The sequence below is a fragment of the Rhineura floridana genome, chromosome 11 (genome assembly GCF_030035675.1).
Source record: "Rhineura floridana isolate rRhiFlo1 chromosome 11, rRhiFlo1.hap2, whole genome shotgun sequence".
Classification (NCBI taxonomy): Eukaryota; Metazoa; Chordata; class Lepidosauria; order Squamata; family Rhineuridae; genus Rhineura; species Rhineura floridana.
The window spans coordinates 43898026-45051458 of NC_084490.1; the positions used below are offsets into that span (position 1 = coordinate 43898026).

The following is a 1153433-nucleotide window of genomic DNA, read 5'->3' on the forward strand; positions in this document are numbered from 1 at the left end:
ATGCACACACACACTGGCACACTTGCATTTCAGACTGCTGTTACTCTCTGCTTAACTAATTTATCACTACAACATGCTAAACCCCAGCTGCTTCTTCCACACAACTCTGTGTTACAATATCGATTGCTGGTGACACCCGCATTAAACACAAATAACAGTCCACAGAGCATGTGCAGGCCAGGTGCACTAATATCACTCCAAGGAGAACTCCCCTCACCCTGGGCTGCCATTTTCTTCCATCTCCAATATCGCAGGCACCTCTTGGTCTTAAATAAGGAGAAGCTCTGGGAAAGGACTCCATCCTGATCCTGATTCATGAAATCCAGCATGTGCTTAACCTTCGCGCTAAACGATTTCAAATCCTAAAATGCCTAATGATCTTGTTCATGTTCTTTGTGATAATTATTTTGTAACGTGCTTGCTTATTGTATATTATGTTTTCTGTTGTATTGTTGTAAACCGCCCTGTGACCATTTTTGGTGAAGGGCGGTATAGACATATAATAAATAATCAAACTTGGGCTGGAACATGCCCTAAATTCCCTCTCCCTTCTTCTACTTCTTTTTTAATGAGTGTGCTGCAATTAAATTAAGGGAACGTATTTCTAAAATAGGAATTGATTCTTTGAAACCAAAGACCAGTCTCCTTTCAATAGCCTGCTCTGCAACTTTCCAAGCTGGGTTCCCCTACCCGAAGTTGCAATTACAAGTATATATAAGTCTTTGACTCTCCAGACGCCTGCCTGGTTTTAGCGTGTGCGTCTGTATGTTTCGATCTAGAAACAGCACCTGCCGCGCTAAGCAACAGAAAGGGTAACTGACCGGCAGAGCAATCCTGGGCGCCTTCGCTCCCTTGTGACTTTGCTGGCTCCAAGGTAAGAGCATTGCAGCCTACCTCCACTGTTGTGTGGTTATCGATTCAACGATCTGTTAGTGCTTTGTTCATTTTTTTTATCCACCCAAGCTTATTTTGACGCATCTACAAATATAAAATTAAATTGAAAAGGGACCATTCTTTAAGTTCCCCAATAAATAATATGTTGTAAGGCGTGACTTTCTTCACCATCAAAGAAGTTGATAAAAGGTCCATTCCTCTGCCCATCCTTCTATGGGAATAACAGTACCACGAATTATCTCATTCCTTGTATGGGAATAAATATACCGCGAATGGGCAGAGTGCCCAAATCCAGTACAGTCCCCGTTTGCACCATGCTAGAGTTCAGCACTTGAGAATCGCTTCTATGCCCCCCCCCAGGTGAAACCGCCCCACCAAGGCCAGCGCAAATCAGTCTTTGAAAATCTTGGAAAACGAATACGCCCCAAGAACCAACTGGGGCAAAATCAATCATATTAAAAGTTGACATCAGTTTTAGGAGAAGCGAGCTCTGATCACTCTTTAGCCAAAGTTAAGCGATTTTAAGTGGAATTCATTTAACCGAAGCAAGTCTCACCAAATTCAATGGAGGCACATTTGAAGCACACACACCCTTAGAAACCTGGGAACTGTAGTTTGTTAAAGGTGCTGGAAATTATAGCTCTGTGAAGGGTAAATTAAGGTTCCCAGGATTATTTTTTGGGTGTATGTGTGTGTGCTTTAACTGTGCTTAAAATGTATGGTGTATAGGCAGCCTAAAGCGTGGAGAGGATTGTAGACGCAAGTGCGTGTTGAAACCCTCCCAATGACTTCAGCAGGGTTTCAAAAGCCAGAGTGTGGCCGGATCGTGATCCTTATGCAGACAGTAATGATCTTTACCATTATATAAGACTGATTATAATAATGATGACGATAATAATATGATAATATATAGTAATATATTATCATTATTAAATAATGCACCATTCTGATCGGATAGCTGACCTACTCTAGATATAACTCGACAGTTTCACCAACCTCATCTGTCCCCCTTTCAAAAACAGATTAGGGGAAGCGCTCATTGGATCAGACGCTCTAGATCTGTTATCTACCTGGTGCTTTGATTTCCAAGCACACGGAGGCCAAACAAACCTCCGCAGAACCATCCACGTGCCACCAAATTGCCTTTCCGGAATAGATGCACATTCTAGAGGATCGTGCGGCCAATATTCATTGTCTACTAGCCCACCTTTTCTGGACGGCTGGGTGACAGGAGAGACATGACTAAACAAAGAGCACATTGACCCAGGGGAAAAAGAAAGAAACCCGGCAGTCAGGCCCACTTTCCTGGGAGTGAACCTGACTGAACTCAGCGGGATTTACGTCTAAGCAGACAAGTATAAGATTGTGCGGAAAGGAGGGAAGGTGCGTTTGATTTTGTGATGTCTCCTTTCGACGCTCCCGACTCTTTTTATTTTGGGCACAGTCCAGCACGGCTTGAGAGGGAGACCTTCTGACCGGATTGCGTCCCCAAATCCCCGTTAATCTTGAAAAACGGCTAATTATTTTACATTTCGCCAGGTTCCCCACCCTCAAGAGAAACTGTGCGTTGTGTTATAGGTTCTTCATCCCTCGGCTTCTGCAGGGAAAAAACACCCGAACCCCTAGCCCTTGAGCGACAAGTATGGTTTCTAGCCTTAAAATAAATAAAGTTGGGAGTCTCTCCAATTGACGTTCAGTGCCTGGCCCATATAATATATGGGGATTTTACCTACCTATGGGGAACAATTTGGAGTTGATTGGAAAGGGTGCATATGAAGGGAGGCAGATGAATTCATTTATGCTTAGAGAGGCGAGTAAATGCCTCCCGCTAACCTTGGCATTTCAGGACCTTTTCGCCGCACGGCATACAAACCACCCTTCTCCCTTTTCTCTGGGTCCCAGGTGCGTAGATGCCTGCTCCCGACTTAGGATCCCACTTCATGCATCTGATTCAGTTCTTCCACAAAAGCGGAGACTTTGCTTCGGTTTGAAAGTCCCACACCTTCTTTCGTCCCGATTTTTTCCAGCGTTGCTTACTTTGCTTCCCTGTTTTCTGTTATTGGAGGTTGCTATGATTCCATAAAGGAAGCCACAGACCTGAACTTACAAGATCTGAACAGGGTGGTTTATAACGGAGGTAGCTGTTTCATAGGGTCGCCATAAATTGAAATCGACTTGAAGGCACATAACAACAAACAGCAGATGAACACGGCCTAACCTAGAATCTAGATTGCAATAAAGATAATTGCTGGGGCCTCTAAAATCTCTTCCTCTCCTTTCTAAGTCTGTCCAAATTTGCAGAGGTTGTAATTTTCAATCCAGGCCCCTAAATAACATTTCATACCGCCTCCCCCCCTTATTCTCCCTAAGGGCATAGAAAATATAGGAGGTGCTTCCTGGCAGTAAGAAGGAATAATTAAATCCTAAACAGACTTCTTAGGGAAAAAGCCCTATTGAGCAAGGTGGGGCTTGCTTCTGGGTAAAGATGCAAAGGAGTGCGCTAGAACTGGAGTTTTATTTATTTGTTTCATTTTCGTATACTGGTTAATATTTCAGCACCATGAAGTTTAATTAAGGATCCCTCCTCTATAAACTCTGGTTCTTTGTAAACAATGCAGATTCAATACTGGAAAGATAGTTGCTTACTGGGTGGCCCCTCAGATGTTCTTTTATTAAAAATTTGTGCATTCATGATTATTTGTACTCATGATAGTATTGGGGTGGTTATACAGTTGCAAAAGTATTGCAAAAATACCTCCTGCAAGTTTTGGGGCGGATATACTGCTTTGTTTCCAGCCTGGGCATGTCTTCCAGCTTCTGGCTGAAACCCTGTAACTTTTTACACCACAAGAATTCTATTTGTCAAGACAACTAATAGAGCAGAATGATATAAATCCACCACTAATACAGTATCATTACATCAATGACATGTTGCAGAAAACACACACCACCACACCCACCAGCCTGGATAAGGCTTCAATCCTATACCCATTGGGCTCAATGGGACTTACATCTGTGTAGGCACTCTGCTGTAAATTGATGCTTTTTAACATTAATCCCTAAGGTCTCAGTTACCCCGCAGAATAACTCTAAATGTGTTGGCTCAGAAGTAAAACTCACGGAGTACAATGGGGCTTCAATATGCAGTAAGTACACACAGGATTATATCAGAATGGATGTCTGAGAATGCACCCTTAAAGTCCACCTTAACTGAGAACAGTTTTAAGTTTTATTTTCCTTTTTAGCTTATTAAGGATGCAAAACAAAGCTGAGTTGCTTAGAAGAAAATTTCACTGAAATCAAGGGGGCTTTTGAGACTTACAGATTTCTTTGCTTCTTGGTTTAATAATATACTAGCAGCACAATCCTCAACCAAGTTGCTTAGATGCAAGTTTCATCGAAATCACTGGAACTTGCTTATGAGCCTTGTACAAAGCCATTTTTTTAAAGAAAAAAAGATGAATAAATCTGTTCTCATTAAGAAGTGTGCCTTCAAAATACCCATGTGACTTCCTTCTCTTTGGCCCAATACTTGAGGTTTCTTTTTGGCTCCAAATACAGCAAAATAAATGTGATCAATTTTACATCTTTGAGCTCATTTTAAAAATGCAGCTCTAGATTCCTGTGGCTGTCTTTCTGTATACATTCTCTGATATTACACACATCAAAGGCAGCTTTAAAAAGGAAGATCTCCAAATACATTCCATAACCCCCCTTTAAATAGTAAATTCAGATTTGTTTGTGTTCATTCCAAAATTTATATCAGCTTAATGTTGTTGTTGTTGTAATATACACTGACAGCGAGGACATTTTCAACGCTAAAAATTATGAAGGTGGTGGGGCTCTAAATCTCCCTGAGGAGGTAAGCCTGGCGCCAACATTACTATCGTTTCGGCGCCAGGTTAAAACTTTCCTCTTTTCCCAGGCATTTTAGCATTTTAGTATGTGTTGAAAACTGTCTTGATTCTTCTGGATATTTTATAATTTTAAAGTTTTAAAGAAGTTTTAAATTTGTTTATATGTGACCTATTGTATTTTTATGTTTGAATGTTGTGCACTGCCCAGAGAGCTTCGGCTATGGGGCGGTATAGAAATCTAATAAAATAAATAAATAAATAAATAAAAGGGAAATAAGTGTGTTTAGAATTAAGTTCTCTTTCCAAACTTTCCAAATAACCAGTGTTGGAAGTGTCGCAAGAGCAATTCCTGTTTGGTTCTCTTTGCATAGCTAAGAGGATATATACAGAGAGTCCTCTGTACTTTAGAGGAAAAAATCTGGGCTGGATCATGGTCTGCCTAATATTTTTTTGGTTGCTGAGGTAAAAAATTCAAAAAACACCCCCAGCTCCTCATTGGAAAACATGATGGATAACCCATAAACCTATTAGATAGTTCACCTGCAGGATGAAATGTAGATGTAGTGCTCTTTTGCAGTTACCATTCATTTCAATGATGCTTGTGTAGGAGAACTATTGAATATTAAAAATCGTTGTATCGTTCCCTACTTCTGGTTAATGTTTATCTGCCCCCCTCGAAAGATAAAACAAATGCAGCTGCTAAGATTGCTAACTTAGAAAAATATCTACTAAATTTAATTCTACTCTATCCTGAGGCGATGTTAGTTGTATTAGGGGACTTCAGTGCTAGAATGGGCCCCTCAGATGAGGCCCTATTTGCCAAATTTCATCAAGTGCCCCCCTCTATAGAAAATTTAATTGATTTCCCCATTAGACAATCCAAAGACCTAGGCATAACCCATGCAGGTTTCTGCCTTATAAATATGATTATTAGATTGAATCTAATTCTACTTAATGGGAGAACCAATGGCGATACAGAAGGAGAATTTACCTTCCTTTCAACTAGAGGTGCATCAGTGATTGACCTTGGAATTGTTTCCCAAGAATTATACCATTCAATCAGCTCTTTTAAATGCACCAAAAGACCAGAAAGTGATCACTCGCCTATTGCATTGGACATTGTCTGGGACTCTTCTTTACATATTACCCCCCAGACTTTTGATAATACAGCTTATGAATTTCATCCTAAAAGGGTAAAGTGGATACCTATCCTTGAGAAGGACCTTAATGCCAGACTTTCTGCCCCGGATATCCTTGAATTAAAACACCAGATAATTACATCTTCTAATCCCTTAACTTCTTACCAATATTTTCAACAGCTACTAACTATGCTACGTTCATTATTATTAACCACTTCGAAAACTAAGAGACATGGAAAAACTCTTAACTCTAAATCATGGTTTGACAAGGAATGCATAGAAGGGAAAAAGTCATTAATAATTAAATTTAAGACCTATAAGCTGACTCGCAACCCAGATACGCTCCAAGCATATTGTAAGGAGAAGAAATTATATAAACATTTGTTAAAACAAAAAAAGATAACAAGCCTTCACGAAATTTGGCACCGCCTCTCAAACGCGTCACGATTGAAGAATTCTAAACTGTTCTGGGAAATCATTGCAAATAATTGGCCAAAACCTTATTTTAGTATGGGCTGCTATGTGCAACCGAGAGCCTGGGAGGAACATTTCCTTAAGCTATTTGGACAGGAGGTAAATTCTGTAGCCCCTAAAGATCTACCAACTGATATCCCCCAAATGGGATCCGGTTGGCCCCAATGAAATCATTGAACTTATAGCCAAACTGAAATCTAATAAGGCCCCAGGCTCTGACAGTATCCCAGCCGAAGTGTTCAAATCGAATGTTCAATGGTGGGCCCCTTTATTGGCGACATTATTCTCACACATTGACCATTCAATGCTAATACCTAGAGATTGGGGAACAGCTATAATTATCCCAATTCATAAAAAGGGCCCGCTTAATGATCCTGCCAACTTTAGACCCATCAGTTTACTGAATATTGTCAGTAAACTTTACTCTGCACACCTTTATCAGAAATTGAGTGCTTGGGTCGAATTAAACGATATCTTAGCCCCTGAACAAGCTAGCTTCCATGTGGGTCGTTCAACCCTGGACCACGCATTAGTCCTCCAACATTTTGTGAATAAATACAAGGGTAGAAATGGAAATTCTTTGTATACTGCATTCATTGATTTAAAAACAGCTTTCGATACCATCTCGAGGGAAAGACTCTGGCATAAACTTGCTAGCCTTAATATTGACATCCGTTTATTGACGCTAATTCAGGGCCTTTACGACAATACTTATTTGCGTGTTCGTTGCAACCATATGGGTCAGTTGAGTAATCCCATTCCTACCTATAAGGGGGTAAAACAGGGTGGCATCTTGGCCCCTTTATTGTTTAATATCTACATTAATTCTGTCGTCCATCAGATGTATCCGATTGTTTCACACTCCCCTAAATTGGCAGAAATCTCAAGACCTATTCTGTTATATGCCGATGACATTCTGCTTATGTCTAGAACTTCGGTAGGATTGAGACGCTTGTTGGCTGGGGTGGCTACTTTCTGTTCTGCTGAATCTTTAACGATCAACCATGGGAAAACTAAGATAATGATATTTACTAACAAAAGAGTTAACCATGCTTGGAGAATCAATGGCTATTCCATTGACCAGGTTAAAGCATTCAAATATTTAGGAATGACTTTTCAGTCCAGTGGCTCATGGTCTCTACACATGAAGTCCGCCATTCTAAACGCAAAAAGAACCACAAAAGCATTACTATCTTTTTACTATACTAAAGGGGACAGCTCCCTATACCAGCTATCAATATCTTTAGAGTTAAAATAATTCCTCAATTACTGTATGGTTCTCAAGTCACAACCTCTACAAACTTTGAACAATTGGAAGCTGTTCAAAATTCTTTTCTCAGATCAATATTTGCAGTTCCTACCTGTGTCCCTAGCTTCATTCTGCGAATGGAAGCGGGACTATCGTCACTAGAAGCCCGAATCTGGTGTTTGAGAATTAGTACTTGGCTTAAACTGCTATTCAACCCCATAGGACTTACATCCTATATCCTGCAGGACCATTGCCCCTCATCATGGCAATCGATGATTATAAAAAAGATAACAGCCTTGGGATACTCTGTTCCTGCTATTTTAGCCATGGGCTTTGTAAAAGCCAAAGAACAAATTCTCCAGAGAGTCAAAGATGTGGATCTCCAACAGCATTTTGCTTTGATTAGAAAACAGATATTTAACACCAATCCCCAACAACCAATGTCGTATCTTTCTAATTTATCCATACCTAAATATCGGAAGGCATTTGTGTGGGCAAGGTTAAATTGCCTACCAAATGCGGTATTGATAGGCAGATATAATAAAACACCCTATAATGAACGAACATGCCCTTGCAATGCTGGAGAGGTTGAATCACTAATCCATGTCCTCTTGTACTGTCCTTTATATCATGACTCTAGACACCGTCTGATTAAGCTTCTAATTACTTCCTTCCCAGGAAGAAGTGAGGACTTTTATGTCAAATATCTCCTTGCTGACCATTCTGTTCATATTACGCAATCTGTAGCAAAATTCTGTACAAGTATTTCCATTAGGAGAAACTTAACCATGTCCATTTAAGTGGAAAGAAATCTGAATGTCCTCTCTCTGTACCTAACGTTATTAAAATTAAATACCTCTGACCCTCATCTAAATGGCTAATGCATAAGGTAACTAAATTTGTGATGTATTATTTTTATATTAAGTCTTTCTCTTCCATTTTATTGACACAAATGTTTTAACTTTTCTATGTATGTATGTTTTATAACTGTTTTATTGGTCTATGACCGTAATAAATATATCCATCCATCCATCCAGGATAATCTGTTTCATCCAAGAGTACCTGCAACTGCTGCGCCACAACTTTCTCAATCACCTTGCCTAAAAAGGGGGTATTTGCAACCGGTCGGTAGTTGTCACAAACCAATGGGTCCAGGGTGGGCTTTTTCAGGACTGGTCGGATCACCGCCTCTTTCAAGGTGGCTGGAACTACTCATTGATGCATTGACCACACCCTGGATCCACTCGATCAAACCCCCTCGGCAAGCTTTAATAAGCCAAGAAGGGCAAGCGTCAAGAGGACACATTGCTGGCCGCATCATGGCAAGCACCTTGTCTACGTCATCAGGCCACATCAACTGAAACCGTTCCCAAGAAGTTACAGCAGACGTTGCACTGGACACCTCATTGGGGACTACAGTAGATGTGGATGGCGCATCAAGACTGCTACCGAGGCGAGCAACTTTACCCTCAAAGTGCCTTGCAAACAATTCACAGTGGGCCTCAGAAGGGTCTAAAACTCCATTTCCTGGAGTTGATGTCAACAGACCCCTGATAATATGGAAAAGCTCCACTGGATAGCTACGTGAGGATGCAGTGGAGGCAGAGAAGTGGGCCTTCTTCGCTACCCTCACCACCACACAGTAGGCACAGTTATGATGTTTTACTTGTGCCTGATCAGCCTCACAGCATGTCTTTTGCCACTTGCGCTCTAGCCGACATCCAACCTGTTTCATTGCCCTTAGCTCACTAGTGTGCCAAGGTGCAAACTGGGCTCCACAATGCTGGAGAAGAAGCTCGGGGTCACCTGCTTTATCTACTGGGAACTCCCCCAGGGCATTCAGGAATCCAGTGGATTCCATTAGTCTCCGGGGGTGGACCATCTTAATCTGTCCATCACCCCTGCAGGGAAGGATCGGAGCCATAAGTCTAAACTTCACCAAGAAGTGATCTGACCATGACAACGGGGTGACATCCACCCCCCTCATCCCCAGACCACCCCTTCCTCCATCTGGAGCAAAAACCAAGTCGAGGGTGTGCCCTGCCCTATGTGTTGGGCCAGTGACAACTTCAGACAGTCCCATGGTCATCATGGCCATGAAGTCCTGAGCCGGAACACTAGAGTCAGCCTGCGCATGGACATTGAAATCACCCAGCACTATCATTCTGGGCTCCTCCAACACCACAGCCGAGACGGCCTCCACCAGCTCGGTCAGAGAAGCTGCCAGGCAGCAGGGTGGACGGTATACCAGCAGCAACCCTAGTTTACTGTTTCCTTGGCCCGACACCAGGTGCAGGCCCTCACAGCCAGCTCCAAGACAGAGTGGTTTCCTTGTGACAGAGATGGAAGTTCTGTAGACCACAGCAACTCCTTCCCCCCCATCCCTACAGCCTGTGCTGGTGTTGCACCAAGTATCCAGATGGGCAAAGCTGGGTCAGATCAACTCCTGCCATCTCACCCACCCAGGTCTCAGTAATGTACACCAAACTGGCACCTTCATCCACAATCAAATCATGGATGAGTGGTCTTATTGTGTACCAATCTGGCAGTAAACAACAATACACAGAGGTCAGTGTGCACAGCAGATGAGCAATGAGGAACCCATCCATGAGAGGAGTGGCAGCAAGGAACAAGGCGCAGATAGCCTTGCCCTCGTCTTCCATGGTAATTCACCACATCCCCATAGCTATATTTCCCTCTACCCGTGATCACTGAAATTGGGGTGGCATCACCAATGTTCCTCCCTACTAAGACTCCTCCTAAACACCTAATATGGACCCAACATGAGCCCACCAACAAAACCTGTCGGAACCAATTATTCCAGTAGGCCTCTGCGAGAACTGAGAACAGTCATACCCAGTTGCAGACTCTCACTCTGAAGGCATCTGGTGACTTTCACCTATTATTCAGTTCATTGCGCAGGCTCTCACCCTGTGCAGGAACTACACATGCACCACACACCCTCCCCACCACCAATCTCCTCTAGATTACTTTAACAAGAAACAAATTAAAAATAAAAAGGTAATAGAAGGGGGGTAGTTCCCTTGTCCTTGGGACTCCCTAAGGGGATCCCCAAGGGGAAATCCTCTTTGGTGTTTCCCCTTGGGTGGCAACCCCACTGGCAGCAAACCCACCACCCAGGGGCAGCTGGGCTTTTATGCCTCCTGCCCCAGCCAGCAGCTGATGCAAGAGGATGCAAGATTGACTGCAGCCTCTCTCTGGAACCAGGGTCAGGCAGGGGGTCCCAGTCCTTGCAGTACTTACCAGGGACTTCAGCTGTCTTGAGGAACAGCAACCCAAAGGAGCAAGCAGCAAGCACCTAGATGCTCAGGTATTCATGCAGGTAATAAAATGACTCCTTGTTGTATTACAATCAAAATGTAAAGAAATTACCCACTTGTTCCACAGAAAAGTAATAAATTACATGTAATTCGTTTTTTGTAACTAGTTACTTCCAAACTAGTGGAAAAAATGTCTTGAAGACCACCACATTTATAATGCACTTTAACTACTAGCTCTGAAGCCATCAAACCCTCTAGACTGCATTCAGGCCCCTGTAAAAAGTCTGGCTGGAAATTTCCTGCCAGTTCCCTCCAAAGAAAAACTATTAATTTCTGTTTTGTTTTTGTTTTACTTTGTTGTGGGAGAGGAGAATCCTATGCCCCACCTGAAGAAGATCTTGTCTGGTATGTGAAGTCTGAGAGCAAAATGCAATACAGCAAATCAATATTCAGAGTCGGGAAACTTGGCTTGCCTGAAGAGTTTGCACTCTTAAAATTAACTGGCAGTTTCTGAACAGTGTGTAAGCAGTAGTTGCTGTTTTTGGAACCAAGATCATATTAAAATAGGCACATGATTCACAGCAAAATTAAACCCACAGGGTGGAAAAAACGTCCTGAAGAAAAACCATCACATTTATAAGGTACTTTAACTACTTGCTCTGAAGTCATCAAACCCTCTAGACTGCATTCAGGCTCCTGTAAAAAGTCTGGCTGGAGATTTCCTGCCATTCCTGACCTCTGTTGGTATGCTTAAGAGTTAGGAAGAGTTAGACTTTGTTATTTTGTCCTGTGGGTTATTTCTAAGCTGCCATTTTGATGTTTTGTACCAATACAGTGTCAGAAGGACAGGGAAGGACATATTGGAGATGGTGATGCTCTACACATGAAAGAGGGCAATTTGAATCCAGCAAGCTAGTCATGTAATAAGAGGAGAGGTCCTCTTGTGGATCAGGAACTGGTTAAGCAACAGGAAGCAGAGAGCAGGAATAAATAGACAGTTCTCCAAATGGAGGGCTGTAGTGGTATTGGGACCTGTGCTTTTTCACTTGTTTAAAAACAATCTAGAGTTAGGGGTGAGTAGTGAGGTGGCCAAGTTTGAAAGGACCTCTCCAAACTGAGTGAATTGACAGTAAAATGGCAAAGGCAATTTAATGTAAGCAAGTGTAAGGTGATGCACATTGGGGCAAAAAAACTTAATTTCCCATATACACTCATAGGGTCTGAACTGGCAGTGACTGAGCAGGAACTAGAACTTGGGGCCATAGTGGATAGGTCAATGAAGATGATGACCAAGTGTGCAGCAGCTGTGAAAAAGGCAAATTTCATGTTAGGGATCATTACGAAAGGTATTGAAAATAAAACTGTTGATATCATAATACCATTATACAAATCTATGGTGCGACTGCATTTGGAATACTATACACAGTTCTGGTTGCCTCACCTCAAAAAGGATATTGTAGAGTTGGAAAAGGTTAAAAAAGGGGGGCAACCAAGGTGATCAAGGGGGTGGAGCGATTCCCCTATGAGGTAAGGTTGCAGCATTCGAGGCTTTTTAGTTTAGAGAAAATGTAAGAGGTGACATGATAGAAGGTTATAAAAATATGCATGGCATGGAGAGAATCGACAGAGAAGTTTTTTCCCCTTTCTCATAACACTAGAACTCATGGACTTCCAATGAAGCTGAATGCTGGAAGATTCAGGACAGATAAAAGAAAGTACATCTTCACACAGTGCACAGTATAAGCTATGGAACTTGCTCCCAGAGGAGGCAGTGATGGCCATAAACTTTGATGGCTTTAAAAGAGGATTAGACAAATTTGTGATGATGATGATGATATTTCCATTTATAGACAGCTCACTAACTGAAAGATCTCAAAGCGATTTACAATAGAATACTCAAGGTACAATATAAACCATATCAAATTAATTTACAAAGCAAAATACATGAACAATATATATGTACATAAACACAATATAAAAGTCAGAGTATCGCAAGCAGTATAATATAAATAACAACCAACATAGTAAAATACAACCATTCACCATCTAGTCTATCCAACCACTATCATCATTCACTACCTCAAACATATCAACCAACCAGTAGCATGCCATGGTGGACAACAGTATCAAAGGCTACTAGCTGCAATGGCTATGTTCTGCTTCCATAGTTAGAGGCAGTATGCTTCTGAATACTAGTTGCTGGAAACTGTGGGGTGGGTGGGGGGAGAGTGGCCTGCTTGCGTGCTTCCCATGGGCATCTGGTTGCCACTGTGAGAACAGGATGCTGGACTAGATGGGCCACTAGCCTGACCCAGCAGGTCTTCTTATGTTCTTAATATTAGTTAGGGTGTTGAAGGAACATTCATCCTGCATCCTGTCTCTTCTGGAAGCAGGGAACTTGCTTTCCTCCAATTCTCCCTAGACACAAATGCATAACATGGGTCAAAGGGGTCTGGGCACAGTCAAGAGAATGTTATGGGCTGTATTCTGTTGGAAGTGGGGCAAGAGCAACTCCTGTTTTGTTCTTTTGTTTATGTTCCAGAAGGGAGATAGAGTTAGGGTCCTTCAGATGAGCTTGATTACCTTTACCTGTGATGCTCTGACTAAGTTCCTTCCTCGTTAGACTGATAGTCTTAGGGAAGCTTATCTGCCCCTCCTCCTTCCACCCTTTCCTCTCTTCTCTTTTTCAACTGTCCGAGAGAGAGGAGACACCTTTGTCTCTGCTCTCTCTCCTGAACCATGAGGGTGACTCCCAAGTCTGGGCGTTGCACCTCCAACTTAGTTAGTTAGAACTAATGATGCCTTTCCATCTACTATGTATTTCTATAAATAAAGTAGCTTTTCTTATTTTACTAAGTCTTAAGTCCCAGTGATCCTACTGAAGGGCAAAAGCCTGCCACTTAGGTAAACGCACACATTGGCACACACCCATTTCAGACCATTGACATTCTCTGCTAACATATATACACAAATTTACACAACATATTCAACTAAATTCTAGTCTTAGTAAACCCACTGAAATTAATGGACCTAAGCCTGTTAATTTCAACGACTCTATGGCTAGCATTGAATACAATGCTACAGCCAGTTTTAAGAGAGTTCATTAAGAATAAGATTTAAAAGAGCAAAAGGTGGAAGGCCAAGTAGTGCATGAAATAAATTAAGCTTTTGAAGTCTATCTACCCTGTACAACAGATGTGGGGAACCTTTGGCCCTCCAGATGTTGCTAAACTTCAACTTCCATTATCCCTGGCCATTGGCTATGCTTGCCGGGACTGATGGGAGTTGTAGTTCAGCAACATGTGAAGGGCCAAAGGTTCCCTGCACCTGCTATACAACTAGTTACACGAAGGCTTCTAGTCTCCCTGCAAGTAACATAGTATCTTGGATGGCCAAATGGATGATGAAGGGCCAAGGAATGTGGGGCAACATATTATTTTTAAGTGCTTTTGACTGAGGTGGGCTCTGATTGGTGGGTGGCTCTGATCAGCCAATCACAGGAGTTGCACATAACCTGGAAAATAACCACAACATCTTTTTGGAGCTAGAGGATGATCCAATCAAGATGGCAAAGACAAGGACTGTAAACGTTCAGTGTGGCACAGTGGTGAGAGGGCAAAAGGAGATGAGGGAAAAATCTAAGTCTTTATGAATATGGAAATTCTGAGGACTGGAAAACGAGAAAGAAGCAGGAAAGAAAAGTGCATCAAAGGGGAAGGGAAAACAGCAGCTCTTTAGGACCACAGGGCTTCCTATCTCCTGGGGTCCAAACAACTCACTTGTCAATCACAGTTCTGACTTCACTCGTTGGTTAAAAATACCCCAAAGTGAAGCAGCCAGGCTGGTTCATGTCATAGAAGTCTCAAGGGTACCTACACATTTTGCTTCATAATAGTATTTCTAGAAAGGTTAGAGACTTACTTTTTTTAAAAAAAATAAAAAATAAAAGCTCAGAGTCTGAACCCCCTGCTGGCTGTGGAGCCAGTACGTCAGTGCCCTCTGTACCTGCCTCTCAGTGGCCCTCCCTCTGTGGTTTTATGACCCTAGGTAAGATATTAGAAAAATTATTTGAGGACAGGCCAATGATAAACTATTACCATGACAGATTACCAGACACTTGTTATGTAAATTTGTATAAATGAGCAGAGATCGTCAATGGTCTGAGACGCTTGTGTGCCAGTGTGTGCGTTTACCTAAGTGGCAGGCTTTTGCCCTGCATTAGAATTATTGGGACCTAAGAGTAAAATAAGAAAAGCTACTTTATTTATAGAAATACATAGTAGATAGGAAAGGCATACCTAGTTCTAACTAAGTTGGAGGTGCAATGCCCAGACATGGGTCTTGCCCTCATGGCTCAGGAGAGAGAGCAAAGATGAAGATGTCTCCTCTCTCCTTGGACAGTCAAAGAAGAGAAGAAGGAAAGGGCAGAAGGAGGAGGAGCAAATAAGCTTCCCTCAGCATATCAGTCTGTGATGGAAGGAAGTCAGTCAGAGCATCACAGGTAAAGGTAGTCAAGCCTAGCCATCTGGAGGACCCTAACTCTATCTCCCTTCTGCAACATAAACAAAAGAACAAAACAGGAGTCACTCTTGCCCCACTTCCAACAACACTGAGAGAAATGTGCAGTGTAAGGGCCACCATGCTTGCAATGTAGTTGCAGTGGTGTCATTAAGACAGGACTTTGGTGCAGAGAACCAGGGGCCCACTCAGCAGGATCCCCCAGTGCAGCAGTGCTGGCAGGCTTACCACATGTTGAAGTTAGTGAAGTAATACGCATTGCCATCTCAAGGGCCCCCTCTCCATAAGACCATTAAATATGCACTCTAAGATTAGATAACTGCACCTCTGGCTAGTATATGGCTGGCTGTTGGCCTGGCTAAAACTTGGTTTTATCCAGGAAGTTAAGTTTTATGTTCTTGTTTTGTCCTCCTCCCGCCCCATTTCCTGGCAGCATCATAGTGTCCACAATTAGATATAAAGTGCTGTAATTCTGTGACAATAGAATTCTCCTTGAAATGATGCAGATTACCATATTTCAAGTCAAGAAGGATTTTTTTCCTTGAATCAAGAGGGTTGGATCCCCATTTTATTTGTTTGTGCTCTAAACAAAAACAATTTTGTTTCCCCAGAAATCTCCACAAAATGTTTCCCAAACATACTCTGAATATTCAATAACTATTTGGCAAATGTTATATCACAACCCCCTCCCCAGAATTTAACATCTGCTCTCTTGTTTTTAACTTTGATATTTTATTTCAGTGCTTGATATCTCAGCACTGATATTTCACAGAATCACAGAGTTGAATGGAATCTTTGGTCATTTAGGCCACCCCCTCCTGATGCAGGAAATTAGCTGCTACAGCATCCGTGATAGGAGGCCATCTAGCCTCTACTTAAAAACCTCTAATGCAAAGGACCTACCACCTTTCAAGGAAGTCTGTTCTGTTTTCAAAGAGCCCATGCCATCAGGAAGTTCTTTGGAGGAAAGGCCATACCTCAGTGGTAGACCATCTTCTTTACATGTATACTATTGGAGTATATGTGGTTCAACTCCAACTTGTGGGTTGAGGCTGCATGGGGTTAAAAAGGGTAGCTAGAGAGGAGACCTCTTGGTTGCTAGGCTATACCTGTCCTTTGATCTCCTGCTGTCTCTTCCTTCCTGCTAGACTGATATGCAAAGGATGTTGATCACAGTTCCTTCCCTCCTTCTTACTTCTTCTTTCTCTTGAGAGGGGAGCAGACATATTCCATTGTCTCTCCCTCTCCTCAAAAGCATGAGGGCAAGCACTGGGCTCAGTGTTTGCAGCTCCAACTTAGCTAGTTAGCTAGATATAGGACTCTTTCCTATCAAGTATGTACTTCCAGAATAAAGTAGTTATTTCTTATTTTAAAGCTTAAAGTCTCTGTCTGACTAATTTGCAGGGAAGGTAGAATCTTTAGCAAGGATTCAAACACACACACATAAGCTCGCTCAGAACTCTCCATTCCCAGCATCGCGACTCTCTGACACATACAGTCCCAGGTTCAATCCCCAGCATCTCCAAGTAGGGCTGGGAGTGTTTCCTACCTGAAACCCTGTAGAGTTGTTGCCAGTCATTGTAGACAGGACTCAGCTAGATGGACCAATAGTCTGACTCCGCATATGTCAGCTTCCTATTATTCTAAATGTTTATCTGAAATCCTCTTCTTTGTAATGTGAATCTGTTGCTTCAGGTCCTGCCCTCTGGAGCAACAGTTAACAAATTTGCTCCATCATCTATGTGACAGTCTTTCAAGCATTTGGAAATGGCTTTCATTTCACCTGTGATAGTCTCTTCTCCTCATAGGATGGTCTCCAGACCTGTCATCATTTCTCACTGAATCTTTTCCAGTTTGTCAATATTTAACAACTTGACAAGCATTATTATATTATTACCATTACTATTACCACTATTATTACTATTATTATATAGCTGGCCCATAACATATATTATCTGGGTGACTCATAAAACAAATGCAACAAAATACAATACAGTAGGGCCCCGCTTTTCGGAGGCCTGCTTTTTGGCATTCCGCTAATATGGCGGCTTTCAATTAGAGTAATTAGAGTAAGGCCCCACTCATACGGCACTTGTTCAGCTTTTACAGCATTTTTCGGGTGTCAGGCACCGTTTTATTGACGGAGTTCCACTTTTCGGTGGGTTTCGCTTTTCGGCAGGGGTCTGGAACTAACCCGCTGTATGAGTGGGGCCCTACTGTATAAAACAATAAGATATATTAAAAACTAAAAACACAATTAAAACAAAGATTTAAAAAATTCAGAAGGCCAGGCTATAAAAAAATCATTATGTAAAAGATGGAATGAACAGAAAGGTCTTCACCAGATGCCAAAAGACCCAAAGATGGCAACAGGTGAACCCCTCTGAAGGTTGTTCCATAATGGGTCCAAAAAGGTCCCCTTCCGGATAATTACTCACCTCTCACTTTATTTGGTGGGGAGATTTGGAGTAGTATTTGGTATTTGATGAATTTCAGTTGATATGATAGCGGAAATATTTGTCATTTGACATGCAATGCTATTTTATATTTCACAATATTTAGTAGATGGAATGGGATGGTGTTTGGTATTTGGCAGAGGCAGAAGGTCCAAGCCCTGGGTCTGTCGTACTAGGCCCCAGATCTCCTGCCAGTTCTTCCTCTGTTAAAAATGATTTAAAAAAACTGTTGAATGCAAATAATGATGATGATATATTGCCCACCCATTCACCCCAATGTACCAGGGTGTACAACAGTTATATCAGGAAAACAATTAAAAACAACCTAAAATCATAACATGTAGTGTCAATGAGACCACTGTCAGCCTCTGTCACAGCACCAGTGCTTGACCAGAATAGCGTCGATCCAAGTTATGGATCCTCATGGGTCTTCATCATTTTACACAGGACATCAACACAACCAACAAATGACAGAACATATGTTTGTGATCTTTAGCTGGCTCTTTACACCCAGGAGACACGGGCAGGGATTTGAACTCACAGACTCTGGACTCCCAGCCAGGCTGTCCTCCCCAAAAGCCCTGCACTGAACTTTGGCTGCACGCGCCTGTTTCCAGCATCTTCCTTTATCCTTCCTTTCTTCCCAACATCCAGGATGCATGGCATGTTGGTACCCTCTGGACCTGGCAGGGCTGCTAGGAAGTCAAGGATGTGGCCAATGAGGACACAGGAGGAAAGCCAGTTATTCTGGTTTTCGTCCCATTCTCCTCCCTTACAAAGATACTGTGAACACTTAAGCACTGCAGTTGTACAAATACAAATTCTGAAAAATGTCTTACTTTGGTTCAGAGGGCTCCCTGCTGTCACAGTTGCTTCTCTGCTGGGAGAAAAGTTGTGTGGCCTTCACCTGTTCTGGTTCTCTCCCAATCCTCCTTTGCAAAAGAACAGGAGACGTTTAGAGATTACGGTGTATAAATTTAACACCTAACTAAGTGCCTTACCTTGGTTCACTTTGTTATGGAAATATGTATATATATACAGATACTCAGCAGTCTGAGCTGCGTGTGTCTATTTACTTTAGAAGCAAGCTTTTACCCTGCATTTAGATAACTGAGACAAAACTCAGTAAAATAAGAAAAGCTACTTTATTTATAGAAATACATAGTAGATAGGAAAGGCATACCTAGTTCTAACTAACTAACTAAGTTGGAGGCTCAATGCCCAGATGTGTGTATTGCACTCATGGCTCAGGAGAGAGAGCAAAGACAAAGATGTCTCCTCTCTCCTCGGGCAATCCAAGAAGAGAACTAAGGAAAGAGGGGCAGGTCAGCTTCCCTGAACATATCAGTCTGCGATGGAAGGAAGTTAGGTAGAGAAGAGCACAGGTAAAGGTAGGCAAGACTAGCCAGCTGAAGGACCCTAACACTCTCTTCCTTCTGGAATGCAAACAAAAAAATCCAAACAGGATTTGCTCTTGCCCCACATCCAGCATATTAACTTCTAAGCCTTCTTTCCAGAATGTAGAATAAGGTGGAAGGATATTACGTGGACTATGACCTGGGAGATCAGGGTTAAAATCACCACAAAGCCATGAAGTTCACTGGGAGACCTTGAGCCAGTCACTTTATCTCAGCCTAACCTACCCCACAAGGTTGTTGTGAGAATAACATGGGGAAGCGAACGTTGGAAGTGTGGCAACAGCAACTCCCATTTTGTTCTCTTTGCATGCCTGAGGGATATAGATACTGAGTCCTCCAATTAGCTAGGCTCTCTGTCACTGACCTGTATTCATCTGTCTTCCTTCTGTGTAAACTGATACTCTTAGAGAGCTGATCTCACCTCTGACTTTTCTGCCTGTTTATCCCCTTTCTGCCAAGGGAGAGCAGACATCTTTCCTTTGTCTCTTCTTCTCTAGCATGGGGGCAATGGCCAAACTTGGCCATTGTGCCTTCACCTTAGGGTGCAATCTAACTTGATTTTTCTCTGGGCTGGGGGGAGTTGGATGCAGCAGCTCCCTGGCTGAGCTGGCAGACTCCCAGTGCTGCCAGGCTCTGCCAGCAGAAGCCCCCTGCCACAGCTGTGGTGCCACCAGGACCCAGCTGGCACTGCCAGGGGTTTGCCAGGGATGGCCATCCTGGTGGATGGAGAGCTGATGGAAGCCTCAAAAATGAATTATTCCAGAGGTGTGGTGGGGACTTACATGACTTCCAGGCCCCCTTCAGAGAGCTCCCCTGGGTCCTGATCCTCATGATAATTTTTCTGGCTAATAGGCCGGTGCCGTAAAAAAATTTACAATGGTGGCCTACAGGAACCACTTACTCCTCAGTAGGCCTGTTCGTGGAAGCTGGCTCTTCCTGTCCAGGTCCCGTGCACAGCTCCTGATGGAAGTGGCACTCAGCCGGGGTGGTGGCTCCGAAGCAGTAAGTAGATACTATGGAGCCTTCTGCCAGCACCTTCTCTGCTGGCCCACCCTCCTCTGACTTCCCATCATTTGAATTGCTCTGTATGATAGTCAGCTAGAACTAGAGCCTTTCCTATCTAGTTTGTATTTCTTTTCATAAAGTAGCATTTTCTTATTTTAAAACAAGTCTAAAGTTTCAGTGAGTCAAAGCAAATTAAAACCTTTTCTTTCTTTCTTTCTTTCTTTCTTGAAAACCACACACTTACACTATACAGAAATGGTGAGCAGCTCTGCTAAGCTAAATTCTGATAATTTACCAATATTCTAACAGGTCATGGATACCAGAATGAGCTTCATGAGTTGGATAGTTTTTTGTTTTTGTTTTTTTACAAAGGAGACTTAGGAAAGACAGGAAAGACAGAAAAATGGTGGCAGAATCAACATCTTTCTGAGCTGCCCTTGGAAAGCTGGATGCAACCAACTACCCCTGTGGAGTGTTCAAGTTAAAATATACCTGGTAGGGTAAGGTTTACGGAGACTCCTGACTCAAGAGAAACCTGCAGATGAAAATGAAGAAGCCACAGCGTGCTGGACATGTGAGAATTCTAAGGTCAAAAACTTGATCATAACTTATTTAAATGACAAAGATTTGAATGCATGTTTAGAACATGAAACTGCTTTGGGAAAAGCTTAAGCAGATGCATCAAAAGACTTCCAAAATGCATGTTACGTTCTTGTTTAAAAAGCTGTTTACAGTAAAGAAACCTCTCATTCAGAGATAGCCTTGAACAACATCTAGACAAATCTGCAAGCTTAATCAGGGATCCGGAGAGATGTAGGCAAGTTATAGGTAAACAACAGAAACTGGCTGTGTTGTATGCAAGGTTAGAAAGTGATGAAAAACTAACAATGATAAAATGCATTTTAGAACAATCTGAAAAACCTTTGCAAGAAGCTATAGCAGCTCTGAAGGAGTTTGGCTATAAGCAAAACCGGGAAGAGAGTCTCTGAAAATATTAGTGAGATCTCTCAGAAAGTCCAGAAAAGTAATTTGCATCCCCCAAGGCAACAGCAAGGCTCTAGCAGAAAAACAAACAAACAAAAGAAGCAATGTTTTTCCTGTGGAGAAAATACTAACCTTTTGAGAAAATGCCCAAGGAAGATCAGAGCTGAATTTAAAGGCATTTTAAAGCTAAGAAATCTGACCAAAGAGAAAAAGGGAAACATTCTAGTTTTAATGTTTCTGATGGAAAACAAATTAAATCAAATAGCAGAATTCGAATTGATTTAGGTGCAGAATTTCATCTCATAAATAATGAGAATTTAATTAAAAATCTGAGACCATGTTCAAGAAATGTTTATACATCAGAAAGAAAGTGTTTCCAAGCCCAGTCAGACAGCAATGTAATGCTGCAATGCAAGTTGCCAGGAGGCGCTAGAGAGCTTGAACTGAAACACTGTCTTTATGTTCCACAATTTAAAGATAGCTTAATTAATGCCACCACAACTATGAAAGTTGGAGGCAAATTGCATTTGTTTGATAATAGATGCAATGTTATGATCAAGAACAAATATGTTATTTATTTATTTATTTATTTAAGCTTATATACCGCCCGACTAGCAACAGCTCTCTGGGCGGTGAGCATTAAAAATACAATAAAAATAACACAAAACTGTACACAAAACTGTACAGTCTAAAATCAAAATATAATAATTTAGAATTAACAGGAATTAAAATGCCTCAGAGAAGAAAAAGGTTTTAACCTGGCGCCGAAAACATGATAGTGTCGGCGCCAGGCGCACCTCCTCGGAGAGACCATTCCATAGTTCGGGGGCCACCACTGAGAAGGCCCTAGATCTTGTCACCACTCTCCGGGCTTCCCTATGAGTCGGAACCCGGAGGAGGGCCTTCGTAGTAGACCGTAGTGTATGGGCCGGTTCATATCGGGAGAGGCGTTCCGACAGATATCGTGGTCCCGCGCCGTATAAGGCTTTATAGGTAAGTACCAACACTTTGAATCTGGCCCGGAAGCATATTGGAAGCCAGTGCAAACAGGCTAGCACAGGTGTTATATGCTCAGACCGCTTAGTTCTTGTTAGCAGTCTGGCCCCCGCATTTTGCACTAGCTGTAGCTTCCGAATCGTCTTCAAAGGTAGCCCTACGTAAAGCGCATTGCAGTAGTCCAGACGCGAGGTTACCATAGCATGTACCACTGATGTGAGGTCCTCCTTACTCAGATAGGGACGTAGCTGGGCTACCAACCGAAGTTGGTAGAACGCATTCATGTTGCACTGATATGCTCAGAGGTGGACTTTTGGAAACGGAACATTACCCATCTCATGATGGCTGTGTTTCGCAATGTGCATGTTCATGACATCATAGAATGGTGCATGCTAATTTTTCTAGAATTAATGCTCTAGAGAAGGACAATTTGGCTAGAGGCATAAACATTGGGAAATAAAAGTCTATGGAAAAATGTGCTATTTGAAAACGAAGAGTACGAACCTATCAAATATGTTTTTCTATTAATAATTAGTATTTTCTTATTTTAAAACATGTCTAAAGTATCAATGATTCAAAGCAAGGTAAAAGCTTTCCTTCTTTCAGGAAAACCCACACTCACACTGCACAGAAACACTGAGCAAGCTTTGCTAAACTAAACTGTGCTAATTTACCAATTCTCTGATAAGGAGACCCATGAATGCCACCTTGAGCTCCTTGGCATAATGGATATAATCCCAGTACTGATACTGATACTGCTGTCCTGAGCTCCTACTGGGAGGAAGGGAGAAATATAAATCAAATAAATAAATAAATAAACAAACGTTTATCTCCAGCCTGCCTGCCTGTCCCTGATTTTGAATTGCGGAAGGTGTCCATTTGTGGGTGTGGGTGTGTGGCCAGGTTTGAATCATGAAAACCCCCTAAAAAATCAAAGAAAAATGTATCTGAGATAAGATAAGGATATTCAGGCCTACAGATGTTGGAGTTTACATGTAGGTCCTTGGCAAATCCAATGTATGGCTGTCTGCTGGAAGAGGCTTGCCTGGGGGGGGGTCCATTCTCCCATACTACATGTAGGCTCTGTACACTGAGTTCCCATCTGTACCATCCTCTGTATTGTAATAGCATTTTAAGTTTGCTGAAGTATTTTTATAGTTTTTTTATCCTCCTGTCAAGCCTGTAAAGTAGATCATAGTGCAATTTTAGCAAAACAACAAAGAAAAAAAACCAGTGCTAGCCCCTTCAAGACTAGCAAATCTATTATGGCATAAGGTGTCTTGGGCTAGTCTGCTTCACCAGAAGCAGCATTCTCAGTAACCCACGAAAGTTTATGCATTAATACATTTGCTAGTCTTTAACGTGCTTCTGGACTATTGTTTCATTTCTGCTGAAAGCCAGGGCTTGTTGGCTGCCACTTTGAAAGTATACCAGAGTAAGGTACCTAATACCATACAATGAACCTGTGATAGAGAGGAGGAATTTTAATTAAGCCTCCAGATTTTTTGGGAGGTGGTAGCTGTTGCTGTCGTTTAAGTGTAAAAGCAAGTCTCTTGCCAGTTGGCTTATTGAGAAGAAAAATGTGCAGGCAATATTATACCCAACCAAGGAGTGACACAGTGTAAGGGGATTAACTTGAGCAGAATGGGGGAAGGTATAAGTAAGAATTATGAACCTCAGAAATAAATGGCATGAACATACACAGAGTGCACCTTCCTCCCCAGTGAGGAATTCCACAACAGTAACTTCAGCCTGAAATATAAACTCTTCATTGGCCGTCAGCCATGTGATACATCTATGCTATTCATTGCTATTCTTTTACCAAAGTGCCAAGAGAAGAAAAGGAATGGAAAAAAGCTAAAACAAGTGGCTCTAGCACCAATAGATAGAAGTCACTGTAATGTTAAAGGAATCCACTCAGTGTTTTATGACTTCCAGTTCACCAGAGGCTACAGCAGATCCAGTCCAGGTTTTACAAAAATCACAGGAGCACAGGCCTTGAGGCAGTTGAAGAGATGGATTTCTGGTGGGCTTTTCTCATTCCTAATGTGTGCTTCAGTTTGTTCTAAATAAAATGGGTGTCCTTTGAATAAAGAGTACATCTTACAATTGCCACAGTATTGTTCTGCACTCAGTCTCCCCCAAAACTGGCAACAGCACTCAGTATCCTTACACAATGAATAATCCCAGGTCAAATGCAGCTATTGGCATACACACATATCCCTTCTCAAACTGTATTTTTATATTGTATTCCTGTTTCAGAGATTTAGCCTTTAAACTACCTTTCACATCATGCATCTCGATCAAAAAGTTGCCAGGCTCAGAGCATCCACTGCTGGTCAAAAAGGAATACATGTCCCAGCATGCCTTTGAATAAAACAATTCTCTTTCCCTCTCAGCACAATTATCTTCTTAATTCAATCAATTAATGAGGGTGAAGGGCTGCAAAATTGGCAAACACATTTTTAAAAACAATAATTTTACCCCCCCCATTTCCATCGATTACACAAAAATGGTACCAGTAAGAAAAAACATTAATTTTAGAAAGAAGATACTCCCAGTGTGTCTAGTGGTGCTCACTCACACAAATAAACTGGTCAGTGAAATAAAAAATGCAAACAGCTAATCCATTCTTTTCTTCCTCTTTTTGGTTTCCTATCTTGAAATCAAGTTGTTTGTAAAATAGGATATGGCCTATTATTAACTGAAAGCACACCTAATGAACCAAAGCCTTGCTTTTAGGATGGTAATCCAGTAAGCATGCTTACCAAAATGTCCCATTTAACTCAGTGTGATTTACTTCTGATAACATCAGCTGGAAATGTTGCATCGTCAATTCTCCTGTATTCCCCCAGTTCCCACAATCCCAATCTGAAAATATTACTTTAGGGCCAGTTCAAAACAGAGGGAAGAAGCTTGTCAGAATAGGGAGAATGCAAGGGATGATCAGAGAACTTGGAATTCCATTTTTTTTTAAAGCTGCTTGTTGTAACTTTCTCATAAGAAGTTTTAAAATCAAGAATAGATACAGTCTCACAAAAACATCAGAGGCTAATATAACAAGGTTACGTAGCATTATCATTTTGAGCTGTTTGGGGCAAACTTAAAAGAGGGAGACTGACCAACTAGGTAGCATCACAAGAAAGATGTTTCCTTTGTCTGTCTGTATGTGTATGCAGGGAGGGCCAATGGAGTGGAGCAGAGATAGGGACAGAGGATGTGGGGAAGGCAATGCAGAGAATTTGTAATTATTAAGTAGGCACAAAGCATACATAAAGAAGCCATCAATGTGTGGGTGTATCATGGCATGACAGAAGTGATATAGAATGTACTGTAATACATATGGCCAGACTAACTCCCCAGACTTGATTTCTCGCCATCCTTTAAAAAAGGATACGAGTGTAAAGATAAGATACTAAATATATTTTCTGTAAAGGCCACCTGTGTGTGTGTGATTACAGGGCAATCCTAAACATGTTCATGAGGCAAGGCCCCGTGCCTTCAGTGGGACTAACTCCCATGCAAATGTGTATGGTGCCATAGCCTTACACCACAATTTTATGTCTGTCTACTCAGAAATAAGCCCCATTGAGTTCAGCAGAGCTTACTCTCAAATAGATGGGTATAGGATTGCAGGCCTGTGTACTTTTATTTCAAAGCATGCAAAAGATTCTAATACGCATTTCGAATCTCCAGGCTTCCATTATTTCACCTCTAGCTTTCTGTTAGAGATCTTTATAGGGAGCAGTGCAAAGTAATTTGATCTAAAGGATTAGATAACTAAATTCATTTGATTTGTTTGTTTGGTTAATGATAATAGTTTTCCAATATCAAGACTGATGATGCATCCCCATGTCTACCAAAACAGAAACAAGCCTGCCTGTCGGCTCTCTCATACAATCATCCTAGTCTTCTCCCCCCCCCCCACACACAGTTGTGTTCAAATTCTGAACCTATTCAAAATGAGACTACCAGTGTCAAACACCCCAAGTGATGTGGGAAGACATGGGCTAGATATAAATATGCTCTAAAAATTGCTCTGTTTGAAACACCTTACCAAACTCAATAGTTATGTTTTCTTTTTAATATTAATTCTTATTTATTGCTTGATGCTCATCCTAAGATACTGTGTGAATGCAAGATGAGCAGGAGGTGTCTTTCTGGAATATAATTCTTCTGGCAGCCTTTCCAGCATAAGTGCAAGGAAGAAACATTAAGGTTGCAATCCCATAGAAGTTTACCTGGAATTAAGTTCCATTAAACCCAATTGGACTTACTTCCAAGTAGACATGCATAGGATTGCACTGCATGGTTTAGTCCATTATCAAATATTCTCTGAGTACTCAAGTATTATAATTGCTCATTATTACCTGTTATTACTTTATGGTGGCAAAGAAGGTTTCAAACACTTTTTGGAATCTGTAAGGGCTTTGTCCCTCCGAAAAAGTAAAAGTAAAACTGTTAGGCTTCATACATATCTTGATCCCAAGTTGTGTGATCAACAGTTCCATTGATTTCAGGGCTGAGTTTAGAGTCTGGCATGCCAGAATAATTTTACTCCTCCTCCAATCCTAAACCTGTTTACTTGGAAGTCAATCCCACTGATTTATAAGGGACAGCTGGATTTACTTCTAGGAAATTACGTGTTAAATCAGTAAATCCCTTTTGGATTCTAGAAATGCTGGCGGGAAGGAGTACTGTCCTTTATATTAATTAGAAATGCATGCCTATGCATGCCTACATATATGTAAGCCCCATTTTATCTAATAGGACTTACTCACCTTGCGGTTTAACTCAGCAATCTTAATTGCATCTCCTCAAAAGCAAGCCCCATTGATTTCAAGAGATATTGCTGTGAAGTAAGTGTTAGTAAACAAGACAGCAATATACCACCTTAATCATAAAATGCATATCTTGGAAGGAGCCATTGGACTCAGCAGCACCAACATCCAATTAAATGATCCAATCCAGCCAACGTGAAGCACTTTTAAATCCCACTGATTTCAGCTGGAGATAGTCAATCATATGCACATTTCCCATTGAAATCAAAGGGAGGGCTCAATTTTGGATTGCAGCTAGAGAGTTTAGGATTAGAATTGAAAGTTGCTCCATTATTCCTGAAAAATAATATTCTCATCAATGAAGTCCAGTAGTTTGGGGATTATGAACCACCTCTTTGCGTTGGTTTACAATGCAATCTTGTATATACCGGCTCAGAATTAAGACCCATTGACAATGTATAGGATTGTGCTGTTACTTCCGTGTAAATGCGCCCAGGCCTTTTGTTCAAGTACACAGACAGCATCATTACAATTTAGTGAGAAATACTTCCCACCGCTAAATCATCTGTCCGGAGTCAGAAACATTAAAGTCACCTTTGTCATCCGAAATTTTACTGCTCTTCACACAGGAAAAGCTGATTTATGAATAGCTGCTATTGAATACCGATGCATTTAGTCTCCATCTGTAGTGGAATTGTTTTTAAGTTGTTTTAAATGTGTTTTCATTTTTTAATTGTTTTATCACTTGTTTGCCGCCCTTCGCCCCTTTTGGGAGAATGGGTGGGACACAGATTTAATAATAAATAGATAAATAAATGAATAAATTTAGGAGGTGGCAGGAAATGGAGAGTGGATAGGACTTCTACTATATATTTTTAAAGGGCTCCTGTTAAAACACACACACACTAATAACTGGGTCTCTTTTCAGAAAAAGAGATGATTAATAATTGCTTGCATCCGTTTAGTTGCCTGAGGCTCTTTTCTCTCCCTCCTTCACCTCTGGAGGTGTACCACAGTTCCCTTCAAGAACCTGATTTTATTTCACAACCTCAAAAAGAAATAGTGGATTTCAAATGAAGTTGAAAGAACGAACTTTTGTACTTTTTCCTTTCCAGAATCCTACACACACTTACCAAGGAGCTAACTCCTTTGAGTGAGCTTTCTTAGGATCGCTCTGCACGGCTGCATTACCACACGCAGGTACTTGGGACTTAACATTTGAATGTATATTCATAGCATCGGATTGTGAGGATTAAATAATGCAGTCTTTATTGAAGATAGAGTTAATAGCCCGCTATGGGGAGGGGGGAATTATAATCGCTGGAGGAGGAAATTAATTAAATTAATGATCAGACTGCGGGGAAAGTCACTAAGGTAGTCATAATCTGTCTTCATTTATGGTTAGGTGGAAGGAAGAGTCGAAGGGAGAGAATTCTCTCTCTCCCCCTCAATATAAAATCTAGATTCAGTTAATTAAATTAATAACCAGACAGCATGAAGATGACTGGGAAATGCTCGATCAGTTGCCATTAATTTACTGCCCAAGAAGCAGAACAATTAGAAGGAAGTCGTACGTTATTAATTAAGGTGTCGCTGAAAAATGTAAATCCAGCAGATGTAATTTAACAAGGATGAGTGGGTCGACTTCAAAACCCTAGCAGTACTTCGGCGTAACTGGGATTTGAATCGAGGACTCTCTTGCTAGGTAATATGACAAATCCCTTGAACGGGACTGATGATGAATTAAATCTGTAGGACGTTGAATATCGACTTCACGTTTTTACATAATAATCACAGTCCTTAAAACAAACAAAACGACTCAAGAATTTCTCTAAATGACAAGGAAGGTAACCTGTAAAAGGTAAAATTAAAAAGAGCAAAAACAACTCTAGACCTTTTAACAAAAAATAGTTTAAAAGTTTTGTTCGGGTATTCAGAGAATTCCAGCTATCTCTATTCCCCACCCACCAGTCATACGTTAGGCAGCAAATATAACGTTATAGTTACAAACACAATAATAAGGCCAGGGCATCCGCAGAACTATTTCCCTAACTTAAGCTGTCAATAAAACCAGTCCCACTTTCTTTAATATTGATTGGGCCATGTTGTGATAACATCTACAGGGCTTTCGAACTGGCTAAAAGATCTCTCACGTTACAGTTTACTGGGGAGTAAGTCCTGCAGAAATCAATGGAACTGAATGTTGCAGATATACAGGTTTTAATTTTTTTGTTATACACTATCGTGGAACAGGCTGGTAAAAGGAAGGTATGAATGTCACTTTCCGCGTATTTTGTGTTTATTTCAGTGTTGGCAGCGTAGAAAGATCTGGTTTTGTTTTGTGGGCGATATGCAAATAGGTGCCTGCTTCTGTATAGTCTAAAAAGGGCCACGACATTTTCGAGGTAGACAATGTGTTTGTGGAGGTGTCCCTGGGGAAAGTGAATACCACCCTAAATAACACCCAGGCACCCTAAACGCAGCAATTGAGGAGTCATGCCATTCGATTTAATTGGCTCTTATTCCCAAGCAAGCGTATTTAGGATTGCAGCCTGAAATTCTATTTTAGAATGACAGGGTTTTATTTATTTATTCATTTTTTAAAACTTATATACCGCCCGACTAGCAATAGCTCTCTGGGCGGTGAACATAGATACAATAAAATACAATATAATACAAAAACATCAGTCTAAAATCAAATTTCACAATCTAAAAACAGCAAAGGCTAAAATCAAATTACAAACATTACAATCATTAACAAAAAATTAAAATGCCTCGGAGTAGAGAAAGGTTTTAACCTGGCGCCGAAAGGATGATAGTGTCGGCGCCAGGCGAACCTCCTCGGGGAGACTATTCCATAGTTCGGGGGCCACCACTGAGAAGGCCCTTGATCTTGTCACTGCCCTCCGGGCCTCCCTATGAGTCGGGACCCGGAGGAGGGCCTTCGTAGCAGACCGTAGTGTACGAGCCGGTTCATAGCGGGAGAGGCGTTTCGACAGATATTGAGGTCCCGCGCCGTATAAGGCTTTATAGGTTAATACCAACACTTTGGTTGGGAACCATAACCATGTCAATCCAACTGCTTATAGGGGAAATGCCTTGTAGGTTGAAATGCCTTGAGAAATGCGTATTTCAAAGTCAGAAAGATAACTTTGGGAATGCACTTTCAGAACCATAAGCCCAGGGCCATTCAAGCTGAGATACAATCTAATTGGAAATGTATGCCTGCAGCCTCCGTAGCCAAGCTGGAAGGAGAAATGTTTGATTTCTTAACAGGCAGAGACGTCGTGCAAACATTTACCATCCCTGTTCCAACTAGGTTATGAGCACTTTTATTAAAGTTGGCCTTGAATGGGATTTTCCTTCCATTGTTTTTCTGAGAAACTGTTGGAAATAATAATTGTTGTTGTTATGTGACTTCAAGTCGACTACGATTTATGGCGACCCTATGAATCAGCAACCTCCAAGAGCATCTGTCGTGAACCATGCTGTTCAGAACTTGTAAGTTCAGGTCTGTGGCTTCCTTTATGGAATCAATCCATCTCTAGTTTGGTTTTCCTCTTTTTCAGTAAATAACAATAACAACAACAACAACAACAACAACAATAATAAAAGTGGCGGAGGGGGGTTATACGAGCAGAAAATCTGAAGGGAAAAATATTCCGCAGAGGCTGAATGTGGGCTCTTTTTTGTACCCGTGAGAATAAAGATCAGGGCCTGATTTTTCTGAAACCCAGTACCTAGTTCATTTTATTTACTTTGCATCGCCCACCTTTAGCCTTGATCTTTTTTCATTTCACAGCTCTGTCCTCCCTGAAACCCACAATTCTTTTACTTTAGAATAGTCAGACAACTATGTTCTGGGAGCATTCTTCGGCTGCCTAAATAAATGAAGGGTAGGGGGTTGGTTCCCGCCGGCTGAAAAGGCATAGGACAAGTCTTGAAATGATCAGCTGAATTGGCCGCGACAGGCAGGAGGGGATGCAACAGAAACAAACAGACTCTTGACTTTCAACTTGACGTTGAACTTCCATCTCAGAGTTGACCTCTAGGAGATGGCGCGTCTTGAACGTTTCCCGCAGGCCTCGTCTAGTTCCTTATACAGGCGTTTGGTTTGGCATCGGGTTGTCTAATCGCAGATGTCAGAATGCAAAAAAGGTTCAAACCAAAATAATAAAACGAATAATACTAACAACAGCAACGTGAGAAAAGTCAGAAACTCGCTGGAGGCGAGATGGCGACTTTTTAAAAACGCTTCTCTCACAATCATGTGGAAACCGAGAAGAAGCCTTCCAAAGTTTAGGTTCCACTCTTCAGAGTCTCCGTGTACGTGTCTGCGAGCACGCGGGGATATCTATCTCCCAAAGATCCAGTCTTAAACATTCCAGCAGTGGGAGTGTCATTTAGTGCTAGTCCTACTCAGAGTAGACCCACTGACGTTAATGGACACAACTAACTAGTGGTTAAGGTGTTGGACTACGACCTGGGAGACCAGGGTTCGAATCCCCATATAGCCATGAAGCTCACTGGGCCAGTCACGGCCTCTCAGCCTCATGAAAACCCTATTCATAGGGTCGCCATAAGTCAGAATCGACTTGAAGGCAGTAAATACATACATACATAATTTCCATGGATCTCTTCTGAGTAAGACTTTGTTGAATACCACCCCTGGTTTTAATTTAAGAGTAATTCAAGGCCTTTGAAAATTTTGCTTCTCACACTTTCTGTCGCTCTCTCTTTCACACACGCATTGTACAGTATGTATTCAATGCATTAAATTCAATGTGTGCGAGTGTGTGTGTGTGTGTGTGTGTGTGTGTGAGTGAGTGAGAGAGAGAGAGAGAGAGAGAAGCATAACTTTAAAAGACCTTGAATTGTTCTAAAGAAAGAAGAATATTTTCAGAAACAATCTTTGTGCTACTTCAAATAACTATCTCCCACGGCCCTAAAATTCAGTTTATGTCCTGCAAAATACAACGCACGTTGTTGTTTCTTAAGAATGCTTTAGCTAAATTCACTGAACATCATGTTTTCTCAAAAAAGGAGAAAGAAGAGGAGGGCATTAAAAATAAAAGGCTGTCTAAATGCCAGAGCTGAGCCCTAGTACGGTGCGGGACCACGATACCTTGCGGAACGCCTCTTCCGATATGAACCGGCCCGTGCACTACGTTCTGCTACGAAGGCCCTCCTCCGGGTTCCAACTCACAGGGAGGCCGGGAGGGTGATGACAAGATCTAGGGCCTTCTCAGTGGTGGCCCCCAAACTATGGAACAGTCTCCCCGAGGAAGTATGCCTGGTGCCGACTCTGCTCTCCTTCCGGCGCCAGGTCAAAACCTTCCTATTCTCTGAAGCATTTTAAGTTACACTGATTTACTTTTTAAAATGTTTATTGTATTGGATTGATGATTGTATTTTAGTATTATTTTGTTATTCATTGTATTTTTATGCTATTTTATGTTCACCGCCCAGAGAGCTATTGCTAGTCGGGCGGTATATAAATTTAATAAATAAATAATAATAATAAATATAATAGTAACTCCTGGAACAAATTAATTCGTGCCTGCATCTCCGCAACATGCAGTGCAAATTGGTAGCATTTTTCTTTAATGTTCTGTGACTTCTTTGCATTTTCAGTCTGTGTAAGGAAGAGGCTTCCTAGAGAGGGGCAAGCAAATTGCTTTCTATGTGAAATCCTGTTGCCATCTTCCCTGAGCGAGTTTTAGTTACATTCATTGCATTTTTGCGCTTGTTCCAATTTACTCCATAAAAAGGTGGAGGGGGCACAGAATTTAAAGTCTGTCTAGGACGCAGAAACGTTTACCCACAATCTGTTTCCAGGACTGAATATCTAGAAAGAAAGAAAAAAGATGCCGGGAATCCCGTCTGCCTGGAAACACCCTCTTTTTCCTTTACCGTATGGTGTGTGTGACCCTCCATAGTTATGCCAGAGAAATACATTCTACAACTTTGGGGTCGTACGAGGGATGAGCCCTTGGCACTGAGGAAACAGATGGCAGGGCTGGACTCTGGCACTAATTAAGCCTTGTCTGGATCTCATCCCTACAGCCTGCTTCCTCCGTATTTATGTATGTCCTACCATACATCAGTTTGATTAAGGTCAGTGTTGAGCATACGCCACCCGGTTTGCGTTTGGCATTCGCTAGGGCAGAAGATGTGGAAGCTCATTCTTGCAATGCCTTGGTCGTGTGAAAGGCTTGCTAAAGACAGAACGGCCTCTTCCTGCGTTCAGCAACACGTGTCAACCCAAGCAAGGCCGGACGCCGTGTCCTGCGGTTATAACCCTGCGGATGCTCTACTTTCCCTCAGTTAGGCTATAATCATGTGTCCACTTACTTGGGATAAGCGCCACTGAACTAAACGGGATTTACTGCTGAGTAGAACATGTATAGACGGGCTCTGTCCGCTTTTCCGACCACAGCGACTCTCTCTGGTGAGCACCACAAGGAGTACGACTACATCAGTGCCACCTCTTTCGGAGGAATTAACTCGCTCTTTCCCCCGTCAAAATGAATCTAGGGTTAGGGTTAATATTTTATTGCAAGCCGAGAGGTGAGAAGCAAATTCAAGGAGAGCCCAAGGCCATGCTGCCCAATTGCTGCTAGGGTCTAGTTAGCTGCGGTGTTCACAGAGGACGGCTGGGCTCGATTCCCACCAACTGGAAGAAAGGACTGTTTGGGGCATTGCTGCGAAGAGTGTGAGTGCCAGAGTGAGACCCCCTTACTGACCCCTTTAACCCAAATAAGCCTGTATCGACCATCGGCCAAAGGAGGCGCCGGTCAATGCTAGTCAAATAACAAGATGTTTGTCTGGAAAAATCCCTTAACGGATCATTAAAAATTATACGTTTCAAAGGGTTACATAACCAGTTAGAACATCTGATGGTGTGCCACAATAGATTCGTTAAAGACGCCACAAGGCTCTGTGTTGTTTTTGCTGCCAAAGACTTAACATGCACAGCTGCTCCTCTAGATATAACTAATTAGGTATATTATTGCAAGAAAAGGACCCATGCAATATTAAAAGGAATGGTCTTTTACATACCAATCTGACAAACATACCCCCATGTCTTCAGAAACAGTGGCCTGTCTGTCTGTCTAATATCTGTAATGTATGTGGGATGTATATACTCAAAATTCAGTACTATTCTGGTAAATCAGTATAAATTAGGATATTGTGTACACCTGACAGCACAATTAGGGAAGGGCTGTAGCTCAGTGGTAGAGCACACACTTTCCTTGCAAAAAGATCTCAGCTTCAATTCCTGACATCTCCAAGTAGGACTAGGAGAAAGACCCTTCACTGAAACTCCAGACAGGCTTTGCCAGCCACGGTAGTAGAACTAGATGCACCCATAATCTGACTCAGTAAAAAGCAGCTTCCAATTATTGTTTGAAATCACTGATATACATACATGGTAACCTCAACAAAGAAGCTTTTCAAGATTAACAAATGTATAAATGCATAAATCAGGTATGAAATCAGTGTTTCAACTGTCCAGGACAAGCCATAATAAATTTGTTAATATTTAAGGTGCTGCAAGACTATTGCCCATAGAAAGAGTCAGAATCCAATCTCTAATCCTATGCATATTTACTTTGATTGCATGTCTCATTGGTTTCAGTGGAATTTGCTTCTAAATAAGGGGATTTAGAAACACAGCTTTAATCTCTAATTACAGCACCATACCGAGCTAGCAAGGAACTGTAATTTAGATTTACTAATAAACACACACTAACACCGCCAGCTATCAGCACTGTATCTTTATTACCGACTATGCATTCTGTAGCACTGTAGGCCTCCAGGGAATGCTGGCACACGCAATTCGGTTTCCCAACTCAGTATTAATGAATTAACTACATTTCTACGGCTCTTTCCAACCAAATTGGAGCCCTCGGGCAGCTTACAAAAAAAGCAGTCCATCTAACTTCACTGTACACACCCTATGAATGCCAAAATAAAACATCGTTCTGCCTGAATCAAATCCCCCAGCTGTAAAGCTGCCCTAATGTAACAAACAGAAAGCATGAATATTATTTCTTATAAATTTTAATTTTGAAGTTTTTTCCTCCAGAGTATCTATTCTAACTGAACGTATTATTTATTTGGGAGGGGAAGTGGGAGGGTAGTGGCGAAATTTCCTTGACTTCATCCATCCTCATAACGGTTCTATGAAGGTCACAGATATTTCTCATTTACAGGTGGGGAACTGTGACCGTGAAATAATGATTCCTCTCAAGGTCACAGTGGATACCTGGCTGAGGTCAGATTTAACCACATACCAAGTCCATAATATTTTTCCCACCTGCCACTTAAAGCGAGTTAGTATTTTGCCAGGTATGTAGAAACACACACTCTTTTTCTTTCTTCCTTTCTTTCAGTGGGATTTAATCCATTTAGTAGGCAGAGGAATCAACGAAAGCGTGAACTGCAAATAAAAATGTGTGACACCAAGACTGAAAGACAGGACAATACACAAAAATATGCTAGCCCTTTCCTTTCCTGAACCGCATATGATTTTAAATTCGAAACTTAAAAGATGCAATTTCCCCCCCTAGTTTGAATGCAAAGTTGGCATGTGTTTTCTTTTCTCGGCGTCATGTCGCAGCAGCGTTCCTTTAATCAAGCAGACACAAGAGCAACTAAGGCTCAGTTTAAATCACGGTATGCTTCTCTCTCTCCCTCTCTAATCCAGGCTAATCTCTTTATTTAAAACTGGAGTTTTTCAGATTTGTGTGTGCTTAAATGCGATTGACACAAGAGGATTTAAGGTGTAACTTGCTCAAGGTTGTGCTCAGCGTTATGATTTTTCTGCTTCGTCTAGATAATGTAGTTCCATACTGTCTTTAAGGCCCTGACGTGGTGGGTCTCTGTGCTTGCAATCCCCTCAGCAAATTTACCAGAGCTTACTACTCACATAATTTCCGTTTTACTGAGGTGGTACAATCGCGGATAAAAGCGCGATCTGCTCAAGATCATACCACTGACCCCATGAATGAGGGAAGAATCGAATTCAGGTTTCTTCCAGGCCTTCTGCCAGCCGATGGACCCACCTCTCTGACTTCATTCATAACACGATCAAACGTCATGCCACCAGTGATATCCCCAGAGCTCTCTCCCGGTACTGGATGCTTGAACTAACAAGAGGATTTGAATGAACTAAGGCCTTGGTGGGGTGTGTGGAGATCCTGCTTTGTTTTTATTCCGTTTTCTATATTCACACATGATTTTCTATGAGAGCATATACTAGAGAAAGAGTAAATCTATATTTTATAGAATCATAAAATCGTAGAGTTGAAAGAGGCCTGTAAAGCCATCGAGTCCAACCCCCTGCTCAATGCAGGAATCCAAATTAAAGCATACCGGACAGGCGGCTGTCCAGCTGCCTCTTGAAGGCCGCCAGAGATGGAAAGTCCACCACCTCCCTAAACCACGTATGTATATTTTAAGCGTCCCGCTACCCTTGAAAAAGAGGCCATGCCCCCCCCAAGTGTCTCTGTTCCCTAAGCAGGCATCTGGCTCTTCACAGTTTCCCTTTGCACGCAAATCCGCACAAAATTAAAGGGAGAAACCCCCTCCATTGAAACCGTTTGGCTTGACAGTGGCGATTAGTGAAGGGGAATTAAATAGGGAAAGGGGGATGGAATCCTAACAGACTTTGCAGGAGAGAGAAAGTTTTGGGTGCGAGTGGCATCAAAGGCCGCGAGAGGATTGGGAAGGCAGACTGACGCAGACAGCATATCCACGTGGTATCAGCATCTGATCGCTCTTGCCTGTCCCTCTTCCTCTCCTTCTCTGCGTTTAGAGGTATAAACGTATATCCGACCTCATTTAACTTTAGAAAATCAGATTTATTTATTCCAATGGACACCGGACCTCAGTGGCATGCCGAGGACTTCCACTCCCTATTTATTGTTCTGTTTCCAGATAAGTATGTTGAAGACGAGTATACACCTTTCTCGACCATCCCTTGTTTTCTGGTTTCATTTAGAGGGACTATGCTGTGTTTCTCTCGTCCCTCCCCTCTCTCACACACTTTGAGGCATCGTGTACTAAGTTGGGCACAACAGGACATCAGAGGCCCACTTTCTGCTCACACATCCACCAGCTCACACTTCTCAAAACTGCTTACCCTGTCGAAATTTGGATTTTTGTTTCTGGAGTGCAGAGTGGTTAGCTGAGGCTGAGCTCCACTTCCCTCCCACCATCCACTCTAAATAAGGAAGGTCTGAGGCTGATCAAGTACAGCATCGCCGGACATCACTTCCGCAGATAAATGGGTAAAGGGAACAGTTTCGCTTTGCAGATCTCTTTTCTACCCCGTATTTAGCCCGAGGCTTTGCTTACACTCTCTCGCTCTCTGGGAGCGCAGACTTTTTGTGAGCCGTCTTTAAAAAAGCAAAACGCTTCGAATAAAGCCCATGTAAGCCCGCTGAAACAAATCAAAGCACCTAAACCTGTTCAGGAAGAGCAGGTTCCTGCAAAGATGGGGAGGGGACACCGTTGCCATTCCGCAAGCATGCAAGGATCAGGAAAACACTGAGTAGGTGCTGAAGTATTCTGGGGATACTTTGGAGATTTCGCCAAAGAGTTACAATGGAGTCAGGAAGTTCCTGAAAGATAGGTTGTAGTTTCCATTTATCTCGAATGGATCTAAAATGAATCAAGAGTTTTCTTGTTTTATGCCTATCTATCTATCTATCTATCTATCTATCTATCTATCTATCTATCTATCTATCTATCTATCTATCTATCTGTCTGTCTGTCTGTCTGTCTGTCTGTCTGTCTGTCATGTCATGTCTCCCTTCCTTCTTTCATTTTTCTTCTCTCTTTCTAGTTCTAATAAATTTGCACTGCAGACTATTCCTTCTAGATTAGTCAATATTTTCCCCGTTGAATTGTGTCCACTCCATTGGGAGGAGGGTACTAGCATGTCGGGTTCCCCCGTTCATTAGTTTGTAAAAGTAATACCTCCCCCAAATCATATTCCGCCCCTTCCTGATCAGAAGCTGTCACGTGTGCGCGCGTCGCCCGCCCCCTCCTCCTCCTCTCTCCCCGTCTCGCCCTAACAGCATTTTCGCAATGTTTGTCTCCCCTTCTCCCCAGAACGTCTCTAGTGGGTGCGCCTCAGCCAATGAGCGAGCCACTCTGGAAAAGCCCCCTCCTTTGTGTCGCGGGGTGGGGGCAGAGGAGCTGACGCTGAGAGTCCAGGCGACCCTCCTTTGGCCGTCTCCAGCCTTTTAAACGAGCCTCGCAGCCTCGCCTGCCCTCCAGTAGTCACCCCCCCCACACGCCTTCTAGTTCCTCTGATCGAGCGGAGCGCGCCCATGCGCCGTCCGGCGGCACTCTGCGCTGAATGGACGCCGAAGCCGCCTTCGGAGAAGCCCGGAGAAGCCTGGATGAGGTGCCGGACAAGAGCATGGAGGGCTTGCTGAGCTCGCCGACGTTCCCTGCCGGCGGCCCCTGCAGGAACGTGGCTCTGGGCAGCCCCAGCCCGACCATGCACGGCTCCGCTTACCCTTCTTCCCTGGACTGCCCTTCCTCCGGCTCCGGAGAAACCTCGGCCAAGCTAGGCATTCCGTGCCCGGCCATCCCGCAGGCATCCTCGACGACCACCGCCTCGCCCTTCTCCTACGGATATTTCGGCGGCGGCTACTGCCCTTACCGAGTGGCCCGGGGTTCCCTCAAGCCGTGCCCCGCACCGCCGCAAGGCGGCTACCCGGCGGTGGCGGAGAAGTACCTGGACGCTTGCAACTCGGCGGCGGCGGCTCCGGAGGAGTACCAGACGCGGCCGGCCGAGTTCGCTATCTACCCAGGCTACGCTGGGCCTTACCAACCGATGGCGAGCTACCTGGACGTTTCGGTGGTTCAGACCATAGGAGGGCCTCCTGGCGACGCCAGGCACGAAGCGCTCCTGCCCATGGACCCTTACCACGAACCTTGGGCCTTGGCCGGGGGCTGGAACAACCAAATGTGTTTTCCAAAAGATCAAAGCCCAGCAGGACACTATTGGAAAAGTGCTTTTGCAGGTAACGAGTGCCTGGAAAGACACGAACCGTTTCTTTACCTGTTCTCTCGACCCCTACCTACCTCCCCACCCCAGCTGCTGCCCTACAACTCCTCCAAATCCTCTGGGTTTCCGGGGAGGCGGGTGAACGAGAATTTAGGTGGCACTTAATTCCTCAAGTGAAAATGCCTTGGGGCTCATTCCTGCCCAGAAAGGCCGATGATTCCTAATCTAAACGTGCGTGGTGTCTGTGTGACTGTAGTGATTGAGAGCAATTGTGGTTGGAAACTTTGCTGATGCTCTAAACCTCCTCGAGTCGCATATGTTCCTTATATATTCTGGGGCTGAGCCCTGGCTTCTGTAAGCTTTGTTTGTAGGATTTGCGGCCCTTTGTTGTGTGTTATGTACGCAAAAAATTAGTCTGTTTCCCCCATGGTGTGATAAATTACAGTGGGCATCCATCAGCCTCTAGGATTTATATACATAGGGATTCTAGGATGTTGTGTATTTGTATATACAAATTCCACCACTACTTAGACCAATTCATCTTGCAATAATATAAAAAGATGAGCTCCCATTTGACACCCTGCATGGTACACAGACACACAGAGGCCTATAGCTAATTTCATCCCTATATGAATTGCTTTCAGGATTCAACCTGAAATATTATTACAAAGTATGTATGAGTTAAACAAGAATAGGTGCCCCTTATGTGCTCTGGGTGCGTCTGTGAGCTCCTAACTTTTTTTTTAAAGTAGTTTAGGTACAGAAAATGCTGCTCAGGTAAGCTGTGAAATCTCACTTACTGCTTATTTTTGAACACCTAAATTATGCTGACAGGTTAGAGATTTTTAAATACCCTAGAACCTTCACTTGATCAGTTAGTGATAATAGCCAGAGTTCAATCTGAGCAAGGACCCAATTCCCCTAAGATGGAGCATGTGCGATGCAGTGTAATCATAAAGTGGACCATGTTTCAGAACATGTACAGAGTGCCCTTCTCTCATCATTGAGTAGTCCCCAGCCAGTTCCAAGCATAAACCAGGATTAGGGTGAGGGCTGCTGTGCTTATGCCACCCCCATGTTTTCACTTGCCATCACATCTCAGTAAATCAGTTCAGTCTCTGTAAAATAGCGGTAATATACAGATGTTGCTACAGGTGCAGAATACTGTGTTTTACAAAAGGGTTTAAGATATCCTACCCATCCCACTTTTCATGTGTGTATGTATTTTCATGGCTGTTTGTTTGTTTTTATGTGCACTGCTGAATCCAGATCCATCAAGTCCATTCGAAATAGCCCTATTTTTTTCTCCCAGGAAATTTGTGTACAATCAGACTGATTCTAAATGCCTTAGGAAAGATGTAGAAAATTATCAAAACTATATATGATATTGCATCCACAAAAACAAAGAAAACTGTGGTGGATCTAGACTGAGGAATTATTGTCTTAAGTATATAAAGAATGGAGGAATTATTCGGGAAGGGCAAGATAGATCCCATCTGGATGCAAGTGGGGTAGACTAGATGATTGTTGGTGACTCGTTTCACCTCTTAAAGTCCCGTGAGTCTCTGCATTGAACACCCTAACTGATGTTTTATGAGACTTTGCCACAAGGGGTCGTTGAGTCTTCCTCTGCCCACCCCTTTTCCAGCACAGTCCTGAGGCCAATTCTCTGTGGCTACAGCCTGTCAAACCATTCATTCCAACTGAAGTCTGTTAAATCCCATGGGAATTCTCAGGGGGTAAGTGCACCTTCAGTTGCACTCCAATGAGCAGGCATTGGACTATCAGACAAGAGATGTTTTACCAGATGTGAACCTGTTGTTTTTGTCATAGTTCAGTGGCTTTCCTGAAAACAAATCTCCCAATGCTAATTTAACAAACAACAACAACAAAATAACTAACTAAAATAAGATAGTAACTTGAGATGCAGGAAGAGCATGGAATGTTGGAGGTTTTACAGAACTTTTCATCAGGTAGAAGAATTCTGTAAATCCTCAAACCTTGCATACTTCTATACCAACTTAAAGTTTTTTCCACAAAGCATATCATTTTACCTACTTTATATTTCCAATGATGTTAACACATACTACTATGTATTCGTACTTGCCCACACTTGAGAGTTTATCACCCAATTTCAATCTGCTTGCAGTGCAACAAGAAAAATCCTCTCTTGTGAAATTATTTTTTTCTGACAATGGAAAAATCTCTACATGTGACTACTGAAGTGACTTCTGATCCAGTTCTACATTTACTTGAAGGAAATCCCATTTATTTTCAGTGCAGCATCCTTCCACCAGAGTTTGCTTTGGATTACAGCTAAGCTTTTCCTAGAGGCCAATTTCACCAAACAAAAGATCACTGTCATCCCTCTTTGCTTATTAATAACAAACTTACACTGCACCATCTGCATGCTAAGAAAATGTAATTTCAGTACAGATAGTTGTATGTTTTCAGAAGCCACTTTATTCTTGTGATTGAAATGTGTTTAAATATTTTTTTAATATTGTATTTTAGATTTTGTAACCTGTTCTGGGACCTGTTGGTGAAGGGTGGGCAATTAATAACAACAACAACAGCAGCAACAATTTTGTTTAAATATTTCTAAACTGGTTTTCAGAGGACATTAGCCTCACTAGGCGGTGTACAAAAAATCCTGCACGAAGCATATTAGTATATAAAGCCATCACATTAAAATCACACTATAACGTTGAAATGAGCTATATCAACTGAAACATATCACAACCATTAATAAATGCAAATTAAAATTAAAATGTATTAAGAATTCTCTTAAAAACTGTCAGCCTTGGGAACACATGTACTTCCTGAGGAGAGATATCCACAAATATGGGGCCACTGTTGGGGGAAAAAAACCCCTGTCCCTAATACCCATTAATCTGAAACATCTTACTGGTGAGCCAGAGAACAGGACAAATCTGTATCTTTGCCTTCAAATCAGGGTCCAGGATACTTCCTGTGGATTTACATGAGTTGACAGCCTACTGAACATTATTAGATTGTTTTATTAATGGACACATTTTCCAAGCCACAACATAATATTAACTTTGTTTCAGCAGCAGCAATTCCTGTATTGTATATAACTCAGTCAGCATCTAAAAATGAACATTATGTTGATTCAGGACATTTCAGTACTGTTTGCTCTCAGCAATTACTTATTATTAATAGCAAAACTTCTTAAAGCAGGGAGCTAAATTTATTTACATAAAACATTTATATGCTGCCTCTCCAGTGTACAACCTCCCAAGTGGTTTACAACATTTTGAAATAATACCGTAGCAGTAAAGCTTAATATGATACAACCAAAGAAGATTCTGGGGGAAAAATAAATAAATGTAACAAGCCCAATGTATGATGGCATATTTATAGAAAGTAACTTTAAAAAACTCAGTATTATTGTAATTATGTGCATTGTGACACTGCAGGCCCCAGGCCAGTGTATCAGAAGTTTTTAGACATAGTAGCATTGTTACAATATTCTTTGCTCCCAGTGAATATCAAGATCATTTTGTTTCAGAATTATTCACTATGGCATTCTGTGCACTCCTGGGTTATATGTTATTCTGATGCAGTGTTTCATATCTCTTGTCTCTATCCACCACCACCACAAGTAAAAGGACAATAACAGGAAGTTATGGGATGTCCTTCTCCAGCAAGTACACCTAGCACCAACTCTGCTTACATTTTGGAGCCAGGTTAAGACCTACCTGGTTGCCTTGGGGTTTTTGAGTTGCCAGCAGTAATTTCTGTTTGGCTCCATAAAATGTTTTTATGATTGATCTGCCAATGGTTTTAGGTTTGTTTTAGCTGCTCTACCTGTTTCTTACGTTCTTTGTATCTTAGCAGATTTGTAACCATCCCTGAGATTGGAAGTTGAAAGGCAGGATAAAAGTATATTAAATGAATAAATAAGTTATCTTGCACAAAGCACCACTTAAATGAATGGAACCTACTCTCATGCATTTGAAATTGGGCTTGCACAGGAGAATTTTCCACTGGTTTTGTTCTGTTTTCAGTTCTGCAATACTGATACTACTGCTGTTAGTTATAATTCACTGCACAGCTACAGTGAGCAATTAAATAAATTCATAGCTATTCAAATGCAATAATAACAATATTAATTTATGCTGCAATAATATGTGCTGCTGTGTATCCCCACAGCACAGTATTGCTGTAGCAGTATGGCCCCCAAGGAATATAAATATTTCAGTAATGTGTAATGCTGTGTAAGGTTATCCACCATCAGCATCTAGTATTATTTCTTGGTGTCTACGCAGGAAAGCATTACTCCAGACAGACAGAATACACAGCAAACTCTGTCTCAAAGATTTAGTAAAGGATTTTTTCAATATATTTCTGGGCACAGTTAAAGTTAAGGCTTTCAAAATCCACTGCTTCCAATGGGAGATTTAAGCATGTGGGTACATCATTTTCACTGAAAATCTAATGGGGTTAAAAGTACCTACCCTTGGCTGGATCATGTCCATAAACACCTATTTAGTAAAATATACTAAGTCTCATAAGACTCATCTGAGAATCTGGACTACAGATGTTGGGTATAATACACAATGACCTCTGTTCCACCCCAAATATTTAAATACAACATAGGTCCTGGACTGAATAATTTCACACTGATTTTCGGAGCTATATGAATCTCTTCTATGTAGTGGCCACAAAAAAGTATGATTGTGGGGAGGGGATTCAATCTGAAACAATAAATTTAATTGAAATAAAGTTATTTCATACAAACACACCACAAAGATATTTAGATGTTGGGTCACAATTGTGTTTTTTAAAAAATAGCAGCACGTAATTGGGGATGTCGAAACAAAAAACCAGGCAAATAAAGCTCATGTTTGTTTCCCTTTCCCCTCTTTTAGTAATTTTTAAAAGTTTACATTCTAGCACAGTTTTGCAGTTTAAAGAAGAATTTTGGTTGTTTGCACTGCAGCCCAATACTTCCTCAAAATACAAACTGTGAAAACATTGTATTCACTTTGTTATATGCTTTATAGCATTTTATGCTATTTTAATTCAGCACATTGTGAAATTTGCCCACCCCTGTCTTATTAAAATTATTTTTACATTCACTTTATTTAGGTAATGCTGCAGGTCCCAAACCAGTATCAAAATTTGGCTTTTTTCTCAGGTATCAGTAGCATACAACAGCGAGTAACCATATTGCTTCTAATATTCATTTCTACATGTTAAGCCCCTACAAAATGCCAACATACAGGCTGGGAGTGTGTTTGGTGTTAATGGTTGCAAAAAGTGGAAGCTTTACCTATAATTTATTTTTAATATACAGGCATCTTTGTGTGTGTGTGTGTGTGTGTGTGTGTGTCTGTTTAACTAGGACCTCTAAGTCTTGTGAATATGAAGGTGATTGCTGAAACATCTATGTTTTCAATAATTTCCTTACACTATCCCTACTCCTAAAAATATTTGGAAGTGAGTTCCATAGAAATCAATAGAGATTTACATAAAATAAATTATTTAGAACCGGTGTAAAAGTTACTCTGCCGGTTCGAATCCCCAACAAAGACAACTTTATTAGGACTAATTTGTAATTTTAATAATTCCAATAATTATTCTTCAGAATAAATTAAACACACACAAGCAAATATGTGGCAATTTCCCCAAATGGTGAGTAGAGAATGGGATTAGAAAGACAGAAAAGAGTCTTCTGATATACTACGCAGTGGTAAACACACGTTTACTTTTAAGTGTTACTGATTACAATGGGTGGGAAGCAAGTGAGAGGAATTACTGGCGAGCCGATCAGTTAAGTAGAAAAATACCAATTTCTAAATTTCTCCACGTCTGTATTTGACAACCTACGCAGGATTAATTTGGCCGAATTAGATGGATTTTACCTACACCCATCGCATCTCACGCAGTGATTTCTGGATTTTTTGAGCAATAAAAAGCATCTACTGTGGGCTCATACTATCGCCAAGCTCAGGGAAAACTTCACCAGCACCACATTAGGGACGAAATAGGCAATATGGCCGCCGATCCGTGTTTCATGAGCAGGGATAATGCATGTGAGAATAAATCAGGCAAAAAAGTGGGAAGGGGACCCCAGAGAGCTCGGGGGAGAGAAAAAGAAAAAAAAAGAAAAAAGGACTATATTTTGTGTAGTTTTAAATCATGAGCCTAGGGGTAAATAGAAAGCCATGGGGTTGTATGTTAGTCAATTTCATTCTCCTCTGGCATTGGGAATTAGGCCAGTGCCGTGCTTGTCAGTTTCCCTCCCCCAGGGCGGGTCGAGTCCCTCGGCAGGCCTGCCCTTCGTTTAATTGGCTCTCTTCTTCTCCCTTCCTTCCCGCTGGTCAGAAGCTGTAGGCCAGCACCCTCCAGAGGGGTGCACCTTCCGCCGCGGCCGCAAGAAGAGAATCCCGTACAGCAAAGGGCAGCTGAAAGAGTTGGAGAAGGAGTACTCCAACAGCAAGTTCATCACCAAGGACAAGAGGAGAAATATTTCCGCTGCCACCAACCTCACGGAGAGACAGATCACCATTTGGTTCCAGAACCGGAGGGTGAAAGAGAAGAAGATAGTGGCCAAGGTGAAAACCACGGCGGCCACCCCCAGCAGCAGCAGCAGCAGCAGCAACACCCCGTGAGATGCAGAGACGTTCAGGGGAGGAATAAACAGAAAGGCGGCGGGAAAGAAGCCCCAGGGAGGAAAGAGAGGGAGAAACTGATGCAGGCACCTCTGCCCCCTCCCCACGGCCTTGCTTGGGCAGGAGATGGGGGAAAGGCGGGCAGGGGCAAGGAAGGAGGGAGGACCCAAGGCAGAGCGTGAAGTCTCCGGTAGCCTTTCCCCTCTCCAGCCTCCGATGGTCTCCATTCGCCGTCTCGATTGAGGAAGCGAACAACATCCTCTGAGCCCTGGCCTTGCCGGGGGCCTCTGTTCACCTCCCTCGTACTGTCTTGTTTTATGTTTCTCGTCGTCATCGTCGTGTTGTGACTGCTGTTTTCTCGAGTAAGTTAAAACCCGATTGACAAAGACAGCCGGTGATTTTCAGTGTGCTGCCATGTCCCCGCCGGCTTCATTATTATTATTATTTGATTGCGAGGGCAGGGGGAGAAACCCGGGTGCAATTAACAAGTTTTATGGTTTTTGCCGCCTTAGTGCCCTTATTATGTGAAGGATATTATATTTTTCTTTGTACGAAGTTCAGTGATTAAGGGTGGGGAAGGAAACAAAATGCAACCAAGGAAACGAAAACTGTCCGTAACTCCGACCGAATGTCAAATAAATTCTCAATAACCACGATGGCTCGCTTTGCTCTCGGTTCCAGTTGTCTGTTAGCTGAATTGGGATGTATTACAGAAGTGAAGAGACAGTCCCCTCTTTAATCTGTCTGAAAAATCGAGAGGTATTTTTATCGCAAAGAAAATTTATTTTGTATATGCGCACACACAAACATACATACAACATAATCAATGTTTTAGGGGACATACATTTGAGAAATAATAAATGCATTTTAAAATCTCAGCATTATATATGATAATGGTATATTTTAGGATTGCGCACGCGTGTGTGTGTATGGGCTGACCACCGATTGAAGGGGTTTTTTTTGGTTTAATGATATGACAATCGATCCCTTCGTCGATTGCAATTAAATAAATGTATATATTACCAAAAATTCTTAAGTGCCTTTGAAGACACTGAATGACTTGTGAGAGCATTTACAATATTGTAAACAAAAGCTACTACACATAGACGGGAAAGCCCTCTTTAAATGTTTTAGTTTTCATTCCCTATTGAACACTAGAATAGGTCTGCCCTTGAAGCTCAGCTCCGCCGATTAAAATCTGCTCTTTCCATTAAAGCTTGGAATCCTATTTTGCTTGTCTGTATATAACACAGAGAACATAAAGACGGAAACCATATGCACACTTATAAGGGAGTACATCCTTTTGAAACCAGCGAGTCTCGCTGCGGAGTAACATGGATGGGTAAATTATAAGTGCAAACTAATTATACTCGGTGTTGCCTACTCTTCTGTTAACATTCTGCTTCTTATCTACATACATTTGGGAGCAAAATGGAAATGGGCTGCCTTCAAGTCGACTTATGGCGACCCTACGAAGAGGGTTTTCATGGTAAGCGTATTTGGTGGTGGTTTACCATTGCCTTCCTCTGAGGCTGAGAGGCAGTGACTGGCCCAAGGTCACCCAGTGAGTTTCATGGCTGTGTGGGGATTCAAAGCTTGGTTTCCCGGTCATAGCCCAACACTCTAACCACTACAAGTTCATCTGAAATCCAAGTAACTAACTTCTAGGTAAATTTGCTAAGAATCCGGGAATTTAAAAGCTTTTTTTGTTGGGGGAGGGACTTATGCTCCGAGGACTCGGAAGCAGATGCTGTTCCTATCTCCAGCGCATAGTACACAGGTAGCCAACTTGGTGCCCACTAGATGCTGTTGAACTCCAGTTCCCATCAGCCTCTGCCAGCATGGCTAATGGGACTTAAGAACATAAGAACATAAGAAGAGCCTGCTGGATCAGGCCAGTGGCCCATCTAGTCCAGCATCCTGTTCTCACAGTGGCCAACCAGGTGCCTGGGGGAAGCCCGCAAGCAGGACCCGAGTGCAAGAACACTCTCCCTTCCTGAGGCTTCCGGCAACTGGTTTTCAGAAGCATGCTGCCTCTGACTAGGGTGGCACAGCACAGCCATCATGGCTAGTAGCCATTGATAGCCCTGTCCTCCATGAATTGGTCTAATCTTTTAAAGCCATCCAAGCTGGTGGCCATTACTGCATCTTGTGGGAGCAAATTCCATAGTTTAACTATGCGCTGAGTAAAGAAGTACTTCCTTTTGTCTGTCCTGAATCTTCCAACTTTCAGCTTCTTTGAATGTCCACGAGTTCTTGTAGTCCAGCAACATCAGGAGGGCACCACGCTGGTTACCCCAGCACAGTAAATACTGTTACTGCGTTGATTAGGACTACAACTGCTGCAGGCCTTGAAGACTTTCCTCCGGGGCGTTCTGATGAGAGATGTTTTAGTTTAGAATATCTGATTGTCTGGAAGAAGGGAGGAGGAGGGTTTCACATTTGAAGAAAATACAGCTACCGGGACACTTGGTTTGTGTTCCTGTGCTTACAGTGCAACCCTATGAGCTTGCCCTCAGAAGTAAGCCACACTGAATTAAGTGGGATTTACCTGCAGGTAACTCTCTGTAGGACTGAAGCTTTCGCTATTGTTTCGAAGGAACTTCCCCTGAAATCAGTGTGTCCTACCTCCAAGCAAACTTGGGGTGGGTGGCTGGGTTGCAATGTTCCAAATTAAAGGAAATTCCTTTCCCCAGTTCTAGTATCACGGGGGGAGTTATTTTGATAAGAATCTGGTTCTTATTAGCCTCTCATACTGATGATGGTGTTTGGAAGTAAGCCCCCACTGCTTCCAATGCAACTTGCTTCATAATAAATAAATAAAAAAGGGCAGGGATGTATGCATGTTCATCAGATATAGTTGTCTGTCATTATTATTATTTTGTACCTGTATATTCATGTATATAATTTGTCCCGAATGCCACAAAGATTGCATAAGCAGTGCTCATTATCTGACACGACAGGACCAAATATTAATAAACGTAATAACAACAGAAATAAAAGAACTGAATGCACAAAAATAAGGCAGTGAAAAAATATGTTTTATACTAGCAAACGCACGTGATTTCTTTCTTTTCAAAGATTGTGCTTGCAACTTCAAAGAAGCAGAAGGAAAATTAACAGTTGGCTTAACACACACAAAAAGCCGTGTGCAAGACTTGGAGAGGTGGGGAAGGGAGGTCGTTTCCGTGTTTATTTTGCTCTGTTCTGTAACAAGCATTAGTGACATTCCGAGTAAGTAATCAATCCCCTCCCCCTCAGCACCTCAACTGAGTCGAACTGGATTGTAAACCTCAAACAAAGCTTCTTGGTTTTATTTTAATGTCCCCAATTATTTCTGTGTTCCTTGCCTTTACATCTCACAACTTGCTTTGTTAATGTCTGATAATGTCAGATCCTTTTGGTATTGTATCCTGGAAGGGCCTGAAGTTCAAATACGTAAAATCTCTTGAGAAGTTTATCATCAGTGCACTGGCATAAAATGAAGGCATAAAGGCCAAGTTCAAGGATGAACTCTCTCCCTCTCTCCGGTAAGATCACGGTGAAGCAAGCTGATTATTTTTTTCATACGCATTTTTAGAAAGAGAGAAATCCTTTTTTCTCGTTTCTTTTAAAAATGAGAGTATTTTGCCTAAAGGGTGATTTCTATTTTAGAGCCAGTATTTTATTGTATCTACTGTTATCATGTATTACGGCTGATGCAGCAGCGGGGGCCGACTGCAACAAAGAGGTGGCTGCTCTCTTCCCCCCTCCTCCCTTCCCGTGAGAATATTGTAGGTTTCACTGGAAAGGGTTTCTGTTCTGCAGCAGAGACTCTCGGATGTGTTAGCAACCTCTCTCTCCCAATCTCCCTCCACTCGTGAGTGATGAAACTGACGAAGGACAAAGGGGTGCACCAGGATGATGAGACCGATAAGGATCGGGTCCGGAGGGGGTGGGGTGCTTTTGGCCTGAGGAAACTCCTCTGTCCACCGGCATTTGCGGCCTTCAGTAGTAACGAAGGAGGAGGAGTTTCTCAGCCAAATCAGGCCTTAGCTTTGGCCTCAGAGGTCGAGTTACTTCTGGCAGTTAGGCGGTGTTGACCTTGACTCCGGTTCCCCTCCTCGCTCCCGGAAAAGGAGGTTCTTAATAAATGTAATGAACTCCTTTTGATCTTTTCTCCTTGTTCCGAGGCGAGGAGGAACGACTGACGCGTTGGCTCTTGCTTACAAGAATAGGCCACGAGCTCCACCTTCCGGTCATGAGTTTCAGAGCACCCAGTAACATATACGTGTGTGTGCCCAGGCGCGCGGGCTCACGTACACACATTTGGCCATCTGCTTGGCTTCTTTCTTTTACATCCCCTCAAGCACGTGTTCCTGCGCAATCTGGTGAGTGGGTATACCTCTTTTCCCCAATCAGAGCTGATCTTCTTTCCATCATCATGTGAAAGACACGGCACAAAATAATATGGTGGACTGTATGACGAAGAAACAGACTGAGCCGTTTTACTACACAAAACAACACATCCCCCACACCTACACTAATACATAAACAAGGGGCTCTGTTTGAGACCAGACTTGTCAGGACCTAGACACCGGACCTTCTTTGAATGCTAGAAATGTGAAGAAAGAGATACCTGTGAACAGTAGTATTTGAACAACCACGTCATCTGTACCCCTTCCCCTCAACCGGGATCTTATTTATGTAGCTCTTTCCTCTGAGGTGTTTACATATGCTGTCTCTGTAATCTTTACAGCTCTTCCTTAGACAGCCCATTCCACAGATTGCAAGGAGACTCCTAGGTAATGGTGAGCCTAAGGCCATACAATGAATTCATAGTGGAGTAGAGTACTGAATTTGGGATGTTCCAACTTGTAGCACACGCTCTCCAAACCACCTTGCTTTGTCACTTCTTTGCCTTCCAATACTGCTGCATTTCGGGTATTGTTTTCTGGTACTTTTTAAAATAGTTATATTATTTAAGACTCTAGCTCCTGGGTCCAGGAATATATATATAGAATTTTTGAATGGGAGTACTACTCCCTTTATTTTGTACTGAAGACATTTTGAAGATTGACATTCCAACCCCAACCCCTTCCCATGTGGGATTTGGTGGCATTCAAATGTAAACATCTCAAATTTTGGAGAGTGAGTACCCTAATTTTAATTTTAAAAATAAACTAACAAAAACCCTCTCATTGGAATTTGTTATTCAGTGGAATCGAACCCCATCTCCATGTGAGTCCAGGTGAACATTCTTTAGGAAAACTTCTTCAGATGTAGATGCTGCATGAGGAATCATTAGCAAATTCAAAATCTTGAAAAATCATCATCTTCGGGAAGTAAAAACCTCCTCCTATGCGAAGTCTGAGGAAATTCAGAACATTACAGGAACAATAATGTTTTGAAATATACTCACTTGAAAATTAAAAATCCTGGATTTTGTTTTTGTAAGTGCACACAGACGTGGCCTGTTAAGTTTTCTCATCCTAGCAGATGTGAAAAATGAAATATATTATTTGATCCTATTAAACTAAAAAAACCCAGCTATTTTAAATGATAGGAAAGAAATCATCATTTTCATTGGTGATCAGTTGTGGCTGAGTAAGATTGTCTTCCAGGGTAAGGTCTTTAACAGTGGGTCCGTAAGTGACTGTGGAGGCCAATTCTGGATCCACACAGCCTCCCACAGTGAGGACATAAGTTTATCAGATATATTATTGATTCACAGTTGGATTATCCTCCCATTGCTTTTTTTAAAAAACACCACCCCCTTCAATTGATAGACAACTGTCTAAAACATCAGCATTGGCTCTCTCTTTTCCTAGTTAAGAATATATATGCTTACAAGGTTTCCCCCAATCCCAAATCATCTTCTCTAGGAACCTTTATCCATCTGGGAGTAAGCCTGAATGGATACTTAGCCTTTTGTTTGAAGCCTGAGATGTAAGACATGGGGAAGACCAAACGTGCTCTCCAGAAGACCAGTTGTTGCTTTGCTTTGTATTGAATAAAATGGCTGGGATGAGAAGCACATGGCAGAAAAGTGGAGGAATGTTATGGGGTTTGTGTGTGTGTCTCTGCCTGTGCCTGCATTTTCTAGAGTTTATTTTACAGCCTGTCTGCATCACATTAAAACCAGCCTCCAAAATTAAGAATATGGGGCACAATCCAGCATTTCACACTCTCACTGACTCCCTGTGTTTATATCCATAATACTGAAACTTTAAAGGGCTTACTTTTGGCTGCAATGCTTACTATGTTCTGAAGTATTCTGCAAAGAGAAACAAAGGAATGTTCCTTCCCTCACACAAGCACACTGGCCTTCCTGGGCCAAGAGCCCTTAAGTACAATCCAGTTAAAGTTATGCTTTTTAAGTCCAATTCATTTCAACAGAAGTGATATAACTGTCTTATTGAAACCAATAATATTTCACCAACTACAACACATACACTACATTTCTAGCCATATCTACTCAGATATAAGTCCCAATGAATTATAGGGATTACTCCCAGGTAAAGAGGTGATAATATGAGAGCTCTCCCCACACACAACTAACAGGCCATAGACAGAACGTTAAAAATAAATGCCTGTGTGATTAAGGCTGCAATCCTAAACACACTTACTATGACGTAAGCTTACTTCTGAGTGAACCCACTCAAAATCCTTTGCCTTGATGGTGCCCATTGTCTATCAACCATGTATCAATCACAGAAAACCTGTTGTGTTTTTCAGCAGAGCACCCAATAAATGGGCAAACAGCATTTCAGTGTTTGTTTTTAGCAAGATTGGTTTATTGCCTAATGCATAGAGACATGCTCAGAAAGTAAGCTGCACGGTTATTTACAAGGAGAATTACTTATAAAGCAGCTGGCAGCAGCGTGGATAGCCTTCTGCCATAAATCCCTCAGATTTCTGCAAATCCATGGCTTGTTTATTACACAGTCTCTGCCTGGAAACAAATAAACAAAATATTCTTTCTTTCTTCATATTAGATAGATCAGAATTATCACGTGTTAGTCCACAACACACAAGCTAGGAGGTCATTAAAAACACAATACCAGTCTAGAGCAATCCTATTGACTTTTAACAGAACAATTGTGGAGTATTTGAGACTGATCCGACTCTCTTCCCCTCCCTCTTCCAGACATCTAAGGCCTTCATATTGTTGGCTGTGTGTAATTTGTGTGCTTAATTTAGTTTAAACCAACACCACAGCAGCAGAGTAACAGCAAATGTTGAAATGCGAGTGTGCCAGGGTGTGCCAGCGTGTGCGTGCATTTACCTAAGAAAACAGGCTTTTACCCTGCTTCAGCATCACTGAGACTGGAGACTTAGTAAAATAAGAAAAGCTACTTTATTTATAGAAATACATAGTATATAGAAAGGCATACCTAGTTCTAACTAACTAGCTAAGTTGGAGGCCTAATGCCCAGGTGCGGGAGTTAGCCCCATGCTAGGAGAGCGAGCAGAGACAAAAGGAATGTTTCCTGTCTCCCGGACAGTCAGAGAAGGAAAGAAGTGGAAAGGGTGGAAGGAGGAGGGGCAGGTAAGCTTCCCCAAAGACACAACAGTCTAGCGACAGAAGGAAGTCAGCCAGAGCACCACATGTAAAGGCAAACAAGCCCATCCATCTGGAGGACCCCAGCTCTATCTCCCTTCTGGAGCACAAACAAAAGAACAAAACAGGAGTTTCTCTTGCCCCATTTCCAACACATATTCCTTAAATAGCACACCCTTTAGCGAGATGGTTTTAGCTTCTCATCTTGTGGAAGGCAAGGGGCTTTGAGAATGCCTCTCTCCTGTCTTTGTGTGGCTTCTTCTGTTTCTTTGGGGCATGCCGATTCAGTGGGGAATCTGAGACCAGGGGTGGTGATGCGACAGCCCTCCCGCTGCTACAAGGCCTTGGTGGTGGTGGGAGGGGAAAGTTTGGTTGAGAGACCTAAAGACCTCACCTAGTGACTGATGAAGCACGCCTGAAATTCTTGCTAAAAATCCTAGAAGAAAACGAAACACATCACAATCAAGAATTTTCCAGAATTTTTAAGCATCCAAAAAAAAGAGGAATAACGCCTGAATCCACCCCCACCCTTCTGTTCCAGTTTCTGATCTACACTATCTCTACCCTCCACCGCTCAACAGCGTCTAAGGCTGCAATCCAATACATGTCTACTCAGAAGTAAGCTCCATTGGGTTCAATGGGACTTACTCCCAGGTAAGTGTGCATTGGATTGCTGCCTAAAAGTTCACCCTCCCTCCTTCGCTTCCCGCCCCCCCCTCCAATTTAGTCGCCAGTAGCTATTTTTTCTTTCTTTTAACTTTCCCCGCTCAACTTCCACGTCTTTGACCCTGTGAACGATGTCGAAGAGTGGCGAAATTGGGAATGGAGAGACTGAGTGAACCTTTATGTGTGTTTGAATCTTTGATAAAGATTATACCTTCCCTGCAAATTAGTCAGACAGAGACTTTAAGCTTTAAAATAAGAAATAACTATGTACTTTATTCTGAAAATACCTACTTGATAGGAAAGAGTTCTACATCTAGCTAACTAGCTAAGTTGGAGATGCAAACACTAAGCCTAGTGTTTGCCCTCATGCTTGGAGAAGAGGGAGAGACAAAGAATATGTCTGCTCTCCCTCTCAAGAGAAAGAAGAAGGAAGGAGGGAAGGAGATGTGGTCAACATCCTATGCATATCAGTCTAGCAGGAAGGGAGAGACAGCAGGAGATCAAAGGATAGGTATTAGCCTAGCAATCAGGAAGTCTCCTCTCTAGCTACCCTTTTTAACCCCATGCAGCTTCAAACCTCAAATTGGAGATGAACCACATATTCCAACAAATGAAACCTTGCGGAGACCTCCAACAAGGAGGACGAGAGAGGAACCAGGTTTTTGTTGTCAAGTTCAATGGCAAAAGTGCCTTCCAAGCCGTTTCCGGAGAGAGACATCTATCACTCAGTTCTGGGAAACAGACTGGGGGAGGGGGAGGTTAATGGATTAGACATGCATCTCTACACGTGGGAGCGGGTGCACGAACGCACCAGGAGGAAAAAACTATTGAAAGTGAAATTACAATCCTATTTATTTTTACTCGTAGTGGAGCCGCTTTCTTAAGTCCAGGGTATAGGATCCGGGCGGGTGTCAAGTCCATTGGCGAGGCAATTATCAGAAGAATGAGGAGTTTTGATTAGGGCTCCTGGCTATAGGGCAAGGAAATAGAGACATCAAACGTTTCACTGGAACAACACTTGAGTTAAGCACAGGGCGTGGCGCAATGGACAGCATGCTGGGTTTGGAGCGCAGAGGCATGGCTGAAATCTCTGATGACCGTAGGCTAGTCTGCATCTTTCAGCGTGGCCTACCTTCCAGGGGAGTTGGCAGAACAAATGGGGGTAAAAATCCCATTTTGCCCAAACGTTTTGTTAAAAAAAGAAGACGAGTGAAATATAATGGGATACTAAGATACATGAGATAATAATAATTGCAAGCTGTTTAAACAATAACTTGCACACATAAAGAGCTGAAGCCTCTATAACAAATGGACAACAGGGGAATAGCAAATAGCTAAGAGCTGTATACATACTCGGAAGTAGTTTCCGCTGAAATCAAAGGGACTTCCCGGGATTTAAGCAAGTATGCTGAAGATGGGAATACGGGATATTTCTACAGCGATTCCTTTCTTTAATCGTTTCCCTTTCATTTCACCAAGTATCCTGTTAAAATCCCGCAGGTGTTGCTGTTATTACCAGGACCACTACCCTCCCCCCCATGATCTTGGATTTGTTTCCCAACCCAAACACAGGCACTCCAAAACCGGGCTCGGTGAAAAGGGGCGACGGCGGACGGAAGGCTTTCTATTGTCTTCAACAAGGGCAGGACTTAACCCCAAGAGATTTCCCCCCTGGGGCTCCCTGTTCATGGTGTGTATCTTGATGGGACTGAGCATCCTGCAGGAAAAAGCCCCAGCTATTGTCTGTTGTATCTTCTCATGTTTCTATATGTGCATCTACAGTCTCAGATTTATAGACAGAAAAAACAGGTGCGTGCCAAAATATTGTATTTATGAACTTTGGGAAAGTGAAGAAGTGATGATTTCTGTGCCTGCCTGTATTAGAGGGAGAATGAAACAGAAAAGGAACATCTTTCGGGCCACTCCCTTCTTTCTCGTCCATCCTGCTATCCATCATCATCATCGCCATAATCATTGTGAGCTGATTTTAGTAAGAATAGTCTATAGTTCCTAACTCTCTGTTCCTAACTCATCTTTTCAAATATATGTATTGCCCCTCTTATACTTGTTGCGCTGTGTGTAGTTGTGTTGCTTAATTTTGTTTAAAAGCAGCACCACAGCAGCAGAGAGTAACAGCAGATGTTGAAATACGAGTGTGCCAGTGTGTGTGCGCGTTTGCCTAAGAAAGCAGGCTTTTACCCTGCATCAGCATCACTGAGACTGGAGACTTAGTAAAATAAGAAAAGCTACTTTATTTATAGAAATACATTAGATAGAAAGGCATACCTAGTTCTAATTAACTAGCTAAGTTGGAGGCCCAACGCCCAGGCGTGGGAGTCAGCCTCATGCTCGGAGAAATCAGAGACAAAGGGATGTCTCCTCTCTCCCGGACAGTCTGAGGACAAAGGAGTGGAAAGGGCGGAAGGAGGAGGGGCAGGTAAGCTTCCCTAAAGACGTCACAGTCTAGTGACAGAAGGAAGTCAGTCAGAGCATCACAGGTAAAAGGTAAACAAGCCTCTCCATCTGGGGGACCCTAGCTCTACCTTCTGGAGCACAAACAAAAGTACAAAACAGGAGTTGTTCTTGCCCCATTTCCAACAATACTTCTTATAGACACTCTTATTTGTCTCCTTTCCCCTCATCTGTGGTTCTGTATTTTACAATTCTTATCGATTTAATTTATGATATATTTCCTCCTCTCCTTCCTTCTCTGGGAGCCTGCAGATGTACATAAGAGTCCTGTTGGATTAGGCCAAAGGCCTGATCTAATCCAGTATCCTGTTTTCCACAATGGCCAGTCAGATGCCATAGAAAGTCCACAAGTAGGGCATACAAGCCCTTGCCTTCTCCAGCTGTTCAACTGGTAATTCACAGCTTTTGAGGTAGCACATGGCCACCATGAGGAGCAGCCATTGATAGCCTTAGGCTTAAATCCTAAACACAATTTATAATTGAATTGAACACAATTTATATGCCTCTTGATTGTAATAAAATCTCAAAGTGGTTTACAAAAATATTAATAAAAACAGTTAAAATAAGCAATCAGAACATTTAAAAGGCAATGAAACTCAACAGTAAAAGAGATGAACATGCCCACATCTATGTGTCTGGGTAGGCTTGCCTAAACAAAAATGTTTTCAGCAGGCACTGAAAAGAGTTCAGAGAAAGCACCTACCTGATGTCAATAGGTAGGGAGTTCCAAAGTGTAGATGCTGCCATGCTAACTGTTCTATTTCTTACAATGAGTATGAGTGGAATGAGTATCATGTGGCACCTCTAACAGTGCTGGTTCCATAGATTGCTGCGCTTGAGTGGGCACATATGGGGTAAGGTGATCCTTGGTGACACTTCTGAATAATGGTTATTATTTGAAACAGTCTTGTGGAAATTTCATGTGGAAATTAATTCTGTGTTTAATTGTGCTGATGGGTGAAGAAGGACTTCCTTTTGCTGTCCTGAATCTCCCACCATTCAGGTTCATTAGATGAGAAAGGGAGAAAAACTTTTTTCTCTCTGTGCTTTTTCCATACCATGAAACACACACACACACCAACTTTACTCAACTTTTTTCCACCCTAAAAGCCCGCTAAACCTCTAGCATTAACATACAAGCACCTATGCATGGCATCCCTCTCCAAATGTCTCTAGCCTGTAGGTTCCCCTCCCTGGGCCCTTGCCTGGCTATCATATACCCGTGGCTATGGGAAAGCCAAACATTTCCCCATCAGTTAGACCTCAGTTAATGGTCTTTTCTCTCCCCCAGTCTCTCTTTCTGTCTCTCTCTTCCTGTCTTTTGTTCAAGTTCATGCACCCACCACAGTGGATGGATGGGTGGGGGAGAAGCCTTGTTTGGTCGGCAAAGTGTTTTGCTATTGAACTTGAGCTCTTGGTTGTAAACATTCTTTGACCCCCCACAAGTGTTTGGAGAGGATTGCATGATTGGGGGCGTTGGGGAGGATAGGAAGAGAGAAGGTGTGAGCCTTGTGTCCTTTCCCCACCCAGGGCATTTTCACCCTGAAGAAAGAAATCCAAGATATTGCTTACTTTTTTTTGGCGTTTAGCAAAAATGATTAAAAAAAATAGATGCACGGGTTAGTACAGGTTTTGGGGGGTCCTAGAATCAGAACAACGAGGGGGGAAAGCAAGGTTTCGCTGCTGGCTGGTCTATGACTGAAATAAAATTATTCTTTCAAGGTTTCTCTGACTTTCGGTGACAGTGTTGCTCGCCTGGTGCCGGACCCTGGAATTGTTAGGTATGATGGAAGATTATTACGTTTGGCCATTTGTAGCATTATCGAATTTTCCTCGGAAGTTTCCCTCCGCTGAGTGGTAAGTGCATCATTTCCAACCAGCTGTCCACAGCTAAACTGGCAGCTTCAGCCAATTCTGTGATTCGCTCAGTCGTTGCATCATTGCTAAGCAAAACCTGGGGGCCCAACCCTCCGGGAATTTCTCCTGCGCAAGCCCCACTGAAGTGAGGAAGGGTAACGCGGAAAGCCTCGGCAGAGGATGGCGTCAGGCAGCTGATAGCTCCTCCCTAACGTCGCTAACCAGATGACAAAAAGGGCCCTTGCTTACCATTGCGTTTTATTTTAATGAACAAAAAGCGATAATTAGGGCGGGGGGTTGCAATTGGCATCCGTGGGCTCAAAGGACAGGGATTCTTTTCTTTCTCTTTTCTAAAGAGAGAGGGAGAGGTGGGAAAGAATGAAAAACGGGTCTACTTAGTGTAAAGCAAAACATAAAAACAAAGGGCGATTCCCATAGATTTCCCCCAGAGTTTGCGGTTGATTAACATTCTTCCTCCATTTCCAAGCCGCTCACTGCAGGCAAGCGTGATTCGAATGCGAATGTGCACAATGCAGAACTCTCCCTCCCGGTCTCTCTCCTCCATCGCCCCCCCCTTTATTCTTCTCTGCAGTGGCACACTTTTAAAACGGTATGCTCGTTCGGATTTCCTGCCATTGCTGCTACACTTTGGGTCGCTCTTTTAAGAATAAGAAGTTAATTGACTTTTTGCATTTGCTAGCCGTGTTTTTAAAAGTGTTCATAATCGACTGAGCTAATGTATGTGAATCGCTATTCACACTATGAAATACTATGTTGTTATTATTAATAATAATAAATTTACGCAGGGATTGCACCTCAGGTTTAGAGAAAGGGAGTGCTACCATGTATATTTCTCCCCTTATTAGAAATAAGATATATTCCAGATTTCTACCCTCAGAGACGTAGCAGGAAATGGCATTCGAGAGCAAATATCCCCCTCAGGCCCTACTCCTCCAGGAACACCAGAAGAAAAAATTAAGAGAATGTCAGACTTCAGATCAAAACCAAAGCTCACGTTTCTAGCATTCATGATTACAGGAAAAGCAATACACTTTAAGGCTGCGAGGCCTTGAGAGCATGGAATAGCTACAGTTCTGAATTTGGACCTCTCCCCACAAACGTGGGTCCTGTCTATGCTTTCACTTTCCAACCCCACTTACAGGTTTATGTGACTGCTGCAATTTTTAGGGAGTCGGAATAGTAAACATGGGCTGTATGAAACAGGCATATAAATATATTATTTTTAATAGCTTGAGATTTAGTCTTTTTTAAAAAAGCACAAAATACCAACTTTTCTTTCACTTAAAAGACAACAACAACCCTGTGAGGTTGTCAGAGTTCTCGGCCTTTATCTTCTAATAAAGTTAATTATAAAAGTTCACTTTTACATGTAACAATCTACACTTATTAAACTTCTAAAAAAAGTAGTAATATCCCAGGCTTATTTACACCCTGATCCTTTTCATATCGAGTGAAAGTAAATACTCCTGATTGGAATATAAAACCTTCCCAATTAGTATGTTTGGGGAGTTAATAATAAATTATGAAAATCGGTCGGTTTTTATGGCAGGGAAGTCTGTTTAAAACTTTCGGCGATTTTACTGTGCAGTTTTGCCTGAAATAGGAATCCAAGCTTCCCAAAGACTTTCAAGGAGTCGTCAGTGGTAGGAATAGATTACTGGGGACGTGTAATATTTTGGCCAGAAATATTTAAAAAATGCCTACAAAAATCTTTAAAAAGCTGCCCCGTTACATTTACATTCCATACAATATAAGGCAAAAGCTTCATGATCACCGAGAGGAAAACGTTGCTCTAGTTATTGAAACTTATCTCTGGATTCTTTTCCGGCGACAAAAAGAGAATGCATTATAGGGGAAAGTGGTTTGTAATGGTTTGTCACCATAATTTTGTACCCTTTCTTATTGTTTAAAGCAAATTTCCTTGTTATTAAAACTGAAAGTCAAATAATGGTCTTTGATGTCTTCGGATTATTTTAGGAATTGTGAGGAAAGAAATATATACCAGAGAGAGAGAAGGGATGTAAAATGTAAATATCCGAATAGCACAGCAAAGCTAAGATTTATCGCCAATATTGCTAAGAACAATCACTGTGCTTCTCTTGTATACGTTTGAGGTTTATGTAGATATATCACAGACCTCATCGCCTTCTGCCAACCATTCCTGCAGCTCAGAATAACACTTGCTGCATCTGATAAAATAGGCTGCAGTCCACGAAATCTTGTGCCAGAATAAATCTGCTAGTCTTTATGGTGCCTTGTTTTTGCTGCAACAGCCAAACGCTCTACCCTTCTGGAAATTTTGCACCGCTGTTTCTAATTGCTTTCTTTATAGACATGAACGTAGGTATGCACACATCCAAAAAAAGGATAACCCTTTATGGATCTGATGATGGGCTCCAGTGCACAAGAGCTTAAGCCACAACAAATATGTTCGTTTTTAAAGTACCACAAGACCATTTTATTTTTATTTTTTATTTTTTATTTGATCGTAACAGAGTAACTACAGTATTAGAAATTTATACCAATAAAGCTTGCGATGAAGAAAGAAATGTGAGCTCCCCTCCCCTTTGACCAAAGCATTATTTCATGAACACCATGTATTTTTCTTTCTTTTTTATCCTTTGCAAGTCATTTGCGATAGTAAAATGCTTACCGGGAAGTTAGTTATACCTGACCTCCAACAACAGCAGTCTTAAAGAGAACCACAAACCACTGCTTTTGCCGACTGATTCCAATTAAATTCGAGTTTAAGTGGAATGCTGAAAGAGCCGATTGTGGCTTGGCTTCTCTTCTCAGGTGATTTGCGCCTGTGCATTAAGATGGCTTACTTTTTCCGTGTACAGATTAATATCTGGGAGAAGGATAGGGGGAATCATTCAGGTTAGGGGCAGCTTTCATTTGTTAAGCAAAGAGATCGCAGCACCTGTAAACATAATTTTATCTAGGGTGCAATATCATACTCTAGCTGAAGTCAACGAGATTTCAGTTAGACTTCTAGCTGAGGTTTTAATGTTTTACATTGTATTTTACGTCGCCTAGAAGAGGCTCATCTCATGAAGTGACTGATCAATATAACAAGCACACAAGCGAATAGCGAAACTGCCCCTAGTTTTCGTGGAATACAGCTATGGTATTTCACGTACAGAGCATGTAATACCTGTTGTGTAACGCAAACACACACATATGAAGTACTAATCACCCTTTAGGGAAGATGCTTGATATTTTAGGTGGTGAAGTACCACAGATTTCCAGAAAAGTCCAAAAATATAGTATCTCTTCCCAGCTTCATATCCACAGAAGCTGATAACCCGTAGAGTGAAGGTTTATAAAACAAATGGTCCCCCTTAGAAGAACAGTGTTTTGAAAATATATAGTAGTTGTCTCTCAGAGTTGTATTCCAGATTTAAATGTGCCAAGTTTGGTCTTGTAGCTTGTGTGGAAGATGGCTAGACGCCAGTTATTTCATAGCGTAAGAGTCGCTCCTGTTATGTATGGTGGGAAGAACGAACACACACCACGATGTATGGTATGGTATGGTATAGTATGGTATAGTGCAAATATAAATTATTAAATTACTATTAGTATTGTATCATTGCTTTCAAATCGGATTCATAATTTAACACATATACATCAGCCAATAGGAGATCATTAGACCTGACAACGCAAAGGCGTTTTCGACAGATCTGCGTTTATCAGCCATTCTTTTAAAGACTAATTCATTTCGTGGCATCATTTCAGAAGGGTTAAACCATTAATAGGAGATGCCTAGGAGAGAGAGGCGTTATGATTGTAGTTACCTTTTCAGCGCGTAGGTTCTTTTTTAAATGGGACACACGCGCACACACACACATTCATAAGGCTATAAAGGCTGTAGGAGCAGCGGAGCGGGGGGTTGGGGGGGGAGGAAAGAAAACGGAATGGCCGGAGTACACTGCTGTACAATGTTTTATCGGGTTAGACCTTGGGTGACGTCACAGCAGCCGTCAGAACGCCGCATTCATGCCCACCATTGCTTTTCGGGACGTGTGATTTCTTTGCTAGCTTGGAGTTATCTTGACTGAAGATGCTGTGTGAGCTACAGCGGGAGGCTGCGGGATGTGCGTACGGATCCGTGCAAAGTCAGCCGGCACTCGCGTGCTCATGTTGAGATTCTTTCTTAAGCAAAGGAAGATAATCTTTTGTTCGGCTCCGTTTCTCAGCCTGAGCTTTGGCTTGCCGAGGTTCCCCAGAACTTATTTTGAAGTAAATGCTTAAGAGACCTGCTCTGGGAATGTACAGAATGCATTTCCTTGATCGCTAATAGGCCGTTGGAAGTGTGGCAAGAACAACTCCTATTTGAATTTCTTTGCATACCTAAGATGAGAGAGAGAGTCCTCCATCTGGCTGGGCTACCTAACCTGACCTGCACTCCTCTAACCTTCCCTGATGTCTTCCTTCCATTGTGAACTGATACTCTCAGGGAGCTGACCTTAATTCCATCCTGGTCTTCCTTCATTAAGACAAAGTCATTTTGTCTTTGTTCCTTTCCTCTAGCATGGGGTGAATGACCAAGCCTGGACATGGAGCCTCCAACTTAGTTAGAACTGGTCATGCCTTTCCTATCAAATATGTATTTCTATAAATAAAGTAGCTTTTCTTATTTTACAAAGTCTAAAGTCTCAGTGATTTAAATGCAGGTTAAAGCAGCAGGTTAAAGGAGACTTCTCCTTTCAGGTAAATCCCACACAGCATGTGCAGCTAACTCTGCTGCATCTTAATTTCTCTCCTAATGCATAACATAGGCCAAGCCCCAGACATTTGGGGAGCAGGGCTTCTGGTCAAAAGAATAGATTTTAAGTTACAGTCCTATACACTTACAATGGGAGTAAGTCCCATTGAATCCCATAAGCACTTTCCTCTTCTTCTTCTTCATAACTGCCTTATCACTGTCATCATCATGGCATAGTACTAGTAGTATAAAGGATCACAACATAGAATTGTCACTATCTAGGACTGTGTTTTTGTAAAATGAAGATTTCTGTTTTCTTTTTGTTTGTTTGTTTATTGCATTTGTATACTGCCTCATACCCAAAGCTCTCTGGGCGGTTTACAACGATTAAAAACATTAAAAACAAATATACAAATTTAAAAACACATTTTAAAAAAGCAATGTAAAAACACGTGCTAAAATGCCTGGAAGAAGAGGAAAGTATTGACCTGGCGCTGAAAAGATAACAGTCTTGGTGCCAGGCACAATTTTATTGAATATTTCTGTTTTCTGTTTTCTAACTGTGTGAAGGTTTGTTTGTTATTTGCAGAGGGACATTCAATCATGCAAATCCCTCACAGTCTGAAGTGGTGTCCAGAGACACTGGTTGGATGCCTCACCTGCTCTTTAAGAGGGCAAGACCTCAGCCCCATGCAACTCTGGGTATAATGGGAGCCTGTGATTTCCCCAATCCTGTGCACTGAGTGACACTGTTCTCATCCCTAATGACACACAAAATCTGTCATCTGAGGCAGCCTTTAATTTATTTTATTATTTAGTGTTTTGTGTGTGTCTTTGGCTCACATCACTCCTCTGAGGCAGGTCACCACACATCCATCTAAAGAAGTGCAATGGCAGTTCCATCCAAACGCCTGTAGTCACAGACATATGGCTCCCCTCACTCCTCTCTGTTCAGCCATGTCCCTACAGTAATCTATCATGCAAAGAAAGCTTACTCCTCATGTTGACTTGACTACTTATACTACTAAATTTTCCTCCACAGGGGACCGTAGCTTTCCCTCCCCTCTTTTTATGATGATGGAACACCACATTCTGAGCTGCAGGAGATTCTGAGGAAACCAAGTGCAGGCGAAATCAGACATTTTATCATACCGGGACATTCCACACTATTAAACCGGAGAGAGGGCCTCCACATAACATCATGATTATTTTAGTTCTGCAAAACAGGAGTGCCTCAACCCAATAGGCAGTACAGACGGCTGCCTGAGGTGTAGAACAACAGGGTTTCAGGCAACTCAGGAAATCCTTCAAGGAGAAATTCCATCATCACCCTTCCTCCCCTCTCAATCCTCAATCCTTGTTTCTCAGACTGCAGTCCATTTCCTCTTCCTTCATACAACCGAATGGAGCAAAATTGTCCATTCTTTAGTGTACTGCCTTCAAGTCGATTCTGACTTATGGCAACCCTATGAATAGGGTTTTCATGAGGCTGAGAGGCATTGACTGGTCCAAGGTCACCCAGTGAGCTTCATGGCTATGTGGGGATTCGAACCCTGGTCTCCCAGGTCGTAGTCCAACACCTTAACCACTACACCACACCGGCTCTCATTCTTTAGTACAGAGCAAGGAAAAGGGATTGCATTTGGGAAAATCCTATAAAGGGGGAGACATTTTCTCCCTAAACCACAAGTGGGGAACTTTTGGCCCTCTATATGTTGCTGAACTACTTCATTCCTGACCATTAGCCATGCTTGCTGAGCTTGATGGGAGCTGTAGGTCAGCGACATCCGGTAGGCCAAATATTCTCCACACCTGCCCTAAACCCAGACCTTGTTGGCTTAAGGATTAGGGGTGTGAAGGTGTTTCTCCTGGTTATTTCCCAAGTGTGCTCCCTCCTTTTCACACTATGGAACAGGAAACAGGGTTGGAAGGTCAGGAAACCTTTCAGGGAGGGAGTACATTTTACCCCCATTTGCATACTACAAGATGCCCATGGAAGATTAAGCTCACCAGGGGCAGCAAAGTAGTTTCAACTAGCCCAGCTGATAAAATGAACCCCCCCTTCCCACAAAGATGCATAATGTAGGCAGAATGCAAACCAAAATAGCTCTTTCTGGAAGTAGAAGTCAACAATACCCTTATGCTGATTCCACATATCTGTACAGCAGATGTATAGTGCAGACATGATCAACAGAGCTACAGGGTGAGAATAGGTGTCTTTTGGCTTCTGGGACCCATTCATGTGCACATCCTCAACCTCTCCCCTTCATTTTAAAGCCTCACCTAGGTCTAACCATCCTCTTTTTGCCCATAACATTTCTGGGTGGTGGTGGTGGTGGTGGTGGTGGTGGTGGTGGTGGTGGTGGTGGTGGTGGTGTGTGTGTGTGTGTGTGTGTGTGTGTGTGTGTGTGTGTATTACTAGAAAAGGAAGGGGAATCAGGAAGTCTGTTAAATTTGAAAATTATAGGGACCTAAAAGCCATGGGAAATCTTGTTGGTGACTACTAATGTGAAATAATTATAGCAATGTTAAGGGCCAACCTAATTCAGTATGGTATGTGTGTGTGTGGGGCAATGTATGAAATGAATCCATAGCAGATTCAAATGAATCATTATTCATGCTGATGAAATTGTCCTTCCATTACACTGATATATTCCCCTACCCAATTTATTTAAATTAAAACAGAAGATCAAAGACTGACTAAATAGGACTTGACAGGACTAGGCTCTATTTAAAAAATGCATGTTCTGGCTATTCACATTAATTTCTGTTGTGCATATTATGGGTGTAATATAAGGTTTTCTATCTTTTATATGTCATTGCACAAGTTCTTCAAACATGAGCTCCATTGGCATGGGATCACTTAGAAGAGCTCAGTGGTTACTGTCCAAAAGTAAATGTGCTCAAGTAAAGGCTATCTGCATGCCACTATTTGACTGTGAAGATTTGCCCATTAAACCTATGGTGCCTCCAAAATGACAGCTCTGAGCACTATCTAATCATTGTCCTTCTGTTGTGAATGGAATTGCAATTATTGTTCCACATTTTGGTTGGTGTTCCACTTTTGATGAGGATTCATCCACAAAGTTTCCTTCACGCTAATGGGCATGATTGTTTGGGCAAGGGAGAGACAATTCCCCTGAGCATGCCATTTAAAAAAAACATCTTGGACCCACTTGCAAAACAATTTTTATATTTGCACTAAAGCACCTCTCAAATTTCAATGCTTACTGTCAGTGTTAAAAAGTAGATAAAAATAATGTTACCAAATAGAAAGACAAGAAAGGCAGTTGTGTTTTTTTAAATCAAGATTAAAAATTTGCACTAGAACACCTTTTCATTTAAGTGGAATTGTATGACTCAAGGATAGTCAATGTGGCACCCTCTGGATGTTGCTGGACTCCAACTCCCATCAGCCTCAGCCAGTATGAACAATGGTTAGAGATTATGGGAGTTGTAGTTCAGCAATATTTGGAGGATGCCATGATGGCTACCTCTGGATTTTTTTAAAAATTAAAAGTATATAGGTGGAAAAGTGTAACTTAAAAGATCAATTAAAAATAGTGCCAAAATGGCACCAACAGGAAAGGAAATAATGAAGGTGTGTGATGACTTTCAACACCTTGACATGTAATTGTACATGTCAAAATGATGCCTCTTTAAGTAAATGAAAAAGGAACACTAATACTACATGCATGTTGTGCTACTGCTTTCTTCTTCCCCCAAAAGTTGGGTTTCCTGTGCTGTAGTCTGAGAAAAGATAGAAAAAGCACAGGAGGACAATAATTTGATGATGCCATGTAGCTGCTATAGCTCAGTGGTAGAGCATATGTTTTGCATGCAAAAGGTCCCATATTCAATCCCTGGTATTTCTATAGAGCTGGGAGACTCCTACCTGAATACCAGGAGAACTGCTGCTAGTCAGTGTCAACAATACTGGGCAAGATGGACCAGTGGTCTGACTCAGTATACGACAGCTACCCATGTATAAAGTGAGTGAATGAAGGGTGGCTATTCCTAGTAGTGTAGTGACAAATTCAGAAGTGCTGGGTCCTTTCATGGTAGTCACAACCACACACACCCCTCTCTTTTTTGCTGCTGGGTTGAGAATGAGATCCTTGTTAATGCCTTCTCCCACAACAACAGATATCCCTAGGAGCTAATAGGCATGAGAGAGTGTTGGCTACTGAAAAGAGTCTTCTCAGTGGCTAACTCACCCCTGTTCACTCTGATTGGCTCCAATCAACAGGAAAGGACAAGAAAGCATGTTAGAATATTCTTCCCAGTGGCTAGCACACTCCCCTTTCATGCTGATTGGCTCACAGGGTGCTGGAGACATATGGATCCTTCTGGGCCTTGCTCCCAAAAAAGTAAGGGGTCTAAGAAACCCCACACAACTACACCACTGGCTATTCCACAAAAAATACCTAGTATGGAAGAATGCCTAAATATATGGAAATGAGCTGGAGTGACTCTGGTTGTACTGATGGGTGAAGTACAGAAACTTTGGCTCAATTAAAAATGTGCACAGTAATTATGAGTGTTCTCAGGCATCTTTTGAGGGGTGAGAGTCATTTGTTTCCTGAGAGTTCTCTCCTCATTCATAATTTTGGCTCATGTGCATTGATGTTGTCACACAAATACATGTGCCAGACAAACACAGATAAAGTGCTTCTAGAAATAAGAAGGGACAGACCCCATTATCTGCCACTCTGTAGTGGTCATTTGGGGGGTCCCTTAAGCTGCAAAGCCCCAAGATCCAGAGCTAGCTGCACCATTATAATATACTCGTCCCCATGCTATACTTTCCCTCCATCAGTATAGCAATAAAACTATATAAGGTTACGGAGTAGCATCCAATCCTGATCTTGAGCTCTTTCATACTGTTGTGCGCACCCCAACCTCTGAGTGGTGTGAGACTTCCAGGGGTGCCAGTGCTCACCCAGGGTTGGGTTTCCTTGGAAGGAAGGTCAGCGGAGACTGTGGTGTCTTAGAGAATATATAGTTTTTATTTGCACATATATACAACCTGAGGGTAAAATGAAGGGGTTCTCGGCATTAACAGTCCATCAGATCTTGTTTCCCAAATTCTATAGCTTTGAAGGTTCAGGCACAAGGAGCAGGCCTCTCTCTGTCTCTTTCCAGCTTCACTCCAAGAAGACACTAAAAACACAAACTTCTCTTTGGCTCCAGGATGCTGGGGTGGGGGGAGGTGGAGGGCCCCTCACCAGTCCTGCTTCAGACCCTGCTTGTGTTTGCCTGGCTGACATATGTCCTTAAACTCCAATAATGCTTCTTGCTTGCACCAATGAGGGATTTCCTCCCAAAGTGAATAGCAGCTTCAGAAGATTTTCCTAAGGACTGCAGCAAGGAAGGAAAGGGTTAAAATAAATTCCCCCTTCCCTCCAAGCCTGCTCTGATCCTGTTAATTATCAGCTCCCCATCCCCAGCAGATGAAACTAGCATTAAGAAAAAAACTTTGCATCTTAGATCTAAAAACACAATTTAGGGTTGCCAGGTTCATGGCCTGAGACTGATCCTGTATCTTTAGGAGAAGAGAAAGTCAGCCAAGAGCAGATGTTCTTGCAACCCTGTAATGGGAAAAACCACAAGGTGGAATTCTCCCTTCCCCCCACACAACTTTTAAAGATACAGAAGACCTCTTGGAGGCCGGGCCTGGCAATCAAGAGGTCTTGTGTATCTTTAAAAGTTGTGCAGGGGGGAGGGAGAATTCCACATTGTGGTTTTTCCCATTACAGAGTTGCAAGAACACCTGCACTTGACTGACTTTCTCTTCTCCTAAAGATACAGGATCAGTCTCAGGCCATGAACCTGGCAACCCTACATTTAACATAATGTTTAACTCTGGGATGAAGACTCCAGAAAGTTGCCTTTTACTTCAGAGTCATTCATTGGTGATCACTTGTGGCCGAGTAAGATTGTCTTCCAGGTAAGGTCTTTAACAGTGGGTCTCTAAGTGACTGTGGAGGCCAATTCTGGATCCACGCTCCAGAGTAAACAGCACTGGGTTTGGTGTTCTAATGGCCTGACTGAGTATAAGGTATCTTCACATGTTTCACAGGTCTGATTTCAGTTTCCATTTTGCTCTGCAGTGCAGTGCTTGGTTGTTTTATGGTGCCACTGTTTCGTATTTCAGTCTTGTGTTTATTGATGATGTTATCTTTGCTGAATTTTATTATTTTTGGAAGTTGCAGAAAAGAGAGCTATATATAAAAAATAAGGGCTTGAATTCTTAGAGCTATGAAGACAGGCATGAAAGTGTTTGGGCAATGCCTAGTGAGTCACAGAACGCAGACACAGGACTGAGTAGGATAAGCTTCAGTTAGTGCAGAATTCATCTGAATTGTAATTTGTATTGTAAAGGTCTACTTTAAGGTGCTGGTACTTACCTTTAAAGCCCTAAATGGCTTAAGACCCAAACACCTGAAGGAGGATCTATTTCCATACCAACCTGCCCATGTCTTGTTTTTCATGTGAGGCCCTTCTCTGAGTATCCTCCCTAGGGGAAGTACATTATGTAGCCAGTAGCCAGTAGCAGCAGCAGAAAAAATGGAAGTAGGCACAGACACCAGAAAAAAATTGGGGGGGGGCACAGAAGGTGCAAAGTACTTATATAGGTGGACACAATATAGTAGGTGGGGGTGAGGTCCTTGTTTGGGGGGTAATTGGCCCCCCTTGGCACTGCTCCGGTATGTAGCTACAAAGGAAAGGTCCTTCTTTGTGGTGGCCCCCTGCTCTTGAATGCCCTCCTGAAAGAGATACAACTGTCACTAACATGGCAATCTTTTCAGCACCACATTAAAACATTTTAAAGAAAAATTTCCAGGCATTTTAACTGGTTATGTTTAGTCTGCATGATAGTTTTAATGTTTTATTGCTGCCTCTCATTTTGTTAATTCATATTGCTGTTGCATGTTGTTTAATTTCATTTGTATCTAGTTTGAATAGTTTTATTCATGCCCCACTCCATAGGATGAAGGCAGTCTAGAAAGATTTAGGAATATAGGAAGCTGCCTTACACTGAGAAAGACCATTGGTCCATCAAGCTCAGTATTGTCTACACTGACTGGCAGCAGCTCTCCAGAGTTTCAGACAGAGGTCATTCCCAGATCTATCTGGATATGCCAGGGATTGAATCTGGTATCTTTTGCCCAGTCCTTCCCTTAGATACATACATATGGATATCCAGCAGTACACAATCAGACTTGGCACCAGCACCTGGCATCCTAGGGCAGCTATCAGGGCCCCAGCAGGGTCCCTTAGCACTGATGCCTGCCCTGGACACCCCCACTATGTTTCTGGGCTTGTGAGCCACCATTTAAATTTTCCAGCATGTTCTGGAATGACACTACATTGGTTCCTCTGCTGCACGTAGAGAACTTAAGATGCTAAGCTCTCAGCCAACCTTGGAGCACTGCTACTGGCACTGGCACTGGAGGGAGACTACCAGTGTAAGAGGGCACTTTGCCCAGGGCCCTCTCAGACCTGGAACTGGTCCTGTAGGCAAATGCCAGGTTCCCATAGCTGTCTGTTTACCTCCTGCTAGGTGCATGGCTGGCCATGGCTAAGTTGCTTTATGAGTAGCAAACTACCTGTATATTCTGAGCTGCAGGAAATTTTAAAAGAATCCACTGCAGGGAGTAAGATGGATACATGTTTGTCACTGGGAGGCTCCAGATAATTAAACCACAGCAGGGGTCCCATTGGACTGGTGGAGCCCTACAGTTTCCTTTAAGAATCTCTAGCAAAATACTGGATTCAAGCCAATATTTGAGGTTGGCACTGAATGATAGAAGTGCTCCTATTCTGAGGAACCCAGACGCGATTTCTGTCTGGGAGAAGAGAAATATCCCAGGCACAGCCAACAGATCCTCTGGAAGAGATGAAGGATTAAATCAGAGAACCATCTGGTTGTCATCATTCATCAGTTTTTCAGGAGTAGTTTTTTCTTTTTACAAGGCACAATTCTAGACCCACTTGTATCCTCCAGCTCCTTAGGGAGAAGAGCCACCATCCCTCCCTCCTTTTACACACACAAATATTTAAAATACCACAGCAGCACAGCCAGGGTGGCCCAAAGCCCAAATTCAAGCCTCCATTTTCCAGAACTTTTAGGGAAAACTTGTGGAAGTGATCTTTTCTTGGGGGGAAAAATCCAGGATTCCCAAAAACATAAATAAAATCCTGCTTTCCACAAATCCTGTAACACCCTTTAGAGCCCTTCTTGAAAGACTATATTTAGCGTCAATAAAGTCATTTAATGTCAGACTATTGATATTTCTTGCGAACACATTTTTTGAGCAACCGAAAAGACCACTGTATACGTGGACATCACGAAATGGTCAATATAGGAATCAAATTGATTATATAATTGGATGGAGAAGTTCCATACTTTCTGCAAAAACAAGACCAGGAGCAGACTGCTGTACAGATCATGAACTGGTTGTATCGAAAATCAGAATAAAGCTAAAGAAGAACAACAAAGCAATCATAATGCCAAAATACCATTTAAATAACATCCCAGAAGAGTATAAAGATCAAATAAGGAACAGGTTTGAGGCTTTAAACTTAGTTGACAGAGAACCAGAAGAACTATGGAGTGAAGTCAGAGACGTTATCAGGGAAGAATGCAAAAAGACAATACCTCTAGTTAAAAAAAGAGAAAGACCTCAATGGGTAACTGAAGAAACTTTTCAAATGGTTAAAGAGAGAAGGAAAGCAAAAGCAAAAGGTGATAGAAACACTGTCAGAACCCTAAACGCAACAATACAGCAACTAGTACGTAGGGACAAAGAGAACTATTACAATAGTTATTGTATAGAAATAGAAGAGGACAACAAAAAGGGTAGAACAAGAGCCCTATTTCCAAAAGATTAGAGAAATGAAAGGGAAATTTAAACCAAGAGTAGGGATGTTGAATAATCAACAGGAGAACACACTGACTGACTGAGATGAAATAAAAGGAAGATGGAAACAATACACTGAAGAACTCTATAAAAGAGATGCCAGGATGACAGATTCATTCCTGGAGGAACCATATGATGAAGAACCAGAAGTTTTAGAATGTGAGGTGAAAGCTGCTCTTAAAATACTTGGAAGAAACAAATCACCAGGAACAGATGGCACACCAATAGAGTTGCTACAAATTACTGAAACTGAATCAGTCCAAATTTTGACAAAAAACTGTCAAGAAATATGGAAAACTAAACAATGGCCTACAGACTGGAAGCGTTCCATATACATGCCAATTCCAAGGAAAGGGGATCCCAGGGAATGCAGTAATTATCGAACTGTTGCCTTAATATCTCGTGCAAGTAAAGTAATGCTCAAGATTTGACAACAAAGGCTCTTGCCATATATGGAGCGAGAAATGCCAGATGTCCAAGCTGGATTTAGAAAGGGAAGAGGCACCAGAGATCATATCGCAAACATACGTTGCATAATGGAACAGACCAAGGAATTTCAGAAGAAAATCACCCTGAGCTTTATAGATTACAGCAAAGGCTTTGACAGTGTAGATCAGCCTTTCCCAACCAGTGTGCCTCCAGATGTTGGACCACAACTCCCATCAGCCTCAGCCAGCATTGCCAATAGTCAGGAAAGATGGGAATTGTGGTCCAACAATATCTGGAGGCACACTGGTTGGGAAAGGCTGGTGTAGATCATGAAAAGCTATGGAATGCTTTAAAAGAAACGGGAGTGCCACAGAATCTGATTGTTCCGATGCACAACCTATACTCTGGACAAGAGGCTTCTGTAAGGACAGAATGTGGAGAAACCAATTGGTTCCCAATCGGAAAGGGTGTGACACAAGGGTGTATTTTATCACCTTATTTATTTAATCTATATGCAGAACATATCATACGGAAAGCAGGATTGGACCAAGATGAAGGAGGTGAGAAAACTGGAGGGAGAAATATCAATAATTTAAGATACGCAGATGATACCATACTACTAGCAGAAACCAGTAATGATTTAAAACGAATGCTTATGAAAGTTAAAGAGGAAAGCACACAAGCAGGACTACAGCTGAACATCAAGAAGACTAAAGTAATGACAACAGAAGATTTATGTAACTTTAAAGTTGACAATGAGGACATTGAACTTGTCAAGGATTATCAATAGCTTGGCACAGTCATTAACCAGAATGGAGACAATAGTCAAGAAATCAGAAGAAGGCTAGGACTGGGGAGGGCAGCTGTGAGAGAACTAGAAAAGGTCCTCAAATGCAAAGATGTATCACTGAACACTAAAGTCAGGATAATTCAGACCATGGTATTTCCGATCTGTATGCATGAATGTGAAAGTTGGACAGTGAAAAAAGCAGATAAGAGAAAAATCAACTCATTTGAAATGTGGTGTTAGTGGAGAGCTTTGTGCATACCATGGACTGCGAAAAAGACAAATAACTGGGTGTTAGAACAAGTTAAACCAGAAGTAAAGCTAAAATGATGAAACTGAGGTTATCATACTTTGGACACATAATGAGAAGACCTGATTCCCTAGAAAAGACAATAATGCTTGGAAAAACAGAAGGGAGTAGAAAAAGAGGAAGGCCAAACAAGAGATGGATTGATTCCATAAAGGAAGCCACAGACCTGAACTTACAAGATCTGAACAGGGTGGTTCACGACAGATGCTGTTGGAGATCACTGATTTATAGGGTCGCCATAAGTCATAGTCGACTTGAAGGCACATAGCAACAACAACAATTGATATATCACCCTGTGTTGTTACGTTTCTACAGAACGCTTGTGTGGAGCAAGGGCTTGCGTATTGCAAAGAGCAGATCAAGTGGGTGGGTGTTGCAGTGAATCTCTGTGTGCTCGGCTTATGGAGACACATTACACTCTTGTGGAATCCCTGTCAGTGATGAGGATGAAGGTTACCCAGTGTCAGAGCAGAGGGCAAGTTTTATCTTCATTACAACACTGTGCCCAATGAGAGCTCTTCACAGTTGTGCATAGCGGTGAATGCAAATGGGTGCACTTCAGAACACCATAAAAATGCAGCATAGAACTGAAATGATTTTACTTCCCAAAATTTTCCTCTGTTGCAAATGGCCATGACATGCTCTGTGGCAATTCTCTGGATGTTCAAATGTTTCCCTGATCTGTAGGTGACCACCAATTATATTTTATTTGATTATTATATATCTGTGAACTGATATTCAATCATATTGGATAGCTGGCATGCAAAGACATGTTACAACAGTTAGCAGATTTTCTGCCTCTAGGAAACACTTTCAACCTTGATTTCTTTGACAAAAAACCTCCGCATATGACCAAACGGGACATGTTATCAGGGGAGTGCATTCATTTTGTAATGAATGAAACTTTGAGTGGCAAGAGGCTCATTCAGTTCAGTTTTCATACATTACAAAACAATACTAAGGGTAACAAATAGGTATACATGAGGTTCATTTTCATGCCCCAATGACTCTAGCTACCGAGAACCTAGCTTATTTCTATCTACATAGCCTCTTTCCTAGATTTAATGTTTTGTAGAAGGTCAGTTATAGCTTAACATCTGAAACAATTGCTAAAAAGGGACAGGCAGGCAGCAAATTACATGGGCTTACCAGGACCAGGGTGCTAGTTCTGGTCCCACTCTGATGATGTCCCAAAGGTGTTGTAATTTACTTCATTTAAATGGAAGTGCCTGTCTTCTCAGTGGATTGTGCCCTCGGGGTTTGATCTGTGTGCCTCCCACTCTTGCTACTTTTAATGTTACACTCTAAACCTGCATCTCAGGTATAGGGTTATCTAAAATATAGAATTTTGAAACAACTATTTGTCCACATCATCATCTGAATATTATTATGTATGGGGGTCTGAGTTTTCCACCAGTCGCAGCAGGTTCTATATGCCAAGTAGGGAAGCCATGATTATTCCTACAATATTAAGCCCAAACTTAGACTGTGGCAGCAAGGAACAATTTATTTCCCACCCATCCACTCCCTATCCTAAAGGAGCTATCTCTTCTCAGTTCATTAAACAGGCCAAAGTATTATGCCTATATCACAAGGAAGGGGATGATCTAAGACTGAGAGACAATGGCTTGCAGAGGGCCACTTGATTAGTTCAGGTGAGGTACTGAAGCGAAGTTGAGATATTCATTTGCTCAGAGGTATGAAGGTTAGGGTGGCCACATGTTTATAGAGGACAGGCTCTATTTGATGGCATCCTCTAGTTGAAGGGCAGTCTGGTCCAAGTCCAGTTTAAAGATAAAGAACCCTGAGAAGGGAGACCTGCAGGGGCCTTGAATTTGCCATCAATTTTGAATGTTTGTTGTAAGCCGCTTTGGGCACAGCTCACTGTGGAAAGGCGGCATATAAATACACTCAAATAAAAAAATAAAAAAATCTGGACAGCAGACTGAGCAGGCATTCAGGTTACCTGATCACAAGTTTCTAAATTTCTATTAATACATATAAATTTACATATGTAAAATGTATACAAATTAATGTCCTGCTTTGTCTTATTGGGTTATGTATTACCTCTTTTTTGGTAATGTGTAAGTGTCAGTCTTAATAGATGAGCCCTCCATTTGGAAAATCCTGTGAATCTACAAGTGAATACTAGTGAATCCAAGCTGTTATACAGGAACATAGCCAAGGCTGTGCCAGTAACTTATTGGTGGTTTTGGGACCACAGAATCGGCTTAACACCAACATTCCTTATTCACTATTGGCCAGGGAGTTTGTGCAAGATGTAGATGCCTGACTCATTTTTTGCATTTTATTACTGTTGGAAAGAATTTGGAACAACTGTCTTGACCGAACGGTTTTGCCTCTGAGTGCGCTAACGGAACTGAATGAGCTCAACAATATATATATAAAATGGGTCTTGTAAAACAGTGTCATGGGTTTCTACTACTTTCTGCAAGAGCTTTTCCCTAGAGTAGGTGTCGGGACAAGCACAAAAGATTTGGCAATTCAACTACAGCAAAAATCAAGCCAATATTGATGCACAGGCCAAGACTTTTTGCTCCTTCAGTCTTTCTCCAAAAAGTCTTAAAGTCCCTTGGTCCTGACAAGAGCCAAAATGATGGTTTGAGAGGAGGGGACACTATTCTCAAAAGTGTTCTCGTAACTTGAATTTGATTGCAAAAATTGCTAAATTTTTATTCCTAAACTCAGTTTGCTTGTGCACACATGCACACACATGCACACACGCGTGCACACACACACACACCGCTTCCCCCAAACACTATTTGGAATTGTGTTGTTTGGCCAGTTCTTTGGATTGGGCTTAAGGAAAGTGTACCTCTGCCTCACAACGAACCTGAGCCCAATCCAGTCCACCAATGTTGGGGGATCCAGTATGCTGAGCCTGCTCAATAAATGTCCATCTTTAAAGTAATAATAATGGGTTTCAGTCACTTTAAATCTGGGGTGAGGAACTCCCCCCATCCTCCAGATGTCCACATTTCTTTGGGAGAAAGTGATCAGGGACTGTATATCAACACTGGGTGAGGTCAAAGCTCAAAGTAGGTGGAATCAAAGCATACATTCACATACATACACACATACATCCAGAGGAAAAACACCTTGTTGCATACTCCTATTAACCCCAAGTCCCTGTAGTTAAGTTGAGGGACAAGGTTACTGTCAGTCTCTGCTGACTGAATGAAATAGTTTATGGCTGAAGCCAGGCCATAAATCTGTCAGGCTTGAGTTGAGGCAAAGAGGCCCTACAACTATAGTCAGTGTAAGTACTGGGTGGGAAGAGCCGAGAGAGTCCTGGGGAAACATATGAGTCCCGGGGGAGTCCAAAATCAAGGTACCGGAGATCCAATGAGTCAGGGCAGAGTCGAAGACACACGATCAGAGGCCAGGCTGGCTACAAGGAGTTATGAAAGGTCTACATGGTTTCCAGTAAGAACCCCAAGCCACTCACAGCCTTTTAAGCTCCCCTTCCTGGTTTGGCTGCTAGCAGTCATCCTTCCGACTCCCAGGAGCTTGTAGCCTTAAACAGCCAGAATGTCTGTGTTGTTTTGCTACTCACAGGCATCTTCTGCTCTGCAGGGAGTGAAGGGGCCTCCTGTTCACTCTCTGAGTCTGAGTGAGGGGCTCTAGCTGTGTCCTGAACATCTTCCAGCAATAGGAAGGTCTGGAGCTGCATCTTGGGTGATTCTGCTTGTTCCCTCTCCTGGGTCTGCTGTGATAATCCACTGCTCCTCATCCTCCTCTGATGACTCATCTGAGGGAAGTGTGATGCCCCTGTAAAAGTTGTATAGTAATTATGGTAAGTGTTGGCTTTGTAGGGTACATGTGGTAAGTAGAGTGAGTGAGAGGGGGGAGTACATGGGTTGGAATGTTGAGGAATCCTGAGTTGTGATTGGCTGAGTGTCTGGGAGGTTGAAGATATAATTGAGGGAATGAGAGTTACAGAGAGGTTGGTTGGTTGTTGTTGGTTCTGGGTTTTGGAGGGGTGGATTTGTGTTTAGGCAGGTAGTAAGGCAGGTTTTAGGACTAAGATATATAAAGAGAAAACTGTTATATGTAACCACATGCATGTTGACTGAACTTAAAGTAATCTTGTTTATTCCTTGTGTTAATAAATAGTTTTGGTTTAACAACACGCCTGATCCTTGGCTGGGATATTGCAGACCAGCAGGGTGGGCAGAGCAAATACCAAAGCTGGAAACAGTATCAATGGTGGCAGCGGTGAAGGGATAGTGTAACAGCAGCAGGTATCCAAAGCAACCCAGAGCTGTAATCTTTAAAGGCAGAGGCCTGTAAGTGCACCCAGACACTACGTAGCAATCTGTGGAGGAGACTAAGGCACAGTCTCAGGGCAGTAGTGTGTAACAGAGTGTCAGGTGGTGGTGCCTAGTAGTGGGATCATGAGAGACCTGTGCTGGAGCTAGAGGAAGAGATCCATTGAGAGACCAGACCTCAGGTGGGGGTCTGACAGGAGGCGTGACAGTTATTTGAACGTGCTCTGCTGACCAAGCTCACTGAAGGGTCTTTCCTGCCAACCCTACCCCATCCATATTCCTCCCAAAGTGCAGGGCAAGGGGAGAAAGAAAGACTGTCCTTTCCCTGTTCCCCACCATTTAGAAGATAGGGGATTTGGATAAGGAGTAGTCTAGAGAGAAGGATCAAGGCCACAACTTCCCACCGGTGGGAGATATGGTTAGGCTCTGGGTGTGTGTGTGTCTGTCTCTCTGTGTGTGTGTAAATTGAAGGAATCTCCTTTCCACCCTCTATATTTCCCTCTGCTTAGCCCCCTTAGTGTTTGTAGATCTACACTTGTATTCTCATTTGAATGTCCTCCTAGTTCTCCGATTAAAAGCACACCCTAGACCCACTGATTTGTGACAACTACTGCCCAGTTGCAAATACCCCCTTTTTGGGGAAGGTGATTGAGAGAGTTCTGGTGCAGCAATTGCAAGTACTTTTGGATGAAACAGATTACCTTGACCCATTCCAATCTGGGTTCTGGTTATGGGACTGCATTGGTTGCCTTGGTCACCCTAATGGATGACCTTTATTAGGAGAAGAACAAGGGGAGTGCAACCCTGTTACTCTTACTTGATCTCTCAGTGGCTTTTGATGCTATTAACCATGGTATCCTTCTAGGAAGACTTGGTGAGATGGGTATTGGATGTCGGAGAGTGGCAAAATTGGGAATGGAGAGACTGAGTGAGCCTTTATGTGTGTTTGAATCTTTGCTAAAGATTATATCTTCCCTGCAAATTAGTCAGACAGAGACTTTAAGCTTTAAAATAAGAAATAACTACTTTATTCTGGAAATACATACTTGATAGGAAAGAGTTCTACATCTAGCTTAGCTAAGTTGGAGATGCAAACACTAAGCCTAGTGTTTGCCCTCATGCTTGGAAGAGAGGGAGAGACAAAGAAAATATGTCTGCTCTCCCTCTCAAGAGAAAGAAGAAGAAGGAAGAAGGGAAGGAGATGTGGTCAACCCACAAGCTGGAGTTGAACCACATATTCCAACATTGGAGGCACTGTTTCACAGTGGTTCCAATCCCATATCTGGGGTCAGTTTCAGAGAACAGCATTGGGTAATTATCTTTCAGCCGCCTGGCAATTGTGCTGTGGGATGCCGCAGGGTGCCATCTTGTCCCCAATGCTGTTTAACATCTATTTGAAGCCTTTGGGAGCAGTCATGAGGAGATTTGGGGTGATTACGCTGATGATACCCAGCTCTATTTCTTGGGAGGGAATTGGGAGAGACCATGCAAGCTCTCAGTCAGTGCCTGGACTCCATGGTGGGCTCGATAAGGGCCAACAAACTGATTCTGAATCCTAGCAAGATGGAAGTGCTGTGGGTAGATGATTCTCGAGTCTGGATAATTAGTCAACTGCCTGCTTTGGATGGGGTTTTACTCCCTCTGAAAGAACAAGTTCACAGTTTGGAGGTGTTCTGGAATCCATCTTTGTTGCTATAGCCCCTGGTGACCTCTAGAAGTGCCTTTTACCAGCTTTAGCTGTTAAGACAGCTGTGGCCGTTTCTGGACCGAGATAGCCTGATCACTGTTGTGCTTGTGCTAGTAACTTCCAGGTTGAATTACTGTTTTGCATTCAATATGGGGCTGCTCTTGAGGTTGGTCTAGAGGCTGCAGCTAGTACAAAATGCACTGGTGCAACTGCTCACTGGGGCAAAATATGGCCAACATGTCACCCTGCTGCTGCAAGAATTGCACTGACTGCCCATTAGCTATCAGGCTAAGTTCAAGGTTCTGGTTTTGGTGTATAAAGCCCTATACAACTTGGATCCAGGATACCTGAAAAATTGTCTTGCTGCTTATACATACAATCAGTCACTGCGCTCTGCACGTGCGGGCCTCCATCAGATACCATCTCATGTAAGGAGGCCTATTCCGCACAACATAAGAATTGAGCCTTTAGTGTTGTGGTGCTAGACAGGCAGCAGCATTAGTTCAAGCTGCTTCAGATAGTCTATAGAATTGGAAAATTTAAGATTGCTTGTTTAAGATTGTTCCAAAAAGTTTTGCTGTAATAAATCTTATGTCTTGGTACTTTTGAAAACTAGTTTCTTCCTTTTGTAGTCTTAGAGGCTCATCAGAGGGTACTTTATTGAGAGTCCCTTCAAATCTAGATCTGGCCCTGCGTAAATATAGCCAAATACTATCCAGAAATTATTTCTGTAACAAAAGTGGCTGAAAAAATGTCCTGCCATGACATTGCTATCATTTTGGATAGTTGGGGATACATCATGTGAAGAAGAAGGTTCTTGGAAGTCTGAGTTTACTCTTAGAAAAATTCTTACCAATATTAAATGTAGATCAAGTTTTCTGCAGTGATCTCTGCTCAATGGCATATATTTAGAACCAAATTGGATGGGGGAACTTGTGGCCAGCATAAAGATGTGACAGACCACCTAGGCTGCATACACACCACATTTTATTCTAGAATTAATGGAGACTACTTGTGTGTGTAATCTACACACAGTCTAGATCTGTTGCAGATTTTGCCTCTGAAAATCACTTCTTGAGAAACTAGTTTTACTACATCTGCCCAATGACATTGCTGGTGTGCATATAGAAAGGCCAGTTGTTGCCAGGCGCAGTGGCTTTGGCTGGGGTGGGTAAAGAACATCTGTTCCTGTGGATGCTAGCCCAAGGAGGGACTCATTAAGTGGAAATGACAGAAGAGAAAATAGGCAAATCTTGAGAAGTCATAATGTGACTATGAGCCATCAGTGTGAAGGAGGCAAATGCACAGTGTATTAGATGTGAGAACTTCCAGACCAGCTGCGCAACTGTTAAACTGCTATGTTGCAAGCAGAGCTTGGAAAAGTTACTTTTTTGAACTACAACTCCCATCAGTCCCAGCCAGCATGGCCACTGGATTGGGCTGATGGGACTTGTAGTTCAAAAAAGTAACTTTTCCAAGCTCTGGTTGCAAGATAGTATTGGAAAGACTTTTTGACTTATTGGATACACCATTCAGTATGGGTGCATAGCACACTGTGCCTTTGAATACCTTAGAGGAATTGTTGTGTGTTCAGGACCTTCAATGGAGCCTACAATTCAAAATTCTGATATTGTATTTTCTGATAATCTTAGCTGCAGTTTTTATAGCATTCAGAAAGGTGATATTGTCATTGCAAAAAACCCAACTGACCCCAAATCAAATATCTGTAAAAGAGTAATTGGCTTGGAAGGAGATAAAGTCTGTACAAGCAGTCCTTCAGATTTTCTTAAGACTCACAGTTATCCCTGTGCCTCCTGATAAGATGGTATCTTAGGAGCGCTTTCCACCCTGCCAGGAATACCACCAGCGGTTTGGGCACTGGCCCTGCCCGGACTACCCGCACTGTCACCACCCGCTACACTACTACTACTGCGATGGTGAGAGCAGGCCGCCCCAGCAGGCGCGCCCATGCACCGTCTTGGCCCCGTTTGCACCGTCGTCTGTGCCGTGACCTGTGGCTTCTTTGGTCCCGTGCTGCCAGGCAGTGATGGTGGGCCAATGGTGGCTGGCTGACCGGGGTCTGCATCTGCCCAGTCTGTTTGCCCCATCTGCGGATGCCAGGAATAGGGAGAAACTAGTACTTCATGTGATTTGGAAACTATACTTCTGTTCATGCAGCCTAAAATAACATTTGCCTTTTTTGCAGCCACAACACACTGTTGGCTCATATTCAGCTTGTAATCGACAACAGTTCCAAGATCCTTCTTGCACACAGTATTGCTGAGCCAAGTATCCCCCATCTTGTAACTGTGCATTTGGTTTTTTCCCCCTAGGTGTAGAATTTTACACTTATCCCTGTTAAATTTCATTCTATTGTTTTCAGCCCTGTGATCTGGCCTGTCAAGAGCACTTGGAATTTTGTTTCTGTCTTCAAGGGTATTAGCTATCCCTCCCAATGTTGTGTCATCTGCAAATCTGATAGCAGTTCTAGGGGACAGATAGAGAGGCTTGGAGGGCCACATTTGGCCCTGGACCTAAGGTTCCCCACCCCGGGACTATAGGCAACAATTCCCACAATGTTCTGAGCAACAAGTTGTTAGAAAAAACAGCTACTCATAAAAAAAGACAATACCTAGTTTTGCACGGTATATTATTTGAAGAGATCACATTTCAGCATTTTTAAATGTGTAAGAATGAGAAAAGCGCCATGCTGACTGATGCTGTGTGTGATGGAATAAATGGGACTGGCAGATGACTCTGGCAAACAGAAGCATTAACTGTCTCCACTATGGTGAAAACAGGCCAATCTTCCTTTCAAGGGGTGGAATTTTAACAAGGAGCACCTGGCAGGTCCCCTTAGCATACCCAAGCTCTTTATGGTTTTACACACCTTGTTAAATGTAGCCAAGCACATCAGTTTACTTATTGCTCCTGATTATTTACAGATTTACACTTTACAGATTTTTCCATACAATTGGAATGTGAGTGGGGCTGGCACAGTTTGTGCATGTGTGTGTGTAAATACTCATTTGCCAAAGATATGCCAGGACCTCTGTGCATCCAATCTAAATCAATACCAAAGATATGCCAGGACCTCTATGTATCCAATCTAAATCAATACAATTTTTTAAAGAAAACACATACTTTGGGGAGTCCTCTATTGTGCTCTAGCTGTTATCAACAACAATCATTACTCAGGGAAGCTGTGTGGGAAGTGAGAGGAAGGCAATGAACTGGAGATGATATTTCTTTCTTGCCCCCCCCAAGCCAAAGACCTATTTTTGAGGAGAGAGAAAGGTGACAAATTGAGCACCACCAAGGGCAGGAAGTGGCACACAGTGCACTGAGATCTTTATCAAAGGCCCTTCTGTAGATGCCCCAGCAGTGGGCATCTGAAGGAATTTTTCTAAGATTGTGGAGGAGGCTGTGATGTTCCTATATTAATGTATATATGGTAAGTGTTGTTGTTTAGAAGATACATGGTAAGTGGAGTGAAAGAGGAGGGGGAGTGAATGGGCTGTAGAATGCTAGATGATTGGCTGAGTGTTTAAAATGGCTGAACGTATAAAAGGAAGAGTGAGAGTGGGGGTGGAGGAGGTGAACTGAGTGGGTTGCTTGGTGGGGGTTTAGAGAGTTGTTTGCCAGGAGAGAGTGGAGAAGGAGGGGGGTGGAGTTCGGATTAGTATTGAGTAAAACCATATGCTTATGTGCCTTAAGAAGAAATCTTGTTAATCTTGTTAGCTTTGTTATCTTTAATAAATACTTAATTTGGTTTACCAAAGGCCTGATCCTTGGCTGGGGTTTCACAGACCAGAAGGGAGGGTAAAGGCTGAAGGGAAACTGTAACAAATGGTGGCAGCGGTGAAGAGAATAACAATACCAGTATTCAGAGTCTCTGGGAATACTAGTATTAGGACCACTGGTGGTTGCCTAGCAGGGGGATCTGTTGAGATCTGTGCTAGAGCGGGGAGAGAAACAATAAAAAAGGACAGTCCGGACTGGTGGAGTCCCTGGTGGTGCCTAGTGACAGGCAGTAGCCGCGCGCAGGTAGGAACCTGACAGGGAGAGCCAGGGAAGGGCGTCACAGGTGGTAGTAGCGGTGGGATACGAACAACAGAGAATCCAGATACGAACCAAAGAGAGTCCCAAAGACACATGGTGACAAAGGAGACTACGTCACAGGTGTTGGCTGTAGCAGTGAGATACGAATACTAGAGAATCCCTACCAGTAGTGTGGCAAACAGAAATAACAAAACAAGATTACTTGTGAGAGTGACTGGCAAAGAGTATGTGGCAAAGAGTGAGTGACCATGGCTGAATATATAAAAATGAAAAGAGAGGAGCTGGTGGAGAAGTGCATAACATTCAATTTACCTCATGAGGGTAAAGGGGTAGATGAATTGAGGGTAGCACTTATAGGATTTGCAACTGCCCAGCAAAAACAACCTGTCAGGGAAGAGACCCCAGAAGGATATTTAAGCAATCCCGCTTATATAGATTATTATTATTATTTATTATTATTTATTAAATTTATATACCGCCCGACTAGCAATAGCTCTCTGGGCAGTGAACATAAAACAGCATAAAAATACAATAAATAACAAAACAATACTAAAATACAAGCAACAATCCAACACAATAAACATTTTTAAAATTAAATCAGTGTAACTTAAAATGCTTCAGAGAATAGGAAGGTTTTGACCTGGCGCCGGAAGGAGAGCAGAGTCGGCGCCAGGCGTACTTCCTCAGGGAGACTGTTCCATAGTTTGGGGGCCACCACTGAGAAGGCCCTAGATCTTGTCATCACCCTCCGGGCCTCCCTGTGAGTTGGAACCCGGAGGAGGGCCTTCGTAGCAGAACGTAGTGCACGGGCCGGTTCATATCGGAAGAGGCGTTCCGCAAGGTATCGTGGTCCCGCACCGTATAAGGCTTTATAGGTTAATACCAACACTTTGAATCTAGCCCGGAAACATATTGGCAACCAGTGCAAGCTGGCCAGAACAGGTGTTATATGCTCGGACCGCTTGGTCCTTGTCAGCAATCTGGCCGCCGCATTTTGCACTAGTTGTAGCTTCCGAACTGTCTTCAAAGGTAGCCCTACGTAAAGCGCATTACAGTAATCCAAACGTGAGGTTACCAGAGCATGTACCACTGATGTAAGGTCCTCTTTACTCAAATAGGGACGTAGCTGGGCTACCAACCGAAGTTGGTAAAACGCATTCCTAACCACCGAGGCTACTTGAGCCTCAAGTGAGAGGGAAGAGTCTAAAAAGACTCCCAGACTACGAACCCGGTCCTTTAGGGGGAGTGTAACCCCGTCCAGGACAGGGTATATATCCACCATCTGATCAGAGAACCCGTCCACCAACAGCATCTCAGTCTTGTCTGGATTGAGCTTCAGTTTGTTAACTCTCATCCAGTCCATTGTCGAGGCCAGGCAACGGTTCAGCAAATCGACAGCCTCACCTGAAGAAGATGAAAAGGAGAAGTAGAGCTGCGTGTCATCAGCATACTGATGACAACGCACTCCAAAACTCCTGATGACCTCTCCCAATGGCTTCATGTAGATATTAAAAAGCAGGGGGGACAAAACTGACCCCTGCGGGACCCCATATTGGAGAGCCCGCGGTGTCGAGCAATGTTCCCCAAGCACTACCTTCTGGAGACGACCTGCCAAGTAGGAGCGGAACCACTGCCAAGCAGTACCTCCAACTCCCAACTCCGCGAGCCTCTCCAGAAGGATACCATGGTCGATGGTATCAAAAGCCGCTGAGAGATCAAGGAGAATCAACAGAGTTACACTCCCTCTGTCTCTTTCCCGACATAGGTCATCGTACAGGGCGACCAAGGCTGTCTCAGTGCCAAAACCGGGCCTAAAACCCGATTGAAATGGATCTAGATAATCAGTTTCATCCAATAGCGCCTGGAGCTGGCCAGCAACCACCCGTTCCAAGACCTTGCCCAGGAATGGAACATTCGCCGCTGGCATGTAGCTGTTAAAATTGTCTGGGTCCAAGGAAGGCTTTTTCAGGAGTGGTCTCACCACTGCCTCTTTCAGACAGCCCGGGACCACTCCCTCTCGTAAAGAGGCATTTATCACTTCCTTGGCCCAGCTACCTGTTCCATTCCTACTAGTTTTTATCAGCCAGGAGGGGCAAGGATCCAGTACCGAAGTGGTTGCACGTACCTGTCCAAGCACCTTGTCCACGTCCTCGAGTTGAACCAACTGAAGCTCATCCAACAAAACAGGACAAGACTGTGCTCCGGACATCTCACTAGGATCTACTGCTATAACTTGAGAGTCTAGGTCCTGGCGGATACATGAGATCTTATTCTGGAAGTGATCGGCAAACTGATTACAGTGGGCCTCCGATGATTCCACCGTGTCCGGAGGGTTTGAATGGAGAAGCCCCCGGACAACTCGAAAGAGCTCCGCTGGGCGGCAAAGAGATGATTTAATAGTGGCAGCAAAATGATGTTTTTTAGCTGCCTTCACTGCTCCTACATAGAGCTTAGTTGAAGCACTAACCAGCGCATAATTGTATCCGTCGGGAGTTCGTCTCCATTTCCGCTCAAGCCTCCTCCTATCTTGCTTCATCGCTCTCAGCTCCGGAGTATACCATGGAGCTGTATGAGCTCTACACAGGAGAGGGCGTGCAGGAGCGATCGTGTTTACAGCCCGGGTCATCTCCGTATTCCACAGAGCGACCAGGGCTTCAGCAGGAGCACCAGTCCTATCAGCCGGAAAATCCCCCAGAGCCCTTTGAAAACCTTCAGGATCCATTAGTCTCCGGGGGCGGACCATTTTAATAAGTTATATAGAGTACTTGAGAGAGAAGTTAAGATGGGAGTCTGAGGAAAAAGACAAGCAGAGGGAGTTGGAAGCTGAGAGATTAAGGATGGAAGCTGAGAGATTGAGGAGGGAGGCTGATGAGAAAGAAAAGCAGCGGGTCTTTGAGGCTGAGGAAAAAGATAAACAGCGAGAGTTAGAAGCTGAGAGATTGAGGATGGAAGGTGCAGAGAAGGAAAAACAGAGGGAGTTGGAAATTGAGAGAATGAGATTGGGGTTTGAGGAGAGGGAGAAGCAACGAGCATTGGATGCTGAATTACAAGTAGAAAAGTTAAAATTTGATAGAGAGAAATTTCACTCTGAGGAGACAAGGAAAGACAGAGATGGAGCAAAAATAAAAATTACTCCAAAGGACTTTGCTGTCTATGAGCCTGGTCAAGATCCTCAAATTTACCTCAGCACCTTTGAAAAAGCAGCTCAGTTGTGGGGGCTACCTGAAGATAAATACATGCAGTATTTATCAAACCTGATTAAAGGGGAATTGGCTGAGGTATACCAATATTTCCCCTCAGACAGGCCCGTCACCTATGCTGAATTCAAAGAAGCAGTGTTTAAAAGATTCAGACTGGGGCCTGATTATTTTAGAAAGCTTTTCAGAAACTGCCAGATACAGACAGGGAGGTCTTTCGTGGAGCTGGGGGCAAAACTGATGGACATATTTGGGAAATGGCTGACAAGTGCAAAAGCTCAGTCTGTGGAGGAGGTGAAAAACCTCATGATATTGGATCAATTATACCATCAGTTACCACCAGAAATAAGGCTCCTGGTCAAAGACCGTTCCCCTACATTGGTGCAGGAGGCCACAGAGATGGTGGATCACTTCGCCTCCGACAGAACTGGCTGGGTGGGGAAAACATCAAGAGATTTTAAACCCAGACCATATAATGCTGGCAGAAGGGATGTGGTACCACAGCGAGTGAGTCCTCCAGTAAAATCTGAAGGGCACAGGACACCCCAGAGTGGATCTGTGTACCCTAAAAGTGAGGAGAAATTATGCTACAAATGTGGTAGACCGGGGCACCTACGTTTTCAATGTGAGGTTGCCAACCCCATTAGTAATCCTGCTCAGACAAGGGCAGTGAAAACAGAGCCCAAGGCTTTAGAAACAGCGAAAAAGGTTCAGTTCTGCCAGATAAACTGGACAGAAGTAACAGACCTTGATTCAAGTCTGAGAGAGGAAGTGAGTGTACAAGGGGCAAATTATTGGGCATTGCTTGATACTGGTGCCGCTCAGACATTACTGAGGCCAGATTTAATAAAATCTGAGGTAATATTACCTCAGTAAACTGTGACTATCCAAGGAGTGAGGGGTCAACCAGAAAGTTTGCCTGTGGCCCTGGTGGAAATGACTTGGAGAGGCCGAGAGGGCCGATATAAAGTAGGCATTCATGCCCAGCAACAAGAACCAGTAATACTGGGAAGAGATGTAATGGGAGCCCAAGGAAAGATCTATGTAGTGACCAGACAGCAAATTGGCAGAGAAAAAGAAGCCATATTAAGGGGGGCTGAAACAAACAGGGTGGAATCTGTTAACCAGCCTCACGTCACCTTAGCAACCACTAGCAGGCCTGCTGAAGGAGACAAACTGTATCAAGTGGTCTCTGATAAGAAAGAAGCAGAGCAATTCAGGGAAGAGCTGCATAAAGATATAAGTTTGAAGCAGATAAAGGAACAAGCTCTGACCCAACAGATTCCTTTCACTGACAAACTGAGGAATCAAGTTGTGTGTGAAAATGGGATTTTATATAGACTGTGGATGCCCGCTGAGAGAAAGGATGAATGTGAACCAGTGAAGCAATTGATAGTACCTAGCAAATACAGAACCAGATTGCTAGAGGTAGCCCACGATGTCCCATGTGCAGGACATCTGGGAATAAAAAAGACCAAGAGGAGATTGGCTGCACACTATTATTGGTCAAACATCTCCAAAGATGTAAAACAACATTGTCTATCTTGTGGAATATGCCAAAAGGTGGGGAAAAGTGGAGTAAAGACTAAGGCACCCTTAAAGCCCCTTCCTATAATTGGACAACACTTTTATAGAGTGGGAATAGATTTGGTGGGCCCTTTTTCCAAACCCACAAGGCATGGCAAGAAATATCTATTGGTGGTGGTGGATTTTGCCACCAGGTACCCAGACGCAGAAGCACTAAGATCTGTAGAAGCCCCTGTAGTGGCAGAGGCTTTATTAAAAATCTTTATGAGGCTGGGTTTCCCTCATGAAGTGCTGACAGATCAAGGCAGTGTATTCATGGGAGAAGTGATGCAATGTATGTGGAAATGTTGTGGTCTAAAACATCTAAAGACCACTACTTACCATCCCGCCACTAATGGGTTAACAGAGAGATTCAATGGCGTTTTGAAGGGCATGATCAGAAGCTATGTTCAAGATCACCCACAAGACTGGGATGAACGTTTGGGATGCTTCTTATTTGCATATAGAGAAGTCCCTCAAGAGTCAACAGGCTTCTCACCCTTTGAACTCATGTTCACTAGAAAAGTGAGGGGACCTTTGGAACTATTAAAAAATTCATGGGAAGGAACTCTGGGAGAGTACAAAACATCTGTAGTAGATTTTGTATTGGAATTCCGCAATAAATTAACATCAATGATGGAAGTGGTGAAAGAGAATCTCAGTCAAGCTCAGCAGAAGCAAAATTACTGGTATGACAGAACAGCCAGGGAACGTGTGTATAATGTGGGAGATATGGTTATGGCGTTCATACCCAGGAAACATGACAAATTACAGGCTAACTGGGAAGGACCATATACCATCAGAGAAAGGCTTGACACAGTGACGTATGTAATCACCACAGACCAATTAAACAAAAGCAAAGTGGTTCATGTAAATATGTTGAAGCCTTACCATACCAGGGATGCACAGGTGTTGCAAGTTACCTTATTCCCTGAGGGAAGTGGGCCTGAACTTCCAGATTTGGTACAGGAAAGCAAAGACAAAGGAGGGGTAGATCAAGTGGAATGGTCAGAGGAGGTGAAGGAGGAAGTAAAAGAAGAGATTCTGAGAGTTTTGAAAACCTATAGGAATCTCTTTAGCAACAAACCTGGCCGAACCAGTATAGTTATACATTCCATTGATACTGGAGATCATGCCCCAATCAGATCTGTTCCGTACCGTGTGAATGGGAAAGTTTTGAATGAGATCAAAAAGGAGGTGGAAGATATGCTGGAATTAGGAGTGATCAGGGAATCCATCAGTCCCTGGGCCTCAAGTATTGTCCTGGTTCCGAAAAAAGATGGAACAACAAGGTTTTGCATTGATTATCGGCTAATCAATAAAATTACTGTCCCAGATGCGTATCCTATGCCTAGGGTAGACGCAATGTTAGAGTTATTGGGGGCAGCAACCATTATCTCTACACTAGATCTCTGTAAAGGATTTTGGCAAATGGAACTAGATGAGCAATCCAGAGCCAAAACTGCCTTCAGTACACCAGATGGGTTATATGAGTTTGTGACCTTACCCATGGGACTAAGGAACTCACCAAGTTCATTCCAGAGGCTAATCAATACTGTGTTGCGAGGCATGTCAGATTTTGCAGTGGCCTATATCGATGACGTAGCCATTTTTAGCAAGTCGGTGCCTGAGCATGTCCAACACCTGACAACAGTATTGGAGGCCTTAAGAAAAGCAGGCCTCACAATAAAAGCTAAGAAATGCCAGTTTGGACTAAAGGAAGTAATTTATTTAGGAGATAAGGTGGGGAGTGGGAAAATCACCCCCTTATGGAGCAAGGTGGAGGCAATACCAGCGTGGCCGATCCCCTTAACCAAAAAACAAGTAAGGGCATTACTGGGTGTGGCTGGATTTTATAGGAAGTTTGTGAGAAACTTTGAGGAAATCGCAACCCCCTTGCATGAATTAACAAAGAAGAAGTGTTCTGAGCGTGTGGTATGGACGGATGAATGTCAGAAGGCTTTTGATCTACTGAAGCAAGCCTTGTGCCAAGGACCCATATTAATAGCACCAGACTATGAGAAACCATTCATCGTGGCTACAGATGCGTCGGACCTCGCGCTGGGAGTCGTCTTGCTGCAGGAGAGAGAAGGCAACAGACATCCAGTGGCGTATCTGAGTCGCAAGCTGACGCCGAGGGAGAAAAAGTATTCGTCGGTCCAGAAGGAGTGCCTAGCGGTCGTGTGGGGACTAAACAAGTTGCGCCCATACGTGTGGGGACGAAGATTCACAGTGACTACGGATCATCGGGCCTTGTTATGGTTGCAGACTATGAAAAACCATAAAACTATGCTGCAGAGGTGGTCCTGGGCCCTACAGGACTATCAAGTGGACTTCCAGTTCATCAAAGGCAAGGACAATGTACTGGCCGATGGACTTTCCAGGCAAGTGGCTGGGACTGCAGTGACGTGACCAGACTGAGGAACAAAGAAAGACATTTTCCCCATAGAGACTTTTATTTGTTAACGCGACGTATAAATCCTGGAACAGGAATAATACTCTGCCGTTGTTTTAAGGGGGGGGGAATGTGATGTTCCTATATTAATGTATATATGGTAAGTGTTGTTGTTTAGAAGATACATGGTAAGTGGAGTGAAAGAGGAGGGGGAGTGAATGGGCTGTAGAATGCTAGATGATTGGCTGAGTGTTTAAAATGGCTGAATGTATAAAAGGAAGAGTGAGAGTGGGGGTGGAGGAGGTGAACTGAGTGGGTTGCTTGGTGGGGGTTTAGAGAGTTGTTTGCCAGGAGAGAGTGGAGAAGGAGGGGGGTGGAGTTCGGATTAGTATTGAGTAAAACCATATGCTTATGTGCCTTAAGAAGAAATCTTGTTAATCTTGTTAGCTTTGTTATCTTTAATAAATACTTAATTTGGTTTACCAAAGCCCTGATCCTTGGCTGGGGTTTCACAGACCAGAAGGGAGGGTAAGGTAATGACCAAGGCTGAAGGGAAACTGTAACAAATGGTGGCAGCGGTGAAGAGAATAACAATACCAGTATTCAGAGTCTCTGGGAATACTAGTATTAGGACCACTGGTGGTTGCCTAGCAGGGGGATCTGTTGAGATCTGTGCTAGAGCGGGGAGAGAAACAATAAAAAAGGACAGTCCGGACTGGTGGAGTCCCTGGTGGTGCCTAGTGACAGGCAGTAGCCACGCGCAGGTAGGAACCTGACAGGGAGAGCCAGGGAAGGGCGTCACAGAGGCAAAGTAAAACACTGAAAGGGGAAAGCAGAGTAGTTTCTCAGACACATAAAAGTGTGAATAATAGTTCCTGTACATTTTGTCTCATAGCTCATGTTCTACAAATGCTAGAAACTTACTCTTCTTTTAAAATCTGGGAATTATGGTTAATCCAGGAGGGAACTGCTCTGCTTATCTGTCCCACCCCTCTGTATAGATGCACACAGCCCCAGCATTGCCTTCTGAAGTGTACTGACTGACTGTGGTAGTTCAACTGCGGTGCCCCTGCCTCTGGCCTCGTCTGGTTTTGCAAGTGCTGGGGTGCAACCCAGCTTGCACAGAAGGCTGATGATTCTGATTTATTAGTCACTTGATACCCAAAGATCTCCAAGCAACTTACAACATTGTTAGAAACAAAAGTAAATGTACCATGCCATACAAACAAAATAATAGAACAATCCCACCCCCCACCCCCATATAGCCACAGAAAGCTTTGGCAGCACACAAATGCAAACAACATAATCTTAGTCTATCAAATGCAAGGGGAAAAATAAGTCTTTACCTGGCCCCGAAAAGACCTCCCTGGGGAGTGCATTCCACAAATGGGAAGGCATAACTCCTTTATCACCACTTTCCAAGCCTCCCTCAGACCTGGAGAAAAGCCTTAGTAGAAGATCTAAGGGTCTGAGTAAATTCATATTGGGAGAAGCATTCCAGAATATATTGAGGTAAAATGGAAATGGACTGCCTTCAAGTCGATTCCGACTTATGGCGACCCTCTGAATAGGGTTTTCATGGTAAGTGGTTTTCAGAGGAGGGTTACCATTGCCTTCCTCTGAGGCTGAGAGGCCCAAGGTCACCCAGTGAGCCTCATGGCTATGTGGAGATTCGAATCCTGGTCTCCCAGGTTGTAGTCCAACACCTTATAACCACTACACCACACTGGGGTACTGAGCTATAAAAAGCTTTATAGGTCAAAAGCAGCACTTTGAATTGGGCTCAGAAATGTATAGGCAGCCAGTGTAATTGGATCAGATTTGGTGTTATATGATCTGTTCACCTTGAATCCATCAACAATCAGGCAGCCACATTCTGCCCTAATTGAAGGTTCTGAACCATTTTCAAAGGCAGCCCCAAATAAAGCAAATTGCAATAATCCAACCTTTATTTGTCTGCATGGGGAAAAGTAGACAGAGAAAGGGACATCCATACTTCCTAGAATGGCCTTTTCCTTCTAACCTGTGTTGATCTTCCTTCCAGTGCTACTCTTAGGGTTGCTGACCTCAGTGCCTACTTCCTCTCTCTCTTCTTTCACTCTTCCCTTAGAGAGGAGACCCTTCAGATCTCTCTTATCTTGAGATGCAGAAACAAGCATGCTTTGTGGCATCTTCACCTTAGCCAGCCAGAACTATGGATCTTTCCGATCAAACATGTATTTCCTTTAATAAATGTTAGTTTATTATTTTCTTAAAGCCAGAGTCCCAGTGTGATTGTATCCAAGGTAAAGTGTGCTCCTTCAACAGGAATTCTATTACAGTTCAGGTTCTGCCAGGATTTAACTCCAATGCTAACAGGTTATGCGCCCAGGCACAGAGCTGATATACAGTGAATCTAATGAAATTTGAGCACCTACTTTGTTGTCTTTGTGTTTTATTCTTGGCCCCAAATACATTTATATTTCCTGGGCCTTCTAAAGCATCAGTTAATGGAATATAAACCTGCCTTTTCTGAGCATCCTCCTTGTATGCTGTTTTATCTGACTTGTTGCTGTAATATCTGACTGTATTATTATTATTATTATTATTATTATTATTATTATTATCCATCTTGATTGCTATAAGGTGGGAGTGAAATTCACTAAAACAAACACTTATCTTAAAAGAGACGTATCAGGTGAATAATTGCTATCTTCTCACACCAAAGATGATCGCCTCTATGATAGGGATTTTAAAATTTGAGATTTAACATTAGAAACATAACAGGGTGTGGGTAATGATTGTGGGGTGGGGGATATGCCTGCGGGGTGCAAAGGTTGAAGACAATGGGTTGGATCTAGACTAAGTCAGCAGCTCTTAGTTCTAATTTAAATCAGTGGGATGCTATATGAGCAAAGCTACATAATCTCTTACTTTTGGAGTTAGTTTTGACATGGTGTGTGTTGTACACTTTTTTTAAAAAAAGCTATAAAATAAGTAAATAAATGGGACTTAAGTAAGTCATGACTAACTTGTTCCATTGATTTCAGTGGGATCTAAGTTCAACTAACTTAAACTGGATGGATCCAACCCAAAATGAGGCACCTAGATAGCCTATTGAAGCAGGGGTAGCTGACCTTTTTCAGTCCAAAGGCTGCTTTGATGGTCAGGGCACCAGGTTGAGGGAAACTGATTAAGCATGAAAATATATAGCATTCAATCTTTTTCTAGTGAAATTCTGAGATTTGTAAATACTGAATAAAACGTTGCATATTTATTTATTATTACATTTATATACCACCTTTCCTCCAAGGAGCTCAAGGTGGGAACCAAGCATGGTTCTCCCACTCCCAATTTTATCAACAACCCTGTAAGATAGGTGTTGGAGTGAAGCAACCAAACTTGTAGTTAGTTACCTGAACCAGTGGGAGGTGCTAGACAGAAATAGTAATGTTTTGTGTTCTCACTGGCCACCTTGTAACTTGTTTGTTTGTTTGAGCATCTTCTTCCAGCTTCTTCTCAGACCACACATTCTTCCTTTGTTCTCCTTCCATATTGTGAGGGCGTGTCTCTGAGCTCTTACTCAGAGAGATGGCTATGTATGCTCTTAGTGAATAAACCTTAACTTTTCTTTCTCACCCTAAGACCTGTGGTCTTAACAGACTGATTTGTTGCAACTGCTTTGTTAACTCTGCTGACCTTTTAACAATAGGTTAGGCTGAGAAACCATGACTGGTCCAAGGTCACCCAGTGAGCTTCATGGCTGAGTGGGAATTTGAACCCCAGTCTCCCAGATCCCAGTCCAACACTCTAACCACTACTCCACGCTGGGTCATTGGGGAGGGGGGAAGAGAAGGGGAGAACCTATTCTCCGCATGATTATCTTAAGACAAAGAAACAATATTTCTCAATGTACTTAACAATGCAATCCTATTCATTTCAATGGGACTTACTCCAAAGTAAGCATGCATAGGACTGCAGTCTTCAATCACAGAACAGAAAAGAGAGGTGGTGATAATCCATTTAATCAAGCAGAGTGCCCAGGATCTGGTGCAAGATGTAAGCATGATTGAACTTCCTGGAAACAGCTATTACAACCCTATCAGATTCAAAAAGTATGTGAGAGGAAAGTTGTCCCAAATTCCAACACCATCATATTTAATTTCAAAAGTGGGAATTAGCAAATAAAAAATAAAAAATGAGGGGATTAGTTAAAAGGAAGCTGAAAGGTGCAGTCAGGAAGACCAAATCCCTTCAGGAAACTTGAAGGTTATATTTTAAATTACTATAAGAAATTGAAACAAATGTGTGTCACATGTTTTAAAAGGCACTAATAAGTCTAAAAGGGTGACAGCATACTGAAATGACAAATGAAACAGCAGTGCAAGGAGGTTATGTAAGCCAGTAAATAGTCTTTTTAATGTGGATGTCTTGCCCAAATGAAGAACATTTAAAAGGCACCAGTTCTGGCAATACAAATGTGAGCTAGCAATGAGGCATGCAAATATGGAATTTCTGGAACAAACTGCTGAAGATTAAAAAAAAGTACAGCAAGAGGCAGGACTCCTGGGGATGTATCTCTAGTTCTACTCAGTGTAGACCAACTTAAATTAATTAATCTAAGTTTGTCTTGCCCATTAATTTTAATAGGTCTACTCTGCGCAGGATGAGCATTGAGTACAACCCCTAAAGTCCTAGCCCTATCCCCCTTCCGGTAGAACATAGGAAGCTGCCTTATACCAGGTCAGAGTATTTGTCCATCTAACTCAGTGTTGTCTACTCTGACTGGCAGCAGCTCTCCGAGGTCTCAGGCAGAGGGTCTTTCTCATCACCTGCTACCTGGTCCTTCTAACTAGCGATGCCAGGGATTGAACCTGGGCCCTTCTGCATGCAAAGAGGGTGCTCTACCATTTGACTAAGTCTCTTCCCATAACTCCCCTGATGCAGTACCACAAGGGATCCCAACAGGACATTATGGGAACCCAAATTCTAGTCCAGTTTTCTATCCGCAGCTGTGGCCAGTCAGATTATCCTGGGAGCCTACAAGCAGGACATGACGACGAGGGTTACACCCCAAGGCTTGTTCCAGTCCTAGAGCGGTACTTTATCTGTTGCTATCAGGTTCATCCTAGTTCCCATTTTAACAGCGTCTACACATTCCAGGCTAAAAGATATTCTTCCGAGCATCATTTGGATAAACGCCCTGGGCATTTTTCAGACCTGGAAACTTTATGCCTTAATAAAAAATCTGTTAGTCTTTAGGTTAACTACAAGACCTTTTTTGTAGTTGTTACTTCAGTCCATTTCAGTCTGGTTTCAGGCCTGGTTACCGGACAGAGACAGCTTTGGTCGCCTTGGTGGATGACCTTCACACAGAGCTGGACAGGGGGAGTGTATCCCTGTTAGTTCTATTGGACCTCTCAGCGGCTTTCGATACCATTGACCATGGTATCCTTTTGGACCGCCTTGCTGGGATGGGACTTGGGGGCACCGTGTTATGATGGCTCCATTCCTTTCTGGAGGGATGAACTCAGAAGGTGGTGCTGGGGGACTCCTGTTGGACTCCTGGGCCATTGACCTATGGGGTCCCTCAGGGTTCAGTTTTGTCCCTCATGTTATTTAACATCTATATGAAACCACTGGGAGAGGTTGTCCGGGGGTTTGGGGTTCGGTGCCATCATTATGCAGATGACACCCAACTCTATTTCTCCTTTCCACTTAAAGCCAAGGAAGCTGTCCTGGTCCTGAACCAGTGCCTGGCATCAGTGATGGACTGGATGAGGGCAAACAAATTGAAACTAAATCCAGACAAGACAGAGGTGCTCCTGGTCAGTCAAAGGGCAGATCAGGGAATAGGGATTCATTCTGTGCTGGATGGGGTAACACTCCCCCTGAAGACACAGGTTCGCAGTTTGGGTGTGCTCCTGGACTCAGCTCTGAACTTGGAGGCCCAGGTCTTGGCTGTGGCCAGGAGTGCCTTTGCCCAGTTAAGACTAGTGCACCAGCTGCGCCCGTTGCTGGAAATGCCTGATTTGACTATGGTGATGCATGCCTTAGTTACATCCCATTTAGACTACTGTAATGTGCTCTATGTGGGGCTGCCTTTGAAGACTGTTCGGAAACTTAAACTGGTACAAAGAGCTGCAGCCAGAGTATTAACAAGGGCTGGTTACAGGGACCATACAACTCCCTTGTTACAACAGCTCCACTGGCTGCTAGTTTGTTTCCGGTCACAATTCAAAGTGCTGGTTTTGACCTATAAAGCCCTATACGGCCCAGGTCCAGGGTATTTGTCAGACCATATCTCCCTATATGAGCCTGCCCGGGCCCCAAGATCTTCAGGAGAGGCCCTTCTCTCAGTCCCAACACCCTCGCAAGTGCAATTGGTGGGGACGTGAGATAGGGCCTTCTCAGTGGCTGCTCCTAGGTTCTGGAACTCCCTTCCTAGGGAGGCACAAATGGCCCCCTCCTTGCCATCCTTCCGTCCGCAAGTAAAGACTTTTTTATTCCGACAGGCTATTGGGATAGAAGGTGTTTAGGATTGGGCTTTACAAGGCTTGTTTTATTGTTTTATATTATTATTTGTATTATTTTAAATTGTTTTTAGATTTTTAAGTGCCTTTCACGGTTTTAAGGTTGTGCATAGTTTAACTGTATTTTAATTATATGTTTTTCTACGTTTTTAACTACATGTAGTGCTATTTGTAAGCCGCCCTGAGTTCTAGTTTGGAAAAAGGGCAGGGTAAAAATAAAGTTTCAATTCAATTCAATTCAATTATTGACTTTGCTGTCACAGACAAACAGCGTTTCTCCCCTGGAAACTGAGTGCTGGTAAGGACTCAGGAGGAAATTGCTGTTTGAACAGTTGTTAAATCACATCCAGGAAAACAGAACATGAATTTAAATGGTTTCCATTTAATGTTCTGAAAAATAAGAAACCATATATGAAAGTCTGCGATCAGTCCACATGCTCTCGTCAAATTAGGAAGCGGAGCAATTCATTTAACTTGGATTGTGCTGTACATCACTTTTTAAGCCTAAATACTTCCGTTCGGAAGCCATGTGAAACAGTATTCAATGCCCCCACCCACTATCTCTCATTACTTGAGAGAGTGGGATAGGTGGAGTGTTGCACGATTTAATGAATTCCTTTGTGTCCACAGAGGGAAGCTGATGTTTCTCATCTCTCTTGGCCAACGCCTCTTTGCTCTTAACATTTATTATGAAGAATGAGACCGGGGTAAATGGTGTCTGTGTGGGGAAAGCATTTTTAGAGCTCTTTAAAATGTGAAAGCTTTCCCTTTTTGAAATGAGCAGATCCGTCCCTTCCCTTTATCCTTCATTCCTCCCCCCGCAAAAAATACAAACTAAAAATATGTTTGCAGAAAACATCGGGGAAATCAAACCAACAAGACTGAAAAAGCAGAAAAGATTACGAACACCATCTTTCTTTCTCTTGTGTGTCGAAGTGTGACCAAAACTGAACTTATTGGTCCCTAAGTACTCCCATTCTCTCTCCAAAGACGTGGGTCATATTTCTACTGCAAATCTATTTCTAGATTATGTTTCCAAGGATTTAACTCGTAAATCCAAACCTTCCCACGTGCAGTGTTTCCCCCCCTTTTTTCTAGGAACAGGGGAAAAGAAACAGAACACAGAAGATTTATGTTTCTTCTAGGACTTCAGTTCCCTAGAAGGGTGAAATGCGGTTTTGCAATTCATGGAATTGGGTTATTAATGAAGGGGAAATTCTCTAGATCATAAATTCAGATTTTCCCCTCGATCTACATCTTTTTCATTTTATGCTTTGAAACCCAAAGCAGAAGGAATTTCGGCGGAAAGCCCCACCACCATTAGTCTCTTGGCACTTACTGCAAAGTCTGCATTTTTTGGCTATTTAAATGTGTGCAAACGGTGCATACAAATTGCTCATCTATTATGGAACAGGGGAGAGCAGCTTTTATTTACAATACCAGACCTTCCTAGAACGCCTTGTTATGACACATAATTCAGAAATAAATAAAATACTGGAGCCACTTTTAAATGTATGAAGAAAAGAAACTACAGTGGCAGAAAACCTAGACAAAAAACGACCGAAAGCACTTACACAACGCCCGAACTGCTCTGTTTCACTGCACCTTTATTCCCCCCCCCCCGAAGATATTGAATTACATATAGTGCAATCGTATGCATCTCTACTTAGAAGTAAATCCTATCGTGTTCGGTGGGGCTTATTTTCAGGAAAGCCTGCATAGGATTGCAGTTTTAAATGTGTGCGTGCGTATGTGTGGGTAGTAAAGTTTGAAATATTTTAATTTCACAAGCTACACGTGGTCAGTCTAGTCCACAATCCAGTTAAATCAAAATGTTGCCTTTATGCCGATTTAAGACGGTGATTACATTTCTACCGCATCCAAAATCATACTGGTAATTCGGTTCAACTCCACTGAGATCGAGCTAAACACTTTTTATATTCTCCTTTTTTTCCTCCTTAGTTTGAAATTCTACTTTTTTCTTTCCCCTTTCCATGCCCAGATTTTTTCGTCTAGTCCTCTAGAAATGTGGGGTTAAGGAACCATACATTCTGGGTTGTATCATTCTTTATTTAATGTGGAGAAGCAAGTGAAATCCTTCGCTGTTGTAGTAGTTTCGCTATGATATTTCTGTATGGAATATATGATTGAGTGAGTGATTACAATAAAATAAAAAAGAAAGGCAATCGCATAGTTTGCTCAGATTTTTTGTCTATGTGTAAATACAGGATCAGTAAACGTTTCGTGTCTTTTCTAAAATCAAACTCACGTTCCGAACTCCAGTCTTGCTAAGAGCAGCAGGGATTGTGAACCTATCGATTGCCAAGACCGGACGGATTTATTTGACTAGATACTTTTAAAGATCTTGGAAGCAAACAGGTTGGCTGCTGTTTAAGAGCAAAAGGAAAAATGAGACACGTTTATAAGTTTATTGATAATTTCTGGCTAGATGTGGCACACTTTCGAGCAAAAGACTGGGAAGACTGGATCAGAAGCTGCTATAAAGGAGACCACAAAAAGGATTCATTTGATCAGTGCCCCGGAATTGCTACCACCTGCAAAAAATAATCGAAGAAAGTAAAATGCGCAGGCGAACCCCCTCCCCTCCGAATCTATGAAGTCTGCCAACCTTACCTAAGGTGTTAGTATACTACAACAAGAGGCCCCTTCTTGGGACCTCTTCTGGACAAGTTCATTAGTATATATGTCCTTGCCCAAGCTGGGCTTTTTTCTCAAAATTATTATCACATATTTGGAAGTTATTTCTGTCTGTCTTCCAGACCAATTTTAATGCTATTTTAAATGGAGGCATTAAAACAAAACCAAGAATATCTGTTATCCTGGGCGGAGTCATGCTTCAAATGTGGATTTGAAATATAACTAAATTACAACAACAAATGTAAAGGTGTGGCAAAATATCTTTCAAGTGATTATTTCACTTTTCTGGCTCATTTACATTACCGATTTCTGTCTTTTTTTCAGGTTTCCCCCCCCTATGAAACCCCCAGTGTTGCATGTTTACAAAATACTAGAGCGCTACACAGGTATCTCTACCTTGCTTTTTGTACTGAAATTCTACTGTATAATGATGAACCTAAGTAAGAATTGCATAAAACTCTTTCAAATAATAATAATAATAATAATAAAATTTTATTTCTGGGTCGCCTATCTGGCCGGGTCAGCGGCCACTCTAGGCGACGTACAATTTAAAATTAAATACAACAATAAAATACAACATAAAAACCAAAACTTCAATCTAAAATTAATCTAAAAAACAACCACAGCTGTAGCAAGATAGAATTAATCTACTCCCGGGATCTTGTAGGCCTGCCTGAAAAGCCAGGTCTTCAAGGCTCGACGAAAACTTGGCAGGGAGGGGGCATGGCGGAGATCATAGGGCAACGAATTCCAGAGAGTGGGGGCCACAATCGAGAAAGCCCTCTCTCTGGTCCGCACCAGCCTAGCTGTTTTTACTGGTGGGACCAAGAGAAGGTCTTGAGTGGCCGATCTCGTTAGGCGGCATATTTGGTGATGTTGGAGGCGCTCCTTTAGATAAACTGGGCCGAAACCGTATAGGGCTTTAAAGGTTAGTACCAACACCTTGAATTGGGCCTGGTAACCAACTGGTAACCAACTGGTAATTCAAAGGCATGAGTAGAGGTATCCATCAAGCATTAATCTATCCAGCTACCTATTAATCTGGCTGTATGACTGACAATCTCAGGAACTTTTCTTACATACATTTATTTATTTCTCCCCATACACACATCTCTCTCCCACCCCATTTCTATAAATTTTAGCTGTCCTAACTGGATTTTTAACATTTGTCTGTATTATGTGTTTTATTGGTCCTTTTAATCTGCATACTTAAATTTACATAAATAATATTCTTTATATTGCGCTTATTTAATGTGCAGAGTATTCACATACATTATCAGCAATCATTACAACAGCTCAGTAAGGTAGACATTAGGTTCCTACCTGGATGGCGGTAGTGCTGAGGCTAGGAATTAATTAGTTTCTTGCAAAGGTGAGATGAAAGAGGGACTTTGGAGTTCGCTGCTCATACTTAGCTTCTGGAAACTACATTACCTAATGATTCCAACACATTGCACATATTTCCTTTTCTTTTTAAGTATATCCTTCTGTGACTGAAAACAAAATATTTCACTTAAATTCTAAAGGAGTTTATATTTCTTGAGAAGATCGTGTTGAAAGACACTCCACCTCATCCTCACCCCACCCCACACAATGTTGCTATAAATGTAGACAGACAGACAGACAGACAGATAGACAGATAGACAGACAGACAGATAGACAGACAGACAGATAGATAGATAGATAGATAGATAGATAGATAGATAGATAGATAGATAGATAGATAGATAGATAGATAAGCATACATATCTCAAAGTGAACTTATCCTGAACATTCCAGCTGAAGATGAGGCTCAATTCATTCACTGCTCAAGCAGGATAATTAGCCTTTTAAATTATAGATTTAAAAAACCTGTGGATTTTAATCAGGTTTTAATAATTAAGTTTGATTTCAGTTGGTTGTATCCAAGACTAATCCCATGCAGAGTTAGACCGATTAAAATGTATGAACCTAAGTTAGTCAGGTCCATTAACTTGAATGGGTTTACTCTTAGGACTAAAACTAGATTTTGTTTGTGCGTGTATGAACTCTCTCATACACAACCTTATTTTGTTTGCGAGCTGTCCCTACTCTATAACTCCAGAGAGGTGACAGCTTGTTGAAGAAAATCATGCCTTCTGCACTATCAGATCACTGAAGATATCCTGTTTTTTGGAGGATATCTCAAACTATTGAGTACAGTCTCTATCCATTTTTGGCTTTTATGTAATGTAATTACTCATGAGTAAGCCCCATTGTGGTACCCGCAGAAATATTCAGTTATACTGCTCTTGGCACTGAGATTCTGAGGTGTGAGAGTATTGCTAAAATTACAGGTTGTGAATCTGAACTGAATTATATAGCATCATTTTTTTCTAGTTCACACTTCTCCAAGAGTTATAGTAATTATTATACAGCCACAAGAGTGGCTGTATACTATAGTCAGCACTGATTTTTCACATTCTGCAATGTTAAATTGAAAATACTCCCATGCCATTCTGATGGTTCCCATAAGCTAATTTCAAAACAAAACCTTACAAAACTTATAGTCCTGAACTCAGAAATGCTTGCTTAACAACCCTTTACATTTTCATGGTGATACACAAACCAGTCCGAGAGAATTGAGAGTTCAAAGTGTAAAAAAAAAAGGGAGGGGAACCAGACCCCTTTTCGCTTTTTTTTGGTCAGAGTTCTCATAATTTGTTGAAATTAATTAATAATCACCCATACTCACAGAGTACCTGTAATCCTATTACTGACCTTGCCCTATACTCTGACCTTCATCTTCTGCAGTTTAAAAGTTAAAAAAATGCCTTGCTGATTTTTAATTAATTTAAGAAATTTAGCATTGAAGTCAATGATAAGCCGGGGCATGCTCAGTAAGAACCAACTGTCAGTGTTCTAAAAGCCAGACTCACAGTTGCTTGGCTTGGCTAATCAGGGGGCCACACCCACACCAGACCTTTATTTCACTTTAGACAGTCATGGCTTCCCTCAAAGAATTCTGGGAAATGTAGCTTGTGAAGGGTGCTGAGGAGACTCCTATTCCCCTGACAGAGCTCCAGTGGCCAGAGTTGTTCAACAGTCAGCCGCTCTGACTGAAGCTCTGTGAACAAAACAGGGCATCTCCTAGCAACTCTCAGCACCCTTCACTAACCCCAGGATTCTTTGGGAGAGGCCAAGACTGCCTACAGTGGAATAAATGTCTGGTGTGGATGTGGCCAGTGACAGCTTTGGTTTAAATTTTGGTGGGAGACTACATGTGCCTGGTATAGAATAGAAAGGTGGGAGAAACCTGAAATAATGATACTGTTCGCAATGTTTTCCTTTGGGAAATGAAAGGGGCTTTCCCTCTGACCAGTGGCCATCCACCCAATCTCCTCTACTCCCCCATCCCCTTCTAATCCCCTCCTTCCCCCCTCCTCCTCCCTTCTCCCCTCCCCATCCCCTGCGGTCAGTTTCACCTATCCTAAGCATGATTGCAGAAGAGTAAATCTCACTGAACTCAATAAGCATGCAAACAATCAATCCATTCTCAGCAAACTTGCATAGGATCCCATTTCTTACCTACTGGATTAAAAATCAGAGAAATTCACTAATAGGCAAAAAAAACCTTGCAGTTTAAGAACGTACCTATAGCTAACAGAAATTTCTATCAAACTTTAAAAAGCAGGGAAGTTGGGCAGCAATAGTGAATGCACCAAGGGAACAGGAGACCTGACCTCCTCTCTCAGATATTGTACTGCCCTACAAATTTATAAAAATGCAAACACAATTTGGGTTGGTCTTTTATTGTCCAATACACTTCCTGTGTAGCTTGGAAGAGTTTGGTAACATGCCTCTGATGATATGGTCAGTGGTGGCAACACCTGCAATCAGCCCAAATAACAGAAACAAGAGATGTGCTGTGCTGATCTTGTTTTAGCAGGGAGGAAGCAACAATATTAAGACAGTTGACAGAGTTTAGATAGCCACTTTAAATATGTTTTATTTACTTTGCAATTTTAGTGAAGTTTCCTATAGTAAATCATTTTCTTTTGCTTCTTTTTCTGTGAATATGTGAAGTACAGCAACACTTTGCAACACTAAATAAATTCCAGAAACAATTGTGGAATACTGGCACTGACTATTCTGCAGAATAGTTTCCAATGGACATGAGGGGTGTCTCAGTTTGCACACTATAAAACAGAGGGAGGTGAAATATATTTTAGCAAAATTCTAGGTGTGCTCTGTGTTTTTAATTGACCATGCTCACCTTTCCTTAAGTGGATTGGTTTAAGCATAGCAGCTGAAAACATACATCTTGGGCAGGCCAAGTTTGTTTTTTCCAACAGCTACACTCATTGCTTAAGTAGCAACATATTGTTGTCTGATTTTACATCAAACTGTAGTTTCAGATTCAACGGTTAATGCACCCAAAATAGAAATAGAAAGTGACCTCCAGTTTGAAACACAAAAGACTGTCTTCACCATCATATGACATTGACCAATAAAAAGGCTTTGAAATTAATAAAAATAAATTTGGCACAGATTTCTAGGATGAATAACGAGAGAAATATAATTTTCTAGGTTAGATTCTCTGTAGAAACAGTAGTAACACAGGAAAGAAGCAAAGTAAGAACACCAACAAACATACAAACATGTAATTCTCCATCTTTGGAGGTGATAGGTGTTGCCACCACTCACCATGTGCTCAGAGGAACATGTTACCAAATTCCTCCAAGCTACACAGGAAGTGGATTGGACTGTGAAAGACCAACCCAAATTGTGTTTGCATTTTTACAAATTTGTAGGGTAGTACAATATCTCAGAGAGGAGGTCAGGTCTCCTACTCCGCTGGTGCATTCACTATAGCTGCCCAATTTCCCTGCTTTTTAAAGTTTGATAGAAATTTCTGTTGGCTATAGGTACGTTCTTAAACCTCAAGGCTTTTTGCCTATTAGTGAATATTAATGGCAGGGTGCAGACATTTGAGATGGTGGGATTTTTGCTTTGTTTTGTATTTTGTTAAAGTACAAGACGATGGTGCAGATCTGGATCCATGATTTTTGTGTATTCAAAAATGGCTATTTAAATAGATAAATATGGTAAGAAGTAAAAGCCATACCCTTTAACCTACACACCTGGGATGCACACACGCACACACACACATACACCGGGAACCCCATCATTTCCCTGGAATTTTCCAGCAATCCACGTTGCTGTGAGTGTCCTTTTGGGAAATGCTTTGTGAGCACAGTCCTGAAAACGCATTTCAAACAATCATATTGCTGTCTAAAGGGGAGAGAGGTCTTGTCCTCACTTAGAAAACTGGGCAATTAGCTTTGCCATTTTATGCAGCAGTCAGAAAAACACCTCCACCTATAAACCCTTAACCGGTTTTCGGTCAACACAGATCATGCTATAGCCTTCTCCTTTTATTTACAGATGTCTACCTTTTTTATGGCGTGAAAGTGTTTTCCTTCACTTTTTGTTTGTACAATGGGTGGAGGTTTTTTTGCTTTAAAGCCCTCTCTCTTTGGCCAAGGTAGGGAACAGCTTGTGGAACGCACATAACTTTTGAGTGACGGCTAGAATAATCAGGTCAACCTTAAAACAGAGCAAGGGCCTCCAAGGCAAGGTTTCTCAGTGAGGTTCAGAGGCAGTGAAGGGGGTATAGAGAGGGATAACTTTCACCCTTGATAAGAGGAGAGGAAGGTAGACTCAGGTTGCCCTTGAGTCTGAAGATCTCATGTTGACACCCTTCCAGTTCATGGATGCTGGTTTGATGAAAGGAAGGGCTGGAATTCTAGAAATTAACAAGAGAGCCAGATCAATATCCACTGTTTTAATGTTTATTTTATGAGGAAGGTTTTCCCTAGCCCTTACCTTTTCTCTTGATATTGCCCACCACATTTCTGTATCAAATTTTCTGGCTTGTGCCACTCCTTTGACTTGATTTCTCAGACTTGTATACCACTTTATATATAAAAAAGTCTCAAAGTGATTTACAATGTATATAATAAAATAACATGTAATAAAACATGTTCTTAAAACATTGCAAGAAAACCAGATTTGGTTTGGGGTTTTTGGTATTGTTGTTTTTAAATCGGCTTATAACTTCTTATGCATTTTCCCCAAAACAATGTTACTTCATTGCATTTCAGTTCAGCAGTGAAACTAATAATCTTCCTATTTTCTTTTTCTTTTTTGTTTGTCTGTGTTTTGCTCTGCCTTATTATGTTATAGATGACTTGGCTCACTTGCTTGATCTACCTGGATTATTGTTCTTCCTTGAATCAAGCAGGCATCTTCCACGGAATGGTGTGGAGTAATGTAAATAGGAACTGGCAAAGTCCAAAGGTTATTCTAGTTTAACCCCCTAGTAGAAAGTAGAGCTGAAATTTGCCCACATTTGAATTTCACATTTCAGAATTTAAATGTGACTTTTAAAATCCTGAATAATGTCAAAGTTTGTTTTTTGGAATTATGTTGCGAGAAATATACTTAAAAAAAAACATTATCCACTCAAAGCTGAGTACTTTTACATTCTTTTGATTTCAATGGGAAATATTTAAGGATGTGCTAACTCTCCCGTTGACATAAACAGAACTTCAAAGTGCTTAATTTTGGTTAGATGATATTCTTAAATCTTAGCTCCTGGAGATTAATGCTTAAGGCTGTATCATGTATCATCTTGCTAAATTAACCATATTTTAAGTTTTGTCTTTTTCTAAAATATCAAATAATTGAAAAATGTTGGGAGATTCATATGAGAAGAATATAAATCCACACTTTTGTTAATACATTCTTATGCATTTTCCCCAAAACAATGTTACTTTTTTGCTTCTCAGCGTTTCTTCCAGAAATACTGTTTTCATTCTGTCACAAGGCTGGCCTACCCACCCAGCAGCAGCCCACCCTCTGTCTTCCCCATCTCCAACCCAGAATGTAGCCAAGGCGATCCGCTTAATGATATATCAAATACAGCTCCAAATGATTCAAAGAGGCAAACCAAGGCACAAGATATATAGTGGAAGATTAAGAAAAACAACAAAAACAAACAAAAACAAATCCTTGCCTATATGAGGGCCGAATAACTTAAGAACATAGAAAGCTACCTTATACTGAGTCAGACCATTGGTCCATCAAGCTCAGCATTGCCTATTGACTGGCAGTGAATCTCCAATGTTTCAGGCAGAATTCTCTCCCAGCCATACCTGGAGATGCCAGGGATTGAACTTGGAACCTTCTGCATGCGAACCAGATGCTCTACCAATGAATTATTTGTGGCCCACTAAGGATAATTACTCCCATAGTCATATATAGTAGCCACATCAATGGTCTGCTAAACACTCTGTTTAAAAACTCTAGAATCATAGGGCTGGGAGGGATTAAACATTCTCGTTGAGGAGCAAAACCCTCTACATCAATAAATGCCATATTAAAAAAGATGCCCCGCCAGAAATAGCACTGGTTACCTATACTTAAGCCACCCTGTAATTAGAACAATGTCTGTGCAGGAGAAATTTCTGCTGGATTGTGTCCATTAATATTCATAGGTTCTTATAATCTAAATTCCCCAACAACTACTACATACAACTCTTGGTGACCTTGTCAGCTTTGTCCCATTTTTTGTTTGTTTTCCATTTGATCAGACCTCAGTTTTTATCATATATGTAGGTATCAAGTCAACAATCTCAGAAATGTTCTGCAAATTTAGGATCCATTTGTTCTTCCTTCTTTCCTTCCTATTGTGGCAAGTACTGGAGGACCCTCATGAGAATGTTGCATGATTACTAATGTTATTAGTAATAAAATAATGCCAGGTGGAGAACTGGTCCTAGTAGAGAACTGGTTGCAGTATTACAACTGTGGAAGCAGCAGCAGCCTCTTTGTGTGCACTAATGGATGCCTATGATACAAATGTATGTACGGGCTGAACAAACTTTGGTGGATTCAGTGCAGCAGATCCACTAGATCAGCTGTGGGGAACCTTTGGCCTTCCAGATGTTGCTGAACATCAACTCCCACCATCTTGGGCCAGTGGCCAAGGATGTTGGGAGTTGTAGTTCAGCAACATCTAGAGGTCCCCTCACTTGCCCTAGATCCCCATCTGTATTACATCTGCTGGCATAATAGCAATAAAAGGCCCTGTTAATAACAAAAAAAAAGTTTGCAGGTGCTCTGAACACTATGGAAAAGGACTATCATCATCATTATTATTATCATTATTGGCAAATTATATAATTGCTGGATGCTGCCTGAATGTAAGATGTGTCTGCATCTTCCTTCCTATGTGTGCCTCCTCTGACATCCCTTACAGGCCCAATGTGACAGGTAAACAGTGACCAACCAGGGACGGTGGCAGTGTACAATTGTAGGGCCATCAACTGATTTCACACATTTTAGTTAATGAATCGTCTGCCTTTTAATTGATTATTAGCAACTATCATTTTATTGGGAGTTTAAAATACGGAATATGCACTTGCAACCAGAGCTTGGAAAAGTTACTTTTTTGAACTACAACTCCCATCAGCCCCAGCCAGCATGGCCACTGGATTGGGCTGATGGGAGTTGTAGTTCAAAAAAGTAACTTTTCCAAGCTCTGCTTGCAACACATCATATTGCAACTATCTACAACAGTGGTTCCCAACTTTTATGAGCACGGGACACCTATATAAGCTGAAAAAAAATTGTGACCCCCTCCCCCCAGGGAGGCAGGCTGGCTGCCAGGAAGGGGGAAAGCAGCCTTTCTTTGCAGGCTTCTTTTTGCTTCACAAAAAGCCCTCTCCTCTCATTCTAAGTAAGGGTGTTGCCAGTAGCGGCAGTGCAAGGAGACAGGAATCAGTTATAGTAATCCCCTCTTCTTCCTGGTAGCTCCACCCTCAGCCTCCTTTGGCATCTGCCATGTATTTTATAGGCAGATGCCTGCCCTTAATGCGCCTGAAAGAAGCTCTGCCGCTTCAGCAAAAGGCCTCCCCTCTCGTTTGGAGCAAGGGGGGGGGGGTCATCTGCAGCCGCAGTGGAAAGCAGACAGTGTCGAGGGAGTGAAGACTTTTTTAAAAAAATTAATAAATAATTCATTTCTTTACTGTTCACAGCCCCCTCTGGATTACTTTGCGGCCCCCTTGGGGGTCCTGGCCCCCAGGTTGGGAACCACTGATCTACAACACATTGGTAAATACAAATATTTGATTAAATTGCATAACAATTAATACTTAACAAGAATAAAATGGTAAAAATAATAAAAAGATTTGTAATACAGTATCTTAAAGTCTGACAGGTTTATCATGGCATAAACTTGTGGACTAGGGTCCACTTTATCAGAGTTCAGTCTGGTCAATGCCAGAAAAAAAAAATTAGTCTTAAAGGTATCTTAAAACGTTGTATTGTTTTTTCTGCAACAAACTAACAGCTATCTCTCTGGAAATAACAACATACCAAAACCAAAGTTGTCTTAAAAATGAGCAAGTGTGCTAGTAAACCTTAACATCACAAAATGAAATTTACTTCCACCAACAATTTAGTTAAAGCTTTAGGTAAGGAATGGGGAACTTGTGGCCCTCCAGATGTTGTTGGACCCAAACTCCCATCAGCCCCAGCCACCATATCCAATAGTCAGGGATAGTGGGAGCTGAATTTGACAACATCTAGAGGGCCACAGGTCCCTCAGTACTGTTTTAGCTGATTAATCTACCAATTCAGGAGTCATCAGCATGGTGCCCATACCAGTGTGCCCACCAATCTCTCTTATGGTGCCCATGAAAGGTCTCAGTAGATAACCTCTCAAAAAGCAAGGCACAAAAAATTGTTTGCTCTTTCTGCTAAGTTTCTGTTTGCACTAGCTTGACCTTTCCTACATTGAACATGCCCACATTTCATCAGATGACAGAATCTGACATCTGCCCACCCTTCTGTTTTGAACAGAAGAGAGTGGCAAAGAGCTTCTCTGTATGAGTGAGTGCAGCAGTGGCTTTTCCCCATTGATTGTGGGGTGGGGGGTGATGCAGAGCATACTCACACCTTTTTTTAACCCTGCTCTTTTAGATGTGGCAGACATTTTGCAGTATGTCACATCCCCACGGCAACCATTTTGTGTTATGCTATACCCCTGTTGCAGCCATTCTGTGACTGGCACTTTCTCAAAATTCCAATGTGCCCACTGGCTCCAAAAGATTGGGAACCACTGTACAAATTAAATCAACTGAAGATTGCAGCCCCACAAAATGAATTTTATTTTCTGCAACATTCCTCAGAGCCTCCCTCCTTTTCTCTTTTCCGCTTTCTTCTCTTCTTTTTTCCTGTTTCAGTTGAGCCTTCAGGAAAGACAGTGATGCCAGAATCAGAGTATAGATATTTTCGTGGAACAGACCTGCAAGCAAGCAAAAAATAAGGGAAGAAACCCATAGCTGTCTTGAATCCAACACCAGTAGTGGCTGATGACCATTGAGACTGGTGGAACAGAAGGCAGGAAGCCCAACAGTAGGTGGAGTCAGAGGCAATAATATAAATAATTATAGTTTTGTCCCCATCCTCCTCCCTGCTAAGTTCTACAAAGGAGGAGGAGGCAGAAGCTGGCAGGTAGTGCCACTTCCTAGACTGGTTGTAAGTAAGAAGATAAGCAGGTGGGAGCTGGATGAGGGCAGACTGAAGCTGGTAGGGCAGTGTCCCATTAGATCTAATGGCCCAGTCTCCACTGTGCAACTCCATCTACTCAGCTGGGAGAAGAGAGAATGAAAAACACAAATCCAGCTGTTCAGTATGAGGCAAAAGTTAAGAATGAATCACCATGATCATTTTGCCTTGAAGCCAAAATCATAACTTGATCCCAACCAAGTATTTCAGTGGTAGGCCTGGTCCATGCGAAGTACTGAGGAATCAGCTTCCGGCTTCAACTAATTAGGGATCAGGAAACTGGGGTTCCAAGGCAGTTTCATGGTGTTGCTTCCTAGGAAGAACTATTTCCATCAACTCTTCTTACAGGAATCCAACCATTTGCCACAAAGTGTTGGCTTGTATGTGACCAGTAATTGGGCAAATGATCAGTAGTGTAGTGGCAAATTCAGAAGTACACTGTCTCTTCATGTTGGTCACAGCCACCACCACCCCCTTTGCTACTGGGTTGAGAATGAGATCCCTGTCAATGCCTTCACCCACAACAACAGTCGTCCCTATGAGCCAATAAGCATAAAAGGGGAGTATTAGCTACTGTGAAGAAACAGTAGCTTCTTGAATCAAGTCTAAAGTCTCAGTGATTCAAAGCAGGGTAAAAGCTTGCTTTCTCTCAGGTAAACTCCACACACACTCTGCACAGAAATACTGAACAAGCTATATTAAGCTAAACTCTGCTAATTTACCAATACTCTTAACGCTATACAGCAGGGATGTAATCATCTGAATCTGGGGTGGTGGTGTCTTAAAACCCTTACTTTTTGAGGAACAGGGTCCCTATGTCTTCAGCATGATATGAGCCAATCAGCTTGAAAGGGGAGTGTGTTAGCCACTGAGAAGAGTCTTTTGCTATGCTTCCTTGTCCTTTCCTGCTGATTGGAACCAATCAAAGTAAAAGGAAGTGAGTCAGCTACTGAGGAGTCTCTTCTCAGTAGCAAACACTCTCCCCTTTCATGGTGATTGGCTCCTAGAGACATCTGTTGTTGTGGAAGAAGGCATTAAGAAGGATCTCATTCTCAACCCAGCCAAAAAAAAAAAGGGGGGGGGAGCGGGTGTGGCTGAGACTATCATGAAGGGACCCTGCACTTCTGAATTTGCCACACTACTGCTATACAGACTCATGCATATCTCTCTGTCCTCTATCCAGGAAAGCAAGAGGCACTATCAGAGTTCAAGGACATACTTCAGACCAGCAAAAACGCTCAAAGAGGGTGTAAAGCACAGCCAGCAGGAAGCATGGCTGGGGAGGGTGTGTGGCTTGGGGAGAGTCCCGAGAGACATATCATATTTATTGTTGTTATTTATTAATATTTAAATTTACACCCTGCTCTTCCTCCTGAAGGAGGGCAGGTCAATCTAGAGAGGCTTGGAGGACTGTATTCTGCCCGTGGTCCTGAAGTTCCCCACCCCTGAGATTCATCACCCCTAATCTCTAACTTTTTAACATCAGATTTCAGGTCTGTGGCAGCATAAGCCCCCAGTCAATTAGCTGTAGAGTGTGATATGATACTTGCCGTATGCTCTGATTGCTCATGGGCCAACAGTTATAACAGCAGTTGCAACAAAATGAACTTGTACATTATCTAATTATAATTTCCCTGTAAGGAGAAATGGGATTGTTATAACTAGCAGAAAATCTGCCCTTTCCTGGTCAGTACATGCAAAACAGGAAAATGTCAGACATCACTGGTTCCTTTTCTAGTCAATCAGCCCGGTGCAATTAGGCAGCTGGGTTACACTGCAGCCAGCACTGTACTTAGGCATGAGAGACAGAATGTTTTTTCATTCTGCTATGGCCGTTTCTGTATGGAAGACTCAGTTATCTGTGGGATAAAGAGAGATGCAGAGCTTGGTTCTCCCCAATTATTCTCTCAAAGTCACTGCTTCTCCTCTTCATTTTCTTGTTGTCTTGCTGATATTCCTGCTGGACAAACAATAACAGTGTTAAATTTTGAAAAGTTGGTGATATTACACTGTTGATTGTCTCCTTGCTTCACATAAATAGTTTTATGATCACCCTTCCTCAAGCTATGGGAACTTCTATGGAGTAAGGAGCTTCCTTTGGAAGAAAGAGCACTGGGGTCTTATGGGGTCTTTATGTGCAAATGTACAGGCATTGCTGGACATGGAAGCAAGGACTTTGGAAGTGAATACTAGACTAGAAGTGGACAAACTCATGTCCAAGGGCTGAATGCGGCCCTCCAAGCCTCGCTGTCTGGTCCTTGGATCTCTCTCCAGGCTGCACCCTTCACTGCCCCTGCTTTGCACCCCAAGTGTTTTTGCCTGGCTGGAATATATCTGTGAACTTTGATACTTCTTGTCTGCCTGTGTGGAGGATATAGAGAGTGTGTAAATGTATGTAGAAACTAGCTGATTGCACAAGGATAACATTTATGTTTGTTTCTCTGCCCACTTTTGCCTCTGGCTCCACTTACCACTGCCATGTGGCCCCCAGAAGGATGCCCAGAAGGGAATGCGGCTCTTCAGCTGAAAAAAGTTCCTATACTGGACCCAAAACAACACAACCTGGAGAGAGACCTCCAGTCTTTGAGATAGGAACATAGGCGGGTTCCTTATACTTAGTCAGGGCATTGGTCCATCTAGTTCAGTATTGTCTACACTGACTGGCAGCAGCTCTGCAGGGTTTCAGGCAGGGTTCTCTCCCAGCCCTACCTGTAGATGCCAGGGATTAAACCTGGGACCTTATGCATGCAAGGCAGATGTTCTACCACGAAGCTACTGCCCTTCCCCAGGTCTCTGTCAGGCCAGGCAAACTGGTTTGAACACTCCCCTGGACATTTGGGTTTCTACTTCAGAAGTTTCCAAACCTTTTAACTTCAAACCATCTTTTCTACACTGGTTTGACAGATGAAGGCTTGCTATACAGACAGAAGTCCTGTTCTTCCAAGGGGATTTGTTGTCAATCCAAACAGGGTGCTGCTGGCCATGAGTGCTGGGAGGTTTATCATCACAAGACATTGTGCCTGACCATTACCCAGTTCATGCAAGGCAATAATGAAGTCCAAACAGCCCTGGTTAGCACCCTGTTGGAGAAAGGGTGCCAGCCAGTGACTCATCTGCCGTTACTTATATTATTTATTTATTTATTGCATTTATACCCTACCTTTCTTTTCATCATAGAAACCCAAGGTGACTCCCAGGCTGTCTCCCATCCAGGCACTGACCAGACCTGACACTGCTTAGCTTTAGCAGGGTGCTGGCCTCACATGCCTTCAGACCATAGCCTGGGACACTGATAAGCTTCTGAAGGTTCTTAGGAACATGGACAGAAACCAAAATGCTTGAAACAAAGATTTTAATTATGGAGACAGTTCCCTATTTGTGCTAAAAGTAGTCAGGTCTTGAGGTTTGACCTAAACTTTGAGAGTTTAGCCTCCTTTGCAGGATCATCAGGCAAATGAGTAAAATCTTAAGAGTGAAAAAAATAGTTCAGGGACTCTCAGCCCCCAAAGTGATGCTTCTTCACCATTCTGCAGAATGAGATCAGGGTTCCATAAAGGACATCTGAATTATCCAAGTGATGTGAAAGTGCACTTCTTTTACTGTTTGCTTTTGCTATCAGATCTGCCTTCTGACCCACTACACATACCATACTCTGCCCAGATTCACATAGTGCGAGGTCCATTTAGACTTGTACTCCTTGCTCTACCAGGTCCTGCTCCTGAGCTTCTAGGCTCTGCTCCATCTCAGGGTCTGAAATCTAGGAGATGGGGCAACCCTAATTAGTGTCCATGGTCTCCCAATAAGGACTAAGGTCAAAATACAACCTAGAGAAAACAATATAACAGGACAGCATTGGCAGTCTCCTGCTCGCGCCAGCGCCTGGTGGGGTGCGGAATTGGCAGCAATGCAATACTGAGCAGAGCTCTGGGCCCACCTCTTAATTTGTTGGTGCCATCATAATTACACTGCCTTGCCCCTGACATAAGTATGGTGTAGCGGTTAGACTGTTGGACCAGGACCTGGAAGACTAGGGTCAAGTCCCCACTCAGCCATAGAGCTTACTGGGTAACCTTGGGCCAGTCACTGTCTCTCAGCCTAACCTACCTCACAGGGTTGCTGAGAGGATAAAATGGGGAGAACTGTATACACAGACCTTGAGCTCCATGAAGGAAGGATGGCATAGAAATGTAATAATAATGTCAGGGATGGGGCTGGCTTAATTACAATGGCAGCACTAGTGAGTTCAGACATAGGTCAGGACTCTGAAGATCAGCACTGCTGCCATGGGTAGGCAGGAAAGCAGGCAGGCTGTCACCTTGTAAGTCGCAGGGGCTAGGGGGTCTCTAAAAGCAGCCCACTCAGACCACTACCACCTTGCAACCGAGAGCCAGGCCTGCATTTATGAAAGTGTTGTGGCATTCGTTCACATTTTGACTAGCTGGTACTGGTGTCCTAGTACTGGACACACAGTGCACCAACGAAAAGGCTGTTGCTGTGTCTGCTTCTGTCCCAATGCTCTCAGAATACAGATACACCACGGGGGCAGGTGTATGTGTGTGTGTCATGAGCCAAAAGGAGTTATTGCAATATGCTGTGTATAATATTTGACTTAAGAAGACTGGAGTTTATATACAGAAAAATGAAGTAAAAGCAATCTCTCACTCTGTTCACTTCCTCCCCACTCTTTCCCATTTTTAATGAACCTGTGTCTACCACAGTAACTTGAGATCTGTCTTTGGGCAGCAGATGACAAGACAAATAGAATGCATTTTTTTCTGCCAAATGCTTCCTCCCCCCGCCCAAATGCGGTAAAATTCAAACATAATTAGAGAGTGCCCCCTGCTGAAATTAAAAAGCTATAACATCCCATATTCTAGCAAATACACTGTCTTGTTTTTCCTCCTCGATCCTGGTAGGCCAGCTTGCTACACCCCCACATGGCTCCCTCGGGCTCTTTTAAAGCTATATTTCTTTTATAACAAGTTGGCAGTAGATCACCCTGTAATACTGGCTCAGGATTTAACCGTACACAAGTTTTATATTTGCAGATTCCATAAGAAGAGAAACAAGTCCGCTTGGAATGCAGACAGCAGCAAAGGAAGGAACGGTTTCGTGGGGACACAAGAATTTCAGGAAGGAAGCGTGCCTAGAAGTCATTGTGTTGTCTCAGGTGGGGATCTTTGCTATCGTATTGCTGTAGTCCCTTATGTTTGGAACATTGATTGCTGGGATATGTAGTCTCCGCGTATAGAACAGGAAAGAGGAGAATTTTGGAGCTACCAGTTAAAATGCACGTAGCTCCCAAACTGCCGTGCTAGGAGAGGCCAGAACAATTATGATTAAGTATACCGCTATTGGGGGAGGGGGCAGGGTTCGGAGTATTTCGTATACATTGCTATTAATAGTTCTCAGACTCCTTTTTAAAAAAGACTCAAGGCGACTTATAAAAACTATATAATATACAAAAGTGAAAAAACAAAAAACAACAATTTATCCATAAAATAAAGAGGGGGAAAAACCACCCCGCCCATAAAAAATTACACAGTCAACATCAGCCCAATACACAATCCCTGGAACCTTGACAGAATCATCTCCAAATTGCTTAAGAAGGGCTGATATTGAAAAGCATGACCTTCCTCCTCCCCCGCCCCCTTCTCTTTGGGTGTTATTGTTGTTAGTCTGACACAAGTGAGACGGCCCGGCAGCAAAATATCGCTGTGTATCGTCCCTCCTAGCAGAATGCTCCTGTCCAGGGCTGTAACCCGACGCCCCTACCCCATAGATCCCATAGCTTTAAAGCATATAAATCCCCCAAAGCATCCTGGGAACTGTAGTTTGTTAAGGGTGCTAGAAATTGCAGCTTTGTGAGGAGTGAACTACAGTTCCCAGGATTGGGGTGGGCGGGATGTGCTTTGAATAATATGGAGGCTAGATTCTGTGGAGATTTTGCGGTTGCTAACTTGCTTAGTCTTCATTGAGCTCCCCCACCTTTTCTTTTTAAGGAATTTTTTTGTACTTCAGGAAACCTCAGGCTTACTAACCGCGCTAAACGGCCTGGCCTCTTTGTTGGCCCTCTTTTGGGTACAATCCTGTTGGCACTCACCACTAGAGTTACACTGATGGATGGAGTAATTACAGGATGTAATGTTTTGTCTTCTGTTGTGAGGGCTTTTCTGCTTTTTAGTAAACTTACTGACTGAGGGGTTTATCTGTTTCCATTTAGTGAGTTTATGGCTAAAGGGGGTTTGAACTGGGGAATTCTCAGCTCACAGCTCAGACACATTTCCATGCTTTAGCTATCAGAATCGACGTAGTGCAAGTAACTAAATATAGAAAATACTGATCTAGGGTTGCCAGGCTCAGGGCCTGAGAATGATTCTGTATCTTTAAGAGAAGAGAAAATTCAGCCAAGTGGAGGTTTTCTTGCAACACCGTAATGGGAAAAACCACAAGGTGAAAGTTGTGCAGGGGGAAGGGAGAATTTCACCATGTGGCTTTTCCCATTACGGTGTTGCAAGAAAACCTGCACTTGGCTGAATTTTCTCTCCTCTTAAAATACAGAATCATTCTCAGGCCCTGAGCCTGGCAACCCTAGTTCAAAGGCATCCAGGCAGGCAACAGGTAGATGGCCAGCAGTTTGGTGGTATAGACCAGGTGGCCTTTCTCTGTAATAAATTATCCAGACTGAAGGAAGATAATAACAAGGGGAGCTTTATATCCGCCCAGTGGTATCAAAATGGCCCTTTAGTGTCAACCTAACCTGCTAGACCACAGTGTGAATGCCATATCTTAATGGTAAGGAACCTGCGACTCTCCAGACATTGTTGGACTCCAGCTCTCATCAGCCCCAGCCTGCATCGCAAATGGCCAGAAATGATGGGAGCTGGAGTCCAGCAACATCTGGCAGGCCACAAGCTTCCACCCTCCTTGTCCTAGCTGAAACTGTCAATAATTCCCCCCTCTGACCAGCTTCCCAAATGGTGAAAGAGACCCCAAACAAGGCTCCCAAGTCAACCCCTGTGGTGTCTGACAGGACCCAGTTGTGGCCCTGAACGAAAATCTTGATCAAACAAACTAGGAAACTATCTTCTCTTATGCAGCAGAAAACCCCTCCTCAGCCTTTTTCCAATTTCCCCTCACCTCTACAGAGCATTGCTATCAACAACAGACTTAAGATGAGATGGCTTCCAAATGGAGGTGTTCCTTGTCTATAGTTAGCTGTTGAGTCTTATCAAAATTGAGTCATTAAATGAGGCATAATCAATTCGACTGAGAACAGGTATAACCGATGCTGCAGTCATTTATTTATTTATTTTTTTGCTGAGAACTGATAGTTGTTGGTGCAATAATCTTTTCCAGGCTAGCTGCTTGCTTTTTTGCCAACCCTTCAACCGTAGCCTGTTTTCAGAAGCTTTAGTTAGATTTCTCAGGCTGCGTCTCCAGGGACAGGTGGGGTCAGTGCCCCCACTACTGGCCAGCTACCATGTTGCTGTGGTGCCATCATGGATTTCATCTGAATCTTAGAGAGAATATTGGCCTATAGGTAAGCCTTATTCTGACTGGATCTCCGTCCTTATTATGAGCTATGTCTGTGTTGTTGAGTAAAAACCAGATCCCATTCATAGCAGTTTCTCTTGCATAGCTGGTACCACAGATTTCAGCAAAGAAAGCTATTTTTCAAAGCAGATTGTGTCGTTTGAACCAAAGCAAGTAGATATAATGGAGCCCAATATTCCAGTAAGTGACATTCTCTGCTTTACTGAGTATCAGTCTGATATGGGACAGGTCATACATTTCTCTCTCTCTCTCTCCCTCCTACACACACACACACACACACACACACAGAGAGAGAGAGAGAGAGAGAGTTAGTACTATAAAGACACCATCAAGAGGAGTTTATTTCTCTCCAGACTTCTCTGGCTGCCAAATGGTGCTTCAAATAATTCCACTGAGCTGAATTAACACCACTAACAGGGAAGATTAGAAGCCTCTTTAAAATGGCTCCTGGGGAACTTTTCCAGCCTAATTTGTCTGCACCCTTGACAGAATATAAAGATCCCAAATAACTTAAATGTTGTCAAGTCATAAGCATGGTCAGGCTTGGATTTTAAATTAACAAGAATGTTATTTACTCCTGTGTTATTGGATACAGTGCAGTGATTGCCAAGCCACTTCCATTAATTTAAGTGCAGGCTCTTTTTATATAAAAGAAAAAAATGCTGGCCTTTATCGAGGAAACCACAGGCACCTTGGAAGATTGCAAGGATGGTGCTGCCTGCACCTGTAGCTAATCAGTGTCCACTGCACGGCACTACTTTCACATGAATTATTGAGGTTGTAGAGCATATTTATTTATTTATTTATTGAATTTATTAGTTGCCCATCTGGCTGGTTATCCAGCCACTCTGGGCGACGTACAATATAAAACATCCAAATACATTAAAACATTTAAAATCTCAAACCAGAATAATCAAACCTAACCCACCCCAAAAGCCTGCCTGAAGAGCCAGGTCTTTAAGGCCCGGCAGAAGCCCATCATAGAGGGGGCATGATGGAGATCATTTGGTAGGGAGTTCCACAGGGTGGGGACCACAACTGAAAAAGACCTCTCCCTAGTCCTCACCAGTTTGGCTATTTTAACTGGTGGGATGGAGAGAAAGTCTTTTGAGGCTGATCTTGTTGGGCAGCATTGCTGATGATGCTGGAGGCGCTTCTTCAGATAGACTGGGCCGAAACCGTGTAGGGATTTAAAGGTCAAAACCCAGAGCTTGGAAAAGTTACTTTTTTAAACTACAACTCCCATCAGCCTCAGCCAGCATGACCACTGGATTGGGCTGATGGGAGTTGTAGTTAAAAAAAGTAACTTTTCCAAGCTCTGTCAAAACCAACACCTTGAATTGGGCCCAGTAAGCAACTGGTAACCAGTGCAACTCCTTCAGCACTGGAGTGATGTGATCTCGCTGGTGGTTGCCTTTAATCAGGTGCGCCGCCACATTTTGTACCAGTTGTAACTTCCGGACTGTTTTCAAGGGTAGCCCCACGTAGAGTGCATTACAGTAGTCTAGGCGAGAGAAGACCAGGGCATGTACCACCGATGAGAGCAGATGATTGGGAAGGTAGGGGTGCAGCCTCCGTATCAGATGGAGTTGATACAGTGCTGCCCAGCTCACAGCTGAAACCTGAGCTTCCTTGGACAGCTGGGAGTCCAGGATGACCCCCAGGCTGCAGACCTGGTCTCTCAGGGCAATTGTACCCCATTGAACACCAGGTCCAAATCCCCCAACCTTCCCTTGTCTCCCACGAACAGTACCTCAGTTTTGTCAGGGTTCAGCTTCAACTTATTCCTTCCCATCCGGCCACTCACAGACTCCAGGCCCTTGGACAGGGTTTTTACAGCCACTCTTGGTGAAGATTTGAATGAGAGATACAGCTGCGTGTCATCCGCATATTGGTGACATTGCAGCCAAAATCTCCTTATGATGGCCCCCAGTGGCTTTATATAGATGTTGAAATGCTACCTGTATACTAGAATATAGTTGAAGCTGAAACTTGGAAAGATGGAGGCTTTATGGATGGTTCTGGGAAAGAGGCAGACTACTAGTTCTAGATGGGGTTGTAATTCATCTAAAGGACCACTTACATAATCTAGGGATGGTAGTTGATCCATCATTGTTGCTGGAGGTCGAAGTGGCCTCAGTAGCCATGAGTACCTTTTACTAGCTTTGGCTGGTACACCAGATAAAATCGTTCTTGGTCAGGGATAATCTTGCCACAGTGATCCATGAACTGGACTAGATTACTGTAGCACAGTTTGTGTGGGACTTCCCTTGAGGCTGGTCGGAAAGCTATAGCTGGCATGGAACTCAGTGGCTAGGTTACAGACTGAGACGACCTACCCGGAACATATTAGACCTTTGCACAAGTAGCTGTACTGGCTGCCAATTTGTTACTGGGATATGTTCAGTGTGTTGTTATTGATGTATAAGGCCCAAAATAAGTTAGGACCTGGTTACCCAAGGGAACCCCTTCTCCCACATAGGACTGCCTGTTCTCTAAGAACTGCAGATCAGGACCTTCTGGTTGTTCCACTACCTGCACAGATACACCTTGTGGTAACCAGGTAGCAGACCTTTTCTACCATAATGCCCAGCCTTTGGCATCACTTCCCACCTGAGGTAAGACAGGTGCCATCTGGGGCATCATTTCAGCATCTTTTAAAGGCTCATTTGTTTAGCCAAGCATATGCCAACTCATAATACCAGGCTTTCAGTGTTGATCTTTGTATTTGGATTTGTCTTCTGCTGTGGATTGTTATTATTGTAATTTTGTATTTTAATGTACTGTCAAGTTTTAATTTTACTGTGTTTTTGATACCTCTTGTACATAGCTCTGAGGTTTTTATAATGAAGAGTGGTATATTAATATAATATAATACCATACAATATAATATCTGTCCTGGGCTACAGAGGCAAAGAGAGTGGACTAGGAACTCCCTGGTTAAAATCTTACATCAGCTACGGATTCTTGAGGTGGCCTCAGGCGACAAGCCTGAGTGGTATTCAATGCAAGTTGTGCTTGGAGTAGACCCACTGAAGTTAATAAACATGACTTATTTAGGTTCATTAATTTCAATGGTCTACTCTGAGTAGGACTTAGTTGAATACAACCCACTGTCTTTTAGCCATATTGCATCTGTTCTATACTATGAGGATAATAACCTTTAAGATAAAACTACCAATGCCTACTAGTTTTGAAGACTTCAGTTATTTACAGTATGTAAACCATTTAGAGATTTTGACACTCAAGCATTATAAAATTGTATTAAATAAAATAAGGAAAAATCATATATTTATTTATTTATGGATTTGTGAAAAGCTTCTCAACAAATGTTTCAGGTTCAGAGGCAGTATGCCACTGAAACCAGTTGCTGGGGAGAGCAACCTCATGTTCTGTTTGTGGGCTTCCCAGGGGTATCTGGTTCAGTACTGTGGGAAATTAAAGATGGGAAATGCCAGGGATAGTACCTTTGATGTTTGGAAGTAGCATATGAAGGATATCAAGAGCCTTCCCTTGGCTGATTGTAAAGGATCTGACAGGACACTGAGAAAAAAGTCTAAGAGGTTCAGGGCTTTTTAGTGCTTTAAATCAGCATTATAAAAAGCAGGCAGGGTCAAAAACTGGAATGGAAAACCAAACTATGCATAAATACTTTAATACAGGTATGGGGAACCTTTGGCTTTCCAGACATTAGTGAACTACAACTCCCATCAGCCCCAGCTATCATGGTCAATGGCCAGAAATGAAGGGAGCTGTAGATCAGCGACATCTGGAAGGCCTAAGGTTCCCCACACCAGCTTTAATAGGTGCTTAATCTATTGGAGACCTGATATGCTTTGAATTCAAACACTCTAAAATATTGCCTTTGAAAGATTACCAGATTTTATTCTAATTTCAATATTGTTGACCTAGAGGTTATATCATTGACCCACTCCTGCATTAGATCCTTCCTCCTCTCCTGCCTTTTTAAAGATTTGCTGATTTGTTATTTCAGAGCATTTGTGTTCTATATAGTAGGGTTCATCAGCTCCGTAGTGCCTTATGGAATAGGCCATCTGATGATTTCCCAGAACTTCAAGGAGCATTTCAGTCTTACACATGTCCCCCATCTCTCTCACAAATGCCACAATATAATTGAGAATAGAAATATTCCCTGTGCTTTTTCAATGTGTTTTGTCCCTGATTTCCACTCAGTTAGGATTGATTCACTGTGTACTTTTCGTGAGCATCACCATCTTTCAGCATGCACACATGTGGATTAATGAGATGTCTGAACCAGGCAATCACAAAGTCCAACACTTGTGATTACAGATGAGAAAGTGCTCATGGAAATGGTTTGAACCCTATGTATGCTGGTTCATATACAACAGCTTTTCTTATATTTAAGCTGGGCCAATCCTACCATTAGGTGATATGAAACAGCTGCTTCAAGTGGCAGATGCTGGGGTTAGGGGTGAGCAACAAAATGTCAAAGAAGTGATGGCAACATGTTGGAAGACAGAGTTGTGTGTGACACATACCTTGCCCTTCAACCCTTATGCTAGCCTATTGCCCTTGGTTTCAGTGGAACATGCTCTCCTCACCTGTCTCCGGTGTGGAAGTTAGATTCAGCTGCCAGTTCCATTGGCTTCTCTCTGTGTCATGGGAGGGTGCCAACTTGTCCTTCACCTCAGGCAGGAAAATATCTTGGGCCAGCCCTGCAAGTAAGCCTACTTGAATGAAAAAGAGCTGTGTGAGGTGGCCCTTAGAAGGATTCTGCCACTCTTTTAAAACCTGGAATTTAGAACTTTGTCAGAAAGAACAAGTAGATTGCTTCCAGATTCCTTTCAGCTATGTGAAGTGATGTATAAATAAAATAAAATAAACCTACTCAGTGGCAGCACCAGAAAAAATACGGGCGAGGCACAGAGGGGGCAAAGTGCACTTCTAGGATGGAATGTACTTGTATTTGTTTATTTCAGTACAAGACCAGCAAATTTAAAACAATAAGATTGTACACATTGACTAGATCAGGTACAAAATAGTTACAACAAGTGTTAAAATGCTTGGGCCAAGCTCTTTCTGTGTGTCATGGCCGCCACACAAAATCTCGCCACCATATCCGTAATGAATGGATCACGGTCGTCAAGTAAAACATGCACCTGGATATCTTCAAAAGGTCTGAATCTTTTTAAAAGGCAAGGAGATATAAACATTGTGCGAAGGTCTGTATAAAAGGAGCAATGTAATATGATATGCTCTACCCCTTCTATTGCTCCAGAACCACAAATACAGACCCGTTCTTTTAGCGGTACTTTCTTATATCTCCCCTCCAATACAGCAGAGAGGAGAATGTTAAATCTGGCCAGAGAGAACACCCTTCTATACTTGGGGATGCTTAAGGAAGTTAAATAGGGCGCGGGTACAGGTGCTCTTACACTGGGCCCTATATTGTTGAACACCGACAATTGGCTCATATTGTGCTGGAGCTCAATGTCCCTAATATGTAAAGAAATAAGCTCTTTAGCTTTAAAGTATCCCAGTCGTAGTATATCTGGCCATGAGAAACCCATAGACAGCAATTTAGAGTTCATAGCACGTTTCCAACCCGATTGATATGGATCTGTGAGAGTTAATGCGGCAAGTCCCAGAGGGGAGAAAGTTAACTTTAACCACATGTTCATCCTGTATACCCAAGCCCTAGTCTCAACCAGCAAGGTACCTAACTCCCGACGTAATGCAACATTTGGCACGCAACAAGGTAGACCTTGGAATGTACTTGGTTCTGCATGTTAGATTTTTTTAAGAATGAATGAATATTGGGGGTTGGGGTGAGTCATATTTGTCTGGCAGGCTTGCCCCTCCTTGCTCCCCACTTTCCTGCCATCCATGTGAATTCTCCTTACTGGGTTTGCTCCTGAATCAGAAGGAATCCTGTCAGGGGAGTGAAACTGATCTTAGGGCTCCCTCTAGTGTTAGCCTTTTGTGAAAACGTGCAAATATTAAAGTAAAAATGCTTGCCTTATGTCCAGAAAAGATAGAAAGAAAAAACTTTTTCATCCTCCCAGACAGAAATTAAAGCCTTGCCCAAAGGAAGTCTTTCTCTATATTTGTATAAGTGGTAAATACAAAGAGAATCATAGGGAAAGGTAGGTTATCATTTCTCTTGAGACATTCTTGCAATGATGTGAAAAGCTAACTGAGCAGATAGGTGCAATTTTTAGACTTTTTCTCATATCATGATATAAATGGTAAGAACATAAGAACAGCCCTGTTGAATCAGGCCAATGGCCCATCTCGTCCAGCATCTTATTCACACAGTGGCCAACCACGTGCCTGTGGGAAGCTTGCGAGAAGGGTCTAATCACAACAGCACTCTCCCCATTTGTGATTCCCAGCAACTGGTATTCAGAGGCATACTGCCTCCAACAGTGGAGGTAGAACATAGCCATCATGGCTAGTAGCTATTGATGGCCTTATTCTCCATGGATTTGTCTAATCCTCTTTTAAAGCCATCCAAGTTGGTGGTCATCACTACTTCTTGTAGGAGCAAATTGCATAGTTTCACTATGTGTACTTTCTTTTGCCTATCCTGAATTTTCCAATATTCACCTTCACTGGATCTGCCAAATTCTAGTGTTATGAGAGAGGGAGAAACACTTTGTCCACTTTCTCCACACCATGCACAATTTTATACTTATTTCATATCACCTCTTACTTATCTTTAAACTAAAACAATCCAAATGTTGTAACTTTTCCTCATAAGGGAGTTGCTCCATCCCCTTGATCATTTTGATAGCCCTTTTCTGAATCTTTCCCAACTCTACAGTATCCATCTTGAGGTGAGGCAACCAGAGCTGTGCACATTATGCTAAGTGTGGTCACACCATGGATTTGTATAATGACATTATGATACTGGCAGTTTTCTTTTCCATTTCTTTCCTAATGATTTCTAGCATGGAACTTGCCTTTTTCACAGCTGCCAACATGATGCAATGAGCTGGAGATCATTTTTAACCTGACACATGAAGAACAAGATTGGAAGGAAGGAATTAATTTCTCATCCAAAATGTTTGTCCTTCCCCCATTCCCATAAATGTCTGCTTCACATTGCTTTATGCCAGAGATGGCCAAGTTTTATATCTTCAGGAAGCACTTTGTTCTCCAGGTAGTAGTCCAGGGACTAGAAGTGGAATTTGCTACACAACCCAGCCATCTATAAAGGGTCATATTCTGTAATAAGGTCTCAGAGTAACTATCTGCCTGGTCATTCCATAACAGACCCAAAGAACAAGGTACATGTAAAGCACAGAAGCACTCATCTACACCAGGTTCCCCATCCTTAATCTATGTGGGTAATGCAGTTCTCAGAATGGGGACCGTCTGTACAAGCCGTATGGCAAAAGGAAAGTTGGACTAGTGTGTAACCACATCACTGTAGGAACAGCTTGTGCATAGGTTTCCTCCATACTGCTCTGTTAAGATCTGAATGCAGAAGCAACATAGATAGAGTAGATACGGCTTATCCCACCACTGTGACAATAAATGACATTTAACCACATCACTACAAAGCTGCCTTGAACAAGTTTGTGTCAATGTTGTCAACATGTCCTCTGGCACATGTGGCAAAGCAAGTAAAATATCTACACTGCTCTGTATGCTGACAACAACACCGTGTGAGGTAATAGTAATGGCTGATTGTGTAGACCCAGGTGCAAGCCATGCTTGCTCAGCCATGAGGGTTGCTGTTTGATCTTGGGTCAGTCATCATGTCTCAGCCTATCTTCCTGCACAGGATTGTGGAGAGGTCAGAGGATAACTCTCTGTACACTGCTCTAAACACTTTGGAGGAAAGGCAGGATTTGAATGTAATAGAAGTTAACTTTGCCCAGATTCACTAAATCCACATTCTTCTCATGCCAGTTTAGGCATGTGTGAATTCATTCAGAGGAGACACTTGAGGGCAAGACATCAAGACACACTTCATTAAGTCCTATCAGGAAAGGTTGAAGGAGTTGTGGTTTAGCTTTGAATAGTGATGGTTAAGAAAGAATATGATAGCCATCTTAAAATATTTTGAATAAACTTGTTTTCTGTTGCTCCAGAGTGTAGGACCTGGACAAATGGTTTAAAATTCCAAAAAAGAAAAGAAAAGCATTTTGATGAAACATTAGGAAGAAATTCCTGATATATAAACTTTTCTGCAATAGACTACACTGCCTCGGAAGGTGATGGATTCTTCTTTATCAGAAGTTTTTAAGCAGAGGCTGGATGACCACCTATCAGGGATCCTGTGGTGGTGGATTTCTTGCATTGGCAGGTGACTGGGCTAAATGACATTTGGGGTACCTTTCTGCTCTGAGATTCTGTGAACCTTCTCCCCCTCCAACCTAGCATCCTTGATAGATATCTCTTTTTGCATAGAGTTGGTAATGTTAACTGTATATGCTCATCAGATGTGACCTTACTATAAAGCAGGTGAGGCATTTGCTTCAGGCAGTGGGTTTGGGTGAATGACATTAAGGGCAGCAGAGTGTGTGTTAAACAAGATCTGCCCCATGGAGACACCATGTATTGGGAACCTCTCTTGTGCACTGGGTCCCTGTACTGAATGGAGCTCCCATCCACTTCAATGGATCTTATGCAGGGAGAATTTCTGGGTAATAGCATTATACCACCATGTTATGGGAGAAAGCAGGATTTGGAATTTTTTCTATAGGCACCAAAATGTCTTGAGCCAGCCACGGACAATAATTCTTTAAGACAGGGGGCTGGCAGTGTTAAATCCTCATAGAAACAACCAAGAAGCAGTCTCTTTTGTGTGCTGTTATCTTCATTTCCTGATTTCCATTGCATTCCAGCAAAACAGCCTACTCCCCACTACCACCGCAATGCATATTCAAGTCAATGACATTTGACCTTTAAGGTCAAACAACTTTAATCCCAAGAACAGCATTTCCCTAACCAACAGGGGCTGTCTACTCTCTGTTTATAAAGCTCAAGATGGCCACTTGCAACATTACCCAAAAGACCACATCCCACATTAGAAAATATAATATATGAGGAAAACTGGCCTTTGGGGGAGGCATCAGTTTCACAAGCTAGCAAGAGGATGTGAGCCCCCCCTTTGCCTTATAGGAAATCAGATAGTTACTAAAATTCTACAGATGTTTGTCTAGGGACCCAAGACATCCTCACTAGTAAAGGCTGCAATCCTAAACATATTTACTGGGGAGTAAACCCCACTGAAAAAAAAGATGATTGCTTCCGAGTAAACATGCATAGGCTTCCCACTGAACACTTTGCCTTTTTTTCCAGTTGTTTTGGAGAACCTGCAGCACAACCTTTTTTATTTCTGCAAGAGAGAGACAGCAAAACTTGAAGGGGGGAGAGTGAGATGGCCAAGTTTAGCTATTCTTGCATAGTACAATGGTGAAGCAGGGTGGGGGAGAGAGAGAGAAAGAGGCAATTTTCAACAGAGATGTGGGAGACTTTGACACTGCACAGAAAAACATCATAAAACCCTTTGAGACGAAAGTCTGGATACCAAAGAGAGAGGGAACTTCAGATGTCTTTGCTGTAAAGTTGCCTTCATCTTTTGGGTGTTTTTTTTGTGTGAGTGTTTCTGTCTCTCTTCCTTTCTGAATGACTTTCCGGCTATTGCTCCCCCCCCCTTATTTTTCTTCCTCTCACTCCCCCTCATTAAACCAATGATTCAGACTTTTTTTGTTTGTTTTTAGTGCACTGCAACATTTTAATGGAATTTTAATATGTGAAGTTTCCATGGGTTTAGGGAGGGGGTGTTGCTATTTCCTTTAGATACTTTCTTTTTTACACAAAATGGACCAACCCATCAAGCAGACCTTTTTTGGGAGATGTTTTGGAACTGTAAGGCTTTCACACCACTATCCCAAAATTGGTATAACCAGATGTCGAAATCCTTTGAGTTTGAATAAATGAGGTTATCCCTTCCTCGGCCCACCCTAACCCCAATGAGTAAATTCCACCCTTCAGAGGAGTTCAGCACTGGAAAATGAGGCTCTCCAGTGATCTTGACCTTATAAGATTTTGATGTTGAAATTCATACCTCAGAGTTGCACTTTAATTTGTAAAGAATATCAGTCATATTACTTAAGATATTAAAATAATACTTTATGTTCAAGTGTTGGGTCTTCCTGAGGGAGAAAGAGAAAGTTTGCACATGAAATTGGGAAATACCTGAGATGAACTTAGTGTTGCCTCCTCATATAAAATGTGGTCCTCCTCCAGCGCAATGCTATTTTGCATCAGATTTCTTCTTTAAAACATCAAGTCTGGATCACTAGCTTCGGCAGGTCTAATTCAGTTCCATAGCTGCATCACACACTGAAAGGATCTGGTATAAATGGGGTGGCGAGCTCTATTAAATGTGAATGACTGTACCTAGATATGGGAATGTTCGTTGTCTAACAATGTAAAATTGTGAATTTTAATGTAAACGTTAAAATTAAAATCAGTAGCTGCAAGACTTGCAAAAGGGGTGGGGAACCACACACATAGGACAGAAAAGCATTTTCTACATCAAAACTATCCGAACAATTAGATTTCCTCCCCTTTCTCTCTCCTGCCCCCCCTTTTCATCAGACGCTTTCCTACTAAGCGCGATAGAGAACATTACCATTTTTCAGTGGGAACTGGACATATTAAACTGATTTAGGAATTGCTATAGAGATGTTATTTTGTAGACTCAGGAATTCAGAGACATGCTGAGACTTTGTAACAGATAGGAAAGGACCCCAGATCCCTCCGCTCACTCCGGATGATTTCCAAAGAACCCAACAATGACACAGTCTCATACGTTTTTGAGACTTGTATGCAATTGATCATACAGGGTGACCATACATTAAGGACCTTAAATGCAAACAACTCGATCTCGTTTCAGTTTAAGAGCTCTCACAGGCGGCGGCGGTGGGTGGAGAAAACGAATGAATCCAGCCGCCGCTGGTATGGATTCATAGGGCAATAGAGCTACAGCCCTATACCCACCGACCTGGGAGTAAGCCCCACAAAAGTCAAAATGGGACTTACTTCTGAGTAATCATGTATAGGATTATGTTGCGTGTTTACGACCTTTAAAACACATGACCTCAAGGAAAAGGGGCCCAAGGAAAAGGCCCCCCCATCGCCGCATCACACCCTATTCCCCCGAAGGTCGCGTTGGTGGCTTTCGCGAGATCCACTCCCTTCCTCTTTCCTTTCCCTATTACTAATTTCCGCTCCGTAGAAAACGGCCTGTTCCGTTTTTGGAACCCGTCCTAAGCAGAAAACAGGCTCAAGTTGAAGTTTCTGGGACACAACTTTGCGACAACAAGTGGATGAAATCCAGCTTCCAGAAATAAGGAACGGAGGGGGCGGGGCTGGCAGGTCGGGGAGGACTTGAAAGGAAAGGCTGCTGTTGTTTCTGGCCCCCGTGCACTCACCCACCAATACTGTGGTGGGCTGATTATACCCTCTTGATATTGGACGGTGTTATTTTCGTTAGCCACTGCATCCCGTTACTATTTACTTTCAGACCTTACTCCTGGGGGAAATGGATGAGAACATCGACACGTTTTGTTTTGTCTGATGTGTGCATTGCCTGCATACCAGGGGGGCTCCATCCAGATCCTATGCGTATTTACCGGACTTAAGTCTCGCAGAGTTCCGTGGGACTTACTCCCAAGCAAATATGCAAGGTTGCAGCCTTACATCTCTACTCTGAACTAAGTCTAGCTGAGTTCAGTTGGACTTGCTTCCAGGTAAACGTGTGTAGGATTACATCCTTATGGTGCCAAGGAAGTGATAAAAGAATATCAGTCTCCGGTACATCGTCAAAGAGCACATGCGCTTGGAGGGCGGAGAGACGCAAAGGACGCCTTCGTCTGCTTTGAATCGGGGTTTAGCGTAAGCAACTGTGTGCTCAGACTCGAATCCCCGCCCCCTTGTTTAAAACCCCCAGGGCTTAGCTTGAGAAATAATTATAAGAAGGGATGTGAGAAGTAACAATGAAGAAGACAGCGCCATCTCTGACGATAAACTTCTGGGATGAAGAATAAGGGAAATGAAAGGTGTCCTTCAGAGACCAAAGTGCATGGACAGCAAAATCTTATGAACGCTTACTTGGAAGTAGATCCCACTGTGTTCGATGGGTCTTACTCCCTACTAATCTTAGTATGAAACTTGTTTATTGCGGGGCGGCGGAAGGAGGCTGCCACTAACTCCAGTTTAGGATTGTAACCAATAGCCGATTCCTCACCATGTTCACGTGGAGGTAAGACCTGTTCAATTCAGTGTGTGTATTTCCGAGTAATCTTAGTGAAGGCTGGACTGAAAGTCTCCATCCCACCTAAAAACTGTTGGAATTGTAGCAAGAACAACTCCTGCTTGGTTCTCTTTGTGTACCTAAGGGGAGATAGAGAGAGGGTCCTCCAGCTGGCTAGGCTGCCTGTCCTTACCGGTGTTCCTGTACCTGTCTTCCTTCCGTTGTGGATACTCTCAGGGAGCTGACCTCACTTCCATCCTCTTTTTCCTTCTTCTCCATCCGGCCAAGGGAGAGGAGACATTCTGTCTTTGTTCCTCTCCTCTAGCATGGGGCAAATGACCAAGTCTGGCCATTGCGCCTCCAACTTAGTTAGAACTAGCTTAGCTTTTCTTATCAACTATGTATTTCTATAAATAAAATTACCTTTTCTTATTTTACAAAGTCTGAAGTCTCAATGATTTGAATGCAGCTCACATAGCTTAACTCCACTCCATCTTAGCTAAATTCTCTGCTAAGGCATAATAATAACTAGGGTTAGTTAATACGGTTAGGATCTGACATGGCTGTGCTTGTATTCCATTGGCTGCAGTAGGATTTAGGTATGCCGGATACTGGTCCTGGATCACCCCTCTGCAATTTCGGCCTTTGAGCATCATCCACAGGGAAGATCTCCTCCACAAATCTTATTGAAATGAATAAGCCCTACCGTGTTCTTGCGCAACAGCCCTTTCATTTCAACTAGGGTTGCGCAGGAGAACAGCCTGAGGTTTGTGGATCATGCTTTCTCCGCTCCAGCCTTTGCACACTCAAAAGATACTCTTGAAGTACATTTGCTTTCCTCACTGACCAGAGAGAGCGGAAAGGTCTTTGTTTGAGTTGCTACTGAATAAGAACATAAGGTAAGAGCCCTGCTGAATCAGGTCAAGGACCCATCTAACCCAGCATCCTGTTCTGCAACTGGCCAACCAGATGCCCATTGGAAGCCTACAAGCACAATCCTCCCTACACAGAGGCAAGGCCCATTGAGTTCAACTACTTACCTGAGAGTAAAGTGTGCAGAGAATTGCAGCCCAAGTGTCCTTATAAAGGTCATTGAGCCTATTTTATATTTAAAATTAAAGTTGATGTCCTAAGTAAATCCCACTGTAAATTAGGATGGAGTAGATGATTACAAAACCTTCTTCAAATCCAGAGGAATTTGGCTTCTGACTTGGAGAAGTGAATTGCACGGCACCCCTCTTGGGTAGAGTACATAGGTGGGAAGGCAGAATTTATAAAGTTTCCTAGCATCCATTCAGAAGAAGCTAGTCTTAAATAGACTGTTTGTCCCTAGAAATGGCCTAGAAGAAAAAAGGTAAATGTAAATGGACTGCCTTCAAGTCAATTCTGACTTATGGTGACCCTATGAATAGGGTTTTCACGGTAAGCAGTATTCAAAGGGGGTTTACTACTACCTCCCTCTGAGGCTGAGAGGCAGTGACTGGCCCAAGGTCACCCAGTGAGCTTCATGGCTGTGTGGGGATTCGAATCCTGGTCTCACACTAGGAAAAATCCTCTCCTGAATTAGTTGATTCACTCATTTGGTTTAGTTTTTGAACTTTCTGCAGTGTTGGCAACAGCTATGACCGTGACCTCTAGCAGGATACTCTTCTTGCTGTTCCTATGACTAATTGTACTGGATGTGGTCACTTTTAATTTCAGCGGGACTATTCTTGAGAAAATGCCATGTCACTTTTTAAGACTTGTGCTGTGTGGTCCTACACATGCTTATTCAGATAAAATAGTGGGATTTTAAGTTCCACTGAACTCTGTGGGCTTATTCCCTAGTCAGGTTGCAGTCCTATACACACTTTCTTGGAAATGTCCCACTGAACTCAGAACTTATTTCTGAGCTGAGGTGTATAAGATTGCAATTTTAGTGTGTTTAGAATTGCAGTCTTCATAAGTGAAGGTCAGAAATTCATTCCAGTTAAAGCCAATGGACACAATCCAGTCAGAAGGTCTCCTGCACAACAGTACCACCCAAGCTCATTCTTTTCAATGGGCCTTTTGCAGGAAAATTTCCAGCAGGCCGGTGCACAGTGGCAAATTGAGCCCACGATTTCCTATCCAACTTCAGCCTTGAGCTGAGGTCAAATTAACATCAAACCAAGCGAGAAAATGTCTAAAACACTGGTGGAGAATGACACATTCAGAATTATAGGGCTGGCCCATGATGATTTTGATGCCTGAGAGGAAAAATCCAAACAGTGCCCTCGCACTGCAGAAAATCTATAATAATAAGTTAAATAGACAATTTGTCATCCAAATTGCTTTCTCACTCTTGCCTAATAGTGGGACCGGCTGCTAGAAATCAATGTGTGTCTCCCTCACCCAGGCACATATAGCTTCTTCCCTGTTTTTTGTTACTGTGGAATTTCATCCTTTTTCATCTTAGCCCACTAGGATAATATTGACAGCTTCCAGGCGATTCAGGGTGCAATTCAGTACAATGAATTGCCTGGCTTCCATTCACTGTAGTGACTCTCAGGCTGAATATACCTCCTTGCCAGATTGCGCCCTGTTTTGGTAAACATAAGCCTCATTGACTTCAGTGGACTTTGCTTCAACAAAAAGTTAGCTTAAGATCCAGTTATTATTGTGTTTGAATGAGGATGACAAAAAAATTCCATGGGGAAGTTCACGCCCACCTGCAAAAGAATTAGTAACAGCTGCAAGATAGAACAATCCTTTTCTCAAGCCACAGACAAGCTAGTGAACTATTGCCCAGCCTAAGAGAAAACTTTCCAAAGGGGTTCTTATTCCTGAAGTTTCTAATTATGTTGTGCATATTTTGGGCATGTTTGGTAAGAAAGGCTTTCTAAAGGTCACCCAAAACCTCCTACAGAACAGCATAGGATACCACTCCAAATACTGCTGCAACATGCGTGCAGGAGGCGTGGATGTCTCTGAGCACACAGCCCATCGGGAGGTTGTCCTTCCTAAGCCCCATTAAAAATGAACGAAGCAGGTGCTCTTATGTTGCTGGTCCCGTTCATTTTAATGGCTCTTCCATATATATTGTGTATTTTGAACATGGGATTCATTTGATAGCTATCTCCCGCATATGTCCAAACCCTTCTATGCCTGCGTTTAAATAGTTATAAAAGCCCTCTAGAGACAAAACAGTGGAATATAGACATATATAAACATACATATATATCACGGTTTTGTCTCTTGAGGGCAACTTGAATCCTCCCTGATTTACCCATTAATAGTAATCTGTAGTAAAAAGCAGGCTAATTTGGAAAGGTTGTTACAAAGAAATCAGCTGCAGTCATATCCAACGGTATCAAGTCCTGGTCAAAGTATGTGTTCTTGTCATCTCTTAAATCACAGCTCTACCTCTCAGCATCATAGGAGTTTTAAGTGATATAGCTGGGCGACTTCCTTTTTAAACAACAACATAGGATTACAGTATTTATGGGAGGAATTGATATCTAATTAGATGCAAACACCCCACACCCTCTGGCTTTTAATAGCACGCTATTGCATCCTGTATTCTTATATATTTATTCTTATATAGGAATACTTAAATGAAGGAGTAGTATGAAAAGCTGGTTCCTCTGCCTTCTTCTAATTTTCAACGTTGAGAGCAGAGTTTCGTGGATGCCAATTAATGTGAAAAAGCAGAGACTTATTTCAAAATGAAAGTGTTTCACACGAGGTTGCCAGTATATCTTTTAACTAAAAAGCTGAAGCTTGGTGTATGAGTGTGTGTGTGTGTGAGTCTGTGTTCCCTAAGTTTAAGTATGGAGGGAGAGATGGTCCAGCTAGACCCTTCTTCCAAATCTTGTACTCATCTGGCCTTCTCCCAGTAGTCGGGCGCGATAATGAGGAAGGCATGCACAGAGAGGCACAGGCAAGGAAATAGAAATTTGAAGATGTGAACAAATTATTAGGATTAGCACCATTTTTGCTTTGCAGGGTTCAAAGGGTTTTACTATTCTCATTGCCCTTTGTTACAGACAGATTATATTTCGAATGAGTGGAGAGGGGAACGGGGAGGGGTAGGGGGAGTGGCGCGGAGAGATTGGAGTGTCGCTACAGATGTCTGCACCGAATATTTTCTTTCGTCCTTTTTTTTTTTTAAAGATGAGTCCCTCCGCAGACCAGTTAAGTTTGCCATTAAAACTGACACCAGGGGATGTCCATAGAAGCCATGTCCATCTGGGATTGGCTAGCCCTCCGGAAGTGGCTTGGGGGACGTGTTTTCTAACAGATAGGTCCATTAGCAGAGACCATTTCCCTTAAACATTCTCTCTCTCTCTCTCTCTCTCTCTCTCTCACACACACACACACACACACCCCACACACACACACACCACACCCCCCACACCCCCCCCCACACACACCCCACACACAGAGTTGGCACATTCAATTTTTCTTTCCCCCGGCAAAGCTCTTGACTAAAGGGTCATCTTCGCAACTTTCCTACACACCGTATAAATGATAATTGGGTTTTAGAATCCCATACTCCAGTCTCTTCTGGGCAAAGCTTCACGTTGCCAATTGGGGTTGGCTTGAGGTTGGGTGGGATAGCGGTTGTATGACGGAAGAGACATGAATAGCCACCAGTCTGGACTGCGGTTCCTTGCACCTCCTTTCCATCATCCATGTTGGAGATGTCATCATCCCCATCATGAGTTCCTCTCTCAAAAGATCAGCTCTTGTTTGTACCCTTCGAGGCGCAAAGACCAGGAATCCTCCTGCTTGGAACTTGAGGCTCAGAAATTTCCTCCCACCCCCCTCCAGCCAGAAGTTCCTCCTCTCCCGGGGCTGGGGATGAAAGGGACGGCTTTCTCCGTCCGCCAGGACGGACCTTCACAGCCAGCGTTGGCAGTCAATGCCCTTCCACGAACTCCTTTAACCCTGTTTGCTCTGCCATCACCTTGCCAAGAATTAACTTCCGCCGGTCCTAACCGTAATCTACACCGAGATAGCCCTTCACCTGCTCCTTCCGACTTCGCAGACAAAAGAGATTACGAGGTATCTATCCTATTAAAACCTAACTATGGACCAGGGGAGAGCAAAGGAGAAGAAGGGCAAGAGGAAGCGGAAGCAGAAGAGAAAATTGTATGTCAACAAGCTCCATCTTTAGATCTATCTAAAAGAGATAAAACTATACCAGGTGGGTAAAATTGCACGCAGGCTGGCGAGCTGGTCAGCAAGAATAGAATAGCAGGATATAAGGGGGGGGGACAAGAAAACCGGGAAAAGTGTTGATGTAAGCTAAAAATGAGTTTTAAATATAAAGCTTTTTTAAAAAAAATCCTCGTATGCCTCGACCCTTTTAGGATCAGAATCCCTGTTACATGAAATTAAAAGAAAAAGCGTGAGATGTATAGAGCGGGTGTATTAAAAGAAACTAATGGGCTGGGAGGATTATCTTCTTGGTGAAAGCTAAAGAGAAGCCTGACTGTCTCATCGGATTTTAACAAGTGGTTGAAGAAGGAAGAATGGTGTGCATTTAGCCCTCAAGGTTCTCTCTGGCGAGGAAGTTAAAATAATGCACACATGAGTCTCCCCCCCACACAAAAAAATGTGGCGTGATTTTATGTTATTTAAAAAAGAAGAAGTGATGCAATTAAAAATTAATTGCGGTCAGCTGTGATAAAAAGAGCAACCAAATTCCTGTTAGCATCCCCAGTTTGATTTTAAAACTTCAATTTTCCCTATGCTTTTTAAAAAAGAAATTAGACATCTGTATTTGCAAAAGAGCGAATCACAAAGGCCCTAACGCGGCAGTGAGAGGTGGGGAGTTCTCTTGCGCAAGCTCAACTTTAATGCATGGTAGGAAGCAGATCAAGAGCATGGTAGCATTGCACTTGCTGGGGGTCCTCAACCCCCAACGCATTACAAGTGACTCCCCAGACGGCGCCCACCCCCCTGACAATCAGTTCCTTTCCGCTCATGCTGTTTATTTATTTATTTATTTTAAATCATTCACCCTTCGCTATAGTTGAGGACATCTTAGAGAAAAGGAAGAAACAAATACTAAAATGTTTCAAACTAAAGGAGAAATACGAGGTGTCGTTTCCCCCACCCTTTATTATAAACACTTCAACTACTTAAGTGAGGACGGTTAAGGAAGAATGAGGAAAATCAGAATTAGTCTAAATTTTGCAGAAGGGGGAAAATCGGTTGCCTTATAATCTTGCTGCCCTACCCGCGGCTAGGATGAGGTCAAATAGAACACGAAAGCGCCCAAGGGAAAGGCATTGATCCTCCCCAAGCTCAAGTGAAGGGCGACCTTCCAGCTGAGTTGAAGTGCTGTCGCCCAAGGCCCAAGTGTAGGGCGAGGTCTAAACGGAACAGTTCAAAATCAAAGAGAATGCCTAACTGGCGCGCGCGCTTGAGCCAGAGACTTTTCGGGCGCCGTTCAAAGGCATTTTCCTCCAGAACCAATAAGAAAACGCAACTTGGAAGTGCCTTTGGGATATACTATTTCTTTTCTTGGAAGGGGTGTGTGTGTGTCCGTACGTATGTAAAGGCTGTTGTGAAGTAGTGGTAATGCGAAGCATTTTTTTTTCATCTTTGTTCCTTTATGTTTTTTTTAAACATATTTTATGTTTTTTAAAAAAAAAACACGGGAGGCCCGCTAAGGCTATCTAGATAAATAAGCAGTTGATAAATGAAGACAAACGTGGTCACTTCCCTCTCATTCCTCATATGCCGTTTATTTGATTTATTTTATTTTGTCCCATCCGTTTACAAGAAAGTGTCTCTCTTACCTTTGAGCCCACAGGGATATTGCAACAGAACCGTCCAGCCCACTGTTTATTTTAGATTTAGATATTTAGGTATAGCTGTCCAGAAACCCCGATAGCCCCGATTCTAAGCGCATTGGACAAGATCCAGCCACGTGAAGATCTACAGGGAAGAGAAACCCTATAACTGTCTACTCAGAAGTAAGTCCCATTGAGTTCAATGGCGCTTACTCCCAGGAAAGCGTGCATAGGATTGCAGCCTGATTCAGGTCCAATTTGTCTCTATAACCGGGCGTTAAACAGGCAGAAGAAATAATGGATTGAGAAGGGAGGAAATGTGAATGAATTTAGCCATCGCAATAAAGAGATGAAGCATCCCTCAGGAAAGGTCTCCTGCCGGAGCCCGGGTAAAATGAAGAACTGAGCTGCAATCTTATTCAAACTTAACTTGAAAGTAAGTACCAACGAATTTAGAGGGGAATTTATCAGAATAAACATGCCTAGGAAGGTCTGCAAGGTGCCATAACGACCCTTTCTCTTCTTGGCTCCATAAAACCAAAGGTTGCAAGGAACGAGAACGAACGTATGATAGGGTAGGTAGGGTAGAAAGCGCCTGTATATGGAGGATTATTCTAAAAAGGCGATTACATCATACCTACGGTCCATTTTCCTTGATTTGGAGTTCTCCTGTGGATTGGCTCAGCCCTTTCTTTCAGCAGGGTCCGCTTCCCCCCCCCTTCTTCTTCTTCTAACATAAACATGACAAAAAAAAGAGAAAGAAATGATGGAGAGTGTAAGCGACTGGAAAACAACAACGACCACATTTGCGAATAAAGGGACATTTAAGAAGCTGGAAACATGGAGAAAGCTCCAACCAAAGTTATACATCTGGGAGTTCAGTTCATTACAGTGAGGGCGATTTAAGCGCCGTACCTGATACTCCTCTTGAAACCATTAGGATTCATAATGCTTAACTTCGGTTGGATCGTGTTCCTGCATTGCTTAAAGGAATGCTTTAAACAAAAAGCCTTTCAAGTGACTGAAATGATATGCGTTTTACAAAACCTCTTGCATTCGCAATGTTAGAGACTGTAGTTCATGACTCCAAAAATCTTTGATCTTTACTGAATCCCAGAACGTTCCCCTCCCTACTCCCCATGGGAGAAACCTGTAAGTTAACTATTCATTACAAACGTAGCCTAGCCCAGGTTTGTGTCAACTAAGAAGAATCCCAATGCGTTCCCCGACCTCGAATCTACAGGAGTTAAGCTTATTCTTTATTATATCTTCTTGTGGGCATTAGTCTCTTCAGCCTAAGATCTTTACTCACCGGTACTATTGCAAACATTAAGAAACCTGAAACAACCTTGGAATGCAGTATGGTTCTGCTCCGCTGACTAAAAACAAAAACCCTTCGAAAATAAGTCCCATTGCTACCTAAACAGACTGGAAATAAGTTCTTCCGTTATGGCTCCTCGAAGCTATATTGTGACTCAGCCATCCTCCCCCCCCCATCCAATTTAGGAAAGTTTAAAATGCGCCCGTACAGATGGAGAGCTCATTGGCTTCGTCCAACGAGTCTCTAGAAAACGTTTTGTCAATTTATGACAATTGGAGGAAGGGTGTGTGTGGAATACATTCAGAGAAGCGATCTTGCCTATTCTCTACCTGCTGTTAAATGACGTTTCTTTTTCTTCTTCTTTTTTAAGATAAGGTTTTGCCCTTAACCATTTTGCTCAGGAAAAAAACAAACTGCCCTACTCCTGCTAATTAAGGAAAGGCTTAATTGCTCGAATCACTATGAAGCATATGCGGAAACCAATTTGAGAGGGTAGTTTAAAAAACAAACCACCTAAAAACACACACACACCACCACCACCATGAACTTTGGTTGAAGTATAATTTCCTCCACTTTAAAGAGTTGGTCTTTGCAAAATCTTGACACCTGTTGAATGAAATGCTTCTTGGATTGATGGGTAAATTTCTGTTTGGAGCATTTATAGCAGCTTACGCAAAAGCATTATATCCGCTCGAAAGAAAAGAAGAAATGCTGTTTATGGTCTAGTCTAGTGAATCATATAAGCACGAGTAATAATAGGCTTCAAGTTTGTATAAGTGTAATCTCTTTCTAACTGTGTCTCATATATATACATATTATGTACAATATATATATATATATATATTTAAAAATCTGCATGTTTAATATACCTGAACTTTAAATGACGTTTTTAGTTAGAGTTTTTCATCTTTTCAGATCTGGGACCCACATTTGGCTCAAACATGCATGTGAAGACCCTTTTCTTCTTCTTTTTACCATATATTTGAATGGTGGTAATGCAACTGTTGCGATCCATCTTAGTCATCTTAACCCACTAGCTGAAGACGGGTGGACTATTGCTGTTGTTTTATGGAAGTCTAATAGTAGGCATATTTTCTCACAAGTACACCTCGTTGAGTTCAGTTGGATTCACACACACACACACCATGGGGCTGCAAATTTAAGGCGTGATCCAGGCAAAGCTAAACACTTTGAACATCCATGGAGCTGAGTGGAAGAGTTAAGCACGTCGTTAAATCTCTTTATTTGAAATCAAAAGGGCTTTTCAAAGAGCTTAAAGGCTTATGATGTCATCTATATTCTAATGGGTATCAGTGTGGTGGGCTACATTTCCTACGAAGGTATTACCAGAGCTTCCTGCTCTTACTGTTTTCTCTAAAATACTACATTCATCAGAGTTTCTTCTGGAGGTAAAACTTAGTCTTGCCCTTAGCCTTGTATAGCTCATGGAACAATGCTGGCGTTTTAGCAATCATAGATAATATTATGATACTTCATTAGTCTCTATCACATCTTCCTAGGCAATTTTATTCACTTTCACAGTACAATCCTATATATGCCCTTAGAAGTAAGCCAGACTGAATTTAATGGAACTTACTCCGGGATAAACTGGGTTAGGATTGCCGCCTTAGTCATTTTCCTAATTTTCCTTTTTTAACATTTGGGCACCCCAATTCCAATCTAAAATTTACGTTTACTTTAAAACTGATGCCTGTTGAACTACTTCCTTCCAAGGGATATGTGCTTAGATTCGGTGTGTTACAGTCAGATTCTATGCATGCTTACTCGGAAAAAAAGTCACTCTGTGTCCAGTGGGGCTTTCATAAAAGTGCAGCCTTACAGCCCAGTCCTGTGCATCTTTACTCAGAAGTAAGTCTCCCTTCGCAGAATGGGACATTCTTCTCTGTAATCGGGCATAGAATTTGAGCCTGGCAGTGGATTCCTATGTATGGAAGAAAGGTCAATAGAACCTACTCCCTAGAGTTGCAGCCTTACTGTCAGGTTTAGTTGAGTGGCTCTTAAAAAGAGAGGCTCGGGACTAACAATGGGGCAAATGGAGAGTATAAATCCATGTCCTTAAATTTAAGGAAATGACAGACTTTCTTGGTCTAAATGTAATGTCTCCCTTGTGCAGTCCTGTGGCTGCCCACTGCTTGGGACAATGTGCTAAGTGATGTCTGACCCAGCAAAGCAGGGGAAGTAATCCCACTCCGTGCATACTTCTCCGCTGCTGTGTTTGAAAATAGTAATTCGGTGTTCTTTGTTTTACCTTAAGGGAGCCAAATATGCCTTGAAGTTGATTCCAATAAAGAATCTGGAAGGAAATACTGTCGGAGAGTCATGATGCTGGGAACGGAGAGTTCTGAGCAAGCTTATGTGTGTGTGTTTGAATCTTTGCTAAAGATTATAACTTCCCTGCAAATTAGTTAGACAGATACTTTAAGCTTTAAAATAAGAAATAACTACTTTATTCTGGAAGTACATGCTTGATAGGAAAGAGTCCTATATCTAGCTAACTAGCTAAGTTGGAGCTGCAAACACTGAGCCCAGTGCTTGCCCTCATGCTTTGGAGGAGAGAGAGAGCCAAAGGAATATGTCTGCTCCCATCTCAAGAACTCTCCATTCCCATCGCGACTCTCCGACAGGTTATGCGGCCCAGGCATGCAAAAAGGAGATCTGAGTAATTAAGGAGCTCTTGTGTTGTGAATCAAAGAAGCTTGTAGAGACCTTTGGAGTTTCATCAGGAAAGAGTTAAGCCTTTTCTTAAGGATGGCCACCATAGCACAACAGCTAAGCCTGGACAAACTGTCACCTGGAGAATGGAAGTTATGGTTGTTTCGAATGAGAAGTCACTTAAAACAACAGAAGCTGATGAAAGTGATCAGAGATGCGGAACCGGGACCAGATGCCTCTCAGGAAATAAAAAGAGTTTGGACAGAGAAAGACAAAAAGGCACAGGACCTCATTATCAAATGCATGAGTAACTCGCAAATCCCTTTGATCATTATCTGTAAGAATGCCAGAGAGATGTGGAATGCACTGGAGTCTAACCACCAGCCAAAAGGCCAAGGGCATTTAATTTCAATGTTATGAAGTCTTGTTAACTTGCAAATGAGGGATGATCCATCTGAAGAACACCTTACTAAATTTATGGTGTTAACCCAGGGGATAGAAGAAGCCAGGACAAGGCTGGACCAGCCCATACAGATTGCTTTGTTTCTAGGTTCCCTCCCAAAATCAATGGATACGTTCTGTCTCATAATGCAACAACAGAAAAAGACTTTAAATGAAATTATATCAGAAGTGAGGGAACAATTATTTCAAGAGAGCGAAAGAGCTGCAGGAGGGGATGGTATCTCCTCTTTCCTAAGTAAACAAACTTCTGGCCAACTGCCAGTCACATGCAGATTTGGAAAACAAACGTTGCTTCCTATGTGGTTCAGAGACTCACCTTAAAGGTCAGTGCAACCAGAAAAAGGGGTAGCCTGAGGAACAAAATAAAGGATTTAAAAAGACAGACAAGAAAGATGCCAAGATTTTACAAGTAACTCATGTTGGAAAATGTTATGATAATAAAGTCTATGTAGATTCAGGAGCAAGTGCTCATCTGATAAATGCAAAGACCCTGTTTGAAACTCTAACCCCACGTGGAGGCTCAGTCAAGGTCGCAGACTCACGGGAAGTGCCCATAAGGGGGGAAGGGGATGTAAAGCTGGTCTGCCAGACGCCAAGCGGTACAAAAGAGATTTACCTTAGGAATGCGCTCTGGACCCCAAGAATCTCTAATAATTTGATCTCAGTCAGTGAGGCAACCAATAAAGGATGTTCAGTGCTATTTGAACAAGATTCCTGTGCAATTTCTTGAGATGGTGTAATTATATGCACAGCTACTAAGAGAAAGGGAATGTATGAAATTGATCAGCAAAGTCCAGAAGCTAATGTTGTAGAGGAATGCTGTAACAAGCCATGTTTGCACCTATGGCATAGAAAGCTTGGGCATAAAGACATTGCAAAGATTAATACCCTTCAAAGAAATAATTTAGTAAGAGGCATGCAAATTGAACCCTGCCAAGAAAAGGGGAGATGTACATGCTGTGTGAAGGCTAAAGGGACCAGACCAAGTTTTCCTAAGCAGAGTGAAAGGAAGACTAAGCACCCCCTAGAGTTGATTCACAGTGACATTTGTGAAATGCCAATTCCTTCAAATGGTGGAAATAGATACATTGTTAGTTTTATTGATGACTATTCAAGATTCACTGTAATCTATATGCTGAAGGAGAAGGGGCAAATGCTTCAGAAATTCAAAGAATATGTTGCAATGGTGACCACTAAATTTCAGAGAAAGCCACAAATTCTATGTTCTGATAACGGAGGGGAATACATGTCTCATGCTACCCAGCAGTTTCTGTGTGAACATGGGACTGAGCATCAGATCACTGTACCCCACAACTCAGAACAGAACAAAGTCTCGGAGAGAAAATTCAGAACCCTTACTGAGATGGTGAGATCAATGCTAGAAGATGCCAATCTCCCACAGAAACATTGGGGAGAGGCAGTGTATACTGCCAACTATCTACAGAATTGTTTGCCAACAAAGGTGAATGGCAACAAGACTCCATTTGAATTATGGTATGGGCGCATAATCAGTTTGGCTCATTTGAAGGTGTTTGGATCAAAAGTGTATGGTCATATTCCACACCAGAAGACAACCAAATTGGACAACACTACAAAGGAAGGAATCTTCATTGGATATTCTATAAAGCAAAAGGGATACAGAATCCTAAATCCCAAGACAGAAAGGATTGAAATCCAAAGAGCTGTCTACTTTGATGAAGGTCAAGGTGCATTCCAACCAGAAGGGGCACCACTCCAAGACCATGACAGTGAAGAAGATAAAGTAGAAATACCATACAGTACTACAGATTATAGCAACATGCCAGCACTGGAGGACCATGAGGAATCAGAGCAAGAAGGGGAACCTGCACAGCCAGAAGGGGCAGCAGAGAGTCCTGTACCAAGACGCTCTAACCGCACCAACAGAGGTGTACCTCCACTGAGACTGTCCTACCTTGCAAGAGCTGATGAACTTCCAGAGCCAGAGACCTGGAAGGATATTGAGGCCTTCCCAAAGCTGAAGCTGAGAGGTGGAGGCAGGCAGCCAAGGAAGAGCTGGAAGCTCTTCACAAGAACAAAACTTGGACACTTACCAAACTTCCTCGAGGAAGGAAAGCTGTAGGTTGTAAGTGGGTATTCAAGAAAAAGCCAAATACTGAAGGAAACATTGAGAGATACAAGGCAAGACTAGTGGCCAAAGGATACTCTCAAAAGTATGGACAAGGCTACTATGATACCTTTGCTCCTGTAGTCAAACATACAACAATCAGAACTCTCCTGAGTGTTGCTGCTAACAAGAAAATGCAGGTGGAACACATGGATATAAAAACAGCGTTCTTGCATGGAGAAATAGAAGAGGAAATCTACATGCAACAACCACCAGGTTTTGAAATACAATGAAAGGAAACCCTACTATGCAAACTGCAAAAAAGCATCTATTTCGGGTCTTTGACCGCAAATAAACTTGATTGATTGATTGATTGAAAAAAGCATCTATGGACTGAAACAAGCCGCAAGAGCATGGAATGACAAACTGAACCAAATGCTCTTGAAACAAGGCTATAAAAGAGCCGAAGCAGACAAATGCCTGTATAGCAGATTCAAAAACAACAAATGGACTTATATTTTGATTTATGTAGATGATTTACTACTGGCTTATGAGAATCCACAAGACAAGCAAGAGTTAGTAAATAATCTAAGCAAGGAAGTTGAAGTGGAATGTCTAGGCGACATCACATACTACCTTGGAATACAAATTGAAAGAGAAGACGATGGATCCTTTCTTCTGAATCAAAAACAAAAGATTCAAGACCTACTTGAGAGTCTAGGACTGAAGGATGCACATCCAGCACCTACACCAATGGAAATAGGATACTTGAAACCAGACCAGAACAATCAACCCTGGGAAGACAACGAAAGGTACAGACAAGCTATAGGAAAACTCCTGTACATCAGCACAATAACCAGACCAGACGTGGTGGTAGCAGTGGGATACCTATGCAGAAAAACCAGCTTGCCAACCAAGAAAGACTGGGAAGCAGTCAAGAGAGTGGCAAGATATCTGAAAGGCACTGCAAACTTAAAACTAAAGCTATCAGCTACTCAAGATCCTAAACTTCTAGGATATGCTGATACTGACTGGGCTGGAGACACCAAAGATCGCAAGTCAACCAGTGGAAACTTGTTCTACTATGGGCAGTCACTTATTTGCGGGACAAGTCGAAAGCAAGAGACTGTAGCACACTCATCTACTGAGGCAGAGTACGTATCAGCTGATGAGGCGTGCAAGGAAATGCTGTGGCTACTCAAGCTTCTACAACACTTGGGCATATCTGAACCAGAGCCTATCAGAATATTTGAGGACAATCAAGCTTGCATAAGACTTGCAGAATCAGAAGGGCAAAGTTCTCGCATGAAGCACATTGATGTGAAGTTCCACTGCCTAAAGGACATAAGGGAGAAAGGACTTCTAGAGATGACCTACTGTCCAACAGAAGAGATGACAGCTGATGCTTTGACCAAACCATTGGGCAAGGTCTGACACAAAAAACTACGAGGCAAGATGCACCTTGTAGAATGAACCATGTTCTTGTTGAGAAGGGGTGTTGGAATATGTGGTTCAACTCCAACTTGTGGGTTGAGACTGCATGGGGTTAAAAAGGGTAGCTAGAGAGGAGACCTTCTGGTTGCTAGGCTATACCTGTCCTTTGATCTCCTGCTGTCTCTTCCTTCCTGCTAGACTGATATGCAAAGGATGTTGATCACAGTTCCTTCCCTCCTTCTTACTTCTTCTTTCTCTTGAGAGGGGAGCAGACATATTCCTTTGTCTCTCCCTCTCCTCAAAAGCATGAGGGCAAGCACTGGGCTCAGTGTTTGCAGCTCCAACTTAGCTAGTTAGCTAGATATAGGACTCTTTCCTATCAAGCATGTACTTCCAGAATAGAGTAGTTATTTCTTATTTTAAAGCTTAAAGTCTCTGTCTGACTAATTTGCAGGGAAGGTATAATCTTTAGCAAAGATTCAAACACACACACATAAGCTTGCTCAGAAACTCTCCGTTCCCAGCATCACAACTCTCCGACAGTTTTCATGGTAAGCTGTATTCAGAGGGGGTTTACCATTGCCTTCCTCTGAGGCTGAGAGGCAGTGACTGGCCCAAGGTCACCCAGTGAGCTTCATGGCTGTGTGGGGATTTGAAGCCTGGTCTCTCAGGTAGTCCAACACCTTAACCACTACACCACACTGGCTCTCGTCAAATGCATTGTACAAAAATAAATATCAGATAATAAAATTGTACAATTACTATTTTACTATCAATAGCACTTTTTAGATCCATAATGAAAATCCCCATTCCCTTTCCTCCCTTCACCCTTAAAATAGTTAAAAGTTCTTGTGTCTTATTCATGAAACAGACAGACCGGAATGAAATGAAATGACAGTGCAAAATATTTATTATTTTTATTTATTTATTAGATTTAAATCCGGCCTTTCCTCCCAGTAGGAGCCCACGGCGGCATGTAACTAAACCAAAATATAACCAAACCAAGTCCCTGCAATCTTTTTCTTTTTAATCCTTTAAAAATGTATATGACTAAGCAGCTCCGCCTAGAGGTCATATCAAATGTTAACAAGGATTTTGGTTTTGCAAACAATCGGAAGAAACAACTAGTCGAGGACTAGAGGTCATTCTCCTGAATTAACATCTCAGTTATCATTAGGATATGTCAGTCAATATGACATTCGATGATAAGTGGGCAGCGACTATAAACTCATTGACTTCCCAGAGACTTACCCCTTGAACTGTCTTCAGTTTGGAAACCTCCGATATAACCAGAGAAAAAGGAAATTGAGCTGGAGGTGGTGAGAATGCTAAGAAAGCACTCCTTCATTTTTATTAATCTCGTTGCCATGGGTATTATGATTTTAATCTTCCCCTCCCTCCAAAATATATGCTTTATTTTTTTGTTAACGGAAAGATTAATCAATTCGCCCACCTATTTTTTTTTAATGTCCTGCACTGGGGTGTATTTTTTCTTTTGATATTTAAATTGTCTGCTATAATTGCCCTACTGAAATCTTTTCAGAAACAGAACTCATGCAATAATTTTATTTACCTTTTAAACTCATAAGTACCACCTATTTGCAGCATATCCCACCCCACTCGCTAAGGAGCAACGCAGAAGGAATATAGTCTTAAATCACACTCGCAGGCGCACCTTTTTTCCTGTTACATGTGGACGCCTTAAAACGGCTGCTTTAACAGTGCATTCCTATAAATGTCTACTCAGAAGAAAGTTCCCTGGAGTTCAATGGTGCTTACTCCCAGTTCATAGGTATAGAATTGCAACCTTAATAATATGAAGAGGAAGCAAGCAACTGCCTGTAAAGGATTGTCCATAACGGATTACCATTCAAAAAGGAGATGCGTAATTAACTAACATTTTAAAAGCACTCAGGAAAGAAATCCTCACTAGCACATCTGAAAATATTCATTTTCAGCATGTGAATTGTAGTTCTGTAAGCTTTTCTTAGGTTATATCTGCGAATCTTACCATCACTTACTCGTGAGTAAATGTCACTGACTGAGCTGGGACTTGCAGAAACCTTGACATCTGTTCTTAGGTCTCAATTGTAACATAAGATCATTTCTGCTCCTGTGTCAAAATATAATCCATCCACATCTGTTCAAACGCGGTGCTTATATTTTAGAAAGAATAGCGTTAGGTTTGACTGCCTTCAGATCACTCCCTTTGATCGGGAAGCCCTTCCACTTAATTACAGATATGTAAGCTGCTGTTATTGGGTGGTAAAGGATGGTTCATTTCTCTCTTATGCTGCTTGAAATATTCTAGAATAATCCATCTCTAGAACTGAGCTGTGCTACTTGTTAAAACTATCTAAAGTATGTAGATACCTCTAAAGTGACATACTAGATATAAGCCCCAAAGGAAGCTCTCTAGCACACTCCTTATATTATCAAAGTTCTTGAGAGTTTAGATGAGCAATTAAAAATTATTCTATTTAGTGTGTGAAATCAAACTTCCATATTATATTTTTACCCTGCTGATGTACTAGCTTCCTTTGTACTGTTATTTTGCTATGGATTGATTGTACCATGTTCTTATTTTTGATAGGTTGACATGCACTCCCCTCTATGTACAAGCAATGGCTGTCAATATTAAATACCAATGCATGAAAACCATTAAAAGCTGCCAAATACTAACAGCCCAGTACTGTGAAGTATGAAACACTGAAATCAAAGTAATCCTATATCATTGGATGTCAAATGCTGATGTTGAATATTACACATTCAGTGATTACACAACATCAGAATTTTTTTTAAAAAAAGAACTCGTAGGTGGATCTAATGTTGTGTAAATTTGTATATATTTGTTAGCAGAGAACGTCAGTGGTCTGAAATGCGTGTGTGCCAGTGTATGCATTTACTTAAGAAAGCAGACTTTTACCCTGCAGTGAGTTCACTGAGACTTAAGACTTAGTAAAATAAGAAAAGCTACTTTATTTATAGAAATACATAGCAGACAGAAAGGCATACCTAGTTCTAACTAACTAAGTTGGAGGTGCAACGCCCAGGTTTGGGAGTCGCCCTCATGGCTCAGGAGAGAGATAGCAGAGACAAAGGTGTCTCCTCTCTCTCGGACAGTTGAAGAAGATAGGAAAGGGTAGAAATAGGAGGGTCATATAAGCTTCCTTAAGACGTATCAGTCTAGTGACAGAAGGAAGTCAGTCAGAGCATCACAGGTAAAGGTAATCAAGCCTATCCATCTGGAGGACCCTAACTCTACCTCCCTTCTGGAACATAAACAACAGAACAAAACAGGTCAGTTTCAGGTCTTTTCACTGAAGTCCAGGAGAAATTTTTTAATGATACATAGAATACTGACACTGTAACACTGGTGTTGCTAACTTTTTTTTGTGGAGTCTGTATGCAAGGAAGGAAGCACCTCAGAAGTTAGTAGTAGTAGCTTTAACCACTCTGGTTCATGGAGAGGCTATTGGAAGTGTTGGGATGCAACTCAGCTTGGTGGGGTTTTCATGGGGTCAAAGCAGATAGACAGGGGAATATCCAAGCTTCCTAGATTGTCTTTCTGACCTAACATGTGTTGATCTTTCTTCAGGTACTAGACTGTGTTGGCTGTGTGTAATTTGTGTGCTTAATTTAGTTTAAAGCAACACCACAGCAGCAGAGTAACAGCAGATGTCGAAATGCAAGTGTGCCAGCGTGTGCGTGCGTTTGCCTAAGAAAGCAGGCTTTTACCCTGCATCAGCATCACTGAGACTTGAGACTCAGTAAAATAAGAAAAGCTACTTTATTTATAGAAATACACAGTAGATAGAAAGGCATACCTAGTTCTAACTAACTAGCTAAGTTGGAGGCGTAATGCCCAGGTGCAGGAGTTAGCCCCATGCTAGGAGAGAGAGCAGAGACAAAGAAATGTCTCCTCCCTCCCAGGCAGTCAGAGAAGGAAAAGAGTGGAAAGGGCAGAAGGAGGAGGGGAAGGTAAGCTTTCCTAAAGATGTAACAGTCTAGCGACAGGAGGAAGTCAGCCAGAGCATCACAGGTAAAGGTAATCAAGCCTATCCATCTGGAGGACCCTAGCTCTATCTCCCTTCTGGAGCACAAACAAAAAAGAACATTTCCTGACTCCTCCTTTCTTACAGAGGCTTATGCCTCCAGTATTGGGAAGTTATAGTAGCAATTTAAACACAGACATTCTGAACTTGTCATGGTGCCGACTCCCAGAAGTATGTAGAATTGAGAGTCTGCCTGAGGCGTAATTACTAATTATTGTAGTAGTGGCTTGCTAATCTAAAAAGCAGTGTGGTGTAGTGGCAAGAGTGTCAGTCTAGGACTGAGGAGATCCATCTTCAGTTCCCTAGAGGATGGCTTGGATCAGTCACTATGTCTCAAACTAAACTGCCTCACAGAGCTGCTATGAGGATAAAGTGGGGTGGCGGTGGGGGGCAAAGAGATATATATAGGCAGCACGGAACTCCTCCAAAGAAAGGTGGAAGGCTGCTTACAGTTGAAATGAATAATAATAAACTTTTCTCCATAAGTTGGGACTATAGTATTTCTAAAAAAATTGCAATGGAATTTGATAATGGACATGGAGCCACACATATTTTCTCACTAGCTATAATGAAGATACTTCTAGAAAGGGTAGAAAAATGAAGGTTGGCATATTCATAGCACAACATATCATGATTACTTGCCAACTCTCATCTGCTTCAGAAAATGTGGGTCCAGGAATCTGCTTCTTAACAGTGATGAGCACTCAAGGGCAAAGCATGGAAAGTCACAGATTAAAGAAACCTTGGGCATTCCCTGCTCCCATACTGGGACATCCATAAAGTATGTCATGATTAGAAGAGAGCAAGAGGTAACAAAGTTGTGACAAAGAAGGGGCTGGATGATCATAAGAATTTACCCAATTTTAGCTCATACAGATGGGGGTTTAAAAGGCTTTAATGTAGTGACATTCTTTAAAGCAGAAGTGGGGAATCTTTTTCAGCCCAAGCTGCATTCCCCTGTAGGGAACCTTCCAGAGGCTATATACCAGTGGTAGGTGGGACCAAAACCAAAGTGGCTGGAGCAAAGGATGGGACTTTTTACCTTTGTACATCAGACTACATTCCAGTCATTCATTTCATTTCATTTCATTTTATTAAATTTATATACCACCCATAGCCGAAGCTCCCTGGGCGGTTCACAACAATCAGCATAAAATACAATGAAACACATATTTAAAACAGGTTTTTTAAAAAGCTTAAAATTTAAATTTAAAACATAAACATTTTTACACATACTAAAATGCCTGGGAAAAGAGGAAAGTTTTAACCTGTCATGTGAAAGTCAGAGGTTTCTTTCGACCCACACGCTTCTCTCCATCCTGGAAAGCAAAGAGGCATTACCACAGTTTGACATCCTCCAAGCAGGCCAAAGCACTCAAGGAGGATGCAAAGCAGTGTCAGTAAGACCTAGAGGGCCCAATAGAGAGACTTGGAGGGTTGCATTTCGGGGGGGGGGGAGCTTTAAAGTATGGTTTGCAGACTGTGACATGCACACTCACATGTAGCTAGGTGTGTGTATATAACAGTGCTTGATGCTGTTTAATTTATTGACTCATGAGTGTAGGTGATTTCTAGAAGCAGTAGACATTAACATGTATCTAGGCTGGTACAATGAAAGCTGTATTTAGCAGTATGCATTTACATAGAAACATAGGAAGCTGCTTTAGCAGAGTCAGATCCTTGACCTATCCAACTCATGATTGTCTATACTGACTGGCAGTGGCTCTCCAGAGTTTCAGATAGGGTTTCTCTTAGCCCTACCTGGAGATGCTAGGGATTGAGCTTGGGACCTTCTGCCTGCAAAGCAGATGCTGTACCACTGAGCTACAGTCCTTCTCCAAATGTACTTAATTAGTGCATTCAGCCATAGTGAGCAATCTTCCGTTGAGGGTTGCATTTTCTCAGGGCTAATCTGTCAGGGGTTGCATGCTGGCAGCAGGTGAGTCAGAGCCAAAAGTGAGCTAGGCCACCCCTTTCTCCATTTCACTTGCTGCTGCTTCCTTTTCTCGCTCTCCCTGTCTACCTAGAGGGCTATGGGAGATGGACATGTTCTTCTTCCCAGAACTATGAACTCACACCCTGCAGAGGGCTTTTGAAATTAGGCAAGGGCCACAGGTTGCTCACGTCTGGTATACACCCACATCTATGTGTATTTAAGAATAATGTGATTATGGTAAGCAGAGAATTTTTATTGGATTCACAATCCTGAGAATTCTACTTCTGTTCCATATTTGCTTGCATAAATTGCATTCAGAATTCACTGTTCCTAGTCCACTTCAAGATCAGGCTGGGTTTCTCCACTGACTCTTTATTTATTTATTTACTTTTAATATATAATTGCTTTTGATTCATTCACAACTTGAAGCATTCCTACAGTAAGATACTATATATAGTAAGGTCAGTGGAACTTTGAGAGCTTCCAGACAGCCATTTATTAAGCATTTATCTGGATTTGTTTGCAGGGAGATTAGATGGTATTGGCTATTTAATGAGCATTCATTCTTATTTGTTTGCAGGGGGTTGGACAATGTTGCAACAAGCAAATGTATCACAAACTTTCAAGAGCATTTTCCAGTCACTTTCCTTATCCCCAAAAGTCTGATCATTTGGGGAAGCAGGTTTGTTGTGCAAGACCTCACCATCAACTATAATTACACAACCTGAATTTGTCAGTATATGATTGAATCCCACCCAAAAATAGTGATAGTCTTGCTTCCAAAAGTTTGAAGCTGGTCAGCGAGCACTTGTGCAGACAACAAAGGCCCATTATTTTAAAGTGGTACATTTCTCCAGGCCTTACATCTAATCTGCTATTTGTATCCGCCCCCATCCCCAGTGTGATGTTTATCTTAACATTATCTTATCTTTATCTTTATCTTAACGTTTCAACATGTAAATTTAATGAGGAATGACTTAAAATTCTTCATAGAAGGAACTGCATCATTTCCTTTGTTTACTATTTTGGCTCCAGGGATCTGTTTTGCAATGGAAAAATACTTCACAGTGAGCACCATGATATGGGGTGAAACCTTCTTCATGAAACTCTCTGATTAAACTGCCACACTACACAAAGATTGAAATGCAATAAATTACAACAGTAAATGAATTGTATAGAAATCAACTTAGACACCTTTAACACAATCCTCTAGTTAGTTTGTAATGAAAATGCTAATATTGGAAGATAACTTGCTTGTTGTGATCAATTAGTAAGCTTATGTGTTTGACAGGGCTCTCTTTCAGTTGAAAGAGTTTGTCTAATCTGCCACCAGAGGATGAATTATGAATGAAAGAGGTTGAATGAAATATATCATTTAAATTTCCATTCCAACAACACTGAGTTTCGATTTAGTTGTTAATAATAGTTGTTCAGAGACCTGTAGAATAATCCTAAACTCATTTACGCAGACATACATTCTATTGAGTTCAATGGGACTTGCTTCCTGGTAATTGTGTTTGAGAGCCAGTGTGGTGTAGTGGTTAGAGTGTTGGACTATGACCTGGGAGAGCAGGGTTCAAATCCCCATGCAGCCATGAAGCTCACTGGGTGACCTTGGGCCAGTCAGTGCCTCTCAGCATCAGAAGAAGGCAATGGTAAACCACCTCTGAATACCACTTACCATGAAAACTCTATTCATAGGGTCGCCATAAGTTGGAATCAACTTGAAGGCAGTCCAATTTCCATTTTCAGTTGTGTTTAGGACTGCAGCATGATACTCTGCCTGTTTTTAAAAGCCATGCAAACTTGTCACCATCATCACACCTTGTAGGCATTGCTTTATGCCAGGTGTGGCTAACCTGTGGCCCTCCAGATGTTGTTGGACTATAACTCTTATCATTACCGATCATTGATCATGCTGGATGGGGCTGATGCAAGCTGGAGTCCAGCAACATCTGGAGAGCCACTAATTAGCCACCCATGACTATGCTTCCTTTAAAAAGCGCTCTACTATTACCCTTGTGGCAATAATCAAATTTAGAGCCTAGAATATTTTAAATTCATTATTAATTCATTTACCATGACATTATGCTTCAAACCACCCCTCACTGCAGTGTTGGTAAAATTAGCAGAGTTTAGCTGAGTGTAGCCTGCTCAAAGTTCTGTGCAGCATGAGTGTGTATATTTTACCTGAGAGAAAGCAAGCTTTTACCTTGCTTTGAACTACTGAGGCTTTAGGCTTAGTAAAATAAGAAAAGACTACTTTATTAATAGAAATACATACTTGATAGGAAAGGCTCTAGTTCTAGCTAACTAATCCAGTTGGAGCTGCAATGACCATGCTTGGTTATTGCTCCCATGCTAGAGGAGAGAGACAAAAGGAAGATGTCTCCTCTTCCTGGGCTGGTCCAAGAAAAAGGAAGGAAAGGATAGAATGAAGTCAACTTCCTGAGTGTATCAGTTTATAACAGAAGGAAGAGAGGTAGAGGAACACAGGTAAGGATAGATAGTCTAGGCAGTTGGAGGACTATCTCCCCTTAGGAATTTCTGTCTCCCCTTAGGAATGCAAAGAACCAAATAGGAGTTGTTCTTGCCACATTTCCAATACCCCTTCTCAATGAATGTTTTGTTCAGAGCACGAGGTTCATCTTGTCTCATAATGTCTGACTTTGCCCAATGCCTTGGTCAGAGCATCTGCAGTAATCTCTTCGGTTGGACAATACTCCATCTTCAGAGGTCTTCTGCATGGTGTTTGTACATGAAGTGACCCCTTCTGACTCCATGAGTCTGATGAATGCTTGGTTGTCTCCATGCATTGTGGCAGGACCAGGTATAGGGATGCCTAATTCTTAAAACAGTGTAAGCAGCTATGCCAACTGTCTGCTTGCTTCAGATGTTGACATGTACACTGCTTTCATGAAAAAGAGCGCTACAGTCTTGTTTCTTGCTTGCCCAGCAGATCACTGAACCTCAATAATAGAAGATTTTCCACTGGTGAATATCTGATCTGTGGTGTCTTCAGCCCAGTCAGCATCTGCATATCCCATCAGCTTGGGATCTTTGGTAGCTGCTAACTTCAGCTGTATAGTTGCAGTACCCTTCAGGTATCTCACCACTCTCTTGATTGCTTCCAAGTCCATCTTGCTTGGCAAGCTAGTTTTCCTGCACAAGTTTCTCACTGCTGCTGCAACATCTGGCTTGGTAACAATACTGATATACAGGAGTTTCCCAAGGGTTGTCTGTAACTGTCATTGTTTTCCTATGGTTGGTTGTTGTGATCTGGTTTCAGGTATCCTACGCCCTTTGGAGTAGGTGCTGGATGTGCATCTTTCAGTACTAGATTCTCGAGAAGATCTTGGATCTTTTGTCTTTGACACAGCAAGAAGGATCCATCTTCTCTTTCAGTTTGAATTCTGGGGTAGTGAATGACATCACCCAGGCACTTCACTTCAGCCTCCTTGTTGAAATGATTCACTAGATGTTGCTTGTCCTGTGGGTCTTCACAAACTAAAAGTAGATCATCCATGTAAAACAAAAGGTAAGTCCATTGGTTGTTCCTGAATCTGCTGTACAGGAACGGCTCAACTATGCCCTGTACAATGCCTTTTTTCAGGAGCATTTGGCTTTGTTTCTCATTCTAAGCTTTGCCAGCCTGTTTAAGTCCATAGATTTTTTTTTGCACTTTGCACACTAGCGTTTCTTTTCCTTGAACTTGGTGCATGTAGATTTCTTCTTCTATTTCACCATGCAAGAATGCTGTCTATGTCCATGTGCTCCACTTGCATTATCTTGTTGGCAGTGACACTCAGAAGTGTCCTGTTGGCAGTATTGTTGACTACTGGAGCAAAGGTCTGGTCATAGTCTACATATTTCTGTAACCTTTGGCAACTAGCCTTGCCTTGTATCTTTCAACAGTTCCTTCAGTGTCTGGCTTCTTCTTGAAAATCCACTTGCAGACTACTGCTTTTCTCCCATGAGGAAGTTTGGTCAGTGTCTCAGTTTTATTCTAGTGTAGCTCTTTCTTGGCTGCCTGCCTCCACTTCTCATCTTCAGCTTTGGGTAAGGCAGTCTCCTGCCACGGCTTTGGTTCTTGGAGTTCTCCATCTCACATGAGGTAGACAAGTCCTAGGGGTGGCACCACCTCTGTTGGTGCATTAAGAACATCTGGGTGCTGGCAGCATGGCTGTCCCTTCTGGCTCAGACTCCTCATCTTCCTCTGCTGTCACATTGTTGTAATCCCTTTTGTTGTGGATGAATAGCTAAGTTTCTTCTTCCTCTTCATCATTGCTGTCATCTTCTTGAAGTAGTGCCCCTTCTGGTTTGGGTGTGCAATTTCCTTCATCAAAGTGGACAGCTCTGTACACTCCCAACTTCACAAGTCTTGGGTCTATGACTCTGTACCCCTTCTGCTTGGCAGAACATCCAATTAACACTCCTTCTTTGCAGAATTGTCAAGTTTTGCTCTCTTTTCCTTTGCATTGTCTACAAAGAACTTACATCCAAACACTTTTAGGTGGTGCCTGTTTGGTAGATGTCTATGACATAGATCAAATGGTGTTTTGTTGATTCCAATTACAGGAAGCCAATTCTGCAGGTAGATGGCAGTAACTGCTGCTTCCCCGCCCCCCCCCCCAGTACTTCTGTGGTAAGTGCACATCTTCTAATTATCTCCAAAATGGATCTGTTCCAGCATTCTGGGACTTCATTCTGCTGTGGAGAATAACTTATATTGGTCTGGTGTTCTATGCTTTCTTTATGCAGAAAATATTCCATGGCTCTTGAGATAAACTCTCCACCATTATCAGATCTCAGAAACTTTGGCTTGTAGCCAAACGTATTGGAAACAGCTTTAACATAGCCTTTGAATTTTTGAAGTACTTGACTTCTTTTTCTTAACAGATATATTACAGTGTACCTCAAATAATCATCAATAAAGGTTAATAGATAATGGTTTACTCCTTGGGAGTGGGTAAAGATCCACATACTGTACATCTGGTCCACATACATCCGAGTGGATAAGCTCTAAAGGCCTTTTAGTTCTCCTCCCACTTTGCTTTGGAAGCTTGGGCTTGTACTCTTAGCTTTCATGCACAACTTCCCATAGACTCACATTTCCCAATATTTATGCCTCTAGCAAAATTGTCTTTCTTTGGGGCATTAATTCTGGAAAAACTGGCATGTCCCATTACATTTTGCCATAAACATTCACATTGCGAATTACTGCCACCTTTGGCACTCTTAGTATGCACATATGAGTAATGTTCCAGTTCCAAAAGTCCATCTCTGAGCTTAACAGTACAACATATTTCATCTTGATTATAAACATTGCATCTATTGGCAAACAAATGCAGTTCACTCCCAAGTCTCATAATTGTGGTGACACTAATCAAGCCATCTTTAAATTGTGGAACATAGAAACAGTGTTTCAGCTGAAGGTCTCTAGTACCACCTGGCATTTTGCTTTGCAGCACAACATCACCTTCTCCCTCAGCTTAAACACATGTTCCTCCTGGCACATAAATAAACTGTTATCAGAGAAGACATGGCAACTTGCACCTGAGTCAATTAGAAATCTGCTAGTTGTTTTAATGTCTTTTCCATCAGAAACACTGAAACTAGAATGTTTCCCTTTTCCTCTTTGGTCAGATTTCTTAGTTTTAAAATAGCCTTTAAATTCAGCTCTTGGCTTCCTTGGGCATCCTCTGAAAAATGAATATCTGCCCTGCAAGAGAAACACACCTTTCTTTGTTTTTCTTTTAGAGCCCTGCTGTGGTCTTTGGGCATGCAGACAGGGGTGCAGTCTTAGACCCCTTACTTTTTTGGGAGCAAGGTCCCAGCAGGGTCCCTAGGTCTCCAGCATCCTACAAGCCAATCAGAGTAAAAGGAGATGAGATAGCAGAATTTTCCCTTTCACGCTTATTGGCTCCTAGGGGCATTTGTTAATAACCAAGGACTTCATTCTCAACACAGCAGCAAAAAAAAGAGGGGAATGGCTGTGACTAACATAAAGAGACCCTGAACTTCCGAATTTGCCACTACGCTACTGCATGCAGATTGCCTTTCTGAGCTCTGCCAGAGATCTCATTAGCATTTGTGCTCAGACTCTTTTCCTGGCTTTGTTTGTATTGAAATTCCTTCAGAGATACAATCACTTGTGGCAAAGTTCTATCAGATGGTTCTAAAATGCATTTTATCATAGTTAGTTCTTCATCACTTTCTAAATTTGCATACAGAGCAGCCAGTTTCTGTTGCTCACCTATAACATGCCGACATTTCTCCAGATCCCTGATTAAGTGTGTGAATTTGTCTAGATGTAGTTCAAGGCTGTGAGAGGGAAGTTTCATTGTAAACAGTGCCTTAAACGTGAACACAATGTGCATTTTTGAAGATTTTTTATGCATCTGTTCCAGCTTTCCCCACATCTGTTTAGCTGTTTCACATTCTAGACATGCATTTAGATCCCTATCATTTATATAAGTAATAAGCACATTTTTAACCTTGGAATCCCCACATGTCCAGCGTGCTGTGGCTTCTTCATTTTGGCTGCAGGTTTCTCTTGAGTGAAAATTGAAAAAACACAGCTGATTATAGTACACTGGGGAGGAGAGCCTGGCTGGGAGTCTAGAGTCTGTGAGTTCAAGTCCCCTCTTGGATCTCCTTGGAGTAAAGGGCCAAAGATTACTCCCACAGTGAGTGGCTCAGGGGTTACATGTCCTGCCACTGAGGAGTTAGAGAATCATAGAATTGTAGAGTTGGAAGGGGCCTAGAAGGCCATTGAGTCCAACCCCTTGCTCAATGGTGGAATCCAAATTAAAGCATACCTAACAGGTGCCTGTCCAGCTGCCTCTTGAATGCTTCCACTGTTGGAGAGCCCATCATCTCTCTAGGTAATTGGTTCCGTTGTGGTACTGCTCTAACAGTTAGGAAGTTTTTCTTGATGTTCAGTCAAAATATGGCTACCTCCAACTTGAACCCATTATTTCATGTCCTGCACTGGGGAGAAGCGATCCTGGCCCTCCTCTGTCTGACAGCCTTTCAAGTACTTGAAGTATGCTATCATATCTCATCTCAGTCTTCTCTTCTCAGGGCTAAACATGCCCAGTTCTTTCAGTCTCTCCTCATAGGGCTTTGTTTCTAGTCCCCTAATCATCATTGTTGCCCTCCTCTGGGTTGGAAGTGCGGCAACAGCAACTCCTGTTTTGTTCTTTTGTTTATGTTCCAGAAGCGAGATAAGGTCCTCCAGATGGATAGGCTTGATTACTTTTACTTGTGATGCTCTAACTGACTTTCTTCCGTCGCTAGACTGACACGTCTTAGGGAGCTTATCTGCCCCTCCTCCTTCCACCCTTTCCTCTCTTCTTCAACTGTCCGAGAGAGAGGAGACACCTTTGTCTCTGCTCTCTCGCTCCTGAGCCATGAGGACGACTCCCAAACCTGGGCATTGTGCCTCCAACTTAGTTAGAACTAGGTATGCCTTTCTATCTACTATGACTTTCTATAAATAAAGTAGTTTTTCTTATTTTACTAAGTCTTAAGTCTCAGTGATCTCACTGCAGGGTAAAAGCCTGCTTTCTTAGGTAAACGCACACACTGGCACACACACATTTCAGACCACTGACAATCTCTGCTAATATGTTGTTGTTATGTGCCTCCAGGTCAACTACAACTTATGACAACCCTATGAATCAGTGACCTCCAAGAGCATCTCTCATGAACCACCCTGTTCAGATCTTGTAAATTCAGGTCTGTGGCTTCCTTTATGGAATCAATCCATCTCTTGTTTGGCCTTCCTCTTTTTCTACTCCCTTCTGTTTTTTTCCAGCATTATTATCTTTTCTAATGAATCATGTCTTCTCATGATGTGTCCAAAGCATGATAAACTCAGTTTCATCATTTTAGCTTCTAGTGATAGTTCTGGTTTAATTTGTTCTAACACCCAATTATTTGTTTTTTTTTGTAGTCCATGGTATGTGCAAAGCTCTCCTCCAACACCACATTTCAAATGAGTTAATTTTTATCTTATCTGCTTTTTTCACTGTCCAACTTTCACATCCATACATAGAGATCAGGAATACCATGGTCTGAATGATCCTGACTTTAGTGTTCAGTGATACATCTTTGCATATGAGGACCTTTAATAGTTCTCTCACAGCTGCCCTCCCCAGTCCTAGCCTTCTTCTGATTTCTTGACTATTGTCTTCATTCTGGTTAATGACTGTGCCAAGCTATTGATAATCCTTGACAAGTTCAATGTCCTCATTGTCAACTTTAAAGTTACATAAATCTTTTTCAGGTTCAGCTGTAGTCCTGCTTTTGTGCTTTCCTCTTTAACTTTGATCAGCATTCGTTTCAAATCATTACTGGTTTCTGCTAGTAGTATGGTATCGTATGCATATCTTCAATTATTGATATTTCTCCCTCCAGTTTCCACACCTCCTTCATCTCGGTCCAATCCTACTTTCCGTATGATATGTTCTGTGTATAGATTAAATAAATAAGGTGATAAAATACACCCCTGTCTCACATCCTTTCCTATTGGGAACCAATCGGTTTCTCCATATTCTGTCCTTACAGTAGCCTCTTGTCCAGAGTATAGGTTGCGCATCAGGACAATCAGATGTTGTGGCACCCCCATTTCTTTTAAAGCATTCCATAGTTTTTCATGATCTACACAGTCAAAGACTTTGCTGTAATCTATAAAGCACAGGGTGATTTTCTTCTGAAATTCCTTGCTCTGTTCCATTATCCAATGTATGTTTGTGATATGATCTCTGCGATATGATCCCTTTCTAAATCCAGCTTGGACTTCTGGCATTTCTCACTCCATATATGGTAAGAGCCTTTGTTGTAGAATCTTGAGCATTACTTTACTTGCATGGGATATTAAGGCAATAGTTCGATAACTGTCATCACAAGTTCATTATTCTAAATGTCAATCGGATCCCACAAAAGAAATTAAACAATTGATAATTCAGATATTGGAAGAAGCATTGTTAGAAGGATATATAACTAAAAAAACTTATGATTTCTTATTAGAATCACAGGAAAGAACACCTATCTTTTATCTACTTCCTAAAATTCATAAAGGCACTATTCCAGTTCCTGGCAGACCCATCATTTCAGGATGTGGTTCTATCCTAGAACCTTTATCTGAATATGTAGATTATTTTTTAAAACCATTTATACCATCAATAGGATCATATATTAAAGATTCAGGGGATTTTTTGTCCCATTTAAATAACATCAACACTTTGGAACATCATTCTTTTTTTGTTACAATGGATGCCACATCACTTTATACTAACATCCCACAGGATGAGGCATTACATATTATTGAAACTACTTTAAATAACAGAGAAAATCCTTTTCTACCACCGACAAACTTTATTTGTAACTTAGCAGAAATTGCTTTGACTAAAAACTTCTTCAGTTTTCAATCTAACTTATATTGGCAGATATCTGGGACAGCTATGGGATGCAAGTTTGCCCCAGAATTGGCAAACCTTTATATGGATTACTTTGAAAATATGTATATTCTCACACCAAAAAACTTATTTTTTAAATACATTTCGGCTTATAAAAGATACTTGGATGATATTTTTTTCATTTGGAAAGGGGATGAAGTCGATTTACATAAGTTCCATATATATGTCAATTCCCAACATCCATCTATTAAATTTGAAATTAATTATAGTAAGTCTCATATTAATTTTTTGGATATCTCACTCAAAAAAGAGAACAATAAACTTATAACCTCTGTTTTCACAAAACCTACTGATGCTAATTCATACCTTCTTTATGATAGCTTTCATCCAAAATATATTAAAAGTAATTTACCTTTCTCTCTTATGATAAGAATTTGAAGGAATTGTAGTGATTTGAAGGATTTTGATGTTCAGGCCAACTCTCTTATACAACAATTACAACAGAGGGGTTATCCAAATAAAATTTTTAAAAAGGCTAAGTATAGAGCCAGAATTAAGGATAGAAAGGATTTACTACCAACTAATACTAGCTGTGGAAAAAATAAAGAAGAAAAAAGAGACAATAAATTATTTATACCATTAACCTATGATGGTTTTAATGGGAAGATACAGAATATCATCTTAAAACATTGGCATTTATTGGAAAACATACCTAAGCGTAGGGAAAAACCCAGATTTGTCTTTAAACGTGCACCAAATTTACAGGACCTTTTGGTACATTCAAATACTCAGGTGACACCCAGGACCACCACTCCTTCCTTATATCTAATCCACCAGCAGGAAACTTTCCATGTGGTAATTGCAGTGTGTATAATAATAACAATAAGACTAAACATTTCTTCAATATGTCCAATAATAGGAAATTTCATGTTAGAGAATTTTTAAATTGCAATACACAAGGGGTTATTTATGGTATCACATGTCCTTGTAACCTTTCTTATGTAGGAAAGACTACTAGGAAAATCAGGATATGTGAACATAAAAGTTGTATCAGAAATTCGAGACGTAATGCCCCACTAGTTAATCATTTTATTAATCAGGGTCATACTGAATCCGATTTAAAGTTTTGGATTATAGAAAAAGGTAAAGGAATAGGTAAAAATTTGAACAATTTTCTGCTAAGAAGGGAGTAATTTTGGATTTATACTTTAAAAACCATAAGCCCATACTGTCTCAATGAAGAAATTAGCTGGCTACCCATTCTATAATTTCAATTTATTTCATCTCATTTATTTTCTTTTTCATATAAGGCGATTGCACTTCCATAACATAGCTTCTAAGCAGAAATATAATTGATGTATGTATTGCACTTAGCACTTGTTTGGTTTCTTTAAAAATTTAGTATGCAGTATTACTCATTGTTATATCTCTTTAAGAAAATCCACACAGATGTATTGGTGCTCAGTAATTAACCAGAACATCACAGCCTTTTGGCCTCAATCTGTATAAAAAGAGCATCAAAAACAGAGCTTATAAAAAACTTGTGGACAAGGATAATGCATTATAAGCATTGATTGAAATGTAAGTTTTTTTAAAAAAATAACTTTTCTCTTTTATGTAAATTTTTTTTTGTGATATATTCTTCTTGTATTAATTCTCTTACTCATTCATGTGTACATTTTTATATCCTATAGAATTCATTGGATACTGTATTATATTCAATTCATATTGAGAGCTGTTTTTATAGTATGTATATTTTACATTATATTTTTATCAAATATTTTCTTATATTAAGGCATAAATTACATTGTGCTGTATACTCTATCTTTAAGGCCATTGAAAAAGACACTGTGTGTCGAAACGCGTCTGGCTGGACCATCTTGAAATGGCTGGAGCTTCTTGAAAATATCCTTACAGCATAAGAAATTGATTATTTTATTATTTCTGTTCCACACAAGAAGACAATATTCATATTTATATATTGTTCTTGTTATATACTTTTGTAAAAAACTTTTTATGACTTCAGCAATATTCTGATATATTGATATATTTTTGTTTTGTTTTATTCCATAATAAATACTTTCAGGACTTATACTGCTACATCCACCTTAATTTTCTACTTCTACCTAACAATAGTCCAATAATTACTGCATTCCCTGGGATCCCTTTTCTTTGGAATTGGGATGTATATGGAATGCTTCCAGTCTGTGGGCCATTGTTTAGTTTTCCATATTTCTTGACAGATTTTTTCAAAATTTGGACAGATTCAGTCTCAGTAGCTTGTAGCAAATCTATTGGTATGCCATCTGTTCCTGGTGATTTGTTCCTTCCAAGTATTTTAAGAGCAGCTTTCAACTCACATTCTAAAATTTCTGGTTCTTCGTCATATGGTTCCTCTGTGAATGAATCTATCATCCTGGCATCTCTTTTATAGGGTTCTTCGGTGTATTGCTTCCATCTTCCTTTTTTTACATCTCAGTCAGTTAGTGTGCTCCCCTGTTGATTATTCAACATCCCTACTCTTGGTTTAAATTTCCCTTCCATTTCTCTAATCTTCTGGAACAGGGCTCTTGTTCTACCAAAATTTACACAACACTCTGAACCTGTTCCAGTTTGTCTGAATCCTTCTTTGTCTCCATAGTACTTCCCTTTGCAGGTATGTTTTAACTCAAATGCTCCATGGTTGGTAATTCCTTGAATCCAGCTTTCCTAGGGCAGTTTAAGAACATAAGAACATAAGAAGAGCCTGCTGGATCAGGCCAGTGGCCCATCTAGTCCAGCATCCTGTTCTCACAGTGGCCAACCAGGTGCCTGGGGGAAGCCCGCAAGCAGGACCCGAGTGCAAGAACACTCTCCCCTCCTGAGGCTTCCGGCAACTAGTTTACAGAAGCATGCTTCCTCTGACTAGGGTGGCACAGCACAGCCATCATAGCTAGTAGCCACTGATAGCCCTGTCCTCCATGAATTTGTCTAATCTTCTTTTAAAGCCATCCAAGCTGGTGGACATTACTGCATCTTGTGGGAGCAAATTCCATAGTTTGACTATGCACTGAGTAAAGAAGTACTTCCTTTTGTCTGTCCTGAATCTTCCAACATTCAGCTTCTTTGAATGTCCATGAGTTCTAGTATTATGAGAGAGGGAGAAGAACTTTTCTCTATCCACTTTCTCAATGCCATGCATAATTTTATACACTTCTATCACTTCTATCACTTGGAAGGATGCTGATGCTTCAGCCATGTTTCTTAGTCTCCTTTGTAAAACCACACACTATTCAGCTCAGGCAACACAGATTACTTTCTGGTGCCCATGACCTGTTGGATTATTGGATTATTAGGTAAAATTAGCTGAGTTTAGCTGAGTGTAGTTTGCTCAGCATTCTGTGCAGCACGAGTGTGTACATTTTACCTGAAAGAAAGAAAGCTTTTACCTTGCTTTGAACCACTGATACTTTAGACTTAGTAAAATAAGAAAAGACTACTTTATTAATAGAAATACATACTTAATAGGAAAGACTCTGGTTCTAGCTAACTAATTAAGTTGGCGGCGCAATAGACAGGGTTTATCATTGCCCCCATGCTAGAGGAGAGGGACAGTAGGAAGATATCTGCTCTCCCTTGTCTGGTCCAAGAAGAGGGAAGAAGAGGATGGAGGTGAGGTCAGATCCCTGAGAGTTTCAGTTACCAATGGAAGGAAGACAGGTAGAAAAAGACAGGTAAGGATAGGCAGTCTAGCCAGTTGGATGACCCTCTCTCTATCTCCCCTTAGGAATGCAAAGAGAACCAAACAGGAGCTGTTCTTGCCACACATCCAACACTCCCAATATCTCCCCAGCAGTATTTGGAAGCCATTCTTTATCCTAATTTGGCTCCTCTATCCTAAACATTTAATGGGGCTGTAAGTTCTGTCAATTTTAAGGGAGCTCACTCCCAGTAAGTGTACAGAGGGTGCTTCCTTCTTTATCTTACTCAACTTCTAAAATGGGGAGATATATATGTACTAAATACAGCTGGTATAGCACAGTGGAGAGGAGACCCTGGCTGGGAGTCCAAAGTCTGTGAGTTCAAATTCCTGCTCATGTCTCCTGGGTGTAAAGGGCCAGCTAAAGATCACCCCCACAGTAAGTGGCTCAGGGGTTATGTACCCTGCCACCTGTGCAGCCGTGGGCAAGCTGCATAGTCCCAAGGAGCCCAGTTGCCCCCCAGCTGGCAGTTGCGGACAAGGAAGGGACTAGCTTGTGCAGCTGTGGCAAGCTGAGCAGGCCCTAGCCAGCTGGGGAGGACTAGTCTCAGAGGGAGGCAATGGTAAACCTCCTCTGAATACTGCTTACCATGAAAGCCCTATTCATAGGGTAGCCATAAGTCGGGATCAACTTGAAGGCAGTCCATTTCCATTTTTCCATTTTCATATGTACTAAAGAAAGAAAGAGTACATGGGGGAAAGGGCAAGATCCTCAAATAACAGAAATCCAAAAAAGGGATCCAGATGGTAGGCAGGGATTTAATGCATAATCACAACATAATCTGTGTTTGTTGGGACATCTAGGCATGAATCCTAATCATCCTAAAACGGTTGTGTGTGAGAGAAACCCGCACCCTGAATCCTTATTTAACCACCAGATAGGAGTCAGGACTCAGCCCAGAAGAATGTTTTCAGTTAAAGAAGTGTGTGTGTTGGGGGGAAGGATGAATTAAAAATAAAATGAAAGTGCCTCTGGGCATGAACAGAGTGCTTTTCCTTTACCTTCAAGTGACCACAGTCTCACCTCCCCACAGCACTCATGATTAAAGTGTAAGGCCCCCTCTTCCACAACTGAAGCATTGGGTTGGAGCAGGCTGAACTGCCAGCTCCTGCCTACCTCTTTCCTTCTTCCTTTCTCTTTCAAAGAAATTAAAGAGTAACCATTTTGTGAATGAATTCAGTGAGTACAATTCTTGCCTCAGGGGCATTCTCTTGCACAAAACTCTTTAAGAAAAGGGAGTGGGATTAATTTTGCCCAGACTTAAAAAAGACACAACCTGTGCCATATATTGTACAATTCACATTTTAATATTAGCAACGTAAAAAAAACCTTGTCAAGAAATGACCCGGTTCTTAGGAGGAGACACCTACCCATGAGAAAAGCGTTTGAATCTGACTGAAGCAAAGGGCTGATCAAAGCTGCAATCCTCATCCTGTCTACACAGTCCCATTGAATTCAGTGGGGTTTACTCCCAGATAAGTGAGGTTAAGATTGCAGCCTAAAAAACAAACAAACAAACAAAACCCAAAGGCATAATCCAGGACGTTCTTACTCAGGTCCGGTTGGTCTCTATGTGGCTTGAGCAGGAGAACTTTCCGCTGTTTGTTGAGATTCCAACTGTATCCCAAAGCTGTTTTGTTTAAGGTCAGGAATGGGCACGACCAAGAAGTTTAAAATGTCCTATGTCCACACACACCGTCCCTCTCTCACTCCACCTTCGCAACACTCCCCCAGTTTGTATTTCTGTAGGTTGCGCCTAAATAGGGAGAGCAAGCCGCTGGTTTCTAATGTTTAAAAAATGTGCATTGGCGATGGGAAAAAGGGGGTTCTTTTTGTTGGATTTGTGGGTTTACAAAGCTGGAACCTGCACGCTTGGTCGTGGGTTATTTGCAAATTCAGGTTACACATGCGCTCCAGAAACGAACCATAAATGTTTGCTTCTTTAACTGCCAAACCCACTGAACGATTTCTGTAAATGGCACATTAAAAATACTTCCCTGACTTCTCCCCCCTTTTCAACTTTAGGATCCGAAAATAGTGCGCTGTTTTTCAAAGTCAACGGCATTTACTGTCGCCCCCCTGGTGCGTTTTTCCTAGGCTTTTAAAATCCTGCAGGACAGATCCGTTTTAGACGTTCTCCATATACAGGAAAGAATTTGCATAGTGGTTTCGGGAAATGGTGGGGTGTTGTGTTGGGTTTTTTGTTTTGGGGAATTTGTTTATGTTTTAATTTGGCTTTTCAAAGGATCCTTTCGTGGCCTTTGTTTCCTAGCAACGGTTTTCTAGTAAGGAGGGGGAGAGAAAGCGACCGCATCCATCTGAGGCCAAACAAAATGGCCGCTCTGAGGCTGCCGCGTTAGCCTTTGACACGCAGGAATGAACTAGAACTGTTTTGTGAATTAGGTAGTTTCACGTTGTTGGGAATTCATTTTTAACACACAAGAACATAAAACTACCTGATTTACTCCAGTTTCTTCGCCTCGACCTTTTTGCTTGTTTGCATTTCCCCTCACAGGGCGTGTGATTGTGGGTGGGCGTTTTTAGGATGGGGTGGAGATTTCTTAAGATTTCTGATTCTATCGACAGCCATTCCAGGCCTGCAAAGTGCTGTACAAATCTTATTTCGTTCACGGCTCCTGGGAAGCCGTGAGGGAGGACTTTTGTGCCGAATGTATAGTGCGTCGGAAACCGCTCAGCAAATCTTGAAGGAATGGGACCACTAGGAAGATCCACCCCCGCCCTCGCTCTGTGTTTACACTAGATGAAGTCACAAATGTTTTGCTGAAGTTGTTTACCCAAACCAGGGCCTGTGAATTAAGAATTCCTCTCCCTCACCAGTGGATTCGCGGGTGATTGGTTGGGGAGGGATGGGGGAGAGAGAGAGAGAGAGAGTAAAGGGAAGTCCCTAACAATTTCAAACTCAGCAGCAACAGGAGTCCTGGGCTCCTGGAAACTCTTGCTGGTGCGAGTCAGTGCGGTGAAATAAAGGCGAGAGTGAACGAAATCCTGCGCGAGCAGCCTCGTGGGAATGAATGGGGGGGGGGAAGCTCTTCGCTCATTTCGATGGGGCCGGCACAGAACTTCCTGCTTGATCGTGCCTCTTAAGCTGCATGGCGTTTTAGCTGTTTCATCTTTCAGAGGTGATCCTCCTTGTAGCCCGGAGTGTTCGGACCTAAAATGGATTTAGGGTGTGCGTTCATATGCCAGAAAGAGGTTCAAAAATGTTTTTTTTAACTTCAGATAAGCTCCCTTTGGGCTTTCATAACCTAGACTATGGCGCTCGTGTTCACAAGAATCGTTGGCCCATCTGGGAGTAACTTAAAACAAAGACAGCCCCCCCTCCTTTCCCACATCGGAGAACATATCCAAGTTCTCCATTCCTCCAGATCTGTCTCACAGTAGCTGGCTGACCGTGCGGTTAAAAACACCCCATTGGCAAAGATCTGTAATCTGTACTTCTGATACCTTCAGAGAGATTCCCACCATAAAGGCAGGAAGAGTGCTGAGGACTTGCTCCTTTATTGTGGCATGATCTTTTTGGCAGGCAATAGTCCATTTCCTCGTATGCCGGAAGCCCTCCTTTAAAGTGTTCCAGTCATTCCCCTTCACTTTATGGGAATCTTTTGTTAGCTCAGTTTTATCCCACAAGGTGCCCCAACCCGTGGGCACAATCTGTCGGGAAGGTCTCCTGCAGGAATCTTATTGAAACTCATGACACTACAATGTTCCAGGACCGTAGCCAGCCTAAAGTTCGGGAGGGGTACCCAAAAAGTAGGGGGGGAGAAAAAAAACTGTAATAAATAGTTTTTGTAGAAAGAAATTTAGGGGGCAGAAAAATTAGGGGAGCAACTCCCCCTAGCTCCCTCTCCGCTAGAGGCGTGCAGCACTCTTACCCAGCTCCCTTCATTTCATTTAAGTTTCACAAAGGGGAATTTCCCAAGGGATTGTCCTCTGCTTGTCTGCATATGTTTACCTTTCCCCCCGCTTTTTTTGGCCTGGTAGGCCAGTGTGGCGTAGTGTTTAGGGTGTTAGACTACGACCTGGGAGACCAGGGTTCGAATCCCCACACAGCCATGAAGCTCACTGGGTGACCTTGGGCCAGTCACTGCCTCTCAGCCTCAGAGGAAGGCAATGGTAAACGCCCTCTGAATACCGCTTACCATGAAAACCCTATTCGTAGGGTCACCATAAATCGGAATCGACTTGAAGGCAGTCCACTTTCCATTTAAGTCTGATCTAGAAAAGTTCCCCATCTACACTAAATGAACCACTTCAGCCCTAGCCTTCTCAGACATTTCAAGTTTTCTCGGGGTCCTTGGGGGTCCTTGCTGCTCCACAGTAAATACCCCCCTTCGATGATGGTTTCAGTGGAACTGACTTCTCAGTAAGTACACAATGCTTCAGATTTCAGCCCTAGCTTCCTCCTCCTCTTTGCCCACCCTAAAAACAGCTTTCAGCAAGTCCAGCGCCACTACTTCATATTTCGACTATTTTGCAAATGACACAATTTATCTGGAATTTGTCTGACTTTTTAAAGAGGGAGGTGGATTTAGATCCATTTGCGTTTAAGGACAGGGTGTTTTGTTTTGTTTTTAGGAAATAAGGGCACAATGCACCTGGAAGTTCTTCTGCATAAGACCCTGGCTTCCTCTACACTAAAGGACTGTGAGGTACACAAGGACATTACTTTTGTGCAGCTCTTCACAGTAAAGCTTGTGGAGGAGAATTTCCCTAGAGGATATTGATCTTAATGTTAGAGAGAGTGCGTATACATCACAACGAAAATGAACTTTTTCATACCTAGGACACAAGACCAAATGTTCAACTTTTACATATAGCTTTTGAAATCCGCCTTCTATAAACTTTTTTTCACAACAGCAACAATCACATGATAAGTCTTGTTCTTGAGTTTTAAGGCAATAATATTAAGTATAAACATCAACTCTTTTATATCTCTATGAATCTGCTGTATCCATAACTTTCCAAATATTGAAAACAATCAAATCAGAATAATATACATTCCACTCGGGGTTGCAGTCTGAAAGCACCAACCAGTATAACAACTTACAATCGCTGCCTCCCCATATTGTTTTTAGCTGCCAGAAATATACGTTCCTCTTCACTCAGATGTTTCGTATTGATTTATTTTCATTTTTTCCAGGTCTCCAATATTCACTATCATTACTGTTCACACAAACAGAAGCTTTGCCCCTTACCCCACGCTATCGCCTACTTTTCCTATCTATTGCATCCCATCATAGCCCAAGATTTATTTTGAATCAGGGAGAGCGCAGCCCTCTTATATCTAACACATCAGCTACATATGCATTAAGTGGCACCTCACTCAATCTCTCTCTTTCACACACATAACCAACCAGCCAACAAACCACGGACACACAGAGAAAGCCTCTGAGTATGTGCAAACTGCTTTTCCTTCTCCACGTGTAATCACTGGTATTCTTCACACAACTAGGATTTGAAGGCAGGACTTCCAGTTGACAGCCAGTATCCGAAAGATATTTGAGCCCGGGCACCACTCAGTTTGTAACGTAAACATAGAATCAAGACCTAAGTAAACCACTGGATGTATCTTCTGAATAAAGTTCTTGCTCTAGTCCCCTTGACAGCACAATTTATGGATGTCTGCTCTAAAGTAAATCCCAGGTAAGTGTGTATAGGACTGCAACCTAAATGCGCTCTTGCAGACCTCCAAGACGTTTCCGTGGGGCTTGTACAAAAGAATTTCCTGGTGACTTGGGTCCAGTATGTTTCGATTCAGGGGAAGGTGTTTAGGAAATTGGGCTAATTCCACGTGATCTAAATACAGTAGCACTTAATTTCAACAAATCTGATTATGATTGGCCGACAATCTACGCAGTAGCAGAGTATGTCTAATGGGGAGGGGAGAGCGAGAGAATTGAAGGTCGTAGGGAGCACCTCCCCACCTGTAAAAAAAGAAAAAGTCCTCCGTGCAATTGTTCAGGTACTTTGCCTTAAGCCAATTTGGGTCCTAATGAGACCAGAATGTCTTAATTCCAGACGTTTCGGGTTACCTGTGTTATAAATAGTGGGTATGTTGACAGAACTAAAAAACAAAACAAAACTGCAAGGAAAGGAATAACAGAATACCGCCCTCACCCTTACGTGGAAGGAAGTTCCATTGGACAATTTGGCAGTAATACAGCAGAATAAAATATGCTGAAGGTGAAGATTTGCCATGCTTTGCACAGCGTTCAAACGATACAAACAGACCCTTTAATAAGTTGTATGAAGCGCTTTGTCACACATTGCATTAAGGTAGTCTGGAATGGTGTCTCTTGAGGTTCAATCCAGTTACGCTAAAATTGGTCCAGAATGCGAATGTAAACTCTAGATGGGATAGAATGTACGTTCCATTTTTTCCTTCCACCCTAACAACATTCACACGTGGTGCAAAGCACTCAAAGGTACTTTTTAGTGTCACGTGTGAAAACTGAGATCCCTGCTCTTGCATGGTTTCCAGCCCGCTCAACCGGATTTGTGCAGAATTTCCCGCTGGATTTGTGACCTCTGTATTAAAGCACTTCTCCTGGGAAGAACATCCCAACGAAAATTATAGAATTTTCACCTATCTTTCAGTGACTCCCCAACTACTCATGCGGATAATTTTACTAGGACTTTACCAGCAGGTTGTTACGTTGGGGCTTTATTGCTAACATTGTTGCTGAGATCGTGCAATGATGACCTAGTTTTCCAAAGAACGAAAGAAGTTTGGCACACACCCCTCCCATTGATAACTATATCACCATCTCAGAGGGGCATCTGGCTGGCCGCCGTTGGAAGCACAGAACTGGCTGGGGCACCATTTTAGGCTTGGGAACAATACAGAAACAGGGCAAGTAACATCCCAAAGTTCAAAGACCTGCTTTCCTGTATGTCCAAGATTAAACTGCAAGAACCCAGGACAAAACGATCACCATCAAAGACTGCATTTGAACAGCATTTGTTGCGATTAATTTTTTTAATGCCTCTTAATAATCGGAGATATACGGGGCTCCTGAGAAATGATCACACGAAGTCTGAAATTAGGGGCTAGGGAAGGGGAATGTTCCCTGCCCTCTCTAAATGGCACTCTTGGGAGCTGGACCAGATGGACCTTTGCTCTGATCCATTCTTATTAGGATTCTGAACACATGTACTGGAAAGTAAATCCTTTAAAGAGACTCAGGAAGGCTACAGTCTTACACCCAGTTACCTGGGTCTGCTCCCATTGTATTCAGTTGGACTTCCTTCCTATTAAACAACCATAGGATAGCACTGGTAGCAGCTTTCATGGAAGCAATTTCCTTTTTAAATCAGTGGGGCTTCTTTTCTCATTCCAGATCTGGGAATCTTACACCTAGGATCGTCGCCCACAACAGGGGAGCCCTGCGTGACCTGGTAGTAGATTCCCAAAACGTCTAAACTTTGTGTGAATCAAGCGAACTTGGAAAGGGGGAAACTGCTGTTTTATGGCTCCTAACCTGCTTGTGATTTTTTTGCTCTTCTAAGGCCCTGCTGCGGATATTTATGATCAGCAAAAAGGCAGCGAAATGTGTCAGAAAGTTTATGCCTAGACATGCGACAACAGTTCCAGAAGGAGAGGACAGCGGGTATGGAAAAGGAGAGACGCTGAAAAGAAAAGGCCTTCCACAATTTGTACTGGGCAAATTGTGTCTTGTTTTGTTTCTTGTAGCCGGATCCTGAACATATTACCTAGAAGTATGTTCTGTTTGTTTCAGTAAAGAGACTTGCCCGCAAATAAACGTGCCCAGGCTTACAAATCAAGACTGTGAACCCAGGTTTTGGAAACGAGGGACACAGAAATGGTTGAAAAAAGTTTCAGGGAGAAACTTTTGCGGATATTTCCTTCTGGTTTTTGTTTTTAAACTTGTTTCGGATCACCGGACTATAAACAGGCTTACCCGGAAGCGACCAGCCCTGAAATCAATGGGATTTATTTCCAAACCTTCATGCTTAATATTGGGGTTGTAAATCTATGGATGTATATTGGCTGCAATTAACAATCCACTCCGGAACCGTCCAATTAGCTAGAGCAGGACTTTAAACAGATTGTGGATTGCAGCACTGGAATTTCAATAACAACAGTATCCTCTTTGCGCAGATTAATTCTAATACATAAACACTTCCACGGTTGACATACGGCGCGGCCCACAACCCAGTTGAGCCCGAGGACTTCAGTTTAGGCAATTGGGGCTAATTCCCAGGACCTCACCACATGTACACCATATCCTGACCACTGGTTTCAATGGGATTTTGCCCTCTGGTAGGGGGCAGCCTTAAACTGTCTCTGCTAACAAGTACTTCGGTTAAAACTGGGTTTGTGATCACTTTTGGGATGGGGAAAAACTCTTACGCTACCAAAACTGGGACTAAAATATCATTTCAAACTAAGCGTTGTAGAGAATTGGGAAGACCCCAACTACTACAGAACTGCTGGGGTGGGCGGTAGAGAAAGAAGAAGTGCTGCTGCTGGAATAACAACTGTAATTCCATTCCGAGATAACTTTTCAGTCTGTTGCTCTCGGTTTCTGGCAGCTTTGTTTTTCCATCCCAAAGTAAGAAAGTAAGTTAAGTTCGGTCTTACCTGGAGCAGAGTCCACGCCTTTGCGAAGCGCAACATAAATGCATAAATGCAGGTCTTTGCAAAAATGAAATCACGCACACTGCTGGGCCTGAGGGTTATGCCCCCCCTTCCACGCACACATACCACATATGAAAGACAATGAAGGGTAACTTTTGGCAAATCCAGTGTCTGAAATTCACCATTCTTCTCCCCCCTCCCCCAGTCTCCAACCTTCTTGTTTTCTTTCTTTGGAGGCCAAGTCTCCCATTCCTTCCCATCGAAGATGTTAACTTATTTCTACAAATGTAAAACAACTGGAAAAGAACTGTGTCTAAGTATGTGTCTGTGACTCTGTCCTCTTCCCCGCCCCGTTTTAAAAGCGAGGCTTCCTGCTACAGATTATATGGAAGCAATACTTCAGAAACCTAAGGGTAGTACCTGTGTGTGCGTGCCTGTGCGTATATGCGTGTCTCCTTTTGGAGGGAAGGGGGGGTCACACACCAACCACCACATCTCATGGCTTTAAATAATGTTTGGACATTCGCTCACACGTATACATCTAAGGAGACATCAGGGCGTTTATTCTGAATCTTAAACACCTTTTGCCAGATCTGCCAGACAGGCCGTACTTTTATTTTCTGGGCAGATGCCAATAGAAAGTAAAGTATCAAGATAGCTTTACTTTGAAGTTATATTCAAAGGATTGTAGGATCATGGCCTTCGGAGAGTTCCTACAGATTTTAAGAGGATTAGCTGCTCAGCATACAACCAAGTTGACCCAAAGTAGCTGGTTGTTGATGATTAACAGTAGGAGTCCATGACAACAAATAATAGCGATATTCCATTGGAATATTGGCACTCTCACCCTAAATTCATTCAGGCTCCCCACCAGCTTCTATAGACGTTATGCCAATTCTATGGACAGATCCTATGGGGCTTTGCAGGAGAACTTCCCTCTACATTAACAGTGGATCGGGGCTTGAACTTGAAAGTTCCACTAGAAGCAATAACACTTCTTTGTAAGTAACTATGTTCAAAGTGTATGTGTGTGTGTGTGTGTGTGTAAGTTAGCGATTTATCACTTAATTGAACTGCGAAGCTATCTTAAACAGAAAATGAAAGTGATACTGCAATCAATAACTTTCACTTTCCTTGCTCCTTAAATTACTTAGTCACTCAAAAGTTTATTCCATCCGTGCTGAAGGGAATTTATACTTCCGCTTGCCCCAAGCTTCCGTGGATTTTCTTGACAGTAAGTCTCACCCGCTTCCACTGAATTTACTCTGAAAGAAGTGGACTTAGCCTTCTCTTCCGCACACACACCTTCAGACCCACTGATTTGCATCCAAGCTAGCCACGCACCTTGCAGCAACCCTAATGCCAGGAGGTATGGATTCAAGTGGTTGGGTGCTGTGAATACTTCAATTGCTTTCTCACTTTCAGATTCGAGTTTTCTCTCCCCTCCCATTTCGGAGATACATGCTGCGAATCTATACCTAAGGGGTGAACATACTCTTTCCCAGACAACTAAAATTATGAAATGTTGTGCTCCCCGCCCCCATCCTTTGGGGTTTCTTTACTGGGTTTCCTTCATGAAACTCACCCAGGCCTACAAAGGATCTCGAACCGCTTTATTAACTGCCATGATTACAAACTTCACTTGGAATTGTGTTTTAAAAGTTAGGTTTAATTTTAGGTCCTGGAGTAAGGTCTGCATTTTTGCTTCCCTTCACAGAAGGAATTTTGCCTCTCTCCCTCTGTGTCCCTTTTCCCTGCTTCTCTCCACGTACTTTACACACACACACACTTAAAAATACGCAAAACTGTAGCATTCATAACTCTGGGTTAGCACAGGATATGGAGAAAGGTAGCTCTCTCTTTTTGTTAAAGTTACGAAAACATATTCTATTTAAAATAAAATAGAGCTTTCAACTGCGGGACTCCCCCCCCCCGAACTAAAGTTCCTTTCATAACCTATAACAGACTATCGCAAATGAATCATTTTTTAAAGTGTGTTTTCTGTGTGCTTGTCTTGGGATTTTGATTTTTAGAAATAAAAGTGTGTGTGTGTATGTGTGACGTTTTTAAGCTGTAAATTAAAAAGAAGAAATGTTAGAAGCTGCTTAGGAGTTGAAAGGCGAGTCTGACACTATCACAAGGTGGACTCTTAACATGTATTACTGTTAAATACTTTCAAAATAATCGGATCCACAACCTGGTTCTGCAGAATTAGCTGGTTTGAAGCAGACACAGATCTCTAATTTAAGCACTTCTGCTTCGGAGTAAGGAGTAAGGAAATTGAATTGATTGAAACTCACTCACGACTTTATTTCCCTAGGAGGTCACTGTTAAACCAAGACCCTATAACACGTTTTCTTGTAAGGAACATTTCAATGGGTCTTCATCCATGCCTTCAACGAAGCTATCGCCTGTGTTCAAAATATTTTTTCATTGAAAGTCCGCGAGGGCTCATAGTTCGCCTCCCAGTTGATCCACAGTAGCCCTTGGCTAGCCAATCAGACTACACAATACGGTTTGGAGGGTGGATTTAGGATTACAGCCTAAACACACTTCCTGGACAGTCATATCCATTGTAATCAAAGGGACTTAACTTGCAATCAAATGCATGTAGGCCAAAGTGTTTGTTCAATTAACGTCATAAACTCGTAATCCTCTCTCCGATTTCAAAAGAGCTGTCCTTCTAAGACTCAGAAGTCAGATGCTCAGCGTCTGCAGTATTAAAATAACCTTAAGCCCTTGTGGGGCCTGCTGCAGAAGCCTGATGGTGCAGCATTCGGATCTCCAACCACCTCCCCAAACAAAAGTAGCCCAAAGCTGGAGATCATTAAATGAGTCCGTTTTGCAGGAAGAGATTTGGAGACAGTGACGGCACCAGGACAAGGGGAAAAAAAAATTGAGGAGCAAAGAGCATTTGAAGGGGAGACCAGCTTTGTCCCATATGTTAGATTTCTGAAACATAGAAAAGAAAAATGAAGCAGGGAGGCAGGTGAGAGGCGCGCTTGCTTATCCTCCTAGCCCTCTCTCTGGTGCCGCCTATGGAGGCTTGCAATCTTTTAAAAATAAAAGCACTACTTGCTAATCAGTTTTTCGAGAGCTATAGGGACCCAAGTCTGACCACTGAAATACTTTTCCAGTGAAAAATGGATCACACATAATTTGTACCCTAGAGATTATAATACAGCCAGAAGATAAAATTGCGGGAGGGAAATAATTTGTCTTAAAGGAGTTACGTCTGCACATTAAATAAATTTACTAGATTTTTAAAAAGGAATTGTGTTCCTCATGCAAAACATCAAACCGAAGGTTAGCGTGCGAATGCACGATTTGGCAGTTGTAAATTTCCATAAGAAATGCTCTTTGGACTTTTTTCTCCCCCCACCAAGTCGAAAACAATGAAGATTTTTTTTTAACAGTCCACTGTAGTCTACCTAAAAAATAATAATAATAATGGAAGAAGCCCGTTAAGCTCGTTGGCTATAGACGTTCCATTTATTTTGTAGATATATCACAGGTCTTTAAAGCTATTTAAGAAATTAATGGAATGGAATGTCTCATTTTATCTTTGAAATCTACTACCTGAACTAACGGTATTTGTCTAATATACTCCAGTTCACAAACCAGAACGTGTCCACAGTAGGACCCAGACCCAAGCAGACAGATCTCTAGGATGTGAGTCCCACCGATAGAGCTCCAGTTTAACTGAGTTAATGATTGGGAAATTTTGAGGGCTGCATGGTGACCGCTATATTAAATCTGTAATCTTGTCGAAGTGCTTGTTGTGTCCTTAGTAAACTGTCCTTTAAAAAATATTGAGGATTGGACGAAATCTTTCCGTTTTCTCTGTGTTTTCCAAGCGTGCATCTCTGTTTGGTATTAATTTTTTTTAAATTTTTTTTGGATAATTCCTTGAAGGAAATATACCCAAAACAGAACATCCAAATGGACCTGGTATTTAGCCTCCCGCAAAAGGATGTGAGAAGTTGAGCTACGTGGCAGTGCATATTTTTTAAAAGGGAGAAGAAATGAAAATTAATACATCCCTGGGTAAACCTCCAGTGCATAGGAAGGCAAATGCCTTTTGCAGGTCTTCTTGTGTGGTTTCCTTCACTGGGGAATCCCTCAAAGCCCTGGGTTCTACTTCAGGGTAACTCTCCTGAAATCATTTTTGTATGAATTTATACACTCCAGAAAATTATATGCTTGGCTGCTGACAAGCCCCATAATTATTTATAGGAGGTGCCTGAGGATTTTCCAATAATATATTTATTACAGGTAAAACATGGACAATTTATCTTGCAAAACATTGAACAGGTGTTTCCTTTCAATTAATGTTCAGTAAATTTCATTGCTATTTACTTTTTTTAAGCCCCTCCCCAACAACAATAAAAAAAGTCTGCTGATCCATTACTTGTCTAAACCCCCACCAGTCTAGCTTGTATTCCTTTAAATAATCTCTTATATTTTTCTGATGCTCTGAGATCTGAAGAACGCCTTCAAATCAGACTGATTTTTTAAACACCAGTAATTTCTGGAATACCATAAAACAGAATGCATGCTTGATTTTCAGTTTTAATTACACTGGGACCTTTTTCATCCTGAAAGCGGGGTGGGGAATCTCTATTCTTGAATAAATACAGGATATTATTTTAAGGAATTGTTTTTGTGGGATTGTATTGTTGTCTGCAAGATTGCACTAGAGATAAAGGAATTTAAGTCAGATTAATAGCACTGGACGCAAAAACCCCTAGAACTCTGAGTTCCAAATATTTACCAAGTAAAATCGAGTAGAATTTGAATATCCTCGAAGCCCATAATAATTCTGCAACTGACTATTTTTTAAAATTTCAAATACTAACATGATTCATTGTACATATTATTGTTGCCTAATAGATTTCTTTTGGTGGGGGCACAATCCAGCCAAGGTTAAGCACGTTTTAAGTCCCATCATTTCAGTGGGAAAATTAGGCATTATTGTCACTCACCAATTGTGAGTGACCAACTTTCTCCAAGAGGAGAAAAAATGTTTTAAGTTTGACAGGGGCAGTAGTCCTATGTAGAGTGTTAATTGGAAGTAAATCCCATTGAACTTACTAATGGCAAAGTAAACATACATAGGATCGGGCTATATCCTTCCTTCCTTCCTTCCTTCCTTCCTTCCTTCCTTCCTTCCTTCCTTCCTTCCTTCCTTCCTTCCTTCCTTCCTTCCTTCCTTCCTTCCCAAAGGAAAGCATATTTTGAGGAAGATGGGATGGAGACAGTGTTTTAGATATTGGCTCCAGGTGTTTATCTAATCCTCTATCTATGGACATGAATGTATGTGCAATCCACCAAGTCAACCAACCTATCATATCTGTTTTCTTCTCCCCCTCCCCTCGCCTCGTAACCTAACACTCAACATATTTTACTCGGAAGTAGGTTTCACTGGTCTCAAAGGAGCTTACTTTCAAGTAAGTATTCTCAGGATTGCACTTTCTCTCTCTGGTTTCTCTTAATTGTTTAATAAAACCTGTGCTAAGGTCTCTCTGTCGCTCTCTCGCTCTTCCTTTTTATCTGTCGATATGTTCCTTCATCCATCTCAAATCTATTTTGCTACATACCAACATATTTTTGTGTGACACACACGCGCGCGCACACCATCTTCATCCCTTACGAAAATAATACTTGAGGAACAGGACAGCCTTCTTTTGTCCGTGACGCTCTTGCTGATGTTTGGCTTATTCTCTTCCTGGCAAGCATTACGTTCCATAAGGGTGAGCAGAGTTTATTCAATGGGAGCAGTTGCGTAGCAGATGCGCGGGTCCGGACTATATTTGCCTTTCCATTGTCACAGAATATACCTTCCCCCTTCACCATTATTGAATGCCTTTTGGACCAAGGGCGTTGGACAACCCTTGTTGTGAGCACTCAGGATCTCGCTTTCTCTGTCTCTTTTTAGTGCTGGAAGGGTTGAGGACTGTGCCCAGTTAAAACCTCTGCCGAGCACTTCCTGCTCAGCTAGAAAGAAAACGGTACCCACCACGTTGCAAAAGACGAATTTACGATAGGGACATTGTGTTTGCTCCTTGACAGAGACGAACAGTTAGGTCTGCAAGACAGCTAAGCCGAAGCACATTTTAGGCCTATTGCTATGCCCTACGGTCCTAAATATGCTTACTTGGAAGTAAATTCCACTGAGATAAGTGGACATAAAACTTTCACATAAATGTGTTTAGGGTCTGGATTGTCAACCTATATTCCACAGCCGTTGACTTGAACAAGACTCCTCTGGAACAAATGCGCGTTGAGGTGTATAGGGGGATCGCTGATTGAAATCCAAAAGGCTTCGGCTTAACTGGATCGACGGAGTAAGATGTGCACTGATATGTTTAAGACCCCCGCCTCCTTCCCCCTTTAAACATCCTCCTTTTCCACAGGCAGTAAATTCAAGGCTATAAAAATCAAAGAAAGCTAATGTAAGTTTTATTCAACTATTTAACCGTCTCAAGTCTAACGCCTTCTGTAAGGAAACAAAGAGGATCAGTACTGGATTGGACATTTTACAAGGGTAGTAAAATTAAAGTGCGTGTATATGGCGAGGAGGAAAGGAGGCGAGAGAGTGTGTTGATTTCAGCGATGCGACCCAGCTTCTTCTCCCAGCACCCCGCCTGCCCCACACCTCTCCATTGCTTAAAAAGACCCACAAACACCACCGGGCGATTGCAGTAGGGACCCTACAGATTATCTGTCTGTTTATCTGAATCTTGAGATCAAATTGATATATACACAAACAGATGAACGAAACATTTGAAACCTATACCTTCATTTTGTGTATATGTGTATATATATACATGCCACATATATGCAGAGAAAGAAAGCTACTTACACATGTAAGCATATGCGGCCAGACGTGTTTTAATTATATGCTTATCATTTGCTATGGGTTTCACTTATAGGCTATAGACTTCACTCAGGCATACATAATACACATGCAGATGCACACACACACACACACAGAAAGAGAGAGAGAGAGAGAGACAGAGACAGAGACAGAGTGAGAGTGAGAGTGAGAGAGAAAGAGAGACGCATATCTAATGCACATGCAGCAGTGTTTAATATATATTGCACATAGACATTACTCTATGCACACCCTTGACAGTCATGTTTAACCAAGGAGAGGAAGGCAAAAAGCTCAGGAAATCATCCAAAAAAGGTCTATCAGGAGTTCACTTCCAATCCACAACCTATACATAATAATAATAATAACAATAATGACCATCATCATCTTCCGTACCGACATTTCTAAGCCTTCCACTGTAACCCTGCAAAGATATCACTCCTCCTAATTTTTCCAGAAAACTTTAGAAAAAAGCCAGAGCAATTTATATGGTCTTTTCCCTCAGCTAAACAACCCTGGCATATCGAAAGAGAGTGAGGAGAGTCTAGAATTACAGTTTATAGATTGGGGGAGTGTTGCAGGAGGGGGGTGTATGGAAAGAGAACTCCCCAGAAGAGTATTACTGAAGGCAAAGAGAGGGCAAAACTCAGCATTTCTCTTTCATGTTTCAGAAGCTTTTTTTAAAAAAAGGGAGGGGGAAACTATTAACCCCCCACCCCAGCGTCCACCCCCACGTTACCTCCCCTCCCCACTCCCGTTTGCACTGTACGTTTCGTGCTTTCTGAACTCCCGACGTTTTGCAACATTGCATCAACATAACACAATCCATCCTTGATATGGAATGCAGAGGGCGGTTTGACAGCCAAGCGCAACCCCCTCCGCTAGGATTGATTTACGCTTGCCCTGACGCTTTATCAGCCTCACGAAAAAAGTTTGACCAATCATTTTGCTGGAAGCTCCCAACCCGGCAGTCCCGACTGTACTTTTTCTTGGCTAGGAAGTTGATGCTGGAGGAGGAAAGGGGGTTAAAGCGAGAGTGTCGCCTGTGGGTTTTTTTTTTTCACAGCTTCCCCTCTGTATACCCTAATATCTATAGAGCCAGCTAAACTAGAGATCTACTCTCTCTTTTTTATTGCTTGCTTGCTTTCCCCTTCATTGAACCGTGGGGCTCGTATGATGTCCAAGAATGTCCATTTCTGGAACTCTTAGCAATTATTATGTCGACTCCATTATAAGTCATGACAGCGAAGACTCTCCCGCCGCCAAATTCTCTTCCGGGCAATATTCAAACTCCAGGCAAACTAGCCACAGTGAACACCTCGAATTCCCCTCTTGTAGTTTCCAGCCCAAATCCTCCGTTTTCAGCGCTTCCTGGACGCCTCTGACGCCACACACGGCTGCTACCCTTCCTTCGGTCTACCATCCCTACATCCAGCATCAAAACATCCCTACCTCCGATAGCAGGTATCTACGGAGCTGGCTGGACCCCGTGCCCAGAACAGAAAACATAGCAGCCGGGCAGGGACCAGTTAAAACAGAACCGCTGCTGGGACACCCCGGGGAGATCCGTAAACAGGGGACACAGGAGTACCATTTAGAAACTTCTGCTGGAAGGGAAGGGATCGCTTCCAATCAAAGGCCCAGCTTCGAGGACAATAAAGTTTGTGAAGGAAGCGAGGACAAAAGCAGGCCAGATCAAAGTAAGTTATAAAAAGTGAGGAAGTAAACAGCATAAAAACCTAAGAGGGAGTGTCATAAAACGGCACAATGGGCGAGGGAAGCTTTTTTCTTTTTTCTTATTTTTAAATCAGGTCTTAAAAGAGAAATCGCCTCCTACCCTACTACAACCCCCCCACCAAAAAAAAAAATCCTCTCACTGGTGCGGTTTTAGCATTGGCAGGGGAGGGGGCGGCATCGATGGCTCTGCCGCTGATTCCGATTTTATATTTAAGTCATTGAAATCTCAGAAGAAGGGGGAAATGCGATTCGATCTTCCTCACCTTGTGGTTTGAAGAAGCCCAAGTTACAACGTTGGTCTTTATTCCTTATATATGAAAATTAGCGGGAGGAGGGGGATAGAGAAAATAAGAAAAGATTGGGGTGTGTAGATTTGTGTGTGTGTAGGTTGGATTCAGCTAAGTTCTACCCATAGTAGACTCATTACAACGAATGGGACCTCAGTTATTCATGTCTATTATTTTCTATGGGTTTTCTCTGAGTAGGACTAACACTGGATACAACCCTGCGTCTCTGGGCAGTGGGGAGGAGGGGAGGAGGGGAGGAGGGGAGGAGGAACGAGACAAGGGAGAAGATTTTTGGTTTTGGTTTTTTAAAAGGGGACCGAAAGGAGTTCACGTGGAGAAGTGAGGAGGGGGCTTTGTTACTGGGTGCCCTTATCTACCTTGAAGGACCCCGGCTTCCCTACGCCGCTGCACTTTCTTCTGTCACTCTCTCTTCCTGATTGTTGATGTTTGTTTGTTTATGAAATGCACCCGACGTGCATATGAATATTTCAGAGCCGAAGTCTTCCCGGCTTCCACAAAACAGTAAAATGGGGAACGAGCTTAATTGGGTCTTTTATTTGCTAAAGGGGAACAGACTGGTAAACTCTTAAACTTAATCGTGTGCTTCATTTTGCAACCTGGTGGTGGGTGGTGGCTATTATCTCCCTTTCCCTCTCCCCACCCCACCCCCTTAAGAGGAAAAATATAGGGGAAAGGATTTGGCGAGGGGTGGAGGTGCAATAAAATATCATACGAATCATCTTTGCCTCTTACGTCTTCCTCAATGGAAAGAAACAGGGAGCTCAAAATCCTTTCTCAATCGCCTTTCCCCAGTGGGAGATGTTTCCAACAGCCATAGAGGCTGGTTCAGTATTTTGGTGGTGCAAAAAGAGATACTAGACGGCTTAAAGTCTCTGTTTAAGTAATTCCTCCAAGGTGACAGCTCCCCAGGACATTTGGAGAAAATTTTTATTATATTGATTTCTGTCATCGTTCCTTTTCAAAGGATCTTTCTTTTTAAAAAACACATGTATTATTGTTATTATTGTTATTGTTATTATTGTTATTATTATTATTATTATTATTATTTACAACGGAAGAGCCCAATCTGGAACAACAGGGGGGGAAACAGTGTGAATGGTGATTTTACCGGGGACGTGCTTGTTAGTGCAGTTCTGTATGCCTTAGCAGTATTTCGCTCAGCCTCGCACAGTGGGAGGGGCCCCGAAAAAGGGCGTTTTGTGTTGGGACGTTGGCAGGAAATCATGATCAGTGACTGAAGAGAAGGATTGAGAAGAAGTGGAAAGGTGCTTTTAAAAAAAGCTTATGTGCCCCCCTTTACCCTCCTCCCCACCCCCATCTTTCTCCCCAGCCCCGGGATTGAAGATAGATAAAAATCTTGTCCAAGAAAACTGCTCGGTTCCAGAGGGCCAGGCTGCCCACGGGCGTCCTGTGCAATCTAGCTTAGAAGGTATGTTTGGTCGGATATGGAGAGAACGATCCCCCCTCTCTCAAGGAAAGCCAGAAAGAAAGAAGAAAAAGATGGAGGGAAGGAAGAGACAAAAGTCTGTGGCAGAAGCAGAAGTTAATGTCTGACGTTTCATCCTGTTTCTAAGGCTGCTCTTTTGCCATTAGGAAGGCATTGCGCTATGCTGAATCCACACCCTGCAGGAATGTCTCGTTTGTGTATGTACACATAACTGTGTGCCCGTGCTGGGGGTTTTCTTTTAAAAAAAATAGCGTGCAGGGGAACATTTCTCTTTTGTTGTTGTTTCCTGTCTGGGGAATAGTGTGAAATAAAAGATAAACTTGTTTTCCTGTGGCAGACATGTTTCCCTGAAGTGCCAAGAAATCACACATACACACACACACACACAACTAAAAGGAGGGTCATTGGTGGAGATTTCATCCAAATGCCATTAAAAGATAGGTAGCTGTATTAATTATTAACAGCACGCCTCTTCTTTAATATTTAATTCTGCCTATTAGAGTCAGTCACTTCTGTTGAGGAAGCGGCTGCTCGGATTTGGTAAGGCAGGGGAAAGCTAAACCGGTTTGGTGTTTTTTTTTGACAGAATGCACCTCCTTTTATTCTTAGAGGGAAATGGCATCGGGCCCGTCTTTCTGAAGAGAAACCCCAAGCCAGACAGAAGTTTGGCTTTGGACTATAACACTTGCCGTTTGATATCTTTTATCCTTCCACAAGTGTTTCACTTTTGCCAAGGAAAAAGAACCAATATTGACCCGCCGGTGCAGAACAACTATATTCTAGATTTATTTTGCCTAAGATTCCATCACAACGTTCTTCTTTACTTCCGAGTAGACCTAACGCCAAAAACAAAAGCCTAGACATGGATTCCAGCCTCATTCTTGCTTCTGCTCTGCCTCGCGTAGAGGGACCATAACGCTCTATCGTGAAGGTGCTTCTTAAATTACTATGGGGCAAAAGGGGGGGCACCGAAAACGTTGGGCACAATGTACGGTCCACTGGGCCGGCCCTTCGTTGGTTTGTGCAGGAGAACTTCCTGGTGAATTGTGCCCCTCTGCTTCTGGGCAGTATCTTGAGGTGTTGAGAAGACCGTGATGTGAACTCCTTTTTCTGGGTCAGGCAAACAGACTACAGCCGGCAATTCGTTCCCCGGGCTGGTAGGCTAGCTAGTGTATCGCGCGCGCACACACTCCCTTTTTAAAGTAAATTAGAAGAAAGCCGCAGAATTTGAAGAGGGAGTGCTCCATCATTCCGTTTTATATGAATCAGTTCGTATGTATGACCCTTGGCTCCATAGGCAACGCATGCACTCTCTCCCCCAAAGATGCGCAGGAAAGACATATCTTCCCATAGTATTCATATGACAATAGATCTTTCCTTCCTTCAATGATCCCCCCCATCTACAGACAGTATACATAGAAATATTCCTTCCTTCATTCCATTCCATTCCTCCAATAGCTGCATCATTTGCTAGAATCTCTAACCACCTCCCGGTGTCAGAAAACGCCTCTGTTCAGTTTTCCTTCAGTTTCTGCCCCCATACATATTTGCCTCTTTGCACAGAAATGTTCACATATTGGTAGCCCCGCTTTGTGCAACTGTTTTCGTTTTGTAAAGGCGGCCTTGCAGTTACAATCCGTAAAACTCTGTTCCGTGCCCCCTTTCGCGTGGGTACTAATTTTCTCCCTTTTCCGAAGTCGGCCCAGAGATCTGCTGAGAGGCGGGGGGGGGGACGGATTTTGGTGGCGTTCTCTGACGGGCCTTCTGCTGTGTCTCTCTTGTAGGTAACCCTGCAGCCAATTGGTTGCACGCTCGCTCTTCCAGGAAGAAACGATGCCCCTACACGAAGTACCAGACCTTGGAACTGGAGAAAGAGTTTCTGTTCAATATGTACCTCACCAGGGACCGTAGACACGAAGTGGCCAGGCTCCTCAACCTGAGCGAAAGACAAGTCAAAATCTGGTTTCAAAATCGGAGGATGAAGATGAAGAAAATGAACAAGGAGCAAGGGAAAGAATGATGGCTTTCCTGACCCTTCCCCCTCCCTCTTCTCTTCCCCAATTTCGGCCCCCTCTCGAAACTTCTATGCTGTATTTATGGGCAGTGACTCCCCAGCGGTGCTTGAGATGACGACAAAACCACGCCAGAGCAGAAACAGAGCAGCGTGGTTTGCATGCACGGAGCACATAATATGAACGCGCACCTGTTTCATTGCGTTGGGTCTTTCTCATTGTTAAAGATTATTGACGAGGTAACTCTAATATGGGACACATTTTCTTGTCTTTTCTTTGGGGGGTGTATTACCAATACCGAGCTAACTGACATTGGTCCCTTCTATACACATAAGTAGTTCTCTTGGATGGCCCTTATAGAGCCCCTCAACCAGTCCTTCCAATTAAAATAAATAAATAAATAAACCTGACAAGAGATCTGGCCCTAAACAAAGGCCATCTTTCACCTGGACGTTCTTCTGAGCAAGCAGCTTTGAAATGAGAACACGGTAGGAATGTCAAAGATGGGAACCATTCAAGTCCCCAACTTTTCTGGGACTTCGCCTCCATTTCTTGAGGGTCAGAGGAAGTCCCAGTGCACATGTAATCCCTAACCCTACCGCACTCAACCCCGCTTCCTTAAAATAAATTCACTTGGGGGCAGATGAGTGGCTTTTCTAAGTGAAGATTATTGATAGGGGGATGTCACTCTCACAGACAAAGCCCACCTCCTGATCAGTTTTGGCAGCATGCGAGAAGCCAACCTGAGACCAACCGGGCGCAACGCTTGGAGCGACCTCTCCTTCCTTTCAATGGGCTTGCGCAGGAGAACTTCCCTCCTGCTGGTTGTGCTTCTACTCTCCCACCAAGTTTGGTTCCAGCTTTTAAGGGACAAGAGGTGGGCCAGCGGGCAAAAACGTTGTAGTCGTGGTGGAGGGGCTCACTCTAGCCTTGCAAAAGTGAGGAGAAGGCTGTTCTCAATGCCCGGCTATTTATAATTTGATTGTGACAGTGACTATTCCGGAAACCGTTCAGGGGCCAAGTATGGTATGGGGTCTCTGGATCGTTTTCTTTTCTTCCCATCCACTCACCCCGTTCTCCTTCACCCAGGTTTCTGCTGAGAAATCTTAATACTTGAATGTTTCTAAGGGATGTTCCCCCCCCCACATCCCATTGCTCCTGGAGAACATGGATCCATCTTTCATGTTCACATGAAAGCGAACTTTGAGTGGCATAAAAGGATTGTGGTGGCTTTGGGGCTGGGAACTACCCCACAGTTGTACATCCTCACCCTTTATAACAAAAGAAAAAGAGGAAAAAAAACCCTTTCATACTCGGAAGAAGGGGCTTCTCCCCTCGGAAAGCTCTGCTGGAGTCCTACCCCACTCCTTTTAAAGTCACCCTACATGGGGTTCTGTTTCCCATATGACTGTTTAAAATAGTTTTCTCCCTAGCCTCCTCCCCCAACCCCTGTTTGGTGGGACTTGGGGAAGAGGAAATAGGTAGGTAAGTAATTTTAGTACAAGGTGATTTTTATGATGCGTGTACGGATTTTTGTTTACTTGTTTTTACAGGGGGAAATGTGTTCATAGTTGTGCTTTGGTGAATGTTCCGCTTGTTTTCTGTGGCTTTTTAGGAATGTAAAATGGGGTCTGTACCTGTTAGTTCCAGAACTGGCGAGAAATACACATATGGAAACACACTCTCCCTCTCCCATGCCTTTGCATACCTTCATTCTGAGCTACCACTTCTCGAAATAATACCGTTATGTGGTGAAAGTTTTCATAACAAAAATAAGAGGGTGGAAAACAGAGAGGAGAGAGAGAGAGAAGAAATTGATGTCTATGTTTCAGGAGCTTTCTAGATAAAACAGTCCCAGCAGAGAAATCTAATTTCATAGACCGTTATATAAGATTTTTATACCATTTTGCCTGCTGATAAGCGGTTGTTCTTTAGAGATTTGATAGGCATATTTTGATCTTTCCACATGGAGTTGCCTGGTTTTGCAAGATTTTCTGAAGACGGGAAGCAAATAATTCTTGTAGGGTTTAGTTCAGAGTAAGATAAAATAAAAATAAAAATCTGCATTTTTAAAATAAGAGTTTAGGGTCTTTTTCTATCACTTTACTCAAACCCCCTTGGAACGATCGCGCCCTAAATAAGTTATTTGGGGGGGGGGTGAAGGAGTAATCTTCTATAAAGCAAGCGATAAGAAAACTTCTTTTTATAAAGATTTAACGTTAGAGGGTTTCAGCGGCTTCAATAAGTCAAACTTCACCTTGTCTTACAAAACCAATTCCCTAATGGAATTTCCAAGGAAGCGTCCCCATCCCCCCCAGTAAGTATAAAATTCGGAGATGTGGTTTTGTTTTGTTTTAGATGTATTATCATCATTAGAGTGTCTATTGCACCAGCTGGGGTTTGGTAGAGTTCTGTGGTTTGTCTGTAGTTTTTTTACTTGCCGGTGCACCAAAAGAATCTCAAACCCGACTGGACACAGAGAGCATCTTTGAAAATCGCCCTGAACCCTCTTCCAGCGCTAACATCAACATTTTGTAAAGAAAACCCTCTTCATAAATGTATTCGTGTATGCACTCATTTTAGCTATAGACTCATCCCTAGACCTTATTAGTGAAGACAGGAGATTCTTTTTTAAAATGGCATTTTTGCTAAAGCATGGATTAATTAAAATAAATAAAATAAAACTAGCTGATTTCGTTAGAGGAAATTCTGTCTTACGAAAGAGAAAACAATGTTGGACAACTTTCTGTTGTTTCCTCTGTTCCATTGGGTCAAAATGTATTTTCCACGGTTGTTTAATGCCTCAAAATAAAAATCGATATTAGGGAAGGGGGACCCCCTACCTATATCTTGTCATGTTATACAGCTTCTTCTAGAACTTCGGCGATATTTGCAATCGTGTTTGCTTTTTCTTTACCGGCTGCTTAGGGTGTATTATCACGATCGTTTTGCATTGTTTTGTTTTCGTTTGGTCAGTGGCTCCCTTTTTTCACGTCATTTTGAAAGCTTATAATAATTCTTTTTCAGTGTATTTCTGTTTCCTTCCGTGTTAAATTGCCTTCATCGCTTAACTTTCATCTCTTAACCCATTCAGCAAAACAGAAATAAAGCGGTTCTCCGTCTTTCCATTGGTGGCGAAAAGAGTCGTTATTATTACATATAAAGCCAAGAAAAAGAATGGACGGATGAATGGATGGATGGATGGATGGATGGATGGATGGATGGATGGGGTGGGAGAGTATGTGAGTGAGTTAATATTGTGTTTACACATTGCAATTTGAGAGGCTTCTACATGCAATCTAATGAACTAAAGAACTAAGGTGACAGTTCTTTTTCAGGACCCCGAAATTGTAGACCCAGAATCCCCCAACTTGCATGTGAGTAAAAAATAATGAACACAATAGATACCTGATAGGCATATTTTGTCTAATAATTCCTTGGAATGCCCAATAAACTTTCTTGTAATGATCCTTCCACAAAGTCACTTGTCCTACATACTTCCATTAGGATCATTACATACTGCAAAGGGGATATGCATGTGTTGTTTTGTATGCTTCTTTTCAATTACGGACGTCCAAAATTCACACCACAAGGCAAGAAAGCAAGCAGGCACGATTTTTTTAACATTAAGCTTGCAATGCAAAATTGGCTGACATTTCTTTTTTTAAAAATCAAGGCGCTATTTTGTTCATGGTGATTTTATATATATATATATATATATTGCAAACTCTGGAAATAGATGGGAAATGATGCTGGATCTAAGCAGAGTAGAAGTGGGAGAGTAGCTTGTCATAAAAGAGAGAGAGAAGAAAACCCTGCGCAGTAGGCTGCAATAAAAGAATATGACCGCCATAAAACTTTATAGGGTATAAATTTCTGAAGGTTAAGGAACTAAGCAACTGTAAAGCAAACAAGAGCAGAAAACTTTCAGAAGCTCCTAAATTACCAGAATGTCGTGAGAAAGGAGGTGGGGGGGGAGGGTTCGAGATGGAGGGGGTAGACATGCATTTTTGCCTAGTTCACTCAGAAATCAGGAACACTTTTTAAAAAGAGTAATTTTAGAAGGACAGAGAGTGAGAAGGAAAGAAAGAAAAGAGGAAAATCTACGTTTTTATTCCCCTCTTCTGTGAAAATCCAGTGCTCTGGGTTATTTCACCCTTTGTTTAGCACTTATCACTTCCAAGCTGCCAGCATCCTGGATCATAAACTCACAACAACACACACAAACACACACACACCACACCAAATCAAATATAGACACACACACAAAGTTCTGGCGAGACGTCTGGGTTTAGAAAGCTTTTGCTCTTCTCTTTTTCATCTATTTACAACCCCAGCTTTCCCCATCCACAGCAGAATACTTCAATTGTTTAGTCTCAGGTTTTGAAACAATGATGTTTTATCAAAAGCTAAATCCCAGCCCCTGTCTTTTATTGCTCTGAAAACGACCGAATGGAAAGTAGGTCCTGCCACAGAGCAGTCACAATTATAAACGGAATCTTATAATTTCATAAATGATTTATCGTGTGCAACAAGGCTTTAAAATGCGCGCGCGCGCGCACGCACGCACGCACACACACACACACACACATACAGAGAGAGAGAGAGAGAGAGAGAGAGAGAGAGAGAGAGAGAGAGCACACGAAATCTTCCTAACCCATCTTTGTTCAATGGCCATATATGTTTTTAAGGGCATCTTACTTGGAATGGTCGTTAGATGGTGCTATTACTCCACTTTAGAAATCACCGACTCGCCGCTTCTTTGGTTTCTTTCCCTCGAGTCCACAACACCTTGATTTCATTAGGAACAATAAACGGAATTGTTGCTCAAAACGATTGTGAATAAATCCTCCAACATAAAATATAGGGTTAATTTTGACGATTTCGCGGTTTCTTTTTTGGAAGGCCTTGTACATTTAGTCTTTTTGTAGAAGAACATACAAAAAGATTAGAAACTTGCTGCACAAATGCAGCAGGGATTTCTCCTGCGCAACGCTCCTTGCAATGAAGAGGAACTGCTAAACTACGGAACCACTCCTGCGCAGATCTCGTGCGTTTCAATTTCCCGCTGTATTTGTGTATTCCTAGATCCTGGATTGAAGGGTCTCCGTGTGAGTGTGTGTGTTGAGGCAAGCAAGCAAGCACACACACATATAATCTTCGGGACGTCATTTTGCTCCTCCGCTATTCTGGTGGCATTAAAAGGTGATGATGTTAATATTAGAGTTTTCCAAAATCTAGGATTTATTTTGCAACTAAGAAAAGGTGGATCAAATATTTTGAGAGAGGGCATACTCTCTCCATTCGACACGGATCCCATTACACTTTGATGGGGATCGCTGAAGAACATTATATAATGTCGACAATTTAAAGGAATAATCTCAAGGGTCTCAAAATAGTTTTTAGGATTTTTAAACCACTTCTTTTCGCCCAGCCTTTTGTGAACCTTGGGGAAGCCCTCGCCACCCGTACCCCTGTGTGTATTTGTAAATATATAGATAAGAAGAGGTGTGTACTCAAAACGAACCAAAACCAGAGATGAATTTACCCCCCTGGTATGACCCTTCAGAAAGATTTTTTAGTCCAAGAGGCAGGAACACCATCAAGTTTTACTTCCAGAAATTCACTTTAAAAAATCCCAGACCTTTCAGATTTGTTCCCATCCCTTCAAATGAAAAAAGGGGGGCATTATTGTTTATAAAACACCTCAGTTGTTAGACAGAAATAACATGAAGGGAAAACAGAATATTTGCAACTGAATGTATTTTAATAAAGGCTTTATAATGAAAGCTTGCAAGCCTTTGTAGACATATTTTGGAGAAGAATGCAGCAGATTGGTGACATTCGATGCACAATTTTATTAAGCAATACAGAGCCTAATTTTACAACAGTACAGATCCAAACGGGGGGAGGAACACAAGAAAATGAAATGCCACCCCTCCCTTGCAAATCACCAAAAGGCAAATTTCAGCAACTCTGCACTGTATAAAAGCTGCAATCCTTTAACCGGAGGTAGTTTGTGTAAATTAATAGGAAGCCCTTTTAAAAACAACAAAACAACAACAACTCATGGCGCTATAAAGTAATGAGAAGTTACAGTTTACCAAGTGATATATTTTGGGGAGAGGTTTCCTAATAAATCTTTCCTCCACTGGGTATTTGTAAATTATGTTTCCACTTTCTCTCGTGGTTTTTGCCTCCTTCATAATAGAAACATTTTGCTTTCATCAGAGGTCCCTAGTACAGTATGCCAGTGATTTAATGCCACCGACTGATTCTAGATCCATTGGAGGCGCTTTGTAGGACATCATGCACTAAACTCTACTGCAATTGGTAGAAACGTAAACTTGCAAGACAACACACACACACACACACACATATTGGCACTTAGGTATGGATTTCCAGGTTTAGCCATATATGTGGATGTAACACTTGTCTATCCTAAAGGAGTTTATATTAAGGAGTTCATTTAAAAATGATTGGCAGATCCTATCTGGTTGAGAACTGTTGGCAAATCTATACAGACAGTCATTTATGGGCGATGGTGATGGGGAACATCCCTGCGCTCTTTCTGAAATCATCTTAGAGAAGTGTTGGAAACTTTTGGGCTCCAATCCCAACTGACTAGGGAATAAGACCCATTGGACACAGTGGGGTTTACTTCTGAGTAAACAGGCGCAGGGTTGCGCTGCACAGCTGGATTTCTGTGTACACTTACCTGAGAGTAAACCTCATTGCACTCAGTGGGACTTACTTCTGAGTAGATATGTCTAGGATCTCAAACTAAATCGTTTAAAATAGTGGAAGGGATGAAAGAACCAGCGACTCCTGTTTGTTCTGTTATTTCGTGAATTTATAGGTAGCCATAATCACACACTTTTAAAAACCACCCGCATCTATTCTGCTTAGCGGATAGTAAAAGAGAATAATAAAATAAAATAAAATCTAATAAAATTAGGGGGAAAGTTTTCATTTAGGACAACTCAAACAGTTAAAATAATGTTTAAATTGTGTGGGATTAAAGATTTGGATCAAATTCCTGTTTTACTTAATAAAACAGAACAGCTTTTACTTTAAAAGAAGTGAGCCTGGGTAAGCTTCCAACGGCTAGCGTTCTTTCTTTCCCTCCCAATTTGGGCTCTTAGTAGCTCTCTCGAGTGATATTTCTTTACATTTTGCTTGAAACGTTCAAGGAAATATATGATGTTTCTGAAATGTTTCATTTTTCTGGGCGCTTTTCAGTTACCCAGCTGAGATTACGTTTCATTTGGCCTTTGAGGTGTAAAGAGAATATGGTTGCTGGGGGCGGGGGGGCGGGGGGAGGGGGGATGGACTGGGTGTCTAGGAATTTAGATAGACCCAGGGCAAGAGCAAGTAGGTTCAGGTGCCCCCAAAAGTGTGTTTTCAGTTTAATGGTATTGCAGAAAGGAACTTCATGTGGGGCTTGGTGGGGGGATAGCTATGGCGAGCCTCCTATCTGGCGAGATGGCGATGGTTAGGACAGAGGTTTTCCGGGGAGGGGGGTCGGAAGGAAGCACCGACGTGTTATGATCTGAGGAAACGTCTTCATAATAGTTGCTGACTGCGTTAAAGGGTTCCCAGAATTTACCCCCTGTGTGCTTGTATGGAAGGAAATTGTCGAGTTAGCAGGTTAAAAGCTGAAAGCAACTTTAACAAACGTCAGTAAAATAGAAAGCCCCCATCTCCCACCCACATCCTCCCCCTTTCAACCTCCCCTCCCCCACACATCCTCTTTCGAGGGTTCAAAGCACCTTCTGATCGTTCGAAGTTTGCCGGGGGTGGGGATGACGGTGCTGGGAACGGGCGAATTTGAATGCTCCGCTAATATTGCTCATAAAGGTGGCGTTTTGGAGGGGATAAGAGACTCAACATCGCATCTTCTCCTATGTGGAAGGAGCAGAGGAGGAGGAGGGACGATGGGAGGGGTGGGGGAGATAGCAGAGAGCCGAAAAGTCAATGTTATATATGAAAAACTATAATCATTTTAATTCAGTATTGACACCCCAACATCTTGCGATAATGGAGTTTAGGCGCCAATCGAAGCCTGCGTTTTTATAGCAGTAGAGGAAAGAACTCGTAAAAACCCTTTAACAGCTTTTTATGTAGTGCGATATAACCAGCAAGAACATCTCTGGGTGTGTTTATTTATTTATTTATTTATTTGGTTGTTGTTGCTGCTTTGTTTTGTTTTTTTATTTTATTTTATTGCGCTTTACAGTTTGTTAAACAGTCACGGCCCCCTCTTTCCAGGGGGGGGGCTTACAAATGGCCCATTTCTTTCTTTTCGCGCTGATAGTTAAACCTTTATCAATAATAAGGAAATTGATCATTAAAATGTTAAATCTGACTACCTCGTTTGTTTTAAAATATGTTGAGGCTACAGGACGCCTTACGATTTGATAACTTGGTATTAAAATACCAATTACATTTATAGGAGGCTTTTAGAAAAAAAAACGGGTAGCAATTAAATCCGGCCTCTTTTTACAGTTTTCCAAAGCAACCCTGACATTTTCCAAAGGCTAAAACTGCCTCGTTAAAATAAAATAAAAAAAATATAAAAAATGGAAATTAACGATGGGAGCAAAGCCTCTCTTTAATTTTTCATCCCTCCCCAAATATCAATCTTTGGGGTGGGCTTAGGTAGATGATTTGTCGCGATGCGAGTGATATCTCATTAACGTAGATAGTTTAGCATATTTAATCTCTATATTTACCCCACCCCACCTCGCTCGCTCGCTCGCTCGCTCACCCTCTCGTGCGCGCCCTCTCTCTCTCTCTCTCTCTCTCTCTCCCCCTCACTCTCTCTCTCTCTCTCTCTCTGCTCCTCCGTCTCACTCTCCTTTCTGCTCGCAGGCTGTTCAGAGTCCGTGTGGAGTACGTGGAAACCAATAGGATGAGGGTTCCGTAATAGATGCAAATGATCCAGAAAAGACACGGGGAAATATGAACAAACTCATTTGCTCCGAAGTAAATCACGGAAAACTGTTTATGAACTGGCACCTCTCCTTGGAAATGTAAAGCGGGAACTCTTTTTAAGTGCCGATTTTTTTTAGGGGGGGGTTGAAGAAGAAGGAGGGGGAAAGAAGAAAAAGGAGAAGAGCAAGAGAGAAAGACAGAGCGAGAGAGAAAGAGAGAAAGGAATAATAATAATAATAACAATCACAACACCAACAACAATAAAAAGAGGAATCCGATACCATGTACTGTGGCAAAGAGTTTTGACTCAATCCTCGGGATTTTGTTTTTCTTTTTCTTTAAATCTATGTATATCTGTATGTATTCCTGGAAATCACAAAGACTGGTGGGTTAGCGTTTCATCGCTTTCTTCTGATTTTGTGGCTAATATCCTGTGGCTTTTGATATACCCTCACCTTGTACCTACATCTCTACCTATTTAAAATAAGCTATTTATATTAAAATGAGCTCCTATTTTGTCAACTCCCTCTTCTCCAAGTACAAAACCGGGGACTCTTTGCGCCCCAACTTCTACGACTGTGGGTTCGCCCAGGAGCTCGGAGGGAGACCGACGGTGGTGTACGGGCCAAGCACCGGGGGCACCTTCCAGCACCCCACCCAGATCCAGGAGTTCTACCACGGGGCATCTTCTCTTTCCAGTTCCCCTTACCAACAGAATCCCTGCGCCGTAGCATGCCACGGGGACCCCGGCAACTTCTATGGCTATGACCCGTTGCAAAGACAAAGCATCTTCAGCGCCCAGGAGTCCGACCTGGTGCAGTATCCGGACTGCAAGCTCGCCTCCACCGGCCTGGGAGAAGACGCGGACAATTCCGAGCAGAGCCCGTCTCCCACACAGCTCTTCCCCTGGATGAGACCGCAAGGTGAGGAGGCATCGTAGAAAGGGCCAGCCGCCTAGCCACCACCGAGGCATTTCCTGAACCCATAAAACAAGTTAGCCCTCCTTTCCCCCCCACTATCTTTCACCCCCTCCCTTCCCCCCAACCCTCAGTTACTTTTTACTGTTTTATGAGCGTAAACTTTTGCACCTCTCGATTGCTTTATCGCTTAATTACCCTGAAAGGGACCCTCTTTCCCTGAATGGGGAGAACTGGACTTCTCCCCCCCTTTTTTTTTCAATGTGAGAAGCTTCCCCTAAAGTTTATGGTACTTTTACAACCTCCAAGACCCCCTTTTTGTGTCTCTTCTTAACCTCCTCCTCCCCCTCCCTCGCTCCCTCCCTCCCTCCCTTCCCGGCTTTAGTTATTATCTTTGAACCCTTTGGAGATGTGATGGGGCACGAGGAGGCGGTAGTGGCACCATACGAGATGGGGGTGACTAGAAAAGGGGGTCCCTGCAAGAAAAGGGAGATGCTGGGGGAGGGGGAGGAATAGCTTTAGCCAGAAAATGACCTGCTAAGGGGGAGAGTGTTGGGAGCAATATCTCCTTTTGGGAAACCAGAGTGGTATTGCAAGTGGGGGGGAGAGGATGGAGCTCATATGTGGTCCTGGATCTTTCCTTCCATCCTTCCCTGGATAATTACCCTCCCCTTTGTAACATTATAGAAGGGCAGTTCCGTCCCTGCCTTTGTGTGTGTGTGTGTGCGTGTCCCTGTCCCTCCAATCTCTCTCTCTCTCTCCTTCCCTCTCTCTCTCTCTCTCTCTCTCTGCCCCCAAAGCTGTTTTATGTGTCTTCTCAACCTCCCTTTCTCCCCCCCCTCTCTCCCTCCCACCTCCCTTTTGCAACACCCCAGCAGCCGCCGGACGGAGGAGAGGCAGGCAGACGTACAGCCGCTACCAGACCCTGGAGCTGGAGAAGGAGTTCCTTTTTAATCCTTACCTGACCCGAAAGCGGAGGATCGAGGTGTCGCACGCTCTGGGACTAACCGAGAGGCAGGTGAAGATCTGGTTTCAGAACCGGAGGATGAAGTGGAAAAAGGAGAACAACAAGGATAAGTTCCCGAGCAGCAAATGCGAACAGGAAGAGTTGGAGAAGCAGAAAATGGAAAGGGCGCAGGACGTGGAAGAGGGCGGAGAAGCACAGACGGGGGACAAGAAGTAGGAGCTGGAAGGCTGGACAGGCAAGCCCCAGAAAGCCCCTCGCCCGTCCATTCATGCCAGTTCATGTGAGAGGTGGCTGGGGTGGGGTGAGGTGGGGTGGGAAGGAACACTGCTTAGGGGAGGGGGAACTCCCCTTTGATTGCTGTAAAACAATATAGCTGTGAGCGTCCTCTTCTCCTGGTTGTCCTTTGATACATACAATGAACTATATCTATATTTAAGAGGGGGGGGGGACAGAGAGATCTTGGAGTCTTTTTAGCCTTGTTGATATTTTGCGTTTTCTTGCCAGTTTAAGAATTAGTAATAGTGTAATGCAATAGCTTCTGTTAACCATGACTGTGAACATTATTTCTTCCCCTGGCCCCCCTCTCTCTCCCACACACACATTCCCTCCTTCGCTCCCTCACTGAGAGAGGCACACACTTCTCAGTGCTGTAGAAATTATGTACAAATGATAGCCTGCACTTTTGAAGACTTCTTTTATTTCGTCTTTCCCTTTCTCTCCCCTCCACTTTCTTTCTCTCATATATAAATATATATATAGAAAATATGTGAAAATGATACATAGTGCACTTTTAAATCGACACCTCCCATTCTCTCTCTCTCTCTCTCTCTCTCTCGTTGTGGTTAAACTCTTCTGGAGGTAGCTCTGAAAACACACACCCGACAACATGAAACTGCCTATTGATGCTGTAGTCCTCTTTTTCCTGTTGTTGATTTTCTCCGTCTCCTTTTGGGTTTCCCGTTTTTTGCTTTATTTAGGCGTTTGTCTTTCTAAGTGTCTCTATCTTTAAAAAAAAATGGAAGGGAAAAAAAGAAAAAGAAAAAGAGAGTTTTCTCCCGCCCCTCCCTCTCTCTGTCCTTTTAGTTAGCATGCACACAGTGGAAGAAGTTGTAAAAAAAGTGTTTCCCCTCTCCCTGGGTTTTTGGGTTTCTTTCTCCCCCCCCACTAGGTTTACTGTGAAAAAAAAAGAATGTATACTGTATACGTGAATTACTTTATGGGGAGGGCGGGAAACTAATGCTATATTTTGTTGTTCTTTCTTCACTTTGTTCTATTGTCGAAGCTGGAAGCGGCGGAAGAAAGGAGTTACAATAAAGTTTACAAGCCACAATTTCCCCCGTGACATTGTTCTTTTCCTCACCCTGCCTTAAAATTTCCTCTGGGACGTCTTGAAGAGCGAAGGGTTTTTTTTTTCTTTTAAAAACAACAACGAGGACGACCCAAATACAGCCAAACATTCCTACTGTAGAAGCCTTTGGAGCAACACCGAAGAGACCCCTGGCTTTTGGTGAACATGCACCTGAAGTGGGGGAAGAGGGAGGGAGGGAAGGGGATTGTCCTTTTGAAAGTGTTGCAAACATCTCTTTCATGGCCTCTGGTTAGGAGGTTGGATGGAGGCTCTTTGTGTCAGAAAACTAAGTCTGTGTGTGTGTGTGTGTGTGCGTGCGTGCGTGCGTGCGTGCGTGCGATTGCATTTTATCACTGCTGAATTCCAACCCCCTGGTCCCTACAAGGGCCCTTTTCCCCCCTCGCTTGTTCCCTCGGAGTCTGTGGCACGCTGTCCGTTTTGCTGCCCTCTACCCCCTCCCATGATGAGCGTAACCATGATGTATACAACCTCCCTGTTCCCTCCCCCTCCGGTTTATCTTGTTTTATTTTATTTTTGCAACTTAACCTTGAAAAGAAGGACCTCTGCCAATCTCTTAACTGCAAGGCCATCTTTATTCTTATTTGTCAGAGAGGGCTTTGATACGTTTCAATGAAAAGTGTGCCTTTCCATGTCTCCCTCCCCCCTCCCTTTGGAAACCTTCCTTGCTTCCCCAGCAGAAAGCAGAGTAACCAGCTGGTCACATTTTCCTTCTCCCTGTAATTGAGTCCAGCAGAAGAGCTGACACGCTTAAATAGAGATCTGTTGTAATCTTTTCCCCTCCCCCTCCCCCTCCCCCTCCCCCTCCCCCTCCCCCTCCTCCGCCACCAGAAACAGCAAAGCCAGCTCCAAGACCCAACGCCTGTGGCAGTGGAATAAATTACAGGCCGAACTGAATGGCGTTTAGAGGGAGAGAGATTAAAGAAGGGAGGGGGACTGAAAGAGAAATATTAAGTATCACTGCGGTGTGGGGGGGAGAGATGTTGGTGGGAGTTAAATGGGGCGGGGGGAGAGAGAGAGCAGGAGGCTAGAGCCAATGGAATGTCATAATATGGAGGAACCCGCCCCGAGGACGCGAGATAGGGAGGGATATATGTCTATCCTGCCTTTTTTTCTCCTGTGTGTGAGTTGGAGGGGGGAGAGACAGAGACGCTGGGGGCGGGGAGGGGAAGAGGAAACTAGGTCTACTCGTGATCGAAAAGTCTACTTTTTTATCTGTTTCTTTAAAAAGAAAGACAACAATCCAAGAAGAACTTCTGTGCCATTGGAAGGAAGGCAATCTGCTCAAGCTCCCATTCATTGCCACGAAGCTGGCATGGGAGAACTTCCCGCTAGAGGTCTGGACTGACAAAGTGGGCCTTTCGCTGCCCCTCCACCCGCCCCCCCCTGTGTTTCGCTCACATTTTCCTTCTTCCTTCCCCCCTGCCGTATTTTCCTCTCTCCTTTATCTTCCTGCCTTGCTCCCCCTCCCCTCCCCTCCTACCGTGTTCGCCCCCTTCCATAGCCCGCTTTTCCTGCTAGTCTTACTGGAGAAACGGACAGACCCGGTGGCTTATTGACTCGTGTGCACATTTCGCTTCCTTCCTGCTTCTGTCATGGGAGGTTTTGCATCCTATCATCAATAATGCATCATATTTTATAAATCCCAACGAGTGCTCTACACGTAGTGTTTCCCCCCCGTTTCCATATTACAAGGGGGATAGCTTGGGAGGTGAGTGGGGGGGGGGAGAGTTGGAGGGGAGGAAGGAAGCCAGGCGCTGATTGGTTCTGTCCGAATCACGTGGACCAGAGTCACATGGCCAAGGGAGGAAAAAGGGGGTCCTTTTTGGTGTAAATCTGGAGTCTAATTCCGTAATATATCACGGTACCTCGTAAAACCGACACTAAAACGTCCCGGCCTACAAATCACCCGGCCAGATTATGAGTTCATTGTATTATGCGAATGCTTTATTTTCTAAATATCAGGCCGCAAATTCGGTTTTCCCCTCCGGAGTGTTTCCTGAGCAAACTTCTTGCGCATTCGCTTCCAATGCCCAGCGCACCGGGTATGGCTCCAGTTCCACGGCCTCTTTCGCTGCTTCCATGCCTGGTCTGTACCCCAACGGGGGAGGCATGCACCCCCAAGCCCCCGGCATGTATTCCAGCAGCTATGGTCTGGAAGCCGCCTCTTTCAACATGCACTGTTCCCCTTTCGAGCAAAACCTCTCCATGATGTGTCCGGGAGACGCGTCCAAGCCTAACTGCAACAAAAGCGACCAGAGGGAAGCAGACTTGAGGCACGAAAACAACTTGCGAATATATCCATGGATGAGAAGCACAGGTGAGAGAGTCCTTCGGGGGGGCGGGCAGAGGAAACCTTGGGGAGAAGATCCTATGAATGATTTTGGTGGGAGGGGAAGTTGTGTTTGGGGAGGGCGGCGGCGCGGGGGGGGGAAGGCAGAAGAGAAAGAGGATGGTTCTGCACTCCTTTCATGACGTTTGCCTCAAAAGGACTGGATATTGCCCACCCCCTCGCTCGAGACCCCTCAAGAAAGTAACCCTTCCATAAATAAACAGTTTAAATATTTATTATTTCTGCTGCTCCTGCTGTGGGCTTCCTCCTCCACGCAAAAGGCAGCCTGTCTTGGAAAGGCAGAGCTGTGCGATTACGGGGGGGGGGGGAATAGGAAACCCATCCCTCAGCCAGCCACCTTTCCTTTTCTTCTTTCTTTCTCGGCGATTCGAAGCACCCAAACTTGGGAATGAAGTTTCACTGGAATTCGACTCAGGATGCCGGGTGTGTGTTGCTTGGTTTGCCAGGGGTTGTGTCTAACTGAGGTCTGCTCAGAGTAGACCGATGGGAATTCACGGAGCTAAGTGAGTCATGCCCATTAATTTCAATGGGTCTACTCTGAGTATGACTCACACTGGATCCAACCCAAGGAAAAAAGAGGGAGAGGGGGAGAAAGAGGGAAGGGGTCCGGAGAAGACAGAGGAGTGTATAATGTTAGTTCTCCTTCTGCATATGAAGAGTTTTGCTTAATTTATTCAACCACCGCTAGAAGACATTCCTTCGGAACTGGAGTCACATGCAAACATGTCTCCCGTCTGTTTCCCTCACTCTTCACCAGAATCTGCCGGTCCCACACGCAATTAAATGACTCAAAAGGGAACTCAAAAGGGAATAGCATGATCCAAGGAGAAGGGCATACAATACCGGCCCTTCTCCACATTTGCGGGTGGCATTTAGGAGAAGAGTATAAAGCTGCAAAGATGGATCCATTTACTTGGGAGTCAGTCTTATTGAACTCACTAGGACTCACTCCTGAGTAGACATGTATCGGATTGCACTATGACTATTTGCATTCGTGCCTATGGTGGAGTGTCAAAGGTTTCTGTAACAGGACAAATACTTTGAGCTTGTTACATCCCGCCCCACTGATAAGAACCAATCCTGTAATCAATCTGTCCGTCCGCCCGCCTGTGTCTCTGTCTGCTGTTGGCATTATTATTAAAGCCTATGTAAGATAGTTGTTTCATCTCTGAATTTGCCAAGGTACCTTACAAAACAGAAAGGAGGGGGGCATCCACACAAGAGTGCCCAAACCTGCTTCCTCCCGTTAGATGCCCATAAACCTATTGAATTATGATAGTAGCCATCTTCTTGCCAGAGCCACTCAGGTTCCAGGCAATATCTCAATCTTTTTTGTTTGGCGAGGCCGGCGATTCCTATCTCTACAAATCAGCTCCAAATAAAACCAAATCCTGTTATAGGGTCAGTAGAATTGTACATTTTAATAGGACCAGCCACAGTTAAATCTTGCTGGATGAAGGCTTTCAAGTTGCACAGAACACTTCTTTAGGACTGATGTTCAAGAAAAATAAATCAGAAATGGGGCAATGCAGTGCTAAGTCTCACTTAATCTTCTTACCTGTAGACTTTACCATCTGATGTCAAGTTACTCAGGAAATAACAGGAGGGGTGTAGGCGGGGGCCAAAATATCCAAAGACGGGGCTATTGAGCAGATATCCCCTCCCTGTTTATAAAAGAAATTACAGATCTAGGAAACACTTCTGATGGCCTAGTGGCAAGGCAACTGAGCAGACTGTCGTATGTTTTATTTTTCTCCAACTGCTGGTATTAACAAGGTGCAGGTGGCTATAAGATTCTTGATAGCCAGTCTCTGATTTGCTCTGTCTCTAAGGCTGGCAGCAAGTGGTTAGAGGTGAGTGTGAAATTGTGGGATGACTTATGTAAATACACACACACACACATGCTGATAGAAAAAGTGTTATGCTTTGACTAATTGTCTGTACAGAAAAAGGGTAGTGCCTTTATGCGAGGGGGAGTGCAGGGCAATGAATAGTATTTTGTCAGTTGCCAGTTGCTAAATAATAATAATATTTCATTGCACGACAACACACACAAATATGTTGCAAACTGTAGAGGAGTTACAAGCCTTGGCTATTGGAATACTAAAGCTCTCTGGGGTTAGGAACTCTGCCACCTTTTCTATCGCCCGCTTCATTCACTGTCCCTGCGATTGGCCAGGCAGTACCGATAGTGTGTTAAAGCAGTTATCTTTGAAGACACATCTTCTGCGACCCAGCGTTTTAGTACACTTGGGAGGGTGAGAGCAAAAATTCCAGGCCTGATCTGTCTGCAGATTGCAGGAAAACAGACTGGAGCAAAGTGGGGGGGGAGGGGGGGAGAAGCACGTCAAAGCAGAGTTCTTAAAGATTTAACCTAATAGATCGGCTTCTCCTTCTTATTGCCTGATCCATAAACTGTGGTTTACAGATGATATATCAAAGCCCGTGTGTGAGTGTGAGCCTGTGGGTCTAGAGTGGAGTTGGGGGAAAGACAGCTTAGAAACACCTTCTCCTTCCTCTCCACTCCTTTTGGAGCACTGGCTAATGGTGGTGGGGCTGAGTGGTCGCTGGGCTAGAAGAGATCCCGAAGCGCTGAGCGCCGTCTAGAGAAGACACAACCTCGTTGCCAACTCTGACTTCCCTGCCAGTTCTCAGAACTTACACCAACCTTCAATCCAGCTAGAGGGCTTCTTCCCCCTCCCCTGTCCCATCTTTCTTGTCTGGCTGGGCTGGATTTGGGCGAATCCTTTGGCACAAAGAGAATGTGTCTTGCTTGCCCTATTCAAGAGAAGTTTATGGCGCTCCCTCCAACAGATTTTACAACCCACATTCCACAGACAACTTATTTCCCCCCTTTTTTCAGTCAGGCGGACTGTTCTACGATTCCTTTCTTGAACAGAAGACTATCGCCGCCTACGCCCACCCCCTTTTTTTGTAATATAGCAAACACTTTAAAACCTCCAAGAAAGTTCCAGATAAACGATGTATGCTCGTTTTGCTGGACATAAAATCTATTTACTCAAAAGCAGGAGCATCGATTCGGTTATGGGATCATACCCACAAGCGGACTCCAAGAAATGACAGGAAAATTGATTCCTGGTTTGAATCCAGATTCTTTGGACGCCCGAGTAAAGAGTTGCGGTCAGCGACATGACTCTTCCTTTGAGGAGTTCCCATGTCCACGAACCGTGTTCAGCTTCCGAATGCCCTAAGACCCAAAGACCCATTTTTCTAGGCGCTTGAAGAAAACTAAAACACATCTTGGAGTAGGAAGAAAGTAACTGTAGCCACACATTAACACTACTGGCTTGAAGAAGCTTACCACATGTGGGAATTAATACAGGGAAGATGTTTAATTAATACTGTACAAGGAAGATGCAATTTAAAATCATTCCAATATCTGCGGCACGATTAATACGTAATCGCACAATTTTGGACAAGATAAGTAACCCACCTTTTTTAATCGAACATTTCCCCCTCACGCTTACATCTCGTGTGGGGTTGGGAGGACATATATCTGGACATTTTTAAAAAAAATTGCGTTTTCCTGAGGCAAAATGCGAAGCAATAGCAAACGGTCCTAAATCCATAAGACTTGAAATCCTAGGCATTACTTACCAGAGAAAAGGTCCCATTACACTCATTGAGACTTACTTAGGAGTAAACATGGATAGGCTCAGCCTGTGCAGCTGATAAACAGCGACATATTTTGAGACCATATAGCTGCAAATTAAAATCAATAAAGCAGATGAAAAATTTACTATAGTAGCAGTAGAACTTTGGGCTAAGGTTACCTTTCCTCTTATGTCCAGGAGAATAGCCGTAGTAGCCTGTGGAGGCAAAAAGAACTCAGTCTTCTGGTGCCATACAGTGCAAGCCTATACATGTCTACTCAAAGTAAGTCTCATTGAGTCCGGTGCCCAGGTGGGTATAAGAGACTGCAGCCTTAAAGACTAAAGTTGCAGTCCTAACCTTGTCTATTCAGAAGTCAGTCCTATTGCATTTAAAGGGCCTTACTTCCAGGTAAGTGGGGTTAGGATCAAATTTAATATGGTGCCATAAGAAATTTGTCTTTAAGGACCCACAATTCCTCCCTCCCTCCCTTTCTTCTATATATCATCTTTTGTCCTTCTTTCCTTCCTACCTGTTTTTTTAACTATAAATGCAGCCTTAAATTAAAATAATAAAAAACCGCTTCTTGCAAGACGAGCTTGATTTGACTTGATTTGACTTGACCAACAGAAGTGAAAAAGAAAGAAACAGAAAACAAGAAGCAAATGAAAAGTGAACTGATGGGTTTCTCATTTATTGTTTCACAGGGACCGACAGAAAGAGGGGCCGCCAGACCTACACCAGGTACCAGACGCTGGAACTGGAGAAGGAGTTCCATTACAACCGTTACTTGACCAGAAGGCGACGTATTGAGATAGCTCACGCTTTATGTCTTACAGAAAGACAGATCAAAATCTGGTTCCAGAACAGGCGGATGAAGTGGAAAAAAGAAAACAAACCGGCAGGCCCAGGATCAAACAGCCAGGAAAAACCAGATGCAGAAGAAGATGAAGAAGAGTGAAGGGGAAAGGGGGGAGGGGGGAGGGAGAAGAAGAGAGAGAGAGAGAGAGAGAGAGAGAGAGAGAGAGAGAGAGAGGTTGGTGACAAGAAGCGTGTGCAAAAATTGAGCTGTACTGTCCAGAAAAATAAAAGGAAGAAACAGAATTTTCAATAGTGAACAAATAAAGACTGTCCATTAAAGCAAGAAATGAAAACATCTAAGCAAACTGAAAATGATGGTTTCTTCTGTTTCTTCTCTTGGAAAACTACCTATATTAACATTTCTCTGCTTTGTTTTTGTACAAGGAAATGAATAATAAATCTACCTATTAAATGTCTCTTTAGAATCAAATATAGATGACGTTTTGTTTCCCTGTGTGGGTCTTCATATAGTCCAAGTATTTGTAAATCTTCTTGTATTTTTTAAAAAGGTGTCTTTTTTTCCCCTTGTGTGTGTGGGGTTTTTTTAAAAGATAAAAATGGTATATGAAGTGAACATGTGGATGTGGTTAGCACTTTTTCTTAGAAAACGTGAACTCCAAATGTATGAAGGGAACACAACGCTTAACATAAGATGACTGTTGTACATAATTCTGTGAGATGCCTCCCCTTCGCTTCCCCTCTCTTCTTGGTAGATTTGTGCCTCTTCGTCTGGCTACCGGTGCTGTATTTTTATTTTTTATTTTTGCTTGTTTTTTTTTTTTTGGTGTATATTTTTACATGTTGGACAACGGACCACTTCCCTATTGCCCTCACTTGAGAATCTGAAATTAATATTGTGTTGAGTAAAACTGATGTATATGATAGATAGCAAATAATTTAATCGTGGCCAAGCCTTTTGATTTGTATTATGTGATTACTATGCGTAGAGAGAGGGAAAAAGAATCATTAAAAATAACCTTACTGAATAGACTGAAGTGTGTCCAGTACTGACTTTTTCTTCATTTTGGGGACTGAGGGGGTGGGGGTCCAGTTGTTGTGTGTGGGCAGAATCCATCGGGGTGTTCTTGTAGAAGTTGTTTGTCATGAGCAGCCCTTCTTCATTTCACTTGCGCAGGAGACATTCCCGCTCTGAGCCTGTGAATTTTAAAATGTGAAAATTGGGATTTTCTACTTGAAAATGGTCTTCAGGCCATCCCTCCTCCTATTTCCTTCAAGGTCACTGGTGTAGAAAAAGAAAAAATATTTTTCTGTTAAACTGTGCCGGAGCAATGCGCAACTCCACGATGGCCAAGCAACGGCGAAACAACCAGCTACTGGGATAAGAGAGAAATTCCTTGGCTAAGAAAATAACACCAGTTAACGTCATATTTGAAGTTTACATCCTTCCCCCTTTGATCATTTCATTATCGAAAGAAGATACAAGAAGAGAGGGAATAAGAACAGCAATAAGAAGAACATCAATTTAAGGCTTCCTCCAAGGGAAAAAAGCAAAGCAACTTCTGCAGTAGCTGGGGGTGTGTTTCTTTTTTGTTCTATCTTGCTTTGTATTTTCATCTCACTTCAGCCTGTTGTTGCTGATGTTATTGAAGGCCTCCCTTCCATTAGAGCGAAATAACAAGCACCATCAAAAGAAATATAAAATTAAATGAGGGCAATTAGGCGTAGGAAAACAAACATGGCAAAACAGTCTTAACCAATTTCAGGCACTTTCGACAGGTCGTTCCGTTTTACATTTTACACTTTCACATAATGCAGCAGTTGGATTTTTCAGTCCTTAGGGATGTGTTGTACATGGCGGCGTTTATTCATTATTTAAATGTATATCTCGCTTTTCTACCTACAGCACTCAAGACAGTTCACACATCAGAATAAAAATACAGCAAAAATAGTATTATAATATATGTCGGTTAACTCCAGCCTGTAACTGGAAAGAATTAAAAAATAAAACAGACGAAAATTGGATAGAGGTTTTTGAATAGTTTTCTTTCGTTCGTTCCTTCTTTCTTTCTCCACAAAATAAACTTTGAATTATAAAACATTTTCAGACGCACACATTTGTGTGAAACAAAACAAAAAAAAATTCGGCAAGACAGGATTTTTCATAGATACATTTCAAAATGAACAGGAAGGCTTCTGCTGTCCATGACCGCTATCCTAACCATATTTCTCAGTAAGAAGATCTTCAAAGAGAAAGAATTCCAAATTACTCTCCAAATGAAGTTCTGGGGGTATGAGGAAGCAGACTTATAACTGTAGTATCTCTCTGTCAATCTCTAGTTCTCTGTGTCTTTATGACACACAAGCACACAGATAAACATACACACTAATACAGAATATATGTTAATACATATGTATAATATTTGCCAGCTGTATGAATCGATACAATACACCAGCAGATAGAATTATTATTATTATTATTATTATTATTATTACATGGCTAGATAGTTTACATAGAGATACACGTAATCACATGCACATATGTATTTGTGTGCGCATTTAGGTCTCTCTCTCTGTTTGTACTATTATAGTATGCATCATAGTAAACTAATTGCAGGCATTAGGCTACGCTATATACACACACCTCTTTAAAACAGATCATATTTGGGGCATCCCCCCTTTAAGAACAGGTCATATCTAAAACACCAAGTAAACGGAAATGCATATTTGTTTCTCTAGCAAAGTAGATTATTTCAAAAGGCACATTTTAGATAGCGGAAACTGAGTTCTAGAACAATCCGATCGCCCACCTAACGCGATTTTGCTGCATTGGACCACTACTATTGTTTTCGTGGCATGTACCACTGCGGTAGTGGACGCTTTTGAACACACTAATGCGCCTGTGCATATACGCCTCGGTCTCTCTCTCTCTCTCTCTCTCTTCTTTTCTATATTTATGCGTATGTATCACGGATACACGCACACATATACAAACACTCCCCATATATAGCTATTTATGTATACGTACAAACATAGATACACACACTAGCGTATACATGCATGTCTGTCTCTCTAAAATGCTACTTCTGACCTTTTACTATCCTAAACTTTGGTGGGGGTGGGGGAGACAGAATCAACATTCTAATTTCGTGTCGAATTTCCGGAAGGAAAATCTACTCGCGTCAGTGAAAACAACAACAGCAACAACAAGAACCAGATCAAACTGTAAAGCTACATGTTTTGCCTTCAGCTCCCCCCGTCCCCTCAAAAAATCCTTTAAAAATAATCGAGAGATGGACCCACCCCTTTTCTCAATGAAATATTACAGGTAAAAATGCAGAAGCCAACAGCATAAGAACGTTCTTAGAGATATGAAATGCACTTGCAATTCTTTAGTCATATAAAAGCAAGATCTTTTAAGCTTTAGTATATAAGGGTTTGTTCAAGACCCCCTGCCGGGAAGTGTGGAAGGGGGAGGCGCAGGATCTTTGCATATTCTTCTCTCTGAGTTTTTTTTAAAAAGAAAAGATGGCGGCTGAGAAAAAGACTGCTGTTAAAGCAGTCATGAAGAAATGCAATAAATTCCTTGTTGTTTTATGAAAATTTACAACTTTGTGATAGAACTTTATGAGTGGCTGGGTTCTGGGATTGGCCAGAGCTGGTCATGTGGACTGCTAACCGTGAACATGAACTTTTTATGATTTCCCATGTGGTTATTCTACCATTCTTTTGGCCGCTGTACCTTGGGTCGGATCACTGTCCTCTGTAGGACTCTCGCCTCTTTTAACATTTTTTTTTTTACTTTCATGTATAAAGCTCGATAGGGCTAAAAATAGAGAAGGGAAAGCGCGCACACACACATTGCACACACACACACACATCTAGGACTGAGTTTAGATGGCTAATATTATCGATCCCCCCTCTTCCTTTCCTAATTCTCTGTGTTCAATTTCCGTACTGATTTTTTTTGTTTTTGGTTCTATGCCTAGTGATGGAGAGGGAGAGGGAGAATCGGTACCGGATGGAAGCTTTTGTCATTTTTCAAAGAGGGAAGTTACTCCATTTTCTGTGCAAAAGGACTCGGCAAAGGAAAAGCTCTCAGAAGTCGCAATGGACGGCTATCAGGTTGGGACAATATTTGTCAGCTTACACATAAAAGCAAACGCAATCCTGTCCCCCTCCCTTCTCCTCTCCTCCTCCTCTTCCTCCTCCTCCCTTAACCCACAGAACGATGGGCGTCAAAAGGTAAGTTGATATATTTATCTTTTATTCGAGTTGCTCTTTATTTATTTATTTTAAAGAAGATAGTACATACTTTTTATCTTTCTTTTTCTGTCTTATATAAGAGGGTGCAGGGAAGAAGGAATACACTATAGGGAAAGATATATTGATAAATGTATATTTCTGTAAGGGAAAGGGAGTCGGATGTTATGTGGGAGGAAAGGTGGGAGGGAGGGGAGACTGCTGCACAATAAGATTTGAAATATTCATGTCACCTGGACACGAGATCTGAAGACAGTAAGACCAGCACCCAACTGGCGGTAGCTGCATATTCCATTAAAAAACACACAACAACCAGACAGCTCTGTGTATGTAGGTTTCTCTTCATTCTTTCCCTACCCCTTCAAACCTATCTCCTTTCCCGCGAAGAACAATCTAGCCAGATTTGCTTGTCTTCGAGCTCATCCACTCATTTTAGGAAGTTTGGTACAGAGACCAGTTCGATGAGATGCTTTCCTCCAGGGTGCATGGCGGCGACAGAGGCGATTTTTCTTCCAGGGAGCTTTTCTGTAGAATAGGATGCAGGACGGGGGCGTCAGGGAAAAGGAAAGATAATAAAAAATAATTAATAACGAAAAATAACGAAAAACTATATATATAGTTTTATATATATATAGCTCCTCGGGCATTTTAATCTTTTGTTTTCCCTGTGTTTAGGTACTTCAGAATGTATTATATCAAAGGGAGGGGGATTGTACGTACTCCAAGCAAATTCCTATACCTGTTCTAAAGACTTGGATGGGGAAAAACAGGATATTTTAAAATATTCCATGGCTGGCATGCTCTTTTTACTATGATTACCAGTACTGTGTTCATGTGTGCATTTTAAAAACAACTGGCTATTATTTGAAATATGAATGTAGCATACACCATCAATCAATCTACCGATAAATTTCGTATGGAGCACTTACCGAATGTTTTGTAAAATAAAAATTGTGCACATTCTCTAGCATTTTAACTATTTGTGTTTCTGAATATTAGTTCTTTGGAACCATATGACAGCTAGGGTGAAAATCAGAAAGTAAGGTGAAAACTTGGGAATAAAATTTATTTCGCATTTCCATATATAATTATGTTTGCTCCACATTCATTTGGCATGCTCTTTCTCGTTCTCTGTGCCCCTCCTTCCTATCCACTGAAGATATTTGAGGCTCGAATTATATGTATATCAAAACTCAAAACCTTTAACGTTCGTGCTCATCTCCCTTTAAGTTCAAAGCGGGCTTGCTCGGAGGAGCTTCCAGGTGGATTTTGCCCATTCAGATAAGGTCACTAATTAAAGAATCCCTATAGGTTAAACACCACCAAGTAGTTTATCCCTCTCTCACCCACACCCAAATCAAAGCCAATATTTCTCTTTATTTTGCCTTAGCAGTTGCCTATACAGCCTGTCGGCTTGTTCATTCTATGCTGTTTGCTGCCATCTACCGTCCAATAAAGGAACTATTTGGTTTTGTTTCCATGTTTTACAATGATTAATTTCCCATGAAAACTAGTTTAACTAGACCAAGATTTTCATTTTCTACAGTTAATATATTTTTGTCATGTAATGGATTAGGCATGCCTTTACACATTCTGGAAAAGGAGCCGAAGAGAATTCCCATCCATCTAGCTATTCGGTTTTAAAAAGAGAGAGAAAGAACAGCACGCTCGTCATATCAGATGGTTGTTTTCATGCCTAAATCGTGTGAAATAGTATTGCAGCTTTCAGATTTTACATTAACATTGTGAGATGGGATTTGTGTGTCTCTGGGAGTAAAAACTATACTTTCTATTAAAGAAGGGGCTAGTTCTTTAGTTTTGGTATATTGATAAAATAAAGTACTTTTCCCGGTGTCTGAAAGGAAGTGTTTATATCAAAGTCGTTTCTAGTTGTTTCTCAGCTCGAATTATGTCTGTCTGCTCGCGTGATCAAATCTCGAGTGGTGACTGAAGATGGGGAGGCTGGGATGTATGAATAAACTGAATGTGTGAATACTTGCAAGTTACAGTAGATTTAAAAAGAACAATGACTCTCTCTTCACACTTAACATTATCAGAAAATGGGGAATGTGTTCTAAAACTCTCTTAACTTCTCATAACATAGGACCCAATCTTCCGAGAGGTTGGACTGCAGAGGCGTCGTTAATATGAATGGGGCTTTTGTAGCAGAGAACTTTCTGGAAGATTGTGCCAATATAACTTTAACCCCCCCCCCAAAAAAAAACAGCCAGCTGACCTTCACTTTAGTGTTTGGCTTTGTTGTTTAAAAATCCGTTCATCTTAAAGAACTGCTTTTCATTATTCCTTACTTCCTTTACCTCTTTGGTCAAACAAATCAAGCAATATGGCGACAGTTTTGTGGTTTTGATTTTTTTTTAACTTTACCCCAAAGACTCATTTCCCTTTTTTGTTAATTATTAGCTAAACTCTTTTGATAAAACAATGAAGGGTATCACTCCCTTTTTTTAATCTTCTATGATCCCATTAACAAGATTATTATACACTGCAGGGGAAGTTAGGTAAATTAAACTAAATGACTGGAAATTAAGTTTCAAATGGTTATATGCCTGGAAAGGGAGGGATGGAAGGGGGAGAATATAGATATAGTATATAGAGAATATAGATATATATGAAAACATCATATATATAAACGTAATTGTGATTAACCAAACAGAGGTTTTTATTATATTAACAAAACGTTTCAGCTTCCGCCTTCATCAGCTGCCAACATACAAATACTGTTACCAAGGTGGCAGTTATAGAGCTTCGAGGATGGAATGCTCATAGGAAAACATATATGTAGGAAAACATCACTTAGGTGGAATTGGAATATGACAAAGGAAGCCCATCTTCTATGAATAGTTTTATGGTCCTAAAGAAAGACACGAGGCCATTCAAGTCTGGGTGTATCTGTGCCTGTGTTTAAAGATCAATCTTTAGTTTATGGTACCAATTTAAATCTCCTTCTGCCCCCAAACCCTGCTGGTTTTACACTTCTCTATGCTGCTGAATTTCAACCTCCACATTAAAAAAGAAGAGCCAGATATTCTTTCTTTTTTAAAGAAGGAATATCATTTTATCTGGGCTGCAAATTACTAGAGTGCTTTAACTTTGCTTTAACTTTGCCTCTTCTTCCAACAATCCATTCCATGGCCTAGTGTCCGTCGAGAGAAATATTTGGGTGTTGTTTTAATCCCCTCATTTATCTGTCTCCCTTTCCTCCCCCCCTTTCCTTCTGCTTTGTAAAGTTTGCTGGTGCTGTGCAGGACAGGCAGGAATGAGCGGAGAGGAAGGCGTGGAGTGGGATGGGGAAAGCAGAAACCTGGCGCATCCCCCCACAGCCCCCAGCTACAGAGCACCCGCTACACAAGTTGTAAATAAGCCCCTTTAATCTTTATTTATTCTCTGCCATTTGAGTTATGCCACACATTGGTCAAGATGGATTCTCCGTGCTAAGGGGAAGCTTGCTGGTTCTCTCCAGCAACAACAGGCTGTAGAGGAGAGTTTGTTTTGTTTATAAAAGGCTCGTGGATGGTTTTTGGAGAGTAACATTTTAAACTGGAGGCTCAGTGTAGAAATCTGCCAACAGAGGCATGCATAAAACCCAACTAGTTCCCTAGCCCAAATAATAACAAGAGTCAACAACAACAAATTCTCGTTGTAAGGACAGCTGCTTGATCACATTTTACAGACAGAATGGTTCACACACTGGCATAAAGATTTATTACCCAACTATCTTTTAGAAATACCCAAGGTAACGTTAAATAAAACAGAAATTATCCCATTGCCCATTGTGGGCCCAAATTCTTTCAAGACACTACAAAAGAAAACCAAAGTTGCTGACTTATCATCTTATGCTCTCCCGAATCATAAAAATCCCACACTTTCCTTTTCTCCATGCCCCAGCCTTTGAACACTTGCTATAAGCTATATTCCAACCCACCTTCCCCCTTCAAAGTCATTTTTAGAGAATGATTCATTTTTTTAAAATGAATCATTAAAAGCTCTTAAAGTAGTGTTCATCAGCTAAATTGAAGAGCACACCTTCCTTGCAAGGGGTAGGGGTAGCTTGTTTTTGTAGCATTTGAATGAGGGGTAATTAATTCTTTGAAGATGAGTTTCAATTAATGAGGTTTTTTTTTAAAAAAAAAACAACCTAAGAGTTTTTGTGAAAGAAAAATGAGAGACTATCCAAACTGCACGGATAGGAGAGGAAAGTTTACATAGGGACAAACAGGCATAAGATAATTGCATCATATTATCTAAGCAATTGTATGTACTCCTCTCCAAACACAACATAACAAATACTTCCAAAAGTAATATTCAAAAGTTAAATAAAAGTAGCACTTTTACTCACTTATTTAACCATGAAGTAGCCAAACTTCAAATCTTAGTCCACATGTTTCTGAAAGGATCTGAAAGGTTGTGTTGTTTTTCAAATAACTCCTGTGCGCGTGTGTGTTTGCTTAGATCCACTTTTCCTACTCCTCTGGCCATCCCCTCAGCTTCCTCACACCATTAAAGCGGATCCATTTACAGTTTGGATACACTCCGTACACTAATCGAGGGAGGGAGTTGAACCTACAGGAACCAGTGTGTCACAAACCAGAATGGGGAAGTGTGTGTCTGTAAAAGAGCTTTTTTAAAAAAACAACAACAAAAAAACCCCACTTCCTTTGCCTGTTATTTCCTTGCATTCTAAGGCAGTGTTAAAAAACAACACGGGCTTCCTTGTCATTAAAACTGAGCCTCATAACAAATGAAATCGTAATCCAATTCGATTTCATGAATGCTAACCCTTCGACAGAGCAAATTCGCATTGGTCATTCTGAAGGGATCACGTTGCCATCTAAACCTGATCTGAGAGCAATTGAGTATATGTGTGGCGAATATTCTTGTGAGAAGATCACAGCTTCTGTAATAGAGGGATGATGGATAGGTAGATAGGATTGCAACTTTGCTTTGTCCAAATTGCAGTGATGACCTCTACATTCGGATAATCAGAAGTTGGGATGAATTGGAGAGTTTTTTATTTACGTTTACGTTGATGGTAGTGGGACGCATATGATGGCCTGGGATTCTTAGTAGTTAGTGAGATCAGAGACTGGAATAATGGGCATATAAGAGACAGAATTGTGAGATGAGAGATAGCGAAGATGAGAGCGAGAGCGAGCAGGCAACTGGCAAATTACAGTTTAAGAGTTTCATTGTGAAAGACGCACTTGGAGTATTAAAACGTATCTCTTGAAATACAGAGCTGTTCCCAATCAAAACACAATTTAAAGGGGGAGAATGTTAAAATGAAATTATATGCTATAACTGTGCCAATCTGAAGGTAGGTCTGATTAGGTCGAACTAGTGGTTCGCCATGTAGGAGGGCTGGTGTGGGAATCACGAAGGGAAATGACCAAACTTCAGTAATTTGGGCAACTCTTCCACCCCTTTTATTCAGTTATATATTTTTTAAAGCAGCATCAGAATGACACCGAATTCTGAGTGAGTTTCATTTCTCCCTGAGTTAAATCTATTCCGGATTTTTAAAAAACATCATACGCACAAAGGAGAAATAGAAATTCTTTGCTGCAGGCTCACCTCGTATCGGCAACACGGGCACCATCTACCAGATGACCATTCCCTGCTGCCTTAAATATTTTTTCCCCGATGCTTGGTGATCAATAAGGAGCGTTCTTGGCCGTCAGACCAGCCGCTGCCCTTAACTCTAAACTGTCCAAAGACCCGGCCTTAACCGTAAAAACGCAAGAGGGCACAGTTCTTGAGAGATATGCGGAATATCGTTCTAGCTCAGCTCAGCTCTTTCCCATCTATTCATCTTCCGGACTTCATACAGGGTACCGCAGAAACTTCAAAGTGAAGGATTTGATTAGATTAGGCCCGAATGAGAAAATAGGCATGTGAGTGTGTAAACACACCCAACCACCCACACCACTCAATTCATTAGGACAATTTAATGGGGGACTGAACAACAGATTCCTCCCTCTGTCCCCTGGAGATGGCTGTAAGTTCTTTTAAAGAGGCTCCATAAGGAACAGCTCTATTCTAAAAGTATACCAAGAGTGGTCGAACTTTTTTCTCCATATCTAACGAGTTCATCTTCCTCTAGATATTACACACATATAAATGTGTGGCTCCCCTCCGCTCCTTATAAAAACCCAAAGGGGGGGATAATAACCTCCCTCCCCAGCAAAAGACGCTGGAAACGACCAAAGTTTTCCCGATGAATCGAATCCACATTTTCCTTTCCCCTGTCTCCACAATAGCAGCAATGATAGTATCAGATCTCGTTTGCTGTATTCTTCGTGTCTTTCTACCCTCTCCTCCTCCGTTTATATATTTATAAAAGCAAGAGCAGTCAAAGGAAAAGTCCAAAATGTTTCATAGATTTACCTTTTCCTAGATCATTAGCATGTGCTTAAGAGGGAGGGTGCCTGTTTGTGTCGATGGGGTGGGGTGGGGGGAGCGTTTCTGTTGTTTAAAAGTGATGGTGTTGGTGGCAGAGATGCTTTCGCTGGTTTGTTCTAGGGGGGTCCCCTGTGCAAAGCTAACCCCTCTAGGGTGCGATTTCGCAGTCTTCGACTTCTGCTATTGGTCAGCGCGTGATCAGATGGTTCTCTTTCCTTATGTCCCTGGTTGGCACGCGGCCATCCCCCTTCAGCTAAAACCCAATCTCCCATATACTGCTAATAGCTAAACCGCTTGGACTATAAAACGCAACAAATCATAAAGACCAAGGGAAAGAACAGACGCTGTTCCTCTGGTTTTATTATTATTATTATTATTATTATTATTATTATTATTATTATTATTATTATTATTATTATTATTATTATTATTCCAATGAGTTCTTATTTTGTTAATTCTACTTTTCCGGTGAGCTTAGCCGGGGGTCAAGAACCGTTTCTGGGACAGCTCCCCTTATATTCCACGGGGTATGCGGATCCTTTAAGGCACTATCCTGCCACTTACGGAACAGGGGGTGGGGGAGTCCAGGAGAAGGGTTACCCGGGCGCGCCTTACTATCAGCAAGCCAACGGAGCTTACAACCGGAGCCCAGCCTGCGATTACGGGACATCTGGTTTTTACAGGGAGAAAGAGACAGCCTGTTCTCTTTCAAGTTTAGAGGACCCTGTTCAGTTCGGCCAGGAGCAAGTCCGGAAATCAGAGTGCTCCCAGAACAAACACGTTTTCGGGGAGAGCGAAGATCAGAAGTGCTCCACTCCAGTGTACCCCTGGATGCAGAGGATGAACTCCTGCAACAGTAAGTTCCCCTTTTCTCTTTATCCTGTCTAAGGATGGGTGGATGGGTGCCCAAATAGACAGACAGATCTCCTTCCACTTTAGTTCTTCTTGAACAGGGAATGTCCTAATCTCAGTTTCCAGACAGTTGAAACCAGAAACTTTCTTCAAACTTTTATATTACTTGGATCCTACTTCTAAAAGGAATGCTTGTGTGTGTGTGTGTTTTGTTTGCACCGGTTTCCCTTCAGTTAGTTCGTTTCTTTAGCCAACTTTCTGTATCTATGAAGGTACGGAGATTATTGATTGACCGGCTCTGTCTTGTAGAGGCAATGTTAGCTGTCACTCAGTAGGAGCGATTTAGAGACGTATCTGGTGTACTTACACACATACACACACAGACAGACACACAGACGATGCAATCCATATGACACTGAAGTCCCCCCACCCCAGTTGATTTTAATGGTCCTGGATTTTGCCCCTTCTCTCTCTCTCTCTCTCTCTCTCTCTCTCTCTCACACACACACACACACACACACACACACACACACACTCACACACACACACACACACACCTACCTCTATGCCAATTCATATCCCAGGGAGTGTATTCTGTAACCCAGCCGCTTGAATAATGTCGGAAGGGCTTAAATATTTGAAAGGAGAGAGCTACATTTTTAATGAAACTCACGCATAATGAAATGCCTGTCTGCAGAGGAGTTGCAAATAGTTTCTCTTTCACTCACTCACTCCCCCATAATCCCCTCCCCACCTTCTTCTGTGATCGACCGTCGCCTCCAGGTGCCATATTTTCCATGAAAATGCATTTTTAAAAATGAGATAAGAGACAGCAACAACTCCTCCTTCTCCTCCCATCTCTATGTTTACACGCGTTATATGTTGTCAGTTTTAAAAAATCCACAGCGGGCGTGGGGGGGACAGGACGACTAAGGGTGAGGGATCGATATAGTTGCCTTATTGCTGAAATTCTGGAATCTATTACAGTTACCGATAAAATTGGGAGGAGGGAGAGGGAAAACAGAAGACGGGAAGAGGAGGAGGGACCCACTCCCTTGCGAGTTTTACATAACAGAAATGAACAGGATCAGTGATGGCTGCCCAGAAGTAAAGTGAAGTAAGGATAGAGGGAATTCATAACTTTTCATTAATTCTATCGGGAAATAAGTGCCGAAAGGGGAGGCAAACGTCTTAGCAACTCTCTCAGGACAAAATCCTGCAAGCCTTCCACTGCGACCTTAAAAACACATTAACTGGGAAGCCAAGTCTCATTGATCTCTATGCGCCATTACATCCCAGTGGCGCCTCCATCCTAAGCTCATTTAGATTCAAGAAAGTCTTACTGGTTATCTTCAGCAGGATTTTCTTCCAAGTTTTTAAGTAACTTTGAGATCGGAAGCTCTAAGAGAAACCAGGTTTACTCCAAAAGTAAATCTTCCTGAGTCCATTGGGATTTACTCCCAAGTCAATATGCACAGGACCACAGCCTTAGCCCTCTATGAACTCCAGCTCAGTGGGGGCACTAGAGTCCACAAGGCAGGGAAAGGCAAGAGGAGAAAAGGGATGGACCCTTTCCGTTGGAGTAACTGGCCTTTAGAACAGGACAGTAGGCTTTAGAGTTACACTGAGCTGTTCTTCAAAGTTTTGTGCTGTTGTTGTAAGGATAAAAACCAATAACTGATGTTGCTTGGGGAGGCTGCAAGTTTTGAAGGTCAGTCTGCTGGTATAGGGAGACTGTATCCCCACAACTACAGCCCAAATGGAGCTGACCGGTTTTTCAAAAAACCCATGGCCCATGGGTTTCGAAAGTCCCAAGTGAAGGCATTCCAAACTGAACTTCTGTTTCGTACTTGTGGGTGTTTTCTTTTTTTACATTTCCGATCCGCATGGAAGTTTATGTGCATAAACTGAACCTTTTGATCAGAAGGACTGGGGTGGAGAGAGGCCCACAAGGAGAAGGGAGATGATTGGAGGGAAGTGAAGATAACACCTTCTCTTTCTCTCTCTCTCTCCCCACAACACACACACACACACACGTACACATGCTGTTTAGCCTACTAGCCATTGTCATGCATATTTGAAACTCTGATAAAGATCCAATGTCCACCCAGCCAAACCTTTGCTTTTTCTACCCTCTTAGGTTCCTCTTTCGGGCCCAGTGGCAGGCGGGGGCGACAGACTTACACACGCTACCAGACCCTGGAGCTGGAGAAAGAATTTCACTTTAACCGTTACCTGACCAGGCGCCGCCGGATCGAGATAGCCCACGCGCTATGCCTGACGGAACGCCAGATCAAAATCTGGTTCCAGAATCGAAGAATGAAGTGGAAAAAGGAAAACAAGCTCCTCAACTCCACTCAGCTGAGTGCCGGGGAAGAAGAGGAAAAAACAACGGAATGAGAGAGCGGAGGGAGAGAGAAGGAAGAAGCGAAAATGCCAGCGGTTGTGAGGGGCTCCAAAAAGGGCAAAGGCACAACGGAGACACACATTTCTTGTAAAATGCTCGAGACTGTATGAAGGTGTTGGCCCACCTTCCTTATGCACCCTCACTCTCGTCCAGTAATCTGTCGTGTCATAATCAAGCTTCTAGTCCAGTTTATTTCCCCACCCTTTTTGTTGGCTCCCTTCCCATCCCCACAAACGGATTTTTGGGGTGTCCTTCTTAGGATTCTTGCTCTTGTATTTAAATGGAGGTGCTGCAATATATGTGTCAGATTTGGGGGTTGTTGATTGTTCTCATTTTGTAAAACAAAAGTTTCATGCACGATTTTACTTATATGTCGATTTTTTTAAAGCAAAGTTAATCAAACCCTAGGTTATTTGCCATTTAAGGGTTGTTGTTGTTTTTTAAAAGAAAAGATATATTGAAAAGGAACAATAGCTACCTAAAAAGTATGGTGAAATAAAAAAGAGGGGTGATTTTGTTTGTCTTATTTTATTACATTTTTTGTACAGTGTTGTGTTTGTAGTTTGTGTTAGTTATGGAGATAAAAGTTCTCTAATAAACAGCTAACAAACATGTTGAGAAAAGCACTTGCCACGTTCCTGTTTTTGGGGTGCGTGCCCTCCTTCCCCCCGCACACACACTTCCTTTCTGAGGAACTGATCTGCATACAGGGGATGTGGGCTTGTTAAGAAAAAGACCAAGAAAAAGCCCTGCTGTTTGATAGAATTTCTTTCCCTATCCTGTACAGTCAAGCAATTCTTTAAGCTTTACAGAAGTTAGCGCTGAAAGATAAATTTGATCTCCCCCTTCCCACTACCAACACTTCAGCCTAATCTTAAATGAAAGACCTTTTCACCAGGAATATCTTGGAGTTGACATTTAACTTTAATATGGATATATTTTATTGTTACAGCACAAAAGAGTTATGAAGAGAGGGAGAAAGCTCACCACATATATAATAAATCAAAGAAACAGGCATAACTGTGCACCCCCAATCATACATCTGCTCAAAGATATCTAACATTTATACAGCCTCCTTCAAACATTTGGCCCGCTTCCTTTTCATTCCCCCCAAAACATACAGCTAGTACTCACATATAACTCAAAATTAAATTTAAAAGGTGAAACCATAAACAATTCACTTTTGTTCTGCACTAAGCTGAAAGGTATAGTCCAGCACAAAAATAACCGCACAATTTAAATACAAGAAGACTGTTTCCAACAGATTTTTTAATCTTGCATATCCCTCCCTTTCAGTATGCCTCTTTTCAACATTTTATTTATTTATTTATTTATTTTGCATGGAGTCATGCTTTCCATGGTTAGACGAAGAACCATTTCCAGAGAGCTTCTCTGCAAATAAGACATAGGTTAATTTAGGATGCTCTAAAATATAGCTTTTCACTAACTGTTATTGTCTCTCATCTACAACTATTTCTGACTTTTTGTTATTTTGTACCCATTTTTTTAAAAAAAGAAATGATATTTGGTGATGATCTTCAGCTTCCACCACCCCAAATTCACAAGTACAAATGCCTCTCCTCTTCCCCCCCCCCAAAAAATATGGTGTAATGACTGACATTTTAAAAATCAATTCAAGCAGAAGCCTAGCAGCTGAAGGACACTTATCCTTATTGCTACTCTTTTCATTGGCCGTAATTATTATAATTATATGTCACTTTCAATATGGCTCATAATTTCCAACGAGTTGCAGGCTGGGTTTTCGGAATTCCTGAAGGGTCTTGGAAGAAGAAGATTGGCGAAAATATTTCGGCAGTGCTGAAGAAAGCAAAGGCTTTCATCTGCCTGGCCCATTTTTGCAGGATTCTCTACAACTAAACGTTAATTTTCAATTTTAGGCTGTAATCCTACACTTGGGAGTGAGACCCACTGAGCACACTGGGGCTTACTTTTGAGAAGACATGCATAGGATTGCTCTGTGAATGAAAGGTGGGGACACCCTTTGTGACAGTTCATCTAATGGGCAAGATGTCACTCAGGATATCTCCAGCTGTATGAATAAATACACGGAATTTCCTGTTTTAAAGGGGATGCTCTTTTCCTTCTGATATCTATACAAGAAAGGTACAGAAATGTAATAACAAAAAGGTCAACAGCAATAACGGGATGATTTTAATCAAGTGCAGAGCCAAGGAGGGCAAGCATCAATATTAGCCTAGGTTGATGCAGGTTTTAAGAGTCAAGTTCTCTTCAGAGAGACTTGGGCTGCAATCCTATGCACACTTACCTGGAGGCAAGATCCATTGAACATAGCGGGGCTTGCTTCTGGGTAAACATTAATAGGACTGAAAGAAGGAAGGGAGGATGGAAAGGAAAGGAAAAGAGGAGCTGGGGTTTGCGTTTTAATCAGGATGGACTCTTCCCTGCCGCACCTTTTCTGACATCAATACCATAAAGGCATTGAATTTATTATTTATTATCACAAGAGCAATTACTACTAGTAGCAATAACAACAACAACAATGTTTTAAGACACAAAAAAGCACCAATACGAAAGGAAAACAAGCAGGGTTACATAGGGAAACATGTTCTCTTTAGAGAGATTTTTTTTAAAAAAAAGGAAACAAAGAATCCGAAAGGACACGTTTAAGGGGAAAGTGTTTTATTTTTTATACAAAAACAGAGCTTTTTACTATTTCTTTTATTTATTTATTTTTAAAAACGCTGGGTGAGCTAACCTCCATGCCGGCTAACTCTTTCTTTGCCCAGTAGGTGGCGCAGTCCGCCAACAAGGAACCATCTCTGCTTTCTGATTTCTCCCTCCTCCTTTCCTCCCCCTTTTGGAAGCCGCGCATTGACATGGGCCTAACGATTCTCGGATCGTCATTATTTGTAACCATAGAGCATGAATTGCCTCTTGAGGTCATCAGTGAGAATTTACGACTGGTCAACAAAAGCACGTGATTCCCAAACGCACCCCCCACCCCACCCCCATATTTGGCCGCATACATAGCAAAAACGAAGTACAGTGCATCGCTATAATTCATTAATACATCATAAATCCTCAAGCACAGGGGTTATAACGACCACGAGCCCCACAAATCAAGCCCTCCAAAATACAACCCAAATGAGTTCTTACTTTGTAAACTCGTTCTCAGGACGCTATCCTAATGCCCCAGACTATCAGCTGTTAAATTATGGGACCGGCAGTTCCATGAACGGATCTTATAGAGATCCAGGCAACATGCACGCCGGCTCTTACGGTGGATACAACTACAATGGTATGGATCTGAGCATCAGCCGTTCATCCTCCTCCTCCAGCCACTTTGGAACGGTTGGGGAGAGCTCCCGCGCCTTCCCTGCCCAAGCCGCGCCAGAAAGCAGGTTTAGACAGGCGTCGAGCTGCTCCTTGTCCTCTCCCGAGTCCCTCCCTTGCACCAGCACCACCACCAGCAGCAGCAGCAACAACAATAACAGCGGCGGCGGCGGCGGCGGCGGCGGCAGCAGCAGCAGCAACGGCGAGAGCCATGGAGGCAAAGCAGCCTCGTCTTCCCCCGCCGACCAGGCAGCCTCGGTCGGCACGGCCAGCGCCACCAGTTTCACAGAGATAGACGAAACCAGCGCGTCTTCGGGAACTGAAGAAAGCAGCTCCCAAGTCAACAGCAACGGCGCCAGAGCTCAGACGGAGCCCATCGCCACGTCCACGCCAGCCACAGAAGGACAGAGCCCACAGATATTCCCCTGGATGCGAAAACTTCATATTAGCCATGGTACATGCTCCTTTTTAATTTCGCTGTTGCATATATATATATATATGAATATGAAAGATGATGTTGGCAGGGCAGACAAGGGATGGGGGATGGGAGACAAAAATGGAACACAATCGCCTGGGAAGACCATCTTCGTGAATCTTTTATGGCTTCCCTTTCTGTTTCCCATAAGAAAGTGCCTTTTAAAAAAATAAATAAAAAGAAAGACGCCTGACTTAGGGTGGCTTTCCAATCTGAATATTTTCCCCTCTTAAAAAATAAAGACATAATATCTGGGTGACAGGAGGTCGTGCTAGAAATAATAGTAGGAGTAGTAATGGAGTGGAGGGCTTTTAAGATACCAGGCGCTTAAAAGATCAGAGAAAAGGGAAGGATGAACTGGTTGCGAAAAAGCAATGCTGTTTGGGGCACAGATGTCATCAGCCTCGTCTTTCCACCGCCACCCCTTCGCCCCACATTTCAGTGGCCGTTGTGACAATGTGGGATAATGGCAAACTCTTTTACTCTCTCCGCCGCCAGTAAATATGAAAAGGCATTGCAAAGAAGGATTCGAGTTGCTGAGTTGGAAAGGTGACTAAATATAGACTTCTTTAACACGCCGATGCTAAACGCGTTTGGGTGAAAAAAGAAGCCCCAAGGATTTCAAGGGAAGTTGCTTCCCGTGAAATGTGGCTTAATATTAGGCGAGGGTGGTAAGTCAGTTACAGGGCTGGGAGAAGACACGGAAAGGGACAACCACATTGGCAGCCACTCGCCTGCCTTTCTGCTACTCTGTGTGCCTCTCCAGTAGGGTTATATATTGATACATAAGCTCACAGAGAGGGGGGGGAATACAATTAAGGAGTAGGGTTTCAGATTCTTAAATACCAAGGCTGCCATCCTGTGCACCTTTACCTGGGAGTAAGCACCACTGAAGTCAGTGGGGTGTATTTCTAAGTAAACCTGCAGACGATCCAGCTGTGAAATGTATAAATTTGTCATAGGGTCAGGAGGGAAATGCCATGCAGGAGGTAAAGAGGGGGTGGGGCAAGGTGATTCCCTCATTTTAAATAAAATATAGGTGGGATTAAGGTTTGGGGCTAGAGAATTAAATTGAGGAGTATTGAGTTGAAGGAAAGCGAAGTTTGCAGTGTGTATTTAGTTGGTTGGGGCGTGATTTTGCAGTAAGGGGTGTGTGTGACCTTTTCAAACTAAGGAAACGGTCGAATAATCTCTCTGACATAGAAATAAAGGCAAGGCAAACAGACCCCAACATGTTGTCCATGTATTATTATCCAGATATGACTGGACCGGATGGTAAACGAGCGCGGACGGCGTACACTCGCTACCAGACCCTGGAACTGGAGAAGGAGTTTCACTTTAACCGCTACCTCACCCGCAGGAGGCGAATAGAAATAGCCCACGCTCTGTGTCTCTCCGAAAGACAGATAAAAATCTGGTTCCAAAACAGGCGGATGAAGTGGAAGAAAGACAACAAACTCAAAAGCATGAGTTTAGCGTCTGGAGGCAGCGCTTTCCAGCCATAAATTATATTAAGGAGGAATATTCAGAAATAGAAGAGTGAGGTGGGGGAAAGAAGGAAAGAAAGTGAGAAAGTTTAAAACTAAAAAAAAAAGCAACATCCGGTTTTGATTTTGTTTTTTTAAGGGTTGGAGTACTGTAAAGTGAAGCACTTTCCATTCAGCATGCTGTTGATTTTTTTATTATTATTGTTATTATTATTATTGAACAACTACCGTGGTACTGTTATTCCAGGACTGTGTCCTTTGCTGCGATTTCCCCCCTTTAAATTAAAAATAAATAAAGAAAATAAAGTTATTTCCAGAGGCTTCTTTAATGCTTTAGGTGTTCTAAATGTTTGTGTCTGTGCTCTAATGACGCTTTCTGGAAAAAGCTAGCATGTTATTTTGGTTTTTTTATTTTAGTTTTTAATGTGCGCTCTTGAAATGTTATAACTTATTTATAAACCACTGTGGAGAAGGAAAGAGGGGCCCTTTTAAAAGTTTACGGGTTTTTGAGGGGATGTTATCTCCTTCCTTCTTCTCAAGTCGGGGCATCCTGTACTTAAGTGTCAGGGGAAAAATTAAAAACATCAACCACAACAAAAAAAGTTTTTTTTTAAAAAAAAATACAGTATATCAATATATAAGCTCATGTATCTTTCTGTCTTTGAAATTGTCAAGTCTGTGATTTGGTTCATACTTCCTGGCCATGTTTGGATCCCAGGCCAGTTCTGAAACTTTTTTTTTCTTAAAAAATAAATGTGAGTGAAGTTCACTTAAAGAGGGTATACGATTGGACCAACCATAGTATGTTTAAAATGTTTGTAAATACTAGAATTACTTCTGCAGTGACTAATAGGAAGTTTTAGTGGGCAGGGTGAATTCAGTGTTCTGTGTGTCTGAAATGGCATTTGTCATGTTAGCTGCCTGTTCCCATCTTTGCCAAGACGCTTTTCGTATCCGTTTGTAGCCTTAACTTGAAGTCAAATAAACGTTTCTCCTGGCCAGAAAAATATCGTTTGTGTTTCTTTATACCACGACGTTGAAAAGTCTCAGCCCCAAAATTACTCCTAAGCAAAATATACACTTCAAAAAACACAGAAAGTGTCTTCACACACACACACAAACACACACACCGTGTGGCCCATCTACCAGGTTCTGCTCGGGGGCATTTCCCCAACCTTACGAGTTATGGGTACACAACCGTCTCATTTCAGAGGGTGTTGCTGCTGAACAGGAAAGCACAACCCAAAGAAAAAGAAAACAAGCTAGTTGTTATGTTCTCAAACTTTGCTTCCTGCCTTACACTTCGACCTTGACCACGTTTACTTGACAATAAGACTCCATTTACTTCAGTGGCCTTTACTTCCAAGTAACCGTGCTTAGGATTGCAGCCATTGAGACCATGAACCAAACATTTTGGAGACTAACTGACTTTAGCATAACATGAAACAAATGCCCTCTGAGTTGCAGAGCTAATATACTATTAGTTGTTTTATATTATGATTATGATTATTCCCAAACAAGTACGCACACACAACATGGACTCAACATGGAAAAGTACAGCTGCCTTAACTTTAGAACTATCTTCATCACACATAATTGAAACAGCATCTTTGCTCCAAGCTTTCCTTTTTACTAGTCTGGAATCGTCCCTTTCTTTTCTTTTCTTAAAGCAATGCGCTATCATTAAAGTATGTTTGTTGAAAAGAACAAATAAATAATTGCTGATATCCTTACATTATAATTTAGATCTCTCTCTCTCTCTCCCCCCACCCTCTCATTCACTCACTCACTTTCTTGTATGAAGTAAAATCAGTCTTATAAACTTACCCCAAACTCTTTGGTTACTTCTTAAATGGTTTTGAGAAGACTGGGATGTGAGTTGTCATTTCCAAAAACAACTCATTTTCTCGCCTTCCCTTGAATACACAGAGACACACACACACACAAATATTTCACCCATAGCAAACTAAGTAAGTATACCAAAAGTGGCTGTGACATTAAGATGTCAAATGGATAGGGTTTTATCTAGAAGTTAGATCGTAAAAATCGCCCAGACCTCAGCCAGATACCCCTCACTGGCTCTCAAAAGTCACGTGAGGTCCATAAAGTTAGTTTTATGGTTTTGGGGAGTTGACAATGTACAATATATTTCACATTCTCCAGAATGTTAAGTGACATTTTAACTGCCTGCTTTGGCTTGGAAGGGGGCAGGAATGGGAGAGCACTTTTCCAGGAGAGATAAAGGCTTCTCCATAGCTGGAATAGGAAGCATTGACGGTTCAGTGTTTACTCCAAAGAGGACTTAGAAGCTGCTAACCTTAAAGTAAGTTTCTCTTGAAATACTATCTGGTTAAATGACTTTTTAAAAGGTTAGATTGCTCGAAATTGGGCGGGGGAGAGAGGAGGGGGAGGGATTTGCGTCTCTCTTTCAAACTTTCTTCTCGCGCAAATCTTAGTTAAATCAATGTAAAGGCCCCAGCGCTACCGTGGAGTGGCCCACGGGAATTTTTTAAAAATGTAGAAGGATAGCGGAAGAAAGGAAAACCATTAAGTATTCCATAACGATGAATGGTGATACTACTGCGGGGTGCCCCAATGATTTTGCTCTGGGGAGGGGGGAATTATGTATGACAACTTTTCTTAGGTCCTTGGTAGCCTTGTAAAGTACTTCGAGGAGGTATTAGTTCTTGGGAGCGTATTGATGTCAAAGTCTTAAGCACACTTACTTCGAAGTGATTCCCATCAGAAGCAATAGGATTGATTTCTAAGCCCTGTCTTCGGCAGAAAGTGGGGGGGGAGTGCGGGTGCGCGCGCGCGCACGCTTTGGAAGCAAAATGCAGATTTCGAGACTCTCTTGCTTTTTAACCCCTTTGACATTTTTAAAAAATATCCCGGAGTAGGTTACCTTCAGAACTTTGAATGTCTGCAATATATCTCCCCCTCCCCGTTTTACAGTACTCCTGAAGTTCAGAAAATTTACCTTGGCCTACCAACCCCCCCTTGAAAGGAGTATATTTCTTTCCTCCTTCAGCGTGCTTGTAGATAACCACATGTTGCTGTTACCATGGCCCCAATCCACTGGGAAATTTTCCTGCACAAGCCTCATGGATATGAAGGTCAAAGAGTGCCATACTTTCCCGTGATAATACCCCATATGATGTTCACCCCATGTCTTGTGCAACTCTCTGCTATGCAACCTATCTCACAAGTAAGCCCCCTGAATTAAATGGGGCTTACTCCCAAGTAAACATACACAGGTTAGTTGCTTAACTGATATAAAGATGAAAGAGATCGGCTTTATTTAATGGGGCAAATTTTCAATCCGCTCACTTATGGAACCTCATCTGTCCAAAGCACAATGCCTATTGGAATATGGCTACCTTTGGAATGGGGGAGGAGAGGAGACATAGCACCACACACCAAAAATGTTAAAGAGTCCCATTTCTTCGATCCAAATAGACAAGCGTTAATGATGAAGTTAGCAGAGTCTTTCAAGATGTTGCCTAATCCAGATGCTGAGCAGGGAATGGATTATAGTGTAAAAATTCCCGTGTCTTGAGGATGTTTTAAGCATAAATATCCAGCACTAGACCTAAAAGTTATCACCCCAAACAAGTTTAGAAGCTATTGGTATTGTTGTTGTTGGGTCAGTCAAATCAAATATTGAAAACACAAGGAATGAGATAAACCTGATTAGGTGTATAAGGTGCGTGTGTCTTCCTTCCTTCCATTCAGGAATAAGGGACTGTATAGGATCTTCAGTCCAGGACCCAGATAAGAGGGAGCCTTAGGGCTTCAAATTGACAGTTGCATTCCTTAATTGTCAATGGGACATGCAAACCTATGCACCCTTATTTGGGGGTAAGTCCCATTGAGCTTTGTGGGCTTACTTCCAAGTAAACTAGCATAAAGCTGGGACACACATTGTGTGTGTATGTTTTTAAAATCAAACTCATTCTACTGAACCAGCCTGCAGATCTCTCCAGAGATCTGGCCTCTCTAGTAACCTCATCACCAGCATCCCACTCACCCACCTTCTTCATTATGCTAGGTTGTTATGTTCCTCTTCACTTGAATGGAAATTACTAGTAAATCAGTGGCTCAGAGGCCTTCCTTTTCTATAAGCAGAGGTTTTAACTGATTTGCAGTTACTGTGTTTTACATATTTCTTTTCCTCACAAAAATGAGTTGGTGGGTGGGACTCATTTTCCAACCTGAAGTGTGGAATTCTCTTCTGAATATGCTTACCAAGTTTCATTCCAATAATGTTCAAGTGAGACATCACATAAAAAATAACCAGAAAGTGCAGGGCAGGATTTTTCAAAACCAAGGCCTCATTTTACCATTACCAAGGCAATGTAAATACTTGGAAGAGAACTATCTGTGGGTACAATGCACAAATAAGTCATTCCACATGAGTTCCATTGAACTGAATGGGACCTAGGCTAGAGCACTATTCATTTGAACTTCCCACTGGATTGGCTCTGGTGGTTTGTGGGGTGAGGATGGGAACATTTTCCAACTGTTTCTTTTTCTTCTTCTTTTCTCCCCCTCCCCCCATCTGTTCCTTTAATCTAGAGTCTTTATGACTGTGTAACATTTGGTAGACACATGTCTTTGGATGTAGCATAAAAGGGACCATGTTTGCTTCTTTTCTCTTCCTATCACATTCCTATTATTTGTTAAGACTGTGCCCTGTGACTCTGTGCCCTTCTCTGAGAACAGGACCTAAATACTTTCTATTGCTATTTGTGCAGTCTGCCTGATGATGATGGCTGGCTGGCTTGGATGGGGAAAGAGCTTTTCCCCTAAAATCTTATTCTAAATATCTGTCTCTCTACACATAATATACCTTTGTTTTGAAAGACCCTTTGGTCTCATGATCCAGCTCTTTCAGCATGTTCTAATCCGATTTAATCCAACTGGAAAGTTAAGCATTTGCCTAAATCTCTTCCATTAAATTAAATGGAGCTTTAACCTTGGCTGGATCCTGTCCTTGAACAGGAACTAAATGATTCAAACTGTAGGGGCTGCAACAAACAAGCTAACACACATGTACATCTGATATATATATGAATACACTCTCTCTCTCTCTCTCTCACACACACACACACACACATCTCTGCAGGATGAGAAAGAAACGCTAAATGCTACCCATTTGGTTAGAGTTTGTAAGCTATGCGCTAGTCATGCGATCATATCTGTTTTATGAAATACTGCAGTCTCATCAGATGTGTACCTCATATCAGGAAGGATGCTAATGTGTGTGTGAATATATATGAATGACACTGTTTTCTCTTCATACCAAGTGTCTTACTCACACTTGGATACTGAACAATAATTCAGACTATATGCACAGAGCAAAGGAGTAACAGTTATTCAACGGGGAAATGCAGACCTTTAATTTCCAGGATCAGAGAACATAGAATCTTATCGCTAAGGAAATTTCCACCATCTGTCGGCCAGTTTGTCCATCCCATAACACTCTCATTCTTCCTCTCTTTCTTTTTCTCCATCTCACATTTCTCTGTTATATGTTTAGCCTACATGTCCATCCATCTACATACCTACACTTGTCAGTTATGTACTGCTGTAGGAGTGACTGGAACTGCAATCCTATGCACATTGGCAACACAATCCCAACCACTCAGAAGTAAGTCCTACTGAATTCAGTGGGGCTTACTCCCAGAAAAGTGGAGCCAGGATTGCCGCAAGAGGGATTTCCTATCAAGATGATACTGGTCTCAAGAGAACCAGATTCAGTGTCCCAACTACATTTGAGCCTGGCGATCATGTTTGTTGGGATGATTCCATCCGATTCCATTTTAATGGGAAGGCATGTTGTGCATTGAAAAAAATATAGCAAGAGGAGGCCATCCCTTCACAAAAGTGGCCGGTGGCTGCTTACCTTGCTTCTGTCCTGCCGAAAATATTGAAAGAAAGGCAAGTAGACCAATTTAAGAAGCCAGACACTGACCCACGGTTCTAAATCTCAGACACACCCCTACAAGCTCAGATACATTAGAACTGATGAACATCCTTAGCAAACAGAGGAGGCAAAATTGTTTAGGTTTTCTATTCTGTTTCCTTACATTTTCTGTTCAACTGTTTTCCCTTCTATAAAGCACTGTTCTCCTGGCATATTTTCGAAAGTTGCTTTTCTTTCCCCACAACCCCCTCCCTCTTTATTATGGTTGGTGGGCAATCACTTAAAAGTTTATAAGGAAAAGGAGAAAATCTCCATCTTTCTCATCTCCTCCTCCTCCTTTGCTAGTCCTCAGTTTTTTGCTGCAAGGGCTTGAGAAAGTCTTCATGGGAGAGTAAACAGGAAGGCAGTCCTTTCTAAATATGCTAGTGTTGTATTCCTATTATATGCAATAGTGGGTTTTCATTATGTACAATGTAAACAGGAAACATGTGATCTCTGACATATAACATCATATTTTTTTTTATGCAGTAGAGTTTGCGTTATTATTATTATTATCATTATCATCATCTTCACTATTATTATTATCATCCTCACAAAGTCTGCAAAATCCGAATCTTATTTATCCTTATTCTGCTCTTCTGAAGTTTCTCCCAGTGATTTCTCTCTTTTTCATGGTATCACACAGTGGAGAACTTTACTACTACTGAACAAGATTCAGGGAGGGGTACGTGAGTGAAATATATATTTATAAAAGAGGACCACCCATTCCAAACTTATGCAAGAGGAAGTAAAGAACATTGGTTTCAGTTATATTGCTTAGTGTCCAGTAGCGTCTAGGACTGTGACTTTTCTTTTTATGTATGCCTCTGTTGGTAGAAGTTATTGTAATTGTGCTGGTGAATTTGCTGTCAGTAGTGATGAACTGCTACTGTAACTAATATCTGTAAATAATAAACTATGCAGGCATACACACACATATGCATCCTCCCCTCCCCACAATGATTCCAGACTTTCCCCAAACAAAAGTGGACCATTTGTGCATCCTGCTTGAATCTTTTCCAATTAATCTTTCCAGTCTATCCTCACAAATTGTGGAGGGGGGTGTTGGGGAGGAGGAGACAATCTGCTCCTGACCAGCCAATATACACCTCTCTAAGTAGTATGTTTGTTAGGCGACAATAGTTGGCTTCTTGACCACAAAAGGTCAGATCCAATGTTCTTTGAAGTCAAAGGATAAACTCCCCTTGAACTCTGTTGGCCTCTTGATAACCAGTCCACCCTATTCATTGCAGGCGCATGTGTGTGTATAAACCATTGTATTAATACCCTCTTTCACACACACACACACACACACACACACACACACACACACACACACACACACACACACACACACACACACAACCTTATAGCTATCTACTCACTATACATGAGCATAACTCACACATACATTTAGACAGATATAGCTATATAAAGACATATATTTACTAAGTTAGCCACAAACCATTTATTTCTAGATAGAGTGGAAGGAGTGGAAAAGTATTCCTAAAATATTTGGTTGGTGACTTGCAGACACCCCTATCCTGCTTTTGAAGCAATTGTCATGAATTTAAAGTTGGACCAGTGTTGTCAGGTAATGTGTTGTAAAACAGCAGATTCAGGAATTACACATACAGATTTTTGGAGTTCCAAGCTTTTACACAAAGGTTTGGTTAAATATATACATTTAACTTGCAAGCTTCTCATTATACCCAACTATAGGACTGTTTTTCAGGGGCATAGACTAGGACAATGTAGATTTCAGAACAAACTGAAGGCTTTTTTTCCTAGCAACCTCCCATCCAAATCTGTGTCCTGAACCCACATCTTGTAGGTTGATGGCTTGTTGTTGTTGTTATATGCCTTCAAGTCAATTATGACTTAAGGCGACCCTACGAATCTTTTTGGATATGGGTTGCCAAATATTTAGAGGTGCTTTGACAGGGGAGGTCGTATTATTTTCATTTTCTTTAGTAAGTTGTATAGCAATGAAGGAGCCAGCCCTTCCTCTCTTACCGTGCAATGCTGTGTGCCTATATTCAGAAGTAATTCCTATTGAGTTCAATGGGACTAACTCTAAAATAAGTGTGTCTAGGACTGTACCCTTAGAAAAGCAAGAGAGAGAGAAAAGGATGCAGCTAGGCAATCGCATAAGGATTTTTGTTTACTTCAGATCCCAAGATTTCTGCCTGCTACCACTACCCAAATAACAGGCTATACATTAGTGGTACTAATGGAGAGCCTTAGAATTTACCAGATACTATGTTTTTAAAACTGATTCAATTCAGATAGCTGGGAAGATTTTTTTTAAAAAAAAATGTACCCCACCAGAAGCCCAATACCGTCTAACAAACAGAAATAAAAGGGGGCATGATTCCACCAACTCCAGCACTTTAAAATGCCATTTATTTCAATGGAAGAGATTTATGCACCTGCTTAATTCTCCCAGTAAAACTACCAGGGCTTAAACTGGAAACCTATGCACACTTTCCCATGAATAAGCCCCACTGAACACAGGGACTCACTTTGAGTAAACATGTACAGGATTGCACTGCATATTGTGCTTTACTTTGGTTGTAGGGTTCCATAAATCTCTCTCTCTCCACACACACACACACACACACACACACACACACACACACACACACACATGATTGTTCATCATTACATCGCTCTCTCTTTGCCAACTAAGTATAATTTCATGGTATTGGAAGAGTTACTGAATTGTTTTGAGTTTGATCCACTTTTTAAAATGCTGTAATCTGGATTAAAGCCCCAACAAAAAAGAGATATGCCCCCATTATTCTGCATTTATTTAAAAGAATAATAGGCACCGTGTTTACAATTGTTCAAACAACAATTTTTAATGCAATTTGATTGTTTTAAGTACAGGGTCTTTCTCTCTCTCTCTCTCCCCCCCCCTCTTTACAAGAACAAAAAAGGAGAGGAATTAAAATCTGTGAAAGGATTTTAATTAAGAAAATTAAATGAAAAGGGTTCACAAATGAGTTGTGTTGAGGGAAGGGGGAGGGGCGAGCAGGAAGCAAAGCAAAGCTATTCTAAAGGATTAAATCGCCATTTTAACAGTGTAATGGAGTTTGCATACTGAAAGAAGGGGGGAAACGGTCCTTATAGCTCATCAATAATTCATAGGAACTTGGGATCATTCCTAGGTCAGCAGACAGAGAGGTAAAGAGAAGCATCTATATAGGAGAAGGAGCTTCTCTCTCCCCTCCCTCGCCCCAATCAAAATGCAATGGGTGACTTTTCCTCAAGTACTAAGGGAGTGTCCCATGTTAAGGCCTACATTCACTTTCACTGGTCTTTGACCTTCCCCCTCCCCCCGCTTTTCTTTATAAACTTCCCTTCCAAATTTCCACAATTCTGAACCACGTTCAGTTGTTAAAAATGGTTTCTTTTAAAACTGCAATTAAAAAACAAACACCCGTTCTTGTTCGACCAATTGTACGTAGACAAGAACGTGGTGGAGAGGATGGGTCGCTGGACAGGACCTAATCTCAAACATGGTTCTGGGCAGCCCCTGGCAAGTCACTGTCACTCCACATTGGACTGCCTTTAGTCTGTAAAAAAGAGAATAATGGAGATAGCCTGGGATGTTGTTGAAAAGGTAAGAAGTGACAAATATTTTGTACGAGGAAAGTATAAAGAGGCGACGATATAGCTGGCCAAAAGTCTTAGAGAACCATCATTTCCTGGGTGTTTTATGCATGTACATTTTGTTTGAAGATTTATATATTTATTTATTGCATTTGTATACCGCCCCATAGCCGAAGCTATGAAGATGAAACGAAAATCATCTCTTTTCTGTATGTTGTTTCAAATGCCCCTAAAAAGATCCAATGGGAGTTAACATCCAAGCAAACGGAGGCTGTAGAGCTAATTCCAAGTAGTGTCTGAATTGGCTTATTTTCTTGTTCCCCTCCACCCCGTCCATTTCTCCTTTTTATCGAGGAAGACTGTAAGCCATGGTAAACCGTCTTGGGTGTATGTGATGGATAGATGGGGAAGAAAGAGTCTGGAGGAGTTCATTTATATTAAACATGGAATTATTCCCTAACTAAGCATTTGACCTGCAGAAATATGTTGCCCAATTGGTTTTAGGAAGATGAAGGTGAGCTCAGGTGACACGATAGGGCCAAACCTCGGTGAACAGAGTCAATGATCCGTACTTGCATGCTTTTAGTCCAAAGGTCATAGCCTCCTACTCCTTTTCCACATATTAACTCTGAAGATTTGATTTCTGCCTCATAAGAAATCAGCAGCTCCTGAACCAAGCAAATAAACTCTTTTCCAACTATGAGACTTTGCAATCCTTCCTCTCACAGTCCCAACTTTATCCTAGATTTAGAGAATATAAATTTCAAGAATTCAGGAAAATGTCCTTCTGTCCTTCCCTCCCTTGCATTTGAAAATGCAATTTGCATGCGCCTTTGAAAAACCGCGGGAGGGAATTGTATTCCCTTTTTCGGTTTTTCTTGTAGAAAGGTTAGTCATACTTAGAATAGACCCACTGAAATCAGCGGACTTAAGTAATGTAAGCCTGAATGTGACTTAGTTGTATTTCACCCACTGAACTGATCTCAAAACAAGTATGCATCTGATGAAGTGGGTTTTTGCTTACTCGGCAGATGCCACCTAAGCCCAACTGAGTTCAATAGGAATGTGTTGCAAGTATGTGCGCATAGGATTGCGACCCTAAACCACTTAAACGCTAGACTCAGCTTTGTTAGTTTTATTTTGGGTTGCTGTTCCTGGGGGCTAACTGACACTGCCTAATCTTCTGGAATTTTTTAAAACGAAGTTTGATAAAGATCTTGCTGCTGTTGTACAGGGGAAGCACAAACTGAAAACTTCCTTTAAAATAAACTTTACCAAGTATAATCATGGTGTACGGAGGGGGTTGGGGAGATCAGGACTAGGAAAAAAGGGTAAATCTCAAAAGCTTGTAACAACTCAGTATAACCAGCAGAGCCCGCTTCAGACCAATCCACCGCAGCTATCCCGGGGTACTTCCCGAGCTATTCTGGCGAGATCTCTGAAGAAGTGCTCCTTTATCCCCTCGAAGCTTCGCCCTAATAAAAGATGAACCCGCCCTCCCCACTTGGACTGGGGGAAGCCACCTTCTGCAATCGTGCAGCTCCCCAGCGTTAAAAAGATGGAAATAGACGGTACATTATTGCAGTGGATAACACACACACCCCGCCAAGGTGGCAAATAAAAGAGAAATAATTATCAAGGCGTCGATTCCAGCTGTCCTTTTCTTTCTATCACACCCCCCTTTTAAAGTAATTTGGGAGGGGGTGAGTATACGGATTGAAGATGTGTTGCAAAGATTGGGGGAAATGAGGGGAAAACAAAAGAAAGAAAGAAAGAAAGAAAGAAAGAAAGAAAGAAAGAAAGAAAGAAAGAAAGAAAGAAGGAAAGAAAGAAAGAAAGAAAGAAAGAAAGAAAGAAAGTCTGTACATGTTCTGAAGACTAGAGAGGTGAATATGGTCTTTGGTGGATTGGATAGAACGCCATTTATAGCTTCTAGGGGTCAAAAAGGCGAGGGTCAAAAGTTTAGGCGGTGCGAGACCCGGTCTTGTGTTTGAGGCTGATAGACTGGATGTCAGTGCTAAAGAGGACGAGAGGGAGGGAGGGAGGGGGCGGGGGTAATGGTGTGGCGTGGGGGGAGGGGAGGGGGGAAGGGATCTTCCTTGTTTACTGGCTAGAGATGAGAGAATATGAACGCGAGGTAAGAGTTAGGAAGTGTAGAGGCGACTATCAGCGTTGCAAGCTACTGACTAGAAAAGGGAGACGCGGGGAAGCTGGGACAGGTTAGCTGGGATTAAGTGGTACTATTCTGGGCTTGATGTTACTGGTGCAGTGGATCTCTCTCTCTCTCAAACTACTAAACATTTTGGACTCAATCCAGAGGACAGTCCTTGTGGGTAAGAACCACTGAAATGTCTGGGAACTACGCAACATCACGGTAGTGCTTTCATTCATTCATTAATTCATTCAGTGCAATGGCGTTTGCGCACAAGAACGTCCCGCTGGAAAGTTCGCAACCTTTTCGTTTGTGCAGACGTACGGTCCAATCACATTTATACTCCCGACCAATTTTATGAACACGTCATTACAAGCTTTTTATCTGCTATGAACATCTGTATATACTACACTTTAAAAAGCTACTGAATATGGATTCAATAACATTATTTATTTATTTATTTATTTACTACTACTGCTACTACTACTACTACTACTAAATCTCACTAAACAGTGGAAGTTTGTAACATGCTATAATTGCAATCTTCCACACATTCCCATAGGGAAAATAATCACTAAACCTAAGTTAGAGGTGTGTGCCCCAGGTAAGATATATGCTTTTCAGAAATCAAATAACTAGAAAAATGCATATCACAATATTAAAATGAAGACTAAACAAAGGAATTAAAATCAATATAGAATCATGTTAAAGAATACCATAGACTAAGTGCTAAGGGATTTGTGGCACAGTCCAGCATGAACTTCTTATGTACTAACAAACCTTGTGGAAATTAAGTAAAACTGCCTTTGTCTTCCTTAGCTCACATTCGTTTCGAGGTTGTATAGGACAAATTTCGGCCTCATTCTGCCCTCATCCTGTATATTAATATAGGAAAAGAAAACATCCCTGAAGTTCTTCTATGCAACTTCCTGATGAGGTGTTCCATAACGTTTTATAGGCAGATTAACTTTCAGGGTAAATAGATTAATAACTATGATTTTTTTCTTTTAGGGAAGAAATTACTGTGGTGGCTTTGCTTCTTAAAACAGGAAAGCAGCACCAACACTGTCTTAAAATAAATTGTCAGATGGTCTCCTAAATTTGGATCTTCCACAATACTGATGGGCCCTGAGCTTGTTTGTTTTAAAGGCATTTGGGATCTGGTCTATGTTTCACTTTAGTACAAATTATACTCTGGTCTTCAACAACAGAATGTTCAAGGATAATATTCCACATTCTCAAATTCACTGAAGGATATTTAATATGTTTACCTTTCCTACTAATAAAGAGAGCCAACTTTTCTTTATTCATTTGTGTGTTTTCTCACACTTAAGAGGGATTCTCCACTTCCTTCAGAAGCCTCTTAAGAGCACTCTGAAAAGCGACTTAACTGTGTCTTCATAGAGGCTTTGCAGTGTATTGGTATTTAAATGCACTCTACTCATTAATACATTGCCTGGTTAAATGGTGGTGGGGTACTCGAATATTCGATTGGTTGGCAGATTTATTTTAAAACTTTTGCTGCAAGAGTGGCAGGATGCTTTCTATTAAGTCATTTGCTAGGAGTAAGGCATTTATTTCTGTTTGGCAAGCAAATTGTCGGGATGTGTGTGTGTGTGTGTGTCTTTCCTCATTCGAATTATTGCTGTAGAATATAACTAGCAAAAATGAGGAATAAACTTGGCAGGATTAAAGTCTATAGTTTTTTTAAAACACACACACACACACACACACCCTTAACTTAAAAAGAAAGGGTTGATCTCAGCAGGTAGGGGAATAGAATAGTTGGAAGGAAAATTTATGAATCCCTTTTACTTTTAAAACACTCACACACAAAGCAAAGGATTTCAGAAGCACCTTAGCACCTGATCTAACCTTTTTATAACTCACGTGTTCAGTAGTTACACTGGATTTTAGTTGGTTAAATTCAATTTAACTTCAGTCATTCTGTATGAAGGGCACTGGGAAGGAGCAACTCACTGTAGAACCCCGAAGGAACCCGAGTACCTTAGTTCTCTAGAAGCTCATTTATTTGTGCACAGATCCTAAACACATTTATTCAAAAGCAAGTTCCATTGAAAAGAGTGAGATTCGTTTACAAGGAAGCCTGTTCAGGATCCCGGTTGGAAAGCCCTGCTGAAGGTCAAGAAGACTCTATTCTTTAAGTGTAAATATTTAGAATTTGGGGTGACAGGTGTGCTATCTTACTCGGTTGCTTGGAAGTAAGTTACAGACTGAGTCCAAACCAATGTAGCTAGCATCTAGGTTTAAACAGATGTAATAAGTTGTGGGTTGGGCTGTTTCTAATTTGGATCACTTGGGTTATCAAGGTGGGGCCCAGTGCAGTAAAAGGCTGACACACTCGGTCCTAAGCAAGCCAGTTTTTCCAGATCTCAGATGCATTGACTTAGAGGTGTGTCCCATCGAAATTGTTTCCAAATATTCCTACTTGGATATATTCCCAAAATTTGGTGAAATGCAAATAAAATAAATAAACGTGTGTGCGCGTTCGCGTGCTCGCAGAAAACAATAAAGGCTAATTCTAATGAATTGTAAAGGCTATGCTTGGTATTTATAAAATATCACTATAAATGTGCTACCGTTTAAGAGTAGCTTGGATGATCCATCTCCATACTGCTTTAATTACTGCAGTTATCTCTGAAGCACAGTCATCACCACTCCAGGTTTGTGCAATAAAAGGAAGAAGGAAGTAAATGGATAACAATTCCGTTTGTTTTCGAAAGGCTAAAATCGTCTAGGTATGAATTTTAATGGCTCACGCAACCACACGCTTGCTTGGCTTCTAAAACAGACCCCCGTACATCCTATCGTTTAAGACTCCATTTGCTAGTATAGTCCAGCCTTGTAGGAAGAACCGCCAGGAAGAAAAAATTAGAGCAAAAAGGGATAGACTAGTCTGCTTCTGATGCGATTACACAAGATTTAATGCCCGTGTACAGCGAAAATGAAAGAGAACGGCTATTTCTTCAAGTTTTTCTTTCTCTCTACAAGGCAGCCCTTGTAATGAGTTATTCATAGAAATATTCATAGAAATAATTTAATGCCAATTGACCTTTTGAGTGACTTATCATATTATGCCTCCGTCAAGGGCAGTAGGTACCATGCTTCGTGGTACCTACATGTATACCTGTAGAATAGATGGTTAATACAGTATATGTCGAACAATAGTCACTCATGGACCTGGAAAGCTCAATGAATGTATTCTTATCCATTACATTCTTGAAGCTAGACCTTTGATGAGTTAGGATAACACCTCCGGGGGCTTCCTTCCAACAAAGGTAAAGTGTCCTTCCAACAAATTTCTTTCCGAAATAAGTTGAATTGGAGGAGGGGTGATAGGTAATATTTGACTGAAACATTCAGTTGCAATTTTGCTCAGAGAAAAAGGCACAAGATTCATGGACATTTCATTCTTTCCTTTCCCCTCTGAATTCCCCGTCTTTTCGTTGGAACGTGTTTTATTAATGCTAGTTAGAATCCCTCCTAGTTTTAATAGTTCATATTAATGTGCAGAAAGTGTATTTTAAGTTGTTATTTCGAAATAAAAGTTTTCCTTCCTAAGCCAAAGAAAGGACATAAGAGAAGAATAATTATGAATGTGTGCATTTATATAATACACGTCTAGAAACACACATAAACACACACACTGACATACACATCTTAATAAATTCATATATATATATATATATATAAAAACGCATGCACGCACGCGCGCAGATCTTTGTATATTTCTCTTTTGCATAAGCATGTACACTGCAAAAGAGAAACTTACAAAGAGACTGAAAAAGTCTCAGGCACCATAGAGGAAAGTCTGCATTAAAATTCCTTGCCGTGGCATTTCCCCCACCCCTCCAAAGTAATGACCTGGGTAAAATTCAATATGACCGAGAGAACTATGCAAGCGTATTATAGAAAATGCAAGGGGGAGAGCCCCGGAGTGGGGTGAAACTCAGGTCAGCGCGTCTAACAAATATTAAAATGTTGGAGGCGCTGGGGACACGCCTAGCTGTTTAACAAAGACTGACAAAGTATGGAGATTAATACCAAAACTTGCGGGTATCCGAACCGAAAACGCTCAGTTAGGCCTACGGCTTCTTGCAAGCTGGTAGCCAGCTATTCCGTAGGCTTTAAAAGGCAATCGTGGGGTGGATAAGGAAAGGAAAGGAAAAAGAGAGATTTCCTCTTGGAGGAAAATAATCTTTGACATGGAGGAAGGAGAGATACGACGGAAGGATCCAGTTTTCCGGTTGGTGTTTCGGGTTCCTTTTTTGCGGTTGTGGTTGGACTGCCTGGGAAAGGAGGCTGCATTTTGTATCCTGTGTTGCAGAGAATAATTATTTTTAACTGCGTGAACCGGGGAAGGGGGATTACTAACGTTTCAGATTTTGTACCCTGGGGACGGTGAAAACGAAGGGGGCGGGCGGTATAAGGACTGAGTGAGAAGACCTCCGGGCTTTTTGCTCTCAACTCGGAGAAATGTGCTGTGATTGCAAAAGGACTCGTTTCCTCGGGAGTAAGCTCATTTGATGTCCATTAGAAGTCATTTCCCAGGTCAACGAGCTGTAGACGGGCAGCCTTGAAAGCGGAGGCGCTTTCATGACTGCAAGTGAGATAGTTACCTAGATGACGTCCTGAAAGTAGAATCAAAGGGGCACAGTCCAAGGAGAAGTTCTCCTGCGCAAGACTGACGTAATGGTTGTCCCCAAGGTAGTTAGTAGAGAACTTGACTTCTTATGTGTAGATAATCCTGCTGCTACTACTACTACCTCTTATACTACTACTAGTAGTAATAATATACTGGCAGGTGCTTTGTCATATGATGTGGGGGGGCACATCTCTAGAACTCCAGAGTTGTCCGAAAATCCTGAAAGGTGTGCCCCCTTTCTAGCAAACACTGGCCAACCCCCCTTTCCTATCTGTTTGAACTTTATTGTACTGTGCAAACAATGTCTTATGGTCCCATCTGCTAGAAACTGTATCGTTTTAGAGCTTCATTAACTTGCCCCTTTGAAATGCAGAGAACGCCTGGGCTAAATCTGCCTTTCCGAACTTCCGACAAGTTGAGATATTTTTACTAGAGCATGGGGAAGGGATCAAAGAAAACAAAACAAAAATGGATGGTTTGGGGGGGTTGGAACGGGGAGGTGTATGTGCGGGTAGGGTGGGGAACATGTTTTATCTTTTGATTTCGGACAGCAGGCTGGTGTCCATGCCTCTGTGTGTGTGTGTGTGTGTGCGTGTGTGTGTGCGTGCGTGCGCGCGCGCACGCATGTGTAGACTTTTGGAGAGGCTGGAAGAATGGAACATTTCTGCTAAACGCTAGGGGTGCTGGTGATACTAGGATGAAACCCCCTTTGTCTATTTGTACAAGGGATTTTAAAAAGTGGTGGTGGCACTTTAAACAAACAAACATAACAACAAATAAAGAGGACAAAGTAGGTCTACCTATTCGTTTTCCCAAAAACCTATGTCTTGAGACAGGAAATAAGGAGAAAAATGCAACATGGCAGAGATCGAGGGTCAGGAGAAAGACTGAGTGGATGTCACAAAGGTATACCTTTGGGTTTGGTTGACTTCGTTGAAGAAAACTTTTTTTTCTCTTCCCCCCGTTGGCCTGCAACTCTATAGATGTGACCAAGTCCTAGATTTGGAAGTGAGCCCCAGTTCAATCATTTGTTCCGAATATGTATGGTTTTAATCAGACTTATTTATGTTCTTGGTAGGAAAACTGTAGCTATGATCCCGAACTCCCTGCGTTGTCACCATACAGTATAGAAGTGCCACTGGAACGACAGGGACAGTTATGGTTTTGGACCAGGGTGGTACCCTTTACAAAGAGAAAGTGACGTATTAGGTTGAGTCAAATTAAATAGTGCACCTGATCAAATGTGTGGGGGCATGACTGAGGCCAGCGAACCTCAACATACTGACTTAGAAGTAAGCCCATTGAAATCAGCAGCTCTTCCTTCCAAGTAAATACATCCAGGTTCGGGGAGCCAACTGGAAAAATTAATGCCTTTAGTCCTGGAGGTTGTGATCGCTGGCTCCTAAGCAGATTTTTTTTACCTGGAAGTTTGATCTTTGGATTTCAGTGGCATAGACTCGCAGACATATACTCTTAATACGGCTTGTCTTTTTCCTAACCAACATCTGTTTGTGTAGAAAAAGGTGCAGAAGCATTCATTAATGCAGCATTCACACCATAGGTTTGGTTGTCTGGGGATGGGAAGAGGACAACAAAAATGTTTAAGTGCCTGCTTTGGATCTTTATTTCTTTGTTTGTTAAGAATATGGATGAAAAACAAAAATGAGATGTGAATACTTCGCTAGCCACACTGCTTTCGAAACTGCCTTATTTCAAAATTTTGCCTTATTGGGGATGCTGATAGCTACGCAGGTGCGCTTCCCATAAGCAGTTTCTTCTCCTTGACTCTCCAAATAAATGGTTACTAATGATAATAATAATAGCCACCCAAGACACTTTGCTTATAGAGATATATACTCGTTCCACAGGAGAAATGAACTGTCCTCACAAAGAAAGCCATAATCTATTGCCACATACAGTTTTATCCCAAGCCCAGAGGCTAAGAAAAAATAATATCCTATTCTACCTGATGAAAAATTCTGTGTAGCAGAAAGGATTCCCCATTTCTACTCTAAAACAATACTGGGACTGCTTCTTTCTTTCTTTCTTTCTTTCTTTCTTTCTTTCTTTCTTTCTTTCTTTCTTTCTTTCTTTCTTTCTTTCTTTCTTTCTTTCTTTCTTTCTTTTTAAATTGCAACAGGAATTCGGAGGCATCTTTTTCCCCCAGACCAGCACGCTTAACAGCTGTCTGCAGAAAACCGGGCTGCTCCCGCCTTCCTACAACAGAAGGGTCATTACTTACACAAACTGCATATTTTATTGCTTTATATCCCCCTTTTTCCGGAAATGAAATCCCTTTGATCTTTCCCTCCTCCTGCGGAGAAGTGTAAAGGAATTGCCCTGCGGGGCTGGGGAACCACACCCTGTTTTCCTATTTACCTTTGTAAAGATCTCCCTCCCTTCAATAAAATCCTATAGGTGTCTTCTCAGAGGTTAGCCCCATTGAGTTCAGTGGGACTTACTCCCAGGTAAATGTGTATACACAACTTACCCGAAGAAGCCTAAATACCTTTCTGATATGTGAAAGTTATTTCTTAGTACAACGAAATCGTGCAAAAGAGTGGATTGACTTCTAACTAAACAATAAATCTCACTGTACTTGATTGGGAGTGAATTTCTTTCTGTTTAATGTCTTCCTTGGTACACCAGTAGACCTAGCTACCTAATTTCTTTCCTTGCTTCCTTCCCTACCAACTTTCTTAAACTTCCTTTCCGCAACTGTATTTCTTCTGCGAAGGAAGATGCAGCAGTGGATTACGGGACAGAGTCAGGCTAACAAACGCGCTATTTTGCGTCGTGTATTGCAAGCAAATCTTTCCATAACTTTCTTCTGGAAATCGGATTTTTTGCCCCCGTCGCCAGGCATGCTTTATTTTCGCCGTAAGCCAAGCAGAAGACTTCTAGTCAAACTCAAAGGAGAATGTCTCTGTCTTCTGTATGTACCCTGTAGATCCGAATTTGTGTAAAAGAAGCTGCGTCACAAATTCGCATCTAGGGGAATATGTAGTTGACACAAACGCTACGGAGCGCGTCCTTAAGGATGAAGAAGGAGAAAAAGAAGTGGAGAAACCCCTCCAAATCAAATCGTTAAAGATCTTTCTTTAAAGGATTACTCCGTGTTGTAGTTGTGCTGTTTTAATAGCGGTGTTTTTTCTACTACCATCTTTTAAGCACCCAGAGAGGTTGATTCGAATTCTCTGGTATCTTCTGCGGCACAGAAAAGTCATAGGAAGTGAGAAGAACTCCTCTTCCATCCTATGATCATGTACTTGCGAAACTACTGTAGAATGACAGCTTTCTCGGATAAAAGAGATCTAATAAAGATCACTTATTTGGTACCATCTGTGCGCAGGCGCTATTCAACACCCAGAAGAGGCAGGTCCCTGCCCCGCGGGCTTGTAAAAGGAGTAGGTACACTGTATCTTAATTAACGAAAGCGGACATTTAGAAGATAGCCAGAAAGGAAAGAAAGAGAAATGTAGGGTGTGCTCCCTTATTTCAATACTTTTTTAAAAATCTGATGTCTTCAGCGGGATATTTTTATTCATTTTGTAGATTTAACCTTAACTCTCCACGCTCCTCCATCTCAATGCTTTCATGTATTTCCTATTCCTGGCCAGGAAGAAAAGAACCAGTCTAAACCAGAAGCTAACTGACGTTCAAAGGGATGGGTAACCCGAATTAGTTAATGACGTTTCTATCGATCTCAAACGAGCTCTATCTATCTTTGCCACCGGCTCGACTCTATCACCAAAATTTAGGCAGGGGCTAGAAGATTGATGCATCATAAACGAGGAGAATATTTATTTTCCTCCTAATCTTTTTGTTCTAATAACATGTATTGGTATTTGGCTTTTTTGACTTTGAGGCAAACTCTGCCAAGGGGAACCGTGTGTGTGTGTGTCTGTGCGTCTGCGGTATCGACAGTGATTTTAACAGTGAATGCACAGGTTGGCGGCACTTGGATTTTGTGGTTTCTTGACCATGGAGAGATCATGGGATGCTAAATTTCTTCCGGATATGAAATTATGTAAATCCTGATATAAAAAATACAATCATGATGATAATAACTAGCTTTTCTACAATGCGGAGTCCCGTCTAGGTTCTGAGCGCATTTATAAGCAATGTAAGTCTAATTTACTTCAATACAACCTGCTTCCAGGTTGAATGTGTGCTGGCAACGGAAAGGCTAAAAGAGCCCCCCCTTTCCCCCTTCTTGATTATTTCCTTATCCGGGAATCCCAGGCAACCTCTCCATTGGTTCCTGGGGTCACATGGACAGCTAACTTTGTTCAGTTGACGGCAAAAGTAGGAGGGCTCTGCGAAACAGGAAAACGAGTGAGAAAAGGGAGGGGAAGGAAGAGAGAAGGGGGAAGGGGAGGGGGGGAGAAAGAAATAGGAATAAATTTTAGTATATTTTTGGGGTGTGCGTGTGTGTGAGTGAGCGAGAGTGTGCGTGCCGGCGCGCGCGCGCCCTTGCAATTCCAAAATTAATGGCCATGAGTTCTTTCTTGATCAACTCCAACTATGTGGACCCCAAATTCCCACCATGCGAAGAATATTCCCAGCACGATTACCTTCCTAGTCATTCTCCGGAATATTTCAGCGGCCAGAGGCGAGAAGAGAACTCTTTCCAACCCGAGGCGTTGTACCCAGCGCGGTCCGCCTGTAACCAACCATCCTATCCTCCATGTCAGGGCACTGGGCACCAAGCATCGGTCCTATCTCCCAGGAGCCAGCATGTCCATGCTCCAGCTGGACTTCAAAACCATCTCTCCGAACCAAACCACACTTGCGAATCCATCACGCCAAGCCCACCGCCTTCCTGTAGCCAAAACTCTCTCAACCAAAGCCCGTCCTCTTGCAAAGAACCGGTAGTTTATCCTTGGATGAAGAAGGTTCATGTTAGCACGGGTAAGTGAACCTTAAAGTGCCGTTCGCTTTATACTAACCTGCACCTCAAAGTCTTGTTGGGAAGGAGGGAAAAAAAGCTTATTGCCCCCGTTGTAAAAGAACCATTCCCCTTGGAGATTTATGGTCTCCCTGTTTGCAGAGCGCTATAATTACATCCTCCATAAATTTTTATTGCTCTTCTTGGCCAACTGCCTTTGAAGTCCCTGTTAACATCCTCCTCCAGTTTCTTTCTTTCTTTCTTTCTTTCTTTCTTTCTTTCTTTCTTTCTTTCTTTCTTTCTTTCTTTCTTTCTTTCTTTCTCGCTCTCGCTCTCGCTCTCTCTCCCCCCTTCCCCCCTTCCCCCTTTCTTTTCTTCTTTTCTTCCTCTCCTTCCACTGGAGGACGTTTACCTGGAAAAGTTTTAAGGAGGTATGGGATCTTTTATTTTCATTGTCAGCTTAATTTCTACGGAAGTAGTGAATTTAAGCAAACTTCTACCTTGTCTTTCTCCAATGTTTTTAATTGTCCCTTCAGAGCAACATTACATAGAAGGATGTCTTGTGGGTTTCAATGGGAGTGACTTCCAAGATAAGGGTGCTTACGATCGAGGAATTTGTCTTCCATGTGTAGTGAAACTTAAGAGAACTTTGAGGTGCACAGCCAGCTTCTCCATACACGTGGACTAGCATTAGCTAGCTCACACGATCCACAAGGTGCTTAAGTTGGTGTCTTTGAATCGATGATTGTTTAGCACCAGCGATTTCGATTAATTTAGTACAGTCCCAAGTCTTTTGGTTGAACAGTACTGCAGAGCAAGTTGTAGGTCTATTAGGGTTTTAATACATATATATGCAATAGACCCTCCTTAATTCTCCTCACATTTATTTACTCAAAGGCTAGTAACACTTGGCTGTGCAGAGCTGTTTTGTGATGTTAGGGTTCATAGCTAAATGCACTCCCCCCCCGCTGTCGCTCTCTTCCTTTCTCACCTAACACTGAGATCCCAAATACCGTTAATCTCTGGAGAAACTACAATGACACTAGTGGGATTACTTTACACCGACGTTTAAACACAGCCGCTTAAGTGCTTTGAGGACTTCAGCGAAATTTGGGCCAAGAGTATAGTCTAGCTTGTAATGGACTTTATCTGGGAAGCTGTGCAAGGCCGGACTGAGGTGTAGGGAAGCAGACAGGAAGATTAAGCAGTATATGGGATACACTGGGTAACCCTGGCAAAAGTGTCCAGAGTGAGAGAAACGCTCGGACAGAGTCACACGTTAACGCGATCAGAATGAAAGTGTGTATGCAGTTTTAAAAGTGAAGTCTGGGTCTGCGCACAGGAATGGATGCATCCGGCTAGCCCAATCCTAAACCTGTTTACCCAGAAGTAAGCTGCACTGGGCACTTACTCCCTCCTGCGCGAATCGCTATTAGAGTCTTACTATCAGGGCAATCCTATGAACATTTACATCGGAGCAAGTACTGTTAAACTCCATAGGACTTCCTTCCCACGGGGCTTACTTCCGAGTAGGAGGCAAAGATCCAGGCTCGTAGAGCGTTGCTGGAGGTGTGCGGTTTGGGGCTTGTTTTGTAAAGGGCTTTCACATCTTCCTGGGGTTTCTTCAAGAGCAGGTCATTGTTTTGTTTCGTTTTAAAGGAGCAGCAGAAGAGTAACGTCCCCCCCTCTCCACCACCCCGTCCTGATCCCCTCCCTCCTCCCTCCTCCCCCCTCTTCCTCCTCCCCCTCCTCCTTTTGTGTTTCTTCATTCAGTCAACCCTAACTACGCAGGAGGAGAGCCGAAACGTTCCAGAACAGCATATACCAGGCAGCAAGTCTTGGAGCTGGAGAAAGAATTTCACTACAACCGCTACCTCACCCGGAGACGAAGGGTGGAAATCGCCCACTCCCTTTGCCTGTCCGAACGCCAGATCAAGATATGGTTTCAAAACAGGAGAATGAAATGGAAAAAAGACCACAAGTTGCCCAATACCAAGATCCGGTCAAATTCTGCTGCCAACCTGTCGGGGCAAAGCGGGGGAGGAGGTGCCCAGGATCGAACCAATGGACCAACTCCTAATCCCACTACCAATCTATAACCGTCCTTTGAACGTGGCGGCCTGCGTGCGTGTGTGTGTGAGAGAGAGATACTGTGTGTGTGTGTGTGTGCGCGTGTGTGTGCGTGCGTGTGTGTGTGTGCGTGCGCGCGCGCGCTAAGAACTGATGTGTGAAAGCGAGGGACGCCTTGTGGTATTATTATTCCTGAGGGAAACATGGGGGCGTTGGGGGAGGGGGCGAGTGGGTGAGTGGACTGGAAACACTATTTATATGAGGGGAGAGGAAACAAAGGAGAATGAGTTGGGGGGATGATATCGTTTTCCGGAAAGCAGGGTTGTGTTTGGGGGTAGCTAAGCTTCTCTGTTCTATAGGAGATGGGGTTTTCAGATTTGGCTAAGATGGATCCCTTTTTCATCCTTAATCAAGCCAAACTCGGGCCCATTTGTCATGTTTACTCTCGCGTACAAACGAAGGACCTTATGCCAGCCATTAGCTCGACAGCTAGAGTCGTCTTTAATAAATGAGGTCCGGTTTCACCTAAGGAGAACTGGACTCTCTCGCCCCCCTCCTCTCATACCCTCCATTTTCAACCCCCCTCTCGTTCTTCCACCCCCACCAGCCACGAACCCCAGTTTAAAGCCAGACGTTTCCCTAAGGCTTCAGAAAGATGTTGGCATCTGTTTAACACAGCTATAGACAGCAGAGCGATTGGAAGGCAGAAATAAAATTCTCAGAGCACTCTAAGGACTTCCCTGGATGCTGAATATTGTAGTATTCTAAGTAAGGAGGGGCATCACTGGGGGGGAGGGGGGAGGGGCACAAAAACAAAAACAAAAAAGACGAACAAGAAATGCAATTTTTAAAAAAATGACTTCAGGTTAATTACCTAACCTGGAAGACCTGGAAAGCAGAGAAGAGCAGTACATTTCAGTCTATAAAGTTGATTATGCCATAAGGCCATCTGGGTTCCAGTAGCCATTAAAAAGGGAGGGGGATCCTTTGTATATAAGGATGCTCCTTCGCTGATTTCACTCCCAGGTTTGAACTGCATATGTGCATAAAGATGGATTTTCAGGAAATTCCCATGGGAAGTACGGCGTGAGGAAAGGGATCTGCGTTTTCTGTGCTTTCTTTCTCTCCCTCCACCTCACTCTCTCCTATATATGACATTCCGAAATGGTGTGATCCCAGAGAACTTTAGGGAGGGGAGAGGAGAATACCTCTTCCTATCGTTCCGTATAATTACCTCTTGTTGTTTTGTGTGATATCTATAAAAACATGTATATAGCAAAAATCAAGGTGGAAAACAAAAAGTCCGAAATAAAACATTTATTGCGAATAAGGTTGTCGGTGTTTTTCAGAATATCTGTAATAACCACGACACTGTTCCTTTGTTCTGATACCTTGCAGACCCCTTTTTGAATCCACCAGGTTTTATTGTCAGTTTCGAAGCCTATGCTCCCCTAATGGAAACAAAAGATGTTTGACCATAGGGTATATCCTCCTTAACTACAGCTAAGCCTTATAAGGGATGATTTATTTCCTCTAAGCATGCATTAATGTGGTTAAATTTTGCTTTCAAACTGATTCAAACTAAAATATTGGTTTGATCGTTAAATTTCTTCGTGATATTAAGACTATAAAACACCAGCATGTTTTCCAGAAGATGTTTCTCCTTCTCTTCCTTTCTTTTTTCAAGAAAAGCTACCTTCTTCAAGGTATTTAATGCATTCAATGACCATAATTTTTGCAAAGATGTTTGTCGGTGTTTGCAGGTTTTCTGTGTATTTTTATATTACAAAGGAGCCAGCCGCTGCAATAGCTCAAACTCTGACAAGCAAATAGATAATCAAGAAGACAAATGACTTCTTTTGTGCTCCATAGCTCTTGTATTAATTTTCATTTTCTTTCTCATACAAAGTATCGAAAATACTGTTTAGAACGAAATAGCATTCCATTTCTAAGTTACAAATTATATACATGTCTGTGAATGTATGTGCGTGTGTGCCTGTGTGTGTGGGATTTGAGATCATAGAAGAAAATCATAATTTTCTCTTTTAAAAAACTCCTCTAACACGGACTTAACTCAGTTTCTGTCTTAAGGAAGAATCCTGAGGGATGTTCTCCTGCAGAGGGACCATGGCAATGGAGGTCGTTTTCAATTCAATGCAGAATGTGCAGGAGAAACAGTGCCCGAGAAAGCAATTGCCATATGAAGGTTAAAATACCCCAGCAACATTCCCTTAGCCTAGGTTCTATCATTCAAATCGTGTGTTATGTTACTACTTTATTGTATTATTAAAGTATGTATCTCGATAGGGTTAATACAGATTTGCCATGCTCACGCTGAACTTAATTTTAGCCGTGTGCCTAATCTCTTCCACAAAAGATGACAGATAGACTCTTTCTATGGGAGCCAGTGAAAAAAATCTTATTGATTCCAACCTCTTGTCTCCCACGAACACCACAATTTGGGTATTCACAGCCCCTTTGCTATGGAACAACCCCTTAAAGCCAAGAGAACTGTTATAGAGCAAGTGCCTTGGGGAGAGCAACCACTGGTCACAATCCAATCCCCACTTAATCCAGGGCTCACACGCTAGGGCTGCTGCTATAGAATAAATCAAAGGCAGCCCCATTGCTGTGATCTGAGCATCTTTACTTAAAAGTAAATTGAAATGAATGTGCCTAACTTTCAAGTACTGTGAGCTTACAGGATGTTCCAGGTGGCCTTTCCACATGCACACAACACATAAGGAAATCTTGGTGTCAATAATCGTTGATTACCTTCCTTTGGATTTCTGGTCCACATTCACCTTGCAGCAACCCTTAGTGGATCAATACTTGAGGACAATATGTGAATTAAACTATTTTTTACCTTGTTGTTATGAGACACAAAAGATTCCTGACAATGAAGGCTTGAGGGACACTTATGAGTAAAGGATGGAAGGCTTAGCTGCATATATATCCCCCATTTGTGGCAGGTTTGGGGAAAGTGAACATTTTCATAAAGAAAAAGTTTGGATTTTGCAAAGATGGGGACAGTATCCCAATCGCAATGGCTACATTTCTGTTGACTTCAGTGGTACTATAAGGGAGGGCTCCTGGTGCTTTTCAGGGTTACAACAAGGCATTCCCTCTCTCACATCCCCCAAACAAAACTTTAAAAGCATATGCTGGTAAGAATGTAGCTTCTATAGAGCCAAATCAAAGCTGAAGGGTGTGAATAGAATTTAGGGTGGAGATTTCTATAGGCCCCAAAAGTTCACAAGCATTGTAAGCGGACAGAAGCTGAGAAAAATGTGAGAATTATACCGAAAAAAATCATTAATCATTTCTTTTCTTCAAATACTTATCCTTTTCCTATTGTTATTCAACAGCAAACCTCCACAGACCTTCTGCTGGGAAAAAAAAGAGTACCCGGGAGCCTTGAATCTTTCAAGATATCTTCGAGGGAGAGAGAGAAAGAGAGAGTGTATATATATATCTATATATCTATATATATATCTATATATATAGATAGATATATATAGATATAGATATATATCAAATACACATAGACACAAAGTTGAACTTTTCTCTTTTTTTAAAAAAATGGAAGACACTGCTTCAAACATGAGCACCATCTTTAATCGCCTGAAGAAGAGATGTGGGAAGCTAAAAAGGTAAAACACATTTTTTTAAAAAACAAAAAAAATAAGGCTCGGCTTGTGCTTTTGAAATTGTATATTGGTTCGCTTTTAAGGATGGAGGGGGCGGGGACAACATCAAATGCCTTCAGCTCTTAAAATCGTGCCCTAGGAAGCCCAATTCTATGCAGCATGTTTACTCGAAGTAAATCCCACTGAGTACAGTGATCTTACTCCCAAGTAAGTGTTCAGTGGATTGCAGCCTTAGATGAGTTGCAGCCTTCAGGGGAAGGTTTTCTTCTTTTTTACCGGAGTTATAAAGGTGGGGAAGAAAAGAAAGAAAGATTGCTGTTAAGAGAAGGGTGTTTTAAAGGAATCTCAATTGTTTGTTTATTTTCAATGTGGTTTGTAAAGTTGAGCTTTTTGAGGAAGGCTTTTTCTTTTTCCTTTTTTTTCCTTGTGACAATGTGGGTGACTTGGGGTCAGCCGTACAAGATGGGGCGCCAGAATATAATGGGTGCTTGTTCTGAAAGGGCATTCTGCCTTTATTTCTTCATGGTTCTAGAATTCGTTATCCTATGGAATCATATAAGGACAATGCGATATGTTTCATAACTGCAGATAACTCAGAGGAGGCGTGGCTACTGTCTTTCTGATAAAAATTCTTGTGTTTGGTGTTTGTGCGCGGATTTCTGAAGTTTTGCCAACAGAGGTGCTAGTGAAGGATTGTCTGTATATCTGCCTGCTTATCTATCTGCATTTCAGGGAGGGGGAAGGTTTATATTAAAAGAAATGGAGTTAAAATTTGACCCTGGCGAGCTGTGGATTGAGCATGGAGTTCATCCAAGGGACACGTTTTCTAAGCGATTAGCCTGGTATTGCAGCAACAGAATGACCCCTCAAAACCCCTTGACCTTTGCAAGACTGGACATTGTGCTATGTAGCATTGCTCTCACGGAAACAAGGGCGGGCTAAAGCAAACTCCGGAGGCAAACGTGAAAACCAGGGCAAAAGAGAAAGCCAACCTCTGGTTCCCTGAGTCCATCGCTTTCCTTTTGTGTGTCTGCGCGTTGCTTATGTGTCCTCCGATTATCTTGTTTGAGGTTATGGCTTTTGTTGTTCATTCTCTAGCTTTATTTAGGGCACAATCCACCAGAACATTCTCCTGCGCAATCCTAACTGACATGAATGGGGGCTGTAGAAGAAGTTGGTTGGTTTGATGGATTGATTTAGACTGCAATCCTATGCACATTTACCTGGGAGTAAGTCCAATGCACTTGTCTCTGAGTAAAAGTCTAGGATGGCGCAGTCAGTGTGCATTAAGTTTTCATTTTTAATCGGGAAAGTTTCTGTGTCACCAGGTACTATAGATAATTAGTTTATCACAGTCTTCATCAGAAGCAGTGGTAGTGGTGGCTGCATCGGCGGTAGTAGTCTAGCCAGCTTTCTTCTGTTTTTCAGCTTCCTCTCCTCTGGAAGAACAATGAGCAGTATGTTGATGTGCTTGATGTTCAGATTCATTCTGGGCAATTGCTGCCTAGCTGGTTGACACATAGATTTGCTGGAAGAGGAAGTGTGGGGAGACCAGGCCATGAATTCGATGCCCCTTTCAGCATCTTCCTCATCTTCACCCTATTCCTCACATGCTCCCTTACCTTTTAATTCAACACAAGCAAATATCATAACTGCAGTTAACAACGGTCCCCTGTTCAAAGGCTTGAAGAATAAGCAAAGCCTCGCTTGAAAAAAGGGTTGATGATGGCTCCCTTGATAAACAAGTTTATTATTGGCTGGAGGAAAGCATCTTAAGCCTGCAATCCTATATACCACTTACATGGGAGTAAGTTCCATTTAACTTAATGGGACTTAATTTCCAAGAAAAGGTGTATAAGATTGTGCTGTTATTCTATTAAAATGGCTGCCTTGCCCATCTTTTGTCTTAATTTGATTATTAGGCTTCTCTCTCCCTCTCATCTCTCCCTGTTAAATTTCAAGACTTTTTACAATAATAATCAAGCTTTTCTTGTAAGGATTTTCTGGAGAACTTGAATCGTCATACATTGTGGAGCCTTCAGGCCCAGTAAACTTCTTCAAAAGAAAAATGCAGTATTGTGATGACATTTCTTACAGCGATTTGGGGAGGATCCTGACTTAACAAGGGAAGGAAATGTAGTACTCAGGAATTGCTTTTCTTTAATATATCCTGCTGTAAATATATCAGTAGGTGCATTTATACCTTCCCACCTGCAGTCTTCTGTGAGGTTGAGTGATCAAGAAAGTGAATATTTTTGCTAACGTGGACATTTCCTGGTATCTGCAACTCAGTTAAGCCGGAGAACAGGCATTTAACCTGATTTCAAATGAAGCCACTGGTACAATCTCCACTAAGCGGTTTGTGGATGGGTCTGCCTGGGCTCACCAGAAGGACATCTATGTCTCCTTTTTTCAAATGTTTGCTTTTGGTCGTGCAGTTGAAGTGTTATTTAAATATCAGCCACTCAGGGTGTTAGATGGTGGCTGTGGTAGGGAGATCCCACCCCAGAGGTTCCAGGTTTCCATTCACAAGACAGTTTAGGTGGCCACGACTGTAATTCCACGACTGTGGGAATTTTAAGGTTTTAATGTGAATTGTATGTTTTATGTTGTGCGTCGCCCAGAGTGGCCAGAGAACCAGCCAGATGGGTGACTAACAAATTTAATAATAAATAAATTAATTAAATAAATAAAGTCGAGGTTCTATTAAAGCAAGGTGGGCAAATATTCCCCTTGCTCCCCACCCCATGGCTATTTTTTATTATTCATTTGCTCGAGGTTAAAAGGAACAACCATTGGTGTTGGGCAAATGAATGCATAAAGAGAGGTAGGGAAGGAGAAGATGGCCTGTGAGATCTAGAACAGTGCATATGTGTTTAGCATTTCCTCTTTGCCTCTTTCCCGTGAATCGCGTTCTTTGTACACACACAATATATATTTGGCTTTCATAACAAACACACAGCAATGCATGTGTGAAGGCGCCATCTGTAGTTGTGTGGTCTAGAAGCACGTGTGCCTGCTGGGTGCTGGGCATCCTTTTGGACAGAGGCCTTCTCTCGTCGCAGACAATTGGGGCCTGGCTGAGGCTGTGGTAATTTAGTGGGGAGGCCAAGGCAGTCTGTACATGCTATGAGACTTTTTTTCTTTTCTTCCTTATTCCACATCTGGTTATTTCTGCCTAGGATTTCCGCTATTATTAGTGCATGTGCATATAAATTTCCCTCTTTATCTCCTAGTCCCTTTCCTTCTCCGTGTCCCTGCTCTTTTGTCTGCACAAACCCCACGCGCCCGCGCCGGCGCCCGCGCACACACACAGGATCTACGTTACAACCTTGCTGACTTTTCCTTTGGAAACGTCCCTTTCAGCGACAGAGAAAGAGGCGTGGATTTTGGCTGGCCGGGGGAGCGGAGTTTGGGAGCTTTCTCAGTTTGATCGGTAGCACCCTGACAGATTTATGATCCCCAATAAAACCGGCGTGTTTAAATTCGTAAATCAATCTGCCTTTCCCACTATATAAACGTTCATTTTATCTTGAGAGAGAGAAAAACCCCGCTCGGTTTCTCGCACCTACCGGGGCGAGGAGAAGCGCTTCCTTTCCTTTGAACTATAGAAGACAGAAACATCTTTTAAAATCAAAGTCGCTCTTTTTAAAAAAGAGAGGGAGGGAGGGAGAGAGGGAGGGAGAAGCAGACGGATTTTTGTTTCCTTTGCAACTCAAGGATTATAGACATGTTTTCTTTTCTTCTCTTTTTTCCTAAGAAAGCCATCTTTTTATAGACATCTCTTTTATTTTCTTTTTTTAAATGCCATTGAGCAATGCAGGAGATTTAAAAGAAATCTTATTCCGACCCCTCTCTCTCTCGATTTTTATCTCCTCTGTATTCATTTGTTTTAATCAGCTATTTCCTCGGGCCACAAGAAAATATTTTTTTCTTATGCATCGTCTCCTTACCGCAGTAAACACTTGCAGTCTTCCTTTTGTCCTTTGTATCTCCTCGCTGGTTTCCAATCATTGCAACGTCGCTCCCAAACACCTTCCATGGAAGCAAGCCCCATTGGTGGCAGTGGGATTTCCTTCCACGCAGCCAGAGCATTTAGGATGGGATGCAGCTGAAAAATCAACGAGATTTGCTTGGGAGTTATGTTTGATTAAACCAATGACTCTTTCTTGGTAGCATGTTCAAACGAAAGTCAGAATGCACATCCACAATATTCATCTGGCAAAATGGTTCTGGTTGGTTTTCTGAGAGGTTACAGCCTTACTCTTTAGCAAAGATGTTTAGGATCGAGCCACGGTTGTCTGTTATGCTTCCACTCCAGATTACCGTGATGAAGATTTGGGCGCCTGCGGGGCGGAGGGGGAAGATTAGCTGTGCTGAGAATTTTACATTTAGGATTTGATATTTTAAAATGAAAATACTTGCCTTCTACAGGAGGAAGAGGTTTGTGTCAGTATCACCGGTTTCTTGTAGTTATGCTATATCTATTATCAGGGACTACCAACCAACCCTCCAGGATCCTTTTGTTCTGCAGATTTCACTATCAGAAAACAGGGAATTACTTTTTATTCCTATTTTAAGTGCTTTTTCCCTGCACATAATAATTACTATGAGGCTTGCACTTGTTCAATGCTTTTCAAAATAGGACAGAAAGAGAGAAAACCCACTTGTGAAAGCACCATCAACACATCCTACACACACACACTATCCCTTTCTCTAAGAGACAGGCAAGCATTCAGTTCCTAGCCAAGCCAGACCACCTTCACCCACCCCACCAGCGCTATTGTTTGATTTGATTTCACTGTCTGTCTAAGATGCTGGCTCACAGGCCCTTACCCGCTCTATTGTTCAGCGAAAGGATGCCGGTGTTTCTTGAGCACCTGAAAAATAAGAAGGCGAGGAACTCTTTGCAACAAAAACCATCGCCGCACACACTTACAAATGAACTATCCTTTTCTTTTTCCACTTTTACATGCAGCGGGAGTGTTTAGTGTATGTTACCATGCTTTATATTCTATTGTCTTGTGTAGACAGATCGTTCCTTAACAGAAGCTCTTCAGAGCAAAGACGGTTCTTCTGTTCAACCATTGCTTTTCATCACCAATGCCAGTCCCGCCAGCTCATCTTAAACCCCAAATCTGTCTCACATATTATTGTTGTTGTTGTTGTTGTTATTGGTCGTAGCAGTAGTATCAATATTATTATTATCATTGTGGTGGTGGTTATTACTCGCTTTGCCCTAAACACGGCCAATACTGTTCAAGTCCCAAACCTAGATAGCTTGTTTACTCTAGCTCCGAAGGTATGTAAAGGATGGGGGAGAATAGCATGAAAGAAGTAAGGGGAGGGAAAAGATGGGAAAGAAGAAAGAAACATACTGGGGGGGGTAGAAGATAATATAGAAGATAAGAAAGAGAGAAAGTAAAGAGTGAGGGAATCCACCTGGAAATATGACAATACCCAAGAAGGTTTGAGAAAATGATTGTGATCTCTAAGTAATGTGAACTAAAGAAAGTCACCCACTCCGATAGAAAATCTGGATGTACATTTCCCTTTCTGATTAAACATGTGTGTGTATATAGTAACATGTAGCTTCATAATGTTACATTCCCCGCATATATGGGCTCAAGATGAGTGTACCTGTGTGTTTGTTTGTATATATATACACATCCACACCAACACATACATGCTTGAGTGTGTGTCACATGAGAGAGCTTGTGTGATGTGATATACAACACACACACACACACACACACACACACACACACGATTCTAACGTTCCAGTGGAAGGTCACAACGGCCCTCATTGTGCATAGGAAACAGAGAAAGATAACCCCCTACACCTCCCGCTTTCCAAGTCACGTGATTCATTAAATAATTAATGCAGAGGTTGCAGAATAGATATGTATTCGTCAGGAAAATCGCAGACATGGTCTCCTTGTGTCTGACGTGAAATTCAACTGTCCTTAAAAAAACCCACCGCTCTCCCGCTCGCTCTCTCGCTCTCTCATGCACACACACACACACACACTCACACTCATAAGCCTATGGGGGGGAGAGAGAAAGAGGGAAAGAGTGTGTGTGCGGGACTATGAGAGAGAGAGAGAGAGAGAGAGAGAGAGAGAGGCGAGACTGAGTGAATGAGAGAAGGCTGCAATAAAACATTTCTCAGGAAGCAAGAAACCACGCCGAGGGCTGGACTTATTGTAAGTAGCGGGAGATCCCTTCTTGCCTCCCAGTCTGTATGTCCATGTAAATTTATTGTTTGTTATTAATGTTATTGTCGTAAAATGTGACAAATAGCCATCTTCATTTTCTCCCATTTCTCTTCACCCCGTAGTGGTGTGTATATTTATACCCATCCAGGCATTCCATACACACACACACACACACACACACACTTTTCTCTTTTTCTCTCCTCAAACCCTCTCTCTCTCTCTCTCTCTCTCTCTCTCTCTCCCCCTTGATTTATTACAATAAACATGTCAGCACCACCAGCAGCAACAGACCTTCTCCCATTGTATGTGTGCGCGTCTTTGGGAGAGTTGTGTTGTTTATGGCACCGTCCAAGATAAATCATTTCTCAAACGAAAATGATGAGTGATCTTTCAGAACTCTCTCTCTCTCTCTCTCTCTCTCTCTCTCTCTCCCCCCGCAGTTGATTATTTCAAACGATTTACTGTAATTGATCAAAACCTAATGTAAAAACTGTATAGCTGGGGGTCTTAAATTAAAGCATCTGTGATTACCAATTAAGAAGAGATTTGTATAAATTTTGGGCAATCCACGAAGCAGAAAAACGTAGCCTTAAAGTAAGGGTTAGGAGTTCAGGAGACCTGGAGATTCTCTTCCAGAACCTTTAAAAAGCAGCAGGAGGAAATATGGGTGTCTGGCTCGTGGGGGCATGTGCAAGGATTAAGTGCACAATCCACCCGGAGATTCTCTTGCTCCTGCTCCTCTGCAGCTCCCGTTCATTCCAATGGGGAATGTGCCGGAGAACTTCCCTGTGGATGTTGCTCAAAGCTATTTCACTTATGGAAAATCCAGAGGATGGGCTTATTGTGCTGTTGTTGTAATTATTATTATTATTATTATTACTATTATTGTTGTTATTATTGTTTATTATTATTATTATTATTATTATTATTATTATTATTATTATTATTTAAATAGCTACCTCTTCAGCAAAGGACATTGCTGAACAGGCTGAGATGTTAAATTTGCCTCTATGAAGTGTACAAAGAAATGTCTGAGTTGACTGAAAAGAGCTCTGTGTGTCTGTGTGTTTTGTTTTGTTTAAGTTCTTCATTTGAGGCTACAGTAGAACAATAGACGTCACTTTCCAAATCTGTGATAGATATCCAGTGATGACAGAACAATAGAACACCCAGCATGAACTTTGTATTTGGGGCCTCTCCTCTACCCCCCCACCCCCACTGGTCCACTTATGAACTTATCTGCAATAGAAATGCATTACTGTTGTAGTTGTCATCAGGATTTTTGCCTTAACATTTTGTTCTGTTTTTGTTTTCTTTTTGCGTTGGGTATGGGTGATATTATGGGTGGTATGGGTGATATTATGGGTAGTAAAGAACATATGGTGGATTCCATAATAAGAATGGGATTTCCATAGTATCAGGATTTTAAGGCCGGTATAGACCCACTTTAAACTGGCTTAGTAAACTCATATGAAAGTAGAACTTGGATGGGTATACGGGCAGATTTCCTAGGGGGGAAGCTTGATAAGTTTTTATACCACAGTACATTTCCTTGAAGTTTCTACAATCTGATTCAATGTGTAAGCAAAGTCAATGGCAATTATAACTCTAAAGTCTGTGCTAGTTGACTTTCCTAAACTTGGTTCTTTTGGGCCCAATTTTGTGGTATTACACTAAAACCCTTGAGGTTTGTGTGCCCATTTTTGTTGTGTCCTGTTTTGGTTGTGGCTTTTTTGCTTTGAGGAAATCTGAAACTCAATTGTCAGGGAGGCAAAGCCGCAGGTTCTCAAGGATGAAGGACTGCAAAATTGGCCACTAGCGGATGGTGTTGTCCTTGGAATGAGCGGTCAGATCAGTCTTTGGCAGCTGGCTGAGAAAGGGAAGGCGCTTTCCCTTAAAGGTTAGAGATGTCCTGCAAGGCGAGGAGCTCGGGGCGAAGGGCGGCTAAGGTTGCCCTTTGCAAAATACAAAAGGTCTCAGGAGCGGGAAATGTCCAGCTCGGGCTAGGAAGACGTAGTCGCAGGCAATAACTTTTCAGATTACTAGTTAGATCGAAAAAGTGAGATGCCTCAAAGAGCTAGTTAGAAATAATATCACAACTTGCAATGCTTAGAAAGTGCACAGAGCTGAGAGGCAAGTCGAGAAGATGAAAACGTTCTCACAGGATGCTAAGCTGAGAATCCATCTACCCATTGTCTCTTTGCTAGCCAGCAGAGTTTTAACACTGCCCCGAGGGGTGCTATTTTACTCTATCTGCTAGTGTAAACCTTTATGTAGTGCAATTAGACCAACACGGTGATTTTCATTAAATATGAATGGCGACAAGGAGAGAGATTCAAAGAACCCAGGGAAAGCCAAGAGTCTCCTTTCCTTTCCTTTCTATGGGATTTTAATCAAGAGACACTTCCTTTTCCTTTGTATATGTGTTCGGATGGATGGATGCTTTTCGTCCATCCAAGCCCATACAGAAGGAAAGATGGAACGAAGGAAGGAATGTGAGAATCAGAAAGAGAGCTCTGGAAAAAAATAAGAAGGAGAAAAGAAAGGGGAAGGAAAAGGTATTCGAGTTCTAGAAAAGATTAACAATAACAAAACAATAATAACAATAACAATCGAATGTGATACTATTAATACCCCCTCCTGTTCAGTCTTCCTGCTTATGATTCCATAGCGTTTCGAGTTCTACAGGGGGATCATCCAGAGCCTAGCCTCTCTTGAATCTTGCAAACGAAGAGTCAGGGCACCAGATTTTGTGCCTGAGCCATTGTGTGAGATCAGAGCCCCGGTCAAAGGACATACATATGTCCGAACGAGGCTCTTGGGTGGTGATTAAAGAGAGTTGGGCAGGGGGAGGCAATACGGGTTAAGCCGTGTTACTCCTTTTCTCCCACCCTTTTGGCGCACAAACATTCCATGTCCTTGCCGGTCATGGTCTCCGGACCTTGCAGAAATATAAAATTTTGTGGAAGGGAAACCTCCATAGGCCAGGGAAATTGGGATAATTTCAGCACAGCTGGGCCCCTTTATACATTCGCTTATAAGGGATCTCTCCTCATTTCTGTGGATTTTACTTCCAATGGAAGGGGCACAATCCAGTGAGGAAGTCCTCTTGGGCTCTCCCGCAGCTCCCATATTCGTTTCAATGGAGCAGGCAGAGAGGAACTTCCTGTTGAATTGTGCCCAAAGTGCTTAAGGTGGAGCGTTCAAGATGGAAAACTCAAAACAGATGTGTTTGTCATTACTGAAAGTGGCAGAGGTGCTGAAAACGTACAGCACCCGACAAAATGCGAGATGATACAATGACGAAGATAGCAGCAGGGCTAATAACAAATACATTAAATACATAAATAAGTAACTAAGTAAATAGAATAGTAGTGGTCCGGAGTGATCAGTCTTCTTGCCTTGCTGTTCTTCCGTCGCAGTTCTTCAACCCAAACATACATCTGTTTCCTTCCTTCCTTCCTTCCTTCCTTCCTTCCTTCCTTCCTTCCTTCCTTCCTTCCTTCCTTCCTTCCTTCCTTCCTTCCTTCCTTCCTTCCTTTGTATCATTCTTTCCTTCAGATATCTCCCTAACCTTGGGAATCGACCTTCCACTCTCGCCCTTGGTCCCTTCCCCCAAAGAAGACCACGTCAATTTCCCCCTAACCTAAATCTTTGCATCTGCTAGAAACGCAGCTCCATTAAATCATAACACATTTCCCCATTTGCGTTCATTATCGGTCTCTCCATCGATCGAGGTAATATAATAACTTTGCTGCCGGAGTACTTTTCTGCAAGCTATAACAGAATGTGCAAAATCGTTACCCTTTTGGTTTTGTGTTCTGTGCGTATTTCTTTATTAACTCAGCTGATTTCCAATATCTCAGAAAATTAGCAATATTGCTGCAGATGATAAACGAAGGAATGAGATAAATAATATTTTAAACTCTCTGTACTATATTGATTGCTCCTTCCATTCTCACAAGCACACACTTCCAAATTGCTTCTGCTACGTAGTTTCTTTTCCTATAATCTTCACATCAAAATTCAAATCTATTAATAAAGTGTTATAGGAAACCATTCTGAAAAACAAGAGTTTCTTTCCTATATTTTTCCTCACAAGTGCTTTATCCAAAGAGAAAACTGTGGAAGCACAATCCAGCATGGAGTTGAGCTAGCACCACTGAAACAAATGGGACCTCTTGAATGGTATCCTTGAATGGGTCTTGTGTCCATAGGATAACTTCCCTCTGGATTGTGCCATTCAACAGCAACCAGGTTGGAACTATGCTAAAAGAGGGGAAGAGTTTTGTCTTTAAAGATAAAATTATGGTTTGCTTTGTATGGCTTCTGCTTGAATCTTGCAAAAGGAGAGTCAGGGCACCAGATTTTGTGCCTGAACCATTGTGTGAGATCAGAGCCCAGGACATACATATCCTCTTGTTATTCCAATTAAACTCACGAATTGAGAATTTGCTGCAGGATTGTGCCACTAGAGGACTCAGCTTCCTAAATTCTAAAACTGCTGTTTTTGGAAGAAATTATTGTTGATACTGATGACATTTTTGTCCAAGTAACCAAGGCCTTATGCACAGTTCCAATAATTTAAAAACAAGTGGAGTTTTATTAATGATTCTTCATGTTCTTCATTTTCTGTATGCATCTATTTCCCTAAACTCTGAGAGTTGCTGTAGTATAACTTCCCTTCCCTGAATCTTTCCAACCATGAAACACCACAAATATACACGAAACAACAACAAAAGTCACTTGAAATCAAAATCCCAACTAACCAACCTCTCTCCTCCCAGTGACACTTTTCTCCTAACCCAACTGATGAAACTGATCTGACAAAAGAGCCAGTGTGGTGTAGTGGTTAGAATAGTGGACTAAGAGGAGATCCAAGTTCAAATCCCCACTCAGCCATTGACCTCTCTCTCAGTGTACCTTACCTGACAGGGTTGTTGTGAGGATGAAATGGATGAGCAGGGAGAACCTTGTAACCCACTCATGTCCTCTGAGGAAAGGCTGGATAAATAAATATATACATAGCTTGCCGAGAACTCTCGAGTTTCGAGGACTCTTCTTACACTTCCCCCACCCCAAAAGACTTCTGTGAATAACTTCGCCTTACTTTAGCGAACTCTATAAATGATTCATTTCGTTTAAGGTCGAGTGTAAGTAATCAAACGATACCTAATCAGACAACCTAAAGGAAAGATTAAGAGAAGTTCCGGAACTCAGGGCTTAAGAGGAAAGCCAACAACAAAGAATCTTGTGGCACCTTAAAGGCTGACAGAGGGATGGAGACCCTGTGGTCTTCCAGGTGTAGTTGGACTCCGTCTCCCATGAACCTGAGCCAGCATGTCCAATAGACAGGGATTGTGGGAGTCATAAGCCAGCAACTTCTCAAGTGCCCCATCTTCCCCACTCCTGAGCTAAAACATTTATTAGGACATGAGCTTTTTCTCGGACTCGTAGGCCATTATACATATGTTAATTTTAAGATACCTAAAGACCCTTTGTAGTTTTTGCTGCAACTAACACGTCTGCCCCTCTGGAAATTGCAGAAGGCTTCATTCCTGTAGATACTTACATGGGAGTAGGTCCCGATAAACTCAGTGGGACTTACTTCTGAGTAGACATGCATAGGATTGTATTGCCAGAGGGAGGGAGTGCTGTATTAGTGCTCCTGTTACAATGCACACTGCTTTATGTTTCAAAAGGTGCAATCAGCATCCCATCAAAGTAAATACAAAAAGGTCCACTGAGGTGAATTGCCAAAGATTCTGTCCCTTTGTACTACTAATCGGTTTGTTCAGGATCGTTTTTACAAAAGTTTATAAAATGTTATGGTAAAACACTATATTCCAGTACATTTAATTTGTGGAGGTGTTCATTAAATCAAATGAATCAGGAAATGGTATTCCCTTAAGCTCATATATTCCAACCCTGAGGCTCATAACCTAACAGCCACATAGCACGTTCCTAACAGACCGCCCCACGCAGCAGAAGGAGGAAGCCCTAGAGCATGGCTTAAGCAGAGACCAAGTTCTCCAATGCCAAAGGCGCGAGAAGGAACAAAGAAGAGGGGGGTGGAGTTCACGCATGACGCTTAAAGCTCCCCGGAAGCTCCTCGTGCTATTTGTGTTCCACGGGCGAATGTTGTTAACGTGAGACAGAAAAGGGGAAAGCCATACTCGCGAAAACATACCGAGAATGTCACCGTTCTGCAAAACGGTTACCGCGAAGGCTGAGCAAAACACATTAAAGCTAAACGAAGCAACCGGGACACCCGAATTTTAAATGCATTTACACTCCGCTCGTTAAATATATGCATATATTTTGGATGGAAATTAATGTATTTAGGATCAGGCCATCAGATTGCTGTAATTTACTTCCAGTGCAGTGGCGAGTTTACTATTTAGTTCAATGAGGAGTGCGAGTTGATTTACTATCTATAAAGGGACCCTGCATCCAAGAACGTCCACACAATTTCATTACTAAAGTTAGGTATAGTAGTAGATCTGAAATCTGGAACGTACGCAGCTATCCCTTCACATAACCAAGCCCCATTCATTTCAATGGAGCTTACTGCCATGCAATGAACATTGGTGTAATGCAGTACAGCAGTTATACAGCTATGTGCCATTCAGAAATTCATTGGGCATGGGCCAGAAGGAAATTCTCCTAGGCAAATCCATTGAACTGAATGAGAAAAAACAGCCGAAAAAGAGCTATATTCCATTCGGTGAGAAATTTTCAAGTAATATGCCTAAGATTAGGCTTAGCTTTAGGTTTTAGAAGGGGGGGCGGGACAGAGACCTGGAGAAGGGAGAAACAAAACTACTTTGCTTTATAGAAATGTTTAATTATAATTATATTTATAATTATAGAAGCAGAACAAACTGAGTGTGCTTTGGATCACATTAACATCTGCATTTAGAGGTGATATTAGGAAACAGTGAATGGGGTGGCAACTTCGAGGTGTAAGGCTACAATCCTATATATGCTGTGTACAATCCAAAGAGGTCTTCGGCACACCCCTCCTTGAGGTGAATGGCTCCCATTCATTTCAATGAACGTTGGGAAGGAGAATTTCCCTGTGCATCCCCCCCCAACGTTAGAACCGGGGTGCACATTGAAATCAATTGGGAAACTTATTTCTGGAAATTGAAATCAATGGAATTTGGTTTTGGATAATGTTACGTTGGTCTCCTTGTTTAATTTGCTGGATTTTTAAAAACAGCGACAGCAGAGACACCAGCGAATTGATTAAAAGAATGCAAAAGTGAATCTTCTTTTGGAGAACTCTAGAGATTAAAAATGTCACAAAAGTAATTATAAAATTTGCAATGTGCTCAACAGGGTTTATTAAACACAAAATAGCAGGGGAAGAAGAAGGAAAGGGTGAGGGGTGTCCATTGCTAGACTTTGTCAAAGGAGCAAACTAACGGTTGGAATCAGTGTTTCATTCTCTTCCCTCTTCAGTTATTTGCTTGCTTGTTTAAGAATAGGAAATAATAACAAAATGCTAATGTCTGGCTGGTATTATCCCATTTAAATGCTTGCTAATGCTACAATATTAGCCATGCCTGTAATACGAAGTAAATCCCGTGGAAAAACATGGGACTCACTTCAGAATAAACTTTCCAGGACCAGGCTCTTATGGATACAGTATCCGTAGATGGGGTGTTCGCACCAGAGCACGCACGCGTTCTTCGGCATAGGAACTGCCCTTGGTGAAAGGAGAATGTTCTCTCGTGTCATATTTGGGGAATTTAAAAATCATCATAATCTATTAGCTCATTCCAAGCGGTCAGAAAACTCCAAGGGACATGTTGTTCTTAAAAGGTCAAAATCAGCCAGGCACTAATAAAAAGGACTAGAACCCTATTTACACCAGATGGGTTCCAAATATGGACGTAATGTAGGAACCCCTAATACTGGAAAACCGAAGATTGAAGCAATATCGTGTTACTGAAAGGGCTAGTTCTTTGTTGAAAGAACAGGGTCCCGGAGCTCTTGATTTCCAGACAGGACCCAGCGCCAGCTGTAAGCAGCTGTAGATAGCATGGGATGAGGAGGGGGAGGTCGGCCTCCGGATTCCACGTGAATTTATTCCTTTGTTCCTGGTTCACTAACACCCAAAGGGCTACAATCCTTAAACTGCTTCTGTGAAAACCCAGTGATTCCAAGTAATTTTTTGTCAGATCGAGGTGCCAGGAAGAAAGAAAGGCTTGCATATAATAGCGGGATGAAATGCATGTAGAATAAAGATGATAAAAACAGGGAATGAAGGAAAGGATGAAAAGTGGGGACACCAATCAGGGCTGAGTTGATTTGGGTGGCTATATACAGATGTACTTTGGTGCACCCATGAGAGAAAGAGGGGAAAAGAAACACGTCAAAAATGAATGGGGAGAAATTACGGGGAATACAATGGATGAATGGATTGCTGGAATTAAAGCTGGAAGAAGACAGGACACGTTTCGCGAAAACTATAAGCACAGGGAAAAGGATGGATGTTGGATGGACGGATAGATGGAAATTTTTGCTAAAGACCACGCTAAAATGTCATGCAAGGCCATTCCCATACGCGATGACCTTTTCTCAATGACTTACCTTTCCGTGTTTAAGCATAGACTCGCAAGATTTGTTTTTTAAAACATGCCAATCTGAACAATATTTTATTTTGAACCTCCATGGATTTTATTTTATTTTAACAAAAAGAGAGAGATCAGTTAGGCTTTTCTTTTCTTTGATACATTTTTTTTCCTTGTGAGAGACTGTTGCAAAAAAAAGGGGGGGGGACATATGGAATCAATTTCGTATCTTGACGTTGAGAACCAGCCAATTCCTGTTGGCCGCTTAAAACCAGAATCCATTTGGTCCCTCTCTATCTGGCACCTCTTGTCAGTCAGTAAGATTCCCCCCTTGTACGTTTTAAAGTCTTTATAAAGAGAAACAGCCTTGCCCCGAAACGATGGAGATTTTCCTCCTTTTCGGAGGGGTGGGGAAGAGAGGAGCCGTCCCGTGAAAAAGTCCTCCGTTCCTTCGACTTGAAACAGAATACAAAGTTTCCTTTCCCTTCGCGTCTCGGAGATCATTGTATTTTTCCTTCCGTCAAGTTGGAATCCAAGCGAGCACCCCTCCCCCCAAAAAACCAAAGCATCCTTGCGGTGGAAAACCCAAAGCCCCCAAGCCGCAAGAGAGACCTTAGCAGCAAAATCTACCGAGCTACAGTCAAGCAGTCCCTTCTGTGTCTCTCTCCTCCTCCTCCTCCTCCTCCTCCTCCTCCTCCTCCTCCTAAATTGGCTTCCTTCGAGTTCTTCTGAACCTCGTGAGCGGCCTTCTTTCGATCCTTCTGCTGAAGTCTTTTGGTTGCCAATCGCTCCAGGTAAGAGGGTTTAATAAAAATTACAAAACAAAACAAATCCCAAACCACTATACAACTTCGTCTGATCCTAGCGTAGGAAATTCCAAGGCCGCTGAGATTTAATTAATAGCCCTGACAAAGCTTGGGAAGACGTCCATTGGTCCGCCTGAATTCTAGCTTAAAGCACAGCTCGGGCCCCCCCATCACCGCTCTCAGAAACTAATCCTGTAGTTTGAATCGGAAAAAAAGCTGGGGCTGGTGATATATTAAACAAATAATATTAATGATCTCCTGATAATGGTTGGATACGGGGCGTCCAATACAAATAAAACAAAGAGGAGGCAGGTTGCTTCTTCTAAACTCGATGCTTGGACCAAGGGCGACTCCCCCCACACTTCTGTTGTCCACCCCACCCAGCCACATTTGTTAAAGGTTTAGCGCCTCTGGGTTGTTTGAAAGGGAAAACTACAAACGCTTCTTTAAGGGAGGGGGAAGCTGGGTGTTAAACAGAGAGATGTGATTTACGGCGTTGAGAAAACTGTGTTTATTTGAGGTGGCTCCTGTCACGACCAGCCTTTCCTAGAAGACCAACCCTGCATCGCTTCCCTTCTCTCCCTCCCTGCCCCCCTTGCTTTCTTTTATGTTTGTGAGTTGTGGGGAACAAATATCTTACCGGAGTGTGAAGTAAGCAGTGTTGGTCTCCACAGAACGAGAAACATAAGACAAAGCTGGCGGTGTTAACGTGTAGGGCACCTCCTTAGTCGTTCAGATACTAATACACCTTACCTTCTTTGCTCCCACCCTCATATTTAGTAATGTACACATTAATTTGGCCTATGGAAAGTTATCCTACTTGGGCTCAAGCCCCACCAACCGCAGTGAGGCTGGAATCCTATACTCACTTAATAGGGAGAAAGTTCCATTGAACTCAGTGGGACTTGCTTCTGACTAGGCATGTGTAGGATTGCACTGCCAGTCTTATTTCAGGCGCACAGTGCCTAGAATCGGACGGCCTGGTTGCAACTCTATGCAAATTTACAAAGGAGTAAGTCCAACAGAATTCAGTGCACTTTCTTCCAGAGAAACATGCATGGAGTCAGACTGTCAGGACTATTAGATTATTTCCAGAGTTTCACGATAAAGAATACAGTCCGCATTCTATAGAAGTCAAGGACACATTTCACTTATAGTTGAATGGCTCTACTTTGAATTTTTTTTAATGCTTTCAGATCAGCTGGAGGGGGGATCTTTTCCATCAAAGGGTTCCTTCCTTTCTTCTTTCCTTGTTCCTTAAAATTGCCTCTGACATAAGAATTCTTCTGTGTTAGGAAGCAAGGACTTTTTCTTTCTGCTGAGTTTTTGGGAACCAGAGGTTCCAGTCAAACTGATATGCCAAAAAAGTAAAAGGGAAAAAGGAATGGTCAAATGGATGAAACTACAGTTGATAACAGTACAAATATGCTCTGCGTTCAGAATGGCGATGTTAATAACTCAGTTCCTGAGACCATACACCAGCTATAAATGTAAACTTTTTTTTATTAAAAACAAACAAAACACCAACCCAATGTCTAATATTTCCTGCAACAAAGTAATGCCATATTGGAAGAGAGCAAGAACTGTGCTCTCTGAGCGCATCCCTTCCCTGAAAATTGCTTTGCATTAAATTTCCTCAGCCTCAGAATCATCTTCCTTACTAGCCTCCAGCTACACTTGATTAAAAAAACCTGCTTGATGCGTTGACAGATGAAATCCAAGAGGAAACCACAAGGCCCTTAAGTGACCCTAATTTAATCGATTTTATCATAAATCATCAACTTGATGAAGAACCAAAGTTTTCATTGAAGGAAATTGATATTAATGGAGTGGCTGCTTTCTTTAATTCAGATGTTGCTTTTTTTCAGTTCGAAAACATATTCTGTTGACATTCTCTTAGCAACTGTTTTGGGCGTAATGTTGGGTTTTTTAACCTGACTTTTATTAGGATAATTTAGGTAGCCACCTGTCAAAGAACTACAAGGACCCTTGTGGACTTCAGGAAGATTTCATTGCAGCTTTGAGGATCTAGGCTGTGGTCAGATTTTAATATATGCAGCACCAAAGATCAGACCGCTAGCCTCTGATAACCCAGCACATCGGAAATGTCTGTCTTCAGAAAGAACAAGGAAGTTGGCCCAATATCAGCTATCCATTATGTTACCTACTTAGTATCTCCTATTTGGCAGTGCACTGGAGGAGAGAAGAGCCATCTTTTGAACTTTGTAGATCAAAGATCAAATTGCAGACTTTTTTGGCCTATAGTTTATAATATAATAAAAGAAGATTTCCAAAATGCATTTCTGAGCATGTTCTCTTTGCCTTTGCAAGCACATCTACACTGAAGCAAGTTCCATCCAAAGTATCACTTAAACCCAAAGCCCTAATTTGGGCCTCACAATACTGCTATTGAAGGCCTGTTAAACATTGGTCATTTCACAATTCTTCATCTTGCAATTAAAAATTAACTCTAGACTTCAGCTCAGTACCCGTCTGTTATGGATGCCTAGGTCCCAATTAGCTTTTAGGTATGCTGATGAATTCCATAGATCAAAGAGACTTGCAGGATTTCAGCAAAGCAGGGAAATGGGCAAGGAAAGTGCTGGTTAATATGTAGAAGCTAAACATATCTAAGGGTGATTTAAAAAATGCAAGAATTATATTCTCAAACTTAAATGCCTATACTTGGAATCAAGTCCCATTGACTTTAGTGCAACTCACTTCCATGTAAATGACTAGGGTCCCCAAATAGAGGAGGTGGTCGCAGTAAGAAACTAAAAACTTGGGATAAAGCGGACAGAGAGTCTGGAGGCACCTTAAAACTAGCTTGAGATGGTCTCTTTCAATGCAAGGAATTGCTTTTAGAGTAAACGGAACTGAAGCATCACAAAGATTATTGCTCCAGAAGAAATGTCTAAAGGCCAATAAGTTATAAACATATATGAAAGAGGTGCCTGTTTGGTCTCTATGTCTCTCTCATTCCACCCTATCCTTTCATCGTATTGTACCTATTAATTATGTAAACCTGTTTATTACCATTCATGGCACCTTCCACTACTGTGGCTCCTGTGCAATTACAAGCTCCAATAGTGTGCTTAGCGCTTCACAGAACACCGAAATTGCGCAGTCCCTGACGACAGATTCTTAGCAATATGTGCTACCACCAGATGATAACTTACTCTATATGGCTACCCCCCTTTCTGTGTATAAGAGAGCAAAATGCCTGTGAGAATTGTGTCCCTCTCTTTTCCCTCCTCCCCCTCCCTCCAAAAATTGGTACGGTACTGCGATGGTGGATTACTTCTCTTGTTGTGGTTATATTTTAACTCTCCCGACCCTCGAACATTATGATGCTCTGACAGAAAGTTGAGTGAAGAAAGTGGTGTCTCCAGCTCCATAGCTTTGGGGGAACTCGGGTCTTTTCTATTATTGCCAACTGGCAGCTCCCAATGTAAGAATAACAGAACAGTTAGCCCATGCCTTACCTGAAAATCTTTTCCTTTCTCCTTCTGTAGGCGCAATTTCACTCTGTGGTATCCAATCATCATCTTCCTTCCAAGACAGAAGTAAGTGGATTCTAAAATTAAAAGTTGTGTGTTGAGAGAATTGTGGCTTGACTGTTTTCTATAATGAGATGAAATCTTCAGTCTGCTGCTGAGACAAGTTACTTGCTCTCCAGGCCACTGGCTTCCAAAGAAATGGTACACATTGACAGAAATCTTGGTTATCAACTATTTTCTTTCCCTTTGGTGTGTGACTCTGCAAAGTGTATTTTCATGGAAAGAGATAAACTGAACTGAAATCTCTTGACATCCCCCCTCCACCAGCCCCCAAGCTCTCTTTATTATATTTGTCAATGAAGTACCTTCTTGAAGCTGCAATCTGTTAGACACACTTTTCCTGCGAATATTGAACTCAGTGGAATTTACTTCTGAGTAAACATGCATAGGATTGTACTCTACATCCATGAAGAGGGCCACAGGCCTTCACTTTAGACCTTACCGACCCCTTTTACTTTCCTGCTAGTATTCTAACAACGGCAACCCCAAAACATGTTTACTCACGAGTAAGTCGCACTGAATTCAATAGGGTTTGTGTCCTATTAAGTGTGACTAAGGCTGCAGCATTGATTAGCTGTTCACAAAGTTTTATCTGCCCTGAATGAAGTTCTCCAGAAATTTTGAGGAAGGAAGACTCTCAATATGCTACACGAGCTCCTGGGGAAAACCTATTTTCTCCCAATTAAAGCTACATTTGTAGCCCGTGTTGTTCAGAGATCGAGCGTGGGTGTTGAACGGTGCTTCCTCCGTGCCAGCTCAAAGTAGCTTTCGAGTAAACTAGGAAGAGCCTCTGCACTCTGCCATGTTCATCTCTGGAGGCGAAGAAATGGAATTTTGAATACTGGAAGAGGAGGAGGAGGAGCTGGAGAGGGCCATAAAGGGTAAACTGCTCAGGGAAGTAACGGAAATGTTCAATATTCCTCATCAAGTTCACTGTTTTCCTCTCTACAGCCTTGTTGCCGTAGGGCCACAGATTATTGCGTATGTGCGCTGCAAAAAGTATCCCCCCCTTTCCTCCTCCGATTTTCTTCCTCTTTTTTCACAAACACAGATGCCAGTAATTAGCAAGTAAAAGAACACAATAAGTGAGTGGGAGGCATATCAGCGTGAAATCAATCAGGTGGGAATAGTAATGAGAAGGCTTGTGCGACAATACAGAAAGAGAGGTTTGTCACCTGAAAGGTAATGTAATCCTTTATTTTACCATTCGAAAGAATGAAAATAGAAGAGATCAAATCCCTTGTGTCTCAAAGTCTCATTCACACTAACAGTTCCTATGAGTGTTTTCTTTGAAGTATGTGCAGCGAAGGTGGATGGCATTTGATTCGTCAGAGGAAGAAAAAGTGGGGAAAGACCCCAAGACGCCAAAAAGTGTATTTATGAAAATAATTCCAAAGCAGTTTATTAAAGCGTTGGGCTTGTCTTTTTAATAAACTGCTTTGGAATTATTTTCATAAATACACTTTTTGGCGTCTTGGGGGTTTCCCCCCTTTTTTCTTTCTCTACTTTGAAGTACGGCCTAGGGTGTGCAGTGGGTGTTACTTCCGGGTAACTGTGCATAGGATCGTAGCCTTAGGAGTAAATCCCACTTTGAATTTACTTCCGAATAAAAATAATAAGGCCAGGCTGTATCTGTACATTGGAAAGACAGCCCCACATCCACGTTATTTGGTAATAAAATCCCCTTGAAATGCAGGCTCCAGGGAAATCCAAATGCATATATATTTATGCTAGGGGAGTTACTCAGTTTCTCTGACCTTCATGCTTTTTAAATATCTGTTGGGCTGTTCGGTAGAACAGTCCACATGTCTCTCCCCCATTTGAAGAAAAAGATTCAGGGACCATTAATACAAGACAAACTGGCTTTTCTCAGAGGGTGGGGCGTGAAGCAGACTGGAATTGTGAGGATTTTCCCTTTCTCTTTTCTTCGGCTGGTGTTGTTGTTTACGTTTTATACTTGGAAGGCAATTTAAAACTACTTCCGTTGATTGACCATTAATCCGGTGAGTTATTAGGCTTCTAAACCAAAAGTCGTGGGGGAGAAAGAGTTACAATCCATCAAGGGAAACAATCAGAGGGAGATGCTGTTTTATTCCGGGTAGAATTTTCGATAGAATTTGTGTGCACGTGTAGCTGTGAGAGGCTTAAAGAGGAGGAGGGGCAGAGGGAATGTTGATCGCACGCTTACTTGGATGTAAATTTCATGAAGCCAGAGGCGCTTGTTCCTAAACCAAGTTTTTTTATGGACCGAAGTCCTTTTAAATCTGCTCCTAAGTAATGAAGGACATCTTAGGCTAAGATCTTAGGCTACGATCCTTCTAAATAAATAAATACCTTTGCAGTACATACCGTTGGCTTCAGGGGAACACTATAGCTATGACAGAACAATAGGGTCAGCCCAATATATTTTGTTGTCTGAAGTATAGCAGCAAACAGCACTTTCCCGACTGCCATCCCCCATCCCCAAGTCAAGATGCAAACTACCCAAGATCGGTCAGGTTATTTTAGCCTGAAGTAAAAAAAAAAATCCACAAGTGCCCCTCCCCTCCCTGGCAAGAAAAAACAACAATAATAATTTAAATCACTAGCAATTTCCTGCTCGTTTTATGACACCCCGAATCAGCTGCCTTAGGCAGCAGCCTCTCTTTGCTGATAGGGCCGGCCCTGATAAATAGGTTTTACCCAACACTTCAAAACCCACCATCTGGAATGCTCTATTTCCAATACAACTTATACAAAGTTTAAGATCTATAAAATATAAATTCCATAGATGGATAGATAGATGGATGATGAACTATAGCAATAGTGAAGCATAACCCATGTCAATTGATGAAACAAGGCTTGTAAGGTATTTTTCACACAAAGAGACCTGTATAAAGACTTCTTGCTCTATAACAGCAGTGGGGAACCTTTTTCAGCCGAGGGCCACATTTCCTTTTGGGCAACCTCCCTTCTGAGCAACCTTCATGCCAGCAGTGGGTGTAGCTAGAAGCAAGAGTGGGAGGAGCAAGGAATGAACATATTGCCTCTGTATAGATGGCTAGTTTCTACGTACATTTATACACCACCTCTAATTTCCATCAAAGCAAGCAAGAGGCATTGAGTTGAATAATACATTCCATCCAGGCAACAAGACTTGGGAAGGGTGCAAAAATGGCCTAGGGAGGATCCCAAGGGCCAGATAGAGAAGCCTGGAGGGCCACATTGAGACCATGGACCTGAGGTTCCTCATCCCTTTTCTATAATGTGCTGCTACTACTGATAGCCTTGACTTCCACAGAAGAAAGGGGAGATATAAATGCAATGGATGGATAAATGGTTGGTTGGTTGGTTGGACGGATGGATGAATGAATGAATGAAGTGCTACACCAACAGCATCAACTAATGCCATCAACTGTCCCAGTTGTAGACCATAAGAGAAATGTTATGCTGATGAAAATACACCAAGAAGTTAAGCAGGAGGTGATTGGAAGAACCACAAACACATATTTGAATGGCAGGGTCTCTGTTTTTCTGCTGCTTTTCTATCTTATTAGTGTATAATGGGCAGAAACCGTATCTCCACTGAAAAAAATGGCTTTTGCTGTGCTGCCTCCTTCCTGAAGACACTTTTCATTCTCCCGGAGGATTCAAAATCTCCTGGATTTGGACCATGGCACTTCTGCCCTGTATCTAGAGTCCAGCACTGCACATTTGTTATGCATGTGACCCACCTTGTCCCCAATGTACAGCTCCACCTCCCCTGCCAGCAGCCAAGATCGAAAGTTTTGTTTTGTTGTTGAAAGGGCTAACTACTTCCTAAAGGTATCCAGGGCCACTCCACACATGCATATCCACCACTCAATGTCTTTTAATTAAACTAAGGCAATACTGGATGACTGGCAGCTAGACGTGTAAACGGCAGTAGTAGCAGGTAACAAAGAGTCTTTTTAGTAAGCTGTCTTTATCTGCTTTGGCTCCACTTTGCCGGGACTATGTTTGTTCGATGAGATCTAGAAGCGTGAGATGATTATTAGGATGATGATAGTCTGCTAGATGTCTAACACTGTTTAGAATTTCTCCAAAATGAAACAAGCAACGACTTTATTTATGATCCTCAGAACAAAAAATTTAAACTTGAAGCCCGAAACTAGTGAACCGATGAGGACAAGTGGTGTAAGTGGATGGGTGCCAACTCGGTGGCTGTTCATATGGGCGGGCACCTCTAGGAACAGCCAGGCGGAATGAAGCTGGAATTATTGCCAAAGGTCGCAGAATTGAGATGGGGACATCTGGGGCCTCCCGGGCGTGATTTATATTCCAGAGGTTCTGTGACATGCAGAGATGCCGTTCGGGGGAGGGTGTGTGTGTGTGGCTAGCGGACGTTTTTATTACAGATTAATAATATTAGCATTCAGAACAGAAAACCGGGTTATTAGAGCCAAGGAATGTTTCCCCAAACGAAAATATTTTTAAATGATCACCCCCTCTCCCTCCCTCTCCTTTTTCCAAACCAAACCTTATCCAAGCTTCAGTGATAAATCTCCAAGCAGTTGGCCTTCCACAAATCCTTGGTTATTTGGCAAATTCACTTTCTCTTTCTATGAACGTTGCTTACATACAAACGCCATAACGATATCCTTCTGTACCTTAATATACCTCTGTGGGGTTATAGCTGAGATATTGGGCAAGCTTTAACTTGAGAGCAGGAATCCCCGTTTAATACCCATCCCCTGACGAATAAACAGCAACAGTTTAAAATCCAAGAAGAGTTAGAAATATAAGATTTTTAAAAAAGATCTGGATATTCCTTCTTTCTTAGGTTATTATTTTTCTTTTAATCGAAAGCCATACCTTCACTAACAGGAAAATAAATCCGTTGACTTTTTCTCCAACGTGAAGAAAAAAAGTATCCCGAACACGTTAAAGCATACTATATGAGCCTACACTTTTGCTAAGAAACGCTTCTCTCCCAAATCATATCAGGGAACCCTTCTGCAATCCAGCAGGAAAGGAAACACAGAACGAAATGTCGCCTGCCTGTTTGTTTCCCTAAAATACGGCTTGTCTGGAGGCATGTATCAATTCTAACTCCTGTTTATTTCCAGAACAAATATGTAAACGTTAGCTGGCAACTTTTAAAAAAGAGCGAACCACGATGGTAAAAATATGGATCCTGATGATGAATCTGCGGCAGGAGTGTTTGGATGGTGATTCTGAGGGACGGAGAAAGCTATTTTTTTGCCCAAAGTGATTTTCCTCCCCTCCTGGAGCAAACATGTCTCTTTTAAAGTTATAGACTTCTACCATACACTGCAAACTCCCCCCCTCCAGGTTCCCTCCTTTTTCATATTTTATTTCTCCATCACAGCTTCCGGATCAGCCTCCTAAGAACAAATGACTTTTAAGAAAACTCTGATTTACTGTGGGGTCAACATCAGGAGCCCCAGCAGCCCCTATGCCATACCACTTTCAGACAAACCTAAATGATTTCTTCAAATCCTTTTCTTTTCTTTTTTGTACAGTAGTTTACAGTAAATTTGCATATAATCATTTTACTTTCTATCCTGGTCTTTTTTTTTTTGAGGCTCTGTTCCACACATCATAGTCCTTAGCACGTAAGTTAGAAGCAAGTCCGAGTATGTTCAATGGGACTTTACTCCCTAGTTTTTGGATTTCAGCCTTACAGTGCAATCTCTCTCTATATAAAACTATTCAGATATGAAACCACATTGAGTTCAACGGAGCTTCTTCCCTGGAATATGTGTACAGGATTGCAGCCTTGGGTCTTGTAAGAACTGGAAGAGACAGTTGGCTTGGAAATCCAAAATACAAACAACATTAAATGCTCACACAATGTTACTAATTCGATTTTTAAAAAGGGGGTATTTTATGCAAATAAAAAAGTGGAAGCGTCCTTGGTGAAAGTTATGTAGACCATCCGAAGAGGCACTAAATATCGCCCAGCAAACATTAAGATTCACGCGGGGAATTCCAGGTGGCTTGATTTGCCAATGAAGTTCTTCTTGAAAACCACTACTCAGTCTGGCGTCCAATCTCGGAATGGTCTTCCAAAAGACAAAACAGGTCATCCTCGCATGAAGATCTGTGTTTTATTTTCATAACTCATTCTTTAAAAGCCAGTGTAGTGAAGGGAAAAGGTAATGTTATCCAGGTGGAGAAAGTCACTTACATTTTGTGAGGTGTAAGAGGCGAAGTTGGGTTTACTGAAGGAGCTTGAAAAGGTTTTCCCACTCAGAACCATCCTCAGAGATGGGAAGTATTAGGATAACCTCCCAAGAAAGGAATGAGCCAGAATTCCCTCCCTTTCTGAATGCCAGTTTCCCCTCGATTCAGCAATTAACCCCCCATCCCAAGGTAGAAGTGGCAAAAAGGGAGGAGATAACAATAGTTCTCTTTCTCGCCCTCTCCCCCTGACTCACACGCACACACCCAAAAATGTGCAGACACCTCAGCTTCTTCCTCCCACTCTCAGTTAGTAGCAGCAGCTTCCTTTCGTGTCAGCAGCAAAAGCTAGCGAAAACATTTTGTCTTTGCAAGCAAAGCTCCTTGTATTGTGAGCTGGGAAGAGGGTCATAAATCATGAGTGACTTAAAGAGACGTTATCTATCTATCTATCTATCTATCTATCTATCTATCTATCTATCTATCTATCTATCTATCTATCTATCTATCTATCTATCTATCTATCTGTTAAAAACCTTTACTTTTCCTATGTCAGATGGTTTCCCACGTTCTTTTTCCAATCACGGTGCTTGCAAGTAAAGCTCAATAATCTGAATGGAACATTGCTTCCCACATGTTCAACATAACTTGAGGAAATGCCAGAAGTGTAAATCAGTCTTTCTTTCTTTCTTTCTTTCTTTCTTTCTTTCTTTCTTTCTTTCTTTCTTTCTTTCTCTGTGTGAATGCTTATGCGTTATATCCAACTAAGTCATACTCAGAGCAGACCCGCTGAAATCAATTAACTTAGCTAATCGAACTCCATTGCTTTCATTGGATCTGCTCTGGGTATGACTTACTTGGATGCAGCCCCAAATGCACACACAACATGAGCAAACAGAGAACCAATCACACTAACCCAAGTTCAGTATGTAAACTTTCTAAAACTTTGACTTTCCTTTGCTTTCATGTCAGCCAAAATGTTTACAAACATTATGTTTGTTATCAATAGTTGTTGTTTGCTTTTTAAATGATGCGTCCCACCCCGATACTCTTGTCATCCTTAAGTCATATGGGAGGGTTATGCCATTCATTTTGGCTTGAGTGGGTTATTTATTTATTTAATACATGTAGTGGAAGGCTGAGGGATGTCCTCTGTTGCTCTGCTGAAGGAAATCACGGGAGCTGAGAGAGAGAGAAATCTGCCTCTGTTCCAAAGATTTATTAGCACAACTTGACACCTAATTGCGAAGCACGTGAATCAATCCAGCTTTTGCTATCCTGCTAGGCCTCTGTCCACCACGTCTCGATTTGCATATTTCCTTTCCACTCCTGACGCCATCAGGAAGCAACCTTGGCGTTTGCCCAAGCTTGGAATATATTTTTTTTTAAAAAAACCCTTCGTAACACACACGCCACAGCCCCCAGGAACGAAATATCTACTTATCTGTCTCCCGATTCCCCTCACTCCCATACCGCCGTGCGTTCCTGTTTAAATCGCCCGGTGGTTTTTGTTTTTAATATTATTAATATTATTATTATTTCATTTAAACCTCAGTCTGCTATGCATTGCCTAGCTGAGGATTTTATGCCAGCTATTCTTTCTGTTTTTCCTTCTCTATACTCTGTTTCTCTCTCTCTCTCTCCCCCCCTCTCCCTCTCTCTCTCTCCCCCTCTCTCCTGCCTTCTGCTGTTAAGCCAGAGGCCATTGTTAACCGTGAACAGGGCGTACCAAGACTATAGGGCAGCCAGAATCAAAGGCTTCCCTAAACATCTTTGGAAGGCTGTCTAGCATCTTGTGGTTTCTACCTCTTCTCACCTTCCCCCCACTCCTCCCCAAACGGATTGAGAGAGAGAGAGAGAGAGAACCCCAGCATCCCTCACCGTAAGCTCCTATAGAGATGTCCCCCCTCCTCTTGGCGTTATGACCGGATTTCTCTCTCTAGATATTCCTTGAACATTTAAAAAAAAAGCCACGAGAGGAACGGGGGGAGCTCTCCTCGCTTATTGATTGCGTTGCTTGCTGGCTGCGAAAATATATTATGTCTGCTCGCCGCGCTGCTCTCGTCAGAGGCTAAGGTAAGGTGGACCGAAATAGGCTATCAGTTTGTGAATGGCGGAGACCGTGTCTCCATGATTTATAGCTGTATGACTCGCATCGCGGTTCATGAAGAGTTCACAAGCTTTAAGCTTCCTTCCACGCAGAGACTCTCTCTCTCTCTCTCCCCCCTCTTCTTCTTCTTCTTCTTCCCCCTCCTTCCCTCCCCTTCGTTCTACCCCCTTTCCCCCTCTTTTTGCATTTCTCACCCCTCTATTTTCCTCCCCCTTTTTCCTCTAGAACGCTCTCTCTCTCTTTGACGTGGATTTTTTTAATCAAAGGGAAAGCCCTGAATGTAGTGAACAATTTGCTTTGAAATGGAGTGCTGTCCAGAACTCTTTATTATTATTATTATTATTATTATTATTATTATTATTATTATTATTATTACCACCACCACATTTGGCCCAGCAAGGGGAAATACACCTTTAGGAAAAAGGCTCTTTAATTTTCTCCCATACTCAAGAGTATGACTGCGAATTTTAGGATTCTTTTTCCAACATGGAGGTTAAAGGGAGTGAAAGAGCTTCTAATATTATCTTTCTCCACCCTTACCCGGGCTTTCCCATCGATCTTGTCACCAGCCATTTAAGCGTCTTGATTCTTGGATTCTATCTTTATTTTTATTTTTATTTTTATTTTTAAAAAAGATCTCTTGCAAAAGTTCCCTAGAAGAGAGGCGTTTATTTAAAGGCTGGATTCTTCTTTCAGAATAAAAATGAAACTTCCAAGCAAGCAAGCAAGAACTTCTGGGGTTACAATTTTGAGGACTAATTTCCAATGCACTCACTCATTTCCTATTTATTATTCCAGTGGAGATTTCGGGGTGCTTTTTGAAATACATACCCCAACCACTACAATAACAATTCCTTGGAGTAAATCATTTACAATTCCACCCATCTCCGACTAAGATAAATGACCGACATTTGGGACATGTTGAAAGATGAGATACAAAAGGGGACCAAAATCTTGGCTACTGAACGTAGAAGACCTCCTTGGATTCATTTTTGAGAAGGGCAGAATGGGAATTAAATTTTAATGTACTGTTTAATTTTCCTTTTAAAAACAAATGAAATAAAATCATTTGTCCTACATTTCATAGGCCTTCCAGAGGTTCCAGAAAATTCAAAACAAACCAGTGAGGCCTAGTAAAATTATAATTATGGCTGAACTCCTTAGCCAATTTCAATGAACCCAGTCTTTCATTATCAAATTAATGATTATTGCATTTCTTCTTTATTTTTAATCAATTCATTGCTATGAGAGTACTAGACTATTTGTGTCCTCTAGGAAACAGCTGAAATAAGCCAGCAACTCTATCAATTCTTTCCAGTTAACACCTAGCAAGTATTTTAACAGCCAGTTTTTACAGCTAAGCCATTGAATATACTTAGGGCCACAACAGAATTTTAGAGCTGTTGTGCAAACTACAGAATTTATACAGGCATAAACAGAGGAGGAGGAGGAGGAGGAGGGGCATGTGGGTGGTTATGAAGTCTGAATTATATTTGTGTTTTGAATTGTATACATGCAGGGAGGTCAGGAGGGAAAGGTTGCTATGTGTATGTGTGTTCCTATGTTCAGAACTGGCCATTATTGGATTACAGTATTATTTTTGATTCTGAAGGGGCAGTAGAATAGAATGTAGCTCACTGGAAAGAGACATTTGAAATACAGAAAACAGTAAAACAGGATATATATATATATTTCCTCAGCTGATTCATTTGCTGGCCCATTACATAATTCTAACCTTCTTGCACTCTTCCAACGTGGAGAAAATGCGTCCTTAGAGGAGAAAAAGGGGTCTTCCCCCCTTTTTTCCTTTCCTTTTTCTTTCTTTGGAGGGAGGAATTTCCCCACCCCAAGGAAAGGGATGAGAAACCAAACATAAAAGTTGAAGGGGAAGAAAACCAAGAGAACCAAATGGCTCAGTGACAAAATAGTGTTATGTTTTATTTTGTTCAAAGAAAAGATGAGAAGCAATAGAGAGAAGCTATGCTTTAGGGAAGAGGCTAGACTAACACCTTGAGCTGCGGCTGAGCCAGGATTTTAATGACTGCAGGGAAGAGTGGTTTCCATTGTCTGTTTCCAAACTGTAACCAGAGTTGCAAAAACAACACGAAAAACAGCATCAAAAGAGCTAACATCAAAGAATTCAGTACATGCCTCCAAATCTGACTATGTCCCCGGCCATCACTCTCTCCACTAGAAGCCGTAGCTGGAGTCCTACATGCGCACTTTCCTGGGAGTAAGCTCCCTTGAACACATTGAGACTGACTTCTGAGTAAGCATGCATACCATTGTGCTGTAAGTGAACCTTTTGGCAACATTTCAGAAACTGAATTCTGTTTTTTATGTCCAAATTTAAATGTTTTTTAAACCAAATTTTAAGATAACCCTGATAAAATAGTATTATATTTATATTTATACACTTTACATTATTTTTCTGGGGCTTCTCAGTTCTGGAAATGGGGGAGGATCAAATTAAGAGAATATCAAACTTTAAAATGAATTCAAGTTTAAAGAACTTGATAATTGCATGCATACAATGCATGTGTGCATGTGGGGAGAGGCAGATATGGAAATGCTGTCACCGGTACAAAATATATATTCAGAATAGATCTACCCAATGACTTCATATCTCAGAATTACATTTTGTTTAAACTGGGAGTCAGTTTCGCGGCTTTCAATGGAACTTTTACTCCCAAACTGGGTTTTCTTACTGATTGAATCCACTAATGGGAGATGACGGGATTGAGAGTCACGTGGAACGCCAAGGATTCCATTGCTTTATTTCCTTTCTTATGGGTATAGGAGGGGGGAAATGGATGGTCCTGTGCTTGCATGAATGTGTGCGGGTAGATATTGATAATGTTATGTACGCATGTAGGCACCTGTGTATTTTTGCCACCCACACACAAACCCGGGAGGATTAGGCTGAATGGCCTAAAAAAGAAATCACCCTTTTCCTGTTGGAAGATATCTCTGTCTCTCTACATCTATACGAGCAACGTATAGAGAATGGTTCTTAAACTATATTTAGGAAAAATCAAGAGGGCAATACTACTGAGGAACTGATTTTGTAAAACACCAGGGCAGAAGGAGTTCTTTCTTTCTTTCTTTCTTTCTTTCTTTCTTTCTTTCTTTCTTTCTTTCTTTCTTTCTTGAAATATTGGACGAGGCTGCTCCAGTGGAGAGAGCAGTGGCGCCCAGGAGCGCCAGGCAGAAATCTGTTGGCGGCCGCGGCGGCCGCAGCAGCATCTGCTCTCCACTCCCCACCCTCGGCAATAGCCAGCTATTCATGTCACGAGGCTTTTCAATGACCAAGATGGATTCATAGGCCGTTCCGTATTATTGTGTGTGCCTTTCTAACCTTTCAGGTCAGCTTCCAAAAGACACCGGGGAAGGCCTCCACACCACGTGACCTCGGGGGTGCCAATGTCCTTCCATGAGGGGGTCAACAAGAGCCTGGTAGCAGCGAGCGAGAATCTCGGGGAGCCCCAGCGATGCAGAAAACAACCTATTACGACACCTCCACGCTCTTCGGGGGCTACTCCTATCAGGGAGCCAATGGTTTCGGGTACGAGGGCCCTCCGCCTCAGGCTTTCCAGCCTGCTGCTCATGTGGAGAACGACTACCAGAAGCCCGCCTGCACCCTCCAGTCTCTTGGCAACGCCGCCCCCCTGGCCAAAACGAAAGACCTGAACGGGAGCTGTATGCGCCCCAGTCTGCGTCAGGAGCACCACCCAGCCCCGCCTGTCTCGCCACCCCCAAATACTATCACCGCCAACAGCAGCAGCAGTAGCAACAGCAGCAGCAGCAGCAGCAGCAATAACCATAGCCAGCCTGGGGGGGTCAAAAGCGTCCCCAGCAAATCCAGCCTGGGCTCTAGTAACGCCGCTCTCACCAAACAGATTTTCCCCTGGATGAAAGAGTCGAGACAAAACTCCAAGCAGAAAAACAGCTCCCCAAGCGCAGGTATCTGCTTTTGGAATATCCCTCCCAACCCCCAACCCCCCAATGTACATACGAGCCTCACAGACACACGTCACCCGTGCACTCAGGGGCACGATTTCATCAGATGGAAGGGGAAGGAGCCAAGTGTTCAAACCTTCCTATCTGGAAGAAGAGGGGGGGGGGAGCTGAAAAGGGATCGGGCCCTGCTTTGGGGCTTCCCTTTGACAGCTGGTTGGCCACTGTGAGAACAAGACGTTGATCTAGATGGGCAATTTGCCTGATCCAGCAGGCTCTCCTTATGAGATATTTATGGGCACAAAGCAGAGAGAGGTTCCCCTGCTCAACTCCCATTGAAAGAAGAGCACGCAGCTGTGCTCTGCATCAGCCAATTGCAGTTGTACCAGGAACAACAAATAAATAAATAATGGCAGTCTCCCTGCCCAAATGGGTTACCATGTGCCACTGCTGAGACAGGGAATTTAGGGAAAGGTCCAAGGCTGGCATATAAAGACCTGCTAAAGAACCTGAGCCTGGAGGAGAAACCTGATCTAGATGTGAACAGTAGCCTGATGACAAAGGCAAGGAATGGAGGTGAGGATGGCAAGCAACACTAGGAGCAAGAGACTAAGCTAGTGATTGTATGATAAGTGGGTTTCTGAGATGTGTAGGAAGGCAGAAGGGCAAAGACTTGTTTTACCTCTATCATCCATATATGGCATGCATCCATGTACCAGATAAATCCATGGGGTGTCCAGTCTCTCAAAGGAGGTAATGGCTTTGAGGGTCAGCTAGATATTAAAGCCAGCCACTTTAAACTCAGCCAGTTCCCCACTACTACAGTTTTTGTCTCCAGTGATGGTAATCAACAAGCTGTGGCTGAAAGCACTAATCTTTTATGCCAGATGAAATCAGGTTGCATGGATGCCATCTGTTGAACTAAGGGCTAATCAACATGTGCAGCAGAATGAGGTGGCAGAGCAGAAGCAGCCTTTCCCAGCTTCCGAGTCCCCAGATGCTGCTGACCTACAGTTCCCATCATCCCTGACCATTGGCCATGGTGGCTGGAGCTGATGGGAGTTGTAGTCCAACAACATCTGGGGACTCCAAAGTTGGGAAAGGCTGGGGTAGGGTGTACCACTTCGGGTTACAGGTGGGAGTGCCATTTTGGAATACTTCCAGTATCTGCTTCATTTAACCCTCTCCAGAAACTTAAAGGAGAAAGATTCTAGCCTCCCTTCTGTCTTCCAAGAAGGTTTCTTGTTGTTCTATACCTAAGGGAGAATTAAAAAAATGTAACCCCTGGCTTGCATTCTGGTGCAGTCCATTGGACCACCACAAGATTCTGCCATCTTATTCCTATCTCAGTTTGCTGCATGTGTAAAGAAGTCCTTATTCAAAGTCTGGATGTTGTTGACTCATCACCTGGTTGGCCACTGTGAGAACAGGATGCTGGACTAGATGGGCCACTGGCCTGATCCAGCAGGCTCTTCTTATGTTCTTATGTTCATTAATTTAAAAGTCCCCGGTTTATTATGTCTCGGATTTTTTTTACCCCGACAAAATGAGTTTTCATCAAAGCCCAAGAAGTGTGCTGTACTCCATTTTATATCCCATTGGTTTAGCATGGATGCTCACTAAGAGAATAACTAATTTGTTGCAGCATTAAAGGCTACTCTTATACCATCTCCAGGCAAAATGGCATATATGAAATATAGCAGGTTATACATGGGACAAAGCAGCCACATGATTTGAATAACATGCTTAGAACATTTATGTTAAAATCCTAAGGAGATTTACATAGAAAGAAGTGTGACTTCAGTGAAACTTACTTCTAAGCAACTTTAGGAAATAGATCTTATTTGGGAATAAATTCATTTGACCTGCTTGTGGGCTTCCTACAGGCATCAAGGAATCCTGGACTAGATAGGCTTTTGGTCTGATCCAGCAGGGCTCTTATGTTCTTATGAAGTCAGCTAGGCTCCTTTCTGAGTGAAAAAGGTTTATTTTCTAGGATAAGCCCATCATAACCAGTTTTCCATGCAAAGTTACGCATCAGCTCCTCTAGTGAAATATGTGCATCACATAATATACAATTTGGGTGTACAATTCGTATGAACTGAAGTGCTGTAATTGCATAAAATGCACAGACCTGGATTAATGCCTGAATTAAAGCTGCAGCCAATTGACATGTGCGACTCAGAATTTGGGCCTGCTAAAAAGCTAGACTGTTTTGATTTTTATATAGCTTGCAACTTCACTGCTTCTTTTATTCCTGGATATATCTTGCATGTATTGTACTGGGACTGAAGATTAAACTTTAACCATATCTATCTGTGGGGAAAAAGAGAAGAAACATTTAAGGGGATAGGAAGGGATCATCCATTCTGAAACTGATATGCTTTACACAAGTTGCCAGAGATAAACAGAATTATTCCAAAGCAAATGAGTGATGTTACTGGCTGTGAGAGGTGAAAGGCAAGGGATTGGTGACCCTGTGCAAAGGGCCCTGCTAAAGAACCTGAGCTTGGAGGAGAAACTTGATGTAGATGTGGCAAGTAAACAAGTATGCCAGAGTTCTAAGTAAGTGCACTATTTCCCATTTAAATCAATGGGACTTAGGTAAGACATCAGCACCTTGTCCTATTGATTTCAATGGGAACTAAGACTGCAAGCCCACTTACCTGGGAGTAAGCCCCACCGAATTCAATAGGACTTACTTCTGAGCAGACAAGGTTAAGATTGCATTGAAAGTGCAACTAATGGGATCCAGCCCATTTTTTAATTCATAGTTCATTGGAATTTTCATGGTTTCTCACATGCATGCACATCAGTTGCTAACACATTACTCCATGACTCACACCTGAATGGGAAAACTCATTCACTCCATTAGGAAATATGTTTTTTGAAACGATATGACTTCCCAGTATCTGGTCTGTGAAGAGTATCTCATGGGTTGCGCTGTGTGTAATTTGTGTGCTTAATTTCGTTTAAAGCAACACAACAGCAGCAGAGTAAGAGCAGATGTTGAAACGCGAGTGTGCCAGTGTGTGCGTGCGTTTGCCTAAGAAAGCAGGCTTTTACCCTGCATCAGCATCACTGAGACTTGAGACTCAGTAAAATAAGAAAAGCTACTTTATTTATAGAAATACATAGTAGATACAAAAGGCATACCTAGTTCTAATTAACTAGCTAAGTTGGAGGCATAACACCCAGGTGTAGGAGTTAGCCCCATGCTTGGAGAGAGCAGAGTCAAAGGGATGTCTCCTCTCTCCCGGACAGTCAGAGGACAAAGGAGTGGAAAGGGTGGAAGGAGGAGGGGCAGGTAAGCTTCCCTAAAGACTTCACAGTCTAGCGACAGAAGGAAATCAGTCAGAGCATCACAGGTAAAGGTAAACAAGCCTATCCATCTGGAGGATCTTAGCTCTATCTTCCTTCTGGAGCACAAACAAAAGAACAAAACAGGAGTTTCTCTTGCCCCACTTCCAACACCCCTTCTCAATGAGTGTTTGGTTCAGTCCACGAGATTCATCTTGTCTCGCAGCTTGCAATGTCTGACTTTGCCCAACGCCTTCGTGAGAGCATCTGCAGTCATGTCTTCTGTTGGACAATACTCCATCTTGAGTAGTCCTCTGTGGTAGGTGGGTGCTTCACATCTATGTACTTGGTGCGTGAACTCACCCCTTCTGACTCCAAGAGTCTGTTGCATCCTTGCTTCCTTCCCACTCCCTTTTGGTTGGTGAGCTGTTTTTTCAGCACAGGTATCCCACCACTACCACCACATCTGGCTTGGTAACAGTACTCATATACAGGCTTTTCTTTAGCATTTGTCTTTTTCTTGAATTTCCTCTTGTAGCCTGCAGCTTTCCTTCCTTGAGAAAGCTTGGTCAGTGTCCAAGTTTTACTTTGGTGTAGAAATTCCAGCTCTTCCTTGGTTGCCTGCCTCTACCTCTCAGCTTCAGCTTTGGGTAAGGCATCAATCTCTTTCCAGGTCTCTGGTTCTGGAAGTTAATCTCTTACGAGGTAAGCTAGTCTCTCTGGTGGTACACCTCTGTTGGTGCGCTCAGAGTGTCTGGGTGATGGCACTGCGGCTGCCCCTTCTGGCTCTGTTGCCTCTTCTGGCTCAGACTCATCTTCCTCTCCAAGTATATTGTTATACCTTCTGTGGTGGAAGAATAACTCAGCTTCTTCCATTTCGCTGTCATCTGTTTGGTGTGGCGCCCCTTCTGGTCGGTGTGCGCACTTTCTTTCATCAAAATGGACAGCTCTGCATTCTTCAACTTTGCCAGTTTTGGGATCGATTACTCTGTATCCCTTTTGCATTGGAAAATATCCAATGAATATTACTTCCCTGGCAGTGTTGTCAAGTTTTGATCTCTTTTCCTTTGGGATGTGCACAAAGGCCTTACACCCAAATACACGAAGTGAGACATACTTGGTATCCTATCATGCCACAGTTCAAATTGTGTTTTCTTGGTTGCAGATGCAGGAAGTCGGTTCTGCAGGTAAGTGGCAGTAACTGCAGCTTCTCCCCAGTACCTCTTTGGTAACTGTGCATCATCCAACAAGGAATTAATCATTTGTCCAAGAGTCCAGTTCATGTGTCCTGCAACCCCAATTTGCTCTGGGTTGGACACCACTGTAGTCTGGTGCTCTATGCCTTCCTCACGGAGAAAGTCTTGCATAGCCCCAGACACATATTCCCTTGCATTGTCAGATCTTATGATCTGTGGCTTTCTGCCACATTTGTTGGACACAATCCTAACATAGTCCTTCAGTTTTTGAAGTACTTGACTTTTCTCCTTTATTAAATACATTGTCGTATATCTGGAGGAGTCATCTATAAAAGTCAGCATGTAAAAAATTCCACCTTGGGAGGGCACTCTCATCGGCCCACAAAGATCAGTGTGAATTAACTCTAGAGGCTTTTTGGTCTTCCTCTCACTTTTCTTAGGAAATTTTGGGTTCACACTTTTAGTTTTAATACAGCACACAAGTCTGTGTACAATTGCACTGTTTTATTTTAATGCCTCTTGCTAAATTCTCTTTTTCAAGAACAGTAACTGGCAAAGCTGGCATGTCCTATTCTTCTATGCCAGGTATGCAAGCATCCAAAATTGTGGGTTTCCTTGACCATATTTGCATGCATGATTTCTAAGCATTCAATAATAAAAAGTCAATTTTTCACTTTTGCAGTGCAACTTATTACTCCTTTATTTTGAACATGGCAAAATTCTCCACATATGAAATTTGCCTCCAAATTTTAATATTCTGGTAACACTGATTAAATTGTCTTTAAAATCTGGAACATATAGACAGTTTTTCAGTTCTATCTTTCTTTCCTCATGTGCCACTTTGCATAATAATTCCACTGTCCCTATTCCTGTCATTATCTTTTGCCTGTTATTTTCAAAACTTTTAAACAGGTTCCTATTGATTATAATATGTGAGGTGGATCCCTAGTCAATTAAAAACTTGTTTTTACAATCACTGTTCCCCTGATAAGGCACATAGTAGCTAAAATTCTCTGGTCCTTTGTCTTTGTTTAAAGACTGTTTACCTGGGGGCTTCCCTCACCTCAGCCAGCCTCTGTTTGAAGTCAGGCTTTGGAGTTTTGCATATGAAACCCCTGTTGCTGTATTTGTCTCTGCCCTTTTGTGGATTTGGGTGGTGACTCATGTGGCTACCTTTTGTTTCTTCGCTTCTCCCCACAGTAAAGTTTGCTTGCTCAGGCACAGCCTCCATTTCCTGCCTTTTCCGAAGTCTTGGTCCTTTAAATACGATACAAGCTGACTTAGACTTTGATCAGAACTTTCCAGTACGCAGGAAATTAATTTATGATCCTGATTAAGAGAGCTTAAAATCAATCCTTTCTGTAATTCTTCATCTAATACTCTGCCACATCTCTGAAGTTTAGCAAGAAGTTCTAAAAATCGCTCTATATATTTATCCAGACTGCCTCTTTCATTAGTTTCTTTCAGAGAAAATAACTCTTTGTACAGAAACATGATGTGGCTCTTTGTTTTCTTGCAGACTCCCTGCAGCTTTTCATAAATCTCCTTTACACTGTTGCATCCTGTACAGATATTTAATGCTTCATCTGATAGAGCAGAAATAAGCAGAGACTTTACTTTTGTGTGCTTACGTCTCCATGAAGCTGTTGCATTCGCATCCTCAGCCAAGGGTTCTCTCTCAGTCAGGATTTCTTCCAACTCTTCTCCTTCCAGGAGGGCTTTAAATCCCATAGTTCGAAGTTATCTTTTTCCAGCCTTGGAATGCGTCTCTCGAGCAAAGATACTTCAGCCATCTTTTCTATCTCTGTTCTGCTTTTCTTTCTAACTTAAAGTCTCCCTTGTAAATTACACACAAACACTTTTAGCTTCAGCTACAACTTGCATTCAACTTAGTTTGCTGGGCCCATAACCCTTGTTGCGCTGTGTGTAATTTGTGTGCTTAATTTCATTTAAAGCAACACAACAGCAGCAGATTAACAGCAGATGTTGAAATGCAAGTGTGCAGCATGTGCATGCATTTGCTGAAGAAAGCAGGCTTTTACCCTGCATCAGCATCACTGAGACTTGAGACTTAGTAAAATAAGAAAAGCTACTTTATTTATAGAAATACATAGTAGATACAAAAGGCATACCTAGTTCTAACTAACTAGCTAAGTTGGAGGCATAACACCCAGGTGTAGGAGTTAGCCCCATGCTTGGAGAGAGCAGAGACAAAGGGATGTCTCCTCTCTCCCGGACAGTCGGAGGACAAAGGAGTGGAAAGGGTGGAAGGAGGAGGGGCAGGTAAGCTTCCTTAAAGACTTCACAGTCTAGCGACAGAAGGAATTCAGTCAGAGCATCACAGGTAAAGGTAAACAAGCCTATCCATCTGGAGGATCCTAGCTCTATCTTCCTTCTGGAGCACAAACAAAAGAACAAAACAGGAGTTGCTCTTGCCCCACTTCCAACATCATGCACCATGTTGCAATCACTGAATGACAGGCATGTGAATTTATCCCAACTTCCACTGAAACCAAATATGTTCCCCTCCTGAGTAAATGTGAGACTTGTTACACCACTTTCCAAATGTTTCCTTTAAAATGTTGCATTTCTACATCTCTTCTCAGTGCAGAAGAAGTGCTTTGCATTCCTTAATCCTCACAACAGCCCTGTGAATATTACAAGTGTCACATACTAAATAGTCACCACAGGGATCAGTTATTAAATGTGCATGCAACCAATATGCACCGTATATCTTATAGGTGCACACATTGGTACAGTATATATCTTTGGGTGTATATATTTTACATGCAAATATCTCCAAATTAAGGTGGAATTAACACCTTTGCACAATGCAGTGGAATGAAATGGTAGTTCTTGGTAGAATGGACTGTCCCATTTCAGAGTATGTGAGATTCTTGTACATTTTGATAAATACTTGCCTGTGTAATAATATCCCTGTAGGTAGAGAACTAGCATAGCAGAGGATGGAATGGGGTAGAACCTCTGTCCCTGATGTGTTTATTTTCTTTCTGTAGGGAATTTATTTGGGGGCAATTAATCATAAATGGCCCTCCCAACTGCAGCCTGAACCAATAAAACCCCACTGGATTACCTCAAGACTCTACCACTACATTCAGCTAGGCCTATGTCCCACTGATTTCCACTGAATTTCACTTCCTGCAGCTTGGTTACAATCCCCAGCAGTGGATTCAAATGCAAAACTCTCACTTATTTTAGGGCTTGCAGAAGTGCATTCTTAGTGTTTCAAAAAGGGAAGATGTTGGGATTTTTACCTGTATGGAAAGCCATGTCTTCCACCCTTGAAAGCTTTTGCCACTAATCTCTGATGTGTAGAAGTTGATTTTAGTAATGACAAAAAGGCCCTCTGCACATGCTCAGATGCACTCTATTATTTGTCCAATGCTTGGCAAAGAAAAGAGGTTCCAAGGCTGATCGTCTTACGCTCAGGCTTCTATCAGGTCATGCATATCTTTAAATTCATTTTTGATCATACATATGCCTGGAGTGAGAGCCAGTTTGGTGCAGTGGTTAAGGTGTTGGGCTATGACCTGGGAGACCAGGGTTCGAATCTCCACACAGCCATGAAGCTCACTGGGTGACTTTGGGCCAGTCACTGCCACTCAGCCTCAGAGGAAGGCAATGGCAAACCCCCTCTGAATACCGCTTACCATGAAAATCCTATTCATTGGGTCGTCAACTTGAAGGCAGTCCATTTCCATGTTCATGCCTGGGGCACAATCCAACAGAAAGTTCTCCTGCACAAACCTCTCTTGCAATGTAAGGGAGCCTTCACAGGAGAACCTCCTGTTGGATTGGTCCTCTAGTAAGTGCACGCTGGGGAGGGGGGGAGTGAGTGAGAGAGAGAGAGAGAGAGAGAGAGAGAGAGAGTTGCCCATTGGCAAACATATATTAACATCTCTGTGTTACACACATATGTAGAAGTATGCATGTGCTTTTGTGGGCTTGTTTAATCATGCAGAATCACAAGGATACTGACACTGCAGGCCTGTGTACATGAGCACCTGATTAATTTTGCTTTCCAAACACTGCCCACTTGCCAGGCATAATTTCCTTTGAAAGGGTCTGCTTCAAAATAATCGACTCCCAAATAAATAGCCTTGGATTCCTTTTCTGCATGACATGATCAAATTTTCATAAAGCGAGGGGGCAGCTTTGGAGAACAGAACTCTTAATAAATGACATGATTATGGAGTGGGGGACTGGAGGAGAAGGAGGGGAGGTTGAAGCCTTCTCGCCTGTTGGAGGATTTATTAAGAGGCCTGTGCATTCAATTTTCTGCATGTAAGTAATTATCTTTGATTTCATTTCCCGACCTCCTTTCCAGAAAGCTGCAGCGGCGAGAAAAGCCCTCCGGGCTCCTCGGCTTCCAAGAGGGCCCGCACGGCTTACACCAGCGCCCAGCTTGTCGAGCTGGAGAAGGAATTCCACTTCAACCGCTACCTTTGCAGACCCCGCCGGGTGGAGATGGCCAACCTGTTGAACCTGAGCGAGAGGCAGATCAAGATCTGGTTCCAGAACCGGAGGATGAAATACAAGAAGGATCAGAAGTCAAAAGGCTTGGGGTCTTCCTCGGGGGGCCCTTCCCCGACGGGGAGCCCTCCCCAAGCCATGCAATCCTCCGCAGGCTTCATGAGCGCCCTTCATCCCATGACTTCAAACTATGACGCCCCCTCTCCGCCCCCCTTCAACAAAGCTCACCAGAATGCCTACACCATGCCCACTGCCTACCAAAACCCCATCAAAAGCTGCCCCACCCAACAGAAGTACACAAACACGGCGCCAGAGTACGATCCGCACGTCCTACAGGGTAATGGGGGAGGCGGCTACGGCCCCCCCAATATGCAAGGCAGCCCGGTGTACGTGGGCGGCAACTACGTGGATTCTATGCCCAGTTCCGCTCCGTCGCTTTACGGGCTGAACCCCCTCCAGCATCACCAGCCCCCCAGCATGGAGTACAACGGGGGCCCCCAGATGGGCTCCAACCAGCACCATGGACCTTGCGAGTCCCATCCAACTTACACAGACCTTTCCACCCACCACGCTTCTACTCAGGGTAGAATCCAAGAGGCGCCCAAGCTGACCCATCTGTGATGAGGGGCACGACAGACTTGGTGGGGTGGGGAAGTGAATAGAGAACGGGGAGGGGGTTGCTGGTTGGGTCGGTTTGTTGGTTGTGTTGGAGAGTGTTGGTTGGCTCTCTTTTTTTTAAAGAAGAAAAAGCATCTGTGTTGAAACCTTTTAAAAAGCCGTCAGATGGCCCCCCTGCAAAGTGAAAACTGTTACCACCTGGGTGAGTCACTGTTGCCTCTTGTCACTTCCTTCTATCCCAGCCTGCCCCTACCCGCTCCACTCCCCCTCCAGCAAGAGCAGCAGATGGGAATCGATGTTGATCAAGAGCTGACTTTCCAGGGCTAAAATGAAGTGCAAAGGGCTTAGCCTGCCTGGCAGATACGTCATTTGATTTGGAAACCTTTCTACCAATCCCATTCTCAGAACGGGGGTTGTGGGGGCGTGGCTTGTGTTTCCTTAGTGGAGAACAAGATGCTCTCTGTATGTACTGACAGCGCAAAGTCCTCTTCATACTGCGAATCTGAGCCTTCATATTATAAAGAAAAAAGGGAGGGGCAGGTCCCGTGGCTGGTTCTAAAGGACCCTACTTTAAATTAAGTCCAGATTTAAACCGAATGTGTGAAGCCAGTAAGATTTCTTGGCCTCCATGTAGGAATCTTCTTTTTTTCTTCAGTGCAAGCTCGCTCTGTTCCCGCAAATTCTGGGCATTTTGGTCGGACTAAGGCAAGTCTGCATATCAATAAAGTAGGAGATGGGAGACTAAGGTGACAGGATTCTGGACTGTACCTTTTCAAACTCCAGGTGTGTGTGTGTACATAGATGGCGTTTATTAAATGCTGTCCCCCAGAAAAAAAAATCAAAACAAAACACTGCCGGCAGTAAACCAGCACTTATTTCTGATGTGCTAATTTTCTAGTGTAGGGAGTATTCAAAAACGCAATTCTCCATATGTAGTTTGAAGTGGGATAGTTTAAGCACTTTGCTAACTCATCCTACCACCTAGTTCTCTGTAACCATGGAAATACCCTTATTACTCCTAAGTAAATCTACATTTTAAGCATCCTCAGTTGGAAAGAAGTGCCACTGAAATCAGTGAGACTTCCAAACGAGGGAAGTGCCACATATCCAGTGTGCTCCAAGCCCACCTCTTGAAACCACCCTTTTGTGTGTACCATCTGGGTGGCAAAGAACTCATCCCCTCACTTTCATGATCATGGTGGATGGAGTGGTGATTCAAAACTTTGTTACTGCCAATTATTCCAAATTAAAAGTGTGTGGCCTTGTTTATGTGCCGTATATAGAGCATAAAAAGTAAAAACAGCAGAATATTTTTTTTCATATAAGATAGCTCCTTTCCTTTAGTACAGATTGATTATTAATAAAGTGATTAAAATAGCTTGCCCAAGGTTATCCTACAGACATCAATCCTCAAGGCGCTTACTTAGTAATAAGACTTGAAGGGCACAATCCAGAGGGTAATGCTGTTGCAAATCATTCCAGTGGAACATGCTGGGAGAACTTGCTGCTAAATGTTGCCATTATGTCCACAGAATACTCCTCCCCGACCTAAAATCTCTTAGACTACAATCCTATACACGCCTACCTGCAAGTATATCTCACAGAACTCAATGGGACTTCTGTGTAGGCGTATATAGGGTCGCACTATTAATTGTAATAAAACCCATTTCGGGTGTGTGTATTGACAAATGCATTTGTTTACAATTGTAGAAGTCTACATAGGTGTTGTAGAGACAATCAGGTACATATATATCAGACATTAAAGGCTTTGTTTCAAGCAAGGCCGGTTTTTTTAGAACAGTGAACTCGGAGAGAGGGATCATCAGTGAATTTAACCCCTTCTACAATACTTTTGAAAATCTGATAAATAAATTAACAATTCGTGAAGCCAATAAATCGATTCCAAATTTGCATTTTAAATTCATTTTTGTCCTGAGGTTTCGACACAAATGTTTTGAATGTAGAAATGGGTGTTGATTTTTTTTAGAAAAAATGCAAGAATCCATCGATATAGACAATTTAATTTCCTTTTTAAAAGAAAAAAAGCATACAATATGCACACAAAATTGTGGTCGTAGATCGTGAATTCACCCAGTATTCTTAAAGATGTCCTCCTCCCCCACATCTAAATAAGAAATCTATCAAACAGCACAAGCAAAGTCCAAGACTTTCAGTGGAAAACCACCCTCACCAAGTGTTCCACTCCCACCTTATCTCCACCACATACAAACTTGCATTTTCCTTCTTAAGTTGGTTCCCCGCCCCCTTGACCCCTTTCCTCCGCCAGCCCTACAATCCCATTATCCAAAAACACACACCGTTGCAAAAATCTGTACGGTTACATATGTTGCTCTCCTTTAATTCTACTACCCGCCAGAATTTGTCAAGCACTGGGGAAGGGGAGAAAAGCGAGATGCCCCTTTGTAAACTAATTTCAACAGCAAAACTGGGCTGAAAAAAAAAATCCAAAATGGACAAGGGGATGACATTATGAAAAAAAACCCATTGAGACCCCCTTTCCTTCCTTCCTTCCTTCCTTCCTTCCTTCCTTGTGAAGTGATGGCCTTCCCCCGTTTCTTTAGGGTTCGTTAAGGGTCGGGGGAGTCTCACGTCTAAGGCGTCTTGCGTTCCTTTGCGTCTCTTCTCTTGAACGTGAAAACAGGGTATATTTGAACAGAAACTGTTATGTCCTCCAAATGGAAGCGGAAGGAAACGGCCCTTTGGGGAGGGGGCGTGTTTCATGACGCTTCCTCTTTGGTCTGGCATCCTTCTTGCACTTAGAGTTTACATTTTAATGAGTATATATACCAACTTTTGAAGGACACCCATTGGAGACGTCTTTCAAAGGGGGTGTGCGTGTGTTCCAGTGAACATTCATATATATAAATATATATATATATTATATTTATTGGTTATAGCCAGTTTTAAACTATTTTTCTTTTGTTTTGTATTATTTATCCCCAGCATTTATGTATTTATAAGAAAAATGTATTTCTCTCTCTCTTTTTTTAGTATTTACTTGTTATAAAGGAATATGGTGTTTTTTCCTTGTCATTGTACAACCAGTTTTTCTTTTCTCTTTCTTTTTTTACTTATTGTAATTTAGGGAAAAGCCAGTAGTTACCTTCGTACTTAAAATAATGTGTTTAGTTCTACTGGAGGCATGAAATCAGAGCCAGGCTGTAATTGTATAGTCCTCAGTTAGAAGAACTAGCTAACCGCCCCTTTCTCCTCTTCCTCCACCACCACTTCCTCGTCCTCTTTTTTGAAACATCTTTCTTTGTTCTTTACAGTAGATAACTTTATTTCTTTGCTTAAGGGTTGTCTGTTGAACAATTCTTGAATAAACTTTCTGTTCTTAATTTGCTCTTGTTCCATTGGTCGGATTTGAAAACAGAAAAGAGGCTTTGGAGCTGTCAAACAGAAAAACATTGCTTTTAAAAAAAATCTATTTTTTTGAAATATTAACAAGAAAGACATGTATCTATTTCCTCCTCTCCCGCTTACCCCTTAGGTTATGACTGCCGTTGCTTTGTTTTACAGCTTATAAAACTGGAACACTTTCTCTAGCTGATTATGTTTACTTAAAAAGTTAATCGCTAGGGGGTTCATTTCTTGTCCGCCTCCCCCGACCTCCGCCTCCCCCTTCCCTTCCACTTTGAAAATCTTGTTCTAAATAGTCTCACGCCAATTAAAATTACCCCTCATCTTTTGTGGATACAAAGGAGGCCGATCACGTGCCGTCCAGACTAAACAGCCATTGGGCCTAAAATGAAAACAAAGGAAAATGATTAATCATAACAAAAGGCACACGGGGCTTTCTTGCTGAAATTAAGAGACGGCTGGGGGGGGGAGAGAGAAACCTATCGTGAAATTAAATCACTAAATAAAACAAGAAAGGAGTTGAAGGCAGATGCTGCTGCGGCCCTGGAAAGATAGGGGGAGGGGACTGTGCTACAGCAAAAGAGATAAGATAAAGGCTCTGCTAATTTGTATTTTATGCTCCCAACCCTTAAGAAAACTTATTTTTACAAGCAGCGCGTTTCCATAAAACTTTTATGATGTTGGAACCGAATGTAAACGGCCTGTCAAATTAGAACGTCACATTTATATGGCTGTAAGAACGACTCAGGTCGAAATGCGAGCTCTGTTGAAGAACAGTGGAACGGTGCTGGGGAAACTCCGCCATTCTGGCAGGAGAGATGGGCTTTGATCTACTTCTACTGCTACGGCTAGGACCAATGCTATTGCTGCTTCTTCTCCTGCAGATACCACCACCCCTAACACCCCTACAGCTCTGTGCTGTACAGAAGTAAAGCAATGCAGTCCTCTCTTGATCTCATGTTCTTTCTGTCTCTTCTCCCTGAAAATGAGACTTTGCAATTTACTGATGAGAGCGTCCTCTCCTATGGAGGAAGCAGGAATTGTTTTTACCCCCACCCCATCCCATTGGGGAGAAAGCACATTTGTTTCTATAACCCCTGGAATGGAGTTTGTGATGTGAGGACATACAGCTGAAATGTCTTCTCCCCACAAATATGCACAATGTGGGAATTTCAGAAGTCAGGGAGATTTGTGGAACATCTGTGACCCACATTATTCAAGACTTGTGTTGATCTATTGATCCATCATTGTACTGATACCACAGACACAACTGCAAATAAAATCTTCAGATACGCAAGGTGGCTGGTCTAAGTGAGAGTACTGACCATTCTTATGGTCCTTCTGTGGCACACCTTCACTGCTGTGGTGTAAACAACTGCATGTAAAACACTCCTAGCACAAGGATGGAGAACTTGTGGCCCTCAAATGTTGGACTACAGCTCCCATCAGCCCTGACCATCAAACATACTAACTCCTGTCAGTCCAGCAGCATCTGGAGGGCCACAGATACTTTATCCCTGCACTAGGACATATGTTGGATGTTATGGGTTGTTCATGTCCTGATATCAGTTTCACCCAAGTGATACCAGATTTGTCCAGGATACGGGTGATATACTTTTACTCACAGACCATCTAGCCCAATACTATCTACCTGACTGGCAGCCCCTCCCCAACCTCAGGGAGAGGGTTTTTTCCAGTCCTGCTGCCTGAAACCTACCTGAAAGGAGCCAATGTGGAGCAGTGGTTACAGTATTGGACTAAGACCTGTGAGACCAGGGTTCAAATCCTCCACTTAGCCATGAGTGCTGGGTGACTTTGGGCCTGTTACAATTGCTCAGCCTAACCTACCTCACAGGGTTGTTGTGAGGATAAAATGGAGATGGGGAAACTATGTACGCCACCTTGAGCTCCTCAGAGAAAAGGTGGAATATAAATGCAATAACAGTAATAATAATTCCTGACAACTCACAATGCCAGGGAATAAATATGGAAGAAATCTTATGCCCCTTCCACTGAGTCATAGCCCCTCTGAAGTCATGGCCACAGGTCTGATCCAGGCTTTTCTATGCATCTGTTTCATCGTAAAACAAGGGTCTTATGCTACAGAAGTAAAGTTTGTAAGTAGAACCATATGGTTTGGATTATGGTCATGGTTCCTTTTAGCACTAACATCCACTCCTGGAAGCCAGTTGTGGGAATGAACATTGTGGGAAGGAACCAAGTCTTTCACATAGTTCAGCTTTGCCCAAGGTAAGAATAGGTGTTATGATGACCATATTTGGCCACATGTCCCATCACATATAAATGCACCTGCCATGTGAGCTGGCCACTTTATGTGTAGAATAAGCACCAATTGCTGGCACTAACTTTACATCTGAACAGGCCAGGTCGCATGGTAAATATATTTATATATGATGGGGCGTGTATGGAATACATATTAAGGAAAGCATTTTACCAATAGCTGCTATCATGTCTACTTTTCATTCTGCATGTTACAGGTGCAGCATGAAACTAGACCCGGACTACAAAGTGTACGAATCAGGTCATAGACATAGAGATTTCTGGCTGCAGTGTATAAACTATTTACTGAGGTCTATAGGATTACATTAGAACAACTGTGCTGGGTATGGTTCTGTGTCCATAGTTGTCTGCTGTAAGTTGTTTGGTAATATGGCATAAGTGAATTTTATTGTGATCACAATTTGCAAATTAACTAAACCCCAAACCGTTTCATTTAATAGAACTGCTACAGAGAAAAGGAATATGTGAATTACAACTCATATGAAATTAATATTTCCCTTCCTTACAACTATTGTTGGTCTGTGGCCCTACATTTAATTAATGTATAAGGCAGGGGAGGAAATAGATTGTATCCACAAATAGGCATGAACTTCAGGCCAGAGGGCTTTGTAAGAAAGATTATTTTAATTTTGTTTTATGGTTTTTTTGTTTAGTATATTAAGTTTCACTAATAATTATAGCCTTCATGCAATCATAAATAACAACTTAAAAAAACCTGAAGCACCCTTTCCCCTGTGTCCATGACTGTAGCTGGGTTATGCTCATCCATGCAAGAAGTAATTTAATATTCTGTGGTGCTATAATTTAAAAGCATAAGAGCGTGGAAACTTTGATTGGGATCTGATCAAACAACAATAGTCAAGAATGTAATGCCTCCTCCCCTTACCATTCCCCTGAATGTGATTTTATGGATGGTATAACTGAGTCAAAATATTGGTCACTTTGTTATTCAGACCTGTGTGAAAGGGGTTCCTCACATAGTTTTAAAATAAGTTAATGTAATGCCAGCCAAAAGGTCCAGGTTCTTTGCACAATTTCCATAAAAGGATCTAATGAAATAATAGCAGTCATCCTTGCCATGTAGTAGTGCTGCTACCACCATCACCAAATAAAGGAAATTCCACTCAAATAAATTTGATTTGGCTTGGAGTTTAGAATATAGTGGAAGTGTGTGTGTGTGGGGGGGTGTTAAATCTTTTGTTTGAGAGAAACACACATTCTGAAGACACACTTGGCTAAGGAATGTATCAAATCAGGAAACCTCTTTCAAAAACTTTATGAATTGTTTGCAAATTGATCTTTAACAGTGCATGCCTACTCAGGACTAAGTCCCATGAGTTAAATGCAACACACACACACACACACACACACACACACACACACACAGAGAGAGAGAGAGAGAGAGAGAGAGAGAGAGAGAGAGAGAGAGAGAGAGAGACTTACTTTCCTACAAGTTCTTCAGATGAATTCTGGGTTCCACTTAAAAATAAAACACCAAGGTCCACCTCAAAACTTGTTTCTTAAACTAATGTCACTAAAATGTGATGGGGCGGGGGGGATAAAATACTTGTTTCTTAAACTAATGTCACTAAAATGTCATGGGGTGGGGGGATAAAATTCAGGCAGAGTATTTTAGTTCTCTCCCTCCTATATCCTCATCCAAACACTCTCTGCCATTTTAAAAACAATGCTTTAATTAAATCGCCATACTAGTCAGTAGTACACATTTTTTGCAGTAACTGCATTCTTATATTTCAACCATTTTCAGCCAAGTCATCACTATCCTTGCAATAGTTGTACTGTGCCCCCAGAACAAATCCTCACAATAAACCCTTTATCCCCAAACCCTTTTAGTTCTCATTCACAAGATTGACATGTGCAAGGGACAATTGTTTATTATATTTCAAATACATTGTATCAATACATCTTAAAGTCTATGTCTGAAACTTTCATGCATGTAGTCCTAAATCCATTTAGAAAGCTGCAAGACTACAAAACCCATTATGCAGTGTTACTGTGGATGAAGCCCATATGGACAAAAAGATTCAGGGCCTTTAACTGAGGTAAGCAATTGATAGCATTGAAGGATTGGCAGTGTAAATGCAGCCAAAAGAAATTTGATTAGACAGATGCATTTCCTGTGGAAATCTGGTGCTCTTGGCTTGGAACACAAAGTAGTGTTCCAGCAGTGGGTTCTGTGCATACTTAACTCAAGCATTTAAAAATAATTGTCTTTTAAGCAACCTGTCTCAGTTTCCTCTAGAAGGGGACGGCTGCTAGCAAAAACTCTTTTGAACATCCTTTCATACTAACCTGAATTCACCAGCAGAGATTATGTTTTAAAACTGCAAATCCAAATAGATTGTTATTCTTTCAGCACACTCCAATCTTCTTGTAAACTAATAAAGGTGTCAATATCCACTTTCTTCTAATAAAGTTTAAAAGTTTTACAGATGCTGATAGAACACCACAACTATAGAATACAATAGCGCATTATAACAGCAATATTTTCATTCTCAGAGTATTAGAAAGAATTCAGAAGCTTTAAAACTGCCTAGTTTCACTCCCAGAGGTTGTGCACACTCCAAACCTAAACATAATTATTTTACTAGTAGCAGAAGCTGTGGTAGGATTGACCTGGCTCTGCTCACATTTTACACAAAATCTGACAATGTGTGGGGGTGGGGAGAGAAATGGAAACGAAGGATACAAAAGACTAAATATCATCCATTACTTTTTAAAGGAGATATTAGTGCTGAATTCTTCCATGGAAATAAATGGGACTAAGATGTACTTAACCTAGGTTGGATCTATGTTGAAATTAGTTTAAACTGCTACCAGTTTTGATGCAACTATTTTACCAGTAGTACTCCCAGTACTAGTAGCAATACAACCAAAACACATCAAAACATGGCCTTGTAAGAACATGTCTGGCAGCATCTCTTAATATTACTTTCTTTATTGCAGCAGATAACACAGTTCTAAAATATTTGGAGATCGTTTATCAACAGTAATATCGTAAATTTCAGAGCCCGTCTTGGTCAAATCTGCATGCACAGACTTTGGGGATGCTTTCACAGTTCCAAAACTGCAGTTTCCTCCAAATGTAGGGTTTCTGCATAATGCCACCCACACGGATGTTTGAACTGACAAAAGTTTCTAAGCTTTGCTTCACTTCTCAGTGTAGTCTGTGGATGGGGATAAACGGAGCTCAAATAAAAAGGCCAATAAAGCATTCTAAGGTTTTCAGAATTTCCCTTTGATTAGTTTCTATTTCCCTCTCAGCTTTTCCCCTCCAGCCTCCAAACTTTTATTTTGTACCTTTAGTAACCATCTCCAAATCTATGAATAAATCTTCACTTGAGAATTCTGATGAACGTCCAAATTCTTTAGGACGTTAGCAAAGCTGGGGCTGTCAGAAGTCTTTGGTGAGAAGAGATTGATCGCTTCTGCTCTCCCCCTCATTCTTCACTCTTTTTTACTCTCACAATTTGTGTAGAACTTTTTTTTTAAGGACTGAAAATATATGTTATTAACTTGTTTTTTTTAGAGTTGATGGGTTCAGGGTGTATATATCTCAGAGTGGGGGTGAGGTGGGGAGATACCTTAATTTTTGCTTTTTTCTACTTTTAAATAAAATCCTTTTGTTAATCTTTGGTTAGCAAACTAATTAACAACTGTTCTTCTTATCACCTATTCAATTCCAACAGCTCTCAGAGGTTCTAGAAGAGGACAGATGGTAGCAAAAACTCTTTTGAACATCCTTTCATACTAACCTGAATTCGCCAGCAGAGTTTATGTTTTAAAACCGCAAATCCAAAATAGATTGCTACTCCGCTTGGTTTTATTTCCTTGGGTTTCAGTGTGGCTGATGGTAAATTATACGTTTTCTGCTTCTACTTTGGTTACTTCTTCTTCATCCTTGATGCCTGTCTCTTGTCCCTTGGGGACAAAAGTTGGGTGCCCTTCTTTTCTAATTCCTCCCTCCTGGATTGGGCTAAAATCAACGGTACAGTCCCCGTGGCAGATGAGGTAAAAAGGCAAACTGTGACCAACCCCCAGCTGCCTCCTGGCTCGACCCTTCCGTAGCATCTTCCTTAGGCTCAGTATTTGCAACCAGCAGAATACCCCAATTCATTGGTATTCTCCCAAAGCGAGGGGCGCTATTATCATTATTATTATTATTATTATTATTATTATTATTATTATTATTATTATTATTATTATTAGCCATTAAATAAAAATACGTTCTGTTTTCAACCAGGCTGGCCCTGCTATTGGGTAAGTGAGGTCACGTGACCAGGATTGGCTGCAATTTATCCCTGCTCGTCAGTTTAATAGAGCAAGGTCCCCATACGCCTGTATTATCAGCAATATAAGATATTTTAAAAAATAAAAAGCGGGGGAGGGAGAGGGAGGAGACTGCAAATAATATTAATACTAAAGCGATATAAAATATTGGAAGGGCCTTTAAGATCAATCGTTTCTTCCCCTCCCACCCACCCTCATTCCCCCGTCTTCCCCCTCCCTTTTTTGCACTGGGCCCCTGGAAAAAGCCATGAATTTTGAATTTGAGAGGGAGATAGGCTTCATAAACAGCCAGCCATCACTAGCGGAGTGTCTGACGTCCCTTCCCGCTGTCCTGGAGACATTTCAAACTTCATCAATCAAGGAACCACCGACATTAATTCCTCCTCCTTTGGAACAAACCCTCCTCGGCTTGGATCCTCGTCCCAGCAACCAGCCCACGCCAAGGAGCCAAAAGAGACCAAGACATGGGCAGGCCCAGAAACCCGCGCCCCAGCCTCCTTCCCTGGCTGGAGAATTCCCCTGGATGAAGGAGAAGAAATCCTTTAAGAAAGCCAGCCAGGTCCCCGCCGCTGCCGCTGCTTCTCCTTCTTCCTCCGCCTCGTCTTTGCCTGGATCTGCCGCTGCTTCTCCTGCAGGTCTGTACTGTATACGATGGAGAGGGTGGCAGGGGCTGCAGGGGAAAATGTGAGTGTCAGGGGTTTACTGAGCCAAACAAAAAATGCCCTTTTTAAAATAAGCTCATCGCTGGGAAAGGGGTTAAAGTTCTTACCTAATCCCAACCCAACTCGAAGGAAAAGAAATTATTGAAATGGTAGGGAGAATCTTCCTTCCATCCTTCCTTTCTCATCTTCCTCTAATCAATCCTTAGGGGGGGGGAATAAAAATTCGCATAGCAGCTCCGAAATTGGATGAATTTCTGGACCTCTGGTCGCCTCTGCCCCCCTGTGATTGTTGATGCTCTGACTATTCACTCCAGTGGAAAGCCGTGGGCGAAATACCAAACGAAGATAATTCTGCCGATTTGTTTTTCGGAGGGTATTTTGTGTGAGGCACTTTTATTTCAAGATTAAGAGGAAGATGGGTGGAAAGAAGATAACAAAGACAAGGAGAGAGTGTATTGGGGAAGGGGGAGAGCCATTTATAGCTCAGCCTCAAGACTCCATAATAACAATTTGCAGGGCACCCTGTCAATGCTGCGGACGCAAGAATCTTCCATTTCAAAATATCTGTCCCACCAACTCAGTTAAGTCCTGTGGGATCACAAGTGGTGCAATTAGGTAATTTTAGATTCTGGATTTAATGGTCATGGTTGGGGGGGGTGGGATCCTCAGATGGCCATGTGCATTACTTCATTTAGTTCAAAATGCGGCAAACCAGCTCTGCTGCGTTTGGGGAGACCCTCCTGCTCATTTTGCTGAGTGGGGCCCTGGACTTCTGCCCCAAAGTCCTGCCCCGATGGTACGGCGGTGGGGTTGCCCTAACCACTAAGCTGGCGAAGAAAGCGGTCCATTCTTTCCCTTCACTGCCACCCCCGTTATGTTTACACATACTCCGCCGAAAGTGCCAGATTTGTGTTTCCCACCGATGGGCATCCTTGAAGGGACTGAGACTCCAAGGAGGATGGGGTTGAGGAATGGGCACTGAGAGAAGACGGTGTAGCTCCCGAGCTGAGTGCGGACGAAGGAACGAAGAAAGAAAGGTCCCAGCCGTTCATTTTTTCCTCTCCTCCCCATTTTGACTCCCTTTCCTGTTTTCGCCAACAAGGCTTTGTCGTTTCGTTAGGAAAGACCGCAGTCTTGGACCACCACGGGATAGGCTGGGGAGGGGAAGGAGGCAAACGGACTCCCTCCCTTGAAATCGAGGAGGAGACGCTGGGATGTGGGAGGACATGTCTTGCAGAAACGTGGCTTGAATTGTGATTTCCCCATCTCCGAGTGGAATTCCTCCTTCCTTCCATCTTCCTCCAAAAATGCATAATTCCCACCCCACCCCGGCGATGTACAACTGGGACTAGCCCTGTCTGTCCTGCTACCACACTCCATTCCTTGCAGGAACTTGCAGAACGTTGCATTGTGTTGGTTACCATTGTTACATGTGGGAAGGTGTGTGTGTGTGTGTGCGTGCGTGCTGAAAGACATTTGCCAGAGACGCACCAGGCGGCACAAAACTTGGCAATATTTCCATACGATTTAAAAATAACTCTCAGGCACGGCCTCCCCACCCCACCCGCAATACAAAATGTTGGGCAGAATCCACCAGAAAAGCACCTTCCCAGCCTACTTTTGTTCGGATTTTATTTTATATGTTATTTCATGTTTATTTTTTCTTGTATTTTTCCTCCGCCCAGACGTCCAGGGCTTTTTAGACAACAGTGGGAGCAGTGCTCGGCGGCTGAGGACGGCTTATACCAACACGCAGCTGCTGGAGCTGGAGAAGGAGTTCCATTTCAACAAATACCTCTGCAGACCCCGTCGGGTAGAAATCGCTGCTTTGCTGGACCTGACTGAAAGGCAAGTGAAAGTCTGGTTCCAAAACCGACGGATGAAACATAAGCGACAAACGCAGCATAAGGAAATCCCCGAGGGGGACGGCAGCTTGGACCAAGGCAGCGAAGAGGTGGTGGAAGAGGAGGAGGAGGGGGAGGAGGAAGAGGAAGAGGAGGAAGGCAGCCCTCCATTTGGAAACGTCCTGGAGATCCCTTGTCCTTACCCAGCCAGCAGCAGAGAGCCATCGAGGCCCCCCGCCGATTACCTGACACCCGCAGAGGAGAGCGCCCCCAATGCAGAGCCAAATGGGACAGCTGGCTCCCGCTCTTCCTCCTCTTCCTCATCCTCCTTGGACAATGCCTGCCTAGAAAGCCAGAGGTCCCCTTTGTTGCCACCAGACCTGAATCTTTTCTCGGTGGATTCCTGCCCACAGACCTCAGAAGGGCTTTCTCCCAGCTTCCAGGGGTTCTTAGACAGTCCTGTCAGCTTCTCCGTAGAAGACCTGGATTTTTTTACAAGCACACTTTGTACTCTCGATCTGCCACATTTGAATTTCCAGTAAATACCCATCGACATTTCTTATTTGCCTTGGGTTGTATGCCCCTATAAAGACAGGCAGGCAGGCATACACACATCAACAGTTTCCTTGCCATTTAAACTGAGAGTATCCCCCCCGCATTCTGATCACCGCCCTCTCCCTTCCCCTCCACACCCCATTGAGAACGCATTTCTTTCGAAAGAGGTTTGTGAATTTCTAACGGACCTAACCCTAACAAATATTTCTGTAGCAATTTTAAAGGAATTATGGTCTGAATGAATTCAGGTATTTTCTTCTCCACATATATTTTTATTCAAACATGAAGTGTTGCCAAGCTAAGAAGATGTTTCTCAAATTAAGAGGAAAAATACAGCCTGGCCTTTTTAGATATCTTTCCAGCCAAGATTCTCCCTCTCCCGCCCATTTCCATCAAGCCTACCCCAGAAATTCTTAACTCGAGAAGAAAATGTATGTCCATTTTTAAAAAATGAACTTCTCAGGAAACAAAACAAGATGTTTAGATTTATTAATTTAAAAACAAAATAGGAAAGAAGGAAGAATTTTTAAAAACACCGGAGGTTTTGTCCCTTCCTTTTATGTTTTAGAGGTAGATTATTTATTCAAATGCTTTAATAGTAAAATGAAAATTATTTATTGTACATTATTTTCATAGATTAAATAAATGGCTTTATAGTCTTAAAATGCTGCATTCCTGTTTTACATGGATCTTTTTTTGAAACCAAACATCTTAATTCATTTTCTTCCCTTTAAAATGCATTGAAGTTTTGTTTCTATTAGCAAGAAGAATTAGAGACGATTGCCGCTGAGTATAAATAAATATTTTTAAAGGCTTACAAAACTGGACTATGCTTTAAAAATCATGTTCTTTTCTGTTTTTATTAAAATAAGAACGTTAATTATATTATTATCAGTGAACTGTATAGATTTACAACACAGCAGAGACCTTTTAGGATACTTACAATGGTAAAAAAAATGGTCACGATGGAAAGATATCAGAAGATGTGTTAATTATCAGGACTTTGTTCTTGGGAGGGGAAAAAACCACCCTGAGCCAGACCACGTTTATTTAAAAGGTATCTTAACAATAATTATCTGTTTACTTTATCTAGTGTAAACTAGAAAGGGAACAGAGAGCAAGAAAGACAACTTATATAAGGAAATCCTCTGTAAACTAAATTATTATTATTATTATTAAAACAGCAATAATGCCTTGGATTTTCCCCCTTTTGCTGAATTAGCTGAGTGTCCACCCGGCGCTCAGTTGTAAAAGAAAAAAGGGCACCTTATCTCAAGAATCCTCAATGACTCACAATAAGGGGAAGGAAGGAAAAAGGAAGAAATATTTTGCTTGTGTGTGGGAGTGTGCTGTACAGATTTTAGAATTCATTCCCAGTGGTTATGACACGACAGCTTGAGAAGGGTAAGAAGAGGCAGTCATTCAAGTTGCAGCGATCTGGAAGAAAGTGTTCCAAATTAGGGACCCACACACAGGCAAAGGACGAAAGAAGAAATTAAGACGTGAGGCCAGGCAATTTTCCATGTAGAGGAGGATATTCAGTCACCTAATTCATTGTCCAAAACAGACGAAATAAGAGGCCCAAGAGGAAACAGAGGTTTGGGAACGGTGTTCTTTCTTCCTTTCTTCCTGGATTCATACTGTAGGGTAAAACCCTAATCCGGAATTAACGATTCAGTTGCGTCCACATGCCTCATCACGTCTAGAGACCTTTAGCTCTTTTCACCTAAAGAACAAAACCGACAGAGCGACTTTAAAAGTGGGTGGTTTGGGGCGGGAGAGAGCTTCTTGGGCTGTGAATGGAGAACGGTCATAAGAGGAATCGTTGGCGGTGTGACATACACAATGTTAACACACATATGCACAAATAAATCATATTACGTCTATGCTAAGTCACGGGTATTTCCCCTAACATGGCAGAATTTTGGGAGACATTCAAGTCGCATTTGTGGGCCAAAGTAACACACCGAGATCCGGGAGAGGAGGGGCGGGGGAGGGATCGGACTCGAGGAGATGGTGGGGAGGGGGGAGTAGAAGCTCAAAATGGCGCAGGAATCTGAGACTACACAAGTCGAAGGGGCGGGGGGTGGTGCGGGCCAGGCAGCCATTATAGATGGAAGAAAACTGTTCTATTATTTCGGGGTTAGGATGTGCGGGGCCGCGTGGGGGGGAGTGTGGTCGGATGGAATGTTGGTTGTGATTCTGAGGAGACAGGGAGCTCTTTAGATTCCAGATTCTCCATTCGTCTGATTTCATTCACCAAGATTAGACAATTATCGTGATAGGCTCTACATCTAAGGATTCTTTTATTAACGGCACGTTAAGATGGACTGATACACGTTTCCCCTTCACTGCAAATATATCCTACTTCATTTCTTTTCGTGCATTTCTTTTTTTCATTCGACCCTATAAGGATGTATCCCAGAACGATAAGATAACCGAAGGTTCCACATTTATGGAAGGAGAGACTACGGGGTGCATTGCCCGACGCCGTCCTCCTGCACGTTGGTAAAACAACAACAAGAACAACACGAAAATAACATATTCCTTCAAACACACTCCCCGCCCCCAGACAAATATGATTAGGGGATTCTATCTGGGAAGCCACTTCAGGGAATCAGAGCACATATATTCACAAAAACTCGTATCCATACCGCCAAAAACAAATTGATTTTTTTCTGTAGGTATCTAGACCGGTGAAGAGACATCTATTTTACCATTTAGGCCAAGTTTCCATGCACATTTACACAGAAGTAAATCCCACTGAAGTGGGTGTCACTTTCTAGTAAAAGTGCCTAGGATTCTACTGCAGCCATTCATTTCAACATATTCCCCTCTATACAGTGCTATCAGCATGTTATTCAAAATATTTTGGTAATGCGGAGGAACAGGAATCACACACACAAACACCACATTCTTGTTTTCAATAATTTTGCTCCTGGGCTGCATTTATTTATTCATAACATAAGATGATATGCTCTTTCCAGATTTCTGGCACTGCCGTTAAGAAAGTGCCTAGAGAAAGCCTGTCACTCAGCAGCTGAGTCTGGCTCTAACATTAGAGTGAGGCAACCACCTCAGGTGGCAGATGCTGAACTGCAGTGGTGGAAGTCTCCTGGGTGTTCTTTCTGACTCCTTTTTTGGAGGGCAGACTTGTACTGTCACACACACACTGTCTGCTCTGTGCTCTGAGCTAGTCTGTTGCCCTCAGGTGTGGTGAAGGACATTATCCCATGACCAGAATTGAAGTAAGATTCATTTGCCAGTCCAGCTGGCTTCTGTAAATGGAACAGGGGTGGGTGGGTATTCCCACTCTGTTCTTTTACCTCAGACAGCAAAATGTTTTGGGCTGGCCCTGGATACCAAGTAAGATACCAAGCAATGGTGCAAAGGTTCTTGGGACACACTTTTCAGATCCTTATGGTGCAAGGTGCATGACAGGGATGAGGAGTCTGTGGCCTTCCAGATATTGTTGGACTCCAATTCCCATCAGGCCAATGGTCAGGGATGAAAGGAATTGTAGTCCAGTGACATCTGGAGAACCACAGGTTCCTCACCCCATGTGCAGGACAGTGTACACATATGTTGCTGGATGCAGCCCCCATTCAGCAGGCATTTAAAATATAGCAAACAAATAATCAGATATATTTTATAGGCATTGTATTTTATTACATTTTGTGAATGCTGTCATTCTGCCAGAGAGCTCAAGGCAAAATACGCTAGTTTCTTCACAACAACTGTGAGGTAGGTTAAGTGTAAGATACGACTGGCCAAAGGTCACCTAGTAAGCTTCATTTTCATGGCTGCATAGAATTTGAACCAAAATAATTATTTTTATTGTAAGTAGTTAATAATAGGAAACACTCAGTTTCTAAATGACAGGTTCTGAAAGGAAAGGCACTTTGAAAATAAAAGGTTAAGGTGTCCCCACACTTATAGTGCGAGTCATTTCCGACTCTTAGGGTGACATCTTGCGACGTTTACTAGGCAGACCGTATATATGGGGTGGGATTGCCAGTTCCTTCCCCGGCCTTTCTTTACTCCCCAGCATATGCTGGGTACTCATTTTACCAGCCACGGATGGATGGAAGGCTGAGTGGACCTCAACCCCTTTTACTGGAGATTCGACTTCCTCCTTCCGTTGGAATTGAACTCCAGTCGTGAGCTGAGCTTCGGCTGCGCTACCGCCGCTTATCACTCTGCGCCATGGAGGATCTGTACTTTGTAAATACTGAGCTATAAATTCTTCTTATGGCCCTGTATATAAAAAAAGCAAGTGTTGTGTAGTGTAGTGGTTAGATTAAAACTGGGAAGATCCATTTTCAAATCTCCCCTTAGTCATAAAGCTCACTGGGTGACCTTGGCCCAATCATTATTTCTCAGCATAACCTACCTCTCAGGGATGTTTTGAGGATAAAATTGAGAGGAAAGAACTATGTATGCTGATCTGAGCTCCACTGGGGAGAAAGTGAGATATTAATGTATTTATTTTTTTAAAAAAAGATAAAATAATAGATGAGGGTGACCACAACAGCTGACAGTACATAGGTATCTATCCCCAAATATTAATTTTAATTTCACTTACCTTCACTTCTTCTCAGTCAGTGCCACCTATGTAGAACATTCTCTCTGCCTTTGCTTATGCCTAATGGCACCAAATGGCAATTTAAGAGTTCAGGCTGAAGAGTTTGCCATATAGTTGCAGGTTCAAGGAAGTCCTAGGGTGGTCAATTTCTCAGTGCTGCACAACTGCATCCTATTCATTTTTCCATTACATTTTATTATGCTTGCAAGTTCACTGTTGTCCCAGATCAGAGATGGGAACTCTTCAGGTTTGTCAGATCTGTTTTGTTTTTGCTAGAACTCCAAGATTACCAACCAGAGCCAGGTACACTAACCATACAGTTAGAACAGGGTGCCAATGAACACATTCTGAAACTAGGAATTTAGACAAACATAGGAAGCCACCTTAATAGACCATTGGCCCATTTAGCTTGGTATTGTCTGCTATGACTAGGAGCAGCTCTGCAGGGTTTCAGACAGGAGATTTTTCTAGCTCTCCCTGGAGATGCCAGGGATTGAGCCTGGGACTTCCTGCATGCAAAGTATGTGCTTTACCACTGAGCTATGTATGGCCCTTTCTATGCATACTTATTTGTCTGTCTGTGTCTAAGATATTTAATACCACCCATCAATAAAAATTTCCAGGGTGGTTTATTTAAGTAGACATTGCTTGGGAGTAAGACCCATGTAACTTAGTGGGACTTACTTCTGAGTAAATATGTACAGTATATAATTTTGCTGTCTTTAGATGACCACTACCAGCTGATCATGCAGGACTGAGCTCTGGAATTGCAAACAGTTTCCAGGGCTACATTCTGGCCAGTTTGGCTCAAACTGATCCCTGACAATCTAGAAATAGCTAATCATTAATGGCTCTTATCTGTCTATATCAATTTGTAGCAATTAAGAAAGCAACTATATAAAGGGCTCCATATGAGATTTACTTCCAGTATGAGAGCTCAGCTCCAGAACTGTCAAAGCAATCCTTAAAAAACCATGTCTCTGAGCATGTGCAGAACACATTTCAATTTACTATTCATACACACACACATACATACATATACAGTACTAAGAACATACATGAATTACGTACATACATACATACAGTACTAAGAACATACATGAGGATTTATAGCATGTACGTTTATAGCATATAACATTTCATAAACAAAACAAAATAGTCCCCTGCTCCCAGGGTGGTACTTACAACCTAAACAGGAAAGTAAGGAAGACAAGGGGAGAGGGAGAGAAAAAAGTGGCAATGGATGAATGTCAATAAATGTTATTTCAGTTAAATGCTCTTAAACTCGATTGTGTTTGGTGATGAGGAAGCAAAAGCTTTCATGGAAAAGACAAGCTTTGAGGAAAAATCTGAAGGAAGAGAGAGGGGGTGGCATCATGTACATTAGGCATGGGGAACCTGTGCTCCTTCAGATATTGTTGGACTCCAGCTCCCATCAGCCCCAGCCAGCATGGTTAATGGTCAGGGATGATGGAAGTTGAAAGCCAACAACATTCAGGGTTCCCCATCCCTGAAAATGTTGAAAGAGAACCTTCCAGGCATAAGTTGCAGTAAAGGCCTTTTTTTTGCACAGGGCCAAACTATGTGTTACATGAAACAACTCCAAACCACTTTTCTGTGTGCTTGTGGGAGGGTGGGAGAGACACATTCAGAGAGTAAGGAAGCTGGTTGCCTGCAGTTTGGAACAGGGAAACACCAGGCACAGAAAGGGTTAAACACCATCGACTGTCCCCACCATGTCTCCATTCCACCCTTCAAAAAGTGGCTTTTCCTCTTCAAAAAAAGATCATATACATTTGCATTGTATATACATTTGCCTATTACAGGCTGTTTGTCCAAGAGACAAGTGGCAGATATGGAAAGACATTAAGGGTGACAGAGTGCAGGATAAACAGACTACAATGATATGGAACAATCTGCCTGAAAGATGTTCTCTTGCACAAGCCACACTAAAATGAATGGGCACTGTGCAAGTGCATGGTAGGGCATTTCAATGGGGCTTGACCAGACAATGCTAAATAGCATTGACTGATTGTAGAAATTTATTTTCTACTCCTTAGTAAAAATTCTCAGGGCAGTTTATTATATTTTATAAATCAGTTAAAAAATCAATTTAGACTAAAAAAAGTCCTCGCTAGAGCATGAGAATGACAAAGCTTTCGTCTGCAGACCAGATTTCCTTGTTATTTTGGAAGCATTGGCCACCTTTCTTTCCTGTGGTAACAAGGACATGGCTCATAGGAGCCAATGTTGAAATCAAGGATGTTGTGGTGGCAACAGTGATTTGGCAGCACAAGCAAACCCCAAAACAGAAGCAAAAGCAGACATAGATGTTATTTTAGGCCCAGGTGTAGTTTTTTTTCTTTTAGGGATTTTTAAAAAAATAAGTTTCTGTTCCAACCACTGACATTAAACCATGTTGTGCTCTTGCCTTCTAACAGAGGCCTATGAGGTGCCCAAATAGTACTGGAAATGATGAGAGCACATTTTTCTCTATCTCAAGGGCTGCATCATTCTCATATTTTCTTGCTGAAACTCACATGTTCTGCTTGGGATTGTCTTGGCTGTTACAGTGGAATCCCTCAGTGCATTTGGGACACCCACCCTGGCTGCAAGGGAGAAAACAGCAGATACTTCTGGTCACCTGATCCCACAGCAAAGGTCTGGAAAAGGTTCAGAAAAGGCCAATCAACATGACCAGGATTTTGGAAGAAAAGTAGAAGGATTGTGCACGTGTGAGTTTTGTGTGCACACAATTTAGATTTTCTGCCATAAGCACCTACATGACTCCAGATATTTTGGACTGCAATCCCCATGAGTCCCAGTCAACATGGTCAATGGTCAGGGATTATAGGAGTTGTTGTCTGAAACATCTGGAGGGCACTACATATGTTAATATGTATTACTTCAAACTGTGGTAAGCCAACTCTGCTGCATTTGGAGGCCCTCTTGCTCATTCTACTGAATGGGGCCCCGGACTTCTGTCTCAAAATCCTTTCCTGACTGAAAATGCCTTGAATGCTACAGATAGTCATAATGATCTACACAAATACATGGGGCAAAGGCTTCCAAATCAGAGGATGTGACTTTCTGGCAGCCTGAGTCCCAGGATCATTCACTGTTAAAAATTAAACCCTGTTTGGCTATTGATCTATAATTAATGCAGCCAAGCCATGTTCGGTTAACAGAAAGGGATAGGATTGTCAGCTTTTCAGCTGCATGTTGCAAATGTGCCTTCAACAGCAGTTTGATCTGCCCATTTTAACAGATGAGAATGTTTCTATATCGGAAAAAAGTCATCCACTGATTTCTGCCCCATCAACCTGCTGGTAAAGGCAGAACAACTGAACAAACCATTTTTTTTCCTGGTCAATTGGCAGTCCTAATTAAAGTACATGGTGACCCTAAGGTGAACTCTCTTCAGAGGCTTCTATGCTCTTCTGATCTACATGCAACACTCTTCCCATGACCTGAATTCATACAAAAGTTGAAATTGTGAGCTGGTGAGTAATTCACATGGCTCATCTCACCAAGACTCTAGCTAGAGGGTTTTATTTATTTTATTAATTTGGGCTGCCATCCTACACTAAATTGCTTGGAAATAATCTTCAGGTCACAGGTTCAATCCTTAGCCAACCTTTTGGGGCCTTTAGGCACATTTGCAAACCAGAGAAACTGGCGTGGGCACCATACCCACACTGCAACCCACCAAACAATGCAACGTTTTCTGTTGGCTACAAGGGCTCCCTTTGAGAGGAAAGGTGGAATATAATTTAAGTAAGTAAGTAAGTAAGTAAGTAAGGAAGGAAGGAAGGAAGGAAGGAAGGAAGGAAGGAAGGAAGGAAGGAGAATTAGAATAGAATAGAATGCTTCTTTCAAACCTAATTTCCTCTGTGGGCACATGTGCACCCATGAGCACCACATTAACTATCCCTGCCCTAGCATCTGCTATTAAAAGGATCGGGTAGAAATGGTGGGAAATACCTCTCTGCCTGAAACCCTGGAGTGTTCCTGCTAGTCACAGAAGACAATACTGAGCTAGATGGAGAAACAGTCTGCCCTGGTATAAGCCAGCTACCTATATTCCTATAGAACAGTGGTTCTTAACCTGGGGTGCACGCACCCCTAGGGGTGCGAGACATTTTTTCTAGGGGTGCGAGGCCCAACCAAAGATTTTGGGAAAATGTCGTTTATCTTAGCTAAGTTACGCTAAAACACACATTAAATAAAATAAAATAAAATAAAATGAATGGTAATTTTTCAGGGGGTGCGAGAGCATATTTTGGAAATCCAAGGGGTGCTGGTAGTGGAAAAGGTTAAGAACCACTGCTATAGAAGGTCTGGAGCTGGCAACACACCTGGCCAAACTAAAACAGGATTCACTACAAATTACCTTTGATATACAAACGTAGGAGACCACCATATACTCTCAGCAGAAAATCAGAGTCAGCAACCCATCCCAAACCCCACTAGCTAATTTGAGTGGGGACTGGGGAAGGAGGCAGATTTATATCTTGATTGGAAATTTCAGTGAAGTGCAAGGCCACTGACTAACAATATGTTGTCTCCACCCATGTAGTCCCTGGTGGCCCAGGAAAAGGGACCAAAACAAGTTAATCTGATACCAGGAACAGGGCTCAGCAAGTCTAAACTGCAAATGATCTTTTCATTATGTAGGCTGAGCCCCTTAAACATGCAGGATATATCTCTGAACATATGAAGAGTGTCTTTGCCAGTTTGTATTTACAATTGGCACACATACACATGGAGTTAAAAGGAATGATGCCCAGAAAGCGGAGGCACTGAATACTTGGCAACCTTGAGGGCCAGCATCACTATTTTTAGATATTAAGCTCTAGAACCTTGAACCCAAATTCAAAGTTTAATTGGCAGTTAGAATCCTAAATGCAACCATACAGCGACTAGTACATAGGGACAAAGAGAACAATTACAATAGTTATTGTATAGAAATTAAAGAGGACAACAAAAAGGGTAGAACAAGAGCCCTATTCCAAAAGGTTACAGAAATTGAAGGCAAATTTAAACCAAGGGGAAGGGATGTTGAATAATCAACAGGGGAACACACTGACTGACCGAGATGAAATAAAAGGAAGATGGAAGCAATACACTATAGAACTCTATAAAAGAGATGCAAGGATGACAGATTCATTCACGGAGGAACCGTAATGAAGAACCAGAAATTTTAGAATGTGAGGTGAAAGGTGCTCTTAAAATACTTGGAAGAAACAAATCACCACGAACAGATGGCACACCAATAGAGTTGCTACAAGTTACTGAGACTGAATTTGTCCAAATGTTGACAAAAATTTGTCAACAAATATAGAAAACTGAACAATGGCCCACAGACTGGAAGTGTTCACTATGCAACCCAATTCTAAAGAAAGGAGATCCCAGGGAATGCAGTAATTATCGAACGATTGCCTTAATATCCCATGCAAGTAAAGTAACGCTCAAGATTCTACAACAAAGGCTCTTACCATATATGGAGCTAGAAATGCCAGTTGTCTAAGCTGGATTCAGAAAAGGAAGAGGCACCAGAGATCATATCGCAAACATATGTTGGATAATGGAACAGACCAAGGAATTTCAGAAGGAAATCACCCTGTGCTTTATAGATTATAGCAAAGCCTTTGATTGTATAGATCATGAAAAACTATAGAATGCTTTAAAAGAAATAGGGGTGCCACAGCATCTGATTGTCCTGATGCACAATCTATACTCTGGACAAGAGGCTACTGTAAGGACAGAATATGGAGAAATTGATTGGTTCCAAATTGAAAAGGGCATGAGGGGGGTATATTTTATCACCCTACTTCTTTAATCTATACGGAGAACATATCATACAGAAAGCAGGATTGGACCAAGATGAATGGGGTGTGAAAATTGAAGGGAGAAATATCAGTAATTTAAGGTATACAGATGATACCATGCTACTAGCAGAAACCAGTAAATGATTTGAAACAAATGCTGATTAAAGTTAAAGAGTAAAGCACAAAAGCAGGACTACAGCAGAACGTCAAGAAGACTAAAGTAGTGACAACAGAAGATATATGTAACTTTAAAGTTGACAATGAGGACATTGAACTTGTCAAGGATTATCAATACCTTGGCACAGCCATTAACCAAACTGGAGACAATAGTCAAGAAATCAGAAGAAGACTAGGACTGGGGAGGGCAGCTATGGGAGAACTAGAAAAGGTCCTCAAATGCAAAGATGTGTGTCTGAACACTAAAGTCAGGATCATTCAGACCATGGTATTCCCGATCTCTATGTATGGATGTGAAAGTTGGACAGTGAAAAAAGCGGATTAGAGAAAAATCCACTCATTTGAAATATGGTGTTGGAAGAGAGATTTGTGCATACCATAGACTGCGAAAAAGATGAATGGTTGGGTGTTAGAACAAATTAAACCAGAACTATCACTAGAAGCTAAAATGATGAAACTGAGGTTTTCATACTTTGACACATAATGAGAAGACATGATTCACTAGAAAAGACAATCATGCTGGGAAAAACAGAAGGGAGTAGAAAAAGAGGAAGGCCATACAAGAGATGGATTGATTCCATAAAGGAAGCCACAGACCTGAACTTACAAGATCTGAACAGGGTGGTTCATGACAGATGCTCTTGGAGGTCACTGATTCATAGGGTCGCCATACGTCGTGATTGACTTGAAGGCACATAACAACAACAAGGTTCTATTCACTGCTAAAGCCAGAATATTCAGCACTTTGGCAGGCACAAATGAATTTCTCACAGTATATTTGGGGCTAGGAAAAGGTGGGCTAGGAATGCCAGTGTTCTGAAAAACTCTAAGTGGTGCATAAAGAGCTGAAACAGGTATACAGCCCTTTCCCTTTGCAAGGCCACAGACACACAGCAATAAATGGCTCATTTATGGACAGCATCTGGCATTTTTCATGCCATATCTGAGCATTTTCCAGAAGCCAGTGATATTAAATAAAATTGTAGATAATGAATAGCTTTCCTTGGTACTTTGGACATGGCCAACCCCTGGAGGGAGTTTCCTGGGGAAGAGATGAGTGGTACTCAAAAGAGAAATACATTTATTGCAGTGAAAGAAATGCAAAAAAATAAAATAAAAAAGGTAGGCAGGATGCCAAGGAAAAGCATTTCTATTAGGTCCATGCCAGATTCATTGTTAAGCTAAATAACATTGTTAAGATGCAAGGGTAAACTCCCATCTGTTGGCAGTGGCAGGGGGATGATTTTGCATGGGAAAGTGGCCAGCAGAGAAAGGAATAAGCATTCCCTTTCCATACCACTTCTCTGATCAAAATTACAGCTTCCTAAGGTTACTTTTCTTTTAAAAGATCAGAATTCTGTTACACACATTTACATGTAGCTTGTCCAAATCAGGCTTCCCAACTTGGTATCCTCCAGATGTTTTGGACTATAGATCCTATCAGCCCCGGCCAGCAAGGCCACTGATAGGATTGCTGAGAGTAGTAGTCCATTCAATTACATTTATTTATTTATTATTTGATATATATCCTGCCCTTCTTCCCAGTAGGAGTCCAGAGAGACATCTGAAGGGTACCAGGTTGGGGAAGGCTGGCCTAAGCTGTAGAGCAGAGTCACTGATGATTTCTTGAGAGACATGGCCAAAGTTCCCCTGGATGCCAAGATGTGGGACTTCTCCCTTCAGACCCAGATATACAGAGATCTTGTTGCATTTATTCAACAATGAGAGTTCTGGGTCTCGGGCCTGGTAAAAGTGAGTTGAATAAATAAATACCTGAATATGGTGAGATATATGGTCCCTCAGTGTCATCTGAAGACACATGAGGCCACTATCTTGCTGAAGCTAAGCTGTTTTGAGTCTGATCAGTGCCTGGATTGGTGACTGCCTGAGAAAGATATGTATGTCACCTTGGGTTCCATGATGGAAGAAAAGAAGGACATAAATATAAGAAAATAATACTTGAAAATAAATATAATTATGTGAGAGCACCTAGCAATCAAAATGTCTCAGTAACTCAGAATAGGATGACAGTTTCTCATCATATAATAAAACAATTCAGTGTTCAGACTAATATTTTTTTCATTGGTTAGATCCAGACTAAGTTAGTTGAACATCGTTCCCATTGAAATTGATTTAAAATCAGTAGGAACTAGGTTATATGTGTGTGTAGACAGACAGACAGACAGACAGACAGACACACACACACACACACACACACACACACACACACACACACACTGGGCTGCTCTCCCTGCACACCAACCCCAGCACCTAACCTCCAGAACGGGAACCCCAGGTATCCCCCACCCAACTTGTCAACACTCCCCTGGCCAGTCACTTGCACAGCTGCCCGCCCACCCGCCTTGTTGCTCTCCCACCATGCCTAGGCCAGCTTGGCACCATGGACATTCACACTGTAGTTCACACTGATCTGTAGTGAAGTGAACTGCAACAAAGCGAACTGCAGCATGATGACTTCTTACATTTTTATTTATATAGATGTAATTAAAGCATGTGGCACCTCAGACAAGTTTGCTCTGAGTCCCAAAAGAACAATTCAGTTAGTCATGAAAAACACATATTAACAAAATAGATGTTAAAGTCTTAAAGTATATATATATACACACACACACTTTAAAACGTTAACATCTATTTTGTTTTAAGACCTCATGAAAATAGAGATGTATTACATTTTAACAGAATGTGTTCTGCCCTTGGAGACATTATAGCATTCCCACTATATGCTAAAATGCTATTGCTTTATAGCATTCCCACCCTCTCTCCCCAAGATCCTGCCAACTCTGTCTCTCATTTTCGTCTAATCCTAGGAAGGCAGTCAAAAGGCTAAACTGCTGTTTGGTAGCTATGAAGGACTGGGTGGTTGAAGAAGCTGAACCTTAATCCAGACACAGAAGTACTATCGGTGGGTGGCTTCAGAGCTTGGAAAAATTACTTTTTTGAACTACAGCTCCCATCAGCCCCAGCCAGCATGGCCACTGGACTGGGCTGATGGGAATTGTAGTTCAAAAAAGTAACTTTTCCAAGCTCTGGGTGGCCTGACTGACTTGGATTTGGGTTTACAGCCTGTTCTGGATACCCTTGAAAGACCAGATTTGTAGCTTAGGGGTGCTGCTTAACTCACTGCACATGTTAGATGTGCATTGGTGGTGAAAGGTGGCTTTTTCCAGCTTCTGGCACTGAATTGAGAACAACCATTGGGATAGCAGGGCCATAATGCTGATGGCGGCAGGTATGGAACTTCTTTTACCACAGCTGAAGCTGTCTGGGCAGTTTACAATATACTGAAAGTCTCTTCCGCCTGACATTGGATACTACTCAGAATGGCTGTGTTCTCTTTTATTCTGATAGTGTCAGTAAGACTGCACTTAGACTGTAACCCGTTGTTTGGTAGTTCCTGAATCCCCAGGTGTTGGTTCATACTATGTTTGAATTCAGGGCATATCAAGGAGGTGATAATTCAGCACTGGGTAGAGAGAGAAAGTGAGAGGGGTTAATTTTCCAAGAGGACCAATGCAAAACAACTGACATGTTATCAATACAAATCTCTAGCTAGGGCCCTTCTGTGCATCATAATGACTCCTCCAAGTCTCTGCAGGTCTAGGCAACATGCCACTCACAGCCACCAATCAATTCTCCACCCACAGAAAGTGACTTAATAAATGGGGAGCTTTGTCGGTTATTATCCTTGCTCACAGCAAACCCTTCTTATTTGTCCTAATTAGCAACACCAAAGTGTCAGAGGAAAGAAGGGAACATATTCAATAAAATCTAAATTATTGAATGACTGAAAGATTTGACCATTTGCTTAGCCCATTTTTTACCTTCTTCAAAACATCAAGTGCCATAGGAAACACATGTATTTGGCCTGATGTTCTCAGCAACTAGAGAGCATAAATTAAGCATCTGGCAATAGTCTCTTCATGAGACTAGATATTATTAACTGAAAATATACAAACAAGGCAAGTTAATGTGCTATAAAGACACCAAGGCAATATTCACCTTGCTCCAATCTTGGCTGGGAATATGTTGGCCATGATGACACTTGAATGCCCTAATGATATATATACCAATGATGGGGAACCTTTTTGAGCCTGAGGGCTGTATTCCCATCTGGGCAACCTTCTGGGGTGCACATGTCAGCATTGAGAAGGGCCAGAGGCAAAAGCTGGTGGAGCAATGAATGTAAAGTTTATGTTTGTACAGTAGCCTAGTTTCAGAGCTTGGAACTACAACTCCCATCAGCCCAATCCAGTGGCCATGCTGTCTGGGGCTGATGGGAGTTGTAGTTCAAAAAAGTAACTTTTCCAAGCTCTGCCTAGTTTCTACACACACATCTCTGTATCCTCCATCCAGGCAAGCTATAAACATTATAAGACATATTCCAGCCAGGCAACAACCATCAAGGAGAATGCAAAGCAAGGCCAGTAGGAGGTGTGGCTGGGGAGGAGTATGTGCCCTGTGTAGGGTCTCAAGGGCCAGACAGAGAAGTTTGGAGAGCTACATTCAGCCCCTGGGCCAGAGGTTCCCCACAATGACAGTCACATGGCCAAAACTGAGTATCTCATCTGAAATGGATGTGGAAAGGGGTCAGTTCAAAATGATGATACTGACATCTGGTTTGGGAAGTCATGCAGGGAAGCGAGGTTGCCACAGGCAGAGCTTGGAAAAGTTACTTTTTTGAACTACAGCTCCCATCAGCCTAATCCAGTGGCCATGTTGCCTAGGGCTGATGGGATTTGTAGTTCAAAAAAGTAACTTTTCCAAGCTCTGGCCACAGGCTGTGCATCTTAGTACTATCATCATCCCTCCTTTTCTTTCTTGGGCTTGCTCCCAACCATCCTAACACGAAGAGCAGGCTGAAGAAGCTTTTTCTGGGCCTTCCCCTGTTGTATACATGTCAACTGTCTTATTTGAGTCACATGAAAATAGGTACTCTGTGGTGAGAAGGACCACATTGACACGCTTCTTTCTTGTCCATTGCAGTGTCTTGTTCTTTGATATTACAGTGATTCACCACTGGTGAACAGTCAGGGGAAAAAACCTTCAAAAGAAAGCAGCAGTTGTACAGAGTAGAAGAGCCAGTGAATGAATGACATGTACATTTGTAGTGCAGGATGAGAATCCTAGAAAATCTGAATTAATTAATACAAGCATGGGTGGACTCAAAGGAGATGCAAAAGAAGCAACCCCTGTAATATTCCTTCCAAATATTGTAATTGGTTGTACCAGGGATGGCCCGATTCTTCTTAAATCATGTGCTTTGACATTTATTCAGAGGGCAGTTCATTCTTGCATGCCATCAAGCAGAAATATATCCAAGAGTGGTGTGATCAGTTAGCTTTAAGAGCCTAAGAAGAGCCTAGGACAGAGAAGGGGAACCCATGGTCCCTCAGATGTGGTTGGATTTCATCTCTCTTCAGCCTCACCCTATACGGCCTATGATCAGGGATGATGGGAGTTGTAGTCCAGCAGGTTCTCTATTTCTGGCCAAGGCATGGATAGAATTGTTGCAGCAGGAGAACGGCATAGCTTTTCTAAAAGGATAGCTGTGCTACAGAGCAACCCAACTCAGGGGAAGCTGGCATAAATTGTGCTGGAGCAAGAAAAGCCGGTGTAAAGTTCCACTGCACCCAATTGCCATTCAGGAGTCTCTGGGCTGTCTGAAAGCCGGCTCAGCTGGGAGCTTTGCACGGGGACCAAACAGTAAAAGCCTGCTCTACTGGGGAGTAACTTCTATTGTAATTATTTTCTTAGACTAACCTTTTTCCCAATGTAACTTTTGCCTGGATTGGGACCTGCAGGAGTGGTCTGAACATGAGTTGGATATGGCATAAGTCCCCTCACCTCAGCCCTTTCCCTGACATGCCCCCAAACACTCATTTTTCAGGCTTTATGCCAGCTAACACTGGCTTCACTTCCGTGGGCTGTGCCAGGTGGGTTCTAGCTGAGCTGGGCTGAGGGACTTATACCAGCATCGCCAGGCTGAGCTGGGACCCAGCTGGCTGAGCTGGAGTTCCCCTGCATCCAACTCCCTTGAGCCTGGTGTAAATGTGAGTTTGATTGCACCATTAGTCTGTTGGAACAAAAACAATTTATTTATTATTATTTATTTACTATTCAATTTATATCCTGCCCTTCCTCCCAGCAGGAGCAATCAAGAGGACAATCAAGAGTCCTGTATCACCTTAAAGCTAACAGTGCAATCCTAACCATGTTTACTCAGAAGTATGTCCTACTGAATTCAATGGAACTTATTTCCAGGTTAAGTGGAGGTTAGAACTGCAGCCTAAGATAACTAAAGTCATACTCAGGTTACATCGACTGGAATCAATGCGCATAATTACCTTAAGTCTGTTGATTTCAATGGGTCTACTTTGAGTATGACTTATTTGATAACATGCCGAACACATTTATTATGGCATAATCCATGACTTCATCAGATGCCTGGTAAAGAATGACCTGTTGTAAGGATCAATCAGCTAACACAGTGGAGTGTCAAACTACAGGTAGGCACTGGAAAAGAGAGAGGGGAAAATAGACACTGCCCCAAAGCCACAGTAAGCCATCCTGGTGATAAAAACTGCATCAATGAACAAAACCCATTAATTGAAGTTTGTCAAGGGAAATCTTAATGGCCTGCAAGTTCATGTCATGCACCATCTTGTCTTTAGTGACAGCAACCTCTGATGCTCAAAGAGGGATGGGGGGAGAAGGAGGAGGAGGAGGGACTCCAGATTATATGTGGGAAAATTCAACCCTGATCTCAGGAGCCCACAACTGAAGCTCTAGCTGAGATATTGCAAGATAATAAACCTAAATGTCTTGAACCCAGTGAGATTCTTTGCTCCCCCAATTCTTCCAGGGAGACTCTTCCAGAGTTTTACACCACTAATAATTTGTTTGTTTTGTTTTGTTTTTAAAATCCCTCTGATTGCTTTTCTTTGCAATAAAGTTGGGGAGGGGGAAAGAAGCCTCATCAAGTCAAAGTGAGTATTAAGAGAGAGGCTTTTATCGGTTGTGCTTTAGGGGATAAGAATAATTAGTGACACTATCGCCTCTCTAAATACACAAGTGAAAATGAAGCAGTAAATATAATTAAAGGCTAATGTCTAATTAAATATTTTTAGGAAGCAAGAAAAAATAACCCCTGATACTTGATGGAATACACCATCTCTTTTAATTGCAGTACCCTGATGGGATCCCATTATTATTTTGTTGTTTGAAACCGTCAAGATTTTCTCGCGTACACTAGCCAAAAATAAAATTGCTCATTTGAAAAGACTGAAGGAAATATAAAACAAGGGAGACACCAACTGTGTCACAGCTACCCTGTGTCTTCCTGCTAAAGAGCAATACTGAACTGTATGGTGATGCTCTGGGGATGCAAAGCAGTCACAAAAAGGGACATGGAATATATGTATTATTTATATATGTATAAATAAATATCAAAACTAGTTTCTGAGTACAGCCCCTTGGCTTTGTTGCCCTTCCAGAGCAATGAGCATGCACTGAAGGGGTCAGGCAAGACCGAGAGACAGTGGAGGTAATGCATCTCTGTGTGCATTACCTTCCCCTACTTCAGACTTTGATGCTTGCAGAGAGTGAGCAAAGGGGTGAAAGGCCCCTGCTCTGCCCTTGTTTGCCCTATGGCAATGGAGGTAGCATTATTGCATGACCACTTTTCCTGCAGGCTTCCTGCCAGCCATGACACTGCACTCACCACTGTTTCCAGTAGTTATTCATTCATTCATTCATTCATTGGCGATCACTCATGGCCGAGTAAGATTGTCTTCCAAGATAAGGTCTTCAACAGCAGGTCCATAAGTGACTGTGGAGGCCAATTCTGGATCCACACAGCCTCTCACAGTGAGGACATAGGTTTCCAGATGGATTTGCTTGGAAGACTCCTGTGCGTGAATTTGTTTTATGTGGGGAGATCTGCGCACGACAATCAACACACAATCTTGACAGAAAAAGGCTTTGATCCAATGGCATGGATACCACGACGATTGGAAGTCTTTTATCTACTGCAGCCTTCATCCACCTTCACAGCCGTTGTAATATACACATTGTTATCCTCCACCTGTTCTACCGTTGAGGACTTTCTTGGATTGTTCTTTGTCTGGTTCCTCTCCCTTGACCTTACTGCCATGGGTGACCCTGCTGGGAGTGCATGACTCCCGACGGCATCGCTCACAGGGTTCATTGGAATACACAAGCCCACTCACCACTACAAGGTGATGATCCAGCTTCCATTATGCAGACCACCAAATTGATGGACACTTTTAAAAATAACTAACAGGCCAAACAATAGTGATAACAAATATTTTGAATGATCATTCTATACTGCAATAATAATAATAATAATAACTTACAAAGCAAATAAAATTGGAAGCATTCTACATATATTAAAAAGTATCTGCTTGCAGGCTCAAAATTGAACAGACATGATATAAAAGGAAAAGGGAATGAGGAGGGAAACAGTGGATGGGACCAGACTGATCTTCACCCTTGCCATGATGATCTTTCTGGGAGGCAATGGGTGCATCCTCCCAGTAGTAGCCCTTTGTATCCTGGCTGTTGGCAGAATGTGCTTCCTTTTGATCCTGTAGTCCTAAAGCAACACCTATAACCAAGAGACTTTAAGTAACTGATAGATGTGCTGAAGAAGGAAAATTCAACCTGAAATTTGGGACATAACAAGGGACTGAATTTTTTGCTACAAATGAATTGCAGTGATACTTAAATGAGAGCTGTGGGTCTTCATGCGATCTGGGAGACTAGTTTATGGTGGATCACAGAAGACTAGCTTATGGTGGATCATTCCCTGAGGTTTTATGGCGACAGGTATCTCAGTTTCTACAAATGTCCTGAATGTAGGTACTTCTAGTCTTTAAAATAATCAATCTATTAAACAATTGTAATCTAACCTTAAGTAATTTTAAAATCAATTAAAATTACATATATTTGCATCTTGCCCAAAGCTCAATATGCATGCCTTTTTGAGACATTAAAGGAAGTGTAAGATATCTGACAATTTAATGAACAAGTTATCCCTCCTTATTAGGACAGTTCATGTTTAATGTTTTCTTTCTCATCCTGTTACAGTTGCACAATATAACCAAGAGCCTGGAAAATGTGCCTTTAACTTTCAGCCCAACCAATTACAATTTACTTTCCCTGATTGAAACAGGGCCCTATGATAATCAACTCAAGTTGATTAACTAGTGATTACACTGACTAAAGACTGTAGCCATGCTAACTACTCAGCATTTCAGAGAACACTTGATAGCTTGGGTTGTCCACAGCCATACAGAGCTTGGTGGAGAACTGGGGCAAAAATCATTGAGTCAGAAAGTGGCCAGTTGCCCTCAATGAGGAATTAACCATCCAGTTGTGAGCATTTCCTCCTGCCTGGACTGTGCTACATCAGTTACTATTTTATCTGGCACATAAAATGAAAGGTAGGAATGTTGGTCCATAAGGGAAAAAAACTTCAAAGGCCACAGTTAAGTAATAGCTTGGGGAGGGGGGAGCCAAAAAGTCACAAAAATGTGGCAAGTTTCCTCTTCATCAGGCAAGATTTATCTGCTCTCTGCCTGCCCAGGAATCTGTGTATTTCATTTAAGGTGTAGAACAGATCTGGGCTACAAGCCAGTCTTTATTTCTCAAACCATGGGGAAAGTAGCCATTGCTTTAAAAGAGGATTAGACAAATTCATGGAGGATAAGGGTATTCAAGGCTACTAGCCACAGTGGCTATGCTCTGCCTCCACAGTTGGAGGCAGTACGCTTTTGAATACCAATTGCTGGAAACTGCAGGAGGTGAGCATGTTCTTGTGCTCAGGGCCTGCTTGTGAGCTTTCCATGGGCATCTGGTTGGCCACTGTGAGAACTGGATGCTGGACTAGATAGGCCACTGGTCTGATCCAGCAGGCTCTTCTTACGTTCTTTACCCCAGAATCATAAGTGGGTAATTTGATATCTGTTGCACCTGGGGTGGGGGTGAGGGGCTTACTTAGCCTACCATCTCCATCCTAGAACTGAGCTTACATACTGACCTAATCTCTCTCTCTCTCTGTTTTTATTTTTAATTTTTCCTCATCCTGCCACCCCCTACTTTGTGTAACATCTTGCCTGATGAAGAGTTCTGGAGAACTCAAAAGCTTATGACATTTTGGTGATTTGGTTGGTTGGTCCTAATAAAGGTATTACCCAACTTAATTTTGTGCGGCTGTTCCTGGTGCTTTTCCCAATGGTGAATCAAGTGGAGAAAGCAACTTAAAAAGTAAGTACCACAATGGTCCCAAGCAGCCAATAGATAACAGTTGTAAACAAGTGGAAAGGGTTAAGACAGAGCCAGTCTCAGCTCTAGAATACAACTGGAATGCCAAGATTCACACCAGGAACATGAGAAGTGCCTAAGCTGCCTTATACCAAAACAGATCATTAATATTATGCATTAGCAGACAATTTAACTAAGATGCAGTGGAGTTAAGCTACTACTTGTGCTGTGTGATTTACCTGAAAGGAGCAGGCTTTTACCCTGCTTTCAAATCACTGAGGCTTTAGACTTTGCAAAATGAGAAAAGACTGGTTTATTTATGGAAATACATAGTTGATAGGAAAGCCATAACTACCTCTAACTAAGTTGGAGTAGCAATGCCTGGGCTTGGTCATTTGCTCCATCCTAGAGGAGAGGAACAAAGACAAAATGTCTCCTCTCCTGTCCTCTGTCCAGCCAAGGGAGAGGATGGAAGTGAGGTCAGCTCCCTGACAGTATCAGTTCAGGATGGAAGGAAGACAGAGAGAGGAACACAGGTAAGGTTAGGCAGCCAAGCCAGCTGGAGGACCCTCTCTTTATCTCCCCTTAGGTAAGCAAAGAGAACCAAATAGGAGTTGTTCTTGCCACACTTCCAACAGTTAAGTCCATCTAATTCAGCATTGTCTACAACAGTGGTTCCCAAAATATTTTTCCCCATGGACCACTTGAAAATAACTGAGGGTCTGTGACTTTTCTGTCTGTTGTAACAGTTTTAATGCACTGTGCTAGATGTTCTGTGATGTTTAATTATACTTCTATTGCTTCTTTTATTTCTTGTATATTGTATTTTATTATATTACAACTTTGAAAAATGGAAATGGACTGCCTTCAGGTCGATCCCAACTTATGGCGACCTTATGAATAGGATTTTCATGGTAAGCAGTATTCAGAGGTGGTTTACCATTGCCTTTCTCTGAGGCTGAAAAGCAGTGACTAGCCCAAGGTCACCCGGTGAGCTTCATGGCTGTGTGGGGATTCAAACCCTGGTCTCCCAGATCGTAGTCCAGCACTCTAACCACTACACCACACTGTAGAATTCAAATTGTAATACAATTTATAAGAAATAAAAGAAACAAAAAAAATCAGCATGAATATTGTGTGATGGATGTTTCACATCTTCAACCACAAATCCACAGACACACCGCAGAGCACCTGAATGAAGTCCATGGAGTAGTGCTGGTCTGCATACCACTGTTTAGGAACCCCTGATCTCCAGCATTTCTCAGACTGGAGCTTTCCCCAGCCCCACCTAGAGATGCTGCGGACTGAACTTGGGACCTTCTGTATGCACTCTACCAATGAGCTACAGCCATGCCCAAAGAAGAAAGTGCTTCTGAAGATGTGTAAAATGCTTTCTGCCACCCCTAAGAAATTACAGGCTGCCCCCCATAATCATCTGGGATCCAAGCTTGTCAGACATTTAAAAGAACAAAATCTGTGACACCTTAAAGCAAACAAATGCATCATGTCGAGCTTTTATAGACAAGCATCTATCACTTCATCACTTGCAGGGAGTGGCTTTCAGGCAAGTTTCAACTCCACCAGCACATCTCATTTTTGAGACAGTGCAACTGGAGTGGAATAGGAATACATCATCCGCCTTGTCTGAGCCATGGGGTATCTTTGGGATAGGAAAACTCACATCTCTCTCCCTGCCTCTCACTTAAGGTTAGTAATAGTTACCTAAAGCCCCATGAAGTAGCAAGGTAGCATATATATCCCATAAAGATGTGATGTTGCCCCTGTGATGGGAAAAAGCCTTCTGAAAAAACTTTTCCAGGCAGCTTGTTCCATTGGTCCTACAAACTAAGTTTTTATTTATTCCTTATATATCCCACCCTTCCTTCCAGAAAGTTTTCTGCTAACATTTCATCTAGTTTTAACATGAAATGTTCTTTGCCATTTGAAATTGTGGTTTCTTGGCCTTCTTAGAATTGAAACAACTTTGGAAGGGGGGAAGGAAGGTTCTCAGTTAAATTCTTCTAGCACATATCTTCTTGCCAATATTCATATTCTCTTAATTTGATTTTTCACTATTCCAGGTTATAGATGCTCTTACTCTATTCTTTTAGTGGTTTTTGAAGGCAGGGGTCCTAAACTGCAAAAGTGGCAAATTGATAACACGATTGTCGTAGAAGGAGTTAACAGCATTTCTGACTGACGTTTGAAAAGTATCCCTCAAAATTGCATTTAAAAGGTGAGGTCTGAAAATTCAAACACGGAATTTGGGGTCCCCTCCCCTTTAAATTTAAAATTTGGTTGTATAGAATATACAACTATACCGTTTTGGATGTCTGCGAAAAATTGGCATGCTAACTTCACTATAGCTCCCACTAGTTCTATGCCTTTGAAGGAGAACTGCTGCCTCCTTTTTGATTTTCCCCAGAGCTCTCTCCCTCACGCACCCCAATCTTCTCATGACACAGATCTTTCACAAACTCCAGCGGATGAGGACAGGCCCGGATGTGGGGGAGGAATGGAACACCTCCTCCTCTGTCATCCTCATTCCGGAGCAGATGGTGAGCGGCCATTGAGTTCCAAAGGGGAATGCAAAGGAGAAGACCCCAAGCAGCTCATTTCTCCTGCTGACTGACCCACCAACTCACTCAGGGAAGACCTTTCCCCAGACACCTTTTCCAGACAGTGTTGTCTGCACATTGTGGGCTTTATCAGGTTATGCTTCCAAGAGAAGTTTTGTCTCGGAACTAATTAAGGGTTGTTTTTTAAAGCTAGACAACTAGTTTTAAATCCGTGGGCAACAGCTAGTGCTTCGTCATAGCGATAAAGTGGAATGAAATAGTGGCGGGACGTTATAAAGAATGCTGGCACAGCAACCTAAACAGGCTGAGACCTCTAACAGGTAGAGGAAGGGGCTCATTCTGGGAAGCTAGCAGGGGTGTAAATATGATGATCTGGTGTTTTCTGGAACATCGGCGCATGCTGCTGCTATGCCAAATGGGGGGCTCATCAGATGTTTTTGTAAGAGAACCACGCCCCTAATGCTCGTTTAAACCATGTGATACATATTTGTATCTTATTTGTTTTCATTTCAGTTCTGCAGTTTCTCTTACCAAGGCCCCCTTGTTACTTTTTTGTTGAATTTTCAGACTGAAATCGGTGGTAGCATTTTTTAAAAAGGTATTATTATTATTATTGATGCTCACAGTGCTTATGTAAACCATGCGATGCATATTTGTGTCCTGTTTGTTTTCATTCGAGTACTGAAGTTTCTAAGTGTACGTCGAATTTTCAGATCCAAAGTCCTGATAGCTTTTAAACTAGTAACAACAGCAGCAGCAGCAGCATCTTGGATCTGCCTCCCCCACCTTAAAAAAAAAAAAAAAAAAACCTCTGAAAATATTTCTGAAGACGGGACGCTATAACTCTTTCAGCTCTCTTTTCCCCACCATCCCCTCAAATTCAGAAGCATTGATAGGACTTGACAGATAGCCTCAGGTTTTTATTTGGACTTTAAACCGAAAGAGTTATTTATTAGTCTTTCCGTGACCACAATTTGATGACTCAACAAGGCAAATTAATCCCATGTTTAACAAGCCAAGCTCCGGAAGGAAGAAAATAACAAGCTGAGACCTGAGGTTAGCCATACTTTCCAAAGAGGAATGGCTTTTGATTTTTTTAAAAAAAGTTTTAAAAAACACGATTACTTCTCTACACACACAATCACGGGCCACCGAGCCGCCTTAGTCATTTCCTCGAGAGAGAACGTTCAGACCGTGGAATGCCACGTAAGAACACAAAATGACCGCATTCTGATGGCCCTGCAGACCTAAAGTAACTGTCCTGGAGAGAAAGTCTAGTGCATGCCGGGATTCTCATCCTAATCCACAAGGTGGGATAACAGACCCCAAAGGTACTGAGACGGTTGATGGGAGAGCGATGCCACCGGATCAGACAGCCACTTTACACCTTGTGGTTTCAAGATTTTTAAAGGTATACTTGTACAACGTTTTCCTCGCACATCTAAAAATATAAACCCGTGTTTCCCAACATGTGTGTGTCAAACAGCCTTAGTCATCAGGGAGCCAAAATGGGCTCTGGTTTCTAGTCGGGTTTACACGACGGGCAACTGTGTAAAGAGAAGATACCCCAAAGCAATGACTAAGGTTGTAGTCCTAACTATGTCTACTCAGATATAAATCCCATGGGGTTTACTCCAAGTGGGGTTAGGATTGCAGTTTTACTAATTTAATGTAAGCATTATGTAACTAAGGGTGTGTGTGTGAGAGAGAGAGTGTAACTTTTCCTTCCTCTTAATTCGTTTTTATTTCTCCTTTCTCGCCTTGCTTCTCTTTGACTCACCCTCTCTTTTCTACCTGCTCAAATCTCTCTCGTAAACTGCCAGCAATTTTGAACTGATCCATCCCCCTTCCGCAGTATGGAACCCATTAAACATCTACACTCCACAGAGAGAGCAACGGTGGCTCCTCCGGATCGACGAAAGCAGCTCCTGAAGTTGGGAGAGGGGAGAGTCTCTAGGCTTCACCCCAGCCCACCCCTCTTCAACAGAAGTTACTGCTCTCCATTCCTCAAGCCTTTGTAGCCCTCTGTCTCTTTCCAGCCTCCCTTCTCTCTTCCTTCTTCAGGGTTCTGTTTGATGCATCGTCAAAGGACCGCTCGGCTACTTTCGCGAGTCCATAAATTGATGATTACGAACTTTCCCTTCCCTGGGATCGCCTCTTCCCAAAGCCTCGTGTATAACTGACAAAGGCGAAGAGACTCAAACCACTCCATGCCTAATAGAATGGAAACCCAGGCAAGCAACATTTATTTACTTGTTAGCAAATGGGAAGACAAGAGTAACTTCCAATCTGACGCCCACGGTCATTTGTTACTTGTCAGGATATTTACTGGTCGTTCAGCCCACGAGAAGAGCATCAGAGGTTTGAAGCAGGCCAAAAGTTCACTCGCGGAGCTGGCTTTTGAGCTCCGCGAAGTTTGGCTCTCTGTCACCTTTGCTCGGAAGGGGAAAAGAGTCTGTGAATTCCCCCTCTCCCTCCGCCCCCCCGCAAACCAAAGGAAACAAAACGACCCATCTAACCCTAAAGAAGACGCATCCAGAAATCAAACGCACATTTTAGCTACTTGCGATCTAAATCACAGGGGCCTATGGGAAATTGCTCCCTTTCCGCAGGCTGCTCTCTTCTAGTAGTTGCCTGTCTTGGCAAACGTGTGGCTTGAGAAGGGGCCTTTGGGAGCTGTTTGTTTGTATGTTTCAGTTATAAGAACGGCCCGCAGCAATTAAACGTCCCACCCCCAACAGCAGGCAAATCAAAGTCCTGTGACAATAAGGCCAAATGGTAAGAGTTGCTTTTTATGAAATAAGAAAAGGAAAAGGGGGGGGAGCGCAGATTAGAAGGCAGGGGTGGAAATAAATGGATGGATAGTCAGATAAAATAAATAACGAATAGATGGACAGGGTACATCGAATTTCAATTTCATTTGCGTTTTTCCCCTCCAACAAAAGACAATTGTGTTTCTAACTTTATTTCACAACTCATTAGAATGTTGATTGAATTAAATTGCTCTTAAGCACACTGCTTCTAGACACAAAGGCGATGTGCAACGCAGAGCTATTTGGATCTCTCCCTCTCCCCCCTTTTTTTCTTTTTTAAGGGAAAGCAAGAAGCACTTTAAGCAAACTCCATAAACGTTTAAGTATCTTTTCGGTGATTAATTTTTTTAAATGAGGAAAAAGAACATTTTTGTCTATTAAGAAGTCTTCCCTACCTCTCTCTCCATCTCTCTTTCTCCCCCCTCTGTGTTATGGGATACGTGAACCTCCTGTAGCTGATATGGGCCTCTCCTTCCCTCCCCTCCCCTCCCCTCCCCACCCCCAGTCCCAGTTAGGAAGAAAAGTTCTGATGGTTTTTGCCGCCATCTTATGAACTGGAAGGTGTGTGTGTGTGTGTAATACATAGAGTGGATCTTGAATAGTCCTAACTTTCCTCCTTTCTTTTCTTCCTCCCCGTTCCTTTCGCCAACCCCTTTCTGTCACTTCCTCCCCCCCCCTTCCGAAGTCTTTGAGGGGAAAACCTTTTGACGTATCCGTGTTGTTAATCAGATCGATGGGGAAAAGTTTGATTGAAGTTCCTTTGTCATGCAAATGTCAAGGACTTGATGGATGATGGTAGATATCTGACAAACTTCAGGAGGCATTTGCTCATTGGGCTTGAAGGCAACCACGTGGTACAGACCCCCTTCCACCTCCATCCCCACCCCCACCTTTCCACCCCACCCCCATTCTGAGGGCTTTTGGAAGGAGGGGTGGGGGTATGGGGGCTCCAAGGCTAGAGATCCATAGATGGGAAGGCTTCTCGCTTGCTCTCCCCCTCTTCCTCTCTCTTTTCCTAGTTAACTTTTGACATACTATCTAGAGGTTGTAGGGCAGAAGGAATCCCCGTAAAACAGGCTGACCCTCTTCCATCATTGGCAAAGGAACAATACCTAGAATGAACTTCTTCTTAGACTATGCAATTTGTAACCGTGGGACAAGCGCCTACGCGCCCAAGGAGTACCAGCATCTCGACCAAGGGACAGCTTCCTTCCCAGTTTGCTCAGGTACCACTCCTTCCTGTGACAGCTACCATCCAGAGGGACGCTTCGGGGCAACAGGGGTGGGCACTGCAGGGCCCAACGCCCACCACAACCACCACCAGCAGCAGAGCCCCAACTATCCTCCTCTTCCTCCCAACCCTGCTGGCCTTGGCATCTCCTTCGCAGGATCATCTCAGCCAGGAGGAGGAGGATACTCTGCCCCCAACTGCAACCCAAGCTTCACCAACCAGCACTTCTATCTTGGCCCCCAAGAGACGGATGGAGGCTATTTCCAGCCTTCGGCCTACCCTGCCAGCATGGCTCCTTCTTCATCTTCTTCCAGCCTCGGGAGTTTATCTGATGGTTTCTGTGCCATCCCGGGCCAGTTCCAGCCACACCTCTATGGGCCTGAGCAGGGTGGCTATTTGCAAGGGGCTTTTGGCAATCCCTCCCCACCCTTACAGGAGAACAAAGACCCGCAGGCTTGCTCAGCTCAGCAATGCCCCATGGCTGCCACCGCCACCCAAACCTTTGACTGGATGAAAGTGAAAAGGAACCCTCCTAAAACAGGTAACACCCCCCCAACACACCCCCTGCTTCCTTCCCAGGATACTTTAAAAGAGAGGGAGAGGAGGGGAGAGTAGCATAAGCCGGGTTTCATTTTTTCTTCTCCACTGGATGATGGTTATCTCCAATTTGCCTTACTTCAGAGCATCCCAAGACCATCTGACTTGTCTTGTCCTTCATTAGAGACCAAATCTGGTCCAGAAAAGCAATTCTAAAGCCATACCAACATCAGCTCCCCCACGTCTGAGGACTAGAAGGCAAAAACCATAATAGAGGGTGTGTGGGTGAGAGATAGATGGTGCTGGGGACAATATGCCTCTGTTTTCAAAGTTGCCTGAGGGTAGAGAGAAGGCCATCCTCTTGCTTATGCACTGAGATAGGGGCTCAAATAGTAGGAAGGGAGCTTGTGGTTAAACAAGCCAGGATAGATTTCCGCCCCATGGAAATAGCAGGCTAGCAACAGAATAATCCAGGATCACCTCCTTTGAAAGTTCCAACTTGTTATGGGGCAAATAGGTTTACTGTATTTGTTATATGTTTATTCTGCTTTTTGGACAAAAATTGCCTTCCAGATCTGTTCTCATCACTCAAAAGACAAGACACGGATTTATTTAGAGGAAAGGCTAGGGTTTTTCCCAACATACAGAGGCACACATACACACGCGCATCACTAGCTTTTCCAACAGTCTATGGCACTTTCAAACTTTGGTACTCATCTACTGGTAGAGAATCAGGGCTGCCTCCCACATGTGACACATACGCACTCATGCACGCACACACATATGTCGTGTCTGAGTTAAGGTGGGGTGGTTGATCTGTGACTGTTCCTTCACACATACAAGTGATCATCAGTAACTGTGACCGTGCCTATTCATGAGAATCAGGGTTGCTTCACACAAGCCACCCACAAGTGCAGAGTAATCTAGTGATGGGCATGGCATCACTAAAACAACTTTAAAACAACGGTACTTCTGATGCAGTCAGTGAAGGCACCCCGAATGCCAACAATACCCATCCCTACTAAAGGATTAGGATTAACTTCTAGGGCTTCGCTTAGAGCTAGAGCAGTCCGATATTGATATGGAGGCCCAGCCCAGTGCTGGGTGTTTCTGAAGTGCACGATACTCTGTGGTTGGGACGGCTGAGCATAATCTGCTCAATTGCCATTGGGGCTCCGGTTGCGCCTTGAATTCCCTCCTGGGGGGAGCAAAAGGCACCATCTCCTGGGACGTACTCCTGCACGCTTCTTGATCAGTACCCATTTGAATCTTCGCTGGTGCATTTCAACTTATGCAGCTGATTAAAAAAATCCTCACAAAACAAGAAGGTGAGAAACAACGACCCAGACAGGTCTATCTGGGGAAAGTTTTTGCAATTATGGACAGAAATAGGATTAAGGGAATGGGCGCGAAAAGACCGTCCATTGAAGCTTGTTGTTTCCCACCTGGAGACGTTGAAAAATAGCTTCTCGCTGTGAACCAGGAAGTGGCCTATCCAGACAATGAGATGGTTCTTTCTACCCTTTATTTATACGTATTGGTGTTTCTCTGTCTTCCTGTTCCAGCCTCGCCGTTCTATTCCCTCCTCCCACCGTTATCAGTCCCCCCTCTCTTGGCCTCTCAACATTCGGTGCTTTGAGGAATGATGAGGCTGGGGGGAGGGTCTCTCAAGTTTTTTTTTTCGGGGGGGTACTTATGAGTATCTCAGGTTACCCCAAGCATGCCTGTACTTCTCTCTTGAGTGTTATTACTGCAGTTTTGGCTAACACACAGGAGTACAAGACAACTTATGTAGTATGGTATTAGTATAAAGATAAAACCATTAAAATTAAGATACTATACAACTACAAACAATAAAAAACAATAATGTTAGCCGCCCTGGGTTCTTGCGGGAGGAAGGCGGGATATAAAACAAACAAAAAATACGTCATAATAAATAAATAACAGTGAAGAGATTTGATGTGTTTATATTGTAACCGCCTTGGGAGCTGGATGAAAGGCGGTGTATAAACATAGTAAGCAAAGGGTAATGGCAAAAAGGATGTAAAGTGGCATCGTTAACACCCAATAACCCCAACACAATATTCCAGGAGTCTAGATTGGGCGGGGAGGCGGAGGATTTCCAGGGAAGCCTGAGCCCTCACACTGGGAGTGAGCTTAAGCGATGCCTCAGTCAGGGCCGGTACTCGCAGAGAGCCTTTGAACATTTGCAAGGGTGCATTCCCCTCCCTGCATGAAAGCCACAAAGGCGGGTGGGGTAAATCATTCAAAGCTTCCCGATAGGTGCGCGCGGGTGGTTCTGATTTTAGAACCAGGGCTGCACATCTAACGCGTGGCTTCGTTGCTTCCTTTCTCTGGTTTGGCCTTCTGGCTCGTTGCTGAACAGCGAACGCCTCCGACTACGGCTTGGTCGTCCACGCCAGCACCATCCGGACCAACTTCACCACTAAGCAGCTGACGGAGCTGGAGAAGGAATTCCACTTCAGCAAGTACCTCACCCGAGCCAGGCGGGTGGAGATCGCGGCCACGCTGGAGCTCAACGAGACCCAGGTGAAAATCTGGTTCCAAAACAGGAGGATGAAGCAGAAGAAGAGGGAGAAGGAGGGTATGGCCGGAGCCTCCGCCTACCTCAGCGGCTCTGCCAAGGAAACCAGTGAGGCTGCTTCGGACAGATCGAGCAGATCCTCCACTCCCGACGCTTCGCCCAGCTCCGTGTCCTCTTGAAGGGGAAGACACGCATGATCCTTCACCCCTCCGCCCTCACTGAAACAGCATCCCTTCTGCCCTCCACCCAGCTTTAAGGAAGTAGCTTCTCCTTGCACAGCAAAGCAAGATTCTCTTGAGCCTGAATAGTTATGGCAGGCACATAACACGCCCATGCAGGAAAGCCCCCAGCATGCACATGTGCTAACAGGCGCGGACATCTGCACACACCGACGCCTCGATTGTAGGTGCCACGTGTTCGCACCAACATATACAACCCAAACGACGCAAGCAAATCATTGCTCCCTGGGTATTTATGGGGGGTTTACTTACGCAGGCCAGTTTTATGGGCCCATTCTTTCCAACAAGAACCATTTATAGATGCAGATTTTCAGCCTCTCTGCCAACCTCGTGTTTTCTACTGCCGTGGAAACCCTGCATGACAAGTACACGTGTGTTCCTTAGCTTACTTAAACAACCACGGAGCAGGAGTGCAATCCACACACTGCACCTTCCTCGGTAAAGCAGACAGCACCCAGCAATGTGAACAGAGAACTCCACCGGCCGCTATTTTTCCTTACTTTTTTTCAGCAGAGACAAGATCGAAAGAACTGACGAGTGGAGGAACCATTCCTATAGGTAGCCCTTAAACTTCCCCTCTCCGTTGCCCTGTTATTTTACAGGAAATCGCTTCTTCTCAGACCAGGAACTGCCCAAAGAGTGCCTGTCTCTTTGAATGCCTAATCAGTTGAACGACTTTATCTCAGGGACATCCATTTTTCCTTTCCCCATCTTCTTCTCCCAAAAATTAGGAGCCGCACTTTCAGCAATATTTTGAGTGTCTCTGTTCTTCTTACTTGGGATGCAGGGTACGATGTGTGGATCTTTCTCTTAAAAGGAATAGAACCAGGGTAATGTTTGTGTGTTCGTCTGTTTGCTTGCTCGTTTCTTGCTGTTCTTTAGAGCAGACCTTAAAATAAGTGTTGACATTTTGTATAGACAGGAAGGAAAGACCCTCTCCGCCACCCCCGGTTATGACGCCAGAGGCTTTGGAGAAGACATTTTCCTCCCACCCATGTTCAGTTTTGCACTAGAAGAGAATCGCTGCTAGCCCGAAGTAGCTTGGTTACATGGAATTGCTTTCACTGATCAGCTGTTGTTGACGTGAATATGCTTTCTGACCCTGTGAATGCAGCATCTGCTAAAAGGGAAGAGAAACAGCAGATAGTTACTTATTAATGGGTCGTTTTAAAAAATTGCCTTTGATTGTCATAAAGTTTTGATGATGATGATGATGATGATAATAAGATGCTCGTGGGAATGTGCTTGAACATCGTATGAATTCACAAGCGTGATGAATGACTCATCATTTCTCTAAAATTTCTTTCATTTGTTCTTTCTTTTTTAAACGTGTTTTAGGACATAACGAAGTATATATGCAATTCTACGAGTCTCACAGAATTCTGCAACAGGCAGATTCCCCATTCCTACGAGCCAAAGGGTTTAGGCAATGGGAAAGCAGAACCCCAAAATCCATAGGCTTAAATTTGATAATTTTCAAAGAGGATGTTTAGAACTCAGTTCGAGAACTGGGGCTATCATCTCTCCCATTCACAGCTCCAGGTAGCCAAGCAGCTCAGGGACAGCCCGAAAGAAGCTTGAAAGAAGACGTGCTTTAAATTTGGGGATTTGCAATCGTAAGATTTGAGGATGTTTAAATCCGTTGGCAACTCCTTGAACTCTATATATGCTTATTAAGGATGTGGGTGCCTTTGGAGGACAGCTCTTACTCTCCACTAAATGTATCCAGGAGGCTTAAGCATATTTGGCACAAGGCAGGGCGGGGGATCTTCCTGCTGAGTGCCCGTCTATTGCAATGAATGGGAGCTGGGAAAGAGCAAGCACTCTCTGTTAGATTTCAAAATGCAAAGAAGTTCACTATGCTGTGAGCCCACTAGCTATGAGGAGCCCTGCAAGCAACGTCAAAAGTTTGAGAATTTGGGAGAAAGCTGGATCTTCTCCCTCTTCCATCTCCACCTCCTATATGCCGCCCAGTTCTTTTCATGTTTACTCTGAAGTAAGACCCACTGAACTTAATGGGATTTACACCCTCGTAGATGTCATCAGGACTGCCATCTTACTCTCTCTCTCTCTCTCACACACACACACTCACTCACGGCTATGATTGATGGGATTGTATACATGATCTTTGGATAACATCCTTTGACTCTGGCAATGCTTTACAATCACTCCACTTGCAACAACACACACACACACACACAAACACCACCCGCTGCACACACAAACCAGATATTAGGCAGACGAACATCTGACGTCAAAGGGGAAGGGTCATCCTGGCAGGCATGCAGGAGCCTCCAGACCCCTTAACTAAGGTTTAGAGATTCACCACTGGGGTTGGTTGCCATCCTCAGCCTGCTGTCTTGGAGGGAGACAGTTCTGCTAAAATCTATAGAAATTACTTCTAAATCAGTTCCAGATTGCTAAAGGGGGGGAAATCTAGTGAGAATATCTTGTTTTGACATGTTTAAGGATTTGGTTGTATGGAACTGAATTTTGATTGATATCTAATTGCTGAACTATACTAACAATTTCTCCTATATTTATTATTCCTTCCCATAGATCAAACCCACTCCTCCCTATAAGTGTGGGGCAATCTCGGACAGACAGTCTTCCAGCCCCACAAATATTAGCTCTAGAGCAAAACCTCTTAAAAGTGAAACTGTTGTTATTACTATTTAGATGTTAATGAAAGTATCTAGCATTTTAAGCTGGAACTGGAGTCTCCTCCTTGTGCTTTATATTTCGAACCAAAACTACCTCAAATTAAATAAAGTATAAATTTTCTCAAGTTTCTAGAACATGTGGTTTGACTGTCTTTTCCACTTTTGCCCCACCCCACCCCCTCTTTTGTGCAACACAAACATTTGTGGGGACACTGCGCTTGAAATACTGTGTACAGTTCTGGTCGTCTCACGTCAAAAAGCATATTACAGGGCTGGAAAAGGTTCAGAAAAGGGCAACCAAAATGATCAAGGGGATGGAGTGACCCCCCTGTGAGGAAAGGTTACAGCATTTGGGTCTTTTGAGTTTAGAGAAAAGGTGAGTAAAAGGATACATGGTAGAGGTGTAAAAAAAAGTATACATGGTGGGGGGGGAAGTGGACAAAGAGAAGTTTTTTCCCCTCTCTCATAATGCTAGAACTCGAAGTCATCCAATCAAGCTGAATGCTGAAAGACTCAGGACAGATAAGAGAAAGGCGTTCACACAGTGCATAATTAAACTATGGAATTCTCTCCCACAAAATGTAGTGAGGATTAGACAAATCCATGGAGAATATGGTTACTAGCCACCATAGCTATGCTCTGTCTCCACTGTCGGAGGCAGTATGCTTCTGAATCCCCGTTGCTGGGAGTCACAAGTGGGGAGAGTGCTCTTGTACTCAGGTCCTGCCTGCGGGCTTCCCATAAGCATCTAGTTGGCCACTGTGAGGACAGGATGCTGGACTAGCTGGGCCTTTGGCCTGATCCAGCAGGGCTCTTCTTATGTTCTTAACATTTCTGGAAAGGGCAGGATTGACAGGTAATGAGGGACTGAGAGGATTTTCCTACAGCTTTTATGAAGCTACCTTGCACTGAATCAGACCATCCATCTCATCTGATGGTCTCTGGAAAGCCTTCACAAGCTACCTGAAGATGTTGGACATGAAACTGGAACCTTCTACTCTGTCATCCTTCTACTTTGAGCTATGACTCCAAGCTGCTTCCGATCACTGAGAATGGGCCAGAATGCTGCATTCCTTAGTCAGTGACAAACAGAGAATGAAATATTCCCTAAGTGTCAAATAGTGGAATACCCTCATCAGCACAACAGGGCAGGTCAGGGCAGGTCAGAGGACAACAAACTTGGGCAGGATCCAGGCAAGATTAAGCACTTTTAAGACCCATGGATTTCACTGGGAAGCAAAATATAAACACACCTGTAAATCAAGAGAAACCTGCAATAAAAATGCAATCCGAAATTTAAAATATCTTTTAAAAGGAAACATCTTTTGATGTGGCTAAGGCAAGCTTGAGCCATCTATGGAAGGAAGGAATCAAATAACACAAGGCTGTCTCCTTGTGTATTTTCAGGATTTGACGTTATTAAGGACAGTTCCCTCACCCCTCTATGGCCTACTTCTCTCTGAGATGGCAAACTAAAAAACAGCAGGTAAGGGTTCTGATGAAGGAATGCTTCCTATACAAGAAAATAATAATCCTTGGGTATAGAGTTTGCAGGAAGCTTTCTTCCTGACATGCTACCTGTCTATGTGTGTGTGGGGTGTGTGTGCTGTTGTTACATAGAGCAGCACTGACTCATGTGAACCTCATAGAATAGTAGAGTTGGAAGGGGCCTATAAGGCCATCAAGTCCAACCCCCTGCGCAATGCTGTCTGAAGTAAAACACTCCAGACATAGGCTTACCTAGTCTTCTGTGGGTTGAGAGGGATACAGAAGTAGCTTGAAGGTGTCATGGCCTCTCTGGTCCAGTTTATATTAAGTGGTAAAACATTTCATGGACTCTACCACTTTGGGCTGCAGGTGGATACTGCATTCTTTGGAAGTCCTCCAGGAGATGGGGATGATTCCTACAGATAGGAAGATACTATCATGTCAGAGACAGAACACTCCCCCCTGACATGTTAGTTCTCTACTTGCAGAGAGTTCATTATTTTTTCCCCTAGGGGCACACACCTGTGACCTGAAGTGGTACAGTCCTGGGAAAGCTTCACCACATGAGTTCTGACTGCATAAACTAGTGTTTTCTGTCTTTCTCCTTTCTAAGAGGCTTCTGTTTCCGTCTCCATCTACCAGGATAGCTAGTTTCCAGATAAGGATGTCTTGAAGAATCCCATCTGGTGGAGAGGGCATTTGTTGGAAAGGTTTGGTTGGAAATTGCTTGGAAAGATGGCCAGAAAAAGGTCATGCTGGTGTCAGCTTGTCGGGATAACAAAAAACTCCTCTGGGCTCCATCTGAAATTCAAAGGGAGTGGCCGGAAGATGCTTCCTGGTCCTTCTGCATATGTAAAGCTCTCTGTCCTTTAGATAGCAGAATCTATGTGGCTCCTTTCTTGATCCCTTTGTGTTTTACCAGTTGGTCTCAGGGTCACCTCCCAATGTTCCCTCTGGGGTGTACCCAGCAGCTTCCATGGTAGCCCTCTCCTTCCCTTAGATTTTGGTGTTTTCTACATGTATCTGTAGTTGGTGTGAGTGGTTAAACCATGCCAAAGTGTGAGAGAAATAGGGAAACCCTGTATTATTACTGCTGCATTTCTAGATGATGCAGTGAATCCTCAAAAGATAGCTAAGGATGCAATCTAATCAAGTAAGGCCCACGGAACACAGCAGGACTTTCTTCCGAGCAAACATTTTTATTTTGTTCCTTAATTTTTTATTTCATTTGCAGTGGTGTACATTAGTGGTAAATTCAGAAGTGCATGGTCCTTCATGATAGTCACAGCCATGCCCCCTCACAGGCACACCCCTTCTAAGATTATACAATCTAATATTGTAGAATAACCTGGCCAGGTTTGAACATTGCTTTCTGCTTCTTGTTAATGCGTTCTCCCACAACAACAACAGCTATCCCTAGGAGCTAATCAGCATGAAGGGGGAGTGTATTTGCCACTGAGAAGAGTCTTCTCAGTGGTTGACTCACCTCCTTTCATTCTGTTTGGCTCCAATCAGCAGGAAAGGACAAAGAAACATGTTAGAAGACTCTTCTCAGTGGCTAACAAACTCTGCTTTCACACTGGTTGGCTCATAGGATGCTGGAGACATTGGGACCCTGCTCTCAAAATGGGAAAGGGTCTAAGACCCCCCGAGACCCTGGACAACTATGCCCCTGTTCATTTGCAATTATAACAGAAAAAAGAAAAATAAACAACAACCACAATCTGTTGCCAGCTGACACTGACAATAAGAATATACCAACAATCCTGTTTTAAATGGGTACATTAATATAAACAGTCCAAATAGGTGTCTAAATGAAATGATAAGCCATAAGTTCAAATATAAAAGGCAGTGAGTAATCTTCGGAGCAAACATGCATTGGATTGTGCACTTAAGTGGGTGGGGACCATTATAATAACCTGAAGTAGATTCAAATGAGAAGGCAAAGGACTCCACAATGGCGATTTTTTCCCCTCCCCCTGAGTTGCGATGGCTTCTTTTCTGCTAGGCTCATCTACCCATCATTTATTTTCTTTGATCTTTCTGCTCTCTGCTTGCCTTGTTTCTTCCTCTGCTTTCTTCCATTCTGTTATTTGTGTGCGCACACACATGTGCACACACACACACACACTTTCACTTCAGTCTGGCTTGTTCTCTGTGGAGTCAGAGGGCTGGTCTAGAACCAATAGCTGGAAAGGAAACTGCAGGGAAATAGATTCAGCTAAGCATTAGAGGGAACTTCCTTGCTGTAAAGCTACTGGACAGTGGAACAGACTGTCATGGGAGGTTGTGGGCTCTCCTTCACTGGAGGCTTGATGGCCATCTGTCAAGGGTTGTGTATCCTGCATTGAGCAAAAAGCTGGACTAGATGACCTCCAGGATCACTTCCAACTCTACAGTTCCACAATTCTATCATTCTATCAATCATCTCTCATTCTATTTCCATTGATCTTTTCACTATTGCCCCTTTTCTTCTTTCTATTGTCTCTCCTTTTCCACCCTTCCATCTTCTCTCATTTATTTCTCCTTTCTGTCCATGCAGTGACCAACCCGTGATTTCCTTCTGTCCTTCCTTCCATCCCAAGACAAAGAGGAAGATGAAAAGATATGTCTGTGGTCATGATAGCTGTCTGTCTGATCCATCCCTTTTTCTCTTTGTTGTGGGGGGACTGCTGCATACACATTTTTTTAAATAAGCCAGGCACTCCTGGCAAAGGTCCTGGCAAACTGTCAAAACCACAGTCTCTTTCAAGGACTCATATACAGAAACCACAGAATCGCTCAAACCAGCTGGAATTCCTTCACTATCACAAAAGAAAGAGAAATTCCCAACTTTCTTTTCTTTTTAAAGGCTTCTAAATAGTTTTTAGCAGAGGCTTGGCTGGATCTACTCATCCTCTCTTTGAAGGGAAACATCTTTAGAAGGTACACTGAGCAGGTCTCCTGCCTCCGGCCCAGACTCACAAACAAAAGAGCAGGAGGAGAAGTTCAGGAGTCCCTTTGGCTTCTTGGCAAATATGTCAATGCCATCTGTTCCCACCCCTTGGTGTGATCTTCTCTCTCCTCCTGCTCTTCTTAGAGCATTTGCTCTCACAATGTGTGGCCTTTTGATCTCAGAAAATCACATTCGATTTAAAAGGAAGAAAAAGAGGACTTCTTAGTTTTGGGGTCCTTGTAACTCTCCCTCTGAACTGGATGATCCTTTAGCTGTGCAGCTTTTTTATGGTGTCTGTGACAGCTTCTTTGAATAATATGCTTAGGCCATAATAGAACATTATGCCTTTTTAACTTTAAGGAAAGGTTTTTGTTTGTTTGTTTTTGTGGAACCATTCAGGGTTTAGCTGAAAGCCAGAGCTATTACCTTATGCCACTGATTGGTCCAGCAGCAGATGAAAGTAAGAATAAAGAGTGTTTCTATGCATGTGCAAAGTGCTTTTTGTTATGACTGACTATCCCTAGCCCACCCTCACTCATCTCCTCATTGGTAAATGGCTCAAGGCCACCTCATCCTATGTGTCCCATCATCATGTTTGTAGTTAGTTGAGTCAACCTCTTGACATGAGGTGCCTCACCTAAACTGTGCCTCACCTATGTGAGAGGCCACACAGAGGTATGCTTGGTGCCTACCCCCCCCCCCCATAAAACTCATTTGCTTTAGTTGTTTAAAAATAGATCTTCAAGAAATAATACAGAATTCTTTTTGTTCAGGGAAACATTTGAATGAGAGCAGGGGTGTAGTCATTCAGGGTCTCGGGGGTCTTAGACCCCTTACTTTTTAGGATAAGAGTCTTAGCAGGGTCTCTATGTCTCCAGCTTCCTATGAGCCAATCAGCATGAAAGAGGGGTATGTTAGCCACTAAGAAGAGTCTTCTAATATACTTGTCCTTTCCTGCTGATTGGAGCCAATCAAAGTGAAAGGAGGTGAGTCTTTCATGCCTGTTTGCTCCTAGGGATATCTGTTGTTGTGGGAGAAACCACTAGCAAGGATCTCATTCTCAACCCAGCAGCAAAATAAAAGGGGGGGGGGAGGTATGGCTGTGACTATCATGAAGGGACACTGCACTTCTGAATTTGCCACTAGCCTACTGAATGAGAGTTGTAATACTTTTTCTCTGAATTTGGGTCAAAGCATATAAATATTGGATTTGTCATATTAATAGCTAACTTTATTGTGTTACATTTCACTGGCATGTTGAAAATTCCTGTGCATTACTGACCTAATCAAGAAGATTTTCGATTTAATTTTTAAAAAACTCTCTCATTGCTGAATTTCAAAACTGAAATGTGAAAATCTTCAAAATTGAAGACTTTATATTTGGATTTTGAAATTGTGCCAAAATTTAGAATTTCTGTAAAAATATATTTCTAAAGCTGCTATTCATTCCTTCATACATACCTGGGAATGTCCCACTGAACCCAGTGAGGCTTCTTTTTTTGTAGACATGTATAGGATTACATTATAATTCAATTTAAAGTTTTATATTTTTATCTGCCCTAAGTACTGTTGCAAATTTCTGCAAAAAGATTACCCAGAAGGAGCTCAAGCCCACTTGCGAGGAATGGAAAGGAGTGAACTTTCAGAATGTCCCTAGCTCAGGAGTGGAGAACCTGTGGCCCTCCACATGTTCTTGGACTATCAGCCCCAACCAGCATGGGTGACAGTTGGAGATAAATGGAGCTGTAATCCAATAACATATGGAGGGCTACAGGTTCCCTATCCTTGCCCTAGTGCTTTAAGTGGGTGTTGGCACTCAAACTACTTCTGGATCAGAAGCCTTGTCTTCACTATTTCCAGATACATGTATATTCTCAAAGCTTTTCATACAGTATTTTGCTCACAGGATACAGTTCCTTGTTTAATGGGGTGTGTGTCAAAGTATCTTTCATCAAGGCATCATTTTAGTTATAAGAATACTGCATATCCCCATCTTTCAAACTACAGCATTTTGCCCCTGGGAAGATGTAGTTCCCTCTCTCACTTTGTGTACGTTGAGATCATGAAAACAGTGTAGAATGTGGTTGTGTGAATGTTTCAAACACTTGAATTTGGAAGGGGGAAAGTAATTTCTAGATTGAGTGCTCCCCCGCTGCTCCACTCATGAGTAAGCACAGTCATGTAGGCCTTTATAAAGAGACAAAGGGTGGTTCAAGACTGTCGCTATTTTCGTTTGGGATGCAACCACATACTAGAAAATTCAGGTTTCACAAGTAAAGATGATTTGAATTTCTTGTGCAACAAGCTGGGAGAATGCACAGGAAAGTGTGGAATAACATTTGCTTGATGCAATGTCATTTAACCTCCCTGCAAACAAATCCAAATGAACACTCAAATAAACAGGTTGTTTGGAAGTGACCAAAATTCAGCAAATGTAAGCAAGGGTGCCTTCTTTCTCTGCAGCAAGGCACTCTCACTTTGTAAGCTTTGAGCGCAATCTACTGAAAAGTTCTTCTGAATCAATATGTGCATCATTTTTAAATTTTACTTGTAGTGTGGACTGTCTCCCTTGATTTTTTTTTAAATGAACATTATCCAAAACAAAGCAATCCCACCTGCAGCAAGAATATGTGCCCCCTTCCATTTGCATAAAGACAAGATATGCTGAGACTGGCAGGTGTATTGCCCTCTGGTTAAATACAAGCACAGGGCGAAAGGGACAAACAAGCTAAGCAGAAGGCACGTCAAGCAAATCCTCATCGTGACCATCTTCCATCTGGAAACCTATGTCCTCACTGTGGGAGGCTGTGTGGATCCAGAATTGCCCTCCACAGTCACTTACAGACCCACCGTTAAGGACCTTATCTTGGAAGACAATCTTACTTGGCCACGAGTGATCGCCAATAATAAATATAGTAGGAGCTCACTTTTTCTGATCATAAAGAATAGCCCTGTGGTAAGTAAATAATACAGGGCTTACTTTGTGCATGGTCCTCTGCTCTAGTTTTCATTGCCACATGTTTCAGCCCTGAAACAGAGGAATTAATAGATGATCATGTGCAGAGTGCATATCCCATCTGGGATTAGCAGAAAGAAATTCTGGGTCAAGATGGGCACCTAACTCTGGTACTTAAAAGCTTACAGTGGCTACCCATATGCTACCAGACCAAGTTCATGTTTCTAGTATTAATTTACAAGTCCCTTAACAACTTGGATTCAGGATGCCTTAAGGACTGCTTGATGGCTTGTATCCCTGCCTGATCACTGAGGTCTTCAGGGGAGACACCAGGGGTTTAGTTGTCTGGAATCGTGGGGTGGTGGTGTCTTAAACCCCTCACTTTGTGGGGAGCCAGGTCACAGCAGGGTCCCTATGTCTCCAGTGTCTTATGAGCCAATTAGCATGAAAGGGGAGTGTGTTGGCCCCTGAGAACAGTCCCAACAAATGTCAATTGCAAGCAAGGCTTTATTAGTTCCTACTTCAAAAAGCCAAAATAAGTTGTGGAGAGTGAAAATTGTGTAATTGCAGAAGAGACAGTGAATCCTGATGATAGGATCCCATCTATATAATCAAGCAGTTTGGTAGCAGCAGGAGATAAATGTGTAGACCCTTAATTCAGTCATTCAAGCAGTCTGACAGTGAGAAAGGACAGTCAGATTGTGATATTGAAAGAGAAGCAGAAAGCAGTATTCAGACCGAGCCAGATTATTCTATAATCTTAGAAGGTTGTATAATCTCAGAAGGGGGCTTGCCTGTGACTACCATGAAGGGACCCTGCACTCAGATGCATAGCTTGTGTCCACCAGGAGCTGTGTGTTCACCCTTGTGGGTCATAGTTGTGTGGAATTCCCTCATGGCTGAGATCCGACAGGTGCCCTTCCTGTTGAACTTCTGATGCTTGTTGAGAACTTTTACTATTATTATTTCAGCAGGGATATTTATTAAGTAAGTTTTTCCCCTGACTTTATGGTTATTTTTATTTTTTTTATGCTGTATCCCTGTTGTACACTGGTTAGAAACTATGGTATCAAGTGGTATATAATCTCTTAAAATGAATGAAAGAACAAAAATAAAGGTCTGGCTTCCAAGCAGGTTTAAGCCCTCACACTTCTGACTTTAGACATTAAGCAGCAAAAAGGAAAAAAAACAGTCAGTTCATGCTCAGTGACCCTTTCTTGTTTGCTGCTTCCACACGTAAATTCAGACTGAGCACAAGCTCCCCTGCCTCACCCTTTTTAGAAGGTATAGATGACCCCTTTGCTCCTCAAAAAAACCTCACCTATGCCTTCACAGTTTACACACTGGTCTGACAGCTGGTCTGACAGCTCCATTTCAAACTCTGCCTCTCACATGGGCTTGTTCAATATTTACTCAGGCTGATAGGTTTGCCTAGAGCTTCACTCTGCCTGCATTGCCCTGATAGCTCCTCTTCCCCTACAGCTTTGGTTCACCGAAAGTTCAACCGTAAATGAATTCACCGAAGGACAGGCTCAGGCTGTCCAGAGGACCAAAGATGGGGTCACGCTTAGGTCTTCCCACACAACCAGTGCTTTCCAAGGCCCACCACTCCATCAGCACTCCAGGCAAGAGGTCTGCTTTGAAAAATTATTTTGGGTTGCAGGGGTGGGGTGAAGGAACAAACCACAAGCTGGTAACAAGAGAACGCCAAGCATATTCAGGGATAGGCTTTCAACAAATGGATCAGAGGTCAAGCCTTCAGGGTAGGTGAGAAAAGTTCATGAATACCCTGAGGTTCATATGATTCCGGAAAAATGTAACTGGGCACAAACTGAGAGTTGCACTGAGAGATGTGTTTATATATGTAAGGGTCTGCATATGCTTATTTGCACTATACTATACTATACTATACTATACTATACTATACTATACTATACTATACTATACTATACTATACTATACTATACTATACTATACTATACTATACTATACTATACCCAGAAGTTAAGAAGAGCCCTGATGGATCAGACCAAAGGACTATCTACTAAGCAGTCTGTTCCCACAGTGGCCAACCAGATGCAACAGCACTGATTGTGATCCCCAGCAAAAGATATTCAAAGGTGTAGTGCCTCTAATACTGGAGATAACATATAGCCATCATGGCGTAGTCATTGATAACCTTAACCTCCATGAGTTTTTCTAATCACTTTGAGCTGTCCAAGTTGGTGGCCATCACTACATCTAGGGAATCCCATAATTTGGCTACATGCTATGTGAAGGAGTACTTTTTTTTCACTGTCCTGAAACTCCCACTATTCATTTCCAGTGGATGATCCTAAGTTCCAGTATTACACTGTTAAGAAATGCTAATGATTAAATGGTATATAAATGCCTTAAATAAATAAATAATAAAATATGATGAGAACTTGAGATTTCTTCTTATTCACTTTTTCTACACCTCACCTCACCTCACCTCACCTCTCCTCTCCTCTCCTCTCCTCTCCTCTCCTCTCCTGTCCTCTCCTCTCCTCTCCTCTCCTCTCCTCTCCTCTCCTATCCTATCCTATCCTAAAGCTAGTTCCCTCCCATCATACTATTGCACTCTACTGCAGGGGTAGGGAATCTGTGGCCATCTGGATGTTGTTGGGCTTCAGCTCAGACCAACCGCAGCCAGCATGGCCAATCATCAGGGATGATGGAGGTTATTTTATTTTAGGCCATTGTTAATAACGTAATTGCCACTGTCTGTACTTTCTACACTTCATTTCCCTCTGACCTCATTGTTTACAATTCCAGTTCCAAAACATGTGTATATATACCTGTAACCCAGGACAACACCATGCATCTGATGAAGTCCACAAAAACTTATGTCATAATAAATGTGTTAGTCTTTAATGTGCCACAAAACTCTGTTGTTTTTGTTTACTATATTGTTTTAATATTTTATTTTTTATGAATGATATTTTATTTGTAAGCCATCCTTTTATTTGTAAACCATATTTTTGAAGGGGGCATAACAGGTATAATTCATTCATTCATTCTCTCTCTATCACCCCCACACACTCAGTGGTTAATGTCTGAAGTGACAAATGCCAGGACTAAATGGTATCCGAGAATTATGCCTGTTCTGGGAAGTTTTCTATCTAGGTCCATACATTCATGCAACAATCTGTTTGTAGTTGCTCAACAGTGATGGAAATGCACTCTGCATATGCTCAAAGGCACACTATTGCTATTATTAATTCACATTTGCATATCCAAGGTCTGGTGTTACTTAAGATCCTTGTGGCATCAAAAGATAGAAGTGGAAGAAACCTATTGAGATATACACCGAGGCAGCTGAATACCAGTGAATAATTTGAACCTGACCTCAGCTTTTGAAGCTATTTGGAATGCCAGCCTTCATTTCTGGAACAGGGGAAGTAACATAGAGTGCCTCTGAGGATGTGCAGAGCAAATTTCCTTCACCACTTCATAACCACAGTCTTGCTCCCCAATCTGGCAACACAAGGGAAGAAACATTCAGGTCAGAGACGGAGAATTCCAGGCAAGTTTGAACTCCCTATAGTCTTGCTTTTGAAATCAGCCACCACTCAACAGAGATGAATTAGGTCAGTTTTAAGGGTTGCTTCTATTGCTCTTTCTTTCCATCATAATTTCCTTTTGAGCTCCTGTTGTTCTTCCAACTTTAAATTCATGAAGGTGTTCCATTCACCCTTTATACCCCATGCTGACCCTCCAAAAGACAAACCCCTTATTATTTTACTGTGGAATTCTAGTAGGTAACAATGTTGTATGATTTGCAGCTCACATTTACCCCTCTGCTGGAAGAGCTGACATATTTCATATTTATATGCTGATGTAAGGAAGGTGTAGAGAGGAATAGTTTGGACACAGCAGGGGGATCTGTGTGCAAGTAATAAAAAGCGGCATCCAGTTTCAAAGGCAAAATTCACACCACTCTCCCCCTTCTCCCCTCCAAATTCTATGAACAGCATATGAGAACTGTATTATCTATAGCTTAGCTACAGCACACAAGTACTGAAGTTGCTTTATGGAATTTCCAGAATACATTTAACTATTCATTGTTTGGGCTCCCTACAGTATGCAAGAAGTACTTTTTTCTAGTCATCAAAATTCTGTGCCACTGTGGCCAACATTCTAGACCAAGAAAAACTGAATTCTGTAGCCTGTATGAATAGATTTTATTTATTTTATTTATTTATTTTGTTTCATTTTTAAACCGCCCATAGCGAATAGCTCTCTGGGCGGTGTACAAAAAGATTAAAATACAGAATATCACAATAAATAAACAGCAAACAAAAAAGATTTAAAATTATAACATTAAACGCTTAAAATGCCTGGGAGCATAGCCAGGTCTTAACCTGGCGCCGAAAAGATACCTGCACCCACATGTATATATTTCAGAGCTTGGAAAAGTTATTTTTTTGAACTACAACTCCCATTAGTCCAATCCAGTGGCCATGCTTGCTGGGGCTGATGGGAGCTGTAGTTCAAAAAAGTAACTTTTCCAAGCTCTGAATATTTGCATAATTTAGTCTGCTTCTTCTACTTATAGAGAAGGAGCAAAGCGGACACTGGAGCACACTGTCCTGCTCCAACAGGTGTAGTCTGCAGGCAGGCCCCAACTAAGGCATCACATACAAAATTGCTAAACAATGATAGCACAAGTCAAGCATGTAAAGGCAAAGACAATCCAGGGTCAGGCACAAGTGATCAATCACAGTCCAAAACATGATCCAGAGCAGCATCATAAGGTAACAGTCCAGGAGTCAGCCAACAGAAGAGTTCCAGTCCATGCAAGGTAAGTCAAGGAGTCCCATGATAGGAAGCTAAAGACCCGCATTGTGTCAGCGACTGGAAGGCTTGAAGAAAGGGCTGAAAGACTGGGTCCCAATCAGTGTTCAATCCCAGCTGCTGATGTTTGAGAATGTTCTTTAAGCTCTTCCTTTCAAGGAGTGTTCTTACTCACAAAGAGCCCTTTACTCCAGAGTTTCACAGAGACTTTGAGCTCTCAGGCATGAGTTTGGTCGTGGGCTTGTAGCCCAGACTTGGACCTTTAGACACCTGCACTCTCAAGGACTGGGGGTGGTGGCTTAACCTCTCCATCTGACTCCACTGGAGGCTCATTCAGGATCAGGCACACTGGAACTCACCCAAGGGTCCCTCAAGAGGATCCCCTGGGGGCAGTCCTTAGGAGTTCCCCTGGACTCCCAGGATCCTCAGGAGTAATGATGGGGGACCCTGCCTGTTCATCCAAGTTTTGGATTGATGGGAAGTCTGGTTCATCCTCTGAGAAATGAGTGTCCAGTTCCAGATTAGGGCTGGGCATGACAGATACTGAAGCCCTCCCAGCCTCCTGCCTCAGGACTGAACCAAGTTATTTTGCGGCCTGAAGCAAATGGCAAGATGAAGAAGGCATTTGGACTGGCAGTCGTGGTGGGACAGCATTCTCCACTACACCTGAGGACATCTGGTTAGTTTAGAAGTACGGATGGACAAAACTATCTATTTTGGCTTCCTTTAGTTTCTTGTTTTTCCAGTCTTAAGTTCAGTTCTCCATATTTACATATCAGTTTGCAATTTTTTAAAGTTCTCATGAAAATTCATCAGCATTTTAGTGCTAATTTCTCCTAATATATACATTTTTGTATGCAATTTTCCCTAATATGTACATTTTTGCTAAGCAATTATCCCCAATATAATGCATTTTTGCATATTATTTTCACTAATAAATGCATTTTGTAGGCACACTTTACTCTAGTGCAGGGGTTCTTAACCTGTGGTCAGGGGATCTGTGAACAGAGGGCAAAAAAAATCATTTTCAAATGCAATAAAATTAACTGCATTTATTTATGGGGGTCCATAGCTTTCATCAGATTCTCAAAGGGATCTATGACCCCAAAATGGTTAAGAACCACTGTCTGAGTATATGCATTTTTGCATACAATACAGAACTGCGTTGCAAAATTCAGAGAAGTGTGAATTTTGAAGGATGGTTGTGTATCATTTTGGAAAGTGGGAATTATTTTATTTATTTATTTATTTATTTAATTACATTTCTAGACCGCCCTATAGCAGAAAGCTCTCAGGGCGGTGTACAACAAATAAAATCACAATTAAAATATGAGCAAGTGTGAAAAATATAGTACAATTATAAAAACATTAAACATGATAAAAATCTGAAATAGAATTGCCATTGAGTTTATAAATTAAGATCCATATTAGGTTTAAAATATTAAATTTAAAATGTTTAAAATGCCTGGGCGAAAAGGTAGGTTTTTACCTGGCGCCGAAAAGATAACAAAGAAGGCGCCAGGCGTATCTCGTCTGGGAGGGAATTCCATAGTTCGGGGGCCACCACTGAGAAGGCCCTAGATCTAGTTGTTGATCTCTGGGCCTCTTTATGAGTTGGGACCTGGAGAAGGGCCTTCGACGTCGAGCGTAGTGAACGGGTAGATACATAGCGAGAGAGGCGTTCCACCAGGTATTGCGGTCCGATGCCGTTTAGGGCTTTATAGGTAAGAACCAACACTTTGAATTTAGCCCGGAAACATATCGGTAGCCAGTGCAGCTGCGCCAGGACAGGTGTTATATGGTCAAATTTCTTTGTCCCAGTGAGAACTCTGGCCGCAGCTTTTTGCACTAGCTGAAGTTTCCGAACCGTCTTCACAGGTAGCCCCACGTAGAGTGCATTACAGTAGTCCAATCTAGAGGTTACCATAGCATGGATAACTGAGGCGAGATTCTCCCTGTTCAGATAGGGTCGTAGTTGGGCTACCAGCCGAAGCTGGTAGAACGCATTCCATGCCACCGAGGCTACCTGAGCCCCAAGTGACAGGAGTGGATCTAATAAGACCCCCAAACTACGTACCTGCTCCTTTAGGGGGAGTGTAACCCCATCTAGGGCAGGTCGAACGTCAACCATCTGGGCAGAGGGCCCTCCCACCAACAGCATCTCAGTCTTGTTAGGATTGAGTTTCAGTTTATTAGCTCTCATCCAGCCCATTATCGCGGCCAGGCAGCGGTCTAGTACATCAACAGCCTCACCTGACGAAGATGAAAAGGAGTAGTAGAGCTGCGTATCATCAGCATATTGCTGGAAACGCACTCCAAAACTCCTGATGACCTCACCCAGTGGCTTCATATAGATATTAAAAAGCATGGGGGACAGAACTGAACCCTGCGGGACCCCATATTGGAGTACCCAGGGACTTGAGTAATGTTCCCCCAGCATCACCTTCTGGAGACGATTCCCGAGATAGGAGCAGAGCCACCGCCAAGCAGTGCCTCCCACTCCTAAATCCGTAAGTCGCTCCAGAGGGATACCATGGTCGATGGTATCAAACGCCGCTGAGAGATCCAGGAGAACCAACAGAGTTACACTCCCTCTGTCTTTCTCCCGACAGAGGTCATCATACAGGGCGACCAAGGCCGTTTCTGTACCAAACCCCGGCCGAAAGCCCGATTGAAATGGGTCCAGATAATCAGTTTCATCCAAGAGAGCCTGGAGTTGGCGAGCGACCACACGCTCTAGGACCTTGCCCAGGAATGGAACATTTGCTACCGGCCTATAGTTGTCCAAATTATCAGGGTCCAAGGAGGGTTTTTTTAGGAGCGGTCTCACCACCGCCTGTTTCAGGCAGGGTGGGACCACTCCCTCTCGTAAAGAGGCATTAATCACCTCCTTGGCCCAGCCAGCTGTTCCATTCCTGCTAGCTTTTATTAGCCATGAGGGGCAAGGATCCAGAGCAGAAGTGGTCGCCCGCACCTGTCCAAGCACCTTGTCCACATCCTCGAGCTGTACCAACTGAAACTCATCCAGTAAAACAGGACAAGACTGTGCTCTGGACACCTCATTAGGATCAACTGCTACAATAATGGAGTCAAGGTCCCGGTGGATTAGGTAGCCTTGCCTTTAAATGCAAACTGAATAGAATGTATCCCCCATCCCTACTTAGGAGACCCAGAGTAATCCTTATGGCACATGCAGCCCTTGATGAGGGGAACAGCTGGGCAGCTCAGGAGAGATGGCTGGGAGGGCTATGACTGCTACCTCCCAAATGCACCCCAGTATCTGGCCCCTGAAGCAACTGCCTCACACTGTCTAATGGTACAGAGCCTGCCCTGCTGGTGGGTGGCACAGAGGGCTGCAGGGGAAGGGGAAATCACCTCTCCTATTCTTCAATGTTTCTATACCCAGTGTTTCTAATTTCAAATAGTTGATTGGATGACCTACTGGTCTATGCTTGATTTCACTTTCTACATTGCTATCAGAGCTAGTTCAAGAACTTTTGTTGCCTGAGGCAGATAATCTAAATGGACTCTTCCCCTTCCCATAACTAATGTGGGGTATCATCTTGCATAGCTGCTGTTCATTTCAGTAAGGCTTGAGAAGTAAAACTTACTTGTGGATTATTCCCATGGGTTGGATCCTGTCTCTCCTTCACTCTGCTACCATGAATGACATCCAAACCCAGTGCCTGAGGTAACTGCCTTGCTTTGCCTCATCCAAGGATATCACTGAGTTTGGGGGGGGGCAAGAAGGGAAGACAAGGAGAATCCCAGTTTATTGTGTGGTGGTGGGGAACTACCTCTTATTTCCTCTGCATTACCAGCATTATGGAATTATTCCTCTTCCATTTCTCCTTCCTCTTTTCTCTCCTTCAAATTTATTAATGGATTTGGCAAAGCTTGTCAGCATTTCCTCAGATTATGCCAGCAAACGTAAGGCTTCCCTTGATGAATGAGGACCAGTGCTTTAAATCAGTCCCCAAGTGATACAAATTATTTTAATGTGCCCCTGTTATGATTTACTGGGATTTTATGAAGTAGCCGGCTATGTTGTAAGACTTGATTAGGGACTTGGGTTGCCTTAAAAGATAAAATGTCCTCCAAGGAGAAGAGTTTTTTTTATTATTAAAATAAATTGTACATTGCTGATTCAGACAGTTCATGAAAGCAGAGCTGCTTGGCTCAATAAGGCACAAACTTCCTTCTGTCTCTGACATTCAGTAGGGTGTACTCAGTAGTTTTCTTTTAAATCTAACTTCATACATGACTGTGTATGTGCGCACCCATTCCCCCACATTAAAACTGAACAGCATATATATATATTTTCAATACCAGCCTGCTTCTTCTTTAACATCTTCTGAGATCCTTCTCCAGGGATATGCTGTTCAGTCATGACAGATTTTTTGGTGGCACCCTGGTTGTGGAACTCTCTCCCTAAAGAGGCTTGCCTGGCATCTACATTTTTGTTTAAAAAAGCACCCAGCAAAAACTTTTTATTTACCCAGACATTTGTATCTGTTCCAAATCCTAGCCTGCTGCTATCTGATGGCTTATTATTGATATTTTGTATTAAATTTGATATAAATTTTGATTGGACACTGCCATGACCTTCTGATAGGATGGAGGGCATTATATAAATGTTTTAATAAAATTACAACAATAATAAACATGTATCAGTCTTTTACATTCATACTGGTTCACTCCTATTCTTTTTCAAGAACATTGGGTAGAAACATGGGGTGCCCCTGGCGGGGCGGAGCATGCCCCCAGACAGCGACGGGAGGGAGGAGATAGCATCCTCCCATCCCAGTTCTCATGGGTCCTCCTGTAATCCCAGGCAGTCTTGAGAGACTATCTCAAGGGTGGAGCCAGGCCCAGGCCTCTAAAAGGCCCCAGCCTGCTAGGTGCCAGCCTCTTTCTTCACGTGCCAGCTTTCCTACCCACCCTCCCTCTGTTTTAGGGAGTTACTGAGCTGTGTTTAATTGGGTGGCTGGTTGACTGGGCTGGATAGGAATTTTTCCTCTCAACGAATCTGGTCCCACTGTTGAGCAGGTTTCTTCGCCTATCCCTCAATGGTTTGCTGTGCAATTGTTAGGTGTTCATTCACCTCTGTCACAACTTTAGGCAGAAATGGCATTGAGCAGGATCAGTCTTAAGAAGCCGCCCATAAGGGATCTAGTGGGGTACATGAGGGCCATACCCTTAGCTCGGGAGGGCTGTCACCTCATCCAGCTCATAATGCATCCCACTGGTTGGTCAGCAGGACCATAAGTGCCTTGGGTTCACACCCCACTTGGGTACAATGTGGGCCAACTCCCAAGGGTAGATCTCAACTGCTTGTTGGTTGACTCAGCATTCCTGAAGCAAGGGCTGCCAAAATGAAGCAGATCCTTGCCCTACTGCCACGCCAACCCCACTTTACTTGCTCTAATTAATAAAGTTGTGGCCCTCCTTCACCCATAAACCTGTGTCTGGCTGTGTTCTACCCCTTGCTAAATGGGGGCTTGACATGCTCCTGCCGCACAATCTGGTTTTCCTGGTCCTATTTAGGCAAAGATTTGGGTTCTTGTGTGTTTGAGTATATGCATGGTAGAAATATGGGGAAAGAGAAGAGAATGAAAATTGTGGGCAGGGAAGTGTTGTGTGTGTGTGTGTGCGCGCGCACGCGTAACTATAGTGTGTGATAGTTCTTTAGGGATGTTTGAAGGCTATAAAGATGGTGAAGGGGAAAGAACAAAAACAAAATAAGCAAATACATAAGATCCGAGGAAATGAATATTACAGATTGTTGTATCCTAAGATATTCTACTTTATTAGGTAAGGAACAGAATTTTCAGTACCATGTAAACAAACAAACAAATCTTAACCAGGCTCACTGAGAGAAATGTAGGGCTCCAGAGAAAGGAACCAGTCCCCTTCCCCAATAATACTATGCAACACAGAAAGATAGGTCTATCTATACGTTATTTGCTTTCAAAGAAAAAGGAATGGAGTCTTTGGAGTCCAAGAGGTTATCAAAGTGTAAATGCCTCTGATGGGGTGAAATGTTTGAGAAAGACCAGAAAACATTTTAAACATATTTATAGGTCCTGTCCTTTTCAGCTTCTGTACCTCTTTCATCTGAAGTTTCACAAGTAAAAGGTGTGATTGTAATCATCAAACTGATAACTCCAAAGCCTGCTTTAGAATGAGGGTGATTGAAGTGACAACCTGGCCCGTGTGGATTAATAGACTGGAGTACAGTTATTAAAAAGGGGGCACCCTTTACTGAACCAAATTTTCTTGCTCTGATAGTATGCAAGTTTTCAGAATACAAGAAATAATTTACCCAGTATAAGCTGGCCTGCAACCTTTATTTTGCATGGCCTCCTGGGAGGCAAAAGGTAGCATAGGAAGCAAGCCTAATGTGATTATCTAAATTCATGTTGCACCTACATTTGGAATATTGTGCCTGGTTCTGAGTGAGCAAGCAAAGCTGGAAAAGGTACAGAAAAGGGCAACAATTTTGTTGGTGTGGTGCTGGGAGATAGAACAGCTTCCTAATGAAGAAAGGCTTAAGACATGGGGACATTTAATTTTAGTAAAATAACAAATGTGTGAGGACATGACAAGACCTACACAGTTATGATTGGTGTGGAAAGACTGAATAAAGCGGGGGGAGGTCTCAACTCAAAATATTAAAATTCAGAGCCGGTCAGTGACATTGATTATTATCAGTAGGTTCAGGACAAATGAAAAAGAAATTGTTTATGTAGGATATAATTATTGTATGGAAATAATTCCAAGAGAATATTGTGGATGGTCACCAGTATAGATGGCATTCTAAACAGGCTGGACACATGTATGGAGGACAAGCCTACTATCAATGGTGACCAATAAAAATAGCTAAAAATTGAACCACCATGTTCATAGGCATCTGGGGACAAATTACAGAGATTGGCTATTTCTACCATGCTATGTTTGTGACTTCCCCTAGGGACATCTGGCTGGTTAATATGCTAGACTGGATGGAACACTGGTCTAATATAGGAAGACAGCAATTATTTTCTCTTACACTGTTGAACTAGTCCAGGATAACAGATTGTACAATGGGTGTCCAGCCAGGTCTGAGCACTGATACTTCCCATCCTATAAATTACACACATTTTGCAGACCAAAGGCCTTCAAATTATGCACCACTTCCAGACCAAAACTCTTCTCCAACTGTGATCCACATCATGTCAAATGGGTGCTGTACCCCCTTGCTCCATACTACCCTGCACCAGTAGCGCAACAAACAGAACACTGATTATCAAGCAAAACATCAACTATTTAGCCATTGACATTTCCAAGCTCTCTTGGAGGAATGGAACTGCTTAGATATCAGATGTTCTTTCACTAGGTCAGATGAACTACTGTGGAGTAATGGCTAAATCCCCCAAAGCATCTTATTTTTTGCCATCAGTGTGTTATCACTGCTGCCCTTTAGCTCTCCAGGCAGCCTGGACAAGAAAGTATCATTTTCCTAATCCCCCACCTCAGCCTGAAGCTCTTTCAGCGTAAAGTGGGAGACTGTTTACAGAAGATGAAAGATCCTCACCCACCGCCTGGTTTCTGTCTGCAACCACGCTGGACAAAGGGTGAGGCTGCTGCTTCATTTATCTTGGCCTGCTGCTCTGCTCTCACAAGAAGATCTTGCTTTGGGTATATAGAATTTCTACTGTTTAGTATGGAAATTGTGAGAAAGTTTTGAGAAGGAAGGCTATTGAAACAGTGATCTTTTGGAATATTCCCCCCAAGTATAATGCAAAGAACAAAAACTGTGGGAATAAAAAAAAGAATCGGATACCAGTGGTACAGTCAGATAATTTTCAACTCTGAACTTAATGGTCTTATGTTCCACTTCCTCTTTAGATGGTAATGTGTATCACTTCACATACGGTAAGCCAACCCTGATGCATTTGGAAGCTATACTGCTCATTCTGGTGAGTGGGACTAGGGCCCTGGACTTCTGTCCCAAAGTCCTATCCTGGTGATGCCACTGTCAGATACCTTTATGAAAGATACCCTGTTGTTTTCTTGGGCCTCAGTTGTAGGTAACTGAGGTCAGGATATGATTTTAGTTCTTATAAGATCTCCTCCCTCAAACTCATGCTGCCACTGGATTCTCTCTTATCTGACATCAATGGATACAGGAAGCAGAGTGGCATGGAACTGTACTCAAAACAATTTCCTCCTGGATAACTTAAATGATAGGTTTTGTTCACACTCAGAGACTGAATAATCATCATACTGGGGGTCAAGAAGGAACTTTCTCTTCAGTCATATTGACTACTGGCCTTAAGATGAAGACAGAAGGAGGGAGCTGGGTATAGTAGCTTTTGTTTCTTTGTCTGTAGCATGTGATTAGGCTCTCTTGCTAGAATCATCTGGAGCACTCTGCTTTGCAGATGGTGCCTTATCTGAGATGCATCTATTTTTTTGTGGACATTGTGGACCAGGGTGCATGAGTTGACTTGGATGCTTGTTTCTTGTTTGTTCCTATATTCTGAATAACAGGGCTTGTTTAGATGGCCTTTTGGTATATCCCAGTCCAATTACTCCAGGGGAGGCTTGAAATTGCTTGGGAAAGAGGTTTTACTTGGCAGCCAGACACTAAATAGAAGGAGAGGCACTAAATGCTCCTGACCAGCCTGATGCAGCTTCTCCAAGCTGACAATTGGCTTTTGGAACACCTTGTTCTGCAGACAAGGCACAGATAAAACACAACAAGCCTTCATAATGAACACCAAGTTGTCACCAGATAAACTGTCACCACTTGCATTTTGCTTGGCTCTCTCTTGTCCCCGCTTCCGCTCTTGAAGCTCACAAGAATAGCAAGTTTTAACCGATTAAATGCTATGATTTATTGAAATAATGGAAGAGGTTTTTGTCATGTGTGTTTTTAAAGCACATCATCTAAATCATGCACGTTTCTGGCCTTTTGAATTAGACTCTTGTATTCCATAAATGACCTTGTTTAAACAAAGCAGGAATCAATATGAAATTCTTATTGGGATTTCTTTGCATATATTGAAATTTACATTACTCCAATTAGAACATGTTTTCAATCTTCCCATTGATGGATTTTGTAAGATTTTAAAATTATAATGGGGTAAATACCAGCATGCTAAATTTGTTAAGCATAAAATTATCGCTCAAACTTGAATTTCAAGAGTAAATTTAAACATATGTTTTATTATTTTATTTATTAAAATATTTCTAGATTCCCCTTCTTCCTTACAGATATCAAGGTGGTATGCAGTAGGCATGAATAAAATTAAACATGCCATAAAATATTTGAAATTCAGAAGGTTAAACTCAAATGACCAGATTGGACAGTTGAGCATCTCTGAGATCTGCTGTGTCCTGTACTCCAGTTTGTTATTTATTCTACTTTATTTCAAATTTTTATTCCACGAAATTCAAGGCAGCATCTGTAAGGTTCTTAGGTGGTCATCCATTCAGACACTGACCAGAACTAGATCTGCTTAAGTTGCTATGACATGTCAGACAATGCCCTGAAATCTTCATTGAGGTTTTCTTCCTATGTATATGTAAAAATTGAGCTGAAGGGATCTTAGAGATCATCTAATCTAATCCCCTTGCTCAGTACAGGATCTGCAATTCACTCAGCCTCCATGATAGATGGCCATCCAGCCTCTACTTAAATACATCCACTGCAGGAGACCCCATCATCTCAGGAAGCAGTCTGTTCCATTGTTGAACAGTTCTTGCCATCAGGACATTTCTCCGAATTTTTCGCTGAAATTTACTTCCTGCAATTTCCACCCATTAGTTCAAGTCCTGCCCTCTGGAGCAACAAATAATAAATCTGCTCCACTTGTACATGTCACTCCAGGGCTCCACTCTTTTCTGCTGTGCTAAGTGTTCTGGCTAACTTTTGGTAGTTTATATCCAAGTTCAGCCACTCACATTCCTACAGAATATTCATTCATTCATTTGTTCATTCAAAGCTTTTATATGCTGCTATTCAGAAGACATTTTGCTGCCTGAGGTGGAGCAGCAAATGACATGCTGTGTCCCAAGTCAAGGTGCACAGAAGACTCCAAAGGCTGCCAAGTGACTTTGGCACTTGAGGAAAAAAATTATTATTATTATTATTATTATTTATTAAATTTATATACCGCCCGACTAGCGATAGCTCTCTGGGCGGTGAACATAAAATAGTATAAAAATACAATGAATAACAAAATAATATTAAAATACAATCAACAATACAATAAACATTATTAAAATTAGATCAATGTAACTTAAAATGCTTCAGAGAATAGGAAGGTTTTGACCTGGCGCCGGAAGGAGAGCAGAGTCGGCGCCAGGCGTACTTCCTCAGGGAGACTGTTCCATAGTTCGGGGGCCACCACTGAGAAGGCCCTAGATCTTGTCATCACCCTCCGGGCCTCCCTGTGAGTTGGAACCCGGAGGAGGGCCTTCGTAGCAGAACGTAGTGCACGGGCCGGTTCATATCGGAAGAGGCGTTCCGCAAGGTATCGTGGTCCCGCACCGTATAAGGCTTTATAGGTTAATACCAACACTTTGAATCTAGCCCGGAAACATATTGGCAACCAGTGCAAGCTGGCCAGAACAGGTGTTATATGCTCGGACCGCTTGGTCCTTGTCAGCAATCTGGCCGCCGCATTTTGCACTAGTTGTAGCTTCCGAACTGTCTTCAAAGGTAGCCCTACGTAAAGCGCATTACAGTAATCCAAACGTGAGGTTACCAGAGCATGTACCACTGATGTAAGGTCCTCTTTACTCAAATAGGGACGTAGCTGGGCTACCAACCGAAGTTGGTAAAACGCATTCCTAACCACCGAGGCTACTTGAGCCTCAAGTGAGAGGGAAGAGTCTAAAAAGACTCCCAGACTACGAACCCGGTCCTTTAGGGGGAGTGTAACCCCATCCAGGACAGGGTATATATCCACCATCCGATCAGAGAACCCGTCCACCAACAGCATCTCAGTCTTGTCTGGATTGAGCTTCAGTTTGTTAACTCTCATCCAGTCCATTGTCGAGGCCAGGCAACGGTTCAGCAAATCGACAGCCTCACCTGAAGAAGATGAAAAGGAGAAGTAGAGCTGCGTGTCATCAGCATACTGATGACAACGCACTCCAAAACTCCTGATGACCTCTCCCAACGGCTTCATGTAGATATTAAAAAGCAGGGGAGACAAAACTGACCCCTGCGGGACCCCATATTGGAGAGCCCGCGGTGTCGAGCAATGTTCCCCAAGCACTACCTTCTGGAGACGACCCGCCAAGTAGGAGCGGAACCACTGCCAAGCAGTACCTCCAACTCCCAACTCCGCGAGCCTCTCCAGAAGGATACCATGGTCGATGGTATCAAAAGCCGCTGAGAGATCAAGGAGAATCAACAGAGTTACACTCCCTCTGTCTCTTTCCCGACATAGGTCGTCGTACAGGGCGACCAAGGCTGTCTCAGTGCCAAAACCGGGCCTAAAACCCGATTGAAATGGATCTAGATAATCAGTTTCATCCAATAGCGCCTGGAGCTGGCCAGCAACCACCCGTTCCAAGACCTTGCCCAGGAATGGAACATTCGCCACTGGCCTGTAGCTGTTAAAATTGTCCGGGTCCAAGGAAGGCTTTTTCAGGAGTGGTCTCACCACTGCCTCTTTCAGACAGCCCGGGACCACTCCCTCTCGTAAAGAGGCATTTATCACTTCCTTGGCCCAGCTACCTGTTCCATTCCTGCTAGTTTTTATCAGCCAGGAGGGGCAAGGATCCAGTACCGAAGTGGTTGCACGTACCTGTCCAAGCACCTTGTCCACGTCCTCGAGTTGAACCAACTGAAGCTCATCCAACAAAACAGGACAAGACTGTGCTCCGGACACCTCACTAGGATCTACTGCTATAACTTGAGAGTCTAGGTCCCGGCAGATACATGAGATCTTATTCTGGAAGTGATCGGCAAACTGATTACAGCGGGCCTCCGATGATTCCACCCTGTCCGGAGGATTTGAATGGAGAAGCCCCCGGACAACTCGAAAGAGCTCCGCTGGGCGGCAAAGAGATGATTTAATAGTGGCAGCAAAATGATGTTTTTTAGCTGCCTTCACTGCTCCTACATAGAGCTTAGTCGAAGCACTAACCAGCGCATAATTGTATCCGTCGGGAGTTCGTCTCCATTTCCGCTCAAGCCTCCTCCTATCTTGCTTCATCGCTCTCAGCTCCGGAGTATACCATGGAGCTGTATGAGCTCTACACAGGAGAGGGCGTGCAGGAGCGATCGTGTTTACAGCCCGGGTCATCTCCGTATTCCACAGAGCGACCAGGGCTTCAGCAGGAGCGCCAGTCTCTCTCTGAAGCACATAAAATCCCATAAATGCCTCTTCCCTCTCCCTGCCAGTAAAATGAAAACAATATAAAAAAGCAATTTGGTGTCCTTTCATAACATCCCAAACCAGCTGCTTCACTCTTCCTAATGGTAGAGCCAACCATGGCTCAATGCATGTTCCACCAGGCAAAGCACAGAATTCCAGCCATGTGGTGTTGGAGAATCCTTTCACCGTGGTGTTGGGGGACTTCAATATTCACTCAAAGGCTGCTTCAAATGGGCAAGCTTGGGACTTCATGGCCTTCATGACAACCATACGGCTGTCCCAATACATCAATGGCCCAACACCTTTGGGCAGACATACCCTCAACCTGGTTTTTGCCACAGAGTGGATTGGTACTACTCCATTGATTGGGGAACTCATTGTGAGTCTGTTGTAATGGACAGACCATTCCCTGGTAAGGTATGGGTTGAATGTAGTTGTTACATTCTGCAAGAGTGTGGGATCCACTGAGATGGTCTGCCCTCAGACACTTATAGAATCTGATGGATTCTTGAATGCTCTGGGGGATATTCTGGCTGACATGGCTGGTGCGTCTGTCGAGGCTCTTGTCTCACTGTGGCATAGAGCCATCGACACGATCTCTCCTGAGTGCACCTGCAGTCGCTGTGGAGCATATAGGTCTCCTTGGTATTCTAGTGATCTGTATGCAATGAAAGAGTAGGGTCAGTGGCTGGAGCACAGGTGGCACAAATCTCGGTCCAAATGTGACCAAACATGGGTAAGGCTGCACTATCATGCCTACTATGGGGCAGTGGTGGCAACAAAGAAAGCTTACTTCTCTGTCACCGTCCTGTCCACAATTAGCCACCCTGCAGAGCTTTTCTGCAAGGTGAATGGGCTTTTGTCATCAGGCCAAGAGAGCACTGCTCTGACACCCTCGGAGGCCTGTTGTAACAATTTTGCAAGGCACTTAGGGATAAAATAAATCAGATTCAGACAGTGTTGGAGGCCACAGTTAGAGCAAGTCCAACAGAGCTATCCAGAGCACTGTCTGTTCCACTTGTGAAGCATAGAGTGTTCGAGGATTGGGATATTCGCAGGGAGACCAAAATGCTTATTTACAAAGCCATTGTACTACCGACCTTACTGTACGCCTGTGAAATGGACCATCTATAAACGCCACTCCCAACTTCTTGAAAGATTCCACCAACGCTGCCTCTGGAAAATTCTGCAAATTACTTGGGAAGATAGGCAGACTAATGTTAGTGTATTGGAAGAAGCAAAGACCACCAGTGTTTGAAACAATGATCCTCCAACATCAACTTCACTGGACCAGCCATGTTGTTCGAATGCCTGATCACCATCTTCCAAAGCAGCTACTTTACTCCCAACTTAAGAATGGAAAACGGAATATCAGTGGACAGCAAAAGAGGTTTAAAGATGTTCTCAAAGCTAATCCAAAAAAATGTAACATACGCATCAAGAACTGGGAAGCCTTGGCCCATGAGCGTCCCAATTGGAGGTTGGCGATTATCAAAGGTGCGATGGACTTTGAAGAAGCACAAGTACAGGGCGAAAGGGACGAACAAGTCAAGCAGAAGACACATCAAGCAAATCCTCACCGCGACCATCTTCCATCTAGAAACCTATGTCCTCACTGTGGGAGGCTGTGTGGATCCAGAATTGGCCTCCACAGACACTTACAGACCCACTTTTAAATACCTTATCTTGGAAGACAATCTTACTCAGCCACGAGTGATTGCCAATGACAATGATTGGGTCAGTTTCAATTATTGAGGCCTGAGGAATTTGACAAGCTGCTTGAAGAAGTGCATCCCACCACCTGCCCCCTTGACTCTTGCCCATCCTGGCTGCTGAGAACTAGCCATAGGGGACTGACTGGGTGGGTCCAGGGAGTGATTAATGCTTTGCTGGAAGAGGGGGAGGTACCATCTGCCTTGAAGGAGGTGGTGGTGCATCCCCTTAAGAAGTCCTCCTTGGACCCAGAATATACTACTACTACTACCAACAACAACAATAATAATGGCCCATCAGGACTCAATATGCCTCCTGTTAATTTTGCTGTCTACCTCGTCCTGCAACAATAGGAGAGGGATATCAGTACATGGTTGTTGGTGATGGGCCCCTTTTGGCTTGGTGGGTCACAAGTTGTGTGGGTCGAGCTAACCCAAGAGCTGAAAAATCTCCTCCAGGATGACTTCAGATGTTGTTGTTAATTGCATTTTTGTCACAACCTTCTTTCAAGGAGCTCAGCGTGGCATGTAAGTCCTCCCCTCCCCTAATACATTTTATCCTCATAACCCTGTAAGGTAAGTGAGTCTGAGAGAAAGTGACTGTCCCGAGGTTATCTAGTGAGCTTTATGGTTTAATGGGGATCTGAACCTGGGTCTTGCTGCTCCAACTCCAGCACTCTAACTACATCACACTGGCTCTCAAGATGTTGTTGTTATGTGCCTTCAAGTCGATTACGACTTATGGCGACCCTATGAATCAGTGACCTCCAAGAACATCTGTCATGAACCACCCTGTTCAGATCTTGTTAGTTCAGGTCTGTGGCTTTCTTTATGGAATCAATCCATCTCTTGTTTGGCCTTCCTCTTTTTCTACTCCCTTCTGTTTTACCCAGCATGATTGTCTTTTCTAGTGAATCAGGTCTTCTCATTATGTGTCAAAGTATGATAACCTCAATTTCATCATTTTAGCTTCTAGTGACAGTTCTGGTTTGATTTGTTCTAACACCCAATTATTGGTCTTTTTCACAGTCTGTGGTATGCACAAAGCTCTTCTGCAAAATCACATTTCAAATGAGATGATTTTTCTCTTATTCGCTTTTTTCACTGTCCAACTTTCACATCCATACATAGAAATCAGGAATACCATGGTCTGAATGATCCTGACTTTGGTGTTCAGTGATACATTTTTGTATTTGAGGAGCTTTTCTAGTTCTCTCACAGCTGCCCTCCCCAGTCCTAGCCTTCTTCTGATTTCTTGACTATTGTCTCCATTTTGGTTAATGACTGTGCCGAGGTACTGATAACTCTCAAGATAGTTACAGATTTATCATACACCCCCTGTGCCCTTTAACATGGACCTGCAACAACTTGTGATCCAACAGGCTGAACACAGAACACTAGCCATATTGTGGCCTGTAATATGATACCCCCCTCCATTTTTTGCAGTCCCACGTAAGAGTTTTACCAGGCTCTTGGTACAAAACTGATGGACTACAATTGTGTGACATGTCATGGAGGCTTGGATTAGTCAGAAGGGCAGCTTTGTTGAGACCTGTTAGCCACCCACCAATCTGTTGTGTACTGATAGACTGTGGCTTTGGCATAGAATAGGGATTCTGTTGGTGTACCGCCCACCCCGCTGCTCAACAGTCTCCCTTCCTGAGCTAACCGGGGTGGTCTCAGGGTTGTTGTTGGAGTCCCCGCGGCTTGTGGTGCTGGGGGACTTCAACATCCATGCCGAGGCCACCCTGTCAGGAGTGCCTCAGGACTTCATGGCCTCCATGACAACCATGGGTCTGTCCCAAGTAGTAACTGGCCCCACTCATGCTGCTGGTCACACTTTGGATCTTGTTTTCTGTGTGGAGAAGGATGATGGTGATCTTGGTGTTGAGGATCTTTTTTTGGCTCCTTTGTCATGGACAGATCACTACCTGGTTGGGTTTAGACTCACTGGGACTCAGAACCTCTGCAAGGGTGGGGGGCCGATTAGGATGGTCCACCCCAGGAGCCTGATGGACCCAGATAGGTTCCTGAGGACTCTTGGGGATTTTCCTGCCACCTTGGCAGGCAATCCTGTCGAAGTCCTGGTTGACCTCTGGAATGAGGAAATGGCCAGAGCAGTGGACACGATCACTCCTGAGCGTCTCCTCTCACGTAGTGGAGCCAAACCTGCCCCTTGGTTCACCAAGGAGCTGGCGGTGATGAAGCAAATAAGACGGAGACTAGAGCAACGCTGGTGGAAGACTCGGAGTGAGTATGACCGAACACGGGCTAGAGCCTATTTGAAGGCCTACTCCGTGGCAGTACGGACAGCAAAGAAATATTTTTTCTCTGCTGCCATTGCATCTGCGGGGAGTCGTTCAGTGGAGCTGTTTCGAGTGGTTAGGGGACTTTTACATTCGGACCACTGAGAGGATAATATACACCACTCAACAACCCGCTGTCAAGAGTTTGCATGACATTTTGCGGGTAAAGTCGCTCAGATTCGCTCCGACTTAGACGCTAGGATTGATACAGTCTCAGGGGATGTAACTTTGGCGCCTGGCTGTCCAATATTGATGGATTCTTTTCAATTTGTTTAGCCTGAGGATGTGGACGGGATCCTTGGAGAGGTGAGAGCCACCACATGTCTGCTGGACCCTTGCCCTTCCTGGCTTATAAAAAAGGCCAGAGAGGGACTGGCTGAGTGGGTGTAAGGAGTGGTCAACGCCTCCTTACAACAAGGCAGAATTCCAAGGTGCCTAAAGGAGGCAGTTGTGAGACCTTTATTGAAAAAAACCCTCCCTGGACCCCTTAAACATGGATAACTACCGGCCAGTATCCAATATTCCATTCTTGGGTAAGGTAATAGAGCGTGTGGTGGCCTCCCAGCTCCAGAGATTCCTGGATGAAACGGAGTATCTAGATCCATTTCAATCTGGTTTCAGGCATGGGTATGGGATGGAGACGGCTTTGGTCGACTTGGTGGACGACCTACGCAGAGAACTGGACAGGGGGAGTGTGTCCCTGTTGGTTCTGCTGGACCTCTCAGCGGCTTTTGATACCATCGACCATGGTATCCTCCTGGACCGCCTAGCTGGGATGGGACTTGGGGGCACTGTTTTGCCGTGGCTCCGGTCATTCCTGGAGGGGCAAACCCAGAAGGTGGTATTGGGGAACTCCTGTTTGACTCCTTGGCCGTTGGCCTGTGGAGTCCCTCAGGGTTTAGTTTTGTCCCCTATGTTATTTAACATCTACATGAAACTGCTGGGAGAGGTTGTTCGGGCGTTTGGAGTTCGGTGCCACCAGTATGCTGATGACACCCAACTCTATTTCTCCTTTCCACCTTCTTCCCAGGAAGCTATCTTGGTTTTAAACCGGTGTCTGACGTCAGTGGTGGATTGGATGAGGGTGAACAAATTGAGGCTTAATCCAGACAAGACAGAGGTGCTTCTGGTCAGTCGTAAAGCAGATTAGGGAACAGGGATACAGCCTGTGCTGGATAGGGTTATACTCCCCCTGAAGACACAGGTTTGCAGTTTGGGTGTCCTCCTGGACTCAGCTTTAAATTTGGATTCCCAGGTTTCTGCAGTGGCCAGGAGGGCTTTTGCACATTTGAGATTAGTGCGCCAACTGCACCCGTTCCTTGACCCGTCCGATCTGGCCACGGTGACACATGCCTTAGTCACATCCCATTTAGATTACTGTAACACGCTCTACGTGGGGCTGCCTCTGAAGACTGCTCGGCAACTTCAGTTGGTACAATGTGCTGCAGCCAGAATGTTAACTGGGGCTGATTACAGGGACCATACAACTCCCTTGTTAAAAAAGCTCCACTGACTGCCAGTTTGTTTCCGGACACAATTCAAAGTGCTGGTGCTGACCTATAAAGCCCTACACAGCTTGGTCCAGGCTATTTGTCAGACCACATCGCACTCTATGTGCCTGCCCAGACCCTGAGATCCTCAGGAGAGGCCCTTCTTTCAATACCTTCATCCGCACAAGTACAACTAGTGAGGATACGAGATAGGGCCTTCTCGGTGGCTGCCCCTAGACTTTGGAATTCCCTCCCTAAGGAGATAAGAATGGCCTCTTCCCTGCAGTACTTTCGTCAACAGGTAAAAACTTTCTTATTTCAGCAAGCCTTTGATTCCGAAGGCGGCTAAGGATAGGCCCAAAAGGAGGTTATATTGTTCTTGCTTGTTTATTTTTTAATTATTCTGATTTGATGAGTATAGTTTTTAAATATTAGAAACAGTTTAATGCTATTTTAAATTAGAGTTCATTTTTTAATTATATCTGTCTATATTTATTTATTTATGTATTATATGCTTTTAAGTTTGGTAGGTTTTAGTTGTATCTGTTTTTTATCTGGAAGCCGCCGTGAGTTCCAATTTGGAAAAACGGCGGGGTATAAATAAATTTAATAATAATAATAATAATAACAACAATAACAACAATAACAATAACAATAACAATAACCCACAGAAGAGGCAGGGAGTGGCTGTGAACTATAAATACTCTCCTTAAAAATAAAGTTTTCCCATAAATCTCCAGACATGTTGAGTGAGATAGTGGAAAGAAGCATTAAACTGAAGGCCAAAAATATCCCCCTGTCACCACACAGGAGGGAGAGCCAAGCCGTCAGCCTGTCTGCTGAGCGTCTGTGTCTCCCTTGCGCTCCGTGGTTGCCTCTAACAGCTTTTAATTCACAAAACTGAAATGAAGCAATCAGTTTTCATTCCAAATGCAGCCAGGCTTTCAAAAGAATGAAGTCATTTCCCCTCTTTCCCTCCTCCCTATTTACATTTTTTTCTTTCTTTGCAGTCTCACCAAAGTTCTTTTAAAAAAAAAAAATTATTTGAGGAGGAGAAGGAGAAGAAGCAAAAGAAAAAGAAGAAGCAAAAGGAAAGCACACAAGATTTCTTTGCTGAAACTGGGCAGCTGGTATTTGATTTATGAAGTGCTGAAAAGCATCTTCAGAGCTGTCATTTATCTTAAAGCTTTCTGCCTAAATAAACAAAGATCACCCCCCTTTCCCTCCCTGCACTAATTATAGTTACAGTAGAAACACAACCCCAAGGCCCAACAACAAGCAATTTAAAAAGACAAGACCATTGAAACATCTAGCTTCTAGCTCCATGCAGAGGCAACACAGAGCAGAACCGTATCTAAATTTCTGAGGAACTCCAGGATGCTGGTGCAAGTTAGTACACTAGAAAGAAACTCCAGCTCACACTTGTACATATTTTCAGAGGTGAATGGATATAGAATTCCAGATGGTAGCTGGCACAGAACTCTGATTCCTGAGTTTCATGAGATTGCAGAAAGGGGTGTTCTCCTCTGATACGTGGCAGGTGTAGCAAGATAAATTGTACACGGCTCAGGCCTACCCTGTACATGACTTGGGGAGCCTCCAGACTGTCACTATTTTGCAAGAATGATTCAAGTGCATGCCGGAACTTTAGTTCTTCACATTAAAAATGGATAAAAGTGTGTTCTTGCCCCAGCACAACAAAACCACTTTTTAAAAAACATGGATTTTTGTGTGGTTTGGAAAGTGGAAGAATGCATTGAAAAGTGTGGGTTGAACAAACAGAAACACATGCAAACACTTTGAAAGCAAATCAGGATGAATGTTCATTGTTGTATAACCACCCTGTAAATGGAGGCTCAATAAAGACTAGACACAATCTAAACTCTTAGTAAACTTTGTGCAAGCATATCAGGATGAATGCTCAATAATAGCTTGTCTGGGTGGGCCCTTGGCTTCTCTGCAGGAGTCTTCTGGATCTATCTGCTCCTTTCTGTGGCAATCCCACTCTCTGTCTGTTGGCACACTGTGTGGGTTGCACTTTTGTGGGGCAGCTGGTGGATAGATTGACCTAACAGAAGTTTGGAACAGATGGCCCTTTGATCTCATCATGATTCTATAAACTTTGGTGGCAAAATTCTCACTCACATTATCTTTCAGGGTGCCTCTTCCAATATGGTCTTGGCCAGACCCTTCAATCTTCATTTGAAGCTCTCCTCCAGCTACCCACTATGAGGGAGGCTCAGAGGGTGGCAACAAGGGAGATGGCCTTTTCAGTTGTGGTTCTCTGCTTATGGAATGGTCTCCCCAGTGAGATCTGCACGGCACCAACATCTGCATAGTGCCAATTATTGATTACTAGGGCTGTACCTCTGCTCATGTTGCTCACCAACCCACCTATCCCCCCTTGCCAAACCCCCCACTCCCCCAGACCTCACCAACCCCCCACATCTCCCCTTCATTCCTCCCCCTGGTCAGTAGTGTCAGCAGCTGCAGCAGAAGCAACAAGGGCTAAAGGGAAAAAGACTGTCCTTTATTTCCTTCTGCCATCAGCAGCAGTGGAAGAAAAACAGGAGGGGGAGAAACCAAGGAACAACAGACGTCTCCCCCCACCAGCAGTGGCAGTGGCAGCAGCAACAGTGGGATAAAGGGGAGATAGACTTTCTCTCCTTCATTCCCCCTGCCCCAGCCAGCAGACGCAATAGCAGGGAGGGAATGAAGGAGATGATGATGATGATGATGATGATGATTTAATCCAAATTTAAAATGTGCATGTGAAATTCACCACCATCACCTCAGATTCTCAAACTGTGAATTTACAGTATCTCATATGCAGGATTGGGTATATGTTGTAATTCACTAATAGGCAAAAAAAAAACCTTGCAGTTTAAGAAGGCACCTATAGCCAACAGATATTTCTATCAAACTTTAAAAAGCAGGAAAATTAGGCAGTTATAGTGAATGCACTAGGGGAGCAGCAGACCTGACCTCCTCTCTGATATATTATACTGCCCTACAAATTTGTAAACATCCAAACACAATTTGGGTTGGCCTTTCACCATCCAATCCACTTCCTGTATAGCTTGAAAATTTTGGTAATGTGCCTTTGGAGGGGGCGGGGAGGAGGAAGAATGAAGAGGAAAAGGAGAGGAAGAAGGGAGAAGGAGGGAAGGGGAGAGGGGGAGGGGAAGGAGAGAGGGGGAAGGAGGGGAGGAAGGGGAGGGAGACAGAGAGAGAGAAAAAATGTCTGATCATTTGCATGTTTATTGAGTTCAATGGGATTTACTCCCATGCAATCATGTTTAGGATAGGTGAAACTGACTATGGAGGAGGAGAAGAAGGGAGGGGGAGGGGAGAGGAAAAGGGAGGAAGAAGGGAGGGGAGAGAGGAAGGGGATTGGAAGGGGAGGGGGAAGGAAGGGAGAGGAAAGGGACGGGGATTGAAGGGAGGGGAAGGGGAGGGAGGTTTGAGCTTTTGCATGCTTTTTGAGTTCAGTGGGATTTACTCCTGTACAATTGTGCTTAGGATAGGTGAAACTTACCTAGGGGGTGGGAAGGAGGGGGAAGGGGGAGGGAGGAGAGGAGATTGGGGGAGGCGACATTGGGAAGAGGGAGAGCTCCTTTCCTTTCCAAAAGGAAAACATTGTGAACAGTATCATTGTTTTTCAGGGTTTCCCTCACCTTTTTATTCTGCAGCAGACATGTAGTCTTCCACCCAAAGTTAAACCAAAGCTGTCCTTGGCCACATCCATACCAGACATTTATTCCACTTTAAACAGTCATGGCTTCCCCCAAAGAATCCTGGGAAGTGTGGTTTGTGAAGGGTGCTGAGAGCTGTTAAAAGACACCCTATTCCCCTCACAGAGCTACAGTCATCAGAAGAGGGGCTAACTCTTAAATCTTTCTGGCCACTGGAGCTCTGTCAGAGGAATAGGAGTCTCCTAACAACTCTCAGCACCCTACACAAACTACAGTTCCCAGGATTCTTTGGGGGAAGCCAGGACTGTTTAAAGTGAAATAAATGTCTAGTCTGAGTGTAGCCACCAGATTAGCCAAGCCAAACAGCTGTTACTCTGGCTTTTAGAACACTGACAGTTGGTTCTTACTGAGCATGCCTGTACTATCATAGACTCCAATGTTAAATTTCTTGAATCAATTAAAAACCAGAGATGCATTTTTTGACTGCAGAAGATGAAGGTCGGAGTAGGGGACATGGTCAGTAATAGGATCACAGGTACTCTGAACATGGCTGATTTTTAATTAATTTCAACAAATTCTGAGTACTGTCAGAAAAAAGTCCAACAGGGGTCTGGAATTTTTTGTTCTTGCTTTACACTTTGAATGCTTGATTCACTCTAAGTGTTTTGTGTATTGCATCGAAAACTTAGAGGGTTGTTAAGCAAGCGTTTCTGAGTTCAGGACTATAGGTTTTGTAAGGTTTTGTTTTGAAATGAGCTTATGCGAAGCATCAGAATGGCATGGGGGTATTTTCAATTTAACATGGTGGAATGTGAAAAATCCACACTGGCTATAGTATATAGCCACTCTTGTGGCTGTATAATACCATGGGAATGCAGGAGAAGAACCAAGGCTGCACCTGTTGCACATACTGAGTAAATATGCATAGGACTGTGCTGTAGTGGTACTGGGTGCAGAATTTAGCCTCCTTAGAATTTCAGCTTTTGGGTGTTTTTTTTAAAACCTAGCAAATTTCTAACTGTGAAAATATGCTCTAAAGCAGTGGTAGGAAACTTGTGGCTCTCCAGATGCTGGACCACCATCCCTGATTATTGGCCATGCTGGCTGAGGCTGATGGGTGTTGGAGTCCAACAACATCTGAAGGGCCACAGGTTCCCCAAGCCTGCTTTAAAGTGTATGAGCTCTGTCTGATGGAATTTTAAAAGCCAGTGTGTGATCACTGAATAAGGTTTCCACTGGTTGGGAGGAGTGTGGCTTCAGGGTCTTACACAGCTTCTTGCTTCCCTCCTTGCAGAACGTTGTATACATGGTTTAATTTATACATCCACACCATACATTTAAAGTACATTTATAGCACTTTAACCATCATGGCTTCCCCCAAAGAATCCTAAGAACTGTGGTTTGCCTCTCACAGAGCTACAATTTCTAGCACCCTTAACAAATGACAGTTCCCAGGATTCTTTGGAGGAAGCCATGTGCTTTAAATGTATGGTGAAAATGTGATCAAGGTCATGGCACAGGACCTGGATTGCACAGGTACATTATATCTATATCTATATCTGCCCAGAAGCAGGCAGATATGAATAAACAGAGCCTTAACAACAGAAGATGTTCCTAAAACCTAAAGGGTGATATTCAGTGCTAGTCCTGCACAGAATAGATCTAGTGATGTTAATAGAGGTAACTAACGTAGGTTAATTAATTTCAATGGGTCCACTATGAATAGGACTTAGTTGAATATAACCTGAAGATCTTGAAATCTAAATTTTGTTCTTGAATTTTGAGTATGGTTCTAATTTACTTTTGGAGAGACCAGGAATGATTTCTATTCTTGGCTAGCCTCTGTGTGTGGGTCTGTGTGCGCGCAAATGCATATATGTGCACACATGTTAACATTTTGATGTTGTGACTTGATTTTTAGGGCCTTTCCAAAGTAGTTTTTGAAACTCAGCTTCAGCCATTCCCACTAGAAACAAAACAGAATATTGTGGCACCTTAAACACTAACACATTTATTATGGTCTTTAAGATGCTGCAAGACTCTGTTCCCTTTGCCACAATAGACTAACAGCTGTCCCTCTGGAAGCAGTTCCTAGTAGAATCATAGCATCATAAAATTGAAAGGCACCTCAAAGATCGTCACATTTCTGCTGGTGCAGGGAATAATCTACTGCTATGGCATCCAGCCTCTTTAAAACCTCTAATGAAGGAAAGTCTACCATGTTTCAAGGCAATCTGCTTAACTGTCAAACAGCTCATGCCATCAGGAAATTCTTTGTAATGTTTAGCTGAAATCGCCTTTCTTTTGATTTGAACCCACTGGTTCAGGTCTCAATCTCTGGAACAAAAGAGGCACAAGAAGCAATGATGGCCACCAACTGGGTTGGCTTTAAAAGACAATTAAATAAAATCATGGAGGATAAGGCTATTGATGGCTTCTAACTATGGCTATGTTCCACTCGATATTAATATTTTGCACAATATTTGCTATGTTGGTGGAGATATATTGACGATATTTTTTGCATTTGGAGGGGTCCTTTTGAGTTATTTACAGCATTTGTGGAATGGTTAAATAGTAAACATATTAATATCGAGTTAGATCATCATTATCGTGAAACAGAGATTAATTTCTTAGATCTGTTGTTAAAAAAAGTAGATAACCATCTTTATACTACCATTTATAAAAAACCAACTGACAGGAATACTTACCTATGTTTTGATAGTTCCCATCCTTTACAACTTAGACGTAATTTACCACATGGACAATTCCTGAGAATCAAAAGGAATTGCACTCTGGAAAAGGATTTTGTGTCACAATCAGAGGTGTTGAAGCAACAACTTATCCATAGAGGATATCCCTCGCAAGTTATAGAACAGAATTATGAAAAATCATTATTGAGACAACGGTCAGATTTATTACAAAAAACCACCAGAACATCATCCCCCAGAATACATTGTAATTTAACCTACAATTATATATCTAGTAAACTACAAAATAGTATAAAGAGAAACCGGCATGTAGTACAACACATTCCAGGTTGCCAAAATTTGCCACTTTTTTCATATAAGAGAACCAAGAATCTGAAGGATATTCTTGTAAACAGTGACTTTAGAGAACATATATCTCCTTCCATTCGCCTTTTGCCTGGTACATGTCCACCAGTTGGACATCATCCCTGTGGACATTGTGTTTTTTGTAAATATACCTTTAAGATCCAGAATTTCATCAACCCAATTGATCAGAAAAAATATACACTGTATCATTTTTCCAATTGTAATACAGCGCAAGTCATCTATGTGGTACAGTGTGGGTGTCTGAAATTATATGTAGGTCAGACATCCAGGAAAATAAAGGTCCGTATAGGAGAACATTTGAGTAATATTAAAAACAACAGAGTAGGAGCACCTCTTGTGTCCCATTGTCTCCAATGTTCCCAATATGCCAATGTGGGACTAAAATTTTGGGTTTTACAAAAGATACAAGGATCTAGGTTGAATTTTCTTCTTCACAAAAAAGAAATAGGTTGGGTTTTGAGGCTAAAAACAGTGATACCTAATGGTTTGAATGATGATTTTTCCTTCCTTCCTCTTTTGTAATAATATAAAAAATTTGTGTAGATCTCATTAGAGAATTCTTTTATAAAAATTAAAATAAAAGATTTTTCTATCTTTGCAAGAAGATTTGTTCCAGGTGAAGTTCATTTTAAAGGTCAGAATAATTACTTTGTTAGTTGTAATCACTGTTGTAAGTGTTCCAGGATATGGCTATATATATGCTCCCCCTTTGCTTGTAAAAATCATTGTAAAATTTGTTTGACTGATGCAGAACTGTAAGTTTACCTCTTTGGTGCATATTGAGTTTTGAGCTATTATAATGTAAGTATTTTGTCATGTTTTATGTTTGCAAGTTTTCTAGGATATGGCTATATATGTGTTCCCCCTTTTGCTTGTCAAAGTCCTATTATATTTGTTTGATTGATTTAGTAATGAAATTCATCTTTTTGTTGTTCATTCAGTTTTAAGCTAATATAATGCAGTTTATTTTTTGTATTATATGAAAGTTTGTCATATGTTCATATATTTATTCATTTACATATGTTGATTTTTGTACATGTGGGTCTAGTGAATATGTTTTGGAAAAACAGTATTGTTTTCTTTGTATTGTTTAAAGAGTTTTATAGTTGTTATGTATCCTATATATGTCTGTCTATATATATATATTTGGTCTCATTACGTTTTTTTCTGTTTAATTTTAGCCCCTGATGAAAGCCTACGTTTGGCTGAAACGCGTTGGGCAGCTTAATAAGGATTTACAATAAATATATATTTTTCATTAATTTTTCATCTTTGGCATTCTTGGTTTGCAACCTTTTTCCTGTTTCTTTTCATTGGATGCCTTCCACTTTTTTCCCTCCAACTCATTCGTGATGGGAGGATGGCAATCATTCATGACAGGGCAATCTCTTGCAGACGCAAAGGACAATTGAACTCCTTCTTAGGAAAAGGCCCGGCCCTTCAGGCTAGCTGGCTTCTCTAATCTCTGAGATTGCTGTCTCAGAGACAAGTAATAACAATGTGGGAGAGACATTACTTTCATGCCTGTTTGTGGGCTTCTGGAAGACATCTTGGTGATCTCTGTTAGAAACAGGATGCTGGACTAGATGGTCCCTTATACCATGTCAAACAATTGGTACATCTAGCCCAGTATGGTCTACACACCATGAATGGGGAAACTGTGGCCCTCCAGATGTCATTGGGTTACAACTCATATCATCCCTGATAATTGGCTGAGGTTGATGGGAGTTCAGTCTATAGCACCTAAAGGGCCACAGGTCTCCATCTATGGTCAATACTGACTGGCAGCATGCTCCTGGTTCCAGACAGGGATCTTTCTCAACCCTGTCTGGAGATACTAAGGATTGAACCTTTTGCATTCAAAGCATGTGCTCTGTCATTGAGCTATGTCCCTTCTGATATTCTTAATCATGTATCTATCTGTCTTGTCTCTGTCTACTTATGCTTGCACATCCATTTGTCCTATTTATTCATTCACATGTATCCTACACTATCTCCAGGGAACTCAGATCCTTATGGTTCCCAGGTTGCCTTCCACCCAGGTACTGCTAATCCTAGAGCAGCTTGCTTTCAGATGCTGAGTAACACCATGTTGTCCATATGCAGACATTGTTATATATTTGTATGCATGTTAGGGTTTGCTTTGATCATTTCCACCAACACTCTACACGTTCCCTTATTTTTCATTCCCTGTTCTTTTAATATTTCTTTGTTCTTCCCTTCTTTCTTAAATTGCTTTGGGACAGGAAGCGTTTTTGTGTTAACAAAGCCATAGATTTTTCATCACATAGAGCCCATGTATTCAGTTGCACGTGACAAAAATGCATGCTAATGTCTCTCAGTTTGGAGCCCAGTCCAAAGAACCAGATGCTTGTCAGCCACAGAGATGGCTGGGATGAAGAGACGAAAAGACATCTTCACTTCTGAGTGAATTCCATCAGATCATACACAGCTGCTCCTGGGGGCTCTGAAAGCACAAAAATATTCATGAATAAATATTAAGTGAAGGGTTGGGAGGGGGATTAGGCAGTGAAAGAACAAAAAGAGGAAAATAGAAGATGCTGAGAGAGAGACTCTGATATTCTATATGGGATAAAATATATCATTTTCATCAGCACACACATACGCTTTTCCTAGGATGAAGGATAACTGTATGATAGGGAGACAAAGCTACAGGGAAGCAATTTTTTTAAAAACCCTTGTACCTTTATCTTGCCCCTAAAATCCTGGATGGATATAACGGGGATCTATGTGCAAAATCCTATCTTTCACCAGGATCACATCACAAATTCAATTTACTTTGGTAGCAAATTTTTTTATGGCAAATTGGATCTTGGCTACTATACTTATACTTCCTAACACTGAGTAGATCCTGAATGTATATGCACACATCCCTCTGATTTGCACTGCATTATGGACTGTACAGTCTACAGCTGCTGCATATACAGTGATTCTTTTGCATGCCAAATGGGTAGGACTGCAACATGAATATAAAACAAAACATAGAATAAAACCAGCAACAGCATAAAACCAGAGAATGACGTCAGTACAACAGATCTAAACCAGAGCTTGGAAAAGTTACTTTTTTGAACTACAACTCCCATCAGCCCAATCTAGTGGCCATGCTGGCTGGGGCTGGTGGGAGTTGTAGTTCAAAAAAGTAACTTTTCCAAGCTCTGATCTAAACAATACTAAAATATAGTTAACTATCCACAGGCTGATGTGGAAATGATTAATCTTCTCAGAAGCTTAACATTCTAGAAGTTGGCTCATTCAGTGCAACTGATTGGCGGTAGGTTGAGGTCGACAAAAGAAAGCACACCTCCAAACAATCCATAGTTAGCTTATGGAAATCATTACCATAAGATGTGGTAATGGCCACTGACTAAAATGGCTTTAAACGGGTAGTAGACAAATTATTGGTCTATATTATCTAGGTTAGTTCACTGCAACCTCCATGTTCAGAAGCAGTATACCAGTGGCCGGAGAGCAACAGTGGGAGAAGACTATCACTATAAAAAAAGAAAAAAGGAAATGCATCACCAAAAGAGTAAAGAGGGCAGAAATGTGCATAAAATTGCACATGCTAATTACTGTGTATATATGCAAATTTAGAAATAATTAAAATAGAAACACATCTCACCATAATGGGGATGACTGTGACAAAGTGAGCTTTGCTCAGTCTACTGTCAAAGTGTTAACTGTTGCTGGGCCGCTGCTCTCTCTTCTTTCTTATGGTTCTTTAAAATTGGACTTGGACCAGACAGCCCATCAAACAGAGAATGCCTTCAAATAGGGGACAGTCCTCCAACAGTCTTTCAAATAGAGGATCGCCCTCTGTAATGTAGAACACATGGTCACCCTACTTAAATGTTCTATGATGGCTGGGGGAAACCACTCATTAACTGACTATTTTCTTTTCCACCTAGTATGATTTTTGCTTGTCTTTTAAAGGAATGCAGTCCTATTAAATTCAACTCTGAAATCCCACAGAAGTCTAATGAGATCAAGAACTGCTCTCTTCACTACAACTGTTTCCATGGGTTTCCCACTCTAGACTTGGCACAGTAGGCTCTTTCCATTTAATGAGGGCTTGCTCCATGTTCTTTCTTCAATGGAGGTCAAGTTGATGGCTACACGGAGAGTGTCTTTTCAATAGTGACAACACCACAATGGCGGAGCTCCCTCCCAAGAAAGGCCCACTAGATCAATTCTCGCACATTTTTGAAGTGGGCAGTTGCTGCTGCTTCATAATATTGGGTCTTTTTCATATTGTTTATGAATATTGTGGTACTACATGCATCTACTAATATATTTTAAATTTAACATGTTAACATTCTACTCTTGCTTTACTATAAGCTGTCCAGAGTGCTCTGATGGTCAAAGAGCAGGATGTATGCTTTCAAATAAAATAAGGCTGCAAACCTATACACATTTACCTGGGAGTAAGTCTCAGTGAACTCAGTGAGACTTCGTTTTGAGTAGATATGCATAGCCTGTGTTGTACGTGCCTTTTGAGTAGATATGCATAGCCTGTGCTGTGCTGTGCTGTAGGGCATATTTTTATACAATTATTTAATAAACTTTTGATGCTCTTTTAGGCTATGAGGAAATAAATGTGTTTGTGAACACTTCTTATTGTTGACAGTTAACTAACTACTGACCTGTATAATTCTAAAACTGTCTGTAACCACATTCAGGCCCTTTTTGTTAATTTTATTTAACTATTGCGCACTGTTGGCCTGCCTTCCAGTTGATCCCGACTTATGGCTACCCTACGAACAGGGTTTTCATGGTAAGCGGTATTCAGAGGGGGTTTACCATTGCCTTCCTCTGAGGTTGAGAGGCAGTGACTGGCCCAAAGTCACCCAGTGATCTTCATGGCTGTGTGGGGATTCGAATCCTGGTCTCCCAGGTCGTAGTCCAACACTCTAACCACTACATCACACTGGCTCTTATTATTGTTCTTCGAATTTATATGCTGCTATTCTGGTACAAATAGGTCCTTAAAATGAAGTACACTGAAATGTTTAAAATGCAATGAATACATACGAGAACAATAAAAAAATAAAATATTGGAAACATCACAGCAGCATATTTTATTTGTGACACTTGTGTTCTGCCTTTCTGCCAATGCACTTGAGGTCGTTTACAGTTTAAAATGAAGGCTTACAATCTGATGGATATAATACAAAAGTAAAAAAGAAACGGGGAATAGAAATGTTGCGAGTAGAATTGCCAGGTCTCCAGTTTTTGCCCAGAGATTCTGTTTTTTGGCAGTCCTCTCCAGGTCTCCGGGTGAGTCACCTTAATCTTCAGACTCTTAGTTTTCATTTTAAAAAAATTAAGTTTCTTGGTGGCCTGGTTCAAAAGATATAAACCAAAATGTCAACCACCACTGTCCCCTCTGCAATTTCTGTTAGTAGCTGCTCTAATCCCTGCCTTTTCAGATTTTTAGCCAATAAGTGAAGTCAGGGTTGCGATTGACAAGATTTGTTGACCCCCAGGCAATACCTAAACCCCATTTCAAGTTCTGAGAAGAGTTTCCTTTTCCTGCTTGTCTCACATCAGGAATTCAGTAAATATATAGCTTTCAGCAGCATAAAGAGTACTTTCTCTGTACAGGATTAGTACTTGCTTCTAGGTAAACATGCATAGGATTGCACTACAACAGAAGATCGCAGGAGGATCTTGGTGGGCATATACAGCAAACAATTTTACTTATAATTACAATAAAATTGTGCATGCAGGGGGTTTTTTAAATTGCAAAATGGCATATACATTTTATATTTCAAATAATTTTTGAACAAGTTTTAAAAAGTGTACATGCTGCAGTGTTATACTTTTATAATTAAGGAGTCAAACAAGTTTAAATTTTATTGGACTATTGAAGAAGGCAGTTTATTTGTCTTATTCATAACCTGTTTCTAAAACCTTCCCAATAGGAAGCTTTTCTAGGAGTAAAGCTGTAATGCTAATTCCACATACCTGGGAGTTAACCCCAATTAATTCAGTAGGACTTACTATTGAGTAGACATGGTTAGGATTGTCCTGAAAATCAGTGGGACTTTTGAGTGAACATAGAAAAGGATTGTGTTGTAAATCTTTCTCTCCCACTCCAACTCATTTTTTTAAAGCAGACAGGGCTTACTTAGGTGACACTGCTTTTATTTGGCAAGAAACCAATACTTTAAAAAAATGTTTTGCAATGGTCAACTGGTTTTGACAATAAACTATTATATGGGGTGTATGTATTTTTACATCTTCAGTGTGTATATATATGGAATATTTCCAACAACCCTGTGAGGTAGAGTTGGAAACCAAGGCAGCTAACAACAAGAAATAAAGCCATTTAAAATCCAATAACCATAAAACAAGTATAAAACAGTTGCAAAACAGCTTAAAGTGGCAAGGTTGTGAATTTTGGATTGGGTGAGTGAAGTTCATTATCACTGAATTGCAGTCCTGTGCATGCTTCCCTGTTTGAGTAAGCCCCATTGAATACATTGGGACTTGCTTCTGAGTAAACATGCATAGGATTGCACTATAAATATATTTTCAGGTTGTGTAAATAATAAACATCTTTGACATTTATGTTTCTATAAATATTTCTTCATACTATGTCTTGATATGTATCTGATTTCACACTATGGTTGTAAATTATTATTTACAAATTGTTATTTCCTCTACATTTTAAGTGTGCCCTTCTTCCTTCGGATGTTCATAGTCCCCCTCTGTTGTTTTCACTCTGAGGGACAGATTAGGCTGAGAGATGGACCAGTAAACTTTGTAACTTATTTCCATTTTAAAATTTAATTAAAATGATTTATATGGAGGCAAAGTTAATGAAACAACGCAGATCTACCTAATACATTTAAAGCACATCCAACTCATATTTAAAGCACATGACTTCCCCCAAAGAATCTTGGAAAGTGTAGTTTCCCCCTTACAGTTATAGTTCCCACTACACTTAACAAACTACAGTTCCCATGATTCTGTGGTGGGATTCATGTGCTTCAAATGTATGTTCAATGTGCTCTAAATGCATGGTGCAGACCTGCTCTAGTATGCTGTGCATTTATTAGTGAACTGAAAAGAACCGTTTTAAAAAATACTTTTTTAAACAGGGCTGTAGCTCAGTGGGAGGGCACGTGCTTTGCATGCAAAGGTCCAAAATTCAATCTCTGGAAGAGACTATTGCCTGGAATCCTGGAGAGCCAATGCTAGTCCATGTCATCAGTACTGAGCTAGATGGTACCAAATGGCCCGACTTGGTTTAAGGCAGATTCCTTTGTGCCTAAAAGAGGAAAGGGACCCAAGGGCCACAGTGACTCCAAACTGTACTTATGTATTTTATTTACAACACTTATATACAGCTTTATTGTAAAAAACCTCAAAGTGGTTTATAGAAGGAATTAAAACAATAAAATTATTGGCAAAACCAGTTAAAGACAGGTATTTAAAACATTCAAAATAATAAAACCAACAATGACTTAAAACAGATAAAAAACATAATAGCTTCTACATGCCTGGGTAGGCTTGCCTAAACAAAAATGTTTTTAGCAGGTGCCAAAATGAGTACAATGAAGGCACCTGCTAATGTCAATAGACAGGGAGTTCCAAGGTGTAGGTGCTGCCACACTAAAGGATTGATTTCTTACAAAAGCAGAACAAGTACTACGTGGAACCCCTAACATGGAAAGCACACCTTGAACTTGGTCTGGTAGCAAATCGGTACCAGTGCAGATTTCAGAGCAGAGGTATTATGTCCTGATATGGTCTCACTCATGTCAGCAATCGTGCCACAGCATTCTGCACTAACTGCAGCCCCTGGATCAGATTGTGTTACATGGGGATTTCTGTGACCTTGGCTGACTAGCTGCCAGGATTTTTTTTAGTTTTGGTTAGGAACCTGACTTGTTGTGGGATTTTAAGTTTTCTGTCTTACTCATAGGAATCATGTTGTGCTTGGTATGGTATTGCATTTGGGAAATAATCACTGTCTTTTTCTTTTTCTATTTGAATTTCATTTACCTCTAACCTTACTCCCTTACATCCATTGAAGCAACAAGAGTGATTCCATGTGGTCAGCTCAACCCCCTTAAACCCACTGATGATACACCTTGTTATTTGCATGATGGTTTGTTTCTTGCTCAATAGTGGTAAAAGAGAGTTCACATACTGGGAAGTATGGCTTCAACTGCTGCTGTTCCCAATCTACTGCCTGTGAAAGTAGACCAAACCATGTGTGTTTTCTCTCTGTTAGTTATTACTCACTGGAATTGGGTTGGGTGTCAAAGTGAGTTTATAGCAGCCCACAGAGCAGGCAGGAAAGAGCAGAGAACCTTTTAAACTCTTACTCATTTCTCAAACCTCTCTCTGCAGTGAAGTCAAGTCTATAAAGAAGTTTGGAACAGCCTCATTAAAAGATAGGCAGGGCATTCCAGACAGGGGGTTGCCAACTGTGCTTTGATATGGATATTGTAGCAGAGGATCCCTAGTCAAGCCTTACCAACAACACAATCCTAACAATATCTACTCAGTCCTGTTGAGTTCTATGGAGCTTAGTCTCTTAGTAAATGTGTTTAGAATTGCAGCCTTCAGGGGCATCCATCTTTAGTCCTGAGTGCTCCCATCTAACATCTGCACAACACTAGGCTTTCTTCCTACAATGGGCTTCTGGTGACTTGGCTGGCCTGATGGCACTTAAACCCTTCTTACCAGAAGCAAGTAGACTAGATTAAATGTTCCTTACCCAAGCTTTCTAACAGGTGAGAAGGAATGATCCTGTCACTTCAGCTGGACCTGGAAACACCTGCATTTAGCTAAGATTTCTATCTTAAATTCCAATCAGTTAATTTTTTTGTTTGAGTGGTATGCTCCAAGCAACTGTGGTTGATGCTTAATTCCAGCCTAACTCAGAGGGAAGGTTGGTATCCTTAGCTATTCCAATAATCCTGCTCCTTACTTTATTGCAGGGACAAGGAAACTGAGGCCTGGGGGCCAAATGAGGTCTATCTGACCCAAAGACTCTCTCCAGCTCACACAGCCTCATGAACCACACCTCATACCAACCCTGCTCTGCAGCCTGCTTGAGCATTTTTGCCTGGCTAAAATGTGCCCTTGAACTCATGCTTGCCTGGATGGAGGATACCCCACAAGAGGCAGTGGTGGCCACCAAAGCAGATGGCTTTAAACAAGGATTAGACAAATTCATGGAGGATCAGGCCGTCAATGGCTGCTACCCATATAGGTTATGTTCTACCTTCATGGATGGTGGTAGTATGCTGCAAATCAGAGCTTGGAAACGTTACTTTTTTGAAATACAACTCCCATTAGCCCAGTCCAGTGGCCATGCTGGCTGGGGTTGATGGGAATGTAGTTCAAAAAAGTAACTTTTCCAAGTTCTGCTGCAAATCACAGGAGGGAGAAAAGCTATTGTGCTCAGGACCTGCTTGCAGCCTTCCCATAGGCATCTGTAGGCCAGTGTGTGAACAGTATGCTGGACTAGATGGGCCACTGGCCTGGTCCAGTAGGCTCTTTTTATGTTCTAAGGATACAGAGGGATGTACAACAGTGTAAAAATTTGCCTATTGTACAAACGTAAAATTCACATTTGCTGCTTTGCCCTCTTTTACTTCTGGTTCCACCCACCACTGGCATGTGGTCCCTGGAAGGTTGCCTACAAGGGAATGTGGCTCTTGATCAGGAAAAAAAAATTCCCAAACAGCACAGCTGGGGGAGGATTTTCAGCAGGAAACTAACAGAGGCACCTGACCCAATTCAGATTGGGCCACATGGCTGCTTTTTCTCCAGAATAAAAATGGACACTTTTCAAGCACACTTTTTGAAAAGTGAGAATAACATAATGTGTCCCTTGACCCTTAGACTTTGGGCCAGGATAATTGTGCCACATGTCTGTCACAATTCCATGCTAGGGATCATTAGGAAAGGAACTGAAAATAAAACTGCTGGTATCATAATGCTGTTATTCAAATCTATGGTGTGACCACATTTGGAATACTGTGTACAGTTCTGGTCACTTCACCTCAAAAAAGATATTGTAGAGTTGGAAAAGGTTCAGAAAAAGGCAACCAGAATGATCAAGGAGATGGAGCAACTTCCCTGTGAGGAAAGGTTGCAGCATTTGGGGCTTTTTGATTTAGAGAAAAGGTGAATAAGAGGTGAAATTATAGAAATGTATAAAATTGTTCATGGCATGGAGAATGTAAACAGAGAAAAGTTTTTTTGTCTCTCTCATAACACTAGAACTCATGCACATCCACGAAGCTGAATGTTGGAAAATTCAGGACAGACAAAGGAAAGCACTTTTTCATGCTGTATGTAGTTAAACTATGGAATCTGCTCCCACAAGAGGTAATAATGGACATCAACTTGGATGGCTTTAAAAGAGGATTAGACAAATTCATGGAGGATAAGGCTATCAATGGCTACTAGCTATGATGGCTATGCTCACCATCCACAGTAGGAGGCAGTATGCTTCTGAATACAAGTTGCTGGTGTTAGGAGTGCTCTGGCTGACCCCCACTGAACTTTGGTTCAAGGAGAACGCTCTTGTGCTCAGGATTTGCTTGATGATTCCCATAGTCATCTGGTTGGCCACTGTGAGAACAGGATGCTGGACTGGCCTGACCCAGCAGGCTCTTGTTAAGTACTTATATTTTTTCAGTGGGCACGATTGGGAGCATGCTTCAGAGAAGGCTCACCCAGAAGACTGGCTCATGCAAAAACACAAGAGCCTAGCTTCTTTGAAGGTGGGAATTCCAAATTTGTTATGTTTGTTATGTTTTATTGATTTTTGTATGTGAACCACCCTAGACCACTTATTGAAGGGTGGTCTATAACGTCTGGGTGCTTCCAGATGGGTGTTTATTGTGGGATCAGTGGTGCTCATGCATGCATGTTTTCCCCGCACTCAACACAACATCATGGGCATCAAAATGCTAGCTCACATTCCCCCTCCCATTCAATCCAAATTTACCCTTACCACAGAAAAGCCAATAAACTGAAAAAAAACAACCCATCTGCAACATCTGAATGACCCATTTGCAATATTAAGCCCCTATTTGGAGACTAGAAGCACCCTCAGTCATTCAATATAATATGTCTGTTCCATCATTATCAAGAAAGGTCTTAAGCTTTGTCCTTTCAGCAATGTTATTGCCAATTCTTCTGTTTCCTTTGCTCTTCCATTGTGTCTCACTGCCTTCCCCGATCATCATAAATCATGTCCCATGTGCCTCTCTTCACCATGAAATCTTATATGTGTCCACTCAAAAGTAGGGATGGACAAACCTGCCAATTTTGATATCCTCACTTTCTCATTTTTCCAATCTTAAATTCAATTCTCCACATTTCTGCAGCAATTTGTGGGTTTTTTTTAATCCTCGTGAAAATTTGTTGCATTTTAGTGTGAATAAACATATTTTTGTATGCAGTTTTGACAAACATACACATTTTTGCAAGCAATTTCCCCTCATGGAATTCTTTTTTGTATGTTATTTTTACAAATTTATGCTTTTTTATACGCAGTTTTAGTTGGAGAACAGCATTGCAAAATTCAGAGAGGTGTGAATTTTGAAAGATAGCTGTGTTTTGGTTTGGGTATTGATTTGAGAAGTGTGAATGGGTAGTTTCTCATTACAACACAAACTAATAGGAATTTCTCCCCTTACTCAGAAGTAAACCCCACTGAGTTCACTGATATTTACTCCCAGGTTATTGTGTATAGGACTGTAACTTCAGTCTCATTCCTCAACTTCTTATACATTCTCCTACATAGCATCTCCTGCATGGACACTCCTTTGCACAGTGAGAGAAAGGAATGGGAACAAAAGGATGTCAAAGAAAATCTCTCCCTTCCTGAAATATTTTATCACTGTATAAAACAAACTCTTATGTCAGCTGATATATTGAAACACTGAATCTGTCAGCAAAATTTTCAACAGTAGTTTTTTCAGCAGTGTTCTTTTTTAAGTCTCCGCCCTTAAAGAAAAAACTGTGATCTTTTCAGCAGCTCTGCACCATGCAACTTCAACCACGTGTTGCTTTCTTCAATTCTCTCCTCTACCAATTCTTGTCAGGTTTAATAACAATAAATCAGGAGAATTGCAGCAATGCTGGGGAGGAGGGTTGGGGGGAGAAAATGGGGGGGGGATTAGAACATGCCTAGCCCTCACCTTTTAGAATTTTCATTGGAAGGGTTTCCACATCTGGACTTCATTCAGTCCAAAGTGATGACAATCTCCAATAAATGTTAATGGGGAATACATTGTAACAATAATTCAGTAGGTCTGTCCATCTGTCAAATGTTATAATGTACAGAACTTCAGAGGCATCCTCACCTGGAGGCCTAGTGAGGCACCGCTTCATGCAGTAGCTTTTGTTTTGTTTTGTTTTTTTTACAATAATTTTTATTCAAATTTTCATAAAACATACAAAACAAAATCATAAAACATTCAAAGACAAAAAACAAAACAAAACAAAAATGATTAAACAAAAAAATAAAATGTTGACTTCCCATTTGTCGCAGATCAAATCACTTATAGGTCTACAATATATAACAATCCTGTCTCTTAAATTATATTATAAAATCACTTTCCTCCAGTAGTTATCTTAATTAATCATCAAATCTCATAAACATTACTTTATTCTTTCCACAAAAAGTCAAAGAGAGGTTTCAATTCTTTAAGAAATATATCTATCAATTTTTCTCCTAATAAACATGTCGATTAATCCATCTCGTTAATAATAATAATAATCTTAATGTCATAACCATAGTCCAAATAAACATATCGATTAATCCATCTCATCAAAATCTGTTAGGTCCAATAATTTCAATAGCCATTATTCCATTATCCATATTAATTCCATCTTCCATCTTCAAGAGTCCTGTTAAGTCCAGTAATTTCAGTGTCCAATCTTCCATTATCAGTATTCCATAATAATCTTGCTGTCATAACCATAGTCATATAATAAGAGTCTGATGGGAATTTCCTCTATCCCAAATATTTTCTTGCCATCAATTCTGAATAAGTTGCTGAAATATTGTTGTAAAGTCATATCTGTGTTCTTCTTTTTTACAAAATGCACTGGCTCATCTCTTGAGAGTTTTTCCATTGTCACATGGCTGCAGTTAATTCCATAGATTTTCTCTATATCAAGCTCCATCACGTCATTCCAGTCCAGAAGATTATCCAAGCCATTGATAACTTTATCTCTAATATCTTCATTAATTTCTTCAGAGATAACGTTAAATTCCAAACAGTAGATTTTATTTCTAATATCCATAAACTCCAGATCTTTTTCCAATTCCACATTTGTTCCAATCTCCAGGGCTTGTATCTTCCCTTTATTTTTTCTTTTCTCATCTCTGATCTCATTCTCCTCTCTCACAGGATCCCCTATTTCTTTAAGCTCCTGCGTCATTTTGCTCAGTTCAATTTTCAGCTCCTTACTGCCCTGTCGCAGGGTTTGTTTCGTTATCTCAATCTCATCCATTATTTTCTGAAACATAATTACTTCCAGATTCTCAGCCACTTTCTTGATTGCCATTTTTAAACCACGAAAACAAAACAAAACAAAAATAAAGAAGAACCACTTCTTATTTCAGCAACAATTGGGTTAATATTCCAGGCTTGATGACATCACAGTATAAACAGAGCAGCCTGCCTTATCTCTCTATGTTCAAGAATACAAAACAAATTTAGTTCCCAGCATCAAAACAGTTAGTGGCGTCGTGAAGAAGCAGATTCGTCAAAATAAAATAGACCAAAAAGAGAATAGTCCCAGACAATATAATATTCCTTGGAATAGAAATCAGGAATAGAAATCCCTCTTCTGTTTACATCTTTAGAATGCACTTCCAGGACAGCTTTTTGCGACAGAAACAGAGATAAGCGGTTAATTTCGTGAATAACAGAGAAGAGTTATAGCTCACCCAGAAGTTGTCCAAAGCCGATCAATCTGACAAATCTCCTTTTGCTGCAACAATTTAAACCAAGTAAAAAAAATAATAGAAAGAAGGGTGCTTGCCTGTTAGTCCGTTCTCTCTTTAAAGAAAAGATAAACGTATCGCTTAAACAGATAGAGCTTGTTCGGAAGTCCGTCCGGCATTGTTGGCTGGACCTTATCTCATAAATTAATGAAATCCAGTCCTCCCAACAAAAACAGGCTTTTGAGGTTGATCTCTACGTTTCTCCCTGCCCGGGAGAAATTTCATCAGTCAAAAAAAAAATGTTCTGACTGATTTATATCTGAATAAGCTTCTTTTGAGGCAGGAGCCCGTCTCAAAAGCAGGAACAAGCAAAGTCACCCTTCCCGGAAGTCATGCAGTAGCTTTTGGATAGTATTAAAGAGGTGGCTGAGTGGAAGACAGACAGATCTGACCCACAGGTCACAGTTCAGTAGGGTATGATCTTGCCAAAGCCCCATACACAAGGACATATGCAGAAGACCCTCCCAGTTGATTGTGCCCTATTTAATGAGTGAGAGAGTCTATTTGGATTTCCCCCCTCAGTGTCAGATGCCAGTCTGAGTGCTGGCAAAGTCTAACCCCCAATGGCTGGAGGAGGACAACATGTCAGAAGAAGAGGGAACAACAGGCAGGCAGGTAACTGATGACAGGCATTAGGTAAGGACACAGTCTGAAGGCACAGCAAGACCACATGGTGCTCTCCATCAGTAAAGAGTTGCCCATACTGAGGGAGTTCAATAAACATTAGGAAGATGCTTTATACCAGGTCAGACTATTTATCTATCTATTTCTAGCCAAATATTGACAGCAGCTCTGCTGGGTGTTTCAGGTAGAACTCCTTTCCAATCACCTGCTACCTGGAGATGCCAGGGTCCTCTGGATCAGCCTAACCTACCTCACATGATTGTTGTGAGGATAAAATGGATGAATAGAGAACTATGTACACTCAGCTGCCTTGGGCTCAGGGGAGAAAGGGTGGATTAAAAATGAAATAAACGAGAGCATCTGAATAGCTCACATGGATACAATGAAGAGTTTGCTTGAATTAAGTGATCTAGATCTGCAGTCTTCGTCACAAGGATCATTTTTTGTGGACCAGGAAGCAAAGTTATTCTGAAACAAGGATAGTGAGTAAGAATGTACATTATAGTACTGCATACATTTAAGGAGCTCCCAAGTGTTTGTGCCTGACATTCACTATAGCCAATAGGGAAATATAATTCACATCTTCACAGCCTCTCTGTCTTCTCCCCCAGGCACAACAGATCATCCTGTTGCCATAGTCTGACACAAGGAGCAAGTGAGGACACTGAACAAGTGAGCTTGAGCCATATATCTACCTGTATCTGTATCTATCTATGCATGTATTCATAGGGCACTTTTTCTCCAAGGAGCTCAAGGTGGTGTACATTGGTCTCCTCCTCTCCATATTATCCACACAACAACCCTTTCAGATAGATTAGGCTGAAAGGGGTGACTGGGACAAGATCATCCACTGAGCTTCATGGCTGAGTGGGGATTTGAACCCTGGTCTCCTAGGTTCTAGTCCAATACTCTAATCAGTATATTACAGTATATTACAGATGACTTGGGCAAGTGAGCCAAACTACACATACTGCAAGGGAAAGAAGACTCCCCTCTCTCAGAATTTCTAGTTACTCTAAACATAAGAAAGAATCACTGTGACCGTGAAGCTTACCTGTTGGTGGATTTTTTAAAAATCCACAAGTTGCTGCCGAAATGTGAGGATCTGAATTTAAGATTGGAAAAAATGAGAAACTGAGAGAAATCAAAATTGACTAATTCTTCCACCTCTAGGTACAACCTTACTCAACCCAACTTCCAGTCTCTAACAGCTAATGATTGATGAAACCATTTATAGGTTGCTTTTGATACAGACATTCAAGGCAGTTTATAAATATAAAAACAGTGCAGAGTTAACATGGCATCTAAAAACAACAAAATCCAACAGAAGAAACAATAAAAGAGCAGCCAAAAAGTCCCACAGGCTCACTTGAACAAGAACTCCTTGGCCTACTCTCTAAAGGGAAGGAGTAAAGCAGACATCCTAAGGGAGAGAGTTCCACAGTTTCAGTAACACCACTGAGAAGGCCCTGTCCTACATTGCTACCCAACACCCTTTAGCTGGTGGGAGCGCACAGGGCAGGGCTTTAGAAAAATATCATCTCAACATCCAGGGAAACTAATGCAGGTGCAGGTAGTCCTCAAGATATCCTGGGTCTAAACTGCTAAACACTTTCAAAACCTTTTTTAAAAAAAGGTACAAGCAAAATTGCATTAGGTGATTTGTTAAACACACACCATTCCCTAAAACATGCCTCCTAGAGGAGTGTGACAATTGAGTGCTGTCCTGAACGGTGTGCAACCCAAGAATGTACATCCAGACCAAAGCTATTTCAATAAAGCATTTGCTTATTGTAAGAAATAGAGAAATAAAAGACATAAAATCACAGTGCAGTTTAATGAATATTTGGGGCACTGTAGCATAATCATGGTTATGTTTGATTAATAGCCTAACATATTCATACCCGTGAACTCAAGAGATAAATATTCCTCTACTATGAAAGGAAATTTGAGAGGGATGGGAGTAGAACACTGTGAAATGCAGACTCCCAGAGAGAGTGATAGTTTGCAAAGATTACCTATCCTGGCTTTAGGTTGAGCAGTTCGATGCAGCTGTGTGAATGTAGGTGTGTGGGAACTCTGACCAGAAGTAGGGGTAGGATAGCTATGCCTCAGGATTTCCCTCTCTCCATGTTAGGACCAAGGCAATGGTATCTGCCAACACCTTGAAATAAACAATGCTTGATCTACTTCCCAGTTTTGTTATAAATAATGTGCATTGAGGTAGAATCTGTGTTTGGCCAGAGAGAGAATCTCCCAACAAGACAAGATAAGATTTTTCTTCTGTGCTTGATGCCCCTTTGGAGCTGCCAAAAGTTAATAGTTATTTTGTTTCAACTTACAGTCAGGAAGTCTGTGTCCATGCAACGTAGTAAGCAAGAAAGGCACAGAGGGTCAGAGAAAGGGAAAGTGTTGCAGGGTGCTTTACAGTTGCCAACTCTCTGATTCAGAATAAATCCAATTGCAAGTCTTCTATGGGCACCCCCTTACAGATTTTGCTCGATTTCTCTCCCTCTACCTTTATTTCAGGTGTACTTTACTGAGGATATCCTCTGCCTCCTCATTCTGGAACAATGCAAAACAACAAAAATTCCACAGGTGATACTGTGTTTAAGCACCAATCCACTCAGCCCACCTTCTCAACATGCAAAGGTGATACATGTTCAATGAAGATGCTTGGAAGTTCAAGAGTTCTCTTCTACTCTGCTTTATAGAGAGGGCAGAGTCAGCCTGTCTATAGTGAAAACAGGCAGGCTGGGAAGTGTTACAGAGGTCCCCCACTCTGGTAAGGATCCCACCAACAAATATGTGGCACAGAGATATGTAACACTAAATGTAGAGATGGAATATGACTGATCTGACACATACATCAGGCCTTCTCTCCCTGAACTGTCACCTGGCAGCAGCCATTCCATCAGCTGTTGGCAGATTGACTCCTTTTTGTTCCTCCTCTCCCTAAACTGTTTCCATACCAGGCAAGTGCCATTCAAAGAACTGGCGGCTGACTTGCCTTGTTTCCTTCTTCCCTCCTTGTTTCTTTTTCCTTTTGTGACATGTCATTTAGATTGTAAGCCTGTGGGAACTGGCAGGAACTGTCTTGCATGTGTGTGTGCATATGTTTTAATTGATCATAGAATGTAAGCTGCTCTGGGGCCTTTTTTAGCTGAGGAGTGAGATATTTTTTAAATGCTTCAAATAAATATGTAAGTGCAGAAAGCTTTCAAATATTATACCCACTGTGCACAATCATGCAGTAGCATTTGGGTTGCTTTTGCACAGGGGCCTGCAATGTTTAAATCAGGCCCTTTAACTTCTCTCCTGTTGAGAACTCAAAGGGAATTAGCATAGAAAGTGTATGACAGAACAGAAATCCTTTCTTCACTTTTGCTGGATCTTCTTGTTCTTCTATTAAATATTTTGAATCTTTGTTGAAGGGTGGGAGGACAAAAGCTTGCAAACTTCCACCTGGAAATTGTCTGCTCACGCAGCATCACAGCAGCCCTAAGGCTGTCTAGTAAATGTAGGACACTCATACAAACTCCCTGCTCCTGAGTTTCACTCCTAGCACCTGAGGCAGGGGAGTTCAACGGGAGTTTCTTTTCCTGCCCAGTTAAAATGACAAATTGGTACATGAGTGTTTAATGAAAGATGCTGGAAACGTCCATGAAGATCAGAAAAATCACCTCGCAGAGCTGACAGGCAGGCCATCTGCATTCCTGCGTCCCTATTAATTCCCTAATGATAAACGACAGGAGAGCCTAGAGGGTTAACAGCTTAATTCAATCTTCCTCAAACTCCCCTTCCAGGCCTTGTCTGTATCTAGAATTAGAAAGCATTTATAAAGCATTATTTGCACGCTGGATAGTATGTGTGTGTGTAGTTTTTTAAAATATGGCTGCTGGCACCAAGTATCAATCACACTGGTTCTCCACCTTCTCCATTGCCCCAATACCAGAACATCCTTGCCAACACCAGTACAGTGTTGCCATGTCCCATATGTTGTCTGCAGAAGCAAATAACATGTCTCTTTGTGACATCACTCACCCAGACAGGTGATCTCACAGATCTTATGTGTCATATGACTGTATCCATTGGCTACATGATAAGACTTGGCTGGCAATGTTCATCCCAGTCCTATGGAGATTTATCTGGAAATTAGACCAATTGAGCTTAATGTTGGGGTTTACTTCAAGGTAAGTATGCATACTATAGCAGTGTGAGCACACTCAGAAAATACAGTAGATAGCATTGAGCCTCTGAATTCTCTACATGCTTCTGCATTATCTCCAGCACTGCCAAATGTACAAATAATAGTTGACTTTTTGTTGACTTGTTTTTACCTGTAGTAGCCAGAGAATAAAAATTTTGCTCTACAGTAGGGATGGGGGAGAATATTCACTAAATTGAATTTATTACTGGATTTTGACATAATCCGACAATTTGCATTGCTTTTGGACTGGCATTGATTTCTTGCGGCAGGTTGCGGCTGCAACTGGCACTTAAAAAAATCTATTATGAATTTTATGTTATTGTCTTCGTAATCAGCTTTCCTTTAAGCTGATGCACTCTTAACTCAGTGAAACAAGTGTTTACAGAATAAGATTTCCATTAGCATTTTCGTTAGCAATTACGTTATTTTTTTTGCTGGAAAAAACTTGAATCGGCAATTGCACAAACAATCGGGAACAAAATAATGGTGGATTGGTACTGAAAGCCAGACTGTCGGAATTCAAACGGAGAGGCACCAGCTACCAAACCCCATCCCTACTCTACAGCAACCTTGATTTGTATGATGGTTTCGGAACTGACTGTTACCTATCGCCTATGAGTCCCTGCAATCCATTGGTTCAATTCTTGCAGTATCAATCTAACTGATAAGGCGTAAGGGTAGTGTTAGGAGGAGGGCAGCAGGTCAGTTTTGTTGGGACCTCACATGGCAATTGATGGGAGGAGGAAAGATATGCTGTTGGCAGGAATGGGGATTAGGAAGAGCAGGTAATGTCATGCCCTTGCTAGAGAAGCCCTTATCAGAGGAGGCCCTGGTACTCTCTGGAGGGAACCTTATAGGGGAAGACGTGGGGGCAAGCAGCAGCAGGACCAAGCCAAGATTCTCAGGCTTTACAGCATCCCAGCTACCACCATCTCTGAAAGAAAGCCAAGCCTCAGAGGCAGAAGCTGAGCCACCTCCAAGCCCAACAGAGCACTGGCACATGAAGGTGAAGGACCAAAGTGCCTGTCTGAAAACCAAGACCTCCTTGAGATTAATGGGCTATATGCAATGAGCTACTTCCTCCCAAGTATACCAAACTCCTCAGATAGCTCTGATGATCATTCGCCTCGGGCAGGGCTTAGCAGGCTTCTAGACAAAAGCCTTAAGTTGCATGGGGAAGTTGCTGGAACAGCTTTTGTATTCCAGCTTCTTGAGTCACTGTGCTGCCTTGCTGAGAACCTGACTTCCCTTTGTATATGACCACGGCCTGTGAATGGCCTTTGCCTCTCTTGTTGACCTCCCCCCTACTTTGTTGGAAGTGTTGGGGTACAACAACTTGCACTGAAGACTGATGTGTCTGCATGGGAAACAGCAGATAGAGAGAGGAACCCCAATGCTTCCTAGCATGTCCTTTCCTTTCTAATCTGTCTTGATCTACCTCCAGTGCTAGACTGATACTCTTAGGGTTGCTGAGCTCACTTCCTGCTCCCCTGTCTTTCTCTTCCACTCCTCCCTTGAAGAGGATACTTTTTTGGCTGCTCTTTTCTTGAGATGTAGAAACAAGCATGCCTTGTTGCAGTTCCACCTTAGTTAACCAGAGCTAGGGATCTTTCCTCTCAAACATGCATTTCCTTTAATAAATGCCAGTTTATTGTTTTCTTAAAGCTAGGGCCTCTGTGGGATTGTATCCAGGGTAAAGTGTGCTCCTTCAACAGGGATTGTATTACAGTTCAGCTTCTGCCAGCATTCAACTCGAATGCTAACAAACCTGACCTTGGATTGTGATCTGACCTTGCTGTTTGGACCATCCCATAAGTAGGTGCTGACTCCTGGCACCCTTATCCCCTGAAGCAGGACAGGTAACCTAAGAAAAAAGTGGGAGAGCTATAATGTCTGAAGGAAGTAGGGCAGTGTTAGCAGCAGTAAGCAGAAAAGTAGGGTGTGTGGGAAGAATGGGTGGAAAAGAAGCAATTTAGGGAAACACAAACAAAGAGAAAGGAGGGCTGAAGGAGTGGAGAAGAAACTCACATAAGGCCGAAGGACAGAAAAGTGGGAGGGGAGGTGAAGAAAGTTGGGGAAATTCAGTAACAGAATGGCTATTTAAAAACTAGGATATCATATATCTTGTCAAGTCTTATAGTCTTAAATTTAGTTCTCCACATTTCCACAACATTTTGCAATTTTATTTTATTTTTCAAAGTCCTCATGAAATTTCATCAGTGTTTTAGTGTGAATTTTTCTTGATATAGACATTTTTGTATGCAATTTAGCCTAAAATACAGATTTTTGTAGAACAGTTTTCCCTAAAACAAAGTAGTTTTCTATGTTATTTTCAATAATATACACATTTTTGTGCACATTTTACCTTTTGTGCATTTTTGAACACATTACTTGACTAGAGATGCATTGCAAAATTGAGAGAAATGCAAATTTAAAAGAATGGTTATGTTTTATTTTGCATATTGTTTTGGAAAGTGCAAATTAAGTAGGTTTACCTTTAAATGCAAACTCAATTAAATTTCATTCCTAGTACCAAATCCTAGCCTTAGTCTTGAGATTCCTGGTTCAAGTCCCAGGAATCTGTTCTGGTGAGTTATACACAATAGCCCTATTTAAGCTTTTCTTCACAAGTAGGGCACGTGCAGAGTTGTACTTCTGCCTCTGTCTCTGATGATATGTTCCTGTCACTGCACCAACCTGTCCTTCCAATGCTGAGTGAGCACAGAGATCTGAAAAGGAAATCCTTTGCATAAGTATCTGCTTGTGCAAATGTGCTCCTTGTGATCGGAACACCAATGCAATTGCACAAAGCATTTTCTTTTCAGATCTCCACATCACAGTAATGAGGGTGCAACATCATGAGTGGTTCTAGAAATGTGGCCTCACTACTGCTGCTATACATGAGTGCCCTGCATGTGAATAAATGCATGAATTGGGCTAATATGGCATTCACGTATCTAAAGATGTCCTGGGATGCTCTCCTCAGCCAGGAAAGAAGCTCAGGCATTCTCACATGCAGCTCACAGAAAAGGACCATGATGCTGTCGATGATGTTGCTTGCCTTGCAAAGGAACCTAAACTGACTTACAACAACCAGATTAAAACCAATTATAACAAACCCATTAAAACAACACAACCTAAAAACAGATCTGTACAAATAAAGACAGGTCTCACAAGACCTGCCACATTAAAAGAGCCATTGATACCTAGAGTTCTTCAAATTATGGGCCAAATGCCTGGGTAAAAAGGAAGGTTTTTGTCTGGCACCTTAAAAATATATAATGATGATGCCAAGCATACCTCCCTGGGGAGAGCATTCCATAAGCAGAGAGCCACCACTGAAAAGGCACGTTCTCATATTGTCACTTTCCGGACCTCCCTTGAGGGGGCACATGGAGAAGGGTTTCAGATGAAGAAGGCAGGGTCTTAGAATCATAGAATAGTAGAGTTGGAAGGGGCCTATAAGGCCATCAAGTCCAACCCCCTGCTCAATGCAGGAATCCAAATCAAAGCATTCCTGACAGATGGCTGTCCAGCTGCCTCTTGAATGCCTCCAGTGTTGGAGACCCCACTACCTCTCTAGGTAATTGGTTCCATTGTCGTATGGCTCTCACAGTTAGGAAGTTTTTCCTGATGTCCAGTCGAAATCTGGCTTCCTGCAACTTGAGCCCATTATTCAGTGTCCTGCACTCTGGGATGATTGAGAAGAGATCCAGGCCTTCCTCTGTGTGGCAACCTTTCAAGTACTTGAAGAGTGCTATCATATCTCCCCTCAGTCTTCTCTTCTGCAGGCTAAACATGCACAGTTCTTTCAGTCCCTCCTCATAGGGCTTTGTTTCCAGTTCCCTGATCATCCTTGCCCTCCTCTGAACCTGTTCCAATTTGTCTGCATCTTTCTTGAAGTGCAGAGACCAGAACTGGACGCAGTACTCAAGATGAGGCCTAACCAGTGCTGAATAGAGGGGAACTAATACTTCACACAATTTGGAAACTATCCTTCTGTTAATGCAGCCTAATATAGCATTTGCCTTTTTTGCCACCACATCGCATTGTTGGCTCATATTCAGCTTGTGATCAATGACAATTCCAGGATCCTTCTCACATGTCGTATTGCTGAGCCAAGTATCCCCCATCTTATAACTGTGCATTTGGTTTCTTTTTTCTAAGTGTAGAACTTTGCATTTATCCCTGTTGAATTTCATTCTGTTGTTTTCAGCCCAATGTCCAGCCTATCAAGGTCCCTTTGAATTTTGTTTCTGTCTTCCATGGTATTAGCTGTGCCCCCCAATTTTGTATCATCTGCAAATTTGATAAGCATGCTCTGTACCTCCTCATCCAAGTTGTTAATAAAAATGTTGAAGAGCGCTGGGCCCAGGACCGAGCCCTGTGGTACCCCACTTATTACTTCTGCCCAGTTTGAGAAGGAACCATTGATAAGCACTCTTTGAGTACGATTCTGGAGCCAACTGTGGATCCACCTGATAGTTGTTGCATCCAGCCCACATTTAGCTAGCTTGCTAATCAGAATATCATAGGGTACTTTGTCAAAAGCTTTGCTGAAGTTGAGATATATTATGTCCACAGCATTTCCACAGTCTACAAGGGAAGTTACCTGATCAAAAAACGAGATAAGATTAGTTTGGCAGGATTTGTTCTTCATAAATCCATGTTGGCTCCTAGTAATCACTGCATTGTTTTCAAGGTGCTTACAGATTGACTGCTTTGTAATCTGCTCCAGAATTTTTCCAGGGATTGATGTTAGGCTGACTGGTCTGTAGTTCCCCGGTTCCTCCTTCTTGCCCTTTTTGAAGATAGGGACAACATTGGCTCTCCTCTAGTCATCCGGCACTTTACCAGTCCTCCATGGTTTTGCAAAGATAATAGACAGCGGTTCTGAGAGTTCTTCAGCCAGTTCCTTCAATACTCTAGGATGCAGTTTATCGGGCCCTGCTGATTTGAACTCATTCAAAGTGATTAGATATTCCTTGACCATTCGTCTATCAATCTCAAGCTGCAATCCTGCCCCTTCTACTTCATGTCTTGGTTGGTTCATGAGGTGAGAGGCAGTCCTTGAGATGTTAGGGTCCTGAGTTGCATAAGGCCTTATAGGTCAAAACCAGCACTTTGAATTGAGCCCAGAAACAAATTAGTAGCCAGTGCAGTCATGCCAGAATAGGTGTTATATGATCCAACCATCTTATGCCGGTTAATAGTCTGGCTGCTGAATTCTGCACCAGCTACAGTTTCTAAATCACCTTCAAAGACAGCCCCACATACTCCGTTATCCATTGCCAGTCTGTCCCTTGTGAGTGGGGAACTTGCTTTAAAACTTGTACTTATTATTGCATGAAGTGTGTTTTAAGGCTCTTTTCTAAACCTATTCCCACATCCAAACTGGTATGCTGCCAATTATGTTCTGAGTTCAATCACTGCGAAATATTGCGGCCCCTCCTTATACTCCGCTCCCAATTCAAATATTATTTATCGCCCCAGTACTAGACCCAGTTTCAGAAGCTTTGTGCTGGTGTAGCATGCTATGAGTGGATTGATCTGTAACTGACCTCAAAGTTTGCCAAATGACAGAAAAACTGTGGGGGGAGGAATCTGTAAATTTGCTCCTGATATGCTTTATTGCTAATGTGTCCCTGCTTACCTACCTGGAGCTTTAGACAGAGTATGTATACAATACCTAAATAAGAATATTAATTTTAAAAATTGAACTTAAATACCTTTTTGATGGAAAGCAACTATTGTTCAGTGGTAGAGCATATGCTTTGCCTGCAAAAGGTTCCAGGTTTAGTCCCTGACATCTCCCAATTTGAAGGATCAGGTGGCAGGCAATGGGAAGACCTTCTGCCTGAGACCCTGGAGAGTCACTCAAACCAGAGTAAACAAAACTGGGCTAAATGAATCAATCTGACTTGGTTTGAAGCAGCTTCCTATGTTCCTATGATGAGCATCTCTCCTGTCCCACCTTACCCAATCCATCCCACACATACACTGCATATTCTCTCTCATATCCATAGTCTCTTCTGCCTTGTAACATCTGGAGGGCCACAGCTCTCCCCTCTCCTTGTTTTACTGCTACATGTTCTCTGAGCCCTAGCTTTCAAAACAGATACTAAGGCCACACATGATTCAACTAAAGCTTTGTATCTATAGCTGTATTATCTCTTTCCCCATGAGAGGATTACTTTGAAACCTTACCTTGTATTATGTAGCTGACTTAACTAAATGATAGTTGATTATCATAGTTATTTTATATGTACTTTTAAAAAATAACTTGTGTATTTTAGCTGTGTTTTGTCTTATTTTTGTTTGTATGCCACTTAGATATATTTTTGATTAAGTGGTTTATAAAACTTTCTACATAAATAAATAAAAACAAAATTAATCCTGCAGGAACCTTTCTATGTGTGTATTGCTATTTTCTGATAATCTGTGTTTCTTAGGATAATCTAGATGGGGCTGGTGATGAATGGGGCTGTTTTTTATGCAAAAGATCACGTTAGATTATATATTTATTACATTTATATTCCGATTTGCCTCCATAGCGTTCATACATGGTTCCCCCCCTCCAATTTTATTTTCATAACAATCTTGTGAGGTAGACTAGGCTAAGAGATCTTGACTAGCTCAAAGTTACCCAGTGTGATGTATGGCTTAGCAGAGATTTGGCCTTGGGTCCCTCAGTCATAACCTGATACTCTAGCAGGTGCTACTCCACTCTGTAGGTCTGTAGCAAATCCCAAAGATTATTTTTGTTTCTCTGCTATTTCTTTGACTCTGCGATTGCTGTCTTTATCCCCACTCTCTTCATCTGAAACCATTAGCCAAGGCCTGCAAGTATGAAAAAGAGCAAAATGTGGTTTCTTTCAGTTGCTCAGCCAACTTGGCAGAGTCTCTTTACCTTTAAATATCAGCCACCCATGGTGAAACAACTCTGACTCCATGTTGGCAGTGCAAGAGGTTTCCATAGAGACAGAAGTACAGGTCGCAACCTCTGTAAATGTAATCAGAGCACTGGAGCTGTTTGTGTGTGTGTAGACAGGTTTAATTCTCTTGGTAGTGGGGGTTCAGTAATGCGGCATGTATGTATAAGCAGCTCTTGGTGACTGACAACCTGTTATCTTCAAGATGGCTCATCTCAGAGCAGAGCCGTCCGTCGGTCTTTTAGAGCTGTCTTCTCTGCTGCCTTTTCATACACTAATTCCACCACAGACCCCCAATGGGCCTGCTTGTCAGCATGCAAGAGCTTGAAAATATAATAACCATTCCAGCTATACTCCATCTGTCTGGATTTACAGCTGCCTCCTCACAATGCCAATGAAATAAGATCTGGAGGTCCTGCTTGCTCCCCCTCTCCGATCCTTTCTGGAACTGACCTGTTTAGTTTACAAGGGAAAGTGCTTGTAAAAGGCACCATCAGTATTGCCTCACAATTGCATCTTGCCCGACCTCCTCCTTCTCTAGTATGCTATCCATGCTTCCCTCCTTCCTTCCCTCCTTCCATTGTTTCCTGCTACTCTCTAACAAGATTGTAAGTTCCTTGGGGCAAGGATCTGTAATTTTTGCATATACTAATTTGTAACGCTCTTTGTCTTTGTACATGCAGCATGCCATAGCAATAATAATATCTGCCCACTGTTCCACTTTCACCAAACCATACTAGAGACAAAATAAATTGGGCGTGGATCTCAATCACGTTCTTCTAATTTGAATTTGCTTATGCTATAAACTGAATATCTATTCTCCAAAATAATTTTCTTAGAATTCATCAATTAAATGTAACATACAAGGTTTATTTTATTTTAAATATCTTTCCTTGTCAAATTTCAAAAGAATTCTAAACCAGATACTTGCACAACCAACCCACAGGTAAACACACAGGTGGTGGTGGGGGAGCAAGGATAGGGAACCTATGGCCCTCCAGATGTTGTGGGACTCCAGTTTCCATCATCCCTGACCATTGGCCACACTGCCTGAGGCTGATGGGTATTGGAGTCCAACAACATCTGGAGGGCAACAGGCTCCCCATTTGTGAAACAGAGGTTTAAAAATATTCCCTGGAAGGAGCCAAGGGCCAGAGTATCCAAGGGGCCTCCAAGGAAAGGAATAAGCAACTCCGCCATCTCTAGCACTATTATGTGCAGAAATCTACTGGTTTTAGAGCTGACTTCCTTCCCAGCTCCTTTAAAATATATGTGATCTCTCAATTCTTTTTATATTTCTGGTGAGTTTTATTTCATTGAGGCTCCTGAATTGACATTTAAGAGAAGCACTCTGGTTCAGAGCATTTTGGCAAGGGGGCTCATTTCCTTTGGAAGCTATTAAAATAAATTTTGCACAGTCTGAGCTTCCAAGGAATACCTTTGCTAGGCCTCAGGACCTTTGCTAGTTCATTAGCATTTTGGAGGAAATTAATGATTTTTTAAAAAAAAAATAGGATAGGCATTGCTAAATCTGAGCTCTGACATTACAAGATAAGCATTACTAAACAGAGGCTATTAGTTGGCTGGAAGATTTTGCAAGCTCACTTTTGCTATCATTGCTTCATTGTATGCCCCCACCCAGTACTATCAGGTGATGGAAGAAACATCAAGCTTTTTTATTTTATTTTATGTTTTTGACTGAAGCACATTTTCCCCCATCTTAGGGAAATTTTATCTCAAGAGTAGAAAAGGGAGCAATATGGCCACATGTGATTGCCCCACAGATTTAATTCTTGCTGCAGGGCTCCTTTCTTGTAAACTGGTCTTGTTTTATTTCCTAATGGAACAGGACCCGATAATTACATTACTGGTCTTCCAGGATTCATTTTCCCTTCTTTACTCTATAATGCAATTAGCAAGATTTGAAATATGTGGGTCTTAAAACTGAAATCAGTGAGTTAACCATATTCTTAGTGACAGAATGGAGAGACACGGGCCTGGGGGTTGAATGCAGCCCTCCAGCCTTTTCTATCTGGCTAGCAGGATTCTTACTAGGCCATGACCCTGCCCAGCCTGCACTCCTTACCAGCCTTGCTCCACACCCTCCTCAAGTGAGTGTGCCCCCCTATAATGTATCCTCAAACTGTGATCATGCCTGTTGTTTGCCTGAATGGAGAGATGGTGTGTGGAGGGGTAGGTGAGTGGAGAAACTTCTGGCTTTTGTGCAGTGGTGGCTGATGACTCCATGTCAGTGAGGCAATGGAATCTGCTCCATGTTTTAGTCCAAACTTTCAAGGACTAAACCTGGAGTGTATTTCACTGCCTCACTGACATGGAGCCATCAGCTGCCACCGCTTTTGTGTGGCTGGAATGTAGCCTGTCGTTCAAAGGCAAGAGTCACATCCATTGATCTGCCAACTTATACTTCTGACCACACCCTCCACTGGTCCCTGAAAGGTTCCCCATGAGGGAATGCAGTCCTCATGCTGAAAAGGGTTCTCTACCTCTGACTTAAGACATCTATAGCATATTAGTATACTGTAACTTGATTCTATGGTCCCTGATGTATTGTGGAGTCTATTATTTGAAAAAGAAAGCAACAAAAAAATACATTGTAAAATAAAATAAAATAAACTGCTTAGAAGGATAATTCCCCATTGCTTCCCCACCCCAAGACTTTTATTTGCATGGCTGTAGCTCTTAATACATCTCTATACTGATGACAAGATTAGGCGGTACAAAAAGTGGAAGCAGGAAACTGGCTTTCCTATTAGTGGATGAGGCTTAGAGATCCTTTGTGTACAGGAATCAGTGGGGAAAGAATCAGTGGGTGAGAAACATAATGCCAGGTGGATGGCCATGGGGAGATTTTTCCGCCTTTGATCTCACACTGTCCTGTTCAGCTGAGTGGAATACAAAGTGAGGGTGCCAGAAAGCTGGCACTTCACCTCTGCTGTGCAGTTGACGGGGGAAAGCACTGAGCGAGACCGACAGACTGTCACTGGCAAAATGAACTGTCACCTCCCATTTTTCAGAGGCACAGAGCGATGAATTGCGGCTTTGAACCGTGTGGCTCATTGTTGATTGAGTTCCGCTGTCTTCGAACCCCAGCGAACAAGGCAAGTTCATTTTCAGGCTGACATTCCCGCTGCTTATCAATTTGGGAGCCAGGGAAATTAATTGCTTCAGAGCTGATTTCCTCCAGAGACAAGTCTCTTTGGGAAGTGCCCTCCATGTACCTTTTGGCTTCTTCGGGCCTTTCGTAATCCAGACTGCCTGGGAAAGAACTTTGAATCCAAAAGCAGGCCAGGCCATGGCGTAGCTGTACATTCTGAAGTGCAGGCACAGCCATACACCCTCAAAGTCATGCCCCTTCTAAGACTATACAACAAACATTCATTTTTGACAGACTAATACAGACATTGTGGCTTCAGTATTGAGCCAGCTTTTTTCTCACTCCTCTCCCTCTATGCCTAAACTCCTGGCCCAATGAAGAATTCTGTTGGACTCATAAGCTTGTTCACACCTTTTGATATTTTGGTTGTTCATAATAAAGGGACCCGAATCTACCTCTTCCTCTGCTTGTCTTATTTGATGGGCTTCCCTCTGAGAAAACCTTATTTATTTGGCATGCAGAGGATTGGCAAATAGTGCCCCAGGAAATGACGATGGCATCATTGCTGCTGTGAAATGCCATCATTGTGCTGTGGTGGTGCTTCACCACTGCTATTTCCTATGCCAATACACCACTAGGCTAGGAGGTGGGGCTACTGGCACTGTAGCCAGAAGCACAGCTGGGGGAACTAACATGAATTTTCATGAAGAAGGGTGCTTCGGAGGCAACTACCCATGACAGAGATGCAACCATTACATTCTGAGACAAGATAACTTGACAGTCAGATGCCTAGTACCATTTTCCTTTGGCATCTTGCAGGCCACTGCTGAAAGCCAGAACACTAAACTAGTTGGGTCACTGGTCTATCTCAGCATGAACATTTTTATGGCTCACCTTTGGCTATGTATAGGTCCTGATTCCTGCCACAGGAGTGCAGAGAAAACACAGAGTGTGGTACTGGGTACAGAATTCAAAGCCTGATAATATTGGCTTTCTTTTTTTCTTTTTAAAGCAAGTTTCTAGTCCTTATGGCTGTGAAAGTAGTACATGAAAGTGTGTGTAAAATGGACAGCTAAACTCTCAGAAATGAAGATGATTGCCAGTGGCTAAACACATGGCTTCCTGCCCTGCACACCTCCTTGCCCTTCGGGCAAAGCCAGAGTAGATTATGCAAAGCAAGATAAAAATCTGTACAATTTGAATAATTTATTCACGTAGTAGAATTTGGCATTTTCCTGGTGCAGAATTTTAATTTTAGTAGGGCAGAGTGCACACAGCCTGTGGACCTCTATATATGTTAGGACTAATGTGTTGAGAAGTATATAAACTGTTGAAATAAATAAATAAATAAATCAGAGACAGGATCCCTCTGACTACAGCACAGATGGGGAATCTGTGGCCCTCCAGATGTGGTTGAACTACAGCTGTCATCATCCCTGACGATTTGGTCATGCTGTCTAGAGCTGATTGGAGCTAGAGTCCAACAACATCTGGAGGGCCATTTCTGGACTACAGGGCATTGGCAATTAACATGGGATAGGTAGAGTCATCACAGCCACCCTGTGAATGTCCGTGTAATATCTGGCTGGTTGCTGCTGGTTGACAAAACTGAATGAGATGAGCCATTGGTTTAAGAAGCTATTAAGTTTTTTTGGGGGTGGGGGATGTTTTGTTTTTGTAAGTTGCTTCTTCTGTTTCTGTTTAGTTTGTCCTTTCTCTATAGTGTGCTAACATCCATGAAATTTGTGTCTTCATATGTTCCTGAATTCAGAGATGCAATTTGACATTACATTGTATTTGCGTTTTTCATGGCCGCTTCTCGCTATTGGCTGAAGGAGGCTCTACCATGAGCTGAGATGGTTCCCAGGATCAGCAGGTTGAATGATATTAATGATAGAAGAATTTGATAGACAATTCTGAATCAGGGGAGCAACCAACCAGAAAGTTATATTGTGCAATTGTGTTCTTTAATGTCTCAATTTCAGTGAATGCTGAGGTGGCTTGCACACAGCTGGGCCTCAGAGGAACCCTACAAGCTGCACCTTGCCGTCACTTTGGGCACAGCTTGGACCCAATCCTCCTGGATCAAGTGGAGTGCTCCATCAATGAATTTTTATTGGATCAGTTCACGGTCTTGCTGAATACAGGGTACCTTGTGATGCCTTCAAAGAAGGTACTATCTAACTGGCAATGGACCACAGCCCTAATGAAGAAAAGGTGGAAGTATATCACAACAGAAGCTGGGAATGTTTTTTTTTTTTTACAATAATTTTTATTCAAATTTTCATAAAACATACAAAGCAAAATCATAAAACATTCAAAGACAAAAAACAAAACAAAACAAAAATAATTAAACAAAAAAATAAAATAAAATAAAATATTGACTTCCCATTTGTCACAGATCAAATCAGTTATGGGTCTACAATATATAACAATCCTGTCTCTTAAATCATATTATAAAATCACTTTCCTCCAGTAGTTATCTTAATTAATCATCAAATCTCATAAACATTACTTTATTCTTTCCACAAAAAGTCAAAGAGAGGTTTCAATTCTTTAAGAAATATATCTATCAATTTTTCTCCAAATAAACATGTCGATTAATCCATCTCGTTAATAATTATAATAATCTTATTGTCATAACCATCATGACGTCACGTAATGTGATGTGTCATAACCATAGTCTAAATAAACATTTCGATTAATCCATCTCATCAAAATCTGTTAGGTTCAATAATTTCAATAGCCATTATTCCATTACCCCTATTAGTTCCATCTTCCATCTCCAATAGTCCTGTTAAGTCCAGTAATTTCAGTGTCCAATCTTCCATTATCAGTATTCCATAATAATCTTGCTGTCGTAGCCATAGTCATATAATAAGAGTCTGATGGGAATTTCCTCTATCCCAAATATTTTCTTACCATCCATTCTGAATAAGTTGCTGAAATACTGTTGTAAAGTCATATCTCTGTTCTTCTTTTTTACAAAATGCACTGGCTCATCTCTTGAGAGTTTTTCCGTTGTCACATGGCTGCAGTTAATTCCATAGATTTTCTCTATATCAAACTCCATCACATCATTCCAGTCCAAAAGATTATCCAAGCCATTGATAACTTTATCTCTAATATCTTCATTAATTTCTTCAGAGATAACGTTAAATTCCAAACAGTAGATTTTATTTCTAAAATCCATAAACTCCAGATCTTTTTCCAATTCCACATTTGTTCCAATCTCCAGGGCTTGTATCTTCCCTTTATTTTTTCTTTTCTCATCTCTGATCTCATTCTCCTCTCTCACAGGATCCCCTATTTCTTTAAGCTCCTGCGTCATTTTGCTCAGTTCAATTTTCAGCTCCTTACTACCCTGTCGCAGGGTTTGTTTCGTTATCTCAATCTCATCCATTATTTTCTGAAACATAGTTACTTCTAGATTCTCAGCCACTTTCTTGATTGCCATTTTTAAAACCACGAAAACAAAGCAAAACAAAAATAAAGAAGAACCACTTCTTATTTCAGCAACAATTGGGTTAATATTCCAGGCTTGATGACATCACAGTATAAACAGAGCAGCCTGCCTTATCTATGTTCAAGAATGCAAAACAAATTTAGTTCCCAGCCTCAAAACAGTTAATGGCGTCGTGAAGAAGCAGATTCGTCAAAATAAAATAGACCAAAAAGAGAATAGTCCCAGACAATATAATATTCCTCGGAATAGAAATCAGGAATAGAAATCCCTCTTCTGTTCATATCTTTAGAATGCACTTCCAGGACAGCTTTTTGCGACAGAAACAGAGATAAGCTGTTAATTTCATGAATAACAGAGAAGAGTTATAGCTCACCCAGAAGTTGTCCAAAGCCGATCAATCTGACAAATCTCCTTTTGCTGCAACAATTTAAACCAAGTAAAAAAAATAATAGAAAGAAGGGTGCTTGCCTGTTAGTCCGTTCTCTCTTTAAAGAAAAGATAAACGTATCGCTTAAACAGATAGAGCTTGTTAGGAAGTCCGTCCGGCATTGTTGGCTGGACCTTATCTCATAAATTAATGAAATCCAGTCCTCCCAACAAAAACAGGCTTTTGAGGTTGATCTCTACGTTTCTCCCTGCCCGGGAGAAATTTCATCAGTCAAAAAAAAATGTTCTGACTGATTTATATCTGAATAAGCTTCTTTTGAGGCGGGAGCCCATCCCAAAAGCAGGCACAAGCGAAGTCACCCTTCCCGGAAGTCTCAACAGAAGCTGGGAATGTGTGTGTGATGGTTTGAAAACAGAGTCCAACAACATCTGGAGGGTACAGGGTAGCCATCTCAGCTCTAGGTACAAAGGGTACAGTATATCTCTGAATAACAGACACCAAGCACAAACCCCAGGGGTGGCAGCAATCACTTTCATGCCCTGCTTGTGAACTGGCATTTGAGAGTGGTCCTGCTCATTCTGCTGAGTGGGAGTCTAGACTTGCCCTGACTGCACCACTGGGCTAGATGGAACTTAGGCTGATTCAGCAAGGAGTGAGATCTGTTCTTAAAGAAGCATGATGATAGGAGGTAAAACCCCAGGAATCTGATAGCTTCATGTTTCTGTACTATGTAATAGCTTTAAACCAAGAGCAGGTAATCATATTCTTAATTTACAGAGTTTTTCATTTATCCATGGACTCTTCACAGAATGTCTAACGTCAAGGGGCAGAGGATCTTTACAGCATAATCCTGTGTACGTCTACTCTGAAATAAATTCTACTGAGTTCAGTATCAATAGATCAGTGTGTATAAGGTTGCAGCCTCCATTTCTCAAAAGAAAAGTGCCAGTGTTTAAGCTTGTGTTGATATGTATTATTTATTGTATTCAAATGAGATATATAGCCTGCCTTTCTATCAAATGAGATCCCTTGGAAAATTTTCTCCTCAATTCCAGATATGTAGATCTGGATGTGGTTGCTCAGATGGAAAACATACTCTGTGCACAGAGACACTCCAATACAGGGGCAGAGAAACTTTTTCAGCCTGAGGGCTGCATTTCCTTCTGGGCAACGTTCTGAGGGTCATATGCTAATAGCGGGTAGGGCCAAAGACAAGAGTGGGCGGAGCAGTAAATGTAAATTTTACATTTGTATAAGAGGCTAGTTTCTCTATCCAGACAAGGAAGAGGAATTGCCATAATTCAAGGACACACTCCAACCAAGCAAAAACATTTGGTGTGTAAAGCAGGGCCAGTTAGGGATGTAGTCTGGGGAGAGCTCCAAGGGCCAGGTAGAAAGGCCTGAAGGGCCACATTTGGCCCTTGGACCTGACTTTACCACCCCTGCTCACATAATCCAGGGCTTAGCCTTGCCAGTGAAATAGAATGGGTTTGGCTCTGATGGACTCTAGTATAGATGAAGCTGTGACACAATATATAGCTCATTTGCCAGTGTGTGGTTGGGAGCTTAGAATTCTGTGCTACAAAATCTCAGAACATCTAAGTACTGGCAGATTTGTATAAATGAACTTGATTTCCTCATTAAAGCAACACAAATGAGCAAATCTGCCTACATAGCAAGAACAAATGGGCTTATATGGCAGAAGCTATTTTGATTAACGGTAACTTGGTGATTCTGGTTTTCCCAAAAACTTTTGTTCTTTTCTTTTTGCTGAAGTATTGGATAAGAGTTTGGGAAAGGTACAACATAAAACAATAGTGAAATTTTTCCCCAAATACTTTCTCTACAGAGCACCTTTCACACTAATAATGAGAAAGCAGCTATGTAGACTGCACAGTGCATACTGTAGGCAAAGCCAAAGCTAAATCACCCACTATGTCTGGACTGTGAAGACTGGAAATATTGAAGCGGCACTCACTTGCCAAAACTGGGGTTGTCTGTACATATGGAACAGATAATGAAAAATGGTCAGTTCGAAGGTGAGTGGGATTGAAGTCCTCCACAAGAATTATCACTGGCCATCTCTTTGAGAAACATCAGGGGCATCTCTATGAAGTCCATTCTCCAGGAAGTCACCACTTACACAAGGATTCCTGAGGGAGAGCAACAGCAAGTACCATCATCCCATCTTTCCTGACACTTATATATTGGTTGTATGATATCACTTAACTCAGGGCTGGCTCACAACATTTTGCTACCAGAGACAAATGACAAGATGGCATCCCCTACTCCTGCTCCTCCTTTCATCTACAGAAACTGACTGGACTTTCCGTTTCATCTTACTTCAACATTGGCAGTACAATGTTTTCCACTGTACCTGAAGACTGGAGGCTACTTCAAGGGGTATAAGATAGCCTATGGCACTAATTACTCTGATCTCCAACAGAAGGAAAAGGATGGGGGTGGTCAGGACAAATGACTGTTAATTGCCTCACTCTGCCTAAAGGTAGGCCTAGCCCTATTTTAACTGTCATGTCTTTTCTACAGAAATTTGGGAATGGAAAGTTGGTGAACTACTGAGAATTCTGTTAAAAATCATTACCCCCTCCCAGGCATCTAAGGACATAATTACTAGAGTTCTCTGGGGATGACTATGAAATCATTCTAAGTCTGTAGTATAGATATGTCCTTTCTTTCTCATTCACAAGACCCAAAGCAGCTTATAAAAAGAAATAAAACCAATTACATAAACTCAGCAACTTCCATTAAAGCATATCAACAGTGATTAAGGACAAAAGTGGAATCAGTAGCTTAGCCCATTGATTTTAAGTGACTTACTGCCAAATAAGCGTGACTCAGATTGCAGCATTGGTTTTGACTAAATAATCCTTTACTTGTATTTATCAGACCTTCACATCACTATTATAATTTTTATCAAGTGCATTCTTTACATTTATTTTATCTCATTCATATGTATACGGTTTTCCATTTCTTATTAATCAATTACATAAGGGTTCATATAAATTGTAGTGCTTTAACTTTGCTGTTTGTGAGAAGCTCTTGGTATGCCAACACAAACTTAGTGAAGAGATAAATAAGAGGTAATCTCAGAACTCTGGCATTCTATAATCTGCTGGGATGGTGATCCATAACCCATAGAAAGGCTGGTGTTCTTCAAACTAGTTTCACCCTCCCACATATACACAATGGTTTCTGTTATTGTGCACCTTGAGTGCCCTGTGTTTATTTACACACACCACAGTGCTTGTGATAAGGCTGTAGCATGAACTGGCTCAATTATGTTGTGTTGTATTGGCAAACAATCCATCACTTATTTTGTCTAGTTAATCCCTGCTGCTATCCCCATGGCCTTTTAAGTTGGTTTCTGAAATATTGACTAATGCACAGGTGTCACACATTGACTGTGTTTGCAGGGTATGTGTGTGTTTGTTCAGTTTTCAATTAGGTCCTGATGTATAAGACTCAATATGCTAAAAAGAATGAAATGATAAAGAAACCTTCCAAATCTCTGCAGTTCTACCTCAGTGAGTTTCTCTACACACCAGTTTCCCACACGTTCATCTCCATAATCTAGACCACAGTCTAGCACAAGCTAAGATCAAGAACAAACGAGTCACATGGCATCACAGTGTCTGTAGCAGAACAGGTTTGCATCAGACAGCTGAAGCCTGTGAGTATGTCACAGACACTAGAGGAAACAGCACCCTGTAAACCACATCCAATGACTATTGCAAATAAAATGTTATTCCATAGTATCCTATGAGATATTTATAATTGAGCCATTGGCAGATGGTTCAGAAGAGGAAGAGATGGCAGAGACCTAAGGACATAAGGTTGTTTTGGAGGAGGTGGGGAAATCATGAGCCAGCCCCATCAAATACTAAAGGCTCTCTTAATTCAGCACTGAAAGGCTTGGAGCTTGAGAATTCTTGGACACATCTTGAGATCTTCATAGATACCAAGAGCAATCAACTGGACAATCTTGGGGGCTGGGGCTATATTTCATTTCAGATTTCAGTATGGCGGAGACATTTGAGAGAAAAGCATAAGTGTAAATGAAAGTCTTTGACACATTGAAGATCAAGACCATAATCCTATCCAGGCTTACTCAGAAGTAAGTCCCATGGGGCTTACTCCCAGGAAAGTGTGCATAGGATTGCTATAAAACTGTGTATTATAGGAAAATTGTGTTGTAGTTACTTTTTATATCTCATAACAATAGCAATATAATCTAACAAGTCAACCACCCATCTTGTAAAGCAAACATATTTGTGCCTTTGGCACATACCTAATATATATGGCAATGGGATTGTTTATAGCAATAATTATAGCTATCCATTGCTGAGAACCACAAAGTAAAGATAGGCCTGCTTAAACCTTCTATCTTAGTATTTCCATCTAAGGATTAACATGGGGCCAGTTGCTATAAAATATAACGGAGACAGAAACCTGCAACCAATTCAGTTTTTTTTTTTAAAAAAATAGTCAACTGTAGCATCGGGTTACAGACCGAGGTGGTTTTGGGGAAAATAAACTGGTTTAAATCAAGTAATATGCCATAAACGTGTCCTGGAATGGAAGGCCTCCATTAAGGAAGCAGAACAGGTTGCATTTTTACAGATTGTTAAAATGGATAGCATGTTGGACAATTTGTTGACACAGGGCACATAACTTATTTAAACACAAAAGGAGGCACAGTAGCTTTAGTATGCTATAGTATGCTATACTTAAAGACCAAAACTTGCAGAGAATAGGCTTTGACATCAGTTTTGTCTATCGTTCCACAGGGATGTTTCCAGCCTTCAGACAAATGGATGCAGTTGAATATACAGTATAGTTCACTAGAAGAATATTTTACAAAAACGTTGACAAGGGTTCTGAATTATTTTACTTTACCTGTAGAATAAAGCTGTCAATCCTGAAGTTGTTTTGGACCGACATGTGACTGATTACCAAGCTGAAGAGTTGCATACACAATACACCACCAGCAGGGGGCTTCTATTCTCCTCCAGAACCTATCTGACATTACTGCTCATATCATTGGTTGTTGGTGACAGTGTCTCAGAAAAAATCTTCTAGGTCACAGGTGGGGAACCTCAGGTCCAGGTGGTCCTCCAGGCCTCTCTATCTGGCCCTTGGGACTCTCCCCAGGTCACACTCCCACTACCCTTGCTTCACACCCTTCTTGAATGTTTTTGCCTGGCTGTAATGTGTCCTTGAACTTCAATAATGACTATTGCTTGCAAGGATGGAAGATAGAGAGGGGTGTGTGAGTGTTTGCAGAAAGTAACCTACTGTGGAAAAGTAACATATTAATTGCTCTGCCCACTTCTGCTTCTGGCCCCGCTGCCACTGACATGTGGACTCTGGAATGTTGTCCAGAAGGAAATGCACCCCTTGAGCTGAAAAGGTTTCTCCACCCTTGTTCTAGGTCAAGCTGCAGATCTTTGTCTAAGCCAAGCAGGGCCAGTATCACGTGTCGGCATTTCCAGGTAGTTGCTAAGGTCCACACCCCATCAGGAACCTCACTGCTGACTCCCACGGCTGTCTTACCCCATTAATTCCTCCTTCCTGTTACTTTCTGTTCACCTGCCCTCCACAAGTAGGCAAGCAGAAGTAGTGACAAGAGCAAGGCAATGGAATATCCTCCTCCACTTGTCTTGCACTCTCCCTCCAGGCAGTTGTGTGGATTGAATCCAGAGGGGAGAGGACAAATGAATGGGCAGCAGTGAAAGTGGCATGGAGGGAAGGGCCCACTGAGGGCATCTTCTGAATATCTGCAATTATGCATCTCACACTTAGTTCACTCCAACTTAACTTCAGTCTTGTACTGCTTTCATTCCCCAACTCTTGTTCCCAGTTCCTCTGAGACTGACAACCTGGTTGTTGATACAGACTGCTCAGTGACTCCTGTCCTTTGTCATCTGGTATGGATTGATGCTGGCTGTCTTCCTGGAACTAGGCTGTAGCCTCTTCCTGCTGGCCTACCTTCTGGCACTTTCCCCCAATAACATGGCTTGTTACAAGTGTGTTATCTTCCTACACCTGTTTGGGCCTAATCCTGTAGAGCAGGAATGTACAATATTCTTTCAGTTGAGGGCCACATTCCCTTGAGGGTAAGCTTTTAGGGGCACATACTGATGGTGGATGGGCTGGAGTTGGAGCCAATAGCAGGTGAGGCCAGAGCCAAAGGTGAGGGGGATACCTCCTTTCCTGTTTATTTGCCATTCCTTTCTCTCTCTTTCTGCCACTCCTTTCTCTCTCCCTCTCTCTGGTGTCCCCTTTCCCCCTTCCTTGCCACTTGTATGAAACTAGGCCAAGAGCTGCATGTAGCCCTCAGGCCACAAGTTGGGAACAACATAGGAAGCTGCCTTATACCAAGTCAGACCATTGGTCCATTTAGTTCAATATCATATAAGCTGGGGGTCACCAGCCCAGTGCTCATAAAGACCTTCATGGTGCCCCCAGCAGGTAGCTCAGAATCTGAGCTTTAATTTTTTTTAAAGGTAAGTCTCTATCCCTCCCAGAAAGAAAGTTATGGAGCAAAATGTGCAGGTACCCTTCTAAGATATTTATGTGAAATGAGCCAGCCCGGCTGCTCCTGCTTCAGTGTTATTAGCCAATGAATGAAGTCAAAGCTGTGAGTTGTTTGACCATCAGGCAATAGGAATTCCTGGCATCCTAAAGAGCTGCTGTTTTGCCCTTCCTTTTAGTGCACCTTTTGTGCTTCTGTCTTTTTTCTAGTTCTTGGAATATCCAGAGTTTGCCCTTCTTTTTTCCATAGCAACCAAGATGCATCTTCCCTGTGCTGGATTTGCCTGAGATTGGGTAGTGCCTAGAAGTTATTTTCTGCAAATACCACTACACAATAAGTGTGGGTAATTCTTAAACAATCCCCCTCCCTCCAAAAGGCAAATGTGAACACTTTGCAAAGAGGTTTAGGCATGTTTCCTGCTTTGCAGGGACTCATTAAGAATTCCCTATACTTAGGTACAGTGGTATGCATGCCTACTCACAAGTAAGCCTTTTTGTGTTTAATGGGGCTTACATCTAGGTGAGTACAGGATGGCAGCTTAGGCTTTGGTTTAGGGTTCACATTGCGGAAAACAGGGTTCTTGTGCCTTTAACGGCTTTATGGCAGGCAGAAATTCAACAGGTCAAGCCGTTTCTAGTATGGAAATATAATTCTGGGAAAAGCTTCACCATGACTATTATCTAGTTTTGTGTTATGCCACACCTCCATGGCAGCCATTTGGTGTTATGCCATGTCCTCATGGCAGTCATTTTGTGACTGGTGTCCCCAGCACTCCCTCAAAATTTGAAGTATGCCCTTTGGTCCAAAAAGGTTGGTGATTCCTGCTCTGCACTGACTGGCAGCATCTTTGCAGGATATCAAACAGGGGACATTCCCAGCTCTACATGGAGATGCTGGGGATCGGACTAGAGACCTTCTGTATGCAAAGCAGGTGCTCTACCACTGACCTATGGCCTATCCCTGCTATAGAGGCTGGCAGTCCTTTCATCTGTGTCCTGCTAACCCATAGTATGTGGAGCAGCAATTGGCTGCTCCTTAGGTTCTCTGCCCACCATCCAGAATCCAGAGAAGATGTCTAGTCATGCACTGCAGAGCAGGTAGTGCTTTACCCTGGACTGAAGCTTATATCCACTCAGGCTATTATTCCCCATTCACTTATTCATTTACTTCCATAGGTTGTGCCTTGCCTTAACCCCCCCCCCCACAAAGTAGCTTACACAGAAATGCCATAAAACAGTAAAATAAGCAGTATGACAAAAACACAAATTAAAATGAAACAAACTAGCCAGCATATACAGAAATGAATCATAAAAAGCCTTCCAGAATAAAAACACTTTCAAAGCTTGTTTAAAAGCGCGCTATGTGGGAGTTTGATGAATTTCCCCAGGGGGCTGGGATACTCACCAAATGGGTCTGATTTAAACAGAGTCTAGAGAAGAGCCTGAGATTTCTGCAGCCCAAATGATTTGAGTGTGGTATAGTGGTTAAGGTGTTGGACTACGACCTGGGACAGCAGGGTTTGAATCCCCACATAGCCATGAAGCTCACTGGGTGACCTTGGGCCAGTCATTGCCTCTCAGCTTCATGAAAACCCTATTCATAGGGTCGCCATAAGTCGGAATCGACTTGAAGGCAGGTCATGTTTACATATTTCCACTGATTGCCACCTGCAGAAGGCACATTTGAATTTCAGCAACCCATTTAGGAGAAGACGCTCTCTCAGGATCGCCACTCCAGTACATGTGGGGGATGACATCTTGAAGACTATAAACACAGTACATACATCAGCATTTAAAAAAAATTAATAGAGAGGACTTGCGCAAGACCTCTTTATCCCTCTTGTGCAAGCCTTAGTCAGGCAAATATCAGTCTTGCACAAGACTTAAGTATTATTTTTTAAAAAAAACAAAGAAAGAAATGGAAATGTATCCCCCAGTACAACTCTCCATTTTGCCCAACATAATAACTAAAGCTGGTAACTCTTAACCACTCTTCTGCACTTCCAGATATTTTTCTCCAGCACAGAAATACCTGTATGCATGCCCAAAACAAGAAAAAGGCAGTGAAGGGCCAGGAAGGAGGGAAGGAGGGGAGGGACAACATGGATACATTACATCAACTTCTGCTCACTGGTATGGATGGCAAGCAATGGAATAGCAAAAATGTTGTGATTGACAAAATAAAACCTTAAAACCCAGATATGGGTTCATATGGATGAACGTGGTCATTTTTGTAACCAAATTCCAAACTATTTATTGCAGCCTTTTCTAACCTGGTGGATGCCCTCCAGATGTTTTGAGCTAATACTCCTATCAGCCCCAGCTAACATGGCCAGTGGTCAGAGATGATGGAGTGGAAATCTAAAACATCTGGAGGGCACTAGGTTGGGGAATACTGTTTTTGAGGTTTACAGATAGCAACACCTAAAATAGAGCCTAGGAACTTTCCAAACTGTCTTCAAGGGCCCTTTTCCATGTCAGGTATGTTTTAAGTTGGATTCCTGCACTCAGCAGGGGGTTGGACTCGATGGCCTTACAGGCCCCTTCTAACTCTACTATTCTATGATTCTACACTATTTTGGTTGGGTGAATTGGCCTATTGAACTGATCCTGTCCAGATTCTATCCTATCCAGCCACCAGCACTCACACCATCCTGTAAATACTCTTGTGAGCCAGCCCCTGCATGTCCTCTCATAACCCAATCTTGCTGGCTCTGTCCCTGGCTTGGGTGTGAAAAAAGCATCCCCCTGCAGCCCTTAACGACACACATGGCAGACCTCCTCATTAAGACTCAGCCTTGTCAATAAAAAAGTCATTAGAGGAGATGTTGGGAGAAAGGAGCTGCGGTGCTGAAGACATCCAAGGGGACAAGGAGATGCAGCTCCATCTTATATTCTGACTGCAAAAGCAAAGAATCAATAAATTCCTCAGCTTTAAACTGAGGGCCATCCGTCAGTGGGAGGGAATGAAAAGGCGGTAGGAGAACTTATCTTGTGTCTCATCTTTACCTACTGTCTGTGGCATTCTTTCTAGTTTTCTTTTCCTTCAGCACCTGATCAATGTCAGCTTCTTTTGTCCTTCAAAAGGCATGGCTGGTATCTCTCTTCCCATCTCCCCTGATTCCCTTCCTTATCCTTTCTGCTCCTCACAGATTCATCTGAAGTTGCCCCCCTTTGTTTATGTACAGTTCACAGCTTAAATCAGTGTTCTCTAGTCTTTTATGGTGTGTGGATCAGACTTACCACCAGAACTTGAAAAACTATAAGAGCCTTAGCTTGAAACTCCGTCCCTCCCCCAATAGTTCTCCATTGCCAGTAAAAAAAAGGTGGGGAGGAAGAAAGCTGAGATTCTCAGGAACTGAAAGTGTCTAGATCCCTTCTGGCTCTCTTTGTTCTTCTGGTGCTATTCATAAGCTCAGAGTGGAGATATGGGAATAGTGAACTCAAGTGTGTGTGTCAAGCCGTGTACTAGTACACTGATGCAGCGACACAGGAGGTAGGTGGGGTGGGCCTATTTAAGCCTGTGCCGGTAGGGGGTGTTGGGGAGCATGATGACATGGGCCCAGGGCAGTCTGGTGCCCAAAGTCCCAGTCATGCCTGATGCCGGCCCTGAGAAACACCATTGGCCACCTGTTAATTTGACTTTATGCTTGCATATAGTATCTAAATAGGTGGTCCAGAGTACCCACCCCACCTTTTGTTGCATTGTCATGTCTGATGATGTGTATTCACCACCAGACACTACCATGTAATGATGCATACTGACAGCAGAAGCACTGATTTGCCTCTTTGGGGGACATATGGTACAAGTGTATGGTCACCACAAAAGCAAAAGATTGAAGGGTGAACTTGCCTTTGAGGATTTGGCAGCAGTTCCATTGGTATGTAGGGTTTATTCCTCCTAATGGTGCCAACACAAGTAAGATCTTCTGAAGCAAATGCTGGTGAAGCAGTTGTCCCCAGCTACATTCCTACTGCTGCTATACCATGGTTCTATCCGCTCGGTAACAACTGATTGGTCACCCTGTATGATGACCTTTGTCAGGAGAAAGACAGGGGGAGTGTGACTCTGTTGATTCTCCTTGACCTCTCAGCGGCTTTTGATACCATCGACCATGGTATCCTTCTGGGGAGACTCGCTGATCTGGGAGTAGGAGGCACTGCTTGGCGGTAGTTCTGCTCCTACTTGGCGGGTCGCCTCCAGAAGGTAGTGCTTGGGGAACATTGTTCGGCACCCTGGGTTCTCCAGTATGGAGTGCCGCAGGGGTCAGTTCTGTCCCCTATGCTTTTTAACATCTACATGAAGCCGTTGGGTACAGTCATCAGGAGCTTTGGAGTGCGTTGCCATCAGTATGCTGATGACACACAGCTCTATTTCTCCTTTTCATCTTCTTCAGGTGAGGCTGTCAATGTGCTGAACTGTTGCCTGGCTGCGACAATGGACTGGATGAGAGCTAATAAACTGAGGCTTTTTCAAAGTATACCTACCCAATTTCAAAGGGAATGCCCTGGGCATTTCAAAGTACACCTACCCAACCCATGAGGGAATCACTCTGGATGGATTCAGATGTTAATTCCCTTCTTATTCCAGCTTCTCTTAGAGAATGGGGTTGGGGGGATAGGGGCTTATCTCCTTTGAATGCCATAAAGGGGGTCCTTGGAATCAGCTTTGGATGGATACAGATTAGTTTCTTCCCTTCCCATCCCATCCCATCCCATGTTCTCCAGAAAATGGGGTTGAGGGGGAACAGCCTGGGCAAATAAAGGTTTTCCCCCCCTTTGATGCTATAAAGGGGGTGGGTGGGGTGTTCATAACACTTTCCTAGCATTTATAATTCCCATCATTTGTAAAATAAAACTTGCTTTGCTTGTAGAAGCCATGTTTCCTCTTCTTCCAAGAGCCAAAGGTGTGTCCTTCTCCAACAATGGGACCTTGGAGACGTGATTGCAAGTTTGTTTACTGCTTTGTCATGTGACTGCAAGCTTGTTTCCTCTTGTAAAGATGAGAGGGGAAATTTGACTCTAATGCTCTTTGTTGACCTGTCTGTGACCATTTTTCTATGAAAAACCATGGGGTGTTTTACTACCCCAATCAGCTAACATTAGCTGGGGCAGGAATACACCCCAATGGCAAAATTCAATGCATTTCTGGGACATTTTATGCCCCAAGTGGTTTTTTGTTTCCTGATGGAAAACTGTGAGTGGTAACAGGCTGAAATTTGGCAACATTGTAACAATTTGTGACAATGTCCTAGAAAGACTACTTATGTGTAAATTGCTCTGAGGGTAGATTTTTATTTCACAAAATTGGATGAAGATTAAAAAAAAACTTCTTAAAAACAAAACATCCCCCCCAAATCTCATTGCACTTAGATCTCATTAAAATCAAATTAAGTTCCATTAATTTCAATGGGAATTACATGCAAAACAAAATATCTTTTAAAAAAATCTTTAAAAACATTTAAAAAACAATTAAAGTGCAGATGTAGACTGGAATAGTGTATCTACTGAAAAGGCTTGTTGAAAGAGGAAGGTCTTTAGTAGGCACTGAAAAGACAACAGAAATTGTGCCCACCTAATATTTAAGGTGACTGAATTCCAAAGGAAATATATATATTGCAGAATAAGTCATTTGCACTTAGTTCCCATTGAAATTAATCAAACTTAATTTGATTTCAGTGGGATCTAAGTGCAACTAACTAACAGTGCAATCCTATACATGTCTATTCAGAACTAAGCCCATTGAGTTTAATGGCACTTACTCCTAGGTAAGCTTATATAAGATTGCAGCCATAGTCTAGATCCAGTCTATTGAATTTGGCAAGGTGATTGTTACATTCTAGCCTTAAAATAATTGAGATTAGGGTTTTTGTTGTTTGTAAAAAAAAATCCCCCTCCAACTTGATTTCCCAAAGTGAAATTTGAAACTTTTTCAAAGTTTAAATTTTGAATTTTTGCCAGATTTTAAGCATGTGTGAATTTTTCAGTTTTAGTTTGTGTCAGTAATGAAAGCCTGCTCTCTCATGGATGTGCTTCTGAACTACGGCTCAATGAGAGTCACATGTACATTGAACAAATAACCCCAAGGAAGCTTATATGAAGTTTATATGCTGTTGACAGTTTATTAAGTATTCCTCCTGATATGTTTGCCCAGAGATTATATGACATTGCTTGCGTTTTCCTGCACTTTCCAGTACAATTTCCATTACTTTTCTTATTGGACTTCTTGTGGTTAGAAAAGTGTCCCCATCAATTGCACTAGAAAGTGAGGATAACAACCAATCTTTGTGTGAATAAACAACCTATCTGAGGCACCCTTTGTGAACACACTAGTTGCCTACAGCAAAGAATTTCCATTAGCCACATTGGAGGCAGAATGGGTTGATCAGTTACAAAATCTCTTTTAGATTTAAAAAATGCACGCAAGCTGCTCCCACCAGGTTTTATAGTAAAAAGGGGTGGGGTTTGACTAGCATCATGTGCCCCCATTTTCAGAAGAGAGAGGTGGAGATGCACTGGAACTGGCAGAACAGTGAGTGTGTTTCTACCGAAAATCTAAATCTAAAAGATTCACAACAAGGCTCAAAATCACTTATAGTCTGGATTGGTCCCACATCATTTGTCCCATCAGACTGATGTATCCATACAAAACTGAATGTTGAGCTTTTGTCAGACTTTCCCATTAAGCCAGACGCTCTTGAAGTTGCTGTGAAACTAGCCTCTCAGTTTTTTAGGGTTTTCACCATTTAGACATCCTCCCCTCCCTCATGTACACGTTCCTTTAACAGTGTGAATGCCACTGTCTCCGTGGTTCTTCTTATGATAGTTTAAAAGATTTCTGCCCAGGTGGTGATGCCTCCTGGTATATTTTCATGTCACTCAAGTGACAGACTTCCAAAGGGGCCAAGTGTAACTTGCATGGTTTTTAAATATGTAAGGAAGCATGTGTGGGTAGAAGTCTTTAAGTATATTTGGGACAATATAGGGGCAAAGTAACAGTTAACATGCTTGTAAAGATACATTCAAAGATAAAAGGGGTCACAGCAAGAATTTCAGTTCTATACAATGCAAAACTGAATACTAACATAAAAACCTTTAGAATATCTATCATTACAAAGGGCAGGGTGTGCATAGAGGAAAGGTTTGTATGTTTTAGGGACCTTTGGGGGCACAATTTATCTCTTTGCAAACCCCATGAGGTCTCTGTCACCCATTATCAGGGGTAGTGGGCAGGTTTTGCTTTCATTACAACATTGTCCTCAAGTACAGTCCTGTACTTTCCCCCATAGGAATGAATGACAGCTATTCACTTATATAGATAAAGTAAATCTGAGTGCTCCAGGGTACCACTGAAGCAGTGATTCCAGTGAGTGGAAAACAAGTTTTGCCTCTCTCCACTGTATCCCAGAGTGAAACCTGTTTATAACTAAGCGGGACCCATTGAGAACCAAGCCAGCCCCTATTGCCATAGCCTTGCTGTATGTCATGGAGATATTAAAAGTGCAGATGGAATGTTGGAAACTAGTCTTCATATACAAGACCTGCAACAAAATGTTGGCAGTATATCCTCACTCTGCTAAGAGGGGTGCTCCTATTCAGGGTTCTAGACAGCCAGTTATGCCTTCCTGGAGGATTATTATAAGCTGTTAGGGGATCAAGCAGGCCAATTCACTCCCCTGCATTCAGTTTTCTGGGGGGGTTTTCTCCCCAACTGACACTCAACATTCTAGGGTTTTACATTCTCAGTTCTCATTGGGATGTTTCCAGAGAGGGGAAGGGATTGCCCCCTTTTTGTTGTTGTAGTTCTATAAACTGTGGGGTTCCCGTGAGCATGCTGATACCACCCGGTTGTTTCTCAATGGTCCTGTTTTGAGTCCAACCAAATCATCATGGGACTCTGAAATTGGTATATGTTAAGACATTATTGAAAACACTGATTTCAGAGAGATTCAGAGATGAACAAAGCATATCCCCCCCCCGAGAAGGGAATGGTCTCTTGCAAATTCCTAAATGAAAAGAGGAGATGGTTGCAGCTTTGTTCCCTCATCTCTGATTATTTTTATTATTTATTTATTATTTACTTTTTATCCCACCCTTCCTCCCAGCAGGAGCCCAGGGCGGCAAACAAAGCGCTAAAAACTCTGTAAAACATCATAAAAGCAGATCTTAAAATACATTAAAACAAAACAGCATTAAAAACATTTAAAAAACAACGTTAAAAAGGGTTAAAAACATTATTAAAAACATATTAAACAATTCTAACACAGACGCAGACTGGGATAGCTCTCAACTTAAAAGGCTTGTTGGAAGAGGAAAGTATTCAAAAGGTGCCGAAAAGATAGCAGAGATGGCGCCTGCCTAATATTCAAAGGGAGGGAATTCCGCAGGATAGGTGCCACCACACTAAAGGTCCGTTTCCTATATTGTGCAGAACGAACCTCCTGATAAGATGGTATCTGCAGGAGGCCCTCGCCTGCAGAGCACAGTGATCGACTTGGAGATATAAGGGATAAGACAGTCTTTCAGGTATCCTGGTCCCGAGCTGTATAGGGCTTTGTACGCCAAAACTAGAACCTTGAACTTGGCCTGGTAGCAAATGGGCAGCCAGTGCAATTCTTTCAGCAGGGGGGTGACATGTTGGTGATACCCTGCCCCAGTGAGTAGTCTCACTGCCGCATTTTGCACCAGCTGCAGCTTCTGGACCAACCTCAAGGGCAGCCCCACATAGAGCGCATTACAGTAATCTAGCCTAGAGGTTACCAGTGCGTGGACAACAGTGGTCAGGCTATCCCAGTCCAGAAACAGCCGCAGTTGTCTCACCAGCCAAAGCTGGTAAAAGGCACTCCTAGCCACTGAGGTCACCTGGGCCTCTAGCGACAAAGATGGCTCCAGGAGCACCCCCAGGCTACGGACCTGCTCTTTCAGAGGGAGTACGACCCCATCCAAAGTAGGCAACTGACCAATTATCCAAACTCGGGAACCACCAACCCACAGCACTTCCGTCTTGCTAGGATTCAGTTTATTGGCCCTCATCCAGCCCACCACTGAGTCGAGGCAGTGGTGCAGGGCTTGCACAGCCTCTCCCGATTCAGATGTTACGGAGAAATAGAGCTGGGTATCATCAGGATACTGCTGACACCTCGCCCCAAATCTCCTGATGACTGTTCCCAATGTTCCACATACTCTAGGGTTTCACATATTTAGGTTCATGCGAAGAGCAAGATAAGAGTCCTTTGCTGACAGCTGTTGTTTAAGCCATAAGTAAGACACTGTGAAATTTCAAAATAAAGGGAGATAAGTACATCTCTCACTTTGCATTGCATCTGGACACTGATCACAGGAAGATCTGAGAAATTGCTTGTCACCAAGACGTTTTTATGCCTGAGGCAGAGAATCCAAATAGTACCCACCATATAGGTTAAAATATAATAAAAAACCTAATAATTGGCAGTTTGATGCCTTTTAACTTTATTTTTTATTTATTACATTTATATCCCACCTTTCCTCCAAGGAGCACAAGGTGGCATGGAAATGGACTGCCTTCAAGTTGATCCTGACTTATGGCGACCCTATGAATAGGGTTTTCATGGTAAGCGATATTCAGAGGGGGTTTGCCATTGCCTTCCTCTGAGGCTGAGAGGCAGTGACTGACCCAAGGTCACCCAATGAGCTTCATGGCTATGTGGAGATTCGAACCCAGGTCTCCCAGGTCCTAGTCCAACACTCTAACCACCACACCACACTGGCTCTCACAAGGTGGCATACCCTCCCCATTTTATTGTCGCAACAACCCTGTGAGATAGGTTAGGCTCGGAAATGGTGAACTGGCCCAAGGTCACCAGCAAGCTACATAGCTGAGTGGGGATTTCAACCCTGGTCTCCCAGGTCCTAGTTCAGCACTCTAACCACCTCCCACAAATCCACTGCCTGAGGGGAGCTGCCTCACCCTACCTAATTGTGGGTCAGTCTCTATCTTTGTGTGTGTGTGTGTTTGCAAAAAAACCCAAAACAAAACAGACACACACACCTTTGTTGCAGAGATAGATAACCGGCGGCCCTTCATATGGTGTTGGACTCCAACTCCCATCAGCCCTGACCACTGGCTATGCTGGTTGGGGGGCTGATAGGGGTTGTAGTCCATTAACAATCGGAAGGGCCTCAGGTTGCCCACTCCTGCCTGCCGCCCTTTGTTTATCTCCCTTTAATTAACAAAAAAAAATTAGTTCAGAACTGCATTTTGAGAGAGAGAGAAAAGGATGCTATTGAGCCCAGGTGGTGTAGTTTAACCTTGTCGCACTTGTTAACCTTATAGAAGAGGCAGGGAGGGAATGGGCCAGCCAAGATTTTGATGTAACGTGGAGAGAGCAAATGAGAATAGATGGTGACCTAAATGTATTTGAGTATTCAGATGGTCTCCTAGGTTGTTGTGACAGGGTAAGTTCAATTCCCCTGACAGGTACTCAGACCCAGCCACACAGAATACCCCTCACAGCAGCATGTCTTCCCTGCCAGTTCTCTCTCTCTCTCTAGATCCTCTGATATTCCAGTGCTAAAGCACTGCCTGACTTTCGATTACAGAGTGTTTTTTTTCTTTTAACCTTGCCGCTCTTTCAACTCTCTTCAAGTCTGCCCTCCCCATCTCCTAAGCTCAGTTTCCATAGTTACTCCCAATCAGATCTCCTGACTTTGTTGGGGAAAATTGGATTTGAAAATCAGGAGGAAGCTTCAAAGAAATGTGTCCATTTAATAGGTTATCGCTAAAGAGAGAGGCTGCCTGCTGAACTCAGAAGAGCCCAAGATGAATAAGGTGGAGCTCTTATCATGCTGTGTTAGGGGAGACAGTTTGGCATCTCAGGCACAGGAAATGTTGATGAGATATGGCAGCAATGCAGTAGAATTTGCCAGTCACAACCAGCAGCCTTTTTCCCCCTCATCTGCTCCAAATTGGTTCCTGACAGTGATTAATTTCTGGAATGACAAGTGCCAGGGCTCCAATCTGCCTGTAAGCAATGCATTCTAACATAGAAGACTGCCCCCAGATGTGTGGGCATCTGGCTGTGGCTACAAAGGTGAGGTAAATGCACTTTGAACATGCACAGATGCTGTTACATCTTCATATGCTAGGATTTTGTTGGCTTGAATTTTTGTAAATTGTGTTGTTTTTATTTGTATTTTGTATTTGTGTTTTTCTATTTATGTGTAAGCCGCCTTGGGGGCCTTTTTGGTCAAAAGGAGGCCTAGAAACATAACATAACATAACATATAACATATGCTCTTGGGCTGAGCCCTGGCATTGTCTGAGACAAACAAATAAATAAATTCCAAAGCCTCTTATGGCTTACTCTTCAGTAGTAACTACAAACTCTAGCTGGACAATATTCAGCCTAAAGGGTAAATAAAGTATGCTTGGGGGGCAAAGGGAAACTGCCCTTTTAATAGCTGTTTACTGCCAATATTATGATTATATGTGTGTATAGATACTATAATTAATGTGTCTAGGATTTGGGGGTTTGGCTTTTAATCATGTGCATTCAGTACTCTATTATCAGTTTTTGTTCCCCACTGCCACCACTGCTCTGTTATAATATGTATCTCTCATCAGAATATGTAAGTCTGCTCAGACTTCAAATTGGCTTATATTTGAACCATGATGGCAACCTAATTATGGTAACTGAATGTCCTTGAACAGAGGTTGTTTTGATGTCTGTCATGTGCAGATTATTTTCTTCTTATCAGAAAGAATTATTTACCCATAGCTGCATGCATTGGCACGGTCCTTCTAAAAGAGTCTGAGAGGGGAGACCATTCACTCAGGGAGAACCACCCACTTCCATGGTTTGTTGGTTTCTTTCCCTCCAACTACTCATTAATTTATGGGGAAGGGGTGTGTTCAACTCTCTATGGTTGGAGGAAATCAAGCCTATCCACAGTCCAAATCAGGGACCATGGATCACATATTTGTGAACAGTTGACATCAGGCAACTTATACATCTTGAGTCAAAGTCTTACTGTTGGCTAGTCAGAAAGCCTGAAAAAACATGAAGAATGGGAAGAACTTTTAATCAGTAAGCAAGCGAGTAAGATATCTTAGGTGCCACTCATCCCCTAGGTCCGATAGTTCTGACTATTAATTAACCATTACTTTATTATTTATAATTGTTTTATGTAGCCTCAGGGAGCCTCAGATATATTTAAGTTGGTCCTCAGCTCAAAATGTCTAGCATCTTACACAGTCTTCAAGAGGGTGGCCAGATGCAAAAGAGGGCAGTTCTCTGGCACCTTTAACAGCAGACTTCTGCACAACTATTTAGGGCTCCAGAGAGTTATCCGTTTTTGCATCTGGCCACCCTAGTTTCCAACTAACCACCGAGCAATAGTTACCCATGGAGTACCTAATCTGAGGTAAGGAGAAGTAGGGTGAGAAGTACAAAAATTTGCTTCTGGAGCTCAAGTCACCACTGACATTCAGAAGCAAAGTTAGCCCCATTCCTGCAGCTTAAGCAGCACCCATAATTAAGGTCAGCTGTGGTGTTTATCCCTCCATGGTGGGACTGCCTGTTGGGGAGAGACCATAACTTAATGGAAAAGCATGCAGAAGACCCCAGGTTCCAACCTGGCAGTGTGAAGGATCTTGGCTAGAGACTATGGAGAGTGATTGCCTGTCAGTCCAGGTAGACAATACTGGGCTTGAGGGACAAATAGTCTCACCTCACATAAGGTAGCCCTTAAGCTGCTGAGACAGCTGTGAAAAATTGTAGTGAGACTCATCTATATACCTGTTTTTGCTAAAATAATTTAAATAAAACTATGGTTTGCCCTGAACATTCACCCTGGCTTTTCTGGGGTCCCTGAACATCCTTACAGCTCCCTTAAGGAAACCTTCATATGCTGTGGAATCGCTGAGTGTTACAAAGGTTCCTGGGGATGTGCACAGTTTGTTGCCAGTGGGGTACTGTTCATATGTCTGTTGATTCTTACACCATGTATAAACTAAGAGTGTGACCTGGGGGAAAATCCTGTGACTATACATTGCAGGGGAAGATTGGTAGCAGCAGATAAACTCTCATGGAAGCTTGTCCACTGTTACTAATCTTCTCACTGAAGAACACTTAATACATGTTCAAAAAAGCCCAGGGCCCCTCCAAATATAGCTTGAAAACCACTGACTCAAAGCCTATCTAACCATAGTTTAATATTTGTTCCAACTATCTTTCCAATACATTTTTGAAACTGTAGTTGTGTGATGGTGCAGATAGAGAATATCTATTTAGGAGTCTTGATCCGAGAATTCTCCACATGTTTCTCAGCTTGTTTTTTTTTTAGAGGAATGAAATGGCAGTAATATATTAATAAAATGATCATGTAAATTGCCTTGGGAGGGTCAACTGAGAGTAAAGTTCTGGTATCAGTTTGTAGTGTGTAGATATGCTCTTAAGATGTTTTTGTTTAACATTTTTGAGGGTGGGATGCAGTGGCTCAGAGGTATGTCTTCAGCCTACAACCTCTTCTGTATAATATTCTCCCTTTCACGCTAATCTTTATTTTTACACAATGGAATATTTCCATTGGGCTCAGATACAAACCTGATTTCTACTTCCCTACAGGAGTAAAATCCACACATTCTTTGTGGTTTGGAGGATACTTCATGGGTTGTGTGTACAAACTATAGTACCACTGAGTTCAGTGGGACTTATTCCCAGGTAAGTATTTAGCACTGAAGTTTTAGAGTTTTAGAGGAAACCAAGTATGATATAGCCAAAGGCAGTTTTACAAGGGATTGGGACAGTAGGTTGAATTCAGCTAATACAAAAGATACACAGAGAACCATAGTTTGTACATTGTGACAACAGCACAAAGACATATTCAGAGCTACTCATTTCTAAACAAAGAGGTAATGGAGCTCTGAGTCTGTTCAGAGGCCTGCAAGATATGCTGACGTGTGGGCAGCAAGGAGAGTAATGTATCCCATACTTATGAAGCAGTGTTCTCTTTCATTTGTATGATAATTGTGACGTCCTTCCCTGGTTCTCCTTGTCAGGTTCACACCTGCTTGTGGCTACTGCCTTTCACTAGGCACTACCAGGGATACCATCAGTCTGGACCGTCCTTTATATGGTTTCTCACTCCGCTCTAGCACAGATCTCACTAGATCCCCCTGCTAGACAGCACCACCAGTCACGTCCTATAACCAATACTCCCAGAGACTTTGCCTGAGTCTCTCTCTAGCTGGTTACTTTTGTGACTGCGTGCTTATGCTGTTCCCAACCCCCTTATATCTTTATAGATAACGCATACAACTCTGGGTTGCTCTGGATACTTGAATTGTTATTATTCCTCCCTTCACCGCTGCCACCATTAGATACTGTTTCTGTTCAGCCTTGGTAATTACCTTGCCCTTCCTTCTAGTATGTATATCCCCCAGACAAGGATCAGGCCTTTGGTAAACCAAATAAGTATTTATTAAATATCAGAAATAACAAGATTAGTTTTAGAATGTTTCACAAGCGTATGGTTTCATCTATTCCTGTTTTGTACTTGACTTAGTATTAATCAGAACTCCAACTTCCTCTTTCTCCACACTCCTGACCTCCACCCTCAAACACCTCTTTCTCCACACTCCTGACCTCCACCCTCAAACACCTCTTTCTCCACACGCCTGACCTCCACCCTCAAACACCTCTTTCTCCACACGCCTGACCTCCACCCTCAAACACCTCTTTCTCCACACTCCCAACACCCACCCAGATTCAACTGTCATTCTTCCATTTATACTCCGCCATTCAAACGCTCAGCCAATCATCCAGCATTCTACTGCTCATGTACTCCCCCCTCCTCTTTCACTCCACTTACCATATGTCTTCTATATAAACAGCACTTACCATATTTACACTATAAGCAGGAACATCACAATAATGAACAGTAATAATGAACCTAGGGCAAAGCTTGCATGTTCCAGACTTCAAGCTTGGGCTAAATTGTTAAGGCACAACAGTTTTTATGAAGGGATGCTGCATTTCCCACCCTTGAACCATCTGGCAATTTATCTTATATTCTATCTGATTCAAACTTACCACATCCTTTTCCTTCTCTTCAGTTTAAAACAAAAGTCAGAAACTGGGTTAGCCTTGGCTCATTTACAACTGCTGCCTTCCAAAATGTGTGCACCTAAGCCCGTTCAACTCAGTTGGACTTAGACTGCACACTTCAAAGAGCAAAGGGTCAGTGCTATCTATAATATGAACATTTTACAGCCAGCTCCTATGCTTGTACTCAGAATAAAGTCTTATTGTGTTCCACAGGACTTGCTCTTATGTAAACATATATTGCATTACAGTCTAAATTCTAAAGCACCAAAATAACTTCTCCTGGCTATGGTTTTACTCAGATCTTTGGACTGCAACTATGCTCATTTTCCCAGAGGCTGAGAAGCAAATGCCTGTCCAGAAAATGGCATAACAATGAAAGCTGCAGCTGTTGCCTCCTCTCACAGGTGTCTGGGTTGGTTCCACTTTTGTGTAAGAGAAGCTGGGACTTGCCGCTGCAAAGGAGGGGGCTGTCCTACACATAGTCCCTCCCTCCTTCCCCCATTGTCTGATCTACCTTCTTTGCTTCCTTTCTTCTTAAGAGGCAGCTAATGGTAACAGATCCAAATAACCACAGCAAGCTTTTTAATATTTTTTTTACCTCAGGACCATCCCCAATGCAAGCTGCAGGAGATACCCTTCTAGAGGATGTCCAGAGGCTCTTTGAAGGTAACAAAGTTATTTGAATAATTGGGCCCATCCTCGTACAGTTTAGATAGAAGGTGCAGTGAGAAAAAAGACAAAAGATGGTGGCCACAGCAGGTTCTCATGCTTCAAGAATCCTAAATGTGCGCTGAGTATTTTTCACCACCCTTTCTTTTTTAAAAAAGAACAAACCAGTGCTCCTGGTTATTCTCATATAGATAGACAGATATAGATATTTGTCCCCTATTATTAGGGCTTTATTACACTTGAAGCAGCCCTGATTTTCATTTTATCTGTGGTCTTTTGTGAAATGGCAGAGTTGAGCTTCATGCATGAAGACCAGCAGCTTGCCCGCTGCAGGAATTCTAGCCAAGTGTTGCAGTTTGGTAAAGGACTTAAAGACATAATCCACTCAGCTTTGACTAATGGATATAACTGGATGCAGGGCTGGGAGTAATCTTAAATGAAGGTCTAGTAATATAGCTACTTTACCGGCATTCACACCACTTAAATGGTTGGAATCCCAATCACATTTATTCAGATGGAAGTCCCCCACAGTTCAGAGGGACCTACTCTCAAGCAAGGGTACCCCAATCAAAATACCCCAGTGCTGGAGGATTCACTGTACCTTCCATTAGGGTACTTCCAGACAGTTGCTCTTTTGTGGGTGGGATTCAATAGTATTCTGGCAAATTCAGGTTGCTCAATTAAATTTTGTGCTCTGGAGGGCTGGTGCCAGAGGGCAGCTAGGTGGGGCCCTTTAAGGGCCCCTCCGTAGGGTGGGTGGGTAGTGCTCCCATTCCATAATCTGCAGTAACATCGGCTTCCGATCCTGCTGTGGGTCACAGAGAGGGAACTCCCAGGCACTCCCCTACAACTGTGCAGGCCTGCAATGCCCACCTGTGTGCCCCTCTCCAGTTGGGGAGAATGCTGGTCTCGCAGCACGCATGTCTGCCATCAACCAAGATGGCAGCAGAGGCATTAACCCCTTAGGGAAGCCTCAGCCACCATCTTGGTTGATGGTAGGAATGCGCGTGCAGCACAGCCAGCATTTATCGCAACGGGAGAGGTAGGTGTGGGCAGGCACCATGGGCCTGGTGCTCTGGCATGATAAACTTACTTCTCCCCAAATATCTGATTTCCTGTGGTCAGAAAAATGCACTGGAAAGCGTGTGGAAGCAATTTTAATTTATATATTTATGTATAATATTTGCTACCCTCAGCATAGAAGCCTTTTTGAGCTGTTAAAAAAAGTGTGAACATCTACTACAATTAGAGCTCTTGAGCGATTCATTTTAAAGCTAATCATAACTTGCCTTTTAACTGATCTATTTAAATATGCATATTGCAAAATATATTTGCGTACCTTCCTGAAATGTCAAAGGAAGCATGAGAATATACAAAAACTACAATTTGTTGTTAGAAAGCAACAAAAAAAATTAATATCTTTTTTTCCTTCTCTTCTACAGTGGCACACCAGAACCAGAGTAACCCCAATAAATAAGTTCCACCTCCTAACATTTGCCTTCACTGATTAAAGTTGGTTTCCACTGATTAATCAGTTACGCTTTAGTTGATCTTTTTTTTTTTTTGCACGTTCATGATGACTTGGGCCCATGATGGTATCGGGTAGGGATGGAAAATTCTGTCAGTTTAAGGTCTCTCAATTTCTCATTTTTCCAGTCTTCAGTTCTACACAATTTTCATTTTTTAAAAATCCTAATGAAAATTCTCCAGCAGTTTAGTACAGATTTCTCCTAATTAACACAGGCAGTTTTAACTAATGTTCACATTTTTACAAGCACTTTCTTGTCATATAATGCATTTTGTATGTTATTTTCACTCATATATTCTTTTTTTTTTGCATATTTCCCCATACCTTGGAAGATTTTTTAAAAAGGAATAAATTACAATTACTGTTACATGGCTCCAAAAAGGAATAAATTACCATTACAATTAACAATTGTTCTGAAAGGAATTGATTACTTTACCATTACTCAAAAGTAATCACTACAATTACATTTAAGTTACTTAAAAAAAACCCCACAAGAGTATCTACAAGGTGCTGGCCTTGGCTGCTGCACACCTAGAAAGCCCAAAACAACATTAAAAGTAAACACACACACAGAAGTAGTATTCATATTTTTATAATACAAACAAATAAACAAAAAGCAGTAAAAAGAACACAGAGGTATAAAAAGACCAAAATAAAGTCTTTCCTTTGGTGGATTCATTTTCGTTAGTTGCTTGAATCCTTCCACAAGGAGCCATGGGTAGTCGGTGGTTTTGGAGTTGATTGCGAGGTATTTACAAATGAAATGAAGATAAACCATATCGCTTCAAAGTCACTTTTTTATCCTCTGACAGTTTTTAGCCTTTCAGTGAGTTTTTCTGCCAATGCTATTTGTCAGACATTGTGATACCACCTGTTACGAGTTAATCCAGTTCCAGTTTTCCAGCGCCTACTTATTGTCTTGCTGCTGCCATAAAGTATGTTATTAAGTCTTTATTAAGCAAATTCATTGTTGTCATCAAATATATCCAATAGGGCCAATTGGAGAGTAGCTGTACTATATTTACTTATAATTCTTGAACTTTCTAAAAATGTTTCTTGCCAAAAACTTTGAATTTGACAATCCTACCAAATATGTAAAAAGGTACCAACTATGTCACATCCTCTCCAACATTTCTTAAAGTACTAATTCACTATTATTTTATCAAGGGCAAAAGAAAAACTATCAATCTGGAGGGGCCCTATGTTAAGAGTTCTCGGGCAGTTTATAATTCACCAGTAAAATTACTTCAAAATCAGTACAGAAAACCAAAAGTGCACTAACACCACTTGGAAACTACAGTATTAAGTAGTATATAAATTGTTGAAATGAAAAAATAGAGAAAGAACATCCATTATCAAGCAGCTTTAGGAGCCAAATGTCTGGACATCTTACTTGCTCATTAAACATATGAAGAAGGGTAGGCCAGTAACAGTCCTCCTTGTATATAGCATGATGCACATGGAGTAACATAATTTAGGAAAAGCACACAAGAAAGTGGCTTAATATCAGTTCAGACAACTGGTCAATCTCTTTTAGTCACGGCTGACCTACCTTGGGCCTGTAGCACCATAGCCCCAACACCCCCTCCTGATACAGGTGTTGTGGGGCTTAAATAGGCCTACCACACCTACCTTCCATGTCAGTTTGCATGCCCTGTGTGCTGTGCACACATTTCTGCCATCACCTAAGATGGTGGTGGGGGAGTCAAACCCTTAGTGACACCCCCAACTGCCATCTTGGATGATGGCAGACATGGGTGCACAGTGTGCAGGGCGTGCGCACTGACATCCTAATGTGCCTGTGTGTGGGTGTGTGCCTGGGAGCTCCCGTCTGTATGGGGCGGTGCCTGCAAGCTCCCGCTCCATGAACTGTGGCAATATCTGGTCTCATGACCCAATGCTGCTGTAGATTGTGGAGGAGCAGGAGCTCCACCCTCTCACCCTCAAGAGGGTCCCCTCAGGAACCTCCCTGGGCTGCAGGGGCCTTCGGTCATGGCCCATCCTGGATGCATGCTGGTTCCGGGCCTGATCTCAGTATTGTCTATGCTGACAAACAACAGCTCTCCAGGGTTTCAGAAAAGGGGTCTATCCCAGTTCCACCTGGAAATGCTAAGGACTGAATGTGAAACATTTTGCAAGTAAAGCATATGCTTAACCCATCATGCTCACTGTGTTGTCAGTTTATTGTTAAATCATATGATGAAAACAAAGTATTATACAGGTGTTGGTGTGTGCCTTTGTAGATATTGCAGTAGAGACAAAATCAATCCATCTCTGACAAGGTGAGGTGCATCATCCACTAATTGGGTTATGAGATCTCTGTGTACGCAAAGTACGCAGGCTGTTTGTGATATATGTATGCATGTTTGTATGTGCGTGCGCATGCGCACACACGGTGACACTATCAGGCATTTAGAATCGCTGTATATAAAATTGTACATTCAGCACTTCTGTTGCTTGGTCATACTGAACTAGGTATTTGTGGGACCTTCATGTCACAGTGGCTTGGATGAGAGGTTCTAGGCTTGGGAAGCAGTTAACAAATGTCCTCATCCTGTAGCCCTTCATCTAAACCTGTGCTATTGTCCCACAAAGGCGAGCAAGGAATGTGGTGGCCCAGGATCTTGAAACAGAGAGGCTGGTGAGCCCCCTTTCTCCACCTGTCAAATAAAACATTTCTATATGTCTAATAATTATGATTTTTTATCACTGCCCTCTAGAAAAACTATTTCTTCAGCAAAACCTTTGCTGTTCGCAGACAGTAATTTGAGCCTTGAGTTACTAAGGCCCTCTCCTGGAATCTGTTTTCAGTTACAGAATTCAGCTATACAACATGTTCAGTAACAAAAGTACCTCTCAGCATGTGCAGAGTACTTTTGGGTCCTACCACCTCTTAAGAACAGCTTGGCCAGCCTAGCCTGACCTTACACGCTGCTCCACTACTGTGTTTGACTCCCTCTTTTCATTTCATTTTTATAGTTATTTAAGATTGCTATCTGCTTTTTTTACTAGCTCTGCTTCTATCTTATGCCTTTGACTGCTGTTGGATACACAGGGAGAATTTCATCTGCTAATTTCTACCACTTATTCCCCATGCCTGGAAAACCTTCATCTGCTAAATATGTGCTGGGTTGCTTCTTCCAGGCAACACAAAAAATAAATTTGCTAGGGGTGTGTATGATGTTCCGAACCCTTGATAGAAAAGATTTGAGAAGTGTTGTCTGCAATTTGCTTTCTGTGACCAAGCATATTTTAATTTCTTAATAGTGAGGAGAAAGGACTCTGCACATCCTCACATTCACTCCTATCATTTCACAAGTTCCGGGCCTTTGAAAGCAAAGCCCTGGTGATCTTTCCTCAAATTTAAGGTTCGTTATTTTTGGCTCAGTGTAATGAAACCCTGCTCTTCGAATCAGTTGTCTTCCCCAGCTGAATATGTGAGTTTCCTCTGCTATTTTAAATTTGAGGCTGTGATGCAGTCAGCTTTTTTTTTTAAAAAAATGCTTGGTTCTTTATTGTTCTGAACTGACGTTTGTCGTAAACAACTCATTTTAGGCACCTGCCACCTTTCCTTTAGCTTAGATTATTTTCTTGTTAGCTGACTGTTTTTAATTGAAGTCTTCGGATCCCCTTCTAAAGCAGGAGCCTTCCTTTCCTGACAAGTAGAGCAGGCTATGAATGGAGATTAATTGCATGTCACGCTCTCCTATATCAAACTTGCTGCGTCTTTTAACAATCCACAGAGTCTCTAGGCCTTCTGATAGGGAAGGTACGTTCCATCTATGCAAGCTAAAAAGACAGACTCTTGACTCAACTGCCATGTCTGCCTAATGTGTCGTCAGAAGCTATCATATCATTTAGAAAACACAGATCAGAAATAAGGAAGCTAGACTGAACTGATCTGCATGTGTAGATTCACTTTTTTTTTTTAAGGAGAGTTAATTTATAACATGATCAGAGTATTAGAAGTGGATTAATTTATAAAACAAGGATTGCTGGGCCTCAAGGCTGCATGGCAGCCCATACCTTAAACTCAGCAGATGTGTGGGGATGTGCTATGTTTACTCATTGGTGAGGAAAATCTACTCTGGACACTGTCAAAAGGCATTCCTTCCACTGTTACTTCCAGTATTCCATGGCTGAGTACTAGTATTCAAAAAAAGTTCAAGGCATTAGCTCTTGTGATCGCTGGCTCAGGTTAAACTGATTAGGGTCTATGCCATAAACAATTTCTGCTGCCTTAAAGGGCCTTTTTCATTAGATTCTGACATGTTGAAGCTCTAAACATGCAAGTGAGCTCCACAAAAGTCACAATAAATTTGTTAGTTTTTAATGTGCCATAAAGCTCTTTGTTTACATTCTGATAGTGGTGTTTGCTTCTCTTTGCAAATTAATTATTGGTATTGCAAATTAAGTACTGGGTTTAGCCAAATTGGCAACTAGCATGTTTTTCCTCCTGTTTTTTTGCTGTCATTTCTTTTCTCTTCCTCCCTGTAACACATTTGCAGCTGAGCTTGCTCACTTGTATGTGTTCTTTCCTGCTATTTTATAACATCACAGATGAGCAGTAAAACTAATGCAACTTAACCTTGAGCAGCTTAATCTTGAGTGGTTTACATGCTGCTCTTCCTGAATCCTGATCCACTCTGAAACATTATGGCCAGGTTTTTCTGTTTCATTTCCTGGCTCTCCAAACATTGCAGATGGCTCTGGAAATGGGATTGGGAAGGGAAGGCTGGGGTTGGCAAAACACATGGAAGTGATTGGTGCTTTTTATTATAATGCACCCTGTTACTAGTCTGCACTCCACTAAAGTTAGGGCAGCTTTTAGGGATGGCAGAGAAATTCAGTTCCATTTTTGGGCGTAATCCAATTTGCATTTACACTGGGCTTAGGGGAGTTTGATGTGATGGATCTCCAGCTGAGTCCTAGCTCAGCTGGGCTGCACTGGCATAAATCTCTCAGCCTGGCTGAACTGGGACTGGCAAAAGTAGAGCCAATGTAACCTGGTGTAAGGCTTGAAAAAGGGGTATGTCTGGGCATGTCAGGGGAGGGGCTGAGGTAAGGGGAATTAGGCTACATCCAACTTGTGTTTGAAGCACTCCTGCAGGTCCCAATCCAGGCAAAAGTTATGCCGGGGAAAAGATCAGTTTAAGGAAATAATAGGGTTGCCAGGTTCATGGTGTGAGACTGATCCTGTATCTTTAGGAGAAGAAAAAGTCAGCCAACTGCAGGTGTTCTTGCAACACTGTAATGGGAAAAACCACAAGGTGGAATTCTCCCTTTCCCCTGTACAACTTTTAAAGATACAGAAGGCCTCTTGGTGGTTTTTCCTATTACAATGTTGCAAGAACACCTGCACTTGGCTAAATTTCTCTTCTCCTGAAGATACAAGATCAGTCTCATGCCCTGAGCCCGGCAACCCTAATTGCAACAGAAGTCAATGGAGAAGGCTTACTCCCTGGTAGGGGTAGTTGGGAGAGCAGGCTTTTACTTTCTGGTCCCTGTGCACAGCTCTCAGATAACCCAGAGATTCCTGAACGGCAGTTGGATGTGGTGGACCTTTATGCTGGCTTTTCTTGCTTTTCTTGCTCCAGCAGAGTTTACTCTGGCATCTCCTGAGTTGGATTGCTCTCCCCATGTGATCTTATCTGTTCCACACTTCCTATAACAATATGCAAACCAAAACCAGCTATCCTTCAAAGCTGCACTTCTTTGACTTTTGCAATGTAGTTAGTTATCCAACAAAAAAGTGTACAAAAAGTGTAATTATAGGAAGATGAACATAAAAGTTGATTCATTAGTGAAAATAACATTTAAATTGCATTGTTAAGTGAAATTGCTTGCAAAATGTTAGGAGAAATTTTTTTGAGGACTTAAAAAAAATCACAATCTGATGACAGAAATTAAGCAAGCTGAATTTAAGACTGGAAAAACAAGACCCTCCTCTTTCAACGAGGCTTTTGAGAACTTAACCCAATCTGCATCTCTGTTTGAAATGCTTTTTAAGATGTTTTTTAAAAAGATGTTTTTATCATGTTTTGTTTTTAAAGATGTTTTGCTTTTAAGATGTTTTATAAATGTTTTTAGTGTTTTATCGCTTGTTTGCCATGCTGGGCTCCTTTTGAGTAGAAGGGCGAGATATAAATGCAATAAATAAAATAAATGAATAAAAATGAGTAACTGAGAGAAACTGGAACTGACAGATTTCTTCATCCCTACCTGTTTTGTACATGTCACATTTTTTCACATGTATGCATTTTGTATATATATAAAAAAGTTATGAAGACATGCAACAAATGCTATACTATACAGGCACAGAAAGCAGGCTGTGTCTCCCCACTGTATGTGCTGACAAATAATGATGCCGTTCAGGGCTACATTTATTTTGTAGCAAAAATGCATTTTTGGTGGTAAAGTAAATTGGGAAAAGATTGAACTGCTAGACTAGTCAGCCTTTGTACATGGAATGAGGAAGAGGCACTCTCCCTTTGCACTCTCTTGGGTTGTCTTATTTGAGGGGGTGATAACATCCTTAACATGAGTCACAGGATGTCATTATTTGAATCTTTTGTTGGTAGTGTGCTAATTCAAACATACCTGCTTTAAGTTTGTGTAATTTAGGTTGTGAAAGTAGTGTTTCTTTGCAGAATTGGTAGCTTGCCTGTCTGTATCAGTTCATAAACTAATTCCTCTTTCTCCCAATTTTGCAACTCCTTTCTCCTCCACCAAACAGACCTGGAAAATTTCCTTGTGGAGGGACTGCAGGAAGAGAACCTCAGTGCTACAGAGAAGGTGCAGAGGGATGCAATCTTGTTTGATATCAAGCAACTTAAAGAGAGGTTTGTACCTGCAGTAGTTATGATGGGAGCAATTTCTGTAAGGGGATGGTGTTACTCTTAACAGTTTTAGTTTTAAGTTCTTTTCAGCAAGTCTGACTAACCCAGTCTTCTGTGTCTGACAGTGACCAAATACTGAATGCTTCAGATCAAAGTGTAAAAGAGGAGAGTCAAAACTAGTGTGGCCTGCCTGCCTGTTCTTTTTTGAGAACCATGAGGGCCAAATGTAATGGCAGTATATACACAGTTCATCCCAGTCATGTAGTGACGGTCTATCTTATGACAGCAAAAAGAGGGAGTGCAGGAACATTTCCCTAACTGTAGCTTACATTCCTGCAGTTTCTTCTCCTGCCCCCACCTCCATTGCTGGTGTTTTTTTCCTTTGGCAAGCTCTAATACTGGCAGTAGTGTGATTGACTATGATAATAGCACTTTGGGAAAGGGTTGGTAAAGTGTAAGTGGGCAGGGAAGTATTGCCCTTCTCACTTACAGGCCCCATTTACTAGTAAAACTAGATATACACTCCTCCCTGCTGTCCACATGATTGGGCCAAGTCCATGTTTCAACTAATCTTGTTGGGTCATAGTACAGAACAGGACTAGGGAACCTTTGGCCTCCAGATGTTGTTTGACTCCAGTTCCCATCAGCTCCAGCCAGCACAGCCAATGGTTAAGGATGATGGGAGCTGTAGTTCAAAACCTGGAGGGCCACAGGTTCCCAAGCCTGGTATGAAGGCTCCATTTTTGGAGCAGAGTGAGTCCATTGGAAACACCTTCTGTTGCAGCTGATGCATAGGTACTTCTTCCAGTATACTGCGGCAATCCTAGCACTCAACCAGCAATTGTAGGTTGTTAGTTAAATGCAATTTCCTGTTACTACTGTAGTGTATGGGTTGACTGCACTATATTTGTTGCATAGGCTCCTACTGCATGATGTCTTATGATGTCATTGATAACAGTGGCACATTTCTCCACTTGAGTCTTTCATCTGCACAACCTTTGGTATGAGAGACTGTTTTTAAAATCGTTTAAATTCTTACATACTGTAGATGAGTGTTTCTCTGATCTATAGCTTATGGCAAGAGTTCTCAAACTTTCTGTCTCCAGGGTTCACTTCAAAGGGCTAAAAAATTCTGAGGCACCCCATTCACAAAATGGCAGAAGTGGAGCCAGTAAGTGGAGCCAATCTGTCTGACTGCAGACAAGAAGGAGAGACTGTAATTTGGCAATTATTGGCATCATTTCTATTGATATCTAATCCCTCTTTGGAAATGGCTAAATTCTTTGCCACGCCAGTAGTTCAGCTCTTTTCACAATAAGTACAGATAATGGCTCTGGAAGTCTTGTGACAGACTCCCAATTTTAGACAGAACTTAGTGATCTAGAGGCTCTAAGAGGCTTTTTGTTTTTCCTCTCTTCACCCTCAAAGTATTTTTACACATCTCTTGCCATTTCTTCTCCCTCTCTGCTTTCACACATTAACTTAATTCCCATACCCCAAACTGCCAGTTTCTTTCATCCCTCCTCCTTGTTCCTTTTTCATTCACTTATTCCTCCTATAACAGCTTCCCTCTCTTTTCCCTGCCCCTTTATTCTCAGCTTATTTTTTTTTTAAATATATTAACCTTTTATCTCTTTCTAATTTCTTCCAAACTTTTCTCCTCAGAGGAGGGAGGACATAGCAACGGCATTAGAAATACGTTTCTGTGCGGGGGCATAGACACCAGAAAACATTTCTTGGCAGCATAGAAGGGTGAAATATACTAGGTGGGGAGCAAGCTCCTTGTTTGGGGGTGCTTGCCCCCCTTTGGCACCATCCCTGGGAGGATAGGTTCCTGTCTTGGCAGGAGACCAGGCAGGCAGGAGGATTAGGTTGTGGGGGCTTTTCCTTTTCCTCTCTGTGTCCCTTTTGCTCCCCTTCTTCTTGTTCCTTCTCTTTCTTCCATCTTATTTAGCTGTCCACAGTGTCCACTTCATCTCTTTCTTTCCCTTCCCTCCAATTTTGCACACTGCAGCATTGTTCTCACCTTGTTGTCTAACCAACTTCCTTTTCCATAGTGCACTGTACATGTGAGGAGCTGCTTCTCCAAACAAAAGACTACTTAATGCATGATCAGAATTGGGTGCAGCACTGAGACCCACACTTAGAGAAATGCTGGCATATGGGATAGAGCAGCCTCTCCCAACCAGTGTGCCTCCAGATGTTGTTGGACCACAACTCCCATCTTTCCTGACCATTGGCAATGCTGGCTGAGGCTGATGGGAGTTGTGGTCCAACAACATCTGGAGGCACACTGGTTGGGAAAGGCTGGGATAGAGTCTTCCACAGAAGCAGGAATGCTCAGCAACAAGTGGCATTTCCTCTAAAGGGCAAGGTCACTTGAGGAATCTGAAGAGGTTTTGCTGTTAATTTATTTAGCACCTCCATGGCCTCAACAAGCCATTAAATGCAGTTGCAAGCAAATACTGAAGGACATGTGGTGGAGGATTAGAAGAATGGAGCACCTAGTGGGAATTGGGGGACATTGCAAGGGTAAGGACAGTCAGCATAAAAAAATAGGTTCAAGTTAGGGGCAAGAACTGTGTTATTATGTTCTGCATGTACTCTGTGTTTCAATGACAACAACACTGTATTTCAACAGCAGCAACAAATCAAAATTCTTCACCAAAAAAAAGAAGATTGTGCAGCCTGTATAAACTACGCAAATTAAGCAATAGTTGCTTTTTATTTTGCATCATTTGCTCTGCTTGTATTGGGCAGTATCCAATATATTTCAAGGTGGAATTATAGACTATTTCATTTTAGAAATGTTATCTATCACTTGATAAATCAACTGTTTTATGCATTGTATTCTGTCTCCCCTCTCCTCGTTTTTTTTGTTATTTATTATGTGGAATACACCCCATTATCAACTTTACACATGGATATCTGCACTTGTGACTAGATCCAGTTTATATCTGAAATATGTCCCAAACCTTAATGAATTTAATGTATGGTCTCTTACTAACAAAGAATTATGGTGACTGATGTTACTTGGTTGTGGTGTTTTGTTTTTGTCATAGGGAAGGACAAAAGCTATTCAGGATGTTGAACCTCCTCCCACTGACTATCAGAAGTTCTGTTTGGTGCCAACCCTCCTTTCTGAGATTTCATCAAGCCCACACTCTGGAACTTATTTTCACAGCTGTAAAGAAACTTACTATTTCAGTGTTAAAGTACAAATTCTTAGGATACCATGCTTGAGTAGCATGATCACAGAATTGGAGGTAGGGCCGGCCCTACTACTGGGCAGAATGAGGCAGCCACCTCAAGTGGGGAGTAGACAGAGCTAGGTGTATCCCATGCTTGCCCTGTATCCCATAACCTAGCCTGCATTGTTTAGGTGCTGTGGAGGACAGTGGCCTATTGCCAGTGGCAAAGTAAGATTCAACTGTCAGTCTAGTCAGCCTTTGTACACGTAATGGGGGAGAGGCACCATCTTGCCTGCCTCCAGTCGAAATTTGTTTATTAAATGTATATCCCTCCCTTCTTCTCAAAGGAGCTCAGGACAGCAAACATATATGTGATAAAATAATACAATTAAAAACAAAATAAACATATTTAAAACATTTAGAAACAGTAAACACAGTAAAATATTAAACAAATTTAAAAGCAGATATAACCAAATAATATGTCTGGATAGTCCCCCTGAAACAGAAAATCGCCTGAAACAGCACACATCTAAAATGGTTATAATGAAGGAGCCTGCCTAATATCAGTATGCAAGGAGTTCCAGAACACAGGTGCTGCCATATCAAAGCAATGACTCTTCACAAATGTGGAATAAACACGTGGCACTTTTAAAAGTGCAAGTTCCGCAGATTCAAGTGATCAAATAGGCACATACGGAGTAAGGTAATCCCTGAAGTAAACTGGTCCCAAGCCATTAAGACATTTATATTCCAGTAGTGACACGGGCAGCCAGTGCAGATATTTTTTTAAGATATATTTTATTGATTTTCAACAAACTGATTACCACAAAAGGTAAAATATGACAAGAAAATAGATCCCCCATAATCATCAATATGTGCATAAGAACAACTTAAGTCACCAGTGTAGATCTTTGAACACAGATATAATATGCAGACAGGCTCTTTCTCCTGTCAGCAATCATGCTGCAGCATTATGCACTAACTGCAGTTTCTGGATTAAATGTAAGGGAAGCCCAATGCAGAGTGCATTGCAGTAATCCAGTCTTGAAGCTACACTGCCTGAACCACTGTGGTCCAGCTGTCCTGATCCAGAAATGGTCACTGCTGTCTTACCAGCTGAAGCCTGTGAAAGGCACTCCTAGCATATCTGCTTCTCCAGAGGGAGTGCAACCCCATCTAGAGCAGGTAATTGACCAATTTCTTGGACATGAGAAGCACTCTCCCTCACCCACAGAGCCTCTCTAGGTTTCAAGCTCAGTTTATTTTCTCTCATCCAGCCCTATATCCAGGCACCAGTCTAGAACCTACATGGTCTCTCCTGAAGCAAATGTCTTGATCTGAGCCTGTAAACTAAGTCATGGATTTGTGAAGCAAGTGTTGGCCTCATGATGGGAAAGCTGAGGAGTTAAGAGTTAGACATAAGGAATGAGGTTGCCAAGTTTGCTGATGACATCCAGTTGTTCAGGATGGTAAAAACAAAAGGAGTTCCAAAAGGATCTCAACAAACTGGGTGAATGGGCATTAAAATGGCAAATGTTGTTCCGTGTAAGCAAGTGAAAAGTTGGGGCATAAATTCCTAATATTAGGACATAAAATCCTAACTTCACATATATATTAATGAGTTCTGAACTGGTGGTGATTGGCCAGGAAAGAGTCCTTGGGGTTGTGCTGAATAGCTTGATGAAAATGGTGATCCCTGTGCAGCAGCTGTGAAAAAGGCAAATTCCTTGTTAGAGATAGTTAGGAAAGAGATTGAAAATAGCATGTGTTTTAACTTGCCTATCGGTTTTTGTGGGTTTTAATTTGTATACTTGTTTTTAGTGTTCTTTATTGTTGTAAACCGCCCACAGAGCTTCGGCTATGAGGCGGTATATAAATGCAATAAACAAACCAACAAATCTGCCAGTATCATAATGCTTTTATACAAATCTGTGGTGTGACCACACCTGGAACAGAATCATAGAATAGTAGAGTTGGAAGGGGCCTTTAAAGCCATTGAGTACAACTAGGGTTACCATCATTTTGTCATTTCAAAAAGAGTACATTTGGCTTCGATAAGTGAAAAGTAAGAGTATGCTGTTGCACCATCTCAAAAAGAGTACATGTACTCTTAAAAGAGTACGGTTGGTAACCCTAAGTACAACCCCTGCTCAATGCAAGGATCCAAATTAAAGCATACCCAACATATAGCTGTTCAGCTGCTTCTTGAATGCCTCCAGTGTTGGAGAACCCATCACTTTCCTAGGTAATTGGTTCCATTGTCATATTGCTGTAACAGGAAGTTTTTCCTGATGTTTGGTTGAAATCTGGCTTCCTGCAACTTGAGCAAATTATTCTGTATCCTGCTCTTTGGGATGATGTAGAAGAGATCCTGCCCCCCCTCAGTATGGCAACCTTTCAAGTACTTGAAGAGTGCTATCATATCTCTCCTCAGTCTTCTCTTCTCAAGACTAAACATGCCCAGTTCTTTCAGTCTCTCCTTACAGGCCTTTGTTTCCAATCCCCTGATCATCATTGTTGCGCTCCTCTGAACCTGTTCAAGTTTGTCTGCATCCTTCCTAAAGTACGGTGTCCAGAACTGGATGCAGTACTCAAGATGAGGCCTAACCAGTGCTGAATAGAGGGGAACTAATACTTCATATGATTTGGAAACTATACTTCTGTTAGTGCAGCCTAAAATAGCATTTGCCTTTTTTATAGCCACATTGCACTGTTGGCTCATATTCAGCTTGTACTCAACAACAATTCCAAGATCCTTCTCGCATGTAGTGTTGCTGAACCAAGTATCCCCCATCTTAAAACTATGTATTTGGTTTCTTTTTCCTAGGTGTAGAACTTTGCACTTATCCCTGGTAAATTTCATTCTGTTTTCACCCCAATGCTCCAGCCTATCAAGATCATTTTGAATTTTGTTTCTGCCTTCCAGGCATTAGCTATCCCTCCCAATTTTGTATCATCTGCAAATTTGATAATCATTCCCTGCATCTTCTCATTCAAATCATTAATAAAAATGTTGAAGACACTGGGCCCCTGACTAAGCCCTATGGTACCCCACTCGTTACCTCTTCCTAGTTGAGAAGGAACTGTTGATAAGCACTGTTTGAATACAATTCTGTGGACAACTGTGGATCTGATAGTTGTTCCATCCAGCCCACATTTAGCTAACAGGTTATTATTTATTTATTACATTTATACCCCACCTTTCTTTTCATGAGAGAAACCCAAGGCTGCTTACATATGGTTGCCAGGCGGTCTCCCATCCAGGCACTCACCGACCCGACCCTACTTAGCCTATGTGCCTTCAGACCATAGCCTGGGACCAATCAGATGTGCTAATCAGAATATCATGGGGCACTTTGTCAAAGCTTTGCTGAAGTTGAGATATATTATGTCCACAGCATTCCCACAGTCTACCAAGAAGGTTACCAGATCAAAAAATGAGATAAGATTAGTCTGGTGGGATTTGTTCTTGACAAATCCATTTTAGCTTCTAGTAATCACTACATTGTTTTCAAGGTGCTTACAGATTGGCTGCTTTATAATATGCTCTAGAATTTTCCCAGGGATTGATGTCAGGCTGACCAGTTTGTAGTTCTCAGGTTCTTCCTTTTTGCCCTTTTGGAAGGTAGGGACACCATTAGCCCTCCTCCAGTCATCTGGCATTTCACCCATCCTCTATGATTTCGCAAAGATAATAGACAGTGGTTCCAAGAGTTCTTCAGCCAGTTCATTCAATTCTCTAGGATGCAGTTCAGTTGGGCTCTGCTCATTCAAAGTGATTAGGGTATTCCTTGACCATTTGTCTATCAGTCTCAAGCTCCAATTCTGCCCCTTCAACTTCAGGTTGCCCAGGAGGGTCCCTCTTTGGGGAGAAAACTGAGCCAAAGTAGGAATTGAGGACTTATGCCTTTGTCGTCTTATCATTTTGCCATCCTCACTGAGTAGCTGTACCACCATTTCTTTTCTCTGTCTTTACTATGGATGTACCTGAAGAAAGCTCTTTTAATTGTTTTTATAATCTCTCGCTAATCTCAGCTCATTTTCAGCTATTTACACATCTGATTGCTAAATATCGACATTGTACTGCTGGAAAAAGCGCAGAAAAAGATCCTTTGGGCTATCTCTCAAGAATTCCCTTGCCACTTCAACCAGAATCCAACAGGACTTGAGATTCAAAAGTTACAGCACAATTTATAAACTGACTTATATGTGAAAGTCAAAAGTAGCTGTGGGGCATTTGGATTAGGGCAACTCAACCTGTGTGGATGATAGTATAAAAAGGGCAGATTAATTTTTAAATCAGAGTGATTTAACAAGCAATTTAAAATACCATGAAAAAAGGTTGCTATGAAAATTTAAATCAACAATCCAGGTTTCTAGTTCTTAAATTTCTTGTATAAACTTGCGTACTAATTGGTTGCTATATATAAAAAAATCTTTGTGACTAAATACAGCCTTCATAACACCAAGAATATAATTCAAAACCTCTGGTCATGCAGCCCATACACCTTTGCACTGCAGAATTTATAACTGCTTAGCGGGGGGGGGATGTGAAATCAAGTATTTCTGTTTGATTTCTTTTAACAAAGGTAAGGATACTAAGCAAGATCACTTACCTGAAGAAAACACTCAAACTATATGTTATGTTGAGTTCTGTGACTTTTTTCTTTCCATTTTTTTAATCTCTGCACCAATATGTTTATACTGCATGCAGATACAATTTTAAATCAAGATATTTTAAGAAATATTTAATATAACTTTTTGTTGAAAAAAATCTAATTAAAATCTTTTTTTTTAATTACTCACCCTGGGGATAGGTTATGAGCACATGACCTCTCAAGAGCCTCTATCCTATTTGTGGGCAAATAAACAGGGGACACAACTTCACTGAATTTTTCCAGAACAAGAATAAATTCTTCAATGGTTTTTTGGGGGTGGGACTCACCATTTTGCCCCCTGCCATTATAAGTAGCAACAGCCATAGCTATGTTGGCAGCCTGGTCACCATTTTGCATCCTCCACAGTGCCTTGGGCATGGTGTCCTCCTGGGGATTTGAAGGGAGAAATTAGTGGCTGCCACAAAAAAGGAGGAAACTGTATACTAGTCTTTTTCTAGAGGTGTGAGCGAAATCTCAAATTCTCAGAAAAATATCTGAGAAATTTTTGAACAATTCTAGATATGATAGAATTTGCCAATGAGAGCACAGTTTAAAGAAGGGAAACTGCAGAAATGGAAACTTAGAGATTGATTTGGGTAATAAGTGTTCAAATGTTAATGCCAAAGGGAAATGAAGAAACTGGAATAATTGGTACTGAATGGTAGTAAGAGAAACATGGCAGAACAGTGAGAATCAGCAGTCTATGATTGAATATAAAATCTACAGAAAAAACAGAGAGTGGTTATTGGAGGTGGTGTGGTTCCATATGTCAACGAAGGCATAGAATCTAATACACTCATAAATTTAGCGAATTCTTCCACAGAAATTCTGTGAGTAGAAATACTAGGTCAAAAAGCAGTATATAGCCGGGATGTACTGTTATCCCACAGACACCAAAAGTCTGAAGACGACCTTGAGATGGAGGAAGCTTCTCTCAATCCAACTCACTTTCTTCTATGTTATAGTCTGGGAGCTGAACCTGAAAGAGTATGAATTCCTCAAGGCCACCCAATCGCCCTGTAAGTGTGATACATGTTTGCCCTGCCATGTTATGTCTTTTTAAAGATGGGTGGGGAACTGGATCCAGCTGGTGGTTTAGATCTCGACAGGAGGGTGGCCATCTAACTACACTCCCAATTCTTCCTTTGCATACCTGGCTTGAGTTCAAGTCGGGCTACAAAGAAAAAAACCCCTCCTTTTGCAGATGCAGTTTGACAATTTTTCCTTTGCACCCCTGGCTTGAAGTCAAGCTATGTAAAGGAAGAATCAGGAGTGCATGTTGAATTTCTTCCTGACTCTTCTAGCTTGGACTTTAAGTTTCCCATACTTGACCTTATATATGACATCAGGCCAGGAAAAGGACATGGTTTGCCCAAAGCAGCCTTATGAGCCTAATCCAGCTTGTGGGCTGGAGGTTCCCTGCCATTGGGATACATCCTGTGCTTGTGCCCTGTCGCTAACATGGCAGCATGATTTCTGCTGTCCCTACAGCTTCTCTGTATTGGATTTATAGAGGTGAGATTTGAAATAAAACCAGTACAGCTTGTGATGTGGAATTACTGTGCAGAGAAGGCAGATCAGATTCTTCAAATTTGCACTGTTCCTTGGTAAAGATACCTTAAACTTCATATTCTCTCTCTCTCTCTCTCTCTCTCTCTCTCTCTCTCTCTTTCTTTCTATGCTAATGTAGACTGGTCCAAACTAGACTAGTCTGATTTTAGACCCCCACCTTTGAGTTCTCTCAAGCGGGCAGAGCGTTTTTATCCTTCATAAGGTCACAGCCGGGTATCCCCTGCAGAAGAACATTGTGCGATGCCCTGCTGTATCCAAATCAATCTTTCCTGCTGGCTAATTAAGCACCAGTTTTCTTACTTAGCAACTTGGGACTGTGTAATTAACAGTCCAGGTTGCTGTGAATAATTGAAAGTTAGAGGTACTGACTGCAGGAGATGGAGGGAACCTTCTGGATAAAGGAACAGAGTGAATTTTTATCAGAATGCAGAACTGGCCTTTCTGTAGTTCTGAATCCAAATATTTTCCCCTATATGGGGTGGAGGAAGGATAGCTCTATCAGGGAATTCCTCTTGTTCCATGCCCTATCCTTCCTTGAGTGATGTTAGTTGTGAGACCTGCAGGATTGGGTCCTCACTTCATTTCCCTTGAGCTTTTAGAGGGGAGAGGATTGGTTCCCCCTGTTCCCCCTGTCTCCCTGTGCTCCTAAGTGCACCACGGGCCCCCAGAATAGACTTTCCCCCTTTTGGTCTGCATGACTTCCAATGACTTGCAAGTAAGGTGGTTGCAATTATCCAGAAATTTTGAAACCCACTTCTGAAAACTGGATATCTTATTAAGTCTCCACTTCTTTGGTTTCTGAGACTTCACCGGGTATTATTTCCCATTGGTGAGCTTCCCAGAGCATCTGCTGTGGAAGACAGAATGCTGGATGATGTGGGTCTGTGTGCTGAATCAAGCATGGCTGTTGATATATTTCAAGTCTTTCTTTCCAACTGTAGCATTTTTTAAAAAGAAAGTGAAAGCTGAGCATCTCAGGATGTTGTGTTCTTTGCCTGACATTTCTCTTACTTGTGCAGAATATATACTGTACTTCCCTGGGGGTTAATACCTTGTACTGCTATTTCTGCCGAAGTAGTGGCTGGTGCCCACTAGACTTGGTGGGGCTGCTATGGAAGCATGGCTAATGAGGTTATGGCTAACTGCTGTTTTTCCCCTGTCCTCCTTCCTCACAAACATACTGTGGACACTTAAGCATTGCAGTTTTACAAAGAGCAACTAACTAAACTGTAACATGTATTACTTTGGTTCAGAAGGGGTCCCTGCTGTCAATAGTTTCTCAGATGGGAAAAAAGTTGTGTGGCCTCCAACTGTTCCGGTTCTTTCCCTATCCATCTCCTTTGCAAAGAAACAGTGGACACTTAAAAACTGCACTTTTAATAATACTGAGCACCTAACAGAGCTTTAGTCCTATGCTCGGTCTCATGAGTGTGCACACAGTTAAGTCATAATTCCTCAGCAGTGAACAGAAACCTAGATCTCTGGTCATTTAGTAATACTCTCCCAATCCTGTTTAAAAACACACACACAAAGTGAGTGAGTTGCTGGAAACTCACATTTAGAAGGCATTAGTCCTATACTTCCTTTCATGAATAAGCCCCACAGAACACAGCAGAGGTTTACTTACTTCTGAATAAGATAAAGAGGATTGTGTTGATAACCAGTAGTGCTTGGAAAGTTCATTTTAAAAAGGAACAAAACAGTTCAGTTCAAGTTCATGCAAATATAGGTTTAATTCATAATAATTTCTGCCTGTCACACATAAGGCACAAGAGTGCTGCTCTCTCCCAGTGCCAACCCTAAAGCATGCAAATAACTGAAGTGAATAGTAAAATGAAAAGATAAGACACATTTGGGCAACCTGATAAATAAAATGAGGATCTGTAATTGTATAAATGTAATGATTAGAGTGTTGGACCTGGAAGACCAGGGTTCAATTCTACACCCATTTAAATGAACACAGTGGGGCTTCCTTCTAAGTAAAATGAACAGGATTATGTTAGTTACTACACCTAAATCATATCACCTCCTCAGTATAGTTAACCACTATATATGTGAGACTACGTATCACAGCAAATATTATATCAGGAATATTATGTTTTATTTAAGCTATGCCTGCCTTATTCCCTGGTATGCAGAAAGGGCTTCTCTGACCTGGAGTGTATTCATGTATGATGGATAATAGTCATTGGCTAAAGATTTCCAGAGGTTCTTTTTTAAAAAAATGAAACCAATCCTGTAAACTGTAAGCTCCTGTTGCTCAGATAAAAAGATATGGCATGTGGGAAAATGTGAGAAAGCCAAAATGTGAGAAAAAGGAGTCTTTCACACTGTATGATGATCAGTTCTAAATACTGTAGCAGAAAGTTACACAAGTTCCTCCAGGATTCCACTTGTGCAGGGACTCAGACATTCACACAAGGTGTCTCAAAGTTTCTTGGTTTTAATAAAATCCGGGATTGGCTTAACTCAAAATTCCTTCTCCTTTTGATCAACTATATCTACACAGGTTCTACCTCCTTACTCAGAGTGAAATTGGGGCTGGAAGTGTGCAACAACCCCACACATGCCCTGCTAACTGGATTGCCAGGATGTCTGTGTTTTCAACTACTCTCCTGTTCTCTTCCACATCCCCACACCCCATTATGAAGACAGTCCTGGGCTCAGAAAGAAAATAAAAATCTGGTCCTCTTGAAAGTACTCTTTTTGTTTGAATTAAAATAATTATAAGAAGTTCTTGCTCCTATAATTAATGAGTTAATTATTTTGCAATAAGCCCATATCAAATGTTCAGATACTTTAAATAAATAAAAATAAAAAAGGCCCAGTCCATTCTTGGGGCAACTTGCCACCACTAATCTCCCCTGCCTCCCACCCTGACAGTAAAGAAGGTCAAGTCCAGGTCCAGCCCATGAAGAAACCAGATTCTCCCCACCCCCACTTACGATGCCAGCCAAACAGTTTTTAGAGGCAGTTTGACATCAAGAATATCCTCTTTCTCCTACCCTGACAATAAAAAGGCTAAGTCTGACCCATGAAGAAACCAAATTCTCCCCCACCCCATGATGCTAGCCAAACATTTTTAGAGGCAGTTTGCCACCAAGAATATCCTTTCCCACCCACAATGACAATAAAAAGGCCCAGCCAAGCTTGGTTGCCAAGAGGTCTTCTGTATCTTTAAAAGTAATAATAAATGAATAAATAAATAAGTTGTGCAGGAGGAAGGGAGAATTCCACCTTGTGGTTTTTCTCATTACAGTGTTGCAAGAACACCTGCACTTGGCTGACTTTCTCTTCTCCTAAAGATATAGGATCAGTCTCAGGCCATCAACCTGGCAACCCTCGTTGGGAGTGGGTATATCCACAATTGTGCCTGAAATTCTCCCCCCTATGTGGTAACATGGTGGCTTGCATGATTTTGCAAAATATTCTCTATCTTTGTGCGTTTGTGTGTGAGAAAGTGAAATTCATCCAACAACTTGGTGACCCTGAAAAAGAAAATCCCCTTCTGAGAAATGATGATCCAGCTCTAGTATAAATACCAGCAGATTAGCCTTCTGCTTTTGCGTGGATAACAACAGAGCAGTACCTTCCATTTGCTGTACTATAGATTCCAGCTCATACCATGGACCTTAGGATATAGCCAAATCTAGACCTGGAAGGTATGTTATTTTATTAGGTTTGGCTAGCCTGGCCCTAAAAGCTAGCCCTAAGGAAGGTCAGGACATCACAACAAGTGTGAGCAAACCAGTTTTGCAAAACCTTGTAACTATATTCTGCGGTCCAAAATTGTATTAATGAAAAGTGGAGCACAAACAAGTCCCAGCAGGATGTGTTGCTGTCTATTTTCCTCCTCACATTAATAGTGAAGAGGATTGTGTAACCCTCTCCAAATTGTCACACACCTTGCTATCTGCTTTGGACACTAACACACTTACAATTTTGACTATCCTATCTGCCTTTTTGCTCTCTTCACCTTTCATTCTGATTTCTTTGAAAACAGAATCATGTAAGCAAAATAAGAGCTACTTCCTATGATAAGAAGCAGCTAGCGTCTGTTGGTTATACAGTACATGGTGAGATTCTTGACCCTAAATCAGGGATAGCTAATGCTGTGCCCTCTAGATGTTGTTAGACTACAACTCTCATCACTAGCAGACAGCATGGCCAATGGTCAGGGATGATGGGAGCTGTAGTCCACCAACATCTAGAGGGCACCATATTAGTTACCCCGTCCTAAATATACCATGGACATATACTACATGTGGCTCTGTAGCAGGCTTTCACTGTATTTAGGAACATGCATGCTCTATTTATGCTTTGTGTTTACTGTGGAAAACATTGATGTAAACTAGCTGCTTTGTTTTTATTTTTTTAAAATGAACATGCTACTTTTTCAACAAGTGCAAGTAAGCTTAAAACTATAATAAAATCAAACAATAAGATAAAACAAGCACAACTAAATAGCTATATAATCAGGCAGTTAGAAATATTTCTTAAAAGCCAGACAAAAAAGGAAGGTTTTACAGCTCCACAGAAAGGCAAGCAAACAGAAACAGTTCTTTGATGTTCCATAGCTTCTGGGCCACTGCTATAAAGGCCCTGATTCTAGCAGTAGATACAGGCAGGCCCCGCTTTACGGCGTTTCGCCTTTTGGCGTTGTGGTAATGCGGCGGCTTTCAATTCCAGAAAGTCCTCGCTTTAAGGCTCTTGTTCTGCTTTTACGGCAGTTTTTTCATTGTGCACCATTTTCGCGTGATGCGCACCATTATTTTCAATGGGTTCCGCTTTTCGGTGGTTTCCGCTTTTCGGTGGCAGTCCGGAACGGAACCTGCCATATAAGCGGGGCCCACCTGTATTCCTATTGCAGAGAAAAAATTGTAACAAATGGCCTGGCTTGGTGAACAAAGATGGCAGACTGTGGCCCTAATCATACGCAAACATAAAGTGATATAATTTATTCTGACAGCAAATGTAAGATTTTCATGCCACATATAGATTTAATTTAAGAAATAAGTGTATCCTCTGATTAATAAATAAAAAGGATAATACTGGAGCACCTAGATGCCTTGAAGCTATGTTTTCTGACAAGAAGCCTGGCTGAGTCCTGGTTTAAATTAAGGGTGTATCCACATGGGAGCATAAAGACACTGTTTTTACCTCCATTTTCTGTTTGCACCGTCCACAGTAAGAGCTCAATGTCAGCTGCAAGCATGGTGTTTTCTAGTCACACCTGAGGGGAAGCATCAATCACACAGTTTCCTAAAGGCCACACCTTCTAATTTTAACATTTCCACTCCCTCTGGTTACCTGGCAACTGAGCATGCTCAGTTTGTTCTACCAGTAAGTTCCGCTTTAAAAAACAAAAACCCGGGAAGTGTGATTATTTGTATTTTCACTGGTACAATACAGCTGAAATACAAATCTTTGTTTAAACAGTGTTATGCTTTTGTGCACAAGTTAGGGGGGGGGAGAAAATAAAGGCACCATTTATAGCAACATAAAAAAGGCTTGCAGAACGGGAGAAAGCAGTGGAAACTTCTCTGCAGCCCACAGGAAATGAAATAAAAAAGGGAGGAGGAGGGAGTGGGCATGGAAAGGGGAATGAGTGACACACCCACCTAAAAGCATCAGAGCAAAGCATCTGCAAGCCCTAGAGATACAGAGTGAAGTTTTTTTCTTCCCTTTTCAGATTATCAGAGGATTGGGTGAGTACAGATTTAAAGGGGGGAAATGGTGTGATAGCTTCTGTTTGCCAGTAACATCATGTGAACCATGCAAATTAAAAGGGGAAGCAAGGAGCACCAAACACACAATAAAACCCTGTGTAGATGAGCCCCAAGACCTACATGCAGTCCTCTCTTCTTTCTTTTTTAACTGAAATGGAACTAGAGCTTACCTTTCTCACCTTAAAAAAAGGGGGGGAAGAAATCCCCAGCCGCTTCTACTTGTATTAACTAAGTATATGGTAATTTTAATTTCTAAATCATATTTAAATAATCAGAGATGAGAGCAAATGAGAGAGGAATTTCAGAGTAATCTTTAGCTCATTAGCTTAACTATGGCAATAGTAATTCCCTAACAATAAGAAGCTCATTAAGTCAGATGGTTTGTGATATCAAGATAAAAGTGGTATTTAAGAATGAGACCTCTTGATCGGGCAGGTAGCTGAGTTCTCTGGGTTTAATACCCCATCTTGCCTAGTCTTGCTGGATTGATTTTAATTAGCTGGAACACTTGTTTTCATATTCTGGTGCGTCTTGAGAGCTGAAATTTCCTCCATTTGGCAGTTGGATTGGATGGATTCTGTTGAACATGATTGTCAGGTCTCATTTGGGTAAAGGCTATTATCTTGGCTTACCTTTCCCATGTTTTTTTCTTCATGTTGCTGTTTCATGTATACTTGAAACAGACTCTGTGGAATGCTTTCTCCTTGGAAGAATGTTTAGCGCCAACACTTATGTCATTTTGGTATCTAGTGAAGTTTTTTTCAATGTATCAGAGCAATAATTAACTATAGTAAGTGGCCTGTTTTGTGATTTCTGCTGTTCTTACTATTTAGCTGGTTTTTATGATGTATGATTTATGCATTTATGTAATTTTATGGAATCCGTTATCATGTACCTTGCCCTGAAATTCACTGAAGGCCATATGACTATCTTATCTGCTATGTTACTGCTATGTGTCCTCATTAATTCACTGTCGTCCATATGACGTTGCAAGCTAATATGGATTTTTGCGTTCATAAATCTGCATTGGAAATACCACTGAAAAACCAATATGCTTTCCTGTATAATCAATAGCATTAATGTCCATGTACTTGGACTCAGTGCCACGGACTTCCCTGCAATAGGCATTCCATGGGTGTTCCTCCATCATATGCCAAGTCCCCTGTCTCTTTTCCCCCTAACAGTCAGTTGCATTTCTGGTACTGAATTTGGATCTGCCCTCTGTCCATGCATTCTCCTCCTGGCTTACAGTTCATTCCTGCTTCTGGTACTGAACTGGTGTACTTCCTCCGGCTGGCTTCTGTAACTGTATCACATCAGGGTTTTTTTTAAAAAAGTAGTATTTTGTAATCAAACATAAAATCAAATGTTTAATGAATAATATTTCCACTTAAATTTTTTGCAATATTATGCAAACAATTCATTGAAAACATGGAGTTTAAAGGAGGTGGTTTTTAACTGAGCTTCCATGGGCTGATAGGGAGAAAGGGCGGGGGAGAGGAGTAAGCTATAGTGGCATTGATCTTACAGCTGATTCAGCAGCAGGCAAAGCCTCTCTTTTCCTGCCCAACAGCTGATGGGGATGTGAGGGGGAGCCAAACATACCAAAGAGCCAAAAATCAGGGAATCAGAGGAGGGGAAGATCAGCCTCTCTCTCTCTGTTTGTGTGTGTGTGTGTGAGAGAGAGAGCACAGGCACTGTAAGTTGTGTTCTTTTCCTCTGAGCCTGAAACTGACTAATCTTGGTCCTCCCTTTGCTAACTTGAAACTGAATGACAGACTATCTCTTGCTTTCTCCCATGGTGGATGGTAGAGGATCTAATAGTTTGGGGGGAGGAGGCATGAAGAGATTTGGTGGGTGCACTGGGCAGTAGGTAATAGCAGGAGACAGTGAGAAACAATTGAACATGGAAAGGGATTTGCCTCCCAGTTTGACAAATTCAGTGGAATCAAGAGTAACCAGCGGCTCCCATCCTTAACATGCACTATGTTATATGTAACAGCCCAGATGTTTATTTTGCTTGCACTTGGGGGAGGGGTCCATTAACTTTGCCCTTTTGCACATCCATAAACCTGTGCATGTGTGGGAATTAGAAAAAAAAAGTTTCTGCACTCTTCCGAAAAAGCTTGTGAAAAAGCAAACGACTGTTGTGGACCAATCACTGAAAAGGGATGGACTTAGGGGAGTGGCCAATGCTAAAGCAATTTGGGGGGGGAAAGCCCACATGTATGGATGCTCGAAAATCAGATTTTCACTATATAAATCTGACTGATCCAATCCATATGGATCTCAAGGCCACCAACCAAATATGGAAAATGTGGATTTTGCGATTAAGTATGGATGGGCCCTCCAGCTGTGGGCATACTAGTGCTCCAAAAGCAGCCATGTACTGCCTTCAAGTTGATTCTGACTTATGGCGACCCTATGAATAGGGTTTTCATGAGGCTGAGAGGCAGTGACTCGCCCAAGGTCACCCAGTGAGCTTCATGGCTAAGTGGGGATTCAAACCGTAGTCCAACACCTTAACCACTACACCACACTGGCTCTCGTCCAAAAGCAGCCAGCAGAATGTTTTTTCTGGCTGCATTTTGAAGAGACTCTGCCCTCTGCTGGCCACACTTCCCTTTCCCACTGCTGGCTTAAGTCCTTTTAGGACCGCCCACAGCGTTAGGTCAGTCACTGTCTCTGCCTGAGCCAACAGCAAAGTGTTTCCATTGGCCACATCTGGAAGACAAATGGGTTGATCTACCAATCAGATGAAAATCTTCCTGAAGCTGAATTTTAAAAAAAGCTTGAGCTGATCAGACTAGGTTTTAGAGTAAAAAGGGGTGGAGTTTGACTAGCACTGTGTACCCCATTTTCACAAAACAGAGTAGAGATGCACTGGAACTGGTACACCGGTAAATGTGTCTCTATCCTGCGATGAAGGGTGGGTTAAAATGTTCTTAAATAAACAAATTCAATAACACAGAGTGTGAACTGAACCCTTCCCCCTGTTCCGCCATACATTGATGTATTCTGTCACTTGAAGCAGTTTTCTTCCAGGTCGGGATTACTTTTTATACCTGAACTAGGCTCTGAGAAAAGTGCCTGCAGCAATGAAACACAGGGAAGTAAGGTGAGGGGAAGTTTCAGCACTTCTCACTTGCATTTTTTTTAAACTACTCTGACCCTACCCACTTCAGACATGAACAGGGCAAATATGGCTGCCACCAGCCACATGTATAATTTGGCCAGTTGTGAAGGCAGCTTTCTGGGCCAATATAAAGCCTGGTAAAATCAGGGTTCTAAATTGTCGGGGGGAATCTATACGAGAAGAGTAGTCTCCCTGTTGCAGAAGTTTGCACTTCCAACTGTGGTAGATGACAGGGATGTTGGGGGCAGAGGTAGCATGTTTGTCCTTGCTTTCTCTCCATGCAGTCTTAAATTGGGTAGAGGAACAAACACCTGAAGAAGGCTTCTGCCTACATGTGTTCATATCTGATTTATCCACAGACAATTAAATCCCTCTTAAACCAAACATATAATGTATACAGCTGTATGTGGACTGAATGAACACACACACAGTTGTGTGAAGTAACGGAACACAGGATAACTTTTTGCAACCCTGTAAAGTGTAACCCTCTGCAGGAAGCTTGGTGCACAATCCTTTTTGGCCCTGAAGAGCTACCATAGGAGACTCTGAAGAGGATTTTTTGTGAGGCAATTCTGAGGGAAAGCAGAAGATGTGGGAGAGGAAAGAGACCACAGGGAGAGTGAATAAGTAGCATCCTCCAGAAAAGACAGTGGAGGAGGGAATGGCAGCCTTCTGCTTTCACGCATGGCTTTCATCAAACAGCAGCTTTGCAGCCAGGGAGCTGCAATGGCAGACAGGCCTGAGAGACCCTCATTGTGTACTAGTGGATAACTGATTTATTATTAGACTCCATTTTAAAAAACAAAACAAAACATTTTAGGCCGCCTTTAAGGGCCTCTCAAGGCAGATTACAAGGTAAAATGTAATACAGCCAAACACAATAAATAAAACCAGCAATATAGCTATCAGCCTAAACATTTAAAATCCAGTCACAAGAAACAACTAAAACAATCAATCCAACAAGCGCTCAAGATAAGGACAAGGAAAACAGATGCATCTTTGGTCTTCCAAAAGGCCTATAAGGACGGGGCTTCCTGGATCCTGCATGGTAAGGCATTCCAGAGATGAGTCACTGAAAATAATGCTCTGTGTAGCTCCGTGGCAGAACATCTGCTTGGCATGCGGAAAGGCCCAGGTTTCATCCCTGGCATCTCCAGGTAGGGCTGTGAAGATCCCTCTGCCTGAAATCTTGGAAAGCCATTGCCAGTCAGTGCAGACAATACTGAGCTAGATGGAATCTGTATAAGACAACTTCCTATATTCCTAAAAGGCCCTCTCCCTAGTGCCTCTCTTGGGCAGGTGAATAAGGGCCTCTGTTGCTGATCTTTAAGTGCAGGCAGACTGATCCTTCAAGTAACAGGCCCAAACTGTTAAGACTTTGGAGGCTAAAACTAGCACTGTACTTTGGAAATACATTGGTTATCAGCACAGCCGGCGGCACTCTCTGGCCTCTTCTAGATTCTCTTTGTTTAGAGCCTTATCTTAAATGGAATATTTATCTGTTTCTATTGCTTCCTCCCCTCTTTCTCCCTCATTGTTAAATAAATCCTTTCACCACACTTGGTTTTTCACTCATTAACTTATTCTATTCGGTTTCATAGTATTGCTTTTGATAGGTAGGTTTAAAAAAAAACACCATGTGCAACTGGGCTACTTGGTTTAGGTAGGACTACTACCATTTTTCAGAGAGCACCATTCTGTGCATGGTTCCTTTAACACGCTAGGACTTATTTCTCAGCAAACTAGGGTACCCATAATACTCTTACAGTAATGGCTTCAATTGTTTTTTCAAAAACTATCTATTCCAGATTAGGGATCAAATTTGCACTTTTCAAAATAATATGAGAACCAAAACACAGTCATCCTTTGAAACTTGCACTTGTCTGAATTTTCCAATGCAGTTCTCTAACCAACTAAAGTTCACAAAAATGCATACAATAGGGGAATATGTATATAAATATGGATAAATGAAAATTGCATTATGTTAGGAGAAATTACTTGCAACAATGCGTTCATCAGTCAAAACTGCATGCGAAAATGTATTTATTAGAAATTCATGCTAAAGTGCTAAAGAATTTTCATGTGGATTTTTTTAAAAATGGCAAATTGCTGCAGAAATGTGGAGAACTAAATTTAAGATTGGAAAAATGAAAAACAGAGATAATCAAAACTAACAGATCCTACCATCTCTACTCCAGATTCAAAGGTATCCTTATTTCTGTTGTTAAACAAGAAGCTTGAATATACCCCAAACAAACCATGTGTGAAAGGAAGCCAATATTTATTCTTGGCTTACCACTCCTGGTTTGTTTGGGGAAAACAAATTATGAGCACTGGGTTGTATGTAATGCTAACCCAGCGCTCTGTTTGTTTCCTGGCACAGCACATGGAGGAGAGGGGAAGTGTGATTAAGCATCATGGACTGGCACACCTGCTTGTTCACAGTAAGCCATGCTTTGTTATGGAGTTAGGAGCTAAATCCTGCTGCTTTGGCTATGTGTGCCAGTTGTCCTGCTGGGAACAGGTGCATGCAGTCAATATAGGATCAAACCCCATCACACCGCCCATCAGCTGATGTCATCCCCCAATAGAAGTGATGTCAGTTGATTAGCAGGTGGGTGTGGTTTTTGAGAAATGGCCTTGCAGGCCAAATTTGACGCTTTGGCAGGCTAAGATTGACCTGTGGGCCACAGGTTTCCCACACCTCCTTTAGACCATGGGTTACTGTTAGGTGCAAATGGAACCATTGTGTTTTGTTTGGACATAACTCATAAGGGTCAAACTCAGCGGAAGTTGGGTTTGCTACCTTGGCAGCAGCTATAGGTTATGTGCAGACCTGACTAGGTGGTGTCTGCAGTTTTGTGGATCTACCTTTCCAACCTCTTGATTTTAATAACAAAGTAAATAGTGTAAGGTTACGGGAGAGAACAGAGTTTCAGAAGTTAGCCCAATAAGATTTTAAATATTCAATAGTTGGCACCTCTATGCAGCGGCATACCTAGCATATTTAACACCTGGAGCGGATCATTTTTTAACACTCCCTCCTCTATACAACAAAATTATTTTCAGCAATAATCATGAAATGAAACGAATAATAATAATGGCCAGAAAAGAAACACAAACAGTGAAAATTTTCTTTTATTGAACTTCGTATATATAATCATGCCAGTAAAATGAATAAATAAATATTACAACTACTACCACTGATACATTTTATTTTCTTGATTCATTCTTTACTTTTAAAACAATTAACAATTAAAAAAAGAATAAAAAATTTCAATTTTAAAGATATTATTCAAATTCAGTAAAATATTTCATGTATGAACTAAAGATACTAAAATCACCTATTGATCCCAGAGAAGGAAACAATAGTTTAAGCTTCTAGTAAGTACCATGACTTTAGGCTTTTGTTTTATTACTGTAAATTAAGTAAAATGCTGGGCAGAGGCAAGCACAAATTATCCATTAGAAATTCAATAAAGCCACAGACAAACAATAATATATCCCAATCTCTAAAACCCCATGTGACGCCCTTCCCTGGCTCTCCCTGTCAGGTTCCTACCTGCTCGTGGTTACTGCCTGTCACTAGGCACCACCAGAGACTCCACCAGTCTGGACTGTCCTTTTTTATGGTTTCTCTTCCCGCTCTAGCACAGATCTCAACAGATCCCCCTGCTACGCAGCACCACCAGTCACGTCCTATAACCAGTATTCCCAGAGACTCTGCCTGAGTCTCTCTATCAGGTTACCTCGGTGACTGAGTGCTTAAGCTGTCCCCAATCCCTTTGATCTTTATATATAAAGCATACGATCCTGGTTTGCTCTGAATACTTGTGGTGTTATATTCTTCCCTTCACCGCTGCCACCAATTGTTACAGTTTCCCTTCAGCCTTGGTAAGCACCTTGCCCTCCCTTCTGGTCTGTATAACCCCAGCCAAGGATCAGGCCTTCGGTAAACCAAATATAGTTTTTATTAAATAACAGAGATAACAAGATTACTTTATAAAGGCACATAAGCATATGGTTTCATCTATTTCTGGTACTTGTCTTAGTATTAATCCGAACTCCACACTCTCCTCACATCCACCAACTCTCCACACAATCTCCTCTCAAAAACCCACCAAAACAACCCACTCAGGTCCACCCAGATTTAACTGTCATCCTTCCATTTATACTCTCAGCCATTCTAAACACTCAGCCAATCATCCAGCATTCTACTGCCCATTTACTCCCCCCTCCTCTTTCATTCCACTTAACATGTATCTCCTATACAAACAGCACTTACCATATATACATTAATACAGGAACATCACATTTCCCCCCCCTTAAAATAACGGCAGAGTATTATTCCTGTTCCAGGATTCATACGCCGCGTTAACAAATAAAACAAGTCTCTCTGGGGAAAATGTCTTTCTTTGTTCCTCCGTCTGGTCACGTCACTGCAGTCCCAGCCACCTGCCTTGACAGTCCATCGGCCAATACATTGTCCTTGCCTTTGATGAACTGGAAGTCCACTTGATAGTCTTGTAGGGCCCAGGACCACCTCTGCAGCATAGTATTATGGTTTTTCATAGTCTGTAACCATAACAAGGCCCGATGATCCGTTGTTACCGTGAATCTTCGTCCCCACACGTATGGGTGCAACTTATTCAGTCCCCACACGACCGCTAGGCACTCCTTTTGGACCGACGAATAGTTTTTCTCTCTCGGCGTCAGCTTGCGACTCAGATACGCCACTGGATGTCTGGTGCCTTCTCTCTCCTGCAGCAAGACGACTCCCAGCGCGAGGTCTGACGCATCCGTAGCCACGATAAATGGTTGCTCATAGTCTGGTGCTATTAATATAGGTCCTTGGCACAAGGCTTGCTTCAGCAGATCAAAAGCCTTCTGACATTCATCCGTCCATACCACACGCTCAGAACACTTTTTCTTTGTCAATTCATGCAAGGGGGTTGCGATTTCCCCAAAATTTTTCACAAACTTCCTATAAAAACCAGCCACACCTAGAAATGCCCTAACTTGTTTTTTGGTTAAGGGGATAGGCCACGCTTGTATTGCCTCCACCTTGCTCCATAAGGGGGTGATTTTCCCACTCCCCACCTTATGTCCTAAATAGATTACTTCCTTTAGCCCAAACTGGCATTTCTTAGCTTTTATTGTGAGGCCTGCCTTTTTTAATGCCTCTAATACTGTGGTCAGGTGTTGGACATGCTCAGGCACCGACTTGCTAAAAATGGCCACGTCATCGATATAGGCCACTGCAAAATCTGACGTGCCTCGCAACACAGTATTGATTAGCCTCTGAAACGAACTTGGTGAGTTCCTTAGTCCCATGGGTAAGGTCACAAACTCATATAACCCATCTGGTGTACTGAAGGCAGTTTTGGCTCTGGATTGCTCGTCTAGTTCCATTTGCCAAAATCCCTTACAGAGATCTATTGTAGAGATAATGGTTCTCAAAACTTTCCCATTCACACAGTACGGAACAGATCTGATTGGGGCATGATCTCCAGTATCAATGGAATGTTTGGCTATACTGGTTCGGCCAGGTTTATTGCTAAAGAGATCCCCGTAGTTTTTCAAAACTCTCAGAATCTCTTCTCTTACTTCCTCCTGCACCTCCTCTGACCATTCCACTTGATCTACCCCTCCTTTGTCTTTGCTTTCCTGTACCAAATCTGGAAGTTCAGGCCCACTTCCCTCAGGGAATACCTTTGCATCCCTGGTATGGTAAGGCTTTAACATATTTACATGAACCACTTTGTTTTTGTTTAATTGGTCTGTGGTAATTACATACGTCACTGTGTCAAGCCTTTCTCTTATGGTATATGGTCCTTCCCAGTTAGCCTGTAATTTGTCATGTTTCCTGGGTATGAATGCCATAACCATATCTCCCACATCATACACACGTTCCCTGGCTGTTCTGTCATACCAGTAACTTTGCTTCTCCTGTGCTTGACTCAAATTCTCTTTCACTACTTCCATCACTGATGTTAATTTATTGCGGAATTCCAATACAAAATCTACTACAGATGTTTTGTACTCTCCCAGGGTTCCTTCCCATGAATTTTTTAACAGTTCCAAAGGTCCCCTCACTTTTCTAGTGAACATCAGTTCAAAGGGTGAGAAGCCTGTTGACTCCTGAGGGACTTCTCTGTACGCGAATAAGAAGCACCCCAAACGTTCATCCCAGTCTTGTGGGTGATCTTGAACATAGCTTCTGATCATGCCCTTCAGAACTCCATTAAATCTCTCAGTCAATCCGTTAGTGGCTGGATGGTAAGTGGTGGTCTTTAGATGTTTTAAACCACAACACTTCCACATACATTGCATCACGTCTCCCATGAATACACTGCCTTGATCCGTCAGCACTTCATGAGGGAAACCCAGCCTCATAAAGATTTTTAACAAAGCCTCTGCCACTACAGGGGCTTCTACGGATCTTAATGCTTCCGCGTCTGGGTACCTGGTGGCAAAATCCACCACCACCAATAGATATTTCTTGCCTTGCCTTGTGGGTTTGGAAAAAGGGCCCACCAAATCTACTCCCACTCTATAAAAGGGTTGTCCAATTATAGGAAGGGGCTTTAAGGGTGCCTTAGTCTTTCCTCCACTTTTCCCCACCTTTTGGCATATACCACAAGATAGACAATGTTGTTTTACATCTTTGGAGATATTTGGCCAATAATAGTGTGCAGCCAATCTCCTCTTGGTCTTTTTTATTCCCAGATGTCCTGCACATGGGACATCGTGGGCTACCTCTAGCAATCTGGTTCTGTATTTGCTAGGTACTATCAATTGCTTCACTGGTTCACATTCATCCTTTCTCTCAGCAGGCATCCACAGTCTATATAAAATCCCATTCTCACACACAATTTGATTCCTCAGTTTGTCAGTGAAAGGAATCTGTTGGGTCAGGGCTTGCTCCTTTATTTGCCTCAAACTTGTATCTTTCTTCAGTTCTTCCCTGAACTGCTCTGTCTCTTCACTACAGACCACTTGATACAATTTGTCTCTTTCAGCAGGCTTGCTAGGGGTTGCTATGGTGACCCTAGGCTCGAAAACAGATTCCACCCTGTTTTCTTCAGCCTGTGTTAACATGGCTTCTGTTTCTTTGCCAAGTTGCTGTCTGGTCACCACATATATTTTCCCTTGTGCCTCCATAACATCTCTTCCCAGTATCACTGGTTCTTGTTGTTGGGCATTAATACCTACTTTATATTTGCCCTCTCGGCCTCTCCACTCCATTTTCACTAGGGCCATAGGCAAGCTTTCTGGTCTACCCCTCACTCCTTGAATAGTCACAGTTTCCTGAGGTAATATTTCCTCAGATTTTATTAAATCTGGCCTCAGTAACGTCTGAGCGGCACCAGTATCAAGCAATGCCCAATAATTTGCCCCTTGAACACACACTTCTTCTCTTAGACTCGAATCCAAGTCTTTTACTTCTGTCCAGTTTATCTGAACCTTTTTCGTTGTTAGATCTTTTGGTTCTGTTTTTACTGCCCTTGCCTGAGCAGGATTACTAATGGGGTTGGCAACCTCACATTGAAAATGTAGGTGCCCCGGTCTACCACATTTATAGCATAATTTCTCCTCTGTTTTAGGGTACACAGATCCACTCTGGGGTGTCCTGTGCCCTTCAGATTTTACTGGAGGACTCACTCGCTGTGGTACCACATCCTTTCTGCCACCATTATATGGTCTGGGTTTAAACTCTCTTGATGTTTTCCCCACCCAGCCAGTTCTATTGGAGGCAAAGTGATCCGCCATCTCTGCGGCCTCCTGCACCGATGTAGGGGAACGGTCTTTGACCAGGAGCCTTATTTCTGGTGGTAACTGATGGAATAATTGATCCAGTATCATGAGGCTTTTCACCTCTTCCACTGACTGAGCTTTGGCACTACTCATCCACTTTCCAAATATATCCATCAACTTTGCTCCCAGTTCCACAAAAGACCTCCCTGCTTGGATCTGACAGTTTCGGAATAACTTTCTAAAATGGTCAGGTCCCAGTCTGAATCTTTTGTATACTGCCTCTTTAAACTCGGCATATGTGACGGGCTTGTCTGAGGGGAAATATTGGTATACCTCAGCCAATTCCCCTTTAATCAGGTTTGATAAATATTGCATATATTTATCCTCTGGTAGCCCCCACAATTGAGCTGCCTTTTCAAAAGTACTGAGGTAAATTTGTGGATCCTGTCCAGGCTCAAACACTGCAAAGTCTTTTGGTGTAACCTTTATCTTTGTTTCATTTTTGTCCTTTCTTGTTTCATCAGAATGAAACTTCTCTCTTTCAAATTTTAACTTTTCTACCTGTAATTCAGCATCCACTCTCATTCTCTCAAATTCCAACTCCCTCTGCTTTTCCTTCTCATCCGCCTCACTCCTCAATCTCTCAATTTCCAACTCCCGCTGCTTTTCCTTCTCTGCACCTTCCATCCTCAACTTCTCCGTTTCTAACTCTCTCTGTTTATCTTTTTCCTCAGCCTCCCATCTTAACCTCTCTCAAATACTCTATATAAGCGGGATTGCTTAAGTATCCTTCTGGGGTCTCTTCCCTGACAGGTTGTTTGTGCTGGACAGTTGTAAATCCTATTAGTGCCACCCTCAATTCATCTACCCCTTTACCCTCGTGAGGTAAATTGAATGTTATGCACTTCTCCACCAGCTCCTCTCTTTTCATCTTTATGTATTCAGCCATTTTGTTGGAGTTCACACACTCTTTGCCACACACTTTTTGCCAGTCACTCTCACAAGTAATCTTTTTTTTGTTATTTCTGTTTGCCACACCACTGTTAGGGATTCTCTAGTATTCGTACCACCGCTACAGCCAACACCTGTGACGTATTCTCCTTTGTTCGTATCCCACTGCTACTGCCACCACCTGTGACACCCTTCCCTGGCTCTCCCTGTCAGGTTCCTACCTGCTCGTGGTTACTGCCTGTCACTAAGCACCACCAGGGACTCCACCAGTCCGGACTGTCCTTTTTTATGGTTTCTCTCCCCGCTCTAGCACAGATCTCAACAGATCCCCCTGCTACGCAGCACCACCAGTCACGTCCTATAACCAGTATTCCCAGAGACTCTGCCTGAGTCTCTCTATCAGGTTACCTCGGTGACTGAGTGCTTAAGCTGTCCCCAATCCCTTTGATCTTTATATATAAAGCATACGATCCTGGTTTGCTCTGAATACTTGTGGTGTTATATTCTTCCCTTCACCGCTGCCACCAATTGTTACAGTTTCCCTTCAGCCTTGGTAAGCACCTTGCCCTCCCTTCTGGTCTGTATAACCCCAGCCAAGGATCAGGCCTTCGGTAAACCAAATATAGTTTTTATTAAATAACAGAGATAACAAGATTACTTTATAAAGGCACATAAGCATATGGTTTCATCTATTTCTGGTACTTGTCTTAGTATTAATCCGAATTCCACACTCTCCTCACATCCACCAACTCTCCACACAATATCCTCTCAAAAACCCACCAAAACAACCCACTCAGGTTCACCCAGATTTAACTGTCATCCTTCCATTTATACTCTCAGCCATTCTAAACACTCAGCCAATCATCCAGCATTCTACTGCCCATTTACTCCTCCCTCCTCTTTCATTCCACTTACCATGTATCTGCTATACAAACAGCACTTACCATATATACATTAATACAGGAACATCACACCCCAACCCAGCAAAAGTCAGCCATGTGACAGAGAGCGCAATCCAATACACACTTTCCTTGTAGTAAATCCCACTGAATTTAGTGCGATTTAATTCTCAGTAAATAGGACTGAATTGCAAACCCCACTGAATTACTCATATTTAACTTATTCCATTGGTTTCAGTGGGATGTGACTCAGGAGAAACTTGAACATCCCTTGAAACTTGAAATTTCAGTGAACATCCCTAACAAGCAAGTATCATAGGACTGCAGTCCAATCCAGGTTGGTGCTGATTTCCAATTGATTTTTTAAACACTTCTAATTTTATTATAAAAATAAAACAAGCATAGCCACTGCAACAAAAAAGTGCAGGACAGGGACTGGAATATTCTTTTTAACACTTTGGAGTATCCACAAAGTCCTCCAGTTTAAGCAATGTTTTTATACTTTTGTCTGACCGCAGCAAACTCACCAATGGACAATGACTCATATTAAATTAGGATAAGGAAGACATGTTCTATAAAATAATGGTGGTGGTGGCGGTGTGTGAAGGGGCAGCAACCAGGAGAAAAGTGAAAGAGACCAGATCAGAGCGGATCTGTCTCCTACAGCGGAGTCATGTAATGCCTGTTTTGCCCTGAGGAGCCTCCACTGGAACTCTGCAAACAAAAGTAACTTCTAAAGGGGTTGCATTAAGAGAGGGCACACTTTAGGAGCCCTGGCAGCAATGAATTCCTGTTCTGTTTTGTTTCGGTTTCTCCTTCCGGTAGCTCACCCTTTTATTTTGTTAATCACCAAACTACCCACGAAGAAACATCTAGAAACAGAAAGAAGGAAAACACACACACACACACACCTAATAAGCAAGAAAGGAATATGTGACAGCCAGGCAGCCCAGTTCCTTACCTTCCAAATGTCCCTGGCAAACAAGAAAGCAGGCACTGAGGGCAAGGGGCCAAGGAGAGCTTAAATAACAAGGGCTGAAGGACCAGCAGGCTTAAAAAATAATAACAATCCTAACAAAATCCCATAGCTGGCAAAAAAGGAGGGAAGTGGAGTCTCAGTAAGAGTACCAGCAGCCCTTCTTCCTCCCTCTTACTGGTGGCAGCTTATCACCACCTCTGTCACACACACTCACACACACACACACTCACACTCCAGCTTTGGGGCTCCCCCCTTATTATTTTTCAGGGGGAAATGGTGGCGAGGCCGAGAGAAAGCTTGCTTTCAAGACGTTGAGGGGAAAAAGAATCCCACCAGGCCCTCAGTCACCCCCTTTTTACCTTGGTCTCTCATACATATCAGGCAGCCTTGAACCTGGGTTGATCACTGTACCACCATTTTCCGCAACAGGAGAAAGGTGCCGCCACCAATAACAGATTATATCCATCCCCCACTTCCCCCCCTTGTGACAGAAAGACCTAGCTCTAATAAATAAGGGAAACTTTTTTCCTCCCCCGCCCCCCCACCAGTACTCACTTTCCTCGCAGAGCTTGCTGTGAAAGGTGCACATAGATAACAGAGATGATATTATTGTTTTTAAATTCTCTACAGACAGTGCACCCCCTTATTGCCTGCACCCGGGGCAGACCACTCCCACCGCTGCGCCCTTGGTATGCCACTGCCTCTATGGCCTATTCTGTGTAGTCTCTAAGCAACTGTACACCCTCTCTTTAAATACTTCAAAGCACTTTAAAAGTGTCAGCATATCCCCCCCCCCCGCTCCAATCTTTACTTTCTTGCACAGGCATTGTGGGCCCAGGAGTGTCTTTTGCAAGGATTTCTTTTCCTTCTCATATGCTGTCAGTATTAATACTGATTTTTAAATTTAAATATGGAAGAGCATTTCCATTAATATGAATATAGGCTCCTGTGCTATGGTGCTTTAAAAGGAGATGAGAAAGAATTTGTCGGTGTTTAAACAGCAGAACCTTAAGGAGAGTTTATAGCCTAGCTTCTGTTTTGAAGTGAAGTGAGGAGAGTTTAAAACTCTAGGATACCTTGTATTCTTCTGGGATACCAGATTGATATCTTTGGGTCATGATCTTTAGATTATTTTCCATGATTTTTTAAAAAAATATTGTCACTGCTCTCACTCTCATTCTTCCATCCATGTTCTCCTTTCAGATTAGATATTTAATTTCAAGCCATATCACTGTTAATGATGAAGGTGTTGTTGTGTAAATTTGTATATTTGTTAGCAGAGAACAGCAACAATCTGAAATGCGCGTGTGCCAATGTGTGCGTTTACCTAAGAAAGCAGGCGTTTACCCTGCACTGAGATCACTGAGACTTTAGTAAAATAAGAAAGGCTACTTTATTTATAGAAATACATAGTAGATAGAAAGGCATACCTAGTTCTAACTAATGCTTCCCTAAGACATATATCGGTCAGAGCACCACAGGTAAAGGTAATCAAGCCTATCCATCTGGAGGACCCTAACTCTATCTCCCTTCTGGAACATAAATAAGAACAAAACAGGAGTTGCTCTTGCCCCACTTACAACAGAAGGTAGTGTTATCAAAATCAGTTCCTTATTTCTCCTCTCTCCTCCCCACTTCCCATTTGAACCAGGAATGTATTTGAAATTGTTTGCTTTGCATGGCTGTTCTTTGCCAAAGGTGTGTTCTGAGGTTTCTGTTCTCCTGCCCCCTCTTCTCTGCTTGAAACCCTGTTCAGTATCAGTTATTTTTCCTTGGTTGGACATTAAAATAGCCAACAAGTTAAACCCAGATTTGTCAAGCTCTAACTTAAATATCCGCTGTGGTGGTTTTAGTGTTCTCAATTGGCTAGAAGTGCAAGGGAGTGTAATTATACCTTGACTTTATAGATTTGTCTCACGGGTCGTTTATTTGAAGCTGTTTTGGAGGATGGCAGCCTTTGCTAAATGTATTCCTGTACCTGCCAGCTTTTTTGACATCTCTCCTGCCTCCTCCCCCCACATAGGAGATTGTGACTTCTCTCTCTGTCCCTTAGTTTCCCACAGCAGTGATACACTCCTTCCTCGATGTAGATGCAAGTTGTTTTGTTTGTTTCTTGAAACCTGGGCAAAAAAGTGTAGAGCACAGTTGTACCAAGGCACTTCATGGGGGCAAATCTTGAATAGATAGATCTGACCTATGGTTGGACAGAATCCACTGGGAAATTATCTTGAATGAGCCTCATTTAAATGAATGGAATGTAGCTTGCATTCATGGTTTGCTCAGGAGAACAAGCTGAATAATTGTGACTGATATTATTTAGTGTGGATTGGAGGTGCCATTTAGATTTATACTCTATGCCCCCAAATGCCTTGGGCAGCCCTGTGCATGTGTGCCTCTTATCCTGAACAGCTGATCAATACTCTATTCCCTCCACCCTATTTCGTTGTAAGTGACCTTGGGACACTACGGAGGTTGCAGGGCACAATCAGCCTCTCCCCCCTCCAAAGTAATATGAGCCTGAATGCAGTTCTTAGGTTACCAATTTGAGGACAGTTGGATTTCCCTTCTTTTTCTTCTTCCCCCACCTCCAATTTCTCCCCTTAGGCCACCATCTGACTAGCTTAATAGGTAGCACCAAACCTGTCAAAACATATGAGGAAAGTAAGCCATGAAAACTACTAATATTTGAATTAAGAACATATTTTAAATGCATGTTGACAGCAAAAACATTTTAAGATGCTTCACAGCTTTTGATGTTTCAAATAAAAAAGCAGTTAATGCATTTTATAACTTAATTCATATTGTCAGGCTTAGAAGGCTAGACTGTAAACATTTTAAGTTGTTATTATTCTACTTTGTAAAGGTAAAACTAGGCATCTGCTCTTTACCTTACTTGAAATAAAATCTTAGATCTGTGATGTCTAGCATCCTAGATTTGGCTAATATCTTAATTTGTAACAAAACATTGCCCCCAAATGAGCTGTGCTTTGATCTAACAGCTCAAGTTTTGCAACACTTGTTTTATCTGGTTTGCAGAATTGCTGGCCTGTGCTGCAAAGTATTTTACTTTGATTTAGTAAGCTTTCCTCTCATTGCAAACAGCAGGGGTAGGGGAATTCTAATTGAGACTGCAATGGAGGCAAAGGGTTAAGGCCTCCCACACCATGGTCTTGATCCAGATTTCTTCCAACCTCATCCTACACACCTCAAGCAAAGCCAAATCACGTAAATAACTTCATGTCTAGCTGTCCCATAGTTCTTCCAAGGCTTTCTTTAAATGTCGGTAATGTTACTTAAGAAATTATAAATGTGAAATGACCAGGAAAAAGCAAAATCAGGAGATGAATTTTAGGGTAGAGACACACACTCACTGTTTTGCTGGTTCCAGTGCATCTCCACCTATCTTTTTTGAAAATCGGGGGGCACACAACACTAGTCAAACCCCACCCCTTTTTACTACAAAACCTGGTGGGATCAGCCTGAGTGTTTTTTTCCTTTTAATTGACTTCAAAGGGATTTTGCAACAGATCAGTAGGTCAACCCATTCCCCTTCCAGGTGTGGCCAATGCAAACACTTTGTTGTAGGTAAATAGTGTGCTCACAGCCTTTGATTGGGAGGGAAACCTTGGGCAATTGCTTGATGCCATGCAGATGTTTTTTAAAAAATGCATAAGTGATGTGGAGAAAATCACTTGGTCTCCATTAGGGATGTCCTAGAATTCTGTCCAATTCAAATTTGTGTCAGCTCTACACTGCATCAGCAGTGCCAGGGGGGGCTGGAAATTCCTGGGTCTTTGGCAGGGAAGGAAAGTCCTTAGCCAGCAGTCGGGTTGTAAATCTGCCAGGCCTATCCGAAGCGTACTTGCCGAGTCAGAAGTCCAGAAGCAAGGTCAGTGGAGGTCCGGGATCAATTGCCAAGGAGGTCAGTCAAAGAGATGCTGCAGAGAAACTAGGTCTACACAAAGCCACGCCTGACGTTGCAGTCAGCAACAAGCTGCAGCCAAGGTGTGCCTTATAAAGAGCAGGATGGACAGCAGGTGTGAGTCCTCAGCGTTTGGGCCTTAAGGAGACAGGCCTGCCTCTCTTCTGCCTGACCTTCTGCTGTCTACGTTCTGCAGGTGAGGGGGGAGTATCCTGTTCACTGTCTGTGTCTGGCTGCAGGGACTCTGCTGTATCTGGGGTGCTCTGCAGCTGAGGGGGAGAAGGAGCTGGATTCTCAGGAGGCTCCTCCGTGTCTCCTTCTGAGTCTGCTGCTCCTGGGTCTGCTGCTGTTACTCCCGAGTCGTCCTCATCTGAGGAGTCCTCTGACGGGGCCATGACAATTTGCTACTGAATTTTCCATTAAGTAGCTTATTCTCAATGGTTGAGGATTGGATTTTAATGCAATCAATTTCCACAGCTATTTTTTAAAATGAACTTTTAAAAAAATCTGCCTCTAAAACATTTATTTTTAAGAATGATATTGATATTTCCTTGAAAAATATTGATATTTCTCTCAAAATATTGATATTAATATCCATATTTTTCTGAGCAAACCTCCCCCCTGGATTGGTAAAAGCAGTTGCTAACGGATAAAGAACGAATTGATGCCAGCCTGTTAGGTTGACAGAATGCTTTCAAACTGGCACTGGCCAGTGGATCCCATTCCTAGTCTCTGTGGTGTTCCACTCAAATTGCTTAGTTGGGCAGTGTTAGTGTGTCTTTTGCAGGTATTACTTATTGGTTCTAAAATGTGCACCGGAACTCAGATTTACTTTGGAAAAACCTCCGCTGCACTGTATTAAAAATGACAGGGTTAGGGACAGAAACACCAATCTTTTGGGTCAAACTGAAATTGAAAGTGACATAAAATCATTTTTGGCACCTAGTGCAATAAATGTTGTGAAGAAGACATGTTCAAGAGAGATTAGGTGCCCCTCTCAAGAAGAGAGGGCATGAATTCACTAAACGAGAAGTATTTGTGACTTGGAATTGCTCGTTGTATAGGAGATGAAAGAATCTGCTTTCTGGGAAAAAGGGAAGTGATCTGTGCAAGTGGAGAAATTAGACTTGACCTACTTGGCGAGTCAGCAAGAGTTTTGTTAGAGATTGCAAGGAATGTCTGCTCTGAAATGATAGAGCTGGTGGTGATGGAATATTTGCTGTTATGTCAGGTCCCACCAGGTTCAGGCCTTGGTCTTTTAAAAGGTTTATTGAGCAGTTATTAAGCAGGGAGGGTGAATCTGTCAGTTTTGGTTTCTCTTGGTTTTTCATTTTTTCAATCTTAAGTTCTCCATGTTTTCACACATGCACTATAAACGTCCTCATGAATTTTCATCCGGATTTTAGTGTAAATTTCTCTTAATATACACAAATATATGCAATTTTGCCTAACACTTTTGCAACACAATTTCCCCTAATATAATGCATTTTTGTATGTTAAATTTACTAATATATGCATTTTTATGCATACTTCATCCTAGTACATGCATTTTTGTGCACATTATGTGGCTGGAGAACTGCATTACAAAATTCAGAGCAGTGTGAATTTCAAAGAATGTTATGTTTTGGTTTGTGTATTGTTTGGGAATGTGCAGATTAGGTAGGTTCACTTTTAAATGCAAACTGAATAGAATTTCTCCCCCTATTATTAAGCAAGCTGAATGGTCAAGATTGAGGACTGAAATGCTTAAACCCTCCATCCTGTTGTACCCAGTGATTTGCTGAAGAAAAAGCTTACTTAGTCTAAGACTGCAATCCAGTACAGATTTACCTGGGAGTAAGTCCCATTGAACCCAGTGGAGCTTATTTCTGAGTAGACATGTATTGGATTACCACCAAAATAGTGAATTCCAATTAAACCTCTGGTTTTGGAATTGGGAGGAGGTAGAATTTTTGTACCAGGATTCCAAAGTGATGGAACCACAATACTTATTTCAAATTCTGGTGGTAACTCTATCTGCAATATCACAGTGTGAATTCTTGTTAAAGAAGAATGGCTTAAATATGGGACCACTAGGCAAAAACAAAAGCCATACTTTTACCTATGCAGGGTTGATATCATGTTTAATCCGTGACACCTGTGCTGTGTATGGAGCATTGGCCTGAATCTGTGTTGTGTTGCTGAGCTAATAGAAGATTGAACACTCATGTGCCAGTGACCAGGGCCAGCACCAGGCATGCCAGGGCCCTTGGGCATCAGCCTGCCCCCGTACACGCCTGCACGCCTGTCCCACCTACCTGGCTGCAGATCACGGGAGAGAGTTCTGAGGCACACCCCCACTGCTGTGCAGGCCTGCAATGGGCATCCCTGTCATCAACCACTATGGCGGCGGAGGCATCAGGCCCTTAGGGAAACCTTGGCTGCCATCTTGGTTGATGGCAGACTTGTGCCTGCAGTGTGATGGCCCCCTGCATGCCTGGTGCTGCCCTGGCGACCAGCATTTACTTTGAGAGGTAGGCAGAGCATGTTGCAGGCTGCCGTCGCAGGTCTGTACGGCAGTGGGGGGGTGCCTCGGAACTCCCTTCCACAATCCACGCCACTGATCGTGGAAGCTACCGCTACCCACCCACCCTAAGGAGGAGCCCTTCAGAGGTCCCTCGGGACCCAGGGCCCCTCAGCCAGGCCCCGACCTGGCCGTCGTCTGGCACCGGCCCTGCCAGTGACCAATTATAAATATGATGTTGACTGCATGTGAAACTTATATGGATATCTTCTTTTAAAAAAGAAGACTTCTGCCGAGTCAGAAGTCCAGAAGCAAGGTCAGTGGAGGTCCGGGATCAATTGCCAAGGAGGTCAGTCAAAGAGATGCTGCAGAGAAACTAGGTCTACACAAAGCCACGCCTGACGTTGCAGTCAGCAACAAGCTGCAGCCAAGGTGTGCCTTATAAAGAGCAGGATGGACAGCAGGTGTGAGTCCTCAGCGTTTGGGCCTTAAGGAGACAGGCCTGCCTCTCTTCTGCCTGACCTTCTGCTGTCTACGTTCTGCAGGTGAGGGGGGAGTATCCTGTTCACTGTCTGTGTCTGGCTGCAGGGACTCTGCTGTATCTGGGGTGCTCTGCAGCTGAGGGGGAGAAGGAGCTGGATTCTCAGGAGGCTCCTCCGTGTCTCCTTCTGAGTCTGCTGCTCCTGGGTCTGCTGCTGTTACTCCCGAGTCGTCCTCATCTGAGGAGTCCTCTGACGGGGCCATGACAATTTGCTACTGAATTTTCCATTAAGTAGCTTATTCTCAATGGTTGAGGATTGGATTTTAATGCAATCAATTTCCACAGCTATTTTTTAAAATGAACTTTTAAAAAAATCTGCCTCTAAAACATTTATTTTTAAGAATGATATTGATATTTCCTTGAAAAATATTGATATTTCTCTCAAAATATTGATATTAATATCCATATTTTTCTGAGCAAACCTCCCCCCTGGATTGGTAAAAGCAGTTGCTAACGGATAAAGAACGAATTGATGCCAGCCTGTTAGGTTGACAGAATGCTTTCAAACTGGCACTGGCCAGTGGATCCCATTCCTAGTCTCTGTGGTGTTCCACTCAAATTGCTTAGTTGGGCAGTGTTAGTGTGTCTTTTGCAGGTATTACTTATTGGTTCTAAAATGTGCACCGGAACTCAGATTTACTTTGGAAAAACCTCCGCTGCACTGTATTAAAAATGACAGGGTTAGGGACAGAAACACCAATCTTTTGGGTCAAACTGAAATTGAAAGTGACATAAAATCATTTTTGGCACCTAGTGCAATAAATGTTGTGAAGAAGACATGTTCAAGAGAGATTAGGTGCCCCTCTCAAGAAGAGAGGGCATGAATTCACTAAACGAGAAGTATTTGTGACTTGGAATTGCTCGTTGTATAGGAGATGAAAGAATCTGCTTTCTGGGAAAAAGGGAAGTGATCTGTGCAAGTGGAGAAATTAGACTTGACCTACTTGGCGAGTCAGCAAGAGTTTTGTTAGAGATTGCAAGGAATGTCTGCTCTGAAATGATAGAGCTGGTGGTGATGGAATATTTGCTGTTATGTCAGGTCCCACCAGGTTCAGGCCTTGGTCTTTTAAAAGGTTTATTGAGCAGTTATTAAGCAGGGAGGGTGAATCTGTCAGTTTTGGTTTCTCTTGGTTTTTCATTTTTTCAATCTTAAGTTCTCCATGTTTTCACACATGCACTATAAACGTCCTCATGAATTTTCATCCGGATTTTAGTGTAAATTTCTCTTAATATACACAAATATATGCAATTTTGCCTAACACTTTTGCAACACAATTTCCCCTAATATAATGCATTTTTGTATGTTAAATTTACTAATATATGCATTTTTATGCATACTTCATCCTAGTACATGCATTTTTGTGCACATTATGTGGCTGGAGAACTGCATTACAAAATTCAGAGCAGTGTGAATTTCAAAGAATGTTATGTTTTGGTTTGTGTATTGTTTGGGAATGTGCAGATTAGGTAGGTTCACTTTTAAATGCAAACTGAATAGAATTTCTCCCCCTATTATTAAGCAAGCTGAATGGTCAAGATTGAGGACTGAAATGCTTAAACCCTCCATCCTGTTGTACCCAGTGATTTGCTGAAGAAAAAGCTTACTTAGTCTAAGACTGCAATCCAGTACAGATTTACCTGGGAGTAAGTCCCATTGAACCCAGTGGAGCTTATTTCTGAGTAGACATGTATTGGATTACCACCAAAATAGTGAATTCCAATTAAACCTCTGGTTTTGGAATTGGGAGGAGGTAGAATTTTTGTACCAGGATTCCAAAGTGATGGAACCACAATACTTATTTCAAATTCTGGTGGTAACTCTATCTGCAATATCACAGTGTGAATTCTTGTTAAAGAAGAATGGCTTAAATATGGGACCACTAGGCAAAAACAAAAGCCATACTTTTACCTATGCAGGGTTGATATCATGTTTAATCCGTGACACCTGTGCTGTGTATGGAGCATTGGCCTGAATCTGTGTTGTGTTGCTGAGCTAATAGAAGATTGAACACTCATGTGCCAGTGACCAGGGCCAGCACCAGGCATGCCAGGGCCCTTGGGCATCAGCCTGCCCCCGTACACGCCTGCACGCCTGTCCCACCTACCTGGCTGCAGATCACGGGAGAGAGTTCTGAGGCACACCCCCACTGCTGTGCAGGCCTGCAATGGGCATCCCTGTCATCAACCACTATGGCGGCGGAGGCATCAGGCCCTTAGGGAAACCTTGGCTGCCATCTTGGTTGATGGCAGACTTGTGCCTGCAGTGTGATGGCCCCCTGCATGCCTGGTGCTGCCCTGGCGACCAGCATTTACTTTGAGAGGTAGGCAGAGCATGTTGCAGGCTGCCGTCGCAGGTCTGTACGGCAGTGGGGGGGTGCCTCGGAACTCCCTTCCACAATCCACGCCACTGATCGTGGAAGCTACCGCTACCCACCCACCCTAAGGAGGAGCCCTTCAGAGGTCCCTCGGGACCCAGGGCCCCTCAGCCAGGCCCCGACCTGGCCGTCGTCTGGCACCGGCCCTGCCAGTGACCAATTATAAATATGATGTTGACTGCATGTGAAACTTATATGGATATCTTCTTTTAAAAAAAAAAAATTCCCAGCATCATACAATGCTTGCTGAATTTAAGAGACAATAAATACATAGACCTAAATTGGTATCAAAATAGATCTTGACATTGTGGGTGTTAAATTCTATTGCATGAATAGAAAGTACACTACAGCTTCAAAGGATGACCTTAACAAAAGCTAAATTATAAAATTGGGCTAAGTAGTACATTTGCTTGAGTTATTGGAATGATTAATATAATTTTAATGTAAATTTAATAAATAACACAATTGAACATGATTTAAAACAACCAAAGCATACAATTAAAATGTCATAAATACAAACATATAGAGATGGAAAGCTTGAATAACAAACATGATTTCTCACTCTCTTATCTATCTGAACACGCCAACTTCACAAGGGAATCCTCTTCTAAAGATTTTGCAAAAGAACAATGCACGTTATCAAAACAGTCTAATGTTAGACTGTTTCCAAATGCATGTTCAGTTGTGTTATTTATTAAATTAAATTTAAATTATATTAATCATTCCAATAACTCAAGCTAATATACCACTTAGCCCACTTTTGTAATTCAGCATGCATAGAAAGTACCCCAAGGGCAGTCTGGCTCTGTATAAGTAGTAGTATCTGGGTATTGTATTGAGATTGGGAAAGATGTTGGCTTTTAAGAGCTCCATGAGTTTTTTTTTCATATTTTCTCTTGAAAGAGTTGTAGGGACATTCTGTGTCCTTCATTTTATTATATACCAGTGCAGCACTCTCAGACTTATAAGGATTCCTCCTCATTTTGGGACTGCACAGAAAGGCCACAAGTTGTCTATTTTAATCATGTCTTTTTGCGTCATGGTCAGACATCCTTTTCCATGGTGCTGTTAGGCTAAGACAGAAATGATCGAAGTCAGTTATTGATTGTTCTAGTTAGGTGTCTTTGAAAAATTCTGTGTGTGAGTGACATTTATGAATGTGTTGGCAGTAGAGGCAGAAATGGCACTCAAGCTATGGTGAAGTAGGTAAAGTATTAACAGTTCTGGAACCAAAATTCATTTCACTAGGGGCTCATCTACATGGTGGTTTAGTGTGTGTTTGGTGCTACTCACATCTTTTAATTTGCATGGTTCACATGAAGCTACTGGCAAACAGAAGCTATTGTGCAGTTTCCCCCTGCAAATCTGTACTATCCCAATCCACTGATAATACAAAAAGTTTAGAACAATATGGCTCCGCTATGCTCCACATGTCTTTGAAGACAGTTTGCTTTGATGCTTTTTAGTGGGCAGGTGAATTGTGACTTTCAGCTATTCCCCTTTCTCCACCCACTAACTCTACCATGAATTCCATTTTGTTTCCAGTGGTTTATCTAGCAACTTCTGACTGCTCTGTCCTCCCCCTTCACAGTTTGTTGCAGCCCTTTCATTTTTCCTCTCTTTCTCCCCAAGTAAACTTCCTTCACTCCTTGTAACTAGAGTTGGGAATTACCATTAGATTTTATCATTCTTTCTCATATTCTCTATTTATTTATTTATTAAATTTATATACCGCCCGACTAGCGATAGCTCTCTGGGCGGTGAACATAAAATAAATAAATAAATAATTCTATCTTTGCAGAGAGAATTTTGAAGTAACATCTCTTCGTGCCTGGTTTCTGATTTTTACCCTAAAAAATCTAAAGTGGATTTTTTTTAAAGAAAGTCACCTCACAAATATGAATATTATTATTGATATTTTCTCAAACTACTGATATTGATATTTTATTTAAAATATCAATATTATATTGATTTGTTTATCCAGCAAGAAAAATTATCTCAAAAAAGCAAGGGGCAGTGGAGAAAAGGTGGCAGATGACTCCACTTCTTTTCAACCACCAAACTTCAGGAAGCGGTGGGGGCAGGAGGGAGTGGAATATTGTGCAGGTCAAAAATATTTGCACATGCCTAGTCATTGAGCAACCAGAGGGAGTAAAAATGTAAAATTAGAGTGCAGGGTCACAAGGACACAGCGATACTAATCCTTCCCTGTCCTGCTCAGAGTGCGAGACACAAGACAGAGGCGAGACTGGAATTAGTTCTTGTTTTATTAGAGTAACGGTTACATCAAAGGCAGCGCGCTTCATAGACTCAGCTATGCTAACTCACTACTATCCCTAACTAAGCTACCTAAGCATACTCTGCAGCGTTTGCAAAAAGTTGACTCAGCACCCCAATCAGGGTGGCACCGCTTTAAGTAGGGAAGGTCTTTGCCCATAATCTCTGACTCCTCCAAAGTTCCACCTTCTGGCTAACTTGCTTTTTGCAGCGTCTTGCATGGGGTGGGGGGGGAAGCCTCTGCCGGCTCATCTAACAGTACAGGTTCGATAGATGCTGGCTCAGCTTCAGTAGGCGGGAAAGCATTTGAAGTGCCAGGCGGGGAGTCCTGGGGGGTGGAGTTGGCGCACGTGCCAGATCATCCCTCAACGGCTCTGTTGGGGCGACTGTAGGTGGAGCGAGGTCGGCTTCAGCGGGAGAACTGTCTGTGGGAACTGGCAGACTGTCAACTACACCCCCACCCTCATTGTCCTCGAAAGCCTCTACACCCACTTCCTCATAGCCCCCCAAAGCCTCATCTGCCTCTGATTCCTGTTCCTGCTCTAACTGGGGAAGCTGGGGCTCAACCGACTCTCCTCCCTGATCCCCCTGGGAGAGCTGGGGCTCAACATTCCCAGAGGAATGCCTACTTGTGTGAATGGAAAACAACAGATTTGAACCTATCATTGAGCAAGAAGTGTGGACCTTGCAAATCTATTACAATGGTAAAAATAGCGTATTTGCTATAAAGAAATGCTCCCATGTGGATAAGCCCTAGAACTGAAGTGAAATTGGTTTAGGTTGAAAGCAGTGAGACAAATTCTGTTTTCTCAGTTTACTTTAGTATACAAATCTGACTTTCAAGTAAATTTTCTTTCAGAATATCTCCTGCTGTTTCCTAGGCTAGGGACAGTTCACCAAGGAGCCCACAAATGAGCCGTTACTTGGTGAGAAGCCTCCTAGTGATTATATCTGATATTGGCCCTGATAGCTGCTACACCAATTGAGAGGTCTCTTCCCAGGCCACATTCAGTGCAAGCACTCACCTTTTGGTACAGTAACAGTTAATGCTTCTTGCATCACAGAGGAGCGAGGACTTGCTGCTACAAGAAGATAAGTCTAGAGGAGGGCTCTTTATGGTTGGCTATAGTAGGTGCTAGCATTATGGTGGAGGACTGCCACTTCAGTTGTGATGGGCAGGGGGAGGTATGGTAATGTGGTGGGGGGGCAGAGGAGTGTGGTTTATAGAAGGAGTGGTAAGATAAATTAAGGCTATCACTCCTTCTGGTCTGCTCTCCAGCCAGCAGAATTAGAGGATACATGTCAACCTCTTTTCTGCACCTTCCCCCTTGCAACATGGCAGTGCTATTATTTATTTATTTATTGAATTTATACCCTGCCCTTCCTCCCAGATGGAGCTCAGGGTGGCAAACAAAAACAGTAAAAACCAGTTTAAAACATCTTAAAAACAAAAGACTTTAAAACATTTTTAAAAAAAACACCTTTCAAAACATATTATGACAAAGCATCTTTAAAAACATATTGAAAGAAAGCATCTTTTAAAATATCTTTAAAAAACAGCATTAAAAACATCTAAAAAAGTAATTCAAATACAGATGCAGACTGGGATAAGGTCTCTACTTAAAAAGCTTGTTGAAAGAGGAAGGTCTTCAGTAGGCACCGAAAAGATTATAGAGATAGTCCCCATCTAATATTTAAGGGCAGGGAATTCCAAAGGGTTGGTGCCACAACATGGAAGGTCAGCTTCCTATGTTGTACAGAACGGATCTTCTGATAAGATGGTATCCGCAGGAGGCCCTCACCTGCAGAGCACAGTGATTTACTGGGTATAAAAGGAGTAAGGCGATTTTTCAGGTTTCCTGGTCCCAAGCTGCATAAGGCTTTGTACACCAAAACCAGAACCTTGAATTTAGACCGGTAGATAACGGGCAGCCAGTGTTATTGAATTCCAGGTCACTCAAAAATAAGTCATCAGCCTTTCCTGATTGGTGCATCTTTTCTTGAGGGTGGGGGTGTAGTTGACAGTCTGCCAGTTCTCATGGACAGTTCTCCTGCCGAACCAGACCTCGCTCCACCTACAGTCGCCCCAACAGAGCCAACAGAGCGTGTGAAGAAAGTTGACTCAGCACCCCAATTGGGGGTGCTGCCTTAAGTAGGGAAGGTCTTCACCCGTAATCTCTGACTCCTCTGAAGTTCCACCTTCTGGCCGACCCATTTCTCATGCCATCTCACGTGGGGCGAGGGGGGGGGCAAGCCTTCGCCAGCTCATCTGACAGTACAGGCTTGATAGGTGCCAGCTCGGCTTCAGTAGGCGGGAAAGCATTTGAAGTGCCAGGCGGGGAGTCCTGGGGGGGGTGGAGTTGGCGCACAGGGTAGAAATAGAAATATTTTAAATAAATAAATAAATAAACTTTAACCCTGTCACCAATACAGTAGGGCCCCACTCATACGTCAGGTTACGTTCCAGACCCCCGCCTAAAAGCAAATCCCGTCAAAAAGTGGAACTCCGTCAATAAAATGGTGCCCGACGCCCAAAAATTACCGTAACAGCGGAACAAGCACCATATGAGTTGGGCCTTACTCTAATTGAAATCCGCCGTATTAGCGGAACGCCAAAAAGCAGGCTGCCAAAAAGTGGGGCCCTACTGTACTTTGCAATAACTGGAGAAGAAACACCTTTTTACCCAGACCTTTGATTGAGTAGATGTTTTTTATCCTCTTGCATTGTTATGAACTGCTGCTCTTGGCTGCTCGTCTGCTGTTTTGCCATGGGTGACTTTGTAATTTTATTTCTTTTCTTTTTCTTTTTTTAGTTTAGAAGCAGTTTTCAGTTTTCTGTGTGGAACAGCAATAGACAACTGTGTTTCATCTTTATCCAATTTTGCTGGTGCCATTGTGCTGTTTTCACCCCATTACTTTTAAAGTTTACCCCCTTTCCTCTTCTTAATATTATTATACCTAATCACCGTCATTGATGTTAATATGTATTCTTTTTCCTCCCTATCTGCATTATCCCTTCTTCTCCTTTGCTTTTTCCAGTTATTCTTTCTTATTTCTATTCTGTATATTATGCAATTATGAGAAAGAAAGAAAGAAAGAAAGAAAGAAAGAAAGAAAGAAAGAAAGAAAGAAAGAAAGAAAGAAAGAAAGAAAGAAAGAAAGAAAGAAAGAAAGAAAGAAAGAAAGAAAGAAAGAAAGAAAGAAGGCCTTGATAGATCCAAATCTGTAAAACAAACATGAAGAATATTATGTTAAACCAGTTATATTTTATTTCTGTAAATAAATTCTGAGGGAAGATGTTACCTTCTATTTTGTTCCAGAAACTGATGAAAAGGGCCCACCTTTCAATGAACCGATCTGCTTGTAAATCATTTAATGTTCTTTTTTAATACTTTGTCTTGATTAATGCAACAGTTTCCCATACTCTTTTAAACTAATCTAGTATGGTAGAGCATTTTTGTTTCATCATAGTTTTGTGATACAACGTTTTGGCCCAGTTAGTAACCCTATTTCTGTTTTATTTCATGGTTTTAATGTAAATGAAACTTTTTTTTAATTGTGACATTTTTGTCACCTGCCCTGGAACCATTTAGTAAAGTGTGGGCTATAATTACAAATAATCAGGACTGGCATCAGAGGGCGGCCAAGTTGGGCCCTGGCAGAGGGCCCCTGAAGGGCCCTCCTTGGTGGGTAGCTCTCCCTTCCACGATCTGTGGCAGTGTCGGCTCCTGACCCTGCCATGGATCACGAGAGGGAGCTTCCAGGCCCCCCTACTGTTGTGCAGGCCTGCAATGCCCACCTGCATGCCCCACCTACCTCCCTTGACATAAATGCTGGTTGTACTGCACACGCAAGTCTGCCATCAAGCAACATGGTGGCTGAAGTTTCCTTAAGGGGCTGATGCACCTGCCGCCATCTTGGCTGATGGCAGGGATAGTTGCATAGGATGCATGTGTGCCATCAACCAAAACAGTGTGGGCAGCATTCACCAAGGGAATGGTAGGTAGGTGGAGCGTGCGTGTGTGTGCCAGGGCCCAGGGCAGTCTTGTGCCCAAGGTCCCAGGCATGCCTGGCCCTAGCCCTGCAAATAATAAACAATAGCTGCTATAGTCACCCACACATTTTTCACCCTGTAAAAGTTCATTCACAGAGAGATGCTGGAACTTGAAAGGAAGTTATAAGTTTGAAAACCTAAATGCACTACTGGTAATTCAGTGCAAGGAAAAACACGTTTCTTAATTTGGCTGAGGAGGTCTTGGTCCACCCATGAGTATCTGCAGGATTTTTTCTTGGGAGTGGGTAGGCCAATGTAAATTCTTCAAATAAATAAATAAGCAACCTTAAATACATAAGTAGCATGAGAGACCAGTTAAGTAAACAGTGGTGAGGCCTTGGCAGTAGATCAGGCCTCTGAGAAAATTGTATTCCAGGTTCATTTCTCCATTGTTTCTCATAACCATCTATGAGTAGACCTAGCATCCAGGCAGTGTCTTCCCACTCACCTGTGAAACTCTTCATTTCTTTTTCTGGCTCCCTTCACTTCATCTAGCCCTTAATTGCACTAATGCTGCAATCCATTTCTCTACCTCATTGCATTTTCTAAACAAAACAAAAACAACCCCAACACTCCATGGATAGTAAGACTGGACAACTTCAGGGTTATCATACACAACTCTTAACTTCTGCCAGCAAAAGGTGTATAACAACTCTGGGTTACTTTGCAGGGCTGCCATAACCCATACTCACTTAGCCACAGTCACAGCGCCTGCAAGAATAATGATCTGCAGTAGCATTAAGAGAGTAATTTTTAAAATGATTAGAAACTAAAAATGTTTATAGACAATGGGTGTTTCACTCTAGCCTTCTTTTTTCCTAATTGGCTAGATCTTCTTTCATAATGTCAATCATTGCTATGACTACATTGATTGGCTAAAAACACTGAAGGCAGGAGCAGTTGAGTTTCTCACAAAACAAACAGGAACAGTGGCTGCACATCGTGCCTTTTTTTTTTTTGAAATCTGGAAATCTAGGGATTGTGTATGGCTATTGAGGGGGGTACTCATGAGTCCACCCTATTTTTTTTAATTGAAAGATGGTAATATGGGGATTGTGGCTTATCTGAGGGGGATGCCCAGGGAACTACCCTGCCTTTTAGCCATGGATTTGCTAAAATAAAAGTGCAGAAATGGAAAGTAAGATGGGGCTCTCTGCAAAGGCATATATTATTTTAAAAGCATTTAATTTTTGAACACTGTTAAAATGGTTACAAATAACAGGGCAGCCCAATAAATGAAAGAATCCTGCTTAGAGCATGGGTGAGTTTCAGCATCCTCTGCAATTTCTGTGGCCTTCCCAGCCATCTGTTGTCCTTCAAAGGCTAGTTCACAGATGGAGAAGAGCTAATAAATACTGAAGTCTTTTTTGTTACTCTTTCAGGTATCATTGGGGATCCCTGCCTGGTGGTAAGTATAGTTTTAAATGTTTGATCAGGAAAGAGTATTGTATCAATAGTGTAGGCTAGCAAACCATATGCAAAATCTATAGTAGTACTAGTAGTAGTATTTGAATGTATATCCTGCCATTTCTCCCGAAGGAGCCCAGGGTGGCAAACTTAAACAAAACAATTTAACAAGAAAAACAAAAAACAGATTAAAAAGTTAAAAACATCCCAAAACACAATTGCAATTAAAAACATTCTAAAACACAGTTAAAAATATTCTGAAGTGCAGCTTAAAAGCATTATTTCATCAGTGATGTTCAGGTTGCCAGGAACAATCCCCTTCAGCCATCAAATGCTTGGGTAAACAGGAATGTTTTCAAATTCCTCTTGGAAGTTTATAGTGATGGAGACAGATGCATCTCAGTGGGGATGGCATTCCACAATTGGGGAGCCACCACTGAAAAGACCCTGTCATGGGTCAGCTCCAACCAGTCAGCCCTCTGTGGTGGCACCGCCAACAAGGCCTCACCTGGTGATTGTAGGGTCCAAGATGGTTGATACTGGGGAAGGGGGTCTTTTAGATACTTCAGTCCCAAGCCGTGTAGGGCTTTATATTCCAGTAGTAACATCCTGAATTGTACCCAGTAGCACATTCTAGAGCTGAATCAGAACTTTAAACAACTTTGACTTTAAAAAGTCAAGAGTTCAATTTCAGAAATTTCCAAACTCTGCTTTTGAAATTTGACTTTGGGGGATACTTCTCAAACAAAATCAGAATTTTAAGATAATAAATGTTAGTGTCAGATTGCCAAATTCAGTACTTTTAATAACTTTTTTCCTTCATAAAGCTCTTCCTAAAAATTATGTAACTGTGAATTTTGAAAACGTTAATTAGGAAATTTGCATGGGGAATGTTTGCTCCAACTTTTTTCCTGGTTTAATGTATAGCACTTTATATTGTGGAGTTTCATGAAGTCTAGATGCTTTCTGTTTCTTTTGATGAAATTTGACATTTACACTTGACAGTTTTTTGTGTGTGTGTTTATATTTTGATGGACTAGGTTGCATTCTTTAAAGTCCCTTAAACATCCAGAAATATCGTTGTCACTTGTGGAAAAACTGGTTTAGTACTCGATTTTGTTGTTGTTGAATTACTGTAGGAAAACTGATTGATTAAGAGGATATTGTTTTACTTGCTTCCTGTCATTAGCAATTTTTACTGTTATGTTTTCAGTGTCCAGCCATGAGAGAGCTAGAATTTTTTAAATGAAAACTGGGATTCTTACATCTACAGATTGCATAAAAGTATTGTGTGCCTATGCAAACCAAAGATTCACACTGACCACCCTTTTGTATTTGGAGAAATCCAATGGATTGGCATTAATATGGGCCCTGCCTGCAGAGTGATTCAGCATAGTTCCTTGCCTGAAGAACCTGTAGAAGGAAGAGATATTGGGGTCACCTATGGACAGGGGCTACAAACTATGCGGTGCAGATTGAGGCACTCTTTGTTACTGCTACTGGATTTTCACTGGCATCGAAGGAGAGGGTGCCAACCACACTGTGTATGCTAGAGCCTGGACAGAGTTTTCTGATGCTAGTGTATGTGAGCCAATGATGTTTTCTATTTTTCAGAAGGACTGTTTTTTGCAGAATTTGCTTCTTGTCTAAAATGAGTGGGATAAAACCATTGTATGGGAAAAATAGATGTCCATAGTTCAAAGATCAGAAGTTCTGACATGGCAAAAAGAAATACAGAGATGGTACGAAAATGCATAACCCTGTGTATACTTCTACATGGGAGAGATAGAATGGGTAATGCATGAGTTCTTGTATGGCTATTTTTTTTTAGTAGCTTGAATAAGGCAAAGGCTGATTCTTGAAGGAGGATATTGGGTGGGTTGGTTTTATTTCTCTGATGATGAGCAGGGCTTCTCTGGTCTGAGAAGAAGACTGAGAAGGAAAGACAGTGTGTGCCTGCAAGAAGCGAGGACAGCCATCAATTATGAGGGATAAAAAAGGATATAGCTAGTATATAGCTGGAGCTGGGAATAGATACTCTTAGTTACTGAAGGCACCTGGGCTTCCAGTGGCAAAGATGGCTTCTGGAGTACCCCCAAGTGGCCAACCTATCCTTCAAAGGGAGAGCAACTCTGTCTAGAGCAGGATATCCCACCAAATCTCAGACACTAGAACTGCCCACCCACAGCATCTTTTCTGGACTCAGCTTCAGTTTATTGACCCCAAGCCAGAGCTTGGAAAAGTTACTTTTTTGAACTACAACTCCCATCAACCCCAGCCAGCATGGCCACTGGATTGGGCTGTTGGGAGTTGTAGTTCAAAAAAGTAACTTTTCCAAGCTCTGGCCAACCTATTACTGTCTTCAGACTGGTTCATCACCTGCACTGCCTCTCCTTATTCAAATGGTACAGAGAGATAGTTGGCTGTCAGTATATTGATCAATATATTGTTGCCATTTGCTCTGAATCCACTGATGACAGCTCCCAACAGCTCCACAGAGATGTTAAATAGTATGGGAGACAAAATTGAACCCTGCTGAACCGTTCAGGTAAATTTCCATGGAGAAGTCTCCCATTGCTACTTTCTGAAATCACCACAGACATAGGACCAGAACTAACACAGAATGGTGCCCCAGCAACCATTCTCTGTAGGTCTGTGGTTCCCAAACTCTTTTTCCCATGGACCACTTGAAAATTGCTGATGGTCTTGGCGACCACTTAATTTTTTTTGCCTGTTGTAGCAATTGTACTGCACTGTGCTAGATGCTGTATGATTTTTAATTGTATTTTATTGCTTCATTTGTTCCTTTTTTTATTGCATTACAATTTGCCCCAAAAGGGGATACATTAGGGCCCCGCTTTTCGGTGGCCCGCGTTTTGGCGTTCTGCTAATACGGCGGCTAAAATTAGAATAAGGCCCCACTCATACGACACTTGTTCCTCTTTTATGGCTTTTTGGGGTGTTGGGCACCATTTTATTGATGGAGTTCTGCTTTTCAGTGGGTTTCACTTTTAGGCGGGGGTCTGGAACGTAACCCGCCGTATGAGTGGGGCCCTACTGTATTGGAGACAGAGTTAAAGTTTATTTATTTATTTATTTAAAATATAGGCGGGCCCCGCTTATACAGCAGGTTCTGTTCCGGACTGCCACTGTAAAGCGGAAATCGCCGTAAAGCGGAACCCATTGAGGATAATGGGGCATGTCGCGTGAAAATGCTGCAAAATGGCACAAAAGCGCAAAAATGGCTTTAAAACGGGGAATTTCCCCTAATTGAAAGCCGCCGCATTAGCGGAAAACCAGAAAGCGAAGCACCGGTAAGCGGGGCCCTACTATATTTCTATCCCGCCCTTCTACCCTACAATAAGGCACTCAGGGCGGCTTACAATAAAATTGCACACATACACAATAAAATTATATACAATAAAAACAGAAAACATTACAGTAAATTAAAATACATACAGTACAGTTAAAATACATAAAATACAATATGCATATATATACATATAGACAGACAAGTTGTCATATTTCCTGATCCAGGGAGGTCCTCTTAAGAAGGTGGTATGCCACTACCTCATTTAAGGCCACTGGCACTTCCCTCTCCAGCAGTGAGGCATTCATCACTCCCTGGACTCACCCACTCAGTCATTTTTGGCTAGGTTTTGTTAGCCAAGAAGGGCAAGGTTTGAGGAGGCATGTGGTAGGTCGAATCCCTTCCAACAGCTTATTCATATAGTTAGGCCGTAATAATTGAAACTGGTCCAGTAAAACATGACCAGCTGGTGTTGTGAACACTTCCATAGGACTAGTCCTAATTTTGGACAGATCTGAATGATTTTATCCTCAAAGTGCTTCAGTAATCTATTACAGCAAGTCTCCAATGGTATTGTCACCTCTACTATCTGGGTAGATCTCTTTGCCCCATGGAAAAGATCTGCTGGATAATTACTAGAGGGTGCAGTGGTGGCAGAGAAGTAGGTCCTCTTTGCCACATGGTGGGTCTGATAATGTGCTTGTACCTGTGTTTGGTCTGACTCGTTTCCTGATATATACCACTTGAACTTTAGCAATCATCCTTATTTCATCCCCTGTAGGTCCCTGGAAAGCTAGGGCTATCTGTGGGCTCCATAGCTTCAAAGAGGGCACCTGGGTGTGCTTGTGTTGAGATCCCTTTTTGTTTCTCCGTTCCATAGTGAAACCAGGACCTCAAGAGGAGCATTAACCATGCCAGCTGGAGAATCCTCCAGAGCATTCAGGAATTTCTTGGATTATTTAAGGCTCTGAACATCTTAGTGGGCCCTGCACCCCGGATGCCATTAATCTAAACCTCATTAAGAAATTATCCATCCATGACAATGGGTTCACTTATACCAACAGATCCCTTCCTTCTAACTTTGTCACAAAGACCAGATTCAGAAAATGTCCTGTGACTTGGGTTGGACCATGATGGAAGTAGAGGCGTCTTCCCCCACCATGCAGAATGGTTTTGTGCACATTTATGCATGTTGGTGATAAGATGAATAGGAGTGCTTTCTAAAAAAAAACTGAGGGAGAGAAGGAATGTGTATTTATAGAAAAGATGGAACAGTCAGGAAAACATCCATATTAGCTTAATACATTTCATTGGCTCCAGAAATAAAATTCCAGTGTGATATCCACTCACCCCCCCCCATTCACTGACATGGAGTAGGGGGAGAGCTCTGCTTCCAACACATGCTCGTCTCTGGCAACACAGAAATGTCAGAAATGCAGTGGTGCCTGGAATTCCCACTAGGATGGTGTTATCACATTTTAATATGAGTCTCTGTGCTTCTAATTGCTTTCAAATCATTGTTTTCCTGCATATCCTTGATGAACCAGGCATCTGGCATCATTGGAGAGACAGTAAAGCAGACAGCTGTGTTCAGAATTAAAAAAACCTGATTGGAACACATAAAAGGCATAAAAATTAGATTTTTCTTCCTCCAAGAAATGTTTACATCTTTTTTTTTAAAAAAAACCTTCCACTATTTGTGTTCTTTTGTTAAGAGAGGTCTGTATTAGGTCTGCTCACATCAGCTCATATTTTTGTGTAATGAATTTGGGTTGTATTTGACTCACATATTTTCATACACAGAGTTCACTGTTAAACTGTTTGGTTTGACAGGTCTAATCTATTAAGGAATACAAACCACAGCAGCTAGAATGTCTGCTAAGCCTGCTATCCATTTTAAAGGCTGGGGGGGGGAAGAGTATGGGTGTTTGACATTCTTGATAGGGATGTTGGTTGATACCCAACAGGAGTCCATAACATAGTTGTGAACCATAGTTCATACAAGATCTTGCGATCATAATTGAAGTTGCTTGGGGGGGGATCACTCCCCTCAGCAGCCCAATCCATGTATTGCAACATCCATCCTGTTCTTAAATTTTGACTGATAATTCAATTTCTTGAATATGTGTGTAAGGTGAGAGAGAATTAGTTTCCAAACCTGAAGGCAGGGCTTCCAGGTGTGCTTGAACCTAATTGGAACACATGCATGCATACATATTTGCATACACTTTACATGTGTTGCTATGAGAAATTTGCTGCACTAAGTGTGGAGCTGCCTTCTTCTACAGCAGAACAGCTTGTTCTTTAGAGCAGGAGTTGACAGAAAGTAGATTAGGATCAATTTAGTGCTTCAAGTGGGGTGGGGTGCCATCCCACTTTTCAGGAGGATATAATAAAGTCTGGTCAACCTTTCCCTCTGCCTTTTTTCTCCCACTTCAGGGACTGGATCTCCGAGTGATTTGTAATAGAATCATAGAATAGTAGAGTTGGAAGGGGCCTATAAAGCTATCAAGTCCAACCCCCTGCTCAATGCAGGAATCCAAGTTAAAGCATACCCGACAGGTGGCTCTCCAGCTGCCAGTAGATCAACAAGGGTTTCCAAGCCTCAAATGTCTAACAGTAGCAACAACTAACCCCCCCTCCAATCTTATTTAGCCTTCTGCCTGCAACACGAAAGCTGGAGTGGGGAGGAGGTTTGAAATGAATTTTCGTGTAAAATGACTAGAAGCTCAGTTCTGGCACTGAACATAAATTCCTGGGCTAAGGCACCCTGTTTAATTCTTAGTGCAAATCTGTTGCCCCCCCCAACACTCTTTTACGCCTGGCTTCTGTCCAGATCCCATAAGTCTAAAGTCTGTTTTCCCTTGCTTTATACAGAAGAGACTGGGAGATAGGGACTGGAGAGAAGGAAAAGTTTCCCTGTGTGGGATTTTAAAGCTAGGAGTCTTTTTTTTTATGAAGCTCTGCACCTACTGAATTGAACTCAGGTAGAGGTAAAAGTGCTGTGTGTGTTGGCTTTTCACAGATACCCCACTTCTGCTATAATCATTTATCTCTCAGTATTCCTATCCATGTAGTTGTGACAAGGATAAGTGGCAAATCGTTAAAGCAGCAACCAAGAACGCAAGGCTTTGCTTTAAGAAGGGAATGGGTCCTCTTTGAAGCAAAGAGGAGTGTTCTTGAATTAATGGAGTGTGCCTAGATTTTTTGGCTAAGTTCTGTTTATTAAAACGTCTTTGCGCTCTTGATGTGCTAAGGGGTTCTTGCATAAGTTGTAAGCAAAAATCAGAAACTCTGGCCTGCCTTGGATTTATGATGTGACTTAAGCTGCCAAGGATAAAGCACCAGATTGTCAATATTTATGCCTCGCTGTTAAAATATATCTTCTGTCGAGTGCTTGGGATTCCTCTCACTGTTATGTGAATAAAAGAACTAGGATCTCTCTTTTTAGAATTGAGTGTGATTTTTAAGAAAATAACATTTTTTGCACCCTAGAATGTTATAGAGGGGCTTAATTTCAGCTAAAACTCAGCCCCAGATCTGTTTTTAGAACAAAAAGAATAAAGACATACCTCTGAGCAAGTGCAAAGTGCTTTTTTTCCAGGAAGTAGTTGCAGCTTGCCCTATGTATCTGGGTTTAGTGGGGATAGCCTCCAGGAACTAAAATGTGGTTTTTAGGAAGCAGAGGCTTGAACCTCAGAAACTCAGTTGTAGAAAGGTATGTTGTAAGCCTCCTATTCCAACACCATACTTGATGCATCTAATCCAGAGCTAGAGCATTCCCTACAGAATATTGTCCAGACTCTGCTTGAAGATGTCTAGTGATGGAAACCCCAGAACTTGCTAGGTAACTGCTTCCATTGTTGAACTGCTTTTACCATTGAGACATTTTCCTAATGTTCAGTTGAAATCTGCCCTCCAGAAAGTTAACCCCATGACATACAATCTTTCTCTCTGGAATAGCAGATAACAAATCTTTGACCTCATCTATGTGACAACTCTTCAGGTATTTGAAGTGTGGTAAGATGTCTCCTCCCAGTCTTTCTCTTCTTCAGACTAAACATGCAGAGTTCCTTCAACCTTTTTATAGGAATTGTTTTCCATACTGCCGGCTATCTTTGTTGCCCTCTCCTGACTTCACTCTGTGTACAGTTCTGGTCATCTCATCTGAAAAAGGATATTGTAGAGTTGGAAACAGTTCAAGAAAAGGGCAACCAAAATGATCAAGGGGATGGAGCAACTTCCCTACGAGGAAAGGTTATAATATTTGGGGCTTTTTAGTTTAGAGGAAAGGTGAGTAAGAGGCAACTTGATAGAAGTGTACAAAATTCTGCATGGTATAGAGAAAATGGACATAATTTTTTTCTCCCTCATAATACTAGAACTTGTGGACATCCAATGAAGCTGAATGTTGGAAGATTCAGGACAAACAAAAGAAAGTACTTCTTCATATAGGGCACAATTAAACTATGGAATTAACTCCCAGAAGAGGCAGTGATGGCCAGCAAAGTGGATGGCTTTAAGAGAGGATTAGACAAATTCATGGAGGATAAGGGTGTCAGTGGCTACTAATTATGATGGCTGTATTCTGCCTCCACTTGTGGAGACAGCAAACCTCTGAATACTACAGTAGTTGCTGGAAACCATAGGAGGAAAGAGTGTTATTTGTTGCAAGTGGGGCAAGAGCAACTCCTGTTTTGTTCTTTTGTTTATGTTCCAGAAGGGAGATAGGGTCCTCCATATGGATAGGCTTGATTACCTTTACCTGTGATGCTCTGACTTCCTTCCTTCCGGTCGCCTAGACTGATACGTCTTTAGGGAAGCTTACCTGCCCCTCCTCCTTCTGCCCTTTCCGCTTCTCTTCTCTGACTGTCCGGGAGAGAGGAGACACATCCTTTTGTCTCTGCTCTCTCTATCCTAGCCATGAGGGCAATTCCCACACCTGGGTATTGCGCCTCCAATTTAGTTAGTTAGTTAGAACTAGGTATGCCTTTCTATCTACAATGTATTTCTATAAATAAAGAAGCTTTTCTTATTTTACTAAGTCTTAAGTCTCAGTGATCCTGATGCAGGGTGAAAGCCTGCTTTCTTAGGAAAACGCACACGCACACACTAGCACACTCACTGTTACTTTCTGCTGTGCTGCTTAAACAAATTTAGCACCAGCAACAAGAGTTATGGGCCCAGCAAACTAAGATGAATTGCAAGTTGTGCCTGAAGCTATAGGAGGCTAAGTGCTGTGTGTAATTTACAAAGGAGACTTTAAGTTAGAAAGAAAAGCAGAACAAAAGATAGGAAAGGATGGCTAAACAATCAACGTTTGAGAGACACGTTCCGAGGCTTGAAAAGGACAACTACGGATTATGGAATTTGCATTTCACAGCCCTGCTGGAAGGGGAAAATTTGAACGGAATTCTGACTGATCCTGAATCCTTGCCAGAGGATGAGACTGCTACAGCTTCATGGAGGTGTAAGCATGCAAAAGTGAAGTCTCTGCTTATTTCTGCACTATCAGATGAGGCACTAAATGTTTGCGTAGGATGTAACAATGTAAAGCAAATGTGGGACAAACTACAAAAAGTATATGATAGGAGAACAAAGAACCACATAATGTACCTTTACAAAGAGTTATTTTCTCTGAAGGAGACTGCTGAAAGAGGCAGCCTGAACACGCATGTTCAGAAGTGTTCAGAACTCCTGGCTAAACTTGAAAGATGTGGGAAGGATCTAGATGATGATATGAAAAAGGCACTGCTTCTGAGCTCTCTCAATCAGGATCATAAATTAATTTCCTGTGTGCTAGAAAATTCTGACCAAAGCATGAGTCAGATTATATCATATTTAAAAGACCAAGATTTTAGACAAAGACAGGAACTGGAGACTGTGTCGGAGCAAGCAAACTTTACTATGGGGAGAAACAAACAAACAAAGGGTAGCGACATGAGTCATTGCCCGAATCCACAAAAGGGCACAGACAAACACAGATGGAAGTTCTGTTTTAAATGTGGCTCTCCAAAACATCTTCAAAGAGAATGCGATAGGTGGCAGAAAACAGCGAGGCCTGACTTTAAACAAAGGCAAGCTGAAGTGAGAGAAGCCCCTAGGCAGACTGAAAACCCAAAAACAAAGGCTTCAAGTTACCATGTGTCTGATGAGAGGAAACATGATTATAAAAACAGATTTTTAATCGATTCAGGATGTGCAAGCCACCTAATAAAAGCTAAAAATTTGTTTAAGTATTTTAAAGACTTTACTCAAGAAATAAAGACTGCATCCGGAGATATTTTTTATTGTAAAGGAATAGGCTCAGTAGAATTGCTGTGCAAAATGCCAGATGGCCAAAGGGAACTTGAACTTAGGAACTGCCTATATGTTCCAGATTTTAAAGACAATTTAATAAGTGCTACTAAAATAATGGAATTAGGAGGTGAACTTTATATGAGTGGAGAATTTTGCCATGTTCTACATGAAGGAGAAATTTGTTGCACTGCAAAATTAAAAGGTGGACTTTTACACTTAGAATATCTTGACACTATGCATGCAAATGTGGTCAAGGAAACCAGTAATTCTGAATGTTTGCATATCTGTCATAGAAGGATGGGACATGCCTTCGAGTCACAGCTCTAGAAAAAGAGAATTTGGCAAGAGGCATTAAAATGGGACAGTGCAGATGTACACAGAGATGTGAATGCTGCATAAAGACCAAGAGTGTGAAACCAAAAATTCCTAAGAAAAGTGAGAGGAAAACCAAAAAGCCTCTAGAATTGATTCACACTGATCTTTGTGGGCCAATGAAAGTGCCATCCCAGGGTGGAAATTTATACATGCTGACTTTTATAGATGACTATTCCAGGTATACTACAATGTACCTGCTAAGAGAGAAAAGTCAAGTACTTAGAAACTGAAGGACTATGTCAGAATTGTGTCCAACAAATTTGGCAGAAAGCCACAGATCATAAGATCTGACAATGCAGGGGAATATGTGTCCAGCGCTATGCAAGACTTTCTCTGTGAGGAAGGCATAGAGCACCAGACTACAGTTGTGTACAACCCAGAGCAGAATGGGGTCGCGGAGAGAATGAACAGGACCCTTGGACAAATGATTTGTTCCTTGTTGGAAGATGCACAGTTGCCAAAGAAGTACTGGGGAGAAGCTGCTGTTACTTCCACTTACCGGCAGAATCGACTTCCTGCATCTGCAACTAACAAAACACCATTTGAACTATGGCATGATAGGACACCAAGTGCGTCTCACCTTTGTGTATTTGGGTGCAAGGCCTTTGTGCACATCCCAAAACAAAAGAGGTCAAAACTTGACAACACTGCCAGGGAAGTAATATTCATTGGATATTCTTCAACACAGAAGGGATACAGAATAATAGATCCCCAAACTGGTGAAGTTGAAGTATGCAGAGCTGTCCATTTTGATGAAAGAAAGTCCGCACACCGACCAGAAGGGGCTCCACACCAAACAGATTTATTTATTTCTTTATTTATTTTGTTCAATTTTTATACCGCCCAAAGCCCGAAGGCTCTCTGGGCAGTGCACAGCATAAAATTATTACAACTATAAAATACAATAAAATCACAATAAAAACATCAAAACATACATTTCAAACATTCAACATCCTAAAACATTATTAGCTACAAGTGAAATATGTTAAAATAAGTTCAAGTATTAAAAATATTAAGAATATTAAAATGCCTGGGAGAATAAAAAAGTTTTGACCTGGCACCGGAAAGATAAAAGAGTGGGCGCCAGGTGCACCTCGTCGGGGAGACTGTTCCATAATTTGGGGGCCACCACTGAAAAGGCCCTAGATCTCGTTGCAACCCTCCGAGCCTCTCTGTGGGTCGGAACTCGGAGGAGGGCCTTTGATGTTGAACGTAGTGAGCGGGTAGGTTCGTATCGGGAGAGGCGTTCCGCCAGGTACTGTGGTCCCGCACCGTGTAAGGCTTTATAAGTCAAAACTAGCACTTTGAATCTAGCCCGGAAACAAATAGGCAGCCAGTGCAAATGCGCCAGAACAGGTGTAATATGTGCGGACCGCCTGGTCTTCGTCAGCAGTCTGGCTGCAGCGTTTTGCACTAGCTGAAGTTTCCGGACTGTCTTCAAAGGCAGCCCCACGTAGAGCGCATTGCAGTAATCCAGTCTAGAGGTTACCAGAGCGTGCACAACTGAGGCGAGGTCGTTGCCGTCCAGATATGGGCGTAGCTGGGCTACCAACCGAAGATGGTAGAACGCATTCCGCGCCACCGAGGCTACCTGAGCCTCAAGAGACAGGAACGGATCGAAAAGAACCCCCAAGCTACGGACCTGTACCTTCAGGGGGAGTGTAACCCCATCCAGAACAGGCTGAACATCCATCATCTGGGCCGAGAAGGTACTCACCAACAGCGTCTCAGTCTTGTCAGGTTTGAGCCTCAGTTTGTTAGCTCTCATCCAGTCCATTATCGCGGCCAGGCAACGGTTCAGCACATCAACAGCCTCACCTGAAGAAGATGAAAAGGAGAAATAGAGTTGCGTGTCATCAGCGTACTGGTGACAACGCACTCCAAAACTCCTGATGACCGCGCCCAGCGGCTTCATATAGATGTTAAAAAGCATGGGGGACAAAACCGATCCCTGTGGGACTCCACAATGGAGAGTCCAGGGTATTGAGTAATGCTCCCCAAGGCCTACCTTCTGGAGACGACCCGCCAAGTAGGAGCGGAGCCACTGCCAAGCAGTACCTCCAACTCCCAACTCCGCGAGTCTTCCCAGATGACAGCGAAATGGAAGAAGATGAGTTATTCTTCCACCACAAAAGGTATAACAATAATATACCTGCAGAGGAAGGCGAGGAGTCTGAGCCACAAGAGGCAACTGAGCCAGAAGAGACAACAGAGCCAGAAGGGGCAGCCAAAGTGCCAGCATTCAAACGCTCTGAACGCACCAACAGAGATGTACCACCAGACAGATTTGCTTACCTTGTGACAGATGAACTTCCAGAACCAGAGACCTGGAAAGAGATTGAAGCTTTACCCAAAGCTGAAGCTGAGAGGTGGAGGCAGGCAGCCAAGGAAGAGCTGGAATCTCTACACAAAAATAAAACTTGGACACTGACCAAGCTTCCTCAAGGAAGCAAAGCTGCAGGCTAGAAGTGGAAATTCAAGAAAAAGCCAAATGCTAAAGGAAATGCTGAGAAATACAAGACAAGACATCAGAAAAGTCTGTATATCAATACTGTTACCAAGCCAGATGTGGTGGTAGCAGTGGGATACCTGTGCTGAAAAACCAGCTCGCCAACCAAAAGGGAGTGGGAAGCAAGCAAGGATGCAACAGACTCTTGGAGTCAGAAGGGATGAGTTCACGCACCAAGCACATAGACGTGAAGCACCTACCTACCGCAGAGGACTACTCAAGATGGAGTATTGTCCAACAGAAGAAATGACTGCAGACGCTTTCAAGTCAGACATTGCAAGCTGTGAGACAAGATGAACCTCGTGGGCTGAACCAAACACTCATTGAGAAGGGGTGTTGGAAGTGGGGCAAGAGCAACTCCTGTTTTGTTCTTTTGTTTATGTTCCAGAAGGGAGATAGAGTTAGGGTCCTCCAGATGGATAAGCTTGATTACCTTTACCTGTGATGCTCTGACTTCCTTCCTTCCGTCGCCTAGACTGATACATCTGTAGGGAAGCTTACCTGCCCCTCCTCCTTCTGCCCTTTCCGCTTCTCTTCTCTTACTGTCCGGGAGAGAGGAGACGCATCCTTTTGTCTCTGCTCTCTCTATCCTAGCCATGAGGGCAATTCCCATGCCTGGGTATTGCGCCTCCAACTTAGTTAGTTAGAACTAGGTATGCCTTTCTATCTACAATGTATTTCTATAAATAAACTTTTCTTATTTTACTAAGTCTTAAGTCTCAGTGATCCTGATGCAGGGTAAAAGCCTGCTTTCTTAGGAAAGCGCACACACACACACTGGCACACTCGCATTTTAGACCACTGTTACTCTCTGCTGTGCTGCTTAAACAAATTTAGCACCAGCAACACTATTGTGTTCAGGGCCTCCTTGCATGCTTCCCGTAGGCATCTGATTGGCCACTGTGAGAACAGGATGATGGACTAGATGGACCACTAGCCTGATCCAGCTGTCTCTTTTTATGTTTTATTTGGCTCTATCATCTGTGCGATTAACAGTTTGTCTGATACCTATAGACAACTAGGAATTCCCTGCAGGTGAATGAAGAGGGTCAGATTGCTCCATTCCTCTACCAGCCTGCTTGGTTTTTATGCAACCTACAGGGTTTTATTTTTATTATTATTAGTCTGCTAGTAGCCTACATTTCCATGCTAACCATGAGCTATGGCCAGCATGACAATACAGGGTAGTAGGCTTTTGACAGGTAAATGTAAAAATTCTCAGGCTAGTAACTTTTGTGGGCCTATCTGAGAAGGTTATAGAGCAGCCTTGTAAAGTGCAGCACACAGAACTGAAGATGAGGTCTGAGTCTTTTTTTAAAACAAATATTAAGTTCCACTGAAACCATAACAGTTTCCCTGCTGAATCACACAAGTTCATCTTGCATACTGTTTCTATTCTGCATTCAGCCAAATGTTTCTGGCTGGTACTCATGATGGCCTGCCTCTGTTTGTCTTCTTGCTGCTTCATATATGCTGGACATTGCACAGAAGTTTTGTAGTCTCTATCCAAAGGGATTGTAATCTTTATGAGACTGAGATAACAAATGGAGGGAGAGGCCAGGGATTTATTTACTGTTACTTTTTAGTTTTTTAAAGTTTGGAATGCTTTTAGCAGAGCAGCAGTGAATAAAAGTGTACTAAGTGAAATAATGAATAAAGACAATAAAAAACACACACAAATGCATGACCTTTCCTGGTTGTCATTGGCGTTGTTCCGACACACTAAACCAAAAGTTTGCTTAGTGAGACTATGTGGGCTCTTGGAGAGGACTCTGTAGCCGCTTTGCTCCTTCATGGTCTTTTTTACTTTTACACTGCACTGAGTTAAGCCAAGGTTTGCCTTAGCAGGTTATCAGAGTCAGGCCTCCTAATTAAGCTTTCTCCTTGCTAACCACAAGATACAACCAAGGTTTGTTCTTACATATCACAGAGTTGAACCATGACTTTCAAAAGAGGTTCTAGGTCTGAGTGTTAAACCCTTAGCCGCTATCTTTCAAAATGTATTTTCAGTCTTCGACTAATTTCTCTCTCTTGATCCTTCAGTTGTGTCCTGTTTCTCAAGAGGAGGCTGAGGATATAGCACAGCTTCACAAAGAACACTGAATCACCGGGATAAGAGTAAAGGTGCTAAATGTGCAGCATTTTGGGGAGTTTTGGAAGAAGTTAAAAAGTTAAGAGGTTCTTTGTGTTTTATGACTCTGGTCATTACTGGGCTAAATTACTGGGCTAAGCTTTAAGTAACCTGGAGGCCATGAGAGCCTTCTAAACTGAGACACATTCTCTCTATGGATCTTTCGGAGCTGAGCATATGCATCAAAGGGTAGGGATGGTACGGCTGCTTCATGTTTGATGAAATCTCAAGGGCTACTTAAGTGAGCACATGGCCTCACCATTATTTTTTGCTCATGATGAACCACAGATAGGTAAGGAAATGACACCTCTGGGAATTATGTACATGATGTATTGTCTCCACATAACATCACCTGAGCCTTGGATTAACACAATGAGAGTGTCTAGGGATTTCAAAAATCATCAGGCTGATGCTGAGGTTTAAACAGACACTGTTCAAATGCTATTAAAGTATCTTTTGTCACCATATGGGCTAGAAACTTTAATGTACTCCTGGTAAAATGCAGCCTATGCCAGCTTACTTTCCAACAAAAGGATAGGCTGAATGTTGATAAGAAAGGAATATTGGTGGTGATAGTTTCATATAAAAGCACCTTCACTATGGTTTAGTACATGGGGGAAAGCAAATAAGGTCTAATCAGACATGATATGATTCTAAAATATAGAAATGCAAAGTGGAAAAATAGTCTTGACTAAGTAGCCAAGACTATTTTTTCCACTTTTCATTTCTATATTTTAGAATCATATCATGTCTGATTAGACCTTGACTTTATTTGCTTTTGTTTATTTGGTCTTTGGTCAAGGATTACTTTCTCCACATCAGGTTTTAGTACATAGGGAGCCAGAAATACATAACAGGCCTCTTCCTTGTCTCCCCCTGTTGTGGAATACTGCCCCATGATTTTGCAGTTGTGGCTTGGCTTGGCTTCCAACTAGGGCTGCAGAAAGCATTACTTCTAAACGTGTAGGACCCAGCTGAGAGAGACTTTCTAGTCGTCTTTCAGCCATCTCGATGGAATCAAATCATAATATCCAAATTGTGAATTGATTTGGAGCAGTGATGATGGGTAACTGTTGGCTTTGAGTCCTGCCCCAGATCTGGTTAGTTGAGCTCACTCCTTGCCTGATCCAGGAACCATCTTCTCAGAGAAACACAAGGACTCACTTCTTTTAAGGAATTTCTGTTAACTTGTCCCATTTGTAGCCTCACAAAATAGCAAATCTTAAATGCAATGCTGGCATTGGGGTTGGCATTGGACACTTGTTGAGGTCCATGCCCAAGAATGGGGCCTACTGCCAGTCCCTGGAGCCTTCTGGCCCTGCTGCTGCTGCTGTTACTTTTTGTTGCTGCCTGTTCACTGTAGTCTTCAAGCAAGTGAACAACAAAAGGAGCGAGGAAGAAGGGCAGTAACCTCTGCATACTTTCTCTGGAAGGTGGTGTGAATTGGACCCACAGGTTGAAGCAAATGAATGGACACTGACAAGAAGGAAGAGATGGGTGCCCTTGGCAGGGGTCCCACTGAGAGCATCTTGCTCATGCTCCATCCCTCCAGAACACTGTAGCCTGCATTGTTAAACTATACTTACATTTCTCATAAATGATGATTACCAGATCATCACCCCATATTGTCTGTTTGATTATGATGTCGCCATATGAATGAAGTGGCCAGCATGGTGTAGTGGTTAGAGTGTTGGACTAGGAGTTCAAATCCCCATTCAGCCATGAAGCTTACTGGGTGACCTTGGGCTAGTCATAGTCTCTCAGCCTCTTCTCTCTCACAAGATTGTTATGAGGATAAAATGGAGAGGGAGGAGAACCATCTTGAGCTCCCTGGAGGAAAGGTGGGATATAAATGTAATAATGAATACAAAATAAATAATGCCTGTCCCATTTCAATGCACACCTGCAGCTGTTGTGGGAAAGGCCACACCCCCACCACAGAAGTAGGGTTATGCTGGTCTGTTGAAACAGAAACAACAGGGTCATGTGGTATCTTTTAAATCCAGGATGGGGAACCTGTGACCCTCCAGATGTTGTTGGACGCAAACTCCCATAAGTTCTAGCCAACGTGGTCAGGGATGATAAGAGTGTAGCCCCACAGCATTTGGAGGGCTACAGGTTTCCCATCACTGCTTAAAAGACTAACAAGTTGTGACATGTATTTCCATGAGCCAGAATTCACATTGTCAAGTGCAAAGGTAAAGTATTCTTACAGTAACAAGGGCAGATGCATGGAAAACATGCCTTGTGGAATGAGCACGTCCACTCACAGCACAGGTGACAGAAGGGGTGCACTAAGCAAGAACTGCAAATGTAAATCTACCTTGCAGATGTGTCCTGGATTTAAAATTAGTGTCCGGTGCATGATAAACGACACTGTAATAGTTCACAAGTGCTGTGAGGAGAATTTTGTTAATGTTGCTTGTGTTGTGAGACTGCTAATTTTTTAAAGAGCTACAGAAGAAGCACATGGGAAGGTGTACCCACAGACACAGTGCTTATACAAAGAGCTGCCAGAGATGAATCCCTCCGGGGTAAGGCATACTGTTCAATGTATGATTTGTTTAACAGTGTTGTTTATATTATGTAAATCCCTATATAATAGCCCTCTGCACACATGGTACTGTCGATCTAGATACAGTATAGAGGTTTGCTTGCATATACAGACTTGATTTTCTTCAGTGGACCTTTTTAAGTCTAGTTTTCAGGGTTTTTTTTAGCAATTCAGTGTATATTTTGACTTCCAAACAGAAAGGGGGCGGAATTCTTATGCAGACCAACAGCCATTTCCTCTTATTTCCCTCCCTGCTCCTGGCAGACATTACTTCCAAGAATATTTGCTGCCCTGGTCCTGACTTCCTTACAGTCTGCATTTAATGGTCTTTAACAATAGTATATTTTCCCCCTTTCCCTCTTTCCTTAGGGCTGGAATTTCCTCTTTCCAAGGCTAGAGCTTGCTTTTTGAAGTATGCTTGGCCACTATTCACTTGCTTGTGTTGTATTGGTTGCTCCCATCTGTCTCCTTTATGAATGCCAGGAAGGTTGTCAAGAGATTGCAATAGGGTTAAAATCTTGATTTGTGCTTGTATATGTGTGTTCATTCTCTCCTTTTTAAGTATCCTCCCATTGTTGAGAAGAGAGAAGCTTCTCCTTGCTTTTACAGGCAAGGAAAAAAATGTTGCACACTGCAGCCCTCCCTACTGGCTAAACCTGACTATTGCAACTTGGAAGGAAACTATTCAGCAAGAGTGAACTGAATTGTTGAGTCCCCACTTGACAGTTTGCCGGCCAATAGCAGTGGAAATCCCTTTTGTCTCATGAATATTTACCAGGGCTACCCCTCTCATTCCAGGCACTAACGAGTGAGCAACATTCTAGAAAATAGCATGGCAACCAGGCCATCCTAAGGTCTTGCAGAGGCCCCCAGCTCAGAAAATCAGAGAATTAAAACAACATTTTATTTATTTATTTATTTATTGCATTTGTATACTGCTCCATAGCCGAAGCCGAAACATAAACCTACCATTAGAAAAGCAAAAACTGCAAGAATGTCAATCACCTGAATATTAACACTGAATACATGAATTGTGTGTGTGTGTTAATAATAAAACAGCACTATGTTTGTTAAAACACGAACTCTTCCAAATGTGGGGGGAAATGTTGAATGGCCTGCTTTAAAAAAAAAATTTTTTGAAAGGGCCATACATGCCATACTTCCTGTCTACTATGAAATACTGTGTAAGCATTCTTTCCAAATTTAGCTCTTCCAGAGAGGTATAGATCAGGGATGAGGAACCCTTTTCAGCCCAAGAGCCACATTCCTCCTAGGCAACTTCTTGGGAGGCCAGAGACAAATGTGGGCAGAGCAATGAATATAAATGTTACCTTTGAACAGCAGGCTAGTTTCTATATACACACATCCCTTTATCCAAGCAGGTAAGAGGCCTTATCAGAGTTAAAGGACACATTTGAGCTAGGCTAAAACATTTGAGGAAGGTGTGAAGTATGGCCAGTTGGGTGTATGGCCTGGGGAGAGGACCAGATGGAGAGACCTGGAGGACTGGATTTGCCCCCTGGGCCTGAGGTTCTCCGCCCCTGGTTAAGATACAGAGCTGGCATGCATGTAATGCTAAGCCAAAGTATAGCTTAGCATGAATGTGTGGGCTCCCGGAGAGGAGATTATGGCGGCTTTGCTCTTCCTCTGGTCCCGCTGCTGCTACTTTACCACTCTGAGCTAAGCCACGAGTTTTGCTTAGTGTGTTGTCTGAAACCGGGCTCATGGCTGTCTCCTGTAGACAAACCACAAAGTACATTCAAGGTTTTTCTTGGGCTTGCAGCCCTTGGTGTGTCTGAAGGAGACAAACCATGATCCTGATTTTGGATAACACTTTAAGTTAAACTATGGCTTCGCTCAGAGCAGCGCAGCAGCAGGAGGATCAGGGCCATGATCTCTTTGGGAACCCTCATTCTTGGGCATTTGTGCAAAGTCATGGTTTGTCTTAGTGTTACGTGCAAAATAGCTCACAGAGAGATGCCCTGCAATTTAACTTCTTTATATTTCTTGATTTGAAGTTCCTCCTACACTGTTAGTGAGGGAAATTCAATGTGAATAACCTGATCCAGCAAGAATGGACATTGTGCAATCCACTCTTCCTGTAAACCTACCTGCTATCCATTCTCTTCAAGACAATATTCTTTCATTTTATATTATAAACAGTACTCTCTCTCTCTCTCTTTCCCCTGCCTATGACTGAACGGGAGTTCTATGTAATTCTAAAGCAAGGGTAGTCAGTGTTGTGCCCTCCAGCTGTTATGGATGAAAACTCCCATCCCTGACCATTGGCCATGTTGGATGAGGCTGATAAAAGTTGTTGCCTAACACATCTGGAGGGTACCACATTGGTTACCCCTGTTCTAAAGCTTGTGTTAAGCTGTTCAAAGATAAATTGAGCCAGTAAAAAAAGTGGTCTGTGAGAGGTAGTGTAGTGAATGGCTAAGAGTGCCAGGTGGGAAATCCTCAGGTTCAGTACAGTAATAACCTCATAAGAGTGTCCTTTAGTTAAACTGTTCTTATCTCAGGACCCCTTCTGTAGTAGGGGAACAATTGCAATAGTCTACTTTACAGGGCTGCTGTGAGCATGATTGAAATAGTGTATGTGAAACATAGTTCACAAGTTAAGTGTGATCTGACAACTACACTGGAGAGCAAATAAATGGAAGGGGCATGGAACGTGGCAGGGGAATGGGCTGGGGAGTCTGATACAAATTCTGAAATTTCAATGTGCAAACAGCAAGAACTACATGCCATGTAATTTTGCATTTCTGTCCTGTGTCATTAAAAATAGGGCCTTCTAAGTGGAGATATCCTGGCTGTGAGAGCTTCCCACACAACTGAGCATGCAGCTGTTTGTTAGAATCCCTGGATTGGGGAGATTTCTTTTTTAAGCAGGAGCACACATACCCCATTATCCTGGCTCTCTTACTTGGCACCACTGGCTCCAGTTCAGTTTACTCATCCACCATCTTGGGAGGGTATAAGTCAGCTGTGGGGAACCTTTGGCCCTCCAGAAGTTGCTGAATTACAACTCCCACCATCCCTGACAATTGACCATGCTTGCAGGGGCTGATGGGAGTTATAGTTCAGCAACATCTGGAGGGCTAAAGGTTCCCCGCACCTGGCTAATTGGCTCCTCTAGAGCACTGACTAAAAGGCTTAGAACTGAGTGACTTCTCCCTCCAGCTTGTCATACTTGGGGTATGCTGCCCACCCTTATGTGCCCCCCAATTGTATCATTCTCCCCACAGTTTGAGAACTTAGGCCATAGTTTAGAAGCGAAAGATTTGACACTAGAGCTACCAATATAAATATATATATATAAAAATTGTGTGTGTACTATTTATTTACATTTTTGGTGCCCCTTTAAGCAGCTTTCATTCCAGTCCTGCAAAGTACTCTTAAATAGATGGGGAACTGGGGATATCATTGGGATACACTTCTCAAAATCAGTGGCTATGGGCACTGTGTGCACTTCTGGAACAACACACCAAGCCCTTCTCTTCCAGTCCTTGCCTAACAACAATTGCTTCTTGTTAACAAATTTTAAAACATAAAGTTCAGCAAAACAAGTCAATGTGATAGTGCCCTTTGTTGGAGGCCTCCTTAGAGAGAAACTGTCTTCCAATAAGTCATTGCTTCATCTGCTCTGAACACACACACATCTCTTTCATAGGGATTATCACAGCAATAATGCTATTAAACCCTGTGGCATTGTACTAGTCTGTTAATTTGCTTTTCACTTTGTTTGATTAGCAAACTGGAGTACCTTAATGAACAAAATTAGCTCTGAGATGCCATATTTATCTATATCACTGAATTCAAAGCCAGACGGGACCTTTGGATAACCCATTTGATTTCATATCTGTTGTCAGCTATCCTGCCTTATATTGCCTTCTACATATAAGACCACAGTTAGTTCTGTGCTGGAATTCCACTAAATTCTAGCCTGTGTTTGATTTTTTGAAATATGGGCTTTTGATTTTGGCTAGGGTTTCCTCAGGTCTATCCCAGACTTCATGGTAAACCCCTTCCCAACCGCTGAATTTGGTATGTGGTGGTTATGGTGGGAGTTGTTTCCTGGCCAGTGAGCCAGGATCTCTGCCAGCAAACTTTGTTAGTGTTTCTGCAATTGTGGGCTCATCTACACGGTGGTTTACTGTGTGTTTGGTGCTACTCACATATTTTAATTCGCATAGTTCACATGACATTACAGCTATCACACAGTTTTCCCCCTGTAAATCCATATTAACCAATCCGCTGATAATACAAAAAGTTTAGAACAATATGGCTCCACTCCACTCCAAACGTCTTTGCAGACGATTTGTTTCAATGCTTTTTAGTGGGCAGGTGAATCATGATTTTCTGCTACTCCCCTTTTGCCCACTAACAGACTACCAATGGACTCTGTTTCCACAGTAATCTAATCAGAATTGTGATAGGATTTTATCATTCTTTCTCATATTCTCTACCTTTGCGGAGAGAATTTTGAAGTAGCATCTCTCTGTGCCTAGTTTCCAAATTTTTTTATTTTTCCAATTCCTTTTTTTTAAAAAAAATCACTGTGAAATCATCAATAATGTGATCAATAATTTTATCGATGTATTTTCTGTCATTACAGAGTTGAGAATAAACATCAATACCAGTGGAGACTCATGAATAAACATTGATTATAATATCAATAATTCTCCACAAAAAAAATTATGTAGATCAGAAAAATGATAAGATAGCGAAGGGAAAAGGAGTTGGATCATTAATGACCACCAGGGGGCCACACTTAAAAATTAAACCTAAAAAAGGAGAGGATTACATCCTTATAACAGAACAGGAAGAAGTGGTGGCCGGTGACCCCACTTCTCATCAACTTCCAAAGTACATTCTCTCCTCCTAACATACTAGTATAAAGATGGGAGGGAAGGGTGCTTGCATGACTGAAAGAACTGTGATGGGAAGCCAGGAAAAGGAAGAAGAGGAGGGGGCAGATGACCCCACTTCTTTTCAACTGCCAAGCTTCAGGAAGCGTTGGGGGCAGGAGGGAGTGGAAATACTGTGCAGGTCAAAAATATTTGCACATGCCCAGCAACTGAGCAACTGGAGGGAGTAAAAATGTAAAATTAGAGGGCGGGGCCACAAGGAAACAACAACACTAATCCTTTCCAGAGGAACGCCTACTTGCGTGAATGAAAAACAACAGATTTGCAGCTACCATTGAGCATGAAGTGTAGACAGTGCAAATCTATTATGATGGTAAAAACAGTATATCTGCTACGAAGAAATGCTTCCATGGGGATAAGCCCTATATCAACCTGACCATCTCCCTTGGAAAAATCTTTTGAGTGAGATCCTACCAGTGGACCTAAAGATTCTCCTCTCTTGGTTTGTGTAGCCCAAAGATTTGTGCCTATAAGGACTAAAGTTTTGGGCAGGAAAAATTAATGTGTGTTGTGAGTTGGAGGTGGCCTGTTCAAGATGCTTGATTTGGAGGGTTGCATACGTTAGGTTCCCAGTTCTTTGCCCTGATCCTGTATCCAGAATTGTTATGAGATGTACTGTCCTGGTATTTAAAAGTTCCCTGTAGCTTTGCTATGGTGATTAGAAACATATTTATTAATTATTTGCAGATTAAAATGTGCTTTTTATATGCTGATGTTAGCTCTCAAGGGTGAGTCATTGGTGGGAAATGGTGCTTCATTTTGAAAAAATCAGCTCTGTGCCATGGCTCAATCCTGCCTTAGAAGCTGCACTTACTGCAACTGAAGGCCTTTCCTCTAATTCCAGATACTTGTAACCTGGTGGTAGTACCTTAGTGGGGAGGGAGTGCACTGGTGCACTCTGCATTTACTCAGAGGCACTCTATTACTACTACATTTGTTTCTAGGGACAAGCCCCTGCATTAAATAGCAGGTTTTTGCCTAGGGAATGCTGACTGAGCTGGAGCTGCCCCATAACATTCAAATTGGCTCAAGATTTGCACATATTGGTGCTGAAAGCTACCTAACAGCACACATTCAAACGGGTATTTAGGAACCGATGAGGCCTAGAAGCCATTCTCACTGAGAAACGGTGTGCGTTTTTCTAGTTCATAAATGTGTTCAAAAGGGATGTAATTTATAATGGCAATGTTGACAGAGCCTTTAACTACAGCCCTGCAAAATGGGAGGCCGTGATATCATTTTTATGTGTGAAAAAAGTTTACAAGTGCAGCTGCATTTCTTCTCGATAGCCAATAATTCAGAGGAACGGCTGCAGTAAGGAGTGTTAAGCTGCAGTATCAATAACACTTCTGCAAATCTGTTTTGGGAATGTGCATTATTGTTAAATTAGTCTCTGAAAATCTGGAGATACTGACACCATGGAGCATGAAGGCAGATGGAGTCTGGATCATCAGCTTTTATTTCCAATGAGATACTTGAGGGTTCATTAGTTAAAAGTGGGATTTTTGGTTTCTTCCTATAAGCTTTCAAATATTCAGGCAGAGTAAGGGACTTTTGTTTCCTTCCTGACAGGAACTAGTCCATCATAAAAGCATAAACTCAACCTGGTTAATATTGATTTTTTTCCTAACCTAAAAAGGTTCTTAATGAAGCTCCAGGTACCCAGATAAAGATGTTCACTGAAGGGAAATGCAAGGGGGTGGAGGGTGGGGAGTATCTTAATTGCCTTTCTCTCAACCATCTTGTTCCTAGACAAGAACGCATTTTTCAATACAGAATCCTCTCAGATATTCCAAAAATCAATGGAAAGAGGTTTCTTCATGCCACACATGAAGATTAGGGGCATGCCCTTCATTGAAATGAATGTGAGCTGTGCATGAGCAGGACATCATTGGTAGCTGGATTCCAGCAACATCTGGATGGCATCATATGCCATTCCAATATATATTTGTGGGATTTATATGCTACCCTATAACCAAGATTCTCCAGGTGGCTTACATTAAAAAAAGGTGAAATACACTCAATAAAAATATAAAACCAGTAGAGAATAAATTTAATTACTCAAAAAGACTCAAAATTAGTACAAGCAGATCTTAAAACTTCCAAAGTTCCAAAATTATCAAAAGTCATTAAGAGCCATCTATAAAGCCAAGGGAGGGGATATCTTAAGCTGATTCCAAAAAAATTATGAAGTAGCCACAAGGCAAGCCTTTCTGGGTAGCTTGTTCTATGGTGCCACTACTGAGAATTCCCTCTTCTTAATTGCATAAGATATAAAATCCAAAATGTAGGTTAGAGACGTAGTTCTTGCTGTCTGCTGATTTTGAGATTTCTACATTTGGATCAGACTTTCCTCCCACTTTCCCATGCTGTGCTCCATAACCCTCCATTTATTTAAATTCCAGTATAGTTGTCAGATCACTTGTTTCTCTACAAGAGCAGCCACAGTCTGTAATTGCACAGACCAGAGATGAGGAGCCTGTGGCCTTCTAGACGTTGTAGGACCCATCATCCCTAACTATTGCCTATGCTGGCTGGGGTAAATGAAAGTTAGTCCAACAATAATCTTGAGGATCACAGGTTCCCCCATCCCCTTTTAGGGAGAAATGGAAGTGTGAACTGGAATGTGCACAGATGCAGCTGACAGTGATTCCCACGACTGCAACAGTTGGAAATGTATTGCTGTTTAGTGAAAACCGCTGCTGGCTTCATGTGATGTATGTACTGCTTGTCTCATACTTGCATTTCTCCACACACTTGTAGGTATTTGCACATTCAAGAACAAGCTGCAGCAATGGGAAGCATGTAACTATGTGTTACTTGGGTAAGGGCCATGACTCAGTGGCAGAGCACATGCTTTTTATATAAAAGTCCAAGGTTCAATCCCTGGCAACTCCAGGTTGGGCTGGGAAGCACTCATGTGTTAAACTCTGGAGGCTGCTACTAGTTAGTGTAGACCATACTAGACCATACTGATCTAGATGGACCAGTTGACTCACTACATGAGGCAGCTTCCATATAGCACAGTAGGGAGGAGAGCCTGGCTGGGAGTCCAGAGTTTGTGAATTCAAATCCCCACTCATGTCTTCTGGGTATAAAGGGCCAGCTAAAGATCACCCCCAAAGTGAGTGGCTCAGAGGTTACGTGGCCTGCCACCTGTGCAGTTGTGGGCAGGCTGCATAGTCCCAAGGAGTCCAGTTGCCCTGCAGCTGGCAATTGCAGACAAGGAAGGGGCTGGCTTGTGCAGCTGTGGCAAGCTGAGCAGGCCCTAGCCAGCTGGGGAGGACTAGCCTCAGAGGGAGGCAATGTTAAACCCCCTCTGAATACCACTTACCATGAAAACCCTATTCATAGGGTAGCCATCAGTTGGGATTGACTTGAAGGCAGTCCATTTCCATTTCCAGGTTGACTTAGCAAAATGTCTTAGATATCTGTGTAAGATTGTGAATTGCAATACATCTTTAAATCCACAGATCTGTTCAAGAACTTCTAACATAGGGAAATACACTTAAAAACATCTTTGTGTATATGGGAATGAGTCCCTGCAAGGCCAGATGGTGACTGTATACCCAGCTGTTGTTTGAGCTCCCCTAAGTTACAATCCATGTAGTGCCATCTGCTGGCTGGCATTCTCTCACAAAGATGGACAGGCAAAAATGACTGTATGTGCACAGCATAGGGACATCTTTGCACTTGCCTACTTTATATCCTGGACTGTGTTTCTATCTTGCACTACTAAAATCCATAGTCTATATCCAGTGAAGGTAATTTGTGCACCCTGGACAAATCTGATCACTTGGTGCCTCGTCTGAAAATGTGAACCACTTTCTTCACATAGTCTTGTGCTTGAGATGCTCTGTCTGTAGTGACTCAGAGGTCGCCAACCTTTTAAAGCCTTTGAATGTATTTGGATTTTTGAGTGAGTGCCATGGACGCCAATTTATCTGGGCACTTCTCTGAGCCCTTCCCCCCAGATCAGCCCCCCACTCAAAGAGTCAAAAAGAGGGAGAGAAAAAGCATACACATTGCTTTTCCATAGGATCTGGGTAAAATCTGGGTAAAATTCAGTAGAATTAATCTGAGCCTTGAAAAGCACTTAGAGCTGAAAGAGAAAGTGGGAAGGAGTGTCATTGTTTCCTCTTCCAGCTCTATACACTCTTCAAGAGAGAAAAGGGTAACCACCCACACCACAAGGGGGCAGTGAGGGAGAGGAGGCTTGGAGACATCATGGCTGCCAGGGAAAGACATCAAGGGGACCATGCTGGTGACCTCTGGACTGATTTGTGATGGCTGTTCAACACATTCAAACCATTTTCACTTGATATTGTAGACTTTGTGGGTTGTATTCAACACCAGTCCTACTCAGGGTAGACACATTGAAATTAATGAACATAAGTTAGTCATGTCCATTAATTTCAGTGGACAGAGTAGGACTGGTGTTGAATACCACCCCAAGTGAGGAGCATGCATGCATTTAAGTCTATCTCTGCATTCATGAGGGCTGGAAATGTGGGCTTTTAAAAATGAAAGCTGAAATGTTGTACCCAAATTCCTTTCTTGTGTAGATGTATGAAATACACAGTGTCTCATGCTTTTTTTCTGCCAGTTTTTAATGATTTTTTCTTCTACATTTTCACTCTCTACCTTCTGCTGTTGAGGCTAACCATTTTAAAATTTGATTACATTTGGGAAACTGGCACCAAGCTTTGCTGCTATGTTATGTTATAGTTTATTTCAATGTCACCTTTTGGCCAGAAAGGCCCCCAAGGTGGCTCACAAAGAATACGCACAAATACAAAATACAAGAAAAAAATACAAATTACAAAAATTTAACACAATGAAAACTTAACCATTTTTTTAAAAAAACAGCAACAACACCTAAAAGCCAAATATATCAATCTTCCTGGCAAAGGATAGTCCCCAGAAAGATGTCAGAAAGAACAGGGATGAGGCAGATGGAAAGGTTCCCATTGATGGTCCCAGCACAGTCTCACCTCTGCAGCAGTTCCCCACCTCTGCAGTTAAATTATAAAACAAAGGATTTAAACAATCATAGAAGGGCTCATTTTCCATACTGATTGGTGCAATTATCTGGAATTTTCCTAGCCGGGCTCTAAATTGCCTGGGCCTGTAGTGTTGGTGAAAGTTCCTAGTATCAAGGATACAATAGGACCCCACTTAGGGCTGCCTGGTCTCCAGTTTTTGCCCAGAGACTCTGGTTTTTGGGGGTCCTCTCCAGCTCTCTGGGTGAGTCACTTTAATCTCTGAACTCTTAGCTTTCTTTTTTTTAAATTAAGTTTCTAGGTGGTCTGGTTCAAATGATATAAATCAAAATATATATAAAAAAACCCCACAACTTCTGTTAGTACCGGCTGCTCTAATCCTGCCCTTTCAGGTTTTCAGCCAATAAGTGAAGTCAGGGTTGTGATTGACAAGATTTGTTGAACCCCAGGCAATACCTAAACCCCATGTCAAGTTCTGAGAACAATTTCCTTTTCCTGCTTCTCAAATCAGGAATTCAGTAAATATATAGCTTTCAGCAGCATAAAGAGTACTTTCTCTGTACAGGATTGGGACTTGCTTCTGAGTAAACATGCATAGGATTGCACTACAACAGAAGATCACAGCAGGATCTTGGTGGGCATACACAGTAAACAATTTTAGTTATAATTATAATAAAAGTATTTGTGCAGGTTTTATAATTACTTGCAAAAATGGCATATTATACATTTTATCTTTCAAATAATTTTTGAACAGACGTTTTAAAAAGTGTAATGCTGCAGTGTTATACTTTGCTAATTAAGGAGTCAAACAAGTTTCAATTTCACTGGACTGTTGAAGAGGACAGTTTATTTGTCTTATTCATAACCTGTTTTGAAAACCTTCTCAATATGAAGCTTTTCTGGGAGTAAAGATGCAACGCTATTTCCACATACCTGGGAGGTAACCCCATTAAATTCAGTAGGACTTACTGTTGAGCAGACATGGTTAGGATTGTCCTGAAAATCAGTGGGACTTTTGAGTGAACATAGAAAAGGATTGTGTTGTAAATCTTTATCTCCCCCTCAGATCCTTTTTTTAAAAAAAGCAGTTAGGCAGGTCTTACTTAGGTGACACTGCTTTTATTTAGCAGGAAACTAATACTTTTAAAAAAAATGTTCCACAATGGCCAACTGGTTTTGACAATAAATGATTATATGGGGTGTATGTATTTTTACATCTCCAGTGTGTGCGTATATGGAATATTTCCAACAACCCTGTGAGGCAGAGTTGGAAACCAAGACCGCGCACAACAAGAAATAAAGCCATTTAAAATCCAATAACCATAAAACAAGTATAAAACAGTTGCAAAACAGCTTAAAGTGGCATGGTTGTGAATTTTGGATTGGGTGAGTGAAGTTCCTTATCACTGAATTGCAGTCCTGTGCATGCCTCCCTCCCTGAGTGAGCCCCATTGCACACACTGGGACTTGCTTCTGAGTAATCATGTATAGGAGTGCACTATAAATATCTTTACAGGTTGTGTATATGATAAACATCTTTGACACTTATGCTTATATAAATATTTCTTCATACTATGTCTTGATATGTATCTGATTTCCCACTATGATTGTAAATTATTATTTACAAATTATTATTTCCTCTACATTTTAAGTGTGTCCTTTTTCCTTGGTGTGGTCATGGTTCCCCTCTGTTGTTTTCACCCTGTTGTTTCCTCTGAGAGGCAGATTAGGCTGAGAGATGGTGCGTAGCCCATGGTCACCAGTAAGCTTTGTCACATTTTCATTTTAAAATTTAATTAAAATGATTTATATGGAGGCAAAGTTAGTGAAGTAATGCAGATCCACATAATACATTGAAAGTACTCACATTTAAAGTGCATGACTTCCCCAAAGAATCCTGGGAAGTGTAGTTTCCTTCTCACAGTTAAAGTTCCCACCACCCTTAACAAACTACAGGTCCCATGATTCTGTGGTAGGATTCATGTGCTTCAAATGCATGTTGAATGTGTTTTAAATTCATGGTGTGGATCTGCCCTAGTGTGCCGTGCATTCATTAGTGAATTGAAAATAACAATTTTAAAAGATACTTTTTAAAACAGGGCTGTAGCTTGCATGCAAAGGCCCAACATTCAATCTCTGGAAGAGACTATTGCCTGGAATCCTGGAGAGCCAATGCTAGTCCATGTCGTCAGTACTGAGCTAGATGGTATCAAATGGCCTGACTTAGTTTAAGGCATATTCCTTTGTGCCTAAAAGAGGAAAGAGACCCAAGGACCACATTGACTCCAAAATTTATTTATGTATTTTATTTACAACATTTATATACCACTTTATTGTAAAAACTCAGAGGAAGGCAATGGTAAAACACCTCTGGATACCTTTTACCATGAAAACCATATGAACAGAGTATCCAAAATGCAACACGAGATAGTGCTGGAAGATGACACCCCCAGGGCAGAAGGCACTCACCAAGCTACTGGGGAAGAACAAAGTACAAGTAGCGCTGTGACGAATGACGCAGCTGAGTCAAAGTCGAAAGGAAGCCCAGAGGCTGATGCGCACAGATGCGAAAGGAGAGTCCGGAGTTGTATGATGCACACAATAGGAACATGGAATGTGAGAATCATGAACCAGGGAAAGTTAGAAATTATCAAGCAAGAAATGGAACGTATCATCATTATAATACTTGGCGTGAGTGAATTAAAATGGACGGGAATGGGACATTTTCAGTCAGACAACTGTAAAATATTTTATGCAGGAAATGAGAAATTAAGAAGAAATGGGGTTGCTTTAATAGTGAGAAGTGATGTAGCAAAAGCAATTAGGAGCTACAATGCAGGGTCTGAGAGAGTGATATCAATGAGATTAAATGGGAAACCTATTAACATAACCATCATCCAAGTCTACAGATTAAACCAGAACTATCACTAGAAGTTAAAATGATGAAACTGAGGTTATCATACTTTGGACACATAATGAGAAGACATGATTCACTGGAAAAGACAATAATGCTGGGAAAAACAGAAGGGAGTAGAAAAAGAGGAAGGCCAATGAGATGGATTGATTCCATAAAGGAAGCCACAGACCTGAACGTACAAGATCCGAACTGGGTGGTTCATGACAGATGCTCTTGGAGGTCACTGATACATAGGGTTGCCATAAGTCGTAATTGACTTGAAGGTACACAACAACAACATTATAAAAAACCTCAAAGCAGTTTATAGAAGGAATTAACTGCTAACTAAAGGACTGATTTCTTTTAAGAGCAGAACAAGTACTATGTGGCACCCGTAACATGGAAACACACCTTGAACTTGGCCTGGTAGCAAATCAGCAACCAGTGCAGACTTTCGAGCAGAGATATTATGTGCTGATAGGGTCTCACTCATGTCAGCAATTGTGCCGCAGCATTCTGCACTAACTGCAGCCCCCGGATCAGGTTGTGCTGCATGGTCAGGTTGGGTTGTGCTGTGACCTTGGCTGACTGGCTGCCAGGATTTTTTTAGTTTGGGTTAGGAACCCTGACTGGTTGTGGGATGCTGAGTTTTCTATCTTACTCATAGGAATCTTGTTGTGGTTGGTATGGTATTGCATTTAGGAAACCATCACTCTTTTGCTTTGCTTTTCCTATTTGCATTTCATTTACCTCTGACCTTACTCCCTTACATCCATAGAAGCAACAACAGTGGTTCCATGTGGTCAGCTCAACCCCCTTAGACCCACTGATGATGCCCCTTGCTGTTTGCATGATGGTTTGTTTCTTGCCCAATAGTGGTAAAAGAGAATCCACATATTGGGAAGTGTGGTTTCAATTGCTGTTGTTCCCAATCTACTGCCTGTGAAGATAGACCAAACCATGTGTGTTTTCTCTCTGTCAATTTTTACTTACTGGAATTGTGCTGGGTGTCAAAGTGAGTTTATAGCAGCCCGCAGAGTAGGCAGGAAAGAGCAGAGAATCTTCCTGACCTTTACTCATTTCTCAAACCTCTCTTTGCAATGAAGGGAGAAGACTGCAAAGAAGTTTGGAGCAGCCTTATTAAAAGGCAGGGAGGGCATTCCAGGCAGGGGGTTGCCAACCCTGTTTTGATACGGATATCGTTGTAGAGAGGATCCCTAGTCAAGCCTCACCTACAGCACAATCCTAACAATATCTACTCAGAAGTAAGTCCTGTTGAGTCCTGTGGGGCTTAGTCCCTTACTGTGGCCTTCTTACCAAAACACTTCTTACCAAAAGCAAGTAGGCTAGATTAAATGTTCCTTACCTAGGATCTGTAAGTAGGTGGGAAGGAATGATCCTGTCACTTCAGCTGGACTTGGAAACACCCTCAGTTAGCTAAGATGTCTATCTTAATTTCCAGTCAGAGATATTTTTTGTTTGAGTGGTATGCTGTAAGCAACTGTGGTTGATGTTTAATGTATCACGCTTAATGACATCACCAGGGCCTGCCCCCTATGACATCACTAGGGCATGCCCCCATGTCATCACCAGGAATGCCCCCATGACATCATTAAGGTTCGCCCCTGAAATCTCAGGGTTTGGGATGCTTCTGACCTGGCAATCCTAGCCCCACTTCATACTGCACTTAGCATAATAATCTGTTCCCAGGCTATATCTAGAAGCAGCATTCTCAGGTGGACTCTGGTCAACTCTAAACTGGTTTCTTTGTGTGTGTTGTGTACAAGTATTTTATTCTTTTTTTTTTTTTCAATAATTTTTATTCAGATTTTCATAAAACATACAAGACAAAATCATAAAACATTCAAAGACAAAAAACAAAATCAAAAATAGTTAAACAAAAAGAAAAAAAGAAAAAAAAAACAAAAATAAAAAATAAAGAGTAAAATATTGACTTCCCATTTGTCAAAGATCAAATCAGTTATAAGTCTATAATATATAACAATCCTGTCTCTTAAGTCATATTATAAAATCACTTTCCTCCAGTAGTTATCTTACTTAATCATCAAATCTCATAAACATTACTTTATTCTTTCCACAAAAAGTCAAAGAGAGGTTTCAATTCTTTAAGAAATATATCTATCAATTTTTTTTTCCAGATAAGCATATCGATTAATCCATCTCATTACTAATTATGATAATCTTATTGTCATAACCATAGTCAAAATAAACATTTCAATTAATCCATCACATCAGAATCTGTTAGGTTCAATAATTTCAGTAGCCATTGTTCTATTATCTCTATTAGTTCCATTTTCCATCTTCCATCTTCAGTAGTCTTGTTAAGTCCAGTAATTTCAATATCCAATCTTCCATTATCAGTATTCCATAATAATCTTGCTGTCAAAGCCATAGTCATATAGTAAGAGTCTGATGGGGATTACCTCTATCCCAAATATTTTCTTGCCATCCATTCTGAATAGGTTGCTGAAATACTGCTGTAAAATCATATCTCTGTTCTTTTTTTCAAAATACACTGGGTCATCTCTTAAAAGTTTTTCCATTGTCACATGGCTGCAGTTAATTCCATAGATTTTCTCTATATTGGGCTCCATCACATCATTCCAGTCCAGAAGATTATCCATGCCATTGATAACTTTATCTCTAGAATCTTCATTCATTTCTTCAGAGATAACATTGAGTTCCAAACAATAGATTTTATTTCTAAAGTCCATAGACTCCAAATCTTGTTCCTGTTCCACGTTGGTTCCAATCTCCGGGATCTCCTCTCTCACAGGGACCCCTATTCCAGTCTCCAGGGTCACCTCTCTCACAGGGACCCCTGTTCCAATCTCCGGGGTCTCCTCTCTCACAGGGACCCCTTCCAGGGTCACCTCTCTCACAGGGACCCTTATATCTTTAATCTCCTGCTTCATTTTACTCAATTCAATTTTCATTATCTCAATCTCATCCATTATTTTCTGAAACATAGTTATTTCCAGATTTTCAGCCACTTTCTTAATTGCCATTTTAAAAGAAAAATATAGGAAAACCACTTCTTATTTCAGCAACAATTGGGTTAATACTCCAAACTTGGTGACATCACAGTATAAACAGAGCAGACAGCCTTATCTCTCCAATAGTTAAGTAAACAAAATGCAGTTCCCAGGATCGAAACAATTAATGGCAATCGTCAAGAAACAGATTCGTCAAAATAAAATAGACCAAAAAGAGAGTAGTCTCAAAACAGTATAATATTTTTCAAAATAAAAATCTGGAATAGAAATCCCTCTTCTGTGTATATCTTTAGAATGCAAATCCAGGACAGCTTTTTGCAACAAAAACAGAGATAAGCTATTAATTAGTGCGTAGCAGAGAGAAGTTATGGCTCCCCAGTGAGATGTCAAAAACTGATCAATCTGGCAAATCTCTTTTAAACAGCAACAATTTAAGTCAAGTAAAAGAAAAATATAGAAAGAAGGGTGCTTGCCTGTTAGTGCGTTCTCTCTTAGAAGATAAGGTGAACGTTCGCTTTATCAGATAGAGCTTGCTGTTAAAAATCCGTCCCACCTTCGTCGGCTGGACCTCGTCCCATAAATTAATGAGATCTGGTCGTCCCAACAAAAATAGGCTTTGAGGTTAATCTCTTCGTTTCTCCCTACCCGGGAGAAGTTTAATCAGTCAAAAAAAAAAGAAAAAACTGACTGATATATCTGAATAAGCTTCTTTTGAGGCAGGAGCCCGTCTCAAAAGCAGGCACAGGCTAAGTCACCCTTCCCGGAAGTCACAAGTATTTTATTCTTTAAGCCCATGGATGGTTTTAAAATGTTCATGTATTTGAATGCAAATATAGTCACAGTGTGTGTGAACAGACTCTCTTTGTGTCAATATATAAAATGGGGTGTTCAGATGTTGGACTATAGCTCCCATCAGTCCTGTTCCTAGACCATTTTGACCACAGCTGATTGGAATTGGAGTCCAATAATATTTGGAAAGGGTCCAGGTTCCCCACCTCTGCAGTTACATTTCTAAATTGAGAATTAAGCAATAACTGATGGACCCCTCTTCTGACATGAACCCATCTGTACACTACGCTCAACATCTAAGGCCCTCCTCTGGATGCCTATTCCGAGGGAAGCTCGGAGGATGGCAATAAGGGGGAGGGCCTTCTCAGTGGTGGCCCCCAAATTATGGAATGATCTTTCTGACGAGGTGTGCCTGGCACCAACACTGTTATCTTTTCGGCGCCAGGTCAAGACTTTCCTCTTTTCCCAGGCATTTTAGCATGTGTTTTTAAATTGTTTTTAATTTTTTAAAATTGTGTTTTTAAATTGTTTTTTGTGTTTTAAAATTTGTATATTTGTTTTTATGGTTTTTAATTGCTGTAAACTGCCTGGAGAGCTTTGGCTATGGGGCGGTATATAAATGTAATAAATAAATAAATAAATAAATAAATTACAATAACTGTTCAAGTCTGCCTGCCTGGTATATGGGGCCTCGTTGTGGGTCACGCAGTAGTGGGGCAGGAAAAGTACTTATGAGCTCAGAGATGTTTTTCTGTTGCTTTATGTCTCCTGACTGAGCCCTGGTATTGAGGTCTGCAATATTAGACCCCCACACACACATTTTGGCTAGGGCCCTACTTACATAGAATGATTAGATCTGTTCTGGCTTGGAGTTTCTGATTCAGCCTTCTAAGGCTCTGTGTCACTAGAGATGGAATCCCAGGCTGATGTAAGCTCACTTTGAATCAATATGTATCAAGCACTCTCTCTTCATTAATTACGTATTGCACCTTTGGGCCTGTCGTTGTAGCTCGGCAGGGGCACAGCAGCCTTATAAAAAGCATGCCGACTAATAGATAGCGTGGTTCGCTTCTCTCCCCTCTCCCCACCCACACTGTAAAAATCAGCGACAAGGTACAGCATGGCTTAATATACTTCTGTTGAATTAAGCGTTGTGGCACTAGACCTCCTGTGAGATATTTCAGCCTGTTTTGCCTTATGTGCTTTCTTCCCTGGGACTCTGTCTTATTTTTGAACCTGCACTAAAGAGTGATAGTTTGGGGGATTTGGGGTACTAGCTAATTACGGGTGCTTCTGCACTATTAGATGTTTAATTCCCTGCATTTTCATTAAACACTAATGAGGCTCCCGCTCCATTCCCCCCCCCGCATCCCCACCACTCAGTGACAATAGTTCCTTAGAATCTGATAAAGTTGTTCCCTTGTATTGAATTTTCTTTTTAACTTGGACTCGTCTAATTGTTGCTGCTCCATAAACTTTTATGGTAAAACAAATTGAATAATGGAACAAACAAAAACAAAAAGTTTATTTCTAAATTTTCTGTTCCATTTCAATTTGGAAGGGATTACATCCTGCAAAAGAAACAGAAGTACAAAGTTTTCTCCTTTAAAGTTGTGATCTGACACTTCAGGCATCTTGGATCCATGCATGCATTTAGGGGTGTGTTTTTTGCCACCACTATATTCATGTATCCAAATGTGTACCAATATGCATACTTCAACACTTGAGAAAAGGGTTTACTGAAGTGATTTAGTGGTAGTGATGTAGGAGTGGATCCTTTTCTACAGGTGCACCCAGGTTCTGGAATGAATTCCCATGCATTCATATGTTTTTGCTGGCTACATTCAACTATCAGATTGTTTTTCTGTAAACCCAGTGATCTGTGCCAATAACTGGTGATTTTGTTTTTTTTGGTGGTTTTTATTGTATTTATATTTGTTGTACACTGCTCTTTTTAAATGAAACTGCAGTATACAAGGTATTCTTAGAAATAAGTAAATCCCCAGCCAAGTATTTCAACGTTAACTGAAACAAGTATCTCCTAATCACCAGAACCCATGAAAGAAGCATCTTTGGCTACCAGCCAAACAAAAGATAAATACCTTAACTTGATGGCCATTACCGAATCTCTTAACTGTCTCTGTCGCATTATGGATTATACTGTGGATTAGTTTTGGTTACTGTTTAAAAGATTTATGAATTTTAATTATGTTTGTAAGCTTCACTGAATGGTCAGAGTAGAATGATAAAAACATAGGAAGCTGCCTAATATCAAGTGAAATTATTAATCCATCTAGCTTGGTATTGTCTGTCTACACCAGCTTTCCCCCAGTTGATGCTCCCCAGATGTATTGGACTACAGCATCCATCAGCCCCAGCTAGCATGACCAATCAGAAGCAGCTCACTTTGTAGGGTGAAGCTGCTATGCTAGCTTCCCAGCAGGTGGGGTACTATAGCTTACCGGGAGGGATGTTTGCACTGTACTGACCTCCCCTCTCTCCTTCCCAGTAAGCAATAGTGCCCCACCTGCTGGAAAGCTTGCATAGTGGTTTCACCTCATCAGACGAGCTGCTTCTGTGACCAGTGGTCAGGGATGCTGGGAATTGTAATCCAACAACATCTGGGGAGCATCAGGTTGGGGAAGGCTGATCTATGCTTATGGGCAGCAGGTCTCTAGGATTTCAGATGGGTGTTTCCCAGCCCTACCCAGTGATGCCAGGCATTGCATCTGGGACCTTCTGCCTGCAAAGCATGTACTATAACATTGAGCTACATCCCTGTGTTTCAAATAAATATGCTACCTTGTCAACACTGACTTGTACACCCAGAGGCTCTGGAACCTAAATACTTCAATGGACATCTACCTTTTTGAAGGGCAATTTACCGTTAAAGGATCTAGAGTCAGGGATGAATGGTAAAGTGACCAAATTTTTGGAATACACTAAATTATTCAGGATTGTGAAATCCAAAGCAAGTTCTCTCTACACTGAGTGAATGGGCAATAAAATGCACATTAGATTCAACGTTGAATAAACTTTACATATTTGGGCTAATAAAATAAAATAAAATCATAAACAAACATGTTGAATGGGTCTGATTTGCCTGCGGTTACCAAGACTTTGGGATTGTGGTAGAATGATTCAGTCAACATAATAATTACTCTCCAGTCCTCAGTTATTTCATCTATAGGCTAGGTCTGGGTTGGGAAACCTGTGGCCCTCCAGATGTTGAACTATATCTCCCATCAGCTCCAGCTAGCATGGCGAATGGTCAGGGATAATGGGAATTGTAATCCAGCAACATCGGGAGGGGCAGAGTTTCCCCATCCCTGGATTAGGTCTTTTAGCTCCCCTGAAGCACGGGCATATACACACATCTTTCTTTTAGTAACCAGCTAAAGAATTTCAGCAAAATGGGTATAATTCTTATTGGGAGCTTTCAGATAATTGTTATACCATGGATCACAGAGTTAGTTAGCATTCCAGTTGAGCAGTCTTTTGCATCAGTAGTTCTGTGCAGTTAGACAAAGCTGAATGTATATGAGAGAGAGCGATATAGCAATTGTTTCTGGCTGTTGCAACTGTCCATGCCAGTTTAGAGAGTCCCAAGTGCACAGCCCTAATCTAGGCAGTCAAACATGGGATGTTTACATGTGTTTATTCACATGAGAGGACTACAGGGAAACATCATTTGTGTTTCTACTAGTAACGGGACATGGCTTGCACATTGGGTATCTTAAGAGGTTGCTTAATTCAGCCTTTGAGGAGCAACTTTTCTCCCCCCACTCCCACCTTTTTGTGGCCGAAGTTTCCAGTTAAAAGTACTTGCTTGCTTTGATTGCTAAAGGTGGGGATGGGGTAAACAGGTAATAGCTCTGTGTTTTTAAAGTTCCATATTGAAATTTGACAAATTTCTCTCTCCCCGCATTCATTCCTGGTTGTGTTGAGTGAGATCAGCAGCTGTCTTTGCCCCCTTTATCAGCTGCCCAGCAATTGTATATATATTTATGCCTTTTTATTTTTCGAATGGATTCAAGCACAGTATTTGCACATCAGTTCCTACCCCATTCTTCTACCCATGGTGAGTAACATCATCTTTCTACATCAGCCAGGTCTGTTAACAGCACCTCCTCTTCCAACACAACACAACAGTGACACCTGCCCAAGAATATTTGGCTTTTGTTCCCATTGAATGAGAAATCCTATCACTTTGTCATCATCTCCCTCCTCTACCATCCTCTTATCTCGGGACTGTTACTAAGCTGGCCTTCTCCTACAGGCAGGCCTTGACCGCTATGGCATTGGCCATAGTTAATGGGCAATTTTCACATATAATGGGCTTTGACAGGAATGGGGCAGGAATCTTCTTTTGGAGCATTTGCTAGTGGTGCCATTCTCTGGAGAGTGGCAGCAATTTGCATTGACTAAATGGGGAGATCTATCCGTGTAACCAAGATTCCTTATCTTTCTTGACTGCCATCCTCCTGAAATGTATAGAACTACTCAGAAAATCACTCTAATTTACTGGGGGAGGGTGGCATGCAATTTTTCTCTGTTTGTACAACCAAGGCAACTTAAGGACTGGCATATTGTGAGTTGATTAAATACATTTCTTATAGTGACACTGGTTTAGAACTAAGGGCTGATTCATACATATGATCTCTCATCTCTAATTCTTTAACAACTCTTTCCAGTGCAATCCTAAGCATGTTTACTCAGAAGTAAGTCCTACTGAGTTCAGTGGGTTTTACTCTCTCTGTTAATTGTGTTTTAGGATCACAGCCTTGTTGGCTCCCGGTTGAACTCATAAACAGACTTCACTGAAAAATATTGTGTTTGAAATATCAAGAGATGTGAAACATTGTGTGGTTGGTGTTCAGTTGTGGCCCACTATTAGATGCAATCCTCTACTTAATGTTATAATCGTGCTGAGCACACACGTGAAAAAGCGCTAATTTTGCTGGGATTCAGCAACAAGTACAAATAATATGGATTTAATCTGTCAATTTCTAATTTAAGTATATACATGCATTTCATTATGGGTTTTTTTTGTGTGTGCTCTTTTTGTAGCGAAGTTGAAATGTGGCTATGTCACAATTCTGAATCAAAGTACTCCATTTTTAGCTTAGTGTGAGCTCTGGGCAGAAGTCCCTGCTTCAAATCTCAAATCGGCCATGAATGGCCTCAGATAAGTCATCATTGCTCAGCTTCCATGCCTCGTCTGTAATATGGAAATTATATAGCCACAAAGACCTTATCCTAGTCTGCGTCCGTGCTGGAATAACTTTTTAAGATGTTTTTAAATTTGTTTTTTAAAGAAGTTAGTAAGATGTTTTGTTTTAATATGTTATAAAGTCTTTTGTTTTTAATATGTTTTAAAGTGCTTTTGGTGTTTTTTGTTTGCGGCCTTGGGCTCCTTCTGGTTTTATATATTAAATAAATAAAGAGTAGAGACGTCAGAGAATTCCAGCAGAAACAGGAGTGGAAATGCCATAATTTGCATGCCTGTCTGAAGTCAGGAAGTGAAATCATGCAAATGAATACAGATGACATTCACTATCTTTTTTTAGTTTGCAAATGTTACATAAGTAATTATATTATTTTCTGCATTGTTTTTGACATTTCCCTTCCATTGAAATGCATGGAAATTACATTATTTTTGGCTATAGCAAATAGTGAGACAAATAACCTAGGTTTTAGCAAAACCTGAACCTTATCATCAGTGGATATTTCAAAGCTACTCTGGAATACAAGAGTCACACTGCAGAAGGTAAAGTGTATGTTGCAAAGAAAGGACTTTCCATAATAGGATGGAATCATCAACGAGACCTCCACATGATTTTGGATCCTAATGGCAAGGATCCTGTATTACAAATGAATAATAATAATAATAATAATAATAATAATAATAAATTTAATTTCTGTGTCGCCTATCTGGCCAATGGCCACTCTAGGCGACGTACAACAGTTAAAACATAATATGATAAAATACAATACAATGATACAATATAAAAACAATATAAGAACAATACAGCAGCAGACAATAATATTAAAACAGGGTAGGAGGCATTCCAATCTTAGTAATTAACCCTCCCCGGAAATCCCAAAGGCCTGATGAAAGAGCCAGGTCTTTAAGGCTGTACGAAATGTATTTAGGGAAGAGGCATGCCGGAGATCTTGTGGGAGGGAGTTCCAGAGGGTGGGGGCCACCACTGAGAATGCCCTCTCTCTAGTACCCGCCAATCTAGCTGTTTTTGTCGGCGGGATTGAGAGAAGGCCTTGTGTGGCTGATCTTGTCGGGCGGCATAATTGGTGGCGTTGAAGGCGCTCCGTAAGATAAACTGGGCCGAGACCGTATAGGGATTTAAAGGTTAATACCAACACCTTGAATTGGGCCCAGAAAACAACTGGAAGCCAGTGTAGATCGAACAACACTGGTGTGATGTGATCCCGGCGGCAACTGTTCATAAGTAGTCGAGCCGCCGCATTTTGTATAAGTTGTAGTTTCCGGACCGTTTTCAAGGGTAACCCCACGTAGAGCGCATTACAGTAATCCAAACGAGAGGTGACCAGGGCGTGTACTACCGGTGGGAGCTGATGAACAGGAAGGTAGGGTTGCAGCCTTCGTATGAGGTGTAGTTGATACCAGGCTGCCCGGCTCACTGCCGAAATCTGAGCCTCCATGGACAGCCTGGAATCAAGTACAACCCCAAGGCTGCGGACCTGGTCCTTCAGGGGTAAACTCACCCCATTGAACTTCAAGTCAACATCTTCCAACCTTCCTTTGTCTCCCACAAGCAGCACCTCGGTCTTATCGGAGTTCAGCTTCAGCTTGTTCCTTCCCATCCATCCACTCACGGATTCCAGGCACTTGGACAAGGTCTCCACAGCCGACTCTGGTGAAGATTTAAACGAGAGATAGAGCTGAGTGTCATCTGCATATTGGTGACACTGCAGCCCAAATCTCCTAATGATTGTCCCTAGCGGCTTCATATAAATGTTAAACAGCATGGGAGAGAGGATAGAGCCCTGTGGCACACCACAGTTGAGAGGCCAAGGGTCTGAAACCTCCTCCCCTAATGCTACTTGTTGATACCTATCGGACAGAAAGGAATGGAACCACTGTAATACAGTACCTCCAATTCCCAATCCCTCCAGGCGATGTAAAAGAATACTGTGGTCGACAGTATCAAAAGCTGCTGAGAGATCGAGGAGGACAAGAAAGGAGAATTCTCCCCTATCTAATGCCCTCCTCAAATCATCTACCAGAGTGACCAAGGCTGTTTCAGTTCCGTGACCAGTCCTGAAACCCAATTGGTATGGATCCAAGTAATCCGTTTCATCCAAGTGTGCTGACAACAGGTTGGCCACCACGCGCTCAATGACCTTGCCCAAAAATGGTAGATTCGAAATTGGGCGGAAGTTATTGAAAACTTGGGGATCCAAGGAGGGCTTCTTCAGGATGGGCTTTACAATTGCCTCCTTGAAGGCTGATGGCATTACACCCTCTTTCAAGGATGCGTTTACCACCGCTTTAATCCCCTCGCCCAATTTCTCTCTGCAGCTCATAAGGAGCCACAATGGGCAAGGATCAGTTAGACAAGTGGTAAGCTTCACAGTTGTAAGCACCTTGTCCACATCCTCAGAAGGGAGAAGCCGAAACCAATCCCAACTTACCGGCATGCAACTGGCCAACTCTGGTTCATTCACTGAATCCACGGCGCACGGATCAAGCTCCGCAAGTGTTCGATTTTATCAGCGAAGTGCTTTGCTAATATGTCACAGGAGGCCTTTGACTGTTCCAAGGGTTCCTGAGCAACTGGACCGACCAGGCTTCGGACCACCTGGAACAGCCTCCTGGGACAGCATTCCGCAGACGCAATAGAGGCAGCAAAGAAAGCCTTCTTTCCTGCCTTTATTGCCACCTGGTAGGCAGCTACTGCTGCTCTAACCTGTGTCTGGACATCTTCGGAGCGGGATTTCCGCCACCGGCGTTCTAGTCGTCTCACCTCCTGTCTCAGACTACGCAACCGCAGTGTATACCATGGTGCTAGCTGAGTTCTATTCAGAGGGAGAGGACGTTTCGGAGCCACCCGGTCTAGTGCCCTGGTGATCCCATCATTCCACTCCTTCACCAGGGTTTCGACCGGGCGACCTTCAGCAGGTTCCAATTCCCCTAGTGCAGTCAGGAATCCATCCGGATCCATCAGGCGCCTGGGGCGGACCATTCTAATAGGTCCTTCACCCCTGCGGAGGGGGCATGGTATCGAGAAGTTCATGTTTACCAGGTAGAGATCTGACCATGACACAGGGGTGGAATAAACCACTCCCAACTTCAGACCACTTCTCTCCTCTCCCAGGACAAACACAAGGTCAAGAGTATGACCGGCTACATGGGTGGGCCCAATATTACTAAGGTGCAGTTCCCAGGAAGCCATGGTTTCCAGGAAATCCCGAGGGGCTCCAGTGAGAGTGGTCTCGGCATGCACGTTAAAGTCACCCAGCACTAACAATTCTGGGGACAATGCCCGTACAGCCGAGACCACCTCCAGCACCTCGGCCAGGGAATCTGCTGTGCAGCGGGGTGGGCGGTACACCAGCAAGATCCCTAAACTGCCCTTCGGGCCCAACCTCCATAAGCCATATGCAGACATGATAATTCAATTTTAAGTTTTCTATGACTTTCCAGATGTTGCCAAGCATTTCAAACATAAAATGCAGTTGAAAGTGAATGTGATACCTAAACAACATAAAGTGAGGAAAGTCCCTGTAGCATTGCAGCAAACACTAGAGCAGTGGTTCCCAACCTGGGGGCCGGGACCCCTAATGGGGCCACGAAGTAATCCAGAGGGGGCCATGAACAGTAAAGAAATGAATTTATTATTTTTTTTAAAAAGTCTTCACTCCTTCTACACTGTCTGCTCCCCACTGCTGCTGCAGATGACACCTCCCCCTTGCTCCAAACGAGAGGGGAGGCCTTTTGCTGAAGCGCCAGAGCTTCTTTCAGGCACACTAAGGGCAGGCATCTGCCTATAAAATACATGGCAGATGCCAAAGGAGGCTGACGGTGGAGATACCAGGAAGAAGAGGGGATTACTATCACTGATTCCCATCTCCTTGCACTGCCGCTACTGGCAACGCCCTTACTTAGAATGAGAGGAGAGGGCTTTTTGTGAAGCAAAAAGAAGCAAGCCTGCAAAGAAATGCTGCTTTCCCTCTTCCTTCTTGGCAGCCAGCCTGCCTCCCTGGGGGGAGGGGGTCACAATTTTTTTTCAGCTTATAAAGGGGGTCCCGTGCTCATAAAGGTTGGAACCACTCCACTAGAGGAAGAGATATTGAAGTTGTGCAAAGTTGAAATCATAGAGTCTGTTGATTCACCTGATGGCTTTATCTCATTGTCTTGATATGGAAACAGAATGGATCTCTTTGCATGTGCATAGATCTGAGAGATGTAAACTCTAACATTGTAGCAGATTGCCATTCCTTACCCAACTCAATGAGCTGCTGCTTACCTTGAAGGAGGCCTCGGTCTCCTTCAGCAACATTGGATATGTCTTCAGCATATGATCAGATTCCTTTGGTTACAAGTTCTTGCAAATACACAGCATTTACAACTCCAAAAGGATTGTTTCAGTTCAAAAGAATACCATTTGGATTAGGCTTGACAGCCTCAGTGTTTCAAAGAATGATGCATACAGTATTTGGCAATATGCTGCATCACATTTTTTCAGGATGACATTTTAGTATATGGCAAAACAGTTGCAGAACATGATGCTATTTTGAAAGTTATGTTGGGAAAACTTCAACAACATGGTCTTATGGTCAGTGCACAAAAGTGCCAGTTCTGTACCAACTCAGTGACATATTTGGGACACACAATATCTCAGAAGGGTATACAACCTAAGCTTGGACTTAGTGGAAGCTATAAAAGAAACACCAGAACCCAAGAATAAAGACATGCTTTGGTCCTTCTTAGGACTTTGTGAGTATTACTCCAAGTTTGCAAAACAATTTGCCATGAAAGTTGTTCCCTTATGTCATCTCTTTAAAAAGGATATAGTCTTTCAATGGGATGAAATTTGCAGAGACTGTAATCAGGAAATCAAACTGGCTATATTGGAGTGCCCTACACTTACTTCCTTTGAAACCAGCAGAAAAACCATTCTCACCACAGATGCATCTGAGTACGGTTTGGGTGCAATGTTAAGCCAGTTAAAAATGGAAGAGAAGCTATGATTGCATTTGCTTCCAGAGCACTCACTGAATCAGAATTCCCCCCCCCTGTTATTGGAAAAAGCAGCTTTGGCATGTTTTTGGGTTGTGCAGCACTAAGGGACATATTTGTGCTCAAGTCATAAACCTTTGTTCACCGCTCCTCATCAATTGCTTTATTTGCTTTTAGCCATAACCCATTGCAAAACAAACACAACATTAAAACAATAAAATACATATAAAACCAAAGATCATGTAATTTCAGACGTACCAAGGTTTACTTATTTAGCTCTTCGAGATAATTCGCTCTGATCTTTTTAGCTGCAAGAGCAAAACTGGCCACCGCAATTGTAACCATATTTTGCTTGTCCACCAAAAGATCTACTGTTAAAATATCGGGAGGGCACCCCTCCCTTGGGCTAATCAAGGGCTCCAAAAATTGGTATCTAGGGCTATTGTAGAGTGCACACCTTAACATATAGTGAACGAGATCCTCTGGCTCTTTGAGTCCACAAATACAGTAATGCTCATCTTTCGGAGTTCCCTTATATCTGCCCTCCAAATAGGCTGTGGGCATCGTCTGAAATCTAATTTCAGTAAAAGCTCTACGTAACGGAGCACTTGTTAAAATAGTAAAATATGAGGGAATCGCATGGTTTACTTTAAAAAAGGGAAACCACCATGAAAAGGGGGACGCCACTATGGTAGCCCTGTCTTGGTCCGCATCAAAATTTAAAACCCAATTGCGAAGCTCCGAGGGTGAAAAAGTTGAAAGATTACTAGGGGAAAGGTTATAATAATCATATACTTTCCTGGTGGTTTGAACCCAGCCCCCGATCCGGAGTTGTTCTTGCCAGCAAAGTTTGCTAATAGAGGAATCATCCAAAGTTGATATTTTCCTCCAAAACCTTAAGATAGCCAGATCAATTTTGGCTGACAATGATGAAAGGCCTAATTCAGCTCTTATATGGGCAGATGAGGATCCCTGATGGAGTCCCAAAATCTGTCTCATAAAAGAGTTTTGTAAAGGCTCAAGGCAGGCTTTAAGGGAATAACCCCAAAGTTCTGCCCCATATAAAATTTTGGGTAGGATTTCGGTGGTAAAAATTTTCAACATCGGGGTGATCAACTGTCACCCTCGGGAGTAAAAAAATCTTTTTAGTTCTCCAAGGACTCTTGCTCCTATTAATTTAGTAGCTTCTATATGGCGCTTCCACAAAAGCTTGGCATTAAAAGTTATGCCAAGATATTTGAAAGATTGGACTTGCTCTAAAGATATCCCATTCAATGTCCAGTTTGTTTTAATCTCCCCCCCCCCTGTTATTGGAAAAAGCAGCTTTGGCATGTTTTTGGGTTGTGCAGCACTAAGGGACATATTTGTGCTCAAGTCATAAACCTTTGTTCACCTCTCAAGGATCTAGCTAAGCAACACCAAGAATTGCTAAGTGGATTGCTAACCTAATGGATTTTGATTTCCAAATGGAATATTTACCAGGTGTCTGGAATATCACTCCTGATTGCTTGCCACATCTTCCAATCCCAAACCAAGAGGATAACGTGGTTGATGATGATGATGGAGAAATTGTTATTGCAGAAATAGTCTCATCTACCTAAGGTTCAATCACTCCTTCTGAATGGAGGGCATCCATAAGTGCTGACCCAACACTTACTGATCTCAAAGCTTAATATACTGAAAGGATGGCCATGCATGAAAAAGACACCTGAACATCTTCTTCCTTACAGGCAAGTAGCTAGTGAATTATATCTCATTGATGATTGGATAATGAGGTCAGCTCAGATGGTTGTCCCAACATCACTGCAAATATAACAGATTCACTTAGCCCAAAAAGGTCATCTGGGAATGAGTTTGACTAAAAGACAGTTCAGACAAAATTTTTGGTGGCCAGTAATGGACGAACAAATTGAGGAAATCATTTGGCATTGCATGACTTCTGCTGCAAGAGATAAATTTCAGAAGGTCTTTTGTACTCCATTAACTCCAGTAAACTATCCCACTGATCCATGGAAGAAATTGGCATTGGATATAATGGGTCCTTATGAAGATCAACCTACCAAGCAAAGATTTGTTATAGTAATCATTGACTATTATTCTAAGTGGCCAGAACTTTCATTTTCTGATAAAGTGATCCAATTCATGGCATCCATTTTTGCTAGGGAAGGTTTTCCTAAGGAAATAGTGACAGATAATGGGCAGCAGTTGACATCTGTTGAAATTGAACAATATTTCTGCAATAATGGAATAAATCACAAAACCGTTTCCTTGTACCATCCATGAGGCAATGGGTTAGTGGAATGAATGAAGAACTAGTGAAGGAGAGTTTGCAGTTAGCCTGTTTACAACAATGGCCTTGGAAGGAAGCATTTCGGGAAACCCTATTTACTTACAGAACTACGCCTCATTCTACTAACAGTATTACCTTTTGAATTGTTGAGAGAACACAGAGTTAACAGCAAACTTACAAAATAGAAAGATCTTTTGGGCACGTTTATCCAATCCAAACCTAAGGATGAGAAGATTTGCAATTGTGTGAGGGAAAAGCAACACAAAATTGTATATAGATAATATGAACCTCCTTTCTACATTCATTATTCTTCAAGCCAGAGAGACCAACCAATTGTAGAACAGAAAGACTCTCTTTACTTCCGCAGCTCTGAGTTTGCTCCCATGTAGAATCCAAAGTATGCTTTGGCATAAATTTAACAAAAAGTTTCCCCAAATCCAAAATTCAAAATTTTTGAAAATTCTGTTCTTTCTAGATATAACACACCTTATATATTTTAGCGATTTGCTTTCTGTTTAAACTCATTTTTTCATCAGTAAAATTCTGGAGTATGAACATACTCACCTAATGAGGTTCAAAGATGCCATGTTGATTTGATTCTCTTATTTGGAGCTTTGGAAAGTCTGAAAAAATTGTGATTATTGTATCATAATAAACTTGGATGAGTGAAGCAGAGGCTGGATGGCCACCTATCAGGGATATTATAGGAGTGGATCTCCTTCTACATCTTCAGGGGGTTACACTAAATAACCTTTGAGATCACTTCCAACTCCATGATTCTAAGCTCAGGTTCAGCATCAGACTATTTTCTTGGAGGTCTGGGATAGGCAACTAGGTCAATCCATCCTTTTCACCACTTGCGGAAGATAAAACGTGAGTTGCAAAGGCTGCACGTGTTTGATGCCAGAAAGTGTGTGTGTGCTGAAGATGAAAAAGCAGTTTCCTGAATGAAGTTGAGACTATTGCTTTTTTCAGATTCAGGTTCCCCCAGAATGGGTTTAATAATTACATCTTTTCAGGAATGGATAACTTTGTGAGGAGGCTAGTGTCAGTCTCAACTTTTGCTTCCAAGCAGTCATTAAGGGCAACCCCCTGCATAGCCCCTTCTCAGTAGTCAGAACAGTAAAAGTAAAGACTTTTTGGTATTGTGGATCCTGCTTTGAAACCATGCTGCCTCCTGGGGAATTTCCTTGATGGTCTTTCAAGGAGCCAGTCAAATTGGAAGGAGGCCAAGGCCATACCAGGAATAGATACTATGCAAGCAAATCCCTCTGGTGACCTGCATTCTGTAAACCCTTTTTCTTTTTTCCATCATAGAGAAATAGATGCTACTTTAAAATTGCTTTGGCATGGGCTTAGATTCCCACAGGGAGGGAAAAGGCTGTTTTTAGACTCTAGGAAAGTACTGTGCATACACATTGTTGTTCCCCGTAAATGAAGATGTCCAGGAACGATTATTTCCAGATTTGGCAACTCACAACTTTTGGTGGTCTTAAGAGGTAGCCCCTCCTCCCTCATCTCAAAATAGGAGCACTTGTTTTGCATCAAGGAATAAAAGGGGGGGGGCTTTCATAGAACATTAGAAGGCAAACAATTTCCCTGAGGTCTGCCAGCATTGCTTTGATAGCAAATTTTGGAAATATTTATTAACTAGCCTGTTCGCATGCCATCTGGCAGCAAGTGGCTTTTTTCTGCAGAGGGTATGTGTCATGGCTGCTCTGGCTGTCTGGCTTAGCTGCTTTAAGTTTGGAGAGGGAAGGGGCTGAGCCGCTTTAGGCTAAGCAACTGAAAGCAGCCCTCCCAAGGAGGACTTCAGAGATGCACAATTTAAACAGCAAGGTTTATAAGCAGCTATTGCTATATTAACCAGCAAAAAGTACTGGTTAGACAGCATGAGATTTAGAATGACATTTTGAGTTACAAATTAGTTGATCAGTTTTAGTCTTCCTGTGCAAACAGAAAACTGGACGCTTGCTGCTTATGGTGATTTGCCGACTTGGCCTTCTTACCAGACCTGGCCCCAATGCTTTGGGATAGGTTTTAAAAATAAAATTAAACAACGCACCTAATAAATCCAAATAAAATGTGGACAACATGCAGCTTGATGTTAAAGCCTCACAGCCACTTTATTTCAATGAGGCTTGGGAAGGAGAGCTTCCCAGGCAATTGTGTCCTGTGTTAATTAGCAGGAGAGGGATGCCATTTGACTTTTCTGTCAAAATATCTTGGGCCAGTCCTGACTTCTCAGTGTCTCATTCTTGTGAATTTGCACACCAGAATCAGTGGGTAAAATTTCTTTACAGCTTTTTCACTCCTCCAACACATGGCTTCTCTCTCTCTCGCTTCCTCCCCCCCCCCTTTCTGGCAAAGGGAGATCATGATAAAGAGAGGCAATTGCACAAAGTTTGAGAGGGACAGCTTTATTCAATGAGCCAAAACCATGTTCTAGATGATGGCCCCTAATGAGCGATTAAGGAGCTAATGTTTGTATGGCGCTGGGTGGTCCAGGAGCTCTCTTAAGTGCTAACTTCTGTTATTGTGACAAAGGCCTCAGACTTTTAGGGATGTGGGCTATGCAGAATTCTAGATGATATATTTTCGGGTATTATTAACTTTCATACATAAATGGCTGTTTATAAACGGAGGACGTTGATATCACAGAGTTCTACCCATCTTCCAAACTAATTCGTTTACAGTAGCAATAGGAAAAATAATAATTAAACCATAACCTAGATTTATCTTTTTCAGTTTGGGAATTGCAGATGCCTCCTCATGCTTGTTTTGCATCAAGAAAAATGATAATTGTTCAGTGGATCTTCTCTAAATTCTTTCTTTTTAAACAAAATTGCTTGGGGCAAGGAAAACAGGTTTAGTAGTCTACTATCATGGCTCAAATCCTTGGGTTATATACAATTTTTTTTAAAAAAAATATATAGTATTTTGTAGTGGATAGAGGGTTGACTTGCACCAGATGACCTGGGTTAAAATCCTTGCCCAGATGTGATCTTACACTTCACCCTTTCCCAGAATAAGAGCTATGGGTAGAAAGAAGTGAAAGATCCATGCTTGGGTGTCTTTCTGTGTCTGTGTGCTTATGGTGGATTGTACTTAGGGAGGCTGTGCAACGGCTATCATTGCTTCCCTAGCAGAATTGGCTTTTTAAAGAAGGAAGGAAGAATCACAGTTGCACTCCTCATGGTGCAGCCTCTTGTGAACACATGTTGGGAAAATGGCATCTGTGATGCAGCTCAGTTCCCATGTGAGGCAATTTTAACAGATGACAATAAGTCAAATGGCTAATTGCATGCCTGGTTATTATTGGCAGTGACCTGTCCCAAAAGCTAATTTAGCTAAGAAAAAATATAACACCACTGCCTCTCAGCTCCCTGCCTATAACATCATGAGACTGCCCGGAACCTCTTTTTGTTCTTGTTGTTTAAAAAAATATGCCCACATTTTGGAGTGACTGCAGAAAACTTCTGACAGTTGATCAGTAGTGATATAATAAAGATGGAGGTTTGTTGGAAGAGTCTTTATTGGGGTTCACAGCAAATCATTTGCACAACTTAGACACAATGTCTGGATCTGGACAACCCATCAGCAAGGTGTAGTCCTGTGACTCAATCTGGACCATTAACAGGATCAGGCCAGAGAGTCCCAAGAGGTGCTATGGACCTGGAACCATTGGGCTAGAAAGTCAATGATAAGGCCTCATGACTGAGTGAACTGTGAGATGTTCTGTCTTGTAGAAGCCAGAAAGCAGAAGAGTGCTCAGTGTTTTGAATGCTTCTCTGTGTTTTGAGGATCACTTGAGCAGGAAAGACTTTTATGGACTGCTGTGGTTAAGAGGTGGAGCTTTTGAGACAGCTACTCCTGCTTCTCTCAGGCTGCAAAAGTCACTTTACACTTCAAATATTTTTCCTTTTCCATAGTTAATTCTAAATCCTCCTGTTTCTCCAGATGTACTCTAGAGGATTGTGTGGCAGGCTTTCTCTGTGCAGTTAAGCTTCCAAGTCCCTTCTTTCTAAGATTGTTTCCCATTTTTTTGGGGGGGGGGGAGGCAGCTTCACAAGTGAACTTTGATAGAATATGCAGAGGAGCTCTGCTGAGCAGGTGTGGGTGGTGTAAAAACTTTGCAAGAAACCCAGTGTGAATGTTCCAGCCTTTGTGTATATCTAAAAAGGGCTCTTTGGATCATGCCCCTGTTTATTTGACTGTGGCTATGCAATATTGAGGAGGGTTCTCTTTCAGTTGGAACCAAAGCTGCCTTCTGTTTTCAGCTACTTGGCTTTTCGTTTAGAAACCTCTGACACACAGTGTTGTGCTTGGAGTAGGTCCTTGGAAATGGGCCTGCGACCACACGATGACAATATGTGGGCGGATATATGTTACATTAATGGCTTAATGCCTTGTGTTGTAATTGCCTATAAAGCAGCAGTTAAAGGAGGAGGACGGGGAAAGGGATTTATAGGCCACAGGAAGAGAGAAGAATTCTGCAGCCCCCTCTTGTGGAGAAATGGATAAATACAGTTGGCATTCCCCCACCAACATGTTTGGGAGAAGATAATATACATAAGGAACTGCTTTATGCGAAGTCAGGCCGATGCTGCCTTTAGTTCAGTGCTGTCTACTGTGATAAGCAGCGGTTCTCCAAAGTTTCAGGCAGGTAGTGGTCTGTCACAGCTCTCTTCTAGATACTTGTCAGCCATCTTTTACCTTTGCCCTTTTTAGCCAAAACACTGTGAGGCAAGAGCTCTTAGGGTCGTTCTATTCTTATGCCGCAAACCCAATTACTGCATGTACAGCAGTGTTTTCTACAGCAAAGGTGTGAAGTGTGGACAAAATATTCTTGTTTTTGAATACCCATGCACACTTGTCAATGTCTGGAAGCTCTGGCATGGGCAGATGACTGAATGCATACAGATAAATGATGTTCAACCTCTTGTGAAGAGAATGGCATTTCCCCATAAGAATCAAGTTTACAGTTTGGTTGTATTTATGATTTGGCATTGCCATTAGAGGCTCAAGTGGTCTCTGTGATTTGGAGTGTCTTTTAAAAACTGTGGCTGATATACCACCTGAAGCCATATCTGGATGTAGATAGCCTGACCGTGGTAATCTCTAGTTTAGATTATTGAAATATGTGGAGCTGCCTCTGAAAATAGGCCTGAAACTGCTATTGTTCCAAAATTGTGTTGCAAGATGCTATGTGACTGGGTGATGTGATCATAACATGCTAATACTTTATTAGCTGCACAGGTTCCCACTCAGCTTCTGGACCAAATTCAAGGTGCAGGCCTTAAGATTTAAATCTGTTAATGCACGGATGGGGAACTGGAAGCCCGCTGGCCAGATCCAGACTGCCAAGCCATTTGGACTTGCCTGACAGTCCTCTTTGATGATAATCCAAATGGGACCGCATAAGTGCAATTTTCAGCTACTTCTTGAAGCATCACTAGCTGAAGGAGGAGATGGGCAGGGCAATGCCAGAGATTAGTTTACAGTAAATCACCCCCTCTGCCTCAAGCTGAACCCACCCTGCCTTAATGGTTAGGGATCAGGGTACTTAAAAGATCTCATTCCCCCACATACAGCTCCCTGAAACCTAAGATCCTTCAGAGGCCCTGCTCAGGTAAAGTAAGGCTACCAGAGAGAGGGCCTTCTGTGGTACCCCTGTTGTGGCATTCCCTAACCAGAGAGGGTTGTCTGGTGCCTTTTTTATGATCATTTAAGTGCTAAGTGAAATTTTTTATTGTTCTGAACCATTCTCTGTGTGCTATGTATTTTATGTTATCTCTCTCTCTCTCTCTCTCTCTCTCTCTGTGTGTGTGTGTGTGTTTATGCTGCAAACTGTTGCATGATATCACATTTGTATTTTATCATTTTGTGTTTTAAGCAACCGAGAGAACCATGTTATTGGGTGACCATGTATTAATGTAGTAAATATGTGAATATACACGTGTGTATCTACATGTTTGCTGTGGGAAATACTTGGATTAAGTCCTCTTAAAACTTGTGAGAAACCCTTTCAAGTCGAAGTACCAGAGATTTAATCTAGGACCTTATGTATGCAAATAACCTACTCTATCATGGAACTATTTTTTGTTTGCGCTCAAAATAATGCTTTTTTCCAGACAACGCTAAAAACTTAAGTGGGGGATTTTGTTCTGCTTTCTTCAGTGTTTGATAGGTTCAAAGCTCCACAAACAGTTCTTTCTCAACTTCCACAGTGGTTTGAAAGGAAATACACATTACTCCTGTTCTAATTAACAGAATTGTAGAGAATGGAACCTGTGCTACTATTAGGGATGGGGTTCACTATATGGTTCCAATTTGCTTGCACTCCAATATTTATTTATTTATTTATTTATTTAATTTCATTTATAAACTGCCCATAGCCAATGGCTCCCTGGGCGGTGTACAACATGCAATAATACAATAAATCAACAAAAATCACTAGATATAAAATACAGATACATAATAACACTAAACAGTATTGAGATAACTAAAACATTAAAACATTAAAATATATAAAATGAATTAAAATGCCTGGGAGAATAGGAAGGTTTTAGCCTGGCGCCGAAAGGATAACAACGTAGGCGCCAGGCGTACCTCCTCTGGGAGACTGTTCCACAATTCGGGGGCCACCACCGAAAAGGCCCTGGATCTTGTCATTACCCTCCGAGCTTCTCGATGAGTCGGTACTCGGAGGAGGGCCTTAGATGTCGAACGAAGTGCACGGGTAGGTTCATAGCGGGAGAGGCGTTCCATCAGGTATTGCGGGCCCACACCGTGTAAGGCTTTATAGGTCAATACCAGCACCTTGAATCTGGCCCGGAAACAAATCGGCAACCAGTGCCAGCGGGCCAGAACAGGTGTAATATGTGAGGACCGATTGGTCCTCGTCAACAGTCTGGCTGCTGCGTTTTGCACTAGCTGCAGCTTCCGAACCGTCTTCAAGGGCAGACCCACGTAGAGTGCATTACAGTAATCCAGTCTAGAGGTCACTAGAGCATGAACAACTGAGGCGAGGTCGTCACCGCACAGATAGGGGCATAGTTGGGCTACCAATCGAAGATGGTAGAATGCATTCCAAGCCACCGAGGCAAGGAAGGATCGAAAAGAACCCCCAAACTACGAACCTGTTCCTTCAGGGGGAGTGTAACCCCATCCAGAACAGGATGAACATCCTCCATCTGTGCGGAAAAGGCACTCACCAACAGCGTCTCAGTCTTGTCTGGATTGAGTTTCAGTTTATTAGCTCCCATCCAGTCCATTATCGCGGCCAGGCAACGGTTCAGCACATCAACAGCCTCACCTGAAGAAGATAAAAAGGAGTAATAGAGCTGTGTGTCATCAGCATACTGATGGCAATGCACTCCAAAACTCCGGATGACCGCACCCAGAGGGTTCATGTAGATGTTGAAAAGCATGGGGGACAGAACCGATCCCTGAGGGACTCCACAATGGAGAGTCCAGGGTAACGAGCAATGCTCCCCAAGCACTACCCTCTGGAGACGATCCGCCAAGTAGGAGCGGAGCCACTACCAAGCAGTACCCCCGACTCCCAACTCCGCGAGTCTCTCCAGAAGGATACCATGGTCGATGGTATCAAAAGCAGCTGAGACATCAAGGAGAATCAACAGAGTTACACTCCCCCTGTCCCTCTCCCGACAAAGGTCATCGTACAGGGCAACCAAGGCTGTTTCTGTGCCAAAACCAGGCCTAAAACCGGATTGAAACGGATCTAGATAATCGGTTTCATCCAAGAGCGCCTGGAGCTGGCTGGCAGCCACCCGTTCCAAGACCTTGCCCAGAAATGGGACATTCGCTACTTGTCGATAGTTCAAATTATCTGGATCCAAGGATGTTTAGTCCATCGTTTAATCCTGATCTGCCATTTTTTTGTTTCCTCTTCTCTCGCACTAGCTGATTCAATCTGATGTGTGCATATTCCCCCCCTCCCCCGGTGACCAAACTCTGTAGTTATCAATATGAGGAGCCATTTAGGTCTCAAGGTATTATAATGTATGTTAAATGCCTCTATATGTGTTGCTTGTTAATCTATTCTTTACCAAAGACGGCGGATCCCGAAGGACCCTCTGGGAACAGAGGAACAGTTTCCTATTCCTCTCACGCATAGGTCACCATTAGCGACCTCTACAAAAGGCAACCCACAAAACCCAGAAAGCACTTGTTACCTGCAGAAACATCTTTGCATATATCAGCCTTGTGAAAGGTCAAATCAATGTGCTCTCCATATTTGATAATATAGAGGAGGCCAATCAGAGTCCTGTACCGGCCAATAGGAGCACGCTGCAAGCAAACAAGCAAAGCAAAATGGACTCATTTGAGGTAGTGCTGGACAGCTGGTGCCATCCTGACTACAACTGGACAAACTGAATTCAGACTGTTCAGTCTAGTTGGTTACCTCTAAAGGGTTCCAGTAATTGCAACTCCGGGCAAAAGCCTTGGAGGTTACCTGATTGGAGCCAAATGGTATCAGGCTTGTGAAAGGGTTACCCTTTACCCTTAGGATGATCTAGATTCAAAATTGGCTTCATTGAGAACATTTCTGTAAAATACTATGGTTTGTAAAATTGGGGGGGCATGAGGGGGTGTAAGATCAGAGAAAAACAAGGCTAAAGAATGAACCCAGGAGGCTTCATGGCATGGGTATTTGCAAGTACGATGAAACGTGGTTTTAAATTGGCTAATTGAAGCTGCTTTTCCTTGTTAGCAATGCCCGGGGCTTGGCAAGCGGTTGATTGACAAGTAACGGAGGTCACAAGGGCATGAAATGCTGGCTTCTTAATGGAAATGCGCCATTTATGGAGCATTATGAAAATAACTCAACTTAAAAGGGGGGGGAGTTCAAAAGAATAAGTTATTGCCGATTTGCAGCCGTGGCCACAAAATCCTTTTGGATTACAGCCACAGTCAGCAGCAAGAAATAGGTGTTGGTCTGAAAGGATGGCAAACTATCAAATTCAGCTGGAATCTGGTGCCAGGTCTGACTTGGTGGATATTCTCTCACTTCCCTAGCTGCTATTGCTACCTACAATTAAGAACAGTAATCCTGATTGCAAGTAGAGGATGGGAGTACCGCAGAAGGTTGAGATAACTCATGCTAGCGAGTCAAACCACACCTGATATCAGAAGGCAAACAAAACCCAGAATTATTAGCCACTGTAACCTTGGCAAGGGGAATTTTTCCTGACCTCATTTACAGAACAATATGTACCACAAAGATGCATAAAACACACTCTTCAGCATCCTAAAGTAATTTGACTAGGTAGAGACTTAGTAGCTTAGTGGCAAATTGAGAAGTGCAGGGTCCCTTCATGTTAGTCACAGCGCCTCCCCTCCCCCTTTTTCTTACCGAGTTGAAAATGATATCCTTTTTAATGCCTTCTCCCACAACAACAGACATTCCTAGGAGCCAATAAGCATGAAAGGGGAAGGTGTTAGCTAGTGGGTGACTTGCCTCATTTCACTTTGATTTGCTCCAATCGGCAGGAAAAAGACAAGGAAGCATGTTAGAAGACTCTTCTCAGCGGCTAATACACTCCCTTTCATAGTGATTGGTTCACAGGATGCTAGAGACATATGAACGCTGCTGGGACCCTGCTCCCAAAAAAGCAAGGGGTCTAAGACCCCCCGAGACCCTGGACGACTACACCCTTGGAGAGACTACTGGTTGTGACAGTCACTCATGCCTCAAAAGCAGGAGATAAAAACTCATTATTTGCAAGGAAGAAAACTGCCCTATGGGCCACAATGGAGGAATAGTAATAGGAATCTCAAGATACCTGCCCAACAGTGTATCCTAATCTGTCTCGAGCCCCAGTACTCTTCTGTGCTCCCAAATATATTTCAAAATGTTATTTGATTCTGTGAAGCCGAATAGATTTGACCCAGTTTTTGAGAAATGCATCAGGTGATGATCATAAAGCAAATGTTGTAAATCAGTGAAGAGCAACTGGTGAGCTATGGGATTAATGTGGCCTGCTAGAGGGCTCCCACAAGTCTCCATGTTATGTTATGCTAGCTCCCATGAGCTTAAGCCAATAGCAGTATATGAGTATGTCACATACTTCACTTAGACTAAGCAGCACTACAGCCCCAACCAAGTCTAGAGACACATGCACCACTTTCAGCCTGGGAGCAACCCTCCTCCTGTGAAAACATATGCCAGAGGCCTGGAATACTTGATACTACTTCACAAAGGGCTTGTTTAGATCAGAAATAGCACTCTGCATGCTACATTTGACCTGAGCGTTATACCATACTCTAAAGATGCTTTCAGCTCATAGGGTGCCACTTCTGACCTTCAGCAGCCCCATGCTATGTGACACCATGACCATCCTGCTTTTTTGTTTGAGAAGTATTTGGATGGAGACATTGGTATAATTATGTCTTGGCTGGGATAGTGGAGAACTATTATGCCCTGGGAAGCTGGCTGTTGCTCCTTTATATCGAAGCAATTATCTTTGTGGTTTTCTAGCCTACTTGGCATATGTATTTTTGGGGAGGGGGAGAATAAGCAAACTAAAAGAGATGGAGGAGTGGTTGTTCTTCTTTCATTGGAGAATATGGCAAGAATAAACCTATTGGGAGATAGATTTAGGCATTAGGAAAAGACTTCCTACTTCTAAACAGTCAAGCACCACAGCCCTGTAGCCAGCCTTCTTTGTTAGGTGGGGCAGTCACATTTCTAGGTGGGACATTTTGGAGGGAGAGGTACATAACACCAGCCAATCACACACACCCCCACTGATGGAGAGGATGTGAGGGCCAGGCCAGGGGAAGAGAAAGGCAGGGATTGCCCTGTTACTCCTCCCCCATGTACAGTGTGTGTTAGTTTGCACAGAATGAAGTTTCATCTGTTGAATTCTCACCCTTTTTTGAGAGACCCCAGGAATCCCAGATTAAAAGCTTGACTTTGCCTACAGCTACAGGCTTCTTTCACCTGTGGTCTGTCCCTGTGTTCCGATTCTTCATGAACCAAACTACTTTGTTAATGACAGTGAGCTCCTGAGCTTGGCTTTGGTGGTGCATTAGGTATCTCAGGGCCTATCCATACCTAACAGCAAAATCCGCATTTTCCATATTCAGTTGGTGGCCTCGAGAGCCATATATGTCCTATTTGTGGTCGGATTATGGTGAAAACCTGATTATCAAGCATCCATACGTATGGGCTTTTTTGGGGGGTCTAAATTACTTTAGCATTGGCTACTCCCCAAAGTCCACCCCTTTTCAGTGATTGGTCTGTAACTGTTGTGCTTTTTCTTGTGCTTTTTCAGAAGAGTGCAGAAACGTGTATCTTTTTTTTTTTATTCCCATGAATGTGCAAGTTTGTGGATGTGCTATTGGGTGGAGAGGAGACAAAGGGCTTGGTATATGACAGAGGAAAGCCCATGGACCACCTATTGCAGGAAAGTCTGTGGCATTGCGTTTGAGCACATGGATGTTAATGCAATTGATTATTGGTTTAGGAAAGCATATCAGTTTTTCGGTGGTATTTCTAATGTGGATTTGTGAACATGATAATCCATACTAATTTGCAACATCATATGGATTACAGTGAATCAATGAGGACACAAAGCTATAACGTTGCAGATTATACAGTCGTATGGACAGGCCCTCAGTTTTAGATTCCACTCAAAAAACAAACATGTCCATACTACAAGTTTAGGGAAGGACAGAGAGAAAATAAATACTTTAGGGTGTGTTTGATAACTCTTCCTTGAGAGTCCCTCCTAGTCTTTTTCCTGACCTTTAGATTTTCCTTCCTGTTAAACAGTCAAGGGAAGATTTTTTAACTGGCTGCTATATAAAGGACTAACTAACCAATTGCGAATTAATTGAAGCAAATTAATCAATTGAAATAATTGGATTTTTTTCACTTTGCTCTACTCATCATAATAACAGAATAAACAAACGCTTCTTACTGCAAGCAAACAAATATACTTCTTTATTGCTGGCTGGATAGAGAACACAACTGAAACTGAAACTGAAAAGCAGAGCAAAGGAAAGTCCAAGGGATGGAGTTTAACTCAAAACCATAATACTGTACAAAGTTCTACTATTTAACTCTTCAAGGGTCATGTTACTATACAGGCTGGGTTTTTTTCAGGATCACTTCAGTAATTATAGGATGTCATGAAAAATCTACCCTCAGTCAGAGAAAGTCTTTAGTGAGCAGATTTTTGGGGGCTCTTCCAGATGAGGCTTTTGTAGTGCACTCAACCTGTCCTATTCATTTGAGTTTTTCAGATGGTCCTATTCTTAAATTTCTCCTGTTCTTAAAACAAACCTTCATTGTTCAAATGGAAGTTGTCATTGTCTGTCATGTCACAAATTAAAAAAAGACAATTTCCCAAAAAAAATCTTGGGGTGTGTGTGTGAAGCACAGCTCTAGGGGTGGTAGTGCTCCCATTCCCACCGCCCCCCGGCTACAGGGCTGAAGCACTGTCTTATGAAATACTGCAGTTCCCCTTCCTTGGACGTTTCCAAACAATAGAGTGAAAAGGGATAGGATATCTTGTCTGAGAACTGTGGAGGCTGATCCAGATGCTGATAATTTTACTTAGGATTATACATGCTGCTTGAGGGACTTAAAGTGGTTGGCAATTGCCATGCTTTTTTCATTGGGAATATGCTCAATTTATTTATTTATTTATTGTATTTATATACCGCCCCATAGCCGAAGCTCTCTGGGTGGTTTACAATAACTAAAAACATTAAAAACAAATATAAAAATTTAACAACACATCTTTTAAAAACAATTTAAAACACAATTTAAAACAATTGAAAACTATCTAACACTACATTATCTAACACTACATTAAAAAACAGCATGAAAGTAAATTAATGCATATGGAGAATTAAAAAACAAACAGGAGGCTTTTCAAGATGAAATGTGGAGAATAAAGAAGGCAATTGAAGAGGGTGAGTTTCACACTGATGGACATTTAGCAAGAGCCTTAAAACCCACTTGGCAGGATACCCAAACTGCAGGTTGAATTTGGATGAAGAAAAAAGCCCCAGGATAGTTTACATTGGTTCTCTTCCCATTCTATAATCCCACACATTTTAGCTGCATACAAAATGGGGGACAAATTTATACTGTAGCATAATGGTTCCATTTTCCTGCTCTCATTCTCTGCATGGCTGGTGCTCCATTATTTGCCTCGGTCTGAAGGCTTGTGGCTAGTTCAGCACCTGGGTGTGTTGGGCCCGAATCACCTACAGGTGAAGTGTAAAACAATTACTGCTCTTAAGGTTCACATTTTGGGGGGTTCAATGATAGGAACTGGATGACCACAGAAGCAATTACCATTTTGTCTCCCTGACATCCAGATGCCCCTTTTTGTTTTGACTGGATTGTTACAAATTTGCTGTTGACGTTCTTTATTCTCTGTGCAGGCGGTGTTCTGGAACTGCAGAGCACGCCAGTTGCAATTTAATATTGATGTTCCAGCTGGCTCGTTTCCTTTTGATACTGGGCTGCATTGTAGACAGGACCAGGAAATAAGTGAGTAAATAAAGGGTCATGTTATTTCCATAGTCTTATCCTGACACGGAGGTACATCCAGAATTTTCCTAGGAGAGTGATGGGCGAGCCTAAAATATGGACTATCCTTGGAGCCAAACATGCATGAGATCTGTGAGGTCTTAAAATAAACAACAAAAGTTGTGTGTGTATGTGTTTATGAATTGGCCCAGGAGAGGGTTGCTTAACCATTCTCATCGCACTGTTTTATCAGTCACAGTTGCCCCACTCCCACAAGTGTTTAATCTTGCTGCTGACCAGGGACAATACAGATACCTTTCTTTTGTCCCCAGTGGAGCTAAAAGCAGGTGGAAGGGGAGATTTTTATTAGGGATGGGTGTGCATTCTGCTGATTTGGATTTAGCACCAGATTTGTAAATGGTCCATATATTTTCCATCTTTGCAGAGTGATCCTGTTTCTCCAAACATCAGTGGCTTTTCCCCGACACTAGATTTTCCCCTCTCATATACAGTAGGGCCCCACTCATACAGCAGGTTAGGTTCCAGACCCCTGCCGAAAAGCGAAAAGCGCTGAAAAGCGGATCAGCTGTAGTGTGGGGTTCTGGAACCTAACCTGCTGATTGCGCCAGAGGAGGAGAAGATCAGCTGTAGCACGCTACAGCTGAACTTCCCCTCCTCCAGCGTGATTAGCTGGAGTGTGGGAGTCTGATCACTCCGAGGAGGAGAAGAGCAGCTGTAGTGCGCTACAGCTGATCTTCCCCTCCTCCGGCAAGATCAGCTGGAGCGCAGGGAGCTCTAGTCCCCCTCCAGCTGATCACCCTGCTGGCGCCGTATTAGTGGAATACCAAAAAGCAGGGCGCCGAGAAGCGGGGTCCTACTGTATTCCCTGAAATATATTGTACTTTTATTGATTTTACTCACACAGCAGAGCAGAGCAGTACAGGTCTCTCTGCGCCATCCCCCCTCCACTAAAATAATCCAAGCTCCAAGAGGGAGGGAAACAAGCTAAGCCTATAATTAAAATTAAAAGACAAACCCAGTTGTAGAGAGTCTGTAGAGAGTCTTTTCCTTGGGCGAGACTCTCTAGCCTTGCCTTCTAATCTTTATAGTGTTAATCATGAAATGATTAAAAGGCAAGCCTAGTGTCCTGCTCAGGGTGAGAGCCACGAGTTGGAGACGAAGGTGAATGCAATTCTTGTTTTATTAAAGTAATGGATACATCAAAGGCAGTTCGCTTCATAGAAATTTCTATGCTAACTCACTACAATTCCCTAACTAAACTCTACACATGCTCTGCAGCGTATGGAGTAAGTTGACTCAGCACCCAAACCTGAGTGCTGCAGTCTTAGGTAGGAAAAGTCTGGGATCGTAGTCTCTGACTCCTTCACAAGCCCTGCCTCTGCCCTGTCCATTTCTCGCGGCGTTGAGAGCGAGGTGAAGGGGAGTATGCTTCCAACGGCTCACCCGAAAGAACCGGCTCCTTAGCAACAGGCTCGAGGTCAGGGGGCGGAGATGCGTTTGAAGCATCCTGAGAGCCTCTTGGTAAAGGGGGAGTCAACGCGCGCTCCAAAACATTGCCCAGTTGCTCTTCTGGTATGTCTGGGGGCTGCGCGCTGTCCTCTTCAGAGGCAGCGCTGTCCGTGGGAACTGGTACGAAGTCAAACTATTATTAGGAAAGGTATTGAAAATAAAACAACCGATATCATAATGCCGTTGTATAAATCTATGGTGCAGCCGCATTTGGAATACTGTGTACAGTTCTGGTCGCCTCATCTCAAAAAGGATATTATAGAGTTGGAAAAGGTTCAGAAGAGGGCAACCAGAATGATCAAGGGGATAGAGCTACTCCCTTATGAGGAAAGGTTGCAGCATTTGGGGCTTTTTAGTTTAGAGAAAAGGCGGGTCAGAGGAGACATGATAGAAGTGTATAAAATCATGCATGGCATTGAGAAAGTGGATAGAGAAAAGTCCTTCTCCCTCTCTCATAATACTAGAACTCGTGGACATTCAAAGAAGCTGAATGTTGGAAGATTCAGGACAGACAAAAGGAAGTACTTCTTTACTCAGCGCATAGTTAAACTATGGAATTTGCTCCCACAAGATGCAGTAATGGCCACCAGCTTGGATGGCTTTAAAAGATTAGACAAATTCATGGAGGACAGGGCTATCAATGGCTACTAGCCATGATGGCTGTGCTGTGCCACCCTAGTCAGAGGCAGCATGCTTCTGAAAACCAGTTGCGGGAAGCCTCAGGAGGGGAGAGTGTTCTTGCACTCGAGTCTTGCTTGCGGGCTTCCCCCAGGCACCTGGTTGGCCACTGTGAGAACAGAATGCTGGACTAGATGGGCCACTGGCCTGATCCAGCAGGCTCTTCTTATGTTCTTATTAAACTCACTCCCTTCCCCAAGGCCTTGAGGAGACTCAACAACTACTGGATCCTCCGCACCTTCTGACCGCTGGGGAACCTGAAACTCATGCCTTCCTCCTCCCGGGGCCTCATGGGACAGCTGGGGCTCAACACCTAGAGAGCCTTTTCGATGTTTAGGATTCTAGGCTTGCTGAGGAGGAGGTGAGAGATTGAGGGAGACACTGAAAGTGCTTTCCTCTTCCTTTCAAAACAAAAACAGCTTGTCTCTGCTTGCTAACAGCAGAGGAGGAGGAGGGGAAGCCACTTTCCTTTCTGTTATCGATATTTCCTTTCATTTATCAATTTTTTTTCAAAATATCAATATTAATATCAATATTTTTGGGGAGAAAAAAATGGACTGGTAAAAGCAGTGGATAGCGGGCAAAGAATGAACTTGAATCAATACTGCCTATTAGGTCAATGGAATGCTTTTGAAGTGGCACCAGCCAGTGCATCCCATCCTTAATTTTGATTGGGGAAAGATCCTCTCCTCCTGAGTCAATTTGGAATTTCCTATCACCTGCATCTGTTTTTAAGGTTTAACAAAGATTTGGGGAGATCGGATCTTGAACATCTTGCATCATATGTAGTTGGGCCTTGGGATGAACTTGGAATGACGTGGGAGGCGGGCAGGGACAATACATACCAATGAAAGTTTGCCATTTTCATGGTGTTCTTGGCTCACCTTGGTGGGGGCAGCTGATAGGTTGTGTTTTTGAAATGTGGATTTTGCATAACTCCATGGAATTCCTTTTTATCAAGGGGGGGGAGCTTTGGGCCTTAGAACTCTCACCAGGCCATACCCTTTAGCAGCCCTACTTCATACCCTCTTTGCCTGGCTACAATGTGTCCTTGAACTCTGATAATGCATCTTGGTTACCTGGATGGAAAATAGACAAGGGTGTTCGAGTGTGTGTAGAAACTAGTCTACTGTAGAAGGGTAACACTTACATTTGTTGGTTCACCCACTTTTGCATCTGGTCCTGCTCACCACTGGCATGTGGTCCCTGGAAGGTTGCCCAGGTGGGAATGCGGTCCTCTGTCTGAAAAAGGTTCTCCAACCCTGCTTTTTATGCTGAATAATGTTCTATACAAGGATGGTCTCTTGGGGACACAGACCCAAATCCCTGTCAGCCACATACTGATTCCCTGCACCACTGGGGCTGTTGATTGGAGGAAGGATTTGCAGAATAGTTCTGTGAGACTAGCACCTGCTTTATGACTCCAAGATTTCCTGCACTTTTTCAGTCATCTTGACAGGTTGTCACTGAAGGAAGCCTCGTAGACTCTCCTTCTGCATTTCCAGAATGACTGCTTGTTTGCCAGCTGTCCCTGGGGCTGGACTTGGTCAACACTCCAGCCTGAGTGACTGACAGGATTTCAGGAAAAAGCAGTATAATTTTATTGTTTAGCTTTCACCTCCATCAGAAGCTCAAAGAAACATTAGGGAAAATATACATGTGATTCCAATCTAAAACAAAGAACTGTAAAACATGTGAAACAACTGAAGCCTTGTCACATAGAAAGATTTGCCTTATGATGCCCCACCGTTTTGGCTGCAGTAAGAGAATGGTTAATATAAATCAGGGCTGCAGAACTCAGAGGGCTTCTTGTGTGCTGGGAGAGAAAGAAGAGGGCACTTCTTTTTGACACACAGCCTAAACACAGAACATGCCAGCCACTTTGCTCTATATATGCTGGGCACGAGGGAGAAAAGACCCCTTACTGGGCAGCCAGAATAAATGTAGATGTTGTTGGCTGGGAAAGGGGAGTTGCCACCACTGCCCTTTTTGTGCTGGCATGATCTGAGTTTATGCTGGGTGCCCAGCAGGAGAGAAGGGTGGCAGCGTTGGGAGCTGCCTGAGAGTGCTATGGCTTTGCATGGGCTGCACAGAATGGGCTGCCAGGCCGCTTGTTATGCAGCCCTGATGTAAAGTGTGAACTGGTTAGTAGGCAGTTCATTCAGGAGAGCTTGCTGGATTCTTGCTGGATTATACTAAGGGCCCATTTAATCTAGTTTCTTGTTTCCAGTGGCAGTCAAAAGTACACAGTCTCTGAACATGGAGGTTCCAATAATGCCATTGAGTTATCTTCCATGAATTTGTTTGTAAATATTATCATGCTTCATATTCCATGTACAGTTCCTGAGTTCCATCTCTGCCAATTCTAGCATTACTAGGGGCTAGTTTGTGCAGTAAATTAAATCTAGTGGTAATGGTTTTTCTGAACCAAACTATTTCAAACTGTATGGTTCTTTGGGGGAAGGATGTTGCATGGTTTTCCCCATGGGAAAAATATAGCTGCCTGAAGAATAGCATGTCGGGAAGAGGGGTTGGCCTAACAATCTCCTTAACATGCTATGTTTCTATCCTTGTTTTTGTTTTTCAAAGGAGAACAAATGGATCGAGAGCAGGACTATGCAGTTGAAGTGGTGGAGCTATGTAGATAAGGTTGAGTTCAGTTCTCAGGGATTGCTCCCACTGATGTCTATGGGATGTAACGAGTTGAGGATAGAGGGTAAAACCTCCCTGTGCCACTGAGAGGCCTGGCCTTTAGTGACAGGGATCACACCAAGCGGTGCAGTGCTTTACTGTGCAGAGCACATAAAGACTCATTGTGCCCCAACAGCACCCCTACAGTGTGGAGGCCCTCCCTGTTTGTTATTTATTTTCTTGGAAAAAAGTAATGCAAGCAAAGGGTCCTTCTAGTCCATTGGTTTCACTAATACAGGGGTCACTAACCCATTGCCCATGGGCAGCATGGCATCCATGAAGGCCTTCAGTGGTGCCCTTAGCAAGTAACCCAGAATCTGAGCTTTTTTTTTTTTTTAGTAAGTATCTAGCCTTCCCAGAAGGAAAAGGTACAGAGCAAAATGTGCAGACATCTTTCTAAGCGATTTATGTGAAATGAGTCAGTCCGGCTGCTCCTGCCTGTCAATGTTATTAGGCGATGAGTATAGGCAGAGCTGTGACTGCGTTGTTTGGACACCAGGCAATAGGAATCCCTGAGGTCCTAAAGAGCTGCTGTTTTGCCCTCCCTTTTAGTGCACTTTTTGTGCTTCTGTCTTTTTTTCTAGTCCTTGGAATCTCCATAGTTTGCCCTACTTTTTTCCCTAGCAAGCATGATGCATCTTTGCTGTGCTGGGTTCACCTGAAATCGGGTAGTGACTAGAAGTTATTTTCTGCAAATACCACTACGCAATAAGTGTGAGTGAATGTTGAAGAATCCCCCTCCCCCCAAAAGGCAAATGTGAAAACTTTGCAAAGAGGCTTAGGCATGTGTCCCACTTTGTAGGAGCTAAAGACCAGGGACTCATTAAAAATTCACTATATAGTTAACTTACAGCGCAATAGTATGCATCTATATATACTTAGAAATAAGTATCTTTGTGTTTAATGGGGCTTGCTTCCAGGTAAGTTAGTACCGGAAGGCAGCCTAGGCTAAGGTTGGCACTGGGGGAAAAAAGGGTACTTGTGCCTTTAACAGCTTTAAGGCAGGCAGAAATTAAATAGGTTGAGCCTTTTTTAGTATGGAAAAGCTTCAACATGACAGCTCTCTAATTTTGCGTTATGCCATGCATCCCCATGGCAACCATTTTGTGTTATACCACGCCCCCATGGTCAGCATTTTGTGACTGGTGCCTCCAGCACTCTCTTAAAATTTGAAATGTGCCCTTTAGTCCAAAAGGCTTGTGACCCCTGGTCTAATAAATGGCCAGCAAGATTATCCTGGGCAGGTTGCTTGTTTGTCCTCACAGCATCTAGTGATCAGAGGTCTGTAGCCTTCAAACAAAGAGCTGTGGTTATCATGGTGAAATGCCATCGAAACTCTGACTCTTCATAGATTTGTTTAACACATTTGTTACTCACTGTGGGGTAGATGTACCCAAAACCTCACAGTTCTGTTCCATCCCATTTCCCACCCTCTGTAGGTAACCCTGGAATCAGATATAATTATTCTTGCAGTAATGCTAACTTTTAAGAAGGAAGGCAGAGAGATTTTATTGCAAAGAAAGGAGACAAGTCTGGGGTAGGGCCAAACGTGGATGAGCAGGTATTTAGTGTAGGAAGTGTTGGAAGATGTGACCACCCTGACTGAGGCTGTTGGAGAAGAGGAACTTCTGAGAGAGCTGATGATACCATCAAAAGGGTGGGATGTGAGCCAGGCTAAAGAAGGGGCCATGAAAACTACAGATAAGTTTGGTTTCCTGTGAACTTGTTCCAAATCCTGGAAGGTGCTCTGCTGTTTTAGATAAATGGCTAATGCATGAGGTGGAAAGAGAGAGAGACTGAGGACAGAGGTGCATGTAGGGAAAAGATTTTCTGCACTAATCTTGCCTGTTGGAACATTGTGATCAGAGAGAATGCAACTGTCTGCTTTGTTGCAGCCATACCATAAATTTAAGGACATTTCCTCCCCCAAAGAATCCTGGGAACTGTGGTTTAAATACAGTGCTGGGAATTGTACATATGTGAAGGGTAAACTGCAGTTCTCAGGATTCTTTGAAGGAAACCATGTGCTTTAAATGTTAGGTGTGGATGTGACCCTTGTGTCTTGATCTAAGAACCGGAGATCAAGAAGACAGTATCTCTGTTCTACAGGTATAGAATGGAACAGATTGCACCATGCTACAACACAAAAGTACCCTAATGTATCATGTAGCCCAGGGTTTTTCAAAATGTATAGATTTGGGAACTATTTCCATGCTGTCTTGTTTGCTAAAAACATGTTGCAGAGGATTCTAGGAAGAGTACTAGGGCACACATTTCATGTAGGCTGTTGGCCAAGTCTCACTGTTTCTTCATGTGCACTGCAAGAGCATTCTAGAGTACTCCCCTCTGGCTACACAGTGCAGGGAGCCACCAGTTTGAAAGTAAGCTACCTTTCAAGGAAACTGATCTACCATTAATGAGCTTCTAATTGAGAGTTCTCTGAGTTTCTGAAGAACTCCAGGGTTCTGCTGCTAAACCACTGATAACAGTCCAGCCTCTGTACTCGCATCCCAGTCTCAGGAGGACAGGCCATCATTTGTCAGAAGTAGGGCTGGCCTAAAATAAATAGCGCTGGGTGAGGAATACCTTCGGTGCCAGCCCCGCTGTGGTCAGATTTGCAGGGCCACCTGGATGGTTTATGGGGCCTGGTGCAGGTGTGATGTTGGGTAGTAATTTCTCAGACATGTTTACTAAAATGGTTTAATAATGCTGTTAAACCAAATGCTGTTGTCCCCTACAAGGACGTCGGTGTACAAAGCTAGGGGCCACATGGGAGAATTATTGCATGCACAGACTACATGTAAGAACTCTCGCCAGCAGCTCCATTTTTCCCAGGGATCAAACAGAATGATAGATGTGCTTATTTTATTTTATTTTTAACATGGCAATAAGGGAATAGGGATTGGATTATGCTTCTCCAGAGTACTTCCTCCAAATTCCAAACCCCTTCTGACAGAGCTGCTTTCTGCTTTCTCAGTCTCACAAGTCTTCTGGTTATGGTTTGCTGCTGGCCTTCTCCACTACTCACTCGGGAAGGATTCTTTCCTTAAAGCCTCACCTCATATCACTTCTACGCCTTTCCCTGCCACAGATAATTACTCTCCAATGGCACCTTGCCTGGAAATCTTAGGTGGTGTTTACTCACTACTTGAACTTTTTCCCCTGGCAGACCTGGAGTTCTTTCTGTGACAAGAACAGGCTGCCTGCTCTACCACAGAATTCCTCCTTAAAGCCTTCCCTGTTCCTTCTCTCCTTATAACAAACTCTGTAACCGGGGCTACTTGGCATGGGCCAGTCATAAGCTTACATGACCAAACCTATCTCTATTGCTGCCCATACTTTAAAAAAGACTTTTCCTATCCATGATTGGTTTAGACTCACTTAGTTGGGCTGCAGATCTAGCTAATAAGCAGGCCCGTCCCTTCCAGCGCCCTTACAGCCATCTTATGGCTCCCGCTTGCAGCTTTGCAGCATCAAATTAGCATCTATTCTGTTTCATACACAACTACATACAATATTTACTTCAGCATGGCTGGGGAGGGGTCCCATTATGTCACCATTACATGTTGAGTTTCAGTGTCATATTACACTCTAATATACCATTTTCTTTTTAAATTGAAAACTTTAAACAAAATACCAAGAATTCTGGTGAGCAACGTGGCAGGATCAGGGCAGAGGCCAATGGTATGCACAGGAACCCTGGAGGGGGGAGGCTTGCTCCCACCTGCAGTTTTGCAGTGTTACCACATTTATGGCTTGTGCAGGATTGCAAAACATAGCATTTGCATTACAGTTCCTAGTGGCACTGGCCATCAAAACATGATCTACCATTGCAGATGATAGGCACACATCACTTGCCGTACTATCCATCAAGAGTGACTTTGCTCAAAACCTTGATCTCCCTACCACTGTGTAACACTTTGCATAAGCCAAAGCTTGAAAAGCCACATTCTGACCAGTGGCAGACAGAACTGTCATAGGTTTTGCTTTTAATATTTTTTTTGTTTTGTAGAAGTTCCTCTCTTTTGTTAAGCATTCTTTGTTTTAAAATATTCATTATTTTTATCTTAATAAAGAAAAGTTTCAAATAAAAAAGATATCCAGCTAATCTGCTATAGCTTGTGGCTTTATTTTATTATTATTATTTATATAGTGCTTATAGTGTTTATAGTGCTTGGTAGGGATGGAGGGGAAATTTGATGAAGTTCAAAAGCCAAATTTATCAAAATCACACTTTCTGAAACAATATGAGAACCAAAACTCACCTATCCTTCGAAATTCGCACTTATCCAAATTTTGCAGTGTAGTTCTCCAACCAAGCAGTGTTTACAAAAATGTATATATTAGAGGAAAGTGTGCACAAAATGAATATATTGGTATATAACTTACAAAAATGCATTATTAAGATACATTGCTTGCAAAAATGTATACATTGGTCAAAGCTGCATACAAAAAATTATTTGTTAGGAAAAATTCACACTAAAATGCTGGAGAATTTTCATGAGGTTTTAAAAAAATGCAAATTGCTGCAAAAATGTGGAAAACCAAATTTAACATCAGAAAAATGAGAAACTGAGAGAACCAAAATTGACAGATCCTTCCATTTCTAATGCTCAGTAATGTTGCCTCAAAGTACAGCTGTGTTCCACTGTTTTTTACCTAGTGCAAATGATTTCAAAGTGAAAACTGAAAAACATGCTTTAAAGCTAATGGAAGGAAGATCATTTTTATTTATTTATTTATTATTTGATTTATATCCTGCCCTTCCTCCCAGCAGGAGCCTAGGGCGGCACTTTTGTAGTTAGTACCGAAACTACCTATAGTACCTTGGGGGGGGGGAAGTTTAGACACTTGCTTTTTTGCCACCCTAGCTCACTATAAACAATACATTAAAAAAACACAGCCATTGAGTTCAGCTCGGCGCCCTGAGCGACCACCCAGCTCACCCACTCCTAAGGCTGGCCTTGGTTACAAGGAAGATAAACCAACCTCTTAAGGCAGAGTACGCAGACTTGGAGATAGCATTGTAGAGCTATATAATGCCCATGGTGTACCTGTTCATTTCCCCTCCCCCCCGTCTCGTGGTCTTTGGTCAAACTAGTTTTCTGCAAGTTTCTGTAGCATTTCAAGCAGTACTTGGGAAAAGTTGAAATTGGCTTCCAGAGGCATGGCCATTCCTGCTATAAAAGGTGCAGATGTATCTATTGGATATTTCAGCCTTGTATATAAGCACTAGTTTGGTAGCCATAGGCAATAAGGAATTACATGCAGACAAGTAAGCAGACTGGTGGAGGGGAGGTGGAGTGCTCCATCCCTCCTCTGTGCCTGGCACAGAAGTGCAACAGGGGAGGAACAGCCCAACTGTCAAATAGCAGGCTAGTGACTTTTGTGGACTTATTTTCAAGTCTGGGATAGTTCCCATGACATCAATGGCAGTAAGTCAGATGCTCCTCCCATGCCCAGAGCCGTTTTAAAAGTTTTTCTTTACTTTTTTGGGAAGGGAGTATGATAAAGCAGATGTGCCAATATGTTGATTATTAGTAGTTATTTAAAATAAGAGAAGCTGCTGTGCTACTACAAGATAATATCCCAGCATTTATTAGAATGATTTCATATTACTTTGAGAAAAGACAGGTTATAAATGTAGCAGTAATAGTAGTAGTAGTAATAGTAGCAGTAGTAATGTTACACAGGTAAAAGGTATACTGTGAGTATCCCTGGTGTTTCTCAGAATGTGTGAAACATCTTAATCATCAATAATAAATAAATAAATAAATAAATAAATAAATAAATAAATAAATAAATAAATAAATAAATAACAGCACATTGTAAAAAGCTGTGGGTCTTCTGTACAAGTGCCCCAATCCCTACATAAAATATCACACCTCACCTGAACCACCCCCACCCTGCCCCTTGCATGCTGCAGAGTGAAAAATGGGTATGTGCCTGCTAATTTCTGTAGCATGTGAAACGGCCCTTAATTCCTGTTTTTAAACAAGTGGTTTGACAGCACTTATCTCATTCACCTTCACAACTACCCTCTGAGGGTAACTTGCTCGGCTTATCCCCTCTTTTCTTAACTTTTAAAAAGTAATTGCTGGTGGTTTTAGTAACTTCATTAGCACCATTCCCTTAAGACATACAGATGCAAATTGCCCTGGCTTGCTGATTTAGAAATGGCCAGTTCCTAATAATTTTCCTCATCTGTCCACTTGTCAATAGCTCTATCGACAAGGCTGTAATTACTACCTAGTTATCCTTTTGAAACCTCTCTGTGTATCTTACCTATTGGGATTTTCATGGAAGATGAGGGAACCCCAAAGGGATTTGCTGGAGAAAAGTGGGCTTATGCATGAACCCAGGATTGTCACCCTGAAACCTACCTGAATTCTAGGAGCCACTTTCAATGAAGTGTTTTAGATTCTCTTTTAAAAAGTGAATCTGTGTGACTCCATATAAGCAAGCTTGACAGACCACTGAGAATAGTTTGTCAATATTGAATTAGCCTTTGCCATCTACCATCCCTGGCTTTGGACATGTTGCCTTAGATAATCATGCTCAGCCATGATGTCAGTGCTCAGCTGGTAGGAGACTCTCCTGGGCTCCTGCTGGGAGGAAGGGTGGGATATAAATCAAATAATAAACAAACAAACAAACAAACAAACGTCTGCAGAGGAGGAAGAATAGGAATATTGAGCTCTCAAAAGAATTTGTGCCAGTGGAAGACCCAGGCATGCCTCTTGACCATTGTGATCGCCAAGGGTATCACTGATTTTAACTTACTTTTTAAGCTGTCTCCTCTATTACCTGATTTTCATGACAGTTTCCACTTCTTCTGATTTTGACTGCAGCCTTTCTGTCTTTTTCTACTTGCTTCTAGCCTTTCTGTGTTTATGAGAGGTGTGATGGCTTACAATACAAAAAGACAAAATATACAATTCATATTGATGTGATAAATATAGTTTTATTGAATATATTTGATTTATTACCCTATCTTAGCCTTTCTAAGGAGTGCCCAATGGCTGGAAGCATTCTTGATTTCATAATATTCCTGTTTAGGAGCATAGGAACATAAGAAGCTGCTTTATACTTAGTCAGACCATCTAGCTTAGTATTGTCTGCACTGACTGGCAGCTGCTGTCCAAAGTTTCAGGCAGGAGTCTCTTCCAGCCCTACCTGGAGATGCCAGGGATTAAACCTGGGACTTTTGCGTGCACATTCTTCTACTGAGCGACGTCCCTTCCCCGTTTCATCAGACGTACATCCATTCGCTAAGGTGGTTAGTTTTTAAAGTAGACCACCAAGACTCACATCTGCCTGGAAGCTCTTTTCTCTCATCCCACATATGTGGGGAGAGGGGACCAGGGATGGGGGAGAAATTTGCATTTCAAGCCAAATCTGTCAAATTCATGCTTGCCAAAACAATATGAGAACTGAAATACAGCCATCCTTCAAAATTCACACTTAATTGAATTTTGCAATGCAGTTTGCCAAGCAATGTTTACAAAAATGTATATGTAAGGGAAGAATGAATATATGAGTGAAAAATGAATATATGAGTGAAAATAACATACAAAAAGCATTATATAATGAGAAATTGCTTGCAAAAATATGTACATTAGTCAAAACCGCCTACAAAAATGTGTTTATTAGGATGAATTTGCACTGAAATGCTGGGGAATTTTATGAGGATTTTTTTTAAAAAAAACCCACAAATTCCTGCAGAAATGTAGAGAACTGAATTTCAGATTGGAAAAATAAGAAACTGAGACAACTGAAAATGACAGATCTTTCCACCCCTAGCAGGGACTAGTTCTGGCTGCTAAATGGGATTGCCAGGAAAGACACTTAAGACAGGACATTTTTTTATCCCTAAGTATTGCAGATCCTGAGCATTGGTGCTAGATCCAGATCCTGAAAGTAAGGCCTAGTGGAAAGGGAATCAACTGTGTTTATTACTACCATGTGCTCTTATAAACTTAATACATATCTGGCCATTCCTGGCAGAGACAACTGCATAGAGCCAACAAAACATTTGCAATGCAAAAACTACCTTCAAAATGCAAAAATACTGGTATTTTTACATGTAAAATAATTGGGGCTACTATTGGTACAGTAAATTTAGGTGTATGTATTTTTTTCTTCTCAAATAATAAAAAGGCCCTTTGCTTCCCCCTGCCCCATCTTCCCAGCAAGGGAAATAAAACAAAACCTTCCCATGAGAATGTTCTTAGCTTTATGATCTTACTGCACATTTTGCTCTCATTTACCTTGCAAATATAAAGAAACCAAAGGTACTTCTTTTTTCAATCCATGAACAAAAAAACCTTCTCAAAATGCCTAAGCTTTGAGCATGAGATGAATTGAAAACCAAGTCCCCAAACAGCTTGGTTAACCCAAGGGGCATCTCCGAGGAGGATGGAAACAAAATAGCAAATCTGGACAAAGGAAAGGCTGGGGGTTGCTAATAAGATGGAGAACCTGCTTTGTGATAATCAGAATAAAATTGGGGTATCAGGAATGCTGGGGTCACCTTCTGTTCACACCAATCTGCCCTTCACCTTGTAGAAAGAGGCCCACGCCAGGTAATTAGGTCAAATCAATGATTATATATCTTAAGGGCAAGTGGAAGGGGCAGTAATTGTGATGAAATTTGTCTGTGGAGAGGGAAGCACAGGATGGGGGGTGCTTGGGAGGTAACTTGTTTTTTAAAAAAGGTAACAAGTTCAAAGGGGAAATTAAGTTCAAGGTTCAGTTCCTGTTCACTTCTCATACAGAAAGAAAAAAAATTCAGGAGGCTAATATTTCTATCAGGCGTGTTGTTTTATTTGGAGTTGGAGAGAGAAAGCGAGAGATCATATCAGAGTGACGGAAGGCAATTAAAACAGAGACAAGGGTCTCTAATTAGGTTTCTCTCCCCTCCCCTCCCACTGGGAAGGACGGGGAGGGAAAGGTACAATGAATCTCTCTAGTTTCCTATTGGTTCATTCTTTCTATTCCAAGCACATCCAGTTGTCAGTGCACAAATAAACCACATCTTTCTGCAAGATATGCCACTAAGGTAGCTTGTTATACACAGGAACGATTTGCTCATGGCTTTGCAGAAAAATATGGCTACTTTAGGAAACTGCTTTTCATTGTTCATTTGTTTGTGTGTGTGTGTGTGTGTGTGTGTGTGTGTGTGTCTTAAGGAGGGTGGAAAAAATCTAAATCTGACCACACAAGAGAAAAAATGTTTTTATTACATTTCCACCTCATCCCAGCCACAGTGCTCCTGTCATTTCCCTTGGTCATTATTTTGTCATTGCTGCTGCCATGTTCCTCATGCCATTGGCACTTAAAATATACTTCATATGGATATACAGTATGTTTTAAATGGTTTCCCCAACGGGACAAATAGAGTAAAACCTCAGTTGGATTGTACATTCCAAATTACAGAAGATGGACGATATCTACTACAGATTTGTACAACATAATGTAGAGTTTCTGTGAGATATTATTATGCCTGGTTTCTGCCAAATTGGTGGACAAGGTCCTGATGGGCATGACAATGCTAGGTGTTGTGAGGCAAGGAAGAGATAAAGCAGGCCTATGGCAAAGACCAGGAACAATGCCAAGGAGTTCCCCTACTCAGATCAGAGATGAAGCCTTGAACTGGAAGCTTCTTCAGGGGAAGAGCCATCAGTCTTTATCACTTCACCTTCTGTACCCTATTTTGGTGTTCAAGAGGTTTTGTTGCTTGTCTGGTTGCTTCCCGTTTGTTGCTTCTAGAATTGGGTGAAAGCAGATTCAGGTGGTTTAAGGTTTCTTAGGTGGATTGTGGTGTAGAATACCCAAGGATGAAGTCATCTTAGATCCCTTACTGTTTTGGGAGCAGGGTTCCAGCTGGATCCCTGTCTCTGGCAACCTATGAGCCAATCAGCAAAAAAGGGGTGTGTGTTAGTCACTGAGAAGAGTCTTCCAACCTGCTTCCTTGTCCTTTCCTGTTGATTGGAGCCAATCAGAGTGAAAGGAGATGAGTCAGCCACTGAGAAGACTTTTTTCAGTAGCTAACACCCACCCCTTTCATGCTGATTGGCTCCTAGAGACATCTGTTGTTGTGGGAGAAGGTCGCATGGGGAGCACTGAGGCATGTAGACATGACTGAGAGCAAGCAAGTGAGTGAGGGGGCATGGCTGTCAGAGGGTATGGCAATACCATGAAAGGACCTTGCACTTCTGAATTTGCCACTACTCTACTGAGAATACCCAGAGGGCAACTTCAATCTATCCAAATACAAAAAATATTCCTGCCAGGTGCAATATTTGAAACAAGAGCATTCAAGTTGGTCTCTAGATCAGGAGTTCCCAAACAATGGTCTGCGGAGCATCAGTGATCTGTGAGTTTCATTCAGGTGGCCTGTGGCATGTTTGTAAAAATGCAAGTAAAAATTATACAGCATCTAGCAGCACACATTACAATTGCTACAAAAGACAAAAAAATAATTAAGTGGTCTGCCAAGACCTTGATCATGGGGAAAAGTTTTAGAACTGCTGTTTTAGATGGTTCCCTGTATAGTGAATGTTCTGTCTGGTCTGAGCAAGAGAACTGCTACTATAGTGCAAATTTTCACTTGTAATATGTAAAAATCTTTCTCTTGATGCATTGATTATAGTGAGAGAGAGAAGAGCTGGGCCAAAGGGAACATTCAGGTTGTTCCCTGCAAGGTCCTCATGCATGAGAGGAACAGTGTTGGATACACCTGAATCATGGTTACACAAGTTGAAAAGGGAGATAAACTAGGGGAAATCTCTATGAAGGAGTCAACTTCCCATTTCAGAAATGATACCTGATGGGTAAGTAGATGTCGTGGTTCTCAGATGTGGCTTTTTATTTGGAGAGCTTGTTCCTGGATAGGAAGCTGCACCTGGACAAAGTCTCCTAGGCGATTCCTGCAGGAGGTTCCACTTATCTGTAATACACACTGTTCCCATCTTTAGACAGATCTAAGGGCTCATCGAGACGACTGCAAAATGTGTGACACGTCCGCTATGTGTGTTCATTATTTTTCAGTTGTCCAAATGACATCTTGCGCTGTTACACATTTTCGTGGGATAAATCCGCTCCTTGCAGTACCGGCAAAAATGCGATTTGCTCTTTAAAATCAGGAATAATCCGCTGTGCCTTCAGGAGTTAGGATGCAATACCGCAGACTTTACAGCTGATGGACGGTTCTTGGGCGTTTCCCTTTGCCCCTTCTCATTCCAGCCAATCATGTATCTGCACTTTTGCACATGTGCGAGAATAAGCCCGGAAAAATTGAACCAATCATCGCAATGGTGGGGTGTTGGGGGGGTCTGCAACTACTGCGCAGATGCATTTTATTTTTTGCCAGCCTGCAAACTGGGCGGCCACTCTGGGTGAGATCTGCAATGCACAGCAAGTGAGAAAGGGGGGTGGTCGGTTTCAGCCTGCCTCCCGAAAGCTTTGTCAATTTCATTCTACTTGCTGGGGTTTTTGCTTAAAATCAGAAAAGCATACATTTGTTTAAGTGTAATATCGCAAATACAAACAAAAAAAGGGCTGCTGATTGGTTTCACACCTGCTCCGGAAAGCTTTGTCAATTTCATTCTCGTGGGAAGGAAAGAGAGAAGGAGGGGGGGGTGACACATTTCTTGCTTTTTTGGAGAAATAAGTGCAATTGTGTGTATCTCCTTAAATATCAATAAAGGCAGAAAAGCATACATTCGTTTAAGTGTAATATCGCAATTACAAACAAGAAAAGGGCTGCTGGTCGGTTTCAAGCCTTCTCCAGAAAGCTTTGTCAATTTCATTCTCCCCTGGGAAGGAAAGGGAGAAGGAGGGGAGGGTGACAGTTTCTTGCTTTTTTGGAGAAATAAGTGCAATTGTCAGCGTGTGTATCTCCTTAAATATCAATAAAGGCAGAAAAGCATGCATTTGTTTAAGTGTAATATCGCAAATGCAAACAAGAAAAGGGCTGCTGGTTGGTTTCACGCCTGCTCCGGAAAGCTTTGTCAATTTCATTCTCCTGGGAAGGAAAGGGAGAAGGAGGGGGGGTGACACGTTTCTTGCTTTTTTGGAGAAATAAGTGCAATTGCCAGCGTGTGTATCTCCTTAAATATCAATAAAGGCAGAAAAGCATACATTCATTTAAGTGTAATATCGCAAATACAAACAAGGCAGGCTTGAAACGACCAGCAGCCTTTCCTTCCGAGGCGAGAACTCCTTTACAGCCATATTGTGCTTCGTTGCAAAGGGGGAGAGGAGCGTACATAATTTTTTTGCTGACCAATTGGTTGATAGGGGGAGGTTTTAGAGGTGGAGCTTGGAAAAAGTGAAAAGAATGTAGGGGGTCTTACCGCTGCATGTGCAGGTGCAAAAAATCACTTTTTTTAATTGGGAAAGAGCGAACTAAAAGGCAACGTGAGGACTATCAGATGACAAACTGAATATGGAAACCGTGGATTATCACGCTCCGTTTGGATAAGCCCTAAGTTTGAACATTCCCTAGAATCCAGATTCAGGAATCTCTCATATTAGGCAAGATACTAGGTCCTGTGTCATAATTTTTTCAAGTGGTTCTTTATTTCTCATAATTCTGACAAGGCATAATGAGAACATGGTTTTTTCCCCTGTTATGTAGTTACTACACACTGACCCTGAGATCAGCTTTGGTAGTTTTTCCTAGTTTTCCTGTGGCTGAAAGGAAGCATGGCCTCAATGAACAAGGGAGCCATGAGTATTCTACATAAAGCATAATTTGTATTTAGATTGTCTTCTGTCCTTTCAAACTCTGGTATGCAGTCCAGCAAGAGGGTGCTGTGGTAAAGGGGCAGAGGTTGCCTTTGTCTCACTTTGCCCCTTCACTTCCATACAGGCAAATTAAAGGATGCGACTTTTCCCACCTACAAGAAGAGACAATTTAGGTTTCCCTTTTCTCTGTGAAACTGTTGAGGGAACAACCTCTGGGCTTTCATACAGGATCTTTGATTTTCCCTTTAGTGTTTGAGAAAGGAGATGGGGTCACTTAAAAGTAACAACATACAACTAATTTCACACTGACTCTCATGCAAATTTTGCAAGACAACTATTCCCAACTTTACCTTAGAGTAATTATGCATTATCCTTAGTAGTGAGGTAAACTAGTAAAATTCAATACTTTTCCACTTTTGTCATTAAAAGCCCCAAATTCAATAATACCTATAATTGAAACCTTGTGAAAACACAAAATTAAGAGACTACAACTTCATTTAATTAATTTTTTTACAAGAAAATTCAGTTTTAAATATTACAAATAGTGTACTAGGTCCAGAAGCTCCTGTTGGCAGCCAGTCATTCTGTCTTTGACTTTAAGGCTGTTGTACTGCTGGTAAGTTCATACATGCATATGTATCACTTGATGGCTGCAACAACAAATGATAGTTTATATGTGTGAATAAGCCACTAAAAATCAAATCCCCGCAAGCCAAGCTTCCATTGTCACCTGACATTCCAATTATAACATTCCTGTGGTCAGAGCTTGGAAAAGTTACTTTTTTGAACTACAACTCCCATCAGCCCAATCCAATGGCCAACTTTTCCAAGCTATGCCTGTGGTAGCAGTTTACCTGTTCAGCAGCAAAATGTCAAAATCACTTCATTTTGCAACATAGAAGGTTCAGTTGGAAGATGGAGCTACAAGGCAGGCATTTAACATATTTGACACTATTATTAAAATAATAATTATCGTCTAATGTCTCACTAGAGCTTCTGGTTGTTCCCCATTTGGTCTTACAACAACAGCTTAAATCTTAAGTTTTCATGCTCCAGAAAATAGGGGTTACATTTATATTTATTCTACATTCATATTTCACACTCCTACTTATCCATGTGCTTTGCATTTCTGTTGCCCTTAAACATCACCTTTTGTGTTTTGTGCCCGTGTACGGTAGCTAAGGTGTTGCCTATCAGTGCTTAAGTTATGATAAACTAGTTGACTTCTAAGGTATCACAGAACTGTTTGTAGCTTGAAACCACAGTCTTAATAACTTCTCTTCGCAAAGCCTTTTTTTTTTGCTGTTCACTGTATAAAATAAAGATTGGTGTCCATTTCTCCCATCCCCAACATCCCCAAATATTGAAAATAGTCTAAAGCTATGTTGCTTTTGACTTAATTCCTTTAAACAGCCTTTGCAATAGATTGTCAGTTGCACTAGATTGGAATTGAAAGCTTGCTGTAGAGGCAGTCATATAATGTTTGGGGACAGGATTAGGAGTTGGGAATGGGCAAAGAGTAGAGTAAATTTGGTCTCATATTCAGTAAAATATCAATGCTGGCAAAATGTACTATAAATTCACGGCCCAACCTTAGTGCAATATTAATGACCGCAGAGGGCATGCAAAGTTCAGAGTTCATCTTTTATTTTACGCCTTTTCGTATGATTCCTTCCCCCCTCAACCTCAATACAAGCTCCCCCCTACTCTTGCTCCTTTTGCAGCTTATAACAACATATCTTCTATCTTGTTTAATTTTCTTTAAGGACAAATATATTTCACAGCATCCAAAAATAACATGTTTTATCTTTGTTGTAATAGATTGGGTGGGGGAAGTGTGTGTGTGTGTGGAGGGAATAGCAGCCGCAGTGTAGGGAAGGAGGGGGCAGTGGATCAGACAAGGTTCATGCTTTGTTTGCACGCCATAAAAAGTCTTCAGTTATCAGGTATTTAAACCCAAATCAGCAGTTCCATATCCGTAACCCGAGCCGAATGTTTCTCCACCTAATAGCCATGCCGCTGTCGTTTTGCACTGACTTGGGTGACACTCGATTTGTACTCTCTGACGGGAACAGATGGGCCTTCATTGTGTAACCCCGCCTGTATGCAAATGTGAACCTAGTTTCACCCGATCCCGAGGCCTGACCCGACCATGTCTATGCATTTTACACAACATGCCTCAGCGTTGCCCAAGGGGGGGCAGGAGGGGTTGAACAGATAAAAAATGGCTATCGGATAGTACCAGCGTCAGGTCAAGTTTACCATCCGTCTTTTCTACAGGACTAAGACGGCAACACAGTTATTTAGTTTCATCGTCTGATGTTTGCTGTAATAAGCTCTGATTTCACCTGTTTCTGAACCCAACCTTTTACCCATGGGGTTTTTTCCTTTGCAAAATTAAACAGACTAGTACAATTGATTCCTTTCTTTTCATCAACACTGGGAGTATGAGAGTATGTGGGGAACGAGGTGCTGACTTCTTTTTAACCTTCTCTCAGACTGCTGCATCTTTGAGCCCATCTCTTTTCCTCATTATTCGTATATATTAATTTCTTCCCTCTGGAAGAAATGAGAAACCCCGTCTGTTCTAAGTCAGTAGCAGCATGGAAATGGTTGGCTACACAGACACACTCACATGCACACGCATACACATGCATGCCTCTCTGCCACTTCCTCTCCCTTCTTTTTCTTTTTTTAAAAATGTTAAAATAGAGAAAAATGATAATTGATGTCAAAATAAACAAGAAGCATTTTAGACATCAATTAACAGTTTTGCCTGTACACAGACGTTAGAGACTTGCACCATAAATCTCTCCATTTAAATGCACAACCCTTCATTAGAGTGAAAATATGAACAGCTGTAATGTAATCGCACATTTATGCCAGCGACAGAGAGAAATCTGGCTGGGGTTGTCATTTTTCACACTGATGAAGGGCTGCAAGTGGATTTGAGACATGGGTGATTCTAGAACTCTGGCAGGCATTCCTCACTCATTCACTCATTCTCTTTCATGCTCTCTCTCTCACACACACACATGTGCTGCTGTCCTCGAGTGTAGCAAATTGGTAGTCTTTGCTTGCAATATTTCCTATTTTACATTATTTTTCAGCTTGCTATAAAGTAAAGTAACTTTTTTCTTTCCAATGCAACTCCAGTCCTCTAGGCCAACATGACTTTGGGGACTGACCCCCAAAACTATATTTAAGATGACTTGTAATCCTTTCTGCTACTCCATCTCCCCCACATCCCCACACCTGCTATTGTAGGATATTTTTGTAGTCGAAGTCTTGAACCAGAATGAAAGAAACATTTATTTGAAATCACATAAAAGCAGTTTTCTTTAGTAGTCTTACATCTTGCCTTCTGGTAGTTCATACTACAGGGTGAGTGGAAAGACTGCACTCTTACTTTCAGATTAATTTACTGCACAAAATTTGTGGAGTAATTAAAAAAATGGGGAAAATATTTGAAAATCATCCTTCTGTGACGTTTTAATCTTTTTTGTGGAAACTGCTTCATGCAATTAAACCATCTCAAATAATTCTTCATCAAAATGTCTTATCTCTACTTACAGATTATTATTGCCTCATAAGAACTATTGAGAGAGAGCAAGAGAAAATAGCACCTGCATATGTGTATAACTTTTAATCTTCTTTTGCTGCATGTGTTAGTAATATGACAGGGCGTGATGGCACTAGTACAAAGTTATGCTCTCTCTCTCTCTCTCTCTTTCTCTCTCTCTCTCTCTCTCTCTCTCTCTTTCTCTCTCTCTCTCTCTCTCTCTCTCTGTGTGTGTGTGTATTTTATGGTAAGGACATTACCATACTGCTACAAATTGTTTTATTCCCAGATGCGGAATTAGTAGTACATTTTAACAGACTGAAAGCTTCACATATGCACTTGTAACAAAAACATACACTTCTGTTCCTCTGTCTAGAGAATTGTGTATCCTGTTTCAGATTCTGTTCTGAGGAGCCCTAGGATTCCCCACAAGCTTTTCAAGGGTTCCACAAGGATCAGTAATGGCAGAAAAACCCCACTAAAAGACAGCTTACCAATCATTACTGACCTTCCCTTAGAAATTGAATCCAAATGGGAATTATGGCGAGGATGGGGAAACTTGGGCATGGGGCCAAACGTGGCCCTCCAAGTCCCTCTGTCTGGTCCTCAGAATTCTCCTCACCCCACACCTTCTCCCCAGCCACACCACCTTGGCACATCCCTCACTAGCTCTGCTTTGCACCCCCCTTGAGTGTTTTTGCCTGGCTGGAATATGTCCTTGACCTTTGATAATGCCTCTTGCTTGCCTGGATGGAGGACAGAGAAGTGAGCGTGGAGAGAAACTAGCCTATTGTATGAAGATAACATTTACATTTGTTGCTGTGCCCACTTTTGTCTCCACTCACGCCTACCACTGGCATGTGGCCTCCAGAAGGGAATGTGACTCTCAGGCTGAAAAGGTTTCCCCATCCCTACTTTAGGGCATGTTAGTTAGCAGTAGAGCATCCAGAATCTGTCGTAACATCCAGTCGTTCTTTGGCAGACAAGCTAACATATGTAGAATTTCTTTAAAGTAAACTATTTGGAAAGTACTGGGGGAAAGACATATTATTCCACCAGCTTATCTCAATTTCTGGATGTCTTCTGCTGTCCCCCAGATATCATGTAGCCCATGTAGTAGATCAACACATGAAAATCTGCTTCCATATGCATATGGCATTTATTGGTGGAAGAACATGTTGATTCACAACTGTTGGGGCATATGAAATAACAATTTTAAGATTAAATAATAAAGGGGCTCCAAGGTAGTTTGCATTAAGAAGCTCCCATAGGTGGATCTGCTGTAGGAAATGCACAAAAGACTCCTTGTTGAAAGGACAGTGGCAGCAGGGAAGCCCCCATCCAGCAGTGAAGTAATACACATGGTAATAAATGATACAGTCATCCCAGTTTGGGTGCTTTGGAACAGCAGTGTGATGACCTGCTCACAAAACCAGTTTGCCATAAAAGAACATAAGAAGAGCCATGCAGATCAGATCAAAGGTCCATCTATCTATTCCTGCATCCTCTTTCCCAGATGCTGCTATAAAGCCCACAAGTAGAACATGAAAACAATATCCCACTGCTAGCATTAGAGATACAGTGTCTCTGACACCTAGAGCTTTTTGTTGTTGTTCTTACATTTATTGCTCGCCTTTCACCACTAGGTCCTAGGGCGAGTTACAGAAATTTAAAATACAGTATTGAAAACCACTAAAAAACCTTACATTCACAGAAGTAGGGAGGTTCCTGAAAACATACATCTCAGTTACTGAAGGCTAGGATAAAGAGATTCTTCTTTAGCATTTGCCAAAAACTGTAAAGTGAAGGTGCCAAATGTACCTCTGTAGGGAGGGAATTCTACAGCTTAGAGGCCACCACAGCGAAAGCCCTTTCCCGGGCCACCATCTCTCAAACTTTTGAGGGTGGTGGAACTACTAAGAAGGCCTCCTCTGCTGATCTTAACACCAGAGAGGGTCTGTAGGGAAGGAGACAGTCTCTGAGATATTTGTGGCCTAACTTGTTTAGGGCTTTAAACACTAATGTGGGCGCCTTGGATTGGGCTCGGAAATGAACTGGCAACCAATGCAACTGTTTTAGAACAGGGTTATATGAGTTCCAAAAGCAACCCCAGCCAGTAATCTGACTGCTGCAGTTTGGACCAGTTGAAATTTCTGAGTCATCTTCAAGGGAAGCCCCACATAGAGTACATTGCATTAATGAAATCTAGACGTTACCAGAACATGGAGTACTGTCACCAAGACATCTCTGTCCAAAAAGGGCCATAAGTGGCGAACCAGCCTGAGCTGGAGATTGGCAGTCTTAGCTACCAAGGCTGCCTGAACCTCCAACGGCAATGTTGGATCGAGGAGTACCCTAAGCTACAAACCTGCTCCTTCCAGGGGAGTGCACCCCTTCCAGAACAGGCCATCTTCCCATCTCCTGGACTTGAGAACTTGGAACACTTAACACCTCTGTTTTTTCAGGATTCAGTTTCTGTTTGTTAGTCCACATCCAGCCCATCACTGCCCCCAGACACCTGTTTAGTACCTCAACCGCCTCTCCTGATTCAGATTTTATTTATTTATTTATTATTTGATTTATATCCCACCCTTCCTCCCAGCAGGATGGAAAAGAGAGGTAGAGCTGAGTGTCATCCACATATTGGTTACACTTCATTCTGAAACTCCTGATGACCGCTCCCAACGGCTTCATGTAGGTCACCCTTTCCCACCCTGCGAGTCCCCAGATGTTGCTGGACTACATCTTCCATCAGCATCAGTCAGCATGGCCAGTATTCAGAAATGATGGGAATTGTAGTCCAGCAACATCTGGGGACCCAACAGTTGGAAAAGGCTAATATAGATGTTAAATACCATGGGGAACAAGATGGAACCTTGCAGAACACCACAGGAAAGCTCCAATGGTGTTGAACAGAAGTCTCCATAGCTACATACTGGAAATGTCCCTGGAGGTAGGAGCAGAACCACTGAAGTACAGTGCTTCAAACCCCTGCCTTCCTGAGCTGTTCCAGAAGGATACAGTGGTCAATGGTATCAAAAACTTCTGAGAGATCAAGGAGAATGAGCTGGGTTGCACTCTCCCCATCTCTCTCTAGACAAATGCCATCAATCAGGGTGGGCAAGGCAGTTTGAGTACCATGACAGGCCCTAAAGCCAGACTAAAATGGATCCAGGCATTCAGTCTCCTTCAAGCATGCCTGAAGTTGGACTGATACTAACTTCCATATAGCTATCTATATAGCCATCATGATAGCCTTCTCCTTCATGAATTTGTCTACTATGCTTGTCTAATAAGAGCTAGCCAGACGGATTGGCTGGGTGAGTCCAGGGAGTGTTAAATGCATGCCTGTGGGAGGGGTAGTGCCACCTGTCTTGAAAGAGGAAGTGTGATCCTCCTCCTTCAAGAGGCTCTTCCTGGACCCTTAGGTGTTTGTCAACTTACTGTCAAGTTGCTAATTTCCCCTTTGGGGGCAAGCTTGTCAAGATGATGGCTGGACACCTTCAGGTGTGCTTGGAGAAGATGGATGATCTAGACCCATTTCAATCTGCTTTCAGGCTTGGGTTCAGAACAGAAATGGCCTTGGTCACTCTGGTTGATTACCAGTTTTTAGGAGAAAGATGGGGGGGTAGGAGTGCAACCATGTTGATTCACCTTGATCTCTTGGTGGCTTTTGATACCCATTGAGTAGGGCATTCTCCTGGAGTGGCTCAGTAGGTTGGGAGTAGGAGACATTGTACTAGGGTGGTTTAGCCTCTACCTGCAAGACTGCTAACAATGGGGGCCTTCTGCTTAGTCCTTTGGCTTTTGGGCTTTCGGGCCCCACAAGGTTCCATCTTGTACACCAGTCTGAGAGGTCATCTGGGGATTTGGGTTGCGGTGTTATCAATATGTTGGTGAATCGATCTCTGTCTCTCCATGAGAGGTTATGTAGGTGCTAGACCAATGCCTGGCAACAGTTATGGGCTTGATGAGAGCTAGTAAACTGAAGCTAAATCCTGACAAGACAGAGGTGCTGTTGATAGGCAGTTCTCATGGGGAGGCAATTGGGGAGACAATCTGTTTTGGATGATGTCACACTTCTGAAGAAACACAAATGTACCATGAGGGTAGGGAACAAGTGAACCTGCCAATTTTGGTTTCTCTCAGTTTCTCATTTTTCCAAACTTAAGTTCAGTTCTCCACATTTCCATAGCAGTTTGTGATTTTTTTAAAAAAAGTCCTCATAAAAAGTCATTAGTATTTTAGTGTGAATTTCACCTAACATACTCATTTTTGTATGCAATTTTGCCTAATATGCACTTTTCAAAGCATATTTCCCAACTATTTATATATTATCCAGTAGAAAACATTTTTGTATGTTATTTTCACTAACATTGCAACTGCAGTGCAAAATTCAGAGAAGTGTGAATTTTGAAAGATGACTGTGTTCCAGTTCACATATTGCTTTGGAAAGTGTGAATTGGGTTGATTCACCTTTAAATGCAAACTGAATTGAATTTCTTCCCCATCCCTACATGGAGGTGCTTTTGGACCCAGCTTTGTCATTCAAGACCTAGGTGGGTTCATTGGCTAGGAGAGCCTATTTCCAGCTCCAGCTGGTTTGTCAGCTGTGTCCCTTCATGGACTGAGATACCCTGGCCACAGTGATCCAGGCCCTGGTAACCTCCTGATTAGACTACGGTAATGTGCTCTTCATGGGACTACTCTTGAACAGGATGGGGAAGCTGAAGTTGGTACATAATGCTGCTGCAAGGGTTTTGAGTAGTGCAGTAAAGAGGAATCTTTAAAAACCTGATTCTCAAGGAGCTGTGCTGACTGCCTATTCATTCCCAGGCCAAATTCAAGGTATTGACTTTGATGTATATAACCCTGAACGATTTAGGACCCAAATACATGAAGTAGCAATCTAGGTCTTGTGAGCTGCAGTTGAACCCCTTTCTCATAATCCTATCGATAGTTATGGCTTGCTGTACAGTGACAGATTAGGGCCTTCTGTGTGCTGGCATCCTGTCTGTGGAACTCCCTCCCTCTGGAGGTACAGCTTTCTCTCTATCAGTGTTTTGACGTCAGCATGAAGCGTATCTTTTCACACAGGCATTTTGGGGAGAAGTGTAGGCCTAGGTATGGTTATTTTTATGCTTGCTGTTGAGCTGTTTAATGGTTGGATGCTGTGTTATAAATCTTTGTTAGTTTAATGTTTATATTATCTAACTTTTGTCATTTGTACTGTGCCCAGGGATCCTCTGAGATGAAAGGTTATAAAAAAGTACCTTAATGATGTCATTCTGCTGTTGAATATGATTAGCTACATGATATCACTATTAGGAAGAAGACGGCCAATTGTAAAAAAAAATGGCACCAAAATAACAGCTGATTGGGGCTGTGGACAGCTAAGGAAAAAGTAAGCTTTTGGGAGGAAGAAGATACATTTCAGGCCCCCTGAAAGCTCTTCCCATACTGAAATGTATGCTGGATAATATTTGGTATAGCATTAGAAAAGACATAGTGCATTCTATTCCTTTAAAAATCCCTGCAAGTGCATCTCAGTTATAGAAAAACTGCATTCTGCATCCTTTCAACATTCTGGAAATGTACATAATTTGCTTATTTTAGGTGTGTTTAGGAATTTCCTGAAAATGCATATGTTCAAGCTGGGAATGGGAAAGAGGTGTGCATGCAAGCCCTATCTCTAAGGTTCCTGTGCACATTTGCCCGACCTGTTCAGAATTCAAACTTCCTGTATTATCAGGGGGCTTTCACTTGGATTCATTTGAATACCAATGGAATCCTCCAAACAATGAGGCACTCTGATAAAATGGGATTCTTGATTATATAGAGGGTTCTGCTTGCATTCAAGCAAAATGTGAGTAAAAGCCCTTTCCTGTTCAATAGGGGAAGTTTAGTGTTGATGTTCATGGGGACATTGAGGGTGGGGCTTGCATGCAACCACTCCTGCTTCTGTCCACAGGCAAATGCCTGAACACGCCTTTTGTCTTATTTATTTTGCTTCAGTAAGTTATGGAGAGGATAAATGATCTCTCCAGAAACCTAACTGTTTCTTTCCCTTCTTTCACCAGATGTGGGTTAACAATTTTTTCTAGGCAATCTTCACAGCATTAAGGTCCTGGGCTCCTACTAGGAGGAAGGATGGGTTATTATTATTATCATCATCACCACCATCATCATCAACAACAACAACAACAATAGGCCAAAACCTAAATGGAAGTTAAGATTCTCTTTTTGAGGTTATAAATGCAATCCCTCAAACAAGAACAGCCCTAACCAGCTGCTTCATACATACAGTTACTTTATAAAGGTCAATCCTGCAGAGCCAAATTCAAATAGGGTAGAGCATTGGAGGTCTTCAGAAGAATGACTGACAATCATCTAATACCAAAGCTTCAGATTAAGGATAGTGACCCTCCTGGTTCTGTTGGATTTCGGCTCCCAGCAGCCCCAGCCAGTATGGTCAATTCTCAGGAGTTATGGGAGTTGTAGTTCCACAGCGTTTGGAGGGCCACAGTTTCTCCACCCCTGCTATAGTTGGGCCTTTCTTTGTAAAATGCTCCATAATATTGAAGTCAATGCCGAAAAATCCCATCGCTGCCAATAAGGAGCGTAATTTGTTCTTCCCTTTTCCCAATCTCTGGTGCAGGTTTTCTGACTGCAAACCTTTTCTGATCCAGCTTTCTGGGGATTATTCTACATCTTTCTTTACTTACTACCTTCACAGGTAGTATGTGGCTTGACTGGCTGGCTTGCTCAGACTATTTGAGGATATTGGTTTATAGGTATCTTTTTATGTTGCACCACTCTGCTTACAGCAGACTGGCCTAGTTCCTTCTGAGGGACAGGGTTGGCCCAAGACACATCACTGCCTGAGACTGAGGCACAGGGCCCCCCTCATCCCCCACCATAATAGCCATAGACATAATACCCAGTCGTTTTTTAGCACTTCAAGTCATTCTACCACCTAAGGCAGAAAAACACCTCCCAGCCCCCTGGCAGTAAAAATATAATACATTAAAAAATAATTTGCCGTCCTTTCATGACATGGTGCATTCCATATGTTGTTGGATTACAACTCCCATCATCCTTGACCATTAGCCATGATGGCTAATAGAGTTCAAAACATCTGGAGGGCGCTAGGTTGGAGAAAGGTGGCCTAATGGTAGGGTCAACCTTATGAAATGGTTTGCCTGTGTCTGCGCTGTACCATGTCTGACTGTAGGAAGGACATCACATGACTGAATGTTCTTCCATACCGTCCATACCCCTTTTTAAAACTCTTTCCATGTGGAAAACCAGATGTTGGGAAAAGGATTGTAGTCTAGTTTCCTCCCAGATATGCAGGAACATTTTTTTTACATGAAGGAACATCCAGTCATGCAACTCTCCATCTGCACTATGAAGGGATAAAGTCCAGTTGCATCAGGGATGGGGAATTTATGGCTCTCCAGATGTTGCTGGACAACAGCTCCCATTATCCCTGACTATTGGCCATGCTGGCTGGGGCTGATGGGTGCTACAACATTTGGAGGGTCACAGGTTCCTGATTCCTAAGATACAGCATACAGTCCAGATGCAGCCTCCTGCAACCTGGCGTCTTCCAAAATGTTTGGTCTACAGTTCCCATTGTCCCTGACTATTTGCCATGCTGGCTGGGGCTAATGGGAACTGGAGTTCAAAACATCTGCAGGGCACCAGGTTAAGGAAGGGTAAAATACAGGTTTAACCCTTCCAGTGTGAACTAGGGCATTGTGGTCTCTCAGTTGTGGAGGCTGATCTGTTGGGTGGGGGATGAAAGGAGGGGGGAATGTGTAGATCTCTTTTCCACAAGAGGGGCTGGAGTAGGTAACCTTTTGGTTCCTTTTAGCTCCATGATTCTAGACATGCTTTCTTCAATTACTTAAATGTAGCAAATAAAATAATATATACTGCCATCTAGAAAAAATGTGCTTATGGGCAAAGTTAGTGACAGGAATGCTGCAGTTGATCTTTTTGGTTCCGTATTGCATTCTAGCTTACTGCACCAGTGGATATGTTGTGGTCCATTTAGTCCACAATGAAAATACACAGCGTTTATGAATCACAGTTGGACCCTCCCATTGTTATTGTCCCTGAGAACTTAACCATGGCATATTTGCGGTTTGAAGCCAGAGGAAGGCAGGGGTACAGGGAGCCATCTTGTGGCTGTTTTTGCATCCAGCATCTTGGGCTTATGAAGGTTTTTTTTGTGGGAGATTATGACGTCTGGATATCAAGGAGAGAAAACAGAGATAGACAACAGGGGGTGCACACTGGTTGGCTGGAGTGGGGAGACATGGGTGGGGGAAGGGTCCAAATATAAATCAAAATGATCAGTCACTATAAACTGAGAGAAAATGGCATGGAGTATAAATAGGAGCTGGAACAACAAAAGAGATGGAGCTCCAGTTGTAAATACTCATTATCTTAATGTGACAGAATGTGAATTGCAAGGCCTCGGGAAATTACAAAAGATTGTGTGTGGGGGGGAGAATAGGGGGATTGCAATGATGCAACAATGTTTTAGATGTTTTTAACAAGTTCTGGTTGCATTTGTTCCTTGTAATCAGCTGAAGAAAAATCCCAGATATATAATTGGCATTTTTGTTTTGTTTTTAAATAGCAAACATACACAAGTTGATGTATTTAAATGCACCCCCTCCCCCAGGTCTAAAGCCAAATAGGAGCATCCTTGGTTTCCCCCATTCCCTATTCCCGGACATCTGGTTACATAGACTTGTGTGTCAAACCACATGAGAGCTGAATAGAATTTATCTAAATTTTATATGCATGGGTTGATGTAAATTGAAATATATTGTACAGCATACCCCTCACTGCAGACATATTGGTTTTTCCATTGCTGCTTGAACTTTTAACCTCAGGGGTTTTGAGCCGGTCACACGCTGACCCGTCTGAACTCTGCTGGTACAAGCCAAGTCTAGAAGGCACGCTGGGCAGCCATGGCAACCGAAAGCAGCACACCCCTCATCTTTGCCTCTGCTTTCCCTTATCCTCCTTTCTGCTTCTCAAAATCCGAGCACTGAGTATGTTCACAGATCTTCCTTAGAACACTTTGGAATTTCATGAGGAAAAACAGGGGGGAGCTTAATGCTTAGCTTAAATAGGATGGTCACCTTTGCCATATCAAATCTGCTATCAGGAATAAGAGACATTTCTATTCTTCTTTGTGGAACTGTTTCTACATAATTTCTACATAATGCTTCCAGCATGCACAGAACTTTGCAAAACTACAGCAGAGGAGGAAGATACCTTAAGTAAAAGTTGCACTGCAAACAGGGATGAGTTTTGAGCCAAAGTTTATCAAAGCCTACGTCAGGTGTGGGAAACCTTTGACCCTCCAGCTGTTACTTAACTAGCATTCCTATTCTCCCTAGCCATTGACTATGCTTGCTGGGGCTGATGGGAGTTGCAGTTCAGCAACATCTGGAGGACCAGAAGTTCCTCACACCTGGCCTGGCCTAGGTCATCGAACCTGTTCTGAATGCCAGAATTCTACTCTGGGATATACAGATACTAAATATTAGAATGCATCTGAGTAAGTGCAAAAAAGTCGCTTCCTCCCCCTTTAATGGTGAGCACAAGCAGATTATTACTTCCTTCAGTAGGATCACCCTGCCATTTTATGACCTCTTACAAAAAATGATGGAGAAGGTATGGTGTAGTGGCTCAGGATGTGAGCTCTGAAACTACTTGGTTGAAAACTCATTTGAGTTATGAATTTGCTAGTGGCACTGGCTGTAAGACAAGCAATATGATCTCAAACAATAGGGCAATGGTATTATAATGTTTTTGTAAGGATTACTGACTTGATATACGTGAATTGCATTAAACACTCAACATTCTGAGGTTTTTAAATAATTTTATTACTGCAAGGTAGAGATGGGCAAAAAATTAAATTCAGTTTGCATTTGAAGCCGAATCTATCAAATTCTCACTTTCGAAAATAACATGAGAACCAAAGCACAGCCATCCTTTGAAATTTGTACTTATTTGAAGTGTGCAATGAAGTTCACTAACCAAACAATGTTTACAATGCATATTAGGGGAAACTGCATAAAAATGAATATATGACTGAAAATAACATACAAAAATGCATTAAGTGATGAGAAATTGCTTGCAAAAATATGTACATTATTCAAAACTGCCTATAAAAATGTTTATAATAGGAGAAATCACATTTAAATGCTGGAGAATTTTCATGAAGATTTCCCCCCCAAAATATCACACATTGCTGCAGAAATGTGGAGAACTGAATTTAAGATTGGAAAAATTAGAAACTGAGAGAACCGAAATTGATAGAACTTTCCATCCCTACTCCATCCCTACTGCAAGGCGACATTTTTCATTTGACTGAATTTTCTTAGGGGGTTAACTACATGCTACACACAAAGATATGTGACTGAGCCTCAACTCAATTTTTTTAAAATGCAAAGCTACTTTAGAAGGGGGAATTTAAGGGAGAGAAACAATCAGGGGGTGTTGAAACTGTTCTTGGCCTGCCGTTTTGCCACTCCAAATTGCCTCTCCAAACACATTTGCCCAAACCTGCTTTTGGGACCGTATATCAGGAAAAGTCACTGGGACCTGAGTTTCTGAGTGTCATGGTTCTGGTCACCAAATGGCTGCTGTGGGACCATGGCATAATGGCTGCCACACCTGCAAGAGCAGAAAAAGGGAGAGGATCAAAAATGACGTGGGCATGCCCCCCGCCCCATAAATGGGGAAAATGCACTTACATCAACCTCTGACACATTATCTTACAGAGAGAAGTTCTTTGTACCTGTCCTCTGTTCAGAACAGCTGGGAGGATGAGTGTCCAATTCTGACATCCAATCAAATGTGCAGATGTTTAATGTGGGAGAGGCTCAGCCAATGCAGATAGAAACTGAGCAGGAAGAGCAAGCATGTATTGTGGATATTTGAAGGTATATTTACTGAGATATTTTGTAAGTGCCATAGGAGTTACTGATGGGCACACTGATGCCCACAAGTGCCACATGGGTGACCCTTGGGTGACACAAACTTAGAACTGTCCAATAGGGATGGATGAATCTGTTTCTCATTTTCCCAATATTAAGTTCAGTTTGCCAGATTTCCTCCACAGTTTATGATTTAAAAAAAAGTTCTCATGAAAATTATTCAGCATCTTAATATGCATTTCTCCTAATATACATATTTTAATGCAATTCTTCCTAATACACACATTTTAACAAGCCATTTTTCCTAATATTCCCAAATCTAAAAAAAATGTGGAGATTTTGAGGGCTGGTTCACACATACATACACTTTATTTGGTAATACTCAGCTAAATGTTTGACCTGCCTCCAGTGAATGGTGCTATGTTTCTGGTTGTATGAAAGCTTGGTCTCTGGCGTTTGACCTCTGAAGTTTGTTTCACATATGCCAGTTACCACTTAGTGCTTCACTCATAGAATTATAGCATACATGTGTGAATTCACCCCATACCATTTTAAACCAAAAGTGTCTTAAACAAGAAAGATATGATTCGCACTAAAAAATTGAAAAATTGAATTCGGTGCATCATATAAATTAAACCAACCAAGCAAATTTGCACACAGTTCCTTTATTTAGAATGAAACATACTTCTGCTATTTATGGTAAAGGGTAAAAAACTATGTAGGGCACCGTTTCCCTGCCTCCCCTGTCCCTTCGCCAGTGGAAAACTTTCTCATTTCTCACACCTTCTATCTGTACAAACATAAGGACTAGAAACTTGCTTTTTTCCTTTACATAATAGGTAATATTTTCAAGAAGCTGATATCTGCCCAATACCATATTATGTTTATTTCTTGTTTGATTGTCTAGATTGCCCTTCATCCAAAGGTTCTCAGGGTAGTGTACAACGGTTGTAGAAGTTATACAGCCTAGAATGGGGAACTTCTTTGGGTAACTATTAATTTCTATAGCACTTTGCAGGATATAGAGAGCTCTACAATCCTTATCTATCATGTCCTCACAAAAACCTTATGAAATAGGTTAGGTTAAGAGACATCAACTTTTCCAAGGCTACGCAGTGTCATGTCTGAACAGAGATTTGGACCTAGGCCTCTCGCATCCAAATCCAACAGTCTCTCCTTTGCACCCACTTGAAATATTTTGATTATATTGCTGAATAAAAAACAGTAGTTACTGTCCGTTATCCCCTAGTCCTTTAATGCCCTTTATAAATTGCCTCCTGCTTTATGAGCCTTTAGTAGGTGCTGCTCCCACATTTCTAACCTGCCCCAAAGAACCACAAGAGCTGCAAAAGGCTGCTTGTTTATTGTTGTTTTCACAGAAAAAGAAAACCCAGTGCTCAGGTTTTGGGCATATGGGGATTCTTCTGGGGATAAGGCATAGATTTCCTTTTGAGTTACCCGGTTGGAAAATATGATCTTTTTTCCACCCTGTGCAGGAAATTTCTGAGATTCTAGCATAGCTGATTCATACAGGTCTCTGTAAGTACTCTTGGTTAGGTTGTACAAGTATATGTTTTTTCTCTGTGTGTGAGGGCTACAGTCTTGTTCTTTCTTTAAAAACATCAAGCTGTAAACTTCAGAGAGATTGAAGTCTCTCTCATGAAAAACATTTGAATCAGTTTGTGGTATGTTGTATCAGTCCATGCTTAAATTAATGTTTTCACACTCTTAAAAATAACATACCTACCATTTTCTAGATGGAGAAGAAACTACACAGCTTAGATGTAAGCCTTGCTGTTTGCCAAAAATAGCCATCAAGCACCATAAATGTACAACTTTAAGATTATGGGTTGGATCCATCCTAAGTTAGTTGCACTTAGTGAAATTAATGGGATAATTGAGGGCAAAACTAGAAATGTACTTAACACATAGCAGGCAGCTAATTATCTTAGAATCATAGAATAATTGGAAGGGGCTTATATGGCCATCAAGTCCAACCCCCTGGTTAGTGCAGGAATCCAAATTAAAGCATACCTGACAGGTGGCTGTCCAGCTGCCTCTTGAATGCCTCCAGTGCACCACCTCCTGTTCTGCCAATGGCAGGAGGTTTGTAAGATCAGAGGCAATAAACACACAAGTAGGAAGGGTTCAAAGCTTTTATTAGATGGCAGGCAAGGAGCTAAAAAGGATACAAGCAGCTATTGAGCAAAGTTGATCTTATATTCTCCTTTCAGTTGTTGGGAGCTCCAAATAGGCAACAATGGAGAGATCCCAGCTGATGGCCAACAGGTACACAGCACCGCTTCGGTCAAGTTCTGTGTCAAAGCTCCCTAAACAGAGGTTCAGGAGTCTCATTTATACATAAAAGAATCCCTTGATTTGCATACGGACTGGAACCTGTGGCTTAATTAATCACACTTATTATGATTCTAGCTTTGGTCTCATAATTGTTTATCAATTTAGTTGGCCAGCACCCTTGAGGTGTATAGCAATCCAATTAATGACACCTGCTTTGAAGGTTATGTTCTTCGTTGTTAAGCACCTTTTTTGAAGTTTATACCAACTTAATGGGTTGCACTTGGCTGGAAGGTCAGGTTCCCAACCCTTATCAATGTTTATGAATATTTTTGGCAGATGAACCAAGAACATCAACTATCTACCCTAACAGATAAGGACTTCTCCCAAATTTCAAGGATGTTGTTCCAAACAGGTGACTACTTTTGAGAAAAACAAGTAATTAAGCTAGCAAGCTTACAATCTGCTTGGGAAAATACCCAATTAAGCATCAAACAAGCTTACAGTCTCCAAAAGGGTCTGGCTGCCAAATTCACAGAGTTAAAGAGTCAACTCAGAAAATCATACATGAAGGAACAATTGTCACAGGTCATCTTATCTCCTTGCTAATCTTCCAGTCTGTTTCCTATACACCTTGTTCCATTGTCATACTGCTCTAACAGATAGGAAGTTTTTCCTGATGTTCAGCCACTTGTTCCCTCTGCCCAGTTTGAGAAGCAACCATTGATAAGCACTCTTTGAGTACAATTCTGTAGCCAGCTGTAGATCCATCTGATAGTTGTTCCATGCGGCCCACATTTAGCTAGCTTGCTAGGCAGAATATCACAGGGCACTTTGTCAAAAGCTTTGGTGAAGTCAAGATATATTATGTCCCACAGCATTCCCACAGTTTACCAGGGAGGTTACCTGACGAAAAAATGAAGTATAATTAGTCTGGCAGGATTTGTTCTTGACAAATCTATGTTGGCTATAAGTAATCACTGTATTGTTTTCAAGGTGCTTACAGACTGACCACTTTATAATCTATTCAAGAATTTTCTCAGGGATTGATGTTAGACTGACTGGTCTGTAGTTCCCAGGTTCCTTCTTTTTCTGCCCTTTTTGAAGATAGGCAGAACACTAGCCCTCTTCCAGCATTTCACCTACCCTCCATGATTTCACAAAGATAATAATAGTTCTGAGAGTTCTTCAGCCAGTTCCTTTATTACTCTAGGATGCAGTTCATCGGGCCCTAGATATTTCAACTTGTTCAAAGTAATCAGGTATTCCTTGACCATTTGTCTATAATTCTCAAGCTACAATCCTGAGCCTTCAACTTGTACTTCATGTTTGCTAGGAAGGTCATAGACCCTCTTTTGGGAAAAGATTGAGTTAAAGTAGGAATTGAGCACTTTTGCCTCTTTGTCATTTGTTATCATTTTGCCATCCTCACTGAGTAGGTGAACCACCAGTTCTTTTACCTGTCTTTTATTATGCATTTACCTGAAGAAAGCTTTTTTGTTGTTGTTGCTTTTAGCATCCCTCATTAATCTGAGCTCATTTTCAGCTTCACCCTTCCTGACACCATCCTTGCAATTCTGTACTACCTGTCTGTATTCTTCCTTTGTGGTCTGGCTTTCCTTCCACGTCCTGCATGTGTCCTTTTTTGTTTTTAGGTCGTCTCTAAGCTTTGTGTAAAACCACATTGGCTTTTTTCTGCTGTCATTCACCTTTTTTCCTTGTTTATTTTATTTATTTATTTATTTATTTATTATTTCAATTTATATACCGCCCTTAGCGAAATAGCTCTCAGGCCGGTGAACAAACAAAATAAAATACAATATATCATAATAAAAATACAAAAACATATACAAACAAACAACGAAAAGCACAGCAAAAACAAAATAAATACTACAAAAATTAAAATACAGATTAAAAGATTTAAAAAGTTAAGAAGATTAAAATGCCTGGGAGCATAAAAAGGTCTTTACCTGGCGCCGAAAAGATGCAAGTGTAGGCGCCAGGCGTACCTCTTCGGGGAGGCTGTTCCACAACTCAGGGGCCACCACAGAAAAGGCCCTAGATCTCGTAACCACCCTCCGGGCTTCCCGATGGGTTGGTACCCGGAGGAGGGCCTTAGATTCTGAACGAAGTGAACGGGTAGGTTCATAGCGAGAGAGGCGTTCCACAAGGTATTGAGGTCCCACGCCGTGTAAGGCTTTATAGGTCAAAACCAGCACCTTGAATCTCACCCGGAAGCAAATAGGAAGCCAGTGCAGACGCGCCAGGACAGGTGTTATATGCGAAGACCGACTGGTCCTCGTCAATAATCTGGCAGCTGCGTTCTGCACCAGCTGAAGCTTCCGAACTGTCTTCAAGGGCAGCCCTACGTAGAGCGCATTACAGTAATCCAATCTTGAAGTTACCAGAGCGTGGACAACGGAGGCGAGGTCGTCCCTGTCCAGATAGGGGCGTAGTTGGGCTACCAGACGAAGATGGTAAAACGCATTCCGTGCCACCAAGGCCACTTGGGCCTCGAGAGACAAGGAAGAGTCGAGAAGAACCCCCAAACTACGTACCTGTTCTTTCAGGGGGAGTGTAACCCCATCCAGAACAGGGTAAGCATCCACCATCTGAGCAGGGAAGGCGTTCACCAACAATGTCTCAGTCTTGTCTGGATTGAGTCTCAGTTTATTAGCTCTCATCCAGTCCATTATCGCGGTCAGGCAACGGTTCAGCACATCAACAGACTCACCTGAGGAAGATGAAAAGGAGAAATAGAGCTGCGTGTCATCAGCGTACTGATGGCAACGCACTCCAAAACTCCTGATGACCGCACCCAGTGGCTGCATGTAGATGTTGAAAAGCATGGGGGACAAGACCGATCCCTGGGGGACTCCACAATGGAGAGTCCATGGTGTCGAGTGATGTTCCCCAAGCACTACCTTCTGGTGACGATCCGCGAAGTAGGAGCGGAACCACTGCCAAGCAGTGCCCCCGACACCCAACTCCGCGAGTCTCCCCAGAAGGATACCATGGTCGATGGTATCAAACGCCGCTGAGAGATCAAGGAGAATCAACAGAGTCACACTCCCCCTGTCCCTCTCCTGACAAAGGTCATCATACAGGGCGACCAAGGCTGTTTCGGTGCCAAAACCGGGCCTGAAACCGGATTGAAACGGATCTAGATAATCGGTTTCATCCAAGAGCGCCTGGAGTTGGCTGGCAACCACCCGCTCCAAAACCTTGCCCAAAAAAGGGACATTTGCCACCGGTCTATAGTTATTCAGATTATCTGGGTCCAAGGAGGGTTTCTTTAAAAGAGGTCTCACTACTGCCTCCTTGAGGCTACCAGGGACTACTCCCTCCCTCAAGGAGGCGTTAACCACTTCCTTGGCCCAACCGGTGGTCCCAGCCCTGCTAGCTTTCACTAGCCAAGATGAGCAAGGATCCAGAACAGACGTGGTTGCCCGAACCATTCCAAGCACCTTGTCCACTTCCTCGAGCTGCACCAACTGAAACTCATCCAATAAAGAAGGACAAGGCCGTGCTGCGGACACTTCAATGGATTCATCTGTCACAACATCAGAGTCAAGGTCCCTGCGGATTGTTGAAATTGTTTACAATTGTGCCTTTACAATTTCCTTTTGTAGAAACTTCCACCCATTGTGGGCTCCCTTTCTCATCGTCGCTTCAATGGGACCTTACTTATCACTGTTCTAAGTTTATTAAAATCAGCTTTCCTGAAGGCAAGGGTACACGTATGACTACACTCAACTTTTGCTTCATTTATAACGTGGTCACTTTCCACCAGTGTTCCCATAACTGCCCCTTCATCCACTAAGTCATCTCTGTTGGTTAGAATCAAGTCGAGGATAGCTAATCCTCCAGTTCCTTCCTCCATTTTCTGAAAGAGAAAGGTATCAGCAAAACAAGTCAGGAATTTCTTGGAGGAGCTGTGTTTGGCAGAATTTGTCTCCTGGCAGATATCGGGGTAATTGAAGTTCCCCATGGATGTGAAAGTTGGACAGTGAAAAAAGCGGATAAGAGAAAAATCAACTAATTTGAAATGTAGTGTTGGAGGAGAGCTTTGTGCATATCATGGACTGTTGAAAAAGACAAATAATGGGGTGTTAGAATAAATTAAACCAGAACTATCACTAGAAGCTAAAATGATGAAACTAAAGTTATTATGCTTTGGACACATAATGAGAAGACATGATTCACTAGAAAAGACAATAATGCTGGGAAAAGCAAAAGGGAGTAGAAAAAGAGGAAGACCAAACAAGAGATGGATTGATTGCATAAAGAAAGCCACAGGCCTGAACTTACAAGATCTGAACAGGGTGGTTTATAACAGATGCTATTGGAGGTCGCTGATTCATAGGTTTGCCATAAGTCATAATCAACTTGAAGGCATATAACAACAACAACATGACTACTAGGTCATTCTTCCTCAACACATTGGCAATTTGCTTTTCAAAAGTTTCATCCTCGTCTTCTCCTTGATTGGGTGGTTGGGAGTGGACTCCAACTACCATGTTCCTTTTATTCCTTGCTCTGTTTATTTTAATCCAGATGCTCTCGTTGGGGCTACCAAGCTCATCCTCCTATACTGTATATTTTTAACACACATTGTGACTCTACCTCTCTTTCGATTCCTTCTGTTCTTTCTGAACAAGTTATATCTTTCAATTGCTGTATTCCAGTCATGGGAGTCATCCTACCAAGTTTCAGTTATAGCTATCAAGTCACATTTACCCTCTGTATTAAGAGTTCAAGTTCGTCCTCTTTGTTTCCCATACTCTGGGCATTAGTATATAGATGTCGAAGACCATGTGATTTACAGTCTGGATTCCTTCCTACATTTTTATGAAGACTATTATTGGGCTCCATGAGAGCTGTTCTCTCAGTTTGTGTGCATAAGCCTTCATCAGTTGTTAACCTCCAAGTTTACACCTCCTTCCCTCTTAGGATTCAGTTTAAAGCCCTCCCGATGAAGTTTTACATGCTGTGACTAAACACATTCTTCCTAGTCCTTGTGAGGTGCAACCCATCACTTGCCAGCAGTCCATCTTCCAAGAAGTGTAGCTTGTGGTACCAGAATCCAAATTTCCTCATGTCACCTTACTTGAATTGCCACTTGTTTTTCTTTAACTGATTGCAGGGGTGGGGTTCTGGTGGTGGTGCCCAATTCTCATTGTGGAGGCATGGCATGGGAATGGAATGCTAATCTTTTCACTCCTCCACTGATATTGGAATGGTATTGGAATGATTACTTCCATAGAAAGAAGCCCCATTGATCCCAATGGGGATTTCCCCCACTAATGCTCCTAGCTCAGCCTTTCCCAACTAGTGGGCCACCAGATGTTGTTGGACCACAACTCGCATCAGCCTCAGCCAGCATTGCCAATGGTCAGGAAAGATGGGAATTGTGGTCCAATAACATCTGGTGGCCCATGTGACGTCCTTCCCTGGTTCTCCCTGTCAGGTTCCCAACTGCTTGTGGCTACTGCCTTTCACTAGGCACCACCAGGGATACCACCAGTCCGGACCGTCCTTTATATGGTTTCTCACTCCGCTCTAGCACAGATCTCACTAGATCCCCCTGCTAGGCAGCACCACCAGTCACATCCTATAACCAATACTCCCAGAGACTTTGCCTGAGTCTCTGTCCAGCTGATTACTTTTGTGACTGCGTGCTTATGCTGTTCCCAACCCCCTTGTATCTTTATAGATAACGCATACAACTCTGGGTTGCTCTGGATACTTGAATTGTTATTATTCCTCCCTTCACCGCTGCCACCATTAGATACTGTTTCTGTTCAGCCTTGGTAATTACCTTGCCCTCCCTTCTGGTATGTATATCCCCCAGCCAAGGATCAGGCCTTTGGTAAACCAAATAAGTATTTATTAAATCTCAGAAATAACAAGATTAGTTTTAGAATGTTTCACAAGCATATGGTTTCATCTATTCCTGTTTTGTACTTGACTTATTATTAATCAGAACTCCAACTCCCTCTTTCTCCACACTCCTGACCTCCACCCTCAAACACCTCTTTCTCCACACTCCCAACATCCACCCTCAAACACCTCTTTCTCCACACTCCCAACATCCACCACCAAACACTTTCTTCTCCACCCTACTAACATCCATCCACCAAACACCTTCTTCTCCACCCTACTAACATCCACCAGATTCAACTGTCATTCTTCCATTTATACTCCCAGCCACTCAAACGCTCAGCCAATCATCCAGCATTCTACTGCTCATGTACTCCCCCCTCCTCTTTCACTCCACTTACCATATGTCTTCTATATAAACAGCACTTACCATATTTACCCTACAAGCAAGAACATCACAGCCCACTAGTTGGGAAAGGCTGTCCTAGCTGTAAATGTGTGTGTTTAGGGTCTCCATTCCAATTTTGGTGGGGGGTGAAGAGATTAGCTTCCCTTTCCTTACTCTGCCTTCACAGTGAGAATCAGGTTCTTCTGCCCTGGTAATCAGTTGAGAAAAAACAAGGGGAGTAGTTGCCTGCTACGTATTTAAGTGCACGTCTGGTTTGCCCCTTAGTTATTCCTTAGGTCTCATTGATTTCGCCAGGACTTAAGTGCAACTAACCTTATGTCTGTTTGCAAGAACAGGAAAAGTACATGTTGTTAAGGTCATATGAATTTTCCCCTAGGATCTAGTATTCTCGTTAAGAATATTTCTGTTACCTCCACTCAAGTGCGTGTGTATTGTTAGTGGCTGCTGTGTTGTCTTACATGATACTTATCAAAGACACAAGTTTCCCAGTAAGGTAAAACTTACATGGAGCTGGCGCAAGTCAGGAGCTCACTGCTGCAGATGTGTTTTTTTTAAATCCATGTTCATAAATGCTCTATGTCACCTTTTAATCATGTAGGATACAGGTGCACCATAAGAAACAATCTATGTTGTGGTTCCTGGCAGCGGTGGTGGTAGGAACACTATTAGTATTATTTATGAAGGTGATTCATATTTTAGAGGCTTCTAGTCTCCACAACCTTTGCATTTTTCTTTGGTGTAAAAAAAATGAAGTTTTGATAACTCTGGTTTTTCTGAGGTCCAGGTTCAAGTCTCTTTTCAGGATTTAAGTTGAAGGTATCTTGAGGTCGTCTCTGTTCAGCTTGAGAGCAAGAGGTTCCCATGGTATTAAGCTGGCTTGTGTAAAAGCGGGATGTGTTCAGGGAAAGGATCTGTTTTTGAAAGAACCTGGAAGTGTGTTCAGGAAAACAAATGGCTCTTTTTGCCCCCTTTAGAAAAACGTGTGGGCCTTTCAAGTTTGGCATGAGGTCATTTGGGGGGCAGTCTGGGTGAGTTTACAATTAATCTACAAACTCCCAAGACCAGGGGCATCCGGGGGGAAAGAACATGGGAGAGATAATGAAGGGAAAAGTAGACTTCTTGAGTTTTACCATGTTACAAATAAAAGATGTATACACACTTTTCTATGGATTTTGTTTCTTGCTCACTTCCCAAAGAACATTTAACAGGAGACTCCTCTAAAACATAGGACTGTGTCCTGCTTATTTATCCCCAAAGGCAATTAATATGGCTTTGAAACACCAGTTCTGGAATGCAACATCAGTTTTTTATGTATATCCTGAATACTGAAGCCTAAACAACAGTAATAACAAATGGATAATAATTAATATAACACTTCAAAGCATTCAAAACATTTCACATGTGTTTTCTCAGCAATCCTCACAAGGTAAATGAGTATCATTAAATCCATATTGTAGATGAAGGGCTGAGGCTGAAAGACTGTAGCTTATCACAGACCATCTGGTATGTTTGTGGCAGAGATGTAGTAAAAATAACTCTGCATAATTCAAAAAGTTGTTTTTTAACTGATTGGTCCAATATGTATGTGCCTTCAAGTCGATTATGACTTATGGTGACCCTATGAATCAGCAACCTCCAATAGCATCTGTTATAAACCACCCTGTTCAGATCTTGTAAGTTCAGGTCTGTGGCTTCCTTTATGGAATCAATCCATCTCTTGTTTGGCCTTCCTCTTTTTCTACTCCGTTTTGTTTTCCCCAGCATTATTGTCTTTTCTAGTGAATCATGTTTTCTCATTATGTGTCCAAAGTATGATAACCTCAGTTTCATCATTCTAGCTTCTAGTGATAGTTCTGGTTTAATTTGTTCTAACACCCAATCATTTTCCCTTTCACAGTCCATGGTATCCGTAAAGCTTTCCACCAACACCACATATCAAATGAGTTGATTTTTCTCTTATCCACTTTTTTCACTGTCCAACTTTCACATCCATACATAGAGATCGGGAATACCATGGTCTGAATGATCCTGACTTTAGTGTTCAGTGACACATCTTTGCATTTGAGGATCTTTTCTAGTTCTCTCATAGCTGCCCTCCCCACAGAATTATGTAGAGTTCTTTTAATTTCTTGACTATTGTCTCCATTTTCGTTAATGACAGTGCCAAGGTATTGATAATCCTTGACAAGTTCAATGTCCTCGTTGTCAACTTTAAAGTTACATGGGTTTGGGTTTAGACTCACTGGGACTCAAAACCTCTGCAGGGGTGGGGGACCGATTAGGATGGTCCGCCCCAGGAGGCTGATGGATCCAGATGGTTTCCTGAGAGCTCCTGGGGTTTTTCCTGTCACCTCGGCAGGCGATTCTGTTGAAGCTCTGGCTGACCTCTGGAATGAGGAAATGGCCAGGGTGGTGGACATGATCGCTCCTGAGTGTCCCCTCTCACAGAATGGAGCCAAACCAGCCCCTTGGTTTACCAGGGAGCTGATGGTGATGAAACAAATGAGACGGAGACTAGAGCGACATTGGCGGAAGACTCGGAGCAAGTCTGACCGAACACGGGCTAGAGCCTATTTGAAGGCCTACTCCGTGGCGGTGCGGGCAGTAAAAAAAATATTCTTTTCAGCCATCATTGTGTCTGTGAGGAGCCGACCGTGGTCAAGGGTCTTTTACATTCTGGCCCCTGAGAGGGTAATACAGACCACTCAATAGCCCACTGTCAAGAATTTGCATGGCACTTCGCAGATAAAATCGTTCAGATTCGTTCCGACTTGGATGCTATAGTTGATACAGGCTCAGTGGATGTAACTTTGGCTCCTGCCTGTCTAATAATAATGGATTCTTTTCAACTTGTACAATCCGAGGATGTGGACAGGATCCTTGGAGAGGTGAGGCCTACCACATGTCTGCTAGACCCTTGCCCTTCCTGGCTTATTAAAAGTGCCAGAGGGGGCCTGGCCGAGTGGGTGAAGGGAGTGGTGAATGCCTCCCTACAACAAGGCAGAGTTCCAATGTGCCTGAAGGAGGCAGTTGTAAGGCCTGTGCTGAAAAAGCCCTCCCTGGACCCTTCTATTATGGATAATTATCGGCCAGTGTCTAATATTCCATTTCTGGGCAAGGTAATAGAGCATGTGGTGGTGTCCCACCTCCAGGGATTCCTGGATGAAACGGAGTATCTAGATCCATTTCAGTCTGGTTTCAGGCCTGGTTATGGGATGGAGACAGCTTTGGTCGCCTTGGTGGATGACCTACACAGAGAACTCGACAGGGCGGAGTGTGTCCCTGTTGGTTCTGTTGGACCTCTCAGTGGTTTTCGATACCATCAACCATGGTATCCTTCTGGGTCGCCTTGCCGGGATGGGACTTGGGGGCACCATTTTACAATGGCTCCGTTCCTTCCTGGAGGGGTGAACCCAGAAGGTGGTGCTGGGGGATTCCTGTTCGACTCCTTGGCCATTGGCCTGTGGGGTCCCTCAGGGTTCAATTTTGTCCCCCATGCTATTTAATATCTACATGAAACTGCTGGGAGAGGTTGTCCGGAGGTTTGGGGTTCGGTGCCATCAGTATGCAGATGACACCCAACTCTATTTCTCCTTTCCACCTAATTCCAAGAAAAGTGTCTCGGTTCTAAACCAGTGTCTGACAGCAGTGGTGGACTGGATGAGGATGAACAAGCTGAAGCTTAATCCAGACAAGACAGAGGTGCTCCTAGTCAGTTGAAAGGCAGATCAGGGAATAGGGATTCAGCCTGTGTTGGACGGGGTTACACTCCCCCTGAAGATGCAGATTCACAGTTTGGGTGTGCTCCTGGACTCAGCCTTAAACCTGGAGACCCAGGTTTCTGCGGTGGCCAGGAGTGCTTTTGCACAGTTAAGACTAGTGCACCAACTGCACCTGTTCCTGGAGTCGTCTGATCTGGCCACGGTGACACATGCCTTAGTTACATCCTGCTTAGACTACTGTAACACGCTCTACGTGGGGCTGCCTCTGAAGACTGTTCGGAAACTTCAGTTGGTGCAATGAGCTGCAGCCAGAATGTTAACTGGGGCTGGTTACAGGAACCATACAACTCCCCTGCTGCAACAGCTCCAGTGGCTGCCAGTCTGTTTCTGGACACAATTCAAAGTGCTGGTTATGACCTATAAAGCCCTATATGGGTTAGGTCCAGGCTATCTGTCAGACCGTATCTCCCGATATGAACCTGCCCGGGCCCTAAGATCTTCAGGAGAGACCCTTCTCGCAATCCCAACACCTTCACAAGTGCTACTGGTGGGGACACGAGATAGGGCCTTTTCGGTGGCTGCCCCTAGGCTCTGGAACTTCCTCCCTAGGGAGGCAAGAATGGCCTCCTCTGTGCAGTCCTTCCGCTGACAGCTAAATACTTTTTTATTCCAGCAGGCCTTTGGAACTGAAGGCTTTAAGGGTAGTGATTGAAGAGGGTGCTGTATGTTATTGTTTTACTTGTATGCTCTTAAACTGGGTTGCAGTATTTTAAGTGTATGTCTAATTGGTTTTAACATCTTAATAGTTTAATTCTGTTTTAATGCTGATTTTTATGTTTATATGTTTTATATGTTTATATGTTCTTAATGATATGTACTTACTTTTATCTGGAAGCCGCCTTGAGTTCCAGTTTGGAAAAAGGGAGGAGTATAAATAATAATAATAATAATAATAATAATAATAATAATAATAAATCTTCTGTTGTCATTACTTTAGTCTGCCTGACGTTCAGCTGTAGTCCTGTTTTTGTGTTTTCCTCTTTAACTTTCAACAGCATTCATTTCAAATCATTACTGGTTTCTGCTAGTAGTATGATTATCATCTGCATATCTTAAATTATTGATATTTCACTCCTCCTTCATCTTGGTCCAATCCCACTTTCCATATGATATGTTCTGCATATAGATTAAACAAAATAAGGTGATAAAATACACCCCTGTCTCATACCCTTTCCGAGTGGGAACCAATCGGTTTCTCCATATTCTGTCCTTACAGTAGCCCTCTTGTCAGATTATAGGTTGCGCATCAGGACAATCAGATGCTGTGGCACCCTAATTCCCTTAAAGCATTCCATAGCTTTTCATGATCTACACAATCAAAGGCTTTACTATAATCTATAAAGCACAGGGTGATTTTCTTTCAAAATTCCTTGGTCCATTCTGTTATCCAATGTATGTTTGCGATATGATCTCTAGTACCTCTTCCTTTTCTAAATCCAGCTTGGACATCTGGCATTTCTTGCTCCATACATGGTAAGAGACTGTTGTAGAATCTTGAGCATTACTTTACTTGCATGGGATATTAAGGCAATAGTTTGATAATTACTGCATTCCCTGGGATCCCCTTTCTTTGGAATTGGGATATATATTGACTGCTTCCAGTCTGTGGGCCATTGTTTAGTTTTCCATATTTGCTGACAAATTTTTGTCAAAATTTGGACAGATTCAGTCTTACTAGCTTGTAGCAACACTATTGGTATGCCATCTGTTCCTGGTGATTTGTTTCTTCCAAGTATTTTAAGAGCAGCTTTCACCTCACATTCTAAAATTTCTGGTTCTTCATCATACGGTTCCTCCATGAATGAATCTGTCATCCTTGGATCTCTTTTATATAGTTCTTCAGTGTATTGCTTACATCTTCCTTTTATTTCACCTCGGTCAGCCAGTGTGTTTCTCCTTTTGCTTTCCTTCTTTCTTTAACCATTTTCAGAGTTTAGTCAGTCATCCATTGAGGTCTTTTTCTCTTTTTAATGAGAGGTGGGTTTTTTTGCATTCTTCCCTGATAATGTCTCTGACTTCAATCCATAGTTCTTCTGGTTCTCTCTCAACTAAGTTTAAAGTGTCAAATCTGTTCCTTATTTGATCTTTATATTCTTCTGGGATGTTATTTAAATTATATTTTGGCATTATGATTGCTTTGTTCTTCTTTTGCTTTACTCTGATTTTTGATATGACCAGTTCATGTTCTGTACCGCAGTCTGCTCCTGGTCTTGTTTTAGCAGAAAGTATGGAACTTCTCCATCGTCTGCTACCAATTATATAATCAATTTGATTCCTATATTGACCATTTGGTGATGTCCACATGTACAGTTTTTTTGGTTGCTTAAAAAATGTGTTCGCAAGAAACAAATTATTGGTTTCACAGAATTCAATAAGTCTATCTCCTGCTTCATTTCTATCTCCTAAGCCCCATTTCCCATAGAACAATTTCTAGTTCTTCTCTGTTCCCTACTTTTACATTCCAGTCCCCCATGATGAGGAGAACATCTTGTTTTGGTATGTGATCAATTTCTCTGCGTAAAATCTGTCCAATCCCTCTTCTTCTGCATTTGCCATTGGAGCGTAGACTTGGATGATGGTTATATTAATAGGTTTCCCATTTAATCTCATTGATACCACTCACGCAGACTTTGCATTATAGGTCCTAATTGTTTTTGCTACACCACTTCTCACTATTAAAGCAACCCTGTTTCTTCTTAATTTCTCATTTCCTGCATAAAATATTTTGTAGTTGCCTGATTGAAAATGTCCCCTTCCATTTTAATTCACTCACACCAAGTATTGTAATGTTGATGGTTCCATTTCTTGCTTAACAATTTCTAACTTTTCCTGGTTCATGGTTCTCACATTCCATGTTCTTATTGTGTACGTCATGTCATGAATCCCTACCGTCAAGGCACAGGGATCATGCGTCAGACCCAACCCCACCCTTAGGGAAAATGGGACTGGAACCGAAAGAAATATTACTTCACCCTTGCCAAGGCTGTGTACACTCACAACAACCCTGCAAGGCAGAAGGTAGGCTGCCACCACCCCTGATTACTGGTCCACTCAGAGCCAGGGGATCTCTGAGCCCAGACACTAGTTAAACCAAGGTCCAAAAAGACAAGAGCCAAACGTTACACTCCTTGTCAGGAATCCTCTGGTAAAACCCACAAAATAGAATTAAGCTTTTAACTTCTTCTTCCCTCTTTGGTAGTTCGTGACTGAGAATGGCCAAGACACTGAATCCAGGACCACCCCTTCTCCCAAGGAACACACCAGGTTAAATAGAAGTAGCTTTATTCAAATATATAAGTGCACATAAAATATATAGCAGCAAGTAATCCTTTAAGACCATACACCCAAACAGGGGTTTAGGTACAGACAAGAGAATTCATACACACAACAAGAAAATAACAAACTAGCTTACCTAACTACTTACACATGAGGTAGTTGGTTGCAGTGGCATCTCTCCTAAGAGAGATGGATGTTAAACATAAGACAATGGAACCAGGCATAGGTTACCTCCCCATAGGCAACCCCCATGGAACCACAAAAGGCAGAAGTGTTTGGAACTCTGATACCCAGTCAGCAGAGAACAAAGGCTAAGGGTTTCCAGCCCTATACTTAAAGAAAAGAATCCCAACGGTCCAAGATTAATTGACCAATCAGGAGTTGGCTGATGTAACCTTCTTCTAGGTGTTTCTCACTTTTTCGCGCCTTCCAGGGCCCCCCCTCCCAACTGTGTTTCAAACTGCACAGGCCAAGGATGACCTTGGGTACCAGGCACCTGCTAATCAGCAGAGATAACCAGGTGCAGCTTGTTGAGGCTTCTTCTAACAGTCTTCAGCTGGAAAGTGAAACTTAGGATTGTAAATTGGCAGAGGCCTGTCTTTTCTAACTGTAAAAATCTCCCAGAGTCCCTTGCTTGAGCCAAGATATTACTTATGAGATTTTTTAATAACTCATGAACATATACAAGTTCATGACACGCCCCTTTTCGGGAAGATGATGTCAGAACTCTGAACAGTTCTGCTTCATCGCCAACGCAACCAGGGGTAAGAGAAACACCAAGGAATTACAATCAATACATCAAAATTGCACAATATACAGCATTAAAAGGAAATATATCAATAATACAATAAGCAGTGAGCTACTTCTGACTTATGCCTTCTAAATAGATTTCAAAAGGTGTAAGAAAAGATTACAAAATAACACCGAAGAAAATTAAGGGACCCTTAAAATACCCAGAAAATAGGAACATTAAAAAAAAAAGACTTTATTAAGGAATAAAGAATTGGAATAAAAAATGGGGTAATCCAAAAGCTGGTCCAAGTTCCAAAAAAGGTCACATACAGTAAAAACCTCTTTGAACCAAGCCCTGATTACAAGTCCTGTTGGTATTTTTCCTTCTTTGCTTCTTTTCTGTGTTACTGCTGTTTCTACAGAGAATCTAACCTAGAAAATTATATTTCTCTCATTATTCATCCTGGAAATCTGTGCCAAATTTATTTTTATTAATTTCAAATCTTTTTTATTGGTCAATGTCATCTGATGGTGGAGACAGCCTTTTGTGTTTCAAATAGGAGGTTATGCTCTATTTCTATTTTGGGTGCATTAACAGCTGAATCTGAAACTGCAGGTTGTTGTAAAATCAGACTGATTACAATATGTTGCTACTTAAGCAATGACTGTAGCTGTTGGAAGAAACAAACTTGGCCTGCCCAAGATGCATGTTTTCAGCCTGCTATGCTTAAACCACTCCACTTAAGGAAAGGTGGGCTTGATCAATTAACAACATAGAGCACACCTACAATTTTGCTAGAATATATTTCACCTCCCACTGTTTTATCTTGTGCAAATTGAGACACTGCTCGTGTCCATTGGAAGCTATTCTGCAGAATAGTCAGTGCCATTATTCCACAATTGTTTTTGAAGCTTTTTTTATAGTTGCAACATGTTTTCACATTTCACATATTCACAGAAACAGAAGCAAAAGAAAATAATTTACTACCTGAACTATAAATGTAAATGTACTGCCTTCAAGTTGATTCCAACTTATATCAACTGTTTTAATATTGTTGGTTCCTCCCTGCTAAAACAAGATCAGCACAGCACATGTCTTGTTTCTGTTATTTGGGCAGATTGCAGGTGTTGCCACCACTCACCATATGCTCAGAGGCACATGTTACCAAATTCTTTCAAGCTACACAGAAAATGGATTGGACTGTGAAAGACCAACCCAAATTGTCTTTGCATTTTGACAAATTTGTAGGGCAGTACAATATCTCAGAGAGGAGGTCAGGTCTCCTGCTCCCCTGGTATATCTGTTGCTTAGGATAGATGAAACTGACCACAGGGGATGGGAAGGGGGGAGGGGAGGTTTGATCATTTTCATGGTTATTGAATTCAGTGGGATTTACTCCCATGCAATCGTGCTTAGGATAGGTAAAACTGACCATGGGGAGAGGAGGAGGGAGGGAGGGAGGGAGGGCTGGAGTGGGCAGGGGAGGAGGAAGAAGGAATAGGAGAGGGGAGGAGGAAGGGAGAGGGGAAGGAGGGGAAAGGCAGGTCTGATCATTTCCATGCTTATTCAGTGGGATTTACTCCCATGCAATCATGGTTAGGATAGGTAAAACTGACCATGGGGGAGGAGGAGGGGGAGGGGAGACTACAGGGAAGGAGGAAGGGAGAGTGGAAGGAGCGGGAGGGGGAAGGAGGGGATTGGAAAGGGAGGGGCAAAGGAAGGGGGAGGGAAGAGGCAAAAGGGAGGTGATGGGAGGGAGGAGGAGGGGAGGGCAGGTTTGATCATTTGCATGCTTATTGTTCAATGGGATTTACTCCCATGAAATCATTCTCAAGATAGGTAAAACTGACTATGGGGAGAGGAGGAGGGGGATTGGAAGGGGATGGTGAGGAGAAGGGAAGGGGCAAGAGGGAGGGGGTAGGAGAGAGGAGGAGGGGAGGACAGATTTGATCATTTGCATGCTTTCTGAGTTCAGTGGGATTTGCTCCTGTGCAATCATGCTTAGGATAGGTGAAACTGATCTGGGGGAGGGGCAGGGACAGGAAGGGGAGGGGAAGAGATTGGGTGGCTGGGCACTGGGCAGAGGGGAAGCTCCTTTCCTTTCCACAAGGAAAACATTGTGAACAGTATCATTGTTTTTCAGCACTTCCCCACCTTTTTATTCTACAGCAGGCACATGTAGCTTCCCACCCAAATTTAAACCAAAGCTTTCACTGGCTGCATCCATACCAGACCTTTATTTCACTAGACAGTTATGGCTTCTCCCAAAGAATCCTGGGAAGTGTAGTTAGTGAAGGGTGCTGAGAGTTGCTAGGAGATGCCCTGTTCCACTCACAGTTTCAATCAGAGTGGCTGACTGTTAAACCACTCTGGCTACTGCAGCTCTGTCAGTGGAATAGGAGTCTCCTCTCAGTACCTTTCAGAAACTTCACTTCCCAGGATTCTTTGGGGGAAGCCATGACTGTCTAAAGTGAAATAAAGGTCTGGTGTGGATGTGGCCCCCTGATTAACCAAGCCAAGCAGCTGTGAATCTGGCTTTTAGAACACTAACAGTTGGTTCTTACTGAGCATGCCTGGGATTATCATTAACTTCAATGCTAAATTTCTTAAATTAATTAAAAATCAGCCAGGCATTTTTTAAAACTTTTAAACTGCAGAAGATGAAGGTCAGAGTATGGGGCAAGGTCAGTAATAGGATTACAGGTACTCTGTGAACATGGCTAATTTTTAATTAATTTCAACAAATTATGAGAACTCTGACAGAAAAAGTCCAAAAGCGGTCTGGTTTTTCTCTCTATCTTTTTACACTTTGAACTCTCGATTCTCTCTGTTGTGTATATCGCCATGAAAATTGAGAGGGTTGTTAAGCAAGTGTTTTTGAGTTCAGGACTAAAAGTTTTGTAAGGTTTTGTTTTGAAATGAACTTATGGGAAGCAGCAGAATGGCATGGGGGTATTTTCAATTTAACATTTTGGAATGCAAAAATTCCATGCTGACTAGAGTGTACAGCCACTCTTGTGGCTGTATAATGTACTTCCAGGTAAAGCTCAGCCTGTAAAGCTGGTTCTAGCATTTAAATTCCAGGTGATCTCATTTTGTTTCTTGTTCCATGTTACCAATGCACCTACAAAGTTTAGTTGGTGTAAAACTGGGCAAGCTTCATTGCTGTGGAGCTCTTTTTCAATTCATTAGAGCTTGTGCAGGAGAATTCTAATGTTGTTCTCCTTTAGTTAATCTCCCACTTCGAAGCCCTTAATAGGCACCCAAACAGCACTATCTGGAAGCAGTCACCTCACCTTGCCTCATATTAAAGGCACTTATGGGGAAGGGCCATAGCTCAGTGGTAGAGCACATAGAAAAGTCCCCAAATTCAATCCCTGTCATCTCCAGGACCAAGGAGGATTCTTGTCTGAAACCCTTGAGAGCTGCTGCTAATCAGTGTAGGTAGCTGCCTACATTACAGACCTATAGGTAGCATCCTATGTTCCAGAGCCCTTCTCTGGTCCTGTAAATGTTTACTCATGGCAAATAAAACTCTCTTTCTAATATTGAATGGTTCTGAAATTGCTGAGTGAGACTTTCTTGTGTGTGGGGAGGGGTCTTTTGAAGAGGAAGGAAAGATGCAATTTTGTAGGATGGTTTTATATCAGTGTCTCAATTTTACTCCTACAGGAATGTTATAAAACCGTTACTCGTTTTTAGAAGCAGTATGTCCTCTTCTTATGGCATCTGGGAACTAATTGAAACAAAATATATCTCAGAAGTATGTTGATGTTTGGCAAGGTGTTTTTTTTTAAGAAACAAAAAAGTCTAGAGTTTTGCATCGTTTTCTTCGCTGTTTTGCAAAGCCATCTTGAATTGTGAAAAACAATGCAATTAATTTTCTCCCAGTGCAATCATGCATAGATTTAATAAGCATCCAAAGGTGGGATCCATCTGTAATATATGCACTGCATGCTAAATTACTTTGCTTCTACTATTTTTTTCTTTCCAAACCTTAATTAATTGAAGAAAAAAATGTTTATTAAAGTGGGAACAGGCTGGGCCTTGTCTTTGAGTCTCTGGTTCAAAAGTTCATGCAAATCCCTAAAGACTTGTGTGTGTGTGTGTGTGTGTGTGTGTGTGTGTGTGTGTGAGAGAGAGAGAGAGAGAGAGAGAGAGAGAGAGAGAAGGAGAGTCTTACAGTCATTCATTTCTCCTTATGGTATTGTCTTCCAGCTTCTGAGCTAAGGAACAGTGGATACTTCTTCCTAATGAGCTCTGTCTTTTTTGCTGTATAAGTGGCTATTTCCAATCCTTATTTTTTCTTCTTTTATTAGAGTACCACTTCAGAGGTCCGAATCGTAAGCAATCCCCTTTATTGTATGAAGCAAAAGCCACCCATAACTTAATTTTATAAATAAAGAAAAGGGGGGAGGAGGGGCAGATGAGCTCTAAAGTGTGCCAGAATAACATTTTCTGTCCTGGAAAGGCTGCCTGCTAAACTGAGGTGCATGGGCCTTGGTGTGATCACTCAGGGAAGACCACACTTTATATCTTGCTCAGGGGCATGGGACAGAAAACTCTATATCCTGAGGCTGAGGGTGGTACAGCTTCTTGCAATGAAATTTAGAGTCCGAAAGTGTCATTGGAACTGGTTCTTGTATTACAATGGGGGAAATGAAAGGCTTCAACAAAGCTTGCCAGATGGTGGGAGTGTGCATTTGTTTATTTAAGAATGTATACTCTGTATCACCAGAAATCTGTTTAGATTTTTAGTTTGTAATAAATACAAGATCACATGATTTAAAGCCAATATAATAAAACTGATATTAAAACCAGTTTATATAGATATAAGAAACTGAGAAAATCTCCCTAAAAACAAATCTGTTATAAATTTGCTAGCTTGGTTTCAGGCAAACCTCCCTGGAAAAAAAATACAGGTTGGGAGCGTTACTGAGGTGGCCATGCTACATTCTCTTGCCAACTACTGTTACAGCAGATGGCACCATTTAGTAGGTCCTCTAACAAGTTCATTGCAGAGCAATTTTCTCCAACCTAGTGCCCTCCAGATGTTTTGCACTACAGTTCTCATAATCCCTGGCTATTGGCCATTCTGGTTGGCACTAATGGATGTTGTAGTCTAAAACATCTGGAGGGCACCAGGTTGGGGAACGCTATTGTAGATTATGATTGGGAATGGAGGTGGGTCATAAGGTTGGAGATGTTTCATAAAGTATATGGGACCTAAATGGTTAAGGCTTTATAGATATGAAGTAGTTCCTTGAAAATGGTTTCCTAGCATCTAATTCTCATCAGTAGTGACCATCTTATAGAATTAAATTCTACAATCTACCCATGCATATTCCTGTAGAAGAGCCATTACTGGGTGGGTGACCTCCTTGAACAGAAGTTGCTAAAGAATGATATTCCAGATATTCCAGAGCTGAACTGTGACTTTGAAAAGAGATCACCTGCTTGACAACACTTGGTAGTATTTCCAGTGGATAGTAGATTTGTTTTTTCAAAAGGTAGGACATGTTGATCTCTGTTACAGCCCAAGCCAGTCTGCTTTTGGTCTTTACAGATGAACAAATCAGTTGATTTCCAATCTGTCTCACTTTTGCATTTGCCTATCCTTAAATCCATTCCATCATGTTTTCACATTAATCTGCAACTCTTTAAAAATCCACATGAAAAATTGCTTTTAAGTAAGTATTTCAAATAGTATTCTTAATTTCCCCCCTCAAAGATATGCATTTCTAGCCATACTTTGTCTCAAAATATGCAATTTCATATGTTTTTGATACTTTTCCTGATCTCAGACTTTTGTGCAAAATCTGGTGAACATTTATGTACTGATGTGCACATATGTTTGAGAGTTTCAGATCAGACAGTTTGTATTGGAATTTCCAATGATGAACCCCAATGCAGCATTAGCTACTTACATATACACTGGTAGCAACATGGTGAGCAAAGAAGAGTGACTAAAAATACTTTGCTTCTGTGATGAATGCAAGATTGTTCCTTTGGCCAATGTATAGTGCCAGTCTGTGCGTGTCTCCTTAGAAGGAAGCCTCATTGAGTTCAGTGTTCCTTAATCCCAAGTAACTATGTATAGGATTGCAGCCTTAGTTGCTGACTGCTGACTTAAGGTGGTGCCATTTTGTTACTTCTTAGAGGTTGGCCATATTCTGTTGTTGCTGCTGTTGTTGCAGCAGAATATATAAAGTTTTAGGATTAGAGATGGAAAGATCTATCAGTTTTTGGTTCTCTCAGTTTCTCATTTGTCCAATCTTAAATTCAGTCCTCCACATTTCTGTAGCAATTGCATTAAAAAAAACTAATGGAAATTCTTCAGTATTTTAATGTGAATTTCTCCTAAGAAGCACATTTTTGTGTGTAGTTTTGATTAATGTACACATTTGTGTAAGCAATTCCTACTAGTACAATTCATTTTTGTTTATTATTTTGACTAATATATTCATTTTTAGGCACTCTTTCTCCTAATATTTTTTTTTGTAAAGATTCTTGGGTTGGAGAACTGCATCACAAAATTCAGATACATGTGAATTTTGAAGGATGCTGTGTTTCAGCTCTCGTATTGTTTCAGAAAGTGTAAATTTGGTAGATTCGGCTTAAATGCAAAACGAATCAAATATCTCTTCCAACCCTACCTAGGTTTATTCTTCATTTTTGTTTAGAACCAAAGAGCCAGAAAGGGCCTGAACAACTTAATGTTCTACTCTTATCTCCCTATTGGTGGCTTGCTTTCCTGCTTTGTCTTCCCCTTTCCCGGTGACTGAGGCTCTATGACTGTTGATTTCATTTGTACACCTAAAGGCATACTCCACAAGCACAGAAGTATACTATTTGGGATTTTCAAACCGGGCTTGCACATCAGTGTGGTTGGTGCAAAACAAAGGTTTTATACGTTGTGAGCTAAAAATATAAATGAACAGTCTCTACTATAGCTCTCACTTACAATTTTCTGGCTGTCATCTATGCATTCCCATTTCTATACCTAAATGGACAAACGGAAGGTCTTTTATAGTATCCTGCTTCTTCTTTTCCTATTATTTCCTCTTAGCAAGGGGAGAAAGGGAAGCTGAATTCCAGTCTATTTGTGAACATTAGCAGAATGGGCTTCCCAATTCTTCTCCCCTCTTGTGTATGCCCTCCCACTGGAGGGAGGATGAGCTGTTTGCTTGCCTTGCTTCAAATGTTTCTGCCTTCTGCTTCCAGAATGCCTTGGTATGCCAGCCAATTGTGTTGCCAGTTGCCTATCAGCTATCTCACTGTAATCTGCAATCCCAGAAAGGAAAACTGTGTTAAAATTTCCCGTGGGGGAGGGATAGGGAATCTGTGGTCCTCCAGATTTTGTTGGCCCTGGCCCTAGGCAGCATGGTCAATGGTCAGAGATAATGGGAGTTTTAGTCCAACAACATCTGGAGAGCCACAGGTTCCCCATTCCTGCCTTAGGTGATATCCAGGAGAAAACATCTCATTTCTGCCCAGCCATTTGTTCAGGAACAAACTGCATTCACTGAATGGATACACACTCAAAGAAAGAGCACCCCCCTTTTTTGGTAAGAATATGTGCCCCTACCTGTACCTATGTGCTTAAAATCAAAAGTAAAGAAAGCTAATGCCTCCCACTCGCAGAGTAACTGTCCACATGGACAAAAGGAGTTTACTCCGTGGGAAGGTAAGTTTACCATTTTAAAGAGGGAATAGATGGATTTCGGTTTCCCTTACACTTGGCTTTCTGGCAAGCTCTTCTCCCATCACAGCTTTGTATTCAACATTTTAAAACACTAACATGTATCAGCCTGGAAAAACAAAAGGTGCTTAAGATGCTAGAATTAGTCTACCAACTGAAAAAATTTAAAACATTTTTGTCGCCCTGTATCAGACCTTCTGTAGTGTAGTCTGACTCTTCTTATAAAGTTAGGAGCAAAGTAATTACATCTTACCTCATCCCAGTTTTTTTTTTAAAAAATCTTTTTTATTTCTGGCCAAAACTTTTAGAGAGACCCTGCAGCATTCCCACCTGTTTAAAAACTCCACTCTTACATAGCCAATTTGGAATGGGCTACTTCCCATCCACCCTGTGGAAGTTAATGATGAATCCTGCAAAGAATGGACTTATCCCTTAACTCAGCTCTCAATGGACGTGCTCTCACACCCTTTATTTAAGTCCTTATGGGTCAATTTGCTGTTTGTGTGCCATTGAGTATCATAGCTGAGAATCCTTGTGCTATCTGCCTCCCTTCTCTATACAGCCCCCTGCCATTCTCAATGAAGAAGCCAGCACCACTGCTTGTGCTCAAAAATTGCTAGTTAGGAAGAGTATGCTTTAGGGTGGGTGGCTGGGTGGGGGAATGAAAGAGGAGGAGGAGGGGTGAGTGAGGGGGGAAATGTTGTGGCCTCTAGCTGTAATCAGCCTTGTTGCTGTCTGATTTCTCAGACTAATAGCTGAGCAACAGAAGTCTGGGAGTTCAACCAGAGGTTATCTTTCCCAGGTAGCATCTCGCTCAACGAGAATTTGATTTTTTTTCTATAGGACTTTACTCCATTAGATTAATGAAATTTCAATGAGAGCCCGGCACCCCCCGAAGCCGTGTTAACAAAACAAATGGCGAATCTGTAGGTGAGACAGCTTGTGAGGGAGACGGACGCAAAGGTGAAATGCTTCTCTGCTATCCGCCCGTCCAGCCTGTAACCACATTGATCTCTATTTAAAGCCACCAATTGGATTTTTTTGTTAATTATAAATGATTGATTGGCAGGGCTTTCCCTCCCCTCCTTATACGTGTCCTCTCTGCCACCCCTGCCAGCTCCCCCTTCCTTTTTGCTTCTGCGCTGAAGCTTCAAACTTGGTGTGCTGCTGTGTGTGGAATGGATGGAGCCTTTTTGGATTTTTTTAATGTTAAAGTGAAAGCAAACTTGGAACAACACTCAGTGTCACCGTTGTGAGCTTTTCTATTTTTTATATGCTCCTTTCCTTTCAAACCAGATACATACCAGTTTCATTCTTTTCATGGATAAAAAAGGGTGCATAATTTTTTACTATAAATTCCTCTGTTGTCACTGGATATGCCATGGTTTTATCATTTCTATACAAGTTTCTTCTCTTGTCTTTGGATGGTGATTGCTAATAGTTTTTCCACTCTCCTCTGTTTTCTGTCAGTTTTCAGCTGTGTGTTAATTTTATCACAAGGCCCACTGTTTTTACAGTTGTGAATGAATACCTTCAAAGATCACATTCTCTATTATTCGTCTGGTGTCTGTTAAATATGCACCTTATTATCATGATTTTTTAAAAAGTGTTCTAGACTGTAACAAAGCAAATGCTAAACATATCGCAGGGCAGTAATTAAAGAGTCTTAGTGGGGGAGGGGAAGGAGGGGAATCACATTTGGCTTGTATAAGATTCTAATTAAAATCCATAGAAAAATACAAAGCTAAGTGCCATCTTTAAATCACTGTTGTCTTAAAGTCAAATGAAGAGACTGTGGTGCAAATACAGTCAAAGTTCTTTCTCCTTCCTAATTAAAGAAAAAAGGTTTCAGCTGGTTTGGCTTCTCTTGTTAGACTAGGATAAACTTTCTGTACTGTACTTGATCTTGGGGACTTGGCATATAATTGATGAGATTAGGACAGACACGCATCTGCAGACAACACAGCTTCTGTCAACTCCAAATATCATTCTGAAAATTCTTTATTGAAGTCTTCAGCCTTTTTGTGAGACCAGCAATGCATGTTTTCACATATTTCAGTATGGTTTCATACAAATGTAGTGCTTATAGCATATTCTTATTATGTATATGTTCTTGTAATAGAATCTTTAAAATCATGTATTTGCCAAACCCCACTTCATGTAGTCTAGTCTTGAGATTCTATTCTGCAGTATGATTTCAAAATATGCATAGATTTGGGCTTCAATTATATTTTAATACAGCTTTATTTCCTATTAATAGCTTTACTGCTTTACAAAAATTCTTCACATTTATAAACACGTGTTGTTATATGGTAGATAACAATGGAACTTGGTAAGTTCCATGCTGCAGAATGAACTTGTTCAAAACACAATCTTCTCTGTGTATATGGTCAAACAAAACATATATACAAGTGAGTAAATTAAGCTAGCAGGGTAGATTCTCACAAGTTACTGTAGATATACTGTATTATGCCTTTTACAAACAAACATGTACTAGGGGTACATATGCCCGGATAATTTGCCACATGTGTTGATGTGCTTTGAAGTAAATTTTATCGACAGCTTCTAAACAGGTATATATGTGTTGTAAATGTAGTTTGAAAGTGTGTGTGTTACAAAGCCATTTGTGGTGCCATTGTTAATATCTATGATTGAGATGGGAACGAAAAATACTGTTTTCAGACTGTATCCTGCTTATTTCTGGTCTGCCCTATATGGTCACTCTAACCTAGTAGCACTGCAGTATTTATAGATGGTCCCAACCTTCTCCATCTTAGACTGATTTCTTCTTATTAAGTCCACACTTTCCTTATTTTCTCTCTCTTTAGTTTCTTGTTTACCCCTTTCAACTTTCCTTGTTTGTTTTGAAATAAACCATTTCTCTTAAACAGCTTAGAAGCAAATGGGTATATGTAGAGGGCTTAAAAATTTCCAGTTCCTTAGTGCATTGTGGAGTATCTTGTCAGAGTATCCTCAGGTCTCACCCAGAGGCAATAACAATTAATGGGGTGCGGATGAAGATGCTGCACAATAAACAGCCCATGTCTGAAAACAGTGGCATGCAGGGGCAGCACTAGACTATGTAAATGCACATTTTGCCTTGTTAACATATCTCCAGGGGCACGTTCAAATGCACCCCCAGTTTCTTCCAAATCAGCATCATTGTTGGTATTCACCAACTGCAATTTAGATGGGAAACTAAGAGGGTAGGTTGCCTGATGTACAATGTACTGTGCACTCTCCACTTGGGTTTGATAAAGAACAAATATCTTGCTTGTCCTGACATATTCAGTTATAGTGGTGTAGAGGCAGGAATGGTCAAACCTGTCAATTTCAGTTTCTCTTGCTTTCTTATTTTTCCAATCTTTAGTTCTCCACATTTCCACATCAGTTTGCATTTAAAAAAAAAACCATCATGAAAATTCACAAGTATGCAATTTTGCCTAATACGCACATTTTTGCTAAGCAAAATCCCCTAATATAATACTTCGTATGTTATTTTTACTGATATATATGTGTATTTTTGCACAACTTACTTGAATGAAGAACTGTATTGCAAAATTCAGAGAAGTGCATATTTCAAAGGATGGCTGTGTTTTCATTTGCAAATTGTTTCGGAAAGTGTGAATTAGGTAGGTTCTCCTTTAAATTAGACTTGAATTAAATTTCTCCTCCATCCCTATCAGTAGGGGTTAAGAGTAAGGATAGGATCCATTGGCTGGTGCCACTTCAAAAGTATTCTGTCGACTTAACAGGTGGTATTGATTCGAGTTTGTTCTTTGTCTGCTATCCACTGCTTTTACTTGTCTGATTTTTTTCTTCCCCCAAATATTGATGTTAATATTGATACTTTGAAAGGAAATATTGATAAATAAAAGGAGATACAAATATTTTGAAAGTAGATATCGAGAAAGGAAAGGAAAGTGGCTTTGCCGCCGCCTCCTGTGCCAGCTGCTGTGACTGAGGCTGGTCAGTTTACATGTTAGCAAGCAGAGACTGGCTGTTTTCCTTTTGGAAAAGAAAGGAGGAAAGAAGCTTTCAGTGCCCCCCATCCTCCACCTCTTCCTGGGCAAGCCTAGACTCCTTAACATGGGTGAGGCTCTCTTGTCTCTAGGCTTGCCTTTTAATCATTTAACAGGTTAACACTACAAAGATTAGCTGGCAAGGCTAGGATTCTCTAGAGACTCTCTAGGGCAGCCTTTCCCAACTAGTGGGCCACCAGATGTTGTTGGACCACAACTCCCATCAGCCTCAGCCAGCATTGCCAATGTCAGGAAAGATGGGAATTGTGGTCTGACAACATCTGGTGGCCCACTAGTTGGGAAACGCTGCTCTAGGGCAAAGCTTGCCTTTTAATCTCTATTATAGGGTCTCCTTGCTTCCTTCCACTTGGAGCTTGGATTATTTTAATGGAGGGGTGGGGGGGAGAGAGAGAGATCTGTACTGCTGTGCTGTGCTGGGAGTAAAATCAATAAAAGAACAGTATATTCAAGGGGGGAAATCTGGTGTTGGGAAAAGTCGCTGAAGTTCACAGCAAACAGGATTGCTCTGAAAAGATGAATACGTGGACCATTGAAAAATTTGATGGTAAATCCGAATACAGCAGAATTCTTGCCCATTCCCATTTAAGAGTGTGAGCTCTTAGCTCAGCCATGAACTCTCTAGATGACCTTCCGCAAGCAAGCCTCTTTTGGTCTTAGCACTCTAAGGGCCAAACTTGCCCTGATATAGGAGACCCATAGTCAGCTTTCCTGCTGACTTTTTGTTTGCCTATAAGCAGCTGGGGATGATATGGATTGAGGCTGTGGCTTTGTGGGGGAAGGTATGTGCATTTAACCCTTCTGTCTTGATTACATTTCCCCAACTCAAATCCCTCCTCCCTCCAAACTACTTTTAGCCCTGTACAGTAGATACTCATATTTATGTCAGGGCAGGGGGAAAGGGTTAGCTTACTCTTTCTTGGTTCTATAGCCCCATTCCAAATGTCTCATCCATCCTTAACCAAAGAAAAAAAGATCTGTGCATGTCTAGGGCCCTGAGTTGTAATATGGGGATAATAATATTGATCTACCTAATACTGGGATCTTGGATTAATGAGCTTAAAGTAAATAAAGTCCTTTTAGCACTTAGGAAAAGTGCTATATAAATGCTATAATAATTTAGATACTCTGTCTTGCTGCTGCCATTTGAAAAACTGCAAAAGTAGCGGTATAAAAAACTGAATGTCTGAATCCAACCAGAGTATTCTAGAATACAGTGATGGCTACTAAGGTTAACCTGGATTCCAAGTGGGCAAAACGGGCTTGCAGATGAGTGCCTTCTAAGAAAATGAAAAAGACTGTTCCAAGTTTGAAGGGGACAATCAAAATGGGTGTTAAGCATTGCAGCCTGTCTGTCTCTGGAGTGTGCTCGGCGACTTCCCCCAAATCACTGGAGAATCTATGGTTGAGGTGAGACTTGACATTGTCCATCTATGATTCAGTAGACTACACTAGCTGCCCCCTCACTCCAGCCCCTTTTAATCTGTCTGACTTTGATGGACAGAGTTGTAACTCCATGTGTAATACTGTATGAGAAACTAGATGTATGAGCCCTTTGGAAAAGGATAATGTTCCTTCCCTCATATCCAGAATCCATGCTGCCTTCCTTCTTGGCATGCTTTAATTTGAGCTAGGGCTCAGCCCTGCTATGTGGGAAGAAGTGCTAAAGAAAAGTAGGGGTTTTGATCCATTTGCAGAGTGCCAGTATCTGCAGCCAGCCCTCACACATCTGGGCTTCAGGTTATCGGTTTCTGGGTCCATAGGTGTTGAGTTCTAAGCAGACTTGAACTCAGCCTCTCTCAGTCAAGCTCACTACTACTTGTTCTCCCTCTCAGTCTAAGAACTACCCCATCTTTCCCTCTGAACTGGTGGTCATTACTTATGTTTTGTGGGTATGAGGTTGATACTTCCTGTTGGATAAACCAACTGTGAACTGAGCTTGCTTTTTGCTGTTGAAACCACTTGATAGACTAATGTACGCATTGTCATAGTGATTATGTATGGCAGGGGTGGGGAATCTGTGGTCTACCAAATGTTGCTGGGCTACAATTACTATTATACCTGGCCATTGGCCATGCTGGCTGGGCTGGTGGGGGTTGGAGTCCCAAAATCTGGAGCACCACAGTTTCCCTACCACTGATGTATATGATGTATAGATAAGAGTATTTTATTGTGATTTTGAAAATAATTACTGTCTTTCATTTTAAAGACACAGTTTTGGGGACATGATGAGATAACCAAATCTAATAAAAGACTGAGAAGCAGTGTGGTATTGTGCGTTAGAGAGGTGACAGGCTTTAGCTTTGGATGAAATCTCTGCTCAGCTATGACCACCTTGGGTGATCTTGAGCAATTTATCCTTTCCCAGGCTTAGTTTCACATCAGTCAAATGGAAACTAGAACTATCAACATTTCCTTGATATTATGAAGACAGAGAATGGAAATGATTGTAAATCATTTTGCAAGTTAAAAACACTATGCCAAGGGTTCCCAAACTGGTCCATGGACCACCGGTGTTCCACAAGCTTCATTCAGGTGGTCTGCAGCATGTCTGCATTAAATATTCTTACTGGTTTTAATAGTATTTTTATTGTTTATTTCTTATATTGTCTTTTACTGTATTACAGTTTGAATTCTATGGAATGCAAATTGTACTACAATAAACACAATGTTAAGAAATGTAAGAAATAATGTAAAAAATCATGCAGCATCTAGCACAGCATATTACATGAAGAAAAATGATTAAGTGGTCCACCAAGACCATCAGCAATTTTCAAGTGGTTCTTTGGGAAAAACACTTGGGAACCACTACACTATGCTATTAACAGACATTTAAAAACAAAAAAACTGGATTTGGTATTGCCCATTGCTTAGCATAGAGGCAGAACTTTAGAAAAATCCAGCATTCCACATCAGTCCAGTTTTATAATTGGCCATTTGACAGTTTTGCAGAAATCTAATTCTGTATTTGCTGAGTACTTCCTTTGTAATCATTGCATTAGCTGCAGTCCTGGATGAGCCAGAGTAAGTCCATCAAAGATCATGGGCATGGGAGGGACAAAGGAGACAGTCCTTCCCCACCCAAACAACCATAATCTTTCTTTCTTTCTTTCTTTCTTTCTTTCTTTCTTTCTTGAAGTAAGTTTCTAACATTTGTAGAGTCAGAAAAATGTGCAGCCACTGTTCGATATGTGAGAAACTAGCCTGCTCCTGCCTTTCAGTGGGTAGTATTCAATACTAGTCCTACTCACAGTAGACCCATTGAGGTCAATAGACATAATTAACTTGGGTTCATTCATTTCAGTGCATCTACTCTGAGTAGGACTGGAATACAACGGAGTGTTTTTAGCCAATGAATAAAGTCATAGCAGTGATTCACATTTAGGAGAGCAGATCTAGTCAATTAAAGAGAAGGCTGGAGTGAAACATCCATGTCTAGAATTTATAGAAGGAACTTCTAGGTTCATTTTTAAGCCTTTATGAGAAGTGATTGCTGTCTCATAGACAACAATTCAATAATCCTGGATTTAGCATAGCTGTGATTGGAGAGTAGTGTGTTAACTGAAAAACAAAATATAGCAGAAAAGACAGGAGTTCATTATCTTTCTAATTCAGATCATTTCATTATTTCATGTCTATTTTTAGCTTAACTCTTGATTTTAATTAAATTTTGAGTTTTTAAAAAACTAATTTTGCCTTTGATTTACACTTTTGGAGAGATTGATATGCGTCATCATTTCATGTCAATTTCCATTCTGAAGCCTGAGATTCCTCTGAAAAGCCTTCCTGTTAGTGAAATGCTCATTAAATGATGGCCTTTATCAGGCAACCTGAGGTGACATGGACACAGATCTGGAGTTTAATTTCTCAAGGCTGAACACTACTTCAAGTTTTAATGATGGTCAATATGGGTTTGTGATTTTATTACCATTTGCCATTGAATAGCCAATCCTAACTCTGGCAATGTGTAGCTGTTTGACAGAAGCAGATAAAAACTCAAATTCTATCTGAAAGCATAACAGTTTTATGAATACCCATAATCTGGTTCATATATACCCATAAAAAGATATAAAATTTGAAGCAGGCTAGGTTCACCCAGAACACCTTTCATGGGAATTACTGTCATGAATAGCAATGCATGTATTCTGTAACATGAGAACTGGTGCTCTGTGTGTGTTGGGGAGGGAGGGAATTGTCTCTGTGATATAAATTCCAGATATTCATACACTGGCAAAGCCAGCTGACTTGTTACAAAAGGGCATGCAGATTTGTACAAAATTATGGCCTGTGTGTGCAAACACACATTTAGGGATGGGATCCGTTGATTGGTGCCACTTTGAAAGCATTCCATCAACCTAGAGAAGCCTTTCCCAACCAGTGTGCCTCCAGATGTTGTTGGACCACAACTCCCATCTTCCTGACTATTGGCAATGCTGGCTGAGGCTGATGGGAGTTGTGGTCCAACAACATCTGGAGGCACACTGGTTGGGAAAGGCTGACCTAGAGGCTGGTATAAATTAGAATGTTATTTGTCTGCTCTCTGCTGTGTTTATTTATCCAGATTTTCCCTCCCCCAAATATTGATATTAATATTGATATTTTGAAAGGAAATATTGATAAATGAAAGGAAACATTGATAAAATTGTCACTTAATACCTATATTTTTGAGGCAATTTTTTTTAAAAAAAATCAATTTTAGAAAATAGCAGAAAATCACTACATAAAAATCCAATCTGGAATGATAGAGAATAAGTGAATTTATGGAAAATTCAGTACCAAATCAAAACTGGGCGGAATTCTAGCACATAGGATTGGAGCTGAAACAGCACTGAAGTCCCAGTGTAAATGTTGATCCTATCTTCTTCCATTAAATAGATGTGTTGAAAACTGGCATTTTCAACTATATTTTGGGCTGGTTGTTATTTATTTATACTTGGCATTGAAGGGGGGAGAAAGGGAAAAGAAAGAAACACCTAAATATGGGAGGTGGGCATCTTCTGTTTGTGTGGCCGTTTAGCTTTCTGCTGATATGGTTGGGGGAAGAGTTATTATTGCTGTTCTTCATGTGGTACTTAGTGGGGGAGAGCCTAAATTAAACATGCAGTGTTTATTACTTAATGGTTGAATAACAGCCCTCAGCAAATGTATTTAATTTGACATTCGGCACACACACACGTGCGTGCATGTACAGTCTCTCTCCCTCTCTCTCCCCTCCTTCATCTCTACTTCTCTTCTTTACAGGCTTTGATTCTGTTTCCAGATTAGGTTTTGCCATCCGTTAATCTCAAACTGGAGATAGATAGTTTAAAAAATGATATGACAGAAGTATGATTGCTTTTGGAGTGCATACTCATTTCTTTGTTCCCCTGTTTTTGATTAAACAGGTCTTGCAGGTTTTTGAAACAGTATAAAACTCTACAAAAACTGTTTACCAGATGCTTTCATGGGATGCCTCTCGTATACCCCCTTCAACACTGTGAAAAAGCTATCATCTCTCTCTAACCCTACATTTTCTTTCTTTTCTTCAGCCAGAAATCCTCTTGCTTTCATTCTTAAAAGCAACAGGAATGTTTGACATTTATGTGTGCGATGAAGAATGACATTTTTAAAAACCCTTCTATGTATTTAATATGTATTTAATTATGTAATTATGTATTTAATAAAGTCTGCTTTCACTAAAAAGTTTGTAAGGCACTTTGACTGACATGTCTTTTTCTCCAGTCTTGGAGCTTTCTCAGACGGGTGTCTATGTTCGGCATAGCAGCCAAATTTTCAAATCAAAATTTGAAAAACGGAGTCTAAAATAAGATTTCAATATCATTTAGTTGACCAATTAGCCATAGGTCTTGTTACAAAAAATTGTGTTCTAAAATAAGCAGGAAAGATAGAAGATTTCTGTGAAAAACACATTGGTCAGTTCAAAGTTCAGCTGGTTCCCATTGTGCTTCCTTTCCTTAATGCTTCATCAGTTCAAGGCCCTGGATATTTTTGTGCACATAGCTGCACTCCTGTATTCAACACATTCTGGGTTTTCTAGTGTGCTGCCCACTTGGTCATTATTGTGTATATGAAGTCCATGGTTACACTACATCAAGGGCTTTGTAATTTTAAAGCTTAGCCATCCTTGCGCAAAAAGCTGATGCTGCAAGATTTAGTGAGATTGTATGTTTTTGAAGGAAGACTATATTGTGACACTGTAATTTGCTGTACTGCGTGGGGCTGTCTTTAAAGACATACGGAAACTTCAGCTGCTTCAAAATGCAACTGCCAGAGTCCTGATAGGTATACAGTGGTCACCTTAAATAGCATCTGTATTATACCAGCTGCACAGGATTCCAGTGCATTTGGGTCCCTTTTGGTATATCTACCTCCTAGTTCTGTGAGGTGGATAGCCATGGGGGGGGCTTTTCTGTGGTGGCTTCACACCTTTGTAGTACCTCCCAGTAGAGCTGCAATGGGTGGCTATACTTCAGGCTTTTCAGAAGGCCTTAAAGACTCATTTGTTTCTATTGGCCTTCCTCGGAGTAATTTTTGCCCTGCAGACTGGATGGAGGGTGGAGTATCATTCTGTTGTTGGAATTGACAGCCTGTTTTTATTTCTATGAATCTGTTTTTATTCTTGGTTTTAGTAATATTGATTTTTATGGTTGTAGTTTTTATTGTTGTAATCTGCTCTGTATGGGCTTTGCCTGGAATAGCGGCATATAAATAGTTTTTTTAAAAATATATTCATTGCTATGAACATGAAAACACTAAAGTACTTCCCAAGTGAAAAGGGCTGCCTGTAATTTCAAAATAATAATTCTGTTTTGATGAAAACAGACATTTTGAAATCTCATTGATGAAATCTAAGAAACCATAGCTCAGTGATGTAATTTATATGTAGAAAGCCCCAGCATTAATCCTTAAGTAAATCTCTGGTAGTAGAAGTGTAAAAGATCTCTACCTGCACCTTAGAGAAGGACTGACAGTCAGTGTTGACTCTATTGGTTAAAATGATGAACATCTGATCTATTCATTATATTTTAACCCTACCTGTAGTAGCTGAAAAGGTATGTGTTGGAAGATAGGACTGAAAACAAACATTGTGTGGGTGCTATAGACAGCATGTGTGGCTTTTTTAGGCATGGGAGATTTAGATTAATGCTCCACCATGAAATTCAACTGAACAGCTTTTGGTACTTCACCTATCAACTGTTGACAGGATCCTTGTAAGAAAAAAAGAAGAAGGCTATCATCTTATGTACATTTACTTTGAATGTAAGTCCTACTGAAATCAGCAGGACTTGCTACTTAATAAACAAGCATACTATCAGGCATAACGTTGTTGTTGTTGATCCTGCTTAATCAGCAATAACTTCCAAGCAGTAAAATTCAAGTTATAATGCAGTCCATAGTTTAAAAAAAAATTACCCTACAGATGGTAAAAATTACAGAAATCACAATCACATTTGCAAAAAAAAAATTCCATGTTCCATAAAACACTAATATTCTGAAATGAGGGGTGGTCTCTCAATAATGGGCATATGTTAATATTAGATGTAGGATGAATCCCTCAGTTTCACCAGTGTGTAAAATGGGAATAAGAGCATCTGGTCTCAAAAGGGGACAAATTATTTATTTTATATATATGCTTATTAAATTTTTAACCCACTGTCATCCATATGGATCCCAGGGCTATTAACAAGATAATAAAACACAGCTGAAATAAAATCTAACAACAATAAAAACAGCACAGCAAAATACAGCAGCAGACATAAAGCAGAGCGAATAATCCCCAACCTCCAGGACTTTGGTAAATCTAGCCAGTTCCACCAAAATCCTGTGTGAAAAATGTGTTTTGACCTGAGAGAATTATGAGAAAATGAATAGCAGTTGCCTGCCTTTTGTTTGAAAGACCTTTGAATTTAAACTTACGAAATAAAAGGACTTCAGAACGGGGGGGGGGAAGTGTGGTGGTGGATTAAAAAAACCCTGTTGGTGTGAATGTGGGAGAGAGTGAAATATGTATTCAGGAAAAAAATGTTGCCTTTGCATTACAATTAAGGCCAAAAAGGTTAAATTTGTTAATTGGCATGACTAGTCAATTTCTTCTCTTGCTATCACAATCACAATGCTTAGGAATGGACTTTTGTTGCCAGCAATCTATGCTCATTTTAATGCATACATTGTATTTGAATATGATGATGCAATGAATGTAACTGATTGTCTGTGTTGTTTAGCCACAAGAAAACTGTTATCTTTAAGAAATTCTAGAAAAATAGACCTTATTTTGAGAAAGTGTCACTTAGTCTAATTGACTTGATCATAAGACAGTCAAATAAATGAAAACACTTATTGACAGATCTAGTTAGGCTGAAAGGATTTTAAGACTGGAGGATCATATCATATCATAATGTCCCTTTTTGTCTTTCTTTTAAAATTGACATACATTTTTATTGAACCTTGTTTCTGTTTTACTTTCCTTTTTTCTTTAAGAATAAGCTAAGTAATGTTTTTCATTAACATGTTTTGTAATTTATGCGGTCCCAATGGGCTCTGCCAAGGTTAAATAATTTAAAGAAATAAGCTCCCCCATCTTATCTAGCATAGTGAAGCTAATGAAGAATACAGAATATTTTGCTCTCTCGCTGCACGATTTAGATCTCAGAAAAGTGTGAGCGAGTGGCAGTCCTGAGCCTACAAATCTCAACATAAATATGTAGCAAGATGTTGTGAACTTTATTTTATTTCTCTCTTTAAAAAGGGGGGGAGGAGAAAATAGATCCATAAAAGCAGATTAACCACCAGGACGGTAGTCCCTGCTCTCCTGGATTACAAAAGGATGTTATGGGAATGCACTTGACGTTCCCATAAATTAAAAATCAATTCTTAACGATGAAGCCGACTTGTTTTAGCACATTACCCAGGTTAAATGGGAGCGTGCGGGAACATCAAGCCCCATAAGATGAGGGGGATCTGTGTATATTAATATGATTTAGAGGATGGGCTACCTCGATGGAATAATTGTTATTATATCTATACAGCCAGATGGTACTTGGAGTAAACAGCCGCTGAACACCTCAAACGAGAAGCCAGTCAGTAGGCCTTTCAGGTGTTTGTTCTGTGCCCTATTTATATCTTTTGTCACTAGCATCTTTACTGTATTCTTCAATGAAGGGAAAGAAGTCCTTTAGATGTGTTTGGTTTTGTAATGCATTTCTTTCTCTTTTAAAAGACCTGAATTCCTTTGTAACAATGGCAAAAATGTGATTTGCTACTAATACAAAATTGGATTTATTCCTTCTTCCCCCAGGGGCAACTTCAAGGGCAGTCTCATTGTAATATCAATTTTACAGCTTAAAACTCTAATGCTGTACCCACATACCTGGCAGTAAACCTCACTGAGCTCAGTGAGACTTACCTCTGAATAGGCATGTATAGAATTGTACTCTGAATGACCTTTGCATAGGTTCAAATTCAACAAGATGTTAGAATTTGAGTATGAATTTCTGAATTTGGAATATTTTCAAATGTTTGGAAGATACTTTAGATATCTGAAGTCTTATTGAATATCAGAATAACACTGTTAAAGGTTTCAACTAAGCCAATTCAATATATTTATGCTTTATTTTGTGCTTTTTAATCTTTTACCTGCAGTGTGTGCATAATTTGGAATGTTGAAATTTGTTTGATTAATAGGAGAATGTAAATGTGGATTTTTACAAGCAAACTTGCTAGAAACATTCTTGAGGATTTCTCTCTAGATTAATTTCAGCTCTGAATACCACTTTCCTTTGAAGGGAGAGCAGAGTCAGGCTGTGGTTTTCTGAAAAAAGATGTGTTTTGGCTTTCTGTGCAAATGTGCAAGTTGAGAGGGAACGACTAGGAAACATAAGCACCATAGATAATGTTAATCAGTAAGTGTTGGTCTCAGATTCAAGCATACCTTGCATACACTGAATATGAAAACATAAATCAGCCTTCCTTAACTTGGTTCCCCAGATATTTTGGATTACAGCTCCCATAATCCCTGGCCAATGTCCATGCTGGTGGGAGTTGATCTGGAGGGCAGCCAGGAAAGGCTGACACTGGGTGTAACAAATTGGGAAGTTATCCTGCACATTGAAATGAATGGAAGCTGAGCAGAGCAGATGAAGCAACCTCAGCTGGTCTAGAGGATATACAAGCGAGCCACCTCTCAGAGAGTGAGCCACAATGAAAGCTAACAGGAGTTTGGCAGAGGAGTTCAGCGGGAGAGGTCCCTAACAGATAATTGCCTTGTGGTGTGCATTGTATACTAATGGGACTTTCCTGTTAACCTTCAAGGAGGACAGGACAAAATACAGGCCATTCCAATATAAGTAGAAACAAACAAACGGTAATAGAGACTATGGACAGAAAGGACACTCTAGTGGTAGTGACCTGCAAGGTGTGTGCAATGTTTGTTTTCTTGCCTGAGAACAACATGGTGTACATGTGCAACAAGTGCAAGCTGGTTGCACTATTAAAAGACAAAGTGAGAGGTCTGGAGTGGTGAGTGGTTACACTCAAGAGGATAAGAGAAGACAAAGAGTGCTTAGACAGAACACTGAAACAACAACAGCAAAGAGAAGTACAGGACATGGAAGAACAATAGCAAGTAAAAGGAGAAGAGGAGAGTGTTGAGGAGAGGAACAACAAAGTGGAAGACACTGTGAGAAAAGGTGACAGCTAGGAGCAGAAGAGCTATAAGACACTGCACTGGTGGAACTACGGAACCTCTTTCAGGTACTTGAGGATGAGACTGGAGGACAGCCTGCAGAGGACGAATTATAGGAGACCCTGTGGAACAGCAAGTGAGTGGCTTCAGACAAGCAGAAGCAATGAAACCATGCCCTACAACAGAAAGAAGAGAAGGGTAGTAGTAGCAGGAGACTCACTACTGCATGAGTTTGAAACCCAAGAATGCCGAGAAGTCCCATGGACTCACCAGGTATGCTGTCTCCCTGGAGGACAGATTAAAGATGTGATTGAAGGGTTGCCATCACTCGTAAAGCATACTGACATGTATCCTTTTTTTCTCATTCATGTGGGAACAAATGATACTGCCAAGCAGAGCTACAAAGAAATCATGTCAGACTTTGAAGCTCTTGGAAGGAAACTCAAGAACTTTGGGGCCCAGATAGTTGTCTCATCCATCCTTCCAGTACTTAGAAGAAGAGTAGAAAGGGAAAGAAAAATACTTTAGATGAATGACTGCAGCTACAAAGGTGGTGCTGATGTGAGAGATTTGGGTTCTGGGACCACACCTACACTTCCTGGAAGATGGACTGCTGGCAAATGATGGGTTGCACCTCACAAGGACTGGGAAGAATGTGTTTGGCCACAGCACAGCATGGAGAACTTCATCAGGAGAGCTTTAAACTGAATCCTAAGGGGAAGGGAGATGTAAACTTGGAGATAATGATTGGCAAAGGCTTATGCACAGGAAAGAGAGAACAGCGCTAATGGGGCCCAATAATACTCTTCATAAACAAGCCTTGGACCGCTACCTGGACTCGGTGGTGGGCTGGATGAGGGCCAATAAACTGAGCCTGAATCCTAGCAAGACAGAGGCACTGTGGGTTGGTGATTCCCGAGTTCAGATAATTGGTCAGTTGCCTGCTTTGGATGGGGTTGTACTTCCTCGGAAAGAGCAGGCCCGTAATCTGGGAGTGCTCCTGGATCCATCTTTGTCGTTAGAGGCCCAGGTGACCTCAGTGACTAGGAGTGCCTTTTACCAGCTTCAGCTGGTGAGACAGCTGTGGCCTTTTCTGGACTGGGATAGCCTGAAAACTGTTGTCCATGAACTGGTAACCTCTAGGTTCGATTACTGTAATGTGCTCTATGTTGGACTGCCCTTGAGGTTGGTCTGGAAGCTGCAGCTGGTGCAAAATGCGACAGCAAGACGGCTCACTGGGGCAGGGTATCGCCAGCATGTCACCCTGCTGCTGAAAGAATTGCACTGGCTGCGCATTTGCTACCGGACCAAGTTCAAGATTCTAGTCTTGGTGTGCAAAGCCCTATACAGCTTGGGACCAGGATACCCTGAAAGATCATCTTATTTCTTATATACCCAGTCGATCACTGCGCTCTGCAGGTGAGGGCCTCCTGTAGATACCATCTTATCAGTAGGTCTGTTCCGCACAACATAGGAAACAGACCTTTAGTGTGGTGGCACCTACCCTGTGGAACTCCCTACCCTTAAATATTAGACAGGCGCCATCTCATAAGAACATAAGAAGAGCCTGCTGGATCAGGCCAGTGGCCCATCTAGTCCAGCATCCTGTTCTCACAGTGGCCAACCAGGTGCCTGGGGGAAGCCCGCAAGCAGGACCCGAGTGCAAGAACACTCTCCCCTCCTGAGGCTTCCGGCAACAGGTTTTCAGAAGCATGCTGCCTCTGAAGCCATCCAAGCTGGTGGCCATTACTGCATCTTGTGGGAGCAAATTCCACAGTTTAACTATGTGCTGAGTAAAGAAGTACTTCCTTTTGTCTGTCCTGAATCTTCCAACATTCAGCTTCTTTGAATGTCCACGAGTTCTAGTATTATGAGAGAGGGAGAAGAACTTTTCTCTATCCACTTTCTCAATGTCATGCATAATTTTATACACTTCTATCATGTCTCCTCTGACTCGCCTTTTCTCTAAACTAAAAAGCCCCAAATGCTGCAACCTTTCCTCATAAGGGAGTCGCTCCATCCCCTTGATCATTCTGGTTGCCCTCTTCTGAACCTTTTCCAACTCTATAATATCCTTTTTGAGATGAGGTGACCAGAACTGTACACAGTATCCCAAATGCGGCCACACCATAGATTTATACAACGGCATTATGATAGATACATAAACTTTAATGCAATCTTAGCCATAAGCCATGTGCAATTCTCGCTACAAACAAACATTATTAAAATGACTTCCATACAAAGATAATAATTAGGGGAGATTATGTCACGGTATTTAACTCTTTGACAAAAGCCACTCTCAGTTTTTGAGCTGCCAAAGCAAAATTAGCAACTGCTAAGGTAGCTGGATTAAAATTATCAGTTAAAAGTGCAATAACCGTCTCCTCATCAGAACAAGGTGCTAAAAAGGCTAAAAAGGTTGATAAAAATTTCCACCTAGGTTTATTGTAGAGTGGACAGTACAATAAATAATGGACGATCTCCTCGATTGTGTCGCAGCCATAAATACATTTACGTTGAGCCAGAGGTGTACCTCGATACCGGCCCTCAAGGTACACAGTTGACATCACTTGGAAGCGGAGAGCAGTAAGTGCTCTTCTAATAGGAGCAATGTCGAGTACATCTAAATAATTTGACAGAAAATGATTTAATTTAAAACATGGAAACCAAATAGAAAATGGAGCCGATACTATGGACGCACGATCTTGCGCAGCGTCACCCTCAAAAATCCAATTACGGAGAGCGGCATTACTCAGTTCCATCAGTCTAGTTGGAGTTAAATCGTATTTAGAGAGGATCGACTGACATTTCTTTGCCCATCCTCCTGATAACATTTGTTCCTGCCAACATTGCTTGACCAGGATAGAGTCATCCTTATTAAGAATACAAAGCCAATAACGTAAATAGGCTAGATCAATACGAGCGGCTACTGAGGGCAACCCTAATTCAGCTCTGAGGTGAGCTGACGGAGTTTATGATATCGGCTGTTTTATTTTCAATACCTTTCCTAATTATCCCTAGCATGGAATTTGCCTTTTTCACAGCTGCCGCACACTGGGTCGACATTTTCATTGTGCTGTCCACTACAACCCCGAGGTCTCTCTCCTGGTCGGTCACCGCCAGTTCAGACGCCATGAGCGTATATGTGAAATTCAGCTTTTTTGCTCCAATATGCATAATTTTACACTTGTTGATATTGAATTGCATTTGCCATTTTTCCGCCCATTCACTCAGTTTGGAGAGGTCTTTTTGGAGCTCTTCGCAATCCCTTTTTGTTTTAACAACCCTGAACAATTTAGTGTCATCAGCAAACTTGGCCACTTCACTGCTCACTCCTAATTCTAGGTCATTAATGAACAAGTTGAAAAGTACAGGTCCCAATACTGATCCTTGAGGGACTCCACTTTCTACAGCCCTCCATTGGGAGAACTGTCCATTTATTCCTACTCTCTGCTTTCTGCTTCTTAACCAATTCCTTATCCACAAGATGACCTCTCCTCTTATTCCATGACTGCTAAGCTTCCTCAGAAGTCTTTGGTGGGGTACCTTGTCAAACGCTTTTTGAAAGTCTAAGTACACTATGTCCACTGGATCACCTCTATCTATATGCTTGTTGACACTCTCAAAGAATTCTAATAGGTTACTGAGACAAGACTTTCCCTTGCAGAAGCCATGCTGGCTCTGCTTCAGCAAAGCTTGTTCTTCTATGTGCTTAGTTAATCTAGCTTTAATAATACTTTCTACCAGTTTTCCAGGGACAGAAGTTAAGCTAACTGGCCTGTAATTTCCGGGATCCCCTCTGGATCCCTTTTTGAATATTGGCGTTACATTTGCACTTTCCAGTCCTCGGGCACGGAGGAGGACCTGAGGGACAAGTTACATATTTTAGTTAGCAGATCAGCAATTTCACCTTTGAGTTCTTTGAGAACTCTCGGGTGGATGCCATCCGGGCCTGGTGATTTGTCAGTTTTTATATTGTCCATTAAGCCTAGAACTTCCTCTCTCATTACCACTATTTGTCTCAGTTCCTCAGAATCCCTTCCTGCAAATGTTAGTTCAGGTTCTGCCCTATATCTTCCACTGTATAGACAGATGCGAAGAATTCATTTAGCTTCTCTGCAATCTCCTTATCGTTCTTTAGTACACCTTTGACTCCCTTATCATCCAAGGGTCCAAGTGCCTCCCTAGATGGTCTCCTGCTTTGAATGTATTTATAGATTTTTTTGTTGTTGGTTTTTATGTTCTTAGCAATGTGCTCCTCAAATTCTTTTTTAGCATCCCTTATTGTCTTCTTGCATTTCTTTGGCCAGAGTTTGTGTTCTTTTTTATTTTCTTCATTCGGACAAGACTTCCATTTTCTGAAGGAAGACTTTTTGCCTCTAAGAGCTTCCTTGACTTTGCTCGTTAACCATGCTGGCATCTTCTTGGCCCTGGCGGTACCTTTTCTGATCTGCGGTATGCACTCCAGTTGCACTTCTAATATAGTGTTTTTAAACAACTTCCAAGCATTTTCGAGTGATGTGACCCTCTGGACTTTGTTTTTCAGCTTTCTTTTTACCAATCCCCTCATTTTTGTGAAGTTTCCTCTTTTGAAGTCAAATGTGACCGTGTAGGATTTTCTAGGCAATTGGCCATTTACATGTATGTTTAATTTAATAGCACTATGGTCACTGCTCCCAATCGGTTCAACAACACTTACATCTTGCACCAGGTCCCGGTCCCCACTGAGGATTAAGTCCAGGGTTGCCGTCCCTCTGGTCGGTTCCATGACCAACTGGTCTTTTATCTTTTATCTGTTATCTTTACGGAGCCTATTGAAGAGCTTCCTGTTTCAACAAGCCTTTTAAGTTGAGACCTTATCCCAGTCTGCGTCTGTGTTGGAATTGCTTTTTAATATGTTTTTAAACTGTTTTTTTAAAAAAAAAACAATATGTTTTTAACCTTTTTTTAAAGATGTTTTGTTTTAATGTATTTTATTATTTTTTATTATTATTATTATTATTATTTATTTTTAAAGTGTTTTAGTGCTTTTGTTTGCCGCCCCGGGCACCTGCTGGGAGGAAGGGTGGGATATAAATCAAATAATAAATAAATAAATAAAAATGTAGGAAGGAAGCCAGACCGTAAATCACATGGTCTTTGGTGTTTATATACTTTGATGTTTATATTCCCAGAGTATGGGAAACAAAGAGGACGAACTTGAACTCTTAGTACAGGAGAATAAATACAACTTGATAGGTATAACTAAAACTTGATGGAATGACTCCCATGATTGGAATACAGTGACTGAAAGATACAACTTGTTCAAAAAGAACAGAAGGAATAGAAAGGTAGGCGGAGTTGCACTATGTGTTAAAAAAATACAGGAGGATGAGCTTGGTAGCCCCATTGAGACTATCTGGATTAAAATAAAGGGAGCAAGGAAAAAAGGAACATGGTGGTTGGATCTCCTTGATTGGGTGGTTCGTAGTAGAAGATGAGGATGAAACTTTTGAAAAGCAAATTGCCAATGTTTCAAAGAGGCATGATGTAGTAGTAATGGGGTACTTCAATTACCCTGATATCTGTTGGTAGACAAATTCTGCCAAACACGGCTCCTCCAAGAAATTCCTGACTTATGTTGTACATAACTTTCTCGTTCAGAAAGTGGAGGAAGGAACTGGAGGATTAGCTATCCTTGACTTGATTCTAACCATATAGAAACTATGGGGGAAAGTGACCATATTACTCTTCAGTTCTTGATCTTAAAGCAAGTAAAAGCTGAGTGTAGTCATACACATACCCTGGACTTCAGGAAAGCCTATTTTAATAAACTTAGAACAATGATAAGTAAGGTCCCATAGCAAGCGACCCTAATGAACAAAGGAGCCCACGATGGGTGGGAGTTTCTAAAGAAGGAAATGCAGAAGGTACAATTGCAAACAATTCCAACAAGGAAAAAAGGTGGAAGACATCAGAAGAAGCCAGTGCAGCTTCACAGAGAGCTTAGAGAGGACCTATGGGAAAAGGGGCACATGCAAGAAGTGGAAGGAAGACCAGATCACAAAGAAAGAGTACACACACAGGTAAGCACAGAAATTGCAAGGACGGCATCAGGACAGCTAAAACTGAGAATGAGCTCAGGTTAGCGAGGAATGCTAAAAGCAGCAAAAAAGCTTTCTTCAGGTACGTGCATAGACTGAGAAAAGAAATGGTGGTTCATCTACTCAGTGAGGATGGCAAAATACTGACAAACAACAAAGAAAAGGCAAAAGTGCTCAATTCCTACTTTGGCTCAGTGTTCTCCCCAAAGAGGGTCTGTGACCCTCCTGGCAAATGTGAAGTACAAGTTGAAGAGGCAGTATTGCATTTTGAGATTGATAGACATATGGTCAACGAATACCTTTTAACTTTGAATAAGTTGAAATCTCCAAGGCCTGATAAACTGCATCCTAGAGTAATGAAGGAACTGGCTAAAGAATTCTCAGAACCACTGTCAATTATCTTTGCGAAATCATAGAGGATGGGGTGCCGGATGACTGGAGGAGGGCTAATGTTGTCCCTATCTTCAAAAAGGGCAAAAAGAGGAACCTGGGAACTACAGACTAATCAGTCTGACATTAGTCCCTGGGAAAATTCTGGAGCAGATTATAAAGCGGTCAGTGTGTACACACCTTGAAAAAAAATGCAGTGATTACTAGTAGCCAACACAGATCCATCAAGAACAAATCCTGCCAGACTAATTATACCTCATTTTTTCATCAGGTAACCTCCCTGGTAAACTGTGGGAATGCTGTGGGACATAATATATCTTGACTTCAGCGAAGCTTTTGACAAAATGCCCTATGATAATCTGTTTAGCAAGCTAGATAAATGTGGGCTGGATGGAACAACTATCAGGTGGATCTACAGCTGGCTACAGAATTGTACTCAAGGAATGCTTATCAATGGTTGCTTCTCAAAGTGGGCAGAGTACCTCAGGGCTGAGTCCTGGGCCTAGTGCTCTTTAACATTCTTATTAATGACTTAGATGAGGCAGAGAATACTTATCAAATCTGTGGATGATACAAAATTGGGAGGAATAGTTAATACCCTGCAAGACGGAAACAAAATTGAAAGTGATCTGGTTAGGTTGATAGGCATTTGGTTGAAAACAACAGAATGAAATTTAACAGGGATGAATGCAAGGCTATACACCTAGGAAAAAGAAACCAAACGCACAGTTATAAGATGTGAAATGAATCTTGGAATTGATGTTGATCACAGGCTGAATATGAGCAAATAGCGTGATTTGGCTGCAAGAGAGGCAAATGCTATTTTAGGCTGCATTAGCAGAAATATGCTTTCTAAATCTTGTAAAGTACTAGTGGCCCTGATTAGGCCTAATCTTGAGTACTGCATCTGGTTCCGGACACCACACTTTAACAATAATGCAGACAAACTGGAACAGGTTCAGAGCAGGGCAACAAGGATGATCAGGGGACTGGAAACAAAACCCTATGTAGTGTAATTTGTAGTTTAGCCCTCAGTCTGATGAGATACCAAAAATTCCTGTACTTCTGATGTTGTTGGTGTATGTGATTTTTAGGGAAGCTGTACTAATTTCAGATTCCTTCCAAGTGGCTAGGAACAAAAAGGTGTTAAGAGAAGATTGTGGCAGATTGTCCACTTGAGGTCTGTTGTCCCTATAGTGTTACAGATCCACCAATTCTCAAAAGTGTCAGCGGTTTCCCTTAGAGAACCCATTCATTCATTCAAAAAAAATCATTCATTCCCTTAGAGAACCATCATGTTTCCAAATAGAAAAATAAAATTAATGGTGAAGAGAAAAGCTAAAGAAAAAGTTGCAAACATGTGCATAAGGTTTCCGGTGAAGTCTGGGAAACCAAAAGAGGATTAGGAAGAAGAAGTTTAAATAATGTTCCAGAAAGGTTTTGTAAAGAATATTATGGAAAAGGAATGAGAGGCACAGGGAGTCAGGAAGAATACGGGAAGTTAGGGGTGAATTCCTGTCAAGGTTTGCAGGACTTGAATTAGACAGAAATGTAGAATCGGAAGGGTCCAATGGAAAGGTCTCTCAGGGAATTGGAGTTAAGAACCTCATAGGCTGACATTTTGGGAGTTAGCTCACTGAAATTAGAACTGTGCAGGTTTAGAGGTCTGTTCAGGAACAGGAGTTAATATATTGAGCTGTACTATTGGCAGGCAGTAAGAGAAGCCTCTGGCCAGACCTGTTGTAAGCACTAGGAGTCTGGCTGTCTGCCCTTCTCTAGTCAGCCCTCCAGTATCCTGTGTCTGCAGTGCTTTATGGTTAGCTCAAGCCATTGTTTATTTGTCCAGTGAAAGCCATTAGCCAGAACTCAAGAGAAGGAGCATAGGAACATGGGAAGCTGCCTTCTACTGAGTCAGACTGTTGGTCCATCCAGCTCAATATTGTCAGCACTGACTCGCAGCAGTTCTCCAGGGTTTCAGGCATGATTCTCTCTCAGCCCTACCTGGCGATGTCAGGGATTGAACCTGGGACCTTCTGTATGTGAGGCAGATGCACTACTACTGAGCTACACCCCCTTCCCAACAGAGCAAGTTGCTTAAGGGGGCACTAGGTAGATGAATGGAGTGAATGAGTGTACATATTCATACCTGGATTGAAATTGTCATCTTCTGAGGCATGTATTTTAGCCTCCCTAAACTGAGGTTCATAGAATCATAGAATCATAGAATAGTAGAGTTGGAAGGGGTCTATAAGGCCATCGAGTCCAACCCCCTGCTCAATGCAGGAATCCAAATCAAAGCATTCCTGACAGATGGCTGTCCGGCTGCCACCTGAATGCCTGCAGTGTCGGGGAGCCCACTACCTCTCTAGGTAATTGGTTCCATTGTCATATGGCTCTAACAGTTAGGAAGTTTTTTCTGATGTCCAGTCGAAATCTGGCTTCCTGCAACTTCAACCCAATATTTCGTGCCCTGCACTCTGGGACGATCAAGAAGAGATCCCAGCCCTCCTCTATGTGACAACCTTTCATGTACTTGAAGAGTGCTATCATATTTCCCCTCAGTCTTCTCTTCTCCAGGCTAAATATGCCCAGTTCTTTCAGTCTCTCCTCATAGGGCTTTGTTTCCAGTCCTCTGATCATCTTTGTTGCCCTCCTCTGAACCCTTTCCAGTTTGTCTGCATCCTTCTTGAAATGCGGAGACCAGAACTGGACGCAGTATTCAAGATGAGGCCTAACCAGTGCCGAATAGAGGGGAACCAGTACTTCACGCGATTTGGAAACTATCCTTCTGTTAATGCAGCCTAATATAGCATTTGCCTTTTTTGCAGCCACATCACACTGTTGGCTGATATTCAGCTTGTGATCAACGACAATTCCAAGATCCTTCTCACATGTCGTATTGCTGAGCCAAGTATCCCCCATCTTGTAACTGTGCATTTGGTTTCTTTTTCCTAAGTGTAGCACTTTGCATTTATTTCTGTTGAATTTCATTCTGTTGCTTTCAGCCCAGTGCTCCAGCCTATCAAGGTCCCTTTGAATTTTGTTTCTGTCTTCCATGGTATTAGCTATGCCCCCCAACTTTGTATCATCTGCAAATTTGATAAGCATGCTTTGTACCTCCTCATCCAAGTCGTTAATAAAAATGTTGAAGAGCTCTGGGCCCAGGACCGGACCCTGTGGTACCCCACTCGTTACTTCCGCCCAGTTTGAGAAGGAACCATTGATAAGCACTCTTTGAGTATGATTCTAGAGCCAACTGTGGATCCACCTGATAGTTGTTCCATCCAGCCTGCATTTAGCTAGCTTGCTAATCAGAATATCATGGGACACTTTGTCAAAAGCTTTGCTGAAGTTGAGATATATTATGTCCACAGCATTCCCACAGTCTACAAGGGAGGTTACCCGATCAAAAAATGAGATGAGATAAGTTTTGTAGGATTTGTTCTTCATAAATCCGTGTTGGCTCCTAGTAATCACTGCATTGCTTTCAAGGTGCTTACAGACTGACTGCTTTATAATCTGTTCCAGAATTTTTCCAGGGATTGATGTTAGGCTGACTGGTCTGTAGTTCCCCGGTTCCTCCTTCTTGCCCTTTTTGAAGATAGGGACATTAGCTCTCCTCTAGTCATCCAGCACTTCACCAGTCCTCCATGATTTCACAAAGATAACGGAGAGCGGTTCTGAGAGTTCTTCAGCCAATTCCTTCAATACTCTAGGATGCAGTTTATTGGGCCCTGCCGATTTGAACTCATTCAAAGTGATTAGGTATTCCTTGACCATTTGTCTATCAATCTCAAGCTCCAATCCTACCCCTTCTACATGTTTCCCAGGAGGGTCATAGGCCCTTTTTTGGGAGAAGACTGAGCCAAAGTAGGAATTGAGGACTTCTGCCTTTTCTTTGTCATGTGTTATCATTTTGCCATCCTCATTGAGTAGCTGTGCCACCGTTTCTTTTCTCTGTCTTTTACTATGGACATACCTGAAGAAAGCTTTTTTGTTGCTTTTAGCATCCCTTGCTAGCCTCAGCTCATTCTCAGCTTTAGCCTTCCTGACACTATCCCAGCAATTCCGCGATACCTGCCTGTACTCTTTGTGGCCTGGCCTTCTTTCCACTTCCTGTATGTGTCCTTTTTTGTTTTCAGGTCATCTCTAAGTTTTTTGTGAAGCCACATTGGCTTCTTCTGCTGTTTCCCCCTTTTTTCCTTGTTGGAATTGCTTGCCATTGCGCTTTTAGAATTTCCTTTTTTAGAAACTCCCACCCATCTTGGACTCCTTATCATGTATCACGTACTATATTAGTCGTGAAAGAGTCAATGGCTACATTTGAACATAGCACTAAACCATGGTTTAACATTACGAGAACATGCCTTATCCCCACACCTTTCCAGTGCAAAGAGAAGATCTATTTCCATTTTAGATTAACCAGATAGTGCTATGTCATCCACACCCTAAACTGTTCCTGATGAGATAGTTAGGTAAACTGTGGTTTGAAGCTGACTTGTTTCTACAAACTATATTTAAGATCAACCACAGTTTGTCTGGATTCAGACAATATTGCAAACTGTGATTAATCTAAAATAGACGGGAAAACTTCCAAACTGTTCATGGCTGCACCAGGGAAAAGGTATAAGCCTGAGGCTTGCTTCAGTTGATTCCTGAAATGCTAAGCCATGGCTTAGTGTAGCCTCTAAACGAGACCATTGTGGCATGATTGTGGGGTGATCTGACCCATTCTTAGCACTTTGTGATCCTATCAAAGAGCACCCCCTTAAAAAAACCCTGAAATTTCAGTTGCAGCTTTTTGTCCTCAGGGGTTTAGTTGTGCAGAAAGTAGTCACCACCTGGTAACTTGTCAAATTTTGGTTTGAAGTCAGTGATGCACAATAACATTTTCCTCCACTGTCATCATGAGGGCTCAGAATATGATTGAGGGTGTTATCAGGAAATCAAATGTTGCAGCAGATTTCACACATATACACCAAGCTGTTGGGTCACACAGAAAGCCCACCAAGCCTCACAATGTCTATTTATTGCTCTGGGATCCCTTAACAAAAATGCTACACTGCTAGCCATTTAGAGCTAACTATTATTTAAATTCCTGAAGGGACTCTTTAAGATCTGTCTGTGCAAACAAGACTTTTATTGCTAGATCTTTTAGTATATGTAGCCATTAAGGAGAATGGACAATTTCCAAGTTGAGAAGAGAGCTGAGGGATTTTCCACCCCCACTCTCCTTTTTGGCCTAGCAGTCTAGCGCATTCTCTCTCAATTAAGGTTCTGAAAGTGGTTGTGTTCTGCTACTGCATGTTTTTATGGTGTGCTCTCATGATTCTAATTGAAACTCTGATAAGGTCAGTTGGTTGCCAATTCTCCATCTACGTTGCTAAGGGATACGAAGCCTTTGCTAGTGTAAAAGGGTAGAAGATCTCCAAAGCAGTTAGAACTAGTTATCCTCCTTTCTCCCTTTCAGCCATATACAGCCAGTTTTTAAAATTATTTTTAAGTTTTTATTTTACTTGTGAAAGCTTCTTTGGTTTGATATAGCTGGAACCAAGCAATAGTTTTTAAGAGAGGTGAAGGTGATGTGACAGAGCATTGTTGCCTGTGGTGAACACGAGGGGTGGAGGAGAAATTTGATTCAGCTTGTATTTAACCCAATTTGCACTTTCCAAAACAATACACAAACTGAAGCACAACTATCCTTCTAAATTAACACTTTTCCAAATTTTATGGTGCAGTTTTTCAGCCAAGAAATGTGCATAAAAACACATATACTAGGGTAAAGAGTGCATGAATATGCATAGATTAGTAAAATAGCACACAAAAGAACATTATATTAGGGGAAATCACTTTGCAAAAATGTGTATATTGGGAGAGGTACATACCAACATGCTGATGAATTTTCATGAGAACTTTTTTAAATCATAAACTGAGGAAGAAATCTAGCAAACTGAATTTAAGATTGGAAAAATGAGAAACTGAGAGAAACCAAAACTGACATATTCATCCATCCCTATGTAACAGTTCTAAGCTTGTGTATTGCTACACCAAGTGTTGTCCGTGTGGCACTTGTGGGCATCAGTGGGCCCATCACTCCTATGGACTTGCAGTAACTTGCAAAAGATCTCAGTAAATAACTCTTCAAAAATCCACAATACATGCTTGCTCTTCCTTCACAGTTCCTGTCTACATTGGGTTAGCCTCTCCTATATTAAACATTCCCCCTTAAACATGCCCACATTTGATTGGATGCCAGGATTGGACACCCTCCCAACTGTTTTGAACAGCGGAAAAGTGCAAAAAGCTTTCTGTGAGATAATATGCATATACTGGGGAAAGTATGCATAAATATGCATATATTACTGAAAATAGCATTCAAGAGTACATTATTTTAGGGGAAATTGCTTTGCAAAAATGTGTTTATGAAGCAAAAAGGCATACAAAATTTGTGTATTAGGAGAAATTTGCACTAACATTTATTATTATTTTATTATTTATTTATTTATTTTATTCGATTTATATACCGCCCACAGCCCGGGGGCTCTCAGGGCGGTGCACAACATGGATAAAATACAATAAAATTACAAAAACAGTAAAATATACATTATTAAACAAGTAAACAGCCAGATATACATTAAAAGCACAAATAGATTAAAATGCCTGGGAGAATAAAAAGTTTTTAACCTGGCGCCGAAAAGATAAAAGTGTAGGCGCCAGGTGCACCTCATCGGGAAAACTGTTGCATAATTCGGGGGCAACCACTGAAAAGGCCCTAGATCTTGTTACTACCCTCTGAGCTTCTCTGTGAGTCGGAGCTTGGAGGAGGGCCTTAGATGTTGAACGCAGTGAACGGGTAGGTTCATATCGGGAGAGGCGTTCCGCTAGGTATTGTGGTCCTGCGCCGTGTAAGCCTTTATAAGTCAAAACTAGCACTTTGAATTATTATTTTATACATTTATATCCTGCCTTTTTCCTAGAACTAGAACTCAAGTTGGATTACAAAAATTAAAACAAATGCTATTAAAAACATAAATAAAGCATGCTAATGTGTTTTTAAAACAAAAATTGCAAACTGGTGTGGAAATGTGGAGAACTGAACTTAGATTGGAAAAACTGAAAAACTGAGATAAACCAAAATAGATAAATTCACCCACCCCTCATGTACACATTCCTTATTTTTGCCCCACTGTTAACTTCAATCAAAAGTATTTTGAGTTTTGCAGTTTGGAATCTGAATAGTCCCGAGTGACAAGTTTGAGTATTGTAAGAAAGGGAGAAAAAAACATTTTTCCTCTCACTTCATCATTGATAGCTTTATATACCTCTATCATATCTCTCCTTAGGAGTCTTTCCAATAGATCTCATTTCTGTAACACATTTAGCTGGGCACATCTTCCTGTAGTGGTTTCATGAGTAGATTATCAAGGTTTTCACACATGAGGTTTAAATAGCGATTGAGCCTTTATACCACAGTATTTATGAGGGTGTGTGATCATTGTTCCTATGGAAAAGAAAGTGATGGAGAGTAGACTGATATGTAATTTGAATGAGCATTCTATACAGTCTGTGTAACTACACTTGTGTTGCAAAGTGATTTAGACAAAATATTCCCTGAGCCTCAATTGTCAAAATACTCTGAGTTTCAAGCCATATTATGGCAGACATGTAACTACCACTGAAAACAGCAGTCCTACATCTTAAGAAGATCACTGCTGAACAAAGCCAAAGGCTCATCTAGTCCAGCATCTGGTTCTAGCAGTGGCCAAACAGATGCCTGTAGTAAGACTAGCATGAGCACAACAGCACTTTCTCCATGTGTGGCTCCCAGCAACTGGTTTACAGAGATGTACTGTCTCCAACAGTGGAGGTGCAACATAACCACCATGGCTAGTAGCCATTGATAGTCTTATTCTTCATGAATTTGTGTAATTCTCTTTAAAAACCATCCAAATGGGTGGCCATCACTAGATCTAATGGAAGTGAATTCCATAGTTTAACTATGCACTATGTGAAGAAGTGCTTTCTTTTGTCTGTCCTGAATCTTCCCATGCTCAGCTTCATTGAATGGCCCCAAGTTCTAGTATTGTGAGAGAGGGATAATCACTTCTTCATATCAGTGAATGTGATATGATGGTTCTGCTTCAGTAAGACTTATTCTTTTGCAGGAACTGCAAGTGTTCCTGGATGACACTGATGATCTGAATCCATTCTGGGTTCAGGTCTGGTTTTGGGACTGAATTAGCTTTGATCACTCTGATGGATGACCTTTATCGAGAGAGGAGCAGGAAGAGTGCTACCCTGTTGTTCTTACGCGATCCGATCTCTCAGTAGCTTTTGATCCATTGATCATGGTATCCTCCTAGAACAATTGAGTGGGAAGGTTATTGGAAGCATTATTACATTGGCTCTGTTCCTACCTGTGTGGTCGAGTCCAGAGAGTGGCATTGGGGGAGGGCTGTTTGCTCCCCTGACATGGGGTTCCACAGGGTAGTATTTTGTCCCTGATGCTATTTGACATCTACATGAAGTCATTGTGAATGGTCATTAGGACTTAAAAAAAATAAATTATATTTTCAACTAATAGTGTACAGTTATTACACAATATTGTAGAAATACTTATACAAATATTACACAAATCAGAGAAATAAAAAATAAAACAAAAACCCAATTAACATTATTTTGATTAGCTTTTGCAATTATCACAAAGTCTTATTAACTATCTTATCAGCAATAAAATCATTAAACAACTTAAATTAGGCGATTTTCTTCCAAAACATATAACATGCAAGAACTTATTTGCTTAAAAGGTTTCAAAGCTGTATTGGATTTTTGGGAGGAGAAAATCACCCTGTGCTTTAAAGATTACAGCAAAGCCTTTGACTGTGTAGATATGAAAAACTATGGAATGCTTTAAAAGAAATGGGGGTGCCACAGCATCTGATTGTCCTGATGCACAACCTATACTCTGGACAAGAGGCTACTGTAAGGACAGAATATGGAGAAACCGATTGGTTCCCAATCGGAAAGGGTGTGAGACAGGGGTGTATTTTATCACCCTATGTGTTTAATCTACACGCAGAACATATACGGAAAGCGGGATTAGACCAAGGTGTGAAAACTGGAGGGAGAAATATCAATAATTTAAGATATGCATGCGATACCATACTACTACGATGAAGGAGCTATGAAAATTGGAGAAATATCAATAATTTAAGATATGCAGATGATACCATACTACTAGGAGAAACCAATAATTATTTGAAACATAGAATCATAGAATCATAGAGTTGGAAGGGGCCTTGTAGGCCATTGAGTCAACCCCCTGCTCACAGCAGGAAATCCACAGCTAGAGCATCTCCCGCAGATAGCTGTCCAGCCTCTGCTTGAAGACATCCAGCGAAGGGGATCCCACCACCTCCCTAGGCAGTCGGTTCCATTGCCGAACTGCCCTTACTGTCAAGAAGTTCCTTCTAATGTCCAATCTGAATCTACGCTCCTGCAACTTAAAACCATTAGACCTAGTCCTACCCTCTGGGGCAGCAGTGAACAAATCTGTACCCTCCTCTATGTGACAGCCCTTCAGGTACTTAAAAGTGCAATCATGTCACCCCTCAGCCTTCTCTTCACCAGACTGAACATGCCAAGTTCCTTCAACCTTTCCTCATAAGACTTGTTCTCCATACCGGCTATCATCCTCGTCGACCTCTTCTGAACCCGCTCTAACTTGTCTATATCTTTCTTAAAATGAGGTGCCCAGAACTGAACGCAGTATTCCAGATGAGGCCTGACTAATGCAGAATATAGTGGGACTATTACTTCCCTCGACCTGGAAACTATAGCTCTGTTTATGCAGCCCAAAACCGCGTTTGCCTTTTTTGCCGCAGCATCACACTGCTGGGTCATGTTCAACTTGCAATCCACTACAATTCCAAGGTCCTTCTCACATGCACTACTGCTAAGCCGGATATTTCCCATCCTGTACCCATGCATTTTGTTTTTGTGGCCTAAATGCAGAATCCTGCATTTGTCTTTATTGAATGTCATTTTATTAATTTCAGCCCAATTTTCTAGTCTATCCAGGTCCCTTTGGATTTTATTCCTGTCTTCCATTGTGTTAGCTATCTCTCCCAGTTTCGTATCATCCGCAGACTTCATAAGGCTTCCCTCCACTCCATCATCTAAGTCATTGATAAAAATGTTGAAGAGTATCGGCCCCAGGACAGAACCCTGTGGCACTCCACTTGAGACCTCCTTCCAATCCGAAGCAGAGCCACTGACGACCACTGTTTGAGTACGGTTTTCCAACCAGTTGTGAATCCACCTGACAGTATTTCCATGTAGTCCGCATTTGACTAGTTTGCTAATCAAAAGGTCGTGGGGGACTTTGTCAAACGCCTTGCTGAAATCTAGATAGATGACATCTACAGCATTTCCACCATCTACTAAGCTAGTGACCCGATCAAAAAAAGCGATGAGATTAGTTTGACAGGATTTTTTCTTGACAAACCCATGCTGGCTCCTTCTCATCACAGCATTGTCATCTAGATAGTTGCCAATGGACTCTTTTATTATCTGTTCTAATATCTTTCCCGGTATTGAAGTCAGACTGACCGGCCTGTAATTCCCCGGATCTTCTTTTTTACCCTTTTTAAAGAGCGGGACGACATTTGCCCATCTCCAATCCTCTGGCACCTCTCCCGTTCTCCAGGATTTCTCAAAGATGATGGCAAGAGGTTCCGAGAGTACATCCGCAAGTTCCTTCAATACTCTGGGATGCAGTTCATCAGGCCCTGGAGATTTGAACTCATTTAGGTTAACTAGGTATTTCCTGACTATCTCCTTATCAATCTTGAACTGCAGTCCCGACCCCTTACTGAGATTGCTACCGATGCAAGGTTGCACACTGTTCCCTTTTTGGGAGAAAACGGAGGCAATATAGGCGTTGAGCAGTTCTGCTTTTTCCTCGTTATCTGTCAACATTTTGCCATCCTCATTGAGCAGCAGTCGCACCGTTTCCTTGGTCTTTCTCTTGCTTCGAACATATCTGAAAAACCCCTTTTTGTTGTTCCTCGCTTCCCTCGCCAGCCTCAGCTCATTCTGGGTTTTAGCTTTCCTTACGCTATTCCTGCAAGCCCGAGCCGCTCGTCGGTACTCTTCCTTGGTGATGCGTCCTTCCTTCCATTCTTTATACATGCTTTTTTTTACTTTTACCTCCTCCACCAGTCTTCCGTGTAGCCACATTGGCTTTTTCCGATGTCTTCCATTTTTCTTCCTCTTTGGAATTGTTTGCGATTGTGCTTTTTGTAATATGTTCTTCATGAACTCCCATGCTTCTTGGGCTCCTTTTTTCTTTAGTCTATCTACCCATGGGATCCTACCCATCATATCCCTGAGCTTGCTAAAATCGGCTTTCCTGAAATCCAAGGTCCATGTTTGACTATATTCTTCTTTGGCTTTCCCCAGAATCCCGAATTCCAGCATTATGTGGTCACTTTCCCCCAAGGTACCGACCGCTTTAATTCCCATGACCAATTCGTCCGTGTTAGTTAAGATCAAGTCCAAAATTGCCGATCCCCTTGTTCCTTCTTCTACTTTTTGAAAGAGGAAATTATCAGCAAGGCCCATCAGGAATTTGTTGGAGGCTTTGTGCTTTGCAGAGTTTGTCTCACTGCAGATATCCGGGTAGTTGAAGTCCCCCATCACTACTACTTCTTGCCTTCTTGAGATTTCAGAGATTTGTTTGAGAAAGGCCTCGTCTACCACCTCTTGGCCAGGGGGTCTGTAGTAGACACCTACTACCATGTCAGTTTTATTTGTTTCTCCATTTATTTTTACCCAAATGGTCTCTACCGGACCCCTTTGTTCACTCTCTTGGATTTCCATAGAGGTGTATTTGTCTTTGATGTATAACGCTACTCCCCCTCCTTTTCTGTTGCTTCTATTCTTTCTGTAGAGTTTATATCCTTGAATGGCTATATTCCAATCATGGGAGTCATCCCACCAAGTTTCTGTTATCCCTATGATGTCATATTTGCCTTGATGCACTAAGACTTCAAGCTCCTCTTGCTTGTTTCCCAAGCTCCACGCGTTGGTATATAGACACCAGAAGTCTCTTTTGTCCTGATTGGATTCCTCCGAATCGAATTCGTTTCCTCCGAAACGAATGCTGATAAAAGTTAAACAGGAAAGCACAAAAGCAGGACTACAGCTGAACCTGAAAAAGACTAAAGTAATGACAACAGAAGATTTATGTAACTTTAAAGTTGATAATGAACTTGTCAAGGATTATCAATACCTTGGCACAATCATTAACCAAAATGGAGACAATAGTCAAGAAATCAGAAGAAGGCTAGGGCTGGGGAGGGCAGCTATGAGAGAACTAGAAAAGGTCCTCAAATACAAAGATGTATCACTGAACACTAAAGTCAGGATCATTCAGATCATGGTATTCCCGATCTCTATGTATGGATGGGAAAGTTGGACAGTGGAAAAAGTAGATAAGAGAAAAAATTAACTCCTTTGAAATGTGGTGTTGGAAGAGACCTTTGCGCATACCATGCACTGTGAAAAAGACAAATAATTGGGTGTTAGAACAAATTAAACCAGAACTGTCACTAGAAGCTAAAATGATGAAACTGAGGTTATCATACTTTGGACACATCATGAGAAGACAGGATTCACTAGAAAAGACAGTAATGCTGGGAAAAACAGAAGGGAGTAGAAAAAGAGGAAGACCAAACAAGAGATGGATTGATTCCTTAAAGGAAGCCACAGATCTGAACTTACAAGATCTGAACAGAGTGGTTCATGACAGATGCTCTTGGAGGTCACTGATTCATAGGGTCGCCATAAGTCATAATCGACTCGAAGGCACATAACAACAACAAAGATTTTTTGACAAAAGTGTATAAACGGAGAACATATTTCTATAAATTAGTTGCTTTCAACACCTGTTCTCTGTGTTCTTAAATAATATGCTTGCCCATAGGGCAAGTTCTCAGAGCTTGTTGAACCCCCAGATTATGAGTTTTGGAGCACAGTGTCATCAGTATTCTGATGATCTGCAGCTCTGTTTCTCCATAACTGTGCAAGCCCTGAACCAGAGCCTGAATGCAGTGGTGGACTGGATGAGGGCCAATAAATTAAGTTCTGGATGGGGTTGCGTTCCTTCTAAAGGAGTAGGCATGTAGCTTGAGTCTTTAGATACATCTTTGTCATTGGAGGCCTGTGACCTCTATGGCTAGGAGTGCCTTTTACCTTTTACCAACTTCGTCGGACATGCCAGCTACAGTCATATCTGGATTGAGATAGTCTAGCCACTGTCGTCCATGCATTGGTAAACTTGAGACTGGATTTCTACAATGTGCTGTATATGGGAGTGCCCTTGGGTCTGATCTGGATGTTGCAACTAGTGCTGAATGCAGTCACTAGACTGCAGATGGGAACAGACAGCCAACAGCATGTGACACCTCTGCTAAAACATGTACAGTGTCAGCCTGTATGCTAATATACAGAGCCCTGAACACTGGTTCTCTCCATTCTACCAGGTTTCCATTATGCCCATTATATTTATGTTCTCCTCTGAGACCAAGCATCCAACTCACCCATTTTGGCTTAGAGGCGTCTAGTATTAGCATATAAACACTTTTACACATGCTTTTTACCCTACATTGCTTTGGCCTTGCTGAATTGATTTTCTATCATCTGCCCCTGCACTCTCAATGCCTAATTCTACACTGCCCCTATTTGAATGGTTATAAATATTTCTGCCCTCATCCCTGGGGGATTATTTGTTCTGAACTGGACTCTCCTGGACTTTCCAGGATTGCAGAACTATATTTCCCCATGTCATTAATGACAACATGCACCACAACCACTGACTTCCCAGTGCTATTTACCAGACTATCTAGATAACATGTGACATTCATAACCTTCACACCAGGCAAGCATGTCACCATGTAGTCTGCATGTCCATCACACGACTAGTTATCTCCCTAATGATCAGAGCACCCACTACCGGGATCCTGCCCCCCCACGCCAAGAAGTATCCTTGGAATGAGAGCAAATTGTTTGAACCCCAAGGAATAGATTCCTTTGAAGGACACATTTCCTCCTTTTTCATAGTGACATCCTCCTTCCCTGAGACTCTCATTCACTATGACAGTAAGGGAGCTTTCACCCTGGGAGTGGTACACAGCTATCATGCCCCCAAAGGCCATCCAGAAAAGTGGTGCTCAGCCACAGAGCAGCCCAGTATTTAAGGGGCTAAAGCTCCAAGCTGCCTAGTTGTTTTCACCAGCACCATTGGCCATGGTCACATAGAGTTTTTATTCCCCAAATAATCCTGTACTCTAGAAAGAATTAATGGAGAAAGTAAACTGACAGTTTGCACACCTTAGATGCCCCTACACCCTTCAATGTCAGTTTGCATCTCATAGTCTCCCCCCCCTTTTTTTCCCCCCAGTGGGGCCATAGCTCGGTGGCAGGGCATATGCTCTGCATGCAGACGTCCAAGGTTCTATCTCCAACATCTTCAGCTGAAAGGATCAAATAGCAGGTGAAATGATAAATATTCTGTCTGCAGCCACGGAGAGCGAGTGGCTGTCAAAGTAGACGTTACAGCATTAGATCAGAGCCTGATCTTTTATAAGGGAACTTCCCAACAGATATGTTTTGCATGGGTTTCTGTCTTGTTTCAAAATAATGGTTGCCCATATTCCCTTTAGCAAAATGAAGGGGATCCTGGATGTGGAGCTTCCATCACACTTCCTAGAAGTCTGGGTCTGATTTTGACGTATGCTGTGCTGATGTGAGTGGCATACACATTGATTTTAACGGCTTGCATGTCAAAAATGCAGATTAGCTGTGGTCATCCAGTCCACAACATATCTCCAATATATCTCACATTGCTGAATATATTACTGTTTAGAATTAGTCACAGTTGGGCAAAGGATACTCTGTGGTGAAATATTGTTCCTCTTCAGATTCTTACCACTACAACTACTGTTGGAGCATTTTTAATTTAACACTTGCAAAGTGTTTTACAATCTTTGTGGCCTCATCATTAAGCAACCTTGTGAGGTTGTTCCCATTTCACAGATGGGGAACCGAGGCTCTCTGTGTGTGTGTGAGAGAGAGAGGGGGGGGGAGAGAAGACTTTCCTGCTTTCATAACCAATGAGTCCTTAGCCTAGGTGGTTTCCATGATCCAGTTATCTAACCCCTTGACCACATATTTTAAAGAGCAGAAAGTTAAGAAGCAAACAACAAAGCAGGATGCCTCATGGCAGCAGTTTTTTTAACAGCTTACATAAAATATTACAGAAGAGAAAATAGCTAGGTTGTATAAACGCGTCTCTACACTGGTCTGCAGCAATTCCAATTTATGGGATGGGGTTTCTTGAGAGCCGCTCACCTTCGGGCGACAGAACCAAGAAACCAAGCTGAACGAAGCAACCAATCTGAGACAGCAGAGCCTTTTTATGACACACAACTCAGGTTCCCCCTCAGGGCACTGGGCTAAAATTACATTGCAATGAAACCAACAAGCTAAGTTAATTTTATTGAAATTAACATTTGAGTTCCCTTTTTCCCTGCAGCATATAGTTAAGGTGCAGCTGGTATTATAACTGCTCAGGAAGACAGTGAATGGATTGGATTGATCAAATCTTGGGATAGTGTGTGTATAAAATTATATAAGTCTTTATGATTCAGAGGTTTGCTTGCATCAGGATTTGTCATGTCATTTCCTTTTCAGCAGGTCTTACTATGAACTGTCAATCCCCATCCCCCTTTTATATTCATCCATGCTGATGATACTTTTTTTGGGGGGAGGAATTGCTGAAAAGGAAACATGATATTTATTACACTTATTTGCTTCTAGATACTGCAGAGAAGTGAAGTGGTGTCTGCCCACAGGGTTTACAATCCAAAGAAAACCTAACCCTGCTCCTTTCACAACATCTCCCTAGATTTTTCTCTTTGCCAGTGATAAGATAAACCAGTGGCAGGTAGCTGGGATAGCCAAAAAATGGATTCTTACTGTTCAAATAGGGCTGATCCAAAATTTCTCAGAAACTAATTTTCTGGCAGATTGTTTGAAAATTGTTATTTTCAAGCTTCTCCTGATTGTTAGCCCTCCCCAGGAGCATATTAGGCAACCCCACCCCAAATTTTGCTGGCCATGGACAGCATGGAGAATTTTATGTCCTTTTTCAACAGTACCCCCCCCCCCAATCTGTAGAATGCTCTCCCCAGAGATGTTTGTTTGGGACCAACATTGCCAACTTTTCAGCACCAGGCAGAGATGTTCTCATTGCCTTATTTGAACACTGATAATGTTTTGGTTTTGTGGCCTTCTTCTGGTAGCAGTTGGTGCTTGCACTGTGCTGGGTCTGTTTTGTGACTAATTTTGTGGAGAACTTGTTAGTCATTTTTAACTGACATTCAGTTTATGTTTTGCTCATGTTGAAACGCAAATGAAATCCTACCAAAAGCAACTTGCAAGAAAAAGCTGCATCTTGAATAGGATAAGTAGGAGTATCTAAAGGCTACCTCCAATGCGTTTTGAGTTGAGAATTGGCAGCCTGCAAGGGGAGGCCTTGCTGTATAGATCAGGCAACTCCTGTCCACCCTCAAATGATTTCTTTGAATCGGTTTGAGCACCATCTGGGGTCAATGCTGCTAACCCACAGTTTAATCTGTCTCTCATACCTTATAGCGAGAGATTTGGCATTCCAATAAAAAATAACAATAATAAACCCCTAACAACACAGAAATGTTTGAAGACATCTCTGTTACCTACAGGCTGCTCTTACAGAAACAAGCCTGTGAGCCATACCAGAGTAAATGTTAAAAGAGTTGTTGCAGGTCAAGACAGACGTTTAGGGAGATTTTGTTCTGGAATAATTAACACTGAGAACAAAGATGTGATCTTGTGCCTGTGGCTGGGACCCAATATTATTTTTAAAATTAGATAAAAGGCTACTGGCCTTTAATGAAAGACATGGAACACGATCTGGTGGGGAGTTCTCTTGCACAGGCCCTGTTGAAATGAAGAGGAACTGTGCAGTGGCACAGCCATGCTCTTTAGCAGTATTTCAGTGGGGCTTATGCAGAAGAACTTCCTGCTGGATTGTGCTCATGGAGACACAGGTTATTCTAATAGTTTTATTTAGAGTGCTGCCATCTTTCAATCTAAATATAATTCCATAGCTTTTACTTTCATTTTTCTTCATGTTTCTTACATGCGTGCGTGCACACACACACACACATACTTTTTTTCTATTAACATGTTAGGGCTTCCTCTATTTGTTAAAAATGTAACAATTTAATACAGGGGTGGAAAATCTTTTTTCTGTCAAGGGCCTTGGATAATCTGTTGGTGGCCACGTGCCACCAGTGGATGGGGTCAAAACAAAAGTGAGTGGGGATGGGTCTCTCTCTCTCTCTCTCTCTCTCTCTCTCTCTCTCTCTCTCTCTCTCTCTCTCTCTGCCGCTCTTTCCCCCTTTTGCCCCCTCCTTTGTCAATCCTATATTCTAAGACTTTGATCTCTCATAATGAGGGTGCCATGATGGCATGTAACTTTGTAGTCCCAGATGTATAGTGGTTGGCTATGGTTACTCAGTGATGCAAGGAACTCTGCACATGCTCTGAGGCACTTTTGTTTTTATTTGGCATTTTCCATAGCTAAGCATTATTAGGAAAACAGAAAGCTGCCAGTGTCAGAGACATTGCACCTTCCTCATAAGAACATAAGAACATAAGAAGAGCCTGCTGGATCAGGCCAGTGGCCCATCTAGTCCAGCATCCTGTTCTCACAGTGGCCAACCAGGTGCCTGGGGAAAGCCCGCAAGCAGGACCCGAGTGCAAGAACACTCTCCCCTCCTGAGGCTTCCAGCAACTGGTTTTCAGAAGCATGCTGTCTCTGACTAGGGTGGCAGAGCACAGCCATCATGGCTAGTAGCCATTGATAGCCCTGTCCTCCATGAATTTGTCTAATCTTCTTTTAAAGCCATCCAAGCTGGTGGCCATTACTGCATCTTGTGGGAGCAAATTCCATAGTTTAACTATGCGCTGAGTAAAGAAGTACTTCCTTTTGTCTGTCCTGAATCTTCCAACATTCAGCTTCTTTGAATGTCCACGAGTTCTAGTATTATGAGAGAGGGAGAAGAACTTTTCTCTATCCACTTTCTCAATGCCATGCATAATTTTATACACTTCTATCATGTCTCCTCTGACCCGCCTTTTCTCTAAACTAAAAAGCCCCAAATGCTGCAACCTTTCCTCATAAGGGAGTCGCTCCATCCCCTTGATCATTCTGGTTGCCCTCTTCTGAACCTTTTCCAACTCTATAATATCCTTTTTGAGATGAGGCGACCAGAACTGTACACAGTATTCCAAATGCAGCCGCACCATAGATTTATACAACGGCATTATGATATCGGCTGTTTTATTTTCAATACCTTTCCTAATTATTGCTAGCATGGAATTTGCCTTTTTCACAGCTGCCACACACTGGGTCGACATTTTCATCGTGCTGTCCACTACAACCCCGAGGTCTCTCTCCTGGTCGGTCACCGCCAGTTCAGACCCCATGAGCGTATATGTGAAATTCAGCTTTTTTGCTCCAATATGCATAATTTTACACTTCTTTATATTGAATTGCATTTGCCATTTTTCTGCCCATTCACTCAGTTTGGAGAGGTCTTTTTGGAGCTCTTTGCAATCCCTTTTTGTTTTAACAACCCTGAACAATTTAGTGTCGTCAGCAAACTTGGCCACTTCACTGCTCACTCCTAATTCTAGGTCATTAATGAACAAGTTGAAAAGTACAGGTCCCAATACCGATCCTTGAGGGACTCCACTTTCTACAGCCCTCCATTGGGAGAACTGTCCGTTTATTCCTACTCTCTGCTTTCTGCTTCTTAACCAATTCCTTATCCACAAGAGGACCTCTCCTCTTATTCCATGACTGCTAAGCTTCCTCAGAAGTCTTTGGTGAGGTACCTTGTCAAACGCTTTTTGAAAGTCTAAGTACACTATGTCCACTGGATCACCTCTATCTATATGCTTGTTGACACTCTCAAAGAATTCTAATAGGTTACTGAGACAGGACTTTCCCTTGCAGAAGCCATGCTCACAGTCATCTTACGCTTTTTGACAACTGAGGGGTCATCTGGTGTCTTAGAAAGCTGTTTTATGCCATCTCAGACTATTTGTCCATCTAGCTCAGTATTGCCTTCTCTGACTCTGGCAGCAGCTCTCCAGGATCTCAACATTACCTGCTACTTGATCCTTTTAACTGGAGATACCAGGGATTTAACTCGGGACCTTCTCCATCCCCTTAAGAAAGCAACAAGTCACAGGATGTGAACCTCTATCCTTCTGATCCATAATCAGAAAAAAAACATTCGAACTGGATTAGCCCTGCAAATAAAGACTCTCTTCATGTTTGTCAGGGGTCACCGCAGTTAGAATGATGAACCATCAATTATTTGGGCATCTGCTCCATGCGGTGATGCACCAGAACTGCATTACTACAGTGCATCTTTGTTGGAAGAAAAAGTGAGGGGCCTGGAATGGCGGGGTGGCCACACTGAAGAGTATAAGAGAAGATGAAGAGTTCTTAGATAGAATTCTGGAACAACAACAGCAAAGAGAAGTCCAGGAGGTGGAAGAACAACAGCATGTTGAAGCAGAAGAGACTGTTGTGGAGAGCAACAATGAAGTGGAGGAAACTCCATGGAAAAGGGTGACAGGAGCAGGAGAGTGACAAGACAACCATTACTGGTGGAACTATGGAACTGCTTCCAGGCACTTGAGGATGAGACTAGAAGACAGTCTGCAGGGGAAGAATTACAGGAGACCCCATGTGACAGCAAGCGAGAGGCTGAAGCTCAGTCAAGCAGAGGCAATGAAACCACTACCCACAACAACAAGAGAAGCATAGTAGCGGTGGGAGGCTCCCTGTTGTGTGGAATTGAAACCCAAATATGCTGAGAAGATCTATTGGCTTGCAAGGTAAGCTGCCTCCCTGGAGGATGGATTAGAGATGTGACAGAAGGGTTGCCATCGCTCATAAAGCTCACTGACAGATATCCCTTTCTTCTTATCCATGTGGGAATAAATGATACTGCCAAGCAGAGCTACGAAAAAATCATGTCGACTTTGAAGCTCTGGGAAAGAAACTCAAGGACTTTGAGGCCCAGATAGTTTTCTCGTCCATCCTTCCAGTACTTAGAAGAGAAGTGGAAAGGGAAAGAAAAATACTCAGGATGAATGCCTGGCTACAAAGGTGATGCCGATGTGTGATGGGACCATGGGCTACGCTTCTTGGAAGATGGACTGCTGGCAAGTGATGAGTTGCACCTCACAGGTACTGGGAAGAATGTGTTTGGTCACAGCATGGAGAACTTCATCAGGAGAGCTTTAAACTGAATCCTAAGGGGGAGGGAGATGTAAACTTGGTGGCAACGACTAACAAAGGTTCTAATGGGGTCCAGTAATAGTCTTCATAAACATGTAGGATGGAAGCCAGACCATAAATCACATGGTCTTCGATGTCTGTATACTAACGCCCAGAGAACTTGAACTCTTTAATGCAGGAGATTAAATGTGACTTGATAGGTATAACTGAAACTCGGTGGGATGACTCCGATGACTGGAATACAGAAATTGAAGGCTATAATGTGCTCAAAAAGAACAGAAGGAGTAGAAAGGAAGGCAGAGTCATGCTATATGTTAAAATATATATCCTTGCACTGAAATACAGGAGGATGAGCTTAGTAGCGCCATCAAGAGTATCTGGATTAAAATTAATGGGGCAAGGAATAAAAGGAACATGGTAGTTGGAGTCTAGTACTGACCACCCAATCAAGGAGAAGACAAGGATGAAACTTTTGAAATGCACATTGCATGATGTAGTAATAATGGGGTATTTCAATTACCCCGATATCTGTTGGGAGACAAATTCTGCCAAACACAGCCCCTCCAAAAAATTCCTAACTTGTGTTGGATATAACTTTCTCCTGCAGAACGTGGAGGAAGCAACTAGAGGATCAGCTATCCTTGACTTGATTCTAACCAACAGAGATGACTTGGTAGATGAAGTGGTAATTACAGGAACTCTGGGGGAAAGTGACCGCACTATACTAAAGTTCTTGATTTTAAAGGAACAAAAGCTGAGAGTAGCCATACGTGTACCTTACATTTCAAGAAAGCTGATTATAATAAACTCACAACAATGGTAAGTAAGGTTCTCTGACAAGTGACCTTAATGAGAAAAGAAATCCAAGATGGGTGGGAGCTTCTAAAAGAGGAAATTCTAAAGGCACAATGGCAAATAATTCCATCAAGGGGAAAAAGAAGCCAGCAGAAGAAGCCAGTGTGGCTTCACTGAAACCTTAGAAATGACTTGAAAACAGAAAAAGATACATATAGGAAGTGGAAGGAAGGTCAGACCACAAAGGAAGAGTATAGACATATAGTATGGAATTACAAGGATGGCATCAGGAAGGCTAAAGCTGAGAATGAGCTCAGGTTAGCAAGAGATGCCAAAAGCAACAAAAAAGCTTTCTTCAGGCACATCCATAGTAAAAGACAGAGAAAAGAGGTGGTGGTACAGCTACTCAATGAGGATGGCAAAATGATAACAGATGACAAAGAAAAGGCAGAAGTGCTCAATTCCTACTTTGGCCCAATCTTCTCCCAAAAGAGGGTCTGTGACCCTCCTGAGAAACATGAAGTTAAAGGGGCAGGATTGCAGCTTGAGATTGATAGACAAATAGTCAAGGAACACCTAATCACTGTGAATGAGTTCAAATCTCCAGGGCCTGATGAACTGCATCCAAGAGTATTGAAGGAACTGGCTGAAGAATTCTCGGAACCACTGTCTATTATCTTTGTGAAATCATAGAGGATGGGTGAGGTGCCAGATGACTGGAGGAGGGCTAATGCTGTCCCTATCTTGAAAAAGGGTAAAAAGAGGAACCTGGGAACTATAGACCAGTCAGCCTGACATTGATCCCTGGGAAAATTCTGGACCAAATTATAAAGTAGTCAATTTGTAAGCACCTTGACAACAATACAGTGATTACTAGAAGCCAACATGGGTTTATCAAGAACAAATCCTGCAAAACTAATCTTATCTCATTTTTTGATCTGGTAATCTCCCTGATAGACTGTGGGAATGCTGTGGACATAATACATTTTGACTTCAGCAAAGCTTTTGACAAAGTGCCCCATGATATTCTGATTAGCAAGCTAGCTAAATGTGGGCTGGATGGAACAACTATCAGGTGGATCCACAGTTGGCTCTAGAATCGTACTCAAAGAGTGCTTATCAATGGTTCCTTTTCAAACTGGGAGGAGGTAACGAGTGGGGTAGCCCAGGGCTCAGTCCTGGGCCCAGTGCTGTTTAACATTTTTATTAACGACTTGGATGAGGAGGTGCAGGGAATGATTATCAGATTATCAGATGATACAAAATTGGGAGGGATAGCTAATACCGTGGAAGACAGAAACAAAATTCAAATTGATCTTGATAGGCTGGAGCACTGGGCTGAAAGCAACAGAATGAAATTTAACAGGGGTAAGTGCAAAGTTCTACACCTAGGATAAAGAAACCAAATGCACAGTTATAAGATGGGGGATACTTGGCTTAGCAATACTACATGTGAGAAGGATCTTGGGATTGTTGCTGATCATAAGCTGAATATGAGCCAACAGTGTGATGTGGCTGTAAAAAAGACAAATGTTATTTTAGGCTGCATTAACAGAAGTATAGTTTCCAAATCATGTGAAGTATTGGTTCCCCTCTATTCGGCACTGGTCAGGCCTCATCTTGAATACTGTGTCCAGTTCTATACACCACACTTTAGGAAGGATGCAGACAAACTGGAAGGGGTTCAGAGGAGGGCAACAGAAATGATCCGATGACTAGAAACAAAGCCCTATGAGGAGGTACTGAAAGAACTGGGCATGTTTAACCTTGAGAAGAAAAGACTGAAGGGAGATATGATAGCTCTGTTCAAGTACTTGAAAGGTTGCCACACAGAGGAGGGTCAGGATCTCTTCTCAATCAATCATGTTTTTAAAGATTTTTTTTTAAAAAAAATTTAAAGATGTTTTAATACATTTTAAAGTCTGTTTTTATGACATTTTAAAGTGTTTGTAGTGGTTTTGTTTGCGGCCCTGGGCTCCTACTGGGGTGGGAGGGGGGAATATCAATCAATCGATAATCAATCCCAGTGTGCAGGACGCAGAATAATGGGCTCAAGTTACAGGAAGCCAGATTTGAACTGAACATCAGGAAAAACTTCCTAACTCTTAGAGCGGTACAACAATGGAACCAATTAGCTAGGGAGTTGGTGGGCTCTCCAACACTGGAGGCCTTCAAGAGGCAGCTGAACAGCCACCTGTTGGGTATGCTTTAATTTGGATTCCTAAATTGAGCAGGGGGTTGGACTCAATGGCCTTATAGACTATCTCTACAATTCTGTGATTCTATGAACTCTGGATTGGGGAACCTGTGGCCCTCCAGATGTTGTTGAACTACAACTCCCATCATCCCTGACCATTGACAAGCTGGTTGGGGGACTGATGGGAGCTGGAGTCCAACAGCATCAGGAAAGCCCCAGGTTCCCCATCCCTGTTTCAACTGTAGTCTTCATCATGATTCCTCTCAGAAACTCTGGGGTGTGAAAAACCAGGAACCTCATGGTGAGAGGTTGAGTCATAGAAGTGCTAAAAGTGTTATCTTCCAGATGAAGGCCATGGGATGTTAGGAGTGTAATTTGCACTTCTAATATCCTTGGATTTGGTGGTTTTTCTGTAAGAAATTCAAGTTGAACCTGTGACAAATTACTGCATTGTGGAGTAATTCTTTTCTGTGTGCCACCTAGTCAGTCATTCCCTCCAGCCATTCCCTCTTCCACAATACTGCATTCCATTCCACTCACATCTGATTTTCTATTCTTCCCTTCCAAGAGCTAGCCAGACTCCATGGCCACTGAGGATGCTCAGGCCTCATGTGGCTGTTTTTAAGGGGGTGGAGATTCCTGCCTTGGGTTGTTTTTTTTTAAATGTGCTTCTATAAACCTTGGGGTTTCCTCAAGCCATCTGATACCTCCTTAATGTGTGCAGATCATAACTATTGGTACATAGGATTTCCAATTTTGAGAATTCAAAAATGTCCACAGAATTCAAATGTTTTTAAAATAGGTCAGAAACCAAGCCCTCTACTCATGCCACAGTACTAGCCCTTAAGGTAGTCTTCTGGATTTGAATCTGAATAGATGAGGCTGAGGGACAGTGACCGACGCATAGCCACCTAATAAGTTTAATGATGAGTAGGATTTGATTGAGCAGCAGTGTCCCATGGTCAGAATCCAAGTCTTTATCCCATTGGAGCATATGTTCTGGCAAACATGGTAATATTTGGTTAAGGTACCAAAAACAAAACAAAACAAAAAAGCAGGGACTGCCTTTATAATATCACTGTTGGATCATATGCTGGTGGGACCCACATTTCCATTGCAGAATTACATACCAGATGGCAGATTGATAAGATGCTTTAGAGAAAATCTCTCCATTAATAGGTGTCTGAGAGAGGGAAATACAGCCACCATCTAGCTAGGCTTTAAAGCAAATGTGCAGTGCAATCCTATACATGTCTAATCAGAAGTAAGTCCCATTAAGTTCAGTAGGATTTAGTTTCATTTTAAGTGTGCATAAGATGGCAGCCTTAAAATGAGTTTCTGGTGTATTGTGGTAGAGATGTGAATGCCCATTTTCTCCCAATTTTTTCTGGCTTTTTTCTGGGTCTGCACATCTTTAGTTTGTGGCAGGAAAGCCAGGGTGGGGAGAGGGAAAGGAGAGACAGGTAAGAAATGAGAGAAGTGGTGGCTGGAAGAGAGTAAGCCCTGATAACTGTGTTGACAGGGGCTCCTCTCCATTCTCCAGCTTCTACTTCAAGTACACGTGACCTGGGGAGCTCCTCCACAAATGACTCCCTCACATACAGCTCCTGAAGTATTTCTCTGTGTAGACAGGTGGGAAATAGAGCTAGATTACAATTTCTTAGAAAATAATTTTCTTGTAAATTGACTGACAATTTTCTCTTTTGGGCTCCCCTTGAACTATTGGAGAATTTTAGCCATTTGAAGAATATTTGGTGAGTTAAGCCCCCCCCTTTTGCTGCTCATGAAATAGTGTGGGAATTTCAGGTACAATTGTGGATCCAGTTTTAATATTGTTAATAATACTGCTGAAGGAACTAATGGGCTTGGTCCTTAGTCCATTTTCTTAGCCCATTGCTTCCTTCATCCACTAGCATGAACTAGCAATATAATTCAGTAAACTGAGCAGAATTTTTTCAGAAGATAATTTTATGAGAAGTGTTTGAGATGCTCTTTTTCAGGCTGCCCTCAAACTGTTAGAGAATTCTGTCTTTCCCCCAGAAAATATCAAGTGAAATGGGGTTGAGAATTTTGGGAGGCCATTTTTGCTCAACCCTAGAAATCACACACATAAGATCTCTGTGGAATCAGGTGGTGTGATAACACATGAGGTGAGTTCAAGATGGAGGGTAGAGCTATCCACCCCCTCCACAACTACCTATGGGCCAGCACTCCTGTTAAAATATGAACTGGTGCAGAAATGGGCAAGAAGGTGTAGGGAGGGATGGTGAGAAAGACAGATGTGTGTGAGAGAGCACGTGGGGAGGAAGATTCCCTCATGGGCTGTTGATTGGGAGGAAGAAGTGTCCAAAACATTGGCTTCAGGTCTCTAGAATTAACTCAGCGTAGTTCACACATATCCTTGAGGAAAGTTCAATGGTGGAGCACTTGCTTTGTATGCAAAAGGTTCCAGGTTCAATCCTTGGTATATCTCCAGGTAGATACCAAGTAACTCTTCGATGCTGCTACCAGTCAATGTAGTTATTGAGCTACATAGAGCAATGATCTATTCTGGTATAAAGTAGTTTTCTATGTTTCCATGTACTGCAAGGGACTCTAAAAGACCATCTTATGAACACGCTATCTGCCTAACAGGCTTTTACTGTATGAGATATACCAAAAAAAAAAAAGAGGGAGGGGGGATTTTTCAGAATGTGCAGAACCATTCTCAATGGTCTGTAACATGCAAGTAAATCGGGGCTCTAATGTAAAAGGCAATAAGCCGTTTGCTGGCGATGAATTCGCAATTAAAGTGGTTATAGTTAATTTAAATAGTAGAAAATGAGGTTGATTTAATGCTTATTGATTTGACAATGAGTGTCTGCTGCACATGACCGAGAGACTTTGGGTCAGCTGTGGGGCACCTAAATGAGGATATAATTCTCTCTCAAAGTATACATACCCCCGTACTCGAAAGCCCAAAATGAAAAGGATGCTTTGGAAAGGACAGCCAAATACATACCTACCCCATCTTTGGGGGTTTGTGTGCTATTCTCAAACTTTTCAGGTTAATTTAATAATGTGTTCAGATGGCTTTGCTCTGTGTCCTCTGTGTGTGTGTGTGTGTGTGTGTGTGTGTGTGTGTGAGAGAGAGAGAGAGAGAGAGAGAGAGAGAGAGAGAGAGAGAGAGAGAGAGAGAGAATAACATTTAAAATAGGGCAGATAGCATCTTGAGATGTTTTGGACTGCATTTCTAGTCATGCTTCCAGGAAAGAAATCCCGTTCAACTTGATGGGGCTTGTTTCTTGTTCATCTAATTTAGGATTGTGGGGCGGGGGTTGTATGTAGACCCTTAAACATCTAGAATGGCTGATGCAAAGTTTCATTCTCATCTCAGATAATCTCTCACCACATCATGCCCTTTGATTATGGGCCCCTCACATTAAAAGCTGACTAATTGGAAATGATTTGGATGACACTGATGAAGAAATAAAGAATATAGAAGAATGTTTGCCATATGTAGTCACTGAAACCTTTTTGTTGTAGCCAATCAGTAACAGTGATGGTAAAAATGACCACATTGACTTCTATTCAAGGATGGCCCTGAGTAGTCCTATGATAGCCCTGTCATGAGGCAATCTGAGGCCAGTGGCAAATTCTGAGCACAATTCAGAGCAGAAGAATGGAAATGGACTGATGTATCTTATGGAGCTTAACTTACTGGGAAGTTCTCTTGCACAAGCTTCATTGCTCTTGCAAAGCTACTGTTTATGTCAGTAAGACTTTGTTTAGAAGAACTGTCTGGCAGATTGTGCCTTACAATAATTAGTGGGAGGATGGGCACCATTTGGAATTTCAACCTTCTGCACCAAAATGTCTTGGCCCCAGTGCTGCCACTAGCATTTAAATACCTGTGAGTTTATTTTAATTAAAATTGATTTTTGCACTAAATCCCTAACTACTATTTCAGTTGGATCCTGGTTGTTGTATTTCCTTTCCCTTTATGGAAATTAATAAGTTGCAAAGGAAAAAGCAGTCAAGGCTGGGTTTTCAGGGGCAAAGTCACCCTTATTTACCTCCTTGCTCTATTCTTCAGTGAATTGGGAGGCTGGTTCTCCTGTGCATCCACTCCGTTGATTGGACAACTGTCAATAGCTGGTCACTTAAACCTTATTTAAATGAGAGGTTGGGCACATGAAAATAATTTTACCTAATTAGAGTTCAATATAACTTGGGGCTCTAAAACGTGGGGGTGTGGTGGGAAGCTGGTCAAATACAAGGTCCTTTTAGAGTCTGTGATTCCCAGTGCAACCTGAGGAACCCTGCAGTCCTGTACTTCACTCAAATGACTGAATGAAGTGCAGTACTTCACTCAAATGACTGACCCTGCAGTCCTTCACTCAAATGATTGTTTGGTTTTGAATTCAGTCAAGATTCAAGAATTGATGCTGAAAAAAATATTGTGTGGCCCCTGAACATCTCCTGGATTGGATTTTATAAACCCATTTGAATTTGATACCCCACAAAGACTGCCAACCTGCTAATACTGCCTGTGGTAGAAAGGTCTCAGTAAATATACCTTCAAACTTTCACAATGCACAAGAGACTGTCCCTGCTTAGTTCCTGTTTGCAGTGGCTTGGCCTTTCCTACATTGAACATACCCCCTTGAACATGCCTACATTTCATTGGATGCCAGGATTGGATGCCCACTCTCCATTTTGAACAGAGGATATGTGCAAAGAGCTTCTGTCTCTTTGCGGAGAAGAATCTTTTCAATCACCTGTTACCTGATCCTTTTAAGTAGAGCTGTCAGGGACTGAAGCTGTGACCTTCTACTCTGAGCTGTATTATGGAATTATGGCCTCTCCCCACCTTCCTTACCTATGCAGTAGTTTGAGTCATGTGATGTCCAACACATCAAGCTTTACGGTAGAATTATAGACAATGTTCACATAGAGAGTTCTTAACCTGTGCACTAGACCTTTTACATGGAAAATCCACATACCAGCAGAATCTGACCTGGATGGAAGCTGCAATTACTTCCAAACTCTTCATGCACAGGGATCCAGGCATAGATTTTAAATGTGATACTGGATGGCATGGAACTCTGCAAAGTACTTTTTATATACCCAACCGCTAATTTAAATATGTGCTTAGTCCCTGATCCAGAGACCTGAAGAAGAAGCCCAAAGCTACAAAAAGGTTGAGGTGCTTTAGAATCCTTGTGAGGTCACCTATTAATGAGGCAGTTTTCCTCCCCAGTCTCCTTAGCACAATTCATGCAGCAGAGATCTGTGTGAAAATCTGTTTTCACCCATGGACTGCAGAACAATAACCTCTTTAGTCAGGTTTTATTTTTTTTATTTCAAAAAGAAAATTATTTCACCTCTTTGGCACATTTCTTTTCTCTGTTGCTATTTTGGCTAAAACGTATAAATCTACAGCTGGGAAGATTTTTGAGCAGCATTCCAGAAGCTAGGTGGCTGCATTTTCTACATACCATTGCCATGACTCTTAAGGCAGAAGGGGTCTCTGAGGTCATTCAAATGAAATCAGGGGAAAAGGTTACTGTCTGGGAACGTTAGATGGACCCCCAAGCTGGAGCCACAAAGGTCAGGCACGTAGTACTGTACAGCAAAAACAAACAGCAGTGGACCAACTGACAGGCCATGTGTTCAACTGCTGTGTGTTTAAAAGCTGTGCATGGCTTTTTCAAATAATATCTGGATGGCACTGATGTTTTATTCTGGCATGTGTTGATTGTAATTAACATATATCAGTTTCTGTTGACGTCTCTTAGCGACAGCACACAGTACATTTAAGGTCATCGGGGACATGGTAAGGGACAGAGCAGTGGGTGAGGTAGACTCTCCTGTTTATCAGTGGCATTTCTTGTTTGGGAAGCCAGAGTCAAATTTTGGGTTCTGGGGCTAAGACCTGTATTTTTAATGTAAAGGTTCAGTGCTGGGAATGTAGAGTAGAAATGAAAAAATTTAGTGGGTTTGGATATGAGAAAAGTGATTTTCACTATAGAGTACTTACAGCTAGCTCCCATTCCAAGCCCTACACACATTTATCTAGGGTGGCTAGGGATGGGGAAGAAGTTCGGTGCAGTTCACATTTACGGGTGAACTTATTAAGTTTGCACTACCTGAACAATATACGAACCAAAACACAATTATTCTTCAAAATTTGGACTTCTCTAAATTTTGCAATGCCAAGTAATGTGTAAAATAATGCATTTTCTAAGATAAATTGCACATAATATGAATATATTGGTAAAACTAATTCATAAAATGCATTATATTAGGGAAAATTGCTTACAAAAATGTGTATATTGGGCAAAATTATAATAAGATTTGTATATTTGGAAAACTTTGCACTAAAATGCTGATGAATTTTCAGGAGGACTTTAACAATGATGTGAAAATGTGGAGAACCAAATTTAAGATTGGAAAAATAAGAGGGAAATTGAAATTCATAGATTTGCCCATCCCTAAAGATTAAGTTTCTTGCTTGGAAATTTGATTTCCTGGCAGTACTGCAGCATTCTTTTTAGAAAAGAAATAAAACTAAGGAGACTTAGTAGAGAGCTTTTGCTTCACAATCTGGGTGTAGCCCCCACTCTAGTCAGCTTGCTTGTATATCATGTACACATCACACTGTTGTACTCCAGATTAATTAGCCTTCTTACCAGTTATGCTTACATGAATGACCACTATGCATTTTGGTGATATCTGCATTGTCTCAATATTTTATCATTTTAAATGTCAGATTGTCTCTCTTCCTGCAATATTTTAGCACTTCATTGCAAAGCTATCTTTATTCTTGCAATTTTAACCCTTTTGCAGGCACATGACCGACTTTTTGTAGAGTCAAGCTACAAAACATGTAATGCAATATCATTACAAGGAAATTTTTTGTGTGTGAAAATATCCAGGATCTTGAACTGAAGAAGACAGGCCCATGTTTAGAATATTGTATGCTGTTCTGAAAAATGAAGTAGAGGAGACCGGGGAGCACTGTATGGAAAAGGCTACTGAAATAATTATGTGGATGAATCTCATTTGTTATGAGAAGAACCTTTAAATAGCTGAGGCACTTTAGAAACAAAATAACTCAAATTGGCCACAATAGGGGTTTATAAAATCATTACTAGTGTGGCAACGGTGAATGGAGAAAATTTGTTCATTCATTCAAAATAAAAAAGCTACAGTCTTGTAGCAAGAAATAGTCTCACAATGCATGATCAAAGATAGGCAGGAATAACCACCTAATCACCTGTGGGCCAAATTCTGCCCGCAATGTTTAGCTTATAGTCAGGTTAACAGAACCAGGTGGTACTGTCCGGCAGCTGCCAAGAGCTTGCTGCCATCACTACCCTCTTACTGCTCCTTCCTTCTGTTTTCTGTCTGTGGTGGTGCTGCTTTTTCCATACCACCACTTCCTCTGTCTTCCTGCTCTTGTTTGCAGGGGAGTTCCACCCCCCCACACACACACCTGTCCTCAGAAAGCAGACTTTCATAGACGAGCTAGGGTCACCCATCACTGAGTTTATTTATTTATAAACATCTTCGTATACTCTATTTCATTTCAAAAAGCATCAAACTGTGAGGCAGGGCTCACACTGAGGGCTATGCAAACCTGGAGCTGGCCCTGGCTCCAGCAAACCCAGCAAGCTGTCAAAGTGTGACAACAAAAGTTGCTCACAGTTTTAAGGATAATGTGTTTTTCAAACCTGAAGGGTGTGCATAGAGATTTTGTATATTGCACATAACATTTAATTTTGCATGTAATGTTCTGTCCATGCTTAACAGATCAGATATATCACTCTTAAGCTCTTATTGCTCGGTGGCAAACTTTTAGGATATGTGAGAAAATATTTATTACATTTATCCCACTTCCATCATGGAACTCAAGGTTCCATACATGTGGTTTCCCAGCAGTTGCTTATCCAGGTCCTCAGCAGACCCAAACCTGCTTAGCTTCAGCCAGATAGTGGCCTATGTGCTTTCAGACCCTGGGGCTTACATATACTTTCAATCACTGTGGAATAGAGAGGGCCCCCAAAAGATTACAGGAGTGCCACTGCATGTTTTGATGCTTATACACACAGATTGGTCTTGATAGCCAAAAAAGCAACCATGTTCAGAGACGAGATTCCTCTAGTTACCAGGAACTACAGTGAAGAGTGATTATTGCCATCACTTGATGCTTGTGAACTTGCTGGGGTATGTGGCTGATACCCAGAGGAGATGTAATTATGTGTTAGATGGGTGATTGGTGTGACCCAGAAGGGCATTCAAACAATACATTCTCATTCCAAAAAAACGTTTTACATATATATCTTGATATTGTGATATATTAAGCAAACCATAAGTGGTATGAGGTATGAGATTCTTGGGTGGGAAAATATGTTTTTCATCTATTTCAGCCAAAGTATGGTCTGCACTAGAAAGCAAGTATTTCCTTCTCTTCCTTTCTTTCTCTGAAAAGGTCAAGCTACTTCAGCTGGTCATTTCTGTACACATTTCCCCTTTATTGTAAAAAACAAAAATTAATGTTTTCTTCTCAGACTTTCGAATGTCAGAATTTTGCAGGATCTTCATGTGAGAGGCAAGCAATCATATCCCTTACTCCCCCAGATTAATTCCTCCCCCACTCCCTGCCTTTGCCTTTGGCCCATATCCCAGCAGGGCAGGGTCATAGCTAGTCTAGGCAGAGGGTAAGCAAGCCAAATAGTGTCTGTAATTTCAGAAAAAGAATGCACTTTTAAAGGACAGAGGGAGTAGCGTGTCCATCAGGACAGGCAGTCCGTGAGGTCACCCGGCGGTCAAAAGCAACTAATTTCAACCTAGTCCTGAGGCTGTTGGATCAGAGCTTTCTGTTCACTGTCTCTTGCATCCTTTATCCTTTATCCTAATGTCCCTCAACGCTCCAGGATAGTGTTTCCTCCTTAGGAACTGTATTTGCTGGCTAAACAGATGGCTAGTGGTTTTTTTCTCAGGGCCATAACACTGGGAGTGTACACATGGAAGCTAATGTGCTTTTTGTACTCAAATCTCCTGTGCTTTGTAAAAACCTGCATGAAAACCTGTATGTCCAGTTGGATTGTCATTAGCATTATCTCCTCCACAAACAGCATTCACACATAATGCAAACAGTGCATGAGATACTCAGATGTATATTTGCTTCATGTGAAAATATATAATTTAAGACAATTGACTAGAGATTGCACACTCTAGGACTAGATTTGGGCATGACCAGCTACTGCCTATGGTAGGCTCTGATACACACTGTCACTAACTTCATAAATAGACAGGAGCTAAGGGTCAATTCACACAATTACCCTTGGATGCCAGCTGCAGTACTGAGGGACTGGAGAAGACCTGCCCTGGAAGTGAGTACCTGAGCATCTGGATGCTTGCTGGCTTGCTCCTCTGGATTGCTGTCTCTTGAGACAGCTAAAGTCCCTGGTAAATGCTGCAAGGACTGGGACCCCCTGCCTGACCCTGACTCCAGAGAGAGGCTCCAGTCAATCTGGCAGGGGGCATAAAAGCCAGGCTGCCCTTGGGTGGCGGGTCTGCCACCGAAGGGGCAACACCAAAGGGAATCACCCCTTGGGGCACCCTTTAGGGAGTCCCAAGGGTGAGGGTGCTACCCCTCTCTTTTTTCTTTTTTTTTTAAACCAATCTAGAGGAGATTGGTACTGGGCAGGGTGTATGGCACATGTGTAGTTCCTGCACAGGATGAGAGCCTGTGCAGTAAACTGAATGATAGGAGAAAGTTGCCAGATGCCTTCAGAGTAAGAGTCTGTAACTGGCGGAAGGTTGGCCCTCCCTGGGTGTGAGATGGGGGGAGTAGATGTGTCCTCTGTGAGAGATATTGAATGGGTTGGACTGTTCCCAATACTCTCAGAGGCCTACTGGGATAATTGGTTCAGGTAGGTTTTGTTGGTGGGCTCTTGTTGGGTCCATATCAGGTATGTAGGAGGAATCTTAGTAAGGAGGAACATGAAAGATGCCACCCCAATTTCAGTGATCATGGGTAGAGGGAGGTATAGCCATGGGGAGATGGTGAACTACCATAAAAGATGAGGGCAAGGCTATCTACACATTGTTCCTCGCTCCCACTGCTCTCATAGACGGGTTCCTTGTTGCTCATCTGCTTTGCCCACTGGCATGTGTGTGCTGTTGTTTAACACCAGATCAGTACACAATAAGACCACTCTCATTCATGATTTGATCATGGATGAAAGTGCCGATTTGGTGTGCATTACGGAGACCTGGGTGGGTGAGCTAGAAGGAGTTGATCTGACCCAGCTTTGTCCACCTGGTTACTCCAGCACAGGAGTAGTAGTAGTTGCTATGGTCTACAGAAATTCCATCTCTGTCACCAGGAAACCACTCTGTCTTGGAGGTGGCTGTGAAGGCCTGCACCTGTGTTGGGCCAAGGAGACAATGAACTAGGGATGCTGCTGGTGTAATGCCCACCCTGCTGCCCATCAACTTTTCTGACTGAGCTGGCAGAGGCTGTCTTGCCTGTGGTATTGGAGGAGCCTGGAATGATAGCCCTAGGTGATTTCAATATCCATGCTGAGGCTGCCACTAGTGTTCCGGTAAGGGACTTCATGGCCTCCATGACAACCATGGGGCTGTCTCAAGTTCCCACCAGCCTGACGCATGGGGCAGGGCACACCCTCAACTTGGTTTTTGCTCCAGATGGGGGAAGGGGTGATCTGGAGATGAAGGGGGTGGATGTCACCCCATTGTCATGGTCAGACCACTTCCTGGTGAAGTTTAGACTTATGGCTCCAATCCTCCCGTGCAGGAGTGATGGACAGATTAAGATGGTGACCCTGTTGAAGTCTTTGTCATGTTGTGGAACAGTGTGGCACGTTGGGCTCTTGACGCAGTTCTCTGGCACTGTGGAACCTGGTTTACACCTTGGTACACCAGTGAGCTAAGGACAATAAAACAGGCTGCACAACGGCTGCGGGGATGGGGGGGAGCACAAGTGGCAAAAGACGTGTTGTGAGTCTGATCGGGCATGAGTAAAACATCATAACCATGCCTATTGTGCGGCAGTGAGGGCACACTTTTCTGCCACCATCACATCCTCAAGTAGCTGTCCAGTGGAGCTTTTCCATATTGTCAGTGGTCTATTGACATTAGCTCCAGTAAATGGAGTTTTAGACCCTTCGGAAGCCCACTATGAATTGTTTGCAAGACACTTTGAGGGTAAAGTTGCTCGCCTCCATTGCAACCTGATGCCTTATCCACATCTACTGTAGTCCCCAATGAGGTGTCCAGTGCAATGTCTGCTGTAATGTCTTGGGAACAGTTTCAGTTGATGCGGCCTGATGATGTAGACAAGGTGCTTGCAATGATGTGGCCAGCAACATGTCCTCTTGACCCTTGCCTTTCTTAGCTTATTAAAGCTTGCCGAGGGGGTTTGACCGAGTAGATCCAGGGTGTGGTCAATGCATCGTTGCAGGAGGGAGTGGTTCCACCCTCCACCTACCCTGTGGAATTCCCTCCCCTTAAATATTAGACAGGCGCCATCTCTGTTATCTTTTCAGCGCCTATTGGAGACCTTCCTCTTTCAACAAGCCTTTTAAGGAGAGACCTTATCCCAGTCGCGTCTGTGTTGGAATTGCTTTTTAATATGTTTTAAAACCTTCTTTTTAAAAAAATAAACGTTTTTAAAGCTTTTTAAAAGTGTTTTGAAATATGTTTTGTTTTAATATGTTTTTAAAGTTGTTTTGTTTTAATATATTTTAAAGTCTGTTTTTATGATGTGTTAAAGTGCTTTTAGTGCTGGAAGAAAGGGCGGGATATAAATCTAATAATTAATAAATAAATGAACTAGCTCCTATGCAGTGGCTTATGCTAGTGTGCAAAAAGCCACATCCCCTGCATGATGGCTTGCCTACCCAGAAAAAGCTCACCTCAGCTGACATGCACAGCAACTTCAAGCAAAACCACATTCCTCAAATCAACATGCAAAACTGCCCTTAGATTTTTAATCACAGTATCCTTGTAAGCATTTGGAAGGCACAGGCTTAGGGTCTAATTCACATGAATGAGGAGCTATTGTGGGCATTTTGAATTCATGCATATTACTTGCCACATGGATTTATCACACAGTGTCTCTCATGAAGCCCATGGTTCAGCCTGGCCTTGACAGATGGCTTGTTAAACAAATTGACTAATTCATGCATATATGGCAGAGGATGTGAAATGATTGGGAACCTCTATAGTGTGGTAAGTATCGTTTAGTCGTAGGGACACAGGAAAATGTGGTATATTGAGTCAGACTATTGGTTCATCTAGTTCAGTATTGTCTACACTGACTGTCAGCTGCTCTCCAGGGTTTCAGAGGAATCTTGGCCCGCCCTATCTGGAGATACCAGGGATTAAATTGAGACCTTCTACATGCAAGGGAGATGCTCTACCATGGAGCTACAGGCCATCCCTCAAACTGTCTGTTCTGGGCTAAGACTCAGCTACATATCATACCATCACAGAAATGATCCCATTGATAGAAAAAACAGAAAACTTCATTTTGTGGATCTCTACAACCCAAACACTTGTGGAATCTTGAAAAATAGAGTAGTACAACTCCACATTCAAATGTAAGCAATTGTCATGTCAGAGGTTAAAACACTGCACATTTGGCAAGATAAGATGCCAGGACTGGAAGGGGTGCCTTTTTGAGGTCTGAACCAGCCAGTATTTTACCAGTGTTGCCCTTGATGACATAATAGATTCTGCCACAGTGTATCTATAACTGGCCAATTTTCTCTCTGATCCTGCCTCTCACCTGTCATGTTCTGCCATGGCTCCTTCCAGATTCAGCTGTGGCGTCATCCTTGATCCTCCAGGTTTTGCCTGAGGCCACATGCTTTGTTGTCACCTTGAAATTCCACCTTGTGAGACATTTTTTAAAATCAGTGGTTCACAATATCTGTACAGTATTACAATCTTTCCATTTTTCCTGTTCATTTGAGAATCTTTCAGGCCCTGACCAACTGAGGGCCATGGCTTGGTGGTATAGCATATGCTTTCCATGCAGAAGGGTCCTAACACTATCTGGCTTTTCTATTATTTTTTTGTTTATTTTTTATTTTATTTATATCCCACCCTTTCTCCAAACAGGAGCCCAGGGCGGCAAACAAAAGTACTAAAAACACTGTAAAACATCATAAAAACAGACTAAAATACATTAAAACAAAACATCTTTAAAAACATTTTTAAAAAGATTTTGAGACATCTTAAAAAATGGTTGAAAACATTGTTTTTTTAAAAAAGGTTTAAAAACATATTAAAAAGCAATTCCAGCATAGACTAGTTAAAAGTACCAGCTAGCAGGCAATATGAGAGACCTCTGTTGGAGGACTGTTTCCAGTCAGAGCAGACAATATGGCGATACATGGACCAATGGCACACCTTGGTGTTTTTTCTTGAAAGGCAGTATATAATTTTTTAAAATACTAAAACTAATACTAATTCTAATACTAGGGAGTTTAATATGTCCATATGACTCCTGGCTAGAACTGGCAAGAAATAGCGATTCAGTGGGGAAAAAATACAATTTACTCAGCAATTCAAAGAGAGTCAATTTTTTGGAGTGGCCCCTCCCCCAGTTTTGTTTTCCAAATCATTGTGCTGATTTCCCAGCATGGCAATGGAAGGATCTATTAATTTTGGTTCTCTCAGCTTCTCATTTTTCCATTCTTAAATTCAGTTCTCATTTCTGCAGCAACTTGCAATTTAAAAAAATTCTCATGAAATTCTTCAGCATTTTAGTGCAAATTTTTCCTAATAAACACATTTTTGTGTGCAGTTTCAACTAATGCACACAATTTTGCAAGCAATTTCTCCTAGTATAATGCATTTGTATGTTATTTTCACTAAAATATTCATTTTTATGCACACTTTCCACTAACGTATGCATTTTCGTAAACATTGGTTGGTTGGAGCACTCCATTGCAAAATTTGGATAAGTGCAAATTTTGAAGAATGGCTGTGTTTCTGTTCTCATATTGTTTCAGAAAGTGCGGATTTGATAGATTTGGCTTCAAAAGTGAATTGGATCTAATTTCTCCTCCATCCCTACTTGGGAGGAAATCCCATTGAACTCTGTGGGACTTACTTCTGATTAGACAGTCATAGGATTGCACTGCCAATCTCTGGTTCCTCTCTTCTTCTTCCCTCCCCCCCCATTTGCATATAGTGTCTTTTAAATATTTGGCTCTGCTTTCAAATACAGTAGGGCCCCGCTTACCGGCGCTCCGCTTCCCAGCGTTCCACTAATGCGGCGGCTTTCCTCCCCTCTTTAAAAGCCGCTTTTGCGGCATTTTGCGGCATTTTGGCACGACGCGCCCCATTAAAGTCAATGGGGTTCTGCCTTACGGTGATTTCTGCTTTATGGCGGAGGTCTGGAACAGAATCCGCTGTATAAGCAGGGCCCTACTGTAAAGCCTATTTGGTTGTTACAAGACATTTATTTTGTTGGACTTTTTTTTAAAATCAATTGTGAATGAAACAGCTTTAGAATGATCCAGCAGCCCTACTCCTGGCTTAGCTTTGGATGGGCTATAAGGCTATACAAAAGCCTTCCTAGTGAGGCCAGCACTGGGTCTGAATGTTCTATTCTGCTCAGGCCTCCTTGGCTTTGATTCTCCTGTCTTTTTACTCATGACCTACCTTGCTCTTTGCCATCTGCTACAGGCCACTTTCTCAAATATTGAGCCAACCCAGCTGCCAGCCTTGGCCTCACTACAGGGTGAGCTGCTGGAGCAAGGATTAATTTTGAGCCACAACTCCCCAAGGCCAGGGCTTCAGCCCTAGAATATGGGAAACAGTAATAATAAAGTGTGGCCCCTGAGCATGCCTCTTTCCTTGCCTCTGAATAATTACAACCAGCCTCTGACCCTGACATATAGTATGCTGGAACTGAGAGTTGGAGCTTAACGCTTTCCCTTCCATCTGTTATTCCTCTCAAAATTGCTCTCCACTTTCCCACAAGCACTGGAAGACATATGGATATTCTCTTGCAGGTGGTGCTAATCTTGTAGCCTCACTGTTTTTCCTTTAACCACACCAATTTTGCATCACTGCTCCTTTCTAGGGATGTGCTAGAATCCCTCCCAATTTGGATTTTGTACCGAATTTTCCATTAACTCACTTATTCTCCATAGTTGAGGATCGGATTCTAATGTAGCAAATTTTTGCAGCTCTTTTTGAAAATGGACTTTAAAAAAAAAATCCAGCTCTAAAATACTGATTTTAAGAATGATAATTTATTGATATGCCCTTTTAAAATATCAGTTCGATACTTCCTTCAAAATATTATTTCCTTTAAAAATATCGATATTAATATTGATATTTTTCTTAGCAGAAAAAAAAAGGATCAGTAAAAGCAATGGCTGGCAGATAAAGAACAAACTCAATGCCAGCCTGTTAGGTTGACAGAACAGGCATCACCAATGGATCCCATCCCTACTCCCTTCCTTGGCTATGTCCCTTATTTAAAGAAACAGATATAAACTAATAAAGTGTCTCTAAGCAGACACTGAATCCCCTTTTCTCCCACACTGAGGAAGGGTGTCCTGTCTCCATGCGCTAGATGTCATGCATGAGATCTGTGAATAGGATCTCCCATGTTGTTGTTTTGTTTATTTTAAAGGATAATAGCATCCATAGAGACCACCAATTCAGACTGGGACTGCAGTGTTGTGAGTTGGTAGATGGCGGCTTAACCTTTATCCCTGTGCCATTTTCTTGATTAATAGCTGAAAGGGATTTTATTTGCCCCATATGGTACCTGAACGTTTTGCCCCATGGGACAAATAGCTTTGGATGGATTATAATTGGGAGAAATGGTGTGTATGGGGGAGAATTGTTAACACCCTTCCCTATTTCTGTGGCCTGAATCTGAATCAGCTCCCCTTCCCACAGCTACTATTAAACCTTTAAAAATTCAGGCAGTCATATCACCCACGTAGGGATGAGCAAACCTGTCAATTTTGGTTTCTCTCCCTTTTTCATTTTTCCAATCTTAAGGTCAGTTCTCCACATTTCCACATCAGTCTGTGATTATTATTTTTAAAAGTCCTCGTGAAAACTCATCAGCAATTAATCCTAATATACACATTTTTGCAAACCAATTTCTCCTGGTATGTTATGTTCATGTTCATGAATCATGCATTTATATGCACACTTTGTCCTAGTATATCAATTTTTGCAGTGGAGGATGATCCATTAGGACAAATGGGGCACTGCCCCACCAATCTCAGTCTGCCCTCAGCCACCCCCATCTACCTGCCTTCTCACTAACAACCAGTCAGGGGGGTGTCTCTGTCTGCCGTTGGCTCTGGCTCCACCTTCTGCTGTTCACCCTTCCTTCTGCCCTACCATTCCTATTGGGCACCAGCAACCACTGCATTTTTGTACACATTACTTGACTTTTGTTTTACAAAATTCAAAGAAGTGCGAATTTTGAAGGGTAGCTGTGTTTCAGTTCTCCTATGTTTTTAGAAAGGATGAATGAGGAATGCTTGCACTTTAAATGCAAACTAAATAAAATTTCCTCCCTATTCCTACTCCCATGTCATGTTAAAATGAAAGAGTGCAGCTTCAAGGCAAATGGCAAGGTTCTGAAGTAAGTCTGAGCCCTAGCACCTCTCTCTAAAACAACAACAAAAACGCCAAACAACACTGAGTACTATCCCTGTCTCCTTTGACACTATTCTGGGAACACTGTTCAAAATGTTTTGAAACTTTTAAAGCTCATTATGGTACTCGCATACCATCAGTGCACCTTATGCTGGTCCTCATAAATGACAGTAACTACTTGCTCATTTTCACTATGGCATGACATAACATGTTATATAGCCCTCCAATATAAATTACACAAGAATCAGCCCTGTAATCGTCTCAAGCTGAAGTGAGAAGTTGTCCTGTGGGTGGCACTGACCTCTGATCATCCTTTTTTTTTCCAGAGCAGAGTTAAAAATCATATACATGTATCTCCTACCCTCTTTGACCTTGGGAGGCAAATTTAGGACGATTTATTGGTCTGTGCGTGACAGCCGAAATATGGGAAAGCATCACTTTTGGTTTAGAAGGGAGGGAGGGAGCTTGCTGCTGTGTTCGCATTGTGTATAATAACATTTTGCTTAACTCATTCCCCTTAATTCAATTGATATTAATTATGGAGTATTAAAAGAGCTCTGACAGTAATGCTTTCCTATATGGATTTTCATCCATGAATCATTTTAACTCTGGTGGCTTTGCTTAATGGGGGCCCTACGGAAAAAAATATTACTAATGAGTTACAGCGCAGCTCTTGCGTGATCTGAGCATGCCCCCCACCTTTCTTCTCAACACCCCCCAAGCCAACTCTGAAATTTCAAAGGGGAAACAGCTGATGAAATGTTTGGACCCACAGGCTTATTCGAACAGCTTAGAAAATAGATCAGTTTTTCTCCTTTCTGTGATGTCCTTCATTTATTTCCTTTTTTTGCAATAATCTGATACAGGCAGAAGAGTTAACATTTGGAAGACCTATTTGTTTTCCATGTTTGTCACCACTAGAAGACTATTTCCCATTTCCCCCCTCCCCCTGCTGCCACCCCTTCCCATTTTACACATTAGAAAATTCATCCAGCAATGGCTACAGTGCCATCTACTTGTTGCTTGGAGGTTGACAAGCATGTCTGGCATTTTAAAATCCATATTGTTGCTTTTCCCAAAGAGGAAGAAAGTCTCTTGCTTCAAAATCAAAGGCTTGCAGGAGTAGTAGAATTTGTGTGTGAATATCATTATTATTATTACTCACCATATGCTTAGAGGCACATGTTACCAAATTCTTCCAAGCTACACAGGAAGTGGATTGGACTGTGAAAGACCAACCCAAATTGTCTTTGCATTTTGACAAATTTGTAGGGCAGTACAATATCTGAGAGAGGAGGTCTCCTGTTCCACTATAGCTTCCCAATTTCCCTGCTTTTTAAAGTTTGATAGAAATATTTGTTGGCTATAGGTATTTTCTTCAACTGCAAGGTTTTTTGCCTATTAGTGAATTAGTCTGGAGGGTGTTGTCTTCTGCAGTTGTTACTTCTATAGAAAAAGGAGTACACAAGAGAAGGGATGGTACTATTGCAATGACTTTTTGATTTTAAAGGACTGTCAAAGATAGCTGTATCAGGAAGCCACAATTTGAACTCTTCGCAATAACATGTGTCCAACATGTGTTGTATACTGAGCAATAGTCCCTTCCAACGTGCAAGTATATCACCTGACTTTGTTACACTTGGTGACTGGCAGCCAAATGTGTGAACTGACTTCGCTGAAAAGTGTTGCATCTGAGGCAAAGTGATATCTCTAGCTGCAACGCCCCACTTACATATGCAAGCTGTCACTTAGTGTTGCAACTAAGACAGACTCTCTTTTCTCCCATAACACATCATGGTCTCTAAAAGTGACCAAGAGTATCTTAAAAAAAAAAGTTATAATTTTCCAATTACAAGCATATATTATGTGTATCACATTCCAAAGTACACATTTAAGTTTACCATCTGTTTGAACTAAACAAATATTTTGTCCAAATTTAAGATGTATTAGCCACAATTACTATGTTCTGCCTCCACTGTCGGAGGCAGTATGCCTCAGAATACCAGCTGTTGGGAATCACAAATGGGGGGGGGGACTGATGTTGCATTCAGGTCCTGCTTGCAGGCTTCCAGTAGGCATCTGGTTAGCAACAGGACGTTAGACTAGATTGGCCTTTGGCCTGATCTAGGATCGCTGTTTTTATGTACATCACAAACATAATAAAAACACTTGCAAAAACCAAGGATTAGGAGGGTAGGTATGTTGATAATGTCATAAGTGTTGGCCTAGAGGGGCCCTCCTTGGCAAGCTGTTCTCTGATTCAACCTGAACCACTTGAAAATCTGTTTTATCTCCTAGGAAAGGAGTGGCCTGAACCATAACATCTTTGTTTTTTAAAAATTAAGCACTGTGTTGTCAGGGACATAATTTACAATAGTAGTCAAGCTATACACTTTTAGTTTTCCCAGTGCATTATGTTTCATGGCATATGATTTTTGGAGGATAGAAAAATGAGGTGCCAGTACGCATACCTTTATAAAAGAGCTGTGTGTGCCAGCATAAAGTGGTTACCATAGACAGCAAAAAAAGAGCTGACGGTACTTGGTACTGTCACACACAAAAAGTTCTGTCACAAAAAAGCAGTGCATTCACATACACATTGCAAAGTTGTGTTACTACCAAAGCCTCTGTCTCACTGCACATGCTGTAAGCTAGCTACTGCTCTCGCTCTCGCTCGCTCTCTTTCTCTCACTCTCACACACACAGCCCTTCTTATTTATAATGGCTACCCCTTTCCAGTTAACAGTCTAAATAAAAGGGCCATTTCATAAAATGCCTTATTCATATTAGGTAGCAATTACCATCCCTTGCCATATCCCTTAATAACCTCTTATAAACCAGGTTATAAAAGTCACCGGTAATGATAGCTGGGGGGTAGGTGGGTGGCTTTTTCCGAGCAAAGCACACATGCTAATTATGGTTTGTATGCACATCAGTAACAAAAAAATAGTGGTTGTTTCCCTCCCAACTATATTATTAGAGATGGGTGCATTAATTGATTAATCAGTGTAGCTAATTGACTAATTCATTGGCAGTAATCTTATGCACATTTTCTGTTGATTTCCATTGGAGTTACTACCACATAAACTAAGCACAAGAATAATTGATTTTGGTTAATTGATTTGAATGATTACTAGCTATTTTGCTGTTGATAATCTGTGTTTTTCAAAGAAACAAAATGTTTTTTATTTCCCAGCTCTTTTATATATATCTCCCCACACCCACTTACCAGTAAGTGATACAGTGGAGCTAATTCAGACCACCATTTCTGAGCTGAAACAGTCATCACTAGTAATAATAATAATAAATAATAAACTTTAATTTATAGGCTGCCTATCTGGCCAATGGCCACTCTAGGCGGCTTACAGTAAAATATGATAAAATACAATAAATAAGATATAGTCAATACATTACATACAAGTTCAGTATAATAAATTATCAGCATTTCAATACAAGGCTAATTTACCCTAGAAGTCTCAGAGGTTGTAAAGGCCTGGTTAAAGAGCCAAGTCTTCAGGCCCTGGCGAAATATTTCTAGGGAAGGGGCATGTCGAAGATCTATTGGGAGGGAGTTCCAGATTGAGGGGGCCGCCACAGAGAAAGCTCTCTCCCGAGACTTCACCAACCTAGCCACTTTAGTTGGCGGGACTGAGAGCAGGTCCTGTGTGGCAGATCTCGTAGGGCGGCACAATTTATGACTTTTCTCTCTCAGTAGTAGTCACATGGTAAATTTATTTTGTGAAAGTGCCCATGTATGACAAGACTGCAGATCACTATGAGCAGTGCATGAGCCCTACCAAGGCCCCAGCCTATAGCAGGTCCTGTATCTGGGACCTTCGAGGGTTGTATGGGCCTATGTTCTGAACTCTAGCTAAAGGAGGTCAGCTTGACTTACAAGAGCTATCCAGACATATTTGCATGTAACATGTAGCTGGGTCCTAAGATAAGCAAAAGAAAGCTACTTGCTCCAAGGCCTTTAAAATCTAAATTTAGAGACCATGCAGGGAAGAAGGGAGGAGGTGCTAAGCGTAACAATGAATGAATGTTAGCAAATGCAGTTACATGTGTTTAGGCTTCATTTGAATTGGAGATTAAGCAAACAGCTTCATGGAAGCGCACAATTTTGAGTTGCAGTTTGAAGAAAGAGGGAACGGCGACGCCATGTCAGTATTCTAGAAAGGTTGTTAAGCCAAGGGCACCAAGAAATAATGGGTGGAGTCATTTTAAAAAGCCACTGTTGATGGGCAGAATTGGAGAAGGTGGAGAGAAAAAGTGAGGGGTGGCAAAGCCATGGAGGTTTTTAAAGGTAAGGGAATGAGGAGGCCAGTGATAGGATTTGAGATCACACAGTCTGAACAGTGAGAGAGGTAAATGGTTTTGGCAGCAGAACTCTTCAGAAATGAGAGGACTAAGGTTTGATGATAAAGGCCAGAGAGGAAAAGGTTGCAGTAGTATAGGCAAGAGATGACCAGAGCGTGCGGGTGGGGGGATAGAGAGGAAGGGCTGGATTTTCACAATGCTATCTGCAAAGAAGCAACGAGACTTGTGACCAATGGCATATAGACAGCAAAGGAGACAGAAGAATCCAAGATAATGACAAAGTTTCATGCCTGCTTGACATGTTAGTAGATATAGAGAATCTATTGGTTTGCATGACACAATAAGCCAAATGATTCATTTTCATTTCATCATTTCATCATTTTATTTGTATGCCGCCTTTCCACATAAAATTGTGCTCAAGGCGGCTTACAGCAAGGTGAACAAAAATACATCTCAAAAACAATTGCAAAAACAATTTCCTAATAACAAAAAATAATAAAACAGTGACATAACAAATATAATAAGCAAAAACAACTTTTCAACATTATGAACATAATAAAACAATCTTTAAAAACAAAGAAGTAAATGATGACTTACTGCATCCATGCAAATGGGTGGGCCTGCCCCCAGAGACACCCCGCCCCCAGAGATTTGTTCACTGCCAGTCCTTTTTATTGCTGCACTGAACTAAGCCAAGGTTTGGCTTACTGTATTATCTGAATCAGGACTCATAGTTAAACTCTCTCTTCACTTACATGAGCTGCAGCCAAGGCTTGTTCTTGGTTACAGCTTGGAGTTAGTGAGGAGAGAGCTTAACCATGAGTCCCGGTTTGGTCAATATGTGAAGCCAAACTTGGCTTGGCTCACAGCAGTATGGCAGTAAAATGGACCAGAGTGGAGCAATGCAGCTGCAAATTTCTCTCTGGGAGTCTGTATATTTGCATAGTCTTGCTGAGCCATAGGTTGGCTTACTGTGCCCTGTGAACCAGGTCTATGTTGGAGGAGAGAAGGGCCTGGAAGATAAGACATACTGAATTTGGCTTAATAGCAGGGCATACACCAGGGTTTTATTTTGAATCTTGAAAGTTTATATTCAGTTGTTGCTTTTTTTCTTTAAAGACTTTGGCCTAGTAAACAGTTATCACCTTCACTTGCATTGTATTCTTAAATCCAGAGAGAAGATCTGTAATTCCTATGATGCAAAGACTCAAGTGTTGCTGATACTTTTACATTTAATTCAACATCTCACAGTGCTTTTTCAGGAAATGTAGGAACAGCAACTGAACCTGTATTTGTCACAACTCCCAGTTGTGCGAAGTAAGCAACAGATATGATACCTGAGTCGTAGTTACTTAAAGAGGGGTTGTAATAAGTTACAGTTATAGCCTTTGTAGGAGGCTTTAAAAAATTTTTACACTGTTATTACCATTATTATCTTCCCAGCAGTAAAAATGTATTGGTAGAATTGGCAAATAAATGTGAAAGACCCTCTGGTTCCAGCTGTGAGATTAAATCTCTCCATCCAAGTGGAGTAAATATGAGGCGGGGGAAGGGAATCCTTTCCTTTTCCTTCCAAGAAAATTTATTTTAGTTTTATATGTGCAGTGGTCTGAGAGCACATCCCAAAGGTCACTCAACTGAATGCCATATTTGAAACCTGGGTCACTCTCGTCTGATTTTCCAAGCAAGGTGAATAACAAAAAGTAGAAGAGTAATAGGACTCATATGCAGGGCCAGCACCAGGGAGCGGCTAGGTGGGGCCCTGGCTGAGGGTCCCTGCAGCTCAGAGGGGCCCCTCCTTAGGGTAGGAGGGTAGCGCTCCCATTCCACGATCTGCGGCAATGTTGGCTCCTGACCCTGCTGCGGATCATGGAGAGGGAGCTCCCAGGCATCTTCACCCCTTCCAGTCAGTGCAGGCTTCAATAAGCCTGCACTCATGCCCCACCTACCTCTCTCATCCCTGTGAATGCAGTGTGCACACCTGCCATCAACCAAGATGGTGGCAGGGGCTTCCCTAAGAGACTGGTGCCCTCCCCACCATCTTGGTTGATGGCAGGCATGTGCACATACAGCACACACATGCCTGCTATCAACTAAGGTAGCGGCAGAGGATTCCCTAAGGGGCTGACACCCCTGACACCATCTTGGTTGATGGCAGGCATGCATGGTCATTTACAGGGATGATAAAGATAGGTGGGACATGTGAGTGGGTTTATTAGGCCTGCACCATTTGTATGGAGGGGTTGGGCTATGGTGCCGTGGGCCCAGGGCAGGATGGTGCCTAAGGGCCCAGGCATGCCTGGCACTGGACCTGCTTGTATGCTCCAATTTTGACATTGTGTTGATATGCAGTACCATGGATCCTACACATGAGTCAACTGTACTGGAAGCGTAATGTGGGGGATGAGGGAATCTGCTATATGTGGAGGAAAAATGACCTAATGGTGGGGTAATACATACATCCCCATGCCCTACGGTATAGAAATCCCCATATATATTCTTCCTCCATAAGTGCAGCAATGCAAGTGCAAGCCTTCTATGGATTTGGCAGTTTTCTGGATTGAGATAGTGATACTATACTATTAGAAAGGGTACAAATCTGGCAGTCCATGCTCTCTTGCCTTTACAGATTATCCCAAATAGTATGCCATGTACAGCAGACAGGAACATTGCTGAAAAGGTGTCTCAGAATGAAATTATAGTGTATGACTCAAGCAAGTGATCCAAACAACTTGCTACAGAGCATGGCAAAACAAAAGCTAAAGACTGATAATAGCATTCTTAAAAATAATTAAGTTGGTTTTTATTCTATAGTGTGAATTTGGCTTTTCAACCCACCTAACAGGTGTGTATGTGCACATGCCCACACACAAACATAGGTAAGTGAAATGCTGGATCAGCCCTCAGTCTTGTCACTCCCCTCATATTTCAGAGGGCTGCCGCTGCCCACTTTTTAAGAAAAACGTTTTAATAGAGGCACATATGTGTCTATGCAGAAATGAGTTCACCTTTCACCTTAAAAATAAAAATAAAAACAAATCACAAACATTACGAAAACAATTGCAACACTGCTCCAAGGAATGGGAGGGGAAGTATATTGGTGGTGTTATGAATGTTAGTGTTGGAGGTGCCCTCCACAGCTAGGTTTTCTCTGGTTCTATCTGAACTACTCAAAAACATGCCAAACTTGCTCAGAGCTTGCTTCACCAGTAAAAAAAAAGGATGTATGTTTTAAGGTCAGGTACGGCACTTTCAGAACAATCCCACCACTCATACACAAAACAAACACACCATACAGTCAAGCAGAAATGTAGCTCTTACCCACCCAAATGCACACACCCTTCCAAATTTTTACCGCTGCTCTGTTTGGCTTGCAGTTCTCTCTTTTTTCCCCCTCCCTAAAAATATAAAAGATGAAGAAAGATTTGAGAGAAAATGGATGACAACTGCCAAGTGCCATTCTAATACACAGCCTAGGTGGAAAATATGGTGGTGTCAGTCTGATTTCATTTAGACACTTTATTTTATTGAGAAATATTGGCTAAAATAAATTTCCTAAACAAATGTTATAGCTTCCCTCATCCTCTTTCTGGTACATAACTGGCTTTCTTTCGTCCTCACACATCAGTGGAAGAAAGAATGAAAATGTTTGGCTGGGAGGAGGGGAATAATTGCAAATCACTTAGCTAAGCAAACACTAGAATGTGGAGAAATGTGCGTGTATGGGAGGAGGGATTTTAAGAACATTAGAATAACAATGGGGCATTTCTTTAAAGCTTATGCTATCTGATCATGCTATTATTTTTACTGTTATTAATATTACCGCAGAGGGCAATAAAGTGCAAGGCCGTAGATGGAATGTGCCGCCATTCTAGCATGATGGGGGGGAAAACATGTGATAAATTTCTTAGAGGAATGGCTATGTGTTTATGTAAGCCCCCCTTATGTACACCTAAGCCTGTATTTCTGCTGAGTTTATTTAGCTGTACATTTGTATTTATAAGGATAGGCACATATACTAGCAGTAAATGGGCTAATCTGTTTTAGCAGTGTATAACCTTAAAAGTGATGGGCAGGAAGAAGCTTATAGTAGAGTGCGAGGAGGTCTGACTGGAGCTTAGGAAGCATGCTGCACAGCATGCTTTTATCTAGGTGCTTTTCTTATCTTGGAATCTCATTGCATATACCAGTCAGGGCCACCAAGTGAAAGGAGGCAATGGAGGCATTGTTGTAAGGGGCTGGCCATTGTGAAGAGAGTCCATATAGGCACAACAGCATAAGTCCAAAGGTGCATCTAGCATTCTGTCTCATTGGCAAGCCAGGAGTTCACAAGTAAAGCATTATGGAGACATCTGCCCCATGTTGTTTGTTCCTTGCATCAGTAATTAACCTCTAAATGTGATTTTGGAGAATGATAGTGACCAATTTGCCCAGGCAGTTCTCCCAAGATACCAGCCATATCACAAGGCTTACTCCCATACCTGCACTTATTTATTTATTTTATTTAAAATATTTCTATCCTGCCCTTCTACCCTATAATAGGGCACTCAGGGCGGCTTACAAAAATAAAATCAAACACATACATAATAAAATTGTAAACAATAAAATCACAAACATTAAAATACATAAAATAAATTAAAATACATAAAATACTATACACACAGACAGACACACATATATAGGGAGTGGTACTAAAGGGGACTACAAGGGTAAAATTTAACATAGAGGGCATAAAACCATAAAATCAGTGTCAGGCTCTACCTTCAGTACTTCCCAAAGGCTCTCCGGAAAAAGATCGTTTTCAGAAGTCTCCAGAAAACCATCAGGGAGGGAACAGAGCGGACTTCTTGGGGTAGGGTGTTCCAAAGCTTGGAGGCCACAGCTGAAAAAGCTCTCTCCTGCGTGCCTGTCAAACGTCTTTCACTCCAGGCACGCAGAGGAGACCAGAGGCAGATGATCTTAAATCCTGGGCAGGTACATATGGGCATAAGCGGTCCCTCAGATACATTGGTCTAAGGCTGTTTAGGGCTTTAAAGGTCAGAACCAGCACTTTGAATTGGGCCCAGAAGCAAATTGGGAGCCAGTGGAGTTGATAAAGCACAGTGGTGATATGCTTCCTGCACCGTGCTCCAGTTAACATTCTGGCTGCTGCATTTTGAACCAACTCTAATTTCCCAACCGTTTTCAAAGGCAGCCCCACATAGGGTGCGTTACAGTAATCAAGCCTCGATGTCACCAATGCATGTGTCACCGTGGCCAAGACAACTGCCTCCAGGAACGGACGCAGCTGGTAGACCAGTTTGAGTTGGCCAAAGCACTCCTGGCTACTGCAGCCACCTGATATTCAAGCAGCAGGGCAGGATCCAGGAGGACTCCCAAACTGCGGACCCGCTCCTTCAAGGGGAGTGCAACCCCATCCAGAACAGGTTGCGACCCTGTCCCTGGTGCAGTTTTTCCCTTGACCAGCAGTACTTCCATCTTGTCTGGATTAAGTTTCAGTTCACTTATGAACTATAGGAGCACAAAAAGGAGGGGTCTAAAACAAGACTAAGTCAATCATTCTTTGACAGGGCCTGGCATGCATTGTAGATAGAAACAGTCTCTGGCTGATGTTTTGTGCAATGTGAAAGTAAGTCTAAAGTAGAGTATTCTGCAGGTGGATTCTGGGCATTGCTGCAAATGGAGTCTCTGAATTGAGGAGGTAGGAAAGAATATCCAGAAAACAAGAGTAGCCTGGAACAGAGGGAGATATCACATGATTAGCGGGGAGCAGAACTGTGCTTCTGTTCTCCCACCCCAGTCATCCACACATTAGGAGGGTTGCCTGCAGTGAAGAATCCTGTGCTTCCACATGATCAGGACACCAGCATGATTGGATGTCCTGACTGCATGGAAGCTTGTGCATGAGCAAATGCTTGTGCATAGGCCTCTTCACTGCAGACCATCATGCTAACTCCTTGACATCCACAGGCAGGGTCACGCTGCATGCCCTGTGCCAGAGGTGGGATCAGGCACATTACTCCGTTTCCCAGTAATCATGTGATACCCCCTTCATACGAGTAATTTTTGTGGTCAATGAACGCTCTCAGCAGCTCTGGTGCTGGTTGATTCTGTTTAGTTAATTTGTGCTAAACATTAGGGATGCTTCAGAAATTTGTTCTTTGTGAATTCTGGTATGAGCTAACCTGTTCTGCACCTCCCAGATTAAAATGCAGATTGAAACTTAGTTACCCACAAACTTTTCTGCTTCCCAAATACTCCAGTGAAATTCTAGGCTTAAAAAAATATGAACATGTTGTGTCGTAACAATGTGTTCAGAAATGTGTATTTTGAGATAAAATATTTTTAGTAATGTGTGAATTTTCAATGCATATTTTCATGCAAGTTTTACCAAAATGCAGATTAATACAGAAAAAGGATGGAACAAACTTGTGGGAGAACACTTGCGAAAATACACATAGATCAGAAATTGACTGATTAGTCCCTAACTGATGTGCCCACCTCCATTTCTTGGATTGATAGGATTCTAACTTGTTTTAATCTAATGTCAAGCCTAATTGTTTTGAAATTGTATTCTCAAAACTCTAAAAGAGTTATTGTCTTTGGAAAATTGATTCACATGACACACAGTGACAATACATGCAAATTTATGTGATGTCTGTCAGGTTCTACATATAGATTCTTGTAAACTGCTTAGAGTTTCTTGTAAACCGCTTGGAGGTCTTCTTACAATCAAGTGGTAAATTTTGTTAAATAAGTAAATATTCAGAAGCTGTGTTTTAAGTTATGGAAAATGTATATTTTAGAACTGCAACAAAATATAACTTTTTCAGTAAAAATGTTAAGATGTGTACTTTTTCACTCCAAACATTTTCAAATTTTACTTTTAAAATTCAACTTCAAGAGATTATTAAAACCTAAAACCTTAAACCTTAAATCTTATTGATGAATTTCAATTTTAGGGCACTAATAATAATTTTAGTATTAACCTTAAAATTCAGTTTTTCTAAAATCCTCATATCTTCTCAAATCTGTAAATCCAGCAGCAACCATGAATAGGATTATTGGAAAAACTGGAATGTAAGAGAGAATATAAATTAGAATTTTGCACACTAGGTTGAGTGAAATTTATGATTAGCTTATTTTAAATTATTCTCTAATTCCCATTCTTTGCTGTTATTGGTACCATATCATGATTGCTACAAATTACATGTTCCAGTGTGCTGCAATGTGCAAAATATGCATACACAATAATTCCAGTGTATGTTTGAAAATTCTTTAAAAAAACGTTTGTTCCATAGCTTTTAGTCAGCAGAGTTTAGAGTAGGATCTCTGAATCAGTTCAAAGTAGGATTGTTTGTGCCACCTGTGTGTAGCTGACTATTTCCTCACATCTGAGGGGCAGGTAGTTAGTATTTTATCTGTGTGACAGTCAAAACCTGTGGGGAAAGCCATGTAAAATTTCCTTCAATCACTGGGTGAAAAGTGTAAAGATCCAGTTTCAAAATAAATGGCATGCTGTAGCATTTTCATCATTTAAAGCACAAGAACAGGGAAGAAAAGGTCAGAGGATTGGTTGGGGGAAATATAATAAGAAAAATATAAGTGTTTTCTTATGAGGAAAATATTATGAGTTCTTCCCTTTCTTTTCAGCTTTTATGGAAGGAGAGTCTGCCAGTTCCCTTAGAAAAAAAAAGAAGAAAAAGGAGTTTTAAAATGAGATTATGCACCTTCAGGGTGCCATTTGGAAGTTTTACTGTACTGAGATGACATGAGAGCTCCGGAATTAATATCCTGGAGATGGTTGAAACCTGCAATAGCAATTATTGTAGTACGTGTCCCTGGATAAATAATAGGGCCATTCAACTAATTAGCTCCAGTGATTTCAACTCCCTGTAAATCCTTTCTCACCCAGCTATAAAAATAAGGCTAGGCAAACTTTTGGTAACAGAAAGAAAACTTCTTCTAAGGGAAGCAGGGAAAAAGAAGAAGGGCTTCCCCCTTTCGGTCTTAATTCACAATTGCCGTCATAACAACTGTGCGATAGCAAGGGTTGGAAATATTAACAGGCTATTATATATATAAAGGCTGTTATTAATTGCCACTTAGTGGTAATAAAGCTATCATGGAAAGTGCCGCCCTTGCGCATGCGCAGCCCCATTAAATTTTAATGGGAGGCCTGCGTGTGTGAATTGACAGAGGAATTTTTGTCCACTGGCTGTAATGAATACATCAGGCAGTTTTCAGGGCAATTTGCAGCCTTAAAAGTGTGAGGCACCAGCTATCATTAGGGAGGTGCCAATTCCTCACAGACTCTTCTTCAACCCAAATTTTAAGCATGTCCTGATGGATCAAAGAGGGAATACCTTCCCTTTCTTTCTCTTCTTACTTCCCAATCCAATCAGTGTATCACTGGCATCATTGCTCTTCATCCTTTATTTTGATTGATAGTCCTTAATCAAATGAGATCATTTCTACACATGATGGCAAAGATTAATTTTGTCAGGGCATGTTGGTGAAACTCATCCCATAGGCAAGGGCCAAAGCTAGTTCCAGTACGAAAACCCAAAACTGGGCTTCCCAAGCTTATCTGCCAGTTCTTATGGAATGATGTGCCAGGAGCTCTAGATAAGTAAGCCAAATTCAGAACAAGGCAATCTGTTGGATGCTTCTCTGGTTCTTGAGACAGACAAGCAAGAAGGAAAGCAGGACAGATAAATCAACCAATGAGGTAGATCAAACTTAGAGAGCCTTAGAACCACACCATTCTAGAGACATAAGCCAGCAGACCTGATTGTCATAAAAACATGGACTTCCTAGATGGTTTGCTGCATAGGCTAAGCAACAATAAGGCTATAGCTAGCAACTAGTCAACAAGAAACTTTTAGGGTTGAGGTACTAGAATGGGGTGGGGAACCTGTGACCCTCTGGCTTTTCTGTACAACTCCTCCCACCATCCCAGGTTATTGAACATGTTGACTGAGGCTGATAAGAGTTGGAGTCCAATAACATCTGAAGGGTCAGGTACGCTATCCTTGCCCTAGAATAAAGAGGGCCAGAAAAGGCCAGAGGAGGGACCTAATCCTAATCAGTTGTTTCTGTGAGGTTATTCCATCAGGAACTTTAAAGTATGCTAGAATTCCAGTGGGCTGTATCCATTCCTTGTTCCCCTGACCTGCCACTTCTTGGCTGTAATGGCTAAATTGGTTTTGAATACATTTTGATACCCCAGCTTTTCATGAATTCAGAACTGGCCCTAACATTGCTATGAGAGCACAAAGTACACATATTAGGAAACATATGGGTTGCTCAGCTTTGGCTGGTTGTGACAGTAGTACCTGTTGTTGAGGTGGTCAAGTGTGGCTGTGGTAACACAAGCCTTAAGTATATCAGAATTGGATTACTGTAATGCACTCTACATGAGGCTGTCTTCAAAGGTTCTTCAGAAACTGCAGTTGATCCAGAATACTACAACTAGATTTTTAGTGGGTGCACCGCCATTGGACCATGTTACATCTATCCTGCAAAGCCCTATACTGAGTATCAATTTGCTTCCAGAGACAATTCAAATTATTGGTGATTATCTTTAAAACTGTAAATAGTTTGGGTGCAGAATGCCTGAGAAATCTTCCACTTTTCCTCCTGTACCAACCTGTCCACTCCCTGAGATCAGAAGAAGAGACCCTTTTCTATATCCCACCAAGGAGGAAGGCACAGCTGATAATAGGAAATGAGCCTTCTCAGTGACTGCCCCAACACTGAGGGACATATGTGCAACCACAACACATTATGGAATCTCATGAGTATGGGTGGCTCCCCTCTCTGGTCATCTTTTGCCAGTTGTTGAAGACATGTTTTATTCCATCAGGCTTTTGTCTGCTAAGTACTTAATGCTTTATTTTAAAATAAACGAAGTTCCCTGCCTCTGTTGTATTTTTTGCATTTTTATTGAATGCAATGTTCTATTTTATATTGTGATTTTAAAACATTGTAAAGAACCTGGTGTCTGTATAAACAAACAGAAGGGTCAGTGAAATAACTTATACCCAATTTAATTTATTTATATGCCACTCTTTGCCCCCAGACCACACTCCCAGTGCAGGTCACAAGAATAATAAAAATAAAATAAAAATAATAAAACAGTAACCATCCAAATGTAAAAATCAATCAAAACTAACACAATACTAAAACAGGAGGTAAATAAACTGGGGCTCAAACAACATTAAAAGTACATCTGAACTGAACAGTTATGATTTTCCTGAACGCTGTGAGGGAAGGGACAATACAAGCTCACAAATAAAGGGAATTCCACAGTTTAGATGCCATCACTGAGATGTCCCTGCCTCACATACTCACTAGATGCTCCTCAGGCAGTGGCAGGATGAAGAGCAGAGCAGAACCTTTACAGAAGGTTTTATCAGGTGAACAGCACCACGTAGGAGTAGCCGATTCTTAGATACCCCAGGCCTGCACTGTGTATGGCTTTAAAGATGACAGCACTTTGAATTAGGCCTGGAAATATACCAAATGCCAGGGAGTCTAAATAATCCCTATCATTCAAGACTACCTGATATTAAGCCACCATTACAGACAGGAGCATCTTGCAAAAAAACAAAACAACCTGGGGAGATTAGAAACCAATCTATAATCATCCAGATGGAAGGGATCTAGTTGGAAGGGGTTACTGGAACCTTGCTCTTTAATGAGGAAGCATTTACTGCCTTAATGAGGAAGCATTTACCAAGATGGGCAATGGCTGAGAGCACAAATAGTTGGCCTCAGACTTCAGAGGCTCTTGTTCACTTCTTCAAGTTGCACAAATTGAAAACTATTCATAATAACAGGAGAAACAGAACTTCAGGTCCATCCACAGATTAAGCAATTAACCTGGTGTTCAAATCAGATCAAATGTGAGCACTATTATCCACAAAGTGTTATGCAAACTAGGCTCAGTGGGCTACTGAGGATTCCTCAATACTCTCATGGGAGGTAAGGTATAAGAAGGCCACCATCACCACTCAGAATAGCTCTTTTGGTCCATATTGAATGGATGCAGTGGTGGTGAACAAAGTAGAAAGATTTAAAATATTTATACTTGATTAATCTTACCAATTAATAGATGTAAAATTGTTCTTGTGTAGCATTGCTTAAAGAACATTTATGAATGTAACACATAGATACTACAACACTGTACTATATCCTCTAATACTTGACTGAAGGAAATGTTAGCATTGGAGCTGAATGCTGGCAGAAGCTGAACTGTAACAGGATCCCTTTTGAAGAAGCACACTTTACCATGGATATAATCACACTGAGACTCTGGGTTTAAGAAAACAATAAAGCTTACATTTATTGCAGGAAGTACATACTGGATATGAAAGATCCTCGTTCTAGCTAACTAAAGTTGGAGATGTAAAAAGCCATGCTGCGGGAAAAGAAGAGACAAAGGAAAGATGTAAAAGACAGAGAAAATAAATGGTGGCACAGCTACTCAATGAGGATGGCAAAATGATAACAGATGACAAAGAAAAGGCAGAAATGCTCAATTCCTACTTTGGCTCAGTCTTCTCCCAAAAAAGTGTCTATGACTCTCCCGGGAAACATGAAGTGGAAGGGGCAGGATTGCAGCTTGAGAATGATAGACAAATGGTCAAGGAATACCTGATCAGTTTGAATGAGTTCAAATCAGCAGGGCCCAATAAACTGCATCCTATATTAAAGGAACTGATTGAAGAACTCTCAGAACCTCTGTCCATTCTCTTTGCGATATCATGGAAGACTGGTGAAGTGCCGGATGACTGGAGGAGAACTAATGTTGTCTCTATCTTCAAAAAGGAGGAAACGGGGAATTACAGACCAGTCAACCTAACATCAATCTGTGGAAAAATTCTGGAGCAGAATATAAAGTAGTCAGTCTGTAAGCACCTTGAAAACAATGCAGTGATTACTAGAAGTCAACATGGATTTATGAAGAAAAGATCCTGCCAAACTAATCTTACATCGTTTTTTGATCGGGTAACCTCCCTTGTAGAGTGTGGGAATGCTGTGGACATAATATACCTCGACTTCAGCAAAGCTTTTGACAAAGTGCCCCATGATATTCTGATTAGCAAGGTAGCTAAATGTGGGCTGCATGGAACAACTATCAGGTGGATCCACACTTGGCTCTAGAATCATACTCAAAGAGTGCTTATCAATGGTTCTTTCTCAAACTGGGCGGAAGTTACGAGTGGGGTACCACAAAGCTCGGTCCTGGGCCCAGTGCTCTTCAACATTTTTATTAACGACTTGGATGAGGAGGTACAGAGCATGCTTATCAAATTTACAGATGATACAAAATTGGGAGGCACAGCTAATACCGTGGAAGACAGAAACAAAATTCAAAGGGACCTTGATAGGCTGGGGCATTGGGCTGAAAACAACAGAATGAAATTCAACAGGAATAAATGCAAAGTTCTACACCTAGGAAAAAGAAACAAAATGCATAGTTATAAGATGGGGGATACTTGGCTCAGCAATACGCCATGTGAGAAAGATCTTGGAATTGTTGATCACAAGCTGAATATGAGTCAACAGTGCGATGTGGCTGTAAAACAGGCAAATGCTATTTTAGGCTGCATTAACAGAAGTATAGTTTCCAAATCACATAAAGTATTAGTTCCCCTCTATTCAGCACTGGTTAGGCCTCATCTTGAGTACTGCGTCCAGTTCTGGTCTCTGCACTTCAAGAAGGATGCAGACAAACTGGAACAGGTTCAGAGGAGGGCAACAAAGATGATCAGGGGACTGGAAACAAAGCCCTATGAGGAGAGACTGAAAGAACTGGACATGTTTAGCCTGGAGAAGAGCAGACTAAGGGGAGATATGATAGCACTCTTCAAATACATGAAAGGTTGTCACATAGAGGAGGGCTAGGATCTCTTCTTGATCGTCTCAGAGTGCAGGACATGGTATAATGCGCTCAATAATGCTGGAAGCCAGATTTCGACTGAACATCAGCAAAACTTCCTAACTATTAGAGCCATACAGCAATGGAACCAATTACCTTAGAGAGCTAGGTAGGTAGTGGGCTCTCCGACACTGGAGGCATTCAAGAGGCAGCTGGACAGCCATCTGTTGGGAATGCTTTGATTTGGATTCCTGCATTGAGCAAGGGGTTGGACTTTATGGCCTTATAGGCCCCTTCCAACTCTACTATTCTGTGATTCTATGATTCTATGTCTCCTCTCCCAAAGTGGGACAAAGGAGAGGGGAGGAGCAGGAAATGAGGTCAGCAACCTTAAGAGTATCAGTCTAGCACCTGAAGGAAAGGTCAGCACAGGTTAAGTCAGAAGGGCAATCTAGGGAGCAATCTATTTACCCTTTCCCATGCAAATCCCCCAGCAAGCTGAGTTGCAGTCCAACATTTCCAACAGGAAGTACGTGGTTTTGTTTAAGTCAGCCATAGATTCATAATATGGCAATGAGCAAGACAACAGAATATTGCGAGTTGTTCCCATGATATCTGGTGACTCATCTCACCAAAGAATTGATTAAATATTTCAACCGAGAATGTACATTTTAAAATTTGCTTGTTTATCTTTTGTTTTATTTGCATTGTGGGGGAAATTCATATGCTTTCTCAGTTTTATTGTCTGTCTCCCACTCCACAAATATTAACATTTTCTGAATTTAAGAGAGACTGCCAGCCAAAAAATACATTTGGCAGGTGGATTCCATATTAGATACATATTTGGCATATACTACCGACTTTCACACCAAAAGAGAAAAATAGTAAAGAATCTATTAAATACATACGGCTGGAGGGTATGCTGGGCAATTGATTTGTACACCTGTTAGCTGTTTCCCCACCTTCAAGAAAGCATAAACAAGCATCCACACTTCAAAAATTGATGGATACTGTGTTGTATTTCTCTCCTGGCTTCTTTAAAATACTTTGATCAAATCAAACTTACTTGGTGAAAGTAGACCTGCTGCTAAAATGAGCAAAAAATGGAATTTGATGTTATTCCCTCTAGTAAACTTGGTAGTCTTATGTCAATCTGTAGGGCAGTAAGACAAGACAAAGTAGGGCTTTCTTTAGGAATTCTCCAGACATGTAGAAAAATATTAGTTTGTTAAATATCAGGCAAATTAAACACAAAATAAATCTCCTAATAAGACAGCAGTGAGGAACCTCTGGCCAGTGGACATTTAGGCATGCTAGGCCTCTCTGTTTGGCTCATGAGGCCATTTCAGTCAAGCCAAGTCCATCTGCTGATTGCCAGGCCTTGTGAAGTGCTGTGCATGAGACTTTGCAAGACCCAACAATTAGCACAAGAAAGTGTGCAGTGAATGTACTGGATCGATTCCTGGCCTCAACAGTGGACTGGATGAGAGCCAACAAACTGAAACCAAATCCAGAAAAGACAGAGACACTATTAGAGAGTGGTTCTTCTGTTCAGATGAATGGAATGCATCATGTTCTGGATTGGGTTCCATGATCCTTGAAACAGCAGGTGTGCAGCTTGCAGGTGCTCTTAGATTCAAACAAAAGTGGCCTTAGTGGCATGGTGTGCCTTCTACAGGCTTTGACTGGTTGCCCAGCTGTGACCCTATCTAGACAGGGATAGCCTGGCTTCAGTTATCTGTGCCCTGGTAACCTCCAGTTTATGCTACTGCAATGCATTGTACATGAGGCTGCTTTGCAGATGGCTCAGAAACTACAGCTAATACAGAATGTGATGGTTTGATTGTTAAGTGGGGCACATAGAGAGCAACATATAACTCATAGAAGTCAACTCCAAGAAATGGCGTTTTAGACCCTTTGGAGGCCCACTGTAAATTGTTTGAGGGTAAAGTTGCTCACCTCCATAGCAACCTTGATGCCCCATTTACATCTGCTATAATCCCTACCCTTTGGAATTCCCTCCCCTTAAATATTAGACAGGTACTGTCTCTGTTATCTTTTCGGCACCTACTGAAGACCTTCCTCTTCAACAAGCCTTTTAAAGCCTGTGTCTGTGTTGGAATTGCTTTTTAAGATGTTTTTAAAGCTGTTTTTTAAAAGAAGTTTTTAAAGATGTTTTTAATATTTTTAAAGATATTTTATTTTAATATCTTTTATAGTCTTTGGGTTTTTAAGATGTTTTAGAATGTTTTTGTGTGCCACCCTTGGCTCCCTCTAGGAGGAAAGGAATGATATAAATTTAATTATATTTTAACAACAACAAAATAACCCTAGTTCTGGCCCATCTGTACTGGCTGCTAGTTTGTTTTTGAGCCCAATTCAAAGTGCTGGTTTTGACCTTTAAAGCCTTATACAGCTCAGGACCCCTGTACATAAAGGACCACCTCTCCACATATAAACCTGCCCAGTCTCTGGGATTGTCATCTGAAGCCCTTCTCTGCATTCAAACTCCAAGGGAGGTCCAGAGAGTGGCGAGGAGAAAACATGCCTTTTCTGAAGCAGCTCCTCATATATGAAATGTGCTCCCCAATATGGTCTGTTCATTGGCAATTTTGTTGTCCTTTAAGGACCAGGCAAAGGGATTTTTGCTTTCCTGGGTATTTAGGCAGTACCATAATGGGTGTTTTTACTCTGATTATGTTTTTAATATGTGTATGTATGTTCTGCTGTATTGCAATTTTGTTGTTGTAAATTGATGTGGGACTGTCTGTTGTGGGAAGCAATTCAGAAATTCAATGAACTAACTAACTAACATTCCAAAGACACATCTTAGGCCTAGGGCAAGTCCCAAGGGCTAGATAGAGAGACATGGAAGCATTGGGACTGGTTGGGTAGAAGGCAGGGAGCCCAATCAGTAAGTGGAGGCAGAGCCAATGACAGTCTGAGCCAACTAATTCTAGTTTTGTCCCCAACCTCCTTCCTGCTGAGTTCTACAACACTAAAGAGGAGGAAGGCAACAGCCAGTGCCACCCGATGGACAGAATGTGAGCAAGGCCAGTTCTCGGTTTCTGAGGGCCCTTTATTTATTTATTTTTATTTATTTATTATTTTATCTATACCCCGCCCTTCCTTCCAGCAGGAGCCCAAGGCGGCAAACAGAAACACTAAAAACACTTTAAAACATCATAAAAAGACCTTAAAATACATTAAAATAAAACAACGTTAAAAACATTTTTTTAAAAAGAAACTTTAAAAACATCTTTTTAAAAAAGGGGTTAAAGATATTAAAAGACATATTAAAAGCAATTCTAACACAGACGCAGACTGGGATTGGTCTCAACTAAGGCTTGTTGGAAGAGGAAAGTCTTCAAAAGGCGCCAAAAAGATAGCAGAGATGGTACCTGCCTAATATTTAAGGGGAGGGAATTCCACAGGGCAGGTGCCGCCACACTAAAGGTCTGTTTCCTATATTGTACAGAACGAACCTTCTGATAAGATGGTATCTGCAGGAGGCCTTCACCTGCAGAGCGCAGTGATCGGCTGGGTATATAAGGGGTAAGACGGTCTTTCAGGTATCCTGGTCCTGAGCTGTATAGGGCTTTCTATGCCAAAACTAGAACCTTGAACTTGGCCCGGTAGCAAATGGGCAGCCAGTGCAGTTCTTTCAGCGGCGGGGTAACATGTTGGCAATACCCTGCCCCAGTGAGCAGTCTTGCTGCCGCATTTTGCACCAGCTGCAGCTTCCAGACCAACCTCAAGGGCAGCCCCACATAGAGCGCATTACAGTAATCCAGCCTAGAGGTTACCAGTGCATGGACAACAGTGGTCAGGCTATCCCAGTCCAGAAACGGCTGCAGCTGTCTTATCAGCCGCAGCTGGTAAAAGGCACTCCTAGCCACAGAGGTCACCTGGGCCTCTAGCTACAAAGATGGATCCAGAAGCACCCCCAGACTACAGACCTGCTCTTTCAGAGGGAGTACAACCCCATCCAAAGCAGGCAACTGACCAATTATCCGAACTCGGGAACCACCAACCCACAGTGCCTCCATCTTGCTAGGATTCAGACTCAGTTTATTGGCCCTCATCCAGCCCACCACCGAGTCCAGGCACCGGTCCAGGGCTTGCACGGTCTCTCCTGATTCAGATGTTACCGAGAAATAGAGCTGGGTATCGTCAGCATACTGCTGACACCTTGCCCCAAATCTCCTGATGACTGCTTCCAAGGGCTTCATATAGATGTTAAACAGCATGGGGGACAAGAGGGTACCCTGTGGCACACCACAGCACAACTGCCAGGGGGCTGAAAGACAGTCACCCAATGCTATTCTCTGAGAGTGACCTTGGAGATAGGATCGGAACCACTGTAAAACAGTTCCTCCAATACCCATCTCAGCAAGTTGGCCCAGAAGGATACCATGGTCAATGGTATCAAAAGCCGCTGAGAGATCAAGTAAGAATAACAGGGTCGCACTTCCCCTGTCCTTCTCCTGATAAAGGTCATCCATCAGGGCAACCAAGGCCAATTCAGTCCCATAACCAGGCCTGAACCCAGACTGGGATGGGTCAAGATAATCCATTTCATCCAAGAGTACGTAGGCATAATGGGCCCCTTACCACCACCAGAACAGGGCCTGGTGACCTCTACCCACCTCCTGTCTTCCTTGCTGCAGGGGGGGCACTGGTGCTGCTACCATCACCTGCTCCTCTTTAGTGCCTTGTCTATCCCTTCAGTGGATGGAGGCTGCAGGCACTCCACCCCAAGCCCTTCCACAGCCTCCACCACCAGAATCACTTCAGGCCTTCATAGTGCAGGAAACTTCACCTCACAGACACCGTAGCTGTGACAGTTTCCTGCCATGGAGGCTGCTTCTGAGGGGGCAGAGCCTGATGTGCTTCTGGTAGCGGTGAACTACGGAAGGGCTCATGGCAGAGTACTTGGAGCCTCCAACTGCTGAAGGAATGGGTGAGCTCCGAGGAGGAGGTGGCAGCTGCGGTAGTGGTGCCAGTTGGCCCCCACAGCAACAGAGATAGGCAGCCAGAGGAGGTGACCAGACCGGGCACTAGTGGTGGTGAGGGGCCCCTGTGAGCTCCTGTGCCCTCAGAACAGTGCCTGACCTGGCCGCCCACTGGTGCTGGGCCTGGATGCAAGTAAGAAGACAGCCAGGTGGGGGCTGGCTGAGGGCTAACTGAGATGGTGGGGTAGTGCTCCATTCACCCAAATGGACCAGCCTCCACTGCATGGAGAGCCACATTTGATTCCTGGACCTCAGGTTCACTGATCTAGCAGGTTAATCCATGCTTAACTGGAAGCCCTTTTTCTTAAATGGACAAATAATCTTTTGAACTTAGAATATGCTGACTTTGACATACAGCTGGACATCTTAACTACATGGGTACATTTTCCTCAGTTGCTACAACTGATTTGCTTGAAGCAGCTTATGCAGATATAGTTACTCCTGAAAGAGACTCCCCCCCCATGGTTATTCCTGAGTCTTGTCATGAGGGAAGAAGCTGCACCACTCCTGTCACCTCTCTCTTTCCAGAGGCTGCAATGCAGGGAATACACTAAATGAGAAGCAATGGAAAGGCAACAAAGCACTGAACTGCAGGACATAAAGCCGCCAAAGGATCACTGCTCCTCAGCAAGTGTGGATGGGGCATGGGAGAGATAGTTAAATGTTAGGCCTCAGTTGAAGTTGGAGCTATGGCTGCATACACACCATACATTTAAAGCACATGACTTCTACAAAAGAATCCTGGAACTGTAGTTTGTTACTGTAGTTCTGTGAAGGGTAAACTACAGTTCCCAGGATTCTTTGGGGAAAGCCATGTGCTTTAAATGTATGGCGTGCACAGCTTTTGTCAGATCCAGCTGCTTGGTCTCAGTGATCTGTCCATGGTCCTGCAAGCCTTGTGCCTAATCATTCTACAGAACCCTGACCTGTGTCTACATCGTATGTGTATGTGAGAGAGAAGTGGCCTGCTATTCTTGCTCTCCAGGATTATGAGCACAGAACTGGATTGTCTACTTTTTCAAGCCAAGGTCTCCCCAGTATTCCATCCTGTTGATGAGACCTCCCGCTTCTTTCGCTGTCAATGGGTTCTACCTTCTCCAAGACAGGGCAAGAATTGGAGAAGTGTTTGGTTTCTGTGGAGCAGTCATATTCGGTGTCCTCTCTAAAGGTTCCATGCTGCTGTTGGCTGAAGACATAGGTGTTTAGTGTGTGGTGGGACCTTGAGTAGTTCTGGGACTCCTGCTGACTGTGCTTGGAATCCACAAAAATCCTGAGATCTGCCTTTCTGTCAAACAACTCTGAAGATACTGATCTTCTGATTAAAGGTTATGAGAGTCAGCAGTGTTCAGTGGGATAGTAGGTTCAAGAGTCCTGCTTACCATGCTCTGCACTCAACAGCTTGTTAGACATCAGATTGTATTTAAAATATGTAGTGAATGTACCCAGAGTTCTTTAATAATATTAATGTAAAAAAAACTCAGATGTTACAAGTATATTCTTGTTCTTTGTGTGGCTTTGCATATGCCATCTGGATCAAGTGGAGGCTGCTATTTTATCCTCTGGGCAATGCTCATAATATCTCTCCAGAGAGACCAGTGACATGGGATCTGTAGATTTTGCTTTCATTGATGTTAAGAAAAAGCATGATGTTGTGCTTTAGCTATGTTCCCTGTGCATTTGATGGGGAGTAAAATGTGTACGTTGCATGCTGTACACACACACACACACAAAAAGCAGATCCATTTCTTTCTCTCTCCCCTCTCTCTTTTAATTCGTTTTAATTGTGGAAGCTCCTTGTGTGTCTGTATTTTTCCCAGGATTAACAGCCAAATCCAGAGTGCTCCATTTTGTAAATCATCTTATTTCTACTAAACATCCGCTCCCCTGAAAGGACTCCACAGAATCCCATAAAACATTATTTATCTCTGTGCGTTAGCCACACGCCACTGTAATTTCCAAAATAAATGCTGGGTGTAAATTGTTGTTTATGTCAGAGCCTGACTGTCTTTATGAGAAGCAAAAGTGAGAATGGGAAATCTTCACAGGTTTTTTATTTCTTCCGCTGAAGCCTCTTCTGCACGAAGAGAGGGGGAGAGAGAGTGCGCACGCTTGGTGGAGTGCTATAATGAAAAGCTATAAAGACTAGCGACTGAAAACCATGTATTAAGGAATTGCCTCTTTATAGGGTGGCTGCCTTTTGAAACTGGGACCCCTGATTTTCATAATAGTGCAGTGAATTCATGTTAGTTTGCGCATATTTAAAACCAGTCACTGAAAAAAACAGAGCCTTGTGGCACCTTAAATACTAGCAAATTTATTATAAACTTTCAAGGACTAGAGTCCACTTTGCCAGACACAAGTGCCTCTGATGAAGTGGACTCTACTCCATAAGAAGCTTATGCCGTAATAAATGTGTTAAGTCTTTAAGACAAGGAAGGGAAACCTGGCTCTCTAGAAGTTGCTGGAATTATCAAACAAACTCTCCTTATATGAATTTGCTTAGAGATACTCAAATTTACATTTTCCTGATTTGGGGCCCATTTGTGGTTTTTTCAACATGCCCAGATACAGGTGCTATTTGTTGTAGGGATTTTAGAAAAACAAGCTATACAAATGTGCCTTAAAATTATTGCCTTAAAATTCCCTAGTGATTTAAAATATTAGTGTACCTCCAAGTCAAATTTCAAAAGCAATTTTTGAAGATGTTCAAAATTCAGAATTGAATTCAAGTTGTTAAATTAAAATGTATATTACTTTTATTTATTCATTTATTTATTTCTGGTATACTTTAGCTTTTTCTTCTACCTTTCCCATGATTGTTTATCTGCAAAAGGTTCTTTTCAGAACTGGATATGCTCATTGGTCTTAATTTTTTAGCCCTCTTTCAGCATTATAATTCCCCACATGAGTAGCATTGGGGGGAGGCGACAACAGGAACGAGCCATTAAGCTTGTCCCCCAGTCACTGTCCCTATCACTCTCCACAAGTTGGAGAGCTCCCTGCTTCAGATGTTCAGCCTCCAACTTATGGAGGGTGAAGGTGACAGTGACATGGGGGTGAAGCTAGCATGTTTGTGCTTGCTGTACCCCCTCCTCATGTTAAATCAGCAGAGAAGTAGATGCAGGAAGTAGCAGAAGAATTCCCACACTGTGATATTTCACAATTTTTAAAAGGCCGTTTTGCATTTCACATTTTAAAGTTCTTTTTGGGTTAATCTCTCCCGTAATGCACTGTTTGAGTATTTATTTAGCCTTTTAAAAGTGGGGGATAGGAAGTCTGCTTCTTTCCTTGACAGTAATGCCCCATCTTGCAGTGTCTTTATTTTTTTTCTTTGCTGGATGCATGATTATTGCTTAAGCACTACGTTAAAGAAGGGGAAAAGGGGGTGAGGAGACAAGCTTTCTCCCAACAGCAAGATTATCTATTGTTCACCAAGGAATGTCAGTTCCAGGGGCTCTCCTTTTTATTAAACAGTTAACATAGCACTACTGCACAAATGAGACTTTATGATCATGGGGGTGGAGGACATTCCCATTATTCCTACAAAACGATCATTTGTACAGAGCCTCTATTTCTAGGATTCTCATTAAGAAAAGAATCTGACAACACAAAGGCAGTCTTGAACTTCTCAGTACATCGTGGAGGATTGGGAAAGATAATCTAAAATAACTTTGTTTGGGGGTTTATTGAAATGTTGCCATAGTCTTGAAATTCTTTAGTATGGTACTTCTAGCAAAACAAAACAAAACAAAAACCCTCAGTGGTTCAATTTTGTAATTAATATGATTGCCAGCCTGTTGAAGCTTAGCTCAGGCACTGTTGGAAAAATGTTTCTACCCTGCAGCAATTCAGGATGTTGGCCACAGAGAAGAAAGGGGACACCCTCTGGTAACTGACTTCCTCTCTCAGTCAAGTTGGAATGCTAAAATTTATTGGATCACTTATTATAGACCCCCCCCATCCTCTCAACCCTATGCCCTTTTGGCTAGGATGTCCAAACAATCCAATATATATGTAATGTAAAAACAAAGGTCAAGATCCTTGTTAAGAAAGCAGCCCCAGCACAATAGTGTGCATGATGTCCTGTGCAGGAAGTTGCCTTTGGTAATCTGCTTTTGGAACAAGTGCCTTTTTATTCTCATCAGTGTCTGCCTGTTGCTATTATTAGTAAGGGAGTTTTCACAACTCCTCCCTTTTTCTGTTTTCTTTTTTTCCCTACTTTTTCCTTTTTCCTTTTCTTCTTCCTCTTCTTTGGATACCAAGAGACAAAGGTGGCAGGTTTGGGGCATCATTAAGGTCAGCAGAATGTCCCATGACCTATGGGGCACAATTCACCAGTATGTTTATTTCCATAAATTGCATAGCTTCCCATCATTTCAATGGTGCTTGTACAGGAGAATTTCCAAGTGGACTGTATCACATCACATTATGTGGCAGAGTGGGGGTTGGCATTTGGGTTTTTCACTTCAGGCACCAGAATGTTTACAATGTGCTATGATATTGATTTCAGTCAGGACCTAGCTTTGGGCCAGTGAAATAATAAATAAGGTTGAAAGTGTTTCTTTGCATGGAAAGAGTGCTTTCCTAATTCAAGCTGTTAGTATTAGCATATAAAGCCCTAAATGGCTTGGGTTCAACTTTTAAGGTGCACCTTCCCTAGTATTAACCATCTCAGACGCTATGATCAACTGGCGACTCCTTGTTCATGCTGCCGCCACTGGGGGGCCTGCCCAGTTAGCAGTGAGCTGTGACAGGACCTTTTTAGTGGTGTCATCCTACTTGTGAGGTATGGTATGTCTGTCTCCATCACTATTGACTTTCAGGAGGAATGTGAAAATATTCCTGTTTACCCAGGCATTCGATGGCTGAAGGGGACTCTTCCTGGCAATCAGGAGATCATGTTTTTTTAAATTGTAATTGCAATTGTAATTATGTTTTGCAATGTTTTTACCTGTTTTTAGAATGCTTGTCTTTTTGTTGCTGTTGTTAAATTGTTTTATTTATTTATTTATTTATATCCTGCCCTTCCTCCCAGTAGGAGCCCAGAGCAGCAACAGGGTTTTGTTGATGTGCTTGCCACCCTGGGGTCCTTTGGGAGGAAGGGCAGGATATGAATTCTGATGATGTTGATGTTTCCTCTGACTGCTCAGGCTGTGGTCTGGCACTGGAAATAGGTATTTGATCCAAGACCTAGGTGCTAAGCACTGGCTCAGCTTAGATCCTGCTCAGTTTAAGCTGTTCTTTACAGAACTTCATTTGAATCTCTGAGACTGGATTCTCATAGACTTGTTGCACCCTCTGCCATAGGTCTAGATGCATCTACAATGCTTAATGATATGTTTGCAAGGAGAGATGTTTATAGGTAGGTTTCAAATATGTACAGGCATACCCCGCTTTAACATATGCAGTGGGACCGGAGTGTGTATGTAAAGTGAGAATGTACTTAAAGTGAAGCATCTATGCATGTACTGCACTGCAATCGCCACTAGATGGCAGCAGTGTCATACCATTAAGTGTCCGTAATTGCGAAGCACGTGTACGTTAAGTGGGGTATGGTGGCATATGGAGCATGTACGTTATAGCGAGGCGACGTTAAGTGAAGCGACGTTAAGCGGGGTATGCCTGTATTTTGCCTGTGAACATGGAGCATCCATTTAATCATCATGACTAATATAAACAAAGTATCTCTGAAGAATCTGGTTGTGGCGAGCACCTATTGGCTAGCCCTTATGTCATCAGCAATAGACCGCCACCAGAGCAGTTATATTAGTGGGTTTTTTTTAGTGTTTTATTTGTTTTTATTGTGGGTTTTTTTAGTGTTTTAGTCTTTTCCTTGGTAGATGTGTAGATATATCACACATACACACACACATAATATACATGACAAACAGCCTACTTGCTTCAAGAGAGAAAAGGGCAAGACTAAGGGCTGGTATATACACCTGTAATGTGTGTTGCAAAGCTGAGCTTTCACTCTAGATGAAGTATCTGCTGTGATTGCTCTTAAAATTCTATTCCTGTCTTCACCTATAGTTTGAAATATGCAGATTTGTAAGGCAGGAGTGGGGAATTTCCAGTTCACAGACTGAATGCAGCCCTCCAGGCCACTCTATCCACCACCTGAGACTCTTCTCAGGCCACATCTCTCATTGGGGAAGTGCAAACAAAAAAAGAGGGGGACCTAAAAAAATGTAGGAAAAGGAACAAAATTAGGAAAAAGAAAATAATGTATTGTCCAACATCTTTCAGTCCACTCTGGTCCTTCATCAGGGAAATTCAGATATATAGATGGTCAGGGTTGCAGTCAGCCAATGTTTACTCAGAGTAGACCCATTAAAATTAATGGCCATGGTGAACTTAGGTCCATTAATTTCATTGGGTCTACTCTGGGTAAAAATTAGTTGAATACAACCTCCAATATTTTATTCTGCTCTCTTTTCTTGTACTATTTCTACTCCATGCTTTTTGCTCCACATCTCTCATTGGCCCTGCTCTGCACTCTCCTCAAGTGCTTTTGCCTCAGTGGAATGTGTCTTTGAACTGTGATAGTGCCTGTTGCTTGCCTGGATTTAGGATAGAAATACATGTGTGCATGTGTAGAAACCAAGACGCCTGGTAGTTCCATACAATTGCTCTGCACCCCTTTATCTTCTGTTTGCCCACCACAGTCCCCAGAAGGCTACCCATGAAGAAATGTGGCCACCAGGCTGAAAAAGGTTCTAAACCCCTGATTTACGAATACTGTGTAATTCAGTCATTGACCATCTCTGCCATAGAGATGAGAATTGTGTGCATCTTCCAAGTCTCTCCTTATCTCTGGTAAATTCTGGTATCCAGAAGATCAGTGACATATTTCTACTTTGAGTGCCAACTCAGTGCCCCAATTTCCTTTACTAAGTTGTTTATTATTGTTGTTGTTATTATTGTTATTGTTGCTGTTGTTGTTATACCCCGCCTTTTGGCCAACGGCCCCCAAGGCAGCTTACAAAGAAAAATAAACACAGGTGTAGAAATACAATAAAAACAATACAATTTACAAAAATTAAATTAAATAAAAAATGACATTATCATTATCAGCACTGGTGTTCACAGGGGCAGCAGCTCCTGAGAGGCAGAAGGGCGACAGGCATTTGTTACAGCGAAGCTGTTTGCTGTTTCAAAGTTGTCTTCCTCTCCATGTCCTCAGGCTCGCTCAGCTGCTGTTCCCCGGGCTTCTGCTGCTGGTGATGGTTTATGTCGGGAGGTGGCTGCGGGAGCCCGGGCTCAGGAACCTGGGCCTTGCCTGGAGCAGGAGGAGGAGAAGGACGCGGCGGCGGCAGCTGTTGTTGAGTGGGAGGACCCGCACAAGAGGCCCCGCGCCAGGCTGTTGTTGGGCAGGAGGCACTGGGCTGTGTTCACATTAATTTCAATGGGACCTATGTGCAACAAATGCAGTCTGGATTCAATCCATCCTGACCATATTTACATGATTTTTCAGCCACCCCAGAAATTGGAAAAAGGAAAGATGGCCTACAAATATGACTGCCGACACAACTGCACCTCCTTTGTCTTACCTCCTGTTCTTTAGCTGTCTCTTTTTCAAGGGCCACAAACTTGCCATGTTTTTTTCCTCTTCTCAAAGTTCCCTATACTTCTTGGAATTAAAATATCCTATGTCTTTTGGAATACAACCTTTCTCCTTTATTGAACTTAATGTGTTTTTTTTGTTTTTTAAAAGGCTAAGAAAGGTGACGCAACAGGTGTATATAATTCTGAGTGTTATGGAGATATGAATAGAAAGACATATATTTTCTTTCATGATAAATAACAGGGTCAACCATTAAAATTAGTTGGCTATATATCTTGGACAAACAAATAAAGGTAATTAGGTATCTCCTAATCAACTTTTGGCATTCATTAGCAGCAGTTGCACATCATAGTAAACTATAGTTAACTGCAGGTGTGGGGAACATTTGGCCCTCCAGATGTTGCTGAACTACACCAGCCTCAGCAAGCAAGACCAATGGCCAGGGATGATGGAACTTGTCATTCAGCAACATCTGGAGGGCACAAAGTTCCGCACACCTGGTTTCCCATGAGCACACAGATGGCTCCTGCTTTGCTCTTCCCTTAGCACAAGCAGGAGTAACAAACCATACTGCTTGGCTTAGTGTTAAATCTGAACTGGGGGTCACGGTTTGTTTCACTCAAACCAAACACAGTTGGTAAGATAAGAACAAATCTTGGTTTCACATCATGGCTTATGAAACAAGTTAAATTAAACAAACCATGATCCCTAGTTCAAACATAACACTAAGTGAGGAATTGTGATTTGCTTCTCTCACATGTGCTGGGGAGGGGCAAAGCAGGAACACTTTGTTCACGGTAAGCTATTAGCTATGATTTGCCATTATTTGCAGAATGAGCCAGACTCACAAAATGATGTGATGGCTACTTGCAGGGGTATATTTACTAAAGGTTGGAACAGCCTTCCTCAACTTTGTGCCCTCCAGATGTTGTTAGACTTCCCCTGTCACTGACCATTGGCCATGGTGATGGGGGCTGGTGAGAGTTGTAGTCCAAAACATCTGGAGGGGGGCACTAGATTAGGGAAGGGTAACTTAGACAATTTCATGGATGATAGCCATTGGCAATGATAATTTAAAGAAAGTTCTTCCATATTCAGAGGCATTATCGCTCAGATTACTAGTTGCTGGGGAGAGATGACAGGGATTATGACCCCCATTATATCCTGCTTGGCTGGTTGCTGTTAGAGACAGAGAGCTGAAAGAATTGGATTTTTGGTCTGATGCAGTTCTTATGTTCTTGTCTGGTAGTGCTAGGTAGAAGGAGCGGTAAAATTTGAAAAGCGGACTTAAAAGTCCGTTATGCTTTTGTTCTTCTTTTCAGGGTTCCTTGTCTAAAAAGTCAAACACATTTTAGTTTTTTTAGAATAAAATATTTACAGTGCAATCCTATGCATGTTTCCTCAGAAGTAAGCCAGTGTATGTGTTTAGGATTGCAGCCATAGACAGAATTCAGCAGGTATTTTACCTACACAAGCCCACCAAAATGAACGTGTGTGGTGTTAGGAACATTTATGTATCTATCTTTGTACTGTTGTAGATTCTTGTCAAAATATCCATAAGAACTATGGTAAGAACTTCACACACAATGAAGAAGGTTTGAGAAACCACATGCTGATGTACACGTCTAAAAACAAAGTGAGAAACCCACTACACGTTTACTTTCTGTCATCAAATGGTGTATCTGCAAAGTCATGTGATGGTTGGTGTTGGACTGAGACTAGGGGAACCCAGGTTCAAATTCCTATTCAGTAATGAAGCTTACTAGGATGATATCTCAGCCTAACTTGCTATACAGGGTTGTGAGAATAAAAGTGGGGGAGGGTGGACAAAGTGTATGCTGCCTTCAGCCCTTCGGTGGAGGGGGGATATTAATATATATTAATATTAATATATTAATAAATACAAGCACATCTGAAAATATGCTTGAACTAGGGGCTTTGCCCTTGTGCATTTTGTATGCCAACCACACACATATACATACACACATATTCAGGGGCTCCCAAATACATACACATACACGGACTCCCAACCCCCCCAGAACTCCCAAGCATACACACACTCCCAAACACACACACATGGATTCACAAACACACACGCACATATCCAGGCAACTTCCAAAACTGCCTCTTACCCCCCCCCAGGCAGCTCCTCAAACCACCCCACACCCCAGGCAACTCCCCAAACATTCCACCCCCAGGCAACTCCCAAAACACCTCCCGCTTCCAGGCAACTCTCAAAACAGCTCCCAGGCACTTGCTGCTGCCCCATTTAAGCAGCTTACAGGTGTCCCACCTGCCCAGGCTGCCGTTGCCCCACCTCAACTACTTATTGGTATCCCACATTGTTGCTGCTGCCTACTCGCTCACCCACCCCACGCTTGCTTGTCTGCCCCACAAGCTTGCTCACCCACCATCCTTGCTTCCCTCAATACTTCACTTCACTTGCTTGCCATCCTGCCGCCTCTCCCAGTCCCCATGTGGGACAGCATGACAGCTTACAAAAATATTATATAGTTGGATATTATTTATTCATTTATTCCAGTTATATCCTCCTTGTTCTCCCAAAGGGAACCCAGGGCAGCACACAAGTGATGAAATACTAAAAACATCTAACAAAACATCTTTAAAAAATCTTAAAAAGCAATTCCAACACAGATGCAGACTGGGATAAGGTATCTACTTAAAAGGCTTGTTGAAAGAGGAAGTTCTTCAGTAGGTGTTGAAAAGACAATAGGAACAGTGCCTATCTAATATTTAAGGGGAAGGAATTCCAAAGGATCAGTGCCATAACGCTAAAGGTCCATGTCCTATGTTGTGTGTAACAGACCTTCTGATGAGATGGCATTTGCAGGAGGCCCTCACCTGCAGAATGCAGTGATCAACTGGGTACGTAAGGGGTAATACAATCTCTCTCACTCTCTCTCTCTCTTGGTCTTTGTATTGTAGTCTTGCTTCCTCAAGTTAATAGATGCCATAATCTCAGTGGAAACATCCATGCTGATTTCGATATTTCAGAAGTTGTTAAATGGCACCTTTTCCCTTCCACACTGTTTATCCAGGAGATATTCTTTCCAGTTAGCATCTTGGTTACAGTAACTGCATTGAACAGATCTTTTTTAAAAAAGATTTTATCCCTATTGCTCAAAAATCACAGTTTAATTTCATTGCTGTTGCCTCTGCTCTTTTTCACCTCTGTTGACTTGGCTTAAATATTAACAACAGGAAATAAACTGGCCGAGATGTGAGAAATTGAGGGAGAGAGGTATTTATGACCTGACAGAAAGATAAAGATAGAGATGAATCCAAAGCTGCCTGGTTGTTGGGAATGGGGTGGGGAGTGTTTATGGCCCCATCTGCTGGCATTTTCAATACGATGGCACCCGGTTTTATGACAGCAGCCTCCATTGCAACTTCCTTTCATTTGGGGGCTAATCAGCTCATTGCAAGATGTTCTCACACAGGCCATGATGAGCTGCCCTTTTGTCTGGAGTGGCAAGCAAAGAAGAAGGCAGTTGAATGGTTTAACAGGCATGGGCTGAGAATATGGACACTGTTGAGGCAATACAAACTGGTTTTGCACTGCAGTTGAAGGCTCAGAAAACCTGGGTTCTGGTTCTTGTTTCTTGTTTGTGGAACACACTGGGGAGGGTTAATAAAAGTTTATTAATTTATCTATTTGCTGAAAGATGCAAGTTTCGTAATGGAGTTAGGCCCTGAACTCTTTCCGCAGATGGCAAACAAAGGTTCCAATTATGTTTTATGCATGTGGAAATCAACCCGGATTTACTTTCACCACCATTCCATTACAAGAGCTGGCCACTTCAAGAGCTTGCAAAATTCATCTTGCTTTACTATATCTTGCTTTACTATTTATACCAAGTGTGCCCACCTCCCATGCACACAACCAATGTATTCTTTGCATTTTAAAAAAGTTAATATTTTGCAAAGTAGAGTTTGCATATAGTTGCTTATTTTGCATAGTATATTCTGCTTCTTGTCAGGGACCTTAAAGGATCTCTGAAACCTCACCCCTGCTCAGCTTCTCACCCAACAACTCCCCCACCCCATTTCTTCAAGTGTTGTGAATTACTTTGAAGGCCATCTTCATCACCAGAGACACACTGGGAATGTAGAGGCATTGTAATGGCCAGAGCTCCTGCTCCAGTCACCACAGCTTTAATTTTAAACATGGGAGATTACATGGGCAGAGGAGGAAAAAAATCTCACCACCAAACAGGTGCTCTCCCAGTCAGTGACTTTTTAAAAAGAAACAAGGAAACCACTGCTGGGTAACTAAATGAATTGGTTGCTCCAATCCCCCCACCCCAAACAGCTATCCCCTACTTGGTAATAGATTTAGGATAGACAAATTTTCATTTGCTTGTGCAATGCATATTTTTGGAATTTGTTTGCACATGTCAACTATTGATGATAGCCAATAGTTTACAGCTGGCTTGAAGAGGTTTTAGACATAACAACAATAGATAGGTCTCCCACTAGCTGCTAATCATGATGGTGGTGTAGAAGCTCCATATTCAGAGGCAGTATGCTGGGGAGCAACAGGGAAAGCTATTGCCTTCAAGTCCTGTTTCTCAGCTTCCTGAATAGATCTGGTTGGTCACTGTGGGAATAAGGATGGTGGATTAGATGGGTCTTTGGTCTGATCTAGCAGGTCTGTTACTATGCTCTTCATCCATTTTGTGGATTTTCTGTTCCAACAAAACCTTTTCCCACAATATATTGCCCTCAGTACTCAGACCAAAAGTTTTTCCATAATAGAAAATATTTGCAGGAGAACCAGCCTTCTAAACTGGCTTTTTCCTCTGTCTCCTTCCTCTTGACTACTTTTCTTTTTCTTGTTTTTCTCTTCTCTCTTTTTTATTAATGACTCTACTGTGTAGAGGAGAATTGCAGGTTGAATGGGAATTGTTTCCTCCTTGCATCTGAAAAGAGCTTGAGCCATCCCCCCCTCCTCTGAGGAATACTCTTAATGGGCTCCGTAAATTTGGTTGAATCAGGGTCAGCCCCATGCATTAAGCTCTTTAATAGCAGGAAAAGATTATACCGTAAAACTGTGCAGTTGGAGAATTATCTTTCTTTCCTTCATCCAGTGGCTTTACAGGAGGCAAGCTAGTTTTGAATAACTTCATTTTTACAGGTTGACGGGGGGGCAGGGCCAAAGCTGGAGGCTAGGGCAAGGAAGAGACGGGGACAGGCTCCAAGCAAGATTTTTTTGGGCCCAGCTCAATCTAACAATATAAAGCTAACATCATTCTTCTTTAGGTAACAAAATAAAATGTATTTTGTTTCTGAAATGAAATATATTATGGGGCTTGCTATGCAAGTTTTTTATTGCCATTTTTCTTCCTGACAAAATAAAGATTTAGGTTGCAATCCTAGCCTCACTTATCTGGGAGTAAGCTCCATTTAATTAATTAGGACTTGGGAGTCTGTAGAAGTCCTGTTACGTACTTTCATGGTTTCTTCCTCTCCCTTTTTCTCCCTCTTGGTAGCAGGTAGGAATGGGGGAGAAATTTGATTCGGTTCTAATTTAAAGCTGAATCTATCAAACTCGCACTTCCTGGAACAAAATCACAACTGAAACACAGCCATCCTTTGACATTTGCATGTATCTGAATTTTGTGATGCAGTTTTCCAACCAAAGAATGTTTACAAAAATGCATATATTAAAGGAAAGTGTACATAAAAATAGGTGTATTGGTGAAAATAACTTATAAAAATGCATTATATTAGGAGAAATTGCTTGCATAATGTGTTCATTAGTCAAAATTGCATATAAATGTGTTTGTTAGGAGACATTCACATTAAAATGCTGAAGAATTTTCATGAGGATTTTTTTAAATCACAAATTTTTGCAGAAATGTGGAGAACTGAATTTGAGATTGGAAAAATGAGAAACTGAAATTCTTCCACTCCTAGTAGCAGGCTCGGTTGAGCTTCTGTTTTTGGTCCCCTTGGACTGCAGGGGTCTAGAGCAGTTGTACCCTTTCCTTTCCCTTTCCCTACTCTATGGCTTGGGGAACTTGTCAGTTTCCTGAGGGCTATTTTTTTATGTAGGAACCGCTGCAGCAATGTTCCATATCTCCATCCCTGCTTGTGCCTGCACTAAGGAGGCAACACACAGATGCAGGAGGCAAAGGAGCAGAATACAGCATGGTGGGCTGTTTAACATTGTGTTTCCTCTAATGAAGGAGACTAAGGATTTGGAAATGGCAGTGTTTTCATGTGGATGAGTAATTGTCCATGATTACACACCTCTTGGTGATACATTTTGCCCCTTCGGTGCTGAATTGTTGATATCTAGACCAGGTAAATCATTATTTGTTTTATTTATTATTTATTATTTGCACTTCATCAAATGATTCCAGGTGAAGTTTTACACATTTTATCTCCCAAGGCAAATTCAGATCTTGAGGGTCTCATAATAGTAGGATGCAAAACCAGCCCAGGGTTTCCCTTCTCCTTCCCCCTGGTTTGTATGGGAACATAAACCCACCAATAAAGTAATGAAATTGTGCTCTAAAGAAGCTGGTATGGGCAAATCAGTGTAAAGGAACAAGGGGTCAGCCAAGGACACCTGGAGTAGCATAAATTGATTAGAACTCAGAGCAGTGAAGCTGTTCGTTCTAGCCTTCTAGGAACATATCCAGGACAGCCATGTCTTGATACATACAAACAACTTCTCATTGAGGCATATATAAAGAAGCAGGGAGGCATGCATCTTTCCCTTCACCAAGAAACTAACAAAATATTTCAGTGTGTGGGAGCTCTTTCATCAAAGCAAAACATCTTGGAGGAGTAACAAATTTAGTTGTAGATTGGCTGAGCAGGACAGCCATCAAAGAGTTGGAGTTGATTTGTCAAATAACCAGATTCTTTGAGTAACCTCAGTTAGATCTCTTTGCAGCACCAGAACATGTACAGATCACTGTTTATATGGAGTATTCCAGGCTGCAGTCAAAACAGATACTATAGTACAGGAATGGCCAAAAGAATTTTGCATGCATATTCACTACCTGGACTCACACCCAGAGTCACAGGCAGAGTAGAAGATAAAAGAGTAGAGGTCATATTGATAGCTCCACATTAACCTTGGAAGCTGGGATTTCCTCATGTCCTGGTGATGTCAGTTCACTGACATTGCTTTCTTTCAAAATGTCCAGGCCTACCTGTTGATACAAGTTCCAGTGTGGCACCTGAACAACTGACATGCTCCATCTAACAGCATGAATGTTGAGACAGAGTGGTTGAGCAAATTTGGATACTTGGACATATTATAGGAAAACCTTGCTGGCTTCTATACATGCATACAGACCTTGCGGCTCAACACAGAAAGCTCATCTTTCTTGCTGTTCCAAGAAAGGCTAGCCTCTGAACTAGGGTTGCCAGGTCCATGGCCTGAGACTGATCCTGTATCTTTAGGAGAAGAGAAAATCAGCCAAGTGCAGGTGTTCTTGCAACTCTGTAATGGGAAAGGTGGAATTCTCTCTTTCTCCTGCACAACTTTTAAAGATACAGAAGAACTCTTGGAGGCGGGGCCTGGCAACCAAGAGGTCTTCTGTATCTTTAAAAGAGACTCCATTTCTACTGTGCTGGAATTACAGAAAGGGCTTAGCACTAACATGATAAAAAGGTCATATCAGTTACTTGTATTCTTGTGTGCCAGATGGAAAGTTCAATCTCCTTTCACTCTCATAGTTAACGTTTTCTACAAGAAGTATAGAACCTGAACTGAGTTCTATTTGGAACATGAGCTGGGTGTTGAAAATACTCATTGGTCCACTATTTAAGCCAGTGGCCACAGAGGAGGTTATTCTCAAAAGTATATTTTTAGTTGCTTGCTGCCACTTCTGTCAAAAAGGTTTCTGGGTTTGAGGTGTTCTCATCTAATTATAAGTTGTGGATTTTTCACAGCAGCATGACCAGATCCCATCTTCATGCTCAAAGTTAATTCAGTTTTTCATAGATGTCAGGAGATAGTTCTACCTAATCTGGTGAACCCATAGGGACAGGCTTGACGTAAGCTGAATATAAGAAGGGTTCTTCATTTTTACTTTCCTAGAACTGAGTGAGTGTGTACATCTGAGGTATCATTTCCTTTCTCGAAAAGCCATTGGGACAAAAGTTATCCAAGAACATGCTGAGAAGATGTCTCAGGGAATGCATTCTAATGACATACAAGGTGCTCAATGAAGTGGCACCTCAGGATGTCACAACATATTATTTACAGGGAGTGGCGACACCTACAACCTTTAGAAACTGTTCTCCAGTAGATAACATTTTTCGAGCAGCCTTATGGGCATGTATGTTCACATTTACATATTGTTGTTATTTATCAGCCCTTCATCCTGAGGTCCCAGGGCAGATTACAACAGTTTAAAATATATCATTAAAACCATTTTTAAAAACTTAAAATTATGTATAATGTAGACATGTTCTCATCAGATGATGTGGCATTTCCCCCCATTCTTGTGGTATATGGAAGGCAGATACATCAGAGGGTTATTCTGGGTTCTTAAGACCTTCCCTATCCTAGCCTTCCCAACCTGTGCTTCCTCTACAAAATGCTACTATATTATATCCTGAAGGACAGTGATGCTTGTCCTGCCCTTCCTCAGAGAAAACAAGAATTGTATACATACTATGATTTCCTGTTCTTGAGGAAGATAGGAGGGCCATCTCTCATCTGTCTAGGGTCTTTCATCCTTCTGAACATGCGGGGAGGTAGGTAAGTTCTTCTGGAATATATTCTTTCTGCCTCTCTGTCTATAAACTTCATTTGCACTTTCTAGTACATGGTCCTACTTGTGTGTATTGATTGATTGATTAGTAGAGTTCTTTATATACAGTTTTAGACATAGGGTTCTTCTAGTAGGTTTTCCAGTTTGGTCTGGGGATGTCAGAGGAGGAGAGGTCATCAGCAACTAGCTCTGTCTCCTAGCTTGTGAAAGACAATACTAGCTTGTGAAAGACAATATGTTAAAGGATAGTAACTGCCCTCCTGCCTTGCTCAAGTACGGAAATTCATGGTAAGTATAAAATTCCTGTTTTCTCTTTCTGTCAGTATCATTGCTTGTCCTAGCATTGAACTCAGCAGTGGCTTCCACAAATATTTACACCGTTAATATTACTAGGTGCCAAAGAGCCCTGGAAAACAACAGTGTTGAAAAATCCCAGGAAAGAACATCTATTGCACCTGTAATTCCCTCCCCCTGTTGCCATGGTAATAATCTGTTCTGTGGAATAGATATTGGGTGAGGAGAGGAGGACATACAATAATGTAGCCAAGTTGAGATAGCCAAATTTCTGGCCAAAAGAGGTTGGAATCCAGACACTCTCATTCACATAAAAACATTTAAAGATGGATATGAATGGACTGAGAAGCCTAATTCTGTCCCATTTTAACCTCGCTGATGGTTCAACCATATATTCCATCTCACTTTGTGCAGATTTTGTTTTTGAAAGAACACATGAAAACATATGCACATTCAGTGCACTCATCTGTAAAATACACATTTTGTGCACATCTTTTACATAAAGTATGTATTTCTTGGCAGTACTTTTTGCACACTGAAATGGGCATCAGAGAATCTGGAGAAATGTGTAATCAGATCAGCAAGCAAGTTTGGGAGCATCTGTTCAGGCTGGTCCACAGCAAAAAAGCAGGCCGAGCAAATTCATCCCTCCATTCCTAGCGATGGGAGAATTCACAGATTCTGGTCCAAAAAATAATTAGATTTCCTAGACCCCCCCGCCCCCCAAAAAACTGGTTTATCAGTTCAGATTCTGAACTATTTACAGACCTGGATCTCCCTACATCAGCCCTGATGCATTAGCATTGATCAATGAAATGTTGATTCATGTCTGCTTACCAGGACCCGGTGAGGTCCAGCACAGACATGACCTCACTGGGCTTGCAGTAGATTCCAGAAAGACAAACTATTGAATCCCCCACCTACAAAGGTAGTCTTCAGAATCCACTGCCAAATATGAGGTATTTATGGAACATTATGACAAACAAGAAGCAGTGTATAACAGTGAAGTCCCTAAAAGAGAAACTGAACAAGCAGGCTTTCCTCAAGTGCCATTTTTGGGGGGAGATGGCAGGAGAAGTTTCCAGGAATGAGGAAAATGAAATGGCAAACTCTGCTTTGCTGAGGAATATGTGTGTATAGGAGGGAATCAGAGTGCACCAAGAAGGAGGAAACATACAAGCCAAAAGACTTGGTTGTTTATTTTTGGTGCTAAATTGAGTGATGATAAAAAATACAGAGACATTGTAAGTTGAACAAAAGGTGACTTGAAGAACTCAAGGCCAATGCTGCCAGGCACTGAAAGTTTTCCAAAGTAAAGTTCTCACCCAGATACTATATGGGGCAGCAGTCTGGGGTTGGGAGGACTGTTATCTCGCCAACCTTGAAACTATTCAAAACAACTTTCTGAAAAAGCTTTTGCGACTCCCCATTGGCACCCCTGCAGCGCTTCTTCGCGCCGAGGTTGGCCTACCCCCAGTTAGGGCTCGGGTCCATTGTACCCTACTTACATTCTGGGGAACCATAACAAAGTCACCATCAAAGATAGTTGTGAAAGCTTGTTATGACATAGCTTCTGCTGACAAGATCTGGGCTTCTAGACTTACAAATATCCATCAGCAGTATCACATTTCAGACCAGGCTCTAACTCCATTTAATAGAATTAAGCTGCGGGAAGTAATTTACGGGCACAGTTCATGGATGGACAGACTAGCAATTATTAACACAAAATTCTCCAAGTGGTTTGGTGTATTTAAACACAACCACATGCGGGCGAGATACTTGACATATTCTATATCAGTCCATCTGAGACAAGCTTTTACGGCACTTAGATTTCAGACGATGCCGAGCGTGGTCCTGCTCGGACGCTACCACCAGATACCCTGGGAGCAACGGTGGTGCATCTGTGGATCATCTGTGGTGGAAGACTTGCCCCATTATTCGCTGGAATGCCCCTTATATTTACATCCTAGGACCAAATTTTTAAGTGAATTGTTAACACACCAGGGAACCTCCCCAAAAACATACCTTATTCCCTTTCTTTTATCTGATAATGACTTTGTGGTCACATATAAGGTTGCCTATTTTGCCTTAGCGGCCCAAAAACTCCAGGCCAAACGTGTTGCTGAATTGGAGCTCGCCAAGGGGCAATAATATATACATAATCTATTACCTGGTTAGCGGCTAGTGGGCTTTCACTGAATGCATTACAGCGTTTTTGTTTCTTTGATACTTTGTTTATTGCAGACATTCATGTATACTGCTGGTTTTAATGACGTGAGTTGATGTTTTATCTATATTGCGACGGCTTATAGCTATGCAAATAAACTTAAGCTTAAGCCAGGCAGTGATGCTTTTAAATGTTGGAGTAGATTTTGATCCAAGTTTTTGTTTCAGCATGTGCTTGCTAGCAGAATCCTGCCTTTATAACGGAAACAGGGAATGGGCCTTCATTTGTTCTGGATCCTGGCTTTTTTTCCTATGACTCACAATGCCTGAGCCCTGGAAGTGGCTGGTCTCAGACTTATATATAAAATAATAATGAGATATACTGTTTTAAGCATGTGCAGAGTGCCATTAGTTTCTACTGTGTAATATTGACAGCATTTAGCATTTTTATAATACAAGTGGGTCCTGCAACAAAATGTTAGTGCTCCTGTTCACTGTTTCGATCAGTCAGCCAACCATATCCATGGTACTCCATTTCATTCCCTCTGGTTTTCCGCACCCCCTTCTTATGTCTGTCAGCATGCTATGCTCAGTGAGCATGCTCAGCCCTCATTGGGCTACTTTCGGATCTTCCCTCAAATAGGGATTTCCCCCAAAATATTTGTTGTACTTCTGCAAACCTTGGGTTTTCCCCCCAAGTCTGCTGTTCCGTCCTCTTGTGCATGGATGGGAACATCCGGGAAAAGGGAAAGGGTTCGCTGGTCAAAGAGGGTGACTTTTGGATTGGATTGACCTGGGGCATCTCTCCTCCTCCTCCTGTTTCTTCATGCCCTCAAAGCAGCGGGCAATAGATGTGATTGAGCATGTAGCTCAGATCAGTGGCCTCAGCTGAGTCTCAGTGGCATTGCCTCTCCGCTAACAGCCTCAGGAAAAAGGAAAACAAGCACACAGGCTTTCTTGTGGAGCGGTAAACTCAGCAGGCCGAGCCTTCGATCAGACCTGTAATAGCTTCAAGGTGGAAGAAGGGAGATATATAAAAAATGGCGAGTGTTTAAATTGTTAATGGGTTTCATGTTCTTGTCACTGTCGAAGGTTTGTTCCCCTTTTATAAACTCATAGTTTTCGGCTGACATTGCCTTTATGTGAGCTATCAGCTAGGCGTGATGGTGTTCCTGTGTTAGACTGTTACTGCCAGATTGTATTTGCAGTAAAGGAGGAGAAGGAGGCCGTAAATCCTACAAGTGGAGATTTAGGGTCCTGCTAAGCTGCAGTTTTAGGCCCATGTTCCAAAGAAGTCCATTCTTCTCCAGTAGAATTACACCCCTCAGAATGTTTCCTCTCCCATCAGCAATCAACAATATCCATGGATCAGGTGATTTTTTCCCAGAGGTACTTAATACAGTTAATTCTGTTTAAAGGAACTAAACAGACTGACAGGAGAGGGAGAGATCTTTTCCATATGTCAGGTGCACAGGTTTAGCTATAGTGCACAGGTCAAGCCCTGCCTTTTTTAAAAAAACATAAAAGAAGTTTTTTCTTTCAAAAATTAAGGAGCAGAAGGATACCAGAAAGAATAAACAGGAAGCAAAATAATGCATTCAGAGCTGCAGGGAAAAAAACAAGTTCTGTTGCCTCAAATCAATGCTTAACAAGTAGTGTTTTTTAATTCAAAACAGAGCTTATAGTACTGCTTAAATTCTAAAATGAGAAAATTGAAGCTTTTTGGCTAAACCTTGCTGTAATCCTACACATTTACAGGCTTGCTTTTTTAGTGGTGAGAGAAAGGCTCTCTGCACATGTTCCATAGCATTCTTTGTTAATACTAAACAGTTATGGGACAGAGTTTTAGCTCTAATCAGGGCTCCTAGTTCAGACTAAGCCTTAGTGCAAGGGAGATCATTTAGACAGCATATTTTAACTGCTTTGCTGCAGTATTGGTTTTCCCAAGCTGGTAAACACACTAGTCACCAGATCAAAGTGTTTCCATAAACCACACCTGGAGGGGGAATGGGTTGATCTGCCTATCAGTTGCAAAATCTCTTTGAAGCTGGATTAAAAAAAACAGGTTGCTCCCAACAGGTTTTACTGTAAAAAGCGGGGAGGTTTGACTAATGTGCCCCTGTTTTTAAAAGAGAGAAGTGGAGATGCATCGGAACCGGCAAAACCGTGAGTCTGTTTCTACCCTAAGTTGAGAAGTAGCTCCTCCTTCTTAAGATGGCTGAGTTAAGAAGGAGCTATACAGCAAAAACATTGGTTTAAAAACAACCCCATACAGTAATTTTAAAACATAGGAACCCCAATCAAGAAAATTGGTGGTAGCAACAATGTGTAGGACTGCACTGTATACCGTACCAGTGGGGACTTTTTATGCACCCCAAGCTTGCTCACCAGACACACTTCCCCCCACAGGCAGAGTAGCAAGAATACAGTGTTATTCTGCCCCTGGGGTTCTCTGGACCATATTATGTTTAGTAAGAAAATACTGAGCGGACTTGTGAGAAGAATGTTGTAATCTTCTTCTAATGGTGTTTCCAGACAACAGAAAAAGCACTATTTTTTTATTTTGAAATAACACTGTACTGTAAAAGTGTTAGCCTTGTTCAGTGCTTTTTGTGCAATATACAGTCTTCACACAATGGATTGTCTTCAGAAGAGATTTCCCCCACATAGCTATCTCCCAGCCTTAACTGGAGCACCCACCACCATTGCTGTAGGGGAACTTCAGTCAGCTACATCTATCCTTGTAAACACCCACATACCCCACTTTTTGTGCAAGTAAACCCACTTTTTACCAGCCATCACTTACCAGAGGGTGTATAACTTCCTAGGAAAATTGTAGGGAATTCAGGTGTGTTTTCAAAAGGAAGATGTAAGCCATCCTTTCTCAATGAAGAAAATAATCTTTTCATCATTTCAGTTACTTCCATTCATCAGTAGATTATACCCTGAATTATTTAAGAAGAATTCTTTCTTTCTTTCTTTCTGAAAGATATAAGGAAGCAGCTGACAAGAAGATGCAGATTGCTTTGAATATTCTACCTGTCAAGGCTGCTGCAAATAAAATAACATTTCACACAAACACTGCAATTATACACATCCAACACACCATGGAATCACACATGACACATAAACATCTTTTAGGTATATATTTTATTTATTTATTTATTAGATTTATATCCCACCCTTTCTCCCAGTAGGAGCTCAGAGCAGCATATTTATAAGCTGAGAAATAGGTGTCTTTGAATTCATCACACATAATGAATGCAATTTCCTATGCTGACTCGCCTTCCAGATATGAAATTTCAGCTCTATCCTCTGAGAAGGTGTGGAGTGGCTCCCAGCTTCAGCTCTATAGAATACCCAAAGCTGCTCTCTTTTCCTGTTCCCCATGCATCCTCTTGTCAGCTGTGCCCCAAATGTTTGTAATTTTTGCAACACAACAAGCTATTTTGTATTTCACTTAGTCCTTTGCTTTGGACAACCTTCTCCCCAAGCTGTCAGCCCAGCAACCTAGGGCCTGGAGTTTTAAGAGAACGAATTTTCCTAATTGCACTCCTCCTCTCTCTTTCCCCTCTCCCCCAACCACCCATGGGTACATACAGAAGGGCTTTCCAGGGACCCATCAGTCCTTTCACCTGGAGAAATAGCTGTTGTTCATCTCAGGGTCACAATTAGATGCTACTTCCTGTTTTGGAGGTGTGGTGTGTTCATGGAGCCAAGGCGGATGCGTATTGTTGATGACAGAAAAGAACTGTGGGTTGAAGCAGCTTTTTCCACTTGGTATATGGTGTCATTAGTCACCCAAGGTCAGATGGGTGTGGCCAGTGCAAGAACTGCTTGCATACCAGTGCTCCAAAATGCAGGGTGTGAAATGCTGGTACATGAATTCCCCCCACGTACAAATGTGTACAGGGCTGGACCAACATATTTTGGTGCCTGAGGGTAAAAATCAGGTTGATATCTCCCACACCCAGTCTCCAAGTAATCAAAATACTTAACTATGTAGTTTAAAAGAAACAAAACAGCCACTGAAAGGAACTCAGTTATTTATTTTATTGATTTATTTTATTTATTATTTGATTTATATCCCGCCCTTCCTCCCAGCAGGAGCCCAGGGCGGCAAACAGAAACTTTAAAACATCATAAAAAGACCTTAAAATACATTAAAACAAAACAATGTTAAAAACATTTTTTAAAAAGCTTTAAAACATCTTTTTTTTAAAAGGGTTAAAAACATATTAAAGAAAACATATTAAAAGCAATTAATACATGTGTGCATTAATACACTCATCTTGTTTGAGTAAGAGGGTGTTACTTCCCTTCTAGAGACCCAGTATAGTGTAGTGGTTAGACTTGAATGTTGTGCTTGGATTATGTGGGTAACTCCATGCTTCAAACCTTGTTCAGCTATGAAGCTTGGTAGATGACCTTGGGCAAGTCAGTGCATGTGTGTCTTAACAGTGGAACCAATCTGGTATCATGGTTAGGCTGTTGGACCTAGAAGACCAGGGTTCAAATCCCAAATGAAGCTCACTTGGTGACCTTGGGCCAATCATTATCTCTCAGACTAATCTACTTCATAGGGTTGTTATGAGAATAAAATGGAGGAGGAAGAATCATGATTGCAGCCTTGAGATCCTTGGAGGAAAGGATATAAATGCAATAAATAGATTAAATAACCTATCTTATAGGTTAAGAAGATAAAGCTCCCACTTTGAGGTTACTATGGTAGTGTAAGACATGTCCTATGGTATTATGCACTGCCTCTGCACCCTCTTAAAGTTTAGCCATTTTAAGCAAAAAAGATCATGAATGCTTGGGATTGATCCACAAAGGATGTTCCTATGTTCTTGTTACTGAGTAGTAACAAAAGCCTATAGCACCATCTACTGGTGGAGGTACAATATTGTACATCTTAAACATCTTGGTATCTGATGAAAGTTCTCAGAGGATGCCTCCACCCTTCAGACTGCCTCTATTTTTCAGGAGGGATTCAGTGGCATACTGGAACTTTAGATTTGTGGAACTAAAGTGGATTGAAGGGCTCTGTTGCCCTAGTGCCCTAGCACTTTCAAAAATAATCAGACTTTTTGCGGTTTGGAAAGTGACAGGGAAAAGCATTGAAAAGTGTGGGATGAACAAATGGCTAGCAGGAAGCCATAGAAACACCCCACAAGCAAATCAGGATGAATGCAGGACAAATGCTCATTGTTTTATAACTGTCCCACAAACAAATCAGAACAAATACTTAATGAAGACCAAATCTAATCTAATTTCTATATAAACATTGTGCAAGCAAATCAGGATGAATACTCAATAGATCATCTGGAGGGGCCCAAAGAGTGCATCTTTCCCAAATCTTCCAGTTTACTGATGCTTTATTCTGTAAAAAGATTATAATGTTTCTTGGTATTTGTGGGGGGGGGGTTAATGTTCAGCAATTGTCAGAGGAAACTCAGGAAGATTATTCTACACAATGTGAAAATTAAGAGCAGGGACCTGGAATGAATAAGGATATCCATGATGGAACAGGCGTGTAACATTTTTTAGAAACCTTGGCCCTGATCCAGATAAGTGATCAAGAGTATCAGCAAGAAATAACACACTATTATGTCCTTGGACAAACAGTGTATCTCATTTCCAAGTAAGGATGCTGGTAGTGCAAGGGGATCACTATGGGGTAAGATATAGGATTCCACATATGTGCTGCCTCATTGCTATGGTATGCAGTTTAGTTTCCCCACACAGTGTTTTGCACACCTGATACACCACCTACAAAAATGGTTTTCAGATGTGGAATTTTCACTGGGTTGGGGTGACCTATATTCCTTCATATTATAAGGAAGTGAAGAGTGATCTGTTGAAGTGTGAAGTCAACACAGCTCTTATAAAGGAAGGGACCATAGTTCAGTAGTAGAATATCTAATTTGCATGCAGAAGGACCCACGTTTGCTCCCTGGAAGCTTCAATAAGAAGGATCAGGGGGTAGATGGTGGGAGGCTCTCTACTGAGAACCATTACTAGTCAGAGTAGATAATAGTGGGGTGGATGGACAAATAATCTAATCTGGCATAAGGCAGCTTCTTATCAAATGGTTCCTCAGTTGTCAAACCAGAGGGAAGAGGACTGTGTGGAAGATGTGATGTCTGTGGCAACACAGCTTGCTGGCATCCCAGTCTGGGCAGGGAGTGGAAGCCCTGACCCTCCTCAGTGACCTGTCAATAAGACTAGTAGCTGAAACAATAGGACACACACATATACTCCTCTGCTTTGACACACTGTGGCTGGGATTATGTAGATTAATAGTGAGGCAGGGGGAGATGTCTTTGGAATTCTTCTGTGAGGTAGGGGGTTAAGGTAGATCAGCATTTCCCAACTTGGTGCACTCCAAATGTGGTTGGAGTACAACCCTAATAATCTTTGACTCTTGGCCATGCAGGCTGGAGTTCATGGAAGTTGTAGTCCAAAACATGTGGAGTGTACTAGGTTAGGGAGATGGGCTAGACAAGCAGCTGCATTCCCATCCAACAGGACCAATGGATTGCAGATCCATCCTTCTGAAGGGGGACCCACAAGACCAAACTGGTATTGTGCAGAGAAAATGCCTGCATCTAGTACCAAGGGATGTGTTCACATTACCTCTTGTTGGATCATGGCCATACATTCAAGACTAAAAGTTCAGCACTGTCATTTCTGACAGTACCAGTCACTTCTTGAGTCTAGAGGAACTTATTCTAGGCAACCATCCCCATCCTTTCCTTCACAGGTAATCTGCATTGTTAGTTGATAACACTGTATATTAGACAGCCTGCTCCAGTGTGTACAGATCTCTAGATCAAGGTGCTGCTTAGAGCTGAAGTGAATATAATACCCATTCCAATTCTGGTAAAATTTCATGCCGTGCATGAAATTTTGGTTTTAAAAATTCAGTTTCTGATTTTGATGTCCCCCTTTGAGGGTCCCCTCCTCTCTCTCTTTCTCTTTCTTTGCCAAAAAAGTAATAACTTGCCAACTCCACCCAAATTAAGTAATTTCAGACCTAATATGGTTTCAACCCATAGGTTTCTAGCCCTATTATAAACACAGAACTATAAATCCTATGCCATGGGGGGGTGAAGAAGGCAAAAGAACTTCTTAAACTTACAGAATATCCTATAGGAGTAGGATGCAGGTGGCTATTTTCACATTTTTACTGGGAGCTCAGAAGAAAAAAGCAAACAATGTTTTGAGGGGATGGGTTTTTCCATTGAAAGAACGACTTAAAAGATGTGGCTTTATAGTTTAGAAAAAAGTGATAAAAGGAAAACATAATAGAGACATAAAATAACGAGCACTGGAGGAAGATAAGTTATTGAGATCCTAGGATTTCACCTGTGTAATTGATTGGCAGTTGATTTAGGCCTAGTAGAAGGAAATATTTCTTCATCCATACGTATTTAAGTTGTGATATTCGTTTCAACAAAATGGCCTGATGCCCCACTAGTTTGGATGGTATTTATTGATGGAAGATGTATCTATCAATAGCCATTAGTCAAAATGGAACTTTTATGTTCAAAGCCAATATCCTTCTGGATACCACATGCTGGGATCAAGCAACATGGGATGTCTATCACCATCTTGCCCGGTTTTGGAGTTTCCCAAAGGCTTTTGGCTGGACACATTTGTTTGATCAAGCAAGGCCATTTTTATGTTGTTTGAGAGGTAGAAGTGGGTGGAATTATTCCTCAGGGAATCTTTTGCAAGACATCCGTCAGAGATAATTTAGGTATAGTAGATCCAATCCTGGATCAGGGAGTTGGATCAGCTCAGCTGGTCCAGTGCTTCTTTTCCAAATAATATATCTGCCGATTCACACATTGCATGTACAACACTTTATAGTTTGCAACTCACTGTGTGAACATGTTCAGGGTGATGTTTCATTACATGCATGTACACTAGAGATGGGATCTGTTGGCTGATGCCAGTTTGAAAGCATTCTGTCAACCTAAGAGGCCAATATTGATTTGAGTTTGTTCTTTGTCCACTAGCCGCTGCAAAAAAATATTAATATTGATATTTTGAATGGAAATATTGATAAATGAAAGGAAATGTTGAAGTAATTATTCTTAATAACGATATTTTAGAGGCAGATTTTTTTTTAAAGTTTTCAGAAATAGCCACAGAAACTGCCTATATAAAAACCCAATCTACAAGGATAGAGAATAAGCAAATTAATCTGCCTCTAGTCTCTGCATATCATCATCATTTATTACTGTCTGGCCATAGGCCTCAAACAGGTCATACACTTAATGAGGTGAATCATTTTAAAATTACAATTGGAATCTTAAATATTTTTACTATAAAATAAATGGTACATTTTCTATCAGGTAAACATTTTTAAAATACAATTAAAATCATTGTTATTATGACAATCAGTATAGCAGCATGTATTATCTAGACAGTAAGTCCTAGTTCCTCTATACGTTTCTTCCGTAATTTCTGCGCTGCTGGAATGAAAGATGTTAGACTGGCAGCATGTGGGAGAGGGCCTTTTCAGCCGTGGCCCCTCAGGCTTTGGAATACCCTACTCCAAGAAGCTCCCTCTGCTCCTTCCCTGATGGTGTTTTTGAGACTATTGAAAACTATTTTGTTCTGGAGACTCTTTGGGAGGGACTGAAACTGATTTTATTTTTTTCCCCTTTTGAGTTTTACCTCTTTAGTCCCCTTTTAATATCACTCCCCTTAAATTGTTAACTGTATTTTATGTTTTATTGTGTTTTTATTTATTTGATTGTATCATGAGCCACCCTGAGTGTCCCATTGTGGGGTAAAAGGATGGGATAGAAATATTTTAAAAAATGAAAAGTAAATAATGGAAAATTTGGTGCCAAATCCAAATTGGGCTGAATTCTAGCACATCCTTAGTGTACACCACACCTCTGTTGTGTGACCTATGTAGGCTTTTCCATATGTGCAAATTATCATGCATTCACCCACAAGTGAACATGGATTTGTGACCTCATACTATCAGTCTATAATTATATGGGGTTAGACTGAAAATACACAGTAAATAATTATATTGTTTCTGCCTCAGAGTAAGCTCTGTAAAGAGACTTCACCAGTTATTTTCAGATTGATTCCTCCTTCTAGAAGAGAGACTTGCTGATTACATTGATGCAAATATGAATGTTGCAATGCACATGGGCTAATGCTTGTGACATCCATGGAACCAACAGATTACATGCTAATGAATGTAACACATCTTTTTGTAAATAAGGTTCAGAGGGGAAGATTATAGAACTAAGAAGCAGTGGGGAGAGATTGCTTAATCTTTCGCTTGCCTACTCTTTCCCAACTCCAAGGGCTCATCCAGACTACTGTAAAATGTGTGACATGATCCCTTTGTGTTTTCATTATTTTTCGGTCGTCCATATGACGCCGCACACTTTTGCGCATTTTCACGCAGTTAAATCTGCTCCTGCAATACCGCAAATCATGCGATTTGCTTTTTTAGACCGGGAATCATCCACTGTACCTTCAGGCACTCGGATGCAATACCGCGGACTTTACAGCTGTGGGCATTTGATGGGCAGTTCTTGGGCAGTTCCCCATATCCCTTCCCTCATTCTCAGCCAATCACGTATTTCCACTGTTGCGCATGCGCGCGAATGTCCGGGGAAAGCCCAGGAAAAATGAACCTATCAGAGCAATGGTGTGGTGTTGGCATATAAGTGGTTTGCTAGAGCGTCTCAGCCACCCGCAACCATAGAGACTGGTGGTCTACCTTCCTAGACATGACACATTGTTATTTGCTGTTCTGGAGAAATAAGTGGAATTGCAATCATGTGTATCTCCAGAAACATTAATATGCGTAAAGGTAGAAAAGCATACAGTCGGTTTTGCGAAATATCGCAAATACAAACAAACAAAAATACAGGAATTATAGGCATATAATTGTTTTGCATGTTTCTTTTATCAGAGGGAACACCGCAAAGCCTGTGCTGGTCGCTTCAGTGCAGATTTACACAGCAGCACGCAGGGCTGTTTGCCCGCATTCCCTGCCCGAGCAAGAGCAGCCACCGTGGGGGGGCTGTTTGCTTCCCTCAGGGGCAGCATTCCTGCCGCCAAGATGCATAACGGGCCAGGGCTGAACCCTGCAGTGAATGAGCCCAAGGGTTATGGGGAGATTCGCCCGGTGATTACAAGCACTGATCCCTTGCACTGCCCACAATCCCCCTGGATGGTCAGGGGCACCTGGAGATACCCCCCCCGGCCAGCACTGCTCCAGAGTGGTGAGCGACAAAAAACTCCATTACAGCCACTACTACCAAACCATCAGGAAATTCAAACTTTTGCGTTCGTACGTTCAAGCGCATGCGCCTAGTTGTTCTTTGTTGCAAAGGGGGAGAGGAGCATACGTCATATTTTTGCGGACCAATTGGCTGATAAGGGGGAGTGTTATGGGCGGAGCTGGGAAAAAGCGAGAAGAAGTACGGGTCCTCTCGCTGCATGTGTGGGCGCAAAAAAAGTGGGTTTTTTTATTGGGGAAGAGCGAACAAACAGGCAAAGTGAGGACTGTCAGATGACGAACCAGATCTGGAAACATGGATTATCCCACTCTGTTTGGATGAGCCCCAAGAACCACCACTATGCAGCTTTTTTCCCCATAGCTTTTCAAATGCCTCACTATTCCAAAATCATGTTCTCATTTCTTAAGAATTACTTTTTATTGGACAGAGTGTAATTCCTACCCCAGCAGGAGAGCAGCCATCTCTTGGGTTCTGAAATCTTTTTGAAATAGGAAAGCTGTCCCCTGCAGAAGATAGGGTCTCCTTTTCCTTCATTGCATTTGCATGGCTACATTGCTATGAGATCTGGACTGGGGCTAAATGCCCCTTATATCAAGTAGGGTGTTTGCCTCACTATGCCTACCCTTTTTGCTTTTTTTATCAAGAGGTATGAACTGAGTTCATTGCTCAAAGCATGTCTTTTAAATCTGACGTTTACAGAGACACTGTCAATCCCTGGAGCTCCCTCCCATAAAACCTTATCATATATTCTGGGGCATAAACTCTAGCTGTCAACCCTGGAATGGTAGCATTGGCTGTTCTTATTTGCCTTCTATTATGCTCTGCTTTCACTTTCTACCGTGGGGTATATAGATATATCTATTTTGCTACAATGTTTGGTTTTTATATCCCACTCGCTCCTTTAAGCCTCTAAAAAGAAAGGAAGTTTTTCTAGGGAGTCTGTAAATGGGCCCTGACAACTGACATGACAGCTAATATCAGAGCCCATAAAATTCATAAATGCAAGATATTACAAGCTCTACAAATTATTTGCAGGAATATAGTCAGCTTTAATTCTTAAATAGCTTACACTGAGGTTGGAAGTCTTTCTGGCTTTACACCAGATTTGCCTCTTATTACCAAAGAATACACTTATTACCAAAGAATATACAGTGTACACTAATACAATGTGGATGTGCGTCCAAATAAATGCAGAGATTAACTCATTTGTTATATTTGTACATACTGTTCATTCAAGGTGTTCAAATCAGCATGCATATTATTCCCTACAGTCTACATCTTAATACCAGTGAGGCCCCTGCTTTAGCTTCAACATTTGAAGTATATCAGTGTCTTCATGCTATTCTTTGGGACATGAATTGTGCAAATTCCAAGAAGCTACCAGGCTTCATATAAAAACAGTTGCCCACAGCTTCTTAAATTCACTCCCCAGGTTTACCCAAACTTTGGAGGTTTATTTGGGTTTACACAGTCAGTATGGGCATGCAGTGATATTGTGCAGAAGTGAACCAAGAGCCAACGGATGGCAATTGGCAAATACCCCATACCTTCTTGCAACCATTCTTGCCCTAGAAAATTCCCGGCACATTCATCCCCACATACCTTTGAGTTTTTCATTAATTTCAGAGGACTCTTAAGAAGGATGGGACATTTTTGCTGAACGCAAAAAACTCTCGCTTTGCACTGGCCTTTGGAGAAGTCAGAAGCAGGAAGAGAGGTTTGCATTGCTTCCACCAGCTACAAACCCATTGTAAAGTGAAAATGAAGACTCTTCCACTCCTGTGAGTTTCCTAGTATACACAGAGAATTTGAGAGAGGGAAGATGTCTTGGCACTTTGAAATGAGCTTTGGAGAAGGAAAAAAGCAATGTGACTCCTTGCTACTTCTCCCTTCTCCAGTACCTCCTAGTGTCTCCTCCCCTTCCCTGAGTTCTCTGCATGTACCAAAGAACTTGACTTGAGGGTTTAGTGGTGACCACAAATAATGGTTGGCTACTAAACAAAGCTAAAATGTATAGACCTCTGAAGAGGATATTGTGTTGTCACTTGTGCTGTTGTTGGCTTTATGTTATGAAGATCTCACCACAAACTTAAACTAGGTTGGCATTTCCTCCCCTAGGGAATCCTGTGAACCATGGTTCTGTGAAAGGGGCAAAGGATATTTAATGGAGAGTTTCAGAAAAACTCTTCTGGATCAGACCAAAGACCTATTTAGTTCAGCATCCTGTTTTCCACCGTGGCTTGCCAAGACATGAGCACAGTAGCCCTCCTCTGCTGTGGTTCCCCAACAACTGGTATTCAGAACCATGCTGCCTCAGATCCTGGAGGTGGTATATTGCCATAATGACTAGTAACCATCTATACCCTCATCCTCCATGAATCTGTCTAATTCTGTTTTAAAGCTGTCTGAGTTGGTGGTCCTTGCCACATCTTGTGGTAGCAAATTCCATAGTATAACGATGCACTATAAGAATTCCCAGCATCCTTACCAAATTACACTTCCAAAATTCATTGTGCAAAGACGTGAGACTTAAAGTCATATAAAAGTGTGTAGTCTGGAAATATTCCTAGTAAACTTGGTGACTGGCAATTTTCTCTTGTGTAATGTGTGAAGCTACCCTGTGTATGGCCTTATGTAGCCTGATCACGTGATGTGGTTTTATTTTCCCCTTAGAAAGATTTTAGAAGCATCAAAGTGGCCATCCAATAACCTGAGAGTTGCTCTGCTATCCCAAAGCAGCAACTATTCACACACCCAAGGATTGAAGGGGGAGACGACAATTGAAAGTTTTGCATACTAGTCAAAACAAGACACATACAAAAGGAGAGAGAGGGACAGAGAAGAGGGGTTGATTTGAGCCCAGGGTTTTGTTACAGCTCTCTCTGGGCACCTGTTTTAGATACTCTTAGATTTTTTATTTCAAAGAGAGGGCATCTCAGGGAATGCAGTAATTATCAAACTATTATTATCCCCTGCAAGCAAAGTAATGCTCAAGATTCTACAACAAAGGCTGTTACCCTATATGGAGCAAGAAATGCCAGATGTCCAAGCTGGATTTAGAAAAGGAAGAGATACCAGAGATCATATCGCAAACAAACATTGGATAATGGAACGGACAAAGAAATTTCAGAAGAAAATCATCCTGTGCTTTATAGATTATAGCAAAGCCTTTGATTGTGTAGTTCACAAAAAAATATGGAATGCTTTAAAAGAAATGGGGATGCCACAGCATCTGATTGTTCTGATGTGCAACCTATACTCTGGACAAGAGGCTACTGTATGGACAGAATATGGAGAAACCGATTGGTTCCCCATCAGAAAGGGTGTGAGACAGAAGGGTATTTTAACACCATATTTGTTTAATCTATATGCAGAACATACCATATGGAAAGCAGGAGTTGACCACGATGGAGGTATGAAAATTGGAGAAAGAAATATCAATAATTTAAGATATGCAGATGATACCATACTACTAGGAGAAACCAATAATGATTTGAAACAAATGCTGATAAAAGTTAAAGAGGAAAGCACAAAAGCAGGACTACAGCTGAATCTCAAGAAGACTAAAGTAATGACAGCAGAAGATTTATGTTACTTTAAAGTTGACAATGAGGACATTGAACTTGTCAAGGATTATCAATACCTTGGCACAGTCATTAACTAAAATGGAGATAATAGTCAAGAAATCAGAAGAAGGCTAGGACTGTGGAGGGCAGCTATGAGAGAACTAGAAAAGGTCCTCAAAGCAAAAATGTATCATTGAACACCAAAGTCAGGATAATTCAGACCATGGTATTCCCGATCTCTATGTATGGATGTGAAAGTTGTACTATGAAAAAAGTAGATAAGAGAAAAATCAACTCATTTGATATGTGGTGTTGGAGGAGAGCTTTGTGGATACCATGCACTGTGAAAAAGACAAATAATTGGGTGTTGGAACAAATTAAACCAGAACTATCACTAGAAGTTAAAATGATGAAACTGAGGTTATCATATTTTGGACACATCATGAGAAGACATGATTCACTAGAAAAGACAATAATGCTGGGAAAAACAGAAGGGAATAGAAAAAGAGGAAGACCAAACAAGAGATGGATTGATTCCATAAAGGAAGCCATAGACCTGAACTTACAAGATCTGAACAGGGTGGTTTATAACAGATGCTATTGCCGGTCGCTGATTCATAGGGTCTCCATAAGTCGTAATCGACTTGAAGGCACATAACACACAGAGATTTTTGACATCATAATATAGTACCTCTGAGCATGTGCTAAGTGTGTTGCTCTTATTCTTACATAATTACAACCGTTCTCTCTCTCTCTCTCTCTCTCTCTCTCTCCCCACACACACACACACACACACACACACACCTTGACACATTTCTCTGGGATTAGTTGAGGGAAGACAGGGAAGTCTTCCAGGGTGACTTTAGGTCTTGTACTCTTTTTTTTAAGCAACCTCTGGGGAAAGAAAAGCTTTAGGCTCCCTTACCTGCAACTCCTCACACTTTTGTTGTGGAGGTCTATGTGATACTTTAAGAACCAAGACAGTAGACTATTTTGGTGAATGGTTATCCTGCCCTAGGTTAATATTAGCAACAGTGTTACAGTGGCTACAATAATCCATCATGTATCAAAATTAGTGGGGATCGGCCATAGCTCAGTGGTAGAGCACATGCTTTGCATGCAAAGTGTTCCCAAACTCAATCCCTGATACCTTCAGGTTGGCTTTGGGAACGACTCCTGTCTTAAACTCTGGAGAGCATTTGCTAGTCAGTAGATAGTACTGAGCTAGATAGACCAGTGGTTTGACTCAGTATAAGACAGCCTCCTATTAAACTGCATGTGTTTTGCAAATTCAGTCCCTGGCATCTCCAGGTAGGACTAGGAAAGATTCTTGTCTGAAAACCTGCTGCCAGGTTGTTTAGACAATATCAGATGGAGCAATGGTCTGACTTGGGATAAGGCAGCTTCATATGCCAAAAAATGTGATTTTGTGGTTCTTGGTGTCTCCTTGTTAATGACGAGTATAGTTCAGTAGTCTCAGATCTCCGATTTAATCCCTCACATCTCAATTTATTGAATGGATCTTGCATATCAGGCCTGGGAAAGACATCTGCATACAACTCTGAAAATACTGTTACTAGTCAAGGTAGAAAACGTTGGTCTCAGATACAGCTACTTATATCCTTATCATATGACTTGCTAAAAGGCACCCCTTTTTTTCGTCATCCTACCCATTTCAGTCTTCTTTTCCCCCTTTGCTTAATTCACTGTCTAGTGAGTTTCTGATTGACTCAAAGACCAATTAAAGTAAAATTTAATGGGAGAATAGATTAACTCCCTGAGGTTTCCCTCCCATCCATCACATTTTTATAGCAGGAGCTGTGTGGAGGCTCATAACTTCATGCTGTGAGTGTGATAATAAAGGGGGCACAGAGAGGATTCCAATTTACTGCCATGCTGATGTACTCTGGGGATGGGATTTACTGCCCTGTCCCTTCCTCTTTTTATTCAGGGGGAGGTCACTGGATCCATGGCCGGGGATGGGCCGCTGACGGATGAGATGTCAGGCAGAGAGATCATGACAGGAAAAGGGGGGGTATGTGCAAATGTAATTGTGTCCAGAGTATGGGGATGCGGAACGTTCACCTTTCGCGCTCGAAAGGCTGCGATTACTGTAGGGCAGAAAGGCGCTTGTTGTGCAGAAATTTAGGAGCTAGCGGACAGATTGAAAGGGGTTGGGAGCAATTTGCCTCTTCTAAGGCTTGAGACAAGAGACAATGGGTTGAAAGTGGTCTGAGAGAGGCATCGCTTCTTGTGGGATATGCACACACTACTTTTATTGCCTAGCCAAACAGGTTTTGAATAATTTCCCCCTCCCCAAAAAAATGTTTTTTAAGGCTGGAAAACCAGTTTAGTGGGGGCAAAGTGAGGATGAGTGTACATACCACAAGCACTGACACATAAGCATGCTTCACATTCTGAGCCTTCCTTCCATTCTCTAAACAGCCAAAAGAGGCATCAGATTTTTGTTGATTGCAGTTTCTGATTTTCCCCTATTGTGAAACATTAGTTGATAACCAAGCATTTTGGGATGTTTTATCAATTGAAATGAGGAGAAATAGTTTTTTCAATGGGAGATTAAAAGGCCCTACCATTTGCATATGTGATGCATAGTCTTATGATATTTTTGTGGGTTTTTATAAATGTGGCTTGAGCAGGGATGGGATCTGTTGGCCAGTGCCAGTTCAAAAGCATTCCATTGACCTAACAGGCCAGTATCGATTTGAGTTCATTCTTTGTCCAATAGCTGCTGCTTTTACTGATCCATTTTTTTTACTGTTTCACAAAAATATTGATATTAATATTTTAAAAGGGAATATAGATAACTTTAAAGGAATTATTGATATTTAGATAGAAAATATCAATAAAGGAAAGGAAACAGCAATACATTTTTCATTCTTAATATCAATATTTTAGAGGTGGATTTTTAAAAAATCCATTTTTGAAAATAACTGTAGAAAATCTCTACATAAAAATCGGATTTTTAAAAAATCCATTTTTGAAAATAACTGTGGAAAATCTCTACATAAAAATCAGATCAGCAATGGCAGAGAATAAGCAAATTAATGGAAAATTTGGTACCAAATCTGAATTGGATGGAATTCTAGCATATCTCTAGTCTTGAGTGCCTTGTTACTCATGCTTCTTTGTCTCCCCAGGCTGGAGACAGACAGTGGTTTTTAAAAGAGTTGAAGGTGGTATAATAAAGGCATTCTTTCCCATAGTGTCCACCACGGTGGGGAACTTGTGGCCTTCCAGTTAACCATCATCCACAACCATTGGCCATGCTGGCTGGGCTGATGGAAGCTGGAGTCCCATCTGGGAGACCCACAAGTTCCCCACCCCAGTGTACACATTTATTTATTTTGTCCTACTATTGCCTCTCTGTACTAACAGGTTATGTAGGCTTTGATGGACCACAATGACATCCCGTCATACCACATTTGCCTTATCTGTCCCTAGTCCAAGGCTGCAGTGGGTGCTGCTGCTTTTGCTGTCTCTATCTTAGTTGCGTTCAATAAGTACCATATAAGCAGATACAAACATTGCCCCTGGTCAAAACATTCAGAAAAACTGAATGGTGTCATCCCAATCTGGTAAAAATTAGGGATTGTGCAAACATTCAAACTGGAGGTGTTTGGAGCTTGAGGGTTGTATCCTGTGCTACTCCTACTCAGAGTTGACTCACTGAAGTTAATGGACATGACTAACATAGATGTGCCTGTTCAAATGCTGTACTCAAATCTGTCCTGCACACCTCAAGCAGGGATGCCAACAGAACTTCTTGGGTCTAGTACATTGTATGTGGATTGGGCCTTCTGCACTCCCATCCCCCAGAATCTGTTACAAGAACTTCCGCTTATTTACATATATTAACTTGCTCTAGCCTACCTCATAGGACTGTTGCAAAGATAAAAAGGAGGGAGGGGAAGATAATATACAAAACCTGGAGCTCCTGGGAGGCAAAGAAAGATACAAATATATAATGTCATTCAGAAATCATGTAAAGAAATATAAACAAGCACAAAGCCAGAAAAGCACCACCCCTTGCTTTAATTGATATTGACAGCAAAATACCAAAACCAAAAAAAAGTTTGCAAAACCTGAAAAATAACAAGAAACAATCAAATACTTTTAAGAATGTACAGTTTTGCAACTTTGGTGTCTGAACTATCAGCTCTCAGCCTAGACTACCAATGTAGCCAGTGTACACAATCTTGAACTCCGAGGAAAAGCAAGATACAAATATAGAAGAAATATCAATATTTTTAAATATCTTTTCCTTCAAAATATGAATATTTCCTTTTAAATTATCTATATTAATATTTTTTGAGCAAAAAAACTCATGTCGGTAAAAGAAGCAGCTAATGGATACAGAATGAACTGGAATTGATGCCAGCCTGTTAGGTCGACGGAATGGTTTCGAACCAGCACCACCCAACAGATCCCATCCCTAGTTCCTGTTGAAAAAAAACTGATGAAAGAATAATTCAGTCAGTGCCAAGGGATTGGATAGTATACATTTTTCCCAAAGACACCAGCAGTGTGACAACATCTTCATGAAAGGGGTTGTCATTCAGTTCTAGTATAGATGTGTCCAAAGCCCTATAAGATGTCCAGCCTACAATTGAAAGCAATCCTTCTTTCCTCCAACTGTCCTTCACCTTGAGATAGAAGGAGTTGGGTCTAGAGACTAAGGCAGCAATCCTGTGTTTTTACCTGGGAGCAAGATCCATTGAACTCAATGGGTCTTACTTCTGAGTGAGCAGACATTCATAGGACTGCACTGTCAATTAGTTGCATTTAGTTGCAATCATGAGATTATTTAATCATGACTAGGGATGGAAAGTTCTTATCAATTTCAGTTCTCTCAATTTCTCATTTTTCCAGTCTTAATTTCAGTTCTCCACATTGCTGCAGCTATATGTGAATTTTCTTTTTGAAAATCCTTCAGCATTTTAGTGCAAATTTCTCCTACTAAACACATTTTTGTATGCAGTTTTGACTAATATATACATTTTGCAAGCAATTTCTCCTAATAAAATTCATTTGTGTATGTTATTTTCACTAATATGTTTTTTGTGTATTTACCCCTAATATATGTTTTTTTGTAAAGTGTGAATTTTGAAGGTTGGCTGTGTCGTATAGGGCTGTGTACCCCCTATCCACCCCGTGACTCCAATCCAGGAGGGGGCTCAGGCCAACCCGCCCTGGGTCAACCGGGGGACCATACACCCTGGTTCAGAGCCAATAACTAATAAGTTGGGGGGCAGGTCTCATGTTTAATTAGTGTAAAAAAAACACATTAAACATATGTCAGGGAGGGGATGGTCTCATTCTCCCATCCCATCCAAGAGGGGGTCAGTTTATCCTTCACAATGCTGTTTTGCAAAACAACATCATGCAGGAGGGAATGATCCTGGGAGAGGTTGTTTTGTGAAGGGGAAAAGCCCCTTACAGAACAGCACCTGCACCCCTGGAGGATCAGTGCCTCTGCTCATCAGGAACAAAGGAGAGCTATGGGTGCCTCTTCTTCCTGGCTGATGCCCCACCCCCTGATAGCCTCTGGTCACTGTGGATCATCAAATCTGACCTGTGGCGATCCATGGTTGTTAGAACCCAACTCAGCTGAGGCCTAAAGATGTCTGAATGGTCTCAATTTAGCTCAGCCCAATCTGGTGCACAGCCCTAGTGTTTTGGTTCTCATATTGTTTTGGACTGAATTAGATCAGTTTGGCTTTAAACATGAACCAAATCAAATTTCTCCCCCTTCATTAGTCATGACTTATTTCCCCTTGGTTTCACTGGGAACTAATTGTAACTAACTTAGTCTAGATCAGCCCGAAGAGTTCTCTTAAGTGATTGTGTCACTGCTGGTCGTGGTGGTCTCTCAAGTAGCCCAGCTATCTGAAGCCCTTTAACAAAAGGTGAGGTGTTAGTGATGGCGACTCATAACTAGCACAAGCAGAAAAGAGGGATGAACTTTTATACATTAATTTGCGACAGGGTTTGTACCTTAACTTACGCTCAGTGAGAGTGGCAACGTCATACATGCAAAGAATGCCATTTAAAAAACTGGCTATCAACTTCAAGCCCTTCCATAGTCTTTGGCTAAAGATGTCATGGAAAGTTCACAAAAATTATGCTGAGGGGAAAGGGACAGTCAAAGACTTGGAAACCCAGGCCTGTCATAAAGCCAACACCAACCTTCTGATTGCTATCTCCATGCTGTTCTCCCCAGACTTTGAGCTCCCCCTCCTAGACAAGCACACACCTAACCTGAACCAATTTGCCAAATTGATGGCTTTCTTTAAACAAGATTTCAGAAGGGTTTGAGAGCTATGTTTCCTGGGGGACAGATTATATAGCACCAAGGGGCCTGAAAGAAAATGCATCTTCTCACAAGCAGGTATCTCTCCCTCCCTCTCTCTCAAAAGGCCTGTGTCTGAAACAGCAGCAGACTGAACAGAAGGAGCAAAATTTATTTGGAAATAATAGTAACTATTTGTCGAGTCTCCCCTCATCCCCCACCCCCGGTGAGAAGCTCTGATGTTAATCATTGTTCTGCAAAACCATGAATGATGTTCCTTGTGGCTCCCCTACACAGAGAGTGTCCCAGTGGGAGTGCTACTAACGGTGTTTTGTCAGGCGCTATCAGCAGTATTGAGCCAACCTGAGCAATCCGTTATTAATCCTTTTCTCCTGGTGACATGACCGGCAATCGATGGTCTCAACAAGCCATTGAAACTGCAGCAATCAGGCAGCCTTCAGCTAATCCAATGGGTTATAGACTTGCAGGTGCATGGCTGAGGGCTGAGGGCCAGGCAGGAAAATAGGGAACTTAGCTAAGTGAGGGACTGTGTATTGCATTATAGCTGTTCTGAAGTGTTTTGCAAAGGCTGCCTAACCACTCTCAAGACACTTAGGGTATTGGCATCCTCAGCAGGACAGGGAACAATGGGCTAGTGGCCTTTTTTATTTACTTGCAAAGTGCCCATCATTACAATAGGTGATAATTGTGTTTCAAGAAAGGCCCCTGTGTAGGAGGATGCAATTTATTTCTGTGTGTGCTATTCACAGGGAAAGATTGCATCCTTCCTCTTGGGGCTGATGAATTTTCATGAAGACTTAAAGAAAAAAATGTGAAAAACTGAGTTTAAGACTGGAAAAATGAAAGATTGAGAGAAACCAAAATTGACAGATTTGCTCCTCCTAGTTTTCCTTTTTTTAAAACAAAAACAAAAACAAATGACATTCAACATTCCCTGGCAACTGAATCTTCTTTAGTGGGCCGTTTTTTGTTTGTTTGTTTGTTTTGAGATACAGAGATAGAGCTCTGGCCATTAGGTTTTGCTTTTTAAAGATGATTTGCTATTTTGCAAACCCCAGGATTGCCCTGAACATGCTGATACTGCCCTCTTGTTTCTCAGTGGCCCTGTTTTGGCTGTGTTGTTTCTAGCACTAGCAATCTGAGTTTGTTTATTACAGGGAATTATGGAAGAAACTAAAGGGATGCAGGTGGAGACACTAGGATGAAAGCTGCTTGGCCCTGGGATGCAGGTTTGGTTTTGCCACCTCTCAGCATCTCCTTGATTGCATCACATTTTCTTTGTCCCATAGAACCATGGGAAACCACAGAAACTTGAATGAATTTCTACCGACATAGCTGCCCCCTTTCCCCACCTTGAATTCCATTTATTGGTGTGACACTAGAGTGTGATGGGAGCTGATTATTTATTTATATGAATTGGTTACCTGGAGCTATGCATGGCATGGTACAATCTACCAGTCTGCAGTAACATGTTTCAGCATCCAGATTGCATTCTGTGGATCAGGGTAATTATTTTATAAGGAGGAACATGTGTGGTATTTGGAATATTTCCTCCTAATGCAGCAAAAGTGACTTTATGCAGTGTCCACTAGTACTGAAGTAAGCGTTGGGTAGGCAATTCTCAGATTTTCAATCCTTGCTTTTTTTAAAAAAATTCAGAAGCTGCCTCTCCGAAGCCTGCTCGATGTACAGCTGTGGATTGTCAGGCCCATGGAATGTTTACTAATAAGCTCGGTCATTAGGGCAGGTCTGTGATGAATGGACTTGAGCCTTCGTGCCTCAGTCCAGTGTATGCTGAGGCAGTTTGTGATCAGCAGCCATTGGAACAGCTGCCTTGTTAAGGGTTCCTCTTGTTGAAATCAGCTATATATCAGCCAGGTTGATATCCTGGATTATTTAGACTTCTTGTGGCTTGATGGATTGTGCCAATTGATCTGCCTTCCTCTTCTCTCTCTTTTTCTTCTCAGTGATTTTGCTGTGCCTCATCCCTTTTGCTGCAGTGTCAAAATGCAAGCAATTCTGAAATTTAGCACTTCCTGCATCCAAAACCATGTTTTGAAAATTCAAAATAGATTTACGTTTAATTATTTTTCACATTTGTATCCCACCCTTCTTCCAAGATGTTCAGGGTAGCTCAGAAGAATTTATCCCATATTATCTCACAACAACCCTGTGGGGTGGATTAAGGTGTAAGATAAATGACTTGCCCAAAGGCAGTCTATGAGTGTAATGATTCAGAAACTTCCAGCTGGTACAGTTATTGTTGGGGTCCGGGTGTTTAAAACACTAGTTACCGGTACAATTCTGGGCACAATTCATAGTGCTGGCTATTACCTTTAAAGCCTGAGCAGCTTTGGACCATGCTACTTAAAGGACTGCCTGCATATAGTCCTGCCAGTACCTTAAGATATAGCAGTGGACTTGCTTCAGTACCTGCCAGGAAAGGCAATTAGACTGATGAGCACACATAATTGGGCCTTTTTAGGGATGGCTCCACAATGATAGAATGCAATTCCTTTAGAGATTAGGCAGGCGCCATCTCTCCCATTTTTAAAGAAGGCTTAGAAAACTACCTTTAAAAAACTGGGATATATCAGTTATTGTTGTTTTATGTTGGTGATTTTAATGTTGCTATTGTTTATTCCTACTGACTGAGATTTTAAATATTTTATAAAATGGATGTGTATTTTGAAAGATAAGCTGCTTTGTGAAGCATTTCCTCAAAAAGCAGCAATAAATCTCTTAAATAAAATAATTCTGTGCATACATACTTGGGACTGAATCCTGCTGGAAAGCAGAGGAGATACTTGAACATTTGTATTTTCCAAAATATGCACCAAAAGCAAAGCCAAAAAAAAAAATAGTAATATGGGTTGTATTCTCATGTTACAGAGTACAGCAGTTGGATTAAAAATCATTCTATTCTGTAATTCTAGTCATATCCTGCTTTGCCTGCTGACAAGGAACTAACTAGGAATTAAGAACCTTTGCTACATCTAAGCATCTAAGGTCTTGGCAGATTTTAGATTTGAGTCTGTAGAACAGCCTAGATGTATTAACTATTTTGAAGAAGAGAAATCAGGAGGACTGTTTCTGGAGAGGGTGTTAGCCTGAAAAATCACAACTTAACCATATGAAGTTGGAACCAGGTGGATCTACTTTTGCTTTCTCTCTGGGCTTCATGTTTGTTTGATTATTTTTTTTAAGGGAAGGGCTGCAGCTCAGTTAGTAGAGCATCTGCCTTGCAGAAGATCCCAAGTTCAACCCCCAGCATCGCCAGGTAGGGCTGGGACTGGGGAGGCTCCTGCCTGAAACCCTGGAGAGCCACTTCCAGTCAGTGTAGATAGTGCTGAACTAGATGGACCTATGGTCTGACTCAGTATAGGGCAGCTTCCTGTGTTCCTGTTTATTCCAGTAGAAGAGGCTCAAACACTTAAAAGAAACCACTACTACACTTGTGGCCTTATTTATTTATTTATTTATTACATTTATATACCGCCCCATAGCCGAAGCTCTCTGGGCGGTTTACAGCCTTGACCATGACTTCCTCCCAATTTAGTTAGCTTTCTCCCTTTTCTTTGTTGCTGTTAATATGGAATTGGTAGTTTCTAACTACTTCAGCATCGGTATTGCTGTGATAAGGTCCAGTGGGGAGATGCAAATGTGTGGTGGGCTAACTCTCCAGTGGTGAGCAAGCAGGCTGTCCAGGAATCAGGGGGAGAAAATCAGGAGAGATCACTAGAGTTGCAGGATGGGCCAAGCTCTCAATTTCCCTCCATACAATGAGATCCAAAAATCTTAGAAGAGTCCAGTCTCATGTGGTTCAGGAGTCTTGTGGAATCTGAAAATGATGTGAGCTAAGTTGACAAAGTAGATAAGGTCCAGACTCAGCAGGGGCTTTCCTCTTCTGAATACCATTCCCTCAGCCGCCCTGGGCTCCTACTAGGAGAAAGGGAAGGATATAAATAAATAAATAAGAAAGTAAGTTATGTTCTTTGACAGTTGGGAAAGGGAGCCTAGGGGCCATTTCAAGAAACCTGGATTTGCCAATGCATGTACATTAAACAGGAACATAGGAAGCTGCCGTATACTGTACTGAGTCAGACCATTGGTCCATCTAGGTCACTATTGTCTACAGTGACTGAGAGTGGCCCTCAAGGGTTTCAGGCAGAAGTCCCTCTCAGCCCTAACTGGAGATGCTGGGAATTGAACTTGGGACCTTCTGCAGGCAAGGCAGATGCTCTGCCAATGAGCTACAGCCCTTCCCTGTACACGGAGTCATAGAGCAAAGCTAGCTGTGACAAGATCATAATTCATTTATCTAGCCCATTCATCTATAAAGCAGTGGGATTCAAGTGTCTTACTTTAACATTAAAAATAAATAATGGAGGGGGTGCTTAGCCTGCACTGTGCCATGCTTTACCTCCCCATTGTCAGTTTCTCCAACTACTTTCCCTTTGCAGCTCTGATGCCATAAGTGCACTGGTAATTTAGGTAACGTAATTATGATCAAATTCCCCTCGACTTTCTTTGGAGGCTTTCCCTGTGAGTATTAGGAAGAAACTCATCTGTTTTCCAGGAGATCTCACTCAGCTCCTAATGCTGGCACGTGTATGCTGATGGAGCTGTGTGTATATAGATTAACAATATTGCCCCCTGGGGAAGTCTATTTTTGTCTCATCTGTCCTAAAACCACTCCCTGTAACACTAGCCATGGCATGTCTGTTTCATGTAGTTCACAACAATCAACAAGAGAATCATCAAGAGTTAAATGGTTAGCATTAAAGGACTTACGTACATGCTTCTCCTACAGAGCAGCTGGCTTTGGGCACCTGGTCTGCTGAACTCTGACAACCCATGTGTGGAGTCTCATTTAACATTCTGCACTGGAGAAAGACATCTCAGGGAAATGATGCTCAATTTGTAATACAGCGGAACATTACAAGCTGGACAAATTTCTATACTAAAATAAGTAATCACAAATTTCAGCAACATCACATCACCAGGGGGAAGTATCTGAAGCATCTGTGAGGAATGAATGCATGGGAGGGGAGAATGTTCAGACAACACCCCTGTCAGGACCCCTCCTGTATCTTCCACCCTGTTATGGTCCCACCTCAGGGTCCTGGTCTCTTAATGGTTCTCTCACCAGCCCTAGCACAGATCTCTCAAGATCCCACGGCTAGGCAGCAGCACCTGACACTCCCTGTAAACAATATTGCATTGAGACTGTGCCTTAGTCTCCTCCTGGCTTACTGCTTATTGTGTCTGGGTGCACTTACAGGCCATAACCCCCCTGTATCTTTGTGCCTATAAAGATTACAGCCCTGGGTTGTTTTGGATACCTGATGATGTTACATTATCTCTTCACCACTGCCACCATTGATACTGTTTGCCAACCTTGGTATATGTCCTGCCCACCCTTCTGGTCTGTGAAACCCAGCCAAGGATCAGGCATTTTGGTAAACCAAGAACTATTTGTTTATTTACACAGGGAATAACAAGATTACTTAAAGGTTTAGTCAGCATGTGTGTGGTTTCATAACATGTGTTACTCTTTATATTTCTTAGTCATAAATAACCTGCCTCACTACCTGTCTAAATCCAATCCACCCAGCAACCCTCTCCAAAAACCCCTCTCAGAACTCCAACCAACCAAGCCCCGCTAACAACTGTCATCCTCTACAGAGCTTGGAAAAGTTACTTTTTAAAACTACAACTCCTATCAGCCCCAGCCAGCATGGCCACTGGATTGGGCTGATGGGAGTTGTAGTTCAAAAAAGTAACTTTTCCAAGCTCTGCTCATTTATACTTTCAGACACTCAGACGCTCAGCCAATCATCATACAACATTCTTCAACATTCCAACCCATGTACTCCCCCATCTCACTCAGTCTACTTACCACATATACTCTAATAAACCTGCACTTACCATATTTACGGTAATTACATTCACAGGGGCATCATAACCCCCTCTCCCTTGAAACTCTTTTACTCTTAAATTAAGACTCCACCACCACTCTGTATGTGAATCAGATAGATATGTGAAAAGAAACTTGTCTGCCACTGTCGCATCTAGTTGAGCACATTGCCAATCCTGGCTCAATGGCATGTGTACCTTGGTTGGTTGGTTGGTTTGTTTAACGAATTTATAGACCCTTCTTCTCATTAAACTATTGAAGCTGTGTAGAAGATAAAAACAGAATGAGACAGAAAAGCACAAGTCCTAAAAACAATAAAACAATTTATGTAGATATACAATTGATATTCTATAATGACTGGATTACACCTCAGGGAAAGCTTGAGGTTTTCAAACACCTGTTTAGGTGTACCCTTCTAAAAAATGTAGCTGTACACTTGGGGTAAGGAAACCTGTGCCTTTCAGATGCTGTTGGACTATAGAGGACTACAATTCCCATCATCCTTGACCATTGGCCTTGCTAGCAGGGGCCGATGAGAGTTGGAGCCCAACAACATCTGGAGCTCACAGGTTTGTCACCCCTGGTGTACACTAGGGGGGGAAATAGCTTCTGAAGAGAAAAAAATGCTCAAGGAATTGTTCAGAATTGGAGAGATCATGGAAAAGTGACTCTTCATGGCTTTAGGCTTTGAGAGATGGAGGAAATCTCACAGCTGCAAACTAAGAGCCTTTATTTTCTGTTATTAGGAGGAAGAATATTTTAAGTAAGAAAACATTGCTAATTCTGCCTGTTATTACCAGAGTTATACACCACCAGTGGTCATTTTACTAGTCTGTGACCAGAGATATTAAAGTTCCCTTGATCTACTCCTTGACTGATGAAAGGGGGGGGTCACCAGTGCTACTACTTTACCACTAGCATATTTGGTTATGCATTAACCGTCTTGAGCCATTGGACTCATGGTATAAAAATCCAACACATATAAATATATTTCTTCTTCCCCACCCCAACACATCTTTTAAGCCCAATGGGCACTTGAAAAGGAAGGGAGAAAGGAAGGATTCTCCTTTAAAAATAATCTGGGGAATGGGAAACAACTTTAAAGTACCTTATTTCAAGCAGAACGCCATCATAAAAGTAACAGGTTAATGATTTTTTGTTCAGCCTAGATATTAGAGGCCCCAGTATTGATTGGTTGGTTTCCCTTGTCGTTCTAACCTCTGATGGAACTGCATTTTTTTGACAGGGAGTGTAATAAAATGTACAGTTTCCAATTTGAGAGTCCTATAAATGTCATCTCGACATGCAGAGTTACAAATTCTTTGTGTGGCGTCAGCAGCAGCACTGATGGCTGTCCCCATTTTTTGCAATGTACCAGGAGGTGCTTATGGAGGTTAGAGAGCTCAGCTGACACTTGCTGCTCTTTTCCTTGAGTGGAGAAACTTCAAAAGGAATGAAAGTTCCTTCATGCTAGAGTTAAAACCACTTTCTTCTAAAAATGTAGCACTGGCCTTAGGCTATAAAATCACCCCTTTCCTTGGGTTTTAGCAGTGGTTGTTTCTAAAAAGCAAAGAAACAGGGCCACACTTACCTAAATGCGATAGCCTTTGTCCTTGCCTCTAATACTGAATTTATTATTATTTATTTAAAATAATTATATCCTGATGCTCCAATAAAATGTTAGCATCTCACAAATCAGCATTAAAACACAATAAAAGTCATAGTAGTAGTAAGTGATAATAGGTGGAAAAGAAGACAGAGAGTGCAGGGGGGGGAAAGCTTAAAATGAAGGATGCATGTGCCGCGTAAGCTATAATTAACAGCTAGGAAGGCCAAATGCCATTTAAACTGTGGGGAGGGAAACCTTTGGCCTGCCAGATGTTGCTGAACTGCAATTCCCATCATCCCTGGCTATTGACTCTGCTTGTGTGGACTGATGGGAGTTGTTGTTCAGCAACAACGGGAGGGTCAAAGTTTCCCCACACCTGGTTTAAGCCCTGGCTTTTGGGGACTCAGGCTGTGAATATGTTATGAAGAGCTTCATAAAAATAGATTACAAAGGGTCAAGTTAAACTGAAGGCATCACTTCGCTCGGCCAATATGATAGATCAGTATTATTATCCATGTATTATATATGGGGGAGGGGAGGGTGTTGAAGTGAGAGGTTCAAGAGGAGAAAACTGAACCAGCTTGCAAGGGTTTACCTGTTTGTTTTTTCTACCTAGTGCAGTGGTTTTCAGATCTTCTATCCTCAGGGACCTTTTCCACATTAATTTGATGAACTACTATATAAAGCACTGCAGAGAACTGTGAGGAATTTTTAAGAGTGCACAATCATTTTACATTTCCGGTTCTCTTCAGTTTTTTGGATATTGCAGAGTCCATGATATTTCACAGATAAACATGAAATGTCATCACCAGCATTCAACAGATAGACTAGAGATACTTTTAAACTACTTGAAACATGCCTGTTCTCACATCAAGGATCATTGTCTGAAGAACCCTGCTTCCATATACACATGCTTCTGAATACCAGTTGCTGGAAATCACAGGAGGGAGAGTTCTCTTGCACACCAGTCCTGCTTGCAGACTTTCCATAGGCACCTCATTGGCCACAATGAGAACAGGATACTGGACTAAATGGGCCACTGGCCTGATCCAGCAGGCTCTTCATATACGCTCTTCACATATACGCTCATGGGGTCTGAACTGGCGGTGACCGACCAGGAGAGAGACCTCGGGGTTGTAGTGGACAGCACGATGAAAATGTCGACCCAGTGTGCGGCAGCTGTGAAAAAGGCAAATTCCATGCTAGCAATAATTAGGAAAGGTATTGAAAATAAAACAGCCGATATCATAATGCCGTTGTATAAATCTATGGTGCGGCCGCATTTGGAATACTGTGTACAGTTCTGGTCGCCTCATCTCAAAAAGGATATTATAGAGTTGGAAAAGGTTCAGAAGAGGGCAACCAGAATGATCAAGGGGATGGAGCGACTCCCTTACGAGGAAAGGTTGCAGCATTTGGGGCTTTTTAGTTTAGAGAAAAGGCGGGTCAGAGGAGACATGATAGAAGTGTATAAAATTATGCATGGCATTGAGAAAGTGGATAGAGAAAAGTTCTTCTCCCTCTCTCATAATACTAGAACTCGTGGACATTCAAAGAAGCTGAATGTTGGAAGATTCAGGACAGACAAAAGGAAGTACTTCTTTACTCAGCGCATAGTTAAACTATGGAATTTGCTCCCACAAGATGCAGTAATGGCCACCAGCTTGGATGGCTTTAAAAGAAGATTAGACAAATTCATGAAGGACAGGGCTATCAATGGCTACTAGCCATGATGGCTGTGCTCTGCCACCCTAGTCAGAGGCAGCATGCTTCTGAAAACCAGTTGCCGGAAGCCTCAGGAGGGGAGAGTGTTCTTGCACTCGGGTCCTGCTTGCGGGCTTCCCCCAGGCACCTGGTTGGCCACTGTGAGAACAGGATGCTGGACTAGATGGGCCACTGGCCTGATCCAGCAGGCTCTTCTTATGTTCTTATGTTCTTATGTTCATATGTTTGAAGGCTCTTTTCCACCTATTGTAAGCTATGGTAATTTTCCCTGAAATAGACTTTAATGGTTTTAAAAAACAAGTGGATATTTGTTCTTTTGGTATGTTATCAATTCAAACAGAACTCACCTGTTGCAGCCCTACAGGGTGTCTAATCCAAGCCCCTTTTAACAATGTCAAAGGGGGGCAGGAAAAATGCCTATTCATTATGCCAGCTCCCAGGCTGGTGCAGCAAAGAGGTCCAGATGGGACCCATTGCGAAAATATGATGGCAGCAGGGCTAGCGCAGGATGCAGCTATGCCAGCTCTGCACCCCCAATTCTCTATTTCAGGAAGTTATGCTGACCTCCACCAGCACAAACCGGTGCACATACTGGTACCACTGGTGGTAGCTTCCACCCATCTGCTGTTTGGGAAGGCACGTTGGGGTGCTCCTTGTTGGCAGGATTACCTCACTGGTGGAGTTTGACAGCTCTGGGCATAGGCTCACCTGTGCCTCCAGCACAGCCTATTGGGGGTTGCTCTGACCTTGATTATGTACACAAAAATACACACATGGCACTAGAGTCAAGATGCACCTTTCCTCCACTTGGAGGTTTAGACTGTGTGGAGACATACCTGCAAACAGAAACAAGTGCAGGGTGTTCTGCTGCAGGTCAGCTGTTCTTCCCCTGCCTTCACTCCTCAAAGTACATGCATACAGCCTCTGAATCGAATGCTGGTTGCCTCTTTCTCTTCATCCTCTCCCCCAGTGTTGAAGGTGGGCTGCCTAGTTCCTCCCTGCTCCCCCAAGTGCCTTACATATTTATCTGATCAAAAGTTTGTTCAGTGCTTCCCCCCCCCAATATATTCATTTTTGTATACTGGTTGGAAAACTGCTTTGAAGAAATTCTGAGATAATTCTGTTTCAATTCGTGCATTGGTTCAAGAAGTGCGAATTAGATAGTTTCTAATTAAAATGCACACAAAATCAGTTTTCTTCCCCATTCCTAATTAAAAGTCAATTTTTTTCTTTTCAATTTGTAATGCAGAAATGTATAATAAAAATATAGTTTAAAAATAAAAGCCATCCCCAAAGGCAAAATTAGAATTAAAGAGGAAAAGTGATTTAACAGAGGCAAGGTCCATGCTGGACAGAGATAGTTGGAGTTTACATGGTAGTTTCAGATAAGTTGTTTTCCAGGGAAGCTTGCTCATGATTACTAACTGCGAACCTCCAATATTAAAATCAAATGTAACCCGGAAGGAGACTGAGGAAAAAATTGAGAGTGTTGTCAGGGAGAGATGGAAGAGGTTTAAAAGGAAACTGAATGAGATCTGTGGGAAGAACAGAGGATCTAAAGGGAGCCAGTAGAGCAGCCTTTCCCAACTGGTGTGCCTCCAGATGTTGTTGGACCACAACTCCCATCAGCCTCAGCCATTGGCAATGCTGGCTGAGGCTGATGGGAGTTGTGGTCCAACAACATCTGGAGGCTCACTGGTTGGGAAAGGCTGCAATAGAGGGAGGATTTCTGTCACCCAATAAGGAACCCACTCCATGGCTGCTACAACTTCCTGTAGACTGCTTGACAGGGACAGAAATAGCAACTCAGAAACCCTACACAAGAAGCTTTGCAAAGTCCAAAAGATGGTCTGAAGAAGATTTTGAAGCCTGACATCCAGCCTATATTGTTCCAAAGGAGACAAAGACTGTTAGTGTAGTTGGCACAGTGGTGGCCATAATGGAGCTTAAGAGGAAATTGTTTTTTTTATCTCTATCACATTCCTTCTCCTTGCAATTTGATAAAATAAATTTAATTCCTTTAGGCCTGTATAATTTAAATGAGCTCAGACTAGGAAGTCTAGGCATGGCTTTCACACTGATTTAGCTACTCTGGAGGTGCTCATTGGTTTCTTGTCAAGATATGAGAAATCATTTGAATTGGAGTCAGGGCGCCCTACATTTGGGGCCATACACCTAATTCTCATCCATCTCATCTATGAACCTGGATCCCAGAGCCACACACACACACAGCAAAGTTGGTGACCCAATGGTAGAGGAGGAGATGAAGGCAAATGGCAAGTAGCACAGAATATCATGTCAAGCAGTAGACATTAAGTGAATATTTATGTATTCAGAAGGTATACCACAACAGATTCACAGGGAATAATATCAAGGAGAAATTTTGGAGGCAAATTAGGGTACTGCCAGACAAGAGTTTATTATGAAATTGGTGCTGCTCATACATGCAAGGTTTTTGCAGCATTCATGACATCATCCTCATACTCACAGTGCCAGATTCTCCTTATCACAGTAAGCAAAAGTAATCTATTATACATCTACAAGCACCAATGCAGTGGAAACTCATTAGCATATTTTTGGTCCTGCCAAATCATACAGCATATAGCTAAATATCACGCTTGTGCAAGGCCTCAGAATTTAAAACTCCCCAAAACAAATAGAAATGGAAATTTATTTATTTTTATACTGTTTACATGCCAAAATGGCCTCTAAGTACAAAATAAATGATAAAATCCATCTATAATTTAAATACACAATAAAACAATTCCATCAAAACATTAAAAACATCCATAATTAACATTTGCAATAAAACAAGTCTGTTAAAAACCGTAACAATTAAACAGTTAAAAGAGCAATTTAAACAACTGGATCAGGAAATTCAACTTCAGGGGAATGGTTGGTTAAACAGGTGTGTCTTCAAGAACCAGCAGAATGCCAATATTAATGGGGTCTCTCATATTTTAGCAGGGAACAAGGACCTTCCACAACACGGGTGCCACTGGTGAAAAAGTCCACCTCCATATTACTACAAGCTGATAATCATCAGGCCATGGAAAAACTAACCAGGGTTACATTTGCTGATCCTAATGCCCTTATGGGCAATGGAGAGAAAGACGCTTTTTCAAATAATCTGGTCCAGAGATGTTTAGGGCTTTATGTGTAAGTTGCAGGACCGTAAGAGGTGGTTCAGTGGCTAAAATTCCTTCCCCCTTCCCCACCAAAAGCAAGCCTCCAGTTTTGCCCATTATAAATTACGATAACCAAAGGCGGGTTCAGACATACCTGTGTGCATGCCCAGAAAAGAAGAAGGTACTGGAGGGCAGGGTTGGAGTAAATGAGGGAAGGAACACAAAAATACATTTTGTTAAGCTCTGCCTGCTAGTTTGGACAGCAAGCAGTGGAGCAGCAACAGATATCTTAAGACTGAAAAACCAAATGTGTGCAAGCTAATGTGACAATCACACACAAAAGAAAAATGGCATCTGTATGACCCATTTGTGATATAAAGTCTCAGTCTCAGCTCTTGTGCATGCCCAGTGTATAAAATACAGGTATACAACAATTAATTTGCTGAATTTGCACATGAACATCCTAGAGGCACTACATTCCTTCCATCTAAGTGAATAGAACTTGGAACTGCTTTCTTCAAGGTGTCCTGAATGAGCACTAGGCTCAAGAGCAAAAACAGCTTGACTCCAGGGATGGATGAGAATTTTGATTCAGTTCGCATTTCAAGCAGAATTTATCAAATCTGAACTTTCCGAAACAATATGAGAACCGAAACACAGCCATCCAAAATTCACATTTATTCGATTTTGGGATGCAGGTCACCAACTAAACAACATTTACAAAAATGCATATATTAAGGGAAAGTGTGCATAAAGATGAATACATGAGTGAAAATAACATGCAAAAGGCATAAAATGATGAGAAATGGCTTGCAAAAATGTATACTTTTGTCAAAACTACCTACAAAAAAAATGTTTATTTGGAGAAATTTGCATGAAAACGGTGGAGAATTTTCATGAAGATTTTAAAAAACAAATAAATTGCAGATTGCTGCAGAAATGTAGAGAGCTGAATTTAACATTGGGAAAATGAGAAACTGAGAGAACCGAAACAGACAGATCTTTCCATCCCTACTCTGTCATCACATATTTTCTCTGTTCAGAATCCAGAACCCACTTGGTTTGTATACTTTGCAGTAACAAAGTACTTACTTATGCATGCATCTTTGAAGTTTTGAGCAACCTTTTAATTTATTTTCAAAACGGCTTCAGTCAGATGATCCTCAAGAAAGAGATGGACCGCCATAATCATCCAGATTTGTGCCAACAAAAACCTACAAATTTCCAAAAAGTAAGGGTAATAGGTCTTGTCAGCTGAAATGGTTTGAGAAGTTTGCCTGGCTTCATTATGATGTGGACCATGATGTGGTTCTTTGCCATGATTGCAGTAGAGCATTTATAGAGAAGTAGGATTCTTCAAATGTAGAAGTGAGTTTTCTTCTAAAAGGTTTCTCAAATTGGAAACATGCTGTTGAAAAATTCCATTCTCATGAAAAGAATATTTACCACAATGATTCTGTGAGGTTCCATCTAACAAAAGGTATGAATATTGTTATACTCCTTACAAAGCATTCAAGTAAGCAGCAAGAGGAGGCTTGAGAAGCACTACGCATCATAGTTAGTTCTGTGCGCTACTTCTGTCACACAGGTCAAGCATGGCAGAGGCGCACCAAAGAAGATGGTAACTTGATTGACCTTTTGGAGAAGATGTACCTGCCCTTAAAAGATGGTTGACGCGAAGAGACAAATGGCTGAGTAGTAATATCCAAAATGAGCTGCTTGAAATTATGGCTCAAAGGGCTCATCCATCCGACTGTAAAATGTGTGACATGATCCCTTTGTGTTTTCATTATTTTCCGGTCGTCCATATGAGGACGCACACTTTTGCACATTTTCGCGTGGTTAAATCCGCTCCTGCAATACCACAAATCATGCGATTTGCTTTTTTAAACCGGGAATCATCCGCTGTACCTTCAGGCGCTCAGATGCAATACCGCGGACTTTACAGCTGTGGGCGTTTGAAGGGCGGTTCTTGGGCAGTTCCCCATATCCCTTCCCTCATTCTCAGCCAATCACATATTTCCACTGTTGCGCATGTGCGTGAATGTCCGGGAAAAGCCCAGGAAAAATGAACCTATCAGAGCAATGGTGTGGTGTTGGGGGGGGGCCCTGCAACTTCTACTGCACAGATGCAAAAAAGTGCATTTGCGCAGAAGCAGCAACAGCGGTTAATTTTTAGCCAGCCTGCAAACTAGGCAGCCGCTCAGGGTGAGATCTGCAGTTGTGGTTGTTTGTAAACTTTTTCAAGGGAGAAAATATTTATCTTTGCCTAACCTCCACCTCCCACCCCCCACCCCCCGCATCAAATGCCCTTCTTGAACGTATTGGTCTTTGCTTCCAGGCATCCAGAGTCGAAGGGGGGGAGAGAAGAGAAATAGAGGCTTTCCTCTTGGATTACAGACACTCACACGCCTTTAGTCAATTTCGCTTTCCTGCCTGCAAGGCTACTCTGTTTGAGTCTTGTCAATTTCAACCACAGCCTGCAGGTTCTCTGCAGCCCAGCTGAGCTGAAAAGCATACAGTTGCTTTTGCGAAATATCGCAAATACAAGGAAAAACCCCACAGGGATTATTGGCATATAAGTGGTTTGCTAGAGTGTCTCAGCCACCCGCAACCATAGAGACTGGTGGTCTACCTTCCTAGACATGACACATTGTTACTTGCTGTTCTGGAGAAATAAGTGTGTATCTCCAGAAACGTTAATATGTGTAAAGGTAGAAAAGCATACAGTCGGTTTTGCAAAATATCGCAAATACAAACAAACAAAAATACAGGAATTATAGGCATATAAGTGTTTTGCATGTTTCTTTTATCAGAGGGAACACTGCAAAGCCTGTGCTGGTCACTTCAGCGCAGATTGACACAGCAGCACGCAGGGCTGTTTGCCCGCATTCCCTGCCTGAGCCAAGAGTGGCCACCCATGGGGGGGCTATTTGCTTCCCTCAGGGACAGCATTCCTGCTGCCGAGCCGCATAACAGTCCGGGGCTGAACCCTGCAGTGAATGAGCCCAAGGGTTACAGGGGGATTCGCCCGGCGATTACAAGCGCTGATCCCTTGCACTGCCCACAATCCCCCTGGATGGTCAGGGACACCTGGAGACACCCCCCCGGCCTGCACTGCTCCAGAGCGGTGAGCGACAAGGAACTCCATTACAGCCACTACTACCAAACCATCAGGAAATGCAAACTTTCACGCTTGTACATTCAAGCGCATGCGTCTTGTTGTGCTTTGTTGCAAAGGGGGAGAGGAACATACGTCATATTTTTGTGGACGAATTGGCTGATGGGGGGAGTGTTATGGGCAGAGCTGGGAAAAAGCGAGAAGAAGTATGGGTCCTCTCGCTGCGTGTGTGGGCGCAAAAAAAGCGGGTTTTTTTATTGGGGAAGAGCGAACAAACAGGCAAAGTGAGGACTGTCAGATGATGAACCGGATATGGAAAACGTGGATTATCCCGCTCTGTTTGGATGAGCACAAAGACTGCAACGTGACATCATTAAAGTATTTTGTTTAATAATTGTTCATGGGACAACAGATGTGACTGGAGACAAGCAGTTTACATTGTGTCTGTGTTAGGTAGAGAGTGAATCAATGCACATACAAGAATACCTTGATGCTTTTAACCCTTCTGACTCTACAGCTTATTATTTATTTATTTATTACATTTATATACCACCCCATAGCCGAAGCAGTTTACAGCAATTAAAAACATTAAAAACAAATATACAAATTTTAAAACACAAAAAACAATTTAAAACACAATTTTAAAAAATTAAAAACAATTTAAAAACTTGTCAGTGTGCTTGTTAATTGTCATAGATAGATAGAGCCATGTAAGCAGACACAGACACACACATGTATCAGAACCCCAAATGTTCCTCTGAAATAGCTGAAGAAAAAAATGGCTCCTGTGGGGATTTTCTGGTATTGAAAAGAGCAGGAAGATCAGGGAGATGCCCAGAGCTTTCAGTTTTAATATGAAAACCATGTGGTCCAGGGTATAGAGAGTGAAATTTGGATTTAGTAGTCCTTTAGATTTAGGAGTCCTTGTATTCTCTTCCCTCCTGTGAAAGACATGATCATTCAACTGGGGCTTGATTTCTGTGCTTTGCTTGAACACTGCTTTGATGGTGCAGCTAACGTGTCTGGGCGTTTCTCTGGTGTTAAAAAAAAAAATCACCAATATTCAACCCAAGTCAGTTTACATACACCGCAGCAACCACTCATTAGATCTGGCTCTGCAAGAGGTTGTCTGCAGCTGTGACATGGTTGGTGATGCACTAAGTACCGTGGAGGATGTATCAAACAGGATCTTGGTCTCAGTAAAACGGAATAGCATATATTTCAACACTGTTCTTCCTGGAGTCATAGAAAATGCTGAAGGGATATGTAAACCAGTCTCCTTCCTTTGTGTCCAACACATTGGGCTGTCAGAGTGAAGTCCATACAGAAGTTTCTTGAGAACGATGAAAGAATTCAAGCTAACACTCCATGAAATCCTGGAACATCCAGGGTCCTTCCAAGATGGCAGAAGGGCGACAATGAAAAGCTACTACAAAATCCTTGGTAAGTTTGACACAGCATTTGGGCTAAATACATCCATAGCAGTTTTTGGGCCATGCGAAGAGCTTGCAAGAACCCTACAGATCACCAAATACAGTGCAGCAGGGGCAAAGCAAGCAGCAGAAATGCTTCTTTGTACTTTGTCAAACCTAAGATCAGAGAGCACATTTGAAATAATTTGGCAAGACACAAAAATTGCTGCTGAGAAACTGGGCTTGAAGATGCCTCAGATTCCAGGAGGTAGAAAAGCACCAGCATGTTTTGAGCATACAAAGACACCAACACCACCAGTGGTCCTGGATGCAAAGAAAACTCTCCAGAAGGATATCTTTGATGTAATTGATCACATAATATCTGAAATCAAACATTGGTTCAACCAGCCTGGAATGGACCAGCTAGTGAAACTGGAAAATGCTCTAGTAACTGCTGCACATGGAAGGCATTTCAGCAGCATAAAAGAGCCCAGAGAGGCCCTTGGGGTTCACAGCTATGACTCTGATTTGAACAGGCTTCTGGCACAGCTGTTACTCCTCCCAACAATCATTACAACTGCTGAAGTAAAGATTGAGACAAAGGATAGCCTCAGACAGTCCGAACTCTCTTAGACCAAATTGTCATGCTGGTACAGCTCTTACACACCATACCTACATCAGCATCATCAGGAGAACATTCTTCCAGTGCTCTGAGGAAAGTGAAGATCTACCTGCGTAATCATATGACACAGAAGTGCCTTACACATCTGCTCCTTCATGTGCACTAGCAAAAAACTGGCCAAATTCCTTTGGAAAACATTATGAATGAATTCACCACCAGACCTGCTGAACGCCTTTGGCTTAAGTTATGTTTATGGTTTATTAAAACACAAACAAGGAGTCTGCAGTGCCTTAAAGACTAACAAATTTATTTAAAGTGCCACAGACTCCTTGTTTGTGTTTTCATTTCTCAGACTAACATGGCTACCCCTCCTGAACCTATTTTTAAGGTTTGTTGTTATTAAGTATAATACATACCTGTTATGATATCCATGTTATAAATAGTAGAATACAAGAAAAACAATACTATTTATTTTTAAATCTTTATTTATTTATTACATATTTTAAGATTTTTTTATTTTTATTGTACTTTAATTTAAAATTTATTCTTTTTATTTATTTATTTTAATGTATTGTACTTTAGTGTATTTTTAATTAATTTATTTTAAGATGTTTATACATCTTTATTTTAAAGATGTTACATGAAGTTCCAGTAATAAATGGAAAGCTTCTAACTTTCTGCAAATGCCTCGCTTTCTTCTTTTCCATCTCTGAAGCAAAACAGGTTAGCTGGAACTTACAAAGGGTATTCCATTATCCATAAGCATTCTGTAATTTTTACTTTGAGCAATTGCTACTTACGTTTTTTCTTTTTTACTCAAGTGTATTTATATTGTGACAGTGCTGGAATATTTATTATTTATTTATTATATATTTAATGCATCAAATAAGCAGATGTAAAAATGCACCTGCAAGCAGGTCATCATGACATGACCTGCCTGCCAGTCTTGAGCCCCCCCCCCAAAAAAAACAGTTCTGGAATCCCTGGATGAAGTGCAAGAATCTCAGCATCTCCCACCTTTCCTCCTTATGGGTGTGATAAACGTGGCTGGAAGTATAATCTAAGACCAGGTGTAATGCCAAATACCTAGCCCTTGCCAAGCACAAGACAAATAAGTTCGAGATTTCAAAGGGATAATGAACACTGCTCATGATGAAGAGGTTAAAAGTTTATTACAGCAGCATTTACAAGCAGCTAAAATGAAACTAAATAGCTAGCAGATCTCTGCCTCCCCCACCCCCCACCCCCGTGTTACGCTCTTCACTGACTGGAAACCTCCCAACAGCACACTGAGGATGCTTGCCTGGGAGGAGTTGAGTCTTCAGTCTTCTTGATGTTGCTTCTTGATTAGACTTCAAGGCTGTGTCAGCCCCCTGGAGGCTTAATGTCCCTGATCTAGGGGTCCAAAAAAACCCTGTAAGGGGGCACCTCATACCTATGAGATCATTATCTTCCCATCACCTAGATAGCTGGTTTTTCCCCTCAGGTGATCTTTCCTGACTATACATGTGGTACAGCTTCAGCTTGAGAATGCAGCTGCACCCCCAACTTAATGGCTTGTTTTGACTATCAAGTGCTTTGTTTACATAAGTAGACTGAGAACATTTGTAAGCCAACTAGCTCACTGTCCCTGAGAAAGCCATACGCAAGCCCACCTGGCAAGCAGGAGTGTGGGACAAACTGGATTATTTTGATTACTTGAACAACTTTCCCAAATGCTGTTTCTGAATACAGATAGAGTAAAAGTTCTTTTTCAGCTTTTTCTAAATAATATCACAAAGCTTGTGCTTTGAGCTCTCTAAATTTCAATACACTACGCTTACAGTGTGCAAAGCCATAAGCACCCCACTAAATCAATCAGGGGTATGAAGCATCAATTATGGGACAGAGGCAGGGCCAGATTATCCATTAGGCTTAGTAGGCTGAAGCCTAGGGGCCCGGAGGTCTTGGGGGCCCGCAATCCGCAGAAGCAGGACAGGAGCCACGGATCATGGGACAAGAGCTTCCGAACTGCCCACCATCCCCCCACTTCACTTACCTTTTTCTCAGCTGTTTTTTGCGGTTTGCCATCAATCAAGATGGCAGCTGAGGCTTCAGCCCCATAGGGAAACCTCAGCCGCCATCTTGATTGATGGCAAAGCAGCATGCACAGTGCGCACAGCTGCAAAAAAAGCAGAAAGGTAGGTGAAGCGGGGGGGATGGGATGGCGGGCGGCTCAGAATCAGCCTAGGAGTCCTCCTCAGCTTAATCTGCACCAGGACAGAGGCCATGCATGTGTCATTTCTAAGCCCCCTCATACATTCTTGCGGAGATATGTGGTGCTACACCAGGGTTGCTAAAGTGTGGTCTGTGGACCACCAGTGGCCCATGAGGTTCATTCAGGTGATCCACAGCAGCAACTCTGCATAGCGGCAGAGCGGTCTCGCTCTCGCTCTGTGTGTGTGTGTGTGTGTCTGTGTGTCTGTGTGTGTGTGTGTGTCTGTGTGTGTGTGTATGTGTATGTGTGAGAGAGAGAGAGAGAGAGAGAGAGAGAGAGGATGGCCACAGTGGCTGCTCCCAGGGCTACATTATGACTTTCATGGGCCCTAGGCATCTTGCCTTCGTGGGCCTCTCCCACCATAATAATATCAATATTAAAATTATTTTAGATATAACTTTAAATACTTCAACATTTTATTTTATTTTCTGTTTCAGGGAAAATTTAATAGATTTTCGTGGGCCCTAAAAATTTCATTTTTTTCAGATGTGAGAAAAAAATTAAAAGATTTTCTTCGACCCTAAAAGTTCATTTTGTTCTTCTGATTTTAAAAGAAATTAAAACATTTTTGTGGGCCCCTAAAAGTATCGTGGGCCCTAGGCACTGTGCCTAATGGATAAGTCGGCCCTGGCTGCTCCATCATTCTTAGAACCTGGTGGTCTGCCTGGAAGGTGAGTGGGACAAACCAGCAGTGATGGGGGGAGGAGGCTCTGCCTCAGAGGAATAAAGCCACAGCTTTAAAGTCACAGACAGGAGAAGGTCCCAAGCAGGGAAACAGACTGACCAGGCACTTGAAAGGAGTGGAGAGTCAAGACATGGGAATAAAGGAAGCAGCAAGAACGAGGGGAAGAAGCAAAAAGAGTGCATGCAAGAGAAAGAGAATGACTCAGAGTTGGGGGTGTAATGACCCTTGAGTCAGATTTCTCATCTTCAGGGGATGAGGGTGGGGACTCTGAAGCAGAAAGGGAAGGGCATGCAGGGCTAGCCCAAGAAGTGCTCTCAGGTGAACTTGCTGAGCTAGTGCCTCCATGGCCTAAGGATGTGGAATTGCTATCCTCTGACTTGGAGGACTCCACTGCAGCCCCAGGAAGATGTGAGGCTCCCCTGCTCTATTGCATTAGGGGACTACTGGAGAAAGTTGGGCCATTTAAGTAGAGCACCATCTTACAGCACAGGTGGTGCTAATAATTTGGCTGCATTTGCTGCTGCTGCTGCTACTACTACTACTATATAAAGATTCAGTTTGTTTGCTCATTGCTGGGGCAACTTCAAAGCTCTGTGTTCCCCAGAGCACAGCCTGAGCCCCACCCTACCCTCATCCAGCCTGAACCTTATCCCACTTTGCTTGGTTGTGCCTTGCCTCTGCAACACAGAATGCAATAGGGAGTTGTTGGTTTATAAAAAATGATATGATGCTGGATGAATGCTGAGTCTGACCTAAGACTCAAGCTGAGAAATATTACACTGAACATCAAGGAACTTTGTTTAACACAACAGGCACATCCATGGCATTAAAACAATCATATTGATTTTTAATTATAGTTGTATTGCTTTCTTTATTTCTTATTGTATTTTATTGTATTACAATTTAAATTTTATATAATTGAAAAAATATTTTAGCACCTAGTATAGTGCATTACAGTTGCTAAACAACATGCAGAAAAATTAATAAAGTGGTCCTCCAAGACCTCTGACAACTCTCAAGTGGTCGGGATGGTATTGGTGTTGGGAACCACTGATCTACGAGCCAGCTCCAATGTAATTCTTCTATCATTGACAGCAGTGCTTTTATAATAATGTAAGATTGTTGTGAAAGTAGACTTTTGTGGTCCATGAGAAGTCCATGTTAGTTGAGATCCTGGAGCCTTTCTCTCTGGTACTTCAGTTTCCTGGGCTGATCTTTATTTCTTGCTGTTCTAACCATGCAAATAATGAAAAGATTTTCACTACATCTGTGACAGCACCCCAGCTGCAATCTGGGTTCTGTGCCATGTGAGGGAAGAAAATTCCTGGCCAAAGCAGAGTGTGCTTCTCTGCTCACCCACCCTTCACTTTAGACCTTTATCACTGACACCAGGTAAAGGTTATTTTTCTATAAGGCTGTGTGATGTTCCTGTATTAATGTATATATGGTAAGTGCTGTTTGTATAGGAGATACATGGTAAGTGGAATGAAAGAGGAGGGGGGAGTAAATGGGCAGTAGAATGCCTGATGATTGGCTGAGTGTTTAGAATGGCTGAGAGTATAAATGGAAGGATGACAGTTAAATCTGGGTGGACCTGAGTGTGTTGTTTTGGTGGGTTTTTGAGAGGAGATTGTGTGGAGAGTTGGTGGATGTGAGGAGAGTGTGGAGTTCGGATTAATACTAAGACAAGTACCAGAAATAGATGAAACCATAGGCTTATGTGCCTTTATAAAGTAATCTTGTTATCTCTGTTATTTAATAAAAACTATATTTGGTTTACCGAAGGCCTGATCCTTGGCTGGGGTTATACAGACCAGAAGGGAGGGCAAGGTGCTTACCAAGGCTGAAGGGAAACTGTAACAATTGGTGGCAGCGGTGAAGGGAAGAATATAACACCACAAGTATTCAGAGCAAACCAGGATCGTATGCTTTATATATAAAGATCAAAGGGATTGGGGACAGCTTAAGCACTCAGTCACCGAGGTAACCTGATAGAGAGACTCAGGCAGAGTCTCTGGGAATACTGGTTATAGGACGTGACTGGTGGTGCTGCCTAGCAGGGGGATCTGTTGAGATCTGTGCTAGAGCAGGGAGAGAAACCATAAAAAAGGACAGTCCGGACTGGTGGAGTCCCTGGTGGTGCCTAGTGACAGGCAGTAACCACGAGCAGGTAGGAACCTGACGGGGAGAGCCAGGGAATGGCGTCACATGTGGTGGAAGTAGCGGTGGGATACGAACAAAGGAGAATACGTCACAGGTGTTGGCTGTAGCGGTGGTACGAATACTAGAGAATCCCTAACAGTGGTGTGGCAAACAGAAATAACAAAAAAAAGATTACTTGTGAGAGTGACTGGCAAAGAGTGTGTGGCAAAGAGTGTGTGAACTCCAACAAAATGGCTGAATACATAAAGATGTAAAGAGAGGAGCTGGTGGAGAAGTGCATAACATTCAATTTACCTCACGAGGGTAAAGGGGTAGATGAATTGAGGGTGGCACTAATAGGATTTACAACTGTCCAGCACAAACAACCTGTCAGGGAAGAGACTCCAGAAGGATACTTAAGCAATCCCGCTTATATAGAGTATTTGAGAGAGAAGTTAAGATGGGAGGCTGAGGAAAAAGATAAACAGCGAGAGTTAGAAACGGAGAAGTTGAGGATGGAAGGTGCAGAGAAGGAAAAGCAGCAGGAGTTGGAAATTGAGAGATTAAGGAGTGAGGCGGATGAGAAGGAAAAGCAGAGGGAGTTGGAATTTGAGAGAATGAGAGTGGATGCTGAATTACAGGTAGAAAAGTTAAAATTTGAAAGAGAGAAGTTTCATTCTGATGAAACAAGAAAGGACAAATGAAACAAAGATAAAGGTTACACCAAAAGACTTTGCAGTGTTTGAGCCTGGACAGGATCCACAAATTTACCTCAGTACTTTTGAAAAGGCAGCTCAATTGTGGGGGCTACCAGAGGATAAATATATGCAATATTTATCAAACCTGATCAAAGGGGAATTAGCTGAGGTATACCAATATTTCCCCTCAGACAAGCCCGTCACTTATGCTGAGTTTAAAGAGGCAGTATACAAAAGATTCAGACTGGGTCCTGACTACTTTAGAAAATTATTCCGAAACTGTCAGATCCAAGCAGGGAGGTCTTTTGTTGAACTGGGAGCAAAGTTGATGGATATATTTGGAAAGTGGATGAGTAGTGCCAAAGCTCAGTCAGTGGAAGAGGTGAAAAGCCTCATGATACTGGATCAATTATTCCATCAGTTACCACCAGAAATAAGGCTCCTTGTCAAAGACCGTTCCCCTACATCGGTGCAGGAGGCGGCAGAGATGGCGGATCACTTTGCCTCCAATAGAACTGGCTGGGTGGGGAAAACATCAAGAAAGTTTAAACCCAGACCATATAATGGTGGCAGAAAGGATGTGGTACCACAGCGAGTGAGTCCTCCAGTAAAATCTGAAGGGCACAGGACACCCCAGAGTGGATCTGTGTACCCTAAAACAGAGGAGTAATTATGCTATAAATGTGGTAGACCGGGGCACCTACATTTTCAGTGTGAGGTTGCCAACCCCATTAGTAATCCTGCTCAGGCAAGGGCAGTAAAAACAGAACCAAAAGATCTAACAACAAAAAAGGTTCAGTTCTGCCAGATAAACTGGACAGAAGTAAAAGATTTGGATTCGAGTCTAAGAGAAGAAGTGTGTGTTCAAGGGGCAAATTATTGGGCATTGCTTGATACTGGTGCCGCTCAGACGTTACTGAGGCCAGATTTAATAAAATCTGAGGAAATATTACCTCAGGAAACTGTGACTATTCAAGGAGTGAGGGGTAGACCAGAAAGCTTGCCTATGGCCCTAGTGAAAATGGAGTGGAGAGGCCGAGAGGGCAAATATAAAGTAGGTATTAATGCCCAACAACAAGAACCAGTGATACTGGGAAGAGATGTTATGGGGGCACAAGGGAAAATATATGTGGTGACCAGACAGCAACTTGGCAAAGAAACAGAAGCCATGTTAACACAGGCTGAAGAAAACAGGGTGGAATCTGTTTTCGAGCCTAGGGTCACCATAGCAACCCCTAGCAAGCCTGCTGAAAGAGACAAATTGTATCAAGTGGTCTGTAGTGAAGAGACAGAGCAGTTCAGGGAAGAACTGAAGAAAGATACAAGTTTGAGGCAAATAAAGGAGCAAGCCCTGACCCAACAGATTCCTTTCACTGACAAACTGAGGAATCAAATTGTGTGTGAGAATGGGATTTTATATAGACTGTGGATGCCTGCTGAGAGAAAGGATGAATGTGAACCAGTGAAGCAATTGATAGTACCTAGCAAATACAGAACCAGATTGCTAGAGGTAGCCCACGATGTCCCATGTGCAGGACATCTGGGAATAAAAAAGACCAAGAGGAGATTGGCTGCACACTATTATTGGCCAAATATCTCCAAAGATGTAAAACAACATTGTCTATCTTGTGGTATATGCCAAAAGGTGGGGAAAAGTGGAGTAAAGACTAAGGCACCCTTAAAGCCCCTTCCTATTGGACAACCCTTTTATAGAGTGGGAGTAGATTTGGTGGGCCCTTTTTCCAAACCCACAAGGCAAGGCAAGAAATATCTATTGGTGGTGGTGGATTTTGCCACCAGGTACCCAGACGCGGAAGCATTAAGATCCGTAGAAGCCCCTGTAGTGGCAGAGGCTTTGTTAAAAATCTTTATGAGGCTGGGTTTCCCTCATGAAGTGCTGACGGATCAAGGCAGTGTATTCATGGGAGACGTGATGCAATGTATGTGGAAATGTTGTGGTTTAAAATATCTAAAGACCACCACTTACCATCCAGCCACTAACGGATTGACTGAGAGATTTAATGGAGTTCTGAAGGGCATGATAAGCTATGTTCAAGATCACCCACAAGACTGGGATGAACGTTTGGGGTGCTTCTTATTCGCATACAGAGAAGTCCCTCAGGAGTCAACAGGCTTCTCACCCTTTGAACTGATGTTCACTAGAAAAGTGAGGGGACCTTTGGAACTGTTAAAAAATTCATGGGAAGGAACCCTGGGAGAGTACAAAACATCTGTAGTAGATTTTGTATTGGAATTCCACAATAAATTAACATCAATGATGGAAGTAGTGAAAGAGAATTTGAGTCAAGCACAGGAGAAGCAAAGTTACTGGTATGACAGAACAGCCAGGGAACGTGTGTATGATGTGGGAGATATGGTTATGGCATTCATACCCAGGAAACATGACAAATTACAGGCTAACTGGGAAGGACCATATACCATAAGAGAAAGGCTTGACACAGTGACGTATGTAATCACCACAGACCAATTAAACAAAAGCAAAGTGGTTCATGTAAATATGTTAAAGCCTTACCATACCAGGGATGCAAAGGTGTTGCAAGTTACCTTATTCCCTGAGGGAAGTGGGCCTGAACTTCCAGATTTGGTACAGGAAACCAAAGACAAAGGAGGGGTAGATCAATTGGAATGGTCAGAGGAGGTGCAGGAGGAAGTAAGAGAAGAGATTCTGAGAGTTTTGAAAAGCTATGGGGATCTCTTTAGCAATAAACCTGGCCGAACCAGTATAGCCAAACATTCCATTGATACTGGAGATCATGCCCCAATCAGATCTGTTCCGTACCGTGTGAATGGGAAAGTTTTGAGTGAGATCAAAAAGGAGGTCGAAGATATGCTGGAACTAGGAGTGATCAGGGAATCTATCAGTCCCTGGGCCTCAAGTATTGTCCTGGTTCCGAAAAAAGATGGAACGAGAAGATTTTGCATTGATTATCGGCTAATCAATAAAATTACTGTCCCAGATGCGTATCCTATGCCTAGGATAGACGCAATGTTAGAGTTATTGGGGGCAGCAACCATTATCTCTACACTAGATCTCTGTAAGGGATTTTGGCAAATGGAACTAGACGAGCAATCCAGAGCCAAAACTGCCTTCAGTACACCAGATGGGTTATATGAGTTTGTGACCTTACCCATGGGACTAAGGAACTCACTAAGTTCGTTTCAGAGGCTAATCAATACTGTGTTGCGAGGCATGTCAGATTTTGCAGTGGCCTATATCGATGACGTGGCCATTTTTAGCAAGTCGGTGCCTGAGCATGTCCAACACCTGACCACAGTATTAGAGGCATTAAAAAAGGCAGGCCTCACAATAAAAGCTAAGAAATGCCAGTTTGGGCTAAAGGAAGTAATCTATTTAGGACATAAGGTGGGGAGTGGGAAAATCACCCCCTTATGGAGCAAGGTGGAGGCAATACAAGCGTGGCCTATCCCCTTAACCAAAAAACAAGTTAGGGCATTTCTAGGTGTGGCTGGTTTTTATAGGAAGTTTGTGAAAAATTTTGGGGAAATCGCAACCCCCTTGCATGAATTGACAAAGAAAAAGTGTTCTGAGCGTGTGGTATGGACGGATGAATGTCAGAAGGCTTTTGATCTGCTGAAGCAAGCCTTGTGCCAAGGACCCATATTAATAGCACCAGACTATGAGCAACCATTCATCGTGGCTACGGATGCGTCAGACCTCGCGCTGGGAGTCGTCTTGCTGCAGGAGAGAGAAGGCAACAGACATCCAGTGGCGTATCTGAGTCGCAAGCTGACGCCGAGAGAGAAAAACTATTCATCGGTCCAAAAGGAGTGCCTAGCGGTCGTGTGGGGACTGAATAAGTTGCGCCCATACATGTGGGGACGAAGATTCACGGTAACAACGGATCATCGGGCCTTGTTATGGTTACAGACTATGAAAAACCATAATACTATGCTGCAGAGGTGGTCCTGGGCCCTACAAGACTATCAAGTGGACTTCCAGTTCATCAAAGGCAAGGACAATGTATTGGCCGATGGACTGTCAAGGCAGGTGGCTGGGACTGCAGTGACGTGACCAGACGGAGGAACAAAGAAAGACATTTTCCCCAGAGAGACTTGTTTTATTTGTTAACGCGGCGTATGAATCCTGGAACAGGAATAATACTCTGCCTTTATTTTAAGGGGGGGGAATGTGATGTTCCTGTATTAATGTATATATGGTAAGTGCTGTTTGTATAGGAGATACATGGTAAGTGGAATGAAAGAGGAGGGGGGAGTAAATGGGCAGTAGAATGCCTGATGATTGGCTGAGTGTTTAGAATGGCTGAGAGTATAAATGGAAGGATGACAGTTAAATCTGGGTGGAGCTCAGTGGGTTGTTTTGGTGGGTTTTTGAGAGGAGATTGTGTGGAGAGTTGGTGGATGTGAGGAGAGTGTGGAGTTCGGATTAATACTAAGACAAGTACCAGAAATAGATGAAACCATAGGCTTATGTGCTTTTATAAAGTAATCTTGTTATCTCTGTTATTTAATAAAAACTATATTTGGTTTACCGAAGGCCTGATCCTTGGCTGGGGTTATACAGACCAGAAGGGAGGGCAAGGTGCTTACCAAGGCTGAAGGGAAACTGTAACAATTGGTGGCAGCGGTGAAGGGAAGAATATAACACCACAAGTATTCAGAGCAAACCAGGATCGTATGCTTTATATATAAAGATCAAAGGGATTGGGGACAGCTTAAGCACTCAGTCACCAAGGTAACCTGATAGAGAGACTCAGGCAGAGTCTCTGGGAATACTGGTTATAGGACGTGACTGGTGGTGCTGCCTAGCAGGGGGATCTGTTGAGATCTGTGCTAGAGCAGGGAGAGAAACCATAAAAAAGGACAGTCCGGACTGGTGGAGTCCCTGGTGGTGCCTAGTGACAGGCAGTAACCACGAGCAGGTAGGAACCTGACAGGGAGAGCCAGGGAAGGGCGTCACAGGCTGCCTTTATCAATCAACCTAAAAATCCTGTTTGTGTCTCCCCAAGAACAAGTCATGTAGCTTGTAGATGTGTGTGGTATATAAATGGAGACCACAAGTTTTTAATGAAACGGAGTTAAACTCTTACTAAAAAGACTCTAGAAGGTAGTTCTTAGGAAAAGGGTTTTACAAAGGAAAAGTTACAGAAATTCAGCAAATCCCACCAATGGAACAAAAATAACAAATAAGTGAAGGGTTAAACACAGGTCTTTCCATCAAACTTACAATCCCTACCAATTTCCGACAGTTGCAGATCTTCTGGTGTCCATTTGTGTAGCATGTGAATTGATCCTTTGTCTCTTGAGATTCCGCCCCAAATCTTCCTCTCATAGCCAGTCCCTGGCAGAGAAAGCCTGAGACTATGTGATTCCCATGCTTCCCAATCCACAAAACCTCCAGGAAGTACTATCCCCCATCCCCCAACAGCAGACATGTCTGCTGCAGACTTTCATATCTTCAGTAAATTTCCCACCTTCATATTTGAGTCCTGGACAGGTCAGATATAACAAGTTAACCCCATAATCCTCAAACAAAGTTACATGCAAGTTTTATATTTCTAGCTAATACAAAAGAGTATATTATAATACAAAACCCTTCACAACATCACACAGGATTGGGAGGGGCAGGCTTGAATTAAAAATAGTTGTTCTTCCCACAACCCCACATTTTCCAGGCAGGGATAGTCCCTTTATCTGCATCAGAAGTGAGGAAAGATATTCTAGTCCACACTTCTCATGCTCTTGGGATAACCTGGCATTAGGGTTGCCAGGTTTAGGGCCTGAGACTGATCCTGTATCTTTAGGAGAAGAGAAAGTCAGCCCAGTGCAAGTGTTCTTGCAACATTATAATGGGAAAAACAACCCGGTGGAATTCTCTCTTTCCCCTGCACAACTTTTAAAGATACAGAAGAACTCTTGGTTGCCAGGCCCAACCTCCAAGAGGTCTTCTGTATCTTTAAAAGTTGTGCAGGGGGAAGGGAGAATTCCACCTTGTGGTTTTTCCCATTACAAGGTTACAAGAACACCTGCACTTGGCTGACTTTCTCTTCTCCTAAAGATACAGGATCAGTCTCAGGCCCTGAACCTGGCGAGCCTACCTGGCACGTTATGCTCGGGTGGGGTGGGATGGGGTTCAAAGTTGTGTGTGTGTCTGTGTGTAAAGAAAGATGCTGAACTAACATTTAATTAGTAAACTTGTGTGGTGGTGGTGGGAATCTGAAGTATGGAGGGAGAGGTGAAGGAAATTGATTACTCCAGGAAGGCATCTTTGTGATTGACAAGAGGACTTTACATACGGACCAGCCAATCAGTGTTGTGTTGTGCACAGCCCTTTTAGTTGCAGACAGGAAGAACAGCGTAGGCTTGCCTGGGTTTACTTCACTGGAGAAGGGGGATTTACAGTCAGCTACCATTAGGTGCTGCTTGTGCAATCAAACTAGCCCCAGCATCATTGGTGTGTTTCTCCCCAATATGTTTCTGTTGTGCTTCCTTTACCTCAAAATCACCAGTATACCTGTGACTGAAACATTAAATGGCCTGTATTTTGCTAGAGAAATTAGTGAGCCAACATCCTTTCCTCATTCTACTCAAATGGTATCATAGGTTTTTTTCTTTAATATGGCCCTAGGCTTCTGCCTTCACCAGCAATCAGGAATTGATGGGTTGGTTCTATATCACTGGGGGGGGGGTGTCAATCACATGCCAGCAAATTTAGTTGCTCAATAAGCAGGGTGTCTGGAAATACGGGTAAGGGGTTTTCCCTTTCCTTTTCTGAATATTGAAGACTGAAGAGTAAGCCCTAGAGATCCCCCATTCTAGATTCTTTAGTAGCATAGGATGATTCCTTATGCCCTGTTAGTCTATTGGTCTCTCTATCCAATTCTGTATATTCTAACTCTCACTAGAGATGCTGGGGGACTGAATGTGGGGCCTTCTATATGCAAACAAAGTATGTGCTCTAGTGTTGAGCTGTGGCCCTCTTTTCTTTTTCCTGCCATATTTGAAAAACTTTGGAGTAAATTCTGCGAGTAGGAATGTTAAGAATATCTAAGAGCATGTCTAGATGTACACAATTTGTGTGGTGAGTCCACTGTGGACCCACACCTTTCCCATTTTGGTCAGATGTACAACTTTATTTTAAGTGCTTAGAAACTCAAAAGTTGAAATATCTGCTGTGGAAAAACAAAGCACTAAAAAAAATGTCCAATCCATATCACTGAATCTAGCCTTCATTGGGTTTTTGGCAAAGTTGCTCACCCACAATAGGCTGCTGTATACCAGTACAGCAGATCCGTTTGCAGAAAGAAACCTGTTTTTCCGTGTGAATTTTATTTACTAGAGCAGGGAGGAAAAAGTAGTCAATAGACCATCTGTAAGGATCCATCAGCAGCATATTAGGTACCTCTTCCAATCTGTTCACACTTCTTTCACATACCAGGTATTATGGGTGTATACAGAGAGAGAGAGGGAGAGAGAGAGTTCTCAGTTAGGTTATCTGTATGTTACCTTTTCAACTTCTATTCTGTGAAATCTGAGTTTTCACTGTCTTTTTAAGGCTTAGTTTTTTCTCCTGAATATTGTCTTGTAAGGTCTGAAATCTTGGATAAAATGCTGATTTGTGAACACTGATGATTTTCAGAGAGATAGCACCATACTAATGGCTTATATCTTATAATAAACCGCTGCTCTGTAACATCATTCTGGATTTATTGTATTATCAGGTTTTGATCAGGTAATAGGAAGGGCTGCCTCCTTTTGAATCCAGTATTCTTTATGCAGCCCTGTCACTTATATTTTGAGAGGAAGAATACAGGAGACAAGATCGATATTTTTATAGTGCCTTTTGCTGATAATGTTTTGTCTTTAATCAGAGTTTTTATCCATATCTCCCTGCAATCCCAAAGGTTTAGATAAGTAGTTATTGAAAAAGATAGCTGAATTCAGCAGTTTTTGAGAAGTCTACAAAGAGGCAAAAATGTAGTCAACAGAGAAAAAATATTGCACACAAAAATCAGACAGGCTATCTCTCTAGCTCACCTCTCTAGACTAAAACATACTAAACTCCATTGGGGGAAAAATCCAGTTAAGTGAGTTGAGACCTGAAATTCCACAGGTAGAGAATATCTTGCAAATTAAGGGAAATGAGCAGTTCTCCTGGAACAGGAAAACAATGTCTTGTACTATATTTTTTAAAAACTGGAATTGCCTAGAAAGCAGGCCTTTTGACTTGGAAGCTACCTTTTCCTGATCCTAAATGTTTTTACTGAGATAAGGTACTCCATGCTCACATGCTCCATGGTACTTCAATCTTTATTAGAACTTCACATGATCAACAGCTGAGTCCGGGCATTGAAAACAAGCTTGAGAATTTAGCCCTAAGAGAGTTTTCATCTTTTATAGGTTATTTTAAAAAACCCTAGCATTTCCCTCCACTAGGGACTCCCTGGTTTAACAGATGATCCTGGTGCTAGAGTTCGGTGAGGAAAGTGCTATAACAGTAACACTGGCTATCTCTTTGAGGAAAGGGACACAAGTACTGTCACAAGCTTCTTCCCAGTTAGGGACTCTAGGATTTCAACCAAGAACCTCAAAGTGTCAAGTACGGATGGATAGATAGTTTATTTCTGGACCATGTCTATTTGCTCTGACCTGTTTCTGTATTAATCATTTTTTTTGCCGTTGGACACATAAATACATATTTTGTACCTATTTTCTCACAAAATATGATTTTATATATGTCTTTTCTCTCAAAATAACAATTTCTAAGCCTATTTTATCTAAAATACACATTTTGATACATTTTCTGAGCCGAGAACTGCATCAGAAAATCCTGGAGAAGTGCAAAATCCAAAGAATAACTACATTCTTATCTGCACATAAATCCAAGAGGTGTATGTAGATCAGGTCAGTATATTGGAATTTGCAAAGAATGAATTCTGCAAGCAGCCTTAGTATTGGGCAAGAATCAATAGATTAGTGCCTCCTACTTGTTGTACTCCCATTGTGTTGGATTAACTTGATAATCAACGTTTGTTTTGTGTGGACCAGTGAAACCTAGACAAGCCTGCCCACAAGTCACTTGGCATCCCTACTGCATAGAAAGGCCTATCTAAAAATTAAGGTGAAGTAATGCTGATTGCTGTCCTGGGCCTGGAAATTACTTGTGAAGGTACAGCAATAACCTTAGTTAGCAGTAGCATAGTTCATACTGTGCTGTTCTGAAGGCAAATCTGCCTGTTGCAATTTAGCATAGTGCATAGAACGAAATCCCACATTAATTTGAAGTGTTAGAGTGATCTCTGTATATACAACATTGGGCCCTACCAACATCAATTTTTATTTTGTATTCATGATGATTTGTGCTCTTGATGGTATCAGGGTGGTTTTATGCATTCCCACATTGAATACTGTTTGTGCCAGGGTAGTCATACTGCTTCATTAACAGTCAGTGCATGGGTCAGCTTCTTGCTGAAATCCCGTAGCTTTTGTCCCACTTTTGTTGTGCTATAGTGCAAGGGTGTGCTGGCAATGTGCTGAATTAAAATCACTTGTTTGTAATGTAGTCACTCCCACATAGTTCCTGTTGATAATGGGGTTTTTTGTGAAAATGAGTGAAGGTTCAGCAAGCAATCACAAGTTACCTGAACATAAAAACTTTAAAAGTGTAAAAATGAAAGTATAGTGGCATAGCACCATAGGGCGAATAACTTACACTGGGAGAAAAGAGGGAGAATCTTGCACTTTTGTACTACTCCCACATAATTTCTGATGATGCCATATACTGGCATTCCTGTGTTTCCTCCCCTATAAACCAGCATGGTTTAGCATAGCAATCACAGCCTAAACATAACAATTTTATAAATGAAAGTATGGTGGCATGGCGTTATAGAGCAAATTACTTGTACTAGGGGAGAAAGGGGGAATTGGAGATGGCGGGAACACTGACAGTGGAATAGGTGGTGTTAATTTGTGGATGAAACAATGCAGAAGCATTGGGGAAGTATCAAGAAAAACTGATAAATCAGGATGCTGTGTGGACAGTCAAGTATAAATTGACTTCAAATGCACTATTAATACATTACACCCAGAAAAATTAGCAGTCTGGATGAGCGCCATATTCCATATTGGAATGGAATTTCCAGTCCCAGATATGTAGCATCTGTGGTTGTGGTGGTAAGGGACAGTTACATTGAGTATGCTCTGAGGGACTCTGATTACTTTGGTAAATCCTCACACACTAAAATTAATGGGGATAGATCTTCTGTGTCAAAGGGCATGACATCTGTGCAGGCTTCAGCCATACTACTCATTATGGAGATTGTCCATTCCCATTGGTTTTATAGAAGATTTCTGTGTAATGTTTCTTACACCAATGGAAGCAAATCTAATAAAAAATACTGCCTTAGATATTTTGATACCCCCAGGAGTTAAAAGTGACTAGAGGAAAGTGAACGGAGGCTTTTTTTTAAAAAAAAATCCTAATCTTATAGTGCTTCCCTGTGGCAGCAGTTTGGAATTGCATCCTTGACTCCAGAATTGCCTCTGTTTAAGTCGTTTGAGAGGCTCCTTTTATCCTGGAATAAAATGAAACAAAGCCTGCTTGGCAAAGTAGGCCACTTTGAGCAGACTAGAGAGGATTCAGTGATACAACGCCCTTGACTTCCAAACCCTTACAGGCTGATTAAAGGTAGATGTGCACCTATTTCTTTCCAGTATGGTAAACCTGCCTCTGGGGTGTTCCAGTTCAGACTGCAGATAGGGCTTACATAATTAAATGCTCCTCCATATAAAAAACTAGCATGTCAGAGAGAAGATTTCTAGTTCAGCCTTTTCCTTGACATGCTAGTTTTCTATAGGTAGGAAAGCAATCTTTTTTCCTCATGTGGAGCATTCCATCATGTGCGCCCCAGCTGCAGCCTGAAATGGTCCAGTCCAGGCACAAGAACTATCCTAGAGCAAGGGGAATGAGAAAGAGATTGCGCCTTTGTCCATCCATGTACTGACCTTGTGCTAGTCAGTCAGATTTTTGCCCTCAAGCCCTTCCAAGCAACTGTAAATATGCCAAAAGAGCCAATGGAAGTACTTGATTTCCTACAGATGTGTTTTTAAAGACTTGAAATGGAGCCCTGGTGTCCTACCTTCCTCCAGGATTAATATTTGTGGAACTCCCCTCCCCTGAATAATTGGTCAGACCCAAGTATTATTCTAAAGCATATGGATTTTATTAAGGCTATCAGTGTTCAGAATAACATTTGGGGTGCTAGGACCTCTAGATTTAACCTGAATTCTGCTGCTTAAGAATTTTTGCAGTAGTAACAATAAATACAAAAGCAACATGGCAATAAGATAACAACACAATTAAAATCCAGCAGAATTCCACCCAGTGCCAGCCTTCCTGGAGCCTTTCAAATTCAACCCAGTTCTCCTGAAAGAGATTCAATCAAAGGAAGAACATTCCACATTAGTAGAGAAGATATCAATTCTGTGGAGATTTATTTGGTGCCAAGAGCATGCTAAGTGTTGTAGAAAACAGAGAAGACACACCAAAATGTTACAGTCTACATCAGAAATGACAAAGAGTCCTGTGGCACCTTGTTGGCACCCATCTTTCTTTGTAAGACAATAGGTTTGCAATATTCTTCTGAGAGGCTTGGATTCCATCAGAATACATTTCCTTTGGTAGCTGAAAGCAAAGAGGCCAACCTAGATTAGCAGGACCTGCCACAAGTATCCCTTAATAAGTAAATCATAACAGGCACTCTGCTTCTCATATCTGTCCTTGTTCTGGTGTAGTAGGAGTCATTTTTGTCACAGCTTTGTGTGCTAACCAGTCTGTGATACCAAGCATTCCTGTTATTTACAAGACCTTTCTTCTGTTTGATATTTGTCACAAGGTCTCTGAGATCACATCTGCAATAATCTTCATATCAAGGCAATGGGGCAACCTCCAAGTTTCTCCATAGAGATTGTTCTTTGTTGTTGTGTGCAGTGCAGGTTCACAGGCCAAACACAACCAGATCTGCTTGAGAAAAGAAAGCAAGAACATTTGGCAGATTAACCTTGGTGAGGCAGTCTGCATTGGTGATCTTATCTTGCCAGGAAATGCCAAGGATATGACATAAACAGCACAGATGGAAGATGTTTCCTCCTCTTGGTAACCAAAGGTGTTCAAGGTTGCACTGCCATATAATAAGCAAGGTGTTAAGGATACAAGCTCGGTAGATCAGTGTCTTTGTCTTGATCGTTAGTTTAGTATTATTCCAGGCCCACTTTGTAAATCTGCCTAAAGTGATGGTTTCTTCCCCGATGCATGTGACAAATTAAGTGATAAATTATTGGTCACTGTGGATCTAAGGTAACAGAATTTATTAACTACATCAGGAGGAGTATTGTCAGGGTTTATCATAGGCTGCTGTATAATGCCTTACACTTTGACTGGTCTCTTTAATCCTCCTAATTGTGAAGGAAATGTGGAGAATGAGAATGCATGAGAATGATGGCCTATGAGGCCAAATTGTGTGGCAGCAATCTTCCCTAGTTACTAGCCTAGTTAAGATGTGTCACACTCCCCCCCTTTTAGCTTTTAGGTGAGCAAATTTGTCCAACATATCATATTTAAAACAGACCTCTTTAACAGCAGTCAAAAGGGTTGGCAGGCTTGGACTCTTTCCACCTTTGCTATACCAGGCACAGGGATGTTATGATAGCGAAGAGACTTGGCTGTTGAAGGGCCAGAAGCTGTGCTGGGGGGTGGAAGATGGGCGATATGTGCTCTTGGGCAGCCATGTTGAAATGGTTAATATTAAGATAGTTACTAGGTGAAAATGTAGAAACTGAGCAACCTGTGTGCATCATTGCCTCCCTCCTCCATTTCCTTCCTCTCCTCCGTTGAGGGCTGCAGGGTGAAGGCTGAAAGTTGAAGAGTCCAAGCCCATCAACCTTTTCTCTCAGCTTGTAATAGTAAATGAAAATATTTGGATAAGCTGCGATATGAGATCATCTTTATTTACAAACTGGGGACCTGCTGGCCCACACATCAAAAGCCCTCCTCGTTTCATTCAGCACTGCCTTCACTGCTCCTCTTGTCTTTCAAGCAGCTGAAGACATTATTTGATGTTCCACTTTGCCTTGTTTACGTTAATTAAGGTGGTCAGATCCATCATGTGTGACTTTTTGTGTGTCTCCCCCCACCCCTCAGAAGAGGCAGAAATGGTTCAGACAGAGGTGTTGGGGGATGGAAATGAGAGCTGGAGCTGGCAAGACACACACCTCCCGCAGGTGTGGGCTGCCCTTTCCTCAGGCCCCCTTGCCCTTTTTTTTGTTCATGGGAAGATAAGAGGTACATTTTTTCTCCAGAGTCATGTAAGCAGGCTGTGAGTCTCTTGATAATCCTTTAGAAACACAGTGATGAATGATGTCCTTGTCAGCAAAAAGAAGAGAAAAGGAGGGTGACATGCAACCATATGATGAGGATGAAAATGAGGAGCATTTAATACAGTAAAGCACTTTTGGAGTAGTTACCGTTCCAACGGGTAGTATTATCTCCACTTTGAGGATGGTGGTGGTCTAGAGGGTGTGAATTGTAGTTGCTTTGGACCGTCTAGTGGGGTCTTTGCAGAAGTAAGATTTGGAGATCTCCTAGTTCAAAGCTTGATCTCTTACTTGCTATACTGCTGCAGCTATCCATGACAAGCGTCGGAATCCAGGGTAGCTGTGTCTTCTGCAATTCAAGGGCCACGTATGAACATTGTACGCCCCACTTTTGTTAGCTGTGAGGTTCAGCACTGCCCAGGTCATAGAATGATGGACTTTTAGACCCATGTTCAGTATGACCACATACTCAAGACTGCCTTCAGGCATTACAGCAAGCATTGACAAGTGGCATATGTGGCATTAATCATGTGGTTTGCCCTCCCTGAGTGCATGATTTATCTCTCTCAAAAGAGCCAGCATGGAGGAGAAGAGAGTGAGCCAGCAGGGCTTTAACCTTTTGTCTTCTGCTGTGGTCTGGACTGGGAGACCTGCAGCTGCTATTTGCATAGGGCTCCAATGCAAGCTTTTCCTTCAAGGCATATGGCATCCCTGCACCCCCCAATTTGGATTGGGACTAGAGGGGGCATGGAGGTTAAAGCCCCCTCCCCTCATAATTGTCCTAATCCAGCTCATCCTGCCCCCATACAGGTTATTTGTGAAATAAACATCTCAGGTTCTGAATTGTGCTTTTGCTGTGATATTTGAAGGATAACAGAGGCAAGGCACAAACTGAAAGTGTACGTAACAGTTTGACACACACCCCTTTTTGCAGTGTTTGATTTGTCACAAGGCTGAAGCCTGGAAGGTATGCTTTCTGACTATGACCTGACTTCCTCCCACTTCCAGGTATACATACTTCATGAATAGTGTATTCTCAAGGAAGTTCACTGGTCTTGCTGCTGATTTTGTTTCACAATTTTTTGGCTAAGCCTTGGGAGTGGAAGAGGGGAGCTCTGGCTCAAATCAAATGCCTAGATTCAAGGACAATGCACACATCCCTAAAACCAGACTGGCAATTGGACTAGAACCCACCCAAGGGCCCCTTAAGAGCTCTGGAGGCAGCCCTGAAGAAGTTCCCTCTGGAATCTCAGGGTCTTCAGGACTGGTGATGGAGGACCCTGCCTGCTCCCCCAAGTCTTCAATCATTGGGAGATATGAGTCATCATCCAAGGAGTTACTGTCCAGACCAGAACTGGATGTGACACCAACCATCAAAACACAGATACTCTATTAAAATGAAAATTGTACAATATTCTTCTAGAATTGTTGATAGATGTGTATATTATAACAAAGATAAATCCAGTAACAGCCATCAAATTCAGTTCTTGCTCTACACCACTCTTGAAGTCTCATTTCCTTATGAATAACTAGTTCGGTTCCATGTCAGTCAATAGGATGCTTGCAGTGTTCAAATTATGAGAGAAGAGGGTTGGAGAAGTCCTAAATGAAATCTGTAAGCTTCACTGATTCCCTCAAATGTTTATCAAATCATGCCCACTGTGCGCATACACATGTACACAAGCATACGTGCATGCACGCACACACATTTTCTTTTATCATGTCAGCCGAGGGAGCTGGTGGGGTAGGTGAACTACCAAACTGTAAACTCCACTGGGCTCTTGCTGGCAAAATGGAGCATGAACGGAGGCTGCCTTTTTCCCCTTTTCAGTTCACCAGCCCCAAGCTCAGTGTGCTCTTGCCCTGAGGGTTCTGAGGGTGTGTTCGGAGAACAGGAGGGCTTTGGATCTAGTGGATACAACCCCCCCCAATATGGCCTCCAGCACACTCCCTTTTCTGCCATCTCCATTCTCAGAACTTCAGTTGGAGCACCAGTAACAGTTCTTTTCATGCTGCCCGGGGGGGAGGGGCTTCCAAGGACAAATCTCTTTCTCTGAGGTAAACCTCCTTCTTTGCCCTCTGAGAGAGTGCTCCACAATAATTCATGTGGCCCTGGGATGCCCTCCCAGGGACCATAGAATTGTACTTTCAATCTTAGTTTTTTTAAAAAAAACCTTTAGAGCATATGTTGGAAAACTGCTTCATAAAATCAAGACATTTGATTTTTATGGATGAGCTCTACTTAGTTGACTGAACTTTCATTATTATTAAGGCTTGTTCGGAAACAGCACCTATCAATAGATAGAAGTCGGTTTGTCATTCATAAAGGATTCCAAGATTCTGGCAGAGCAAAAACAGAATTCATGTGATTGCAAGTATAGCTGTTATCAGATTCATCTTCATTATTTATTGTAAATAAATGTTTTTTAAATAGTTGTAGAAGAATATTGCATGTTTTCTTACCAATAGAATAAAATATTTCAGTTTGCTTTCTTTTCTACACCTACCTCTTTTTGGGCCTTGAAGAGTTTGCCATAAAGCCACACCACAGCTGTTAAGTTAGGAAGACTTTCTGTGAATCATATCCCACCCCAACAAAAGAAGAAAGAGCAGTAATCTTTGTGTGGGAGAGAAGGGGAGGAGGTTACTAAAAGCCGCTGGTGTTGGGCGATATGTGGCTATTAGATAAAAGTGCTTTCCATTAGCAAAGAGTGAGAGTTTTGCTAAGTGCAGTTTATCTGTTGAGGACAGAAACATAACAAACCCTTTGCAGATAAATGAAGTAACTATTTCTGCTCACCTCCCTGCTGCTCCAACATGACCCATGGCATCCTTTTTAGAATTATGGAACAAGGAAGAAGAAGGGGGAAAGCAGCTACTCAAATTGCAAAATGGAAAGAAGAGAGAGAAACTCTGAAAATTCTAAGAAAATCTGTTAAAAATATACTTTTCTTTTCTTACTATCACACCAGCTGCTATATACCATGCTCTTAGAATGACCCAGCACTATAATGGGCAAAAGAGACTTTGAACTACACTAAGGCTGTGTAAACATCATACATTTAAACACATTTAACCACCACCCCAAGAATTCTGGGAACTGTAGCTCCAGTTCCTAGCTCCTTAACAAACTACAGTTGCCAGGATTCTTGGAGCAGGTGGGAATGTGCTTTAAATGTATGGTGTGTTTGCAACTAAAATGGTAATTGCCAGAGCTTGGAAAAGTTACTTTTTTGAACTACAATTCCCATCAGCCCCAGCCAGCGCCATGCTGGCTGGGGCTGATGGGAGTTGTAGTTCAAAAAAGTAACTTTTCCAAGCTCTGGAATTGCACAAGCACTAGCCATAGCTCCAATGAGAGGTTTCCTCCCATCACAAATAGCAGGTGGGAGAAGTCTGTTTCCAGTCATTACCATGGTGGGTACAAGCAAAGCCGTAACACTTCACCCCATGGTCCCAATCTATCTCAGCCCCCATACTGGCTATATTTTTAGTGTTGCACACTAGGTCTAACCATGTGAAAAACATGACATCTAGTTTGGCCCTTAGGCTAGCCTCTTGGCCTCAGCCTTCCATCTGTAATATGATGATAATATCAACCTACCTTAGAGGACTATTGTTAAGATTACAGCAACATAATTTGTGTAGAGGAGTTTAATCACTGTAGACAGAGCTCTCTCTATATGTTAAACATTGTTACTTTTTTTTCCTGTGTCACCATAAGGTTTTTGAAAGTAGGTTGAAAAATAATAGCATGGCTAATGTGGGGTCAAGGGGCAAGATAGCTGCAAAGCCAGTAGATGACTAATACACGTGACAAAGCTGTCATGGTAGGAGGATGTGGAAGGAAGGGACAAATTAAAATAGGAAGCTGCCTTATACCGTCAGACCATTGGTCCATCTAACTCAGTACTGTCTACTCTGACTGGCAGTGACTCTCCAGGTGTTCAGATTGGGGACATTCGCATCTCTACCTGGAGATGCCAGGGACTGAACATGGACCTCTGGCATGCAAAGCTGATGCTGTACCACTCCTAGGAAGTGCATATTTGAATGTACTTTACCTTCACCTGGAATATGGCTCAACTCCAGATTTCCTTATTTTTTACTTAAGAGCATTTATATATCACTTAATATTTCAAAAATCTCTAAGTGGTGATTTACAGGACCACATCAGTCAGAGACTTCTGCTTGTTTCAGCTCTGCAGAACTAAAGCATGTGTTTAGCACATTAATTGTAGAACCCAAACACTGTATTTGAGAGAAAGCCTTCTCTTATACAAACTGGTCTTTAAAATCAGCCTATGAGGCCTTGCTAGTGGTCCCAACAAGGGTGGGGGCCTGTAGTAGGACTTATTCAGTGGCAGTTCCAGAACTGTGGAACAATCTCCCAAATGAGATGTATCTTGGCTCAGTTTTATACTCTTTTAGGAGGAAGGTGAAAATATGCCTCTTTCTCTAGGCTTTTGAAGGTGAAGAGGTGTAATCTGTCTGAGGCTAGTTTTGTAGTGTACCCTCAGCTATATTGTGCTATTTTTGTTATTTTAGTTTATGTTGTATTTATATTGTATTGATGCTTTAACTGGTTTTAAAATTTGTGCTGATGTGTTTAATGTGTTGTACACTGCCCTGTGCCCAGACGGAGAAGGCTGCATCTGTATTGGAATTGTTTTTAGGGTTTTTAAAAAAGATATTTTAAATATTTATTGTTAAGATGTTTTTAAAGATGTTTTGTTTTAAATATATTTAAAGATGTTTCTAGTTTTGTTTTTGTTTTGGCTGTCCTGTGCTCCTTTTGGGAGGAGGGGGCAGGATATTAATAAAATTAATAAATAAATAAATAAAGTGGCTCCCCACTGGTCGCACCCCATGACTGCTATGAGCTGAAACAACAAATAGTCCTATGGCACCTTTAAGGCTAACAAATTCAGTGTGACATTAGCTTTCCTCATGAAGTAGAGCTCATCAGAAGGCCATGGTGTTATCCTCAGTTGGCAGATGCATGGCTGCATATAGAAGAAGGTAGATGGGAATGTTATTACAGAGTGAGCATAGAAGGCCTAGCAATGCAAGAAATAGGTATGGCTATTTACTATGCTGAGCACAGATAGAAACGAGATGCAACCAGGAGAAGGCCCATGTGTTCTGGAGGAAAGGCCATAACTCAGTGGAAGAATACATGCTTTCTATGCAGAAGATCCCAGGTTCATCTTACAGCATCTCCTGGTAAGGTTGGGAAAGAACCTGGTCTGAAACCCTGGAGAACTGCTTCCAGTTTAGGTGGACCAATAGGCTCAATCAGTATAAGGCAATTTCTTATGTTATTTTCGAGATGTGGTCAAAACAATAAAAGATCTAACCAGAGTACATGTAACCACTCCAAGCTGGTAGTGAATTGGGCTGACATCTTTCTGTAAAGAGCCCCATTAGTTAATCTATACTTACAGCTGTGGGCGCAGTGTTTCTCAATCTTTTTTTATTTTTTTTGTTGCTGGACTACAGTTCCCATAATTCCTGACCATTGGCCATGCTGACTGGGGCTGATGGGAGTTGTAGTCCAGCAACAACAACAACAAAAAAGGTTGAGAAACACTGGGTTAGAGTGTTGGACTATGACCTGGGATACCAGGGTTCGAATCCCCACACAACCATGAAGCTCACTGGGTGACCTTGGACCAATCACTGCATCTCAGCCTCAGAGGAAGGCAAAGATAAACCCTCTCTGAATACCGTTTACCATGAAAAACCTATTCATAGGGTCGCCATAAATCGGGATCGACTTGAGAGCAGTCCATTTCCATTTTTTACAGCTCTATTTTAATGCCCTGGACCAGGTAATGATGCTATGGAATGTTCAGTCTAGTGCTGTGGACTTTTCAGCAAGGTGCAAGCAAAGGAGGAAATGTGTTGGGTTTTAGAGAGCAGTTACAAGACTGAAGGGATAAGACAAGGCTTCCATTTTCAGTTATACAGAGCGGAGCTTTCACTCTCCAACTCTTTTCTATCAGTCTGCTATAATCAGCCAATCCACTTTTTAAAACTCCTAATCAATAGCAAACTTTTGCTATGGCCAGGGTCAGTCCCACTGTCTCCAGTATACAAACAAAGTAAACACATATCCAAAACATGTGAAATATTAGCATTTTACTAGGGGGCTGGCCCCTCACATCTGGCAGTTTTGCCTCCCCATCCCCCTTCTGTCAGTGAATAAGTAGAATTTTATACAAAGGAACAAAGAACATTAAATTCGCAGAGGAGTTAACTATGGCCATCCATAGCCACTCATAATAGAGGCTGTGAGCATGTGCAGTGTTGCTTCTTTCCTGGACAGCAAGTTCTCAGAACAAGCCAGGCAGCCATTTTGTTGTAGTCAGAATGGTCAGCAGGCTACATTTGCATTTTGCTTGCTTATTTTTGAGAACTATCAGAAAGAGAGAGAAAGAGAACTGTGTGAGCCCCAGGTGACTATTCTCATGACTTTAAAAAAACCTTGAATTGGGGAGGGGAGTGGTGACAGCATCAGTAGCGATGCTACCTACTCATGCCCTGCCTGAGCTTTTTTTTCCTATTTAAAAATATTTCATTTTGGATGTTGCAGAGTAGTGAAATTAGGCACTTGAGCATCCGAGTGAGCTTTGTGTGTTTGAATCTTTGCTAATGATTACATCTTCCCTAAAATTAGTCAGACTGAGACTTTAAGCTTTAAAATAAGAAATAACTACTTTATTCTGGAAGTACATACTTGATAGGACTACATCTAGCTAACTAGCTAAGTTGGAGACGCAAACACTAGGCCTAGTGTTTGCCCTCATGCTGGGAGGAGAGATACAGAGAAAGAGAAGATGTCTGCTCTCCCTCTCAAGAGAACGAAGAAGAAGCCAGAATATGTGGTCAACATCCTGAGAATATCAGTCTAACAGGAAGGAAGAGTCAGCAGGAGATCAAAGGATAGGTATAACCTAGCAATCAGGAGGTCTCCTCTCTATCTACCCTTTTTAACCCCATGCAGCCCCAACCCACCAGTTCGAGTTGAACCACATATTCCAGCATTGGATGGGGTGTGGGAATGCAGGGAAATTGTGGCTGCACACTCTTGGCTCTCTCATCATGTTGATATTTCTGCTTTCCCTGGGACCCTGCACGGCTTCTGTTTTTTATTTTGTTTTTAAACTCTGTAGGGGGTGGAGAGGTGCCATCTCTAGTTGTGGAAAGAGTAATGGTATTTCAAAGTGCAATCCTAACCATGTCCTACTTGCCGCCCTGGGCTCCTACTGGGAGGAAAAGCGGGATATAAATTAATTAAATAAATAAATGTTCTGACGTAAATTCTGTTGAATTCAGAGGGGCCTACTAATCCTAGTAAGGTTAGAATTGCAGCCTTAATTGTGAAGAGCTGCCGCATGAGAGTTGGGGAAAACCTCAACTGGATTTTTAAAAGGGAGAACCTATGTTTAGGCTAGAATTCTTTCATCCCTTCCTCTTCCCCTCCCTGCTTTCTTTCGCACATCCTTGGATGTCTGTCTCAAGATTATTGTCTGCCTCTTTCTGGAATAATATAAATATAATTCTTAAAAAGAATTGGGCAAGGACTGACTGGGGTTAGTCAGTTCAGCAGTAATGAAAACATTGCATTTGACACGTTTGGTGGAATTTGTATTGCATTAAATCTCACTTTTGTTTCAATTAGCTTTCGGCAGTTACTAATAGTAGCAGCAGCAACAGCAACACCAACCCTTTGAAGTAGGCTAGGTGAAGAGATAATAACTAGCCCAAGGTCAGCTCCTCAGTCTCATGGCTGAACAGAGATTAGAACCTAGCCCCTCTCCACAATGACCATCAAAGCATAACTTGTCACATTATTTAAATCATTTCTCTACAGCTTCACATTTCCAAAGGAATTTCTTAAGCAGTTTACAACACTTCTCAAAATAATCAAATTAAACATTGCAAAATATAAATAACAAAACATTATGAATGAGAAATATACAAAATTTATTTAATTAATTAATTACATTCCTATGTTGTCTTTCTCTCAAGGAATTTGGGGTAGCAGTACAGGAAGCACTCCCATTTTATTCTCACAACAATCCTGTGAAATAGATTAGGCTGAGACAATGATTGGGCCAAGATTGAAAAATTCACAATGAAAGGATTTAAGATTAACTATGCAACTCTATTCATGTTTACTGTGAAGTCATCCCATTAAGTTTGGTGGCACGTTGTGAGTATTGGATTTGGATCTCTTTCCTACAGTCTAAAGAAGTTTTAATTAAATAATAGGACATGATGCAGTCATAATTTAAGCACTTTCAATCCCACAGGTTTCAGAGAGAAAGAATGGTATGCACTTAATTCCACTGAAACCAATGAGACTTAAAAACAGAGGTGGCTAACCTGTGTCCCACCAGATGTTGCAAACCAAAGCCCCATAATTCCTGATCATTGGCCATACTGGCTGGAGCTCATGGGAGTAATAGATCAGGCACCTCCTCAGCCATACAATCCTACCAGATTCAAGGGCTGCAAGCCACAAATGGAAAAGGCAGTCCAGCTAAAACGGATTTGTTCCTGTTCATCCTCTTTCTTAAACATGAGTGGTCTGGTCCTACAATAGTTAAAGTTAGTCAAATTTACAACGGAGATGAGCAATTAAGGAAATCTGCAACTAGCTAGGACTTAATTTGAGCCAGTGCTCACTCACCAGGGCTGAGAACTGGCACCTGCCTTTAGTGACAGGTCTCAGCCCTGCAGTATATAAAGTAGCTTTCCATCTTAGGTGAGTAGCATCAACTAGCCCCAAACAAATGTGGCACCAAGGGAAATGTCTTCCAGGTCAGCGGGTGTGAATTCCCATCAGGCTTTTGCTCCAGCACTGCTCATATTTCAGAAAAGCAATGTTTCCAGCTCAATGATTCTAAATTCTTCAGAGTGGAAGCAGGTTGTTGGACTTCTTGTCTTGTATATTTTATGCACAAATGGAGGAAGTGGGGAACAGCTATTTTTTATGTAAAATGTAACTACAGTTTTTTTAAAAAAAGTAATACAAAAGTGGAAGGGGAGGGGAAAATCTATTGGCAAAATCATTTAATATTTTCTGTCTTCTCACAAAGGTTCTTGACACTCAGGGCTTATCCACACGGGAGCATACCTTCGTACTAAAGACGCTGCTTTTACCGTCGTGATAGATTTGCAAGGTCCACACTTGGTAGCTTCAAATCCACTGTTTTCCATTCACACTAGTAGGTATTCCTCTAGTGTCGCTGTTTCCTTGTGGTCTCACCCTCTAATTTTACATGTTTACTCCCTCCAGTTCAAGGCTGAAGCCGGGAGAGCACCTGGGTGTGAAATTGACAAGAAAAAAATTAACTGACTAGTCCCCCCTCCTCTTCTCTATTGTCCCAGCCTGAGTGAAAGGTGGACAAGAGTGGGAGTGAGTGAAAAGGCAAAGTAGGTAGCCGCTGCGGCAGCTTTTGCAGGCAGCAAAGAGAGAGGGAGTGGGCAATAGGACATTAAAAGAGAGCCCACCTGCTAAAAAAATTGAAGCAAAGTGCCTACAAGGAGGAGCGCAGCTGAGACGTTTTTTATTTCCTTTTCGCATTATAATTGGGTTGGGTTAATAAGGATTTAAAGGGGAAATCTGCATGATAGCTTCTGCTTGCCTGCAACGTCATGTGAACCATGCGAATTACAAGGGGATGCAAGTAGCACCAGACACACACTAAATCGCCATGTGGATGAGCCCTCAGTTCTGTGAAGGGGGGGTAAATATCTGATTTATGTCTCTAGTCATGAGACAATGTAGAGGTGAGGTCAGGTGCAGGCATCCTTCATCCACTCTTCAGTGCTCTGGCTTATCCCTTGGGCAAGATAGAGTCAAGACATCTTGCCGCCCTGGGCTCCTGCTGGGAGGAAGAGCGGGATATAAATCAAATAATAAATAAATATATAAATAAGACATCTCAAATGGTAGAGGTCACCTGAGTGACATGGCTAGAGGTAAAAGAGAGGAGCACCCACCCCCTACAGGCCAGATGACACCTATATATCTCCATGTTACCATTAGCACGTTGTTTGTTGTACCTTTTGACTTTTCTCCTCACCTTAAATTACCTTGGTCTTCCACAATAATTGTTTGAAATTATTTGTATCTAAGATAACAATTGTGCAACATAAGGATGAGGAGCAGGGAGATAAAATAAGACTGTGGCCAACAAGTGTATTGTACTGGCGAAACCGTACAGGGAACACAGATTGAAAGTGATTCTGGATTTTGGGAGTTTTCTTCTAGATGAGAGAAGTGTCTTCTATATTAGATTTTTTCAGCAGACTAGGGTCTAGTAATATGAATGTTGCACAGTCGTAAAGCAGTGAAGGTACAATTTGCTGCAGGGAAGTAGCAGTCCAGAAAAGTTCTTAACCCTCTAACCATGATGCTCCTTTCTCAGTGAACTTCTCTCATACTCCCCCTTCTGCTTTCTTAGCCCTGTCCCCAGCCATTGAGATGGGGGTGGGAAGGTCCAGGCTCAAAACATAGTAAGACCAAAAAAGGCAATCATAAGGGATTTGTTAAGACAGAGATTAGAGAAAGTCTCATTTGCCTATTAGGTTAGCAATCCCCTAAATATAAAGGGTTACCCAGATGCTAGGCAAAGGAAGGGTCTGTCGGCATATCAAACTTTCAGCCTTGAGCCAATTGGTGAAATGCCCCCTGGTATCAGTTTTAGGGGTGAGGGAATTTCAGGATTAGAGTATAAAATTATATGTCTCACTCTCTGCATGTCAAGAAATAATACAGGTTTGGGGGAAACAGATACTGCATTCATCCAGCAAGCATGGAAGGCCTGGGACACGTTTGACTTTCCAGTAGGTGCAAGATCTCAGACTGATTTCTATACCAATTTGCTGACTGGCTTTTTAACTGGCTCTGTATAAGTTTTGTAAGTTAGACCCAGCTAGGGATGGGTGAATCTGTCCATGTTGGTTTCTCATTTTTACAATCTTAAATTCAGTTCTCGTTTCCATATCAGTTTGTGATTTTTTTTAAAGCCGTCATGAAAATTCATCAGCATTTTAATGTGAATTTCTCCTATATACATATTTCCATGCAATTTTGTCTAATATACACATTTTTCCAAAGCAATTTATCCTAAAATAATGCATTTTTTGTATGTTGCTTTCAATAATATATAGCCGTCCTAGGCGCCTTTTTGGAGGAAGAGCGGGATATAAATTCAATAAATAAATAAATATTATAATTGCATTTGTATACACACTTTACCCCAGTATATGCATTTTTGTAAACATTACTTGGTGGAAAGCTGCACTGCAATATTCAGAGAAGTATAAATGTCAAAAGATTGCTCTGTTTTGATTTTTGTATTGTTTCATAAAGTATGAATTAGGTACATTCACTTTTAAATGCAAACTGAATCAAATTTCTTCTCCATCCCTAGTACCAGCCTTGAAAACTTATCTGACAGTTGTGACATAGTGAATCAAATAGTTGGGGATGTTGTGGTCAGAGTCAGAGGGCTCGGGCCTAAGCCTCCAGTCCTATGCATACTTAGAAGTACGCTCTGTTGTAGACATGCATAGAATTCATTTAGATCATGGGCATTTGCAAGAACCATAACCCACATATTTTTTAAGAGTATGTTTCTAGCATTAGTGGAACCTGAGATTCAGAGGGAAAATATTCAGGCACTGTTAATTTGTTTGTGAGAAACTAGCCTGCTCACACCTTTCAGTGTTTTACTGCCCCCCCCCAAAAAAAATAAATAATTGAAGAGGTCCATGATTTAGATTTCCTGCTCTTGGATTCTCATATATTTTCAAACATGAAAAAGTTGAGGGGAGAGTTGCTTTACACATTCCTCAACTGCTGCTTCCATAGCTGCTCCGCAGTTGGTTGGGGTCCATTAGGTACATGTAAAGGGGATTGAAGGGTATGGCGTAGGGATTCGTAGCGGTTAGCCAGGCTCCTGGGATGAGGCTTCAACTGAAATTAGTCATGGTGAAGCAATCTTTGTTTCATAACTGAAGGGCAAGTACTTCAAGGAAAGACAGGTGTTGAATGCTGGGGATGCTACTGAGTCATATGGTTTTAGGAGAGGGAAATGACATCCTCTTGACTCGCTCGCAGGGGAGGGTAACCTTTGGCCCTCCAGATGTTGTTGGACTCCAGCTCCAACAATCATATGGCCAATCATAATGGGAGTTGTTGCCCAACAACATCTAGAGTGCCACAGGTTAGGGACTCTTCAGACTGTACTAACTCCAACTTACTTTTTTCCCTTTATATTCATGTATATGTATACTTATGCCTGAGAACCAGTGTGGTGTACTGGTTAGGTGTTGGCCTATGACCTGGGAGACCAGGGTTCGAATCCCCACACAGCCGTGAAGCTCACTGGGTGACCTTGGGCCTGTCACTGCCTCTCAGCCTCAGAGGGACACAATGGTAAACCCCCTCTGAATACCACTTACCATGAAAACCCTGTTCATAGGGTTGCCATAAGTCGGAATCGACTTGAAGGCAGTCCATTTCCATTTCCATACTTATGCCAACTGAGTATTACACTTCCCACATCTGAGTGAACTCTAGTCCACAAAAGTTCTTATGCCATGATAAATGTGTTAGTCTTTATCGTGCTACATGACTAGGGTTGCCATATTCCAGTTCCACAAATCCGGGCAGGTTAATTTGCATATTATGTAATGTATTTGCATATTATTTGCATATTATGCAAATATTTGCATATTAATACTTGGATTGTCCAATTGTTTTGTTTTTGTGCCTAGGAATTACCACCAAAAACTGGGGAAAGATGTGAGAAATCTTTTTTTTTAAAGCAACATTTTTAGCCTTAAATGCCTAGACTCTAGTTTCCAACACTATGGAGTATTTATTGATTGATTAAGAGAATTTATATCCTGCCCTTTTGCTGTTAAAAACAGAGCTCAGCACAGCTTACAAATATAATAAAAACAATAAAAATACACAATCAATATAAAAACAATAAAAACACAAAATAGCAACAAACATAAAGTAAGTCAGGGCAACAGTACGGTTAACCATATACGATATATTTCAAAGATGAGGTGGGTGGAGAAAAACAAGAAGCCAAAATGTTAGGAAAAGGAGTCTTTCATGCCACATGCTCAGTTGTAAATACTGTTGTAGCAAGTTTTACAAGTTCCTCCAGTATTCCACTGGTGCAGGCACTCAGACATTCAAAGTATCTGTATGTTTCTTAGGTTTTATAAAAGCAGAGCTTTGCTTAACTCAAAATTTCTTCTCCCTTTGATCAACCACATCTACACAGGTTCCACCTCCATACTCAAAATGAAACTGGGCCTGGAAGTGTGCAACAACCCCACACATACCTTGCTAATTAGATTACCAATGCCAGGATGTCTGTCTTATCGACTAGTCTCCTGCTCCCCCCCCCCCGGACATCATGAAAGACCCAGTCCTGGGCTCAGAAAGAAAATAAATATCTGGTCCTCTTCAAAGTATTGATAAGCCTCTTGTTTTAATTGAAATAATAATTATAAATTCTTGTTCTTATCACTAATGGGAGTTAATTATCTTGCATATGCTGCTGTTGCTTCTATGGCTGTAACGGAGTGAGGTTAAAGATAAGTGAAATGCAAATAGGAAAAAAACAACACAAAAGGCAGTAACACTTTCCTAAATGTAATACCATACCAACCACAACAAGATTCCTATGAGTAAGGCAGAAAACTAAGCATCTCACAACCAAAAATATGATAAATGAAGAAATATTTATATAAAAGCATGACTATCAAATATATTTATTATTTACACAAACTGTAAAGATATTTATAGTGCAATCCTAGGTTTATTTATTCAGAAGCAAGTCCCAGTGTATTCAGTGGGGCTTACTCAAACAGGGACAGAAATACAACTTCAAGTAATAAGCAACTTCATTCACACAACCCAAAATTCTGAATCATGCCACTTTACGCTGTTTTGCAACTGTTTATACTTGTTTTTATGGTTATTGGATTTTAAATGGCTTTATTTCTTGTTGTGAGCTGCCTTGGTTTCCAACCCTACCTCACAGGGGTGTTGGAAAGACTCCATACACGCACACGCACACACTGCAGATGTATAAATACATACAGCCCATATAATAGTTTATTGTCAAACCAGTTGGTCATTGCAGAAAAATCAGTATTAGTTTTACAAAAACCAGTATTACTTTCCTACAGAATAAAAACTGTAATACCTAAGTATTACAAGTATTATTCTCTCAGGCTTCCTTCCTTCCTGAGCGAGGGGCGGGGCTGTTTAAGCTTTTGGCTGCTTTTAATCTCAGCAAGGGGCTGCGCCTTCCAGGCAAGTCTTTTGTGTTTGTTGTTTTCCCACCTAGAACAGCCTGACCTTTCTTTAACCTAGGGAAACAGAGCTTGTGGTTGTGTTTCAGGAAGGCTGAAGCTGCCCTTTTTAGCAAGGACTGAGCTGACTCTCTCCCTGTATGTGTCGGTGGAGTTTCCTTTTCCCCCTTCTCTCCGACTGGAATTTAGCCTTGTTTACAGTGTCCCCTGAAGCTTTCCTGCTAGGGTGGTGTTGAAAACTAGCTTTCTATGGGCTTCCTTCTCCTAGGATCTGTCTCCTAAGATATAGGTTCTTTCAGGATTTGGCTCCTAGCTCAGAGCTGTTTTACTTCAATTAAATAATGGAATAAATGGGAGCTACTTACCCTCTTTTTGCTCTGCTGCTTAACTCGCCTTGACGCTTTGTCATCTGGGGCCTTGACGCTTCGTCAGCTGGGGCTCCCTCTAGCTCGCAGCCCCTTGCTGAGATTAAAAGCAGCCAAAAGCTTAAACAGCCCCGCCCCTCGCTCAGGAAGGAAGGAAGCCTGAGAGAATACTAAAGAGTTAAGCCCCAGCTGATAGCCATCAGCCTCAAGTAACACATCATTGGCTGGAAGCAGTAGCTGGGAGGAACCAGCCACACATATAAAGTCAGAGCACCCTAGCGAGGGAGCCTGCTTCACGAGCTAGAGGGAGCCCCAGCTGACGAAGCGTCAAGGCGAGTTAAGCAGCAGAGCGAGTTAGGCAGCAGAGCGAGTTAGGCAGCAGAGCGAGTTAGGCAGCAGAGCGAGTTAGGCAGCAGGGCGAGTTAGGCAGCAGGGCGAGTTAGGCAGCAGGGCGAGTTAGGCAGCAGGGCGAGTTAGGCAGCAGGGCGAGTTAGGCAGCAGGGCGAGTTAGGCAGCAGGGCGAGTTAGGCAGCAGGGCGAGTTAGGCAGCAGGGCGAGTTTGGCAGCAGGGCGAGTTTGGCAGCAGGGCGAGTTTGGCAGCAGGGCGAGTTTGGCAGCAGGGCGAGTTTGGCAGCAGGGCGAGTTTGGCAGCAGGGCGAGTTTGGCAGCAGGGCGAGTTTGGCAGCAGGGCGAGTTTGGCAGCAGGGCGAGGAGGCCAGGGCCCCCCACTCTGCCCGTCTGTTCCCTGACCTCAACTAAACCACAGTCTCCAACCCACTGACGTAATAAACCTTAAACAAAACTATGCAGGTAAGAAGCCAGCAGGGGTGTGGGGGCTTTCCAGTGTTTTGCACCGCCTGCAGCATGTACGACTATCTGCCTGTTGGACAGAAGTCGTGGGTGTGCTCTCGGTGCAATGAGCTCCTGGCTCTCCGGGAACAACTTCATTTCCTTGAGGCCAAGGTGGCGGACCTGGAAAAGCTGAGAGAGGCAGAGAGGTGTGTGGAGGAGGCCTTCAGGGACGTTATAGCTGTGTCCCACTCCAACGATGATAGCTCTCCTGCTATCATGGAGAACGATGGTCTCGGGGAAGGAGAGCATCCAGCTGAGGAAGAGGGAAACGATCCCTTAGAAGGGACCCATTCCTTGGGGGATGAGCAGCTATCCTCTCGTGCCGAGGATATATCTCCAGGGGGTGGAGGGATCCTTGTAGTGGGTGATTCGATCATTAGGAACATAGACAGTGGGGTGTGTGATGGGCGTGTAGACCGCAAGGTGTTTTGCCTGCCTGGTGCGAAGGTTGTGGATATCGCCCGTCGTTTAGATAGTTTGGTAGACAGTGCTGGGAAGGAGTCAGTGGTCGTGGTGCACGTTGGCACCAACGACATGGGGAAATGCAGCCGTGAGGTCCTGGAAGCAAAATTTAGGTTGCTAGGTAGGATGCTGAAAGCCAGGACCTCCAAGGTGGCTTTCTCTGAAATGCTACCAGTTTCACGCGCAGGACCAGCCAGACAGGCCCAGCTTCGCAGTCTCAATGCGTGGATGAGACGATGGTGTCGGGTGGAAGGGTTCGGATTTATTAGGCACTGGGGAACATTTTGGGACAAGCCGGGCCTGTACAAAAGGGACGGGCTCCACTTGAACCAGAATGGAACCAGACTGCTGGCACTTAAAATTAAAAAGGTAGCAGAGCAGCTTTTAAACTGACTGAGGGGGGAAACCCGACAGGAGCTGAGAAAGGTCCGGTTCGGAATAAACCTCCCCCCGGGATAAAAACCAAAGAAATGATGAAATTTTAAAAGGGGTAGGCCTAGAAGTAGGCATTGTGAGAGCAGGGGCACAGGATATAAATTCAGAAGAGCAAAATTACCACAGGCCTAACCACAAGTGCCAAAGACACTTGAAGAGAGACACTGCTTACAAGTGCCTGTACGCTAATGCTAGGAGCCTCCGAACCAAGATGGGAGAACTGGAGTGCTTGGTCTTAGAGAAGAGCATTGATATAGTGAGCATAACCGAGACCTGGTGGAATGGAGAAAATCAGTGGGATACGGTTATCCCTGGATATAAACTATATCGGAAGGACAGGGAAGGACGTATTGGTGGCGGAGTCGCTCTATACGTGAAAGAAGGCATTGAATCCAGCAAGCTCGAAACCCCAGAAGAGGCAGACTCCTCCACAGAATCGTTGTGGGTGGTGATACCGTGCCCCAGGAGGGACTTAATACTGGGAATGATCTATCGTCCCCCTGATCAAAATGCTCAGGGAGACCTTGAGATGAGATATGAAATTGAGGAAGCATCCAAACTAGGAAATGTGGTAGTAATGGGTGACTTCAACTACCCGGACATAGACTGGCTGCATATGTGTTCCAGTCATGACAAAGAAGCAACGTTTCTAGATATTCTAAATGACTATTCCCTAGATCAGTTGGTCATGGAACCGACCAGAGGGACGGCAACCCTGGACTTAATCCTCAGTGGGGACCGGGACCTGGTGCGAGATGTAAGTGTTGTTGAACCGATTGGGAGCAGTGACCACAGTGCTATTAAATTAAACATACATGTAACTGGCCAATTGCCACGAAAATCCAACACGGTCACATTTGACTTCAAAAGAGGAAACTTCACAAAAATGAGGGGATTGGTAAGAAGAAAGCTGAAAAACAAAGTCCAGAGGGTCACATCACTCAAAAATGCTTGGAAGTTGTTTAAAAACACTATATTAGAAGCTCAACTGGAGTGCATACCGCAGATCAGAAAAGGTACCGCCAGGGCCAAGAAGATACCAGCATGGTTAACGAGCAAAGTCAAGGAAGCTCTTAGAGGCAAAAAGTCTTCCTTCAGAAAATGGAAGTCTTGTCCAAATGAAGAAAATAAAAAAGAACACAAACTCTGGCAAAAGAAATGCAAGAAGACAATAAGGGATGCTAAAAAAGAATTTGAGGAGCACATTGCTAAGAACATAAAAACCAACAACAAAAAATTCTATAAATACATTCAAAGCAGGAGACCATCTAGGGAGACAATTGGACCCTTGGATGATAAGGGAGTCAAAGGTGTACTAAAGAACGATAAGGAGATTGCAGAGAAGCTAAATGAATTCTTTGCATCTGTCTTCACAGTGGAAGATATAGGGCAGATCCCTGAACCTGAACTAACATTTGCAGTAAGGGATTCTGAGGAACTAAGACAAATAGTGGTAACGAGAGAGGAAGTTCTAAGCTTAATGGACAATATAAAAACTGACAAATCACCGGGCCCGGATGGCATCCACCCGACAGTTCTCAAAGAACTCAAAGGTGAAATTGCTGATCTGCTAACTAAAATATGTAACTTGTCCCTCGGGTCCTCCTCTGTCCCTGAGGACTGGAAAGTGGCAAATGTAATGCCAATCTTCAAAAAGGGATCCAGAGGGGATCCTGGAAATTACAGGCCAGTTAGCTTAACTTCTGTCCCTGGAAAACTGGTAGAAAGTATTATTAAAGCTAGATTAACTAAGCACATAGAAGAACAAGCCTTGCTGAAGCAGAGCCAGCATGGCTTCTGCAAGGAAAGTCCTGTCTCAGTAACCTATTAGAATTCTTTGAGAGTGTCAACAAGCATATAGATAGAGGTGATCCAGTGGACATAGTGTACTTAGACTTTCAAAAAGCGTTTGACAAGGTACCTCACCAAAGGCTTCTGAGGAAGCTTAGCAGTCATGGAATAAGAGGAGAGGTCCTCTTGTGGATAAGGAATTGGTTAAGAAGCAGAAAGCAGAGAGTAGGAATAAACGGACAGTTCTCCCAATGGAGGGCTGTAGAAAGTGGAGTCCCTCAAGGATCGGTATTGGGACCTGTACTTTTCAACTTGTTCATTAATGACCTAGAATTAGGAGTGAGCAGTGAAGTGGCCAAGTTTGCTGACGACACTAAATTGTTCAGGGTTGTTAAAACAAAAAGGGATTGCGAAGAGCTCCAAAAAGACCTCTCCAAACTGAGTGAATGGGCGGAAAAATGGCAAATGCAATTCAATATAAACAAGTGTAAAATTATGCATATTGGAGCAAAAAATCTGAATTTCACATATACGCTCATGGGGTCTGAACTGGCGGTGACCGACCAGGAGAGAGACCTCGGGGTTGTGGTGGACAGCACGATGAAAATGTCGACCCAGTGTGCGGCAGCTGTGAAAAAGGCAAATTCCATGCTAGCAATAATTAGGAAAGGTATTGAAAATAAAACAGCCGATATCATAATGCCGTTGTATAAATCTATGGTGCGACCGCATTTGGAATACTGTGTACAGTTTCTGGTCACCTCATCTCAGAAAGGATATTATAGAGTTGGAAAAGGTTCAGAAGAGGGCAACCAGAATGATCAAGGGGATGGAGCGACTCCCTTACGAGGAAAGGTTGCAGCATTTGGGGCTTTTTAGTTTAGAGAAAAGGCGGGTCAGAGGAGACATGATAGAAGTGTATAAAATTATGCATGGCATTGAGAAAGTGGATAGAGAAAAGTTCTTCTCCCTCTCTCATAATACTAGAACTCGTGGACATTCAAAAAAGCTGAATGTTGGAAGATTCAGGACAGACAAAAGGAAGTACTTCTTTACTCAGCGCATAGTTAAACTATGGAATTTGCTCCCACAAGATGCAGTAATGGCCACCAGCTTGGATGGCTTTAAAAGAAGATTAGACAAATTCATGGAGGACAGGGCTATCAATGGCTACTAGCCATGATGGCTGTGCTCTGCCACCCTAGTTAGAGGCAGCATGCTTCTTTTTTTTTTTTTTTTTTTTTTTTTCAATAATTTTTATTCAGATTTTCATAAAACATACAAGACAAAATCATAAAACATTCAAAGACAAAAAACAAAATCAAAAATAGTTAAACAAAAAGAAAAAAAAAATAAAAAATAAAGAGTAAAATATTGACTTCCCATTTGTCAAAGATCAAATCAGTTATAAGTCTATAATATATAACAATCCTGTCTCTTAAGTCATATTATAAAATCACTTTCCTCCAGTAGTTATCTTACTTAATCATCAAATCTCATAAACATTACTTTATTCTTTCCACAAAAAGTCAAAGAGAGGTTTCAATTCTTTAAGAAATATATCTATCAATTTTTTTTTCCAGATAAGCATATCGATTAATCCATCTCATTACTAATTATGATAATCTTATTGTTATAACCATAGTCAAAATAAACATTTCAATTAATCCATCACATCAGAATCTGTTAGGTTCAGTAATTTCAGTAGCCATTGTTCTATTATCTCTATTAGTTCCATTTTCCATCTTCCATCTTCAGTAGTCTTGTTAAGTCCAGTAATTTCAATATCCAATCTTCCATTATCAGTATTCCATAATAATCTTGCTGTCAAAGCCATAGTCATATAGTAAGAGTCTGATGGGAATTACCTCTATCCCAAATATTTTCTTGCCATCCATTCTGAATAGGTTGCTGAAATACTGCTGTAAAATCATATCTCTGTTCTTTTTTTCAAAATACACTGGGTCATCTCTTAAAAGTTTTTCCATTGTCACATGGCTGCAGTTAATTCCATAGATTTTCTCTATATTGGGCTCCATCACATCATTCCAGTCCAGAAGATAATCCATGCCATTGATAACTTTATCTCTAGAATCTTCATTAATTTCTTCAGAGATAACATTGAGTTCCAAACAATAGATTTTATTTCTAAAGTCCATAGACTCCAAATCTTGTTCCTGTTCCACGTTTGTTCCAATCTCCGGGATCTCCTCTCTCACAGGGACCCCTATTCCAGTCTCCAGGGTCTCCTCTCTCACAGGGACCCCTGTTCCAATCTCCGGGGTCTCCTCTCTCACAGGGACCCCTTCCAGGGTCACCTCTCTCACAGGGACCCTTATATCTTTAATTTCCTGCTTCATTTTACTCAATTCAATTTTCGTTATCTCAATCTCATCCATTATTTTCTGAAACATAGTTATTTCCAGATTCTCAGCCACTTTCTTAATTGCCATTTTAAAAGAAAAATATAGGAAAACCACTTCTTATTTCAGCAACAATTGGGTTAATACTCCAAACTTGGTGACATCACAGTATAAACAGAGCAGACAGCCTTATCTCTCCAATAGTTAAGTAAACAAAATGCAGTTCCCAGGATCGAAACAATTAATGGCAATCGTCAAGAAACAGATTCGTCAAAATAAAATAGACCAAAAAGAGAGTAGTCTCAAAACAGTATAATATTTTTCAAAATAAAAATCTGGAATAGAAATCCCTCTTCTGTGTATATCTTTAGAATGCAAATCCAGGACAGCTTTTTGCAACAAAAACAGAGATAAGCTATTAATTAGTGCGTAGCAGAGAGAAGTTACGGCTCCCCAGTGAGATGTCAAAAACCGATCAATCTGGCAAATCTCTTTTAAACAGCAACAATTTAAGTCAAGTAAAAGAAAAATATAGAAAGAAGGGTGCTTGCCTGTTAGTGCGTTCTCTCTTAGAAGATAAGATGAACGTTCGCTTTAACAGATAGAGCTTGCTGTTGAAAATCCGTCCCACCTTCGTCGGCTGGACCTCGTCCCATAAATTAATGAGATCTGGTCGTCCCAACAAAAATAGGCTTTGAGGTTAATCTCTTCGTTTCTCCCTACCCGGGAGAAGTTTAATCAGTCAAAAAAAAAAGAAAAAACTGACTGATATATCTGAATAAGCTTCTTTTGAGGCAGGAGCCCGTCTCAAAAGCAGGCACAGGCTACGTCACCCTTCCCGGAAGTCAGAGGCAGCATGCTTCTGAAAACCAGTTGCCGGAAGCCTCAGGAGGGGAGAGTGTTCTTGCACTCGGGTCCTGCTTGCGGGCTTCCCCCAGGCACCTGGTTGGCCACTGTGAGAACAGGATGCTGGACTAGATGGGCCACTGGCCTGATCCAGCAGGCTCTTCTTATGTTCTTATGTTCTTAAGTAAGCCCTGCCTACTTGCTTTAAAATAGGACTGGAGGGCACAAACACAATTCTTTTTTACATTCACTTCAAAGTCCCATTGATTTTCAGCACATTCATAACCATGTCTACTCAAAAGTAAGTCCTATTGAATTCAATGGGATTTACTCTGGGCATATGGGATTAGCATTGCTTTTACAAAAAGCAAGCATTGGGAAGGTTTTCAAAACACTGCCCAAGATCTGACCCCTGCACACAAGAGGAAAAAAAAACTGAAATGTATATACTTACCCAATTTATGAGATTTTCAGATAAACAGGGGGTGAAACCACCATTTTGTTTTCTAGACACTGCCTAAGGTCAATGAAACTGAAACACAATCCCTGATTGGCTGCAATCCTGAACGGGCGGGGTTAAAGCTACGAAGTGCTATACAGTACTGTTTAAAGAAAGATTTAACAGTCGGGGGGGCGGCTGATGTTTTTATGTATATCTCGAAAACCGGACCACCTAGAAACTTTTTTTTTTTAATTAAAGCTGAGAATCTGGGCCACCTAAAGGGCTAGCCGGGCGCTGGGTGGCATGCATAGAATCCGGGTAAAACCCGGCTAACCGGGCAATATGGCAACCCTATACATGACTCTTTGTTGCTTTTGATGTATTATATTTTAGCATGTACTGGTAGCATATATATTAGGAACTTTATATATAGTGCTTCAAAGTAAGTTATTAAATATATGTTATGTATCCCCCTGTAGGGAGCTCCCAATTTGTCATATCTCTGTATTGTGTGGACTTGGAAGACAATGATTTGATGTGAAATGGTTCTTAATTGCAAGTAAGCAGCAGAATGTTTACAACAGAAGCTGAAGTACATACTAGGTGCTTATATATGGCTCGCAGTCAATGGGATGACAATAGAATAGGCTGTAAACCAGTTAAGATCTGAGAAGTTCTTGATGGAAGTATGGGAATGGGTGTTCTGTTTCTTGGGCCTCCTGCAGTGGCTGAGGCCTATATCCCTGGACCCCTATGTCTTAGACTTGCAGGTGTTGGCAGCAAATATTTGGCCCAAGACACCCTGAAGTGAGCCCGTGCACTGGCTGTGTCACCACACAGCTTGCCCATATGTTATTACTTATACATCAACCGTCTCTGAGTAATGGCCTGCAGGTTGAGGCAAAGCCAGCTTTCGTCGAGCATATATTTCAGCAGTGTTTAAATAAGCCTATTGAGACACGCGCGTTGCGTGAACTTTTCTCTCCCATCCGTCTGCCCAGAGCTGCCTGTGGAACAAAATGAATGGAGAATACGGGAGGCAAGGGGGAGGCGCTTTGAGCCTTCCTCACTCCCCTGGAAAATGAGCTAGTCTGCTTTAACAATAAATGGTGACCAGTTCGAAAGCACACATGACCGGTCTAGTGAAGATTGAACAAAGTAAGTTGAGCTTAATGAAGTCCTGCGTCTTCTGGACAGGAAAGGACGGGTGTTTTATAACTGTTTGTTGGAGTTAATGGTAATAAATTCCTCACTTATGACGCATTAACTTTAATGTTTTCATTATGGGGTGATATAGGGCTTGCCTTTTAACATAGTAAATCATGCTGTCCCAACAGCATAGCAGGTTGAGCGGCTGACATAATGTTATGTTTGGGGGGAGAAGAGAAGAAACCAGAGAATGAGGTATATAGATCATCTAAAAATATTTTGATCCCACCTCCCCAGATGTAGTTTTAACCTCTTTGGCAGTACAACCAGACATGCCAACAGGGCAAACAGTTTAGAGCAAAACTTTAAGTTGGAGTTGCTAAGCCTTTTGTGAAGGCCCTGTTTCCATAGCAACTTCCCAGCTGTTCTTGGTGCTTATAAGCTTCTTAAGCTTCTTTCTCTTTCTATATTTCCCAACTTCCTCTTTGGTAGAGTGTTCAGCCTTTAGTTAATGAGCTGTGCAATTAGATATTGAGATTTACATTTTTTTAGTTTTGCAATTACCAACTTAACAGCTTGTGGAAATTTTCAGAGCCAGAGGCAACCAGCCACCTTGTTGAATACCCTGTGCCCTCCTTTCCTTCCTGTCACCTCCACCCCTTTCATCTTGTATCACAGAGTTGGTTTTACTTTCAAACAAGAAAATAGTAGATTTTTAAAAAAATATAACATCTAGTTATAAATCAGTAAAAAATGTTTTGTGCTCTGCTTACATGGTCTTGGGAAAATTCAGGAATTGAAACCTCCAAAGGCATATGGCTTATGCATACCTGAGATCTCTCAGGCAGGAGGGCCCAATGTAACTACTGTCCATACGTGTGTAGTTGTTGATCTAGTTGGAGGTGGTCAATCACTTGGCAAGGGAATCACTGACAAGCTATACCCTGATTGAGTCTGAAAACTGCACAAGACACCAACAAAGCCAGCCAGCAAGGCATCCACTTTCTCCATGGTTCTAAAGTTGGTTAACATGGACTTTGGGTAAAGAAGGTTGTGGCTTGTCAGGCCCGGTTGCTGAACCATTCGTTGTATGGTAGGAACTGAAAGGCTGGTCTGCTGTTGTTGCAGCTGCTGAATTTTTGGTTTCTCTGGCCTTGCTTTCAAAGTCAGAAATTCTTGTTTGTACAATTGTGAATTGTATACAAATTCAGAGTGTGCCCCATTTTGGACACAATCTGTCAGGAAGTTCTCATGGAACCTGTGCAAGAGCTTGGTCTTGCAATCATTTCAGGGAGACTTACAGGAGAACCTCCATGGTGGATTGTGCTCTTTGTCTTTTCCCTTGTGAACTAATTTCTTCTGAATTTTAACCTCCTAACATGCATTCATTGTTTATACTAAAATAGTATCAGAAAATTTTGGTAAAGAGATCTTGAAAGAATAATTTCAAATACAGAGTTGTATTCAAGATAGCACTAAGGATTTCTGCTTGCACAATGGACCTTTTCCTCCTCTCAGCCCTCAGTATGCCCCCTAAATCTTTTGTTGGGGTTCCCCCAACCCTCCAGAGCAGATTCGGGAAGGGTGTGGGGTGTACTAGGGGGAAGAGAGAGAGGAAGTCCCATTGCGGTAGCCGCAATCCTTGCACTGCCCACAGTTTTTTGTGAGGGATTTGTACACATCATCAGATTTGGGGGGCACCTGTTGCTACTGCCTGTTTGGTTTTTCACCCAAACTGAGTGGCAGTGATATATTTAATATTTCCAGCCCTGCCTTCTCTGACCTCATGTCTTCAGGGTTTGTGTTTCTTAAGGCATTTCCATGCAGGCTATGTGTTGGGGGAGGAGCTTATAAACTGTGCAGTTAATTTTTGCATGGAATCCAGATTTTTTCACTCAAGAACAGCACTTCGGTTGTAGAAATACCTTAGCACTCAGAGTGCAATATTTTGGGATTTTATACTCTGATAAAGCTGCTGTTGCTATTATTGCATTGTGGAATGTAATAGAGCAAAGTGAGAGATTCCTGGTACATTTTCCATGTGACATGAATTGTGATTAGGGTTACCAGATCTCTGTTTTCAGCCGGAGACTCAGGTTTTTGGTGGTCCCCTCCAGATCTCCGGGTGACTCACCTTAATCTCCAGACTTTCAGCTTTCATTAAAAAAAAATTAAGTTTCTAGGTTGTCTGGTTCCAGGGATATACACAAAACGTCAGCCGCCCCCCAAAAAAACTTCTTAGTTGCTCTAACTTCTGCTGTAATCCCTGCCCTTTCAGGTTTTTAGCCATTAAGAAGTCAGGGTTGTGATTGACAAGGACTTATAGAGCCAAAAAACTATAGTCAAATTGAATTGTCTGCCTTCAAGTCGATTCTGATTTATGGCGAACCTATGAACAGGGTTTTCATGGTAAGGTATTCAGAGGGGGTTTACCATTGCCTCCCTCTGAGTCTGAAAGGCAGTGACTGGCCCAAGGTCACCAAGTGAGCTTCATGGCTGTGTGGGGATTCGAACCCTGGTATCTCAGGTCACTCTAACCACAACACCACAGCTCTAAGTATAGATTAACTAATGGGGTTCTTTAGTTTTCTGCCTTACTCGTAGGAATCTTGTTGTGGTTGGTATGGTATTACATTTAAGAAATCATCACTGGCTTTTGTTTTTCTTTTTCTATTTGCAGTTCATTTACCTTTATCCTCACTCCCTTTCATCCATAGAAGCAACAACAGTGGTTCCATGCGTTCCGCTCAACCTTCTTAAACCCACTAATGATGCACCTTGTTGTTTGTTTCTTGTCCAATAGTGATAAAAGAGAATTCACATACTGGGCAGGGTGGCTGCAATTGTTGTTGTTCCAAAGCTGCTGCCTATGAAGATAGACCAAATCATGTGTGCTTTCTCTCTGTCAATTATATTCACTGGAATTGGGTTGGCTGATGAAGTGAGTTTATAGCAGCCCACAGGGGAGACAGAAAAGGGTAGAGAATCTTCTTACTCGTTACTCAAACCTCTTTCTGAAGTGAAGGGTCAAATCTGTAAAGAAATTTGGCTGTTAAAAGGTAGGGGCAGGGCACTCCAGGCAGGGGGTTGCCAACCCTACTTGGATATGGATATCTTTGCAGAGAATCCCTAGTCAAGCTTTACCAACAACACAATCCAAACCATATCTACTAAGAAGTAAGTCCTATTGAGTTCTATGGGGCTTAGTCCATTAGTAAGTGTGTTTAGAATTGCAGCTCTTCGGGGGCATCTATCATTACTTCTGAGTGCTCCCATCTAACATCTCCACAACACTAGGCTTCTTTCTTCTTACCATGGCCTTCTGGTGACTGGCCTGGCCTGAGGGCACTTGAACCCTTTTTATCAGAAGCGAATTGGCTAGATTAAATGTTCCCTGCTCAGGCTCCATCTTTTAGCTAAGCTTTCTATCTTAATTTCCAATGAGATAAAAAAAATTGGATGAATTGTGTGTGCAAGCAACTGTGGTTGATGCTTAATGTATCATGCTTAATGACATTACTTGGACCTGCCCCGTGACATCACTTGGACACGCCCCATGACATCACTCAGGCACTCCCCATGGCATCACTCGGGCCCGCCCCCAAAATCTCAGAGTTTGGGATGCTTCTGACCTTCCAACCCTAATTGTGATAAGGATCACAACTCTCTCCCATCCCATCATAATTTTCCACAGTGCTGAAAAACTTCCCCAACTATGGGAAGCATTTATTTATTTACTTAACTGCAAAATTTATACACCACACTATTAGCCCAAATGGGCTCTCAAAGTTGCTTACAAGTTTTACAAATATAAACACAACAATAAAAACCACAATAAAAACTAATAGTAACAATTAAAGCAATAAATTGTCAAGTCATCTCCATAAAATACTAAAAATGCAGAAGAAAGAAATCACTCAAAAGCCTTTCTGAGCAAGACATTGGGTAGATCTAAATAGACCCTAATCAGCCATGATAGTTCTGTCTTGAGCTGGCTATCTGGTGCTGCCAGTGCTGTTAGGTAATTTTACACTTCAGTCAATGTTCTCATAGAGGAAGATAGTAATGTGCATTACTTCAGTTCCTTCAATATGTGGTAAGCCAGCACTGCTATGTTTGGGGGCCTTTTTGCTCATTCTGCTTAGTGGGGCCCTGGACGTTTGCCACAAAATCTTGCCCTAATGGCACCACTGCAGCTAGGCTTTGAGAATATAAATGAGCCCAGCCAGAAGGGGCTGGAACCGAGGGGGGACAGGTTTCCAGCTACAGGGATAAATTGGTGAGCAGGACTTTATCCACCTGGTATGTCTTCTCTGGAAATTATTCCACTTTTACCATTTTACTGGGTTTGGCAGCAACAAATGAAGACTATGTCTGTCAGCCACTGTCACATGTAATTCCACTCTCAGACCAATCCATGTCACAGAATATTATGAAGATAAAATGAGGGAACACCGTGCATTCTTGTCTGAGTGCTTTGGAGGAATGGTAGAATTTAAAAGTAACACACATACGTATAGGTATATCAACAGACTCTACTAGCTCACATTAAACCAAAAGTCCAAAGAAAATCTCATGTCCAGTATTTTAACTCTAGAGGGCAATATTTAGATTTAAACATACATTTTGTGTGCAAGTACCTAGAATTCCAGTGACTCGCCATTCATAAAGTTCATCATTTGGCAGAGGCCACAGGAAGCCATTGTAATGGTTGCTGCAGGAGACAAGAAGGGACAGAGGCTATCCCAGCCTAGCTCTCCTTTTGGGCATTTGTGTGTGTTATAGCTTCCTGAGTTGTCAATTTTATATCCAGTTGCAAAACCAAAAATGTAGGTAGTGACATCTTAAGAGTATATATTGAGTGTGTTTGCATATTTAAATTGACAATTTATCAATCCAAAAAATGTAGCACAGATCCATAGCCTCTTTCACAGAACTACAGAGGAGAAAGAATGTCCCTGTCTTCAAAAAGGGCAAAAAAGAAGGAACCTGGGAACAGCAGACCAATCAGACATCAATCCCTGGGACGATTCTGGAGCAAATTATAAAGCAGTCAATCCATAAGCACCTTGAAAACAATGCAGTGATACTAGAAGCAAATATGAATTTGTAAAAAAAAAAATCCTGCCAGACTGATCTTATCTCATTTTTTGATTGGGTAACCTCCATGGTAGACTGTGGGAATGCTGTGGACATAATATATCTCAACAAGCAAATGTTTTAACAGTGCCCCATGATATTCTGATTAGCAGGCCAGCTAAATGGGGGCTGGGTGGAACAACTATCAGGTGGATTCACAGTTGGCTGCAGAATTGTACTCAAAGAGTGTTTATCAATGGTTCCTTCTCAAACCGGGGAGAGGTAACAAGAGGGGTACTGCAAGGCTCAGTCTGGGCCCAGTGCTGTTCAACATTTTTATTAATGACTTGGATGAGGAGATGCAGAGAATGCTTATCGAATTTGCAGATTATACAAAATTGGGAGGGAGAGCTAATACCCTGGAAGACAGAAACAAAATCTGAACTGATCTTGATAGGCTGGAGCATTGGGCTGAAAAATAACAGAATGAAATTTAATAGGGATAAGTGCAGAGTTCTGCATCTAGGAAAAAGAAACCAAAAGCAGTTATAAGATGGAGGATACTTGCTTGGAAATACTACATGCAAGAATGATCTTGGAACTGTTGTTGATCACAAGCTGAACATGAGTTAACAGTGTGATGTGATTGCAAAAAAGGCAAATGCTATTTTAGGCTGCATTAACAGAAGTATAGTTTTCAAATCTCATAAAGTACGTCTCCCTCTATGCAACACTGGTTAGGCCTTATCTTGAGTACTGTAGCCAGTTCTGAACACTGCACTTTAAGTAGGATGCAGACAAACTGGAACAGGTTCAGAGGAGGGCAACAAGAATGATCATGGGACTGTCCTATGAGGAGATACTGAAAGAACTGGGCATGTTTAGCCTTGAGAAGAGAAGACTGAGGGGAGATAGGAAAGCATTCTTCAAGTACTTAAATGGTTGTCACTCAGAGGAAGGCCAGAATCCCTTCTAGATTATCCCAGAGTGGAGGACACAGAATAATCAGCTCAAGTTACAGGAAGCCAGATTTTGTCTGAACATTAGGAAAAACTTCCTATTAGAGCAGTATGACAATGCAACCAATTACCTAGAGAGGTAGTGGGCTCTCCAACACTGGAGGCATTCAAGAAGCAGCTAGACAACTACCTGTCAGATATGCTTTAATTTGGATTCCTGCATTGAGCAGGGAGTTGGACTCAATCGCCTTACAGGCCGCTTCCAACTCTACTGTTCTATGATTCTATGGTCCTAAGCCAGTTTGAGTTGATGGTGCAGAATATTGTGGACTGAATTATGTGCCTGACTCTGCAAACTTCCTTGGACTGCCGTGTACCAGACAATCAGTACAGGCTGTACACAGGTGATATGTGGTTGGTTGAAATCAGATACATTGAATCAGCACAGCAGTACCCTAGAAAATAATTGTTTATTTTTATGATTTATTGGAAAATGATATGAGAGCCTTTTCTGGGCTGAGATAGTGGTATATACATTTAAAAAACAAAAACTGGAAAAGCTGCATTTGAACATGCCCTTAGAAATGCAGAAGACCAAATTCTGGCAATAAATCCATCACTTGAATAACTCTTTCCCATATGATTTGCTGCTATTGATTATCACCTCTTAACATTGATTCTGTGATGTTACCTTCCTGTTGATGTCCACACTTTCTGAATTTCTGCTTACTAGCTTCTTACAAAAATGTCCACATAAAATATTTCTGACCAATTCCTTCTCATACACTTTTCTTATTTACTCCAGTGAACAATGCAATAAAATTGACTTTATACGGAATCAATTTGAGGTGATCCATACGCTGGCAATTGTATTACTTTTCTCTCCTGCCTCCTCCTATTTTTTCCTTTGAAATATTTCCTTATCTTGTCCTCTCCTGTCAATAATCTGAAGGTACTGAAAAGTTACAGTAGTAAGAAAAGTAACAACACCTGACACATTTTTTCAAGGCATGCAGCAGAAGAACAATGCTAAATATTATCCACTTTATCTTTCAAATAATTTTTGAACAGAAGTTTTTATTTATTTATTTATTTATTTATTTTATTTCATTTTTAAACCGCCCATAGCGAATAGCTCTCTGGGCGGTGTACAAAAGATTAAAAGTACAGAAATACAAAATATCACAATAAATAAACTGAAACAAAGAGATTTAAAATTGTAACATTAAACGCTTTAAAATGCCTGGGAGCATAGCCAGGTCTTAACCTGGCGCCGAAAAGATAGAAGCGTCGGCGCCAGGCGTATTTCTTCGGGGAGGCTATTCCACAATTCGGGGGCCACTACAGAAAAGGCCCTAGATCGAATAACTGTCCTCCGGGCTTCCCGATGGGTTGGTACCCGGAGGAGGGCCTTAGACACTGAGCGAAGTGACCAGGTCGGTTCATAGCGGGAGAGGCGTTCCACAAGATACTGCGGTCCCACGCCGTGTAAGGCTTTATAGGTCAAAACCAGCACCTTGAATCTGGCTCGGAAGCAAATAGGTAGCCAGTGCAAATGGGCCAGAACAGGTGTTATATGCGCTGACCGGCTGGTCCTCGTCAGCAGTCTGGCTGCTGCGTTTTGCACTAGCTGAAGCTTCCGAACTGTCTTCAAGGGCAGCCCTACGTAGAGCGCATTACAGTAATCCAACCTAGAAGTTACCAGAGCATGAACAACTGAGGCGAGGTCATCCCTGTCCAGATAGGGGCGTAGCTGGGCTACCAACCGAAGGTGGTAGAATGCATTCCTTGCCACCGTGGCCACTTGCGCCTCAAGAGACAAGGAAGGATCGAAAAGAACCCCAAGACTACGAACCTGTTCCTTCAAGGGGAGTGTAACCCCATCTAGAACAGGGTAAGCATCCACCATCTGGGCAGGGAAGGCATTCAGCAACAGTGTCTCAGTCTTGTCTGGATTGAGTCTCAGTTTATTAGCTCTCATCCAGTACATTATCGCGGTCAGGCAGTGATTCAGCACATCCACAGACTCACCTGTAGAAGATGAAAAGGAGAAATAGAGCTGCGTGTCATCAGCGTACTGGTGGCAACGCACTCCAAAACTCCTGATGACGGCACCCAGAGGCTGCATGTAGATGTTAAAAAGCATGGGGGACAAAACCGACCCCTGAGGAACTCCACAATGGAGAGTCCAAGGAGTTGAGCAATGTTCCCCAAGTACTACCTTCTGGTGACGATCCGCCAAGTAGGAGCGGAACCACTGCCAAGCAGTGCCTCCAACTCCCAACTCCGTGAGTCTCCCCAGAAGGATACCATGGTCGATGGTATCAAACGCCGCTGAGAGATCAAGGAGAATCCCAACAAAGGTCATCATACAGGGCGACCAAGGCTGTTTCAGTGCCAAAACCAGGCCTAAAACCGGATTGAAACGGATTTTAACGGTTTTTAAACGTACATGCTGCAGTGTTATACCTTGCTAATTAAGGAGTCAAACAGGTTTAAATTTTACTGGACTGTTAAAGAGGGCAGTTTATTTGTCTTATTTATAACCTGTTTTGAAAACCTTCCCATTATGAAGCTTTTCTGGGAGTAAAGGTGCAATGCAACTTTCACATACCTGGGAGTTAACCCCATTGAAATCATTCATTCAATCTTTATTGCAGGGCCACTGGCCAACGCAAAATATACATTTTACAAGAAAAACCAAGATATAACATTGAGGGATATGAGATTGTTAAAATAAAATAAATACTATTTATTAAAATAATATCTATATGTTTCTCCTGTGTCTCAATTCTAAAAACTCTGATTGCTGGCCTTGGCCAGATTAAAATGCTGGTCACTACATCGATAACATTGAAATCAGTAGGACTTACTTTTGAGAAGATATGGTTAGGATTGTGTTGAAAATCAATGGGACTTTTGAGTGAACATAAAAAACGATTGGGTTGTAATTCTTTCTCTCCCCCTTCAATCCTTTTTTTTTTAAGCAGTAAGGCGGGGCTTACTTAGGTGTCACTGCTTTTATTTGGCAGGAAACTTAATCTTTTTTTTTAATGTTCTGCAATGACCAACTGGTTTTGACAATAAACGATTATATGAGGTCTATGTATTTTTACATCTCCAGTGTGTGTGTATATGGAATATTTCCAACAGCCCTGTGAGGTAGGTTTGGAAACCAAGACAGCTCACAACAAGAAATAAAGCCATTTAAAATCCAATAACCATAAAACAAGCATAAAACAGTTGCAAAACAGCTTAAAGTGGCATGAATTTTGGATTGGGTGAGTGAAGTTCCTTATCACTGAATTGCAGTCCTGTGTATGCTTCCCTGTCTGAGTGAGCCCCATTGAATATACTAGGACTTTCTTCTGAGTAAACATGCATAGGATTGCACTATAAATATCTTTTCAGGTTGTGTAAATAATAAGCATCTTTGACATTCATGGTAATATAATATTTATTCATACTATGTCTTGATTTGTATCTGATTTCACACTATGGTTGTAAATTATTATTTCCTCTACATTTTAAGCGTGCCCTTCTTCCTTGGGGTGGTCACAATTCCCCAGTTTCACCTTGAGGGGCAGATTAGGCTGAGAGATGGTGCATAGCCCATGGTCACCCAGTAAACGTTGTCATTTATATCCATTTTAAAATTTAATTAAAATGATTTATATGGAGGCAAAGTTTATGAAGTAATGCAGATCCACATTATACATTTAAAGCACATCCAACTTGCATTTAAAGTGCATGACTTCCCCCGAAGAATCCTGGGAAGTGTAGTTTCCCCCTCACCACCCTTAACAAACTACAGTTCCCAGGATTCTGTAGTGGGATTCATGTGCTTCAAATGTATGTTGAATGTGCTTTAAATGCATGGTGTGGATCTGCCCTAGTATACTGTGCATTCATTAGTGAATTGAAAATAACGATTTTAAAATATACTTTTTTAAACAGTCCTGTAGCTCAGTAATAGGGCAAATGCTTTGCATGCAAAGGTCCAAAATTCAATCTCTGGAAGAGACTATTGCCTGGAATCCTGGAGAGCCAATGCTAGTCCATGTCATCAATACTGAGCTAGATGATACCAAACAGCCTTAAAAAGAGGAAAGAGACCCGAGGGCCACAGTGACTCCAAAATTTATTTATATATTTTATTTACAACATTTATGGTAAACCCCCTCTGAATACCGCTTACCATGAAAACCCTATTCATAGGGTCACCATAAGTCGGAATCAACTTGAAGGCAGTCCATTTCATTTTTTTTATTGTAAAAAAACTCTATAGTTTATAGAAGGAATTAAAACAATAAAATTATTGGCAAAAACAGTTAAAGACAGGTATTTAAAAGCATTCAAAATAATAAAACCAACAATGAGTTAAAAACATATAAAAAACATAATAGCTTCTACAAGCCTCGATAGGCTTGCCTAAACAAAAATGTTTTTAGCAGGTGCCAAAATGAGTATGGTGAATGCCCCTGCCTAATGTCAGGGAGTTCCAAAGCATAGGTACTGCCACACTTAAGGATTGATTTCTTACAAGATCAGAACAAGTACTATGTGGAACCCTTAACGTGGAAATCACACCTTGAACTTGGCCTGGTAGCAAATCAGCAACCAGTGCAGATTGCAGAGCAGAGGTATTATGTGCTGATAGGGTCTCACTCATGTCAGCAATCGTACCACAGCATTCTGCACTAACTGTAGCCCCTGGGTCAGGTTGTGCTGCATGGGGATTTCTGTGACCTTGGCTGACTGGCTGCCAGGATTTTTTTAGTTTTGGTTAGGAATCCTGACTGGTTGTGGGATGCTGAGTTTTCTGTCTTACTCACAGGAATCATGTTGTGGTTGGTATGGTATTGCATTTAGAAAATCATCACTGTCTTTTGTTTTTCTTTTTCTGTTTGCATTTCATTTACCTCTGACCTTACTCCCTTACACCCATAGAAGCAACAACAGTGGTTCCATGTGGTCAGTTCAACCCCATTAAACCAACTAATGATGCACCTTGTTATTTGCACGATGGTTTGTTTCTTGCCCAATAATGGTAAAAGAGAATTCACATACTGGGAAGTGTGGTTTCAATTGCTGTTGTTCCCAATCTACTGCCTGTGAGACCAAACCATGTGTGTTTTCTCTCTGTCGATCGTTACTCACTGGAATTGGGTTGGCTGTCAAAGTGAGTTTATGACAGCCCACAGAATAGGCAGGAAAGACCATCTTCTTAACTCTTACTCATTTCTCAACTATCTCTCTGCAGTGAAGGGTCAAGCATGTAAAAGACGTTTGGAGCACCAACATTAAAAGGCAGGCTGGGTATTCCAGGCTGGGGGTTCCCAACCCTGCTTTGATATGGATATAATTGCAGAGGATCCCTAGAGGCTAGATTGAATGTTTCTTACCCACGCTCTCTAAGTAGTTGAGAAGGAATGATCTCATCACTTCAGTTGGACCTGGAAACACCCTCATTTAGCTAAGATTTCTATCTTAATTCCCAGATATATATATATTTTTTGAGTGGTATGCTTCAAGCCACTGTGGTTGATGTATCATGTGTAATGACACCACTAGGGCCTGCCTCTATGACATCACTAGAGCATGCCCCATGACATCAGTAGATCCCGCCCCTGAAATCTCAGGGTTTGGGATGTTTCTGACCTGACAACTCTAGTTGGAATTGCTTTTTAAGATTTTGTTAAGTTGTTTTTTAAAAAATGTTTTAAGATGTTTTGTTTTAATATGTTTTAAAGCCTTTTGTTTTTAAGATGCTTTACAGTGCTTTTAGTGTTTTTGTTTGCCACCCTGGGCTCCTTCCAGGAGAAAGGGTGGGATATTAATTTAATAAATAAATAAATAAATAATAGCACAACTTCTACAAAGTGAAGTTTTGCCAAGCCAATCTTCAATTCTTCAAGTGTCAGCAAATATGAATGTAGATGTGATCTGATAAACATTGTGTGCTTGGACTTTCAAAAAGTTTTTGATAATTAGAGGCTCATAAGAAAACATGATCATGGGATAAGACAATGGAGACTTTTATGGATCAGCAACTGGTTCAATCATACAAAAAACAAGAGGATAAGACTGAATGGACAGCTTTCATAATGAAGGGAGGCAAACAGTGGAGTCCTTCAGGAATCCTTCAGGAGTGACTGGTGCTACTTAATTCAAAATATGTCATAATTCAAATTAATAAAGATATTAATTCAAAAGTGGAGTCCTTCTGGAGTGACTGGTGCTACTTAATTCAAAAGATATCTGGAGTCAGGACAATAGTGAATGGCCAATTTTATGGATGACACTGGTTTACTTAGAATAGTGAAAACCCAGGCAGACAGATCCATCAGACATGATGATGACAGACCTGTATGTTATGAATCAGATTACCACCAAACCAATACAAAGAGTTTTTGGGTTGAAGGGAGAGGTTGGCTGGGCAAGGTGTGGGAGAGTAATTCTCCTGATGATAGCTTCTCCTCCAAAACAGCTTTGTTAAGCTGGTTTTCTCCAAATGGGGCTTTGGGTCTGAAAGGAAGCCCCAACCCACTCATACTGTACTTGAAAAATAAATAAATAAATGTCCTCTGCTTTATACCAATTGAGCTGTGTTATATCGTTGTCACATCTAATTGCGCACTCTGAAGAACTCAAAAAAGGAGTAAACAAACAAAATTATATAAGAAGAATTATATAAGAGACTTAATATAAGAAGTAAGAGATAACTGGGATGCTAGGATCCAGAATTGCTCCAAAATTGCTCCTGGATAGCCAGGTAGCAGTGATGATCAGGAGTGCTTCCTGCCAGCTTCAGGTAGTACAACAACTGTGCCCTTTTCTAGTCATAAGGATCTGGCCACAAATATTCATGCTTTGGTGACATCAAGTTTAAATTACTATAAAACACTTTATGCGGAGCTGCCTTTGAGTGGTAAAAACTTCATTTGGTCCAGAGTGTTGACAGGGCTGTTTGGAGCATAAACATCCAATTCTATACATCTGTGTTAGTTTCCATTTGGTTTCTGGGACAAATCTAATGTACTGGTTTTAATCTTTAAGGCCCTAAACAGCCTGTACTGGGATATACAAGGATTGTCTTCTCCCATATGAGTCCACCTAGGCATTTAGATCATCTTCATGGCCCTTCTATATGTTCCTTTCTATGGTGCTATGGGATAGGACCTTTTCTGTAGCAATACCTAGATTATGGAACTTTCTACTGAGCTTGACCTTGCCCCTCGCCTCCTGGCTTTCTGATAATAAGGTTACATTGGTCCTTTCCATAGAGCTTTTGGAATGTGAAACATTGTGCTGTGTCTATTACCGAGTTATCTAGCAAGAACAAGTTCCTTTAACTGCTGGTTGTTTTGTACTGGTTGGTAGGTAGCTTTATTATGTTCAGTGTTTTTAACTCTGTTGTAAGTCATGGTGTGAATCTATGGTAGATGGATGGTCAGGATACAACTATTTTGTGACTATTCAGGAAAGAGATCTTGAGGTTGTTGTAGACACTGAAAAATGTCAATTCATTATGTACAGTGGCAATAAAATAAACAAATTCAAAGTTTGGAATTAATGATGAAAGGATCTGTCAATTTCAGTACTCTGTTTCTCATTTTTCCAATATTAAATTCAGTTCTCCACATTTCTGCCGCATTTTGTGATTTTTAAAAAATTCCTCATGAAATTCTTAAGGATTTTTGTATGAATTTCTCCTAATACACAAATTTTTGTATGAAGCTTTGGCTAATATACACATTTTTGCAAGCGTTTTCTCGACATATAATGCATTTTTGCATGTTATTTTCACTAATATGTTCATTTTTATGCACACTTTCCCTTAATATATGCATTTTTGTAAACATTGGTTGGAGAACTGAATCGCAGAATTCAGATACATGCGAATTTCAAAGGGTGACTGTGTTTCAGTTGTGATATTGTTTTGAAAAGTGCAAATTTGATAGATTTGGTTTTAAATGCAAACTGAATCAAATTTCTCCTGCATCCCAACTTGGAATCATTAGGAAAGGTATTGGAAATAAGCAAGAAGTGTAATAATGTCATTATATCAATATTTGATGCAATTCCATTTAGAATATATGGTAGGATACAGTTCTAATTGTCCCATCTCAGAAAGGATATCATAGAACTGGAAAAGTTACAGAAAGGGCTACCAAACTGCTGAAGGAGTTAGAGCAACCCCCATACAAGGAAAGGTTAAAGTGGGATATTGAATCCTTCACCAAATACCAACTACTGTGCTGGTATGTGTGATTGTGGGATTGCAGAAGACACACAGTTCTGACAGAAACCTAAAGAGGCAGTACACTTTTGGGGTTACATGTCCTGCAGACTTCTGATTAGAGCAAATTATGGATGTGTTCTATGGAAAATACCCCAGTGGCTGCCAGTTACCCTGCCCTGATTCTCTTCTTATCAAATCAGATCTGTTTAAATCACCCATGACTGTCATAGGACTTGGCATTGTCCAGAATGCAGAAGAAGGGGCTTATAGGGATTAACACAATTGGAAGGAGAAGATAAGACATTACAAAACTATTGTGCTGTGGCAGGGCAAGAGCTACCTTCTTCACTTATCAAAGGTGCTGAGAGAGGTAGACTTGCTCTTGACTGAATTCCAGATCTAGACATTAGACTTCACGGCAGTCAGACAGGACCGGGAGATGCTGGTGTGTATTTGTTGCTTAATGCTTCATCTCTACTTTGAGGTGGCACACGGAGGCCTTAAAAACAAAGAGCTGCTTTCAAAGTGTGCTGCACTTCTCTCTAGCTTTTATCTTAATTGTTCTGTGAGAGCTGAGAGAATAGGCAGGAGATGACAGAGGTATCTCACACCTATCTTTTGTGTCTCATAAGTAATCTTGCTTCCCTTCTTTGAGAAAAAGTCATTTTAAAAAGAATTACATATTTTTTGAATGGATGCTTTGAGATTTCTTAGGGTGAAATAGCCAGTTCTTGAAAAATCCAAATCATTTTATGGGTTCACATTCAATGGTACAGACAAGTTTTTAAACTTAAAGGATGTATTGATTAAAATCTGTTTTGTTTTGTTTTTTGAGAAAGTACACCCACAAATTTGGGAGGCTATATGCCCTGTTTTTTTTAAAAAAAACCAGTAACTTCTCCTAAATTTGTTGTCACCCTACTGCAAATGTTGGAAAAAATCTGTGGTGGTGAAAATGTTAGTGAATATCCCCACATTTTGTGTGTGTGTGTGTGTGTGTGTGTGAGAGAGAGAGAGAGAGAGAGACAGAGAGAGAGACAGAGAGAGAGAGAGAGAGAGAATTTAGTTTAATCTGCTCTGCATTTTAAAGTGAACTGACCTAACTGGTCGTTTCCAACTTTATGGGAATCAAAATGCAGCTAAGAAATGATTACATTGTACACAATTTTATGATGCATTTTGTTTCAAAAATGAATATTAAAATGTTATTTTATGGGGAAATGCATATAAAAGCAAAACAAAATGTATATTTTAAGAGGGAAATGTGTACAATATGAATATTAGGAGAAAGTGCATATCAAAATGTGTAAATTTTAAATTTAATTTTGTTTGTGTGTGTGTGTGTTTAAAAACTTCACAAGAAAATGGGATTTATGATTAAACACGTGAAACAAATGCTGCATACACACTAATCCATTTGTAGCACAAACATTTTGGTTCTCTCTATCTGGAATTGTTCATGCCATCCTCAACATGCTGCTTTCAGTCTAGATTAATTCTACAGAGGAACACAGGAATCTGCCTTATACAGAGTCAGACCTTTGGTCTATCTAGTTCAGTGCTGTCGATACTGTCTGACAGAGGTTCTCCAGGATGTCAGGCACTACTTTCTCCCAGCCCTACTGTACCTGGAGATGCCAGCGATTGAACTGCTGAAGGCCCTTCCCCATAATTCTAGATCCTGCCATCCACAAGGATAGTGTTTTGTTTGCTTGATACACTTTGGAACACATACATACATTAATTAGGTTATCCATGCACATGCCAAAGGTGAATGAAGACAAAAGTGCTGATTGGGATTATATATGTCCACCCATAATGTTATTGGGCTAGTGTGGATAACCCCCCCCCCTCCATTACCGGGACCGCCTGCATCTAGTTTCATATTTTCAAATCGATACATTGTGGGGTAATGCAAAATCAAGCTGCAATGAGCTTTTATTTTCTGAATGAAACCGTTTCTCAAGAAGTTCTTTTCAGGGGCAAAAAATATGCAATAGATCTAGATTGTGTGTGGACTACATAGAAAAAAAACAAATATTCAGTCTCCATTGATTCTAGGTGACATGATAGATGTGTATAAAATTATGCATGGCATGGAGAAAATGGATAGAGAAAAAGGTTTTCTCCCTTTTTCATTACACTAGAATTTGTGGGCATCCAATGAAGCTGAATGTTGGAAGATTCACAACAGACAATAGAAAGTACTTCTTCACACAGCACATAGTTAAACTATGGAATCTGCTCCCACAAGAGGTAGTGATGGCCACCAACATGGATGGCTTTAAGAGGATTGGACAAATTCATGGAGGATAAGGCTATCAATAGCTACTAGCCACGATGGCTATGCTCTGCCTCCATAGTTGGAGGCAATATGCTTCTGAACATCAGTTGCTAGAAACCACAGGAGGGGAGAGTGTTCTTGCAGTCATGTCCTGCTTGAGGGCTTCCCACAGGCATCTGGTTGAACACTGTGTGAACAGCATGCTGGATTAGATGGGCCTTTGGCTTGATCCAGCAGGCTCTTCCTACATTCTTAGAATAAAATGCCATCTGTATGCAGCCCATCACTGAGTGGATGTAGGGTGATCCCTAGCTATGTGCTACAATATTTTTTCAATTTTAAATTCACTGAAGTTAAATATACGCATACAGTACACCCATGCATTAGGAAGGGTCATCACTCAGTGCATGCAGAAGGTCCAATCTCCAGTAGCCCTACCTAGAGATGTGAAATACTCCCGTTTAAATCACTGGAGAACCACTCTCAGTCAGTGTACACACTACTGAGCTAGATGAACCAAAAGTCTAACTCAGTGCAAGGCAGCTTCCTGTCACCTGAAGAATATTTGGTGGAAGAGTCTTACGAGAGAGAAGAAAATTATAAAGATTTTGTATTCAAATTCTGCAAGACTTTGTTCATTGTTGCAGCTGCTCAGCTAACATCAAGGCTATGAAAACAATTGTGGAGCAAAAACAGAATTAACTGCCCTTTTCTTAAAATGATGGGGCACAATCCTGTTCACCTTTTGAACCACTAGCAATGAGAGTAATGCTCCTGTATAGATACTCTTTAATTGCAGTAAAGCATGGAAAACTAGATTTTACCTGTGATTCCAGGGAGCATTATATCCAAATTCTACAAAAAGAAAGACTTTATGCATGAAGGTAATGTAGTATATCACCTTCTTCCTTTTGTATAGAATAATTAATGGAAACTGTGCTTTGGAATGCTTATTACTTGCTCTTTAGATTAAAAGTCAGCTTATTACTACTAAAGGTAAGGATTTTAAAATTCATTTTTATTTTGTTTTTCATGTCCAGAACTGTTTGTTGTCCTTAAAAACAATTATGTGGAGTTGGTTAGACTGCAACTTGATGACTTGCCTAAGACCACCCACTATGCTTGCTGGACCATGGATGATGATCCTACTGCTAGCAATAATCTGCATACAAACCAACTTGGCTCTCTAGTACAGTTGGCAACCTTATAGGGGGAACCACTTAATTTTTTTTGCCACATATTTCTATAGTGTTAGTGCTGCTGTTACAACCCATCTTAGGTCAGTTTGCAACCCAATAGTGGGTTGTAATCCACCTGTTGATGACCAATGCCCTAGTAGATTGCCAGTGTCCACCTGTTTAGCATGCTTTAAAGTAGATATTCCTACAAACATATATATTGGTTCAATTTTAATGGCTTATTACCCAAGGAATCATAGGATTCCTTTGTGCTTTGATAGATACTTCTATCCCACCCCCCTCACAAAACAACAGTTTTTTGATTGGGTTGTTTCTCTGGTAGACTAATCTTATCTCATTTTTTGACCAGGTAACCTCCCTTGTAGACTGTGGGAATGCTGTGGACATAATATACCTCAACTTCACCAAAGCTTTTGACAAAGTGCCCCATGATATTCAGATTAGCAAGCTAGCTAAATGTGGGCTGGATGGAACAACTATCAGGTGGTTCCACAGTTGGCTTCAGAATCATTCTCAAAGAGTGCTTATCAATGGTTCCTTCTTAAACTGGGCAGAAGTAACAAGTGGGGTACCACAGGGCTCAGTCCTGGGCCCAGAGCTCTTCAACATTTTTATTAACGACTTGGATGAGGAGGTACAGAGCATGCTTATCAAATTTGCAGATGATACAAAATTGGGGGGCATAGCTAATACTGTGGAAGACAGAAACAAAATTCAAAGGGACCTTGATAGGCTGGGACATTGGGCTGAAAACAACAGAATGAAATTCAACAGGGATAAATGCAAAGTTCTACACTTAGGAAAAAGAAACCACATGCACAGTTATAAGATGGGGGATACTTGGCTCCGCAATACTGTTGGAGCGTTGTATCAACTTCTTGTGCCCAGCAGGATAGAGCAAGTTGAAAGGATACCCACACACAGGCCGTTACTTGTTAAGAGTCTTTTACTGACAGGATTTCGTACAGGAACAGTTACAATACAGATACGAATACTTTCCTTTACTCTCCTAACACCCCCACACCTTGTAGTTTCTTTTTCAAGGCTTTATAGACTGGGTTTGCTTTGTGCCAGCTGCAGCCTCTGCTGTGAGCTGTCCTTGAGGTGCTGCACACCTTAACCCTTTACTAGTCTTTCATTTCTGGCTTTCTGGAAAACTAGACAGATAGACTCCTCAGCAGCCTACAGTTCCCACCTTTTTCATAAAGACACAGTTAATGACGTTTTATTCTTTTTGTTTCACAATTACAGTCAGTACATACCAAGCTTAATAACCATTCGGTTGTATTTCTCCTCACATATTGGTTTAGTCATGACATCTGCCAACATATCATTCGTGTTACAGTAACTTAATGTGATAAATCCTTGCTGTATGCATTCTCTTATGTGGTGGTATCTCACACTGATGTGTTTTGTGCGCTTGGTGTTCGCTTCTGACGTTGCCAATCTAATGCATGTCTGATTGTCTTCATAAACCAGTATCGGCTTCTTGACTTCTATACACAGTTCCTGTGTTAGGTGTTCGAACCATTGCAGTTCGTTGCACGCGGTAAACAAACTAACGTATTCAGCTTCTGAGCTGGATATCGCAACTACCGCTTGCCTTCTGCTACACCAGTCGATTACAGACCCGTGTAGTAGTATCACAATGCCAGTGGTGGACTTATGGCTCGTTAGTTCACCCGCATGGTCTGCGTCCACATAACATTCCATGCAACCCTTTCCTTGTCCAGACATAACCAGCCCCTTCTTGCTCGTGCCCTTAAGGTATCTGAGCACTCTCTTAACGCCTTGCCAATCATGTTCTGTTGGTGTTTCTACCTTCCTGCTTAAAATGCTGACTGCATTGCAAATGTCAGGGCGTGTTACCTTCACCAAAAATTGTAACTTGCCCATAATGTGTCTGTATAGATCCGGGTTCGTACATGGTATCTCGTTTGTTTCCTGTTGGAACGAGACAGTCATGGGTGTACTCACTGGTTTACATTCAGACATGCCACATATATCTAGCATCTGCTTTATTTTCTCTTCCTGTCACAACATAAAGCTACCGTCTTCGCTACGTATCGTGTCAGTTCCTAGGTAATGAGTTACTGGCCCCAAACACTTTGTATCCACGTGTTGTTTGAGGCTGTTATGGAAGCTTATCTCATCCTTCTCGTCGTGGAAAACATACAAGATATCATCCACATACACAGAACAATACGTGGTTTTGGTCCCACTGTTCTTTACATACACACATGCATCTGCAATGCATCTTCTAAACCCCATAGACTTCAAAACTTCGTCTAACTTCGTGTTCCAACATCTTGCACTCTGACGAAGACCGTATAAAGATTTGTGCAACTTGCAGACTAGCCCTGGTTTTGTTACAAACCCTGGAGGCAGTTCCATATATATCTCGTCCTGTAAGTCTCCATGCAAGAAGGCAGTACCTATATCGTAATGGTACACTTTCATGTTCTTCATCGCAGCTAACTTAAGCAGTAGTCTTATAGATTCATGCTTAACGACTGGGGCAAAGACATCGTCATAGTCAGTACCATACTGCTGTGTAAACCCTTTGGCTACTAAGCGCGCTCTATATCTTTGCACATCCCCTGTGCTAGTCCTTTTTCTCTTAAATACTCACTTGCAGCCAATTGCCTTCTTTCCTGTGGGAAGATTTCCCAAGGTCCATGTACCGTTTTTGTCCATGGCATTTAGCTCTTCATGCATGGCTGCCTGCCATTTGGCCTGCTGAGCCTCAGACAACCACCTGATGTCATTGATGCTGGAGGGGTCCTCCTGTATCACATCAATTGATGTTAAAGCAGTAGTGAATGCCAGAGACGATTCTATCACTGGGCACGTCATTGGTACGCATTCTGGGCTTTTGCTAACATTCCTTTGTGTTGTCACCTTGTCTTCCACCCCTTGAACAAACCTCAAAAAGCCCAGTTTGATATGATATAGTGCGTTCTTGAGATACCCTCTCAAACAGAGTTTGTCCCCTTTCCTTATCTCACATGTCCCTTGTCTAAACGTGACGATATAACCCATTGAGTTCAGTTTTGTAACAGACCTGATATTACTTTCTAAGCCTGGTACATATAATACGTCAGTCATTACAGTGTTAAGTACGCTTAACTTTACAGTTCCCCTCCCCAATACCTGTCTGTGCGTGCCATCCGCAAGCACAACATCCTCTTTCGTGGGAAGTGTAGTTTTGAATAATGTTTTGTCCTTTATCATACTGTGGGTAGCACCTGAGTCTACAACCCATACAGTGCAATCTCTGTCCTCTTTTCTTGAACCTGATACTCTGACTATGTGTACTTTTGAAGGCTTCCTTCCTTGTCCTTTCCGCTTCGCTTCACAGTCTCTTTGTAGATGAGTATTAGAACCACAGACGATCCGAAAGATCGTGCTTCTGTGTCCTTAAAGTGTAGCTTTCTGCTTTCTCTTTTCTCATTTCGCTTCCTTCCTTCGGCTTCCTTTCGTCTCTCCCACTCCTGTAGCAGCTTGCCCAATACGTACTCGACTGTCAGACCCTCGTCTGGCATAGCTTCCAACGAGCTTACGATCGGATCCCAGGATGAATTCAGTGAAGAGAGAATGATGTACACTTGTTGCAACTGTGTGTGCACCACATTCCTTTCTTGCAGCTCCGCAAACAGTTTCTTTATCTCCAATAAATGGGCAGACATTGTCCCTTCATCAGGCATCTTCATCTGATAGAGTCTTCGTGCTAAATGGATTTTACTGCTGGCTGTTTTTCTTACGTGCACCTCGTTTAATGCAGTCCATGTAAGCCCCGCTGTCGGCTTATCTTGTATATGCAGCAACTGGGAATCATCTACTGCCAAGATGATAAACGCCCTTGCTCTTTCATCCATTCGAATCCATGGAGCCGGTTGCGGTTCCGCCGGTGGGTCGGTCACAATCACCTGCCATAAATCTTCCTTAGTAAGGAACGCTTGCATCCTTAATCGCCAACAGGAATAGTTTCGTTCAGTGAGCCTTTCCAAAGGCATCCTGGCTGAGAGAGAGACTGCCATGCCTGCAGCCACGTCTCCTGAACTGTTCTGGACACTATTCCGTCTTTCTTCCTTGGCACTGTGAACAAGCTGTGCTTTCTAAGCCTCTGGGCTTGCTGGGCCTGCTGGGTTAGCTGGGCTAGCTGGGTTAGCTGGGCCCATAACCCTTGTTGGCAGCGATGTATCGACTTCTTGTGCCCAGCAGGATAGAGCAAGTTGAAAGGATACCCACACACAGGCCGTTACTTGTTAAGAGTCTTTTACTGACAGGATTTCGTACAGGAACAGTTACAATACAGACACGAATACTTTCCTTTACTCTCCTAACACCCCCACACCTTGTAGTTTCTTTTTCAAGGCTTTATAGACTGGGTTTGCTTTGTGCCAGCTGCAGCCTCTGCTGTGAGCTGTCCTTGAGGTGCTGCACACCTTAACCCTTTACTAGTCTTTCATTTCTGGCTTTCTGGAAAACTAGACAGATAGACTCCTCAGCAGCCTACAAATATGACATGTGAGAAGGATCTTGGAATTGTCGTTGATCACAAGCTGAATATGAGCCAACAGTGTGATGTGGCTGCAAAAAAGGCAAATGCTATATTAGGCTGCATTAACAGAAGTATTGGTTCCCCTCTATTTGGCACTGGTTAGGCCTCATTTTGAGTACAGTAGGGCCGCACTTTGCAGCGCTCTGCTTTGCAGCGTTCCACCTATACAGTGGTTGTCAATTACAGAAAGGCCCCACTCCTACAGCGCTTGTTCCACTTTTATGTGTTTTTCAGGCGTCGGGCACCATTTTAGACGTTAGTCAATGTGTTCTGCTTTATGGCACATTTCGCTTTACGGTGGCGGTCCAGAACGGAACCTGCCATATGAGCAGGGCCCTACTGTACTGCATCCAGTTCTGGACACCACACTTTAAGAAGGATGCAGACAAATTGGACAGGGTTCAGAGGAGGGCACAGGATGATCAGAGGACTGGCAACAAAGCCCTGTGAGGAGAGACTGAAGGAACTGGGCATGTTTAGCCTTAAGAAGAGAAGACTGAGGGGATAGCACTCTTCAAGTACTTGAAAGGTGGCCACACAGAGGAGGGCAAGGATCTCTCCTTGATTGTCCCAGAGTGCAGGACACGGAATAATGGACTCAAGTTACAGGAAGCCAGACTTCAGCTGAACATCAGGAAAAGCTTCCTGAGTGTTAGAGCGGTACGTCAGTGGAACCAATTACCTAGGGATGTGATGGGCTCTCCAACACTGGAGGTATTCAAAAGGCAGCTGGACAGTCACTTGCAGAGTATGCTTTAATTTGGATTCCTGCATTGACCTGGGGGTCAGACTTGATGGCCTTATAGACCCCTTTCAACTCTATGATTCTCTGATTTCATAGTTTCCTGAGGAGGAGGAGGAGGAGTGGCTGTCAAACCATTTCTCTAAAGGAGGCATGCCATCAGTGATCTTGTCAGTCAAAAAAGCCTCATGTGGGAGGACACTAAAGATAAGAGTGTTTCTAGGTGCTCGTCTTCCCATTGGCCATAGTACCAAACCTAGAAGAGGAATTGGAAGGCACCAGAGCTGAGACTCTGTAGTTTTGAAAAAAGGCAAGAAAGGTGGAGGTGCATGTTAGAGGTCCATAAGATTATGCATGGTGTGAAGAAAGTAGATAAAAATAGGCCATCGAACGAAGCAATGTGTTGGAAAATTCAGGTCAGACAAAAAAAAGCACTTCTTCACAGAGCACAGTTAAACTTTAGAATTCACTCCCACAAGATATAGTGATGACTACCAACTTAGATGGCTTTAAGAGTATTAGACAAATTTATGGAGGATAAGGCTATGAGTGGGTATTAGCCTTCATGGCTATGTTCTACCTCCACAGTTGGAGGTGGCATATCTCTGTGTATACCAGTGGCTGGAAATCACAAGTGGGGTGAGTGCTGTTGGTTCCTGCTTCTGGGTTTCCCATAGGCATCCAGCTGGCCACTGTGAGAACAGGATGCTGGAGTAGATGGGCCTTTGGCCTATACCAGTTGTTATGTAAATTTGTATAGATATTAGCAGAGATTCTTAACAGTCTGAGATGCTGTGTGCCAGTGTGTGCATTTACCTAAGAAAGCAGGGTTTTACCCTGCATTGAGATCACTGAGACTTAAGACTTAGTAAAATAAGAAAAGCTACTTTATTTGTAGAAATACATAGTAGATAGGAAAGGCATACCTAGTTCTAACTAACTTACTAAGTTGAAGGTGCAACTCCCAGACGTGGGAGCTGCCCTCATGCTTCAGAAGAGAGAGAGAGCAGAGACAAAAGTGTCTCCTCTCTCTCAGACAGTCAAAGAAGAGAAGAGGGGAAAGAGCGGAAGGAGGAGGGGCAGATAAGCTTCCCTAAGCATATCAGTCTAACAATGGAAGGAAGTCAATCAGAGCATCACAGGTAAAGTTAGTCAAGCCTAGCCATCTGGAGGACCCTGTCTCCCTTCTGGAACATAAACAAAAGAACAAAACAGGAGTTGCTCTTGCCCCACTTCCAACACCAGTAAGGCTCTTCTAATATTCTTACGATCAAAAAGTAATCAGGATCAACCAAGAGTGAGGACAAAGAACAACACTAGAAACCCAACACACCACTACACACATAGACAAGACCCAGCTGAAAAAAGAAGCCCTTTATACTCCTTCCTGCCTTTATACTCCTTCCTGCCCAGAAAGATCCAATGATCAGCCTGGATGAGCAGAATCAGTCTGGAAGGTTATTTACGGAAAAGGCTGCTACCTGAAATTCAGTGATTCACCACAGTGGGCAGCCACACATTGATTCCAGCTGCTCCTAACAGAAGAGCTTTATAGAAGAGATTGATGCAGTGGACTCCAGTTCATGAAAGCTTATACTATAATAAATTTGTTAGTCTATAAGGTGCGTCATGACTCCTTGTTGTTGGATTCTGTCCAACTGAATTTTCTATCAAGAAAGTAAAGTGTGGGTGGGTGTGCAAATTCTTGTAGAAGCTGGGCAGGCAGGGGTTGGGGAGGAAGTGGAGGTGAAGTGCACATCCAAGACCTGCATTACCTTCAGTGAGATGTGTATTTCCAATCATAACTAGTACAACTATTCAAAGTGCACATGGTGGCCCATTACATCAATTTGCACAACTGCTTTTTCAGGAGAGGAAACAAGAACCCTACACACACAAAAGTTGTTCCAAAAACAATTACATCAAAAACACTCCACAGATTTTCTGTGGATATCGGTATCCTAGAGCAAAGCAAAAATAAAAAATCCACAGAAATAAAGGGACACAAATCCCTACCTGGAACCATTCTGTGGAGCCAAGACAAATATTAGCCCAGATATTTTTCTTTTACAACCTTGGATCATATTAGATGATGAGTTGGTGTTTGGATTCTGGTTGGACAAGATCCTGCTGTTGGCTTCTGCAAAAGAAGCAAGCGAGTTCAGACTTTTTATGCAGCTTTATTTCTTGAGGAATGGAGTTGAGGGGAAGCCCCATGCTGACAATGTACTGATAGCAAATGAGATTAAATAAGTGCAGCAGCTCACTGTCATCTCCCCACCATCCCCCCGGTATAATTCAATTCAAGCGCGAGTGGTGATGGGAACTCACACAGGTTGCCTCTGTCACCCCCGCTGAGGTTTGGAATCTTTTAATGTCTAAATAAAAGTTTCACTCAAGCATTTTTTATGTTCCTGCCAGCAGGATAGGCGAGCTGGCGTTGGGCACATTAATGTTAATATTCATACTGGCAGATTTCTCCCTGTGTACCCGGCCTGTGCTGGTAATTATAAATGTGCGCTGCAAGATGACATTTAGATTTGCAGGCTTTAACACAAGGGGAGAGGGGGAGGTTTCAGTAAAAAGGCACACTTTAGTATTTGTCATTTATGCAAAGCTGGCCCTACCGTGAGGCAGGCCAAAGGTGCTGCCTTAGGCGGCAAATTGGGGCATAGTCTGAAAAGAGTCAAACTTTAGACAGTTATCAAAATCTGCCAAGCCTTAAATTTGGAGGGGGGGGCTTCTCCTTCACTTGGCAAATGGTGGGTCTTCACTTCAGCTGTGCTTGTTCAATGGCTTCACCCTGGCTATGCTAATCACTAGAGGCTACTATATAACTTTCTTCAAGTCCTTGGTTGCCAATGAGAGGAAGAATCCCCTTTCAGCCCTTGTGTAATTTCTTCCCTTCTCTCACCTCCATAGGAGAGGGTGACAGACAGGTGGTGGTAAGAAGACTGAGTATACATTTATGTAGCACTTTTAAAAACAATTTCTGTGGCCCTCTAAAAGGCCATGTGAGACAGGGCCCTCTTCCAGTTTTTCAGATAAGGAATTAAAGCTGAGAAAGACTGATATTTACAAGGTCAACCCCACTCCACCAAGTGCAATCTAGGTTTTCACACATATCTTCTACAGTTGGGGCACAATTGAACACATATAGTAATGTGCAGCTGTAACTAGGGATGGGGGGGTTGATTCAGTTCTCATTTAAAGCTGAATCTATCTAATTTGCATTTTCTTAAACAGTATGAGAACTGAAACACAGCCATCCTTCAAAATTCGCATGTATCTGGATTAGGGATGGAATCCGTTGTCCGGTGCAGGCAGTGCCGCATTTAGACTTGGTGAGGCCCTAAGCTATATAAAGCTTGGAGGCCCTTTGTTAAAAAATTATACCATATATCTCTATCTATCTATCTATCTATCTATCTATCTATCTATCTATCTATCTATCTATCTATCTATCTATCTATCTTCAGTACACATAAATTTTTAAAAGCCCCCCAAAAAAATTCTGAAATTTTTTGAGGCCCCTGCGGATTGTGAGGCCCTAAGATGTAGCTTGTTTAGTTTATGCCTAAATCCAGCACTGGGTGCAGGTTCAACCTAACACACCGGTATTGATTCAAGTCCATTTTTTGTCCAATAGCTGCTGCTTGTACCAATCCTTTCCCCCCCATAAAAATGCTGATGTTAATATCATTTAAAAGGAATATTGATAAATGAAAGGTAAAATCAATAAGATTATTGTTCTCAATATCAATATTTTAGAGGTGGATTTTTTTAAAAAAATCTGTTTCTGAAACTAGCTGCAGAAAATTGCTACCTAAAAATTTGAACCACAATAGAGAATAAGTCAATGGAAAATTCAGTACCAAATCCAAATTGGGCAAAATTCTAGCACATCCCTAACCTGGGTTTTGCAGTGCAGTTCCTCAATCAAAAAAACTTTACAAAAATGCATGTATTAGGGGAAAGTGTGCATAAAAATGAATATAAGTGAAAATAACATACAAAAATGTTTTCTATTAAGCTAAATTGCTTGCAAAGATGTGTATGTTAGTCAAACCTGCATACAAAAATGCATGTTTTAGGAGAAATTTGCGCTAAAATGCTGAAGAATTTTCAAGACAATTTTTTTAAATCACAAATTTCTGCAGAAATGTGGAGAACTTAATTTTAGTTTGGAAAACTGAGAGAACTGAAATTGACAGATCCTTCCATCCCTAGTTGTAACCCACAGGGACATCTACATGTGTGGTAGCCCATGTGCAGGCTCTGTTAATCCGTGGGATGCATCAGCATTCACATAGTCTTCTGTTACTATTGCAGTTCTTTGGAGTCCAATGGCAGAAGTAGCATGTGAGACTGCATTTCTCAGACCCAAGCACAGAACTTATTTCACTCCCACTAGCTTGAGATATTTGCTTTATTGAAATCAGAAGCAATAATGGCAATGGTGGAGTTTCATTTCAAGCAGAGCTATGCAAGATATAACCAGCAGTGTGCTAGGTGTGTACTGAGTGAAGAAATAGTCCCTGCCCCAAAATCATACAAAATAGGTTCCCAGCCAAGGTATTTAACTCTGAAACCTATTTTCAGTCTCACAGACCAGCCATGAAATCAAAAGAAGACAGTACCTTTGGGAATATGAAGAATGCTTTCCCCTAACTAGCTCTCACACTTCTGGAATTGCGGGAAAGAGACCTGGAAGGCACTGTCACTTCCTGGCTTCATTTCAGCTAGGACCGCTTCAGAAGCAATGAATCAGAACCTGGGCTGGCAGTAAATAAATGATTGCTTCTGAGTAAGCACTGAGTGCACTTCCCTCACTAGCTGTCAACTAGTGTTGCTGCCGGATATCTGGCATCAGAGAGGGGGCAGGAAATAGTCTGTTGCTATTTTAATTATTTTTAAAATGTTTTTAATTACTTGGTTTTAACTGTTTTATCAATAATTTTAATGTTTTTTTGTAAACTACTTAGAGGTTTTTGTACAGTCAAGCTCTATATACATTTTGTTAACTAAATAAAATAAATAATAAAAAGCAACAACACTTATTAATATGATTCAGACATGTCAAAGCACAACATATGCCTTGAGACCAGAACTATTAGTAGTAGACCCCTACAATGCAGTAGTACTAAAAATGTTACGTTTATTTATTTTTACTTGGGTTTTTGAACAAAGTTATTTCTAATAAACGTATTCACTATCCCATTCTGATAAATTTCATTCATTTAAAAAAAATCTTTCTCACCTTAAGTTGAACCTAAGTCACTTAAAAACGTCTTTAAAGAAAGTGGCAATGTTTGGTTTATAGGATTATTGGGGGGGGGGTGAATAATGCATTTTGTCCTGGGCCTAATGCCAGCTCTCAGCGCTCCCATCTGGCATTAGAGGAAAGAACTTCCAGATCAAGAGAGTGTATGGCCCAGGCAAACTTGAGTTCTGGTTTAGCCTGCAAGAAAAGGGAAAGTTATTAAAACAACAGTGTTCTTTCTTTGATAATGGCTATATTTGGCTACAGCACTATAGCAAGTCCTGACTCTTTCTTCATAGCAAATTATTTTGACATGGTGAACCAAAGTGGTCATGCAAATGCTCTACCATTTGGCTATATAAGTGGTTCTCAAACTTTTTTTATTTGCGGCACACTGTAAAACATATAAAAATTTCCTGGCGTACTTCATGTACAAAATTAAAAATATATTAATATATTTTAAACTATATATAAAATAACAAACTATAGAAAACTATTACTTACCCTATACAAATGGGTTTCTTCTCATTTTTAAAATATACTTTCATAATATTTGAGGCACACCTAGCCACCTCTTAGGGCGCACCAGTGTGCCTGGGCGCACCGTTTGAGAATCACTGGGCTAGATCCTACCTTGCTCATTATGTCCTGGAAAATCCTCCATAGGTGAGCTGAATGTGATTAATGGTTCAAATGGATATGCAAATCTCACCCAACCAATCACTTATTTAGATTTGCTATGTTCTAAATGAACAATCTCAGCTTTCTCTGTACCCTCTCCCTTTAGGCCAGTGATTCTCAAACAGTGCGCCGCAGCACACTGGTGCACCCAAGAGGTGGCTAGGTGTGCCACGAATATTATGAAAGTATATTTTAAAAATGAGAAGAAACCCATTTGTATAGAGATTTATTACATCCATGATCAATTAGTAGCTAGGCTAGGCCCTAAAATATATTAATATATTTTTAATTTTGTACACGAAGTGCACCAGAAAATTTTTATATGTTTTACAGTATGCCGCAAACCAAAAAAGTTTGAGAACCACCGCTTTAGGCTTTTGCTGCCTTCATCTGTCTCAAGTCCCTGGTTTTTAACCCATTGGTGCTAATCTGGGTACTTTTCTAGTAATTTTCCTAGGATTCAGCTTCTGTCCATGCTGATCACTCCTACTCGTTTCCCACTTTCCTGCCAATAAAACATGTCTTCTTATGCCATATCCTTGTGCGAGTTTTTTCCTAACCAAGCTGATCTTTACTTTTCCTTACAGAACATGCATTAGGTATCAATTATGTTTGCTGACACTCCAAGAGGTGAGAATAGTAGAGCATTCTGAGACACTGCAGCAGTTCAGCCAATGGCTGGAAAGACATTTATGGGCAATAGGACATTTTCAGCCCATTCAGTAGAGAAGCAAGTAAGCCAAGTTGAACATCACAGAGAAGACCAAAATAAAATCTTAAACCCACAGCAGAGTCACTAGCTAGTCTGGCCAGGGTGGGGTGGGTGGAGGGAATTCTGCACAAATGAACTCTTATGTTTGGCTGCTGAAGTTGTGTCACACCTCACCTCGAGACACATTTGAAAGGATTTATGTTCACCCCCAGAGTTTTGTAGAGTCATAAAACTCCAAAATGAAAATAGTTCTGTGAAGGAAGAGAGGAGTAGGAAAGGAAAAATTTGACAACATGGATTAATTGGTATGTTAAGAGAGAGGTGCTTAGCAAAACAAGAAGGAACTCCCTTCTGGTAAGGGATTCATACTTTAAAAACTGCTGAACATGGCCACTGGGGAGATGATCAGTAGCACTTTTCGACGGATGGGGGTGCAAGATTCAATATAAATTAACTACTGCATGGAACAGTGCCAAGGCTTCCACAGGAGTCTGGTGTGCTCACTAGCAGACTAACAGCATGCTCCAGGAGGTGGAATTCTTGACCTCCCAGGAGTTTGGGAAGAAGATGCTGATTCTTGTGGCCAAGCTGGTGTATGGAAGCATCATGTGTTTGCTTTATTAACACATCTAGGTCCAGGTTTTTTTTCTCCTCATGATGAAATCACCAGGAGCAACACTATTATGGCGGCATGGCCAAATGTGAACATGAGGGTATCTAGACATGCACTTGTTTCACATTCAGCACCCAACTTCCCTACATGGTAGGAAGTTTCAAAAACCAACCCCAAAGAGTCGTTGCCTTCTGAGGAGAAAACCCCGGGTGCTTATGGTGTTTTGGGGCATGAGTGTAGTATAGCTTCCTGAGTTGTTAATTGGTTGCCGTGCATTTTTGTGTTGTTTAGAAAGATATAAATTGAGCATGCAGGAGCAGACACCCAGAAACCCTCATTCAGACCCTCATTCTATCCTGTGTCTTCTCAGTTTAAACCTATCTTTTGCTTGTTTCATTTATTCTTTTTTCATTCTGTAATCATGTTACACCTCTATAGATTTCCGTTCACTGGTTTCGTCTGTTGTTTTGTAGTAAGTTCCTTCTTTTAATCTTATAGGTCTCTTCATGATATTCTTTGGTCCTTTAGTTAATCAAATCCTAATATTCTTATTAAACCTCCACTCCCTTGTGCTTGTCTCTGTGCCTTCTGTCTCATGACCGCTTACATATGGGACTCTCTCCCTCTAAATATTCAACTGGCATCTTTTCACATGAAGACATTATGAAAAACTCATCATTTCTCTTTTTCATATCCCTCTTGATGTCCATTTTTAATTATTTTTCCGTTCTAAATTATTATATCCTTAAACTCTTTTCCCTTCTTTTGCTCTCCATCCAAGGTAACATAAATGTTTTCTCTTTCCCTCCAAGTCCTCTCTCTTCTTGTCTTGTGAGCTGCAAGCAAGGAGTTGTGTTTTTCTATTTTTGTACAAAGCCCAGTGGTGCAGTTAGGTAATTTTAGACTCTGGAGTTAATAGTCTTACAGAGGAGGTGCTCCTTAGATGGTAATGTGTATTACTTTACTTACTTCAAAATGTGGGAAGATAGCTGTGCTGTGTTCAGGAGGCCCTTCTGCTTGTGCTACTAAGTGTGGGCCTGGACTTCTCTCCCACTGACAGGGCCTAGTGCATATTACACACTTTTCTATATTAAAAAAAGCCACGAGGAAATATCCAGATAGAAACTAGTTTCATCTTCTGCCCTGCTGCAATTAATCCCATTTGTGTTTCTTGCTATAGAAACATAAACCAACTACCAGTGCCCATTACAGAAACATCTATAGCTAGACTAGTGATGGATAACTTAAGAGTCTTTGGAGGACACTCTATTCTGCTAGTTTGGTGAGGGATTGGAAGAGTAGTTTGCCTCACTAACTGATTCCCTCACAAGTGGCCAGGTTCCTCATAAAGGTTAGTGCCATCCAGTAGTATAGTAGGGGTGGCTAACCTGTGGTCCTCCAGATGTTGTTGGACTTCAACTCCCATCAACTCCCTCCGGTGTTGCCAGGGATGATGGGACTTGTAGTCCAGCAATATCTGGAGGACCATGGGTTGATCTCACCTATAGACTTACATAAAAATATATACATTTACATATTTATATATATAACCAAAAGTAGAGATATTATATTTAAATGTAAATTATCATATTTGTCTTTCATACATGTGAAATTGTGACCAAACATTTTTCCATACCTTGATTATCTTGGGTTGCTGAAGGGGAGGCGAGGGGAAGAGATAAAGTTGCATGTGAGGGCTCAGTCTAGTCAATGGGTCACTAGTTTTGCCCATCCCTGAGCTACAAAAAAATACTAGTGATGGTTCTTTCTTTACTTGGTACAGTACAATACCATTTCCATTTCACAATGAAATGATCAAATGTCCAAAGCCAGGCTGGATCTGCTCAACCCATCTATTGCCATGGCCGTTTGGTTGTCAGAGAACTTGTTTATTATGCTGAGATAATCACCACTGAAATCAGTTACAACTATTCCTATTGTGTCCAAAAGGTGAATTAGAGGATGAAATGAGCTCAAACTAGGAATCATTTTACATAATGCAGAATGATGTAGTAGGCTAAGGAGGTAAAATTCTAAACTGTTCCACTTCTCACTGCAGGTGTGGGTGAGGTTCATACTTTTGAATGTTTCCCCATTTTTTTAAAAAAAATCTCCTTCCTGATGTTTTGGACTACAGCTCCCATTAGCCCTAGCCAGCAAAGCCACTGCTCAGGGAAGATGGGATTTGTACTTCAAAACATCTGGAAGTTGGGGGCATTTGTATTAGTATATCAAAAAGACGTCTGCACCAAACCTTTCTAGCTAGTATAAGCATTCATAATAATCACACCCTCTGTCTGCAGTCTGAAGTAATACAGAGCAGAATTCTGCCATCTTGTTTTATGTGTGCCATCTTCATTCTGGGTCATGTGTAGAACAGCCCTGGCTAGATCTCGGATTTTCAACTGTGCCTCCTCCCTTCTAAGATAAATTATCATGGCAACAATAACATGGTTGTTCTTTCTAGTGTGTAGAACTCAAAACTACATACATAAACACAGTAATATATGAATAACACGAAGGCATCAGCAAGGGAGTGAGACTGAAACATAGGATGGGGAGTTATTCAGTTTGCATTTAAAAAGGTGAACCTACATCATTCGCACTTTTTGAAACATTGCATGAATTGAAACACAACCATTTTTTAAAATCACACTTATCCTAATTTTGTAATGCAGTTCTCTAGCCAAGTAATATGTTCAAAAATGCATATGTTAGGGTGAAGTGTGTATACAAATGCATGTATTAGTGGAAAAAACATACAAAATTCCTTTATATTAAGGGGAATTGCTTAGCAAATGTATATATTAGGCAAAATTGCATACAAATGTGTGTATATTAGGAGAAATTCACACTAAAACACTGATAAATTTTCATGAGGACTTTTTAAAAAAGAAACTGCAAACTGATAGGGATATGTGGAAAACTGAACCTCAGCTTGGAAAAGGAAAAATTGAGAGAAAGCAACATAGACAATTTCACCCATCCCTACCAAAACACTCTGGACTTCCTTGGTAAGGTAGAGAATTGCTATCTTAGAATAACAACCCTAAGATAATATTTCTGAATCTTGTCTATGTATGCAAGCGTTAAAATGCAAGATAACTTCCCGCCTCGCTCAATTTTGTGAGCTTGACATTTGTGTGTGTGTTTGAAACTAGGGACCTACAGCCAAAACAAACAAATTTGCTCTCAAAATTTGTCTTTCGTCACATCCACACCATACATTTAAAGCATGTTTATACCACTTTAACAGTCATGGCTTCCGCCAAAGACTCCTGGAAACTGTAGTTTGTTAAAGGTGCTAGAAATTGTACCTTTGTGAGGGGGGTTCCTATCAACACCCTTAACAAATACAGTCATCCAGCAAAACTGCACATGAGCCAAGAGTCAGGTCACAGCATTATTTACAACATTGTGATGGATCCTTCCTGAGGTGCCTCTCTCAGATCATGCAATGCAGCCACTTGCAGGAGCAAGATGTCTTCGGTCAGCCTTGCTACTACCACAACAGATCTCTAGAATGGGGCCTCTGATTTTCTAGTTTACACACTGAGAAATTGGAAGAATTAATTGAGTCTACATTGCCAGCTTTCAGCTAATTAACAAGAAATATAAGCAGTCTAGGCAAAAGGTTATGTAAATGTCTGAGAGAAGGTGTAAATCTCTGGCTGAGGCAGACTGAGGATCGATTCACGGGTTCAAGCTTGATATGCCAAGATGTGTATTAAATGTATCCACAGTGTGAAGTGGGCAATATTATGAAGTGAGAGTATTTTCACTTCATAATGTGTCCAAAATCCAACATCAGGCTGCTGCCAGAGTCAAGATTCACTCACATTTGATTTTCATTACCAAATCTTGGAAAATGTGAAGTAATAACAAAGAGAACACATGTAAAGATTAATAGAGTGCCCTTTCCTCGCCACCAAAATACCACACACACACACACACGGCTGAGAAAGACTCTCTAAGGCAGAGGGTGCAACTCCCATATAGGTTGCAGCTCTGGCAACATATACATACATACATCTGGCCACCTCCAAGGCTAGAGGTTTTGCTGGAGCATTTTAGATGTGAATTGCATTTGGAATTGGACACACATTTGAAGTAATGACACAATCACTTCAACACGTATGATGCTGCCACAATGAATCTTGTTTCTTAAGTCTGCAATTCTATACCCACATACCTGAGGGTACACCCCCCTGAACTCACTGGTTTACTTCAGAATAGACATGTACAGGATTATGCTGTTAGTTATCCCATAGTGACATCTCTTATCTGTTTTAATCACCTGAATTTTTGTTTTATTTGCTTTTATATGCTTTTGTGTGTTTTTATATTCCTGTTTTATTGGTTTTACATTGTGTTTTTGTTTTAATGATATATTGTTTGTTTAGACTGTACATCACTTAGAGATTTTTGAAATGTTAAGCAGTATATAAATGCTTTTAAATAATTTTTTCATAAGCCCAGGGTATGGTCTGAAAGCACATGAGGTCACCACCTTGCTCAGGTTAAGCAGGTCTGAGTCTGGTCAGTGCCTGGATGGGAGACCACCTTGGAACCATACATATGTGGTTGATTTGACTGGTCCATGTGTACCTCACTGATGTGATACGGAGCCCAGCCACATGAAAACTATTTAGCAGTGGGTGCCTTTTTCATCGTATATATAATGTGAATTTATGATAATTATGGATGTTGTCTGGTTAAAACCTGAATTAGCACATTACTTTGCCCAATTCTTCTGTTTTCAACTTTTGTAAAGATTGGGTTTGAATCCTTAGGTTATACATTTGGTCTGGTTAAAATATCACTGGATTTCCTTGAGGGAGGAGTTATTTGATATATTCCCCAAGCATAATTTCTCATGTTTATTCCAATTTTATTTTATTTTTTTAAAAGCTGAGAACAACTTACAGAAGACCACTCAAGAGCAAGGAGTAATTCTGAAACAAGGATACTTGGAAAAGAAATCCAGAGGTAAAATCTGCTAAACTAATCTTCACAGGACCTGCTGTTGATTTATCCAGCCACATTCCATCCCTGTGTTGTTCATCTGTTGGAAATTGAAAGCCCTTTGGGCAGCTTCTTAAACACCAATTGGGGAGAAGTATCAAAGTGAAAAATACTCTCATCTCTTGTCCCATTTAAAATACTGTTATGAATGTGTACCTGATCGTACCTTTTATTAAGCAGATTACTACTAACAGCTCAGAAGAGCCAACAAGATGCCTCTTAATGAAATTCAGTGATTAGCAAATAGTTGAAGATTTCTCTGGCAAGTTTGGAATAAAGACAGTCATTAGTTTGGAGAAAGTGGCACCTTCACCAGCTAAATGGAGGAGGCAGGGGTACATGTGAAGCAACAATAGAAGCACTTTTGGAACAGACAGAGAAAGGCAGAAGAGAGAATTAGCCAGGCTACTCTGTCCCCAGCACCTCTCACACAAATGGAGAGTGTGTAGCCTGACCCTTTCACAAAAAGCACTTTCAAGCATTTCAAAGGCACAAGTAACAAATACACAGAGCTTGGAAGATTACTTTTTAAAAGTAATAAATTACAGTTACAATTACTTGGCCCAAAAAAGTAGTAATTACCGTTACAATTACAATTGCTCTGAAAGTAACTGATTACTTTACTTTTTCTCAAAAGTAATCACTACAATTACATTTCAGTTACTTTTTTTAAAAACTCCTACAAGGTGCTGGCCTTGGCTGCTGCACATCTAAGAAGCCTAAAACAATATTAAAAATAAACACACACACACAGGGGGTAGTAGAATAAAAAAAATTATCCATAAGATTAACATAATGGCATAACAGAATCTCACATCCCCCCAAGCAATGAAGATACCCCAACTCTTGAAATCAAATTTTACACTTGAAATGTTTTATAATATGTTTCTGTTATGTCTCAAAAGAACAAGATGCTCAAAGAGCATGTCAGACAAGGAATGTCTTTTTACAGTCATTACGTTGCCACCAGTACTGAACAGGCGTTCTACTGCGGCGCTTGAAGTCATGCCTGTGTTGTGCTGCAAAAAACACCGCAGCACACGTGGAAAGCCATGGAGTGATGACACTTTCCTGCTGGGAGACCTCAGGTACCTCACCAGTTCCTCCTCAGCAGTGTCCACTGCTGACTTCTTGCCCTGGGGCAGAAAGTTAAAGAAGTCATCTTCTAAGTCATCTCCTTCCTGGTCTTTATCTGAAGACTGATCACTGTCCTCATTAAGTACACCCATCTTTATTTCAGCTTTCAACAAGGCTTCCATTGTGTATCTAAGAAAGAGAGAGGATATGTTAACACATATATGTTAGGAAACCATCATCTGCTCTTCATTTCCTGATGCTTGTCATGTCCCCTGGTTCAGGGTCCAGCCTGAGCCTGTGGATGATGACATGGAAGGTAGGAAGGTGACCAAGTCACCACACTCATGGGGCAGCACAGCAGACCCTTAAGGATTACCTGCAGCAACCCAAGGTTGTGATGAGGAGCCCCAGGAAGAAAAGGCCCAGCCCCTGCCTACCACCTTAAGCCCTCTGATGCCTCCCTTGAGACAACATTTCCCTTGGAGTAATCCACCCAAAGGGCTTCCCTAATGTTCTTACTTGTTGGTATGGGTGGTGGCCTGACACGATTCCAGCCAATCTAGTTTGAAGCGAGGGTGTAGGCAGGCTGCCAGAAGAAGCCTCTTGTCCTCCCAGATAGCTGCAAACCGCTTTCTTAGGGCTTCGCGCACACCTCTCAGCAGCTGAAAACAGTATGTGTACCTCTCAGGTTTGTTTTCCAGTCCTTCTAACTTGCGGTCCAGATTGCAGAGCATTGGTAGCAAATACCCCATGAACATGCCGTTCTCCCGTTGCAGGATATCTAGGGACTGGGCTAGTGGCTCCATAATCTCTGTGTATTCCTGTACCACTTCAATCTCAGCAGCTGTGATCCTGGACAAGGAGCAGTGGTCCATTATGGCATGCATTTTTAGTGGCACAGTTGACAGGAGCTCATGTAGTTGCTTCAACGTATCAAAGGTGGAATTCCACCTGGTCTTATTCGGTACCTTCAGATACACACCACATTGCGCATGGATATACTCAGCTATCTGTGCTGACTGGTTCTGCTTGGACCACAACTTGCTGCACTTTCCCATCAAGGAACGAAACTGTTTCTTGAAAGGACCAAGAAGACTACTTGTGGAGGAGTCAGAAAGCATGGCCTCTATGTCTTGTGTTGCCACAAGGTTGAGGGTGTGGCTAGCACATCTCTGGTGTGGTGGTAAAACAAAATCCTCTCCTGAGTCTGCAGCTTCTTCCTCTGCCTCAGGTCCTGTGTCCAGGATCTCACAGATAGGCACAAACTCCACCTCAGCCTCCTCCTCCTCCTGGTTATCACCATCATCGTCACTGGTGCCTGCAGCTTCCACTGGTTCTTTGGCCATGAAAACTCTGAACGCTTTCACAAAGTTGGAGCCATTGTCTGTAGTAGTGCACATAACTTTGTTGTGGATCCTGTACTGCACATGTACATCATGCAGTGCTTTTGAAAGGACATCGTATGTATGGCGCCCCTTCAGACGCTTACAAGCCAAGGCCCCGACCTCACATTTCAGGGTAGTTGGGTTGATCCAGTGGGCTGTTACCCCAAAGTAACTCTTCTTGCCATTGGTCCAACAATCTGCAGTGGTTGCTATATATGCCACAGCACCCATTTGGTTTGCAAGAGTTTCTCTCATGTGGCATGCTCTCTTCTCAATTCTGTCTCTCAGTCTTGGCACATATGATGGTGAGATCTTTGGGGAGTCCAATGCGAACCAGATTAATGAATGATGGTTTGTCCACAGTCTGAAGTGGTAATGTCTCCTCTACAATGAAATCAATGATTCTCCTGTCGAGATTGCTCTGGGTGACAGGCTCCCTGCCAGATCCCCACCTCTCAAGGGTTGTCTGCTGCTGCTTCAGCATTTTGGGAGGAGGGGTGTCATGCATTGGTTCAGGAAGGCCACGTCTCCTTGCCTTTATTGCTTCTACAATTGCTCTCAGCTTCTCAGGGTGTGCCCTCTGAGGAAGAAGAACAAAGCATGAATCCAAGAAAAAATGGAAGAGGAACTTCACAATTTAAACATAAATAGACAATGGACACTCTTTGAGGACCAGCATGACAAAGGCTTACCTCAAAATGTTTCTTCACATTGGATGAGGAGGAAACAGCTGATCTCAGATTTTTGATCCTTGGAAGGCAGTAATTGCATCGTACAACAACATTTTTCCCACTCTGGCTCACAAATGTACAAGCTTTCTCAAAGCCAAACCATGGTACTTGCTGTTCTGCAGATGTGGCTGTGGGCAACTGGCACTGCTTCATGCCCTCCTCCTCCTCGTGCACAGGGCCTCCTTTCTGAACCTCACTTTCTAGTTTTGCCTCCTCAGGATCAACAAGCTGTGACTCAAGTGGCCGCACTAACTGACAGCTGCTCTCAGCAGCAAAACCTGCAACAAGTGTCTCTGTAATAAACAAGAGATAATACTCCTATATGGGTGAACTTCAGCTGTGATGTGCCCCCATCTCTTCCCCATGCTGCAAGATGCCCCAGTCAGAGTGGAAGTAAGCAGGTCGATAGCACAATTAAAAGAGATCCTATTTGCATCATTTTTGCTCACTGAATAACCCTGCCTGGGCCAGTCTAACCTACTATCTCACAGGGTTGTTGTGAGAACAAAATGAGACTAGGGTTCAAATCCCCACATAGCCATGAAGCTCACTGGGTGACCTTGGGCCAGTCACTGTCTCTCAGCCTCATGAAAACCCTATTCATAGGGTCACCATAAGTTGGAATCAACTTGAAGGCGGTACATATATATTTTATTTTGAATATGATGATTATGATAATAAATATGCAGCATTTCAAATTAATTCTGTATGAGAAGCATTCCATGCCAAGCTTGGAAAACCAAGGATGAGGTATAAAATGTAGACAAAAATACTTTTCACAAAATGCCGTTTATCTTTTATATCTATATCTATAATTAGCAATACAGCTGAATGATGTATGTAAAGTATTTTTCTTTCCCTTTTCTTTTTTATTAATATTTTAGTACTACTGCTAAAGTTCTGATGAAAGAATAAAGCATTCATTAGCCAAATTCAAATGATTAGAACACATCACATAAATTCCACTGAAGTTGGAGTTTTTGCCATAGAAAATGAAAAAAACATATAACCTATGATAGCCCAATAGACAATCAAAACTAATATAAAACCCTATTGCTTCTCATTTGCAAATCTTGCAAGATCTAAGGTAACTCTAGATCATGTGAGTTCAGGTGATGCATGTTATGTACATTTGTATAGATATTAGCAGAGATTGTCAACAGTCTATATCTCTCTGGGACTGGGAATCTCTCTCTTTCTCACAGAACATGAGTTTGAGAGCTGGGGGACTGAGAGGAGGAGCGGCAAGGACCCTACTTCTCACCTCATCTCTGCCAAGAACAAAAAAATCAGCCTTAAGCCATTTATTATACGCCTAATGATTTTTTATTTTTATTATTATTATTATTATTATTACTGAGACAGTTTTTGTCCCACATACAATTCAGTCTTGTGATTAAACAGGACAAAAATACAAATAAAAAGAAAGATGGAGTTCAAATAAATATACAATAAAAAGCTAGCCGGCATTTTAAAAGGCAGGAGTGCTCTGTCTGGATAAATACAGCACACAGGTATGCATAGGAACAAGGGGGAGAGTTCAAAAATGGGGGGAAGGAACAGAAGTAGGCCAGAGCTTGGAAAAGTTACTTTTTTGAACTACAGCTCCCATCAGCCTAATCCAGTGGCCATGTTGCCTAGGGCTGATGGGAGTTGTAGTTCAAAAAAGTAACTTTTCCAAGCTCTGAGTACGCTGAAGTTTCAGAAGTGCCTTGTGATTGATGGGGGGGTGGCAGCAAGGCAAGGAGAGGCAGTGGGAGGGGCAGAAGGGGCTGCAGGGGGGCAAAAATGCCACGGGGGCAGAAGGGGCCACCGGGGGGGGCACACACACACACACAAATCATCATCACTCACCTCCACAGCTCTTTGCCATTCTGCTGCTGCCTTCTCCTCCGTTGTCCTTGCCCTGGCTTTTTCCTCTGGTGTCCATTTTTTCCTCTCAGACGCTAGCAGGCCCTGCCTATTCACCTCTTCCCTCGTGCCTCCTAACACAGATCACGAGGGAAGAGAGAGTCTGCGCAGAGGTCCAATCAGTGTGAGGCACATGTCTTGTGTTAACCAATCACAACCAGGAGCTGACTTCTGCTTGTTCCCGCCCCCAAGTAACGTCCAACCTAATGTGGAAACGTTAAAGTTGCAGCTGAAAAGTAGGGAAATTACTAGTCGTTCCATTACTTGCCAAATGTAATGGAATTACCCACTCGTTATTTAAAATTGTAACTAATTACAAGTAACTCGTTAAAAATAACGAGTTACTTCCAAGCTCTGCAAGTACAGTATATTAGTGTGCCCTTCACAGTTGACGTGTATTTTGTACTTGGGATGGCAAATTTTACTATGAGAACCTGCTCACAGTCCTAGTCCAGAGTGCTTATAATTTATTTAACATAGACAATATTGGTGTGTCACTTCGGTTGTCTTTACAGTGCCTTGCACATTCCTAGTAAAAACAATTAGTAGTAGTAGTAGTAATAGTAGCAGCAGCAGCAGCAGCAGCAGCAACAGTAGCAGCAATACACTGATTGATAGGAAAAGCATGTCTTGGAAAACATTTTTTGAATGCAAAGTCACTGCTTGTTTCCCTGTTCTTCCCTTATGGCCTTATTTACCCCTTCAACTTTCTGTTTCACAGACCCCACAATCTTTGGCTCTGAGTGGCAGAAGCGATGGTGTGTCCTTGACAAAATGGCCTTCTACTACTACGCAAATGAAAAAAGTATGTGGCACTCCTGACATATCTATATCCCTTCAGTGTTTTCACTCCGTTGTCCTGTGGCACTGAGGAGGAAGAAAGAAGGAAAGTGCTAAGAGTTCATGAATGTTCATGAGTCCCCAATACACCAGACTGGTGGGATAGCATTTGAAAAGGGTTGTCCAGGCATTGTTGCCCAAATTTCAGTGCACCTCAAGCTCTTTTATTCCTTGGTACTCCTTTCCATAGTTAATACAGACATTTGTCCCACTCTTCATCCAAGGAGCTCTGAGACACATACAGAGGCTTTAGCTCCTTCTATCATTGCAACAACATTGTGGGGTAGGTTAGGCTAGGACAGGGATGGGAACCTAAGGCCCTCCAGATGCTGATGGACTACAACTCCCATCAGTCCCTGCTAATGGTGGTAAGTGATCAGGGATGATGGGAGTTGCAGTCCATCAGCATCTGGAGGGCTACAGGTTCCCCACCCCTGGGCTAGAAGAATTGGTTACCTGAGCCAATCAGGGATTTAAACCTGGATCTCTCTCATCCACATGCAACGTTCTAAGCTTTTCCATCACAGTGGCTTTTCCAGCTGGATGATAAATTGCCCACCAGGCAATGTGGAAATCTGCTATTTAGATGCAGCCTTAGGAAGGAAGAACAGAGTCCAACACCCTTGTCAGTAAAGAATGAGGGAAAGGAGAAATACGGACACAAGACCCTGTGTAAATAAAGTACTGCCCATTTTTTCCCCATTAGTTGTCAGATGGGCTTTAACCCTCCCCTAAGTGACCATATATAATCTGTGTGTCAGCATGTATAAATATTTTTCAGTTATGCTCCATCAGATGATATAAACAGGAAGTTAATACTTCCAACCAAATTTGGCATGCCTAGATAGATGGGCTATGATTATACCATGCCTCCCATCCAGAGAGACTATATATATATATATATATACATACATACATGCATATACACAGGAAGAAATAGCAGATAGAGGGGATAGCATTTTGAGTTTTCAGGTCTGACAGGATTCAGGCAGGGCTTCTCTCACTATAATTCAAAGGATGATGGAGATTGGGGCTAAGAATGTCACAATGCTTTCTAATATCCATACATGTACAAGCCAGTTCCCAATATTCTGTCACTCTAGGGACTCATCTACACTGTGGTTTAGTGTATATTTGGTTCTACTCACATCTTTAAATTTGCATGGTTCAGATGACGTCACCAGCAAACAGAAGCTATTATGCAGTTTCCCCCCTATAAATCATACTAACCCAATCCACTGATAACATGAAAGGGGGAGAAAAATACATGTGGGCTTTGCTTCCCTCTATCATGTAGGCACTTTGCTCCAATGCTTTTAGGTGTGTGTGTCAATTGTTCCCGTCCCCACGCCCACTATCTCCTCCTCGCTTCATTCATTTTGTTTCTTGTAGGCTGACAACCAACTTCCGGTTGCTCACCTCCATTCTGCTGGCCTTTTTTATGTTGCTGCAAACAGTGCCTTTATTTTATTTTCCCCCTAACTTGTGTGCAAAAGCATAACACTGCTCAAACAAAGATTTATATTTCAGCTGTATCCTACCAACCATAAGCACGGAAAACACAGATATTCGCACTTCCAGGTATTTTTTTTAAGGAACCTACTGCAGCTGGTAGAACAGACTGAGCATCTCGGTCTCCTAGCAACCAGAGGGAGTGAAAATGTATAATTGGAGGGCAGGGCCACAAGGAAACAATGAAACTAATCCTTCCCAGAGAAACACTTACTTGTGTGAATGGGAAAAAAAGCAATTGGCAGCTAACATTGAGCAGGAACTGTGAATGGTGCAAATCTGTTATGAAGGTAAATGCAGTGCATTTCCTACAAAGAAATGCTCCCATGTAGATGAGCCCCTTAGCTTGACTGTGGAAAAAAGGTTTTTTTTAAAGCAGTTTTTGGAAGTTAAGTACTGGCAAGGGAACTGTTAAAGACTCCTCTTCTGTCCATCCATGCTGCTTTTTAAATCTATACCCACCCACCCACTTTATAGGGAATCTAAAAAGCCCAGGCTGGGGCCATGTGTTGTGAAAGTAACAGCTGTAAGCAAACTAGCAGCTTAAAGTTTATGTAATACTTGTGCTGAATCGTCATTACTGTATTATGCAGGCAAGCAACCCAAAGGCATGTTTGCCATTAAGAACTACCATGCCCAGCTGGCTTTCCACCTACGCAAGGATTCTCGAAGAGATTGCTGTTTCAACCTGACTTGTCCCGGTAAACGTACCTATGAGGTGGGTGTCTCTGTCCAAATGGCTTGAAGGAATACTTTCCTGCCAAGACATTCTGTTTAGCACTAGTTGAAAACAGGGACTGGAGAGACTGGAACGCTGAGCCCTTAGCCTCTGAGGACTCACAGCAGAGATGAGCCAGGACTGGATTTAGGAATTCTCTGGCAATGGTCTTCCTTATGGAGACCACCTCACACTTTGAGGATTGCCTACAGCACTAGGCCATCTTCTCTTCTTCTTTTTTCTTTTTTTTTTTTGCTATAAAAACCTGACCTGTAGAGCATTTATATCCAGTATATGAAGTGAATATTGCCTTTGAGCCTTTCACACACTATTTGTTATTATTTATTTATTAGATGTATGTCCCTCCCTTCCTCCCAGTAGGAGCCCAGGGCAACACTATTAATACAAATCATCTGATCATTGTTAAAGTGTGGACAAGAAAGGACAGGAGAGCCCTTCTTCTCTCCTCAGTCTAGTGTACATTTAGCATTTGTAGTACAAATCCAATTGAAGCAAGAACCACTGCAGGACTGTGTCCACTCCTTGCTAGGGCATTCATGCATTTTTAGGTCACTGTTTCTGTGTGCACATTTATGTACCTTTGTTCTTCACACATTGGCCCTGTCAGTATTATGTCTCTGAAATACATCTTCCAGGAAAATAGCCCGTGGTCCCAGAATCCAAATCTCTCACGTCGGCACCACCTTCGTAGCCATTCATTCACACGGAGTATTTTTCTTTCCCTTTCTACTCTTCTAAGTACTGGGATGGATGAAAAAACTATCTGGGCCTCAAAGTCCTTCAGCTTCCTTACCAGTGCTTCAAAGTCTGATGTGATTTCTTCATAGCTCCGTTTGGCAGTATCATTTGTTTCTACATGGATGAGGAGAAAGAGATACCTGTCGGTGGGCTTGATAAGTGATGGCAACCCTTCCGTCACATCTCTAATCCGTCCTCCTGGTAGACAGCATACCTGGCGAGTCCATGGATCTTCTCTGCGTACTTGGGTTTTGATCCCACGCAGTAGGGAGTCCCCCACTACTAGTACTCTTCTCTTCTTGTTGCGGGGTGAGGTTTCATTGGCCCTGCTTGACTGAGCTTCAGCCTCTTGCTCATTGTTGCACGGGGTCTCCTGTAATTCTTCCACCACAGGCTGTCCTCCAGTCTCATCCTCGAGTGGTTGAAAGCGGTTCCATAGTTCCACTGGTGAAGGGTGTCTTCTAGCTCTTCTGCTCCTAACTGTCACCCTTTCCCACGGAGTTTCCTCCACTTCGTTGTTCCTTTCCAAAGCAGTCTCCTCTTCTGCTACCACATGCTGTTGCCCTTACACTTACACTTCTCTTTGCTGCTGTTGTTCCAGCATTCTGTCTAAGAACTCTTCATCTTCTCTTATAGTTCTCAGTGTGGTCACCCACTGTTCCAGGCCTCTCACTTTTTCTTCCAACAGTGCCACGAGCTTGCACTTGTTGCACGTGTACGCCATATTGTTCTCAGGCAAGAAAACAAACATGGCACACACCTTGCAGGTCACAACCACTGGAGTATCCTTCCCGTTCATACTCTCTTCTATCTTTTGTTTCTTTCTAACTACTTGTTTTGTAGTGGCCTGTGCTTTGTCCTGTCCTACTACAGGGTAAACTTGAGAGTCCTGGTGCACCGTACAAGGAGAATTAGTAATTTGGGGGGGGGGGTTGTGTTGTTTTTTTAGGGACCTCCCTCTTGACCTCCCCTGTGGAACTCCTTTGTCAAACTCCTGTTTGCATTCCCTGTTCACTTGCTCTGTTCACTCTCTGTCTGCAAGTTGGTTCGCTTATATGTCCTCACCTGTAGACCAACTGAGACAGCTCCCTCTGCTCTGTTCTGCTGTGCTAGGAGTCAGGAAACAGAATCTTCTGTGCAAAAGACCTGCTTTAAAACTAAAAATATTGTGAACTTGAATTCAGCAACAACCAGTGGAAAAAGACAGTCTGCATTCTTTCCATTGGGCTGATGGAAACAAAATGGGATGTGGTGATAGACGGCACCCAGCAAAATGTCACCACATATGTAAAAAAATGCACATAGAATGCACTTCATTGTGTCCACAATCAGGTAACACAGATCATAAAAATCCAAATTTAGCAGGGCGAAAGTGTAAGCTGCCACTTGGATGAGGAAAATATTGTGTAGACACTGCAAATAAATAAATAAATACCAGAGCTTGGAAAAGTTACTTTTTTGAACTGCAACTCCCATCAGCCCAATCCAGTGGCCATGCTGGCTGGGGCTGATGGGAGTTGTAGTTTTAAAAAGTAACTTTTCCAAGCTCTGAAAATACATAAGCCCTTTCAAATCCACATTAAACTCCAGTGTGTTGCATCGTTGACCTCTTTTGAAAACATCTTCACACCTCTCTCCTCCCACTGTAAACTAGCAGGCTTGATTCATCTACACTCCAAAACTGGAAATGGAACCCGAAAGTTCTGGATTTTAGGGCTAATTCATATGGTTGAGGTTGACATAAGCTAGTCAACATGTGCAAATCCAACAGGGAAAGTTGGCTCAGGTTGGCTTCATTCCAGACAAAAAAAGTGTCAAGTGAATGAGACCCCACTCTTTGGTGCTGAGGGTTGATAGCTGTTCATCTCCCCATTCTCCCTACTCAGCCTACCAGCTAGTTACCTGCTGCTGGTAGGACACTCTGCCTGCTACGTGATCTTCCCTTCAGTGTTCACCTCTCCCTTCATTGATTCTGAGCTTAGATTGTGTGCACCAAGATGTTGGTTTGGAGGGAAAGTACCCACATACACTCTGCAGGAGTAAAGTAGTTTTCCCTTCAAAGCTTTGCCATAGGGTGCCACCTAGAGGTGCCTGATGGTAAGGCCAGTTCTGCCTCTCTCAAGTCTCTTAACCATTAATCTGCACTGAGCACATGTATGTTTCTGCATTACATGTATTTTGGGCATCGACTGCTACTCCAGACATGCCTGCTTGAAGACTCCCTATTGTAGTTGTTTGCATTTGGTCTGGAATAATTTCTCCTCAACTGTCATAAGGACATCAGCCTGTTTTTAGTATATGTAACACCACTTGGAAATGTAGCCTCTTGTTGATTAAGATTTGAAAACAGTCACCATGCTGAATGTGTGCAAAAACAAGCTGTGCATCCCAACATATTCAAATATATTTTCTGGGGGTTACAAAACAAATAGGGCAAGAGAATATTCCACTTGTCTTTGTGGCAATCTAGAATAACCACAACTCTCAGTAAAACTCTATGGCATTTTGCATAGAAGAAAGAAGGGTGAGACAGTGGAGATGAGGGGTGTTGCGACGTGTTTCTACAGACAAAAACCTTACAAGATCAAGTTTATTTACACATGCATGTGTATATCATTGGATTTGTCAACACTTAGTGATTCAGCAGCTGAACGTGCAAACTGCCTGAATTAAAAATGGTTGTTTCAAATGATGTGAGTGAGTAATATGGAGCCCAGAGAGTAGTATTGGGAGACTGCTTCTGCTCCGTGCTGCACTGCTATGGAGTGGTTTGTGCTATGGTGTCCCGCAGAGTACTGTCTTGTTCCCAATGCTGTTTAACGCCTATACAATTCACTGGATACAGTCATTAGAAGTTTTGAAGCAAAGTGTCATCAGTACATTGATGATACAGAGCTCTACTTATCCATAGCATCTAAGTTAGGAGAGGCTATGCATGATCTGGACTGTTGTCTGGGCACAGTGGTGGACTGGATGAGGGCCAGTAAGCAGAGCCTGAGCCCTGGGAAGATGGAGGCACTGTGGGTTGGTGGTTCCTGCCTCTAGCAGATTGACTAGTTGCCTGTTCTAGATGCGGTTGCACCCACACTGAAAGAATAGGTTCAAAGTTTGGGGGTGCTCTTGGATCCATGTTGTCACTGGAGTCTCAGGTAGCCTCAGTGGCTGGGAGTGCATTTTACCAACTGTTACTGTTTTTGAACAGGGATAGTCTGGCCATGGTGATTCATGCATTGGTAACCTCAGTTACCAATTATAATGTGCTGTATATAGGGCTACCCTTGGGCTTGATCCAGAGGCTCCAAGTGGTGCAAAACACAGTGGCTAGACCATTGATGGGACAGACTATTGCCAGCACATAATTCCAGTGCTCAAAAGCTTGCACTGGCTGCCCATACGCTACCAGACAGATTCAAGGTTCTTATAATTTACAAGGCCCTTCACAACTTCAGTGTGGGATACCCAGGGACCATCTGATTCTTTATATCAGTGGAGGGAAATATCCGGTCCATGGACCAGTTTTGGCCCACCAGGAAGTCCAGTTTGGCCTGTGATGCCATTTTCCTGAAACCACATCCATCCACCCATCAGCTGACATCACTGGTGACATCAGCTGATGGATGGGAGGATAGGGTTCAGTCCTGTATTGCTGCACACCATTCCCAGTAGGGAACAAGATCATGTAGCCAAGGCAGCAAGATTTAATCCCTGCTCATCAGCAGATGAGCATGAGTTAAATCTATTTGCAAAAGTGCTCTGAGAAACAGCTGTGCGATTCAGGGACACTCCTGCTGCCGCCACCACACACTTAAGTGCTTGCTTAAAGGAGACGTGCGGAGCTGCTTCAAAGAGCACTTTTGCAAAGGGCTTTAAGACAGCCCCCACATTCCTGTTTCAGCTTTCTCCAGGCAGGCAGTGGTGGTGAAGTCCCCCTCCCCCACAAGAAGTGCAGAGCGGCTTCAATTAACACTTTTGCAAAGGACCTTAAAACAGCCATTGTGCATGTGTTTGAGCCTCCAGAAACTCAAACAGGAGCACAGGAACTGTCATAAAACCTTTGCAAGTCTCCTCATGCTCCCCTTTTAAATGTGTAAGATTGGGAGTTTAAAGAGGGAGACTTCCAAAGCTGCGCAAAGGATTTTAACAGCTGGGCATTGTGTGATTGGCCTGTGGATGGCCACACCCACCTGTCAAATTTGGCTGATAAGGATCTGGCCCAAGGAGGCAAAAAGGTTTTCCATCCCTGTTTTATATCCCTGCCCAATCACTGAGTTCTTTAGGACAGTCGCTGTTAGTTCTTCCCCATGGCTTGGATCCACAGCTAAAATCTACCAGGAGCGTGCATTCAGTATTGTGGGCCCAATTTTGTGGAACTTTCTTGCAGCCGAGATGAGACAGGCACCCTCCCTCTTGAATTTCCAGCACCTGCTGAAGACATTTTTATTCCGGCAGGCATTTTAACTGATGTTTACTCTCATTATATTGAGTTTTTTGTACACTGCACTACAGTGATATTTAGTGGCATATAAATTGTTGAAATAAATAAAATAAACCTCTGTTCTGTATACATTTCTGAATTCATCCTTAATGAAGTACTCGACTGGAAAAAAATGGAATAGCATGCTCCTTGAAGTGTGGCCTGTACTTTGAATACAATCACATGTAAATCAGTAGGTGCTACACAATTCATGGTAGAAATCTTGCAGTGTCTGTACTGAATTCTTTCTTTGCAGTTTACAGCTGCTAATCCTGAAGAAGCTGTGGACTGGGTGGATCAGATCCTATTCCTGCTTAAGGGTGAGTAGTATCAATTTGAATTCATTCTTAGACAACTAGCTGCTGCTTTTACCAGTCAGTTTTTCCCTTGCAAAAAATATTGTTATTGATAGTTACTTTTATCAATAAGGAAACACTGATATTTTGAAAATGAATATCAATAAATAAAAGGAAATATCGATAAAATTATCATTCCTAATATCGATATTTTTGAGGCAGATTTTTTTTTAAAATCTGTTTTCGAAAACAGCCACAGAAAATCATTACATAAAAATCTGATCTGCAATGACAGAGAATAAGTGAATTAACAGAAAATTTGGTAACAAATCTGAATTGGGCAGATTTCTAGAACATCCCTACCCCAGACTACAGATCATCAACAGCTGGCTGGGCCAGGGAGGTGATTAATGCCTCTCTGCAAGAGGGGGTGGTCCCTGGCTGCCTGAAAGAGGCGGTAGTGAGTCCACTCCTGAAGAGACCCTCCCTGGACCCAAAAAATCTTAATCTTAAAAATCTTAATAACTATAGGCCGGTAGCAAATGTTCCATTCCTGTGCAAGGTCCTGTGGCAGGCCAGCGCCAGACACTCTTGGATGAGCCCGATTATCTGGATCCATTTCAGTCAGGTTTCAGGCCTGGTTTTGGCACGGAAACAGCCTTGGTCGCCCTGTATGATGACCTGTGTCAGGAGAGAGACAGGGGGAGTGTGACTCTGTTGATTCTCCCTGATCTCTCAGTGGCTTTCTGTACCATCGACCATGGTATCCTTATGGGAAGACTGGCTGAGTTGGGAGTGGGAGAGACTGCATGGCTGTGGTTCTGCTCCTACTTGGCAGGTTGGCTACAGAAGGTGGTCCTTGGGGAATGTTGCTCGGCACCCTGGACTCTCCAGTATTGAGTTCCGCAGGGGTCAGTTCTGTCCCCCATGCTGTTCAACATCTACATGAAACCATTGGGTGCGGTCATCCGGAGCTTTGGAGTGTGTTGCCATCGGTATGCTGATGACACACAGCTCTATTTCTCCTTTTCATCTTCTTCAGGTGAGGCTGTCAATGTGCTGAACCGGTGCCTGGCTGTGACAATGGACTGGATGAGGGCTAATAAACTGAGGCTCAATCCAGAAAATACTGAGATGCTGCTAGTGGGTGGTTCTTCTGACTGGATGGTGGATGTCCAACCTGTCCTGGATAGGTTTACACTCCCCCTGAAGGAGCAGGTTTGTAGCTTGGGGGTTCTCCTAGAACCATCTCTGTCACTTGAGGCTCAGGTAGCCTCGGTGGCACGGAGTGCCTTCTATCAACTTCGGTTGGTGGCCCAGCTATGCCCCTATCTGGACAGGGATAACCTGGCTTCAGTTGTCCATGCTCTGGTAACCTCCAAATTAGATTACTGCAATGTGCTCTACATGGGGCTGCCTTTGAAGACGGTTCGGAAGCTGCAGCTTGTGCAAAATGCAGCGGCCAGATTGGTAACAGGGACCAGTCGGTTCGAACATATAAAACCAATTCTGGCCCGGTTGCACTGGCTGCCTGTATGTTTCCAAGCTCGATTCAAGGTGCTGATTTTAACCTATAAAGCCTTCTATGGCTTAGGACCACAATACCTGATGGAACGCCTGTCCTGACACGAACCCACCCATACACTACGCTCAACATCCAAGGCCCTCCTCCGGGTGCCTATTCTGAGGGAAGCTGGGAGTCTGGCAACAAGGGAGAGGGCCTTCTCAGTGGTGGCCCCCAAATTATGGAATGATGTTGTTGACGAGGTGCGCCTGGTACTAACACTGTTATCTTTTTGGCACCAGGTCAAGACTTTCCTCTTCTCCCAGGCATTTTAGCATGTGTTTTTAAATTGCTTTTTTAAAATGTGTTTTTAAATTTGTATGTTTTAAATGTTTTTAATTGTTGTAAACCACCAAGAGAGCTTCGGCTATGGGGCGGTATACAAATGCAATAAATAAATAAATAAATAATCATCTTCCTTCTGTATTACCAGAGGGCTCTTTATAAACTCCGTAGAATCTTAGCTTTTGTGTCTTTTTTTCTGACAATGTAAACATGGTATAAAACTAATCTTAAAGCTCAGAAAACAAAAGGAAATGCTTAATTTAAAAAATCCCCCAAACTTATGTTTCTGAAAACCTTGTTTGGAATGGGGGAAGAGAAGAGTTGTTCTTCCCATTTAATTAGTGATATTCACATTTGTTTCTTCCCTTCCTTGCAAAAAGTAATGGCCATCAGGGTTATTCCAATTTATTTTCAGAGCAAAGCTGTCAGCTGGGTTAGGCAGAGAGATGGTGATTGGCCCAAAGCTACCTCCTAACAAGGTCCATAGTCAAATGACGATTTGAACACAGATCTTTTTGGTTGAAGTCTAATAATTTATCAATACCGGGGAGTTCAGACAGACACACTCACATCCTGATGAATTGAAATAATATTTGATGGGGGCTGCATAGGCTACCCCCACCCTAGGGATGGGTTATGTTGGCCAGTGCCTGTTCGAAAGCATTCCATCGACCAAACAGGCTGGCATCAATTCAAGTTCGTTCTTTATCTGCTAGCTGCTGCTTTTAGCAATCCATGTATTTTTTTGGTCAGAAAAAATATTTATATGAATATCAATATTTAAAGGAAAAATTGATATGTTGAAGGAAACATTGATATTTCCTTTTAAAATATTGATATTTTAAAAGGAAATATCGATAAATTATCATTCTTAAAATCGATGTTTTAAAGGTGGTGGTTGTTTTTTTAAAAAGTCAGTTTTCAAAAATAGCTGCAGAAATTCACTACATCAACAATTGAAAATAAGCATATTAATGGAAATTTCTCTACCAAATCCGAACTGGGCAGAATTCTAGTGCATCCCTATCCCACCCCTATTGCTGATGCATGGAGTGACCACTCTGCCACCTTCTGTCCATTGGTTTGGCCAGCATATATGCCAATTAACGTGTGTAAAGCTCTTCTACACGAGGGGGGAACCTGGCTAATGCCAGGGCTGCCCACGCTTGCTTGTATGTGTATAGAGCCCCTTATACAATGGCCAATGCATGGATAGCACAGGTGTGTGGCTGCCACATGCATCTCCAGGAAGCAGGGATAGCCCATGTAGCCTCACAGTCCTCTCAAACATTCTTCTTTTATTTCATCCACTAAATCACTCTAGCATTTAACATTTACCTCTCTGACCGAAAGCATGACCCAGATAAGATAGCTCCTGTCTTGAGGTCATAGAATCATAGAATAGTAAAGTTAGAAGGGTCTAGAAGGCCATCAAGTCCAACCCCCTGCTCAGTGCAGGAATCCAGCTTAAAGCATACCCAACAGGTGGCTGCCTCTTCAATGCCTCCAGTGTTGGAGAATCCACCATCTCTCTAGGTAATTGGTTGTATTGTTGATCTGCTCTAACGGGAAGTTTTTCCTGATGTTCAGCTGAAATCTCGCTTCCTGTTAGTTGAGCCTGTTATTTCTTGTCCTGCACTCTGGGATGATCGAGAAGAGATCCTGGCCCTCCTCTGTGTGATAACCTTTCAAGTACTTGAAGAGTGCTATCATATCTCCCCTCAGTCTTCTCTTCTTAAGGCTAAACTTGCCTAGTTCTTTCAGTCGCTCCTCACAGGGCTTTGTTTCCTGTCCCCTGATCATTCTTGTTGCCCTCCTCTGAACCTGTTCCAGTTTGTCTGCATCCTTCTTAAAGTGTGGTGTCCAGAACTGGATGCAGTACTCAAAATGAAGCCTAACCAGTACTAAATAGAGGGGAACTAGTACTTCACACAATTTGGAAACTATACTTCTGTTATTGCAGCCTAAAATAGCATTTTTGCAGCCACATCACACTGTTGGCTCATATTCCAAATTCCTTCTTGCATGTGGTATGTCTGAGCCAAATGTCCCCCATCTTATAACTGTACATTTGGTTTCTTTTTCCTAGGTGTAGAACTTTGCACTTATCCCTGTTAAATTTCATTCTGGTGTTTCAGCCCAATGCTCCAGCCTATGAAGATCAATTTGATTTTTTTTCTGCCTTCCGGGGTATTAGCTATCCCTTCCAATTTTGTACCATCTGTACATTTGATAAGCATTCGCTGCATCTCCTCATCCAAGTCATTAATAAAAATATTGAAGAGCGCTGGTCCCATGACTGAGCCTTCTGTACCCTGCTAGTTACCTCCTCCTAGTTGAGAAGGAATCATTGATAAGCTCTCTTTGAGTACAATTCTGTAGACAACTGTCAGTGGCGTCACTAGGGTTGGTGTCACCCGGTGCGGTAACTCATGGTGTCACCCCCATGGACCTCCTCCCGTACTAGACCATACAGAATCCTTAGCAATGTTTTTTGTACTAATGTTACTCGTAAATCGTAATTCCCATATATCATTGAATGTAATGGCAATAGTAGTGACATAAATAACTAGCAAAATTAAAATTACACCTTTAAATTACAATATCATACGCACAGCCCAAATTCTTGCTCTTATCACTAATGGGAGTTAATTATCTTGCATATGCCCATAGTAAATTTTCAGATACTTTCAGGCCCTCAGCAATTTTCAAGTGGTCTATGTAGAAGAAAAGTTTGGGAACCCCTGGTATAAGACATCTACTTATGTCCCTATGCTGCTCTCACCCCTCATTTAGGTGCCTGGGATGCATGCGTGTGGACATACGTCCCTACAATTATGGAAAGTGATTCTTAATAATAAGTCTCCAGACACAAAGTTACCTAGGTATTTATCAGTTGTTTAGTAGAAAATTGAGAAGTGCAGAGTCCCTTCATGATAGTTGCAGCCACATACACCCTTTTTTGCTCCTGGATTAAGAATGAGATCTTTGTTAATGCATTCTCTCACAACAAACATCTCTAGGAGCCAATCAGCATGTAAGTGGAGAGCATTAGCAACTGAGAAGAGTCTTCTCAGTGGCTGACTCACCTCCTTTCACTTTGATTGGCTCCAATCAGCAGGAAAGGCAAGGAAGCCTATTAGAAGACTCTTCTCAGTGACTAACACACTCCCTTTTCATGCTGACTGTAGGATGCTTGGAGACATAGGGACCCTGCTCCCAAAAAAGCAGAGGGACTAAGATCCCCTGGGTGACTACCCTCCTGGTGCTTATGGACATGACCGTAATATATTTTGTGACGTGCAAGTTCGATATTATTTATTAAATGTGTTTAGGATTACACTGATGGCATTCCCAAATATGTACTTTCACACAGACTTTGGTTTTCCATAACACAATGTTTGTCCAAGCCTCCACACTTGGGGGGGCACTACTTGCACACCCCTTCCATAAGCACATCAAAGTTGGATACACACTTGAACCAAGACCCAGACAAAAGGGCACTCAAAACAAAAAGGTAATTACAGTGGCTGAGTAGATCTTGTACAGTGGTTATACTGACTGGGCAGCCACTGTCCTTCACATTTTACAAAATACTTTTTCCTATACAAAGATTAAATTTCTGTGTATGAAAAAGTAATATATGAAGTGGTCTCAATAGTGAGAAAAGTAAACAAGTGAAGGTGATCCAAATGTTTTTCATTCTCACGTTATGAAGCTAGCTGCCGGATGATGTATCACCTTCCCCACGCATGCAGCGTAGACTGAAAAAACAGCACCCAAGCCACCATTCAATACATGCACGTGTTCTTTCCAACATGAATCTACAGGTCTCAAAAAGTAATGTGTGACAAAGTCCTCAAACACCTTATAACATGCCTCAAACATGGTCTCTTGTTCTACCAGCATGCCTTCACACCATCACTTTGCCAAAACATAAGGATAGCTAAATTGCTTTTAGGGAGGTTCACAATTATGATTTCCTATTTATTTAATCTAAAAATATTTAAAATACATAAAAACAGCTAGGGGAAGATATTGGAGAAATATAAAATAAATACAAATAAAAAAGGGGGGGAGGTGAAGAGACCTTAAATGTGCTACTCACCATCTCTCAGCCTATCCTCCCCTCAGGATGAAAACAACGGAGAACCATGACCACCCCCAGGAAGAAGGGCACACTTAAAATGTAGAGGAAAAAATCATCTACAACCATAGTGTGAAATCAAATACTTATTGGGACACAGTATGAAGAAATATTTATATAAACATGACTCTCAAATATGTTTATGAATTACACAATCTGTAAATATATTTATAGTGCAATCTGATGTTTGTTTACTCAGAAGCAAGTCCCAATGTATTCAATGGGGCTTACTCAAACTGGGAAGTGTGCAGAGAACTACAGCCTCAAGTGATAAGGAACTTGTTCTTTCAACTTGTTTTTTTAAGTTGAGACCTTATCCAAGTCTGAGTCTGTGTTGGAATTGCTTTTTAATATGTTTTTAAGCCTTTTATTTGTTTTTTTAAAAAAAATTTTTAAAGCTTTTAAAAAATATTTTCAAAGATGTTTTAATATATTTTAAAGTCTGTTTTTATGATGTTTTAAAGTGCTTTTAGTGCTTTTGTTTGCCGCCCTGGGCTCCTACTGGGAGGAAGGGCGGGATATAAATCAAATAATAAATAAATAAACTTCATTCACCCAACCCAAAATTCAGAATCATGTCTCTTTAGGCTGTTTTCCAACTGTTTATTCTTGCTTTATGGTTATTGGATTTTAAATGGCTTTATTTCTTGTTGTGAGCTGCCTTGGTTTCCAACCCTACCTCACAGGGTTGTTGGAAAGACTACACACACACACTGCAGATGTATAAACACATACAGCCCATATAATAGTTTATTGTCAAACCAGTTGGTCATTGCAGAAAAATCAGTATTAGTTTTTAAAAAATCAGTATTTGTTTCCTACAGAATAAAAACTGTAATACCTAAGTAAGCCCTGCCTACTTGCTTTAAAATAGGACTGGAGGAGGGGGGAACAGAAAGACAACACAAACACAATTCTTGTTTACATTCACTCCAAAGTCCCATTGATTTTGAGCACATTCATAACTATGTCTACTCAAAAGTAAATCCTATTGAATTCAATGGGATTTACTCTGGACATATGGGATTATTATTTATTATTTATTTATTTAAAATATTTATACCCCGCCCTTTTTCCGAGGAACTCAGGGCGGCTTACATTAAAACATTAAAACAGCAATAATTAATGAACATGATGTTCAGTTTAAGCAATTTAAAATGGAATTAAATAAACAGAGGTTAAAACTAACTACATTGGTTAAAAGCCCGTCTAAATAGAACAGTCTTCACCTATGCACGAAAATTTGATAATGAGGAAGCCAGCCGGACCTCAATAGGGAGAGAGTTCCACAGTCTAGGGGCGGCCACCGAAAAAGCCCTGTTCTGTGTCTCTGCAAGATGAACTTGCAGGAAGGAAGGGGTAATAAGTAGAGTCTCGCTGGAGGATCTTAAAGTCCGAGCAGGTTCATAGAGGGAGAGGTGCTCTGACAGATAGCCTGGACCTAAGCCGTATAAGGCTTTATAGGTCAAAACCAGCACCTTGAATTGTGCCCGGAAACAAATGGGCAACCAGTGGAGCTGATAAAACAGCGGGGTTGTATGTTCTCTGTATCCCGCCCCAGTTAACATCCTGGCTGCAGCTCTTTGTACCAATTTCAGTTTCCGAGCAGTCTTCAGGGGCAGCCCCACGTAGAGCGTGTTACAGTAGTCTAATCGGGATGTAACTAAGGCATGTGTCACCGTGGTCAAGTCTGACTGGTCAAGGAATGGGCACAGTTGGCGCACCAATCTTAATTGAGCGAAAGCACTCCTAGCCACAGCCGAGACCTGTGCCTCCAGAGTCAGAGCCAAGTCCAGGAGCACTCCCAAACTGCGAACCTGTGATTTCAGGGGGAGTGTAACCCCATCCAGCACAAGTTGACTCCCTATTCCCTGCTCCGCCTTCCGACTGACGAGGAGCACCTCTGTCTTGTCAGGATTTAATTTCAGCTTGTTCGCTCCCATCCAGTCCATCACTGATACCAGGCATCGGTTGAGAACCTGGACGGCTTCCTTGGTTTCATCAGGTGGAAAGGAGAGATAGAGTTGGGTGTCATCTGCATATTGGTGGCACCGAACCCCAAAACTCTGGATAACCTCTCCCAGCGGTTTCATGTAGATATTAAATAACATGGGGGACAAAACTGAACCCTGTGGGACCCCATAGGTCAATGGCCAGGTGGTCGAACAGGAGTCCCCCATAACCACCTTCTGGGTTCATTCCTCCAGGAAGGACCGGAGCCACCGTATTACCGTGCCTCCAAGTCCCATCCCAGCGAGGCGGCCCAGAAGGATACCATGGTCGATGGTATCGAAAGCAGCTGAGAGATCCAGTAAAACCAACAGGGACACACTCCCCCTGTCCAGCTCTCTGCGAAGGTCATCCACCAAGGCGACCAAGGCTGTCTCAGTTCCACAACCTGGCCTGAAACCAGACTGAGCTGGATCTAGATAGTCCGTCTCATCCAAAAATCCCTGGAGCTGAGCAGTCACCACCCGCTCTATTATCTTGCCAAGAAAAGGAATATTACATACTGAGCAGTAATTACCTAATAATTGGGGGTCCAAGGAAGGTTTTTTCAGTAAAGGTCTTATTATTGCCTCCTTTAGACAGGACGGTATGCTGCCCTGTCCCAAAGAGGCATTAATCACTTCCATGACCCACTTAACCAGTCCCTCTCTGGCAGTTTTTATAAGCCAGGAAGGGCAAGGATCTAACATGCACGTGGTGGGACGTACTTCTCCAAGGATTCTGTCCACATCCTCGGGTTGAACAAGCTGAAAAGAATCCATTCTAATTAAGCAAGCAGGAGCCGAAGTTACATCCATAGAGACTGTATTAATCTTGGCGTCTAAGTCAGAACGAATCTGAGCGACTTTGTTTGCAAAATAACATGCAAACTCATGACAACGGGTTATAGAGTGGTCAACATATTCATGAGGGTCAGAATTTAAAAGACACTTGACAACTCAAAACAATTCCGCCGGGCGAGATTCAGCGGATGCAATAGAGGCGGAGAAGAAGAGTTTCTTCTGGGTCCTCATTGCTATGGAATAGGTTTTTAAGTAGGTTCTAGCCCGTGTTCAATCAGATTCGTTCAGAGTTTTCCGCCAACGTCGCTCTAGTCTCCGTCTTTCGCGTTTCATCATCACCAGTTCTCCAGTAAACCAAGGAGCCGATTTGGTTCCAATCCGCGAAAGGAGGCGCTTAGGGGCGATTGTGTCCACCGCCCTGGTCATTTCTTCATTCCAAAGGTCGACCAAGGCTTCGACAGAATCACCTGCCGAGGTGACCGGAAAATCCCCAAGGGCCATCAGAAAACCATCCGGATCCATCAGTCTCCTGGGGCGGACCATTCTAATTGGTCCCCCACCCCTGCGGAGGTTCTGAGTTGTAGTGAGTCGAAAACTAACCAGGTAGTGATCTGTCCATGACAACGGAACTAATGAAAGTTAGCAATGCTTTTACCCCCACAAAAGCAAGTATTGGGAAGGTTTTGAAAACACTGCCCAGGATCTGACTCCTACACACAAGAGGGGAAAAAACTGAAAAGTATATACTTACCCAATTTATGAGATTTTCAGATAAACGGGGGGGGGACCACAATTTTCTGGCCTTGCAATGAGGTTTACTAGACACTGCCACAGGTCAAACAAACACTTCACTGATTGGCTGCAATCCTGAATGGGCGGGGTTAAAGCTACGAAGTGCTATACAGTAGTTTAAAAAAAGATTTAAAGGGGGCGGCTGAAGTTTTTATGTATATCTCGAGAACCGGACCACCTAGAAACTTATTTTTTTTAAATTAAAGCTGAGAATCACCCCCCTCTGATGGTGTCACCTGGTGTGGTCCGCACCCCCCTAGTGACGCCACTGGGGGGTGGCTGACGTTTTTATGTATATCTCGAGAACCGGGCCACCTAGAAACTTAATTTTTTAAAAAAATTAAACCTGGGAGTCACCCCCCTCTGATGGTGTCACCTGGTGCAGTCCGCACCCCCCTAGTGACGCCACTGACAACTGTGGATCCACCTGATAGTTGTTCCATCCAGCCCACATTTAGCTAGTGTATTAATCAGAATATCATGGGCCATTTTGTCAAAGCTTTGCTGAAGTCGAGATACATTATGTCCACAGCATTCCCACAGTCTACTAAGGAAGTTACCCAATCAAAAAAATGAGATAAGATTAATCTGGCAGGATTTGTACTTGACAAACCCATGCTTGCTTCTAGTAATCATTGCATTTTTTCAAAGTGCTTACAGATTGACCGTTTTAATCTAGTCTGTAGTTCCCAGGGTCCTCCTTTTTGCCCTTGATAGGAACAACATTAGCCTCCTCCTCTGGCTCTTTGCGCATTCTCCATGATTTTGCAAAAACTACAGACAGTGGTTCTGAGAGTTCTTCAGTCAGTTCCTTCATTATTCTAGGGATGTAGTTCATCAGGCCCTGGAGATTTGAGCTTGTTCAAAGTAATTAGATATTCCTTGACCATTTGTCTATCAATCCCAATCTGCAATCCTGCCCCTTCAACTTGTAGTTCACGTTTCCCAGGAGATTCATAGGCCCTCTTTTGGGAAAAGACTGAGCCAAAGTAGGAACTGAGCACTTCTGGCTTTTCTTTGTCATCTGTTATCATTTTCCTATCCTCACTGAGTAGCTGAACTACCATTTCTTTTCTCTGTCTTTTACTATGCATGTATCTGTAGAAAGCTTTCTTGTTGCTTTTAGCATCCCTTGATAACCTGAGCTCATTCTCAGCTTTAGCCTTCCTGACGCCAAACTTGCAATTCTGTGCTACCTGTCTGTACTCTTCTTTTGTGGCCTGGCCTTCCTTCTACTTCCTGTATGTGTCCTTTTTTTGTTTTCAGATATCTCTAAGCTTTTTGTGGAGCCACACAGACTTCTTCTGATGTCTTCCACCTTTTTTCCTTGTTGAAATTGTTTGGAATTGTGCCTTTAGAATTTCCTTTTTTAGAATCTCTCACCCATCTTGGACTCCTTTTTTCATTAGGGTTGCTTGCCATGGAACCTTATTTATCATTGTTCTGAATTTATTAAAACCAGCTTTCCTGAAGTCCAGGGTATGCATACGGCTACACTCAGTCTTTGCTTATTTTAAAATCAAGAACTCAAGTATAACGTGGTTGCTTTCCCCCAGAGTTCCTGTAACTGCCACTTAATCCACTAAGTCATCTCTATTGGTTAGAATCAAGTCAAGGATAGCTGATCCTCTAGTCCCTTCCTCCACTTTCTGTAGGAGAAAAATATCAGCAACAAAAGTCAGGTCAGACAATCTAGACTAAAATGAAAAGGTAGGTGGCTTAGTGGCAAACAGCACGGGCATTTCAGGTATTGCAAAAGAAATGGTTAGTGGCATCGTAGGGATAGTATGACAGAAGGCCTGGGAGAAAGAGCAGTCTAGTTCTAAAGGCACATATTCAAGATCACATAATGAAGGCTGGTTACTCTTTAGTCAAAATGCCATGCTGACAAGGGGAATGATGAACCAGGGTATCTTTTCCATCTTTTCTATACTTGTTTATGAGTGAAATGAGAGTCCTATTTAAAGCACATAGCTTCCCCCAAAGAGTTCTGGGAACTGCAGTTTATCACTCACAGAGCTACAATTCCTATCACCCTTAACAAACTATAGTTACCAGGATTCTTGGGGAAAGTCATGTGTTTTAAATGCATGGTATATACACAGCCCTAATCTGCATCGTGGTTGTTCTTGTTTGTTTGTTTTATAGGAGTGTTTATATAAATATAAAACTAGAGGCTGGTAATTTATTCAGATTAATTAACTAAAAATCCATTAGTGTGATTTCATATATGTGACATAAAACAAGGTGAACGTGCACAGAGACAAATCCAAAATATGCCTCCTCCCTTCTCTCTTTAGTTGTTGTTGTTTGCAAGCTCCTAGCACTGTTTGTTCCTCCTCCGTTTACTGGTATTTGCTTCGGACACAAAAATAAACCCCTGATAATGAACCTTGGGTGTGTGATGGGTTATTTAAGAAGTAAACTCACACTTGCTTTGCTGAAGCCACTTTCTGAATTTCAAAGAATGTGTACTCTCAATGCACCCTCTTCTGGTCAATGTGTGAAAGCAGTATTGACACTGGTTTTAAGATGCTATGACAAACATTTTGTCACTTTATGTAAAATCATGAAGCCAGGAGAAGCCAAAAAGCCTTTGCCTCCCTTCTCTGACCTTTCCTTTGTGAGTGTATGAATATATTGTAGTCTCTGTTTCTCATTGAAGATTGGGTTGTCAGAGTTAAATGAGGATATCCACCAACCATAATGCTCTCTCAGACTTTTGTATCAGGGAAATCGTTTATATTTAACTTTAAACTCCATTTATTTGCATTCTCCAATACAGTTGTTGGAAGGTACAAGTATATCCCTGCCCCTTCTCTTTATTTTTTTTTAAATCACATGCAAATTCAGGCTTCACTTGTGTAATGGCACATGATTTCCCTGCCATCAACTACCCATATACTTAAAGAATAATCTTCACCCATATGACCCAAAATGATATCTTAAAATGATATTAATAATACTTCCAAAAAAGCCAACATTGCATGCATGCTAAGAAGCATTCTCAGTGACTGGTGGTGATTTTTGTTACATTATGTCAAGTATTAAACTGGCGGAGAAACTGGAGCTTTAATGTTCAGTGTTTTTGTACAGTTAAAATTTGGCTACTTGAATAGTGTTCACATGTTTTGTTAGTCTCCCTGAGTTTCTGACACTAGCAATTGGGGGGTGGGGAGGGACATCCCAGGGCATGATCCACTGGGAAGAGGGAGGTACTTGCCAGGTCCAGATCTCCTTAGCTTCACATCTGAGGCTAACTAAGTATTCTAGTTTTGTTTCCCTGGCACCTGATAGCTCAAATTAAGGACAGAAGTTGGTTCTTCCATCACTCTGGACTGGGGATGAAATTAATAATTAATCAACCTCTAATTCATTCGGTCCACATCTTGCTTGCTGAAAATAATAGGACTGGTCCTAAAAAATGCAGCATCTGATTGTGTTGACGATTTTCTTTTTATTTATTTATTTATTTAATTACATTTTTAGACCGCCCTATAGCAATAAGCTCCCAGGGCGGTGTACAGCATAATAAAACAGGTTAAAATACAAGTAAATATATTAAATACAATGTAAATACAATACTTTTGTTTCTCTTTATTTTCCTCTTTGTGTGCCATGCATTTTCCTTTGCCTTGTTTATCTTCTTCTAGATATGAGCTCTTTTGTTATCCCCTGTGAGGAGGAGGAGGAGGAGGAGGACAGCAATATCAAAGAAGAGGCCTATGATGACATAGACAGTTTTGATTCCCCCAATGCGACACTTCATCAGGATACCACTTTGCATCTGGAGAAAGATGAGGCCAATGGACAGTGTGAAGAGTGCATTTATGAAGTTCTTCCAGGTGAGCAGGCTTTCATTCATATGAAGCTGCCTTAAGACAGCTCAAACCATTGATCAATCTGCCCAAGGCTGTGGACACAGCAGAATGTGCACATGGGCATAAAGATCTGATTTTTCCATGTGCACTTTTGTACATGTTTGTCCACACATGAGCGTTTTCAACTTAACTCTTTCTGAAAGTTTCGCTTCCACAGTAGTGGGCAGTACTTGATGTGATGTGTTTGCATTATGTGGTGTTGTCCCCTCCTCTCAATTAGTACTTCTCCACCCTTGGAAATCCGAGGTCCATTGTGGACATGCGTGCAGGCATTTATCTCTGCACAGCTATTTTTTTTGAGACACAAGTTTTCCTATATACCAGACTTGCAGAAAACAGTGGGTTATTTTTAAAAAGTGTGTGTAGTGGCTGGCCCCACCAGTATCCCATCCTCCCCAAGTTCCAGAAACCTGAGGTCCATTTGGGCATGTGTGTAGGCATTTGTTTAAAATAAAAAAATAATTTTTGATACAACATTTCCAATATAACAGACTTACACAAAACAGTGGGTTAAAAAATAAAAAGATAAAAAATGTGTGTTGTGCCCAGTCCCACCAGCAGTCCACTGAGGAGCGCCTCGCCAATGGAAGTAGGGAGTGGTGGTGATAGATGGTATCCGGCACAACATGGGAACACACATTAAATAAAAATATGCCCATACAATGCTCTTCAGTACATCCACAGTTGGGTAACATGCTGTTTTAAGTTGGATTTCTTTTCTTACCACATTAACTGTAAATCAGGAAAATCCAAATTAAATGGTGGGAAAGTGCAGGCTGCCACTTGGATGAGAACAACATTGTGTAAACATTATGAAAAAACATGAGCACATGGGATGGATCAAATCCATTTTAAACTGCTATGTGTACATAGCCCCAGCATTGTCTGTTCTGACACACTTCCAAGTCAAGTGGATGGCTTGTTGTTGTCTAAATATCCTATTCATCGTTAATATTCATGCTATAACCAACTCTTCCTGCCCTTGTATTTCAAAGTACAGGAATGTCCATTTAGGGCAGAGTCCTTTAGTCTAGAACATACTTCTGCCTAGAATACATTATTATGCAAATTATTATGAATCCCCATGTCAATTTGCAAGTGAAAGCAAACAAAACAGTTGGAATAGAAAACTCAACAAGCTGCCTCAGTTAGCAAGAAAAAAATTAGCTCACCTGGGAAGAAAAAATGGCAAAACCTGAAAATTTCACATGCTCTTCACTCATCATGACATGGTGAGCTTTTTCAGTGCTGTGAAAACTGTAATTTCTGCTCCCACTAGACCACCCAAACCACCTATCTGGCATGGGCAGAGAGCAGCCACCATGGACACAAGGGTGACAAGTGCGTGGTTTGGATTATATCTGTTTATATCTCCAATTTCTTGAATTGTATGGTCTGCTCTTTGAAATGTTTGCATACACACACACAGACAGTTTTGTGTCATCTGCAGCACACAGGCAGCAGGCAGAAGAAAAACAGAGGTGTAGCTGAGGAACCAGCCTGGACTCTCCTCATTTTGTTTTTCTCATTTCAGAAGGGGAAGGCAGATTCTTTAACATATATGTTCAGTGCCTTTTGAGGAATAGTTCTGGAGAACAGATATAAGAGCAGGAGTATGGGTTGGCAGACATAGAGCTGTTTGTTTATTTGAAAGTTGAAATTAACGAGATGGTGGATTCTGTGTCACAATATCAAATGCTGTGTTTTCACAGAAAGCTTGTAGACTCAAAAAATAAATAGTTTTGGATGTCAAGAATCTCTTTGATTTCAGTCTGAGATATATCTTTACAAATGGGCAATACTTTTAAATAGCACACCACATATATGCTACTCTTCTCCAGGTGGAAAGACATCAGGGTGGTATAACAGAATTTAGTTTCTTTTGAGTAAGAGAGGAACTGAAAATTATGTTTATCATCTTTCATTTTATTTACAAATATACAAGCAAGGCATATTGGAAACATTAAACTAGTACAGCAGGCAGCAAAACTACTGAACCTGCATCACATTAGCAAACAAAGCAACTTGGGCCTCCATAGATGCCCAGCTGATTCCAGTCCAGCTAAACAGAAAGCACTTTGCCTCTGTCTAGGCTGAAACTTATAACAAATTGTTTCTTTGTTCCTCCTACTAGCTCTGATTGGCATCACATTCCAAAGACGGGAGAGAGATTTCCAGGCTATTAAGGAAAACTTCCCCAGTCATTAAAATCATTAACACTGTTTTGTCAAGTCCCAGATTAGCCATTAGTTTTGTAGGGTGAAAACATAGTGATAGGAGGGCCCATTCATGCTAATCAAGACAGCAAAACTCATAACATCATTTTGATGTGAATAGTATACCCATTCACCCCTCGTTAGGGTATGAATAGCCAATATGGGAAAGGACACTGCATTTCCACTGTGCTTAATGCACACAGGGCAGAGAAGTAGGTCTGCTCTACCAAACTACCTTTGGTACCTGCATGCCACAAAATTGGCATATAAGTTTCTGCAGATAGAGGGCAGAGCAACGAAGCTACTATCATTGTTTGTGTGCAGCAGGATCCCATGAACGGTTGCACATTTTCAACAGCTCTTCACACATGAAACATTCCTACTCCACATAGTAGACTTCTGGATCAGAGTGAAAGGGGCATTTTTTTATAGCCTTCTTTTGCCTGATTATGCTGTGATGCATTCTGTGATTAGGATTCCTCCATCCTCTGGACTCAGTAAGCAGGGCTTCAGGGTCTTGCATCTCCTCTTCTAAGCGAAGAGTCATCCCACTTGCTAGAACATTTCCCTGCCTGTGTCAGTTAGGTCAAGAGTTTTCTGTTTTCCTCAGAACTCCCCATTTCTCAGTGTTTTTCCCCCTTTTCTTCCCCCCTTTTTCTTACCCTTTGTTGCTTATTGGGGTTATATTGCTTGGTGGTGGTTTTTTACATTTTGAAGGGAGGAACTTGTGTTGATTATTCTCTTTCGTGGTTGGGTTAGGCTCCTTTGGCCCATGGATCCCTCTCCTTTGAGCAGACTGCCTTTCCTTTCCAGGTGTAGGCAATGGTCTCGCACCCCAGTCGACCTGTGGGAGCATGTGCCTTGATTGACTTGTTCGTGTGGCGCAGCACCTGGGACAATCTTGATACCTGATCACTTCGCCACATTCTGCTGAACATCAGGATTGGGTGTCCCATTTTCCTTGCTTGCCTCTCACTTACTTCCTTGTTTACCTCTCACTGGTTTTGTTTGCACACTGGCCTTAGTTGTTGTGGTATTGGGTGCCTTTACAGTTGGCCTCTCTTAAGTAGAGGAGATAAAGTTGCCAAGGGAGGCTGTTTTTGGGGGCCCTGTGAGATTGGTATTATTGCTACAATTTTCCAGCCTTGTTTTTCACGTTTGTGATTCTGGGGTATTATTTGTGTGGCAGAGCCCTTCCTGCAGTTCTGTGGACTCTGGGGGGGTGCCATTTTGAGGTCTGTTAGGTCGTGCTCTGGAGACATTGCCTGTGTGACAGAGTTTTCCTGTGCTTGTCAGGGGGTTGCCATTTTGAGAGATGTCAGATTTGTCCCAGCTTTTGTTATGTGGCTGCCATTTTTCAAATAACTCTTTCCCCACTCTTATTAATAGTCTGGGATTCTCTGTTGTGGCCTGATATCAGTGGCACATATTATAGCCTTCAGTTACTGTCGAGGGGGGTGATTTTTCTGATTCTACTGCATTGGCAACCTCAGGGGCTGCTAGGGATCCTGTACATCAATTATTCCCCACCCCAGAGCTGGGGGGGGGCTGTAGGTGTTTGCTCCCCAGGGGACTCTATTCCTTTCCCAACTAAAGATGAGTTCCCCAAGTTGTTATCCTGGATAAAAAAGTATATTGATGAAAGAACAAGCAGAAAGAGGAGGAGATCTAAATCTAAAAGGAAATACAAGCATGCTTCCAGGCAGCATAGCAGGAGAAGATCCCATGGATCTCACAGCCTGTCCAGCTCCACAGAATTTTCTCCTGTCTCTGGCAGAATCCTTTCCAGACATTATGGTTGTTCTCCTACACAGAAAAAGCCCAGGAGAGAGGAGGGAGAACAAGCCTCTGTAACCCCAACTGCACTTCCTGCAGTGGTTTCACGGGAACCCGTTCATTTGTCTGCTTCCCTCAGTCAAGAAAGTCTACTGCTGGTGCAGCAGGGACTTCTCAGATATCCGTGGATCAGATTGCAAAGGCAGTTCCATCTCTCTCCTCACTCTCAGCAGCTACAACAGGTCCATCCTCAGTGGTGGTCGCTGTTGTTGTCTGTGCCCTACCTGATCTGTCTGATTCTGAATCTAATCTGAGTAAAACTGGGGAAGAGGATGGTGAACAGTAAGAGAAAGAGGCTGAGGTGGTGTACAAACAGAATAAGTTGCTCTCCACTGAGCTATTCCATCCCCTTCTAATTAAGGCTCGCAGAGTTCTCCAGATGCCTGAGGAGAGGTGTTCCGATGGTGCTTCTACTTCCTCAGAGGTCTCTGGGGATAGGAAAGCCTTTCCTTCTGCTGGAACAAAACCTACTATCATTCCTTTACATGAGTAATTTGACAAAGTGTGGAAAGCAGAGTAGTTATAGCCTAACAGATCAAAGACAGTCTCTAAGTTGTCTAAGAAACTTTATGTGTTTCCTGGCCCTGTAATTCAGCAGCTAAGTTTCCTGGTGGTAGACTATCCGGTGGCAGCCTTGGCTCATTGCCATAGAAGGGGAAAGTGGTCCGAAGTACTCATGTGATAAGAGCATGGAGAGTGCTCTGCATCCCAGCTTTGATTCTGACAAAATGATATTCAAAGCAGCGGCTGCCTCATTCTTATCATGAGCAGCTTACCTTTGGGCGGAGCAGCTGTTACATGAGGAAGACACGCCCAGGTCAGTTAAGGATGCCCTTCAGCAAATTTTGCATGCTTCAGCACTGGCCTCTAATGCTTCCCTTGATGCCTTCCAATTTGGTGCAAGTTTAATGGCAGCCACTGGCTTCATTAATGGGCAGAGGAATCTACCTCCTGAAAGAAACTCCTTAACCTTCCGTTTGCAGGTGAATAGCTGTTTGGAGAAAAATTGGAGGCTTGCCTGGTGGAAACTAGGGATAAGAAGAAGGCTCTTCCTCAGCCCCCCAAGGATAGTCATAAGAAATCTTAACATCAACAACAGCCATTTTGCTCCTTTCATCCTTTCTCAAGGGGTTGTGGCTTCCCCCTTGATAGACCCAGGTGGGGATGACAGGAGAGAGCAGGGGCTGTGGTTTCATTTCCCCAAGGGTCCAAAGAAAGAAAACTCTTGACAATCTCACACTTCAGAATACCCAGAAGGTGGGAGCCCGACTCCTCTCCTTTGCCAACTGGTGGGGAGAAATCACCTCCGACAGATGGGTGAGGGAGACAGTGTCCTTGGTCTAAAGCAGTGTTTCCCAAACTTTTTTTATTTTTTTGTTGCTGGACTACAACTCCCATCAGCCCCAGCCAGCATGGCCAATGGTCAGGAATTATGGGAACTGTAGTCCAGCAACAAAAAAATAAAAAAAGTTTGGGAAACACTGGTCTAAAGCATCGAATTTGACCAGCTTCCTCAAGATGTCTTTGTCTCCACTCTGAAGTCTACATGCTTGATCAAACATCAGAAATATTGGATGGCGATCAGGCACCTCCTCAAGATAGAAGCAGTAGAGCTGGTTCACTCATCACAGCAGAGATCCAGGGTCTATTCAATTTTTTTAATGCCCAAGAAAAACATTGACGTTTGGGCCATATTGGATCTAAGGTGGCTAGACAGGTGGGTTTCCAGGAAACACTTGAAGATGGATACCCTCAGGTCCATTGTAGCAGCACTGACAAATGGAGACTGGATGACCTAGATGGATCTCTCAGAGGCTGATCTCCACATTCCAATTCAACCCACTTACTGGAACTTTCTGAGGTTCTGTTATGCCAACTGCTCTTCAAATATTGGACGTTGCCCTTCAGCCTTTCCTCAACACCGAGGGTCTTTGCCAAGGTGCTGATGGCAGCGGTGCCCACTAGCATGGTGTGCATACACCTGTATGTTGATGACATCCTGGTGAGGGCGCTGGGTCAGGGGTCCTGTGGGTCAGTGACTCAGATCACTCTGTACTGTCTACAGAGCCTGGGGTGGGTGGTCAACTCTGAAAAGAACTCCCTAATCTTGGCACAGTCTATAAGCCACCTGGGAGTGGTGCTGGATACTGCTTAGTTCAAGATGCTTCTTGTTTAAAAAAAACAAATTGTTTATTGTAAAGGTTTTCAGATACATGAAATGAGACATGATGTCCAACATTCAACAAAGACAATGTCAATACAATTAGAAAATAAATAAATATAATGACAGTAATAAAGGGAGGGGTGGGTGGAAAGGAGGGGAGAGGAGAGAGTTCAAAATGTCTGTGACTCAGGAAAGGGTGGTCAAGCTTCAGACAGTCCTGTCAACAGTGAGGTCCTTGACAAGGGTAGGCTCAGCTTCAGGGCCTGATGGTCTCCTCCTTCAGCATCATTCACTGGTCCGGGTTCCATTCCAGGGAACATCTTCAGCTTCTACATTCCTATCAGGATGGCATCACACAGAAGAGATCACGGAAGTTGGTCATTGCAGATGCTGTGCATCGGGGGCTTTGATAGTGACTGGCTCCTCACAGGCTAGAAACAGGAATGGATCTGGAGGAGCCATTGAGGACAGTCCTCATGACAGACACAAGCTTCTCGGGCTGGGAGGCCCATCTGGGAAATCAGAAGGTCCAAGGTTCCTGGTCTCCCATGGAAGCTCAGTTGAGCATCAGTGTCTTGGAACTAAGAACTGTCAAGGCTGGCTCTGAAGGAGTTTAAGATGCAGCTCCGGGGCACCCACTTGTTGATATGCACCAACAACACCTTGGCCAAGGCATACATCAACAAGTGGGAGAACTCATTCCTGAGCCTGGGCGACGAATGCCTTGGAAATGGTCTGGCCTCCTCAAGTTCTGTATGCTTTTCCACTTTTCGGTCTCCTTTCAGCACACAATCCAAAGAATTCAATCCCTCAAGGCTCAAGTGATCCTGATAGCTTTATTTTGGTCATTTTGCTTTCCAGACTTTCTGAATCTCTTGGTTCAGGGAGCATGAGGTTCATAGGGGAAACAGGCAGTGTCAAGTCCAAGTGGAGAGCAGGCAAGAACAGGACTTTAAACAACTCTAGGTGGGGGAGTCCTGCTGGTTGGCAAAGTCTCCTTCTGAGGCAGCTATAGAAAATTTTGTCTGTGCAGGGAGCTAGAACCAACTGAAGCCTTATGTAGGCTGTCAAGACCTGGAATGTGGTAGGCTCTAGCTCCCTAGAGGAACAGGCTAGCTGATTAAAGTCTACTCACGTTATTTTGTAGTCTTTGATATCTGTGAGGCTGGGGAAACCAGTATTGCAGAGGACTCATTCTCTGAGTCAAAGAATGGTGGCAGAGCTGTGTATTCCAACTAGGAGGACCCCAATAAGATATGGATTGTTCTCCCCTGAGAAAGGAATCTGAACATCATCCTCATCAGAATCCTTCATTGTAATATTGCAAGGTTCATGGGTAACAGGTCATGACACTCTGAGCTGTAATGAGAGTACTTCGCATTGTGGTGGCAGGTTCTGGCTGGGGTCTTTGGGACTTCTGTTCCTGGGGTCTTGGAGGTGACTTTGGGAGACTCAGAGTTTTGTACTAAGAGTGACAGTGAAGGCATAACTGTTTTCCCAGCTTCAGCCTGTTCTGCGGATTGGTCGTCCTCAATGGATGGTGTCCCTGAGTTGATTTCTCAAGGTAAGATGCCTGGTAACTCACCCTCTAAGGATGTTCCTTCAGATTCAGGCCCTGAACAGTGATGGGTACATCTTTGCAAGAATGTGAAATATTACTTTGCATAAGACAAATTGCCACATATATAGCCATTTACAATTTAGTGGATTTGCACTAATATCCATGCAAAATGGTCCATTGTGCTGAAGTTAGAGAGGAGCAGATCAGTCTAATTCATGTCAATTTTATGTGTTCTTCAAAAGTTGGTTCTGTCTGTTTTCCATGTTAAAAAATAATTTGCTTGGAAATGTGCAGTTAAATACATATGTAAATATGTTTTTTTTTTAAAAGCATTTCTAATGTATTTCCAAATCTACATTTTTAAACACAGTTTTTGAGCCAAGAACTGTATCACAAAATTTGGAGAAGTGTGAAATGTGAAGGGTAATTTGTTCAGATCTGCACATCAGGTGTATGCAGATCAAGTCAGTTCATATCATAATTTACAAAAATTTAATTCCTCAAGCATCCCTAGCCAAAGTGCTAGTTTACACATGTGGAAGGTGGATCTTCGGATGTGCCTTTCTTGCCTACATGTAGCAGCCTCCCAGTTATTCAGCACACACCAGTCCCATATCAATACAGTCTCAGCAGTTGTTAGATTAGGGTGAAATAATCTCACTTTATAATTCTAAAATGGGAACAAGGCAAGACACTCTGAACCTGCTCCAAGGCAAGTCGCTTCCTTATTACATCACACAATCCAGTGCTCAGCTTTGAGAACTAGCTCAGATTTACGTCTAGATAAGCCCTGATAGCTGGAGCAATGACTTGGTGGGGGGAGATTCTCTCCCCCTCATCCTGTCCACCACCATCTTCAAATTCAGTGATTCTGAAAGCTTCTGAGGCGAAGTCTCTGTGTAGCTTACAGCTAGACAGTCAAACCATTTTTACTTCCCTTCCCCCAAGTCTCCCACTGATGTACTGGAGCAGGCCTGCATACAGGGCAGATCCTCCAAGGAGCTGTGTTTTAATGTTGCAATTTGATTCAATTTTCCACTCTATAAAATTACCCATCATTGTTCGTTGCCTCCTAACAGATACCTTCACTCTTAATTTAACAATCCTATCGAATTCTGCCTCGGAAATTGGAAAAATTTATCACCTGTGAAATTTTATTTTTCCTTGGTTGTATCTGTTTTTGTAAAACTTCATTAGCGACGATGACTTGCTGAGGAAATTATCTTTCTCTCTCTGTCTCTCTACTTCCTCCATATCAGTCTCATTCCCTTTTATTCTTAAAAAAGAAAGAAACACTCAACCACAACTAAGATTTTTATTTCCATGATAATAATAATAATAATAATAATAATAATAATAATAATAATAATAAATACTACACAGAGACAGAAACAAGCAAACAAAAAAACTCTGCTGAATTGTCAGAATGCCACATTGGATCAGACCAATGGTTCATTCTGCACAATATCCTATTACCTTTTTCTAATGCCCAAAAGTTTAAATCTGTTAAGGAATGTCCACATCTAGCAAAATGATCAACCAGGGGAGTTCCTGATCTGTTGTTTCTGATGTTGCTTATGTGTTCCCCTATATGCTTTTTGAGGACTCTTGTTGTTTGACCTACATAGATTTTAGGACAGCTACACTGGATGATATAGACGACATTGGATATATTGCATGTGGAAAATTGTTTCAGAGTATATTTCTTCTGATTAATAGGGTTGATGAATTCTGTCTTCTTGTTCGTAAAGTTGCAGTAGGCGCAATGGCCACAGGGGTGGTGACCCCTGGGAGCACTTGTGCCCACTGCAAGTTCAGGGTGGTGTAAATTTTCTCTGAAATTACTCCTAATCAGTATATCCCTTAGGTTTTTTGTTCTTTTAAATGAGATCATAGGTTTCTCTAAGCATCCAGGGATATGTTGTATAATGTACCAATGCTTGTTGATGCTGTTCTGTAGCTTGTTGGTGATGTGGTTAAAGGCCAAATTGCACTTAATCGTTCAGAAACTGTTTTAAGTTTAGGTTGTAAGAGCTCTGAACGTTTTTTGAGTGAGGCTTTCTTGTAGTTGTCCTCTATTACATTGTGCGGATAGCCCCTCTCCATTAGGTTATTCTTCAAGATCACAGGTCGGTGTCTGAAGTCTCTATTAGAAGTGCAATTACGTTTGACTCTGAGGAACTGGCTGTAAGGTAGATTTTGTCTTAATGTCCTGGGATGCGAACTATCAGGGTTTCTTATACAATGATGTGCACAGATGATTTCCTTGTCTGATGATTCTAAGGTCTAGAAAGTTGATTTCAAGTGGACTATAATGAAAATCAAACTGGATCTGAACATTCCTGCCATTAACCCATACAACAATTTCTTGTAGATATTCGACTCTACCTCTCCAGACAAGAAAAACATTGTCTATGTACCTCCACCAGCATATGAGTTGTTCAGAGAAAGGACTGGGAGTGGTTATAACCTCTTTCTCAAAATGTACCATATATAAATTGGCCACTTCTGGGGCCATAGGGCAACCCATGGCTACCCCTTTGTTCAATAGGCCTTCGGAAGCACCTGCCCTTGACAAGGGAAGCACCATGGATTCTTCTGGGAAGAGTGCTTGTGCATATATGGTTATAGATGGCTAGTCAGTGATGTCATTGTGGCATTCTAGCTATCACTACACTTTGATTAGCAGCTTTCACACATGGAATATGGGGGAATGCTGTTGGTAGCTGCCCACCTGCTATACACCTTACATCAGCCTTTCCCAACCAGTGTGCCTCCAGATGTTGTTGGACCACAACTCCCATCAGCCTCAGCCAGCATTGCCAATGGTCAGGAAAGATGGGAACTGTGGTCCAACAACATCTGGAGGCACACTGGTTGGGAAAGGCTGCCTTACATCATAGGATTTCAAGTGGATGTGCCCTCCCCCACTTGAAACAGCACAGCTTGCATTCAGTACCAAATGTAAACAGTGCCAAATGCAAGCCACATTGCAAAGGTACAATCCACTTTCAGTAGACATCAGACTGTCTCAGAAGTTCCAATTGGGAGCTCCTGAGTGGATCTAACCCATCAGCATGGCTTGTATTCAACACCAAATTTAAACAGTGACAAATGCAAGCTGCATTTGCAAAGGTAAACTCAGAAGAGAAGGCTCCTGATTGTTCCTTTGCAGCTGTGGCTTTACCTGTCCCTGACATCAGGTGAATGACTGGTGGGTGTAGCCAAGGCAAAAATCCATTTCAGGCCAAATTAGGAGGCCTAGAAGGATATATCTCCAGGGGGTGGAGGGATCCTTGTAGTGGGTGATTCGATCATTAGGAACATAGACAGTGGGGTGTGTGATGGGCGTGTAGACCGCAAGGTGTTTTGCCTGCCTGGTGCGAAGGTTGCGGATATCGCCCGTCGTTTAGATAGTTTGGTAGACAGTGCTGGGAAGAAGTCAGTGGTCGTGGTGCACGTTGGCACCAACGACATGGGGAAATGCAGCCGTGAGGTCCTGGAAGCAAAATGTAGGTTGCTAGGTAGGATGCTGAAAGCCAGGACCTCCAAGGTGGCTTTCTCTGAAATGCTACCGGTTCCACGCGCAGGACCAGCCAGACAGGCCCAGCTTTGCAGTCTCAATGCGTGGATGAGACGATGGTGTCGGGTGGAAGGGTTCGGATTTGTTAGGCACTGGGGAACATTTTGGGACAAGCCGGGCCTGTACAAAAGGGACGGGCTCCACTTGAACCAGAATGGAACCAGACTGCTGGCACTTAAAATTAAAAAGGTAGCAGAGCAGCTTTTAAACTGACTGAGGGGGGAAACCCGACAGGAGCTGAGAAAGGTCCGGTTCGGAATAAACCTCCCCCCTGGGATAAAAACCAAAGAAATGATGAAATTTTAAAAGGGGTAGGCCTAGAAGTAGGCATTGTGAGAGCAGGGGCACAGGATATAAATTCAGAAGAGCAAAATTACCACAGGCCTAACCACAAGTGCCAAAGACACTTGAAGAGAGACACTGCTTACAAGTGCCTGTACGCTAATGCTAGGAGCCTCCGAACCAAGATGGGAGAACTGGAGTGCTTGGTCTTAGAGAAGAGCATTGATATAGTGAGCATAACCGAGACCTGGTGGAATGGAGAAAACCAGTGGGATACGGTTATCCATGGATATAAACTATATCGGAAGGACAGGGAAGGACGTATTGGTGGCGGAGTCGCTCTATACGTGAAAGAAGGCATTGAATCCAGCAAGCTCGAAACCCCAAAAGAGGCAGACTCCTGCACAGAATCGTTGTGGGTGGTGATACCGTGCCCCAGGAGGGACTTAATACTGGGAACGATCTATCGTCCCCCTGATCAAAATGCTCAGGGAGACCTTGAGATGAGATATGAAATTGAGGAAGCATCCAAACTAGGAAATGTGGTAGTAATGGGTGACTTCAACTACCCGGACATAGACTGGCTGCATATGTGTTCCAGTCATGACAAGGAAGCAAAGTTTCTAGATATTCTAAATGACTATTCCCTAGATCAGTTGGTCATGGAACCGACCAGAGGGACGGCAACCCTGGACTTAATCCTCAGTGGGGACCGGGACCTGGTGCAAGATGTAAGTGTTGTTGAACCGACTGGGAGCAGTGACCACAGTGCTATTAAATTAAACATACATGTAACTGGCCAATTGCCACGAAAATCCAACACGGTCACATTTGACTTCAAAAGAGGAAACTTCACAAAAATGAGGGGATTGGTAAAAAGAAAGCTGAAAAACAAAGTCCAGAGGGTCACATCACTCGAAAATGCTTGGAAGTTGTTTAAAAACACTATATTAGAAGCTCAACTGAAGTGCATACCGCAGATCAGAAAAGGTACCGCCAGGGCCAAGAAGATGCCAGCATGGTTAACGAGCAAAGTCAAGGAAGCTCTTAGAGGCAAAAAGTCTTCCTTCAGAAAATGGAAGTCTTGTCCAAATGAAGAAAATAAAAAAGAACACAAACTCTGGCAAAAGAAATGCAAGAAGACAATAAGGGATGCTAAAAAAGAATTTGAGGAGCACATTGCTAAGAACATAAAAAACAACAACAAAAAATTCTATAAATACATTCAAAGCAGGAGACCATCTAGGGGGACAATTGGACCCTTGGATGATAAGGGAGTCAAAGGTGTACTAAAGAACGATAAGGAGATTGCAGAGAAGCTAAATGAATTCTTTGCATCTGTCTTCACAGTGGAAGATATAGGCCAGATCCCTGAACCTGAACTAACATTTCCAGGAAGGGATTCTGAGGAACTAAGACAAATAGTGGTAACGAGAGAGGAAGTTCTAAGCTTAATGGACAATATAAAAACTGACAAATCACCGGGCCCGGATGGCATCCACCCGAGATTTCTCAAAGAACTCAAAGGTGAAATTGCTGATCTGCTAACTAAAATATGTAACTTGTCCCTCAGGTCCTCCTCCGTGCCTGAGGACTGGAAAGTGGCAAATGTAACGCCAATCTTCAAAAAGGGATCCAGAGGGGATCCCGGAAATTACAGGCCAGTTAGCTTAACTTCTGTCCCTGGAAAACTGGTAGAAAGTATTATTAAAGCTAGATTAACTAAGCACATAGAAGAACAAGCCTTGCTGAAGCAGAGCCAGCATGGCTTCTGCAAGGAAAGTCCTGTCTCAGTAACCTATTAGAATTCTTTGAGAGTGTCAACAAGCATATAGATAGAGGTGATCCAGTGGACATAGTGTACTTAGACTTTCAAAAAGCGTTTGACAAGGTACCTCACCAAAGGCTTCTGAGGAAGCTTAGCAGTCATGGAATAAGAGGAGAGGTCCTCTTGTGGATAAGGAATTGGTTAAGAAGCAGAAAGCAGAGAGTAGGAATAAACGGACAGTTCTCCCAATGGAGGGCTGTAGAAAGTGGAGTCCCTCAAGGATCGGTATTGGGACCTGTACTTTTCAACTTGTTCATTAATGACCTAGAATTAGGAGTGAGCAGTGAAGTGGCCAAGTTTGCTGACGACACTAAATTGTTCAGGGTTGTTAAAACAAAAAGGGATTGCGAAGAGCTCCAAAAAGACCTCTCCAAACTGAGTGAATGGGCGGAAAAATGGCAAATGCAATTCAATATAAACAAGTGTAAAATTATGCATATTGGAGCAAAAAATCTTAATTTCACATATACGCTCATGGGGTCTGAACTGGCGGTGACCGACCAGGAGAGGGACCTCGGGGTTGTGGTGGACAGCACGATGAAAATGTCGACCCAGTGTGCGGCAGCTGTGAAAAAGGCAAATTCCATGCTAGCAATAATTAGGAAAAGTATTGAAAATAAAACAGCCGATATCATAATGCCGTTGTATAAATCTATGGTGCGACCGCATTTGGAATACTGTGTACAGTTTCTGGTCACCTCATCTCAGAAAGGATATTATAGAGTTGGAAAAGGTTCAGAAGAGGGCAACCAGAATGATCAAGGGGATGGAGCGACTCCCTTACGAGGAAAGGTTGCAGCATTTGGGGCTTTTTAGTTTAGAGAAAAGGCGGGTCAGAGGAGACATGATAGAAGTGTATAAAAGTATGCATGGCATTGAGAAAGTGGATAGAGAAAAGTTCTTCTCCTTCTCTCATAATACTAGAACTCGTGGACATTCAAAGAAGCTGAAAGTTGGAAGATTCAGGACAGACAAAAGGGAGTACTTCTTTACTCAGCGCATAGTTAAACTATGGAATTTGCTCCCACAAGATGCAGTAATGGCCACCAGCTTGGATGGCTTTAAAAGAAGATTAGACAAATTCATGGAGGACAGGGCTATCAATGGCTACTAGCCATGATGGCTGTGCTCTGCCACCCTAGTCAGAGGCAGCATGCTTCTGAAAACCAGTTGCCGGAAGCCTCAGGAGGGGAGAGTGTTCTTGCACTCGGGTCCTGCTTGCGGGCTTCCCCCAGGCACCTGGTAGGCCACTGTGAGAACAGGATGCTGGACTAGATGGGCCACTGGCCTGATCCAGCAGGCTCTTCTTATGTTCTTATGTTCTTATGTTCTTAATTTGTCCCATGGACCAGATAATCCCTACCTGTGGTTTAGGCTGTTACCTAAAGACTTGCAAACTTACTGTGAAATAACCTGTTATGCTTTGTAGGCTCCTAATTTTTGCTTGTAGTCTAAATATAGATTTGCCTTTAGCAGTAGGCATTCATATGTGAGCTGCATTCTTCTTTGAGGAATTGTATACATTGAGCAGGTTGTCCTGTACAATGCAAAGGTAGATTTTTTCAACGGGCAGTTGGGCAGTAGGCTGAATACGTGGAATCCAAGATAAACGAGTGGAAGGATTTCAGCTGCAGCTCTGATACTGTAATTAAATGCAATGCTTACTTTTTTGTTATGTTAAATTGGTCTCTTCATGGTGTCTCACACAGAACAATCCACTGTGACACAACACACACAGAGACACACTGACTTTATGGGTGTGCCAGAGTGAAGGAACTCAGGTCAGAGGGCAAACTGAGTCTGTTTTTCAGCCTTAGTATAGAAGCCAAGCCAGTGAGCAATCTGCTGGCAACACCTTCCAGAGGAAAAACGTGAGTGGCTTCTTTCCTGAAAGCCTCCATCCATCAAAAGCTTTTAGGGACACTGTGCAACTGGGAAAGCCTGGCATTTAATTATGATATTAATGTTTCAGTTGCAATCCTTCAAGCTGTCTGCCTTCTTGGATTTCACTCTTTCAGCCTGCAGCCAAAGCCCTGACTCAGTCAAATAAAGTTTTGCACCTCTGCATTGTACAGGACAACCTGCTCAGCATATAATTCAACAAAAAAAGAGTCTTCCCTCCTAGATATGTGAAAAAATTGGGGGGGGGTTTCCCATGCCCCCCTTTTTCAGTTTGTTTGTTTGTTTTTTGAAAACAGGGCTTTGGGGGGGAAAGAAAAAACGAGGCTTTTCCCATTTTTCCAGTTTTTTTCCTTGAGTCTTCACATCTCCATTCCCTCCCCATCCTTCCTTGTAGGAGGACAATAGAGCAACTACTTCATATGCAGAAGGTCCCCGTTTCAATCCCTGTGGGTTTGGGTTAAAAAGGTCTGTCAGACTATTTGTCCATTTCTAGCCCAATGCTATTTACTCTGATAGCCAGTTTTTTACCTCCTGCTATCTCATATTTTTAATTGGAGTTGGCAGGGATTGGAACTGGCACCTTCTGCATGGAAAGCTTGCACTCTATCATTGAGCTGTAATCTGTTACCAATGTAGCATATAGTGACTATATTGGTTTACACATGCACTAAGTAGGGATGGTTCACACATGGACTACGTTCATGGCTTGATTTTTCATTGCTTGGGTTGCTCATCACCTGATGCCTTACGACATGGGAACAGAATCTATTGAAAACCATTGTATTTGTGGCAATATGAAAGTTCTGTTACAGTATTTGATTTGTTGGTTCATTTACATATGCAAATTGTTGCTTTATTGTTGAAGTCTTTGAGTGATGATCTTCTCATGTGTGAATGAGCTCATAGCTCATCAATATCACTGTTATGCCTCACTACAGCTCATTTGAATCAGGGTTCTTCAAAACTTACCCCTGAAGCTTTGCCTCTGGCCTTCCTGGAAATCAGTCTTTAGTTCAGAAATTTTAGCTTTGTAATCTCAGGTGTTTGGTGGTCATTTGTGGTGGTTTCTCAGTACTAAGGCAGAGGTTCAGGGCCTGAGACTGATCCTGTATCTTTAGGAGAAGAGAAAGTCAGCCAAGTGCAGGTGTTCTTGCAACACTGTAATGGAAATACCACAAGGTGGAATTCTCTCTTTCCCCTGCACAACTTTTAAAGATATAGAAGACCTCTTGGAGGCCGGGCCAGTCTCAGGCCCTGAACCTGGCAACCCTATCTGCTGTATATGTGCTAGGCTAGGCACCTCTTACTATGTATCCTATACAACAGCTGAGCCCTCTTGCATGAAAAATAGATTCTTGAATGGGCCTGGAGAAGCGCAGCTCAAATTAAATCCTACATCCTGCTTAAGGGCAGATATGTTGGACTAGAAGACTCTGGATAACTTTCCAATGATTTTTTGGTGTCAGAAATGCTCTTTCTTCAGTGCCTTATTGATTTCATAGCAATGCAGAGCATACATAGAGGCAGCTAAGGAGACTTTTCGATGAAATTTGGCTTAGTTTGGGGCCAAGGGCTTAGACCCAGCAAACTGCCCTGAACCCATTAAGAAGGCTTTGCTAATGTGGTTAGCAGAGCAGCCTGAAATGAGAAGAGGAGTGGAGTTTCCAGTAAAGCAGAGAGAAAGCCAGACAGATGAGTCTCCTTGGGGGAATATCTAAGGTTCACTCTGCTAAACAGCTTTGCTGAGCCATTTGAGCTACTGGACAAGGGAGGGCCAAATGCTCACTAATCTTGTTCAGGGAGACAAGGAATTTGCTGGACGATGTTTTTTCTAACACGTTAGGGATTCTTAAACTTAAGCCAGGAACCTCATAGCCTAACCTTTGGACCTAACCTAGTGATCTCTTTAGGACTGTCTGCAACTTTGGATCCTGCTGCTGGCAGGCCATATGAAGCCTCTGGGTTTGCCAAGTTTTTCCATTATGTTTTACAGTCATGGAAAATTCAAATGTCTTTTCCCGAGTGCTTCTTGTGAAAATGACAAAGTGGAAAAAATAAAAGAGGGAGGAAGCACTGTGTCTAGAGGTCTGTGGGTGCTCAGACCTTGGACCCTCTTCAGGCAAAGAAAACAAATAGGGATGTGCGATATGTGTCCAGCAATTGGCAGCTGGCATGAATCCTCTGTATGGGCCAGGTCTGGTATAAATACTTAGGGCCTGATCTTGGTGAACAGAACAGTATGCATGCTATGCTTCTGGCTTGAAAAACTTACTTCAAGGATCCTAGAAGAGAGAATAGACAAACTTGAACAGCTGATTTCAAGGACCTAGAAGGGAGAATTCCAGAACTGAATTTTGGTCTGGCTGTTCAAGACCCCAACCCGGCCCTGAAAGTTTCTCACAACCAGACCCAGCATCAATAGATGGGATCTTTGGGAGCTGCTGAGAGCTCACCGTGCCCCCATTTTCCATCACTCCTCCAATAACCACTACTTCTGCCATTATAATTGCTTACATACTCATTATAATTGCCTGTATGCTGCATCACTCCAGGGCATTGTGGGCCATCACAGTGGCAACCATCCAGTGCTCATCAGAGAAGAGCCACTGCCATCCTCTTCCTCCAGCAAACATGTCCCCACACCTGGTAGAAACAGATAGGAAGGGGATGAACCAGGCCACCCACCAACAGGGGAGGGGGAAATGAGAGGGTTCCTCAAACCCTGCTCACAGTAAGTTTTAAGAGGCTACTACACCACTCCCAATCATTCAAATCCACCTAACATCTTATTTGCTCCATCCCCATTTTTGTTGTTGTTCACTTTGGGCTTTTTTCACAAAGGTCTGAATTTTTGTGATGTCTGTAGATAAAATAGAAAAGCCACATGGGTTGATACATGCATTCAGTTTTACATGGTGCTGGCTGGGGCTGATGGGAGTTGGATGTCCAAAACATCTGGAGGGCCCCAGGTTGAAGAAAGCTTTGTTAAAAAAATGGCTTCATGATGACTGATGAAGTTCTCTATATCTGGTCAGCTACCTAGGTGGGAGACCTCCAGGGAACCTTCATGTACTGCTCTGCACTCCTTGGAGGAACGACACTAGACACTTACGATCTTTCTCTAAGCATGCTTTTTGGCCTTAACCCCACTCAACTTAGAAATTGGGTATTCGATTACGATGCGAACCAAGACAGGGCAACAATTATTTCGGCCCCTTTTTCAACTTGGTTCCCCCACATTAAATTCAATCATGCCAAACCCCGCTACTTCGACATTTTGTCGTGTGCCTGTGATGCGTCCTTCCCTGGCTCTCCCTGTCAGGTTCCTACCTGCTCGTGGTTACTGCCTGTCACTAGGCACCACCAGGGACTCCACCAGTCCGGACCGCTCTCTCTTATGGTTTCTCTCCCCGCTCTAGCACAGATCTCAACAGATCCCCCTGCTAGGCAACCACCAGTAACGTCCCAATACTAGTATTCCCAGAGACTCTAAATACTGGTATTGTTATTCTCTTCACCGCTGCCACCATTTGTTACAGTTCCCCTTCAGCCTTGGTCATTACCTTACCCTCCCTTCTGGTCTGTGAAACCCCAGCCAAGGATCAGGCCTTTGGTAAACCAAATTAAGTATTTATTACAGATAACAAAGCTAACAAGATTAACAAGATTTCTTCTTAAGGCACATAAGCATATGGTTTTACTCAATACTAATCCGAACTCCACCTCCCTCCTGGCAAACAACTCTCTAAACCCCACCAACCAACCCACTCAGTTCTCTTCTCCCCCCCCCCGATTCCACTCTCACTCTTCCTTTTATACATTCAGCCATTTTAAACACTCAGCCAATCATCTCGCATTCTACTGCCCATTCACTCCCCCTCCTCTTTCACTCCACTTACCATGTATCTTCTAAAACAACAACACTTACCATATATACATTAATATAGGAACATCACAGTGCCCCCTTACGAAGAGCATTCACAGAGCTCAGATTTCAAGTAATGCCCACAGCTTACCTTAAAGGTAGGTACTTGGGAATCATACGCAGGAGCGACACTGTATCTTTGGTTGTAAGGTACCCGAAGATCTAGTTCATTATATGTTCCAGTGCCCGCTGTACAGGAACCCTAGACAAAAATTCTTAGCCCCTCTGATTAGTCCTATGGGGGTGACATCGTGCGGAGACTGGGTGATTGTGCTTCTGGCCGATAATTACATGCATGTCACAACTGCAGTAGCAAATTATGCTCTAGCTGCCAAAAAGCTCAGAGCAACTCATGTAAAAGTTTCATCAGCCTCAGCCGGATCTGTTTTAACGTTTTAGGTATTACGGTTTTAAATGTACATTTCGTATTGTGCAATGGCCTATGGCTAAATGCAAATAAAGGATTGACTGACTGACATGATTGATTGATTGATTGATTGATTGATTGATTAAAATATTGACATAGTGAAACTTCATTAAAAAAATCAAAGCAGTTTACAAAAATTATAATGTAATAAAAACCACACAAAAATTAAAACAGCTCACCAGCTGGCTATTATGGACAATTATGCAGACACAGCAAATAAATGAGCAACTCGGAGAAACTCAAGAGAAAAATCCAGTAGGAAGTTCTCTTGTGTAAGCTCTGTTGAAATGCATGTGAATTGTGCAGAATTTTCTGTTAGATTGCACCCCTTTCTGGCCTCCCAATTTGCCCCACATTAAAAGTATGTTTCTGGTACACAATCAATGTACACAATATATTAAACAATGTCTTCATTGTACCCTAACCCTCACCAGGCCCAGTTTATTGAAGTGGCAAGGAAGAAATGGCTGCAAGGTAGTGCTGTGCATGGTCATGGTACACAGTTCAGAGTTGGGGGAAGAGGAAATATTTACAGCAAAATGCAAAGGCTTGCTCTTGATTTATTTAAAAATTGCAAGAAAGCAGTTATATCTTCAGGGTGTTTGGTTTTTAAAACAAAGGAATTTCTGTATTTAACATACATACCTAGTTAATTGTTTATAATAATTACTCAGTGTGTTGAACCAATTGGCTGGTCATAGATATGGATGCTCCTGAAGGAAAATCAGGTGGGGTCTGAAACATGGTGGAAAGAATTGCCCCAACTCCACCTTCTCTAAATGGCACCCCCTGGCCCAGATCTCTTAGGAAACCTGAATGTAATGCATATGACCACTTCGGAGGTGCTTCCTATCTCTGCCACCAGTAGGAAAAAGCCAATCAGGTGCAAGGGAGGGGAAAGAGAGCCAGTATCAGCAGCTATCTTTTTGTCATGGTCAGCAGCACAAAGCCTAAGGCTGGCTGCAATCAGTAAATAAGACTGGAAGAGCTACCCTAACCTTTCTACAACTCAACAAAGGAGGAGCAACTCTGTATGTTCCATTTACTCTCTTCATCACATCATAGCATTGCCTGGAAGGATATTAATCGAGCTTTGATTGTTCCATTACTGCTAGGTTTTTTTCTCCACTTTTCTTGGTGTGCGTGTTTTTAAGTCATTGCAATAAGTTAACATTTAACATTTACGGTTTTTCACAGATTCACAGAGCAGGCAAGAGGGTGGGAAAGGCACTCTCAATTTATTTTAAAATCAATGCTAATGAGGTTGTGTCTCGTCATTGGCCTGAGTTTTACAATCAAGCTTGATTTATTTAGAAAAGATCTTTGGTGCCACTTTCCCATCTAACAGTGGGGGTGGAACAGGGCAGGGGGAGCTGTTTCTGTGACCCTCTAACTTCAGATCCAATTCTAAATTCACAAAGGGATGGACTGACCAGGTTTGCATTGATTTGAATGAAGAGTAAGAGACAGCTGTGCCCTAGACAAAGTGGTGGTGGGGAGAAGCTTTGGCTTCCAGAAAGTGCACCATGCGGGTTGTCCAGCACATTTTGCAGTAATTATGTGATATCAGCAAAAGACCTGTCTCCAAGTCTGACCAGCTTTGTATCTCACCTCCTCTCAGATATCTTATTTGTTTACTGCACTGGATTTCATTGTTAAAATTCAGCCTCCCGATTGTCTCAGTTTTCATTTTTAAAAGCAAGCTTCTAGACCTTAAGACTTCAAAGACAGGCTGACAATGTATGCTGGGTAAAATTTTGATGGGACACACACACACACACACAATCTGTTAAGGAGGAATTTTCTTTCTCTACCCACAGCAGGTTTAGGACTAGAGTTGAATGGTACACTGGAGCAGATCCACAGGATCCTGCAAGGTATAGATTGTCTTACCATTTCTTCCTTTTTAAAGAAGTGTGGTTTTGATGTGTACACTGACATTTCAAGCAGTTCAGCCTATTGCCACACCTATTCAATTTTTAATGTACAGTCTACTAGGTTTTTAACATTATTACACTGAAACAGTACAATCCCTTGTTCCCTTTCCCCACCCCTTCACATCTCCCTTTGCCCTCGTGCCCTTTTCTTTTTCTTTACATACATTTTCATTTCTGATGGTCAGTTGTTTAACATATTATGCAGTGTTCAGGTTCATATGCTCAGATAAGGGTTACGATAAATGAGTGTCAGTGTTCTGCTGAGGTCCCAAATTAACAACCATTGCGTTGGAAAAGTGTCTGCCCTTGCATTGCATTGTGCCTCCCGCTTCTTCTAGTTGTAGGTTTTACTCAGTGAAGAGTCCCAAAAGCACACTCCAAATCTCTTGGAAGTTTGACTTTTTGTGCTGTTTATAAAGCAGAATTTCTTCGTGGGCTGCTAGTTGCAGAACGTCTTGTATCCAGTTTTCTGTTCTTGGAGTGGACCAAGCTTTCCAACATTGAAGGACAATACGTTTTGCTGTTAGCATGGCTCAGTGAAACCATCCCTCTTGTCCTTTTGCTAGCCCCCACCTGGCAGGAATGCAACCAATTACTGTGTTGGTGTCTCCTATTAATAGGGATTTTTCCAGAACCAAGTTAATTCTAGCCTGTACTTCCTTCCAGAAGGGTTTGAGTACTAGGCACTTCCATAGTAAGTGAATTAGATCCGTTTGTGGTTGTTTGCATCTCCAGCAGTCATCCGTGGGTGTAAAGTCCTTAAGCTTAAGGCTTGCTGATGGGCCACACCTATACAGTTAGGCACCGTTCAGTATTACATTTCCAGTCATTGTCATTTTAGCCAGTATACGCTTTAAAAATCAATTTCTAAAAATATTAAAATATTCACACTAAAATGCTAAGTCCTCCAGGGTAGAAAGTCAAATGCAGTTTTGCATGTGGCTTACAGTGGAAGAGCCAATGACTGGACAGTGCTAAAAGCCACCGGTCTGGAAGTACATGTCATACTAAGTGGCTCATAAGTGCACAGATCAAGAGGCTCCTGTTTAAATCCTGAATGATAGTGCTACAGCTAGAGACTGGGACAATAGATGGCATGGAACCACACCCTAATTAAAGTTTCCAAGGAAGGGATTTTCTTCCTCATCTAACAGATCAGGAATTTTGGGACTGGTAAGAATTTTCCCTCATTCTCATTTGCCATCCTCCATCTTTGTGTAGTCAGTGATAGCTCAAGTTTTATTAATTTTTTTAATCATAAGAAGCAGGGCCAGGGCACAGTGAAAACATGCCTAAAGAATTCATTCCAGTGATGGACACTAGAATGAATGGCTTTGTACAAAGATTAGATGGAGAGGCCTATCAGCTGCTGGCTGTGACACACACAACTAAAATTCCAGCCTCTTTTTTCAGATGCAGGATAACTGATACCTCATGTTAGGGCCACACAAATCAAGTGTAATAATGTTGGTGCATCGTGACACACATACACACACATCATCCCACCCCCAGTTACTACGGGGGAAGAGCCATCTCTTCATCCAACACATCTTTTGTCTTGTGAATACAGCTGGCTGTTTGCTAAGTCATAAATTCTAGAGTGGCGTACCATGTGTTGGGGAGAATTTGACCACACATCTGCACTTGATCAGAAATCTGGGAAAGAGGAAGAATGACAAAATCTTCCTTACCATCCTTGGCAGGAAGATACAGATAACCAGTTTACCAAGTGCTTAGATGCACCCTACCTTGTGTTATCACAGCCTAACTGTCTGTGTTTGGCCTCTGTTTTCCTGTTAATCTCACTGCCTTTTGAGATCCTTTCTCCCCCTTCTTCTAAGTCTGTCCTTACAAACATAAACACACACAGACACACACTCCCTTTTCCTCTTCCCATGGCCTCCATCATCTCCTAACAGTTTGTTTCATTCATTGTCTTCTCTTTAGTGAGACCGGAGATACTTGTCAAACCTAAGGAAGCTTTCCCGCTTGTGTTATGCTTATAAAGTGCCATGTAAATTTACGATGCTATAACAAGTGATTGCTATTACTGCCTTAAATAACAATTGATAGTTTTATGGGGCATGTTTTGAAATATTACCTCCCTCTGCTAGTAGGTGATAACCCATTTTCCCTTTTCTGTATGTTAAGCTGTGGTATATAGGTGGTTGTTGCCAGACAGCATAGGAATGACTGCTGATTCTAACGTTGCTGTACTGAAATGTTGCCACTGACATTTATTCTGTATGGTCAGAGCTCCATGTGGCTGTGGTGATACCTGAAATCAGCTTCCATATGGATTGGCCAAACTATGTGATAAGCAGCCAGGGAGGTCGTGTGATCAGGAGGTGAGGCACTGAAGTGGGATCTTAACCACCTACAAGCCAAATGCAAATGCAGACACTGCCATAGTCGCATGGGTAACCTGAAAATGCAAAAGTAAGTTTTGGCAGTTGTCACACTTGAGTTGGACATTGGATCTCTTCATCTCTAACATTTGTATGTAGCAGTAGTGCTAATATAACCTTAATATATCTATATCAACATCTATATAAAGCCGCTGGGGGCAATCATCAGGAGATTTGGGCTGCAATGTCATCAGTATGCGGATGACACGCAGCTCTATCTCTCATTTAAATCTTCACCGAGGTTGGCTGTAGAAACCCTGTCCAAGTGCCTGGAGTCGGTGAGTGGCTGGATGGGAAGGAATAAGCTGAAGCTGAACCCTGACAAAACCGAGGTACTGTTTGTGGGAGACAAGGGAAGGCTGGGGGATGTGGACCTGGTGCTCAATGGGGTACGATTGCCCCTGAAAGACCAGGTCTGCAGCCTGGGGGTCATTCTTGACTCCCAGCTGTCCATGGAGGCTCAAGTTTCGGCTATGAGCCGGGCGGCGCTGTATCAACTCCATCTGATACGGAGGCTGCGCCCCTACCTTCCCAACCATCTGCTCCCACCGGTGGTACATGCCCTGGTCACCTCTCGTCTAGACTACTGTAATGCGCTCTACGTGGGGTTACCCTTGAAAACGGTCCGGAAGCTGCAACTGGTACAGAATGCGGCGGCTCGTCTGATTAAAGGCAGCCGCCGGCAAGATCACATCACTCCAGTGCTGAAGGAGTTGCACTGGCTACCGGTTGTTTACCGGGCCCAATTCAAGGTGTTGTTTTTGACCTTTAAAACCCTACATGGTTTTAGCCCAGTCTATCTGAAGGAGCGCCTCCAGCATCGTCAGGGATGCCGCTCAACAAGATCAGCCTCAGAAGACCTTCTCTCGATCCCACCGGTTAAAACAGCTAGACTGGTGAGGACTAGAGAGAGGGCTTTTTCAATAGTGGCCCCCACCCTGTGGAACTCTCTCCCAAATGATCTCCGCCATGCCGCTTCTATGATGAGCTTCCGCCGGGCCTTGAAGACCTGGCTCTTCAGGCAGGCTTTTGGGGTGGGTTAGGTTTTTACTGTTATGGTTTTAAATTTTAACGTTTTAATGTATTGTTTTTTATCTTGTACGTTGCCCAGAGTGGCTGGACAACCAGCCAGATGGGCAACTAATAAATTTAATAAATAAATAATATCTAGCTATGGCAGGGGATAAAGAGGAGAATAGGGCCCGTTTCATCAGCTTGGCTGAGACACCAGCTGCCCTTTGGTTTTTTCTCTTTCCCTGAACTTTCATCTGTTAGCATCCATTCCCCCTGGCTGTAGCTGAGGAAGGACAGTGAGGCCCACTCCATTGGCATCCCTGGGAGAGATCAGCTGCTATTTGGCTCATTCTGTCCCTGAACGGTCTGTTCTAGCTGGTTGTCTTAAGAATAATTATATAACTTTAATCATTGGTGTCTGAGAACACTTGTTTTCCTTTTTCCTACCCATCACTTTTTTTCCTTTTGTGTTATTTCTGTTATAGACTATAAGCCTGTGGACAGGAATTGTCTCTTACAAAAAAAAACCTCTGTACAGAGCTTAGCAAATTTTACATGTTTTATAAATGATAAATAATAATATAATGTAATAATAACAAATATCATTTATATAGTACTTTACAGAGCAATCGTAATCCCTGGACAGGAGTAGCATGAAGTGGAGTGGCAGATCCATCTGAAGTCCTGTCACTTGTATCAGTCAGGGTCGAAGATGGTGGATGAGATTTTGCTCTTTTTTCTTTTCTTTTCTTTTGCTGTGCCAGCTCGAGTTTACTAAGGTTAGAGACAGTTTTGTCTTTTTTAACAGAGAGTTAAAAACAGATTGAATGAGGCTTTTCGGGATTAATATTATTTCAGAACCCAGCACAACCTGTTTGACCAGGCGTAACTGTGGGAACAAGAAATATGTTCATACACTATGAGAAGTAAAATCTCTGCCTAACTACTTTCAACTTCCTAGAAACTATTGCCTGTCTCTGGCCCTAATGGGTTCATAGCAGAAGAAAGATTTTAACCAGGGACTTGTCTTGTTTACAGCTCGGTCTATTGACCACTGCACTATTTTAGCTCTATGAAATCATCACAGAGGGCTTGGGAGCTTAACCTAGTCTCACAAATAAGCAGTCAATGGATTGTACTCTTTGAAGGTGTTTGTGGTGGTGAACAGGAAGGATGCATCTCCCATGCCAACTTTAGGGCTGCTTCAAATGTTGCAAAATTCCTAGAAACAGGGAAACACTAGTGAGCCTGCAACCAGTGCAAATATTGTCTATTTGTGATGATTTCACACGTGGGCATTTTGCTGCTTGTATATAATGAACAAACATGGGGTGTGCTTTCTGATCACAGGTACCAGTGTATCTTCAGCTGGCAAAATGCATACACATGCACTTGCTAGATGTTGCCATCTACACAGGCTGCATGTTAATGCTTCCCATGTAAGAATTTTGGACTATAAAACATCTATCAGAAGAGGAGGAACACAGTCAGAATCATCCTACCATCTGTGTGAGATCATACTGAGAAGAATAAACTCATCAAAGGCTAAACTAGACATGATGCAGGATATCTGTGGTAGATTTTGAGACTGGGGTACTAATTAGCAGCCCCACACAGTTGTTTGAAGTTGAGGGCAGTAGCACTGGGGGAAGAGTGGTTTAACCATTCCCTTGCATGTCATTTCCCTGATTTAAATAAATCCCTTTACCCTGAAACTGCTGTTAGCTCTGTGAATGACATGGAAGGGCATCAGGTACCAAGTTAAATATTTTAAAACTGTTTCTAAAAAGAGCAGCAAATAAATTTAATGACGGGGGAGGGAAGGGGAGAGGAGGGGAGGGGATAGCATGTCTGAAACTGAGGTTAACCTGTTTAGTCTAGAGTTTGTACATGTCTTGCTTGAGTGACCAGACATGTCATTCATGGGGGGGGCTGGGCTGACCCCACAGCAGAAAACCTTACCTGCTGTATCCAGGCCATCTGTGTGTACTTCATATACTTACTAGTACTGTATCAACAGGATTCACTATGATCTGATTCTAGCAGAATCCTTTTAGTCTTTTCAGGTTCCAGATCTGAATTTAAGTGCCTCATCACATAACAGGATGTGGCTTTAAAATCATAACCAGGTGGTGTCTTGCTCCCTAATGCTGCCCTCTTAAAACATCCTCTGTAGGCCATCCCAAGACATTTTGCTGCCGAAATCAAGGACAGAGTAGTATTCCCTCCCATTCTATGTACAGAAGCCTACGGACTGGTGCAGCTGAAACTTACTTCAACATTGGCAATGGGATTATACCCTCTCTGCTGCACATGAGGGCAGCAGGCTTGCTTAAAAGGTGCAGGGCAGGTCACATGACACACACAGCTCTGTCTTTCAACACCTTGCTGCTGCCCACCTCCCAGCATCTGTCACCTGACTCTTAATGATAGAGCCAGCCCTGTGCTGCTGCATCCTACCATCATTGCTATGCCTGCAGGTTTTGTTTTTAAATTTGCAGATCCATGTTTATGCATGTTTATGTTAGTTAAAATGAAAAGTGCCTCCCTTTGCGCAAGATGGCAACATACTTAAGAATTTCATGAACATAAATGCAGCAGTGATGTGAATTCTGACAGCAATGCAGAAGGAAAAGATGACGTGCTCTGTGGCATTTTGCTATCCTCATGCTTACCTTGTTTTATAGAGCTTTATTCAAAGGCAGAGTCCTGGCACAAATTATGCCCTCGTGGTCTGGAGCAGATGAGTTTGAAGAGAACTTGTGCGTGCTACTAACGTTCCATTGATTCTTAAAGCGGTTCCCCCTCCATCACTGCTAATAATGATTGGCAGCCACAGACATTTGTATTTTTGTTTGTGATTATTTTTAGAGCTTTCTTGGCTATAAAATCCAGATAATAATTTGGCAGAATTAGCTTGCTAGCAGACATTGCTAAATTTATTTTACTTCTTAGATGAGGAACTTGGCTTGCCTGCTACGGACAACAGAGAAGGTTCTGGAAATAAGGAGAAAACAGGTAAAAGACTGCCATACTGACATTGAAAAAGTGCCAGTTTGGAACTGAGTTCAGATCCTGATTCAGGATGTATATATAAGGTATAAACGTAGAATTTCTAAATTGTACACATAAAAATATAATATGTGCATGAAATGAACTCATGTTTGGATACACATGTATCATGCAGGTCCATGCACTAGAAAGCAAAGTTTGGCTGCAGCTCAGTGTCAAGTTTATACTTGATGGCAAACCTGGGTCTGCTACCACATGGAGTATAGCTTTTTAAACTTCCTAATGGTAAGAACTACAGGCAACTGAAGCTGATAACGCTTAGTTGAAATTGATTCTGATACATCTTTCAAACCTGGATCATATTCTGTACCAATGTCCTTTGATCTTGTTTATTTTTTAATGGTTTTTGTTACTAGGCACAATTTCTTTCTCTCAAATGTTATGAAAAATGAAACATTGAGGGTGCCATTTTTTTCTAACAATCACTAGCTTTTGTTAGTTAAAGTGTGAGTTCTCTTAGAGCAACTCTGTCCTTCTCTCAGCATCTTCAAAAGAGCACCTATGTTACTGGACAAAAAGACATTAACTGTGCTGCTAAGAAAAAAATCTATGCCAGTGCAAAGGCTGAGGTCCAAAGAAGAACTAGAGAACTTAAGAACGCCTGGTGGATAAAGAAAGCTCAAGAAATCCAGCATTTTGCAGATGCTCATGATGCATGGGGCTTTTTTAATGCCACAAAGGCCATCTACGGACCAACAAATTACGGTACAAATCCTTTACGTTCAATAGATGGTACCAAACTTCTAAAGGACAAAGAGTCTATTGCACTGCGTTGGGAAGAGCATTACCACGACCTCCTTAATTGTAACTCTATTGCGGCTGATGAGGTCTTCTCACAAATCCCACAACAACAAATTAGAGATGAGCTTGCAGTATCCCCTAATTTGGATGAAGTCAGTAAAGCCATTAATCAAATGAAGAATAACAGCCAGTGGACCTGATGGGATTCCTGCTGAAGGTGGGCCTGAACTTACACAACAACTTCATAAGCTCATCGAAAAAATCTGGATGAGGGAGGAGATCCCGGAAGACTTTAGGGATGCCATAATTATCACGCTTTTCAAGAAGGGTGATAGAGCAGATTGTAGGAACTACTGAGGCATCTCTCTTCTTGCTACCGCAGGTAAAATCCTTGCAAGGATCCTCGCAAATCGCCTCCTACCTATCTCAGAAGACATCCTCCCTGAATCCCAAAATGGTTTCCGCCCTTCCAGGGGGACAGTGGACATGATCTTCACTGCACGACAGCTTCAAGAAAAATGCAGGGAGCAAAACCAACCTCTGTATATGGTGTTTATTGATCAGACTAAGGCCTTTGATACTGTAAATCGAACTGCTCTCTGGACCATCCTTCTGAAAATTGGATGCCCTGATAAATTTGTGAATGTTTTGCAACTCCTTCATGACAACATGACATGGCTCTCAAAGTGATCCATTCAAAGTGGGATCAGGTGTCAAACAGGGATGTGTCATTGCTCCGACCTTATTTGCTATTTTTATTGCCATGATTCTACACCTTGTTGAGGGGAAACTTCCCACTGGTGTGGAAATCACATATCGAACAGATGGAAAGCTTTTTAATCTCAGTAGGCTGAAAGCAAAAAGTAAAGTAATTACAATCTCTGTCACAGAACTTCAATATGCCGATGATAATGTAGCCTCCGCACATTCAGAGGAAGATCTTCAAACTATCCTAAATGTCTTTGCAGAAGCATATGAAAAGCTTGGCCTCTCGCTTAACATCAAAAAAACCAAAGTGCTTCATCAGCAAGTGCGAACCAATCCCTCTGTAGCACCATCAATCCAGCTTAATGGTGCAACGCTGGAGAATGTCGATCACTTTTCTTATCTTGGCAGCCATCTCTCTGTAAAAGCTGACATTGACGCTGAAATTCAGCATCGTCTGAGCTCTGCGAGTGCCGCATTCTCCCAAATGAAGCATAAAGTGTTCGAGGATTGGGATATTCGCAGGGAGACCAAAATGCTTATTTACAAAGCCATTGTACTACCGACCTTACTGTACGTCTGTGAAACATGGACCATCTGTAAACGCCACTCCCAACTTCTTGAAAGATTCCACTAACACTGCCTCCGGAAAATTCTGCAAATTACTTGGGAAGATAGGCAGACTAATGTTAGCGTATTAGAAGAAGCAAAGACCACTAGTGTTGAAACAATGATCCTCCAACATCAACTTTGCTGGAACGGCCATGTTGTTCGAATGCCTGATCACCGTCTTCCAAAGCAGCTACTTTACTCCCAACTTAAGGATGGAAAACAGAATATCGGTGGACAGCAAAAGAGGTTTATAGATGTTCTCAAAGCTAATCTAAAAAAATGTAACATACGCATCAAGAACTGGGAAGCCTTGGCCCAGGAGCGTCCCAATTGGAGGTCGGCCATTATCAAAGGTGCTATGGACTTTGAAGAAGCACGAGTACAGGGCGAAAGGGACAAATGAGCTAAGCAGAAGGCACGTCAAGCAAATCCTCATCGTGACCATCTTCCATCTGGAAACCTATGTCCTCACTGTGGGAGGCTGTGTGGAGGCCAATTCTTGGAAGACAATTTTACTCGGCCACGAGTGATCGTCAGTGACATGCAGATATGCTTATGTTGACACCCTGTCTTGTAATCCTTCTGGGTTTCTTGGGATGAAGCAGAAAAATAATCTAAAGTCACAGCAACTCAGGAAACATACCCATAGCTCCAGGTGAGCAGTTCAGTGCATGATCAAAACAGTAGCAAAGGGAAGGCAAGTCCTTCAGTGGGATACCTTCACACCTGTCAAGGGATGGCAGTTGTGGGAACTGTATGCTTTGTGCTGATTCTCAACAAGCAGTTGAAAATCTATTCTTAAATGGAGTCACATGTCCCTACAAAGCACATGATATGGGGCAGGGGAACATTTTCCTGGCCATCAGACCAAATTAAGCAAATTGAACAGATGTAGAATCTCCTGATTTCAAGAGAGGAAATTGGCTTGTCATAGTACAAAATTTAAACACAGAAGAGGAAAGATGCATAGTGCACACCACTGCTTCATTCTTAAATCTATAGTTGGCTAAAACTGACATATCAAGGATGTTTACTTCCATCAAGCTGCCCAATTTAGCATCCAGTTCTTGGTGCTTTGTTTCCCACAAGTGCAAATGCTTTGAATATTCCTACTCCCTCACCCCTCCTTGCTCAGGAAACAGATACCAAAAAACCTTTGAGAAGGAGCCAGGCCCATAAAACTCAGGCAACAGAAGGGCGGAGGGGAAACAGAGCAGCCAGGAATGAGGAAAGCAAAAGAGGAAAAGCTCATGAAAAAAAAAAGTGGGTGGATACAGACCCACTGAAAAACCAAAGACGAGCGGAAGGAGAGTCACAGCTGCCAGCACAAAGAGGAAAGGAGAGCAGGGAAGGTCTGTGGACTGGAAAGTTGGCCTTCTCAATCATAGCCACTCACTCACAGGCAGCCTGCCCTTCCAGAGTACACAAGAGTCTTCATTCACCCCTTTGCTTTTCCCTTGAGAATTCAGCCCATGCAGAAGCTGGGCGGAAAGCCTGTTTCCTGGATCAGTCCTCTTCCACCTACCCACCAGCCCACCTGCTTCTTTCCATGTTGGATCGTACTATGGACCCCTTTCAGGAAAGAAGCACTTAGGTGGAACTGCTTTGAGCTTCCTGCAGTTCTGGGTTTTGTCTTTCTGCATGCAGCACAGGAAACAGCAGTGGTCAAGTAAACTGGTTAATCGAGGCCACTGAGATGGTATTCCCATCTCCAACCTCTGGGTGGGGGCTGGAGACAAGAGGCTTTTTTTTAGCTCCTACATCTAGGGAATGGATGGATCTCCCAGATTCAGTTTTCTCAGTTTCTCACTTTTCCAATCTTAAATTCAGTTCTCCACATTTCTGCAACAATTTGCATTTTAAAAAAATCCCCATGAAAATTCAGCATTTAAGTGCAAATTTCTCCTCACAAACACATTCTTGTATGCAATTTGCCTAATACACACATTTTTGGAAAGCATTTCCCCTAACACAATGCATTTTTGTATGTTATTTTCACTAATATATGCATTCATATGCATACTTTACCCTAGTATATGCATTTATGTACAGTACTTTGCTGGAGAACTGCAGTGCAACATTCAGAAACATGAATTTTGTTGGATGGCTGTGGTTTGGTTCACACACTGTTTTGGAAAGTGCAGATTTGGTAGGTTTGCCTTTAAATGCAAACTGAATCATATTTCTTCACCATTCCTGCCTACACCAAGGATTTTAGAAGTACCACTATTCCAGCGCTTAATGTATACTAAAGACAATATTAGGGCTCAAGGCTGCCAGAAGCTATTAGAAGCTATATTCTGTGAGCAAGAAGTTCTAACCCTGAAGCTGCAATGTGTGAGGACCGGCTGTGGCTTCCTCTGTGAAAACAAAATCCACTCTTCATATGCTCAGAGGTGGATTTCTCTATATTATTGCTTCATATGTTCTAAGGCGGAATGCTGGCACTGAAAATAGTTCTTGGAGCTCAGCTCTTTCTTAAAATAAATCCTGTACTATTGGATTCATGTAAACCTACTTGGTTCCTCCCCCTCCGCTGCCTGTTTCCCCTACCACCATCACCATCACTTTAAAAAAATGATTTTAATGGTTTCTAATATGCTTTTATTGTTGTTTTACTACATTCATGTAAATCACAATAAGTGAAGGGAGGGGCACTATTTAAGTAAATTATTATAATCATTTTCTTTATTTTTGTCCCAAACGGTTCCTTAACCATGGTTTTCCTAAGATATCGATCTTAGCTATTTAGCAGCTCTTTTTTTAACTTACAAGGGCCTGAGGTATTTTAGGGACATCTGTTTTGATCTAGAAAGTTTTCATTAAATTTTCTTGCGGGGAGGTGCATTTTTAACTAGGATAGGGATGAGTTTTACTTAAAGCAAGAGTGTCTAGCCCATGGCCCTCCATATGTTTCTGGACTTCAGGTGCCATCAGCCCCAACTAATATGGAAAATGGTCAGGGATGATGGGAGTTTGCTCTTATGTTGCTTATGTTAGCTACTGAGTGGGCAAATGCCATCTGTCATTCCAGTTTTTCAAAATGAACAATCCAGGTGAAATCATTGCCAGCCTGTTGCTTTGCAGCTTTTCTAGATTATATTCCCAACTTTTACCAGACCTGATTTGTGACCATTGTTTCTATTGACATGCAATTGCAACACCATGCTTGTCTAATGTGGACTGGCATGGTGCTATTGCGGCTTTCAAAGCTACTTTGCTTTATAGAATCATAGAATAGTAGAGTTGGAAGGGGCCTGTAATGCCAACAAGTCAATGCAGGAATCCAATTTAAAGCATACCCAACAGTTGGCTTCCTCCTCAAAGCTTCTATGTTTAAATTCTTCCTTTTAATACAGGCAGCAGGATTACTGCTCCTTAATTGGCCCTTATGTATTGATTACATTTATATCCTACCTTTCCTCCAAGGAGCTCAAGATTGCATACATGATTGTCCTCCACATTTTATCACCACAGCAACCCTGTGAGGTAGATTGAGCTGACATAGTGACTGGCCCAAGTTTATCCAGCGAACTTCATGGCTGAGTGGGAATTTGAACCTTGGTCTGTCAGATTCTAGTCTGACACTCTATCCACTGCACTACACTGTTACCCACAATGTGAGGTTTTGAATACTGACTTCTTTTTCTTTATATTTTATATTGCAAAGTAGAGCTATATTGTAATAACAGAGACTAATTAAGGCAATTCATTGTTAATGAACAATGTTAATGATTATATTAAACAGAAAACAATTAGAAAAGGAAGCTGCAAGGAGGAAGCTGCTAATTAAAGTTGTAAGGGACCTTTGCTGAATGGAGTTAAGCAATGGAACATATTCATAGATGTATTGGCAATCATTGGCATGGAAGTATCACACTTGGAAATTATTTGTACAACAATGAAGCTTTAGACCGGATATAATGCTAGGGCATCTTGTAGAGAACCTGAGGGCTTATGATTTGGAGGAGTGCAAAACTCATTTTGGAGTGCAGAGATGTGCAGACTTCTTATTCAGGCTGCTCATATAGCTCATAAGGAACTAGAAACCAGGAATCAACTTCAGCCTCCTGGAGAAAGCCTGAAATAATATGAAGCTGACTAAGACAGACGCTAATTTGTTGAGGATAGTGAAAAGATTAAAATTCAAAACATGAGGGATAAAAACTAGTTTGACTCTTGAATCTACCCACTTATGGTTGCCTAGTGATAAGCTCCATGCTTGCTTCTCTCTTTAGATCAGGAGTTCTGAGCCCTGAGCAGTTTTTTAATTTTCTACATTATCTGCAGTACTCTCTTCCCTGTTTTGTGTTTTACCCCTTGTTCCCTTCTCAATATCTCACATGAAAAAAGCAGACCTACTTTCTGTTATGTACTGTTGCTGAGATTTGCGTTTTCCCTGCTCTGCCATTACCCATTTCAACAAATGCCCCTTGCACATGTAGGTAATCTAAAATTGGCCACATTAATTCAGAGAGTTTCTTATTGTGAAATCCCTTACATCCAAATAATAATGATTTTCCACCTGCTTCATCATTTGTACCTTCTGTGATATAGCTCCATTCATGGGGTTTTGTTCACCCTAATTTTTGAGCACAAGAAAGCAATTGGGGAAGGGGCCTGGTTTAAATTCCTGAGATGTAAACGCACCAGTATTTAGCTATGGAAATCCTGTCACTGAAATGGAGGTGTAATCTCCTTGAAAAACCATCAAACCATGTATTTGGACAAGGATGGAGACTTTTTTGGAAGCCAGTGCCCCCATTACTCTGGTGAAAAGCTGTCAAGGGCCACATTCTAATAGTGGTCACACATAATCACACACTTTTAACACAGACACACACCCCCTAAAAAGTATTACCTATTGAAATAGAGACATACGTAATTATAATACAGACTTTTAGACTGCATTTAGGCAACTGTTTACAATACAAATCCATAAAATCCAACAACAAAATCGTTAAACATTTAAAATATCCATTTCCATCCAAAGTGCACAGACCAGCATGCCATACAATAAAAAATAACCCTACTAGCTCTAAAAGACGACTTCCCATTCATATATCTTAATTACTTCCCAAAGGCCATGATTTTAAAAAAGCAAGTTTTTAAAATTCTGTTTAAAATTAACAGGGTTCCCTAAAACCACCTTGAATCGAATCAAGTGGGGAGGGCACTGCTGAAAAGGCCTTGTATAATGCCACATGGAAGTTTTATCTTCCATTTTCCCCATAGACATTTTTTTTAAGTTTGTAATAAAAAAAATCTCCCTTTATCTATCCTGACTGCACAAAAAACAGAAGGGTCCTTATTACTAGAAAGCACCTCCATGCCACAGGTATACACACAACACTCCCAAGCACCCTCCACCCACTGCCACTAGAGGGGAACATCAGTGAGATTCAGAACCCAGAATTTGACATTCCCTTAAATTGCTGCCTAAGGAGAAATCAAGTGTGCCTTGCAGCTATTGGTGTGAAGACTAAGATTATAATCTTTTCCTCTTTTCTCTCTCTTTCTCTTTCTAGAAGAGCTCATAAGAAATTATGCAAATTACTATCAAGGTCTGTGGGACTGCACTGGTGGCCATCCAGATGAACTATCATTCCAACGGGGAGATTTGATACACATCATCAGCAAGGTATATGTAGAGGCAGTTTTACTATCACAGCCTGCAGCCAAATAATTGTGTTCCTCCAAGGAAAAGAAATAAACTTCTTTAACATTAAGGGTACCTCTCAAAGGTGTGGGGGGAGGTTCAGACTTTGACTTTTCCACATGATCAATCGAACTTTGATATAACCATTGCAATATCTTTGTGATACTTCTTCAGTATTTTCTTGATGCCAGTAGTGTGCACGTAATACCCCTCATGTATTAGATTTTTTCTGGGGGTAGTTAACTTGCAGCATAAGAGATGCTGTGCTGCTATTAGGTTTAAACTCTGAATAAATCTGCAAATATAGGGGAGGGAAAGTGCATAGCCTCCAAAGGCTACAAAATCGCACATCTTTGACAGGAAGGGTTAGCCTTTCTGGTGTTACCAGGTGTGGTCAAGTAGGACAAAACAATTTGTGAACTGCAGAAGCACAAATAGCTCTGAGGCTGTGAACACACTAGTTGCCTACAACAATGTATTTCTATTAGTCACAACTGGAGGCAGAATGGGTGGATCTACTGATCAGTAGCAAAATCTCTTTGAAGCTGAATTTTAAAAAAAAATCGCACTCAAGCTGCTCCCACCAGGTTTTGCAGTAAAAAGGGACAGGGTTTGACTAGTGTTGTGTGCCCCCATTTTCAGAAGAGAGAGGTGGAGATACACTGGAATGGGCAAAACAGTGAGTATATTTCTACCCGTGTGAGCAGCTTACTTCAACAGAGGTTGAAAGCTAACTGGACCTTTTTAAGCCTCCCCCCCCTCCTGCCTGTATCACCCAGACTCCACCCCCTTGTGGAGAACTTAGATCTTTAAAGAGCCAGCCCTCTGGCCTGAAGACAGGTATTCCTCTTACACTCCATGTCCTCCTCAGGTCCCTGCACTGCTGGATTGGTGAGGTACTGTGGGAGGTATTGGGTTCTTCTGGCTCTGGCTCTGGCTCTACCGGCCTGATTCTATGGGAGGTTGTTCTATGAGCTCCTGTCAGTTACAGGCCCAGTGGTCTCCTGATCTCCAGCAGCAGGCTCAGAGCTCTAAACCAGGTCAGACTCCTTAGCTGGTGCATCTGTATCCTCCAACTGTGTGTCTAGAGAGCTGCTGGACAACTTTCTTATTTAAAAAACCCAATGGGTTGTATCCAACATAAGCTAATCATGTCTATAAATTCCAAGGGGTCTACTCTGAGTAGGTCTACAATCCTAAATAAGCATTACTGCATTGAAGTAATATGGTGTGGGGTGGGTGAGTGTATAGTGAGATTCTTTATTTGCCATGAGGATTACAGATGAACAAATGCATTAATGGTGTGATTGGTAGGTATAGCAAGGATGCCAATGAAGAAGACAGTCTTCTAGCGTGCACTCTCAGTTCATGTAGACCAATTGGCCTACCAGCCTGGCCATCCTCCTCCATGAGCTCAATGTCTGTGCTAAATTTCCTTACCCAAAACATACAGCTGGAAAGTTTTGAAAACCATGGATCTAAATAATCATAATTCCACCTTCTCTCTCTTTGCACCAACCTTCCACCACCACCCATCTCCCTCCCCAACTCAAACCCTTCATGTGTACTTGCCTCACAGCAACGTTTGTCTCAAAAATAGCTGGAGCATGTGTGTAATCACTCAAGAATTGCAAGGGTAATTGAGTTGCTTGGTCAGGTGTGATGTCGGGGTGAGGGGAGCACAGACGTGAGGGGTGAAGGAATGTGGCAATGTGAAGTACTTTCTTTGCCACAGATGTGCAGATGAATAAATTGGTGTAAGCAGTGGTCCAGATCCAGACAATTGAGTGACTGAGAAACTAACCATTAGGCCAAGTGGGCCAGAGAGACTGGTATAATAAAAACTAGGCAAGAATCAGGCTTCAAGGGAGCAATCGAGGAAAAGGAGCAGGAGCTTAAACAGTCTCTTCATATTATATATAAATTGTTTGGACTAAGGACTGTGGCTAGGGCTTTAAAGGTTATGGTGGGCTCAGATTGGCCAACAGGAGTCATCACCCAAGGCCACCTGAACCTCAAAAGACAATTTTAGAGCCAGGAATACCACAAGCTACAAACCTGTTCCTTCTAAGGGAGTGCAATCCCTTCCAGAACAGGCCATCTTCTCACCTCCTGCACTCGAGAACCTGGAACACATAACACCTCTGTCTTTTCAGGATTCAGTTTCAATTTGTTGGCCTACATCCAGGCCATCAGTTTTTCCAAACACCTAACACCTCCACTGCCTTTTCTGATTCAAATGGAACAGAGAGATAGAGCTGGGTCTCACCCACATTTGTTTGTTTGTTTGTTTATATCTCACCCTTCCTCTCAGAAGGAGCCATGGGCAGCAAACAAAAACACTAAAAACTACTCTAAAACATCTTGAAAACAAAAGACTTTAAAACATATTAAAACAAAGTATCTTTAAAAAGATCTTTTTTTAAAAAAGCTTTAAAAACATCTTAAAAATTAATTCCAACACAGATGCAGACAAGGATAAGGTCTCTAATTAAAAGACTTGTTGAAAGAGGAAGGTTTTTAGTAGGTGCTGAAAAGATCACAGAGATGGTGCCCGTCTAATATTTAAGGGCAGGAAATTCGAAAGGGCAAGTGTCACAACATTAAAGGTCTGCTTCCTATGTTGTGCGGAACGGACCTCCTGATAAGATCGTATCTGCAGGAGGCCCTCACCTGCAGAGCACAATGATCTACTGGGTGTATAAGGGGTAAGTCGATCTTTCAGGTATCCTGTCCCGAGCTGCATAAGGCTTTGTACACCAAAACCAGATCCTTGAACCTGGCCCTCTAGGTAATGGGCATGACAGTTCACTCCAAAACTCCTAATGACAGCTCCAAGCAGCTTCATATACATGTTAAATAGCATGGGGAACAAGACAGAACCTTCTGGAACACCACAGGAATGCTAACATGACATCATGCCACCCTGGGCTCCTGCTGGGAGGAAGGGCAGGATATAAATCAAATAATAAATAAAAATAAATCATACAGTAGCCTCCCATAATTATTTTCTGGAACTGGTCCTGGAGGTAGCAGCAGAACCACATTGAAATGCAATGCCCCACATCTCTGAGCTATTCCAGAAGGATACCATGGTCAGTAGTATCAAAAGATGTCAAGAGGTCAAGAAGAACAAACAGAGTCTCACTCTCATCTCTCTCTTGACAAATATAATCAACCAGGACAACCAAGGCAGTTCCAGTGCAGTGAGAGGGCTTGAAGCCAGACTGAAATGGATCCAGATATTCAGTCTCCTCCAAGAACACCTGAAGCTGGACCGCCACCACCTTCTTGAGAATCTTGCTCAAAAATGCCACTGGATGATAGTAGTTTAACACTCTGGGTCCAGGGAGGCCTTCTTAGGGAGAGGACACATCACCCACCTCCTTCAAGGCAGATGGTATCTCACCCTCCTCCAGTGAAGCATTAATCACTCCCTGAACCCACCCAGTCAACCCCTTAAGCTAGCTCTAAGAAGCTAAGATGGGGAAGGGACAGGGGGCAGGTGGTCAGCTGCACTTCTAGAAGCAGCTTGTCCACATCCTCAGGCTGCAAAAATAAAAACTGATCCAGTACAGTCTGAACACACAATTCGCTGGATACCTCCATTGGACTTACTCTAACTGTGGCATCCACTTCTGTCTGAATCTGAGCAATTTTGTCCCTAAAGTGCTTCATCAAGTTGTTACAGTAGGCTGCTGAGAGTGTCAAATCAGTGGTCTCTTAGCCAGATAACAAAAGCCCATTCACCACGCAGAAAAACTCTGCCAGATGGTCACTTGAGGATAAAATGGTAGTGAAGAAGAAAGCTTTCTTCACCACCAGCACCACCATGTGGTAGGTGCAGTAATGCGATCTCACACATGTTCAGTCAGGTTCAGACTGAGATTTACACTACCTATGCTCTTGCTGTCAACCCTCCTATTTTCATTGCACACAGGTCACTAGAGTAGGAAGGCGACCTACATGCTCCACAGTGAGGGCACTCAGGAGCAATCAGGAGTGCGAAATTGACACAGACAGGAAATAGGCTCATTTGTCCATCCCTATTTGTGCAGTAATTAAGATTTCTAATAAATTCTTCCAGTCTTCCTGGGACTACCCCATCCAAATAATTCAGTAATGTCACCAAGGCAGTTCCTGGCTATGCTATACTCATTCATTTATTAACTATTTGTTTTCCCGAATGTTATTCTTTCTAGAATATGCCATTCCAGAATTCTGAAGTATTTGTTTGTTAAAGGTCTTCCCCTTAGGCTTAAAACCAACAATTTGTCTACAGGGTTTAATCCACCAACAAAAATTAAGCTACATAGATATGGCAGATTTATATGTGAAGCAGCATGTACACAGTTCAGTCATTTATGCATGCATGCATGCATGCCCCAGCCACGTGAGAATATGACCTGGTTTTAACTCCCTTCGGTGGCTCCAGATTGGAGCTCCAGCACAACTTCCTCACGTGTAACCAATTGGTCCCTGAGTGTCTTCCTTTCATAAATTACTTTGCATGACAACAGAACTCACCTATGACCACCCAAGAAACAGAGGCTGAATAAAGCTTGGTGGAGTGGGGGTGGGGATAGTTACAAAGCAAGGGAGGGGGAGTGAGAGAGAAAAAAAGGTGTTTGAAAAGCCTGTTCACTCAGCTGCATTTTAATTTCCTTTTCAATCTTGTCCCAATTAATTTTGCAGAATTAATCTCGCCGAAGCAAGCGTGGCAGCAGTATAGAGGCTGGCTGGCTGGCTTTTTTCTTTTTTTCTTTTTTAAGCAGTGCAGTTGCTGTGCCTTGAACATGAAATAGTAGCTAATATAAAAATCCATCTGGTGTTGTTAGGAATGCATGCTGTCTGCTGCTAAGGTCCTGTCTGACATTTCGTGCGTCAGCCATGGGGAGATGTGATTTTGGGGCTGAATGGGGGTTAGTTGGCTGAGTTTCAATATCAAGTAGGCAAAATCTATCTGATCTTGCAAGTGGGACAAGAACTGCCTGCATGAACCCCATATATTTACTCTAAAATGATTTTTAATGGAAAGTGGATTTGTCCTCAGCATCATAGATAATCCCACTCAGGAATGTAACAGAAGTCCCAGGTAGCACTGAAATGCAATATTGCACTCTGTGTTCTCAAATGCAAACAAGAATAAACAACCTCCAATCCTGTAAAGACTCAGATTCTGTAGGAAAAACTCAATTCTCTTTGTGTAATGAGAGATCTTTCCACCAGTGACACCCAGTGGGCTGTTTCACGCATAACACACACACACAGTCACACAGAAATGGATCTGCCAAGTGTACACTTCACAGGAAGTCTCAGGGCCAAACTGTACTTTATACATAAAAGCATACATTAGTAGCCCAATGGTCTCTTTTTAACATGAGAAAGCCTCATTTAAATTGGGAGAGGGCAATTGAAAGTGCTCACATTTCTCCACTCCAAATTGCACCCTAAGCAGCTTTTCCTATTGAAAAAATGGCCTTTGGGCTACCTTAACATGTATTTGCATGTAATGTGTAGTTTGATCCTCATCACATTCATAAGTTACATTTAAAAATGTGTGCAAACATTTTAAATGTGGCCAGAGGGGCTCCCTGGATGGGGTGGAGCTTCAGTGCTAGTTTCTTGTCAGGTGAATTGCTAAGAGGGAGGGAGGTGTGGTGCAAATGCACTAACAGGAATGCTGGATTTACTTCACCAGTGTGTTTGCACCACACCAACCTCCTCACTGCCTCACCCCACTCCTTCTGCCTCCCAGTAAGCAACAGTAACTCACCTGCCAGAAAGCTAGTGTTCTGCCTCTATTCCATCCAGCAAGCTGCTTCTGGATGTTACCTAAAAACAATGTGGGAAGCAGATTTAAGTGTATTGTAAGCGCTAGTCTGATTTTTTGGGGGGGGGGAGGGGGAATTATCCAGATTTTCATATGGCTACAAAAATTGTGATTTATCATCTGCTAACTGGACTTTTTCAGTATGCTCAATTATGAACCAATTAAGGATTTTTTAAAGAGAAAAAATATATTTCTTTTTTTTGTTGTTTGAAATAATCGATAGAATAATAAATCAACAGAAAATTTAGTTTTTTTTAAAAAAAAATCCTCAAAGCCAGTGTTTAAAAACATTTGATTTTATTCAAATATCCAAATCCTGAAAGTTTGCCAGGTTTTATTTCATTTCGTCTCTGTGTGGACTGTCACTTGCCAATACTGTTAAGATAAGAGAGAAAGCAGCATACCCATTCGTATACCTATTAATTCCAGAGTATGTTCCAGTCACTTAATGTTTTCTTTTGATCTACAAATATGGGAATGCTGAAACTAGGATTACCAACTGTACTCTTTTAAGAGTACATGTACTCTTTTTGAGATGGTGCAACAGCATACTCTTACTTTTCACTTATTGAAGCCAAATGTACTCTTTTTGAAATGACAAAATGATAGTAACCCTTGCTGAAACCAATTTAAGCATCACTTGTAAACGTGCCCTAGGCTTTGCTGGTTTTCAGTCCCAAGTTTTTCTCTTCACTTAAGGCTGGCAAGAGTTTCTAAATATTGTGTTGGATTTCAAAAAAAATTGAATTAAATGTGAGTTTCTGGAGTTGCAACATTTGTATCTGAGAACTCCAGAGCTGTGCGAATCCGGCTGTGTTTATTCATGGCTTAGAAACATTTGTATTGGGCTATTCACAAGACTGGTTCAACAACCATAAATTTATTTATGTTGACTTCAACTTAAGGAAAAGCATTGTGTGAACTAGCCCTACTGTAATGAACTGGAATAGAAAGCAGTATTTTAAACAGTTTGGGGCAGACATATTTAAAATGCAAGGTTGCCTCCTACTCTTATGTCCTGTTAATATTCTAAAATGGTTTGTACCAAAATCTGACTATCATGTGAATTTAGATTGAGACTTAGGTTGGCTAGAAAAACATTTGATTTCTCTTTCGTGTTTGGTCCAGCAACAACCAAGGAGCCTTCTAATGTCCTGGTGAAAACGGTCATTCTTTTCACAATACTGTGGAACGCCTTCTTACTGGGGAAATGAATATCTGTCCAAAAGCAGTATATAAAGCCTTTCCATTTGGACTGGCTGTTAGGGACCCTACATTTAAAGCACCTACTTCCTTCAAAGACTCCTAGGAACTGTAGTTTGTTAGGAATTGTAGCTCTGTGAGGCTGTAGCTACAGTCCTCATGATTCTTTGGGGGAAGTCATGTGCTTTAAATGTGCATTGAATGTGCTTTAAAGGTATGGTGTGGATCAGAGTGTTTTAATACTTGTTATATTTCAGTTTTTTAGTTAACTTTCAGGAGGCTTTGGCCTTTAAGAAGGTGGAGAAAGGCAGAATTACATACTCCAAGAAGGGAGCTCAAAGAACAAAGGGCCATGACTCAATGTTGCAGCACACTTTTAGCATCTATAGGGCCCATCTTCATATCTTGGCATTGTTGGTCAGGCTGCTGGGCTCTGTCCTGGGGCACTGGTGGATCCTAAAAAGATTTAAGGGCATAGCCCCATGATACTAAATTTGCATAAAATTGAATATGCTAATGTATTTATATTAGGGTTGCCAGGTTCAGGGCCTGAGACTGATCCTGTATCTTTAGGAGAAGAGAAAGTCAGCCAAGTGCAGGTGTTCTTGCAACCCTGTAATGGGAAAAACCACAAGGTGGAATTCCCCCTGCACAACTTTTAAAAATACAAAAGACCTCTTGGAGCCTCCAGGCCAGACACAGGTACACACAGAGTAGTACTTGCCTTTCCTTAGCCTACACCAGAGTTATATGTTAAATCTTGGACATCTGCTAACTCACCCTTCTTATCTGTGTGAGATGAAAGGTGCTTTTCCTATTTGTGCATAATCAGTTTGTCTCTCGTAAACTCCAGCCCTGATCTACCAACCTCTGGCACTACTGCCTGGCATAACCTTCAAGATCCCAGGCTTGCACTGCCAGCCCCCAGGATAGGTGTAGCCTGCAGGTGTTTGACTGTTGCCATGGGGTCTGTGACAGGATGTTATGTGTTTCGTAAGCTTTAGGCCTTTTTTTAAAAAATAATGTGGTTCAACCCTTTTTACTGCTGCGGCTCTGGCATTAAAACCTGGGCAATCTAACTGAACACAGCAAAGCTGGAGATTTTGAGATAGCAACATACCTCTGGCACCACTGATAAAGCTGCTCTGGACCTGCTCACTAGCACCATTAACAGAGCAGTCAGTGATTACGCTCAACAACCTGAGCCAGCTTGCAGCCTCAGGTGTTTTTAAATGACACTCAGGGCTTGTAACAAACCTTGCCACTTTTAGCAGTCGGGCTTGACCCTAGTGTTGCCAGATGTCCCTGATTTTTTTTTAAAAAAAAACCTACCTCTTATTCTTCTCCTTAACATTTATTTAGCCAGGTGCCAGGTGCTGTACAGAACACCAGTGTGACATGGTCTCTGCCCCCAGAGGGCTTACATTCTACAATTCTAGACTCTACACCGCTGTAGAAGAATTGTTGGATATCTTATTGTTAGTGTTAATATCCGTGTGTGTGTGTGTGTGTGTGTGTGTGTGTGTGTGTGTGTGTGTAGTGCTTTGCAGTCATTTAGATATCAGAGCCTCGTAGCAAGGATTATGTATGAGACAAAGGACCCAGTGGAGAATCTACTCAGCCATCACCAGCCTAGTACATAACTGTGAGGGTGGTGGGTCAGACAACAGTGGCTTGTCTGAAGCCATCTAGTGAGCCTCACAGATAAGGGACTAACTAAACATTACATGGAAATGAGCACAACCAAACCCCAACAACTTTTTTAAACAGAGGGCAGTATAGACCAGAGATGTGACTGGGGGACGACGACTGGCTGATGGGGTCTAAACATGAGTGTGCTCATCAGAGAGCCAGAACTGGCTGTAGTTCTCTGCCAAGTGTATACTTTGGTTTGTGCTATGTACTGTGTAGAGTAACTTTGTGTTATGAAATTTGCCTATGCTCAGAATTGCGTGTTTAGCATATTAGCAATCAAGGGGAATTTTTCTCTCCAGATCAGATTGGATGATGATTTTGGAGGCTATATTTTGAACTGTCTCTGTAGTGTGTTGCTTGTTTGAGTGATGCAGAGCTTTCTGATCTGCAGATACTTTTTGGTGAGGCTGACAAATCATTCACTTGCTGGAATTGTAGCATGTTGTGGCTGGGGTTTTGTTGGATGAGCTGTGGCAAGAATAGGAGTTTTGTGGTAGGCAGATGTGCTTGACCTTCAACTCTCTAACCTTCCTATGATTCAGTTAAAAGCACAATGAAGAACTCTATGGCTTCAAATGCCGCTCATTTTTTAAATCCTAAGATCTTTACTTTACCCACCTAACACTTAAAGAATGCAGTAAGCAGCTCCCATATGCATCCAGATCCAGCAAACACAATCTGTATTTGGAGACAATTTTCTCCAAATGTTGTTCTGTGGGAAACAACGGACTGCATCTAGGAAGCCTACATAGAACTACATGCCTTCTTCCTTTGGGATTCTTCTGCACCCCAATGTTTCTGCATTGGGCATTCTTTCTCCATGAGTGCAGCAATATGTCCACAGTCCTCTGAAGGTCCTGCAGTATTTCTTTTAATTGGGTCAATCAGCTACAGTACTATTGTGCTTTTGTTGTTTGGTAGTCCTTTCCTCAACTTTGTATTTCCAGAATTGTATTAAACAAAATACCACTGTTCAGCCACCATAGAACATCTTCCCCCACCTTACCTTAGCATGTATAAATTTTATATTTGGATAATTATTATAATACCCCAGGATTTCCTTTTCTTTTAGTTGGGAATGACAAGCACCCCTTTAAAAAAATCCAGCATTGCTAATTCTCTCTGTTGCTTTAAGTGCAGTTTTATTTCTGCAGATCCTGGAATGAAAGGAGGAGGCTGGTGACATCTAGTGGTATTTCTGTGGGAATGCAAGGAGGGAGACATACAGGGTTAGGCCTAAGAAAGAAGAGGGGGGGGGCAAAAGCACAGTCAGATGATGCTGTGATGAACCTTGATTTCAACTACAACCATTTTCGCAAGTTGCACCTAAACCCACATATTATCCCCTCCTCCCAGCTTCTTGCCATTCTTAACAACCTGCATTGCAATGACGAAGGATGCAGTTGTGGCTGGGAGGGGGGTATTTTTGGTTCCATTAATAACCCCCACGGGGACAGGAGACTATAGAATCAGAAAAGGCCTGGGAATAGAATCTGAGGTCAGCTAAGAGGCAACGGTCATACACCGGTCAAATTCAGGCTTAAGGCTATTTCCCCACTTTATATCCCCACTTCGAAAAGCTTCCCCTAACACACAACCCCCCTCCATCTCCACCCTCAGACAAGAAGCAGCCATCCAGAAACAAACCCCAGGACAATTCATGCCTCCCATGTAATTTTCTATACATTCTTCTGTAAAGGACAGAAAGGTTACGGGGCAGGGTGGGGTAGGAGCTGGAGGTGGAATTGTGTGATTCTACCCTTATAATAATCTATTGCTGCCCAATAGCTGTGCCATTTCAAAATTAATCTGTCTGTAACCATATAAACTAGGTCTTTTGTTTTTCACTCTTCTACTTTCCATCTGTTTTTTCCTACAGCAGGTTATAGGAGGGTGAGCTGGGTGCTCTTCTAAAATATGTGAGCTACTTTCAGAGTTTACTATTGCCTATCATGCCCCCTTTCCAGATTCTCAGACTGTCCCACTGTCAGTGTAAACAGCCTCTGTTTTTACACCATATCCACACAAGATACTGTAAGACCCTCTCCTCCTCCGTTACAATAATGATCTACAAGAACAAGCACACACCCTTCCCCATGCCACCAACACCCCCACCCAGTTTTACACTTTTTTTGATGTGGACTTTAATTCCCCCATTTCACCCATAACGGTACACTGAAAGTAGTGATGGGTGGGAAATCCAACTTTCTATCACTCCAAACTCCCTTAATTGTGAAGATGGCAGGTTGTTTAAAAAGTGTCAAGCAAACTTACAAGTCACACACAGCTTCTGCTCTTTAATTCATAGATGGTAATGTTAGCCTCTCTCATTCTCAGCTACTTTGGAGTATACAGTTTACAGACATTCAAAGGATGAGCAAAGGAGGTTCATTTATACAACACACACACATGCGCACGCACACTCTTATACTCTGTGTTAATCATTGTGAAAGAGGTACTATCACCTGCTTCTGTAACTCAACAACAAATGTGGTTTGAAATCCCCTCTGCACCCATAAGCAATCACTGAATTGCTGTGGAGGGGGGGGGTTGATCCACCCTCAGGACCCTGATTGTGACTTGAATGCTGCTAAATCTAATCTGCATTCAATTATCTTGGAAGTATGAACCCCAAATCACAAGGGGGCCCACCATGAGGCAGTCAGATAGCAGATTTTGATTGCCGTTAAGGGTTGCAGAGTTGGAGATGGACAGATCTGACCTACTGAGAAGCCCCCCTAAAATGAGTAGGAGCTGTACAACAGTACTTCACTTCATTGATGCTTGCACAGGAAATCTTCCTAGTGGATTATCTGCCATGTACATTACTGGGAAAGAAGTGCCATTTCGAATTTTCCTCTTGGGTCAGTCCTGTCTTGGGGACGCTTGGTTTATCCTTTTTTCATCTCCCCAAGTTGAAAGACTGAGCTGGAATATAGGATCAGAATTCAGCAAAGTAACCCTTGTGATTTCTACTCAACCTTTTCTCCTGTCTTCAGAGAGGAAATAAAGAACTGTCATTCCATAGCTGATCTCACCTGGATAAGACTGTGCCCATTATCTTGACAGGTATCACTAAGGCTAGCTTGCATTATTGTCTATCTTCTGATAGCACATGAACATCTCCACAAAGGAATATTTTCTGGACTTTTGAGCTGCTTGTTATTTTTAGAAGCATTGTTTTATTTAAAGGACATCCTTATTCCAGAATATCACAGTACCTTATGTGATATAATAAATGACCTTATCAGAGTTGCAAAATTTCTTTTTATTTTGGTCTGGAAACCTAAATGACCCAGTATGCAAAAAGAACTAGACAAACATGTGCAGGGTTTTCCTGAGTGTTGTGTGTAATATTTTTATATAATATATATGTGCTCATGTTTGCATGTGTGCAGTTCCCTCCCTCCTTTATTTTGCGCTTAAATTTATCATGGATGCTGTTAAAGTCTTCGTTCTTTGACAGAGGTAATAATAAATACACTGCTAAAGACAGTAGTTTAATTCCTTATACCTTCCAATCCGGCACAGAATAAATTCCATTCATCGCCGAGTAATTTTTTACCACATAAATCTTTAAAAAGAACCGTTGTAGGCTGTTCAGGCTGAAATATTGCAAATTTATTAGTTATGCCCGTGTCGTAGTGGATTCGGTGCGTTTCCATTCGAATATATTATCAGGGAAGTTTGTGTCTTTTAATGTGACGTTCCTTCCATTTTCCAAAGGCAGGTTTATAACAAGCAGCTCTTGGTGAAAACCAACTCTGCCTTTATTAGACAAAGATTTAGTTCTAAATACTTTGCTAATATGCCCTGGTTGGCGATGGAGAGAAAAGGGGGTGATGCTTCAACGTAGCACCCTATTTAAAATTGGCATTGGAAAGCTTTCATTTTTAAAATTACTAATTATTCAAGGATGCCAATTATTTCTTAGGAAGATGAAAGGTGGCAAATGTTTTTGTTTAGGCTGCAGAGTTCAAAAACAGGAAATCCAAAGAGTTTTGTCACTACAATCTTTAGCCGGAACAATCTCACAACTAATTTATTTATTTCTTCTGATGGTTCCTTTGCCATGATTTGGAGAACAGGGGAATTTTTATAAGTACAATTACATTCCTTTTAAAAACAAACCTCCTTAAATTATTTAGAACTTTCTTTCATATGCCAGAGCTTAGTGAAAAGGCAACCACACATTTGCACAAAACTTGTTAGGCTTTACCATTTTAATTTTAATTTTTTATCTCCTGGAGCTTCGGAATATAAATACTTATTGTCATTTAATTTGGCTGTGATAAAGAATTAAAAAAAAAAACAGTGGAAATCTCTCAGTTCGTTTAGAGAGCAGGAGATAATTATAAAACCATTTCCCAATCCGTGTGAGACATGAGTAACATTTAAAAACCCGATTGATGTTGGTAACATTTAAAGTGGTTGGTACCACAAAATGTCACATACAGTCTGGCTTTTCATTAGAGGAGAAGCAGATTGATGGGATCGGGGCTTACATTTCTGGGAATAAAATAAGTTTGCTTTAGCCCCATAACTCCTTTCAAGTTTACCGATGTGGTCAAAGGGGGGCACAAGGGGCAACAGAGACTGAGGAAACTGCTCTTGCTCCATTTAGCAGGGATCAAAAATAAAATTTGTATGAACTTCCAGAAGCTGGTATTGTATCAGAGTGGAAACGAATCAACAGTTTAAAAAAATAAAATTAAAAGCAGGCTATTAAATGCTACACAAAAGAGACAAAATCCCACAGCCGTGAGAACTATCATTCATAAGGAGCCCGGTTTGAAAGATAAGAGTCACACATGCAATTAATATTCAAGCATTTCCCATCAAAGGAATTCTTCCTGCTATCAGAGAAACCTCAGAAGAGGGAGTGCTATAGACTTGTGTAACAGTGGCTCATCTTTTTCCTTTCTTCCTTTCTTTGCTTTTCCTTTTTTTTCTTTTTTCTTTCCACACCTGCTCCATCTGTAAATGAACAAGCATCTTGATTTTATGGCTCTTTTCTTTGTTAAACTGAGAAATGGAGGGTGAGGAGCAAAAAACAAAAAAAGTAAGCAGACAAGGCAAAACAAAAATTACCCCAAAAGATGATGATATTGAAAGCCTAAGTAACACTTTAATTCCACATTCATTTACGCTTTAGCGATGAAGTTATCACAAGCCATAATGCAGTATTTAATTAAAGTAGCGCAAATGGATCTAGATATGTCCTGCGGTTGCTATCTCCACATTATAGCTTATGCTGTCTCGGTTGTATTTATGAAACAGCAGTTTCAAAGGTGCAGCTGAGCTGATACAGAAAGTAAACATTTAAACCATTGTTGTCAAAAAAAGTGGTCCTTTACTTTTTGTCCCTTGCTTTGTTTCCATCTCCTCTCTCCCCAAATTTTCCTTGAGTTCTCCCTTGTCCAACAGACGCATCTTGTTTTTCACATGGGAGAAGCTGAGGGGAATTCTGTTCCCTTCATTTGACCTACAGAATTCCAGGAAATGTGGTGGTGCTACCTCTTCTTGTCATGGCAAGTTTTGTTACATGACCAAGTGTAAGAAAAAGACAACTCAGGGTACCTCCAAATGACAGCATCTCATGCACAACTGAACATGCAGGAGGTGCCCCAGAGAAAGGCAAATAACTGACCCCTTGAGACATGCCTTTCCCTGCACTCATCATGGTGAACCAGCCATGTGTTTCTGTTTTACGCATCAGAAGTGTGGACTGATGAAGACAAGCACCAGTAGACGCATCTCATGTGTCTGGACCACAGGAATCAGAAGCACTGAGTCACCGCATCTGCTCCCCAAAATTAGGATCATCTAGATTTCTCTTAGGCTCTATTTGTAACTTAATGAAAGAAAAACAGACTTCTTGGAGCTCTTCCTTTTTGTACCCAAGTGAAGGTGTCCTTGTTCAAACCTTCTTACCTTTTGCAAAAACCTAAATAAAACACTTGCATGTTGGCCTGTAAGGTTCAGGTCATTTAAAACATAACATGCCCATGGAGGAACACTTGTGGTAGAAACCACTAGAGCAATATCGGGAGATCCATATAGAGTTTTCTGGAAAGATTCCATGAGCCAGATACGATGCCTCCTCTATAAGTTTGGGGCTACTGAACGGAGATGGGGTAGGCAGCTCTGCCGTCGGCTGGTTATGCAAGCTGTCAGGGCAATGGACCCTGTTACTTCTGTGTTTTTCTCCTGTGCAGTAGTCAGCAACATTGTTGGAAACAGTGAAGGGATCAGTAAGATGTAAATATGCCCCCTTACTGTATAACATTTGTGCCAAAAACAGGGGCATGAGTAATCTTTTCCATGATGGGAAATTCTCAAATGTAGGAAAACCACATATGGAGCTCTTCCTATTTTCTGGTCACTGTCCTCTGGTACATCATTGCCCTCATATTCTCATTTTTTCTGAAGAGTGGGGAGTGTACACACCTTTGTCCCTAGTGCACATGCATGAATGTAAAGTAGCTGCAATGCACATCTTGCTATATCACACAAACTGCAGCTGCTGTGATGTGTGGTGTGAGCTATTAATAACCTATTGTAGGGCAAGTTTGGTTTTTTAGGGTGTTTCATACTAGGTGTTTACTTTGAAATAGCCATGCTTTGTTCACTAACTTTTTATGGAGTGTCTACACAATGTCAATATCCAATTGTTCTCTTTTGTTTTTCCCCCATGTTTCTTCTGTCTTTCTGCAAATTGCAGAAAATTTGACTAAATAAAATAGAATAGTACAATAACACAGTCTCCAGATGCAGATCGCCTTAGCTCTATTCTTCCATCTTTTTAAGAGATGCTGTTTAACAAGTGCAGTGGCATATCATGTGGGAGAACCTACTGCCACACATCTACTTCAGTACAATTTAACTATTATCTTTTTTGGCAGCACCGTTTTATCAGCATGTTCGGGGGGGTTAATTGAGCTTTTAAATTGCAATATAATGCCTTTTTGCCTACAAATAAATAAATAAGCACTAAAATATATGTGCAATAGCACTTTTAAAAAAGAGTTTTAGCACACTTAACATTTTGCATTAAAACATCACCATACCATCTTTCTTGGTCTTTCTATTTGCTGTGATTTAAGCAATGTGGTCTCAGTCTCTCCAACCTTCCAATTTATCCTAAAACATATTTAATCATTTTAAACAAGTTATTGAAGCAGTTCCGCAATAGTGCCTACTTTTAAAAAGTCTTTTGGAACAAATTTAAAATGATTTAAAATGGTTAATGAAATGATGTACTCAAATAAATTGCCCCTTCTTTGCCCAAGTAGTTATGTCATGTCCACTAGTGTGGATGGAATATAGTGGGGTGTGCACATACAAAAGTGCTATTATTCTCCTCCCCCCCCCCCAAGTGTAGAAAGTCCACTGCAATTCCACATGTAGCTTACAGCAGAAGAGCAATAATTGGGTAGTTCTAGTGCTGCCAGTCTGGAAACACCCTTTGTATATCTTTCACCTAAACAACAAGCATCCTTCTGACTTTTGAATTGGTAGATGGCAGACTATTGTAGAGTAAATGAATACAGCATAAAGATGGCAGAAAAGAGCCTTCAGCAGTGTGTAATAGTAAGCGGGGAAAAGGGAATTTGGGCACTAATCCTTGATATGTTACAGGTGTGTTCCTGTAAAATGTTGGAAAATATGGAGCAATGGCTCTTCCTTGTCCCTCCCTCCCAGCAGCTCTATTACCTGTATTCCTCTTTGTTTTTGTGGGGGAGTCCCAAGTTTCCCCCATCTAACTACGGAGTATGGATCTGTTCACACTGTTTTAGGTAGTGGCTGCTATAGGCTGACTTCCTTAGAAGAATTCAGTATGGTAAACCCAGTCGTGTGAATGAGTCATTGATATGCAATATCTTATCATGGTTGTATTCAGATAATCAGGAACAGCACAGAAATAACTTAAAAGCTTACTCCATGGTGGCTTTAACCACATTGTGAAAAGAAAGTCTAGAGCCTCCAACCCTCCAGTTAAAAGCCTAATATTATCATAGCTCAGATTATCATGAGGATTTCTCTCCACTGGGATTTCTCCATAGCTGGAGCTGTAGGTGAGGCAGAATAAGACTGTAGAGTCCTGACATGAAGTGACAGAATGGACTATACCATTTCAGACTTCATGGGGGAAGTTGAATGTTCCCATATGTAAAACAAAAATAAAAAACACCTCCTTGTAGGTAGAAAATCAACACAACTGTGTCTGCTGTGCTGATTTTCTACTTGTAGCCATTTTTATGTGAAGGAGCATTTAAACAATGGGGAAGGGCTGTATCTCAGTGGTAGAGCATCAGCTCTGTATGCAAAAGGTCCCAGGTTCAACCTTCCACATCTCCAGATAGGGCTGGCAACTGGCAGAGCCCCCTGTCTAAAACCCTGGAAAGACACTATCAGTCATGGGAGACAATACTGGGCTAGATGGACTAAAAGTATGACTAGTATAAAGCAGCTTCCTGTGTTCCTGCTTTTCTATATTTCAGGACTCTGCCACCTCAGTCTGCTGCATGCATATTATTTATTTTTATTTGTTGGTATATTTTTATCCCATTTTTCAAACAAATGTTCTCCCAAAGCAGTTCACATCTACCAGAAAATGAGACACAGGCCCTTCCCCCAGGCTTACAAACTAAATGAGTAAATCCAGTCTTGTCCACATAGTGAGCTTTAAGATGACTATTGCCTGAATCCATCCCCTGCATGTCGCAGCTGAAACTTCTCAGATAGTTTTCAGAATGTTCAAGTTACAGTATACACAGTAGTGGCTGCAGGAACAGGGAAGCATGGAGAAATACTGGCAAAATATTGTGAAGTTCCAGAAAAATAGCATTCCAGCATTCATACTTGAGCTAAGTATGTTTTTACAGTCAGCCTTTAAAATGCATTTGAGCATCTTAAGCAGTATTTATCAGAAGTAATTATTGTTAATAAGGGCTAGAGATGTTCTGATGCCTGCATAGAAAATCCAAGTAGTACCCCTCACTAGGGATGGAAAGATCTATCCATTTCGGTTCTCTCAGTTTCTCATTTTTCTAATCTTAAATTCAGTGCTCCCCATTCCTGCAGCAATTTGCATTTTTTTAAAAAAAATCCTCATGAAAATTCTCCAACATTTTAATGTGATTTTCTCCTAATAACGACATTTTTGTAAGCAGTTTTAACAGATATACATTTTTTGCAAGCCATTGTTGTTATTGAATGCATTTTTGCATGTTATTTTCATCCATATATTCATTTTTATGCACACGTTCCCCTCATATATGCATTTTTGTAAATATTGTTTAGTTGGCAAACTGCATCACAAAATTCTAATAAATGTGAATTTCTTTTTTTTTTTACAATAATTTTTATTCAAATTTTCCTAAAACATACAAAACAAAATCATAAAACATTCAAAGACAAAAAACAAAACAAAACAAAAATGATTAAACAAAAAAATAAAATGTTGACTTCCCATTTGTCGCAGATCAAATCAGTTGTAGGTCTACAATATATAACAATCCTGTCTCTTAAATTATATTATAAAATCACTTTCCTCCAGTAGTTATCTTAATTAATCATCAAATCTCATAAACATTACTTTATTCTTTCCACAAAAAGTCAAAGAGAGGTTTCAATTCTTTAAGAAATATATCTATCAATTTTTCTCCAAATAAACATGTCGATTAATCCATCTCGTTAATAATAATAATAATCTTATTGTCATAACCATAGTCCAAATAAACATATCGATTAATCCATCTCATCAAAATCTGTTAGGTCCAATAATTTCAATAGCCATTATTCCATTATCCATATTAATTCCATCTTCCATCTTCAATAGTCCTGTTAAGTCCAGTAATTTCAGTGTCCAATCTTCCATTATCAGTATTCCATAATAATCTTGCTGTCATAGCCATAGTCATATAATAAGAGTCTGATGGGAATTTCCTCTATCCCAAATATTTTCTTGCCATCAATTCTGAATAAGTTGCTGAAATATTGTTGTAAAGTCATATCTGTGTTCTTCTTTTTTACAAAATGCACTGGCTCATCTCTTGAGAGTTTTTCCATTGTCACATGGCTGCAGTTAATTCCATAGATTTTCTCTATATCAAGCTCCATCACGTCATTCCAGTCCAGAAGATTATCCAAGCCATTGATAACTTTATCTCTAATATCTTCATTAATTTCTTCAGAGATAACGTTAAATTCCAAACAGAAGATTTTATTTCTAATATCCATAAACTCCAGATCTTTTTCCAATTCCACATTTGTTCCAATCTCCAGGGCTTGTATCTTCCCTTTATTTTTTCTTTTCTCATCTCTGATCTCATTCTCCTCTCTCACAGGATCCCCTATTTCTTTAAGCTCCTGCGTCATTTTGCTCAGTTCAATTTTCAGCTCCTTACTGCCCTGTCGCAGGGTTTGTTTCGTTATCTCAATCTCATCCATTATTTTCTGAAACATAATTACTTCCAGATTCTCAGCCACTTTCTTGATTGCCATTTTTAAAACCACGAAAACAAAACAAAACAAAAATAAAGAAGAACCACTTCTTATTTCAGCAACAATTGGGTTAATATTCCAGGCTTGATGACATCACAGTATAAACAGAGCAGCCTGCCTTATCTCTCTATGTTCAAGAACACAAAACAAATTTAGTTCCCAGCATCAAAACAGTTAGTGGCGTCGTGAAGAAGCAGATTCGTCAAAATAAAATAGACCAAAAAGAGAATAGTCCCAGACAATATAATGTTCCTCGGAATAGAAATCCCTCTTCTGTTTATATCTTTAGAATGCACTTCCAGGACAGCTTTTTGAAATAGAAACAGAGATAAGCTGTTAATTTCATGAATAACAGAGAAGAGTTATAGCTCACCCAGAAGTTCTTTAAAGCTGATTCATTTGACAAATCTCTTTTTGCTGCAACAATTTAAACCAAGTAAAAAAAATAATAGAAAGAAGGGTGCTTGCCTGTTAGTCCGTTTTCTCTTTGAAGAAAAGATAAACGTATCGCATTAATCAGATAGAGCTTGTTCAGAAGTCCGTCTGGCATTGCTGGCTGGACCTTTTCTCATAAATAAATGAAATCCAGTCCTCCCAACAAAAACAGGCTTTTGAGGTTGATCTCTACGTTTCTCCCTGCCCGGGAGAAATTTCATCAGTCAAAAAAAAATGTTCTGACTGATTTATATCTGAATAAGCTTCTTTTGAGGCGGGAGCCCGTCTCAAAAGCAGGCACAAGCAAAGTCACCCTTCCCGGAAGTCAATAAATGTGAATTTCTAAGGATGGCTGTGTTTCGGTTCTCATACTGATTCAGAAAGTGTGAATTTGATAAATTCTGCCTAAAATGCAAACTGTATCAAAATTCTCACCCATCCCTACCCCTCACACAAATTGACAGGGAGCACAGTTGAAGGAGAAGTCCTCCTATGCAAGCCCCATTGAAATGGATGGCAATTGTGAGAGATATGCACAGGACAACTTTCCCATACATTGTGACAGATCTGTCTGCCTTCTACTCTGCTTGCCCTTAATAGCATCCAACAATCCTCATGTTGCCTGATAGGGTGAAGACAAGCACAATGTTTAAACAGAAGGCACAGTGGAATATTTACCTGCAGTGTATGCTACACCTCACAATTTCAGTGACAAATGTACAGTCTAAAAAGTGAAAACACTGGGTCAGCTATCTGTTTTGCTCCTTCCCTCCATGCTTCAGGTGAGCTTACCACGTTTCTTCTCTTTTCTTTTCTTTTCTTTTCTTTTGAGGCAGTATATATATATTTGTTTACACGGTTATCTGCTTTCTATTCATATATATTTATAAGCTGTCCAGGTATCACACAGCATATATGACAGCATTACATGGGAGCATGGTGTGGTGCAGTGGCAGGATTCTGTGGGTGTGAGGCAAGGGCTTGAGGGAAGCAAGGATGATGGATGAGTGAGCTGGGTGGGTTTGGGGTAGCGGGCAGCTGTGGGGCCAGTGAGGGGGGGCAGCTGTGGTGTGAGTGAGGTGGGCCTGTTTGCAACCTACAGTAGGTATGCTGTGTGGTGGCAGTGTTTGTGTGGGGCAGCAGAGGAGGAACAGGTGAAGCAGGCAGGTTGGTAAGGGGAGCAGGGGTACCTATGGTGGTGGGGCTTGGTGAGGGGAGTAGGGGTGCTGGGGTGGCAGGGGTGGCAGGTGAGTGAGCAGAGCAAGGAGGGGGGCAGAGCCCCTTAGTATTTTTAGAAAATTAAAGATTTGTAAAATTGCTCCACAAAAGATGTTTTGGTAACATCACAGGCATTAGCCAATTAACACCATTCTGCAAACAGAACTGTTGTTTTATTCTCAGTGCTTGACCTTGGAAATACATTTGTACTGAACAAAATGAGGGCACTTCCAAATTACCTCTACTGGTCTACAAATCTACCTTCACCCATAGGAAGACCAATTCTAAATGTGGAAGATAATGCAGTTGTAGATTCTAGGCAATCTAGATTTGCAGAAAGTAGAGTTGCAGTAAAATCTTTTGTGAGTAAAGCAGAGTAGCAGTAAAATAATTTGGAATTCTGGTGAAGTATGGAATTGAATTTATTGTGGTTTCTCACATTATTTTTCACCAGCCCAGGATGTTATACTGGTATAGTGTAGTGGCTAAGGGTGAGAGCTGTGAACTGGAATCCCTGGTGGCCTTAAGCAAGACCTTTGTTTTCAAGCCTTATTCATATGTTTCTGATGGAGCAGGATGAAGTTAATGCTGTTCCAAAGAGACTTCTGCCACAGTGCTCATTTTTGCTACAACATACTAGCGCAACTACCCTCTAGACCAGCCTTTCCCAACCAGTGTGCCTCCAGATGTTGTTGGACCACAACTCCCATCTTCCTGATCATCGGCAATGCTGGCTGAGGCTGATGGGAGTTGTGGTCCAACATCTGGAGGCACAATGGTTGGGAAAGGCTGGTCTAGACATTTATCTCAAAGAAAATACTTTCCAGTGATCAGGTTTCATGTTAAATTGGTAATGTACAGGGGCTCCAATTCATAGATCCACCAGCTCGCATGGTGGCTTCCCGTGGCAGTGGCAGTGGCCCTGAGGATAGTACATTGCAGAAATGAGACATAACCACATGATCTGGGCAATCCATGCATTTGGAGGTTCTGATGTGAGGTGAAGCCTGACCATCTGGAAGCTGTGTCTTGGCACATATTACACCACATTGGCAATGCCCTCTTACCTATAATATGGAAATAATAATACTAACTTACCTTATGGCACTGTTCTAAGGATAATTGAGGCCTGATCTAGACATGCAACAAAATAAAATGGAAATGAAATGGTAGAATTCTGATGTGGTAGTTTAGACTATGGTCACATCCACACCATACATTGAAAGCACATTGCTTCCCCCAAAGAATCCTGGGAACTGTAGTGTACTCCTCTCAGAACTACAATTCCTAGCGCCCTTAACAAACTATTGTTCCCAAGATTCTTTGGGAGAAGCAATGTGCTTTAAATGTTTGGTATGGCTGGGACCTGTACCAATTTAACTGCAGGTGCAGGGGCACATTTTTTAATATTCCTCTCCAAACATACAAACACATACACAGACACAATGCAAGTAGAAAAGGAGTCAAGAAAGTGGCTTGGGCTGGACTCTTTCTCCTTTAACATGTAGGATTATTTTTTTAAAAAAAAAAATCTTGGGGAAGCATTTCAAAAAAATTTAAGAGTCTTGCTGGATCAGGCCAAAGGCCCATCTAATCCAGCATTTTGTTCCCATTGATACCTATGGGAAGCCCATCAGGAGAACATGAGTGCAGTAGCACATTTACAAATGGCATCTACCGTCTGTTGCATGAGTAGACCAGGACAGGGATCATGTACAGTACACAATGAGGTTTGAGCAACTGAGGACAGCACCTTTATAAATGCATTATTGTTATTGTTTATAACACAAATCAGTTTTTTGAATCCCTCTTCAGCTGTTTGGAAAGACACTCTTGAAGCAGTGAACAAAAAGCTTATACATGCAGACTTTTGCTGGTGGCATTAGTCACCACAAAGCTGTCTCAACACGTAGCACTAGGAACTAGACTGGGATTGAGCACTTGCTACAGGTGTCATGACGGATCTGGATCTTGAGAACAGGCTACAGGCTCCATCCACAATCTCAAAGTGAACACTGATGAGGCTGATGCAGATACATTTCTAACATACGTGCCTCACCTTAATTTGGATATGAGCAAGTGGGGAAAAGAATCTGTGTTGATCAGGAATAGTGTAGCAGCCCACCCACTTAGGAAGAAAGGCTTAAATAATTGGGGCCTTTACATGTGCAGAAAAGACTACAGAGGGGGGGGCATGACATAGGCTCACAAACTCATGAACAGCTAGAGTTCATGTCAAGTAAATGCCCTTTTAAAATATCAGAATACATTCTTAGTAAACAGATGAGAAGAACCCTGCTGGATCAGATCAAAGTCCAGCTTGCTGTTCCCACAGTGGCCAACCAGATGCCTATGGGAAGGTCTAACAATGGCTAGTGCTGTGATAGCTTGAAAGAGAGCTTCCTTGTTCAAAGATGTTATATCACTGTCTACCAGATGCCAGGGCTAAACAGAATGGCTCTGTCCATTGTTGCCCGCTTTGGGAGTTTTCCAGGGGGCTCTAATGCCCCCTTAGAGAAGGTGCTGGACTAAGGCTGCAATCTAGGAATACTTATCTAGGACTTGAGTAAGCTTCACAAAACATGCATAGGATTGTGCTGTAAATGTACCTCTGGGCTAACCAATGTAAAGCAATTCTTATTTCTTTAAAACGTCCACTGCTCCTTGGTGAAAACTAGTGCATGCGATGCCTCATTTTCCATTTTCCATCACCCTTTTTATTGAAGATTGGTCATTACAGGTTGCTGAGGGTGGAGAGAGTAGAAGAATTGCTCCATGCAGTCATTTAAGGGAATGAAAAGACACTAGAATAATTGGAGTGACCTTTTTAAGAGAAGTGGCCCTCCAGGGGGGTTCCAGGCAAAATATATTTTGATAATTCTAATCATCTAATCAGCACTTGTTTCTTTTAATCCCCCCCCCATCTTACTTTTCCTGTTTCCTCTGGATTGTTCTTCCTGCCAGGGGAATCTGAAATAAATTGACTCCTTTACGTAATTATTCCAAACCCCTTCACAGGTCACTTCCAAAGTTTAACTCTGATGGCTGCTCATTTTCATCAGATGCGAGCGGCTCAAGATGTTAACGCTGAAAATAATTGGCTACTGAACAAATTTAGGAAATTGAGTGTGTGATAAAACAAATAGAAATGTTTCCTTTATCTTTTTCCCCCCTTTCTCCCTCTGTTGTTTCCTCTCTAGCACAGTGGTGGGGGTGGTTGGAAGGTGGACCTGTTCTCTTTAGCCGCCCTCGCAGATCTGCTATTAAAGTTCCACCTACGGCTAAAGAAGTTTTTGTCCGTGAAAAATGGTCATTTTGTTCTCCATGCCCCCCTCCCAATCCTTGCTGGATAGAATGTTATTAAAATGCTAATTTAAAAGGAAAAAAAGAGTTAAATATCTAGCAATGGGGAAGTCTAATTGGACCCATAATGAGTTTACTAAATGTGAGCGCCCCTGACACTCGCGGAGCATAAACAGCCAGCAAACAGATCATTAGCAACTGCGTTCATTTATTTTGGCGACCTTAAGATGACCCCGCAGAGGGTAGGGTAAAAGAGCAGGTGGATCCGGCTGTGACACCCCCCTGGGGGGGTATCCAGGAAATGAAGCTATAAGCAGCTGCTATAGCAACACCTCTGTTGAACAGATGATGTAACGAACAGCACCAGCCTGAAAATCTCAGCAAACCAGAATACATCCAGCTCCCCTCCTCCTCCCCTCCTCAACACACACGTTCATGAACAGGGTTTGGTGAAACAATCGCTGCTCTTACCGTGATTCATTCATTCCTTTTAAATTTATACAGTGTACCTTTTTTGACCCCTTTGGTTTTCAAAATGAGGAATCAAAAGCTCTCACAGTCCATTACTCCAGCATGCTTTTTTCCCCTGGGACCTCACCACCACCCCAAAAACAGAAAGGCCACTTGTCCTGGCTAGTGCCAGTATCTACCTAGATCCATCAGCTGCCTGCAGCTCTCATGGATATTTGGAATTATTATCAAGAGGAAACCCAAACCAGGGCATGATTCCTAAATCCCTGCTGCCTTCCTGGTGCTCAGGGTAGATTAAAGATTGAGAGAGGAAGAAGAGTAGCAAGATTTTGCATGAGGTGGGGTAAGCCTCTTGCCCATGCCCCACAGAGACCTGGAACAGCACTGGCATTAATGTAAACTACACTGGTCACAGTATGCCCACCATTCTTCTCATCAAGATGGGATGGGGTGGGGGAAAAGAATGAGGTGAGTGTGTGTGCATGAGAAAGAGAACCTCATAAATTCAACAAAAATGGTGCATCTGACATCCATTTCAAGTACTGAACAGGTGTAAATAAGGGATACAAAGAGAGGTGTCAGACTTTGCACAGGCAATATAATATAATTAAGCAATAGTTTTGTGGAGAGCTGTGGGTCTTGATGTGGGATTGGGAGTCATAATCTTTAACATGGAGTTTGTAGGAGTGTCTATTCTGTGGGGTTTGGGGGATCTCAGGATAATCCTATGCAGCAAGTCTGTTCTGGAAAAAGGAGCATCTTCTAACAGTTGTTCACTTCTTCAAAAAGAGAGGAAGGCCAGGCCTTCAACTGTTTGATAGGTAATATATTGTTTCTCAGCAGCCATTAGATATTGCTGTGGGCAAATCCAAAAGAAAATGAGCACATTGGAAAATTAGGAAGATTGCAAAGGACACCTAGAATTTTACATTCAAGTCAGTGGCATCCCTGACACCGCAGGAGCTTTGAGATGTATGGCCTCTCATATGTTCATATTTGGTCTAATTCTGGGTTGCTCTGTGCACACTTTTGGATCAGCCCTGACACGAAAATTAGTAGAAATTGGAAGTGCAGCCACCTTCAAGCAATTAGACACTGTCAAATTTGAATTTAGGCTTAGAAAAATGGATTCCAAGCAAGCATCTCATGGATGAATTCTAGATTTCAGGATGTCAAAACTTCAGAGTATGTAAACCCAAACTTTATAATCTAGGAAGCTGAAATTTGGACAAGTCGGATTTGTTTTTCCTTTTTTTACTCCATCAATAGAAAACTATGCACTAAACATTGCATCAAATTCACCTAAGCCTGAACAACTTCTACCAGTAATGAAAGTTTCCTAGTTGGGCAAGAATTTAGTAGCCAGGATAAGTAAGGTTTATTTTAGCAGTACATTTCAATTGTGTGCTTTTATAAATATATTATAAAATACTATTTTCAAAGCTATAATTTAATATAATATTGTTGTGTCTATGCTTTATATGTTGCAATATTCTCTGCTTCTAAAGGTTAGGTGAGGGCAGTTATACGTAGAAATTTATTTTTTTTATTATCACTTGGGTGGTTCTACATTTCCTCCAAGGAGTTCAGAATAGTGTAGAATGGGATCCCACATGGTCTTCCACCTGGTGACTCACCAGACCCAGATCTGTGTTGCTTGAGAGGTGGAATTTTATTGGATTTTGGCCATTCTCTTAATCAAAAAATAAATACATCTACTTTGAAAGCAAGACAAATAGAACTGATTGCTTTTCCACTCATTAGGAGACTGACAAAATTCCTCAGGATCAGGTCCATAAAAGTTTCCCATTCAGAGTTTGCATCCTCTCCCTTATTGATTTTGGCAAGGGACAAAAAAGATATGGGTTTGAACCCAAACTACCTTAAAGATAACCTCCCTCTTCTTTGAATCTTAGCGTGATTTCTAAAGGTCATCTTGAAACACCCTCTTGACTATATAATCCATGTGCCAAGAAAATACAAAGGAGGGTGCCCACACTGTATGTGCAAGTTCACAGCTTGTTTTCCATGCTAATGCATCTTAACATCTTCTTACCTCTTAATTACAACTGCTAACATAGATTAGGACCTATGTGTCACCCAATAGTCGTGCCTCTGAAAAGGCCGGGAAATCTGTTTTTTTTAATTGAAGTTTGTCATGGGGATATAGGAATGATGGTTCAGTGTATTTCCAATCCATGTCAACTTTGCATTGTTAATTCATAACTCAGTTCTGTCTCATTTCCACATCAATCAGCTGTTAAAAAGCATGCATGAATACCCACATTATTTTTTCATATTTTTCCATTGCAATACATTTTTGTACATTTTACTCTAAAATACATATTATATGCATTTTATCCTTAACACATGCATTTTTGTACAAACGTTTAACTGCAACATGTGTCACATTTTTTGAGCCAAGAGCAATATCATAAAATTTGAAGTGCAAAACTAAAGGATAACTGTCTGGGATGTTGTATTAACACACAAAGAAATCCTAACCAGATGAACGGAAGCTCTATATTCATAGAGTAGCTTGGGAGCAACCACAGAGGTGGCAGCAACCATGCCAATAAGTGACATGCAAAGCAGCTCTAAGGTGACCCACCAACTAGCTGCTTATGTACTAAAGTCACCTAATCCATGGAACTGTGGAAAAGGCTGTGGATATTCTGCTGGACCTGTGGTTAAAAAGTGCATATAGTCTTCAAGCTCTGAGGCCCCCTTTGAGTTGCTGGATGAATGCTGTTGTGCCCTAAATGATTGACTTTTGCACACCCAGTGCAGCAGACCTCTGTGCTGGTTTGGGACATGGATGTCTTTGAGGCTTTGGTCTAGTGGCTTGTGTGAGCAAGTTACTTCAAGTTACTGGACAGCTATGGGAAAATAGACCCCCAATCTTAGAATCATAAACAAGGTATTTTCTTCATATACTTAATGGGACCTGCCAAATCTGTTCATTGTAGACATTCCCACTGAAGCCCGAAGGACAGTCAATTGCCCTATAGCCTGAAATTGGAAGGCTGATTAGAGCTGGACTCTTAGGGAATAATGTTTTCCTCCATTCCAGCCAGCATGTTTTGAAGTAGCCTTACTCATGCCAGCAGCCTGATGTTTTTATTAAGGGTGTGTTTCCTCCTGCTCCTTTGCAAAGGGCATGAGCAAGAGTAATCCCTAGAAATTATAATAAAATAAAAATCTCAGGCAGCTAATGCCCTATTACCCCTGCGTCCCCCCACCCCAGAACATCCCCCCTCCCTCCCTGGTGCACTTTCGATGAACCTGTGAAATTGTTGCAATGGCCCTTGAAGTGCAGTGGGGGGAATGATTTAGGAGAATATTAAAGGCAGTGTGGAGATTCAAAGGCGCCTCTCTCGGGGAGATGTGGAGAAATACGCAGCACAGATGGGCTGCACAGATTAAACATTTCCGTCACATTGTTTCCAAATTGTGTTGCGGTGCCTGAGGGTTGGCACTGCGGTCAGAGCGGCGCAGCAGAGTGGTACGAAGCCGCCACGCTTTTATGGAATAAATATTAATATGGCAGCGCCACGTGATTTTGCGATCCCATTGGCTCAGGGTGATTGTGTAGGGGGAGGAAGAGGGTGAGAAATGCTGTAAACATAGCTTTTGTCTCTGAACTTGGATGCTTTTGTTTTTTAGTGTGCAGGGGGAGGATAAACGGTATTAGGATTGTAAAGCACTTTGCAAATTTAAAAAGAACTAATATGTAGTCATGGAATTCTAGAACTGGGAAAGATCTGAAGGTCGTCTGTCACCCTCCAAAGGCAGAAAAAAACAATCTTATGTGGGAGTCAGTAGCACTCTAACCCTGCCAGCTAAGATCCCTCCCGCACTGTCATCAACATAATAAAAAAGGGGAGCATCTAAACTGGACATCATTATTATGTTTTTCAATTTCCAAGTAAAATGGTACAATTTGCTAGGACAAACAGTTGTTCCTAATCCAGGATGCAACCTTTTTCAGTTACACAAGGTTCTTCCTCCAGCTAGAAGTTCTGGAAGAAGAAAAGGGGGAAAGAATGTTTGTAAATGCTTGCTTTTACAGAAAACACTGTCTGCAGGAAACCAAGGCAAATATACTAGCACTTACACAATATGGGAGGGAAGCAGAATCCTCAGGCAAATTCTCCTAATTCAAGTTTGGTAACAAAAACAAATGATTATTTTATTTTATTTAGTATTCCCAGTTGTTAATGCTGCCAGGTTTAAGGATTTTTGTGAAACACACTGATTAATAAAATGGTAAATTTGGCAGCTTGATACTTATCTTTTTTACCTTAAAATTCATAAAGACAAGACAATTATCATTTTTTATTTTTTCCCTAAGCATTGTGTTTCAGAAGCAATTTATTGTGGTGCAATATTTTTTTATGGATTCCAATTTCAGTTTTTACTAAGCGGATCTCTTCAGCCTTTGGAGAATAAGCATCAGGCAGTTACTCCATCATCTCTATGTATTGGGATACCCATTGTCCACTTCACATAGGAGCCTCTCCAACCGTCTGAGTTGGAAGACATTCCCTATAAATCATAATTCTTCACACATCAGTGTCCATGCCCCTGAGATGGGCTGAGTCAGCCCATGATGTGCCACAAGCCCAAATCAAGAGCAGATTGAGGTATGCTATATCAGTACCTGAAGAGAGGGGAACTTTTGATTGACTTTAGAAAACAAAGCCACACCTATAGGGAACTTGGTTTCCCTCCTCCCTCTCTTCCTCCCATGGGCCAGTCCACCATATTTTGGTGCCTGGTGTGGAAAAACTTACTGGCATGCCCTTGCACTAATAAACAAGGCTATAACCCACTGGGGAGCTATCCTGTACATGCCTTGCTGAAATGAATGGGAGCTTCGAAAATCAGGCACCTGAGGAGACCTTGCCTCATGATAAGACATCTCTACTTCCACTGGCCATCCCCAAATTGTCCTGCCTCCTCCTGGAAAATAATTGCACACTTTTCACCTCTCTCCCATGAAGTTCCTTGTGGGAGTTTTGCAGTTTCCTGATATTAATAGCAAAGAAGTAATATGAGATGGTTTGCGTGTGCATGAGTAGATTTAATACTGTATTTCATTCTAATTGTGATTTATGGAAGGAAACATTTTAATACATAAAGAACCAGCAGAGGGGTGAAAGTAAACACATGGAAAGTAAGGGAGGTAGCAAACTGGAATATGCTCAAAGTGGGGGGCAGCACATGAATGAAAGGCAGCTGAAGTATTCCATCACCACCAAGTAGGAGAAGGCTATCCATCTAGGCTTTGTTATTTATTTGCTATTGATTTATTTAATAAATTTATATTCCATGCCTTCAATCAATGGGATTCTCAAGAGTGTCAAGGTGCTAGACAGCTTAGGAGGATGACTGCATCTTGGTTATTATGTTTTTGATTGTAGAATTTTTCTACCCAAAGATCTTGACTGGGGACTCTGCTGTATTAAGCTTTCATGCAAGAACACTATTACAGAGTCCAGTAGCAGGGAGGGCAAAGAGGTTTGTTGGGGAGAAACTGAAGTCTGCTTTTGAGAACATTTGAGGTTAAAAATGTATGCTAAAGGAGTATTTCTTGTGATTACATCTCAGATTGCTATTGCATAGATGTAGTTATTAGCACAAGATAAATGCCTGTTTCCAGAAGTAAAGAGAGTTGTGCTTTTGACATGCGTACCTAGTATATACGCCATTTCAGCTAGGGGTGGGATCCATTGGCCAGTGCCAGCTTGAAAGGATTCTGTCAACCTAAGAAGCCAGTATTAATTCAAGTTCATTCTTTGCCTGCTAGCTGCTTTTACTTAATCTGATTTTTCCCCTCACAAAAAATATTGTCATTAATATTGATACGTTAGAGCCAGATTTTTTTTAAAGAAATCCATCTTCGAAAATAGCCACAGCAAATTGCTATATAAAAATCCATTTTGCAATGATAGAGAATAAGCGAATTAATGGAAAATTGGGTACCAAATCTGAACTGGGCAGAATTCTAGCACATTCCTCGTCACAACAGTAGTCACTCATGTTATGACTAGACTTAACATTAATAGTGTGAATCCTTGTGGGAATCTGTGTGTCATCAAATTGTATAATCCCTGCTTTTGTATCCATAGGATAAGGAATGATCAGTCACACTAGTGCTTGCCAACTGTCTAATCACACAGCACAGATGTGAAGTGCCCAAATTGAAAGCACTCTCCAGATGTGTCTGGTATTACTTTATGGAACAAGTCTTTGTCCACCAGCACTTCACATCACCTTTTAGGGCTTAGAAGTTATAACTAGTGAGTTGGCTCTGAAATACAGGTATTGCTGAGAAATAATCACGTATAGTCTGAAATGAAACACCGGTGGGGCCACTTCCCCCTCTCCCCCTCTTTTTAAATTGTGCCCTGCTTTCGAAGTCAGAAAAGATGGCGCATCCATAATGGCTCTTCTTACCGCTGGGGTTAAACTGACCAGAGGAGAGAAGGACTGAAGTTACTTGAAGGTTTCATAGGGTACAGTGCTCACTCAAACCAGCACTGAATATCAGTTCCTAACTCTAGGTTATGTGGAATAATCCCCAAACAGGGAGATTACTTCACAGAGTACCTTCACTGCTGAGAAACCACATTTAGAATAGCCCAAAGGCCATCCTCTGCTATACATCGAGGCCAAAACTCACCCATATCGTCCTGCCCGAACTCAAAGAACTCAGATACAGTTGTAGTTTTTTCTTTTATAGAAGTAAGAGAAAGTTTCAGCTAAGTGCACTTCATGAATCTACCTAAGATTTATTCAGAACTAAGCATCCCTCTCTAGCTAACTAGGCACAACTTGGTGACAATAAGATGTTGACTCAGCAACTAACCCTTCCCCCATGCCCAGCTTAAGTAGTACCTGCTTGCGTGTACCCCAAGTCATTGTTGGGTGCGCACACGTAAACACAGACCCCTCCTGAGCTGGGATTGTTGAATCTCCCACCACATTTGCCTCTTGGACCGGGGCGAAGGCCGGGCCTCGGTCTCTGTCCCATCCTCTCCTTCGGCTGGGGGAGAGCTGTCCAGCAGCGGCACAGGCACTGAAAGAGGCGCCTCATCAGGCAGAGGAGCGACAGACAGGTCTGGTGGTCTCTCCAGAGGGGTGTCTGGGACTGCTGGAGGTGACCCGTCAACGTCTGGAGTGGGGGCCGCTTCATCGTCCCTCCCCTCACTGGGTCCCTCCCTGACTGAAGCATCCCAATCCAAGTCCTCCTAGCCCTCCTCTGCTCACCAGTCCACCCCCTGCTAGCATGGCTCACAACACATATGCCCGATTCACCGATTATCATGAGACTATCAGGCATGGCAGACTTCAAACCAAAAGCTCTAAGAGTCAAGCACCAATTGGAATAGGAGTGCACCATCCAGACTGCTGTTCAGAGGTAGGAACTACAAGCAGTTCAAGCCAAGATGCAAATAGACAGCCAGTTATTGGCCCTGCTGGGGCAATGCCTGGTCCCTGGGAGGGGAAGGAATTATCTGGGAGAGAGTGGGGGTCTGTTAGGAAGGAACATGCCCTGAGTGATCACTGTGGCAAACTAGCTGTGAACCCAGGTCTCCCACTGCCACCACTGTAGTGCTGTCAGTGCCCTGCACAGGGGGAAGGTACATGGTGGGTGAAACGCAGGAAGGGGATCTGGCATTGCTACTGCAGGGCTACTGTCTGCCAGATTTCCCCCTCCTTGGTGACCAGAATGAGGCTTCTGCCTCCATTTCTCCTTATAGGAATGCTTTCCAGAGCACCTGCCCCCTTTGCACTTGTGGGCATGATGCATAGAGTCACTGATCTCCAAAGAGATAAACCCTTTGACCTATGACATGAACTAGGGGAACTCAGAATGTGTGTGGGGGGGGGGGGACATCATGGCCATTGCCAGAAAATTGAGTACTCAACCCCCCGCCCCCACTTAGAGCCAGTGAAGACGCCAGCTTGGCCTCCTGGTGCCTTCTGGTAGCATGTCATTGTTGTCAGACATGTCTCCCTTGTGAATAGAGCTGTGGCGGGAGACCACTGAAGCAGCTGGAGAGCCAGAAAATGTCAGCCATGGCTGCCCTGCGCAATACAGAAAAGTGTGGGAAGCTGAGTAATGGTGTCTTGCCTTCAGTGCAACCACTGCTTGACCCCCTCTGAAAGCAAAGGTACAACTGCAGATCTACCCAGTAAGAGGCTAGATGCCCCCAAAGCAGCTGGCATGGGTAGGGGAGCTGGAAACAGTGATCCCACTCAGTATGAGGTTTGCAGAAATGTGGTCCAATGGAGCTACCAGAACAAAGACCCACAATGTCCACAAAATGGCAGCTGCACTAGCTCAGTAGCATAGTGGCCCACCAAGCTCCAAATCTGTGAAAACGGCTAGCCGGCAACAAACACACAACCAAGTAGTCAAGTCCCTCAAACATCTTCCCAAGCCTGCGGTTGCAAAGGTGGGAAAGAACAAACATAAATGGAGGAATAAAAGCAGCAGGGAAGAGTCTACTGAGAAGGACAGGACAAAAGGGGAACCTGTCAGTCAAACAGAGAGCAAGAAACAAAATGACTGAGAGATGACCGTAAAATAATAAACGAATAATAAACTAGAGGAGCAATAAGGAACAAAACACCATGCAAAATAACCAAAGATAAAAAGGATTTGAGCAAGAGCAGAAAGACCCAACCTTCATTGACCGCAAGCAGGTTTGGTCTGGAGGGCGGGATGACTCCTCTCTCTGGAGAGGAGGCAAAAGGATTTGAAGACCCTGCATGTCAAGACCAGTAGGAGGAGTCATCCCTGTTTAGGAATGTCCTCCAGCCCTATCTACAAATAGAAATTCATGGTAAGGGAACTTTCCATTTTTTGGGGCCTTGGAATCAGGTGATGCCAGAAAATCAATAATGTCCCACTATCTACTGTAAAAGCTTGCAGGATTTCTGCATACCTACATTCTAGGCAATCAGCCACACTGATGTGGAGAGAAAACACATTTCAGCCAGGCAAAAATGAGGAGTGCAGAGCAGGGCTAATGAGGGAAGACTGTGACCTAGGGGAAGTCCTGAGGGTCAGATAGAGAGGTCTGGAGGGCCACATTCTCAGTCCAGGTTTCCCACTAACTATTTTCTAATTCTTACTGTTGAGAAGGTTCTCCTAATGTTTAACTGAAATATACTGTCAGTAACAAGCCCATTAGATCTTGCCCTGCCCTCTGGGGCAGCAGAGAATACTGTAAGTCTTTACCCTCTTCTATATGACAGTCCTTCAGGGATTTGAAAATTACTGTCATGTCTCCCTTCAGTCTTCTCTTCTCCAGACTAATCTTTCCTACTTCCTTCAGTCTTTCCTTATAGGATTTTTCCCCTCTTGTGACTAGTACAGAATAAAGTGGACTTATTTTTTTCATAACTTGGAAACTATGGTTTTACTAATGTAGTCTATTTACAGTGCCTTGCAAAAGTAACCAGACCCCTGACCAATGCTCTCATATTACTCATATTACTGAATTACAAATGGTACATTGTCATTCCATTCTGTATAATATTTTATTTTGAAACACTGAAAATCAATTATTGTACGGTGTCATTGGTTTTATGTTGGGGAAAGTTTGTAAGAAACATAAAGAACTGAAACATGTTGCTTGCATAAGTATTCAACCCCTATGCTGTGGAAGCTCCCAGTTTACACAGATGAAAGAAAATGCCCTATCGAGGACACAATTACCTTACCCTTGGCCTCCACCTGTGAACCATTATAGCTGCTGTCACATTGTCAGGATAAAACCCCCACTGTTGAAGGATCATTGGTCAGGCTGTGGATCTGAAGGAAAATGAAGACCAAAGAGCATTCTACAGAAGTGAGAGATAATGTAATACAAATGCATAGATAAGGAAAAGGGTACAAAATCTATCCAAGTGTTTGGATATCCCAGTGAGCACAGTTTGATCAATAATCAGGAAGTGGAAGCTGCATCACACCACCCAGGCACTGCCAAGAAAAGGCCGTCCCTCAAAACTCGGCACTCAAACAAGAAGGAGACTTGTGAGAGAAGCCACAGAGAGGCCAACAATCACTTTGAAGGAGCTACAGAGTTCACTGACTGGGAGTGGAGTAATGGTGCACCAGTCAACCATATCAAGAGCTCTCCATAACACTGGCCTGTATGGGAGGGTAGCAAGAAAGAAGCCATTTCTCAAAAAGCACCATCTGAAAGCACATCTGGAGTTTGCCAGAAAGCATGAGAGTGCCCCAGCTGCGATGTGAGAAAAGGTTTTGTGGTCAGATAAGACCAAGATAGAGTTTTTTGGACAAAATTCAAAGCGCAAGTGTGGCGCAAACCGAAAACTGCCCATGCCTCAATACACACCATCCCTATAGTGAAGTATGGTGGTGGCAGCATCATGTTGTGGGGATGCTTCTCATCAGCAGGGACTGGGCATCTTGTTAAAATTGAAGGAAGAATGGATGCAGCAAAATACAGGGAAATACTGCAAGAGACCCTGCTTCAGTCCACTAAAAAAAGGAAGCTTGGGAGGAAATTCACTTTTCAGCAGGACAGTGATCCCAAGCACCAGGCAAAAAGCAACATTGGAATGGCTCAAGAACAAAAAGGTGAATGTCCTACAGTGGCCCAGTCAGAGTCCTGATCTCAAGCTTATTGGGAATCTGTGGTGCTCTTTGAGAATTGCAGTCCACAAGCAACGTCCAACCAACCTGAATGTTCTGGAGCGAATCTGCGAAGAAGATTGGGCCAAAATCCCTCCGTCACTGTGTACAAAGCTGGTACATACCTACCCCGAAAGACTTAAAGCTGTTATTGCAGTGAAAAGTGGCTCTACCAAATATTAATATGTCGTGATTGAATACTTGTGCAAGCAACATGTTTCAGTTTTGTATGTTTCTTACAAACATTTCCCAACATGAAACCAATGTCACCTTACAATAATTGATTTTGAGTTTCAGTGTTTCAAAACAAAATATCATACAGAATGTACCATTTGTTAATTCAGTAATATAAGAGCATTGATCAGGGGTTTGATTACTTTTGCAAGGCACTATATTTATTTATTGCATGATCATACTGCTGATTGATGTTACGTTTAGGATTGACTATAATCCTGAGATCCTTTTCATATGCAGGTGTTCCCCATACCATATCTGTGCATTTTATTTTATTTTATTGTCTAAATGCAATTTTTTGGCATTCATCTCTATTGAATTTCATTTTGTTCATTGCAGCCGAGTTTTCCATTTTGTCAAGGTCATTTTTAATTTTATATCTGTCCTATGAGGTGTTAGCTATCCCAGTTTTGTCATCTGCATATTTGATAAGGATTCCTTCTACCCCTTCATCTAAGTCATTGATTAAAATGTTAAAGCATTCCAGGGCCCAGGACAGAGCCATGCGCCAGCACACTCAAAACCTTGCTCCAGGTTTGAGTATAGTTTTCCAACCAGCTCTAGATCCACCTGGCAGTATTATCATCTCTCCTACATTTAACCAGTGCACTAACCAAAATATCATGGGGAATCTTATCAAATGTTTTGCTGAAATAAAGATAAATTATGTCCTCTGCATTGCCATAATCCACTAAGTATCAAAAAAGAGATGAATAAATGATGTCTAATCTTGACAAATCCATGCTGGGTTTTACTAATCGCTACATTGTTATCTAGATGCTTACAAACTGACTTCTTTTGCCTCTTCTAGAATACTCCCCAGTATCAAAGTCAGACTGTAATTTCCGAGATATTCTCCCCCCCCTTTTGAAGATTTGGACAACATTACCTATCTCCAATCCTGTTGCACTCACTCATTCCCCAGGATTTCTCGAAGTCCAGAGAGTTCACTGCAAGTTCCTTTAGAACCCTACGATGCAAATAATCTGGCCACAAAAACTTGAACTCATTTAAAGTAACTAGGTATTTCCTGACCAACTCCTTGTCAACTTGAACTGCAATCCAGATTTTGGTTACTAGAGTGGCAGGCAGATATGGTTCATGGAGCACATCCTACCAGGTAGGAGGTTTCCCTATGCAAGTCCCATTGAAATGACTGGGAGTTGCAAATGACCACAGGAAAAATGACTGGGAGCTGCCTGTGGGATAAATGAATCTGGCACCTCTCTTTTAGAATCTAGCTGCTGTGCTCAGGTTTCTTCCAGTCCAGTGAGAAGCCCTAAATTTTGTTCTGAGCTAGATTTCGGCCCTGGGCCAGCTTTTGAGGTAAACAGATGTCTGCAGCGACCCAATATAAAATCCTCCCATGTCAAGCGACCTTCCAATAATGCGTGCCACAGCTCACCTATGAATTAGAGGTCTCCATTTTACTAACAATAATGTATGACTCTCCGGCACTAATAATGGGGCCAAGCAATCATATACCGATAAGCCTGTGATTGATTTTGGCTTTTCTCCTCAGGCATCCATCATCCTGCCATTGATCTTCTGTGAGCGACTGGGGCTGATTAACTGCATCGCCAAAGTAGGATCAGGGTTGTTTATGAGGCGCTTGGACTGTAACTAGAACTAAGTTGGGGTTGAGGAGTAAATATTGCTAGATCAGCGTTGGCAAGGTGGGGTGTGGAGCCAGCCCTTTTCTTTAGAACAGGTAATGTCTTGCTATAGGGAAAAGGAGCTTCCTCCAGGCCCAAAGCTTAATTGGGAATTAGGATGTATTAGCCCCAGAATCTATGTTCAGTGCCAGGGCATAAGAAAAAGAGTGTTTCTGAGCATGTGTACTGCTTCTTTCCCTTGAAACTGAAGGTAGAGCTACGTGCGATGAGAAACATGGGGCAGCAAAAACAGAAGCCCGGTATTGAGTTCTCCTTGCTCCATGTGCCATAAAACTTACTCAGACTCTTAATATCGTGCTGTGTGTTTCCTCACCATTGCTTCACTTCATTGCTTCACATTAAATTTTTCACATCATTTGTATCCTGAAAGGTAGTATATATATAATTACAATAAATCAATAAAAAATAAATCATTGGTTGTCAGTGCCAAGGAAACATGCAATATGATGATGATATCAGGTCATGAGGTTAGTTTTACTACAAGTTATGGAGGAGGAAAGGGAGAACTCATAACGAGGCTGTCATTTTGGTAACAATCTCAAGTCTTTCATAACATGTAGTTCTACTGAGTAACCACAGGATATCCAGTCCCTGCATATCTGGGACTGGAGGATTTCCTTTGAGAGTGTTTATTTCAGGCACCTCTTGTTTCTAAAATTTAACCACAGTCTCTACCTCTTGGGTAGTTGACTACTGCTATGAATTCTGTCCCAACCTTCCTTCTCCCTGTGAATATTATCTGTGGCCATGTTGCAGTTTGCCTTTCCTCTCACCAATCTCATTCAAAGTTCTGCAAATTCTTTTACTTTTTCTAATGTTAACATTGTTTGCACCTGATGCAAATAGGATAAATGCTGCAATAACTAAGCCCTAAATCCCAGTGCCACCATAATTAAGAGAATATAGATTTGAATTTTTGGAAGCATATTATAGTAAGGAGAATTTGCTTGAAATCACCCCTCCATCAAATTCATTTTTCTCTTTAATTATTTGCAAGTTCAAGCCTGTTTCAATGTTGCTTTGCCACACACAGTCTGCAGGAAAGAGTTTAGTTGTAGAGTTACTGCACATGTGAACAGTAATATTTAAAGAAATTTGTTGCATGCACATCACCCAACATACACAGAAGTTCAGAGAGGTCCTGCCAACATCAGGAGCATGCTCCTGCTATTTGTGACTAGGGCTACGAATTTGGTAAGGGCCATTCAAATATAATCCCACGTGAAGCATTGCCACACATCATGTGTATTCCCCGCGCCTTCATGTGGGTAATATGTAAAAGTGGCTCTTAGCAAGCAGCACGTCTTACCATGGGTTGGCTCAGTAGCAGAGCATGTGCTATGCATAGCAAAAATCTGAGGGTCATTTCCAGATACTGGCATTTCCAGTTTTAAAAACCTCAGAGAGCAGGACAAGAAAGGACCTTGCTGAAGAGCTATCACCAGTCAGAATACACAGCACTGGGCTTAATAGACCACTGGTCTAATTTAGTATAAGGCAAATTCATAATATTTTCATGACTGCTAAGTAACTGCAACCAGCAGCTGCATATAGGCTTACCAAGAAAGAACTGAGTGGGGGATGGCTTCCCATTAGATTTGTGCCTTAGTAATATAAATACACACACACACACACACACATAGATATATAGATATAGATATACACACACAGTGCCTGCAGCCCTGAGACTGTTTCTCTCCTGCCCCTCAAAGGCATCTCAGTGGTCATCTTGGGTAGTTGCTGAGCTGTCATGCAGAACGTTCTGCAAATAGAGAAACAGTGGGGATGGGGCCAGATGGAAATTAAAAGCATGCGGCTCTGTAGCAGGGGTCTTCATTCTCTTTTCCAGCTTATGAGAGCTGCCTGCTGTTTCCTCCCAGTCTTGCTCCCCCTGCTCCCTGCTGCTACCTGCTTGCTAAGGCATTTTCTTGTGGCATGGTAGAGAGAGTCCAGACACCAAGACAGGAGGCATGCAAAGGACGCCTGTGACGCTGTAGAAAAGCAGTAAAGCAGCCACACGAGAAGGCTAAGAGTAGCCAGGAAATTTCCCTCTTGTTGCTTGTCGGCATCCTATTTTGGTTTATATGTCTTTCCCATGGGTTTATAAATTGTTTTCCCACTAGTTGGTGGACATCAGCAACATATATTCTTCTATGTCTGTAGTTGCAATCCTTCCATAGACAACTCCCCACCCCCACCCCCTGGGCAAGATTGAGCCACATGCAGCTGTTCCAGGTTTGCTGCTCTCAAGGAATTGGGAGCCAGGAGGGGATGGGTTAAAAATGTTTTTTTACTTTTAATTTTGACTTCTTTTGCATATTTTTTTAATTGGAAGGGATGCCACACCTGAATTAGCTTATGTTCTGTTCTTGAGGTCATTTTGCACACCATAGTTAATACATACCTCTTTCTGTTCATGCATCCAGTACACGTAGAAAATGGAAATGGACTGCCTTCAGGTCAATCCCGATTTATGGCAATTAAATTGGTGAAGTCCTGCAGTCCCATCCCCTACGCCACAGCTCAGTCTTAAAGCCAAAAACATTACAGTTTCCCCAAATTTTTGATACTACACATGTCGATTTCACCACTTAATACACCAATTTTATGCAATGTTTCAATGTATCTCTCTTTCATAGGAGTACCAGCACTCTTATGGATTGGGACTGAGAGTCCCCCGAAGGCCTTAACTTTTTAGCCAGGATATCATTTTATTAAGGCCTTTACCCTGGCATAGGAGAGGGTCTGGGAAAGGATTCTCTGTACATTTCCCAAAGCCCTCTGCCCCTTTAGAAACTGATCTCTACGATTGCTACCATTCAGCAACATTAAAACATGCATACTATTTAATGCAAATGAAATCTGTCACTGAAAAGCATTCTCTTTCCCATCATTAAAAGGCTTGCTCACATGATTTTTTTTGTAAAAAGACACAACTTCCAGAAGTTATTCAAACTCGGACTGTGTTGCACCTCCTGAGACAAAGACTTTGAAAGACAGAGCCCCTCCAGACATCTTTTTTATTGCAGATGCATGATTATTTATGGTTATAATGCCATTGAGGTATTCATAAGCAATCCTGCTTTCAATAGTGTTTGCACATGTTTTGGGGCAGTCATACAGCTACATTCCTGATCAGTATATATCCTGTTGCTTCCTGCTGAAATCCCGTAACTTTTTATAACTTTTTACAAATGTTCTTGTTTTTTTTTTTAATCTGTTTGTTTTATTACATTTATATCCCACTTTTCCTCCAAGGATCTCAAGTTGGTGTACATGGTTCTCCTCCATCTCTATTTGTTGCAGTATTGTCCCTCCAGACAGTACTGTAGCTCCTCCAGACAATAATGTGGTAGCATTGGGGATGGGGAAGCACCACAGAGCAACTAATAAAGTAGAATAAATCTTATTATTGTGCCAAGAACATGTTACAGAATACACCTGCAATAAAACACAAGTCTGGAAGGGCCCTCAGAGAGAGACCACTAAAAACAAGACCAACATCAGTACCTGACATCCTTGGTCAGTCGCTGGGGGCCCAGCTCTGTAGCAGGGCCTATAGCTGATACCAGCCCTGGGCCTTCCTTTTTTTAAAAAAAAATCTGGCCCATTACTCCATGCAGTGTCAGATGGCTGAATATACCCACAACTTTAATTTTCTACAAGTCCACCCCCATTGCCATAAGAACATAAGAAAAGCCTTGCTAGATCAGGCCAAAAGCCCATCTAGTCCAGCATTCTTTTCTTGTAGTGGCCAACCAGATGTCTATGGGAAGCCCACCAGCAGGACCTGAGTGCAACAGCACTCTTGCGATTCCCATCAAGTAGTATTCAGAGGTATACTACCTCTAACAATGGAGGTAAGCTACCTAGTCCCACTAACAGAGGAGGGAGGGAGGAAACCAGATGGCACTTTGCCTAGGGTCACCTCAAACCTGGAGCCAGTCATTTAATAATCATTACAGGCACCACCACCACCATTTGTACGTGACGCATTATTGAATGATTCCAAGAGGGGACTATAGTGGTCATGCTGAGACAAGAGGTGAGATGCCAGCCTCTAAGTTATGGTGTTTAGAAGTTAAAACTATCTCCCTGAAATGTGCCTGGAAAATAATGAAGCCACTATTAATGTTCAGTTGCTGTAGGATAGGCTCAATTTTCTTGATTCCCTAGATGGGAAGAGACCAGTATATCCCATGTTAACTCTGAGTGACAATGCAACAGGTCCTGTGAAACACTCTGTATGGGCCATCATGAAAGGAGGCTAAGAGCCTAGACTAATGGATACTGGTTCTGTCATGGTGAACATCTCTTGAACAGGGCCAGCCCAGACAGCTTCCTCCTTTGCCACTGTGGTCAAGTCAGCTCTGGATCACTGGATGTATATAGGTACAGAGGATCTAGTACTCACTGGAATTTGCTTTAATGTTTTCTGCTAAAGAAGTCATCTTCTCCATCGCCCCCTAGAAAAAATTCCCCCTCACTAAGCAAAGCTCAAACCTCCGGCATCAGCAGCTTATTGAGGGAAGCTGGCAAATTAGCACCTCCAGACGCAAGGCAGGGTTCACCTCGGGCCGGGGCTCTGCCAGTGCAACTTCCTCCATTTTAATAGTTTAATAAAAATTAGCATAATTAACGAACATCTGTATGATCCAGAGCGGTGCAATTTGGCACTCAGAAATGAGAGCTTAAACATTATTGCTGGGAGTTTAATGTTGTTTTAATTCTTTTTGGCACAGCAGAGGGAAATAAAGCGCCCGGCGCCGATGGTTCTCGGCTTGCGCTCATTTGCATTCCATTCTTCCTTTTTTGATTATGAGCAATCGCTGACTCCCTAGCAATTCATCAAAACCGAAATTGTTTTAAAATATCTCACGGTGCTCAGGCCAAGGCAATGCATGGAAGGTGGGTTGGGTCTCAGTCTTCACCTTTTACATCCACCCATCTGGCGCAATATTCCTTTTCTCTGTTTTTCCCCAATACCTTGGGCTTGGTACACACACACACACACACACACACACGTATCTACATCACATGATTACTCTATGCATGACTATTTTAGCAGAATGTGTGAACTGACTGAGCTGAAAAAATCATGCATGAACTGACATCAGATGATATGAAAGATGTCTGTGGCAATTAATCTGTAATGGCTCATTCGCTATGCATGTTGCTATTTGATGCTGTGTAGTCAACAAGTGATTAAAATACTTGAGTGAAACAACCCATAGCCTTTATATTGAATACCTATATATTTAATAGCCTATGTTTTGAGTGTCTGGAAACACTCTTAGCTTACAGTGTTTTGTGCCGTGTGTGTGTGTGTGTGTGTGTGTGTGTGTGTGTGTGTGTGTGCATGCATTCATGCATACGTGTGTGTGTGAGAGAGACAGAGACAGAGAGTGAGAAAGTACTCTCTAAATATGCTCAGAACTCCTATTACTTCACATATCCCTGCAGATATTTAAGGAGGAAAATGTAGGTTGGACAGCCTGCCCCGTTCACTGGTCAGTGGACCAATAGCTGCTAAGGTCATGTTGTCCCACACAGCAAGAAGTCCTCCAGTAAGGGAAGGACAATGACAGCATTACCCCACCCCCATGGCCAAGACAGAACTTCCACTAGAGCTTCTAGCTCTTCTATGAGCTGCATCAAAAAGGCTCTGTATATGGACAAGTACTATCAACAGAGTTAAGTGTTAACACTTTTTCTTAACCACTCCACTTCAGGCTGCAGGTGGAGAAATGCATGTTTGAAAAGCATGCAAAAACAAGCAAAAACCTTTCAAATTAGAAAACCGATGTATCAGACAGAAGCCTAGTCCAAACCTTTATGCTTCTTTTACATATACAGAGAGTCTTATCTATATGCATGATCATTCTATCCATAGTCTTAAGAGGCATATGAATTATAAGCTTTATGAATTGATTAGGTGATGATAAAAGCGTATTCACTAATAAATCCAGGTTGGTGATGTTTGGGACTCTTTACGAACATATTAGAGGAAATTTTCTTTTTAGTAGTAGATGTTTCCCCCCGTTTTAAATAGGTAAAATTGTAAATTATAACTTTAACCCACCCTGAGACTTGTTAATAAAGCAGGGTCTCCAAATAAATTAACGTCCCAGGCCAAGTAATGTTGGGTAATACGAGGGTTTCACATACTGCTTGGTGAATGTGAATAGTGTCCAGCTGGAGAATACGCATAGTGACCTGACAATATAAAACACCATGTTGATAAAATCATGTGCAGGTTCCTCAGCATCTTTTGGAGATTGTGCATGTTGAGTGGGCAGTATGCAAAATCCCTTTTCGTCATGCTCCTCCTTTGTACGGATTCTCTACGTCTTGTGAACGTGCACAATGGCCTGTGTTTATGCACATCCTCCATTCAGCCTGCTCATGCTCACCTCAGCATGGATGGATATGCCCTTTGCTAGTGAAATAGACAGTATCACTAATGTACTATCATTAGAAGCTCAAATGATGAAACTGAGGTTATCATACTTTGGACACAATGAGAAGACATGATTCACTAGAAAAGACAATACTGCTGGAAAAAATAGAAGGGAGAAGAAAAAGAGGAAGACCAAACAAGAGATGGATTGATTCCATAAAGGAAGCCACAGACCTGAATTTACAAGATCTGAACAGGGTAGTTTATAACAGATGCTATTGGAGGTCATTGTTTCAGAGGGTCACCATAAGTCGTAATCGACTTGAAGGCACATAACAACAAAAATAGGTGTAGCATGGGATGGGATGGGATGGGGACTTTTAAAGGTTTTTTAATCTGAACAAAGAAGTAAGCAACAGCAAGCTCACTAGAAACTCACTAAATTTAGCCACAGAAGGCAGAATCATAAAATTGGATGGAGACCCCAAGGAGTAATTGAGACCAACCCCCAGGCCCAAGACACTTGCCCTTGTAGATGTCCCACCTTCTTATTAAAAACTCTGAGAAAGGAGGTTCTGCAGCTTCCCTGGGGCAGCTTCTTCATTTTGTAAACTGCTCTGATAGCTGGGAAATTCTTCCTCATACTTAACACTGTGTAGTTTTACTCCTGCTGTATCTGTTTTATTTATTTTGGCTGCTATTGTCAATATTTATTTATTATTATTATTTATTTATTAAATTTATATACCGCCCGACTAGCAATAGCTCTGTGGGCGGTGAACATAAAATAAATAAATTACTTTTGTATTGTTTTGTAAGCAACCTTGAGCACTATTGTAGAGGAAAGGTTTAAATCAGGGTTGCCAGCCTGGTGCCTGCGGGCACCATGGCACCCACGAAAGCTTTCATTAGTGCCATTAACCAGGGGCCTCAGATTCTAAGCTTTCCTTTAAAAAAAATAAATCTCTGGCCCTCCTTGAAAGAAAATTATGAAGCAAAATGTGTGGGTACTCCTCTAAGTGATTTCTGTGAAATGAGCCAGAGTGGCAGCTCCTGCCTATCAGTGTATTTCACCAAGGAGTGAAGTCAGAGCTGTGATTGGTATGTGAGTTGTTTAGACACCAGGGAGTAGGAATTTCTGGGCTGCTAGAGCTGCTGTTTTCCCCACCCCTTTAGTGCACTTTTTCTGCTTCTGTCTTATTTTCTAGTAGTCCTTGGAATCTCTGTAGTTTGCTCTTCCTTGTTACCTAGCAACCAGGATGTATTTTGTCTGTGGTGGGTTCATCTGAGATCACATACTCTCTAACAGCTGTATCCACAATCAGGACCAACAAGTGATAGCTGACTTCCCATGGTAAGCATTAGTTTGTCCAGGGGTGGGGAGAGGGGTTAAGCAGCAATGACTGTACTCTCTCTCATTTTTTGTATGCCATAACCCCATAGCAGCCATTTTGTGCTGTGCCATTCCGCCCCGGCAGCCATTTTGTAACTGGCACCCTGAGCACTCTCAAAATTCGAAATGTGCTCCCTAGTCCAAAAAGGTGGTGACTTGTGATTTAAATTATCAGTTTGAATCTGTTTCACTGTTCAAATATCTTTAACACAATTGAATGTCCATCCAAATGGCAGGAGAGGGTTGTGACAGGGATGGCCCATGAATGTTCAGATTGTTGTCACTAAAAAGAGAAGAATCACGCCTAGCAATGCCCCTTGCTAACCTCACAGAATTGCATTGCTTCTCCCTTTTATACCTCTGTCATCAGGGGCCAGTGGTAATGATAGGAAAGATCACCCTTACATCTTTTGTATGGCCTAGTGTGTGCCTTGACACAGCAAAGCTGGCATATAGGGCAGGAGTCAGCATCCAGCATCTTCAGGTAGATCCCAGAGACCCAGTATCCCACAGGGGGCACTGCTGATGTTTGCCCTGGTACTCTTTCACTAGCAGTAGTCCAGCAGCTAAAAAAAACCAAAACTTTTTCTTGTCACCAGAGGTAGAGGCACAAGTAGCAGTGGCCTTTGTCCACTGCACCAAAGTTTTGCCTTTTTTACTGCTACCATAGCAGCACAGCAAAATGTATCTGCAGCCTCTACCCATCATTTTGGTTTTTCTCATAATGCCCCAAAGCTAAGTTGGGGTGGGGAGAAAACACTGATACCTCCTCAGTACAGATGGAGGCTGCCAACACCTGTGCTTATAAAAAGTTATTTAAAAATTATGAAACTCCTGGACCATGAAGAAACATCAGAGAAAGGCCAATGTAGGAGAGGGTCCACCATGGGCAGTCAGCCAAAGGTTCCCTACAAATTGGAGCTTGTCCTGCTGGTATATGTAAGTTATGGTCTGCAACCAGAGTATCTGAAGATTCACCTTCTCCCATATATACCCACTTGCTCAGGTCTTCATTGGAGGCTCTGCTTTGGGTGCTCTTTTCATCAGAGATAAACAGACAGCAATCCTGAACTGGAACTTCTCTGTTTTGGCACCCAGGCTGTGGAATTCCCTCCTTAAAGATGTTCCCCTGGCCCTCAGCCTCTTCTCTTTCCAGCCGCAAGTTAAAAGTAGTTTTATTTGGTGAAGCATTTGTGAAGGGAGGAGTACAAAGGCATTTGGGCTACTGCTTTAGTGCTGCTTTGTTCTCACCAGTTTATTTTATATTTTAGTCATGTAACAGTTGTATTTTTATTGTCTGCCTCTACTAAAAGTATCAAAGTGGCAAACAAAAAATGACATAAAATTAAATTGTAGTAAATAAATTAGCATAATAATCCATATAGCTGCTTTCAATGTGTGTACTTTGCATTTTGGGGCACAATCCATTAAGCTCTTTGGCACATAATATCTACTGTGTTGCAATAAATCCCACCATCATCTAGAATAAGGTGCATGGGTATTCCTTTTACAGTGACATCCGGAGGGTTCAGACTGCTTGTGTTTTGAATACAAGGAGCCTACATGTGGCTCCATCACTGTGAAGAGTGCACATGTGGCCCCCTGTAGCAGAACACCAGTGAGCACCTGTCTGCTATGTAGTGCAGGTTACTCAAGTTGACTGCAGAGTTGCAGCCACCACTGCCCAAATCTGACATCATCTTCACAGATAATTCTGGGACATAAGCCAATTTAGAGGTGGAAACTGAGGCCACTGAGCAGCTGGTGGCCACAGAGCAGGGACAGAGTGAAAGATGTTGTTGGGACCACCTAATATGGGGAAAAAAGACAAGCACCCAGTTATATCAGGCCCAGGTTTGGGAAGGAGTTGGGGAAACTCACAAGAGCAGATGGGGACCTCCAATTTCTCTGCTATCTACATCTGCCTAAGAACAGGCCACCAGTAGCCCCCCACCCCAGGCCCAGATTGCAGCAGAACAAACATAGATACAGCATATAAGCCTCCTTAGTTCACATGGGCTAGGAAGCTGCAAGAGGGAGCAACAAAAAAATCTGGTACTGCTGACTTTAAAAAACAAAGAGAGGGGCATATTTTGCTTGGACCTGTTTACATAAGCACAGGGAGAACATAAGCAGAGATTGCAGTGAAATTGTTGTTGTTGTTGTTGTTATTAACCTAATATTTAAAAATTTATAATAAATCATTCTTAAAACAACACTGCAAGACTGGCCAGTATTATTTTCCCCATATTGCAAATAGTATAAAGGAGGCTGTGTATTTTTGGTGTATTAAGGATCTGGGAATGAATAAAAATGCTTCAGACGTTAACAGTTGGAACAACTAGGGTAAGGGAAAACAGTGTGCGTAGGAAGTTCTGTGGCTGAGGCAGGAAGCTAAGCCCATTACATCAAGACCCGTCATCCAGCCATTTCACTTAATACTGTCCTTTACTTTACTTCCAGGAGTATAACATGTATGGCTGGTGGGTCGGAGAGCTGAACAGCATAGTGGGAATTGTCCCAAAGGACTATCTTGTACCTGCCTATGATGTGGAAGAAAGATGAACAGCAGGTAAAACAAGACTGAGCTCATGTTGTTGGGGAAGGACAAGAGGGAAGGCAATGACTGTGGGGGATTTCCTTCAGGGTTGATCACCTACCACAGGGCAATTTTCCTATGCAAGCCCAAATCCCACATCATGCTCATGCACAGCTGTTACTCACTTCAGTGGGGCTGATGCAGTAGAACATTCCAGTGAATTTGCCACATTAGATAGGATTAAATATTATTTATACCTGCTTTTCTATTACAGAAATACTCAAAGCAGCTTACAATGAAGAACAAAAATACAATGTAAAACAATATAAAATAATGAATACAATATAAAATATAAATTACATATTGGATACAATAACAACAAAACAATAACAATACAATAATAACAATTATAGTCCAGATGATGTTCCCCTTGCTATCTTTAGCAGAACAGAAGATCCAAGACTCCATCCCTGATCCCCCATAAGACCTCCCCAAAATTCTGTCCTCAGCCCAATATCCACCCCAAAAGCAGCCATCCAAGGCGCTAATGCTGTACATGGTCTCCCTCAAGCAGCTCTGGACATTCCTTGGTTATCAAGCGGTGTCACCTCCATTTCATACTCCAGCTGCTTGCCCTCAGCTGAGGGCTGCAGGACAAGAGGCCTTTTCATGCCTTTATCAGGCACCAGCTTAAATACTACACCTGGGGAGGCAAAAAAACCAACCAATCTTCAGTCAAGGAATCAGCTGCATCTTCTTCCATTCAAGCACACACCAGCCCCACCTTCAGATCAAGACGTGGCTTAGATCTTTCTGTTTCAACACCAAACTACATGTTACATTAACAAAAAAAATAGCAGCCAAGCTGCTATTTCAAATCAATTTGAACCGGGACCTCAGCACAGATGGAGGTGTGGTTTAACCCTTTCCTCTGCAGTGTGATTCCACTTAAGTTCCCTCCCGCACACAACCTGCTATTTGCCCAAAGAGAGAATATGCTAGCTAGCTGCCTATTTATTTGTTTGTTTGTTTATTCATTCATTCATTCATTCTCTCTCTCTCTCTCTCTCTCTCTCTCTCTCTCTCTCTCATGCACACATACACACACTACTCCATCCATGCAACAGTCCTGATTCAGACTAGGGGCTCTGCAGCTGCTATTTAAAGAAATGGACAAATTCAAATATACATTTAACATGTAGTTTGGTCCTCCACAGTCTGTTGCCCTTAATTGCACCTGAAATCCATCACCTGAGGTGGCTGTCTTATTTTCCTCATGGCAAGGTAAAATAGGAATACACAGCAGAACATGCAGTCTATATGAAGGAACCATACTTTGGCTCCTTATGCTTCCCCATTTGCTTGCTAAAGCCATTAATACTTAATCAGAGTCTCCCCGTAGACTCTAGGTACCTTACAAAACAATCCAACTCATGGGAAGTCGAGCGAAGAGGTGTTGGTGGAGGAGGAGCTGGCGGGAAGCTCCGCAGCATCCATATGCTCTTCAGGAGCCAGTGGGCTGGTGAAATGTCAGCTCAGCCGGGAGCTGCACACATAAACAGAAAAGAAAAAGGCGGTTCTCACAAAATACCCCTACTGGCAAGTAAGCACTCCCCTTTTCCTTCCATTATAATTATTTCCTTAGAGTGACCTTTATCTCAGTGTAAGTGGCTGTGGAAATTTTAGAAATTTTAGAATGTGAGGTGAAAGCTGCTCTTAAAATACTTGGAAGAAACAAATCACCAGGAACAGATGGCATACCAATAGAGTTGCTACAAGCTACTGAGAAGGAATCTGTCTATATTTTGACAAAAAATTGTCAACAAATATGGAAAACTGAACAATGGCCCACAGACTGGAAGCGTTCAATATACATCCCAATTCCAAAGAAACGGGATCCCTGGGAATGCAGTAATTATCGAACTATTGACTTAATATCCCATGCAAGTAAAGTAATGCTCAAGATTCTACAACAAAGACTGTTACCATATATGGAGTGAGAAGTGCCAGATGTGCAAGCTGGATTTAGAAAGAGAAGAGGTACCAGAGATCATATCACAAAAATACATTGGATAATGGAATGGACCAAGGAATTTCAGAAGGATATCACCCTGTGCTTTATAGATTGCAGCAAAGCCTTTGATTGTGTAGATCATGAAAAACTATAGAATGCCTTAAAAGAAATTGGGGTGCCACAGCATCTGATTGTTCTGATGCGCAACCTATACTCTGCACAAGAGGCTACTGTAAAGACAGAATATGGAGAAACCAATTGGTTACCAATCGGAAAGGGTGTGAGACAGGGGTGTATTTTATCACCCTACTTATTTAATCTATATGCAGAACGTATCATACAGAAGCGGGATTGGACCAAGATGAAGGAGATGTGAAAACTGGAGGGAGAAATATCAGTAATTTTAAGATATGCAGACAATATCCTACTTTTAGCTGAAACCAGTAATGTTTTGAAACGAATGCTGATAAAAGTCAAAGAGGAAAGCACAAAACCAGGACTACAGCTGAACGTCAAGAAGACTAAAATAATGACAACAGAAGATTTATTATTGTTGTTGTTGTTGTTGTTGTTATATTTATTAGTCACTGTTTTTCCAGAAAGGAACTCAAAGCGACTTACAAAAAAAGCCTGTACTCGAAATGGCTTACAACAAAAGCAAACAACATTTATTTATTTATTCATTCATTCATTCATTTTTATTATTTGATTTATATCCCGCCCTTCCTCCCAGCAGGAGCCCAGGGCAGCAAACAGAAACGCTAAAAACACTTTAAAACATCATAAAAACAGACCTTAAAATACATTAAAACAAAACAACGTTAAAAACATTTTTTTAAAAGGCTTTAAAAACATCTTGTAAAAAAGGGTTAAAAACATATTATTAAAGAAAACATATTAAAAGCAATTCTAACACAGACGTAGACTGTTACAATTACAAAAACAATTTGTTACAATTACAAAAACAATTTAATAATAAAATAATACAACAGCAGTAATGAAACAACAAATGCCACAGCAACACAAAAACCATTTCAATACTATAAATATAACATTACAATCTTAAACAGGTCACATTACACCACTTGGCAATATGGCAAAAATAAAAGAAAATTAAGACAGTTTCAGCTTGGCTCCTAGAAACACCCCACTCATGATGTTACTCCCAGTCTCACTCCTTTTAGCAGCAGCGGCTCCCGTGAGACGGCTGCTGTGGTAGCCGCCATGTTGCTCCTTTCCAGCTCTCCTGATTTCTGTAACTTTAAAGTTGACAAGGACATTGAACTTGTTAAAGATTATCAATACCTTGGCACAGTCATTAATGAAAATGGAGACTATAGTCAAGAAATCAGAAGAAGGCTAGGACTGGGGAGGGCAGCTATGAGAGAACTAGAAAAGATCCTCAAATGCAAAGATGTATCACTGAACACTAAAGTCAGGATCATTCAGACCATGGTATTCCAAATCTCTATGTATGGATGTGAAAGTTGGACAGTGAAAAAAGTGGATAAGAGAAAAATCAACTGATTTGAAATGTGGTGTTGGAGGAGAGCTTTGCACATACCGTGGACTGCGAAAAGGACAAATAATTGGATGTTAGAACAAATTAAACCAGAACTATCACTAGAAGCTCAAATGATGAAACTGAGGTTATCATACTTTGGACACATAATAAGAAGACATGATTCCCTAAAAAAGACAATAATGCTGGGAAAAACAGAAGGGAGTAGAAAAAGAGGAAGACCAAACAAGAGATGGGTTGATTCTATAAAGGAAGCCACAGACCTGAACTTACAAGATCTGAACAGGGTAGTTCATGACAGATGCTATTGGAGGTTGCTGATTCATAGGGTCACCATAGGTCGTAATCAACTTGAAGGCACACAACAACAACAACAACAACTGTGGCCTGGATTGGGACCCGTAGGATCGTTCTGAATTGATGTTGCATGTCCCCTCCCCTCAGTCCCTCCTTTGACATGACCCCAACATGCCCCTTTTTTGAGCCTTACACCGGCTTCCACCAGCACCCCTTTTGCCAGGCTGGGCTTTCCTGGCAGACTCCTGGCTGAGCTGGCAGGGTCCTGGCTCCACTGTGGCTGAGCCAGGGCAAGGGACTTCTGCCAGTGGAGCCCAGCAGAGCTGGGACCCTGCTGACTCAGCTGGGGATCCACTACATCCAACTCCCCACAGTCTGGCATAAATTCAAGTTGGATTACACCTTTTGAGTTAAATGAACTGCGTTTAAGAGGATTGAAACATAGAGTGTGATTTTAATCAACTACCAGGAGGTGGTGCTATTACTTAATTGTGTAGTAGGAAATACACTAATTAACAAAGGTGGCTCAGTGAGAAGGGATGCCCTAAAACAGTGGACATTTGGCAATGAGAGAATGGATGGAAGCTCAACAGTTGCTCATCTGTATTCTGTAGTTAATCTGGTTCTAAAGATCCTTAAATCTCTAGACACTGATGAGATGTAGGAATATTATATGGTTTATTCCCAGTTATACAGGGAGAGCAATTTTATTTCCCTTTGCAAATACTTATTTTATCTAGGCAGAGATTAACTGTTGGCTAGTGAACTGAGAATTAGTCGCCTTTCTGTTCTGCCTGATGAAGAACATTGTGCAACTCCAACAGATAGCACATTGTCACAGCAGTAAAAGCACCTTCCACTGGCTAAGAATTCAGCTCCTGTTGACTAATGAGAGAGGGACTGTATGAACTTTGTCTTGGGACCTCTGCTCTACAGATATGACTACAAGGGTGACCATGTAGTTGCGGGTTGTTGAGGATTACACTTGTGTGGCAACCCTGCCCACTAGTTGGAAAGCTCACTCCCAAATCCCAGATATGCGGAGACTGCCAATAGTAAAAGAAAGGTATTTCACCCATGCTCAAAGAAACTTGCATCTTTATTATATGTGACACATTCTGGGGCTGAACCCTGGCAATAAAAAGAAATTCTGAGGCTGTGTCCCAGTGAGATGTGGCTCAAATTGAACAGTGTGTAGGGAGACCCATCCCCTTGCATTTGTTGGGAGTAAAGCACTAATGCATGTTATAAGTTACTTGAACTGTGTGGGGGGGGGCAATAGACAGGAAGGCAATGTATTCTTCCTTCTGCTGATTCCTCCTCTAAAGTGTTTGTTCTTTTTGCAGGCTTTGTCCTTCCCTTCCTCCCTTCTCTTCCTGTCTTTGTTCTCAATTAGTTAGTAATGGCTCCCCGAGTGGAAGCCTCGTGGCTGCTTCAGCATGTATGACTTTACCTCTGTAGTAATAAACCTTAAGTTTTTTTATTCTTTCAACTACCAGTCTGAACAGACCAGTTATTTCTGCACTCAGTTGCAATATAAAGATCAAGAACTCTAACAGCATTATTATTCTCCAGCCCAGGAGCAGGCTGGGTGTTTGAAACATTAACACAGGGTTTGTTAAAAAGGCATTGCAAGCAATATCTCTTCTTGGTTTTTTACCATCAACCTGGATTAAATCTGGAGGAATATTGTCTCTGGCTCCATCTTCTGGCCTCTCCTTTCTGCTGGAGCAAGTCAGGAAGTCCCCACACTAGGAGAAAGCATTGAGATTCGTAGAGGTGAATTTTGACTTAGCAATGAAATGGAATTCAATAAGATCAAATAATGTTGGGGTGGGGGGAGCCCATTTATACAAGGCAGGACTAGGGGAGGAATAAGTGGTTAGGCAGATATTTTAAAAATAATTTTATTGAATGGGTGGCTATCCTGTGGCATGGATGCCACAAATGGAACATAGTAGGGTCTCCTGGATGGATGCAAGAGGCTCTGTGGACCTGACTGTGGCATGGGGTCAGGTCTGCTTTCCTGCCTACTTTCCATCTCATTAGAAGTAGAGGCAAGGCCACCTCAAGAGATGGCAATAGGGTGCACTGCAGGTGGCATAAGGCTGTAGAGTATACTACAATAGGATTCTGAAATACTTTGGACTATCTGAGGTACTCTTGTCCAAAAAAATGGCCACCACTGTTTAAGTAACAACAAGGCTGGTTGTAGGTTTCCTTAGACCTGGGCACAAGATCCTGTCCCAGTAAAAGTACACCACATTGTCACTTTCTAGATCCTTAATCCATCCTTCCTCTGATCTCCCGAGTCCTGAGAAAGGAGCAAGCAGGTGAGCAGCTTTTGTGCTAGAACAAAAGTGGTCCCAACAGGGTACTCGTGTAGTGGGGTGGGCCTACTGTCTGAATGTAACAGAGCATTGTCTTGAGGCAGGGTTGCATTTCTTCAGCAAGAGCACACCACTCATGTCACTTCCACAACCCTTAATCTACCCTCCCTGCTGGTTTCCTAAATGCCAATAATGGTGGATTAGAAATCATGCCCAGTCTGGGCCTCATTTAGGTAGGCCCTTTAAACATGTATGAGCCCTGGGCAAACTGTTCAACATTCCTTGTGCTGGGGCCTTCTGGTAAATGATTGTCTGCATTCACTGTAAGTTTTTCAGTTCCAAGGGGAAATTGCATTTTTCATTTGCAACTTCATCCCCCTGGAGGCTTTCTTTGTATGACTTGAACTTTCCAAGCAGGACCTATTTTGTGATCCAAGAACAAAGATAAATCCAGCATCCTAAGGGTGGTCACAATGTGTTATTTATGTATAGCACAAGCCCATTTTTGCAGTCTGTGTTTCAGACATACATACCAGCATGCCCAGGACCTTTGCAGGGCATATAATGGGCACAACAGTCCCAGATCTCACAAATGGAGGGGTCCACATCAAAGTTTATGAACAGTCCAGTCCAGGTAAGAATAACAAGGAAGGGGGACCTCAAATTAACATTCAGTCCCCAGGCTTCTGAAGAGTCTTGAAAATATCTTGAACAAGTCCTAGGGTGAAGGCAGACATCACCACTAGAACTATAGAGTCACTCTGGAAGTGTCCTCATTTTATTCAACCTAGCACTGAGCTCTAGGGGTAGTGGTTGAGGGAGTTAATAGTTCTGCCATTTTGCAACAGAAACCATATGTGAATAGTACTGATTGACCTATATATGCCTATAATGTAGTTTTTTAAAAAAGAATCCTCAGAGCAGATTCCACTTTAACAAAAGCTTCCTTCTTTATTAATAAGGCAACAAATGAACAGAGAAACATGTTTTTGACACTAAAAAAACTATAATGCAGACAGCCCACCTGAAGCATGAGGGGAGAGGTAAGGCTGACAGATGAGCCAGCGTTTGATCTGCTGGCATGTCTGTCTGTCATTCAAATAGCAGACCTGTGAAGAATCTGGGCTCATCTTTTGGCTGAGGGACTCACTGGGACTTCTCTATATCTTCACCCCCAGTTTTTTGGTTGTCTATAACTTCAGCATACTTGGGCACACTGAATTCTTGAAGTGTGGAGATCTGTAACAACCCTTCTGGAAGCCAAAGTGGGGTAAAAAGTTAATAATAAATAAATAAAATAAAACTCCAACCTATTAGTTCATGGGTAGCTAACAGTTTTCTGGCTGAGGGTTATATTGATCCATGGTCAACCCTCTGGGGGCTGCATGTCAGAGTAGACATGGCCAAAATGTAAACATGCATGTGGTGAGAATTTTATTTCTCAAGGTTGCCTTCCAAACGATTTTTCCATCTGCTGTTCTACACTATTTTAAACCATTTTAACCATACATTATTAATTATTAAATGTATGATTTTTTTATTGAAAATTTTAAACAACAGATTTTGGGGAAGTTCTGAGAGGGCCACAAGAACTTTTTTGGCATCACAGAATCACAGCAGGAATCCCACAAGAGCAGTCAGAATTAATATATATAAAGATACACACACACATATCCATTCAAGTTTTGGAGGGCTGCAAAAAATCACACAATATTACAGTGGGGGACCTATTAGAGCAGTCAGTTAAATTTTTGTTAGATTTTTAATTTTTAATTTTTTGTTTTTTTAAAAAACACAGCACAGGGAGGTCTTGGGGAGCAACAAAAAACCTTTTGGGGGGCTGGCTTTGGGGTCTGGGTTTGCTACCCCTGTATTAGCCATTATATTTTCATAGTTTTCCTCCCAAATAAACACCTTCACACTTACTTTGTGTTCACTCCTAGATAACCTGGATCTCATCTCTTCCCATCCCTTTGCTTTGCTGATGCACCAGAAAAACTTCCTAGAATCCTCTTTGCTATTCTGAAGAAATATATGTGTGCCACAAGACATCCTCAGTCAACATTCAATCTGCTGCAGAGGCATGGTCCTCTCCATCGTTCCTTCGGTCTTTTCCAAACTGAGCTATGGTATTTCATATCCTAGACTTTTGCTGTAGTACTTTTTTTCCATTTAGCACACACTCTTGTTCTGGAGTGTTGATCACAGGAGAAGCTGGGCAGATATGCCATATACATGAGAAGAACTGCCAAGTGGATTTGGGGGGGAAACTTGATTCTGCAGAACGCTCTGGGGGAAGGATGTTTTGACAATATTTCAAAATAAATATTTCTATCATTCCCTGATTGGAAAGTGTTTATTGTGCTGAAGGTTTTTATGTGTGTTTTTTATCAGCTAGTCAAGTTTTATTGTTTTATCCAAAGGCCATAACATCCAGTACAGATATAACCCAAATTCCAAATAAAAGTAATGAGCAGGACTAAAGAGATTCCATTTAGAGCAGAGAAATTTGGATAATATTCATACTTAAAATATTAAGTGTAATTATATAAAATATAGTTAAGAGAAATGTAAGTACTTATAAAGGTTAAAAAACAACTGGGTAACAAAAGAAATTAGTGTTGCATCAGAAGTGGGAATGCATTTTAGAAATCTGGCAGATACATTCACATTCACACACACAAACACACACTCCTGTAAAGCAGGCCTACAGACCTTGTGACCCCACCCCAGCTGAACACAGCTCACAGGCTTGACTGACCTCTGATTTTTTCTGTCCCAGAAAGGTAGCAGCAAAGACAAAATGTTTATTAAGCCCCAGGTCAGCTGTCATACATTGCTTCTAGGCTTTGTCCACCTGGATAAGTAACAAGTAAAACAGACATGCTGTAAATGTAGCAATACTAAATAAAGAAAAAAATCCGCCTGACTTGCAAAGTGCTGGTAAGTTTTTGGACCCCATTTTGTTTTAAGATCTTTGTGTTTTCTCGAAAATTTGATGAAAGCCAGAACTGATCTGCCTCATCTTTACTAATCCAGTGTAAAATACTGTTGAAGACAATTCCTAGCCAGGGCACATCTTCTAAACTGAGAGATACTGGGCTTCAAACTTGCCTAAACTTGAGCCCATATGCTTTGCATAGGAGCCCTTTGCCTATGGATGGAATGTGTCTGCACTTACTTAGTGGTAAAAGAAATGAAGTCTAAGTTCTGTTTTGCATGCAGAAGGTCCCAGGTTCAATCCCCAGCATTTCTAGTTAGGGCTGGGAGAAACTTCAGTCTGAAACCCTGGAGAGATGCTAGCAGTCAGTGTAGACAATATTGAGCTAGATGGACCCAATGGTCTAACTCAGTATAAGGCAGCTTCTTATGTTCAGAGGCACTATACGTGTTTTTCTTATTGTTGCCCCAGAACTGTTTGTTGTTCTTTCATGTGTTTCAAGGCCAAGCCATAATAGTAAATAAATGCAAGCTGTGATGAGCCTTGGCTCAGAATAAACCTTGTATCTAACACCACATCTTGGGTGAGTACATGTCACATATGTCATGGATGGAAGGTTGCCCTGCCTACACCTGGATCTCTGGGATGATAAAAGTGGCAGAGCCCTCTGTGACGCCCTTCCCTGGTTCTCCCTGTCAGGTTCCCACCTGCTTGTGGCTACTGCCTTTCACTAGGCACCATCAGGGATACCACCAGTCCGGGCCGTCCTTTATATGGTTTCTCACTCCGCTCTAGCACAGATCTCACTAGATCCCCCTGCTAGGCAGCACCACCAGTCACGTCCTATAACCAATGCTCCCAGAGACTTTGCCTAAGTCTCTCTCTAGCTGGTTACTTTTGTGACTGCGTGCTTATGCTGTTCCCAACCCCCTTGTATCTTTATAGATAACGCATACAACTCTGGGTTGCTCTGGATACTTGAATTGTTATTATTCCTCCCTTCACCGCTGCCACCATTAGATACTGTTTCTGTTCAGCCTTGGTAACTACCTTGCCCTCCCTTCTGGTATGTATATCCCCCAGCCAAGGATCAGGCCTTTGGTAAACCAAATAAGTATTTATTAAATATCAGAAATAACAAGATTAGTTTTAGAATGTTTCACAAGCGTATGGTCTCATCTATTCCTGTTTTGTACTTGACTTATTATTAATCAGAACTCCAACTCCCTCTTTCTCCACACTCCCAACATCCACCACCAAACACCTTCTCCACCCTACTAACATCCCCCCAGATTCAACTGTCATTCTTCCATTTATACTCCCAGCCACTCAAACGCTCAGCCAATCATCCAGCATTCTACTGCTCATGTACTCCCCCCTCCTCTTTCACTCCATTTACCATATGTCTTCTATATAAACAGCACTTACCATATTTACCCTACAAGCAGGAACATCACATTCCCCCCCCCTTAAAATAACAGCAAAGTATTATTCCTGCTCTAGGATTCATACGACGCGTTAACAATAAAAAACAAGTCTCTTTGGGGAAAATGTCTTTTTTTTTGCACCCACGTCTGGGTCACGTCACTGCAGTCCCGGCCACCTGCCTTGAAAGTCCATCGGCCAATACATTGTCCTTGCCTTTTATGAACTTGAAGTCCACCTGGTAATCTTGTAGAGCCCAGGACCACCTCTGCAGCATAGTGTTATGATTTTTCATAGTCTGTAACCATAACAATGCTCGATGATCCGTCGTCACTGTAAATCTTCGTTCCCACACGTATGGGCACAACTTGCTCAGTCCCCACAAGACCGCTAGGCACTCCTTTTGGACCGACGAATAATTCTTCTCCCTCAATGTCAGCTTGCGACTAAGATATGCCACTGGATGTCTGGTGCCTCCTCTCTCTTGTAGCAAGACGACTCCCAGCGCTAGGTCCGACGCATCCGTAGCCATGATGAATGGTTGCTCGTAATCTGGTGCTATTAATACAGGCCCTTGGCACAAGGCTTGCTTCAGAAGGTCAAAACCCTTTTGACATTCATCCGTCCACACCACACGCTCAGCACACTTTTTCCTTGTTAGCTCATGCAAGGGGGTTGCGATTTCCCCAAAATCTTTTACAAATTTACGGTAAAAACCAGCCACACCTAAAAATGCCCTAACTTGTTTCTTAGTTAAGGGGATGGGCCACGATTGTATTGCCTCAACTTTGCTCCATAAGGGGGTTATTTTCCCACTCCCCACCTTATGTCTTAAATAGATCACTTCATTCAACCCAAACTGGCATTTCTTGGCTTTTATTGTTAGCCCTGCTTTCTTAAATGCCTGTAATACTGCTGTCAGGTGTTGGACATGCTCAGGCACCAACCTGCTGAAAATGGCCACATCATCTATATAGGCCACTGTGAAATCTGACATGCCTCACAACACAGTATTAATTAGTCTCTGAAAAGAACTTGGTGAGTTCCTTAGTCCCATGGGTAAAGTCACAAACTCATATAACCCATCTGGTTTACTGAAGGCAGTTTTGGCTCTGGATTGCTCATCTAATTCCATCTGCCAAAATCCTTTACACAGATCTATGGTAGAGATAATGGTTGCTGCTCCCAATAGCTCTAACATTGCGTCCACCCTAGGCATAGGATACGCATCTGGGACAGTAATTTTATTGATTAAATGATAATGAATACAAAATCTTGTGGTTCCATCTTTTTTCGGAACCAGTACAATACTTGAGGCCCAGAGACTGATGGATTCCCTGATCACTCCTAGTTCCAACATGTCTTCAACCTCCTTTATAATTTCATTCAAAACTTTCCCATTCACACGGTATGGAACAGATCTGATTGGGGCATGATTTCCAGTATCAATTGAATGTCTGGCTATACTGGTTTGGCCAGGTTTATTGCTGAAGAGATCCCCATAATTTTTTAAAACTCTTAGAATCTCTTTCTTGACTTCCTCCTTCACCTCCTCCGACCATTCCAATTGATCTACCCCTCCTTTTGCTTTGCTTTCCTGTACCAAATCTGGAAGTTCAGGCCCACTTCCCTCAGGGAATAAGGTAACTTGCAACACCTTTGCATCCCTGGTGTGATAAGGTTTCAACATATTTACACGAACCACTTTATGCTTTTTTAATTGGTCTGTGGTTATCACATACGTCACTGTGTCAAGCTTTTCCCTTATGGTATATGGTCCCTCCCAGTTGGCCTGTAATTTATCGTGTTTCCTGGGTATGAATGCCATAACCATATCTCCCACATCATACACACGTTCTCTGGCTGTTCTATCATACCAGTAACTTTGCTTCTGCTGAGCTTGACTTAAATTGTTTTGCACAACTTCCATCATTTATGCTAATTTGTTGCGGAAGTCTAATACAAAATCGACTACAGATGTTTTGTACTCTCCCAGGGTCCCTTCCCATGAATTTTTTAACAGTTCCAAAGGTCCCCTCACTTTTCTAGCAAACATTGTTGCGCGGCGTTGGATGTAGAAGCGGTATGCCCAGTATGCCCAGTATGCCCAGTATGCCCAGTCCACGGAAGTGGAATAAAGACAACAACAGCTTTTCATGTAAAGATGGATCTTTACTGATCCTTAAGGCTAAAAGCTACTTCACAATACAGATTCTTTCTCCTACTAAACATAACTGACTTCCCACACACACACGTCAGCTCTCTCAAGGTTTTTTATGCACTTTCAGTTCTGTGCCATCTGCAGCCCCCCTCCTTGGAGCTGTCCTTGAGCTACTGTGCAGCTTTAACTCATTCCTTGTCTTTTTGGAAACTTTGCACTGTTCAGAAGCCTACAGCTCCCACTTTTCCACAAAGACAAGATTACATACATTTTTACATTTTATCAATACATTTCACATTTGTGTTACACTTTGTTACATTGATTTCAGTTTCTGTTAGGTTCAATACACATGAAGCATGCAACTCCATCCATTATTTCTTCCAGCCCTATCCTGTTTTGAGCTTGTATTGAGCTAATCTGAAACCTTTCTGGAGGTTTCCCCAAGTTTTCTCTTGTTGATCTCCGCAGTGTCACTTGAGGTTCGGTTTCTTGTGTGCTACTTGGACCAGCATCAAGTGTTTGTTCCTCCTCCTCCTGTTTTATTCCTGTATCTATCTCCCTTTCAGTGTTTTCATTATTTCTTTGTGTGTGTTCTAACTCAACATATGTTGTTTCATCCCAATCCTGCTCTTGAGCTTTCACACTTCTGCTTAGCACAACCCTGCTATGTTTGGGTAACCATACTCTATAATACGCATTTTGAAATCCCAGCATATATCCTTTTTCCGCTCTGTGAGACAGTTTCCCATTTCTTTTCCCTTTGGGAATGTGTACCCAACCCAAATCTCATAATGTGTTGTAGTCTGGGTTTCCTGCCATATAGCCGTTCAAATGGTGACATGTTTATTGCCCTGTGAAACAATCTATTTTGTAAATAGTTTGCATATAACAAACATTTACTCCAAAATGCTCTTTGTAGTTCTGAGTCTTTCAACATTGCTCTCAATACATCCTGCAAAGTCCTATTTTTCCTTTCTGCCAGTCCGTTCTGGAACGGAGAAAATGGTGCTGTTAATGTATGCTCTATTCCTTTCTCTATCAGATACTGCTCAAATGCTTTCCCAGTGAATTCCCCACCTTGATCTGAGCGAATCTTTCGAATGTGTGTTCCATGTTGCACCTCAATTTTCTTTATAAACTGTTTCAATCTCTTTTCAGCTTCATCCTTGGTTTTTAACAAATATACAGTACTAAATCTTGTGTAATCATCAACTATCACGAGATAATATTTAGCTCCACCCTGTGTTCTCTGAAATGGTCCTGCTAAATCCACATGTATAGTTTGATATGGTTCTGTTGTGTCACTCTTTGCTTCTTTAGGAATTGGAGCTACTGTTGCTTTCGTTTGGTTACATATTTCACACTCTATATGCTTGTTACATTCTTTGAACTGTATGTCTGCGCTATTCTCTGGTGTTTTACTCATAGTGCCATAACAAGCATGTCCCAGTTTTCTATGCCACAGGTGAATGCACCTATCATGAGGCTTTTCATTTGCAATCATTGTTAAGCGTTCTGTTGGTGTTTGTGTTACATGAAACAATGAGTTCTTTAGAAATCCTTGTACACGAATCCTGTCCCCTTTGCTTATTTTACACTTTCCATGACCAAACATTACTTCATAACCCATTGCATTCAATTTCGTTACAGATAAGATATTGTTTTCTAACTCAGGTACATATAATACATCCGTCATCACAGTGTTAAGTACATTTAACTTTACAGTTCCCCGCCCCAGTACCTTTCTATGCGTACCATCAGCAAGTATCACATCCTCAGTCGTGGGAACCATAGTTTTGAACATTGCAGTGTCTGTGATCATACTATGTGTTGTACCAGAATCGACTATCCAGTCAACATAGTTTTTATTACAGCAGCTTTCATTTTTACTTTTGTCTGCATTCACCAGCTGCACGTACGACAGCTGCTTCCCTCGTCCTTTTCTTTTCATCTCACAGTCTCTTTGTAAATGTTTCTGCGAACCACATACATGACAAGCTTTGAGTCCAAAAGTTCTTGTATTTATTTCAGCTCTTTCAGATCTTCTGTCTTTTGTTTCTCTTTCTCAAATCCACGCTCTTTCTCCACTGCTTCTCTCCTTCTTTCCCATTCCTGGATCAGCTTCCCCGAAACATACTGTACAGTCAGCCCTACATCTGGCATCGCTTCCAATGAACAGACAACTGAGCCCCAGGTGGAATTTAATGAAGAGAGTATAATGTACACTTGTTGCAATTGTGTATGAACAGCATTCCTCTCTTGCAACTCAGCAAACAGCTTCTTTATCTCCATCAAATGTGTTGACATCTTTCCGTCATCAGTTAACCTCATCTGGTATAGTTTCCTTGCCAAATGTATTTTAGAACTAGCTGTTTTTCTTACGTGCACTTCGTTAAGAGCAGTCCATATCAGCTTTGCTGTCGGTTTATCTTGAACATGTAGAAGTTGTGAATCATCCACAGCCAAGATTAGAAATGACCTCGCTCGTTCTTCCATTTGAACCCACTGCTCCAAAGGCGGCACGGCTGGGGGATCGTTTATCACCGTTTGCCATACATCTTCTTTCGTCAGAAATGCTTGCATTCTCATACACCAACTTAAGTAATTGTTTTCTGTTAGCCTTTCCAGAGGCATCCTGGCTGAAAGTGAAACTGCCATTCTGCAGATGCTTTACCTCTGTGTTTCTCTGTATTCGTAGTCTGTCAGTTCCTCCAAAGCTACTCTCCATGACTCCACACACGCTGTTCCTTCTTCGGATACTCTGGGCCTCTAGGCTGGGCTGCTGGCTGCTAGACTGGTCTGCTAGGTTGGTAACTTGGGCCTCTAGGCTGGGCCCATAACCCCTTTTGCACGGCATTGGATGTTGAAGCGGTATGCCCAGTATGCCCAGTATGCCCAGTCCACGGAAGTGGAATAAAGACAACAACAGCTTTTCATGTAAAGATGGATCTTTACTGATCCTTAAGGCTAAAAGCTACTTCACAATACAGATTCTTTCTTCTACTAAACATAACTGACTTCCCACACACACACGTCTGCTCTCTCAAGGTTTTTTATGCACTTTCAGTTCCGTGCCATCTCCTTGGAGCTGTCCTTGAGCTACTGTGCAGCTTTAACTCGTTCCTTGTCTTTTTGGAAACTTTGCACTGTTCAGAAGCCTACAAACATCAGTTCAAAGGGTGAGAAGCCTGTTGACTCCTGAGGGACTTCTCTGTATGCAAATAAGAAGCACCCCAAACGTTCATCCCAGTCTTGTGGGTGATTTTGAACATAACTTCTTATCATTCAGAACCCCATTGAATCTCTCAGTTAACCCATTAGTTGCTGGATGGTAAGTAGTTGTCTTTAAATGTTTTAGACCACAACACTTCCACATACATTGCATCACTTCTCCCATGAATACACTGCCTTGATCCGTCAACACTTCATGAGGGAAACCCAGTCTTATAAAGATTTTTAATAAAGCCTCTGCCACTACAGGGGCTTCCACGGATCTTAGTGCTTCGGCGTCTGGGTATCTGGTGGCAAAATCCACCACCACCAATAGTTATTTCTTGCCATGCCTTGTGGGTTTGGAAAAAGGGCCCACAAAATTTATTCCCACTCTATAAAAGGGTTGTCCTATTATAGGAAGGGGCTTCAATGGTACTTTTATCTTTACTCCACTTTTCCCCACCTTTTGGCATATGTCACAAGATAAACAATATTGTTTTACATCTTTAGAAATATTTGGCCAATAATAGTGTGCAGCCAATCTTTTCTTGGTCTTCTTTATTCCAAGATGCCCTGCACATGGGACATCATGGGCTACCTCTAGCAATCTGGCTGTGTATTTGCTAGGTACCATCAATTGTTTCACTGGTTCACATTCATTCTCTCTCTCAGCAGGCATCCACAGTCTATATAAAATCCCATTCTCACACACAATTTGATTCCTCAGATTGTCAGTAAAGGGAATCTTTTGTGTAAGGGCTTGGTCCTTCATTTGCTTCAAACTTGCGTCCTTATCCAGCTCTTCCCTGAACTGCTCTGCCTCTTCACTAGAGACCATTCGATACAGTTTGTCTCTTTTAGCAGGCCTGCCAGGGGTTGCTATGGCGACCTTAGGCTCGATAACAGGTTCCACCCTGTTTTCTTCGGCCTCTGTTAACATGATTTCTGTGGCTTTGCCAAGTTGTTGTCTGGTCACCACATATATTTTTCCTTGTGCCCCCATAACATCTCTTCCCAGTATCACTGGTTCTTGTTGTTGGGCATTAATACCTACTTTACATATTTCCTCCTTTCCTCTCCACTTTAATTTTATCAGGGCCATGGGTATGCTTTCTGGTTCACCCCTCACTCCTTGGATTGTCACCGTTTCCTGAGGTAATATTTCCTCAGATTTTATCAAATCGGGCCTCAGTAACGTCTGAGCGGCACCAGTATCAAGCAATGCCCAATAATTTGCCCCTTGCACACTCACTTCTTCCCTCAGACTCAAATCAAAGTCTTTTACATTTGTCCAGTTTATCTGGCAGAACTGAACCTTCTTCGTTTCTAACTCCCTTGGTTCTGTTTTCACTGCCCTTCCCTGAGCAGGATTACCAATGGGGTTGGCAACCTCACATTGAATATGTAGGTGCCCCAGTCTACCACATTTATAACATAATTTCTCCTCCATTTTAGGGTACACAGATCCACTCTGGGGTGTCCTGTGCCCTTCAGACTTTATTGGAGGACTCACTCACTGTGGTACCACATCCTTTCTGCCACCATTATATGGTCTGGGTTTAAACTCTCTTGATGTTTTCCCCACCCAGCCAGTTCTATTGGAGGCAAAGTGATCTGCCAACTCTGTGGCCTCTTGAACAGATGTAGGGGAATGGTCTTTGACAAAGAGCCTTATTTCTGGTGGTAACTGATGGTATAATTGATCCAGTATCATGAGGCTTTTCACCTCTTCCACTGACTGAGCTTTGGCACTTCCCATCCACTTTCCAAATATGTCCATCAATTTTGCTCCCAGTTCAACAAAAGACCTCCCTGCTTGGATCTGACAGTTTCCAAATAACTTCCTAAAGTAGTCAGGTCCCAGTCTGAATCTTTTGTACACTGCCTCTTTAAACTCGGCATATGTGACGGGCCTGTCTGAGGGGAAATATTGGTATACCTCTGCCAATTCCCCTTTGATCAGACTTGATAAATATTGCATATATTTATCCTCCGGTAGCCCCCACATTTGAGCTGCCTTTTCAAAGGTGTTGAGGTAAATCTGTGGGTCTTGTCCAGGTTCAAACACCGCAAAATCTTTTGGTGTAACCTTTATTTTGGTTTCATTTCTGTCCTTTCTTGTTTCATCAGAATGAAACTTCTCTCTTTCAAATTTTAACTTTTCCACCTGTATTTCAGCATCCACTCTCATTCTCTCAATTTCCAACTCCCACCCTCACTGGCCAGCACAATGGATTTAGCTGTGTGAGTTTTATTAAATTACACCTCCAGGGTGTGACATAGTGGAGCTATGAGACTGCAGACCATCTGCCACACAGTGATGACAGCTAATGGGAAACAGTTATCTTCTCCATATTTCAGGTATATAGGTCATTGAAGCCACAAGATGGCAGTAGTTAACTGCTCACCTGGCACATTCAAAGTCTCGCTGATAGCAAACTTGTTTTCCCCACACTCCCCAAGGATGACATGTGAAGGATATTGTCACAAGCAATGCTAAGGATAGTATTTTTCATATTGACAAATAAAATGGACATGCCACATGGATGCAAGCTTACACTGTGCCCTGCACACAGCTTACTTAAAACCCATTAAAATAAATGGAATTTTCAGTAGGCAATTGTGTGCAGGATTTGCAGTCTTACATTTGGTTTTAAAATGGCTCAGCTGAAACTAATTGGGGAAGTGGACCCTCTCAAGCAAACTTCTCTAACTTGAATCTGCATGCAAAATTTTACATTTTTCCTTCCCCCCCCCCAACACTTACTGTTATGGATACTACCGGAGTTTGAGAAAGAAACAAGGAGCACAATCTTTTCCCATTTGAGCACTGCACACACACACATAATGAGATCCCTATAAAGCTTAACAGAGCCTTGATTCCCCTTTCTCTTGCCACGTGATCTGTACATTGGTGGGCATGTGTTCAGGCAACATGACAGATCATTACATGGAACAGGAGTGCTGTGTGTACTTCCCATATTCCCATCCAGTCTTCCCTCTGTGTCTGGTTAAGGTACTAGTAGCATTGGGGAAAGGTAGATAGAGATTTGAGATGTGTACACAGACCTACCATTCCTCAGCTTGCTCTGGCATGCTGCCTGTGTGTGCATGCTGAGGGGAAGAGACAAGAAGGATTGCACCCAAAATGTAAATGTACTGAATCTGGCAAGCTGATACTTAACATGATTCTCAGAACCTACCAAAGAGACATAGGGTTTAAGATTTTAAAATAATCAAATTAGAAGTTTTCAGAAATTCTGACATTTTACCAAATTTCATTTCTAGAACATTCAGAATACATCCCTTTGAAGAATGTGAACTAGACTGTCTTTATGTATCTGTTGGAAATCTAATTTAAAGTAACTTCGTGTTATTTCTAGTGTTTAAGACATAGGATTCTAGTTGGGTATGTGGGCTGAAAGGAGGGACCTTATTCATACATACTGTTCTGCCCAGTCATTGATGAACTTTGAGTGCCTTATATGAACAAAAATAGGAAAAAGAACTTCTGTCCAACTAACTAGGAACCCAGTAGTTATGGTTTCCTATCCAATACACCTTGCATATTTGGAGGGAGGAATGGGATCCTGTTTGCAGGATGATATAATGGTCACTCATCTAGATGGAAGTTCCATGTTCACAGGTAGTTTACCACTATTTGAAAGTTGCTTTGGACAAACAAGTGATGACTTTTGCCATCATGTTCAGCTTAATTTCCTGAGGAACATCTTCCTGTCCATTTTGGAGTCAGAGTGCTGGGCTGCATGGTTCTTTGACATGATCCAGCAAGGCATCTCTTATTTTGTTATAGCATGGTCTTCAATGGTGTTTGGCAGAGAGACTGGAGGCTTAAGCAGAAATGGGAACTCTCCAGGGTGCTGAAACATGTATAATATATAATCCACAATCTTACCCATAAAAATATATTCCTCAGAATCCCTGGTCTCTTCATTCATACAGTATGGAGTAACATCCACATAAAAAATAACATGTATATTGCAACATATGAAATATATTGTGTGTGCATCTCACATAAGCACATGAGTACTGTGTTGGCAATGCTCTAGATTATTTACATCAAGCAGGGAGACTAAATGGCCTAAAAGACTCATCCAACTCTTAGAAGTCTATGATTGCTTATACACTACAGTCTGCAATCCTGTACACACTTGCATGGGAACAAATCGCATTGAACTCAACGGTAGTTTAATTCTGAGTAAATGTATAGGATTGCACTGTCAGAAAGTTTATCCACCATGACTTCCTCTAAGTAAGCCTGAGAAATTTACTTTGGGAAAGAGAATGAGAATTCTATCTGAATGCTTTAGCATCTTTCAAAACTACAGTTCCCACAGTTCCTTGGGAGAGGAGAATCATAACAATTGAAGTGATTTAAACTGCAATGTAGCCAAGCTTCCAGAAAGCTTCCATAAGACAGATACAAATTGGGCATTAAGAATGGAAATATTGAGAAGCGTGCGTTCGTGCGTGCGTGTGTGTGTAAGTAGAGTCCATTTCAACCTACTTGAACATTACATGTGCTGAACTAAAGGTTGCTATATTTGAATAGAACCATTTCAGATGGCAATTAAAAAGAGGGAATAACAGTGATGAACAGGAATTCATTAACAAATGTGCCTGTTTGATTTTTTCAGAGTTTTCATAAAGGATTATGAGTGAATCACTATAAAGGGTCAATTGTTTCCCATTTCATTATGTACTAAATTCATTTTTAGAGTCCCAGCAGATGTTCAGTGTTTATGTTTAATACTTCAGCAAACATTCACGATGCCAGGATATGTTCTGATTTGTTGTTATCCTCAGCTGTACCATGATGAGAAGCTGTGTCCACAACTCCACATTAAATGAAGTTATTAACCTGAGGATGATGGATGACATTCCTCAAAGGGATGTTGCCTCTTCCTGGAAAGAGCAGACAGGGTCCACTCAAACCTTTTGCAGTCTTCCAGGGGGAGGAGGCATCCTTTTCACCAGATTGACCCTGCCTGCTGTTGGTGACAGTTGGATCTTTCCTTTTCTGGTTTTTCACTCAGACTTTTTTCCCCAGTTGTGCCTTTTGAATTTTTTTCTTCCTCCTCTTCTCTCCCTTTCAGAATGCTTGTTTGGTTTCTGTGAGCATTTTCCTGTTTGTGTCTCTCTCTTCACCTGGGACCTTGATGTTCCTTTCAATGTTTGTCACACCTGTTCCTGCCTTTTTTACCTCATCCGATCTCATCTGTGTGTGCTTATTGCTATTGTTATTTATCCCACCCGTTTCTGACCAGGGGTCGGGGGGGGGGAGAAATATGCAGTGGGATTGTCTGCCTGGGTGTGAGTAGGATGCTGTTGGTAGCACAGAGCTTGGCATGTCCCACATTTCTACATCTCTAATAAGGCTGCCATTTTGATTTAGGCTTATAGCCATGCCTTTGTCCAACAGTCCTATGGGGGTGCAAATTTTGCAACACTCTTTCTGAGGGGGAAAGAGCTCCCCTCTCATTTTCTATTGTTGTTGGGGCTTCAGTGTTTACCTTAACATCCGATAGGCAGCATTGGTCCCACGGGGGTGAGCAGCACACAGCCCCTGGCAGCAGTTTCCTACATTTTTTGTCTTGGCACAGGGTTACTGCAGATTCCATTAAGTGGCTTCTTCTGCCAATTCTTCCGTCTCCCACCACAACAAGTGTCACGTGGGGGACTTTTCTGATTAAGATGGCTCCTCCTCTCAAAGATGCAGGTGACCTGTGGCAGCATTTTCACCAGCTCCAAGCTTGGCTAGTGGAGGAATGAGTGATGCATTTTCCCCAGATGACAGAGGGTTTTCCCCCAGATTTATGTCCTGGGTGGGTGAGTGGGAGCTCATTTCCACAGCAATTAAAGATTCCCTACCTTGCTTTCGATGGGAGGGAGGGTAGATCCTCTGGGAGGAAGTCCCATGAGGGAAAACAGAAGCACTGGTCAGTGTCTGGGAAGCATAAGAAGGGAGAGATCTCTCAGATCTTACTCATCAAGCAAATCTATAAGGTCTCCCTCTTCATCCCCCTCCCCAGATTCTTCTAGGGAACCCTCTCCCTCCAGGAATGTTCCAACTCCTAGGAGAGCAAGGAGGGAACCTGCTTCCACACAGAACTCCAGTGTTCAACAGCTTTTGTCTGATGCTCAACAGGTGCAGTCTCCCATTTCAGTTGGGGAGCCTGCGGCTAAATAACCCGCAGTAGTGCAGGGATTTTTATCCACCTTTGATGCCACTCCTAATAAACCTGACAAGGAGGAGGGTGAGCTTTCAAAGGAAGAGACAGAAGTGGCTGAGCTACAGCCTAAGCTTAGAAGGCTTTCCCCTCGGCTTCTGGTAAACCTACCACAGTTTCTTTTCCTCAGGCTTTTGGTGCTGTCTGGAAAGCGGAATGGGCTAATTCTAATAAAGCTAATCTAGTTTCTAGGGTGGCTACAAATTATAGTTTTTCTGATTCAGTCATGAATCAGTTGTGCTATCATCAACATGGAAGGTGATTTTCCTAAATTTCTATCATGGTTAGAGGTTATATATTCCCAGGAGATTAAGGGGTCTCTGCCTTCTAATTGGACCTTACGGGGGGGGGACTACATGCAACCTGGATATAAAAGAAGGAGGATCTAAGAAGAGGAGGAGATCCCACAGATCTCCTTCAAGTGGTCATTTCATGGGATTTCCTCCTTTAAGCTCCTCCACACTTTTTTCTCCAGTTTAGGTGGAATCAACCACAAAGAAATCTGAGGCTGCTTCTGCTATTTCAGGGGAGGAGTTGGAATTCACACCTGACTTTTACTCTGCCTTCTTAGCAATGACCAGGCAGATTTTGCAGTTGAGGAACAGCCTGTGGAGCCTAAGGCCTCATCCCACTCCCTTGCTACAAGTGTTAAGAAAACTTTCCTTCTGCTCCTGCCACACTGCCTACAGTGGCTTTTTCCACAAGCCTTCAATATTGTTTAGAAGGCTGACTGGGCTCTTTCAATATAGCTTTCATTTTGTTTCATTTTCCTTTGTTTACTGCCTTAATGGCTGATGTTAAGTCCTTTTACCCAGAGTTTGTCAGTTGCAGGCTGGAGCAAAGGGTGCTAATCAAGATTTTGGGAGATTGTGTTAGTCACTTAAGAGTGATGCATAAGGTCAGAACCCACTACAAGCGGCAAAGTATTGCCTCTTCCTTGTGTTTCCATCTTTGATATGCAAGGGTTTAGGTCAAGGTGTGGGGTTGTGGATATATGTTGTGTAAATCACTGTAGAAGTGGCATATGTTATGTCAGATTGTGGTTATCTGAAGGTCTAGTGTGTTCCCTCTGTGTTGAGAGGTTAGAAGGAGATTCCCTCAAACCTTGTTAACCTTCAGGTTATCTGTGTCAGTTCCCTCCTCCCTCAGAAACATAAAGGGTGAGATGTCTGGTTTGTTTCTGTGGAGAGGTTAAACATTTTTCTCCTCATAACAGACAGGAATGTGAGCAATCTGGGCAGAGATATGGGGGTAGTCCTCTAGCTGAAGAGTTTCCCGCTCTTTTCCCCCTGAAGGTGGAAAAATATCATTGTCAACAAAATGTGTTCCTTTAGAGAGCATATCTAAAGCAACACCAGAATAGCCTGTAAATAAAGAAATAGAAATCCCTCTGGAGTTTTTTCTTGAAGATTCAAAAGGGTTTTTTTCCTAGGGAAAGACCCTGTAATAAATGTATGTGGAAGCATTTACAAGAGCACCTGGCTCTTTTAAACAGCTACAGTTTGAAACAAACAAACTAACTCATGAGTTCATGAGGGCTTCCCCTGAAGGATGGTTGTGAGTTAGCCTGGTGGATGAAACCGAAAAATCAGCTTGTCCTGTTTAAAAGGCATAGTTGCCTCTCTTTTTTCAGGGTTTGAATTAATTGGCTTAAGGTACTCTTGGAATATGCACCCTCAGTAGAGCTTAGTTTTTTGTAAAGTATGTGTACTTTAACTATCGCTTGCACATGGTAGTCCATAAAATGCTATTCCGTTTTTTTTCTGCCTACAGTTTAGCAGTTCAGAATTAAATTAAATGTATTCTTTAAATATATAAAAAAATTCTCTATTCCTTTCTTTAATAGATAGTCCCTTTGGAATGTTTTTGAAGATGTTTTTAATAGAATGAAGGACATACTTCTTTCTATATTGTCTAATTAAGAGGAAATTCAGCCCCCCAGCCTTCTAGTAGTCCTTTGTGTCCCTTTAAACAGTTGTTGCCGTTCCCTTACTTAAACTTTAAGCATGGGAATGGCTGGTGCTGCACAGGTTTCCATGGCATGGTAAGATTCTGCTAGCACACAGAAGTTTGAGAAGCTTCATCTAGGTAGAGAAGCTTCTTTCTCATTTTTGACTGATATCAGTTTGGGCTGATATCAAAACATTCTACTAACAATATTGTTAGCTGATTTTACTAGTGTTCATTAGGCATGTTCTTTCTCATTTGACTGCAGGATATGACCTGGCATCTTGGGTGACACCAGCTATAGGGTATGATGGCTCAGGCCACAAACTGATCTGGTGGTTGTGGTTTCTCTCAGCAGCTTCTGTTTCCATTCCAAGATCCCATTCCAACAAAGGTGAGAATTCAGGTGTGTATTCCAGACCCAGAGTAGAGGGTACAGTGGTAGTTGCTTTCTCTCCACTTAACAGAGTGAGTGAGCAAATGGAGCTGCAAAGACTAATCCTGACTATGGTTGCCAGCCCATTCAATTGGTTCCCAGCTGCTGATCCAAGGTTTTAGACACTTTATTTGCCTCAAAGTGGGCCTCGAGCAACAGGGTGTCCAGCTCCACATAGAGGTGTTTTCTCTCCTGGTGCTCCTCTTCTGGGGCTGACCCAGCAGCTCCGGAGGTTGTGCTGGGGTTACCTCCAGGAGGGGATGGATTAAGAGGCTGAGTTGCAGCACCATTAAAATACAGGCTGCCATCTTAAGCAGTATTCTAGCCAGTCTGGGTGGTCCAACCTTGTCCTCACATCCCATCTAAAAATATTACATGAACGTTTTCTCTCTAGGTGGTGCACCAGTTTCCCACATGAAATTTGAATTGGGTCCTTATCATACATATGGTTAGGGGTTTATGTCCTCTCCCAAGTGTGTGCTCCATTGCATTTTGGATTCTGTTCTGTTTCACTGTGGTTAAGCCCTTTTTTGCTGTGCTTCTCTGTTCTGTGTTGGTTTCATTTTTTCTGTTCAGCACAGTTTCTCAACAGTTAGGGTTCCATCATCAACAGAGTTAACGGAATTTCAGCATGGTATCTGCTCTGCCAGTTGGTCTGGTGAGAGGGATGACTCCTCCCCCTAAAGAGAAGGCAAAAGGCTTTAGGGGACCCTGCCTGTTCTTTCCAGTAGGAGGCATCAAACCTTTGAGGAATGTCATCCATTATCCCCAGCAAACAGAAATTCGCAGTAAGACAAATTTTGTTTGTTCAATCTTAAATAACTATTCTAGCTACCCACAACACATTCTGGAAGCTGCAGTTTTGTGAGGTAGCTGGGAGTCCTCTAATGGAGATTATAGCTCTCTCACAGAACTGCAGTACCCAAGAATCAGATTTCTTGAGGGGAAGGAAGCCATGACAATTATACCATTTCTGAGTTGACAAGAGTAGAAATGGCCTGTTTATTTTTTAGTGTAGCTCAACTCATGCGAGCCCTGCCACTTTCTTAGTCCACTTTATGTATTTAGCAAAGTGCAGCAGGAATGTATGAAAAGCGTATGCCAAACACATCAGTCAGTCTCTATGGGACCAAAGCGATTCTTGCATTCTTTCTATACGAGAGACATTCTGGGTGGCTTCTCACTTTTACATGCCAGACAAAATTGCTGTGGATACACTGATACTACTTTGATGCAGCAAATGCACAAAAACTGTGGACAACACACATGGCTTTAAATGCGCACACACACACACACTTGCATTTTACTTCTTCAATGTAGTATCTTGTATAGTTATTAGGAGTTAATCATCAGGAAAGGTAGACTCAACCAATGCAGTCCATTCCCATGGGATGTTGTAATGGCCAGTAGCCTAGTTGACGTTTTAAAAAGACTGGACAGATTCATCAAGGAATGGTCTTTTTGTAACTTTAGCCATGAGCAATGGAAAAGTGCAGAGGCTTTATCCTATATATCAGGGTTGGTGAGCCTGTTCCAGACCGAGGGCTGCATTTCCATCTGGGCAGCTATCCCTGAGCCACATGCCAGTGGTTGATGTGGCCAGAGGCAAAAGTGGGCACAGTACAGTAGGCTAGTTTCCATACTAATTCACACACCCCTCTCTAACCTTCATCCAGGCAAGCAAGAGGCATTATCGGAGTTCAAGGACACATCCCAGCCAGGCAAAAACACTCAAGGAGGGTATGAAGTAGGGCTGGTGAGGTGTGTAGCCAGGGGAGAAGTCTGGGGGCCAAACAGAGAGGCCTGGAGGGCTGCATTTGGCCCCTGGGTCTGAGGCTCCCCTTTCTTGCTATATGTACTAACAGCAAACTCATCATCGTACTCATGCTTATGTGTCCAGAACAGCAGTACACGCAAGATGGTATAAGCAGACTCAGGGAAACCCAAAGATTTGCAGAACTACACCCAATCTTTAGGAAAAAACCCTAAGGGGGAACACAACAATCTCATGAGGACTGAGCACGCTCAGTGGCCTCAGAATGTTGACTGCCCATTGGACTTCCCAGGAGGATCGCTCCGCCTGTGCTGCCTTTGAGACGGGCTCCCGTCTTGGATGAAACTTTTTCAGTTTTAAAACCAGTCAGAAGGGCTTTTTGACTGGGGATAATTTCTTCCGGATAAGGAAGAAACGTAGAGATTTCCCACACAGCTTTGTTGTGTTTGTTGGAGACTGGAATTCATCAGAATTTGTCTGTGAAAGAAGGTCTTCCAGCAGCTCGGACGGAGCTAGGATTTCTAGCTAGCTCAGCTGATTAAGTGAGCCTTTTTTTTTCTACAAAGAAAAACGGATTAACAGGCAAGCATTCTCCTGTCTACGCTCATTATTTTGTTATCTATACAGTTAAAGAGATTTGTCAAAGAACCAGCAATTAAGAAACCTGGGTGAGTCATAACCTTCTTTTTTATTCACGGAACTAAGGGGAAGAAAATAAAAATAGCCTATTTTTTTTTATTGCAAAAAGCTGGCATGGAAATCAGCATTATAAAGATTATAAACGGCTGAGGGGTTTCTAATTTAAAGAGAAAAATTTTTTTTTGATTTATAAGACTTTTGAGTAATATATGTCTGGGACTATTTTTTCCGGTCTACTTTTTTTTTTTGATGAATCTGCTCATTCTTCCTGCTACTAATTATTTGGATGCTGTGAATTAAAGTTGTTTTGGCACTTTTGGACATACAAGAGATAAGGCAGTTCGTCTTGTCTAGAGGGTGATGTCAGCTGGCTTGAAAGATTAACTCCTTTGTAACTGGATAAAGAAATAAACTGTTCTTTGCTTGGGACATTGGAAATTGAAGGGACTGTGTTTTTTTGGTTTTAAGAATGACAATCAAGAAGGTGGTTGAGATCATGGATGTACAAGAAGGGACTTTCTCTTTAGATATGTTTCAGAAAATAATGAATGAGATTAAGCTAACAAAACAAGAACTCAGACATAACAGACAAATGATGATAAGTGAATTTGGCGAAATGAGACAGGAGCTGAAAGAAATTCAGGATTCTATGAGAAAGGAGAACAAAGATAAATTTGGAAAATTAAAAAAGGATGAAAGAAAAATTAAAGGGAAGGTTCAAGCCCTGGAGATTGGATTAAATATGGTCTTGGAAAAAGATTTGGATTCCCTGGCTGTGATAGATCCTGGAGACAAATATTACTGTTTGGAATTCAGCGCTGTCCCTGAAGGAATTGGTGAAGAGATTGGAGATAAAGATATCGGTTCGAAAAAATTCATGGACTGGAAGGATTTGATGGAACTTGAAATGGAGAAAGTTTACAGAATTAATTCCTGTTTTGTGACAATGAAAAACCCTTCAAGAGATGTGCTAGTGCATTCTGTAAAAAAGAGGAACAGAGATGCGGTTCTGCAACAATACTTCAGTGATATGATCGGAAATGATGGCAAGAAAATATTTGTGATGAAGGAAATCCCTATCAGACTCTTATTATATGACTATGACAGCAAGATTATTGGGTGCGTAAAGATGGAAGAGGGAAGATGGAATCAACACGGATAAAGGAAGAAGAGCGATTTGAAATTACTGGATTTAGTAGACTTGAAGAGTTGGATTAATTGACATGTCTATCTAGAAAAAAATTGATGGACATATATCTCAAGGATTGGAAGCTTCTCTTTGACTTTTTGTGGAGGAATAGAATGATATGATGTTAATGAGATTTGATACCAACTAAGATAACCGCTGGAGGAAGGTGATTTTGTAATCTATTAAGAGACAGGCTTGTTATATATTATAGACTTATAGCTGAACTACGACAAATCGGAAGTCAATAGTTTTTTTTTCTCTTTTTCTTTTTTTATTGTATTAGTTATTAATTTGTGTTTTTTCTTTTTGTATTGTTTTGGTTTTGAAAATTTGAATGAAAATTGAAAAAAAAGAAAGAATGTTGACTGCCCATTGGAGGAGGAATGGAATGAAATAACAAAGCCGTGGCTGTCAGGAATCCTGAACTTTGAGCAAGTCTTGCTTGTACTTTCGATTTTCAGATGCTGGGGCAAAAAGCAAATCTTCAACGTACCCAGTGTGTGAGCTTCCCTAAGGCATCTGACTGCTTGCTGTTTAAAGATACAGTGCTGAATTAAATGGTCCTTGTTTTCTGAAATGTTATGGTAATGCTTAAGTTCTTACTTTGGTGCAGGACGTAAACAGACACAATCCTGTTCCCAAAGATGCTCCAGTTGTGGGATGGAGTGATTGGGGTGAATTTACCCTGCATAGGGAAGATTTGTCTACCGTTCCTCTAAGCCAAACTTTGCTGCCACAGAGACCACTTGGGCATGGAGAGAGGCACCTGGCGGGGTTATTAGCAAACCTGGAGTTCATCCTTCTGCAGGGACCGGTTCATAATTACAGTCATTTTCTAGCTGTGCGATGAGTGTTTCATCAGGGTCTGCCTGGCTCTATCTCTCCAGCCCTCATCAGTCACTAGAAGGGCTCTTTAAAGAGACAGCAGCTCCACCACCAGCAGCTCTCTCCCTCTCCATTTCTTTTTGAACAGCTGTGCTTTAATTGGGAAGACATATTTGAACCTCACAGCTCACAGGAGGCAGGGATCGCTGCCTACCACAAATTGTTTGCTCTTCTCTACAACTACATTGCCCAGCAGAGAAAAAATAAAGGGCACAATCCACTAGGAAGTTCTGTGCAAGCATTACTGAAAAAAATGGGAGCAGATCTGCTCATTTCAGTGTGTAAGAGAACTTCCCAGTGGATTATGTCTAAAGCTTAGCAGACTTCATCTTCTTGCAAATCAGCTCCCCATATTCCATCTCCCACTCCCAACATTCTGTCATACTCTAGCATGACCAAGAATCAAAGCACAGGGCTCTCTTTGTTTTCAGTGGTTCCCGTTGAGGTCTGTGACCTGCATGGTATAAGAAAGATTAGATTGGGCTGTAGTCAACTAAGTTGAACTCAGAGTAGAACCAATGAAAGTGATGAACCAAAATTAGTCATGTTCATTAACTTCAATGGGGCTTCTCTGAGTAGGTCTAGCATTGAATACCACCCATAAGTGTATCTTCTGCATCAAAGAGATTATGTGAGTTTGGACAAAGACCAGTTTCCTGCTCTGTAACATAAAAATAACGTTCAATTAGCTCACAAGGTTTCTAAAAGAGCCGCAACACAAGGTTGCTTACTGTGATGTATTTTGCAGATTAATGGTGCCATATAAATGATGAACTTACCAAACTGGCAGGCTGACTCCAATGCAGCTCTTTTCATCTCACCTCAGTATTAGTAATACTATTTAGCTTTTAGTGTTTAAGAGACCGTGTGTGTATATATTCAGTAATCTTTGCAACAACCTAGTAAGGTTGGTCAGTGTTGTTAGTCCCATAGTGCAGAGACTTGCCTTAGGCTAGCCAGTTAATTAACTTTGAAATCATAAATGAGAGATTCTTATTTCAGAACTAGCAAGCTGGATTTAGAAAAGAAAGAGGTACCAGAGATCATATCGCAAACATACGTTGGCTAATGGAATGGACCAAGGAATTTCAGAAGAAAATTTCAGAAGAAAATAGATTGCAGCAAAGCCTTTGATTGTGTAGATCATGAGAAACTATGGGATGGTTTAAAAAGAAATGGGGGTGCCACATCATCTGATTGTTCTGATGTGCTACTTACTGTAAGGACAGAATATGGAGAAACCGATTGGTTCCCAATCGGAAAGGGTGTGAGACAGGGGTGCATTTTATCACCCTATTGGTTTAATCTATATGCAGAACGTATCACACAGAAAGAGGGATTGGACCAAGATGAAGGAGGTATGAAATTTGGAGGAAGAAATATCAATAATTTAAGATACGTAGACGATACCATACTACTAGCAGAAACCAGTAATGATTTGAAATGAATGCTGTTGAAAGTTAAAGAGGAAAGCACAAAAGCAGGACTACAGGTGAACATCAAGAAGACTAAAGTAATGACAACAGAAGATTTATGTAACTTTAAAGTTGACAATGTGGATATTGAACTTGTCAAGGATTATCAATACCTTGGCACAGTCATTAACCAAAATGGAGGCAATAGTCAAGAAATTAGAAAGCCAGGACTGGGGGATGGGGTAGCTATGAGAGACCTAGAAAAGGTCCTCAAATGCAAAGATGTATCACTGAACACTGAAGTCAGGACCATTCAGACCATAGTATTCCCGATCTCTGTGTATGGATGTGAAAGCTGGACAGTGAAAAAAGTGGATAAGAGAAAAATCAACTAATTTGAAATGTGGTGTTGGAGGAGAGCTTTGTGGATACCATGCACTGTGAAAAAGACAAATAATTAGGTGTTAGAACAAATTAAACCAGAACTGTCATTAGAAGCTAAAATGATGAAACTGAGGTTATCATACTTTGGGCTCCTGCTGGGAGGAAGGGCGGGATATAAATTAAACAGTAAATAAATAAAATACTTTGGACACATAATGAGAAGACATGATTCACTAGAAAAGACAATAATGCTGGGAAAAACAGAAGGGAGTAGAAAAAGAGGAAGGCCAAACAAGAGATGGGTTGATTCCATAAAGGAAGCCACAGACCTGAACAGGGTAGTTCATGACAGATGGTATGCTATTAGAGGTCACTGATTCATAGGTCATAATCTAGGTCGCCATAGGTCATAATCAACTTGAAGGCACGTAAGTCTTTTGGTCCATTGCACTTCAAATGCTGTGTACTTTACAAGGCATTGTGGCCCAAATGAATAAAGGCAGCCAGTCCTCTCCTACCTATATGTAGATGAGCCTCTGGAACCAGGTCACAGGAGATGAATTCCAGGAAGCTTTATCTCCCTTTTAGAAGCTGAGCCATGGGCCCAATGAGATCCCCATCTATCTACTGATATATCCCTGGTAGTTTAACCAAGGTAGCACTTCAGTTTTTCAAACACGTGGGCTAAGACTCAAACTTACTTAGAAATCATGTTTGCTCGCCTAGACGCCTTTCCTTTTAATGTCAAGATTAGAAGGAGCAGGCACTTGGCTGGAAAAGAAAAAGCACTCCACATATGCTTAGTAGTATTCATCTTCATTATTTATATCAGGAGAAACCAATGTGGTGCCCTCCAGATGATGTTGGACTCCAGTTCCCATCAGCCCCAGCCAGCAAGGCTAACAGTTAGGAACTATGAGAATTGTAGTTCAGCAATATCTGGAAGGCACCATGTTAGCTATCCCTCATTTATATGGTGCAGGACCAAGCTCCATATATATATGAACTGGACTTGACTATGCATTTTTGATTTGCTTTGATTTATATCTCGCCCTTCCTCCCAGTAGGAGCCCAGGGGGGCAAAGCTGGCTCAAATAAAGTTGCACTTCAATGTTGTCTTGAGCTTCCAGCCCCTTTATTTTATAATCTTGGACCCAAATAGCATTGACTTGATTGGTTGGAGGGGGGAGGCAAGAACCGTAGCAGGGATGGCCACGCTTGTTTCTTTTTTCCAAAGATTCCAAATGACAATCCCCTCAATGTTCTAATTCACATGCTTGCGTGACTGAAAATCTGTTGCTGAAAGTAAGCTCCAAAGTCAAATCCAGTTCAAACAGAGTCTGATGCTTTTTCTCCCTGTTCTTACTTTTGGCAGGAGGTGACGCGTGGAGAATAGGGGTGCAGGATTTGTGTCCAGGCCTTGATAGAAAGAAGCATCTCTCCCGCGTCTCAGATGGCTGCCCACATCTCGATCCACAGCTGCCACCCTGCAACCCTGAGCTTAATGAGCCTGCAGTAGGCACAGCACTCAACTCCCCCCCTTTTTTTTCTTTCCCCCTAATCACCACCCTGAAATTCCAGGCTGCTGGCAGGCACAGCAAAAATTACTTTCTCATTCAAAAACAACAACCAAAAAAAAAAGCAGGCGCCTGCCAAGAGAAAATCAGAATGGAGCAGAAGGCAGGGAGACTTGGGGAGCCTTAATGATGCTCTGCCAGAAATCCAGCCGGCAGCAGGGGGGAAAAGAAAAGGAAGAAACAAGCTGTAAGAGATGTTTGCAACTCCAAGCCTTGACCTGGCTAACAGCTTGCATCTCCAAGGATGTTAAGCCCCTCCCCAATCTATCAACAGAGCAAATTATAAGAGTTTGGAGGAGCTACAAAGTAAGATAAATCCCCACAATGAAATAGAGTGAGGCGGACACCTCAGGTGGCAGATCTTGGGGCTCCGTTAAAGGTGGAAGGTAGAGCAATCTGGCCCATAGTGATAGTTCTGTGGTTCAAACCCCACTGAAATGATAGAGAACAGCTATAAGCACATGCAGTCTATATTTACCTCCCTAAAAACCCAATCATCATAGATTTGGAATAAGCCCATGTTGAAATGTTAAAGTGAGATAGACACAGTCAATGCTGAAGTTATTCAGGGAGCCTTGAGGAAGAAAAGAAAAGGCTAGTACTTGAGCTAAGAACGCATTAAGAATCAAGGAACCTCCAGGCCAAGTTAGTCCTTCACAGGAAGTCTTCTAGATGGATCACTGTGCAGCAGGGAGGCAAACCAGTTTTAACCTAAAAATAAAGCCTGCAGATGTTGATATTACTGTTGATATTACTGCGGCACTTCTGCAGAGAACCATTTTCTTTAACTCATGCAATCCCACACATTTGTACAGTGCCATTTCTAAAGGTATAGGGCAGTAGAACTTACGACTGTCTCGAAATCATGCCCTTGGACCTAGAATCCCTTGTCCTTTAATCTCAGCTGTGTTGAGGCTAGACACACTCCATTGAATTCACTCCAACAACTATCTGCCCCGGACATCCGGGAAGGGTGACTTCGCTTGTGCCTGCTTTTGAGACGGGCTCCCGCCTCAAAAGAAGCTTATTCAGATATAAATCAGTCAGAACATTTTTTTTTGACTGATGAAATTTCTCCCGGGCAGGGAGAAACGTAGAGATCAACCTCAAAAGCCTGTTTTTGTTGGGAGGACTGGATTTCATTAATTTATGAGAAAAGGTCCAGCCAGCAATGCCGGATGGACTTCCGAACAAGCTCTATCTGATTAATGCGATATGTTTATCTTTTCTTCAAAGAGAAAACGGACTAACAGGCAAGCACCCTTCTTTCTATTATTTTTTTTACTTGGTTTAAATTGTTGCAGCAAAAAGAGATTTGTCAAATGAATCAGCTTTAAAGAACTTCTGGGTGAGCTATAACTCTTCTCTGTTATTCACGAAATTAACAGCTTATCTCTGTTTCTATTGCAAAAAGCTGTCCTGGAAGTGCATTCTAAAGATATAAACAGAAGAGGGATTTCTATTCCAAGGAACATTATATTGTCTGGGACTATTCTCTTTTTGGTCTATTTTATTTTGACGAATCTGCTTCTTCACGACACCACTAACTGTTTTGATGCTGGGAACTAAATTTGTTTTGTGTTCTTGAACATAGAGAGATAAGGCAGGCTGCTCTGTTTATACTGTGATGTCATCAAGCCTGGAATATTAACCCAATTGTTGCTGAAATAAGAAGTGGTTCTTCTTTATTTTTGTTTTGTTTTGTTTTCGTGGTTTTAAAAATGGCAATCAAGAAAGTGGCTGAGAATCTGGAAGTAATTATGTTTCAGAAAATAATGGATGAGATTGAGATAACGAAACAAACCCTGCGACAGGGCAGTAAGGAGCTGAAAATTGAACTGAGCAAAATGACGCAGGAGCTTAAAGAAATAGGGGATCCTGTGAGAGAGGAGAATGAGATCAGAGATGAGAAAAGAAAAAATAAAGGGAAGATACAAGCCCTGGAGATTGGAACAAATGTGGAATTGGAAAAAGATCTGGAGTTTATGGATATTAGAAATAAAATCTACTGTTTGGAATTTAACGTTATCTCTGAAGAAATTAATGAAGATATTAGAGATAAAGTTATCAATGGCTTGGATAATCTTCTGGACTGGAATGACGTGATGGAGCTTGATATAGAGAAAATCTATGGAATTAACTGCAGCCATGTGACAATGGAAAAACTCTCAAGAGATGAGCCAGTGCATTTTGTAAAAAAGAAGAACACAGATATGACTTTACAACAATATTTCAGCAACTTATTCAGAATTGATGGCAAGAAAATATTTGGGATAGAGGAAATTCCCATCAGACTCTTATTATATGACTATGGCTATGACAGCAAGATTATTATGGAATACTGATAATGGAAGATTGGACACTGAAATTACTGGACTTAACAGGACTATTGAAGATGGAAGATGGAATTAATATGGATAATGGAATAATGGCTATTGAAATTATTGGACCTAACAGATTTTGATGAGATGGATTAATCGATATGTTTATTTGGACTATGGTTATGACAATAAGATTATTATTATTATTAACGAGATGGATTAATCGACATGTTTATTTGGAGAAAAATTGATAGATATATTTCTTAAAGAATTGAAACCTCTCTTTGACTTTTTGTGGAAAGAATAAAGTAATGTTTATGAGATTTGATGATTAATTAAGATAACTACTGGAGGAAAGTGATTTTATAATATAATTTAAGAGACAGGATTGTTATATATTGTAGACCTACAACTGATTTGATCTGCGACAAATGGGAAGTCAACATTTTATTTTTTTGTTTAATCATTTTTGTTTTGTTTTGTTTTTTGTCTTTGAATGTTTTATGATTTTGTTTTGTATGTTTTATGAAAATTTGAATAAAAATTATTGTAAAAAAAACAACAACTCCTATCTGCCCCAGCCAGCATGTCCAGTCATCAAGGATGACGGCAACTGTACCCAACATCTGGAGAGCCACATCTGGATTCACCACCCCTGCCACAGAGACTAAAGGTGTGCTCAGAGGATTTCTTGTTCAACATTTTAGTGGCATATTCCAAGCTTCAGCCCTCCTGTTGAAAACATCCCAGAGGCTCAGTACTGCTGAACCTCAGCTCAAATAAATGTCCTTGGTTTGTGAAGCGACAGGTGCCAAGACTCACCTTTACCTAATCCATGGATTGTAGATACTGATTGGCATTTCACCATGGGAAAGTAAAAGGCACTGCATACTTAGAAGGACTCTCTAGCCAGGTCACAGCTGTAGAGGAAAATTCCCAGATAATGCTAAGTCAGGGAATGCTAAGAACATAAATGATGCATTGCTAGATCAGATAAAGTGCCACACAGCTCAGCTGTTTTTCTCTAAAAGTAGCTAGTCTGCCTTTGGAAACTCAAGCATGATGTGGTAGAGATAGCCATCTCTTGCTTGTCCTCAATAGCTGATAGTCAGATATACTAACCCTGAATGTGGGGGTGTCATTCAGCAATGACTGCTAATAGCCATTTCTAGATCATCCTACATAAATTTGTCTAATCCGAATTTTGAAGATATGTAGGGCCCCTCTCCTTGTGCTACCTTCATGTCTCTCATGCCAAGTAGATAAAAAACCCTTCTCAGCTAAGAGCCACTCAAAAAGGGACAGCAAAGGGGGGGAAGGGATCTTCGGCCCCGCCGCCCTGTATAAAAAGGGAACAAAAAATCAGGGAAAGTGAAGGATTGTTGAGAACTCACGTGGAGAGTAGTTCTGATATGTCTGCCTTGGACCAGGACAGGAAATGAACTGGGGTCTGCAAGCCAGCGACGCCCCCTCAAGCTGCAAGCTTCAGCACATTTCCTGTCCTTGGACTCAGACGTCAGACTACTACCCACGTGATAGACTGGCATCCAGGGAAAAGGAGGTAGTAGAATTCTAGACGATACTACTTCATACTGCAGGTGGAGGGGATTACAAATTTTTTTATACTCTCCCCAGTTAGGGGGGGGGGGAAGCCACCCTGCATAGTAGGACATCAAGAACAGTTATAGCACAGCCCTCTTCCTTCAGTGTTAGTGTTCTTCTTATAAGGAGTTGTGTTGGTTGGCTGTTTTTACATGGAGGAACAATGAAAATGAGTTCTACCAGCACCTGTAAACTAAAGTGCACCTCTGGACTCTACCACTTCATCCAGCTGCATACCTAGATCCAGCTTAAGCTAGAAGCCATCAACACGTTTTGCACTATCATCTATTACTGACTGTATGGAAACAAAATTAGTTTGGTTTGCCCTGAATCTATATGGTAATATAGATACTGGAAATGTCTATGGCCTGAACCTGGGAATAAAATTAAGCCCTGCCTAACTTGTACTGGTTCCCCACTCTCATCTCTCATCACCATGACTTTTCAAATACACCCAAGAAGAGAGGGCACCATGTGGAATGGGGAGGGAAGACTTGTGTTGCGTTTTCAGGAGGGTGGAAAATGAAATCTCCCAACAGCTTCGACCGACTGTCTGGAAGCTTCGAAAGCTGAGCTGGCAAGGGCAGGTGGTTGCACAGCTGCGCCATTTGGATCATGCGCGCTCATCAATATTCATGAGGCAGCCTAGCCAATCAGGAGAGTAGCTGTCATTAGTGAGCATCTGGCTAGTAAGAAGAGGTTTATTCTGTTTTTGTTTTTTGAAGTGAACTTCTTTTGACATTTTGAGAATTTTCCTCTGTAGGTTTCAAAGCCCTCTTTCCCCACCCTCCACCTGCGCATTTGGCTTAATCTCTCTTGTAACACACGGCCTAAAAGCCCCTTGCAATGTAAAGCTGTACCAAGGAGAGGAAGAGGAGATGGAAAATTTGAGGGGGTGGAGACCCTCCAGAAGTATCACACCCCAATTTTTAATATGAGTGCCAATTCTGATATAGCCTCAGTCACTATCAAAAGGTTAGTGTCATATCAGCAACCCCTTACACATATCCTTGGGTTCTTAAGGCACCAGAAGGACATAAAAAAGAGTCATGCTGCAGCTCCTCCTATGTAGCTGACATAATTTACAAGGCCCTAAAAAGTTACATAGTCGATCCAACTTATGGCAAACTCTATGAATAGAATGGTAAGCGGTATTCAGAGGTGGCTTACTATTGCCTTCCTCCGAGAGGCAGTGACTAGCCCAAGGTCACCCAGTGAGCTTCATGGCTGTGTGGGGATTCGAACCCTGGTGTCCCAGGTCGTAGTCCAACACTCTAAACACTACACCACACTGGCTCTCTAGTTACATAGTACTCTCCCCTAAATGCTCAAAGCACTTTAAGTACATGACCTTATTAATCCCTTACTAAGGGAGACCAGAATTATTATCTCTACATTACAGAAAGGAAGGCAAGGCTGACAAACAGTACAGTCTCTAAAACTACTCAGTGAGTTCTTGATTAAGGTGAGATTTGAACATTTAAGTATCTTAAATGTTATGCTACACTGAGATGAATCATCAAGTGGAAATAGACAAGAAGCCCATTTGGGTCCAAATTCCTACCACAAATCAAGACCACGCATCCAGCAACAGCCTGAACACCACCCTTCCCCTACATAATCCAAAAGACCACATGCCACAAGCAGAGGCCACGTTCATGACAGAAGACGGCTTACTGAGCCAATAATTCCAGTTAGTTCAGACATAGTAGCCCTGCTAGATGCTATATGTCAGGGGTGGAGAATCCGATGTTGTTGGACTACATCTCCCATCATCCCCTGACCATTGGCTATGTTGGCTGGGGCTGATGGGAGTTGGAATCCAACAACAACCTCTGGACAGCCACAGATTCCCCAACCCTGCTATAAGACCTATCCATGTAAAACTTGTTCCCACCTCCAGAAATAACAGTCATTAAACCAAGTAAATCCATCCATGCCATATTATTTCCTGTGAAGTGTGTTGTAGTTCCATGTAAAGACAGAATGACCTGTAGGTACAAAGCCTAGAGAAGTCCAGAGGCTGATACTGAACAATTTTCTCTTAGCAATATGACAATCTCAGTCTCTCTGTATGATGGGTACCTTCTTCAGCTTCTCAGTAGCCTGAAAATGATCATTTTTAAAGAAGGAAATGTCGGCAAATGGTGAGAAGTCCAGTAATTCTAGCATGTTTTTTTTTCTTACTATACACACCATCACACTGTGAAAAACAGAACATATGCATGTTTTGGTCTTCCATACCCTCCTCAGCCACTCATCTGATTCAAGTATCATAAAAAGAAAATATGGCATTATGGTGAGGTGGGAGAATTAAAAACATAGGACCAAAGCTTATAGAATAATAGCAGTTCTCCTTTCATCGATGTTTTATTGAGAATATTAGGGGGGAGAAAGAGAGAAGGAGGTCTGGGGGAAAAAATCAAGGCACTTTTCGCCGAGGAGTTTCTATGCCATTTTAAAACTCACAGCCCACAGACTGAATCTGCCATTTTTAGCAAGAATTGTCTTGGCATCAGAGTTTAAGATGAAAGGCAAGAAACTTGCTAGCCTTTCATTAACATGAAGGAGGCGCTTATACAGGTATAATCAGTACCCTAATTTTGTAGCACACCAAATTGGGAGTGGGAGGTGGGGGTGAAGAGACAGAAAAAAAGGAAGAAAAAGGACTGTTTCAGCAAGATCTCCAGCCCATTTGAGCATGTTGTTTTTAGCTCTGCATTAGCTCCTACCCAAACAAGAATGGGCATGTCAGAGGACTTTGCAAATATTCAAATCTATAGGATTTCTGGTCTGTTGCCTAAACAGTGACAATACGGGGAGATCAAGTACCCTAACAAAGATACATGGTGGGGGGGTTCAGAGAGGGGCATTTTATTTCTCGAGCATATGATGGGTTTCATTATCAAGTTGTGTGCTGTGGAAGACAGTGAAATACCAAGGAAAGACTCATCCCCGAGACATGCATCAAACATGCAAAAGGGTGACAGAATAACCTTCCAATTTTCCTTCTACATTCCTAACACACCCCTCCTACAGAAGGTCTCTAACTAGAAGAATCAGTCCTGGTGCTAATGAGCTGAGGAGGGTGCCCAGCCACTCATCCTGGCTGCATGCAGCTCCGCCAGGGAAACCCAGATGTGGGCTTGGCATCCACAGCCAGCAGGTGGGCTCTCTGGCTCTGTGTAACAAAGGAAAGTCCAACCCCAGGCGAACTGTTTTTGACACGCCTACAGGGTAACCAAAGACAGCTGGGCCTCTCTGAGAAACACTACTAGCTATGGAGGGGAGGGGGAGAGAACGGGAATGCAGCCAAAACAAAACTGAGCAGCTTTCTGCGTAAGTTTGTTTGCCAAAATCTACAGAAGGTGGGAGAAGAAGTGATAAATTGACATGCCTTGCTGGAAGCCAGTTATTTTCTTTTTCTACAAGGCAGGATCAGGCCAGAAGAACAGGAGCTACATTGTATAATTTAGATCTGCATCAATATTCCCAGGCATGCACAATAGCTCCTCAAAACATTCCCGTTGGTCCAGAATGGTTGTCCACTCGGGTCACCAGTTACAGTACAGGAGTTGGACTCTGGAGTTTTCATAGCAATGCAATTTCCAGGAAAGGGCTAGAGATTAACATACATCTTCAGACAAATCCTGGATCCTTTTCCTTCTTGTTCTCTCTATTCCTTGACAAGGTCAGCTGATGGTATGGAGCCAACCTGCAGCAGCTCATCTTCCTCAGAATCTTGGCTCTCCAGTTGGCTGTCTTCCATACTGACATCACTCCAATGAGGGAGGGGTTCCAAAGAGCTATTGGAAAAGAGGGTTGGGTTTCAAGAGGGAAGAGAGATCATGCTTTGTTCAAAATCCCTGGTTCATTCATAGAACTCTAGCACAGAGATCTTTGGTTTGGAATCGTGAAATCAAAATATTTATAGTGTAAATCTCTAGGTGATTTGAAATAGATCAACAAGGATTCTGGCTCCCAATTGTTTAACAATGGCAACAACAAAATAACTCCCCCACCTTCCAAAAAATATACTGCTGAAATTAAGAAAGCTGGAAAAAAGTACCAGGGTTATTTTTGTGTGGAAGGATTATGTACTGTGAACTCAGTGCTGGTACTGAACATAAATTCCTGGGGTCAAGTATTTGCACCTGGCTCTGGTTGGTGGATCTCAGGGTTCTAGTAAAAAGCAAAACAGATTCTGCAGACCTGAAGTCTGCCTACCCCTGCTTTAAGGAATATGTTTAGGACTACCCCTTCCGCATGCACAAGTAACCCACATGATTGCTTAGAGAGACAAAGCACCACACTTTCAAATGGTGTACCCAGAAATTCTTTGCAATATCAAAAAAATGCTGTGGTTCATCTCTTGGAAAGTGTGATGAAGCTGCTTTGACTGGCCAAGCACTGCAGCCACTCTGAGCCCAAAGCACAGTTGTGGATTCAGGAAGAGCGAGGGGAAGGAGGGAGGAGGAACAGCACACAACTGCACACGAGGAAGTAAATATTGCAGCGAAGACTGGGTGTACTCTGTAACCTAAGCCCCACTAAATAAAACAAAACCAAATGTGTTATACAGATTCAACAAAACTGAATAATTTTTTTCAGGAACAGAGAATATAGTTCACCATTTCCTGCAAAAACCATACTCATTTTTTAAGGCTACAGGGAAGGGATGAAATCCAACTATTGAAGTATGATGGTTAGCTGCATGGCAATACAAATAGGATCAAGTGAGCTCCACCATGCCTCTTGCAATTTTCTGGAGGACATGTGTCTGCTCCAAGCCTTGCCCACTTAATTAGAGAGAAGGCTGGTGGTGGCATTTGATTAAGGAGGAGACAGATGACATGATCTCCTTAGGCATTGTTCTTCTCCCATCCTCTTTCAAGGACAGGAGCAGAGCTCATATGCTACTGATTTCCCAGTCAAATATTGATGTTCCTTCCCTGATCCAGATAAGAACTGTTTGCATTCTGACTTTGCTTCAGAACTTTCAGCATCTAATAGGAATTGCACTAACACACCCGGTTCCAATTACCTGCTGCTAAAGTCCCCTCTGGCCAGCAGAGTTGAATGGCTGTCCTCCTCCTGTACCCAACCGCAGTTAGACATGGCGTAATGGAGAATGGCATCTGTAACACTCAGAGGGCCCTGACCCTGGACACAAGCTTCAATCTCTGGAACAGAGAGCTGGCTCTGGAGGAAGAGGTGTAGCTGGCTATCTGAAAGGAGCACAACATTCTGTACTACCCTAGAAAGGAAAAATGGAGAATAGGAGATGGTGAGTACTAAACAGAAGTGACAGCAAGCAGTGCCTGGTAAACAATGCTTTCTCTGCAAGAGAACCTTCCCTGTGACTGTTTCCCATCTAGGGATGCCCCCTTCTCTACTGCAGGGCCTTCCCTTGGAAGGCTGGGTCAAGACTTCCTGCTGTCTGACACAAGGGCAAGATGGCACCCCCCTTCCATGTCCAGAAGCTAACTGAACAGGCAGTTGAACTTTACTTCAACTCTGGGGATGGGATAGTGGCCTCCACTACACCCAAAGGCAGCAGGCTAGATACAGGGTGCAAGGTAGGCCACGTAGCATACAAAGTTCTGTCGTACAGCAGATGACAGCAACATCAAGACTCAGCAAGAATGGCAGTGCAGGCTGCCACTGCTTCCCACCCTCCAACATCTGCCACCTGAAGTGGCAGCCTCTCTCTGCCTAATGTTAGGGCTGGCCCTGTTCCACCACCACTGTGTTACGTCTTTCTTTGGGGGCAGTCTTTTAGCTGGCTGAGTTGAAAGATTTTCTACCAATCCCTTAATTTTAACGTTTTTATATTTGCTGTAATCCTGTCTCTCAGTTTGCAACTTAAAAAAAATATTGATATGTAGATACTAGTTTGGAATCAGAGAATGTTGCACTTGGTTTCCACTGAAGTCAAAAGGAATTAAGTCATGATTAACTTGTTCTATTGATTTCAGTGGGACCTAAGATCAACTAACTAAGTCAGGATCTAACCCAGGTCTGGGGACCCTGTGACCCTTCATATGTTGTTGTACTCCAGCTATCATCAGCCCCAGCCAGCATGGCCAACAGTCAGGGACTGGAGGGCCATATCAGACCCCTGATCCAACACACTGGTATTTTTAAAGCATATTAAAAGTCACTCTGAGTGTTGTGGGAGGTTATTTAACTGGAAAGACAAGATATAAATGTTTTATATCAATAAATACAGTAGACGTAGTTACTGGAAGCCATCCCTGCCCAATTTCCAACATGTTTAAAACAGCTGAAGAGAAAGTTGGGTGATTACAACTGCACATGCTCCTTCTAGAGGCCAGGAGAAGCACCATACACAACTGCTGTGTTGTTGTTTTTCCACAAGCTGAAACAGGGCTAGCCTATCTGCCTCTCCTGCTTTTAAAGGGACAAGAGATACATAGGAAGCTGCCTTAACCTGAGCCAGACCAGTGGTCGATCTAGCTCTGTATTGGCCAACTACCAGTTACTCTCCTGAGTTTCAGATAGGAGTCTGTCCCAGGCCAACCTGGAGATACTAGGGATGGCATCCAAGACCTTTTCCATGCAAATTGTACACTCAATTGCTTAGCTATGGCCTTTCCCCTAACAGTGCAATGGTTCCCCTTCTTTGCAGTGGGGATGAGCCATGGGTGGGGGAGGGAGCTGCTGCCCCGGATTTGCTCACCCTCGGCTGATTGCTGTTCACACCAACTACATTTGAGTCTAAGTTTCTACAGTGAGTGCTGGGGTAGCATAGTGGATGTTTTGGACCAGAAGAAAACCTTCTACCATGAAGCCCTCTCAATAACCCTAGGGAAGTCACCTTCTCAATCTAAGCTTCCTTATAGATTGCTTCCAAAGATACAGCAGGATCACCCCACCTTACATCCTAAGCTTATTGTGAGAAGGACAAGATAAAAACAAAAAGGACAACTGAAGTTAAACTCACATACCTCAGGCCAGAAGAAAATAAAGACAAAAAGATTACAGGAAATGAAACTCATTGAAGTAATTGTTCAAATAACTATTCATGTGAACATTATCTCTTCTGGATATACTGATGGTGAATATCAAACATGGAGGGCCCAACAGACCCCAACATTTCTCCCAAATGTATGACAGCATCTGAGGTTGTAACACCACCCTGCACCACCTTCACTCTCACTTTCCACTCACTTCTCCAGGAACTGCTGGAGTCCTTGTCTTCGCTTCTCAATGAATTCATCGGTGCTGCCTGCAAAGAAGGTGGACTTCCCTGGAAGCTCTGGGACAGGCCTGAAAGATGGAGGGGGGCATAAATAATGAAGATACACCCCCCTTCAAGTTGCATCCACATTAACAGGAAAAGAGATGCCTCTAGCTTTTGCTTGTGACTATACTCCATGATCTCAGAACGCAATAATATCATCAACAGCTCGCTGTAATGAGTTTGTGAGACACTTCCAAGATAAGATCACGAACATCCGCCGGGACCTTGACTCCAATATTGTAGCAGTTGATCCTAATGAGGTGTCCAGAGCACAGTCTTGTCCTGTTTTATTGGATGAATTTCAGTTGGTACAGCTCGAGGATGTGGACAAGGTGCTTGGACAGGTGCGGGCGACCACGTCCGCTCTGGATCCTTGCTGGCTAATAAAAGCTAGCAGGAATGGAACAGCCGGATGGGCCAAGGAGGTGATCAATGCCTCTTTACGAGAGGGAGTGGTACCACTCTGTATGAAACAGGCGGTGGTGAAACCGCTCCTAAAAAAACCCTCCTTGGACCCTGAAAATCTTGACAACTATAGACCGGTAGCGAATGTTCCATTCCTGGGCAAGGTTTTAGAGTGCGTGGTCGCTCGCCAGCTCCAGGCTCTCCTGGATGAAACTGATTATCTGGATCCATTTCAATCGGGCTTTCGGCCGGGGTTTGGTACAGAAACAGCCTTGGTCGCCCTGTATGATGACCTCTGTCGGGAGAAAGACAGAGGGAGTGTAACTCTGTTGGTTCTCCTGGATCTCTCAGCGGCTTTTGATACCATCGACCATGGTATCCTTCTGGGGCGACTTGCGGATTTGGGAGTTGGAGGCACTGCTTGGCAGTGGCTGTGCTCCTACCTCGAGAATCGTCTCCAGAAGTTGGTGCTTGGGGAGCATTGCTCGAGTCCCTGGGTACTCCAATATGGGGTCCCGCAGGGTTCGGTTTTGTCCCCCATGCTTTTCAATATCTATATGAAGCCGCTGGGTGAGGTCATAAGGAGATTTGGAGTGCGTTTCCAGCAATATGCTGATGATACGCAGCTCTACTTCTCCTTTTCATCTTCTTCAGGTGAGGCTGTTGATGTACTAGACCACTGCCTGGCCGCGATAATGGACTGGATGAGAGCTAATAAACTGAGACTCAATCCTGACAAGACTGAGATGCTGTTGGTGGGGGATCTCTCTGCCCAGATGGTTGATGTCCGACCTGCCCTAGATGGGGTTACACTCCCCCTAAAGGAGCAGGTCCGTAGTTTGGGGGTCTTATTAGATCCGCTCCTGTCATTGGAGGCCCAGGTAGCCTCGGTGGCACGGAATGCGTTCTACCAGCTTCGGCTGGTAGCCCAACTACGACCCTATCTGGACAGGGAGAACCTTGCCACAGTTATCCATGCTCTGGTAACCTCTAGATTGGACTACTGTAATGCACTCTACGTACGGTTACCTCTGAAGACGGTTCGGAAACTTCAGCTGGTGCAGAATGCTGCGGCCAGAGTCCTTACTGGGACTAAAAGATATGATCATATAACTCCTGTCCTGGCTACCAATATGTTTCCAGGCCAGATTCAAAGTGTTGGTTCTTACCTATAAAGCCCTTAACGGCATTGGACCGCAATACCTGGTGGAACGCCTCTTCCGCTATGTACCTGCCCGTTCACTGCGCTTGACGTCGAAGGCCGTTCTCCGGGTTCCAATGCATATGGAGGCCCGGAGAGTAATAACTAGAGCTAGGGCCTTCTCAGTGGTGGCCCCCGAGTTATGGAATGCCCTCCCTGATGAGATACGCCTGGCGCCTTCTTTGTTATCTTTTCGGCGCCAGGTAAAGACCTACCTCTTTGCCCAGGCATTTTAAATTTAAATTTAATTTTAATTTGTCTCTCTCTTAATTTTGTTTATATATTCTTTACAGTGTATTGTTCTCATGTTTATTTGTATTTTAACCTGTTTTAACTTTTTGTACACCGCCCTGAGAGCTTGTCGCTATAGGGCGGTTTAAAAATGTAATAAAATAAATAAATAAAATAAATAAAATCTTGTTGTGCACTTTTAAGAAGGCATCCCTCTGGAATTTTATCAGTTCTATCAGCTACCTCCCACATTTTGCTCTTGTCAGGAACAAAAAGGGCTTCCAGTGAAACTAGCACAAGAATCACTTGATTTTGACAATGAGTTTGGCCAAGCAAATAAGCAAGATGCAATTTTTTCATGAACTTGACAAGAGCTGTTAGAACATGGTAGACCTCCTTACAAAAACTCAACATCTCTGTAAGCTGAAGCTCATGCCTTGAAAAGGACCTCAGCACTAAGTTAGCAAGTTGGATTTAACAGAAAAAATGTGCAAATTCCAAAATGCTTGATCAAAATCAGAGCTCTGCTCCCATGCAAATTAATGGATGTAAGATGGACTTTGCAAAAGTCATTATTAAGCTCCTTCAGTTCTAACTAGATCAACATACAAATCTGCCTTATACAGAGCAAAGCTATTGCTCCATCTTGCCCAATACCATCTCCTCTGCCCGGCAGCAGCTTCCCAAGGTCTCAGACAAAGGATCCCTTCCCAGCACTGTTCCCTCAATTCACTTTTAAATGGAGATGCTAGGAAATTAACTTGGGATCCTCTGCATGCAAAGTACATGATCTGCCAATGAGCTACAGCCCCTCACAAGATATATGCAGCATTAAAATATAGCTACAGTGCCCTGCAAAAGTAATCAGGCCCCTGACCAATGCTCTCATATTACTGAATTACAAATGGTACCTTGTAATTTCGTTCTGTATGATATTTTATTTTGAAACACAAACTCAAAATGCAGCAGGTTCAAGATTTCATACAATGTTAACACCATATCTTAAAACAAATAATTGAAACATTGCAAAAACCTCGGCTAGGAAAAGCAGTCATGCCATTCAATTCCATTGACAAACACATACTGAAACACATATGGACAACCTTATATTGACAACCGGTTGTCACATATAAACATTTTTTACCCATATAGACCAATGCAAAACCATTATTTAAGACGTTGTTAAGAAAACCAAAGAACATCACTTTTCTTTAGGTTTGTAAAGCAAAATCCCATTCTATAACACTTAGATTATGAAATTGAAAGAGAGCAATGATCAGATAATCAAATCCTTAAAGCACAACGCATGTATTCAATCACATTCAATAATACAATGAATATCCACCAATTGTGGAATAAAACAATTTTTGTGATCTTGAAACATACTGCAGGGTGGCTTGTAAAGAGTTCATCCTCAGGAGACTGGATGGTTATGTTCAGTGGAGGCTGAACTGAACTGTCTATGGTTTGTTGATGCTGACCAGAAAAACTTGAATAATGAGAAGAATCAACCCCCTCTCCCCGAGTGACTGTGGTAAAAGCTTGCAAGACTGTGGTAAAAGGTTGCACCATACCATTGCCTTGGGACATGTTGCCAAAAAGAAGTGCTGGTGTCCAGTGCCAGATGATGACCAAAGTAGACTTGTCACCCTCAGTAATCAGGAGAGAATGAAGCCTCTTTGCTGTTATTGTAGCAGTGCAGGAAAATGGCATGCCACCTCCATATCTGTGACCTGGTCCATGAGCAATTCATGTTAACCAAAGCTTGGGTATTAGCTTCATGCCACTGATCTATTAGAATCCATCAAAATAATAAAAATCTTCTGTGGTAAACACAAAAAAGAAAAAATAAAAATAAAAAAAATTTTTGAAAAAAGTCCTTCCTTAGAAAAATAAAAAATTTACTGCAGGAAAGAAAACATAGAAATCATGGCCATAGGTGAGACTTTGGGAGAGGTGTGGAATAATAAAAAACTAAAATTATAGTAACCAACTATTTGGCTGCTTTGCAGTGAGGATTGGGCGTTCCCATTACTGGTGAAAAGTAGAAGTAAAAGATTTCAGACAGACAAACATATAACAACACAACACATTTATAACTTTTGGGGATTCCATAGCCTCTGGCCATATGCATAGCGTGAAAGTTAGTCATGGAACACGACACATGAAAGTTAGTCATGGAGTTCCCTGATAATGGTGCGGGTGCTTGACTTAAGTGCAGGTGTCTGACTTAAGTGCCATCAGAATCCATGTAGTCCCACATGGACATCAAAGTCCACAGATACTGGGTGCTCTAGGTTAGTTTCTGGCTGAGGTGCTTCACAGATTAAATTCAAAAAACTATTTACCATGTTTTTTTCTTTAACGCTGTATTCCAAAGTGGAACAAAGGAAGAAGGTAGGAGGAGTTGCTTTAAGAAACTTGCTATGGAGTACACTGCGGCCTTCAACGTTTCAGTCACAATGAAGAAAGCACTCCCCTTCCCACAAGTTGAAAACAGAATTTCTCACAGTGCTTTTGGAATGTCTTTTTAGTATTCCCTGATCAGCAAAGAAGGGGAGGGTGACACCCAAATGTCCCCCTTTGTTTTGATCTCTGCCTTATGAGATGATTTTACACTCTCCTTTTCCCAGTACCTTCATCAATTAACTTGTCCCAAGACACTCCTTAACCACCACAATAGTAACTGACTTTTTATTCTTTTAACTGTTTTTCTAAATATCTCAAACCTTCTGTCTACATCCTGTAAGCCTCAATCTTAAAACTACCCCTTTCCAATGGGAACTGGGGTTCCTTCACCATACCACTCTTTTCCAAAGGTGATGTTACTATGCTTTTACCTACTATAGGAAAGCTTAAAACACTTCCATGAACGCTCCTGCAATGCCTTCTCACATCCTCCCTCCACTAATCACTTACTTAGACAAACTGTTTCTTTGTATTAACAAACTGGGAGGGGGGGGAGAGAAAGTTTGCTTATTGCACCATTTAAGCAGTGCCCAATTTACTTGATGAAAAATAAAGAAGGGGGGGTGAAACAGCAACTCTTTACAGTATGTTGGTAACCACAGACATTCTTTAATAACAGACCGAAGTGGCAATCCTTGAAGGATACCATATTACATCTTGGGCAATGAAGTCCCACATTTGCAACACATGCACACAACTAAACCTGGAGAGCGAAAGCACGTCAGGTGGTTTGTCCTTCCATTCCTTGGTTACAAGAACTTTGTACCTTCAACATTTAGTATTGCAGGCATCTTTTTCTGTGTCTCTGTTTAAAGTCTTACACTCATGTCTTTGTCTGTCCACTATTTGAATGCACTTTCCCTGTTTTTTACCATGGGTCATCCAATGTCTGTAACCATTGGGCTTTACTGGCTCACCTGCATCTTCCCATTTCTTAGATTTGGGTTTGCTTATAGGATCCTTTGCTGCTTTCTGTCCAAATCTTTTTTGTGTGATGCATTTGAATCTGAGACAGACATTCCTTTCCCTAATTCTGGGCTTAATTCTGATACATGTGAGATTTTCCTCTTTTGGATTTCTCTTGCCACAGATGCAAAACAAAGCATGGTTAGTAGCACCAGCATATAACAATCCAAATACAATTGTGCTTCCATTTCCACCATGGCAGGGCATTTCACTGGTGAACACCATTTGCAGAACAATTGCTCTGGATTCCCTGTTACGCAGCCTGTCAGGGACTGCTTGCAATAACGCATTTACAACCATGTCAGAATTTGCATGCACAAAGGGTGACAATGAAGAAAGCAGCTCCCTGTTGGAAGCAAGGCTTGTCAATTTGTCCCTTCGCATGCAGATGGCATCAGAAACCAGCTGCTGTTTTGGAAGCCAAATTGCATTAATTTTCAAAGTAAATTCAAATTCTGGATAGACTCTTCCTGAAGCTAGAAGCCCTATACTTAACAAAACAGCCTTAATCACAATTCTCATCTAATCATACACATTCCCTGCATTCACCATTCTGAACACTGCCTCAATGGCAGCTGCATCTTGCCCAGTGGCACAATACTGGCCACCTGCATTAGATCTTGACCATCAGCAGTAGGATACATTTCATCTGCTCTAGTTAACCAAGTCAAAACTGTGTCCTTATTCAAAGGACCTAAACTATATACCACTGCCTTTGCCTGTGGAGGGGAACAACACACTATCTCTTGGACAATTTTATTATTGGCTGGCCCATTCACAGTGGTTTCTACCAAGTTTTTCATTATAATGGGTGTAAGTACTTGTGACTCCTTCCACTCAGGATTTAAAGGAGCAGATGGTACAGTATCCTCCAGGAGATTGGGAAGAGAGAGGGAATCTCCCCAAAGCTGCCCATCACCCAGAAGGTGGAGCACAGCTGCTATAAGGCCTTGCTGAGTCTGTTTCTCCAGTTCTTTAATTTGAGCCTGGCACTTATCATGACTGACCGTCTCACTCTGCAGTCTCACATGAAGTGCCAAATGTTCTGCTGCTAGTTTAGCCCTTGTACATTCTTCATCCTTCTCTTTCATATCCTGACATACCACCTCAGCCTGGGCTAATGCATTGTCTCGCTCCCTCTGCACTTGTCCTAAAGAAGCAGCCCACCTGATTTTTTCTGCTACCACATTCATTCATTCACGGTTAAAATTTTCACAATCATTTCTCCACCCTTCCTTCAACTCCACACGCTCCCTTTCAAATGCCTCTCATTCCTAATCAAATGCCTCATTCAAACTAACTCGCTCTCTGGCAAAAGCCTCACAATCGTTTTTCTACTTTTCCTTTAACTCCAAACACTCCTTTTCAAATGATTCTTCTGACTGGGCCAACTTACTCCTTGACTCCTCATTTTTCTTGCGTTCTTCCTTTAAAAGGTCTGACAAAGCAGCTGCAGTACTTTTGTTTGATTTTGAAGGCTTGTACTCTTTACAATATCCCTCATATGCTTCACTGATTGTTTTTATAGGGTCATCTGTTTTAAAACATTTATTACCCCACACGCACCCTCCCTTATCAATCAACCATTTCTCTGTTTTAGACAGGCGCTCTACCTTGTGACACAAAGCTTTTTGTTCCCTCCATGGCTGCCTCTTTTGCCATAAGTTTAAAAGTCACTGTCACCATAAATCGAATGCAGAGTAAAACGGTGCACGCATAAAACAACCAAACCTTAGTCTCAAAATAAATTCAGGGATGAGCCACCTTCACGTGCCCCATTCCCACATCAAGTCACTCCTGAGGAAAGCTGTTGCCACCAGCTTCTCCTCCCAGATTGACTCTCAAATGAAAAAAAAGGAGAGTATCCAAAGGGACAGGAACCAATTAGGAGTCTCTGCCACCCAAAGCACTGAACCTTCCCAGTGAAAATCCATTTTCCACCATTCCCACATGCCTAGCACAACCAGCTCAAGCTACTTGTAAGGCTTCATTCCCAGGGATTTTGCAGAAAGGGAGGACGACACAAGTGTTATCAAGGGCTTTCAAAATGGATGGGACCCAGGTTAGGGAACCCACGTAGTAGCTTCTGGCCACTACTGGGTTAACCTTCTCTATCTGGTATCAACTTTGGCCAAACGCTCTGCCACAATGGCCACCACTGTTCGCCAAAGCTTTGTTGCCAGGGATGGAAGGGGAGGGAGATAACAATGTGCCAAGGAATTTCTATACCTTAACCTCTAAACACACAGCATTTAAAGGACATTTCCCCACTTATTTTAAACCAAGAGACAGCAAAACAAGGTAAAAAGGAAATCACACACATTCCACACACATTCAGAACTTGGCTACCTGTTTCCTTGGATTGCAGGACTATTCACATGTTACTTTATTTTCCGCAAGCCTTGTTGCCACCTTTCACTGCAATAACAGCTTTAAGTCTTTTGGGGTAGGTATGTACCAGTTTGCACACAGTGTCGGAGGGATTTTGGCCCATTCTTCCTGGCAGATTCGCTCCAGGTCATTCAGGTTGGTTGGACGTCGCTTGTGGTCTGCAATTTTCAGATATCGCCACAGATTCTCAATGGGATTAAGATCAGGACTTTGACTGGGCCACTGTAGGCCATTCACCTTTTTGTTCTTGAGCCACTCCAATGTTGCTTTGGCCTTGTGCCTGGGATCATTGTCCTGCTGAAAAGTGAATTCCCTCCCAAGCTTCAGTTTTTTAGTGGACTGAAGCAGAGTCTCCTGCAGTATTTCCCTGTATTTTGCTGCATCCATTCTTCCTTCAATTTTAACATGATGCCCAGTTCCTGCTGATGAAAAACATCCCCACAGCATGATGCTGCCACCACCATACTTCACTGTAGGGATGGCGTGTCTTGAGGCATGGACAGTGTTCAGTTTGCGCCACACATAGCGCTTTGAGTTTTGGCCAAAAAGCTCTATCTTGGTCTCATCTGACCACAAAACCTTTTCTCACATTGCAGCTGGGGCACTCTCCTTCTTTCTGGCAAACTCCAGATGTGCTTTCAGATGGCACTTTTTGAGTAACGGCTTCTTTCTTGACAACCTTCCATACAGGCCAGTGTTATGGAGAGCTCTTGGTATGGTTGACTGGTGCACCATTACTCCACTCCCAGTCAGTGAACTCTGTAGCTCCTTCAAAGTGATTGTTGGCCTCTCTGTGGCTTCTCTCACAAGTCTCCTTCTTGTCTGAGTGCCGAGTTTTGAGGGACGGCCTTTTCTTGGCAGTGCCTGGGTGGTGTGATGCAGCTTCTACCTCTTGATTATTGATCCAACTGTGCCCATTGGGATATCCAAACACTTGAATATTATTTTGTACCCTTTTCCTAATCTATGCATTTGTATTACATTATCCCTCACTTCTGTAGAATGCTCTTTCATTTTCCTTCAGATCCACAGCCTGACCAATGATCCTTCAACAGCGGGTTTTTTATCCTGACGGTGTGACAGCAACTTTAATGGTTCACAGGTGGAGGCCAACGGTAAGGTAATTGTGTCCTCGATAAGGCAGTTTCCTTTCGTGTAAACTGGAAGCTTCCGCAGCACAGGGGTTGAACACTTATACAAGCAACATGTTTCAGTTTTTTATGTTTCTTGCAAACATTTCCCAACATAAAACCAGTGTCACCTTACAATAATTGATTTTAACTGTCAGTGTTTCAAAATAAAACATCATACAGAATGAAATTACAATGTACCATTAGTAATTCAGTAATATGAGAGCACTGGTCAGGGGTCTGAGTACTTTTGCAAGGCACTGTATATGCTGTGATTCAAACACATTTTAAAGGCTTCCACTCAAACAAATACATTTAGAAGTGTCACTTAGTTTTATATTCAGCACAGAGAGTTATATAGGGCCATAGGCTCTCTCTATCATGGTGACATTTTCAAATGATCAGCAGATATGGTCTTTGTGGGTATAGTAGGCTCTAAAAAGATTGCCATTTCACACTTACACTAAGCCAGCATTTTTCTGCAGCCGTTTCTTCAGCCACACAAATTCACGGTATCGTCTACGAACACAGGATGTCTTGGCTGTGAAGGCTTTGCTATTGGTCTGTATAATGAGAAGAGACACCATGTTGCTATGATACGACACACACTTCTGTTTTCTTGCTCTTTCCAAGCTTTCTCCCTCTGCCGGCCATTGCGTTAAAACAGTACTAGTAGTACAAACACATTATTCCATAAGAACTGGAGATAAGAACTTTAATCGTTATTATCATGATTCAGCTAAGGCTTTTGTTGACCAACAAGTGAGGCTGTACAAGCAAAGAGCATGCTTGGTATTTCATTACTTACTCTATTTTTGTATTAAAACAATGGTCTCTTTGTCTTTAGTATCTTTTAAGAATTAGCAACAACTTTTGTCTGTCTTGCATTTCCTTCAGTCTTTCAATGAGATACCTGAAAGTGAAGTTTTGATAATGTGCAAATGTGACTCAAAAAACAGGCAAATCAGTAATTTAAGAATTCTTTAATGGGGTGAGAGCCCCAATAAGAATTTGCCTTAAGGGAAATCAGACCAAAGATCCATCTAGCCAGCACACTGCTTAAGCAGGTTCCAGTCAGATGCTCCAGAAAAGTTCACACGTTGACCATGATGTGCTAGTCATTCCCTATTTATCTGCATGATCTGGTTGGTGGTCCAGTCTCTGGGCCTGTAGTTAGGGTCCCAAGCTAGTGTTGTATTCCGCTATCCTCCATGTATTATTATTGTTATCATCATCATCATCATCATCACCATCATTATCATTATCAGCCTGACCTTCACTAACAGGTCCCAGGGCAGCTTACAAAATCTAAAATACAATATTAAAAAGAATTAAAACACATTTCAGCCACAAGAACAGGGTGCGTTCTGAAAACATACATCTCAGGAGCCAAATTTAGCATTCACCAAAAACTGTATAGTGAAGGTGCCAGACATACCTCTATAGGGAGGGAATTCCACAACTTAGGGGATGCCACAAAAAAAGCTCTCTCCCAGGCCACCATCCCCCAAACTTCTGAGGGTGGTGGAACTATCAAGAAGGCCCCCTCTGCTGATCTTAACACCTGAGAGGGTATGTAGGGAAGGAGACAGTCTCTGAGATATTTGGGGCCTAAGTTGTTTAGGGCTTTGAACACTAACATGAGCACCTTGAAATGGGCCCAGAAACAAACTAGTAACCAATGCAACTGTTTTAGAACAGGGGTTATATGAGTTCTAAAATGAACCCAAGCCAGTAATCTAGCCGCTGCATTCTGGACCAGTTGAAGTTTCCGAGTCATCTTCAAGGGCAGCCCCATGTACAGCACATTGCAATAATCCAACCTAGAAGTTACCAGAGAATGGAGTACTGTTGCCAAGTCATCTCTGTCCTAAAGGGGCAGTACCTGGCAAATCAGCCTGAGCTGGAAATAGGCACTCCTAGTCACTGAGGCCACCTGAGCCTCCAGTGACAATGCTGGATCGAGTACCATCCCCGAGCTATGAACCTGAGCCTTCCAAGGGAGTGCAACCCCATCCAGAACAGGCCGTCTTCCCAACTCCTGGACTCGAGAACTTGGAACACATAACACTTCTCTCTTTTCAGGATCCAGTTTCAGTTTATCAACCTACATCCAAGTCATCACTGCCTCCAGGCACTTGTCTAGCACCTCAACTGCCTTTCCTGATCCAGATGGCACAGAGAGGCAGAGCTAAGTGTCATATTGGTGACACTTCATTCCAAAACTCTCAATGATTGCTCCCAGTGGCTTCATATAGATGTTAAATAGCATGGGGGACAAGATGGAATCTTGTGGGACACCACAGGAAACCAAATACAGAGATAGCTAGCTTCGGTTTTCTCAGAGGTCATTCTATTATAGCCCATGGACTAACACAATCCCTGGGTTAGGGTTGTAGCTTAATGGTAGAATATCTGCTTTCCATGCAGAAAGTTAGAAGTCCAATCCATGGCATCTCCAGATAGCGGCAGGAGAGATCCGTTTGAAACACTGGAGAGCTACTGCCTGACAGTATAGACAATACTGAGCTACATGGACCAATGGTCTGACTCTGTATAAGGCTGCTTCCTATGTCCCTATGAAATCTGGTTCTCTTACAAGTGCTCAGGCTGTATCAAAGTTGGCACAACTCAGTGGTTGGGCTTCATTCTCCTTTTAAAGCAGGGGTGGGGAGCCTGTGGCCCTCCAGAAGTTATTGGACTGCAACTCCCATTATCCCTATTATTGGCCATGCTGGCTGGGGCTGATAGGAGTTGGAGTCTTAACGACATCTGGATTGTCACGGGTTCCCAACCCCTGCTCTAAAGCAATCCCACTTGCTTGTGCAGGGGCAGAATGGGCAAAGAAAAGATCAACCAGAATGGGGAGGGGTCTGGAAACTAAATTGTATGAGGAACTGTTGAAAGAGCTGGATATGTTTAGCTGGAGAACAGCATATTATTAAAGAGGAAAACAACAGCAGTCTTCAAATATCTGAAGCGTGCTCACACAGAAGACGGAGCAACCTTGTCCTCTGTTGCTCCAGAAGGTCGGGCTAGAACAAAAGGGTAGAAATTTCAGTGACGTAGATTTCAGCTACAACTTGAGAGAAACTTCCTAACAGTATGAGCTATTCAACAATGGAACAGACTGCTTCAGGAGGTAGTGGCCAGGAGGTTGGAGGCATTTAAGCAGAAGATGAATAATCTGTCAGGAACACTAGTTGCATCCTGTGTTGTAGACCCTGAATCAAGCCAGCGTTTGGGCTATAATTCTAAATCCCATCAATGGGGAGGAGGTGCAGCCAAGAACAAACGTACCTTCTGAAATATACCCTCTAGAAGCAAATTGACTGGAGCCTTTTGACCTTCCAGGGTGCAATATATTATGTCGTTGGAGGTAAAAGGCTGAAATGTACGTCTTAGTGTAGGGCACGTTCTTGGTTCAGCAGCAAGGAACAAATTAGCATGTCCTATTCCACTTAGAACATGCAATGGAACCTTCCCATTTGGTTAAAGCTGCTGTGTGGGAGGCTTGAACAAATCTAAGGGGTGTATATATAGTAATAATTTTATGTAACCAAGGCGGGTGTCCACAATGCCAGAGTACCCATGGTAGTCACTTTCAGACTTTTTTACACTGCAGCTTGGACAACCGACAAAGCAGTAAGTTTTCTTTTCTTGCTGTTTCTTTTTTTCTCCACATTGCATTGCCTTGGAGAGAAAAGTGTCTTTCTTCCCTTTGCGCTTGCTAATGGGCTTACTTGGAGTCTCGTCTCACTTCTGTAGAGCTTTGGATAAGGTAAGAAACAGGAGAACGCCTGCTGTTTCTTTCAAACATGAATAACTCTGTATGGTTCCAAATTCTGTGCATTTGCCAGAGGGATTGGAAGAGAAGCAGTTTCCTCTCACTTGCACAGCAGTTTGGAGAATGAAAGAAAAAGCAGGACAGACTACTATTTCGGCACGAAGGGAAGATCTTCTCATTTGCCCCAGCAATGTTTAAACTCACATTTGTGTTTTAGTTATTATTATTTATTAAATTTCTGTCTTGCCCTTCCTTCCAAAAGGAGCCCAGGGTGGCAAACAAAGGACAAAACACTAAAAACATTTAAAAACATCTCAAAAACAAACATCTTAAAAACATCTTTTAACAAATGTTAAAAAACATCTTAAAAAGGAGTTCAAAACAGATACAGACTGGGATAAGGTCTCTGCTTAAAAGGCTTGTTGAAAGAGGAAGGTCTTCAGTAAATGCTAAAAAGGTAACAGAAAAGCCACCTGTCATATATTTAAGGGGAGGAAATTATTTTTATTGTACACTACCCTGGGATCTTTCTGAATGAAGGTTGGTTTAGATTTTTTTAAATAAATAGTAAACAAATAGATTTATGGCCTTCTCTGTACCACAGCACCAGTAAGAGAAATCCTCGCCTGCCCCCAAAGCTAGTGGATAGCAAAGTAGCAAGGACAAATGGAAGCATGCCCAATATCCAAGCTGATATTTACAGATCCCCTGAACCAAGGTGTATTGAAGAGAAATTTGTTTTGCCACAAGTGATTCTATGTAAGATGACAAGCCACCTTCCCATTCATTATAGTGCAGTTCTCTGAACTTCCTTCAGTTCCAGATTTCCCATACTTACATGGAGGAATATTTTGTAGTCCACATAAGAGTTCCAGGAGCCCTCGTTCTGCACACGAGGATCTTGAACACGCACAGTGGTGAGCTCCTGGGCATGGGACAAAGAAAGAAGCACATGTTCAAAAGCCTCTCAACACTTCTCCCCATAGTCTCCCATCCTATACCCTAACAGGAAAAATTACTCACAGCCTGAAGAATATAATCCACAAACAGAACTGGTTCGGCCCGTAGAAAAGCCTTGCTAGATCACACCAAAAGGCCATCATCTTGTTTTCAACAACAACCAACCAGATGCATCCAGGACGTCCAAAAGCATCATGAACCACATGCCTTTCTTTGTCCCTAGCATCTGATATTCAATAGTATATTGCCTCAGAATATGGAGATAGGATGCCTTCAAGTGCCAGGTGGTGGGGATGAAGGCTAACAGCTACTGAGAGACCAGTCCTCCCAGTTCTATCTAGCCCCTTTGTTAAGCCATCTAAACTAGAGGCCTTTAACTAAAAGCAGATTACTCATTATACAAAGATATTTCCTTGTATGTATTATGAAATACTTGCTAACAAACCCGCCTCCCCGCAGCAATAATGAAGGGAGGAGGAGAAGTCTCTCCATATTTTTATATAACTCTATGATGTTCTCCCTTCATTTCCCAATAAGCAGAAAAACAAAGAAAAGATTTGAATGTATAGGCTTCTATTCCCCTTCTGAGAAGAGTGGAGTGGAGGTGGGGAGATGATGATTGAATTTGAATCCACAGGCTTACTGGCACAAAGACAGGAAGAATGCAAGATCTAGCTCACTGAGCCACACCATCAGGGGCAACAAAAGGCACATGCCCCTTCCTGTTCATTGCTGGCATATGGGGGCACGAGTTAAACCCATGGGGCAATGTATGACTAAGCAACTGTGCCACACTAGCAGGCTTTTGCACTTGGGCCTGTTATATCAGATTCACACAAGCCAGCTGACTGAGGGGAGGGGGGAGTGATTGACACAGGCGGAACAGCACACCTCCCCCTAAGGGGATTCTGATACAGTCTCCTGTATACCTCAGCACTTTACGTACACAGGTGCAGTTGCAAACATCCAACCTTCTGCCATCTCTGTGGTTCTCTAGATAAGAGCATGTTGGTGGAATGAGGGGAGCAGCAGACAGGGGTATGTGAATCTTTTGCGGCTCTGACCCAAACAAGCTTTTGGTTATGATACTGTTAACTTCTGCATGTAATTTCTCATTTCCAAGTCTTGCTTTTAGCACAAAACTGGGAAATGATGGTGTCCAGAAATGAAATGTCTTAGAAATGCAACATCATAACATCTTGGAAGCAGGACCACCTGTACCAATGCTGTTTCAGCCTGTATCTACCATACAGGTGGCAAAACAACTGGAACAAGCATCGCTAAGTGTGTGACACTCGGCCCCACTTAGGTCTTGCCCAGGTCAAACTTTAGGCTTCCCTAGAAGCCATTTCCCTTCTTGGATAATGATCACAAGCTTTTAAAAAAAATATGTGCAGACAAGAGAGATGTGTCATGCATTCATGTCTGCTAATTATTAAAGTCTTACCTCTTCTTCTTGATGTTCTAACATCCTACTTCCACAACCCAGAGGGAAGCATCTGTGCAGGGAGAGAAAAGAATATATAATTGAGTGCAATTCAATACTTTAGACCTCACCCAGGAGCTGCTCCTTTACGGCTTAGCTGGAGTATTTGCATTTCATCAAATTACTAAACAAAAATCAGAGCCTGCTATAATGCTCACTGGGAAAGAAATGGGGTAGAAGTCAGCTTCCTGAACGTTTCACATTTTTAAAAAAACAGAATGCTTCCAGTCCTTGTTGCTATACCCTAGAACTGCAGAAGGGGAAGGATGCTCTGGCCTCTGTAACAAACCAGAGAACTTAAGAGCCACCAAACATTTTCACCACTTTTAACCAAGCACAAAAACAGCAACAAGGGAAGACTGTCCTGGGATTCCTAGGATCAAGTCTCACTTCAGTCACTGACTTACTGGATAGCCTTGGATGTCACTGTCTCAGGATTGTCCCCTAGCCAAGTTACTGTATGTCCAACACTGTATTTAAGTACCTTTTTCTAAGGTCATTAAACACATACAGCTCCCCCCATTGGAATTAAGTGACATTTCACAGGGTTGTTGAGAAGTGACAATTACAAAGTACTTAAAGCACTTTACAGATCCTAAGTACGACATATACAGTATCTCATTGCCAGTAAAACCAATTAATCATTACCATGGTGGCTTGGCAGCTAATGAAAATAGCTTCCATGTGCCTAGTTTTCCATGCAGCAGTGGCAAGAAACTAACTTGGCTACCCCTCTGGAAGTTCTTTTACTTAAGTAGCAAACACGTCCACTCCCTTTCAGTTGGACAAATTCGAAGCCGTCCAGGGTTTAGAAAAAAATCTGCAGCCAAAACTGAGAAACCAGAATAGCATTCCCTGGGCTGATTTGGAAAAGCCTATAAAGTAGCGCTGAGGATTACTGTACAGATGAGTATGATATAGGTCTTAATTTCAGCTATGGCTCATCGGGATGCCGCCCTGGAACCTGGGAAAAATTGTATCTGAGCACATGCAGAATGCTTTTCTCACCTCTGACTAACCACAGCCACTTTCAAAAGAGTTGGGATTAGGAGGGCCATTTCAGAGGCCATGAATTCAAAACAGGATTAAATGTCAACAGCTCTCTTCAGACTTTAATCACGGAGCAAAGTTAAAGCATGTGTCTTGTAGAGTCGTTTAATAATTATATCATTTCTGTGCATTTTGTCATTTACGTCACTCCTGCGGAGGGAGACACACACACAAAGAAGATGCTTCAACTGAGTTTGTTAGATTGTTATGTGCCTTCAAGTCAATTACGACTTATGGCGACCCTATGAATTAGTGACTTCCAAGAGCATCTGTCATGAACCACCCTGTTCAGATCTTGTAAATTCAGGTCTGTGGCTTCCTTTATGGAATCAATCTATCTCTTGTTTGACCTTCCTCTTTTTCTACTTCCTTCTATTTTTCCCAGCATCATTGCCTTTTCTAGTGAATCATGTCTTCTCATTATGTGTCCAAAGTATGATAACCTCAGTGTCATCGTTTTAGCTTCTAGGGATAGTTCTGGTTTAATTTGCTCTAACACCTAATTATTTTTCTTTTTTGCGGTCCATGGTATGTGCAAAGCTCTCCTCCAGCACCACATTTCAAATGAGTTGATTTTTCTCTTATCCGCTTTTTTCACTGTCCAACTTTCACATCCATACATAGAGATTACATTATGTTTTTCTCCCAGAATATAGGGCTCAAGCTCAAAGTGACAAGCACCTTCTCCACTAGGTTAAAAAGGTCCCCGTCTGTGAAGAAAATGTCATTTAAGAGGGATATTATGATTCCTGAGCTGTGTACACACTATACATTTAAAGGACATCCTGCCCTGAAGAATCCTGGGAACTGTAGTTTACCCTTCACAGAGCTATAGTTCCCAACACCTTTAACAAATTACAGCTCCTACGACTGTTGGGGGAGATGTGCTTTAAATGTATCATCTGTACACAGCTAACCAAGGTTACTCAGTAAGCAAGAGGCTCATGTGACCATGCTGAAGTTGGGTTAACTAGTTCCCAGCTCCTTATCTGCAAGATCAGCTCGATCAGAACACTTTTTTAAAAAGCTTTGATCTACCCCATATCAAATATCTCCCTTACCAGGAGACTGTTCCCTTCAAGATCCACAATTATTGTTCCTTCTAACAGTGAAGTGGATGGCTCCATGCCAACCTGCAGTGCAGCAAACAGAACCACAAGGAGGAAGAAGGCAGTTTACCCAAGGGACACCCCAAGCATGCAGAAAATATTGAGGGTGGTGGGGGAGGGGGAGAGAAAATCCAAAGAGTAAGAGAAGGAAGGCCCAAGCCCTCAGTGTTCCAGGCGGTTAATCCAAATTAATCCCCCAGCCACTCAAAGTCTATTTAAACTGCTAAGGAGGTGGGAACCCTAGAATTGAGGCTGGGAGTGCATAGCCTAAACTCATTTCCCATCCCACAGAGCCCAGGGAAGGTCTACTCAGATGGTTCAGTGATTGCTCCAGTAGCACCAAACTCCAATGGAGAAATCTTCTGCTACCCCCCTCCAATATTTAGCCTTCTTCCAGAATAAACTTCACCAATCACCTTTAAGAGGCCAGCCAAAAGGGTCACTACAACCAGTGGTATTTTGGTCCCAGGTCGCCTCCATCCTTTTAGTTTTTTTGGGAGGCGGGTTGTGGCGAGTACCTTCCCTTCAGCCTGGCTTGGCCCTTCGTGCTGCGGAGGCAGCGTCTGGCGGAGGCTCCCGCTGCTCTTGGCCACGCTCGCTGGGCTGCAGGAGTTGCCAAAGGCAACCGGCCTCTAAGGCGGGAAAAGAGGGGTAGGATGAAGAGAGGCTGTTGCTTGCACACAAAGGAGAAGAAAAAGGCGCTGCTGTTACCGCTGCTGCTGCCCAGCACGGCACGAGCGAGCACTCCCTCTCTTCGCCTCGTGACGTCACTCATTCAACCAAGATGCGCCCTGCCGCTGCCTCTTCCTTCTGAGGTGTGCAAAGTGCAAGCGAAAGCCTCCCTCCTTCCCCCCCCCCGGGGCCTGTCGCCCACCCACAACTCCTCCCTCCAGCCCAGCGAGCGTGATACGAGCAGTGGCAGGAGCTAGGACGGACGTGCAAGGAAGCGGGCGCGATGGCCCACATACAGACCATCCGTCAGCACAACTACTGCATCTTCAAGGATCTCTCCTCTCGGGAGAAGGCGCTTCTGCCAGCACAATAAGATCTTCCGTCACAACCAGGGAGCCCAGAACGGGGGAGCGGGGTCATTGAATTGTGGAGGGGGTGGGGAAGAAAAAACGCAAAGTGGTGGGGGGAGGGCCACGCTGCAGACTCTTCACGGACTCTTTGCTCTCCACCCCCCTTTGTGCTTTTCCCCCTCCACACCTGAAGCCTGAAGAATTGGGGGGGAAGTACGGGGGGGAAGGCAGGAAGAGGGGGAGAGAAATAGTATTCAAATAAGAAACTGCCAAAAAAATTATGGTTATTTGCAGGGGGAATCAGTCTCCACTGTCAGTTTCTCCAGCAGCTGGAGGTTCCAGCCCCCCCCCCCGTAGCTCCATGGGGCAGCGATGGGAATAAGCCAAGGGCTCTCTTTCACAGAAGAGAATGTGAATCCCCCATGCGTATAGTATTCAGGGATCCTCTAATTGCCTAATACTGTGGAGGGCCAGGATCTCTTCTTGATTGTCCCAGAGTGCAGGACACAGAATAATGGGCTCCTGTTGCAGGAAGCCAGTTTTCAACTGAATACTGTATCATGAAAAACTTCCTAACAGAGTGTTATGACAATGGAACCAATGACCTAGGGAGGTGGTGGGCTCTGCAACACTGGAGGCATTCAAGAGGCAGCTAGACAGCCACCCATCGCATATGCTTTAAGTTGGATTCCTGCATTGAGCAGAGGGTTGGACTCAATGGCCTTATAGTCCCCTTCCAACTCTACTGTTCTATGATTTTAGGTATTCTTATACCTTCTCCATATTAGAAACCATTTCAAGGCAGTCCAGTGTAGCAAAAACTGTATTTTAAAACCCTCCCTTTAAAAGCATTCTCCTCATTATTCTTAAAAAAAAGAAAAGAAACCCAAACATTTTCTAGAGGATCCCCCCCACATTTCCACCATATCCTTAAAGGAGTCTGTGAAAGGGGGCGGGAGAGAAGGGGTGAAGGGCATGGAAGTGAGGCAAAACAGAAGGGGGAACTAGGAGCAGGAAGGTTAGGGGGTAGTAGGAGGGGTTGGAGAAAGAAAATGGCATGGGGCAGGAGAAGTTCGGATCAAGGAAAATGGCAGGCAGGGGCAGAAGGGGTGAGGGGCTGGTGAGAGAGAAAGAAAATGGAGATATGGGGTAGGAGGGGTGCAAAGGGAGGGGGAGGGGTTAGGAGCAGGAGGGGCTGTGAGTGAGATTATTGTATAAGCTTAGAAGGGAGCGTGGCTGTGACTATCATGAAGGGACCCTGCACTTCTGCGTTTGCCACTACACTACAGACTACAACAGATCTCCAAGCAATCATAGGACATGCAGAGGCATTGTGCAAGGAAATGCTTGTGCCAGCTCTGCCTTTAAGAACACATAACACATCCCCAACTTTAAAGGGGTGATACCGTTCCAGAGGAAGAGGATCCTAGTATATCCACTCCACATTTTTTGACAAAAGAGGTAAAGGAGAATGTCCCCACACCCAAGCTATAATTGCCACTCTTACTGCTAAAAAAAAAAATTATATACACGCACCCCTTAGAATCATAGAATGGTAGAGCTGGAAGGAGCCTAGAAGGCCATTGAATCCAACCCCCTGCTCAATGTAGGAATCCAAATTAAAGCATACCCAACAGGTGGCTGTTCAACACTGAAGGCATTCAAGAGGCAGCTGGAGAGCCCACCACATCCCTATGAAATTTGTTCCATTGTCTTACCACTCTAACAGTTAGGAAGTTTTTCCTGATAGTCAGTCGAACTCTGGCTTCCTGCAACTTGAGCCCATTATTGGTGTCCTGTACTCTGGAATGATTGAGAAGAGATCTTGGCCTTCCTGTGTGTGACAACCTTTCAAGTACTAAAGAGTGCTACTGCATCTCCCCTCAGTCTTCTCTTCTCAAGGCTAACCATGCCCTGTTCTCGCAATCTCTCCTCACAGGGCTTTGTTTCCAGTCCCCTGATCATCCTTGTTGCCCTCCTCTGAACTTTTCCAGTTTACCTGCATCCTTCTTAAAGTGTGGTGTCCGAAAGTGGGCGCAGTACTCAAGATGATGCCTAACCAGTGCTGAAGAGAGGGGAACTAGTACTTCATGTGATTTGGAAACTATACTTCTGTTAATGCAGCCCAAAATAGCATTTGCCTTGTTTGTAGCCACATCACACTGTTGGCTCATATTCACCTTGTGATCAACAATTCCAAGATCCTTCTCACATGTAGTATTGCTGAGTCAAGTATCCCCCATCTTATAACTGTGCACTTGGTTTCTTTTCCTAGATGTAGAACTTTGCACCTATCCCTGTTAAATTTCATTTTGTTTTCAGCCCAATGCTCCAGCCTATCAAGATCACTTTGAATTTTGTTTCTGTCTTCCAGGACATTAGCTATCCCTCCCAATTTTGTATCATCTGCAAATCTGCATTCCCTGCACCTCCTCATCCAAGTCATTAAAAAAATGTTGAAAAGCACTGTGCCCAGGACTGAGCCCTGTGGTACCCCACTCATTACTTTCCCCCAGTTTAAGAAGGAACCATTGATAAGCGCTCTTTGAGTACAATTCTGTAGCCAAATGTGGATCCATCTGATAGTTGTTCCATCCAGCCCACATTTAGCTAGCTTGCTAATCAGAATATCATGGGCCACTTTGTCAAAAGCTTTGCTGTAGTATAGCACGGGGGAATACAGCCTGACTGGGAGTCCAGAGTCTGTCAGTTCAAATCCCCGCTTGTGTCTCCTGGGTGTAAAGGGCCAGCTAAAGATCACCCCCACAGTGAGTGCCTCAGGGGTTACATGCCCTGCCACCTGTGCAGCCGTGGGCAAGCTGCATAGTCCCAAGGAGCCCAGTTACCCCACAGTTGTGAACAAGGAAGGGCTGGCTTGTGCAGCTGTGGCAAGCTGAGCAGGCCCTAGCCAGTTGGGGAGGACTAGCCTCAGAGGAAGTCAACGAAAACCCTATTCATAGGGTAGCCATAGTCGGGATCGACTTGAAGACAGTCCATTTCCATTTTGCTGAAGTCAAGATATATTGGTCCACAGCATTTCCACAGTCTGTCAAGGAGTCTATCAATTGGCACTCACAGTGAGATACGTTATGTCCACAGAATTTCATTCCAGTCTATCTATCAGATTAGTCTGGCAGGATTTGTTCTTCGCTAATCCATGTTGGCTTCTAGTAATCATTGCATTGTTTTCAAGGTGCTTATAGACTGACTGCTTTATAATTAGATTCAGAATTTTCCCAGGAATAGATGTCAGGCTGACTGGTCTGTAGTTCCCAGGTTCCTCCTTTTTGCAGTTCAACAGGCCCTGGAGATTTGAACTTGTTCAAAGTTATTAGGCATTCCTTGACCATTTGTGTATCAATCTCAAGCTGCAATCCTGCTCCTTCAACTTCACTTTTGCCAAGAGACCCTCTTTTGGGAAAAGACTGAACCAAAGTAGGAACTGAGCACTTCTGGCTTTTCTTTGTCATCTGTTATCATTTTGCCATCCTCAGTTAGTAGCTGTACCACCATTTCTGTATCTTTTACTATGGATGTACCTGAAGAAAGCTTTTTTGTTGCTTTTAGCATCCCTTGCTAACCTCAGCTCATTCTCAGCTTTAGCCTTCCTGACACCATCCCTGTAACTATGTGCTATCTGTCTGTATTCTTCCTTTGTGGCCTGGCCTTCCTTCCACATCCTATATGTGACCTTTTTTGTTTTCAAGTCATCTCTTCCTCTTTTTGAACAGCAAGCCCAACATTTTCATCTGCCAATACAAGCCATTTAGAGATTTTCTGCTCACTCCAGTATCTCAGGGAAAAAAAGTTGTCTCCAATTAATCCTCTTTCATTATTCAGGACCTGCCTCAGCAGCCCTTCCCTTCACCAGAACTTAGCCCCAAATTTCATTTACAAAGTTGGGGAAACATAGAAAAAATTGAACATGTGCAGAGTTCCTTCTAATACGTGTAAATAGGAGATTCCAGATCAAAGGTCATGGTTTCCAAACAGACTAGACTCCCAGCACTCCACTCTTTAGAAGTTAAACATCATTCTTGGCCCATACATCTTCAACCTTTAGCAGGTAGGCACTCATACATAATTCCAACATCATTGGGTGGCAATCTATCAGGACTGGTACTGGGATTCCTGTATGGGCAGGGGGTTGGACTCAATGACCTTTGAAGTCCCTTTCCAACATGATTCTATGAACCTCAGAGAGAGCTGGTTTAGTACATGTTGAGAGCACGAACTCTGTCAGATGCTCACTGGGTGCCATCAAGACAATATCAGTGGTTCAGCAGATGCACAGATACACCCAGTCAATAACAGGATTAACAGCACTGGTTCAACTTCATCACTAATCCCTATAACAACCCACTAATGCTCCAAGAGCTCTGCACCCTAGATGCACTACATAATACTGAGCATATTAACATTATCCTGTGCTGCAGTCCTCACTTCCCGACAAGATAAAAGGAGAGCCCCCTTGAACCATGGCCGACTACACCACATCAGAAGTTATATGGCACCCTTGCACACCCATTGGTGGAATTATAAACCCTGTCTGCTTTCTTTGGGGAGCCAAATTCTCTCTTCAATTGCCTTGTTTGTTTTTCAAGAAAATTAGCTGGGTCCAGATTTTCGGGGGAGGCGGAACTCTTGCCATGTCCCAACCCCACCTCTACCACAAGCTAGGCACAAGAAGCACTTTCTTCTTGTGTTTTCCAGGAACAGGCCTTTTCAACCCCCACACCACAAGCAGGCAAGATGAGGAAAGGCAGAAGAGGGGAAGTGGGGAGATCAAGGGTGTTTCTTCAGTGCATCTCTGCACGTTGTGCTCTAGAGCAGTATGGATTTGTGTGTGTCATCGGCAGGGGAAAACTATACAGAAGTTATGAAATACCAACAGGCCTAGTACAATAACGCGGGAGGGGCGGGCATCAGGAAGTAGCTCCAGGGTCTCTAGCCCTCTACTCTTAGGCGCTGAATTCAAGCATTCAAGTATGACTGGCAGCAATTCCCCATGATCTAAGGCAGAAGTGTTTCCTAATCCCGTTACCTCCGGCAAATGTTTCGTGGTCCTGTTACCCTCAAGGTTCTTATCGCTTTATTTATTTCGTCCATTTATATGCCACCTTTCTTTCATCATGGAACTCGAGGCCACATACGCGGGATTCCAGAACGGTATCCCGTCCACGTACTGACCAGACCCACACCTGCTTGGTTGCGTCGAGGGCCCTCAAACAACAGGACCTTCTGCATGCAAAGCGTCTCATCTGCTGTATAACTGAGCTATGCTTGTCCTCTGGCTTTTCTCCGCTTCACATCACAGTTCTCACCCCAGATCTCACCAACTATCAGTCGCGTTTCTATGCTTAACAGTCAGCCCCCGCCCTACCTCCTGTTTCCACCTCCAGCCCATACACGCGGCCGTAATACCACCCTGCCTGCTTAGCCCACCTAGAAACCAGCAGCAGCCAAACCACTATGGACATATCTATAATAATTACAACCAGCTCTGCCTATGCAACAGCATTTCCTTCCAGCCAAAGTCTTACCCCCCCGCATGCCTCACTACGTACCCTTTCAAATCACCTCCTGAACACTCTCCTTTACACACGATTTCTTTTTAACATAAAATGTAAAACAAGGTACTCCTCTGACGCCCCCTTATCTTTCACACCCTCAGTCCCACTGCCCTCGCTTTCCGCTTACTGTCTTGTTTGTTTTCTTGCAACGACTCGCCCCAGCTGTTCTTGTTGTCGCGGCCCCTTTAAGAATGTCCAAGCCAGATCGCTTTAAAAAAATCGGCTTTTCCACGTGGCCGAGTTTTGCGGGGGGTGGCACGAGCCATGCTGGCTGATGGGAAATGTAGTTTTGAGCCGTACAAAGAATTATTGGCCTGTGTGAACGGTATTTATGTAATCTGCTTACCAACCGTGCAGCTTGTATAAATACAAACGTTTCCACTGAGTAATTCACTCAAAACGAATGCAATTGCAGGTTCTGATCTGTCGCGTTGTTGTACAGCACGATTCGAAGAACGCTTACTAGAATAAGTCTCGCTGAATCAGTTGGCACTCACAGTGAGGTTTACAGCGCAATCCTATGTGCGTCTACTCAGAAATAAGTCCCATTGGGTTCAATTGACTTTTCTCCCAGTTGTGTTGGGACTGGAGCCTTAAACACCGTTGGGATGGTACAGTTAAACTGCAATCTTTTGCGCTTACCATTGAACTTAATTCGACTTACTTCCGAGTAAACATGTAGAAGGTCGGGTTATCAGAATTGCTGCATCACCCATGAGCGTCAATAGACAGTGTATGTACAAGGGAATCTACTTAGGATACATACTAAAATAAATGTCAGAGAATGGCCATTGGAATGATTGCTTCCTTACCAATAATCATACGAAGAATGCATTGACTTTCAGAATGGCCTTTCTTTTTAGTATGTCCCTTCAACATAGTTGTGCCAGGCTTCAGCTCCAGAATTTGGTTTCAGTGCCAACGGTCATTCCAGGAGGAACATGTATTATTGTTGTTGTTGTTAAGCATGTACAATGACATAGTTAGGTGGCTGACTTTGCTGGTAGATACTGGGTGCTGTTATAAATAAATCCAAATTGTTCTTTTAATTATATTTACAAGGAGAGCGCACTTCCTTTTTCTGGGATTGGATCTGTTAGTGTAATCTACTGATCTTCCACAAGAGCAGAAAAAGCATATGGTACTGAATGTTCCTGGGGTGGAGAATCCTCCCTGTACACAAGATGTCAGTGAGAAGGCTAGGCTAGAATCCTTCTCCCTGAAATTCTAACTTTTCACAGGATGGCAGCATTCAAACATTCAGTTCCCTCTAGCACAAATCTGTGTTCTGAAGTGGCAAAGTACCAGGATGGCTGTTTTGGATTGATTTCCCCCCCTGAAGGTATCAATTGGCATTAAGCTACTTTAAACATATACCAATTGTTGCCTTTCACTGAACCAACTAATGGTCCCAAATTTATTCCAGATTAGGAAAATGCTCATTGTTGTGACGGGTGCCATATAGGGGTGGCTTGTATATAGCAAGGCTTGGGTGGAGGTGGCGGGGGAGAGTGCATATTTATGCACAGAGACACAGCACATCCCTCTGTCAGATTCCTGTCACAAAAAGCAGAGTCATTCAGTATTCATAGGGCTCCATAAGTCGTAGTTGACTTGAAGGCACATAACAACAACAACAACAAAGCAGTGTCCTCAAGTGCAGTGCTAAGGAATAAATAGCCATTCTCATGAAGATGGAAATACAGTAGGGCCCCACTCATATGGCGGGTTACCGGATCCCTGCTGTAAAGTGGAACTCATTGAATAGAATGGCACGTGATGCCCGAAAACCGCCATAAAAGCGGAACAAGCACCGTATGAGTGGGGCTTTATTCTAATTGTGTCTAATTGAGACCGCTGTATTAGCGAATCGCTGTAAAGCAAAGCACCGTAAAGCGGGGTCCTACTGTAAAGGGACACATTCAGGAACACCTTTAGGATAGAGGCTAAAACGTTCCCTGCCCATGGTGACCCTAGTAATTAAGAATCAAACATATTCCTTTTTCCATAGTCCCTTTCTGTATTCTGTTTCTTAGGGTGAAAACAAATGTAAATTTTATTGTAAAGCTGTAATTCTTTATACCTTGGAATGCACCCTACATAATTCAGTGGAACTTTCTAAATTGACATGAATAGGAGTGCGCGATCAGTGTCATCGGTGGTTTGAATGTATTGTGCAACCAGGGATGTAGTCATCGAAGGTCTCCCTTACATTTTTGAAATCAGGGTCCTAGGAGGGTCCCTACATCGCCAGCATCCTATAGGCCAATCATCATGAAAGGGGAGTGTGTTAGCCACTAAGAAGAGTCTTCTAATATGCTTGGATGGGAGGAAATAGGCTGAAGCTAAACCCTGACAAGACCGAGGTACTGCTCGTGGGAGACAGGAAAAGATTAGGAGCTTTAGACCTGGTGCTCAGTGGGGTAAAACTGCCCCTGAAGGACCAGGTATGCAGCCTCGGGGTCATCCTTGATTCCCAGCTGTCCATGGAGGCTCAGGTTTTGGCAGTGAGCCGGGCAGCTTGGTTTCAATTACATCTAATACAGAGGCTGTGACCCTATCTGCCTGTCCATCTTCTCCCACGGGTAGTACATGCCCTGGTCTCCTCTCGCTTAGACTACTGTAATGGGTTCTACGTTGGGTTACCCTTGAAAATGGTCCAGAAACTGCAGCTGGTACAGAATGCGGCGGCACGTTTGATTACGAACAGCCGTCGCCGCGATCACATCACTCCGGTGTTACAAGATCTACACTGGTTACCAGTTGTTTACCGGGCCCAATTCAAGGTGTTGGTACTAACCTTTAAAGCCCTATACGGTCTCGGCCCAGCTTATCTGAAGGAACGCCTCCAGCATCAACAAATATGCCGCCTGACTAGATCAGCCACTCAAGACCTTCTCTTGGTCCCACCAGTCAAAACAGCTAGACTGGTGCGGACCAGAGAGATGGCATTTTCAATCGTGGCCCCCACCCTCTGGAACTCTCTCCCTTATGATCTTCGCCATGCCCCCTCCCTGCCAAGTTTTCGCCAAGCCTTGAAAACCTGGCTATTCAGGCAGGCCTACAAGATCCCTGGGGTAGCCTAATTTTATTGGTTTTAGCTATGGGTGGGTTCAGTTTCATTTTATATTGTAGTTCTTGGGTTTTTATGTAGTTTGTATGTTGTATTTTACTTGATCTTGTACGCCGCCTAGAGTGGCCGCTTGTGCGGCCAGATAGGTGGCCTAGAAATAAAATTTATTATTATTATTATATTATTCCTTGTCCTTTTCTGCCGATGGGAGCCAATAAAAGTGAAAGCAGGTGAGTCAGCCACTGATAAGACTCTTCTCAGTAGCTAACACTTTCCCTTTTCATGCTTAGTGGCTCCTAGGACATCTGTTACTGTGGGAAAAGGCATTAACAAGGATCTCATTCTTAACCCAGCAGCAAAAAGGGGGTATGTGTGGCTTTGACTATCATGAAAGGACCCTGTATTTCTGAATTTGCCCCAACACTACTGCACACAACAGTATACTCATTGGCCTGAAAAAAAGTCTCAGAAGATAGTAAATGTGTGTTGAAAGACATACAATATTGTGATGGCACAAGCTGCAGCCTACACTGTAAGAGAGAAAGAAGACAAACACACCAGCCAAGTCAACTGTTTTATGTAAAAGCGTGTTATAGCCCGGAACGGGTATCGGAACGTGGTTTTCGTGGAAGTTTTGTGTCTTATTGCATGCATCCCATGTAGACGTGTGGGACTGGTGAATTTCAGAGGTCTGGCTCGCTGGGAAGTCGCCGTTCCGGGCTGTTTCATTCCGTTCCGGAGGGCATTTTGGTTGTTAAAGGGTTAATCAAAAATGCTATTGGAATGGTTTTTGTTCCTAAAGGTTGTTTTCAAGTGTCTCTAACACATCCCAGTGTTTTTGGCATGAATTTCTTTTATAAAGGGCCCGTTCCGGCCTGTTCGGCTCCGTGCTGGCTTTTACACCGTCCCCATTACAATTGCTACAACAGGCAGAAAAGTAGTCTTTAAAGACCATCAGTGATTTTCAAGCGGTCTGTCGGGGGGGGGGGGAGGGAATGGGAACCATTACTACAACCTTCAGGTTGATGGTTAACAACAAGTGTTGTTTCATACTCGTTTGTTTGTTTGTTAATCTAAAAGCCCATAGGAAAATTACCTAAAGCCATAAGAGAAAGTCTGGTTGGTGTCTCGGGGCAAACAAGGTACACGATTAGATAGGCCTTTGATCTGATCTGCAGGATGCTTCTTAAAGCTAAATCGAAGCAGCTTTATCTTGGAGGTGATTTTGATGCTGACGTTTTTACAGCTAGTATTGACTGCTTCAACCTGCATATTTTATCAGTAAATAGAAAGTACGAAAAACCCACATGTCTTTAGTGCTCTCTTCTCCAAAGGAAACTGATCCTGTAAAGCTGCCCCGGGTATGAGAATCCACATGCTCTTGTGTTGACAGAGTGGCTTAAAAATGGCCCTTTCCCCTACCTCCTTCCTATTTTGGATGTACTGATTGTAACCCACTTCAAACCAATCCGGAACAAAAAGAACTATGTTCCTGGGTATTATCCGCTACGAGACTACAACTCCCAGGATGCACTGCAGGCAACCTCTCTTTGCTGTAAGTTCTACAGGGACTTGTAGTGTTTTAAGCCTAAACTATGCGTCGAGGCAGATACGAAATTGTTCAGATGCTATAGGAGATGTCCAGTGACGAAACTTCTGGGTTCCTTTACCATTTTCCTTTTCGTGGTGAAAATCAGAGGTGTTCATCCATGGAAGACAATGGAGAAACCTCGGGTTTTCGCGCAGCTGTGATTGAACACCAGTGTGTCTACTTCAGAAACAAAAGGTAGCAGCCGCAGCGACAAGAGTTTATGGAGTTTCTGGCTCTATTTTCATGAAGAAGGGTTTTTAAAAAAATAAAATAAAATAAATGCAATCATTTAAAAAAAATTGTCCTGCAATGTCAATGCAACCCACTGTTCCCATACTGCAGTTTGAGAGTGGCTTACTTTAAAATCCAAATCCTGCACTCCATTGCAGCACAAGCCTTGTGGTCCATTGGCGTGTATGCAACCAAGCTGCGTTGTTTAAGGTTCTGTAGTCACTTTTTTGTGAGAGAGCCTCGCTGAACTCAGTGGGACTTACTTCTCAGAGGATATGAACTGTACTGTTAATGCTTGAAAACGAAAATAAAATAAAATAAATTTTCACATAATTAGAATGCGCGAATATATCTCTTGTTTGGGGGGGAGGGCGGAGCAGGCCAAGATCAACGACGCTAAACTCTTCGATTTCTTGATTTCTTTCTATGAAGAAAGCCGGAAATGAGTAGTCCATCTGCATTTATTTTATAAGTCTATGAGAGAGGACGAAAAAGATAACATCCGGTCCCAAAATGCCGCGGGCTAGGGGGAGGTCTTCGAGGGAATTAAAAAGAGGGGCGTAGGAGGATGGGCAGAGTATGCGCAGTGTGTCTCGGCGGGTAGAAGGGTTGCAGCGCTCTTTTGTTTAGCGGAGGTGGATCGAACGCGGGAGGCCCGTTGTTCAACCGTCGCTCTCTCTTTTTTTTTTTCTTTAAAACGAGACCGGCTTGCTCCGACTGCAGCTCGCGCCTTCTCTTTCCCTCCCGCTTGTTTGTTTTTATTTCCCCTCGTGCGTTCTTGGTGGGGCTGAAGAAGGTAAAGAAAAGGGGGGGCGCGCGGACAGATCGCGCGCGCGGGCTGTGAAGGCTTGACGGCCATATTGGGGGGTGCTGAGGGGGGGTTTCAGAGGGGGGCGTGTTGGGGAGACAGATCTTAAGATATATGTGATGGAGCTGTTCTGGGAGTGGAGGAGGAAGCTAAACGAAAGGATATGGGTAAGACGGAGGTGACATTTGAGAAGGGAGATGGAATTACGTGGGTTTGAGGTGAGGTCGAATATGGCTCTTTGTATGCATATGCAAGTGGGGTCCAAGAGTGGGTATGTGAGGGGAATTCTGTAAAAGAAGTGCATGATGTATGGGGCGGGGAAGGGGGCAGTGTGGAGTGGGCAGAGCAGATAAAGTATGTGTAGTATATTGGAGGAGGGGGACACAAAATAAAATCTTGGGTGCATAAGTGTGGTACTTTGGAGTGGGGCGCTTTCTAGAAAGTTGTTTAATGTGCTAAAGGGGGAATCAAAAAGAAGTTTGTACTAAATACTGGCACCTTCTGGGAGGAAGGGCGGATATTAAATAAATAAACAGACTGTTACACGCGGTGCTGTTTGACTGAGCGTGAATATGTAGAATTACAGAGGTATAATATGGGTCTCCAAATAATAGGGATTCGGGAGGGGGGACCAGAGTGTGCGTTTAATATGTCATCAAGGAAGTTGACCAAAAGATGATGAAGGGGTGTGTGAGTCCAAGGAAGGATATACAAAAACTGAGGAGATTGTTCCAGAAAGAAGTGTGTGTTCGTGTCGTGGAGGTGGGTAAACCATATAGAGAGGTTTTTTTATAATGGGAGGAAATATGTAGAGAAGGAAGGTCTATGGCCTTTTGTGGAGACAGTTATGGGTACTTGAGAGGATTCTCCTGTAGCAGACAATAAGACAAGATAAAATGGTTGGATGTTGTGAGGGGGGAACATTCTTCCAGCAACTAACTAAAAGTAAAGTAGAGGTAACTACTCCCCCTGCCCCAACTCCCAGAAAGGGGATTAGGAGAAGATTCATCTGTCCAGGGAGTTAGTGCATGTGAAGATGGTTGTTTTTAAGGTAGCAGGAAAGTTGACTGGAGTGCTGGGATTGAGGCTGTTTATGTCAGGGGAGCAGAAGTGTTTTAGGGTACACTACCACATAGTGAAGTTCAGTGTTTCTTATGATTGTGCTAGTTTCAGAGAGTCATACAGAAGGCAGCAGTTTCTACAAGGGCTGGAATCCAGCAGATTGTAAGAATGTAAGAAGAGCCTGCTCGACCAGGCGAGCACCCCATCCAGTCTAGCATGCTATTCTCACAGTGGCCAACCAGATGCCCCAGTGGAAAGCCCACAAGCAGGACCTGAACGCAAAGGCAGTCTCCCCTCCTGCAGTTTCCAGCAACCTGGTATTCAGAATCATACTGCCTATGGAGGCAAAGCATAGATTACATGGCTGTTAACCATTGATAGCCTTATTCTCCATGAATTTGTATAATCCTCTTTTAAAGCCATCCAAGTTGGTGGTCATCACTACCTCTTCTGAGAATGAATTCCCATAGTTTAACTATGTGTTTGAAGAAGTACTTTCTTTTGTCTGTCCTGAATCTTCCAATATTCTGTATCATTGGATGTCCACAAGTTCTAGTGTTACGAGAGAGGGAGAGAAAAAAAATCTGTCCACTTTGTCCATGCCATGCATTATTTTATACACTTCTGTTGAGCCACAGATAGTACAAATACCATTTTTTCTGAGGTGTACACAGAGAATAGAGGTAGTTTGTGAGGGTGGGCATCTGTGTTGGAGTGTTGCAGGTTAAGTAGATAAAATGTGGGAATGGCACAATGGACTGCATACAGATGGCAGTGGGAGTAATGTTGTTAGGATGAGAGAGAAGGGGGATGTAGGAAGGATGAGATTTTAGAGCAGATAGGTGAGGATCTCTCCATATTTGCACCTCTTAACTAAGCCCCTCTTTTCCAGGATACTCATAGAGCAGTGTTGAAGGAGGAAAAATGGGATGTTTTGGGTTAAGGGGGGTACAGCTAGGTCTGGTATACAGTGACAACTAGTGTAATAGGAGTATGTGGAGGTAAATTATATGGTGAAGAGAATGCTTCTTGGTTAGAAGCTGTCTGATACATAGAAGGAGATATGGGTGATAGGGAGGGAATATCCCATGAATGTGTTAATTGATTTGGAGCATAGCCAGACAGATCACTGTTGGTTTGAAGAGCACCAGTAGATAAGCAAATCATGGGGATGAACAGATTCTAAATAGGCTCAGTGTTTAGAAGATGAAAAGAACTGGAGAAGTAGTTAAGGAAAAATATCAAGGGAGACTCATGATGTGTGAATTTCAGTTGATGTGGATCTATTTGTTAGGGTGAAGTGATGTTAAAGGTCTCTTATTGGGGTGCTATTTGGAGTGTATCCAGGCAGCCGTATTGTATGACGGCTCACACTGACAAATAGAGAGTTGCATTTGATGAGACTTATTTACTAAAATTGTATCCTGCATTTCCTCCAAGGAGCTCGGTGTTCCTCCCAACAGCATAGATGGTAGGTTAGGCTGAGAGATATTAAACCAGCCTAAGGTCACCTTCTGAGCAGGAATAACCCTAGCTCTCTGCAGTCCCAAATCCAACACTCTAGCCACTCTGCTACACTGGCATATGTAAGCATGAAGATCCAAAGACTTATTTTAAAAAACCTGTCATGAATGGTGATAAAAATCATAAAGCCCTGCTGGATCAACCAAAAGCCTACCTAATCCAGCATCCCTTTTCCTACAGTTAAGTAGCCAACCAGATGCCCATGGAAAGCCCACAAGCACATCATGAGCGCAATAGCCCTCTTCTGCTGCTGTTCCCCAGCAACTGGTATTCAGAGACAAGCAGCATATGAAGCCTTACTCATTTCTTTCAAGAGCCCTTCAATTAACACTTAACTTATTTTGCAACTGCTGATAGTAAGTATTTTATTTCTGGGATTTATATCCTGCCTTTTAGTATGTATTCATATTCCCATGGTGGTTTACAACAAACAATAAAATATATTACTAAAATACAAATATAACAACTCTATAAATCACAATATATTACAACCACAGAATGATTAAAGGTTCTAGACATTTTCCTTGAGTGAAAAGTACAATTTTCACTAGCCAGAAAAATCAGAATTCCCCTACTTGCTTGCTTAATGTAAACATACTCTCTTAAAACTGCAGTTATGACCCTATTATGAGACTGTTTTTCTTTGTAATGAACAAACTGAATAAAAATATTTATCAGTCATCATATGGCACAGCAGTTCATTTACGTTATGTCTTTATGTACTGTGGACCAGGAACTAGCATGCCACCACAGGTGTCACACATTCTTCCATCTGGATGAGCTTTTACTGTTAAATTGCTGGAAATTACCTCATCTCTACAGTTGGCTCAGTCAGTACTCTAATTGTGCATACCCATCAAAGAACATGGGCATAGCACATGGAAGAGGTGTGTAACTACAATGCATGGAAAGTGTTGAATAGAAAATACTGGAGAAGCCAAATTAAAGGGAGAAAGGGGTTCATGTAGAAGCCGCAGATGCATGGAGCTTTATGAGGCAGGATGGGGAACCTGGGACTAAAGGTGGCCCCCCAGACCTATTTCTGGCCTTCAGGATTGTATCTCAAGACACATCCATCACCTGCCTCATGCACTCCTTGAGTGTTTTTACTTTGCTGGCTGGGAGACAGAGGGGTGTGTGTAGAAACTAGCCTGCTTCACAGAAAAGGCAAAAATTGCATCTGTTCCTCTGCCAAATTTGGCCACTGCCGTTGGCCACCATTGACATGCAACTCCTGGAAGGTTGCCCGGAAGGGAATGCAGCCCTTTATCTGAAAGATTCCCCACCCTTGATATAAAGCAGGGGTGGGTGGCCTTCAGTCTCTGTGCCAATCATGCCCCCCCCAGGGGTCCAGTTCTGCCCATGAGGCCATTTGCCCCAAACCGTGCCCACCTACTGACATCACTAATGAGGGTGGGTATTTGAAGGCTTGCTCCCATCAGCTGATAGGCCGATCAGAGTGTGCCTTCAACCCCCTCGAGGCTTGAAAGCCCCGTGGTTCACTTTGAAGTCCCAAAAACACATGGAGTCACTGATGTCGGGTGATTGACAGGTAGGCTGCCCCACCCACTTGTCAACTTTGGCCTGCCAGAGGTGGGGGATATGAAGATCTGGCCCTCTGACCTGAAAAGGTTCCCTGCCTTTGATATAAGGGAATAAAGACCTATGGGAGAACATAAATAATTTGATGTAGAAGATATTATGGGGGGAGCAAAGCACACTGGCAATAAAGCCTCTTGGGGTTTATTGCTGAGGTAGCTTTGGGTTTGGCCCAAGAGATGCTCAAGAGCCTGTGGATGATCAAAGATGGCTAATAATGGGAAGTCTGAGAATGGAACTGAGCCAAGTTTAAGGTCAGTTGAGCCCCTGTGAAAATAAGGAGAAAATGAAATATTGGAATTGGAGTACTATTGTACAGGTATTAGGTCAAATGTGTTGGAAAAGAGGTTTCTCCAGCAGATTTGTTCTAATCCCAATACTAAATATTGTATTATTTGCAAAAGACATTGTGGAAACAAAGGCATGTCTGGTTGTATGTTATCCCAAACTCTACATATTAGTTCATTCCGAACAACTCTCATCCTGTTCGCTTACAGAACATTTAGAGTTCACTTGCAGAATATATACTTGGTGTATATATACATGCCTCAGTGTGGATAACAAAGCCTAGTTGAAATAATGAAGCTTCATAAAATCTATATAACCTGATTTCAGTTTCTTAATCACAGACATCTTTGGAGCGTTATGTGAACCCCACAGGAATCGAATTGAAATTCTGAAAATTGCATTGAATTCCTAAATGCTTAACACCAATGAGGAATGCACGTGATCCAGAAAGCAGAGGGGAGTTAAGGTTGAAGTTCCATTACTTCAGAGTCTTATGGTTCTTAATGTTTAGGATTAATCTAGTGGAGCTGCACACCTATCTCTCCTGCTAATTTTGTTTTCCCCACACCTCAAAAAACAAGATACATATTTTTTCTCCAACCACTTGTTTGTTCTTGAGGTACTTTGATCACACACCCTGGACTTCAGAAAATTCTGAACTTTGGCAATATGTAGGACTGGCCAAGCTGTGCAAATTGCATGCCCCCTCACTCCTGGTTTGAGGGTGGAAATATGTACACTACAGATGTAAAGTGGTTTCAAACTTTTTAATGTGGGTTTTTTCCTTAAAAGAATTTTGAAAACTGGCTTTGTGAGTGTGATTTGGAAGACAGACCAGACTAGTTCAAGCTTAGTGAAATTATGTTCTCTAGAAATTTCCCTCCCTCATTCAGCTGCTGTTCATGGGTCTCTCTCCCTAGCCAACCATCCTTCACTGCAAACGAGACCCATTCCCTCTAAACCCTAGCTGTGCTTGACGGCCCCTTTCGTCTGTGCTTTATCAGACCCCTACTGAGACAAGTGCATCCTCCTGCTGAGCGATGCTTTGCCTGCAGGAGGCCAACACAGTTTTCTTTTTCTGGTAGACTGTAACTTTTCATTTCCAGAAAAAGCAAGCTGTTTAATCTTCTATGCTTGCTGGGTGCCCTTGTGGTGCCTCTACCACTCATGGATGTTTTCTGTTCCCAACACTGCCATGCTTGCTGCATAGTCACATACAACGTAGTATGTGACTATGTAGTCCTGTTTTTTCTAAAAGTAGCGGAGGGAGGATATGGTGGGAAACTTCCTGCTTCAAGTATAAAAGTTGGCCTGAAGAATTTAAAACCTCTGAATAGATACAATGATATTGTCTCCTGTAGAGCCTGCTCCTTTTGGAAGAAACACTTCAGTATACAGTACTTGCTGCAGTTGGTCAAAGCGTTCATTGTAGCTGAGCACTGCCTCAAGTTGCATGTGTCTTTTCCAATTTGGGCAACAAAGAAACCTAGTTTTGGAAGATGGAACATGTTGTGTAAATGTGCACAACTGCGGTTGGTATGGCCATCTTTTTCAGTACCTAGAGTTGTGGGGAGCAGCACTAGTTAAGTTAGAGTGCAATTGCATGTTGAGACAAGGGGAAAGTCAAGAACTAGGGACAAATTCCAGAAGAGTAGCCATGTATGTCCTGTTGCAGAAAAAGAAAGACCCTGAGTAGCTCACTGAAACATAAGCTATCATGGGCAAGTGTTCCCCATAACATGTTGCATCTACTTTTTTATAATCAGTGTATGTGGATGGATGCTATCCAGCAAGGCTTCGGTTTATCTGGGTTCCATTTATATTGATGGGTTTTAGCATTCCACTGTGTTTTTGTGACTGCAGCAGATTATCATATTTTATTTGTGTCAGTTTGCATCTTCTGGAACTTTTCTTACTACCTATGTCTTTTTAGATTAAATGTTTCATATTAAACAATAAAATTACAAGGCAGATGATAAACAGTAAGTGTCACAAATCTGATATTGACAGCTGCAGCTTCTAAAATTTTACGTTCTGCATTACCTCTTCAACAGCCTCCTTTAAACCGCAAAGCTGGCGAGCACAATGGGAAAAAAGCAGAACAAGAAGAAAGTGGAGGAAGTCCTCGAAGAGGAGGAAGAAGAGTATGTGGTGGAGAAGGTCCTTGACAGGCGGGTGGTGAAAGGGAAAGTGGAGTACTTGCTCAAATGGAAAGGCTTCTCAGAGTAAGTCTGCTTTCCCTTTATTTCAGCTTTGCAAACTAATCTTTAAAGGTTAGTAGTCCATAAAAGTTAGCCACCTTTTTCCCCACATATACCTGTGTTCAATCACTTCTGGCACATTGATGTAGAGAGAGGATCAGCTCTCTTCCACTTTACCAAACCGTGCCTGTCTTGTCATCCAGGAGCAATTCTTATCACAACCAAGTGGCTGTTTGAAAGCCTGCTGTAGGCTTATTTTTATCTTGCCCTGTGGTGATGTGTCTGGACTGCTGAATACCTCTGACTTAAAAACCAACCCAGTTCTCCCTATCCTGTTTCTATTTAATTCTTTGACCTTGGAATCATCTCTTGGACTTTCTCCAGATACATGTGGGACTTTGAAGACTACTGGAGCATGATTCTGCTCCTGTAGGAATAAAAGATGTTTGAGAAACAGGTGTGGTTCTTTACTCCCAAGCGTACGTTCTGCCTTGAGGATTCTGTTTGAGCCCCAGTTTGGGAGCACATGTTTGGGTGCTTGTTCAGAGTATAGATCCACTTCAAAGTAGACATTCCTCACTTCTGCTCTAAGGGGTGCTTGGGGCCCAGTTGATTGTATCCAAGACAGTTGCCTTCTAATTATGTATTGAAGAAAGCAACCTCGCCTAAAGGCATTTGATAGCCTATGGAGTATTGAAGATGAAAAGTTGGTGTGTTTAAACATGCATAAATAGCAATTTCTGCAGAAGGCTTCTTTGTCTGCTCTTCGACTTTTTCTCTCCTCCTAAATGTATATCTAGGGTCATCTCATGAAGTCAGGATTCGTCAAGAATAACATAGACAGCTGAAACTGGTAGCTTCACTCTGCCCTTACGGCTCCCTAATCTGTCTGTATCCTTTTGCATTCCATCAGCTTCTGAGTCAGATTAAGCCACATTTTCAAGTTTACAACTTTGCAGGTGTCTGCTTCTGCATTTCCAGAAAATTTCCCAGAAATCTCAGCCATTGTGTCAGGATTCTAGCCTAAATTGCCTATTGATGCAAAATCTGTAGGTTTTAAGTCTTCTGTATTCCTAGAAAATTCATTTTTATTGATTTCCAGATCCCATAACGAGGCATAGCATTTTTCTTAAAAGGGCTACTCTGCAAAAGAAGCACAAGTTACAAAATCTGATATTTTGCAGTCCTGTCCAGCTGATAATAAGAGTTGTATGGTTGCAGTGAAGATAACACGTGGGAGCCAGAGGAGAACCTTGACTGTCCTGACCTCATTGCGGAGTTCCTGCAATCCCAGAAAACAGCACATGAAAGTGACAAGTCAGAAGGAAGCAAGCGCAAGGCTGAGTCGGATTCAGAGGACAGGGGGGAGGAAAGCAGACCAAAGAAAAAGAAAGAGGAGGTAAGGCAGATACTGTAGATCCGTGGCCCAGTGAGGGCTGTTTATACCTTGCAGTTAAAGACAAATGAAAGGCTGATAGAAATTTCTAAACTAAAGGTACAGTTGCAGCTTACAACAGTTCTTTATTGGCATTTAAAAGTTAGCTACATACATTTAAGTGGTGTGTAGTACAGTGTGTTTGGGGATATGGCTGACATGTTCATTAGTCTGGTACCAATTGTGTTGGGTTCCCACCAGAACATCTTCCTTCAGCCCAGTAAATCTCCATAAGAGAATTAGGCTACATGTGCTTGTTCAAGTTTGTGGGTGTACCTGCTACTATATGCAGACTCTGTTTGCCTCATCGATAAGGGTATGCTAGAAGAAAAAGGCTATGGTCCTAGTCGCACAGTTCTATAATGCACTGGTGCCTTAAAAAATTGGACCTGGGGATGGTGACCTGGGCATCTATTTTCTCAAGTATTACTCTTTGTAGAGTCTGCCCTCTCTATTGCCTTGCATTCCTTTGGACATAGAGATCCTTCTTGCTCATTCTGCCTCTACACTCTTTCTAACTCCATTATCCCTCCTTTTTCTTTTTAGTTAAGAGAATGAGGGACTTACAACAGTAGTTTTGGATGTTAAGAAGAATCAGTCCCCAATATATGGCACACATAGGTTCTCAAAAGTTCACACTTCTTGGTGTTATTTGTATTGTTTACCCTTTCTTGTCTCAGGTTGTTATCCTCCATTTATTTTTGGTTAATTCTTCTCTTAGCACTTCCATCCCTTTTCTGTTTTTGCTTCTTCCTACTACCACGCAGTTCTCCCTCTTTGCTTTACTGTGTTGTTTGCATTTATACAGTTTTTTCCTTTTTGCCTCTGCTTTACCCCCTCACATTTTTAGCATTTCTCCACCAGTCCCCTTTTCTACAACAACCTCTCCTGAAAAGAAATTAAGTCACGGTTTCCCAGAGTAGAGCTCTAAAATCTTTCAGTGTTAAAGCTTGGTTCTGGAAGATATTTCATAGTAATATGAAGAAGACTTTCAGCAAGTGATTTCCAGGTAGGGTTGAGCCCAAGTTAAGTAAGAAACGAGAACAGGTTCTCTGATCCTCACTAGCATACTCAGGTGTCTGCCCTGCCCTCTAAGCTGGGTTCTAAGTTTGGTGTGTACCTTTTGCTCTAGCAAGCAAGGGAGTTGCTGTGGTGGGGTCACACAAGTCTCTTAAGGTAAACAAGAGATGAGGAAGATTCTGAAAGGTGACTATTCTGTCTTGGGCCCTTTGCAGTGGTCTCACTTTGGTATGAGCAGTGTAAAAGCATAATGCCAGACAAAAATTCCTTGTCTTGCAAGCTCCTCTTTGTTTAGTGTGCGCTGTGTAAAGCAGTGCCATACTGTAAACAGCTTTGAAACTAATTTAATTGGTTGCTTCTTTCAGAGAAGGCTGAGAATTAGTTTTGTGAGGATGCTGATAATTTTTGCTAGAGAGCGAACACTTCCATAGAGCTAGAATTAATAGGATTAGTTAGGAATTTCAGCAGCCCAATAGTTTTTAAACTAGTTTCAATCTCATAGTGTAAATATGCGTCTCAGAGCATCCACCTCATGTCACTCTTGACTTGGTTTTCTCCAGCCCCTCCTCTTTACAAATGCCTTTTCTAGCAGTTGGTTTTGTTTTGTCTGCCCACATAGCATCAGAGTAAGTTCATTGTCTGTTTTCTCTGCCACCTTCTCAAGGCAATAATCTCAAACACTTCCAATTATTTAATCAGGCTGAGAAGCCTCGAGGCTTTGCAAGAGGGTTTGAGCCAGAGCGGATTATTGGTGCCACAGATTCCAGTGGGGAGCTCATGTTCCTGATGAAATGGTAAGCCTGCTCCTGAGTCTGCTTTCCTACCTCGTACATCCTCAGTCAGAGATTAGAAATGTTACTGCATAGGAATCTGGATATAAAGCTGCTTAGTAGCTTGGGTGTCCATAGTGAAATCACACGGTTTGACCCCCCAGATAAGATTACTGATCCTCTAACATTAAACACTTAACTGTAGAGGGGACTAAAACAATTGTCTTGGCTGCAGAATGTTTTTAGTATGCAATCTCATAGTTTTGATGACCTCTTGAATTTTTGTCTGATTGCCTTGGGTTTTCTGCTGAAAGAGTAAAATAGAAATTCATTTTGCTACACCAACTAGTCTTCCCAAGTAGTTTATATAAAACTTGGAAATTGATTTTTCAGTTACGTAGTATTCAGCTGTCTTCCATTTGCAAGAATTCTGAAGTTGTAACTGGAAAGAATTAGATCGTGCAGCCTATTCCCACAATCCTTCCATTCCTCAAGGGAGCATTGTTTGAATCAGGCATGAAGATGTATTTTTATGAGCTATTTTGCATTATACGAATGAGAAGACTACTTCTGAACATGTTCAAAATTTGTGGCCAATGATTCTTTGAACTAGCAAAGTTGAAGTAACTCAAAATTGCATGTTAATTTTTGGACCATGGCCTCCTTGATCAGATGAGTGATGGGGTCTGATAAAGTGGTGTGTGGAAGGAATGTGGTAGTGGGGAATAAACTAAGCCTTTGACCCCATCTAGTCATGCATCGGTATCTGAGTCTTGCATTAACTTTAGCAGTATAGTTTTTCACTTCCACAGCTGCCACTTTCATGAGAATTTCATTCATTCTATTATGTCCTTTGCTCTGTATTGTGAAGAACAGCTGGTTTTGCCCATATTACCCTGCACTGAGAAAGCTGCTCTGTCCAAAAGGATGGCAGTAGTTACTGTGGTGTCATTAATGGCAGTGGCATTAAGCCACTGATGGAATTGTTATGTTAAGAAGATGAAAACTGAAGATAGTGTGAGTTTTTGAAAGAACAAAAAAACTTAAGTAGCAGTTAGGATTTCATATCACATAGTCCCAGACTCAGCCCTATGTATTTGGCAAAAATATTATCTTCATACCTTATCACTGGGATAAATTCCCAATTTCCCATCTCTTCTTGGCTGTGCAGGAAGAACTCTGATGAAGCTGATCTGGTCCCTGCCAAGGAAGCTAATATCAAGTGCCCACAGGTGGTCATCTCGTTTTATGAGGAGAGACTGACATGGCACTCCTACCCATCTGAAGATGATGACAAGAAGGATGACAAGAACTAGCCTACCTACCCTTCTGCCCCCATCTCTCCTCTGGCTGACTTTGGTATTAAAACATCAGACTGTGGGTTTGAACATGAGTGAGGAAGCGAAGAGGCTCATGGCTGGGGAAGGTGCCCTCTGTAGAAACAGGACAATTTCTGTGCCCTTGACAACTTGATATGGCAGCACACTGCCCCTTTCTTCCTTTCTCACTATATATACACATGGGGAAAGAGGAGAGTGGGTGAGCTTCCCAGCTGTTCCTTGCTTGGGGGTTGAAGCAAAAATAACTCCATGCAGGATGAAGCCTGGGGTTGAACAGGCTGCCAAAAGAGACAGCAGACAGAGGCTGTGTGTTCTTCAAAGACCATCTCTGTGACTTGCAGCCTTTCTTCCCAATAGTGTTAATTGCATTTTTACAGCTTAGCATGTGTGTAGCTTTTCTTTTTTCCTTTTTGCTATTGTTGGGGTGGGATGGGAGGGTGCATTCTGATTGATTTGGGATTGGGGTGGTTCATTGTATCCAGAATTACAATTCTTGCAAAATACATGCCTCTTCCTACAAGTGGAATTGACAACTCCTGAGAGGCTGGAGCTTAAGTATTTAAGTTACAATTTGATTGCAACCATGAATTCAGTAATCTACCAGAATTATTACTTAGAAAATTGAAAAGGAGGAAGCTTCCTCATATTTTGACCCACTCATCCTAGTGAGGGCACTCTATCGCAAAATTATGTGACAAACATTTTTAGTACTTCTGCATCCTTTTTATTCTGTCCAGCCAGCATCTGTGGGTTCTTGACCTAGTTTTTCCCTGTATGTATGTGAAGTTTAGGCTTTCTTTTAAGAGAATCAAGATGTTGAGGGGAAGGAAAGCAAGGAGATGAAATCTACCCCCTACCCCCCTAATAGCACAATGTAGGTAGTAGGTTTCAGAACATTCTGTAAACAGCTATCTTCTGTTTAGACTTGGGCATTGATGATTGCTTTCCTTGCCCTGGTCCTACACTGATTTCATTTCATTTTTAATCTAACTAGATTTCTTTTGTTTTTACAAAGGAGAATTTTACCTCTGAATTTGTTCACACCCCAACAAGCCACCAACACCTATTCCTCCTTCATGGGGGGTGGGGGGTGGCATGTACGTAGAAATGTACAAACCTTTTTTTATAAAGCATGTTATAGGTTTCTGTGAAAATGTTGTCTAAAACTCAAGTGTTTGGATTAACTTCATACTGAACTGTGTTTTTGTCTCAATAAAACTTTAGATTTATAGTCCTGATCTTACTTTTTCCTCTTGCTCTGAGCAAGGCCTTTTTTGTAACTATTTCATAAATGGAAGTTTAGCTAGAATTTGAGAAGGGATAGATACATGTTTTTTTCTGAAAGGAGTATCTGTTTTTCCATGTCAACACTAAGAAGCAGGAGTATGTATATGTGATGCATCTCAAAGTATGATGCTGTAAAATACCTTGTACAAATTACCCTGGAAGAAGGTACCTGTGTTGCCACAGGAGTCCAAATACCACCTGGTTTATTATGGCACAGGTTTCTCACTTCACTGAAGTGTCTGTCTTTCTACACCAGGCTGCAACACTCAATCAACTTTGTAGCTCAATAGGCACCAGGTTCAATTGCTGTGTAAGTCTATGGTTTCAAAATAGAGTACACATCTACACATCTATTATTTGTACAAGGTTCTGCTCCTTTCAACTGCAACCAGATAATACTAAGAACATTGTGTGGGAATGAGTGGCATAAAATGAATGGGAAAGCCCAATAAATATTTTTTAAATATGCCCCTTTTCTTTTAGTGGACAAAAAAGGGGACAGGGCATAGTTTAAAGTCCAAATTAGGGAAGTGACAATTTCTCTGACCTTAATCATTTGTTCCAGGCTGTGAAGGGATGGGGGTAAAAGCCAGTGAACTTAAAGGGTCCTAGTTTTATCACACCAAAAACAGGGCTACCAACAGATTAAGACTGTGCAGAAAAATGACTTGCAAGTAAAGAAAGCCCCACAGTGACTGACCGTGTGCAGTGGCTCTCACCTGAAGGGATTACATGCCTTTTCCTACTTTCCAAAAACTTTCCCTCAGACATACTCTACTACAGTCCTTTAGGGCAAAGGGGATAATGAAGAAAGGTATTTTGTCCTCTTTTCCCCCCTGAAATTATCTCCAGTGGGCCTCTAACAGTGCTAGATGCCTCAAGCCCTTTGAACATCAGGGATAGAAAGCTGCCTCCTTACTGGAGTTGAACCTTTGGTCTTTCTAGCTCAATATTGTTTACACAGACTGGCAGTAGCTCTCCAGGCTTTCCAATGGTCTTTCCCAGACATACCAGGGCCTGCAACTGGAACTTTCTGCATGGAAAGTATGTGCTCTATCACTGTTACAATCCATTCCACTCCTGGCAAACTGTATATACCAAAGAGCCATAGGTTCTTCATCCCTGTGTACCTCCTCGGTTGTGGAAGGAACTAGTATCCACAAGTTCTCATTTTGTAATTGTATTTCCTTAATAAAATATGCACACCTCCAGTCAAAACTAATTTGAATAGAACATTCAAATTCAGGCTTACTTTTAAAAAGGCACTCTGTCACAAAAGCTGTTAAGAGTGGACAGTTCTCTCTCTCTAGACAGACACAGTTTATAACTAGCTTCTCGCTTGGTCACAATGGTAAATCCTCCAGGTAGGCCTCTGGTGTGTCTTGAGGGAGCTGAGTTTAATGGCTCAGCTCTCCCCTCCAAGCAATTGCCATGTACTGGAGAAAGAGGAAGCGCTCAGTTGAACAGCAGTGGACAAGTGACCATGTAAGAATTCTAACATGGCCATATAGTCAGAAAACCCAATGTTCAATCCCTACTTGGCCATTAATCTCAGCATGGTCTTAAAAATACTGTAGGAATACTTTTGTGGAGGAAAGTTCTATTGAGTTATAAAGGCTAATATTCTCCATGAAATTGTCAATACCTTTTAAATCCATCTAAGCCGGTGGACACCACCACTAAGGCAGACTGAAGAACTGTTGAGAAGATATATTGGGCAACAAGTAACCACCTTTTGTTTAGTTTCTGCCCTGTGAGACTTTTTAAAAAAATATACCACTAAACAAATCCCCAAATAGTGAATAAGCCATTTTATTTTTGTCCTGTGCTCATACGCTCGTGTTCTCCCCAACAGGTCAGGGAAACCATTCAAAATAAAACCTCTACAGAAAAGAATAAATTAACACATGCATACATCAGGGCTCCATCCTAACCCTCTAGCAACCCAGCTACAGTTCCAACACATTTTGTGCTTCAAATTTCATGCTGTCAAATCACAGGAGCATGAGAGGTCGAAGAGACTCAACATTAGTTTGCTTCCCTCCCACCCTCATGCTTTCCCTGCAAGAAATCATGGCCTTGAGAAAAACAAGATCATATAGAACATATGGCTGTAAAAGCTGCCCCCTACTACATACATTGCTTTATATCCCCACAGTTCTCTGGAGGATGCCCATTTCAGTGCTTTGCCCTCACACGCCCTCACATACACAGGACTGACTGGCTGGGAAAAACCAAAGCCTTTTAGCTCATCAGTTGCTGGTAAGATCAATAATACTCCCAGCTGTGCTATACTGCAAGTTAACAGCTTCGAGGACTGCCTCGGAGCTTGAGGCCTCAAGAGCAGCTGTGTTCAAGGCACTACCCTCACCCTTTGCCTTATTTTTTTTTAAAGGAGGGGGGAAGGGGGGAGTTGGAATGACACCTAAGGACACAAAGGAAACCAGCTGCAGAATCAGTTTAACACACCTAGTCTTTATGGCAGAAAGAACTTTCAGCAGCTTTGATCATCTGGAGGAAAGCACCTCCCTCCTCTCCTACATGTATACTACAAGTCAATTTTTCAGCCCTGCAGGGGAGGGGGAAACACAGGAGCACAGAGACCTAAACAAAAATTAAAATCAAAGTGCCCGTTAAGAAAGGGGCTTGCTAGTCTCTCTACACAACATGCCCACTGTATGGGAGTAAAACCCATTGTGCTGCAGACCAAGTGGTGATGATCATGCACACCAGACCCCCCCCTACTTGCAAACTTCAGCTAAGTGAAGGTGCAGCCTTCACACGTAGCCCACACTGCTTTTTGCCCATACCCATCTCTTCAAGCCAATCAGTGGGATGTCAGCATTGTAACATGCAGTTTACTATGCATTATCTTGTAATGCATCTTGATGGTAGTTCAGTATACTGGCTCCTCACTGTGGGCAGTGACATGCTTAGTGAGTTTTCAATTGACGAGGAGAGGGGTGGCGGAAGGATGCATCACCATGGTAATTCTATCAACCCTTTCCAGTCCTGCTCTCCCAACCTTTATGGCAGGTTAACTAGAATTCCACCAAAAAGGCTGTACTCCCTAACTCCTTGCATGGACATTTCAGTAACCCCCAAGCTGAAAAGGGTTAAGAAAAATCTCCACCCTTCTCCCCTAAAACAAACACAACTTAATGTGTTTCATCTGCAGTTACATATACATACAGATCTAGGAAAGGATGGTGGCTAAAAATGTAGGATTCAGCTGTGTTTTCAAATTGTGCACAATTGATGTCAAAACTGGTTTCAGAAAGTCAAAACAACCAAACCAGCTACCTGAAATATCCAAGTTTTGGAAGTTAAAAGAAGAAGAAAAACTCTTTAAGGCTGCTCAGTCTGTCCACTTAACCTTTTTTCCTTAAAAAAAATATCCAGCTTTAACAATTCAGATTTTCTATCCTCTGCTGAGATTCACCCCCCTCCCCACACACACAGTAGGCCAGCTTGTCCCCCCCTTCCCTCAGTGTTCAACAATGGGTTCCAGGCTGCTGGGGGCACAGGTCTTTCCCAACATGCTTTGCCATTCTGCCTCTCAAGACTTTTAGGCCCCCGCCCAGCAGTCTGTTCCTATACACTGACTGGCAGCTATCATGGTTTGAGAAGATATATTGGATAAGAAGGCATGAAAGTTCCTTCAAATTCTTCTGGGCTCAGCCCTTTCTCCAGGATATAGTTTCAGCAAGTTCTGCGCTCTCCTGTCGACATTCATCACCTCTCACTTTCTCCTATCTTTCTGTTTTCTCTCTTGACGCCTGCCCTGCTGGTCAGCCAAAGAGCGTGGTATTAGGATAACACTACCATCACTGGCATATTGTAGGGCATACTGATTCGGGGAGTAGGGCTGGCCATTCTCATCACGCAGGCGACTAAATACCTCCTGGTAGAGGCTCTGTACCTTTTGCTTCATCTGGCGGATGGACCTGAGAAACTCCACCTTCTCCCTGAGCAGCTTTGACTTGTCTCTCTGCAAATCCTCTACATCCCGTTCAAGGTTGAGGATAGTGTCCAACTTTCTCTTACGACAATTTTGGGCAGCCATCTTGTTTTTGCCCCGCCTCCGGATATCCCGGATTAAACTCAGCTGGGCCTCACTCAACTGGTACTTGGACAAGAGTTCGTTGAATTCTTCTACAGGCAAGTTGATGATCTTCTCATTGGGGAAAGGGATCTTCATGGCTCGGGCGCGGTGCTCATCTCGGCTCATCTGCTTATCCAGGAGGTCTGCCTGTTTATCCTTGACATTCTTCTTCCCCGTGGTGGCTTGCTGGGGCTCATCAGTGTCTAAGGTCCTCGGGGACATGTTGTAGGTGTGATTATGACCTACATGCTCAAGATAAGGAAGATATTGCAGCTGAGAAGGGTTCTGGTAGCTCATCCGACAGAACTTGCTGTACTCTGGTTGATACCCAACAGCCCCTTCTGCATCTTCAAAGTCCACATTTTCAGAGTCCGAGTTATAGCCTACAGCACCTTCCTCAGAAAAGGAGGAAGAGGCAGATGATGAAGAAGATGATGATGATGCTTCTGAGCTGCTGAGAGAAGCAGGGCTGTGGCTTGAGTCCAAGGAGAGCCCCGAGTCTGAATCAAACTCTTCCTCCAGGCGGGAGGCCTGTACTGGGTTGAAGCCTTCTTCAATGGCCAAGTCCATCAAACTAATCTCATCTAGCATGGCTTCATCAAGGAGCCCCCCAAGAGGATCCGGGAGTTCAGGCCCAGACGTTTCATTTACAGTGCCATTTAACTGGGGAGGGAAGAAGATCCCACTCAGGTTGGTAGAGCCAAATGTGGTATTGAAGCCAGTGGAGTTGTCAGGAACCAGCTGCAACAAAGCTGAGCTGCCAGCTACCGAAGGGCTCTCAATCTCAGAGCTGAACAAGGAAGAGAAGTCCTGTGTGCAGCCGCCCAGTGACGCCTGATGCAGGCTGACATTCTGGTTGATTGGAGTAGATGGAGCAAGGCTGTAGGTGGCAGTCAGGATGTCTCCACCTGTGCCATTGTACAGGGTCTCTGCAGCTGCTGTGCTGTTTACCTCCATACCCTGAAAAGAAAACAAACTTTTCAGATTCCAGACTCCAGTCTCTTATTTTTCCCTGCACCCCATCATGAATGAACAAGTCCTCAAAAGAGGATGCCAAGAGAGAGCACAGAAAATCAAATACCTCATACTCTAAGCACATAATTTTAAAGTTTTAAGTACATTAGCATGTATGAAACTCACTTCCCTTCCACTCGTACAAGAGGAGAACTGGGAACGGGTTTCGGTTTGCAAACAAATCACGAACTCTCCAACACGTTCTTGGGAAACAATGCACCATGCTTACTGGCAAATGTCCCCAAGTTACCAAGAAAGCCAAAGCCAAATTTGCATCCTGCAGCCACCTAGTTCTTGGGGGGGGGGGGAATCTAGGTGAAATGTCTCATATCTGGGACACACTGCCAAGAACTCTTTGCTTACTATAGGAAGCAGACAGTACACAAAAAATCAGAAACTGATGGCCCTTAGGTAAAATCAGCCTCCCTGAGGAATGTCGTGTGACCATCAATCTGGCAAACGAAAGGTGAAAAAACAGGATGGGGAAGCAGTTTGTGGAGGGTGGTGGTTTTTCCAGGGACAGTAGCAAAACAGTACTGAAACCTATTTTCTTGCTTTTCTGGCAAGGATAATGAATAGACCACATGCATTCAGCTTCAGGATACTGCATTCATTAAGGATGGGGGAAATTGTCCTCAGGTTGTATTAGCTTATTATGACCCTAAAAAGAGCAATATCTTTTGTTTGGCCCTCCCCAAGGGACCTCTGCTCTGCTGCTTTGCAGGCAGTCACTTGGTGCAGTGTGTGTGCTGCTTTTGAGTTTTTCTCTTTGCTGCAAATTACTCTGCACTCCTGCCTATTGTTATAGGAAAGATAGCAGCAGGAGCAATGAGATTATTCTTCTACTGCAGGAGATATCCACAGAAGATAGATGTTAACATCCTACTTCACATTTGCCTGAAGCCTAGCCAGAAAACACCAAACAGTGACATAGTAAATCTACCTGGGAAAGGAAGCAGAGGAGGACCTAGAAAAAGACATGGAGATAATCTAGCCCTCCTCACCTGCGTTTCCATGATTGACATGAGGTCCTGCCACTGCTGCTCCAGATCAAAGGGCAGTTCTGTCTCTGTCAGAAGGGGAGAGAGGAGCCCGTCTGGCACAGTAGAAGGCCCGTTCTCGCTAGATAGAGCTTCAGTTAGGCTGGGGGGATCTGAAGCTGGAAACTGGAAGCAAAAGCAGAGTTAGTCATGGTGGGTACGTAGCTGTAAAGTGTCAAGTCAGTAACAAATCATTACTCCCTCCTTTCTCTACATGACCTTTACAAGCTCCTGAGTTTTTGATGCAGACTATGGCAGACATCCCCCACACCCAAGGTTCCCTGCATTCACAGTATTAGGGGCTTTAAACCATTGGGCATCTCACCACCTCTCTTCCCTGTTAATCTGCCTGGTCTTGTGCCTAGAACAGGAACAGTTTTTTTCTTCATTTGGAAGAATTCACATTGGAAAGCCTTCAAAGGCCATACAGTAGACAGGGCACTGGGTTTTGCTGAGGTTTTTTCCTGATCAGCAAACTAGGTAACTTCAGACATTTCCCTCATCTCTAAAGCCTAACCCACCTTACAAGGTTATTGCAAGGACATGAGATTTAGATTGTCAGGTCCATTTTTACACCAAAACGTCTGTAGAACTAGCAAATAGTTTGTTTCTAAGCAGTTAAATCTTCCCATTTCCAAGGGCGAACACAGACCCACCTCCGAATTCTCCCCAAAGGGAAATGTGGCCTCCAGCAGCCTAAGGCACTCCTCCAAGGACAAGGCTGTCTGGTCCTCAACACCAGGCACCTGAAAAGGCAAAGAATTCAACAGTCATCTCTTCAACCTTTTCAGACCAGGGACCACCTTTAACCCTCACTGGCAACATGGGACCTATTTTTTTTAAAATCCACATCATCTTTGTGTGGCTCCTCCAAGAGATATTTGGAGGGTGGAAATGAGAGAACTGGCCTTTTTGCCAATCCTTCCAGGGAAAGACGTTTTTCTTCTCCTGGACATTTCATCAGCATTCAGTCTGACTTTCGGTGGCTGTTTTGTATGCATTTGCATGTGTGTGCGTGTTCATTTTTATGTGGGTGGGGTAGCTGTTTTATGTTGTTGGATATGAATGAACACTTTTAGCATATTTGCATTGTTTTAAAAGCACTGTATAATTGTATTTTGTGTGTTATTGTTTCTATACATCACTCTGAGACTACTTTTGGCTATGTGAAGTAATCCATAAATTGAATAAACTAATCTTTACCTCCTCCCCCCTCTTCTCCCCACTCACTTTTCTTTCTCTCTCTTGAACTTAAAAATATGCCATTAATGCTGGTGTGACACCCATCATAGACTGGGATGAAACCCAGTTGTGAGTCACGTTCCACCAATAGAGCCATACGACAATGGACCTAATTACCCAGAGAGATAGTGGGCTCTCTGACACTGGAGGCACTCAAGAGGCAGTTGGACAGCCATCTGTCGGGAATGCTTTGATTTGGATTCCTGCATTGAGCAGGGGGTTGGACTTGATGGCTTTATAGGCCCCTTCCAACTCTACTATGCTATGATTCTATGAATTAAAGACCAATGATCCAGTCTAACCACTAGCCCAAGACAGGGCTAAATGCTCAGAACCAGACAGTCCTGACCAAGAGACACATTTGCTAAACCTCATCTCAACAACCAGTAGGTGTCTAGTTTCTCTAACTGGCAGGGTTGCCAATACCTGTCCCTCACTCTTCTCCCATGCTACGTATTCCATGTGCTTTCCTTTAGTCTCGAGTGTCTCCTGCCTTCTCCCAGAAAAAAATGCACCCCTAAACACTCCAAATTCTGGCAACAGTTCAAATGCTGTAATCAATATACCTCTCATAATAAAATTTACTCAGATGCAAATTCTCTTGGTGCAGAATTGGATACAGCCTACAAGCAGGGAAGTAGAACACTGCTTCCAGAAGAATATCTGAAGAGTTGGCGGAGTGAGCCTACCAACAGCCTATCCCTCCATTCCAGAGGCGATCACCTGCCCTGTGTTCTTGTAAAGACCTGGAGTGTAAGCAACCATCACAAATAGCACATGCAGACATATAAGCAAATGTTAAGTGTGACTGAGCCAGGCACTTAGCAGACTGAGTCGACCTGGTGTGCCCAGTAACCACTGTTCTCAAAGCCCAGGGAATCAAGGTTTTAGTAACTTGTTTTGATAAGATCTCACAACCCTACTCCAAAGGCTCAAGGTAGATTAACACATAAGAAATATAGACTAGGATCCTGAGCAGGACAAACCCCTAAGCAGAATCCCACTCACATGATGCTCCTGCCAGTTAGGGAGAAGACTCTTAATGATTCCACCTATCCCCTGCTGTCCAATGTGCCCCCTGAAAATTGTCTCTAGAGAAGGCCCTTTGGAGCAGAATGTGAGATGATACAGAGGGAAAAATCAGCAAAAATTGCATCCCCATCACTTCTGTTGGCAGGATCCTCCACTAAATTTCAGCCCCGTACGTGACTGGAAGGAGCCTTGTTAAGATCAAGCCATTGAGACAGATGTATATAAAAATAAAAATCCTACTAAATAAAATATTTTAACAGTAGCAACTGAAAATAAGGTGTGACAGACAGCCTAATTCTCATAGAACAGAGGTGCTAAGAAGCCAGGGTGCTAAGAGAAAGACCAGAGGGTGGTGGTGGGAACCCCTGGACGAAGCAAGGGGTGTATGATGAAGGCAACATAAAGCAACAGGACTCAGACCAAGGCCTTTAACAAGGCACTGATATGTAACAAACATTTATGCACTCAAACCCAATGCAATGAGAAAAGCAACCCTGCATGCTTCTTGGACAGGATCAGCAACACAAAACATCAGTGTTTCAGGAGTAATTCTCTTTTAAAGTTGTGTTTGCACTTGAAAAGGGGAGGACATTTTCCACCATTACAGCCTACCTTCGCTTTTCCCCTTGGGAAAAGATATTTCATTCCATGGCCTACCCAAGCATGTAACCAGAGGCAGTACCAGATTTCCCTTCTCCTCTATTAGTTAGCTATGGAGATGGGCAAGAAAACTGTCCTACCCCACCAGAGAACATTTTTTTTGGTACCTGTGCAGGGAAGCTCTCCCCTGTCTCGCCATCCACTAGCAAGGCCCTGTCAGCGATGTCGCCCCCTCTGCTCCTCCAGCCATCCCCACATTCCTCTCCATTGCTTGGTTCTTTGTCCACTTCGGTTTCCTTCTGGCGGTGGCTGTAGTCAAAAATCTCACGCCCAGCTCCAAGGTCGATATCCTGTCTCCACAGGATGTCAATTAAATCAATATCCTAAAAAGAAAAAAGGGGGGAACTTTTTCGGAACCTTAAGAAGACTTCCCCCTTCTTCAAAAGTTCCCCTTTTCTGGAGGATGCAAAGCTCCCAGCATAAACACCTCCAAAGCACCAGCATAACTTCAGCCGCTCTTGTGACGTACTACCCACACCATCATTTGACCCGACTCACCTCCAACTGCCGCCCTTCATTCTGAATGGGGTGCAGCCCCACCTCTCCTGCTCCTTTTCTGGACCATCCCCGATGTCGTGGGCCTCCAGACACCTTCCCCCCACCTACAGCCATTTTGCACTGGAAGCTTGCCAAGAGCGTCTCTGCAAAGAGGCTGCTCTGGGGCACAGACCAGGAACTCCATGAACAGCAATGGAACTGTCTCCTCCTTACTGCCCATGCTACGCAGCAGTGCTCTCTGTCCAGGCAGGAGGGAGTCTGCAGCTTTAACTGCTCAGACGGCTGGCTGGCTGGCTGGCGGAGGGAGGGAGGGAGGGCCAATTTGTCATTCCGGATTGCTGCTCCATAGCGGGCTTGCATCAGCCTGTGGTGCCATTCTGGCTATTTGCATAAAGGGGTGGGGATTCTCTGCATTTTCAGCCACCTGATGCAACTCAAGAACCCGGCTTTGCCATGCATGCTATGCCTTGCCAGCTCCCTCAGCTCCAGACAGTAGAGCTGCCTACCTTAACAAAACTGACAATCGCCCTGCTGAATACACCCAAAGCACTCTGCCCCCTTCCAACCGCAAAGCAGTGATTAGCCCTCATCCAGACCACACTCCAGAGATGCGTTTCCTTTGGAATGCCACCTCCCTTTAAACATTCCCCTTCCCCCACCATATCCTGAAAATTCTTCTTCTGCAGGACAGGCCTCTCCCAAAGCTAAGCCACCCCCCACAGGCAGGCTATATTTATTCACACACTGCAGGAGTGTGTTCCTTTCATCCAGGCCTATCCCTAGAGCTGCCAACCACACAGAGATGTCTTCCCACCCTGTGGCACAGGCAGTTGTTCTTTTTTGTTACAATACATCCTGCAGTTTAGTGCCACTGCCAATCTGGACTTCGGGCCCCACCCTCCACAACCCTATTTCCCATGGAAAACAGATAACCTCCCCACCCTAAACTACCATTCTACACTTGCATCTCACAGAGAGTACAAAGGGATCCAGAATTTGGGTTTCCAGAGGTTCTCATTTTAAGCTGCTGCTTCTTTTTTTCAGACAAGAACTCAGTAGAATCAAGTACCCCCTATTTCAGAGCACTACCAAATACAAAACAGAGTGGTGTAGTAATTTTCCCTACCACCACCACCCCATGCCAGAGCATTAGGTTGCTCTGGCTAGCAATGTTATTTCAAAATTATCTTCCTGTCAATATCTCTACCCCGAATATGCCAATTCTTGTGTCACCTTCAACCACTGGTCAAATATTTCAGGGCTGCCTCTATGAAAGTGCTGTTCTGCTCTAGAGTCTCAGCATTTCCACCCCCAAAGATTCAACTATTTTCCCAGGGCCTACCCAGTCAAAGGCACCTACTGGATCACCTCTTCTTCCTCCCCCCACTTCTAGTATTCACTCAAAATGAACTGAAGATAACTTTAGACATCCCTTTCCCACATCTCACAAGACAAAAGCTTTCTTCCATGGTGTCTAATCTAAATGGGGGTCTTGACCAAAAACTTTGTCCTTTCCCATTCTTCTGTAGTATGTCCTTTAACATGAAATACCCATTCAAATTAAGGACTGTGATCCAGATGGATGCCTTGTCCAGTTACACACAGATTTCTTAGCTCTTGGGGAGATGTGATGGCATAGGCAAAGACATGTTGCACACCCCAACATAGTCTGATTAGCAAAGTAGCTATTGCTGCCACCCTATCTTCCATGGTGTGACAGGCTAGCATCAAAGGCATTTTTACTCTCCACCCCTCCCCCATCATCTCAACTGCCTGTTTCTTCCTAGATGCATTGTCCTGTTCTAAGACTTTGCTTACCCTCCTTCACTTCTCACACACCCCACTTCCCCTCCTCTCAGAGCCTCTCCCCCTTATCAAGGAATCATACATCCTTTCCTCTTACAAATTCTTTAGGTATATGGTGCCCGGTGGGAAGAGAGCTAGCTGGTCTAGCCTAAAGCAAGCAGCAGGCATGCATGAGTGGTGAGGAAAGGGTTAAAAGGAAAGGATACCTTTCTCATGTCCCCAGCTGCTGCTCCCAGAGCTGTCCACCCAGATCATGGTCTATGTAGAGCGCAGATTCCGGGCAGGCAGACCTGGGTGACCCAGGCAGGGTGCTGCACAGACATCTCTGGTTTCAGTTAACAGTTGGTCTTTTTTTTCTTTTCTTTTTTGGCAGGCTTGCCAGCCGCCCCCGAGTTGTTTGGAAGCCCCCCTCCTTGCCAGCATGTGACCCACAGGTGCTGTGTTATAGCCAGCCCTCCTCCCTCCACCCCAATATGAGATCCAATCCTCAGCTTTCCTTCTCTTGTCGCTTAGAGAGGAGTTCCGGTGAATCCCCACCCCCTGCTCAGTGCCCAAGCTGCAGATACGGAATCCCCACCCCATGTGCCGTGCTGAAACTGCAGCGAGGCTGAGACAACACCCCCCCACACACACACCCGTTACCTAGGCTGCAGCCGGAGCCAATCCCCTCCCCCAGGTCACCGTGGAGGATGCAGAGGGAGCCAGGCTCCTCCCTGTGCTGGTTACCTAGGCTGCATAAAGAACCAATCCCAGGCCTCAGGTCCCTGCCGAGGATGCAGAGGAAAGGGCTCCTCCCTACACTCGTCACCTAGGATGCGAAGAAGAGAACCAATTGCTTCTCATCTCTTCCACCCCGCCCAGGTCGCCCTGGGAGCTGCAGCCGCGTTTGGCCCTCTGTCTCCTTGAGAAGCTCCCACGCCAAGATGCCCCACCCAAGCCAGACAGTAATGCTTACCATGGTTCAGAGGGAATACCGAAAATAATAAAATGATTGCCGACACATTCCCTATCTTTTGCATATCACTCACCCAAATAAGCCCTGCTAGACAGCATCCTTGATTACAATATTTCCCCCTCCCCAAGGGCTTCCAAAAGTTCCCTCTTTCCCAGCAGCCCAGGCTCCATCACCCCACCCTGCTTTTTTAAGGCAGCACAGAAACTGGAAGGAAAGGCTTTGAAGGCCCGATTTGGTACAGGGTTTTGCAGTCTATGTACAAACAAGCAATGAAAAACTTCTCAAACCCTACAACTGGGAATTCGAGCTTCAAGAGCCTTTCCTGGCCCAACAGCTGTCATGCTAGAGCTTTGATTCTATCAATCCTCCCCCCTGCCAAAAAAAAAAAAAATCAAATATCAGTGACACCCATCCTATAATCAATTTGGACTGCTTCACAAGGGTGCTTTCAATTCCCCAAAGTGAAAACAGCTTCACCTGGCTGTTGGGGGGTGAGGTAATAACGAGAAGGGAGATAGGAAATAATTTTCTTTGCACATGAGAAGATGGGAGCACAACCAATTAATAACACAGACAGCTAAATCCTGCTGTTACTTCTTCTGCATTTGGGGCAAGACAGACACAGAAGCAGGGAGAGGGTAATTGCTAGCAAAAACAAAAGCTGCAAAGAACAGGGCACATGTGTTCCCATGTACATAAAAAGCTGGTGATAATACAGCCTGAGCAACTATTTCAAGACCTTTTACCCATCCTGTCAGTTGCAGAGTGCAGATGGGGAAAAAGACTCGATGCAAGGAACTAGTTAGTGCTGAAAACACTCTAGAGTTAAATAAAATACTTCATCAAATGTAAAAATTCTGCATACTGAAACCACAAAGCATGTATTTCTGTAATTGTTTATTTTGTATAATTTATTCTCTCCTAGGTTTTAGAAAAGGGTAGTGGGAAATGCTATGGTCATGGAAGCACTCCTACCCCCATCCACTTGGGTGGGGGGGCTCTGCTCAAGCCCCTCCAGCTCCTGAGATTCTGCTGCACCACACTTTTGAGGCTAAGACTGCAGACATAAGACACAAACTTTGGTTCAACATTTTTAGCAGAAAGTAAAGCTTCCTAGAATGCTGTATTCTGAGCACAACAATTTCTGTACTTGAAAGGTGTTCTCGCAAAATACATGAGGTCCTAGAAATTAGCATTTTCAAACAGCACAATCTACAGTTTTTTACACAGCAGTATTACTTTCCCTTCCACACACAACACACCTGGTGCCAGCCCAGATAGGGCAGGGTGGGGGTGGGGAGAGGGTAAATTTGTGGGCCCCATTGCCCAAAGTTTGCTCAGGGATTTCAGTGAAAAGGGAACTGGGGGGAAATAACCACCATATCATTTACTCATGCAAGCAATCGGCAGCATCCGACAAAAAAGGTGAAATAATAAAGACACTTAATATGTATAGAGCATGTTCCTTAACAGCTTCACATACATTACCCAATGCTAAGGCATTTGAGGCTTTTAAACTTGCAAGTCTATATACACTGTAACACTGGAATAAGTCTCATCTAGTTCAATGGGATTTGCTTCTGAATAGACATGCATACAATTTTACTGATAATTTAGGGGGGGAAAGACCAAGGGACAAGATAGTAACTTTTAAAATTATCCAAGGTGTGGAGAAAATGAAGAGGGAAGATTTTCTCCTGCTCCTATAACACTAGAACTCAAAGACCAGATAATAAAGTAATTTGGCAGAGAGTGCATAATTAAAAATTTCACAGCCACAATCTGTGGTGGTAGCCACTGCTTTAGATAGCTTTAAAAGAGGATTGGACAGATTCACTGAGGATGGCCACTGACATACTCCATTAGCCATGATAGCAAAATAGAACCTCCATATTCAGAGGCAACATGCCACTGAACATCAGTCGCTGAAGAAGAAAACAGGGAAGACTTGAAATCACTGCCGTGGGGACAGGAGGCTGCTGGTCCATATGGATCTTTACTGGAGTGATCCAACAGAGCTTGTCTTTTCTCAGAAATATTTACTACCACCCTGGACCAGGATGGATACTGGTGCTTTCTATGCCCATTTTTTCTGCAAACAGCCCAATCTAACTTTACCTGCCATTCTATTACTGAACATTTCTGTTCTATATGCTAAAGGTAACAATACAGGTCCCTGTCTGGAGGGTTTACGCTGTTTCTTAAAATGAGCAAGACAGGGAAAGGCTAAAGGTCAAGGTTTCAGAGCAAGTACTTGGTATAGAGCAGAAAATACTCAGCTAGAAAAGCAGTATTTTAAAGCTGCATTGGAAAAATGATAAATTCTCGGGCCTCCCAAGTTGCATGTTTCAATATTTCTTCTCACTGATCCTGTCTCCTGTCAGCTGTGGAAGCCATAACTATTCAAACAAAGTACAATCAAGCTGAGCCTTGGTGGTATCAATTGTCTCCATTATATTTCGCAGAATATAGTCCTATAAGCAGGGACTGGAAAATTCCAGTTGTTTAAACATCTAAACATTTGATGCTGGCACATAAGCAGTCTGCAATCCTATATACACTTACCTGGATGTCAGTGGGGCTTACTCCTGAGTAGACAAATACAAGATTACACTGTGAAGTTTTTTCCCAGTCCTCTTTAACTTCATCACTCATCTCCTACTTTCAGACAGCGAAGCTGACACTACAAACACATGTTCCACTTCCCCCATTCTACATTATAAGACAGTGGCAAGAGTGAAAGCAGCCACCACTTACCAAGGTTGCTGATAAAATTGTTATGGCAGTTCCAACTAAAAGGAAAACTAGTCAACTTGTAGGCCAGACAGTCAACTAAGCATGTCCAAATTTTAGAAATGGTTGAATTGGTTCTTCATTTAAACAGAAAAGCCTCCTTTAGTTCAATGTATCAGATAAAGACACATTCAGTTTAGAGGTCAACTATAGGGCCAAAATGCTTCTACTCAGATTAACCTAATTGTTATTTAAGATAAACCTACTAACTTTAATTTTTTTTTATCCATCCTGATTGCCCTGGGAGTAGAAAAAATGTTGCTTGTTGAGAGTGATGAGAAGTGAAAGCAGATCTTGGGAAAAAATAGGTGTGAGAATGACATCCTTCTATGTAGCTACCTAAATGGAAGTGAACAGAAGTGGAAAACAAGATGCAAAAAGATCCAGGAGCTTATAGACAGATATGGGTATCACCATGAATAAAATGTTAACAGTCAACAGGCTCCAGGGCTGCATCCTGATAGGTCATCCCATTACAAATTTGAGAGCAAAGCATGACATCAAAATCCAATAACTACATTACATCACCTAGCATTGCAATTTGCAGAAAAGACATCGGGCAACTCCCTGATCCTCCACACCCCAGTTTTGCCATTCAAATATAAATAAGTAATCACAATGGTAGTAAGCATAGGAGAACATCTAGTATCTGGGCTGATGACAACTTATGACAACTATCTATTTAATGAGATGCATCGCTTTTCAAAACAAGCTGTGTTGAAGCAGTATTTAATGCCTTACATGGTGCTTGAAAAAGATTTCTAGGACTTTGGGGCCTATCATCCAAGGAACATTAGCTTCCTGGTGGCCATTTCAAAGCAAACAAGATTGGCCAGGAAAATCAATGCCAGCAGGACTGGATACCGGGAAAGTGGGGGAGGGAGAAAGGTTTCCCAAGGGCTAGCCAGACTAATGTATATGGAATTAGTCCCAATGAATTCATATTCTAGGGAAAAACAAATTTACAAAAAAACCCACCCTGCTACATTTAAAAATAAACACAACTCAAGCATTTTATTTTTACTGTCCACTCAACAGTGCTGAACCCTAACTTAACCTCTTGAAATGCTCCATGGCTCATCCATGCACTTGCAAAGGTTGCAAGGGGCTCCACAATCACACAAGTGAGTGCTGGTTATGAGGGCCTAAGGAATACATTACTGCAAAGAAGTGCTAGACTAGAGAATAGTTGCAACTCCCCAAGGAATGGGGAAAGTTGTGTTGGATATAATCAACAGTCAACAGAGAAGAGTCAAAGTTGTGGGAGAACTGTGTTTCTCAACCAGCCAATTTTATATAAACAGTTCTAAATTTATTTTCTTTTAAAGAAAGCATGATAGTTCAAGCCTATCTGCCCCCAACTTTCTTAGACTGCCTGCCCTAGTCTGCTCCTGAACCATGTCAGCCCGTCATCTCCTAGTGCCAATTCCCTTATAGCCAACTTTCCAAACCCCTGTTGAGGGGTTCTGATACTGCTATCCTAATCAACATGCAAGGCATACATGCAACTAAACAGATGGGCATTTTAATCTTAAATTATGGTAATATATTGCTTTCCTATACAGCAGTGGTATGAACATTTACAAACACAGATTTGTGTGACAAACCCTTTAGGCCAAGAATAACTGAATGTTTTTGGTCCAAGGGCCACATTCACCACTGGCCAGCAGGGTCTGCATGCCAGCGGTGGGTGTGGTAACCACACATACACACACACACACACACACAGCAAACATGCATACGAGACACAGCACACACATCCCAGCTTATTCATGAAGATCAACTGCTCCCTCCCAGCTCAAATGACCAACCTGATGACCAGGGAGGGGGCAGCTTGTAATCCCATCAGAGTATCTATCCCACTACCATACCTACTTCATTTTTCTTTTTCTCACTGTCAAAGAAATTGGGGGGAGGGCAAGTTCCTGGATGGTTGGATCATACAGATTTTGATTTTGTGTTAATACTATAGTTCATCTTGAGCCCCTGGGCCAGGTTAAGTCATAAATCAAATTGCGGGGAAGGGGGAAAGACGCTTGCAGAAGCATTAAAAGTAACATCTGAGAAAGACCCAGATGGATCAGAGATGCAGACCGAAATAACACTGTTGTTGTTATGTGCCTTCGAATCGATTACGACTTATGGTAACCCTATGAATCAGTGACCTCCAATAGCATCTGTCGTGAACCACCCTGTTCAAACCTTGTAAGTCCAGATCTGTGGCTTCCTTTATGGAATCGATCCATCTCTTGTTTGGCCTTCCTTTTTTTCTACTTCCTTCTGTTTTTCCCAGCATTGTGGTCTTTTATAGTGAATCATGTCTTCTCATTATGTATCCAAAGTATGATAACTTCAGTTTCATCATTTTAGCTTCTAAAATAGACTAGGCAATGCAGCAGCAGTTGTTGCTTGCCCCTTTTGTCACAAAGGAGGAGAATGTGGACAAGTAAGCAATGGGAGCTCCTGCTCCTAGCAGCCATCACTGCTTGCTTACTGGAGGGAAAGCAAACTGTACCAGTAGCAAGCAGTAACTTGCTGCTACCCACCTTCTACTTCTCTGGCAAAGAAGCAGTTGGTGGTGCACATGAAAGGATGGATGAGCCCAATACCTCCAGCGGGCCCGGAGACAGGGACAAGTGGCACTATGGGTAAGTCAGGAGTTAGCAGTAGGCCCCTCCCAAGGACATCAGTTGGGGCTCTGTAGTTGCCAGCGATGCCAACCCAAAACCAGTCCGGAAAAGGAGCAAGGGCAATACCAAAACACGCCATGAAGCACAAAGGCAAAGCCATAAGGTGCCAAGCTGCTTTATTACTAGCAGACAGCGGGCTTCTTCAGGAGCCATGTATAACTGTAAAGAACTCTGCTGTGTCCTAATAACACTGCTCAGCATCTTTCAAGTCCTATTCCTGTTTTGCGTTGTCTATTTTATACAAGTTTGTTTTAAACAGTCCAACCTTGTTCCAGGGGGCTCAGGTACAGAAGGCCAACAGACTAGCCTCAGACAGAAAATATATCTGTATATAGAAAAGTTCCTGTAATCTCCATTAGCCCTCATGTCTGGAAAGAGAAAAAACCCTTCCATTCACCTCTCAAGGTTTGAGGAAAACAGTATGTTCTCAACCAGCTTCTGTTTACTGTGATTGCTTAAGGGACCATTCTCCCACACGCACACACAACACAAGAGCATTTGAGGGAGGGGGGAGACAGAGCAAAGGGTATCTTTTCCATATGTTGCCAGAGTAGTGACAAGTTTGGGGTGGGAGCGGGTCACGATGGGATAATACTAACTCTCTCCGCTCTCATCACATGTTGCCTGAGCTGGGTATTTATTTTTATCCCCTTGTTGTGGAAATATAATACAAGGACACTATAATCCAGAGAACAAGACTTTCTAGAAGCTCAAGCTGTCTATGGCACTTGATCCTATAGAACCAAAAGGTAGGAAAGATACTAGAGGCATTAACTGTAAACTCTGCCACCTTTACAAGCATTTTCCTGGGATTCTTGGGTAATAGGCATCAAGACTGTCAACTTGTCCTAAATACAAGCATCCCTCATACCAGACTCCTATTTCCTGCTGGAGAGGAAAGGCACTGACTGGGGGACAGTTCAGGGAGACCATAGCTGCCCAATCCTCTTATGGTCACTCACTGTCGCACTTAGAAAGTGACAAAGCACATAGGGACTAGCCAGGGCAAGAAAAGAAGCTATGTTGTAGGGTCAAGTCTGATGAAATCAGGTCCAAAGATATCTGTCTGCCTGGTCTAGTAAGTTGCAGAGGAAACAAGCTCAAGGGAAAGTTTCAGGCAACTAGGAACACAACGTATTTCGGAAAGGACCATAATTTGATGGTAGAGCATCAGCTTTGCATACAGAAAGTCCCAGATCAATCCAAAGCATCCCCTGGCTGAAACCCTGGAGAGTTGCTGCTAATCAGTGTTGACAATACTGAGCTAAATGGACTAATGGTCTGACTCTGTATAAGGCAGCTTCCTATATTCCTAAAGTCCCCAGAAGGCAAGTTCCAAGGATGCATGATGAGTGAGAGAAGAAAGCTTGATAAGTTACTCTGAGCAAACAAATCTCAGAGTTGATGGATCAGGGCAACTTGTTTTATGGCAAGCTTGAGAAGCAAACAACAACAGTCAAGGCCACTAGCATAGGATAGTTTGAGGAGCTCTGTATAGCCTGGCAGGGATGGCAGAACAAGTTTGGTATAAAACTAGTTACTGTTGAAGATACACCCCACCCTACAATCTAAAGAGCAAGGCTTTCACTCTGTTCCCCCGGAAGAATGGTAAATCTCAAACGACAAAGCACATATAATTTAACACAATATTTTATCCACACCATTTGGCTGGCTAGGAGTGTGGACTTCCTGAACACATGTGCTTTCAAAAAGTATTTCAAGATACTTGAAATTAATATGGAATCAAAATACTGCATTACTTAGATTGCAAGGATGCTCCAAGTTACAAGGTCTTTGTACTCAAATGCAGCATTCTAAACTGGTAGCACAGTATTAAGAACATAAAGAGCAAGCTGGATGTTCCTGGCTTCTTTCTCACTTCAACTATAAGCCCACAAAGTGGGTTAAAACAAGCCACTTTCTTTTCAGTCTTAGCAACCCATCTGTAATATGCTAAATGTTATTATTTCCACACTGTTCTAAGGATTACCAAGACAATACACAGAAAGCACTTGGAGAGATACTTTGTATTTTTACAGTTTTTCTCTCACTCTTACCTTTGGTTCCAACCACAGGTAATATTCAGTAAGAAATATCTCAATCTTAACTTGAAGCAAAGCTTAGCCTGAAGTATATATAAAGTGCCTCTGAGCTGGTACAGAGTACCTTTATTTCACTATTGCCTAATCATACCCAACCCCAAACACAAGAATTAGAGAAAAGAGCTTTCCCAGGGCAGGAAGGACAAGTTTTAGAACCACTTCCAGCTAACAGCCACAAACCTTGTGGCTCCACAAAGGATGGGGAGGCTAAGATACAGTCACCCATGCAATAGCTACTAAAATAGTGACTAGGCAAAATCCAAAGGCAATATTCCACTCAGGACCTTAAAACAACACAAATCTTGGATGCCTAGGGAAAGTAGGGGAAAGTGTTTTGATAGAGTAACAAGAGAAGAGACACATGAAAATTCTCATTTACCAAGCTTTAATCTATTGCAGTTTAAAATAAATAGTGGCTATAATACATAAATGAATCCATGTCATTTTAACTCACCCTTCACCGAACAAGTGATCCAAAGACAGGGTACATAAAATATAAAATCAAACTATTCTAGTCAAAAACATTAACACAATATATCGTAAACCTGTTGAATAACTACTACTTTTTACAAAAGTCAGTGGTTTAATACAGCAAGAATCCACATCTTTAAAAGCCTGACTAAATAGGTATGATTTGGCTAGCATTGAAACTCTAAAAATGTTGGTATCAGTCAGGTTTCAAGAAGGATGACATTCCAAACCCAGGGAGCCACTACTGACAAGGCCCTTTCACAAGCTGTAGAAGTCCAGTGCTGAGTGAGATTCATACAAGCAGGGCATCCCTAGCATAACTTAAAACTTGGACAGGATGATATAGGTAAATGGGTCCTAAGTTATTTAGGGTCTATTAAGTCAGCCTTAAAACGTTGGTAGAGTGCAGGCTGTTCAGAACTGCTGTTATGAGTTCAACTAATCAATCCAGTCAATACTCTTGCCATAGCATTCTGCACCAGCTGCAGCTTCAAGCAGTTTTCAAAGGCAGCCCCACATAGAGTGCATTTCAGTATTCTAATCTAACAGTTGTCTTAGCATGGATCACTGTGAACAGGCTAGCTTGCAAAAAGGTGCTCTAAGTCTGATAAAGATGAATCCAAGAGCACCCCCAGAGTATGCACCCATCAGAGGGAGCACAGCCCTGACCAAACAGAACATCTACTCAATTCCTAGACACAGGAAATAACTACCCAGAGAATCTCCAAACAGCAAAGCATCTATTCTAACCACACTAGAAATGCTGAGAACCAATTGGTATGGCATTTTTTCTAGTCAAATCATCCAGAGTACAGATAGCATGGATGCCAGGAACATGTCTTGTGATTGTGACTTTTTTTTTAAGGTGTCATGACAGTTTTAAGTACAGGCAGAATGCAAGGAAGATTTCTCATTAATGGAACACTTTATCTACTATTCAAAGGCAGCCAGCATGCCTTCTACATTACATAACATCTCAAAATCCCCTATAAGTGCTTCAGCCAAAAAACTGCTTTGAATGGTTGTATCCAACTAAGTTTTACTCAGAGTAGACCCACTGAAACTAATGAACTTAAGTTAGTCATGTCTATTAATTTCAATGACTCTAGAACGGTCACTGGATGCAACCCCAAGATCCCCCACTTCACATCACAAGCAAGTAGTCTTGGGTAACTGCATGAATATGCATGGTTAAGAAAAGTCTGAGGGGAATCATTTTTGCAGCCATGGAAGCCAGATATAGGACAAGCACAGTGGGACAAAATGCACAGGCTTTAAATATACAGCTCAATAAAAAAGCATTTACTGTAATGACCTGGCCTATGTAGGGATTAGATCTTCCCCAACCCATCCACTGAGAGCTGCTAAAGTTGCTATAATACAGAAACCTAATTTCAAAGGATCACCTACTGGAAGCAGAAGTGAAGTAATCCTTCTGGTCAGCAGGGAGTGGAGCCGACAGCAAGTGGTTAACTGATCTTCAGAGGACTTAACCCTTTGCTGTCTACTCCACTAACCTGCTGACCAATAGAACAGCTGCATGACAAGTAGAACTCACCCAGTAAGGTAATCTCTAAAAGAGAAGTGGCTGAAGTTCAAGCATGTCAGGAAAGCTGTGTGTTTTATCTTGATTGGATATATTTTTAAGTTTTATATTGTTTTTATTAATTGGTCCAAATGTTTGTGATTATGTTCTGAGCCATGTTGAATGTTTTATTTCAATGGAAGTGTGGCAGACAAAAAAATAATTCCTATGTTAATCAAAAAGGGCCTGACTAGTGGTTACCACATAGTGAAATGACAGGACAATTCACATGTTCCATGACTTAATTTTGGCAACCCCAGCTCTCGCATCATCTCTAAACAAACAATATATATACATATGGAAAATCTCTCAGCTCAGAGGATACCACATCTACTTGTTTGGGCAGGGAGAGGGTAGAGGTGTAGGCCCATAGCAAGTGGCTTATGACATGCAAGAGTAGGGATGAGGGTTTTGAGGGCTGTAGCAACACTTACCTCCCACACAACCTGGTATTTGGATTAGCCCACATTCTTCCCTGGCAGTGGATCCAGTTTAAGCCAGCTAGGGTTCATAGCAGGCATCCAGTGGGCAAAATATATATGCTGGGAAATGGGGCTTAAAATAAAAACAAATTCAGCAATGCATTTGGGAGCTGCATGATATTTTAGAAAGTAAAAAAAGGATAGCAAGGCTCTAGACATCACCAACAGTGGTCTCATACTACCTATGCTACCCACATCTGGCACTTATTTTCTTATGCGATGCATTCATGACAACCACCTCCAAAGATACAACAGGAGAGACCAGTCCTATGGCTCAGCCACATATCAAAAACTTTCATATGAAGCAGAGATCTCTTGGTGTTGCTGCAGCTTCTCCTTTCTCAACAACCCCACAAGCCACTGCTACTGTTCTGAAGTTCTATCCATTTCTTTACAGAGTAAGGGGCTCCAACACTATCAATTGCTTTGCAGTCTTGATGATATTCACTCTCACAACCACCCTCTGAGATAGGCAACTATTCCCATTTTATGTATGGAAAATAAAGCTCAAAGAACAAGATAAAGCCCCAAACCATATGGTAAATCCAGGCCAGTTAAGGCTTGAACTTAGTGTCTTACAGATACAAGCAGAAGTCTCTAATCACAGGTCCACAATACGTAAACCCCGTTGACCTCCTGATCACAATACAACCTGTTCCAGAGGAGCGTAAACATTTTAGCTTCAGTCAGTGAAGTAGGTGTGGCTGAGAAAAGCGGCTTCACAAGCCGCCTAGAGAGCTTTGAACTTGGTTTCCCATACCCATATGGAAACTGCACCAAACTGCTCATGGCCTTTCCTACTGTTCTTCATCCTAGCATTCACAACAGCACCCCCTCCCAGCAATCACTGCTTCTGTAATGCCCCAAGTGTATTGCTTAGCAAGGCTGAACAAAAAATCTAACAATCTCTGCCCAGAATTCCAGAGAGCTACCAGAGGAGTGTAGGTCCTAGACCAGGGGTAGGGAATCTGTGGCCCTCCAGATGTTGCTAAACTACAGTTCCCATTGGCCATGCTGGCTAGGGCTCATAGGAGTTGAGAGTCCAATGACATCTGGAGGGCCACAGCTTCCCCACCACTGTCCTAACCTGTTGGTACACTGATCTGACTTTTTGTTCTTTCTCATCTTTAACCAGACTACAACCCTATCATGTACTTTATCCACATAAACCGATGCACTATATACCCATTCCGTCATGCTGGAAAGAAACTACAATTTACATTGAAAAGTGGTCAGGAACTACAACCAGAGTAAAACACTGCTGCCAAGCAATGAGTACACCTTTTTTGCTTGATTTACACCAGTTGCCAGATGTTTCTGGACCCAATTCTAGGTGCTGGTTTTAACCTTTAAAGCCCTGAATGGCTTGGAACTTGGGTACCTTAAGAACAAATTTCTCTCATATGGTCCTCCTCACACGCTTTACTCGAGGCTATCTTGCAGATTAGTTGGCTCTTTGAAGACTAGTAGCTGACTACAATAATAGGGCCTTTTTGATAGTGGCACACCTCCCTAAAGGATGCCCACCCTGCTCAAATTTGCCAGTGTTCTAGGAGTTTGGCCAGAACCTGTTTTTTTTAGGAAGGACTCCAGCTGAAATTTTTTTTGCTGTTTTCCTCTCTCTTTGCCAAGGCTGGGAAACCTATAGACCCTCCAGATGCTATTGTTGTGTAGACCTCAAATCCCATCAGCCCCAGCCAGCATGGCCAATGGTCAGGCATGATGGGAATTCTAGTCCAGCAACATCTGGAGGCCACAGATTTCTCATACTCCTGGTCTGGGACCTACAGTCCTGTGGTGGCTTTCTGGATCCTAGGCCAAGGTTGTTGGTTTTTTTGTTCGGCTTTGCTAAGCAAGATGCTGGGGGCATAAACTCATCAGAGATGATGGGAATTGGAGTCCAACATGTGGAGGGCCAGCTAGCCCCTCATGCTCTGTGCCTTTACTTTTGTTTCTTGGGATTTTAAAAGTTACTGGTTTTGTTGATTTTAGATTTTTTTCGGTTTTAAGATCTTGGTATGTATTTTCTGATACTTGTTCTAATGCATTTTATGGAGTTAGCTTTATTGTGTACATATTTTATTATTTTGAGGTGTTTTTTTTAAAGCAGAATAAGTATTTAAAATCAATAAATCCTAACTTACCTAGGAGTAAGCCCCACTCAACCCAATGGGACTTATTTCTGAGTAGACATATCTAGGATTGCACTGTACATGTCCCAGCTGGTCTGCTAATCCATCACGCAACAGTTACACATAGTGCATACTTGGAAGTGGTGAGGGGAGAAAACCAAGACAATTGTTAACTCTTTGCCAAAAAATGTTGTGAATCATGTACAGAGATAGCACAAAGCTATAGCTCAGCACTGCTATAAATGACTGTTTTCAGCCAAATTTCTATCACATGGTATTCAATCCTTGAAAATTCAGTCCAAGTTATATTTAGCAAATGCTTCAACTCAAAATACAGCCATATCTCACTTCATAAAGCTTCATCCCTGTATTGTCCATCCAAAGTAAATTCTAAGCATGCTTCTGATCTGTGCATCATGTATTAAAACTGTATCTCATAAAGAGAAAAATAATTCAAATGTAGCTTTTATAAGGCAGTTTGAACACTCTACTGTAGAACTCATTAACTGGGTTGTTCATATATACATCTTCTCCGAATGTCTATCAGAACCTTCCTTTCTGTTCTCTTTTTGTCTTCAACGAGTCCCAACAGTCGGATAAGCTTGTATCATCTCTCTCATATCCAGAGTGTTTTGCAGCCTGTGTCTGAACTTAAGTCTGCTGCACAACTTTAAAAAAAAGAGAGTGACTCACTGCCTCATTACAAGCAAAGTGACTACGTCCCTATCCCCACCACCACCTTGCAGTTTTGTGTGTGCCTAGTACCTGCATGCCAGTAATGAAAGCACATAAATTATGATTTAAGCACATCATGATTAACAAACTGAGCTACGAGTTGGGAAGCCCCCAATTCAAATCTAAACTCAGCTATCAACTCACTAAGACAAATCACCATCTACAACAGTCCACAATCTACAATATGGGATAATAATACTGGCTTGTTGCTTTGCATTGTTATACCAAATATTACAGACAACATGAAGTGCTCTGAGCACTTATGTGCAGTATGAAATATTATAGAATTTTAATGAATCCATGGCAAGTCCATTCTAGCGCTAGCTACATATGGCCACCACAAATGGCTGGGCAGGCCAAGCAAAAATTATAGCACCCAGAGGGGACCTAAATCATCCCCCAAAATAGGAGATTCTATGCATTGCAAGATTTCTATCCCCACCCCTACCAACACAACACATCTTGATGAAATCAACTGGGTCTCAATAACTTCACCTTTCCCAATACTATTAGATCTTGGGGACCTCATGAGTTTAAAAGGATGAGCAAGTATTGTCTTGGTTTACAGATTCATGGCTGAGGAGTCCATTGATTGTTCTTGTCAGAAATCCACAAAAAACAAGACTTAGGCTTGTGTTTTCTACCTTGTAACCCTTAAAAACAGTAGAAAGTATACATGTGTCCATGTACACACACTGTACACACACACCCTCTCCTCTTCACTAACACTTTGCATATGTGGGCAAGTCACTATTTTTATAAATAACTCTTTTTAATACCCCCCCGCAAAAATTATTTTAACCCTTCACACAGTTCAATCCTCACAGCCATCCTTGAAGTGAATAATAATATCATTTATAAAATCACCATAACGGGTAATTAAAATGGAAATTTTAGAAATAGGGGAGTCTGAAAATATGAGAAAGTCTAGAGCTCCAACCATCTTACACCTCATTTCCAAAACAGTGATTTAGAATACAACATGAAGTATTTAAGGGCGCAAAAAAGGCATTTTTCCTTCCAGGCTAGGATCCCGTGCTTTTCTCAAACAAAAAAAGAAACAAAATTCCATTCTTTAGCCTCAATCTCCTATTCTAAGTACTCAGCACATGCACACTCACACACATTCCTATCCGAGTGGGTCATTCTCAGTTTTTCAACTATCTATTTCTGCAGGGGAAACCCAACATGCTGAGAGATTTCACTTTTAGATTTGCAAGGTTGAGATCTCAGAAATCTTTAGACTATTTTTGCCAATTGTAAGGATGAGAAAAAAATGACAGGACTGGAAGGCAGCCACAAAAGCTGTTTCAACAACTCCCTGCCTGGCCACTAGCTCTAACACTGTCCATTTTCAACACAAGACCAAGGTTGGTCTGGAAAAGATTCTCCATGACTATTCCACCCTGTATTTGGGAGAGGGATTTCAGCATCCATGTAAACAGTCAGCTAATTGAATTCATCACTAAGCAAAGCACAAATACAAACAGGTCAAATCAGAACAGGCCTTCATAAAGAAAGGCTTATGAGACAGCAGAGGATGAGGAAAGAAAGGGACTAGAAAGGTTGCATTCACTGTACACTGGGACTAGAAATCAGGATGGCGCACAAGACCTGACCCACTGCTCCCTTGAAAACCATGTAGAAAAATTCCCTGGAAGTATTCAAGAGCTGAGTAAATCGCCATCCATTTGATCTGTGCAGTGAGACTATTACCTAATGCTGCAAAATAAGCAGGTGGTGTTATTGAGCAAGATCCCTCCTGCAAGTTGCAACAAAAGAACTGCTCTAATTTCAGACCAACATGCCCTTATCAAAAAGGTAAAATTCCCAGTATCCTTCTGTGTTACCCAAATGAATGAATTATTATGCTATTGTCAAAACTGGTAATTGCTGGAGTCACAGAAAGATCCTCAAGCAGTTTCCTTTCTCCCTACCACCCAAGTCCATAGATTGCACAAAGAGTAAAAACCTACCTCTTTCGTTAAGTCACCATTCATTGGAGGAGCCACTGCACCGAGGTCTTCCAGCTCTTCACCAAATCCTTGTTCCGCTCCACTTTCCCTCACTACATTGTCTGGAACAGTTCCATCTTGCAAGCCACTGCCATTCTCTAGGGCAATGCCTGTATTGGGTTGGGCACCAGAGACAGAACCTTCAGAATCTCGATGTACCAACCAGGCACTGACTTCTGTGGTGGGCACCTGGAACCTGTCCAGGGCCCTCACTTGGTTAAGGAGCCGGCGAGCTGTGAAATAATAGTCTAGGTCTACACTTTTTGGATGGATAACATATCCATCTAAAGTGTTCCGCAGGTTATGGAACTGTGTCTGGGTGTAAGCAGAGCTCTGGCCCAGGAAGATCTCTCGCAGAGGGGGAAGATGCGAGTTCAGATAACTATCTATGTCCACTCTCACTCCGATCAAGCTGAGGAGAATGGTGAACTGGATGAGACCTTCTGTGAAATATTTCTTCAGAGAAAGCATTTCTGGAAAAGGAAAAGGAGATATGTGTAGCGGAAAACACTATTAAGTTCCACCACAATTGTTTAAAAAAATGAAAATAGTCAAATTACACAATGTTCAAACCCCACTTAAAAAATAAAACCTAAAATCAATCATATTACCACCAAAAGAATTAAATTAAGTACTAAAAAAATATCCAGAAGTGAGAAAGCTGTGTCTCAGCAAGAGGACTCCTATTTCTGGTGCTCTCTGCCTATTCAGAAACACGAAACTGTTTTGTAACCAAGCCAAGGTTGTTACATATAAACCCACGTGACTTACTGTCTCAAAGAGTCCACATGCAGCAGCTTCCTTGACTCTAATTTCCCACACAACTACAAGACAGGGCAAGTCCTCTGGAGCAGCTGCAACTTTGCTCTTTCTCCCTCCTTCTTCCTCCTCTGGTTTTGAGAAGCTTCCTGAAGGAGCAGTTAGAGTCCAAGATTCCAGAGCAGGGAAAGGTTCAAAGAGTCTTGCGCTGCTTGCTGTGGGTTTCGTCAGAAACTGAAACACAGCCAAAAGACAAAGGTGATAAAGCGTTGGAGACACCACCCTTTCGACACCGAAACACTTCATTATCTATGGACCACAAAGAAAAAAGTGTGTACAGATCTACCTAATTCACCAACAAGAACATCCTGAAACAAAAAGCTAATGTTATGTTTAGGTCAGTACTGCCTGGTTTGCTTATCCTCCTCCATTCTGCAGCAAAATTAACTTTCACTTTTCTCTGGGCCCTCTCCACCTCCCTTTCACTCCTAGGCAAGACACAAAGAACCAACATATATCAAACTGCAAATAATACTGGCATCCTATTCTCTTTTCAGCCATCCTTTATTTTCTACCCTCTGACTGCTTACACTCAATGATTTTGAAGCATGCTGATTATGCTTTTATTCAGCATGAGTTTCTGGACAATTTACAATAAGTTCAAATGCTAAGGCTGGCTTTCAAGTTTAGAGGGGCAGGTGTTATTCACCAGCTTATGTCTCTGCAGCTACTTCACACATACAGCCTACAGACACTCAAGGACAAATACCATATTTATCCAATAAAAATAGGACCAAGAATACGGATAAACTCCTGCATAAGATGTTCAGTTCCCCCTACTCTTGTCCCTACTCCAGGAACTTCCAAAACCTCTGACCTCCAACCCTGTTACAGATACCTACCACACAGATTTGTGATGGTATAGGAAACTCAAATGACCTCCCCACATTCACCCCTGCCAGCTCCTTGCACTTCTTTTCAGGGGCTGAGTGTCACATTTTGCAATTTACACATTTCCCTAGCTATTAGGTACAGAACTCTCAATTATTTACGCATCCGTTTGAAAGGATGCTCATATCCTTTCCTACAAAGTTTCATACTCCAACATTCACCAGGTTTATAGTGTCATACACATGCATTGTGTCTGGAAAGCATGGGGGTGCACTGATGATGGGCCAGTGTTTAACAAGCAAGCTCATATAACATCCTAAGCGTGTTTCCTAAGCATATATACCTTCCAGCCCCTCTGATGGTGGTAAGGAGCCATGGAAGTTATGGGCAGGACGCAAGGATTCAGAGGTCCTAGTAGTCCAGTTCAAAAGGGAAGGACCAGAGCTCAGTGAAGAGCATATGCTATGAATGCAAAAGGTCCAAGGTTCAATCCCTGGTGTCTCCAGATAGGGGTAGGAAAGACTTCTACTTGCAATCCTGAAGATCCACTGGCAGTCACTGTTGACAATACTGGCCTAGATGGACCAATTGTCTAATTTGGTATAAACAAATGACAAACAGACTGCCTTCAAGTCGATCCTGACTTATGGAGACCCTATGAAAAAGGTTTTCATGGTAAGCAGTATTCAGAGGTGGTTTACCATTGTCTTCCTCTGAGGCTAAGAGATAGTGCCTGGCACAAGGTCACCCAGTGAGCTTCATGGTTGTGTGGGGATTTGAACCCTGGTCTCCCAGGTCATAGTTCAACACTCTAACCACCACACCGGCTCTCAATTTGGTATAAAGCAACAGCTTAAGAACCACGACTCATACACAACCTGAAATATAATAAGCTAACTCCCACAAGCATGTGGTTGCATGTACAGTATCAAATTGCTTTTAAGAATACACTTGTGAAGACAAATCGGCAGAAAAACACCTTTTGACAGTTGCAATTAAGCAAAATGAGAATAGAGAAGGGTCAGTACGCCCATCACAAAACTGCTACAGAGAGAAAATGTGTGTACACTGTATAACATAAACAGGAAACTATACCTGTTCAATTTTTTTTTAAATAAAAAGTATAGATAAGCCAAGTAGAAAGATGATAGCTTGCCAGCCTTCCTCTAGCATTCAGCACAACTTTTGCCTCATTTAACCTGTAACATTTGTTGTAATCCACCTCATAATCTTTGCTTCATCTATTGCCACCACCAGCAATAAGTGGGAAATAAGAAGTTTCACAATCCACATCTTGATCTCTTAAATGCAATCTTGTACATATCCTAACCCAATCTCTGCTCTGGCTTACTATCACATTTCAGCACCCTCTCCTTCCCATTCCATCAGAGACATGTGATTTCTAAGTTGTTGTTTTTAAAGATCTAGGACAGCCAGAATCTCCGACCACATGTTCTTTGGCATGCCCCCTCTTTAATCCTAACCTCTGTCACTGTGACTTTCTGGGCTCAGATTTCAGTCTCATTTTAATGCATCCAAATGGAATGGGAGAGAGCCTGGAAAATTCCCCCTGGGCCAGGGACTACAAAAAAAAATCCTTTTGCAAACCAGCATAGAGCCTGTACTTATTTATACAGAACCACAAGGATGCACATATCTAACAGTCCTGAGTTTGACAGTTTTTGATCATACTTTGAAATCTTGAAATACTTTGAAATCTTGAAATGCACACCCTCAACCAACCCCATCCCCAGCTCTCAGCTTTTTAAACCGTTTTCCTAATAGAAAAGGCCATTCTCAATTTATCATAGAAAAAAAATCCTCTATTTTTTCTGTTTACCCTTTTACTCATACATTTTCCAAATATTTCCTAGAGTGACAATTCATGCATCTAATACTTGCAAGGTGGAAAAACATAATTTTCTTTAAAATAAATAAAATTGGATTAAAAATATATAAATTACTTGGTTAATATTAAAGGTTCTTAATAAAAGCATGTTATTCCTATAGTTACCCTCTAAACTGAATCATCAATGCCTCTGCCAGATCCATTGAGTTAAAGGAACCTTTTCTGTGTTGCTGAAGAACCAATCTGATAATCTCAAATATGAATAATTACATTCTGTATATCAAACATATGCATTGCATTTTTACCTGAAGAAAATAAAACTACTGTAGTCTGTCCAGTAACTATCAAACCTTGCTTTGCCCTATCAGTCAAGTGCATTTTGTTTTTGTTTGCTACTTTGTGAGGGTGGGGAGGGCAAAAGCAGGGTGAAGGAGACAGGAGGAACACTGGAAAGAGTAGAATGTCCTGTTTGCATGTCCCCATATTCTCATACTTAGGCTACAGTTCTAAACCCAGTTCCTGGGAGTAAGCCCCATTCAGCTCAATAAGACATTCTTCTGACTCAAAATGCTTAGGGTGTACTGTTAACCTCCAAACAATGATCAATCCTGATCATAAGAAAGGCCAAATATGAGAATATTTTAAAGACATGTGTTCTATTGGTAAAAAAAAAAAGCATACACGTTATATACACAGTGTTGCAAAGAGATGCAAAACCTGGCTGTAAGAATTAAACAGTGTAAATAATATTCTTGGTTAGTTGTAAATTAACATGTTTTAGTGGTCTCTTAAACTACAGTTTTAGAAATAGTTATAGAATCAATAGGAAATGTAATTTAAACCACTCACTAAAATTGGTTTTTTTCTTTCCAGTTTAAATTGTCTTGATCACTCACCCTTAGCCACTCGTAAGCCTGCTCTTTACCATTAATTTTTTTGCTCCCTCTTCTTTCTAGAAACCATTACTTCCTTGTCCCAGCCAACTATCCCATTCAATAGTTGTGCACACTGGATTACATAGTAATCATTTCCACAATTTAGAGTGCAATCCAATCCATGTCTACTGAAACACAAGTCCCACTATAAGTGGGGCTTATTCCAAGGGAAAGCCTTCAGCCCCAATAATTATTTTATAGTCACAATCAAAACAGTCAAAACATGGTATACAAAATCCAGAATATCTTCTGTGAAGTGGGGATTTCAACCCATTTTCTTGAGACTGCAAGTATGGGATCAGGAGGCAAGAACTGTTTTGTTTTAATCAATCCTTTTTAAGAAGGTCTGATATTTTGTACATAGCATCCAAAGATTATCTGATTAATCTCCCCTCTTTTATCTCCTCAAAAATATCCTGGACTCTAAGCCACCCTGTTCCTAACTCCAACAATTTCTATCCTTTATAATCTCTATACTCGCTTTCCTTCTCCCTGAAATCTCCCATTTTGCTCCTGGTCATCTTGACTATAACTATCCCACACCCACTACCATGTTCCTCCACCCTCCTAGTGCTCTGGGAAACAGAATCACATAGATACTGGAACACATTGGTTCTTCCCCCTCCCCAAGATTATGAGATACTTACAGGCCATCCACACTTCACTCTGCCACCATTTAAGAACATAATAAGAGCCTTGCAGAATCAAAACAAAGGCCAATCAAGTCCCACAACCTGCTCGTGCTATGAAGAACCAGGTGCCTACAAGAAGCCTGCAAACATAGGAAGCTGCCTTATACTGAGTCAGGCCCTTGGTTTATCTAACTCAGTATTGTCTACACAGACCAGTAGCAGTTCTCTTGGATTTCAGACAGAATTTTCTCCCAGCCCTACCTGGAGATGCTGGGGATTGAACCTATGACCTTCTGCATGCAAGGCAGATGTTCTACCACCACGCTATGACCCTTCCCCAGGAACTAGGTCAGGGAAGGCTCATATACACTATCACAGTAGTTCTTATAGCAATCTTGTAAGGTAGGGCAGTATTTTCCCCAAATTACAGTCACATAATAAAGCATGCCAGTGTTCTTATTCTGAATGACACTGAGTGGCCATGGAATGCAATGGTTCTTTCATTTCATTTTTAATTTGTATATCACCTTTCTACATTACTGTACTCAAGGTGGCTTACAATTCAAATATACAAGAAGTCACCTGGCCATCCTATAACAATTCAGGAATCCACTTCACATATAATGCTACAAGATAATATTAACAAGATATCAGCAAACAATAAAAGAAAACCATCCCCAACAATTACAAGTTAAATAATTCCAAACCATTTGCAAATAGCCATAGGATTACATCAAATTTCCAAATTGCATCTATCTTATTCTCCCATTAAAATGTGCTGCTTCCTCTAGGACTCTTACCTTCAGCACCTATCTATTCCATCCTAACCCCCATCTCTTTCACCTGCATTCCCTAACACCCTATGCATTTGCTACTCCTCTACTGCACCCTCCTCCAGTCTGACCCTCACCTCTCAAATCTTTTTTCACTTTGGAGCAACCTCTCCCACATTCACCTCCACCATCCTACCTGAACTTTCTCTCCAGGTTTGTTTCATTTCCCCAACACTAGGGAAACCAGAAAAGGGAGTTTTCCCAACCCTCACTTCTCCAGGCCAACTTTCCTCACAACCTAAGCCACCCTCCCTCACCCCCACTTTCTCTTTCTCCTATACCCCACGTGGTATTCTTGAGCTCCCGAAGCCGATACACCCCTTCCCACAGCCCTCAAGTCCTACCCACTCTTCAATGAGCCCTAATCCTTCCCTCTCCGCCTCCCAACCGCCGTGGCAAGACATTCCCTCCATGAGCCCCCACCAACCCTTCCACAGCCTCCCTTGACCAGCATCCACACAACACACACACACCTTTCTTCTCAGTCCGTCTCTGGTACCCTATCCCTCTAGTTCTCCCCTTTTCTTTTCTCATACCCTCTTCCCTACTCGCCCAGCCCACGTTCCTCCTGTCCCCTTCCCTCCTCCCGGTCTATTCACCATTCCATTCCTCACCCCCATAACTTTAGCCCCCCTCCTTAAAAACACCCTCACCACCAATGGCGCTATTAAGAGTTCCTTTTTATCAACTACAATCTGCCCTCCATTTCCCTCCCATCAGTTTCTCCTCGCACGCGCCCTCACTTTATGTCACCCACCCACCCACCCACCTTATTCCTCGGGAACCCCTTTAGTCTTCCCTCGGCTTTGTTTAGCTCCACCCCCTTCCCCTCATATTAAACCTATCCTCCTTTCACTTCATACTTTCTCTTTTCAGCTACCGTCGTTCAGCACCCACTGCTACCTTCGGACGGCCTTGCCCCGGTGCCGGTCCAAAGCCCAAACAGCAGCACCCCTCGGCCACCACTCTTCTCCCCACCCCCGAACTGCCTCATCCAATTCTCCTCGAAGACTGAAATGACTGACAGCTTCTTCGTCCAATCAATGGACAAAGAGACCTCCCATCCACAAACCTCACAGCGAGTGACATCCTACCGGCCAATCGGAGCACACACAGATACTAACGATAGGTGAGGATGGCAAAAAAAACCTGACAAGAGGAAAGCTCTTAATCGAGCTCTGACATCACAAATTCGCCAATCCGTTAAACGCTCGCGAGACTCTTTACGTTAAGCAGTTTGAGCGACAGACTTAGCAACCAACCGCCAATCGAAAGTCCACTACTCTTTTTCCATTGTCTTTGGACAGTGCGTCCCTTACATACAATGCTAAGGTTTCCACAGCCAGCCCTTGTCCCTCCCCCCATATGTAATCTCCATAAATTCATAGCGGCCTGCGTCTAGCCTTGCGAGGGAGTGTCTGGCAATGTACAGCGAACTTCTCAACTTCTTCAGTGAACAGCTTGCAAGAATGGAGGTTTGCTGTCACCACCGCTACGAAACTATCACCTCGCCAGTGTTGCACTTAAGTCTGAAGAAGTTTTTCGTTTTTAAAATATTATTTTTGAAAAATCCTCTCTAATCCTTATTAAATATTTGTGCAGGTTATGTAGTATTCAATTTGAATTTCAAATATTAATTTACATATTGTAGTGGCATTTTTTTTGTCACATTTAACAATTTACACACTTTCCTCGCACCCACTAAAACTTGAAATTAACTCAAGAATATTAAACCCTCGGGCATCCCAAACATGGCAAAGTATGAACCTGAAAATTATATCAGTAAAAAACGTTTTAGAGCTAAAATGTGAGAATGTGTGTAAGAATGCTTCACTCAATTTTGCATCTCCCATTTTCAAAATATGGCAATTTCAAAACTAAATGAAAAGTTAATCAGAAACTTAGGGTTCTGTGGTAGAATTTGAGTTCCGTCACAAATATTCATGCATCTTTTACTAAAATACTGTGCTGATACTTTGAAGTACACAGAAGTTTGCTTATAAATCATACAGCCTCTTGAGCATACTATGGGATCTCAAAACAATTGCACAATGCTTACTTTTTAAGCCTTAAACTCATTATCTCCTATCTTTGTACAAATTCATATTTAAAAATTATATTCTCCCCAACCAACAATGAAACTACTACTTAAAACATATTTTACAGTACAATTCTATAATATCTATTCTAAAGTAAGTCCCATTGAATTCATTTGGGGTTATTCCTAGGTAAGTGAGTGTAGGATTGCAGCCAGGCAAAGCAGCCCTATACTATACTCACTGTTACACCATGTTGCAAATACACAAATGGAAGGTCCAGTTACATCCTATGCTCTATCATTCTGCTATTTTTTATTTTAGTTTTCCCCCTCCCATTTGCTTCTATGTGAGGTAAATTTATGCACCAGCTCCAGACCTGGCATAAAGTTCTGCTGTCGTCATGTCTGCCACCACCACTAGTGTCAGAGCATCTCTGTCAGCATACTGGGAGAGTCTCATCAGCATGAGGGTCATCCTGGCATGTAATTCCACCTTTGCTAGCAAAGCGGCACTTCAGCACTTACCCACTTCCTACAACACTCAGCCAGCATAACTCAAGTACAGGACTGTGTCCTTATTTCTTATTAAGTTAGATGTCAAACACCTTTAGATGTCCACAACCATTTAGAAACACTATAGTCTGTCTAGCAACAATTAATACAGTACCTTGCAAAAGTACTCAGACCCCTGACTAATGCTCTCATATTGAAAAATGGAAATGGACTGCCTTCAAGTCGATTCTGACTTATGGCGGCCTTATGAATAGGGTTTTCATGATAAGCAGTATTCAGAAGTACTTTACCATTGCCTTCCTCTGAGGCTGAGAGGCAGTGACTGCCCCAAGGTCACCTAGTGACCTTCATGGCTGTGTGGGGATTTGAACTCTGGTCTCCCAGATCCTTAACCCAGCCTTTCCGAACCAGTGTGCCTCCAGATGTGTTGGACCACAACTCCCATCTTCACCATTGGCAATGCTGGCTGAGGCTGATGGGAGTTGTGGTCCAACAACATCTGGAGGCACACTGGTTGGGAAAGGCTGCCTTAACCACTACACTACTAAATTACAAATGGTACACTGTAATTTCATTCCGTATGATATTTCATTTTGAAACACAAACTCAAAATCAATTATTGTAAGGTGACACTGGTTTTATGTTGGGAAATGTTTGTAAGAAACATTAAAAGCTGAAACGTTGCTTGCATAAGTATTCAACCCCTGTGCTGTGGAAGCCCCCTGTTTACACAGATGAAAGAAATCGCCCCATCAAGGATACAATTACCTTATCATTGGCCTCCACCTCTGAACCATTAAAGTTGCTGTCACATTGTCAGGATAAAACCCCCACTGTTGAAGGCTCATTGGTCAGGCTGTGGATCTGAAGGAAAATGAAGACCAAAGAACAATCTACAGAAGTGAGAGATAATATAATACAAATGCATAGATTAGAAAAGGGGTACAAAATAACATCCAAGTATTTGGATATCCCAGTGAGCACAACTGGATCAATAATTAGGAAGTGGAGGCTGCATCATACCACCCAGGCACTACCAAGAAAAGGCCCTCTCTAAAAAACTCAGCACTCAAACAAGAAGGAGACTTGTGAGAGAAGCCAGGTCAACAATCACATTGAAGGAGCTACAGAGTTCAGTGGCTGGAAATGGAATAATGGTGCACCAGTCAACCATATCAAGAGCTCTCCATAACACTGGCCTGTATGGGAGGGTGGCAAGAAAGAAGCCGTTACTCAAAACGTACTATCTGAAAGCACATCTGGAGTTTGCTAGAAAGCATGAGAGTGCCCCAGCTGCAATGTGGGAAAAGGTTTTGTGGTCAGATGAGACCAAGATAGAGCTTTTTGGACAAAACCCAAAGCGTTATGTGTTGCGCAAACCTAACACTGCCCTTGCCTCAAGACACACCATCCCTACAGTGAAGTAATTAATACAGTACCTTGCAAAAGTACTCAGAGTGTGGAGTTCGGATTAATACTAAGACAAGTATCACAGGAATAGATGAAACCATATGCTTATGTGCCTTTATAAAGTAATCTTGTTATTTCTAATATTTAATAAACACTATTTTGGTTTACCGGAGGCCTGATCCTTGGCTGGGGAATATACAGACCAGAGGGGAGGGCAAGGTACTTACCAAGGCTGAAGGTAAACTGTAACAATTAGTGGCAGCGGTGAAGGGAAGAATATAACACCACAAGTATCCAGAGCAACCCAGAATTATATGCATTCTATATAGATCAAAGGGATTGGGACAGCTTAAGCACGCAGTCACAGAGGTAACCTGATTGAGAGAGACTCAGGCAGAGTCTCTGGGAATACTGGTTATAGGACGTGACTGGTGGTGCTGCCTAGCAGGGGGATCTGGTGAGGTCTGTGCTAGAGCGGAGAGAGAAACCATAAAAAAGGACAGTCCGGACTGGTGGAGTCCCTGGTGGTGCCTAGTGACAGGCAGTAGCCACGAGCAGGTAGGAACCTGACAGGGAGAGCCAGGGAAGGGCGTCACAGTGACCTCTACAGCCACACTCCTACATCTGTTTGCTCCTCACCTGAACCCAACCTACCCATTTTGTTTCTGGTAACACAAGTGAGCCAATTTCTACCAAATTGTAACATGTATACATGTATGTGTGTGTATATAACACATACACATGTGCACACATCTTCAACTAAGCAAACACACAATACCAAAAATGTTATAAATACAAAAGCTAGCCTTGTGGCTGAAGGATTAAGGGTGCCAATAGACCTGGGGACTATAAAATGTGTGTGTGGGGGGACTTTTCTGGAATTTCAGTCCAGAAATCCATTTGTCTATATTTTCAAATATCGAAGACAGATCAAGAAAAGAGTGGGAAGGACACATTTTAAAACAGCTAAAGTACATCAAAGGATTGCTAGCTTGCAATAAGTGAGATCATTCATGCAGCCACCCCCCTTAATGGTCTGGCAGCAGAGGATAGAATGACGGACTATCTCTCATATTCCATATGCAGCGCTTGTGAAATTCATTTGGAACCTGTTGCATCACAGGGTCTATTTAACAGAGTAATTTAATGCTGTGTTTTAAAAAGAGCAAGAGAGCCAGCTGCCTGAACAGGTGTGTTGGTTTAAAACAGTCCCATAAACATGGGTGTGGCCTACTCAGCAAAGCTGCTAACTGGGTTACAGTGGCAAAGGATACACTCCTTTAAAAACAAGAGACTTGACCATAGGGGAGGGGGGATCTGAGTGCAACAAGTGACTCCATGCCTGTCCCACATCCTGTTTCCTCTATTACCTTCTCCCATCAGGTGTCTAATGTTGAACTAAGCAAAAACTCAGATCAAAGAACAGCTTCATATGGCAAGGTTCTCCATATCTCCTACAGCTTCCTTACTTACCATTCCTGTCTCAAACTATTGTCAGTAGCCCACTACAGCCATAGCCCCTAACCCTCCACCCCAGCCACTCCTGAAAACATCTGGATGGTCACTCTATCAATAACTCTATCCAAACAATCCAATCACTAATTACAAAAAGAAAAAAGAAATTTTTTACTGGCCAAACCTGCTTGGAACCTCCATCCTCAGATTGCAAAGACATCTCCCAGATTCCTGATGCAATCACTGAGTGATAGGAGTCAGGGAAGGACAATTTGCACATGCTCAGAGTCACTGAAATGGTTATTGCTTCAAGGGCTGACAGCTGGTTATCTACTACATTATAATAAATAGGTTCAAAATGAGCAGGTGGAGGGTGGTGGCTCAGAGTACCAGCTCGAATGTAGTAGATTCAAACATCACTCAGTCACAAACTGACAAAGTCGCCTTAGGTGGTGGCTCAGAGTACCAGCTTGAATGTAGTAGATTCAAACATCACTCAGCCACAAACTGATGAAGTCGCCTTAGGCAAGCCACTATTTTCTCAGGTTCAGTCCCTCCCACCTCCATCTGCAGCATATAGACAATAACACTGACCAACCTTATAGATTTGTGGGAACCATTACTGGGATAACATATCAGTGAGCTTTGAACACCCAAAATAAATAATGGAAATACTGAATATTATTGCACATCCCCCACATCTCTATGAGATGAGAAGGTTCAGGGTTGGCATAGAATAGTAGAGTTGGAAGGGGCCTATAACGCCATAGAGTCCAATCCCCTGCTCACTGCAGGAATCCAAGTTAAAGCATACCCGACAGGTGGCTGTCCAGCTGCCTCTTGAATGCCTCCAGTGTTGGAGAACCCACTACCTCTCTAGGTAATTGGTTCCATTGTCGTACTGCTCTAATAGGAAGCTTTTCCTGATTTCAGCGGAAATCTGGCTTCCTGTAACTTGAGCCAATTATGCTGTGGTCCTACACTCTGGAATGATCAAGAAGAGATCCTGGCCCTCCTCTGTGTGACAACCTTTCAAGTATTTGCAGAGTGCTATCATATCTGCCCTCGTCTTCTCAACACTAAACATGCCCAGTTCTTTCAGTCACTCCTCATAGGGCTGTTTCCAGTCCCTGATCATCCTTGTTGCCCTTCTCTGAACCTGTTTGTTTGCCTGCATCCTTCTTAAGGTACGATGTCCAGAACTGGACACAGTACTCAAGATGGGGCTTAACCAGGGCCGAATAGAAGGGAATTAGTACTTCACATGATTTGGAAGCTATACTTCTGTTAATGCAGCCTAAAATAGCATTTGCCTTTTTTACAGCCACATTGCGCTGTTGGTTCATATTCAGCTTGTGATCGACAACAATTCCAAGATCCTTCTCGCATGTAGCATTGCTGAGTCACATATCCCCCACCTTATAACTGTGAATTTGGTTTCTTTTTCCTAGGTGTAAAACTTTGCACTTATCACTGTTGAATTTCATTCTTTTGTTTTCAGCCCAGTGCTCCAGCCTATCAAGATCACTTTGAATGTAGTTTCTGTCTTCCGGGGTATTAGCTATCCCTCCCAATTTTGTGTCATCTGCAAATTAAACATTCTCTGCACCTCCTCATCCAAGTCATTAATAAAATTTTTGAAGAGCACTGGATCCAGGACCGAGCCCTGCAATACACCGCTCATTTCCTCCCTCCAATTTGAAAAGAAACCATTGATAAGCACTCTGAGTATGATTCTGTAGCTAACTGTGAATCCACCTGATAGTTGTTCCATCCAGGCCATATTTAGCTAGCTTGGTAAACAGAATATTATGGGGTACATTGTCAAAAGCTTTGCTGAAGGCGAGATATATTAATGTCCATAGCATTCCCACTGTCTACCAGAGAGGTTGCCTGATCAAAAAATGAGGTAAGTTTGACAGGATTTGTTCTTGACAAATCCATGTTGGCTTCTAGTAATTACTACATTGTTTTCAAGATGCTCACAGACTGATAGCTTTATAATCTATAATTTTCTCAGGGATTTATGTCAGAGTAAGATCCTCCGTGGCGCAGAGTGGTAAGCGGCGGTAACGCAGCCGAAAGCTCTGCTCACAGCCGGAGTTTGATTCCAACGGAAGGAGGAAGTCGAATCTCCGGTAAAAGGGGTCGAAGTCCACTCAGCCTCCCATCCATCCGTGGTCAGTAAAATGAGTACCCGGCATATGCTGGGGGGTAAAGAAAGGCCGGGGAAGGAACAGGCAATCCCACCCCATATCTGCCTAGTAAACGTCGCAAGACGTCACCCTAAGAGTCGGAAACAACTCGTATTAAAAGTGCGGGGACACCTTTACCTTTTTTAACTGGACTGTAGTTAGCAGATTTAGTTTTCCTTAGAAAAAGATAGCAGGGATGTCTTTTAAATATTTGATTTATGCTACTCTGGACTCCTTTGGGGGGAAGGCTGAGATATAAATTCAATAAATAAATAAATAAATAACTTTTTATATAGATGAAAATGGAAAAGGACTGTCTTCAAGTCGACCCCAACTTATGGCAACGCTATGAATAGGGTTTTCATGGTAAACAGTATTCAGAGGGGCTTTACCATTGCCTTCCTCTGAGGCTAAGAGGCAGTGAGGGGCCCAAGGTCACCCAGTGAGCTTTATGGCTGTGTGGGGATTCAAACCCTGGTCTCCCAGGTTGCAGTCCAACACCTTAACCACAACACCACACTGGCTCTCTTTTTATATAGACAGAAAGACATAATATAAATGGATGCAAACAGGCATTCCTATAAAGCTGAAGATTCCTCAGAAAGCAACTTCGGTGTCGCCCCCCAATGGTACCCACACATCTGCTCCAAACAGATGTGTAAAAACACAGACAATCAGAAGAACACCATCTTCCAACTACTGGCACTTGACAAATAAAACATTAACCAACCATTCTAGATTATTAACCAGCAATCTTCCTAACAAAGGAAAGATTGAGACAGCAGCTGTAATGGTATTATAATTCCATGAGTGAGCCCTTGGTCAGATAAGACCCCTTGGTTTGTTCTGTTTCTACCTATGTGTGGGCAATTTATTATTTTTCTTTAATGCCAATTTCTAACTGAATGGTGCTAAGATCAAGCCTGTCTGGAACTCATTATGAGCTCAGGTTCAAACTGACCCTTAGGTTAAATGAATTTGGTGACAAAAGCTTCCACTTACATTCTCAGTTACTGAATCTCAGAAACCTGAATCAAATGTGATCTTGAATCTGAAATGCGGCCTTTGAGATGAGTGTTTTTAAAGGGGGTGCGGGGGTTCCCGCACAGGCACAGCCTGAATTGCAGCAGTTGTTAGATTAGGGAAAACTGATTTCCCAGAATCTCCTGGGCCCTCTCAAATAAGATTCACACCAAACACAATGCTACTAAACTCTGTGTGCGTGTGTGCATGTGCCATTTTGTTAGGTCTAACTGCAAATCTCTAGGAAGATTGTCCAACCTGTATAAGACTTGAAAACAACCTACTATTGGAGCCAATGGGAGGATTCCTTCAGGTGAATGGCCACAGCACACAGAAAGGCTTAACCCTTCCCTCCCCAGCTGGTACCATCACAAAAAATCGTGCACACACATACACACACAGAGTTGCGGGGGCTAGGGCGGCTTAACCCCCTAAAATCCCCCCTCATTTTTGTACAAAAAATAATTAAATTACAGAAAACAATCCCCCACACACACTTTTTGGGTGCCCCTCCTGAACATTTAGGTTGGCTACAGGCCTGCACGCACATACACACTCACACACACACACAATTATGCTTGAAAACAGCTGGAAGGCTTTTTTTCAAGCCTAATTGCAGCATGGAAGGGCATCCAGCTTTTGGCCCTGTGGTTTAGGTTAACCTGCTTCACAGGTTTGTTGTGAGAATAAAATTAGGAGGGGGAGAACCATGTTTGTACACTAGCTTGTGCTCCTTGGAGGAAAGTTGGGATATAAATGTAATAAATACTGTAAATAAATTCCCCATCCCTGTTCTACTAGTTGCTCATCAGATGTCACACATTGCAGAGGCTCCCTTCAAGTAAGACCAGAACGAAGTCTAAAAAGAAGTTCCATCCTACAACTCTGGCTGCAGCTTGACAAAAACTGGGTTGATCTCTAAAGTATGTCCTGTACTACAGAGGAATATAAAGGATGATGAAAGAATTCCCTTGTTGAACCTTGTCTGCATATAGATTCTATAAACACTAGAAGAGGCATTGCTCTGTTGACTCAAAAGCAGAGTGCCACCACAGGAGCCTTTTGTGGATTGAAAGTTAAAACAGAGGGCCAGCCTAAGATATTTTGGTGCTTGGCATGAAAAATCCAAATGGCACACCTCTTCCCATTAATTAACATGGTCACAATCCACCAGAAATTTCTCTTGCACAAGCCCTACTGAAATGAATGGGAGCTCTTGTGTAGTTCCTGTACTTTTCAGCAGGGTTTGTGCAGAATCTCCAGATGGACTGTGCCCCATGGATCAAATCTGTTATTTATTTAATTATTTATTGTATATCCTGCCCTTCCTCTCAGCAGGAGCCCAAGGCGGCATACAGAAGTGCTAAAAACACTTTAAAACATCATAAAAACAGACCTTAAAATACATTAAAACAAAACAATGGTAAAAACATTTTTTTAAAGCTTTAAAAACAACTTTTAAAAAAAGGGTTAAAAACATTATTAAAAAAACATATTAACAAGAAATTCTAACACAGACGCAGACTGGGATAGGTCTCAACTTAAAAGGCTTGTTGAAAGAAGAAAGTCTTCAAAAGGCACAAAAAAGATAGCAGAGATGGCGCCTGCCTAATATTCAAGGGGAGGGAATTCCACAGGGTAGGTGTCGCCACACTAAAGATCCGTTTCCTATATTGTGCAGAATGAACCTCCTGATAAGATGGTATCTGCAGGAGGCCCTCACCTGCAGAGTGCAGTGATCGACTGGGTATATAAGGGGTAAGACGGTCTTTCAGGTATCCTGGTCCTGAGCTGTATAGGGCTTTGTACACTAAAACTAGAACCTTGAATTTGGCCCGTTATCTCTTCCACTCTGCTGCCTTTGATGATATATGTATTTATTTCATTACATTTATATCCCACTTTTCTTCCAAGGAGCATACATGGTTCTCTTCTCCCATTTTATCTTCGAAACAAACCTCTGAGGTAAACTGGTGCAAGGTCACGCAGTGAGCTTCAAGAGCAAGTGTTTGCCTAGTTCTAATCTAATGCTCTTACAATCAGGTGTAGCCCACCAGATATTTCTCCTGGGCAAGCCTCACTAAAATTGTAGGGAGTAAAACACCAATGCATGATACAAGTAACCTGAACCGGGGGTGGGGGGATAGATAGAAAGGAATCTATTCTTCCCTCTGCTGATTCCTCCTCTAAAGTGTTTGTTGTTTTGCAGGCTTTGCTCCTGTCTCCTTCCTCCCTTCTCTTACTGTCTTTGTTCCCAGTTAGTAATGACTCCCTGAGTACAAGCCACATGGCTGCTTTAGTATGTATGAATTTACCTCTTTGTAGTAATAAACCTTAAGTTTCTTTATTCTTTCAACTACCGGTGTTAACAGACCCATTATTTCTGCACTCTGCAGCAATACATATCTAGCAAAAAGCCTGGTAGAAATGAATGTGAGTTCTTATATAGTTCCTGTTCATTTTAGAGGAGCTTGTGCAGGAGAACTTCCTGACAGATTATGTCAATGGATCTAACCATTACAACACACTGGCTCTCACTGATATAGTCTGCCTTCTTGCTTTACCTCACCTCTGGTTAAAAAATGTGTTGAGAAATGCAAGTTAGCCTTACTACCAGTCCCATGCTTTTCCAAGCACCATTCATGAATTACAAGTTCTGCCCACATTAGTGGAGCAGAGGGACTTAAAGCATTCAAAAACAGCTGGAATGATGGGATGCTGCAAGTCTAGCCAAACTCTGCCACTTCAAGGCCACACATGAAACCATGCAGGGGACAATTGTGGGTCATTCATACCCTCTAAATCATGTGTAAAGTTCATGTCTTAAGAAGAGGAGGTGTGCTTTATGAGGACCCTATTATGGGAAGAGAAAGAATAGAGAAAAAATATTTGACTCCTGGCAAAGAAAAATCTGATATATATTTATCTATCAATATGAACCCAGCTATCCTGTTATTCAAAGCCTCTCTCTGAATATCATGACTAGGCCACTAACAATGCATGCTAACTCTCAGGCAACATGAATGAGGTCACTTTCCCTGTTTGACCAGGCAGTGCACATTCATTTGCAGGCTAGGGAGCAGGCTGTGAAACTGGTTTGCCCTGTCTTAGGACTGGGGCATGTACCAAAAGATCTGACAAAAGAAACAGCTTGACTTGGGGTGCAAACTTAAAAGGTTGCCAAGAAGTTTCTATTTAGGAGCTTTTGAGATTTGAGGATGCTGATATTACTTTGGGTGAGGTAGTGTTGTATGCTTGTTTCTGCATCCTCTCCCAACAGTGTGATGTAGTGGTTAGAGTGCTGGACTAGGACTGGGAGACCAGGGTTCAAATCCCCATGCAGGCATGAAGCTCACTGGGTGACCTTGGGCCAGTCATTGCCTCTCAGCCTAACCTACCTTACAGGGCTGTTGTAGGGATTAAATGTGGAGGTGGAGAACCATGTTTGTGCACCACCTTGAGCTCCTTGGAGAAAAGGTGGGATATGAATGCAATAAATAACAACTACAACTTAGGTGGTGCCTTCACAAACAAACTCAGCAACCCCGTCCAGAGGTATTGCTCACCCCCCACCTTGTGTAAGTACATGTTGAAAGTACAGCTGACACAATTCACTAAGCCCTTAAGACATATTTACATATATACATTTCTTCAGAGCACTATCCTAAACAGTCTAATTTCTTGCTAATGAAAAAATGGCAATCAGCATAGGCTTAGATATGCTCTTTAATATTATGCTACTTGTTCCAGGGTTGTACCTCAGTTGTAAACTGGGGGATTGAACTGGATTACCTCTGGGGTCCCTTCCAGTTCAATGATTCTATTATTCTAACAATATTTGGATAGAAATTATTTCAATAGTCCTAGCCAGACCTGTCAAGTATTTCTTTTTGTTAGGTAAACTAGAAGTGATATGCTGCCATAGGAACTAAATAGTTGGCTGATTACTTTCAATAGCTGGCCTTCTGAATGTCTAGCAAATATATAAAAAGGAGGATGCCTCTTCCCCCTGCCCAGCTAAGGATGATCTAGAATCATAGAATCATAGAGTTGGAAGGGGCCTTGTAGGCCATCGAGTCCAACCCCCTGCTCACAGCAGGAAATCCACAGCTAGAGCATCTCCCGCAGATAGCTGTCCAGCCTCTGTTTGAATCAAGTTAAGCCTGTGAACAGCATTTTGGGGTGCTGGCTGACTCCTCTGAGATCTTACGTGACAGAAAGGATTTTGGATTATCTGTTGGAATGTTTAAACTGAACTTCCATGAATGCTCAACCTATATATTTGAAAAGTAATATAAATATTACAAAATGACATAAGCCTCTCAAGATCGCCTTCCAAAGGATAAATCTGGATAAGCACTGCAGTTTTGGAACTTTTCACTGCTCAGAGAATTGGGGTGCACGTTAACACCTGGTTTAAATTAAATCTTAAATTGATGTTGTCTCTGCAACTAAGCAAATGTAGTAATTAGACAGAAGCAAGGTAACTCAGAGTGTGAATATCCCACGCTGGGTTGCATACCAAGCAGTATTTTATTAGTCCTACCAATAAAACTGTGTGTAATCAGGTAATCAGTATTGCCTAAAAAGCCTATAAACCCCAGATCTGTGTTGCCAGATTCTATCAGATTGTACCCCAAACCTGTCAATTTCTGCCATGGGCCCTGTATTTCTCCTTTGACCCACTCTAACCTGCTGGTTCTCTAACCAGGGAGCCAGAATTTTTCAAACTCCAAAGACAGCAAACCCCTTAACGGCACAAGAAATCAAAAGTGGAACAGGGTAAGAGAGGCAGCTGTTTAGGTATGCAAGGGCTGTATGAGTCCACCATTGTTTTCGCATAAACTATTCTTTTGCCAAACTACAATCAGAATTCAGCAAAGAATCCAACTTAATTAACTGCCCCCTCCCATCATGCACTAATTAAAACCTTTCCGCCAGTCTGCTTATCCTTTCAAGACTGGAGATCCTCGACATTTAGAACACTTCTGGAGGGCGTTTAGTATTCCCCTCCACAGAAGCAATTAGTAGCAAAACATCTGGACCCTCTTCAGATGAACTAGGAATCATTAACATGTTATTAAGACGTCCAGACGATGGAAGGAGGATGCTTTTTGCTTGACTGGAACAGTTCCAAAGATGCAGAGACTATGGATGGATTGAGAACACAGCTTTAACCTGATGACCCAAATGTTAGAACTAGAATTACAATCTGGTGTTGTGTACACAAGGGTACCAGAACTGGATGCAATAATGCTGTGTTCACACAACCAGTAAGTGCAGATCCACACTTTCATTCTCTTTGTGCTGTTTGCCACATATGCTTCAGCATTTGCTGTGTCAGCATCATAAACTGTGAAGATGCACACCTGTAAATATACAGTGGGCATGGGCCAGAAAGCAACAGTCAATAATGGCTCCTATTGTACAGTTAAAGGTTTGGACCTCCCACATTTCCAACTTTACAAGTTTAACATTCATACCAGCAAACAACTGCAACAGAACATCTAAATTGGTCCAAAGCCTTGTCCCATTTAAACCTCCAAGCAAATGTGAAAAGGATTGGGCTGGACACAAGTGAGCTTGTGAACCAGGAAGTCCTTTGTTAAAATTTTATTTCTGCCATGAACTCACAGGGTGATTTTAAGGAAGCCATTTTCTCTCACCCTCCATACTGAGGGTAATAGTACTGGCCTGCCTTACAAGGTTGTTGCAAGGATTATTAAAATATCCTCTGCTAAACTCTTTGATCACTCTGGAAGCATTATGCAAATACAAAAGGTGACTATAATGTTCAAAGCCTCATCCTTCTTGCCTTCAAATCTGCTTCCAATATATACTACTTGAGTCCAAAGGGGTCTCAAATTTAACCCTGATAATAAATATCCAGGCTACCAAATAAGGGGGGGGTTGATAATAAATCTGCCAGGCCAGAACTTGTCAGGAGCCAACAGCCCTGCTGCTACATTTTCTGGTTTCAAAGAGTTTTGCTCAGAAGTTCCAAGAGGATCATGTGTCAAGTCTTTACATAAAAAAGAGATCCATACCATACATAATTTTAAAGAATTGCAAAGCACTGCATACATTCAAAATTCGGTAAGAAGCATTTGTACACTTTCTAAAACTGATCCCATTCCCATCAATTTGTCTTTTTCTTCAAATGAAATATAGCTATTCTCTTCTCATATGCAAAAAGATTTTGAAGGAAAAGCAAACCCTATTGTGACTTCGTATCCTCCCCAACTCCGGCAGGAAAAGCCTCCTTCCTCCCTCGTTACAAATGGCCACAACTTTGTTCCCCCCACTTCCGCTGGCCGTCCCCCTCCATGCGTGGCCATTTTTTAGGAGTGATCCTTACATTATATTTACTGGGAGCGGAGTAGGGAGGGAGAATATTGCAGCCCACCCAATGCTTGAGTGGGGCGGAGCAGCCCAGCTCGGCCGGAGCTCAGCTCGGCCGCTGAGAGATCCGAGATGCAAAAGGCAGAGGCCCGGCCACGTCAGCACGACCACCTCGGGGGCGCTGCAAGGGGACGAGGCGGAGGCGGGGATCGCGCCGCCGGAGTGCTGTCTGGACCCATGGAAATCCCCGCGGGGTTGATGCTGGTATGAGAGTGGGGAAGGGGCCGAAGCTGGCCTTGTTATTGGGCAGAGTACGGCAGCCGCCTCAAGCATTTGGGCTGTCATGAAAAGGGCAGCGATTGGTTAGTTATTTAATTCATTCTTGTATGTTTGCTCTCAAACATTTGTGGAATTGTCTGCCTCAGATAGCAAAAGGTACTCTAAATCTTGACTCGAGGGGGGGGGGCTCCCCGTTTGCTGTTGTGCCTTAGGCAGTAAAATGTGTTGGACAGGCTTTGGAAGGGGGTGCCAAGGGGTGGGGGAGAATCCGCCACCACAGCGAATGCGTGCACAACCAGAAACGTCCTACAAACGGGGTTCAAAGTTCATTTTCTAAACTTTATCCTCAGCTCCGAAGTGCCTTGCGCATCAGAGGAAAAGGTGATGCGTGTGTGTGGAAGACGCGTTAAGAGCAAACATCTTCCTAAGAAGGATACTTACAGGACATAGTGTCCTCGACAAAGGCCTAGTTCTCCCTAAGGTGGTAAACGGTACCACGCTGGGGACTCATATGATGGAATGTTTCCTTAAACTCAAACTCCATGTATGCAGAAAATTAGACCTTAGGGAGAAAGGTTGTAACATAGCCTTGCCTAACTTTCTCCCTGATAGGCTAGTTGTCTGTGTAGTGTAGGTAGGTAGATTTATTTTTCATGTGGGAGTCCCCGCATGGAGTTCCCCCATCACATGACCTACTATGTGCAGGCTAAATGGTTATGCTGTGTGGGCACATGTTTACAATCTCATTAGGCCAAAGTTAAAGAAGCAATATCTAAAATGAGTGTGCTCCAAGGGGAACCAAACATCTGAAAGAGATTTTCAGAAAGGATTATGCCGCAGATGAGGTGTGGAAGTTACTTAAAGATATATATTCCCAAATCCATATATCTTTTATTAGGCTAACTAAAATATAACAAAACAGTGTTTAAGCATTTGAGTTCTCCAGAACTCTTCATCAGGGTAGAATGGTAAAAAAGGCAGAGGAGGGGAAGGAAACAAAAAATGCCTAATAGGTTGATCTAATAAAAGTATATGGATTTTGGATTTTTCTTAGGGGCCAAAACAGCTACCTTTACTTTTTGTTTGACTTAAGATATATGTATCAGGAAATCTTATGGGGAAACTAGGGTCCTCCAGATATTGTTGGTCTACAACTCCCAGCATCTCTGACTATTGGCCATGCTGGCTGGGGCTGATGGGAATTGGAATCCAACAGCAACTTTTTATTATTATTATTATTATTATTATTATTATTATTATTATTATTATTATTATTATTATTATTATTATTATTATTATTATTATTATTATTATTGACTTATTACCCACCCTTCACCCTAAGGTCCCAGAGTAGGACACAAAAATTTAAAATACAACATTAACATTGTTTAAAATAAATTACAATCTAAAGAATAGGGTGGGTCCTAAAATATGTATCTCATATAATTATTATCTGGAGGGCCACAGGTTCCCCATCCCTGTCTTGGATAGTAAAGTCTAGGTGGACAGCCCACCAGGGAAATGTCTCAGAAAAGACTGAGAGTCAAGAGACCTTGGGGGAAAAGGAGGAATATCCTGGGTTTCTGAAGTCAGCAAAGCTGGAAAGATAATACTTCCAGTGGGATTATGTTACACAGAGAAGTGGAGAGATCTGAAGTTGTTTTATCCATGGAAAGAACTAATGCAGCATCCTCAGGCATGCAAAGTTCAGAAGGTGACACTCAGAATTAGTTTCTTGGGATCCCCTAGAAACCATATTGGGAAAGAAGGGAGAGACCCCAGGGAAAGGAAACCTAGGACAAGGGGAGCCAGTATTCTGCAGCCAGCAACAGGCAACAGAGGATGCTCAATAGACAAATTTGGAGAAACAATACACGGGTGGGTGCTAGGCAAGGTTGGACCCAGAGGTTTAGAGGGAGACACCCCCATGGCACGTTCTGCCATGAAGAATGTGAGGAACCTAAGAAACTACCATGAAGTGGTAGCAATAAGCAGTCCTAGGTAAACAAGTTAGTCCCAACCATTTATCTCAAATGAGTTCTGTAGAGCAAATCCAAAGACTGGCAGGGCAGAGAGAGAAGTACCATGTCCTATTTGGGAATGCAAAAACAAGAGTTGTGAAGCATTTGGTAGGCCACAATATACGGCTGGTGGTAGTGGGCTTTGTTTGTTTTTGTGGATGTAGGCCTGGTTTAGGGAAACACCAGTGACACAAGCATGTTAGGACAGAGGGTAAATCCATACCATACATTTAAAGCACATCCAACACATATTTAATGGATGCCCTGAAATAAATTGGCTAAAATTACAAATGAAAGAAGTGCAGCACCAGACAGAGTGAAAAGAATCCATATTGTTGGGAGAATCAACACACCTTTAGGGAGCAACCCACTTTGCATTTATGCCAGGCTGAAGGGAGTTGGATGTGATGGATCTCCAGCTGAGCCAGATGGGACCCAGCTGAGACCAGCTCAAGTGGAGGCAGCACAAACTGATGTAAGGCCTAAAAAATGGGTGTTTGGGGCTGTGTCAGGGGAGGGACCGAGGTGAGGGGACTTAGGCCACATCCAACTGCTGTTTGGAGCACTTCTGCAGGTCCTAACCCAGGCAAAAGTTACACTGGGAAAAAGGTTGGTCTAAGAAAATAATTGCAATAGAAGTCAATTCCTGGTAGGGGTATTTGGGAGAACAGGCTTTTATCTTCTGGTCCTTCCACGCAGCTCTGGCTGAGCCAGCGTGCAGCCAGCCCAGAGGCTCCTGAATGACAATTGGATATGGTGGAACTTTAGGTCAGCTTCTCTTGCTCCAGCACAATTTACGCCAGTTTCCCCTAAATTGGATTGCTCTGTTAGACTGTAAGCTCCTTGGGGGTAGGGTCCTTTTTAACTTATATTTCTCTGTTAAGTTCTGTGTATATTGATGGTGCCATATAAATATTTGTTTATTTTTTAAAATACCGCTGCTTTTTAGCAAAAAATAGTTCTTAGATTTAGGTATTTATATGTATAGATTAGATATGCTAACTGCATGATGTATAGAAATGGTGGGGGGTTGGGGGTGGTAGTACAAACAAAAGTATCAGGTGTGTCTGTTGCATGGAGATTAAACAGATGAAGTGTGTATAAATGGAACATTCCATATATCTCACTTTAAAAATTCTGCCTTTTTTTGTACATTCTTAACCGTGCTCCTAAAAACAAACACCCAAATTCATTTTGATCCTAGGAACCATCCCTTTATACTGTCAAGGCAATTTTCATCTTGGACAGCTTTGGGCAGCGACTTCTGGCCAAGGCAGGTAACCTCCAACAATTTTGTTTAAATCCCACTTCCACTCTGGTAACACATCAGGTAGAATTTCAGGTGGGGACTATAGAGTTTCCTTCTTGGGGTCCATTCCACAGTGACAGTCAAACACTAACAGAATATATTTATTTATTATTTAATTTATATCCTGCCCTTCCTCCCAGCAGGAGATATAGATATAGATCTCCTTGTCTTTTGTGAAAGTCAGAGCAACTTACCGAAGGTTCCCAGCTAATCTCATATCCATAGATCTGCTTAATTTGAACCAGGTAATAGCAACAGATGCCCTCAGACCATTCTCTGGATAAATCAGAGTGTGTCTGTTGATCCTATCCAAGAAATTAAGAATTGCCAAACAGCAGCCAACCAGATTCCTTGGGGAGAACACAAGGAGGGCAACATCCATCTTCCATTGTTAACTCCCAGCATTAGGTAGTCAGCAAGAGATCCTTGTACCATGGCTAGTAGCCCCTACTATACTGGTCCCCCATGTAGCTATCAATCTTTTTTAGAAGCTGCTTTCACTTCTTCAGGTGTGGGGAACCTTTGGTCCTCTAGATGTTGCTGAACTACATCTCTTATTAGCCCAAGCAAGCATGGCTGATGGCCAAGGATGATGGGAGTTGTAGCTCAGCAACATCTGAGGGCCAAAGGTTCCCACACCTGCAGAATTTGGAACCAAGCATATTTTGAGTTTAATGCGTTCCATCTGTTGATTCTTCATATTACAGGAATATCTTCCTTTTCTCTTAAATGTACTCCCATCAAATTTCAACCAGTGACTCTACTTTTTTGTGTTCTGACAGGCAATCATTTCCCCTTTCTATTCATCACTTACGCCAGAGATTAGGAACCTGTGGTGCTCCAGTTGTTGTTGGACTACAGCTCCCATCATTCCTGATCATTGGCCATACTGGAGGCTCACATTCCCTATCCCTCATTTATACCCATTTATGTTCACTCTGCAACACTTAAGTTTTCATAAAACTCTGCTGTATGTTACAGCAGCATCAGCTGCCCTTTTTTTGTACTAAAGAAGACCCAGTTGTTCAAACCTTTTTTGTAAGGAAGGTAACCAGTTAGTCACCTTTTTTTTGTATCTTCTCCTGTTTTACTATACAGTTTTGGACATGAGGTCAGAATTGCTCTCAGATCATATATAAACAACTGCTTCTTTTGAGATATGATAGTGTACTCAGCATCTAGCCATCTTGTTGTGCAACCCTATGCATACTTACTCAAATGTAAGTCCTGCTGTAATCCTAAATATTAAGCCCATTGAACACAATTGGACCTACTTTTGTGTAAACATACATAGGTTTGGTCTGTAACACTGGTTATGTAGAAAACTGAGTATAGGAAGCTGCCTTAGATCAGATCAGACTTTGATTCTCCTCCCCGTTGAGGGAGCCTTTACACATACATGTGGGGGGGGGCTTCAGACACCAATAATGCATTGAGCGAGGGGCACATCCAATGCACGTGAGCATGTCTAAGGATGGGACTAACAACAAGCCACAAAACTGGAACATCGCTGGCAGTCAAAAATAAGTAGTGGCAGGGAACTAGGTGCATGAAATAAGATTTATTCCAGACCCAACACATTTTGGAACAAGCCCTTCCTTAGGAGCACATTTTTAGCAGCATCTCTCACCAAATTCAAGGGACACTAGTGACTCTTCACTACAGAGGCAGTAGGATTAGCTTGCACATTATCAGAAATCTCTTCATGTGCTCATTACCGAATATCTGAAGAGGGCCTGTTTGTTCATTTAGCCAAATATTGCCTGTTCTGGCTGGCAGGAGCTCTCCTGGGTTTCAAGCCAATCTATTACCTGCTGCCCAATCATTTGGACTTGGAATTCTCTGCATGCAAAAAAGGTGCTCTGCCACTGAGCTACATTCCCTTCTCAAGGAAGTCAAAACATGGAACATTTAGTTTGACTATAAGTAGTGATGGAGAAAAACTCAAACCTATGGTTATGCAATTATAAGGCAAACACATACCTTCCCCTATCTCACCACTTGTATATGCATTTTGAAATGCTAGAAGATGAGAATGTAAGGACTGTCTCATTGGATCAGACCAAGGGTTCATCGGATGATCTTAAGATCATCACCACCCCACACTCTTCTCCTCCCCCCCTCTCTCTCACTCACACACACACACACACACACACACATCAATTCATTCTCTCTCACACACACACATACAACACCATAGCATTTTGCTTCCACTAATAACCAGTTTAAGGCCTCTGAGTGCTCACAATTAGGGCATGAAGTTGATGGCCTGCTCTTTTTGTGTATCCCCAGCATCTGGAGATAGATTGCTTCTGAACATGGAAGTTCCATTTTGCTATCATGGCCGCTGCTACGTCAGGAATACTGTTTTCAGCAGATTTTTACCAAGTTTCACATTTTCAGCTTCAGTGAGCATGAATGTTGTTGGGACTCCAACTCCCATTAGCCCCAGCCCCCATGCCCCACAATCAGGAATGTCAGAATTTGTAGTTCCTCAACATCTGGAGGACCACAGGTTCACCATCCCATATCTAAGGTTTGGATAAAGTTTATTCTTATTTGTAAACTATTTCCCACTCCTGTGCTGCCTCATCCTTGTTTTAAGCCTCTTGTTTTGGCTGTCCACAGTATTATGACGACATGTTTCCATCTATGAAAGAACAGAAGAGCTTTGAGAGAAATGTCTTCAACAAAACCCACAAGACTGACAGTGAGTATGTGGTCAGATATAGATCAGCAAGTGGCAGCCTGTAATCTGGCCTGCAGGGTGGTACCACCTGCCATCCCACCCTAGCTTTCCTCTTCTCCTTCCCTTGCCAGAAAAATATGTTTCCAGCAGCCAGGAGTGAAAAGGGCACTCAGAGTGGCAAAGGAGCAGGCACTGGCAGTGAGGGGTGGACCAGCAGTTCTGATATAAGTGATGGAAAGTGTGGGGTGAATTTGGCCTTCATTTCCAAAATAAATTTAGCTGCTGGTCAAAAGACATATTTACCCCTAGACAAATCCCCTCCAGTGGTTTGAATTTCAGATAGGTACTGCTGTATAAACCAGTGTTTCCCAGCCTTTTTCCAACCCATGCTTCCGTTTCGACTAACATAAAAATCCCACATCTGCCTTCAAACTTGGTTTCCCTAATTATTTTATTTTAATTTTCAAAATGATTGAAATAAATAAATAAAAATTGGTGCTTAATCATAAAAATGAATCAAAGTAGTTATATATTATACATATTTTTAGAAACACCCCCCCCCAAGATCTTCATACACCTCCCAGGGGCGTGCATGCCCCATCATTCGTGAAACACTGGTATAAATGTTGATCTGGAGGGTCATAGGCAGACAATTTTTTAATCTATTGCTTAGAAAATGGTATACCAAGCACAGGTCCTGTACTGTCTAACTGCTGAAAACCTATGCAAGCTGGAGATGGTTTTGTTTTTGCCTTGCCAACAGAACCTGCAGCCAAAGGGTAATGGGCCTCTCTCTGGCCCGCAGTCCCTCTTTCTTTCTATCTATCTATCTATCTTTATTTATTAATTAATTAGATTTATATCCCGCCCTTTCTCCCAGTAGGAGCCCAGAGCGGCAGAGTTGCTGTGCTGTCCTGAGCTGTGCTGAAGATAGACTGGGTGCAGCCAAGTTAAAACAGGATGGTCAACCCAGACCTTCAGTTCTGACGTCTAAAGGCAACTCCCCCCATCCCAATCAGATACAGCCAATCAGAAAAGACCTGGCTCATTCTAGCTCCACCCATTTACAAATTGCAGCATGGGTAGGGCTGAATCAGAAATCTTATCAGACGTGGTTCCCAGCCTGGCAACCACAAGCAAGTGAGGCAGGGCCTGATGGAGTTGCAAGGTTCCCCCTAAAAATTCTCTATTTTTATTTTCCTTAGGTGAGATTGCTTTCTTGGAAGGACTGACCATTGTCTATAAAAGCAGCATTGATCTTTTCTTTTATGTAGTGGGAAGTCCCCATGAAAATGAGGTAAACATTTCCTTCAAGAACTGTTAATTAGCCTGCAGGAAAATGAGCTAAACAGAAACAGATGCCGCCATGAAGATTTCCTTATACTTCTTATTTTGTGTTTTGTTGCATTTCATTCCTGTTTGCCCTTCACACACTCTTCCTCCTTCCAATGCCACTGCTGTTTTGAACAGGAAGCCGTTAGAGGTAAAAGCCACATAGAGGGAGGTTCTGAAGAAAGTTTCAGGTGACCTTTGCTGAGCAGAACTTTTGAGTAAAGATTACAGAAAGTTGTCACATTGATAAATAAAGATACTGTATCACGTGTTGTGTGGAATCGCTGTTATGATTCTGTTCACAGCTGATTTTAGAAGAGCAAAGTCTCAGCAAAGCTTTGGGGCCTTGGGTGGAAGCAACCCATCTCTTGTCTATTCCGTATGTTTCCTAGCATGTGGTGAGGAAGAAGTGCATGTTTAGCAGTAGTGGAAGAGCACTTCATTTTGTTTTTCTTGATGTGAGTCTTCCTTTCTTGGCCCCACTTTTTTCCTAGCTGATGCTGATGTCAGTTCTCACCTGTCTCTTTGAATCACTCAACCACATGTTGCAGTAAGTACCATTGTTAATGAGAACAATTACTTCCTTCTACGTCCAGTGTTTTGCCAACTGACTAGGCCAGGGATGGACTTTTTCACCCAAATCTAAAATCACAAAATAGGAGGGACAAAAAATAATCATTCTGACCTGTTGCCCAAAGGTAGGATGTCTGTCCATAATTTCATTCCCAAAGTGCTTCCATTGATACCCAGTGTATATGCTGGACTGTTTCCCCAAATATCAGTCCACTGGTGAATTCAGATCTACGTCTGAAGCTGTTCTCTGGGTGCCCCTACCATCAAATGTAAAGCTGGTGAGAACAAAGGACAGAGCCTTTTCAGTGGTAGCACCCTGCCTATGGAATACCTCCATTAGGGAGCCTTGCATAGCATCCATTTTGTTATCAGTTTGGCACCACATCCTTTTTATTAGCTTTTGCTAATTTTAAATATTTTAATGCTTCTAAGCTACTGGGAGTTTCTCTTGAATGGAGGTTTTTTTGTGCTTTTAAAAATTGTTCTCATTTTGTAATTTTTATATACTCTGTTGTAAGCCACCCTGTGAATCCTGATTGACCATTAAAGGATGAGATACAGCCCTCATGTATAATCACCTGAGAATGGCAATTCATAGAAACCTTGCAATCTCCCTAGGCTAGAAAAATCTAGACAACAGAACCCAATCCTGAGGTGCCCCCACCATCACCAGAGCAGCCTAATTTCTAACTGGAAGCTACCACAAAGCCATCAAAACAGTGGTAATTTCAAGACATGACTTTGGGGAAGCTGCCCAAGGCCCCAACTCAACAGAACCAGCAAGAGCCCCCGCTCCCAATGCAGCAGGGTTGGCTTACCACATTTTGAAGGATTGCCTTACCTCATATCTACCCACTCAGTGATGTTGATCTGTGGAACTGGCACTTTTAGAAGTGCTGCATAATGTTTGTTCTGCACTTGTGAGGAACTGATCTTTTAGTGTAGAGTCACCTGTCTATGGTACTCCCTGCCTATTGATATTAGTTCTTTTGTGCTTCAGTGTAGTAACTTTCTCATCAAAGGATTTTTTAACAAAACAAGAAACTGATTCACTAATAGGCAAAAAAAACTTGCTGTTTAAGAATGTACCTATAGCCACTCGCCAAATGCTCAGAGGCACATGTTACCAAATTCTTCCAAGCTACACAGGAAGTGGATTGGACTGTGAAAGACCAAACCAAATTGTGTTTGCATTTTGACAACTTTGTAGGGCAGTACAATATCTCAGAGGAGGTCAGGTCTCCTGCTCCCCTGGTGCATTCACTGTAGCTGCCCAATTTCCTTGCTTTTTAAAATTTGATACAGTAAAAGTATCTATTGTCTATAGCTACGTTCTTAAACTGCAAGGTTTTTTTGCCTATTAGTGAATTACTCTGCTTTTTAATCCAGGAGATAAGAAATGGGATCCTGTGCAAGTTTGCTGAGAATGAATAGATCATTTGCATGCTTATTGAGTTCACTGGGATTTACTCCCCTGCAATCATGCTTAGGATAGGGGAAACTGACCACAGGAGATGGGGAGGGGAGGAGGAGGGCAGGTTTGATCATTTGCATGCTGATTGAGTTCAGTGGGAATTATTCCCGTGCAATCATGCTTAGCATATGTAAAACACCATGGGGGGGAAGGGAGGGAGGGCTGGAATGGGCAAGGGAGGAGGAAGAAGGAAGAGGGGAGGGAGAAGGGAGGAGGAAGGGAGAGGAGAGGGGAAGGCAGGTCTGATCATCTGCATGCTTATTGAGTTCAATGGGATTTACTCCCATGCAATCATGCTTAAGATAGGTAAAACTGACCATGGGGGAGGGGGAGGGAAGAGAAGAGAGGGGAGGGGAAGGGAAGGAGGGCATTGGAAGGGGAGTGGGAGGGGCATGGGAGGGGAGGCAAGGGGCAAAAGGGAGGTGATGGGAGGGAGGAGAAGGGGAGGGCAGGTTTGATCATTTGCATGTTTAGTGAAGTCAGTGGGATTTACTCCCATGTAGTCATGCTTAAGATAGGTAAAACTGACCATAGGAGAGGAGGAGGGGAGAGGAGAAGGAGGGGATTGGAAGGGGGTGGGGGAGGAGCAATGGGAGGGAGGGAAGGGGCAAGAGGGAGGGAAGAGGAGGGGAGATCAGGTTTGTTCATCTGTATGCTTTTTGAATTCAGTGGGATTTACTTCTGTGCAATCATGCCTAGGATAGGTGAAACTGACCGGGGGAGGGGCAGGGAGGGCAGGGAGAGGGAGGGGACGGGGAGGGGAGGAGATTGGGTGGGTGGGCACTGGGCAGAGGGGAATCCCCTTCCCTTTCCAAAAGGAAAACATTGTGAACAGTATCATTTCTTTTCAGCTTTCCCCCCACCTTTTTATTCTACAGCAGGCACATGTAGCCTCCCACCCAAATTTAAACCAAAGCTGTTCCTGGCCACATCCACACCAGACCATTAATTCACTTTAGGCAGTCATGGCTTCTCCCAAAGTATCCTGGGAAGTGTAGTTAGTGAAAGGTGCTGAGAGTTGCTAGGAGATGCCCTGTTTTCCTCACAGAGCTTCAATCAGAGCAGATGACTATTAAACCACTCTGGTCAATGGAGCTCTGTCAAGGGAATAGGAGTCTCCCTTAAGCACCCTTCACACTACCCAGGATTTTGGGGGAAAGCCATGACTATCTAAAGTGAAATAAAGGTCTGGCATAGGTGTGGCCCCCTGATTAGCCAAGCCAAGCAGCTGTGAGTCTGGCTTTTAGAACACTGAGTCGGTTCTTACTGAGCATGCCCAGCCTTATCATTGACTTTAATGTTAAATTTCTTAAATTAATTAAAAATCAGCTAGGTATTTGTTTAACTTTTAAACTGCAGAAGATGAAGGTCAGAGTATGGGGCAAGGTCACTTATAAATTACAGGTACTCTGTGAGCATGGCTTATTTTTAATTTCAACAAATTATGAGTACACTGACAAAAAAATCCAATAGGGGTCTGTTTTCTCTCTCTGTTTACACTTTGAATTCTTGATTCTCTCTGACTGTTTTGTGTATCACCATGAAATGTTAGAGGGTTGTTAAGCAAGCATCTCTGAGTTCAGGCCTATAAGTTTTGTAAGGTTTTGTTTTGAAATGAGCTTATGGGAAGCATCAGAATGGCATGGGGGTATTTTCAATTTAACATTGCAGAATGTGAAAAATCCATGCTGGCTATAGTATACAGCCTTTCTCGTGGCTGTATAATGATTTCTTCTGGGGTGGATCTACACTACAAATTTATATCAGTATAATTGTCATCATGATTTTTCACAAAGAATCCTGGGAACTGAAGTTTAGTGATGTGCTGAGAATTCTCTATTAGAGATCCCTAACCCCATCCCATCCCTCGTAAAACTACAGTTGCCAGAGTCCCCATGGAAGAAGAATCGACTCTTAGAATCATGAGTTGGAAGGTACCTAGGAGGTCATCCAGTCCAGCCCCCAGCTCTACATCTGAAATACAGGATACAACTACTGTATCCATGACAGATGATCGTCAAGCGTCTGCTTAAACAGATCCAGTGTAGGAAAGCCTACTACCTTTCAAGGTGGTCTGTTCCACTGCTGAACAACTCTAATCATTAGGACATTTCTCCTAATGTTTAGCTAAAATTTAATTCCCTGTAGTTTCCACCCATTGATTCTATTCTTGCCGTCTGGAATAACGGAGAACTCAGTTCTGCTTCATTTTCTGTGTAACAGCTCTTCAGATATTTGAAGACAGCCATCATGTCTCCCCTTTAATCTTCTTTCCCAGTTTAAACATACACAGCTGTTTGAACCATTCCTCATAGTTTCCAGACCACTCACCATCCTAGTTCCTCCCCACCAGACAAACTCCAGCTTGTCAATTTCCTTCTTAAAATGTAGCACCCAAAACTGGACACGGTACTCCAGATGTGGCCTGACCATCGCAGAACAGATTCATAAACCAGTTTAAATCTGGTAGTGTCCCTGGTGCTAATAGCTGTCTCATCTTGTCTTGCATCTAGAAAAAACATGGAGAAGCGAACCCTGATGGAGAACATGGATGGGGTGTTTCTTGTAGTGGATGAGATCGTTGATGGCGGGTGAGATTTATGTGGAAGGGGAGAAAAGGGACAACTTGATGTTAAATGAGAGTCAGTGTGGCATAGTGGTTAAGGTGTTGGACTACGACCTGGGAGACCAGGGCTTGAATCCCACACAACCATAAAGCTCACTGGGTGACCTTGGGCCAATCAGTGCCTCTCAGCCTCAGAGGAAGGCAAAGGCAAACCCCCTCTGAATACTGCTTACCATGAAAACTCTATTCATAGGGTCGCCATAAGTTGGAATCGACTTGAAAGCAGTCCATTTCCATTTTTTCTTGTTAAGCAGATTGAGAGAGAGAGATCTTTATCACAGATTAAACCACTGACTTAGATGAAATTGTTCAAATCATTATAGACCAGCATTGCTCCAGATTCCTTTCCACTGAAGAGTGAATTTAGCAGCTCTCTGCAGAATGGCTCGTGTCACCCTCAATTTTAAATCTGGTTTTAAAAGTATCTGCCGCAGCTCATCAAACTCACTGAGATTCAAACATCCTAGAGATTTAAGGAATCCAACTTAAAATGTTAATTCATGTTTTAAAAACAAGTCATTAAATGTGTTGCCTCCTGCTTTTTGAAATATTGAGGAGACTCTCAAGTAAAGGAAATTTCTCCTTTTTCAAAGTGCAGAATTGCAGTTGATGAATTGCTCGCTTGAGGAAAAAAGAAATGAAAAGGGTTCACAAAATACCAAGACACTGTTGCCACTGTGAGGGAACTTTATGAGAGTTACTGCTTTTATTTTTAAAGGATTCCATAACTGCTCTCATGCCTTATGGTATAACCAGGGAGAGACTGGATGTCAAACAAGAATAGGACTTTTAAAAACACATATAAATGTCACCAAATGGCATGAGGAGTGCCATCGTGGTGTTCATCATGTATGATGGCACTGACACTGGCCAACAGGTGCTTGGAACATTTTTACAGCCATGGCCAAAATTGAATAAACCGTTTCTTAAAATAAAGGCACTGCATGAGAACAAAATGTTGGCATTTTGATCACTACTGGAAAATGCAATTTCTCTGCTGCAGAATCATGTCCCTGAAGGAGGACTTGTGAGTTCCATGCAACAGCTGCATAACAACAACATAGTTATTGAGCTTAAAAGCTGGCTGGGGGTGGGCGGGGAGAATATTCTGGAAGCCCTTAAGTTGCTTTCTAGTTATGTCCATTGCCAAAGACAAAGATCTAAATCTCCCCAAGATATTACATTGCTCTCTCTTTTCAAATTATAGTGTGATTCTGGAAAGTGATCCCCAGCAAGTCATCCAGAAGTTGAATTTTAGGGTGAGTGGTCTTTCTTTCTTTTGTAACTATCATCTTTGCACTTCATCTACCTGCTCATCTACCTGAATCTCTTTCCACCTCAGACAGTGCCAGAGCCTGCAGCTTATGGCTTTGTTCTCTTTGATTACATCACGGGTAACTCTGAGCACAGTGATATTTTGCCTGAGAGGTTCTACAAATACTGAAGTGTTCTCAGAAACAGGATACAGGAGTAAGACTTTTCCTTCTAAGCATGTTGCTCTAATGCAGCATGGCAGCTGGCTGGGTTAAAATCATCGTGCTCACTTTATCCCCCATTCAAAATTGTCTGGGAAGATTCCCTGTCCTTTGTTGCTGTCTGCCTCTTCTACACCTCTAGACCCCTTTGGGGCTGTGGCTAAAACTAGGGTGTGGGAATGGGAGGGAGGTTCAATTACAAGAAAGCCCAGATACCATAAACCCCTGTACATTTTGATCTCAGGGTACCATTTAGGCCAGGGGATTCGTCCCCACTCCAGTGCTATAGATCTTGTGTGAGTATTCTTCCAGAGCACCCACATATCTCTGGCCAGATCACATTGAGTGATGATTGTTAGAAACACATTCGTACACAATAGTTCTATGAGGCTGTACATTTTTGGCAGAAAGGGAATAGCTGTGGAGAGCAGTGGAAAGCTGAGGGGGGAAAGTAGCCAAGAAAATGGGATGGAGATTGAATTTGGCATAGGGCACCCCAAAAGTTGTATTTTCAGTGGCTGCTTCCCCACAATCCAATAATGGAATTTTGTTTTACTGATTTTATACGAGTATTTCTAAACTGCCAACTCCTTAAAAAAATGGCAGTGAACAATAAAATAATTAAAACATCATAAAATTATAAAATACTGAACAAATGACCAACACTTAATTGAATTAATTCTCTAAAAATGCTTGAAGAAACAAATAGTGAAATATCAGGATTATAGGCATGTTCCACTCCAGACTCACTAATGTAAAGCCTGAACAACTTTCTGAAGCAGTTGTGAGGGGCTCACAATTCAGTGAAGAAAGGATGGTGTAATTTTATTACATTTTATAAACTTCTGCTGTGAAAGGGTTGCTTTTGTACTCATCCCACACCATGAAGATGGGGTGGGCTATAACTTAAACTAAAATTATTTGGAATAAGTGGCATGGATCACTTATAGCATGGGTCAATCCTAAAATATATGCAGCATGTGTGTGTCTGGCATGATGTGATGTGGTCTGTGTAGGTTTCCAAGCATGATATGCAGGTGGCTGTTTTAAAAGAGAAGACTGAAGAGCCAGTTACAACATTGCAAACAATGTTTCCATTTCTGCAGAATATGCAGAAACTCTCCCCAATTATGGGTTTGCTTTGAAGGTTTGTTTAAGGCTGGCATGAGCCTGTTGCATATTTTTTTTAAAGAAAAACAAAAACCCAACAACTGGGTGGTTATTGTGTGAATCCCCTGCCCATGACTAACTGTGCACTTGGTGTTAAATATGACTGATATCCATGTGGTTTTCTTTCTGTGATGGTGGATAGGAGTGTTAAAACAGTAGCCATACTTCCAGTCCTTAAGAGCTCTTGCAGAACTATTCCAGTATGCACTCTACCCAACAACAGTAGCTGTGGAAGTGACCCATGTGTTTGTGGCCTATTTCACATTGGAGCCCAAGATTCCATGTGGTGAAAAGTTCCCTGATGACTATACCTGCTAGCAGGCCCAAGGAAAGCTAAAAAAACTTAGGAACATTGGGAGCCTTAAACAAAGTCTGACCATTGGTCCATCTGGTTCAGTGTTCTTCAACCTTGGGTCCCCAAATGGTTTTGGACTACAGCTGCCATCATCCCTGGCCATTAACTAAGGTGGCTGTGGATGATGGGAGCTGTTGTCTAATAACATCTGGGGACCCAAGATTGAAGAACACTGGTCTATACTGAATGACAGTGGCTCCCCTGGATTTCAGGTAGGATTCTCCTACCAGAGATGCTGGGGACTGAAGCTGAAACAAAATATGTGCTCTATGAGCTAAAAGCCACCTACCTACCCTCTCTCAATGCCCCCAGCTGCCTGCTTGCTCCTTCCTTGCTGCTGGAGAGAGAATAATTAGGCAATGAGGTCCAACGTGCACTTCTTTAGATGTGCATTGAATATTATTTGCCATGTTGTCAATTTGAGGAGTGCTTCACTATTTGTCTGCTTGGGATTCCACCATCCTGAATTATTTGGGGTTGTCTGCAAATTTTGACCATCTCACTGCTTCCTCCCAATTCCAGATCAGTTAAGAAAGTTAAATAGCATTATTCCCAATCCCAGAACAGATGGGAGAACTACATTTCTTCCCTCCAGTGTGAAAACCGTTTATTACTCCCTTCTCCCTGTTGTTTAATAAGTTGCTGGTCTGTAAGAGGACCTTTCTATATTATCTGACAGCTGCTAAGGACCAAAGTAAACAAGACATCATTCACACAATTACTAATTGTGTGAATGGCTTTTTAAAAGTAAGTGGCATATGCACAAGGCCTAATTCAGATCAGGAACCTGGTCTGGGAATGGGGGGGCTACACTTACTATTTATATTGGGGAAGTTCATATTCATGCCAATGGGAGCCTTTTTTTTTCAGTGCAAAGAACAGGTGTGAGGTATTCGATCTGGATCCGGACTGCAGAAGGGAGCAAACGGTTAAAGCCTACATTAACCCTCCTCTCTGTACCAGGAGCTCAATCCAGATTGTGGGGGGAGGAGTTAAAAAATTCACACAATTGTTGATTGTCTGAATGGCACTGCATTTAGTTTGGCCCTGAGTTTTCTTAAGATACAATCTTATGGTCCCTGGGAGAGCATTCAAGGGGCCTTAGGATAGAGCAGATCTCCCTTTCTGCCTGCAAAGGAGGTCTGCCCTCACACGCCTCCCAATTGCAGACACAGAAACTCCTGCTGCCCTTGCTGCTCTTCTAGTGGTGGTGATAGCAAAAGGGGAGTGGATCAGGCAAAAACTGCCTTACTTATTCATGTTTACTTCTCTCCAGTCTCCACCCACCTTCCGTCCTGACCAGTGCAAGAATGGCAAGGCTGTTGATATGTGGGTTTCTTCAGCTCAGATTCTCCCTCTCCCACCCCACAGGATAGTTCTGCCATTTGACTTTAAAAAATCTGATTACTGGATCACCACATCTACATGTTAGTTAACACTCTGAATTCTGAAAGGTTGGTGAAGCATGACTTCACTTTGTAGAACCCATGCTGATTCTTCAACAAGGCTTGTTCTATATATATATCCTAGCTTTAGTCATGCTTTCCTCCATTTTACCATGGACAAATTATATAACTGCTTGCCACCGTTTTACAAGGAACAAATGTATATGGATCTCTAATTTCCTAAAACTCCAATCCATTTTTAAAATGTGTGTTACAATAATTATTGATGGATTACTGACCAGTTCTGCAGTAAGGAAGCTGATAACCAGGTAACTTGTTTCTTTGTAATTTGTCAATTAGCTCTGACATTCCACTGTTATTCCATTTGACTTAGTTCTTCAAGTGACCCTTCCTGAAAAATGTGGTTCTCGTGTCCATCATCTTATTCATAACCTTTGTCATAATGGCCCTTACTGCTTTGTTTCTTGCTTCTGATGCTTTTAAATGAAATTTTATTGTTTGTATCTTTAGCATTTTGCTGCTCAGATTCTGTTAACATTCTTGCCCTTTTCCCTGCCCATTTTAGGTGGATGACAGCTCAATATCAGAACACAGTGTCACTCAGGTGAGTCTCCTTAAATCATCTGGAGTTTTTCTTATGCAAAGGTTCTCTCATGTCTCAGCTGGTGGCATAATAATGTGGGTTAGTTAGATAAGTGGGACCTGCAACAAAATGTTGCAGTGTGGAGTGCAGCTCTTCAGGATTCCAGCCCTTCCTCCCTAAACAGACACTCAGTGTGCTTAGTGGCTATAGAATGTTCAGTCCTCATTAGGGATGGAGGAGAATTATCTGTTAAATCTGACTTACTACCAGATTTTGACTAAATCGGACAGTTCGCTGTTTCTTTGGACCGGCATTGGTTTCTTGTGGCGGGCTGCAGCTGTAATCGGCATGGCTTTTTTTTCCCTTCAATTTTTTTTGCCCGATTTTATGTAATTATCTTTGTAATTACAATCGCTGTTATCCATTAACTTCCATGGATTTACATAAGCATTTGTTAAAAATTATATGGGTTTTTTTGCTGCCAAAAGAAACAAACAGTGGATCGAATCAGCAAGTGCAAAATCAAGCAAAAACAAAAAAGAGCGGATTGGGATTGAACAACGGACTATCAGAATACAAGCAGATCGGAACTAGGCAGCGAACCCTATCCCTAGTCTTCATTGAGCTTCGTGGGTTCCCCCCAGTGTTTTTTCCCTAAATGTTGTTCTGTATTTCTGCAAATTTTGAGGTGTTCCCAAGCCTGCTATTACCTCCCTCTTGTGCATGAATGGTGGTGTTTTAACTATATAAAAATCCACAATCAGAAATGAGTTTGCTAGTAATACAAAGGATGAGTGTTAAAAGCAGTTATGGGGTCTATAGTATGTAGCATACTATACACTTTTGTGTACAGAAATACACACTTCCCCCCAGAAAAGTAAAAAAGAGCATGTATAAAGAATGGAAGGAAGGACGCATCACCAAGGAAGAGTACCGACGAGCGGCTCGGGCTTGCAGGAATAGCATAAGGAAAGCTAAAACCCAGAATGAGCTGAGGCTTGCGAGGGAAGCGAGGAACAACAAAAAGGGGTTTTTCAGATATGTTCGAAGCAAGAGAAAGACCAAGGAAACGGTCGGACTGCTGCTCAATGAAGATGGCAAAATGTTGACAGATAACGAGGAAAAAGCAGAACTGCTCAACGCCTATATTGCCTCCGTTTTCTCCCAAAAAGGGAACAGTGTGCAACCTTTCATCGGTAGCAATCTCAGTAAGGGGTCAGGACTGCAGTTCGAGATTGATAAGGAGATAGTCAGGAAATACCTAGTTAACATAAATGAGTTCAAAACTCCAGGGCCTGATGAACTGCATCCCAGAGTATTGAAGGAACTTGCGGATGTACTCTCGGAACCTCTTGCCATCATCTTTGAGAAATCCTGGAGAACGGGAGAGGTGCCGGAGGATTGGAGACGAGCAAACATCGTCCCGCTCTTTAAAAAAGGTAAAAAAGAAGATCCGGGGAATTACAGGCCGGTCAGTCTGACTTCAATACCGGGAAAGATATTAGAACGGATAATAAAAGAGTCCATTGGCAACTATCTAGATGACAATGCTATGATTAGAAGGAGCCAGCATGGGTTTGTCAAGAAAAAATCCTGTCAAACTAATCTCATCGCTTTTTTTGATCGGGTCACTAGCTTAGTAGGTGGTGGAAATGCTGTAGATGTCATCTATCTAGATTTCAGCAAGGCGTTTGACAAAGTCCCCCACGACCTTTTGATTAGCAAACTAGTCAAATGCGGACTACATGGAAATACTGTCAGGTGGATTCACAACTGGTTGGAAAACCGTACTCAAAGAGTGGTCGTCGGTGGCTCTGCTTTGGACTGGAAGGAGGTCTCGAGTGGAGTGCCACAGGGTTCTGTCCTGGGGCCGATACCCTTCAACATTTTTATCAATGACTTAGATGATGGGGTGGAGGGAAGCCTTATGAAGTTTGCGGATGATACGAAACTGGGAGGGATAGCTAACACAATGGAAGACAGGAATAAAATCCAAAGGGACCTGGATAGACTAGAAAATTGGGCTGAAATTAATAAAATGACATTCAATAAAGACAAATGCAGGATTCTGCATTTAGGCCACAAAAACAAAATGCACGGGTACAGGATGGGAAATACCCAGCTTAGCAGTAGTGCGTGTGAGAAGGACCTTGGAATTGTAGTGGATCGTAAGTTGAACATGACCCAGCAGTGTGATGCTGCGGCAAAAAAGGCAAACGCGGTTTTGGGCTGCATAAACAGAGCAATAGTTTCCAGGTCGAGGGAAGTAATAGTCCCACTATATTCTACATTGGTCAGGCCTCATCTGGAATACTGCGTACAGTTCTGGGCACCTCATTTTAAGAAAGATATAGACAAGTTAGAGCGGGTTCAGAAGAGGGCAACGAGGATGATAGCCGGTATGGAGAACAAGTCTTATGAGGAAAGGTTGAAGGAACTTGGCATGTTCAGTCTGGTGAAGAGAAGGCTGAGGGGCGACATGATTACACTCTTTAAGTACCTGAAGGGCTGTCACATAGAGGAGGGTACAGATTTGTTCTCTGCTGCCCCAGAGGGTAGGACTAGGTCTAGTAGTTTTAAGTTGCAGGAGCATAAATTCAGATTGGACATTAGAAGGAACTTCTTGACAGTAAGGGCAGTTCGGCAATGGAACCGACTGCCTAGGGAGGTGGTGGGATCCCCTTCGCTGGATGTCTTCAAGCAGAGGCTGGACAGCTATCTGCGGGAGATGCTCTAGCTGTGGATTTCCTGCTGTGAGCAGGGGGTTGGACTCAATGGCCTACAAGGCCCCTTCCAACTCTATGATTCCATGTTTGCCCATGTAAACATGCATTTGAAACTCTGCTGGGGAAATGGCCACAGGAAAAGGCTCAGTCCCCAGTCTGCCCAGAAACTTCTTTTTAAAAACATGGCATTGGGACTCTACTACATGGATTTGCGCAGAATGTGTGTATGACATCAGCATGAGACCACAGAGACCATAGTGTGTGTGTGCGCGTGTGTGCGTGCTTGCATACAGGATACAGAGCACAAAATAAGACACTGCATTGTTTTCTCTTTCCACAACCTGCAAAGAAGCTGCCTATAACCAGACACTGTTCAACCAGAGGTTAAAAAATGGACACTCTACTCCACCCTCTCCCCCAAGATTTCTCATCCCCCATCTTACTAGCTATCTCCTTACAGGCAGTCTTCTCCAAGTTAATCCTGATGGCATAGATCCAGAAGACAGGGGGTGGGTCCCTGGCAGGTCTTCCTAACACCGTACTAACTGCCTCTTCTTGACTGCTGGCTTAGAGTAAGTAGTTGGCAACATAAAACATAAATTCAGTTGGGCTCCTGCTAGCCCCATCAGCAAAAATATCTCCCATTTTAACCCTGCTGCTCTGTTCCATAGAATGAGACCCATTGCCTAAAAATCCACCTATCAATAACATAATACATAACCCTATGAGTTGACATTCACAATTCTGGGCCCTGACAAAAGGTCTCCAAAACTGGGGTGGGGAAGGGAAGATACAAGAGCATGCCACAAAGAAAGCTGAACCTTGTTTGCCAGTCTGACATGTTTGAGGCTACTCACAGCCTGAACATTGCCTTCTCTCTTGTGACTCCTCTTGCCAAGTCTAACTGATGCATGGCTGTTTCCTTCAACCTTCTTACCCCCAACTCCTCAAGCAAAACATTTTTGTCAGAATATCAGTACTATATTAGGGACATGCTAATTAGAGGTAATTTCAGTTTGTCAGTGACATTTTTTTCACAGTGAACGGATGTTGGTGGTGGGAGTTTTCACTTGCTCGTCTTTTCAGCATGCTGCTCATTGCCTGCTTGAACTTGCTTGTTTTCCCTGTCCGTAGCTGTGATGGCAGCCAATTAGAGATCATGTAGGTAGTGTGATGCCATCAAGTTGTCATGCAGGAAGCAGATTTGGCTACATGATAGCTTCACAAAGCCAAATCCGAATGAGGACAGGAAGTATTACTGTCAGACTGAATAGGCTTCATAATTATACTGATATCTCCTTATTTTTTTTTTTTTTTGCAGTAGTTGGCCTTTGTTGTTACTGTATTTTTAAAATGGCTTTTATGGTATGGTTTTTATTTGTTGTAAATTGCTTTGATGTTTTTTAAATGAAATAGTGGTATAGAAATATATAAATAAAAAATAAATACTGCATAGCTAATCAGACTGCTAAAGTGATAATGCTAAGCCAGATTAAAATAAAGGGTTATTATGCTTTCTGCCTTCACTCGGAATGAAAGGGCATTTTTGCCCCATTCTACAATCCCTCTCGAAAAATTGCCAAAATGGGGGGATACATTTTGTAGCAGAACAACTGTTTTGCCAAATATTCACCTATCTTGTTACAGCTTAGCCCTGTCCTACATACTCATATGGGGCAAGTTTTACCATCATGAATTGCAGTTTGATGAGAATGCTAAGAATTTGTCATTAGAGGGTTGCAGCCCTCCCCATAGGACTACATTTCCCATGGTTCCTTAGGAAGAAGGAATGAATATTAAGCCAATTTAAGTCTATATTAGACTATAGGGCACACTTGCAGCTTTAGGCAACTGCACCAATTTCCATAACTAGTGCCATGGGATCACTAGTTGCCTAGCAACTACAACCACCCTTTACATAGTTCTAGCAGAATAGCTGGGGGGAAGGTTGGAGTTGGGGGCTGGAGAGGGGCTGGAAGCAAGGGACACATTGCCTTCTATAGAGTACATGCCTTTTGTCCATACTGGGAAACTAAAAGGCATTACATGTAGTGACTTGGTATTTATGCAGATCTGTTAAGCTGGTGGTAGCCTGGCTTTATAGTTGCCAATGTTTGATTACTGATGATAATCAGCTTACTGTGGGTGTGATATAGCCCACATTAAGCACTTTTAAATGGGGACAACTCACATAGAGTTGGGGGTCCTTGACATCCTTTTGCCCAAGGCTCCACAAAATCCTGGGACTGTCCCAGATCCTAATTTTGCATTCAGTGATCATTTCTTCCTCATCTAAAAGATGCATCTGCAATCTAGCATTCAGTATAATTGTTCAGTTAGTTAGTCTCCTTGAGGCACGTCCAAAATTTCATTCCTTTAGTAGAACTTAGTTTGATCCAGATTTTCATCAGGATTTAGCTCCCAGAGCTTTTATCTCCTACGGAAGCAGCACACATGGCATGAGAATAACTAACATCAGCATCCCTCAAAGTACATGCAGAGTGCCTTTCCCACATCTCTGTGTAACTACAGTTGGCAGCCACACATTCAAAACTGAACAAAGAGTTTCCACATCAGAAGTCATGACTTATGGGGAACCTGTGCTCCTCCAGATGGTGAACTCCAGCTTCCATCAGCCCCAGCCAGCATGGCCAATGGATAGGGGTAATGGAAGTTGCAGTCCAGCAATATCTGAAGGGCCACAGGTTGCCCTGATTTACAAGGAGGCTTGATCCACAGCATCTGGTTGAGTCATGGCTGCAATTAAATGCTGGTTGAGTCATGGCTGCATTGTGTTTTTTGTTTACTGGAGTTATTGGTTGTCCAGGCATATACTGTAATGTACTACTTTCTGGTAGAAGGATGACTGGAGGCAGGGTTGGCAGTACTGGGTGGTCCTGTCTCATCTGGTCTGGGTGATCTTTTGGTTCCTGTTAATTTCTTTCTGGACTTGTTCTTAACCATCCAAGGAAGATAAACATGTTAAGATGCAAAGAAATACAGATGAAAGATCCCTTCAGATTTACTTTAGAATGGTCCATAATGGAGGATGGGAGAAGCAGATGTGAGGCTGCTTGGGAATTAATGGAATAGATGGGCCTAGTGCAGAGATGGGCTGTAGCCCCTCCATATGTTGTTGGACTCCATCTCCCGTCAGCCTCAGCCCTAACCCAGCTAGCATGTTCAGGGGTGATGGGGGTTTTAGTCCCAGCAATACCTAGAGGGCCTACAGAGTCCCCATCACTGGCCTAGTTTGTTGCGAAACACGGGAGGTAGGAGTTAATTGATCTCATTTTTCCCTTTCTCTCCTTTTTTCCCTTCTGTGTTCATAGGTTCTACAGTCTGCCAAAGAACAAATCAAGTGGTCCTTATTAAAATAAAACTCCTGAAACAAAAGACACAGCGTTGGAGAGCTTTCTTGTTACAATTTCCCACATTGCTCTATCTAAGATTCTTTGCCATTTGCCCCAAAATGATGAGGAAAGGGATATAAGTTGGCTGATAACCCTGACCATTTGGGATAATTCCAACTTGCCAGGAGCTTATCTGTATAACTTTGAAAAAAGGGTGTGTGAATTCTAAAAGAGTTCTAAAAGAAGTCATAGAATCATCTAATGTAGCCTTCCCCCAGCTGGTGTCCTTCAGATGATTCCCAACTCCCACCATTCCTGCTCTTTGGTCCTGCTGCCTGGGGCTGATGTCATCAGAAACATCTGGGGGCACCAGGTTGGGAAAGGTTGATCTAGTTCAACCCCTTCCAAATGCAGGAAATCCACAACTAGAGCATTCCTGCTTAATCTAAATGCAGTAGTGTGATAAGCATGAAACATCAAAACAGGCTTATCAATCTAAGTAATAGCATTTGAGAGATGCAGTTTTACCATTTAACTTTTTTTTTGCCCTGATTCCTTTATTTACAGTTGCTACAAATAGCCTACTCTAAACTTTCCTAGTCTGACCTCTTCTGGGGTAAAATGACATTGCAGCTCCAAGATAATCATATCCTTTCTTAGCGTTTCCTGTTTGTTAATGTGACAGTAAAACCTTTGCTTTAAGTAAAGGCTCCATGTGCTGGTTGATTGTTCTGAAAAAAATGGGCAACTGGGTAGTGCCAAAAGCCACCTCAGCACAGTTGCCAACTCCACATTCAATAGAGAAGCACAGTGCAAGAAGCTATGGCAATAGGGCTTGGCATCAAGCTTTTTTGAAGTAGAAGGTGAATCATGGGACTTTGGTCTACCAGTCCACTACTGGTTGCTTGCTATGCCTGTAGATTGCATGATAACTGACAGATTTAGCACTACAGCCCACTGTCCTTTAATGGCCTCTCTGTCTTTCCCACCTACATCCATCACAATATTGTTTTTTGAAAAAAACAGACTCGTGAAGGTAGAAGGAACTAGAAAAGATCATGTAGCTCCACCTCAGAGTCCCTCAGTCACTCTCTTTCCATTTAAACTACCCAATAGGGTTGTGAGTGAGGATAAAAAGAAAACCCCCATGTATGCCACTCTGATGCCCCTGGGGGAAAGGATGGACACAAGTGTGATTAATAATTGCACATTAGAAAAACTTCTCTCATATAAATGCAACTTAAATTTGCTTTCCTGGAACTCGAACAGATTGCTTCCAATTTACTTTTTAACTAACAGTTGATTTCCCTCTTCCCTGTGGTAGTTTTTTTAGTTATTTCAGCTTAATCTATAGTGGTGGCTGGTACCCATTGGGACTGGTAGGCTGGAAGGCAGGGAGACCAACAGTAGGTGAAGCCAGAGCCAATGACAGTCAGACATCCTGACTGGTTGTAAATGAAAAGTAAAAGCCAGGGCTTCATTTACATTAACTCTGTAAGCCTTAGGGCCATCATGCTAGATAGGCCAGCATTTTTAGGCACTTATGGTAGCTGGAGGGCTGAGGCAGAAAGCTGGTGGCTTGTCTAAGACAACCCAATGTTCTCATGCATGAAGTTAAAGATTTGGTCCATGGATTCATCACCTCACAGTTCATTCTCTTTACCACAATGTTGCATCACCAGTTGCAGTGAAAATTGGACACTGGGAACCTGATCTGGGAACATAAAAGCCCTACTGGATCAGACCAATGGCCCATCTAGTCCAGCACCCTGTTCTCACAGTGGCTGACCAGATGCCTGTGGGAATCCCGCAAGCAGAACACGAGCACAACTGCACCTTCCTACTTGTGATTCACAGCAACTGTTATTCAGAGACACGCTGCCTCCATTGGTGGAAGGAGAACATACCCATTGTACCTAGTAGCCATCAATTGCCTTATCCTCCATGAAACTGTCTAATCCTCTTTTAAAGCAATCCAAGCTGGTGGCCACAACTACATCTTGTGCAAATGAATTCCATAGTTCAACTATGCATTGTGTGAAGTGGAGGCAAAAGACTCCTACTGCACTAGAACTTGTGTGAGTACAAGTTAAATGGCAACCTGTCCTTGAGCTTGTGGCCGTTCATACAGAGCCAGCCCAAAATATTTTGGTGCTTGAGGAGTTGAATCCAAATGGTACCCCACACAGAAACACATGCTGTCACTACAGGCATAATCCCCTGGAAAGTTCTCTCCCGTAAACCCCATTGAAATTAATTAGAGCTGTGCAAGAGGATGGCAGGGCTCCTGCCCGGCACCCATTAATTTCTGGGGCTTATGTAGGAGAACCTGAAGCATTGAGTCTCATGGGTTGGCTCTGTCTCACCAACATTTTTCACCTTTCATGAGAAACTACCAGTTAGGATGGATGCCTCACATTGCCTCTCAGAGTTGGGCTGCATCTAGCGCATGAACAGATTCCATAATTCCCACAGACCTGCTGCACAGATATTCTTGCACAGCTCCTATAGATTGTAGTGGGGCTTGTGCGGGAGAACTTCCCTATGAATTGTGCTCGTTGTCTGTTCTGTCTCTCCCGACTCAGACACCCTAATCATTAACCATTAAGACTTAATGGTACCAGATTCTGCCGCCTGAGGGGACCCAACTTCACTTTGCCTCTGCTCTGGATCATCTTCCTCAGTATTGCCATCCTTACTGGGCCTGCTCTCTATCCATCTCCAAATCCAAGGTCTTGCACGCTCCTTAGCGGCCTCTGCAGCATATGCATTTGTAACATCCCAGGGCAGTACCTCAATGGAAGAACACGTGCTTTCCACGCCAAGGCCCCAGGTTCACTCTCAGGCATACACAGGCAGGAATGGTAGAGATCCTCGCCTGAAATCTGGAGAGCCGTTGCCAGTCAGTGTAGATGATACTGGGCTAGATGGACCAAAGTCCTGACTCAGTCTAAAGCAGTTTTCTATATTCCTAGGTTTTATTCCACCAGTGCACCAACAACACCACAATTCACAAGGGAACATGGGAAGCTGCCTTATATGAGTCAGGTTATTGGTCCACCAAGCTCAGGCTTGTCTACAATGACTGGCAGCAGCTTTCCAGAGTCTCAAGTAGGGGGTGTTTTCCACCTAATTGGTGTACCCCTGAAAAGACCCTCTTCTCCACTGCCAAGCACAACACCTAAGCCTCCAAAGATCATGGTGCTGATGTAGGGCTGGAGGCCAAAAGAAGGGGGAGAAGGAGAAACCCTCCCTTGTTTAATTCCTGTGCATCAAGCTACAGTTAACGACACAGGATCAGGTGACAACCCTAACCCGGCTTTCCCATCTTTTTGCCTTACACATCAAACCGTAGAATTTATGGTTATGAGGTTGAACAGAACGGTAGTATTCATCCTGCCCAAACAGCAGGGAATTGTAAGTGAAATCACTGTATCTGTATCATTTCCCCCACATGCTACAGAGCTTGATTTTGGAAAGGTTAATAAGTCATCCAGAAATGACTCAAGCTACAGGCCATGTGATGCATTTTATTGTACTTAAATATTTTTCTTTCAGGGGCTGCCTTGCGCCCAGCATGCAGTGTGGAGCCTGAGGTTGTTATTTTTACAGTAAAATTTGGCCTCGCTCCTTTATTTATAGCATGGGTGGATGAGGATGGGGGAAACCTCACATTGGTTTTACATTAGGACCAAAGCAAGAGCTCACCGCCAAGCAGATGAGGAAACTTCCTTCTGTATGACTACATAGCCAATGTATGTCAGTACACCAGAAGGAGGTCAACAGGCACCAGAGAACTCTTTTGATTTGACAGTCAGGGAACTGACACAGAGCCATTCAAACACAGAAGGAGAAAAGGAATCACAGATGTGAAACTCTGCATCTACTTTTGTAACATCTGGAGCTTAATTTATAACAAAAACAGGTGCTAGGACAAAAGCCATGCTCTCTCACCCCAGATATGCAAGAACTATGGTGAGGCAATATACTCTGAATTGCTGTTTCTTAAACAAGGGTGTGACGTCCTTCCCTGGCACCACCTGTGAAGCTCTCACTTGTGGCTACCAGCAGACAGGAACATGAGGTTTTCTTCTTACCCTTTACATCTCTAGCACAGTTCTCAGAAGATCCCCCTGCTAGGCCTTACTACCCAACACTCTGTATCTCTTATAACCTTTAGACTGTGCCTTAGTCTCTGCCAGGCTATCTCAATACGTTGTGTCTATGGGTATAGGTAATTCCCAACCCCCCCTGCAGCCTCTTGCACTGAAGCTTACAGCCCTGGGTTTCTCTGTGGTACTGGATACAATATCTTTTCCTCTGCCGCTGCCACCATTTGATACAACTGTTCAGCCTTGGTTACTTGCTATCCCCCCTGGTTTGTGTTTCCCAGCTGAAGGAATCAGGCTTTTGTTTAACCAAGAAATATTTATTGAACACTAAAAATAACAAGATTACTTAATTACTTTGTTGACAAGCTTATGGTTTCATATTATGTTCTGACATGTACTTTACTTCTCATTAATTGCCTCAGAACTCCGACTCACTCTCAACAACAACCTCCAAAAACCACCAAAACCTCTCTTTCACCTCTTTAAACCTCCAACATCTACCACCCTGATTCAACTGTCATTCTTCCATTTATACTCCCAGCCATTCAAATGCTCAGCCAATCATCCAGCATTCTACTGCTCATGTACTCCCCCTCCTCTTTCACTCCACTTACCATATGTCTTCTATATAACCAGCACTTACCATATTTACAATATAAGCAGGAACATCACAAAGGTCCCGGGACCTTGAGCCACTTTCAGGTGGCCCTCAGTGCCAGAGCCTACCCAGAGCCTCCTCACTTGCCTGCCCCATCCCCTTGCCATGCCATAGCTGTTTGGCTGGACCAGTGTCAGCAGCACCAGCAACTCCTTGCATGCTGAGTAAAGGTGACTGGGAGACTTGGGGAGGGGAGGGGAGGGGAGGGGAGGGGAGGAAGAAAAGTCCCTCATCTGAAGGGAAAGGGCTGGAGAAGGTGTTGAAGGAAATTAGAAAGTGAGATAAGTTTGATATTAGAAAGTGACATATTTATCATTATTAATAAATAAACAAACTGGGAATAGAAAGGAACAGAATAAGAAATGAAAGGTATTCTTATCAAATAATTGAATGCAGAAGGACAAGACAGCGACTAAAGAAACTGGTGGGTTTTTTGGGGGGGGGATAAAGCACAATTTGAGTGTGAAAAGAATGGGAGTGGAAATCACAGGAGATGGATAAAAATACTTTGAGAGGAATTTGGGAGGGTAGATAAAAATATAAAAGAAAGCCTTTTTTAGTTTAGAGTAGGAGTGGGAAATCTTTGGCCCTCCAGATGTTGCTGAACTACAACTCCCATTATCCCTGGCCATTAGCCATGCTTGCTGGAGGTTATGAGAGTTGTAGTTCAGCAACATCTGGAGTGTCAAAGGTTCCCCACACCTGACTTAAGAGCCTTTGGTTCAGAAAGCAGAAGTGAAGTCAGGTAATTTTAGATAATGGACATAATGGTCTTACAGTTGCAGGGGGCGGGCTCTTTTAATGTGTATTGTTTCACTTATTTCAAAATGTGGTAAGCCAGCCTTGATAAGCTTGGGGACCCTGCTACTCATTCCGCAGAATGGGGCCCTGGATTTCTGCTCCAAAGACCTGTCCTGACGGCACCACTGCTAGGAAGGAGGTCGATGGGATGGAAAGAATACATTAGAATTTAGAGAGGGCAAAAATGGAGTTGTGGCAAAAAGTGTCAGAAAAGGCAGGAAGGGAATGAGCTAATCCCAGAGGGTGAACAATGGATTATGAAGCCAAGATGGCTCAAACTGTAATTACAATCTCAGCTCTCTCCCATTGCCCTTGACCACCAATGGCATCCTGTACAACAGCTGTCTTTCTGCTGATGCTCTAAGAAATGTATCCTACGAAAAGCAAATGCACTTTTGTGATAGTCCTTGGCATTCACTGCTAACCTGCCTATTCTTCCACCACCTCTCCCTTCCACAGTGAAGGCTCTTTTTAACATAAACTGGGTCACCCTCAATTCTTCCAATCCAGTTTGTGATCCTGCATCACCACCTACTGGCATTCATTGGTAATGTAGGTTTACTTTAGATCCTCACAAAATCCCAAAAGTCACAGAAGTTCCTTCTGAGCTAAACGGTGTTTAGCCCTGGGTTTGGTTCTCAATGCCAGATAAATGTTTTATCTTTGCTGTTCTGAATTGGGATGCTGTTATGCATGATGTCTAAGCTCTGCCTCCACAGTTGGAGACAGTTTCCTTTTGAATACCAGCTGCTGGAAATTGCAGGAAGAGAGAGTACTTGTTCATTCAGGTCTTGCTTGTAGACTTCCCATAGGCAGCCATAGGCTGGTTGGCTGAGAATAGGATGCTGGTCTAGATGGCCAATTGGTCAGATCCAGCAGGGCTCTTATGTTGTTATGCTGATGTCTTAATAGGATGTGTGAGTGTGTGTATATATTAATGGAATATGCAATAACAGAGTGGCTCTGAGCATGCACAGAGTGCCTTTCACTTACCTCTGAGTAACCAGCGCTAGCTTCCACAATCTGGGGTGAAAGGGGCAGCACTCCCATGTCAGAGGTAATTTCCCCACTAGGATGGCCAGATGCAAAAAGTGCAAGGCTCCTGCACCTTGAATAGCATGGAAGAGAGAATTCTAGAAGCTGTATCTTGCCATGTCTTGAGTCAGAACAGGAACTGATCTGAGAGCATGTCAAACTTACAGTAGTAATTGACAGCTACTTCTCGACAAACTTCAGGAAAAAAACAACACAGGCTCTGCTCCAGACAGTGCAACAGGTGCACAGAACAGGCCCAGGTCAAGATACTGCAGAGCCTGGGAAGAAAAATCCAAATGCATTTCTTCTCCCTTTATTTACAGTGGGTACAATTACCAAGATACTCTCTTGTACAAGCCTCACTGAAATGAACACAAGTCTTTTGTGCAATGCCCAATTATATCAATTGGACTCAGACAGGAATAGTTCCTGATGGGCTTGTGCCCTGTGGGTCAGATCTCTCTGCCTCCCATTCTGTACCTGTAATTGCACCTCAGATCTATCCAAGATGGTTCCCTCACCTTATAGCTGTGCTGCCTCTAGGTTTAATTCCAGGAATCTCTGTGAAGGGTTGGGAAAGACCCCTGTCTGAAATCCTGGAGAGCTGCTCTCAGTCACTGTAGACAATATTGAGCTAGATGGACCAAAGGTCTGACTCAGAATAAGGCAGCTTTCTAACACTTCCACCCCTTGAGCTGCTACAATGAGCATGCAGAAGTCTGCTACTGGGGCAAGACAGACAACATCCAGCAAATCAATGACACACACAAAAATGCACCACTTTAGCCCATGCATCAAGTCTTGGGTCAGTAGGCATTCTGTCCCCACCTGTCCCTCTGTGAAGCAATCTTCTTCTCTAGTTGAGCACACTGGAACTTGTCCACTCATGTATTTATAATTTCAAGTGGACACTAAGAAGATAAGAAGCCTTGCTGGGTCAAAAGAAGTCTATCTCATGGGTCAGCAACACAGTGCCCATGGACACACATGCACCCACATAGGCCCTCCCTGGTGCCTGTGGGGTCCCATCCCTCCATCCTCTCTCCCCCCCCTCAAATTAGGCTTGAAAGAAGCCTTCTACCACTGAAGAAGCCTAATTGCTTGGGGGGGGGAGAAGGAATGAGTGTATGTGGTTGTGGTGTCTGCATGGCGCCCACAACAGTTTCTCTAGTTTGCAAATATGCCCACAGGCCCAAAAAGATTGGCATCCCCTAGTCTACCTAGTTCTCAGCAGTGGCCAGCCAGATTGTTTCTAGGAAGTGTACAAAGAAGAGCATGAAGGCAAGAGCCTTCCCCCACTGTATACCCTAGTAGTAACTTGCATTGAGAGGTACACTGCCTCTGAATGTAGAGGTTCCATATCTGTCATGGTTGATAAGAGCTGCCACATTCAATTGAAATTAACCTCCAACATTACAAAGTATCTTTCTTTGTTGCATATCTGTTACTGACAACCAAACCTGAGTTGGCAGGAAAAGCCCCTTCTATCCCTCTACAAGCCCTTTCGATCCCTAAATTGTTTGGTATGCTCTGGACCAGGGTCCCCAACTGTTTGAGCCTGGGGGCATATTTGGAAATCTAAGAAATGGGTACAAAATACCCATTTCACAGAAGAAGAATTGGCAGTGCTCAGAAACCCCTCAAACAGCAGGCAAACCTCCTATACATCCCAAAACAAATAATAGAATCATGGAATAGTAGAGCTGGAAGGGGCGTGTAAGACGAGTCCAACCCCCTGCTCAATGCAGTAATCCAACGTAAAGCATACCCAACAGATGGCTGTCTAGCTGCCTCTTGAATGCCTCCAATGGTGGAGAGCCCATCATCTCTCTACGTAATTGGTTCCATTGTCCTACTGCTCCAACAGTTAGGAAGTTTTTCCTGATATTCAGGCAAAATCTGGCTTCTTGTAACTTAAACCTATTATTCCATGTCCTTTATAGGTCCATTTTTTTCTTTTGCCAAAGATAAGCGTAGCTCAGTATTGAAAATTGGCAAATACAGGACAAAGTGTGTGTATCAGAATCAAACGTACATCCTATCAGAGTATGGGTAATAAACAACACTGTATTATTAAATTGTTGTGCTTTCATATAGTACTAACTCTTTTAATCTTGAGTTATTGTCAATATACACACTGAACATATATAGCCCTATAGTAACTGGGCTAAGGTCAACCCACTGAGCTTCATTGTTGAACGGGGATTTGAACACTGGTCTTCTAGGTTCTAGTCCAACATTCTAACCATTACACCATGGTGGCTCTCATCAGATCTCTCGGGAAACAGCCAGCGCCCTAAGACACTTACAGAGCCCAAACCCAGTTCTATGTTACTCTCTCAGCTTCCTTCTCAACTGTAGCTTTCTTTCCATATATAAACCTAGTTTGCTTCTCTCCCTGACTAGCAGTGTATTGGGGGGGGGGATAAGAATGAGTCATTTCTTCCTCCAACCATCACTTAGCCTTCTTGAACCATCTTAACTTCCATGGAGGCACATCACCTGAATGTTACCGGTAAGCAACAAGTTTTTTTTTAATCAAATCTAAGAGGTATTGCTTCAAGGTAACCCACACTGATAGCCCTACCTACAGAAATCTGACAGAAACCCATAACAATAGCCTGCCATTCTTCCATGCAATTCCAGGAAGCATATATAGAGTGCCCAAGATAATCCTTGGGGCCTGGACCTCTCCCAGGCCATGAAAAAAGAATATGTTACAAAATAAATGTTGGTATCTCAACAGACCAGAGAGTGGCTATGAGATCTGTTGCTAAATCTCAGCATATCCAAGTATTCTATAAGCCCCAACATTTATTAATATGGTTCAGACATGGCAAAGCGCACATACACCTTGAGACCTGAACTACGAGGCCCGGTTGTAGGTCCCAGTTCACAGTACTATACACAGAACAACTAGGCCCCAGTTCATGTTTGCTCAACAACCGTTTCCAACAGTTCTGTTAAAGGAACAATACACCACAGGTGAGATAAAGAGAAATTAATACATGAGAGTGCATGTCACCTCTTCTTATTTAGTCTGTTACTAGAATACGTTGGAACAAGGCTACATGTGTCTGGCATTGTTTTAAAGTGGAAAAAATCATGATGGAGCACAAAGCACAAGTTGGAGCACAAGTCTGGAGCACAAAAAAGAAAATAAAAGCAAGTAAATACAAAAAAGCAAAAAAAAAAGTCAGACAAGTTTATTCAGCTTGGGCTTTGTTTCAAAATCACAATGGGCTGATGAAGGAGATAGTGAAAAACAGTCATTGGATGTTCAAGCATTATTAGAAGAGGAAAAAGCCTGGAAGCAGCCACTAAGAAGTTCCTCTCTCGCATCCTCACCAAGTGTCTCAGAGGGGTGGGACCGAGAGAAGAGCCTCCCACACAGATCTCAAGGCCTGGGCAGGCTTTAATGGGTCTTTCAGATTGTCTGCATAAGCCATTATTTCAGCTGTTATATTAAATAAAAATTAGTATATATTATACTATGCTTTGCAGACACACCTTCAAACTATGTCACTTAAAAATGTTTTTAAAGAAAGTAGTAACATTTGGTTTGTAGGAATGTTTAGGCAGGGGAGCCCAGTTATGCATCTTGCCCTGGACTTAGTGCCAGCTCTCAGCAGCACTGATCCAGTCACACTGGTTAGGCTCAGAGCTGCTTAAATTCAGCAAGGTTGCAGCTTCCATATCCCCTCTTTCTTATCATTATTGTGCATGTTATAATTCTTTTTTGACTGTATTGTTATGGGATTGGGAGTTGAGATAGATGGTTTATTTGGGTCTCCTTCAAGCCTGTGATCTTGTATCCAGAAGATGGAATCTGCAAAGGAAGAAACTTGATCCACTCATTTGACTAGTTTCCTTGTTAATCTAATATCTTAGCCAAGTCAGCCTATGAGTTAATGGGTTTTTTGAGTAGTCAATCTGCATATGAAAAGGGATGTGGCCAAGAGAGATCCTGTTGCTATTGGAATTCTTTTCAGGGGAGAGGCCCTCCCCCCTCCATCCTGGAGCCCGAGAGGCTTGTATTTTTTAGTCTCATTTTGGGATGAAGCTAGAGAGAGACACAGAGAAGCCTGTTCTCTTCACCATGGCTTTGGGGTGCCTTCCTACAAGCCTGATGGAAAAACAAGATCTATTGGACTGTTAGTGATGTGAACCCCTCCATCTTATGCTCAGGTTGTGAATATTTGTAAATAAATCCCACATATCCTATAAAACACTATAGTTTCTGCTGACCTTTCCAAGAAAACCAAACCCTGAGTAAGCGCAGGAACCCCTGAAAATCTCACACCAATTGGAGAAAATTGGGCGGCATGCAACAATATAAATATACTATAAAAAAATGAAGAAAAAGAAAAAGCTGTCCAATTTTAAAACTAAAATATCAAAATATTTTCCTGCAGATCACATACACGTACAGCTTCTTGATATTCAAGTACAGTAGTACAAAACTAGTTCCTGAGGGTGGAAAAATGAATATCTGAGATGGACACGATGCAAGGGCATTTCACAGTCTCCAGGTATAGGTACTGGATGTAGGATTACACAGACTATTGTGCATTTGTAAAGCATCTAATTTGGTTGTAGTTGTGAGTCCCAAAAGAGCATGTGGTAGCTAATTCTGGATTAATTAATCTTGGGTAACAACTCTACTATTCCGTGTGTTCATAATATATAATATGCAGTTTAAAACTCACAATATGAAAGATACATTTCAATTCAAATTTATTCTTAAACTTAAGGTTCACATTCTCACTTAGGGCTCATCCAAACGGAGCGGGATAATCCACATTTTCCATATCCGGTTCGTCATCTGACAGTCCTCACTTTGCCTGTTTGTTCGCTCTTTCCCAATAAAAAACCCGCTTATTTTGCACCCACACACGCAGCGAGAGGACCCGTACTTCTTCTTGCTTTTTCCCAGCTCCGCCCATAACACTCCCCCCTATCAGCCAATTGGTCCACAAAAATATGATGTATGCTCCTCTCCCCCTTTGCAACAAAGCACAACAAGGCACATGCGCTTGAACGTATAAGCGCGAAAGTTTGAATTTCCTGATGGTTTGGTAGTAGTGGCTGTAATGGAGTTCCTTGTCGCTCACCACTCTGGAGCGGTGTCGGCCGGAGGTGTGTGTCTCCATGTGCCCCTGACCATCCAGAGGGATTGTGGGCAGTGCAAGGGATCAGCGCTTGTAATTGCCAGGCGAATCCCTCCATAACCCTTGGGCTCATTCACTGCAGGGTTCAGCCCCAGACCATTATGCGGCTTGGTGGCAGGAATGCTGCCCCTGAGGGAAGCAAAGAGCCCCCCCATGGGTGGCCGCTCTTGGCTCAGGCAGGGAATGCGGGCAAACAGCCCCGCGTGCTGCTGTGTCAATCTGTGCTGAAGCGACCAGCACAGGCTTTGCGGTGTTCCCTCTGATAAAAGAAACATGCAAACCACTTATATGCCTATAATTCCTGTATTTTTGTTTGTTTGTATTTGCGATATTTTGCAAAACCGACTGTATGCTTTTCTACCTTTAACGTTTCTGGAGATACACATGATTGCAATTCCATTTATTTCTCCAGAACAGCAAGTAACAATGTGTCATGTCTAGGAAGGTAGACCACCAGTCTCTATGGTTGCGGGTGGCTGAGATGCTCTAGCAAACCACTTATATGCCAATAATTCCTGTGGGGTTTTTCCTTGTATTTGCATATGCTTTTCAGCTCAGCTGGGCTGCAGAGAACCTGCAGGCTGTGGTTGAAATTGACAAGACTCAAAGAGAGTAGCCTTGCAGGCAGGAAAGCAAAATTGACTAAGGGTGTGTGAGTGTCTGTAATCTAAGAGGAAAGCCTCTACTTCTCTTCTCCCCCCCCCCTCCCTCCACTCTGGATGCCTGGAAGCAAAGACCAATACATTCAAGAAGGGCATTTGATGCGGGGGGTGAGGGGTGGGAGGTGGAGGTTAGGCAAAGATAAATATTTTCTCCCTTGAAAAAGTTTACAAACAACCACAATTGCAGATCTCACCCTGAGCAGCTGCCCAGTTTGTAGGCTGGCTAAAAATTAACCGCTGTTGCTGCTTCTGCGCTAATGCACTTTTTTGCATCTGCGCAGTAGAAGTTGCCGCCCCCCCAACACCACACCATTGCTCTGATAGGTTCCTTTTTCCCGGGCTTTCCCTGGACATTCGCGCACATGTGCAACAGTGGAAATACGTGATTGGCTGGGATATGGGGAACTGCCCAAGAACCGCCCATCAAACGCCCACAGCTGTAAAGTCCATGGTATTGCATCCGAGCGCCTGAAGGTACAGCGGATGATTCCCGGTTTAAAAAAGCAAATCGCATGATTTGCGGTATTGCAGGAGTGGATTTAACTGCGTGAAAATATGCAAATGCGCACGGGGTCATATGGACGACCGAAAAATAATGAAAACACAAAGCGATCATGTCACACATTTTACAGTCATCTGGATGAGCCCTTAGAGGCCAGAAGAATAAAGCCCACATTCCTGTCCTCATCAAAGAATTATAAAAAACAGTGTTCATGATCCCCCAGCCAGATCAAATATCTAGATGCCAAACTTACAACAAGTGAAACAACACCCCACAGTGGTTGATTATGGCAGTTACAAGTCACTGATACCAAACATTTTATTTAACTGTGTGAATGTCAAAAATGTAAGATTGCTGACGTTATCAGCATTCCCTGGAAAAACAATTGTTGATTGTCTTCTAGAACAATTACTAGAAGAGGAATGTTGACAGTCTTCAATTTCTGACATTTATATTGTTATTTACTAAATTACATGCTCCTTACTGTTAACTTTAATCTAGTTTTAAAAAATCTGTACAATAGATACATATCCCATTCAAAACACATAACATAATAGAATAATAGAATAGGAGAGTTGGAAGGGGCCTATAAGGCCATGGAGTCCAGCCCCCTGTTCAATGCAGGAATCCAACTGAAAGCATACCCAACAGCTGGCTGTCCAGCTGCCTCTTCAATGCCTCCAGTGTTGGAGAGCTCACTACCTCCCTTGGTAATTGGTTCCATTGTTGTACCACCCTAAGTTAGGTTTTTCCTGATGTTCAGTGGAAATCTGGTTTCCTGTACCTTGAGTCCATTATTCTGTGTCTTGCACGGAGGAATGATCAAGGAGAGACAATATCCAGAACTGGATGCATACTCAAAATTAGGCCTAGCCAGTGCAGATTAGAAGGGAACTATACTTCTGTTAATGCAGCTTTAAAAAGCATAAATAAATAAATTTCCCTTTTTTTGCAGCGACTGCTCTGTTGACTCATATTCAGCTTGTGATGTACAACAATTCCAAGATCCTTCTCACATGTAGTATTGCTGAGCAAAGTATCCCCCATCTTATAACTGCATTTGGTTTCTTTTTCCTAGGTATAGAACCTTGAACTCGTTGTTATGTGCCTTCAAGTCGATTACGACTTATGGCAACCCTATGAATCAGTGACCTCCAAGAGCATCTATCATGAACCACCCTGTTCAGATCTTGTAAGTTCAGGTCTGTGGCTTCCTTTATGGAATCAAATCATCTCTTGTTTGGCCTTCCTCTTTTTCTACTCCCTTCTGTTTTCCCCAGCATTATTGTCTTTTCTAGTGAATCATGTCTTCTCATGATGTTTCCAAAGTAGGATAACCTCAGTTTCATCATTTTAGCTTCCAGTGATAGTTCTGGTTTAATTTGTTCTAACACCCAATTATTTGTCTTTTTCGCAGTCTCTGGTATGCGCAAAGCTCTCCTCCAACATCACATTTCAAATGAGTTGATTTTTCTCTTATCCACTTTTTTCACTGTCCAACTTTCACATCCATACATAGAGATCGGGAATACCATGGTCTGAATGATCCTGACTTTAGTGTTCAGTGATACATCTTTGCATTTGAGGACCTTTTCTAGTTCTTTCATACCTGCCCTCCCAAATCCTAGCCTTCTTCTGATTTCTTGACTTTTGTCTCCATTTTGGTTAATGACTGTACCAAGGTATTGATAATCCTTGACAAGTTCAATGTCCTCATTGTCAACTGTAAAATTACATAAATCTTCTGTTGTCATCACTTTAGTCTTTTTTGTTGTTCAGCTGTAGTCCTGCTTTTGCGCTTTCCTCTTTAACTTTCATTAGCATTCGTTTCAAATCATCACTGGTTTCTGCTAGTAGTGTGGTATCATCTGCATATCTTAAATTACTGATATTTCTCTCTCCAGTTTTCACACTTCCTTCATCTTGGTCCAATCCTTTTCGTATGATAAGTTCTGCATATAGATTAAACAAATAGGGTGATAAAATGTATTCCTGCCTCACACCCTTTCCGATTGGGAACCAATCGGTTTCTCCATATTCTGTCCTTACAGTAGCCTCTTGTCCACAGTATAGGTTGCACATCAGGACAATCAGATGCTGTGGCACCCCCATTTCTTTTAAGGAATTCCATAGTTTTTCATGATCTACACCGTCAAAGGCTTTGCTGTAATCTATAAAGCACAGGGTGATTTCCTTCTGAAATCCCTTGGTCCATTCCATTATCCAATGTATGTTTGTGATATGATCTCTGGTGCCTCTTCCCTTTCTAAATCCAGCTTGGACGTCTGGCATTTCTCCCTCCATATATGGTAAGAGCCTTTGCTGAAGAATCTTGAGCATTACTTTACTTGCATGGGATATAAGGCAATAGTTCGACAATTACTGCATTCCCTGGGATCCCCTTTCTTTGGAATTGATATATATATTGAACACTTCCAGTCTGTAGGCCATTATTTAGTTTTCCATATTTCTTGACAGATTTTTGTCAAAATTTGGACAGATTCAGTCTCAGTAGCTTGTTGCAACTCTTTTGGTATGCCATCTGTTCCTGGTGATTTGTTTCTTCCAAGTATTTTAAGAGTAGCTTTCACCTCTCATTCTTAAATTTCTGGTTCTTCATCATACAGTTCCTCCATGAATGAATCTGTCATCTGGCATCTCTTTTATAGAATTCTTCAGTGTATTGCTTCCATCTTCCTTTTATTATACAGCCACGAGAGTGGCTGTATACTGTAGGCAGCGTGGATTTTTCACATTCCGCAATGTTAAATTGAAAATACCCCCCATGCCATTCTGATGCTTCCCATACGCTCATTTCGAAACAAAACCTTACAAAACGTACTGTAGAAGTCAGTGCCATTATTCCGCAATTATATTTGGAGTTTTTTAGTGCAAATTTTGCTCTACTTCACATATTCACAGAAATAGAAACAAAAGAAAATGATTTCCTATATGAAACTTCACTAAAATTGCAAAGTAAATCAGACATATTTAAAGTGACCATCTGAACTATCTCAACTGTCTTAATAATGTTGCTTCCTCCCTGCTAAAACAAGATCAGCACAGCACGTCTTCTTTCTATTATTTGCGCTGATTGCAGGTGTTGCCACCACTCACCATATGCTCAGAGGCACATGTTACCAAACTCTTGCAAGCTACACAGCAAGTGGATTGGACTGTGAAAGACCAACCCAAATTGTGTGCATTCTGACAAATTTGTAGGGCAGTCCAATATCTCAGAAAGGAGGTCAGGTCTCCTGCTCCCCTGGTGCATTCACTATAGTTGCCCAATTTCCCTGCTTTTTAAAGTTTGATAGAAATATCTGTGGGCTATAGGTACGTTCTTAAACCACAAGGTTTTTTTGCCTATTAGTGAATTTCATCTCAGTCAGTCAGTGTGTTTCCCTGTTGATTATTCAACACCCCTACTCTTGGTTTAAATTTCCCTTTCATTTCTCTAATATTTCAGAATAGGACTCTTGTTCTTCTCTTTTTGTTATCTTCTATTTCTATACAATAACTTATAATAGTTATCTTTGTCCCTATGTACTAGTCGCTATATTGTTGCATTTAGGTTCTGACCGTGTTTCTATCTCCTTTTGCTTTTGCTTTCCTTCTCTCTTTAACCATTTTAAGAGTTTCTTCAGTCATCCATTGAGGTCTTTCTCTCTTTTTAACTGGAGATCTTTTTGCATTCTTCCCTGATAATGTCTCTGATGTCACTCCATAGTTCTTCTGGTTCTCTGTAAACTAAGTTTAAAGCCTCAAATCTGTTCCTAATTTGATCTTTATATTCTTCTGGGATGTTATTTAAATTGTATTTTGGCATTATGATTGCTTTGTTATTCTTCTTTAGCTTTACTCTGATTTTTGATACGACTAGTTCATGATCTGTAGCGCAGTCCAGCTGCATCACTAGCGGGAGTGCGGGGGGTGCGGACCTCTGGCGCGCATCCTCCCAAGTGCATGGACGGGGGTGGCTGGTCTTGCGTGCATGCACGTGCGTGCGCACGCACTCACCACGCACACCAGGCTGGTGGTGGGCTTCACCACCAGCGAGCGGGCGCCTGCTTCAGTCTTGCCCACCCGCCTCCGAGGAGGAGTTGGCTGTGCTGACCCGGAGCGCTTCTCGGCTCCCTGGCTGGCCAACGGCATGGGGTGGGGCGGCTCTGGGTGTCACCCCCCTCAGGGTGTCACCCAGGTGCGGTCTGCACCCTCCACGCCCTGGTAGTGACGCCCCTGCCGCAGTCTGCTCCTGGTCTTGTTTTTACAGAAAGTATGGAACTTCTCCATCTTCTGTTACCAATTACATAATCAATTTGGTTCCTATATTGATCATTTGGTGATGTCCACGTGTACAGTCATCTTTTCGGTTGCTCAAAAAATGTGCTTGCAAGAAACAAACTATTGGCTTCACAGAATTCAATAAGTCTTTCTCCTGCTTCATTTCTGTCTCCTAAGCCCCCTTTTCCCACAATTCCTAGTTCTTCTCTGTTCCCTGCTTTTGCATTCCAGTCCCCCATGATTATCAGCACACCTTGTTTTGGTGTGTGATCAATTTCCTCCTGTACTTCTGCATAAAATCTCTCCAATTCCTCTTCTTCTGTGTTTGCCGTTGGAGCGTAGACTTGGATGATGGTTATGTTAATAGGTTTCCTGTTTAATCTCATTGATATCACTCGCTCAGACCTTGCATTGTAGCTCCTAATTGCTTTTGCTACATCACTTCTCACTATTAAAGCAACCCCGTTTCTTCTTAATTTCTCATTTCCTGCATAAAATATTTTGTAGTTGCCTGATTGAAAATGTCCCATTCCATTCCATTTTAATTCTCTCACACCAAGTATTGTAGTGTTGATGCGTTCCATTTCTTGCTCGACAATTTCTAACTTTCCCTGGTTCATGCTTCTCACATTCCATGTTCCTATTGTGTGTGTTGTACAACTCCAGACTCTCCTTTCGCATCTGTGTGCATCAACCTCTGGGCTTCCTTTTGGCTTTGACCCAGCTGCATCATTAGTCACAGCGCTACTTGTACTTGTCCTTTGTTCTTCCCCAGTAGCTCAGTGAGTGCCTTCTGACCTGGGGGGTCTCATCTTCCAGCACTATCTTGTGTTGCATTTTGGATTCATAGGGTCTTTGTGGTAAGAGGTATTCAGAGGTGGTTTACCATTGCCTTCCTCTGAGTTTGGATGCATCTTAGTCTGGTGTCCCAGCTTTTGACCATTGCGCCTTGTGTGCCCCTGCTAGGAGTCTAGCCTCTTGGTTAAATGTCATTCTGTTGTTTTCAGCCCCATGCTCCAGCCCATCACTTTGAATTTTGTTTCTGTCTGCCAAGGTATTAGCTATCCCTCCCAATTTTGTATCATCTGCAAATCTGATAAGCGTTCCCTGCACCTCCTCATCCAAGTCATTAATAAAAATGTTGAAGAGCACTGGGCCTAGGACTGAGCCCTCCAGTACCCTACTCATTACTTCCCCCCCAGTTTGAGAAGGAACCATACATCATGTGAGTAAAGAAAAGGCACTAATTAGATCATTACACTACAGCCACCAAATAAGTTCAGGTAACAGGCAGATTTTATATTTTAAAAAATGGAGGATCAGCCATCACTGTTTCTTCATTTCAGGAGTGCTAGGTTCAACCTTAAACTGCTTAACACCTAGTAGAACATCATTTGAATGTCTGCTCCCTGCTCCCAACTTAAGGTTACATAAAAGCTTACTTCATGGCTTCAACATCAGCCAGTTGACAAACACACTTTGTTTACCACCTAGCCTGATTATGAGTCCTGGAGAACTCAAAATCTTGCACACTATTTTCTGACATTTTGCATGGCCTAATAAAAGGGATTGCCTTATTGTGTATTTTGGAACTAAATAGTTAACTCCCTTCCTCACCACAAAGATAAGAAAGATCATTACACATTTAATTCCTTGGCTGCATCTTGTGTAATAAGAGAGAAAATTGATCTGAGTTGGGGGTAGGACTCTTTCTCTCTGTCTCTTTCTCTGTTCTATCTTGTATCTGAAAACTAAGAATTCAATTTAAGATCCACTCCCCCACCCCCATCCAATCAGATGAAATCCCTCAGAACCATATTTTTCAGACTCCATGACATTCATCTGACATCTGATTACATTAATTATATCAATAGCAGCAATAGGAGAATTTAAATGTTTCTGTTATCTTTAGAAGGATGGGTGTTTTGGATTTTTGAGGCAGAAATGCCACCCAGTTTTTTAGGGGGAGGGGAAGAGTAATTTTCACTGCTACACAAACTTCTTCTGATACGTTTTAATCAACTTAAAAAAACAAAAACCTAAATTTTAGGCTGTGCCAATTTTTAGGGAAAAAATCTCACAAACTTGGATTCACAAAAAAAAATATTTTCCTACAACAATCAACACACCCACCCCTTTGGGACTTGGTTTATTCCTATTGAAATTTGAACTGCAGATTTTATCAAGTTAGTCCTCTTTAACATATACAAGATTGGGAATATAGGCATTTGTTTACATGGATATACTGCCCTTTCATCAAATGATTCTCAAGACAGTTAAGAAATCATCATAATCACATAAAAATAAATAGCAGCTAGATACATATATTTGAGAACATTTTGAAATTCAGATTTTGAAGTCTCCTGATTTCCAGATAGGTAATCTACTTGCAGGCATGAAATCTCAGAATCTGAGTGAGAATTTCTATACAGTATATGCTTTTTAAAAACAAAAATCTGAATAGAAACTTTGTTCCTTTCCATCTTATTTGTTTTAGCCGTTCTAGGAACACAGAATTAATTCTCATCAGTTTCTGTTTTATAGTTTCTATCCTGAACTCAAGACTGTGCCATTGGCTAACACTCAACAAAGGAATCTTCTCACTGATTGGTCCTTAGTATAGACAGTGATGGATGGCCAACTCAGTGATTGGCTAGCATCACAGTTGAGCTGCTCCTGTTAAATGAGCATATTATGAATAATTAAGCAGGTCAGTCCCTTGAGGAAACTGGTAGCCTCATCAGAGTGTTCGCCTTCCTCCCCCTCACCAATTTCTGATGCCTGGTCACAAGACAGGGCAACAGAAATGGTATTACATCAATGGATGAAATTCACCAAAGAATAAAGAGGGGGAGAAAACATAACCCCTTGTCCCATTCCTGTCTCCAGTATCTGTGCAAAGCAAATTAGCCTTCACCAGTTCTCATGCCCAATGGTTTTTTTTGTTATAGATCTCCCCCCACCACTCCAAATCTCTTTTGTTTCTCAATTATTATTGTGATGCATGCTCTAGTCCAGCAAATCCAGCAAACGTCCATGGAAACAGGTTTCTGAAGCTGGATCTGCTGTTCTAGGTGTGCAGAAAGGCACTACAAAGGGTATAATGAGAGAGCAAGCTGTAATCTGGTCACTGAATGGCTGCCCATCTCTATATATTTTATGTGGATCTGTGCAAAGGAAAATCACAGTCTTCTGCAAATCTACAGGCATTAGAAACAGCTATATTTCTTGCAGAAGTCTGCCTCCTCTAGGCTTCAGCAGCATTATACAAAAGTAGAGTGAACAGATGCAAAAGAGGACAACATTTTATACACTATTTGGAAGTCTGTCCTTTTAAAACTGTCTTCCTTGTGCAAAAGAGTAAAAAATGGCAGAACCTTTCAACATCCCATAGCAATACATGTTGAGGGGAAGTGTGACCTTGCTCCTGCTTCTCAATCTCTGAGTGGCTTTTGATGTAATTGACCATGGTATCCTCCTGGACTGGCTCCGTTGAATGGGAGTTGGGGGCACCATTTTAAAGTGGTTCCAGTCCTACCTGCAGGACCACATCCAGATAGTGGCATTTGGTGATTGTCTTTCAGCCCCTTGGCAGTTGCGCTATGGGGTGCCACAGGATACCATCTTATCTCCAACGCTATCAATTTCTATATGAAGCCAGTGGGAGCAGTCATTAGGAGTTTAGGGGCAAGGTGTCATCAGTATGCTAATGACACAGCTCTATTTCTTCATACTGTCTGAATCAGGAGAGGCTGTGTGAAGGAAAATAAGCTGAGCTTGAATTCTGGAAGGATGGAGGCACGTAGGTGAGTGGTTCCTCTATCCAAGAAATTGGTCAATTGTCTGCCTTAGGTGAGGTTGCACTCACCTAAGAGCAGCTTCACAGTCTGGGAGTGCTCCTGCATCCCAGTTCTGTCACTGGAGGCCCAAGTAGTCTCAGTGGCTACGTGCCTTTTATCAGCTGTGCCTGGTAAACCAACTGCGACCATCCCTAGACTGGGAGAGTCTGACCACAGTAGTTCAGACATTGGTGACTTCAAGACTGGTTTACTGCAACGCTATGTGGGGCTTCCCTTTCATTTGAACCAGAAAGTGCAGCCAGATTGCTGACAGGAGTGAGACTCTTTCAGAATATAACACCTCTGCTTAGGGATCTACACTGGTTGCCTATTTGTTACCAGGCCAAGTTCAAGGCATTACTATTGGTATATAAAGCCCTTAATAGCTTGGGACCAGTTTACTTGCAAGACCACCTTACCCTATATGTGCCCACTCAAGCACTTCAGTTTGTGGAACTTGCACTGTTAAGGGTGCCACACAATACTCATTCTGCACTTGTAAGAAATCATTCTTTTAGTGTGGCAGCACCAACTCTTTGGGACTCACTGCCAACTGACATCAGGCAGGGAGCTTCACTGTATTGTTTTTGAAGCTTGCTTAACGTTTTTTTGTTTAGGCAAGTCTATCCAAACACATAGGTACTGGTGTGTTTTAATCTTTTTAGTGTATTGCTATTTTTTAAAAAAATGTTTTAATTACTTGTTTTTAACTGTTTTATCAATGTTTTTGTAAACCACTTAAGAGGTTTTTTTACAATAAAGCAGTATATAAATTTTGTTTTAAAAAATAAAATAAACACCAATGTTTATAAATATGATAAAGACATAGCAAAGCACAACATATACGTTGAGACCAGAACTATTAGTAGTAGGCCCCAGTTCACAGAACTTAACACTACTAATTAAGTAGTTTAGCAATACTAAAAATGTTAAGTTTATCTTCTCTTGGGTTTGTGAACAGCGTTATTTCTAATCAACATATTAACTATCCCATTCTGATGAATTTCTTTCATTTATTTTCAATCTTTCTCTCCCTAAGTTAAACCTAAGTCACTTTAAAACTTGTTGAAAGAAAGTAGTAACATTTGGTTTGTAGAAAGATTTAGGGAGGGCCCCCGATCATGCATTTTGCCCCAGGTCCAGTGCCAGCTCTCAGTGGCCCTACCCTCTTCTTCCTTTCTAATTCACAAATTCCAGAGCTCATATTATATTCCAACTCTAATGTTTTCTAGGGGGGCGGGGGAAGGTAGTGGAATATCGCCTTACTTTGATTAACATTTTCAGTGGCAGTTCTAAGAGGTTGACAGTTTTTGCCAGCAGAGGGCAGTCAAAGATAGCTACTTTTGGATCATGCTTCCTTGGCCTCCCCCCAACACCCAAATGAAAATCGAAAAAATGTAGAAGTCTGTCACCAAAGGGAGCTTCTCTCCCAATACTCTCTTTAAGACTTTAGCAACCATGAAGGAGGAGTGGGGATTTGGATTCCGATTATGACAGGGCAAACGGATAAAGCTACCATCCCCTTAATACCAAATCTAGTTGGACACTAAGGCACAATATGCTGAAAAGTTATCCTGTGCAAATCTGACTGACTTGAATGGGACCCGTGCAAGAGCCTAGTAATAATTCCTGTCTGGAAGCCAACTAGGGATGGGGGAGAAATTAGTTTCTGTTTTCATTTTAATGAGAAACTATAAAATTCACACTTCTCAACCAACACACAGACCGAAATGCACTTTTCACAATTATCATTCAAAATTTGCAGTTCTGCAAATTTTGCGATGTAGTTCTCCCACCAATCAATGTGCACACAAATGCATATATTAGGAGAAAATGAGCATAAAATGCATACATTAGTGAAAATAATTTACAAAATGCATTATATTAGAGATAATTGCTTGTAAAAATGTGTATTTTAATCTAAGCTGCATACAGATGTGTGTATATAAGGAGAAATCTGCATCAAAATGCTGACAGGGGTATTTAAAAATGCAAATTGCTGAGGAAATGTGGAGAACTGAATTTAACACTGGAAAACTGAGAGAGCCAAAACTGACAGATTTATCCATTCCTACTGCCAGCTTTGTCAAAACAAAAGATGGGGGGAAAGGAATTCTCAACAAATTTAAAAAACTGAACACATAGTGGCAGGACTATTAATCATTATGGGTCTTATTATAAACACACATTCATTAAAATTTTGCAGTAAGATTAACTGACTAGGGAGGGTGGGATGACCTGGTTCAGCTTGCTCTTGTGCTTTAACAGCAGCTAGATCTCCAGAAACCAGCCAGTGAATATTTTCATTAATGGAGATAAACATTGTCATGTAATGGTTGTTGTTAAAACACTGGAGAAAGGTTTGCCTAAATAAGTTGGCATCTCTGTTGTACAGTAATACCAAATATATAAAAACATGAAGTTGTATCACAATGAGTCACATTTATTTATTTATTATTTATATCTCACTCTTCCTCTCAGAAGGAGCTCATAAATGAATAAATGCATAAATGAATGTCGGGGTAGAAACCAACCTTTTTGGTAATGTTCTAAATGATAAAAACTACAACCCGCCAACAACAATCCCTTGATAATTATATTAAACACCAGCAAATTGACAGGGGGGGATCTTCCCAATTGGTCACTGATCTGATTGTCATTTCTACACCCCAGGCAGGCTCCTGGTTCTACGTCCCCTTTCCATTCCCAAGACCTACCTATGTGCAAATATTCAAAATGTCATCTGGGAAACTATTATGTATAGGTTAAAAAAATTACCATCTCTTTGTTAAAATCTGGGGAAAGTAAAGAATGATTGAGGATCTTTAGCGGCATCATTGTTGAAATTCCAAGTTCTTATTGCTCAGGCAAACTGTTCCTCTTCTGCAACGGGTCAGCTCAGAAGCTGTTGTGCAAAAAAACTCAACTAATTCTGGGATGCTGCTTTGATAGGGGCATATCGATGATGTCATCAAATTGTTGTTCTCCCTTGTTTTTCCCATAGTTTCTTTTCAGACTACAGAATATTCAATTTTTAAACTTATTATTATTTTTTAAAAGAATGGAACAGTAGCACAACCTCTGCAAGTGTAATTTGCTTTATCCCCAATCTTCTGTCTTTTTAATGAGGTTGATGTGTTCAGTGATGTATGAAGTGGGTGGTGAACTTTACATCTATTTCAGCACATGTTCATGTTGTACAATATGGCATAAATTAAAAAGTATTTGGGCATAAATTTATTTTTATTTTTTTCTAAAGCATGTTGCCTTTCTGCTCGGTGCTATTTTGGCACGGAGTTAAAAAAATCTGTTCATTAGTGCTAAAACACTTATAAGTTCTCCTTATTAAAGAAAATATTATGAAAGTAATTATCAGTCTACCAGTGATCGAAATATTTCCTAATGAGTTTTTAGAATTATTAGTAGTAATTAGTAGGGACTCATTGTGTTAAATATATTGTTAAAATTCCTAGAGGTCTCCAGGTAACATAATATCAATTATTTTCATAATATATTTTATGGGTGATATCCAATTTTTCACTAGAAAAGACAATAATGCTGGGAAAAACAGAAGGGACTAGAAAAAGAGGAAGGCCAAACAAGAGATGGATTGATTCCATAAAGGAAGCCACAGACCTGAACTTACAAGATCTGAACAGGGTGGTTCATGACAGATGCTATTGGAGGTTGCTGATTCACAGGGCCGCCATAAGTCGTAATCGACTTGAAGGCACATAACAACAACAACAATCCAATTTTAGTCATACTCAGTGCATCAGTGGGTCTACTCTGACTTAGTTGGATATCACTCTATAATTCTGTTGGGGCGCGATCTAACTCATATTTACACCAGGCTGAGCGGAGTTGGATGTGGTGGACCTCCAGCTGAGCTGGCAAGGTCCCAGTTCTGCCACAGCTGAACCAGGGCAAGGGGCTTCTGCCCAGCCTGGTGGAAGGGGTACAAGCAGAAAGACCGAAAAAAGGGCATTCCGGGGACGTGTCAGAGAAGGGGCTGCGGGGAGAACTTATGCAACATCCAACTCCCATTCAGAGCACTCCTGGGGTCCCAATCTGGGCCAAAGTTGTACCAAGAAAAAGATCGGTCTAACAAAGTAATTAATTGAAGTATATGAAGAGCACTTGCTAAGCGGTAGGGATATTCATGAGAGCCGGCTTTTTCTTTTGCATTCATGCACACAGCTCCCAGCTGAGCCAAAGTTCTGGTGGCTCCTCCTTCACCGGCACCCCTTCTGCTGGCTTCCCCTGGGTTGGTTTGCTCTGCCCATCTTCACACATTTTTGCCACATGTGTTACACTCTCCCCAACAAAAAGAATTAGAATATTTATAAATATAAGCAATTCCTGATTGTGTAGTGGCATTTTAGAATGTGTTATATTATTTATAAAGAACTTTAATTTTACAACATTTATTGCATATTTCCCCAGACATGCTATCCTGTGAGCTGTAGAACAGGATCTCCCCAACTTGTCTAGCATGTTCGCAAAACTTAGTCTGAGGCCCAAAAGAGCTCAGCAGATATTAGGCCTGAAATCTCTTTTTAATGCCAGGACTGAGTTGTTGGAGCATGGAAAGAAATAAAATTGAATGTCTCTGAATATGAGCACAGTGCTTTCCACTCACCTCTGTGTAAGCATAGAGTTTCCTCCCAACATCTGGGTTTAAGGGGAGGTGAGCTGTCTTGGCTCAGGTTGACTTTCAGGTGGGTGTGAGCCCCAGCATTCCTGTGTGTGCTGAATTTTCAACTTCTGTTAGAGATATAACAGTCATGTGAATATCATATTTGAGGCAACATAAGACCTAGTGATTCTAAGTGAATTATTTTGATTAATGAAATGTCCATTGCCTAAAGAATGAAACCCGCCTTCCAACTTGTTTGGGGCCGAAATACATAGTTACACTAACAGAGGCAGTGATTCTGAGGTTATCCCCACACTAAACTTTTAATATTGATTATATATCAAAATGTCAGGATGTTCACCAAAGAATCCTGGGAACTGTAGTTGGTCTGGTTCAAGACATGTGGTGCCTGAGACAGAAGATATACATTATACCCCCTTCCCATTAATTAATATGAGGCATAATTCACTGGAAAATTCTCCTGCATAATTGGAATGAATGGAAATTGCACAAGAGCATTTATTTCAATATGGTTGCTCAACAGTATTTCCCAGTGGATTGTGCTTTCTGTCTCCCATTCAGCCAGCTGTAACAGCATCCAAAATTCACCATCTGAGGCAGCACCTCACTGTCTCATTGTAAGACAGTATGATAAGATTGGCAAGTTCTCAGGAGTCCCTGTGATAAGGGAATTATTGTTGAGACCAGCTCAAAGCCACTTCCAGACTGTCTCTGCTCTGCAGGTATGATTCAATCATATACCAGCAAATTTAAGTTTATTGTTTATTTCAGAATTTAAGAGAACTGGTGTGGTGTAATGGTTAGAGTATTAGACTAGGATCTGGGAGACCAAGGTTCAAATTCCTACTTGGCCAGGGTGACCTTGGTCTAGTTATCAACCTTCAGCCTAACCTATCTCACAGGGTTGTTGTGAGGATAAAATGGAGAAATGTTAGTTGTTTTTAAATTGTTTTTAGAATGTATTTTAAATTGTTATAACTTGCCCTGGGACCTCAGATGCAGGCCCTCCAGGCCACTTCCTAACTGACATGGTTTTCTAGTAATAGATGGAAGTCTGATGAACCACAGCGACACTTCCCTCCAGGCTCTCTGTCCTACCATGATGCTGTGCCAAGTACCCAGGTGGTAGGGATCAGCAAATATGTCAGTTTCAGTTTCTCTCACTTTCTCATTTTTCCAATTTTAAGTTCAGTTCCCCACATTTCCACATCATGAAAAATCAATTGGTATTTTAGCATGAATTTCTCCTAATATGCACATTTTTAATGCAGTTTTTTCCCAATAAACACATTTTTGCAAAGCAATTCCTTCCAAATATAATGCATTTGTGTGTGTTATTTTCACTAATGTAAGCATTTCTATTCATACTGCACCCTAGTACATGCATTTTTTGTAGACATTACTTGCTGGAGAACTGCATTGCAAAATTTGGAGCAGTGTGAATTTCGAAAGATGGTTGTGTTTTGGTTTGCATATTGTTTCAGAAAGTGTGCATTAGGTAAGTTTACCTTTAAATGCAAACTGAATCAAATTTCTCCCCATCCCTACCAGGTAGGAAGAGCTGGGTGAGATATGGCCCACCCATCCCTCACCCACTGAATTCTCTCTCTCCAAGAGAGGAGAAACTGACATACCAGGTCAGTAGATTGAATCATGAATGAGTGAGGTTTTATTGTGAACTGACCTGGCTTCACAATTAACATGGATTTGGCATTCTTGTGCAGCAAACTTACTTTCAAAGCCACCCACCCCCAAATTTCTGTGGTAAGAAAAGCAATGGGAAAATGCACTAGAAAGTGTGACATAATGGCAATGTCAGGTAGCATCATATAACCACAGTGGAAGCGAATGAATGTTTGATAAACAAGTCATCTAGCAGAGCCCTAAATCAACAATGCAGATATGCCCTGTAATGAATCTGACTTATATTGGACATTATTCCTGAAGTAGGTCAGCTTGCTATTACTGATTCCTATTTTTAGAAGGTCCGTTTTTTGAGCCAGGCTTGCAGTGCAGTCAGTTTTATACTGGATGTGGGTGTATGTGACATTATCCTTGTTTAAGGACATTTGAAACCATTAGTTAAAATTTCTTTTAAAATAAATTAGACAAATTTAGTGTGATCAACAGCTATTAGTCACAGTAACTGATTGGAACTCTTCATTCAGAGAATGTACCTCTGAATACTAGTTGCTGGAGAACATACAAGAAGGAAAGGCTGTTGGCTTCATGCCCTGATGGGCTTTTCCAAAGCGACTGGTCAGCCAGAGTGGAAACAGGATGCTGGATTAGACAGATGCTTAAATCTGATCCAGCAGGATTTTTCTTATGCTTTCAAAATGGTAGATGAACAAGAAATATGTTGCACTTTCTGTCTGTCTGCTCCCTAATAAGTATGTTAACGAGCAGAGGTGTGGTTACTTTGCTCTGGTGCATGATGTCACTCATGACTTATCCAGCTCTAATTAATTCAGGGACCTGGATGCATGGATGTATGGTCTTATAACTAAGGCTGCAATCCTAACCTCAGTTACCTGGGAGTAAGCCCCATTGAATTCAATAGGAATTACTTTTGAATACACAAGATAAACATTGCACTGTCAGATAACTTTCAAAAACTGTAGAACTAACAATCTCTCACATCTGCCTGCTAGATTCTACCTAATACCTCTATAGGGGACATGGCTTGGCTAGACTTGTTTCAGGTGGGGAGTGGTCAAAAAGCCATGTGGTCAGTGGCAGTTTGGACCTTTTGAAACAGTCTGAACAAAGGACCTTTGAAACATTTAAGTGTGTAGGCCCTGCTTGGTTGTCCTAATTCAGCCAAGTAGTGGAGAAAGGCATCCAACTAAGGGCCAAACTAAACTTCATGTTAATTGCTTGAATGCAGTTGCATTCCTTCAGCTAATGTGCACTTTTTTGTTATGTGAACAGCAATCGGGAGAACACTTGAGCAGGTTCTTGGGAGTTTTTCTTTCTCTTCTTGCCACAATCGCAACAAAAATCACCAGCACCAATGGAGGCTTCCCTTGAAACGCAAATAGTGGCTTTGGGGAGGTCATTTTTTGTTGGAACTGGTAGGGAGAGAAAGAGCCCATTTCAGCATATGCATTATGATTATTCCATCCACAGCCATTCATCCCTGAGGCTCTGCAGAGGGTCCATCAGCCTAGTAGGATCCAACTATTATTTGGCTCATTCTCTCCCACAATTCTCTCCATCAGCAGCCATTCCACTTGGACCTTATGCAGTTTTATTATGTTACAGTATGAAAGTGTTAATACCTAAATTTGCTTAGCTCCACTTCCTTCCACGTCTCCTTTCCCTTTTGTTCATGTTTCTCAGAATGAAAGCCCTCATTTTAAACTGTGATGTGCTGGGAAGAGACATGTAGTATAAAACAAATCAATAATACATATGCTAAAATAGGCCACTAGCAGAATGTGTGTGTGTGTGTGTGTGTGTGTGTGTGTGTGTGTGTGTGTGTGTGTGAGAGAGAGAGAGAGAGAGAGAGAGAGAGAGAGAGAGAGAGAGAGAGAAGGCACTTGACCTACACAAGAATGCAAAATGGTAATCAAACATAATGTGATATAGTTATTAAATTCATATAATGCTTTCTTTTTTATCTGAAATAATTCAATATGTTTCCAAAACTGTAGAGAAAAGCCAGATATCAGCTTGTTCAAGGGTTTATTGAGAGCAACAGGTGGAATGGCACACTTCCAAGTTGCCGTTGGGAATTCTGTCTGTTCCAATGCTCTAATATAGTAAAGCACATTCAGCCACTGAATAATGATGGCAAGAGAGGAGAAAATCTGAAAACATGCAAGTTGGGCCAGCCCAGTCTGCCCTTAGCCAGCCCTCACCTGCCTGCCTTCTTAGTTACAACCAGTTGGGGTGGTTCCACCTGTCATTGGCTCTGCCTGTCACTGTTGGTCTTCCCACCTTCTGTCCTACCAGCCACCCAACACTACAGTCAGTGCTTGGACAGTAACAGCCTCCAAGGGTTCTTCCAGACTGGCAACTCCTAGCATTACCTGACAATTGCTCTTCTGCCGTAAAGTACTTGTGAAAGCTGTGCAAAGATAAAAATGGTAAATAATAAACAGCAGAATAGCAAAATAGGCTAGACCAGCTTGCCTGGCATGGGATGGCACAGAAACAACCCTAATGCAAACAATTTTTTTCTGCACCAGCACACATTTCTAGGACTGTGCTGTGCATTGCACTCCTCTAGAAACTAGAGTGAAAAAACAAGCTGAGTAACAGAGTATGGGAAGAAGCTTGCCCTGTTGCTGTCATAAGTTCCTTATGTGGGATACACAAAGACCTTCTCTATTCGGGGACTTCAATGAGGCATCTGTCAGCAATGCCTAAGAGTCTTCCCATCTAAAAAAACATGTGAAGAACAAAGCCAGTAGAGAAGCAGGGGGCAGAACCCCAGGAACCCCAGGGCAATCTCTGTATTGCTGAACCTTTTTGCTGCCAGCACTGTAACCCAATATATGTGTCTCATCCTTGCATCTTATCCTGCCATGCCCTGAGAGCAACTCCCCACTCTTTCCTCGGCCTCTGTCTGACAAGCTGACAAAGACAGAGCTATAGTCAATGGACTTGAGAAAAAACGGTAAAAAAGGCCCATGAGATCTGTGTGAGACCAAAGGGGGCCTTAGTGCAGCTACTGCTTCTGTCATGGATGGGGACATCACATTGACAGGGCCCTTAAAACACAATGTAGCAGCTTCCTGTGCCCAGCCTGTTTTCATTCTGTTACATCTTCGGGGTAAAGAAAGATGGACCTGAGAATAACAATGGAGAGACTCTGACCATATTCAGGCATCAGATTAATTACCAGCACCAGTTAATAACTAGCACCAGGATGGAGGACATCATTTCCAAAGTCTAGAGGCCTAGCATCTCTTGTAGAAATTATGTGCCGCTCATCTCCCGTTATCTGAGGCAGGCCCTCTTAGAGGTCCAGAGAGGCCTGGGCCACTTTCAGCTTTTGAAGCTGTAGCCATAATTTTTTTAAAAGGCACAAAGAAAGAGAAAGGAGGAGATAGGTTTGTTTATGTAATCAGCTGATCTGAGAGGACACATTCATCATGGTCTAATCTTGTGGCTTTTTGGTGTGTGCGAATAAAAACAAGTTGTGAAACTTATCAAATGCCAAAAAATTAACAAGTGTCTTAATTTAAAAACCCCTTTGAGCTTGAGGCCTAGGCCAAATGATCCTTCTGTCCTCTGCCCTCTGATTGGTCCTGATCTGAAGGACAAATTACCTATTATATTGGAACTCCAGAATTGGAGCTTCCATTGTAGGATGGTCAGGTGTCCTACTTAAAAGAGGACAGTCTGAAGTAATGTCTTCCATCTGAAGGAGACCTCTGTCTGAAGGGCTGGCCAGTCCAAATCTAGTTTAAAGATAAAGAACCCTATGAAGGGAGACCTGCAGGGGCCTTGAAGTTGCCCATCAACAGATAGCACCTGCACAGCAGACTAAGCAGTCACACAGGTCACCTGAGTGCAGCCTTTCCCACCATGGTGAGATGTATTGTATTTCTATTCAAATTATAGCAATTATTTCTAAATTTGCATCTATACATATAAATTAGAATATGGAAATTGTATACAAATATCACCTTCTTTTGACCTCTTTTTTGGAGAGGGGGATGATGCATTAAGTGGCCACCCCAGCAGCAAGTTAAACCTTATACATTCTATAAACTATTGTTTTTGTTTAAAGGGTGGCAAACTGAACCTCTGTGTAAAGAAGTAGTATACTTTTGTATACCAGATGTTAGGGGCAAACAGCAAGGGATAGACCATCACCTTTCTACCTTGACTGCAATTTGCAAGCAACCAGAAGCACCTAGTTGTCTTGTGTTGGAAACAGAATGCAGAACTAGAGATCTTGATTGATCTCTAAGCAATTCTTACATACTTACGCTCTTCACCATGCTTTTTTCAAATTGGTTCAAAACTGGATGAAACAAGAACAAGTTAAGCAGAGCTAAATACACAGACCTTCTTTTCTACAGTTTGCTTCCCACTCCCTGCTCTTTCCCCTCAAATGGAAACTCAAGAGAAGCTCTCAGTAATGTCTTCTAATGAATGTTTGCTCTACGTCATATATGCATTCTGATCATGGAGGCATGAGGGAGGCAGAGATGTTGGTGTGTAGCTCTCCAGAGGGATGAACAGGGGGGATTTGATTATAGCCCAGACCGTATGGCAAAGGCTGCTGAGATGGAGATAATCACCAAGGCAGTGAGACGAGGCACGACGCTGACAACAGGCGGTCTCAGTAGTCACTATGGCAACCAAGGCCTACTGGGCCACTCCAGCCTCAGCCTGGCTCTGTTTCTGCAGCCTAACATCTGCTTTCTCAAGGGCTGCTGGGAGTTGGCGGGGGTGGCAGAGAGGGGAAAACGGGCAAGCATTTCACTTTTGGAAAGAGGAGGGGGGAAATCCAGAGGAGAAACAAATTAGGACAAGCATCCAATAAAAGGAAGGGAAATGTATTTATTAACACTAGGGAGAGGTTGTTCCACCAGCTGCTTTGATTGATGGGCCGGACTCCATCTTGTCAGATTTTTTTTTTTTTTTGTCTGGTGGAGGGTTGGGGAGGGGAAGAAGGAAGAGGAAGAGGGAGAGTGGCAAAGCATTGCAGCTGTTTATGCAAGCAGAACACTTCTTCCCACCCCACCCCTCCACATTTCCTCGAGCTGCCATACTTGATTGATAGTTTAGACAACAATTGGCGCAAGGGACTGGTTGCTTTATCCGGAGCATCTTCAGCCAGCCCTCAACGCGCTCAGACAGGAAGGAGAAAAAGAAATTATAGAGCACAGCGGCTGAGCAGGGAGGAGAAGCAATTAAAGAACAATTATTGTGCAGTGGTGCCATCTTTACCTGCTGCTTACCTGAGCAGCTTTGAAGAGGGGGAGGGAATTGTAGGGGAAAACAGGCTCACTGTCCCAAAGAGTTAGCCTCTGGTCTTTGTGAGGCATCAGGGTCAAGGTGATAAAGGGAGAAAAACTATTCCCATCCCCGCATCCATAAAAGATATTTAACAAACAATAGTCCTGTTATAGTACTGGATAACGGATAACCTCAACTTTCTTTTGAAAAATAAGTTTCTAGCCCTCTGTATTCTGAAGATATATGGGCTTAATTTGAACAAGCATCAGGGTCCAAAACTGACAACTTCTTTTCCAGGGAAAAGCAGCTTCAGCATGAGCAGACATGTGGGTGTCTGGGGGTGAAAGAAGGGGCTTAGCTCTTTCCCTACCCACCCTGTATTTGCTCTAAATTGACTCCCTCCCACTTGCCCTCCACAGGGTTCCAAACTAGACTTACCAGGTTCCTGGCCTGAGACTGATCCTGTATCTTTAGGAGAAGAGAAAGTCAGCCAAGTGCAAGTGTTCATGCAACTCTGTAATGGGAAAAACCACAAGCTGGAATCCTCCCTTCCCCCTGCACAACTTTTGAAGATACAGAAGACCTCTTGGTTGCCAGGCCCAGCAGGATTGAACTGCCAGTGTGTCAGCTGATGCACTGAGAGTTCAGTCCTGCCTTCTGCAGGATTTTGGGTGTGTGAGAGTCCCTTGCAAGGAACTCTAGGTGTGTCTTCACCTGCCTCATACCTGACATTACATATGACATAAGGTGTGGCACAGATGGGCATGGTTTGAGGAAAACAGCCTGGCATGCAAAATAGGGAGACCTTGCATGCTAAATTTGGCCCATAGGCCGGAGGATTCCCACCCCTGTGCTATATGAAGAAATACTTTCTTTTTTCTGTCCCAAATCTTTCAATATCCAGCTTCATAGGATGACCCCCGGTTCTAGTGTTGTGAGAGAGGGAGAAAAACGTATCTCTTGGATGGCTTCCCAGTCATTCTAAACTAGCTATTCCTTCCTTTTCCAATTAGAAGTGTCATGATGGGAGTGAGGCCCAAAGTAAGAATCTTGTGACTTTTATAGATGCTTAAGGCAATCCATAGACCTCACCACTCAAGGTTGCCATTTCCCCTGCCTGCATAATGGTACTAAAGTTACCCACAATTCTGTACAATTTCTAGTCCTTAGAAGATGAAATTTTAGTTTTCTATTTTGTTTAGTTTAACCAAGGCTAAATTCACAGGCAAATAGGTACTTTTGTAGGAAATGGTAGCTGTTCTGGTGCACACTTCTAAGTACATCGTCTGTCTGTTTTTCTCAAGGAAGATTATGAGGATATCCCTGAGACATGAGATGAAATAACCCTACTTCTGTAATGTTCTGTGAACAAGCAGCTCATGGGCAAAACTTCTTATCCTTCATCAACAGAGGAGTTTGTGCTCCTACTACCTAACTTCTCCCTTGATGACAAAAATACAGAAGTTGAAGTGCGTTAATGTTTTGTTACATTTAAGAATCTGTTTTCTTAACACACTTAAGAAGTGTGTTAATGTTTTGTTATATTTAAGAATCTGTTTCTGATTTTACTTCTTGGTAGGGACAATCTGCCTCCTCCCATCCCCTGTCCACTTAAATAAACATTTGGGAAGTGAGGAGCTAAATTCACACCAGAAGAAGCTTTCCAAAGTGGTGTTTTGATTTCCATTGCTTTTATGGCAATAAATGCATGTTGTAATACATTTGTCCCAAGGTGCACAGGGGCATATGTCATGCAGTTAAATAATTGTTTAACAGAGAGATTTAGATATCTTTAAGCAGCTGCACTGCATATGCTTAAGAAAGCAAAGGCAAGGTAAATGTTATCAAGGGGGCAGGATGAGAGGTAATGGGAATAAACCATGAAAAGGGGTTGGCAGAGAAAGAGATTTGATCCCCATAAATGGAGAAATTGGGATATAGGAATAGCTGTGCCCCCTCTGCAGCACTGACAACTAGATATGAGCAGCTTGTTTCCAAACAAGAAAATAAACACACGGAAAATTAATATAATAGCTGGAAATTGTTTGTGAGACCTATCCATCCTGATAGTTTTTTAATATTAAAGCAACTGCCATATTATTTGTTTACTTTATTTTATTGTCTGCAGTCAATTCAATACCAATACCCATTTCTACTAAGCCCTCCCAACAATAAGCATTCTTGCAGTTTCTGTTTTGTTGTATAACCATGGAATGATTAGGAGAGAAATATCTGGTCTAGTTAAATACTGCCCTATTCTTGTCCCTCCCATCAACATATTTTCCCCAGTTTTCTTTATTATTTAATTTATATCCTGCCCTTCCTCCCAGCAGGAGCCCAGGATGGCAAACAAAAGCACTATAAAACATCATAAAAACAGACTTTAAAATACATTAAAATAAAACATCTTTTTTAAAAAAATTTAATGCTTCCAAGACATCTTTTTTTTTTAAAAAAAGGTTAAGAACATATTGGTTTTTTAAAAAAAGGTTTAAAAACATATTAAAAAGCAATTCCAACACAAACGCAGACTGGGATAAGGTATCAACTTAAGAGGCTTGTTGAAAGAGGAAGGTCTTCAATAGGCACTGAAAAGATAACAGAGGTGGTGCTTGTCTAATATTTAAGGGATGGGAATTCCACAGGGTAGGGGTGACCACACTAAAGGTCCATTTCCTATGTTGTGTGGAACAGACCTCCTGATAAAATAGCATCTGCAGGAGGCCCTCACCTGTAGAGCACAGTGATCAACTGGGTATACAAGGGATAAGATGGTCTTTCAGGTATCCTGGTCCCAAGCTGTATAAGGCTTTGTACACCAAGACTAGAACCTTGAACTTGGCCCAATAGCAAATGGGCAGCCAATACAATTCCTTCAGCAGCGGGGTGACATGTTGGCGATACCTTGCCCCAGTGAGCAGTCTCGCTGCTACAATATGCACCAGCTGCAGGTTCCAAACCAACCTCAAGGACAGCCCAGCATAGAGCACATTACAGTAATCGAGCCTAGAGGTTACCAGTGCGTGGACAACAGTGGTCAGGCTATCTCAGTCCAGAAAAGGCTGCAGCTGTCTTACCAGCTGAAGCTGATAAAGGGCACTCCTAGCCACTGAGGTCCCTGGGCCTCTAGCGACAAAGATGGATCCAGGATCACCCCCAAATGATGGACCTGCTCTTTCAGAGGGAGTACAACCTCATCCAAAGCAGGCAACTGACCAATTATCTGAACTTGGGAACCACCAACCCACAGTGCCTCCGTCTTGCTAGGATGCAGAATCAGTTTATTGGCCCTCATCCAGCCCACCACCAAGTCCAGGCAGTGGTCCAGGGCTTGCACAGCCTGTCCCAATTCAGATGTTACAGAGAAATAGAGCTGGGTATCATCAGCGTACTGCTGACACCTTGCCCCAAATCTCCTGATGACCACTCCCAAGGGCTTCATATAGATGTTAAACAGATGGTACACTGCGGCACCCCACAGCACAACTGCCAGGGAGCCGAAAGACAATCACCTAATGCTATTATCTGAAAATGACCCTGCAGATAGGATTGGAACCACTCTAAAACAGTGCCTCCAATATGCAAGTCAGCCCAGAAGGATACCATGGTCAATAGTATCAAAAACCACTGAGAGATCAAGTAAGAGTAACAGGGTCGCACTCCCCCTGTCCTCCCGATAAAGGTCATCCATCAGGGCAACCAAGGCTGATTCAGTCCCATAACCAGGACTGAACCCAGACTGGAATGGGTCAAGATAATCTGTTTCATCCAAGAGTACTTGCAATTGCTGTGCCACAACCCTCTCAATCATCTTCCCTAAGAAGGGAGTATTTGTGACCAATCAGTAATTGTTGCAGACCAATGGGTCCAGGGTGGGCTTTTTCAGGAGCTTTTTTTCAGTTGCAGACAGCAAATGAAATATATCACATACAAATCCATTTTTACTTCACTTCTAATAAGGACACAGACTACTGAAGAAAATGTTGCCCTTATCAACTTTTTTTCCCTAGCATGTGGAACATTTATGAAAATTACTACTATTACTGCAATCCATATCATGTTCTCTCTATGTATATAGTGGGTCCTTAATTTAATCTAGTTCAGTACTATTAATGGCTCACCAATATCTCAGGCAGAGATCTTTCTAAGTTATGATATGTAAGATCTTTAAGTGGAGGTGTCAAGGATTAAATATATAGAACACAACATTACCACATAGCTATGGCTATTTCCTTAAAGAAGGATGGTTTGGTACCCCACCTGAGACAGATTTCCATACATGCATCTGCTACACAAGTAATATCATCCCCAATCATTTAAAATGTATATAGCAACTGTGTGCACATTGTTGGTGTCATGATAGTTCTGTGGTTCAGACCATGTTTGGGGAATTTTTTAGGGAGGAAGTACTGCTGCCCTTGAATTATGCAGCAGGATAGAACTTTGAATAAGTTTCAGGTAGGAAAAAAAGACAGAAGCTTTAAGAATGGTGTAGTTATACAGTGGGTGCAATAGTAACATCACTGGTAATAGCGGTACTAGCACTATCCAATATGGTCCTGTGATACTGACACAACCACATTCCGCGCAGCTTATGCAAGTGAAACCTTGAAGGAAAACATCACTATTTAATGCAACAAAGGAGCATCAAATGGGCATTTAATACATTTTTGGAAGACTATTTGGAAAGTCTTTGAGGTTCCATATATCACTTTTCCTTGAGAGGAGAATCAACTTTTGACACCATCATACCAGCCCACAAGGTTCAGTCTTGATCTGCTTAAAAGCTAGCTGCTCATGAGCTGAATACAAAGGTATACACTTGGTGGTGGTGGTGGTGGGACTGCCTTCAAGTCGATCCCGACTTATGGCAACCCTATGAATAGGGTTTTCATGGTAAGCGGTATTCAGAGGGGGTTTACCATTGCTTCCCTCTGAGGCTAGTCCTCCCCAGCTGGCTAGGGCCTGCTCAGCTTGCCACAGCTGCACAAGCCAGCCCCTTCCTTGTCCGCAACTGCCAGCTGGGGGACAACTGGGTTCCTTGGGATTATGCAGCTTGCCCACGGCTGCACAGGTGGCAGGGCACGTAACCCCTGAGCCACTCACTGTGGGGGTGATCTTTAGCTGGCTCTTTACACCCAGGAGACACAAGCGGGGATATGAACTCACAGACTCTGGACCCCCAGCCAGGCTATCCTCCCCACTGTGCTATACCAGCGGTAGGTATACATTTAGGGGCCTTAAACAAAAACTGTCATAATTATGAAATGTCATAACCAAGGGACACCAATTATTATGGATTAAACAATCCAGGTTAAAAGATATTTGTTTAGAACACGAGTCCTTTGATAAAGATGGAAGAGCGCACACACCTTTCACTCACCCATGCCATTTCAGAGGGAGGGACTAAAGTAGATACTACTGGTGTGAACCACTGAATTGAACACCCAGATGGCTAGATTGAAGGGGGACCCCAAACCTATTGTGCTCTGCTCTGTTTAGGCAGCTAATTGTGTGAAATTGTTGTTGGGAATGCAATTAGAGGGTAGTACATGTTCCTTGGCAGGCCTCAACCAAATGGAAGGCCTTCATTGGTAATTTAATTGTTTCCTAGCAGGTGAAGTTTTACTCTCCTCTGGGGCTCTCATTGTGTACAGCAATCCATCTGACTGAGCAGACTCCATTCTTGTTAGCACAGAAAGGAAGAGAATATGCTTAACTATATTTCTCTTTTAGGCTGTGTACACACCAGGCTGTTAATGTGCATGTGGGTTTTACAGATCAGATTTTCCTGTGTGTGCTTTTGTACATTTCCACACACATGGGTGCTTTCAATTTAAATCTATCTCTTTGTTTCCCATGCACTAGTGGCTAGTGTTTGGTGGGATGTATTTGAGCTGTGTGTTGTTGTCCCTGCACCTCAGTTACTTCTCTGCCCTCTGGAAGTTCCAGAAATGTGAGGGCATGCATGCAAGTATTTGTTTTCCTGTGTGTGCACACTTTAAAAAAAGTGTCGTCCATGGAATAGCAGAATAATAAACTTTCACTAAAGCTAAAATTTAAAGCATGTTTCACAGCAAAATGACATTTAAAAAAAATTGAAATACATGTTTTTGATTTATAAATTTTGTACAAAACAGCACTTTCAAAAATAAATACAAATTTCTTTGTCATACCTGTTCCTGCCAGGTACAGAACAGCAGCCCACTGTGGAGGGCCTCACTGGGGCAAAGAATGGCCAGGCAGGTGGAGGCCTGTGTGCCTCTAATCTCCAGACCTTCCTCCACCAACATAGAAAGCTGCAGTGTGGCTCAGAAAAGACCATAAATATAGTGTAGGAGTGGGGAATCTCTTTCAGCCCAAGGGCTACATTCTGTCATAGGCAGACTTCTGAGGGCCTCATGTCAGTAGTGGGCAAGTTGAAATGCAAAAGGTAGGTGGGACCAGAGGCAAAAGAGCATAAGAATCTAAGAAAACCCCTGCTATATCAGCTCAATGGCCCATCGAATCTAGCATCCTGTTCTCACAGTGGCCAAGCAGAAGCCTGTGGGAAGCCCACCAAGCAGGACCTGAGGGCAACAGCACTTAGGCTACAATAGGCTACAATGCAACCACATAGTAAGCTACAATGAAGCCACACAAAAGTAAGATTTGTCTGTACATACACACACCATCCTCCATCCAAGCAAACGAGAGACATTATCACAATTCAGGGATACAATCCAGCCAGGCAAAAGCACTGAAAAAGAGAGTGGAACAGGCCCAGTGAGGGTTGTGGTCTGGGGGAGAAGGCACATGGCCTGGAGATGGGGCATAGAGTGAAAGAGGCCTGAGGGTCAAATAAAGAGGTCTGAAGAGCTACAGTCAGCCTTTGGGACCTGAGATTCCCTACCTCCCTGATATAGTGCTTTAAAGTGTTTGAAAAGCTGTATATCCATTATTAGAGGAATCCTTACAAAACCATTGCAAGATAGATCAGTAGTGTCATTCCCAGAAGGCATATAGGGGGCTGAGATACAGTGGTTTGCTTAAGGGCACCTAGAGAGTTAAAGAGAGAAATAAGATCTGATCTCAGGACATCCTGATTCAAAATGCAATCTCTTAGCCAAAATGGTATCTCTGGGCTCCATTAGTATAAGTGCTGATGCCACTATGGCTACTGACCAGGAAATGACAACTCTCTCTTCTCTTGTGGTGTGATTGACAACCACAGTAAAGTCTGGGCTGTGCTCCTACCATATGTCCAAACAGAGTAACTTGAGGGGGACAGATCCTGTCATTCACTACTGAATTGCTGTTATGTTTGCAGTCAGGTAACATCCTTGTCCATCAGTAAATAACCACAACAAGCTCTCAAGGATCTGGTATTAGAAAGAAGAGCACCAGGGAAGCCCTGACACTAGGGATGTGAGATATATTCTGTTCAGTTTGCATTGAAAGATGAACCTACCTAATCTGAACTTTCTGAAACAATCCAAAACATAGTCATCCTTCAAAATTCATACTTCTCTGAATTTTGTAATGCAGTTCTCTAGTCAAATAATGAGTACAAAAATGTATATACTCAGGCAAAGTGTGAATAAAAATGCATATCTTAGTGAAAATAATATACAAAAATGCATTATATTAGAAAACATTGCTTTGCAAAACTGTATAAGGCAAAACTTCATACAAACGTGTATGTTAGGAGAAAATTGCACTAATAATGATGAATTCTCATGGGGACTTTTTTTTAAATTGCAAACTGATGTGGAATGGTGAGGACTGTGGAGAATGTGAAGACTAGAAAAATGAGAAACAGAAACAAACTGAAATTGGCAGATTAATCTGTTCCCACCTGACACATACCTATATTCCTTTCTTCCTGTTAAGTAAATTAAGCACTGCTAGCATCCATATCCCATTCAACAAATACTGCAAAGAGTAAACTTGGATCCTGAGAAATTGCTTTTCCCAGCTCTTTATTCCACAATTAGCTCTAGAGAAGGCTTGATCTGAACCAGGAGTACACCATGGGTAGAAACACACTCACTGTTCTTCCAGTTCCAGTGCATCTCCACCTCTCTCTTCTGAAAACAGAAGCACATAATGCTAGTCAAAACCCACCTCTTTTTACTGTAAAACCTAGTAGGATCAGCTTGAGTTCTTTTTCCCCCAATTCAGCTTCAAAGAGATTTCACAGCTGATTGGCAGATCAACCCATTCCCCCTCCAGGTGTAGCTAATGGAATTTTTTTTGCTGTAGGTGACTAGCATGTTCACACAGGCCATGCCTTGGAAGATGCTTCCAATGCCAGCATTCAACCCTGAAAAATCCTTTAAAAAATTAAAGAGTGCTTCTGCACATGTGAAAATACTTTTCCTTCACCATGTAATAACCATCAGGGTTCACATATCTAGGACTGGGGAAAAGGACTTTAATGGTGGAGGGCATGGTTTCCAGGTACTCTTGATCCTCAGACACATTCCTGTTTTAAGACTGCCTATCCTGATGGGACAGCAAGACTTGGTTCTTTCCCTAAACCTTCCTTATGCCTGATAGCTGGCCATTCTTTTTCTCTCTGCACAGCAGAAACCTCTCTGTTCTCCCTCCACCCCTATGCAGTTTCTGATTAAGCACACATGCATGCACAAGAGTGCTGCTAAGAAAAAAAACCTGCCTCGCCTGCTGCTGCATCAAAAGTGTTGTTGTTGTACAAAAGTCTTGATTCAGTCACTCATGCCCAAAATTAAATTAGGTGTTGGAGATTGGTGCATGCTAGCTAGGAGGAGCTTAACAGACAAAACCACTAACAAACCTCACCCACTGCAAGCATTGATTACTTAGGCAATCAGTAAAGGGCAATCCTCTCTCAAGGGCAAGCTCTAACCATGGTTACATTCCATGTTGGTAAATCTGAAACAACTACTATCTCATCACCCATATTTACAAACAAATTACAAGTTTTATATATTCCAGGCTTCTTCACATGCAGTGAGAAATACCGGTTTCTTAGCTGAGCCCTGAGTCATGTCATGCCACATTAAAGATGTGCCATTCCTCTGTATACACAGAAGTTTGTCTGTCTGTCCAAGACTGGGGCAAAGTATGACACTGTGCAGACATGGACAACCTCCCTACTACTATCAGCTCACTAGCTTCTTTCATCCTCCCCTGCTCCAGTGCAGGACATTCTTCCCATCTATCATCTGTCACTAGGAGTTTGATGTCCCAAGACTGATCAGCCTTCTATCCCTCCTGCCCTTTAACGAGATCTCTGTTCAAGAGGGTCAGACATTTTATTTTGGTTTATCAGGAAGTTGCAGCAGTGGCTGGCTGATAACAGGCTGTTGTTTAGCATACAACTACACAATACAGCTCCTCCAGGACAAAAAAGCAAAGGGAGAGTCACAGAGAGGAACAGCAGGGCATCTTAGGGTAGGAAATGGGGTTTGGGCGAGAGCCAGAGAGGCAGCTCCTGTTCATTCAACTGGGTTTGTGCAGGAGGATCTTGGGGATTAGTCTGAGAGCTGTCTCCCATTCACCTGCTCCTAATGGTGCCTCATGGGAAGGCACCTCTGTGTAATTGAAATAACTGAATAATAATGAGAATATGCCATGGTCTTGGCAGAGTACAGAGTTTGTGATGGCCAGAGGAATAGAAGGACGTAGCCTCATGAAGGCAGAAATGGCAAATGTCTATGTATTTGAGGCCTACATTATTCTCTAGACAATGGTCTGAGTACCAGCAAGAGTATATTTTCCAACACAACCTGATGTGGTGTAGCACTTTTAAAAGTGTGAGCTAAGGGCCAGGAAATCCCTGCTTCAAATCTCAAATTAGGGATGACCTCACTGGATGGTCTTAGGAAGCCACCCCCCTCTTCTGCAATATGTGGAAAGCAACATTGGGCTACCTTGCAGAAGTGTTGTCTCACCTCTGGATGACTCTGTTAATGCATGTAAAGTGATATGAGTTTTGAGGGCAAAAAAGCACAACATGAATATTAATTACAGCTCCTCACTAATTGCCAGGTCAAATAAGAAAACTGGAGCCACCTAGCAACAAGGACTTTGTATTGGGGTCTCCAATATGATGCCCATGGGCACCATAGTGCCCTCAGACACTCTTCTTGGTATCCACAAAGCCCCTCCCAATTTGTTTGAATGGCGGTAGTTGTTTTTGGGCTTGTAATTGTTTGATCTTTAATTGGGAAGGAATTGCTTGCTTTTTTGCAGGGGCTGATTCCTGTTTTGGGGGGTGTAGGTATTTTGTCTGTTTTTTGGAGGGGTACTTTGCATCACCGCCACTGTGATGGAGTGTGGTATTGTCACTGTAATATGACAGCAGAGGGGGGTTGTACCTCTGCTGTTTGAGGCAGTATGCCTCTGAAAGCCAGTTGCTGCAAATTGCAAGTGGGGGAGAATGTTATTGTGCTTAAGTCCTTCTTGCAAGTTTCCTATAGTCATCTAATTAGCCACTATGAGAACAAAATACTAGACTAGATGGGCTGTTGTCTGATCCAGCAGGGCTCTTCTTATGCTCTTATTGCCAGTTTTTCTTCTGTGAAATGGGTGTTCTGTGGTACCCATGACAGTTTCTTAGATTTCCAGATGTGCTCCCAGGCCCCCAAAATGTTGAAGAACCATGCCTTTGTAGGTGTGGTGTTCATTTTAGGTGATAATGAGTACAAGGTCATTGATGGGGAGGAAGTTGTGGAACAAGGTCCCCTCAAGGTGCAGATGGCTAAACCAGAACACTTGTGAAACAGCAATAGAGTAAAATTGATATGAAATATATAAAGCATTTCCCCACTTCTCTACATAACTATGGACCTGGGCATTATGTACACAGCCCAAGTTATGCAACATTTATCTCACACAAGTTTTGGAAACAATTTATTTTCCTGATAACTGATACTCTATGGTTTATATTTGTACCCTACCTTGGTGGCAGAGGAATCTAGTAAGCCTGTTTGTGGCCACTGGCCAGATAAAATTGCTTCATGGGTCAGATGCACTCGTGTGTGGGCTGCTACTGGTGATCCATTCCTGCTGTATGGTTGACACAGGCCTAAGCTGTTCAGGACTTTCAAAGGTTTAAAGTGTGTGGCGAGAGACAGTGTGGTGTAGTAGCTAGAGTGGAAAACCTGGAAGATCAGGGTTCAGATCCCTACTTGACCATGGGTAAGTCACTATCTCTCTCAGCCTAACCTACCTTACAGGGTTGTTGTAATAATAAAATTAAGAGGGGGAAACATGTACACGACTTTGAGCTTCTTGGAGGAAAGGTGGAATATACATGTAATAAGTAAATAAATCAATAAATAAAATTAGTGTTTTGAAGTGTGATCAGAAGCCATTAGAGAGAGAAAGAGGGTATAAATGGTGGAAGACCGCTGTAACATGCTGCAAGAACAAGGAGTGCTGGGAGTATTAGGAAACACAGATGAAATAAGTTATTTCAAGTAGAAAGTAGAGGCCTCTCCCTTTTTTTCTGAAACAATTTGTGTGGCAACTTAGCACATCACCCAAAAAAGAAGATAAAAGAGATTTGCATCCAATTTCCATGTACATATAGATGAAAACTTTGAAACAATTACTATGATTTAAACAGAAACACAATCCATCTCACCACAGTGTGACCAAGTGATCTGTGTGCCTGCTCAGTATGTTTGCTCAGGTCAGGTGCTAATAGCTGATGGGCAACTTCAAAGCCGCTGCTCTCCCTTCTTACTTTTCTATACCTTTTAAGTGGGACTTGGACTGGAGAGCCCTTCAAAGAAAGGACTCCTTCATATAGAGGGCCATCATCTGAATCCTTTCAAATAGAGGACTGTCCTTTCTAAAGTAGGAGACATGGTCTTCCTAGAAAGAACACTGGCTACAACACAGGGGAGAATTCAGCATACTGAAACACTCTGTTTAGTGGCAAAGGGGAATCTTGATACCCTCAGGAGGGCATTGGAGCAGAGTGGAGCAAACCAGTGAGAAACGCTTGCTCCACTTCCAAGGCTATCCCTACTGAAGACCCAGGACACACTGAGGGTTTGGATAGTTCATCACTCTGGCGTAGGGAGTCAAGGAACCCAAAACCTATGCCAGGTAGGGGAGAGGGGGATACCCATTCCCCAGAGGGAATGCAGACGGCTCAGATTCTCCCAGGTCTTCTGAGGGAGAGTTTTTGCTTTGCTGGGTGGCGATCTTCTCCATTAGCTTCTCAATCTTGCGAGGATAATGCATTGCCAGCATGTGGCTGTGCGGTTCATTTGGGAAAAGAACCGGGGGGGAGCAGGAGGGGGGGAAAGAAACTGAGAAATGAGGATGGAATGCAGGGTGCTTTGCCGAATGCAAATGAGGAGCACCAAAAGAGCAGCAGACCCAGCTGTGGCGAAGCAAAGAAGCAAAACCAGTTTTCTCCCCAGGAAGCCTAAGGCTTGCAAAAGAAGGCCAGGTGGAAAGGGAAGAAGAACCAGAGGGCTCAGTCCCAAAGAGTCCACAAAACCCCTCCCCTGGCCATAGCTTTATGACCTGTCTCAGGAACCTTTCATACTGTCAGATTCTGGACTTCAGCCTGTAAGAAGGGAGGAAACAGAGAAGATGGAGGATGGATGGATGGCAGAAACTGCAAAAATGACATTGGCTGGTAATAGGAAAATGGGTAAAGAGCATGGAACTAGGGAGAACCTGTGATAGATGGATAGATAGACGGACGGACGGACGGACGGACGGACAGACAGACAGACAGACGGACGGACGGACGGACGGACAGACGGACAGACGGACAGATAGATTACTCCCAACTTTTCTCTATAAAAAGGGGATTGATGCAAAAATCGATGGGCTGGAGCTTATTTACTGTTATGGTTCATAGAAACCCTGTATTAAACTAAGCATCCCTCTAGCTTACCACTTTCGCCAACAGTGCCCAGCTGGATTCCCCTGAGAAACTCAAAAGCAAAGCATGATGGATATAACCATCCCGTTGTCTGATCCCAGAAACTGTTAATCAAAGGTATTTTGCTTCTAAACATGGAGGTTCTGTTCTTAGTTATCCTGGCTAGTAGCCATTGGCAGACCCACCCATCTCCTATGAATTTGTCTAATTTTCTTTTTTTTAAGCCATCTGTGACAATAGCCACAACTACCATGTTATGTAATGAACAGGGGAGTCCTCTGTCCAAATCGCCACCACACCATTTCTCTCTCCCTGCCTCTTGTCCCTGAGCCCAGTCCAGATCTCTATATTGCAGCAAGCTGGAAAAGGCGTTTATTTTATTTTTCTGTCATTATCACCCAGTAATGTTTGACATAATGCTAACAGCTATTGGCATTAGAAGTTGATATTTCATGTGTGATCAGATCTCTCAGAACTCATGAATGCAGCTCAGACAGTTATATTAATAACAGAACCAAACAGCATTCTAGTAAATACTTCTCCCCATCCAAGACCCCAGTTTTGGGGAATGGAGGAGATATATGGTCATGTTTGTGCCTGTATAGTAGATTACGCAAGTAGTTAATAATTAGCATTAACTAGGTGAGCAGGGGGGGAGGAAGAGATCCCACCATAATTATGGATGGACGGACGGATGGACACACACACACTCTATGGGATAAAATAGTCATATATGAGAACGGACAGATGGATGGCTAGAGAGAAGGAAAAGAAAAAATAGAGATAGAAAATAAGGATGGATGAATGATAAGGAGCATGAGAAATGGACAGAAGTAGATAAGGAAAATGAGGGATTAAGAGATATAAAGGCAAAATGAGGAATAGATGGATGGAGAAATACATAAGGAGGAGAAGAAATAGGTTGATAGATAAGAAAGAGAGATGTGGCTGTGAGATGGAATAGATAGAAACATAAAAAGAAGAGAAGGAGAAGGAGGGACTGCAAATCAGAATAAGGGATGGATAGATCCTTTTAAATACAAAGGTAGATGAAGGTAAATGAAGAATAGAAAGACAAATATGATGGGTAAATCACTCTGAGATTGTAAAATGGGCAGGATAAAAGTATGCTACATAAATAAATGGGTAGATAAGAGAAACAAAGAAAGAGATAACAAAATATAAATAATGCAGGGTAGTGATTTCATATGTATTTTGATGTACATGTGACAAGAGAAAAAGGAAAGAAACATGTAGACCAGTCAGGCTATGAATGTCAAGAAAGGCTAGGAAATGATAATGGAAGGGAGGAAACTTTTCACAAAATATAAGAGAAAAAGATAAGTAGGTAGACAGAGAATGAGATATGAATGAAAAATAATCTAAGATAAAACATCAGACAGAGGCCCTGAACTCTGCACACCAAAGTACAAAGAGGTGTTTAATTCCTTATTACCACACAACACACACAACTCTGCCCCCCATCCCTTTCTGATTGTCATTTTTCTCCCTGCCAGTTGCAGGGCTGACTGACCCTTGTCAGGGAAAGCCCTGACCCTTGCCCCCCGCTCCCCAGAGGTCACCACATGACCTCACAACTCAAGGAAGAGGCCCAGGTGGAGCAGCTGCAGCACCTCAGGGACTGGCAGTGGCAGTGCAGGGTCACTGGGGGTGGCACGCGGGGCTGTGTGAAATTTCCTCTTTCCTGTCCCTTTCGCAAGCTCAGCAGCTGGAGTTGCATTAGTTCCACTGCATGGGAGGAGAAAGGGCCCATTATAGATAGGGATAAAATTGTCCTGTGGATTCATGCCCCCTTTGGGTTACCATGGAGACCAGGAGGCTCTCCAGCTTTGTGAAAGGGGTTGAGAAGGGGGATGATAGACTAACAATTAAGCCCTGCTCTGTTCTTTGCCCTTTCCAGCACCCACTCTAACACCCAACCGAAGCTAGATGCATTGGTCAACCTGTACTGTCTGTTATAACAGCAAAAGTCCTGGGCTAGGGTTTATATCCTACTCTTCCCTGCCTTCTGATAGTCAACAAAACATATAATGATGGTGAGCAAGCTACTTCCATGAGGTCCATTTCTTGTTGTTGTTATGTGCCTTCAAGTCAATTAAAACTTATGGCAACCCTATGAATCAGTGATCTCCAAGAGCATCTGTCATGAACCACCCTGTTCAGATCTTGTAAGTTCAGGTCTGTGGCTTCTTTTATGGAATCAAATCATCTCTTGTTTGGTCTTCCTCTTTTTCTACTCCCTTCTGTTTTTCCCAGCATTATTGTCTTTTCTAGTGAATCATGTCTTCTCATGATGTGTCCAAAGTATGATAACCTCAGTTTCATCATTTTAGTTTCTAGTGATAGTTCTGGTTTGATTTGTTCTAACACCCAATTATTTGTCTTTTTCACAGTCCATGGTATGCACAAGGCTCTCCTTTAAATGAGTTTATTTTTCTCTTATCCACTTTTTTCACTGTCCAACTTTCACATCCATACATAGAGATCAGGAATATCATGGTCTGAATGGTCCTGACTTTCGTGTTCAGTGATCCATCTTTGCATTTGAGGACCTTTTCTAGTTCTGTCATAGCTGCCCTTCCCAGTCCTAGCCTTCTTCTGATTTCTTGACTATTGTCTCCCTTTTGGTTAATGACTGTGCCAAGGTATTGATAATCCTTGACAAGTTCAATGTCCTCATTGTCAACTGTAAAGTTACAAAAATCTTCTGTTGTAATTACTTTAGTCTTTTTGACGTTCAGCTCTAGTTCTGCTTTTGTGCTTTCCTGTTTAACTTTCATCAGCATTTGTTTCAAATCATCACTGGTTTCTACTAGTATATGGTATCATCTGCATATCTTAAATTATTGATATTTCCCCCTCCAATTTGCTCATCTCCTTCATATTGGTCCAATCCCACTTTCCATATGATATGTTCTGCGTATAGATTAAACAAATAGGGTGATAAAATACACCCCTGACTCACACCCTTTTCAATTGGGAACCAATTGGTTTCTCCATATTCTGTCCTTACAGTAGCCTCTTGTCCAGAGTATAGGTTGCGCATCAGGACAATCAAACAGGAATCCCCCAGCACCACCTTCTGGGTTTGTCCCTCCAGGAAGGAGCCGAGCCACTGCAACACAGTGCCCCCAAGTCCCATCCCGGCAAGGCAGCCCAGAAGGATACCATGGCCGATGGTATCGAAAGCCGCTGAGAGGTCCAGTAGAACCAACAGGGACACACTCCCCCTGTCCAGATCTCTGAGTAGGTCATCCACCAAGGCGACCAAAGCTGTCTCTGTCCCGTAGCTGGGCCTGAAACCAGACTGAAATGGGTCAAGATAATCCGTTTCATCCAAGAATCTCTGGAGCTGGGCAGCCACCACACGCTCTATTACCTTACCCAGAAATGGAATGTTGGAGACTGGCCGATATTACCCATTATAGACTAGAGGGATCCAGGCAGGGCTTTTTCCACTGACATAATGCAGTCCTCAGGCTGAAAAGGGTTCCCTAACCCAATGTACAGGGTTTTCTTCAGCAGTTGTTGTTGTTATGTGTCTCCAAATTGACCACAACTTATGGCAACCCTATGAATCAGTGACCTCCAAGAACATCTGTCATGAACCACCCTGTTCAGATCTTGTAAGCTCAGGTCTGTCTTCCTTTATGGAATCAATCCATCTCTTGTTTGGTCTTCCTCTTTTTCTACTCCCTTCTTTCCCCCTAGCATTATTATATTTTCTAATGAATCATGTCTTCTCATGATGTGTCCAAAGTATGATAACCTCAGTTTCATCATTTTAGCTTCTAGTGATAGTTCTGGTTTAATTTGTTCTAGCACCCAGTTATTTGTCTTTTTCACAGTCCATGGTATGCACAAGGCTCTCCTTTAAATGAGTTTATTTTTCTCTTATCCACTTTTTTCACTGTCCAACTTTCACATCCACACATAGAAATCGGAAATACCATGGTCTGAATGATCCTGACTTTTTTTTAGTGTTCAGTGATCCATCTTTGCATTTGAGGACCTTTTCTAGTTCTTTCACAGCTGCCCTCCCCAGTCCTAGCCTTCTTCTGATTTCTTGACTATTGTCTCCCTTTTGGTTAATGACTGTGCCAAGGTATTGATAATCCTTGACAAGTTCAATGTCCTCATTGTCAACTGTAAAGTTACAAAAATCTTCTGTTGTAATTACTTTAGTCTTTTTAGTAGTCCTGCTTTTGTGCTTTCCTCTTTAACTTTCATCAGCATTTGTTTCAAATCATTACTGGTTTCTGCTAGTAGTATGGTATCGTCTGCATATCTTAAATTATTGATATTTCTCCCTCCAATTTTCACACCTCCTTCATCTTGGTCCAATCCTGCTTTCCGTATGATATGTTCTGTGTATATATTAAATAAATAGGGTGATCAAATACACCCCTGCAAGGCTGGCTCTAGGAATGCCAGGGCCGTTGGGTGTCAGCTTGCCCTGGCCCTGGGTGTGTGTGTGCACGCATGCGTGCATCACACACGCACGCATGTGCCCCCCATGTCCCCACCTACCTTTCTGCTGTCTTTTACCATTGCCCTTAACGAAGATGGCGGCCACGGTTTCCCTAACAGGATGATGCCTCTGCCGCCATCTTTGTTGATGGCACGCATGTGTGCTACACGCGTGCATCTCTGCCATCAACTAAGATGGCGGCAGGGGCTTCAGTACCTTAGGGAAACTGCAGCCGCCATCTTCGTTAAGGGCAATGGTAAAAGACAGCAGAAAGGTAGGTGGGGGTAGGTGGGGGTGTGGGGTCCCACAGATTGTGGAAGGGGAGCGGAGGGGCAGCTGAGGGAGCCCCTGTAGCTTCAGGGGCCGTCGGGCCAATGCCCAACCTGGCCGCCCTTTAGAACCGGCCCTGCACCCCTGTCTCACATGCTTTCCGATTGGGAACCAATCGGTTTCTCCATATTCTGTCCTTACAGTAGCCTCTTGTCCAGAGTATAGGTTGCGCATCAGGACAATCAGATGCTGTGGCACCCCCATTTCTTTTAAGGCATTCCATAGTTTTTCATGATCTACACCGTCAAAGGCTTTGCTGTAATCTATAAAGCACAGGGTGATTTCCTTCTGAAATCCCTTGGTCCGTTCCATTATCCAACGCATGTTTGCAATATGATCTCTGGTGCCTCTTCCCTTTCTAAATCCAGCTTGGACGTCTGACATTTCTCTTCCTATATGGTAAGAGCCTTTGTTGTAGAATCTTGAGCATTATTTTACTTGCATGGGATATTAAGGCAATAGCTCAATAATTACTGCATTCCCTGGGATCCCCTTTCTTTGGAATTGGGATGATTATGGAACTCTTCCAGTCTGTGGGCCATTGCATAGTTTTCCATATTTGCTGACAAATTTTTGTCAAAATTTGGACAGATTCAGTCTCAGTAGCTTGTAGCAACTCTATTGGTATGCCATCTATTCCTGATGATTTGTTTCTTCCAACTATTTTAAGAGCAGCTTTCACCTCACATTCTAAAATTTCTGGTTCTTCATCATACGGTTCCTCTGTGAATGAATCTGTCATCCTGGCATCTCTTTTATAGAGTTCTTCAGTGTATTGCTTACAAAAAAATTGGTGTTAGGACATGGGAAAACAGCATGTTAGGATAATAGGTTCTAGTCTAGCAATTATCCTGACATACTACTTTTCTATTGTGCAGATATTTATTTATTTATTTATTTATTTATTTACTTTATATGGAAGTGAATTTGTTTATGTAAGCTTCCACCTGCAGACTGAATTTGTACAGTCCAGAGACAAGTTTACCACTTCAATGAGAATGAGCCTGTCGGGATGATATTTTTATGTGGGGGCATTCAGATCTGCAATCTCTCACCTACAGGTTAAAATGAAACATTCCATAAAAGCTATGAAAGAAAGCATGCTGTGTACAGTGGTATATATGCAGGGCTGCAAAGCTTTCTGCTATGACCTTGCAATAGCTCAGACAAGCCACAGAATATGGTATTGTATGCAATATTCAGGATCCAAGAACCTTAGTTTTAATTTTTTCAATTTCAATTTTAATTTTTAAAAACAGAGCAACTTTGTAGTCTTTCTGGCTGTGAAGATACATTTCAAATGTGTGTGGGCAATGTCTTGTGAGATAAAATCCCAGAAATCAGAGGAGATGATTAAGATTTCATGTGGTGAGAGGGCAAGGCCTTAGCATATAGTTCTCCCCATAATTTGAAAAACAGAATTTAATTTATTTTACTCTTTGTCATAATTCTGTTAATTTAAACAAATTTGCCTAATTTGCATTACATACACAGTTAATAAAATCCAGCATTTCTTGTTTCAGAATTAGGCGCAGAATTTTTATATATATTTTAGGACAGATTAAAAACACTGTGCTCCAGGTATGCAATGTATATAATACCTAGTTTCACTTTATAGAAACAGGTTGCTTGTGTTTCTACAATTTTTACCTGATCTTGGAGACTTCCTACCCACTGAATCTACTTTGACTGGCACAAGACTGTCTGAAATGTTAGTACAGGAGGAACATAATAAAAATGTATAGATGGACAACATCGAGGATCCATTCACACCACCAACCTTTTCAAATGGCAGTATTTGCCTCCCTTACGAAGTTTAATGGTATAGCACTTGTAAGTTGCCTAGAGACCACTGGGTATGAGGCAACTAACAAATTAAATAAATAAATAAATAAAGTCTGAAATAGTTGTGCCTTACTTTAGCAGGGAGTAAGCTACCACAGTTACTTTCTGCTTTATCCTCCCTCACCCCCACCCCCGCTGAAAATAAAGGCTACATTGGGCAAGGAAGGATATCTTCTCTGAAAGGGCACCCAACTATTTGAGAGCCAGTGTGCTTAGCAGTTTGAGTGTAAGACTAGGACTGGAGAGACCTGAGTTCAAATTCCCACACAGCCATGCAGGCCTGAGGTGGAGGGCAGACAAAGGCCTTTGGAGACCCCGGGCCATGAAAAAACAAACAATACATTACAAAATCCCATGCAAGTAAAGTAATGCTCAAGATTCTACAACAAAGGCTCTTACCATATATAGAGCGAGAAATGCCAGATGTCCAAGCTGGATTTAAAAAGTGAAGAGATACCAGAGATCATATTGCAAATATACTTTGGATAATGGAATGGACCAAGGAATTTCAGAAGAAAATCACCCAGTGTTTTATAGATTACAGCAAAACCTTTGATTGTGTAGATCACAAAAATCTATGGAATTCTTTAAAATAAATGGGTGTGCCACCGCATCTGTTCTGATGTGCAACCTATACTCTGGACAAGAGGCTACTGTAAGGACAGAATATGGAGAAACTGACTGGTTCCCCATCGAAAAGGGTGTGAAAGAGGGGTATATTTTATCACCCTATTTAATTAATCTATATGCAGAACATATCATATGGAAAGTGGGATTGGACCAATATGAAGGAGGTGTGAAAATTGGAGGGGGAAATATCAATAATTTAAGATATGCAGACGATGCCATACTACTAGAAGAAACCAGTAATGATAGTGCTGGAAGATGAGACCCCCCAGGTCAGAAGGCACTCACCGAGCTACTGGGGAAGAACAAAGGACAAGTACGAGTAGTGCTGTGACTAATGACGCAGCTGGGTCAAAGCCGAAAGGAAGCCCAGAGGTTGATGTGCACAGATGCAGAAGAAGAGTCCGGAACTATACGACGCATACAATAGGAACATGGAATGTGAGAAGCATGAACCAGGGAAAGTTAGAAATTGTCAAGCAAGAAATGGAACGCATCAACATTACAATACTTGGTGTGAGAGAATTAAAATGGATGGGAATGGGACATTTTCAATCAGGCAACTACAAAATATTTTATGCAGGAAATGAGAAATTAAGAAGAAACGGGGTTCCTTTAATAGTGAGAAGTGATGTAGCAAAAGCAATTAGGAGCTACAACGCAAGGTCTGAGCGAGTGATATCAATGAGATTAAACGGGAAACCAATTAACATAACCATCATCCAAGTCAATGCTCCAATGGCAAACGCAGAAGAAGAGGAATTGGAGAGATTTTATGCAGAAGTACAGGAGGAAATTGATCACATTGAGAGGGACAGAGGGAGTGTTACTCTGTTGATTCTCCTTGATCTCTCAGCTGCTTTTGATATCATCGACCATGGTATCCTTCTGGGGAGACTCACGGAGTTGGGAGTTGGTGGTACTGCTTGGCAGTGGCTCCGCTCCTACTTGGTGGACCGTCTCCAGAAGGTAGGCCTTGGGGAACACTGTTCGATGCCCTGGACTCTCCATTGTGGAGTCCCGCAGGGATCGGTTCTGTCCCCTATGCTTTTTAACATCTACATGAAGCCGCTGGGTGCGGTCATCAGGAGCTTTGGAGTGCGTTATCACCAGTATGCTGATGACATGCAACTCTATTTCTCCTTCTCATCTTCCTCAGGTGAAGCTGTTGATGTGCTGAACCGTTGCCTGGCCACGATAATGGACTGGATGAGAGCTAATAAACTGAGGCTCAATCCTGACAAGACTGAGACGCTGTTGGTGAGTGCCTTCTCTGCCCAGATGGTGGATGTTCAACCTGTTCTAGATGGGGTTACACTCCCCCTGAAGGAACAGGTTCGTAGCTTGGGGGTTCTTTTCGATCCATTCCTGTCTCTTGAGGCTCAGGTGGCCTCGGTGGCACGGAATGCGTTCTATCACCTTCGGTTGGTAGCCCAGCTACGTCCCTATCTGGATAGCAACGACCTCGCTTCAGTTGTGCATGCTCTGGTAACCTCTAGATTGGATTACTGCAATGCGCTCTACGTGGGGCTGCCTTTGAAGACAGTTCGGAAACTACAGCTAGTGCAAAACGCAGCAGCTAGACTGTTGACGAGGACCAGGCGATCCGCACATATAACACCTGTTCTGGCTCATTTGCATTGGCTACCTATTTGTTTCCGGGCCAAATTCAAAGTGCTGGTTTTGACTTATAAAGCCTTACATGGCGCGGGACCACAATACCTAGTGGAACGCCTCTCCCGATATGAACCTACCCGGTCACTACGTTCAACATCAAAGGCCCTCCTCCGAGTTCCGACCCACAGAGAAGCTCGGAGGGTCGTTACAAGATCTAGGGCCTTTTCAGTGGTTGCCCCCGAATTATGGAACAGTCTGTCTGATGAGGTGTGCCTGGCGCCTACACTTTTATCCTTTCGGCGCCAGGTTAAAACCTTTTTATTCTCCCAGGCATTTTAATCTATTATCTTAATCTATTTTTAGCTCTTAATGTATACCAGGTTGTTTAATTGTTAATATGTATGTTTTTACTGTTTCTTGTGATTCTATTGTATTTTATTCCCTGTTGTGCACCGCCCTGAGAGCCTTTTGGCTGTGGGCGGTATAGAAATCGAATAAAATAAATAAATAAATAAATAAGATGTGCTGATAATCATGGGGGACTGGAATGCAAAAGTAGGGAGCAGAGAAGAACTAATAATTGTGGGGAAATGGGGCTTAGGAGACAGAAATGTAGCAGGAGAAAGACTTATTGAATTCTGTGAAGCCAATGATTTGTTTCTTGCAAACATGTTTTTTGAGCAACCAAAAAGATGACTGTATACGTGGACATCACCAGGTGGTCAATATAGGAATCAAATTGATTATGTAATTGGTAACAGAAGATGGAGAAGTTCCATACTTTCTGTGAAAACAAGATCAGGAACAGACTGTGGTACAGAGCATGAACTGGTCATATCGAAAATCAGAATAAAGCTAAAGAAGAACAACAAAGCAATCATAATGCAAAAATACAATTTAAATAACATCCCAGAAGAATATAAAGATCAAATAAGGAACAGACTTGAGGCTTTTAAACTTAGTTGACAGAGAACCAGGTCAGAGACATTATCAGTGAAGAATGCAAAAAGACAATACCGCTAGTTAAAAAGAGAGAAAGACCTCAATGGATGACTGAAGAAACTCTTAAAATGGTTAAAGAGAGAAGGAAAGCAAAAGCAAAAGGAGATGGAAACACGGTCAGAACCCTAAATGTAACAATACAGCGACTAGTACGTAGGGACAAAGAGAACTATTACATTAGTTATTGTATAGAAATAGAAGAGGACAACAAAAAGGAAAGAACAAGAGCCCTATTCCAAAAGATTAGAGAAATTCAAGGGAAATTTAAACCACAAGTAGGGATGTTGAATAATCAACAGGGAAACACACAGAGTGACCGAGATGAAATAAAAGAAAGATGGAAGCAATTCACTGAAGAACTCTATAAAAGAGATGCCAGGATGACAGATTCATTCACAGAGGAACTGTATGATGAAGAACCAGAAATTTTAGAATGTGAGGTAAAAGCTGAATGTGAGGATTCCTTGGCCTCAGGGCTCAGTTTTGTCCCCCATGTTATTTAACATCTACATGAAACCGCTGGGTGAGGTTGTCCGGGGGTTTGGGGTTCGGTGTCATCCACATACGGATGACACCCAACTCTATTTCTCCTTTCCACCTAAAGCCAAGGAAGCTGTCCTGATCCTGAACCAGTGCCTGGCATCAGTGATGGACTGGATGAGGGCGAACAAATTTAAATCAAACCCAGACAAGACAGAGGTGCTCCTGGTTAGTCAAAAGGCAAATCAGGGAATAGGGATTCAGCCTGTGCTGGATGGGGTTACACTCCCCCTGAAGACACAGGTTCGCAGTTTGGGTGTGCTCCTGGACTCAGCTTTGAACTTGGAGGCCTAGGTCTCTGCAGTGGCCAGGAACACTTTTGCCCAGCTAAGACTGGTGCGCCAGCTGCGCCTGTTCCTGGAGATGCCTGATTTGACTACAGTGATGCATGCCTTAGTTACATCCCGTTTACATTACTGTAACGCACTCTACGTGGGGCTGCCCTTGAAGACTGTTCGGAAACTTAAACGGGTACAAAGAGCTGCAGCCAGAGTGCTAACTGGGGCTGGTTACAGGGACCATACAACCCCCTTGTTATGACAGCTCCACTGGCTGCCAGTTTGTTTCCGGTCACAATTCAAAGTGCTGGTTTTGACCTATAAAGCTCTATACAGCCTAGGTCCAGGCTATTTGTCAGACCGTATCTCCCCATATGAGCCTGCCCGGGCATTGAGATCCTCAGGAGAGGCCTTTCTCTCAGTCCCAACACCTTCGCAAGCGCGATTGGTGGGGATGCGAGATAGGGCCTTCTCGGTGGCTGCCCCCAGGTTCTGGAACTCTCTTCCTAGGGAAGCACGAATGGCCCCTTCCTTGCTATCCTTCCGTCGGCAGGCAAAGACTTTTTTTATTCCGACAGGCTTTTAGACTAGAAGATGTTTCAGATAGGGCCTCATAAGGTCTGTTGTATTGTTCTATGGTCCTATTCTTAATATCTTAAATTGTCTTAGTATCTTAAGTGTTATGTTTCATGGTTTTAATGTCATGAATAGTTTAATTCTATTTTAATTGTATATTTTTGTATGTTTTTTTACCAATGTGTAGTTTTTATTTGTAAGCCGCCCTGAGTTCCAGTTTTGGAAAAAGGGCGGGGTAAAAATAAAGATTCATTCATTCATATTCCAGCAGTGGATGGGAGTTGACCAAAAATTGGGTGAGGCCAGACACATAGACCTCTAACACAAAAACATAATCACACCCACTATTTACGTAGACACCCTTAACACACATGCACACTTAACATACACACAGAGGTGCATATTTATAATTACTTAACATGGTCCAGCAAGTGACTCTGGCCCTGTTAACAGGTCCCATGGTTAAGTGCTGCTGCTGAGTTCCAGAATCCTGCATCTCAACTAAATTCACAAGTTAAAAAGAAAAACAAATTCTACATTGCACATAAAGTCTCATCAAAGACCAAAAATTATTGTTACTACCCTTTGTGAAAGCAAACCTTAGCACCAGCAAAGAAGAAAGAGGCACTGAGCCATCACCCAAATCTGGCTTTTGCCTGTTTGGTGACATGACACGTCCTTGGCAACAGGCCAAAATCTGCAAAGGCACCTGCAGCCCACCCCCTGCTGAAATCACTTGGTATCCACTAGGTATTTATGAGTGTTTTAAGGAGGAATGACAAGGCCTTTTAATATCCCTGACAGCCCTGGATGTTTTAATAGATTGGGGAGATGAAGAAGAGGGAGAAGCTGAACTGTCAAAGCTGGCTTTCTCTTGCAGTTCCCCCAATCGACAATATGACACAATATAAAAGATGGAACACGATCCTTTATTTTCCTCTTCAGTTTGACAGACTGTCCATCATCTCTTACTGCTAAACCATCTATTTGGCCGCTCAGTGCTACCCACTCCTCCGGGCCAATGAGCAATGCCCATGGATTGGTAGGGAGACTCCTTTCACACACCAATGAATTTCCTTTGCATGGGATTTTTCTAACCTTAGTTTAAAATCCTACTGGGGAGGGCCGGCACATACAATTGATGAATGGGACATTTGGGATAAATATTTGTATCTGTACTTTTCATGTGTTTTACATAATGTTGTGTCAAAAGTGCCCTCAGTGGATCAGTTTATTTCTGTTTCTTGCAGAAGCTGTCATAGATTTTTCACTCCCCTTGTGTCAAAAATTCTGGCAGCTTTTGAAAGAGCCACCAACCATTACAAAGTGACATAACCATGCTATGCACCATTACACAGCATAACTTTGGATGCATAACATATGCCAATAATCTGACAATATTTAAGAAAGAAGGGCAAAATCCACTTGAAATCCCTTCTGTGCAAGCCCTATTAAAATCAGTGGGTGCACACAAAAACTAACATGGATTTGGGGGGGGGATTTGTGCAAGAAAATATTTCAGATTGTGCTCAAAGTTACCGAGGTTTAGTTGTCACAGAACTGGTAGACCTGTGCCTGGGCTGTACCACTTCATACTGCAGATGGGGGTTCATATCACATAACATTCACATAGAAATCTAGCATGGCAGGGGAAGGATTCCAGCCAAGTCTTCTTGTGATCTGTCAGTTTTCTATATTAAATCCAGCTCCCCTTGAACATTTTAAGGAAGACTTTGCATGCCCAGCCTTGGCTGCTGGACTGGGGAAAGACACCTCACACACAGGGGATTTGTTTGTAGAGTCATAGTTCCTCCTGAGGCCTGGTTTAAAAGTGACTTTGGACATTTTTAAACACACGCACACACAAATAATCTTTATCCATGAATTCCACATGCTTAGTAACAACTTCCACAGAGATAACGCCTAGCTGTTAAGAGTAATGTGTTATCCATAATTACTGGATGTGCATGACATGCTTATTGGAGTTTGGTATACATAGCAACAGAGTACAGAGAAGAGTAATCTGATAAGACTGGTGGTTGAAAGTATAAAGAAACTTAAGATTTATTACTACTGGGAAATAAAGTCATTCTGAGTACAGACATACATGTGGTCTTTGTAGAGTCATAAGGCTAGCACTCACACATAACTATCTTTAACTAGCTAGAATGAAGAAAGGAAATAAAACCTGAGAGAAACACACAATGTGGTTACTTAATGAACGAATTAGCAAGGAAATAATAGGTTGCTTTTCTGTCTCCCCCCATCCCACATTCAGGTTACTTGTTACTAGTGTTGGTGATTTACTGCATACAGTTAAGCTGTAACTGAATTGGCACAGACCAGGATTTGTTAGTGGGTGGGTGGATTCCCCCACACACATTTTTCTGCCATTTTACCTAGTTTACTATTTTTCTTTGTAACCGTGTGTGTGTGTGTGCACAAGCATGTGTAAACTGAGACTTAATACATCATGCACCTGAAGAAGTGGGATCTAGTCCATGAGCTTATGCCATAATCAATTTGTTACAAGACTTTTTGCTTTATGTGCTTACATTTAAACTTGGTCATTTTGCATTTGCTTACAACATTAGTGTCCTAGGGACCCATGGTCTGCTCTGAAATATGCTACAATATCATAATTTGGACACATAATGAGAAGACATGATTCACTGGAAAAGACAGTAATGCTGGAAAAAACAGAAGGGGGGAAAAAGAGGATGAACAAACAAGAGATAGGTTGATTCCATAAAGGAAGCCACAGACCTGAACTTACAAGATATGAACAGGGTGGTTTATAATAGATGCTATTGGAGGTCACTGATTCATAGGGTCACCATAAGTTGTAATCCGCTTAAAGGCATATAACGACAACAAAAACATGTTAATGCTGTACATTTAGTTACTGGAAAAATGCAGTGCTAGTTCCTGCTGGACATTTGTAATCCTCCAAGAGGAGAAGCAAGTTTTCACATGTAAATCTGTAGATGAGTGACACCTAGGCCTGTAAAATAACTTTACCTAAGTTGTTTTACATACCTAGTGTCATGGTTTAATGCTAGCCCCAAACCATATATAGACTTACACATGAAGACCCCTAGTTCATCAGTGTAACAGAGTTCACAGCAGCGGCGGCAGAAACATGAAGGCATCATCACATATGGGGAAGACCAAAACTGGAAAAAGAACTGATAATATTATTGCTATTCTAGCAATCAACACAGAAATCATACAAGTGACGCCAGAAGCATGTTTCATATCAAAAAGAGCATTTTCGTGTTTTTGATCTAAAATGTGAAATCACAAACATAAGACTAATTTTATCTTGCTCTTTTTACACTAGTTTACCCAGAGAGAGAGAGACTAAGTAAAAGAGTGAGTGCACAATTTAAACAAAGCAAAAATAAACAAAAGGAGCAAAATAAATAAAGTGAAAATTATTCCGTGTTAAGAATCAGCACTTACACAGCACATTTTCTAGTGGTTCAACACACTTCATGTACATTAGTAAGCCTTACCGTGGCCCTGTAAGGTAGGCCACTACTATGTTCTCCATGTTGCAGATGGAGTTCTGAGATACAGGCTGCTTTCAGACAGGTGGCTCCTAGCACTAGCCAATCATTGCTCTTTAACTGTAAGCTACAAATGGAATCCCAACTGACTTTCCACACTGTCAGCAGGAGCATTATTGTGGTTTGCGTGAGCCCCTGCCTGGACAGTGTGTGGCTGAGGTTAAGAAGGGCTTAAAGTAAGCCAGGGCTCTCCCAAACTAAGTCCTCAAATTGGCTAGAGCTAAAACAAATTTGCTTCCCTCTCAAAAAAATCCTCAGAATTGCCTTCTGACAATGTTGATGTTGAATATTCATGGAATATTTTCTGAATATTCAATTATTAACTGACTATCTGACTTTGTCATTAGATTTATGATCTTTGATTTTAGTGTCTGATATGCAGTTTCAGTGTTTGATAGCTGATACTATTTAATAGCTGCCATGCAACAGTATTTAGTATTTGATAGCGTGTAAGTAGGACCAGCAACAAAATGTTGCAATGCAATCTTTGCCAGTCTGGTGCCCTTCAGATGTTTTTGACTACAACTTCCATTAGTCACAGCCAGCACAGGTTGCTGAAGGCCTGGATGGGGTTGATGGGAGTTGTAGTGAAAAACATCTGGAGGGCATCTGGCTGATGAAGACTGTTGTAGTGTATATCCCCACCACTTGAGTCTTAACGTAAGCCGCTTTGAAGCCAGCCAGGAACAGGAGCCTAGTACTGCTGTACAGGATCACTAAGCATAGCTTGGAAGATTACTTTTAAAAAGTAATAAATTACAGTTACAGTTACATGCCCCCCCCCCCGCCAAAAGCAGTAATTACTGTTACAATTTCAATTGCTCTGAAAGTAACTGATTACTTTACTTTTACTCAAAAGTAATTGCTACAATTACATTTTAGTTACTTTTTAAAAACAAATTGCCTACAAGGTGCTGGCCTTGGCTGCTGCACATCTAAGTAGCCTAAAACAACATTAAAAATAAGCACACACACACACAGAGAGTAGTAGAATAATTTTTTTTATCCATAAGATTAACAGAATGGCATAACAGAATCTCACATCCCCTCACCCCACCCCCAGCAATGATGATACCCCAACACACATATTTTTTGTATATATATATTGCCTCCAGCTCTTTTCTCCTTCCACTCCTGTCAATTGTTAAACAAATGTTTTTTCCACACCGTCTCGCTCTCCACCTCCTCCCTCAGCGCCTCCTAAGCACCCATAGAGCATGAAGGAAGAACAACGCTGCACAGAAGCCCAATTTGAAGCCCATGATTTTTATTCACAAATCAGAGGAGCAGATGACTTCCCCTGCTCCCCCCAAAGTAATGCACAAAAGTAATGCTGGAAACATTACAATTACTCCTCAAAAGTAATGAAGTTACTACCCATTCTATTAAGTAGGACCCCGCTCATACAGCAGGTTACATTCCGGACCCCCGCTGTAAAGCGAAAACCACTGTAAAACAGATCCCATTGACTTACATTGACCAAAATGGCCCCTGGCTGCAAAAAAAACCGCCATAAAAGCGGAACAAGCGCTGTAAAGCGGGGCCTTTCTACAATTCACAACCACTGTATTAGCGGAACACTGTAAAGCGAAGCGCTGTAAAGCGGGGCCCTACTGTACCAGCAAAATGTAATGAAGTTACCCACTCATTACTCAAAAAAGTAATAAATTACTTGTAACTAGTTACTTGTAACTAGTTACTTCCAAGCTCTGTCACTGAGGGTGTGTGTGAAGAATTCCAGGAGGGTAGGGGAGGAAACAGGACACCTTTTTCTCTGTCCACCCCAACCTGAGCATTTTTTAAACTATTTTTTATTGAATTTTACATTTCTTTAATACAACAATAATACTTTAATACAATACACTTGTGAACCAACCTGAGCATTTTATAGCTATATAGTGGAGGAGTGAGGTTCTGGATAGCGAGGAGGGGGAAAGAGTGCAGGTAGGGGAGTTGTTTTTTTTCACCTCAGGGTCATGGCACAGATTCCCCAACATTAACCCCCATACCAGGATTCTTACTATAAGCTGCTAGGGAGTGCCAGCCTTGCAGAGTTAGGTGGCCACCTCAGGCAGCTGATTTGGGGTGTCATGAAATAGCAACAAATTGTTAACTCGTTGATATTAGGTTGTATCCAATGCTACTCCAACTCAGATTAAACCCACTGAAGTTAATGAACATAACTAATTTAGGTTCATTAATTTTAATGGATCGTCTCTGAGTAAAACTTAGCTGGATGCAACTTTTTGTTGTTATTTTGTTACTCCAGGGACTTCCTCCCTCAAGTGCTGTCTTGGTCAGTCATGGGTTCTATGCACCTTGATTTGGGATGGGGGTAGTATTTGCTATTCCACTTCAGTCAGCACAATGTCTTGGGGTAGAGACATACTCACTGTTCTGTCGGTTCCAGTGCATCTCCACCTCTCTCTTCTGAAAATGGGGGCACACGATGCTACTCAGACCCCATCCCTTTTTATTGTAAAACCTAGTGAGAGCCGCTTGAGTGTTGTTGTTGTTTTTAATTCAGCTTCAAGGAGATCTCACAACTGATTGGCAGATCAACCCATTTCCCCTCCAGATGTGGCCAATGGAAATGTTGTGTTGTAGGCAACTAGTGTGCTCACAGTCTTGGACTACCCTTGTTGCTAGGGGCTTGAGTAAGTCAGTTTCTTCTCTTCCACCCCACCCCATAGCCTCCACTTATATTTAGTTTTGAGTTTTGCCTTCAACTGTCAGCTCAGTGTTTTGTACATTCTGACAGCTCACAAATCCTTGTCAGGCCATCTTGATGTTTTGATTTTTAAAAAAAAATTAGCAACATTCATACTCTGTTCTGAATATATAGGGAGTCCCCCGCATATAGATGTAGGTATAGATATAAGCAACTTGGGATGCTTGAGGAATTTATTTGTAAATTCTGATATGAATTGACCTAAGCCACACACATCTCAAACTAATGTGCAGATTGGAGTGCAGTTATCCTTCAGATGTTGCAGTTCTCCGAATGTTGTGATGTGGTTCTAGATTTTTTTTAAAAAGCCGAATGTGTATAAAATTCATATTTCAAGATAAAATAGGTTTAGAAATTCATATTGTATAGGAAAATGCATTGAAATATACATAAAATATTTAAGTACAAATTTTCATGCAGACTTGTTTTTTAGTAAATGCCAGTTAACGTGGAAAGATGATGGAATTGACTTATGAAATAATACATGCAAAACTGACACAGATTGGATCAAGTCCTCTCCAGACTGTTTTCAGAGTGAATTCTGCAACATGTCATTGACACAATAATAGTGCATTAGTTCTGGACTGTCTACACACCATTAGACTTTCCCAATGGTATTGCATTATTGCTGTGTGGAAGGGCACTCTTGTGCTATAGTTCAAAAAAAGTGGGACAAAAAAAACCCTGCTCTGAAACATTTGTGGTATAAAAAGTTGCAGCAGGAAGTTGTGGGACATGCAGTGATTGGAAATTATGTAAAAATTAAGTAAAATGTCCACCTTGGAACTTTTGCATGTGCAAATAGTATTGAAAGTGGGATTGTGTATAATCTCCCCAATATCATAATGAGCACAAATAATTGTGAATACAGAATAAAAAGGACATCTGGAGGGGGCTATAGACCGATCAGTGCCTCTTCACCTGCAACAACATATTGCAGTATATTCTCTAGCAGGGGTGCTTCTATTCAGGGTTCCTGCCAGTAACCATGTCTTCTTACAGGACAGTATAAACTGGAAGTCGCTCAAGCAGAAGACTTCGATATCAGCTGGTGACTTGAATATGTGAATGGGTGTCACAGATAGAACTTTCCCATCTCTTTAAGGACAATACTGTCTGAGATCTGAATATGACTCTCCTGAAAAACATTATCCTTGAAGAGATGTGAAAGTCCTATCTGTGATGCTCTTCCACACTATCAAGAGAGGGTCATACATGCATCAGTGAGCCTGTAGCTTCTTCACCATATTGGCTCTTGATATTCGGTGAAAACCAAATCCTGCACATGGCAGCAGATCCATACAGCTAATTTGCCACATGTGGGAGCTGGAGTATGCACGCTTTCCCCGCAATCTCCTCATGCCCAGATGGTTGTGTGAATAGGTTCTTAGATATGGCTGCAAGGTGTTCTGTGCTGTGGATTTTGCAGCCTGTGAAGAAAGTGTTAAAGGTGCTGCTTAATTCATCCGTTAATCACAGTTAAGAGGAGTGATGAGTAGCTCTCTGGAGCCTGGGTGTTTCTCCGCAGATTAAACACCCATTTACATAGCGCCTTTATTCATGTTCACCTTCCCCTGCAGTGGCACAGTGTCCTTTCAGACACAGCCAAGCAGAGCTCGCGGGAATGTTTGACAAATGGCTTTGCAGTGCTGGAGCTTTTTTTTCAGGAAGCGGGGGGAGGATGTAGAGGTGTGGACGGTGCACTTGGGAGAAATGGGATGTTTCAGAGACATTTTAATGGATAGCCGAGTTTGGTAAATTGCAAAAACTTCCTCCCCCATTTTTTTCTGTGACACAGCTAAGTTATTCCGTATTCGTACAAATTAGTGCTTCATCTCCCATTACAATATGAATAACATAAGAAACAGAACCTGCGAACCACTCTCTTGTTTCACAACATCAATGTGGAAATTACACAATATATGTACAACTAGAGTTTGGTGGAAAAAATATGAAACAGGAACAATCATAATAATAATACTTTGTATTAGTATTGCACTTTTATGTGTTCAAAATGCTAGTTGTAACGGCTACAATAACCCTGCAGGGTATGTCAGTATTATTATCCCCCACAATATAGATGGGGAAGATTGAGGCTGAGAGAGTGTGGTTTGCTGATGTTTGCTGATGGCAGAGGTGAGATTTGAACCAGGGGCTTCCTGATTTGTCACTCACTCTCTTAGTCATTACACTACCCCAGCAGTGCAGCAAATATTGGCCACAGGTTTTGAGGGGGGCTTGGGTAAGGTGCTCTGAATGGACACTCCTCTTTGAGTGCGCTCAGCCCCTCCTCAGCACTGCCTCCACTGCCTATTTGCTTGGCCTCTCCCTTTGAGACTAATCCACCCAAACACCCAGAGGGAAAGTGTGAGGCAAGTGGAGGAGAAGGAGGCATCTCCTCACTGTTGTCACTGCTCACAGAGAACAGGTGAACAGGCAGTGACAGTGAGGAGGGAGAGCAGCAGCAATGGCGCCAGGGTGCTCCGGGGGTCAGCACTAGGCCCTCTACTGGGATGTGGGCCTCAGCAAATGCCCATCAGTTATGACCCCTGCTGCCAGCCCTGGATGCAGCAGTTCTTGTGACTTGCTGTGCTAATTGTGTATTTTCAGTTGTTCCTGGGTTTTAGTTTTCAGACATGGGAGAACTGTCTGTATTATTGGACACAGCTTAGGTTGTAGCCCAAGTTGCAAGTCAAGGCCATTTCATACATTACAGAGAGGTTTGCCATGGAGCTGCAGCATTCATTCACAGCTTCCTGAAAAGTTAACAAGAGTTACAATTGTGCAAGCCCATGTTTACAACGTTTACACGTCACCTTTTTGGGTGTGCACTTAAAACATATTAGATGTCTATCTAAAAAATATTCAAAAGCTGCAGTGTGGTAATACCCCTTTATTAGGGCCAACCAAACACCACAGAGTCACAAGCAAGCTTTTACATTCTCTAGAACTCTTAATCAGGCTGAATATTGAGCACTACTGGGGGGAAGGAAAGTGTTGGGAAAAGTGTTGGGAAAAGCTGGGCATGATGTTGCCCCAGTCTGTAGTGTACTGTATAACAGCTGTAAGATGGAGTTCAGGGGGAGTTGTGCAGGCACAATCCATCTCCCATACCTCAGTGCCCCCTGAAAATCAGCTCAATAGAGTTGGGGGAGTGGAAGGTGGACTGCACAGGTGATCAGCAAAACTTGGCTTCTGTTAGCGGACAACTCTGTGGATCAAGAGCTCTTCCATGAATGCAGAAGCACCAGATAGCTTCATTCAAGGCAGGGGTATCATTCTGAGGAAAATTGTGCACAAGTCTCCTTATATTTAATAGGAGCATATGCAAGAGGATAGCAGAAAGGTACAATAGGTGAATAAAGTTCAATATTCGTTAACAACGTATCGTACAACAAAGATAACATATCAGAATGTATGTCACTCTGGGAATCCTATTATGTAAATCTGAGTAAGTGTTCAATGTCCAGTTTTAATCAGGTCGGTGAACCGGGAATGAGGATTGCTCCCTTTCAATCAACTATTTTTATCCTCCCTCTCTTTCTTTCCCTCCCTCTCAACATTCTACATGTGATTATCTAATATACGTCTAAACACACATAACCTCTTTTGTACTGCAGGCATCTGCTTCACCAATGTGTTCCTGTGAAGCAACTCCAAGCAAGATGGAACTCTCGGCTAACCAGCTGATGAGTGGAAGGTTCAGTTTTGCTCTCGGCAGGGGTGTGCTTTGCCTCCACATCCCCTGTGCATTCTCTGGCAAAGCAGCACCCAGCAGGATTGAACTCTGCCCCCTGCCTATCAGCTGATGTCACCCAATATTGGACCACAAGCCAGAGCTTCTCTGCTTATGGACCTGCCTTTCTAGGGAAATTTTCCAAATCCTGAGTTGAAACATCTTTCAGAAGACCTGCAACACTTCATTTTTGTCTTTTCTTTATTTACAATATTTATTCACTAATAGGCAAAAAACCTTGCATGTTAAGAACGTACCTGTAGCCGACAGATATTTCTATCAAACTTTAAAAAGCAGGGAAATTGGGCAGCTATAGTAAATGCACCAAGGGAGCAGGAGACCTGACTTCCTCTCTGAGATATTGTACTGCCCTACAAATTTGTAAAAATGCGAACACAATTTGGGTTGGTCTTTCAGCAGGGCCGGTGCTGCTGCAGATCCCAGGGAGGGAGCTGCCCGCCCTCCTGCTTGCTTGCTGGTCCACACCCGCTCGCTCTTCCGCCCTCCACCCACCTGCTCACTCACTTGCCCACTCACTCACCCTCCCACCCTCTTGCCCTCCCGCCCCTCCTTCTATTCATACCTGGCTGCCTCTGACTGTAACAGCCCCAACTGATTACACTGAGACTGTAAGCACCTTGGGGACAGCAGCCTGTCTTCTTTTTTTCCTTGTGAAACTCTATAAGGCATCATGTTCATTAGTAGCTCTATATGAAATCAAATAAATTTATTAATAGCAGCTGAAACATGATGCCACACTTATGAAGGTTGGCTTAGCATAGTGGCTAAGAGACCCAATTAAACATCCTCAAAAAATTTCTTAAAAGGTCATGGTGGGGTTTTTGAGGGTGAATAATTCTTGGGGGTCATCTGAAAATATCTACA

At 42.2% G+C, this 1153433-nt stretch overlaps 16 protein-coding genes across 56 annotated transcripts; 14 read left to right on the forward strand and 2 right to left on the reverse strand.

Moving 5' to 3' along the window:
- The first annotated feature begins 38095 nt into the window (after positions 1-38095).
- Positions 38096-46380, forward strand: HOXB13 (homeobox B13). Of its 2 annotated transcripts, none has more exons than XM_061590210.1 (2): positions 38096-39099; positions 45441-46380. In XM_061590210.1, exons 1-2 carry the CDS (start codon positions 38427-38429, stop codon positions 45722-45724), a joined length of 957 nt encoding a protein of 318 aa, XP_061446194.1. In that variant the 5' UTR covers positions 38096-38426; the 3' UTR covers positions 45725-46380. The 2 variants fall into 2 exon arrangements, with proteins under 2 accessions (XP_061446194.1, XP_061446193.1); XM_061590209.1 differs by having other exon boundaries at positions 38098-39099; positions 45438-46380.
- Positions 46381-161883: 115503 nt separating this feature from the next.
- Positions 161884-188210, forward strand: HOXB9 (homeobox B9). Of its 10 annotated transcripts, none has more exons than XR_009758425.1 (4): positions 161902-161965; positions 169598-169788; positions 171486-171543; positions 171655-171930. XR_009758425.1 is itself a non-coding variant. In XM_061589737.1 (3 exons), the coding sequence occupies exons 1-3, from the start codon at positions 180811-180813 to the stop codon at positions 185134-185136; spliced, it is 849 nt and encodes a 282-aa protein (XP_061445721.1). In that variant the 3' UTR covers positions 185137-188210. The 10 variants fall into 10 exon arrangements, 2 of the variants coding, with proteins under 2 accessions (XP_061445721.1, XP_061445722.1); XR_009758426.1 differs by adding an exon at positions 168721-168794 and having other exon boundaries at positions 161903-161965; positions 171486-171930; XR_009758424.1 differs by having other exon boundaries at positions 171486-171930.
- A 6357-nt stretch (positions 188211-194567) lies between these two features.
- On the forward strand, positions 194568-196165 carry HOXB8 (homeobox B8). 2 transcript variants are annotated; one of them, XM_061588418.1, is made up of 2 exons: positions 194568-194988; positions 195858-196165. In XM_061588418.1, exons 1-2 carry the CDS (start codon positions 194568-194570, stop codon positions 196163-196165), a joined length of 729 nt encoding a protein of 242 aa, XP_061444402.1. The 2 variants fall into 2 exon arrangements, with proteins under 2 accessions (XP_061444402.1, XP_061444403.1); XM_061588419.1 differs by having other exon boundaries at positions 195861-196165.
- A 2874-nt stretch (positions 196166-199039) lies between these two features.
- On the forward strand, positions 199040-205136 carry HOXB7 (homeobox B7). 2 transcript variants are annotated; one of them, XM_061589687.1, is made up of 3 exons: positions 199040-199635; positions 203988-204024; positions 204120-205136. In XM_061589687.1, the coding sequence occupies exons 1-3, from the start codon at positions 199236-199238 to the stop codon at positions 204229-204231; spliced, it is 549 nt and encodes a 182-aa protein (XP_061445671.1). In that variant the 5' UTR covers positions 199040-199235; the 3' UTR covers positions 204232-205136. The 2 variants fall into 2 exon arrangements, with proteins under 2 accessions (XP_061445671.1, XP_061445670.1); XM_061589686.1 differs by having other exon boundaries at positions 199044-199635; positions 203988-205136.
- A 1975-nt stretch (positions 205137-207111) lies between these two features.
- Positions 207112-209312, forward strand: LOC133366246 (uncharacterized). The gene is made up of 3 exons (XM_061589127.1): positions 207112-207427; positions 208089-208344; positions 209038-209312. The coding sequence occupies exons 1-3, from the start codon at positions 207156-207158 to the stop codon at positions 209140-209142; spliced, it is 633 nt and encodes a 210-aa protein (XP_061445111.1). The 5' UTR covers positions 207112-207155; the 3' UTR covers positions 209143-209312.
- A 5581-nt stretch (positions 209313-214893) lies between these two features.
- On the forward strand, positions 214894-218664 carry HOXB6 (homeobox B6). The gene is made up of 2 exons (XM_061589823.1): positions 214894-215638; positions 217775-218664. Exons 1-2 carry the CDS (start codon positions 215218-215220, stop codon positions 218032-218034), a joined length of 681 nt encoding a protein of 226 aa, XP_061445807.1. The 5' UTR covers positions 214894-215217; the 3' UTR covers positions 218035-218664.
- A 2402-nt stretch (positions 218665-221066) lies between these two features.
- HOXB5 (homeobox B5) lies at positions 221067-224312 on the forward strand. Its single transcript, XM_061589124.1, has 2 exons — positions 221067-221810; positions 223089-224312. The coding sequence occupies exons 1-2, from the start codon at positions 221168-221170 to the stop codon at positions 223334-223336; spliced, it is 891 nt and encodes a 296-aa protein (XP_061445108.1). The 5' UTR covers positions 221067-221167; the 3' UTR covers positions 223337-224312.
- Positions 224313-225409: 1097 nt separating this feature from the next.
- On the forward strand, positions 225410-295172 carry HOXB3 (homeobox B3). Of its 9 annotated transcripts, XM_061589119.1 has the most exons (7): positions 225410-225641; positions 250052-250336; positions 269455-269505; positions 270551-270681; positions 279969-280066; positions 281140-281737; positions 290576-295172. In XM_061589119.1, the coding sequence occupies exons 6-7, from the start codon at positions 281266-281268 to the stop codon at positions 291340-291342; spliced, it is 1239 nt and encodes a 412-aa protein (XP_061445103.1). In that variant the 5' UTR covers positions 225410-225641; positions 250052-250336; positions 269455-269505; positions 270551-270681; positions 279969-280066; positions 281140-281265; the 3' UTR covers positions 291343-295172. The 9 variants fall into 9 exon arrangements, with proteins under 9 accessions (XP_061445103.1, XP_061445097.1, XP_061445104.1 ...); XM_061589113.1 differs by lacking the exon at positions 279969-280066; XM_061589114.1 differs by lacking the exons at positions 225410-225641; positions 279969-280066 and adding an exon at positions 243945-244060.
- On the forward strand, positions 244110-248328 carry HOXB4 (homeobox B4). Its single transcript, XM_061589126.1, has 2 exons — positions 244110-244636; positions 246387-248328. The coding sequence occupies exons 1-2, from the start codon at positions 244216-244218 to the stop codon at positions 246710-246712; spliced, it is 747 nt and encodes a 248-aa protein (XP_061445110.1). The 5' UTR covers positions 244110-244215; the 3' UTR covers positions 246713-248328.
- A 6332-nt stretch (positions 295173-301504) lies between the features above and the next one.
- HOXB2 (homeobox B2) lies at positions 301505-305034 on the forward strand. Its single transcript, XM_061589123.1, has 2 exons — positions 301505-301970; positions 303683-305034. Exons 1-2 carry the CDS (start codon positions 301583-301585, stop codon positions 304381-304383), a joined length of 1089 nt encoding a protein of 362 aa, XP_061445107.1. The 5' UTR covers positions 301505-301582; the 3' UTR covers positions 304384-305034.
- A 26769-nt stretch (positions 305035-331803) lies between these two features.
- HOXB1 (homeobox B1) lies at positions 331804-335182 on the forward strand. The gene is made up of 2 exons (XM_061589218.1): positions 331804-332458; positions 334841-335182. Exons 1-2 carry the CDS (start codon positions 331804-331806, stop codon positions 335176-335178), a joined length of 993 nt encoding a protein of 330 aa, XP_061445202.1. The 3' UTR covers positions 335179-335182.
- Positions 335183-413636: 78454 nt separating this feature from the next.
- SKAP1 (src kinase associated phosphoprotein 1) lies at positions 413637-936942 on the forward strand. 7 transcript variants are annotated; one of them, XM_061589931.1, is made up of 14 exons: positions 424411-424496; positions 427667-427762; positions 429752-429814; positions 438082-438187; positions 484112-484137; positions 817739-817816; positions 823678-823761; positions 825902-826026; positions 831516-831579; positions 844789-844980; positions 873055-873117; positions 880758-880870; positions 928400-928508; positions 936582-936942. In XM_061589931.1, exons 3-13 carry the CDS (start codon positions 429763-429765, stop codon positions 928499-928501), a joined length of 1005 nt encoding a protein of 334 aa, XP_061445915.1. In that variant the 5' UTR covers positions 424411-424496; positions 427667-427762; positions 429752-429762; the 3' UTR covers positions 928502-928508; positions 936582-936942. The 7 variants fall into 7 exon arrangements, with proteins under 7 accessions (XP_061445912.1, XP_061445911.1, XP_061445914.1 ...); XM_061589928.1 differs by lacking the exons at positions 424411-424496; positions 427667-427762 and adding an exon at positions 413637-413702; XM_061589927.1 differs by lacking the exons at positions 424411-424496; positions 427667-427762 and adding an exon at positions 413669-413720.
- Positions 936943-967132: 30190 nt separating this feature from the next.
- On the reverse strand, positions 967133-996070 carry SNX11 (sorting nexin 11). 4 transcript variants are annotated; one of them, XM_061590161.1, is made up of 7 exons: positions 995973-996070; positions 987053-987104; positions 985484-985570; positions 981321-981421; positions 971993-972091; positions 969843-970055; positions 967133-968604 (listed from the first exon to the last, which is right to left on the reverse strand). In XM_061590161.1, exons 2-7 carry the CDS (start codon positions 987074-987076, stop codon positions 968475-968477), a joined length of 654 nt encoding a protein of 217 aa, XP_061446145.1. In that variant the 5' UTR covers positions 987077-987104; positions 995973-996070; the 3' UTR covers positions 967133-968474. The 4 variants fall into 4 exon arrangements, with proteins under 4 accessions (XP_061446145.1, XP_061446146.1, XP_061446144.1 ...); XM_061590162.1 differs by lacking the exon at positions 995973-996070 and adding an exon at positions 995840-995966; XM_061590160.1 differs by lacking the exon at positions 995973-996070 and adding an exon at positions 995317-995446.
- Positions 996071-1001309: 5239 nt separating this feature from the next.
- On the forward strand, positions 1001310-1014018 carry CBX1 (chromobox 1). Of its 4 annotated transcripts, XM_061589679.1 has the most exons (7): positions 1001310-1001536; positions 1004315-1004490; positions 1006363-1006487; positions 1008076-1008246; positions 1009444-1009621; positions 1011377-1011471; positions 1012619-1014018. In XM_061589679.1, exons 4-7 carry the CDS (start codon positions 1008107-1008109, stop codon positions 1012761-1012763), a joined length of 558 nt encoding a protein of 185 aa, XP_061445663.1. In that variant the 5' UTR covers positions 1001310-1001536; positions 1004315-1004490; positions 1006363-1006487; positions 1008076-1008106; the 3' UTR covers positions 1012764-1014018. The 4 variants fall into 4 exon arrangements, with proteins under 4 accessions (XP_061445663.1, XP_061445664.1, XP_061445665.1 ...); XM_061589680.1 differs by lacking the exon at positions 1006363-1006487; XM_061589681.1 differs by lacking the exon at positions 1004315-1004490.
- A 1852-nt stretch (positions 1014019-1015870) lies between these two features.
- Positions 1015871-1062536, reverse strand: NFE2L1 (NFE2 like bZIP transcription factor 1). Of its 8 annotated transcripts, none has more exons than XM_061589670.1 (8): positions 1062323-1062536; positions 1050650-1050774; positions 1042203-1042424; positions 1041393-1041904; positions 1023275-1023490; positions 1020890-1020979; positions 1020198-1020359; positions 1015871-1019139 (listed from the first exon to the last, which is right to left on the reverse strand). In XM_061589670.1, the coding sequence occupies exons 4-8, from the start codon at positions 1041900-1041902 to the stop codon at positions 1017817-1017819; spliced, it is 2301 nt and encodes a 766-aa protein (XP_061445654.1). In that variant the 5' UTR covers positions 1041903-1041904; positions 1042203-1042424; positions 1050650-1050774; positions 1062323-1062536; the 3' UTR covers positions 1015871-1017816. The 8 variants fall into 8 exon arrangements, with proteins under 8 accessions (XP_061445654.1, XP_061445653.1, XP_061445656.1 ...); XM_061589669.1 differs by lacking the exon at positions 1062323-1062536 and adding an exon at positions 1062181-1062287; XM_061589672.1 differs by lacking the exon at positions 1062323-1062536 and adding an exon at positions 1062012-1062027.
- On the forward strand, positions 1062299-1085720 carry COPZ2 (COPI coat complex subunit zeta 2). 2 transcript variants are annotated; one of them, XR_009758416.1, is made up of 10 exons: positions 1062299-1062570; positions 1065811-1065879; positions 1068544-1068625; positions 1069810-1069901; positions 1070431-1070486; positions 1074497-1074574; positions 1075817-1075868; positions 1075952-1076079; positions 1079581-1079619; positions 1085657-1085720. XR_009758416.1 is itself a non-coding variant. In XM_061589677.1 (9 exons), exons 1-9 carry the CDS (start codon positions 1062439-1062441, stop codon positions 1085702-1085704), a joined length of 648 nt encoding a protein of 215 aa, XP_061445661.1. In that variant the 5' UTR covers positions 1062300-1062438; the 3' UTR covers positions 1085705-1085720. The 2 variants fall into 2 exon arrangements, 1 of the variants encoding a protein (XP_061445661.1); XM_061589677.1 differs by lacking the exon at positions 1075952-1076079 and having other exon boundaries at positions 1062300-1062570.
- The last annotated feature ends 67713 nt before the right edge of the window (positions 1085721-1153433 follow it).

Excerpts from the sequence above, each read along its gene's own strand:
- HOXB13 (XM_061590209.1), top strand. The coding sequence starts at position 38,427 with ATGGACGCCGAAGCCGCCTTCGGAGAAGCCCGGAGAAGCCTGGATGAG. Across the intron at positions 39,100-45,437 it reads TTGGAAAAGTGCTTTTGCAG|AAGCTGTAGGCCAGCACCCT; the intron begins GTAACGAGTGCC and ends CCCGCTGGTCAG.
- HOXB9 (XM_061589737.1), top strand. The coding sequence starts at position 180,811 with ATGTCCATTTCTGGAACTCTTAGCAATTATTATGTCGACTCCATTATA. Across the intron at positions 181,325-182,999 it reads CAAAAGCAGGCCAGATCAAA|CCCCGGGATTGAAGATAGAT; the intron begins GTAAGTTATAAA and ends CTTTCTCCCCAG. Across the intron at positions 183,099-184,900 it reads TGTGCAATCTAGCTTAGAAG|GTAACCCTGCAGCCAATTGG; the intron begins GTATGTTTGGTC and ends TCTCTCTTGTAG.
- HOXB8 (XM_061588418.1), top strand. The coding sequence starts at position 194,568 with ATGAGCTCCTATTTTGTCAACTCCCTCTTCTCCAAGTACAAAACCGGG. Across the intron at positions 194,989-195,857 it reads CCCCTGGATGAGACCGCAAG|CAGCCGCCGGACGGAGGAGA; the intron begins GTGAGGAGGCAT and ends GCAACACCCCAG.
- HOXB7 (XM_061589686.1), top strand. The coding sequence starts at position 199,236 with ATGAGTTCATTGTATTATGCGAATGCTTTATTTTCTAAATATCAGGCC. Across the intron at positions 199,636-203,987 it reads TCCATGGATGAGAAGCACAG|GGACCGACAGAAAGAGGGGC; the intron begins GTGAGAGAGTCC and ends ATTGTTTCACAG.
- LOC133366246 (XM_061589127.1), top strand. The coding sequence starts at position 207,156 with ATGCATGTCTGTCTCTCTAAAATGCTACTTCTGACCTTTTACTATCCT. Across the intron at positions 207,428-208,088 it reads TTCTCAATGAAATATTACAG|TGATGGAGAGGGAGAGGGAG; the intron begins GTAAAAATGCAG and ends TTCTATGCCTAG. Across the intron at positions 208,345-209,037 it reads AGAACGATGGGCGTCAAAAG|GTACTTCAGAATGTATTATA; the intron begins GTAAGTTGATAT and ends CCCTGTGTTTAG.
- HOXB6 (XM_061589823.1), top strand. The coding sequence starts at position 215,218 with ATGAGTTCTTATTTTGTTAATTCTACTTTTCCGGTGAGCTTAGCCGGG. Across the intron at positions 215,639-217,774 it reads GAGGATGAACTCCTGCAACA|GTTCCTCTTTCGGGCCCAGT; the intron begins GTAAGTTCCCCT and ends CTACCCTCTTAG.
- HOXB5 (XM_061589124.1), top strand. The coding sequence starts at position 221,168 with ATGAGTTCTTACTTTGTAAACTCGTTCTCAGGACGCTATCCTAATGCC. Across the intron at positions 221,811-223,088 it reads AAAACTTCATATTAGCCATG|ATATGACTGGACCGGATGGT; the intron begins GTACATGCTCCT and ends ATTATTATCCAG.
- HOXB4 (XM_061589126.1), top strand. The coding sequence starts at position 244,216 with ATGGCCATGAGTTCTTTCTTGATCAACTCCAACTATGTGGACCCCAAA. Across the intron at positions 244,637-246,386 it reads GAAGGTTCATGTTAGCACGG|TCAACCCTAACTACGCAGGA; the intron begins GTAAGTGAACCT and ends TTCTTCATTCAG.
- HOXB3 (XM_061589119.1), top strand. The coding sequence starts at position 281,266 with ATGCAGAAAACAACCTATTACGACACCTCCACGCTCTTCGGGGGCTAC. Across the intron at positions 281,738-290,575 it reads AAACAGCTCCCCAAGCGCAG|AAAGCTGCAGCGGCGAGAAA; the intron begins GTATCTGCTTTT and ends CCTCCTTTCCAG.
- HOXB2 (XM_061589123.1), top strand. The coding sequence starts at position 301,583 with ATGAATTTTGAATTTGAGAGGGAGATAGGCTTCATAAACAGCCAGCCA. Across the intron at positions 301,971-303,682 it reads TGCCGCTGCTTCTCCTGCAG|ACGTCCAGGGCTTTTTAGAC; the intron begins GTCTGTACTGTA and ends TCCTCCGCCCAG.
- HOXB1 (XM_061589218.1), top strand. The coding sequence starts at position 331,804 with ATGAACTTCTTCTTAGACTATGCAATTTGTAACCGTGGGACAAGCGCC. Across the intron at positions 332,459-334,840 it reads AAGGAACCCTCCTAAAACAG|CGAACGCCTCCGACTACGGC; the intron begins GTAACACCCCCC and ends GTTGCTGAACAG.
- SKAP1 (XM_061589926.1), top strand. The coding sequence starts at position 429,697 with ATGGTAACAGATCCAAATAACCACAGCAAGCTTTTTAATATTTTTTTT. Across the intron at positions 438,188-484,111 it reads ATCAAGCAACTTAAAGAGAG|GTATCATTGGGGATCCCTGC; the intron begins GTTTGTACCTGC and ends TTACTCTTTCAG. Across the intron at positions 880,871-928,399 it reads TGATACACATCATCAGCAAG|GAGTATAACATGTATGGCTG; the intron begins GTATATGTAGAG and ends CTTTACTTCCAG.
- SNX11 (XM_061590160.1), bottom strand. The coding sequence starts at position 995,381 with ATGGACGAAATAAATAAAGCGATAAGAACCTTGAGGGTAACAGGACCA. Across the intron at positions 987,105-995,316 it reads CCACGAAACATTTGCCGGAG|ATGCTTCCCTCTGGGTTGTG; the intron begins GTAACGGGATTA and ends CTCCCTGCACAG. Across the intron at positions 985,571-987,052 it reads TAGAACATCAAGAAGAAGAG|GAGCTCACCACTGTGCGTGT; the intron begins GTAAGACTTTAA and ends TCCCATGCCCAG.
- CBX1 (XM_061589679.1), top strand. The coding sequence starts at position 1,008,107 with ATGGGAAAAAAGCAGAACAAGAAGAAAGTGGAGGAAGTCCTCGAAGAG. Across the intron at positions 1,008,247-1,009,443 it reads AAATGGAAAGGCTTCTCAGA|TGAAGATAACACGTGGGAGC; the intron begins GTAAGTCTGCTT and ends GTATGGTTGCAG. Across the intron at positions 1,009,622-1,011,376 it reads CAAAGAAAAAGAAAGAGGAG|GCTGAGAAGCCTCGAGGCTT; the intron begins GTAAGGCAGATA and ends TTATTTAATCAG.
- NFE2L1 (XM_061589670.1), bottom strand. The coding sequence starts at position 1,041,902 with ATGCTTTCTCTGAAGAAATATTTCACAGAAGGTCTCATCCAGTTCACC. Across the intron at positions 1,023,491-1,041,392 it reads ATGGTGACTTAACGAAAGAG|GATATTGATTTAATTGACAT; the intron begins GTAGGTTTTTAC and ends TTTTCTTTTTAG. Across the intron at positions 1,020,360-1,020,889 it reads CCTTTGGGGAGAATTCGGAG|TTTCCAGCTTCAGATCCCCC; the intron begins GTGGGTCTGTGT and ends TTTTGCTTCCAG.
- COPZ2 (XM_061589677.1), top strand. The coding sequence starts at position 1,062,439 with ATGCAAAAGGCAGAGGCCCGGCCACGTCAGCACGACCACCTCGGGGGC. Across the intron at positions 1,070,487-1,074,496 it reads TCACTCAACCACATGTTGCA|AAAAAACATGGAGAAGCGAA; the intron begins GTAAGTACCATT and ends TCTTGCATCTAG. Across the intron at positions 1,075,869-1,079,580 it reads TCCAGAAGTTGAATTTTAGG|GTGGATGACAGCTCAATATC; the intron begins GTGAGTGGTCTT and ends TGCCCATTTTAG.